Source organism: Schistocerca serialis, chromosome 4 (assembly GCF_023864345.2).
Source record: "Schistocerca serialis cubense isolate TAMUIC-IGC-003099 chromosome 4, iqSchSeri2.2, whole genome shotgun sequence".
NCBI lineage: Eukaryota > Metazoa > Arthropoda > Insecta > Orthoptera > Acrididae > Schistocerca > Schistocerca serialis.
In genome coordinates this window covers 628,566,754-629,720,186 of record NC_064641.1, presented here as the reverse complement: position 1 = coordinate 629,720,186, position 1,153,433 = coordinate 628,566,754, and the positions used below count along the sequence as shown (strand labels likewise).

At 42.4% G+C, this 1,153,433-nt stretch overlaps 5 protein-coding genes, 3 non-coding genes and 1 pseudogene across 13 annotated transcripts; 3 read left to right on the top strand and 6 right to left on the bottom strand.

Annotated features, from left to right (window-relative positions):
- Positions 1 to 56,467: 56,467 nt before the first annotated feature.
- On the bottom strand, positions 56,468 to 184,034 carry LOC126475458 (integrator complex subunit 5). Of its 2 annotated transcripts, none has more exons than XM_050103336.1 (16): positions 183,968 to 184,034; positions 182,150 to 182,388; positions 150,939 to 151,086; positions 146,778 to 146,954; positions 134,983 to 135,125; positions 130,031 to 130,123; positions 129,814 to 129,940; positions 117,799 to 118,023; positions 117,401 to 117,559; positions 93,002 to 93,150; positions 92,686 to 92,834; positions 79,248 to 79,471; positions 72,928 to 73,139; positions 62,589 to 62,751; positions 60,660 to 61,105; positions 56,468 to 56,893 (listed from the first exon to the last, which is right to left on the bottom strand). In XM_050103336.1, the coding sequence occupies exons 2-16, from the start codon at positions 182,384 to 182,386 to the stop codon at positions 56,669 to 56,671; spliced, it is 2,877 nt and encodes a 958-aa protein (XP_049959293.1). In that variant the 5' UTR covers positions 182,387 to 182,388; positions 183,968 to 184,034; the 3' UTR covers positions 56,468 to 56,668. The 2 variants fall into 2 exon arrangements, with proteins under 2 accessions (XP_049959293.1, XP_049959294.1); XM_050103337.1 differs by having other exon boundaries at positions 182,304 to 182,388; positions 183,968 to 183,986.
- Positions 184,035 to 184,078: 44 nt separating this feature from the next.
- On the top strand, positions 184,079 to 185,541 carry LOC126474090 (N-alpha-acetyltransferase 10). The gene is made up of 2 exons (XM_050101504.1): positions 184,079 to 184,227; positions 184,567 to 185,541. Exon 2 carries the CDS (start codon positions 184,791 to 184,793, stop codon positions 185,334 to 185,336), a length of 546 nt encoding a protein of 181 aa, XP_049957461.1. The 5' UTR covers positions 184,079 to 184,227; positions 184,567 to 184,790; the 3' UTR covers positions 185,337 to 185,541.
- Positions 185,542 to 223,970: 38,429 nt separating this feature from the next.
- On the bottom strand, positions 223,971 to 224,044 carry Trnas-cga (transfer RNA serine (anticodon CGA)). Its single transcript has one exon. It is a non-coding gene; the product is annotated as a tRNA-Ser (tRNA).
- A 31,181-nt stretch (positions 224,045 to 255,225) lies between these two features.
- LOC126475457 (breast cancer anti-estrogen resistance protein 1) lies at positions 255,226 to 803,045 on the bottom strand. Of its 2 annotated transcripts, none has more exons than XM_050103334.1 (8): positions 802,862 to 803,045; positions 354,918 to 355,061; positions 336,604 to 336,735; positions 288,838 to 288,997; positions 286,077 to 286,420; positions 277,975 to 278,361; positions 265,193 to 265,499; positions 255,226 to 256,528 (listed from the first exon to the last, which is right to left on the bottom strand). In XM_050103334.1, exons 1-8 carry the CDS (start codon positions 802,898 to 802,900, stop codon positions 256,077 to 256,079), a joined length of 1,965 nt encoding a protein of 654 aa, XP_049959291.1. In that variant the 5' UTR covers positions 802,901 to 803,045; the 3' UTR covers positions 255,226 to 256,076. The 2 variants fall into 2 exon arrangements, with proteins under 2 accessions (XP_049959291.1, XP_049959292.1); XM_050103335.1 differs by lacking the exon at positions 802,862 to 803,045 and adding an exon at positions 386,396 to 386,572.
- Trnas-cga (transfer RNA serine (anticodon CGA)) lies at positions 423,449 to 423,523 on the bottom strand. The gene has a single exon. It is a non-coding gene; the product is annotated as a tRNA-Ser (tRNA).
- On the bottom strand, positions 701,418 to 701,535 carry LOC126475972 (5S ribosomal RNA; annotated as a pseudogene).
- A 233,086-nt stretch (positions 803,046 to 1,036,131) lies between the features above and the next one.
- Trnar-ucu (transfer RNA arginine (anticodon UCU)) lies at positions 1,036,132 to 1,036,206 on the top strand. Its single transcript has one exon. It is a non-coding gene; the product is annotated as a tRNA-Arg (tRNA).
- A 34,076-nt stretch (positions 1,036,207 to 1,070,282) lies between these two features.
- On the bottom strand, positions 1,070,283 to 1,129,517 carry LOC126475454 (craniofacial development protein 1). Of its 4 annotated transcripts, none has more exons than XM_050103329.1 (7): positions 1,129,288 to 1,129,517; positions 1,129,054 to 1,129,119; positions 1,091,338 to 1,091,482; positions 1,090,485 to 1,090,600; positions 1,074,014 to 1,074,179; positions 1,072,343 to 1,072,603; positions 1,070,283 to 1,071,669 (listed from the first exon to the last, which is right to left on the bottom strand). In XM_050103329.1, the coding sequence occupies exons 2-7, from the start codon at positions 1,129,112 to 1,129,114 to the stop codon at positions 1,071,576 to 1,071,578; spliced, it is 843 nt and encodes a 280-aa protein (XP_049959286.1). In that variant the 5' UTR covers positions 1,129,115 to 1,129,119; positions 1,129,288 to 1,129,517; the 3' UTR covers positions 1,070,283 to 1,071,575. The 4 variants fall into 4 exon arrangements, with proteins under 4 accessions (XP_049959286.1, XP_049959287.1, XP_049959289.1 ...); XM_050103330.1 differs by lacking the exon at positions 1,129,288 to 1,129,517 and adding an exon at positions 1,129,215 to 1,129,280; XM_050103332.1 differs by lacking the exons at positions 1,129,054 to 1,129,119; positions 1,129,288 to 1,129,517 and adding an exon at positions 1,128,942 to 1,128,972.
- A 33-nt stretch (positions 1,129,518 to 1,129,550) lies between these two features.
- On the top strand, positions 1,129,551 to 1,153,064 carry LOC126475455 (transmembrane protein 170A). The gene is made up of 3 exons (XM_050103333.1): positions 1,129,551 to 1,130,105; positions 1,130,185 to 1,130,290; positions 1,150,860 to 1,153,064. Exons 1-3 carry the CDS (start codon positions 1,130,021 to 1,130,023, stop codon positions 1,151,053 to 1,151,055), a joined length of 387 nt encoding a protein of 128 aa, XP_049959290.1. The 5' UTR covers positions 1,129,551 to 1,130,020; the 3' UTR covers positions 1,151,056 to 1,153,064.
- The last annotated feature ends 369 nt before the right edge of the window (positions 1,153,065 to 1,153,433 follow it).

Genomic DNA, 1,153,433 nt, shown 5'->3' with positions numbered 1-1,153,433 from the left:
CCAGTGGCCAAAGGCAGTTCTGTGATACATCACACCTGACTTCTGTGTACGAACCTGGAATGGAACACCATTCGAATTTCAAACCCATAGTGGTATCTGACAACAGGTTGCATATTTATGCATCAAGTTGTTATACCTTGGCAAGCTCATCATAACTGACATCAACTGAAAGTTCATGTACTCATGAGAGGTAGTTGGCCAAAATATTAATCATTCCTTTGAGATGGTGGACATCAGTTGTAAATTGTGTGACAGAGTCAAGGTGTCAAAAACAGTATGGGGGAGCACTATATTGCTGGATTACATATAGAATCCGCCAATGGCTGGTGGTTGGAATAAATATAACTTGGCTGCCTGGTGCATCTCTTTGAGTTAAAATGATGCAAGGTGTAGTGCAAGTGGCTGTGGAGTGGAAATCTGGACCAGAAAAAACATGAAAGAGCAGCAGCATTCATAGTTGCACACACAGACTGTATTTCAAATCAGATGACAATTAACAGACAACCTCTCCAGTTGATTAGAAAGCAGCTTTAAAGAGAATTTTTTCTGTCTCCAGTACAATGAAATTTCAAGTATAGTCACTGAACCTCAAAATAATTAATAATGAGGTTCTCAGACATTCAGCCCAAAATAGCCAAATGTTATCTCCACATGAAGTAGTTAGTGACCCTATCCCACAACAACAAATAACAAGCCTCATTCACAATGTTAGATTTTAAACAGTTAAAAAAATTATCCCTGATAAATAATAATGATAATGGTGCACTTAAATATTAGGGCTCAAATAATTAATAATTTACCCCCAAACAATAATAATGACAAGCTTCTGTAAAATCAGTTTTTAAATAGCTAGAAATTTTTACCCCAGAACACTAATAATAACATAGCTGCACTTGGAACCATATCTATAACACATTAAGATTGTCCATGAGTGAATAATAATGGAACAGATGAAATTGAAACATAAATGCACAAATACAGGACACTGCATCAAATACTTCCCCTTCCCTTAATTTTTCTTTTCTTTTTTTCAGTAGCATGGCCACACCACAAACAAACATTGCAACAACTTCAGCTATACTAATACTAATAACAGTAATACTCACAACACAGTACAAGGGTCTCATTACACCAAATGGGAGCCAGTATTAACACGCCACCCCAAAATAAACAAATATATACAGACTATCAGCAAGCTGGCACATGTATTCGGCCAACCCAGGCAAAATTTGTAACGTATGACAAGGATGAGGTTAGACATTCTAAGCCAAATTTAGAGTTCAACACAACACTATACCCAAATTAATGAGGCACTAGCCAGATAAAATTTAACCTTGCAAGGCAGGTACCTAAAACACCAATCAGAAATATCTGCTCTTAAATCCATACAGGATAGTCAAATCCCCAATGCTAAAGAACAACAAAACCAGCTTGACTAAAGGACATTAACAAAATTTGAGATCCTCATTTGTGTTGCCTAGCATAACCGTACAAGACACTTCTACTAAGTCCAGATCATTACTGCAGGACAGACAACCAGTAGCCAGACCAATCAGGAGTGGCTGGGGTAACAACAAATTCGCACATTGAAGGCAGCTAGCCCACCACCAGTGCTTGACATGGTGGGTTCACTTTGCTTTAGGAAACAAAACCATCAAACGGCTGCTCACAGCAATGTTCAAGATAACAATCAGAATGAAAGCATGCTTACAATGTCAGATAGTACTTCGGATGAGTGTTGTACAAATAACATGAATGCCCTCCCCCACTCTCACTTGAAAAAACCAGCCATCAGCAAATACTGTGGCAAGAAAATACCATACCAGCAGAACACAACAGCCACTCCCTAGAAAACACTCAGACAGGTCATACCGGATGTCCGCAGCACAGCCCAACTGCTCGGCTGAACAAGAATCCACTTGAGCTCTATTTGTCCTCGCCACCAACTTCTACCGAATCAACACCAGACTCCTTGTGATCCAGAGCCACTCCTCCCAGCTGCACAAGGTTTACAGCAGATGGCCACGCAGCCCAAGCCAAGCGCACAACAGAAAGATAGTACGAAGTGCCTACATTGCAATATCGCACATGGCTCATTGCCCTCAGTGTCATCTCTGAAATGCTGCACCAGTCTGTACACAACAAGATTTCTCTGCCATAAGCTGATCACTTACACTGGGAGTCAGTTAGCTTCTGGGAGAAGAAATGTAATGGTTGTTGTTCATCTGCTACTGCCTGCCGAAGTATTGCTATGATAGCAGTGTTGCTCACGTCATAAGTGCCTGACAAGGCACCTGTTGGGAGTCAATGAGCTACTGTCACAGCATGTGTGTTTGCTGTCCAGTTTATTTGTCAACGATGCCTATATAGCTGCTATGTGAGGTAAGTAACATTTGCAAAAGTTTATCACGCTGAGAAATTGGTGCGATTCGTGATAATTTGTAGGCCATGGAAGCTGATGGAGGAGTTCCATGCACTGGGTCATAGAGTGAATACTGTTACAACTAACATAGTGGACCAGCAAAGTTACTTCAGATTTCCTAAGTTTTCATTTGTCATTGTTTAATATCATGCTAAAAAGTTCAAGACTCTTGAAAATGAGGGTGAGATGTTCCTAGTGTTCTTGTAGAGAAGATGAAAAGACCAAACTGTCGTCCAGGTACACATGACAGGAAAGAAACTTCAAGAGGATATTGTCAATGAAGCATTGCCAAAGTTTGAATGCATTTTTAAATCATAAGAAATAAACAAAAATTCTTAGAGTCCAAACAGTGAAATTATCAGTGTCTTGGATAGGGTAGGAATGTGTGAAATCTAGAACTCATCATAGAGGGGCCTGTTGAAGAATGAGTGAAATCTGGAATGTTCGGTATTATTGAGTAGCTGTCAGGGATTGTCCAAGTGTTTAAAGCCGCCTCCCCCTCCCCCCCCCCCCCCCCCGCCACCCGCAAAAAGAAAAACACCTCCACTATGAAGGGGCATATGGTCAGCACACTGCTCTTCCAATCATACATCAGTTTATGAGATCGGAGCTGCTGCTACTTAATCAAGTTGCTCCTCAGTTTGCCTCACAAGGGCTGAGTGCAACCTGCTTGCCACCAGTGGTTGGCAGACCGGATGGTCACCCATCCAAGTGCTGGCCCAGCCTGACAGTGCTTAACGTCGGTGATCTGATGGGAACTGGTGTTACCATTGCGGCAAGGTCATTGGCATTTAAAGCGCAATAGTCACCACATGATCTATACGTTTTGTCTCTTCAAGGGAGCTCAGTCACTGACCGAAGAGTCTTATTATCTCAGTGTGAATGGTGAGGTCACCACTGCTATCTACATTAACGCTTATGACAATGTAACTCTTCTGCAAATCGATAAATCCATAAACATGTCAAAGTTCAGAACTAAAACCATGCTAAACTTACTGCACTGTTTTGAAGATGTAATTCCTACCTTTAAATGGAAAGAGACGGTAAAAGTAAGTGGCATAACAAAACCAATAGCAAAATGGCCATTCCAGAATCATAATAATAAAAGAGGATGTAATACTACATCCAGTCTGTTATCTGATTAGTTTTTCTTTTTCTTTCTTTTTTTTTTGTTCTTTTCTTTGATTATTAAAAAAATGACAGTTGTTACACCTCTACACAAGAAAGGTGAAAGATGACAACTAATGATTAGTACCCAACCTCTCTTGCATGTATCATTTGAAAACTTGCAAGGTAGTGTCTGTTAATCAGGACCAGTTTAATAAGGCACAGAGCTTATATCCATAGAGAACTGTGAGGAACTAAATCAGCAGCATTTACTCATTTTTTTTATCAAACATGGTATTTTACTACCATGCAACATGTTTAGCTTATAGACTTAAGCAGCAAGTGAAAATTTGTAACAAGACTGGGAATCGAACCCAGGGTTCCTGCTTACTGGGCAGGTGCATTAGCCACTAAGCCACCTTGGCACAACGGTTGACACAAATGCATGGATTGCCCTGGCACACCTCACTCCTCAATCCAAATTCCCATTGCTGCCACAGTCTACTTTAAATTCCCCCTTACACACGAACAGAACTGCCAAGGCTCTCAGTGTTCTTTAATGGCACCTCAGTGTTGAATGTAAATGGGGGATCCAGCCTGATACCCAGTTGCAGATACCTATACAAATGAAATGACATGAGGGGAATTTAAAGTAGACAGGAGCGATAGTGAGAATTTGGATCAAGGAGGGAGGCATGCCAGGCTAAACTCTGCAGTTGTGTGAACTGCAGTACAAAAGTGGGTTAGTGGCTAGCAGACCTGCCTAGCAAGCAGGAGACCTGGGTTCTATTCCCGGCCTTGGTACAAGTTTTCACTTGCCAATTCAGTTTGTGTACATAAAATCATATCTGTATGAGACCAGTAAAGTATCTGAAAGTGTTTAGCTTAGTTTATTTTTGTCCATAGATCAAGTTTATAATGATATTAGATACATCATGTTGTAAGTCTTATACAGAATAAACAAAACTGCTGATAAATTTATCATTCACCAGTAACGCAAGTAATAGGTATGATAACGGATAATAGTGAACAGATATTGTAAATACAGGAGAAATGCAAGAAAGCATTTATTTTTTAGTTAAACTGTATGTAATAATTAGCTGAGAGGAAACAGAGAGAGAAATTTTGTTAGGAAGGTAAAGAGTATCATTTTGAATATAAATAATTAATTATGGGGTGCCACATGGTTCACTATGTATTGTTAGTTTTGATTTATGATTAATAACCTACCACAACAGTTTTCAAAAACAGATACTGTACTACTTGCAATTGGTAACAGTTTCTTTATGAAAGAAAAGAATGATTATGAGTTGCAGTAGCAAACTGACAAACAGCAGAAGTAGCCAAAAAATGGTTTAATGGTAACTGCAGCAATTATTAACAATTAACTGTATGCATGAAATTCAGCCATATAAAAAATAAAACTAGAATCAACATACATTAGGGAACAGCCAAATTCAGCAAAAAAATCACACAGAAATTTTAGGTTTGTGGGTCGATGAACATTTAAGGTAGAAACGGTAACAACAAGTGAAGCAAGTACTGTTACATGTTGATAATGCTCAAAGATTGCTACATTGGTGAAACAGTGTTAAGAGCTTATTACTACATGCACAATCTACAAAGGTATGCTATACTACTCTGAGGATGCATTGCTTTTGCAATACAGTCATTTAAACTTCATAAGATAGCTGTAAGATCAATAAAAGGTGCATGTCCTGTATGGTTTTTGAGTGACTCTTATATATACACCACTCATCCTGCAAAATAGTGGTAAGTTCAGATAATGATGGTGGAGGTATATAGTGATCGTGCACCCTTCTCCCCAAAGTAGACCACAAATGCTCAATAATATTGAGACCTGGTGACTGTGGTGGCTGTGGGATATGCAAAACTTCATCCCTGTGCTCACAAAATCCATCTAGGGTGATGCAAGCTGTGTGAACAGGGGCCCTATCATCTTGGAACACAGTGTCAACACTGGGGAACTGAAACTGTACCATGGGCTTGACCTGATCAGCTGAAATGGTCCCATAATCCTTGGCTGTAAAGCAACCATGCAGAGTAGTCAAGAGTCCCATAGAATACTGCAATATGGCTGCCCAAATCATCGATGAATTCCTGCCATTTTTCATTCATGGGACATCACCTCAGCCAGTAGTTGGAAACAGTGTGAAACAAGACTCATCCGACCAAATGAAATTCTTCCATTGTTCCATATTCTAGGTTTTATAGCTTTGGCACCATGTTTTCCTGTTCTGGCAATTTGCATCATTGATGAGTTGTTTTGGGATTCCAACTTGCCCTGCAGTTCCCTGGTTATGGAGTTCCCTTCGTGCTGTTTTGGTGCTGACAGGGTTCTGGGTAAGGCACTCAGTTCTGCAGTGACTTTTGCAGCTGTCATTCTTTTATTTTTCACCATGCTCCTCTTCAGTTACTATCTATCAAGATCACTAAACAGATACTTTCATCCTTGTTGAACACTTCAGCTAACTTGGTTACAGAAACACCCACCATACGAGCACCAACAATTTGCCCACATTCAAATGCACTGAGCTCCGACATAATATACTCGCAACTACACATAAGACTGTTCTGAGAATAACCGACACTTTGAACATATTGAGGACATTGCACAGGTGTTTTCATGGTCAAATATAACAGCACAACCTGCAGGTTTGGATAGCATCTGTTTTTATGTTCAAGTATGCATTTCTCATGGTGTTTCCATATCTTCGTTCATCCCCTGTATCTATTTCATTAAGACTCATAGAGAGTTTTCAAATTTGAATGGTGAAGTCCACAATTATGAAACAAAGAATAGGGATAACTATCATAGGCATGTACACAAAATCAATAAATCAGTACAATGTACTATATTAACAAAAAAAACTCTTCAGTGTATTGCCAAATAAGATAAAAAGAATACAAAATATTAATAAATTTGAAAGAGAACTAAAAAGATCTATGAATGAGTAATAACTTCTACAGCATTAATAGACATTTGGCATATTGAGCAAATCTGGTGGTCTGTCTCACAATCTCACCTTCTCAGAAATTTATAATTATCACAGTATTTGTAGATAAAAATAAAACTCTTTGTACAGCATACCCCTGTTAATTAATTTGTGCAGTTATGTGTCTTTTGTGCCACATATATAGACATGAAATTTTGTTTTCTTATGCACATTTAACTGAAATATTACTGTAGTAAAGTGAGTCAAGATGTTTTAATAATTTCTCAGCCATTTGTCTTTTGTATCCTCAAGTATATGCAGAAAATTCTATTTTCTTATATTTAATTAAGCAGACTAGTGTTTATTTTACTATAATCAATCAAGATATATTGATAATATAGTTACCAGTCTACAAATAATATTACAACTTACAATACATGCCTCTGTTTTGTGCAGGAAAATAAATAATTAAAAAGTTTATACTGTCTCACATTCTGACAAATCCTAATCGTAAATGTGATAAAATGGGCACCAAATAAATAAACGATAAACACTAATAACCTGACTTATGTAGCATCACTACCTTTCAACTTAGCAACTGTAGCCTGTTGCGAAGCAAACAGAAAACTGTCACTGCATTCTGATGCAAGAAGTTGTAGAGGGCAATAGCTGACATGATGGTCTGGCCCTAGAAAGAGAATAGTTATTACATGTCCAGCTGCTGTTGCTGCTTATAAATCTCACCCTTCCCTTGTTTTCCATAAGAATCACTCTTGCAGTTACGTATCTGACTTATGTACACTCCTAACATTTGACTCTGCTAATCCAGTACACACTTAATATTGCAGGAAAAAGCTGACATTCACTAAAGTTCATAGAAGAATGATAATATGAGTGAGATTTACGCTTGTCTTTATTCCAGTTCCAAATTTCAGGTCATCATCTTCTTTGTCTAGGCGTAAAATTGAGGTCATAGGTTTTTCAATCCAGAGTAAAGAAGCATATTCATAATTATACTGCACAATACTTTATTGCACATTTCCATTAGTTGTGACGACACTGAGGTTTTACAATAAATACTTATTTGTACTAAAGAGAGCTTCTCCAAATGGACCTTTTTCATGATAATCACATTTCATAGAGAGCTCATTTAAATTCAAAACAATAATTGCACATACTTGCTTCCAGCTACAGATTGAAACAAAGAACATGAGATTGGCACATGATTTACATGTTAGATTATGACTCAACAATTATTGTAGAATGATCAAATGCTTTGGCAGAGATTTAATTTTACATGTTAGAACCTAAGCTTCTAGTATATTCTTGTGAGGTTCAAGTTAACAATTATATCGACTTCCTGTTTTTCAGTAATGAACAATTTACGCAAAAGTGCATCTTCTGAAGTTTTCAAAAATGTAAGGATGAATTAGTAACACAGATTGTTTTAAATAGTTATGAAATATGAAACTTCCTGGCAGATTAAAACTGTGTGCCGGACCAAGACTCGAACTCGGGAAATATGACTTGTGAAGTATGTCACATAGCTAAGACAACAAATGCTTAGGTGTTTCTACCAGGTGAATGTATTTATGAAAGGTTACGTATGTTTGTGAAACACAATAATAATTTTCTGTTTAGCGAATAGATAAATTTTTTGAACAGTTATGTAAATAATATTTTGGAAAATACCTTAAATGTGTAGCATTTTTGATAATTCATGTAAAGTGGAATCTACGGGATAACTACTCTTGACAAGACAACATTATCTCACAGAATAAGCAAAATTATTATTACACTGTGGACAAATTTGGAGGATAGAAGATTTTGCAAATGCACCAGTGTTTAATGTAACTATTTGAGAAACGTGAATCCCATACTTTATAGCAAAAACTTAGAATAATCAGTACTGAAAACAAGGTGGTATTGAAAATTTCTGTTATCCCAGGAACTTGCCATAAATCTTAGTTTGTTATATGCAGGTGGGACTGGAACACTGCTGACACAGCACAGTACAGGGGCCATACTGTCACAGTGGAGACCCACATTACACTTCACCAGATTCCTGTGCTTCAACAGGATTCTTACTCTCCTGATATGGCCCCCTGCAACTTCTGGCTCCTCATCAAACTCAAGAGGCCATTGAAAGGAATGCAATTTCAGACAAGACAGGACATTATGGCAGCAGTGACAGCTGAGCTTTTTTCAGCATGCTTCCAATAATGGTGATTAAGTGTTCAACACTCCAGGTAAGCCCTTTTTTTCCGGACAAAGATCAGATACTTTTCTAACAGACTTTGTATATTTATGCCATACTGCAGAAAAATATTAAGACATTAATACAGGGTGTTACAAAAAGGTACGGCCAAACTTTCAGGTAACATTCCTCACACACAAAGAAAGAAAATATGTTATGTGGACATGTGTCCAGAAACGCTTACTTTCCATGTTAGAGCTCATTTTATTACTTCTCTTCAAATCACATTAATCATGGAATGGAAACACACAGCAACAGAATGTACCAGCGTGACTTCAAACACTTTGTTACAGGAAATGTTCAAAATGTCCTCCGTTAGCGAGGATACATGCATCCACCTTCCGTCGCATGGAATCCCTGATGCGCTGATGCAGCCCTGGAGAATGGCATATTGTATCACAGCCATCCACAATACGAGCACGAAGAGTCTCTACATTTGGTACCGGGCTTGTGTAGATAAGAGCTTTCAAATGCCCCCATAAATGAAAGTCAAGAGGGTTGAGGTCAGGAGAGCGTGGAGGCCATAGAATTGGTCCGCCTCTACCAATCCATCGGTCACCGAATCTGTTGTTGAGAAGTGTACGAACACTTCAACTGAAATGGAGCTCCATTGTGCATGAACCACATGTTGTATCGTACTTGTAAAGGCACATGTTCTAGCAGCACAGGTAGAGTATCCCGTATGAAATCATGACAACGTGCTCCATTGAGCGTAGGTGGAAGAACATGGGGCCCAATCAAGACATCACCAACAATGCCTGCCCAAAAGTTCACAGAAAATCTGTGTTGATGACGTGATTGCACAATTGTGTGTGGATTCTCATCAGCCCACACATGTTGATTGTGAAAATTTACAATTTGATCACGTTGGAATAAAGCTTCATCTGTAAAGAAAACATTTGCACTGAAATGAGGATTGACACATTGTTGGATGAACCATTCGCAGAAATGTACCCGTGGAGGCCAATCAGCTGCTGATAGTGCCTGCACACACTGTACATGGTACGGAAACAACTGGGTCTCCTGTAGCACTCTCCATACAGTGACGTGGTCAACGTTACCTTGTACAGCAGCAACTTCTCTGACGCTCACATTAGGGTTATCGTCCACTGCATGAAGAATTGCCTCGTCCATTCCAGGTGTCCTCGTCATTCTAGGTCTTCCCCAGTCATGAGTCATAGGCTGGAATGTTCCGTGCTCCCTAAGACGCCGATCAATTGGTTCGAACGTCTTCCTGTTGGGACACCTTCGTTCTGGAAATCTGTCTCGATACAAACGTACCACACCACGGCTATTGCCCCGTGCTAATCCATTCATCAAATGGGCATCTGCCAACTCCGTATTTGTAAACATTGCACTGACTGCAAAACCTCGTTCGTGATGAACACTAACCTGTCAATGCTACGTACTGATGTGCTTGATGCTAGTACTGTAGAGCAATGAGTCGCGTGTCAACACAAGCACCGAAGTCAACATTACATTCCTTCAATTGGGCCAACTGGCAGTGAATCGAGGAAGTACAGTACATACTGATGAAACTAAAATGAGCCCTAACATGGAAATTAAGCATTTCCAGGCACATGTCCACATAACATCTTTTCTTTATTTGTGTGTGAGGAATGTTTCCTGAAAGTTTGGCCGCACCTTTTTGTAACACCCTGTATAAACTGGAAAATTAATTTTTAAATCATATTTGCACTGAAACTTCCTGGCAGATTAAAACTGTGTGCCCGACCGAGACTCGAACTCGGGACCTTTGCCTTTCGCGGGCAAGTGCTCTACCAACTGAGCTACCGAAGCACGACTCACGCTCGGTACTCACAGCTTTACTTCTGCCAGTACCTCGTCTCCTACCTTCCAAACTTTACAGAAGCTCTCCTGCGAAACTTGCAGAACTAGCACTCCTGAAAGAAAGGATATTGCGGAGACATGGCTTAGCCACAGCCTGGGGGATGTTTCCAGAATGAGATTTTCACTCTGCAGCGAAGTGTGCGCTGATATGAAACTTCCTGGCAGATTAAAACTGTGTGCCCGACCGAGACTCGAACTCGGGACCTTGGTAGAGCACTTGCCCGCGAAAGGCAAAGGTCCCGAGTTCGAGTCTCGGTCGGGCACACAGTTTTAATCTGCCAGGAAGTTTCATATCAGCGCACACTCCGCTGCAGAGTGAAAATCTCATTCTGGAAACATCCCCCAGGCTGTGGCTAAGCCATGTCTCCGCAATATCCTTTCTTTCAGGAGTGCTAGTTCTGCAAGTTTCGCAGGAGAGCTTCTGTAAAGTTTGGAAGGTAGGAGACGAGGTACTGGCAGAAGTAAAGCTGTGAGTACCGAGCGTGAGTCATGCTTCGGTAGCTCAGTTGGTAGAGCACTTGCCCGCGAAAGGCAAAGGTCCCGAGTTCGAGTCTCGGTCGGGCACACAGTTTTAATCTGCCAGGAAGTTTCATATCAGCGCACACTCCGCTGCAGAGTGAAAATCTCATTCTGGGGTCATATTTGCACTAATACACAGAATCAGAAACAGTTTTCCACTTAGTCTGTACATTTTCTTCATCTCTATTTTCAGCACTACAGTTGGTCTTGGTTTATTCTTGCCTCAGGAAGTTGCTTCCAAAATGAAGAAGTGCTATAGACTGTTCCCAATTTTAAATTTACCTTGTTTTATGAATTTGCTGCAAACATTGCTTCACCTTATACTGACATCCAGATATGAGATGTTCCCTCTGATTTCTTTTGAAGGTGCTCATTTCTTTTACACTCTTTATTCTAAGTGCCACTCAGTTATAAAATAAGCTTCCTGCTTTTCTGTCAGTGTCAGCCTTTTGCCACAGATATGGTAATTTCCTCTAGTTCTTGTGTTGTAGTTACTAAAATACCTGTTTTAGAGGTTCTGTAAATTTACCGTTAAAAGAAGTATTATACATATATGTACAGAACTGGTGTGATCAATATTTTAAGTTCTTTAAATTTGTTTCTGCAAGATTCCCTTTGTGTTAGCCTAGCTGTGTGTCTGATGGCTTTTGCTTGAAATTTTAAAATTCTCGGAGTGTGTAAACCTGCTGCTCCTCCCCACACTGGTATACAGTACAGTATGGGTGGGAAGATAAGTCCATAGTACATTTTTAGTAAAGTTTCTGTTTCATTGTGTGGTGATAGCCTGACCACTGAGTGCCCGTAAATTGCCTATGCAGTACACCCACTGTGTATAGGACATTCTCTTCACTGATAAGATATTTGTACTCTTTTTTTTTTTTTTTTTTTTAACAGATCCTACCGATGTGGTTTTTCCATGTCGGGAATTTGTCCACCTCTGTACCTAGAACCCTATTACAATCCACTTCTTCTAGGTTTGCATTCCCATGCTCAGAATAAAATCCTTGCCACATAGTAGTAAAATTGTGCTGTTGGCACACCCAACCAGTGTTTCAACTTCAGTGGGCATGTCATCTATATACAAGATACAGAGCATAGGCTCCAGTACCAAACCATGAGCTGCTCCATATTTTACTAAAATCAGAGTAGACACTTTTCTCAGTATCTTCAGGTTTACATGTTATTTCAACAAACTGCTGGCTGTTTTCACAACATTTGTTATAATATCTGCAGTGTTTCCCCTTACATCATAGCAGTGATGTTTCCCTAGTAGAAGTCTATGATAGGCACAATCTCCCCATTATGAACCCTTTTTGTGTTTCATTTAAATATTTTGTTTCTCTGCAAAGCCTATTATTCTATCTTTGATCACTGTCTCTATTAGTTTAGACAGAACAATTGTGATAGTTATGGGTCACATGTTCCTGAATCTCCTTTATCCCCTTCTTTATAAATACTGACACTACCTTGCTCCTTTTTAAGCACTGTGGCCACATTCCTTTCTTCACAACTAAACTTATCAAGAATATCAGAGGCTTTGCAAGATATCTAGCACAGTGTTTTACCATGTTTGCTCATATGTGATTTTTAGTTTTTGTGCTCCATTGCTTTTAAAACTTCTAATTAATCTGTAGGGAGTAGGTGTACACTCTCAGCCACCCTTCTGGGGTTTCCATGCTCTTTAGTGTTGCTATGATTTGTTTTAGAAGTTGCTCTACTACAGCTATGTAGTGCTGATTGAAACTACTGCCACCTGTTGTTGACTTGTTACTTCTTTTCCTTCTGTCAATAAGATATTTGTGTACATTAAGACACAAGACTCTTTTGTTCTCATTTATATAATGCCAGAGTATTTTAGAGATGTTAGAAGTAGTTTCTATTTCTAATTTTTATGACCAGTCTTTGCTTCTCTTATCATCCTAGTGCATGCTTTATTCTTACACCTGTAAGACTCATGACTGACCTGTGCTTTTAAATTTCTGGTAATTTTCATAAATCACAATCAGTTCATTTCTTTCTTTTTTAATTTTCATGCTGATGCATTTCTTGTTGGTTTACCAATAATACTTCTGCATACTGAAGAGTAAGGTACATTTATGCTGTGTCTCAGTATATCGCAGAAAGAATCCCAACTCTTTTCTAAGTTGTCCTCTATATAAACATCATACCCTTTTTCTGCTTACAGCAAAACTTCTAGTCAATTCAAACAACAAGTTTAGTCCATCTAAATTCAGCCACTATGTTATCCTCATCGTTTACACCAACTTGCAGTTCATTTGTTTGTCCAAATGGTCTGCAACAACAGTATGCACAACCTGAATTTTAGTCTATCTGCAGTTATATTATTTCGATACAACATGGTGTATTAATATGCTTGACATTTCTGTACATTTTGTTGGATTTTTTTTTTTTACATGAAACTGGAGATTGCATGCTGTGATAACGTCACAAAAACTTCTTATGCAGTAGTATATCAACTTCCAAAAAAATCAAATGGCTCTGAGCACTATGGGACTCAACTGCTGAGGTCATTAGTCCCCTAGAACTTAGAACTAGTTAAACCTAACTAACCTAAGGACATCACAAACATCCACGCCCGAGGCAGGATTTGAACCTGCGACCGTAGCGGTCTTGCGGTTCCAGACTGCAGCGCCTTTAACCGCACGGCCACTTCGGCCGGCTTCAACTTCCACTAAAAAGCTTTCAGTGCTTGAGATTGGTGAAAGCAATGTCTAATAACATTTTGTTTCACTAGTCTTAACACTAACAGAGATTATGAATAAAATAATAAACTTAGTCAAGACACTGAAACTACCCTGTGCTGTTGACTTTAAGTAGCTCCATTCACACAGGAAGGAAAAACTGCTGTGTAGTCCAGTACTGTACACAGATACCCATAACCCCATTCTTTGGACTCTTTCCCAACAAGAAAATTCTTAACTCACTTCAGTGTCTATGCAGAAATATGGGAAGGTGGAGCCAAGTGTTATATTATGGCCTCCTTTACCTAGCCGTGTTGTTGCAAGTCAGTTCTGCTAGTCAAGCTGGCTATGATTTTCATGCAGTTACCCACACTTATTTGGACAACGGTGGGTTGGATAAGGATTTCCAGCTCACAGATAAACATGAAGAATATTATGAAACATATCTACATGAAAACAATAATATGCATGAGGAGGATTACCGGGTTGGTTGCACCAATAATCACATCTATTTAGCAATAGTTCATTTATTAACCTTAACACATACAAGGATTACAGGTCGACGGGGAGCTATGTGGCTAGATGTCGTGAAGGAAGGTCCGGCCACTGAACTTGGAAGTTGTTGAAGTGAGCCGGGCGTTGTACCGGCGACAGGTAGGCTGGCAGTTTGCGAGTGGAACGGAGTGACAACAATGATGTCTCCGGTGGGCGTGGCGAACACACGAAGCATGTCTAGGTCAACGTTGGGTGGGAGGGGAACACATTTCACCAGGTGGCAGGGAATGGCGGAGGTTTTGTCATGAGCACTGGATGAAGAGAAACACACGACGAACAGTGTATAATTGCACAGCATTATTGAGATGACATGGATTTTGTTCAGGGGGACAGGCACAAACACCTCGAGTGAGGGCACGTTCAAGATGGGAGAGCATGAAGAAACCTCAACAGGGCAAGGCAGGCGACGGTGGAGAGGTCGAAGGGACCGGCGAAGGGCCCGGCGGCGAGGGCGCGATCATAGGTAAGCTCGACGTGGGGAGCATGTGGTCACTCGACGGAGTGCGTGAGACCGGAGTAGAGGGCGAGGTCGGAGCAGAGCTCGATGATTGATGCTGGAAGTCACTCGACAGAGTGTGTAAGTCCAACGTGCAGGGAGTGGTCGGAGTGTCATGAGCCATGACAGTGAGTGGCGTGGTCGTGGCCTGAAGGGGGTAGAGGAAGGCTCAACATGGGCAGGCTTAAGTCTGTTGAGAGAGACAGTAACAGCTGAATCTTTTATCTGGATGTCATAGGTGTTGGCTGAGCGCCAGAGAACTTGGTACGGGCTGGTATATGGAGGTTGGAGGCGAGCACGGACAGTGTCATCTTGGAGCATGACATACTCGCAATTGTCCAGAGATTTCGGGACGTGAACCTTAGGGTGGGAATGGCTGGTGGGTGGAGGGATATGGAGGTTGATGAAGTGGCTTCTGACGCAGTCCACGAAGGAAGGTAAGTCAGACTGAGGGAGAGAAGTGGAAGGGCTCACAAATTCGCCAGGGAGAACAATGTTTTGGCCGTATACGAACTCAGCTATTGTGCCTTTGAGGTCTTCCTTATAAATCACACGAATGCTGAGTAGCACAAGGGGAAGGGCCTCTGTCCATAGAGAGTTGTGGCATCAAAGAGCCACCTTGAAAGTGCGGTGCCAGCACTCGACTAGCCCTGTTACTTTGCGGATGATATGCTGTGGTACAGATGCGCTGGATGCCGCAAATGTTACAAACCCCATTGAACAGGGCTGACTCAAATTGTCTGCCCTGGTCAGTTGTGATGATAGCTGGACATCCAAAATGCGATACCCATGACTCGACGAAAGCTTGAGCAACAGTTTCTGCCGTTCAGAGAGGTCTAACAGCGAATGTACGGCGTCGACTCATGAAAGGAAATCAGCAACTACATTGTCAGCACCCTTTATGTGTCTGACATCGGTGGTGAACTGAGATATGAAGTCCAGGTATCTGAAGCGGTGAGGAGGCGGGTCAGCTGGCGCGTTTGTAATGGCCGCAGCCAGGAGTTTGTGGTCCGTTAAAACATAGAAAGGGCATCCCTCAATGTCAGTCTTTAAATGCTTAATCCCTTCGTAGATCGTGAACAACTCACTGTCAAACGCGGAATATTTCCGTTGTGCATTGGTGAGCTTGTGCAAGAAGAACTGCAGAGGCGAAGTTTGGCCGTCGATTGTCTGGCTAAGGACAGCGCCGATGGCAGTATCGCTCACGTCTGTGGTGATGAAAAGCTGAGCATTGGGATGAGGATGCGTGATGGTGCAGGCCTCGGCAAGAAGATTTTTGAGGACAGTAAAAGAGTCAGTCATAGCAGGGGTCCATGGAATGGGCCGAGATCCAGAAGTGTTGGTGCCTGCCAAGGCGTCCGTCAGTGGAGCCTGAATCTCCACAGCCCGAGGTCGGCGATAATATTTAACCATCCCCAGAAAGCGCCGGAGCTCTCTGAATGACGAAGGTCTGGGTAGGTTTAGTATTGTTAGTACTTTCTCAGGGGGCGGTGAAATGCCGTCAGCAGAGACCCGAAAACCAAGAAAAGTGACAGCAGGTTGATGTAGCTGCAATTTGTCCTGGTTGGTCTTGATGCCTGCTGCCACGAGAGTGTTCATAACAGTTTGCACATGTCGAATTTGCCCTCAACGGAGGAGCTGAACACAAGAGTGTCATCAAGATATGTAAAGCAGAATTTTAGGTCGAATAGCACTTCGTTGATGAAGTGTTGCCAGGTCTGGGTTGCACTTTTCAGACCGAAGGGCATGAATCGAAACTGAAATAACCCGATCAGGGTGGTGGTTGCTGTCTTCTCGATGTCTTCAGGTGCCATGGGGCTCTGGTGGTAGGCCTGTTTGCAATCAGTGACAGAGAACGTGGTCGCACCTGTGAGGGAACTGGTAAAGTAGGCAATGTTGGGTATGGGGTAGGTGTCCATAATTGTTCATGTGTTTAGTCGATGGTAGTCGCCGCACATGCGCCAGGACCTGTCTTTCTTGGGCGTCATATGTATGGGCGTAGACCATATACTGTCAGAGGGGTCAATGATGCCAGAGCTTAGTTGTTCAGAAATCTGATTTTTAAGGTCGGAGAGGCGCTCAGGACAAAGTCGACATGGTTTACTGGAGATCGGGGGACCTGGCGTGAGGTGAAGCTTGTGAACCATGCCGTTGGTGACGACGGAAATGCTTCCGGCGGCACGGGAGGCGGTTTGTTTACAATGTGTGGCGGGCGGAGCAGGCAAGGCGTGGTCATGGTGTTCGGAGCCACTCGGCAGATCTGATGGGAGCCGAGGCGGCGAAGTGTCCCAGTAGTCAACGTGACAAGATGGCCGCCAGCCCGAAGCAGTGGCACCATGGTCGGGTGAGCTCGTGAGCCGTTAGTGAGTCCATTGTCCATGGGCATGGCCTGTGGTAGCACGGTCGTGGGCGGAACGCTTGGCGCAAGTGCACTGTTTGTGTTATCAGTGGCGGTTGGACGGCGGCGTGCAGGAGCCACAGTTGGCATAGTTTGAGGTGCTGTCCATGAGGGGTGGGGTAGGAGCCGCCAGTTCGGGAACATGTGACGCTCGTTGCGCATGCGCACTTGTGTCCGGCCGAGTGTCAAACGCTGCTGTGTTAGGAGGGTGTGGCCCTGCGGAACTGTCAGTACACGTTATGGCAGTCTTGATAGCACAGTTGCGAGGGGTAGTGGGAGGTAAACACACGAAGGCTTGATTGCTGGGATTGCAAGCAGATTCGGCGCATTTACTGACCTTGCTTTGTCCTTGCTGTAGTGTCTGTAATTCCTTTTGCTGCATCGGAGAGCTGGATCTGTGTTTTGTGGAGTCGGAGGGAGAGCTCGAAGTTTTCCTTGTGCATACGAGCGACGTGGTCAAGCTCAACAAGGCACTTGTGCGTGGTTTCTTGTAACGTCGTCGACAGAGACGAGCATCATGTAGGGATGAGATGAGCCCGGACTGATGCATCAGGGGGGGGAGTGGGAAGGGGGGGGGGGGGAGGTGCTCGACGGAGCACAGGGGAAGTGAGTCTTGGACGGATGATGAAACACAGTGTTTCGCACTAGGTCCAGTGAAAGATTGTGGTGTCACAAGAAGTCAATGCCTAGTATAGGTTCATCAATTTCGCACACTACAAAAGTCCACTAGAGTTTGCAGTTTGCGGAGAGTGAGACGATGTGGGAAGCTGAACCCGAGCATTGTAGTTTAGTTGAATTCATGGCTTGCAGTGAAGTATGATGAGTGCGGATGTTCAACGATGCTAAGGACTTAGGCAGCAGCAAAACATCGGCACCTGTGTCCACTAGGAAAAGGTATCCCGACGAAATGTCTTTAATTTAAAGTCGTCCACAATTATCCGGTCATTCCCGGACAGAATGGAGCACTGAGGGGGTGCATGTCATATTGTGCACAGGAGGAGGCACCCGGACCAATCTGTGATTGGCGTTTGGGAAGCAGCAGGGTGGTCTGCAGTTCCGTGCCGCCTCACCAAACCGTGTGTGGAAGTAACAGTACGGGTAGTGCGGTTGCATTTCCTGTGGAAGGTTCGTTGCCAGTGGCGGTGGCCGAGGCTCGGTGGCCACAGCAGGTTTGGTCACAGGAGGGGGAGTGACCGTGGGTGGAGCCAGTGACATCCCAGTTGCTTGTTTACTGCTTCCCAGAGTGAGCAAAACAGTCGGCACAGTACGGCTCCGGCCATGTCTGGACGCAGGGTGATGAGCCTGAACCTGAGATTTGTCAGGTAGGCAGTGGCTGGCAAAATAGAGCAGTGATGCATCGTGTAGCTTGTCAGCAATTGTCATTCTTTGCTCAACAGGTTCAGGAGACCTTTGAGCGAGAGCAAAGCGGATGTAAGGAGATAGTTTATCTGACCAGATGGTGAGGAGAACTGTGTCAGAGAGTAGATCGGCGCTGACTAGGGCACGTAGCCATCTCCAGAGCTAGGAAGGTTTGTCGTTGCCTAGTTGCTCGACATGGAGTCCTTGCTGTATTGCTGCCTCAGCTGAGTGTGCAAGCCAATGTACAACAGTCCTTTTGGCTAGAGTGTACTGGGTAGATGAGTCCGGGGAGTCGACCAGGTCAGCAATCAAGTCCTCCTGGTCGTGCAGGTGGGTGATGAGGCACAGAAACATGGTTGACTCATCGAGTTTGTAATAGTTGAACATTTCGTCCACAATTCTGAACCAGGTTGTTGCTCTGTTGGGATTAAATGGCGGCAGCGTTGGTAAGCATTGTAGAATGTTCGGAAGAACAGGTTGAGTTGAGTTCATCGGGGCACTGCCTGAATCGAGCTGTCGTTGCTGTGGTATTCCAGGAGAGTGTGCCTCCAGGGGATGTGGCAATGATGGCTGTTCGGGTGGCAGCGTGAAGGTGACACATTGTGGTTGAGCGCGATCCGTCATGACACGGAAGGCCGACACGGGTGAGACACTGTAATGTGTCGATTGTAGTTGCGGAAGCTCAACACATTGCTGGTGTGTTTGGATTGATGCATTGCGGAAGACCGCTATGGATGAGGCACCGAGATGTGCCGAGAATAGTAACGGAAGCTCGACTGGAGCCAGCGTGGGAGTGACAGGTGAGTAAAAGTTCAAAGTTTGAGAACACGTGTTAGTCCGCGGAAAGTTCGACGTATGATCAGAGCTGGGGTCACCTGTATTGCAGGGAGACTGCGGAGGTGTGGGCTGTCCAGAAGCACAGTGTGGGAAATGATGTCGAACGTGGGATGGAATGTGTGAATGTTCACTGTTCATAGTCACTCCAATCAAAATGGTGTGCGGATAAGGTGAATGTCATGGCACAAAACACTGAGGCGTAGCAGTGGGATGGAGGTGGAGGTCAGGCACAGATAACAAGTTATTGTTCCTGTTGCAGGCCGAGGTATCAAAGTAGGAAGGCATGTGCTGATGCTGAACCGAGGCAGGTGCGGGCATGGTCGGATGCTGAGGAGGTAGACCTGTGAACGAAGCAGTTACGGCCATGTGGCAGGTATCCGCATGGTAGTGCATGGATTGTGGTGTGGCAAATCGTTGTCTTGGTGGTAGTAGGTTGTCTGATGAAGCATTTGCTGAAATCGGCATTGGTCCCACACTGCACGGAGATCTGTAAGAGGTAATTGCACAGTCGATGAGGGAGGGCACGTGTGGCAGGAAGAAAGGCGTTTGATAGCCGGAGTCATGCACACTTCTAACCTCACTTATTGTTGCAGGCTTGAAAACGTCCAGCGAAATCGGCGGAATCATCGAGTGAGAGGCATTGTGTTACAGTCCTGGTGGGTGTACATCGCCGCAACACGATGCACGTCGATCACAAAATCTGGCGTTAGGCGCTGGGCCAAATTCATTGTTCGAATGCTGTGTCAATGCAATACACGCGAAAATAACCGACACGGAGGTCGCGGACACAGTAAAATGGCGAAAACGGAAGACGTTACAACTCGGGGTCACCAGTGAGGAGGATTACCAGGTTGGCTGCACCAATAATCACACCCATTTAGCAACAGTTCATTTATTAACCTTAACGCATACAAGGATCACAAAGAACTGAACTGAACATGGCGGAAGAGCCAAAGATTATGCTTAGAGTCCAAAGATGAATGAATATCAATGTTGGTGTCGATTTCATTGGCACCACATGCATATAGACTTAAAATGTCATATATCTACATGTATCTACACATTTATGTAAGAAAAGTATGCCTCTCATTTGAGTAATTGATGATGAAAGTGATTCCATCAAACATGCATGCATAACAAAGGAGTCAAAATCCAAATATTCAGTGAACACTGAAGGTGAAAACAGACATTATCTGAAGCAATTGGATAGGTAAAAAATCTGTTCACCAAGCAGTGGCAGAACATGCACATAAAAGGAGGTTAAAATTAGGCAAGCTTTCAGGGCCAGTGGTTCTTTCTTCTGGTGGAAGGGTTGAAGGCAAAGGAAGAGGGGTGTAGGAAAAGGACTGGAGAGGTGTAGGGAAAAGGATGGATTTTGGAAAAGTCACAAAGAATCACAGGCAGGGGAGACTGGCCACATGGGATGGGAAGGAAAGGAATCGATCTCTTTTCCTAGACCTCTCCAGTCTTTTGTTCTGCCACTGCTTGGTGATTAGATTTTTTATCTATCCGATTACATTATATTGTCAAGAATTGTTTGTTTTCATTGTTACATTATCTCAAATGTAATACTTAAATATCCATAATAAAACACAAAGTAGGTACGTTAGAGAATGTACTTCCAGCTTTGCTCATTTGTTTTTCTAATGAAAATAGCAATGAAGAAAACTCAAACGTTACTGCAGTTACCTTCACCGAAACACAATAGAAACTAAATGTGGAATAATATTAACAAGTGACAGATGAAGACCTTCTGTAAATCATAAAAGCAGACAGGCAAGAAGTAAACAACTAGTAGGGAAGTATAAGACATTCATCTGTAGCTGCACAGGTAACGTAAAAGTGTGGAAATGTCAGCAACTGTGAGGCTGCATAACAGCTGAAAACATAACTAATATCTTCTGGATAAGTATTTTCCATGTCACAATAACTTTTGCATTGAATTGTTGGATGTTAATGAATGACTTAAAGCTGTATAACTGGTGCTGCATTTGGTCTAAGAGAAAAGATAATGGGCAACAAACAATATATGACCCAAAAATTTTGTGAAACAATGTACTTTATTCCAGTGATTGCCCAGTGTGACAATTATTCCATAAAAATGGATCTCAAAAACACCACACTAGAAAATGAATAACATTACTGAAAAAGATGCAGCCATGGGGCGGTGATGGTGATGGTGATGGTGATGGTGGCGGGTTTTTTGTGTGTTTGTGTGTGTGTGTGAAAATAACAGAAAGTTCAGTGCCAAGAAAATAGATTTAAAGAATTCTGTGTTGATGCAGATTTGAAAGTGACTGCTCCGAAACTACAAAATCTAAACACAATAGCTCTTTCAGTGGATCCTTTCCCAGATACCAATTTTGAAAACTTCATTAAATTACTCGAAAGCCATTTATGCTTACTGATCCATTTAGGAGTAAACATTGCCCAATATGGTGATTTCAACATAGATGTACATTAATGAGACAATGTGTCAGACCACTGCTGACTGTGAGACCAAATGCTGCCTGGTGGTGTTGCGAGTATGTAAGCAGAGGAGAGACAGAAGACAGAGAAAATAATGTGAAAATTGAGCAATAGATGACACTGAGTGTGTCATAATACGTAAATGAAAACACCTGTCATGTGCATGACTCATTGAAGATGGTATAAACACACTGGGTACATGGCTTTTCCTCCTTTCGCATCTGCAACGTTCACCATGACTGTCTCAATGCAGGATCACGCTCTGCTTGTAAAGCTGTATTACAAGAATGATTTCCATGCACACATTGCTCTGCAGAAGCTCCAGACACTGAAGGGTTTGAAGAAAGGTGTTAGTCCGAAGACAGCCATGGGTCTGAAGAAAATGATTTGGAAATTCAAAAAGACGGGTTCTATTGGTGTGCAACCTGGTAGAGGGAGGAAACAAATTGATTTGCCGTGGGTGGAAGCAGTGGTCACAGCAATGCAGGAGGAGATGAATGGTGATGTGCAAATGTGTAGTGTATGGAGAATTGCCCAAACATTGGACATACCCGTGAACGCGGTGCGTAAAATCCTACGAAACATCCTTGTTTGCTATCCATTCAAAATTATCCATGTGCACGAGTTGCTTCCTGTTGACCTGCCAGCAAGAGTGACCCGTGCTTTAGAATTTCTTGGTCACATGGAAGTGGACAATGATTGGCTGTGGAAGATTTTGTGGACAGATTCATCCACTTCCATATGACAGGATATGTCAGTGCACAGAATTGTTGAATATGGGCAATGGAATATCCACACGCAAAGAGACAGGTGCTTCCAGTCCTGTTACCTGTATCATCACTGGTAAGCATTATGAGTGTCTTTTGTGGAACCACGTCATTCTAGCTCTCCAACAGTGTGGATGTGTGGATGGGATCATTTTTATACAAGATGGCACACCTCCGCACATCGCAAATCCATTTAAGCAGCTGCTGAAGCGCCATTTCGGAAATGCTAGAATTATCAGCCACCATTTCCCTACAGCCTGGCCATCCTGGTCACTTGATCTTAATCCGTGTTATTTCTGGCTGTGGGACTGTCTGAAACATGTTGTGTTCAGTGTTCTAATTGCAAACTTTGCTGCATTGATGGCATTCATTGTGCAACACATTCTGAACATGACCTTGGAAACACTTTGATCAGTTGTGGAACATGCTGTTTCTCAATTTCAACTTGTTGCAGAAAATGGTGGGCAGCATATTGAATGTTTTGCACCAGTGACATGTAAATTAATAATCTGATTTGATTTTGACTGATACTTTTTATGTAGTATTTGGCATCAGGACAATTTAAAACATATATGGCTGATGCTTTTTATGTGGTTTTTAGCCTCAGTAAAATTTAAAACGGATGTGAGTGATGCTTTTTATTTGGTTTTAGCCTCAGGAAAATTAAAAACCAATGTGAGTGATGCTTTTTATGCAGTTTTTGGCCTTAGAACAATTAAAAACTGATTTTCCCCATCCGATGTCATATGACCTTGCTATGGTGGATGGGCTTACGTAACTAATAGAATCACACCTCTACACCCATACACACTGAGCAGTACAGTTTGCTTTAATGTTAAATGTACACCCTTGGCTTTGTTGTATGATTCATTCGTCATTTGTAGCCAACCACTATTAAATTATGATGCTTATAGTGCCATCTATTGCTACATATTTTAACTATTTATTTTTCTTCTGCCACACATTTTCCCCCTTCTCTGATAATATTCTGTTGCAATTTGATATCATTCTGACCAGTGATGTTATTTCTACAGTGGTTTGAAAGTTTAACTTTAATTATAATCACCCTGTACATGACTGTAATGAAGGGCAAATATATCAACAAAAATAATCTAGTTTTGAAAATACAATGTAATTGGGTAGATAAAAAATCTAATCACCAGGCAGTGGTTGGAGAAAACACATATAAAGGTATTTAAATTTGTAGGCTTTCAGAGTCAGTGACTTCTTCTTCTGACAGAATGGTTGAAGGGGATGGAAGAGGGGTGAAGGAAAAAGAGGTTTAGGAAATGGGGAGAGTTCGGGAAAGTCACCCAGAACCCTGGATTAGGGGAGACTTACTGGACAGAATGAAAAGGAAAGTCCATTTCCTTTACCCTCTCTTTCCCCTTCTCCTGCCACTGCTTGGTGAATAGATTTTTTATCTATCCCATTCAACTATATTTTTTAAAAAGGGTAGATTGTTTGGATTTATGACTGGGAACATGTATTTTCTAACCGCTGAATCAGGTTGGCTGTTCTCATGTTACTGGCGTGAGCATCTAAGGATAGTAGTCAAAGGATGGTGAAACCATGAACAGGCAACAAATTGTTGATGTCCACACCTCATCACAGAACATTGAGGTTGGAGGGTTATCTGCTATGTAAAATGAGACAGCCAGCAGTCTTATGACAGAATATGATGTTGGTGCAGGTACATATGTTTCACACAACACAGTTCAGCACACATTGCTGAACATGAGTCTGTGCAGCAGATGAGCTCCATGTGTTCCCACACCAACACAACCACATAATCAATTATGATTCCAGGGGATGTGGAATTATAGAAATCCAACAGTTGATCAATGTAAAAGTGTCATCTGGTTGGATAAATTATGTTTCTTGCTAAACTATGTCAATAGTCATGTCTGGATGTGCCATATTTCATATGAACTGCTGCTCAAAACATGCACTGCACCGCAGAAGCAAGTCAGTGGCAGCAGCATTATGCTGTGGGAAACATTTATCTGGTTTTCCAAAAGGGGACTACATTAACATATTGCAAATCACGTGCATCACTTTATGCTTCATGTCTTACCCAACACTGATGGCATCTTCCAAGAGGATAACTGTAAGCATCACTAGGGCAGACACATGCTACAAAAGATGATGGTAAACTCACATTCATGCTTTAGCCACAAAATTCACCTGATGTGAACCCAATAAAATAAATCTGGTACTCTATCGAGAGCCAGCTACAGGCTCACAAACCACCATTCTGTAACTTATAGGAATTATGTGATCTGTGCATAGACATTTACCATTGGAAACTGACCAAGGACTTGTCAAATCCATGCCATACACAACTGCTGCTGCACTGCATTCCATGGACCCACATGCTATTAAGCATATAGTCATAAAGTTTTGGCTCATCATTGTAGGAGAGAACTGTGCTAGAGGGACTGTCTTTCTGAATCTAATTCATGACAAATTATGTTTCAACTCAAGCTGGTGTCTGTCTCAGCACCATAGTAAAAATTCAAAATACTTTGGACTAAAAGATGTGGTTGAACCCACAATCACTTGGCGTCTCCATTGACAATAAATTAACTTGGAAAGAGCATACTGTAGAAGTTCGTGTAGAGGTCCCCGAGTAATCCATGTCTGTAGTAAGTCATCAGCCTGCAACATATCCCTTTACATTTATTTTAGTCCCTTTTGCATATAAGGTGAGTTATAATTACACATTTTAGAAAATGCAATGAAATTTGCTCTATGTTAAAGGCTGCAAGGTGGTAAGACTGTATGCATGAATGGGGGAGAGACTGGGACAGAATGAATGCAAATTTGAAGTGTAGATTATCTTTTATCTCTCTGTAGCATTTAATTAATCTTAACCACATTTGTTTCTACTTATTGTAGTATGGGTACTGATACCTTCATCATTGAGCACCCAGAAAAATGCGTGCGACACACACACACACACACACACACACACACACACACACACACACAGGCATCCAGGGTGCAGAAACATGCTGCTTTTCTACAGAAGAAAGCAGTGAAGACATTACTTACAGTGAAAATGAACTATTGTAGACCTATCTTTGCTAAACTAAAACTTATGTCTGTTTACAGTCAACATGCATTCAGCTACTACATTCGAATGTGGTTGGACCAAGAAATTCATCAGCACAACACTCAGAATAAAGACAGCTTAGACAGATGTTAGCTAATGAAGACACAAGATAGTTTTCTAGAGATGGCCATGAAAATATTTAGCACACTACCAGTGTTTGGTTTCTACAAGAGGACCTATTTAAAGCAAATATGTTGTGTGACCTAAAAGAAGGTCCTTTGTACTCTATGGATAACTTGTTTCTAGTGATGGAATAATGAATACCCGACCTACAAATCAGTGCTACAACACTATGAACAACACTGATATTGTACTTTAAATGATTCTCCACTGTATTGCAGTATTATTACTGTAGGAAAATGCAGTCCTGACTGCTCAAGGACGTAGCAGTTTGGATAATATTCTTTCACCGATGAGAGTCACTAATGCCACCTCTGTGACACATTGTTGTGCAATCGTCATCAAGCAAAACCCAGTGAAAAACCATATTCTTACAAATAAGATTTGCAAATTGCTGTTATAAATGATACAAAGCCAATTTTCAGATTCCTATCGAATCCAGGACTGCTGGAAAAAAAATGTACATCAGAAAATGCAATACACAAATGCTGGATAAAAATTGCATTATATGAGCATCCGAATACACTATTTGTATTTTCAAATGTTGTTAGGACATTTTGATGTAAATCTAGGGTTTAATAGTGGTAGGCACTAGCTATCAGCAAATCACAGTTGTTTTATAAGCACTAGTGCTCACTGTTTTATACAAACATGCAGAGCCGTGTCAAGTGTGGCTGGCTGCACACGCTGGAGGGGAAAGCATCATCAGCTGTCTCTCTCTACGAAGTATGTTATGTGATTTCTGAAATTATTTTCTTAATGACTTTTTTACTGTATAACAAATTCAAAACTACTGGAGCCCCATTTTCTTCTTTGTACAGTCTTCATCAGTTGATTTTATAGAATACACTCAGGCTGATAATAAATTGGACACCTTTTATTTAGCCAAAGTATGGTGCATTGAATGTAAGTAACCCACCGCACCTAATTTGGAGAATTTTTTCAGTGACAAATATGATGCTGGGTGGTTAAAATACGATGCACTTCACGACATAAGTTGGTGTGTGCAATATGTGGCTAACACTTCTAAATCATTTTTAAAAGTGGAAGGTGAGCCACAGTCTCCTCTAAGCAAAGTAAATATGTTTTATGTAGTGCTGGGATACAACACCACACTATACTTGAAGTGGTCTTTGCTTCCTAAAATAATTCACTGAAGTGTTTCTTGTTTATCTTTCACCCAAGGTTTATCAAGTAACACAAAATGGTACATTGTTCAAAGCCAGGAAAATGGACTACCACTAAGACTGTAATGGAAATGTAATTCAGCAATGGTTTGAAGGACCCCTGTTGGAAATATCAGCTGATCATTTGTAATTGCATGAGAAAATGTATCATATTATTTGACGATCCATGCTGAGACATCTGCAATTGCCTCCAGAACATGCATGGACTGCGTAAAACAAAAAACAAAAATCTTTTACATATTATATGGCTAAAACAGGTAAATTATTGGGTCTCTTGACATGAATCAAAGCTGTAGTTTTTTTTCTTTTAGAGAAGCATCATGAGTGTCAAGTTTTGAGTAATGCTTACACTTCTCATGCCGATACATTAAAATCTGCATCCTTTGCCCAGCCACAGTAGGGTTTACTTAACTTCACTTCATCATCATGCTAAAGCAGTTGCAGTTGTGACAGAATCCTGGAACAGTGTATTATTATACAAATAACCAAGGAAAAGTCAGGTTAACTGCTTACAGACAGCTCATTCTCAGTATAAAAATAAATGCATAATTTCTTTACTTACATTGTTGCAAACCCGTAATAATAACCATTTCACCAGCTATTGATTGCCCTTAAAAAAGTTACACTATTTTACTGAAAAAATCTGTAGTTACTTGTACATTGCAATAGATAAGGAAGTTTTGCTTGCTAACGATATGAAAAAATATTCTCCTTGTTGCAAGCTACCATTTATCAACAATTAGTTTTGATACCTCAAATCATATATGAGATATGAGGCATGCTGTGAATATTTCACTCTCACAGTATTGTTTCAGAGCATGAGCAGAACTGAGGCGCACTACGTTCAATCCATTTGTTCAAGACTAGAGACTGATATAGATCGGTTAAAGAAAAATTTGATAAGTTAGCTAAATTTTATATGCAGCAATATATGATTTAACATGCACCAAATGTAAACTCATAATGACTCCTATTTTTTGTTGCAGTCTATTCTAATTTCATGTGATGGATTATTTAATTTTGAAGTAATACTCTAACTATGATAATTAACAAAACAATAGGCAGTTCATCACAAATTACAAATAAGGCTGTAATTTGAACAAAAATCAACTTCTTTCACCAAATAGTTTCTTTAATATTGTGTGAGGGAGCACACACACACTGCCATGCCCACAGTGTAGTGAGTCACCTATCGGCAAAGAATGCTTTGTTCATAAAAGGTGAAGAGCACAGCTCAACATTGGACAGAAAACTAAGGAAACTGTTCTTTGGGAGCACTGCTAACAGCGTACTATGGGCTAGTTCATTCACAAATGTCCTATTGTATCCTGGTCTGGAAGAATCCTGCAAATGCGCACATACAAAGAATACTAAAGCTGTAAAAGAAAGGTGTAAGTATGAATTATGTAGTAATAAAGGGGTTGACCCATTGAAAGGCAGAAGCACTGTGTCTTTTACAGGTACACAAACAAAAAGTACAGGGCTTTGCTAGCTTTCAGAATGAAATTCCTTTTTCAAGCCTGTAGGAGAAACATTCATTCTGGTTGACAGTTGACAGCTGGTTAATTGTCATATCAAAGTAAAATAAAGGCCAGGGGTTGCAGCAGAGCTGGTACACAACATGGCTGCTTAGGATGTGTTAGGATAAGTCTGTGATGGGTCTGGAGTAGAAGGTGCTCAATGGGTGGATAGGGCAGGTCTTGCATCTGAGTCTTCCACAAGGGTATGATGCCTGTGGCAGGGGATTGGGGTTGAGAGTGGCATAGGGATGGACTAGGATGTTGGGGAGGTTAGGTGGATGGTGGAACACTACTTTGGGAGGGGATGGAAGTATCTTGGGTAGCACATCCTCCATTCCTTCATTTCAGTGTACGGTGACTGATAATCAAAGCCCTGATGAAGGATATGGTTCATTCATTCTAGTCCTAGGTGGTACTGGGTGACAAGAAGGGAGGGTGCATCTTTGTGGCTGATTCTTGGGTTGGGTGTGAGGATTAGGTGTGTGTAGGGATATGACATGAGAGATCTGTTTGTCTATTAGGTCTGGAGGGTATTGCATGTGTGTGAAGACCTCTATGAGGCCTTCAGCATACTGGGCAAGGGAGTTCTCATCACTGCAGATGCCTCTGCCACAGGTGGCCAGGCTGTATGGGAGGGATTTTTTGGTGTGGAATGGGTGGCAGCTGTCAAACTGCAGGTGCTGTTAGTGATTGGTGGGTCTGATGTGGACCGAGGTGTGGATGGAGCCATCAGAGAGGAAGAGATCGACATCTTAGAAGGTGGCACAATGGGTGGAGGACCAGATGAAGTGGATCGGAGAGAAGATGTTGAGATTGTGGAGGAATGAGGATAAGGTGTCATAGCATTGGGTCCAGATTACAAAGATGTCATCAATAGATGTGAACCAGAAAAGGGGTTCGGTGTTTTGGGAAGCTAGGAATGTTTTCTCTAGGTGGCCCTTGAAGAGGCTTGCATAGGAGAGTGCCATGTAGGTACCCACGGTTGTGCCACAAATTTTTTTGAATACCTTCCCTTTGAAGGTGAGGTAGTTAAAGGTTAGGACATAGTTGGTTAGGTGTACGAGGAATGAAATGGTGGGTCTGGAATCTGCAGGGCATTGGAAGAGGTAGTGTTCAATCGCGGCAAGGCCATGGGCATGAAGGATGTTGTGTATAGGGAGGTTGCATCTACAGTGATGAGTAGGGACACTGGAAGTAAGGGTTTGGGGTGGGTGGAGAGCTGGTGCTGGAAGTGGTTGGTATCTTTAATGTGTGAGGCTAGGTTTTGGACAATTGGTTGCAGATGTTGGTCAGCAAGAGCCAAGATTCTTTTGGTGGGGGCATTGTAACTGGCCACAATGTGGCACACCAACATCCTTCATGCCCATGGCCTTGCCGCGATTGAACACTACCTTTCCCAATGCCCTGCAGATTTCAGACCCACTACTTCACTCCTCATACACTTCATGGATTTAGCGTGTAGAGGATGGGTGTGCAGGCTGTTGTTGGGGTGAGTAGGGAGATGGATTCAAGGGAGAGGTTCTGGGAAGGGCCTAAGGATTTCAGCAAGGATTGGAGGTTATGTTGGACTTCTGGGATGGGACCACTTTGGCAGAGCTTGTAGGTGGGGGTATCAGACAACTGGTGGAGGCCCTCTGCCAGGTATTCATTCCAGTTCATCACAACAGTGGTGAAAACTTTGTCTGCTGGGAGGATAATCAGGTCAGGGCAACCCTTTCTTCTGCTGAAAGGTTGTTGTTCTTAGGAAGAAACCTGGGGAAGGATGGTGAGGGCAAGTTGAAAGGTGGCCATGGGATAGTTAGGTGGGTGTGCGAGAGGGTTACACTTGGATGATGGTATGAATTGGGACAGGCAGGGTTTGAAGTTAGGATTGGATTGGCTTTGGTTGGAGGGTTGAAGGCAAAGAAGTGTTTCTACTGTAGAGAATGGGAGAAGGAGAGTAGGTTTTTCACAAGTTAAACCTGGGAGTAGGGCTAAACGTGGGGCCCTTGTATAGGACTGAAACTTCTGTGGGGCTGAGGATTTTGGTGGAAAGATTAACAACAGTGTCCTGGGATTATTTCAGTTCTAATTTTGTGGAGTGCTGGTATGGGGTTTTGGTGGATGTGGTAAGTTGGAAAAGTTTGCTACGCAGGGTCTGGGTGCTATGAGGGTTTGACAAGGAGGAGCACTTGGGTTGGATAGTGGTACTCAAAGGTTGAGTAGGATTTCTGCAGGCTGGATAACTTGTGGAAGTGGTGTTTGGAATATTCTTCTAGGTTCTGGAGTGTCAGGATTTCAATTTGGGTGTTGTGGTGTAGGTAGCAGGGATTACATGGTTAACAGAATTTTGGGGAGGGACTGGAGGTGCTTCAGGGATGCATAACAAAATTATCTCCTCGAGATTCCTGCAGAAATAAATTCAGGGAAATAAACATGTTGTTGTTGTTGTGGTCTTCAGTCCTGAGACTGGTTTGGTGCAACTCTCCATGCTACTCTATCCCGTGCAAGCTTCTTCATCTCCCAGTACTTACTGCATCCTACATCCTTCTGAATCTGCTTAGTGTATTCATCTCTTGATCTCCCTCTATGATTTTTACCCTCCACGCTGCCCTCCAATGCTAAATTTGTGATCCCTTGATGCCTCAGAACATGTCCTACCAACCGGTCCCTTCTACTTGTCAAGTTGTGCCACAGATTCCTCTTCTCCCCAATTCTATTCAATACCTCCTCATTAGTTATGTGATCTACCCATATAATCTTCAGCATTCTTCTGTAGCACCACATTTCAAAAGCTTCTATTCTCTTCTTGTCCAAACTATTTATCGTCCATGTTTCACTTCCATACATGGCTACACTCCATACAAATACTTTCAGAAACAACTACCTGACACTTATATCTATACTCGATGTTAACAAATTTCTCTTCTTCAGAAATGCTTTCCTTGGCATTGCCAGTCGACATTTTATATCCTCTCTACTTCAGCCATCATCAATTATTTTGCTCCCCAAATATCAAAACTCCTTTACTACTTTAAGTGTCTCATTTCCTAATCTAATTCCCTCAGCATCACCCGACTTGATTTGACTACATTCCATTATCCTCGTTTTGCTTTTGTTGATGTTCATTTATATCCTCCTTTCAAGACACTATCCATTTCATTCAACTCCTCTTCCAAGTCCTTTGGTGTCTCTGACAGAATTACAATGTCATCAGCGTACCTCAAAGTTTTTACTTCTTCTCCACGGATTTTAATACCTACTCCGAATTTTCCTTTTGTTTCCTTTATTGCTTGCTCAATATACAGATTGAATAACATCAGGGAGAGGCTACAATCCTGTCTCACTCCCTTCCCAACCGCTGCTCCCCTTTCATGCCCCTTGGCTCTTATAACTGCCATCTGTTTTCTGTACAAATTGTAAATAGCCTTTTGCTCCCTGTATTTTACCCCTGCCACCTTTAGAATTTGAAAGAGAGTATTCCAGTCAACATTGTCAAAAGCTTTCTCTAAGTCTACAAATGCTAGAAATGTAGGTTTGCCTTTCCTTAATCTGTTTTCTAAGATAAGTCACAGGGTCAGTATTGCCTCACGTGTTCCAACATTTCTACGGAATCCAAACAGATCTTCCCCGAGGTCAGCTTCTACCATTTTTCCATTCGTCTGTAAAGAATTTGCATTAGTATTTTGCAGCTGTTAGTATTTTGCAGCTGTGACTTATTAAACTGATAGTTCGGTAATTTTCACATCTGTCAACACCTGCTTTCTTTGGGATTGGAATTATTATATTCTTCTTGAAGTCTGAGGGTATTTCGCCTGTCTCATACATTTTGCTCACCAGATGGTAGAGTTTTGTCAGGACTGGCTCTCCCAAGGCCGTCAGTAGTTACAATGGAATGTTGTCTACTCCCGGGGCCTTGTTTCGACTCAGGTCTTTCACTGCTCTGTCAAACTCTTCACGCAGTATCGTATCTCCCATTTCATCTCCATCTACATCCTGTTCAGTTGCATAATATTGTCCTCAAGTACATCACCCTTGTATAGACCCTCTATATACTCCTTCAACCTTTCTGCTTTCCCTTCTTTGCTTAGAACTCGGTTTCCAATTGAGCTCTCATACAAGTGGCTCTCTTTTCTCCAAAGGTCTCTTTAATTTTCCTGTAGGCAGTATCTATCTTACCCCTAGTGAGATAAGCCTCTACATCCTTACATTTGTCCTCTGGCCATCCCTGCTTAGCCATTTTGCAGTTCCTGTCGATCTCATTTTTGAGACATTTGTACTACTTTTTGCCTGCTTCCTTTACTGCGTTTTTATATTTTCTCCTTTCATCAATTAAATTCAATATTTCTTCTGTTAGCCAAGGATTTTGACTAGCCCTTGTTTTTTTACCTACTTGATCCTCTGCTGCCTTCACTACTTCATCCCTCAGAGCTACCCATTCTGCTTCTACTGTATTTCTTTCCCCCATTCCTGTCAATTGTTCCCTTAAGAGAGAGAGATAAGTGTGACATGTGGTAATCAACCAATAGTCAGAATGGAAACAACAAAATTTCTTGGAGTGCACATTGACAAGAAAATGAACTGGTCTTCACATATTATTGATCTCTGTAAGAGGCTTAGCTCTGCTACCTATGCTTTACGGGTTGTCACTACATGTGTTGAACCTAACACTGCAAAAGTGGCCTATTATGGCTATTTTCAGTGTCTCATTGAGTACGGAATTATTTTTTGGGGCAACCAGCCATTAGCAAGGAAAGTGTTCATTGCACAGAAGCGAGCTTTAAGAATTATATGTAGATTGCGCCCAAGAGACTCTTGTAGAAATAGTTTTCGTAATCTTAAAATATACACAACTACATGCCAATATATTTTTTCTCTCATGTGTTTTGTTTGTAAAAATATAGATATATTTCAATCAAATAGTAATTATCATGAGCATAACACACGGAGGAAGAATGACATACACAGTGAACTCAGAAATTTGAGCTTGGCACAAAAGGGTGTCCATTACACTGGAGCAAAACTCTTCAATGCTCTTCCTCCCGAAATAAAGACAAAGATTCATAACAATAGCGAGTTTAAGAAAGCACTAAAAATATTTCTGCTAGAAAAAGCTTTTTACAGTCTAGATGAATTTTTAACTAAATAAATTGTAATATTTTAATATTATATAATACAAGTTGACATAATGCCACTACGAATTTTATTTAACCTGAGATCTGTATCTGTGTGTGCTCCGTATCTGTTTTCTGTAGTGTTTTAATAATTCTAAGAAAATATGTATTTTCTTTTTCTATATTGCTGCCCAAAGAATTTACTGTATAAGTTTTTATATAATTATGTACTCAAATTTCTGTATATGCTATAAGATTATCAGACTGTATTTGTAAAAAACTGACTCGTTCCACGTCCTTGTGTATTCAACACAGTTGACCTATGGAACACGAAATAAATCAAATCAAATCAAATCAAATCTCCCTGAAACTCTGTACAACCTCTGGTTTAGTCAGTTTATCCAGGTCCCATCTCCTTAAATTCCCACCTTTTTGCAGTTTCTTCAGTTTTAATCTACAGTTCATAGCCAATAGATTGTGGTCAGAGTCCACATCTGCCCCTCGAAATTTCTTATAATTTAATACCTGGTTCCTAAATCTCTGTCTTACCATTATATAATCTATCTGATACCTTCTACTATCTCCAGGATTCTTCCATGTATACAATCTTCTTTTATGATTCTTGAACCAACTGTTAGCTATGCTCTGTGCAAAATTCTACCAGACGGCTTCCTCTTTCATTTCTTAGCCCCAATCAATATTCACCTACTATGTTTCCTTCTCTCCCTTTTCCTACTCTCGAATTCCAGTCACCAATGACTATTAAATTTTTGTCTCCCTTCACTACCTGAATAATTTCTTTTATCTCATCATACATTTCATCATTTCTTCATCATCTACAGAGCTAGTTGGCATATAAACTTGTACTACTGTAGTAGGCATGGCCTTCGTGTCTATCTTGGCCACAATAATGTGTTCACTATGTTGTTTGTAGTAGCTTACCTGCACTCCTATTTTTTTATTCATTATTAAACCTACTCCTGCATTACCCCTATTTGATTTTGTATTTATAACCCTGTATTCACCTGACCAAAAGTCTTGTTCCTCCTGCCACTGAACTTCACTAATTCCCAATATATCTAACTTCAACCTATCCATTTCCCTTTTTAAATTTTCTAACCTACCTGCAAGATTAAGGGATCTGACATTCCACGCTCCGATCCGTAGAACGCCAGTTTACTTTTTCCTGATAACGACATCCTCTTGAGTAGTCCCCGACTGGAGATGTGAATGGGGGACTATTTTACCTCCGGAATATTTTACCTAAGAGGATGCCATCATCATTTAACCATACAGTAAAGCTGTATGCCCTCGGGAAAAATTACGGCTGTAGTTTCCCCTTGCTTTCAGCCGTTCACAGTACCAGCATATTAACAGTAATATCACTATACATATATGAGACAATTATTTGGGTAAAATGTAAGCGTTATGCTTTGTTAAATGGAGACATCCATAGGTATAACGCAAGAAATAAAAATGATTATCAAATTGAAGGCTATTGGCTCAAATTAACAGACAAAGAGCCTGTAAAAGCAAGATTCCTTCTATACAACAGTTTGCCAAACTATATAAAATAATAGAAAACATGTTAGCTTTCAAAAATAAACTAAAGTGTTACTTGATTAAAACTTGTCCATACAGTGTGAAAGAATACCTTGAAGCAAAAAATTAATGTAATGTCTCATACGTAACTGTGGAAATATGAAAAAAACCTTTGACAAATCATAAAGTGACTTCAAAGTTCGGTAACTATGTATCTATATCAACTTTTTTTAGATTCTTGTATTTAAAAGTCTATTTTTTGGATAAATCAGACATTTTACAGATATATGCATGTAGTTATGCATTTTTGATACTTATAATTTATCAAACTTCATGTAATCTTATCGAATAACATTCTACAGAATGGTTCAAGGACATAAATAAATAAGTAAATAAATACAAATATGGTCTGCAACAAAGGGAGAAACTCATCCAGCACTGAGAATGAGAATGTGTTTCTGTGCATACGCCAAGTTATTGCATGGGAGCTCTATTAGAACATTTTATTTAATATTTGACTAATGGTTATCATGTGCTCAATTACTAATGTCAGTGATAAAACTAGATTTAACTAAGGAAGGAAAATGGGAAATATTGCAGAATTGTAAATGGTGACACTGTTACACTATTCTGAGACAATTTAGGGGATGCAAAATGGGAAGAAGTGAACCCAGAACATATTCTCTCATAAAAATATTCTTACAGTATTATAGATTCAGTTTTACTTTGCAATAGATCACAGACATTTGCAGTTTAAGCCAAGGAAAAGTGTGGCTAACATTTGGGATCAACCTTATCTTGCACTAGAGAGAAGGAGCTTATATTGCTGAGTTCTTCACCTACCTTCAAAAAGTACTATGCACAAAAAATTAGAAATACCATGAAAAAAACAGGGAGAACCTGGAATCTTATTAGACACGAAACAAATAAATGCAGGAAGACAAATGATATTATCATTGATTGCTGAATTCAATGACTTCTTCCTAAAAGTAGCTGAACTACTTTATACCAATTATACTTACACTTACTGAATGTAACCCAGTAATTTCTCAAGAAATCCACCAGGAATGTTTCAACAGGTTTCTTCCTCTTAATATTCTGTAATATAATGACAAACTGACTTTTGCATGTAATATCTGTGTTTCACCATCCTGCACAGAAACAAAAGAGGCAGCTTAATATCTTTAATCAGTTCTTCAATGTAAACTTGATACATAAAGTCAGAAATTTCATTTTGTATAATGAGTAACATATATTTACAGATGGAAGTATTACAGTTGTTTAAGTGATGAGCTAATGCACTGTCAAAATTTCCTAAAAAAAAAAAAAAAAAAAAAAAAAAAAATCTAAGAAATTGCCACAGTTAGCTGACTCCCATTTTTCATTGGAAGTCCTTAGTGATAATTCACAAGTTCCACAAAATGTTAAGCACTCTACTATTCTGTTTAATATGTGTCTATTCTTTGTAACTAATTCATCATGTTTCTGAACTGACGTTTTATATGCTGAATCAATCTGAGCAGCAGTGTTAATGGTGCCAAATATTTTGTGTTTACCAGCGTTTTCTATATGTAGTCCACTTTTCTAATATGTCTCTAATTAGATTACCTAAATGCTTTAGAACCTTACAGCTGATTGTGGTTCACTATCTTCACCAGCAAATAACACACAATAGAAACAAAAAACTGTAGTTTCTCTTCACTCATTGTTAACCATGACTTTTTGCAGAACCATATTGCAGGAAGTTCTATTCTTTAGACCACTGAGTTGAGACATTAAGAAATTTTTTGTAGATGTGAACCTGTTGCGCTTAATTTGTAGCTCCTCTTCCATTATTAAGAAATTAAAGGGCTTTTTAGCAACAATCTACTTCATTTATTTTAAAATCACTGTAAGAATATTTGAGTCTCAACCACACAGGTCTGGGATATGGAAAACTACTGAGAAATGGCCCTGTTTGCGGTTTGAGACATTTCTCACTGACAAAGAAGGTGCGGAGAGCAGGGGGGGGGGGGGGGGGGGTGAATGTAGTAAGGCCATGACAATGATTGCAGGTAGGTGCATTAAGTGATGCAGGTGAAAATTTGGGCTACTGGCCCAAGCTGGCTGGCCCTAAACATTGTGCAGAGCTGCGGACAGGTGTGAGAGCAGAAAAGTAACAGAGACAGTTGGGTTCTCTGCTGTATGTGTGAACTGGTCTGTCCATTGCCCTCCTCCCAAGGTAGCTCCAGGATATGGGACAGCAAGGGATGAGATGGAGAAAGGGAAACAGTATGCTCACCATAACTGCATTTTCTTAGAGGTGGGTGCATGGAGGGAATATGAGCCACCTGACACTGGCCCACAGTGAACAAACAAGTTCATCACTGTGAAAGGATGGGCCAAGGGGAAGAGTGAGGGAGAAGTAGCAGCATGACCTGGCACAGCTAACTGGATGCTCAAAATAACTTCATGTGTTTCTCAAATAAATCAATGGAAACTGGGACTGATTTCCTCTGTTCTCTGTTACTCATACTACCTTTATTTATTCCATTCCATTGTAGCCTGTTATCTATAGCCTAAACAAGGCTGTATTGATTCTTACAGAAATAATGCAATATACATTAATACTCAATTTTATTCTGCACAATACTACTTCAGGTTTACTTTAAATATGCCCTGTAACGGTAGTGAGTGTTAGTCACCTTTGAGATTGGACATAGTTAGCTTATGTTAGTCAAAAATGCCTTTAAGGTGATGAAGATGCCATTGGCAACAGCTCACTGAGTTCAAACCAGATTGTGTAATAGGGCTACGAGAAGCTGGATGTTCTTCTATGATACTTCAGAAAGAGTTGACAGGAATGTAGCCACTGTACATGACTCCCAGCAATGATGATCACAGAAATGAATGGTTACAGGAAGAATGGGTTCCAGGCTGCCACGCAACACTACCGAGAAGGAAGACGGTTGCATTCAGTGTATGGCTGTGGTGCATCATACTGCATCTGAAGCATTAATTCAAGTTGCAGTGGTCACCCCAGTGACACAATGAGCTGTTAAAAATCGATAACATCAGGGACATCTCTGAGACAGGAGCCACTTCAGTGGTGTCAAGTGAGAGCTCGCTAGAGGGCAGAGTGGAGGTCTGTTGTGTTTTTGATGGAAGCTGGTTCTGCCTTGGTGTCAATGATGGTCGAGTGTTGGTTAGAAGGGGGCCATGTGAGTGCCTGCAACCAACTTGTCCATGGCCCAGTCACAGTTGACCTACACCTAGAGTTATTGTCCAGGGTTCAATTTTGTATGACAGCAGGAACACTCTCTTGGTTATCCCATATATCCTGACTGCAAATTTGTACTTCAGTCTGGTGATTTGACCTGTTAAACTGCCATTCATGGATAGCATTCCAGGGGGTGTTTTCCAACAGGATAATGCTCACCCATAAACCACTGTTTTAAGCCATTATGCTCTACTGAGTGTCGACATGCTGCCTTAGGTGGGGTTTGATCACCAGATCTGTCTCCAAAACTTGAACGATGACACCAGCGTCATCCAAAAACAGCATTAACTGCCCCTGTATTGAACAACCAAGTGCAACAGATAAGGAATTCCATCCCAAAAATTGACATATGTCACCTGCACAACACTATGAATGCACATTTACATGCTTGCATTCAACATTCTGGCAGTTACATCAGTTATTAACGTACCAGCATTTCACATTTGCAATGGCCTTTCTCACACTTACATTAACCTGTGAACTTGCAATTGCTTAAATATATTACCTAGGCAAATGTATTCCTGAAATTTCATTACTCTATTTCATTTCTTGGTGCAGGGATTTTTTTTTCTGTCAGTGTAGTTCTAACAGATGACAAGAAGCGATGCGGAGCTGGTTTGCAAACTTCCCACCTCTCTCCCTTAGTTGACCTACTTGGTATGCACAGCCGATCTTCTGCTCTGGATAGCCAGCCACATCAAACTCCAAAAACTTTTTCTCCAAAGAATAATGCTGGTTAAGGGAATTTATCAGATTCTCTCTCTACTCACAAATAATGTGGTACTCAAAGAATACTTTTAGTTCAGTCATGGTATATTTCACAAAAAACAAATTTACCCCTTCTCATATAAATATTTGAACTTGTGCGAATCAATCAAGTCATCAAACATTAGACTCTATTAGGATACATTTACAACAGGGTTGTTTTAATAACCACCAGACAATATGAACATGTCTTGCTTCTAGCAAGTTCAACACATGAATTACTTAAAAGTCTAATCTCATTTCTTCATTTGTACTTGACAATCACAGTCACTAAACCAGCAAAGAACAGCACAGGATCTCCTCTACACATACATTGAAACTCTATGGATCGTACAGCAAGTACTTGTCGGCCACTGTTCAGCTGCCATGTCCACATTTTGCCTGTGACTGTTTTTAGACCAGCACATACAAACACGCATTGTGCAGTAGGTCGGATTCGTCTCTCTCACACTTCTATTTAAAATATCATGGGTTCCAGACAGAGGAAGGCCAAGTGGTTCTAGAATTTACACGGAAATTCTCAAAGCACTACATATTTCCCACCTCAGATCAAATATGCGATATTTTATATATCATCATGTACATTTATATCACATAGAATAACAATTCCTCTTTCAACAGTATACCTTGTTTTTTAATAACCTTGAATACCCTTTTTCTTATTATTTACCTGTTCCTTATTTTTTCATTTTATTTTAATTATAAAACATGAATATTTCAATCAATCTTGGAGTTAGCTCTTTCAGTATCTAAAAATTGTGAGGAGCAATTTTTTTTCTTTTGTCTGCTCTTTATCCAGTTGTAAATCCCAGGTGTTCAGGACACTAGAGTACTTCCTTGTACTATTTTTTTCCTTAGTATGTACTAGTATCATTATTTATAGTAGTTTGCAGACTAGGGGGACTCTGGGCAAAATAAAAGTGTTTCATTTTGACACTCATAAACTTGCCTAAAGCATAATAAAACTAGTAGTGTATAGAATTCAAACTTACCAACATTATTCCTATTAAATGTGTGACTTCTGTCACGATACTGTCCTTTTCCGCTAGGATCAGTACCTATACCTTACATGTGGGTTGACCCTATGAGTGCACTTCCTCCTTCTGTTTTGGTAGGTATGCCCCTTTATAAAACATCCCTATTTGTCTGGCCATAGGTTGTCCTATCTCTATGTAGGTACGCCTGCCCTATATCCTTAGCAAACGCCAGGTACATCCCATTTATCATTTATGAGTAGGTCTCATGGTTCATTGCCTTAGTATACATTTTTATGTACACTATAATTAAATATTTCCTGGTAAAATTAAACTTTATTTTACACTTCACTCTCACTTCTTAGTAGCTCCTCTAATACCCTAAAGTCCTCTCCCACTTCTCAACTTCTATAATCTTAGTAGATACTATGTCTACACGTATTATTCAACTCATGGTAGATACTATGTCTACCTGTGGTGATCAAGTCCCACTACTCTATGACTCATCACTTCATCAGAGTGTTTGCTACCCTGACTTTTCTTAAATCATTATCGCAATTAACTCCTGCTCCTACTATCTCCTCGGTGCATGAGTTGATTGCAACCATCCTTTCTTCAAGATGTACACATATCTTTTTCCCCCACAACCCTTGGTGGTTCTTACATCCTTTTAATCTGTAACTTCATTGTTTTTTGTATTCGTATTTCTTTGTGTGTATGCGGAAGTGTTTTCATGTAGTCTGATTCTTCGGCCTTCTTATCTGAAGATAAGTTGTAGGTTATTGGAAACTACAGAAATTAGGAACGACTCCTGTGATAGACATAGATGAATATGGAAAGAGGGAAAAATAGATAGGTCCTCAAACAAGAAGTAAAAAAGGAAAAAAGGTAGATGTGGTTGCTAAGATCGAAGAAGAGAAAGAAGACAGCCCCAAAGACAGGAAACCCTTCCCAGCCCCCTTCCCCAGGATCCCTAACTCGCCGGTACTTGAGTGAGAAGCCGGAGGAGGTATGGTGTTAAACTGTCTTCTACAGAATGGACATTCCCACCTTCACCCTTGAGGTCTCTGAAGAAAATCTTAGCAACCCTATGGAAATGGCAAATGGTGAAAAATCAGGCACACTTGTTTGCGAGGATCGTTTGAAAGGTGTGATGTGTGTTTTGTGTTAGTCATGATTTATCTGTAAGTGTAAATCATGCTTTTACCTACACTACTCACCCACTTTTGACATCAATACAAACCCTCCCATCTATGTCAAATCTCATAAAAGGTATAAAATATTCTGTACCAAGTATAAAATTATATTTTCCATTATCACAGTCATTCAATTAGTCACACAATATTATGTTTTCCACAAATATAATATTCCATTCAGATTACTAAGAAAAATGTGCTTCATGGACTTTAACTCGATTATCTTACATTCAGTGTGAAAATGGTATTCTCACGATTTCAGAAACTATTTTGAAAGTTATGTGCCAGGTATGATTCTCCCTTCTTACTTAGAACTATGTGACAATAGAAGGCAACTTTCAAGAAAACCATTTTTGGAATCATTGTAATTATGATTCATATTAATAGAATACGCAAATTTAATGATGTTGATTTGACTCAGACTTCTGCCCACAGATTTGCACAGAAAACTGATGAAGAGATTACTTACAAGGACTAATTCAGGCAAAAATAAAACCTAACTATACGTGGAGACGGTGCCGGCTGCTGCCGACATTGCAATCGAAACCACAGGAGAGAATGGCTGGCTATGCTGATTTAATCTATCTTCTTTCAGGGATAATATGCGCACCAATTCCAACCTCCTGTACTGCCTAGTAAAGTCTGGATAAGTTGGGGCGAGCCAGGACGAGTCATGAAGACAGGTAGGGGCACCCCTGGAATAACTGACCAAGATACAATCAAAATCCCTAGCGGGCACAACCTTCTAACAACCGAGGATGACAGTGAAAATTCCTAGCAGGCACAACTCTCTAACAACCGAGGATGACACAGTCACATACCAGGAGCAATTTTGGGTGACGTAATAACAAATTCTCCCTGGTATGGTTTTTACCAGTACCTCTAAGTGTGGGATGATAGAATAGTTTAAAAGTTTGTGGGAATTTGGTGCAGGAAAATTATTACAGAAGAAACAGCAAAAACAACTCGGAAATCCGACGGTCGTCACTCCGCCCGTTAACACAGAATGTTAATTTCCCTGGGAGATATACAACTTTATGTCCTTTACATTGTACTTTCCTTTTTCTGACCCAGTTGTAGGATCCACTAAAAATAATGTCTTGGGATGGATTACCGTTTGAACCCGGTATGGTCCTTCATACTCTTTCTTCAGGGCAGCTGAAGATGCTGTTTTACAAGAGCTAGGTCACTGACCTTGTACTGTGGTTCTACAGCTTTCTCATTATACCTCTTCAACTAAATTTCTAGGAACTATTTCCTGATTCAGTTCATAGTTGAAAGTAATTTGTCTAGGCCAAGTAAAACATCTAATGAGAGGTTCTCCTACAAAGGGTTTGCCTATTACTTCCAAAGGTGTTAATCCAGTTGATAAATGTGGTAATTCATTTAAAATAAGTTCAAAGTCTTTTATTTTCGTTGCCCATAAAGTATGTTTTTCATGGCAGTAGGTGCGGCATAATTTCCCAATTTCTTCCATAACTCTTTCACACAGATTCAAGGATGGGTTATAGTTGGATATTAATACTTGACGAATATCTTCCCAAGCTATAAATTCTTTAAATTCGTTACTGACAAATTGTGGTCCATTATCTGTGAGAAATCGTTTTGGTTTTCCCACCTCCAGAAAGTACTGTTGCAAACAGTGTATAACCGTCTGTGTATTTGCTCTTTTGATAGGATATAATTTAACATATTTTGACCAGCACTCTATGATGACCAAAATGTATGACACTCCTCCCTTTCCTTTAGGAACCGGTCCAAAAAAAATCTGCTGCTGTAAGATCATGTAACAATTTAGGAATAATTGGATACATTTCATATTTAACACGAGTGTTACTCTCCCCTTCTGACAGATTTCACAGGTCCTAATTAAATATGCTACTTTATGTCCTAGCCTCTTAAAATAATAGAACTTATTCATATGAGCTATACACTTTTTTATTCTGAAGTGTCCATATCGTGGATGAATATATCACACAATTTCGTCTTCCACTAACTTTGGAATGCAAATGAGCCAATGTTGGGATGTTATACTCTCTCTCCAAAACAAATTATGCCCTATAATTTTCCACTTTACTGCTTGATTAGGAGGTAATGAATTCCTGATACACATAGCAAACATTTCTGTAAAATAGGGATCATGATGCATGTTTTCTGTTATTCTTTGGGCCACCTCTTGTACCCTGGTGTATGGATATTCTACTGTCATAAAATTAATTCAAAAAATTACACCAGGTCCCTCCGTACGTTTTAAGTCTTCCATGCCTACTGGTAACCTAGACAAAGTGTATGGTACAATATTCTCAGAACCTTTTACATACTGTATCCGAATATCATATTCCTGTAGGAACAACATCCATTGCATTAATCTACTATGTAACAACCAAATACTCATTAAAAAAGATAGAGCTTGATGATCTGTATAGACATGGATTTCTGAACCCCATACTAGTGTCTGGATTTTTTGGATACTCCATGCTATTGCCAATAATTCTTTTTCAGTAGCTGTGTAGTTTAATTCATGTTTATTAAGGCTACGGCTAGCAAAAGCTATGGATCTATGATTTACATTATCTAGACCCCACTTTCCTTGAAAAAGTTCTGCTATGATACCATAATCAGATGCATCGGTTAAAATTTTAAGTGGCTCACTCAGATTCGGATGATGTAATATGGGTGATTCTACCAGTGCTCTTTTTACTTTGCAAACGCATCATTTGCCTCTTGATCCCAAACCCATGGTATTCTCTTTCTTATTAAACGTAAAATTCTTGGGTCACTCTGTTCTTGACCTCGTATATACCGTCTATAGTATCTGGCCATTCCTATAAATCCCTTCAACTGTCTTATGTTTCTAGGGGGTGGACATTCTTTAATAGCTTTCATGTGCTCAGAATCCAGTCTAATCCGCTGCACCCCTACAATATGCCCTAGAAACTTAAGCTCTCGTTGCGCAAAATGCGATTTGGACGATTTCTCTGTAATACCTTTTTCTTTAAATTTTTTCAGCGTCTTACTCAAGGTTAGACAATTTTCTTCCAGGGAGCAGATATTTTGAGGATATCATCTACATATATTATTAAATACTTCATAAATCTCTTTCTAATGCCTCAACCAGAGCACGTATAAATATGGGTACTGAGATTAGTCCGAACAGTAACCATTGAAATGAAATGATTTACCATCAAACAGAAATGCTGTATACTTCTTTGATTCAGGATGTAGCCTAATTTGCCAGTATCCCGCTGTCAGGTCCATCATGCTAAAAAAACCTTGCTTTTTCAAATTTGGATAGTAATTCATCAATGTTAATTGGTCTGTCTCGTTCTGTCTCTATATGCTTATTCAATGTAAACGCATCTAGCACTAATCGCACACCACCTGTAACCTTTTTTACCACTACTAAGGGGTTATTCATGACACTAGAACTATGTTCTATTATATTGCTGTCAATCATTTTGTCAATTTCCTCCTTAACTGCTTCTTTCAAACTTGCCGGTATTGGATATGGCTTACAGAAAAATGGAGTGTCTTCTTTGATTTTAAACTTACATATATAATTGCTGATATTACCAATATGATTGGAAAATACTACTTCATATTCCATTAGAATTTTATATAAACCTAATTTTTGTTCACTGGTTAATATTAGAGATTCATTTACTTTGTTTTGTATGTCAGCTCGATGTGATATTTGATTTACATTATCGATCTCTGGTGACAATCGTGCTGTAGCAGTTAATCGTAAATATTGACATTCAGTTGTTTGTCTTGCAATGTAATTATTGATTACAAACGGTATTCCAACATTTACCAAAGCAGGGAAGATTTTCCTCAAAATTCAATATGATGCTAAATCCTAATAACCAATCTAGGCCAAATAAAACATCCCTATTAATATTTTCTACTATTAGAAGTGTTTGACAAAATCTGATGTGGCAGTTCACTTGGGTTTCATGTTTCACAACCTTACTTTTTGTTCTGGTTATACCAACTATGTAAACTCCAATTACTGGTAACAGTGATAAGTAATGCTTAATCTGTAATGTGTTAAAGAACATGCTAGAAATGAGTGACACCTCACTCTCTGAGTCTATAAATATGTTAACTTCAGAAGTCTGCTATTATTGGTTGTGGATTGCTGGTAGTCATGCTTGGTTCTTCCAGTAACAACCATTCTTTTGTAGGTTTTTTGTGCGTAAAATTAGCATACTTATTATGAACCAGGCCTCCTAGGGTATCTCCATGACCTGGGCCCTGGTCCTGGATCCAGATCACACTGTTTTCCTCATATTAGTAATCACTGGTTGGTTACCAAATCGGGGTACTACGTTACTACTTTGTGCTCTATTATTAGTTGGCACAAATTCCTGCGAAGTTACTGGACCTAAATTTGAAGGTGGATGCTTCTTCTGATTATTATCATTGCCATTATTTCTGTTGCACTGGTGTACTCTAGCTAAGGTGTTCTCACGTTTTTAAAAATTATTATTACTATTAATTTTGTAATTCTGATTTTCACTTTGGTGTACGCTCTCATTGCGGTCCTTATTAAGGCATCAACTGCATCCATAAAGGACAACAATTCTACTGTTTTCCAGCAGCTACACAAGATGTCTTTCCTTGCAGAGATAGGTAAGCATCTGATTAAAATTCAAACTAACCCCTCTTTTTCCATTGGTTTATCTAGGTACTTCGCCTGCGTTAAATGTCAGTCGAAATACTTTCTCATTGTTCCTCACATATTATTGTAATACTTCGGGTCCCACAAATCTGATGTTAGTTTTACTTTAGCACTAGCGGACCAGTATTTTTCCTTAAATTTCTTCTGGAAGTCTCCCCAGGAAGAAAAGTTCTCAATATTTACAGTACCCCACTCTCTGGCTTCCCCTAAAAGGTACCCAACAACAAATTCAATCTTTTTTGAATCTTCACAATTTTTTGGCCAGGCCTGGTTAAATCTTTTCAGAAAATGAGTGGGATGGACTTCCCAATCCAGCTTAAACTTAGAGAATTGCCTAGATAACCCTGAATTGGTTCCCCATTGTAAATCCGTCATTACCTCACTGGTCAATACCACATTAGGAGAAGTCATCCTCTTATCTACCTTGTCCTGAATAAGTTTGAATTCTTTCCATAGTTCATCCATACCTTCCTTAGTATCATTGAGTTCAGAAGATAAGACAGGAGATACGTTCATGGAGATTACTCTTGCGGCAACTTTTCGGTCAATTATCTCCTTTACCTGTTCCTTCGGACTACTTATAATTATAAGGTCTGAGGTTACTAGTTTTTCTTTAAAGTTTCTTTCCACGTTATCTACTCAAGTGTTAACGCCTGAAATTTGCGATTGGACTATTGGTATTAACTTCTCCTTTTTTTCAACACTCTCTCTCAAATTGTACAATCTTTGCTTTACAGCATCAAATGTAATGTGGTGATCACTAGTCACTACTGGGTGACATGGGTGGTATTTAATGCACGCGACATGCAGAATGAGATGAGATGACTACAAAAAGCATTCTACAGTTTCTGGAAGGGTGTGCTTAAAAGAGTTACAGAGGTATCTGTGAGGATACACAGCGCTTATAAAAAGTTGAGGGACGAGAAGGCGCAGGTTCTGTGGATTATACTTTATACAAGTAGGAGGAGAATTTGGATCGATTGGGGGGGGGGGGGGGGGGCAGATTTTTGAAAAATTTGTTTGGGACAGTTGACGAGGAGGACATCCAGAGGATGAACGACATGTTGGGAAGAATGAAACAACAGGTAAAAGGATACATAGCAGCAAGTGAGCAGCACACCACATAATTCGCAAGTTGGGAGAAAGATGTTTTAAACCACTCGGTTAATAGGCCAGACTGGGGAAATAATAAGCTAAGCAAAAACTGTGAAAGAATCAGTTAACCAGAATATTAAGAGATTACAAGCTGAAGTAGTAGTATTGGACAGGAAAGTAGTGGTAATGACACGTTTACAGTCTATGGAGAATAGTGCGTGGAAAGCATGCAGAGTGGTATCTGAACCACATGAAGCTATACAGCAAGCTGTGCGAAGATGATTGGGAACTTGTTTTACCAGGTCAGTACCTGGAAAGGCTACGGAAAGTGCAAAATGAACTACCATCAGAATTAAAGTTGGTCTTGGACCCTAGCCATAAAAACTTCTGTTCTTTTTTAACCTAGCCGCGATAGAAGCAAGTACTGATGGAACAAAGGTGCAAATTTCCATTTCCTTTTCACGGCACCAATATTACATAGTCCACAAATATCCTGTTAAGTGGAAGATGTTGAAGAACTCTGTCCAGGTAAAAGTGCAGCAGTTGTTATTGACTGCAGAGGACAAGAGCAGAAATGGGAGAAGTGGAGTTGCACAAGTGTTATAGAGGTGAGGCCATCATTTGTCCGAAAAGGGTAGTGAGAGTAGGTCAGACTTCCTGAGCAGTGGAGTTTCTGCTGGGGCAAAAAAGAACTGACTAGGCCTGAGTTGTACTTCTAACACATTGAGAAACATTGATTGTACTCTACCTTCAATAAAGTGATGATAGTAACCAGTTGTTTAAAACAGGCAAAGCTCATGACAGTGAAAAGGTTAGTTCTAGACAGAAGTGGATTGATAAATGGGACATTGTGTGAAACAGTGGGGCCAACTTTCTTTCTGTCTTCCTGCCACAATTTCAGGAATAACCTGTCTAGGCATTTTACAGCCTCAACCGTATTGGTCAGAGGAACCTATTGAGATGTTACCAATCACAAATATGACTATGTTGAACCAGACTTGAGGGCCTGAGTTGATCCCATTGACAAACTCGTTAACAAATAGGAAGGACAGGTCTCCGTGGAGACATTGATGCAGATCGTGGATCAATACAAGAAGAACCAGTACCAGAAAGAAATAACATTGACCATACTTAACCAGATACCACAGCGGCACTTACTCTTCTAAGCTTAGTGCTTGTTTAGATGTACAACAAGCAGAACACAAGATGAAGTTTGGACCCAGTCTGGGACATGGTACTTAGGGAAAGGCAGGATTCGGTGTGGACGAAGCCGTAATCAGCTACCGTTGGTTGCCCAGTTTTTTTTTTTTTTATATGATTTACACTTTACTTGGAAACAATTGCAAATAAAGCTGGCAATAAGGAACAATTATCAAATTTGACTTAAGCAAGTTGCACTCACGGCTGAAGGCCTCAATAGTAATAACTCAAAAAACAATTTGACGGCTGAAGGCCTGGATAGCAAATTCTTAAGAACCAGTTAAACTTTTCCAAGAGATACTACAATATTTTAAAAAAAGACAATCATCAAAATCTCACTATTAAGTGACAATATCTAATCACAAAATTCTTAAGACCAATTGTATTCACAGCTGAAGGTCTTATTGACAAGATATTCAAATTATTTGTCGACTGAACTCAAAAAACAATTTGACAGCTGAAGGCCTGGATAGCAAATTCTTAAGAACCAGTTAAACTTCTCCAAGAGATTGGTTTGTTGCAGGATTCTCGAACATATTCTCAGTTCAAATATAATGAATTTCCTTGAGATAGAGAAGTTGCTGTCCATGCATCAGCACGGCTTTAGAAAGCATCGCTCCTGTGAAACGCAACTCGCTCTTTTTTCACATGATATCTTGTGAACCACGGATGAAGGGTATCAGACGGATGCCATACTCTTTGACTTCTGGAAAGCGCTTGACTCGGTGCCCCACTGCAGACTCCTACCTAAGGTATGAGCATATGGGACTGATTCCCAAATACGTGAGTGGCTCAAAAACTTCCTAAGTAATAGAACCCAGTACGTTGTCCTCAATGGTGAGTGTTCATCGGAGGTGAGGGTATCATCTGGAGTGCCCCAGGGAAGTGTGGTAGGTCCGCTGTTGTTTTCTATCTACATAAATGATCTTTTGGATAGAGTGGATAGCAATGTGCGGCTGTTTGCTGATGTTGCTGTGGTGAACGGGAAGGTGTGGTCGTTGAGTGACTGTAGAAGGATACAAGATGACTTGGACAGGATTTGTGATTGGTGTAAAGAATGGCAGCTAACTCTAAATATAAATAAATGTAAATTAATGCAGATGAATAGGAAAAAGAATCCCATAATGGTTGAATATTCCATTAGTAGTGTGGCGCTTGACACAGTCACGTCGATTAAATATTTGGGTGTAACACTGCAGAGCGATATGAAGTGGGACAAGCATGTAATGGCAGTTGTGGGGAAGGCGGATAGTCGTCTTCGGTTCATTGGTAGAATTTTGGGAAGATGTGGTTCATCTGTAAAGGAGACTGCTTATAAAACACTAATACCACCTATTCTTGAGTACTGCTCAAGCGTTTGGGACCCCTATCAGGTCGGATTGAGGGAGGACATAGAAGCAATTCAGAGGTGGGCTGCTAGATTTGTTACTGGTAGGTTTGATCATCACGTGAGTGTTACGGAAATGCTTCAGGAATTCAGGTGAGAGTCTCTGGAGGAAAGGAGGCGTTCTTTTCATGAATCGCTACTGACGAAATTTAGAGAACCAGCATTTGAGGCTGACTGCAGTACTATTTTACTGCCGCCAACTTATATTTCGCGGAAAGACCACAAAGATAAGATAAGAGAGATTAGGTCTCGTACAGAGGCATATAGGCAGTCATTTTTCCCTCATTCTGTTTGGGAGTGGAACAGGGAGAGAAGATGTTAGTTGTGGTATGAGGTACCCTCCGCCATGCACCATGTGGTGGATTGCGGAGTATGTATGTAGATGTAGATATACTAAAATATTTTAAAAAAGGACAATCAACAAAATTTCACTATTAAAAGAGAATATCTAATTAAAAATTCTTAAGACCAATTGCGTTCACGGATGAAGGCCTTATTGACAAGAAATTCAAATTATTTGTCGGCTGAAGGCTGCAATAGTAATAACTCAAAAAACAGTTCGATGGCTGAAGGCCTGGATAGCAAATTTTTGAGAAGCAATTAAACTTCTTCGAGAGATATTTAAAGAACAATCATCAACATTTCATTGTTAAGATATTTTGCCTAATTAAATTTCTTAAGACAAGTTACACTCATGGCTGAAGGCCTTATTAACAAGAAATTCAAGTCTTCGTCAGCTGAAGGCCCAAACAATAATAATTCAAAATTTTTAAATTTTTTTTTTTAAAGTCAATCATCACAATGTGACCAAATCAAGAGAGAAGTGGGCCTCAAACAGTGCTCCAAGGATCGAACTGGGAAAGTTGCACAACTTCGTAAATGATGAGACAGGCAGCCACGAGTTGTATTCACTTAACCAGATGGCAACTCAAACTAGTGACAGTTTAAATGCAGACCAACACTCTTGCAAAATCTACCTAACGTCTGATAACTAATACAACGATGAAATAACCCAGGCAAGGTGGAACTGGCGGACAGCACTGCGTCTTCAGAATCCGGTGTTTAGAACATCCAGAAGCAGAAGGAACCAGTACGATCAAAGTAGTCCAAAAGAAACAAAATATCCGAACCACAATCAAGGAGGCTGTTGAACTACATGCCTTACCGGACAGCAGTAGCAAGGAGAGGAAAGGTACACTGCCGCAAAAATACGCTCACCTCCAGGGCAGGTAACTATTCAAATTCCAGTGGAGTGGACTCCCAGAGCCTAGGATGCAGCAAAGGGAACCGTAACAGTAAGTTAAACTAAAAAGTAACTGACAGAGCTTAGAATAAGTAGTGCATAAGAGAACAATAATAATAAAAGTAATCTTGGGGGGGAAGGGGGGAGGGGGGTGGGGAAGTGTACCAGAGCCAACTGGACCAGCGATCAGAATTGGTCACTCTTGGTTTTTGGATAAGAATAATCTACTTTGAGGTGAGTCGAGGGACTGGGTCTTGTTGAAGAGGAGGGCAGTGTAGTGCACCCACCATATCTAGTCAGAAATTCGCGGTATAGGAAGCACATTGCAACAGTGCCAGCTGCAGGTAAACGTGGATGTTATGCCTTACACAAAATAACTCAGCCATCACAATGTTGTGAGGCAAGCCAGCCTTGCAAGGTGTGGAAACAGTTGAAACAGCAGAACCTAAGTGAAAGCCTTCCACACTGGCAGCGAAGAAAGTGTTCAGCATATGTGTCACACACATGGCAAAGCCCAAGCAAGAGCAACCCAAAAGCATATAAATACCTAGGCATTTTGTACTAAAGTCACTTGCGTTAGTATTGCGGTTCTACCAGTATGGGGCCATGATAACAGGAGGCTTCATTTGTAATGTTGGTGGTGGAACGCAGTTCAACTCCGTGACAGGCAGTCCACCCTGAAACCACAGGAGCTGCAACACTGGGCCAGCAATGGCCCTGGGAAGCAGTTTACATGCCACCAATCATGACAGGGAAGCATAATAAAGATATTTGGGAATTTCTGGTTGTTTGTCTGGTGCCACATGGAATACCCGTGCACCCAAAATCCACCACCTGTCTACAAATTGATGAAAGGAGAAAATATGAAAATGCAGCAAATTAAGCAGGTGAAATGGAATAAATGTCTAAAAATGAGATTGACAGAAAGTGCAAAATGACTAAGCAGGAATGGCTACAGGACAAATGTAAGGATTTAGAAGCGTATTTCACTACAGGAAGAACAGACACTGTCCAAAGGAAAATTAAAGAAGCCAATGGAGAAAAGAAAAGCAGCTGTATGAATAGCTTGAGCTCACATGGAAAACCAGTACTCAGCAAAGTAGGGAAAGCTGTAAGGTGGGAGGAGCATATATCGCTTACACAAGGGTTGTGAGGAAAGATTCAAATAATTACAGAATGCACAGAGGCATTCAAACAGTCCTTCTTCCTGCACTTCATATTTGAATGGAACAGGAAGAAGTCCTAACAAGTGATACAATGAAAGGGGAGATCTCGACTGATATGTGGTTGATGCTGTGGCAGAAATCTGTCTCATTTCCTCCAGCAAAGATGGCGAAAGCTGCAGCAATGGCAAGAGTGAAAGTTCACAAGTTGATGACTTTCCTGCTTCATAACTTCAGATGGCATCATTTTTTCATCCTGAAGGATGTACACAATTAAGGGTTCTGTTATTATCCCAAGTTTATAGCATGTCAATAAGATTATTCATACATGAATCAAATTTACCTTCTTTTCCAAGGAACAATGAGGAAGTCTCCTTACATGATGTCATAAGTTTGTTACGCCTCCTCCCATTTGTACTCTTTTAAACTAAATGGAACACTGTACTTTATTGCTACAGCGTTCTGTAAACTAGTTCCAAACTAGGGATGGTACCACTACGCAATACAACTGATGTCTCAGATGACAGTGAGGTGGGGGAAAGTCTTGACACTGCATGTAGACATGTATCATCTAATAGGTCACACAACATGCCAGTTCTGTAGCAATTCTTATGTAATGTTTGTTTAGTGTCTGTCGCTGTTGCAACTAAAATAGCATTGATTGCTTTCCCCATTTTCTGCAATAACCCAATACTTCAAAGAAATTGATTTTTATGAATAAACATTATTTATTTGTAATGAAAGTCTTATTTGAACACCAAAAACATTAGCACTGCTGCTATGGCACCCTATTATTAGAAAAAAAAGAAAATGCTTTTATCACCAAGACTAAAGAAATGACAAAAGATGCTAGTTATTCAGAACTAAAATACTGGTATAAGTATTAACTGGTTGGGTTTTGCCATCCCTAATCTGCACTGGAGGCAAGCAGCACAATGCAGTCAGGTAACTGAAGGTGTTATATATATATTACACTAATATGCATTTGTCTCCTTTATCCAGTTTACAGAATCAGAAGACTTCCTCTAGAATTGCTAACAACAGTTTAAATTATCTGGAATCTACTTGCTTGACTAACTTCAGGCATATATAGTGTACCTATGAAGCTGTACTGGCACTGGAGGCAAAATCATATCTAGTGTTAATGTCAGAGTTACTCTAAAAAAAAAAAAAAAAAAAAAAAAAAAACCCCACATGATGCAAATCAAGACAGGGTAGATAAATGAAATCCTATTTATCAGCATCATTAACACAGTGCAACAGTTTGATTATAAAGATAGCATCACTCTGTTACTGCAGAAGTTCTTTTGTAGAATATTCTCTTGTGTTTTGGTTCCTTAGTTCTAACAAATTACAATACCACATTTGATAGTTTATTTTCCTGTTTTGTATGAGTAACTATCATTCTTTTAATCATGTTTGAGGACTGGATGTAGCAAGTTTTATTGTTGTCAGATAGCAAATTCTTAAGAACCAGTTAAACTTCTCCAAGAGATACTACAATATTTTAAAAAAGACAATCGTCAAAATTTCACTATTAAGCGACAATATCTAATCACAAAATTCTTAAGACCAATTGTATTCACAGCTGAAGGTCTTATTGACAAGTTTTTTTTTCACATTAGTATCCATGTTTTATTAATTATGAACCTTTCAGGACTTCGTTGTACACTAGAGCTAAAGTGCATGAACCATGCTATGACGTAAAAGAAACAATATGCTAAGATTACTAAGGAACTACTTGTCGCAATGTATTATCACATGACTGTTTTTCAACAATGATCTGTGGCTCTTACACTGTGACAAATTTTATCAAAATCAGTGACTCAAGGGCAGTGGACAAGGAGTTTACCACAACTTTGTTCTTAAGACTGTCCAGAAGACAAAAGTGCATCTCAGAAAACTACGTGCAGTAATATTTTGAGCTGTAAATGGAACAAATGCTGTTGTTTGAGGACTCAAAAGAATTTTACTTCGATGGTGACAATTACTAACTGAACTTCTCTGATATGCACACAAATATGCAGCAGGCATTCCTTTTCTCTCATGTCAGACATTGTGTGTGTCATTTTCCCACTGAACAAGCAGATGAGAGAACCAATGCAAGTAAGTGTTTGGCATTTAGAAGAAAATAGCCAATTCAGATTGAGAATTTGTGTCAAGCCAAGAGGTTCACTCAGTTAGTCTAATGGTAATCCAGATAGGTATCAATAGGGTTTTGTGATAATAGCTAGTCTGTCTTAAATCTTTTATTATGAGTACATTGTTGCTGGGCTCGCAATGCCTGCTGCTAAGAAAGTGATTGTTTTTGGTGATATGACTTGCAATAACGACTGCGTGAAACGCCGCTATCTCGTTCGGGATGCTGCGGCAGATACCCTCTCGAGCACCCCGAAGACTTCTTTAGCATGATATTATGATGACAGTTGCTTATGTACTTCAGTAGAAATATAATTGCTGACACTTCTAATCAATATTTACAACCATAAAATCCTGATAGTCTAATACCTGAATATGCACAAAATACTGTGAACATCCATTTAATGTACGATAGAGACATGTTTGCCACTTGAAATGGCCTATAATGCGTTGACTCTCAACAGAATGGTTGTCAATGCGCTGTCTGCCATTCCTTTGTATGTACATTCCAATTCTTTGAGAGATTTTGATAGAGAATACCTGGCCATTAATTGTTTTGCCCCCAATAAGTCTGTAATAAATGGCTTGATAATATTAGAAACTGCCTATTATGAACACAAGGAAATCCTGCTGCTTTATCCTCAGTTCTTCAAAATAAACCTAGGTCTTTTGAGCCATATGAATGGAGCCTTTATAAATATCCTGCTGAAAAAAATGACTGGGGCACTGAAACAACATCTAAAATGGCTTAAGTTACCTTTGTTTTCAGAGGGATCGTGGGATTACTATTCACATTTCCCATACCTTAACACATCCTGCAACACAGAACACTGGATCACAGTGTGTGTTTACATTACTAGGTAGAGCAGGTCTTTTTGCTCCTTGGGCTGTTGAAGACTTTTCAGTGCTTTCACTTCATTTGCAAGATGTGTAGCTATATTTTATGCAGTTTTTGTTGAGCTGTTGTCACAGTCACTGTGTTCAGCACAAACTTACTAACTTCACCAATGATCTACTAGCCATCTCATGTTTATCTGTGAATTTGGTTGTTTCTCCCCTGCTGCTGGTAAACCTTCCAGAGGTATAAGGCTGCAGTCCACAAAACTCTCAAGTTCCTAATCTTTTGAGCAGAACTACATTGGACATCTTCAGTGGTGCTGCTCCTAAATTGAGTCTTGCCAACTGACGGGTCAGGCATCTGAGAGTAACATATATATACTGCAGAAAAAGGGACATGGTTGGAGTTACACGTGATAAGCACAGATGATTCTTGTCAAAGATAGAACTTAACTACTGATTGTCATCTTGTCACAGACAAAAAAATGTTTAGCAATTCTGCAGAGCTACTGCCCATATGTTGCTACGCTTCATGGTCTCATCTTTTCTATTAAAATTATCCCTATGTTTACACATTTTAATGGCTTCTCTACATAGCTGTGGATAATAGCTTGTCATCGTAGATAAAATTTTTGTTTCAGAAAACTTCACTTTGAGACTTCCTGGCTGAAGATCATGCTCTGCTACAGCCAGTCTGTCTATAACCCTAGTCGGCAAAAAATTTTGTGTTTCTTTAGCCATGCCCCTTTTTCTACAGTATATATGTCACTCTCAGACGCCAGACTTCTCACTCAGCAAGACTCAACAGAGAACAAATGCCTCTGAAGATTTCCGGCACAAATCCGGATGAAAAGTTAGGAACATGAGAGTTTTGTGGACCACAGCCTTATACCCCAAAAGGTTTACCAGCAGTTATGTCATCCAGTCATGAAAGCCTTCATTCTTTTCCTCCACTACTCTGATTGCAGATGAAGGTCTCCCAAGAACTCTACTGCCAGGCACATTAGGTCAAATAGGCATCAGTCACTGACCATTCTCCTTCATTGGAAGTTTGTATGTTCAATAAATACATCACAACATAGACTGACACACTGGCAACTGATGATACAGAGAGATTATACAGTACAGGGAGAAACAAAATGCAATGTCTGTGTGTTACGGGTTTTTCCATGGTGTCCAACCTCTGTAAATGTTGCATTCTTTTGAAAGATAAGGACAGGTCAAAGAATTTTTAAAAGAAACAAAAAAACATTGTTGAAAATATATTAAAAGTAAGCAAAATATTAAGTATACCTATAGTACACTTCCAATTATCTACACATAGAACACTTTCATGTAATGATAGAGGAATACAAAACACTTTGTCTACACAGTAGATAAGTTCAAAATATACAACATTTTACAAAATTGAGGAGTGAAGGCACCAACATATATTTTTTGCATGTTATTATTATTCTTCTTGTGATGTGGTGTGGAACAACTGAGCATGGAGGCTCCCAAGCTGTTCTATATTGCTCTGTATTATGAATCTCAGCGTGCTGGTATACTGAGGTCCAGGTGTAGAAAGTGTAGGATCCCTCCACATAAGTCCAGTGCTATCTTGGGTGAAAAGAGCAGGAGATGGTACCTGGTCACGCATGTAGTTCCACACGCAGTCTCGCAATAATTGTACAACCTGGGGGGAAAAGCATTGTAGTATTAAGGACTACATAATATTTTTGTGACAGCCACGGTTACAAGCAACATGCATACCATTTCTAACAAAAAATTATGAAACTGGTTCAGTGTTTGTACAGACATTTTGTGTGGGTAAGTGTTACAACTACAAATCCAAAGGTTCCAGGTTTTCGGGTTCAAACCTCAGCTGGTTCACAATTCCTTTTTCTGCCACTTCTTAGTTCTTTCATCTCTGGCAATGATTTACATAAGTGAAAAATGCCAGGTTGCACAGTAGTTTGGAGTTCAGATTAAACTGTGGATCTCCTTATAACTGACTGGTATATCATTGTAAAGGTTTGTGATAGGGATAGGCATGCCACCTTCAATAAGACCATGTCTAGTAAAGCAATGTTCCTCAGAGCTATCTGCTCATCCATCCAGAACAGCACACATCATAAATCATAACTAAAAATCAATGCAAAGTGCCACACATAGCTTTCTTTAACAACAAAAGATGATTTGTAAGCCTTATAACAAGTGTTGGGGATACGGAGAAGCTATTCAGTCATTGAGTGAAACAAATACTTCCTCATATTCTTACACTGCCCAAGTACTGCTCAGGGTATATATAAAATTTTATAGGGGGGGGGGGGGGGGGGGTGTCCACGATAGTGAGGCAAACTAGTCTTATGACCATAAGAAGACAAGGGATTATTGTTTTGCTGAATGTTGTTACATATGGGAATCCACAGGGATGAGAAAGCTGACAAAGAAGCCGACAAGCCACTAAGAAATGTTTTGTAATGCAGTGTACTATTCTACTGCATGCTACTAACTCACAGTTCAGCCAGAAATACAAAACAACAAGCTATACCAAGTGAAGCTGACTACAAGATCCTATCAGATGTAACTTTACTTGCTCGGATGAAAAGAGGTCACGTTAACAAGTCAAAGAATTGGACCACGTCTTTTGACAAATGACTATCTTCTCTGCCGAGTGGTAGTTTCATAATTTAATTGACAATATCTTACTTTTAAAACAAGGTTGTAATTTGTCTTGATAATATCCTGATCTCTACTTTTTGAAATGATGTTATGAATTTATGACAAATTTTGGGGTTCTGTGTGTCAACCAGTTACCTACCCACACCATTTGATCAGCTGTATGTCTCCAAATGGCATGTTCATCCTTTTTTGTAGTTCATCATGAACCAGTCACTGAATCAGTGTTAACAGTTTTGACTGTTGTCTGTTGTACCACTTTCCTTTTAATGTAAGTTTGACAAAGATTCAGGTTTTTATTTACAATATTTATAGATAGTTATACAGCAGAGTGTGTATGTGTTTACTGTTTTATCAAATATGTCTTACTTCTTTTCATTGATATGGGCACTGATGACCAAGTCACATTGTACGAAATATTCATTAACATCAATGAACAGGCTTTGATAACCTTCTGGTGGAGAATGAGAATCAAAAAAATGACACAATTATCCTAGAATGTGGGCACTGGAGATACGCCTGTTCTGTAAAACAGAACAACCAGTAATCTGCAACACTATAAATACTGTATTTAATCGAATCTAAGCCGCACCTGAAAAATGAGACTCGAAATCAAGGAAAAAAAATTTTCCCGAATCTAAGCCGCATCTGAAATTTGAGACTCGAAATTCAAGGGAGAGAAAAGTTTTAGGCCGCACCTCCAAATCGAAACAAAGTTGGTCCATTGTAATATGAGACACAATTTAGGTCGAATGAATGACGATACAGCTACAGTAGTTTGGTTCAAGTCGTAAGCTTAGCAGTTAAGCTTTACCAGGTAGCCACTGCTATGCGTCAGGCGCTCCATCCGTATTTATACGGGAACCCTTCCTTTTTCACGTGCTTCATCTGGTTTAAATCGATTGCTTATTTTTCTTTGATCTGATAAGTGCTGTTCTCTTTGTTATAGGTGTTTACATCACTCTAAGCTGAAAATGCATTATTGTACCGTGTCATGCATTGTTTGTTGCATTCTGATAATGTGTGTTTACGACCTGTCGCCGCTCGCTTTTGTGCGCACTACCGCCGCTTACGATAAAAAAAGAGAGGAATTGTCTCATTAGCGAAACAATGGCAAGAGACTGGTATTTGTTGTTACTTACACTGCTGCTTTCTTTGATAATGATCAACAAGAACCAAATAATAGACTGCATATGATAGAAGATGTTCTGAATGAGAGTTTAGCTAAAATTTTTCGCCGTTTGGAAATCTTTGCAGACGCCTCTTTTATTCATTACATTCTGCACAGAAATTAGAGTCATCTTAGATTTAAAAATCTAGTCAATTGTCGTGCTTCATTTCTGACTGTATCGCTATTAGGCACAAGAATAATACGAATATAAACATGACATGATATGTATATTCTTCCGCGTTTGCTGTTGTCTCACACTAGTTTCGTAGTTTATTAGGCAGACAGGATTTAAATGAGGTAGCAGCAAACATGAAAGAATACATGGCAAAATGTTTATATTCGTATTATTCTTATGGTGAAGAGAATACTACATGTGATTCACAATTCATAAAAGTTCCTATTAGCAACCATCTCTTCTCACAGGTAGGAAAAAATTCAGAACGTAGAGTTGGCCATATTGACAAACATCCCAAACGGTCTTGCCAGTCAGATTTTCATAGTACATCGAAATGCTGCTACATTCGAAGAGGAACAATACGGAATTTGTATTTACTTCTCTGGATAATGTATGAAAATGTAGTGGTCGAAACTCGAGGCGGAGAAAAAAAAAAGCTCGTCTTCCACCTTTTTTTTAAATTTATTTACTGACTCAGAGGTTTTGGCGCCAGTATTTATCTTTGTGCCTGCAAAGCATGCCTGTGTAGCGCTACATATATTCAACAGCTGAAGTTAGTTGTGGCGGCACCTACCAACATTTTTCAGAACTTCCGCTTACTTTGCACTCGATTCTAAGCCGCAGGTGACTTTTTGGATTACAAAAACCGGAAAAAAGTGTGGCTTTGATTCGAGTAAATACGGTAGTGAAGCATAATGCTGGAGATAGTACAAGTGATTCAGTTACACAATTCATGGTATACTTTTGGAAATTGGTCTCTTCAGTTGACAACTATATTAGTACCATTACCTCTCAATGTTTTTATTACAGCAGCCACAGGAAAATTGTGATTGAACCATGGAACACAGAAACAAGTTGATTTGTAAGTTAAATCATACTTCAAAGTAGCATCAATTATCATGGCATGATACACAGTCTTTCAGCAGAATCCTTTCTCAAAATATAGACTGTGATAAATTCTCTAGAAGCCCTGCACTCCAAATTTGCCAAATATAAATATTTTTGAACATATACCACATATGATAGATCTACAGTTCGTATGTCCTAAATTCATTCCAGTAATTTACAAGAATTACATGATCTACACATGACTGCCATTCCTTCTATATCGGCCAATAATCTAAAACTCTGTTTTGTGTGTTTAAGTTTGAACCACCAACACAGTACTTAAGAATGTTGTTATATGATTGTGGGTGATAGAAGTTTGTTATGACCAGTTGTTCTTTTACAACAATTAGTGTTCCATAAAGTAAGGTATTAAGAACTTCTTTACAAGCTTGATAAATCTAGACATAAAACTGTACAAAAATAATTCACAGAATGAAATAAACAAAATACAAAAAGAAAACTATCTCGTCTCAGTTAAAGAATTAGTAACGAATTTTGATTTTTATTTTTAAGGACCAATAAGAGATGTACTGTAATGCTGATTACCTCATGGGAGCGGACACGTGTCACAACATCACCTAAAGCAGACAGTGGTGGTGGAAGAAGCTGGCCTAAGGACATCAGTTCAAGCAGGCGTACTGTAGTTGCAATAATTGCAGGTCGTCGCACCTCCGTCCCTCCACTCCCACTCCACTGAGAAAGTAGTGTGGCTGTTAGCGCACGGAGTAACACAGAGCAGTAGCACAATGCTGGTCGGTGCTGTGCAGTGAAGCGGGCAAGCACCCATGCCAAAGGTCGCTCTTCGAAAACACGTCGAATGTGTAGATCACGTTCCACTGTCACTTTACAAAAGTCCTCCTCTGGCCACGGCAAACCGTTGTACATTACATCAGGCGATATTAGTTCTACAAGCAGCAGGGCGATACTGGTTACAGCCTCTAGAGAAATAGGATGTTGCACAGGCAGTTGATTACCATCCTGGGCTTTGGCAACTGTGAACAAACATACCATTTTTACCAACTGCTGTAAAGAACCATGACACAATAAAAAATGTAAAAAGATATTCTTTAATTTCTTTCTTTCTTTCAATGCTACAATATAATGTACAAAGCAAAAGTCACTGCAATTATGTTATATCTTATAATTAAGCAATAACAACTGAAACTAATTGTCTTTGTATGGAGAGGAATTTGTCCATGAAAGTTATCATCAAACTGAATCCACATACTATTCCAATATTAAGTAGTGAAAATCTTCCATGCCCCTGGAGGGAATTTAGTTTGCAAATCACAGAAGAAAAGAATAGGTTGAGAATATTAGCACAGATTACAGAAAAATGGATACCAAAAGAGGAAAAGGAATAAAAAGAAAGCAACTGAGAAGCAGCACTGGGAAATGACACGGCCTTCTACAAATTGTAAAGCAGAGGCCAAAAAGGAAAAAATAAATAAATAAATACAGGAGAATGGTAGTAGTTATCTCGTGGTGGTGTGGAAATGAAAAGCTCATAGACAACAATGGGAGCAATTACTTAAAGTTGAAGATAGGTAGGTGGCAGGCATCTACAATACGCTGAAGAGGAAATTCTCACTGGAGAAGTTCTGAGGTGCATGTTTATTCCTCTCCATTGTCAGCTTAACTCCTGAAGCCAATAACCTGAGTACATACTCATAGGATGTGAGTGTCTGCACTGACAGTAACCCATCATGTACATGCTAGAGGCAGTCTTGCAGGTAAAACTGTATTACTCTGAAATCTGTTGACAACAGGCGACATACTTCATCAGCTAAGTATACGAATATCTGCACTGAATCACCATAAAGAACTATGTCGGGAAATGAGCACTTCAGAAAAAATAGAAACTACAGACTGTTCTTGTGGAAAGATAAACACGTGTAAAATGGTATGTGAAAATATTTAGCTGGCCAAGTGCAATCTTATGTTTGCTGGGTTATGCATGTTGCTATGTGCATTCCGTCTACACTAGTTTCTATGTTTTGAATGCTCATTTCATATTTGATCAATGTACAAAGGGTATCAATAAATCACATTTATCAAATTGAAGCCACTCATAGCCTCCCTATGAAATCTTTAGTGTAGAAGAATGAGAGAAGGAGGGTAAATATGAGGACAAGAGCCAAAGGTGATACGCAGAACAATAAAATGATCACATGCACTACCTTACCAGAGAAAAGAGGTAATGAAGAGGAAAGACTATAAACAGTATTAACAACAAAATAAGGTTAAAATTCTGGAAAACTTATTGCAGGGAGTAAATTTATCAGATATTGCAAGGTGTCAACAGATCATACAGTGGCACAGAAATAATAGGGCAGTACAAAATGTGATTGAAAAGCACCGCTATTATCAGTAGAAGCTACAGAAGATGAGTAAAGAAGTATAAAACAGAATAAGAAATTAAAATAAAGAAAGGAAATAATGATATGAAATGTATGTACACTAAGTTAGTATTACCATTTGGGTTAGCACAGCATGCTTTGATGACCTCAATTAGCAAGCAAGTATTGTTGGCTACTACATCTGGTGAAAGACAGGCATCTGGATCTGGCTGTGCTTTCGTCTGGTTGTTGGTATGGAATAAGGATGATCGACGTTGTACCACAAGTGCTGTTGTGCCCTGTCAACAGAAGAAATTTTACTACTACTGATTGCAAACAAATAATGAATGAATTTCTTTTACTACTACCGACTGCAACAAATAATGAAAGAATTTCAACATAACAAGTTGCTTCAAACTGAATTACAATTTCTTAGATAAACTTCCCAGGTTTCAGGAGGTAGTAGTCTAGGATCTAAAGATAGGCTAGTGGAGCTGGAGTTAAACTAAACAAAATTACATAAACATGGTCATCAGAAGTGTGGCCTAAAAGCGGATCTAACATACACTCCTGGAAATGGAAAAAAGAACACATTGACACCGGTGTGTCAGACCCACCATACTTGCTCCGGACACTGCGAGAGGGCTGTACAAGCAATGATCACACGCACGGCACAGCGGACACACCAGGAACCGTGGTGTTGGCCGTCGAATGGCGCTAGCTGCGCAGCATTTGTGCACCGCCGCCGCCAGTGTCAGCCAGTTTGCCGTGGCATACGGAGCTTCATCGCAGTCTTTAACACTGGTAGCATGCCGCAACAGCGTGGACGTGAACCGTATGTGCAGTTGACGGACTTTGAGCGAGGGCGTATAGTGGGCATGCGGCAGGCCGGGTGGACGTACCGCCGAATTGCTCAACACGTGGGGCGTGAGGTCTCCACAGTACATCAATGTTGTCGCCAGTGGTCGGCGGAAGGTGCACGTGCCCGTCGACCTGGGACCGGACCGCAGCGACGCACGGATGCACGCCAAGACCGTAGGATCCTACGCAGTGCCGTGGAGGACCGCACCGCCACTTCCCAGCAAATTAGGGACACTGTTGCTCCTGGGGTATCGGCGAGGACCATTCGCAACCGTCTCCATGAAGCTGGGCTACGGTCCCGCACACCGTTAGCCCGTCTTCCGCTCACGCCCCAACATCGTGCAGCCCACCTCCAGTGGTGTCGCGACAGGCGTGAATGGAGGGACGAATGGAGACGTGTCGTCTTCAGCGATGAGAGTCGCTTCTGCCTTAGTGCCAATGATGGTCATATGCGTGTTTGGCGCCGTGCAGGTGAGCGCCACAATCAGGACTGCATACGACCGAGGCACACAGGGCCAACACCCGGCATCATGGTGTGGGGAGCGATCTCCTGCACTGGCCGTACACCACTGGTGATCGTCGAGGGGACACTGAATAGTGCACGGTACATCCAAACCGTCATCGAATCCATCGTTCTACCATTCCTAGACCGGCAAGAGAACTTGCTGTTCCAACAGGAGAATGCACGTCCACATGTATCCCGTGCCACCCAACGTGCTCTAGAAGGTGTAAGTCAACTACCCTGGCCAGCAAGATCTCCGGATCTGTCCCCCATTGAGCATGTTTGGGACTGGATGAAGCGTCGTCTCACGCGGTCTGCACGTCCAGCACGAACGCTGGTCCAACTGAGGCGCCAGGTGGAAATGGCATGGCAAGCCGTTCCACAGGACTACATCCAGCATCTCTACGATCGTCTCCATGGGAGAATAGCAGCCTGCATTGCTGCGAAAGGTGGATATACACTGTACTAGTGCCGACATTGTGCATGCTCTGTTGCCTGTGTCTATGTGCCTGTGGTTCTGTCAGTGTGATCATGTGATGTATCTGACCCCAGGAATGTGTCAATAAAGTTTCCCCTTCCTGGGACAATGAATTCACGGTGTTCTTATTTCAATTTCCAGGAGTGTAAATAAAAATACAGGTCATGTTTTACTACACAGAAATATAGCAAGGAGGAATTCCAGGTGTACATTTTATTGTAAACATGAAAATTTGAAACAATATTGCAGACACTGAAGGCATTTTGGACAGCACAGCAATACTTGTTTTAAAAGTAAACAAAAAGTATTCCTCACAAATTATTGAAGCCATTTGATTCTGATGGGGAAGTAGAAGATCACTTTGATGAGTTACAGAAACTGATAAATGACAGAAAATCCCACTGAAAGATGATAATGGAGGATTTCACTGGGAAAACAGATCAAAACCCAAAGACAGTTCTTCAGTGGAAAATGGAATAAAAAATGCTAGAGGTCATGCATAAGTAGAATATGCCTATAAGAACAGCATGTTTATACTTACAAATTTTTATATAAGAAAAAAATTAAATATAGAATTCACAAGAACAAAAAGTGATTATATTTTATTAAAAAATAAATAAACTATACATATATAATAATCTTACACCACTTTAGAATTTCAAGTGAGCGAAGACTTGTAAAATGCAGAGTAAAAACGAATACATTTACACATTTCCACATGCTCTGCAAGACATTAAACAGTACATGGTGGAGGAACTAGGTACCACTGCTAGTATTCCCTTTCCTTTTCAGTCACAGAGCACGGGAAACGTGACTGCCTCTAAGTCTGGATAGGACACCTAACCTTCTTTATTTTGTTCTGTACAAGCTGCATACTGGAGGTAGTAGAAGTGTTCCCTCAGTCTGTTGCAAAAGCATGTTCTATAACCTTCCTTAACAGCATTTTGCAAAAACATTTTTTTCTGCCTTTCAAGGATTCCCACAACACTCACAGACCATTTCCAATGCACTCTTGTACTGATCACTAAAAAATCTAGCAGCACGCTAATGAAATGATTTCTTTCTTTAATTTGGCCCAGAGTGGATGCCACACACTGCAGCAGTACTCAAGACAAGAAGCTAGAAAGAAACAGATCCATCCAGCAGGAAATTATAAAAAAGAGGTACACAAATTTGAGTTAGGCAAGAAGTTCAGTGCATTACATAATGTAGAATAAACAAGCATAGATCAGAGAGAAAATTATTTAACATAGGTCTGTATGGACACAGCAAAGGAAATTACACTTAAGAAAAAGGCAGTTACAAAAGAGAGAGGAAGAATTTCAGTAGTACAGTATTATCAACAAGATAGAATATGCCAACTTAATCAAATGTATTTGGAAATGAGTTCAAACAGGTGTATGAAGAAAGTCAATATTTCCAGATGTTCATTTAATTATTAACTGCCAAAGTAAACTCATTACCTGGCAAGGGTGGCAGAACCATTGTATTTATGCCCAACAAACAGGGAGGGGAGGTAGCAATACTATACACCACTTCAGTACTCTTACAAGTGGAGAACTGTCACAGGCTACACATCTTGCACATTCTGAATGACGTGCACACTTAGAACATGAATAGAACAGCACAGCTTAGTATTGCTTACTCAAGAAGCTCACTGGCAGTATCCATAGAACTACCTTCTCTACTGATGTCTCTATGTTTCACAGCAGTTGATTTATTATCCTCTGTTTCATTCGCAGATGATCTTGCTGAATGTTTGTTCGAATGTGTGCAAACAAATTTTTTTAGTGTCCTCATCTGTCAAAGCATCTCTCTTCCAGTATGCTTGACATCAAGTCTTCTAATGTCACAACATTAAAAGTCAATATCAAAGGGGACACACACACACACACACACACACACACACACACACACACACACACACACATGACTGGAAAGTCTAGTGGCTATTGTTTCTGCTAGTAACACCAAGATCCCGGGTTTGATTCCCAGTGATCAATTTAAGGGCACTAGTCCATGAATACCACCAGGAGAAACCTTGAAAAAATTGTCAGTTTTCTGAACAGTGTAACTCAAAGAATAATGCTTACCATCTTTTAAGACATCTTTTGGTACCATTTTATTTATGAACCATAGCTTTAGCTCTTACACTTTGTTTTACTAGTAATTTTTGTTGCAAGTGAAATAAACCATGCTAATTATTTATGTAATCATAGGTACACATTACTCAAAATACAAACAAAGTAGAACATTTATTTCTTTTTCTGTAAGTTCTTTACACTATTATCTTTAAAGCAGACTACTGAAATGACAGTGCTGTCATAAATTGTGGTACAAAAAAAATTAAGTATGATTATCCAAAATTATAATATCATTGTTCACAAATGGTTGTATAAAGAAATGCACCAACTACTGAGGAAGCACACTGTTATCAAACAGCCTAAACATATTGGAAAAGGTCATAGAAAAAAGATTGCAGAAAATTCTAGAACACCAATTATAGGAACAGCAGCACGGGTTCAAAAGTAATATGGGAACAATAGATCTCATTTTCTCCCTCTGTCAGTTAAGGGAGAAGTTTTGGGAAAAAGGAAAGGACTTGATAGCAGTATTAGTGGATTTGGACAAAGCATATGACAGTGTACCAAGGGATAAAATATGGGAATGCTTGAGAAAACATAATGTTCCCGATTCATTAATTAAAAAGGCCCAGATGCTGTACAATGGTTGTGAGAGCAGTGTACAAGTAGGAGGTGGAAGATCAAAATTGTTTAAGACAAAGAGAGGTGTTCAGCAAGGCAGTTCGCTCTCCCTTTTACTCTTCATTACACATATGGACACAATCATGAAAGAAATCAAGGAAGAAGAAAATGAAGATCTCAACACATTTGTTTTTGCTGCTGACATCGGCATTTGGGAAGAGATGGAAATGGAGGTTCAGAGGAGACTAGATTACTGGAACACAAAATTTAAAAAATTCAAGTTAACTGTGAGTAGGAACAAGACAGTGGCAATGAAGATGAGCAGGACACCCACACCATGTCACATCATACTGGGAGGGGAGAAGGTTAAATGTGTGAAAAGCTTCAATTATCTGGGTAGCATCACATCATGCGATGGAAGTACCAAACTAGAAGTCTTAAACAGAATAACAAAAGGATCTAGCTTCTTCCACCAAGTACGAAAGCTAATCTGGGACAAGGAAGTCCCTCAAAGAGCCAAACAGACCATGTATAAAATTTATCTCCTGCCAATCATGATGTATAGTCTAGAGGCCTGTGTGATAAATAAGAGAGAAGAGAGTTAAACACATGCATGTGAAATGAAGTTCCTTAGGTCAGCTCTACAATAAACTAGGAGAGACCAAGTTAGGAATGATTTTGTAAGGAGACACCTGCAGGTGACATTGACTACAGAGGAGAGGATGCGTGCTTTGAGACTGAAGTGGTTCGGTCATGTGAAGCGAATGCACCCGACTCGAACTCCATGCCAGTATTTGGAGATGGAGGTACCAGGAAGAAGACCATTTGGGCGGCCTGGAAATAGATGGACAGACCAGGTTAAGGGAGATCTCAAGAGGAGAGGAGTATCATTGGATGTAGTGGAGAGGGAAAGCTATACCAGGACAGAAACCCAAAGGAGGTAAATCATTCATAAAGTTCCTACCCGGCTCGCTGGAAGGAAATCCTGATGGTATCAAAAATTTTGGAAACGAATTCAGGGTTTTTCTTCAAAAAAAAGTATTTTATTTTCAAATGTAAGTCAGGAGAGTAGTCTACTTCTTAGTTAAGCAGGTTTTAAGACACTACAAAATTTCAGCTCTCTATCTTTAATAGTTTTTAGCCAAAGTGTACCAGAACATGAAATAATTTAACTTTCCGAAATTCAAGTTCAAATTGAAACTTGCGTTTTTTTATTAAACTTGCGTGGCACTAATCCATCTCCAGGTCCATGTTCATTTTGTTTCCTGTGTTTTTCTTCCTCTCTTCTCTTGTTCATACTTCTTATTCTTGCTTCTTTGGTGGGTTCCAACATTGATTTTTTTGCTTTGAAGAGTGTCCTTCAGTCAATGGCTATTAGAGCTCTATGCATATTTAGTCCACCATGCACTCTCATCAGTTCCACAACATTAAGCCTTGACACTGCACCATCATTGAAACATAGAACAGCATCAAGTCCACTTATTTTCAAAGTATTTAGTCCTATTAGAACAGTTTTTGGTATCCGTTCCCAAGTACAATTGTTGAAACTTTCATTTGGATTTTGAGTCCTACCATATAAATATTTCTCTAATAATCTTGTGTCACTAATATCCCTATATACGGGTTTTATAACTTCCATTACAGCGGATGGCAAAGAATGTTTATGGTTGTAGGTCTCACCATGATTAACAGCCCTATGGTAGCCAAACCATGGATTACTGCCAGGTGGGCAGAGGGCATAACATGGGTTGCCATCTGTGGAGGATTTATGAAAGAAGGTAGCACATACTGCCTTTTTCATTCCCTCGAGGTCATTTTTATTTTGTCTTGTGGCTTGTCCATAATAATACTACAACCTGTCTATTTTTTCATCTTTAAGCCAACCGCGTCCACTAATGCACTTACCATCAGCTAATTTCTTTCCCTTCAAATTCCTCCTCAAGTTCCGTAATCTTGTATCTAACCTTTTCTGGACATATCCAACACATTCCATTTTTTTCAGTTTTTGTGTCGGCATATGGTTTGGTATCACAAACTTTTGGTACCCTTTTGAGTCTCCATCTCCTAGGCAAGATGTACACATATTTCTCCAATGACTTGTGAAATAACTTCACAACACCTTCAGATTCCACCCCTCCACAATAACCACTAAAATTAATCAAACAGTTATGATTTTCAGTTCCACTAGCACAGCCATGACAGTACTTGGTAATACATTTCACATAAATGACTTTACAATTGTCAAAGGAGGTAGCTGTCACTACACCAGTTAGGGAACTACGGCCTCTTCATTGCCAAGATGCATCCAGGGCTGCAGACATACATGTATTGCTGTCATTCATGCCTACAATTTCCGGAACTGCATTTTTCATACTATTAATTGCTACTTCTTCCTGTCACACCTTGTAGGGGGAACACAGAAAATTCGTGCACTTCTGTACCCTTTGCCTATATGCCTCGTACCATAAGCAAGTTTAATTAATATTTGTGTTATACAGACTCTGTTTGGTTATACCAAAAGTATAACTACATTTGCTTAAATCACAAAAATTACAAATAGTTCTTAATTTTGATGGACAACCTCTTTTAGCACATATCTCCTCAACTACCTTCACACCACTATTGCCACATTCCTTACACTGCAAAGCTTTATTTATTAGTTCAGATAGAGCAGAGAGTTCAACAATGACACAACCTGAATCAATAGTTGGTGCCTCTATATTATCAGCATTAATACTGCCAAGCCCTCTGTCCAAATATTTTAGTTTTAGCTTCGAAGCACTTGGAGTAGTTGAAGGTGATTCAAGTGTTGTATCACGTTATATTTCAGTATTAGCAGAGTTAATCTGTTTGGTGAACAGATTGCCATAAAATTTACATTGTTTAGTACCGCACTACTTAATTCTTCCCATTTCTTTCAAGTGGAATAAGAAACTCACGCACACTAAAAGAAACTCATGCACACAATTACTTCGCTGTCAACAAAATATTCGTGCCAAAACAACAACAATGACTAAACTCTCCGTATAGACAAAAGATAAGCAACTGTAAAGCTTTCGCAGGGTAGCCAACTTAAGGGGCTAGAAAGTCATAAAAACAAAACAAATGAGAGCAAAACTTTATTTTTAACAGAGCTCACTGTGTGCCACAGGGACATTGTGGTGTGTGGAGCCACTTTTAAATTCCTCTAATTGAGGTACTTTCTGTGGTCCACTTTCCTGGGAGTAAACTTTTTCTCATTCAGAAAATTACAGAGAATTTTTTAAGACAAAAATTTTAAAAAATTTATTTTTTGACAGTTACTCATGTACAAGTCCCCTCAAATATTTCTTCTGGTGGAAAGGTATGTACAGAGGTACTCTCAGCCTTATAGTCTAATTGAAAAGGTACTTGAATACAAAAGCAATGAAACAGACAAGCAAGTCACTGAAGTAACACTACGCCGAAAGGCTACGATTTTGGTCTAGATAGTACGGTGGCGGTAGGTAGGGAATTATTTTCTTGAAAAGGAGGGGGTCTGAGCTCTTGAATTAATGCCAAAAGTTCAGCTTTCCTTGTCTCTAAGTTCTTTTAATTTTGTTCTGCCCATTTCTACATGATAGCCTGCAGCTTTCCTGTGATAGTCAGAGGAGAAGTGAACACGAAATGAAGCTCTGCATTCATAACAATGTTACGCTGCCTGGCATTGTTGTTTGTAGGTACTCTTTGAATACTGCCACTCTGCAACATTTATTCACAGCATAGTATGAATGAATCTGTGCTTTGTCTAAATAAACCACTGGCCACTGTTATTCCAGAGCTTCATTTTTTCATACATTGCTGTTTTTACATCTGCTCTCATCCACATGCAATGGCTCCTTTATTCTGGCACCTTTTGAAATCAAATACGGCAGCTGTAACAGTATTTCACAACATTTCTTTGCTAGCTTGGTAGTCCAGTTCCGTGTGATAAAACTTATTAAGTCAGGGTTTATACATGGATAGGGAAACAAATTTCCTGGATTTTTCTCAAGTTTCCTTGTTAAATCATATTTTTTCCCCTTGCAAAAATAAACATTTTCCTAAGTGAAAATACACTTTCCCTGTGTTCAGTGACAGTATATTTTCCCTCAGAACTGAAAAATTCAATTCTTTGAATGATAAATGTATTATACACCACTCCCCACACTTAGGAAACAAAACCCAGAAAAAAAAGAAAAGAAAGGAAAAAAAAATGCATTTTGGAAAGATCTTTGATATGCAGTAATATGAACACTATAAATTTTCGTATTACAAAAGTATAAATACGAATTCCACCAAACACAACATGTTAGATTCCGAAATACTGAAATCCAGATTGTGATGTGCTTTTATCAACCAGTCATAGCTCATGCCATGTTAACTCACCACTAAATGAAAGCAGATACTCAGAACATAGGATACATGATGTAGTCAGCCAACAGCAACATCACTGTTAAGCAGAGTGAGAACACATACAGGAGAAGTTCATTGTTTACATTAATGTATGCATCGTATAGCTACAAACTTTCACATATGTTTTTTTTTCTTTTTTTTGCATGTGTTACCCTTTAAGATATATCAAACACAAATGTGCCAGTAAAATATTGAATGATGGCATTAAGGTCTTGTCTTCCGGGCTCAAAATTTTTCTCAGTGGCTGGTCCTCAAAAAATGTTAAGTTTTGAATGACATCCAAACACTCTTTGATTTAAGAAATTCATCACACATTCTCACATTAACATAATTCACCTTAAGTAAAAGGAAATTTACTTTGAAAGTAATGTTTCTCAAACCACCATTTGCAATATTTTTCCCACAACCTGTTAGAAAAACAGCTGTGATGTCATGCTTATCAAAAGCAGTTGTTATGAGGTATTGCCCAGTCTATGTCCTAAATCCTTTGACACATTTTGCTGTTGGCGAACACTTATCTGTGCTCTGTATTTTGTTGTTGTAAATGGCGCATTTTCTTTGCAACTTAAGTTTAACATTAGTGTTCTTCTATTGCCTATGTTCCATTTCTGCAGTATTGTTGTACAGTAGCAGGCTAAAGTAAAATTCTTTGTTAGAGCATCAGTTCTTTTCAGTTGAAATTACAAAAATTTAACTCAAAACCAAGCAATGAAAAATTCCTGGAATTCTAAAAAATTCCTGGCTTTTTCCTAGTTTTCTCCCGGATGAAACATTTATCGACTTTCTATCAAATTTCCCGGTTGTTTCAAGAAGTATCCGTCCTACAAGTTTTTGTGAAGATGGTATTTCCTTGTATTGTAGGTTTCCTGGGAAGGTATTTTTTGCAATCACTTTTAACTCTTGCACTGTGAGGTAACAACACATGCTACTTTGAACTGGAGCATGACCAAGTTAGTTCCTGAATCAGCACATCCTCTTCTAGATACAGGCATTATTATTTCCTGGCCTGCACATTAATCTGACATTCTGACATTTATCATGGGATGGATATGCTTGATTGGTAAATTCTTCATCACAGCCTGTCAACAGTTGATGCCTCATAGACATTATGTGAAAGTAAATTCTTCAGGGAAACATCTCTGGCCACTTAGCTTTTATGTCACTGTGTTTAGAGGCTACAAATTCTCAGAGACAGAGATCTTACACAGTTCTGCAATCCTAATCATATAAGAACTTTCACATATCCAATATTTGGCACAAAGTTCATTTCAGCAACAGAAATCCTTCTTCATATTGCAGTGTTTACAAACTTCAGTGTTTGATGGAAAGGTAGCCTTTGAGACACAACCGGCTCATGACTTATCCATGGAAATAGGAAAATTAAACATTTTTGTGGAAAGATGCACCAGAAATGAATATTTCAATTTTCATTTGAAATTCACTGAACATAACCTTTACTGTAAAATACGACAGAACATATAGTTACTAACAATAAACAACTTTTAAAATGATATACCTGTTTGTGGTGTTCATCCAATAAACTAATATCTTCCTGCACTGGGCAGCCAGATTCTAATGGAGCTCCAAAGAGATATGCATATTTAGTACTAAAAAGAGACTCTTCAACCAGCTGCCTTAGTGCCAACACTCGAGCTGGTGCACTGTTCACCGACATGTGAGAGAAGAGTTGACAACAAATTTCTGTCCCACTCTGTTGTTTTACTGGATCTGTAATAATAAGTCCACAATTTAGTATAATGAGAGAAAAAAGAAACACTAAATTAAATCAAAAGATCTTTGTCTGCACTTGTTGTCATAACAGGATCTCTATCATCTTAAAGTTTGAGGGACCTGACCCTCCATTCTAACCTTCCTCTCCCCTTCCGAATAAAGGACTTATGTTTTGGAAGCTAGGATACATTTTTCTACTTTCACAAATGTTTATCACCAGTGATACGAATTTCCCATTCTGAATGTATGGACTGGCGAGCCACACTGCCTCTTTGTAATTTTACAGAAATAATAAATTACACATATCTTAAAGACAGTCAGCAGAAAATAATTTATTATGTAAGTGATGAAGATGAGAGAGCTTTGAAGGCGGTTGGAGTGGAGTGTGGGGGGGTAAGACAGACGTGGTTAATAGCAAACCAAGGAACAGGAACACAATCTTTTGTTTCATAATTAGTCATGAATATTGCTACATGTGATACAGGCTGGCTTTCAGCAATGGGAATATTTGCATGAGGAGAGCTACAGTGTGTTCAGGTTCAAGCAAGGTGCTTCTTCTGATTAGTAATTGGAAAATTATTTCTGTAATTTCAAGAAGCAACTCTCACAACTTACATTTTCTGCCATACATGTACCTTTTCCTAGGAAACTTGTGGAAATACTGTATGAACTTATATGAATGAGTGCCTTATACATACTTATGTGCTACAGATTTTTCAAATCTTCAAAAATAAATGAGAACTATTAACAAAATAAGCTGACAATTTTATTCAAATTCAATATATTCAAACAGTTATTAAAATTTACTATACACAAAAGTGTTTGTACTCAAACAGTTAACCATATCAGATAAACATGCATTTCATTTTTCAAGTGATTTTTAAAAGAGAGAATACAGTCATTAAACAATTTGTGGAATGAATGATTTCATAGCTTTTGCTACACATATCTGAAAATTGGGCCAAAGATAAACACAAGTATTTTGCATCTTTTGGCCAAATATCTTCTCATCTTCTCTCTGCCACTTATGATGGGGTAAAAAAAAAGGAACTATTTTTTAAAAGCTATATATTTTCAAATTTTTTCTACATCTACATCTACATCAACATCCATACTCCGCAAGCCACCTGACGGTGTGTGGCGGAGGGTACAATGAGTACCTCTATCGGTTCTCCCATCTATTCCAGTCTCGTATTGTTCGTGGAAAGAAGGATTGCCGGTATGCTTCTGTGTGGGCTCTAATCTCTCTGATTTTATCCTCATGGTCTCTTCGCGAGATATACGTAGGAGGGAGCAATATACTGCTTGACTCCTCGGTGAAGGTATGTTCTCGAAACTTTAACAAAAGCCCATACCGAGCTACTGAGCGTCTCTCCTGCAGAGTCTTCCACTGTAGTTTATCTATAATCTCTGTAACGCTTTCACGATTACTAAATGATCCTGTAACGAAGCGCGCTGCTCTCCATTGGATCTTCTCTATCTCTTCTATCAACCCTGTCTGGTACGGATCCCACACTACTGAGCAGTATTCAAGCAGTGGGTGAACAAGCGTACTGTAACCTACTTCCTTTGTTTTCGGACTGCATTTTCCTAGGATTCTTCCAATGAATCTCAGTCTGGCATCTGCTTTACCGACGATCAACTTTATATGATCATTCCATTTTAAATCACTCCTAATGCGTACTCCCAGATAATTTGTGGAATTAACTGCTTCCAGTTGCTGACCTGCTATTTTGTAGCTAAATCATAAGGGATCTATCTTTCTATGTATTCGCAGCACATTACACTTGTCTACATTGAGATTCAATTGCCATTCCCTGCATCATGCGTCAATTCGCTGCAGATCCTCCTGCATTTCAGTACAATTTTCCGTTGTTACAACCTCTCAATACACCACAGCATCATCTGCAAAAAGCCACAGTGAACTCCCAATGTCATCCACAAGGTCATTTATGTATATTGTGAATAGCAACGGTCCTATGACACTCCCCCACGGCACACCTGAAATCACTCTTACTTCGAAAGACTTCTCTCCATTGAGAATGACATGCTGTGTTCTGTTATCTAGGAACTCTTCAATCCAATCACACAATTGGTCTGATAGTCCATATGCTCTTACTTTGTTCATTAAACGACTGTGGGGAACTGTATCGAACGCCTTGCGGAAGTCAAGAAACACGGCATCTACCTGTGAACCTGTGTCTATGGCTCTCTGAGTCTTGTGGACGAATAGCGCGAGCTGGGTTTCACATGACCGTCTTTTTCGAAACCTATGCTGATTCCTACAGAGTAGATTTCTAGTCTCCAGAAAAGTCATTATACTCGAACATAATACGTGTTCCAAAATTCTACAACTGATCGACATTAGAGATATAGGTCTATAGTTCTGCACATCTGTTCGACGTCCCTTCTTGAAAACAGGGATGACCTGTGCCCTTTTCCAATCCTTTGGAACACTACGCTCTTCTAGAGACCTACGGTACACCGCTGCAAGAAGGGGGGCAAGTTCCTTCGCGTACTCTGTGTAAAATCGAACTGGTATCCCATCAGGTCCAGCGACCTTTCCTCTTTTGAGTGATTTTAATTGTATCTCTATCCCTCTGTCGTCTATTCCGATATGTACGATTTTGTCATCTGTGCGACAATCTAGAGAAGGAACTACAGTGCAGTCTTCCTCTGTGAAACAGCTTTGGAAAAAGACATTTAGTATTTCGGCCTTTAGTCTGTCATCCTCTGTTTCAGTACCATTTTGGTCAGAGTTTACAAAACAACCTATCCCCTTAAAATACTCTCCATTACAACTAATACATTTGTTCCACCAGTGCTTCCACTGTTCGAAATATTTTTTGTAGTCATCTTTAGAAATGGCTGACAAGTCCTCCCTTGTTTTTTTTTTTCTTGACCTCTTCAATGTTATCAAATTTGTGTCCTTTCACAGCCCTTTTCATGAATGTAAATAAGAAAAAGTTACACGGAGACAGGTCTGGAGAGTAAGGTGTGTGGGGCAGTGGAACCATGCCATTTTTTGCCAAACAATAACAGAGATAGCTGTGTGTGTGCAGGTGCATTGTCATGGTGGAAGAACCAATCTCCTGTCTGCCACAAATCGTGTCCTTCTTGATGAACACCGCTGCGCAATCTTCTTAAAACTTCCAGACAACAGGTTTGATTGATGGTCTGACCTGGGGGAACAAACTCTGAATGAACTATGCCCTCAGCATCAAAAAAGCAAATCAGCATAGTTTTGATGTTTGATTTGACTTGACGAAGATTTTTTGGATGGGATGACAACACCTTCCATTGGCTTTACTGTTGCTTTGTTTCTACGTCATAACCACAGCACCATGACTCATCACCAGTAATGGCCTTTGACAGAAAATCTGGATCAGTTTCAAGCTGTTTCATAGCACAACATGTTTCAACTCAGACATTTCTTTTGATTGTCAGTCATAACTCGAGGAACAAACTTGGCAGCAAACCTCCTCATTCCCAAATATTCACTTAAAGTTTGCTAAACTGAGCTCCAAGATAGCCCACTAATCTCTGACAGTTCATCAATTGTCTGTCGATGATCTGTGAGCACAAGCTCTTGAATTTTTTCAATATTTTCGTCAATTTGGACAGTTGATGGACATCCAGAATGAGGTTGTCATCAGTCGACATGTCACCATTTTTAAATTGAGCGAACTACTCGTAAACTGGAGGTTTTCCCACAGCGTCATCTTCGCAAGCTGTTTTAATCATTAAAACATTTCAGCAGCATTTATACCAAGTAGAAAACAAAATTTCACAGCTGCACATTGTTCACTTAAAACTTGCCCTCATAAAAAATGAAACAAGAACAAAACAGCACTAGCAAAAACAATCACTACAGATGAACAGAACAAAACAGGTCGACAACACAGGCGGCACTGAACTGGCAAAGAGTTGCACTACACACGCCTAGTGGCACAAATGGGTACTACATAAGCTCCGCCCACTGCAATGTCATTCCATTTTTTTGAGTACCCTCTCATATAGTTTATTAGCAGACATAGTTAAACAACTACAGCATTGCATTTTTTGAAGCCGTTCTCAGTCACGACATAACAAGAAAGAAAGGTGCCAGAGACAAACTTTAAAACTAAATTGAAATTATTTTTGCTGGACAGCAACTTCTACTTAAACAGATGAGTTTTAAAAGTGACTGACATGAATCCATATATATGAATCATCAACCAATAATTGAATCATTTAACGTCATTTCAAACAGACTGGTATTATTTAATGCATTAAGTAGGAAAGATGAAAACAAAGGCAACAACTCAACATACAGTAGGAGCACTTAAGCAATGTTTTAAGTCTCTTGTATATGTCTATCAGCTGATCAACTGATCAACTTTATAGTGAGTTGTCACCATAACACATAAAACGATGAATAGTTTTGGATTTAGAAGTAACAGCAGTGACAAATCACAAAGTTTTGAAAGGTGTCTATTATTTCCTGATGAACAACTAGAATGCTGCAGAATGGGTGTTCCTCATCTGATGTCAGATATCTGACATTAACCATGAATCATTAGTGAGTGTGTAAAAGCTTGCACCCAAGCCTGTAGGAGTTGCTGTTCACATGACTTGCATTCTTCTGTCTGGACAGGGCACTTATCAATGCTGTTGATCATAAATTAACCTCTGACTGGCTATTTAAAAAAGAAAAAATATATTTTTTTTATTTACAATCTTTACTTACATGCTGAAATTACTTCTCCATAGCTGCCACCCAAATTCAAACATATTTTGTACTGTGACCCTAGTTACTTTATCCCGTCATAAAAGAATAGTTCTGATTGGTGCCTTAGGCAGTTGTCGACAGCATCCTTGAGCTCTTTGTTGGTCATGAAGTGCTGAGTAGCCTGCCACACCTTCAACTTGGGCAAAAGATGAATGTCACTTGTGTCCAAACTAGGAAGGATGTTACAAATTTCCCCACCCAAAAATTCTGAGCTTTTACTTTGTTAACTCACAGTATTGCACTGCACACTGTAGTGAAGGAGAATGATTCCTTCATTAATCATCCTGAACTGTTCGTTTTACATTGACCTGTGCAATTTCATAAGTATCACAATAAACCAGTGACATCGGTCATATGTCAACATGTTGAACAAATTCATCAATCACATCTGAATGTCTTCCTCAACCACTTTCATCATGCACAGCTGTATGACAAGCCTTGAATTTTCTGCACCACCACCTCACAACACCTCCACTCATAATTACATTTCTATATGTACAACACAACTGACAATGAATCACAGTGGCATTGGTTTCTTAGCTTGCATGAAGTGAATGACAGAAAGTACCTCATAACTGCAGGCAGACAAAATAACCCTGCCCGCTTCAATCACTTACTGCTTACACACTGATGAACAAAACAGACAACTGACTGATGCAACATGCCCTAGAAATTCTCTTTCTCCAACCACACAAGTGCCATGAAGCTACAAGCATAAGTTTATTTTTAATAGCCAAGTGGAGGTTAATTCATGAATAACCTCTGTTAAAGTTTCCAAACATCATCTATCATCTTCATGTGAACAGCTAGAGCAATGAGTGCATTGTCCTACATGTTGCAGAATGGGTGTTCTTCATTCCAAATCAGGTATCTGACATTAAACATGAATCAGTTGTGAAGACAGAAAAGGTTCCCACAAAGTTGTAGGAGTCAGTGTTCACACGATTTGCATTCTGTACTTTGGAGAGTGCACTTAAGACACTGTTATTAAAAAGTCCAAACAAATCACAACACAAGCAAAAGATCAGCTTGGTTTGGCAAATGAGCACCTAGATCTTCACGTGGGCAGGATCCATGCCACAAATGTGTATTTATCAGACAATATGGGAAATGCAGTATTACATTTTATAGCAATGTTTGTGATATTTCAAGTGTATTGGAAACAATAAGAAATCAGTGTTGTCAGAGCACAGCCCAAACAATAATTATTCATTTGTTTACTGGACCACTAAGCATTTAAATGTAAATGCCTAATTCCCTATCTCCATACAATTATCGGAAAGTTATTTTATCAATACTAGACTGTGGTGAGTATTTCAGTTGTAGGAAAATACCAGGTTCAGTGACGCAGATGAAGAAATATGAAACTGTAGCACGTGCCAGCTGTAAAACGTCATGTGTTGGCAAAGGCAGCAGCTGGAGTGCAGCTGCCAGTGAATGGGCTGCAGCAATGGATGGTGGACTGACAAGTAACTGAGCAGCCTGAGACAAATTGGACAGCAATGCTCTAGACACAAGTCCACATCTCAGGTATGGTGATTTTCCACTTTTCTCCCACCTGTAAAAAGCATTAATTTTATTATATTAAAATCTTGTAGATGGAATGGACACGATACAATCAATAAATTCCCTCAAGTGATCTGCAAGGGATAAATAATGGAGATTCTTAATCATTAAAATGTGTCTAAGAAAGGTTAATTATATACCAATCTATATCTCCAAATATCTCAAAGAAATTGAACTAATGCAAAATTACAACAATATTCCAAGGAAAGTGACTGAAAATGCAGTAAAAGTGTATATGTTGGACAAAATTAATTACCTGGGTAACAAAATCAAAATTATGTGGGATGTAATAAAAAGTGAGACAGCTGTAGCTTCCTCCAGGCCTCCAATTCTGTGGTTACTCTTACTAATGACTACATAAATTTGCAATGATACTTCATGAATACTGAGTAGACAGCCTGAACATCTGCTCTTGTTGAGGCTATGAGTAGCATCAAATAGTTACCGTTACTTGTGAGGAAATAATTGTATTGTCTATAGCAATTGTAGAACTCAAGATGATAATTACATAACTAGAAAATAAAATTTCATTTGCTGATGAAAATATCTCAGGTAAATTCATGAAGTTAACGAAATAAAACACTGTATTAAATGCTTTCATTGCACTAGTCATGTTAACTCTACATAAAAGTCCAAGGGTCCAAAGAAATAAAATAGCTACAAATGTGTAAATTGGTGTACTGCCCATTGAGACCAGATATTCCAGTGACTCTACTGATGATGTCATTTAAAGCAAATTTGTTTCAATCCTGGAGTGTAATATGGGACATACCCTCTGCTATCTTGCTGTCTCTCAGTTCACTCCCACACACTGCTAAGTGTGTAGCCCCCATATCTCTACCCAAGAGTGAACCCTGCTAGGACTTGTGAATGCTAAAATATTTTTGGGATTTACAGCAAATGGCTTTAGGTATACTTGCTACTAGAAAACATACAATAAATGTTTTGGCTTCTTTCAAACTGATACTGAATTAATACATCTGTCTATTTGGTGGAGCATGATGCAAGTTCACTTTACAAAAATATTTTATTTATTTATTTTGCCCCTGGGAGGAATGGGAAAAATGGAGGGAGAGCTGCTCTCTCCTGTTCATCAGTGGATATGCCATTGTCTCTAGAAAGCGTTGTGAACATACAGTCCAATTTCCATAGCCTCTTTGATGATCTGAGATACAATACCTTAGGGTGTGTTCAAATCTGCTCAAAAAAGAACTTGCATTATTCATAACAAACTCAAAAGGTTGTGTTTAGCAAAACAAATTTTTTCTGCATTTCTGTACTGTATGTGCTACTGATGTTTGCAAGTGATGAGGGTTGGCACGTGTCTGGCTTTTTACGGTCAAGTCCAGCCAAATACACTGATGTAAAAAAATCGTAATACCAAGAAGGAGCTGTGCGACACAACCAAAAGTTGGTAGTGTGTCTCTACATATGAAAGATGACATCTATTCAAATTTCATACCAGCTAAATAGAAGTGGCACTAGTAGTACCACTATGAGGATGCAAATCAAGTTTGCTTTAAATAAACGCTGTAATGGTATGGGCATTAGTTATCTTTGAGATTGGAAATGGTGAGTTCATGTTAGTCATTAATACCTTTAAGGCAACAAAGATGCCATTATCAACACCTCACCGAGTTTGAATGAGATCACATAATAGAGCCACGAGAAGCTGGATGTACCTTCTGTGGTAGTGCAGGAAAACTTGGCAGGAATGTAACCACTGTACATGATTGTTGGCAGTGGTGGTCATGAGACTGTATGGTCACAAGAGGACTGGGCTCTGCATGGTTGCACAGCATTGCGATGAGGAAAGACCCATTGTGTTTGGCGTATGGCTCTGGTGCATCAACCTGCATTTGTAGCAGCAATGTGAGCAACTATTGGCATGAAAATGGCACAACAAACTGTTACAAATCAGTTATTTCAAGGACTGCTCCAAGCCAGACTCCCTGCAGCGTCTACTCCACAGACACAGAAACACCACCATTTGCAACTTCAGTGGTGTCAAGTGAGAGCTCTTTGAAGGGCAGGGTGTTTTCTGATGAAAGTTGGTTCTGCCTCGGTGCCAGAAATGGCCATGTGTTGGTTAGGAGGAGGCCAGGTGAAGGTCTGCAACCAACCTGTCTGCATGATAGATGCACTGGACCAACATCTGGGGATGGGGTCTGGGGTGCAATTTAGTATGACAGCAGGAGCACTCACATGCCTATTCCATACATGTTGTTGTTGTTGTTGTTGTTGTTGTTGTTGTGGTCTTCAGTCCTGAGACTGGTTTGATGCAGCTCTCCATGCTACTCTATCCTGTGCAAGCTTCTTCATCTCCCAGTACCTACTGCAACCTACATCCTTCTGAATCTGCTTAGTGTATTGATCTCTTGGTCTCCCCCTACAATTTTTACCCTCCACACTGCCCTCCAATGCTAAATTTGTGATCCCTTGATGCCTCAAAACATGTCCTACCAACCGACCCCTTCTTCTAGTCAAGTTGTGCCACAAACTTCTCTTCTCCCCAATTCTATTCAATACCTCCTCATTAGTTACGTGATCTACCCACCTTATCTTCAGCATTCTTCTGTAGCACCACATTTCGAAAGCTTCTATTCTCTTCTTGTCCAAACTGGTTATCGTCCATGTTCCACTTCCATACATGGCTACACTCCATACAAATACTTTCATAAACGACTTCCTGACACTTAAATCTATACTCGATGTTAACAAATTTCTCTTCTTCAGAAACGATTTCCTTGCCATTGCCAGTCTACATTTTATATCCTCTCTACTTCGACCATCATCAGTTATTTTACTCCCTAAATAGCAAAACTCCTTTACTACTTTAAGTGTCTCATTTCCTAATGTAATCCCCTCAGCATCACCCGATTTAATTTGACTACATTCCATTATCCTCGTTTTGCTTTTGTTGATGTTCATATTATATCCTCCTTTCGAGACACTGTCCATTCCGTTCAACTGCTCTTCCAAGTCCTTTGCTGTCTCTGACAGAATTACAATGTCATCGGTGAACCTCAAAGTTTTTACTTCTTCTCCATGAATTTTAATACCTACTCCGAATTTTTCTTTTGTTTCCTTCACTGCTTGCTCAATATACAGATTGAATAACATCGGGGAGAGGCTACAACCCTGCCTCACTCCCTTCCCAATCACTGCTTCCCTTTCATGCCCCTCAACTCTTATAACTGCCATCTGGTTTCTGTACAAATTGTAAATAGCCTTTCGCTCCCTGTATTTTACCCCTGCCACCTTCAGAATTTGAAAGAGAGTATTCCAGTTAACGTTGTCAAAAGCTTTCTCTAAGTCTACAAATGCTAGAAACATAGGTTTGCCTTTTCTTAATCTTTCTTCTAAGATAAGTCGTAAGGTTAGTATTGCCTCACGTGTTCCAACATTTCTACGGAATCCAAACTGATCTTCCCCGAGGTCCGCTTCTACCAGTTTTTCCATTCGTCTGTAAAGAATTCGCGTTAGTATTTTGCAGCTGTGACTTATTAAACTGATAGTTCGGAAATTTTCACATCTGTCAACACCTGCTATCTTTGGGATTGGAATTATTATATTCTTCTTGAAGTCTGTGGGTATTTCGCCTGTCTCATACATCTTGCTCACCAGATGGAAGAGTTTTGTCATGACTGGCTCTCCCAAGGCCATCAGTAGTTCTAATGGAATGTTGTCTACTCCCGGGGCCTTGTTTCGACTTAGGTCTTTCAGTGCTCTGTCAAACTCTTCACGCAGTATCTTATCTCCCATTTCATCTTCATCTACATCCTCTTCCATTTCCATAATATTGTCCTCAAGTACATCGCCCTTGTATAAACCCTCTATATACTCCTTCCACCTTTCTGCCTTCCCTTCTTTGCTTAGAACTGGGTTGCCATCTGAGCTCTTGATATTCATACAAGTGGTTCTCTTCTCTCCAAAGGTCTCTTTAATTTTCCTGTAGGCAGTATCTATCTTACCCCTAGTGAGACAAGGCTCTACATCCTTCCATTTGTCCTCTAGCCATCCCTGCTTAGCCATTTTGCACTTCCTGTCGATCTCATTTTTGAGACGTTTGTATTCCTTTTTGCCTGCTTCATTTACTGCATTTTTATATTTTCTCCTTTCATCAATTAGATTCAATATTTCTTCTGTTACCCAAGGATTTCTATTAGCCCTCGCCTTTTTACCTACTTGATCCTCTGCTGCCTTCACTACTTCATCCCTCAGAGCTACCCATTCTTCTTCTACTGTATTTCTTTCCCCCATTCCTGGCAATTGTTCCCTTATGCTCTCCCTGAAACTCTCTACAACCTCCGGTTCTTTCAGTTTATCCAGGTCCCATCTCCTTAAATTCCCGCCTTGTTGCAGTTTCTTCAGTTTCAATCTGCAGTTCATAACCAATAGATTGTGGTCAGAATCCACATCTGCCCCTGGAAATGTCTTACAATTTAAAACCTGGTTCCTAAATCTCTGTCTTACCATTATGTAATCTATCTGATACCTTTTAGTATCTCCAGGATTCTTCCAGGTATACAACCTTCTTTTATGATTCTTGAACCAAGTGTTAGCTATGATTAAGTTATGCTCTGTGCAAAATTCTACAAGGCTGCTTCCTCTTTCATTTCTTCCCCCCAATCTATATTCACCTGCTATGTTTCCTTCTCTCCCTTTTCCTACTGACGAATTCCAGTCATCCATGACTATTAAATTTTCTTCTCCCTTCACTACCTGAATAATTTCTTTTATCTCGTCATACATTTCATCAATTTCTTCATCATCTGCAGAGCTAGTTGGCATATAAACTTGTACTACTGTAGTAGGCATGGACTTTGTGTCTATCTTGGCCACAATAATGCGTTCACTATGCTGTTTGTAGTAGCTAACCCGCACTCCTATTTTTTTATTCAATATTAAACCTACTCCTGCATTACCCCTATTTGATTTCGTGTTTATAACCCTGTAATCACCTGACCAAAAGTCTTGTTCCTCCTGCCACCGAACTTCACTAATTCCCACTATATCTAACTTTAACCTATCCATTTCCCTTTTTAAATTTTCTAACCTACCTGCCCGATTAAGGGATCTGACATTCCACGCTCCGATCCGTAGAATGCCAGTTTTCTTTCTCCTGATAACGACGTCCTCTTGAGTAGTCCCCGCCCGGAGATCCGAATGGGGGACTATTTTACCTCCGGAATATTTTACCCAAGAGGACGCCATCATCATTTAACCATACAGTAAAGCTGCATGCCCTCAGGAAAAATTATGGCTGTAGTTTCCCCTTGCTTTCAGCCATTCGCAGTACCAGCACAGCAAGGCTGTTTTGGTTAGTGTTACAAGGCCAGATCAGTCAATCATCCAGACTGTTGCCCCTGCAACTACTGAAAAGGCTGCTGCCCCTCTTCAGGAACCACATGTTTGTCTGGCCTCTCAACAGATACCCCTCCATTGTGGTTGCACCTACGGTACGGCCATCTGTATCGCTAAGGCACGCAAGCCTCCCCACCAACGGCAAGGTCCATGGTTCATGGGGGGAGGATCCCATGCATCCTGACTGCAAATTTTTATGTCAGTCTGGCGATTCGACCTGTTGTGCTGCTATTCATGAACAGTATTCCAGGGGGTGTTTTCCAACAGGATAATGCCCACCCACAAACTGCTGTTGTAACTCAGCACGCTCTACTGAGTGTTGACATGTTGCCTTGGCCTGCTCAATCACCAGATCTGTCTCCCATTGAGCACATGTGGTACCTTATTGGATGACAACACCAGCATCATCCCAAACAGTTTAAACTGTCCCTGTTTTGACGACCAAGTGCAACCGGTATAGAGCTCCACCCCACAAACTGACATCCAACAGCAGTACAAGACAATGCGTGTACATCTGCATGCTTGAATTCAACACCGGTTATTAATGTACCAGTATTTCACATGTGCAGTGGCCAATCTCCCACTATTAACATGTGTTGTTACAATGTTAATCACGTAAATATGTTATATATAAAATCAAAGATGAGGTGACTTACCGAACAAAAGCGCTGGCAGGTCGATAGACACACAAACAAACACAAACATACACACAAAATTCAAGCTTTCGCAACAAACTGTTGCCTCATCAGGAAAGAGGGAAGGAGAGGGGAAGACGAAAGGAAGTGGGTTTTAAGGGAGAGGGTAAGGAGTCATTCCAATCCCGGGAGCGGAAAGACTTACCTTAGGGGGAAAAAAGGACAGGTATACACTCGCACACACGCACATATCCATCCACACATACAGACACAAGCAGACATATTTAAATTAAATATGTCTGCTTGTGTCTTACCCCTAAGGTAAGTCTTTCCGCTCCCGGGATTGGAATGACTCCTTACCCTCTCCCTTAAAACCCACTTCCTTTCATCTTCCCCTCTCCTTCCCTCTTTCCTGATTAGGCAACAGTTTGTTGCGAAATCTTGAATTTTGTGTGTATGTTTGTGTTTGTTTGTGTGTCTATCGACCTGCCAGCGCTTTCGTTCGGTAAGTCACCTCATCTTTGATTTTATATATAATTTTTCCCACGTGGAATGTTTCCTTCTATTATACGTAAATATGTTATGTAGACAAACTCATTCCCAAAATTTCATTACTGTAAATCAATTATTTTTTGATGTTGCAATTTGTTTCTGTCAGTGTATTATAGTCTGGCCTGTTCGACTTTTGTCAGTTTTTTTTAGAGATGAATGACATGAGCACAAAAAATAAGTATGAGGAGGAATAAGAAGAGATATCATAATGTTATATAGATACAGTTCCAACCAATGGTGTCCTATGCTTTCTTCATAAGCCAATTTCTCTGTGTGTTATTTATGTTTCTTTCATTCTTTTATGGCAAAATAACAGAGCTCAATTAAGCATGCTGAAACTTCAGATATTTCTGTCAATAAAGTAATCAACCAGTGCTCACAAATTCTATATAACATTACTGAAACACTTTAGGCAAAAGTTTTGTCCAATTACAGTTTTTGGAAATTTAAGGTAGTTGTCAGAGACACATCAAAATCAGGCTGAAGAATTTGGAGGAGCAAACATGAATAATATGTACATGATTACCAAAAAGTACTTAAATCCAGAACTTATGAATTCAGCACCCAATTAAAGCACTTTCAGTGAATAACACTAGCTGATCTTCCAATCTACGAATAACTGACAGAAACCAAAGATATTTTGTCTAGAAAAAAATGTGAAGTTGCGAGGGCAGTAAATTCTTTGCTCAGTGGCAAAATTACATTAAATTTATGCAATAAAAAAGGCAGAACTGCCTTTAAAAGGCTTGTTTCAGGTCACATCATAATGAAGAATTTTATTTGGAATTAATGAAATTGGCAGGATATTATTCTGCAATTCCAGGCCATAATGTCAGCTTTGAGAGAATATAGTCTTTCATAAAGGAACGCAATAAATTGCAAACCGGCACAATCACAAAGATGATGTTGTTAAATTAAAATTATCACTTCACGAGCTCCTCAAAATGATTTCCAAGAAAAATAATGTTCTCCATATTATGGGCCCAAATAAGAAATATAATAGTTAACTATATTGTTTTTTCTTTATAAGCCTAAAAGGACCAAAGTACTTAAATATCTTTTCATTTTCTGCTAAAGAAGAATAGATAAATGTTTATTTTGTTTAATGGAAAACTTTTAGTTTATTTTGATATTAGAAATGAAGACAACTGAGCACTTAGTTGCTATCATAATTGCAAACTGACTATAAGTGATTATTAATAACAATTAAGAATATCCAACTGACCCTACTTCTATTTAAAACAGCTAGTTTGGCTTTTAGAGCAAAATGTCTGGCCAAATACAACACCAGTCCGGCCTTTCCGTCTTTGGACCTGGCAACCCTCCAACAACAGCACATCAACCATAGAAATGAAGAAAAATCTGTTGTTACCACATACAGCCTTAATGGATAAGCACAAGATCTTATTGGAGTAGCCACAATTTCAAGCCAAACTTCAAACTTGTAGCATTCAACCATCAAAGATGTTGAGGAAATTTGTCCAAAACTTTAATAGAAATAAGGGTTACACACTAAGCACTGAGTGGATGTGTGGAAACAGACACTTGATACTAAAAGCCTGCATATGAGCATGTCCCTTGTTATAAAGTGTCAGAGAGAGAGAAACATTGTGAATTGTAAGTCGTCACTGGTATGAAAAAAATCTAGTTGCAATGAGCACGACTACAGCATTTACAACTATGTGGCTCTGTTACTTCTCTGTAAGTCAGTTGCTCTCCTGACAAACACAATGGTGGTGGATATTGCTGAAAGCTCAATCTCTATAAAGAAATGAACACTACAAGTGCACCAAGAACATTTAATACGACATATCTTTCTTGCAACTCTTTGTGGTTATGTAAGTAGAATATGGTGTCACATCTTTATCACAGCAACAGACATCATATACTTCCTGACAGAACTAAACATGTTATTGTAAAACTTCTTCTCAAGAAAGATAATGCCACAACTGTGAACAGCTACAGACCAATTTCATGTCAGAGTGTTTTCTCAAACGTATTCAAAAATTTATTGAGTGCAAAAACAGACAAATCTCTTGACAACTTAGATATTTTTAACAAAAAGGAAATTTTGCTTTCAAAAGAATATAGAGACAGAACGGGTAATCTTCTAGTTTGTGGATGAGAACTTACAGTGTTTCAAATCAAGAATTGTGTGTTACTGCATATATTCAGTGATCTACAAAAGGTGCTGATTATGTTGATCATAACCTCACACTAGAGAACGGCCAGAATAATATTATCGGTAGCTCATTAGGTAATCTGCTAAAATCCCATCTCATCAACAGGATGAAGTTTTTCAACTGGTGAATTACAAATAGGCAGTATAAGTTGCATCACAATGGGAAATCATTCATCATGGAGTCCCTCAGGATTCTGTCCTAGATCCCTTATAGTTTTAAATTTATTTCAACAACTAGCCTGCTGTCATGAATGGTGAGTATAAACAGCATGACAACTGTGAATATTTGTCAACTGTAGACACCGTTAATCGCCTTTCTGAGGTGCTCAACTAGTTTACTGTCACCTCCATTTCTTTTTGCTCTAATCACAGATACCCAGAGGACTTTACAGTGATGTATACAACAACCAACAGTTACAGAAAATAAAAAGTACAAAATTCATGGGACTATATTTAGATGCTACCTAATCTTGGTACAGCATTTGTAACGATACTGAGGCATAGAACTTTGCAGATGGGAGTTATCCTTGGAACATGTCCTTCATTCTCATAAGCCTCCTGGCCTCAATCTCTATTCACCCACTGCCCTCGACCCTCCATTAACAGCTTTCCCTTGCTATGTCCTATTACCCCCCTCCCAATCCACATCACCTTCATCGTGTGCTGCACTGCACTGGCTCCTGCATCTGTGCATCACAAGCCTAGCCCATGCACCTGCCACCGTTGCCTCCAGCATTCCTAGCTGGCAAACCTCCTGCTGCCTTCCTCCAAGCTGCTAGCTGCCACATCCAACCGCTCTTCCTGCCTCTCTCCCACTCCGAGACCCCATGCTGAAATGTAGAGGTACAGGTGTGTGTGTGTGTGTGTGTGTGTGTGAGTGAGTGAGAGAGAGAGAGAGAGAGAGAGAGAGAGAGAGAGATCAACAAAGTGCCTACCATATTAATATCGATTAAGTGAATATACTGGCCCCCCCCCCCCCCCCCCCGCTATGAACCATGGACCTTGCCGTTGGTGGGGAGGCTCGCGTGCCTCAGCGATACAGATAGCCGTACCGTAGGTGCAACCACAATGGAGGGGTATCTGTTGAGAGGCCAGACAAATGTGTGGTTCCTGAAGAGAGCAGCCTTTTCAGTAGTTACAGGGGCAACAGTCTGGATGATTGACTGATCTGGCCTTGTAACAATAACCAAAACGGCCTGGCTGTGCTGGTACTGCGAACGGCTGAAAGCAAGGGGAAACTACGGCCGTAATTTTTCCCGAATGCATGCAGCTTTACTGTATGATTAAATGATGATAGCGTCCTCTTGGGTAAAATATTCCGGAGGTAAAATAGTCCCCCATTTGGGTCTCCGGGAGGGGACTACTCAAGAGGATGTCGTTATCAGGAGAAAGAAAAATGGTGTTCTACGGCTTGGAGCGTGGAATGTCAGATCCCTTAATCGGGCAGGTAGGTTAGAAAATTTAAAAAGGGAAATGGATAGGTTTAAGTTAGATATAGTCGGAATTAGTGAAGTTCGGTGGCAGGAGGAACAAGACTTCTGGTCAGGTGACTACAGGGTTATAAACACAAAATCAAATAGGGGTAATGCAGGAGTAGGTTTAATAATGAATAGGAAAATAGGAATGCGGGAAAGCTACTACAAACAGCATAGTGAGTGCATTATTGTGGCCAAGATAGATATGAAGCCAACACCTACTACAGTAGTACAAGTTTATACACCAACTAGCTCTGCAAATGACGAAGAAATTGAAGAAATGTATGATGAAATATGAGAAATTATTCAGATAGTGAAGGGTGATGAAAATTTAATAGTCATGGGTGATTGGAATTCGGTAGTAGGAAAAGGGAGAGAAGGAAACGTAGAAGGTGAATATGGATTGGAGCTAAGAAATGAAAGAGGAAGCCGCCTGGTAGAATTTTGCACAGAGCACAACTTAATCATAGCTAACATCTGGTTCAAGAATCATAAAAGAAGGCTGTATACATGGAAGAAGCCTGGAGATACTGACAGGTTTCAGATAGATTATATAATGGTTAGACAGAGATTTAGGAACCAGGTATTAAATTGTAAGACATTTCCAGGGGCAGATGTGGACTCTGACCACAATCTATTGGTTATGACCTGTAGGTTAAAACTAAAGAAACTGCAAAAAGGTGGGAATTTAAGGAGATGGGACCTGGATAAACTGAAAGAATCAGAGGTTGTACAGAGTTTCAGGAAGAGCATAAGGGAACAATTGACAGGAATTGGGGAAAGAAATACAGTAGAAGAAGAATGGGTAGCTTTGAGGGATGAAGTAGTGAAGCCAGCAGAGGATCAAGTAGGTAAAAAGACGAGGGCTAGTAGAAATCCTTGGGTAACAGAAGAAATATTGAGTTTAATTGATGAAAGGAGAAAACATAAAAATGCAGTAAATGAAGCAGGCAAAAAGGAATACAAACGTCTCAAAAATGAGATTGACAGGAAGTGCAAAATGGCTAACCGGGGATGGCTAGAGGACAAATGTAAGGATGTAGAGGCTTATCTCACTAGGGGTAAGATAGATACTGCCTACAGGAAAATTAAAGAGACATTTGGAGATAAGAGAACCACTTGTATGAACATCAAGAGCTCAGATGGAAACCCAGTTCTAAGCAAAGAAGGGAAAGCAGAAAGGTGGAAGGAGTATATAGAGGGTCTATACAAGGGCGATGTACTTGAGGACAATATTATGCAACTGAACAGGATGTAGATGAAGATGAAATGGGAGATACGATACTGCGTGAAGAGTTTGACAGAGCACTGAAAGACCTGAGTCGAAACAAGGCCCCCCGAGCAGACAACATTCCATTGGAACTACTGTCGGCTTTGGGAGAGCCAGTCCTGACAAAACTTTACCATCTGGTGAGCAAGATGTATGAAACAGGCGAAATACTATCAGTTTAATAAGTCACAGCTGCAAAATACTAACGCGAATTCTTTACAGACGAATGGAAAAACTAGTAGAAGCTGCCCTTGGGGAAGATCGGTTTGGATTCCGTAGAAATGTTGGAACACGTGAGGCAATACTGACCCTACGACTTATCTTAGAAGCTAGATTAAGGAAGGGCAAACCTATGTTTCTAGCATTTGACAATGTTGACTGGAATACTCTCTTTCATATTCTGAAGGTGGCAGGGGTAAAATACTGGGAGCGAAAGGCTATTTACAATTTGTACAGAAACCAGATGGCAGTTATAAGAGTCGAGGGACATGAAAGGGAAGCATTGGTTGGGAAGGGAGTGAGACAGGGTTGTAGTCTCTCCCCGATGTTGTTCAATCTGTATAGTGAGCAAGCAGTGAAGCAAACAAAAGAAAAATTCGGAGTAGGTATTAAAATCCATGGAGAAGAAATAAAAACTTTGAGGTTTGCCGATGACATTGTAATTCTGTCAGAGACAGCAAAGGACTTGGAAGAGCAGTTGAACGGAATGGATAGTGTCTTGAAAGGAGGATATAAGATGAACATCAACAAAAGCAAAACGAGGATAATGGAATGTAGTCGAATTAAGTCGAGTGATGCTGAGGGAATTAGATTAGGAAATGAGACACTTAAAGTAGTAAAGGAATTTTGCTGTTTGGGGAGCAAAATAACTGATGATGGTCGAAGTAGAGAGGATATAAAATGTAGACTGGCAATGGCAAGGAAAGCGTTTCTGAAGAAGAGAAATTTGTTAACATCGAGCATAGATTTAAGTGTCAGGAAGTCGTTTCTGAAAGTATTTGTATGGAGTGTAGCCATGTATGGAAGTGAAACATGAACGATAAATAGTTTGGACAAGAAGAGAACAGAAGCCTTTGAAATGTGGAGCTACAGAAGAATGCTGAAGATTAGATGGGTAGATCACATAACTAATGAGGAAGTATTGAATAGGATTGGGGAGAAGAGAAGTTTGTGGCACAACTTGACCAGAAGAAGGGATCGGTTGGTAGGACATGTTCTGAGGCATCAAGCGATCACCAATTTAGTATTGGAGGGCAGCGTGGAGGGTAAAAATCGTAGAGGGAGACCAAGAGATGAATACACTAAGCAGATTCAGAAGGATGTAGGTTGCAGTAGGTACTGGGAGATGAAGAAGCTTGCGCAGGATAGAGTAGCATGGAGAGCTGCATCAAACCAGTCTCAGGACTGAAGACCACAACAACAACAACAACAACAACTGGCCATAAATCATATGATTGTGCTCTTGGTGACACTATAAATGTAAGCTGTAACAGACAACCATTTTCTAGCTTGTGGCAAGTCATTACAGCAGTCCCTGTATGGCCTACACACTATCTAGTACTAAGATAGTATTACACAAGTATGATACACTAAATAAGATATACAATTATGGCCATTACTAAGTAAAGACTTTTGAAACCTGATAAACTTTCAAGACAGTGATATCTCTCATCTTTAGATCACATATTTTATGTAAAATTAAGGAAATGTAGCCAATTAATTCACCTCAACAGCTTTGCAATATTTATCCACAACTGTTCTGGATCTGCTTGTTCAGCTAAACTGCTTTCCAGTTTCAATGTGCATGACGTCGTCCATATTGCTTGCTCCATTGCTTGTGCAAAATACTCACAATTAATACCCTCACTGGCATCCTGTATTTCAAGGGGAAGAGAAGAGAATTAAAACAAAATCATATCCAATTTCTTATTAAATTAAACATTCATAACCAATATACTATTAAATTAATACTACAACTAAACAATATTGAATTAATCGTAAATTAAATACTAAAGTTCATACGATAACAAAGAAATGTTACCAGATCTGAATATGATGAAGGAGAAACAGTTATTATTCTTCCAGTTATGAGTCTCACTAAGGCAGCTAACTGGTTGTCTGTTGTTGCCTTCTGCAGCAGATAAGCAGCTGAGCTGACAAGTACATTTTGGCGATGATAACCAAGCAACCCTGAGAAAAACAGGATTTTATTTTTATGTTAATAGGCACTGCTAGCACAAAAAGTATAGAGTGTGTGGTTATCTGGCAGGCAACAATATCATAGCTTTCCCCACACAACTGTTCTTCACTGTCAAATAACTGACTAGCCTACATCATCATTCGTAAATCTCTGCAGTTGTAAGAAGACTTACCTATTACACACTCAACTGCACAGTCTGTTATGCAATACCTCTTATGAGGTTTTCATCAGACCAGGGACCAAGCAGCAATTTCACCTAAGTAATATAGATTGGTATCTAGTAACAGTTTACTATCAAAGTTGTGTATGAACACAAAGGGGACAAGCTTGAATCAATTCAGGACACATGTTCAGATAGCATAATAGGTAGTGTACTGCCCATGAAAGGTGGAGACCCAGGTTCAAATCACAGGCCAGCATATAGTTCTAACTTATCACATACAGCTATCTTAAATCCATGCTTGTAAGATCTGTACCAGTACAAGGCAACTGCTATTCCGCAACTGCTAGGATAGCATTCTTGGAGGAAAATAATGTTGACGCACTTCATCTTTCTCTTAACTGAATTAACAGGAACTAGAAAGAGTAATTCTTAGACTGCACATTGGAAACAGCAAGGAATTAGAGCCACTGGTTGGTTAGCTGGCTGGTTGCTTTGGGGGGAGGGGACCAAACAGCAAGGTCATGGTGCCACCACATTAGGGAAGGAAGTGGAAGGAAATCAGCCGTCCCCTTTCAAAGGAACCATCGCAGCATTTGCCTGAAGTGATTTAGGGAAATCACGGAAAATCTAAATCAGGATGATCGGATGTAGGTTTGAACCATCGTCCTCCTGGATGCGATTCCAGTGTTCTAAACACTGAGCCACCTCACTCGGTAGAGCCACTAGGATCACATCTTCAAACTTGTATGTGATTTGGCACCATCATGTAGGGAGAAAATTTATTTCTTCTACTTTGGCTGGTGTCAGCTTGATAGAATTATTGTGTGGCTACTACAGATGATGGTTTGTCATGATACCAAAAAATTTAAGAGGATACCGTGTATACAGTTTTAACAAATGCTGTGTTTACACCTTTTCTAAGGTTTTATCATGTCATTTGGTACATTCTGGTGAGTGCTGGCAAGCTGCAAAACCTGTGAAAAAGATGTTGAATTGTTTACTTGTAAGGCAGGCCGAATAAAAAAGAATAGTGACACCCGTTTATTTTTGCCTTTCCTATTATTGCAAGTGGAATGCAGGCAAGCATGGCACACAGTCTGAATGGAGGGGAAGAAAATATATATAAAAATACTGAAGGCATCAAATGACGAAACAGAAGCAGTAACTTCACTCTGTACGATAAAGGAGGAGGGGCAGAGTTACCTGGAATCTGCTTATATGAGGACTATGAGCACACCAGGGACAGAAGACCGAGGAGGGGACAAAGTTATCTGGGATCTGTGCATATGTAGACTATGAGCACGCCAAGCACAGAACGCAAATCAAGAGATATTGCCTCCTAGCAAGACATAGAAAAGCATCCAACCAGACTAGTTCCTGTTTACCCTACATATATAAAGAAGCTCCTGCTTGGAGAGAATACCACTTGTAGAAGTCTGAAACTGTAACTTCCCTATAGATGGTGCTTGCAGGCAGTGTAAGGGCTCATGAGACTGTGTCTGCAGCACCGTCTGCTTCTCGTAATGGCTGACGACGAATGTCAATACCCAGTAACCCTAGTTCCATACATCGGTATCTGTTTCGAACCAATAAACATGTTGAGTTTTGTGCCTACGAACTACAATTTGAGGACAGCATTGGTTTTCTGTTATCATTTGAACAAAACTCCTGCAGAATTGCATTGAATGCTTGTTGAAGCTTTCGGCGAACATGCTCTTAAGAAAACATAGTGTTTCGAGTGGTTCAAAAAATTCAAAAGTGGAGATTTTGACATGAGAGACAATGAGCACAGGAAACCACTGAAAAAGTTTGAAGAAAACAAATTGCAGGTCTTACTGGATGAAGACGATACTAAAACTCAACAGGAACTCACGGAACAATTGAATGTGACACAGAAAGCCATTTCTCTTTGGATGAAAGATATGGGAAAGGTGAAGAAAGTGGGGAAAAATGGGTTCTGCATGACCTGAATGAAAGACAGCAAGCAAATAGAAAGACCACTTGTGAAATGCTGCTCACCAGATAAAAGAAAGTCATTTCTCCATCAAATAGTCACAGGTGATGAAAAATGGATATATTTTGAGAATCCTAAGCGTCGGAAATCATGGGTGAATCCAGGCAAACCATCGACATCCACTGCAAGACCAAACCGCTTTGGAAAGAAGACAATGCTCTGTGTTTGGTGGGATTAGAAGGGTGTTATCTATTTTGAGCTGCTAAAACCTGGTGAAACTGTTAACACTGTTTAAATTGAGCTTTATGTGAAAATTGACCAGACTATGGAAAAAGACAACATAAAGTCATATTGCTCCATGATAATGCCCCATCACACACAGCTAAGCGGGTCAGGGAAACAATCGAGGCGTTCAGTTGGGAAATACTAAGGTATGTGGCTTATTCTCCTAACTTGGCTCCATCCAATTACCATCTATTTGCATCACTGGGATACGCTCTCACTGAACAACACTTCAATTCATATGAAAATGTACGAAAATGGCTCACTGACGGCTTCAAAAGAAGAACTGGTTTTTTTTTGGCGTGGCATCCACAGCGTGCTCGAGACTTGGGAGAAATGTATAAATAGCAATGGAGATTATTTTGAATAAAATATTGTGTATCAGTTTCAAACAACAGGTGTATAATTATTGCAACCAAATTCTGGTTTCATACTTCTACGTCCCTCACAGCAAGAACTGCCGTAAACAGGAGAGTTTTATGATAAAAATTTTCACTCTTGTTCTAATCACCCAATATGTAAGATACGGCCAACTACTCATGTAAAGTTCTTTTTGCATAAGTATTTTAAAGATCAGACAATCTGCAATTTCTGAGTATTTATACACACTGAAACACCACAGAAACTGGTATAGGCATGCGTATTCAAATACAGAGATATTTAAACAGGCAGAATACGGTGTTGCGGTTGGCAACACCTATACAAGACAAGTGTCTGGTGCAGTTGTTAGATCGGTTACTGCTGCTACAATGGCAGGTTATCAAGATTTAAGTGAATTTGAATGTGGTGTTACAGTCAGCACACGAGCGATAGGACACACCATCTCTGAGGTAGCGACGAAATGGGGATTTTCCCGTACGACCATTTCACGAGTGTACCATGAATATCAGGTATCTGGTAAAACATCAGTTCTCCAACATCGCTGTGGCCAGAAAAAGATCCTGCAAGAACGGGACCAATGATGACTGAAGAGAATTGTTTAACATGACAGAAGTGCAACCCTTCCGCAAATTGCTGCAGATTTCAATGCTGGGCTACCAACAAGTGTCAGCTTGTGAATCATTCAACGAAACATCATCAATATGGGCTTTTGGAGCTAAAGACCCACTCGTGTATCCCTGATAACTTCATGACACAAAGCATTATGCCTCACCTGGGCCTGTCAACACTGACATTGGACTGTTGATGACTGGAAACATGTTGCCTGGTTGGACAAGTCTTGTTTCAAATTGTATTGAGCAGATGGTCGTGTATGCGTATGGAGACAACCTCAGGAATCCATGGATCCTGCATGTCAGTAGGGGACTGTTCAAGCTGTTGGAGGCTCTGTAATGGCATGGGGCATGTGCAGTTGGAGTGATATGGGGCACTTGATATGCCTAGATGTGACTCTGACAAGTGACACATGTGTAAGCATCCAGTGTGATCACCTACTCCATTCATGTACATTGTGCATTCTGACGGACTTGGACAATTCAGCAGAGAAAGCGACACCTCACACATCCAGAATTACTACAGAGTGGCTCCAGGAGCACTCTTCTGAGTTTAAACACTTCTGCTGGCCACCAAAATCCCCAGACATGAACATTATTGAGCATATCTGGGATGTGTTGCAATGTGCTATTGAGAAGGTATCTCCACTCCCTCATACTCTTAACAGATTTATGGATGGCCCTCCACGATTCATGGTGTCAGTTCCCTCCAGCACTACTTCAGACATTAGTCGAGTCCTTGCACATCGTGTTGTGACATTTCTGCATGCTCGCGGGGGTCCTGCACGATATTATGCAGGTGTACCAGTTTCTTTGGCTCTTCAGTGTATAGGCAACATTAATTTATATAATATCTGCATTAATTTTCAATGACAGAAGTAAAAAATATTGTAATTTGTCTCCACACAATGCCTTTTTTTTATTGCACTTAAATGCAAATGCAGCAGAACAAAATTACATGAATAAAATTTGGATGCATACACATATGTAGTAGCATCCTCATTTTAGAACAATTTATATCAAACTGTCAGAGCAACAGTTTCTTATTCTGCTTGGTAAAACTACACTCCTGGAAATGGAAAAAAGAACACATTGACACCGGTGTGTCGGACCCACCATACTTGCTCCGGACACTGCGAGAGGGCTGTACAAGCAATGATCACACGCACGGCACAGCGGACACACCAGGAACTGCAGTGTTGGCCGTCGAATGGCGCTAGCTGCGCAGCATTTGTGCACCGCCGCCGTCAGTGTCAGCCAGTTTGCCGTGGCATACGGAGCTCCATCGCAGTCTTTAACACTGGCAGCATGCCGCGACAGCGTGGACGTGAACCGTATGTGCAGTTGACGGACTTTGAGCGAGGGCGTATAGTGGGCATGCGGGAGGCCGGGTGGACGTACCGCCGAATTGCTCAACACGTGGGGCGTGAGGTCTCCACAGTACATCGATGTTGTCGCCAGTGGTCGGCGGAAGGTGCACGTGCCCGTCGACCTGGGACTGGACCGCAGCGATGCACGGATGCACGCCAAGACTGCAGGAGCCTACACAGTGCCGTAGGGGACCGCACCGCCACTTCCCAGCAAATTAGGGACACTGTTGCTCCTGGGGTATCGGCGAGGACCATTCGCAACCGTCTCCATGAAGCTGGGCTACGGTCCCGCACACCGTTAGGCCGTCTTCCGCTCACACCCCAACATCGTGCAGCCCGCCTCCAGTGGTGTCGCGACAGGCGTGAATGGAGGGACGAATGGAGACGTGTCGTCTTCAGCGATAAGAGTCGCTTCTGCCTTGGTGCCAATGATGGTCGTATGCGTGTTTGGCGCCGTGCAGGTGAGCGCCACAATCAGGACTGCATACGACCGAGGCACACAGGGCCAACACCCGACATCATGGTGTGGGGAGCGATCTCCTACACTGGCCGTACACCACTGGTGATCGTCGAGGGGACACTGAATAGTGCACGGTACATCCAAACCGTCATCGAACCCATCGTTCTACCATTCCTAGACCGGCAAGGGAACTTGCTGTTCCAACAGGACAATGCACGTCCGCATGTATCCCGTGCCACCCTGGCCAGCAAGATCTCCGGATCTGTCCCCCATTGAGCATGTTTGGGACTGGATGAAGCGTCGTCTCACGCGGTCTGCACGTCCAGCACGAACGCTGGTCCAACTGAGGCGCCAGGTGGAAATGGCATGGCAAGCCGTTCCACAGGACTACATCCAGCATCTCTACGATCATCTCCATGGGAGAATAGCAGCCTGCATTGCTGCGAAAGGTGGATATACACTGTACTAGTGCCAACATTGTGCATGCACTGTTGCCTGTGTCTATGTGCCTGTGGTTCTGTCAGTGTGATCATGTGATGTATCTGACCCCAGGAATGTGTCAATAAAGTTTCCCCTTCCTGGGACAATGAATTCACGGTGTTCTTATTTCAATTTCCAGGAGTGTATAATATGTAAAATATTAAAATATGGCTCAGTCATATAAAATTGTGATAAGATCACAAGTCACACAATGCATTTCAAGAGTGCATTCTAATCTTCAGGAAAAATATAGATGATTCTTGTAAAAAAGAGACAGTAAAAAACATCAGACTAAACAGTCTCCCTCTTACTTTACTTTCTGTCCTCCATACACTCTGCTGATCCTGTTGAACCTACATACTTCTTTCAGCAGCTAGCACCTTGTATCACCAATACTGCAGTTCGTTTACTGTTGCATCTGTGGTGCGAGTGAGAAGTGCACAGAACTATTTGCTGTTATAGTGGCAGTGAAGTACTAATACATCACTGACAATCATGTGCATTTACCACAGTCATTGGGTTATGTTATGTCAGTTCTGTCTGCATGTGGCAACTGAACTAGCAGTTTAAATAAGAGGCACATTAATCTGATCCTGAAATGTACTTTTGCAGTTTATTGTAGCATCATCACAAAGTTTATAAAGAAAACACTCAAGGCACTCATGACTTGACCAATTAAAATGCTCTTGCTCTCACTATTATGCAGAAATATTTCCAGTTCTTCAGTTAACTCTAGTCCCCCTCCCCCTTTTTTTTTTACCACTGTGTATATAAAACTTCAAGATCTGCATCTAGTTCGTTTAGTGAACTTCCAGTATCAAAAGCATGGGGGGCAATGGATGATCTACTGTAGTTGTTCAGGCTGAATGCACCTTTCTGCTCATCATATTTTAATTTAAAATCCCTCCTCATCACTCTTTAGTGTCACACAACATGCATTTTATCTTATACATGGCTGACCTGTCATACTTATAGGAATTTTAGATTTTGATGAACTTTGTATCCCAACAAATTTTCTGTTTTGTTTTAAAATTGAAGATAACATGTATTTCTAAGCACTATACAGTTATCCACAATGCAATTATTTTCAGAGATAAAGCTGGGATAACATTTCACTACATGGGAACTGATGATTCATGTCCAAGTGTTAGCTACTAATTTAACTTATCTAAAAACAAAACCTTCCTATGAGTGTTGTTGAAAAAGCGAACTACCGAGGAACAGCATAATGTAGGGAGACAGGCGTGTGCATGTGAGCGAGTGTGTGTGTTTGGGTGGATTTTTTCCTACAAGCTTGAAAAAGGAATTTCATTCTGAAAGACAGCAAAGCTCTGTACCCTTTGTTTGTATACCTATCGACAACACAGCGCTTCTGCTAAATAATTCGTAATATTCAACTAGAACTTTCCATACATTATTCTTAAAGGTATACACATCTTAAACACAAAGGTTTAATACATATGATCCTGTTGGAAGTCTTATGACCTTGCCTTCCTCTGATCTTTGATATGACTTACCCAGTTCATTATACTGGGATTTACCTGTTTAATGTGAGCTTTGAACCAGGGTGAAACTTGGCATTTTTCAAATCAACGCCTGTGGTGCAAGAAGCAATAAATAACACAAAAAAATCTGGTAAAACAGAGGACTTAGTCCTGGACCTTACAATCTGTAGTCTACCACTTACCCATGGTTCTTACTGTCAATGTACTTCAGTAACTTTTTATTATATTTCTAAGGTACCGACAATGAAATTATTTCAAGACAGTATTTTAGATGCATTAAAATAATGAGACAACTAAACTTGTTAATGTGCTCAAACTGTAAAAATTTTAACAGTTGACAGGCAACAGACACCACATATATGGGCAACAAAATTATTTATCAAGGTTATTAACTTTCATGTCAAAGATTTTATTTAAAATTTCAGTTTACATCCCTTTTTCCAGTGTTATTTTTATTTTTGTTAAGCTAATTTCTACACTGGATTTCCAGATGAATTGTGTCCTCTACAAATTCCAGTGTGCTATTTTTGTTTTTGTTGGTGATGAGCATCACAGACAGAAACAAATAACAAAACATTATGAATCACATCTGCCCTTTATAAACAATCTGACCAAACTTTATTCTTATTGGTCAAACAGTGCATAAGATTCCTACCAGGGATAGGAAGCTATGTTGTGTGATGTGCATGAATTTTTTTCACCAAAACATGCATCTGCAAAATGCAAACGAGGGTCGCTCCAAAAGAAATGAACACTACTTTTTAAATCCATCTTTTATTCTACATGTTTGAAAGTTTTACAGTGTGTAGATACATCCTTTAGGAACAATATTTTCATTTCTCCACATAATTCCCATCCCTCTCAACTGCCTTAAGTCATCTTGGAACCTGCGCCTGTATACCCGCACGGTAAAATTCTGGACCAACCTGTTGGAGTCACTGTTTGGCACTGTGCACAAGGGAGTCATCATCTTCAAACCTTGTTCCACGAAGAGAGTCCTTCAGTTTCCCAAATAGATGATAGTCACATGGAGCCAGGTCAGGACTGCAAGGCAGGTGTTTCAGTGTTGTCCATCCGAGTTTTGTGATTGCTTCCATGGTTTTTTGACTTACATGTGGCTGTGCATTGTCATGCAACAGCAAAACATCCTACTTTTGCTGATGTGGTCGAACACGACTCAGTCAAGCTTGAAGTTTCTTCAGTGTCGTCACATATGCATCAGAATTTATGGTGATTCCATTTGGCATGATGTCCACAAGCAAGAGTCCTTCGGAATCAAAAAACACCATAGCCATAACTTTTCCAGCAGAAGGTGTAGTTTTGAATTTTTTTTCTTGGGTGAATTTGCATGATGCCACTCCATTGATTGCCTCTTCGTCTCTGGTGAAAATTGGTGGAGCCATGTTTCATCACCTGTCACAATTCTTCCAAGAAATTCATCTACACCATTCTCGTACTGTTCCAAAAATTCGCTTCATACTGTTTTTCTTGTTCCTTTGTGAGCCACTGTCAACATCCTGGGAACCCACCTGGCACAAACCTTTTTTAACGCCAACACTTTCAGTATTCTGCAAACACTTCCTTCCCCTATCCCAATGTAGTGTGACAATTCGTTCACTGTGATGCGTCTGTCAGCAGTCACAAATTCGTTAACTCTCTGCACATTGTCTGTAGCGTGTGCAGTACGAGGACTGCTGCTGCGAGGACAAATTAATTGTTGGTAAGGCGGGTACCAGGTTGAGATTCATTGGGAGAGTCCTTAGAAAATGTAGTCCATCAACAAAGGAGGTGGCTTACAAAACACTCGTTCGACCTATACTTGAGTATTGCTCATCAGTGTGGGATCCGTACCAGATCGGTCTGACGGAGGAGATAGAGAAGATCCAAAGAAGAGCGGCGCGTTTCGTCACAGGGTTATTTGGTAACCGTGAAAGCGTTACGGAGATGTTTAATAAACTCAAGTGGCAGACTCTGCAAGAGAGGCGCTCTGCATCGCGGTGTAGATTGCTCGCCAGGTTTCGAGAGGGTGCGTTTCTGGATGAGGTATCGAATATATTGCTTCCCCCTACTTATACCTCCCGAGGAGATTACGAATGTAAAATTAGAGAGATTAGAGCGCGCACGGAGGCTTTCAGACAGTCGTTCTTCCCGCGAACCATACGCGACTGGAACAGGAAAGGGAGGTAATGACAGTGGCACGTAAAGTGCCCTCCGCCACACACCGTTGGGTGGCTTGCGGAGTATCAATTTAGATGTAGACAATCCTCAATATAGCCGTACCTGCTTTCATCATGTAACCTGCTTGCCCACCGACTAACTGTACTGCGATCGACAGCAGCATCTCCATACACCTTTTTCAACCTCTTGTGGATGTTTCCCACTGTCTCGTTTTCACAGCAGAGGAATTCTATGACAGCACATTGCTTCTGACGAACGTCAAGTGTAGGAGCCATCTTGAAGACATGCTGTGACGGCGCCACTCACGGGAACAGGTTGAACTAAGTTTGAAAACAAGCGGGAAGGATGTATCTACACACTGTAAAACTTTCACACATGCAGAATGAAAACTGTATTTTTACAAAAATAGTGTACACTTCTTTTGGAGCGATCCTCATACCTTCCTTGTACTGTACAACCTGTCAAGCATATGCACAAATGCAAACAGAAAAAAAAGACATTGCCTAGGGGCACATTTATGGACTTTGTTCTCTTTAAAGTAAATTTGATTATTTCAGATTTGTTCCTCTTAATAGATGTAGACTGTTCCTAAATCTCATATTAATTTAGACAAGTGGAGGGAGAACTATATTCAGTTTCTCTTAAATGAGGAATATGTAATATCAGTAATTTTTTAACTTGAAAATTTTGTTCATATTTGGGTCCACAGCCTCCTAAAATTTTATGACGGAAAATAATGTAGTAGGCTGTACAAAAATATCTTTTATTCATTGCGCAATTGGTCGATTTCGACACGAGTCATTTTTGAGCATTTACAAAAAAAGAATACATCAACGTGGTTGAGTATTACACACACACACACACACACACACACACACACACGCACACACAATGTAGAAAGCCATTAAACACAATCACAACAACAACTAAGCTTAAATTACATAGAAGCATAATCAAACAATGAAAATAATGTTGGAATATCAATATTGTGCCTGTCTGCAACTCAACACGTCATTGTTACTTATACATAAGCATTAAGCAACCTGTAGTACATGATGTGATATAGAATTGAAAAGTCATCCCATATGTGGAGCCCTATGTGAAATAATCCATCTACGTCATAACCTATGGAAGAAGACATCCTTCAAGAACCATTTAATCACATCATATTACACATGAACTACAACACTTCCACATACAGACTGAGGCTGAAATCAGCCATTCTAATTTCTAGTAAAGATACATTCAAAGTTAACACTGATCACTACTGATAATGTACATCTTTGTACATCTTGGAATGTAACTTTGCTAGAAATTAGAACATCTGATTTCAGCCTCAGTTTGTATCTACATCTACATCTACTGCGCAGCGAAGGTATTGACTGTGTCTTGCCGCTTGTGTACTTTACATACGACCAGAATTTCTTTGGATTTTCCACCAAATTTCGAGACAATGTTTTGTTGTGGAACCTATTAAAGGCATCTCACATTGAAGTCCGTGCCAAATTTCGCGTGTCTTTAAATTTTAGCCAATCTTTGAGATTTCGCATTCTTCTGAACTTTGCATGCTTTTTCCGTTGCCTCTGCAACAGTGTTCAGACCTGTTTTGTGTACCATGGGGGATCAGTTCCATCTCTTACCAATTTATGAGGTATGAATCTCTCAATTGCTGTTGCTACTATATCTTTGAATTTGAGCCACATCTCGTCTACATTTGCATAGTCAGTTTGGAAGGAATGGAGATTGTCTCTTAGGAAGGCTTCTAGTGACACTTTATGCGCTTTTTTAAATAAAATTATTTTGCGTTTGTTTCTGGTGGATTTGGAAGAAACGGTATTGAGCCTAGCTACAACGATCTTGTGATCACTAATCCCTGTATCAGTCATGATGCTCTCTATTAGCTCTGGATTGTTTGTGGCTAAGAGGTCAAGTGCGTTTTCGCAACCATTTACAATTCGCGTGGGTTCGTGGACTAACTGCTCGAAATTATTTTCGGAGAAAGCATTTAGGACAATCTCGGAAGATGTTTTCTGCCTACCACCGGTTTTGAACAAGCATTTTTGCCAACATACCGAGGGAAAGTTGAAGTCCCCACCAACTATAACCGTATGAGTGGGGAATTTATTTGTTACGAGACTCAAATTTTCTCTGAACTGTTCAGCAACTATATCATCGGAGTCTGGGGGTCGGTAGAAAGAGCCAATTATTAACTTAGTTCGGCTGTTAAGTATAACCTCCACCCATACCAATTCGCACGGAGTATCTACTTCGACTTCACTACAAGATAAACCACTACTGACAGAAACAAACACTCCACAACCAATTCTGCCTAACCTATCTTTCCTGAACACCGTCTGAGACTTCGTAACAATTTTTGCAGAACTTATTTCAGGCTTTAGCCAGCTTTCTGCCCCTATAACGATTTCAGCTTCTGTGCTTTCTATTAGTGCTTGAAGCTCAGGGACTTTCCCAGCACAACTACAACAATTTACAACTACAATTCCGACTGTTCCTTGATCCAAACACGTCCTGTATTTGCCATGCATCCTTTGAGATTGCAGCCCATCCCATACTTTCCCGAGGCCTTCTAACCTAAAAAACCGCCCAGTCCACGTCACACAGCCTTCGCTACCCGTGTAGCCGCCAGCTGAGTGTAGTGAACTCCTGACCTATTCAGCGGAACCCGAAACCCCACCACCCTATAGCGAAAGTCAAGGAATCTGCAGCCAACATGGTCGCAAAACCGCCTGAGCCTCTGATTCAGACCCTCCATCCGGCTCTGCACCAAAGGTCCGCAGTCGGTTCCGTCAACGATGCTGCAGATGGTGAGCTGTGCCTTCATCTCGTAAGCAAGACTGGCAGCCTTCACCAAAACAGATAGCCGCTGGAATACAGAGAGAATTTCCTCAGATCCAAAGCGACACACGTCATTAGTGCTGACATGTGCCACCGCCTGCAGCTGGCTGCACCCTGTGCTCTTCATGGCATCCGGAAGGACCCTTTCCACATCAGAAATGACTCCACCCAGAATGCAAACTGGATTTCTTCCCCTCCTTAGCCGCCATATCCCTAAGGGGCCCCATTACGCGCCTAACATTGGAGCTCATAACTACCAATAAGCCCACCCTCTGTGATTGCCCGGAGCTTGAAGGCTGAGAATCATCCTCTGAAACAAGGCAGGCAGCTGCATCTGGCTCAGCCAGAGACAGTACCTGAAACCTGTTTGTCAAACGCACCGGGGAGGCTTTCTGATCAGCCTCTGGGGACGTCTTTCGCTGCCTGCCACGCCTTGGAACGACCTCCCAATCAACCAGCCTCACTGCGGGTAGCAACCGGGGCAACCACAGCGGCAGACCGATCTGGGGACAGACGGGACGAGGTTGACAACCCCGTGATACCCAAGTCTGGCTCCCCACAGTGGTGCCCATTGACAGCAGCCTCAAGCTGCGTGACCGAAGTCAGAACCGCCTACAGCTGTGAGCGAAGGGATGCCAACTCAGCCCTCATCCGAACACAGCAATCACAGTCCCTGTCCATTCTAATAGATGTTGAACAAACATTACTGAAACACGAGTCCGTGCCTAGATAACGCAAGGGAAACACGCAAAGAATGTATGAACTAACCTGTACAAATGGCTAACGACTGCACTACAATCTGCCTGAATTTACGATTACAGTAACTAAAACTCGAAATTACACCTCCTATACGAAACTCACACACAATTTAAGTAAGAATCTACGAAGTAAACACAGAAAAGAAGGTATATACGGATCTTTCTGCGCTGTCGATGTGCACCAACTGGGAGTTCAGGCCACACTGGTCTCTGAGAGCCTACTAGACAGACAAGTGCCACTGATGTACCAAAACAAAACAAATGCCTAACGACTGCGCTACAATCTGCCTGTATGTGGAAGTATTGTGGTTCACGCACGATATGACATAATTATATGGTTCTAGGACAATTTTTTTTTCTTAGATTATAATGTAGATGGATTATTTCATGAATGGTTTCACCTATGGAATGACGTTTTGACTGTTTGCCTCATCACAAACAACATATTGCATAATACCTATGTATAAATAAATAAGACTGATTCTGCTGAACTTAAATATAATTGCTGTTATGTTTAATGGTTTTCCATCGTGTATATATGTAATGCAATATTCGGCAATGTCTTGTAGGTGCTTGAAAATTACTTACAAGGGAAACTCCCCAACTCACCCCCCTCAGATTTAGTGGCAAGAGGGCCCACTAGACAGCCCATCAAAAATTGAACACAGATCAAGCATGAAAACAGGAAGGTGTAATGAACAGTGGGGAAAAAAGTTAAAAAGAGGGGGGGAAAAAAATATAAAACAGACGTGCCAATACCTCCCCCTCTGCCTCCCCTCCCCCCTCACCCCACTGCTTGCTGTATTCAAATTTGTGTCTGTGTCGTGGTGTAACGTCTGTTTGCAACAGTGAGTTGTTTAAGAATAGGACTTATATTGACAGCTGATTCTGCACAATAACTCTATGCAGCTGAAAGGAAGCGGCTTCCGAAAGGAAACTGCAAACATTTGATGAAAAGGTAACAGGTCAACTGAATCCTCCACCAGAAAACATGTCTGGTGAGTCACACATGGCATTAGTGACAGCATGTGTGTCATATGATAGGAATCTCTTACCTACACACCTAACTTGTATGCCTGGTAAGTGAGATATGCCTCCTTGCCTGATTTAGGAGTTCGTATGAATGTGAAAGGAGTCACTCGCAAGGAAGTAAAAAGGTAATAGTTTGTCACATAAGCTGCAATGAATGCATGCAACAGTTTCACAACCACACAGTTTCTCTGTGCCCTGTCCATACATATATTTTAATATTTTTGAATTTGTGTTCCATTTTGGAAGTTTTAACTCTTGAATTCCTTTGTTGTAACATAGTTCACGCCGTTTATTTGTTATTTTCATTTTTGTGAGACACCTATGTGGTATCTCGCCCACTCTCCACTACTCATCACGTTTACCTGCAACGGTAATGTATTCCTACCACATGACTCATATTCTATAACCAATGTGTAGTATAACAGCTACAGAAACTAGAACACACATTTCAATGACCAGATGGACATTTCATAATGTTGTGAGGAAAAAATAAAATAAAAATAAAGTGCATGATGGAGTTCTGAACATGACTTTCCCACTTTACAGTACAACACCACGACGCTATGGCTGTTCATTTATGCTCAATATTGCACTTGTTGAGCTTCGGCCATTCACTCTTTCTATATTGCTTCTTTTTCACTGTTCAGTACACCTTCTTCCTGTTTTCACACTTGATCTGTGTTCAGTTTTCAATGAGCTATATCAGTGCTGCTATTCATTGGACCATCTTACCACTAAATTTGAGGAGGGTGCAATGGGAAATTTCCCTTGTTAGTTCCATACTGGCCAACTGCACAACAAGTAAAGGATACAAGGTATGTGAGAAAAGTAGTAAGACTGACGACAATCCAAGTGATCTGGCAATGCCGTGTTGTTCTACTCATGCAGAAGGGTGTGTTCATCCCTTCCAGATGCTCACTCTGAGTTGTAGCTCGGTGTAGCCATCATGTGATTTTTGAAAGCACCATCAGTAAAGTTGTATTTTTGCTGCATATTACAAAAATGGATCTGCAGAATTTAGAAAAATATATATCATCAAGTTTTGTCCTAAACTTGGGGAATCCAAAAGTGTGACCTTTTAAAGTTGAAACAGGACTAAGGGGAACTTTTCTGATCAAGAGTACAAGTTTTTTGTTGATACAAATCCTTTTTGGAAGGCCAAGAACACATTGAAGACCAACCTTGCAAATCAAAGATCAAAACAATGCTGATTTGCTTTTTTTGACAGTAAGGATATCATGCATAAAGAATTTGTTCCTCCAGGACAAACAGTCAACCAAGTGTTTTACAAAGATATCCTTGAAGAGCTCAGTAAATGGTGAACACAGTCAGACCAGACATGCCAGACAAGTGGATGTTGAATTGTGACAATACCCCACGTCACACAGTCACTTCCATCATGGAATTTTTGAGCTCAAAAGGCATTCCTGTTGTTCCACAGCACCCCTTTTCACCTGATCTGAGTCCTTGTGACTGCTTTCTTTTCCTGAAATTGAAAAACATCTTAAAAGTATGTCATTTTGGAACTCTGGAGAACATACAAAAGAATGTGACTGATATGTCAAACGCCCTATCAGTGCTGCTACCAAGACTGGGAATGACAACTCTGCCGGTGTATAGCTGTTAAGGGGAACTACTTTGCAGGGGACAATGTTGTTGTTGTTTGAAAATAGTAACAACTTTGGTGGATTAAAAATTAGTCTCATTACTTTTCTCACATACCTCGTTTAACTGTACAGCCTACTATGGACACTGTTTTCCTTCACTGAGTTTTTTAACTGTTTCACTCAGTATCAGAAAGTTCATTGCTAAGCTGTTAGGAGTTTATGTACTATTCAGTTCAGATGCTGAATATTTATTTATATTTAATTACTGAGAAAATTAGAAGCATATTGCAATGTATATGCTATTACTTATTTTCCATGGTTCTTTGTTGTTGTCGTCATTCCAGAGACTGATCTGATGTAGCTCTCTATGCTACTCTATCCTGTGAAAGCTGCTTCATCTTCAAGTAACTACTGCACCCTACAGCCTTCTGAATCTGATTAGTGTATTCATCTCTTGGCCTCCCTCTAACGATTTTTGCCCTCCACACTGCCCTCCAATACTAAATTGGTGATCCCGTGATGCCTCAGAACATGTCCTACCAACGGATCCCTTCTTCTACTCAAGTTGTGCCACAAATTCCTCTTCTCCCCAATTCTATTCAGTACCTCCTTATTAGTTGCGTGATCTACCCATCTAATCTTCAGGATTCTTCTGTAGCACCACATTTCGAAAGCTTCTATTCTCTTCTTGTTGAAACTATTTATTATCCATGTTTCACATCCATACATGGCTACATTCCATACAAATACATTTAGAAAAGACTTCCTGACACTTAAATCTATATTCGATGTTAACAAATTTCTCTTCTTCAGAAATACTTTTCTTGCCATTGCCATTCTACATTTTATATCCTCTTTACCTAGACCATCATCATCAGTTATTTTGCTCCCCAAATAGCAAACTTCATCTACTACTTTAAGTGTCTCGTTTCCTAATCTAATTCCCTCAGCATCATCTGATTTAATTAGGCTACATTCATTATCCTCATTTTGCTTTTATTGATGTTCATCTTATATACTCCTTTCAAGACACTGTCCATTCCTTTCAACTGCTCTTCCAGGTCCTTTGCTGTCACTGACAGAATTACAATGCCATCAGCAAACTTCACAATTTTTATTTCTTCACCATGGATTTTAATTCCTACTCCAATTTTTTCTTTTGTTTCCTTTACTGCTTGCTCAATATTCAGATTGAATAACATCGGGTATAGGCTACAATCCTGTCTCACTCCCTTCCCAACCACTGCTTCCTTTTCATGCCCCTCGACTCTTACAACTGCCATCTGGTTTCTGTACAAATTGTAAATAGCCTTTCGCTCTCTGTATTTGACACCTGCCACCTTCAGAATTTGAAAGAGAGTATTCCAGTCAACACTGTAAAAACCTTTCTCCAAGTCTACAAACGCTAGAAATGAAGGTTTGCTTTTCCTTAATCTGTCTTCTAAGATAAGTTGTAGCGTCAGTATTGCCTCACGTGATCTAACATTTCTGCAGAATCCGAACCAATCTTCCCCAAGGTCAGCTTCTACCAGTTTTTCCATTCATCTGTAAGGAATTTGTGTCAGTATTTTGCAGCTGTAACTTATTAAGCTAATAGATCAGTAATATTCACCCCTGTCAACACCTGCTTTCTTAGGGATTGGAATTATTATATTCTTCTTGAAGTCTGAGGGTATTTCACCTGTCTCATATGTCTTCCTCACCAGAGGGTAGAGTTGTCAGGGCTGGTTCTCCCAAGGCTATCAGTAGTTCTAATGGAATGTTTTCTACTCCCGGGGCCTTGTTTCGACCTAGGTCTTTCAGTACTCTGTCAAAAACTTCAAGCAGTATCATATCTCCCATTCCATCTTCATCTACGACCTCTTCCATTTCCATAATATTGCCCCCAAGTACATCGCCCTTTTATAGACCCCCCTATATACTCCTTCCACCTTTCTGCTTTCCCTTTTTTGCTTAGAACTCGTTTTTCATCTGAGCTCTTGATTTCATACAAATGTTTCTCTTTTCTCCAAAGGTCTCTTTAACTTCCCTGTAGGCAGTATCTATCTTACCCCCAGTGGTATATGCCTCTATATCCTTTCATTAGTCCTCTAGCCATTCCTGCTTAGCTATTTTGCACTTCCTGTCAATCTCATTTTTGAGATGTTTGTATCCCTTTTCACCTGATTCATTTACTGTATTTTTGTATTCTCTCCTTTTATCAATTAAATTCAATATCTCTTCCGTTACTCAAGGATTTCTACTAGCACTCGTCTTTTTACCAACTTGATCCTCTGCTGTCTTCACTATTTCATCTCTCAGAGCTACCCATTCCTCTTCTACTGTATTTCTTTTCCCTGTTCCTGCCAATCGTTCCATAATGCTCTCTCTGAAAATCTCTACAAGCTCTGGTCCCTTCAGTTTATCCAGGTCCCATCTTGAATTCCCACCTTTTTGCAGTTTCTTCAGTTTTAATCTACAGTTCATAACCAATAGATTGTGATCAGAGTCCACATCTGCCCCTGGAAATGTCTTACAATTTAAAATCTGGTTCCTAAATCTCTGTCTTGCCATTATATAATCTACCTGAAACAGTCCAGTGTCTCCAGGTCTCTTCCGCATATACAACCTTCTTTTGTGATTCTTAAACCAAGTGTTAGCTATGATTAAGTTATGCTCTGAACAAAATTCTACCAGGCAGCTTCCTCTTTCATTCCATATCCCCAGTCCATATTCAGCTACTACTTTTCCTTCTCTTCCTTTTCCTACTATTGAATTCCAGTCCCCCATGACTATTAAATTTTCATCTCCCTTCACTGTCTGAATAATTTCTTTTATCCCATCATACATTTCTTCAATCTCTTCGCCATCTGCGGAGCTAGTTGGCATATAAACTTGTACTACTGTGGTAGATGTGAGCTTCGTCTCTATCTTGGCTACAATAATGGATTCACTATGCTGTTTGTAGTAACTGACTTGCGCTACTATTTCTTTATTCATTATTAAACCTACTCTGGCATTACCCCTATTTTATTTTGTATTTATAGCCCTGTATTCACCTGACTAGAAGTCTTGTTCGTCCTGCCACCGAACTTCACTAATTCCCACTATATCTAACTCCAACCTATGCATTTTCCTTTTTAAATTTTCTAACCCACCTGCCCGATTAAGGGATCTGACATTCCATGCTCCGATCCGTAGAACACCAGTTTTCTTTCTCCTGATAACAAGATTCTCCTGAGTAGTCCCCGCCCAGACATCCGATTGGGGGACTATTTTACCTCTGGAATATTTTACCCAAGAGGATGTCATAATCATTTAACCATACAGTAAAGCTGCATGCCCTTGGAAAAAATTATGGCTGTAGTTTCCCCTTGCTTTCAGCCGTTCACAGTACCAGCACTGCAAGGTCGTTTTGATTAATCTTACAAGGCCAGATCAGTCAATCATCTAGACTGTTGTCCCTGCAACTACTGAAAAGGCTACTGCCCCTCTTCAGGAACAACACATTTGTCTGGCCTCTCAACCGATACCCCTCCATTGTGGTTGCACCTACGATACGGCTATCTGTATCGCTGAGGCACTCAAGCCTCCCCACCAACGGCAAGGTCCATGGTTAATGGGGGGAGAGGGGGGGGGGGGTTCTTTGTATATGCTACAAACAAAATATGCAGCTTGCAGTGTTACATTTTACACAGCAAGTACAGCAATCCTGTCAATAAACAAAATGTAACGGTTGGCCTTTGTCTACATAACATTATGAAACCTTTGTGGACTGCAGCCAGCCAGAAAACATGTTTGACTTATGGTCCTTATTCAGTATCTTACAGCACATGTCCTATTATGACATATAATATATTGTTTCCTACCCTTGCCCTCAATATACGTGGGTCCCTCTCGTCCTGTGATCTGTGTGGCTTGTCCTTTGTTTTTAACCTTCTCCAACTACCGGGTCTCTTCTCCCTGAGGAACGAATATCAGTTTTGAAAGCTAGGAAGCGTGTCACTTTTATTTTTATGTGTGTATATTAACAGCAGTACACATTTCAACTCCTGATGGTAGGTACTGACCTGCAATTCTGTCTCATAATTTATAACATTTCTTGACTGAATTTTCTTTTGATACAATTTATAATTTGTTTTACTTACATAAGGACTGCACTCTGGACAGAACTGACTGAAGAGTTCCTTGTTTCATGTCTGACAGCAGCATCTGACCATAAAAACTCTTTTATATAATTCTTTTCACTGGTGAAATGAATCATCCATTTTATCATGTAGTGTCATCTTCTGTGTGTTTTCGATAAATCTTAATCATATCACACTTTCAGTCCACTGAATATCAACAAAGGTAATGCTATAGAGGAAAGACTGTTGGGACATTTAAAAATCATATATGGATCATAATCTTACTTTATTCTGAGCAAGGCTGCTACGAATGAAAAATAGATGACCAGACAAGAGTGCAACTAATGATTTTGTTTTTAAAACTTTGGTAAATATGGATTTTCAGATCAACATGCATCCATCTATCAAGACATATGTTGGTATAAAATACACTATTATTACTGGTTAATTATCAAATTATACCAAATCTCATTAACAGCTAGTCACAAACTGTACAAATAAATGGATACTGAATTTATCTTTCAAACTATTTGTAAGTTTCAGAATTAGTGGTGTACTGCCAGTATCCAAGTTTCAGATAATCAGGATACAAATCAAGTGCTTAAGAAATGTCTGAACAGGCATGCAGTTGAATAAAGAAACTTTATAGCAACGGGGAACATGATAAGATGTGTTAAGAAACAAAAGCAGCAGGAAAAGTCAAACAGTTGAAAGTCCACATTGGAAGATCAACAATATACTGAAAAGGATATATTGTTCCTCGCCGTAAAGATGACCCATTTAGACGCAGACAGACACAATGCAAAGACCGTTATACTTTGAGTGTTCAGCCAAAGCTTTCTTCAGAAAACACACGTACATTCACACAAGCAAGCACAACTCATGCACACATGGCCGCCCATCTCTGATCACTCTAGCCAGAATCAGCAGGAAAACTCACAGATAAATAGACTAGTGGCTGACCTTCATTACAAATAAATGTAATGTAATGTGCTGAAATAAACAAAAAGAAAGGACACTGTTAGACTACACAATCAGCAGTCAGTTACTGAAACAATTCACAACATCAAGTACCTAGAAGCATGTACTTGGAGTCATTCAAAAGTGGAAAGGCTACTTAAACCTATATGTGGAGAAGGTAGATACCAGTCAGAGACATTTGAAGACTCCTACGAAAGTGCAGTTCTTTCACAAACAGGGTTTCTAACAAAAGTCACATTCAGTCAATTCCTGAACATAATTAGAGCCTTGGGCTCTTACTAAAAAGGTAAGTGCCTCAGCTTGAACAGTTAAAACCAAATAAAAATGACTTTATAATATGAAGATATGTTTGTTTCACCAATGATCAAGGTAATTTATCCTTAAAACTCTTATTTTGTGTACAATCAATCTTCGAAAAGTTCATGAATATAAAGACTAAAGAGGCACAAGTCACTAGAGAAACTGTACCACTTAGTAGACACTTGTGTCCAGCAGGTTCACAGGCTGAATGGTCAGTGTAGATGGGTGCCATGTGGAGGGCGCATTTGATACCTGGTACTGTCAAGGATTTTTCCTTGGTGGGAGGACTGGACTAGAATGCACTCAGCCTCATGATGCCAATTGTGGAGCTACCTGTTTCAGAGGTCTGCAGGGTCTAAATGCTGACAACTGCCAAAAGTGCACCACTGTGCTGACCCCCCCCCCCCTCCCCCCCAATACCGCCGTATGACAGAGGATGACACAGTGGCCAGTCAACACTGCATCTACTTCAGTACCTAATCATAAAGTTTCATTTTTGTTCTACTTTTGTTAGATTCATGAGTCATATATGAGGTACTATTTGGCAAGAAGCTACACATTTGCTTAAAACAATATATATTAACACATGCAGAACTTGCAGAGTCACATTTTTCAAAATAAAAGTTTCTGTGTCATCACATGTTCTTCCCTTATTCGTAACTAAAGTTCTAATGTGGAGTTTCAATTAAGTGATTAAAACTCAGCAGAATGTAAGTCTGGTCAGTTGACAATCGTAACATACAAACATGCCATATCATTTCTGTCGTATCTGAACTGCACTAGTCATGGCGATCTCATTATCAGATGAAGCAACAGGAATGTCTGCTTCAGTACCAAATCTTAGCCTGCATATGTTAACACAGCTCTGGATCTTCATACAAAAAGTGGTCTTTAGATAAGAGAGCAAAGTCAGATGATGAAATATTTATTCTGTGACACGACCTGTAGTTCATCAGTTTGCAATTGTACATAATCAACAAGAATTCTCCCGCAGAGTTTGTACCGTCAAATATACACACATCTCAAGATTGGAAATTTTTAGTTGTCTTTGATGACAATATAACATAACATTCTCAATGAAAAACATTCTTTTTCTGTCCTGATCAAGAATCACATAATAAGAATCCCCACTTACCAACATGTTCATAAAAATATCAAATGTAAAAAGCATTTTTGTACTCTAGCTGTTTTTATAATTTTACTAGCTCCAACAGCAATGTTCTGTGGACACATTGCTGCTAATTTCTTTGTAATCTGCCAGCATTGAACAAAACCACATCTATTGTATATCTGTGTGTGGACATATGAACAAACTGCACCACTCCAGGTGTTGATTTCTCTCCCCTAGGTCATGTATGGAAGAACAGGAAATTTCAGAAAAATTTGGCTCTGGTTACTACTTTATACACATTTCTTACTTACGTTTTCAACATTAATGAACATACTCATGTTTAGCACTAACATTTCTACTGTCAGCATAATAACATTGTCTTTCTCAATCCCTTTGTAAGCTATGACCACAGTGATAAACTTGGACAAAATGATATACTCTTCTTTGAAGACACGACAAAATGCATTAATACTGTCCAGAGCAACTGCTCTCGTAGCTTGCAGAACCCAGGCTCAAATGTGTCAATAATGGATTACTGATCTACCGTATCTAATGCAGCCAAAGAGCACTCTTACAAACTCTTTTAAATCCTTCAGTTCAGATCTTTTGTTTCACCTGAATGGATGTGAGGTTTGCCTTTTACTTGTAACAAAATCTCAAATTACCTTTAAGTTGGACTTCGAATTAATGCAGTTTTCAGGGATCATTTGTTTCTTGTACGAATTGTAACTGTGGATATAATAATCCTCATAAATATGTTCCAACATTTGATCATCAATTCTCCAGAGCATATTTGTTCATAATATTTTGGGGAAGAAAGTGTATATTCATCTGACTGGTAGTTCCTTCAGATGCTGGATATAATATTTCAGAACTGTTGGACCTTTCATGTCCTCCTTTTCTTCTCCACTGTCCAATACACTGTCTCTGTTACTCTCCATTAATGATCTGCAAAAATGCAGTGAGATATAGCAGCCGTGATGTACTCTGAATTTCAAATCGTCTAGGACACACAATCAATAAACACTGTGGCTAAGACAATTTTAAATTTCGAGTATTCATCTCCAATATGTCTGTATGTATTTCTGTTAATACTCCACAGTATTTTTGTATTATGGTATCACATAAGATGCATGAAAAAGGCCCAGCTTCACCTCAATTGCATCTTCATTTTCCAGCGCACAAATTCAGCATGCCTTTTTATACAACAACTTAACAGTGTTCGAAAGACTCATCTAGCTTCCACCTACTCAGGTCTGCCATTAGTATATGTCCTTCACAACTGAACACAGCAACACTCTCAGTTGTACTGTTTATACAGTGACAACATAGTAAGGCTAGTATATTGACCTTCAGATGGCACTAGTGGCTGCATATGAAGTTTTATAGATGAATGGCACTGATATTTATTCAAACAGGTACAACATTATATTTTTAGTTTCCAGTTTGCTTTATCTGCTCAAACTAGGGTACTTTTCACGTAATAGGCGAATTAAAAGGGAGAAGATGATACAAAGTAGTGGGTGATTTGTCATGGATTTGTTTAGTCAGCTTGAGAGCATCTCGCAAATGCTTTAGAAACACCATAGGGAGACAGTAAAAGAGGCATAGCATAACAGAGTGTCTTACCATCAAAATTCCAGCTCCCACATTCTGAAACTAATCAAGAAACACACTACTTCCCACTATGTACAATTCACATAATGAAAACTAAGGTAAAATCAGGAAAAATTCAGGCTCATGTGGAGGGTACCAACACTTACTCTGTAAACCATTAACCAACGAAATAGGAACAGAGAGGGAGGGGCAGATCATTCTGGTACACTATGTGCTCTATGCAACACACCATACATTTGGCTGCAGAGAGTTACACATAGATTATGATACACAGTAACACGAATGTGACATTACAATTAGCCATTCTGTAATGTTTAATCTGTATTTCAAAACTATACCTTAAGCATATAACCTTTTTTTCATATTTGTCACTTTCTTTATGAAACCAAAGACGTATCAGCACGCTCCTTTACACAGGCATTAACAATCAATCATTGCCTCAATGACCTAAGCACAGCAATAACTAACAAAGTTTATACGATTATTACCTAAAAGCCTCACAGCAGTCTGCATACGAAGCATGTCTCTACTAAGAAGTAATGGTTTAATCATTGACAAATCTTTCCTGAGAGACTCCAACAACTCAATAGTGCAGTTACCCGGCTCCGTGCTTCGTAGCTGTATGTCTATCTCACGCAATAGTAACTCTGAAACACACAGAACAAATCCATCCATCAGATAAGGATTCCTTTTCTTATTTTTTGTAATTGAGTAGTAGTATTTCTTATGCTCATAAAATGTATTACAACTGCAGAAGATTGTGATGATGGGACAAAAGATAAAAAGTTGAGATTTTTCTGTGTTAACTGGTACAAAGAGAGAGAGAGAGAGAGAGAGAGAGAGAGAGAGAGAGAGCACAAAGATAATCTTGTTTTGATTTATTTACCTAAAAGGTCCCTGCTACATTTTTGCACTGTTCTACTTTGCTCTATGTTCTCAGGTTTCACTTCTGGTGAGGCAGCATCCAATAACAGTTTAAGTATCTGTGTGCCTCCTTTCTCACAGCGTAATGACAGATGTATCACCAGGTCTTCCAGGGCCTCACGGCTCCCAAAATAGTTGCACCAGTCAGGGGCCAACATTGCCAACTGCGGCAGCATAGCTGGAGTTACTGTTATATAACATAAAACCTTAATATATTCTTATACAATTTTCTCAACAAAGACAAAATGTGCAACATCTGTTTTATGGCATTTGCACCAGAGATAAGAGAATTACAAATAACAACTGCCTAGCAAACAAAACACTATAATAATTTGATGATAAATTTATTTTTGATATCAAACAGGAAGTGTAGAACCACAATTTATGTGCAATATGACAAAAATATGGTTGACAACTGATATCTGTAGATAACTATCTCACAACACTTATATTCCATAACAAACATTATCAGTGATAATATTTCTCTTTTCTCAAAAAGATAATTCAAAGGACTGTTATAATATTAAGACGAAAACAACACTAGAAATACTTTAAGGGTTGAAAATATGTACAAAAAGGGGACAGTCAGAAACACACATATGAATTCAATATCCTTCTAGAGCATATCAAATGTCTTAAAAACGAAGTATTTTAATAAACTTCAAAGTAGGAGTGCAACACCATTAAAAGTCATTCTATTGTATAGCAGTTCAATAAAACACCAACAACGAAAATTCCTGGCTGGAATAGTATGTAAAGTAAAGGGAAGACTGCCACTTACCTAAAGCTGACTGGTGTGTGGTGCATATAAAAATTTTGATACAGTATTTACACTTGGTTTAGAGCTCTTGCCCTTCCTCTAACAAAAGTACACATATTAACACACACACTATCACAGACATCCAAATGCTCACACCCATGGCCGCAGTGAGATTGACTGTTGATTGTTGATTATTGAGGGCAGTTGCCTGCGCAGGTGAAGGTCGGGAGGGGGTATGGAAGGACGCATGGGGCGGGGAGAGGGTAGTGAAATGGCGTGAGGCACGCCTTTCAAAAGATGAATCAGAGGCTGCACAACAATGAGTAAACTATTTATTTTTGCGAGCAACATATCTGTTCACCTGCATATAAGAGGTAGAGAGATAGAGGCGGCAGGGAGGGGGGGGGGGGGGGGGCCGAGATAAGTTCAATTGCATTGAAAAAGTGGAAGTGATAAGGTGGTATAGTGTTATGACTATGTCCATATTTATAAGTTACCTCACTGGTAACAATGTCAGGAATTGTGGTGTATGAAATAACATGGGTTCTAATAATCCTATTTTTTTAGTGTATCATCCACAATAACTTCATGTTGTCAGAACCAGTGAATAATCCTTTCGAGAGGACAGGGTTGGAGCCTTATCCTTTAAAACTGAATGGTACAAAACGTTGTTGAGAATAATTACCCAAGAAGTTTCTACTCTTGGTAACAAAGTATTTTCAAAATTTAAAAAGTTTCACAATTCATTTCTGCAGGGTACTCCGACATTTCCTTTGATTTGAAAAGCAGGTGTCAGCTGGGATTAAAGCCATGGTAGGTACCAGCATGCAAAAGGATAATTCTACCACCTCTGCCAGCAGGGAGTGCCATACCTTCTCTTTTGCTACCAGTCCAACCTCTCATAACAATATGACCAGCATTAACCCGTATTTTGTCAATAGAAATAATGTCCACGAAATTAATGTCTTTTACTTCAGAAAGAATTCTGCATGGCCATGTGGTTATATTTGTTCATTCCATCAACATTTTACGGCCTGAGATATTTTTGTATTTAAAACAGAGACTGTGCAGAACCAATCACAAAGACGATTTGCTGCCTTCAAAATTTTTGGCCTCATGCAATGCTGTATGCATCTTATCTAATGCAGGCAAACGTCTGTGATGATGATAACTGTATAGGTGATGCCGAATTGCATCTTGTGTGAAATGATCCAGATTTGTTATATATTTCTGAATACTTCTATTCTTGTACTGCATATGAAGACAAATGGGTTCTGTGTTGCTTCCCTCCTTCCTTCCTGTATTTTTCTTTACCAATACAAAGTACGTTCATTTCACTAACCTTAAACATGGCTGCAGATCACAAGACTACTCTGGAAACTGGTAAGAGCGGTCCCCCATCTTCCATTTCACTTTCACTGAGTTCTTGCACATTGCACACAAGTTGTCGCAATTGTCCTTTAAATGCAATTCATTGTCCAGCTTTCTTTCTTGTGTGTTTGGGTCTACCACACCAAAAACAAACAAACAAACAAACACACACACACACACACACACACACACACACACACACACACACACACACACACAATGATGACAACAAATACTCACGTTTCATACACAACACTAGCCAAGCAATGGAAGTGAAATGACCACTTATTGTGAAGAGTTCAGGCATGACACTGAATACTCCGATTACAGGAAACCAGCTCTGATGCACTAAGTGTCAACTAACAAGGAATTTTACTTACACTTTAGTTGGATATCCTTTGATTCAGTTCACAAGTTTTGAAGCACACTGTATTGGATTTGATCATGACCAGGTGCAGTACTCATGAGCTTCACATGTCGTCAATCCATCTCCCATACAGAAAAAGGACAGTCGTATGACTCAGAATTGTTAGATCTTAAGTCCAACTCAACCCTCTGTAAGGCCACAAAGTAGCTGCAGAATGGTGGATCCTGGCTGGTAGTGGCAGTAGCCAACGCAAAATGCTCTGTATAGTTTGGGTGATGTGCCCATGCAATGTTTGGAGACACCCCTGCTTCAACATGACTGAATTTACCAAAACTCCTCATGATGGGTACCCACACTTTCACAGAACAAGTGGAGCACTGGATACCCCAGGAACACTTTACATGACATTTCCCTGCTCTCCTAGTTGTGCATCATGCTTTGGCTCTCACTACTCAAGAGCCTGCAAGGTTTCTTGCTGTTGGTCAGCATTTAAACTGAAGCAGAGTTGTATGCCTGACTGGGCTCACTGGGAAGCACTCAGCAGTCCAGCACGACACAGGCTACCTTCTAAGATCACCTGAGGACTTTGAAGTGGATATGACAGTGTCACGGTGGATGACACTTGTTATGTGGTTCTCCAATTCCTAGAAGCTGCCTTGGTGTTCAAAACCAACCACCTGGCTGAACAGTGTCCAATTTGTTCTGCTGACCATGCATCTTGGGAGCATTCTTTTGCAGACTGTTCCACTTGGCAGGTGGATCCAGAGGGGGTACTGGTCACTTGAATGAAAATCAACAGTAAATTTCCACTGAGCAGAATATGTGAGAGCTGGAGAGCAGAAAAAGATATATAGTAGGACCTTGATAATCCAGCAAGCTTGGGGATTTGTCAATGCCGGATTATCTAGTATGCCCGATTATCTAGGCCATTTTTAAAAACTTCCTGTTTAAGAAATAAAATGGATAATCCTACAAGTAAAACTTATGGTTTTAATGTGCAAAAATAAGTACCTGTTATTTATTAAACACTGGTTTGAAAAATCAAGAACAAAGTATCTAATAAAATTTGATACCTACATTTTGGCACAGTTTAATTGGAATCATTATCTTTAGGAATAGCACAGATAACTGACATTCTCAAGGGCACGGAATACATCCAACTAATACCAACCACTCAAGGTTTCACTGAAATTTTCTTTTGAGTCCTTTAGAACATTACAGAAATGCTACTAAGTTTCTCAAATTGAGCTGTGTTTTTTTTTTTTTTTTTTTTTTTACATATGCTTCTGAAGACTCACCCCGATGGGGTGTGAACATCACTCTCAGTTTCTGGTGGTGGAGGTTGAAAATACTTCTTAACTTCACATTGTCAGTCAACCCTTCTTTGCCAGCCAAATTTCTGTCAATATTGAACCATTTGTCAAATTCTTCTGCTGAAAGCGCACTCAGTTCATTAGAGGTGCAAAAGTTATCACTCGTACAATTCCAGAGCGACCAGTTTTTGAGTCATCATCATTTACATCGTTTTTCATCTTGACTCAGTGAAGCAGAAAACAATTACTGATGAGGTGCCGTTCCAAATGGTTCCAATGTTCCTTAAAGGCATCCGATTTTACTGCCAACTGCACCGAGCTGAAAATATGGGTAAATTCCTGATGCTTGCCGGGTATATGGCTGAGGATGACCCAGTATCAGTGTTGAAATAAATGGACTGGCTCATGTTGAAGATCCACAGCACCCAAGACACGAGGGTCCCTAATACCCAACCCCTAGGACAAGTAGATTTGAGCCCCATATACATTACGGGCACTGAAATGTCCCAGTTGTAGAAATGATCATGGGTGTTGTTCTATGAGATCTGTGAGAGTCTCAGATTCTCCTGCTTCTTGTGGTGTTAGCTATAGACAGCATGTAGTGAGTCTTTGGTCCACATAAATTTCAGCTTCAACTGCTGGTAGGTCAGTAATCATGGACAGAGTAGAGGAGTGGTGTGTGTTATTTATAACACAGTTTCCCACTCCCTGCCCCACATTTGGCCCTTCCCCCTGTTATGTGATCCTTACAGTGGTGGGTACAGCCCTATAGCATAGGGGTGTTTCTTGTAAACACAAGCACAGAAGACTTTCTGCACTAGGAGTTTCAGTTCCTCCAAACGTATCCTGAACCCATTGATTTTCCACTATAGCATGGGAGTCATATTATCTGCAAGATTTCTCTTTCAACCTATCCCCGTGCCGGGGTGGAGATCTGTATGGGCTGGAAGTTTACTTAACACATTTGAGATGGCACCTGAGTCTCAGTCATGTTGTTCTATAAAACCTTTGAGACTCACAGATTCTCCTGCTTCTTGTAGTGTTAGCTATCAACAGCATTTAGTGAGTCTTTGATTCACATGAACTTCAGCTGCAATTGCTGGTAGGCAAGTGCTACAGAGAAGAGGAGTGCCGTCTCGAGAGGGCTAACTTTATTACAAAACGAATTATTCTCAAGAACAGAATCACCTTTATCATTATTGCTGAAATCAATTGAAAGCACTATCACCTTCCATGTCTTTCAGGTCTTAAGATGCCATTGTTTTATTGGAACCCTCCCCAGAATCATAAAAACATTCATTCACACAGTCATCGAGATCTTCATTCTCAGTGGAAACATCTGAATAATCATAGTCCGAAACCCCTGAAAGTATTTCACATTCATTTATTTCCTTCCTTTTCTGAATAGGGCCATCTCTAACACCAGGAAGAACTTCATAACGAAAACAGTAATTTTTTGAAATATCAAAATACAATCAAAATGCTAAATAAGCAAAAAGCATACGAAGGCAATCAATTTTGATACCTAAATAGACAAAGTAGTTTAAATACATCACAGCAATGTTGTCTACAGCACCACGTATAAAACACAAAGGTGTCACGCAAAACTTGGGATCTCTCCACACTGTGTTAAGGGGTTAAAGGGTTGCCACAGACAGACTTTGTATTCCACTGTCTCCGAAGTGGAATCATTACAACTGTCAGACAGAATGGGAATTGGATGGTCTGACTGTTTACAACCTGTCTTCTGTGATTTGCACTTCCCTTTTGGTTTTTTTGTCAGAGGAGACTTCAGAGGAGTGTTCGTAGCAATGGCAGTGGCAGTGCTGGTCTGTTTACTGAATCTGCCTACCGAGGTGCTGAAAGCTCTACAATGTTAGCAACCAAGGGCTTTTCGGATTTTCTACAGGGAGCTATATGTTTTGTAATAACAGCATCTTTGCAATTACACTTACAAACACAGATTTCAGTTCTGGCACTATTAATACCTGTTAGTGAAGAGGCATCAGCCTTCTGAATATGCTTTTTGATGGCTGGAAAAAAAAAAAACATTTTGTTGTTTTTAGCTCCTATACTTCCTTTTTCCAAGGTAGAACTGCAGTCTCTATTCCAGACAGGGTGATACCCCGAACAATTTCTGAAGTGATGAACAAATGACTCCATTGTGGGTGGCCTTACCACATTTGACACAAGTGGCTTCTCCCTTACCTGCAAGAATGGTGTGCTCACATTTAAAACAGCACTATGGGTAGTGTACGTAAGGCTTCATGTTTAAGCGAATTAATCCTGCCTTCATATGCTCTGGAAGTGTTATGCTACTGAATGTAAGAATAAAGACATCTGCTTTCACCAATTTGCCATCTACCCCTCTCATCATAGGTATTTTGCACATTAATCCCACCTTCTTGAGCCCACTCATCTTCTTTGGGAATATCTGTAATATCTCTGCATGACACAACACCTTTGCTACATCTTGAGGTCTCGGGTATTCTGCCGGATGTCAGTATCTTTCTTGCACAATAGTTCAACACCATGACTTTAGTACCTTCATCTGGTGCTACCTCAGACTGCTTGTCGATTGGATCAAGTCCAGTATTTTATACCTATGCTTTTCCCCCACCATTGTCAGTTCCAGGTGTTCTGCCTGCAGTTCACTTCTGCTAGCAGCATCCTTAGGCATTTCATCTTTGGCCTTGGCCTTGAGCACCTGTCTGTGTGCTGGAATTCCATTTTCAGTCCGCTGTGGTTGCAGGTCGTCCCTCTGTGGTCCGCTACAACTAGAGATATTCTCACATATTCCCTCTTCATTCCAATGCACCAGCCTGAGTGCTAGTGTTACATCTACGCACCAATCTGCATGCTGGCATTCCGTTTTCGGTCCGCTCCCACTAGAAGCACCCTGTGACATTCCTTCTTCGGCCTGATGTGCCTAGTGCTCTACCTGGGATTCGTTTCCCATGTCCACAATCTCAGTTATTCTTTTTGTGTACCTCTGGTGCTACACCCATTGTGTTTTCAGCAACTCCAGTGCAGGATTCCAGGCTCTACTGAATTGGTACCCAGGGTTATGATTCATCATGTTAGTCATCACCTTTATCCCCCCATTCATCAGATTATTCATCATGTTGAGCCCCCAGATACTGGGACAGTGTTATAAGATAGTCTATAGACATAAAGGTGATTAATAACAACACCGAGAGCAGCCACAATAAGCCTCACACAACTGAGTTGCCTGCTGACTGTTCCCCTTCAACAGCAGCGCACCTCACCAGCACGCAGTAAGGGCAGTGCCGTTAAACCAAGATCCTTGCTCCCTTTGACACACAATGTTCCATCACTATGCTGCACAGGGATTGGTGAAGCATTCTCAGAGCTTACAGTTACAAAAGCTGGTGGTGTTCACCAGTCTCCAACTCATGAAGCCCAGACTTACCAAAACCGTACACAGGAAATGATGGCTAAGCCCTCTGCGCAGCTCACCATTTGCAATACTCTGGGAGGGAACATGTGCCTTTATACAGAATGCTACAGTTGCAGTGAACATCACCCCCCTTACATGTGGTCTCGTGCCTTGTGTGTAGCACCATTCTGTCTCACCGGCAAGAAGAGGAAGAGGAAGAGGGAGACGAAGAAGCTTACTGTGAGGAAAATTGAATAGATATGTGACAAAAGTCAATCTCATCATTTTTAGTGCCAATTATCTGCAGCACAACAATTTACCTTTTCTGCTGGCAGGGAATTTATTTAAACATGTCTAATGTTTAAGATATCACTTTGGTGAAGTGATGTGTTACACAAGAATTTTCTAAACCAGTGAATGATGATTGCCACTATAAAATGTTTATTTCTGTAATAAATTAGTATAACCTGTTTGTATGTATGTTTTATTTATGCACATGTATTATGAAATGGATAGATGCAGCATATCTGCAACCCAGGATGATGATAAACATCATACCACATTCACAGTACCTGCTGGTTGGGTGGTTTATTCTGTGTCCTGCCTTGGAGGTTTGATGTGAGCCCCAGAGAAAAAGAGACTGTGGCAATGCCCGAAATGTCACAGGGAAAGAGAAAACTTGTTATATACTTGCTCAATTGGAATCTGTTTAGTAAGACAGAACATTTTTGGACACGGTCCTTATCAATGTAAATATGATGTTCCAAATAATGAAGAAACTTTGTAATGTGTGGTCACTGTAACCAACAGCACAATATACAATGTGCTGTTTAAGAGAGGCATCAAATTTATTTCAGGATTGGATATGGGATCTTACTCTTAACTTCCTGAAGTAACTATAGCACTCTGAGAAACGAAGTGCAATCAGAAGATACTGGTGAGCGTGTGGACATGATAAAGTGAGCAAGACTGAAGGATGTCTTAGCTCCCAATCAGATTTTACTTTGTCACCCAATATCAGGGTAAGAACTATCGGAACCTCGCATCATCTGGCCTGTGCAGAGAGAAAACTTGTTTGAAACCACTTTCTGATACACAATCACTGTACAACCACACTATGTCTCAATAGCTTTGAAAAGTTGTTCTTTGTAAATTTAAGTTGAAATTGTCTTCTGGAGCAGGCATAGGCAACCTTTGGTGACTAGCAGGTCTGATTCACATACTTTGATAGGTTCACAGGCTGCCTTGTCACTTGACATGACTGCAGCATAAAGTCAAAAGTACAGCATCCAAGATATTAATGTTTATGGGGTAATGCACAGATATGAATGGCACCCGACATGGCATGCCAAAATATGGTGCCTCAAGAGATGAATTTTTTAGAGTACATTCATTTTACATTAACCCCATCATCAGATGTTTACTATTTCCACATTATGAAACTTGTTTCTTTAATTGTAACATTTTACAATAGCTGTCTTAAAAACTTCTGTTGAAATTCTGCACTGACTTTATAAAGAAACAATATTCACAATGTGTAAATAAATGTAAACATACCAGGCACCCTGAAATGTAATCATGGAAAAATAAATGCCTAAAAAAGCAACTGGCTGCAGCTAATTCATTATAAATTTCTTCCAAATTCAACAGTTGCAGTGTTCTAATTTGTCCACAATGGACAATAATTATTTTTCTAAGGTTGATGTAAAGAACAGAAAAATATAATATGGCAATGAGATAGGCAATCTCAGTTGATAAGCAATTATGAATAACTTGGCAATTTTTGGCCACATGCAGGTCATTTTAGAGTTTAAAGTATAGTGTGTTAATATCCACAAACATTACGAGCAAACATTTTCTAAACATGTGTCTAAAAATATCAGGGGGAGTCAAACGAAAACTTTAAATATTTTTTACAATTTCTTTTACTGAACAAAGGTGGAACACAAGTGTGTCATTTTTCGACATGATTTTCCTGTCCAGCACTTAGAAAGTGCACAGATTTCTCCATCATGTGCACTTTTACTACAACTCTTCATCGGAACAAAATTTCTTTCTTCCCATTGCCTCTCTGTGTGATCCAACATGTGGTAACCACTCAGTGCAAGATCTGATGAGTATGGTGGATGTGGCGGAGTATCAACGTGTAGGTCATCGATGGTCGCAAGAGTTGCACTGGCTGTACGAGTACAAACACTGCCATGCTGAAGAATGACATCTGTTATCAGAAATTTCTTTCACTTTGATCTTATTGCAGGTTTTTTAACATATTGGAATACAATACACTGGTTGTGGTGTTTCTCCTAGTTGTGTAGTGTTCCAAGACAATGCTTCGTTCAGTCCCAAAAGAACGTCACCAAAATTTTTCCTCCAGATGGCTGTATCCGAAGCTTCTTGGTTTTTTGGTAATGAGGAATGCTTGCTTACTCTCTTTGTGTCAGGTTTGTGGTATTGTAACAATTCTCGTGAAGAAGCCATAACTTTCTGCTTCAAAGTGATGGAAACGTACTTCACAAATGTCAGCAGGTCACACTTTCAGTTCTGAAATGAGCTGCTGTGGCACCCATCTTGCAACCACTTTGTGAAACTTAAGCACGTCATGAATGATGCAATGACTAATGTTCAGATTTGTGGCTATTTGGTTCAACGTCAAAAGGTGATTTTCCACCAAAATGCCTTCAACTGCTGCAGTAGACTCGTGTCACAACACAGTGTGCCTAACCTGGGCACTGGGCATCTGTCAGAGAAGTCATGTCATTTCTGAACTTTCTACTCCACTCATGCACTTGCTGCAGTGATAGATATGCATCACTTACTGGACCTTCACACGCCGATGGACTTCAATAGGTTTTGTACCTTCACTGATCAGAAAATGTATGACAGAACACTGTTCTTCCTTGGTGCAAGTTGCAAGTGAGCTAACCATTTTGAACCGGTACTGTCGCCGCATTTTGTTAGTCTGTAGTATGATGCCACCTGTAGGGCATTTCTTACATCATTGATAACAGTACAGCCAACTTACAGAACAAAATGTCAATTTTTAATCACACTCTTAGATTTTAATTTGACTCCACTTCACACTTTTTTGATGACTGATTATGAGAATATCTGTAAAGCATTTTGGGCAAAATACAATGCAAGCACCTCACTCTCTCTCCTATAAATTTTCTTCCACGGGATGGACTGAAACCATCCCAGGTTGCATTTGGCCCATGGGACACCAGCTGTGCACACATGTCCTGAGGTAGGCAGTATAGGATATGTAATTTTAAGAAAACCAGCTACTAGTAATGTATTACTATTTGCAATCTGCACTACTTTTTACAAAATCAGTGACAATAGCAACCATCTTACCACACATTTTGATGATCACTAGGAGCAAAAATAATATACATTTATTGTTCCTGGGGGGGGGGGGGGGGGGGGGGGGGAGACATTTTTTCAATACTGTAGATGGACCCTGTGTGAAAGGAGATCTGCCAAACTGGGTGTGAAAGAAAAGGCAGCAGAACATGTTACACCAACAATTGTTAGAGACACCACAAGCACTATGACTCTGAAGGTCTCTATGTTGGAAATATTTCGATGTAACTATGACTATGACTATGACTAAGTGGATCTCTGTTGTTGTAACTCTTAAAGACAAATGGGGGTTGACTGTCTGCAAGTTATCAGCTGATTCTTCTCATAAAATATCAAACTAATAACTAATTCTGTTGATACATATTTGTAACTCATTTTATCAAAACATGAAGTGCCTGATTTCAAACTAAATATGTAACTTTGTATCAAAGACACTGTTCCTTTACTTCATATGGCATGCAAATTAATTCCTTCAACCATAATTGTCTACCCCAAAGAATATGTATTCCATAGAATGGCGTGTATTGAGTGGACTATCAATAGTTTCTGCAGCTATCTCTGTTTTCTATCCAGTGTGTACCAATAATTTTCTTTATTGGACACAATGTCTGCATAAAATTGGATACTAACTCTAATTACTCCAGTATTTATAATCATTCTTCCAAGTAACCAGAATACTATCTTTCAAGTAGCCAGAATACTAATTTCTTTCCAAAATGCTATTATCTCCAATGAATGGGTTAGCACATTTGTCATCCCTGAAGGAATGGTAATGTGTATCATAGACATTACTTCTGTCTTGTTTATAAAGTCCATTTAATATGTTGTATCCGCAGAACACCGAACTGTGCATAGAGCAGAATTGCAGTTGCAATACATGCTTAAAATCTATAAATTTCACACACATACAGAAAGTTTAAACATTGCGTTGATATTGTGTTTTTAAAACAAAACAACTATCCACAGCACACAAAGCTTTCAAAAATTCTAATATAATGATAACCAGGAAAAAGAGAGAGAAAGAGAGTGTGAGTGTGAGTGTGTGTGTGTGTGTGTGTGTGTGTGTGTGTGTGTGTATGTGTATGTGTAGGGGTGGGTGGATTTTGATCTCTATGCCTTCATGTTTAATTAGAAATAAAGGAAGGAAGGAAGATTAGGGTTTAACATCCCGTCAGCATCAAGGCCATTAGCAACAGATCACAACCTCACATTGTTGCAAGGACAGGAAAGGAAATCAGCCGTGCCCTTTCAAAGGAACCACCCCAGCTTTTCCCTAGAGCGATTTAGGGAAATCTCGGAAAACCTAAAGCCAGGTGGTCGCATGCAGGTTTAAATTGTCATCCTCCCAAATATGAGCCCAGTTTAATTGCATCCAACTGAAAAAATAGTTACAGTGCACTCACATGTCTGCAGAACATCTGTGGTCAGAGCTCGGAGCAGAACAGGAGACAGGGATGCCAGCTGAACGAGGAAAGGCACAGTAGCATTTCTCTGTGGGGCCTCATCTGCCCCTCCAGGTTCCAAACTCCACTGAAATAAAAAGGAAATGAACAGAAGGAACAAATGGCATAAATATTTTAAAAAAGAAAATATTAATATTTCATATCATTTTCTAGGTACCTTAAAAAGCTCCAAAAGAGCAGTTCGAATATCTGCAAAATGGCTGCCAGCCAGATGACCAAGGATACCAACAACAGAATTTAGTTTTGGAGCCTGTAACATGGACAAGAAACATACATGCTCAGATTAATAGAAATGTAATTATGAAGAAAAAAAAAAGAGATCAAAAAACTTACCAAAAAAATTTGGAAAAATTAGCAACACTTTTCTCAAACCCAACCATCACTCTCTTCAGTTAAAACTTCCGGGCTGAGAGGATGATGTAACTTACCAAACGAAAGCGTTGGTACGTTGATAGAAACAATAACAAACACAAACACACGCACAAAATTCAAGCTTTCGCAACCCATGGTTGCTTCATCAGGAAAGAGGGAAGAAGAGGGAAAGACGAAAGGATGTGGGTTTTAAGGGAGAGGGTAAGGAGTCATTCCAATCCAAAGATGATGTGACTTACCACACGAAAGCGCTGGCAGGTCGATAGACACACAAACAAACACAATCATACACACAAAATTCTAGCTTTCGCAACCAACGGTTGCTTCATCAGGAAAGAGGGAAGGAGAGGGAAAGACGAAAGGATGTGGGTTTTAAGGGAGAGGGTAAGGAGTCATTCCAATCCCGGGAGCGGAAAGACTTACCTTAGGGGGAAAAAAGGACAGGTATACACTCGCACACACACCCATATCCAACCACACATACACAGACACAAGCAGACATTTGTAAAGGCAAAGAGATTCGGCAGAGATGTCAGGCTAGGCAGAAGTACAAACGCAAAGATGTTGTTGAAATACAGGTGAGATATGAGCGGTGGCAACTTGAAATCAGCGGAGGTTGAGGCCTGGCGGATAACGAGAAGAGAGGATATACTGAAGGGCAAGTTCCCATCTCCAGAGTTCTGACAGGTTGGTGTTAGTGGGAAGTATCCAGATAACCCAGACGGTGTAACACTGTGCCAAGATGTGCTGGCCGTGCACCAAGGCATGTTTAGCCACAGGGTGATCCTCATTACCAACAAACACTGTCTGCCTGTGTCCATTCATGCGAATGGACAGTTTGTTGCTGGTCATTCCCACATAGAAACCTTCACACTGTAGGCAGGTCAGTTGGTAAATCACGTGGGTGCTTTCACACGTGGCTCTGCCTTTGATCGTGTACACCTTCCAGGTTACAGGACTGGAGTAGGTGGTGGTGGGAGGGTGCATGGGACAGGTTTTACACCGGGGGCAGTTATAAGGGTAGGAGCCAGAGGGTAGGGAAGGTGGTTTGGGGATTTCATAGGGATGAACTAAGAGGTTATGAAGGTTAGGTGGACGGCAGAAAGACACTCTTGGTGGAGTGGGGAGGATTTCATGAAGGATGGATCTCATTTCAGGGCAGGATTTGAGGAAGTCGTATCCCTGCTGGAGAGCCACATTCAAAGTCTGATCCAGTCCCGGAAAGTATCCTGTCACAAGTGGGGCACTTTTGTGGTTCTTCTGTGGGAGGTTCTGGGTTTGGGGGGATGAGGAAGTGGCTCTGTTAATTTGCTTCTGTACCAGGTCGGGAGGGTAGTTGCGGGATGCGAAAGCTGCTTTCAGGTTGTTAGTGTAATGGATCAGGGATTCCGGACTGGAGCAGATTCGTTTGCCACGAAGACCTAGGCTGTAGGAAAGGGACCGTTTGATGTGGAATGGGTGGCAGCTGTCATAATGGAGGTACTGTTGCTTGTTGGTGGGTTTGATGTGGACGGACGTGTGAAGCTGGCCATTGGACAGATGGAGGTCAACATCAAGGAAAGTGGCATGGGATTTGGAGTAGGACCAGGTGAATCTGATGGAACCAAAGGAGTTGAGGTTGGAGAGGAAATTCTGGAGTTCTTCTTCACTGTGAGTCCAGATCATGAAGATGTCATCAATAAATCTGTACCAAACTTCGGGTTGGCAGGCCTGGGTAACCAAGAAGGCTTCCTCTAAGCGACCCATGAAAAGGTTGGCGTACGAGGGGGCCATCCTGGTACCCATGGCTGTTCCCTTTAATTGTTGGTATGTCTGGCCTTCAAAAGTGAAGAAGTTGTGGGTCAGGATGAAGCTGGCTAGGGTAATGAGGAAAGAGGTTTTAGGTAGGGTGGCAGGCGATCGGCGTGAAAGGAAGTGCTTCATCGCAGCGAGGCCCTGGACGTGCGGAATATTTGTGTATAAGGAAGTGGCATCAATGGTTACAAGGATGGTTTCCGGGGGTAACAGATTGGGTAAGGATTCCAGGTGTTCGAGAAAGTGGTTGGTGTCTTTGATGAAAGATGGGAGACTGCATGTAATGGGTTGAAGGTGTTGATCTATGTATGCACAGATATGTTCTGTGGGGGCTTGGTAACCAGCAGTTTGTGAATTTTAGGAAGAAGGTAGACAACGGTTGCTTCACCAGGAAAGAGGGAAGGAGAGGGAAAGACGAAAGGATGTGGGTTTTAAGGGAGAGGGTAAGGAGTCATTCCAATCCCGGGAGCGGAAAGAGTTACCTTAGGGGGAAAAAAGGACAGGTATACACTCACACACACAGGACAGGTATACACACACACACACACACACACACACACACACACACACACACACACATATCCATCCTAAATAAGTCTTTCCGCTCCCGGGATTGGAATGACTCCTTACCATCTCCCTTAAAACCCACATGCTTTCGTCTTTCCCTCTCCTCCCCTCTTTCCTGACAAAGCAACCGTTGGTTGTGAAAGCTTGAAATTTTGTGTGTGTGTGTTTGTGTGTGTTTTTTTATTGTGTCTATCTACCAGTGCTTTCCCGTTTGGTAAGTCATGGAATCTTTGTTTTTAATATATTTTTCCCATGTGAAAGTTTTAATTGAAGACAGCCTACATTATATGACCAACCATCACTTTCTGTGTTTCTCAAAGGTTCACAGAGAAGCGTGGAAGAATGTTACATTTTAATGTCTTGCCAATAATATTATCTCCATTGGTAGAGTCCTAGCTAACTGAACAAGAGTGGAAGAATAAATTCATTATGGCCTTGGTGCAGGAATTGTAGCATTTGAAGGAAGTGATTTATGGAAACCAGGAAAACCTGAAATCTTAGAGCCACATCAATGATGCAAACCAAGCTCCTGGCAAATATTGATCTCATTTGCAACATCTACTACATGATGTGAGGACAAAAGCACTAAGGAGGCAGAAGGAAATGGTGTGTACCAAATGATTGAAGCACAAGAAAGAGTAGAGAGATGGGGTGGTAGAGGAAGGGGAGAGAGGGGGTGATAATATGAGTGTAAGGGGCAGGGAAGATACTGCGGAGGAGGGGGGCGGGTAGGTTTGATAATCGGTGGAAGCAACAGAGAATCAATTACATAATTGCAGATGATACTGGCGAGTTAACTTCTCTGTGACAGATTCAGATGAATTGCTGCTCTAAGGAAAAACCTTGAGTACTGAGTGTAAAGCATGTGTTGCAGACCATGGAACGGATGAGATCATCAACAAGTGGGTGATCTCCTTCAAATGCCTATCATTTTGCACTAGTACTATCCAGGACACCCTCTCTCCACATACAAGACAGGGGAAGGAGGTGTCTTTTCGTTGAGTGACAGGGGAACAAAAGGGCAGATGTAGCAGCCAAGGAGGCATGTTGTGATCCTCAGGTACTTCAGCGCGCCATTGTCCTACATGCTACTGCCTCGCTGTTGAGGTAGAGAGCCATGTGTTGATGGAAAGAAGAGTGGCTGGAAGCCATAAACAATAAACCATGTCCACTAAAGTCCACGACGAAGTCATGGCGTATCTCCTTCCAGCTACACATGTGAATTGAGGTCTCTTTATTCACCTTCCCACAGGCCACAACCTTATCAAGCATGTGATGAGTGGACCCTACAATGCATGGTGCTTGTGCTATACAGGTCACAGTGCACCACATTTTACTAGACTGTGTTTTATTTTCAGGCCACAGGGTAGCAGCTCATTTGCCCATAGATTTGCCCTCTATTTTAACTGAAAATCAAAGAAATGTGGTACAACTTTTAAAGTTTTGTGAATTGTCAAACTTGTTCTCTAAAATTTTAGGGTGATATTTCTAATGTGTTGTTAGAGTTGCTGGCTCATCCATGTTTTTGTAAGCTGTCGGCCGTCCACATATTCCTGTGATGCTATTTTAGTTTTCCTCTTGTCTCACTTAGATTTACTTAACAGTTTCACAACATCTGAACAATTTTAATGCTTTTAATGCTATCTTCCATGATATGAGCTAGTGCGATTGTGTAGGTGATCATGGGTGAGATTTGGGAATAGTAAATGCAATTTTATCTCAGATTGGCTTTTACCTCATTTCTCACACTTTGTCCATTTTAACCACATCCGTTTCTACAAATTTCGTATGGGTGGTAGTAAACTCGTCATTGAGCTCCGTTAACCCCCTCCCCACCAAGCCCACATAATAATAGCATGTGAGCTCACGTGCTTTATCATTCTGCCAGTAGTTTACCAATCAATTCTGATATTAGTTTGCGTCACTGTAAAGCTAATTTGTCAAATTTAAAGTGTGATGATAGAATACTTCATATAGTGAGTGATGTGTATTGCCACATTCCCTTAAAAGCTAATGATTTGCTGATTTTCTGTTTTTACCTGTCTCTGATGTAATTGATAAGTGTAGGTGTTCCACAAGTGCCATCTTTTCCTGTTTGCACACTTTCCTCATTATTTTTTCTCTCACCCATCTCCTCTAGCTGCATCATATAATCATTTCACACTGTTATCATATTACACATTTCTTGGCTATGGAAAGCTGTGCCTGCACAGCTCATCACACATTGCACTTTGAGAAAGAGTTTGTCAATTTAAAGGTTTCAGTAATCACTGATTTTGTTCAGTGTTTGCTTTCATTACTTCTGATTCTGACAATTAGACATCTGCTTAAGAAGTACTGTATAATATAAATGTCTTTTCATAAATAACCAATTACCTTAACGCCCTCATCAGCAGATACATGTTGACAAAAATCTTTCAAACCACAAGAGAGAACTTTGGTAATAACAGTATGAGGAAAGCAACTTCCAACATGAGCAACAACCCAATCAAAGTGAGGTCTGTGAGCAACACTGGTATCTGTAATAAACAAATATTATGTCAGACAAGCAGTTCAAAAGTTAACATTGATAACAATATGCTGTATGAACACATACAAGACACACAGGCATAGTTAATAAAAATACATCAGAAAAATGTAAACAGCTCTCCGAACACAAGTGGGGAATGTGTATTTCCACACCAACTTTACTTCACTTTCATGACTGTGGATTCCGATGTCATTCTCTTGTTAAATATGTATGTACAACTCTCCCTACAGGAGCTGTTAAATTTCTTGAACTTGCGTATTCCACACTCTGAAAAACTGTATTTTATTTTCAGCACTAAACAAACAACCACACAAAAAATAACAAGATTGCAGAAACATAACAGACACATACAAAAACTGATGGGTGTGCTGGCTTTTAAAACACTGAGTCCCTGGAACTAAGAGAGAGAAAATGGCGCCAGCCGCGGTGGTCTCGCGGTTCTAGGCGCTCAGTCCGAAACCGCGCGACTGCTACGGTCGCAGGTTCGAATCCTGCCTCGGGCATGGATGTGTGTGACGTCCTTAGGTTAGTTAGGTTTAATTAGTTCTAAGTCCTAGGGGGCTGATGACCACAGATGTTAAGTCCCATAGTGCTCAGAGCCATTTGAAGAGAAAATGGCTTAAGTAACATTTCTACTCACACAATAGGCAGACCTAAATTACTTGCAGCAGTATAATAGACACACACAAAAACTTTTAGAACCTTGAGTTCCACAGACTTACAGAAGAAGAAAGAAACAACCTAAGTAACAGTTCTACTCACACATTATGTAGGACTCAATCACTTGGAGTGTAATGTGCCATTCCTGTAGAGTGATGTGTAACCCTATGTCTACCTAGCCAATGAATAATGATCACAGTAGTTGAAACCATTTATTAATCAAATAGTTAGCCCCCCAAGTAACACAATTTGGTTGGATGCTGCACATTTTCAAGATGGGACAGTATTTCCAGTGTGTTCATAACTTGAGGTGCCTGCAGGGCTTTGCGTTTGTTCCCTGTTTCAGAGTACCGGCTTGGGGTAGCATGGTGTATCACTGAGTAAGCAGCACCCTGTGATAATACCGATGACATTGTAGTGAACAAAAGAAGTAGACAAAACTCTGAAATAATTTTTTCATTCATATAATGTCAAAGTCTGTTGTTTGGTGTCAAACTAAATGGAGAAGCAATGTTTCCTGTTACTAATGGTTGCAATGTTGAAATGTGGAATACAATATAAACAGCCATTAAAAGAAGAAGTGTGGTGTAGTTCTAAACAAATTTGAAATTACTTGAAGATTTTAAGTTTCCAGCACAGGTAATATTGCAAACAAGGGGAATATTGCATTCTGGCACTCTTGCGCTAAGACTGAGAATAATTCTATGGTGGTATTCGATAAAAATGAAGATGAAAGATCCCCATTAAATCAAATATAGAGTGCAATTAGCAAATAATTGAAGATTTATCAAGGAATATCACTGCTGCAATGAGTAACAAAGTCAACAGCAGAACATTGATAAAATAAATAAGTAGTACATTCAAGAAAGATAGAGAGATTTCAGAAGAAATAATTTGTTGATAATTGATAACTAAATTAACTCACAACTATCATGTCGCAGAATACTTAATGTCTATGACCCTGCAAGATAGGTGGCTGACACTGTACAGGACTACAACAGTTACATTAGGTCCACAACAAAGGGCAATTTCCACATCTGCTGCAGATTTATCAATGGCAGTCCAGTTCGCCAGTCACTAGTGCACATTTAAACCAGAAATTCTATCAACTTATTATCGATTCCCATGAATAAAACATAGAAATAAATAATAGAATATCTGAACTACAGTCCAACATTCTAAATATAACAAGGGAATTACATTTTAGGATATCTGTGTGGCCTGATTAGTGATAAAGCCATTAACTACTGGTTTTGTCAAATTAAATAGTGTAACAAACTTCAGAAACGAGTGCTGGTTTGAATATCTTGGGACAGAGTACAGATTTAACTAAGATAGACATCTTGTGTCACACTTTCTCAGTTTTGGAGCAGTGTAGTAGTGGTTTATTTGAACAAAAGGTTCAACAACACCTTTCTTTCATGAGATAATGTAGCTAATCAACATCCAAATTAGAGTCAAAAGAGATCAATGAAATCCACAGCAGCATAAACTGATGTTAGTTTTGGTAACTCAATGGAAGTTGTAGATAGGGAATATGTTTTGGTCACTGTCAGGGGAAGGTAGAGGAGTACTTAAGAGACAGAAAGAAAGGTAATCAGGTATGAGTTTGCAATAAGGTAAGAGTAAGTAATCTCAAAATACAGGAGAAAAGAGGAGCGATGAGAGGTGTGTTGGAAGTCTCTTCTCAGATTCATCAGGCGCATTTTCCCTAGTGTTATGGCAGATATTTACAATTTTGTTTTTGCATTGTGATGCTGGAGTCAGCCCAAACAATTACTACTTGTCATATCTTCCATGTGTCAACAAGAAGCATTGATTTGTATCCCAATACAAAAAAAATTATTTTTAAATCAGAATTTTACATGCTCCTTTGATACAGTGCTACCAAGTTAGTCTAGTTCTGATATTTGTTTTATCGATATGTATTTGTAGGGACAGTAAAACATGAAGAATAAACAGCAATTCATCAGTGAGTCAGTAGCACAGCATGCTTGGCATTAACAGTCACCATGGGCCTGGGCGGTGTTGTTGTTGCTGGAGTACAGATTATTCTTTGAGTTTTATTGTCCCTGGTTCCCTCCTCCCCGTCTCTTCCTATCCATCCTCTCCTGCATCTTTCCTCTGTCCATACCCTCCTCCTACATACACAATTGTTTTTTGGAAGGTTATATGATGTGTGAAAGCCCTTCTGAGGCAAAAGGTGTCATTGATAGTTTCTAGTGAGGTAGATACTACAGATTATGAGGCTTACTCCAAAGTTGTAAAGTAGAGGAACCTACCTGAATTGTAACAGTCTAGGTATACTGGATTTGAAAGAAAAAAAAAATAATAATAATAATAATAATACAAAGCTAAAAAATTGCTGGTTGTTCAAAAATTTATCTGCAATTGCTTGATTGCATTGACCCAAAAAGAAGTAAAGCCATTACAAGATTTGTGCTGTTGTAAGGAATGCAAGTCATTACAAAATATGTGCTGCTGTAAGGAATTAAATATCAATAATACAGTAATACACAAAATAGTAATGGCTGTGCTCACCCAGTTAAACAATATGGATGCCTATGTTTGAAGGTATACCTTAGTGAATTTTATAATGGGTTTATACATAAAGTAAGTAAAAATTAACTGCTCATCTACAGAAGATTGACACATGGGGCACTGTAACAAATAACAGATAACAACATTCACACAATATTTTGAGCACTAGCTCTTTTTCCAGCAATAGTACACACATTCACACACACACAACCATGGTAAGGTTGATTATCCATACTCAATTGCTGAAAGCCATTATCTGAACTGATGGAGGTGGGGAGAGGGTAGGGAAGGATACGGTTTTGTAGATTTAATTTATCAAATGACAAAAAAATCTGTTGAGAGTTTGTACTGTTTTATAGTTGGTGGTAGCAAAAAAATTGTCATAGGTTCTGTACAAAGGAATTTGAACTATTTTGAGTGTACTGAATGATATGCTTATATTTCAACAATTTTCTGTACATGGTTAGAAATTTACGCAATGACGGCTAGCATAACTAATATGAACAGTCAAGCTTATACTTATTTTGACCTAGAGAACTTACAATGGGCTACAGGTGCAACTGAATAGAAGCAATGTACAGATAACATACAGTTAAGATATTTAATGTTTTACCATACCTAAAGAATTTAACAATGAATTAAATGAGGGGTTACTTTAAAGGAATACCAAAGTAGCTTCTGGACAAAGTTATCTATTTGTGATAAATAAATTATGCAACAATATATGGAAGTTGACAGTCAATACAGTAATTCAAAAGCGATGAATTAAAAAATATAGATATTACTGCATTGTTATTTACTTACATCAGTCTATTCTTTTCACAATATTGTTGATATTTACTTACATTTCATATATTTTTTGTGACATGATATACCTAATAGGTGGAGTATGTGCTCTAACAAATCAATAAAATCTTATCAGTTTGTCATTTCGAATAAAACACTAGAGCTTTCAATAGCTGTCTCCATCATCGTGACTGCTGGGGCTGGCACGATGTTCTGCTTATACAGATGGAATGACAGTGTCTGGAACCTCTCAGAGAGAGCCGGAGTGGTGCATGCGTGGAAGGCAAGTTGGACAGCTCCGCCCCATCACAGGACCAAGTGAAGTCACGTGGCGCAAGTAGATGGCACTACATTTGAAACTGCTGCTCCCATGTCCCTACAAGCATCAACCCTATGTCCCTGCTTTCACTCAATGTCCAAAGCACGGCCCTATGCCCCATTAAGTGTGTACCCCTGGGCTCTGTTGAAACTGTTGCTGTTTGTTCTAATTTTGTCCACTTTTTCAATAACAGAATACCAGTATGATGTTGTTTAAGCCAAAACTCTCACTTTTTTCAAATACTATTTTATGTTCATTCTCTAGGCAATGTTCAGCCATGGCCAACTTCTCAAGTTCCCCATGTTTGATATGTTGTGAACGCTCTGCACACTGCCCAGCAACAGTGAAAATGGTTTGTCCTATGTAAACAATATCACATTCACTGAAGACACCATACATGGCAGGAACTCTAACATCTATGTTGTCTTTAACGGGGTGTAACATACCTCTTACTTTAGAGGCGGGCTAGAACACTGATCTCAGCTCATGTCTCTTTTAGCACCTGCCCAATCTTGCTAGTAGTTGCTCCACAATATAGAAGGAATGCAGTTAGCTTGGCCTCCTCTGCCAATTCAAGGCACATTTGCATCAGTGTCACTTGAAAGCTTTAGCAATTTCTCCCTGGCTGTAAACATTTTCTCTGAACATGCATCTCAAATGCTTAAATTCAAACTATAGATGGTTGCCATTAGAACTAACCTTTGCTCTGTGTACTAACATTGTCAGTACTACTTCCTTGTGTACGGCGTGGTGAAAACTGTTGGTGTTTAAGTATGCCATCAGTCCCCAACTTGACAGTACATTTAATGTTGGGATGGAAACTGTTCCTGTGGTCGACGAACTACTGCAGTTCATTTTTACCATAAGACTATATTAAGAAGGTGTCATCAGTGTACCATGAGAAGAAATATGATCGCAACCTCGCAGAGTTCAGAGCTCACTCCTTAAAGTGCTCCATGTAAAAGTTCACGTAGTTGCTGACCTGGAGTCCACAAAAAACCCACAAAGTGGCTGTTAATCTTTCCAACCAAGAACTGGATGTTGCTGCTATGAGTAAAGGCCTTAATTTTTCTCCAGCACCATGATGTCTGCCAATATTGGACATTGTTAGTGGAAAAGAACAGTGCGTTGAGCATCTTTCACACAAGGTGGTGGAGGCTGTCAGACTAATTACTAGTTGTATTCTAGTGAGAACTAAGCCACTGAAATACAATGTTAGCTGGGAGGAACAACATGGCTTATGCCTGTTACATGAGAATGAGGACTTGGTTCTCTTGCCAGCTCATAAAGGAAATAACATTGTGGTCCTGAACATCAAAGTCTACTACCTGAAGGTGCTGTATTTATTATAAGATGATAGATATAGGAAACTTAGGCATGATCCAACACAGACCATCACCAGAAAGACAAGAAAGTTAATAAAGTACTCCAGTATGCCCGAAGAAGTGGCAAAGAAATTAATGGCATGTGCAGCCAGACCTCCCAGGCTTTATGGATTGCCAAAGATATACAAAGAAAATGTTTCTCTGAGGCTTATAATCAGTACAATCAGTTTGCCCACATACAGATTGGAAAAGCACCTGGCAGGGTTATGAGCACCCAAACTGGGATACTATGAACATCTCATTGTTAACTTGTAGTCATTCACTGAGACCTCAAGAAAATAAGACAGGCCAAAATGACATAATGATTAGCTTGGATACTGTGTCACTTTATATGAGAATGCTGGTACAAGACATGCTGGATCCTTCGGCGCTATAGTTTCCACCTGAGATCATCAAGCTTCCTGCCATGCCTTAACAACAAAGTACTTTATGTACCGCAATAATTATTATGAATTGACGGATGGCATAACTGTCATGAACATTTCCATGGAGCGCTTTGAGGAGCAAGCTCTGAACTCTGCAAGACTGTGACCATCTTGCTTCCTACAGTACACTGATAACACCTTCTTGATATGACCTCATGGTGAAAATGCACTGCAGTAATTCGTCGATCACATGAGTGATATTCATCTGAACATTAAATTTACTGGGAAATTTGAGAGGGCTGGCAAGCTACCGTTCTTGGATATTTGAACGGAAAGCAGAACGCTGGCTTGGTCATTCAGCTGGCTTGGTCATTCAGTGTACAGGAAATCTATGCACACCAACGTGCGCCAACAATTTTTACTGCCCTGTACACAAGAAAGTAGTACTGAACACATTAATACATAGGGAAAAGATTATTTCTGGTGACGACCATCCAGAGTCAGAGTTTTGGCACTTGAAGTGCATGTTCTGAGAAGATCATTACAGCAAGGGAGAAACTGCTAAAGCTTTCAAGAGACACCGACGAAAAATGCCTCATAAATCGGTGGAAGAGGCAAAGTTAATAAAGTACTCCAGTATGCCCGAAGAAGTGGCGAAGAAATTAATGGCATGTGCAGCCAGACCTCCCAGGCTTTATGGATTGCCAAAGATATATAAAGAAAATGTTTCTCTGAGGCATGATACTGTGGAGCAATTACTAACAAGACAGGGCACTTGATGACAAGATGTGGACTGAGACCAGTCTTCCTGCACATCTACAAGATAGAGAGATATGTTATGCCCCGTTGAAGACAACAAAGGTCTTAGAGTTCCTGACGTGTAAGGTGTCTCCTGTGAACGTGTCAGTATTTATGTAGGTCACACCATTTTCTCCTTTGCTTAGCATTGTGCAGAGCATTTGTGACATGTCAAACTAAGGGAACTTGAGAAGCTGGTTGTGGCTGAAAACTGCCTAGAAAATGGGCATAAAATACAATTTGAAAAAAATTAAAGTTCTGGCTCAAACAACAGACACCAGAAGCACACACTTGGCAGAGTATGGGGGGCAGGTTTTGAACACTGAGCAAAAGCAAAGATGTAGGCTTGATGCTTGAAGGGACATGAGAGTGGCAATTTCAAACATAGCGCTAGTCGCTTGTGCCATGTGACGTCACTCAAACCCCCAGTGGGCTGGAGCTGCTAAAAGCCCGACTGTTTTTTTCAAAATGATGTGGCTTGTAAACTGAGAAGATTTTATTAAAGCATGCCACCACGAAAAACTCCAAGAAGACATGGAACATATCACCCCAGCAGAGTGAAGTGTAACAATATGTCTACCTAGCTGATGAATGAGGTTCACAAAAGCTGAAGCCATTTATTAGTTAAATTTGCATGGGACATGATACGGATGGATGTCTTGTGGCTTTAAGGTGGGATGGGCTTTGCAGTAGTATTACAAGTTGCAGTATCTGCAGCGCTTTGTGTTTGTTCTGCGATTTGGAATCCCAGCTTGGAATAGTGAGGGGCTCCACCAAGTAAGGAGCATGATGTGACAATGCTGACAACTTTACAGCAAATGAAAGGAGTCCACAGAATTGTCAACTCATTTTTTTGTTTATGTGATGTCAAAGACTGTTGTCTAAACAAACAATCAATGCTCTCTATTAATAATGATTGTAATACTGTAAAGTGGAATGCAATGTAACAATATGTTAAAATAAGAAGTGTGGTGTATCCCTTTAAAGCAAATTTGAAATCATTTAAGATTCTAAGTTTCTTACAGAAGTACGGCTGCAATGGAAATGAAGGCTAAATGATTTGCATTTGTCTGGCTTATGAAAATTTATTCATAGGTACAGCAGTTCAGAATTTCAAGATAGCAGTAGATCTGAATCTGAATGCACACATATTTAGGTTCTCCATGCTAAGACTCGCCAGGCACATTTTCTCTGGTATTTCAGCACATATTTGCAATTTTGTTCTTGAAATGTGTAGCCGAGTCAGCCCAAACAAGTTCTGCTCCTCACGTCTTTCACGCAACGTCCAGCATCAATAAAAAGTGTCGGTTTGGTTCTTGTTACAAGAAAATGATTACTGAAGTGGAATTTTACATGCCTTTCGATGGGGCAGTCCCAAATTACTCTAGTGCATTATCCGTTTTATCAATGTGTATTAATAGGGACAGTAAAACATGAAAAATAATCAGTACCTCACCAACAACAGCATCACCTTGCTGTGCACCGACCACTACCACCATGACGCAGCAGCATTGCTCAGTGGCTGCTGGATTATTGGTTACTCTTTGTGTTTTACTGTACCTGTTGATACATAATGATAAATAAATATCACACTACAGTAATTTCAGGCATGTAAAATTCTACTTTCAAAAAATCATTATGTTTATAATGGGAAACAAACTAACACTTTCTGTCCACACTGGGCATGGCACAAAATATGTGATAAGCAGTATTTGTTTCACCTGTCTCCAACTACACATTGCAAGAACAATATTGCAAATATGTGACAAAACATCATAGAAAAGGCGCCTGGCGACTCTTAGGAGGGACACCTACTATATAAAGAGGAACATTGAACAGTACACCAGTTTCTGTGAAGTAGCTACCATTCTAATGCAATGTAAAACAAGATATTTCTTAATGTTATTTGTTTTAAGTTCATTTTGGGCTACCTTTTTTATAGATCCTTTCATTTATCTACAAAACACTGTACTTTAAGAAGGTGTGTAACATATCTTTTTATACAATTACATAATTCCAGTAGCATCAAGACTTTCATGAAACTTATAAAGAAGTAAATGTGTCAAGTGAACATTCACAGAAGTTTTGCCATGTCAACTAATTTGTAATACAGAAAATCCACCCTTTGCACAGCATTTGTCTCAATTATCATTGTTCTGCTTGAAAATCCACACTCCAATATGTCTATATTTATCTGGAGACTATGCTTTAAACTCTGGATGTGTATTTAGTCAACTCGGTGATTACTGCTTCACACCTAAAAAAGCCAAGTATTGTTATATACAAGCAAAGACTTTATGAACACACAGGCATAACTGGAGCTTATTATTGATATTTGAAAAATGACAGATAAATGAGACATAATTTTGTACCCTTTTATTGTGATGATTATACTTGGCAAGTCAAAAACTGTGTGGGGTAGGGACACAAACCCAGAATGTGAAGGGTACTGCCATAAGCTGAATGGTCTTTAAGGCTGGAACCCAACATAGCAGGAAAACAAACAGATGATGGCTGTCATTTCTGCTCCCTATCAACGTACGTTTGTTTATTCACGCAATCATCATCTTCCGCAAATCCCATTACAACGAGTGCCTTCAGTGTTGTGGAATGAGTCAAGTTATACATTGACAGGTGGAAGCAACCATTGCAGGCTGCCCCTGTAAAGTATTCTAACAACTAATTATGAGTAGTGCTAATGTACCCACATTGATTTATCACAAGAATGATTTCTAGATTATTTCATACAGCAGGAAAAAAATAGCTACTCTGAAAAAAGCTACTGCTCCTCCTCTGAAATCACTGTGCTGCTTTTACCTAATTTTTAAAACTAAGTATTTATGTAAATTTACAAACATCACTGTCAGCTCCTTATAAACTAGCAAAGTCCAGACCTGTTTCACAAAAACATTAAAGTCAAGCCAAATTCACATCCCTGGGTCAAAACATTCCAATAAATTGTGGGAGAGGCTAATAAGATGTCCTTTAACTTTATTTTTCAATAGTTAGGGAGCTTGTTACAACTTTTGGACTAGAAAATAACTCCAATCTGAATCATAAGGTAAGGATGCAGAATCTATAGGGAAATACCTTTACTTCTGGTTTTGTGGTTGTAAATTCCATCGTTTTCCTAAATTCATTCTTGTTCTAACCCCAAATACCATTAGGCAGTACATGCATTGGCATGTAAGTGTAATAAACCCTTCAGCACGATGTTTAGCTTTAAATTTTACATTGCTTGACCACGAACAACATTTACAGCCCAATGGTTTCTGTACGTTACCCCAAAACAAGATGATGTTATCAGTGTCTAGTACAGTTTACAGTTTTCAACATTCTTATAACAGTTGTTCACTAAACCAGTGCATGGACCACTTATGCGGAAAAACTCATAGTTGTAAACTGTAAAGATTTCGTAACACACAGTGGCATCAGACTGCACAACACTTACTAAAAACAATTATTATTGTTGATGTTGTTATTGTCATAGTATGGGATGAATTAACAGAAAGATATTTTGCATTCTTCAAAATTAAGCATGTAACAGCAATTTATGTGCACAAGAACATAATTTGTAGTTTGGGTTCCATGAGGCACAGATGTTCCCACAGGGAGGCACATTTATAATGCTGATGGAAAATATTAAATTATTTTCATTTAATGACATCCTGGAACTTTTATGTAGAGAACTGATGAATGTTTCCACACAAGAATAGTTATTAGACAAGATATCTAGAGCATGCTCTTTTGCAAAGAATGTGGGCAAGTGTCGACTGACAATCTCCTTCAAATACTTATCTGGTTGTATACAGAGGACAATATCCATCAACAAATTCTGAGGTGTTCTGGTTAGTATGCCAGATTATGAACAATGGTAAGGCACACACTTTTCATATTTTATGGATAAAATTAAGTTAGCAAACCAAGAAAGCAAAGCACTTTGTATTGTATCAAAACATTTGGTGTGTGCTAGAAACCTTTTCTGTGACAAATCTACAATGTTCAGCGAGAAAAATTTACGTGTGCAATGATAAGAATGCAGTGGAAATGTATTCACATCTGTTGGGAGAATATAATGAAAACAAACACTCCAAACTGACACTTCACATAAGTCACACCCAATGAAAATCTGTAACGCAACCATCTGTTTGGCATGCTTGTAATTATGCATTATTTATGTTTTAGGACAATTAATCTGTAAAAATCATTGTAATGAAAGCATGAAATCATAATGATTTGAAACCTGTAAAAGTACCCTTTGAATAAAGGAACTGAAAATAAATTTGTGGCTGGTTGCTGTCTCAACACCATCAACAAAGCAAAGAGAAATGAGAAATGTGTTATTTCTGCATGTTAGAGTTACAAATCACGAAGGTTGCAGGACATCATGAATACAAATTAGTTTTTACAGTTTTCAGGAGAGGATGATAGGTTGAAAGGTTTTTCTGCACGTTAGGTATTTCTACATGTTAGAGTTACAAATCACGAAGGCTGTGGGACACCGTGAATACAAATTAGTTTTCACAGTTTTCAGGAGAGAGAGATTTGTTGAAAGGTCACTTAAGTATAGAACCAAACAAAGTACTTAAGGCTCAGTATATGCATTCTCATGCTCCATCCCACATGCATACTTCTCAGATATCAATAGCACTACTTGTTATATGATAGTGATGATAGCAATGATAACAATAATAATCACAACAAATTGCACAAGAGAATATGTGAACAACAGTACAAAATCAATACAGCTTAAACCTTCCTCCATTTGATTAAAAACTATAACTTACCAAGCAAAGCATTAATGCAGTCTTCTATGTTGGAATGCATAAGGCATGATAAGCATTGTGTAATAATATCAAGAAGTGATCGTGTTGCACAGCAAGACATCCACAGCTGCAAAGTATCATTCAAGCCAGCTGACATGGACAGCTGTGATATGTTTGGGTAACGACTTGATATATCACCTGAAAATATGTTGACAAGTAGTTAGAAGTACAAATAATTCACTGTAAAGACAAAAAAGTTAAATCCATAAGCACTACTCTCATCCTGGAGTGTGCATGATCTGCCCTTCCTTTTTGACATTCCCTAAGATATCCCCCTCTCCTCCCAGAGAAGGGAACTATCTAGGATAGTATACATATTTTTATGAGTGTCTTTTGGCAGTACTGAAATTTCTACTTCTGAAGTTCTGTGTGATCAGCAATTCTGTATTTGGTAAAGGACTAAATTGCATTTAAAAACTTAAAATTTTCATGTTGAATATCATTTCTTTGTTTTCCCAAAGTCGACAGTTTTCCTGCAATTCAAGCAGGACTACTACTGATCCATTCACTTGAAAACTGCCCTGATCTTATTGTAGTAGCACTATAGTACGAAAGACAGTTAATGGGAAATAATTAGCTGGCAGCCCTGTGTGAGCCACTGTTAAGGGCATATGGTCTGGGGTAGTTTTCGAGCGCATGGATCAGTAGCTGGTGACGCATACTGGAGAATACACTTTTCTTTTAATGTGTGCACAGTCAGCTTTAGCATACTCTTTAGCATACTCCAAAAAATTACTGTTATTTTTGGGTTGTGTGCAAAGGTGTAAATTTGACTTACATTTATAATATCATGTTACCAAATCTAAGAACAACCTGTTCAATATTTCTCTGAAATTAAGTAAATTTGTAGGAGGCAAGCAGGATGGGCAAATGTCAGAAGGGAGGTGGTGAAATAAAAGAGTGAAATACAGAAAACTTGGTCTACTTTCTTGGAACTCGGGATATAGAAGGGTTTACCCTAGGGAGAAAGTACAGGTCGAATGCCAGTCTAAGAGGTCTGGATAAGGAGGAGGCAGTCCGTGTTTGTGTGGCTGGTTCTGGCGAACAGGACCAGAGACAGACAGCGGAAGCTGTTTGCTCTAGCTGAAGGCTCGAGTGCAAAAGAGAGTATACACTGCACCTTGCACTGCAAGGCCCTCCAGCAACCACACTTTATTTGTTTTGTCACATTTCCTGCTGGCTGGATGATGAGCCCACAGTTCTCATACACACAGAGGCCCTGTTGTAACCTGCATTGGGAGATTGTTTGAAACACACAGCTGGTCCTTCAGATTTCGCGCGCGCGCGCGTGTGTGCGTGTGTGTGTGTGTGTGTGTGTGTGTGTGTGTGTGTGTAGAGTCCCTAGAATATTTCCCCTGCTTGGTGGGTTACTCCACAGGTGATGATTTATGCATAAAATGATTTATGCATAAAATATTGATAAAATTTGAACAGAAAGTACATACTTGGTTAGAATACGTAATTCTTAAGGCAAACAAAGAGCCTAGTGTTCAAATCACTTTTAACACAAATAACATAAGCTACTGAAGTTTATTACACTTTTAGAGAAATTTTAAGATTAATTATTATTTTCAGGAAGCCACACCAATTTTGAGAAACAATGTGTACTTACGCTTCAGCAAGGAACATTCTTTTTTTTTTTTTTAAAAAAAAAAAAAAAAAAAAGCACCATAGTAATTTTTCTTATAACCAAAAGAAATTGGACTACATTGGCTAGTGAATTGTAAAAAAAACATTTGCCCTCTGTGTTTTTGCAATTACAGATTAAGGTTTCACAAAGATAGATCCAGCCCACCCAGTTAGCCATGCGATCTAATGCACTGCTTTCCTGGCGGGAAGGCATGCCGGTCCCTGGCACGAGTCCGCCCGGTGGATTAGTGTTGAGGTCCGGTGTGCTGGCCAGTCTGTAGATGGTTTTTAAGGTGGTTTTCCATCTGTCTCGGCACATGCGGGCTGGTTCCCCTTATTCCACCTCTATTACACTATGTCGGTGATTGCAGTGGAAAAACTTTCTCCACGTATGCGTACACCATCATTACTCTACCCCGCAAACATTGGGGTTACACTCGTCTGGTGTGAGACGTTCCCAGAGGGAGGGGGGAGGGGGGGGGGGGGTGTCCACTGGGGGCTGAACCGCACAATAGCCCTGGGTTCGGTGTGGAGCAGCGGCGGGGTGAGTGGACTGTCGTAGCCTGTTGTGGTGTTGTGTACCACTGTGGGCTATGGCAGGGACAAAGCCTCTCTGTCATTTCTAGGTCCCCAGTTCAATACACTACAATACAATAGATAGGTGCTTCATATCTATCTGAAATTAAAATATTACATGTTACTGGATTCCCAAATATGCAGCTGGGAACTCAATTGGGTCAGCTGGAATAACAGGGCTTTGGACTGGCAGCCTGGAACAGCCCATCCAGATGATTACAAAGATCTGAGAAGATAGCTTTTTTGTCATAAAAATGGTGATTATACACACTGGGATGACAACACGTAAGCATCAGGCTGCTGATTTAATCTGATTTGAACAGTTCATCAACAGAATTCATGGAAGGGTTTTTCTAGTATGAAGTGTTTTAAACTATTTGCAGTAGAAAATGTGTCTGACCTCACCATTTTTTTGGATATGGATATATGCAAGCAAATATTTTAATATTAGAAGTACAGTCATATGACATGATTTGTTGAGAGGCCCCTAAGAGTAGGTTCAGCCATCTGAATTGGATAGGTGTTTCTACACTTTGCATCCGCAGGCATCTTTCCTCCATGAAATGTGAATGCTGTCTGTTGTTTAAATACGACTGTGGGTGTCACATATGTGTTGGATGATAATGAGAGTAAGGGGAGGTTGAGACCCATTGCCAGCACATAGCCTTCTACTCTCAATAGCAACAAGGGAGGGAGGGGGGGGGCACCCAGCTTAATGTCCCCATTCGACGGACTAATCGTCTTCAACTGTGTTGCATGCCCTATCTCCATGAGGCACAGCAGACACATTTGAAATTTATCCAGAACATTATCACAAAAACTGGTTATCAGGGACTTTATACTACCAACGCTCCTGTCCCTTTTGCCATAAAGGCAAAGGGAAAATTGTCACCAGCACACAAATTACTCAGACGGTCGCCCATTCAAGTACTGACCACACCCGATGGCGCTTAACTTCTGCCAGGAACCAGTGTAGATATCGCAGTGCAGTCACTAATGTGTTTTAATACTGAAATGTTTGATCAGACTATTAGATAATTTGGAACTGTACCTCACAGCGACAGAATAGCTGCGAGTTTGTGTTGTAGCCTTAACTTAGAACATTCATTTAGAGAGTTACTCTGTTTGTATTCTGTAAGATGTGAGAAAATTCTGAATTGCTGAAATGTAGCAGAACTGAACAATATGACTGCTGTTTTCAGTGATGCTGGTAAGAAATGTTTCTTTGACAGGGATCATCACTAACAGAAATTATTGCATCTACAAATGAACTTTACTGTTTTAGGAGTCATATAAAATCAGTAAACAGACTTTCTTTTCTGAACTGCTTAAAGATTTGTCACAATACCTGAACAGATGCATTACAATACACAATATCGATGTACAGGCCTTACAGTACTTTTCTGTGTGTTTTTCTTAATAATAAATGAGCTATTTTATTTTTCATCAAGTAGATAGCATAACACAAACATTTTCAGCAATATATATGCGGCATGTGCTAAAAATACTCCAGACCAACACACAAGACAATGTCATTATTTTTATTTTCAGCGGGAAGAAATAACAGTATATTTATTTAGGCACTAAAAGATATCTTGTGTCACCATATTCTAGTGTGAGAAAGGTTGGTTTGCAAAACTAAAGTACCTCACATGCTCAACTTCAATTGTTCAACTATTTAGAAGATGGACTGGACATGACACAGCTCCCGAGTTTCGGAAGTAAGCATGATCAGTAAAATACAGGCAACGATGCATTTGATTTTGTTTGACAAATAAGCAGAAATCAACTCAAAGAAAGAAGATTAAATAATCAGACTTTTCCATATAAAAATAGTTTGAATGTTAATGTCTGGCATCAGAGAGCACAGATTATATTTATTAACATTAGAGATTAGTGTTTGCAAAAAATTCTCACCAAGCAACTGCAGAGCCCAAGCTGATATTATAGGTGCCCAAGCTTCTGGATTTGAACTCACAAAGTTACACAAGACATCATGGATTTCTGATATCGTAGCATCTTCCTGGCTTGTGATGCCTGACGGGGTTCCATGATTTTGATCTGTCTAAAGATAATTGAAACAAGACTTGCATAGATTGTCTAACATAACACACATGAAATAAATTTATTCCATACATATGATGTTTCACAATGATTATTTTCTTTTTACTTGAGGAGAGGTTGTTTTGGATTCCCCCCCCCCCCCCCCCTCTCTCTCTCTCACACACACACACACACACACACACACTTATGTTTTTGTTTTTCTGAATTATTGTCATAAAGGGGTTGGACAAAATTAAGCAATATGACACAAAATTCTGGTATCTGGCTCACCTGCAAAACGCAGCATTGTCTTTGTTTTTCTTTGAATTATAACGTGTGTGCAAGTGTATTGAGCCACCAGTGCGTCTGTGGTACCTGCAATGTTGTGTTGAGCTAGTGTCCTGCTCTACATTTCAGACTTCCAATAAGGGAAACAGATCAGCACCCACTCGGCAAAATTCAAACAAATTTTCTAACCTACTAGGAGTATGGAGAGCAACTGCATCTATAAGCAGTTTTTTCTCAGTATAATGCTTTGATAACCACAGCTACGGAAAGAAAACTGAAATTAACTAAAGAGACATGGGGCAAATAAGCTGGAAAGCCCAACAGTACTGACTGACCACCGCGTCATCCTCAGCCAGTAGGTGTCACTGGAAGCGAATATGGAGGGGCAAGTGGTCAGTACACTGCTCTCCCGGCCACTGTCAGTTTTTGAGACAGAAGCCGCTACTTCTCAGTCAAGTAGCTCCTCAATTGGCTTCACAAGGGTTGGGTGCACCCCGTTTGCCAACAGCTCTCAGCAAACCCGAATGGTCACCCACCCAAGTGCTAGCCAAGACCGACAGTTCTTAACTTTGGTGATCTGGCGGGAACTGGTGTCACCACTGTGGCAAGGCTGTGGGTTCTAGAGAACATACAGTCAACAAAAATTGTTTGATAGAATATGTGTGAAAAAATATTCATTTCTGAATGTCTTCTCCCAACTGTGAAGCATGGTGGTAGTTCTGTAATTGCTTGCACAGTCATACTGTGATTTTCGGTGGGTTTTATCAGCCTACTAAAAGGAAATGTAACTGGTAATATCTGTTAAACTGACCATGTTCAGTCAGTAGCATGGGCATTGTTTTCATCAGAAGATTGAAGTTTCCAAGATGATAATGTCTCCAACTGCACTGGTTGGAACATTTATGGTGCACTTGTGTGGGCACAATGATGGAATCAGATGTATTCTCTGGCCTTAAAAATCAGTAAATTTGAATGTTAATCACTGTAGCCTGCGTTAGAAAAACAATTAAGAACAAATTAAAATCCTCCAATATTTTTCAAAAGAAATGGATCAGTTTTTTTGCGAGGGTGGCATAAAACTCCGTTAATCTCCATTCTGGCTGGGCTTACAGCACCGAACCACAGGAGAACGCGATTTTGTAGGCCAATGGTTGCTCAACATAATATCAGATGGGTATTCATGTAACATTTTTCAGTGTGTGTGTGTGTGTGTGTGTGTGTGTGTGTGTGCGTGTGTGAGAGAGAGAGAGAGAGAGAGAGAGAGAGAGAGAGAGAGAGAGAGAGTGAGCGAAAAGGAGGAAAGGGGGGGAGGGGAGGTTGAGAGGGGCCCATGTGTTCTCATCTCTCACTGATAGTTGTTAATTACATAATACACATTGTTAGCAGATTAAATAAGCTGATTTTCTCAAAAGGGGGGGAGGGGAGGTTGAGAGGGGCCCATGTGTTCTCATATCTCACTGATAGTTGTTAATTACATAATACACATTGTTAGCAGATTAAATAAGCTGATTTTCTCATTCAGTAACTAAAAACATCAACAAAATACTATTTTACATTAAATAATCTACATTTTTAGCAATATAATATTTTCACTGTGTAACATAAGAAATAACGCACTGTGTTTTAATCATATCCAGTACTCTTTGTTGCAAAATGCTTCATGATGTAGGCATTCAGAAACATCATCTGTGCACACAGATATAATCTACTGACTACACTATGATGGAACATATGTGGACCTGTCATAACCACATGCCTCCAGTAACATTAGCTACTCAAAAGTAACTAACTAAGCAACCTTTTAATTAAATATACAGCTCCCATTGAACACTGCTAACTTTGTAAATCATACAGATTCGAGATAGGCAAATAATATTCTAGTATTCTACATTATAATATAATTGGCTAGGTAAAACATCTGCTCACCAAGTGGTAGCAGGAGTAAACAGAAACAGAGTGTCTTCTCATCAGTCATCAGACATATTTTCTCTGTCGTTTTGGCAGATATTTCCAATTTCTTTGTTGCAATATGTATCTGGAGTCAGCCCAAACAAATACTGTTCATCAAGTCCTTCATGTGCGCCAACATAAAGTGTCAGTTTGTTTCTCATTATAAGCAAAATCATTTTTAAAGTGGAATTTCACATACCCATTTGACTGAGAAGCCCCAAATCAGTCTAGTGTGGTATTTGTTTTACCAATCTGTATTAATAGCAACAGTAATACATGAAGAATTACCAGTACTTCAGCAGTGGCAATACCACCAAGGCCCGGTTTGATTGTTATCACCATGCAGCAGCGTTGCTCAATAGCTGTTGCTGGAGTACTGGTTAGTCTTCCTGCCTTACTGTCTGACATACTGCATATCAATACAACAAATATCACATTAGACTAATCTGGGACCACTAAATCGAACTGGCAAGTAAAATTTCACTTAAAAATAATTTTGCTCATAACATGAAATAAGCTGACACTTTCCGTCAGCACTTGGCGTCACATGTAAGATTCGATGAGCATTATGTGTTTGGGCTGACTCTAGTCACACACTGTACAAAAGAAATTGCAAATACTTCTGAAACACCAGAGAAAATTTGCCCGACTGCTCTTAGTAAAGACACTATGTATAAAAGATACAGAAATACACAAGCTTTCGGAGACAGTAGCTCCTTATTCTGGCGGAAGGATTGAAGGGAAAGGAAGAGGGATGAAGGGGGGAGGGTTACCATCGAGTAAGTCTCTCCTGACCCAGCATTCTGAGCAACATTTCCATAACTCTCTCATTGCTTACCCCTCACCACTCCCATTCCTCTTCCACTGGCCACTGGCTCCGGAAGCTTGCATATTACACATCTTTTGCATGTGTTTTCTCCTGTCAAAGGTTGGTGGCTAGATTTCTTATCTTTCCTATAGTATATTTTTAAACACCAACTACTTTCATTGAAATAGTGTAGCATTTGATTTTTGTAAGTTGCTTCCCTTCCACTTAGGCTACACTTCCTCAGGGTTCACCAATGTCAATGACCCATAGTACAGCATTTGTCTTTCTCAACATAATTCATATGGCCATTTCATCTTATATCAATATGTCAAGGTATTTTCCAATTGGCTGCCATATTAACCATAGTTGGAACACAGTGAGGGCAAACCAGAATCAGCTTATTATCACAAAGGATAGCAGGAGTGCTGAGGCTTTAGCAGACCATCTAAATTCACAGCGCAAGAATGACTACAAACATATCTACATCAACGTCAAAGCTTCGTCTTTCAGGGGCAGCATTAGTGAAAGAGGCCATTCACACCTGCAAAAGTGATTTTTTAACTACCAGAAACACTGGATACAGTAATGCATGAGTAGTAGCAGTTAGCATTGGATGTGAAGTCCACTACTTGTGCCTTTCGATTTAGCAATTCATCCAACAGCCAACAACCACCTTCCACTGGAGTGTAATGTTATCCAGTTCAGTCAATATCACCATTTAAATATGGCAAGCAAGTGCTTCATTGAAATATTACAAAGTTTCAGCAACAACATCTGATGCAAGAGCCGAGAACCATAGCAATAGGTTTCATGTAGGCTGCACAGCCTTTCTAGTTCCAGGAAGGAACTATTGTTTAGGGCTTTTTTTTATTTTTACATTTTGGTAATGGGCATGTTAGAACAATATCTTGTTATTTATATTGCCAAAGGGTACACAGTCTATGATTCTGACATCCTACAATGTTCAAAGTAACACAGCATAATCTAAAAGGAACAGTGACTGAAATAATTGCTGCCTGAAGATTACCACCAAAGAATGAAGACCACTGTAATGTATCTGTAATGTATCACTGTAATGTATCATTGATCTGCAGAAGAGAAAGTGACAGCCAAATAATTGAAAGCACTGCTTTCAAAGAGTACGAGATTTGCAATGCTTCCATGGTCTTCCAATGTTTCTTTCACCAACCAGTCTGTACGATAAAACCTCTATTGGTATATTCCTTTTTACATTCTGTTCAAGTGTAAGAGTTTTTGTTGATTCCATTTTCTATCTTAAGAGCATTCAGTTCTTTCAGCATATCATTGTTTTTGAATCTATCCAGCCTCACACAGCCTTTAACAGACCTTAGACATCTCATTTCTGATTCCTGTATATTGCTATGTTATTTAGTATTTGTCACTCTTGTGGAAGAAAGAAAGACATATAAAATTAGCCAACTACAAGAAGCAAATAAACATGATTTTTTTTGGAAAAGACTAACTAAATATTTCTTTGTCAGAAAAATTCCAGGACAGTTTTTTTTTTTTCTTTTTTTTTTTTTTTTTTTTTTACAAAAATAGAAAATTCCACTTACCAATTAATGATCTTAGCTCCCACTGACATACCCCCCTTGGCTATATACACACAATTGCCAACGTTTCTGGAGGTCTTGGAAGCAAGCACGGAAATTTTCAGCTGCAATGTTTATGTCTGTGATATCTTGATAACGCTTTTCTTTCAGTCACATTTTCACTCATGGAAACAAGAAGAAATAGCAAAGGGAGAAGTCAGGCGAATATGGTGGATGTGGGATGGTAATAACAGAATGTCTGGCCAGATACTCGGTAACAGATAAAGCAGTATGGGGTCTTGCATTGTCATGCAGTAAGAAGCAGTCCTGAGAATGTCACAAATCAGAGCAACATCAAACTGCTTGTCCCAAACGTTTCAAGACTTCGATGTAAAGAGTTTGGTCCACTGCTTGAACTGGAACAACAACCTCATGGTGAACTAATCCTTTACTATCAAAGAATCTGATCAACATTGTCTTTGTTCTCGATGGTTGTCGTTTGACTTTTTTCAAGGCTGGTGATCCAGGACTCTGCCAACTCTGATGCTTCATGTGAGGGTCATACAGGTAACACCAACTTTCATCCCTAGCAATAATCTTTGATAGAAATGTGGGATAATGTCTGGCGCTATCCAGGAGTTCAACAGAAATTCTTCATCTTTGCTGTTTCTCTTTGCCTGTTAGTGTGTGAGAGATGTGTTTTGCATTAATTTTCCATTTCTCTGAATCTTCGCGTAAAATCTAATGACAAAATCATGATTTAAATTAAGTTATTCTGATATTGCACACACTATTATATAATGGTCTTCTTGCATTAACTGCCTTATGTATTCTGAATTTGCATTGGTATGTGCTGTAGATGGGGGACTAGCTCTGGGGTCATATTGCATTGAATTTCTGCCTACAAGAAACTTTTCGTGCCACTTGAAAACCAGATCTCTTGAAAGCGCCTCACTTGCATATGCTTGCTTAATCATTGTCCACATTTCACTAGGGGTTTTCCTGCACTTAACACAGAACCTGATGTTTGCTCTTCAGCATCCATTATGTCGCCACAACTAAAGCACCAAGAACCCAAACAGCGAGTTGATAAGCACAGCCCTGCCACCTAGTAAGTGTGCATGGGAACATGAGGGTCATTTAAAGGATGCAAACATACCAGGTAACATAAAAACAACATTTGTTCCTCTTTTGTATTGAAAACTTAGAAATATAAAAACCTGTCCTGGAACTTTGCTGACAAAGGGTATATATATATATATATATATATATATATATATATATATATATATATATATATATATATATATATATATATATATAAAAAGAATTTATTTTCACAAAAGAACTTGATATGGGTTTTGTAGAGGTAGAACTCCAATGCCTATGCCTCTTGTTACTGAATTATATGGAAAATAGGCAAAACACAAAACATGATCTGTTGAGTTAAAGGAAAAAGTAATAGTTTTGGATGACTTGCAAGTTGTTTCTAACATGATTTTGCACCAGTGAAGCCACTAGATAATTTTTGCTGAACTGTCTGATTTGTACTACCAAGCACAGAGATAAAACTATGATTTCTGGCAACATTATGGACTGATTCCATTATTCATCTCTAAGCGGCAAATCCTTGCCTACATCCACTGGAATTACTATACTTACTTCGATAAAAATCAACAAATACAGGATACAAAAATTTATTTTATTTATTAGAAGAAAATAAGCGTTGCTTTTTCAATCATTTTTGGAGATAATATTATTCAATTAGCAACACTTACTGATGACAAATTGTAGAAGCTGTTCAGAGAAGCTGTCAACAGCTGTGTAGGATATTTCTAACAGAACTGGAGTAACATGATTTCATGCTGCTTTTTTTAAATGTTGAATAAGTTCCAGGTGACTTGCATAAACCTTTAGTTTTAGGTATCCACAGAGGAAAAAATTGCAAATGGGTGTAAATTGGATGAATAGGCAGGTCTACCACGGCCTTTACAAACAGTTCAAACCACCAATCAACATTTCTCTCAAAGGTAATAGTGTGTTATAAAAGGCACAGGTTGTGATGCTGTTCCTACTAAAATTCACTCTGATTCTGTACTTCTTTCTCAAATACACCGTTCGAAAGAATTAGGGGAACATGTGTGTCAACCTCCAGTATGTCATATCTATTTTGATACAGGTTCTGCCTGAGGTCTTATTGCATGGCTTGAGATATTTGCTTTCAATGTGTCAACAATTAAAACCATTCACCATCTATTGCCTGAGTTATGCATTACAGTGCCAGGTGACTCCTCAGAAGGGAGCGAGTCACTGTTTTCTACTGAGGTACACTGATGGCAGTTGTCATGTGTGGACACTGTATTCCATCAAGCCCATGCAATGCAACATCTTAATGTAGTGCAAATTGCAAGGGAAATTTATCCAGAAAGGATGGGCTTTCACTCTAGATACTGCAGGTGCCAATGCCTCTCCATGAGTCACCTACAGGAAGACTGGTCAATACAGAAGGTGAGTCGGACAATGTGACCAACCTTACCTCATGGCTCACACCCCTGTAATAGACCTAGATGCAAGACCTGTCCCATACATCCTCCTACCACCACCTACTCCAGTCCGGTCACTAACATCACCTATCCCATTAAATGCAGGGTTACCTGTGAAACCAGTCATGTGATTTACAAGCTAAGCTGCAACCATTATGTTGCATTCTATGCAGGCATGACAACCAACAAGCTGTCTGTCCGCAAGAATGGCCATCAACAAACTGTGGCCAAAAAATCAGTGGACCACCCCGTCGCTGAACACGCTGCCAAATATGATATCCCTCATCTCAATGACTGCTTCACAGCCTGTGCCATATGGATCCTTCCCACCAACACCAGCTTTCCTGAATTGTGCAGGTGGGAGCTTTCCCTGCAATACATCCCATGTTTCCGTAACCATCCTGGCCTCAACCTCCGTTAGTCACTGTCCTCACCCATACAGCCCCCTCCCTGTTCCCATTCCAGCACTACACAGCCGTCATTTCACCGCCACACCCAGTCTTTTAATTTCTTTTTATTTCTCTTCTTTCCACTACTTACCCCCTCCCCCCTCCGCACCTTCTCTCCTGCCCTCTGTCTCAACTGCAACACTTCACTGTCCGCCACTACCACCATACTATCCCTCCCCCTCCCCACCCCAACCTCCTCCTTACCCCCACCCAGTCGCCACTCCCATCATGCACTGGTGCTGCTGCTTGCAGTGTGTTTTCAGTTCTCTGAGACTGCAGACGTGTGTGCAAGTTGCATTTGCGTGAGTGTGTGTGTGTGTGTGTGTATATATATGTGTGTGTGTGTGTGTGTGTGTGTGTGTGTGTGTGTGTGTGTCTACTGCTGACAAAGGCTGTAACGGCTGAAAGCTATAATTGTGTGTATCTTTTTGTTGTGCCTATCGTGACTCAGCATCTCCGCTATATGGTGAGTAGCAACTTTCCTTCTCTTCTATGTAGCTGTCAGGCAGTGATAAATGCTCACTGAGGGCAAACACGTTACAGAAGCTCTCAAAGTCCAATTACAAGCACCCAGGATGATGGCATGAATGATTGCACTTTGTTTCCAACACCTGTCAGATATTCAATTCTTTTTGTGTGAACGATCGAGGGTGTAATCATGTATTGTTGTGCATTTAATTTTTGAAATATAAAGGTGTAATTTGATAACATACCCAGTTGTCAATTATTAGTCAATGGAGTATGGTAGAGCCCAAAGTCATGTTCATCTACTTCTTTTGAGCAGTGTAGTATGGAGCAAAATTTTTACATTTTGCAGAACAATACTAAACAGTTACAAAGGAGTAACAGGTGTTAATGAAGCACTAAGGGTTTTCTACAGAAAGTCTTCTTTGCTCACAGATTCCCAGTTTGATGAACTTATGTAAAAATGTTAAACAACATAAAAACTGCATGTAGAACATTCTGAACTTCCTGATAGAAGGCTAGGTTCCCAGCTTGGGATAGATGCCAGAGTACTTTCTAAAAATGAAATAGGAGCATGAGCCTGAAATGCCCACAGAATACTTTTTGTGTCATCCGATGATCACAAATATCAAGCAATGTTCGAACAGTGAAACCATGGTCTTCACCTAACAAAACTATGCGGTGTTACCTAAAAATAGCAACACTGAGTCAAAAACACTAAGGAAAATGGTATATTTACTGTAAAAGTGTACAGTCTGTGAAAGACAGAGGGTACTTGGTACCACCATCACTCAGTTCAAGCCTTGTTATTTTTGTTCATGTTCTGTAGATGATGGCACCATCATAGAATAATCTGACAGAACTACCAAATATATCATTTATATGTACTAGGAACAATATTACTCCTGTAACACATTGCTAGATAACAATCCAATATCTTAGTTTCTTCTAATGAACTTTCACCACACAGCATTACAAACTGGCTTCTGTCAAGAACACTTCAGAGCCACTCAAATAGATAGGGGCATATTGTGTAGGATCACATCTTTGTTAACAGAGAGCACTATGGCTTGGTGTCAAACACCCTCCAGATATTTAGAAAGAATGACTTCCATTTGTTTCCCTGCATCTACAAATTGTAAAATGTTGTATTACATTAAATACACTAGCCTCTTAGCCAGTTTTATATACTACTTCTCTGAAATGCCCTCAAATCTAAATATAGATCATAAGACACATTCAGATCAAAGCTGGCTGCTACAAACATTGGCAGCAGGAGAAGTTGGTGAGCTTTATGACAACTCCAACAGCAGAAGATAACCCCACAACACCAATACCATGGCAGCAATTATATTATCTTAGCTTATATTTGCCAATGCAGATTCCAGATGTCGACAGACAGCAGGCAACAACTCAAACAGACCACATAATGATGACAGTACCAACTCGAGTCTAATCAACAAATGAAACAGGACTACGTTTTCCCCTTTACTTTCATACAATCAAATACAAGCAATTAACAACACATGCTGAAACTACACAAACAACTACAAGAGGATAAACAAATAAACTGTCCCAAAGCCATACAACCAATTAAGAGAAAACGGACATACATAACTACAACAAGAGAAGCACATAATACAAAACAAGTAAAGTGCTCTGCAGAAATATAGTTTCTGGAATATATCTCCAGATGCAGGTAACGTCCACTTGATGGCACTACAATAAATACTATAAGACCTCCAGTTGGGCATCTCCGCAAATAACAACCTCATTCATGAAGGTGGACTTGCTGGATCCTAGAATGAACTGCAATGGCTTGGAGGCCTTGGCCCAGACAAATCCTTTCCCAGGCGCATGTAGAAGACTCCTTGGTGATTCATACTGTGGACAATTTGATAAACTGTGATATTATTCTTCATCTGAAACTAGCTGGAATCCTGAGTTACACCAGGAATCCAAAGTACAAATTTCACTGTGTGATGGTGACATAATAGCAATGGATATTTAGCAATAAATTACTCAAGTGTGATGCTCTTTCATTTTAAGGCATTTCTTGCAGTGTGAGTGGGAATAAAAGATATCACATTCAAGGATGTCAAGAAATCACAGTCACCTGATCGCAGACAAGCAAAGATATATTATGCTGACAAGTCTTTCTAAGAGTCATTCTGACAAAGCAACAAATGACTTAAAAGTTGATGATCTCACCTCAGGCAAAGCCAGCCCCACTTAGCACTTTCCTTACACATGAGTAACCCTAAATTCTTCCAAGTAGCAGTACATACACTATCTGTCTATTAGCTATCTTCCAAAAATATTAAACCACATTGCACCAACACATAAATGTAGGTACAATGGACAATTCAGCAGTATTCTAAATTGAAACAAAAGCACAATCAGTAAATAACAATCCACAAATGCTTAATTTATACCATACAGCGTGCAATTTGGAGTTATCACTGTGGACAACAATGATGGCTAATGTGTTACTAGTTACATCTTTTCCAGAGCAGTGCTGGTGGCATTCACCTTCAGAATGACATATAACATAAATAAGAGGTAATGACATGATAGCTGGTTTTATGCAGTGATGAATTTAAATTCACTTGTGAAGCTGCAATCTAACTACAATCTCAATATGTACAATTTATTTAAAAATGGAAAAAAGAAGAGTTAAATGCTAAGCAACCTGAGTCAGCTACTGCTGAACTGTTGGAGCTGTTTGCTGAGCTGGCAACAAATTAAACTAACCTCTCACGTTCACCAGCCACTGGACATGTAGGATACTAGAAAAAAAACGTCAATCAGTAAGCAATGGCAGCTACTGCAATGCAATGTTGCCATCTCATAGCAGTTGTTCTTCTAAGACTTCAGTATGCCCTTTACAGTTGTTACTGTTTAAATGTGAGATCCACCTCACTGACATGATTGTGTTATGGTGAAGCAAGAGATAATGTAAGAGAAATCTGTCCTATATATATGTGGGCATTAGGTTCTTTATAGGAGACATCCACACCACAGTGCATTTTCTGCACATTACTTACACTTTCAAGCAATAAGGAGCCTTTGTCTTGAGTATGTTGGCAGTGGAAGATGTGATATGAGGTCAACAAATTCTGAGGATGTTGTGACAGAGGTGTTTAGTAACATACCTTCCACTAGTTTGAATCCTGTCTCAAGCACACTGATCAGCCAAAAACTTATGTCCATCTGATTAAATGAACATTGGTACACCTTTGGAACACAATACAGTAGTGATTCAGCTGGCTGTGGATTCAACATGTCCTTGGTAGGTTTCTTGAGTATCGGATGTCTACATGCAGACCACCCAATTCCCATAAATTACAGAATGATGATTTTTGAGGGTGGAACTGATGCCCAACAGTATCCCAGGTGTGTCCCACTGGGTTCAGATCAGGCAAATGAAGTGGCCAAGACACCAACATCAGTTCACTATCTTGCTCCTCAAACCACTATTGCATGATTCTAGCCTTGTGACTTAGAGATTTATTCTGTTGGATTACGTTATCACCATCATGGAATACATCAAATATGAAGGGGATGCAGGTAATATGCAGTAACATTCACACAGTTCACAGCCTTCAGTTACTAACATATCCCACTGAAGCCCAGGTGAATGTCCCCCCTAGCATAATGCAGCCCCCACTGGCTTGTGTCCATGATGTAGTATATGTTTAGAGCAGCCATTTGTTCAGATGACAACATATCCGGCCAAAACCATCCAACTGGTGTAACGAAACCTGATTTAGCCAATCGGATAACACTGCCCAATATTGGTGATCCCATGTCCACTGTAATCACAACTGACTGTGTCACTGAGTCAACGTAAAAACACACAAAGGGTTTTGTCTGATACCGAATCCCATGTTCAAGATTGTGCACTGAACAGTCCACTCTGAAACACTTGTACCTGCAGCACTGCACTATCTTGTCAGATCTGCAACAGACTGCCGCTTATCCTGCTTTAAAGAATGGGTGAGTCTCTGAATTCACTTCCCATGATGAGATGTGAACATCCAACACCTTGGTGCCTAATTGTGGTTTCACTGTCCTTCAATCACTTTCCATAAATGCTCATGACAGTAGCACACACACAACCAACAAGTTACTACATTCCAGAGATGCCCATTCCCAGGTGACATGCCATAAAAATTTGTCTTTTGTCAAAGTTGTTTTTGTTAGTTGATTTCCACATTTCACAGTTTGGGCGAGAGTTGGCAACTCACAAAATGTCATGAGAATAACTGTAATTCTTGTAATGGACAGTTATTTTGATTGGCTGGTTTAATGATTAAAGGGACCACACTATGAGGTTAACATCCCTCCTATCTGGAACTGGCAAAACAACAAAACTACACATCAAAGAAGGGCCTAATGCACAAAACCTAAGGAAAGTAAAGTGTACAAAAGATCAACAAACCCTAAATAAAGGAACAAGGAAGAAGAAAAGGGGGGGGGGGGGAGCAAGGTGCCCCAACCAGGGAGCAGCCGAAGGCCCCCAAAGGCATAAAGTATGATGGGAGGCATACCCTCCCCCCCCCCCCCCCCGCCAATCTAACAGATGCACGAGACTCAACAAAATACCCAGAAAAGACTAGGAACACAGACAAGGTGAGAGAAGCACAGGAAAACAGAGGAAGAACACCAAGCCAAACATAACAGTGAGAAGGGGCAGGAAGAGCAAAAGAGCAGGTGGGCGAGGGCTGGGGCAGACCACCAAGCCCAGACAGCTGCTGCCAGTTTGGGGCACAGAAAGCAACAGGACATCCTGCCAAACCCTCAATGAGCCAACAAAGGTGAGGTGCCCTACATTGGAGAGAGTGGTAAAAACCTCTTCACAAGTAAACAGTAAAACTAGGTTAGTCACTAAGGCGTTGTCCATTGATACCATGAGTAGGAGTCAGGAAGGTTAAGAGTCCGCTGCAGGGTGGCTAAGTTAGGACAATCTAGCAAAATGTGGACCACCGTCAAACGGGCACAACAATGACAGTGGGGCCGATTCTCAAAACAGAAGAAATGACCATGAGTCAGCCAAATATGAAGGATGCGGAGCAGGCAAAGTATGACGGAATCCTTGCAAGAGGTCTGCATGGAGCGCCTCCACAAATTCACAGTCTCCTTTATCATTCAAAGTTTATTCAGCAAAGTCAGAATATGCCATAACATATTCCAAATCCTTAGAACTTGATGGTGTAACACCAATTGAAGAGCCTATCCCACAAAACTGACCTCAAGAGGCGGCTTGCCAGTAGCCAATTTGGCCAGCATGTCAGTGAGTTCATTCCCCAGGGTCCCAATGTGACCCGGGGTCCAGACAAAGACTACTGACCATCCACATTATTCGACGGCAAAAAGGTAATTCTGGTTAGTCAGGACCACGGGATGGCAAGGGTAATATTGGTCATGAGCTTGTAAACTACTCAAAGAGTCACTACAGATGGGGAAGGACTCACTGGTGCAGGAACAGATATGCTCAATAGCACGAGACATGGCTAACAACTCCACAGTGAAAAAAACTGCAGCCATTTGGCATGGAACGGAGTTCATTACAACCCGCATGAATGTACACAAAGCCCGCACAATGGGCAACCATTGAGCCATCCATATAGATTACTTCTGAAGCCCAAGATGGACTAAGAATGGAGAAGAATTAGCAGTGGAGGGCCTCAGGATGAGCAGAGTCTTTCGGACCTCATGATAGGTCAAGACAGAGCTGCGGATGGGACAAGCACCAGAGGTGTATGTGAGCAGGCCCAGAGAAGAAATGATAGAGGGAAAAGTTGGAGTTAAGAAAAAAGGGACCAGATACAGATGGCAGTCATAACCTCAGGCCTAGGCCACTGCTGCGGGAGTGGGTCTCTGGATCTGGCACGAGCAGACGGTAGTCAGGTGCTCCCAGCAGCAATGGATGCATAACACATAAGCAATCAGCTGTCGATGGCGCAACAGTGGAACCCCTGTCTGATCACAGTGCTAGTCTGAAAAGCACCAGCTGTCAGTTGTATCCCACACTGGTGTACTGTGTTCAGTATCTGTAAAGTCAAAGGTGATGCCAAGCTGTATGTGAGACTCCCATAATCCAGACACATCTGGACCAATGCTGGGTAGAGCTGTATCAGAGTAAAATGGTCTGTACTCCAGCTGGTGCTGCTGAGGCATCAAAGAGCATTGAGGTGTGACCAACATGTCTGCTTTAGTTGAATATGGGGAAGCCATGTCAACTAGACATGAAAGACCAGTCCTAAATAACAATGTGAATCCACTACATTGACGGACAAGCCACCAAGATACAGATTTGGATTAGGATGGACTATAAGGCAATGACAGAAATGCGTAACGCACATGTTGGCAACTGAAAAATGGAAGCCATGAGTAAGAAACCAAGATTGTGCTCAGTGTATTGTTCCTTGCAGTCTGTGTTAAACAACTCCCATCGAGGACAAACAAACTTCTCTGTCTGAACAGGCCTCGGAAGGCCCGATAGTACCGGCCGAACGCCATGTCATTCTCAGCTGACTGGCATCACTGGATGCGGATATAGAGGGGCATGTGGTCAGCACCCTGCCTCCAGCTGTTGCCAGTTTTTGTGACCAGATCCACTCCTCCTTAAGCAATCAGCTCCTCCATTGGTCTCACAAGGACTGAGTGCAGCCCGACTGCCAATAGCACTTGGCAGAACCAGATGGTCGCTCATCCAAATGCCAACCAAGCCCAACAGTGCCCAACTTCAGTGAACTGGCGGGAAGTAGCATTACCACTGCAGCAAGGTCATCAGTGTGGACAAACAAAAATAAATGCAAAATTTATGAGTACACAAAGAGGGGGACACCGTAGGCCCCACAGCTACCACCAGACCATTGATAGCACTAAAAGAGAGAAACACCCAAAACAGAAACATGTGGAATCCCATTCTCCTGCAGTTGGAAGATGATACAGGATATGCCAAACTTTACCTGATAAGTGCGACATGAAAGAAAATTGGGAGTGGCCCACAGAGGCCCAACTCATATAAGGTGGCAAGGACATGGTGGTGCCACATGGTATCATAAGCTTTACACAGATCGAAGGCGATTGCAACAAGGTGTTGACAATGGCAAAAGCCATTCAGATAGTGGACTGCAGGTGGACTAAATTTTCTGCCATAGCCCATCTGAAAATGCAGTTCGGATTGCAGTCGTAGAAAAGACATCACAATCTGCATAAGTAAAAGCCCACCTGGGTGGGCATAAAGGAAAATGACATTGGAGAGAAAATAAGACGATCGGAAAATGACCACTGTCACACAAATCATAATGAAACGCCCACTGAATGGAGGGGAGGAATCAAGGGCTATAGATGGAAAGACCAATGGCCAAGAAGGTGCTATGTGCTACACTAAAGTATGTGGGGGCTCCAATGTTGAGGAGGCAGAGATCAAACACTGTCAGCAAGTCTTCAACAATCCTGCCCCGGTTAGTGGTCACGGTACCACTCCACACATGACTATTGGTGTTAAAATACCTAAGGAGAAGGAAGGGAGGAAGGAGCTGTCAAACGAGGGCAAGAAGAGTAGGAAGCAGAGGATACTGGTCTGGGGGAGATAAAGATTGAACATTGTCACCACAGAGTCTAAGTGGATCCAAATGTTCACCATTTCCAGGACAGTATAAAGAGAAACCCATGAACCAACAACATCCAAGCCAACTAACAAACAGACACCACCGAAGGCTCGCAAAGTGCTGACACGGTTCCGGCAGAAGGCTTAGAAATCATGAAGAGTAAATCAAAACAAAATTCTTGCAATACAACGAAAGCTACAGAGGAAAGTTGAAGAAGAGGCTGCAATTCTAGAAGGTGATGATAGTACCCTTTACAGTTCTATCAGAGGAGAGTAGCACAAGAGACCAGATGGAAGTCAAATAGGCCAGAATTGGTCATTGGTCATCATGCCAAGTCAGCGTCCATCACCAGTAAGAACGGAGTGACACTGATGAATATAAGATTGGATGCATGCTATTTGAGAGGGAGTGGGCAATACCTCCTGTGGTGTCGGGGGGAGGGCGGTTGCTCATACTAAGACTTACACATCTTCTTCTTCGAAGGGCAAGAGGTATTGTCGGAAAGAGAGCAAGTGGCAGCAATATCTAGAACCAAATGAGAACGAACAGCTTTGAGGTCCACAGAACGTGGATCTGGTGTCCAACTTGAAGTAACAGGCTTCTTGTCCTGGAAATGTCATGGAGGGAGGTTCCAGAGGGAGTCCCATCCACGGTGGGTGCAAGGGAAGAAAGTGTCTTCTCCTAGCAAGGACAAGGAGTTGTGGGAGGGAAGATTAACCACCAGAAGGTAAGAAAGAGAAAGGGGACAGGACAGAAGTAGGGAGGGATGGGAGGGAGGGATGGGAGGAGGAGGAGGAGGAGGAGGAGGAAGAAGAGGGAAGAACACAACAGAAGCAGAGGTAGACAAAGATACCATGTGGAGAGGGTCGAATCTCTGTCGGGTCTCAAGATAGGGTAGAAAGTCGAGAATTTTGAATTCCTGAATCTTCCTTTCCTTTTTATTGATTGGGGAATCCAGCATGCAAGGGGAAGTGGGGGAGGAGAAGAGGGACAGGAAAGCAAGCCAGAAATGCTAGGGATGAGCCTTCTTCCCCAAATGGCTCACATTATGGAAACAGAATTTAGAATGGGAGGTCAAACCTCAAGGGACACGGTAAAAAAGGGGAGAGCATGGAAACATGAGAAACAAGACCAAAAAGGAACAGCAGAACTGAGGGAATAGTTGTCACAAAGGGAAACACCGAGGGAGAAAGGGGGGGGGGGGGGGGGCAGGAAGGGGAGAAGACAGAATGGGATGGACCGGATATGGGGAAGGGAATGCAGCCTGGGAGAGAAGAAAGGCTACAATAGCTCAGGGCCTTGTGTGCACCAAACAAGTAACCACAAAAGACCTGTGCACCCCCTGGGGGAAGTAATTTAGATATACTGCATTCTGAGGCTGACTGATTGGTGTGCATGCGACAGCATGCACTACCAATACACTGACGAGTTGAAATGTTATGCACACCTGTTTAATAGCTTGATTGTCCATTTTGGGAATGAAATACATCACTTATTCTGCGTATCTGGGATTCAACTCTTTGGTGGTAGGTTTTTGGAGGTAATTTGCGCAAATAATCGGGTGCTGATTTGCGTATCCAATAATGGCGCCCAATAGCAACCGAGATGGCTTCCACAGGATTTACATTAGGTGAATTTGGTTGCCAAGACATCAATGTTAGTTCACTATAATGCTCCTCGAACCACTGTAGCATGGTTCTGGGTCTGAGACATGGACAATTGTACTGCTGAAAGATAACCACCATTGGGGAAAACATCAAGCATGAAGGGAAGCAGGTGGTTCCAGCTGTCAGCATATCTTCAATTACTACCACAAGTCCCATGCAAATCCAGGAGAATGTCTCCCAAATCATAATACTGCTCCCAGCAGCCTGTGCCCATGGCATGCTGCACATTTTGGGCCGCCATTCACATCAATGATGGAGTTTCTGGAGACGACCATCGACCTAGTGTAGCAAAAATGTGATTCACCCAAAGAGCTGATATATTTCCATTGATCAACAGTCGAATCCTGATGGTCCCGTGCCCACTGCAATCATAACTGACAACATCGTTGGGTCAACATACAGACACATAGGGGTGGTCTGCTGCAGAGCTCCATGTTCAATAATGTACGACAAATGGTGTGCAAGTGCACCAGCAATGTTCTCCTTCAGCAGAGATGCCATAGATTGCCACCTATCCTATTTTACAGATCAGACAAGCCTCCAAACCCCATGCTTTGTGAAGAATCATGGGTGTCCAACCATTTAGCATCTAGTGGTAGTTTCACGGTGGTTTTACCTCTTTCCATAGCTCCCCATGACAGTAACACATGAACATTCAACCAGCTTCACCATTTTCGAGATGATCGTTCACAAGCTCTGTGAAATAATAATCTGACATTTGTCAAAGTTGCCTACCTCAATGGATGTCCCCATTGACAGCCTGTATCTTCACTAGGGTGATGCCCCATCCATGTCTGCTCCACTAACATACTTTTGTTACTGCGTCATGTGGCTGCAACGCCACCAGGTGGCATCCAACATCGCAGTGGGCAGTGGAAATAATGTTTTGGCTTATCACTGTATGTTCCAAAACACCATGCATAAAAAACAGGATTTTTCTGTGACTTGTACCTTGGGTTCTATTGGTGATAGAAAGGTAGTGTCATGTGTTTCGGATAGCCCTTGGGCTATAAATCAATTGCATACCCAACAGAACAATCATCTTAATGGAAGTATCCTATAGTACAGGGTCAAAGTTTGAATATTACACATTTCCTCCAGCCTAGGCAGATGGAGCAAATTGGTTCAGGTGATTCTTTTTGCATTAGATATGATCTATGGCTCACCTTAACGGGCTTATGGAGGCACCATTTGGTTCATGGGCAGTTCCTGAGAAAATCCGAAAAAAGGCATTTTTCGCTATTTTTTGGCTGCCAGCACAAGTAACTGCAGAAAAATGCTCAAATTTTAACAGAACGTTCTCTAGGCATTTATCCAGAAGTGTCACCTTCCTGTTTTCAAAAATCTTTTATTCTTTATTGAGATATATTGCCAAAGCATGGTTTTTGGGCATCACGACTAAGCCATGGATTCCAAGATGGTTATGCAGTGCAAATGACTGTAACTTTTATGATATATTCCTAAAGAGCCCAATCTCGAACTATGTTGAAAATTTTCTTGATATCTTTATCCGTTTCCGAGATACAGAGGTTGAAACTTACCCTACTTGTACACATAAAATACGTACGTAAAATCAAGTGTGAGATGAAAATGTAATTTATAGCGTGATGCAGCATGGAAAAATATGCTGTAAAATGTCTCCATTATCATCAGAAGGGTTCTGGGCGCCCCATGTCATACTGAAGCACATGTAAAATTTCTGTGCACATAAAATCCGGTCTGATATGTAAAATTAATCAACATGGCTTCAAAATTAGTTGTGTCTTATTTCAGTTCTACATAGGTATACTATATAAATTTTACTGACATATAAAAGTGTCTTATGGATGGCATGCCTTGCTTTTGCGCAGAAAAGAAGGTAACCAGTGAAAAACACTCCTATCGTGGTAGAAAAAAAGGTGAATATGGTAATGGGGTACTACCTGCCTCACATTCTACCTTCCTCAACACCTTTAAAAAAATTTCCCAAAAATTTTGGCACGGGAACATAATCGCACTTTTGTATCCTGAAGGAAGGAAACAGTGGTAGTGGGAAAGAGGCAGAAAAGTAATAAATATTGGAAAATAATATGCAGTGGTTGTGGTGTAGGAAGAACAAAGGAGACAACTGAAGTGTGAGAGAAAGAGAAGGACACAGTGACAAGGGAATGCAGTTGACAGCGAAATAACAGTGCTAGGAAAAGACTGAAGGAGACAGTGCCAGAGGGAGAAGAAAAAACCAAAGAGAAAGTGTAAGTAGGTGAGAACCAGTGACAATTAGAGACCGAGTATATCACAACGACAATGAGTAAGAGTGAGACAGTGTCACTGAGGAGGGACAACAGCAGTGGGAAGGAATGAATGAGATAGTTGCAGTAAAAGAGATCAAGTGGGAGAGAGTGACAGTGAGAAGAGACAGTAGTATTATGAGAGAACAAAGGTGACTGTGGCTGTGAGACAGGAGACAGTGACAGTTAGAGAGACACAAAGAGATACTGACAATGAGTTGGGCTAAATGAGTGACTTACAGCTGGGCGAGCTTGTGGAAGTGAGAGGTGAGTTGTATGCTAAAAAGAGCATGAATATGTCTGCGTGCAAAATTTTTGGGAAAGTTTTTAAAGGTCCTGAGGAAGGTAGAATGGGACAGCTCATACTCCAGTCTTTAGTCAGAGTCTCCGACAGAAGCATTCTTCCACTGCACAGATATGAGAGAAAAAAATATTTTGAAGATCAATGTTCAAAATGGTTCAAATGGCTCTGAGCACTATGGGACTTAACTGCTGGGGTCATCAGTCCCCTAGAACTTAGAACTACTTAAACCTAACTAACCTAAGGACATCACACACATCCATGCCCAAGGCAGGATTTGAACCTGTGACCATAGCGGTCGCGCAGTTCCAGACTGTAGCGCCTAGAACCATTCGGCCACCCCGGCCGGCAAGATCAATGTCAATCAAAGCATCTAACAACAGCTGATGCCTATAACAAAGTATTTTTGTTCATGGGACAGGTGAAGGAAATGCGTGGAACACATAAAAGAACAAACGGTGTTCTTTTATGATTGGGTATAACAATGTTAGGAAAGTATCCATACAGTGAATATCAACTTTGTAACAAAGTAACAGAAGATCAACAGAGGGAATTCTGCTAATGGATTTAATTCTGTGTTAATTTGGCCTTCAGATGCTTCATTAATGCACCTGTACCTTCTTCAATTATGCTTGTTCAACAAAAGTTGAGACAGAAATGAGCATAGGCAAAAGTACGATGTGAATTTCTTTTGTTATAATTGGCTGTATTAATACATTTAAAGTTGAAGTAGGTACAACAATAACCACATACTGGTTTCTTACTGAATAACTTCTTGAACTTTTCAAAACAAATCCAAGAGAAGTAGTCAAAGGCAGTACTGCACGATATCTTGCACATCTGCTCACAAGGTTACCAAATCACAAGCATTTATTGAAAAGTCTCAAACCCACACCTGGCAGTCATGGTGATCTGCCATACTCTCTACTTGACAACACCACCAGCTGTATGGAACAGTACACGTAGTTTTGGATACATTACACTGCTCTCCTTAATTTGTTAAAAATATAGTGCATTTTTAGTTTTCATTTGTTTTGTGACTTCTGCAATCTAAAACTTGTACATTCACTGAATATCTGTGAGGTATTACATTCTCATGGTTATATCGGCCTGCTACCCAGAAGTTCCCAGAGCGAGATTTTCACTCTGCCGTAGAGTGTGCACTGATATGAAATTTCCTGGCAGATTAAAACAGTGTTCCGGACCGAGACTCAAACTTGGGACTTTTGCCTTTCATGGGCAAGTGCTCTGCCATCGAGCTACCCAAGAATGACTCATGCCCTGTCCTCACAGCCTTACTTCTGTCAATATCGCACCTCTTACCTTCCAAACTTCACAGAAGCTCTCCTGCGAACCTTGCAGAATAGCACCCCTGGAAGAAAGGATACTGTGGAGACATGGCTTAGTGATAGCCTGTTCCACAAGGTTTGTAGGAGAGCTACTGTGAAGTTTGGAAGGTAGGAGACAAGATACTGGCAGAAATAAGGCTGTGAGGACGGGGCGTGAGTCATGCTTGGGTAGCTCAGATGGTAGAGCACTTGCCCACAAAAGACAAAGGTCTCGAGTTCGAGTCTTGGTCCAGCATACAGTTTTAATCTGCCAGGAAGTTTCATTCCCAGAAGATAGTAACGCAACTCATCAGAAGATAAGTATTCACTAATTCTTACTTCACTTCAGTTTAAGTGTGTTAGTGCTTTTTTGGTTTACTGTAAAAGTAGTGTCACGTGTGATAAATGTAGATTTTGCCATAGATTAGTGAGTCTGGCAGAAAAATGTAAAGATTGTGGGTTGGTGTTTCTATCTACATCTACATCTATACTCAGCAAACCACTGTGAAGTGGATGGCAGAGGGTACACACCATTATACTAGTTATTAGGGCCTTTTCCCATATCATTGACATGTGGAGTGTAGGAAAGCTGACCATTTAAACACCTCTATGTGTGCTGTAATTAATCTAATCTTATCCTCATAGTTCCTATGGGAGCAATATGCAGGGGTCCGTGGTATATTCCTGGAGTCATAATTTAAAACCAGATCTTGAAACTTTGTCAGTACCTTCTCGATATAGTTTCTGTCTATATTCAGGAGTTTGGCTGTTCAGTTCTTTCAACATCTTAGTGACACCCTCCGGTAGATCAGACGAACCTGTGACAATTCATGCTGTCCTTCTCAGTAATGTTCAATACACTCTGATAGTCCCACTTGGTATGGGTTCCACACACTTGAGCAATATTCCAGGATGGATGGAACAAGTGATTTGCAATCAATCTCCTTTGTAGACTGATTGTATTTCTCTAGTATTCTACCAATATACTGAAGCCTGCTACCTGCCTTATCCACAACTGAGCCTATGTGATTGTTACACTTCATATCTCTACCACATGTTACATCCAAGTATTTGTACGAGTTTACAGATTCCAACTGTGACTCACAATATTACGTTCATAGGATGCTATGGTTTTTTAACATTTAAAGCAAGCTGCAAATCATTCCCCATTCTGAAATATTATCAAGCTGCAACTGAATATTGATACAGCTTTTCAGACTTTACTTCATCGTAGAGAACTGCATCATCTGTGAAAACTCTGAGGTTATTCTTACAATTGAAATAATAACCTCATAGTTTTCACAGATGATGCAGTTCTCTACGATGAAGTAAAGTCTGAAAAGCTGTACCAACATTCAGTTGTAGCTTGATAAGATTTCAGAATGGGGAATGATTTGCAGCTTGCTTCACAAACTGAACAGCGAGGCACACAAAACACTCCCCTAGAGTACACCTGAAATTACTTCTACATCTGTCAACCACTCTCCACCCAGGATAACATGCTGCATCCCCCTACCAAAAATCCTAAATCCAGTCACATATTTCATCTGATACCCCATACAAGGTGCGTTCCATAAGTAAAGTGACCAAATTCATAAAAAATCATTTATTGAATATATTCGTACAAATAATCAAAAATTTTCAAAATAGCACACTCTTGCATCGATACACTTCTGGAGGCGGTGTTTCCATGCCTGGAAGGCATCCTGGAATGTCTTTTCCGGAATGTCCTTTAGAGCTGATGTAACATGTGCCTGGATGCTTTCAATTGTGTCCCAATGTTTTCATTTCATGGCTCCTTTTAACTGAGGAAACAAAAAAAAAAAAAAAAAGTCAGCGGGAGCCAGGTCAGGACTGTAGGGAGGCTGGGGAACCAATGGGGTCTTGGTCCTGGACAGGGAGTCGTTGACAATGAAGGCACCATGACTCGGCGCATTGTCGTGGTGAACTTTTTCACGTGTCCTTGATGTCACTTCGGTAGTAGCGCGAGACCCTCCTTTTCAGTCTTTTGAACACTTCCAAGTAGAAAGCTGAGTTCACTGTAGTTCCGGTAGGTATGAATTCATGGTGGACAATGCCTCTGATGTCAAAGAAGACAATGAGCATGGTTTTGATCCTCGACTTGCTCATGCATGCCTTCTTGGGATGGGTCAACGATGGGGTGTGCCACTCTGAACTCTGCCTTTTTGTCTCAGGGTCGTACTAAAAAATCCACGAGTCACCGCCAGTGATAACTGAGTTTAAAAAAATGAGGATCATTTTCACACATTCCCAACATTTCTCAGCACCGAAGTACTCGCATGTGCTCGGGTTCGTCGGTCAACACTTTTGGGACGAGTTTGGCACACACCTTTCTCACGTTCAAATCTTAGTCACAATGCAGAAAATGGTTGTTTTTGACATGTTTAGAGTTTGTGCTATCAATTGAAGGCTCAGTCATTTGTCAGAGTTCAAACAACCGCGCACACGTGTCACATTTTTTGTCGACTTGTGCGGTTGATAGCCGTCCACTGCGAGGTTCGTCAGTTATCTCCTCTCAGCCCTCCATGAATGACTTGTGCCATTGGAAAACTTGTGATTTGGACAAGCAATCAGTCCCAAAGGCATGCTGAAGTAATGGAGACATTTCGGTAGCGGACTTCCCAAGTTTAACGGAAAATTTGATAGCGTACCGTTGCTCTACAGAATGATCCGTTGTGCTATGTTACATAAACTCAAAACAGGGTTGACGGAAATGCACATCCTGACTCTCCAGCAGCTTGCAGCCAAATGAGACAAAGCATTTTGAAGCTAACACCCCCATCCACTTAGCCCAGCCAGTTACAACACGCTGTGGTGTACCATTGCGTCAGAAAAAAACGGGTCGCATTACTTATGGAATGCACTCTAACGATCGTACTTTTGATGTGCAGTATATGCATGGTACTGAGTCAAATCCCTTTCAGAAACATTGCATCTACCTGGCTTCCTTATCCTGTGGCTTTCAGGATGTCACATGAAAAAAGTGCTAGGTGTGTTTCACATGTTCTACATTTTCGAAATCCATGGTGTTTGGCAGGTCATTCCATTCGAGATACACCTTTATATTTGAGCTCAGAATATCTTATAAGATTCTACAACAAATAAATGCTAAGGACATTGGAAGGCAGTTTTGTGGATCACTTCTGCTGTCCATCTTGAAAGCAGGTGTGACCTGTTCTTTCTTTCAACTACTGGGCAAAGTTTTTTGTTTGAAGGATCAACAACAGGTTACAAAGTACAGAGGGAGCTAACTGAGCTGTGATTTGGGTAAGAATCTAAAAGAGATTACCTTGGGGCCCGGGGATTTGTTCAGTTGTAATGTTTTCAGCTTTTCTCAATGCCACTGACACCAATACCTATTTCGCTTATCTTTTCAGTGGTACAAGAATCAAGTTGGGGCAATATTCCTGGGTTTTTCTCTGTAAAGGAACATTTGAAGACAGAGTTAAGCATTTCTACTTTCATTTTACTACTCTCAGCTTCAGTTCCAGTCTCGTCCATGGGGGACACTGAGTTTAGTGTTGCTAACAGCCTTTACATGTGACCACAATTTCTTTGATCATTTGACAATAATATGCTACAGAAATCACTGAAGGCTTCATGTATTGCTCTCTTGACTGCCAAACTTGTTTCATTCAGCATCCCTCTATCTACAGCCCTATGCTTTGTATTATGCTTTTCATGCAGTAGCCCCCCCCCCCCCCCCCAGTTACTGTATACCATGGACAGTTTCTCCCATTATGAACTGTTCTATTGGGTTCATATCCATCCAGTGCATGGTCAACTACTCTTTTAAACTTAAGCCATATTATCTCTACATGTTCCTGTCAGCTAAAGGTTTCCAGTTCCTCACTGAGGTATGACAATATTATTTCTCTGTCTAGTTTGCTGAACACGTAAATCTTTCTGCTTGTTTTACTTATCCTGTGTGTTTTGGTATTCCTTGTTGCTATAGCTGTGTTATGGTTACTGATACTAGTTCCAATGTGGACTACATCAAATACTCAGGTCTGTTTGTGGCAATCAGATCTAACGTGTTTCCATCATGAGTGTGGTTCTGAACTATCGGTTCTAGGTAGTTTTCGGAAAAGGCATTTAGCAAAAATAGGATCAAATAGTTCACTTGAAGACAATGTATTAAAAATATCAGCCCACAAAACTTCAAACAATTAAACATAATACTAATACCTTTTACTGAAATTAACAGAGTTAAAGAAGTTCTAAAAAACAAAAGCTCAGGTGGAACTGACAGAATTTCAAACACAAGTCTGACGGATTGTTCTAACTTAATATATAATGCCCTTAGTGATACATGTAATGAATAACTGGCACAGAGAATTTTTCCAGGCAGATTAAAATATTAAGAACAATGACAAGAAAAATTTAAATAACATTGCTCTTTCAGTAAATACTACAGGCCTTAAATAATAAAATATCATCAGTTGGTATTTTTTGCGGTCCTTCCAAGTTGCTTGATTGCACAGATCATCCTGTTCTCTTAGAAAAACTAAGTTTTATGGAACTGATGGCTTTAAAAGCAACTTGTTTGAATCATAATTAACAAATAGAATGCTAAAAGTTGCACTGAATAATTCAAACAAAGTTGGAAGGAGAAAAAATTTTAGTAACTGTGGAGAAATCATGAAGGGCATCCCACGGGGTTCAATTTCGGGTCCACTCCTATTCTTTAAATATGTGCATTACCTTCCACATTTATGAAACGGAACTGGTGCTTTTGCTAATGATACTAGTGCTATGATAAACCCAATTAGAAAGAAAGCAACAGAAGAGATTCTTAGTGGTGTTACTCATAGAATTATTTTGTAATTCAGTAACTTTTGAGAAAACACCTACATTCATTTCCGTACAACTAACAGTCATACCAACAATTGATATAGCACACAAACAGCAGCCATCAAACAGGGTAGAATGCTCCAAATTTTTGGGTGTGCATACTGATGAAAACTTTACCTGGAAGAAGCATTTTTCTGAGTCCTTAAACAGTTATGCTCAGCTACTTCTGCCCTTCGCATAAATGCTAGTCTTGGGGACAAACAAATCAATCTCCTAATATTAATGAATAATTTTCTAGGGTAACTCAGAATGAAAGTATTAACTGCACAAAAGTAAGCAGTAAAAATAATATGCGGTGTTCACCAACGGTCATCTTACAGGTACCTCTTTGAGGTGTTAGGTACTGTAATAGTCGCAAATAAAATTCATCATAAATTAACCATCACAATTCGAGAATCATAATGATGTCCATGTCCACAGCATAACAGGGAAAAATGGCCTTTATTACCCATTATTAAAGATGTCACAGGCTAGCAACAAACATTTTTGATCTTTACCCAATAACATAATGTGTGACAGATAACAAAGCAAGTTTGAAATGTAACCTAAAATCATTTCTTCTGGATATGTCCTTTTCTATTCCATGGACAAAATTTCATTTAAAAACTAGTATAATGTAAAAAGACTAGTTTTAAGTGTAGCTGCCTGAGTAAGACGGAAAAATAAAATCTTCATTAATTATATATATTATCATGTATACACATCCTGTAAATTGCCTCATTCCACATAATTTCAATAAAAAAAACTCATTCATATGCTCAATGGAATATGTAGCTAACCAACTAACACAAGTTTTGAAAGCTTCCTTTAAGAAGAGGTCACAATAAATTTTCATAAAAACAAGTGTTACAGTTACTTTCTAGGCCTTCTTGTAAATACCAGCCATATGGATCAGTTTAATGAAATCAAAAAATGTCAAAATAATTGTACATTTTAATAATGCGTGCACAAAATGACACTAATGACAAAATAACCTGTTGTCAGAGCAGAGTTATATAACTGAACCACTAATAGAAACTTTATGCTTTCCTCAAACACAAAAATGGCATTAATAAATTTTAGTAGTTCTGCATTAGTGAAGAGGTGTTTCAACATGCTTGCACTAACTGCTGTGGTTGTCCTCTATCATGGCAATTTAAGTAAACTGATTATTCTGTCACTGAATGAATTAAGACTAAAGACCTTCTGTTTGCCACTTATCACATACATTTAACAGGATTCACTACATAAATTACACACACAATTAGAAGAACAATTTCATATTTATAACTGAAGACACAAATTGTAGTTGTCCAACAGAATATTTTATTCAGTAAACTGTTTCTTGGGTTATTAAAAAATAAAAAAAAGACAGTTCATTAAATAGATGCATATTGTATGACATTTATCTGTTGCTGAAACTTAAAATAGCAGAAAGAAAATGAAATATGAAATTCCACATTTAATATGTATTTAGGCAAAGGAATACTGTTATGTCATTGTTTGACTGTTCCACAGATTCATAAATAACAGCTATTGATATTAGTGGCCCCAATACCGAAAAACAATTAAGACTACTCAATGTGAAGAAGATACCAGGGATTGGTGGAATTCCAGTTAGATTTTACACTGAATACATTGTGGGATTAGCTCCTTTCCTAGGTCATGTTTATTGAAAATCTCCTGTGCAATGAATGGTCCTGCATGACTGGAAAAGAGTACAGGGCACTCCTGCTTACAAAATGAGTATAAGACCAAATGTATGGAATTGCAGATAAATATCCCTGACATCTTTAATTTGTCCATTTCATATGGAATGTGTCAACTGTGATTGTATTATAAATGTATGTAATAATTTTTTCTGATTCAGTCATTTTTCTACTAATACTTAATTACCTTGATGTGTTTCAGCAGCCTGCTCACTTTTTTGTTAATATTTAATTAGCAAGACTTATTTTGGCAGCTGTCTGTCGCAGAATCCCAGAGCATATTCTGAACTCAAACATTATGAAGTTTCTGGTGGAAAACAAGCTTCTCTTAAAGAATCAACACAGATTCAGGAAAAGGCACTCATATGAAACACACCATATACAGGTATAAGTCTTTTTGTTGTGTCTGTCTGTAACTCAACATCAGCCCCTGTCGATGAATAAACAGTCTATCCTTTCCATAACATTTTTGTTATACCATCCTTGATTTTCCATTGTTTGATCATGTGAAACACAGTTTGCCTTATTCGTATGCAACATCTCACAAGCAATATATGTAAGTAAACAGGTGGATTCTACCTTCTTAGATTTAGAAAAGCATTTGGACACTATACCACATAGTCAACCACTAGCCAAAATATGATCCAATGATGTATCTTGCCAAGTGTGTAACTGGATTGATAAATATTCAACTAACACAAAGAAAAGTTATACTAGACAATGAACGATCTACAGAAATGAAAGTAACGAAGGTTGTTCTCCACGGGAGCATAATAGGACGTCTGATGTTCTCAATATAAATTAAGAATTTATACGAAAGGATAAGCCACACTATAAGATTGTTTCATAATGATGTCATTTCTACAGTGGAAACAGAGAAAAACATGGGAAAAAATTGCACTTAGAGTAGTGACAATGTTCTTTAAATGTGGATGAAAGTATGATAATGCTTATAACAGACAGAAAGAACCCAACAGTACTGGAGTACAAGATTAGTGGTGAACATTTTGAGCACACCATAAAACAATGTGCAGTCCTATAACATTTGACTGCACTCTGACCAGCGCAGAGCTGCGAAACACCATCAAGAAGGTGCTGACTCACACGCCAATGGAAAGGGCGAGCAGTGCCACACCTCCAGGAAGACAGTTCAGCGACCTTACCAGCTGCCCATCCTTGGTCAGGGTCCGTCCCGTCAGAGACTTCAAGAGCATCAGTACTGAGTAATAGGAAGACAATACTTAATCTGCGTTCTGTAAGTATTAATATTCTGTCAAAGTAATTGCATTTAAGAGGCACAGGAATCACATCAAACCGCTCATAACAAGAAGTTAAATTTTGTTTCTTTCCTTTTTAGAAATAAAGTGTTCTATTAATATTCAAGTGTTATGTACAGATCATTTTGGATTCCTGCCACCAGCCATTGCAACTTCTCTCCTTCCTTATCTGTGTTTGTGCCGACACCAAAAGTAGCCAACACGACACATAGCATTTAGAAGGCAGACTAAGAGGAGAGAAAAATGGAATGAACATGTAAAGTATTAGGGAAAGTGAATGGAAGTTTTGTTGGAAGGATTCTGGAAAACTGCAATGAAGACACTAGTCTGTCAAATTCTAGAGCACTGTTCCCACATTTGGAGCCTTTATCAAGGCGGCTTGACAATAGATATCGAACAAATTCGGACACATACTGCTAGGATTGTAACAGGCCTATGAAGACCATACACAATTGCAACAGAAAAAAAATGTTAAAATGTGTGTGAAATCTTATGGGACTTAACTGCTAAGGTCATCAGTCCCCAAGCCTACACACTACTTAACCTAAATTATCCTAAGGACTAACACACACACCCATGCCCGAGGGAGGACTCAAACCTCCGCCGGGACCAGCCGCATGCAACATAAAGACGCAGGGGATTTCAATGGAAATCCTTGGAAGAAAGAAGCCATTATTTTTGCAAAACCCTGGTGTGTAAATTTAGAGAACCATTATTCAAAGAAGGCTGTATAATCACCATGCTGCCACCATTTTATATCTTTAGTAGGGATCATGTGAATATGATAAGAGAGGCATATATACAGCTATTGGTGAATTACCAGAGACTGCAATACCGCCCATCTGCTTTGACCAATGACATTATCGCCATATCAAAAACCCCTATTTCAAGTGTATCCAACATAGCCATCAAAATATTGATCATAACAGTCACAAAAATACAAATAACTCACAAACCAGCTCAGTGACTAAACCCAATGCAGTTAGTGGGGCAAGCATGTGTTTTGGGCAGGGACGAACTAAGAATTCAATAACAAAAACAACATTTCTGTACATGGTGCAACACACTGCAAAAAACTAAACGCACAAAACTGCCAAAAAATAAAACCTAATAAAACCATACAAAGCACATCATAAGGTAATGGTATGCTAGACTTCAGTTAATCTATACAGCTCACCCTAGACCACGATACATACAACTAAAAAAGCTGGTACCCCAAATTCTCGTAAACCTAAATAGTTTAACCCAAGACCGGAATAATCTTTTCTGCCTATATTTTGCTTTTGCTAAATGTGGGACAGAGTTACTATTACATTTACTATTTCAAATAATAAATAGCAATGAAGTATACACAGCAGTACAATATTGAATTCATGGAACCTATATAGCTAAACCCTAGGTCATATTACCATTAACACCCCCCCTCCCCCACAAGTACACATTCCGGTATCCCAATCTCCAGTAAACATATGTAGCTCAACCCTAGACTGGGATACTAATAACCCCTCTCCACAATTATAAAAGCCAGATCCCAATCTTCAGTTAACCTGTACAGCTCAACCCTAGTCCAGATACCAATATACCCCAACCACACGTACAAAAGCTGGTGTCCCAAACATTTCACTTTAATTCCGCAACAAACGCATCACAGCACAACGCAACTTCATCAAGGGTCTAAGCTGACTTACAGTACCCACAACCAAGTATACCCATTACTTTTTGCTCACTCAATATGTGAATGGAATGGATAAGAAATCAAACAGTGAACGATTTACCCTTGGTCACGTACCGTACATTTGTTTGCAGAGTATATATGTAGGTGTAGAAAATCTATGTTTTTTTTGTAGTGATTATACGTTTACAGCAACATTTGCAAATGCATACACAATGCAATACTGATTTCTCTATCCAAATTAAGTATGTGTTAAGTATGCCTTACATACACAGGATAACAGATAATGATTACAAGGAAAACACACAGTAGTATAAATGGTGTTCTCCTACCTTCTGCCCTGCTGCAGTTTCACTCATGTATTTGGAAACTGAACCTTCAAATAATGTACAAAAGTATTCAAGCACAGCATCCCTTGTAGCTGGTAGAGTCTTCAGTAATGACAGTGCTCTGCGTGCAAGTTCTAATGGATTTGTCTTCACTGACCTGGTTGCTCCTGCAAGGAATGCTCGCAGTTCACTGAGCAGGTCATGAGATGGTACAGCTTTGATAACACTTGTCCCAGCCATACCTGTAAAGAATTTAACATTAGTTTGGTCTCATCATAACACATTACTATTTACATTCTTCCCTTCGTCCCTTTGTAGGCACTAAATATTACTTCACTTGACGGAGGTTAGCAACACCTTATTCATAAATTGCCACCAATAACAGAATTTAGAGTTGTATCTTGTACTTTATGTAGTTTTAAGATAACACAGGGCTCCTGATTAACTATTTTGTGAGATAAAACCTTCATTATACTATCTGATGGGAGGTTGTGAAATGTGAGAGCCCCAGCTACTACTGTGTCACTCATTTTCAAACAAAATCTGGCAAAACTGAAAGCAGACGTAAAAAGAAAGATGTCTTTTGAATGCAACTATGTTACACTGCTGCACAGTTTAACCAATAAAACTGGCAAACTTTAAAACAATTTCTGTTGTTTGTCACAAGTCTTAACTTCTTTGTAATGCTGAGCTCCATAGTTGACTGACGCTAACACTGATGATTAATGAAAACCACCCTAGCTATATTAACATTCATTTCTTGTGCCACAACGAGTTGCATCAGTATCATGACATAAAAGGTGCAGTTGTTATATGTGACATTAATGACAAAATCGGGAAATGATTATGACATAAACATTCTGCCGACCGTCTGGCAAGCAGTAAGTGCATGCAACATGGCATTTGTACTAAAATTAAGATACACAGCAATGTTTAAGTGACCATCGTTTCCCCGATTTTGTCACATATAACAACCATATCTTTTATATTATGGTACAATATTAGCATAACTCAGTAACCTATGTTCTAAAAGAACGAAACCAGTTGTGATACATTAAATGTGTTTTAATACAGCTGTAATGGTTTCCTTGAATCATTACTATTATTTTAACTGCAGCTCATTTTACAAGTTGGTAAAGCAGTAGGCCTAATGTATGTACGAGCACAAAGTGACCATATCTACTGTACATACGATAAATACATACAAGTTAAAATAACTTGAAAAGTTTGTTTTAATGTGTTGCAGCTATTACGGGAATGGTTGTTCCTGGCAGAAAAGTAGTGTGTGTTTTCATCTGCAGTGCCTACAGTTTAATGAAGTTATCTAATTTCATTTCTGTGTTCACATAGCTTGGATTAGAGTAACAACATTATTTATCACAGTTCTCCCAATGGAACGTGATGCGTGAAAATATAAACTACGAAATCCTAATTTTGCGTGTGATACAGTCGAGCCTCAACTACGTCAAATTATTTTGTACTACTCTGAAAATAATTCCCCTCTTAAATTGTTCAAAACATAACAGTGGTGTTATTACATCTTTTCTAGTAAAGTTCCCAAAAATGGAAATGAGTGGATCTTTTTACCTTTTTTGTCTGTTACAATTTTAATAAATGTCTTTCAATTGCTTTAACTGTAATAGTTAACACTAAAAAGAATAAGCATTTTTTTTTTTTTACTCCAGTTGGCAAAAATTCATAGAATTGACAAAACAGTTAAATAGCACTGCAGAGAAAAACACTCTATCTTCGACAGGTACTTTTAAATGAAATTTATCTAATTATACTTCTTTATGTTGATTTATTTAAAAAGATACACACCTGTTACTTCAAATACAACACTGAAGTCCGGTCCGCAAATAAACACAAACAGCTCCAACTACTCGTTCTATCGACAATATTGTTATCGACCAGTCGACATATAAGCTTCGCGCGGCCGAATGATAGTCGTTTGTTGAATCGTTTATGACGATAATGTGACTCTTTGAACGTTCAGTTTGCGATGATTGTGTAGGGTAAAGACGGGTGCAGTGGTACTTTTCTTGTACTGTGATAACTTTTGCCAGAAATCTTTTGAAGAGGTAGTTTCCCATTCCTTTAGACATTATTACTTTTCTAATCTAACAGCTGTTTTCTATGTAATCAAAATGGCGTGTTTGCTGTGATGAGTGCATGCTCCTCATTCGACTGGGTGTTATGATTCAAATTAGCATTTTTTAAATATTTACAAAAGGAGTGATTTATAGAAATTAGTTTTTCTGTTACTATGAAGGAGTTGTTATTAGCAATATTCTCTCTGATCTCGGCCTTGTTGTTAGTGTTGTTGATTGTCGTTATAGGTGAGGGCTGTTTTGTTTGTATGACTTCGTGTTCCTTATATATCAAACGATGTCAAATGACCAATACTATCTCGGTTACAGGTTGGTACCTCGTGTGGAAACTCTTTCTGTCGCGGTTCCGTTTTGTAAGGGAATTGCTTGGTGGCATGAACGAACCTCCACCACCTCCTGCTGAACAAAGGCCTGCCCGACCAAGAAGAAAATACAGGAAAGAGTGATCGCATTTTCTCATCCAGACGACTCCGAACTGTTGCCCTGAACTGTGTAAAATTTGTAATTGAAGAATACATTTAAAAATAATCAAAATGAATATACGATGCGCGAAACCGGAAGACCTGATGAACATGCAGCATTGTAATTTATTGTGTCTGCCAGAGAATTATCAAATGAAATATTACTTTTACCATGGTTTATCATGGCCTCAACTAAGTTACGTAGCAGAAGACGAAAAGGGGCAGATTGTAGGTTACGTGCTCGCTAAAATGGAAGAAGATAGTGAAGACAATCCACATGGTCATATTACGTCGTTAGCGGTAAAACGTTCCCATCGAAGACTAGGTCTGGCTCAGAAATTAATGGACCAGGCATCAAGAGCAATGGTTGAGTGCTTTAACGCGAAGTATGTATCATTACACGTCAGGAAAAGTAACAGAGCTGCCCTAAATCTTTATACAACAACGCTCAAATTCACAATTTCTGAAATTGAACCTAAGTACTATGCCGATGGCGAAGATGCGTACGCTATGAAGAGGGATTTATCGTTATTTGCAGCCCAGATGCCTTCGTGTGATACAAACACAACGATTGACACCAAAAATGTTGATGATAAAGTTTTGTCAGAAAGATTGTGATATAATTTCTGGGTCATTTTGTGAAAACTTGTTGCAGTACATAAGTGGAAGCTGGAACATTTCTTGTTCCAATTCAGTGGAAGTGTTTTTACTAATTATATGAGTAAATACTACTAAGGAGAAGTTCTAGTATTTTAATCTGTATTAATTACTTGTAATCATGATCTGTGCAGTTTTTGGAAAAATACAATTCTGTCAAAAATAACTAATGGATTCAATGATCAATGGTTGTGACATACCCCATATTCATATCTTACAATTGATCATTTTATTTACATGTTAACAGATTTGAATGTGATGTTCATAGCCATTATTGCAATTTTGCCCATGTTGTAATGAAATTATATCACCTGTTATAATTTTAATTCACCACACTTTGGTCTCTCAGTTATAAATTGCAAATATATTATTTTTGTATGTGTGATTACACATAACCCAGCCCCATCTCAATGGTAGTTGGGGGGGGAGGGGGGGGATGTTATAGCTACTGAGAGAGAAAAATGGCCACTGACAGGGAAGTAACCTCGATCATGATTTGGTTGAGTTTGTACTGAAAGTGACGAAAACAAACAAAAGGGCATTTGCCATCATTCCAAATCTTTCTTGGTTATATGGCATTGTTAGTGTGTTGGCTGTATATATTTTATATGTCTTCATCCATACTCTGCAAACCATTGTGGGATGCATGTTGACATAAGTAGGCTTTCACGATATATGCTTAGTTGGTGCCTACCTTCAAGTGTCTGTGACAGTTCAGTTTTTTGAGCATAACTATGATGCTTTGCTTGGGTCATAACAAAATTGTCCCTTTGTGTTGCATTTCTTTATTTGTGTACAGTATATCCTGTTAGTCTGTATTGGCATCGGTCCTTCAAACATGAGCAATATACGACAATGGATTCCACTAGTGTTGTGCGAGCAATCTCCTTTGTAGGCTGATAGCAATTCCCATGTATTTGGGTCGACAGAAGCGTCCGATCCCACGCGTCGGCTTTGACCTGGGACGTAAGGGTGTTGTCGTGTGTAACGTCATGACAGCGCGGAGTTTGGTTTGAGTGTGGCTGTCTCCAGTTCTGTTATATCTTATTTTATTTACTTTTCTGATCTGTTCGTGCTATCTCGTGAGATTTTTTTTTTTTTTTTTTAATTTAAAATCACTTATTACTTATTTTAATTATCTGTTTCCTTGAATTTCTGTTTTAGTTTATTATATTTATCTTTCTGATCTGTTTGTTCTATCCCGTGAGATTTTTTTTAAAAAAAGACAAACACTAATCAGCTACTGAAGCATCTTTATCTTCTATGGGTTGCAGGGGTTACGACCCTGGGGAGGTGGGTGGGTATTCATGCATGGCTGTCTTCACTTACACGTTGTAGCTACGCAAGGCGTCTAAATTTGTTTACATTTAGTTTGCCCCCCACCCAAAACACCCCATTTCCCGCGCTTGTCCCGTTAGTGTCATTAGGCTTCTTGTGGAAAGTGTGTGTGTTTGTTTTTGTTTCCGCCATATTTGTGACGTCATGGGTCAAAGCAGACGGGTGGGATCGGACGCTTCCGTATTTCCTGTATTCTAACAATGTCCGCTGCTGTACCTGTGATGTAGCCTGTTTTATTTCATGTACTTATGAATAGTACACTAAGATATTTTTATGAGTGGATGGCTTCAAACTGTGACTCATTGATATTGTCATAGGATGCTATGATATTTCATTTTGCAAAGTGCAAGATTTTACATTTCTGAGCATTTTAAGTAAGCTCTCAGTCTTTGCCCTACTTTGAAATTTTATCGAGATCTGACTGAATATTTGTGCAGCTTTTTAGATAATACTTCATTGTAGATAACTGAATGATCTTCAAAAAGCCTGAGGTTACCATTAGTTACAACATCATCAATATACAACATTAAGAACAGTAAGGGTCCAACACATTTCCTTGGGGCGTAATTGAAATGATTTCATTTGTCGATGTCACTCCGTCGAAGATAACCTGCTGTGTCAACTGTAACAAAAAACCCTCAATTCAGTTAGAAATCTTACTTTCGATAATAACCATAGGTGCAGTACTGAAGCAATTGCTTTTCAAAAGCCAATAAGTTCTACATATACCTTGACTGATTTGATCTAGTGTTTTTTGGATGTCATGAGAAAAGTGCAGATTGAGTTTTACATTATAGAAGTTTTCGGAATCTGTGCTAGCTGGCATGAAAGAGGTCATTCTGTTTAATATATCTTATTATTTTAGCTCTGAATATGTTCTAAAGTTTCATGACAAATGTATGTTGAAATGAAATGTCGTGTGGCTAGGGCCTCCCGTTGGGTAGACCGTTTGCCTGGTGCAAGTCTTTCGATTTGACGCCACTTTGGCGACTTGCGCGTCAATGGGGATGAAATGATGGTTAGGACAACACAGCACCCAGTCCCTGAGTGGAGAAAATCCCCGACCCAGCTGGGAATCGAACCTGAGCCCTTAGGATTGACAGTCCGTTGTATTGACCACTCAGCTACTGGGGGTGGACATTGAGGATATTGGACAGTTTTGTGAATCACTTCCCCTACTCTTCTTGTACATGCGTGCGACACATGCTCTCTTCCAACCACTGACATGGTTGTTTGTTCGAGGGATCTGCAATGTTTTATAGTTAAGAGGGTCTAACTAGAGCTTTGTACACTTTCAGCTGTTTGAAACTTCCTGGCAGATTAAAACTGTGCCAGACCGAGACTTGAACTCGGGACCTTTGCCTTTCGCAGGCACTTGCCTATGAAAGGCAAAGGTCCTGAGTTCGAGTCTCAGTCTGGCACACAGTTTTAATCTGCAGGAAGCTTCATATCAGCGCACACTTTACTACAGAGAGAAAATCTCATTCTGGTTTCAACTGTTTCTTGACACCATTGACACTATTTGCTTCACTCTTCTTTGCAGCAGTGCAAGAATTAATTGGGAAGTCCTGACTTTTTCTTTGTAAAGAAAAAGAACTGCTGCATTGGACAAATGACATCATCTGATCCAGTAGACTCATCAATTTTCTGGGTTCACTAAGAGTTCCCCTGTAAATACTCTGGCGTTTCTACCATATGCACTCTGTTTTCTTGTGGAACAAGTATTAAGAAACAGGATTTACATTCTGTGAGCATGAGGTTCATTTGGCCAGCCAGCTTTGTTTTCTGTAATTTCCGTTAACCCTCCCGTTACCAAGCTTTTTCACACCTCTATTTTACCAAGCGGAGTATTTGGAGTACCCCAAAAGAGTTTCGTGTTTTATTTCAATATTTGTTCTCAGATTTTGTTATTTCCATTGAATGGGTTTGTTTAGTATTGGAAAAACAGCTTTTCAGGTTTTAGAAGTATTTAATCAGATCACAGATACAAAGTACAAAAAAAAATTTATATCTGTCACTAAATTCAGTACTCAATTAACAGAAAATTAGTATCTATGTACCTCAACAGTCACTGCAGTAAAATAACAGGACTTTTTTCAACTTTTCAGTCGAGTACATTTTTGCACTGCTTGCACTTCACAGTAACAGTTTCTTCTGTGTATATTACAAACAGGTTTCTTGCACGTTACACAACAGAATCTTGTTTTCCGATCTTTGTTTCTCTTGCAATCTTGACATCATCGTCGTGTTGATAACTTGGAACACTGGGTGTGGATCACTGCTGCAGGAATTGCAATACCACGAGTTTTCACTGTATCTTGTACATGTTTATGAAGCCCATTGATATTTTTGGCTCTTTCTTCCATGTTGCCTTTGCTGAGTCCAAATGCCAGTTCATTCGTGAAGAGTTTACATCGGCTTCGGTTATTCTTCTGCCATTCAGGAAATCTTTGAGTGTACAGAATATATGCATTCAGTGCTGCAATATCTATCATTTCCATGAAGATTCTTAGTGGCCACTGCCTCGTTCCTCTAACACAACTGTATTCTCTTGTCATTTTGTCCCCATTATCTACAGCACCTTTGGTTTTGTTGTAGTGCAGTATGATTTTGGGTTTGTGTTCACTTTCTTCACCACTCATTATGCTGATTAGAGAGTAGTATTACTGCCTTACCCATCCTTGGAACATAAGAAACTAGGGTCAAGTCATTTGTGAAACCAAACATTGAAGAGTGAACTTCTCTCTTTCTGTTTGGCAAGAATTCCTTCGGAATCTCTTTCTTATTGGAACGGAACCAATGTTGTGTTTCATTTTAGTAGTTCAGCAGCCAATGGAAAACTGGTGAAGAAAATTATCAGTTGTTACACCCTGACCGTTATTCAGAAATGGTTCCATCAGATCCAAAACAACACTCTGTCCTTGATTCACTTCCCGAGTATTTTTCACCATTCCTGTGTAAATTTGGATCTGTAATAAGTAAGATGTCTTCACATCAGCACAAACCCAAATTTTAATGCCATACTTGCCAGGCTTGCTCTTCATACAAATCCTAAAATGGCGGTTTCCTCAGTACATTGCTAATCGTTCATCAATAGTCACGTATTCTTAAGGATAGAAGTTCTTCCACAGGTTAGATTGAAATTTGTCGAACACTACCCTGATGGCTTGCAGCTTGTTCTTGGTTTTTCCAATTCTCTGTGGTCTTGTGTCTCTGCTGCCAAATCGCAAGAATTTCAGTATAGACAAAAATCGGTTGCTTGACATGGCAGCAGAAAAGAATGGTTGCCGAAAAGCAACATTACCTCCCCACAGATTGGAAGCATTTGTGCGATGTCGATGAATTCGACCAGCTCCTATTAGAATTGGTAATACAGTGTTCACTTCAGTTGCATTTATACCTCTCCATGTCGTTTTGTTCGAAGAATGAGCTGCATTCCACAAAGAAATTACTCGTTTGGCTTCCCTGTTCATTTCTTCTACAATGATGCTCACGATTTCCAGTGAGATAAATAATATAAATGACTCTGTTATTGTTTTCATTGTTTTTCCATCATTCACTGGGCCAGGTGTCATGTTCAAAATGTTGCGACATCGATGCCGCCTACCCTTTGGTGGTTCACTACTAAATTGTAGTACACTTCTAGAAACAAACAAATCTCCAGTGTCTTTGTCTTCTTCTTCTTCTTCTTCTTCTTCTTCTTCTTCTTCTACTTGTTCACGTGAATGTGCAGTGTCTTCTGATATTTCATCATCAGCTTCATCTGATGCTATGATATGGTCTTTGTCAAGAGGTTCTATATATTCATTCAGTTCATTATCAATGTCCCATTAATTTTCATAGTCACTGCCATCTGAATTGTATAGAATTTCCATGATCTCTTCGCTAGAAAGTCCTTTGGACATCCTTACTTGCAGCTGAAATACTGACTCGTGTAATGTCAGCTCAACAGTGAACGTCAAATTCAACTCAACAATTGTAACCAGCAACAATTATAAAACATTGGATCTATGGCAAAACTAAACAAAGAAGATGAATGACAGATATATTTCCCAAAATCTCCTTTTTCTACAAATAAGAAAATAAGACGTTTCATACCAAGTGGGGTAGTTTCACAATTCCACCAATAAATGACTTGAATAACAATGATAAAGCCAAAAAAATCAGACAGTTGTGAGTGTGAATTCAGCGTCAGTCATTTTAGTACAAAGTCATGAAACCACTGGCATGTGGCCCTCCAGATAACATTATTATAGGGAAAAAAAATCAACCTTGGGTAATCAGAATACCCCGTTTGGTAATGCGAGGTTTAACGACCTAAGGAAGGGTTTATTTTGAAAGATGTGGCTAATTTTCTTCCTCTGTCCTGATATCTCGTGTTCTGCTTCACCTATAAAGAAATTGTTGATGGTGTATTAAAGTGCCACCCCTTTCTATTATTGACCTCCAGGTGTCCCCCCCCCCCCCCCCCCCCCCCAACCAGCTGTTAATTCTACTGTTGAGCAGTAATGCAGTGCGTTAGTAGGCATTAGTTAATAACATGACCTGTTTAGTTTGTGCTTGTTGTGTGCACATGGCATTTTCTATTACAGATATTTGTTTTCTTTCCTCCATGCCGAGCGAGGTAGCGCAGTTCTAGAGGACAATGGTTCAAACCCATGTCCACTCATCCTGATTTAGGTTTTCCATGATTCCTCTAAATTGCTCCAGGCAAATGCTGAGATGGTTCCTTTGGGGAAGGGCAGAGCTGCCTTTGTTCGCCATCTCTCCCTCATCCGATGGGACTGATAACCTCGCTGATTGGTCCCCTCCGTCGAACGAACGAACCTACATACCTTTCGTGTATGTAATGTTTGAATTTGTAATCATGAAGAAAATTCAATTTCTTGTGATTACTTTAATAAATTGTCATAAAGGATGATCTAACAGCAGTGCTGTATTTTCATGGTAATTAATGCCAATATTCTTTTATTCTGGAATCTAGAGTTGTGTCAAAGGATGGAGAAGTAAATATGACCCTCATAGATGTGCATGAGGGTAGGGAGTAGGTTCAGCTGTATGTCTTTCTGTCAGACCTGCTATTAGGAGCACTGGGAATCAAGATTTCTTTTTCGTGCTGAGGTCCGATGTTAAAACTGACATGTGTGGTAATGGAATATTAAATGTGTTATGCAAGCAACATTGAAACTACTATTAATCCAAGGAATTGTGAAAGTTGCCTCAGTAAAAGGACTGCAAAATATAGTTTGTTAAGGATACAGAAAAGCAAACCAATGTACAGCATAGATTAATGATATTATGACTGTCAGTTTGCAAGAGGATTATAATATTGCTTCCATACTACAAATTTCTGCTAGTTCTAGATTAGTCTTGGAAGAGGTAGGAAGAACTGCAGGAATAGTAGTTTCCTGTTAGGTGGGTCCAGTAGCTTTGGTACTTAATACTTATATCTTCTCAATTTAAGGGGACCACTCACTGAAAAGCAGAAGCGTAGAGTCCTTGATGGGCCCACACGGATAGATAGAAAGCTTTTGGAGTAATCCATTTTTGAGCTGGATTAAAATGCACTCACGTCTATGACACTACATGGTGCTGCCAGGACAAAAAGTGCTAATGCTGTATCTCGGAAGGTGGACTAGGTTGTGGTGGAGTGAGTAGGATAGACAGATAGGAGGCAGGGAGAGGGATTGGGGTTGGGTGGCTAGCGGCACAGAGGGAGGTGTGGTTTGTCAGCCAGAAATGCAGGAAAGGAGTGTTGGCAGGTAAACAAGCTAGGTGTGTGATGCACAGTTGTCAGACCTGGTGAGGAGTGGCTCGCACTGAAGGGGACGTGAAATTAGGAGGTGGCAGGTGAATTTTATGGGGATGGTGGATTACTGGAGATTGAGGACAGGATGATAACAGGAGCTGTTGACAGAGTTCTGTGGCAGAAGTAAATTAAAGAAATAAAACACAAGCAGTAAGGATATTTTAATATAAAATGATTTGCATTGAACTGAATGAAGATTATTTGTATCCAAAGTGCTAGTTGGAGTAAGAAAAATGTCTATAATACAGTGCGTACCTTTACGGCTGCTGTTTACTTCAGTTAAATATTTTGGCAACTGTATGGTAAGCTCAAAAGGGTGCTGAAAAAGGTAGCTATAAATCTGGCACCCTCTTGAGCTTTTGATGTAGTTGCTGATTTAACTTTGAAAGTATCTCATGTATGTGAGTGGCGAAACATCTGTGGGTTTTAGACTTGGACCATGGCCTCTCAGCGTAGAAGTTTTAAGTGAAGAAATATTTCTGTTTTGAGTTTCTCTAAGAGAAGAAACTTATTCACTCTTAAAATAACGAGCCTGCTACCAGCAACTGCCTGATAACTTATTTAGTGCTACACTACTAGTTTTGAGCGTAATGTTAGGAGTGAAAAACTGAACAAATTTGTATATTTTCTGCAGTGCTATTAAATTGTGACGCTTCCATACCCTGCTTGTAAACTAGCCATTCCCAAATACAGGGTGGTTATAATTAAAGTTAAACTTTCAAACCACTGTAGAAGTAACACCACTGGTCAGAAGGACGTCAAATTGCAAAGGAATATTATCGCAGGAGGAGGAAAACGTATGACAGAAGAAAAATAAATAGTTACAAAGTGTAGTAATAGGTAGCACTGTAAGCATCATAATTTAATAGTGGTAGACTACAAATGACAAATGAATCATACAACAATGCTAAGTGTACGTTTGATGTGAAACAACCTGTTCTACTCAGTGTGCATGGGTGTACAGGAGTGATACTGTTAGTTACATAAGTACATCCACCATGGCAAGGTCATATCACATTGGATGGGAAGAAATCGATTTTTGATTGTCCTTAGGCAAAAAACTGCATCAAAAGCATCACTCATATTGGTTTTTAATTGTCCTGAGGCCAGAAACCACATAGAAAGCACCAATCGCATCAGTTTGTAATTGTTCTGAGGCCAAAAACCACATAAAAAGCATCAGTCCAAATCAAAACGGATTATTAATTTCCGTGTGACTGGCACAAAACATGCTCAATGTGCTGTCCACCATTTTCTGCAACCAGTTGAAATCTAGAAACAGCATGTTCCACAACTGATTGAAGTGTTTCTGGGGTCACGTTCAGAATGTGTTGTGCAATGAGTGCCTTCAATGCAGCTAAGTTTGCAATTAGAGCACTGAAAACAACATCTTTCACATAGCTCCACAGCCAGAAGTCACACGAATTAAGATCAGGTTACTGGGACGGCAAGGCTGTAGGGAAATGGCTGCTGATAATTCTAGCGTTTCCGAAATGGTGATTCAGCTGCTGCTTAACTGGATTTGCATAAAAATGATCCCAACCGTGCTGTTGGTGACCTGGAATAATGTGGTTGTGCAAAAGACACTAATTGCACTTACCAGTGACTGTACAAGTAACAGGACCGGAAGCACCTGTCTCTTCAAAAAAATGTGACCCTATGATAAATGATGCTGTAAACCCACACCATACAGTGACCTTCTCAGGATGAAGTGGTACTGGTTGATTTGCGTGTGGGTTTTCCATTGCCCATATTTGACAATTGTGTGTGTTGATGTATAGTGTCAGATGGAAGTGGCCTTTGTCTGTCCACAAGATCTTCCATGGCCAATCACTGTCCACTTCCATGCAAGCAAGAAATTCTAAAGCAAAGGTCTCTCATGCTGGCAGGTCAACAGGAAGCAACTAGTGCATACGGGTAATTTTGAATGGATAGCAAAGAAGGACGTTTCGTATGATTCTACGCACTGTGCTCACAGGTATGTCCAATGTCAGGGCATTTATCTGTGCACTACACTTTTGCACGTCACCACTAATCTTCTCCTGCATTGCTGTGACCACTGCTTCCACTGACGTCGAATCAATTTGTTTTCTCCTTCTACTGAGTTGCACACCAAAAGAACTGGTCTTTTCGAATTTCCGAATCATTTGCTCCAGACCCACGGCAGTCATCAGACCAATGCCTTTTTTCAAACCCTTCAGTGTTCGGAACTTCTGCAGAGCAACGTGTTCACAGTCATTATTGTTCTATCACAGCTTTACAAGCAGAGCACGATCCTGCATTGAGACAGTCCACGGCAAACGTCCGCAGCCACAAAAGGGGGAAAGGCATGTATCCGGCATGTTGGAACTTCAGTGGGTCGTGCGCATGACTTATTTTCATTTATGTATTCTGACACATACAGTACCATCTATTGATCAATTTTCACACTATTGTCATGCATTTTCCCCCTTCTCCGATAATATTCCGTTGCTATTTGATGTCATTCTGACCAGTGGTGTTATTTCTACTGAGTTTTGAAAGTTTAACTCTAATTATAATCACCCTATACTTAAGCCACTTGTAAAAACATATGGAATCTTGAGTTGTGGAAAATTCAGGGGACTGCAACAATTTCATACCATGACAGTTCGCACAGCTATTTAGAAACAGTAGCTGACACAAAGCAGTTAAATGCTTTTACAAACTGTAAATTATAATTGCTGTTTTTAACTTCACATGATGAAACTAGCAGTACAACATGTTAACAATGTAGTACCAAGATCTGTTGCATGCAGTTACCTGTAAAATCTTAGAATATTTAAATACAGCCACATACTGAAACTATTCTTTTATGCTTCAGTTTTTTGATTAATTGGGACAAAAAAAAGCATTCCACTCTACTTGTCCTGATGAAATTGCTGGAGAATTGAGCATTGAAGTCTCTTATGAACAAACAGAATATGTGGAACACAGAAACCAGATACTTACAAGAGTAAAAGAGACAGTCAAAGAAAGAGTCAGAAAACTAGACCCTGCTTGCCAACTAACAGAACAGACACACAAACGGGCAGTATCCTGTATGGTCAAAATCAGGATTTATAATTCAACTAAAAAACCAGGAGAACTTTGTGCTTTTCAGTGTCTTATTTTAAATAACTTCCCCCCATGAACCATGGACCTTGCCGTTGGTGGGGAGGCTTGCGTGCCTCAGCGATACAGATAGCCGTACCGTAGGTGCAACCACAACGGAGGGGTATCTGTTGAGAGGCCAGACAAACGTGTGGTTCCTGAAGAGGGGCAGCAGCCTTTTCAGTAGTTGCAAGGGCAACAGTCTGGATGATTGACTGATCTGGCCTTGTAACAATAACCAAAACGGCCTTGCTGTGCTGGTACTGCGAACGGCTGAAAGCAAGGGGAAACTACAGCCGTAATTATTCCCGAGGGCATGCAGCTTTACTGTATGATTACATGATGATGGCGTCCTCTTGGGTAAAATATTCCGGAGGTAAAATAGTCCCCCATTCGGATCTCCGGGCGGGGACTACTCAAGAGGATGTCGTTATCAGGAGAAAGAAAACTGGCGTTCTACGGATCGGAGCGTGGAATGTCAGATCCCTTAATCGGGCAGGTAGGTTAGAAAATTTAAAAAGGGAAATGGATAGGTTGAAGTTAGATATAGTCGGAATTAGTGAAGTTCGGTGGCAGGAGGAACAAGACTTCTGGTCAGGTGACTACAGGGTTATAAACACAAAATCAAATAGGGGGAATGCAGGAGTAGGTTTAATAATGAATAGGAAAATAGGAATGCGGGTAAGCTACTACAAACAGCATAGTGAACGCATTATTGTGGCCAAGATAGATACGAAGCCCACACCTACTACAGTAGTACGAGTTTATATGCCAACTAGCTCTGCAGATGACGAAGAAATTGAAGAAATGTATGATGAAATAAAAGAAATTATTCAGATTGTGAAGGGAGACGAAAATTTAATAGTCATGGGTGACTGGAATTCGAGTGTAGGAAAAGGGAGAGAAGGAAACATAGTAGGTGAATATGGATTGGGGGACAGAAATGAAAGAGGAAGCCGCCTGGTAGAATTTTGCACAGAGCACAACATAATCATAACTAACACTTGGTTTAAGAATCATGAAAGAAGGTTGTATACATGGAAGAACCCTGGAGATACTAAAAGGTATCAGATAGATTATATAATGGTAAGACAGAGATTTAGGAACCAGGTTTTAAATTGTAAGACATTTCCAGGGGCAGATGTGGACTCTGACCACAATCTATTGGTTATGACCTGTAGATTAAAACTGAAGAAACTGCAAAAAGGTGGGAATTTTAGGAGATGGGACCTGGATAAACTGAAAGAACCAGAGGTTGTACAGAGATTCAGGGAGAGCATAAGGGAGCAATTGACAGGAATGGGGGAAATAAATACAGTAGAAGAAGAATGGGTAGCTTTGAGGGATGAAGTAGTGAAGGCAGCAGAGGATCAAGTAGGTAAAAAGACGAGGGCTAATAGAAATCCTTGGGTAACAGAAGAAATATTGAATTTAATTGATGAAAGGAGAAAATATAAAAATGCAGTAAGTGAAACAGGCAAAAAGGAATACAAACGTCTCAAAAATGAGATCGACAGGAAGTGCAAAATGGCTAAGCAGGGATGGCTAGAGGACAAATGTAAGGATGTAGAGGCCTATCTCACTAGGGGTAAGATAGATACCGCCTACAGGAAAATTAAAGAGACCTTTGGAGATAAGAGAACGACTGGTATGAATATCAAGAGCTCAGATGGAAACCCAGTTCTAAGCAAAGAAGGGAAAGCAGAAAGGTGGAAGGAGTATATAGAGGGTCTATACAAGGGTGATGTACTTGAGGACAATATTATGGAAATGGAAGAGGATGTAGATGAAGATGAAATGGGAGATACGATACTGCGTGAAGAGTTTGACAGAGCACTGAAAGACCTGAGTCGAAACAAGCCCCCCGGAGTAGACAATATTCCATTGGAACTACTGACGGCCGTGGGAGAGCCAGTCCTGACAAAACTCTACCATCTGGTGAGCAAGATGTATGAAACAGGCGAAATACCCTCAGACTTCAAGAAGAATATAATAATTCCAATCCCAAAGAAAGCAGGTGTTGACAGATGTGAAAATTACCGAACTATCAGCTTAATAAGTCACAGCTGCAAAATACTGACACGAATTCTTTACAGACGAATGGAAAAACTAGTAGAAGCCAACCTCGGCGAAGATCAGTTTGGATTCCGTAGAAACACTGGAACACGTGAGGCAATACTGACCTTACGACTTATCTTAGAAGAAAGATTAAGGAAAGGCAAACCTACGTTTCTAGCATTTGTAGACTTAGAGAAAGCTTTTGACAATGTTGACTGGAATACTCTCTTTCAAATTCTGAAGGTGGCAGGGGTAAAATACAGGGAGCGAAAGGCTATTTACAATTTGTACAGAAACCAGATGGCAGTTATAAGAGTCGAGGGACATGAAAGGGAAGCAGTGGTTGGGAAGGGAGTAAGACAGGGTTGTAGCCTCTCCCCGATGTTGTTCAATCTGTATATTGAGCAAGCAGTAAAGGAAACAAAAGAAAAATACGGGGTAGGTATTAAAATTCATGGAGAAGAAATAAAAACTTTGAGGTTCGCCGATGACATTGTAATTCTGTCAGAGACAGCAAAGGACTTGGAAGAGCAGTTGAATGGAATGGACAGTGTCTTGAAAGGAGGATATAAGATGAACATCAACAAAAGCAAAACAAGGATAATGGAATGTAATCTAATTAAGTCGGGTGATGCTGAGGGAATTAGATTAGGAAATGAGGCACTTAAAGTAGTAAAGGAGTTTTGCTCTTTGGGGAGCAAAATAACTGATGATGGTCGAAGTAGAGAGGATATAAAATGTAGGCTGGCAATGGCAAGGAAAGCGTTTCTGAAGAAGAGAAATTTGTTAACATCCAGTATTGATTTAAGTGTCAGGAAGTCATTTCTGAAAGTATTCGTATGGAGTGTAGCCATGTATGGAAGTGAAACATGGACGATAAATAGTTTGGACAAGAAGAGAATAGAAGCTTTTGAAATGTGGTGCTACAGAAGAATGCTGAAGATTAGATGGGTAGATCACATAACTAATGAGGAAGTATTGAATAGGATTGGGGAGAAGAGAAGTTTGTGGCACAACTTGACCAGAAGAAGGGATCGGTTGGTAGGACATGTTCTGAGGCATCAAGGGATCACCAATTTAGTATTGGAGGGCAGCGTGGAGGGTAAAAATCGTAGAGGGAGACCAAGAGATGAATACACTAAGCAGATTCAGAAGGATGTAGGTTGCAGTAGGTACTGGGAGATGAAAAAGCTTGCACAGGATAGAGTGGCATGGAGAGCTGCATCAAACCAGTCTCAGGACTGAAGACCACAACAACAACAACATTTTAAGTAAAAAAGGGAATGTTGGAAGAACTTGCAAAAAAGGAAATGAAGGTTCTCAGAAAATTCTGGAAACCCAGAAGACTACTGATGGGATTCAGCAGAATAAGAAAAATGAGGAGCAGTACAAGTACACCAAAAAGATCACACCGATGGACTACAAATATCTGTTGATACATAATAAGAATCACAAGAACCAATTGAGCAAAAAAGATATTCAGTTACATCGCATCATTCAAGTTAACATCTAAGTGGATAAAATGAGTCAAAAGAGTTACACAGTAAACTAGTATTACACTAAAGATCGTCCAAAACTTAGAATAATTTGGAAGTAGAGTCATTTGAAAAGAAACTATTGAAAAGGAGGCTGTCAATTTTCCAAAGTGCTAGTTCTTGAGGAGAATTTTTCTTACTCAGTGTGGACAAATGTGACCTCTTTCTGAGACCCCAAAAGCTATACAAAACTTCCCATAACTGAAATCTATTACAGCAATACAAAATTTCCTAAGACTAATAGGATACTTCAGGAAATTTATTTTAAATTACTCTGCGAAAGCATGATTGATTTACTAAAAAATAATCGGGAATATAAGTTTGAAGAATGGCAGAGTTGGGTGTTCAGGATGCTCAAAGACAAACTTTCATCACCTACAGACAAAAATACAAAACTGAACTACACAAAAATGCAAGCAAAGAAGGTGTTGGGTTATTGCCATAATCCCCAGATGAAAACGGGTTTCATCCAGTCTGTTATGTGAGTAAAAATGTGACACCTCAAGAGAACCTGAAGTCTCAGCCATTGTTAACATCTTAAGGAAATGTTAAATGTACTTCCTAGGAATACATTTCAAAATTGTAACGGACTGTGCTTTGTCCCAAAAGACCAAGAAGAACAAGGGCTTGTCACCAAGAATAGAAAGATGAGCATTCGTGTTAGGAAAAGTCTTCATCCATTATAGGACACTGATCTGGTTTTAGAATAAAACATGTAGACACTTTGAGTCATAGTGAATACATTGTTTAATTTTGTAGATGGTTTAATATCTCGAATCATACAAGCTCAAGAGAAGGAAGCTGGTTTGACAGCAACCAAGGACATCCCCAGAGAATGTCCTTATTACAGCTTTTACTGAGAGATGGACTTCTTTTCAGGTTCAGTGACTGAAAAGAAACTTTAGTGATTCCACATACAATGCAAGCTGAAATCATCAAGCTTGTGCCCAAGAAAAGCTTCATGCATGTGCTGTTAAGTGAATGGAGGAGGAAGCAAAACAAGATTATTATGTATCAGATCTGGCCAGTAAGATGAAACACGTTACCTCCAATCGTTTAAAATGTTTAATTATGAGTAAAAAATGTCAAATGACTACTCATCATCAGAGTGGGATAATTGTCAGGATGGCTGAATGTGGGATTCAGGTCAACGAGATAAGTGACACAAGAGAGAAGCCTAATAATGTGGAGTAGTTTTTATATGTGCATATAGAAGAACTTAGTTGCATTACTGTCCTTTTGTTTTGTTTCTCATTAGAGTTTGTATTTGAGGTAATAATTTGAATGTCAGAACCAATTTTCTTACATAAATAACAGTCATATGAAGTAATGTTTCCTTTTACTATTAATTGTTGCATCAGTCAGTTCACTGCCATGATGTTTCACTGCATTACTCTTGCATACTAGAAACATGTACTTACAGAAAATCTGACCACATAGACTATTTCAATCACACATTTTTGCTTGTCTCTCTAAGTTACAGGTTCCACTTTTGGCATATTTCAGTTGGTATTCTACTTATCTTTTTATAGTTTGCAATAGTATATAAAGCACATGTTACTGTTAGTTTTTTCAGTCAAAAGATTGGTTTGATGCAGCTCTCCACACAAGTCTATCCTGTGCAAGCCTCTTCATTTCTATTCAGCTACTGAAACGTACATTACCTGGACCTATTCGCTGTGGTCAAGTCTTGGTCACCCTCTATATTTTATGCACTACATTTGCTTCTCTTACCAGGTTCATTATTCATTAATACCTCTGTATGTATCCCCTTGATGAATCCTTTCTTTTCAAGTTGTGTTTTTAATATCTCTCCTTGCTCTAATGGTTTCTCTTCTGGCTAAGAGAGTCCTCTGTAAGTGTAGAGTTACTCCAAAATGTGATACCATAGGATGAAATGGAGTAAAAAGAATTGAAGTAAAGAAGCATTTTACATTTCAGTGTTAGTGAAGATATGTATTTTCTTATAATAAAGACTACAGCATCCTGTTACACTAAGAAAGTTTTACATCTGTCTTCGTTTCCAACAATTTAAAATGCTTGACTTTGCTGATTATTTGGTCACCTTGTGATGAAATTACTTTTGTGAATGTTCTCTGTCGGACTCCCTGTGCAGTGCCCTTTGCTGCATTTAAGCAAAAATCTTTTCTTTTTGAGCTATGACCAGATGTCACTCGCTATTTTATTTGCTAAAGCATTTTGAGCACATTCTACATAATTCAGAGTGGCATTTTTATCAGCAAGTAGAGGATTATCTGTCATGTTCAGTGACAGATCATTGATATTCTGAGTGTCTTGGCCCTGTTGTATTATTCCCTTTCTCAAAAAGTGTGCTTCTGACCTTTTTGAGATGAAATGCATTTTAGGCAATATCCTAAGGGTAACATGAATAATGAGCATCAGATTACCTGGAAACTTAATAAAAAGGTATCAGCTTTAACATAGCAAATGGAAAGTTGCAAATTAGAATTTTTTAAAAAAGGACTCAAAACTGAAGTTTTTTGCCTACTAACGTTTTTTTGATAGTTTACTAGGTGCAATAATATTATCAAAATTGGTTCTTGGTACTGGGAAGTGAAACAAAGCTTACTTACGGGAACAAAAAATTTGTAGCACAACAGACATGCTTAAAACACCTCTAATATTGTGAGGTAAAAACCTTTCTTACATCAGCATACATTTTAATTTTTTTTACCTTTTTAACAATAATAACTATTTTTTATTTTAATTTTTCTTGTTTAAAAATATCCCAGATTGCTTTTGCTTTATACTTTATTTTTTATGTGTAGTTAATGTATTTTTCTCTTTCAGTGACAGACTGCATGATTTTATGCTATTTTTGGTGATGGAGTTTTATCTTTTAATCAGAGTCTCTCCTTCAAACTAGTAAGATCCCCCTCTTTCTGCCACAGCATACTTTAATCTCTGGTGTTATTGATCCCCCATCAGTGCTTGTGTTTGCTTTTACTCCCATTTGCTGTAGGAGAAGACAGGACTCAAAATTCAGTAGGAATATTTTGGAGAAAGAGTTAAATTTTCAGTTGAAGGATTTGCATTTTCTGAGTACTTATCCTATAAGTTTTTTTAACTGTCGTGATCGAATCATTGCTTATGATTCACTTTACAGTATTTCATCTTAATGTTCTGTATCAATTTGGTTTGCATATTTTGTTATTGACTTTTCATGCGTAATCGGATAAACCAAATGAGGCCATCAACAACTCTAGCTGACATTAACCAGAACTCTTGAAAGGAAAATCTTTATTGAAATCTCTGTAAATAATGAATCCTTAGATTTGTCCTCATAACATTATTAATACACTTACTATAAAATTATGAGACCATGATCAAAACTTACTTTTAGAAGTCTTAATTCTCATTACTGTCAAGAGAAACAAATAAAAGTAAAAGACACTATCATTGTTTTTGAAATTTTTAGCTCCTTCCTCAGGGAGAAAATAGGAATAGGTTGGGGAAGTTTAGAAATGAAGGGCAGGTCACTCGGACCGTAGGATGAAGGGAGACAAGTTTTTTTTTTTTATACTCTTCACTGTTTGGTGAAATCTGAGATAGTTATTTCCTGCCAATAGCCTGTAAACTGACACTATATCTAGATTATGTGTTTCCAGATCTGTTGTGGCATACCATTACAAAATCTGTACAGAACAGTATTCACTGATCTGGGTGTCCTGGGATTAAATGCCACTGTTCGTGTATTTATAGCTGCTCTGTGCATTAATCTTGGTTCTCCAGCAGTATCATTTAACTAGTACCCAAAGTAATACTATGTTGAGTATAATACATCATTCGACCTTCCACATATTCCTGTATTGATATTAGGCATTAGTCTTTTTTATTTATGAGGCATTTTATATTTTGATGAAAGATACTAACACAGTATCTCTTCAGATCTATGTCTTTTTTCAAATTCCATTGATTTTCTTTGCTAGTAGCTCTTTGAATGTAATCAAACATACCTTGTGTAGTTGTCTTCTGGATGAATTTACTCTAACAGATACCTAATGAAAACATTGTAAATCACTTGTGTATCATAGACAGTACTTTGTGTGGAATGGACACTGCTGGTAATTAGTTGCAGAAGTGACCTATTACCAATAGCACTCAGAAGGCTGGAATGCAGTTGAGACATCTGATCTAATTCATTTTTAATTATCTGAAATTCCATCGAGTTGTTTTATGTTAGATTAAGACATATTCTAAAACTTAAGCTTATACTGTTTCACAACTAACAGTTGTTAATAGGAAAGGAGAGAGCATATCCTGAGAACTTCTTGGCGCTTTTCTCATAAGGTATCTCCAATGAGAATCTCAAGAGAGAAGTATTTTTTAATTACATCATAGAGGTGCAATACGCAGGGAATGCTAAGAAGCTTCAACTTCTTTCACAGTAAGTCAACAAGATGTCTCACAAACAAGTGAATGGCATGGTGAAAGAAAGTGGTAGCCCACAAGAGTGTACTTTGAGCTATTGCATGATATAAGTTTAATCAATATTCAAAGACAAGAATGTGTGGAAGTATACCTCCATATGGTAATAAGTGACATGACTATAATTTACAAACACTGTTATTTATGGATAAACACTTATTTGACACACAAGAATACGAGAGACTACTACCATCGACAATCGCTCTGTCCAAACTGGCATCGTGACACAGAGGTTCCACATCCCCACACTGCAACTCTGATTGCAGTTTCTTTATATCGATTTCTCAATGTCCCCCACAGAGAACCCCCCCCAACCCCAGAGTGCAGAGTACTGGAGGGTGTGATTGAAGGTTGTCACCTGTGAGGCATATAAGATGTTGATCGGCAGTGCTTGTTGGAGCATGGAGATGGCCGGCATCTGCTATGACATGAATCATGAAGGATGGTCTGGTGGCCGACCGTAGCAAGAAGTGGGCATGGCTGGCACTGACTCTTCAACTGTTGATTGTCACAGAGTGGTCAGGATGCATTTCCAGGATAACCACATTGTTTGTGGTGTTAGTGGGCAGACTGATTGACAGTTTGATCATGAGTGAGAGATGTGATGACACTACAGTGAAAGCCACTGTTGGCGGAAGTTGAGAGAACTGATAGCAATCACCTTAGTCAAGCTTTGTGGGTAGATGTGTTTCACTTCAATGCATAGATCATTCTTGACTAACTTGACCAAAGTTTCATCTGGATGATAGCATTGTATGTTGATTGTGAGCGTTTATGATTGGGCTGGACATGATTCAGAGCTAAATTCGATGTCTAGGTCATTGTAATTTTGTAGTGTATTCATGTCATCTTCAGTGATAATTGTCGTGGTGTTTCCATTGATATCAATGTCATAGGTATGGGTTCCCCGTTTGACCACTCAGAGTAGGCTGTTGTGTGGAGGTTGTAATGCCATTTGTACGGTATCATCACATAGCAAGATGTCTGTGTAATTCATGACTCATGTATGCACAGTTTGGGTGAAAGGTGCATGGTGCCAGAGGAGGTACAGGGTGATGTTTTGTACCATTGCCGGAAGATCCGAGGGGTCATTCATTGGTGCCTGTAATACAAATTCAACTGGTAGTGTTAGGATCTTACCATAGGGTATCTCTGTGAGTGAGGCTTGTAGATCTTTACACACCGTGCATATACCAAGGATTATTCACAGAACAGCTTCAGTCCACATGACTCTGTGGCACATGAGAGCTGCCTTCATTGTGCGGTGTCATCTGTCTTCTAAGCCTCTGTTTTGAGAATGCGATGCCATTGTACGATGGTGAGAGATGCCCCAGATGTTACAGAACACAATATCCAGGCTGTGATAAACAACTTAGCTGTGGACTGCACTGTGATGTCTATTAGCTGAATGGCTTCTACTCAGCATGAACTTCTGTCAGCCCTGAAGCAATGTATTTGTAGTCCTCTGACTCCAGTAATGGTCCCACAAGGGCTACGTGGACATGGTAGAAATGCCCATGCAGTATTTCAAAACTGTCAAGCGGTGTTCGTTGGCAGTCAAGATACGTGTGTGTTCAGTCGCGTCTAACACTTGACCAAACCAATCTCTCAGTTACTGGTCATGTCATGGGGCAGATGCCTGGATACATGAGATTATATACACTGTTGAAGACAGTTTGCTGCATGGTGCTGGGCAGGAATGGGCAGATCCTGTGTTGCTATATGTCACAAAGGATATTGACTTTTGAACCAGGAATTGATTGTTGTTTGATTGAGAGTTTGGACGAAAAAGTGTCCATGAGCAACACTTGCACTGGCAGGTCCTTTTCTTGTTCTTCTGCCAGTTTGGTATAGTCAAGGGTAAGAGAGATTATGTGCACTCATGACAAGTAGTCCACTACTAGATTATCTTTTCTGTGCAAGTGCCAAATGTTGTTTGAAAATTGTGTGATTAAATCTAAGTGTTGGTATTGTATGGGGTTAACCTTCACCATAGGGTGTTGTATGGGCTCTGCTAATGGCTTGTGGTCAGTGTAAATGATGACATGGCACCCTTCTATGGCTTCATGAAAATACTCAATGGATTTGTACACTGTTAGTAACTCCTGGTCAAATACTGACAATTTTGAGTGCAAAGTTATTAGTTTCTTAGAGGAAAACGTGAGAGGGTGTGTGCTATCCACTACCTCCTGTTGCAGTACTGTGCCAGTAGCCAAGTTGCTGGCGTCAGTCCTTAATGTAATTGTAGGTCTGGTATCGGGTGTGTCAAGGGCACTTCCATCCCTGTACAGTGGTCGACTGCCCTTTGCAGTCTGCAGGCCACACTATTTTTCACTTTCCTGTGTGTGGGGACCCGCTGGGGCATCTGTCAGAGTTTCCTGTACTTCAGCTGCATGAGATAAGTGGCACCAATAAAAGTTCAAAATGCCAAGCAACCTATGAAGCTCATGGTAAGTTTGCAGGTTAGGTAGCTGGTGAACTGATTCAACTCAATCTGGAGCCAATTTTGTGCATCCTGCATTGGGAGTACGGCCAAGGAGTGTGACTTCATGTTTTCACAGTTACATGACAGATGTTGGGTATTGCTATGTGCATGTGTGAGTGTAAGGAGTGTTTTGTGTATCCTTTGGTGCAGTCATTGTTGTTGTGCATTGGTATAGGGTCTCACACAGTTGATCCTGAACTGTGTTCATTTCTTCTAGCATGGTAACATACTTGCTTAGTAGTAGACTACTGTTGACAAAGGCCATGATGTGGGTCAGCGGCAGGCAAAATTCTAATTCTGAGCCTGTAATGAAGTTGGAGCAAAATGCCGCGGGATCAGCTGTTGGGAGGCATGGTGGAATGAGGCACCATGGTGGAGGTCAGACAAGAGGTTGAACTTGAGAGAAAGGCTACTCTTACCACTGGCTCTGCAATGTAGAAGGTCCATTAACAGTATAATGTGTCAGAAAGATGCATTTCAAGATTTCAAGTACCATGTACCCAGATGCCTGTGTCATTAGCTGCATATAGCTACAGTCCTATATTTGCAGTGTGTGGTTCAAATAATAGGTGAGGCACAGTGCACAAGTCTGATCTTGTGTTGATGAGGAAGTAGAGATTAGTGTCAAAATATGGAATGTAGAGGTGTCCATTGAGTGAAGTTGCTGTGAATGAGGGGAAGCGACTTGTCAGTGTGCACCTGTTTCATCCCACAATTGTCGTTTGGGGATTGCAAGGCTGAAGACAGTTGTGTGCTGATGCTCTGTATTGCATATGATACCAGCAGTGTTGCAGGCAAGAGGGGCGCAGTAAGATTGTATGACATTTCCTGTCCAGTGGTTCCACCTCATGCGCAATCATTGAGAGCTATCTATCACTGAGATGGAAGTTTTAAAATCCATAATGCAACAGAGTTGTGTCTGGCATTAGAGAGGGCTCCACTAGCGATCATTGACAGTGCCATTATTGTGAGGGAGTTCCTTTATTGAGCTGTTCAGCTCAAATGACTTGCTACACCTGTTGTTCTGGGGTGAGGGCAGTGTGTTTTAGTATAGCTGTTTTCCTGTGTCGTATTTGTTGAGCAGTTCCTCATGTTTCACAAGGTGACAGATTAGATTTACAAACTTTGAATTGTCATCAACAATGCCCACTGTGGTGAAAATACATTCAGTCACAAAGACACTTGTTTATGTCAGAATGGTGGGACCTTCACTTGTGGTGTAGCAGAGCACTGCCCTGTGAATCCCAATATCTAATGTAGCACCGGAAACATTGTATGGTGCAATTAATGCTGGGTCCATCAATTGTGGCGCAGCTGAAGAAATGTACATACCATTGGCCTTGCACGAATGTTGCACATATGAGAAGGCTGTGCTCTGAGCATAAGTGACTGTGTTGCAGCAGACACAGAAGAGACAGTCGGTAACATGTCCATTCTTACAAAAACCGAATGTGAATTTGTCCTGTAAGCAGGCTATCATGGGGTCTACTTGCAAATCTGTTAATAAAGGCTGTGATGGCGGCCATTGTTGATTCATACTCATTGTATTTTTTGATGTGGCATTTGTACACTTTTTGCTCCATATCCCACATAGTTTGTTGCCAGAGGCAATGTGCACACTGCACTGTATTTGTTATGGATGAATTTGTAGCCATAGAACTGTGTGGAACAGTGAACGAGTTAAACTTTATGTCCATTGTTAATGCACAGTAGTGTGGCTCATGACAGTACTCAAATAATGTGGCATCCACTGCTGTCGGGTTTGCCAAAATGGAAGTACACCTCCATGTGGTAATATTCAATGTGAAAATAATATGTGATATGAAAATAATATACGAAAATACAAGAGGCAGCTACAATGAATGATTGCTCGGTCCGACTTGGCATTTTGGTCACAGAGGTTCCAGGTCACCACTCCACAGCGCTGGTCAATATTTCTCCTTGTATCGAAGAGTATGTCCATACGAAAGTAAATATAACAACATAGTTTGCTTAGTGGACAGTGGCCCATAGGGAATTACATGTTCCAAGCGTGTGATACATTCAAAAACACAACTGATCAAATGATCAGTCTTATCCTTACTAACTGAGGAGTATCACATTATTTTGCCAACCCCTTTAAATGGCTGGTGTGTGGGGGAACTGGTACATTGTGCAAAGGGAAAGAAAGTCCGTCAGTTGCTTTTTGAGTATTCACTGAACTGATGGCTGTAAGAAAGATCCATATTATGTGCAGTGTATGCCTCCATGGGCTAGTCCTAGTTATGAGGATCACTGAGTAGTTGGGTGGCAATTGCAGGTTTGATTTTTGTTAGCCTCAGGTATATGACAGTTGCTTGTGTAGACCTACATTGCTTTGATTGTGTCAGTCATTTGTGGTACAAACTACTTACTTCTTTTCTTTTTTATTAAATAATTTTTAGTAGAAGAATAATAAATACAAAATCAGTGTTGAGAAGAGCAACACACAACTTTTTTCAGTGGATCACAACACATTGCCTTTGTTTATGAAGATTGCCTCGACTGAGATTTGCTCTACGAGGGCTATTGATACATTAACCACCAAATGACAGTTGAAAAAAGAAAAAAAGTACATAAACAATTTTTATAAACAATCTGTACTTAAATGTTGATATTACTTCTCCATGTTGTTGCCACTTGAATTCAAACATTTGTCATACTGTGACACCAGTGTTGTTATTCCTTTAACAAAGAATGGTGCCTACTGGTGTTTCAGCCAGTTGTTGACAGCATACTTGAACTCATTGTTGGTTGTGAAGTGTTTAGTAGCCAGCTAGGACTTCATCTTGGGAAAGAGATAAAAGTTGCTTGGTCCCAAGTCCAGAGTATAGGGAGGATGTTGAAAAATCTCCCAGCTAAAACGTCAGTTTTTCCTTAATTTGTTCACGATATGAGGTAGCATGTTGTTATGAAGGTAATCATCCAGTGATTTGTTTTGTAGTGGCCTTTCGCAATACCACTCAAGGTCACTGCAGAATCCCACTGTTTCACATCCTTTAAGCTACCATTAATTTGGTCAGATGTTCTAGAACTGGCAGTTAAAACCCAAGTAATAAAAGAGAAAATCTAAAATAATTACACAGGGGTAAGTGGCTAGCTAAACACTTACAAAAATATGGATGAGCCAGCCCTCCAGATAACACATTAAAAATTTTTCCCAAAAATATTTCACAGAACATTAAAAGTTGTCTCTCATTTTTGCCATTGTCAGTTAAAATAGAGGCCTAATCTGTAAGTAAATCAGGTGCTGCTTTCTTGTCTGAATGTGTAACACAGTCAACAAAATTTTTGTGGACTGTATGCTGTACACAAGTGCCACACAGTGGAATGTCTTGCTGGAGTAAGAAGACATGCATCATAAGGCTATACCCTCTGTGCAGAGAAGAAGGACTTCATCCCTTTTGCATGGTTCGAAGGGGATATGCCATGGCTGAGCTGCTGGCTTTACTAAATTTGCCAGCATACCATACTTGCAACCACTTTTCTTCCCATCTGCACATGGCTCTGTACTTCAGCAGTACAATGCTGGCATGTCAGTGGGTGGCACATTGAACTATCCAATTATTGAAACACACCTCCAAGGCTATTACTGCTGCAGTCACCACAGATGCCTACTGCAGCAGCAACACCGCAGACAGACCAGCAATGCGGATTGCCGGCTCCGCTGCGAAGTCTGGCCGATGCAAGACTGTTTACCAGCAAGTACCACAGTTGACAACAAACACGTAGATGCAGCCACTGTCCATCAGAGGGCATCAACCAACAGCAGAGGAAGGGGGTGTGACAATAAAAGAACTGTTACCTGGTGATCACGCTTGTGCAAATAGTCCCGGAAATATCCTTCCACCTGGGGCTAGATAAGGTGGCACCCGGCCATTCAGTGGGCAGTTCTCAACTAGACAAGTGCAGAGGAGCTCAGCTGGTTCCGCAATATGCCACCTCGATCATACCCTCTTCCACAACAATATGTCGCTCCCGTCGGGTTACGCTAGCTACCAGCTGCTAACAGCTGACTTCGTCATGGAACAGTTGTATGGATACAGAGTTGAAGGGAACTCTGATTGTAGGAATTAGTTGTTATTTGCTTGATCCACAGAAGGTATCCTTATTGTTTTGATGATTTTGAAGAGTGTGTTTCTGTTGGTGGTATACTGTAGTTTCCTTAATACACTCCTGGAAATTGAAATAAGAACACCGTGAATTCATTGTCCCAGGAAGGGGAAACTTTATTGACACATTCCTGGGGTCAGATACATCACATGATCACACTGACAGAACCACAGGCACATAGACACAGGCAACAGAGCATGCACAATGTTGGCACTAGTACAGTGTATATCCACCTTTCGCAGCAATGCAGGCTGCTATTCTCCCATGGAGACGATCGTAGAGATGCTGGATGTAGTCCTGTGGAACGGCTTGCCATGCCATTTCCACCTGGCGCCTCAGTTGGACCAGCGTTCGTGCTGGACGTGCAGACCGCGTGAGACGACGCTTCATCCAGTCCCAAACATGCTCAATGGGGGACAGATCCGGAGATCTTGCTGGCCAGGGTAGTTGACTTACACCTTCTAGAGCACGTTGGGTGGCACGGGATACATGCGGACGTGCATTGTCCTGTTGGAACAGCAAGTTCCCTTGCCGGTCTAGGAATGGTAGAACGATGGGTTCGATGACGGTTTGGATGTACCGTGCACTATTCAGTGTCCCCTCGACGATCACCAGTGGTGTACGACCAGTGTAGGAGATCGCTCCCCACACCATGATGCCGGTTGTTGGCCCTGTGTGCCTCGGTCGTATGCAGTCCTGATTGTGGCGCTCACCTGCACGGCGCCAAACACACATACGACCATCATTGGCACCAAGGCAGAAGCGACTCTCATCGCTGAAGACGACACGTCTCCATTCGTCCCTCCATTCACGCCTGTCGCGACACCACTGGAGGCGGGCTGCACGATGTTGGGGCGTGAGCGGAAGACGGCCTAACGGTGTGCGGGACCGTAGCCCAGCTTCATGGAGACGGTTGCGAATGGTCCTCGCCGATACCCCAGGAGCAACAGTGTCCCTGATTTGCTGGGAAGTGGCGGTGCGGTCCCCTACGGCACTGCGTAGGATCCTACGGTCTTGGCGTGCATCCGTGCGTCGCTGCAGTCCGGTCCCAGGTCGACGGGCACGTGCACCTTCCGCCGACCACTGGCGACAACATCGATGTACTGTGGAGACCTCACGCCCCACGTGTTGAGCAATTCGGCGGTACGTCCACCCGGCCTCCCGCATGCCCACTATACGCCCTCGCTCAAAGTCCGTCAACTGCACATACGGTTCACGTCCACGCTGTCGCGGCATGCTACCAGTGTTAAAGACTGCGATGGAGCTCCGTATGCCACGGCAAACTGGCTGACACTGACGGCGGCGGTGCACAAACGCTGCGCAGCTAGCGCCATTCGACGGCCAACACCGCGGCTCCTGGTGTGTCCGCTGTGCCGTGCGTGTGATCATTGCTTGTACAGCCCTCTCGCAGTGTCCGGAGCAAGTATGGTTTGTCTGACACACCGGTGTCAATGTGTTCTTTTTTCCATTTCCAGGAGTGTAAATAAGTTGGCAAAACAAGTTGGTTCCTGCTCTGTAGATTTAGCAATTACATCTGCCATATTATTTCCCTCAATACACATGTTCCCAGCAGAAGAACACCACCTTCTCCAAACAGAACAGACAAGGAATTGAGCACTTGCAACACATCCCATATAATGCTCTATAGAACACAGTGAATTCTATAAGTAACCAGATTTTGAGGAGATGATTGTGGAAAACATCAGAGCAGCCAAGGAAGTCCCTGTGTTTAGACCCAAGCACAAACACAGCTGCCTAGTTGTTGTACTCATAAAAAATGTTCTAAAATAATGTACTAAAAAAGAGTTGCAGGGATGCAGTTTCTCCTTTATATCACCAAATCTAAAATTACTCTGGGGCTCTGCAACAACCATCTGCCTTCTTCGAGGTTGACTGGCGTGTGTTCCAGGTTTGATTCCCAGTACTTCCACAAATTTTTCCGTGGTGGGAGGACTGGTATGGGACGCACTCAGCCTTTTGAAGCTAACTGAAGAGCTACTTGACTGATAAGTAGTGGTTAAAATGTCAAAAAACCTGACGAAGACTGAGAGAGTCATGTACTGACCATATGCACCTCCACAACATAACCAATGACACTGCTGGCAGAGGATGACATGATAGTCTGTCTAGGGTCAGAATGCAGAAGTTTTCTTCAGTAACGAGGATGGCAGTCAGTTCCAGCTTTGGATTTAGGTTTGTGATTGCCCCACACCAAGTGACTCCAGCTCAAACTTCACGTGAATTCCAAATGGCCTTGGTGCAGCTGGATGATTTGAGAAAAGGACTAGCAACCATATGGTATGCTGGCAAATTTGGAGCAGTGCTGGATGCACCATAAGAAGTTGCCACCAGGTGGTGAGTTGTGGTTCCCGAGCCTCAGTATAGAGACTGGGTATGGGGCTGGACCTGTAGGCACCCGTGGCCAGCCTGATCCCCTCATAATGGATAGCATCAGTGATATTCACGTAAGAAGTCTGCTGACCCCTACACTGTGCACCCATAGTCTAGCAGCGATATTACTGAAGCATTACAAAGCTGGAGCAGGTGCATCCTGTCCACTCCCCAAATTCTGTGGTGTAGTGGGAAGGGGTAGAAGGCACCGCATGAAGACTCGTCCGATCTTTCCAAGTGATTTATTGTTTCCAACTACAGTGCCGCATTCCCCTCGGTCTGTGTCACCAGGTCCCACAATGCTGAGGACACCACCTCAGCGACCTGTCAAGTGCTCTGCTAATGTGTCGGCCTTGTACGGCTGTGGTGATATGACGACATCACGGCTGTGCTGGCAGCTGACTCAGCAGCCTTCTTCCTGTGCTGCCTCAGTGCCACCCGCTAACAACTGCGAGGTGGCCCATTCCGTGCGTCCCCATCGGTGTAGCTTGAGTTGCGGTGACAACAAGCGCCCACGATCCAGCAGCTGAATCTGCGGCCCCTGCCCTGGATGTCTCTGGTGCATGTTGGGAGCTGTGGCATGACCCGTTGCTGGCTGGCTGCGAACCCCGCGTTAGCCTCAGAGGGTCGAACCAGCAACCTGCCGTGGAATGGAACACTGGCGCCCCATCTGCTGCTGCGTGTAGCCGGTGGTGTGACACGCACTGCCGTCCAGAAGAGCTGTCACACTTGAATGCTTTGTTAGTGAACTGGCACCTGTTTATATGCGGCTGTGCACCTCTATCTTGCTAAACATACCACTCTGCGTCACATACTCATAACACTTAGGTTGGTCAGTGGGCCCCTTCTGCCTGCCACTTGTGCCATGCAAACCGCTGCGTGTACTTTTTCTGGTGGTTCTACGCCCCTGTAGCCTCTATTTTACTTTGAAACCACTGGTAACATAACTTACTGTCTACAGGCCAGCACCTGGCTGTAACTTGTGCGCTCAGGAATATCACACCAAAACTGACTTTTCCTATCCCAAATGGTAGTGCCGCTACATTATTCCCCCATTCGGAAAGATGCGGTCACTGAGTCGACCTTTAACTAAATATTAACTTATTTGGGTCAGTACTTATGACATATTTCCTTATTTTTAGAAAACTTAAATGTGGTCTGTTGCCCCTTGAAACACATGACATGAGACAAAACGTAAAAATTCCTTACTGGATGACCACTGCTTGATCAACCCCTTACCTACACACCTCATGCCCTCAGTATCCAATCCACTGGGATTTGCACTACCCTTGGTTCCCTCTTGGAATTGGCTCTCCGCCTGATCAGAATGAAAACAACACATAATAAAGGCTGCGAAGACATTTGGCACAGAGGTGCTCAAAATGAATGTTATTTGCTATTGCCTTTCCCTATACTGAGTGACATGTTGCACAAGCTGTTCAGCTGATGTGCACCCCTCTTGGTCTAAAATGAACTGGTTTATGGATCTCAACAGACCTGACTCCAGAGTTTGATTTAACAAGGTCAGATTCTGCCTTGGCAAAAACTCTAAAGCTGCTTCTGGCCAGTACAGCTGTCTCTGTGTAACATTCAATTGCGTGACTCCTGAAATTGACGCTGGCAGGTGGAAGGTTGGTCCTATTGTGTTACACACAGTTCCATTGATTAAAATTCTGCTCCCCTTGAGCTCTATACATTTTGCTTTGGCAAATACTCCCTGCTCAAAACAACTTGCTACTACTATTAATTTTTATTAGGTGGAGAAGATCCAATGCATCCCGACCCGTTGCAAGCTCAATTTTGGCTCCCTCGTATAGTCTATTTCTTTCCTCCTGGCTAAAAATAACTGCACCATGCATGTGTCCGGATTGGTAACATACCGTTACCTTCCCTCTATGGCAGCTCCGTAATTCCTCCCTTGTCATCTCAGCGTACCGGCTGTTAACTGCCGAGATCAGCAATACCTCCCCAGTTCGTTTTTTTACTTCTACCAACTTTCTCAACGCTCCCCTTTTCAATGACCTGAGGACAGGGATCACCATCACCCTTCCTCCCTCTTCAAAAAGACTGCTGTCCCTAGCAGGATCACAATACTCGAAAATACATATACGAAAATACAATGCCTAATTAATCTACACAAACCCAATGATATACAACAATAAAACAGAAAAAAACTACAAATACTCTACTACTTTCTGGATCACAAAGCATATGGTACTTCATATTGTACTCTATCTTCCTGGTTTTCTCTATGCTTAGCACCTCTCTTCACTCTCTCTTTCTTCCTCTTCCCTTCCTGTGACATGCCTGGAATCACATCTGGACAACCCTTAAATGGCCGTAACCACACAATGTGTACTATCGTTGTTCTAGTTGGCAGCTGGAGCTTATTATTAATGGGGGATATGGTTTCAACAACTTGGTATGGTCCTTGATACCTCGTGATGAACTTCTTCATTTTCCCTTTTGGCGTATATGGGCTGGATAGCATTACCCATTGCCATTCTCTATACTGCAGTAAACTTCCTTTCCATTTCACAGCATCTTCCTACCTTTCCAAAGCCTTCATATTTGTGATTTGTACCTGTTTCCAAACATCTTGAATTGGCCTCGTGAATTGACGTACAGATTCACTGGTCTTTCCTTTCTGTAGCTTCACTAAATCAAATGGTGATGCCATTTTTCGCGCGTACACTACCTCATATGGAGACAAACCGGTATTGGTATGGACTTTTGCATTGTATGTGCATACAATATGCTTCAAATACTCATCCCACTGATGGTGATGAGAATCCACATAAAAACTCAGCATCTTCCCGATTGTTCTGTGTACTCGTTCTGTCCTTCTGTTGGCCTGTGGATGCAACACGCTCATCCTCAACTTCTTTACATTCAACAATTTACACAGTTCCTTCATTAAATCCAACATGAAGTTGGTCCCTTGGTCAGTAACTATTGTCTCCGGTACACCAAATTTCAAAATCCAGTTGTTTACTAATGCTTGTGCGACCATTGCTGCCTGTTGATTTGGCATAGCCACCATCTCCACATACCTCGAAAAATGGTATATTATTGTCAGAACAAATCTGTTCCCCAATGGTGTTCATCTGAAAGGTCCTAAGACATAGATCCCCAACATAGAGAATGGACATGTCGCTTCCGGCAATCGTTGTAGCTGTATTTGTTTCCGACTCAAATCTGCTCTCTGCACACATGGTGTACAATTCTTGACATACTGGTCTACATCTACTTTCCCACCTCTCCACCAGTACCTCTCCACCACTGTCCTATTCATCGCTCTACATCCTCCATGACCAGATAACATGTGATCATGTGCTTCCTTTAAAACCTCATCCCTCAGCTTCGCTGGCTCTACTACCCTTGGTCCTAACTTCATTTCCCTGCACAGAAGACTATCATACATATTAAATTTTGGCTGTGTCCAATACAATTTACAATCGTTGTCCACATCCTACAATTCTTGCCATACTACTAGGTCATAACCTATGACTTCTACTTTTGCCACCTTTCTACTCAGTGCATCCGCATTACCGTGCTTCTTCTCAGGCTTGTGCAACACCTCATAGTTGAATTCACTAAGCCTCACAGCCCAATTAGCGAGTCTAGTGGATGGTTCCTTCAACCCCAACAACCACTTCAATGCTGCATCATCTGTCACTACCCGAAATCTTATCCCATCTAAATAACATTTAAAAATGTGATTCCATAGATTATGCTACGCAACTCTCTCTCTCTCTGTTGTTGAGTAATTCCTCTCTGCTGCATTCAACTTCCTAGACGCATAGGCTACAGGATGTTGTTTCCCATCAATTTCCTGACTAAGAAAACATCCTAATGCTTGATTCAATGCATTGTGTGCTAATATAAACTCCTTTTCAAAATCTGGAAACACAAGAACTGGACTTGATGTTAACATTTCTTTCAGTTTGTCAAATGCTTTCTGACACTCTTCTGTCCACTCAAATTTCACACCCTTCCATAACAATCACGTCATCTGCAAAGCCCTTCATGAACTTTCAATAGAAATTGCAAATTCTGATTTATGACTGCACTTCCTTAACTGTTTTCGGTTCCCGAAAATCCCTTACAGCCTGTACCAACCTCGGATCTGTTCACACTCCGTCCTTACAGATAATATGACCCAAATATTTTACTTATTCTAACGCAAAATGTCACTTCTCCAGGCTTAATGTCAAATGAGCTGCTCTTAACCTCATAAAGACGTCCCTTAACCTATGTCTATGTTGCTCCATATTACTTGAAAACACTCTGTCATCCAAATAGACAAGGCACTGCCATGGTTTCAAACCCCTCAAGATACTCTCCAGCAACCTCTGAAACGTTGCCGGAGCATTTTTCAAACCAAATGGCATTCTGATGTACTGGTAATGGCCTCCAGGAGTAGAGAAAGCAGTTTTTGGACGATCCTCTGGAGCCACCTCTAACTGATGATAACTACTTGTCAAATCTATCGTAGAAAAGTACTGGCACTGACCTAAGTGATCCAAAGTCTCTGATATGTTTGGAATGGGGTATGCGTCCATTACTGTCTTGTTATTGAGTTATCGGTAGTCACAACGGAACCTGTATTTCTTAGTTCCATACATAGATTTTTTAGGCATGATGACAATGCCTGCTCCCCAGCAACTATTACTATACTCTATAATACCTTCTGCAAGTTACTGATCAATGAAATGCTCCACAATCGGCTGCAAATACCTTGGTATTCTGCATGGTTCACAGTAAACAGGTGCTTCGTTACCTGTTGGTCTCCTTTGTTAAACTAATGGAGTTGTTGATAACGGCCCTTGCGGAAAAAACAAATGCTTAAATTCCCACAACAATTCTTCCATATGCTCTTTTTCTTCTCCTTTCAAATGCTTAACTTTGTTACACAATGCAGTTCTATTGGCAGTTAGTGGTTGATCACTACGTCTACCTCTTGAACACCAGTCTTCATCGTCTGATACATGCAAATTCGCTACTAAAACTCCTTTTATCAGATTCACATCTACAGCACTAAAATTATCCATGTTCACGGGGACTACTCGCCTGTCGTTTCCCTCTTGTACGCATAAAATACTACGTTTCACAAAACAACCTAATGGATCCAAAAATTCGTTATCCTCCAATGGTTCAACAACACACACCATACCCACAGGTAGATTCGACTCCACACTTACCCAGAGCAACTTCCAGGTGCCACCAGACACACACACTCATGCGAGTTAAGCTTTAATGCTAATGTACGCGGTTCAATTGGTTTGTTCATAATGTTGAACGCTCCTTGTGACAGCTCTGTATCGACAACAGTTTTCCCTAGCTGAAATAACATTCCACCAAGCTCCGCAGTTCGTTGTCCAAGGTCAATTTGGCATGATGTTGATGTAAGAAATCTACTCCCAGCACCATGCCGTAGCCCTCTCTTACCCATGGTACTATCTCCATGCATGCATCAAATTGGACTTTCCCTATGCAAAAATCACCTGTCGCTGACCCCAAAGGTGTGACCTTCTTATCCCCCACTCCACACAACCTATAACGTGGTGGGTCTAACTTCCTTCATCCCATTAAACTCTTAGTAGCTATTGACACTTGCGCCCCTGTGTCCAAGAAAATCTTAAATGTTTTAGTTCCTATGGATCCTACCTCTGAATATTCCACATCTGCATACATATTTGTAGCATTGAAATTAAACTGGAGCTCCCTTAGGTGGGTCTTGGGCCCCCTCTGCTGTTTAACGTTTGTCCACCTCTACTAACTCCACCTCTCCATCCTCCACGCTGCTGATTTCCACCCCTTCCTCCATTCCTTGGTGACTGGGTACATTGCCTTTGCACATGTGCCATATGACAACACTTATAACATTTTATACCCTCCCTTAGGTGGGTCTTGGGCCCCCTCTGCTGTTTAACATTTGTCCACCTCTACTAACTCCACCTCTCCATCCTCCACGCTGCTGATTTCCACCCCTTCCTCCATTCCTTGGTGACTGGGTACATTGCCTTTGCACATGTGCCATATGACAACACTTATAACATTTTATACCCACTGCAACACTGTTTGTCTATGACGTACCGCCATTGCCGCATCTATTTCCTCACATTGGATTGCCAGCTGAATGACCGAATACAAATCTTTCGGAGTCCCTTCACACACTTTCTGCGACATATGCACTAGTAACCCCCTCAAAATACATCAAGTACCCTTTGCTTGGCCTCCTGCAACAGAACACCATTTGCTTCATCACTCTGACCCAACTCGTAAGTGTACTCATTAATTTCTCTCATTATGTCCGCAAATTTCTCTACTGTCTTCCCCTGTCTCTTCGTCATTGTACTCAACCTCTCCCTAAAGTACCGAGCACTGTTCTGTTTCTTGTAACTTTGTAAAAGCCCCTCCTTCAACTGCTTAAACTGTCCTGGCTTCCTTAAGGCCTCAGAACACCATACATATGTCTTCGCTTCAACCGTTAATCTAATCTTGGCTACATGTAACAACTGTTCATCAGACCAACCATTCATCACAGCTGGAGTTTCCAAGTCACCCACAAACAAACACACATCCTCAGATGCCTTGCCAGAAAACGGAATAATCAAACTCACAGCAGCTGGATTAATCTCTTGCTGTGGCATCCTAGGCAATAACAACTGATCCGATGTGGTTTCCTGCTCACTCCTCAACTGCGTATTGTCCACTGTCAACTGTACTACCTTTTCCAACAAAATCCTTACCGCTTCTGGTACCGACACACCTTGCATCCCTGACCCTGCCATTGTGTTGCTTTCGTTCCCTGTTAATCTCAAAACAAAACAATTAAGTACAAAAATAACCCAACTCCCTACACCTCAGTACCATCATACTCAGTATCAGCATACTCAAACCAATAGAAAGGTAATTAAATGCCATGAAAAAAAAGCTTATTCTCCCATTAAACTAACACTTACTCTGACAACAAAAATACTATGCCCACACAAAACATCTACAATCACTGCCATGAACCATACTCAAAAACACAAAAAAAAGAACGTCCAACACTCAAAAAGAAAAATTGGTCAACACTCAACACATTTTGTGACTGTAATGCAGGCGGTGGGCTTGAACATCGTACTGTACAGATGACGTCTGCTATTCTGACACCAAATGTAGTGGGAAGGGGTAGAAGGCACCGTATTAAGACTCATCTGAGCTTTCCAAGTGATTTATTGTTTCCAACTACAGTGCCGTGTTCCCCTCAGTCTGCCTCACCGGGTCCCACAATGCTGAGGATGCCACCTCAGCGACCCGTCAAGTGCTCTGCTAATGTGTCGGCATTGTATGGCTGCAATGATATGATGATGTCATGGCTGTGCCGGCAGCCGACTCAGCAGCCTTCGTCCCGCACTACCTCAGTGCCGTCCGCTGGCAATTGCAATGTGGCCTCCCCTCCCCCCTGTGCATCCCCACCGGCATGGCTTGGGTCGCGGCAACAACAAGAACCTGCAATCCGGCAGCTGAATCTGCAGCCCTTGCCATGGCATGGCCCACCACTGGCTGGCTGTGGACCCCACATTGGCCTCAGTCGAGCCAGCGACCTGCCATGGACTGGAACACTGGCGCCCCATCTGCTGCTGCGTGTATCCGGTGGTGTGACATTCCCCACCGTCATTATTTTTAGGTCTTGTATCCATTTTTCTTTAAGGCAGACATGGTGAGCCCTTGAACAATTACCACACTTTGAAGGAGATGAACAAACTCCTTCATGGATTGCCTTATCAGTTTGCTCCCACTGGCTGCTCCCTAACATGCCAGGGCAAAGTGCCCAAAGCACTGGCATTTAAAACAGTGCATAGGGCTGGATATATAAGGCCTCATGTTAAAGCAAATGTAACCTGCCATAATACACTCTGGAAGTGTTGTGGTGCTGAATGTAAGAATAAAGACATTATCTTGCACCAATTCTTCATCTACCCTTTTCATCATATTTTGCATGTCAGTAACAGCTTCTTGCACCCACTCATCTTCCCATTCTTCTTTGGGAATGTTTATAATACTCCTGCATGATACAAATCCTTTGCTATAGCTGAGGGTGCTGTGTAGCTCTGTTTTAATGGCATATTCCTTCAAGCGTTTTACTAGCTGGAGGTTCATTGCTTGTTGAGAACTAGATGTTCCAACCAACAGTGAAACATTTCTCAGTCACTTTATAGATTTTTAGGATGACAGCAGTTCCTTCTAACCCCTTTTGAATGGAGAAAAGTGAAACTTTCCCATAGCTGCCCTCTTCTCTCTTAACTATTAAAAACACAATCTGTCTAGCACCTTGTGTGCTGTTACAAGCCATGAGCTTGGTTGGATGCTAATATCCATGAGCATGTAGCAGAGCAACGTAAAACCATGCTACTTGTTCTCATACCACTCCTTACATTATTATAATTGTTTTCCTTTGCTCAATCTTCTTTTGTTAAAAGTGTATATTGAGTCAAATGTTTTTTATTCCAATCTTTGATCACAATATCAGTTATTTTGACGATGACCGGTTTCAGTCCATAATGACCATCCTCAGATCTACAATATACAAATATATACACCTAGTGATCAGTGTGTCTTTCAACACAATGCAGCAAAACGTATCACAATATACTATCATACAACCAGGGAAATGTACAGATCAAATGTGGTAAAACGTACTTTTTCTACACCATGTCCTAAAGTGATAAGGCCCTAATGGCATTGTTGAAACATATAAATATAAACAGCACAGCATTGTCACATAGATCTAAAATAAGGTGTAGAATAGGCCACATCGTCCACACAGTCATTATTGCAACTGGCTACTGAAGTACAGTAGCTACCAGAAATCTGCTTGCCTACATCCTACCTAGATGTCACTACTGTGGGCTTAGATGTAGTCGTCATTTATGCAAAAAACATAATCTGATAAAAACACGTTAGGTATAATACATGTAGCAGACTTTTTGTGTAAATGATGACTACATCTAAGCCCACAGTAACGACATCTAGGTAGGATGTAAGCAAACAGATTTCTGGTAGCTACTGTACTTCAGTAGCCAGTTTCGATAATGACTGTATAGACAATGTGGCCTATTCTGCACCTTATTTTAGATCTATGTGACAATGCTACCCTGATTATATTTATATGTTTTGATGATGCCATTATGGCCTTATCACTTTAGGACATGGTGTAGAAAAAGTACATTTTACCATATTTATCTGTACATTTCCCTGGTTGCATGATAGTATGTTGTGATGCGTATTGCTGTATTGTGTTGAAAGACACACTGCTCACTAGGTGTAGTTATTCGTATATTGTAGATCTGAGGATGGTCATTATGGACTGAAACTGGTCATCTGCAAAAGCATTGATATTGTGATCAAAGACTGGAATAAAAACTATTTTTCAGTATGGATCACTGTTTGTATACACGACTATGTTGCAGCTGGTGTGTATTCAGTGGCTACACAAAATAACTACATAATTCACCATCCATACTTAGTTGATTGAAATTTATTATGCCTTGGGTAGTTTTCAGACTTCTAATGATAATGATAATAGCTCTTCTGGAAATACTTCTTCTGAAGAAATATGCATAATTTAGGATTCATGAAAAACATGTTGACATGAAATTTTCAGTGAGCAAATAGCTGTTTGTTTCTAAATCAAGTTAGTTCATTTAAAAGCCCTCATTCTCCTGTTCGTTAAAAAATGTTTTATTTTTGCAAAAACTTCACATTTAAAAAGTGATTCATATTCAACGTTTTCACATTGAGAAAGTTTGAATTTTAAATAGTGCTTATTTCCAAAACTCAGTGCTATAATTTTGTAGCCTGGCTTTTTCAGAGTCGAAAAATGCCCACTGGAATACTTAGTTAATTTGTTAACTGTTCGGTTTAGATAATTTCACCCCCTTTAAAATTGTGGTGGGTTTTTGGAATCCTTGTGGAAGTAGGAAGTATTTTCATAAAATATTTCTTATAATGCCGTCTATTTTTTAGTTACCCATCTCTCACTGAAACAAACTTGTTTCTTTGATTGTTGTATCTTTGTGTCCACTAATATTGCTATCTTTTATGTCAATGATTAAAATAGGCAAGGGTTCTCTCCTTCTTGATACAATCCCCTTACTCATTTCAGAGGTATCCCACCTTCCAGCAGACTTCTCCTGTGATATAACAACTGTTACATTATAACAGGTGCTGGTAGGTTTCCAAACAACGGTTTACTAATCCAAGTACAAATTGGTTTAATTTCTGATTGACAATAACTTTATAAAATCCATGACAAGAACAGACTCTCATGATGTCTCTGAGTCAAATCCACTTCAGTGTTTTCTACTGGTCTCATTATTTACCAGGGATGAGCTCCATGGCAAGCCGCACTGCTCTGCAGATTGTGAGCCCTGCCTGCTCTGAAGTTATGAGGAACTGTCTGGCGCTCCTGGAATATCTCCAGCATAAATTACCATACCACCCAAACAAAACCTAACCTACTTTTAGCTATTATTACTTAAATCTAGTATTTTTCAGTTCAATTCTCAGTTTTATATATATTTTTGTAAACACAAATGCACACACAATCTCGCAATCTCAGATCTGCAATAAGGATGCTTATCACCAATTTTTATTGACCACCAAGTGCATTTGCACCATTACATCTGCCACCCCTCAAGGTTGTCTGATTGTGTCTGCTTATGCACATGTTGATAACAATTGAGGGCATCCTGTAACTTAAGCACTACTCATTTATTCACAACATATGCTTTTTGCCAAATTACGTCTTACATTACTGCTGATAGAAACTATCTGTTTATAAAACCACTCTTCATTTGGCATGACCTCTATAAGCTTTTTCTCTTCTCATGTCATCAACTGTTCATATAACAAAATCTTGATTCTTAGATGCACAGTTATTTCATACTGTTCTCACTGTTCCAGTATAAAAACTTCCTGGCAGATTAAAACTGTGTGCCCGACCGAGACTCGAACTCGGGACCTTTGCCTTTCGCGGGCAAGTGCTCTACCATCTGAGCTACCGAAGCACGACTCACGCCCGGTCCTCACAGCTTTACTTCTGCCAGTATCTCGTCTCCTACCTTCCAAACTTTACAGAAGCTCTCCTGCGAAACATGCAGAACTAGCACTCCTGAAAGAAAGGATATTGCGGAGACATGGCTTAGCCACAGCCTGGGGGATGTTTCCAGAATGAGATTTTCACTCTGCCGCGGAGTGTGCACTGATATGAAACTTCCTGGCAGATTAAAACTGTGTGCACCGACCGAGACTCGAACTCGGGACCTTTGCCTTTCGCGGGCAAGTGCTCTACCATCTGAGCTACCGAAGCACAACTCACGCCCAGTCCTCACAGCTTTACTTCTGCCAGTATCTCGTCTCCTACCTTCCAAACTTTACAGAAGCTCTCCTGCGAACCATGCAGAACTAACACTCCTGAAAGAAAGGATATTGCAAAGACATGGCTTAGGCACAGTCTGGGGGATGTTTCCAGAATGAGATTTTCACTCTGCAGTGGAGTGTGTGCTGATATGAAACTTCCTGGCAGATTGTGCTTGGTTCGCAGGAGAGCTTCTGTAAAGTTTGGAAGGTAGGAGACGAGATACTGGCAGAAGTAAAGCTGTGAGGGCCGGGCGTGAGTTGTGCTTCGGTAGCTCAGGTGGTAGAGCCCTTGCCCGCGAAAGGCAAAGGTCCCGAGTTCGAGTCTCAGTCGGGCACACAGTTTTAATCTGCCAAGAAGTTTCATATCAGCGCACACTCCGCTGCAGAGTGAAAATCTCATTCTGTTCTAGTATACATCCCCATACTGTTATATCTCACATTTTGTTGGCTCCTTAGGATCATCACATTTATTACCATTATTTTTCTTAAAAAAAAAGTTCTGTCGATTAAGTTTGAATTATGCCATACAGGTCTGAATTCTCTTCCCAGTAGAAACCAGGAGATATCATTCCTGACGGTCTGCCTTGGATTACATCTTCTTATCCACTAAAGTTTCTTTGACATGCCCCATTTAATGCTAATACCGTCTATCTATAGTCTAAATTTATTGAACCAATAATGTTATCTTAAGTAATATACCCTAGTCAAACAAAAGGTTAAAAAAAGTGTAGAAATTTCAAATCTTAAAAGGAAACCCCACTGGACACTTAATAACTATTTTTATTAGTATCTGTAACATTAATACTTAATTCTCCTTTACCAGGTACCTCACAGTTTTATATCAGCCATGACTTTCATAGTTGCCAACCCATTCAGCTCATATATCATCTCATCACTGCTTTAGCTATGGACTGTCGTTGAGTACTCCCTTGCCCTTGACTTCATATGCCCTGACCTAAAGACAGGTTGTAGGGTTTTGTTGAATCTCACTTTGCCTAAAATTTGAATATAACATATTGAAGAATTTATCATTCACTGACTACAAAGGGTTTTATATCTTGCATGTTAAACATCACTTTTCTTTCCTTGTAATCGAATCGGTTAGCACAGTTGCTTTTGGGTGAGGTATACTTGTAATTACATATGGCCCTTCATAGAAATGTTGAAACTTGGATGTTAGTCCATCATTTTTTGAACTTCTAATATGCTTCTTTACTAATATCAAGCCCCTTAATTCATGCACTATTGGGGCACTCCTTTCTCATCTGTTTTTTTCTCTCATTACCTGCTTAATTAATGGCTCTTTGATATTTGATTGTGATGCTGGAGTAATCCACACATTCTCGTCAGGCCAGTCGATATACTTCAATGAAGGTTCACCTTTGATTTGCTTGCCTAAAATCTCTCTGGGTGCTACCCTGGTAAACAAATGGGGCAGTTTGTTCAGTATCCTTTCAAAATCTCTCACCATCTCAATCCACTTAGAGTGTTTACCGGCACAATATTTTCGACATAACCTTCCTAATTTCCTCATCACACATTCAGTGAGGTTAGCCTGTGGGCAGTACCGCAATATGAGGATATGATTGATTTTTTCCCATGCAAGGAACTCTTTAAATTGCCTTGCTGTAAATTGTATGCCATTATCCAACAACAAATGTTTCGATCTCCCTACTTGTATTAAAGAATGATCACTCAGCTTCAGTATGACACTAAGCATAGTGGCTTCTTCCAATGGATACAATTTAACTAATTTTGACCAGCATTCCACAACAACAAAAATGAACTCCATTCTTCTCTGCCCCCGAAGCAGTGGAACGTAGATGTCCACTGCTACTAGGTCCCATAACTCACTGGGTATTGCGGATGAAGTAAGGTGTGCAGTTTTGTCATCTGTATTTTCACTTTCGATATGTCTCACACTGCTGTAAATTTTTTTATCATTCATGCATGTTCTTAAAGTAATAAAGCTTTTTAATGTCCATGATACATTTCTTAGGGCCAAAGTGAAGATATCTTAGACATATGTACCATGTTGTTCAGTCAATACAGTTGAAGGGAATACAGAGCAACCAGTTACTCAAAGTGTGACTCTTGTGGAATAGTATGCCTCTTTGAAGCTTCCACCTGGTGTTGAACTCGCTAGCCCTATTTTCTAACTGTTAAATATGTTTAAGTAGTGCTTGATCTCCATGTTGCTCTGTTTGCAGGTTATGACAGAAATTTATAAATCCCTATCTAAATTGTTTGTTAAAAGAAAAAAATACTCTGGAAAAGTGCCACAGTCTCTGAAATCTTGTGGTGGTAAACCTGTTGGAAAGCACAACAATGCGCCCGGTACTATATTTTCCTTGCCTTTGAGGTAACTTATAGAAAAATTGAATTCCTGCAAGAACAATGCCCACCTAGTGAGCTTACTGTGTATCAGCTTACTTTTTAAGAGCAATGTTAATGATTTGTGATCACTGTGGACAGTAGTCTTGTGTCCTGCTAATAGGTATTTAAACTTTTTAAAAGCCCCTACTACTGCTAATGTCTCTTTTTCTGTTATGCCACAATTTATTTCAGTATATGTGAGCATACAGCATGCAAATGCTACAAGTTTGTGTTCAGCTATAACACTTGATCATGTTTCTTGGTACAGCTGGGCCCTGAGGCCATAATCCGAGGCATCTGTTGCAAGATGGAAGGGTTGGCTGAAATCAGGATGCACCAGTAATGGTGCTGATACTAAATTGTCCCTGATAGCTAAGAACTCAGCTGTGCATTCTTGTGTCCATCGCCACACTGAAGATTGTTTCAATAACTGTCTTATGTCGTGCATTTAGGACTGATTTGTTCAAAAACTTTCTGTAAAATCCAGCCATACCAAAATATGCTCACAGTTTTTTTTTTTTTTTTTTTTTTTTTTTTTTTTTTTTTTTTTTTTTTTGATTGCAAACATTTACTAATTGCATCTAACTTATGTGAGTCTGGTCTCATCCCTTCTCTGTTTATCACATGTCCTAAAAATTTAACTTCAGTCCTGCCGAATTGAGATTTAGATAGTTTTAGATTATTTCCTGTGAATATAATTGAGGTATTAGTTTATCCAATGTGTATATTTGATCCTCCCAGGTTTTTGATATAATTGCTTTGTCATCTACATATATAAATAAATATATTGTGTTTCAGATTATCTCCAACTGCTTTATCAAGAGCTCTTATGAAGACCAACACTGAGATGTTGAATCCAAATGGTGGAACCCTGAACTGATAAGCTCTACCCTCAAACAAAAATACTGTACATTTGTGAGATGTCTCATGCAGTTTTATTTGCCAGTATCCACATGTTAAATCCATAGTACTATTGTACTTCATCCCTGCAAATCTTGTCAACAACTCATCTGTTATGAGTGGTCTGTCTCCTTCTGGTTCTATTATCCTGTTTAGTGTTCTCACATCAAACACTGGTCTGACTATTCCATCTGGTTTCTTAACAGCAACTAGTGGGTTACTATAACAATTATTAGATATTTCAATTACATCCCTATTTATCATCCTATTATTTTTGTGCCTTATGATGTCCTTTAATGCTACTAGTATCTTGTATGGTCCCACATAGAATGGATCAGGAGATCAATCATCCCAGATTTCAACAAAAATATCTCTTTATGAATGGTAAGCAATTGAATAATGTCTACTTTCTCCTTGCATTAAGTCCTAACAATTTATCAATATTACCTACTATATCCTCCACTGATATTGTTTCCATATATGCAGGGCCCTTATGTATCTCCCTTTGATGTATTGCAGTTACTACATGAGTATTACATTCATGTGACTAATTGCTGTGGAATCGAATGGTAATGATACTAATTGCTGATTGTCCCCATATGGAAAAGTTACAGATCCTGTAGAAAAGTTTAAAATAACTTTAGAATCTAATAGCCAGTACATTCCCAGAAGGATAGGGATGTTTAAATCAGATACAAGGAACATCGGGTAAGTAAATTTATATGTGCTGATAGTAAACTGAATTAATATTTTTGCCTTTACTGCTTTACTCTTTTTTTCTGTAATTCCCATCATCTTCACTCCCATGACCAGCAGCATCAGGAATACATGCATCAAATTACAGGTCGTTAAAAAATTCTGGTCCGCAACACAAATTTCACTGCCCAAATCCACAATTGTGATCTACTGGTAAGTCACCTATCGTGCCACAATGCTTTGGTCAGATACGATTTTTAGCTATGCTTTCATTCCCATCTAATAAATCAGTCATCATCATATCACCTTTATCATACCTAATCATATGGGAGGGATTTCAGTGATACTGGCTTGATTGCAACAGCTTCAGAAGAACGAGCCTCTCTTCTGAAGTGTATCAGTTTTCCCTCTGCATGTTGTTATGAAATTGTTGAGTGTCCTGACTTCTGTTAGGAATACTTCTATTACCACCTCTCCACCTATGTCTTGATCTATTGTTATATTGGTAATTATATTTGTGTCTCTGTTCTCTTTGTCCCATAAACTGATTGTTAGTTTAGTCTCGTCTACTGTCCATAATGGTATTTGTATGATTATTGTTCCAACATTCCAACTGGCTTTCTATTGTGTCCAGCTGTTCCAAATATTCTAAAAGGCTATTAACTTTTCCCCAGTCTTTTCCTAATAACTTATCTCATATTCTCCACAGTAGGTGGCTGATAATAACTTCCAATAGGTGCTCCTCACGAATCGGATCATCAAGGTATTTGGCTTCATTTAGTTGACACTCAACAAAATCTCTGCATCTCATCCATTCACTGCTATTATCTGGTTTTGACCCCAGTAATTCCAAGTGAAGTTTCGTTTGTGTGCCATCACTTCAGTATTTAGCTTTGAACTATCTTTCAGGTCAGTAAAAGACTTAAAATCATCTACCCTCAGGACTTCCTGATAAATGGCTGACCATGAATCTAATTTTGTTGTGGTCTGACCAAGTACTGGGTAGTATACCCTGAAATGCCCTGATAACAGAGGATGTATATCTCTGCCAGGTGCAAATTTAGGAAATTTATGGTATTGGCGTAAAATCATTATACACTACTATGTTGATTGCTCTTAACTGTTTCATCATCCCCATTCTTTCTTTCTAGTTGTGGAAGTATTGTCACTCTTGGGTGATGAATATGGGAGACTTGTTAGTTTCTTTGTGCTCATTATGGCATTCCAATGTTTGTAAATGAATGTCAGTTTCAAAAATTAAGAATGATATTATTTCTATATATCTATTCGTCAATTTTTGTACATTCATTTTTGTCTCTTGCAATCTGGTTTCTAGTATTTGGAGCTGTTTAATTATGTCTTGGCCTGTCTTAAGGGAATGTATGTGTTGTAACTGACCCTCTACCTTGTCGTCTAATAATCCCAACTATACAGGGGGGAGAAAAATAGTGTCACAAAATTTTAACCCTGGAAAGCTGATGCCAGTAGGAACCAAAATTACTAATGTTGTGTAAGTCAACAACGCAAAATTTTTAAATTATGGAAACTTGGCAGCACACGCTCTGATTGGCTGTGACAACCATAGCACTGCTCATCAACTGATGAATGGCAACAAGGCAATCCCACGGCCAATCGGAGCATATGGCGCCAAGTTTTTGTAGTTTAAAAATGGTACATTGTCAACCTACACAACATTAGTAATTTTGGTTCCTGCTGGTATCAGCTATCCAGGGCTAAATTTCATGACACAATTTTTCTCCACCCTGTATGTCTATTTCTTCTGTATCTTTGAATCTCAGGTAGAGTCTAGTTTCGATTCTATCCATTCTCCCATTGACCTGAGTCATACGATTATTGAAATTTAATTCCATCTGTTGTAATATGGTAACCATTTGGCTTAACCTTGAATCTAATTGCATAAAATTGTTAGTCACCAGATCCATCATTGTTCCCGTAACCTGATGAAAACATGATTCCACCTGTGAAAATCAAATTTCTATCTGTGAAAACTTGTCATTGATTTGTTGCATGAATGTATGTAACAATGATGTGGCTGTTTGGTGATCTCCTTTAAGACCCAAGGTTGTTAAAATTGTGTCCTAACTATTCAGTAGATCAGCCCAAAGTTATTACTATACTATGGTATTAAAACTTGACTATAAATGAACTTTATACAGCTACACATGTACACACATGTAGATGCAAACCAGTCACAACGTGTGATATTGTAGATGAATAAACTCATTATCGGTTGTTTATATGTGCGGCAACATGTTATTAATTCTTGTTACTGCAGTTAAATTGTTCTTGAATGAAAAAAATTATAGTTTACACTGGTAAATATTAATATTCCACTGTGTAACAGAATAAAACACATTCAGTTGCAACTTTGATGTGATTCTTACTGTTTCTTGTGTCATAATAGCACACACTGTTTCACCTTACCAGTGTCTGTTTTTATCACTGCAATAGTAACTCAGCTTTGCAGATTAGTACCACATATTTATACCTAGGTTTTTATTAATTTTCTGTGTACTTGTCAGGGGATATCATTTGACTGGTTATTTCGTCTTCTTTCCTTCTGTGAAATGTCGTACTTGTATTTGTTCGTAGATTCACAAATCCATGGTTGCCCTAAGTGAGGATTCTCTCCCCTTCATGATACAAACTTCTCACTTTTTTTGGAGGGACCTCAACTGCCACCAGACTTCTCCTGTGGAATGACTACTGTTACATAGTAATAGGTGCGGGTAGGTTCAAAAACAAGGATTTATTACTACAATTCAAATTGGTTTAATTTCTGATTGACAATAACTTCTTAAAACCTATGACAAGAACAGACTCTCATGGTGCTTCTGATCAAATCCAGTTCTGTGTTTTCTACTGGCCTCCTTATTTACCAAGTTTCCTGATCACAGAACTTTGCCATGGATGGAGCTCCATACCACGCCGCACTATTCTGCAGATTCTGAGCCATGCGTGCTCCGACATCATGAGCAGCCATCTGCATGCCCAGAATATCTCCAATGCACATACGATCTTGCAATCTCGAATCAGCAGTAAGGGTGTATATCACCAACTCCCACTGACCACCATGCACAATTGCACCCTTACAAATATAGAGCCAAATTTTGATTTTTACTCCTACGTGCATGTATACTTAAGCATACAGGATAATGCTTTAGTCAGCCAGTATATGATAGTCAAATTATAAACATCTCTGTGCCATTAAAATGTACTTTTACTTCATGTCAGTCAGTTGGAAGATAACATTCATTACATAAACACATTGTAGTCCGTTTTCAGTTGAAGTGGATAAAATCTGTCAGTGCCCAATAGCCAAATTGTAGACATTCTGTGTCAATGTAGTTCACATACATTTCTTCAACATCATGTAGTATATATCAACATCAGTCAATATTAAGTAGTTTTATAAAACCTCTTGGTAATTCAGTCAGAATATACAGTAACTTTGTTATGGATCTGTGAATCAAGCTGCCACCTGTAAGGTGTATCAGATTGTGTATGTGAATGTAGTTTCCCATGCAGTTTATATGTTGAAACTCTTGCTTGAGTCAAAGCTGATCATCATTGTCATTGGTTATAAATAAACAAGAAGAAATACGTTATTTGCCATAGGTTTGTAAGAAACTTTTTAAACAGGCAAACCATGAACACCAAGTGGCAGTGCAGCTACTGAGTGAAAAATACCAGGTGAGCAAACTTGCAAGCACTACACTTGTTCCACTGGGAGTTGATTGTAAAAAGTTCATGGTTCCATCTTGGTCTCATGAGCATCTAGAGAAATAATGGTCTATCCGGACAGAGCCTCACTTCCCTGGGTAAGCCCTATACATCAGAGCTGTGGCAGGTTTCACAGATAATGCCCGCTAACGATAGTTCCACCTCAACAGCTGTATGTCTCATCGGCACACAACACACCTCAAGATTGAGGCTTTTGAGCTGTGCTTGCACTCATATCAACTATTAACACACTGAACTTCTTTGGGCATTGTTACCTAACTGCAGCTTCTCTGACATCCCAGTAGGTGGCAATCTAGCAGCACCTTAGGTGCAAATTAAGAGCATGCACAACTCATGCTAGAGGGTTGCTGGGGTTTGGCTGTTAGTGAGAGAGAGTGTCTGGATTTTGGCCCATATCTGATTGTCCACTAACCATGTGTTGGATGACAGATGTTTACTTTGGGGGAGGGTGCGGGGGGGTGGGGGGGGGGGTCTATGCCTACTGAAGAGTTGCTGCTTCCCTCTGCTTTGGACTAGTGGGTAGTACAGTGGAGTTCGACCAGGCCTGTTTTCTGCTGCATTGGGTAGTGTGTGTGTTTGCATACAACATTCTTAGTTCTCCTAGGCCCAATTCAGGATAACAGAGAGCACTGTTTCTTGTGTTTAGTAAAGTGTCCACCATGAGAACTTACATTTTACCTAGATCTGATTGTGGATACCTGATCTAGAAAGATTTGCTTTTACATACAGTAATGGTGTGTTTATTTCCTAGGTTTAGGTTTCTTTAAAATCTTTCATTGTCAGTAAACTTTGACCTAGAAAGATTTGCTTTTATCTGCTCTACTGGGGCATGCACTTCGTTGGTTTAGGTATGTTTAAGATTTTTCTTTGTCAGAATTGCCTTTATCTGAACTATTGGCATGTGTACTCTCTAGGTTAGGGTATCTTTAACATTTTCATTGTCAGTTAACTTTAAGTACATGTTGGTCAAACCATCTCATTTATTTGCTTTGGGCCCCTCAGTCAGTGTTAATTTGGTTATATGAATTTTACTCTGTCAATTTTAATTTACTCTGTCAATTTTAAGTACTTGTGAGCCGCATGGTATCAGGTGTCAGCCCGAATTCACTGTGCCAGTGCTGGAGACCTGTGTGTTACCTGCCATTTGTTTGTTATGTAAATTTAAGGTACATTTTATGTGTGTGTTTTAGAATCTGTACTGAACTGAGCAACCTTTTGGGGTACACTCCAAGCTGAGGTCATCATTGTGTGTTGGTCAATCCATGTGTTTCAGCCCCTTTATTGAGTTTAAGTTTGTCCATGGTTGCTCTTGCGAATAATTTCGTATGGCTTGTTTAAGCTCCCATTCTTATTTTTAAAGTTGCTAATCTGAAAGTTTTCTTTTTAAATGCTTAAAATGTTATGCATATTGTGCTCCTTGTAATATTGATTTTAAAATAACCTGTATAATTGTTAAATTAGCTGAGTGCCTCTTTGCATGCCTTTTTTCACGTTTATCAAGTTAAGAAGTGTAGTTTTATTAGAAATTAAAGAAAAAGAATTCTCTGAAATATTTAAGGGACAATTAAGTTTTTCTCACTTGTTGTTGTCCCACCCTCAGGGGCTCAGTGTTTGTTTGCAGGGTATGGGGTTCGCAGCTGTCAGCTGAGTAGGCCCAAGAAGGCATTGTGAATGTGCAGAATATCGTGAAAATAGTGGATGGGAATTTGGTAAAATCTGACTCCTTAATCTTACGTTCAGCAGCACTAAACTGCCAGAGCTTGTCAAGGCTGCTTTTCTTCATTTAAGCATATGTCCCCATGCCCTCAACCCAACATGTTTTTTTCAAATGCCGTGCTTTGGGCTCTCCACTTTAGGATGTAAGGGAGAAGGCACTTGTGGTAAATGTGCTAAGGCTGCCCATGAAGTTGTTTGTTCATTTCGTATGATGTGTGAAAATCACTCCAGGGATCAATATGTCTGGAGTAAGGACTGCAGCATATATCTTGAAGAATGGAAGATGCAAGAGCTTAACACTACAAAGTTCATCCTGCATGGCGAGGCCAAGAAGATGTATGGTCATATAGCCCTCCACATTCACTGCCTCCTTTACTTCTGCTCTTAAAAAGCCAATTCAGACAACTGATGGTGCTACACAAATGGAGGCTACCAGTGTCAGCACTAGTGTGTTTGTTTGTTAATGCACTTTGTTACTGCAGTTATTTTGAAGCCCTTACCCCCCTCCCCCTCTCCCGGACATGAAAAAGGCTGTGGTTGCAGATATTGTGGGGCTCCCTACTCCTCCAAAGATTCAGTCTGATGCACCATCCAATACTGTCATTACTACTGATGCAGTTGTGCTCCAAACCTGCCCAAGCCAAAAAATCAAAGGCCAAGCATCAATCTCTGGAGAAAAAAAGAAGAAAGAAAAAGAGAGAAACAGTCTGATGATGTCAATATCCCTCTTGATTTGTATTTGGGGCCTATAGACCTAGTTGTTGGCCTGGGGCACTCCTCTCACCCGAAGACAGTGTGTTCACCCATTGCAGGCCCCACTCCTCAGTGGAAAGAGTGGGTGGAAGTGCTACCTCCATTATAAATGGCTCCCGTACTACAGTGGAGCGTGAATTGGTTCAGGACTCATGTGGAGGAACTAAAACTCCTAGCATAAGCACACCCCCTGTGGTTGTGTTTACAAGAAACACATTTTAAAGTATCTGACACCCTTGTGCTAGGAGCTATACCTCCCATCACAAGGACGACCTCACTGGGGAAAGAGCAAAGGGTGGCACAGCTGTGTTTATCAATAATGCACACGACTCCTCTGCTTTCTTCTTAGTTACTGATCTATGAGCATTAGCTGTTGAAGTTCACATGGCTCAGGTGACTATCTGCTCACTATTTTTACCCCTCACAGGATGTGGTAAACTCTGAGCCTCTCGCAGCTTTATTCTGCAACTTCCCCATCAATTTCTTCACTATGTGACTTCAATGTCCATTATGTATTATAAGGCTTGAACTCTACTTGCCCTAGGGGTTGAGTTTTGGCGAGACTCATGATGTCTCAGGAGCTGTGGATCCTCAACACAGGCAGTCCCACTCATTTCTCAGCTGCTACTGTATCATCCTCAGCCACTGACCTCTCTTTCTGCTCTCCTGCCCTCTCAGATTCAGCTCAGTGGGAAGCAGCTGATGACCTACATTTCAGTGACCACTTCTTGCTGTGAATTCATCTACTGGATGGAGCATTACTTGAATAGAGGTCACCAAAATGGGTGGTCAGCAGTGCTAACTGGATGTTATTCAGCCAGTTGGCTGTATCTGAACGTTGAACAGCAGCCAGGAATGGGTGGACCACATAAAACAAGTGATCCACCGTACCACTGACTTATCCATTCCAGAGTCCTTAGGTTATCTGAAGGCAATACATACAGTGAGCAACTAAACCAAGGAACATTTACAATAAATTGACCTGGTTATTTTTTGGCAGTGCTTAAAAATTTGTGGAGAAAATCAAAGATTTATAACAATTGTAACTGAAAGAACTTCAGTGAGCTTATTTATCAAATGATTATCTACAGTAATCTAAAGAGTTAGTTAAACTATAGCATTAGTGTGTCGAACTAAAATAACTAAATAATTAATGCACCTTGAAACATCACAATAAGTGCTGCTCAGCAATCTGGGTCAGGTGTGCGACTCTATGAATGTTTAAACACCACCCAAAAACAGACTATCTTGCAGCCTTTCAACTTGCTAGAGCTAAGGTTCAAATGGCTCTGAGCCCTATGGGAGCTAGAGATAAGGCTCAATGTGTAATCAAGAAATGATCATGGCAAGCTTTCCTGGATTCTACCAACTGTTCCACTTGTTCACTAAAATTATGAGAAACTAGCAAGAGGATTTCTGGTAAATACAGTCAATTACCAATCATACCCATGCTGTAAACTGAGTGGCTTCAAACAATGTCCGGATATAATGTTCAGATAATGGCAGAGCATTTTGCAGTGACTGCTGCCAACACCAGCCAGGATCCAGCATTCCACTGCTACTGTGCAGCTCTAGAGAGGGCAAGTTGGACTTCAGATCCAATAATTCTGAGTTCTACAACTGTCCTTCCTTCATGTGGGAGCAGGATTCAGTACTGTCTGAGGCCCTCAATGCTGCACCTGCTTGTGAACAAATCTGGTGCAGCATACTTCAACATTTGGCAGTGGTGTTAAAGGAAATCCTTCTCGAATGTTTCAATTTGAAATTCCAAACAGGCCACTTTCCCATCTAGTGCAGAGAGGCCATTTTGACACCTCTCCTCAAACCAGGAAACCAGTAGTTATTGGAGCATTGCCTTAATGAGATGTGTAGGAAAAGTCCTAGATCACATAGTCAACCATCATCTGGTCTGGATATTAGAGACAAGGCAACTCTCAGTGTGGATTCTGGAGATTTTTATCCACTGTCAAAAATCTGGCCTGCTAAAGGCAGGTACCCAGGAAGCTTTCCTACATAAACAGCACTGTATTTGTGTATTCTTTGATGTCAGTAAGGTGTTCAGCACAACCTGCAGACACAGTATTCCAACGCAGCTCCACCAATGGGGCTTCCATGGCCACCTCCCCGTCTTTATCTGGGACTTCCCTTCTAAGTGCTTTCTTAGGTCCCAAGTTGGTGTCATGTTGTCAGGTCATTTTGAGCAGGAGAATGGTGTTCCTCTTAACTGAGTGCCACAACTCTGTACCTATATTTATGGATGGCTCTAAACAGGGAGAGGCAATTGGTTGTTCTGCAGTTTTTCACGATAGTGTCCTCAAGTTCCAACTACTCACAAGTTTACTCTATTCCACAGAGAATTATACATGATCTTGCAGGCACTGGAGAAGATGAGATGTGTTATGGGTTCTAAATTCCTTGTCTGTTCCAATTCCTTGAGTGCCCTTCGCTCTGTACAATGGCTGTACCCAGCATATAAAATAGTCCAGTATATCCAGGATGCCCTCCTCTGACTACAAAGGCTGGGAAAGGAACAGTGTTTCTGCTGAGAGCCAAGAGACATGGGTATTGTGAGGAATGATAGTACAGGTGTAGCAGTCAAGGAGCCATGTCAAGATCCTCAGTTATTTCAGTGTGCCATTCCCCTGCATGCTATCACCTCACTGTGGAAGTACAGAGTGGCGCGTTGATGGGAGTAAGAGTGGCTGTAAGTGACAGACAAGACTGTCTTCTTAATTATGAGCAACTGCCTGATTGCAGGCCCAACCTCCCTGCCATTACAGACTAATAGTCTGCTGATGTTATAAATAAATTAAGGACTTTTGGTAGGGAATCAGGTTGTTTAGTGTTAGCAAACTTTATTGCTTATTTTCTTGATACCAGGTGGCTGTAAAGGTGAACTAGTAGTGGACAGAAGAGCTGTGGTGGGGATAAGCTACCTGTCTAAAATGCAGCTCCAATACGAGCTTTTCATACATGGTCTATTCATAGAAGGCAGTGTAGCCAAGTTAAGTCAATGCCTGCACAATGTACTGGACCACTTTCTCAACACTACAACTAACACAATGGGTGAGGTAGGTGATGCCTGTGCTTTGTGCAATGTGGAGTTTGCTGTCAAGTATGGAGGCAAACATCCAGTTATTGCAAGACACTTTGGCTTGTTGTTGGCAAGTCTTTAGGACTCGGTCACATTTGAACTGTTTGTGTAACTGCATTCGGGATCAAAGTTGGGTAAATACCAATTGTAACCAAGTCCCTCTTATTGAATAACTGAGCAGTAAAATCAGTGAGTTACAGCTTGATGCCAGTTTTCTGTTGAAAAGATACCTGTAGGTGGGAAAAGAAGATGGTTTTCTTCCTGCCACAGTGAGGGGTTTGAAACTTCGGGTAGGAATTGTAAATTGTAAATTCCTAATCTGCTTTTGTCTATAGTACAGAGCATTGACAGTTATCAATAGGTATGAGTAGTGGGATTGTAGATATTGTTTGGTTAACTGTTTGCAAAATCAGACCAAAGTTCTGCAAATTACCAGTTCAGTCATATTTCAAATTATTTATCCATTAACCTGTCATAAATTGAGCAGAATTGTAGCCAAGACCCTTTGTAAGGGTGACTCATTCATCAGAATCAACAAAAATTTACTACTAAAAATTTTTTCAAGTAGAATTAAAAATGAGTTGGCCACTCGGCATTTTGTCATGCTCTAAATCATAACGAGCCACTCGACCAATATATTTAGGGTGTTCAGGTATCCATGTCATCTCTCTGCCTTACAGTTACTGAACTGGAGGCAGTAAGAGCAATATTCTAGAGGGTATGCATCCAGAAGACTGGCTGTGTATTTGTTTCGCCAATACACCAGAGACCTTTACTGAGTTAGATAAGACAGTAATGAACATAGAATCATTCAGTTTATGAAAGGCTCAGCATTTGTGAATTTAGGTTTGCCCTTTGTTTGTACCATCTTGTAACATGAGGCAATATGCGGTTTACTTCATTCAGTTAGTAATATCTCTTTGCTGATTACTGGTGGAATAACAACAGTTTTCACATTGGTGAACTTCCTCCTTTAAAAGAAATAATCAAGCAATGTCATATTGTCAATGGGGAGTTGTTGACTGTATTGGGTAATATCTGTGTTAATTTAGGGAGTTACAGGCTCTGTCATGGCTGATGAGTTATTCTGTTGTTCAAATAATCAAATAACTTATGGAAATGCACGTGGGTGATGTCATCGACAAGTGCCTGTATTTCCACAGGAATGCCATTTTCAAGGAAAAACTGCAGCAAATAAGTGCTGTGCAAGAAAATTTAAAACCTGAATTTCCAGTGGAACTCTGAAAAGATAATGCTCACACACATTGTTACCACTAGTGCTATCACAAACCAAAGATGACCCGTGTCAGAAGTTATCAATAGTTAGGTAGCATTAAACTTTGTCCATCTGTTTTTTTTGTCAGGGGAGAGAGCAAGATTCCACACAGAATTTAAACAAAAACCACCATCTGTATTTAGAAGATTACTTGCTAATTTAATTTCATCAGCTTCCTTAATAACACTATCCCAATAGTTGGAAATTCATGTTCAAATCTCCTTGTTGTTATATCCCATAGGATGACTCATGCTACAATAACGTTCTGCAATGGCAGATTTGCTCACCTGTTGTAAGTGTGTGTACTACTCATACTCAGTACACCAGTCCTCCACAGTCCTGATAGTCTGACTAATATATTACATACTACAACTGCAAGGAACATGGTAGACACCTGCCTAATGGAAACCAGGATCATCCTTTACAGAACCTAAAAGGTCCTTGATCTTAGGTGGTGGTCAAAAACTACAATTCACATCATACTTCCACAAAATATGGCCCATCGTTTTTGAAATGTTCCCTGTGCAAGGCAAAAAGGCCGTAGACTTTGATGCCATCTCAGCATCAACATCACTCATCCGGTGCACGGTTGGTTGATAGCTCAAAGCATGTCTGATGTGTTTTTCACTATAACCATTCTTTCCAGAGTTCCTCTGAAAGCTGAGGTTTTAAATTCCCTTACATAGCACTTACTTGCTGCAGTTTTGCCTCGAAAATAGCAGGGTATGTTCCTGTGGAATATCAGCAGTTGTCGATGACATTACCCGGCTTCATTCCTATAAGTTATTTGAACATTGTATGTGCCAGGAGAAACTCAGATCTCACAGTTTTACTGTTGTCAAGGCTCTGTTGACTGATGCATTGCTTGGTTGTGATTTTTTTAAAAAGAAGATAGGATGCATTTTCGATTATGTGAGTAGAGAGCTCCTTCTGTAAGTTTCAGCCTAACAAAAGATATTTGCTATGTAATCTCTACTGACTGTCTCTTCCAAAAATGAAGGAGCAGCATAAGATTATAGAGCAACTGTTGGTGGGTTGTATGATTAGGCCATCAGTGACACTGTTGCCTTGCCTATTTTTCTAGTTCCTAAGCCCTGTGGCAACAGTGGTTGATTACTGCTTCCTTAACTGAATAGTGATATTAGAATTGCTGTCATTATTCAACCTCCATAACTATTTTACTTGGTTTTCAGGAGCTCGGTATATCACCATTCTCAATCTTAATCACACCTATTATCAGGTGCAGCTAGCCAAAGAGTCGAAGCCTCTCACTTCATTTCATACTGACTGGAACCTGAATATAATTGTGTAACTTTTGGGTTAGCTACCAGGGTGGCTGTGCTGTTGTGTCTGCTGGATTCTGTGTTAGGAGAGCTCGAATTAAGTAAGACATATGATCAACATCATGATCACTTATGGCAGGTCTTGCACTGTTTACGCAAAGCCAGACTGATTGTGATACCTTCCAAAGTAAATTAGGCCTGTTGAGAGATTTCCTTTTTGGTACAAATCATGATGGATGAATGAATCAGGATCGCACTAAGGCTGTGTACCAATTTCCTCCAACTAAAGACAAGAAGGTGATGGCAAGGATTACACAAATGGTGATTTTTTTCATAAATTTATCACTAATTTTGTCCAGTTGGGTGCACCATGAATCAGTCATGCCAAAAAGGTGAAAATTTTTTGTGGACCGACAGCCAGCAATCCACATTCAACACCTTAAAAATGACCTTGGCTAGTGCTCCTGTTGTAGCTGTTCCTAATTTTGACTGAGAGTTTATTTTGCAAACTGATGTCTCTAATTCAAGGATAGTGGCTGTGTGATGAATAGTGGAAGCTGGTCACCTACACATTGAGGTTCTTATAGTCTGCTGATGTTAAGTACTCTGAATATGAACTGGAGGCCTTGAGTATCCTATTCGGATTTGAGAATTTATGTTCTATCCTGAAAGCAAACTATCCCAGCTGGAAACAAATAACCAGGCTTTAATCTGGGTACTGTATAGCAGACAGGATTGCTCCCTGGGAGGTTAGAATTTCCACCTCCCACTTTCAAATGAAGCATATCAAAGGTGCAGACAACTAAGTTGCTGGTGCCCTCCATTGCGTGTTCTGCTGTGAATCAGAAGTTGTTGAAACCCCAGAAATTAGCCAGCAATCCATGTGTTTCTGCAGTTCTCAGCAATATACCTGCATTGTTCAGTGACTTAAAATAGAAACAAGATGAAAAAGCTCAGTTAAATAACATGAACCAATAGTTTATAGATGGTCAACAATTACCACAATATTCCATCAATAAAGGCCTTGTGTTACCACATCAGCTATGACAGAAGGTGAAGATTTGTCTTCTGAAGGAATTGGTTCCAGTGATTTTTAAGTACTTTCACCAATCTCTATGTAGGGGATTTTGGGGTACTTATAAAACATTCATGAGGATTAAGGAGCATTTAAGATGACCAAGTTTGAATGCTGACATAAGAAAGTTTGTCAGCCAATGACAGGAATGCAGAATGGCTAAACCTAATCTAGTACCTGCAGGGGCAGTCTGTGTTCCAGTTAGGTAGAGAGCCCTACTGATAAGCTGTTTATCTACAACCTCAGGCCTCTCCTCTGTACTGGAAGCAGTAACCAATACATATATGTGATGGTTGAAGCATTTATCCATTTTGTTTAGTTTCTTCCAAGTAAGCCTATGACAATTGGGGTTACCATTCAGCACCTTGCCAAAATATTTTTGGTGTTTAGGACATCCAGTGAATAATAATTCGCCAACATTTTTACCCCAGAAATTCAGAAGGTTTTGTTTTAATAGTGCAATTTCTCACATTACAACCAGCCCTATTATCCATTGCCACCATTTGAGGTAAAAGTTATTCATAACTTGGAATCACCTCCACGTACAGTCTCAGGCAAAGTGGGGTCTGACCATTAACTGGCTTAATTGTGCATGCAATACAGCTGTGCATGAAATACCCAAAGTACACCTGCCTTATTGATGTTTGTGTTTCTGGTTAACTTGACTATGTCAAACCTGTGGTCTACAAATTAACACTTTCCTGAAGGTATTAATTCCAATGTCATCAGGGAAAATTGAGAAGCTGTTAGAAACAATATTCACCTTGCACACCAGAGGGAGGCTTCCTGATATAACAGACGTAGGTGCCTGGCCTCACTAAAGGTTGGTGATGTTTTTGTGCAATGAATTCCTGGGCTTAGAGTAAGATTGACCAGAAGGTGACTGCTATGATGTTCCCCCTCTTTTTGGAGTCATACAATGTCATCAAAGTAATATCCCCAATCAGTTTCCTTGTTCTAGACAGAGCCACTAAGAGACTGCTCAGGGCACATTTATGTCAGTTCAGAGTTAGCCCTAGTAATTGGGCTGCTGAACAACAGATTGTCCCTTAAATGTTAGGGTCTTGTCACCATCACCCCCCTCCCTGGTGTTCCTTCAAATGAAGAAGAACTGAACCATGTGCACAGACTCATATTGATTCTTGCCCTCGTGATACTTCTTTGAGTCTCTTTGCCTAGCTATGACTTCTCTGACGTCTTGGTAAGTGGCAGTCTTGTGGCACCATAAGCATGATTTAAGCAACCTGTAGAAGGCTGCTGGGGTTTCACTGCCAGTGAGAGCATCTGTCTGGATTGTAGCCTGAACTTGCTAGTCACGCGGGGTCCACTTGTCATGCCTGAATGATGGATGCTTGCAGTGGGCAGCATGTCTATTACTACCAAAAGTCTGGCACTTCCCTCTGCCTTTGCGGTAGGGGTCGTTTGTTAGAGTTCAACTAGACCTGTTTCCTGCTGCCTTGGTTGATGGATGTGATCACTTACACCATCCTTAAGGGCTGTAATGCACTAGGTAGCCTGGCTACAGCAGTCAAAATGTTGAGATCTCCTTTAGATAGCTAGCTGATAGTCAGTCAGGACTGATCAGCTGAGTGAGTTTGATGTGGAAGATGTTATAATTGTTTACCATTTGTCTCATATTAAATTAAAAAAAAAAAAAAATTGGATTCATCCTCTACTTGTGGAGTTGCACACAATAAGTTATTTAAAAATTATTGAAGGCATCTTCAAAACTAACCATATTGTTTTTTAGCTATATAAGAATGTCAGAGCAATCATTTGATAACCTTTTGGAAAATACAAAAAATTCTATTGTCACTACTGATACTCATATGCGAGCTTATGTGAGGTCAGAAGAAAAATTGTCAATTGCTCTGAGGTGAGTACAAAAAACAAAAACGAAAGTTTATTTTTAATAATATTTGAAAATATTGAAGGGTCGGGGGGTAAAATGGTGGTAGTCACAATTTACTTATTTCTTACAAGATATTTATTCTTGCAAAATTCTATGGCAACTAATAACTCCAGAAGTATATGGCACTAACTACTAATGGTTGCACAGATGAGAAAACATACCATTAAAAAAATTAACAGCAGTTAAGCACCAAAATTATGGACAAAATTGAACTATCACCATTTTCTCCCCTGGCTCTTAAATTTTAATATTAAGAATTTGAAAAAAAAACTGAAAATGAATAAATTCACTGAACAGAAATGATAGTTTTAAAATGAGTCCATGTATACGATAATTTGAAAATTATTGTAATATTATATCGTAAATTTTAAAAACATTTGAAAAAAATTTGAATGTTAATGTTCTTGTAGTACTGATTACTGAAACAGGTCAAGTATTTCAGAATTCTGAGTTGATACAATTTAGTCAGTAGGTGATAATAACACATTCCACACCAATTTTGTGTGTGTCTGGAACAGGCATGGAATAACCATGGCAACTTTACTTTGCCCTGTGCTAAATCTCCTAGACCCTACAGCTATATGGTCCAGTGACTGATGTTACTGGCACATTTTCAGAATGGTTATGGTGAAGAGTTTCCAGCAGAATCATTTGTGTCCTTTATATGACATCAGCTATCCCCATTTTTGTAGTAAGCCTATGATGTTCTGGAATCTTTTTAATTTCTTCTAACAATGAAAGCAGAAATAGTGAATCTGAATCAGATGCTTGGTTCCTTTATTACCCTCCCTCATTGTGATGCTCTGCGTAAGTACATCATCAAACTGACTTTATTAGTTTTCTGCCTCTCTTTGGTAACAGGTGAATGAATTTGTGCATCACCATCCTCTTCATTACTTTCAGCAATGTCTGTTTCAACCAGGCTAGCTTGAGTTTTATTGTTTATGGCAGTTTCCTTAAGACACTGTAATTTTTTGTACTATATATACAGTGGCGGTCAAAATAATAGAGCCACCTGGCAAAGGTTTGGAACAAAGTGCACATTTATTACTTGACATGTTTGAACTATGATGGAAACCATTACAACCGAGTCACATTGTACTATAGTCAGTTATATCGATAACACAACACAAAATAATCAGTAATAATCGATAATATTCAAAAGAATACCAGACCACAGGGTCAAAAAAATAGAGCCAATTGAAACAAATATATTGTACTTGATCTCAGTCTTATGAAACGTACAGGAACAGTCGTTTTTGCATAGGACTGCATTAGTACTTCGTGGGGTAACCCTTATTTTTGAGGATTGCCCTGCACCTCTTACCCATAGAGTCTACTAAACGCCTGCATTCGTCACTACTGATCGCATACCAGGCTCTCTGGATTTCTTCCCACAGTTTTTCTGACGATGTAGCTTTTGAGCGGTCAATTCTCTTGTCTAAGATCTCCCATAAGTTCTCAATGGGTGATGCGTCAGGGGACTGAGGTGGCCACTCTAATACTTCGATATTGTGCTCTTGAACAAACTGCCTTATGATCCTTGCAGTATGCTTTGGATCGTTATCGTGCTGAAATTTCCATTTCAGCGGCATTTCCTCTTCAGCATAAGGCAGCATCACATTTGCCAAGATGTCTTTGTACATTTCTGCGTTCATTATGCCGTTGATACGGTGTATTGGACCAATGCCGTACCACGAAAAACATCCCCATACCATAACACTTCCGCCACCGTATTTCACAGTTTTTAAAGTGTACTTGGGATTAAATTCCTGGTTTGGTGGGCGGCGCACATAGACTTTTCCGTCTGAGGCAAACCTATTAAACTTGGATTCATCGGACCAAAGGATGTTCCTCCACCAAGTATTAGGTTTTTGTTCATTTCTCCGGGCAAAGGCTAACCTTTTCCGAACATTAGCTTGTGAAACATGTGGCTTCTTTCTTGCAATGCGCCCATTCAATTTTGCAGATCTCAGTCGTCTTTGAATCGTTGAGGTTGATGGTTGAACATCATGTTCGTCGCTAAACAAAATGGCTTTCAGTCGTGGTGTTGACAAAAATGGGTCTTTCTTCACTTCCCTAGTGATGAGCCTGTCTACGCGAGGAGTAGTTACACGAGGTCGCCCCCTGTTCTCCACCTGCGGCTTTGTTTGTTTTGACCGTCTCATGGCGTTCTGGACTCGTTTTCGCGAAACGTGCAAGACATTGGCTATTTTATTCATGGACATCCCACTTTTGAACATCCGGAACATTACTATACGCTCATCTTCACTGGTATGCTTTGCTCTGCCCATCTAGACGAATGTAAACAAAACCACACGTCAATTTACATACAAAACAACTGCATAAAAATCAATTTAAAGGCACATGTGTAAAGCGGCTCTATTATTTTGACCCATAAGATTCTTACCTTTATGCCTCTTTTCACACGTCTAGCTCAAACGCTTCCTTTCGGACGACTAAAGATAGCAGCAACGTCTTCCCTGATGTTGTCTACAAGGGACTGACAACACGGCACTCGTGGCGATTTCGCGAACTAATAGATATCCTAGTTCTTAATCTCGGCAATAGAGGTGGCTCTATTATTTCGACCGCCACTGTATATGACATGAAGCTGTTGATCCACTTTTAGCACCTGCTCTGCAAATTAATTCCAGCTGAAATGTGTCCTAACGTTCTTCTACTTTTGCTGTTGAGGTTTACCTGCAAAAAATGCTTCAGTTAACTCTAGTGGGATCAATTTCAGGATGTTCATATGGAAAAAAAAAAATGAGTCAGAAACAAAAACGATTAAAATCAGATACAAAACTTTCTGTCACAAATACGTGAGTTTCCATATTTTCATATGAACATATATTTTCTTTCAGATATTTAGTTACAGACTGTAGTACAGCACCACTGACTCACAGTTTTCGGTTGGGATATACCACCATCTGAGAAGTCATATATGAAACTTGCTTGGTGATTTGGGAAAACATGAGGCAAATATTGTTTCTGGAATGACATGAGGAAAGATGGATTGAGATAGCAAATGGTTTTAATAAAAATGCAAAACATATCAAAAAGTATGTTCTTTAGGCTCACTTACTATAATTATAAAAAATTATTTTTCCATTGTTTTACTTGCTTTAAGTGATGCGGGTTGTAAGTTCACTTATATACATGTCGGAGCATACGAGAAATGTAGTGACTCATCTGTTTGTAAGCAATCAGTTTTACATGAAAAACTTGTCAATAAAGATTTACTAACACCAGAGAAAAGCCCCAAATAAAACAGTTGAGTACTGGTGCCATATGTCATTGTCGGAGATGAGGCACTTGGTCTCTATAATGTACATTTGGCATTCTGGCAAATAAATGGAGAATTTTGTATCACCCGAAAGATGTTTGAGAAGAATTTTGAAGTGTGGTAATAAAAACATGTTGTGTTTTACACAATTATGTGTGAGAAAGAGATGGATATAAACGTGAAGACACTCAGTATGTCCCTCCACAACTGGAAATTCCCTGAGATCTTATTAGTAGAGGGAGCCAATCATCAGCCTATAGGGATCTGTTTTTGGATTATTTTGTGAATGAAAATTCGCTAGCATGGCAAAACGAAAATGCTTTGGTGTAGTAAGTATATAAAGCAATTAGATAATGTAACTATTATTGCATCCATGTGAATTAGTTTATAATATTGTTTACTGTACACTGATACACTCTTCTCTCCTATTGTACATATAAAAAACTGTTGTAATGTAATAGATAAAAAATAACTTACCGCTACGGTCGCAGGTTCGAATCCTGCCTCGGGCATGGATGTGTGTGATGTCCTTAGGTTAGTTTGGTTTAATTAGTTCTAAGTTCTAGGGGACTGATGACCTGAGAAGTTAAGTCCCATAGTGCTCAGAGCCATTTGAACCAAATTCATTCTTTTCATTTTCAGTCATATTCTCCTTACACATCACATTTGTGGTTTCCTCCCATCTTCCCTTCATGTCACGGTTGCTGTATTCTTAATGAGACACATCCCATATTGCTTTTGGCTTACAATTTTTGAATCAATTCATCTGTACTGATAGTCATTGTGAAGCTCGTTCAGGATAGAAACAATGTCTGGCTGCTTTGACAAGTGTGCAGAGACTGAAGGCAGCCATACATTCTCAGTGAGGCACCCTGCTCACAGCTGGCTGTGCACAGTCAGCTGACTGCCGTGCAGTCTGGCACGTTCTAAATGCTCCTGTAACCAGGACATCCTGACTGTCTCGTACATGGACTACAATGAAATTTATATTATTTTAGTGGCTGTCTACTGCATTATAGCCCTAATTCTCATAGGACCAATGCAAGAGTAATAGTGAGTGTCATTTCTTTTGTGCAGTAAAGTGTCCATCACAGTTTATGAAAACCTGTGTGCATTTGGTACTGAGTTTCATTTGGTATTCTTGCTATAAGCTAGTCTGCCTTATGCTACTGGCCATTAATTTTGTTGATGTTTTTAATGTGGATTAACATCACAGTAATAAGTTAAACATTGAATCAGTTGATTTACCTAAATCAGTTGATTTACCTAAATCTGTTTGTGGGTAGCTTTTCTAGAAAGATGTGATTTTACCTGCAATACTGGTGCATTTATTTCCTAGGTTTAGCTATCATTAAAATTTTTCATCATCATTTGTAGGTTTAGGTACTTTTAAAATATTTATTTGTCAGATTTGCCTTTATCTGCACTACCGGTGCACATACTCTTTAAGTGTTATTTCTCATTGTCAGTTAAGAAACTTTAAGTACTTGTAGGTCAAATAGATTCAGTTATTTGCTGTGGGTTTCTCAGTCAGCATTAAAGGGCCCATGTACATGCTGTAATTTATTTTGTTATATAAATTTTACTCTCTTAATCTTAAGTACTGGCTAGCACATGGGCTCAGTTCCCGCCCTAATTCTCTCTGCCATGTCTGGAAGCTCATGTGCTACTTGCCATTTATTTGTTATGTAAATTTAATATACATTTTATGCATGTGTTTTAAAATTTGTTCTGAAATGAGCAACCATTTGGGGTGTGGGCTGAGCTCAGGGCAGTTATTGTGCTTTGGCTAATCCATGTGTTTCAGACCTTTTATTGGATTTGAATGTGCACTTGGTTGCTCTTGTAACTGCTTGTGCTTGTTGATTTGTTAATGCTTTCTTTCTTTTTTTACTGTCAACAGTGTTATGCACATTGTATTCATTGTAATATTGATTTTAAAATAATGAATATAGTTGCTAAAACCTTAAGTACCTTGGGAAGGGGGGCAATTTTTCTAATGTTGATCAAGTTTACAGGTTTAGTTTTCTTATAAATTAAAGAAAAAGAAATCTATCAAACATTTAAGGAACAGTATAGCTTCGCTAACTTATTGTGGTATCCTTGAGCTTTAACCCTCTGTTATTGTTTATATTTAATGGGGTCTCTGTGGAAAGTTTGTATGCATGTGACAGCATGCATATCTCATTTACTCCAAAACACCATGGATGAAAATGAGATTTTCTGGTGCTCATACCTCAGGTTCTATTGATGGTAAAAAGATAGGGTCAAGTGTTTTGGATAGCCTTTCGGCTAGGGACCATTTGTGTACTCAACAGAAGAATCATCTCAATGTCACTACCCTACATTACAGAATATTGCACACTTCCTTCTGCTTAGGCAAAGAGAGCAAATCAGTTCGTTCTTTTTGTATGTGATGAGGTCTACAGTAGGCTTGATGGGACTTATGGGGGCACCATTAGTTCATGGGCAGTTCCTTGGAGAACCCCACAAAAAGAGTGTTTTTACTATATTTTCACCATCATCAGTGGACTAAAACCGAACCAAGGCTTACAAAATGGCTGTACATAGGGAATGGCTGAAATGTTTTGATATATTCCTAAGATCCCAAACTCAAATAACCTTGAAAATTTTCTTGGTATCTTTATCCGTTTGCAGTATGCAGAGGTTAGAAGTCGTACATGTAAAATATGCATGTAAAATCTGGTCTGAGGTAAAAATGTAGTTTATAAAGTGATGCAACATGGAGAAATATGCTGTAAAGTGTCTCTGTTACCATCAGAAGGGTTCTGGGAACCCTGTGTTGTTTAGTGAAGAAGCACATGCAAACTTTTAGTTCACATAAAATCCAGTCTGAGGTTTAAAATTAGTTTTGTGTTATTTCAATTTCACATAATTAAACTATGTAAATTTTACTGACACACAAAGTTCTTTTCTTATGAATGACTTGGCTTGCTGTAGCAGGGAAAAGAAGGGAAACAACGAAAAATATTCCTATTCGAATACAAAAAAGGCAATATGCTACTATTTAAAAGACTCTGACTAAAAAATGGGGTACCAGCTGCCTTACATTCTACCTTCCTCAGCAACTCTAAACGTTTTCCCAAAAATTTTGGCAGGCAAAAATAATCGCACTTCTACTCTAAGTCTTTGTGCTTGCCATCCATCCCTCGGCCAGTAAGATCACTAGATCTCTCCCAAATTGAGAAAGTTTGGAGCATATTGGGCCCTCAAACCAGTTCAGGATTTTGATGGTCTAACACATCAACTGGATAGAATTTGGTATAATATTCCTCAGGAGGAGATCCATCAATCCTATCAATCAATGCCAAGCCAATAACTGCCAGAGCTGGAACAACATGTTATGGACTTGCACAATTGGTGAAACTCTTTCTCTTCAATAACTGTAATTTTTCTGGAAGTGTAATCATTTGTTTGTCTGTACATGTACAGCACGTCTACTGATATCCAATCCATTTGGATAATTCCTTCATGGTGCATAGTTTATTTTTTGTTTGCCTTCGAGTGTATTATCCAGAACATGAGTGCCCATTCAGAATTGCAAAGCCAAGTTACTTAGGGCGTTTATTCATTTGCCTGTAATTATTTTTTAGTGTAACAAATTCTCTTTTAAATATTTATATGCCTTATTAAAAGTAAATGTTGCTCTGGTCCTCAGTCCTAAGACTGGTTTGTATGAGTCTACCTTGCTCGAGTCTCTTCATATCTGCATAATTACTGCAACCTACATCCGTTTGCACCTGCTTATTGTATTTGAGCCTTAGCTTCCCTCTAATATTTTTAACCCTCCACACAACCCTCCATTGTAAAACCGACTATTACTTGATAGCTTAGGATGTACCTTATCAACCAATCCCTTCCTCTACTCAGGTGTGTAGATGGACATATTTCCTCAAAATGAAACATTCTTGCTAAGAGGTAATAAAACTCAATACATCCACAGTATCCCTATGTATAATTATCAGCAAAGAAGCTGGTGTATGTCAGAGATTTCAGGATGTATTCTAAGTTCTGTTCATCTAAGTTCATGTCAAAAGTCATGACAAAGACATAACTGAATTGATTGCATGGGAATGTAATATAGTAGGTATTGGTGGCATTACTAGGAAATTCCAACATTTCTGGGTTAATTAGGAAGAAATATTTATAAAAATCTATTTAATATGTGTTTGGATTGAGCCACAGTAGTCCATCAAGGTGCATTCATTTGTCACACAACACTGCCATCTACCACCCCACATTTCTAACTGGCGAGCCCAGCCTGGCCTACTAACTTAACTTCCCAATCCCAAAATATTTCCTATCCAAGCTCAACTATATCCCTAATCAAACTTCAACACCTTACGACCCTGGCCATTATTCAGTCCTAAAACTCTCATCCAAATCCCTCTCCAATCCTAAGGTATCCACTTTTCTCCAAAGGGCAGACATTCAGCTCCTCATCCAAATTCAACCACAATGCCCTAGCCAAAGATATCCTCTTACTCATCTGTAGCCTCAACTGGAACATTTCACCACCCATTCCCAAAGCACTCCAACAGAGTGAGCATCAAACATTGTCTGGAATAGTTACAACACATATGCCAAAGAGTTCCTACACCTCTTTCCCAAAACCATCATTTATAGGCAATCCCAGGAATTCCTTAATTCCAACCTTACCTCTCAATCCTTCCTGAGAACTTTCACTGAGATTCCAAACTTTTCAAGCTGAGTCCCTAGCCATTTCCTGCAGACAAGGGCTCTACTACTGTGGTACTTGATCATGAAGGGTATATGGCAGAGGGGTCTTGTCAGCTCTCGGACACCTCAATAGACAAAGTTGCTCCTAATAACCCCTTTCATTCCATCTAAACTGAGTTGCAAAAAATCCTGAAAGCCCTAGGTCATTCACCAGGATTCACAACTGTTTCCAGAGAAGTTCTTATCTCTTGGTCCACACCCACTCACTTTCTACCTATTCAACCCTCCTGGCTGTCTCATATAGCTGGCTGATTGACACCTCCAACCCATCATATACAGCCTCCTGTCCTACATACAAGACACCTATCACTTCCTGGAAAGTCTCAAATCAATTCCCACTCCTCTCCCACCTAGAAGCCTACTTGACACCACGATGCAACCACAGTATACTCAACATTCTACACACATACACAACTTGTTAGCCATAGAACACTATTATGAAGAATTAAGGCACAGTGGAAGATGGAAGTAGCTGTTTCAGTAAAAGGTGTGTGACTTTGGACTGATGTTCACTTGTTTCTGGTTGCTACCAATCTTATCTTTTAATAAGGTGCGCAAAGAATATTGTCATTGAACATATCGAAAAATTTAAATCATTTCAGATTCAGTTATATACAATATTTCTCTTAATTCTAAACACATTGTCATCAGCTAATTCGTCATAAAGTGAACAAGTAATTTCTCCCAATGGCCACCTGAAAGACTTCCTAACGTCTGGTTTACTGTCACCCCAGTGAACATCATCCTTACACATAATTACTTCACATTTGAGGGTCAGGCCTACAAATAAATTAAGGGACTGCCATAGGAACAAGGACGGCCCCTTCCTATGCCAATCTTTTCATGGATCACTTGGAAGAAGTGCCTCTTGTGACTGAAAATCTGGACCACCTGGCTCAGTATTTATCGAAGACATCTTTATGCCCTGGACTGAAACAGAACTCCTCTGTTTACTTCAGCAACTTAATTCCTTTTCAAAGTCCAAAACCACATTCCTTGATGTTGACCTCAACCTCAATGAAGCTCACATCCAGACTTTAGTCCATATAAAGCTAACCAATAAGCAACAATAACTGCAGTCTCATTAAAATCCTTCTGGATGTATTGCCACATCACCTTAGGAAATAACTGAAATATTAAAATATTGACATTTCAGCTGAGTTTTTGCGGTCTTCCTTGAGGGCAAGGCTAATTAGCTGGGGAGTGGTTCACATTTGTTAAATTTTATTGGCCCTAAAATAACATTGATGGGTGTAAAGAGGAGGGTATTATGTGGTCAGCCATTTATAAGTTGCACAGGCTACCCTCGGTAGTCTAGCAACACTGTTAGGAAAGTGATATCCTACTGCACCCACTGTCCAGCTAATTAGTTGTTGTCGTGAAAAAAACTACTGCAGCTCAGCTGAAATATCAGTATATTTCAGTAGTTTAAGTATCTTGTAATATGATATGGTAGTACACCAATGAGACTGCTATACGTTTAAGCTTTTGGCCTTTTCTTCTGAATTAAAAAAAACATACACACACTTTCACACAAGCATAAGTCACACTCACATGACCACTGCCTCTGGATGCTGTGGCTGGATGCAGCTGTGCATGTGTGAATGTGTGTGTTTTTTTCTACTTTGGAAGAAAGCCTTTTGGCCAAAAGCTCAAATGTATAGCAGTCTTTTTGTTGTGTCTGTCTGCAACTCAGTGTTTCCTCTATATGGGGAGTAGCAATTTATCCTTTTAATAATATTGCTGTTATTTCATCCTGAACTTATCAGTGTTTAATACACCAAGAAGAATTTTAATGAAATTGACACTGGCCGTGGAAGCATGCATACACTTCTCTGCAAAACTTAAGGACAAGATAGATAAAGTAACATAATGTATTAAAAATTCAGTGGAAATGAATGAAAGAGCACAAGGATATTGTCAGACATCTCTCTGTTGTGCACAGGAAGCTGGGCATCATATGGTTACGGGTCAGCTTGACTATAGTATCAGCCCCGCAATGTGACGCAGTTGATGGAACTGAACAAGAAAATTTATGTCAATCAGCAAGCAGTTACAGTTCACTGTGGTGATATTGTTCATTACAACATGGCCCAGAGACAACATTTGCATGACTTCACACAGGGAAGAGTCATCGAGAAGCTGGAAGGAGGATGAAGCGTCAGAAGTGTAGCCCAAGAGTTTGGTACTGTTCATATCATTGCTTCAAGTGCATTGTCAGCCTTCCAAAACAAAGGCACTGCTGCCCAAAGGAGAGGACGTGGTCCACCATGATCAAATATAGCTGCAGATGGCCGCTATGTGCAACAGACAAGAAGGGGCCCACATCAAACAGTGAGTGAAATTGCAACCATATTTAACAGGTCTGTGAGATACACAATCTCTTATTTCACAGTGGCATGGTGATTGTGTGGAGGTAGTCTTAATGCCCAGTGACCAGCACATTGTGTTGCATTGACATCTGCACATGAGCAGCACCATGTGCAATGGTAACAAGAGTGTAGGGATTGGATGAACATGAAGTGGGATTGCATCTTCTTTTTGAATGAGAACAGATTCTGCACATACCCTGATTTGATGAGAGATGGGAAAATGTAATGCCCCCAGGAACGTTGTCAAGCATAATTGTGATCTGTCCATTCTTGTTAATCTACCCCTCTCTCCTCCCCAAGGAAGGGACTATTTGTTTCAAAAGTTAAGTAGTATGTCCCTTTTATTTTTATACGTGTCTATCAGCAGTACTATGCACTTACCTTATGATGGTAAGTTCCGACCAGCTTTTCTGTCTCATAATTTATCTCTTTGTGGAAAGGTCATCATAGCTTGCCACACGAGTGCAAATCTGCCAACCAAAATGACTGACCTCAGTCCCACATTGAAGATATCTTTTATACTCCTCTGCAAATATTTTGCATAAATATTTATCTCATAAAGAAAATCTCAAAATATTATCCACAATGTGTGTTTTCCACTGGACACCACCTCAGTTAACACAATGACTTCGACAATCTAGATTAGAAAACTAAGCCAAAACCCTAAATGATTTTGGTGAGCAAGTTTCATACACACAATGTCATTCTGTGTGCTGTGGGATATTCACTGTATCATACTTTTTTTGTGGAAAGTCGTATGCATTAATGCATTGCATTCTGAAACTACATGGGTCATGCTACATTATGGACCCTTACATGAACTTTGAGTTGAATGTGGATGTACTGAAGCTGCAGTTGATCACCCCTATGGCCATAAAAGAGAACTGCAAATTAACAATAGATTTGAAGAACTTTTAAATGCCTGTATGTTAATTGTGTCAAACTGCAGGATGCACAGGTGGTGTAAAAGACTGTAGGGAAGTATAAGAACTTGAGATAATTCCAAGCAATGGTTTGTGATTTGTTTCAATGAAGATGGATGATGTTTTGCTAGACAGTAGGTCATAAGAGGACCTTTACTTAATTGCTATGTGGTTCCAAGACCGAAGAGCAAAATGGTTTACTGTAATCAGATTAAACACCAGCCTCAAGTTATCCATTATGATCAACATAACAAATGGTCTAGATGCAAAAATCTACAGAGTGTATCCTACCTTAGTGAGAATAGGAGTTACATAAAATTTATTGGCACTGTTTTGCAGCAGTTTTTGTTGGAGACCATTGAGACAGAAATCCTATTACTCTCATCTTACTGTAGGTTTACACATTATCATTGGAATATGCTAATTATTACTTAAAATTTCATGTTACTCATTAGGCAAAATATTTTATGATATTTAAGAGCCTATGGAAGCTATTTGATTTGTCTCCATAGTTGTATAGTCAGTGTGGCCGATTCCCATGTGGAAAATTAGGGTTCAATCCCTGGTACTGCTGGGATTTTTTCCTTGGTGGGAGGAATAGAATAGGCTCCACTGAGCCTCATGATGCTAATGGAGGAGCTGCTTGGATCAGAAGTAGTGGTTTCAAGGCCTGCAAAGCTGGCAACACCCGGGAGAGGGTGTGCTGACTCCATGCTCATCCATACACATCCAAATGGCACCATTGGCTGTGAATGACATGGTGGCTGGTCACTCCTGATTAGCAAGTCTGAAGCCACAATGGTGGAGTTTTGGAAGCAACATGATTTTCAGAGAAAAGAATCTCTAGCAGCCCCCCACAGTACAATTCATACAGTTAAAGTCTTTATGATACGCAATTTTATTACGATGACAAGTATACACTGAAATTACTTAATTTTTTTATATAATACATTACATTTATTGTACTGAAATACAGGATACAGCCAGTATATTTTAACAGCAGAGCAGTAAAACTGCTAAACTGTTCAGTAGCTGAATATTACATAAATCAGCATGAAAATAAAACATCATCAACAGCACTCCACATCTTCAAAGATGGAAATTCCACAGAAAATTACATTTCTTCCACCTTCCTTCAGCTTTTGATTAAAAAGGACATTATAAATACACAAATTCATCAGCAAATCTATATAATGACATGCTCAATGGCAATAAATTATCTGTCAGTCTTAAATGACTTTTAAGATTCTACAAGACATGGAAGAAGATAATATATTACAAGAGCTGCTACAGTATAGCTGCATATCTACAACTATGTTCTTTCAAAGGAGTAAATATTGTAATACTTTTCTATAGCAAATGTTCAGAATGAGAAAAAAGAACAACAAATATTTGCACATCATACAATATTATACCATAGATACACAATCATTATTCATCTTACTTCAAATCTGCATACATGCAGTGAATGAAACTGTTACTGATGAACATAGTAATAGCACAGTAAGTATTTTCAAACTACGAGCACAAACTTCCTCTCACCCTTACTCTACACTGCGGACGCCATTATTGATACACTGATTACTATTAAGCAGGCTGCTCAGATTATACAGACATTTGCACTGTCCTTGTGCAATCAAAAGTTCATCTTTCATAGGGGAACTTGTTCCACAGGCATGTCCATTACTTCACAGGAATGAATAATCAGTCACATTTCATGACTATGAGGGAAAAACCCACCTCAAAATTGTTCATCTTTCAATTTAATGCCTTATGCAATATGTTTTGCTATTACTGGTGAATAAGACTAAGTTTGAGATCTCGAGCAAGATGGGAAACATCCACAACTGAGTCAACCATCTCCTGCACTGCTGTGACAGAAGGGAAATGAAGAGCAGCACGTTTGGTCTTTGCAACAGTTGTGGCAAGAGCTTCACTTAGCGCATTTGCACAGGTGAGGACTCGTGCACGCACACCTGGGTGGACAACATTCCGGTGGACAGTGTCACCAATATGCACTAGGCGATGGGCACTGAGGACTACAAACTTTCCATGTGCCAAAAACACTTTCGGTGGCTGATTACGTTCAACAGTCTGGAGAAATGCATCAATAGCGTGGGTCAATAATGCAGAATGTGTGGCTGTTTGTGCAGCATAAAATGCTAAAACCTGTCGATCGTTGGCATCCAGCTCAGAACTTCCATCTGCTGGTGGTGTTGTTTCGGTGGTTTGTTTAGGCTCTCCTGAAAAGGAAAAATAAATATCTTCATTATTCCCATGATGATAGTGCACTTCTGTCATGACATAGCAGCCTGTCAATGTAACAAACTACAAACATTATTTTACACTTATGACATGAATGTGAGAACAGATCTTAATTTTCTTAAATACTAATCAAACAATGCCAGGTAGGAATATCAACAATATAGGAAAAGATAGATTACTACATTGCTACTTACTGTAAAGAAGGCATGTAAGGTTGCAGACAGGCATGATTAAAAGACCTTTGTTGGGGGGAGAGGGACACACACACACACACACACACACACACACACATACACACACACACACACACACACACACACACACACACACACACACACACACAGAGGCAAACACTGTCTGGGGAGTGTGCAAGGGCTAGACTGCCAACAGGTGCAGCATCAGGAGATTGGGAGATTGTAGGGCAGAGAGGTGGGGGAAAAAAGGAACAGAAAAGGAGAGGAGTGGGGAAAGACAGGCAGATGCGTTGGTAGAGGGCTGCAACTAAAGAGGGTGTGAGACAAGAATGGGGAGGAGATAGAAGGACAGAAGGGGTCGAAACAGTTGGTTGGAGGGTGTGGGTTTAGTATGTTACTGTAGGTTGATGCTGGGATAATTACGGGAGTGGTGAATGTGTTGTAAGGACAACACTACTATCGCTTCCCCTCCCCCCACCCTCTCTAGTGTGTGTGTGTGTGTGTATGTGTGTGTGTGGGCGGGTGCTCTCTCTCTCTCAACTGATGAAGGCTATGGCCAAAAGCTATATGCGAGTGTCTTTTAATTATGCCTTTCTGCAACTTGCTGTGTCTTCTTTATGGTAAGAAGCAATAACTTGCAATTTTATCTCTGTTGGTTGATAGTAATAGTGCAGTTCACTCTGTGTTCAAGTGTGTTATGTTGTGTATCCTTGTATGTATAGAGTTTCTATGAAATAAAGTGTGTTGTGTACCCTATATCACTGTGTTCTGGAGTTCCACAAAAGAAAGAACACACAACTGTGCACATAAAATGTAACATTTTTTGCAGACACTTTTTTTAAACAATGCAACTGATAGGAAAATCATTAAGGAAATGGTGAAATAATGCACAAAATATCCAATATAGAATTTATCATTACATTATCCTTTCACCTGTTAACAAGAAACATTACGTTAGATACTGGAATGTAAGTATCTTCATATCAGTAGAGTTAAATAACACATGAAGTAATCATTATATAACTCATTTTAAAAGTTAAATACAGCAAAGCCTTATTTTTCTAATTTAAACTTTTTTTCATTTGCTGGGGCTCACTGAAATGCCATAACTTGCACTTTATGTGTTTGAGATCTAAATAATATGAGGCCAACAATAACTATGCTTTCTTATGTAGTTCCCAGTTCTATACTTCTATAAAATATTTTTCAAGATATCTGGTAGAAATGAAGTAGACCTTTCGCTGGACAGTTACTGTCTGTTTCTGCTATTGATTCACAAGATACTGCTCCAAAATTGAGTCTGTCAGAGATGATACCACAGCTAAAGGCCAATATTTACATTCTGGAGGTAAAATTATAAGTACTGTTGATGTAAATAGAAATTTTAAAAATTCGATCATAGCTCTTTGAAGTCACTTTAATTTTGCAGGTAAGAAAAGATCACATGAATCGATTGTCTTGTTTTCAGCAAACTACTCCTGAACTGATAGTTCTGCACAGTCAGTGTTAGTGAAGGAACATTTAGTTGTCTTGATTCAACTACTCTCTTCCTACAAAGTTTTTTGTCCAACATTTTCAAACCATTTGCATGGTAATGATGGTTAAATGTTTTATAATGAAATAAAAATGGGAAACACACAGTGGGCTGGAAACAATTGTGAGCATGATTTGACATTGGATTGAGACTGTTATGTTGGGTGGAGATACCCTTTCCACACCTATAACGATGACTGGAATTTTGCCTCAGAGTCATAAATGTAAATACAACACTCATCTCTTGTCTCCTCTCAAGTTTTCTTGGAGTGACTGATTAATAGTGCACTTTTGGGTGTTCAGCCAAGTTATTGATTCCATTTTTATGCAGAGTATTTTGATGACTGACACACCTGTTTTCTTCAGGTGCTGCGAACTGTGTTGTTATGCACACGCACTGTCTGGATTCCAGTATGACTGGAGTCCAGGCAGTTAGTACACATTACAACACATCCCATAGCACCAGAGGAAGACAGCTGGGTGAATTGTTGAAATACTGTGCATAAAAATGGAATCAACAAGTGCACCATTACTCTTCTCCTGTGATAACCCTTTGTGGGAATCTTTTGCCATCATCACCTCAATCAAGGAGTTCTTTGTATCATTCAATGTTTCTTCTGCTCTTCATTTCAAATGAGGAACAAACTCAGATATAGCTTTATGCATGTTCAATTTTTTAGTTAAAATCTTGTGATTCAAAAATTGAAATTCCAACCTCTTCTGAAAGTTCCCTGGCAGAAAACTATTGTCACACAACAGATCTTTGATTTCCTGAATGTTAATTTTACCAGTTGAGATGAAAAACCTGCCTTGTTGAGAACTATCTTCTTCAATTAGCAGTCATTGTGGAGCCATTTTTAACTAGTTTTATAACCTAAACTATAAGTTTTTTTTTTGACATTTCAAATATTTCTGTACATGTTTTTGTTATTTCCACACAAAATTTCATAGTCTACCATTGCTTCTGTAAATCCTCAGCTACCTTTTACTCAAAGAACAATGTCTTGGAAACTAAATGAAGTTTCAACAATGTGAAACAATGAAATAGTTTGCTGTACTGCCAATGTTATGTCAATAGGATGCCACTCTGTTGCATAGCGGAATTTCCCTTTTGTATAATAATGAAACCTGATATGAGGTGCTACCCAAAAGTTCCCAGAATTTATGCATAGCCTGTAAAATCTATCTAATATGACATAACACCCCAAAGAGATACCTCACATATTCTTTGTGGGTCAGCACTGCAAGAGGCTTTATGCTAGGTGGTCATGTTTTGCTGTTATGTTCATTTCTCCATTGTTGTGTGTTCTGTTTCTTGCAAAATTAATGACAGAAGATGTCTGGGAGTAATATATGTCCATAAACTTTTGTTTCAAACTCTGAGAAACTATTTCAGTAACACATAACATATTTGAAGCAAGTATTTGGCGAAGATACCTTGGGTCACAGTCAAACTTATCACTGTCTTAAATGTTTTCTAGATGGCATAAACATCATTTGACAATGTTCCTTATTCAGGATGGCTGTTAACTGGCATTGATTCTGACAGTGTCATTGCTGATCATAATATGGTTCTGTAAGATCATAGGCAGACTGTCCAGGACATACGCAACTTGTGGGGCTGCCTTATGGGACTCCTCAGAGGATTTTGTCCAACAAACTGCGCATACAATCGATTGCAGCAAAAATTTGTGCTGAAAATTCTCACAGAGAGCAGAAACAACAATGTGTGTGAATATGCAGAGAACTTCAAGAAAGGCATGAAAGTGAACCGCTGATGAACGCTTGGTTTATGTGTGTGATCCAGAAGACAAACAACTGTTGTCACAATGGAAAGGTTCATGATCACCCCATCCCAAGAAAGTCCAGCAAATGAAGAATAATGTGAAATCCATGCTCATATGTTTCTTCAGCATGGAAGGCACTGTCGATAAGGAGTTCATCCCTCCTTTTCAATTTGTCAATGCCGTGTTCTACCATGTTCCGAGGTACATATGGGAGGATGTGTGATGAAAATGTCCAGAAGAGTGGCACACATGTGACTGATTACTCCATCAAGAAAACGCAAGGTCACACAATGCGTTGATCTTCCAGGCATTCCTGGCAAAAAACAAAATTACCATTGTTCCTCATCCATCATATTCAGCTGACCTTGAGCCGAGCTACTTTTGCTTGTTCCCCAGAATGAAACTCAAGTTTAAAGGCTGAAGATTTCACACAGTTGAGGAGATTCATGCAGAACTGCAGGTGGTGATAAATTGTCTCACAAACAGTGCATTCCAGAGAGTGTTCAGTTCATGAAAAACCACTGGGAGCAGCGTGTGTGGCTTTGAAGGTGACTGGTGAACAACAGCCGGGTAAAATGCAATGTTATTTACTGGTGTATTTTGGGAACTTTTTGGTAGCACCTCAGACAGAGTTATTTGTGACTCCACATAATGTGATTCATCCAGGAGATTCACAATGCATACTGAATATTATGGCCAGAGTCTGCTAGACTCACCTAAGTCAGACTTTCCACTGAAATCAGGTAATCTCCTAGTGACATTAAGTAAATAATAATAGTGCAGAAATCTGTGTCAAAGGACAAAATTTACCAATTAAGTGCCATTAGTGAAAGACAGAGGATGACCAATGACAATGACACCTCAGGTCAGATTGGCAGAAAGATACATGTTTAACAAACTTCAGTACTCGCTTGGAGATCTAAATTTGGGAGTCAGGTGGCCATCCTCCTGGGTGTAGAAGGTAGAATCCTGGTCTTTCTAGAGTGGAGGTGATGTTCAAGAGTATTCCATGTTTCTATAGTTAGAAACACAGAGATTAACAAACTTTTTCTTCCAGTACAAATAGGTTAAAGACTTTACAAGTCTGTTTCCCATGTAAGGGCAAGAAATGAGAATCACTTATTTATGATTTTTAGAATAGAATTATGGGTTAATGCATGTGCATATGATTGGTAGAGAGATCTTCTTTGTAAACTATGGTGCTGTTAGCCAGCTGGAAGTGGCATTGACTGAAGAGACATACCTGGCAATAATATGTTTCTGTATACAATTCTACTTCCACACAGTAGTTGTCAATGATGTTAGAGTAGCGACTATTTTAGATTAGATTAGATTAGATTAGATTAATACTAGTTCCATGGATCATGAATACGATATTTCGTAATGATGTGGAACGAGTCGAATTTTCCAATACATGACATAATTAGGATAATTTAACAACATACTTAAGTTATTATAACAACTTTATTTTTTTGTGTTTTTTTGTTTTCTTTATTTTTTATTTTTTTAAATATTTTTCTTTTTTTTCTTTTTTTTCTTAATTTATATCTAAAAATTCCTCTATGGAGTAGAAGGAGTTGTCATTCAGAAATTCTTTTAATTTCTTCTTAAATACTTGTTGGTTATCTGTCAGACTTTTGATACTATTTGGTAAGTGACCAAAGACTTTAGTGCCAGTATAATTCACCCCTTTCTGTGCCAAAGTTAGGTTTAATCTTGAATAGTGAAGATCGTCCTTTCTCCTAGTATTGTAGTTATGCACACTGCTATTACTTTTGAATTGGGTTTGGTTGTGAATAACAAATTTCATAAGAGAGTATATATACTGAGAAGCTACTGTGAATATCCCTAGATCCTTAAATAAATGTCTGCAGGATGATCTTGGGTGGACTCCAGCTATTATTCTGATTACACGCTTTTGTGCAATAAATACTTTATTCCTCAGTGATGAATTACCCCAAAATATGATGCCATATGAAAGCAATGAGTGAAAATAGGCATAGTAAGCTAATTTACTAAGATGTTTATCACCAAAATTTGCAATGACCCTTATTGCATAAGTAGCTGAACTCAAACGTTTCAGCAGATCATCAATGTGTTTCTTCCAATTTAATCTCTCATCAATGGACATACCTAAAAATTTGGAATATTCTACCTTAGCTATATGCTTCTGATTAAGGTCTATATTTATTAATGGTGTCATACCATTCACTGTACGGAACTGTATGTACTGTGTCTTATCAAAATTCAGCGAGAGTCCGTTTACAAGGAACCACTTAGTAATTTTCTGAAAGACAGTATTGACAATTTCATCAGTTAATTCTTGTTTCTCAGGTGTGATTACTATACTTGTATCATCAGCAAAGAGAACTAACTTTGCCTCTTCATGAATATAGAATGGCAAGTCATTAATATATAATAAGAACAACAAAGGACCCAAGACTGACCCTTGTGGAACCCCATTCTTGATAGTTCCCCAGTTTGAGGAATGTGCTGATCTTTGCATGTTACGAGAACTGCTTATTTCAACTTTCTGCACTCTTCCAGTTAGGTACGAATTAAACCATTTGTGCACTGTCCCACTCATGCCACAATACTTGAGCTTGTCTAGCAGAATTTCATGATTTACACAATCAAAAGCCTTTGAGAGATGACAAAAAATCCCAATGGGAGCTGTTCGGTTATTCAGATCATTCAAAATTTGACTGGTGAAAGCATATATGGCATTTTCTGTTGAAAAACCTTTCTGGAAACCAAACTGACATTTTGTTAGTACTTCATTTTTACAGATATGTGAAGCTACTCTTGAATACATTACTTTCTCAAAAATTTTGGATAAAGCTGTTAGAAGGGAGATTGGACGGTAATTGTTGACATCAGATCTATCCCCCTTTTTATGCAAAGGTATAACAATAGCATATTTCAGTCTATCAGGGAAAATGCCCTGTTCCAGAGAGCTATTACACAGGTGGCTGAGAATCTTACTTATCTGTTGAGAACAAGCTTTTAGTATTTTGCTGGAAATGCCATCAATTCCATGTGAGTTTTTGCTTTTAAGCAAGTTTATTATTTTCCTAATTTCAGAGGGAGAAGTGGGTGAGATTTCAATTGTATCAAATTGCATAGGTATGGCCTCTTCCATTAACAGCCTAGCATCTTCTAATGAACACCTGGATCCTACTATATCCACAACATTTAGAAAATGATTATTAAAAATATTTTCAACTTCTGACTTTTTGTTCGTAAAGTTTTCATTCAATTTGATGGTAATACTGTCTTCCTCTGCCCTTGGTTGACCTGTTTCTCTTTTAATAATATTCGAAATTGTTTTAATTTTATTATCAGAGTTGCTGATTTCAGACATGATACACATACTCCTGGATTTTTTAATAACTTTTCTTAATATAACACAGTAGTTTTTATAATTTTTGATAGTTTCTGGGTCACTACTCTTTCTTGCTGTCAGATACATTTCCCTTTTCCGGTTACAAGATATTTTTATACCCTTAGTAAGCCATGGTTTGTTACAAGGTTTCTTACGAGTATATTTAACTATTTTCTTGGGGAAGCAGTTTTCAAATGCATTTACAAAAATGTCATGAAATAAATTATATTTTAAATTGGCATCAGGTTCACGGTACACCTCATCCCAGTCTAACTGCTGTAGGCTTTCCCTGAAATTTGCAATTGTTAAATCGTTGACTGAACGTACTACTTTGGAGGACTGTTTAGTATTGCTGAATGGAGCTATGTCATATATTGTAACTAGCTGTGCACCATGATCAGAAAGACCATTCTCAACAGGCTGAGCATTTATCTGGTTAAACTTATCTTGGTCTATAAAGAAGTTATCTATCAGTGAGCTGCTATCCTTTACCACCCGAGTAGGAAAATCAATAACGGGTGTCAAATTGAAAGAACCGAGTAATACTTCAAGGTCATTTTTCCTATTACCCTCTTTCAGAGAATCTACATTGAAGTCCCCACAAATAATAATTTGCTTTCCCCTGTCTGACAGATAGCACAACAAGGAGTCCAAATTTTTCAGAAATAGATGAAAATTTCCTGATGGGGACCTATATACAGTTACAATTATAAATGTGCCTTTATTTAATTTAAGCTCACAGGCACATGCTTCTATATGTTTCTCTACACAAAACTTTTTTGTTTCTATACTTTTTGCACAATGATAATTTTTGACATATATGGCAACTCCTCCTTTCTCCATATTTTCCCTCATTACATGTGCAGAGAGCTTATAACCACTTACATTTACCTTATCCATATCAGTAACAATGTGATGCTCAGACAGGCATAGTATATCTATTTCATTCTCAGCTTCTAAATCTTCTAAACAAACCAGAAGCTCATCTACTTTATTCTTTAAACTCCCAATATTTTGATGAAATATACTTACATTATTTTTAATTATACTTTTATGAGAAACTTTCCTTATTCTAACATTTGCAGTACTCTCCTGTCTGAGTTTCTCATTGTGCTTAGGCCTAGTTCCTATACCAGTGGTCACATGGTGTTCAGAGAGGCAGATTATGTCAATTGGGTTGGGTGACTTTAATTCATCACTGGTGTTAGTGAGGCTAGTAAGCCTTACTAAGACCAATTTATGAGAGTCTCATAGCCAAGAATTGATCCACGTCCATCAGTGAACATTCGCTTTTCTAATAAGTCTAATAAGTATTGGTAGCGTAATATGTGGCATAATTTTAGTCTGCACACACACATCAGTATGAGTGCATAGATTCTGGCCATAAACACATAGGATACTTTTTGCAACACTATGACATCACGAAGAATGAGGGAAGGAACATCTCCGCTGGCTTCACCCAACACTATATGAACAAGTTTATAAGTGAAAAATTCAGCTCTTTTTTAAAGACTGATTTCACATTTATGACAATTAGAAATAGATAAAAATTCAAAAATACTTTTAATTTTATGTCATTGGTCTGTTATTTCCAGTGCTTTAAAAATCATGTTCACACACACACACACACACACACACACACACACACACACACACACACACACACACACAAGGGAAGCTGTTTATTTCACTTAAATAGTTCTATTTGCTACTAGTTTTTTTGTTGCAATGCTAGTGACTCACCTATGACAGCAGCAGACTCTGCCTCCTTGACAAGAGCGTCATACGATTTACGCAACTCAGCTGGTAGGGAGTCTAGGATCTCTGCATCTTGCCGTGCAACACTTTCTCGTGACTCTAGGTTGACATAGTCATAGTCCTCCAGCCAATCAGAACCACTGCTTGGCGGTGGAGGTGAAGCAGCACGCTTGAATAGTAACGTTGAGTTACCCTGGATGAAGGAGGCAGCTTGGCGCACATCCTCTGTGAGAGCACGCGCACATGCAACCAGCTGGTCCAGAGCATCTGGTGTGCGGCAGTTCTCTTCACCCTGAGGACACAAATAGACGTAAGACCTCTATCACAAAAGTTCAGCATCTTAAGAAAACAGAAACATAATGTGCTTTGAATGCTAAATTTCAATGCTTTTTATAAGTTGTAGTGTTCATAAATAATAATTTTTGCAAAGCAGGCAACCTTCCTTATTTTATCACTTTTCATGCAATACTCATCAAAGTTTAAATCACAGTTATCATGCACAGTGTCATCAAAACAGTGTTTTAGCCCTCAGAATGTATGAACAATATTCATCAGAATATTTGTCATTCGCCCTAATGAAGCCACACCCAGTATCAAGTAGTCATTTATAAGTGGAGGTGAATATTATGAACATAGAGGGAAGAGAGAAGCAGCACGGTGGCACAAAGGCATGTGAAATCTAAGAACTGGTTGACAAACTGTTGTAAGGGTTATCCATGAAGTAACAATCATTAGCCTTTTATAAATTCAAGAAATATATTTAATCAATGAAAGATACGTCAACAACAGATTTGAAGCTTATTTTTATTAAACAAAATTTTAGGCTCGAAAGCTAAATTTAAATTATATTCTGCAATTGTCACTAAATAATCCTCATTTGTGAACTATTTTATCAAAAACTCTGATTTAAAAATTATTAAGTTTTGACAATTGAATATGCATGTCTTGACTATCAAAACGGACAAGTGTGCACAGCGCCACAAACTTGTCAGAAATGGCAATCAGTGTGAGGAATGTTAACATTGTCCTCATATAGGGTGTTCTAGTAGAACTTACTGGAGGAATGATGTGATTCAGTTCTGAAAATGCCATGATCATCAGTACCATTACACAGTACTAGAAAAAGAGCAACTTAACTTGAAACTCTGAGGTGATTTGGCAGCAGTGTAAGAAGAGCTAGCAGTTTCAAAAGCTCTAGTTTGCTCTAATCATGTTAGGGCTAGAAAAGAAGAGTGGATTACTTACAGTCAAACCTTGGTTGAGCTTTGTTTACAATGTAAAACAAACAATCTCTGTTAACGATATTGTGATGCAGATTTGTAATAATGCACAACAGATTAGAATGGAATAAAACATGTATGTAAGACTTGTATGTCAATTAGAAATAGATAAAAATTCAAAAATACATTTAATTTTATGTCATTTGTCTATTATTTCCAGTGCTTTAAAAATAATACATAAACAAGCACACAAAATCCTTAACAGTGTTATTATTTACAGTTAAAAACTGCTAAAGATTAATTCTCCCCTCAGTAAACTGGGTAGTGTCACTGTAATGCTCCAGACTGCACAAGGCTCACAGCACCTGCAGTTGTCCATTGCTGAGAAGAATGCACACGGCAGCAAACTAAGAGTGCATCATCATGCAGTGGAGAATGGATTACTATGTGCCAATCTAAAAATTAGTTTTTTGTTCAGCCTGGGGATGATGGGCTGGTTTTTCTCTTATTCTTCTGCACAGGTTGAGGTCAGAGCCTACTTGGCTGGCTTAAAGGCTGGCAACTTTCCACTGTGTCAGGTTGTTTCCAGCAGCTCTTGGAAAGAGACTTCGAATAATTTGTGCAGAAAGCAGCAATTTCCAGGGAAGTGTTGTTAGCAGGAGCAGTAAATAGCCAAATGAAATAGTTGTATTCAGTTCCTGAGGCTTTTTGGCAGAAAGGCCTGGATATAAAATAATTTTATGGAGTGCTTTTGCAGCTTGCAAAATTGGGAGTTCGCCATCACTTCTCATAGAACGTAGAAGTTGTGTGTCCTCTGGGGTGGCTGTCATGTTTTGTGCTGTATTTTTGTATTTGAGAGAAGGTGATCCTTTCAATCAGTCAAGCTGTTTCTTGCAGTACGGAAAACTGAGAGAATCTGAAAGTGTGTTCCTGCGTCTAGGTGTAGATTTCTGATTGAGTTATTTCCAGTGTTGGCATTTGGTGAGTGTTCACTTGCTCCATAGACACAGACCTCACAATACATTGTGGAGCCAAGCAGCTAGGTGGATGATGGTGATTACTGGATGAGATGGACTTGCAGATGTTTAATTGAAACCAGTAAATTGTACTTCCTTCGAAATTTAAGTGTGGTCTTTTTGTGTTGCCTTTTCCCTGATGACTCTAAATCATATTCCTACTTTGTTATTGTGGGGATTAACAACAAATATTCCAGTCCAGGAATCAGATCCTGGAATCTTCTTGAGAACAGTTACACAGTGAAGGGCTTTAATTATTGGCTTTAGAGAAGTGAGAAGTTTAACCCTGTCTTGTGGATCAGAGTGATGATGGCAACCCCTATTTAAAATAATTTTATGAATGAGTTTACAAATGTAGCAGGTCACATAATTAATCTAGATCCACCAATTAATGTTTCCAGGTACATCTGTATATGAGCATGTTGCATAATTAGTGTTGCACACGGCTCAGCGCTGACAGTGCGCAGTTTCTGGGCACAGCCATAAGTGTGACATCACTTGACACCACAGAAGATTTGAAGAGAAGTTTTCAATATGCTGTTTGGATAAACCACCGATGTATAAAGGTTGGGTCATACTCGACATCAACAGAATGGACACATCAACTCAATTTTTGTCCTCTCATCACAGAACAGAACATTGAAAGTGAGATTATGAGATACATCTGTTACATAAAAACTCAGAATATTGTATCAGAATTAAAAATTAGCCATTATAAAGTTTATTATTGGGCAAAACAAACTTCACAACTGATGTTCTTTACGAAGTTCATATGATAAACTGACGAGAAGTGAAACAAGAGGAAAAGTATTATCCAGACATTTCAAAAGATCAACATTTATTTGCAAGAGAAAATATATACATACAACTGCATCAGATAATATTAAAAAGGCAACACATTGAGCCATTTTATATTACAGTTTTGCTTATTTTCTTTCAAGAGACCAAATAAAGTAAAAAACGAATGTATTTTTCTTCTTCAGTAGAGATGAGTTTTTCACTGCTAACAAAACGATATTTAAGGAAAGTTCTTTCATCAATTTATGCAGAGTGTGAGCTTTTCCTTTGTCCAGGTATTGCACATTGTAAAATGTAAAAGTTTTTCCTTTCAGATATCTGGCTGATTTTCTGGAACATTGCCCATGGAAAAAATAGTGAGGACTTCATGGAACTTTTGCAATGGGTCACGCAAAAAAAGAAAAAAGTTCAACATTTGACATCAGCAGATAACATCACCCTCCTCAATGTCAACACCAAAACTTTCTTCATGGCAAACACTGACACTGATTTTGACACTAACATCACATCCCATTCTAGAGCACTGCATCAACACAGCAAAGCTGAGTAAGCAACAAGGAAAAGCATAAATGTCAACTGGCATCATTGGCTAGGATATCCCACAGAGCGGGTTCAGCCACCTGGCAGAGGAAAAGGTATTCTTCCTCTGTACACATTGGCCCTTTCCTTGCAGATATGTTAGAGCTATGTCATATGTATATTTGTGGAGTGTAGGCAAGTGTAATGGATTGATCAGCCAGAACATTATGACCACTGACCTACTATAGATATAATCCTGTCCTGGCAATAGCAGCATCTCTTGGCAAGGAATGACTGCAAGTCAGACACAGGCACAGTGCGTGTAGTATCAGTGAGCATGCTACCCATTTGTAGAATGGGAAGGCACACAGTCTATCTGAGGCTGAGTGAGGGCAGATTGTTACAGCTCAGAGACTTAGTACGAGCATTTCAGAAACTGCACGACTCGTCGGGTGTTCAAGAAGTTCTGTGGTCAGTGTCTTCAACATATGCTGAAACCAAGGTGAAACCATGTCCAGACATCACGAGATTGGGCAGCCACCCCTCATTACAGATGTCGCATGTCGTTGCCTTGGGCTGACTGGTGAAACAGGACAGGCAGCAAATAGTGGTGGAATTAACATCAGATTTTAATGCTGGCCAAAGTACAAGTATGTCTGAACACCCCTAATGATGGGCCTCTGCAGCTGACAACCCATGAATGTGCCAATGTTAACACCATGACATCGGCACATATGACCGAAGTGTGTATGTGACCATTGGCGCTGGACGTTGGCACAATGGCAGAGCATTGCATGGTGTGGCGAATCCCGATACCTTCTTCATCATGCTGATGGGAGGGTGTGAATCCATCAGCTCCTTGACACCTGTACTGTTGGGATGCAGCTCCATTATGCTCTGGGGAACATTCACATGGACATCCATGGGTCCAGTGGAGCTTGTTCAAGACATTGGCCAAGGAGTGTCATATACTGGTTGCGGACCACATACACCCCTTCATTACAGTCATGTTTCCTGAAGGCAGTGGTGGTTTTTCAGAAGGATAATGTGCCATGTCCCAATGCCAGGAGTGTAATGGAGTTGTCCAAGTAACACAGTGGCAGGTTCTAATTGATTTGCTGGCCTCCCAACTCGCCAGATCTGAATCTGATCGAACACTTCGAGGATGTGATTGAACACAGCATAGCAGCTTGTCACCCTAGCCCCAGAATTTATCGAAATTAGGTGACTTGTGTGAGCAAATATGGTGCCAACTCCCTCCAGTGACCTAACAAGAACCCAATGCTTCCATGCCACAATGCATCGCCGCCGTTCTCCATGCCAAAGGTGAACATTCCGGCTATTGGATAGGTGGTCATAATGTTCTGGCTGAACAATATATAGTGTACCATTATGTTTTTGTTATACGATGCTGATGAGAGAGAGTGAAACTCAGTGTGAGCACATAGCCTACTCCTCTCAAAAGGCACCAATGCAGCTGCCGAGCTTAATGTACCTATTTACAGAATCAGATGCCCTCACTTCACAGGACATTGTGGAGAGATTTTGAATATAATCTAGGATGGCTATTCCAGCTTGAGTGCCTGCTGAGCACCCATGGGCAGTAGTGGGCAACCAGGTTGCTGGGCTGTAGTGTATATGGGCACCGAAGACCTTGCTGTCATGTGCCCATCCCAACATATCCACCACCTGTAGTTTTGTGACATTATTGCCATGGCCTTGCATCCACAGGCAGCAGTGTGCAAGTAGGTCACACAAGTGCAACAAGTGCAGAAGTGTGCAAGAGGGTAGGCTACCTGGAGGGTAGCCTACACTATAGTTGTGCCTGCCCGCAAGCGAGTCAATGAGTATGCCACAACGTATGTGCCCAATGAGGTGGTGTTGGAGCAGCTTAGTAAATTGTTGAGGAATAGCATCAAGCCTGAACATGCTGCAACTTCGTGGCCTTTCTGCACCCATGAGAGTTCTTTGTGGCAATGCAAGCTGCTATACAAGTCAGTAATCATCACCAGGTTCTGACACTTCTTATTTAAGTGTGCCAAGATAATTGCTACCCCAAAGGCCAGTAAACCTGAAGCTCTTCTGCAAAACTACTGCCCCACTGCACTGCTTAGTGTGGTAAACAAACTTCTAGAATTAGTACTGCTTAACAGGATTGGTCAAATGATACTCATGGCTGTCCCAGTAGAACAGGCTGGCTTTCTCCCCAATTGAAGCTATGTTGAGTAAGTCCTGGCTCTCATTTCACATACTGAAGTGGGCTTTCAAAAGAAAACATCCATGGCTTTCATTGATCTATCAGCAGCCTACAATACCATCTGGAGAAAAGGCTCATTCTGTAAACTGATGAAGATAACTGTATTCCAGAAAAGTTACAAAGCTTATTGAGAACTTGATTGGTAATGGAGGATTCCAGGTCATCATGGGAAACAAAATCAGTAACCAGAAATTCCTCCAAAATGGCTTACCTCAAGGCTTGGTATCAGCCCTACTGCTGCTTAGCCAGAAACAGTTTGTAAAAAAATTGGTTATGCTGAATATTGCGCTATAGAGAAAAGAAACCTTTGTTTTGAAACTTTGGAAGAAAAGTCTGTAGTAGCAGGATACTTCTAAAGACTGAGTGTTAGACTTAATGCCACTAAGACAGAAGTGAATTGCTTCCATCTTAATAACAGACACTCCAGTAGAGTCTGGATATCTATACTGATGACAAACATCTCAGCCACAATAAGGAGACAATATATGTGGATGCCAAACTACATAGAATTCTGTCTTTTAAATCATACCTCACAAATATTGCCACTAAACTGAGGACAAGAAATAATCTCATTCAAAAACTCTGTGGAACCACACAGGGGTAATCAGCAACAACTCAGTGAACTTCTGCACTGAGCTCAGTGTACTCTGCAGCAGAGTACTGTGCACTGGCATGATGTCACAGTGCTCATGTAAACAAAATTAATGTGCAGCTTATTAATACTATGCATATCATTTCGGGAATAATTAAGTCTACTTCCACCATATGGCAGCCTGTCCTATGTCACATATCACCCCAAAATCTGCAATGGAAAGAAGCCTTGATCAGGGAATACAACTAGATTCAAGGAAGCCTGGGACTTCGATTGTGTTCTGATTTTCCTGATTTCAGAATCAATTTGTTCAAGGTATCCTCCTCTTGCACTTGCAAATAGTCTCACTGGGGTTAACAATCACCAGTTCCTGGGGGAGGAAATGGCTCCAACACACCTCAACAACATGGCAGTTGTTGGCTCGTATTATTGAGGAAGCCCCTGGGCTCGATCAAACCCACAAGATATGCTCAACTCTCAACCCACAGAGAGCAGGATATGGAAGATGTGCATATTCACTTATTTAAATGAGGAATGCTGTCCTCACCAGTGCCACTGCTGCACAATGAGGCAGACTATGGAACTCGTCAGCAAAGACTGCAACAACAGAGCATATAGGATTAAGTTTGTTATTATGTCTTAAATGTTGAGAAATAGTGTAATGTAACTCAACAGTGAAAAGTACTTACAAGGGGATCATGCTTACTCTTCATCACCAATTTCATCATAATTTATGGTATATGCAGGGCTTGGCCAGAAATGAAAGAGACAGAAGTGGGAGCTCCACATGACCAAATGTTAGGAAAAACAGCAGTTTTGGTATCCGTGAAGTGCAGTTTCCAGACAGCAGTTGGTGCACCAGAAAGAGTATGGAATGGTAATTTGTTATTTTCAGTTTTTACCTTATTTCCACAGCAAATAAACTGAAATAATGCTCAATATATTTCATTTATTAATATTTTCATGAAAGGCATGAAAAGAAAAGGCAAAAGAAAATATAGGAATGCAAATAAATTTACAAGAAAGGATTGTACTTACAGCATCCTCAAGGACTTTGCAAGTAACTTTCCAAAAAGCAATTTTAATTAATGCATACAGGACTTGGTATTCCATTGGTTTCATTTTGACCTCTGAATAGCCTTCGGTAGCTGCACTTTAACGACAGATCCCTGGTGTGGGTAAAATAGCCCACTGGCCATTGGGGTCAGTGCCAATTACAGCTACAGAGCTCATTCCCTTGCTAGCTGTTGATTGAATAATGTGAATTTTCCAAGAATAGCGTAAAAACACAGTGAGAATACTGTTTTACTATAGAAACTTTAACACATCAATATCACTATAAAAATGCAGTGTATGTAATGTGTGGAAAATTCTAAGAGAATTACTGCTAGACTGTTTTTATGATGACCATCAATCTAACATGTATAAATCAACAATTGTGAAATATTAAGAGTATCTAACTTTGTATACGAAGTTCTAGTGTGAGCCTTACAATCCTTTCATTAAAATTTAACTGCAATAACAAATTTTCTTTCCCTTCCCTTCCCACATCTTTCATGAAAATATTAATAAACACAATATGATGAACATAATTCAGTTTATTAGCAGTTTAAGTAACGTAAAAGCTGAAAATAAAATAAAAATATTTCTGCACAGGGTCACGATACCATGACCTGTGGATTAGTGCTGTGCATTCTTTTCACAATGCCAACAATTGCTGGGAAGCTATGCCAACATACATGGCACATCTGTCGCCTGAATCATGCCAAAAATGCTATTTTCTCCAAATGATTGGCCATCTGTAGCTCCCACTTATGTTACTCATTTCTGCCAAGTCCTACACATACCACAAGTCTTTGCAATCCTCATGCTAGATGCCATGTGCTACATAAATAAATTTTGAGATTGAGAATACAGTTACACAACAGCTATGCAGTTTACCAGAAACAAATGAAATTTGTTTGCCTGTCACGAGCAGTCGCCTTAACCACTTCGGCTGTCTGAGCAAGTTTCTGTGACTGACCAGATCTCCATGCCCCAGTGTGTACATCTGATAGTGTTCACACAATCTGTGATCTGTGCACAGGGAAAGATACACAGGGTGCATCAAAAAGCGTCATTGATTTGGCACATCTATATTTCTGAAACTAATAAACATATACAAGGAATTTTGTTTTTTGATGAACGGGAACCTCACAAAATGTTTTCGATACCTTGTCATAGGGGTTCAGTAATCCCCATTGAGATGCATGGCTTATGTCAATGCAGTATTGATATTGTTCCCATATTGTAGCGAGCATGTCTTGAGTTGCAGCTTCCACAGCTGCTGTTATGTGACATCTCAGTTCATTCATTGTTGTTGGTAATGGAGGCACATAAACAGAGTCTTTTATAAACTCCCACAAGAAACAATCACATAGTCAGATGTGGTGACCTTGGAAGCCAGTAATGTAAGGCTGAATTGTTTGGTCCAGTATGACTGATCCACTGTTCAGCAATCCTTTAATTTAAAAATTCCTGTACTTTCAGATGCCAGTGTGATGGTGTCTGATCCTGTTGGTAAATGAAGTCATTTAAATCAGTCTCCAACTGCGTAAAAAGAAAGTTCTCAAGCATATCGAGATATGGGCTTCCTGTAACAAGTTCTCGGCAAAAAAAAAAAAAAAAAAAAGGACCACAAACCCTTTCCCGTGAAACGGCACAAAACACATTAAATTTTGGAGAGTGTCTTTCTTGTTGTACAACTTCATGTGGTTGTTCTGTACCCCATATCCTCACATTATGATGGCGCCTTTCCATTTAAATGGAATGTTGCCTCATCACTAAACTAAGTGTGGAAGAAAACTGTCATCCTTCACCTTGCCAAGAGCATAATTACAGAACTCAACATGTGTTGTTTGTTATCTTCATGAAGAGCTTGCAGTAGTGAATTTTGTATGGTTTCACGTGTAAACGTCAGTGCAATACACCCAGACGGACATAGGGGTCATGTTGAGCTGCATGGCAAACGGATTTCTGAGGACTTCTTGTGAAACTATGGCCAATGTGCTTGATGTCTGTCTCAAACACTCTGGGATGGCCAGGCAATTTTCCTTTACACAGACAACCAGTTTGTCAGAATTGTTCATGCCATCATCTGATGCTCAGTGCTGTAGGAGGATTCACACCATACATAGTACGAAAGTTACGCAGAACGGTTATTACCAACCCACACTGCACAAAGCGTAGAACACAAAACACTTTCTGTTGTTCCAAACCCATTTTTACTAGAACTGAAGTGGACGCACGCTGCTGCTACCTACTGGGAACCGTGTAAAACTCTAGAGTTTGCTGTTTCCAACATTACATTGTTCATGCACATATCTGAAATAGTTATAATTTTTTAAAATTTGACGACTCTCTTTGATACATCCTGCATTTAGTTTTCTCATCATCTTGTGTTCACTTTACCCTGAAAACTGTGCACTCGGATAGCTGAAGAGGTTGAGGTGACTGCCCACAACAATTGGCAAAACCCAGGTTCGAGTCCTGGTCCGGACAAATTTTCATGTGTTCCTGGTAAATTGTACAGCTGTTGCGTAACTGTATTCGCAATATGCGAATCTGATCTTCTGTAGTATCTGTTCCTTTGGACATTTTATACCAACACCAGGTATTGTTCATTTTTTAACAGGACACGGTCCCTACCCTACATATTTCCAAAGGATAGGGAGCCGTCCTACACCTGAATGTGTCTGTGGTGCCCCTGTAGGGACGCCTGAGCATGTTGTCCTGGAATGCCTGGAGTTCAAGCCAGTTGCCTTTGAGGCAAGGCAAGAACTACAAAATACACCAATAATGGAAGCATTAAGAAACCCTAAAACTTACAGCACACTATAAAATCTGGTTGATCAAGTCTCACAGTTTTCAAAATAAATATTTGAATAAAACTACTGAATTACTAGAGAAAATCCGTACTCCTAAGGACTGACTGAGGAGTATTGTGCATTATCAGTGGCAAAAACCAACAGTTACATTCCCATGGAGAGTGGAATGGCAGGTTCTCGTCCTCTCTGGATTGCCGTTGGCTAGGGTGCCTGTCTGCCTATCTCCAATGGGGGACTTAAATGGTCTGGGGACCGCAAAGAGGGCAAGAAGGAAGATGATGGAGGGACCTCCCTGCTCTATGGAAACATAGACACGAGTGGTGCCCCAAGGGGGGATTCCAATGGAAGGGTTGCCTTTTTGCAGTCCAAACTCAAACCCGATCAAGACACAAACTCGACCAGACACTGAGTTGTATAAACTGCAAACTGTAATTGTACAAATTGTAAATACTTGGTATACGTTGATTTTCTCCATGTTTTCTGATTTTGTTTGTAAAACTTTTTTGGTTTATGTTAGCACAGAAGCACAAGTTCAGATCCACATTCGTAGCAGTAGATTCCTCGTAAAATAGTTTTTGTGTATACAGCGCAGAAGCACAAGTTTAGTTTCACATTGTGTAGCAGTAGATTCTTTTGTAAAGTAGTCTTTGTGTTAAGTAAGGGTGGTGGAGGGAAGAAAAATAAATGTGAAATGGCAGTGGTTTTCTTAGGTAGTAGATGGCCCACCTCCTCGTGGTAGGGATGGGCAACGCTCCCGAATATCTGGAGTGACTAAGAAGGCGATTTTTTGTAACATTTTGTTGTAAAAGTACACTATAAATGTAGATATCACTGTTATTGTAAGTCATTAGTAATGTCTAGAAAGTAGCAGCCACTTTTGTTACTAGGTAATGGGTTATGTAAGTTAACAATAAAAAAAGGATGTTCCTTTGGACATGCACACATGTCTGAAGAAACACTGCTCTGACAGACACTGCACTAATACACTATTGGCCATTAAAATTGCCATACTGCAAAGATGACGTGCTACAGACGCAAAATTTAACTGACAGGAAGAACATGCTGTGATATGCAAATGATTAGCTTTTCAGAGCTTTCACACAAGGTTGGTGCCAGTGGCGATACCTACAACGTGCTGACATGAGGAAAGTTTCCAACCGATTTCTCATACACAAACAGCAGTTGACTGGTGAAATGTTGTTGTGATGTCTCGTGTAAGGAGGAGAAATGCGTACCATCACGTTTCTGACTTTGATAAAGGTGAGAATGTAGCCTATCGCAGTTGCGGTTTATCGTATCGCGACATTGCTGCTCGCGTTGGTCAAGATCCAATAACTGTTAGCAGAATGTGGAATCAGTGGGTTCAGGAGGATAATATGGAATGCCGTGCTGGATCCCAACAGCCTCGTGTCACTAGCAGTCGAGATGACAGGCATCTTATCCGCTTGGCTGTAACAGATCGTGCAGCCACGTCTCGATCCCTGAGTCAACAGATGGGAACGTTTGCAAGACAACAACCATCTGCACGAACAGTTCGACGACGTTTGCAGCAACACGGACTATCAGTTCGGAGACCACGGCTGCGGTTACCCTTGACGCTGCATCACAGACAGGGGCACCTGCGATGGTGTACTCAACGACGAACCTGGGTGCACCAATGGCAAAACGTCATTTTTTCGGATGAATCCAGGTTCTGTTTACAGCATCATGAGGGTCACATCCGTGTTTGGCGACACTGCAGTGAACGCACATTGGAAGCGTGTATTCATCATCGCCATACTGGTGTATCACCTGGCGTGACTGTACGGGGAGCCATCAGTTACACGTCTCGGTCACCTCTCGTTCGCATTGACGGCACTTTGAACAGTGGACATTACATTTCGGATGTGTTACGACCCGTGGCTCTACCCTTCATTCGATCCCTGTGAAACCCTACATTTCAGCAGGATAATGCATGACCGCATGTTGCAGGTCCTTTACGGGCCTTTCTGGATACAGAAAATGTTCGACTGCTGCCCTGGCCAGCACATTTTCCAGATCTCTCACCAATTGAAAACGTCTGGTCAATGGTGGCCGAGCAACTGGCTCGTCACCATACGCCAGTCACTACTCTCGATGAACTGTGGTATCGTGTCGAAGCTGCACGGGCAGCTGTACATGTACACGCCACCCAAGCTCTGTTTGACTCAGTGGCCAGACGTATCAAGGCCGTTATTACGGCCAGAGGTGGTTGTTCTGGGTGCTGATTTCTCAGGATCTATTCACCCAAATTGTGTGAAAATGTACTTAAATGTCAGTTCTAGTATAATATATTTGTCCAATGAATACGCGTTTATCATCTGCATTACTTCTCGGTGTAGCAATTTTAGTGGACAGTAGTGTATACATGAATGCGCCATAAAATTTATTCGCCCTGCCGTTGCATATCGCAGAGGGCTGAGCATCACGCGCCTGCAGCTCGGCCGAGCGTGAACGGGAGTTAAGCAGGGAAATGCCGACCTGGTCCCTGGCGAGGCGGTCGAGGTCCCAGTTGGCGGCGTCGAGCTGCGCGGCCGCGTCCTGCACGAGGCGGTCGGCGTCTCGCAGCGCGCGCGCCAGCGGCCGCAGCTTGGGGGCGAGCGCCTTGTCGGGCGCGCGCGCCGCGTTGCCCAGCGCGCCCTCGCAGAAGTCGGCCAGGTCGTGCAGCGACGAGCGCAGCCGCACCGCCGCCAGCCGCACGTCCATGAGGCGCGCCTCCAGCCGGTCGCGCCGCCGCCACTGCGGGCCCGCCAGCCCCAGCAGCCGCGACGTCGCGCCCGCCGCCTCCGCCTGCAGCCGCTCCAGCGAGTCCAGCGCAGAGCCCAGCTCCAGCGGCAGCGGGCTGCTCGCCGGCGGCACGTCGTACAGCTGCAACCGTTACTACTGCTATACGAGGGCATTCGAAAAGTTAAGATACAATGGCTCGCAGTCCTTAAATAGAACATTTATTTAGAAAACGTCAGTTACATCTTATTAACTGGATTATTTGTTATTTTTCGACATAATCACCCCCATTATCCGAACATTTGTTAAGTCGGTGCACAAGCTATTGTACCCCAGAGTCATGGAAGGTTGTCGGAACCACATGTCAACTTCATCTTTGATCTCTTCATCGTCGTGGAATGATTTTCCAACAAGATGTGACTTCAAGTAACGGAAGACATGGAAGTCGGTGGGCGCAAGGTCCGGGCTGTATGGCGGATGGTCCAATACGTCCCATTTCAATTGTTTGAGTAGTGCTTTGTTTACGAGCGCTGAGTGAGGCCGGGCGTTGTCATGAAGCAATCGGACTCCACTTGTCAGCATTCCCCTCCGTTTGTTTTGAATTGCCATTCGAAGACGTTTCAAAGTCTGGCAATATGCAGCAGCATTAATTGTCTTTCCAGGAGGCACAAATTCCAACAGAAGAATGCCTTGTCTGTCCCAAAAAACAGAAGCCATGATTTTCTTCGCTGAAATCGACGTTTTGCGTTTCTTGGCTTTTGGTGAATTCGAATGGCGCCATTGCATTAATTGTTGCTTGGATTCAGGTGTATGGGATAAACCCACGTCTCATCACCTGTCACAACGCGATCAAGGAACTCATCACCTACTTCAGCATAGTGTGTGAGGAAGTCGAGTGTAAAGCCCATCCTTTTCTTTTTGTGTTCTTCCGTTAACAGTTTTGGAACCCAGCGCGCACACAATTTCCTGTACCCTAACTTGACAGTCACAACGTCATAAAGTGTTGTCATTGACACGTCCGGTATGATCTGATGCAATTCTTTCAATGTGAGACGTCTATTCACACGAACTGCTTCCTCTGTTCTCCGAAGAAGGCATCAGAGATCACAGATGGCCGACCTGTTCTTTGTTCGTCATGAACATCAGTCCTACCTTCAGAGAAATGACTACACCATTTCGCTACATTTTGTCGATTCGTAATGTTCCCATAAACAGAGACAATTTCTTTGTGAATATCCACTGGTTGCTCACCGTTTGCATGAAGAAAACGTATGACGGAGCGCACTCGCATTTGGCGGGATTCTGAATTGGCGCAGCCATTTCAAACACGACGTACTCCAATCAGAAGCAACGTTCAACTGCCGAACGACCACAAGGAGAAAGCTAACGGTTCAAGGTTAACACCAGTGTTGCCAACTTGCTCGCCAAAACTCTTCTGTTCCTCTGGCGTAAGATGTATCTTTACTTTCCGAAATACCCTCGTATAACTCACCTACAGAATGAGAGAAGCCGAGACGTTTGGGCGCAACATCCTCCGGTAGGATTTCTGGACCGAGAATGCTATCTGGACATTCACTCATCACATAGTACAAGCTACAGTTGGTATTTTAATTTTTCCGAGACGTCTGATTGTGTAGATTATGATACTCTCTTTGAAAAACTCAAGTTTTATGGAACTGATGGATTTACACACAGCTGATTCGAATCATACTTGACAAACAGAATGCAAAAGGTTGTGCTGAATAATTCAGGCACTGTCGGAGAGGTAGAAAATTTTAGTGACTCGGAAAACAGCACAAATGCTGTCACACAGGGTTCAATTTTGGGCCCATTCCTATTTCAGTGACCTCCAATTAACACTCAACAAGCAAAAGAGACACTTTCTGCAGATGACATAAGTATTATAACAAATCCCATTAGAGAGAAAGCGACAGAAGAGTTGGTAAACGGAATTGGTTCTCTCAAAATGGACTGCACCTAAATTTTGAAAAATCACGCTACATTCAGTTTTGACCAACAAAAAGTCACACCAACCTCTGATGTTATGCTGGCGTAAGCCGTCGCCAGGAGGCCAGAGGGCAAAGATGAAGCGCGAAGATCGATTAGTAGGTGCTGGATCAAGTGCGCCTATCACGAGAGAGGTCAGAGAGACACCTGCAAGCAACGCGGCGCCAACGCCCGCTCAACAGGATGTATTTAGGCCGCTGCTGACCGGAGGGCCTCCCTCAATCATCCAGTCTGACGTCTGTCAGTTTACTCACAGAGCGGATTTAGTTCATCACAGGCTACTACAGTACATAGTGTTCAGATGAGTGACTATTATTATTATTATTATTATTATTATTATAGCGGGATTAGTTTACCTCAATCAGAATCGTACTTTACTAGCAGTGACAAACTAAAGTTTGTAATGGCGAGATTACCGATTTTGACATTACATCAGTCGGCAAAAGGACTATTACTACCACAAAACATGGACTCTATTCAAGTTAAGTACATATTTTCAGTTCATGTAAATAAAGCACCGTATTAACCCACGTGTGCATTTCTGTTGTAGAAAGAGGATACCGACCATCCATAAAAACATCGTCTCCCTTGCTCCGTTGCGTACAAGACTCCACAGACGTAGCACATGAGCCGGACTCACAAGGGGAAGGCCTCAGACACGGCCAACCGATTCGGCTCAAATTTGGCAGGTCGCTTGTGTACAACCTAAAATGAAGGAGTCTAAGATATTTTGGGTCAACACCCCCTCGTTTTTGAGAATATCGCCCCTAAAGGTTATGACAAGCAATCAACACAAAATTGACGGTATCGATAGATAATTGTAAGTAGAGTATTTTTCATCATCAGATATGAGGTCCGAAAACGCATACTTTTCCAGAAATGGGGGTAAGAAACTTTTACAACTGCCGCTTCTGTACCGACACGCAAAAAGCTTTTCGCCGGTAGCGCCCCTAGCGCAATGGCCAAAGTAACTGGTTCGGAATGGGAGAACCCGGGTTCGAATCTCGAAGAAACCTAGCGGATGTTATTCTTTTCGTTTGTATCTTTCCATGTCTCAATTGATAGGGATAGGAGGGTTAATAAGGTAAGTAAATCAATAAGGAATGATAATAATAAGGTAGGCAAACTAATTTCCCAAACGACGTGAGTTAGTAAAGTATTAAACTTTTAAGCCTTGTCACATGAAAACAACTCCGAGTAAGAGTGCTGCGAATTCGTCACGAGGGATCACAGATAGCCAACCGCGCGACGCTTGTTTACAGCGAGGTACAGGACAGAATGCACGCGCGGAGAGTTAAGTTGTCCTGGTTGCCTCTTCGTCATATCATAGTTGGGAACCTGGAAGAGTGAAGGTGTCCAGCACGAGCCTTATAGAAGTCAATCGGAAAGAGTTGTTTTCCGTCATTAGGCTGCCGCGAACCTCGCGGATACATGTAGTGATTTTTCCGTCGTTAATGCACCGAATGAAATACGTTTTGTGAATGAATACAGTGCCCTTCCGTAAGTAACATATGAAGAGTACTGTATGTAGTTTGTAGTAACTAGCTCGTCTGTTTATGTTGTAGTAACTAGTTATTGTTTGTTGTGTCCTATCTTTCGAGATTCGAACCCGGGTTCTTCGAGACCCAGCGAGTTACCTTGGCCGGTGCGCTATCAGCGCTGTCGCCGAAAAGCGTTTACCATGGGGTTACAGAAGCGACAGTTATGTAAGGTTCATTCCTCGATTTCTAGAAAAGTTTGCGTTTGCGGACCCCATACCCGATGATGAAAAATGCTCTATTTACAATTATCTATCGATCCCTCCAATTTTGAGTCGATTGCTCTTCACAACTTCTGGGGTGATTTTCTCAAAAACGAGGTGGTGTTGACTCAAAATAACTTAGATTGCTTCGTTTTAGGTTGTACACAAGCGACCTGCCAAATTTGAGCCGAATCCGTTGGCCGTGTCTGAGACCTTCCCCTTGTCAGTAAATAGTGTAGAATGCTCCAAATTTTTGGCTGTACATATTGAAAACTTGAACTGCAAGAAGCATATTACCGAGTTTCTCAAACAATTAATTTCAGTCACTATTGCTCTTCCTACAGCAGCTAATCATTGAATCACACGTATAAGCTTTCTAACATATTTGGCATATTTCCATCCAATAATGTCATACGGAATAATTTTCTGGGGTAACTCATCACTTAGAAAGAAAGTATTGATTGCACAAACACGAGCAGTAAGAATAATATGTGGTGTTCACTCATGTATGTACATCTTCAAGGAGCTAGCCATTTTAACTGCGCCGCCGCAATATATATATTCGCTAATGAAATTTTTCATAAATAATCTATCACAATTTGAGAAGAACAGTGATGTACATACCTCACAACACTACAGCGGTAAATGATCTTCATTACACCTTGTTAAAGCTGTCAGTGGATCACAACACCATAAATTTTTGATCATTTTCTCAGCAATATAAAATGTCTGACAGGCAGCGAAGCAAGCTTTAAATTTAATTTAAAATCATATCTCCTGGACAGCTCTTATTCCACTCATGACGCGCAAATTACCTCGACTATATACGAATTTATCCAGTATTTGAGAAAGAGAGCACTTAGCGACTTCCAACGAACTTAAAAAATAATTTCGAACTTTTCTAAGCATTTTCTAATGAAAGGAAAGGAAAACAATTTATCGCCTACTAAATGTTCGTTGCTCATGCGGTGAAATTTCAGCATCACACATGATGTTTTCATTTATTATTTAGATTCTCATTTCGCAAACATTATCCACGTATACCACTGCAGGTACATGTAACATTATATCTTTGTACAACGCACAGTTTACGAGCTTTCCGAGAGGGATTTGCCAAATATTTCTTACATGAGCCTATAAAGGAGATGTCACTTCTTTGGTTTATATGTTTTGGCTTCGGCTTTTTCATTAGTCTTTGGTTCAATAAACTAGAACTAATAAAACCATCCTAATTAGAGTTCTGCGTCTTCAGCATAAGGTTTTAGATGCTTAACGTAAAATAATTAACAATTAACTCATTTGAGAAGTAATGACGTCTGAAGCTATTTTACACAGGGCAGTTCGATTAACACGTTCACGCCAGCGCTGCGAATTGTGTTTCTCGCTATAGGGCGACGCGCGTTTTCATGCTATCTTACATCTAGTGGCGCTGCTTTATATTTTCACGCCGTAGGGTGGGTTTCGTATTCAAACGCCCTAGGCTACTATTTTAATATATTGACCTATTATTTTTTAAACGAGAGATCATATAAAATAATTTTACACTAAATTGATCACAAATTATGTGACATTTTATTTGTTCAGATATTCAGAGCTGTTCGTTACACCTGGTTGATAGGTAATACATCACACCTTATTGTATTGTTAGTAGCACAACTGATAAAAGTCGAGCGCGAACCACCTGTGGTAGACGCCTTTCGATGAGATGTTTTAGCGTGAGCCATCCGGCGGTATTCGTCGTCATGGACGTGTTAAGACCAGGTTCTCATTCAAAATGGTCGAAAATTCGGTTTTTAATTGCTTTTTTTGAAAGGTATATGTGTCTAGAATGTTGGGAAGAAAAGATTTTTTTTTAATCCGTGTGTTTCAAAAGTCTCAACAGCCCATTGTTCGAAGCAGTGTGACGGCCGCCGTGGTATGCTCTCAGCTGGAGACGCCCGGCTCGGGTAGAAACTTGTGCCGTGACGCACGTTCACAAATTGATTTATATTGCAGTATGCATGCAAACATATTCGCCGAGAAAGCCGACGAACAACGTGTGCAGGCTGCCGAACGCAGTATATCCAGATAGGCTTTTCTCGCCAAGAAGAACGAGGGAACTGCTCTCCAAGAACAATTAACGAAAAGGTTGTTATACGGAATTGCAGACTAAACGCAAGTAACAAAAACACTTCTTTTGGTCAAAACAATTTTCGGTCCACCACATTGGATTAGCCATTTTAAATTTTCAAAATGTAACTTCAGATCTGTGTTCAGCGACATCAAAAATTTATAACAACATTTAGTTTTATGCAAATTGAACTAATAACACATATAAAAGTTTTTCCTAAACTTTAAACAGGTCTTTCTCGTGAAAAGATTTGTCAAAACTGCGTGCAGCAAAAAGTAAAAACGGATCAACAAATCAACTCCTACCTTTGACCCCTCGAAAGGTAAACACTTTTATAATAATAAATTTATTATTATAATTATTATAATGTTGTTCTACCAAGAACCGACGGAAGATTCTGTTAATATGGTAAACACTTACGTTGGGAGCTTTTGCTCATATTGTATGAAAGTTGTTAATATTAACTATTTTTTGTAAAGTGAACAAAACCTCCACAAATCGAACTGAAAGTTCGAGTTAGCACTATATCGTTAACTTTAAGTTGATTTCATTGTGGTAATGCATCAACTCCAATAAATTTAATGTACCATTGACTGATGTTATCAATTTTTGATTTCGGGTAACTCCTGAGGGGCTACGCTGCCCGTAGTCTGCGTACTTTAAACTCGCATGCCCTTGATCAAACCATAGTTAAGGGCGACATTTTTGTTATTGAAAATCTAACATAAAGTTCAACGTATGGTCAGTCATAAACACGAAATAGATCCTTTGTATGTCTTTTCACCGTCTCAAAAAATGCCTATTTTTTGCTCATTTGAATGAAAACCTGGCCTTAAAGAATCGGAGGTGGGGAGTTTACTGTTGGGTCCTAAGATAATCGACGGACTGTACAGACTGCGAGTAATAGGAGAGAGATCGGGATAGGTAACGGCTCATGGGAGTCAATAAGGAAAGAACGACTAAAGTTCGACATCAGACCTAAAGTCTCTGATAAGCGTTTCAAGGAAGTAAAGAAGTAGATAAAGAGCATTGGACTGAATCAGGAAAACATCTGTAGCCGCTGAAGGTACCGATCACAGATCAGCAGTTTTAAAGGCTTCCACGATGACCAGTAGCACAACAGCCGCTGGACAGACGAGAGAAGGCAGGCGTCCAGAAAAAGATTGCTTTATAGTTACATAACGTGGTTTTAATGTCCCTAAAAGAAAAAAACGTCTATTATAAATCATCGAAAAAAGAAGCGAGTTCAATGCACCCTGTTACTCTATATGGCTGTGTGTTCATAGACTACAAGTGAGCATTTGTCAGGGTGAAACGAAACTTATTATGGGAAGAACTAGGAAATATGGAAATTTCAGTCCACTCAATCAATAATAGGATAAGGATTCATCCTTTAAAATGCGATTTAATTTAAGCGAATACTAAACAGGCAGTTAAGGGTGTATTTTCAATCACTGGACGACCTCTAGAGATGTCGGTCGATCACGATACATTTGCGACTTCAGGTAACCCCAAAGCCAATAATCGCACGGACTGAGGTCTGGGGACCTGGGAGGCCAAGCATGACGAAAGTGGCGGCTGAGCACACGATCATCACCATCATCGCGCAAGAGATCTTTCAAGCGTCTAGCAATATGGGTGGTTATAATAAAACCCCATGTCATTCCAAGCATGTGTGTCAATTTTTATCTCTCTATCTACATTATTCCGAGGTTTATTAAGTTTTCAAATTTATACTGACTTTTGATCACCCGGTATATTGTGAAAAGCAATGGTCCCGTAACACTCCCCTGTGGCACGCCAGAGGTTACTTTAACGTCTGTAGACGTCTCCCCATTGAGAACAACATGCTGTGTGACCAACTGCGACACAAACAGTGTTCTGTACTTATAAAAAAAAATATAGGAGAGCTCGTGCTTCTGCTCGCAACGCTACACTTAGGCAGGAATGGGGCTGTGTGTCGTGCAGGCGGACTGCTGCAGACGAAGTAGTGGTACTCACCTGTTGCTGGTGTTGCTGCTGCTTGTCGGGATGCGGGGGCGTCTGTGGCGGGGGCGGGGGCGGCGTGGTGAAGGCGGGCCGCTGGGGGCGCGGCACGTCGTACTCGGCGGCGAGCAGGCTGGAGCGGTTGGAGCCGGGCAGCGACGAGTCGGCCGTCAGCGACGACGCCGACGAGGAGGGCGTGAGCGGCGCGCCCAGCGGTCGCGGCACGTCGTAGCTGTCCGGGCAGGGCTGCGGGCCGGGGGCGGCGGGGGCGGAGGCGGGGGCGGGCGGCACGACGGCCGTGGGCCGCGGGTAGCGCGGCGTGTCGTAGCAGCCGCGCGGCACGTCGTACGACTCCCCGCCTGCAAAGCGACAAGGCGCGCTCCGCGTCAGACCGGGCGACCCCGTCCGCGACGGCGGCGGCGTCGGGCTCGGCGTCAGCGTCGGCGGCGCCGTCGGCGTCTGCGGCCTGCTGGGCAGCGGCCGCGCCGGCCTCGGCACGTCGTAGTAGCCGCGCGGCACGTCGTAACTCTCGCCCTCGTCCGACGCGTCGTCTGCAACACAGCCCGCTCGTCAGCAGCCGCTCTAGCCCCTGCTCTGCTCTGGGGCTCGCCCCACTTCCCAGTACAACTCGCTCTCGACGACTAAAGATATCGCAGCACGTCTAATGACGTCCACGACAATGGACTCGTGGGGCTCACACTCTTGTGCGCGTGTTTAAGGCCGGTATTACACTATCAAGTTTCTTTGTCAAATATCTTTGTCCACTATCTTTGTCAAAGATATTTGATAGTGTAATAGGGAACTCTGTCAAATGTCGTCCAATATTTGATCAAATCTAGGGCCTCGCTGTAGATTTGATCAAAGAAGTCGCTTGTCTTCTGTTCACTGCAATGTGACATGTTGCCACACGGAGCGCTAGCATCGCTGCAGCATTCTGTGGTCTGTAGTGTTTTTATAAACATTGCCGGTAAATACAATTGGTGTTTGCCGACAACTACAAAATTAATAGAGATTTATGAAGCTGATGAGGCGCTTTACAACGTGAGGCACGCTGAATACAAAAATAGATTAAGGAGATTGGAGATCTGATCTGATCTGATCTGATCTGATCTGATCTGACCTGACCTGACCTGACCTGACCTGACCCTCTCTTGTAGCAAGGAATCGGAGTTTTACAGTGAGCCTGTCTTCTGCAGATATAGCAGTTCTTAAGTGAGTATTATGCTTTGTGATGTGAGGATACACTTCACTGAGCACATACTGAAATGCATGCTCATCCATTCTTAAGTAATTGATGTAAGACTTGACGCCCTCCACTATAAGCTCACGTAACAAGTTTTGTTGAATGCTTTTATCGTGTCGTCGTAAAACCCACGGCTTCACCCAGGTATATTTCCTTTTTTTCCCACCCTTCTCTTCCACATGTGCACACAGTGCAGTTGTGGTACATGCAACTGCTGCAGTTAATAACAAGTTGTTGTTGTCAGCCATCTTGAACTTTGACGAAAAATATGATGACAGTGTAATACCCCTTCTAGCGCTATGTCAAACATCTTTGTCAAATATATTTGACATATATTTGATCACATTTTTGATCAAATCTTTGAGAAATAAATTTGATACTGTAATACCGGCCTAACGAACTGACACCACTTAGCCAGCTCGCACGTCAAGCATCTTATAAGTGTAGCCGTCTCGTGTAGGTTGTAACACTAGCTCACCGGACAACATTTTAGTCAACCCCCTCCCCCCTAAAAGAGTATACTAACCGATTTTGAGCTCTGCAGATAGTGTACGAGGTATGTTCAAAAAATTCCCGAACTTTTGTACTTTCGCTCCAATGGTGTTGGTTCAAATGGCTCTAAGCACTATGGGAGTTAACATTTAAGGTCATTAGTCCCCTAGACTTAGAACTACGTAAACCTAACTAACGTAAGGACATCACACACATCCATGCCCGAGGCAGGATACGAACCTGCGACGGTAGCAGCAGCGCGGTTCCAGACTGAAGTGCCTAGAGCCAGCTGTGTTTCACAAGAACGATGTTTTCCAAATCCGTGTTGACTTTGTGTCAATAGACCGTTTTCTTCGAGGTAATTCATAATGTTTGAACACAATATATGTGCCAAAATCGTGCTGAATATCTTGGTGTAGTTGTGGCAGTTCCTTCGCGTTGCGATTTCACAGTCACGTCAATAACAGTCGACTCAGCCAGCTTGAGAAGGGATAAAATGTCCCTCAAGGGTTTGTGACACAGGTGATATCCAATCACGCTAGAGAAGGGATGAAATGCCCCTGACGGGTTTGTGATGCAAATGATATCCAACCACGCTAGTGCACATTCGAAGTCGCTGAGCCGGCCGCGGTGGCCGAGCGGTTTTAGGCGCTTCAGTCCGGAACCACGCGGCTCCTACGGTTCCTGCCTCGGGCATGGCTGTGTGTGATGTCCTTAGGTTAGTTAGGTTCACGTAGTTCTAAGTCTAGGGGACTGATGACCTCCCATAGTGCTCAGAACCATTTGAAGTCGCTGAGCTCCCCTGACTGACCGATTCGACTGTTACTGCTTCTCTATTGATAACACAGTTGTCCCCGCTTCCTTTTCTACTGGCGTGTCCGCCTTTCGTTACATCTAGAGGTCAACTTCGCATTACGTATGGGTGTCCCCATACTTTTGATTAGATTGTGTTTGTTGTAAAGATTTTGTGACCTCCTTCTGAAATCTCGCTTTTTCTAGGCGTGAGACTCGATGCACGGCTGGTGAGCAGCCGGTGCTTACCTTGCGAGGTGACGGGCTCCGGCGGCAGTACGACGTGCGAGGACCCAGGCGGCACGTCGTACTTCTCCTGCGCGGCCGCGGCGGCGCTGGCAGCGGCGGGCCCGCGCTGCGGCGGCAGGTCGTACAGGTACACGTCGCCCACCTTCTGCGGGGTCAGCACCTGCAACACGACGGACCGGCAGTTAGCCGAGAGCCGAGCACGGCGACTGGCGGCAATGCGAGTCACGCGCAGGAACGGAACATGAGCGCACCCAGGGTTACCACATATTGCAAAGCAAGAAAGAGGGCACTTTCTATAGTTTAGGATGAAAAGAGGGTACTTGCCGTATTTTAACCTTATTTCATAAGAAACAAAAAAAATATAACTATTACCTTAGAGCCCACGTCCTATCTACAGGGTGTATCAAAAGAATCCTCGGATTTGGCACGTCTATATTTATGAAATTACACTAAAGAGCCAAAAAACCGGTACACCTGTCTAACAACGTCTACTGCTCCCGCGAGCACGCAGAAGTGTCGCAACACGACGTGGCGTGGACTCGACTAATGTCTGAAGTAGTGCTGGAGAGAACTGACACCTTCAATCCTGCAGGACTGTCCGTAAATCCGTAAAAGGAGGTGGAGATCTCTTATGAACAGCAAGTTGCAAGGCATCTCAGGTATGCTCTATAATGTTCATGTCTGGGGAGTTTGGTGGCCAGAGGAAGTATTTCAAATGGTTTAAATGGCTCTGAGCACTATGGGACTTAACTTCTAAGGTCATCAGTCCCCTAGAACTTAGAACTACTTAAACCTAACTAACCTAAGGACATCACACACATCCATGCCCGAGGCAGGATTCGAACCTTCCACCGTAGCAGTCGCGCGGTTCTCGACTGAAGCGCCTACAACCGCTCGGCCACCGTGGCCGGCCCGGAAGTGTTTAAACTCAGAAGAGTGTTCCTGGAGCCACTCTGTAGCAATTCTGGACGCGTGGCGTGTCGCAGTGTCCTGCTGGAATTGCCCAAGTCCCTCGGAATACAAAATGGGCATGAATGGATGCAGGTGACAAGGCAGGATGCTTACATACGTGCCCCCTGTCACCGTCGTATCTAGACGTACCAGGGGTCCCACATCACTCCAATTGCATACGCCCGCCGGCCGGTGTGGCCGTGCGGTCTAGGCGCTTCAGTCTAGAACCGTGTGACCGCTCCGGTCGCAGGTTCGAATCCTGCCTCGGGCATGGATGTGTGTGATGTCCTTAGGTTAGTTAGGTTTAAGTAGTTCTAAGTTCTAGGGGACTGATGACCACAGATGTTAAGTCCCATAGTGCTCAGAGCCCTCTGCATACGCCCACACCACCACAGAGCCTCCACCAGCTTGAATAGTCTCCTGCTGGCATGCAGGGTCCATGGATTAATAAGGTTGTCTCCATACCCGTACACATCCATGCGCTCGATACAATTTGAAACGAGTCTCGTTCGACGACATGCTTCCAGTCCAGTCCAGTGTCTGTGTTGACGGTGGCCGAGCGATTCTAGACGCTTCAGTCCGGAACCGCGCGACCACTACGGTCGCAGGTTCGAATCCTGCCTCGGCATCGATGTGTGTGATGTCCTTAGATTAGTTAGGTTTAAGTAGTTCTAAGTTCTAGGGGACTGATGACCTCAGATGTTAAGTCCCACAGTGCTCAAAGCTATTTTTTCGGTGTTGACGGGCCCAGGCGAGGCGTAAAGCTTTGTGTCGAGCAGTCATCCAGGGTACCCGAACGGGCGTTCGGCTCCGAAAGCCCATATCAGTGATGTTTCGTTGAATGGTTCCCACGCTGACACTTACTGATGGCCCAGCATTGAAATCTGCAGCAATATGCGGAAGGGTTGCGCTTCTGTCACGTTGAACGATTCTCTTCAGTCATCGTCGGTCCTGTTCTTGCAGGATCTTTTTTCGGCCTCAGCGACGTCGTAGATTTGGTGTTTTACCGGATTCCTGATATTCACGGTGTACACAAGAAATGGTCGTACGGGAGAATCCCCACTTCATCGCTATCTCGGAGATGCTGTGTCCAATCGCTTGTGCGCCAACTATAACACCGCGTTCAAACTCACTTAAACCTTGATAATCTGCCATTGCAGCAGCAGTAACCGATCTAACATCTGTGCCGTATTCTGCCTGTTTACATATCTCTGTATTCGAATACGCGTGCCTACACCCGTTTCTTTGGTACTTCAGTGTAATAAACATATACAATGCATTTTGTTTTTTGATGAACAGGAAACAAAGTTTTTCTCTATACCTTTCCATAGGTGTTCAATAAGGCCCCCTTGAGATACACGCCATATGTCAATGCGGTATTCAAATTGTTCCCACACTGCAGCGAGCATGTGTTTAGTTACAGCTTCCACAGCTGCTGTTATGCGATGTCTCAGTTCATTATTTGTTCTTGGTAACGGAGAAACATAAACAGAGAATCTTATATAAACCCACACAAGAAATAATCCCATACAGTCAGGTCCGGTGACCTTGGAGGCCAGTAATGCAAGGCTGAATCATTTGGTCCAGTGTGACCGATCCATCGTTAAGTAAACCTTCGATTTAAAAATTCGCGCACTTCCAGACGTCCCCCATCCTGCTGGTAAATGAAGTCGTACGAATCAGGCTCCAACTGCGGGAAAAGAAGGTTCTCAAGCATATCGATATATGTGCTTCCTTTAACAGTGTTCTCAGCAGAGAAAAATGGACCGTACACATTTTCCCATGAAACTGCACAAAACATGTTTAATTTTGGAGAGTCCCGCTCACGTTGCACAACTTCATGTCGTTCTATACAGGAACCGATTCGAGAGCATTAATATGTGAAAGGGATGGAGATATGCAGGGCGTTTCAGTCTTTGCATCAAACGCCTAGAGATGATAGATCACGTGACAGCGAACAACTTTCGGTATGGACAAAATGTTCGCTGAACCTCCCCGGCGACGCTTTGCGTCGTTTTGTTGTTAATTAAACCCAGGAGAAATGGCAGCTTGTACTAAGGTGTCGGTGCCGTACGTATGCAATGTATGTTGCCTATAATAAGAGTCATATGCTCTGCGTGAAAGATACCAGGCCCAACACATGATTCGCTTCCAAAATATCTTTCTCCTCTTAGACATGCCAATTCTTAAAGTTTCTTTGGTGAAAATCACTCCGTCAGTTTACTGGGGCACGTATTATGCAGCACACCTGATTAATATGCCCTGCCAGTTCTGTGAAATATCCTCGTCCAATGGCCGACGAATTCTATAGAAAGACACCTACGTCGCAAAGAAACGTCGGTGAACATTTTGCCTGTAACAAAAGTTGTACCCCGTGACGTCATCTGTCACCCCTAGACGTTTGACGTCAAGACTTTGAAAAACCCTGTGTAAAAAGAAATAACGCGGAGATTCAGAGCGGACTGTATTGAGCGGCAGTTCTACACGACCTACCAGTTAATTACGCGGAAACGCTTGCCTCTTGTATTCGGTGTCAGATGGAGGCCCTCTCGTTATGTCGAGCGGACGAAAACAGCAAAATTGTAAAGATAATACGATACTGCAGTGCCTGTGTTGTTAAAAAGAACGATGCAATGTTCCTTCGGATATGCATGCATGTCCGAAGGAGTAGGCACTGCGGCGTATGCAGCCGCTATGAATGAAACCCAAACTTCCATATGTGGTTGTGACGCGGGGACGACGACGTATGGATGTTTGGGTCTGGCCGCGAGTCGCGCACAGATAGGCAACGAAGTTAAGGCAACCGCAAGCGTAAAGCGGGAAATACGCAATCGAATCCCGGTCCGCCACAAATTTTCATTGTCTTAGGTCAATTATACAGCTGGCGGCTGTTCGAATAAGCAACTGCGGATACATTTCATGTAAATTGTAATGAGTATTAGTTTCCCTTATTTAGTTTGTTACTAATTTACAATGATTGGCACAAAAACAACGAAAAAAGAATAGCGTTATTGACGCGAGCATTGCGACTCCGAGCTGTGTGTCTTGAATTGTAAGAGTGTAATGACATTAAAAAAAAACGGTGAGATATCAACAGTAGGGGCGGGTGCGTGGGGGAGTGTGTGCAAGCGCGCGCGCGCGTGTGTGTGTGTGTGTGTGTGTGTGTGTGTGTGTGTGTGTGTGTGTGAGTGAGTGAGTGAGAGAGAGAGAGAGAGAGAGAGAGAGAGAGAGAGAGAGAGAGACGGACGGTAAGTGGGAAGTTTGCCCTCGGCGACGTACAGTCACTAACTTTCGTGCCAAGGCCCACACACGGAGTTTTGATAACCAGTATTACGTGAGGAGTCCAGCAATATACAACAGCCCTGTAGAAGTCGCTTCTATACTGTCCTCGGAGAAAAGATTAGGTATTTAAGCAGTTTTTTCTTCCAGCGCTCCATACGTGAGGGAACAGGAAGGAACCCTAATATGTAATTAATAAGTATCCTTTCCTACTCACTTCGCAGTGGTTTGCAGACTATGCACATCGATGTAAATACGAACATAGATAACGGTAGCGTGTCGCAATGGTACAAAGGTGTCGGTTGCTACGAGATGGAAAAACAGATGGCGGTAATTTAGTTACCAAGTGGTGTGCGAAGCATACGCAAAAGATGGCCCAAACCAATCAGATCATTGTTCAGTTAAAATTAAAATATAATTAAAAACATCAGTGACTTTCAAAATACTGTTCCAGTCCACATTCTTCAGCCAGTCGACAACTTTATCGTGAATGAAATCATCTTTCTCGATTGAATGCCTCCAGATGTGAACCTCAAACGCGACATTCGATATTCTAGTTGTCAGTTCCACAGTTACATGCAGCCGCAAGTTGTATACCCAGTCGTGTGGGGTAGCCGCGCGGTCTGGAGGGCCTTGCCACGGTTCGCGCGGCTCCCCCCGTGGGAGGTTCGAGTCCCCCCTCGGACATGGGTGTGTGTGTTGCCCTTAGCGTAAGTTAGTTTAAGTTAGATTAAGTAGTGTGTAAGCCTAGGGACCGATGACCTCAGCAGTTTAGTCCCATAGGAACTTACTGCAAATTTTGTATACCCAGTTTTACCGCTGAATTAGCACATAATCCGTGGTTTGGATGCACTATTTTGGTACTTGTCCATAGTGGGCGAGATAGGTCGCATCACAGAGGTCAAGTATTCTTTTTTCAGTTGGGATGCTACATCGTGTGCGCTCTGCTTGTCCCGAGAATGGAACCGCGCGACCGCTACGGTCGCAGGTTCGAATCTTGCTTCGGGCATCGATGTGTGTGATGTCCTTAGGTTAGTTAGGTTTAAGTAGTTCTAATTCTAGGGGACTGATGACCTCAGATATTAAGTTCCATACTGCTCAGAGCCATTTGAACCATTTGAGTTGGCTGCTCGTTGGACGGTATTTTCCCATATTCTCGCACAATATCCTTTTACTTTCTGTGGTGTGGCAGGGAAATATCGCAGTGTGCTGGTGACCCAGTGGAGCGGACTGGACTCAATGGCTCCTGATGTCAGTCTTATTGTGTAGTTTAGTCGCACCTCAATCATCTCTGCAAGACAGCTGTTAAGCCAAGTGGGGGCACAATGTTCTGGTACAGAACATACCAAGCAGGTGACCGCAGCGTGTTCGCCTGTGGTCACCACACTATGTTTTGGACAGGATATAATTTAACGCTACAATTTCAGATATCGTTAGGGAAAGGTAGATACCCTCCTGGACTAGTATTCTTGCAAGGGAAGATATCGCGGAGTTATTGGTTTCTTTAGAATGAATCTGCCACAATGTCGTTGGTATGACTTGCTGAAGTTCATAGTACAGAAATGGAAAAACAAGGTGAATGTACGCCGCATCAACAGTCCCCAGTAGAAGGTTTGTTTGAGTACAATGTACACCAATGAGGAGAAAGCAGAAATGTTACACATTTGAAGCGGTCAGGGTAAATGACAGACGTGCATTTTCCTCGTATTTCCACTGTAGCAAGTGGACGAATTAGGTTACTTCAGGTACCCGCTGTGTCTGCTAGCACAAAACAGCCTAAGTCAATTTTGTGTTACATTCTTAGCAGCGTCATGTTTACGTGCATAGTTCACTTCGATATATCTTTTTGAACAGATATTCAGGCGAGGAAGTGGTTTAGCGAATAAGAAATACAGGGTGTCATTTAAAGGCGTACTGCTTTTCATATCTTCGTGATGAATTACGCTACAAGAAAGAAAATCATAGCGGTTAATGTTTGGTTGTTTGTTTGGTGCATGTTTTACTTTGCTTGTGGAAGAAACGTTTCTTGGCGTGGTCCATATAAATGGGACACGTTGTATAACACGTACAAGCTCTTTCTGAACGTAAAATGACTAATAATGGTCCTGACACACTTCTACATCCACAAAGTTAGTCCACAAGCCATCATATGGTGCACGGCGGCGGGTACCTCGTGCCTTGCACTACTACTAGTTATTTCCTTTGCTGTTCGACTTGAAACGGAGCGAGGGAGAGACGGCTGCCCTTAAGCCTCCGTGCGAGCACTGTTTCTCTTGTCTTCGCGGTCCTGACGCGAAATGTCCGTTATCGGCAGCAGAATCGTTCTGCAGTCAGCCGGAAATGCAGGATCTTTAAATTTTCTCAATAAGGGTCCACCAAAAGAACATCGTATTCCCTCCAGAGATTCTCATTTGAGTTCACAAAGCACTCCGTAATTCTCACGTGTTGATCAAACCCACCGGTAATAAATGTCGTCCCTTAATTCAATCTGACGTGGATCCATAACGCTCGAGCAGTACTCAAAAATGTGTCGCACAAATGTTCTATGAGAGATATCATTCATAAATGATCTACACTTTCCTAAGATTCTCTCAGTAAACTGAAGTCGGCTATTCACCTTTCCTACTAACGTCTCTCCACGCACGTTCCATTTCATATCGCTTTGCAATGTATCGAAGTGACTGTGTCAAGAAGTACACCACTAATACTGCATTTGAACATCACGATTGTTTTCCTTGATCGTCTGTGTTAACTTACGTTTACAGCAAGTTGTTGTTCATCACACGAAATACAAATTTTCTCTAAGTTATCCTGTACCCTTCTACAGTGACTCAACGACAACACTTTACCGTAAATTACAATGCCATCAGCAAATATTCGCAGAATGCTGCTCGCCATGTCCGTTAGATCATTTAATATGGATACAGAGAATAAGAGCTGTCCTGTCACACTTCCCTCGGTCACTCTTCACGATATCTTGTCTCTGATGAACAACAAATGAACACTCGACATCTAGGAGTCTGCGAGCCACTCATTTAAATGGGAAAGAGTTCCCTATTCGCGGACCTTTGTTAACCCTTTGACTATCAATTTCATTTCAAAAGCATTACTGTGTGATTATCTTAATGTCTTGGTCAGAAGTAACAATATGAGAAGAATATTTCCCGATATTCCATTTTCCACTGGGTTTGGGGGGCAGGGGTGTGGGGTATAACATACAGAATTATGAAGTACCTTGTGGTATCGATAGCTACGATGCCACAACGTAAGTGCGCTCTCGTAGGTTGGCACTACGAGAGCAAACGAACAACGCCGACGACAGCGCTCTCTAGCCGGCACTGTGCAGCTCCACGAGCGCCGCTCCAGATTCATCCCATTTGATCACGAGCCGACGACCAACCAACATTGTTTCATTTTCATAGTGGGCGAGCCACTAAATATTTTGCCTGTGTAACTTACGTTAGCTTTGATACATCCGGCTTCGGACCTACGTGCTCCTTCAGTACAAAGTTATGTATTCACGTTTTCTATTGTCTTGAGATATGGTGAAACCACTTTTACTTTACTGCAGTACCGAGAGTTCTGCCTCACCTGCTATTCCTAGCTTCCTACATTCGGCCTACCCTCTAAATTACAGGAGCAGACTACGCGCCGCCTTCCAGGCGGGATACAAAATACCTCCTGCGTTTCTGAAGACGACTGCGCATAAACTACCACAATATACTGAAAACAGACACACATCAGTAGAGAGAACATCTCTCCCAGTTTCTAATTCACACTATACGTTCTAAATATGGGCTTCGTTTGTAATGTGGCAAGCATCATTTCGTGAGCGCAAGTCGTTGACAATACGTGCCCGGGAAGGGGCGAAGGCAGTCCCCTTTGCGAATCTACTAATTAGGTTGCCTATCTGCAGGTGCGAACTAATGCGAAGTGACAGTACGGAGACGAGGGTTAACCGTGAAACTTGAGGACATCACAACCTACATGTGCTATCTGTAACTAAAAGAATTCTGGTAACCATTAGTAGGCTTCCCTTTATCAGTAGGAAGTCAATACATAGTAGTAACATATGCAACAGATTTCAACTGTTTCTCTGATAGCCTATCGTGGAACACATACAGGGTGTCAATTACTGAAATAATGGAAAAAAACCTAAATTAGTTAGCAACTACGGCGTGCACACACTTTATTCCCAACAGGTATTCGGATTTAGGTTTAGAGACGCTTGCTACGCTTGCCATCATTGGCGATGATGTGGCGCGGACAACTAGCGAAATTCTGCATGACCCGCTGAAGTGTCGGAACGTCGATGCTGTTGATAACCTTCTGAATGGTTGTTTTCTTCTCAGCAACGGTTTTGCGGTTATAGCTGTACACCTTGTCTTTAATATAGCCCCACAAAAAGGAGTCGCATTTGTTCAATTCTGGAGAATATGGCGGCCAATCCAGACTCACGCCAGTGGCCTCTGAGTACCACAGAGTAGAACGGGGTCCCCAAAGTGTTTCTCCAGGATATCACTATCCTGCTTCGATGGGGTCGAGCTCCGTCCTGCATGAATCTTGTCGAAATCAGGGTCACTTTGAATAACGGGGATGACACCATGCCGGCCGCGGTGGCCGAGCGGTTCTAGGCGCTACAGTCTGGAACAGCGCGACCACTACGGTTGCAGGTTCGAATCCTGCCTCGGGCATGGATGTGTGTGATGTAGGTTTAAGTAGTTCTAAGTTCTAGGGGACTGACGACCTCAGAAGTTAAGTCTCATAGTGCTCAGAGCCATTTGAACCATTTTTTTGATGAAACCATCTTTTGGAACTTTCACGTACCGTTCGGTAGTCACAGTGCCATCAAGGAATATCGCACCGATTATTCCGTGACTAGACGTTGCACACCACACAGTCACCCGTTGAGGGTGAAGAGACTTCTTGATCGCAAAACGCAGGTTCTCAGTCTCCCAAATGCGAAAATTTTACTTATTGACGAACCTATCCAAATGAAAATGGGCTTCGTCGCTAAACTAAACCATGTATGCGCATACTAATTCCCATCTTCCCCCCGGTCAGCCGTGCAGTTTGAACGTTCTAACGCAAACCTTTCTGGAATTATGACAATTTTATATCATATAGTTCAATGGTAGTCAAAGGATAACAGCCTGCAGTGGGCCACGGTATCAAACGCTTTCCGGAAATGTAGGTATATGGCATACGAATGTTACCCTTTATCCATGATAGGCAGGATACCGTGTGAGAAAAGGCCAAGGTGAGTTTCGCACGTGCGATGCCTTCTAAATCCGTACATACTTTCTTGGGGAAGATTCGAAGTTACTTCGCACTCTATCGACAGCCGTTACGCTTGTTTCTCGAAAAAACCTCGGCCATAACCCATATCTCATTACGAAAGCGGTACTGCGTTATTTCATTCAGTAGAACGCCTGTGCGGTCCTGAATGGAAGGTGCGACGCTAACAGTCTCTCGAGTTAACGACGAGCAGCAGCGCTCGCTTTTCTGCTGATGAAGCCATGCGGTGCACTCCAGCCGCAGGAGTGTGCGTAGCGCGTTTGCGATTCGCGTATTTTTTTCGCGATTTCGTATTCCGCAGAGGCGTACCCGCGTGCCCCAGATAGAGCGCGTACGGGGGAGTGCGTGGCAACGCCGGGGGAGGCCTCCCCGCCCAGAAGCCGCGTTGCCAGGCAACGCAGCGTGCCTATCGATCGAGGGGTTGCGCGGTCCCAGGACACCCCCGCCCGCAGCTATCGCGGGGCTGCCCGCGCCCTCTTCCCGTCACTCACCGGCCGCTATTTGTAAACAAAACGTCACTCTCGCCCAACACAAACATTTTTTGAGCATCCCGAAGAAATAACGGAGACGCGCAAGAGCGCGGCGCCGTGTAGCAGCTCCCGCCTCTAGGGCCACGCCCTTGTGTGGGAACTCCGTGACAAATATGCCCGACATGTAACCACAGCGCTAGCAGAGGATGCAAACGACAGTGCCTTTCCAATGGTTGAAATGGACCTGCATTCACTGTCAACTGTAATTCCTGCTGGATTTAATAACCAACAGTCATTGACAGTTTCTCCCATTCTATTTGGTAGGAAGTGCTTCATCGTAATTTACATAAAATAGAAAGGGAGAGGTTTGTAGCGTGTCCCCGCTACTATTCAATCTGCACATTGACCAAGCAGTAAAGGAAAGCAAAGAAAAATTTGGAGAAGGAATTAAAGTCCAGGGAGAAGAAATAAAAGCTTAAAGGTTTGCCGATGACACTGTAATTCTCACAGAGACAGCAAAGGATTTGGAAGAGCAGTTGAACGGAATGGACAATGCCCTGAAAGGAAGATATAAAGTGAACATCAATAAAAGCAAATTAGATTAGAAATGAGACATTTGAAGTAGTAGATGAATTTTGCTATTTAGGCAGCAAAATAAGTGATGGTGGTTGAAGTAGAGAGGATATAAAATGTAGACTGGCAATGGTACGAAAAGAGTCATGTGCATATTCAGTGCGTAGTCCGATGAAAACTTCTCGTTCAAGCAGCTCCTCAGTTCACTTCCAGGGGCTGTGTTCACTCAGCTAAAGCTTCTCCTAACAAGGAAAAAATCGTGCAATTGTTGAAATTCGACCATAGGAGCTCGGGTATCAGCCGGATACACACACATTGCCTTTTTTTAACGTAATAACACTTTAATTATAAAACCAGGGCTCTGTTCGTCTCAGTTTCTTTATGTTACCTTACTGGAAAGAATGGACACAGTCAGCTGCAGGCTGGGTGGAGAATAAATAGGCAGGGGTGGAATCCAGAGGCCTGGCCACGTCTCCGCCCCGCTTGTCAATCTTCTCGTGTCTCACATGGCACTGATTTGTTTTTATTTTATTCATTTTCATACATTTTTTAAAAAATTTTTATGTGCAATTATAATTTGATAGACATCAATTCCCTAATTTCGTGACTCAAAAGAAAGTAAATTTTTCTCTAGGAAGAACACACAGAGAAAAGGGTCCACAATAAGGGAAAAAACAAAACTATCCAATACCTTGACGTTTAAAGACAAGGTGTAACATAACAGCTAGACCACCAAGCACAACGTGGACATTACAGATGATAATGATAATGATGATGATGATGATGATGATAAAAAGAAGGCGATGATGAACAAGAAGAACCCGATTGGTAACATGAAGGCTGGAGCGCTGCAGAGCCACAACATCACGTGACAATAGCTTTGTGTTCACTATAGGTATAAAAACATGTGTAGGTAACTGCTTTGTCAACAGCCTTGAATAATTCCAAGATTTCTAATTACCACTGTAACAGAATAGGAACAGAGGTTTCTGTGGCGGTGGTGGATTTTTTCTTTCATTTTGCTTCATTCCTATTGCTTTCTTTGATTTCTACATGTCTCACTTGAGAAAGCTTTAGAATTTAGTATTATATATTCAATATACACTCCTGGAAATCGAAAAAAGAACACATTGACACCGGTGTGTCAGACCCACCATACTTGCTCCGGACACTGCGAGAGGGCTGTACAAGCAATGATCACACGCACGGCACAGTGGACACACCAGGAACCGCGGTGTTGGCCGTCGAATGACGCTAGCTGCGCAGCATTTGTGCACCGCCGCCGTCAGTGTCAGCCAGTTTGCTGTGGCATACGGAGCTCCATCGCAGTCTTTAACACTGGTAGCATGCCGCAACAGTGTGGACGTGAACCGTATGTGCAGTTGACGGACTTTGAGCGAGGGCGTATAGTGGGCATGCGGGAGGCTGGGTGGACGTACCGCCGAATTGCTCAACACGTGGGGCGTGAGGTCTCCACAGTACATCGATGTTGTCGCCAGTGGTCGGCGGAAGGTGCACGTGCCCGTCGACCTGGGACCGGACCGCAGCGACGCACGGATGCACGCCAAGACCGTAGGATCCTACGCAGTGCCGTAGGGGACCGCACCGCCACTTCCCAGCAAATTAGGGACACTGTTGCTCCTGGGGTATCGGCGAGGACCATTCGCAACCGTCTCCATGAAGCTGGGCTACGGTCCCGCACACCGTTAGGCCGTCTTCCGCTCACGCCCCAACATCGTGCAGCCCGCCTCCAGTGGTGTCGCGACAGGCGTGAATGGAGGGACGAATGGAGACGTGTCGTCTTCAGCGATGAGAGTCGCTTCTGCCTTGGTGCCAATGATGGTCGTATGTGTGTTTGGCGCCGTGCAGGTGAGCGCCACATCAGGACTGCATACGACCGAGGCACACAGGGCCAACACCCGGCATCATGGTGTGGGGAGCGATCTCCTACACTGGCCGTACACCACTGGTGATCGTCGAGGGGACACTGAATAGTGCACGGTACATCCAAACCGTCATCGAACCCATCGTTCTATCATTCCTAGACCGGCAAGGGAACTTTCTGTTCCAACAGGACAATGCACGTCCGCATGTATCCCGTGCCACCCAACGTGCTCTAGAAGGTGTAAGTCAACTACCCTGGCCAGCAAGATCTCCGGATCTGTCCCCCATTGAGCATGTTTGGGACTGGATGAAGCGTCGTCTCACGCGGTCTGCACGTCCAGCACGAACGCTGGTCCAACTGAGGCGGCAGGTGGAAATGGCATGGCAAGCCGTTCCACAGGACTACATCCAGCATCTCTACGATCGTCTCCATGGGAGAATAGCAGCCTGCATTGCTGCGAAAGGTGGATATACACTGTACTAGGGCCGACATTGTGCATGCTCTGTTGCCTGTGTCTATGTGCCTGTGGTTATGTCAGTGTGATCATGTGATGTATCTGACCCCAGGAATGTGTCAATAAAGTTTCCCCTTCCTGGGACAATGAATTCACGGTGTTCTTATTTCAATTTCCAGGAGTGTATATATATTCAATATATATAATATATATATTCAATATATAGTATTATATATTCAATATCATATTGAGTATATGAAGTATGTACAGAATATAATGACCCACTGCAGAATTACAGGATGGCGGAGCCACTGTAAAGCAATAAATAAATAATTCTCTTGTCATTCCGAGGGCCTGAAATAAATATGCTGGTTCGTAATAAATGTTCTACAGGACTAATTTATTGTCTTAACCGGCTTTCACTTTACACGACCATCATGAGACTGTAACTGATTACTGTCACCAAATAAGTGGCGAAAATAGTCAGTTAAAGTCTAATGATGACTACAGAAGTGGCGATAAATGATCAGTTACAGTCTGATGATGGTCTTGTAAGCCGAAAACCAGTTAACGCAATAAATTATTATAGAATATAACCAGTGGAATGCTTTTCGTTTATTATAACGTTGTCGTGCCAAGAACCAACGAAAGAATCAACTAACACGCTGGTTCAAGTTCGTGGTGCCTTAATGAGTGGGCCCAAATCAAGGCAAGAAATAAGGACTCTAAACATCACAGAACAGCGTCCTTCGGGAACTATACGCTCTATACGCTTCGGGTCGAACATCCCATTGGGCCATCGTTGCACTCGATAAAGAGAAAAAAAATCGCAACTCATCGGACAACACTACACGCATCTAATCAGCTCCTGTCCGATTTCTGTGCTGTTTGACACATAGTAAACGCACAATTTCACGTACCGCTGCGAGCAGTGGCCAGTTGCTAGGTACTCGGATTCCAAACGTGCCATTGCATGCAGTTCCCTTCGGAATGTCAGCTCGGAAATTGTCTGAGAGGGATCTACATTGACTGACATCAGCGGTTACGGACGGGTTTGAAACCGGTTGTCACTGACAACGCGCGACGCTCGTCTCCGATCCCTTTAGGCAGGGATCTTTTTACGACCACTGTTCTTGTACCGCGTCATGTGGCTGCAAGGGAAACACAATTTCGTGTAGTGGTGAACTCTCTCGTACAGAATGAATTACTCCATGCCAACAAGCATGGATATTCCGAAAACATGGGTCATGCAAAACCCATCTCGCGCTTTTCTCACATAACATCTTGAAATCCATGGAGCAAAGCAGTCAGGTAGATCCATTGTTTCTTGACTTCCGAAAAGCAAAATTACAACACAACACTTATAAACGAGAGTAGAATCGTATGAGATATCAAGCGAAATTTAAGAATGGACCGAGGATTTCTTGGTACAAAGGGTGCTAATTGTTATTTTAGAGTCGTAGAGAGGTGTATTTTAAAGTAGCTTCAAGCGTAACCCAGGGAAGAATGTTGGGGTTCTTGGTATTCGTGTTGTTAATTAGTCACCTTGCGGTTAAGATTAACAGTAACCTCAGTTTTCGTAGATGATGCAGTTATCTACAATGAAGTACCGGCTGAAAAGAGGTGCACACCTATTCAGTCAGTTCTTTGTAAGATTTCAGAATGGTGAAATGGTTGGTAAGTTGCTTTAAACGTTCAGAAATATAAAATTCTGCACTTTACAAAACGAACAAAAAAAAAAAAACAGTATCCTAGAAATTTTTCACTCTGTAGCGGAGTGTGCGCTGAAACGAAACTTCCTGGCAGATGACGATGGACGACGACTCGTACACCAGCAACAGTGAGCACATCTAATGAAAGGGATAACACTACATACTATATCCACAGCCGCGCTGATGACTTCGCACTGTCTGTTTTCAATTGGAGTGTACCGTTTTGGAAGACATTTGAACGCAAGGCGATGTGATTGGCACGGAACAGCAGCTGGGATATCTGTCAGTCAACTGTTCTTTCTACACGAGGACGGCTCGTGAAGAATGTCCGGCGACTGCTGCAATTGGCTATGCTCGATTAAACACTCCTCCGCTGACTAAATTCACAGGTCGCCACGGAACCTGCTCTGAATTCTAGTTGCATTCTGGCCCCGGGTCGAGTCCTAATCAGATGATCCAACCTCTGTGTGTTACTCAAAGACGCCATCTACTCGAGGTCTTCAACTGTATTTAGCAACATAGTATCACGGTCCCAGTCTTTAAACCAGGCAGGTACCGACTGATTAGCCTCACCAACGTGCTTTGCAAAGAGCTTAAAATGATGGTAGCCCGACGACGATTATGGTGGTTTCTCGAATCCTGCGGCATTTCGTCACACTCACGGCGTGGTTTCTGCGAAGGACGATGCATAATCGACCATGTGGTTAGGCTCCGTTTATTCCGTGAAAGTGGTTTTTGTTCTCACACATACGAGGGGCGGTCGAAAAGTTTCTAGCCCGAGATAGTTACCGTAATGTCTCGCGTCAACAACACCGTCTACTTTTATGGTGACCCTTTGTGCGTATGCAAGTCAAATTTCGCGACTCCAGCTTCGTTAGTTTGACCGTATTGTAAGTAAAATGGCGAATGTCGAGAGTATCAGGAACCGTGCTGTGATTGAATATTTTCATTTGAAGGGAATGACGCCCAAGGAAATTGCGGAGGACATGAGGAATACACTTAAGGACGGTGCTCCATCTTAAGCAACAGCGAAAAACTGGGTGTCCGACTTCAAACGTGGCAGAACGAGTAAGGAAGTTGCACCAAGGAGTGGGAGGCCTGTTACCGTTGCCACCGATGAAACAGTGACTGCATTTCACGATCGATTTTGCAGGATCGTCGAACAACGTTGCAGCACATTGAAACCACATTCGGAATATCGCATGGGCGTGCTCATGACATTGTTGTGGATATTTTGGGAATGAGGAAAGTTCCATCTCGGTGGGTCCCGAAAGACTTGAGTGCAGATCGGAGACGGGAGCCTGTGCAATGTTGTGAAGAAATCGTCCGCCAATTTGAAGGGAATGAAGACGGCTTTTTTGCAAGGTATGTGACAATGGACGAAACTGGGTTCACCACTTTGATCCTGAGACAAAACAACATCCTTCATCCCCTACTCCAAAAAAACTCCGGGTGCAAAAATCAGCCGGTAAGGTGATGACATCGATCTTCTGGGATGCAGAAGGGGTAATTATCGTGGATTACTCGCTAAAGGGCGTAACTATCAATGAATCATACTACTGCACCCTCCTGCGCCGTTTGAGAGAAGACATAAATTTAAAAAAAATGCGGAAAATTGGCATGCGGAGTTCTTTTGCATCAGGACAAGCACCGGCGCACGAAGCCCTCGCAATACTAGAAGCTCTGTGTGACTGCGGTTTCGAATTGTTACATCATCCGCCATATTCTCCAGATTTGGCTCCATCAGACATTTTTCTTTTCCCAAACCTAAAAAGGACCTCAAAGGATGACGATTTGACAATGATGATGGAGTGATCGATGCTGTGAACGCTTGCTTGAACTCTAAATCGAACATCTTTTATTTGAATGCCGGCCAGAGTGGCGCTACAGTCTGGAACTGCGCGACCGCTACGGTCGCAGGTTCGAATCCTGCCTCGGGCATGGATGTGTGTGCTGTCCTTAGGTTAGTTAGGTTTAAGTAGTTCTAAGTTCTAGGGGACTGATGACCTCAGAAGTTAAGTCCCATAGTGCTCAGAGCCATTTTTTTATTTGAATAGTTTGCAGAAGTTAGCTGAGCGTGCCCGCAAGTGTATTAGTGTACACCTGAATTATACTGAAAATTGATATTATGAAATTTCTGTCATTCTTCATTTGTTAGGTTAGAAACGTTTCGACTCCCCCTCCCTCGTAACCACTCCAACTACTTTCGGTGCGGAACAGGCCGGTTGGGATTGTGCGTCTTCCACCGCATCATGGGTCCGGGGTACTTCCTTCTTTGCCAGCTGCGTTGTTCATTGCCCTTTTACTTCGTTTTAATTACTTTGAGATACGGTTAACCTTTTTATCTGCCACTGCTGCTTTTCGTTTTAGAAGTAGCGCACTGATGAATAGGTGGTGCTGCTCCCCTGTCTAAGATTTTGACTTGGATCGGTGGTGGGACGGCTGTGGGAGGGTCGGCCGCCGTCGCATGCATGCAGAGCCCGAGGGACGCTCCCCTGGCCTTGACACAGACAAGGATATGTTACTCTGTGCCCTAGGCCACCTACCTACTGACCTGATTGCCTCTCTCACCTAGTTTCACTACTGTCGGTGCAAGTGAGTTACTCTTTTAGCCTTCTCTCTTTTACTATTCATAAAATTTGGTACAACGTGGTCTTGCGGTAGCGTTCTCGCTTCCCGTGCACGGGGGTCTTGGGTTCGATTCCCGGCGGGGCAGGGATTTTCCCTGTCTCGAGATGACTGGGTGTTGTTGTGTCGTCTTCATCATCATCATCCTTACGGTCGGACGAAGGCAATGGCAAACCACCTCCGCTAGGACCTTGCCTAGTCGGAGGTGCGGGTGTCCCGCATCGTCTCCTAAGCTCCTCGCTGTATGGGACCTCATCATCTGTTTTACTATTACGATTCTCCACGGTAGACGACATTCTTTAAACTGTAACTGTCGTTGCCCTTATCGGATGGTAGGGGGAAGAGGAGGGACGGTTTATTATGTTTTCAAATTTATACTGACTTTTTGATCACCCTGTACTTTACTTCTCTTTAAATTATTTGTCAGCTCTGGCATGTTGCTTTCAATGGCTCGATTTTGCTACTCCTGCATACTTTCGCAATTCGATTAAATTTCTGGCTGACGTCACTAACTCCAGATGTCTCATTTCTTGACCAAGGGACTGACGACCTCGCTGTTTAGGCCCTTAACTCCCAACTTACAGACCAACCGATGCCTAGTTAATCGTGTGTGATCCTCCAAGAATTTTAGTCGTGCCACATAAAGAAATTTAAATGAATAAATAAAAGAAAACTGAATTAAATGAAAGCAGCGAACAGAAAGAGATTTGCAACAACTACGTTACAATTTCGCAACGTTACTACACTCCGCCACTCAGACTCTCTTTACAGCATTTGCGTCCGATTGCACCTTAGACAGATTATCATAACAGCTTGCTTCATGCAGAAATACCACAAACACATCCATTTAAGCGGCGGAGAACTCGAGGAAGCAAAGACGCACAGCGTGCTTTGCCGCCGCATGTGCGCTACCCACACGCTCCACCGTGCCGAGACACGCCTCCGCACCCTGTGCCACGGCAGGGCGGGGCTCGCTGTCCGCCCACCACAAACCCACGCCGTGCAGTCTCAGGGCCCACCTTACGAGGAGGCAGGTGCTAGGTACACTGGGCCACCGTCTCCTGCCTACTGGGACGGGGCAAGCACAAATGGTTACTGGGAAACAGCCCGAATAACATCACGATTGAACTATCCCACTGAAGTTTCCTATATCTACAGCCTTAGCTCCGCCATTATGATTGCAGCACCATGAAATCGGTATGCAACAAATATCCAATTGGCATGAAGACTATTATATGGGTAATACGCAAATGATATGCTTGCTCCGACGTCGACAAGTAGTGTGAGACCATACGGGCATTTAAGCCCTTCCTGTAAGGTGGTTCAAAATGGCTCTGAGCACTATGGGACTCAACTTCTGAGGCCATTAGTCCCCTAGAACTTAGAACTAGTTAAACCTAAGGACATCACACACATCCATGCCCGAGGCAGGATTCGAACCTGCGACCGTAGCGGTCTCGCGGTTCCAGACTGCAGCGCCTAGAACCGCTCCGGCACTCCGGTCGGCCTGCGCAGTAATGAGCCAAGCTGGAGAGATATGAGTGAATAGGTTCGATCCTAGGCGGAGTCACTTCCACCGGGCAATCTAAGTATTTTCTTGGGAAGCTTCCCACGTCCATTTAGTCAAATGATAAATCTGTTATAACTTTACACAGACAGTCTAATAAATGTATTTCTCATAGCGAAATTGTTATATTTTAGTGTCGCCATTCAACATTAAATATAGAAGATAGGCCAACGAAAATTATGCGATACATTCAGTAATACGATCAAATGTTTAATTCTGTACGGAAGCATTGCACTAACAGATGTCATCAGAGCTGGATAATTGTTTCTTTTTCCATTTCCTACTTCTTCACTTTGAGAGGTATTAGTCGATGTCTCGATTTGTTGATTCTTTTTGTTAATAACCAACTGGATTTTCTCACTTGCTCTGCATTTTGTCCTTTCTTTATTTTCACTGTCAATGGCAACTGAATAAAAATATTGTACCACTTGGTAAAATGTTCTACCTTTATTTCTTGATCATTTTTTGGGTTTAATCGTATGAGAACACAATTTCAGGTAATTAATTCACAAGAGGTGTATCCTTTGTCATATTAATAATATAAAAATATAAACTTTAGAAATATTAATTAAATCGCGCTTACCTGTTAGGTATCAAACTAATCCAACTATGAATATACTGAGTGGATAACACTCAGTCCTTTAGATACATTAACTTTCACCAGTGTCCTATAAAATTATTTCTTGGGTTGTTGGAAGACGTCTAACTCACGGTATCTGCTATACAGTGTGAATTCGAGTTCCGTCGACAAAATTTCTATTATTCAGGGATATTTTCTGAGTATTCTGGTACCAAAGAGCCATAGTCTCCGGTACCTCGTTACATGTTAATTTCATTTCGATAGATTGTTTAACCCATCTGTGTTTGCATTCCCATTGCACTAACAAAGTCCAAACGTCGACGGACTGCTTTGTGTGTCTTGTCTGGGAACTTTCGATATTTCCTGTTGCCAACAGCAATGATCACTTTACTGTCACCCTCAAGCTTGCATTCAGTGCTCCTCAGTTCTGTCACCAGTATGTTTTTCGACAGTGTTAGTCGCACGGTACCAGTGATACACGGCAGTTTTGATGATTCTGTAATACAGGTTTTTCATTTTTATGAAGGCAGTTTTACACAACGAAAGTAATTACGGTAACAAACAAAACAAATTAACTCAGAGATCAGGCCCTGAACACCATGCAATGTCGACTGACACTATGAATCCTGCAGGGCTGCCAAAAATCCGTAAGAGTACGAGGCCGTGGAGATCTCATCTGAACAGCACGTTGCAAGGCATCCCAGATATGCTCAATAATGTTCGTGTCTATGGAGTCTGGTGGGCAGTGGAAGTGTTTAAACTCAGAAGAGTGTTTCTGCAGCCACTCTGTTGCAACTCTGGACGTGTGGGGTGTCGCAATGTCCTGCTGGAATTTCCCAAGTCCGTCGGAATGCACAACGGACATGAATGGATGCAGGTGATCAGACAGGTTGCTTACGTACGTGTCACCTGTCAGAGTCGTATCTATGCGTATGAGGGGTTATCACTCCAACTGCACACGTCCCACACCATTACAGAGCCTCCGCTGACATGCAGGGTCCATGGATTCACGAGGTTGTACACGTCCATCCGCTCGATACAATTTGAAACGAGACTCGTCCGACCAGGTAACATGTTTCCAGTCATCAACAGACCAATGTCGGCGTTGACGGGCCCAGGCGAGGCGTAAAGCTTTGTATCGTGCAATCATCAAGGGTACACGAGTGGGCCATCGGCTCCAAAAGCCCATATCGATGATGCTGCGTTGAATGGTTCACACGCTGACATTTGTTGATGGCCTAGTACTGAAATCTGCAGTCATTTGCGGAAGGATTTCACTTCTGTCACGTTGAACGATTCTCTTCAGTCATCGTTGGTCCCTTCTTGCAGGATCTTTTCCGGCCGCAGCGATGGGGGAAATTTGATGTTTTACCGGATTCTTGATATTCATGGTGCTCTCGTGAAATGGTCGTACGGGAAAATCCCCACTTCATCGCTACCTCGGAGATGCTGTGTCCAATCGCTCGTGCACCGACTATAACGTCACGTTCAAAATCACTTAAATCTTGATAACGTGCCATTTTAGCACCAGTAACCGATCTAACAACTGCGCCAGACACTTCTTGTCTCATATAGGCGTTGCCGACTGCAGCGCCATATTCTGCCTGTTTACGTATGTCTGTATTAGAATACGCATGCCTGTAACAGTTTCTTTGGCGCTTCCGTGTAATTACATTATTGCTCTCTAACGAGCCACCGGCGACTACACGTTCCCTGTACCAAAACACGCAAAGAATACCCCTCGACAACTTATGCTTCTTACTGGTCTCGTTACTGACGAACACTAAACCTTTCTGAAAGGTCGGAGAGAAATTCTGCATTTCGTAAGCGGTTTTTGAGTGAAGCGCGTACGGCAGGAAATAAGTGGGGGAGAGCGAGTACAAGCAAAGCCGGTCTCCGTTTATACACCGCGACCCAGACCGCAGCACGTGCTGTGCCAGCCGCCTGCGGTCTCCGCCACTGGGTCGCCTTCCTACTCATCCTGCGCCTGTTGCTGCCGAGCACCTGTCGGAGTTCCTGCCTACGAAGGACGATGGTTTAAACCGGCCTCCGGCTAACCTGATTCAGGTTCTCTGTGATTTCCCTAAATCACGAGGGCACGACCGATGTTCTTCCCCATCCTTCCTTAATGGCATGGGACTGGTGTACTCGCTGTTTTGGTCCGCTTCCCCAAGTCTACCAACTAATCCCGCCCGCAACAACCTCGCCACCTCCGAGAACTACGCACTGTCACTCAATTACTGCCTTTTTATTACCGTTAAAAATACAAGATATGGAAATGAGCGGTTGGCGTCATTGACCGGGAGGCCCCTTACAGGGCAGGTCCGACCGCCTTGGTGGAGGTCTTATTATATTCAAAGTCACATTGGGCGACCTACGCGCCGGATGGGGATGAAATTATGATGAAAGCAACACAACACCCAGTCCCTGAGCGGATAAAATCCCCAACCCAGCCGGGAATCGAACCCGGGCCCGTAGGACGGCAACCCGTCACGCTGACCACTCAGCTATCGGGGCAGACATAGAAGATATGAAAATGTATCGGTTAACATGGTCAGATGTTTAGTTCTGTAGGCGAACAAAGTAATAACACTTTAAGTTTTATAGCTATCAGCCTTCAGACTGGTTTGACGCTGCCCTCCGTATTTTTCCTATCTTAAGCTGACCATTTCATCTCAAAGTAAGTACCACACCTAACATCAATAGTACTAACAAACGACTAACCCGTTGCACAATCGCCACTACAGGTTGCCTATGTAACGGCTCTGGGAGCAACAAAAATTTGGTTTCTAATATTTCCTATAATTATTGACTGAATTTAAAAATTGAAAATGCTGTCATTATTTACTCATTAAGAGGAATAATCTTACATTAAAGGTTTAGCACAACAAGTCTAGTATTAAAATTAGAACCTGTGATACATCTTGACGCAGCGTAACTCGCGGCACGCAAACCACCCTCATTATGTAACTTCCTGGCAGATTAAAACTGTGTGCCAGACCAAGCGTAATGTGTATGTTTCGATTACAGTTCATAAATTAACAATCTAATAGGTGTCAGGTTGACGCGGTATATTTCTTTCTTTCTTCTAATCACGCTAGCTACAGTCTGCGAGCTCACTTTTCACGATGATACTAAGGATCACGCCAAGAAACACAGTGCTCTGTTCCTTGATCATTTGTATAGTTAGCGCTACGATACGTGCTAGTGTGATCAACGTTAGTGAAACCATTATGTCTCGAAATTTCCGAGAAGTAAGTCAATGCCAGCCATTTGCTTTACTTACTGACAAAGTAATATACAAACAAAAAAACTAGCATACTCATACATCGCTTACTTTCATTTCCAAAACGTCATGCAACATCATTTTGTAGGGTAACTCATCAAGCGACGCTAAAGTTTTCCGAGTCCAAAGGCGTGTAACAGAAATTATTTGTGGTGCGAACTCAACAAAATCCTGCAGAGGCCTGTACAATGGAAGTAGGGATACTAACTAATGCTTCCCAAGATATTTACTCGTTAATGAAATTTTGTCATCTATACATCTTACTAAACTGAAGTCCTCCGACGTGTTTTTCTGTCTGTATACAAAGGCTAATCTAGGAAATCACAGAAGGGATTTTGATACGGTTTGCACTAATGGATAGGCTGATTCACGACGAAGGTTCAAATGGCTCTAAGCACTATCGGACTTAACATCTGAGGTCATCAGTCCCCTAGACTTAGACTTACTTAAACTTAACAAACCCAAGGACATCACACACATCCATGCCCGAGTCAGGATTCGAACCTGCGACCGTAGCAGCAGCGCAGTTCCGGACTGAAGCACCTAGAACCGCTCGGTCGCAGCGGTCACGACGAAGGTTTGTGTATATATTCTATTATGGATACCCCAGATAAGTCGTCCGGCCATAGACACCGAGTGTTACCCGTGCGAAACTGGGAAGGTGGCTAGTAAGTAATATACCTCTTTTTCAAACAAACAGTTCAGTTCATGGAATCAACACTGGAAATAAGAATAATCTTCACAAATATTTAAAGTCAGTTACTTTGATCCAGAAAGAAGCCAGTTATTCAGGAAAACACATTTTGAATAACTTGCCAGCAGCTGAAAGAAATTCGACTACCGGAACTAATAAAGTTCAGTTTAAGAGGAGCTTAAAGGATTTATTGATAGCCAACTCCTCCTCTTCCATGGGCGAACATCTTAGTAGAACCAGTAGACGTGTATATATTATTAATAATATCAAATAGTGTATTACGTAAAATCTCACATCCGTACATCTTCACTGACGTGTAAATATGTCCTGTAACCTGAGTTTCGATTTGGTGAAGCGTGCCTACAAGAGTCTAAGATTTAACGTATGCAACTCGGTGTACTGTTGGTGACAAGTTTGTTCAAATGGTTCAAATGGCTCTAAGCACTATGGGACTTAACATCTGAGGTCATCAGTCCCCTAGACTTAGGACTACTTACACCTAACAAACCTAAGGACATCACACACATCCATGCCCGAGGCAGGATTCGAACCTGCGACCGTAGCAGCAGCGCAGTTCCGGACTGAAGCGCCTAGAACCGCTCGGCCACAGCGGCCGGCGACAAGTTAGTCATTACTTTTTAAATGAAAATGCGGTAAAATTTCTTTTTACTCATTTCACATCCTTGAGAACCACTTCACTCGTGATCTGTGGAGACACTGCATTAGCATCTCTCTTGTTCTTTGTAAATATGTATTAAGTATTCTTGTTTTATGTCATGTTCCATGTGCTTGTGGATTTCACACCATGGATCTACGGAATAAAAATTGCGTATAATCTAGTCTGATTTTACAACTGAGCTAATATCATCATATCCCGAAAAATCTGACAGCTATTTATCAACTGAGCTAATGTCATCGTTCTGTTTCGTATCGCCGGCCGGTGTGGCCGAGCGGTTCTAGGCGCATCAGTCTGGAACCGCGCGACCGCTACGGTCGCACGTTCGAATCCTGCCTCGGGCATGGATGTGTGTGATGTCCTTAGGTTAGTTAGGTTTAAGTAGTTCTAGGTTCTAGGGGACTGATAACCTCAGATATTAAGTCCCATAGTGCTCAGAGCCATTTGAACCAATTTTGAACCAGTTCGTATCTCCACACATGATTATTCCCAGAGCAAGACTAATCCTAGTTGTGTTTCATGAATGGTATACTGAAAGGATACAACATTTTTATGTCACGTTAAGTGCACAGCTTTACAAATCGGGACACACAAAGTGAGCTTGCACATCAAGGTAAATATATAGAAAAGTACTCATTTTATTTTAATGGTTTTGTTGATTAATATAAACTGTTGTGTAGACATGTTTTCCAGTTTTGTCTTAAAGTTTTTTTTCTTGATGACTCCCTTTATATTTATTTGTTGTTCAACTTTTTACTTTTTACATTGCATTAGCACCACACTGTCAAAGATGTCATTCAATGCGCGTTTGTGCTTCAATCTAGATGTTTAACTTCTTTTCCAATGTCGTTTGCAAACACTGTAACTTCTTTGGCGGCAACAGTCAATAAATGTCTGATGATGGCCTTGTAAGCCGAAACCGGTTAACACAATAAATTAATACAGTAGAATTAAGCAAACTAGCGCTTTTCATTTATTATATAGAAAACTAATAAGCCTTATGCTATTATTCGCCAAAATCGTCGCACTGCCGGATACGCGAGACCCCTAGGTTGTTGAATGATGGATTCCCGGTGAAATGGTCGAAAAGTTTAAATCGAAAGCAGCGGTTACAGAAATACGTACGTACAAAAGGGTCTTACAGTGTATGGTGGTCACCACATCTATAGCAACAGGAAGCGATGTCCACGTTGTCGGGGCGTGATCGCCAATTGCGTTCGGCATTATCACATCACCGTTAGTGACGTCACAATCTTCAGGATAGTCACCCGTGGCCTGGAATTAGTAATGAGTTAGCGCCCGCTTGCGGTGATTCATGTCGTCATAGCCGCGGCACAGTACAGAAATTGCTTCCGGTTGCACGCTCAGTCACGGCGAACGCAACACGTGTAGCAGATGACGTCATGAGCAGCGCGCTTGATACCACGCATACAACTGGATTTTTCTGTAGTGGATAGGTCTGAAACTGGGCCCACTGGGACTCGTGAAGCAACATGAAAAGCTGTTTGACAAATAAAAGAGAGTTTGCTCTGTATTTCATTACGATTCCCAACACCGTATAGTGCACGTTTTTCGCTATTACTGAAGTGATAGCTGAAAGATGTGACGGGGGGGGGGGGGGGGGGGGGGGGGCGGGTTACCAGTAACGTAACAATTCTCACAACTCAAACTTTTCCCACTATAGCTCGAGATTCAATATACGGATATCGATAATGTTTTCAGCACTTTACAGCAGAATTATTGCTACATTTCTCAGGTGAATTGTAACCGAGCTACAGATTTCGTGACAAGGCGTCGTTTTGAACTTGGAGCAAAATTCCACAGGAGCTGTGAGAAAGGATACTGAACGCATGATCGGCAACCTTACATCGGTGGAAACATTAATGAAATAACTAGCGCCAGTAACTGCTGTAACTAACTCAAGAAAAAAATGGGTTCAAATGGCTCTGAGCACTATGGGACTTAACTTCTGAGGTCATCAGTCCCCCAGAACTTAGAACTACTTAAACCTAACTAACCTAAGAACATCACACACATCCATGCCCGAGGCAGGATTCGAACCTGTGATCGTAGCGGTCGCGCGGTCCCAGACTGTAGCACCTAGAACCGCTCGGCCACCCCGGCCGGCAACTCAAGAAAAGTAGAGAAACAGACTCTACGTAAATCACGCACACTACTTTAATCTACAGGACGAGTGGCAAGTTTTTAGCTCGACTGTACGACAATTGTAGGGTTCTATCGTTTGCTGGGAGGAAGCCGCCTTCAATCCAATCGTACTTTCGTTCGTATGTTCAGCTAGTACGACTATATCCAAAGCTATCTGGAGGTTAAGAAACATGCCATGAACCTGGTCGCCGCCTGCCTGATCCATGTTGATTCCAGCAGAGAAGCTGCTTGGTCTAAAAATTTTAAAAAAAGGTTGTTTGACATAATGCACTGAGCAGTAGTTGTCCAGTACCCAAACGCTGGCAGAGGATCTAGGAGTCGCCGCCACTGGAACTCCAGCTGGCGGGAGTATAGCTTTCCGCGCACCTCTCCAGCAACATCTAAGCTCGTTGGCCTCAGTGCCCGAGGCAGGACAAGCCACAAGGACACCGCGAGGCGATCGTAAAGGGTAAAGAACACGCCAGTTAGTAGTGGTGAAGGGGTGGGGGGGAGGGAGAGAGAGGTGAGGGGAAGGCTGCTATTTATAGCCGCGACCGCGAGCTGCTTGCTCTGGCCTTCTATGAATACAATAGCGTTTACCTGACTCGCTACTTGTAGCCGTTAGCACAACCACTGGGAGGCCGTTGCCCCCACTGGGTCGTTCGTAAACAAGAAAGAATGTTGTTGTCGACATGGTTGTAGCAGCGCGTAGCGTCGTTTCTACCCAGTCATCACTGTTGCAGGAAGTGGCATCAACTTTTTTCTCCTCCCGAACCGGGTAAAGGTTACAAACGGATTCCTTAGGGAGCGATGCACTTCCACCGGAAAACCGGCGGAATTTGCCGAGTTCAGCATGAAAACCTAGTCTCTTTCCAAACGGTTTCTTCGTAATGCATCTCTCCCCCGACACCCTCTTGAATTAACAACAAAAATACCCAATCCAAGCATATTTAATTACGTTTCTGAAATTCACGATGCAGTTCAGTTACAATGTCTCCTAATTACTCTGCGAGCTCAAGTTTCAGGGTGACGTTACGGATCACTGCAAGAAACAGTACACCGTCCCTGTATCATTTATGTACTTGTTACAGTACTACGATACGTTATAAGTTAGACCAACGCCGAGAGAAACCGTCACGCCAGAAATACCTGGGTGCTTTACTTACCTTACAACTGAACTAATGTGACCGTTCTAGTTCAAGTGTCGGCATTTGTATGGCAAGAATACATCTAGTTGTGACTCCTAAATGGTATAGTGAAAGGCGACCACATTATTATGTCTCGTAAAGTGCACAAATCTACATTTCCCTATATAAAAAATTAGGTGCCAGTCTTTTCGTCAGACTACTATTTCGCCAGGTATAACTAAATGCTACTAAAAGTTACATGCAGCGAAACTTCCTCAGACATTACAGTATAATTCGTAAAAAATCGAATATAGAAACTAATAGTATCTGCGAAGCCTCTAATTCATAACGTGAATTGTGATGCTACTATTACACTCCCTGCGGCACACAGGATATTAGTTATGGGTCTTTAGATAACTACTAGCCTAGGATAATATGCTGCGTACTGCCTGCGTGTCAAAGTTTTTCTTTCTTTTTTATAGGATAGCAAGTTAGACACTGCGGTCAACACTTCATGAATGAGTAACTAGATTCTGTTGAAGTAGCCATCTGGAATAGTCTTAATACATAGGCGTTCAGCTAAAATAAAAGACTCTACGATACGTAGACTTCAATTTTTTTTTAAAGGTTCGAAGGCGACAATTTGGTATGTCAAGAAAACAGCTACGATACTTGCTATGGCGCGTATTTTACGCGTATTGGCTTTCGATGAGTAGGTTTTGTTAGAAAGTAGGGTAGAGGTACTGGCGGAAATGAAACTGACGAGGGCAAGTGAGTCATGTCTCGCTAGCTCATTCGGTAAGAGCACTTCCAGTGAAAGAGAACGGTCCGGGTTCGAATACTAGTCCGATACATAATTCTAAAGCATCGGAGATGCTTTGTGAAGTGGTACAGCCTCCTGATAGAACTTTCTCTATCTACTTTCACCGTGGCATGGCTGCGCGTCTGATTCAACATTCAGTTTCCTAACCATCCTGCTAATCGGCGTAGACCGGTCCACGAACCTCACATTCCTTGACTTCCACCTTTCACCTTTCGAGCCACCTGAAGGTCATGTAAACCAGGAGAAGATTCGGGATGTGACCCACCTCAAGCACTCTCTCGATGTCTCATGCTCAGGAAGAGCCCCGTACACACACAGTGAACGGGAATTCCGCATTGGAATAAGCCCACTTTAGAGACATTTCGCAAAATAAGTACTCGACACATACACATGTCTGGTAGGCTGTGTCTGTGAAAATACAAATCAAAACATAGTTCATTAACTGCAGAAAAATTCAATGAACTTACGCCACAATCATCAAAGTCACGACTGCAGATGTCCTTGGAGGAAAGTAATTTTTAACGAACTTCAAATCAGCATTCAGAATACTTGAGGTAGAAGAAGGGGAAATCAATCTGATGGAGAAGTTTGGATATCTAGGTGAATGGGAAGAGCCAAAAACCTCTGAGAAAGACTCTTACGCATCAAGGGTTAGAAAAATGTAAACTGCATATCAATTAACCAAAAGTGTGTACAGGAAAAATCAGTATTACTTGATGTCAAGAAACGATATTACTGAACAGTAAAAACGTCAGGAGTTTAAGGCGTTGCAGTCATGGACTGTGCGGCTGATCCCAGCGGAGGTTCGAGTTCTCCCTCGGGCATGGGTGTGTGTGTTTGTCCTTAGGATAATTTAGGTTAAGTAATGTGTAAGCTTAGGGACTGATGACCCTAGCAGTGAAGTCCCATATGATTCACAAAAAAAAAAAAAAAAAAAAATAATCGTCAGGAAGCTCAGTATGCCGCAGCCTGCATGCCCTGCTTTGGATAGAAGATCGAGAAATTAGAAATAAGACAAATACAGACCCCGAGGAAAATCCTAGGCCCAGTCATAGAAAAAAGTGAATGGCAGCTTCCTCTAAATGTAGAAAAATGTAAGTTAATGCATATGGGTAGGGAAAACAAACGCTTGATATTCGAATACAGCTTCAGTACTGCGTTGGCTCTGAGCACTATGGGACTCAACTGCTGACGGCATTAGTCCCCTAGAACTTAGAACTAGTTAAACCTAACTAACCTAAGGACATCACAAACATCCATGCCCGAGGCAGGATTCGAACCTGCAACCGTAGCGGTCTTGCGGTTCCAGACTGCAGCGCCTTTAACCGCACGGCCACTTCGGCCGGCTCAGTACTGTGTTGTTTGACACAGTGATGTCGATTAAATATCTAGGTAAAGCGATATGAAATGGACCGAGCACATAAAAACGTCATTAGGGCTGGCGAATGGTCGACTTCAGTCTATTGGCAGAATTTTGGGAAAGTGTGTTTCATCCGCAAACGAGATCGCGCCTAGAATACCAGTCCGATCCATTCTTGAGAAATGCTCGAGTGTTTGGAATTCCCACAAGGTCGGATTAAAGGAAGCCAACGAATCAGTTCAGAGGCAGGCTGCTAGATTTGTTTGGAAATTTGTGGTAAGGTTTTACAGGACCAAACTGCTTAGGTCATCGGTCCCTACGCTTACGCACTACTTAATGTAACTTAAACTGACTTACGCTAAGGACAACACACACACCCATGCCCGAGGGAGGACTCGAACCTCTGATGGAGTGACCGTGACAAGACGCGCCAGACCGCGCGGCTAGATTTGTTACTGGTAGGGTCAAAGAAGGCGCGATCATTACGTCATTACGGAGATGCTTCGAGAACTCAAATGGGTATCCCTGGAGGGAAGACGACGTACTTTTCGCGAAACATTATTTAGAAAATTTATAGGACCGACATTTGAAGTTGACTGTTGAGTGATTCTACTGCCGCCAATGTAGATTTCGCGTAAGGACGACGAAGATAAGAGAAGATAGGACTCCTACGGAAGCAAACAGTCATTTCTCCCTCGCTCTATTTTCGAGAGGAACAGAAAAGGAAATGATTAGTTGTAGTACAAGATACCCTCCACCATGCACCACACACTAGCTTGCGGAGTATCTATGATTCTGCAGCAAAGTATCCGGAATGCGTGGTAATTTTTTTAGAAAAATGCGATTTAGTGACTGGTTAGGCTGTGTTTGCGTTTATATGATTACGCAACTGAGTTAATCCTATTCTATTTCCGGGAGATCCTGCGGTCTTCACATGGAATCTAGATTTCGCGTGCACGCAAGTTCGTTAGGAGGAGGAGGAGGATATTAGCGTTTAACGTCCCGTCGACAACGAGGTCATTAGAGACGGAGCGCAAGCTCGGGTGAGGGAAGGATGAGGAAGGAAATCGGCCGTGCCCTTTCAAAGGAACCATCCCGGCATTTGCCTGAAGCGATTTAGGGAAATCACGGAAAACCTAAATCAGGATGGCCGGAGACGGGATTGAACCGTCGTCCTCCCGAATAAGTTCGTTAGGCATGGCGTACGTTCGCATCTGCAGCCGGTTGCACATCAGCCTCACTAACGAGTGAAGCGTCCGGCTGGATCCAAGTTTAGAGGCGAACCGACACTTGCGCGAGGATCCGGCTCGTCAGATTTAGTTTCGCGAATCTGCCCACTCCCGTCCCACGGTCATTCCGGCTTCCCGAAATACGCGCGTAAATTTGGCTCTCCACTGGACACCACGTGGAAGTCACCTGTCACCAGGACTCGCTGAAATCTCTCCCGTTGCCGGCCGGAGTGGCCGAGCGGTTCTAGGCGCTTCAGTCTGGAACCGCGCGACCGCTACGGTCGCAGGTTCGAATCCTGCCTCAGGCATGGATGTGTGTGATGTCCTTAGGTTATTTAGGTTTAAGTAGTTCTAAGTTCTAGGGGACTGATGACCTCAGATGTTAAGTCCCATAGTGCTCAGAGCCATATCTCCCGTTGCCCAAAAAGGCGACACGATGGGATAGTCTGGTACAGAATGGCGACATCTCTGCCTTAGAACCGCCCATTAATCAGCACATTTCCCGCGAGTTATAGTTACGTTATACGAAATTATCTGTATGACGCGACAGTTGTGACTGCTTGGGCTCGAGCATTATCGTTGGTAATCATTTTTTTGACAGGCTTAAAAAATCGAATCAAAGGAACTAACATGCCTTCCTTGTAGGAGCACTCGTTGTTTCGACCAAGATTCGCCAGCAACTGTTTTCATGCCATATGTCTTCTACTACACTCCTGGAAATGGAAAAAAGAACACATTGACACCGGTGTGTCAGACCCACCATACTTGCTCCGGACACTGCGAGAGGGCTGTACAAGCAATGATCACACGCACGGCACAGCGGACACACCAGGAACCGCGGTGTTGGCCGTCGAATGGCGCTAGCTGCGCAGCATTTGTGCACCGCCGCCGTCAGTGTCAGCCAGTTTGCCGTGGCATACGGAGCTCCATCGCAGTCTTTAACACTGGTAGCATGCCGCGACAGCGTGGACGTGAACCGTATGTACAGTTGACGGACTTTGAGCGAGGGCGTATAGTGGGCATGCGGGAGGCCGGGTGGACGTACCGCCGAATTGCTCAACACGTGGGGCGTGAGGTCTCCACAGTACATCGATGTTGTCGCCAGTGGTCGGCGGAAGGTGCACGTGCCCGTCGACCTGGGACCGGACCGCAGCGACGCACGGATGCACGCAAAGACCGTAGGATCCTATGCAGTGCCGTAGGGGACCGCACCGCCACTTCCCAGCAAATTAGGGACACTGTTGCTCCTGGGGTATCGGCGAGGACCATTCGCAACCGTCTCCATGAAGCTGGGCTACGGTCCCGCACACCGTTAGGCCGTCTTCCGCTCACGCCCCAACATCGTGCAGCCCGCCTCCAGTGGTGTCGCGACAGGCGTGAATGGAGGGACGAATGGAGACGTGTCGTCTTCAGCGATGAGAGTCGCTTCTGCCTTGGTGCCAATGATGGTCGTATGCGTGTTTGGCGCCGTGCAGGTGAGCGAAACAATCAGGACTGCATACGACCGAGGCACACAAGGCCAACACCCGGCATCATGGTGTGGGGAGCGATCTCCTACACTGGCCGTACACCACTGGTGATCGTCGAGGGGACACTGAATAGTGCACGGTACATCCAAACCGTCATCGAACCCATCGTTCTACCATTCCTAGACCGGCAAGGGAACTTGCTGTTCCAACAGGACAATGCACGTCCGCATGTATTCCGTGCCACCCAACGTGCTCTAGAAGGTGTAAGTCAACTACCCTGGCCAGCAAGATCTCCGGATCTGTCCCCCATTGAGCATGTTTGGGACTGGATGAAGCGTCGTCTCACGCGGTCTGCACGTCCAGCACGAACGCTGGTCCAACTGAGGCGGCAGGTGGAAATGGCATGGCAAGCCGTTCCACAGGACTACATCCAGCATCTCTACGATCGTCTCCATGGGAGAATAGCAGCCTGCATTGCTGCGAAAGGTGGATATACACTGTACTAGTGCCGACATTGTGCATGCTCTGTTGCCTGTGTCTATGTGCCTGTGGTTCTGTCAGTGTGATCATGTGATGTATCTGACCCCAGGAATGTGTCAATAAAGTTTCCCCTTCCTGGGACAATGAATTCACGGTGTTCTTATTTCAATTTCCAGGAGTGTATTTTAGTTCAGTTACAACGAATCAGCATAAATTAACATCTCAGAAACGTTGACAGACTACAACAGTGCTGGTTCTCATCGCATTACTTAAGCGCGGTCTGAATCTTGCTTTATACAAAGGGGTACAGAAGGCTATCTGTATGATGCGAAAGTTGGCACTTGACTCCAAATAACGAAAAGTGAGAGTTCATCCATATGAGTTCTAAAAGGAATCTGTTAAACTTCAGTTACACGTTAAATCAGTCAAATCTAAAGGCCGTAAATTCAACTAAATACCTAGGAATGACAATTACGAACAACTTAAATTAAAAGGAACACACAGAAAATATTGTGGGGAAGGGTAGCCAAAGACCGCGTTCTATTGGCAGAACACTTAGAAAATGTAACACATCCACTAAAGAGACTGCCTACACTAGGTTGTCCGTCCTCTTTTAGAATACTGCTGCGCGGTGTGGGATTCGTACCAGATAGAATTGACGGAGTACATCGAAAAACTTAAAAGAAGGGCAGTACGTTTTGTATTATCGCGAAATAGGGGAGAGTATGTCGCTGAAATGATACAGGATTTGGGGTGGACATAATTAAAACAAAGGCGTTTTCCGTTGCGGCGGAATCTCTCCACGAGATTTCAATCACCAACTTTCTCCTCCGAATGCGAAAATATTTTGTTGACGCCGATCTACATAGGGAGTAACGATCATTATAATGAAATAAGAGAAACCAGAGCTCGTACGGGAAGATATAGGTGTTAGTTTTTTCCGCGTGATTTACGAGGTTACATTAATAGAGAACTGTGAAGATGGTTCGATGAACCCTCTGCCAGGCACTTAAATGAGATTTGCAATGTATCCATGAAGATATAGATGTAGATGTTACACACAAATTTAAGGAGAAAATAGAAGAGTCGAAAAACAACTGCTTTCGAAGTAATCCCGTACCAGAATGTACTGTTTACTCAACAATATTGTACATTACAGAAGATGTTCAAAGCGGCGACCACTACATTCAATACAGGCATAAAATCTTCGCAGAAAATTCTGGCGCACTCTATCAAGAACACCAGGCATCGTGCGAGCATCAGACATTGCACGGTAACTGGTATGACGTACACAAGGATTTTGATATGGCCCACAAAAAGAAAAAAAAAGTCAGAAGAGCGAGATGTACCTGCAACTAGACCTCCTTCCGATGCAATAGGGGTTTAACGTACCGTCTACATCGATGTCATTAGGATTGCTTTAAGGGCAGGGAAGGAAATCGGCCGTGCTCTTTCAAAGGCACCATGCCGGCAATTGCCTGGAGCGATTTAGGGAAATTACGGAAAACATCTAGATGATCGGTCGCGGATTTGAACCGTCGTCCTACTGAATGCGCCAACGCCTGAGACATGTGACATTGGATGCATGTTAAGACGCATGTTAAGTGATACACTTTCAGATAGTTCTGGAATAACTTGTCCGATGAAGATCTTGTGTGTGACTTTCGCTCTCTCGCTTTCACTGGTTCAGGATTATTTCCAAAGTTCTTATTCCAAAGCTGTTCTATTTTGACTCCTACATGAGCTCCTTCAGTTTGCGCGCAGCCTTATGAATCACCCTGTATGTATAAGAAGGATATTCATTGCATTGCCAAGCCACTTTACGCTAACTTAATGTGCAGCTATGCTACTGCTGAGATTTCCTGGCAGATCGAATCTGTGTGCCGGACGAGTTTGAAGTTTGGAAGTTGTAGTCCTGCCTGGATAACTCAGTCGGTAGAGCATCACACCCTAAAGGCAAGGTTCCGAGTTCGTTTCCTAATACGACACACAGTTTTGATATGCCTGGAAATTTCAAAACAGCGTAAAAGATTCATTCTATGCTACTATTCATTATTGCAACAAACTATTTAAGTAGTTTTTTTTTCATCTATACCTCTGTACTTTCTAACGCTGTTGTAGCTCTTTCAAAGAAAACAATGTAAAGCTGTCTCTGACGAAGACACGAGTCTTCTTACTACTAAAATTCGCCAAGTACCTTCATTCTAACAACTGCAAAACGATAGGTATCTTCACAGTTTGCTCGATCAACAACTTGCATTTGGAAGGACGGCATTTCAAATCCCCGTCTTGCCATCCTGACTAAGGTCTTCCGTAGTTTCCCTAAATCGCTTAAGGTAAATGGCGTGAATGCTGCTAAGAAACAGATCAGTCGATTTGCTTTCCGAACCGTTTCCAGACAGATATTGTGCTGCGTCTCGAATGAACTTATCGTCGACGAGACCTTAAATCCTGATCTTCGTATTTGCTGTCAGTAAATTCTATTTGCAAGAGCTACTCACTTCCCCCTTCAAATGTAAGTCAAGCGGGGTATTGTCTTTATTACTTAAGCCCAATGTTAAATAATAGTCCTGTCCCTCTGGGGGAAAGGAAATTGGTGGGAGAAGTCGGCAACAGTGTAAGTTGTGAAACTACTGTTTTACGTCGTGTACAGTGTGTATGAATGATAATACTGTTAAAGTAAAGTGAAAGGTGCAACAGAACACTGTGTAGAAAACGCACACATCACACCAGGGTGGAAAGACAGAAAGGCAAATAAAATATATATTAATTTATTACATCCAAGTTCGTGGCCGGCCGGAGTGGCCGAGTGGTTCTAGGCGCTACAGACTGGAACCGCGCGACCGCTACGGTCGCAGGTTCGAATCCTGCCTCGGGCATGGATGTGAGTGATGCCCTTAGGTTAGTTAGGTTTAAGTAGTTCTAAGTTCTAGGGGACTGATGACCTCCGAAGTTAAGTCTCATAGTGCTCAGAGCCATTCGAACGATCTGAGCCAAGTTCGCTTAAAAATTACAGTGTTCACATTACCAGTTTCAGCAATTGATTACTATCTTCAGATAGGGTCAATTCGCCGACAGTTTGTGAAGAGATATACAATTTCAGTTAAATATTGTGAACGTTATGAAGTATTATAAACTATGTCAATGAAAAAACCATATCGTCACATATTTTGATACGACAACGACTTCAACTACTGCAACTGCAGTTGTTGATGTGAATGCCAGCACAGCCATGGTGATTGTTCATGACTATGTAGAAGAGAAATATCTGTTCAAGTAAGAGACCCGTTCAAATGACGCCAGCACAGTTACACTCACAACTTGATAAGTCAGCAAAAAAAGTATTTACATGTAATGGCTACAACAGTAATGACGTTTAATAACGAAACCAACGAGCAACGGGTATGTTTCTAGACAGGGACGAATAAATACGGTGCAAAAATATAGTTCAAATGGTTCTGAGCACTATGGGACTTAACATCTATGGTCATCAGTCCCCTAGAACTTAGAATTACTTAAACCTAACTAACCTAAGGACATCACACAACACCCAGTCATCACGAGGAAAAAATATAGTTATTACTTTCTAAAGATCTGCTTATCAATGTTGAATACTTCAAATGAGTCGTTCACAAAACTAAAGTAATTTTGTATTCCTGATAGATTGCTGTGTTTTAATGTAAAAAGTAATACGATATTTACGACTACTTCACAAGGACTGCGTGCGTCTCTGTACGCGCAACCTACAGGGCACAGAGTTCCGCCTGGAATACCCGGCAAAGCAGCGCGCGTCAACGCCTCGGCGCGCCCGCCTGAGAAGAGCTGGCGGGAAGTTGCTCCCTGGAGGGCTGTTCCGTGGAGCCCCCTCCTGCAGGTACCCCCAACAATCGATCTCGGTTGCCATGGCGACAGTTTATTACGGGCGCGCCCGTCTCGTTACGGCGTTATCGCAGCGCCGCCGGTAATAACTTGCCCTCCGCCTTCCCCTGCTCCGGCGATTCGCGATACTACCTGCCTGCTGCCTTAATTACAAACTCGCAATCAACAGTTAACTGGTTCTAGCAGGCCCCGATCCGCTTTGCTCCTTCCGGGATAACGGCAACCCGTCAAAAGGCGAACGGCGCAGAGAAATCCGGACAATACGCCGACGTCGGAAGCAAATCGACACCTCTATCCCAGTCAACTGCAATTTAGGAGGGTGGCGCATTGGTGAAACACCAGACGATATATCTGAAGGTCCCGGATTCGATCCCTGGTCTGTCGTAGAATTTTTATATGTCACGTATCGTTTCTTTCATCTCTGTCAACGTTACGAAAAAACCGTACTGCATCTTGGTTCGGCGCCCACATAAAACTAGAAGGCTCCCTACGACTGGCTGGGTAAGTCAGTTCAAAGGTCGGAGGAAGGCAAAGGTGTACCAGCTTCAATAGAACCATACCTATTAAAGCACTGTGGTGCTCAAAATAACACTCGGGTTTATGACAACTTTGCCTACATCTAGGATGAAACGAACAAAAAAAAAAAATGGTTCAAATGGCTCTGAGCACTATGGGACTTAACATCTATGGTCATCAGTCCCCTAGAACTTAGAACTACTTAAACCTAACTAACCTAAGGACATCACACACATCCATGCCCGAGGCAGGATTCGAACCTGCGACCGTAGCAGTCGCGCGGCTCCGGACCGAGCGCCCAGAACCGCTAGACCACCGCGGCCGGCAAAACGAACACCTGTGTCTAATTACTGGGGACTGGCAGGTGACCCTCATCGTAATTAAATGTATCTTATTGCTCATCGATTACACTACTGGCGACAGATCTCTGAAAACAGTTAACTAGAGTGCTGACAAAGTAGCGGAAGAGGCCTGCGACCAATAATGCAAACTGAGAGCACTCCTTATGTCACTGCTGAATGGTTCGCTTGAAATGAATTGACCATTTGTTGTTGAACAAATTCTATTTTTTCGCTGTCGGGGGCAGCCCATCTTCAGAATATCACACACAATGTCATCATACGAAGTATAGCGTCACATATGTAGGTCCTCACCACCAGTTACAAAACAAAATCGGCGACTCATCGTTAATTGAATAGTCATGATGCGGACGAACGTATATGACATTATACTTTGTAGAACCTCTTCACTACTGATTTTATATATATATTATTAAAAGAAAAGAGGGCCGGCCGGGGTGGTCGAGCGGTTCTAGGCGCTACTGTCTGGAACCGCGCGACCGCTACGGTCGCAGGTTCGAATCCTGCCTCGGGAATGGATGTGTGTGATGTCCTTAGGTTAGTTAGGTTTAAGCTAAGTTCTAGGGGACTGATGACCTTAGAAGTTAAGTCCCATAGTGCTTAGAGCCATTTGAATTTTTTTTTTTAAAAGAAAAGAGGAAATTTTCGTTTTCATATTTTACAGCAAACTAATAAATAAGCATGTCACAAAAGCAACTGGAAAAAAATTTAATGATTCACTGAGGCATAAATGGATGTCCACACATGTCTCAGGTCGCACTTATCGTCAAAATGTACTGGTCTTTGCTTTGCATTTTCTTTTCCCAAAATAAAATAGGATTCATAATGTTAATATTTTTGAAATACACGATGTCCAATATTGGTTTTTGTTGATGTTTAAACAATTTCGAAAAAAAAGAATCGCACGGTAATTGTGGCAAATAATAATTTGCTACTGCCAGTAAAAATGTAAATCTTTACGGTACGTTTTACGATAAGCTTCAAAACAGTTATGTTTCACAGTGCATAAATATATTCCACACTTGACGCAAACGTCTCTTATCTTGAAATTGCAGCCAAGTTTCCTGCATTTTGAGGAATTCCTTGTCTCAACAAATTTTGATACTCGGTCAACACTGTAAGACTAACTTCTGCAACTGGTAGAAGCACAGCTCTTCCTGGCTTTTTGTTCACATTTTCTGTATCACCTACATGTTCACACAAGAGGAAAGCTACTGGCTCGAAATCTCGACGTTCTTATTGTTTACCAATCAGTTTCATCAAGTTCAGCAGGACAATCTTCGGTCAAAAACGAGAATTCATCTTCTCAATCAGATAATTCCGCTTTGATATCGCTAAGAAGAGCTTCTAATTGTTCATCAATTAATATTTCATACATTGCCGTAGAGTGTGGAAATCACGGTCGTTTCAGTATTCCATTATTGAAGACCAAATTGAAATTAGCAAATATGCATTATGATCTGAGGTCTACGTACGATCACCTTTATAAAATGGGTTATTTCACAGTAGGGAATAAAATGTATGCAAATCTGAACTAATTCTCAACATTTAAAATAGTTTGCGAACATCAGGAAAAAAACGCAGATTCTCAGTCTGATATTCAGGCACAACAATTATTTACCTGTAAATACCTTTTCGATTTGTAGAAGTAACCATTTTCTGCGTATGACCAGCTGTAAAATAGCATACGAATATTTCCTTGCAAGGTGTTGCGCCTTGTTTTAAAAGTACGAACTAGGGAGTCCACACTCGTACACCATCGGTCTAACAGCGGAAAAAGACGCCTATTAACGGAAAAAAATTAACGAAATTCCATATTGTGGACCGAGGGAACGAAGAGGTTAAGACATTTTCTATGATATTCTAAAGACGTAAAATATATTTTGTTCAGCAATAAGTGGTCCTTTCATTTCAAGCGACCCATTCAGCAGTAATGCAAGAAGTGCTCTCGATTCTCTGGAAACAGTAACTACCATAAAATATCCATGAGTAACCATGCTGACAGACCTGAAGTGGAATGACCATATGAACTAAACCAGATACCAAATTACGACTCTTTTGAGAATCGTAAGGAAATGTGATTCATTCACGAAATGAGTCGCTTGCAAAACATCACTTCGGTCGATTTTTGAGTATTATTCTTCATTCTGGGACCCTTACTAACAACGTTTAATAGAAGAGAAGGGTAAATTCAATGAGGAACGGCACTCTCTGCCACGGGATAGTTTGCACTGACAGACGCTACAAGAGAGACGATGTGCACCACCGAGAGGTTTGCTGGCCAAAATTCGGGAGCATACATAAATGCCATACGGAACTTTAATCAGCAGCGCAGAGGCTACAAAGCCGACATATTGGACAAAAACCGTTCGCGATAAGAGCAACAAAATAACAATTCCGCTATCACGCGATGCCGACCGTCCGCTGTTTCAGATGGTGAGTAGCTGTCCGATTTCCATCCGAGTGGAAGTGCCGAAATTTCGTGATCCATCATCTTTCGGCAAAGTTGAATTGTCACCGAGTTTCACCGCTATCACGCGGGTTGAGAGCTTCTCATCAGCAATCTGCGGGACCTCGGAGGTTTTCGCGTTGGCATGTCTGAATAATATCTTCTCAGTTTTCAACCCGCGTCAACTCGAATAAAATCTCTGCCATCGGAAAATGCACTGTAGCATTTCGTCCATCACATGAACGTTGTCCATAAGGTGGCTTAAATTTGCAATCGAGATGGAGAAAGATGTCAAGCTACAGTTCTTCGATGTCTTAACTGAGCGGAAGGCAGAAGATTGCTTGGTCACGCAGTTGCAGGAAACAGACGCACACTAATCGATACTTGAACGCCGATAGTTTTCACCATCCTGTAGACGGTAATATACATATACAGAGCGGAAGTCTTTTTCTCACGACCACCAATTACAGTCTGAGCTACAGCACTTGAGACACGTGTTAAGAGAGAATGGTTATAGCAAGAGGGACATGCAAACGCTTTCAGGTGCCACCGAAGAAGGACGCCTTGTGAAACGGCAGAGATGGCAAAGATGGGTGCTTTCCTGCCTACTATGTGGCAACGAGCAGCAAGTTAGGACGTATGGGATGTGCTGTGCCGTGTTAAAGTCGACATGGCTCTTCGTGTGCGCCGGCCGCTGTGGCCGAGCGGTTCTGGGCTCTTCAGTCCATAACGGCGCTGCTGCTACGGCCGCAGGTTCTAAACCTGCCTTGGGCATGGATGTAAGTGATATCCTTAGGTTAGTTAGGTTTACGTAGTTCTAAGTCTAGGGGACTGATGACCTCAGATGTTAAGTCCAATAGTGCTTAAAGCCATTTGAACAATTTTTTTCTTCGTGTGCGCAGCGTGTGCTGTATCCCTCGCGAATGCGGTAGCATCTATATAGCTCAGGCAGTTCGCACAATTGTAGAGCGTTGTACAGAACATAAGCACAGCAAAGGGATCTTGACAAGTCGGCCATAGCTGAGCATTTTCTGGAAACCGAACACAAAATGCAGTTTGAAAACACGAGAGTCTTAGCTCATGCGTCAACATGTTGGACTTCGTTTTAAAGGAAGCGGATGAGATTGGAATATAAGCAACAATTTTAACAGAGACCTGGGACACATACTTAGTAGGGCGTTGGAGCGGGCTCTGAATATCAAAAAGGACAAAAGACGGATGCTTGACGCTTGTAGGGAGGCGCGAGCGGCAGTTTCAAATATGGCACCGGCCCCTCGCGCCACCTGACGTCACACGGTCACGCAGCGGGCGTAAGCTGCTACGAGCTGCCCAATCACCTTCTGCGTACGCGTCGTTTCGGCCCTCTCTGACTGGTGCCAGAGGCTGCAATCGTGCCTACATTACCGGAAAACCGCGTCAGCTCCGGCAATCAGCGGTTGTTTACTCCTGCCGACGATGGCGGAGATAGCCTCCGAAAGCTAGAGAATTTTATCGGAATTTATGCGGCTTGAGAACCGAGACGCCGGCCGGGATGGCCGAGCGGTTCTAGGCGCTACAGTCTGGAACCGCGCGACCACTACGGTCACAGGTTCGTATCCTGCCTCGGGAATGGATGTGTGTGATGTCCTTAGGTTAGTTCGGTTTAAGTAGTTCTAAGTTCTAGGGGACTGATGACGCCAGAAGTTAAGTCCCATAGTGCTCAGAGCCATTTGAACCATTTGACAACCGAGAAAATTTTATTTAGTACATGGGACGTTCGGTCACGCGTACGCATCGTCTGACAGTATACAGTTTAATTTTTCTGTGTTGGCACAATGGCTGATACAATAGACTCCTAATTCAGAAAAGCGGCGCTCAAATTCCCATCTCAAATTAGGTTTGGTGAAACCTCTCTAAATCAGATGAGATCTATGTGACGTTGGCCCTTCACACGAAGTTGTGACTGATTTGCTCTCCTTTTCTTCTCCCAATAAACAAGTACTATAGTGACGTCGATATCGACGGGATGTTGAACTACAATCTTACTTCCTGTTAGTGGGATACAGCCAGCAGCGTCTCGTAGACGGACGATATGGATGTGCCCGTTTTCTGGAGCCGTGGAGATTCTTCGGGCTGAGTAGCTGAAAGGCTAAGTGGAAAAGAAAACAGCCGGTAGGTGGAAGCTAGGCAAACAGCCAGGACAGGCAGCGGCTGCTGCAGTCAGGGGCGATCGGACCTGCAGGACTGGAGGCCTCATTAGTCGTGCTAACGAGCCAGCATAGCTGCCAGGGCGGTGAAGCGTGAACACCTGCAGGCGGTCTGCTCTCTCTATGAGCCGCATGTAAATGGACTAGCGGAGCAGACCGATCAGGGGTAACAGTCTAGACTCGTATCGCCGTGCACAGGGGTTCCACGCCCGGTACAGATATTTTGTTTTGGGCATTCCGTGCTCCATATTTAACCATGGTAGTCTCTCTACATCTACGGGGGATGTGGGGGGGGGGGACGTAGAGGTGGGAGGGGGGAGGTGTCCATCAAAATCAAAAATCAGTACGGCGCAATTCTAGAAAAAAAAAACCTTTGATGATTTACGCATTCGAATAAAACGGCTGGTATAAAAGAATAGTTGAGTGCATCGCGTGAAAAACTACTAATCGTCAAGTTGCTGATTCAATTCGCGCTAGTCGGAACTTTGTTCCACTTTTATTTACGTTCCATATTTATTAACAATTACAAACATTAATTAATGAATACTTAATTTAATTTTTAATAAAAACGTCTTTTTATACTTACTAAGCGCTTGAAAATGTGAGTTCTCGCCATCCATTATAATTTCATACAACAATTTGAAACAGCTATTTGGCCCAACGAAGGAAGCACTCCACGTGAAGCAGTAAGTGCACCCTTTCTTCTAGGAGTGCTAGTTCTGCGAGGTTCGCAGGAGAGCTTCTGTGAAGTTTGGAAAGTAGGACACGAGGTACTGGCGGAAGTAAAGCTATTTGGACGGGGCGTGAGTCGTGCTTGGGTACCTCCGATGGTGGAGCACTTGCCCGCGAAGGGCAAAGGTCCCGAGTTCGAGTCTCGGTCCGGCACACAGTTTTAATCTGCCAGGAAGTTTCATATCAGCGCACACTCCGCTGCAGAGTGAAAATCTCATTCTGGATACATCCCCCAGGCTGTGGCTAAGCCATGTCTCCGCAATATCCTTTCTTCCAGGAGTGCTAGTTCTGCGAGGCTCGCAGTAGAGATTCTCTGAAGTTTGTAAAGTAGGTGTCGAGGTACTGCCGCAAGTAAAGCTGTGAGAACGGGGCGTGAGTCGTGCTTGGGTACCTCCGATGGCAGAGCACTTGCCCGCGAAAGGCAAAGGTCCCGAGTTCGAGTCTCGGTCCGGCACACAGTTTTAATCTGCCAGGAAGTTTCAAGAGGCAAACTTTCTTCAAGAAGATAATGTTGCATGTGCAGGTGACAATGATGTTGAAGCAGCAAAAGAGGACTCGGATGAAGAATCCGTGGGTGACAGTGAGAGAAAATAGAAGACACTCCTTTTTTTGTGTATAAAATACTCCTGGAGTCATAATAATTATAGAGATTTGTAACTAGTGCATATCATAGCATGACTTCTTTTCCTACAACATTTTGAGCAGTAAAATTGGCCTTATAGGGCATAAAACAAAGCATTTTGTACTTACGTTGTATGGGGATCTAATAATTGTAATTAAGAAGTGCATAACCTAAAATTATGACTTGCTTTGAATAAACTTCGGGGCAGTGAAATTTACCACGATTTAATAGTAATAACAGTAATATAATATTTTCCCCTCTTTAGTGCTCTAGGGTTAAGCCGCCTGAAGATAATGTCTTTGTGGTAGGTTTGTTTTAAAAAAGTGAATAAATCTAAGGGAAGACCTGCTCCTATAGTTTAAGGCACCGTGTGACAGCTTCCGTAATAGGGAGGTGAGCCACATACCACACCCTGCGGCAGATTAATGATTGTTGGTCTGGTGCGCCGGCCAGCCAGAATTTGGATTTTAGGTGGTTTTCCACGCTCGTTATGGTATATGCTGGGCTGTTCTCCATCTCAGAAAATACTATACACTAATAATCATCAAACAGTAACACACAGAACAAGGCGCCCCGCATAGCTTATTCGCCATGCGGGTTGCAGCGAGCTCGGTCCCTACAGCGCAGACGACACGGATCTTCGCAACCCCAGAACTCTTCAGCTAGACCAGCAGAGGCATTCAACGTCATTGGTAAATCGCACCTCTTCATGCATCTGCATTACCACGTGCCAAAAATAGGACCGTGGGGCGGCGATTTAGGCCGACTCACAAGCTCTGGAGAGCAGTTCCGTCGCAACCAGCAACCTGGAGATCTTCACTATGCCGCGTCAAGGAGGGAGCCATCGTGTTCTGGACAGAAGGCTGCCTCCTCAGCTGGGACTCTCAAGTCGTCAACAATTTGCTCGTTGAGGTTCGGTATAATTGTACAGTTCTTGTTGTAGCTGACGAACTAGTATCAGACCGGACGTTTCTTTGTCAGACTTAGATATTTCATTACTGTTGTCTCTCAATACTTCTTCAGCGAAATACACCATAAGTGTTTTTAAGTGTTTGTTCTTCTTAACTGAAGCTTGGATTTTGATTTTTATTTTACGCCTGATGTGAGAAGCTTATTTTTCCGTTTTAACCTCAAGTTACGAGCATGACACTACAGAAACTTAATTAACTGTTTTTAACGTAAAGCTTTTAGGATTTTGATGTTGTGTTCACTGAAGTTTGTCGATATCTTTTAAACATCACGGAACTTGTTGATTTACTTTGTGATTCCCGAAGTCTAAGCGGCTCCGTTATTTATGAACCATCATATACTTTGAAACTTCCTGGCAGATTAAAACTGTGTGCCCGACCGAGACTCGAACTCGGGACCTTTGCCTTTCGCGGGCAAGTGCTCTACCATCTGAGCTACCGAAGCACGACTCACGCCCGGTACTCACAGCTTTACTTCTGCCAGTATCTCGTCTCCTACCTTCCAAACTTTACAGAAGCTCTTCTGCGAACCAGAGCTTCTGTAAAGTTTGGAAGGTAGGAGACGAGATACTGGCAGAAGTAAAGCTGTGAGTACCGGGCGTGAGCCGTGCTTCGGTAGCTCAGATGGTAGAGCACTTGCCCGCGAAAGGCAAAGGTCCCGAGTTCGAGTCTCGGTCGGGCACACAGTTTTAATCTGCCAGGAAGTTTCATATCAGCGCACACTCCGCTGCAGAGTGAAAATCTCATTCTGGAAACATCCCCCAGGCTGTGGCTAAGCCATGTCTCCGCTATATCCTTTCTTTCAGGAGTGCTAGTTCTGCATGGTTCGCAGAAGAGCTTCTGTAAAGTTTGGAAGGTAGGAGACGAGATACTGGCAGAAGTACAGCTGTGAGTACCGGGCGTGAGTCGTGCTTCGGTAGCTCAGATGGTAGAGCACTTGCCCGCGAAAGGCAAAGGTCCCGAGTTCGAGTCTCGGTCGGGCACACAGTTTTAATCTGCCAGGAAGTTTCATATCAGCGCACACTCCGCTGCAGACTGAAAATCTCATTCTGGCATCATATACTTTGTTTCACTTACTGAAGGAGTAACATTAACGTTGTTTCACTTACCGAAAAACCATCCTTTCTTTTGTTTCATTGTGGAGAACATTTTTATGGAAATTGTGTTCAATAACCTTTTGTTTCTTCTCTGTACCTGGGCTCTCTACCTGCGCGCGCCAACGGCGGACATCATCGCAAAGTTTACACGATTCACAGACACATGGCTCTGACGAATACCTTGCCTTACGTTATCTAACGGCTGTGGTGACTGGAAGGGCAGCCGTCCACAAGATTAGAAAACATAAATTTGCCAAAGTGGAAACGTCAGACACCATACGACAGGATAAGCACAAGGAAAGAGAAGTCAATCAAACTCCAGATCCCCCCTTTTCCGCCTCATTAAGTGGAGAGCCTTAGTGGGGAGAACCCCGTGGGGCAGAAGATGACTCGACCCTGAAACGCGGGGCGGGTCCCGCTGAGCATTGTCCCCTGCTTGATTGGTCCGCTCGCTGGACGCTGCTGTTCGCTCGGCAACAGGCGGCCGGCGTCGTAAATCCAATCCAATCAACCGCCCCTCTGTGTCCTGTTCCGGGTCTCCTGGGAGGAGCCCCCCCCCCTCTCTCTCTCTCTCTCTCTCTCTTCAGTCCCACTTCCTCGCTGACCCAAATCCCATATGTAATTTCTGCTGCTACTACCGCCCTCAGCTTGGTCAAAGGGGCGTATAGCGCGAGTTACAACAGCCCTCTTCCCAACATGAAAGCGGAGAAGCCTTGCGACCTTTAATCGAATTGCCAGCGGGTGTGAGGAGGATGCACGGTGGATGATTTTGGGGCGTTCAATAATTAATGCGACATATATTTTTTCTCGGCCAATTTCGATTGAAAAAATTCGAAATTTGTTGTGTGACATTCTGGAATATTCCCCGTTCAGCGTCTATAGTTTCATGAAGTTTCGATAGGTGGTGACTTTCAATTAACGACCGAGAGCAGCGGCATTTGCGGAGAGTCAGTGCTAACAGACAAGCGGCACTGGTTGAAGTAATCGCAAAAATCAATGTGGGACGTACGACGAACATATCCGTTATGACAATGCGGCGAAATTTAGTGTTAATGAGCTATGATAGCCGAAGCCCGACGCGAGTGCCTTTGCTAACAGCGTGAAATCGCCTACAGTGCCTTCCCTGTGCTCGTGACCATACCGGTTGGATTCCAGACGACTGGAAAACCGTGGCCTGGTAAGATGAGTCCCAAATTCAGTTGGTAAAAGCTGGTGGTAGGATTCGAGTGTGGCGTAGATCCCACGAAGCCATGGACTCAAGTTGTCAACAAGGCACCTTGCAAGCCGGCGGTCGCCCCATAATGGTGTGGACTGTGTTTACGTGGAATGGACTGGGTCCTCTGGTCCAGCTGAACCGATCATTGACCATTTGCAGCCATTCATGAACTTCATGTTCCCAAACAAAATTGGAATTTTTATGGATGACATTGTGCCATGTCAACGGGCCACAATAGTTCGTGATTGGTTTGAAGAACGTTCTGGACAATTCAAACGAATAGTTTGACCACCCAGATAGCCCGACATGAATCCCATTGAACATTCATGGGACATAATCGAAAGCTCGGTTCGTGCACAATATCCTGCACCGGCAACATTTTGCAATTATGGATGCTATAGAGGTAGCACGGCTCAATATTTCTGCAGGGGACTTCCGATCACCTGTTGAGTCCATGCCACGTCCATTTGTTGCACTATGCCGGAAAAAAAGGAGGTCCGACATGATATTATTTCTAAAAGTGAAAACGCGCGAATAAGAGAGTGATCTGCCGTATAATTAATGTTTTTTTTGTTCTTTGGGGCCCGCGGCGCAAAATATATCTTTTAATGGCATGATTATTATGAATAATAGCCAGCTACACTGCCCAGTAAATTGTTTTTATTTTATATCATTCACGATGAGCCCATTTCGGCATATTGGCATCAACAGGTGCTCTGTAAATAGATAACGGTCTTTATCCTCACGTATTTCAGCAAGTTCACGATATCGGCGTATGGCATTGAACTAATGAGTACACGTTTGTTATCAAGACAATTACTAAAGAAATTAAGCAATTTTCTAAATAAAAAGGGTTTTAATGGCATTTGATTATCCTTTGTTAATCCTTCGGAAAAAAATTATGTAAATGTTGTAAATACGAGAGCCAAGGCAGCCTGCGCAGTGCAGTTTCGCCTGCATTTCCCTGTGAACACTGCTTAGCGGTGAGAGGTGAACTGTACTTAGCGGTGAGAGGTAAGAGTAATAAATAAAATGGAAGACCGTGGACTCACTCACCTTGTTGGGCTGCACATGCCAGCTGCGACGCTTGCCCTGCCGCTGCAGGGTGTTGAGGTCTGCCACCACGGTCTCGCCTCCCGTGTCGTACACACCGGCCAACAGACGTAGCCTGTTACCGGGACATATACCCTGCAAGAAAATAACACCGTGCGTTACGTTTCCCCGTCATAGTCGTGTTTCAAAGCTGACAAGCTGCCGGCCTGACCTCGACTTGTTTAGTGTTCTGCCGTGCGGGTCGACCTAATTACAGGGGTTTCTCGCGTACGAGATGTGTTCGATGGTTGGTTCGTTGATTTTGGGGAGGGGACCAAACAGCGAGGTCATTGGTCCCATCGGATGAGGGAAGGATGGGAAAGGAAATCGGCTTTCAAAGGAAGCGTCCCAGTATTTGCCTGAAGCGATTTACGGAAATCACGGAAAATCTAAATCAGGACGGGCGGACATGGGTTTGAACCGTCGACCTCGCGAATGTGAGTCCAGTGTGCTATTCAAAGCGCCACCTCACTCGATGATGCGTTCAAAAAGTAACAGGAAATTTGTAATATAGCATATTGTATTAGTCCGGTTCGCACGATTTTTTCCTTGTTTTGTTTGTACACATGTCTGGAAAGTATGTGTACATTGTCAGCCAAATCAAATTTTTAGTCTATTGTCAGCTGTTGAAAAGCTTACATGTACTTTGGTAGCATAGGCGATTATTTATTTTGTACACAAATGGATCGCGAAATACAATACAGCGAAGTTTTAGAAATGCTAAACATTGCTTCTTGTGTCAGCTATATGTAAAACTGAGGGTTTACGAGTTGTATAGGCGTTTCAAGGAAGGCGGTGAAGACGATGAATACGACAAGCACCCTGGACTCCCCTACACATCGTCAGTCAAAAAAATCATGGAAAAAAGTAAATAAATGTTAAGTTAATTTTATCCATAGTGGATGCTGTTGAACTCCGTGACTGTTCCTCTATGGGTTGTAGAAAAATTTCCACTACCAGTCACAGCAGAAGATTATTTATTCGTCACACGACCAGTTTCGGGCTTATGCACACCCTCAGATGTTTATACATTCTTACATGTTTATATAGCTGGAGATCAATAAAGATGAAGCATCCTGATTATAATTATGCTGTGATGACAGTTTTCCACTCAGTTGCACATTTGTTATCAATTTCACGTCCATGCTTCAGTTTCTTTTAAATTTAGCTGCATATTTCATTACTGTGTTAGCTAAGTTCTTTGACCATAACCTACATGTTTCTGCATGAGTAACATCTTTGCACCTCGTACATCTAAGTTCTTTGAGCATAGCCTATATGTTTGTATGTGAACACAGTGTATATCACGAGTGCACGACATAGTAGTGAAATATGCAGCTAAATTTTAAAAAACTGAAACATGGACGTGAAAATGATAAATACGCAACTGAGTGGAAAAACTGACACCACTGCATAATTATAATAAGGATGCTTCATCTTTATTTACCTCCAGCAATATAAACAGGTACATGAATGTATAAACACCTGCGGATGGGCACAAGCCCGAAACCGGTCGTCTGACGAATAATTGTGACTGGTAGCGGAAATTTTTCTACGCCCTCTAAAGAAATGTTTATCAACGATCGCCAAATCGCAATAAAAGAAGTCGCCGTTGATGCTGGCATATCAGTTGGCTCATGCCTTGAATGTTTCCGGGTGTTTTGGGTATGAAACGTGTGACAGCAAAATTTATTCCAACACTACTGAATTTTGAACAAAAACAGCGGCGAATTCAAATTGCTCAGGAGTCGCTAGATGAAGTCAACAACGGTGTGTAATTACTGTAACGTGTCATACGAAGAAACGTGGGCCTGCGAATACGACGTCGAAACTGAGATTCATTGGTACCAGAGGAACTGTTCAAGGCCACTAACATCGAAAAAGTTCAGTTGTGGACAAATGTGAAGGTTTTATTCACTGTGCTGTTTAATTTTAACAGCAGAGTGCACCATTAGTTCTTGCCACGAGCTCGAGCGATCAATAAGGTGTACTGTTTAATGTTAATGATGAAGTTCTAAGAACTAAACCGGCCGTACCACAATAAACGTGTCACCATACATCTGTGGTGGTTTTCATTAGTTATTAATATTAGTTTTAATCAGGTGTGACGCTCAACGCGAGTGCTGTTTACAAGTTCAACATCGTCTGCGTGAAGCAGTCCGATAAAAATCCCCAGACTTGAGTACCAAAAGATGGTTGGGAGTGTCAGCGATCTAACTTGTGATAATTACTTGTGAAGAAACAGCCACAATAGAAAAATGTCATTATTTATAATGTCCGATTTCAGTTCGGCGGCCGCTGTGGCCGAGCGATTCGAGGCGCTTCAGTCCGAAACCGCGCTGCTGCTACAGTCGCAGGTTCGAATCCTGCCTCGGACATGGATGTGTGTGATATCCTTAGGTTAGTTAGGTTTAAGTAGTTCTAAGTCTAGGGGACTAATGACCTCAAATGTTAAGTCGCATAGTGCTCACAGCCATTTGAACCATTTGATTTCGGTTCATAGAGTAGGTTACCTTCAGACTGATTGCACTATTTGCTGAAGCCGGCGACGTGCTGAGCCGCTGCGTATTGTGAGCAGTTACCGTCTTGACAATAAGCAACTGCTCAGCACGTCACCAGCACCAGCAAATGGTGCACACAGGCTCGAGATGGCCTATAGCATGTGCCGAAACGGGTCATTTTAAATAAATCATATTTTCCTATCGTGACTGTTTCTTCATAAGTAAACAATTCATGGCTTTAACACAACAACAACGCACCTGCTTACATACCATTGCTTGTTCGTGAATTTTTGGCCAAAAATAATACTGTAAGATGCCTCAGGCTCCATATTCGCCAGACATGGACCCATATAATTTGATCTGTTCCCAAAAGAAAACCTCAAAGGGCTATCGTTTTACAAGCGTAGAAGAGATTAACAACGCATCACTGTGAAAGATAAAAGCTATCCTGAAGATCGAGTTTCAGAAAAGTTTCAAGGATAGGAGCGAGCGCTGATACATCTGTATAAACCCAGTGGAGTGTAACATTCATCTATACGAATAAATAACATTTTTCAGAAAAAAATAAAAGTTCACGTTACTTTCTGAAACCATCTAGTACCATATGTTCACTGCAACTCGGTTCCTCCGCTCTCGGCATCCCCCGTGCAATGTGCCAAAATGCAGTGCGTGTGTAATATTGCCTCCCATTACGTGTTACGGCGTATGCATGATGACTTTTTGATGTGTACGGAAAGCCAACTACGTACAAATAATGCTGAAACGAATCGAAAAGTTGTGTATCAATTTCCGCGCAAACCAACGTTCCATGGAGTTACTTTTCTCCAGCTATCAAAAGGCAAGTTGGAAAACATGAAACTAAACATTACTGCGTACTCCAGAGCGACACTCTTTTTGCCTCTTCCGTGCTAGAGGTGAATTATTAAAGTTCAGTCACATCTGAGACAAGCCGTACGGCGTATGGTCTGTAATAACGTTGCGGTGGCTGCCGGCACTGGGATGACAGACACTTCGCGCGGGAGTCAGGCATTCTGAAGCTGAAACACAGGATTTTGCGCAGTAAAGCCGGCGGGCGCCGGTCGTGTAACCACACGGCGCTGCGCGCTTTCTCTCTTTAAAACCCCCGCAAATCCGTCTGACAGAGAAATCCGGGCCACAGCCGCATACATTGCAATTTCGTCTTAAGCAACGGTTCGCCTACGACCGTCACGAAAGCGACTCGAAGCACAGCTACTCTCGTTCTGCAAGCCCTGCGCTATCTACTGTGCATCGCTCTTCTTTGCCAGTCCAGGACTTGTAGCCGATAAGTCGACTGTCTGCCGAATGAAGGTTATAGTTTACTGTCCCGTGGCCCAGTTACTCACTGCAGACAAAAACATTTAATACAAGCTTATACCTTTACGGACGAGCTCGACAAATTTGTAACGCTTACAGTACATTGCTGTATCTGCATAGCGAGAAGCGTTTCCTTGCAGTCGCTGTGAGTAAACATTCGTAACGCTCCAGGCTACAAATGTAGGAAGTGGCGCCGCACTCTTAGGATTTCTTCAATTACTTGAACAATTGCATCTCGGTAGTTCTGTGTGGCGTGGAGGAATGTTCAGCTGTTGATATTTATAATTGTCGATCTAGAAAAAAGTAAGTTATCACCTTTAAGTAAATATTACGTAATAGACGGAATTTTGAGGTTTATCTGTGTAAAAAAAACTTCACTCCTAGACCTTGAGGAGCATATTTTTCAGAAGTAACAAATTTGTCAACTTAGGCATTCGCAAGCAAACTTTTTTTTATATGATGAATCCTGTAGCGTTTCCTTAAGGCGAGGTTCAACAGCCGTAAATTATTTCACAAAATGCACTTTAACCATCAGCTGTTTATTTGTCCCATTACTGATCTACCGGTTTCGGTTATTAACTATCATCCTACATCCTGGATGATGGTTAGTAACCAAAAGCGGTAGATCACTAATGGGACAAATAAACAGCTGACGGTTAAAGTTCATTTTGTAAAATCCTGCAGCATTTTATAGAAAGAAGAGGAGTGTAGTCGCTCGTGAGACTGGTGGAGAGAGTTATGCCAGTTGCTTGAGTGGCTACTCAAGTAATACCAATAAGTACGCTGAACCGATGGCGTAAGAAGAATAAAGAAAGACTTGAAGTTAACTGTCCATCAATTATCGGAGGAGTGGCTCTTCTAGATTCACTAATCGCACTGTGTAGAATCAACACCATATGGAAGGAGTGCTATCATTTTCACTTCCTTGATAAGGTGATAGTGAATGCGTGGCTATTGTACAGAGGGGACTGTGACACTCTTGGTGTACCCAAAAATAAGCAGAGGCTATTTTCTCGGTTCAAAGGTTAGATGGCTGATGCCTTGTGCAAAATGAACATGGACGTAAGTGGGACGAAGAAACGAAGACCTTCTTCAATTGTAGATAATAAATATGCAAAGAAGAAGAAAATAGGTCATAGATCGAAGCCAATTCCCCACAAGGTTGTTCGAAAGGACGACGCTGGACACTGGCCAATCATGTCTGGGAAGAAAGGTAGATGCAGGTTGCCAAATCGCAAAGGAAGTCCACCAATTAAGCGTAATGTAAATGTGTGCATTGAAAAGAAAAAGAGTTGTTTCCGGAACTTTCGTAAATAATATAAAGTATGACGGTGAAAACTTTCAAATTCTTCAATATTTTCATTCGTGAGCAAAGTATAAATGTAATTACTCACAAGCCAACATTTAATTCAAGTATATCCTTAAATGCCTAATACAACAAATATGTAATGCTGCAACATATATAAACATGAATTAATGTACTTTTTATCAATATATGCTTGTTGACTTCCTTAAGTAACAGAAATATAGTATTTAGAACTTGTCGCAGGTTCGAATCCTGCCTCGGGCAAGGATGTGTGTGATGTCCTTAGGTTAGTTAGGTTTAAGTAGTTCTAAGTTCTAGGGGACTGATGACCTCAGATGTTAAGTCCCATAGTGCTCAGAGCCATTTGAACCATTTAGAATTGTTTGCCTATATTACGTCATAATTCTGTCCATCGTTAAGTGATAAGAAGTATTTTCTGGAGGTATTTGTCTGGAGCAGAACCTCGAAAGGAAGTAGAATCTGAACGATAAATAGTATAGACAATAAGAGAACGGAAACTTTTGAAACGTGGAGTTTCAGAAGAATGATGACGGTTACATATGACCAGTGAATAGGTACGGAATCGGATTTCGGCCTTGCCTCATTGAATACACCGGTTCTCGTCAGATCACAGAACTTAGGCAAAGTTAGGTGCGACCAGTACATGGATGGGTAACTCTCAGATATGCTAAGTGTTGCTGTTCGTCAATTATTCAAAATGACAGTCACAATCGCTTTATTTATTTTGCCGCCAATCGGTTTCAAAGAAAAAAAAATTGCTGCTGTTCGTCTTCACGTTGCCTTTACGGCGTTGGGGAGGGCGGTTGGCGGCTTAACGTCCCTGGCCATCAGTGTTTCCGCCGGTGTCTTGGATGAAAATTCCAAACCTTTCTGCAGTGCTGCAGTGTCTTATGAAGAGAGGGCATGTGACACCGTTGATTGTAATCCGTCCGTCGGATGGGGACGTTAAACTCGGCGGCCCCTTTCGTGCTTTTCGAGAGAAGCAGTCTATTTAAATACATAAGTCTCACACTTCGCGAAGGAAAGGTGCTATTGTGCGCGAAGAACAGTAAAAAACCGTTCCAAATAGGCGCATGAACCTACCTTTCGGTGTCTCCCACCCAACCACGTCGTGCGATTTTACCTTTTTTTATTTACTTACAGAAGTGCTCAGTTGATAAATGATTGTAGCAATGGATGGAAGTGTTGGTGTGAACACCGTAAAGGAAGACCAAGGCTTGACTACAGGAAGCAGTTTCGAAGAGTTGCAGATTGGATATTTATGTAGAGATGAAGAGGCTGGCACAGGATAGACTAGCGTGGGGAGCTTCTGACCAGTCTTCGGAATGAAAACCACAACAACAACAAACAGGTCTGACTAGGCGTGACGACGCGACACGGTTGTAAATATTGGCAGGTTTCGTAACACAAAACATATGCAGAACGCCTTTTATCCATTTCATCGCGGATTTCAGAGCCGTAAACACACATCTACTATACGTTCACTATCACGTAAGCAACATTCAGGACGATTTCCAGCACGGTACGTGAAAATCACACATAGCACCCGCACTTGCGTTCGGTGACTGACTACCTTTTCATATTCAAGTAAGACTATTAAAAGTGACACACGATCAAATTTCTTCGTTCTTCGTGACGTTCACATGCATTCAGCTGTTCCTATTCATGCCCGAAAATACTCTGACCATTATTCCAATCGAAACTTGATGGATAAACAGACTTCTGTAGGTGCCCCAGAATACAGGCTATTTACCTCAAGGGCTCTGAGCACTATGGGACTTAACTCCTGGGGTCATCAGTCCCCTAGAACTTAGAACTAATTAAACCTAACTAACCTAAGGACAGCACACACATCCATGCCCGAGGCACGATTCGAACCTGCGACTGCAACGGTCGCGCGGTTCCAGACTGTAGAGCCTAGAACCGCTCGGCCACCTCGGCCGGCTTATTTATCTCAAGCTTTATAGTTAACAAACTGGTGTTTTCGTATATTCTCGATTTCTAAATATTGCTACAAGCTTAAGTGAGCTTCACAAGCATGCGTGAACTAGCGCTTTCTCCATACATACTAGACGGTGTGTAGAGTATTTTGCGCCAGCATTCGGCCTGTTCAAGCTGTCTGATACTGACTGATTTCTAACGCTACAAGCATACCAACATCCACGCTGCATGTGTACCGAAACGTGCAAACTTATACAAGCAAACAACACAACAAATATGAGGAATGTTTCGTACCGGCACTATGACGAGCGATGTGGATCGGACCAATCGCAAATTGCTGGAAAAGTTTATTCCAGTATATGAAAGCTACCCTTGTTCCAGGAACATTAAATCGATGGCCTATCACAGTAAGGCTAAGAGGAATGTTGGGTTCGCTATACTTTTAACAAAATAGAAAGCAGCTGATCCTTTCATCAACAAACATCTTGTTATTAACGAGTTAATTTTTGTCAGAACCAACTAAGGACGGAAGAGAGAAAAAGTACAGGGTTGCACAGAAAAACGGGAAAATTTGAAGTTTATGTCGGCAGCCCTTCAGCGACAGCAGAAATGAAGGAAAGACGAGAGCAGTAACGGACATTTCGTGACCGTGCAGTCGCCCCACGTGCAGCTCTACAGCTTCACGGCGAGAGCTTCGGCATTGCTTCCACTATGACGTCTGAACATTAATGTCAACATGATAGAGACGTTTCTGGTTCCAAATCTCCACATTTCCAAATCTTGACATTCATCATGCTTGGTTTCAACAGGATGGAGCCACCGCGAACACTGCCAGACAGTCTATGACGGCAGAAACAGTTTATTTGAGGATCGCGTAATTTCCAGGGACGCCAACATCCTTCGGCTGCTCCAGATTCCACACATTTCCTTCTGTGACTTTCCTGCAAAGGGACATATGACGAGGGTCGTGTACCGGACTAGACCAAGAACCCTAACTTAGCTCAGCTCAAAACACAAATTGAAGAGGAAATCGCTAGTATTCCAAGTGATTCTGAATATTTATCGAGTACTCAGGCGGGTGGCGTCGTCCAGAAGGCAGGATGTTTCGGCCAGTCAACTTCTCGCGTTACTGATGGATCATCACCCCCTCCCCCCCCCCCCCCCCCCCAACAAACGTGCAAGACCCGCGTGCACAACACCACACAAAATGACGCCTCAGCAGTCGGGAGCTAGTTGTGTTCCCGAAGAAAATAAAACCCAACATCGATTAGATGCACGTAATAAGGGGGCGACTGATGATGGGGCTGCCAGTCCCATGATCGACTTGCAATAAAGAAATTAAAAAACCATCCTTGCAGCCAGAAGCTAATTTATTCATAATTGCAAATCACGACACGGTTGCGTTCACGCCATCCACTAAGATGGAAAATCAGAACTATAGAATTGTTCACATTAACACCTTGTATGCGATTTCCTTTACAGGGAACCCGCTTTCTCTAATACGTGATTGCCCCATTTCATATAACTTCATAGTATTGCCCCAGAATAGTTCTCTCAAGTAATGTGCTAGTGATGTTTATCGCTAGCGTTGTAATCTGATATTATCAGGCACTTTGTTTTTGCTGTTATGTTATCTCATATTTATCAGCATACTGATTACACCAGGTGGAAATTCTGTCCCAGTCTTTCTTCATTTTCTTCGATCATCAACGACGATACTTTCCTCTAAATAGCGGTGAAGAATCTGATAGTGCAGCTGACGCTGTCTGATAAATCGATTACGTGATAGAGAGTATTAGACGTCATATTACGTTTCTTTGGAACACACTCTATGTTACGTTAATTTCTGTAGAACATAGACTGTCCAGTATAGCGCACTGTGTGGTTGTTCTTCTTCTTCTTCTGTATCTTCCATAGGGCGGTAGTTGGTGGCCGTATGCTCTCCGTGACGCCGAGAATCCCCCCCCCCCTGGGACGGAAAGCTCCGTACCCCGTTGTCTTCGTCTAGAGTAAATTTGTGTTCAAGTGTGGGAACGTTTTCTAAATGCTTGCGTAGCGTGTATCTGAGACGGGATATGGGTACCAGCCACATGTTTATTTAGATGGGTGTGGGAAACCTCCTAAAACCATATCTACATCTACATCTATACTCCGCGAGCCACCTTACGATGTGTGGCGGAGGGTACTTATTGTACCACTATCTGATCCCCCCTTCCCTGTTCCATTCACGAATTGTGCGTGGGAAGAACGACTGCTTGTAAGTCTCCGTATTTGCTCTAATTTCTCGGATCTTTTCGTTGTGATCATTACGCGAGATATATGTGGGCGGTCGTAATATGTTGCCCATCTCTTCCCGGAATGTGCTCTCTCGTAATTTCGATAATAAACCTCTCCGTATTGCGTAACGCCTTTCTTGAAGTGTCCGCCACTGGAGCTTGTTCAGCATCTCCGTAACGCTCTCGCGCTGACTAAATGTCCCCATGACGAATCGCGCTGCTTTTCGCTGGATCATGTCTATCTCTTCTATTAATCCAACCTGGTAAGGGTCCCATACTGATGAGCAATACTCAAGAATCGGACGAACAAGCGTTTTGTAAGCTACTTCTTTCGTCGATGAGTCACATTTTCTTAGAATTCTTCCTATGAATCTCAACCTGGCGCCTGCTTTTCCCACTATTTGTTTTATGTGATCATTCCACTTCAGATCGCTCCGGATAGTAACTCCTAAGTATTTTACGGTCGTTACCGCTTCCAATGATTTACCACCTATGGCATAATCGTACTGGAATGGATTTCTGCCCCTATGTATGCGCATTATATTACATTTATCTACGTTTAGGGAAAGCTGCCAGCTGTCGCACCATGCATTAATCCTCTGCAGGTCCTCCTGGAGTACGTACGAGTCTTCTGATGTTGCTACTTTCTTGTAGACAACCGTGTCATCTGCAAATAGCCTCACGGAGCTACCGATGTTGTCAACTAAGTCATTTATGTATATTGTAAACAATAAAGGTCCTATCACGCTTCCCTGCGGTACTCCCGAAATTACCTCTACATCTGCAGATTTTGAACCGTTAAGAATGACATGTTGTGTTCTTTCTTCTAGGAAATCCTGAATCCAATCACAAACCTGGTCCGATATTCCGTAAGCTCGTATTTTTTTCACTAAACGTAAGTGCGGAACCGTATCAAATGCCTTCCTGAAGTCCAGGAAAACGGCATCAATCTGCTCGCCAGTGTCTACGGCACTGTGAATTTCTTGGGCAAATAGGGTGAGCTGAGTTTCACATGATCTCTGTTTGCGGAATCCATGTTGGTTATGATGAAGGAGATTTGTATTATCTAAGAACGTCATAATACGAGAACACAAAACATGTTCCATTATTCTACAACAGATTGACGTAAGCGAAATAGGCCTATAATTATTCGCATCTGATTTATGACCCTTCTTGAAAATGGGAACGACCTGCGCTTTCTTCCAGTCGCTAGGTACTTTACGTTCTTCCAGCGATCTACGATAAATTGCTGATAGAAAGGGCGCAAGTTCTTTAGCATAATCACTGTAGAATCTTAAGGGTATCTCGTCTGGTCCGGATGCTTTTCCGCTACTAAGTGATAGCAGTTGTTTTTCAATTCCGATATCGTTTATTTCAATATTTTCCATTTTGGCGTCCGTGCGACGGCTGAAGTCAGGGACCGTGTTACGATTTTCCGCAGTGAAACAGTTTCGGAACACTGAATTCAGTATTTCTGCCTTTCTTCGGTCGTCCTCTGTTTCGGTGCCATCGTGGTCAACGAGTGACTGAATAGGGGATTTAGATCCGCTTACTGATTTTACATATGACCAAAACTTTTTAGGGTTCTTGTTTAGATTGTTTGCCAATGTTTTATGTTCGAATTCGTTGGATGCTTCTCTCATTGCTCACTTTACGCTCTTTTTCGCTTCGTTCAGCTTTTCCTTATCAGCTATGATTCGACTACTCTTAAACCTATGATGAAGCTTTCTTTGTTTCCGTAGTACCTTTCGTACATGATTGTTATACCACGGTGGATCTTTCCCCTCGCTTTGGACCTTAGTCGGTACGAACTTATCTAAGGCGTACTGGACGATGTTTCTGAATTTTTTCCATTTTTGTTCCAGGCCGACCGGCTCAACAGCCCTCCTCATTAATCCCCGAGGCGGATACGACCTGTAGCAGGCTAGTCTCCCCGAATCCCCAAAGCGGTGTTTTAAGGCGCTCGACTATCCGGGACGGTCAGTACAGCGCACTGGGTTCTCTTAGATATTTATCGAGCGAGTCACATATTTGCGAAGTTCCTACGTGTGATTGTGTCTTAGTAGTCGACGACGTGGTACAGTGTCGAAAGCCTTTATGATAGTGACTATCTGTCACAAAGGCAGGCAAAAAATAAGAAACAGGAAAACGTTGGAAAATCTATTCTACTGTATTTCAAAATCACTGGACGACATATACGGACCGGCCGCAGTGGCCGAGCGGTTGTAGGCGCTTCAGTCCGGAACCGCGCTGCTGCTACGGTTGCGGGTTCGAATCCTGCCTCGGGCATGGATGTGTGTTATGTCCTTAGGTTAGTTAGGTTTAAGTAATTCTAAGTCTGATGACCTCAGATGTTAAGTCCCCTAGTGCTTAGAGACATTTGAACCATTTTGACATATACGGGTAGTACAAGAAGAGTGGCAAGTCATGCCCGTCGAATACCATTCGGACGCCGACTATGAAATTCTTCGTAGTACGTTTTCGTTTCTGCGAACGATAAATGACTCTACTCATAAAAATATTCTGTCGGAGCGAACTGACACTAGCTTTTCCTTTTAAGGATAAGGCGCTCCTTCTGTTTTAGATGACCTATCGACCAGTGATGATTTAAATCGGAGTCTAGCTGCGGAGGACTGCATAGGAGTTTGCACGTTCAGCATCTGTTCAGAGTGATCTGCGGACCAGATGCAGAGCGCCGGCTCGCCAGCGGTCTCAGAGTTCGCGGTGTTTTTTGCGCTGTCCCTGGTCGCTGCCCCAGCCGTCGACCCCCTGCAGCCGGATATGGCCGGCGGCCGGATACACAGCTGCTGCTTACTGCTTGGGCTTTGCTGTGGCTCCTAGGCCCATCTCCCAGATTTCGTAGTGTTCGTCATAATCTTTTGTGATTGTTCAGTCGCATACTCATGACCATATAATTAGCCTTTGGGCAGCCAACGTCAGGATAAAGGCCTCTTCTTTCCTTTCCCCTACTTCAGGCTCTTCATCAACACGTTTCTATGTGGATCGTTCACGTCTCTAATTCTAACCATCTCCCATCACGTCACCGTCTCAGTATCTTCGTAAGTCTTGCAATTAGCATAGTGCTTCCTTATACATTGATAGTCTATTCGCCGCTATACACTGCCCAGCCAGAACATTATAACCACCTACCTCATAGGCAGTGTCCATCTTTGGCACGGAAAAGAGAAGCGATGCGTCGTCACATGGAAGCAATGAGGCATTGCTACGTCGCTGGAGGGTGTTGGCACCACATCTGCACAAACAAGTCACCTAGTTCCCGTAAACTCCGGGGAGGAGGTCGATGAGCTGTGACGCCACGTTCAATCACATCCCAGACGTGTTCCATCGGATTCAGATCTGCCGAGTTGGGCGGACCAGCACATCAACTGGGACTCGCCCCCATCTTCCTCTAACCACTCCACCACACTCCTGGCCTTGTCAAAAGGCGCCTTATATCGCTGAAAAATGCAACTGCCGTCGGGAACCACGATCGTTATGACCGGGTGTCTGAAACCAGTGCACGATACTCCTTGGCGTCATTGTGCCTTGGCGGTTCAGACGCTCAGTCCGGAACCGCGCGACTGCTACGGTCGCAGGTTCGAATCCTGCCTCGGGCATGGATGTGTGTGATGTCCTTAGGTTAGGTTTAAGTAGTTCTCAGTTCTAGGGGACTGATGACCACAGATGTTAAGTCCCATAGTGCTCAGAACCATTTGAACCGTTGTGCCTTGAACGAGCTCCACTGGAACCCGGATGCCGAAATGAATATTCCGCAGAGCATAATGGAGTGGCTGCCAGCTTGTCTGTGTCCTGCAGTAAATGTGTCCGGAGCTGTTCCCATGCAAGACGACGGACTCGCGCCCTCCCATCGGCATGATGAAGAACTTATCGGGATTCATAAGACCATACAACGCTCTGCCACTGCACCAACGTCCAATGCCTATGGTCACATGCTCGTTCCAGTCGTAGTTGATCAAGTCGTGGTGTAACAATGGCACTTGCATGGGTCGTCGGCTGTGGAGGTCCATCGTTAGGAGTGTTCGGTGTACTGTGTGTTTAGACACACTTGTTACTGTGCCCAGCATTAAAGTCTGCTGGTAGTTCCACCACAGCTCGCCACCTGTATTGTTTTACCAGTCTGCCCAGCCTACGACGTCCGTCTCTGTAAAGAGGGATGGCCACCCAAACCCAGGACGTCTGGAAGCTGTTTCACCTTGGTTTCACCGAGTGTTGAAGACACTCAGTGCAGCATTCCTCGAACACCCGACAAGTCGTACAGTTTCCGAAATGCTCGTGCCGAACCTCCGGGCCATTACAATCTGTCCTCGGTCAAACTCAGATAGATGTGCGCCTTCCCCATTTTACACACGGACAGCACGCTCACTGATACTACATGCACCGTGCGCTGCTATCGCCTGGATGGTTTTATACCGATAGTAGGACGGTGGTCATAATGTTCTGGCTGATCCGTGAATGTGGATCGTTCATACTTTCTAATCATAACCATCTCCCATCAAGTCATCGTCTCGGTATCTTCGCATCTCTTGGTAATCTATTCGCCGCTATAAGTCTTACGCAGGATCATGTGGGAGAAAATTCATCAAACACCTGCCTACGCGCGCTTCGACAAAGAAAACAACATCAAGAGCACTGGAGCAGCATCGATTACACGCTTACGACGAATACCGCGAGCGATTAATAGGGAAAATGCTTTTACACTAAAAGTTCTGTTCTGCCTGACAGAAAAATATATGAAGCATCCAGAAGACACGGGCAGATGCCCATGTAGCTTCGTATAAGCACACGTCATCGTATGATTAGAAAACAATCAGAATTGCAATTCTCTGTGAAAGTTAGTTTTACCATGCATAGAAGGGGATATAAGAGCCATGAACTGCGTCAGATGATGTGTGATCATGCAGAATGACACGGAGAACCCGTGTATACGTGTCGGACAGTGTTATCAGCACGTGACAGAGTTTGAAAAGGGCATCACTGTAGGTCTCCATTTCGCCGTGTGGTCGAGTCGTGCAACATCCACATTTTTGAAGCATTCAGAAGTCACAGTGGCATGGCGTTGGACTGCATGGTAACGGTAAGGCAGGTATACTTGACGTCAAGGTACTGGTCGACGACGTCTGACCACCACAAGACAGGACCGGCGTATTGCGCAGGAAGAACAGCCCAACCCCAAACATACGCACCTCTCACCCGAGAACAAGTGAAGGACTGACTGCAGCTTTCTCTCTCATCCCACACCATCAGTTGGAGACTACCAGAAGCCAGACTGCGGAATTGCTGTCCCATGCGTAGACTGTAGTTAACACCGCAACACATACGGCTGCGTTTTGTGTAATGTCGTGACCAGGAAACATGGACTGCTAAAGAATGGTGTCGCATTGTGTTCAGCGATGAATCGCGGTTCTGCATCACTCTGGATGACCATCATAGGCGACTACGGAGGCGACCTGGGAAGATGAGCTATTCTTCTTACAAGGGAACCTCCCAGTCGCACCCCCCTCAGATTTAGTTATAAGTTGGCACAGTGGATAGGCCTTGAAAAACTGAACACAGATCAATTGAGAAAACAGGAAGAAGTTGTGTGGAACTGTGAAAAAATAAGCAAAATATACAAACTGAGTAGTTCATGGGAAGATAGGCAACATCAAGGACACTAAGGGCTCAGGAGCGCCATGGTCTCGTGGTAACGTGAGCAGCTGCGGAACGAGAAGTCTTTGGTTCAAATCTTCCATCGACTGAAAAGTTAAATTTTTTTATTTTCAGTTTATGTGACAAACTCTTGTGTTTTCATCACTTTTTTGGGAGTGATTATCACATCCACAAGAAAACCTAAATCGGGCAAGGTAGAAGAATCTTTTTACCCATTCGCCAAGTGTACAAGTTAGGTGGATCGACAACATATTCCTGTCATGTGACGCACATGCCGTTACCAGTGTCGTATAGAATATATCAGATGTGTTTTCCTGTGGAGGAATCGGTTGACCTATGACCTCGCGATCAAATGTTTTCGGTTCCCATTGGAGAGGCACGTCTTTCCGTCTACTAATCGCACGGTTTTGCGATGCGGTCGCAAAACACAGACACTAAACTTATTACAGTGAACAGAGACGTCAATGAACGAACGGACAGATAACTATGCAAAAATAAAGAAAGTAAAATGCTCACTAGAGGGAAGACTTGAACCAAGGACCTCTCGTTCTGTAGCTGCTCACGCTACCACGAGACCACCGCGCTCTTGAGCTCACATTGTCCATGACGTTGCCTATGTGGCCCATGGACTACTCAGTTCGTATATTTTGCTTATTTTTTCACAGTTCCACACAACTTCTTCCTGTTTTCTCGACTGATCTGTGTTCAGTTTATCAAGGCCTATCCACTGTGCCAACTTATAACTAAATCTGAGGGGGGTGCGATGGGGAGGTTCCCTTGTTAGGAGAGGCACAGCGGTGTGACTACTGGCGTCGAAGTATTGGGATCCAAGGCGTGTGACTTCAGGTCAGGGTTGGTAGTGACTGAGGGAACTCTCGTGGCACAAAGGAACGTCAAGAACATCCTGCGTCCTCATGTGTTACCTCTCATGTGGCAATATCGTGGTGCATTTTTCAACAGGACAACGCTCTTCCGTACGTGACTCGTGTCTGTATGAGCTGTCTGAGTTATGTTGAAGATCTGAGGTGCGCAGCAAGGTCCCCAGATCCGCCTCCGATAGAAGATGTACCAGCTCAGATGTCAACTCCGTATCAGTGTCAGTATCCTGGACACCAACGGCACTTACTACGGTTGTGGAGCAGGTTGGCTCAGTAGAGGACACAATATCTTTACGAGACCCTCCCCAACCGAATCAGGGTATTAATCCAGACCAGACTGGGTGCAACGTCATAGTGATAACTAGGCTCATACTGGCAACTTCTTCGTAATTTTGACACGACTTTGTAATCACTGAAATAACACCACATACCCTATCAAAAAGTGATGTTTGATATAGTTTGCATCTCCTCTTCCGTATGCTTCACTTTTTTTGTCAGGAGGTGTACGTTGCAATGTCTGCGCTGACACAATTGCTAAGAGCTTGATACTCTGTTTACGTCAATACAAAATCAATATTTGTTTTCTTCCATTAGCTCCTTAGCTCACTGTACTTAGCTTACGATTTACCACCCCCTTTATAATTACGACCCTAAAGGTTTGAACCGTATATACTCAGATGGAGTGCGAAATTCGTAATACTCGCTGGCAACGAACGGTATGCGTTGACTCACGATTGTCTTATGATTTAAACATATTGTGCAGACAGATATCAGCGAATATATAATGTAAGAAAATTCATAACACGAACGCTGAATTTGATGCAATTTACCTGCCAGCCGATTTCAGTCCAGTACCAAGTTCACGGTAGTCAAATACGCAATTATACTGTAATGGATGTGTGTATAGCGTGTTATCCTGTCTGTGTTGTATAATGCTCATGAAAGAAGGGCGAGGGTGAAACACAGTACAGGTTTACTTACTCCTATCGAACAGCACCAAGGGGCCACTTGATTTAATTTCCGCCACCCGACGGACGGATCGCCACAACAGTATTCCAGGGAGACAATTATTGAACTATATGGAAAAAAAATTGGTTACAAGCTACGGCGTGCACACACTTTATTGAACATCTGAAGGTCGCTACAGATGTTCAGATTTAGGTTATATCATGTTCGATATGGCTGTCATAATTGGTGATGGCCGACTGGACTAGCCGAGCGGTTCTAGGCGCTTCAGTTTGGAACCGCGCGACCGCTACGGTCGCAGGTTCGAATCCTGCCTCGGGCATGGATGTGTGTGATGTCCTTAGGTTAGTGAGGTTTAAGTAGTTCTAAGTTCTAGGGGACTTATGACCTCAGATGTTAAGTCCCATAGTGCTCAGAGCCATTTGAACCATTTGAACCATTGGTGATGATGTAGCAGGCGAATAGCGAAATTCGGCATGACCCGCTGAAGCGTCGGAACGTCGATGCTGTCGATGTGCTGAATGTTTTCAGCTCAGCAGTAGTTTTGGGGCTATTACTGTAAACTTTGTCTTTAACATAGTCCCACAAAAGGGAGTCGCAAGTGTTCAGATCCGGAGAATATGGCGGCCAATCGAGGCCCGTGCCAGTGGCCTCTGGGTAACCCAGAGTCAGATTGCGGTCCCCAAAGTGCTACCCCAGGATATCAAACAGTCTCCTGCTTCAGTGGGGTCGAGAGCTCCGTCCTGCATGAACCACATCTTGTCGAAATCAGGGTCACTTTGGGCAATGAAAATGAAATTGTCTTCCAAAACCTTCACGTACAGTTCGGTAGTCAACGTTCCATGAAGGAATATCGCATCGCTTATTCCGTGACTGGACATTGCACACCACACAGACACCCGTTGAAGGTGAAGAGACTTCTCGATCGCGAAATGCGGATGCTCAGTCCCCGAAATGCGCCAGTTTTGCTTATTGACGAACCCAACTAAATGAAAGGGGGCTTCGTCGCTAAACCAAACCATACAGCGCATAGTATTTCCCAATATGCCCTGCGGCCAACCGTGTAGTTTTAACGTCCTAACGCAAACCGTTCAGAAGTTATAACGATTTTATTTCGTACTCAATAATTGTCACCCTGTACATGCTTTTACTCTAGGAGACACTACGAAGAGGTCTGAAATTTAATCCAAAGCATTGGCGCAAAGTTTGGCGTTCAGGAAGTCCTACCCTTGTTGGCCAAATATTGGTGGTGAAAATTTTTCCAACCACAACGGTTAGAATCAGCTTCCTCCGAGTCGAGCGCCACCTGTCATGCGTGTGTTATCGATTACGGATACGGATTGGAGAGGGCAAGGTTTACCGCGACGGGAAGGGCGCGACTCACCTGCCGTCCGCGAAGCGAGCAGAGCCACCAGCCCTGGATGCCGGCCGTGTTTTGCTCGAGTACGGTGAGAAGGTCGCCGCGCCGGAATGCCAGCTCGTCCGGCGACTCTGCGATGTTGTCGTACAGCGCGCGCGCCACGCAGTTCTGCAACAAACACACACGCGGCGGCGTCACTAAACAGTCCCGCGAGCCACAGCAACACACTGAACACACTCATCGAAACATAAAATTCACACTTGAAAAAGAAAATCAAATAAATTTTCTTGACATTACAACAAAAAAAGAAAATGGCAAACATACATTTAACATCTTTAGAAAACCAACAGCCACAGACAAAATAACACATTCCACATCCAACCACCCGCACAGCCAGAAGCTTGCAACACTAAGACATATGTTACATGGATTGAACAGAATCCCACTCAAAAAGAGAAACTATGAACAAGAAATGAGTACAATCATACAAATAGCTAGGAACAACGGGTATGACACACATGTAGTACTAAGTCTCAATCAAAAAATAAAAACACAAATACAAAAGAAACACAACATTTCCAGAATACAGGAGAACTCACAAGCTGAAAAATTACAAACACAGTCAGCACACACGCGCAATGACAACACCACACAGAAAAGAACCAGATGGTACAACATGACCTACACACATAAACTAAAACACAGAGTTGCAAACATCCTAAAGAGACAGGGCTTCCAAATACCATATAAGTCTGGGCAATCCCTCCAATTACACCTAAGCCAACCAGTTACCAAGAGGGACAAATTTCAACAATCAGGAATATATAAACTTGAATGTCAAAGTTGTGATGCAGTATACGTAAGCATGATATGCAGCAATTTTAAAACACGATACAAAGAACATATCAGATGTTGGAAGTACGAAACAAACCATTCCACATTTGCAGAACATTTAAAACACCATAACCATCATCCTACAAACATGGAACAAGAAATGAAAATAATGAGAATAAGCAACCATGACAAATATCTTATACAAACGCAAGAAAACTTCCACATCCAGAAAGCGATAGCTGAAAACAAAGATGTGATAAATGAACAAACAAACACACATCAGCACAGGCTCCCTACTAACTTAATAAAGGAAATGATAAGATAAAACAAAAAAAAAACTCTTTCCCCTTCACCTTCTGGACACACACACACACACACACACACACACACACACACACACACACGAACAGATCACAAAAAATGGTTCAAATGGCTCTGAGCACTATGGGACTCAACTGCTGCGGTCATTAGTCCCCTAGAACTTAGAACTAGTTAAACCTAACTAACATAAGGACATCACAAACATCCATGCCCGAGGCAGGATTCGAACCTGCGACCGTAGCGGTCTTGCGGTTCCATACTGCAGCGCCTTTAACCGCACGGCCACTTCGGCCGGCTGAACAGATCACAGATACTTCAGTAATTACACTGGAAAGATTGGCAATAACATTCAATCTTTGGCAAAAACATTTGATAGTCGGCAACAGAAACCAAAACATTGCATTGAAACAAGCGTTCAGTTCATAGTGCTGTGGAACGTAGGGAAAAAAACCGCAAATTGGCATTCATAAGAAGAACAACAACACCAAAATTGCAACAGGAGCGTAATATGTAGGAAATTGTCCACGCAACCTGTAAGTACAGTTCAAAACGTTACTACTTAATGGGAAATACCAACCACCAGAACTGTTTATAACCTATTGGTACAGTGACCAAAATATAAATTAAATAGCAAACATATGTACATATTCCAGGCCACTGATGATGCCTTGCAGAAAATAAAGGCGAAACGCGTATGGCACTAATATTGTGTTTTATTCAGTTGCTGTCAGACGGTCCATAAGCAAAAATTATCAGTATACCGTAACACTCCCGTTAGTTCAAAAAGTTTCGAGACTGCATTAACAAAACATAGATAAAAATTAAGACGGTGGTTTTAATACTTCAGATGTTCTACTTGAATAGAAGGCACAGAACGACCGTGTGAAACTGTCAGGAAACTTGACAAATTGGCAGTTGGCTTCTGTCTCTGGTTCTTCAGCCGACATTTTTTTGTTGATTTTTCTGTCGTATTACCAGCGCCAGTGGCTGGAATTGCCAAAGTTTCACCCTTCAGTACTGGTGGTGGACTTGAGTCGAGTTCGCGGTCGCAGCTTATGTACGACTGTGCCCCAACGTCCAAGAATTTTCCGTGGTCGTTACCGCTGCGGTTCTCTCATCCTACATGTTTGTGTATTTCTACAGCCGCCCCGAACAAGCAGGTGTACAGCTTTTCTGTACAACAAGATTTTCAGTGTCGGCGAATGACAATAGCTTCAGCTTTAAAGAATAAAGCCTCAAGGTGAGCGGGTACTGGATTCCCGTGCTGTCGCGAACGACCGCTGCAGGTAGCAAGAGGAGAACCGCAGCGGTAATGACCACAGAAAAGCCCCTGGACATTGACGCGCCAGGTACATAAAATTTGAGGCCGCAAAACTCGACTCAAATCCACCACCAGCTATGGAGACTAAAGCTCTGACAATACCAACCACTCGTGCTGGCGAAACGTCGGAAAAATCGTCAAACAAACGAAACTATATGGTTTCAGAGACAAGTCTCCAACATCTATGATGAATATATGCAGACTGAAGCGATGAATGAAAATTTGTACCAATGGAACACGGGTCTCCAGCTGACTGGTTGGAGGATGGAAGCGTGGTAGTGTAGTCCGTGCAGTTGTTCAAAGCCCCAGTGTCAAGAGTGGCGAAATGGTTGGCGCACCTGTCTAGCGAGCAGGAGACCCGGATTCAAACGCCAGCATTGGTAAAAATTTTCATTAGGCTCTTCAGTCTGCATATATACATAATAGATGTTGGAGACCTGAAAACGTCTCTGGAACCTTAGAGTTTGATTTGATTAAAATCACATCTGCCTGGGTTTCAAGCACGATACCCGTTTGGTTCGATGCTGAAGTGCCTTTCGAATACAGCTGGAGAGCTTCTGCGATGTTGTTTGAGTTTAAAGGGTATACCGAAGGAATTTGGGCTGAGGAGGGAGACATACTACTGTACTTCGTCCAATTCTACAATTAAAAATTCCGTCAGAAAAGTTCTTGGGGGTGCTGTTCAACTTGCACATCACATTGGTCTGAGTGTCAGGACGTCACAGCGTTAAGCCTTCACGTAAATTTTTGCACTTTGTTATTCTGTGGAAGATTCGTATTGATAACACCAAGTCTCGCCATCCGTGAGATGGTTTTCTTGTCTTTTTTCCCAGAAAAGAACTGTTCGCGGCTTGCATTTCAACAACATAGCAGTAGACATCCACGCGTAGTTGCTTTTTTTTCCGGGAGTCAAAGGGTGCGAGACAAACTTTGCACAGACTTTTCTCTTCCTCAGAGGATTCTGGATAATTTCTTGAATACTTAATTCAGAGATGTTGCTCCTCTGCGATTTGTGACACAACATTTATACACTATGGCTACACATCCACTACTTGACACTGCCTGCTTACGACTGTGCAGGCGCACATCTTTTGCCTACGCTGTCACTTCAACCTGCCACCGCAAATACTACTCTAACATCGCTTATATGAAAGAAATAAAATCAGTCACTGAACTTTTTGGACAGACTGTGTACATTAGCCTACTGAATGTGTTGTTTTCCATCTCTTACTCTAATCAATTCACACATATTTATTACAGCTAGTAACAATGTGTCTGTTATTTTTTACATTTGTTTGCGACGCCTTTCGAGCCACTGGTGCTCACTGTCAACCATCAAAAGGTAGGTCTAAAGAAAATTCTTTGTTACTGTTAAAGTTAACAAAATGTCACGAACTACATTAATCTCTTGATTCTTTCTCAGCTGCGGAGGTCGTCGTTGCTGTCCTGGCTTTTGTACCTCCCTGTCTTGAAATACGAAGGCTATGCTGAAAATAACAGCGATGCTGTGCCTGCACGCACGAACAACCAACATCGCTGTTACAGTATTCAACGGCAGCCAGCTCACAATGTAGGCCACTGATGGCATCGTGTATACGATTGGAGTTCACTCTCTCAGCGTCAGTTAAGGCCTGAAGTGGTGTACTGAGTCACTGAAACTGGTTGCAATATAATAAACAACATATAAATGACAGCTTCCCGTCATGCACTTTATTGCGTTAGCGAACGGCCGAATTCCAACAAATCATCAATCAGAAGGATGGACATACAAAAACTTAGTCATAATGTGTTTAGCCTGTTGTGTCAGTATACAATACATATCGTAATAAATGCAGAACTGTCCTCTTACAGGTATAGTTCAATATTTCGACCGCCATGCTCACGGCAGAATGTATAGCGACGCACTGTCGACTGTCTTACACGCTCAAGTTCTGTGACGCGGCTGCCATCGCTGCGGGAGTAGCTTAAGATAGCGTCGTTGCGCCCCTAATCCATTGACGTCAGCGAAGCCATGCACGAGGTGTATACAGGGAATTGTTCAGCAGTAAACTTAAGCATACTACTGTTATCACTGTTGAAGCAAAACTAACACTATTGATGAAAGAAACGAGTGACAGAACGCAACCTTCAGGGCGAAAAATGCAGTGAGCTTTATTGTTGTCAACAGCAAGTACCGCGATGAAAAGGACAAGTTTTTTCCAAAGAAGACACACGACGCACATCATCGGTGTATTCTCTGTTGTGCAGATTTTTCAATGCTATACAGGTACAAAGCCGCGCGGGATTAGCCGAGCGGTCTTAGGCGCTGCAGTCATGGACTGTGCGGCTGGTCCCGGAGGAGGTTCGAGTCCTCCCTCGGGCATGGGTGTGTGCGTTTGTCCGTAGAATAATTTAGGTTAAGTAGTGTTTAAGCTTAGGGACTGATGACCTTAGCAGTTAAGTCTCATAACATTTCACACACATTATTACCCATATACAGGTACTAAATGGAGAGGGAATGGGGTGTAAGAAATCAAACGGAGCGCAGTTACTGCAATTATACTCCAGCCTGAATAGCCGAAATGCAGTTACAGGCCGCCGGAGACCACTTTGTGTTCGTGTTCTACAGTTTTGACATGGGCGCGTATGACTCTAGCTGGTTTTGCGCCCTAAAACAAAAGAAAAACGAAGACCACCGATCCCCTATACGAAATACTTCGATAATTTCCATGTACAGCTTCCGAAATTTTGTCGATTGATTTGGGTTCGTCCCGCTTACGACTTTCCTTACCACTACGTGAATATTTTGGAGTGGTGATATGCGGTGACTTAATTGTCTGTTTGTCCATAGGGTGCTGAGATAGAAATTCAGTCCCCATTTCGTTTTGTGCTACACCCGTTTTAACGTCCCGTTTTACTACTCACTATTTTTACGTGACCTTTGTAGTTCGTTAGTACGTTGCAATACCAGCATAACGTAACGAAAGTTGGGTATTTACAAAATCGTTAACTGATCTGTACATGTTTGTTCCATGCACTGTGAGCCCAAAGTGTATTACAACTACAAAAATCCTAGTACGTAATTTCAGCACAACAGCTGTTGTTCACATGGCATCCTCTTTTACACAAGGGCCCCACAAGGAATGGTCAATATTGAGCGATATGACAGAAACGAACATTCGAAGAAGAAGAAGAAGAAGAAGAAGAAGAAGAAGAAGAAACATGGTTACATCTACATCTACATGGATACTCTGCAAATCACATTTAAGTGCCTGGCAGAGGGTTCATCGAACCACCTTCACAATTCTCTATTAATCCAATCTCGTATAGCGCGCGGAAAGAATGAACACCTATGTCTTTCCGTACGAGCTCTGATTTACGTTATTTTACCGTGGTGATCGTTCCTCTCTATGTAGGTCGGTGTCAACAAAATATTTTCGCATTCCGAGGAGAAAGTTGGTGATTGGAATTTCGTTAGAAGATTCCGTCGCAACGAAAAACGCCTTTCTTTTAATGATTTCCAGCCCAAATCCTGTATCATTTCTGTGATACTCTCTCCCATATTTCGCGACAATACAAAACGGGCTGCCTATCTTGGAACTTTTTCGACGTACTCCGTCAGTCCTATCTGGTAAGGATCTCACACCGCGCAGCAGTATTCTAAAAGAGGACGGACAAGCGTAGAGTAGGCAGTCTCCTTAGTAGACCTGTTACATTTTCTAAGTGTCCTGCCAATAAAACGCAGTCTTTGGTTAGCCTTCCCCACAACATTTTCTGTGTGTTCCTTCCAATTTAAGTTATTCGTAATTGTAATACCTAGGTATTTAGTTGAATTTACGGCTTTTAGATTAGAATGATTTATCTTGTAACCGAAGTTTAACGAGTTCCTTGTAGCACTCATGTGGATGACCTCACACTTTTCGTTATTTAGGGTCAACTGCCACTTTTCGCACTATTCAGATATCTTTTCTAAATCGTTTTGCAGTTTGTTTCGATCTTCTGATGACTTTATTAGGCGATAAACGACAGCGTCATCTGCAAACAACCGAAGACGGCTGCTCAGATTGTCTCCCAAATCGTTAATATAGATAAGGAACAGTAAACATGGACTCTAAAATGCATAACTGAAGAGCTACGAGCACTTGTTCAGCAGAAGAGACGTGTGTCACAGATGAACAAGTGGTTATAGGTCTTAAGGTATGCTTTTAAAGTCATCTTTAAAAGACTTTTTTTACTTCGAATGATCGTTCTGTCACATCCTTGGGAACTGACCATTCCTCCTGGGCCATCCTGTCTATAATCAAATCCTACTTGTCATTTTTCTGGAAAAGTTACCAAATTTTTTCAGTGTATCTTACGCAAGCCGGTCTCGTAAACTGACATTTGGCCGAGAGAGCTGAGCGCTGACCACATGCCCCTCCATATCCACATCCACTGACACCTGTGAACTGAGGATGACTCGGCGGCCGGTCGCAACCGTTGGGCCTTCATGGCCTGTTCGGGCGGAGTTTAATTTAGTTTTTATCTTAAGCAAGCTATTGTACACACCAGAACAAAAGCAGTACAGTAGGTAACTTGCCCTTTTGTAATACGTCACTGCATAATCTCACACAATGTCGCACAAGCAAGAACTAATGAAGAATTTTTATAAGATTATAATATATTCTGTGGCTGCAACATCTCCACAGCAGCTAATGTTTATTACTGCCCATCTTGTGATTGTACGAAATTGTTTTATTCTCATGTAATGCACTCTACATTTTGCGAAGTCCATATATATATATATATATATATATATATATATATATATATATATATATATATATGCTGCAGATTCGAGAATCGTCCTATATCCTGGAGCTATCCGGACAATTCAAACTACGGAAGAAAACCTTTTAATTTAAGATCTTATACACGCAGACACTAAAATGAGGCGGTTCTCTGTCTTGCTGCTGGAAAACATCCTTGTGTAATATTTCAGCCTAAATTACCTATGCTCTCATATACACACGCTGAGAAATATATGAGTGGTGGATTACGCAGAAGAATATTTTCACCGAGGTACAGTAGTTAGAAAGAAATCGCATAAGCGCAAAGTAATCCACGAGCATAATTGTGGAAGTCGCCGAATTCCGCGGAAACACGCACAGTGTCAGAGCTGTAAATTTAGGGTGGCGCGTTATCTATGTGCAATTACTGTGCGAACCCCGGAGCGGAGAAGCGGCGACAGGGCAAACAAGTGACGCGAGCGCAGATAAGCTCGGACGGCGGCGTGGGGTGGCGCGGTGACAGCGCGCGTGGCGTGGCGTTGGCGGCTGACGTACGCCGGCGTTCCCAGGAACCGCCAGATAAGCGCAGGGACCACCCGCTAGCTGCCCGCCCACGCGTCTGACAGCGGCCCGCAAGCGAAACGGTATTCGCTGCGTGAAGCTGCCAACATTCCTACAGGGAGTGCGATTGCTCGAAAAATTCTACCTGCCCGGCCCCTCTCACTGGATCGGGAGCGAAGTGTTACCTACAACTTGTACAGAAAGAAGACTCCAGTTTTAAGATTTGAAGGACAAGAAAGGGAGGAAATACAGAGGTGTGACTGAGGACGAAAGCAACTTTCACAAGGCGCTATGCTCAGCAACGCGCTCCCATGCTGGCCACAAGGTTGTTCAGATGTTATTGCTGTACGGCGTTCCATTCCTTCACCACCTCGATTTACAACTGCTCGATGGTTGTTGGTGCCTGTGTAATACATCTAACCATCCCATAGTGCTCGATGGGATATTCGACAATGCTGGACGTATTCTCACATGGCGAGACATGGGAACAAGTAATGCATCCAGGAACATTGTCGAACACGATCGTTTTGGTGGTCCAGGGATTATTGTTTGGAAAGACATAAAGCTGCATGGGCGTACTGACCTCCAAATGTTTTAAAAAGGACACTTACACGATGAACGTTATTGTAACACTGTACTCCTTCCCAATGTGCGTCTTTTCACGTGTGCATTGGGCCCTTACTTCATCTTTATGGATGACAATGCGCGACCCCACGGAATAGAGCAGGTGGAGGAACTCCTGGAACGAAAGGATATTCAGCCAATGGATTGCTGCCCGCTCGCCGCTCGCCCCCCCCCCCCCCCCCCACCTCGCTTAAATCTCATTCGAGCAAGTGTGGGATGAATTGGGGAGACATACTGCAACCACGTCCACATGCCCCAATAGTTATCAACCGCGCTGTTGAAGGAATGGAATGCCCACCAAAGGAACTCCTTAACAAGCTTGTGGCCAGCATGGGTGTACGTAGCAGAGCGTACACGGCCGTCTGTGACGAAGAAACGCCATATTAAGGACCATGTCCTGTCGTTTGTAATGTCCAGGGAACCACCAAGAATAACGGTGACTTCGGTGCAATTTTTGCCTTTGAATAAAAGCTTCTTTTTGTTCGCTTCATTGCGTTTTTCTTTCAGCTACCTTCTGTAACATATCATACCAGGTTCCTTCTGTGTATGGTCCACGTTTCATCGAGCTATGATACTGCGCGTTATACATCACAAGAAAGTTACTTTCGTCCTTAACTTTTGCACACCAGTGCATTTAAGGATGGCGTAAGGCAGGACTTTAGCAGCTCACTACATTATTCAGCCTGTGCAGGGAGCAAGCAGCAACGGAAATCAAGGAGAAATTTGGAAACCGAATGAAGGTTCGTGTATAAGACTTACATCAATTCAATGGAATGGTTACTGTCTGGGAAAGTGGTTATATGATGAAAATCAACAAAAGTGAAATAACGGTAGGGAGTGTAGTCGAAGTACATTGCATGGTGATGAAGGTATCTGATTAGGAAATGCCGGCCGCGGTGGCCGAGAGGTTCTAGGCGCTTCAGTTCGGAGCCGCGCGACTGCTACGGTCGCAGGTTCGAATCCTGCCTCGGGCATGGATATGTGTGATGTCCTTAGGTTAGTTAGGTTTAAGTAGTTCTAAGTTCTAGGGGACTGATGACCATAGATGTTAGGTCCCATAGTGCTCAGAGCAATTTGAATTTGATTAGGAAATAATACTCTAAAAGCATTAGAAGAGTTTTGTTAATCGGGCAGCAAATTAACTGACGATGGCAACAGCAAGAAAAGCTTTCCTGAAAAAGAGAAACGTGTTAACAGCGGCCGGCCGGAGTGGCCGAGCGGTTAAAGGCGCTGCAGTCTGGAATCGCACGACCGCTACGGTCGCAGGTTCGAATCCTGCCTCGGGCATGGATGTGTGTGATGTCCTTAGGTTAGTTAGGTTTAAGTAGTTCTAAGTTCTAGGGGACTTATGACCACGGCAGTTGAGTCCCATAGTGCTCAGAGCCATTTGAACCAACCATTTTGTTAACAGCGAATATAAACATAAATGGCAGTTCATCTTTTCTGAAGGTATTTGCCTGGAGTGTAGCCTTGCACATACGTGGAACGTGGATAATAAACAGTTCACAGAAGAAGAGAAGAGATGAGAAGCTTTGAAAATATCGTGCTACAGAAGAATGTTCGAAAGTACTGCGGTGGGTAGATTGGATAACTGATGAAGAGAAAATGAATCGCACTGGAGAGAAAAGAACATAATCAGAATAATGGATGGGTTGATAGGACTCGTCTTGAGGTATCAAGAAATTGTTAATTTTGTAATGGTGGGATATAGGCGGAGGGGGGGGGGGGGAGGAGGCAAGTAGTAATGGGTGACCAAGGCCCTAGTACAGAAAGCGGGTTGAAATGGATGCTGGTTCAGCGGTTATGGAGGAGTCAAGAGGATTGATCAGTATAGACTACTGTAGAGAGCTGCATTAATCCCGTTTTGGAATTGAAGGCAACAACATGACAACACATAATTCCGCTTGGGTGGACCACCGGTTTTAAGAGACCAACACGAAGTACGTTACTAGGATCCTGAATAAGCATCTGACTGTGTAATGTGAACGTTCAGCCAATGCCCGATTCTCTCAAAAAACAACTGAATTAAAAGTTGAAATTCCACAAAATAGACAACTGTTCTAGCTTGTAATTGTCAATAATGACTTATTTTAAAACTTTACATTAGATACAAGCAAATGTACGTAAATGATGAAAACATACATTTCTTATCACTCCTGATATACGAAGGTAGAATGAAACAAAAAGTTACTATATTCTTCATTACTTTCAGAAACACATCAGTAGTTCGGGAGTGCGATGTTTGGTGACGGCTCAAATGTTCTTTGCCAGAGAGTAAAGTGAAACATATTTTAACCCACGTACAAATAAACACTCTGCAATAAAAGACGCGGACATAACTGGACATTTACAAGTGTACCTCAGAAGAAACCGATCGTCTTCCTGGCTTACGATGCTGCAGTTGACCACACTGTAACTGAAAGACGTATAAGCGAGCTGGACTATAATTCTTTTAAAAAAAAAAGCTTTTACACTACGCACTACCTGCATATATACGAAAGTGGGTGGGGGAGTGGGGTGGGGGGACGAAAACAGTAAACAAGTTCAAGCGAATGTAGGTTGCATAGATGTTCGCCACTGATGGGATCGTGAATACAATTGAAATTCACCCCGTCAGCGTCAGATAAGGCCTGAAGATGGTGTAAAGAGTCACCGAAATAGGTCGCAATATAGTAAAGTAACATCAAAACGACGACTACAGGTGATTCATTTTTTTACGTACTTTTCGCATATGTGAAACCATGCACCTCTTCTCGGTCCTATCATGGTAAACGTCGCGACATGTGTCCCATTTTTCAGTATATTTCTTCACATCTCCGATATACAAATCGATATTAAAACGGGTTGCATTCATGGCAGGCTGGCGGCAGCTGTTGCTGGACTTGAGAACACGTGTACACCGCCCAGTTCTCCCACAACGACTGCTTGCTCGCGGAGAGGCATTGTCCTCGCGGCGAGTTGGCAGCTTCATTGCACGAGTTTCCACTGTGCACGAGTGCACGAGTTTCCACTGTTTTACATGTATTGCTAAAACGCGCTAGGAAACTACGCTGCGACCTCGCGGTAATTTATCGCTCGTGTGTGTCTATCCTTACCGCAGCTAGCTTTCTCAACCTAGATTTTGATTTATAAATCTGTTTGTTGTTATTTAAGACTATTCCAGCTCTGTTTGTTGGCACTTATTTGATCTCATCTTGCATGCAGTCGTAGCGTTCACCCCCTACTATGTTTTCGGCCATCGATTTGGCGGAGATCTTGGTATCCACGCGCTACGTAGTTCGCGGCAGTGACTTGCATAATTTGCATCAGACCGCGACACGTAAGTGGCGATGAGCTTCTCAAACCTTTGCGCCATAATAGTGTACCATGAGCGCTAAGTTTACTTAATTTTAACAGCAGCAACTTCATCATCAACAACAATTGCAGACAGTGTTAAAGGGCGAACGACGTTCCCGTTAGGTATTGCCTAACACTCTCAAGAAGATGTCACAGTTTGGCACTCTTTGATTTTAATTATACTTATAGGATTTGAAGGGCAACTCCTGGACAGTTTGCTAAAGCAGTACTGTGAAATAAAAAAATGAATAAAATAAAAAAATAAAAATAAACTTTTCAAATTAAATCACTTTCAGCGCACGTAAATATAAAATATCCCTAGCTAGTTACCATTGTCACCGCGAGCATAATGTATAGGGCAAGATTTTTGCAGTCGTAAAGTCGTTGGTTCGAAACTCGTTAGTAGCAACTTTTTAAACTGTTATTTGAGTTTCATCTTTATCCACAAATGTAAATGTGAATTAACAAAGATAAAACAATATTTTTAATAAAAATTTCTTGTTTTATTTTCAATTACTAACTTTACGAAAGTGGAAGTAGAGACAGGAAGTTAAAAATTGTTATAAAAATACGAAACAAGAAATAGGAAATAAAATACTTTATTTTTTGAGATTGAACAGTATTACTGTTATATAGGCTACATTTTATTTTCTTTAACAGTAAGGTATTACCAAATTTAATTTTCGTACGAGCAGTAATTAAAAATAAAAACATTTTTCTTAAAAATTTGGTTGAAAAAACTATAGAATTCCAAAAAAACTAAAAAACTCTCGATCCTATTGAGTATCCAACCGCCGACTTCGCGCCAACGCCACGCACTCAGCCACCGGTGGGCCGTCCTTTATGACCCAGCGGTTCTAGGCGCTTCAGTCCGGAACCGCGCTGCTGCTGCTGCTGCGGTCGCAGGTTCCAATCCTGCCTCGGGTATGGATGTGTGTGATGTCATTTGGTTAGTTAGGTTTAAGTAGTTCTAAGTTCTGGTTAAGTGACGACTTCAGATGTTAAGTCCCATAGTGCTTAGAGCCATTTGAACCAGCTACCGGTGGTTCTGCCAAAAAGGCTCGAAATGTGTTGTGCTTGACACTGCTCCAAAATCCTTAAAACTTCAAACCCGAATTTTTGACTTGCTTAGGTGCTGGGCACGGAGCTTCATCTGCCTTAAGTATGAAGAAAATCGACGCTGGCCAGTGGCTGAGGTGATGTCGTCCTTGAGCCTCGAGCAACGAGCAGCGGCGAGTGCGCGCATCCAGGCCGGCCCCACTCAAATATGTGTCCAGCGACAGGAAATCCGGCGCGGCCTTTTCCGAGCACACAGCACGCGCCTGGCCGATGCCCCCCAAATATTTGCAGACAAACAGCGGCAGCCGCCTGTTTCCTGACGTTCCGGCACCGCTCTCCGGGTCAACAAGTGGTAAGCGGGTGGACAGCGGTCATATCACCACCGTTACGAGAGCTACTATCTGCGCTGGCATTTCAGTCTGTTCATCTATACTCAAACACTAACTCATTTATTCAGTTCATCCATTCATTCACGCATCGTGTTCCGTAATTCCCACCACGTAGGAGACCCTTAGGGATGTGGAGAAGGTCACATTATACGTTAGCTGTCAGAAGCAGTCACTGCAGGATACTGTTGTTATGTAGACTAACAACAGTTCGTGACTAGTGCTTGTCTACTCGTATGCTCAAATACATGAGCTTAAAACTCGGCATCCAGAATTGTGCATAAAGTATGGTCAGATCGAGTGAGCCCCTGCTTCAGTACTTACGCGACATAAACCTGTGGGAGGAGGAAAACAAGTACAAAGAATTCGCCCACAGTAACTGAAGAGGGCCTGTGGAGGAACTCACGACAACTGTAACGAAAGAATAGCTCCGTGCACACATAAAAATCAGTGACAACAACATAGTTATCAAACCACAAATCTTGTACAGCAGCGATGCCCTCAGACATACAAGGCGACATCTAAAACATCCCGAAAGAGAAACGCAAAACTATGATAAAGGCCCAACCAGAACCGAAGATGATTACACACTAAAATCCCAGAAAACAACGGGAAAACTATCTCACTACGCGGCACAAATTCAAAGAGAAGATAAAAATATTATGCCCACATCCACAGAATTCCAGCAAAAGGACTTACACAGGAAGATTTAACATACGTACACGGAAAGACTCAATATTATATTCTGGATTCAACAAGGCAAGAGAGATTTATAAAAGCTACCGAGAATTCTTCCGGGTTGTATGGCCGCGGTCCATGGTACTCTTCTGTCCCTGACGTTTCGTCCAAAGCTACGTTGGGCATCTTCGGAGGTGCTCCTGGTTGTGCTGAGTCTTGCCGACTGACGAGTCGGACGTCGAAGAACGGCCTAAATACCGTGGAAAGTGGGTGTGGTCTGGATTTCTCGTGATAGCAGAGATAAACCTCGTCAAGCTTAAAATATAACTATCGATTATAGTACGTCAAAGATAAAAACTTCTCATCGATTCTGTAGCGCCACTGTCCATATATCGCTGAATTTAATAGCTTCTTCTTTTCTGTTAAAATTATCCCCATGTTTATATATTTCGATGGCTTCTCTATACAGCCGTGGATAATAGTTCGTCATGGTACATAATATTTCAGTTTCCGAAAATTTCACTACGTGATCACCCAGCTGCAGAGCATGTTCCGCCGCGGCTGACTTGTCTGTTTTCCCTAGTCGGCTAAGACTTTTATGTTCCTTCAACCGTGTCTTCACACTTCTGTTTGTAGTTTCAATGTAGTCCCTACCACATGTACAAGGAATCTTGGTTACACCACTTGCAGACAGAGGGGGACGTTTCCTTAACGGAACGAAGTGCTTGGCCTCTTTTCTTAGGTCGTTTGAAAATCGGTCGAACGTTACGTTTCCTTAAAATCTTTCCAATTTGATCCGTTAATTTTTTGATGAAGGGTAGAGAAACCGTGTTCTTCCATCGCTGTGTCCTATCGTTGTCCTTAGGCCTCCTGTTATTCTGTCGCAAAACTCTATTTATATCCTTACTACAGTACCCATTCTTCTCAAAAGCCTGTTTCAGATGTTTTAACTCGGCGTCCAGGTATTCCGGCGCACAGGGATAGAAGAGTTCCATGGACCACGGCCATGCAACCCGGAAGAATTCTGAAATTTCCAGTCGTGAAAGCATTCATTGTATGATTTAGAAAAGGCCCAGACAAAAGGTACGTATCAAATGTGCTACTTCCCATAAAACACAATTTGAGGAACTTAAATCAGCTTCCAGTACATTTTCTTGGTATAGTCAGCATCATGGAAATTTTAACATTTCAACGCCGTATAAGAAATAAATGAAGTGAAATTAGCAATACTGCACCAAAATTCTCCCCCTGTAGCAGTACTCGGTTATCGGGGAAGCAACAGAACACTAGTTGGTCGGAAGTATCCAGACACTGCCACGTCATCCGGAATTTACTCCCAGATGTCACGAGAGGCGGACCCGCGAGTACAAAACAAGTCGGCGAGTATTGTGTTGACAGAGAGAAACATCAGCAGCGGAATGTTATGGCAAGGAGAGCTCAATGAGTTCGAATGAGAACTGGATATCATCTGAGTAACAACTCCATCAAGGACACTTCAACCATTCTAAAGCTGCCCAAAGTGACTGTTGGTGAAGTAATTATGAAGTGGAGACAAGGAACAACCATAGCCAAAACAAGACCAGGCGGATCTCATGTCCGACTGATAGGGACAGATGAGCATTGCGGAAGGTGGTTGCAAAAACTCGCATGAAATCAGCGAAAGCAATCACTCGTGGCTTCCAAAGTGCTGGCAGCAGTTCAGCAGTTGAAACGATTACGGTACAGCGGTCGATCAGCTCCCTATAAGCCACTACCCTTGCAGTATAGAGCGACGCCACTGGGCAGTGGATGCCTACCAACAAATGATTTCGAGTAATAAATCCTGTGACAGTCCGATGGAAGGGTTTGGTGAATGGCTGGTGAACGTTTCCTGCCATCATGTGTAGTAGCTACAGTGAAGTACGAAAAGGTGCTGTTACAGTACCGAGGAGTTTTCAGTAGCTAGGGTACTTTCCCCTTATTTCGCTTAAGCAAAAGCCCAGAATCCCGACATGAACACAATGGAACGCGTTGGGGTTGAGTTAGAACGTCGCCTCCGCTCCAGACTCGGCGCCCACATCACTACCTTCTCTGGTTTCGGGTGTTGATGAAGAATGCGCTGCCGTTCCTCCACAAGCACTCAGACATCTAACTGAAAGTGTCCCCAACAGACTGCAAGCAGTGCTAATGTATTATTTATTTAGATAATGTACGAGGCATGTTTTTTAAGTAAGTACCGTTTTGAAATTAAAAAAAAGACGTGCTAAGATATCTCAATAATTTTATTTTTATATGAAAGCCTGTACCTTAATCTACGCACTGACGCCATTACAGTCTGATTCTTCCTTGTTTACGTTGTGTACTGAGTGTTTAAGATGCCTCCGGTAATCGTGAGTCCAGCCGACTGTGAAGTACGGGCTGTTATAAGATTTCTTAGTGCTAAAGGCCTAAAAGCGATGGATATTCGTCGTGAGAGCTGTGCAGTTTACTGAGAAAACATTATGAGTGATGGAATGGTAACAAAGGGGGTGAGAGCATTTAAAGATGGCCGCACAAATGTGCATGATGAACAACGGAGTGGGCGTCCTTCGGTCGTTAATGAAAATTTGGTGCAGGAAGTGGACAACAAGGTGAGAGAAAACAGACGCTTTGCGATTTCCTCCTTGCGGGATGACTTTCCTAATGTTTCTCGTACTGTTTTGTATGGCATCGTGACCGAGCACTTGAATTACCGAAAATTGTGTGCACGTTGGGTACCGAAAATGTTGACGGATGTGCACAAAACCAAACGTTTAGACAGTGCATTGACTTTCCTTGAGCGGTACCAGAACTACGGTGATGATTTCTTAAGCCAAACTGTTACGGGCGATGAAACATGGGTGGCCTACGTCACACCAGAATCAAAGCAACAGTCCATGGAAGTTGAGCAAGGGCATCGTTTTGCTGCAAGACAATGCCCGTCCGCATGTGGCGAATCAGACCAAAGATCTCATCACATCTTTTCGATGGGAAACTCCAGATCATCCTCCGTACAGCCCCGATCTTGCGCCCAGGGACTACCATCTGTTCCTGCACTTGAAACACCCGGGCGGTCAGCGTTTTCAAGACGACGACGAAGTCAAAACAGTGGTGATGCAGTGGCCAACAAGACAGGCGGCAGACTTCTATGAGGAGGGTATTCAAAAACTGGTACAACGTTACGAAAAGTGCCTCAGTATTGACTGAAATTATGTAGAAAAGTAGATTAAGGTACAGGCTTTCATGTAACAATAAAATTATTGAGATATCTAAGCACGTCTTTTTTTTAAATTTCAGAACGGTACTTACTTAAAAAACACGCCTCGTATTTGGCTCCTTCCAAAAACTATAAGCTGTTCTGAGAATGACAAACAGCTAATGTGGGATGTATCACATATGCCATAAGGTTGGGTGGGTTGATTTCGGGGGAAGAGACCAAACTGCGAGGTCATCGGTCTCATCAGATTAGGGAAAGATGGAGAAGGAAGTCGGCCGTGCCCTTACAAAGGAACCATCCCGGCATTTGCCTGAAGCAATTTAGGGAAATCACAGAAAACCTAAATCGGGATGGCCGGACGCGGGATTGAACCGTCGTCCTCCCGAATATGCCATAAGGGGCGCCAGAGAATGCGGAGGTCTTTTAAATTTCTTTAGGACACGTCACCGCAGCGCCAGACACGTAGGCTTTTGAAGCCCTTCCGCCTGCGGACGGCGTGTCCCTGTCAGGGGGATTACTTCACGGCACACGTTTGGCTGCGGCGGCTATCGGGCAGCGTCGGGAACACGGCCGCTGTCGGCGCCGCCGCCGTCGCTACTCGTCATGGGCGTCACGCCGACTGCCGGGTCGCGCAAAGGCAAGCGCGTGCGTGCGGTGAGTGCGTGCCGCGCGCCGACAGGAATGCTCGCACCGACATTACCACCTCGACCTTCTTTCCAGCTGCGCCGTCGTCAACAACACATTCCCGAGTCAACTTCCATGTCGATTTTAACTCTGATACTGATACTCAAGGTTCGCGGCCTCTATCTTGTACGATCAACACACTATAAGTGTACTACTACGATCAACAAAAAGAAGTGAGGTTGCTCGCCTTACTAAGGAACTATATTGCTTGCCATTAAAATCAAAACTTCATCAAGGCGGCATGCAACGACCGTCACATTGGTCGGTAGTTACGTTACTGGATATGTAAAAGTCTTAGTGTAACCGCACGAAGTAGGTGGAACTAACGCCATATACACTGACGAGCCAAAATATTATGACCACCGCCCACCGCGATCTTCGATGCCGAATGATTGCGTTGCAGGGCACTGACGCGGTAACAAAAGTATATAAGCATATCTTCGAGAAATTAAGGTAATTTTGGCTTGTGTTTTAGTAATTTCTCACTACAATGTCTCTAGAATGTGTTGTAATATCCTAATATACGCTTAGATAACAAGAGTCACGTGATACCGATATGCATATATATACAGATGGCGGTAGTATAGCGTGCACAAGGTATACAAAGGGCAGTGGATTGGCGGAGCAACTATTTGTATTGAGGTAATTCATGTGAAAACGTCTCCGACGTGATTATGGCTGCACGACCAGAATTCCGTTTGGGAAATCGTTAGGGTATTCAATGTTCCGAGATCCACAGCGTCAAGAGTGTGCCGAGAACACCATTTTTCAGGCATTACCTCTCACCACGGACAACGCAATCGCTGATGGCCTGAAAGCAGCGGCGTTCGCCCACAGTGGTCAGTGCTAACAGACGAGCAACTCTGCGTGAAATAACCGCATAAAGCAATGCGGGATGTACGACGAACTTATCTGTTAACACAGTACAGTGAAATTTTGCGTTAATGGACTATGGCAGCAGACAACGGACGCAAGCGCCTTTCCTGCAGCACGACATCGTCTGCAACGCCTCTCCACAGCTCGTGAGCACGTCGGTTGGACCTTAGACGAGTGGAAAATCGTAGTCTGGGGTCCCGATTTAACCTGGTAAGAGGTGATGGTAGGGTTAGAGTGTGGGGCAGATTCCACGAAGCCATGGACCGCAGTTGTCAATAAGGCACTGTGCAAGCTGGTGGTGGCTCCATAATGGTGTGGGCAGTGGTTACATGGAATGGACGGGGTCCTCTGGTCCAACTGAACCGATCGTTAGCTGGAAATGGTTATGTTCAGCTACTTGGAAACCATCTGCAAACGTTCATGGACTTGTTCCGAAACAACGATGGAAATACAGTATTATGGATGACAATACGCCATGTCACCGAGACGCAATTGTTTGCCATTATACGCCGGCCGCGGTGGCCGAGCGGTTCTGGCGCTTCAGTCCGGAACCACGCTGCTGCTACTGTCGCAGATTCGAATTCTGCCTCGGGCACGGACGTGTGTTATGTCCGTAGGTTAGTTACGTTTAAGTAGTTCTAAGTCTAGGGGACTGATGACCTCAGATACACTCCTGGAAATGGAAAAAAGAACACATTGACACCGGTGTGTCAGACCCACCATACTTGCTCCGGACACTGCGAGAGGGCTGTACAAGCAATGATCACACGCACGGCAAAGCGGACACACCAGGAACCGCGGTGTTGGCCGTCGAATGGCGCTAGCTGCGCAGCATTTGTGCACCGCCGCCGTCAGTGTCAGCCAGTTTGCCGTGGCATACGGAGCTCCATCGCAGTCTTTAACACTGGTAGCATGCCGCGACAGCGTGGACGTGAACCGTATGTGCAGTTGACGGACTTTGAGCGAGGGCGTATAGTGGGCATGCGGGAGGCCGGGTGGACGTACCGCCGAATTGCTCAACACGTGGGGCGTGAGGTCTCCACAGTACATCGATGTTGTCGCCAGTGGTCGGTGGAAGGTGCACGTGCCCGTCGACCTGGGACCGGACCGCAGCGACGCACGGATGCACGCCAAGACCGTAGGATCCTACGCAGTGCCGTAGGGGACCGCACCGCCACTTCCCAGCAAATTAGGGACACTGTTGCTCCTGGAGTATCGGCGAGGACCATTCGCAACCGTCTCCATGAAGCTGGGCTACGGTCCCGCACACCGTTAGGCCGTCTTCCGCTCACGCCCCAACATCGTGCAGCCCGCCTCCAATGGTGTCGCGACAGGCGTGAATGGAGGGACGAATGGAGACGTGTCGTCTTCAGCGATGAGAGTCGCTTCTGCCTTGGTGCCAATGATGGTCGTATGCGTGTTTGGCGCCGTGCAGGTGAGCGCCACAATCAGGACTGCATACGACCGAGGCACACAGGGGCAACACCCGGCATCATGGTGTGGGGAGCGATCTCCTACACTGGCCTTACACCACTGGTGATCGTCGAGGGGACACTGAATAGTGCACGGTACATCCAAACCGTCATCGAACCCATCGTTCTACCATTCCTAGACCGGCAAGGGAACTTGCTGTTCCAACAGGACAATGCACGTCCGCATGTATCCCGTGCCACCCAACGTGCTCTAGAAGGTGTAAGTCAACTACCCTGGCCAGCAAGATCTCCGGATCTGTCCCCCATTGAGCATGTTTGGGACTGGATGAAGCGTCGTCTCACGCGGTCTGCACGTCCAGCACGAACGCTGGTCCAACTGAGGCGCCAGGTGGAAATGGCATGGCAAGCCGTTCCACAGGACTACATCCAGCATCTCTACGATCGTCTCCATGGGAGAATAGCAGCCTGCATTGCTGCGAAAGGTGGATATACACTGTACTAGTGCCGACATTGTGCATGCTCTGTTGCCTGTGTCTATGTGCCTGTGGTTCTGTCAGTGTGATCATGTGATGTATCTGACCCCAGGAATGTGTCAATAAAGTTTCCCCTTCCTGGGACAATGAATTCACGGTGTTCTTATTTCAATTTCCAGGAGTGTATTAAGTCCCATAGTGCTTAGAGCCATTTGAAACATTTTTTGTTTGCCATTGGTTTGAAGAACATTCTGGACTATTCGAACGAATGATTTGGCCACCCATTGAACATTTATGGGACATAATCGAGAGCTCAGGTCGTGTTCAAAATCCTGCACAAGCAACACTTCCGCAGTTATAGGCAGCTGTAAGGGCAGCACTGCTCAATATTTCTGCAGGGGGCTTCCAGCGACTCGTGGGTCCCCGCTGCGTCGAGTTGCTGCACTACACCGGTCAAAAAGACCTCCGACATTATATTTCTCTTCTATTTAGCTCAGGGATTAAATTTATACTGCAGTTTCTCAATGCAGCATATACTCCACAACACATGCTTTCTGAATATCAGAAGTTTTCGTTTCTGCACGTTCTCTCTGTAAATGAGAAAGAAGGCTGTTTATAACAGTTTCAGCATGTCTTCGAGGAGTAAAGGTAATTTCGTTTTTTTTTCTTTTTTAGTAATTTGAAGATAGAATGTGTTTGTGTTTGCAATCGATGTAATATGCTAATACCCCCTAAATCATCAAGTAAATAATTGTTTATTTCATCACGAAAATAAATCGATGTAGATTTATCGATCTACCATGGGTACATTGTCAACGACTTATAGATTCACATTCCTGTACCATAGTTCCCATATTTTTTATTTCATATTGTTGAGTTTTCTGAATACAAGGCATATTTCAGTTACTTTCTAACATAAACAGCATTTCAGAAAATAAATTTTAACGATCAGCTGTTTTACTGTATTTAACCTATGTATCATCTACCGGTTTCGATCATAGACTATATCACTGAATGTAAGATAAAACAGATCGGTTAAAAACATATCCCATTTTCCTTTTAAGCTGATACAAATATCAAGGTTGTCACAGTGAAACCACCCAAACAACTAACACAATCCGTCCTTGAAATACTAACGAACATGTTTCTGAAAAGAGAAGCCTTGGTGTTCTGGGCGATTGCTAAGGATTCCGCGAACGGCAAAAAATATAAATAAGGAAGCAGAAAATAAAGTAATGCCCTGTGGAGAATATGGCACTGGACTAGATGAAATCTTTTCTTAAAAAATGAAAAAAATACACCAGGGGATTGGCTCTGAGTGAGTTATAGAACAGAGGGCCAGGTCGAGAAAGGTACCGAAGCTTGGTACATCGGTTCTAAGAGAGGATTTCACAAATGATGAGGTCGGGTAAGGGAGGGGGGGGGGGGGGAGGAGAAGAGAAGGATATTGCGTACGAACCAAGATAAACATGTCAGCTGTGAAGGGCATCACAACAACTATAACTATGTGAGAACTGAGTGACAGGGACTGAATAAAGGAAAAACATCTCCTTCAGGTAGCATGCTTGCACTTCTTATCAACAGAAAACTGAGATAAAAGATAAAGCGAATTATTTTGAACTGATATAAGAAGGTTTTATCGCATTCCTCCCGGCTCTGAAAGATTATTGCGGTTTCTGATGTCAGACGTTGACACTTCCATCTGAAAAGAAAATCCCTCTGTTTGGTCTTAGTATAAAATACAGTCTATCTGCCTGCAACAGGTAGCCACCAACACTTGCTTAACACAATTACGAGATCAAATTGCATCTTTGTTACGGGGGCAATAGAGTTTTGTGAATTGAATAACTTTTTCCAACAGCACAACAAAGTACCTCCTTTAATTTACGTCTATGGTCACAATCTTTTCTGATTAACAGATTACCGGTTTCGGTCTTTAATGACCATCATCAGATCTGTCTTTTTATAGACACATCTGATGATGGTCATAAAGACCGAAACCGGTAAACTGTTAATCAGAAAAGATTGTGACCATAGACGTAAATTAAAGGAAACTTATTACATACACGGGTCACTGTGTTTTTTTTTTTCGCGACGATGTCGCAGCTTGTGAAACAAAGTACCTCTGTTTCCAAGAAGGTTCATTGAAAGGGCGCACCTATAGGGCTATATCGCTTGCGTCAGCCCGTTGTAGAATTTTGGAACAAGTTTTTTGCTCGCATATTGTGACCTTTCAGGTGACGGAGAACCTCCCGTGTAGGAACCAATATGGATTCCGCATACAACGGTCACGTGAGAGCCGGCTCAAATGGTTCAAATGGCTCTGAGCACTATGCGACTTAACTTCTGAGGTCATCAGTCGCCTATAACTTAGAACTACTTAAACCTAACTAACCTAAGGACATCACACACATCCATGCCCGAGGCAGGATTCGAACCTGCGACCGTAGCGGTCGCTCGGCTCCAGACTGTAGCGCCTAGAGCCGGCTCCCTCTATTGTTCCACAAGACCCATAAAGCAGTCGATATCGTTGCCCAATTTTCTATCACAATCCCTTATAACGTTCGGTACAGTTTCGTACCGTCGCCTTCTGAGCAAAATATAAGCGTACAATCAGACAAGCTTTCAGTTTGGACTGAATAGTTCCTAACAAAAAGGACACAGCCTATTACTCTTAACGGAGAGAAATTTTCAGAAGTAAAAGTAACATCGGATGCCTACTAAAAGAGTGTTATAGGGCCATTACTTTTCCCAATTTACATAAACTACCTAGGGGACAGCGTTGGAAGTTCAATGAGGCTGTTCGTCTATCAAGCTATGTAGGAAAATCGCAACGCTAGAAAATTGTAGCGAAATGCAGGAAGACATGCAAAAGATCGACGCTTGCCGCAGGGATTATCAGTTGGCCATTAACATAAATAAACATACCTTATATCGCATAACAGGCGCGAAGACCCGTTATTATATGGCATCATAATTGCATAACAATCACAGAAAATAGCCTCATCCTTAAAATTTCTGGGAGGAAGCGCCAGTGAAAAATGGTTCAAATGGCTCTGAGCACTACGTGACTTAACTTCTGAGGTCATCAGTCCCCTAGAACTTAGAACTACTTAAACCTAACTAACCTAAGGACATCACACACATCCATGCCCGTGGCAGAATTCGAACCTGCGACCGTAGCGGTCGCGCGGTTCCAGACTGTAGCGCCTAGAACCGCTCGGCCACTCAGGCCGGCGAAGCGCCAATGAGATTTAAAGTGTTACGACCGTATAATACTAACCGTAGAAAAGGTAAAAGACATACAGTAGCGTTGGAAGACTCCTAACGAAGTAGGCCTGTAGTGTCCCCACGAAGCAGGTAGCTTACAAAACCCTCGCTCTGGCGATACTTTGATGTTACTCCTCAAACTGTGGCTCTTACCAGATAGGACTGGTAGAGGAAATTAAGAAGATTGAAAGAAGAGCACGTTTCTTGGCAGGTCCGTTAGTTAAGGCCGAAAACGTCACGGAGGCGGTCGTCTAACTCCAATGATAGGCACTACAAGAGTGGCGTTGTGATTTACGGTTAAAATTCGGAGAAAAGTCAGCCAAAATGCTGTTTTCTCCTACGCATATCTCGCTAAAAGAACATGAAGATAGAATTAGGGAGATAAGAATCGACACGACACGCTGTTCTTCCCGTCCAGGATTCCCAACCAAAACAGGAAAGGAGCCAGCGAGAGTGGTGCGCAATGTACTCACAGCCAAACACCACAAGGCGGCTTGCGGAGGACAGGTGTAGTACATCAGATCCGGGGCAAACTGCGTATTGTGACGTCACATCGCTCCACGCATAATCTCGCGGGAGTAGGTGGCACTGAGCGGCTGAAGGCCGCTGTCGAAACTCGGTGCTGATTTGCTTAGCGGCACTTATCGCAAATCCGCCAGCTGTTTGTGCTCGGCTAGCATCTGCCTGGCACGCAGAAGTTTGCTATTGTCGCTGGCTCTCGATTGCGTACTGGTCAAGAAGTTGGACATGTGCTGACAGCACAGACGTCTAACATGAGTTCCTGATAAACAGATCATCACTTGCGCTTGTGCCCTCTTCACTTACTTTCTTTCCAGTTACATACTTGGCCGCAAACAGTAGCACCGGACTGTTATTCCTTCTGTTTTCATATGTGACAGTCAATCGTTTTGGTTTCCCGCTTAAGTACGTTATATGCTGTCTTACTAGACCTGCATTTTCCGTTTATATATCGGAAAAGAATCCTAATTTGTGCTAACCTATTTCGTATGATGCAGCAGCTGTTTTGGGTGCTGTTGACAAACACTGACAAGGCAGTCACGTAAAATATTGTTGCAGCACAGAAATAAGGCCAGGGGAAGTTAAAACTCAATACAATCTTTATTTGTCCAAATGACAAGTTTATAAGCTGATATGGCAGGTTTTGATTGTGCTAGCAATCATTTGCAGATCTGAAATAGACAGAAGAAATATTTTTCTACCTGCTTACAGTATGTACACTATAAGAAAAGAACAGAAGGTGACACAGAACACTGCATAAAATATCGTTACAGAGTTGACCAAGTCATGCCGTATACGTTAGAAAAATGGTTCAAATGGCTCTGAGCACTATGGGACTTAACTGCGGTGGTCATCAGTCCCCTATAACTTAGAATTACTTAAACCTAACTAACCTAAGGACACCACACACATCCATGCCCGGGGCAGGATTCGAACCTGCGACCGTAGCGGTCGCGAGGTTCCAGCCTAAAAAACGTTTAACTTGGAGATTCCACATCACAAAATCTATTCTCAGCAGTCCTAGAAGTAGTTTACAGCCTCCTTAAAACGTAAAAACAAAGAAGAAATACGTTTTTTTGGGACATGTCTCAGTGAACTTCCTTTCCCTACAGACAGTGTACTGTTTGTGCCCCCCCCCCTCCAAAAAAAAAAAAAAAAGGGTCTGAGCACTATGGGACTTAACTTCTAAGGTCATTAGTCTCCTAGAACTTAAAACTGCTTAAACCTAACTAACCTAAGGACATCACACACATCCATGCCCGAGGCAGGATTCGAACCTGCGACCGTAGCGGTCGCGCGGCTCCAGACTGTAGCGCCAAGAACCGCTCGGCCACTCCGGCCGGCGTTTGTCTCCAGTGCGGATCAATTTCACCATCGACTGACAGAGCTCATATATGTAGGAGAACAGGCATATAAAACAAATACAAAACTAGAATAGTGAACAACGAACACACCGAAAAGAAAACGGTAAAATTTTAATGTTACGCGATAGGACCAGTTGAAGAGTTTTTGTATTTACAACAGCTGAAAATGCCTAGGCTGACAGTAAAAGAAATGAACAGAAGAGTGAAAATGGTCACGAGCACTTTTAGTGAGTAAATTAGAGGTTTCATCACGAAAACTGCGATGTATCTGAGCCAGGAAGTGCACATTCAGCAAGCGTTACCAGTTTTGACTTACACTGAGATGAAAAAAGTCATAGAATACCCACTAATATCGTGTCGGGCCTTCTTTTGCCCGGCGTAGTGCGTGGACTCAACAAGTCGTTGGGAGTCCGCTGGAGAAATTATTAGCCATGCTGCCTCTACAGCTCTGCATAACTACGCAAGAGTTGTCAGTGCAGGATTTTGTGCACAAACTGATCTCTCAATTATGTCCCATGAATGTTCGATGGGATTCATGTCGGGTGATCTGGGTAAACAAATCATTCGCGTGAATTGTCCAGTATGTTCTTCAAACCAGTCGCCAACAATTGTGGCCCGATGACATGGCCCACTGTCATCCATAAAAAATTCCCTCGTTGTTTGGGAACATGAAGTTCATGAATGGCTGCAAATGGTCTTCAGGTAGCCGAACAGAACCATTTTCAGTCAATGATCGGTTCACTTGGACCAGAGGACCCAGTTCATTCCATGTACACACAGTCCACGCTATTGTGGAGCCACCGCCAACATGCAGAGTGCCTTCTTGACAACTTGGATCCATGGCTTCGAGGGGCCTGCCTGCGCCACACTTGAACCCTATCACCACCTGAAATCGGGACTCTTCTGACCAGGAGAGGTTTACCAATCGTCTAATGTCCAACCCATATGGTGACGAGCTCAGGAAAGACGCTGCAAGAGACGTCGTGCAGTTAAGAAAGACACTCGTGTCGGTCGTCTGCTGCCATAGCCCATTTCGTCATACTGTCCTCACGGATACGTTCGTCGTAGGTCCCACATCGATTTCTGAGGTTCTTTCACGGAGTGCTGCTTGTCTATTAGCACTGACAACTAAGAAAACGCTGCTGCTCTCGGTCGTTAGGTGAAGGCCGTCGGCCACTGTTGTCCGTGGTGAAAAATAATGTCCGAAATTTGGTATTCTCAGCCTACTATGGATCTGTGGTTCTCGGAATATTGAATTTCGTAATTAGTTCCGAAATCAAATGTCCCATGCGTCTAGCTTCAACTACCAAAGTCTTAATTCCCGTAGTGCGGCCATAATCACGTCGGAGATCTTTTCACATGAACCACCTGAGTACAAATGACAGCTCCGCCAATGCGCTGCCCTTTTATACCTTGTGTACACGATACTGCCGCCATCTGTATATGTGCATATCGCCAACGCATGACTTTTGTCACCTCACTGTATGACAATGTGACATGAATTTATCAATGTGAAAACCGAGGGCTTCTCAGAGGATAATGGAGAAATGACAGCAAACAGTTGACTAAAGGTACTGAAGGGAGCAGAAATGGCTGTAATGAAAATGAAGTCGTGGTGGGTGACATGTAACCAAGCGAATGGATGGTACTTGGAGCACGGGAGTTCTTTGCTCGTTCCCAACTTACTTACTTACTTACAACTTTCTTACACGATCAGGCCCAGAGGAACGGGTGACATCACAGTTAGGGCTCTCCATCCGCTTCTGTCTTCTACTATCTCTCTCAAACACTCTTTCTAGACTGATCTGATGCCTGATAGGATCCAGTCCACTGGAATTTTTGGCCACATAGTTTGTCTCACTCTCATTACAAGTCCAGCCGATTGGAGGCTTTTTTCTCTTCAGCACTGTAACGATGTTGGCTTCTTCTGTAGCTCTTCTAGTTCTGTATCGTTGCGCCTTCTCCACTCTGCTGTAGTTGGATCCCAACCTGGTCCGCATATTTTCCTGAAGACCTTACTCTCAAATATAAGCAGTCGATTAAGGTCTTGTGTTCCACTGCTCGAGGTTTGACAATCATTTAGCACCACTAGCAGTATTACTGTTTTATAAAGTCTTAGTGGTAGTTATTGAGAAATATTTCTACATTGAGAAATATTTCTACATTTTAATACAAAGTTTAGAGAGTAATACAGGTAGCACATGCTTCCCACTTAGTCTTGCCTCATTCTTTGCTTCAATTGATGTTACTTCACAAAAAAAAACTGATCCAAGATATCTGAATTCGTTCACATACTTATACCTGTCACATTTCGCTGTCAGATCTTCGGAGTTAAGGAGATTTCTTTTTATGGTCACTTGCTCTGTCTTTTCAATACTAATTTACAACCCAGCTCTCGGAGACACTAATACCTGGTTCTGAATACTTCTTTTCAGCTATTCTTATTAAGGAAATGTCATCTGAATAGACCAGATACCTCATATTTTCATGATAGATTTGAACACCCTGAAAATTCTCTTTGTTGAATTCCCATATTACCTTCTCGAGAGTCAGATTGAAAAGGGCAGGTGATAATCCTGTCTTAATCTTGTTTCCACTTGGAAAAATTTCCTTCATCATGTCAAATTCTGTAATGGTTTTAATCATACGCAGATCCCAACAGATGAGAGAATGTCGATTAAAACGACGTAATGGAAGATGGGTAGAAAACAACCTTGCAAGAGAAACGTGGATGCATTACCTGAAGACGGAGTTCTTCGAAAAGTCTAGAGGAGATATTTATGAAATCATACACAATCAAAATATGATGTTCACTAATTGTTACCACATACTCGTACATTTTCGTCGTGGGCACTCAAAAATTGCTTGCCACAAGGTGGGCCATCATTCAAACGGATGACACACATCGTTGTCAAAGAAGTCTAGCGAAATGGTGCAGCTTTTAACAACTAGGATCGTATTTGAAATAAAAAAGAGTCCAAATCTTCGTTGTTCCATTTTTACTTCGTTTTCCGCGCGTTACCCAATTTCGCTTGAGGTTTTTCCTTCATCCAGGCCTAGGCGTATTTCTTCCCATGTCCTTGAGAAACCGCGCAACTGCCTTGGCTCCAGCGATTCTTATGTCGATGGAAAGTTCAGCTTTAAGCTTCCTGCAGCTGATGGGGCGGCAATACATTTCACGTCCGTAATTATGGAAATATCAACTCCCGGCTAGAGACTCACTATAGGTACACCTGCAACTAGGAGATATCAAAACTGATTGTACTGTTTCGCTGAATCACTCACGGCTACGTGGACAGACTTTGGATAGCGGTACGTGACAGCCGGCGCGTCTGATGATTACGCTCGTGGAATAACAAAGCTGAAAAAGCGCGCCCGAGATAAGAGAAATGCACACGGGAAGACGCAATGAATTTATATTACGTCATCTTCAGTTCTTGACTGTACAGCGAAAATTCCAGCGACTCTATGAGTGAACTTGCCTTTCTATAACAGTAAAATGAAAAGGTTTACCAGCACTATAGCCTTTTCTTCAATTTGGCACGTTGGATGGGCATATGGCAGATTTGCTTCGAATGTCATTGAACCAATTCCTACATATCGTTATTACAAAATGTTACGATCGATTTTCTTGTGACATATTCCTGTCTTTTAGGAACTGTTTCTTTTAGGATCATGGGTTATTTGTCAACCTTTAAACCATAATGTCAATACGAAACGAAAAGATGCAGATTGAGAAGATTTGACAATTTAGTCATTAAGCCTAGTTAACGGAAATTTCGTTTTTCCTCTGAATGTGAAAATGTTTTTTTGACGCCGACCCACATATGGAGAAATGATAATAAAATAAGGGAAATCGCAGCTTGCACGGAAGGATATAGGTGTTCGTTTTTTCGGCACCTTTCGTGATTGGAATAACAGAGAATTATCACTTAACTGTGATTTGCAGAGATGTAGGTGTACACGTAAATTGCGAGAATATATAGTATATAGTGCATGGACTTAGACTCCTATACTTGTCTTTATAGGAAAATATGACAGTTCTCACTGTCCCGGGGATCCCGAGAATTGTGGTTTTCATGTATGAAATCTCAAAATGCAAGCTTTGAGTTATGCTGCTAATTTTTTTTAATTAATTGAGGTTGGTATTGATATTTCGAACGACAAAGTTCTTCTAGAGTGACGTGGTGTAACAAACATTATACTGCAGCGAAAAAGAGCGTCTTTTCCGCTCAGCGCACGCGATATTTAGAAACTGCTGTGTCACACTGACTGACAACCAATCATTTAGCCTTCAAATTCTGCTGCGCGAACATAATTAACACTGACTCCACAATCAGATTTTTTTTCCGCGCGATACGGTTCATCTTTCTACAAAATATCTTTTCCCCGACAAGTTGCGTTACAACTCACACTCTTCCCGTACTGCCGGCCGCTGTGGCCGAGCGGTTCTGGGCGCTTCAGTCCAGAACTGTGCTGCTGCTACGGTTGCAGGTTCGAATCCTGCCTTGGGCATGGATGTGTGTGATGTCCTTAGGTTAGTTAGGCTTACGTAGTTCTAAGTCTAGGGGACTGATGACCTCAGATGTTAAGTGCCATAGTGCTTAGAGCCATTCGAACCATTTGAATCTTCCCGTACTATTCTAAACAGGAGTATTCAGAATGCGTTAACGGAAATAAAACCGCGAACTTATGAATGGTATGGTTTTATCTGTTACACACGCTTTAGACAGCTTTCAGTGGAAGCTCGCAATGAAGAAAACTGAGTTAAAGCAATACAAATGACATGGTGAAACTGCGAAAACTTGTTATTAGGGATAGAATGTTAATAATGAAAAACATTGTTATAGATTATTTTCTTTCATTTGATGTACTTCATATTTTACATATTAATACGCATTTTCAGTTGTAATTTCTTACGTAAACACACACATACCGTGAACATCTTCATAACATCATAACTGGTTCAAAATACGAAAACCGTGTTTTACGTAGGAAAGACTGCTGAAAGGTCGCCGGTTTTTCGACATCTGGATAATATCGATAAATTTTATTGACCATAAACTGAAACTTTTTAGTGGTAATGCGCACAGTAGTGACAGTCAATTGATTACGAAAGGTTGGGTACAATAACAAAGTTCTATGTCCACCTTTTAGCAAAAGTAGCACAAAAACTTGCGAAATGTGTTGTCATAATCACATAACAGTTTCACCAACAGTGCCACAGACATATTACATAATGATAGAACAGTATTACACAAAAATATTGGTTGCGTTGATGTCTTTTTTTATCCTCAAATGTACCAGAAGCACTCACACGGAAAATATTGTGGCAACAGACTGATCTGCATCATAACTCTAGATTCACGCTCTTTCCTCGTGTAACGCACGTTTCGTTGTATACAGCTAAAACCGCGAAATAATTCAGAGAAGATGTATTATATAATAGACAAATCTCCGACGAGTATTAACAGTGGCTGTTACGTACATATATCGGACATCAAGTACGAAAAATGCAAAGGGGAATGGACGGCAATTCATAACGATCACCCAATACAATGACATCGCCATCAGCGCTGTGAAAATTACCGACAAGCGGCAGTCAGCCATGTAGTACCATTACGCTGTTCTTGCCACACAAATGGAATGGAGATTAGTGGCATACACAGCTAATCTTCTGTTGTAATCTTAATTTGCGAACAGAAGAGCGAGCGAAGCGAAGCCGCGCCTTGCACTCCTCGCCGAGTCATAGAATAGGTATGCTGCTCGGTAGAACTGTAGCAACAGAAGCTGTTACTTACGTATTTCATCTCGTTCGATCAGTGCGACACCTGTGCTGCCTGGAAGTCGATGCGTCGAGCATAACACAAAACTCGCTGGCCGCCTAGCAACGCGCACACGAGTTTCGCTCCAACAGGTGAGCTAGCGCGCATGTGCACCGCGCAGCACTTCACAGCACACTGGTAACGCCGGCGCGTTCGCCGCCAGACTGGCTTTGCCCGGCCGAGTCCGCACACGACAGCAGCAGCGGCTCACACACACACACACACACCACACACACAGATAGCGGCCGCGCTGACGTGTGTAGCTGTGCCAGCGGCCTCGCCGAGCAGAGCGGCCGCAGTCGGCAGTCGCAGCCGGTGACGCGGCGCGTCCACAATGCTGACTGCGGCGGTATTTTTAGTGCGAGGCGTAGCGAGGAACGGGTTCTTCTGCCCTGCGGGCAAGTCACTCACTCGCTCCAGCATCCGAACGAGCCTCCAGGCAGTTTGGCGCCGCGCTGCCGCGTTATTTTGGAACCACACCGCAGCTCGGCAAGAAACAATAGCCTCCACGAACCGCAGGAGCACAGCATCTTCAGCTACATCTCCCACGTAGACGGCAGAGCCCTCTTTTTGTGAGCTTGCCCCCAAAGCCGTCCATCATTAGGTCATTAGGGACAATGGAGTAGCTTAGCAGGATAAACCTGACAGAACGCAACACTCCAACCCTTGATGGATTCCAACCACCAGTCATCTTGCTTTAGTGATTTGGGGGACCTGTTTCTGTCACAACTTTTTAATTGTTTTGACAGGCTAGTTCCACTGAACTGTGGCACACAGAGTATCGGAAAGGAGGGTAAACTGACTGTGATATTTTAGCAGTTTGCTACTCTCATCTCATTGGAGGGTCGGTAAATTGACACCCTCTTCCAGCGCTCTCCCGCTCTCTCTCCCTCCCCCCCCCCCCCCCTCTCTCTCCCTCTCTCTCTCTCTCTCTCTCTCTCTCTCTCTCTCTCTCTCTCTCTCGCACGCACGCGCGGGAAGACGGGAAGAGAGACAGAGGGAAACATGCGTTCATGAAGTTATATCCAGCAGGGCAATGCTTATCCATATATTGCAAGGAATCTACAGTGTTTCTTTGCTGATCTGTCCATCCAACTCAGAAAAAAAAAAATGGTTCAAATGGCTCTGACCACTATGGGACTTAACATTTGAGGTCATCAGTCCCCTAGAACTTAGAACTACTTAAACCTAACTAACCTAAGGACATCACACACATCCATGCTGGAGGCAGGATTCGAACCTGCGACCGCAGCGGTCACGCGGTGCCAGACTGAACCGCCTAGAACCGCTCGGTCACATCAGCCGGCTCCAATTAAGAAGACAATCACTTTAGATGTCTGTTACTTAACTGGCAGTCGTGACTCATGATATTCGTCCCGTAGCAAATATACTTGAATATCCAGACTCGGGTTCACACACTTCTGAAACGTCAGTGCCCATGAACGGATCAGAACACGTGTGACGCGATGCAAGGAAACTAGGCATTCTCACCTTATTGCAGCTTCACCAATGCCGAATTATTGATACTTAAATTTATTTTCTGTTTTTTTACATCATTTTTTTTTCATCGGTCCCGGTTATTCATCCACAATTTTCACAGCTTTTTATGCGTCACTTGACAAGTGAATCCTGCGTGGACTATCTTCATTCATTCCTGAGTGGAATGCCTCATTCACTGTTTGTAGCGTATCTTTTATCAAGTGAATTCTACATAGACAACTATCCATTACCACAAGTCCCATGTTTCACTGTAAGTGGCCCGTCAGATGATAGCATGAAGCGCACACTAGAAATAAATAAATAAATAAATCGTCCAAGAAGAGGATTATCTCCCGAATAATGAAGAACATACCTGATACGCATGCCTAGCCTGGTTCACACCGCTATATGGATTACAAGCTTTAGAAAACGGTAGGGAGAGGATGGAGATCCTAAAACGTAGTGACAAAGAAATGGTCTGAAAGTTAAGCGCCGAATAATAGCGGCAACAAGTGTTCGGAAAAATGACAAGAACTTACATTGGGACATGATGGTGATACATGCATCAACTGTTACATGATGATACAGGACAATAGCGAAATATTGCGAAAAATAATGAATGATAAGAACTGCACAAGCCTATAAGGTTTCGTGCATACAGGCAGAACATTAATAAAACCGACAAACTGCACGGACGGATTCCTGACTGGAAATGGGATAAAAAAGGTCCACGGAACATTTGTTCGGAGATGCACCGTTGCCACGGTAGATGGCGCTGACCACGTGTCTTGTGTTCCGTATGTGTTGCAGTCTGTGTGATTGACGCAGCGCACTGTAGGCAGCAGAATGGTCCGGAATTCATGTCGGGAACAAACCGAAATGGTGTTTGTGTACGGTGGAGCAGACGGAAACGGTGGAGAGGTTAACATGGCTATTCCAAAATAAGTAACTTCACAGACACCACGTCATACAATATTTCACGCTCTTTTTCGGCGATCGTGTGATCATGGGTCCTTTCAGGCAGATGTACGTGCAGGGAGGCGGCGGAATGTGCGTACACCAGAGTTGGAGGACCGGGTTCTGCAGGATATTGAGAAGTACCCTGGTACAAACTCCAGGCAAGAGGCTCGACTACATGGTGTAATCAAAAGTACTATTATGTGCATCATCATGACAGCTGCTACTGTCTCTATTACCTGCAGTCCCATAGAGGCCACTTTGAACATTTGTTGTGACGTGGAGACGATGCAGCACTTTACTGTGTTTCGGGACGATTTGTTGTCCATTTCCGGACACATATTCATAGCACCTTTTTTCCTCCATTTCCAGTAGGAATCTGTCCCTGCAGTTTGTCGGTTTTATTAATGTTCACCTTGTATAACTGAAAATATTACTTGTACTGGTTATTTAGAAAAGAAGAAATTCATAGAAACGCAGTCCTGTCGGAGCCTGAGGCTCACGATTCAGTCTGTATAAAAAAGTAAAATAAAATAAAATAAACAGGTACAACATTCTTATGGATGCGTGACCGTCACATTTTGTAAACTACTTTTAATAGTTTACAACGTCTCAGATAACTGTTTCACTTGATATATCTGTGGCAGAAGTGTTAGAATGTGGATAAGTGGAATATAATGTCAATGAAAAACCAAAAGCCAGCCGAGGTGGCAGAGCGGTTCTAGGCGCTACTGTCGCAGGTTCGAATCCTGCCTCGGGCATGGATGGGTGTGATGTCATTAGGCTAGTTAAGTTTAAGTAGTTCTAAGTTTTAGGGGACTGATGACCTCGGCAATTAAGTCCCATAGTGCTCAGAGCCATTTGAACCATTTGAACCAAAAATCAAAAAATCCCACCACATCCGATTACAGGTTTAGCGGTAAGTTTCCGGAGACCATCACATCGTACACTGGGCTAGCATTCTCGGGGATGACGGTTCAGATCCCCGTCCGCTTACCCAGATTTGCGTTTTCCGTTAACAGCTATAGGAAAGAACAGGTCCAATATCTTTCCTTGTCATTCCGTAATCTGAGGTTGCGCTCTGTCCAATGAACTTGTCCTAGACGAAACCTTATTCCTTGGCCTACCTTTACTTTCCGTGAGATATTTTCAATATTTACACGTAATACCGCGAAGCGATGTGAAATAGAACAAACATGTAAATTCGGTTTTAGAGAGACCGAACGAAGACTTAGACTCGTTCAAATGGTTCAAATAGTTCTGAGCACTATGGGACTTAACATCTGAGGTCGTAAGTCCCCTAGAACTTAGAACTACTTAAACCTAACTAACCTAAGGACACAGCGGCCGGCTACTTGGATTCGCTGACAGATTTTTGATCAAGTACGGCACATCTGAAAAGACGCGAGTGCAACCACTTCTAGTGCGTTCCATGTCAAGTGGGCATGATGCCATATTTCAAATGAGTTCAGAGAAGCGCTGTTAGAGTCATGACAGCGCAGCCCATATGACAGTACAATGGAGACGTCCAGAGATCTTAAATGAGAAGCTCCGTGGAAGAGACGCGTTTCTCGCAAAAGCTTTAGGGAACAGATATTCGAGAAAACGTGTACTACAATTCTGCTGCCTCTCTCTTATGTTCCGCTTAGGGACAGTGAGTAAGAGATAAGAGAGATAAATGCGTGCACCGGGCCGGCTATTGTGATCTTCAGCCCCAAGTCTGATATGATGCAACTCTCCACGGTAATCTATCCAGTACATCTTTGCGCAACCACTGCAACCTACATCCATTTGAATCTGCTTACTGTATTCAAACCTTGGTTCACAATCCCTCAACACGATTTTTACCCCCTCCCCCTCCCCCTTCCTCACAGCTTCCTCAATTACCGAATCAACTATTCCTTGATGCCTTTAGAAACCTCCTGTCAAGCTATCCCCTCCTTTAGTCCAGTTGTGTCATATTTATTGTTTTCACGATTTCATGCCTCTTCATTATTTATCGGAGTTACCCATATTATGAAAGGCACTCTTCTGCAGAATCATATTTCTAAAGCTTCAGCTTCTTTTCTGTATTTACTGCTTATCGTTCACACTTCTTCAGACAAATATTCACTTTATAACACTCACCCATGGTGTCCAAGGAGGAACGGTAATATTCATCGCCGGCCTGTGTGGCCGTGCGGTTCTAGGCGCTTCAGTTTGGAACCGCGTGACCGCTACGGTCGCAGGTTCGAATCCTGCCTCGGGCATGGATGTGTGTGATGTCCTTAGGTTAGTTAGGTTTAAGTAGTTCTAAGTTCTAGGGGACTGATGACCACAGATGTTAAGTCCCACAGTGCTCAGAGCCATTTTTGGTAATATTCATCGACATGACAGGAACGATTATTCTCAGCAAAAAAGTACAGCAGGAATGGGCTCTATAATGCATACCTTAAGATCTATGAGCAATTTTCATCTTCGATACTGTGAAACAAATATCTTATACTGCAAGCTCTTTGCATACAACATTCCGAGAGGTGGTAATATGGACCAAAACGAAAAAAAAGTCCAACAAAAACGGGCACTATAGTGCATACCTTAAGAGCTATGGCACTTGTTCATATTCGCGGTTGTGAAAAACATCTCTTCTACTGAACAAGTGCTTATAACTCCTAAAGGAACATTTTAAAGACGATATTCACTAGACTATTTTTTCTTGTTTTGGTTCCTTTTACCTCCTCATTATAGGAACCGAAAGCTGAGTAAAGTCGGAGATTAAATTCTGCCGAAATTTTTACAGAGGCGCAAACCGTATTCAGAAGGGATACATTAAATAAAGTAGGTGGTGGTGTGTTTGTGTCTGTTGGTAGTAGTTTATCTTGTAGTGAAGTTGAATACATAGTTCCTGCGAATTACTATGGATAGAGATTATACTCAATAGTCGTACCAAAATAATAATTGGCTCCTTCTACCGACCCCCCGACTCAGATGATACAATAGCTCACCGCTTCAAAGAAAACTTGAATCTTATTACAAATAACTACCCCACTGATACAATTATAATTGGTGGAGACTTCAGTCTACCCTCGTTTTGTTGTCGAAAATACATGTTCAAAGCCGGTGGTAGACACAAAACATCTTCCTAAATTGTACTAAATGCTTTCTCTGAGAATTACTTTGAACAATTAGTTCATGAGCCCATACGAATTGTAAATGGATGCGAAAACACACTTGACCTCTTAGCCAAAAATAATCCTGATCTAATAGAGAGCGTCATGACGGATACAGGGATTAGTGAAGACAAGGTCATTGTAGCGAGGCTCAAAACCGTATCAACCAAAACCACTAAAAATAAACGCAAAATATATCTATTTAAAACAGCATATAAAAATTCACTTGATGCCTTCCTAAGAGAGAGTCTCCATTCCTTCCAAGCTAATTATGTAAGTGTAGACCAGATATGGCTCAAATTCAAAGATATTGTATCGACAGCAATAGATAGAGTCATACCGCATAAGTTAATAAGAGACGGAACTAATCCACCATGGTACACAAAATGTCAAAACACTGTTGCAGAAGCAACGAAAAAACCATGCCAAATTCAGGAGAACCCAAAATCTCCAAGACTGACTAAGTTTCACGAAAGCTCGAAATTTAGAGTGGACGTCAATGCGAGATGGTCTTTCACAGTTAAATATTGTCTCAAAATATAGTAGAAAACCCAAAGAGATTCTGGTCGTATGTAAAGTACACCAGTGGCAAAAAACAGTCAATTCCGTCATTGCACGATAGCGATGGAAATGTTACCGATGATGGTGCCGCTAAGGCGGAGTTACTAAATGCAAAAAATGGTTCAAATGGCTCTGAGCACTATGCGACTTAACTTCGGAGGTCATCAGTAGCCTAGAACTTAGAACTAATTATACCTAACTAACCTAAGGACATCACACACATCCATGCCCGAGGCAGGATTCGAACCTGCGACCGTAGCTACTAAATGCAGTTTTCAGTAATTCCTTCACGAAAGAAGACGAAGTAAATATTCCAGAATTCGAAACCAGAACAGCTGTTAGCATGAGTGACATAAAAGTAGATATCTTAGGTGTTGCGAAACAACTCAAATCACTTAAGAAAGGCAAGTCTTCCGGTCCAGATAGTACACCAATCAGGTTCTTGTCAGAGTATACAGACACCAAAGCGCCCTTCTTAGCAATAATATACAACCGCTCACTTGACGAAAGGTCTGTTCCTAAAGACTGGAAAGTAGCACAGGTCACACCACTATTCAAGAAGGGAAATAGGAGTAACCCACTGAATTACAAACCCAATATCACTGACCTCAATTTGCAGTAGGATTTTGGAGCATATACTGTACTCGAACATTATGAATCACCTTGACGAAAATTACTTATTGATACATAGCCAACACGGATTCAGAAAATATCGATCTTGTGCAACACAGCTAGCTCTTTCTTCCCATGAAGTAATGAGTGCTGTCGACAAGGGATCTCAGATCGAGTCCATATTCCTAGATTTCCATAACGCTTTTGATACCGTTCCTCACAAGCGACTATTAATCATACTGCGTGCATATGGAGTATCGTCTCAGTTGTGTGACTGGATTTATGATTTCCTCTCAGCGAGGTCTGATTTCGTAGCGATAGACGGTAAATCATCGAGTAGAACAGAAGTGATATCTGGCGTTCCGCATGGTAGTGTCACAGGCCCTCTGCTGTTCCTGATTTATATAAATCATCTAGGTGATAATCGGAGCAGCCCCCTTAGATTGTTTGCAGATGGCGCTATAATTTACCGTCTAATAAAATCATCAGACGATCGATTCCAATTACAAAATGATCTAGAGAGAATTTCTGTATGGTGCGAAAAGTGGCAATTACCACTAAACAAAGAAAAGTGCTAGGTCATCCACATGGGTACTGAAAGAAATGCGATAAATTTAGGGTATCCGATAACTCGCACAAATCTAAGGGCTGTCAATTCCACTAAATACCTAGGAATTACAATTACGGGCAACTTAAATTGGAAAGACCACATAGATAATATTGTGGGGAAGGCGAAACAAAGACTGCGTTTTGTTGGCAGAACACTTAGAACACGCGACAAACCCACTAAAGAGACAGCCTACGTTACACTTGTCCGTCCTCTGCTGGAATATTGCTGCACGGTATGGGATCCTTACCAGGTAGGATTGACGGAGGACATAGGAAAAGTGCAAAGCAGGGTAGCTCGTTTCGTGTTATCTCGCAATAGGGGTGAGAGTGTCACTGATATGATACGCGAGTTGGGGTGGCAGTCACTGAAACAAAGGCGGTTCTCTTTGCGGCGAGATCTATTTACGAAATTTCAATCACCAACTTTCTCTTCAGAATACGTAACCATTTTGTTGACACCCACCTACGTAGGGAGAAATGATCATCTGAATAAAATAAGAGAAATCAGAGCTCGAACGGAATGATTTAGGTGTTCCTTTTTCCCACGCGCCATTCGAGAGTGGAATGGTAGAGAAGTAGTATGAAAATGGTTCGATGAACCCTCTGCCAGGCACTTAAGTGTGAATTGCAAAGTAACCGTGTAGATGTAGAAGTGAGACGGTGATATTCACGATTAGCTGAAAATTCCAACTGGCACGATATTTTTTGTGACGTCCAAATGCGTAAAGTACGCCGGATGTCGCCAAGGCTGAGCACTTCCGATGACTCGTACTTAGACGATATCTCTTCGGCTCTTTCCGCGACAAGCTGAGAAATTCTCCGTTAACTGAAGAACAAACACCGATCCTTTTCACCGGTGGCCGTATGCAGGATGTCCCAGAACGATGTAAGCATTGTATGATGTACCTATCACTGCCCGGTTTTATGAATCTGAGGATGGCAATACATATTGCCGAAACTAGTGATCCACCAATTGTGTTAATATAGCGATCTTGACAAATAAATTTGTTTTCAAAAGAAGACTACAATAAAAAATAATAGATCGCCTCCAGACTGAATGATCATATCAGGCAACCATAATTATGGGCTACAACAGGAACGGTCATTCGAAGCGAGAAAGTCTAATGAACATGGGCTATAATATGCACACCTTAAGAGCTATGGGCACTTGTTTATCTTCGCTTCTATGAAAGTCATCTCTTCTACTGAACAAGTGCTCGTAGCGCTTAAGGTATACATTACAGAGCTCATGTGTACTAAGACTTCCTCGATACGAATGACGGTTCTTGTCACACCCCTGAACACTGATAACTCCTCCTGGGACATCGTGTATATGAATATCGTTCTGGCAGTCAGGGACAAATATCTACTAACGCCTGTTGACTCATCCATTGAATGAATGGTTACTTCATATAATATCTTTTATCTATGTCAAGACAATGTCGTTAAGACTTGTAAATAATTAAAAATCCACAGAACATTAGCCATGACGTGCCTGTGCCAGAAAATCATCAAAATAGACTGTATGATGTATATCCTGCAAGAGATTTCTCGGTTTTGGTTTTGAACGCTCCCGATATGGAAGCACAACGAATAAATGGATGCACACCCCACTGGCAAATGATGCTAATATGAAATTAAAGCGGAAATAGAAAATTAAAGAATATCCACTACAAATTCAGTGACCTAAGACATCTGATACTTTCTCAAACACCAACATTTGATTAAATTATGATTTATTCATAATTACACAGATTGTACGTGTACCGCGTGAAACAAGCAGCTCGGCTCCATTCTCTGAAATAAACACTGAGGTGAAAGTTTACTGTACATAATAACAAAAAACGTTCGTAAAACTAAGAAGTCGTTCGAATGCTTTCTGTTAATGGAAGACATTGATTCATTTCCATCAAAGCAAATCAGAATGAAAGCCTCCACGGTTGACGTTCTTCATGTCTGCGAAAAATAATATACACACAGAGTAGTCAAGAGTGTTGGGTGGGCACTGAGACACGGGACAGTCATCGCCTACCGAAGTCTATGCGGTACATTTGTCCCCAGACGCTCCTGGCAGAAAGAAGTTACTGGCGCCTCATTTCAAATCGACGGCGATCTAACAGCAGACCGCCGATCGCCCCGTATAAATTTGTGGAGGCGACGTGACGTCCGTTCGTCAAACACTGGCGCGGCGGTTTAAGCATGTGGAAACATTGTCTTTGAGACAGTCCACCACAGACACTGCAGACCTCATACCGGGTTATCAAAAAGTTAGTATAAATTTGAAAACTTAATAAACCACGGAATAATGTAGATAGAGAGGTAAAAATTGACACACATGCTTGGAATGACATGGGGTTTTATTAGAACCAAAAAAACACCCCATGTTGCTAGACGCGTGAAAGATCTCTTGCGCGCATCGTTTGGTGATGACCGTGTGCTCAGCAGCCACTTTCGTCATGCTTGGCCTCCCAGGTCCCCAGACCTCAGTCCGTGCGATTATTGGCTTTGGGGTTACCTGAAGTCGCAAGTGTTTCGTGATCGACCGACATCTCTAGGGATGCTGAAAGACAACATCCGACGCCAATGCCTCACCATAGCTCCGGACATGCTTTACAGTGCTGTTCACAACATTATTCCTCGACTACAGCTATTGTTGAGGAATGATGGTGGACATATTGAGCATTTCCTGTAAAGAACATCGTCTTTGCTTTGTCTTACTTTGTTATGCTAATTATTGCTATTCTGATCAGATGAAGCGCCATCTGTCGGACATTTTTTAAACGTCTGTATTTTTTTTTTTTTTTGGTTGTAATAAAACCCCATGTCATTCCAAGCATGTGTGTCTACATTATTCCGTGATTTATTCAGTTTTCAAATTTAGACTGACTTTTTGATCACCCGGTACATGGATGAAGTGGTAAAAGCCACATTTTAATAAAAAAACAAGCCTTGTATGAAAAATAAAATTGCTAATTTCACCCAAATTTCGCGCCTCTCGACCAGAACCTCTACTTGAAGCTCTGAACGCGTAAGTTCGTAGAAGAGTCAACCAATATACTGGTCCCTCCTACATATATCTCACGAAAAGATCATGGAATTAAAAGAATAGACATTCCAGCTCGTACGGAAGCTAGTCAACAGTCGTTCTCTTTCCACAAACCACTCGCAACTGGAACGAGAATTGGTGTGAGCCGGTCTTAATCAGTACAAGTATATGAAGACGTAGACGTACCAGAGTATACTGCTGTTCAAATCAGCCTTGAGGCTGGTGAGGCAAATAAAGTAAAACTAATATTATCCTCCGTGCATCAAAGAACAGTCACGCTACGTCACGCCGAATAAAGGGCGAAAGCCTGCCTCTTTTCTTTGCAGAGAGTGAAGAAAAAATTGTCTTCTTTTCCTTTTAGTTTGACAATGAGGCAATTCAGGCGCCACGGATGTTTTACCACCTGCTCCTCCGGAATGCCGGTAGAGATTATGCCGTTGGCAAGCAAACGAGACTCCCCCTCCCCCCTCCACCCCCGTTTCCAGAGATTAAAATTACAGGCGGGGAGAGGTGGCCATCTTCCGGTAGACGCGCAATTGTATCCGCAACGCCGCAATCCGCTTAATGGCGCCCGTTGATTACTCAGGCTCCCGGGCACCCAGAGCAAATAAACCGAGAAGGAAAGGCGGCACCACAAGAAATTCACAAAAAAGAGATAAAAGCAGCCAGGCGCAGACGTCCGCGTCAGCGGTGCATCAGAGAGAGCACGAAAGAAAAGAAATACGTCGCTAGCACGGGGTACTCATTCTTTCAAACGGACGGAAGAACAGGCACAATGTTGCTGAAAGATTTCAGTTGCATTACTTGTTATAACACCTGAATAACGGGGCGTCTTCGAGTATCGTGAAACTAACGTACGCTGCCCGCTCGTCGACTGCTTTACAATGCATTTCTGGCCCTTACAAAATACGAGCTGTGTTCAACTGATACTGCAAACGTTTGTTTTTTGGAAAGAATTTTGTTTCTTAGTCTACATCAATCTTATTCTCTTCAAAACAGTCCCCGAAACACTTCTGCAACTCGATGGTTCGATGTTTGGGATAATTTTCAGCTCTCTCAGTGATCCGTTTCTAAAACGACGCCATTTTAACTTTTTTTTATATTTGTGAAGAGAGAAAAAGTTAACAGGAGGGCATGTCTGTCGATTATTACAATTCTGCTCTTCGTTAAAAATTCACGAACAAGTAACGAAGTATGAACAGATGTATTATCGTGGTGCAAACGCCATAAATTGTTTCGCCATAAATCCGAACCGTTCTCTGTTTGCTTCACAGAAACGGTGTTAAACTTGTAAATAATACCCCTTACTGATCATTTGACCTTTGTGGCAAGAGCTCATGATCCCGTTAAAACCAAAGAACACGATGAGCATTACCTTAAGATTTGTCCGCATTTATCGAAATTTTTTTGTGCCTTGGCTTTAGTTTCGACATCGTGTTCGTAACTCAGTGTTCAGAATCTGTTACGAAACATTTCAGTAATTCTGTGTCGCTTGTCACTTCATCTAGCGACAGCTTAACAATTTGCATTCGCCGCTGTCTCCAACGAAGTTTCATGCCATGACCCAATTGATATGCTACCTCTTTGACTGTGGTTTGGGGTTTGTTCATAATCACTACTTTCGCTTTTCCCACGATTTCATCGTTTGAAGTCGTGCTTAGGCGTCTAGAGAGCTCCTCATCTTCAACGTCTTCACGGCCTTCTTCGAAACAGGTTTTCCACTCTAAACTCTTGGTTTACTCACAGAAGACTCATCAATTGCAATACTTAACATTTAAAAAACGTTGCTACGCTTTGCTCCCTCCTTAATGCAAAATGTAATAGAAATTCACTGATATTGTTTTATATAAAATAAATAATCACTGATACAACAAAAACACATGTTTTTGACAGCCTACAACAGACAAAGTGTAGGATATAGGTAACACTGAACATGTATGTTTCACAGATGTTTACGAATACAACAACGAAGAAATCGTGCGAATCGTACTAATACAAACGAGATATTACAAAATTCCCGTCATTTTTCAATTACAAGCGTTTTAGTCCTCCATGTCTGAAGCAAACTGTGGGCTTCCTCATTGTTGAGCCTGTTACGATCCATCGAATAACTCATAGTCAGGGCAGAAAACTGTTGCATGAAACAATAATGAACCACACAATCTTCTCGTTCAATATTCTCGTTTAAGTGATTTCTTTATGGCTCTCGGACGAATTATTGGTTGACTGATACAGTCGTCTCAGAACAACTGTTATAATTCCATCGGTAAGCGTCCTAATAAGTCTAAAATGTTTCATAACTTCCACAGCCAGTGTCGATTTGAATAAATTTTCTTTTCTTTTGAAAGATATAACCACCAGATATAACCGCCTGATTTGTTCTCTTACTTAAATCATCCAGCCCATATACCGTTTTAACTATTTTTCCTGCTATTTTCCTGATGCTTTATCTGATACTTGTGCTTTTATTGTACTTTACTCGGTTGCAGTTGTAATACTTGATAATGGCCTGAAGGTGAAATCTAGAGTGTGAAATAAAACCTGTTCTACAGTCAAATGGCGGTTATATCTTTCAAAAAATTTTATATGACTGTGGCTCCATACAAAAGCGAGAGCTTGAATAAAATTCTTTTGGGTGTTTGGTCGCAACAGACAGTGATGAGAGGAAACGAGTAATTTGGACTGACGAATCACATTGTACCCTGTGGCAATATGACGGAAGGGTTTGGGCTTGGCGAATGCCTGAAAAATGTTACCTGCCATCATGTGCAGTATCAAAAGTGAAATGCAGAGGAGATGGTGTTACGTATGGAGGTAATTTTCGTGATTAGGATGTGGTTCGCTTATTTCGGTTAAGAAATCGCTATATGCACAAAGATATGTACTAATTTTACACCAATGTGTACTATGTGTAGTATAGTAACAGTTGGAAGACGATGATTGTATCAGCATGACAGTACACCCTGACATCAAGCAGCCTCTGTGAGGCAATGATCTGTGGACGATAACATTCCTGAAACAGGTTGTCGTCCGAAGTTCCTGATCTGAACACAATTTAATACCTTTGGGTTGAATCAGAATGTCGATTTCGTTCCAGATTACAGCGTCCAACAGCTCTACTTTCTCTGGTTTCGGCACTTGAGGAAGAATGGGCTGCTATTCCCCCACAGACATTCAGGCACCTCACTGAAAGTGTCGGCAGCAGACTTCACGCAGCTATAAAAACGGAGGGTGGACACATCCCATAGTTTATTCTTTCTCTGGGTAACTACGACCACAGACATAGATGGAAACATAATAGACCGAAGACACTATTAGCAAAGAACTAAACATCTATGGTCCATAGCACGCTGGAAATGAAATGAAATAAGTTTATGGCATCGTTGGCCGGGAGGCCCCATTCGGGGAAGTTCGGCCGCCAGGTGAAAGTCTTATTTCAGTCGATGCCACATTGGGCGACTTGCGCCCCGGTGATGAGGATGAAATGACGATGAGGACAACACAACACCCAGTCCCCGAGAGGAGAAAATCTCCAACACGGCCGGGAGTCGAAACCGGCCCACTTGCATGGGAGGCAAGCACGTTACCACCCAATTAAGCAGGCGGACCATAGCACGCTAATACAACAGTACTGTCGAGCCCCTGCAACACAGCTACTACTGCCAACCCCAGATGCTCGACCCGCCGAAAAACAGGCGCCGGCCGCTGTGGCCGAGCGGTTCTAGGCGCTTCAGTCTAGAACCGCGCGACCGCTAAGGTCGCATGTTCGAATCCTGCCTCGGGCATGGATGTGTGTGGTGTCCTTAGGTTAGTTAGGTTTAAGTAGTTCTAAGTTCTATGGGACTGATGACCACAGATGTTAAGTCTCGTAGTGCTCAGAACCATTTTTAGTGCTCAGAGCCATTTGAACGATCTGAAAAACAGGCAACCGCGGGGAAGCCGTACTCTACACAGCACTCAAACCAGCCGCACACACTGTTACAGGGACGAAGCCACTGCAGCAGGCCCAGGAGAATTCACAGGAGCCCAGCTGCAGCGCCCGGACTGACCCATCTACAACAAGAACCCGCAGCGATACCTCGCACTAACATAACCTCACTTTGCATGCACTGTCGCAGCTAGTAAGCCGCTACTGCCCTTACTACCCGTCCTACTGTCGCAGAGGTTTTTTTTCCCTTGACACTCTGCCCTTACAAACCGCTACCCTTCGATCGCTTTCGTCCACTCTCTGCCTCCTGATGGACCATGTCAATGAGTAACCCTACCCAGACTCTTGGACAACGTCACAGCCCGCATCCTGTGATTCCTGATTCGAAAACTAATATGTCGTACGGAGGTGACAGTAGAACTTCTGGTTTGGTTACCATGTCGGTGTGGGGATGGAGGGGCTCCATCCTACAACAAAAACATCCCATAGTATCGTCTATTTGTAGGTGTTGCGATAAATTTTTATCAGATTGTACATATGCAGATGTAACACCTGTCCGGTGGCCACTCGACCGCTGACCTCGAAAATGGTGATGATGAATTGAGGAAAGACGCGCTCGATATTATGGTCATCAGCACCAGCGCCGGCTTTACGGTGGGGCGACTCGGGCGGTCGCCCAGGGCGCCGGGGCCCAAGGGGCGCCACGTACTAAACGCATGTAAAAAAAAAATTACAATTTACAATCACCCATTTCGCGAAACTAAAATATTATTCAGTCTCATTCAACATACGTCGCTAATCTCACGAATGCGCGATGAATTCGGGGTAGCAGAAGAGAAATCATGCTGAATGCAATCTTCGTATTGTCTGCAACCTTCCATGTTTGACGCGGGCTAGCACGGGCTCTACCAAAGCGCCTCTCTTATTTGTTTCAAGAACTGCAACAAGGAAGAGCCCATGCAGCCGCACCATCTCTCGTTTACAACAGAAACTACCGGTCGCTCCAAATAAAAGAAAATACAGACTGTGAAATATACACTACATTATGATTTAATTAATACGAATGTATTTATATCGAGTATTTGTGACTTAACGACTCATGTACATTAATTAATAGATCATGCAATGCGTGCACTGCATTCATAGAGAATTCTCCCCTAACTTACTGAAATAATACAGCGCCACACAATGTTTGTTAGACTGCATATGTTGGCAGCGCTACGATTTGCACCCGCATGTCAGTAATTGTCAGTAAGAGTCGGAGGCAGCGGTCATGTTTTCGTGGCTGAATAATTGTGAGTGAAACGAGTGTCTCGACTGTGTCAACATTTTAATTTTCTGGTAGGTGCGAAAAACATTTTTATCTTTCAGTTCAGGTTTTTTTCTAGTTACGTCTACTGATAGGTGAATTTCTTTATTTGTTATAGATAGAATATTGTGGTCGCGAAATAGAGCAGTGTCCAAGCAATAATTTGTCAAATTTTTAAATCATGCCAGAAGAGAAGGAAATGATTTAAAAAAAGCTTTCTGGTTCAGAAAATCGGAAAAGAAAAGCTGAAAAAGAAAAAGTTCTTGAAGAAACTAAAAAGCACATGAATATTTATAAGTACCTTAAAGGAAATTCTAAGGCAAATACTTCAGATATTGAATCAAAAGTCCATGTATCAGCAAATATTTCTTCAGACTGTGAACAATTGCCGGCCGAAGTGGCCGTGCGGTTAAAGGCGCTGCAGTCTGGAACCGCAATACCGCTACGGTCGCAGGTTCGAATCCTGCCTCGGGCATGGATGTTTGTGATGTCCTTAGGTTAGTTAGGTTTAACTAGTTCTAAGTTCTAGGGGACTAATGACCTCAGCAGTTGAGTCCCATAGTGCTCAGAGCCATTTGAACCATTTTTTTTGTGAACAATTATACACAAAAAATATACAATCACCTATTGAAGGTGATCAAATTGACCAGCGCAGTACATCTTTGCATGAATCCTCTGATATTTCTCCAAGTCAAAATCAACACATGACATCTGTGGTCGATGAAAGTATCAACGTTCTTGCAATAAAAGAATACAATGTTTCTGATGTAGGTACGTGGTCAAAAGTACTTAATGCTAGAGATATAGATCGCATTATAATATGTGGACCCTCACAAGTATGTCTAAATAACTTTCCAAAAGATGAAGATGGGCGTCATTTCTCTTCAACTCATTACACAAGAAAACTCTCAAACGAAGAAACTATCAGACGACGGTGGCTAGTTTATTCTGTATCAAACGACAGTGTCTTTTGCTTTTGTTGTCGACTGTTTGATTTAAAGTCAACTACTAATTTGACTACCACTGTGGGTTTCAGAAATTGGAAACATTTAAGTGAAGCTCTGAAACTGCATGAAAATAGTCCTAACCACAAAAAAGCATTTACTCAATGGACTGAAGCTGAAATCAGGTTTAAAGCTGGATTAACTATTGACAAGGAAGAACAAAAGCTAATTTCTAAAGAAAGTTTACGATGGAGCAATGTGCTTCAGAGATTGATGCACATTACTTTGTATTTGGCTGAAAATAATATGGCATTCAGAGGGTTATCAGATAAATTACTTACTCCAAATAATGGAAAATTCTTAGGTCTTGTACAGTTATTGGCAAAGTTTGATCCAATCATGGAAGAGCACGTCAGACTGGCAGTGAATGGTGATTTGGCTGACCATTATTGCGGCAAAAATATACAAAATGAATTAATAGAACTCATGGCATCACACGTTATGTCTACAATCGTATCCCGCATAAAGGGTTCAAAGTATTATGCAATCATAGCTGACTGTACTCCAGATATAAGCCACAAAGAACAACTTTCGATAACTTTAAGATGCGCCGACATAACAGAGGATGGCGTAAGTGTAAAAGAACATTTCATCTCATTTCTGCAAATAGATGATACAACCGGTGAAGGCCTCACAGAAAGCATTTTAAAAACATTGAGTGATCTTGACCTTAACATTAATGACTGCAGAGGACAGGGCTACGATAACGGCGCGAACATGAAGGGGAAAAATAAAGGCGTCCAGAACAGAATTATGAAGTTAAATCCACTAGCTTTTTTTGTGCCATGTGAATGCCATAGTTATAATTTGGTATTGTGTGATGCGGCAAAATCATCAGAAAAATCCGTGACACTGTTCGGAATGTTACAAAAAATGTTTAATCTATTTGCTGGATCGGTAAATAGATGGAAAATTTTGACCGACCATTTGAAGATATACACCCTGAAAAATGTAAGTGACACACGCTGGGAAGCTCGAATTGATGGCGTCAAAGCGGTTCGTTATCAATTATGCGAAATGCATGACGCTTTGGTTTCCTTGGCCGATACTACTGAACAAAGCGATGCTGCGGTGCACACGAAGCGACAGCACTAGGAGGACAATTAAAAGACTTCAGCTTCATTGTTTCTCTCGTGACATGGCATGATGTTCTGTTTCAAATTAACGTTGTGAGTAAAGCAAGTCAGTCACCCACAATCAACTTTGTCGAGTTTATGGGAATCCTTGACAAATGTTGCTCTTATTTGGAAACATATAGACAAACAGGTTTCGAACAAGCTATTGTAACAGCAACTGAACTGGCTTCGGATCTTGATACGCAGCCATTATTTAAACCACAAATGCGATTAAGACGTATTAAACGCAGGCCGGGTGAAGAGGCTGTTGATGATCAAATAACTGACCCAAAAAAGAAGTTTAAAGTAGAGTTTTTCAATGCACTGTTGGACACCGTGCACATATCCATGAAAGAAAGATTTGAACAGATGCAAGAATTTTCTGCGACGTGGAGTTTCTTGTTTGACATAAAAAAAAATCAAAATAAAGAAGAACTAATACAATGCTGTTCTAAATTACAAGAAAAGTTAACTGTCAACATGAAGTCAGATATTGATGGAAATTTGCTGTGCGACGAAATTTTAGGCCTGCAACACTATCTCGAAGACAGCCAGGCAACGCCTATTGAAGCCTTAAACTTCATAAAAAAGCATAATCTTCAAGAGTTATATCCCAACATCTGGATAACGTTACGTATTTTGCTAACAATACCAGTGACTGTCGCAAGCGGCGAACGCAGTTTTTCCAAACTGAAGTTGATAAAAACGTACTTGCGGTCTACAATGTCTCAAACAAGACTAACCAGTTTGGCCTCACTGTCCATTGAAAATGAAGTTGCAGAAAACCTGGACTTTGCTAATCTGATCAGAGACTTTGCCGACAGAAAAGCGAGAAAAGTAAAATTTTAGTCGTTTATAATTGTTTTTCATTAGGCGTAATATGTTTTGTGTTCAGATGACTGACAGAAAATATAGGTTTATGGCTTACAGTTATATTAAATTCAATAAAAATATGGTACCCAATTCAAAATTAGTGTTTTTTCGTTATACATATTACCTCCTATATATAAAAATCAATTGTTGTGTGTTAGTCTCACAAAAACAAAGAAATGGCTTGACCAATTTGAATAATTTTTGTTTTGTTTTGTTCGCTTTAGTACAGGGGTGCTTCAGAAATGAAAAGAAATATTTGGGATATACGAGCCTGTTTCAACCACATTTTACGCATCTTTTCTTTGTTTGGAACACGCAAAAACAATTTTCTGGAGTTGTTGTAGATGTACAGTGCAGTACTACGCAATATTTTAGACAATTTCCCAAAACGTGAATGCCCAAACAATATATCACTGCTATACTGACTGTTACGGCAGCGACAGCAGCATGCTGGACTGACGTCACAGGCTACACAAGACTCACATGGAGCGTCTTAGCGGGCTTTCAGATTATTTGGATTTCATTTCCATTTAAAAAAATAAAATACTCAAATTTACGATGGAAAAAACCATGTTATGATCATAAGATGACGCCATTAACCACTTAAGACGATTTCTAGAAAACAGTCAAATACCGTGTTGCAAAGCACTGCTAGGTTCGCTATTTATACAATAAAGGGCGCCAACTGGACGACTCGCCAGGGGCACCTGGATGGCTAAGGCCGGCCCTGATCAGCACCGTGACGAAAAGTCAGCATGCTAATCTCATGGGCGGGGACGAAGGCTGCCACCACATGCCGAGCAGTTTATAATGTATTAAAGTCTGCCTCCCTTTCCCACCAATTTATGGATGAGGCCTGACAGTTCCCAAAATTTCACCAACCTTATAACACTAGAATCAGTATCTGCGAGGATGGTGGGCAGATCTCCATCGAGACTGAGGGCTGTCCTAATATCAGTAAATCGGGCACAAGTAGTCACGTGTGTTGAACTGAAGTGGCACGAAACAAACGTGTGTGTGTGTGTGTGTGTGTGTGTGTGTGTGTGTGTGTGTGTGTGTGTGTGTGTCTATGTGTGCGTGACATCTTATGGGACTTAACTGCTAAGGTCATCAGTCACTAAGCTTACACACTACTTAACCTAAATTATCCTAAGGACAAACACACACACCCACGCCCGAGGGAGAACTCGAACCTCCGCCGGGACCAGCCGCACAGTCCATGACTTCAGCGCCCTAGACCGCTCGGCTAATCCCGCACGGCGCCACAAACTTCACGGAGTGGTTAATCCTCCCGCCGGAGGAGGAAACCACGTGTTAGAGGGCTTAGCCCGATGGGCAATCTGGTAAGCAGAACCTCCTTCCAGCGGTGAGGCTGACATGAAGTGCGCCATGCCTTTGTGGTCGATTTGATCGACCGCAATTTGTTGTCTGTTACCTGCAACCATTCAGTCTCCCACTGACGCATGATGCGTCTGTCAGAAAATGGGATGATGGCATGCAACGGGATGGGACATTGATGGACAGTACCATCCCGACATACTTTCTTGGCGGCTTTGTCGACCATGTACGCCAAAGTGGCCAGGTACCCAGCAAAAGTTCACCTCCTTGCCATGGTGTTCGAGCCGCTGTAAGGAGTCACGGATGAGCTGAATCAGCAGATCTACTGGATACATTTCGTGAGTCGGAACAAACGAGAAATCTTGTAAGGTGAAGTCTGTGAACCCTCGCCAGTGCCATCAGAATGCCATATAATTCCGCATGACAATTTGTAAAGTGTTCCAGAAGACGCACTTTGCAAACCCTATGAGGGAAAACAGCGGAACTCAAAATGGCTCAAATGGCGCTGAACACTATGGGACATAACATCTGAGGTGATCAGTCCTCTAGAACTTAGAACTACTTAAACTTAACTAACCTACGGACATCACAGACATCCATGCCCGAGGCAGGATTCGAACCTGCGCCGTAGCGGTCGCGCGGTTCCAGACTGAAGCGCCTAGAACCGCTCGGCCACACCGGCCGGCAACTGCGGAACAACCGAGGACATTCTCTTGCCGGAATCCATCTGTACAAGCAACGGTAAAACTGTGGTGCGTACTTCACTGACTTCGAATATTTGGCGGAGAGGAGAGATAGACGCGATAGGATGTCACGTGAGGATAGCGAACGCACCCGTTGTTGGTTGAGCTATTCTGGGAGGCCACGTGCTGCTTTGTAACGCCCGACACCGAGAGAGACGTGCAGGTGACAGACCCGTGGTGCTGCTCGCCACTTCCGCCGCGCCGGGCTATCGATCGCGGGCGGCGCGTGTGTGGCGCGGCTCGGGCAGTTATCTGGACAAAGACTGGAGCCGCCGGCGCGCTGTGGGAGACGGCACGTGGCCGCTCCCTAAATAACACCGCGTGCGTGGCGCCCGCGCTGCGGCGCCACCACTCGCTGCCTTCACCACAGGCGCGGATTAAAAAAAACGACATTTTACTATGACCATTTATAACGGCTTCCTCACGAGTTCATACGCAGGCTGCGGCAAAAGTTAGTTAACCGAAAATGCAGTTCAGTGTTCTGTGGCTCTAACGGTTTATACAAATTAATTTGTCCCACTGAAACAGTTCAAAATAAGAAGTATGATCAAAAAGAAACGAGAATTTTTGTTTTTCTTAAAGTATGTTTATTTATTCATTTGTCCCCTGCAAAGTAATCCCCCTTAGATGTAATGCACTTGTTCCAGCGCTTTTTAGAACCTTGAAAGCATTTCTGGAACTCATTTTCCATTATAATGTGCAGCTACTTCAGCGCTTCTGTTTTTATCTTATCAATGGTGGTGAAACGACGACCTTTCCTGGTTCTCTTCAGCCTCGAGAATAGAAAGAAGTCTCAGGGTGCAATGTCCGTCGAATAGCGTGGCTGAGGCAACATAAAGGTTTTGTTTTTTGCCAATAAGCATTTAGACGTGAGCGGGAGCATTATCGTGATGCAATTTCCGCGAGTGGTTTTGCCACAATTCTGTTCGTTTTCTTTGGATTGCTTCACTTAAACGCCGAATAACTTGCAGGTAGTATTCCTTATTGATCATACGACCATAAGCCAGGAACTTGTGATGCACTGTCCTACTGTAATCGAAGAAAACTGTGAGAAGGATCTTCACTTGTGATCGATTTTGTCGAATTTTTTCTTTGTCTTTAGGCAGTTTCCATTTGGACGATTGGGCCTTGGTTTCGATGTCATATTCGTATACCCATGCTTCTTTAGAAGTTCCAGATCGTCGTCGACGTCCTTCAGCAATTCCTGAGCTATGTGTACGCAACGTCTTTTTTTTCGGAACAAACTTTTCTGGTTACTCCAAAACTTCCCAAAACGTTGCTTGGCATGAGGCAAATGATATGCCGACATCATCAACAACGTCTCTAATGCTGATTTGGCGGTTTTCCACAACCATTTTCTTTATTACTTCATCAGTAATGGATGTGTTAGGGCGTCGTCGCCTTCAGCGTCTTCTCGACCGTCTTTGAAACGTTTAAACCACTTGTAAACTGAAACTTCCTGGCAGATTAAAACTGTGTGCCGGACCGAGACTCGAACTTGGGACCTTTGCCTTTCACAGGCAAGTGCTCTACCAACTGAGCTACCCAAGCACGACTCACGCCCCGTCCTCACAGCTTTACTTCTGCCGGTAAACTGTTGTCTTACTTGTAGTAGATTCGCCAAAAGCCAGAGTCAACATTTCGAATGCGGTGTTGCGTATTATTCAATTTTTCAAATAAAATTTAATTAAAATTGTTTGATCCACCTTTTCCGAACGTAAAAATTCGCCGAGCACTCGAAAACACGTATAACCTTTTCGACTGTCAACAATAAACTAAATATTCAAAACAGCTGAAAATGCAAATATATATCAGGAATACGTGTACCAACAACAAAAAATATTGAAAAGCGGGTGTATAAAGCCCGCGAAATTAAAAAATTCCCGTTACTTTTTGACCACACCTCGTATTCTCCATTGTTATACACACATTTAACACAACGTATAAATACTAATTTACATATCTTGTTACATAACTCCTCATTATGTTTTCAAATTCTAGTTCAATCAAATCCCTTAAATGCTGTAGATTTAATGTTTTTGTAACGACGTCATTCCCTTTCAGTACCCTCAAACTAAAAATTCACACGGTGTGAGGTGAGCTACTAAAACGATTTTTTACTCTAGTAATGTTTATGCACTTTACTGTACGATAATAATTAACCAGAAAATCACCTCCTCTTACTAACAGTCACGAAAATATACTGACCAATAACTCCGCCCCCCCCCCCCCCCCGCCCCACTTTCATCAGATTCCTTAAATAGTCGAAGTTCCTTGATAGTATTAAAGAAGTAATACATTAAAACGTAATGCCTGATGCTAAAGGTTTACTTCATGAACAGCGAAAATGTAGTAAGCGATAAACTTTTTTCGTTTCATTATTTTCTGGGAAGTGATACTGAGAAAAAGTTTCGAAAAGGTTCGAAATTATGTGTAAAGTTTACTGGAAGTGCTCCCACTCTCAAGTTCTGGATGTATACAGTCTGAGAAATTTGCGCGCCGTGAGATCTACTGCCTCGAGATATACTCACAGTTTATAACTTTAATGCTTGAATTATTCTGTTAAACCTTTACTGCAAGATTTTAACACTCTGCATGAGGAGATGGCAACATTTAAAATTTTTAAAATCAGCCAATAATCACGTGAAATTCTGGAAATGAAATATTTGTTCCTTCTGGAAACCGTTAGGTACGCAGCCTCATCTGGGACCGGGTGGCCATTTCAGCCGTTTTAATACACACGATTCTGAGCAAAGAAACATCTAAAGTAACCACCGAAGTTAATCTGCACCCCTATGTTCTTTACATACATATTCCATTATCACGATTACACATAAATGAACGTCCACTTGACACTTTGCAAATAATTACACGCTGAGCGCTGTTTAATGATTTATCATGAATGGTTGTTGAATGTTACTGTTACAGTTTAGTAGTGACATAGCGCATTATGTTGTTGAAAACCGGCACTGCCGCCGGGTAACTTGATCCTCATGAAGTGATGTACACTATGTGATCAGTAGCCGCACACCTGGCTGAAAATGACTTACAAGTTCGTGGCACCCTCCATCGCTAATGCTGGAATTCAATATGGTGTTGACCCACCCTTAGCCTTGATGACGGCTTCCACTCTCGCAAGCATACGTTCAATCAGGTTCAAATGGTTCAAATGGCTCTGAGCACTATGGAACTTAACTTCTGAGCTCATCAGAACTTAGAACTACTTAAACCTAACTAACCTAAGGACATCACACACATCCATGCCCGAGGCAGGATTCGAACCTGCGACCGTAGCAGTGGCGCGGTTCCAGAGTGTAGCGCCTAGAACCTCTCGGCCACACCGGCCGGCGTTCAATCAGGTGCTGGAAAGTTTCTTGGAGAATGGCAGCCCATTCTCCACGGAGTGCTGCACTGAGGAGATGTATCGATGTCGGTCGGTGAGGCCTGACACGAAGTCGGTGTTCCAAAACATGCCAAAGGTGTTCTGTAGGACTTAGATCAGGACTCTGTGCAGGTCAGTCCATTACATGGATGTTATTGTCGCGAAACCACTCCGCCACAGGCCGTGCATTATGAACAGGTGCCAGCCACCGTGGCCGAGCGGTTCTAGGCGCTTCAGTCTGGAACCGCGCGACCGCTACGGTCGCAGTTTCGAATCCTGCCTGGGGCATGGATGTGTGTGATGTCCTTAGGTTAGTTAGGCTTAAGTAGTTCTAAGTTCTAGGGGACTGATGACCTCAGATGTTAAGTCCCATAGTGCTCAGAGCCATGAACAGGTGCTCGATCGTGTTGAAAAATGCAGTCGCCATCCTCGAATTGCTCTTCAACAGTGGGAAGCGAGAAGGTGCTTAAAACATCAATGTAGGCCTGTGTTGTGATAGTGCCACGCAAAACAACAACTGATGCAAGCCCTCTCCATGAAAACACGACCACACCATAACATTACCGCTTCCGAATTTTAGTGTTGGCCCTACAAACGCGTGCAGATGACGTTCACCGGGCATTCGCCATACCCACACCCTGCCATCGGATCGCCACATTGTGCACCGTGAATCATCACTGCACACAACAATTCTTCACATTTCAATCGTCCAATATTTACGCTCCTTACACAAAACGAGGCGTCGTTCGGCATTTACTGGCGCGATGTGTGGCTTGTGAGCAGCCACTCGACCATGTTTTCTTACCTCCTGCCTAACCGTTATAGTACTTGCAGTGGATCCTGATCCTGATGCAGTTTTGAATTCCTGTGTGATGTTCTGGATAGATGTCTGCCTATTACACATTACGACCCTTTTCAGCTGTCGGCAGTCTCTGTCAGTCAACAGATGAGGTCTGCCTGTACGCTTTTATTCTGTACGTTTCCCATCACGTTTTCACTTCACTATCACATCGGAAACAGTGGATCTAGGGATGTTTAGGAGTGTGGAAATCTCGCGAACAGACTTATGAAAGAAGTGACATCCAGTCACCTGACCGCGTTCGAAGTCCGTGAGTTCCGCGGAGCGCCACATGCTGCTCTCTCACTATGTCGAATGACTACTGAGGTCGCTGATATGCAGTAGTAGGTGGCAGCACAATGCATCACAATGAAAAACGTATGTTTTTGGGGGTGTCCGGATACTTTTGATCACATAGTTTATGTAGTCTGCAACCACGTACGATTCTCCTTGGTCGTGATGGTGCCTTGGACGAGCTCCACTGGACCCATGGATGGGCACGTGAATCTTCCCCCGAGCATAAGGTATCTGCCACCAGTTTGTCTCAGTCCCGCAGTACAGGTGTCAACGAGCTGTTCCCCTGGAAGGCGACGGATTCGCGACCTCCCAATGGCATGATGAAGAAGATACAGGGAATCATAAGACCATGAAAGGCTCTGCCACTGCGCCAAACTTCAATGCTGATGATCACGTGCCCATTTCAACCGCAGTTGCCGACGTGGCACAGGCATGGGTTGTCGCCTTCGAAGGCCCCTCGTTAGGTGCACTGTGTATTCAGACACACCTGTACTCTGCTCAGCATTAAAGTCTGATACATAGAGTGCCAATATGTTTGATGAATGTGGATGATCTGAATATGGCAACTAAAATTTGCCGAAACTAGTATTCTACATATGTAATTACTGCGATATGAGCAAGTAAAATCTCTCTAACAAGAACATCGTATCATAATAAGAGGTTTCTCTCCTGCTGATAATGTCAGGTAACCAAAATAATTTGTTATCGATACATTTCAGCAAACTGTATGGTACCGCTTACATTACAATACTTTTAAATACAAATATCACATTAAACAGCACTGTATGTTATCACAGTCTGTTATTTACTATAGTTAAATGTTAAAATTTTATAATTTCTATTAGTATGGGGCGCTGCTGCAGCGTATACGCAACATAGCTCGGACAATGACATACAGCAGGCAGTAGCAGGCTCCTTCATGCGGCAGGACAAGGTATTTTACCAAACGGGTATCTTCAACTTGGTTCGTCGGTGGGACGATTGCTTCAACGATCACTGCGATTTTGCCTCATTGTCATACCGGTTCTGGACTGTACGGCTTTCGAATGGAAACTTTTTGGTGGCTCCTTGTAAAACCTCTTGAAATCCCTGTACTTGATATTTCTTTGTGTGGGCTTTTGAAATTAGGAAGAGACAGTGCAGATACTAGAAAAATTGCAAGCTGCGCTGTTGTATTTGACCATGAACGGCATCCGTGCAATATCCTCAACAGGTTGCATCCTCCAGTTGTGGTCAGAACAATTCCATGTGCAGCTGTGAGTGCATTATATGGGAACTAAGTGAATTCGAACGTGGGCAGATTATTGGTGCTTGTATAGTGGGTGGTTCCGTAATCAATGTAGCCGAAATGTTTAGTCTTTCAAGAAGCATCATATCGAAGATTTCTATCGAATACAGTGACAGCTAAAAATGTCATCCGCTAAGTCAGAACGCGGACGAAAGTGTGTGTTGAACAATCGTAACAAACTGTCACTGAAGGTAATTCTGATGAAACATAAGAGGACGACTGTTGCAAAAGTCATTTCAGAATTGAATGTCACACTTGCCAATTGTGTCAGCATTAAAAGAACACGAAAGGAGCTCCATAAGCTGGGAGATGTACGACTAGCTGGAATTCCAAGACCACTCATCACTGATGTAAACGCCCATGACAGGAAAACATGGTGCCGAAGGCATAAAACATGGACTATGTGGCAATGGAAGTAAGTCATCTGGTCGAATAAGTCCTGCTTCACTCTGTTTCCAACTTCTGGCCGAGTTTACGTCCCAACAGTGGAACATAGCGAGGAATCGGTGATAATTTGAGCAGCCATACCGTGGTATTCCTTGGGGACCGTGGGTTCCCCGTAACTTCTCATTACTACATCTACGTTCTACATTTATACTCCGCAAGCCACCCAACGGTGTGTGGCGGAGGGCACTTTACGTGCCACTGTCATTACCTCCCTTTCCTGTTCCAGTCGCGTATGGTTCGCGGGAAGAACGACTGTCTGAAAGCCTCCGTGCGCGCTCTAATCTCTCTAATTTTACATTCGTGGTCTCCTCGGGAGGTATAAGTAGGGGGAAGCAATATATTCGATACCTCATCCAGAAACGCACCCTCTCGAAACCTGGCGAGCAAGCTACACCGCGATTCAGAGCACCTCTCTTGCAGAGTCTGCCACTTGAGTTTATTAAACATCTCCGTAACGCTATCACGGTTACCAAATAACCCTGTGACGAAACGCGCCGCTCTTCTTTGGATCTTCTCTATCTCCTCCGTCAGACCGATCTGGTACGGATCCCACACTGATGAGCAATACTCAAGTATAGGTCGAACGAGTGTTTTGTAAGCCACCTCCTTTGTTGATGGACTGCATTTTCTAAGCACTCTCCCAATGAATCTCAACCTGGTACCCGCCTTACCAACAATTAATTTTATATGATCATTCCACTTCAAATCGTTCCGCACGCATACTCCCAGATATTTTACAGAAGTAACTGCTACCAGTGTTTGTTCCGCTATCATATAATCATACAATAAATGATCCTTCTTTCTATGTATTCGCAATACATTTACTGTCGCATCTCCCCTGTCCAGCACAGTCACCGGATCTTAATATTTTTGAGCTCCACTGGTCTACGTTGGAGAGAAGGGTCCGTGGCCGCTATCCACCTCCATCACCGTTAGTTGAAATTGCCACTTTTTGCAGGAATAATGGTATAAGATACCCTCTTAAACAGTACAGTACCTTTATTTTTCGATTCCGAGACTACTGGAAGCTCTTTCGAATGCCACCTGTTTACCTACACCGTATTAGGCACGGTAGTGTGTTGCAGTTTAGGGGTTTCCATATTTTTGCCCACTCCCTTACTCCATGTGACTTTGTAGACTTTCCCGGAGTATTAGTATATCAAATTCTTGTCGGGTTTCCAGCCGGATCAAACTGTCACCTGAGCACAATATTTCAGCGGTCCACCTGGACGCCATCAGCAGGTGAGAAAAGCTACTCTGCTCTCGCCAATAACTGATCCCATTCGCAACTGACTGCACCTTTATATGCATCGGAAGTACAGGATGCTATACAATGAGACGCAAATAGTAGCCAATGCTTTGGGGTACTGGGATTGTGTTTTAAAAGAATCTGTCGAAATCAGACTAGCGGATAAAAATGGATACCCGCTAAGTAAAACGTGAAATCCTGTTTTATCAGATATGAAGAAACAACGGCATCTGAATCGGCCAGCTATGAATAATTATTTGTAACAATATATCGCTTTTAACAGTATTCACCACCGGAGGCGCTGCAACTCTCTTTGCGCCAGGGGGCAGCAGGAATAATTGAATGCGTGCGCACCGTACCTAGCGCATGCGCTGTTGTACTTCCGATGCATATAAAGGTGCAGTCAATGACGAGTGGCATCAGTTACCGGCAACAGCAGCGTAGCTTTCCTCACAAGGTGATGGCGGCCAGGTGGACCGCAGAAATATTGTGCTCAGGTGACAGTTTGACCCGGCTGGAAACGCGACAAGAATTTGATACCCTTAACCGTTCTCTGAACTTAATGTTGAATGTTCTTTCCTTATGCCGAAATGAAAATTTGGGGCAGTTACTGCACACAAGTTTATATGTACAGGGTTATTACAAATGATTGAAACGATTTCACAGCTCTACAATAACTTTATTATTTGAGATATTTTCACAATGCTTTGCACACACATACAAAAACTCAAAAAGTTTTTTTAGGCATTCACAAATGTTCGATATGTGCCATTTTAGTGATTCGGCAGACATCAAGCCGATAATCAAGTTCCTCCCACTCTCGGCGCAGCATGTCCCCATCAATGAGTTCGAAAGCATCGTTGATGCGAGCTCGCAGTTCTGGCACGTTTCTTGGTAGAGGAGGTTTAAACACTGAATCTTTCACATAACCCCACAGAAAGAAATCGCATGGGGTTAAGTCGGGAGAGCGTGGAGGCCATGACATGAATTGTTGATCATGATCTCCACCACGACCGATCCATCGGTTTTCCAATCTCCTGTTTAAGAAATGCTTCTGCTTTAGCCTTTTCCATAAGATTTTCCAAACCGTCGGCTGTGGTACGTTTAGCTCCCTGCTTGCTTTATTCGTCGACTTCCGCCGGCTACGCATGAAACTTGCCCCCACGCGTTCAACCGTTTCTTCGCTCACTGCAGGCCGACCCGTTGATTTCCTCTTACAGAGGCATCCAGAAGCTTTAAACTGCGCATACCATCGCCGAATGGAGTTAGCAGCTGGTGGACCTTTGTTGAACTTCGTCCTGAAGTGTCGTTGCACTGTTATGACTGACTGATGTGAGTGCATTTCAAGCACGACGTACGCTTTCTCGGCTCCTGTCGCCATGTTGTCTCACTGCGCTCTCGAGCGCTCTGGCGGCAGAAACCTGAAGTGCGGCTTCAGCCGAACAAAACTTTATGAGTTTTTCTATGTATCTGTAGTGTGTCGTGACCATATGTCAATGAATGGAGCTACAGTGAATTTATGAAATCGCTTCAATCATTTGTAATAGCCCTGTACTCCTCATTACTGAAGACACGAATTCTAGTACTTACTTTTTGGGAGTCTGGATTATGCAGCTTTATTTAGCCTGGGGTAGAAAGGTATCTCTTATACATCATCTCTCTCTGATTCGAGTAAATTTCGCCTCTTTGAGCCTACGGCGATAGTGGCCACCAAATCTGCATTTGTCTTGAAGGGTGTGGCAAACCGCTTAAAAACTTCGGTCGGAGTGGCTAGTGTACCACAACGCCTACCAGCAACAGAATTACCTGTTTACTGTACCACATCTGGCGGATACATTCACTGCACTACGTAAAATATTGTGGCTGCGGTAATAAACGACAACTGCAAAATGAACTGTACTTCGAGTTGTCATTTAAAACTATGCAAATGAGGTTCTGAGTGGTATTATAATGAATGTTGCGGTACACCACCAAATGCAGCTATGTGGGAAGGCGTCAGATGTGACAGGTGGACTAGCCGCCCACGTCAGCAGTAATTTGTAGCGACATAAGGAGGACGCGCCTTAATGACACCTGCCGAGTGCTTTCGTTACGCCGTCGCTATTAGGAAACGTGCTGGGAATAACTGGATCTTAAAACGTCCGTCACCTTACCGTTCTGCGTCACCGCGTCCTACAAACGCGTTTACGCACGATTCTTTCTGGTAAACGGCTAAGTGTGCAATAAAGTAGATTGTTCAACGGAGATGGCCCGCCAGCACTCCAGTAGACTCAAGAGCGAGGCGCGGCGCATCGTTGTATGCCTACGAGGCCACAGACAATTCTTTACACAGTACTGCTGCAGGACAGCGTAGGATATTCTAGAGGAAGACACGAGAGTGCCTGCTATGTACGCTACTGGCCATTAAAATTGTTACACCAAGAAGAAATGCAGATGATAAACGGGTATTCATTGGACAAATATATTATACTAAAACTGACATGTGATTACATTTTCACGCAATTTGGGTGCATAGATCCTGAGAAATCAGTACCCAGAACAACCACCTCTGGCCGTAATAACGGCCGTGATACGCTTGGGCATTGAGTCAAACAGAGCTTGGACGGTGTGTACATGTACAGCTGCCCATGCAGCTTCTACATGATACCACAGTTCATCAAGAATAGTCACTGGCGTGTTGTTACGAGCCAGTTGCTCGGCCACCATTGACCAGACGTTTCCAATTGGTAAGAGATCTGGAGAATGTGCTGGCTAGGGCAACAGTCGAACATTTTCTGTATCCACAAAGGCCCGTACAGGACCTGCAACATGCGGTCGTGCATTATCCTGCTCAAATGTAGGGTTTCGCAGGGATCGAATGAAGGGTAGAGCCACGGATCTTAACACATCTGAAATGTAACGTCCACTGTTCAAAGTGCCGTCAATGCGAACAAGAGGTGACCGAGACGTGTAACCAATGGCACCCCATACCATCACGCCGGGTGATATGCCAGTATGACGATGACGAATACACGTTCCAAAGTGCGTTCACCGCGATGTCGCCAAACACGGATGCGACCATCATGATGCTGTAAACAGAACCTGGATTCATCCGAAAAAATGACGTTTCCCATTCGTGCACCCAGGTTCGTCGTTGAGTACACCATCGCAGGCGTTCCTGTCTGTGATGCACCGTCAAGGGTAACCGCAGCCATGGTCTCCGAGCTGATAGTCCATGCTGCTGCAAACGTCGTCGAACTGTTCGTTCAGATGGTTATCGTCTTGCAAACGTCCCCATTTGTTGACTCAGGGATCGAGACGTGGCAGCAGATCCGTTACAGCCACGCGGATAAGATGCCTGTCATCTCGACTGCTAGTGATAAGAGGCTGTTGGGATCCAGCACGGCGTTCCGTATTACCCTCCTGAACCCACCGATTCCATATTCTCCTAACAGTCATTGGATCTCGACCAACACGAGCAGCAATGTCGCGATACGATAAACCGCAATCGCGATAGGCTACAATCCGACATTTATCAAAGTCGGAAACGTGATGGTACGCATTTCTCCTCCTTATAGGGGGCATCACAACAACGTTTCACCAGGCAACGCCGGTCAACTGCTGTTTGTGTATGAGAAATCGGTTGGAAACTTTCCTCATGTCACCACGTTGTAGGTGTCGCCACCGGCGCGAACCTTGTGTGAATGCTCTGAAAAGCTAATCGTTTGCATATCACAGCATCTTCTTCCTGTCGGTTAAATTTCGCGTCTGTAGCACGTCATCTTCGTGGTGTAGCAGTTTTAATGGCCAGTAGTGTATAAAGTCGCACAATCTGCCCCTTGACGCAGTAATTAATCCGAGTGAGCCGTGCTCTCTCCCAACTATGCGTTTTCGTGAACTTCGCTGTCTATGTGTGTTTGGTTTCCCGCCCTTGTCGCGGTTACGTCGTGGTTCTTCTTCCTTCTACGTGTGGCAGCAATGATGTGTATCGATATTTGCACAGTGTACCATCTTTGATTTGGTGCATATGGTTTCCGGCAAGGGGGTTTGAGTGAGTCGGTCGGTTGTTGCGGGCGAGGGAAGTTCTCCGCGCGGTGCAGTCGGATGGGTTCGCTTGCAGTCCCTGCGCAGTATCGGAGCGTGTGTGGAACTGTCCGATCGCTACTAGCTTCGTTGTTCGCCGACTCAGGACCCCAATTTGGGTAGTGGTTTCAACTACCCAAGCCACGTCTATTCATGTTGTGGTGGTTCGCTTCGATGGTTTGCTGTTGGGGAGGTTTGCCGGTGAACAACACCGAGTGGTTCTACTGCTGAGATTTAGCCGCCATGCGGTGCAGTTAACTATTTTGGTCGATTACGATTTGAGTGCACCAGTGGAATTTTCTGTCTTGTGGCCGTTAGTGTTCTGGTTTCCTGCCCTGGCCACTAACGTAATTTCAGGCACCGTCCTTTCCTCACCTGTTGTCGCTGGCCAACATGGTGCGTAATTTTGGCAGCTAATACGTACTCCGTTTGTGACATTGCCGGTTGGGGTTCTCATGTACTGATTGACGGGAAACAAGTTGTTGTGTTCGTCGGTCCGTGGCTGCCCCCTAGTTGGGTTCCGACGCATCAAGTATAGTTGGGCTCACCACCTGTCTCACCTAAGTGAACGAGGGCAGACCGACCTCCCTGGAGGCCTTCTGAGTGCCACCGGGGTTTAATTATATGTTGTCAGCTATTTTAAATTTTAGCCTTGTGGTTATTGTTCGTTTCTTAAAATTTTGCAAAATCAATTTTTAAATTTATCTTTCAAGGTTAAACACTGCTGCCTTCTGCCTTTAAAGATTATGGTAATATATTTTGAAATTTTGCAGGTTTAATTGTGGCCCTCAGCCATTTGTGTTGCACCTTGTGTATGTTGCCTTTTGGGTTTTAAATTATTTTATTGCTATCTTAATTGAATTTTGATTTTTCTAAAGATTTCTTGTCGGCCTTTTGCCTTTAAAGGTCAATAGTAATATATTCTAAAATTTTGGAAATTAATTGTGGCCCTCAGCCATTTGTGTTGCACCTTGTGTATGTTGCCTTTTGCGTTTTAAATTATTTTATTGCTATCTTAATTGAATTTTGATTTTTTTAAGATTTCTTGTCGGCCTTTTGCCTTTAAAGGTCTATGGTAATATATTCTAAAATTTTGGAAATTGTGGCCCTCAGCCATTTGTATTGCACTTTGCGTATGTTGTTTTTTGAATTATTTTATTGCTATCTTAATTGGATTTTTATCTTGTTAAGATTTCTTGTTGGAGGCCTTCAGCCGTGAAAGAGTTGCTAAATTACAATATATGACCACTAGAAGCAGAAACTGACTTCAGCCCTTGGCCTTTTACACAATCCTATTACCTGTTCTGCCCAGAGGGTTTAGCGGGCGTCTCACCGAGATTATTTTACTGCAGTGTCGTCCCCACAGACTATCGGGTACTTTCAAATGTCTGCGACTGAAGGCATTCTACTAATCGGCGACGTTTTGAGAATCGGCCACCATGCGTTTCAGCCCTGTTATTACGGCGAAGGAAAACAGTTTTTCCCTCGTTCGGCAAAATTATATGCATGCACTGATAAGCCAGACCTAGAATTGATAAAAACCCGTCCAGGGGGCAGCAGCGTCACCTGGTGAAGAGTGACTGGTAGACACACGCACGGTGCATGTAGTAAGAGTGAGCGTGCAGTCCGTGCACCAGAACACAGTGTGATTGTGGTTTGTTATGTGTACTGGGACATATAACATGTGTAGCGAAAAGTGTTTTAGTACGTTATTTGTGGAAAATACTTGTTATAGTTACGTGTGCATCACAACATCTCAGCATGATGCGGAGAATGGAAGTGCTTGCCACACGAAAACGTAAGTAAATACGAAAATTGGCGCAAAAACATCGCGAAAAACTAAATTACATTCTAGAAGATACGTTAACTCCCAGCAAATAAACTTCCTCATCAACATCGTTTGGTTGCAGATGACAAGCTACCTGTAGTAATTAACACAAAAGCGATCCAGAAAATTCATGCGCACGAAATGTAAAGGTATTTACATAAACAAACGATTTGTTTTTTAAAGCAAAAATGCACATAATTTTATAATCATTTAACAAAAATGTTCACACTGCAGAATAAATAGCAGGCCGAAGTGGCCGAGCGGTTAAAGGCGCTACAGTCTGGAACCGCAAGACCGCTACGGTCGCAGGTTCGAATCCTGCCTCGGGCATGGATGTGTGTGATGTCCTTAGGTTAGTTAGGTTTAAGTAGTTCTAGGGGACTCATGACCACAGCAGTTGAGTCCCATAGTGCTCAGAGCCATTTGAACCATTTGAACCACAATAAATAAAAACGAAAACCCACTGATGATGGCACAGTGGTGCCGAAACATGTTTGGGTACTGAGAAAAACGATGTTTTGCATAACTGGCGGACCTCAAATCCAACCATTTTAACTGCAAACACGGCCAGTACAAGGAGCTGCAAATCAAAAGATGGACTCTCTAATAAGATTATATTTTTCATTTTTAATAAATTATTTAATCGTACAATGTAATTTGATGTAAAATGCAAAGTAATTTGCTACGGTCGCAGGTTCGAATCCTGCGTCGGGCATGGATGTGTGTAATGTCCTTAGGTTAGTTAGGTTTAAGTAGTTCTGTGTTCAAGGGGACTGATGACCTCAGAAGTTAAGTTGCATAGTGCTTAGAGCCATTTGAACCATTTGCAAAGTAATTTTGACAATATAAACGCCTTATTTTAAGTTTTTGTATTGTCTTAATTTTGGTAATATTTTACTTACTCATGATCTATTAATATCATTTATATGATGATACCGATTACACGTAAATATGTTCAAAGGTGACTAAATTTTATTCATATAAAACTGACCTAAAAAGGCAGTAACGTCGGAACATGTCTCCGTGTCTGAGGATCAGTTTAAATGCTTTGCGAAATCTAGTCGCTCGTTTACTTGTGCGTCCTTCGTACCGTCCCTACTTCACGTCGTAATGGATCCCGATGAACTATGGTGTTAACCCACGGTATCAGTGCATAGCTCTGCGATCACGAAATTTACGACTACCGGAATAAATTGTCTGCTAGTAAAATTACGACCCTGGTACACTTTACGTTACCAGCTACGTCTAGATCGACACGCAAACTGTCTCGCCAGTATTTACTGACGTCGAGCACGGGTGTGGGTTGCCTCCTGTTAGCCGATATAACAGCTATCGAACATTAAAATAAGCAGGTTTAAATGGATTTAGGCCGCAGTAGTTAAATAGAGAGGATGAGAAAATACACTTATTTTCAGTCTGTCTTTTCGTATCTCGAAATTACCGTTTCGGTAGCGTCGCCCATCTTCAGATATGTTAAAAAACGTTAAAGTAAATCACAATTGGTTTCTAAAACTGCGTTTACAATATAAAAAAACTAAAAGAATTATGTCTATTCACAATACAAACGTTGTTGTTACGGAGTAACCAGTCTTAACGTAAACCTATCAGAATGTATACTAAGAATAACCTCATATGCTGTCGCTTTACGTTAAAATTTGAAAGAAATTTGATTGGTATACAAACCGTCTAGTGTTACAGTGTGCCCTTTGCACGTACGTTTTGATTTAAAAGTAAAATCTGTAAATAATTTATACGTAAAACATCCCAGATCATTAGATATAAAACATCACAAAGGATGTCCTACATTGACAAACGGATTTTATTAGCGAGAAACAGTTAAAAAACTGAGGCGTGTCGTCTCTTCTTTTCCTTCAAACCTCGTAGAGTGACTTGCATAAATTCCAGGCGGAAAGTATCTCCACGCAGCGTCGATCTCGAAAACACGGAAAAAACCTCAGTGTAGCACAATGGTCATTTATTTTTATGGCCTGTAACAGTTCAGAAGATGGGCTACAATATCTGAAACCATTAATTCTGAGAGAATAAAACGGTGACCGACAGACTGAAAATAAGTGCATTCTCTGGAAATAAAATTTGTGGCCACTCCTTATTGACAAGTATACCCTGTTTTGATAAAATAGACGCAAGAGTCTTGCACAGGACGCACTAGCGTGGGAAGTTGCATCAAACCGGCTTTCGGACTGAAGATCAGAACAACAGTAACTATGTTGGTAAGAACACAGTAACATGGAAAGCGTACGAAGATGTTCAGCCATTATTTCCGAACACAATTCCAATGTTCGAGTGCTATAACATTTACTCTCGACACACACCATATAATATTTGACGAGTTGCAAGTGCAGACTTCACCAGTGGTGTATTAAGAAAGAGCTCACAAGGCGATCTTACGGTAGGCTCCCTTCGATGATTTTCTTCACACTTACACATAGAACGTGAAGGTTAGTGCCTGGACATCAGTTTCCTAAAGCAGTGCGTCGAATTACGAAAGAAGATAAATCTTCGAACGCTGTGAAGCATTAAACATTTGTATTTTATTAATACAGCTGTTGGTAGCTAAGTGTATAGCGTAAAAGTCTTTTGAATCTCGTTAGTAGTAACATTTTTTTACTTTTATTTTACCTACATATTTATTGAGCAAAATAATTGTTAATGAACAAATACTGAATCATAATTTTTCAATTTTTGATATGACATCACTTTAGTTTCAATTAATAATCGCATTAAAATGACAGTATTCGCAATAAATTAAAATTTCTTGCAATAAAAAATAAAATACTTGTACTTTTTTATTTCTAGAGTTTGAACGGTACAATATAAAATAAGAATTCATAATGAGATTTTCACTCTGCAGCGGAGTGTGCACTGATATGAAACTTCCTGGCAGATTAAAACTGTGCGCCCGACCGAGACTCGAACTCGGGACCTTTGCCTTTCGCGGGCAAGTGCTCTACCAACTGAGCTACCGAAGCACGACTCACGCCCGGTACTCACAGCTTTACTTCTGCCAGTACCTCGTCTCCTACCTTCCAAACTTTACAGAAGCTCTCCTGCGAACCCAGGCTGTGGCTAAGCCATGTCTCCGCAATATCCTTTCTTTCAGGAGTGCTAGTTCTGCATTGGGAGATTTTGTGTTTTAGAGACAATTTCTGCACCACAGTTATTGTCAGTTCTACATCTGCATCTACATGGATACTCTGCAAATCACATTTAAGTGGCTGGCAGAGGGTTCATCGAACCACCTTCACAATTCTCTATTGGGACGTCATTTACTCCACAGTTTTCAGACATTACGACACACGGACGAAACAGTGCCGAGTGAACCTCGTGGCTGCTGTGCGACTGGCGATAAAAACATTAAGGTGTGGAAGGCCAGCTAACGACTATCGCCGCGAGAAAAATACTGTACGTCTCGGCCCGTTCCAAAGCGAAAGTCACGAGCGGAACTTCGCAGAACGACCACTGCAGCCCAGTGTGGTGTCTCCCGTTTGGATCTGTTAGTTCTATTTCTGACAGCGACAAAAATCGTTTAACTTCATCAGCGAAAATCGTCTAGTGTGGCATAAACCGTAAGTCGTGCGACTGGACGGCCACATTATACAAAGAACGTGGAGTTACTATTAAGTGGAAATACTATTTTAATGTGGTTTCAGTAGTGTAAAAGCGTGTCATTTACTTCATAAAAGAGCTCTCTAATAATATCCGGTGAACAGAGAGCGCCTCACTATAGTAACGACATACAAGGTGCCTCTCATAAGAGTCGTCAGGCGCCTCCTCTCACGTGTTTCAACACGTATTTACGTTCCCATTCGATAGAGTGGTCCCAGATTAGTCTAGTGCGATATTTGTTTTCGCAGTATTTATTAACAGGGAGAGTAAAACACGGAGAATAACCCGTACTTCATGAGCGACAGCACTGGCCTGGCCCGCACCATCTGCTACCGCCACATAGCAGCGCTACTCAGTCGCTGCTGTATTGCTGTTCATTCTTCGTGTTTTCTGTTCCTGTTAATATGTGCTGCAAAAACAAATATTGCACTGGACTAATCTGGAACCGCTCTATCGAATGGGCACGTAGAATTCCGCTTTTAAAAATCGTCTTGTTTGCAACGGGAAACAAACCGACGCTTTCAGCTGAAATTGTGCGTCGCACGAAACACGAGACGAGCAGTATTTGTTTGGGCTGACTCCAGGAACAGAATGCAAAAGCGAAATTGCAAATATCTGCTGAGACATCAGAAACAATGCGCCTGACTACTCTTAGGAAACACACCCCTTACTCATGTGATGATGCCTGGCCAACAAGATCAAGAACTCGGAAAATATTTCCATAATATTATCAGGCATATTCTTATAAGGGCATTCAACAGCATCAGGACTAAACTGGAAGCACGATTTTGGTAATAAAAAATGGAACGTCGTAGAAGTACCGGAGAATGTACAGGCTTACAACTACAATAATGCTCCACCATGGCCTGTGGTAAATCAGTATTGTACAGAACTGAGTAAAGTGTAACACAGAACTTTGTATGAACCACTTTCAGAATATACTCATGTGTGTTCGTAAACATCCAGGTTACTTGGCATACCCTGTACCATGTGAGGTTTAGGCATACGGTCCACCTGTCAAGAACGGATTACTACCGTACCAGCAGGGATAGAAAACCGCTGACCGAATAGGGCGCTTACAAAGTGACACTGGAAAAGTTCTTTTTCATTCTGGGATTTTCCTTTGAATGAGTGTTTTAACTCTCTCAAAAGCATCAGTTTTCCAGCAAAAAGAATGATTTAACTTTTATATTTCGGGAAGTTTTTATTGAATCCACATGAAGAACCAATGAAGAACCACTTTCAGTGATGAAGTGAGGATCTTATTTAGCTATACAGCAATGAATCTCACTGCAGATCCTTTAAAGAATCGAACTCCTTGTATATAACGTCATGTCTCCTAAACTATTCGTACAATGATATAAGTTAGCAGCTGCGTTCAGTGGTGGTCTAAGTAGGCTGTTTAGGTTTTTATGTTGGTAACGCCACGTAGCGCTCTGTATGAAAATCACTGACTGTGCTGTGTGCAGTCTGTGGCTGATTTACATTGTTAGAATATTTGCTATTGTAGTGTTGGGCAGTTGGATGTGAACAACGCATAGCGTTGCGCAGTTGGAGGTGAGCCGCCAGCAGTGGTGGATGTGGGGAGAGAGATGGCGGAAATTTGAGAGCAGACGATCTGGACGTGTGTTCGTCAGCGTCATTCTTTTGTAGGGATTATTGAAAATCAGATTGCGTGCGCTAAAAATATTGTGTGTCCGTTTAGTGTTGATCAGAATAAGTAAAGAGAGAAATGTCTGAGTACGTTCAGTTTTGCTCAGCTGTTTGAAAATCAAATAACGTAAGAGGTTTCCCAGCACTGTCATTCTTAATTTTTCTAAGGGGATGTTTCAGTGTATGTAGATATTGTCTTCAACATGTGTTGTCATTAGAGTCAGTAGTAAAGAAGAGATAGATTGAAACGACATGTGTGATGCTGTAGTTTTACTGTATGAACAGCTAAAATGTAGAATGGGATAAACAGTTTTCCTTTCATTAGTTTGTGGGCGGTATCAGCGAGGAAATTTTCGCAAGGGTTTGAAATTGTGTGTAAACTTCATTGGAAGTGGTTAGGTGCTCTCATTCTCAACAACTGGATGAATATAGTCTGGGCAATTTGCGCTCTGTGATTTACGCTGCCTCAATATAAGTAAACAGTTTCTAACTACAGTTATTGACTTATTGTATTAAACCTTTAACACAAGATTCCAGTTCATAATGAGTAGATTATAACGCCTTTCAAAATTTTTCAATTCGGTCAATAACTGTACGAAATGCAGAAGCTTAAATTTTGTAGCCCCTGGAAGCTGTTAAATAGCGAACCCATAAATAATGTTACGCCCTGGGTTAGCAGTTTAATATTAGTATATTACGTTTTTACAAACGGAAGAAGTTAAGGAAAACAGTGGTTAAGACGACTGTTCATGAAAGACATGAAATCCGGTTTATAATACCAGTCTGTCACAAACTGTTAGTCACGACATAATCGTTTGGTGTACGGTGATATCAGTTTTGAATATAGTCTACGGCAGGGCTTCCCATCCCTTTTCAGCTGGTGGAATCCTTCTTCAGTCGAAAATCAATGGCAGACCCCTAGTCTGTTCCCAATGACACACCCTCCCCCCACCTGTTACTCACAACATAATCGTTTGATGTACGGTGATATCAGTTTTGAATATAGTCTACGGCAGGGCTTCCCAACCTTTTCAGCTGGTGGACCCCTTCTTCAGTCGAAAATCCATGGCAGACCCCTAGTCTGTTCCCAATGACACACCCTCCCCCCTCCTGTCAGTCACGACATAATCGTCTGATGTACGGTGATATCAATTTTGAATATAGTCTACGGCAGGGCCTCCCAACCTTTTCAGCTGGTGGACCCCTTCTTCAGTCGAAAATCCATGGCAGACCCCTAGTCTGTTCCCGATGACACACCCTCCCCCCTCCCCGCCCCCGAAGTCTCAATAGTCTTTGGTTTAGAGATGAATGAAAACAACTTGAAGGTCAAAAATCGACTTATGAAATAGGTAGTGCATTGACAAAGCAAGTTTAACATTTAATGATGCCCGAGGCCGCATACGTGACAGCGAGTGCTGTAATTGGTCGACAAAGCTCCCTCCGCGCATGCGTAAAAGGTTTCAGCGCATCAACCGCCGTGAGCCGGCGCACAAACGACCCCCGTATTGTTGCGAAACAGTCGATCAGAGAAGCCGCATTCGCCGGCACTAAACTGTGATGCGTTCTCACTTAGGAACCGCAAAGGCTGCTTGGGAATACGACCTGAAGTAAAAGTACACAAAAAAATAGTGATGAATTTGATTTTCAAATTGTTATTCAATAATTTTGTTATTTTACACGATTTGGTGAAGGGTGGCCGCGGACCCCCTAGGCCTAGAAAGAGCCGGCGGACCCCTAAGGGGTCCGCGGACCACACGTTTGGAAGCCCTGGTCTACGGCGTACAGCCACAACCGCCTAGCGTTCTCACTGGCGCGTTGTGGTCACGCCGGACTGCCAGATTCTTGTGTTTCCGGTGATTAAGCCCCCCTGCGACTGCCTGCACGGCCGGCGAGAGCACGTAGCGGCGTCCCCGGAACGTTGCCTGCTGCAGCCCGCCAGCTGTGACGTCAGCCGCTGCGCACCGCCTTTCCCTGGTGACGTAGCCGTGGCAGGCAGCGCCTCTGACTCAGCGCCGCTTCCGGAAGCTCGTCTTCCGCGGACCACCTCGCCGTCGGCCGCTATTTATAATGGAGGCGGAGGAACCCGCAAGGCCGCCGCCCGGCCTCCTCGCGACTCCACTATTTACAAACTCGACCTTCTCTCCACACCCATCAGCAGCGGCCAACTCTGCACTTGTTAAAACTCACTGCCGCTTACAAAGTATCTTGCACCCATGCCTTTTGAGGCTCATGTAAACTGCTTATAGCTACATGATACTGAACTCGGGTTTACTGTTTGTACTTCTAACGCTGCGGTCACTGCACGCACTCGAGTTACGCTGCAGCACACAGGACGAACTCGAACTCCGTCGACAACATTTATGCTCGTTGGTGAATGACTCAACCAGTCACAAATACTTTTTGAAGATTCTATTTTACTGTTATAACCGGTTTCGAGCTACCATGCCTTTCTTCAGATGGCTAACATTTTTCGTTTCATAGATGTTTTGGTTAATAGCATGTCGTCTGCTGCACAACATGTTCCAGTAGAAAGCGGTTCGCTTTGTTGTGGTGCGCCAGCCGCTGTGGCCGAGCGGTTCTAGCCGCTTCAATCCGGAACCGCGGCGCTGCTACGTTCGCAGGTTCGAATCCTGCCTTGGACATGGATATGTGTAATGTCCTTAGTTAGGTTTAAGTAGTTCTAAGTCTAGGGGACTGATGACCTCAGATGTTAAGTCCCATAGTGCTTAGAGCCATTTGAACCATTTTTTGTTGTGGTCCATCTTGTGGTTTTCTAGCTGCATGTATATGCTCTTGAATTCAACCACAATACACATATTGTAAAAAAGTAATTGTGGCACACCTCAATATACTGTTAAAGTGCGTGTTGAGCATCGCACATGTGTTGTACACTTGACGTTTTTCTCTACAGCTTTACAATATGTGTGGTGAAATTCAAGAACGTGTACATCCAGCTAGAAAGCAACATAGACCACAACAAAGCTGCCTACTGGAACATATTGTGGAGCAGATGACATGCTGTTAACCAAAATATCTATGCAACGAAAAATGTTACCCATCTGAAGATGGCACGGTATCTCGAAACCAATTAATTGTGTTTTAGCAAGTTCATCTACATCTACATGATTACTCTGAAATTCACAATGAAGTGCTTGGCATAGGGTTCATCGAACCACCGTCAAGCTATTTCTCTACTGTTCCACTCTCGAAGAGCGCGCAGGAAAAACGAATTTCTCTTTCCGTGTGAGCTCTTATCTCTCTTATTTTATTATGATGATGATCATTGCTCCCTATATAGATGGACGCCGACAAAATATTTTCACACTCTGAAGACAAAGTCGCTGACAGACATTTCACGAGAAGGTACTGCGCAACGAAAAACGCCTTTGTTTTAATGACTGCCACCCTAATTCGTGTATCACATCCACGGCACTCTCTCCCCTATTTCATGGTAATACGTACATTAGATGCAACTTATAAAATCTTTATCATTATAAAACTAATGCAGAAGATGTAGAATACCTGCATGCTGCAAGATGATTTCCAACCTGCCCGAGTGCTGTGTGGCAGATTTTATCGTGTTCAGAATATAATATGCGTTCAGTCGTGGAAAAAAGAAAACAGGTGAACAATACTTTGACAGGGTAGAAATCGTCTTGTAGCGTGCAGCTACAAGGTATCCGTCTAAAAAGTTACGAGACCGACTATTTTCCTGGCTATAAGCGACGTCAGCGCAGTAACAAAGGTGGTAACTTGAATTAATAACTGTAAACAACAGAAGTGCATTCCACGAGCCAGTTTTGAGCAGGTAATATTAAATAGTGAACATGGAGCCTCAATGTGTCAACGTTGTTGTATCACAACTTGCAGTGAGTAACACTCTAAATCAAGTGTTCAAGACGGACTTTTCTGACAATTTCACATCGTTAGATGAACATTCTGTGGGTTGTACTCACGTAGAATCAAAACCACCATCTTAACGTTTATCTATTTTTTGTTAATGCATTAAGCATGAAAACCACCATTTTAACGTTTATCTATTTTTTTTTCTTTTTGTTAATGCAGTCTCGAAGCTTTCTGGACTGACTAATTCGTCATCGTAGTTTACAGATTTCATCCATGACTCTCTACCATTACTTACTTACATTGCACATACGTTAATCAAGCGTCAACGAGCTATCAAGTGAGATGGCGCAATTGTACGGCGCTGGACTTTTATTTGGGAGTAGAGAGTCGTATCCCAGTCCAACCTTCGAGATTTAGGTTCATCGTGGCTTCCCTAAAACCGGCTTGGGCGTATGCCGTGATGGTCCCTTTGAAAGGCCTCTGGTGATATCCTTCCCCAGTATGAGCTTGTGTTCCGTATCTAGTGATTTCGTTGTCAACGGGATGTTAAACCTTAACTTCCCTTCGTTTTTCCAACGACACGGCTATCTAGAGGTACAATTACGTTAAACTGTTCTGAACAATAAGGGCGTTCCTCTCACGATAGCACCTACGAATCATGATGCGGTGTTTAGAATCTTCGTCAAGACAATAAGACAAGAAAAACGACGCCCAACGATTGAATTATCCCAATGGGGCCGAAATCGGTAGATGTGATGTACATGTGCAGACAAACAAATGATTGCAATATCAGAGCCGCGCGGTCTAGGGCGTCTTGTCACGGCCCCGCAGCGACTCCCCCGTATTGTCTTCAGCTATTAAAAGCTTCTTTTTTCTCTCAGTAGTGATAATTCTTTTTCAGGGCTCTTCATTTCATCTTCGATACGGCCTTTTCTGTTTCTGTGCTTGCATCTACTTTCTTTTTCTTGAGTGACAATGATGGTAGCGTGTTAAGTGCACATTTACGTGTTTCACGATCTTTTCTTCTGTCACTTCTTTATTGGACATAGGATGAAGCAGCAGCAGAAATGGCTTTAGTAAGATGCAATGTAGGAACTGCAGTTGCCTTTAAGATCTTCTTTGGCTGAAGTTTCAATAATTCAGCTTGGGGATCACGTACAAAATAGTCTTCGTTAAAATGTATGCTACAGACAGTAGCATTTTTAATGTTAATACCATCACTTCTTCTACAGAGCTGAACCCACCGAGCACATGTTTCATGATCTTTGGGGAATTTACGCTAGGCAACACTACTACCTTTAGTCTTCTGATTGGAATTTCTACACACAGCCGCAGCACAGTTCGGCATTGTTAACGTCAAACAGAAAGAATAAACTTGATAGAACATGAAAATAAATGTAACAACACAAAACTTCAACACGTAAGAGCGTACGCGGACTGAGCGGAGTTTCTATATGCTGACGTATTGCGCAGAACGGTGAATAATCTCTATAGTGAGCATGCAATGTGACCCCCCGCCCCCCCTCCCCCCGACCCCCGTCCCCACGGGCCAAACAGTACCCGGGCCAGCAAGATCTCCGGATCTCTCCCCAGCTGAGAACGTTTTAAGCATTATGGGCAGGGTCCTCCAACCAGTCTGGATTTTAACGATCTAACGTGTCAATTGGACGGAATTTGACACGATGTCAGTCAGGAGGACATCAACAACTCCATCAGTCAATGCCAAACCGAACAGCAGCTTGTATAAGGGCCAGAGGTGGACTTGCTCAGTTTGTGAATCTCTTTCTCTTGAATAAATCGTCCAATTTTTCTGAAATTGTTATCATTTATTTGTCTGTACACGTACATCACAGCCTTTGATTTGCGTCCCATTCGGATACTTCCTTTGTGGTGTGTCTTTTTTTTGTGTCATGGTGTATATACTCGTAATTTAAACTGTTGACGTGGAACTACGTACAAGAACAAATTTTCGCCACTTGATTTAGCTTTCTCAGGAAACGAATCTAAAGGTTTAGGGGAGGGGGGGAGGGGGTAGCGTGTAAAATCTACTGGAAACTCTCATCGAATTAACTGCCAGAATAACTTGAGACAACTGATTTACTACCGCACGCATCTTACAGGAAAGAAAGTGAAAAATATACCAGATGCTCAACAAAACATTTTTATCACGAAGCAAATAACGATCACTATTTCAGATACTGTGACATGCAGGAGTATCTGTGTCACAACTCTCGAACAACTGCGTGCTCAATCACAATGAAGACTACATAATGTCCGTCGGAACTTCCCTGTTAAATAAAGACAGGAAAACATGCACCGCACTCTTATCCTATTGCGGTCACCACGTCGATGAGATTACAGCTCAATTGCTCCCGAAGGACAGATAGCAAACGCGCAAGCAAAGCGGGCAACCGCCGTCTGATGGCAAGTGAGATAACAACATGAACCCTTTGTTGTCTAAAACTATAGGGAAATGTGAGTCTACCAGATAATGCAAAAGACGAGGCCTTCTCAAAAACTCTGCAAAACTAAAAGAAATTCTCAAAATACGCTTTGGACACAGCAAATAGATTTTTGTAATCTGCCTTCCAACAGACAGTTATCCAGACCATTAGTGTTTGAAAATTTTTTCTTGTAAATGAGATTAAATGAAACAACAAGTTTATTGTTACCAGTCACCGGCGACTGGTAATAGTAAACTTGTTGTTTCATTTAATGTCAATAACAGTCACGGTAAAGCCTAACCTAAAATATTCACATTTAAAATGTAAATGGGATGCTGCGAACTGCTGTCGCGGTTCCCAGCCGCTGTCTGCGACATTTTAATTGGTATCATGAATTTCGTCATTAATTTATTGCTTCCTTTAGTGCAAGGATTGTAGGTAAAGTCTGGTTGTCAGCATATCTTTACTCTTTAGGCTTCTGTGCCTTTTGCTTCGTATTTGTGTAGTATCTACAGACGTCATCACTTACTTTTTTATCTATGTACTTCATTCGTGGTCTTTCTCTAATTCTTTTTCCATTGATATAACCCTCAGTTATTGTTTTAGGTGCCTCCATGTCTCAATAGATGTCCAATAATATTACCTCTCCATTTTACAACAGTGTGCTAAAAACTGCTCTCCTCTCACACTTCTTCATTTGTTTCTTCAAATAAATTCACAGTCTTAGGTTGTACTGCCAAGGAAAAACTCTAATGCAGGTGAATTCAGCGTACTTGGATATTAGGAGACGTCTCCGATTCTTGGGATGACAGTTATTGAGTAATTCTTATATAACTACCAAGCACTGTCTTTCAGTGTGCGATGTCGCGGCTTCCTGTTAAACAAGGTTACACGAAATTATGGAAAATTGCAAAATTTGGATGTAAAAAAATTAAAGATATTACAATGTCTCAACGATAATATCAGTCACAGCAATTGTGACTTGTGCATTTTTGAAAAAGATTCTCAACTTAATACTGTTTCTCAAAGCTTTGCAAGCATATTTTCGAGTAGTGGTTGACGTCTGTCTTCCAATGCCTGCCAGTTCAGGTTTTACGACATTTCCACGACGCTCTGACGTGAGTCAAATAAACCTGTTATCATTCGTGCTGCCCTTCTTTGTATTCGGTCAGTATCTCCTGTTGGGACTTTTTGGTATGGGTCCCATACAGCTGAGCAATGTTCTAAGATAGGGTGCAGAAAGTGTTACGTAAGCAGTCTCCTTTGTAAACTGGCAGCGTTGCCCCAGTATTCTGCAAGTGAATCGACGTCTGACACCGCCACATTTCGTGATCAGCATATATGTCTTCGGCTCACCGTCCCTGTTCTGCGGTGTATCCAGCTGCGCACACTTTTGTGTCACCCTGTACTAGTAGCTCCCACTCACAAACACCTTGACATCGTTTTCCTACAGGTCTGCCGTTTCGTTCCACGCGCTTTTAACGCGTCTTGCGTGAAGCATCCTCCGCAGGGTTGCGTGCTTGCAGCTGCCGAGTAACTGGAAACACCTACGCTGGGCTGCGCGACGAACGCAAGTCTGACGCCTCCTACGCTTATAGTTCGACATTTCAGAACAGGGCCTCCTTACGGAAGCGACTCACAAGTCTTTCGAAGCAGTTTCTTTCGTAATGGGTTGGATATGCTAAATATATGACACTGTTCTGCAAAGAAAGCATGATTCACAACAACCATAGAATGGAGGGCATTTTGTCCTGGTGAGAAACATTTGGGATACTTCCTCGAGTTATTCCGGAACACTAACATTGAAACGGACATCAAACAATAACTGTCTTACAGTTTCGAAGGTAAGTGACAAATATATTTTTAAACCTGTTTGGAAAATTCTAAGAACTACTTTTCAGGACAGAATGGGCAAGTATTCTTCATTTCTGTTCTCGTAATGACCATGAAGACATAATTAGGCTAATAACAGCACGGAAAAAGACAGTATAGATGTATAGTTCTTGTGGATGAGGACAAAACGTAATATAGGACGAAAAAATGGTTCAAATGGCTCTGAGCACTATGGGACTTAACATCTGTGGTCATCAGTCGCCTAGAACTTAGAACTACTTAAACCTAACTAACCTAAGGACATCACACACATCCATGCCCGAGGCAGGATTCGAACCTGTGACCGTAGCGGTCGCGCGGTTCCAGACTGAAGCGCCTAGAACCGCTCGGCCACATCGGCCGGCTCTAATGTAGAACGCTTCATAGTGATCCGTAGAGTACATGTGCAAGAGATGTAGGTGGCCCATCACTAATAAATATTTAGAAAGCTACGGTAGTCATAAATCGTCTACTATTCATGTGGATTCAGTCGGAGATAAAATTATTTGGACTAACCGGTAGACGAAAAGTCAACATTATACGTCTGAGACACGATACCTTGAATGTTTCAGAACCTTATATTCTATCCTTAACGAGTGGTCAATGTCAGACAAAATATACCACGATTAATTAGCTCTTTCTTATTACTTAAATATCCTTGATGAAAATCAAAAATGCTACTATCGTAACACAAAAAAGGCGAATATGTCCTGGGCAGAGTTATGGATGTAAAAGAAGGGTACCAGCTTTTCGACTTATCTGGCAACTTCAAAGACACGTAAATCAAAACATCTTGACATATTCGCGCTTTTTTACTTGTTACTATTAGTACCCGTGTCATGTAATATAATGCATCCACCCCGAGAAATTTTATCTCTCTTACCCGTGAATTTCACGTACGTGACTTGTGTAACCGATGAGAAATATCGTCCTCCCGTTTGTTCGTCTTAATTAACTGATATGGTAAATAGATAATCAAGTGTGAAGCGCTTGTTAATCTGAGTCATAGACGGAGAGGATCTTCTATTTCACTAACTAGTTGTAAATGACAACATTTGCAAGACTAATGAAAAACGCTTAGAGAGCAGATTTATTACAGTGTTTCAAAGACAAGTACACAGAATATATTTGCAGTCATTCCAAAAGAAAATAACGATACAAACTTGCCTTCAACTGGCTATTTATTAACTGCACTACCACCTGAATATAGTGATGGTAATGTTCAGTTACGACGCGCTTCGAGATGGTTTCGCACATTGCCGCATATGATGTATGTAGGACTACTTCCTACATTTGTTCTCAAACAAAATATCATTAGTTTTGTCCAATGTAGGCCCACGCGTAGTATGCAGAATTTAAAAATGGCTCTGAGCACTATGGGACTCAACTGCTGAGGTCATTAGTCCCCTAGAACTTAGAACTAGTTAAACCTAACTAACCTAAGGACATCACAAACATCCATGCCCGAGGCAGGATTCGAACCCGCGACCGTAGCGGTCTTGCGGTTCCAGACTGCAGCGCCTTTAACCGCACGGCCACTTCGGCCGGCATGCAGAATTTACTCAAAACGATTTTTGCCTCGGTGGCCAAGTCGGTATGTGGCACATAGCAAATCCCAAGATCCAGGTTTCAGTCCTCAGTAGGTCCTAGGTTTTTCTTGCTGTCCCTTTCGCTTCTTTCTCCTCTAACAACAACTTGCACACGTGCAAAATTGCAGACTGCAGCATCGTTCGACGCTAAATACCTGACTGAGTAAATCAGCAAAATACATCTGAGGACGGCAAGAGCGTACCACTTCCCATACGAGCATTCCATGAAGAGTACTACGGTTTTCGAACCAATCTGCGGGTCAGTTACAGAGTTACCTTAACTGAACTTTATCATAACAATAGATACGTGACTGGTAAGCAAGAGTCCCTGTCCAGCAAGGTATGCAGAAGAATGTGAAGGTTGGAAAAAAAATTGTTCAAATGGCTCTGAGCACTATGGGATTCAACTTCTGAGGTCATCAGTCCCTTAGAACTTAGAACTAGTTAAACATAACTAACCTAAGGACATCACACACGTCCATGCCCGAGGCAGGATTCGAACCTGCGGCTGTAACGGTCAAGGTTGGAAAGTGGGAGAGAAGTGCCGTCAGAACTACAGCTGCGATGGTGGGGCGTAAGTAGTGATAGGATATCTCAGGAAGTAAGTGTATTACCCTTGAAATACAAGGGTCCTGATACGAGGCCCAGTGTGGCACACAGTTATTATAGATCTGGAAGTCTGATATTTTAATTGATTCAACCTTGTCGCGGTGCTTACTTTGAACCACTTACCCTACCCAGTATACACAAATAATGCCCCGGTGGGCGAAGTGCAGACAAGAGAGTGGTTACGACCTGTAGAACGCTGCACAACTGAGCCCTGGTCTCGCAGCTGCGGTGTATCCCGGCCGTTGACCGTATACAGCAGGCAGGCTAAGCGGCGCCCAACGTTTCTCGCAGTGAGTGGTCTGCCACGGCGCTGGCTGTTTTCGGAAAGTTCGCGTAGGCGTGACGTATGCGCGACACCGGCTGCGGCGACATTTCAGCGAAGGACAGCGCAAACAGCTCCGGAGACGTCTGAAAAACAAACCTCGCCTCCCAGACGTCGGTCCAATTACGGGTCACCGTCGCGGACAGGCACTAAACTGTTGCTGATATACCGTACGTCTCAGGCACAGCTTGCCGTAACCGGGAACAAAGACTGCGAATGTGGATCGTTAGGATCGCTCTCCCCTACACAGGATTCCCCCCCCCCCCCCCCTCACCCACCCTACCACTCCTTCAGACTCCCTAACATTTGTCTCAAACGACTTTTCCCCTATCGGTGTTTCATGTACGCAGCATCCAAGCGACACCTATTTACTTGAGGTGTATATGACGATTTAAAAAAACTCAGAAGGACATATTCAGCACATAGTAGATGCAACATATCATACTAGAACGAAATTTTCACTCTGCAGCGGAGTGTGCGCTGATACGAAACTTTCTGGGGGATTGAAACTGTGTGCCGGATCGAGACTCGAACTCGGGATCCTTGCCTTTCCCGAGCAAGTTCTCTACCATCTGAGCAACCCAAGCACGACTCACGACCCGTCCTCACAGCTTCAATTCTGCCAGTACCTCGTCTCCTACCTTCCAGACTTCAAAGAAGTTCTCCTGCAGGCCTCGCAAAACTTGCTGCACCGAAGTCAGCGTCTGATGAAGGAAGATGGGACCACTAATGCGGCGTGCATACACTGCACACCACATCCATTCTTCCGGTCACGAAATGGTGTTGGGTGGAAGCGATGCAGATTCACCGCTGCCCAGAGCGTACCACTTTCCATACGAGCATAATCATTCAGGTGAAATCAGGCTTCATCAGACAAGGAACAGATCCCTGTCCAAGCCGTTTATTGTTATCTCAGAGAACAGCCACTCACAAAACTGGAGGCGCTCAGGAGCATCCGCTGGTTTTAATGCGTAAACAACAGACACTCGCTGGGGATGCACGTGCAGGTCCAGGTGTAGTATTCCACATAATCGACGTGATATGCCGGTCTCTTGCGACAACCGTTGGGTTGATTTGGTAGGACTATGAAGTATTTGCTGGTGAACTGCAGCTACATTTTCTGGTGTGCGGCCACGTTTCGGAATAGACTTGTTCAAAAAAGATACTGCCTGATGCCATTTTCGGACTAAGGGTTGGAGGGCACTGTTTACTAGCACTTTTATACCATCAAATTTCTCAGCAAATAACTGACGACACCGTTTCCATGACTATGTTGTCACGCAACTTTCCACAACGAACACCCACCCCACCACTGTGAGTATCATCGTACCCTTTGTACAGCTCCACTCACACTGACACGTCCCGCACTACGCTCTGAACCGGTGTGGATCAATTGGTGGGGATACGTGTAGTGTGCGCTTCACAAGTTGTGGTTATATGCATACACACACGTCCAATCGTATCCACTCGTCCGGGCCACTTTTATTTGCCCCATCCTGTGATATCTCCGAAAGAATACGTGTTTTAAATCACCTTATAATGTTGAATCTTGAAGAAATTGGAGAGTCACTGAAACCTGTCCTTGAGGGTGACGCGACTACCGGCTTGCAACTTCGCATAGTGCGATCTTTGAAGCGTGGAACGGCATGGGTTTCTCATTATTTTACAGGCGGCGTGTTTCTTCCCACACCTAAAAGGCCCTGCTCTCAATTCGGGAGTGTGGTCTGATGCATTGAAACCGGGAATAAGTAAGTGTCATTTGTGCGTTGTGCACATTTACAAGGAGCCCACGTTCTCATTCTGCTGGATTTGTCTGTGCCCTGGTGTCCAGGTCTATCTGAGTTCCATGTCGCTGCAGCTGAGCCACTTTCCGCGTTCAGAAGACAAACTTTTTCACCTTTCCCTACTTCTGTGGTGGCGTGAGCCGACATTAGTTTCATCGAGTAGGATTGGTCAGGGCCTTGTTTAGAGCTACGGCCTGATAATGTGGAGAGCATGGTGGTCATTGTCGATTCTTGTTCATCATTCTGAGACCCCTGTCATGTTGGATTAATGGAAGAAATAAAGAAAACCAATGAAAAGCACTTCTTGTCATCAGGGGGTCGTTCAGTAAGCTCGAGAAAGTTACTTGAGTCCTCAACAGACTCCTCAGGGACCGCACATTCCAGAAAGAGTCGGGCAAAATATAACTTCCTCCTACATACGTCTCGTGGAACGATCACAAAGAGGAAAATCGCAGAAATTTGAGGTCTTACAGTCGTTCTTCCCATGAGAAAGAGAAATCAAAGGGGAGAAATGGAAGGGTGATATGGTAGTAACACCAGAAGTACACAATGCTACACACCGTAATTTGGCTTGCCGACTATAGGTGTGGATGTAAATGGCTTTGCCGCAGGCATTACGTGTCCGAGGGGGAAAAGGGGGGGGGTGTAATACTCTTCTCCTTGGAGATCAGTACAGAGAAAGTGCTATCAATGTATTGTTGATTTAGAACAGTGCATTTTTGAAAAGTACCGTAGATAAACGCATTTCGGGTTGCTAGTTCGATTAACTAGATAGTGAGGATGCATTACTGTTAAAGTAGCGAATACAATACAACAACTTTTGTCTTTGTATGTGCGTATGAAACCACGATTAAAAAGGAGGATTAGCAACTAACACCCAGTCGGCGACGAGATTAGTAGAAACAATAAACCACCTGGGTATGTTTGGGTAGGACAGGTAATCGGCCATGTCCTTTTCAAAGAAACCACCTCTGCATTCGCTTTTATCGGTTTAGAGAAATTACGGAACCGGCAGGGTTTTGAACCCCGGTGTTCTCGATTGGATGTACATCGTCTCGCTGCCCTCACGCGGCCAGTGTTATTGACACAATAATATTGTGACAATACATTGCACGAGAGTTCGACGACAAGAACGACACAATATTATTGCGCAATATTTACATACGCGTCAGTTAGAGCTCCGCCTTCAAAGGGAACATGTAGTCTATCGACGATGAGGATGTGTACTGCGACTGTGTTGCTTGCCCTTCAAAACACAAGCAGAAATTATACAGAACGGGCGAAACAAGTCAGAGAAGATTTCTGTGTGCATTTCCATGGACCAGGGCAGCGTAGATTCGTAAATAATTACAGTTAAGGACGTGAACTGTATCATTTTTCCTATATAGGTAACGTTCTCTACGCATTTCACTACGCGATTTCAAATTGAAGTCATAGATGGATTTTTTCATAAAACCCATCGAAATTACAGCTCTGCCTGATTATTAATTACAAACAAAAGTAAAATTTAGGAATAAAAAAATGAAGGGTTTTACGCCACAAAATGGGGGTAAAGCACCACTCGCAGGTCTCTGCGCCATTTGTGATGAACATAGGCAAAAATAGATGGCTTTATAATAAAAACACTTGAAACAACTCTGTGTACCGTTATTGTATTGCAGCCAAGTTACCCGACACAGTATTGTACTTAAATATCTCATAAATTTGAACACGAAGCTTAAAAGTACCTGTACAAAAACACTTTCTTCTCCAAGAAAGGAGAATTATCAGAGTAACCTGAAAGAGTTAATGACAGGCTAAGCTATCTATGTGAATACTGTGCTTTGTTAGGTCGTCTGAAAATGTCATCGCGGTTTGGAATCGTGCTGTGTTCATCCTTGCGGGTTTCAACATTTTTTTATCACATCGTCCGTGCCAAAGAATGACTTCCTGTGTCGCAAGAGATTTGTAGGTTCATGGAACTATCGTCACATTGTTGGACCCGAGGTGTTTATCCCTAAACATCTGCGGGAATTTCCCCATTCCGCCATTTTCTCACAAATGCGCCATGCTGATTGTGGAGACCAACTGGAACTATAATTGCCATGCAAAAGTGAAGCTAAAATGCAGTTGTGTCAATGAGTAATTCGTTGATTCTTCTTTTCAAAATCTACATTATACAATGTTCAAGTTAAATATCGGACAAGCTACATTTAAGTAGTAAAAAACAGGCTTACCTGGCCTGCCGGGACGAATTTCCACGAACCAATAAGTTATAGTAAGACAAACCTGCCACAAGGTGATCACTTCCTGAATCGATGGCGGCCAGTTAAAAAATTCAGTACGGGTTTTTAGCCCACGCTGGGCTTTACCCCCAGCTGCCATATGCTCACTGGACACGTTGCCTGATATTATTTGCCAATCAGAGAGCTGCTACAAATAAAGAAAACATTACTGAATACTATCACTGCTCCCAAGTCTATAGTTTTGCTCCTATATCGCGGAGAACAAGGATTTCCTGATCGATCAAGAGCTTCATGTCTTAAAAGTGCCACACGGTGCTTTCACACACGTCTTCCAGCCCATTTCCTGATACTGTGTCATTTACTTTCTTCAGTTCTTTGGGGAAATTCGTTCAGAGTTAACTAAATTTCTCTCGGTCTCGGCAAAAACAGCCCTGCATTGCGTAATACCACCCTTACCCAGAACAATATATTGCACAATACAGGGTGGTCCATTGATAGTGACCGAGCCAAATATCTGAAGAAATAAGCATCAAACGAAAAAACTACAAAGAACGAAACTCGTCTAGCTTGAAGGCGGAAGCCAGATGGCGCTACGGTTGGCCCGCTAGATGGCGCTGCCATAGGTCAAACAGGAAACCGCATTTTTTAATTACACTGTCGGAATGTTACGTGATACCACATAGTTATACTTTTGTGACTATTACAGCGACATCTATCACAAAGCGAAAAAAGTGGTCCAACTGAAATATTCATATTTCTTTACGTACTACACGAATATGTAATAAAAAATGGGGGTTCCTATTTTTTAAAAAATCAGTTGTTATCCGTTTGACCTATGGCAGCGCCATCTAGCGGCCCAACCATAGCGCCATCTGGTTTCTCCCTTCAAACTAAACAAGTTTCGTTCTTTGTAGTTTTTTCGTTTGACACATTTCGTGAGATATTTGGCCCGGTCACGATCAATTGACCACCCTGTATATTGAAAGATCGTCAATATTTATAAAGTTGTGCAGCGTTCTTCAATATATTGTGCAGACCATTAATACTGATCTCTGACGGTCAATATTAAGCGCAATACTCAGTATTGCGCTATCATTACTGAGCATGTGTGGGGCCTCTTAGCAACTGCGCCGCTTCGCTTACCGACACGAGTGCTAGTGCTGACTAGGACCTCAGGCATTCCGTGACAGTAGTTTATTGCAGCTTAGAAGGAGCCAACTGTCGTGTGTTATATCGAGTCCACGCCGCCGGTACACGACTGCTGATACGGGAAAGCTCGCCCCGACACACGCACCGGCGTCTGTGTCGCCTTTATAAGAGGACGCGCAGCGCTCAGGTCCCAGAAATATGTCTGAACACAACGCAGACACCTGCGCAGGTCGGGGGATCCTGCAGACAATACAGCATCGAGTGGGGGTGGCCCTAGTCTTGAAATATCGTGACACCCTGGGGTGAGGGGTCAAAGGTACCACCACACCAGACCTTCACGTCGGTGTACCCTTAAAAATAAGAACGAAACACACACACAGCTACTGTGTCTAAATTTCTTCAGTGCATATTTTCGTTCTTGAGCCGCTTAGGAGATTACGTTTAGGGCACACGGTGTCTCCTCATTATGTAGGAAAATTTCTCTCTTCACATCACGCTGACGGACCGACGTCCACCACAACACTTTTCATTCAGACTTACAGTAGTGATAATGTATCGTTCATGTCACTTCTCGCATTCTGGACACTGTTGCTGTCTGAAATATGGCACTCAACTAAACAGCCAGTAATCATCTTTCATTTGTTGCCCATTTTTCTCACATACTACGCTGATGTCGATATACATGCGTGTTATAAGGTACCGATTAATAAAACATTTTAGAATAAGGGCTTTTACTTTTCTGTATATCAGTGTACGTAGGAACTTCAGAACGTAAGTTATATATGTTATCCAATGCTAAGACCATTGTGGAATAAGAATGACGGATTGTCATATTGCAGGTTCTGATGCGGTACGGATAACAGGCGCCTAACACTGTGGGAGTGACATAAGCGGCAACTGGGAGCTTACTGAAAAGTTGATGCACGCGGGACAGTGCCGTTCTTGGGAGTGAGCAAAACGGCTAAACTGCGCACAGATTCACCGTGAAATTCTGGCAGTGCATATACCAAATGCAGTGTCGCGTCCAGTGGTAGTGAAATGGTGCCGACAATTTGATAAAGGCTGCACAGACGTGGGTGCTCTCATGAGGAACTCCAGATCTTTCACCAAGCAATGTCCATCTTTTCGGCAAGCTGAAACAAAATATATATAGAGAGGAAGATTTTCAAACGGTGAGGGATGGCTTCGTTATTAAGGAGCAGGTTTCTACCGTCGAGGAGTTGAGCGACTGGAAGAACGTTTCGACAGTTGCTTTCAGAGACTTGGCGACTATGTTGAAAATTTGTGTCCTGTATCTGTGTCACTTTGAAGTGTAGTGCAAAATTCAATATAAGGTACTTGGATTGCCATAATACTGTGTAACTTACTTTTTGAGGTCCGCTCATACTTTTCAACGTTTTGGTCAAATGCTTTTTAAACGATGTATTTCCCAGAGCTGCACTTTCCTGAAAGTTATGCTTAAGCGTTGTACTAACCACTGATGTAATCAAGTTCGTATCGCTGTTACACTGTTATTATTATTATTAAAATCCTTAAAACCGAATCCTGGATCCACGCCTGACATAGGGGTGTAGCCCACACTTTGAATATTTTACTCTAAAAATAAAGCGACCAACCACTTTTTTTATTGCGTTTTATTTATGCCAATATGCATTTCGGGTTTGCATCCATCTTCAGATGGCAAATTACATGTATCTTCAGTTTTTACAGTGGTAAAATATCAGCAGCAGTTTGGATGCTGCAGCTGGAATGTGCAAAAGCAACGATTCCAATGATTTACTTCAATTTCGCGAGTTTAAAGTTACGCACTATCAGCTGTTTATTTTACTTACATTCTCCTGTCCTTATTTTTTCTTGGCCTTTCTTCTTTTTTGTAACAGCACAAACATTTTTTTTCACGTATTTTACACAACCGCACTGCGTTATCCGCCATGTTGTCCACTGACAATTTTGTTTACATACAAGCAGTTTATCTATGGACACAGTTATATTTTACGAAAGTTTTGAGGTTCTAGCTAAGCTACTGTTTACTAAACATTGACTTGGGTGATAGAAGTATTCTAAGTACGATATATACTAAGGTTTTTTTTTTTGGTTACTTAGGCAGTAATGAAGATAATAAACAACACATTTATATGAATGAATTACTGCTTTTTATAAATGTGTTATGTTAGTTTATTATCTTCAATACTAACTAAGTAACCAAAAAAACTTTGTATACATCGTACTTAGAATACTTCTATCACCCAAGTCAATGTTTAGTAAATAGTAGCTTAGCTAGAACCTCAAAACTTTCGTAAAATATAACTGTGTCCATAGATAAACTGCTTGTATGTAAGCAAAACTGTCAGTCGACAATATGGCAGATAACGCAGTGCCCCTGTGTAAAATACGTGACAAAAAGTGCCCGTGCTGTTACAAAAAAGAAGAAAGGACAAAAAAATAAGGAGAGGAGAATGTAAGTAAAATGAACAACTGAGTGCGTAACTTTAAACTCGCGAAATTGAAGTAAATGACTGGAATCGTTGCTTTTGCACACGCCAGTTGCAGCAACTAAACTGCTGTCGATATTTTACCACTGTAGAAACTGAAGATACATGTAATTTGCCATCTGAAGATGGATGCAAACCCGAAATGCATATTGCCATAAATAAAACGCAATAATAAAAGTGGCTGGTCGCTGTATTTTTATCGTAAAATATCATTATCCACGGCCACGGAGCTCAACAGTCCAAACAAAATGGACAAATTGTTATTCACACTTTGAATGTTCACACCATTGTCATCATCATCATCATCAACCATTTAGCATCGCCCACTGGATGAAGGCTTTCTCTAAAATTCCCAATACAATAATCTTAAGCTGTTTGTGTCCATGTTGATTCTGCATATTTTCTAATTCGGCCATCCGTTAGGCTCTCCATTACGTTATCACAGCTGATTTGGTCTGCTGATCAGCAATCGTTATTGGTACAATCACATGTGTCCAGCGAGTGGACGTCACTCAAGAGAATGAACGAAACCGTCGAGACTGAAATTAATGATATTCAGTTACACGAAATTACAGCAGATAATTTAACATAGCTGGTATATATCCCTTATGGCAAGGTAAACAGGCAACCTTTATCATGTCCGTATCTGTTGTGGCCGTAATTCGGACTGAAGTGCTCGCCTACGTTTGTTCGGAAGTAATAAGAGGGAAAACCAGTGACAATGAAAATTTCATTGCTGCCTGAAGTCGTGCTCAGACAGTCATACCGTAAACGCAATTACTTGCGAAAAACAGGAAATTGGGGTTGGAGTTCATTGCATCTAAAGGTACCGTAGCAGGGCCTATGTTGATAGAGACACTGAAGAGCCAAAGAAACTACTACACTTCTTTAATATCGTATAGGGCCCCTCGCGAGCTCGCAGAAGTGCCGCAACACGACTTGGCATGGACTCGACTACTGTCTGAAGGAGTGCTGGAGGGAATTGATACCATGATTCCTGCAGGACTGTCCATGAATCCGTAAGAGTACGAGGGGATGGACATCTCTTCTGAACAGCACGTTGAAAGGAATCCCAGATTTGCTCAATAATGTTCATTTCCGGGGAGTTTGGTGGCCAGTGGAAGCGTTTAAACTCAGAGCCACAATTCTAGACGGATTGTCGCATTGTCGTGCTGGAATTGCCCAAGTCCATTGAAATGCACAATGGACATAAATGGATGCAGATGATCAGACAGGTTGCTTACGTATGTGTCACCTGTCAGAGTCGTATCTAGACGTATGAGGAGTTCCATATCACTCCAATGCACACGCCCCACACCATTACAGAGCCTCCACCAGCTTCAACCGTCCCCTGCTGATATGCAGGGTCCGTGGACTCATAAGGTTGTCTCAAGTGCAGTTGATGGTTGGACTGGTGACACGCAAGGTCCAGATTATCTGCGTATCCAGTAATGCTGGCAACTGATTTGTCACAGTAGTAAACGGCCGTCGTCCCAGAGACCTCTTGCCAAAGGATGGACACACAAAGAAGTCCTGCTTTAGTTTTTCTGTGATTTGCCTAAATCGCTTCAGGCAAATGCCGGGATGGTTCCTTTGAAACGGCACGGCCGACTTCCTTCCTCATCCTTCCCTAACCCGATGAGACCAGTGACCTTGCAGTTTGGTCTCCTCCCCCAAATTAACCCCAACCCAATCCAACCTCCGATCGGTCGCGAAATGGAAACCACAGTTAAAATCAAAAAGATTTATTTGCAGCATTTACCTGCTCCTTCCAGTTACTTTGCTACCTAGTCGCCGCTTCGACTTAGGCATTTGTAGTAACGTGGTACCAGTTTTCCAGTACCCTCGTCATAGAAAAAGGCTGCCGCCTATGCTTTTCGCCAGTTCTCTACGTTCGTCTACAGCTTGTTGCTCCTGCCAAAATACTATCTTCACAGTCAGCGGTTCATGTGAGCGAAGAGACGGAAATCAGAGCCAAGTGCGGGTTGCACGGTGGGTGATAAACACTTCGCATCGAAAACGTTGCTGTGTGCGGCTGAGAATTGTTATGAAGAAGGAAACGCATGACAGCTACGATATTTGGGCTTGATGATCTCAGTTGAAACAACTCAGGATGACTTCACAAATGGCACGAGACACTATTTTGTAGGTATCTTTACGCGCTCACTGTGCGCTCAGAACTGAGAAGTGCGACGGGCGCACTGGAGACATTGCGCAATACATGTGGGTAAAACTTCATCGTATTTTCACTGTACCTTTATTTTCATGGACAACTTGAGACTGAAAATAAAATAGAAGAACCATTGTGCAGTTCCCTACGTGTCATTCCTGTAGGGATTGCAAAGGCTAGACCTAACTTCTGCGAGCACTCAGCCACGTAAGCAATCATCCTTCCAGCGCGGCATTGGTAAATGGAATGGAAAGAAGCCCTGATAAGCGGAACGTTGGGAATTACCCTCAGTACGTTGCAGAGCTTAGATGTAGATGTTGAATTAGGTTTGTACTATACTATAAAATTTTCTTTGACAAAGAAACGTGATCAAATATTCATCATATTTTCTTTGACAAAGATTTTTGACGTGGCACAAATCGGGGTATTACGTTGTGATCAAATACCCTTTGACAAAGATCTTTGACGTCAGAGGTTCTTCAGAATAGCCGACTAAAACCTATTACTGTACTCTGCTGTTGCGTGTACCACAACTTTACTGTATTTACATTTGGAAGAGGAGCAGAAGAAAACAAAAAGGAAAAGTACTTGGGCGAAGTCGTGGGTTTCACGGCGAGATCCTAAAAGCATCCAACAAAATCTGTTACAGGAGCTGCAAGTCGAAGACGTAAATTCGTATGAAAATTACTTGTGGATGGAAAGTGGCTCCTGATATTACGAAGCAGAACGCTCACCTAAGAAATGCTATTCCCGTAAAAGGCAGGCTTGACGTAAAGGTACGATTTCTTACAACAGGAGACACTAGTTTGTTGCAGTACAACACTCTAATACCGCAGCACACACTGACGAAAATAATATCAGAAATGTGTGACGCTACTTATAAACCGCTGAAGTCGCAATATCCGAAGGCAAGTAACTGTTTAATACATACTATAGCCACTAAAATATTTTTATTTCTTCAAAAGCTGTAGATTTTCTCCTTTATATCCACGGGTGTGCATCCTGGCCGTATTTCACGGTTAATGGCCTCCGTAATTTTTTTAGCTCTCGCTGATTCTTATTGCGTCTTTGTGTTCGGGATGCCTCAAGCTATACACTGCTTCATCTGCCTCGTACATTTCTATCAATTTCGTTTAACTGCGATGCACCGTATACAGGGTGGTCCATTGGATCGTGACCGTGTCAAATATCTCACGAAATAAGTGTCAAACGAAAAAACTACAAAGAACGAAACTTGTCTAGCTTGAAGGGGGAAACCAGATGGCGCTATGGTTGGCTTGCTAGATGGCGCTGCCGTAGGTCAAACGGATATCAACTGTGTTTTTTTAAAATAGGAACCCCCCTTTTTATTACATATTCGTGTAGTACGTAAAGAAATATGAATGTTTAATTGGACAACTTTTTTCGCTTGTGATAGATGACGCTGTAATAGTCACAAACACATGGCTCACAATTTTAGACCAACAGTTGGTAACAGGTAGGTTTTTTAAATTAAAATACAGAACGTAGGTACGTTTGAACATTTTCTTTCGGTTGTTCCAATGTGATACATGTACCTTTGTGAACTTACCATTTCTGAGAACGCATGCTGTTACAGCTTGATAACCTGTAAATACCACATTAATGCAATAAATGTTCAAAATGATGTCCGTCAACCTCAGTGCACTGGGCAATACGCAGTAACGACATTCCTCTCAACAGCGAGTTGTTCGCCTTCCGTAATGTTCGCACATGCATTGACAATGCGCTGACGCATGTTGTCAGGCGTTGGCGGTGGATCACGACATCAAATATCCTTCAACTTTCCCCACAGAAAGAAATCCGGGGACGTCAGATCCGGCGAACGTGTGGACCATGGTACGGTGCTTCGACGACCAATCCACCTGTCATGAAATATGCTATTCAATACCGCTTCAACCGCACGCGAGCTATGTGCCAGACATCCTTTATGTTGGAAGTACATCGCCATTCTGTCATGCAGTGAAACATCTTGTAGCAACATCGGTAGAACATCACGTAGGAAATCAGCATACACTGCACCATTTAGATTGCCATCGATAAAATGGGGGCCCATTATCCTTCCTCCCATAATGCCGCAACATACATTAACCCGCCAAGGTCACTGATGTTCCCCTTGCCGCAGCCATCGTGGATTTTCCGTTGCCCAATAGTGCACATTATGCCGGTTTACGTTACCGCTGTTGGTGAATGACGCTTCGTCGCTAAATAGAACGCGTGCAAAAAATCTGTCATCGTCCCGTAATTTCTCTTGTGCCCAGTGGCAGAACTGTACACCACGTTCAAAGTCGTCGCCATGCTTATCCTGGTGCGTAGGAATATGGTACGGGTGCAATCGATGTTGATGTAGCATTCTCAACACCGACTTTTTGAGATTCCCGATTATCGCGCAGTTGTCTGCTACTGATGTGCGGATTAGCCGCGACAGCAGCTAAAACACCTACTTGGGCATTATCATTTGTTGCAGGTCGTGGTTGACGTTTGAAATGTGGGTGAACACTTCCTGTTTCCTTAAATAACGTAACTATCCGGCGAACGGTCCGGACACTTGGATGATGTCGTCCAGGATACCAAGCAGCATACATAGGACACGCCCGTTGGGCATGTTGATCACAATAGCCATACATCAACACGATATCGACGTTTTCCGCAATTGGTAAACGGCCCATTTTAACACTGGTAACGTATCACGAAGTAAATACCGTCCGAACTGGCGGAATGTTACGTGATACCACGTACTTATACGTTTGTGACTATTACAGCGCCATCTACCACAAAGCGAAAAAAGTGGTCAAACTAAAACATTCATATTTCTTTACGTACTACACGAATATGTAATAAAACATGGGGATTCCTATTTTAAAAAAACGCAGTTGATATCCGTTTGACTTATGGCAGCGCCATCTAGGGGGCCAACCATAGCGCCATCTGGTTTCCCCCTTCAAGCTAGACGAGTTTCGTTCTTTGTAGTTTTTTCGATTGATGCTTATTTCGTGAGCTATTTGGCCCGGTTACTATCAATGGACCACCCTGTATATTTCAAAGCCACATTGGCAAACATTAGATGTCAGACAGATGCAGCGATGCTGGCGCTCCAAGTGGTTACGTTTCTCCGTACAGTAAACAGAAGACAAACGCTTTCTTTCTTCAAATCTAAGACGAGGCGCTAGATTTGATCAAAGACAATTTGGCCAGTGACTAACTCTGACAAAGTTCCTTGTTCACTGTCAACTTTTATTTGACAAATAAACCGTGTCAAAGAAAATTTGTCAGTGTATTAATGAATGGTCTTACTGTCAGAATACGTAAACCTAAAAATAGCACATGGTTGAACGCAGTCGCCTGAGCTCATTATCTCCAGAGGGCGCAATGCAGACCTGCTTGCCTGCAGCAGACTGAGGCTCATTGTCACGGCTTCTTTTCTCTTGCTCCCCCTCTGTTCCTTTCACGCTCGTCCGTGCTCCGGTCGGGCCTCGAATGCGACAGGAGCGCACGTCTACCCTGGGCGCAGCCGTCACGGAACAGTGGGACCCTGCGTGTGGTTGACGCCTAATTCTCGCCAGGGCGAAAGACAATAGGGGCTCGCGGGGTGAATCAGGCGCCAGCATTACAGCAGCAGTCTGTGAGTCACGCGGCTGATAAAAGACACCCCAAGCCGGCCGGGCGGGTTCGCATGATGAGCGGGCAGCCGTCCCCAGCCCAGATCGTTCCCGGCCAGCTGGCGTCTGATGCCGAGGGATCAGGAAGCCGGGTTCTTCAGCCTCCGCGCGCGTCTCCATTTCCGCAAACGAGATACGCCCCAGGCGTGACTCAGAACTGTCATTTGTTATTGTTTGCCGCATCCCGCCGCGTGGAAATGCAGCCGTTATCTGCCGTCCGTTCCCTCCCCCTGTGTAACAGCTCACTGACTAACTCGTCTGATGAACAGGGGCAGGAGTATCGGCGACGGCGGTGACGCGTAATCTGTTCTATTGGTGACTGGCTGTCCTGCTGTTACCGCTCTATACTCTCCAGTTGAAGTAAACTAATCATGGCGATGCCCTGATGACACACTAAAATCCGAGGGAGGGCGTGGGAAATCAGGGGGTTATCATTCCCTCACCCCCAAAAGTAATTTAGTAAAAGCGTTAATATTTTTATGTGCAGAAACCGGCAGATTGCCGGCCGAGGTGGCCGAGCAGTTCTAGGCGCTTCAGTCCGGAACCGCGCGACTGCTACGGTCGCAGGTTCGAATCCTGCCTCGGGCATGGATGTGTGTGATGTCTTAGGCTAGTTAGGTTTAAGTAGTTCTAAGTTCTAGGGGACTGATGAGCTCAGATGTTAAGTTCCATATTGCTCAGAGCCATTTGAACCGGCAGATTGGATAGTAAGATGCAAAAAGGACATAACGTGGAAACAAACGGACATATTTATTGAAACACACATTGAAAAAAAAATATATCCCATTACATATCATACACGCTCTTTACTTCGTTTTGAGTACAACACAGTACAGGATGTCGCCATCACTTTCAACATATTCCTTCAGGCGGCGAACGAAAGCTCCTACCACCTTTCTTGAATATTGATATGATATGGAAAGTTGCGCAGGTCACACCAATATTCAAGAAAGGTAGTAGGAGTAAACCACTAAATTACAGGCCCATATCATTAACGTCGACATGTGTAGGATTTTTGGTACATATATTGTGTTCGACCATTATGAATTACCTCGAAGAGAACGGTCTATGCCGGCCGAAGTGACCGAGCGGTTCTAGGCACTACAGTCTGGAACCGCGCGACCGCTACGGTAGCAGGTTCAAATCCAGCCTCGGGCATGGATGTGTGTGATGTCTTTAGGTTAGTTAGGTTTACGTAGTTCTAAACTATAGGGGACAGATGACCTCAGCAGTTAAGTCCTATAGTGCTCAGAGCCATTTGAACCAAGAACGGTCTATTGGCACACAGTCACCACGGATTTAGAAAACATCGTTCTTGTGAATCACAACCAGTTTACTCCCATGGTTGTGTGCTATTGACAAGGCATTTCAAATTGATTCCGTATTTCTAGATTTTCAAAGGGCTTTTAACACTGAACCACTGAAACGGCTTGTAGTGAAATACCTTGGTTATGGAATATCGTCTGTTATGTGACTAGAAACGTGATTTCCTGCCAGAGAGATCACAGTTCGTAGTAATTGTCAGAAAGTCATCGAGTAAAACGGATGTGATTTCTGGCGTTTCCCAAGGTAGTGTTATAGGTCCTTTGCTGTTTCTTATCTATATCAACAATTTAGGAGACAACCTGAGAAGCCATCTTAGGTTGTTTGCAGATGATGCTGTCATTTATCGACTAGTAAAGTCATCAGAAGATGAAAACAAACTGCAAAACGATTTAGAAAAGATGTCTGAATGGTGACCCTAAATAACGAAAAGTGTGACGTCATCCACATGAGTGCTAAAAGACATCCGTTAAACTTCTCTTACGCGGTAAAGCAGTCAAATCTAAAGGCCGTAAATTCAACTAAATACCTAGGAACTACAATTATGAACAACTTAAGCTGGAACGAACACATAGAAAATGTTGTGGGGAAGGCTAACCAAAGACTGCGTTTCATTGACAGGACATTCAGAAAATGTGAAGGATCTATTAAAAAGACTGCCTACACTGCACTTTTAGAATACTCCTGCGCGGTGTGGAATTCCTGCCAGATAGGACTGACAGAGTACATCGACAAAGACCAAAGAAGGGCAGCACCTTTTGTATTATCGCGAAATAGGGGAAAGAGTGTCACTGACATGATAGAGGGTTTGGGGTGTACACAATTGAAACTAAGGCGTTTTTCGTTGCGGCAGAATCTTCACACGAAATTTGAATCACCAGTTTTCTCCTCCGAATGCGAAAATATTTTGTTGATGTCGACCTACATAGAGAGAATCGAACTTCTAAATAAAATAAGGAAACAGAGTTCGCACGGAAAGATACAGGTGTTCGATTTTTCCGCGTGCTGTACGAGACTGGAATATTAGCGAATTATTGTGAACGTGGTCCGATGAACAGTATGCCAGGCACTTAAATGTGGTTTGCAGAGTATCCATGTAGATGTAGATGTAGACATCAACCGATTCAGCATGCTCAATGGGGCCTCCTACACAGCTGTACATATCCTGCCCTAGCGTTCAGGATGGGTGGAAGTGCAGGTTATTCACGGATCATGCGCCGCAGGAAACGGTCTGATATTGTCAGTGCCATGTCGTGTCTGGCAGCAAACGGCGTGGACTTGGGATGAGCGCCTGATGCGCCTTCTACACTTGCTCCGCGGCCCGCTGGGTCCTATATCGTCCTGGGCTTTTCTTCCTTGCACAAGATGTAGTAGTTCTGAATTGTTGCATCCACTGTACAACTGCCCAGTAATCCAGAACATCGCGTCGTTACAACTCGAAATGGTGACGAAACAGTCGCTGAACTGTTATGCCAGACTCGTTATTTTTTAAATACACCTCGGCAGTGAATGCTCGATGCTCTGAATTCCACAAGACCGTAATTACAAATGGCAGGTCTTCAACAATGCAACGCGGGCAGACATATTTCGCGACGCCGTACTACGCAAGTCACACCCAAGAAATAAAGTAGGAGTAGAACACTCAATTACTAACGTCGATTTTCGGTAGGATTTTCGAACATAAACTGTTGCGCATCTTATGAATTACCCTGAAAAAAAAAAAAAGATTTACTGATAAATAGCTAACACAGGTCCATAAAATATCGTTCTTGTAAAAACAAGTAGCTCTTTATTGTCACCAAATAATGCCTGCTATCAACAGGGGCTGTCAAACTGTTCCCATATTTTTAGATCTACAGAAGACTTCCTACACCGTTCTTCACAAGCTACTTCTAATCAAAGTGCGTGGCCGTGGAGTGCTTCAACTGTGCGACTGGATTCGTGATATCCTGTCAGAAAAGTAACAGTTCGCAGTAACTAACGAAAAGTCATCTTAAAACAGAAGCAATATGGCGTTCCCGACGGAAGTTTTAGAGGCCCTCTATTGCTACTGATGTACGTAAACGACGTAGAAACAATCTGGGTAGCCCTCTTACTCTCTTACAGTATTTGCAGATGTTATTGTCATTTACCGTCTTGTAAAGACATCAGATGTTCACAACCAATAGCAAAATGATTTAGAAAAGAATCCTTTGAGTGTGGAAAATGTTAATTGACTATAAACAATAAGAAGTGTGAAGTCATCCACAGGAGTGCTATGGAAGAAATCCGCTAAATCTAAATCTAAAGGCTGTAAATTCAACTAAACACTTAGGGATTATAATTACGAATAACTTAAATTGGAACGATCACAAAGATAACGTTGTGGGGAAAGCAAGGACTGCGATTTCGTGGCAGAACACTTAGAAAGCGCAACAGATCTACTAAAGAGACTGCTTACACGACGCTTGTCCCCCCTCTTTGGAGTATTGCTGTGTGGTGTGGGATTCGCATCAGATGGGACTGACTGAAACCATCGAAAAAGTTCAAAGAAGGGAAGCTCGTTTTGTATTATCCTTGCTCGTTTCTCCCACGCACCGTTCGGGAGTGGAACGGTAGATTCAAATGGCTCTGAGCACAATACGACTTAACTTCTGAGGTCATCAGTCGCCTAGAACTTAGAACTAATTAAACCTAACTAACCTAAGGACATCACACACATCCATGCCCGAGGCAGGATTCGAACCTGCGACCGTAGCGGTCGCTCTGCTCCAGACTGTAGCGCCTAGAGCCGCACGGCCACTCCAGCCGGCGGAACGGTATAGAAATAGCTTAAAGCAGGTTCGATGAATCCTCTGCCAGGCACTTAATCGTGAACTGTAGAGTTATCATGTAGACGTAGATCTAGGTGAAAGTCTTGGAACTGAAGACTGCAAGAGCAACAGTGAACAGTTGCACCAACCGACAACCGCGCGGAGTGGCCGCGCGGTTAGAGGCGCCATGTCACTGACTGCGCGGCCCCTCCCGCCGGAGGTTCGAGTCCTTCCTCGGGCGTGGGTGTGTGTGTGTTGTCCTTAGCATAGGTTAGTTTAAGGTAGTTTAAGTAGTGTGTAAGTCTAGGGACCGATGACCTCAGCAGTTTGATCCCTTAAGAGCTCAAACTCATTTGAACACACACCAACCGACATACTATGCATGACGATCTCACGGCTCGGAATCCATCATTTCCTGTCTCATATCGATATATGCTTTACCTTTTTCACGAAGAATATGCTCTCTAAGAACTGCTCATCATTTTTGCTACACAGCATACAGAGTGAAGAAAAACAACCTCAAAATTAATGTCTCAGCAGCGTAGAGTTCGTCGAATCAGGCAAATTTTCCGCATACCCATTAGTCTGAAATGTACCGCTAAGGAGCTACGGCCATAATAGGACTGCCTATCGGCAACGAGCACGCAGAATTTAATCCGATGCTAACGTGTTTAGACGTGCCTGCAGTGCGGTTTTGTCCCACTACGCTGCCGCTGTGTTATGCTTATTATCTTAACACATTAGTACGTTTAGGGTCATTAACTTAATACTCCAGCTTAACCCAGAATACACCACGGAAAATTCGCTTCTAACGTAACCAGTTGTGAATAGGAATTCAGAGTTTGTTTTGATTTGACTCTTCAGCTGAAATAATTATCTTCAACTAAATTAATTAGCAGTTGCGCTCTCTAGTATATCAGGTATTTAGTAGGGGAAGTTAATATACACTGAAGAGACAAAGAAACTGGTACACCTGCCTAACATCGTGTAGGGGCCCCGCGAGGACGCAGAAGTGGGATGGACTCGACTAACGTCTGAAGTAGTGATGGAGGGAATTGACACCATGAATCCTGCAGGGCTGTCCATAAAGCCGTGAGAGTGCGAGGGGATGGAGATCTCTTCTGAACAGCACGTTGCAAGGCATCACAGATATGCTCAATAATGTCCATGTCGGGGAGTTTGGTGGCCAGCAGGAGTGTTTAAATTCAGAAGAGTGTTCCCAGAGCCACCCTGTAGCAATTCTGGACGTGTGGGGTATCGTATCGTCCTGCTGGAATTTCCCAAGTCCTTCGGAATGCGGGTAATCAGACAGGATGGTTACGTACGTGTCACGTGTCAGAGTCGTATATAGACGTAGCAGGGGTCCCATATCACTCCAACTACACATGCTCCAACTATTACAGAGCCGCCATCAGCTTGAACAGTCCTCTGCAGACATGCAGGATCCATAGATTCATGAGACCGTCTCCATAGCCGTACACGTCCATCGGCACGATTCAATTTGAAATGAGACTCGTTCCACCAGACATGTTTGCCGTTGAAACGTCCCCTTAGAAAAATTATAAATGACTGCGCTTAAACTGACACACAATACTTTTAGCGCAACGCAATCTGACTTTCAAAAATCCCTACAAAAGAATGGCCCTGACTAACAATAACCTATACCTTTCATGAATCACTTACCTCAAGAAAATCTTCGTTACTCGAACTACTGCAATACAGCGAGCGCCAATACTGCCAGCTAAATAAAAGATTCTAACTACTGAAGGCACTAACTATTGATAGGCATAGTTAGCAAATGAAAGATTTTGATAGATAACAAACAATGTATTTACCTCAATAGTGTTCAAAAGTCATATATATATATATATATATATATATATATATATATATATATATATATATCAGTTCATGACATCCAGTCCTACAAATTTACTCTCTCTGATGGACACACGTCCAGATCATCCGCTCTCAAGACTCCGCCATCTCTCTCCCCACATCCACCACTGCTGGCGGCTCACCTCCAACTGCGCAACGCTACGCGCTGTTAACAGCCAACTGCCCAACACTACAATAGCAAATTCCAACAATGCAAACCAGCCACAGACTGCACGCAGCACAGTCAGTGATTTTCATATAGAGCGCTACTTGGCGTTACCAATATAAAAACTTAAACAGCCTACTTAGACAGTCATCAACAGTCCAATGTCTTTGTTCACAGCCCCAGGCGAGGCATGCGGCTTTGTGTTGTGCAGTCATCAATGGTACGCGAGCGGGCCTTCGGCTCCAAAAACCAATATTGATGATGTTTCGTTGACACGTCCTGACGTCAGAGCATTCAAATCTGCAGCAACTTGAGGAAGGGTTGCACTTCTGTCGCCTTGAACGATTCTCTTCAGTCGTGTTTGGTCCCGTTCTTATAGGATGTTTTTCCGGCCTCAGCGATGTCGGAGATTTGGTGTTTTACCGGACTCCTGATATTCACGGTACACCCGTGAAATTGTCGTACAGGAAAATCGCCACATCATCGCTACCTCGGTGATGCTGTGTTCCATCTCTAGAGCGCTGACTATAACACGTTCAAACTCACTTAAATCTCTATAAGCTGCCATTTTAGCAGTAGTAACCGATCTAAGAACTGCGCCAGACACTTGTTGTCTTATATAGGCGTTTTCGACCGCGGCGCCGAATTCTGCATGTTTACATATCTCTGTATTTGAATAGCATGTCTATACCAGTTTCTTTGGCGCTTCAATGTAAATGCACGCCTTTTGCGCGCACGCTTCGCTGACTGGTGTTGTTTTATGGCTGTTGTCTGACAACTGTGCATTTCCGACCTGTGGTGGAATGGAAACCTTGGCTCGGTTCGACGTGCTCTACCCTACCCTGCCCTTATTATCACGCTGTCTTCCTCCATCCTGCGTTATTCACAACTTTCATACACTTAGGAAAACCCTGATCACGAGTATCATGTGCCAATGAGGAGCCTCCCGATCTGTCCCAGCCGAAATATGCACGGTATCTACTCCCGGCGCAGTTATTTTTAGCCTTAGACCCGCCAGGCCAGCGTGACAAGTGTTAGTGTGCAGCGGCGCCTGGCTCCTCCAGAATTCCGGAGACGCGCTGGTATCTCCCTTCTAGACGCCCCTCTGTATATCTCCCGCACCGACCCCGTGTCCCCGATAAATAGCCGGCGGCTCTCGGTGGCGCCTCCGCGTGATAACCGCGTCGGTAAACAGGCGGCGTGCCGGCCCACTGGGACTGAGGCACCTCTTACGCCACGTGGCTGCCTGCGTAACAAACACCAGGCCAGCCACTTTGCAATGGGCAGGCGCGGAGCCGACGAGTGTGCCATGTAGCTGACGTCTTCCTACCGAGAGCTACACACACTCATTGTATACTTCAGAAAAAGAATATTCAACATAAATACGGGGTCTAGAGGTAAAACGCATTGTGGTGCGTGGTGTATACTCCGAAAGCACGCACTATTGTCGCGCCACAAGATGACCGCTGTCAGTTGGGTGAGGGCCAGGGAAGGAGGGAAGTGCCCTGTGCGCATGCGCAACACAAGTAGCGCAGTCCTTGTGGTAAGCATCAGCCGTTTCATTGTTAGGTGGTAAGTGGGCCAATGTTGCCAGTTCACGCTATAGCGTCGGCGAAAGTAAAGAGGCGCCGAGCACGATGCTGACCTTCTAGCACAGTCTTGCACGTTCTAGGACTAATCCTTTGCGTTCTAAAAAGATTCTGTAAAAGTAAGATGATTGGTAAATCCTAAAATTTACTGGTAAAACCCAACATTTATCATCGTCGTACGGTAACAGTACGAAATTTCTTATTATATGCATGGACTTCGAACATTTATCAAGAAACTTTCGTAAATCTTTGGATTTACTCATGTTGTTGTTGTTGTTGTTGTGGTCTTCAGTCCTGAGACTGGTTTGATGCAGCTCTCCATGCTACTCTATCCTGTGCAAGCTTATTCATCTCCCAGTATCTACTGCAACCAGCGCCGGCTTTAGGGTGGGGCGACTCGGGCGGTCGCCCAGGGCGCCGGGGCCCAAGGGGTGCCACGTACTAAACGCATGTAAAAAAAAAAATTGCAATTTACAATCACCCATTTCGCGAAACTAAAATATTATTCAGTCTCATTCAACATACGTCACTAATCTCACGAATGCGCGATGAATTCGGGGTAGCAGAAGAGAAATCATGCTGAATGCAACCTTCGTATGTCTGCAACCATCCATGTTTGACGCGGGCTAGCACGGGCTCTACCAAAGCGCCTCTCTTATTTGTTTCAAGAACTGCAACAAGGAAGAGCCCATGCGGCCGCACCATCTCTCGTTCACAACAGAAACTACCGGTCGCTCCAAATAAAAGAAAATACAGACTGTTAAATATACATTACATTATGATTTAATTAATACGAATGTATTTATATCGAATATTTGTGACTTAATGACTCACGTACATTAATTAATAGATCATGCAATGCGTGCACTTCATTCATAGAGAATTCTCCCCTAACTCACTGAAATAATACAGCGCCACACAATGTTTGTTAGACTGCATATGTTGGCAGCGCTACGATTTGCACCCGCATGTCAGTAATTGTCAGTAAGAGTCGGAGGCAGCGGTCATGTTTTCGTGGCTGAATAATTGTGAGTGAAACGAGTGTCGTGACTGTGTCAACATTTTAATTTTCTGGTAAGTGCGAAAAACATTTTTATCTTTCAGTTCAGGTTTTTATCTAGTTACATCTACTTATAGGTGAATTTCTTTATTTGTTATAGATCGAATATTGTGGTCGCGAAATAGAGCAGTGTCCAAGCAATAATTTGTCAAATTATTAAATCATGCCAGAAGAGAAGGAAATGATTAAAAAAAAGCTTTCTGGTCCAGAAAATCGGAAAAGAAAAGCTGAAAAAGATAAAGTTCTTGAAGAAACTAAAAAGCACATGAATATTTATAAGTACCTTAAAGGAAATTCTAAGGCAAATACTTCAGATATTGAATCAAAAGTCCATGTATCAGCAAATATTTCTTCAGACTGTGAACAATTATACACAAAAAATATACAATCACCTATTGAAGGTGATCAAATTGACCAGCGCAGTACATCTTAGCATGAATCCTCTGATATTTCTCCAAGTCAAAATCAACACATGACATCTGTGGTCGATGAAAGTATCAACGTTCTTGCAATAAAAGAATACAATGTTTCTGATGTAGGTACGTGGCCAAAAGTACTTAATGCTAGAGATATAGATCGCATTATAATATGTGGACCCTCACAAGTATGTCTAAATAACTTTCCAAAAGATGAAAATGGGCGTCATTTCTCTTCAACTCATTACACAAGAAAACTATCAAACGAAGAAACTATCAGACGACGGTGGCTAGTTTATTCTGTATCAAACGACAGTGTCTTCTCCTTTGTTGTCGACTGTTTGATTTAAAATCAACTACTAATTTGACTATCACTGTTGGTTTCAGAAATTGGAAACATTTAGGTGAAGCTCTGAAACTGCATGAAAATAGTCCTAACCACAAAAAAGCATTTACTCAATGGACTGAAGCTGAAATCAGGTTTAAAGCTGGATTAACTATTGACAAGGAAGAACAAAAGCTAATTTCTAAAGAAAGTTTACGATGGAGCAATGTGCTTCAAAGATTGATGCACATTACTTTGTATTTGGCTGAAAATAATACGGCATTCAGAGGGTTATCAGATAAATTATTTACCCCAAATAATGGAAAATTCATAGGTCTTGTACAGTTATTGGCAAAGTTTGATCCAATCACGGAAGAGCACGTCAGACTGGCATTGAGTGGTGATTTGGCTGACCATTATTGCGGCAAAAATATACAAAATGAATTAATAGAACTCATGGCATCACACGTTATGTCTACAATCGTATCCCGCATAAAGGGTTCAAAGTATTATGCAATCATAGCTGACTGTACTCCAGATATAAGCCACAAAGAACAACTTTCGATAACTTTAAGATGCGCCGACAGAACAGAGGATGGCGCAAGTGTAAAAGAACATTTCATCTCATTTCTGCAAATAGATGATACAACCGGTGAAGGTCTCACAGAAAGCATTTTAATAACATTGAGTGATCTTGACCTTAACATTAATGACTGCAGAGGACAGGGCTACGATAACGGCGCGAACATGAAGGGGAAAAATAAAGGCGTCCAGAACAGAATTAAGAAGTTAAATCCACTAGCTTTTTGTGCCATGTGAATGCCATAGTTATAATTTGGTATTGAGTGATGCGGCAAAATCATCAGTAAAATCCGTGACACTGTTCGGAATGTTACAAAAAATGTTTAATCTATTTGCTGGATCGGTAAATACACTCCTGGAAATTGATATAAGAACACTGTGAATTCATTGTCCCAGGAAGGGGAAACTTTATTGACACATTCCTGGGGTCAGATACATCACATGATCACACTGACAGAACCACAGGCACATAGACACAGGCAACAGAGCATGCACAATGTCGGCACTAGTACAGTGTATATCCACCTTTCGCAGCAATGCAGGCTGCTATTCTCCCATGGAGACGATCGTAGAGATGCTGGATGTAGTCCTGTGGAACGGCTTGCCATGCCATTTCCACCTGGCGCCTCAGTTGGACCAGCGTTCGTGCTGGACGTGCAGACCGCGTGAGACGACGCTTCATCCAGTCCCAAACATGCTCAATGGGGGACAGATCCGGAGATCTTGCTGGCCAGGGTAGTTGACTTACACCTTCTAGAGCACGTTGGGTGGCACGGGATACATGCGGACGTGCATTGTCCTGTTGGAACAGCAAGTTCCCTTGCCCGTCTAGGAATGGTAGAACGATGGGTTCGATGACGGTTTGGATGTACCGTGCACTATTCAGTGTCCCCTCGACGATCACCAGTGGTGTACGGCCAGTGTAGGAGATCGCTCCCCACACCATGATGCCGGGTGTTGGCCCTGTGTGCCTCGGTCGTATGCAGTCCTGATTGTGGCGCTCAACTGCACGGCGCCAAACACACATACGACCATCATTGGCACCAAGGCAGAAGCGACTCTCATCGCTGAAGACGACACGTCACCATTCGTCCCTCCATTCACGCCTGTCGCGACACCACTGGAGGCGGGCTGCACGATGTTGGGGCGTGAGCGGAAGACGGCCTAACGGTGTGCGGGACCGTAGCCCAGCTTCATGGAGACGGTTGCGAATGGTCCTCGCCGATACCCCAGGAGCAACAGTGTCCCTAATTGGCTGGCAAGTGGAGCTGCGGTCCCCTACGGCACTGCGTAGAATCCTACGGTCTTGGCGTGCATCCGTGCGTCGCTGCGGTCCGGTCCCAGGTCGACGGGCACGTGCACCTTCCGCCGACCACTGGCGACAACATCGATGTACTGTGGAGACCTCACGCCCCACGTGTTGAGCAATTCGGCGGTACGTCCACCCGGCCTCCCGCATGCCCACTATACGCCCTCGCTCGAAGTCCGTCAACTGCACATACGGTTCACGTCCACGCTGTCGCGGCATGCTACCAGTGTTAAAGACTGCGATGGAGCTCCGTATGCCACGGCAAACTGGCTGACACTGACGGCGGCGGTGCACAAATGCTGCGCAGCTAGCGCCATTCGACGGCCAACACCGCGGTTCCTGGTGTGTCCGCTGTGCCGTGCGTGTGATCATTGCTTGTACAGCCCTCTCGCAGTGTCCGGAGCAAGTATGGTGGGTCTGACACACCGGTGTCAATGTGTTCTTTTTTCCATTTCCAGGAGTGTAGATGGAAAATTTTGACCGACCATTTGAAGATATACACCCTGAAAAATGTAAGTGACACACGCTGGGAAGCTCGAATTGATAGCGTCAAAGCGGTCCGTTATCAATTATGCGAAATGCATGACGCTTTGGTTTCCTTGGCCGATGCTACTGAACAAAGCGATGCTGCGTTGTCACACGAAGCGACAACACTAGGAGGACAATTAAAAGACTTCAGCTTCATTGTTTCTCTCGTGACATGGTATGATGTTCTGTTTCAAATTAACGTTGTGAGTAAAGCAAGTCAGTCACCCACAATCAACTTTGTCGAGTTTATGGGAATCCTTGACAAACATATAGACAAACAGGTTTCGAACAAGCTATTGTAACAGCAACTGAACTGGCTTCGGATCTTGATACGCAGCCATCATTTAAAGCACAAATGCGATTAAGACGTATTAAACGCAGGCCGGGTGAAGAGGCTGTTGATGATCAAATAACTGACCCAAAAAAGAAGTTTAAAGTAGAGTTTTTCAATGCACTGTTGGACACCGTGCACATATCCATGAAAGAAAGATTTGGACAGATGCAAGAATTTTCTGCGACGTGGAGTTTCTTATTTGACATTATAAAAAATCAAACTAAAGAAGAACTAATACAATGCTGTTCTAAATTACAAGAAAAGTTAACTGTCAACATGAAGTCAGATATTGATGGAAATTTGCTGTGCGACGAAATTTTAGGCCTGCAACACTATCTCGAAGACAGCCAGGCAACGCCTATTGAAGCCTTAAATTTCATAAAAAAGCATAATCTTCAAGAGTTATATCCCAACATCTGGATAACGTTACGTATTTTGCTAACAATACCAGTGACTGTCGCAAGCGGCGAACGCAGTTTTTCCAAACTGAAGTTGATGAAAACGTACTTGCGGTCTACAATGTCTCAAACAAGACTAACCAGTTTGGCCTCACTGTCCATTGAAAATGAAGTTGCAGAAAACCTGGACTTTGCTAATCTGATCAGAGACTTTGCCGACAGAAAAGCGAGAAAAGTAAAATTTTAGTTGTTTATAATTGTTTTTCATTAGGCGTAATATGTTTTGTGTTCAGATGACTGACAGAAAATATAGGTTTATGGCTTACAGTTATATTAAATTCAATAAAAATATGGTATCCAATTCAAAATTAGTGTTTTTTCGTTATACATATTACCTCCTATATATAAAAATCAATTGTTGTGTGTTAGTCTCACCAAAACAAAGAAATGGCTTGACCAATTTGAATAATTTTTGTTTTGTTTTGTTCGCTGTAGTACAGGGGTGGTTCAGAAAAGAAAAGAAATATTTGGGATATACGAGCCTGTTTCAACCACATTTTACGCATCTTTTCTTTGTTTGGAACACGCAAAAACAATTTTCTGGAGTTTTTGTAGATGTACAGTGCAGTACTACGCAATATTTTTAGACAATTTCCCAAAACGTGAATGCCCAAACAATATATCACTGCTATACTGACTGTTACGGCAGCGACAGCAGCATGCTGGACTGACGTCACAGGCTACACAAGACTCACATGGAGCGTCTTAGCGGGCTTTCAGATTATTTGGATTTCATTTCCATTTAAAAAAATAAAATACTCAAATTTACGACGGAAAAAACCATGTTATGATCATAAGATGACGCCATTAACCACTTAAGACGATTTCTAGAAAACAGTCAAATACCGTGTTGCAAAGCACTGCCAGGTTCGCTATTTATACAATAAAGGGCGCCAACTGGACGACTCGCCCGGGGCACCTGGATGGCTAAGGCCGGCCCTGACTGCAACCTACATCCTTCTGAATCTGCTTGGTGTATTCATCTCTTGGTCTCCCTCTACGATATTTACCCTCCACGCTGCCCTCCAATACTAAATTGGTGATACCTCGATGTCTCAGAACATGTCCTACCAACCGATCCCTTCTTCTAGTCAAGTTGTGCCACAAACTCCTCTTCTCCCCAATCCTATTCAACACCTCCTCGTTAGTTATGTGATCTACCCATCTAATCTTCAGCAATCTTCTGTAGCACCACATTTCGAAAGCTTCTATTCTCTTCTTGTCTAAACTATTTATCGTCCATGTTTCACTTCCATACATGGCTTCACTCCATACAAATACTTTCAGAAACGACTTCCTGACACTTAAATCTATACTCGATGTTAACAAATTTCTTTTCTTCAGGAACGCTTTCCTTCCCATTGCCAGTCTACATTTTATATCCTCTCTACTTCGACCATCGACCATCATCAGTTACTTTGCTCCCCAAATATTTAAACTCCTTTACTACTTTAAGTGCCTCATTTCCTAATCTAATACCCTCAGCATCACCCGACTTAATTCGACCACATTCCATTATCCACGTTTTGCTTTTGTTGATGTTCTTCTTATATCCTCCTTTCAAGACAGTATCCATTCCATTCAACTGCTCTTCGAAGTCCTTTGCTGTCTCTGACAGAATTACAATGTCATCGGCGAACCTCAAAGTTTTTATTTCTTCTCCATGGATTTTAATACCTACTCCGAATTTTTCTTTTGTTACCTTCACTGCTTGCTCAATATACAGATTGAATAACATCGGGGAGAGGCTACAACCCTGTCTCACTCCCTTCCCAACCACAGCTCCCCTTTCACGCCCCACAACTCTTATAACTGCCATTTGGTTTCTATACAAATTGTAAATAGCCTTTCGCTCCCTATATTTTATCCCTGCCATCTTCAAAATTTGAATTATGTGGACTGCATTTCATTTTACGTCGCAAAGATAGAGGTTCGATCTAGTTTTTTTTCAGTTAGCTGCCTTTTCTTAAAACTGTTATTGATCATACAATACAAATAAACAGAAAGAGATACTACATGGATCTGAAACAAGCTGTAACCTGGTGGGCTGAATAAGTACAGCAGCATTACAGCTTCTCCGTTTGCTGGAGACTGCCTTGCGCCGGTACCTCATTAACAGGCTAACACCCATGTCAAGGACCAAGGCGTAAACACTTCTCTGCTTTTACTTAAAACTTAAAAGTTTCTACTGGTTGTTACTGGGCGACAAAAGTGTACTACTGCTTCAACTAACGCGGAGGAGTTAGGATTCTACGGCAGCTGTGTGATCCACTGAAAAATATAGTGGAGAGGTAGCAAGTAATAAATCCATATCTACGTCAGATACCTGCAAATCGCTGTTATATATTTGTCAGAGGCTTCTTTCCATTGTACGACATAATACTATTTCTTCTCTTTGCAGTGACTAATGGACTTTAGAAATGCATACATGTCCTTGGGCGAGGTATTGATGGCACGGTCTTATCTTTATGACTCCTCTGGGAGTGATATGTAATCGGCTGTGCCAGAATCCCACATCAACAGTAAAAACAGATACTTGAGTATTCCATCGAAAGTTTGAACTTGATAACATACGTCTTTCTTCGAGCGCTTGCAGGTTCTGATTATTCTGAATTTTTCGTTACTCAAACAATTATGGGACCATTCGTGATAATCTTCCTCAGTATCGCTTTTCAATCTGATACGTTATCCACTTCAAAGAACAGTATCCCTGTAATACCATAATGGAAGATTAGTGTTTAATGTTCTGTCGACGTTAGGGTCGTTGGAGACGGATCATATGTTCTAATTGGACAAAGATGGAGAAAAAGATTCGAATGTGCCACCTTTTGAAGGATACAATTTGGCATTCGCGACTAGTGATTTTGGATAAGCACAGGAATCTAAATGTTATGGCCGAACAAGTATTTCAACCCTGCATCATCCGAGTGCGAGCCCTGTGTTTTATGGTGGAACGAAGCACATGAGAAAGAATATTTTATTAATTACATTGCAAATGCAAAAACAGTAACTGATGGGCACCATGTAGCTCTTCTGGATCAAATTAATGAAAAAAATGGCCATCGAAGGCGAGACTGAAAAAAAAGTCAGGACCATGAACCAGTCGACACAGCTGATGGTGCTTTGGCAGTGTGACAACAGAAGAAGCTGAAATACAATTTCTTGAAGCACCCACCTCATTCAACATATGAACAATCACCTGACTTACGTCTACTCCCATATGTAAAGCAATTTTGTTTGGAAAATAGACTTATAGCAGTCGCAAGTATATCTTTGACAGACCTTCCAGAAACTACTCACTAGGAAACTAACGGACTTGATGTAGTGACCAAAGGCCTAAATATAATAGTAGAAGAACCTTTTACCTAAAAATACAATCATTTACTGTGAAATCGAAAACTTTTCAGGCTGTCCTCTTGATGGACTTTTCACTATTTTATCTTTAACTCTTGGGAGAAAGTCTTGGCGTTACCTTTACGAAAGTAGAATTGCTCACAGTGCAAGCAACTACTTCTTATCAAGTTTTTACTTGTCGAAGTTTAGATAGCGCTTTTCATGAATCCCCACAAACAAAAATCCAAACAGACAACGTTCTGTGATATTCAATAAATTTACGACTTCTACTGTTCAGGTCATTCTATAGTCAGATGATGTGTTATGTGATGGGTAGAATGTTCAAGGATTTCATCATAAGAACATATATAGTGTTCCAATGACACAGTCTATTTGTCACACAGAAAACCTCCATAAATGACCCTTGTACGGCGATTTCGGAAGACAACGAGCTGTTTGGACTGCTTACAATATCACCATCCTAAACATTCACACAAAAACAATGTTAAAAAACATTCTTTTTCTTTAGTATGTGGATTATCCTCACATCGCGCATGGGATTACAGGTGTTGGTGTTGCAGTAAAGTGGCTGCATCAACGGACAGTACGATATTACTTCCAGAAAAGAATACGAGCTGTTTTGACGTAAAATTTCGTGGCACTTTTGAAAGTACTCGCAATGTTCTGCCTCCTGAAGAATCGAATCTATTTGAACCACAATCGAATGTGCCAAAGAACAACGACGTTGAATCTGGAGATTAATAACGAGAAAATAAATTGCTATTTCATAGCCCCCGCTATATAACGAAACTTAAGACATGTAAATCGGACCACGCAAAGGAAAATAACCTCCTCTAGGACCGTTTTCCGTACTCTAGTGCGAATTAATTTTCTCCTCAGATATTCTCCATGTGACTAATGTACACAGTATTACTTACACGCAACCAAAAGCGAATGAATTCGTTTCGCTTCAGCCTTCAATAGTAAAAACAGAGAGAGAGAGAGAGAGAGAGAGAGAGAGAGAGAGAGAGAGAGAGAGAATCCAATAGTATTGGGGAATGCCGCTTTAAAGGAAACCATTTTGCGATTGCTCTTGCGGTATAGATAGATTTAATTTCTCTTTAGTTACTGCGAATGTGTATGGAAACTGCAACTGTAACTTCAGTTTGTAAACAAAACTCCCATTAGCTATTTTTATTGCTGGGTGAATTTAAGTAACTGCCGCAACTTAATTGTACCACACCAACACTTATTGCAGCGGCAGCACGCAGAAATCATGTTATAACAATTGATGACATAACAGGAGTCCGACAGCTGGTTCACTCTGCCGAGAAACCGAGCACGGTAAAATCAATCAACCACTCTCTGCCAAATTTAACTCGTTTCGAATCAAAAATAACGGCCGGCTGTGACATCAGAGCTCACTGTAATTAGCAGGACGGTTTTACACTTGATGCAAACGAGTTTGCCCTTAATTAAAGGCTTCATCTCATTTGACCAACTGTGAACACTTCAAGCGATTAACGAAAGGGGTGCACGAATTAATTCAGTACAGGAAGCAGAAATGTTTTCCACTCGCGCGAAAAAAGAAAAATATACTGAATTGCATGTAAAGCAACACATACAGTACTATGCCGTAATACGTGACGGTTAGTCTATTACTACAATAAAAACAGAATTATTGCTATCGCTCTTGCACTACCTGTTTTATTTCCACACGGTGATTACTGATGATGCATGACTGATACCTCAAAATACAATTACCAGTCTGTGAAACAGAACAGAAAAGGTTCTGCTGGCTTACCCTAATAAGCAACACAGATAATATGCACCGGAAATATGGAAAAATGTAGTGTTCATCACACAGCTTCCAGCCAGGTCTCTTTTATTGAAACCAAGTATGAGAGAGCAACAATGGATGCAAACAATTGCGTATTACAATAGGTGCTGTCTTCCTTAAACACCGAGGAGCGGCCTCTCAAGTGTCACAATGATCACTTTTCTTAAACCTTTCAGACAATCTGGTTACAACTAAATGCACTATCTTTTAATGTATCTTAGCTGCAACGGGAATATTTTTCCCCAGTGGAGACCTCATATACGCAGTTGCGAATGTTCAATCTTTTCATTATTTATAAGTGCTGCCAACTGTTTGGTATCACTATAAAAATATATCAACAAGTCAGTGAAGCAGCGCGCAGCAGCTTGTGACCGCTAGAATAAACGGAAGTGGTTCGTTGGTTAAAGTTCGCTGTATAATTGATGCGTTTTAGTTAGTGAATGATCAGTTAATTTATTACAACAGTGAATATTTCCGAATTAGTTATTTTAGTCCAAAAAAAGAAGCAAAGTGTGAAAATTATAATTTTGAAAACGAGTACATATTTTTGAACAAATCTTGAGTCTAAAATCATTACAAAATCATCTAAGAGCATTACATCATAAAGAAAAAAAATTCTTTCGTACAGAAAAAATTCATGTCTGAAAGGTTTAATCTCCCAGTAATGCTTCACTCCTCGGAACTCCATAATAACCAAAAAAAGCATTTAGTTATCAGCAACAGAAAATTCGAATTTTCCTGACAGAAAATCAGCTATTAATTAATTTCCACTGCAGTGTCATCATATACCGAGACACAGCTCTACAGTCAAATAACGTGAATTTTAAAATTAGAAAATCTTCGTTAGAAGAAAAGCACGTTACATTCATTCAGCTTTCTGTGAATGTAGAAATTTTTAGGGGAAATGAAAAGTAAACTGTGTGGAGTCCAGCAGAAAAAATTAAGAATGACAGATAATCTTGCTTTTGTTGTCGTTACCGCACCATTAAAAATAATATAGCTACTGGAAATTCATGTAAAATCCTGTGCATTAACAATTACTATCTTTCATTAATGACAGATAGCCATCTTGTATGACAGTTTTCTTATTTTTAAGTATTAGCCATACATGTTCCGTTTCTTATGCGCCATCTTCAGTGGGCTTTTTGATTTTTTTTTAAAAAATTATATCTGCACATCCAGTGTGGTGATCACAATTTTTGTGTGAAGGAGTAATTTCTTATCTAATACACTACAGAATACACATGTGTTAGAATGAAACTAAGCTTTGGCAAATGGAGCTACTATAGACCATTATTAAATATTATATACATATTTTCCAGCAAATATTCTGCTAAAACTCAGAGCTGTTTTAATTTTGGCAACTGCGCAATTAACTACTGCGCCCTCATCTACATCTATACAACGCAAAACGTACTGGCAACAACCGCCGTGTAACTTTAAGATTACCACATTTCTATTAATCTAATAAACCACCTTACGATTTCCATTAATTACTCTTTGAGATAAGTCGATTTTGTCTAAATTATCCACTATTACTATCACAGAATCACTCTTCACTCTGTTTTCCCTACAACTAGGAATTTTGCATGTGGAATCTAACAACTTATGAGGCGACAAATTCTTCGGCTATAACACCTCGGAGTCATCAAATGCAATGATCGCCAAAAAATATGGGAGTTTGCAGTACAATGACGAATTTGGAGTGTACTGCAAAGCGATAATTTGTCGGTAAATGTAATTTAAACATAGTAAAAAGGAAGTTACTGGCGGTGATTTCAAAAACGGTACTGCTCTCCTAAAGATTTATTTATTTATTTACTTTTTTGCGTCAGCCACGGCCTGCGGATGTTCAGTTCAATGTTATGAGATTTGAATATATGTGTCATGTTTTTATACGGAACGAAGAAGAAAATACAAGGGACAACGAAGATGAATGTATAACGTGTGCCTTCGAAAATGACTCTCTCATATAGAAAAAAAGATCGACTGTTCCCGATTATCACGCATTTACATACACCCATCACCTACCGATAGATAGCAACTATTGTCCGCAGTGTTACATAAAAAATACAGTCTTTAACAGACAAAAAAAAATATAGCTTCGAGGTAAAGAAAGGGCCTGATACACCGAATTTAAAAATGTTTAGCAGGGGAAAATGGAAACAAAATGGTTTAATAAGTATGACTTTTCACGGACAAGACAGTTTTGCAAGTCAACGGATTATTGAACTCGGAGAGCTATTGGTTTTGGATGGGTGGAGTTATACGAACATCGTTTCGATACGTGACGTACAAGAAATAGTTTACTAACTAAAGAACAAAACACTTTTTAACGTCTACACAACAATAAACAACTTCTAAGTACAATAACAAATTATTACTGCGCGCAATGTTGTCATTCTTTTTAAGAATCCTTTTCAAGTCTGCGTTAATGTAAACAGATTATGCGGTATAAAGGGGCTCGTTTTGTTACGCCTACAATAGAAAAAAGCGTTGAAATTCTTGCGGTAGAAGGTTGTTAAATGAGGAGGAGCTTAATATTTTCAGGCTGTCTCCATCAAGGTACCACTGTGGCGCAACGTCTGCATTTAATCCAAGAAAGTGCAAGCGATGATATCCCCGAACAATGTACAGTACTACCAAGAAATGTTTAGAGCCAGCAATCAAAAGATACGCCATCGGAAACTTATCGAGAGCTGGTGGCGATAAACGTGAGAGACGATCAAAACAACTACGTACGTCTGTAGTGTATGCGTCCCTAAGCGATATTCCTGGAATGCAGTGCTGTCGTATGCTTCTACTTTGTGTAAGAAAAAAAAAAAGACAAAAATGTTTTCAAATTTTTTTTGTGTAATCGTCTTAATGACAGATGCACTATGCAGATGTACGAGTACAGATTCGAGTCTATTTCAAAACAAACGAACACTTTTTGGAAGATACACTGCCAATCACGAAATAGAGACCACAACAAATATTCTGTTAATAGTGCAGGAAGAAAGAAAGATGGACTTCAGTGTTTTGTCGACTTAGAGGTCATCAGAGCCAGAGAGCCATTACCGCAAGTGCATAACAGTGGCAGGAAATATAGTTTGTTTCATTACTGAAACAACTAACGTACGAAAACCATTTCTGGACTTTGAGGGAAGTATCTGCTACTATGAGAAACTACTTACACTCGTATATTAATGGATAGCTTTCATCAAGACAGACTCTATACTGATACAATCCCAACAAGGAATGCTGCTTTATTGTATTTTTCTCGGTAGGGTAACGTGGTGTGGGACACTCCTGTCTCCCCGCACATAAAACTATGGAGCTATCGGATTTACCAAAGAACGACTGGTAGCTGTTAATAGCATCTTGTAGCTGTCGTATTTGGTTTCTTCTTGATTTTGGTGTTATTGGGACCCAATCGTAACGAAGTCCACTACGTTGGACGAATTTTTGCAATCGAAACGTGCACATAGAGCAGAAGAGAACTGTACCGATCATTGTGTCCTGTCATTTCATCGCCTGAACAGTTACATTTTACTTCTACGGAATGCCTCGTACTTCCAGCACTTTCAAAGGAAAGCCATCGTTCGACAGTATGGTCGCTTTTTCGATGTGGGCCCACGCTCGGACGCCGTCTTCGACTATCCTCTGCCACCCTCTTTTGTGTTGCAAACCCTTGTCCGACCATCTTGTGGTTCCCCTAAACTGATCAAGGCGAATGCCGGGATGGTTCCTTCAAAGAGGATATTACCGATATCCTTCCTCGGAAGTGAGCTTGTGTTCTATCTCTCGGTACGTCAAATATCTCTCTCCCATATATATATATATATATATATATATAGTGATTCAGCTGCACTACTGTTGTCGTTTTACATAACCCGCAATCACAATGTTATTATCTGGCCTTCGTAAACCACGCGCGACATTTTCACATTCTCTCGCTTGTTATACGCAAACTGTTGGTCCTACAGAAAAAAATTAACAGGACCTTTCAGTAGAAAATTTAATATAGTTAAATTTTGCACTGGGATTCGTTTTCGCCGGAGGCCACGGTTTTTGAGTTATTCAAGAAAACGCACAAAAGTGACCTTCACTTGGACCTCCACACCCTCATTCATCTCTCACCAGTGAGGATTTCTAGTATGTTGTTCGCGGCACTGCCTCGTATCACTGTACAAACTGGGCTATTACGTCACCGGCATAGTCGGCTTCTTCGTTAACATTATTCATTTAAACGTGTCCCTGAGGACTATGACTTTTGTAAATGTTACGCTAAAACTTGTTACCTCGGCTGCTGGATATAAACTTAACCCTTACAAGAAAAGTAGTTTCGTAATCAAGAAATCTGACGAATACAACAATATAATTTTTTATGTTTTGCTGTTAAAAGTCACAACATTGTTAGGTAAACTTGATGGAAACGTCAATTTTACAATTTTTAAGTGCTCATCTAAAATGGTTGGATAATATGGCCAGTCTTTGAAGACCGTAAAAGCTCGAACTTGGGAAATAATTCGTGCAGTTGCAAATTCGCTGGTAGGCGGGAGTGTCATGAACAACATACTAGAAATCTGAGGGTTGTAGGCTGAGTGTGGGGGTAGGGGTGCGTTTGGTCACCTTTGTACGTTTTTCTCTGATAGCTCTTGTGAGAACGTATCCCATTACAAAATTTAACTACATTTAATTTCCTACAAAGAAGACCTTCTCATTTTTTCTGTGGCCCTCGTATTTAGCGAGCGAGAGAATATGAAAATCTCGTCCGTGGTTTATGGAGGCGAGATATAACAAAGCGTGTTGCATAAAACGACATCGGTAAGCGCAGCTAGGCCGCCCTGTAGAAGTGGTAAATATTTTAAATGAATTTGAATTTTTATAAAGATCAATGTCTATTACATATAACTGACTGCCAGTCCCGTGGGTGGGCCTCTATACAGAAATGAAAATATGTGGCCGACAGAGAACGAGAACATCAGGCGAACAACAGGGCCACGGCAAAAAGAAACGACGACAGAGCCATTTTTATTGTTGAACATCGATGGCGAGCTGTTGTGGAATTTGAAATGCCAAATATTTTCAAATCATTTTGTTTTCGTTTTGGTTGCGACAATCCCCATCCTGAAAATGTAGATGAGGCGACCAGCATTGCGAGGTATACAATTCTCACTCACTGGCGCCAGGTGGCAGCACTAGTAGCAGTGAGTATACAAAGCGTGTCGATTGAGGGGGGGAGGAGTGGGGACGCGGAAAACAGTGCAGACGTTATAATGCGGAAACGGAATGATCCATCTGGCGTCCGAAAAGGCGTGATCATTGGTTTCCAGCCGGCCGCTGTGACCGAGCAGTTCTAGGCGCTTCAGTCCGGAACCGCGCGACTGCTACGGTCGCAGGTTCGAATCCTGCCTCGGGCATGGATGTCTGTAATGTGCTTAGGTTCGTTAGGTTTAAGTAGTTCTCAGTTCTAGGGGACTGATGACCTGAGATGTTAAGTCCCATAGTGCTCAGAGCCATTTGAACCATTTGAGACTGGTTTGATGCAGGTCTCCAGGCGAGTCTAACCAATGCGATGCTCTTCATCTCTTCATAACAGGGTATATACAGTTAAATATAGTTACTGCATTCGAGCCTTGGTCTCCTCTACTACAATTTTTGCTCCCTGCCCCCTCGCCCCCCCCCCCCCACCCCACGCACACACACACACACACACTTACACAGTTCTTTCCGTTACCAAATCCTTGGTGCTATGGACGCGTCCTATCAGCTGATCCCTCCTTTTACTCAAGTTGCTTCCAATCTGATTACTCACCTTATCTTCAGCACTCTTCTGTAGCACTACAGTTCAAAGCCTTCTCTTCTCTTCTTGTCTTGTCTGAAATGTTTATCGTCCACTTTTCACTTCCGTGCTAGGTTGCACTCCAAATTCCTTCCGAAAAGAGTTCCTAAACATTACATCAGACGTCAAAAAATTCCTCTTTCCAGAAATTCTGCCTTTTTACATGCTCCCTACTTCGGCGATCGTGAGTTACCTTGTGTTAGATGTGTTTAATACTTTTGCTGATGGATTGATGTTTGATGTAGCCTCTTCACAAATGAGGGATGGCAAAGAGCAGATCACCGAAAGACTAATATTATTTTTAAGGATAAAGTTGCAACATATAATGATCTACAGCGTACAGGTTTCCGCTTTTTGCGTACCGCAGCAGCTGTAGTACTGATCTTCCCACAGTATCGGCACCAGTATAACAACTTACTACCTGGAAGTGGAGTGAAGAGATAAGGCTCCCAGAACTGAGCCGAAAAGTTCTGAAAATTATTATTGAAGATGACGCGGTACGATTACCAAATAAGTTTTTAACTGATATTACGACGGCCGCAAAAGCTCACGGTTAATTTATAGGCTGTTTAGCTCTGAACCTGATAGCCCCTCCAATTTCGTGAACAGCCCGTCAGCCATTGGCAGGGGCAGGTAGCTGCTGGCCTAGCCCGTCCCGGCCGTGGCCTTGACTCCTGTCGGCCATCTGGAGCGACCACTTTTGCTGCGTCCCGGTGGGCGGTGGGCACCTGCAGCCCATTTGCAGCGCAGAGGCGGCAGCCTTCAAAAGACCCCACGGGCCATTTCGGGAGCATCTCGTTACAGCGGACCACGCCGCGCCGACCTGCAAGAGGACGCCGTGGGAGCGGCCCTCAGGAATGTGCTGGCGCCACGTCCCTCCACCCCCACCTGGACGACCCAGGGGATCCGTTTCCTTCTTCTGCTGCACGGGAACCATAATTCTTTCAGTGAGTGATTTACGTTCGCTTTCTCTTGTCATACGCATTTGACGATATACACTACTGGCCATTAAAATTGCTACACCAAGAAGAAATGCAGATGATAAACGGGTATTCATTGGACAAATATATTATACTAGAACTGACATGTGATTACATTTTCACGCAATTTGGGTGCATAGAATCCTGAGAAATTCGTACCCAGAACAACCACCTGTGACCGTAATAACGGTCTTGATGCGCCTGGGCATTGAGTCAAACAGAGCTTGGATGGCGTGTACAGGTACAGCTGCACATGCAGCTTCAGCACGATACCACAGTTCATCAAGAGTAGTGATTGGCATATTGTGACGAGCCAGTTGCTCGGCCACCATTGACCAGACGTTTTCAGTTGGTGAGAGATCTGGAGAATGAGCTGGCTAGGGCAGCAGTCGATTATTTTCTGTATCCAGAAAGGCCCGTACAGGACCTGCAACATGCGGTCGTGCATTATCCTGCTGAAATGTAGGGTTTTGCAGGGATCGAATGAAGGGTAGAGCCACGGGTCGTAACACATCTAAAATGTAACGTCCACTGTTCAAAGTGCCGTCAATGCGAACAAGAGGTGACGGAGACGTGTAACCAATGGCACCCCATACCATCACGCCGGGTGATACGCCAGTATGGCCATGACGAATACACGCTTCCAATGTGCGTTCACCGCGATGTCGCCAAACACGGATGCGACCATCATGATGCTGTAAACAGAACCTGGATTCATCCGAAAAAATGACGTTTTGCCATTCGTGCACCCAGGTTCTTCGTTGAGTACACCATCGCAGGCGCTCCTGTCTGTGGTGCAGCGTCAAGGGTAACCGCAGCCATGGTCTCCGAGCTGATAGTCCATGCTGCTGCAAACGTCGTCGAACTGTTCGTACAGATGGTTGTTGTCTTGCAAACGTCCCCATCTGTTGACTCAGGGATCGAGACGTGGCTGCACGATCCGTTATAGCCATGCGGATATGATGCCTGTCATCTCGACTGCTAGTAATATGAGTCCGTTTGGATCCAGCACGGCGTTCCGTATTACCCTCCTGAAGCCACCGATTCCATATTCTGCTAACAGTTATTGGATCTCGACCAACGCGAGCTGCAATGTCGCGATACGATGAACCGCAATCGCGATAGGCTACAATCCTTTATTAAAGTCGGAAACGTGATGGTACGCATTTCTCCTCCTTACACGAGGCATCACAACAACGTTTCACCAGGCAACGCCAGTCAACTGCTGTTTGTGTATGAGAAATCGGTTGGAAACTTTCCTCATGTCTGCAAGTTGTAGGTGTCGTTACCGGCGCCAGCCTTGTGTGAATGCTCTGAAAAGCTAATCATTTCCATATTACAGCATTTTCTTCCTCTCGGTTAAATTTCGCGTCTGTAGCACGTCATCTTCGTGGTGTAGCAATTTTAATGGCCAGTAGTGTACGTATATGCAGAAACATTAAACGACATGAAAGATTGGTACACCAAATACGGCTTACGAGGTGATCGTACGAACTTCCCCTCACCGATTCGATTCGTATCGACAGGTTATGTGGACACGACTTGGACTTCAACATCTGTAAGCCGAGTGACGCTACTCTCATCCGTTTCCGACAAAATTGCGTTTGAATAGGCCCGTTTTAGGCGTTCCTATACACTCAGGAGTCAAATAAACTGGTACATCTACCTAATATCGTATAGGGCCCCCGCGCGCACGCCGAAGTGCCGCAGCACGACGTGGCATGGACTCGACTAATGTCTGAAGTAGTGCTGGAGGGAACAGACGCTATGAATCCTGCAGGGCTGGCTATAAATTCGTGAGAGTACGAGAGAGTGGAGATCTCTTCTGAACAGCACGTTGCAAGACATCCAAGATATGCTCAATATTGTTCATGTCGGGGAGTTTGGTGGCAAGCGGAACTGTTTAAACTCAGAAGAGTGTTCCTGAACCCACTGTGTAGCAGTTTCGGACGTGTGGGGTGTCGCATTGTCCTGCTGGAAGTGTCCAAGTCCGTCGTAATGTACAATGGACATGAATGGATGCAGGTGATGAGACAGGATGCTTACGTAGGTGTCACCTGTCAGTGGCGTATCTAGCCGCATCAGGGGTCCCATATCACTCCAACTGCACACGCCCCACAGCTATTACAGAGCCCCCACCAGCTTGAACAGTCCCCTGCGTCCACGGATTCATGAGGTTGCCTCCATAGCCGTACACATCCATCCGCTTTATACAATTTGAAATGAGACTCGTCCGACCAGGCAACATGTTTCCTGTCATCAACAGTCCGATGCCGTGTTGACGTGCACAGGCGAGGCGAATTTTCCGCATACCCATTAGTCTGAAATGTACCGCTAAGGAGCAACGGCCATAATAGGACTGCCAATCGGAAACGAGTACGCAGAATTTAATTCGATGCAAACGTGTTTAGACGTGCCTGGAGGGCGGTTTTGTCACACTACGCTGCCGCCGTGTTATGCTTATTATCTTAAAACATTAATGTGATTACGGTACGTTCAGGGTCATTAATTTAATACTCCAGCTTAACCCAGAATACACCAAAGAAAATTCGCTTCTAATGTAACCAGTTGTGAATAGGAATTCAGAATTTGTTTGGATTTAACTGTTCAGCTAATTTAATTAGCAGCTGCGCTCTTTAGTACATCGGGTATTTAGTAGGGGAAGTTAATATACACTGAAGAGACAAAGAAACTGGTACACCGCCTAATATCTTGTAGGGGCCCCGCGAGCACGCAGAAGTGGGATGGACTCGACTAACGTCTGAAGTAGTGCTGGAGGGAACTGACACCATGAATCCTGCAGGGCTGTCCATAAATCCGTGAGAGTACGAGGGGATGGAGATCTCATCTGAACAGCACGTTGCAAGGCATCCCAGATATGCTCAATATTGTTCATGTTTGTGGATTCTGGTGGCCAGCAGAAGTGTTTAAACTCAGAAGAGTGTTCCCAGAGCCACTCTGTAGCAATTCTGGACGTATAGGGTATCGCATCGTCCCTCTGGAATTTCCCAAGTCCTTCGGAATTCAGGTAATCAGACAGGATGGTTAAGTACGTGTCACCTGTCGGAGTCGTATCTAGACGTATCAGGGGTCCCATATCACTCCAACTGCACAAGCACCACACCATTACAGAGCCTCCATCAGCTTGAACAGTTCCCTGCTGACATGCAGGGTCCACGGATTAATGAGGTTGTCTCCATACCCGTACACCTCCATCGGCTCGATCCAATTTGAAATGAGACTCGTCCGACCAGGCAACATGTTTCCAGTCATCAACAATCCAATGCCAGTGGTAACCTGCCCAGGCGAGGCGTGAAGCTTTGTGCCACGTAGTCATCAAGGATACACGAGCGGGCCTTCAGCTCCGACAGCCCATATCGACGATGTTTCGTTGAATGGTTCGCACGCTGACACTTGATGATGGCGCAGCGTTGAAATCTGCTGCAATTTGCGTAAAGGTTGCACTTCTGTCGCGTTGAGCGATTCTCTTCAGTCGTCGATGGTCCTGTTCTAATATGATCTTTTTCCAGCCGCAGCGATGTCGGAGATTTGGTGTTTTACCGGATTCCTGATATTCGTAAGCAAAAATCGCCACTTCATCGCTACCTCGGAGATGCTGTGTTCCATCGCTAGTGCGCTGAGTATAACAACACGCCTTATTCTGCCTGTTTACATATCTCTGTATTTGAGTACCATGCCTATACCAGTTTCTTTGGCGCTTCAGTGTATGCTTCATATGATGGACGCTTTCATTCAACAGTCCGCAGCAGAGCGAGTAAACGCCTAGTTTCATAATTACCAGGTCTGTGGATCGAATCTCGCTTCCGGTATACTTATTTCTTTCTTTCTTTTTTTTTATTCTAACAACAGGTATGCATGATAAGCATTCAAATTGTGTGATGACCAGGAGCCGCTTATGAATGTAAACCAAGTTTGTTTTGCAATATACGTATTGATACAAAAATTCGGTTATAATTACATGTGCTGTATGTCGCAATAATAATTGTTGGCCAGGTTTTTACGTTCATGATCATCCTGATTTGTACAGTTCTCCATAAGTCTCATATTATACTGTCCACAAATGTAGATTCAGTAATGTAAATGACTGAAAACTCTTGTGTATGCGATTTTTATATCCAATCTCCTTACGAAAAAAATGTATGTTTTTTTTTCATTACAAATATTATGAAAATAATAAATAGATCATTAAATATTGATAATTTGTACAGTCACAATAAATTTGTTGCTAGAATTACATGGGAAAAGATGAAGCAGCAGTGAGATTGGCCCCGAGATCACGCGCTTATAAACCTAAGCGCTTACTCGATCCGCTGCCGACTTCTTGACTAATACGGACCATACATAGCAGGGTAACTGAAGGTAATAATACCGAACAGGTTTTCACGCCGTGTGCAGTTTAATGGCTAGTTTGGAAATATTCCGATGGTGGCAGCACCGTGTAAGTACCGATTAACAAAGGGAGGAGGTTCCACTACACGCTTGTAGCGTCCTTGCAGCAATAGCAACCTCAGAGTGCGTTGTACAGCCTTCAGAGTGAGGGTGCGTGGTAAAACATTGCTTTCTATTCACATTAAATCTTTTCCGTGAGTTAGTGGAGCTACATATAGATTTATAACGTCATTCTTATTTGATGTTTCGATTACTATGTGTGTAAAATACATTTTTCGTGTATTAAAGACTATAAATAGGTTTTAAAATATTTAAATATATCTCAGTACATTTGATAAAAACTTTAATAAGCACCTTCAGGTAATAACGCCATTCCTGTATTTTTCTCATCTAGGTTACGGTATGGGTAAGCCCTGTCAAAATCGTCGTGCAGAATGGACAACTGAGGAGCTACGGAATGCTACTGAAGCAGACAGACCTGGAATTACTGTTTCGGATGCTTCAAGGACAAATAACATCCCACCAAGAACTTTTCGAACCTGGCAGAACAAGGATGAAGGGAATGGAAGAGGGCAACTAGGAAACTTGACCGTAATCCAAAGCAACAATCCCCAAAAAGGAGTTGTTTAATACAGTTCCGTCAGCTGCATCTTGAAAATTAGGGCAAGAATACCTCAATCAAAGCGCACTCCAAGTCCTGTAATAAGGATCTGCAGTGCGATAATTGTGGTGGTTAGTTCTGCGACAAAAGGCGCAAGAACGATTGGATGCAATGCACGCTATGTTAAACATGGTATCATGAAACATGTGATAATGGATCTATAAAAAAATCAGGACTATGGACATTGTGCGAAGGTGACTGTGCAAAACATGAAAGTGACTGAATTAGAAGTTCAGTGTACCGGTATGCTTAATTTTTGCATTGTTTCCATAATTGCTAAATGCATCACTTCCATTATTGGCAACAGTTATGCATTTTTTTCATTTTTGACTAATGCGTGGTAGATACGCTAGGTGTCATAAATGTGAGAGACTTTCAAGCTGGCGTTATTACCTCCATTACTCCTGACAAACTCTAGTTTTCCCTTTTCTACATAAAAAATTATATCTAAAATGCTAAATATAGGCCAATTATTTTTGAAGGAATCCATAATGGATTCTTCTAAATGTCGTTGCCCATGTGTCACAACCTACACTCGTACGTTACGTATATTCCCGTTCAGGAGGGGCAAATTTGGCTCAGAGTCGAGGGCGTGGTATTGGCGAATACATAGGAAATAGCAGTGCCTGTGATATTAACCCTGTCGCCTACAGACGTGCTGTCTGCATTCTGTGATCAGCGCAGCTTTATTGTGGCCGTACTGGTCGCCAAGTGCTGCTATCTGTGCTGAGAGCCAGCGTTCTGGCCGCTATGAAACACTTACCATCCGATTTTAAGAAAAATATTGGCTGAAAAAAATTTGATCCTTGTGCATCTTTCAGTCTGATGTTTTTTCTCGATAAAGGACTGAATTTCTACACTTTATTCTTCTTAGTCAGTGCACCGCATCAAATAAAACATTGCTCGAAATTTTAAAGGGTTTGCAGAGGTAAAAACGCATTGTGTTAACTTTGCATTTAGTTGATTTTAGCCCATTCCTTGCAGTATACGAAATGTAGAAAAGATATCGACATTTTATTCAAAATGATGAGCAAGAGAGTACCTCATTGCGTTCCCGAGTTATTGATCTTTATATCCGACAGACATTCGCGTGATAAGTGCCCATTTCCATCTCTCGCATCGGGAATTATGTAGTCATGAAAATCGTCATATTTCGTAAACGGTTCAAGTTATTGAAACGAGCTTTATTTATTTACTTATTTATTTGCAGGTGATAGCACACAAATAGGCACACGTGTTGTGTGATAAATACTCGAAACTTTTCTAATCACCGAGGTGTGGAAGTAACTCGTCTACAACAGTTAGAGGTCAATGGACAGGGACGTGCAAACACGTCAATAGCGCTTCAGCAAAATCCAGGTGCCTCACTTAAATGAGTTCTCTGCACCTGGGAGCGGCGGAGCATGACGAGAAGCACGTCCAAAACAGTTCTGGAGGTAAATCTGTAAAAATAGCTTCATCTCTTCTGGTTATAAATTCTAAAGTACGTGCTACGTCTTGTACAGTACTTTCATTGTCCAGTGGATATTCCTCAGTGCCTTCTTCATCCGTTATTTCATCTACACTTGGTGGAATACACGCCAGTTTTAAGTCATCAACATTGCTCATTCGTTTCGTAGCTCTCCAATTCTGAAATACACACATCTTCCAAGGACTGATAACGTAACATTATTGGAACGCATAAAAAATTGATATGTCACTCAATGAAATATGAAGTATACTATTACATGGACATTCATATGTTCAGAACAAACACACCCAGACAACTATATCAGAATGTTGTACAGAAACTACCAGCAGGCATACAGTGTACCCAAGTGCGAAGATAGAAAACAGGCAAATTAGTTCCTTTTCTAAAACAAGTTAATTAAAAAAAATTATTTCTTTTCATTACTTTGAATACATTGTGGGAGTGAACAGTGATCGAAGTGTTACAAATATTTACTGTCTAAAACAGTCTTGATCACAATTCATTTATTACGGTGGCCGGTTTCGACCACTACTGTGGTCATCTTCAGACCAATCTACATTTACATTTATACTCCGCAAGCCACCCAATGGTGTGTGGCGGAGGGCACTTTACGTGCCACTGCCATTACCTCCCTTTCCAGTTCCAGTCGCGTATGGTTCGCGGGAACAACGACTGCCGGAAAGCCTGCGTGCACGCTCGAATCTCTCTAATTTTACATTCGTGATCTCCTCGGGAGGTATAAGTAGGGGGAAGCAATATATTCGATACCTTATCCAGAAACGCACCCTCTCGAAACCTGGACAGCAAGCTATACCGCAATGCAGAGCGCCTCTCTTGCAGAGTCTGCCACTTGAGTTTGCTAAACATCTCCGTAACGCTATCACGCTTACCAAATAACCCTGTGACGAAACGCGCCGCTCTTCTTTGGATCTTCTCTATCTCCTCTGTCAACCCGACCAGGTACGGATCCCACACTGACGAGCAATACTCAAGTATAGGTCGAACGAGTGTTTTGTAAGCCACCTCCTTTGTTGATGGAGTAAATTTTCTAAGGACTCTCCCAATGAATCTCAACCTGGCACCCGCCTTACCAACCATTAATTTTAAATGATCATTCCACTTCAAATTGTTCCGTACGCATACTCCTGGATACTGTACAGAAGTAACTGCTACCAATGAGTAAGGACCTCCTTCTGTTGGAGAATCACTACCCAATTCTCGAACAGAAGGAGGTCCTTACTCATTGGTCTGAAGATGAGCACAGTAGTGGTCGAAACCGGTCACCGTAATAAACAAATTGTGATCAAGACTGTTTTTGATAGTTGTTGTTGTTGTGGTCTTCAGTCCTGAGACTGATTTGATGCAGCTCTCCATGCTACTCTATCCTGTGCAAGCTTCTTCGCTCTCCCAGTACTTACTGCAACCTACATCCTTTTGAATCTGCTTAATGTATTCATCTCTTGGTCTCCCTCTACGATTTTTACCCTCCACGCTGCCCTCCAATGCTAAATTTGTGATCCCTTGATGTCTCAGAATATGCCCTACCAACCGGTCCATTCTTCTTGTCAAGTTGTGCCACAAACTCCTCTTCTCCCCTATTCTATTCAATACCTCCTCATTAGTTATGTGATCTACCCATCTAATCTTCAGCATTATTCTGTAGCACCACATTTCGAAAGCTTCTATTCTCTTCCTGTCCAAACTATTTATCGTCCATGTTACACTTCCATACAAATACTTTCAGAAAAGACTTCCTGACACTTAAATCTATACTCGATGTTAACAAATTCCTCTTCTTCAGAAACGCTTTCCTTGCCATTGCCAGTCTACATTTTATATTCTCTCTACTTCGACCGCATCAGCTATTTTGCTCCGCAAATAGCAAAACCCCTTCACTACTTTAAGTGTCTCATTTCCTAATCTAATCCCCTCAGCATCACCCGACTTAATTCGACTACATTCCATTATCCTCGTTTTGCTTTTGTTGATGTCCATCTTATATCCTCCTTTCAAGACACTGTCCATTCCGTTCAACTGCTCTTCCAAGTCCTTTGCTGTCTCTGACAGAATTACAATGTCATCGGCGAACCTCAAAGTTTTTATTTCTTCTCCATGTATTTTAATACCTACTCCGAATTTTTCTTTTGTTTCCTTTACTGCTTGCTGAACATACAGATTGAATAACACCGGGGAGAGGCTACAACCCTGTCTCACTCCCTTCCCAGCCACTGCTTCCCTTTCACGCCCCTGCCGGCCGCGGTGGTCTAGCGGTTCTAGGCGCGCAGTCCGGAATCGCGCGACTGCTACGGTCGCAGGTTCGAATCCTGCCTCGGGCATGGATGTGTGTGATGTCCTTAGGTTAGTTAGGTTTAAGTAGTTCGAAGTTCTAGGGGACTGATGACCACAGTAGTTAAGTCCCATAGTGCTCAGAGCCATTTGAACCATTTCATGCCCCTCGACTCTTATAACTGCCATCTGGTTTCTGTACAAATTGTAAATAGCCTGTCGCTCCCTGTATTTTACCCCTGCCACCTTTAGAATTTGAAAGAGAGTATTCCAGTTAACATTGTCAAAAGCTTTCTCTAAGTCCACAAATGCTAGAAATTTTTGATAGTAAATATAAGTAAATTTCTTTTGAATCTACATGCATGAGATCAGTCAATTCAATCTTTACGCACAACAATCGAAGCTAAAATCACTTGCTTACGTAGAATAAATAAAATATTTGCGTCCTAAAAAAAAGGGACAGTCTTTAATAATGGATTAAGCACAGGAAGTGATGTAGGAGGTGTCTGTTTTTCCATTTTTTAGTCTTTTCTTGTTTTTTTTTTTTTTTTTTTTTTTTGCACTATCGAGTCTCGCCTCTTGACAAACATGTCATTAAGAACGGAGACTTGGTTTTCGGGTAGTAACGGGTGCTCGGCGGTGCCGGTGAGCAGGAGGAAGTGGCGGCGACGCCCACGGCTGCAGCAGCAGGCGGCCTGGCTTTCGCAGAAGGCGGCTCAGCAGCGCCGTGGGACCCCCGCAGCTCGCCCACCGGAAACGCCCACCAGGGAGCCTCTGCGCCACCCTGGGGACACCATATACTATACAGCCAGCCGGGCCTGGTCAGACCGCACGGCCAGGCTGCGCCCACAGCTGGCGGGGACAGCCCCGCCCTGCACGTGGCGCACACACGTGCAGCCACAGTTACGGATGCACCCACTCACATCAAATCTGCATCTAAGCTGAGATGTCAAGTGTCATGGGACAGCGACATGCACATATACAGATGGCAGTAGTATCGCGCACACAAGGTTTAAGGGCAGTGCTGTCTTTTGCACTCAGGTGATTCATGTGAAAAGTTTGCCGTCGTGATTTTGGCCGAACGACGTGAATTAACACAGACGTTGTACGCGGAATGGTAGTTGTAGCTACGAGCATGGGGCATTTCATTTCAGAAATTGTATGGGGATTCAGTATTCCGTGATCAATGGTGTCGCCGGCCGGTTTGGCCGAGCGGTTCTAGGCGCTACAGTCTGGAACCGCGTGACCGCTACGGTTGCAGGTTCGAGTCCTGCCTCGGGCATGGATGTGTGTGATGTCCTTAGGTTAGTTAGGTTTAAGTAGTTCTAAGTTCTAGGGGACTGATGACCTTAGAAGTTAAGTCCCATAGTGCTCAGAGCCATTTGAACCATTTTTGAACCTAAGTTGTCAACAAGTCACTGTGAAAGCTGGTGGTGGATCCATAATGGTCTGGCCTGTGTTTACATGGAATGAACTGGGTCCTCTTCCCTAACTGAACCGATCATTGATTGGACATAGTTATCCTCGGCTATTTCGAGACCATTTGTTATCATTCGTAGATTTCATGTTCCCAAACAGCGCTGGAATTTTTATGGATGACAATGCACCATGTCACTGGGCCACAACTATTCGTTATTGGTTTGAAGAACATGCTGGACTGTTCTAGCGAATGATTTGGCCACGAAGATCGCCCGATATGAGCCCATCGAATGCTTACGAGACATAATTGAAAGGTCATTTTGTGCACAAAAGCCTGCCCCGGCAACACTTTCACAATTATGGACGGCTATAGAGGTAGCAGGGCTCAATATTTCTACAGGGGACTTCCAACGACTTGTTGAGTCCATACCGCGTTGCTCTCTCTCCTGGACAAAAGAAGGTCCGACACGATATTGGGAGGTATCACGTGACCTTTTCTCATTACAGTGTACCTTCCGCAAGTCATCGATAGGTGTACAGTTGTGGGTCAATGGTGTAATGGTGGGTAAGTATCTTGACCTACCCCTTCGCGATACGCAGGGGAAAATGTTGCACTTAGCCAAGTGTACAAGCGCACATTTCTCGAAATTTAGCGGCGTAGTCCTTGTTCGAGATATAAACATAGGAGCCAAAACATAATGACGCCTACCCACTGCGGGACTGAATAACGTTTGGCGGCGTTGCGTCCACCAGAGGCGCGAGGGAAAGTTCACACTTTCTGGTCAAAGGTTAGTGGACATTAATATAGGTCGTGTCCATCCTTCGCGTTTATGACGACTTGAACTCTGCTGGGGATATTTTCAATGAGATGTCTGAGTGTCCCTAGGGGGCCAGCAGCCCATTCTTCCTCAAGAACCGAAGCAAGATGAGGTAGTGATGCTGGACGCTGGGGTCTGCAGCGAAGTCGACGGTCTAACAGTAACTCATCCCAAAGGTGTTCCATTGGGTTTAGATCAGCCCTCTAGGCAGGCCAGTCCATTTAAAAAAAAGTTATTGTCCACCAACCGTTGCCTCAGAGGTGCTGCTTTATGACACGGTGCATTGTCATGTTGATACAAAAATGATCGTCTGCCAGCTTTTCCTCTACAGTTCGTAGTACATAATGCTGTAAAATGTGATCATATCCTTCCGCATTTAGCAGTTTCTTTAGCACAATAAGAAGACTACACCCTAACAACGAAGAAGAGCCCCATACCGTAGCACCACCTCCTCCGTGATTCAGTGGCCAGCACTTCACATGATGGCAGGTCACGTTCTCCACAGGCGTTCGACAAACCCAAACCCTTCCACCGGACTGCCAAGAGTACAGCGTGTTTCATCACTCCAGCTCTCTCTTTTCCAGTCATCCGCTGTCCAGTGGCGTCCCTTAGCATCGCCTACAGAAAAGTGTAGCTCACTAGAAACTGCTCGGCCATTGTAGACCACTCTTTTGAACTTTTGTTAGCTCGACTGGTAGCGCCTTGGAACACAACGAGAGATTTCTCCCGCGGATTTCATGCCATTTTTTACAACCACCCCCTCACAATGTTAGAACTGTCCGTCGGTGCCTGCTACTGGTTAACTCTGGTTGCTCCTCTGCGCTTCCACAAACACATCACCAACAGTCAATGTGGGCAGCTTTATGAGGGTTAAAATGTCGCTGACGTATCTGTTACTCAGGTGACATCCAGTGACCAGCCCACTGAGCTCTGCTGACCGATCCACCCTGCTATTACTGCGTCCTGCTGACAACACAACTACCCCCCCCCCCCCCATCGCCTCTTTTATACTCGCAGGTACTCCTCTAGTGACATTTAGTGGCCAATTGCAAAAATGGTTCAAATGGCTCTGAGCACTATGGGACTTAACTTCTGAGGTCATCAGTCCCCTAGAACTTAGAACTACCTAAACCTAACTAACCTAAGGACATCATACACACCCATGCCCGAGGCAGGATTCGAACCTGCGACCGTAGTGGTCGCGCGTTTCCAGATTGTAGCGCCTAGAACCGCTCGGCCACCCCGGCCGGCTGGCCAATTGCATATTAAATACGGGTGTCAGTATACTTTCAGTCAGATGGTGTATAATTTTCGTTATTGTTAAACATGTCACTGCGTACATGAAGTTCTAAACATATGAAAGTACGATGGTGAGTCAAATGAAAACCTTAAATTTGTAATAACAAATCGAAATTTCGCGCCGTTATCCTGTAAGCTGGTAAGCGTGCTACAAACATCGTGCAGAATGGCCTGTAGGTGGCAGCATAGTGCAGATGCACACATACCGTTGCAGTATCAGTATAAAGATGGCCGCCCCTCTTGCGACTTGCACCTGGGAAGAACAGCGTTCTGTTAATCGTTTTTTGCGTAGTGAAGGTGTGAAACCTATTGAAATACATCGACGAATGAAGGTTCAGTACGGTGATGCGCGTTTGTCATAGCAGTAAGTCTACGAATGGAGTAGGAAGTTCGCATATGGTGTGACTTCAGTGGAAGATGCTCCTCGTCCAGGGCAGGCACAACGAGTTGTGACTCCACAGAACATTGCAGCAGTTGAAGCCATAGTGAAGGAAAACCGCCGAGTGACACTGAATGACATTGCAGCATGTTTACAGATTAGTCATGGGTCAGCACTCCACATTGTGCATGATGTGCTCCAGTTTCACAAAGTGTCTGCAAGATGGGTGCCACGGCAGCTGACTCCTGAAATGAGAGAACGACGTGTTGATGCTTGTGAAGAACTTCTTCGGCGCTTTGAACGAGAAGATGATGGCTCCCTTGCAAGAATCGTTACTGGGGACGAAACCTAGGTCCAATTCCACCAACCAGAAACGAAGATAGCGAGCAAGGAATGGCACCATTCCTCACCACCAAGAGATTTCCATATGTTTGGACCACTCAAAGACGCAATGGGAGGAAAGAAGTTCCGTTCTGGTGAAGAGGTACACCACGCGGTGCATGAGTGGTTGTGCGGACTACCAAAAGAATTTTTTTCTCAAGGAATTTATTCACTTTGTAAGCGCTGGAGGACTTGCATTGAACGTGAGGGAGATTATGTTGAAAAGTGATACAGCTTTGTACCACTTATGCAAAATAAATAATATTTAAAAAATATTTAAGGTTTTCATTTGACTCACCCTCGTAGTAATTGAGACCAGTGATTGATCGCCGAACATGTTCTATATCGTATCTTTTCGTATATTTAAGCGCATTATGTTTCATTTGAAATGGTTCAAATGACTCTGAGCACTATGGGACTTAACATCTGAGGTCATCAGTCCCCTAGAACTTAGAACTACTTAAACCTAACTAACCCAAGGACATGACACACATCCATCCCCGAGGCAGGATTCGAACCTGCGACCGTAGCGGTCGCGCGGTTTCAGGATTAAGCGCCTAGAACCGCTCAGCCACTCCGGCCGGCCATGTTTCATTTCTCTATATCGGGGATTAGCTGCAATCTCTGCATCAGGTGCTCTGCACTCTGCTAGCGTCTACAAACCAAATTCAGTGTCGCAACCCATGATATATTCAAAAAATCAATGAAATATTTCTCTGCTTTGTGTTACTACGCAGTCGCTATGCGCGAGCACACGAAGTGGATCAACGTTTTTTTAATTAATTCACGGGAGAAGGTAGGTGAATCAATGTTTTTAACAAATCGAACCTGCGACTCTGTTATTAATAAACATTGATCCACCTACCTTCTCCCACGGTCGAATTCAAAAACATTGATCCACTTACTCTAAGTGGCGGCTTTTGCTGCACTTCCACGCAAACATTTGACTCTTTAAAAGGTCATTTCACCACTACATTTGATACGTTTTCGTGTCTCTGCAATTTATCCATGAGACACGCACAAACGGACGATATCGCTGTGCAGGACTAAATCTCTTAAATTAGTTCACTTTATAGCACACCCTGCCACAATCACAAATTTTTTCTCTCGATACTCACTAATACACCGAAGAACAGCAAAGAAGACAATGGTTTCAATTTCGGCACTAGAAATACATTGTCAGAGAATCATCTCAGTGTATACGGGAAAGCGACACGTTTCCAACCTATGACCAGTAGATGAACATCGCCCGTGACTCTCGTTGGCTCTGGTCTAGTCCTTCAGGTTGATAATAGCTGTCCCTCATCCCACGCACTATTTTGAAGAAGCGTCACAATGTTCGAAATCGAATGAGGTTCAAGTAAGGCGAGCTAAAATTAAGTGCGAGATTTAAACTACAAACGGGAATAAACTGCAACTTCGGTTCTTTCCTTTTACGAAGTTTTTATCCTCGACAGACTCGTCTACCTCAAATTATTCAGTTGTGGTTAGTGAGCGTGAGGGATGTATTTTTTAAATGCTGCACACGTCGGGAATGTCCACAGAAATGTTGACAATCGATAACAACACCTTTGTCACAGAGTAATTCGGCAGTTTCATTGTCTGTTTGCATCGTATACTGGCAGTGCGCGGCATTGAACCGTGGTCGGGCCGATTGGCGAACCGTGAATAGCTGGTTTGTGTCGAGAGCCACTCTACGTAATGGAAGAGAGAGAGAGACAAAGCGAGGCCCAGAACGGAGTCAAAGAGCGCATGCGCAACGTGCGGGGCAGTTTGCCGCGGACGGCTGGTCTGTGGCAGACTCGAGTGCGAGTGACAAATGAGTAGCGCAGAGCAGGGGTAGTGGCAGGTGCTGTGGTAGGGAGCGCCGCGCGCCATTGAGTGGCGGAGGGAGGCGGACAACAGGTTCGCCGCGGGCATTCACGCCTGCCGGGGGAGGCTTTCAGTAACCTCCCTCGGAAAAACACCCCCGCGCGCCGGAAGGGACGCCCGCGTCTACAGCGGTAGCTCGCAAACGGAGCGCCCAATACACACTCCGGTTCGCCGTGTTATTTCCAGTTGTGCATATAAACAAACAGATTCTTTGACACTCCAAGCGAGGGGTTTTGTTGTTGTTTCAACGTCATGTTTCGTATTATTCCCACACCTGCTACCTCGCATTTCTCTCTCTCTCTCTCTCTCTCTCTTTTTTTTTTTTTTTAATGGAATAGTGTAGGGCCCTTCTCACCAGTGCCAGCGTTCTCAAAGAATGATTTTTCACTTCGGATCGGAGTGTGCCATGAGCTGCAACTTCCTGGCAGATTAAAACTGTGTGCCGGACGGGGATTCGAAACTGGAACATTTGCCTTTTGCGGGCAAGTCCTCAACCGACTGAGCTATCCGAACATAACTCACGAGCTGCCCCCACAGCTTTACTGCCGCGAGTATTTCATCTCCCACCTTCCAGATTTCATAGACGTTCTCCTGCACAGCTTGTTGGAACAATGTTTCTATTGAATTTTATCAGCCAGGAAGTCTGAGCATTTCCAAAAACTGTCGAGCAGTCATACCCAATAAATTAGATTAACTCGTCCATTGTGGTTACTGTAGAATAGTGTGACAATACATTAACTGAATATAAATACAAGCAACTGAAACCACTCACTTATTGAATATTTGTTTATTTTCATTAAATAGTTTTGAACCTTTTCAGGCTCAACTTCAGATGACGCATGTTTCATCTGAAAAGCAATCGGAAACGCTTGATAACTAGTTAATGAAAATAAAAAAAGTGATAGATCTCAGTCATCTGTATATACATTTCAAAAGTATGAGTACAATAAAATCAATGAACATTTAATTATTAGTACAGATAAACAAACTGGTTGGATCTCATTTTGATTGTTAACTGAATAGGCAGATGATACACCAGATAATAATAAATTAAATTATTGCTATTTGGAATATTTAGCGATTTATCTAAGGTTTTTCATTATGTCAACCATGATATGTAAAAGTTAAAATATTGTGAAATAGTAGTCGCGACAAGACCATGGTTTTTATCTTATATCCGTGTCACAGACAAGTGTGTATCAGTTCCATATTGATTACATATCAATTAGTTATCGAGTTTTGGAGCAATCGGACATGGTGTACAATAAGATTCAATTTTGGCCCTTTGTTATTTGTAATATATATAAATAATTTGCCACTTGCATTCTCCTAAGAATCCAATGATAATTTTTTTTTCAGAAATGATATATGTACAGGATCAGTTCTCTACGAAAGGTAACTGGTCAAACATTGCAAATTTTCAAAAGACATTTGAAGGCCAATGGATGATCATTAAATTTTGACAATATTCAGTACATGTCACTCGGTATTTCTCATATAAGTCACAATTACGAAAATAATTTATCCAAACACTGAACAAGAAGACGACAGTGTTCAGTTTTGGGACTAGAGGTATATAACGAGAAGTGGGGAACCATACACCAGTATTAAATAAGCAGCCGGCGGGGTGGCCGAGCGGTTCTAGGCGCTACAGTCTGGAACCGCGCTACCGCTACGGTCGCAGGTTCGAATCCTGCCTCGGGCATGGACGTGTGGGATGTCTTTAGGTTAGTTAGGTTTAAGTAGTTCTAAGTTCTAGGGGACTGATGACCTCAGAAGTTAAGTCCCATAGTGCTCAGAGCCATTGGAACCATTTGAACCAAATAAGCATCTCCGTTCACATACGTTTCCAGTACGCAGTTACTGGTTAATAAAGTTTCGTAATTTTAGTTCATTGAACTGAGAGATGTATCGCACTTTATTTGCTTCTTTCCACATCTCAGAGACCCATCTGAGAGAAATCGGTACAAAGCGATCCATGGCATGCTGTGTTTCTTACGTGAGAACAGATTGACTCACACATATGGCACACCGCATAAGTGTCTCGGTAAGTGAGCTATCCAGTTCTGTTAAATTGTACATATTACATGTGTATAATAAGCTAGACATGGACGTTGTCTTGTTTCAGGAATAAATTAGAAGAGAGATTCATGCTGTGTCCATAATTACATTCTTTTCTTCGTACAAATAATATATATATATATATATATATATATATATATATATATATATATATATATATTGCAGTTATATTGTTTGCAGTTATTACTCGTTTCTGTCAACTGTTTCTATTTGACTGCGGTGGTACGCCCTCAGTGTTCGGAAAAGATAAGAGAGAAAAAATTTACCGCAAGAGGAGGAATAGGTTGCAGAAGAAATTATTTTTAGCCTTCAAATACTTGCAGAGTAATGAAAGCATAAAATTAATTTTGAGTCTCTACGAGTTACAACGAACTGTTTATTTCTGAAATATGGAAGTCACTTGAGTAGCAGTTCTGTGGAACTGAAGCATACAGGCAAGTTCATTTGACAAGAATCTGTGAATTAACTGGCTGCATTGCATTGCACATAAAGCTGGATGCGTTACTCCGAGTGGCTTCTAGCTTTATTAGACTGCAATTGGTTTGCAGTCTTATGTGAGGAGAGCCTGCGGACCCGTGCCCGCCGCATCGCCCTGTGTGCCCGGACTGTACAGCCTGTTGATACAGCTGGCCGCATGTTTGCATCAGGTGATCAGGTGTGTTTGTTCAGTTAACGAACCGGTGCGAATATTCGGCTTCTGTGGGACACAGGTATTAAGCAGCAAGAGGTACCAGCTGAAGCAGTGGAAATTTAGAAAGCTACTTCGTTCCTGCACGTCGGCGTCTACATCTATACTCCGAAGTTTATGGCAAAGTATACTTTTTTTTTTAGCGTATCTTAAGGATTCTTCCTGCCCATTCGAGGACAGAATATAACAAGAATTTTTCCACGTCTTAAAGCGAGCTGTTACTTGCTTAACTACATCTCTACTACAGGAGAGATACGTCGCGGGCTGGAGAACACTCGTAGCTTCTGTTTCAAAACCAGAGTCTTGGAGTTTTCTGAGCGGGTACTCCCGAGATGTACCGCATATTTTTCGAGCGTCTACCAAATTAAGTTTTTTTCAACGTTCTATTACGCTCTCCAGCTAGTCAAACAAACCAGTGGCCATCCACAACGCCATTCCTCGGACACGCGACACGTTTTCCGTTAGTCCGAGTTGATGTGGATCCCATACATTTGGGAAGCAATTAAATACAGACCAAGTGTTTTCTATACTCTCGTTTTTGTCTTTTTTTAAATAAACTGCAGTTTCCTAGTATCATATCAATGAATCGTAATCTGCCACTTTAAATTTCAGCTGAGCCTATTGGTTACCCCATTTCATACTTCGATACATTATCATTTCCAAATATTTGTGAGACAATCTCACTCCGGATGAGACATAAGTACTGCAATCAAGGGATATCACGTTTTTCAAAGTTTAGCGAAGCATACAACTTTGCATTTCTCTACATTAAAACCAAGTTACCAGACTTTCCAGCAGGTTGATATTTTTCCGGGACCTAGCTACATATTACCGCCATTTTTACCAGAGAAAATGTCTACCCCTGGTATATGAGTGATCAACGCGACGGAATGTCATACCTAGCGCTCCGGGTTCGATTCCCGGCTGGGTCGGGTATTTTCTTCGCTCATTGACTGGGTGTTGTGTTGTGTTGTCGCTTTCATCATCATTTCATCCCCATCGACACGCAAGTCGCCGTCAACTCGAAGGACTTGCACCAGGCGAACGGTCTACCCGCCGGGAGGCCCTAGGCACCAGACAAAATTAATACATAGGTAACTACATCATCTGAGGTAAGCTTAACACTTCAATTAATACTACTATTTTCCGCATTGTCCATGGAGCACACCAAATATTACACTACCATGAAAAAAACAGACGTTAAGAGAAAACGTGGCTGTCAGTAGAAATATAAGGATTATAGCTTGAACACAGCAGCATCAGCCCTCTTATTAAATATCTGATTGTTTTTCCTCCACGAGCATCTTCCGAGAAAGGCATGGACCTAGGTTTAAGTACCTGTCTGGCACACAGTTCTCACTTGTCTGGAGAGATCACTGTAGACGCAAAGTCCAAGACTCATTCAGAATATGAAATACTTTCTTGCAAAACAGTAATACTGTGTGAGTGCAGTATATGGCCCATGGAACAAATGGGAGGAAGGAATAGTAGAGTTAATCACGAGTTAATTACATACGAGATCATAGTTTGGGAAAGGGAGAGGGAGAAGGGGAGGAACATTATCTGTGTCCTTTTCAAAGGAAATAATCGTGATGATCTTGTGTTCCACAACTGAATAAAGTAAATGTTAATGAACTCAACTAAACTCCGTCCGAACAGGCATCGGAAGGCTCTACGGCACCGACCGACCGCCATGTCATCCTTAGCCGATAGGCGTCGTCACTGGTAGCTAATTGGCCACACAAGGACTGAGTGCGCTCCACTTGCAGACCAAGACGGTCAGCCGGTTGCGGTGGCCGAGCGGTTCTAGGCGCTTCAGTCTGGAACCGCACGACTGCTACGATCGCAGGTTCGAATCCTGCCTCGGGCATGGATGTGTGTGATGTCCTTAGGTTAGTTAGGTTTAAGTAGTTCTAAGTTCTAGGGGACTGATGACCTCAGAAGTCAAGTCCCATAGTGCTCAGAGCCTTTTGAACCTAGGGGACTGGTGACCTCAGATGTTAAGTCCCATAGTGCTCAGAGCCATTTGAATGTTTGAACCAAGACGGTCATCATTCCAAGCGCTACCCAAGCCCGACAGCGCTTTACTTCGGTGATCTGATGGGAAGCGCAGTTACTACTGCGGCAAGGCCGCTGGCGATGAAAATCACCACAGCTGCAATTAAGGTACTATGCCACAACCTGTCTCATTCTACATGATCATCATCAGGTGATCGAAGGTTCACCAACAATCTTCGTAACTGACACAATAATAGTTACGAAGTCCGCCCCGAGAGCTGCGTGGTCAGCGCCACGGATTGCCGTCCTCCGGGCCCGGGTTCGATTTCCGGCTGGGTCGGGGATTTTCTCCGCACAGGGACTGGGTGTTGTGCTGTCCTCATCATCATATCATCCCCATCCGGCGCGCAGGTCGAATGTATTAAGACCTGCACCAAGGCGGCCGGACCTGCCCCGCAAAAGGCCTCCCGGCCAATGACAGCTAACGCTCATTTCCATTTCCATAGTTACGAAGCCTGTTGGTGATGTCCTTAGGTTAGCTAGGTTTAAGTAGTTCTAAGTTCTAGGGGACTGATGACCTCAGAAGTCAAGTCACCTGATGATGTTCATTTAACACGAGACTGGTTGTGGAGCAATAAAAATACCTAAATTACAGCTGCAGTGGTTTTCATAAACATTTACTTTTCATAAACATTTACTTTTCAAAGTAATGAACTCGGATGTCTGGAACGGAGATATGAACCGCTGTTCTCCAAAATGTCATTCCCCTGACTTAGCCAACGCGCCATAGCATGGCGCCATCCAGCCCCTGGGACTTGGCCGGCACATGAGAAATTAACCGCGCCGAACACGAACGCCCTTCACCTGCGCGCTCTCGGAAATGCCTCCCCACACTCCATCCCTGATGGCCATCACCGTTCCAAGAAGTTATCACATTTCCAGCGCCATGCATCATCCTGGCGCCCAAACGCAATTAAGCGCGAGGGCAAATTCCTGCCCCTACCGAGTTACCTCTTTCGACTCCCAAATCGGTAATAAAACCGGCTACGTACTGCCTAACGGCGAACTGTTAGCAACAGTGCGTCTATTAATCACAGCCATTTTCTCATCTAACGTAAATTCGCTTTGCACGTTGTCGAAAACCGAATATGGTGTTCCCATTACTCTTTGAAGAAAGCAGTGGTACTCGAGGAGTAATCCAATAGGCAGTTATTTAAAATTATACAGAGACACGTCTTGAATAACCGCGACAGTCTCAGGCAAATCTCAGTGAAAAATATATTACGAAAAAGCCTATGTTCGGATTGAGAAATCACTGGCGTGATACGCCTGGTAATACTTAATTTTTAAGTGAAAGACAATAAAAATTTAAAATGTAATTTAGAAGTAGGTCGCGTATTAACTACTACGTTTCAGTATGTTTATTCCTTAATGAAATTTTGGTGTGAATAATATACTCTTTTATTGTTTTTTTTTCAGCAAGAGGTCAGTCCTCGAATTCAGTACTAGGAACGAGAATAAAATGCACAGGAATTTAAACGTACTTACTGTGGTAAAAAGGAATTCCATTGTTCCAGAACTCATACTTTTCAGCAACTTGGCAGCAATGAAAGATTTAGCTAAATAGTGCAGTTAAAGGAGGCCCAGAAGAACATTATATTTAGTGGTATATTCATGTATACCATTGAATGTACCAGCAAAATTATGTCATTATACGACACATAATGCAGGGATACGACGTCATGAATATTGAATGCGTGAAAAACTGCCGCATCATGCATATTTAAATTTATTACTTCTTTGTGCTAACTCTGCACGGCACACAAAAAAAATGGTTCAAATGGCTCTGAGCACTAAGGGACTTAACTGCTGAGGTCATCAGTGCCCTAGAACTTAGAACTACTTAAACCTAACTAACCTAAGGACATCACACACATCCATGCCCGAGGCAGGATTCGAACCTGCGACTGTAGTACAGCGCGGTTCCAGACTGTAGCGCCTAGAACTGCTCGGTCACTCCGGCCGGCCACGGCAAATATTTCGCACACAGTATTCATGTAAGTCGCAAAATCTACCTAAAAAAAAGAATAAGATTGTACGACACACAGCTCAGGACGTGATAGACACTGAGCTGCGAAATTCTGAGAGCGAAATTCGCTATATATACGGGTGAAATATGTGTGCAAGTACATAAGTGTGAAATGTTTCGGTAGTTTAAATATACGTAAAGTACATATGACACGTGCATACATAGGCAAAGCCACGGATGAAAATCTCATCCTAAATCCCTGGAAAGATATCAATCAAATTTGGACACATAATTATGTACGACATAGAAAGTAATACTGTGAGGGGAAGAACCACTAGTTTCCTATTGGGATGGGCGTGATAACACGCTGAGAGATGTCGGGAGGAGTTGGAGATGTACAGACAGAGAGGGGAACGAGACGATGGACACAGATAGTGGCGAGGGTGGGGGGGCAAGGAGATGGACAAAGAGAAGGTGAGTGGGAAATGGACAGAGAGGGGGAGATGGCTCAGAGGGGGAAAGAGAAAATTGACAGAGGAAGGAGATGGTCAGACCGAGGAGTGAGGAGGAGATAAAGAGCGAGAGGGAGAGGAGGAGATGGTCAAAGAAAGGATGGAGGAAGAGATGAAATTAGAGGGGGGCAGTAGATGGACAGAGCTGGAGGAGCAGATGGACATAGGGAAGGGGGGAGGAGCAGATGGACAAGCAGAGATGTAGAACAGAGAGAGGCTGGAGATGGAAAGAGTGTTGGGTTGGAGGAGGTGCACAAAGAGAGAGGGTGAAAGCAGGAGATCGACAGAAAGAAGGGGAAGAACGCGATGGACAAATAGAAGACCGGAATAAACATATACCAGGGCTAGCACTAGTATACAGGGTGATCCATTGATCGTGACTGGGCCAAATATCTCACGAAATAAGCGTCAAACGAAAAAACTACTAAGAAAGAAGTCTAGCTTGAAGGGGGAAACCAGATGGTGCGCCGGCCGTGGTGGCCAAGCGGTTCTAGGCGCTTCAGTCCGGAACCGCGCGACTGCTACGGTCGCAGGTTCGAATCCTGCCTCGGGCATGGATGTGTGTGATGTCCTTAGGTTAGTTAGGTTTAAGTAGTTCTAAGTTCTAGGGGACTGATGACCTCAGCAGTTAAGTCCCATAGTGCTCAGAGCCATTTGAACCATTTTGAACCAGATGGCGCTATGGTTGGTCCTCTAGAAGGCGCTGCCGTAGGTCAAAGGATATCAACTGCGATTTTTTAAATAGGAACTACCATTTTTATTACATATTCGTGTAGTACGTAAAGAAATACGAATGTTTTAGTTGGACCACTTTTTTCGCTTTCGTGAGATATTTGGCCCGGTCACTATCAATGGACCACCCTGTATATCTCTAAATGTGCATGGCAACTTTTGTTGTTACACTGTAAAAAGAGTTTAATTTGTTTAGTCGTTTGTAGTCGCTAAGAACTATATTAAGAGTACACGGTTTGGACATTGAATGTAAGCACAATAACTTTTGTTTAGCAAACATCATGTATTTTATATTTATCGGAAATATTACACGTCCACTATCTCCTCAGCTTGGGTGTGCAAAAGGAACTACACTCCTAATCTGACATGTAATAATTTCGGAGGCTCTACCAACGACTGCAACAGCGCAGGTGCGGGGTGTTTCGGGCGAACTGACTGCTGATCAACAAGGCTGAGCGACTGATTCTTTTCTGACCTTAGAAGCACGTTCTCTAGAAGCACGTTCTCTGGCTACGAACCAAGTACTACGTGGCATAAGTACGCAGTCTTCCAGGTGTCAGTCTCCATTAGAACCCTTGAGGGTGTACCGCCGCGTCATCTTGTAAAAAGCTTAAAAAGCGAAAAATACTACAATATCCTACGTTTTGGCCTTGTCTCAGCGTCCTTCATCAGAGCAGACAGAAGAGCCGCTCAACAGGGTCAAAACGTCGGTTATTTCAGTATTTTTAACATTTTTATGTATTTTATAAGTTGATACGGTAGGACTTCTCGACTCTGAAGGATTTTAATAACAACTGCTATCTTTCTCTACACGAGATAAGGTGCCGCGGCTTATAAGAAGCTACGTCACTGCTGCTCCGCCACCCCGCTAGCACTCTCAATGGGAGCGCGGGAATATTCACCTGAAGTAACTGAGAAAAACCTCTGGTAATCTCAGTTAAGATAGCCGTGTGAGGACGGAATCGCACTTCTGATTACGAGCTCATAAACTGACATGCTACTGCGAGCGCTTCTGCGATTCTTTAAACTAGATCGTTAAAAAGTGATAGGTGCAAGAGCGTGGGCACCGGTGCGGACATGAGAAAACAAATCATAAAAAGTAATATGCCATGTGTGACGCGTTCGGAACATGCTTGATAGGACGAATTAATGAGACAGCGAAGAAGACTGGTGGCGTACTCACGAGCGGTGGCATGACACCAGTCACAGCAGGACACGGAAGGCACGCTCTGCCACTCACTGATCGATGGCAGCGCCGCACACGCTAGCCAACATGGCGGGCCAAAGCGCTACACCGGTGCCGGATAAAACTGATAACCTGCGCATCGGGGCCAAGTGTCTTCCCCTCCCCCCACCCGACGCCTGCAGCACTGTCCATCTGCCCGCCAGCACTGCGCCAAGTGCGGACTTGGCATTTCATCTGCCCATATTTACGGGCGGCATTCGCGAGCGCTGGACCGCAGCGTTTCTTGAATGGGCATACGACTGCTTCATAGATCGCACGCGTGTGGGTAAATCGCAGCGATCTATCGCTGAACACTAATCGATTGGAAATCTCAGGCCATGTGATGAATCGCATGCGATTCGTGTACGCGGTACGACTGCCCTGCTGGTTAGCAGCGATGTACGACAATATGGCTGCGACACGTTTCTCTAGTTATTAAGCGTGGCTGTGTAGTTTATTTCGTTTTGCTTTGCACACACTAAAGGACTACACCGTGGTTCAGGTCGAAAAAAATCGATTTGTGGTTTTCATCATATTTCGATAGATTAAGGTTTTATTTAAGATCTCTGAAAAGGATTTTGCTGAATAAATTTTTTTCGAGCACTTAAAGAGCATTTTCCTACCACATGTGTTTATGTGCCACGCCCACTTTTCTGTCACCCACTTTCGTTCATATATTTTAGATCTTTATATCCCCTACATTGCAGGTTAGGGATTTTTTTTTTATTATTATTATTCCCGAGTGTGGCTATCCTTGGAATGCAACGATCGGAGCCGGCCAGGGTGGCCGAGCGGTTCTAGGCGCTTCAGACTGGAACCGCGCGACCACTACGGTCGCAGGTTCGAATCCTGCCTCGGGCATGGATGTGTGTGATGTCCTTAGTTTAGTTAGGTTTAAGTAGTTCTACGTTCTAGGGGACTGATGACCACAGAAGTTAAGTTCCATAGTGCTCAGAGCCATTTGAACCATTTCGCAACGATCGGTATTCTTTTGCATCTGTTGTTTGTAAACAACACGCTTTCAAACACATGGTTAGTTGTATACGAGTAGTTGTTATACTTACGTTTGCAGTGCTTGTTTGCAAATGTACTCACCTCTTCCACAACTATTTATATAGAAGCTCCTGCAAGTTAAGCCTATGCCTAACGTCCTCTACCGATCACAAGCCATGTCATGGATTGCGTCCATCACGAGAAAATTCGTGGTGCAAATACAATAGGGCGCAGGCAACTGGAGAATCTTATTCTCACCAGCATTCTGTTCCTGCTGCTGTTATTACAGAAATTAAACTTATTTTGAGAGACTTGGCTCATCCTGACCTTCTAAGGAAATGGGCAGAGACAGAACCCAAATGAATGTTTCAACAGCATAATTCGGAACAGCCTTCCTAAAACTGTATTTGTAGGTATGCATACAATGAAACTAGGAGTTCATGATGCTGTTATTACATTCAGTTGTGGTAATATTGGAAAGTGTTGGGTACTGAAAATGCTGGGAATTAATCCTGGTGAAAATATGATCACTGGGCTGCAACATTGCGATAAAATAAGGATAGACAGGTCTGCATCCGCAGGTCCGCCAAGAAAGCAAGACAAACATCCAGGAACGTGAAAAAAGAAGCTGGAAGACCTGCTAGAGACCAAAGAAGGGCCATCATATGCAGCATGATAGTTTTAATTAACTGTAAGTAACAAATTTCAAAAGTTTTGTTTCTTTAAGGTCAATTTCCCGCAAACTAAAATTTTCAGTACATATGTCCCATTACATCAGAAACTATCATAGATAAATGATTGAAATTTTCAGAGCCTCTGCATAACATAAAAAGCCATCTCTGGTACTACATTCATTGATATTCCCCCATTAGGAAGGGCACAAAAAATATTTTTTTGCAGAAAAAAATTAATATTTTTTGTTAATAAATTTAAAAAAGTATTTCTTAAAAACTATAAAATGGATAAAGTAGATTTTAGTACAGTTGACTCTATTAGCATCATGTAACATACATATTAAGGTCCTGCATCAAATAGTTTTTACAGAAATGGGTCAAATACTTGCCTAAATTAACAGGGGTTAGATAGGCAGGGTGTGGTCCCCTTAAGATCTCTACATTACAATTAATAGTTATTCAGAAAGCACCAGCTGTTGTAAGAAATTAAGTAGAAGTCGGAATTGCAGTTTATACGAAAAAGTGATACAAATTACCCCCCCCCCCGGACTTTGCGCGGTGATTAGCATGTTGAAGCTTGTGCTGTAGAAGTAGAACTGATAGGAAGTTCATAGTAACAGTCACGATACACTGTGGTCCATCTGTTGATTCTAAGCTATTAGTGAAACAATTAGTCGCATTATTCAAGTTTTTACTTTCTAAATAGATTGACCTACAGGACATCAATATTAAGTGCACATTTTAATTTCTATATTCAGGGCGAATATATTACGCAGTTATACTCAAGTCCCTTGTCGTTTCATATAATCAAATTATCCTTCCTAGAATTTATAACAAACAGTTGTGGTAATTAACAGTGATGCTATTGACAGCATTTTTATAGATACATCGAGAAAGCAAAAAAAATTGCGTACTGTAACTATCTGATTTTAAACTGTAAGAACAATGAATATAAAAGGAATTGAGGGATAATAAACTAAAAAAGAACTGAATTAGCAGACTAGAAAGATGCACACAACTCACTTGGCGTCAGTGAAATAAGGAATATATCCTGTATAACAAAGTACAGTTCCTAAGAAAAGCACATTAAAATAAAAATGTAATAAATCACAATTCCCATGTTTTAATTTTTTTTCAAGTATTCTCTGGATACAGAGATCAACTGCTGCTAAACATACCAGATACTATTCCCAACCAAATCTTCTCGATACTGTTCCGTTCGTAATCCTGGTTGAAATTTTGTAGCAATAACTTCGAAAACAGCTATATCTCGAATCAGTTTTACTAAGGCACTACCGGTTCGTGGCCTGCAGCCACATCATCAGGTGCATGTAGACATTAAAACATGGTAAACAACACGACTAAGAAGATAGAAAGCCCAACGTTCTTAGTTAAAACCATAATGTCCGTAGGGCGGATAGTCAATGAATAAAAAGTTGTGCAAGGGAAACTATCTGACTATAAACATAAACCCTAGCAATGTCAACGCATTTTCCATGGGGGGGGGGGGGGGGGGGGGGGAGGGATGTGGGAATACTTTATGTACACCACAAAAAATTAAAAACAAATCAGATTTCGCTAATTGGTGTTAACTTTAATGAACAACAACCTTATTAAATAGATACTAATGTAGAAGTAGAGTTTTGAACCTGAAAATTGAAAAAAATTTTAGCACAATCTTAGTTTTTTTCTTTTTTTTTTTTTAAGTCATCAGTTTTCTGACTGGTTTGATGCGGCTCACCAGTCCTCAGTTATTTGCTGGATGTGTTCTACTCTCTGTCTTCCCCTACAATTTTTGTCCTCTACTGCTCCATCCAGTACCTTGGAAGTTATTCCGTGATTTCTTAACAGATGTCCTATCATCCTGTCTCTTCTTCTTGTTAGTGGTTCCCATCTATTTAATAAGGTTGTTGTTCATTAAAGTTAACACCAATTAGTGAAATTTGATTTGTTTTTCATTTTTTGTGGTGTACATAAAATACCCCCACATCCCTCCCCCCCATGGTTGCTTTCTTCGCCGATTTTCCGAAGAACCTTTTCATTCCTCACATTATCAGTCCAGGTAATTTTCAACGTTCTTCTGTACCACTACATCTCAAATGCTTCGATTCTCTTCTTTTCTGGTTTTCCCGCAGTTCACGTTTGACTACCATACAATTCTGTACTCCAAACGTACATTTTCATAAACTTCTTCCTCGAACTATGTTCGATACTAGTGGAATTGTCTTGCTCTGGCCGTACTGGGTTACTTTGCTGCCTCGGTAACAGAATACCTTGACTTCATCTACTTTGTGATCACCAATCCTGGTATTAAGTCTCTTGCTGTACTTATTTCATTCGTTTGCCTTCCATTTACTCTCAGTCCATATTCTGTACTCGTTAGACTATACATTCCATTTAACACATACTTTAATTCTTCTTCACTTTCTCTGAGGATAGCAAATGTCAACAGCGAATGTTATCAGTGATATCCTTCCACACTGAATTTTAATCCAACTTTTGAACCTTTCTTTTACTTCCATCATTGCTATTTTGATGTACAGATTGAACGGTAGGATCGAAAGTTGATGAGTTCCCTGCATTGTCGTTTTTGGATGGTATAAATTTTTCGCCATGAAGCAACCGCACAATTAATGGTTCAGCTTACGGCACGTCAGTAGAACTATAGGAGTATCAATGAAAGTTACCTTCCCTTCCAAGGAACATTATGTATGTTTTGTCCTATGATGTTGCAAGTTTGTTGTGCCTCCTCCCGTTTTTAATCTTTTAAAGCAAATGGAGCATTGTACTTCATAGCTACCGGATTTCATTAAATATTTTCACAAACGAACGACAGTGACGTTCTGTAATATTACTGATGCCCGAAGACGATTGTGAGAAACTAGTGTATAGAAAAGGTGTAGGCGTACCGTCTAATCTGCAATGCCACACGGCAACAGGTACATTACTGTCTCTGCAATCTGTACCGATTCTTATGTCATGCGTTCGTTGTTAGTTTCTTTCTGTAGGCGTTGTCATTAAAATAGAATTGATCGCTTTTCCCAATTTCTACAATAATGCAACATTATCGCCCCCAGACCATAACATCTAGATTACCAAAACGATCATGGTCGACAATGTTCCTGATTGCATTACGGGTTCCCACCTCTAGCCACTCGAGGGTACGCCAAGCATTGTCGAACATGATTGTTTTGGTGGTCCAGGGGGCATAATGTTGCATGGGCTTACTGACCTCCAAATCTTTGAACACGGTACACTCACCAATCATTTTTATTCTGACACTATACTCCTTCCCACGTGGGTCTTTTTATTGGTGCATTGGCCCTGAGTTCATTTTTATAGATCACAATGCGCAACGACATCGAACTCCACAGGTAGAGGAGCTCCTAGAGCGAGAGGATATTCGCGACTGGACGGGTCTATCTATTGATGAGACGTACAGCGTGTACGTCCACAAGCACCTTCAACCATCCGGCCGTACACTGGACTCGCATTCGGAAGGACGACGGTTCAATCCCGCGTCCGGCCATCCTGATTTAGGTTTTCCGTGATTTCCCTAAATCGCTCCAGGCAAATGCCGGGATGGTTCCTTTGAAAGGGCACGGCCGACTTCCCTCTCCGTCCTTCCTTAATCCGATGAGACCGATGACCTCGCTGTTGGGGTCTCTTCCCCCAAAACAATCCAATCCAATCCATCCGGCCGTTGTCAACAGCGCTGGTAGAGTAATGAAACGCCCTGCCACAAGATTCCCTTGCCAACTTTGCAGTGAGCATGGGAGCACGTTTCAAAGGACGCACTCTATCTGTAATGATCAGACACCCTATTGAGAACTATGTCCCGCCTTTTGTTATGTCCGGGAGACCATCAAAACCGCGGTGATTTTAGTGTAATTATTGTCTTTGAATAAGAGTGTTACTTGTGTTCGCTTCATTGCGTATTTCTTTCAGTTATTTTCTGTGTTATACTGTATCAGTGCTTTCTATGTATGGTTCCAGTTTCATCGAGCCACGTTACTCGTCAGTGACACATTATGCGATGTGCTATACTGTATCAGTTCTTTCTATGTATGGTCCAAGTATCATCGAGCCATGTTACTCTTCAGTGACACATCACGCGAAAGTTACTTTCGTTCTTAAGTTTTACACATCAGTGTACTTTATTTGTTATCCCCGTAGATTGAAAACAACTTACTGTGAACCGGAGTGTCTGGACTATTCCTGGGATGCTAGCGGAATATGATAACTGCACGCTGACACGGTTGAATCTCACGTCGATCATACATGGTGGCTTACCTGAAACAATGAAAACAGAAATTAGGTATAAGTTAATGCTTCTGCTTACGAAATTTGCATTGTATAATGATTACTGTCATGGAATTATATAGTAAATTGCTCATGCTTTGTTACATATACATACAGAGAGTAGAAACAATGGACCATGCTACAGAAGAATCTACAGTTTACATGGTTTTCCTTGACTTAATCGATCTGTACACGCATTTGTCACGGTTATCCCCACTATATTGAGAGAAAGATGCCATGACACACGAACGAAGTACTCCTTTCCAATTACACGGCTAAACAACCCCTTGCGATCACATATCCAGCTGTTTGAAACAGTCTGATGTCATCCTTCCTTCTGCTATCTCATACAGCATTTTAACACGTTTTTTGTGAAGGATTTTGCAGTTTGCCCTTCACAGAAGACAGTCTATGCACATTAGTTTTCGTGTATTCTTATTTGTATAATTTACAAGTGGTTATATATATTACAAAGTGGTTTGACGGTAAGCTACGACGTTGTACCACATTTTGGATTACCAGCTTGTTGGTTAGTTCATCTATCTTACTAGAGGGTATTCTTTGGGATTTGCACGTACGTCACACAGTATCAAGCTCTAGATCGAATTGCACTTAATACTGACATTTCTCGTGTGTATATTCAAGAACTACACACAGCAACCTGCATCTTCCCATTATATTTTTAAATATGTGTATTTGATTCTATCATTTGAAGACGACTTTGAGAGTCGAAATTGGGAAATCAATAAAACTGTTGTATGGTTAAGATGGATTATTATTATTAAAGTGGCATTATGTCATATTACTAAAAAAATTAAAAACTCTAATATCCGTTTTTGCCACTACGAACGTATCTCTCTAATTTATGTGCTATTTGACATTCATGCTGAAGCGTTGTATTCATCTGGCAAGGAATACATTGATGTCAAGCGTACTAATCAAGTGGATAAGATACCTAGGCCATTATTCGATAAAACTCATCTCATTCAGTCGCCACGATATGTGTACTCGTGTCCATAAAACAATTAAATAAAATCTTCGCGTTAGTGCATTCTGCCAGACAGTTCCAGATGGAAACCAAATTGAACTGCCAGGTATCCACGGGACGTGGAATGAATCTACCCACGAAGTAACGTAGAGATTTGCCTGCAAGGAAAGCATCTTACTATAGGTACCGTTCTTTGTATATAGCCACCTGAAATTTTCACCCATTTGTTGAAAGTCAAATGGACTTATCGCTCCTCGTTTACTGGTTGCAGCGGCATATAATAATATGTGGCTGTCAGTCTGGTGTCTAGCAATTTAGTCTCAAGAGGCTGACTGGAACCCATTCCACACCTTTCCAGCATCGGACTCGAACTCAGGACTTCCGCGTCGCTAGCCAATAGGAATAACCACGACGCCACGGAGACGGCTGCGTGTAGCGGCAGTTAAGGAGCAGCATGACTGAACTGCTCGAGTGTAAATAATTTACGACGACGTTGATTGATATCCGTTTTCCATATTGTACGTAATCTGAAAGTTACCACAAAGGGGCCATTAAAGTAGCTGTTCTAGCGAACATAACAAGTTGACTATCAAATATTGGTAGTCATGTACCGTAACTGCATTACGCGTCATTTACACGCGAGAACAGTGAAGGTGCAGCCGCTATATTAATTTGTGTGTGCTAGAATTGCAGATTAGTACTTGTGCAAGAATTTCAATCAAGAACGACAGCTTGCTGTAGCTTATCGTGGCACGATTTATGTCATATAGACGCGGAAAAAGGCTTCTACGGCCGTCCGCAGCAGATGTATATCCAGTTATACCATGCGTCATCCAAAGGGACCGCCAAAAACCTGCGTGGCAGCGCCGATGGTTCCGTATCTGAGTTAGGCCACGCATTCGGAACAGGACGAACGTAAACAGCGATGCAAGGCCGCCGGTCAACTTGGCTCTGTGCCCGTAGCGTGATCTAATAAGGCAAGGTCGGTGCCAGACCCGGCTACAAAACAGGAGGGCGGGCGAATTTGTCAAAACGGCTGCTTTGACAGATTAAGGGCACCTTGAACTCATTGACTAGGCCTCATACTGTAGGTAATGTGGTAAATCGCAATTACGGCCACACACGCCACCTCCTTACGTCACAATATTTCTCTGCGCTAATTACGGCTTCAGTTCCTTACAATGAGAAGACTGTTTTCCTCTTATTTAATTACGATTTCTGCAGCTCTCGTTACGAATGTTGACGTGGTATTGTCTTTCTTTCTTTTCCCTAGCGTTCATATCGGACAGTAAGGGGTTTGCTTCTTCAGGATTTGGCAAATTTTTATTCTATTGTTTAACTTTCTTTCCATATTTCGTTCCTGACACCACAGTCAAAGGATAGAAAGTATACAGAATGGAAACTAGGCTGCAACCCATGCGCCAAAATTTTGTGCGTATGGGTGAAGTCTGCCTACTGAACTCGAGTAAGCAGCTGTGTCTGAATCCAAAGGCGAACGGTTATGTTTTGTGTATTTTATTAATTGTGCCTTTTAGCTGTTGACGTACTGTTAAAGTTACAAATATATAATGAGCAGTAATAAGAGAAAAGACCAGACAGGAAAAATGTGAACAACTCCCACAAGGCGTCTGTAGCAGTACATGAGAAAAATGAGTTTTCCAATTTTGCTGCTGTAAACAGTAAACGCTCATTAAACTGCAAAAAATACTGTATGTAAATGAAGCAAAGTTACACCAACTCCTGAAGTTAACTTTCCGACTTTTTGCTTTAAAAAATTAAAAACGCCTTGTTACAGATTTTAAAAACGTCTTGTTCTGCATTACCGCATTTTCTTCAGTACCTTATATAATACCTCTTATTCGCTTCAGAGGAGAGTAATTGTCGCACGGAACTGATTTCTTTCGTATCTTATTGTTTCATATCACAGCTCGATGGTGAAATGTCTATTTAGATATTTATCATAGTGACTATGATGCTTAAATTTCCTAGTACTCCACAGTATAAAATCTGAAGGGTTTGCAGTGAAAATGTGCTTGCTGAGTACATTTGGTTCATTTTAGGTGATACATTGCACTCTATTAAACGTAGCTAACATATCGAAATTGTTTCTAAAGTTGGATTATGCAGAAAATGGAAGTTAAAGTATTTTATTTCAACCCGCTGCCTGATGGCGCAATGTCCAAGTAACCTGCAGCTCAGTCGTGTACAGTTCGCGAAAGTATACGAACGTTACTTAAATAGTGATCGCGATTCCCTGTTTTACTTATTACTGGAAGAAAACCATGATAATGATAGAGAAGAAGAAGAAGAAGGAGAAAAAGAGAAAGAAAAAGATATTCCACACCAACAGTTGCGTAACGTCAAAGCTCAAACATATCCCATATTTAGGGCAAAGCTTTACAAGTTTCATTGCGACACCTACAATCGTCACTGAACACGAATGTGGTTCATATTACACAATATGGTAGAGTGAAATTACAGATCTCGGCCTAATTCAGAACACTGGTATAAATCAAATTTAATGCAGTGTGCTGTTTCATTTAAAGTAATACCTATATTACACTCAGGTTGAAAACATGAGTGAAAATTCCAGCACTGATACAAATGTCGTTGACTCTGAAGCTAAAATCAGTGGCAGTTCACAGCTTGCACACGTGAACAGTAATGAATTTAAAAGCTTATCTGATAAGTTTTTAACTAAATATTTATCATAATTTGTTTCGATAGCGTTTCCTTTCTTAAAAGTTTTTATTTAATCGGTTAGAATAGTTTCATTTCGTGAGAACATCCATTCAGAGCCGTAATACGAAGCATTATTCTTTACTCGGTTTCAGTATGGCGCCGAGCGCAACGCTTGACTTCGTACAAATCAAAGGAGCCGGCCTCTGCTTTCCTTCCTTTATACTCTATTTTGTGCCACGGTCGTCAAAGTAACCTAAGGGAGGGAATTCGTTTGTGCCATTTTTCTGTGGATCGTCTAATATTTATACCGTGTATTATCGTATTGGAACTGTTTGTAGACGGTATCCTCTGAGGAGGAATTTGGGGTTCATCTCAGCATTTGCCTAAACGAGAGGGGGAAGCCGTCTCAAAACTACGGTCGTAATCCGCCGCGCCTATCCGATCCGCATCGCACTATACGAGCAGGTCTGACGATTTCACACTACGCTTGATTCATTGTCTTGTTTTCAGCGCTTATAACTATCCAGATTTTCTCTGCATCGCTCTTGGAAAGTAAATAATCGTACTGTTGGCACAGAAATCTCTAATGAGCGATTAAATTCCGAATATGAGATGTTCCCTTGATTTCTTTTCGACCTGTGCTTCATCATTATCAATATCATCAGCTGTATGGAGGCTTCCTCTTGTCTCTACATTATGAACCTCATCTACATTATGAACTTGATCCTGCAAGCTTTCTACATATCACTTGCCCAGCTTCCGTCTTTGGAATCCAGCACTCACAGTCCATCTACCATCCATTCGCATTGCGAAATGTTGTAGGTTTCTTAAGTGTGATTATTCAGCGTTAGCACTTAGCGTCCTGTCGAGGTTGCGGTACTTAGAAACCGAACACAAGCTCCAACTAGGAAGAAAATTAACTACTGTGTGTTCTAAAGAAACACCAATAGTGATTCAGGGAAATCTTGGAAAACCTAAATGCCGAAGATTAGTGGGCGTATGACATCCCTGCCGCCTTTCAAACCACGCCTCAAGCTTAAGTGAGTCTAGTGGATTAGTCACTGTGCCAACCCACTTGGTGTATGTCCCGATTCGTCCCCACTAAAAAAAAAAAAAAAGGAATACTGTGGAGGCGGCACCTTCGAAGTGAAAGCAAAACTCTCACGTAGTCGAATTTGGAAACGAAGTTTGTGTGTGGCTATGAAGATCGGTGCTAGGTCTGTGAAAAAGTTGGAGAGAGCCTATGGAAACGAGGCAATGTAAAAATCACAAGTTTTCGCTCCCACAGTCGATGAAAGCATTCAGTGCAATCGTCAGTGTATTTCAGCATACAGTTGATATAGTGTTTCGTCGACCTTTTATCAAAGTAGTTAATAATATGAAATTGTTCACTGCATAGTGTACGTCGGCCGAAGTGCCCGAGCGGTTCTAGGCGCTTCAGTCTGGAGCCGCGCGACCGTTACGGTCGCAGGTTCGAATCCTGCCTCGGGCATGGATGTGTGTGATGTCCTTAGGTTAGTTAGGTTTAAGTAGTTCTAAGTTCTAGGGGACTGATGACCTCAGAAGTTAAGTCCCACAGTGCTCAGAGCTATTTGAACCACTTGCATAGTGTACAATGAAAAGTGATTGAGAAAAATGGAGTATGGAACACACACCTGCCCACTGACTAAAGAACACTGAGGCATCCGACATTAACAGTCACTAAACATACATACATACATACATACACACACACACACACACACACACACACACACACACATACACACATGCGTGCGCGTGCGCGTGCGCCCACGCACACATACAACACACACACACACATGCGCACGCAAAACATTTCACTTTTTCTTGATACAATAATTTACCAACAGCCGTATATATTGTAGAAACTTCTTATATGCAACAAGTTTCGGCATTACATTGATGCCATCTTCAGGTCCACACGTCATAGTCGTAAAATCGCTATACATATTTACAATACATTCGGCTATTGGTAAATTATATTATCAAGAAATACATGTCAGCCGTTGTCTCATAGTCCATAATGGATCAACAAAGATTTTACTTTTTGTCTGGGACAATGAACAACATTCTTCAAATTAAAAATAGTTCAAATCTCCTAATCCTGTCCAAGGTTTTTCCTTGGTTGTAAGGCAAATGGTAGGACTCATAACCGCCTCCCAATTTATTCGCAACTGAGACACCTCTGCCCATCTTCCAGCTCATATGATGCTCACATGATATTTCTCCGAAAAAAAGAGGCTCTATAATGGACAGGATGTTGAACAGCCCGCTCTACGGTCGGGAGTAGAGAATGAAAACTACAAGGAACAAAGTTTGTCCCAAGGCGCTACACCGTCGGTCCGAAAGGTTCCGAGATTGATTTTATTCCTGGCGTATAAGCGACAACAGCAAAACTACGGTGGTGACGTGAACTAACAACTACACACAACAGATGTGCATTCGATCAGTCAGTAGTGAGCAGACAGTGTTGAGTGAGTGGTGGACGTGCGGTCGTAGTGTGTCAGTGTTATAGTGTCACAAATCACAATGAGGCAAAATCCCTAAATAAAGTGTACAAGTCATCCTCCAGAATGTTTTCAAGAAGCGAAAAGTGTTTGCAACGTTTGTCCCGCACATCTTGGATCCCAAACAAAACAACGACACATGAGCGCCTGCTGTGACTTGACTAAAATGCAAAACGCGGACAATTCTATTCTGGAAAAAAGTCATCACGGGTGATGATTCCTCCTCATTCTCAGCATCACTGGTTACCATAAGTAAAAATGGCAGGTACCCTTTTTTCTCCTATCCCTCTTCGCTCCCCGTAGTTAATCTCCATCTGATGGTATCAGGTTACACTTCCAGACGCAAAAGGCGATACGTCCTTCGTTTTGAACGTGCAATCAATCAGTGTTATCAATACGTAGCTGCCACAAAACGACAGAGTGACGATATAACTGACATTCAAGCCACTGTGACGCGTGAGTTGAACAACATCCCAAAACGGACTTTTCTCACAGTTTCACATTGTTGCATGAACATACTGAGCGCTGTACTCAAATGGAGGCGACATAATTTAGAACAGCTGAAGCATCAAAACCACAATTTCGACTTTTCTCTATGTTTTATTTCTCCAGTCTCATAACGGGCTAATGGGCCAGAACTCTACAATGGGCCGAATCTCAAACTGCATAACGTATCCGTCCGATAGTGAGGGAAATGTAGATAAAGAAAGTTGTCTGCCCGACGACACACAAAAACAAGACTTCCCACCGTTTCTATCAAATCTCGTGGAATAGCTTGAAACACTTGTCCTCCTCATTCTCAGCATCCACCCGAAGGTATCAGATTAGACTTCCAGAGGCAAAAGGCGATACGTCTTCCCTTTTGAACGTGAAATAAGTAATCGGTAATTTAAAATAAAAATCCCTCGATGGTAGATCAAATTTAAGCGCAGAGACACCTTACTCAGTCAGTAGAGCAGAAACTGGTGCATGTCGGTGTCTAGGGAAGTGATATGAGCCATTTTTAGTCATGGTCTTCAGCATGATTAGAATACTCTCCTCAGGCTACACTTTGACTTCGGAGCGGACAGCTGTGTCGACACATTTTTACGTAATCCAGACTATACCTTATCGTCGTCCTTATGCCATTCAAATTTTGAGAATCAGGAAGAAGCGATAGAAAATACCGCGTGTTTGCTGAGGCCGGTTTACTTAAAGGATTCCCGAAGGATTTTGAAAAACTTGTAGTAACGTAAGTGTGACTGCGGCACTGATGAGGTACTAATTTGAAGGGAATGTAGCTTCAAAGACGTAAGCGCAAACACATTGTCTTAATCCAGTGTGACGTTGCGTTTGTTTATGTCGATTTACCATTTTCGAAACAGGCAGGTTATGTCTGAAAGAAGACTTTAGAAATAATCATTCAATCATTCAAGAAAGAAAAATTTAGGTATAACTGTTAATAATAATAATAATTATAGCAATTCTTTGCACTTTTTAACCTCGGTGACATGCATCTCTCCACACAACCCCAGTAATCTTAGCGAAGAAAGGGGACGTACAGTTTAACCACGTTTCGTTCCTGGCGAATCTTACGTCATTCTGAGGTAAATGTTAGGTTGAAGGCAGACTGGAATATTCCATGAGCCGGACGAGATTCGATCCCTCGGTCTTTCGGTTTCCTGGCACGTGGTTCACCATCAGAACACCAAGTCCGCCTATTCCTCTGTAATATCCAACTTCAACAAAAACTCCTGCAGGCATTCCCACGACCGCTATTTTTACTGAGGCCATAAAAGAGAAATATTTATTACGACAGTGCCTGTTTAGGACTCAGAAGATGTGCGCGTCCAACGCGATTTGTTCCAGGTTATAAGGATAAAATCTCTGGATCTTGGGACGCGAGCATCACCAAGGGCGTTGGAGGGGCTGGCGTGAGGTGGGAACGCTTAGCTTAGCCCTTTAGGCGTTCTTCCAGATAGTGTTGCCGCGCAGTGGAACAGCAGAGACAAGACAGATTTTTCGCGGCTGCAGCTCAAATACAAATGAAAAACTTTGAGTATGAAACGTAACAGCCCATTAAGACAGTTTAAAACGAACATTTACCGGCCTAATTCACGATCGCACATGTAAACAAAATATGTAACTCGCCTAGAAAAACTTATAACTGAAAAAATAACTGTTTAATCTATTTCAGTTCTAAGGGAATAATCCCCACAACAGGAGTCTCTAGTAATTAATGAAAAATATAAATGTCTTATTGTAATTTCTTATTTGAGAGTTTATTCTCGAAAGAAATAACAGACATGTACTGATATCATAGTGTACTTACTAATCAGACATAATAACAATTATAGTAATTCCGTGCAGACATACGTTTATATACGCATTTTCAGTTTTTTGTATAAATTTTAATTGTTAATTAATCAAATGTTCATCTTAAACAATGCCGAGGATTGTTCGGGATTGTTTAGAACATATATATAGGGGTAGCCATATTGGCATGGGGGGTCAGTACTTTGTGTGATTTTGAACAGAGAGCATGTAGCTTGTTGTGTATGATTTATTTCATTCTTGTAAGTATACTACAACTTATTTCAGATTTGTCAAGATGTTTTTAATTAATTTGAGATTACAATAAATATTCTGTGGAAACAAAAAACAGAATTAATTAATTAAAAATAACTTTGTAGTTATTTTTTTACAGTTACTGTTTCAAGACTTATGCTGCGACAGATTGCAAGATACGATGAGTAAAACAACCCCATTATTACGAGTAGTTACAGAAATGTTATAAGTAGACACGTCAAAATCGGTAAAAGCTCTCTCTTAATAATGTTTCTTACTCTCGACTAATATAGATCTGAAATCATCACCAGATCGACAAGCGTTATCAACATAATATGGAAGAATGATTCATTGACACCAGAAATACAACGTGAACAAGAGTACCAAGCACCTTGGTTTCAGAAACTGAACGGTAGTGTACAACCACGATGCTTGGTTTTCCGCATTTTTCAGTACTTTTGATGGCAACGAATCGCCCTCCCACGTTGTACTGGTTACATTTGTTGCCCGATGATTACTGAAGATCGAAACTATACAAAAATAATAAAAAATATTACTAAGACTGCTTCAGGCAGCTGTAACAGCTTTAAGAGGTTTTCTCTTAATAATTTAAGAGATGTGGAGCTCTGCCAGCGAAAATGGCCTTTGAAATAGATGAACATGTCTTTTCTGAGAGTTTCTCTGAGATCAGAAATTTAGAACATGCCATGTGCTGTCAAAGGTGTACAGCGTGTACCTGAGCCCCACCAACAAAATTTTGGGGTTGGTTGAAAGATGTTTTCAGAGTACTTTGGTGTAAGGGATCGGCAATACTGGTAGATCCGGCTACCATGCTGGTCAGGATATGGTTTGGCAAACACGGAGATGAGCAGTATGCGGACGGGCATTATCTTGCTGAAATGTGAGACCAGGGTGGCTTGCCACGAACGGCAGCAAAACGGACCGTAGAATATCGTCGACGTACCGCTGCGCTGCAAGGCTGTCGAGAATGACAACCAAACGGGTCCTGCTATGAACTGAAATGGCATACCATCACTCCCAGTTTCGAGCCGTATAGTGGGCGTCAGTCACGTTGGTGTCCCTTTACTATCCGTAGCGTTTCCAGAATCAGCTTGGAATCTCATTTACTGGAGTAGAACTGTTTTCTGTGATAAGTCGCGGTACGAACTCAGCCCCGATAACCAGTGAAGTCGAATCTGGAGAAGCCCCCGTACAGCGGTGGGATACCAACCTGGCTGTTGCCCGGCACGCGGCTCGACGTCAGCAGTGGTGATCTGGGGCGCCATTTATTTTCGTACCAGGACCCCTTTGGTTGTCATCCACGGCATCCTTACAGCACAGTCGTACGTCGACGATACTCTGCGGCCCTACATTACAGCAACATAGTGCCCCGCCCACACTCGATGAGTTTTTCTACTGCCTGCCTTCGTGTTTGCCAAACACTACCTTGGCCTGATAGGTCGCCGAATCTCTGCCCAGTTGAGAATGTTTGGAGCATTTTGGGTACGGCTCTCCAACCAGCTCGGGATGATGACGGTCTAACGCGACAGTTGGATAGGATTTGAAATGATATCCCTCAGGAGGACATACAAAAATTCTCTCTATCAGTGTCAAGCCGAATAACTGCTTGCATAAGGGTCAGAGCTGCAGAGTTTTTGCGTTCTTGTGGAGATATTTCAATAGCAACTTTCGCCCTCTAACACATATTTCTTTGTATCTAACCGGTAAGTGAAATACCAGTTTTCATAGATCCAGCTTTAAAAAAAATTTTAATACAACGAAATATTTTCTTAATTTTCATTCTCTATTTCACTCCCTTGATGACTGAATTTTCAAAAATAGTGAAACAATGTATTTTTTAATTTATGACTGAGAAACCAGATACCAATTTTCGTAGTTCTAGTTTCAAAAGCCGGCCGAAGTGGCCGTGCGGTTAAAGGCGCTGCAGTCTGGAACCGCAAGACCGCTACGGTCGCAGGTTCGAATCCTGCCTCGGGCATGGATGTTTGTGATGTCCTTAGGTTAGTTAGGTTTAACTAGTTCTAAGTTCTAGGGGACTAATGACCTCAGCAGTTGAGTCCCATAGTGCTCAGAGCCATTTGAACCATCTAGTTTCAAAATTGCCTTAATAGCGATGTATTTCCAAAAAAGCCTTTCACCCCCTATTTTATACCCTTGGGAATGGAATTTCGAACAATCCCTTCTTAAACGTTACCTGTAGTATAAGATCCATGCCCTCTCCAAATTCCTAGATCTATCCTCAGCGGTTCGTACTGGGCGATTATCAGTCGGGTAATCAGTCTGGCCCTATTTCACCACCTTAAGGATTGAATTCACAAAAAACCGTGAATACGTGCTTCTTATTTCCAACACAGAAGTCAAATTCAAATTTTCAGAGACTTAGCTTTCATGTTTTCCTAAAATATTTCATCCCCTCTTTCATTCCTTAGAGGCTGAATTTTCAAAACACTTTCTTTTTTTGCAGCCAAGAAGTCAAATACCAATTTTCTTATATGTAGATTTAAAAATGCTTTTATAGTTCTTCAATAATGGTTTATTTTAAAAAAGACTTTCACCCACTAATTTCTACCCACAAGTTAAATTCCCAAAAGATGCTGAAACACGCATTTCATGATTTCGAACCTGGAAACAAAATGCCAATTCCCGTAGGTGTAGCTTCAAAATTGCCATAATAGCGACATATTTACAAAAAAACCTTTCATCTCCTATTTCACTCCCATAGAGGTGGAATTCCGAAAAATCCCTTCATAAACGACGCCTACAGCATAATATCGACATCCTATCCAAATATCGAGTTTCTGTCCTTAGTTGTTTGGCATATGTAAGGCGATAGTTGCATTGAAGCAGCTTCTCGCCGTTGAGAGAATCTAGAGGAATTCGTCAAGCTGTTTACGTTCCACTGGAAGCAGCAGACATCGACGCGACGTGTGGTGTACAGATGTAGACGTAGCGTCGCCGTGTTAACCTCTGTGGCTGTACCTGGAGGCGGTGCCATCAGCGCCACGTGTTTGCGTGCTGACTCGCATCACGCGTAGCTCTGTCGCTTTGCCTTACCTCTTAGCGCTGCGAAGGCAAGGACGCCAGATGCGGTCGCCAGCTGATGCCGGGGAATGCGGAAACTCCTGGTCGAGGATTACGTGATGTAGGAGGTGCAACCATAGTCACAGCACTGAAGTCTACCTGCATAAGTTACATAGTTTCTAGCTATCAACAGCCGGCCGGAGTGGCCGTGCGGTTCTAAGCGCTACAGTCTGGAACCGAGCGACCGCTACGGTCGCAGGTTCGAATCCTGCCTCTGGCATGGATGTGTGTGATGTCCTTAGGTTAGTTAGGCTTAATTAGTTCTAAGTTCTAGGCGACTGATGACCTCAGAAGTTAAGTCGCATAGTGCTCAGAGCCATTTGAACCTAGCTATCAACACGAAAAAGTAAACTGCGACCATCAAACTCTGCGATGGTGTTAGCTCTCTCCAAAATGACAAGGATCGGTGACTTGGAAGAGACCTTAGTTGTGGAAGTCTGCACTGTGGCTGTTCAGCGCACGTTCTCCTACAGAGAGATCACCAAGTCGCATTACCCGCTACGTATTTGGTTGGTGAAACGGTTCGTAGTGTTTTGGTTTTGAATGTTGGTTTTCCGGTTGCTGTAGATTTATTTATCGATTGTCATTTTTTATTTGGAGTTCACTGTGGCTACTTGAGCTAACATTTTGTCGTTCGGAGAGGATGCCAGGAACTGGAGTGCCGAGTGGAGCAATCGAAACATTTCCGACATTTTCTTCTGTTTAAGTTCAATTCAGTGGTGACAGTAGCGGAGGCAAGAAATGGTTTTCTCGTTTTAAGGTGGATCATTTTTGACATTAGTGACTCTCCACGTTGAAGAACAGCTTCGGGGTTTGATGAAGATCGTTTAAACGTATTAACCCACAATCATCCACGTCGGTATACTCGAGAAGTGGCATAGGTGACGAACTGTGATCACTCCACTATAGTGAGACATCTGCATACAATGGGGAAGGTTCGAAAATCGAATGTGTATGCTCGTCATCATCAACTGACTTCTGAACAATACCGACCATTCCTATCCTGTATCGTTACTGGTGACGATAAATGGTGTGCTTATGCTAACATAGGAAAAGAAAGGAATGGTTGAGCCCAAATAACGCAGTAGCACTACAGACTGGTAATCGCTGGTTCGAGTCTCGCTTCGCTCATTATTTTCGCTTTTTCCGTTGAATTCGAATACTTGCGTCATTTAAATATAAAATTCGTCAATTATATGATAGTGGCGGACTTCAACGATATGATCTAAGCAGACAAGTATGTTAAATAGTTAGTGCACAAATGAAATATGGAATTCTGAGGTATTTGAAAGAATATGAAAAAAAGCCTCCCCTCATGAACCATGGACCTTGCCGTTGGTGGGGAGGCTTGCGTGCCTCAGCGATACAGATAGCCGTACCGTAGGTGCAACCACAACGGAGGGGTACCTGTTGAGAGGCCAGACAAACGTGTGGTTCCTGAAGAGAGGCAGCGGCCTTTTCAGTAGTTGCAGGGGCAACAGTCTGGATGATTGACTGATCTCGCCTTGTAACACTAACCAAAACGGCCTTGCTGTTGTGGTACTGCGAATGGCTGAAAGCAAGGGGAAACTACAGCCGTAATTTTTCCCGAGGGCATGCAGCTTTACTGTATGGTTAAATGATGATGGCGTCCTCTTGGATAAAATATTCCGGAGGTAAAATAGTCCCCCATTCGGATCTCCGGGCGGGGACTACTCAAGAGGACGACGTTATCAGGAGAAAAAAAACTGGCATTCTACAGATCGGGGTGTGGAATGTCAGATCCCTTAATCGGGCAGGTAGGTTAGAAAATTTAAAAAGGGAAATGGATAGGTTAAAGTTAGATATAGCGGGAATTAGTGAAGTTCGGTGGCAGGGGGAACAAGACTTTTGGTCAGGTGAATACAGGGTTATAAATACAAAATCAAATAGGGGTAATGCAGGAATAGGTTTAATAATGAATAAAAAAATAGGAGTGCGGGTAAGATACTTCAAACAGCATAGTGAACGCATTATTGTGGCCAAGATAGACACGAAGCCCATGCCCACTACAGTAGTACAAGTTCATATGCCACCTAGCTCTGCAGATGACGAAGAAATTGAAGAAATGTATGATGATATAAAAGAAATTATTCAGGTAGTGAAGGGAGACGAAAATTTAATAGTCATGGGTGACTGGAATTCGAGTGTAGGAAAAGGGAGAGAAGGAAACATAGTAGGTGAATATGGATTGGGGCTAAGAAATGAAAGAGGAAGCCGTCTGGTAGAATTTTGCACAGAGCATAACTTAATCATAGCTAACAATTGGTTCAAGAATCATAAAAGAAGGTTGTATACATGGAGGAATCCTGGAGATACTAAAAGGTATCAGATTTAGGGACCAGGTTTTAAATTGTAAGACATTTCCAGGGGCAGATGTGGACTCTGACCACAATCTATTGGTTATGAATGTAGATTAAAACTAAAGAAACTGCAAAAAGGTGGGAATTTAAGGAGATGGGACCTGGACAAACTGAAAGAACCAGAGGTCGTACAGAGTTTCAGGGAGAGCATTAGGGAACAATTGACAGGAATGGGAAAAAGAAATACAGTAGAAGAAGAATGGGTAGCTCTGAGGGATGAAGTAGTGAAGGCAGCAGAGGAGCAAGTAGGTAAAAAGACGAGGGCTAGTAGAACTCCTTGGATAACAGAAGAAATACTGAATTTAATTGATGAAAGGAGAAAATATAAAAATGCAGTAAATGAAGCACGGAAAAAAGAATACAAACGTCTCAAAAATGAGATTGACAGGAAGTGCAAAATGGCTAAGCAGGCATGGCTAAAGGACAAATGTAAGGATGTAGAGACTTATCTCACTAGGGGTAAGATAGATACAGCCTACAGGAAAATTAAAGAGACCTTTGGAGAAAAGAGAGCCACTTGTATGAATATCAACAGCTCAGATGGAAACCCAGTTCTAAGCAAAGAGGGGAAAGCGGAAAGGTGGAAGCAGTATATAGAGGGTCTATACAAGGGCCATGTACTTTAGGACAATATTATGGAAATGGAAGAGGATGTAGATGAAGATGAAATGGGAGATACGATACTGCGTGAAGAGTTTGACAGAGCACTGAAAGACCTGAGTCGAAACAAGGCCCCAGGAGTAGACAACATTCCATGAGAACTACTGACGGCCTTGGGAGAGCCAGTCCTGACAAAACTCTACCATCTGGTGAGCAAGATGTACGAGACAGGCGAAATACCCTCATACTTCAAGAAGAATATAATAATTCCAATCCAAAAGAAAGCAGGTGTCCACAGATGTGAAAATTACCGAACTATCAGTTTAATAAGCCACAGCTGCAAAATACTAACGCGAATTATTTACAGACTAATGGAAAAACTGGTAGAAGCCGACCTCGGGGAAGATCAGTTTGGATTCCGTAGAAATGTTGGAACACGTGAGGCAATACTAACCCTACGACTTATCTTAGAAGAAAGATTAAGGAAAGGCAAACCTACGTTTCTAGCATTTGTAGATTTAGAGAAAGCTTTTGACAATGTTGACTGGAATATTCTCTTTCAAATTCTGAAGGTGGCCGGGGTAAAATACAGGGAGCGAAAAGCTATTTACAATTTGTACAGAAACCAGATGGCAGTTATAAGAGTCGAGGGGCATGAAAGGGAAGCAGTGGTTGGGAAGGGAGTGAGACAGGGTTGTAGCCTCTCCCCGATGTTATTCAATCTGTATATTGAGCAAGCAGTAAAGGAAACAAAAGAAAAATTTGGAGTAGGTGTTAAAATCCAGAGAGAAGAAATAGAAACTTTGAGGTTCGCCGATGACATTGTAATTCTGTCAGCGACAGCAAAGGACTTGGAAGAGCGGTTGAACGGAATGGACAGTGTCTTGAAAGGAGGATATAAGATGAACATCAACAAAAGCAAAACGACGATAATGGAATGTAGTCGAATTAAGTCGGATGATGCTGAGGGAATTAGATTAGGAAATGAGACACTTAAAGTAGTAAAGGAGTTTTGTTATTTGGGGAGCAAAATAATTGATGATCGTCGAAGTAGAGAGGATATAAAATGTAGACTGGCAATGGCAAGGAAAGCGTTTCTGAAGAAGAGGAATTTGTTAACATCGAGTATAGATTTAAGTGTCAGGAAGTCTTTTCTGAAAGTATTTGTATGGAGTGTAGCCATGTATGGAAGTGTAACATGGACGATAAATAGTTTGGACAGGAAGAGAATAGAAGCTTTCGAAATGTGGTGCTACAGAATAATTCTGAAGATTAGATGGGTAGATCACATAACTAATGAGGAGGTATTGAATAGAATAGGGGAGAAGAGGAGTTTGTGGCACAACTTGACAAGAAGAATGGACCGGTTGGTAGGGCATATTCTGAGGCATCAAGGGATCACAAATTTAGCATTGGAGGGCAGCGTGGAGGGTAAAAATCGTAGAGGGAGACCAAGAGATGAATACACTAAGCAGATTCAGAAGGATGTAGGTTGCAGTAGGTACTGCGAGATGAAAGAGCTTGCACAGGATAGATTAGCATGGAGAGCTGCATCAAACCAGTCTCAGGACTGAAGTCCACAACAACAACAACAACAACAACATGAAAAAATAGCAGGGAACACACTAACATCAAGAACGAACAGTTTGGTGGGGCAACGGATTGAAACTAAAACAAAGCTATTTTTATTCAGAAACAATGTAAGGCGAACTATTATATATGAAAAGCATAAAACATATACAAATACCATGCCGGCACGGTAGCTCAGCGTGTTCGGTCAGAGAGCTGGTTGGCCTCTGTAATAAAAAAACTGAGTGGAAGGGACAACAAACGAACTTGAACGGATGCCATGTGACGTCCGCAACGACCAAACACAACGATCAACAACGAACAAAACGTAAAAAAAAGGATGATTAGAGCTTCTGCCATGTAAGCGGGAGATCCTGGGTTCGAGTCACGGTCGGGGCACATATTTTCAACTCTCCCCGTTGATGTATGTCAACGCCTGTCGGCAGCGTAGGGTCTTGATTTCATTATCATAAAATACATAAGATGGGAAAAAATCAGTAGCACTACAGACTGGTAATCGCTTGTTCGAGTCTCGTTTCGCTGATTATTTTCGCTTTTTCCGTTCAGTTCGAATACCTGCGTCAGTTAAATATAAAATTCGTCAATTATATGATAGTTAGTGGCGGACTTCAACGATATGATCTACGGAAACAAGTATGTTAAATAGTTAGTGCACAAATGAAATACGGAATTTTAAGGTATTTGAAAGACTATGAAAAAAAGCATGGAAAACACTAACATCAAGATTGAAGATATGTTATAGGATCCAGGAATAGTTGATTGGTGCTGGATGAAGAAGTACAAAGGAAAAACTGTGGAACAAACAATGAATTGAATATAAAGAAATACATTACCGCGAACACTGGGAACACTGGGAACAATAGATCTGAAGAGGCAAAGAGTTTTGCACAAGATAAGAAATACGATGGACAGCATGAGGTCAATGGGAAGCCAGATGACTTCGGAAAAAAAGTTCATAGTAAGGAAGACGTAAAATACAGGAAAATGTAACACAGTATAGCAAATCAATCAATGTACGTGTGTGTGTGTGTGTGTGTGTGTGTGTGTGTGTGTGTGAGAGAGAGAGAGAGAGAGAGAGAGAGTGTGTTTATGTGTGTGTAGGTGTGTCAGGAGGAAGCGTTTAAGAGTCAGGGTCATTAGACTGGTAAATGATTAGCTGAACTATGTGGAAGTACCTCTTATTATAAGTGATAAATATTCATGCCTGGCGCTGTGAACGGCTTAGGCAATCGATCTTCAGGACAACACATCAAGTGCTTCCCTGCTACTATTCCAGTAAACTCGTATACCTCCAACAACGGAAGGGCAAGTTTCTTCGCCAGATTCTTCGCATACCGCTTGTCAATTTCTGAAGCACAAAAGCATCTCCGGCAACATCAAAGGTACCGCTGAAACACCCGCAACAGCGTCTAGGCGGAAAATATAAGAGCAAGTGGATTCCCAGGTGTCTACTGATGCTATGTTACGGCTAGGGGGTCCTAAATCGGTATAGATTAATGACAGAAAGACTGCAATGTTTCCCCAACGGATAAAGGTGGCAGTTTGCTCTGAAGCTTCGTTTCCTTCACACTTCACAGCCAGTGACATAAGTAATCAATGATAACGTAGCCTAGAGTGTTTATGCGTTGTCCTGTTCTCGATATTGAATGATCAGAACTGTGGAGGTCTCCGGCTTATAATTGTGGTTTAGCTGCTAACGTTAATTAAATCAAGCTTGACGAGAATTACTTTTTATTCGACACCTTTTCGCAGCTCTACATCCAGTCGCTGCGTTCGACGATACCTTCTTTAGCGCACCGTCTTCTATACACTGCGACTCCAAGGTTTTCTAGATGCCTTTCACCACAAACTCCTGGAATTCCTTACCACAATTCCTCTTCCCTTCCTTGCCATTTCTCTTTGAATTCGTTTTACCTTTTGTTCAAAATTTCTCTTCTAGTTCCTCTCATACATTTCTCGCCACTCGTTCCAATTCTTATCAACGTTTCCTCGAAGTTTCTCAAGCAATCCTTTTCTCTTATCCTCGTCATTTTACTGCCAGATCCTTTCATTTTTTCCTCATTAATTTCTTCCCAGATATTTTCATCTCATTCTCATTCTACTTTCAGAGGCTTTCAATCTTTAGTCATAACTTCTATTACAGTTTCTCTCATCTTTTCCTTGTCATTCCCCTCCCAGTGTTTTTAATCTCTTCCTTACGATTTGTCTTCCTGGTCCTCCAGTATTTTAGCTGTCATTTCTCTTCTAACGCGACGGCCGAGGTGGCCGTGCGGTTAAAGGCGCTGTAGTCTGGAACCGCAAGACCGCTACGGTCGCAGGTTCGAATCCTGCCTCGGGCATGGATGTTTGTGATGTCCTTAGGTTAGTTAGGTTTAACTAGTTCTAAGTTCTAGGGGACTAATGACCTCAGCAGTTGAGTCCCATAGTGCTCAGAGCCATTTGAACCATTTTCTTCTAATGCCTTTGCCTCATCATCTCCACTCCTTCCCGTTCCTACTACTTCTTCCTCATCATTACTCTCCCATCGCCCATCTTCTGTTCCTCGTTATTTTAGTGTCCATGCTGAGAGAATGTAGTAGGTTCTTTCAGGGAAAGGACTTTCATGCCATATACTTCTGTTGAATTTACAGCATTTTTAGAGAGCGTTATCCTTGATACTTGTTGATACTTGTTGAAATTAGGTGGTGTAAATGTGGGTGAAATCAATGAAGATAAACAACATGAAATGACAGCAGCGCAAACCGATCAACTTAGCTTAATCTGCAATGTAGTGACAGTTTAGCAACAAGTGAAAATGTATGCCAGACTGGGATTCAAACCCGGACTTTCTACTTTTCGACAGCAATCGCTTTAGGCATTAAGCTGTCTGAAAGCGCTTTCAGGCCTGACTCGGACTTTTATAGTCACTGTTGTTTCCACTCATGATTGCTACGTCCTATATCCAGATGTTTTGCATACGGTAACTGGGAATTATATACTGGGGAAAATTCGTTAAATTTCGTTATGACCAGTAGTGCATATTAAGTGCATTAAACTCGCGGAAATGAGGTGTTGCCAGTAAGGAAGAAAGCAATGACGATAGAATGGCATGGGATTATATCAACTGAGACCGATCGGGAACACTGAAGCTGCATTGTAATAATTATGTTTTGAGAACATAATGATACTATTGGTCGAAGTAGAGAGGATATAAAATGTAGACTGGCAATGGCAAGGAAAGCCTTTCTGAAGAAGAGAAATTTGTTAACATCGAGTATAGATTTAAGTGTCAGGAAGTCGTTGCTGAATGTATTTGTGTGGAGTGTAGTCATGTATGGAAGTGAAATATGGACGATAAATAGTTTAGACAAGAAGAGAATAGAAGCTTTCGAAATGTGGTGCTACAGAAGAATGCTGAAGATTAGATGGGTAGATCACATAAATAATGAGGAGGTATTGAATTGGGGAGAAGAGGAGTTTGTGGCACAACTTGACTAGAAGAAGGGATCGGTTGGTAGGACATGTTCTGAGGCATCAAGGGATCACCAATTTAGTATTGGAGTGCAGCGTGGAGGGTAAAAATCGTAGAGGGAGACCAAGAGATGAATACACTAAGCAGATTCAGAAGGATGTAAGTTGCAGTAAGTACTGGGAGATGAAGAAGCTTGCACAGGATAGAGTAGCATGGAGTGCTGCATCACACCAGTCTCAGGACTGAAGACCACAACAACAACAATGATACTATTATTGTATAGTCTGTATTTGCTTGCAGCCATAGTGTCGAAAGTGAAGTTCATCACTTACAGATTCATTACAGACCAATCAGTTGTAGGGTTATCTGTTGCCTTGGCATCTACGTAACTGAAACTAAGATACTTACAGCTGTAAAGAATTGGTACAAAAACAGCTTTACGAGCATTATCTTATGTTTGTCACGGTGGTCAGATACAAAACGAAGGCAGCAGCTGAGAAATACAAGCGGCTTCGCCCAAGTTTCTTGTTTGTGATCATGCTTTCAGCATTCAGAATGATGTTCTTTCTCCACTTTTTGTCATCGAAGTTGACCTGAGTGGGACTTTGCCCAGATGACGTCGAATGAGCTGCTGCGCAAACTGTTTGCCTTAACGGCCCGAGTTGTTGCGGAGACAGAAACAATCCGTCTAGACGCCGACGCAGCTAGGCCACAGCGCACGCGAATTGACCGACGTAATTGTCCGCTGCCCCCACAAGTGCTGATGGCCACGCAGCTGGCCGGCGCTTCAGCAATCCGACGCCGGCAGCGGCGGTCGCTCTTCTGCCGTCAACGCGGAAGCAATCTGCCTGCTAGTGGGCGCAAACTTTGGACTCTATTGTGTGCTGCCCAAATGGCAACCTCTGCACGTTTTCGTATGGCTGCTTCCGTAATGTGGCAAATTTTTTGTCTTTGTTTGCACTCACATTCTTTTCGGTGCAACTCAACACCTGTAACCCCTGTTTACACCATCTCCGAACAAAAACTTTAACAAGCATACCGAACAAAAAAAAGATGTCACTCCCAGGAGACATCATGCTAATATCGTGTAAAACGCCACATCTGGGCTTGATTTTTTAATTTTTTTTATTTATTTATTTATTTTTTTGTTTTGAGTCTCCAGACTTCTGATCGGTTTGATGCCGCCTACCACGAATTCCTCTTCTGTGCTAACCTTTTCATCTCAGGGTAGCAATTGTAACATACGTCCGCAATTATTTGTTGGATGTATGTATTCCAATCCCTGTCTTCCTCTACAGTTTTTACTCTCTACAGCTCCCTTTAGTACCATGCAAGTTATTCCCTGATGTCTTAACAGATGCCCTATCATCCCGTCCCCTCTTCTTGTCATTGTGTTCCATATACTCTGTAAGTGGGCTGCCTCTGTGTTGGCAGCACTGTGTAGTGCTTTGCATTGGATCTCTGACTGTGCTTCTTTGTAAGAGACTCTGTGGCTGGTCGGACTCGTTGTTGCAAGTTAATCGCCTGTAGTGTTGGGCAGTTGGAAGTTAGTCGCTAGCAGCGATGGAAGTACTGTTGGGCGGTTCGAGGTGAACAGCCAGCAGTGATGGATGTTAGATGTGAGAAGTTAGCAATGATGGAGGGTAGAGGTCTGAAGTGTTCGCGTAGGCTAACGATCTGTGCATGTTCGACTTGGAGATTGAATACTATTCATGATTATATACCTTTGTACTAGATGTCAATGACGATTTATTCTCGTGTCTGATGTGGATGTCACATTATTAAGGTAAAAATACATTATTTGGTTTGCAACAAAATCTTTCCTTCGCTAACAAAAAAATTCAAATGGCTTCAAGCACTATGGGACCTAACATCTGAGGTCATCAGTCCCCTAGACTTAGCACTACTTAAACCTAACTAACCTAAGGACATCACACACATCCATGCCCGAGGCAGGATTCGAACCTGCGACCGTAGCAACAGCGCGGTTCCAGACTGAACCGCCTAGAACCTCTCGGCCTCAGCGGCCGGCGGTTGCTCCTCTATGATGACACCCCAGCTCACAAACCTAAGACTTTGCATGAAGTTTTAGCCAGCAAATGGATCACAATCCTGGCTCACCGACCGTAATCGCCGGATTTGGCTTCAGCCTTTTTCTGGTTGTTCTGTCAGCAGTGAAAGAACACCGTTATGACGCAGTACTGGACTACTGTACTGTTCTGGACTACAGTGACTGTTTCAAAACACTTTTAAAACGGTTTCCGCTGTGTCTTCATTCATACTATTTTGAAAAAATACAGTGATTTTGTGAACATAATCCAGGACAATTATTTTTCAGACTCACAGTCCTAACGGAACTAGGGCACATTGTGTACTCACGAAAACCTAAATCTGAATGTCCGAAAGGGCATTTCGAACCCCCTCCGCCTCCGGAAAGCTAGTCCAGTGCCTTAAAGATTGAGTTATCCCGATCCGCGTTAAATAGGACGAAGCCGGTTCCTTCGTTACATTTGTAAGACTGGGCAATTCCTACCTCTTTGTTGTTATTGTTGTTGTTGTTGTTGCGGCCTTCAGTCCAGAGACCGGTTTGATGCAGCTCTCCATGCTACTCTATCCTGTGCAAGCTTCTTCATCTCCCAGTACCTACTACAACCTACATCCTTCTGAATCTGCTTAGTGTATTCATCTCTTGGTCTCCCTCTACGATTTTTACCCTCCACGCTGCACTCCAATACTAAATTGGTGATCCCTTGATGCCTCAGAACATGTCCTACCAACCGATCCCTTCTTCTAGTCAAGTTGTGCCACAAACTCCTCTTCTCCCCAATTCAATACCTCCTCATTATTTATGTGATCTACCCATCTAATCTTCAGCATTCTTCTGTAGCACCACATTTCGAAAGCTTCTATTCTCTTCTTGTCTAAACTATTTATCGTCCATGTTTCACTTCCATACATGGCTACACTCCACACAAATACTTTCAGCAACGACTTCCTGACACTTTAATCTATACTCGATGTTAACAAATTTCTCTTCTTCAGAAAGGCTTTCCTTGCCATTGCCAGTCTACATTTTATATCCTTTATACTTCGACCATTCATCAGTTATTTTGCTCCCCAAATAGCAAATCTCATTTACTACTTTGATTGTCTCATTTCCTAATGTAATTCCCTCAGCATTACCCGATTTAATTCGACTACATTCCATTATCCATCATTATCCATGTTTTGCTTTTGTTGATGTTCATTTTATATCCTCCTTTCAAGACAATGTCCATTCTTTTCAACTGCTCTTCCAGGTCCTTTGCTGTCTCTGACAGAATTACAATGTCATCGGCGAACCTCAAAGTTTTTATTATTTCTCCATGGATTTTAATTCCTACTCCAAATTTTTCTTTTGATTCCTTTACTGCTTGCTCAATATACAGATTGAATAGCATCCGGGATAGGCTACAACCCTGTCTCACTCCCTTCCCAACCACTGCTTCCCTTTCATGTCCCTCGACTCTTATAACTGCCATCTGGTTTATGTACAAATTGTAAATTTAGTGTTACAAGGCCAGATCAGTTAATCATCCACACTGTTGCCCCTGCAACTATTGAAGAGGCTGTTGCCCCTTTTCAGGAACCACACGTTTGTCTGCCTCTCTTTAGATACCACTCCGTTGTGGTTGTACCTACGATACGGCTATATGTATCGCTGAGGCACGCATGCCTCCACACCAACGGCAAGATCCATGGTTCATGGGGGCCTACCTCTTTGAAGTCAACGAAATCTTAGGGTGTAAGTCTTTTGCTGATGTAGTACACCTATGAGCAAAAAATAATGAACTGAAACGAAAAGGTCCTTTGCGATCAGACCTTGAAGACCACCCGATTCCGAGCGGCCGACGAGTCAGCCTCTGTCACGTGGTGTCATTTGGATGTAGTGTGGAGTGGCCGGCTTCTGTGACCGAGCGGTTCTAGGCGCTTCAGTCCAGAACCGTGCTGCTGCTATGGTCGCAGGCTCGAATCCTGCCTCGGGCATGAATGTGTGTGATGTCCTTATGTTAGTTAAGTTTAAGTAGTTCTAAGACTACTGGACTGATGACCTCAGATGTTAAGTCCCATAGTGCTTAGAGCCATTTTTGTAGTGTGGAGTGACTTGTGACCAGCACACTGCTTTCGCACCAGTTTGCAGGTTGAACCTTGAGCCAAAACTACTCGAATGGTAGGTTTCACAAGGTTTAGTCCATTCGTTATAGTCCTCCCACAGACGCTAAACGTTCAGCTACAGAGTTGGACGAAAACAACTGTTCAGAACAAAATCATATAAATCTCTACGTACAAGCCACGACGCAACTGAAAGGTGTGATGGGCGACTGGCTATAGAAACAAGTAATGGATTCCGGCGACGCGTGTTTCACATTTACACTGTTGCTCCCGCAGATTAACATGCACTCCACTTGGCTAGATGGTCGCAATTTTCTGTGTTTAAAGGCAGTCCTATCTGTGCCCCTATCGAGGTACAGAAATTATCATAACGTACGGGGAGCACGTTTGCCTAGGAGACACGTATCAGATACTGCGCTGAGCACCCGACAAGTCCCTTATAATGTCTTGCAGCACTGCGTTCAGTCATGAAGGCCAACAACGAAGACGGGAACGGACACACCTTGGCTAGGCAAGGGCGCACGGTCGAGTGAAAGCTATCTGTGCGAGACCATCGCTGCCGCCTTCTGAGCAAGCGCCTAGGATAAGAGCTCTGGCCTTCAGAACTTAATAGCGTCCATGACGTGCTACGTTAACTATTAGATACCGAGGCGAGAAATATCACACAAAATGTATCTAGCGTTTCGGATTTCTTTGGATTTACGCGGTGCGATTGAACGTAACGTTGTTGCTTGTGATGCCTCTCCCCCCCAACCCCGTCAGTTCCAACAATACACAACGATTCTCTGCACCACTGAGAAGTGAAGTGCGTGGCCGAGGGTACTTCCCGTTGTACCATGTATTTGAGTATCTTCCCGCTCCATTTACGTACGGGGCGTCGGAAGAATGGATGATTAAATGGCTCTGTGCGCGTTCTAATTAACCTAATCTTCTCCCATCAGTCCCTACTGGAGTGATATGTAGGGTGTTAGAGTATATTCCTAGATTCTTCGCTTAATATTGATTCCCGAAACTTTGTACGTAGGCTTGCGCGAGACTAGCGACGTCTCTCTTCAAGTGTCCTCCGATTCTGGTTTTTAGCAGTTCTAGGGCGCAGTTCCATGGGTCAAACTAACCTGTGGCTATTCACACAGCCATTATTTGTGTTCTGTCCTGATGTTAGTCCTGTTTGGTGTCACGCTTACTCCAGCAATGGTTCGCAAGAGTATTTTTCAAATTTATTTGAATTCATTAGAGTATTCAAGCCACAGTCGCAGTAAATTACAGAAAGTTTAAATGACTAGTTTCGGTGAATCTCAGGCACCATTATGAAATGTGAAATAAGTCTTTATTATTTATGAGAACCTGAAATATAAGTAACATCTAAACACAACACCTTTGTGAAATTATCATATTAAGTTAAACATTGTTATGCAGTAATGGCAAACAAGCAACATCATTGTAATTAATTGCTGTGAAGCCTTTATCTATACATTAAAAGCCGGCCGCGGTGGTCTCGCGGTTCAGGCGCTCAGTCCGGAACCGCGCGACTACTACGGTCTCAGGTTCGAATCCTGCCTCGGGCATGGATGTGTGTGATGTCCTTAGGTTAGTTAGGTTTAAGTAGTTCTAAGTTCTAGGGGACTGATGACCACAGATGTTAAGTCCCATAGTGCTCAGAGCCATTTGAACCATTTTTTTATACATTAAAATCTATACATTAAAATTTTAGCGTCGTATATGTTGGATTAAGAGTGGCGTTGTCCAGCTACCTGCGTAACGAACCTGACACGTGAAAATCTTGTCTGGTTAGTCTTAGCAGTTCTGCTGTCATTCTGAAACATTCATCACTCAAATATCAGGTGGAACCGCTAACTGAGGTATCAGATACACACCTTGAATGAAATAACATCATCGATGCATGAATAATGTATATGTCATATGGCAACCTCGGCTGTATGTGTGTCATCAACGCAAACAGTTGTTTCTTGAACACAGTGTTATTGAATGCTGTGAGTGCTGCGTCCCTCTTATTGACCAATTACGTGTTAACCTCGGCTGTACACGTGTCGTCTAAGCAAATAATTGATTCTTGGACACAGTGCTATTGAGTGCTGTGTTCAGGATTACAAGCTGTGTATTTTCAAATTTAACACGTTGACGTGGAGATTCTGTCTCAGTATTGACCAGTTGGACAATATATACAGATGATAAATTTGAAAAAACTTACGCTCCTTAAAATAGTCATGTGTGTTTGTGAGCCGTGGCGTGGCAGTTCGATCTTATCCTTGAAACTTCCTGGCATATTAAAACTGTGTGCCGGACCGAGACTCGAACTCGGGACCTTTGCCTTTCGTGGGCAAGTGCTCTACCATCTGAGCTACCCAAGCACGACTCACGCCCCGTCCTCACAGCTTTACTTCTGCCAGTATCTCGTCTCCTAGCTTCCAAATTTTACAGAAGCTCTCCTGCGAACCTTGCAGAACTAGCAGTCCTGAAAGAAAGGATGTTGCGGAAACATGGCTTAGCCGCAGCCTGGGGGATGTTTCCAGAATGAGATTTTCACTCTGCAGCGGAGTGTGAGCTGATATGAAACTTCCTGGCAGATTAAAACTGTGTGTCGGACCGAGACTTGAACTCGCGATTTTATCTTTGCGCGAATATTCTCTTTGCTCATACATCGACAGTCATCAGCTCTTTGGTTGCGACGAGAGAGTATCAAGAGGGGAGCGAAAGCTCAGTATTGCTCGCTTGGTGAGCGAGCACCAGAGAAAATAAGGCTGATGCCGTTCGTTTAGATGGCGTGAGCTCTGGTGCGCTCCTTGTGGTAGTTGTGCACTTGGTACGGTCTTGAGTGGCAAATGGACGGAGCACGCCTGCGTTGCCGTGTTGTTTCGAAGCGCGTCGCGGCGAGAGGGTTTGCTGCCCTGCGGCACAGCGGACGGAAACTTGTACCGCACGCCTTGGGAGGAACCGTGGCTGTCATAATACGGCGCTGCAATGGGGACTTCTCACCTGCATCGTGGACATCCTATAGATCCGGCATTATTTGTCCACTTGTAGCGGAGAGTTATTTTGTTTAATGGTGACCTCTTATAAATTCCCTTTGTTACTCTTATGGGGAAACCTACCAGCCTTATCGCACTCTCGTTGCCTGCGGAGTCCCTGAACGAGTTACGTGTAGTTTAGGGTGAACAAATTATTTTCGGTGAAAACCGGGACACATTCACCCGGGTGCCAATGGACACCTCATTCCACATGTACCCAGGTTTCTTAATTTTAAATATTAACGTTTTGTTGATACATTTTGTTAAACCGATTATTGTAACTAATAAGAGGATACAAAAGATTGATATAATCTAGATTATCTGTATAATTAATGACATTTCATAAACGTATACAGTAATAAAGAAATGTATTACGATTTTACAAAATTTTACAGCCATTCAACTTTTAATCAATTAATATTAACATGAGCTTTAATATTACTGAGCTCTTGTACATGGAATTGACTGTCCTTGGAGAAAAGGGAATTTCTCACTGCCTCCAGCCTTCTTGATCATGTCTTTGTTCTTTGAGACACAGTGATAAAACTCGGCACAATCCATTTTGTAGTTGTACAGGATCTGCAGGATTGCTTCAAGAGAGTCCACCTCCATTCTGTTTCTTTCATCAGTTCACTGGATATTCATGAACGAAAATATTCTTTCCACATTGGCTTTATGGGCTGGGATTGCAAATAAATACCTTGCAATTATTACCAACTCAGAGTAATGCTGAAGACAGTCACAGCTTTTTAAAAAACTCACCCACTTCTCATGACATTCCAATGGTGTTTTTTTCTTCGTCATTCCACTTGTGAAGACTTTCTTCAACAAAATTTGTCAGTATGCCGAACTGATCAAAGAGAATGGAATCATCGATTTCAATCTCTTTACTCTTCAAATAAGAAACTGTCTCTTCAACACTTTCCCATTTTGGCACTCTCTTCAGTAACATCCAATCAAACACCGGCGATGAGGGTAAATATGAGGGGCTCCACTTGTTGAGATATTCTACACAAGTGTCATAAAAATGTTAACTTCTTCTCTAAAACTCCTTTCTGCTGCTTCTGATACTTCTGCTCTTTTAAGGACAGATTTAACATGAAAAGAAATGAACTGCTGTTCTCTCCTCTTAGTAACAGTTTCCAGAGTATTTTTCAAAACATCATTTACCTCTATAACATTTTTCGTGCTTCCCTCAATTTCCTTTATCCCATGCTGCAAAATGCTAAGCTGACTGTGAATGCACCATAAGTAGGCTTCACTTAAAGGGTTACTGAAAAACTGAACCAATATTTTGAGGGCTTTGTCTACATTTAGGAAAAAATCTTTTAACGTTTCGAACAGGCGGATTACTCTTTCAACTGCTGGAAACAGTGAAAACCAGCGAGTTCCCACATAATCACAGAACTTCTTAAAAGCCTCTCTGTTCTAACAGTATATATGTAAGAGTGTAAGTATACCTTCATGACGATAGTTACAACATCACAGCTTAAACTATCTGCACGCTGTTGTGTAAAACATGTGCAGGGCACCCTATGCCTTCAATGTTTTCATGCAATGTTGCCTTTAATTTGGTAAATACGTTGCATTTGCCTTGTCTTTTTAAACCACCAAAGTTTGTGTTGGTGTTGTCTTCACAAAATGCCACACATTTATTTTTCTCAAGATCAAACATTTCGATAGTATTCGTACAACATCTTGAAATTTCGTCAGATGTTTCATTAGGTAGGGAACTCACCTTCAAAAGTTTGGTCTGAATTCCCTGATTAATATCGAAAAACTGAACAACAAACGGAAATATTTTAGCGGCCTTATGATTGCTGGAATCAGTGGATATCCCGTAGAAAGAAGACTTTTTGATGTATTCAAGGCTTTCCTTTACACTCTGGGGAGCAATAACTCCTTTCACTAAGGCTGACACTTTAGTTCTAGCTGAACTAAACTTTTTTGCAATGGAAGAATCATCAAACATAATGCTGTTAAGCTTATTAGTACAATCACTAGATCTATAAGTTTGGTGATGTTATACCGTGTGGTAGGCTAGTGTAAGCTCGGCTGCTCGAACTTTCGTCTCTTCACTGGACTGATGTTTCACAAAATAATTTTGTAGAGTTTTACTGCAGCTCGGTGCACTGTATCTGTTAATGTGTTTCTTTGACCTGATGTGATCAACTATGTTGGAACGTCCACCATGACTTATACTAATAAAACAGTTACATACGGAACACTCTGCTTCGTAATCAAAAAACGACCTTTCTTAATGAAATTCCATTCCTTGGAATAACAGTCACTGAGCTTGTAGGCACGTTTCGGCATTGCGTTTCACAGTGCTGCAGCAATAATACCACTAATATGAGAAAAAACTATTGCAGTTTGTCTGACAAAACATCAACTACTACACTGTTCTGACAATGAGTGTGTGAGTAACTGGCGCAACAATCGAACGGTTTCATAGCTCTGTTACAATAATACAACTTACTACTTGTTGGCCAAAGTACCGCTCAAAGTAAATTATTGCCTAAGTGTATCAATACTGATACTGTGATTACTAGTATGGGACAATGGCGGTTTTAGACAAATAAGCTAAAATATATTAATTTCTTGTGTTGTATTTCCTTTAATATAGCGAAATCCTAAAAATTTGAGAAAGTTTCACGAAATGTATTTAAAAACTGAATTCCAGGACTTTTGAGCGTCCCGAAACAAATTTTCGGGACACCGGAACACAGGGATGAAAACCGGGACAACCCCGGTTTCCGGGACGTTTGGTCACCCTAGTGTAGTTATACGGGATGTGATCGAATTTGTCCTGATACTTGTGAAGTAATTAAAGTGTGCTGAGCGAGGGCAAGTTTGGTGACTGAGATCGTCACAGTGACTGGCACTAAAAACGCAACACCTCAATTTCTTAAAACAACTGAAATTTATTTAAATTTATGACACTTTTACGAGACCAACCCACCATCTTATGATGGCATACTGTGGTATGTTTCCAATGATGAAAAAAAGAAAGACTATTATAAACAAGTTAAGCCAGAGTTCACACTTCAAGGAAATTTTTTAGTAAGTTCATAAAGCTAATGCACGTCTGTTTTGCGTTATACACTTCGCACTTTGCTTCACAGATCTCGGTCTCAGAAGCCTTTGTTCACATCTTCAAAAGCGTGTATTGCCACCTATTGCACCAATGACGGTATTCAACCTTTCAACATCCTCCTGATTAATGCGGTAATGTCCTGTTGATTAATCACATCCCATTCTCCGAGAGGCCGTTCCGTGGGTCCTGTAGGGTGTCTGGATAATGCTGACGGGCTCTTCCCCCCCAGCCGTTCCCAAACTTGCTCTATAGGATTGAAATCAGGGCTTCGAGCAGGTGAACCCATAGCATAAATCAATGTTTCATCAAAGAACTCTTGCACAATCCCCACAACATGTGGGCGTGCATTGTTGTGCATTAGTGTAAAATCATCACCAATAAATGGAGTGAAAAGCGAAACATGCTCCAGAACGATTTCCTCCACATACCACTGTGCATTTAGGCTCTTATGCTCCACAGAGATCGAATCCGTGCTTGCAGCTGTATTAATTCCTAACCACAAAATCACAGAAACATCCTGAAAATGCGTCGTGGATGAGAATGTGCAAGGAGCACACCTTTCCCCTGGCCTTCTCCAGACCATCTCTCTTCCATTAGGTAATCAGAGGCCAAATCGCGACTCATCTGTGAACAACACTTGATCCCATTGTTGTACTCTTCAGCCAAGATGTTCCCTTGCGAAACGTAGTCATGCTGTGCAACGCTCTCTGTTGAGTTCCGGACCTGTAACAAGTCTTCTGGACTGAAAATTGGCTTCTTCCAGTCTTCTTCTAACGGTTCTCTCACTAACGTTGACCCCTCGAACCTGGTGGAGTCGTTTTCGTGCTTCAGTAGTGGTGGTGTGGTTGCGGAGAACTTGAAATTGTAAGTGCGAAGTGTATAACACGAAACAGACGTTCATTAGCTTTATGAGCTTACTCAAAATTTCCTTGAAGTGTGCATCTCTGGCTTAATTTGTTAAATTTGTTTATAAACAACATCACTCTCAAATGTTGCTGTTCTCGGGCCTGTGCCTGGTCTCCTTGCAAAAGCCTCCAGTTTCCCTGTACCTTCGTGCAGTTCTGGAAATCGAGGAAGGTGTAGTCCTCAACACTTCAGCAATGTAATGCATGCTGCGGCCATCTTCCACCAAAGCAGCAGCTTTCGCAGCTTGTTCAGGGCTCAACGGCAAAGCCGATTACGACAATCACAGAAAGATCCTACAAACACGTGTGACTCAAAGGGGAACAATTCAGAGTACAACAATAAGCGCTACAAGAGCAGAAGAACATTGTTTTGTGATGTGTTTTCCTGGTTGGTTGGGAAACAACAATCAACACTTCATTGTTTGCTCACAAAGCAAAGCCAATAACATACCCGTTTCAAAAAATTGGTTGACGTGCCTCACTTTGATTAAATAGATAATTAGAGAATGATTACACATCATTTATTGGGTGTTGCGTTTTTCGTACCGGTAGTATAACAACCTAATTGTCTAAGACACTGTTCGGAGCCGTTGATACATTTAAATAATTTTTTAAAGTCTGTTCCTTTATTAGCAAGATAGTTGCTACAGTCTAAGTGGTTAAATTTTCTTCATTTTTGGAAATATACGCGGATTCCTTTTAAACTGTGTTCATTTGTTCTGAGCCTGTGCTCATATTTCTTTCATGTATTTCAGGTAACTTAATAACTGTACCTGAAATCCTAGAACTTGTACTGATGGCTGACGAGCGTTATGTATGTCCTGGTTTAGTGGTTCCTTGTTACCGCCACGTGTAATTATTTCATTGCCTGATGCCAATTGCAACACTTGCTAATTCTGGGTGTGATGCCTAAGTCTGCTATTACTGTAATTCTTGAGGCGAAGTGCAGCGTTATTGACGTGTAAAGTTAAATCCTGTAAGTAACTCAGAGAGTAATTCAGTTAATAGAATGCTGCGTAAGGCTTTAGCTGGTTTTTACCTTTGTTAGTGTCTTGCAATTTTACTTTGGTCACTAGTAAATTCTTTCACTATAAGAACTCTGTGTCTTATAACTGCAGAAATTTTCTCGAGATAAAGTTGATTGATCGTTTCAAGGTTTAAATGAGAACTTGCGATTGTTTCTTCTGTGATGTTTGTTAAGTCTATTGTGGACCTCATCAATTAAAGCTGTAACTGAGACCCTGTTTATCCTCTGGAAAATTTTATCTGTAATAAATGTGTTTTACAGTAGCTAATGCAGCCCCTCAAGACACCACCATCTAGCTCCTGACTATTACGACATTTCAGTTTTGTAGACTGGTTGCGTTGTTCTATTACTCACCAATGGACTGAAGACTGTCACCTGCTAAGCCTATGTGCCTATTACACTTCATGTCCCCATAAATGTTTATACCCAGGTACTTGTATGATTTGGCTGATTCCAAATGTGACTCGTTGATATTGTAGTTATGGTATAGTACGTTTCTGAGTTTTATGAAGCGCATAATTTTAGGGTTCGGCACATTTAAATGATATTGCCAATCTTTGTACCATTCCAAATTTTATCAAGATCTGATATTTAAGCACATTCTTTCAGATATTATTTCATTATAGATAGCTGCATCATCTGCAAAAGTCTGAGGTTGCTACTAATATTTGTCTGCCACGTAGTTAATGTACGACATGGACAGCAAGGGTCCGAGCACACTTCCATGAAGTAACTTCTGCATCTGTCGATGAGTCTCCGTCCAAGAAATTTGCAGCGTCCTTCTTATCAAGAAGTCCTCAGTCCGGTCACAAGATGTGCTTTAGGTAAAAAAAATACCGTAGGCACCTGATTGCTTTGAACAGTTGCATTGCGTGGCACTTGAGGAAAGCGCGAATTGGGTTTCGCATGACAAATGCTTCATAATCCATGCTCGTTCGCATAGAGAAGATCAATTCGTTCGAGTTTCCTCATTACGTTTGAGCTCATATACCCCTAAGACCAATTCTCAAATATTCAGATTGACCATGTAGCTATAAAATTAACCAACTCACAGTCGTTTACTAACCTTACGTTACACAGTCGCATTTCACAAGCAGTGTTACCGCCTTACACACCAGTGAGGAGGAAAATGTAATAGAGTTCAATATCCCGTCGATATCCTGGGCACTGGAATACGGAAGGAAAGTTAGATCAGTTGGAGGACAAAGCATGCGGATGAGGGTTGAAGAAACGTACACGAGCAGCCGCCTGACCAACGGCAGCGATGGTATATTGGTCAAGATTACAGATCGGCCTGAGCCGAAGTACGTTGGAAGTTGTTGTTGTGGTCTTCAGTCCTGAGACTGGTTTGATGCAGCTCTCCATGATACTCTATCCTGTGCAAGCTTCTTCATCTCCCAGGACCTACTGCAGCCTACATCCTTCTGGATCTGCTTAGTGTATTCATCTCTTGGTCTCTCTCTACGATTTTTACCCTCCACGCTGCCCTCCAGTACTAAATTGGTGATCCCTTGATGCCTCAGAACATGTCCTACCAACCGATCCCTTCTTCTAGTCAAGTTGTGCCACAAACTCCTCTTCTCCCCAATTCTATTCAATACCTCCTCATTAGTTATGTGATCTACCCATCTAATCTTCAGCATTCATCTGTAGCACCACATTTCGAAAGCTTCTATTCACTTCTTGTCTAAGCTATCTATCGTCCATGTTTCACTACGTTGGAAGCGCCATTTGTAAATCACGAAGATTGGAGGTGTAGGATCTAGGTCCGCTGAAAGAAATGGTTTGTGCATCACACCAATTTTTCCTGTTCCTTGCGTCTTTTCCGACTGGTGACAAATTTTGCTGGAGACGTTTTAACACTTTTTTCATGATAATGAACGAGTTACGACAGTGAAAACGTATACCTTCAATTCGCAAACAGGTTGACTTTTAGTGGTACAGTGCGGCGTGGGCAGCTTGAGCAGGGTTCGATGCCCGACTGTCCCTGGAACATCTTTCCTGGAGCACTAAATGCGCTTGTCAACTTCAACAATGCTCTCTCACTCTCTCTCTCTCTCTCTATGTGTGTGTGTGTGTGTGTGTGTGTGTGTGTGTGTGTGTGTGTGTGTGTGAGAGAGAGAGAGAGAGAGAGAGAGAGAGAGAGAGAGAGAGAGAGAGAGAGACGATCCAGTACTGAACCAAAGGCTGCTTTAAACATAGTAAATTAGTAGACATGGTCCTCTTGGAAATAGTATCCTCCCGCCATCTTTCGACCTTTGAACTGACTTACCCAGCTAACTACAAGTGTTGCTAAAGTTCAATGGGAACTCCAAAAGCCGGCGATCTTGGCATTTTTAACAGATAAAAATCTTTGCTAGAGGTGAAAAAATCGCTAAGAGACGAAAGAAATACCACGACTCGCTGAAAACACTGAACCCTGATCCATTAAATTTATAGTCTCCAACAGGACTGTGCCTGTTAAGTCCGATATTTGGAAGAAGAAACCTGACAGCTAAAATCGACTTCGCGCGTCTGCCACGACTAATCATGCAACACGGTTTTGCATGCGTCTCTAAAATAGCGCCTCAATTTTGTCGCAGCTCTATAGAAGATTTCTGCGTTTGCCAGCAGTTTTTTACACTTCGCACCAGAAGCTAGCAAAAGCCCTGTCAGCTTGCGAGTCTTTTCTTTCGGCGTACGAAGTGTACTAAAGCGATGTAATTTTCAAATGAAATTCCAGATTGATATTTGATGCTTTATGTAGTTTTCTGACATGCTCACACAACACGTTACAACAATTTTAGATACTTCAAATGAAAATGATTGACCGATCATTGCCTGCGAAAATGAAAATCACTAAAATTTTCTCCCTTTCCTCATCGTGTCATGTTTCAGTGAGAACAGAAGCTTTCGTCTACTTCCTACTTCCTCTTCCAGCTGGCGGAAATGTCTCAGACTTGATGCGCCAGTTATCACCCGAGAAAGTCGTCTTGAGAAACTGCATTCCCATTAACGTAAGTGTTCTACGTTAGGACAGTTTTACACATGCGCTTTGGTGTCCCGAGAACCCCACACCCTAGTTCCTCATATTTACGAAAATGTTGGTTACCGTATTTCCTGGTAATGTCTCCATATGTCGAGCTGTTATGAATATGGTTACGAATTTTCCTTTGCAAAATAAATGGCCAATTTCTATCGCTGTCTCTATTATTTTATGCGTAATTTCAGTGGTTTTGAGAGTTTTAAGAGTTATAAATAACAACTGATTTACTTTTAACAAGAATGTAAACCTGTGACCTTTCCACAGTTGGAGATGCATAGCCGTGACAAGTATTTGTATTACATATTTCTTTCCTTCAGACACAAGCTTACAGCAATTTTCTTTTTTATCAGATTTTATTACGCTAAGTTGTGTGGAAGTATAATGATCAATTGGCTTGTACAGCTTCTAAAACAGCATAAATTTCGAAACTATAGCTGTTGTAAGTCTGATACCTGCGGACGGGGTTTCACAACTCTTACTAAGTAGTTCATGCCTACAACCCGTTCTCAGAACTGATTAACATCCATGCCGTTGACAAACACACCTGAGCTCTTTATTTTTCTCTGCTTGAGACGTAACAAAATGTACGAACGTTGTTTGGTCATAGCACGGGGAAAGTTGTTTCAGGCTGAATAAGATTTCCTTTCCGACTGAATCGTATTTATCGCCTTCTCACTATCAGTATTTTTCCAGGAACTGACTCGTTAGTAAGATATTGTTTCTTGTTTCCGTCGCGCTAGACTCGTTAATAGTGACTTAGAGATGCAAGTATTTTTCTGCTCAAGCTCGATTGCCTTTCGGCATCGCTACAACAAACATCTATAACCATAAAATTCCACGATTTTTCAACGTCAAAACAATTGGGAATCCGAAGATGTTCATCACTTTACAACGCAATCACAAATCGACAAGTAAATGTAGTAGAGGCACAAACTGTGCCACCTTCCCCCCCCCCCACCCCCCCCCCCCCCACCCAGCTTCCCCGAGCGCAGACTGAAAGTGGTTTCGTGTTACAGGTTATTCGAGAAGAGTAATGGTACAATGACGACGACAGAGCAAATTGTCAATCGCTGCAATGAAAACAGTTCAGACAACCACGTACAGGGAATCTTTGAAAGACGCTATGGCAAAGAACCGGATTGTATCGGCTGTCGATACGAAATGTGTGTGACAGCTTAATGTGTTGAATGCTTACGGCCATACTGGCTGGCGTAGAGAAGCCGATGAAGACATCAAATGAGTATGAGTGGGTTTCCAGCGTTCAACACAAATCTCTCGTTTAAGAGTTTCATACCAACTTCGAATATCTGAAACGACGATCTATAAAGCACTGTGATAACGTATTCAACTATTTCTGTATTAACTTCAATTAGTGTAGCTAATAAAACCTTATAACTTCTCGAATACATGCAATTTGATAGGGAATTCTACCTCATTTAATGGACGATGAACATCAGGAGTGCTATACCAATTACAGGTATTACTACTGCGTCTAAATAGAAAAATACATTTTTTAACAAATTAAGTATTAGTACCTTTGTTTGTACTTCAACGATATTTGTATGGCGAAGAGTAAATAGTGCTCTGACGTACTCTTAATACCAAAAGTGGATATCGATTGTCATGCAGTTACATCCTTTACAAACTCTCTTGGAAATTACACCTTCGTAACTTTTCCTGCCATCTGTTCTTTCATTTCTATTTCTCCTGTTATTCTAACATGGGAAGAAATCCATACTTTAGGCGTGTTGTGGGGTGTTGTGAATGAGGTTGCTGTTTGACTTGGAACCTCTGGAAATGAAAATTAGAGCGTTCTGCCATGATAACGTGTTTCAGATGGATGGACACGAATGCAGCTGTCGTAAATTATAGGTGAAAAAGGAACTACCTAAAGATGAGGATGTAAATCTCGAGAAACATAGTAATGAGCTCATAAGAAATCATCTGCTGCCCCTTGCAAGATCAATTTGTTGTTTATAGTTGTTGTTCACACAGCCCAAGAGGCCTAAGAAAATTATCTCAGGAATGATATCTTCAAACTGTGCAAAGCTGTTACATCATTTTTTTTCTTCTTAGGACTATTTTCAATCACGGGCCGTCATCAGGTCGACGTAGCTAAAATAAAAACAGGACTTTTTAAGAAGGTGAATCACCTAACATTTGCACCGCAAATATTTCCGACATATCGACATGCGGTATCCACGGAACTGAACTGTGGAGAAAGGCACGTATTTGCAGCCAATACACAGATTTTGAGATGTTTACGAAAGTGAAGTTATTTACCAAAGTTACGAATTTTTAAATGGGACAATGCCTGTTGACAGCAAAATCCTAAGAGTAGCGTAAATGAGAATGTTAATGGTGTTTGTTGCAGGAAGCTAATACTAGTAGTTAAGGAATTATCGTACTGTGAACGTTGTAAACACCGAACCTGTTTGTTCCATCCTATTGCTTGAGTGCATTGTGTTGTGTGTACACTGCGATTGCATTGCGATGATCCTGTCACTTATTGTATGATAGTAGACGCAGTACGGCGTGCTTGCAAGATGGTTTATCCTAATGCGGAAAGAGCGGCCATGCTCGTGGTTGATGGCGAATGTAGGGAGAATGTAGGGAACTCGTTCGTTTACCGTGTACGCCGCAAGATAACCCGATAGAGGTCAACCATAATGACGATTATTTGTGAACCTCTTCAGACCTTTACGTGAAAGTGATAGTGTAAGCCTAAAATACGCAACAGAACAAAACGTGTATTGGAGAGGATGGTAAATTAATGTTCTGACGGCTGTAGCAGTAGATCCGCAAAATAGTTCCCGCACAATCACACGAGGAAGCGGCATGGGTCAGGTAAGTGTACTACGCGTTTTCCACCCTCATAAGTTACATCCCTATCACATCTCTTCATTCGGGAGGACGACAGTTCGATCCCGTGTTCGGACACCCTGATTTAGATATTCCGTGATTTCCTCCCTAAATCGCTTCAGGCAAATGCCAGGATGATTCCTTTGAAAGGGCACGGCCGTCTTCCTTCCCCATCTTTCCCTAATCCGATGGGACAGATGACCTCGCTGTTTGGTCCTCTCCCCCAAATCAACCAACCAACGTATCACAACTCTCTCCATCAAGTGCTGCATGGAAATTATTTTGCGAATGTATGTCATGAGAAAGTGATACGCGAAAGAATGTGAACACCTGTACTTACTTGGGAATGGTTTATTAATAAGGGGTTGAACCCCCATTAGCCAGTAATTCAGCTGCGATTCTTCTTGGAATACTGGCATTTGATGGTTTTATAGCCTCCTGTGGAATGTTATGCCACTCTTCTGGCTCCTGAAGCAACGAGGGAGACGGAAATCTTCTCCAGCGTCTGCGCTCCAATACCGCCCATAAGGGTTCCATAATGTTCAAGTCCGGGGAACTGTGCTGGCCAGAGAAGACGCTGCAGTTCAGTTGCATGCACCTAATAGCACGATTGTACTGTCCTGGCTGTGTGAAATATGGCATCATTGTTGGGGAACAACATTTGAATAATGAGGTGCACCTGATCACCTAAAATGTTCACATAATCGTCAGCTGTAACACGGCAATTGAGAGTAATGATGGGACTAGCAGAATACCACGACATGGCTGCCCACACCACCACAATTCCACCTCCATACTTAACCGTTGGAATCGAGCAACCAGGATTGTAGGCTTCTTTGGGTAGATACTGGGTCACAAAGATGTCTATTGAGCTCTACAGTCACTTTACGCGCCGTAGTTTTGTGTTGTTTTGACATAATTCGTGTTAGCGTACGACGATCTCTGTCATTTAGTTTTGATTTGCGCCCACTATTACGTTTACACGACGATGTCTTTCCATGTTTTGTGTAGGCTGTCATGACTATTGAAACAATTGCTCTTGAAACATTCAGTAAGTTGGCTGTCTTGGTTACTGATGCTCCAGCTAATCGGGCCTCCACACTCTGCTCGCTTTGAAACTCTGTTAGGTCTTTCATTGTACGTCGACTTCGACCTCTGAATGCAAATACTAAGTGAGCGCTAATCGTAAACGACATGCACTGATGCCTAGTCCGTAATGAACGCGCACAGTCCAGTGCGACACGTGGCTTACCTGCGTTGTTGACCGTCAAATACAACCATCCCATTACTACAACTGTTCACATTATTTTGCCTATCCCCTGTATACTATTTGTGGATGAAGCAACATTGACTAACCATGATTAAATAAATCTCAGAAACCATGCAGTACTGGTCTGTTGACAATCCCCGTTGGCTTCGTTACGTGGAACGCCAGCGTCCTTGTAGTTTAAACGTGTGGTGTGGAACAGTACACTATGACTTCATAGGCGCGTTGTTTGTAGAGTGAACAGCGAATTCACACAAGTGTCTCAACCGCCTAACGGAGCGTCAACCACATACGTTAGAAGACGTTCCCCTTCAAACTAGGAAGAACCTGTAGTATCAACATGACGGCTGTCCAGTCCACAGTGCACCAACTACGACTGCGTGTCTTCAGGGATTGTTTCCAAATCGATACATTGGACGAAGAGGACCTGTGCCTTGGCCGGCCCGTTCCCCAGATCTGATGCCACTGGATTCTTTTTTGTTTTTTTTGGGGGGGTGGGGGGTGGGGAAGGGGGGGAGGAAAGCTGAAAGACGCTGCCTACGATGACATACGGACGACACCATATGACATGAAATTGCGTATTATTGCTGCCTGCGCTGCAATTTCAACTGGAATGCTAGAACTTATGCAGCAATCGTTGCCTGGCAGACTGCAAGCGTGTACTGATCCTGGTGGTACTCATTTTGAGCACTGGCTTTGAAGGTACATTGGTTCTTTACTTGTCAGACTCCACAGAGGTACTGTATTCACCTTTGTCTTTCGTTTGTCCTAGTCAATATCCCATTTAACAACACGACACTTCCAAAGACATCTATGTAGCGCTGCACATAGGCACCCATATCTAATCCACACTGTTTCATGCTACCACATGGAACAAACAACTTAATGTGTAAGAAATAAAAAAAATTCTATTTATCTTTACTGTCATAATAAAACGTGCACTCATCTAAGCAGAAGATAAACAGATAATAGATCAATCAATAATAAAAAGATAAAGTATCGATTATTAAAAAAACAGCCATTTATTAAACAACTGAAGTTTGTTTAGGGAAGAAGAATCATTCTCGTTTGTCAGTCCCCGCAAAGCAGACGTAGGTATGAGTAACTGGCAAATATTGTACTTTACATTGTTGTGAATAATAACTTGATATGCCCGCATCTCGTGGTCGTGCGGTAGCGTTCTCGCTTCCCACGCCCGGGTTCCCGGGTTCGATTCCCGGCGGGGTCAGGGATTTTCTCTGCCTCGTGATGGCTGGGTGTTGTGTGCTGTCCTTAGGTTAGTTAGGTTTAAGTAGTTCTAAGTTCTAGGGGACTGATGACCGTAGCAGTTAAGTCCCATAGTGCTCAGAGCCAATAACTTGATACGTTTTTCAAAAGTATCTACCACGCATGTGCTCGCCTATAAATCCCACATATATGTTTTTATGTTGCGTATTTTCTGTTTTAGAGATGGTGCGTCAGAAAGCGCAACGTACGTTGCTCTAATACGAAGTCCGATTCATTTTTGCTACCACTATTTACGGTAGGAATTAAGCTAAGACTTTTCACGGTCTGTCTACTTGTCGAACAATGTACGTTCGTCAGCACCCACAATCTGATACACTCACCAATCAGTAAGTGATAGAAATTTCTTTTTTTTTCTTACAGGATTTCGCATTAATATTGAAAGAGATAATTAATATGTTTGGATGTAAATCCAATACGTCGTGTTATCGCAGCTGTGATGTGTCCTACCGACGGCAAACCTTTAATTCATGCACTGCATGCTATTCAAATGTGTGTGTGAATTTCTAATGGACCATACTGCTTAGGTCATCGGTCCCTAGACTTACACGCTACTTAAACTAAGCTAACTTATGCTAAGAAGAACACACACACCCATACCCAAGGGAGGACTCGAACCTCCGGCGAGAGGGGCCGCGCAGTCCGTGACATGACGGCCTAAACCTCGCGGTCACTCCGCGCGGCTTGCATGCTATTGAGCAGATCCATTTAACTTTATTATTTTCATATTTGCTCACTGCTCCCCGATGCAGGATACCCACAAACTGGCGGTGTTTACAATGTTCAAACGACAGTACCTCATAAGCTACTTGCACTACGCACGAGAAACAACCCTTCTGACATTCCAATGTATTCTCTTTTGATTGTGATACTGTCAAAAGTCATTTTTCCATTTAAATATTTGTACCTTTTGTAAATAAATACACATTAGGAGCCGGCCGGAGTGGCCGAGCGGTTCTAGGCGCTACAGTCTGGAACCGCCCGACCGCTACGCTCGCAGGTTCGAATCCTGCCTCGGGCATGGATGTGTGTGGTGTCCCGAGGTTGGTTAGGTTTAAGTAGTTCTAAGTTCTAGGGAACTGATGACCCATAGTACTCAGAGCCATTTGAACCATTTTACACATTAGGAACTGATAACACATTGTCCCTACCATCCCAATCTGTGAAATTTGCTTTTTAGATGATTCACCCAGTACAGTCAGGTAATCACACTTATAGTTCTTGCAGAAGGGCAGTTCTGTCTAAAATGATATCATTGATATGAGGAACGATATCTTCAAACTGCTAAAATCTGCTATAGCTATGTTTTTTTTATTAATTACTGGTTGCAATTAGCGAAAAACTTAGTTGCCCTGGTAAAGATATCATTTCGTAGTCATTTGGGACCTGTGAAGCGTTGCCTGCAAGAAGTACTTGCGCTAAAAACAACTGCTTTGAAAATACGGTAATATAGGTAACAACGTACGCAAAAGTAGGTATTACCGCCATAATCCTGGAAATACTAAAATGTATCAGATAGATTATATAATGGTAAGACAGAGATTTAGGGACCAGGTTTTAAATTGTAGGGCATTTCCAGGGGCAGATGTGGACTCTGACCACAATCTATTGGTTATGAACTGTAGATTAAAACTGAAGAAATTGCAAAAAGGTGGGAATTTAAGGAGATGGGACCTGGATAAACTGACTAAATCAGAGGTTGTACAGAGTTTCAGGGAGAGCATAATGGAACAATTGACAGGAATGGGGGAAATAAATACAGTAGACGAAGAATGGGTAGCTCTGAGGGATGAAGTAGTGAAGGCAGCAGAGGATCAAGTAGGTAAAAAGACGAGGGCTAGTAGAAATCCTTGGGTAACAGAAGAAATGTTGAATTTAATTGATGAAAGGATAAATATAAAAATGCAGTAAATGAAGCAGGCAAAAGCGAATACAAACGTCTCAAAAATGAGATCGACAGGAAGTGCAAAGTGGCTAAGCAGGCATGGCTAGAGGACAAATGTAAGGATGTGGAGGCTTATCCCACTAGGGGTAAGATAGATACAGCCTACAGGAAAATTAAAGAGGCCTTTGGAGAAAAGAGAGCCACTTGTATGAATGTCAAGAGCTCAGATGGAAACCCAGTTCTAAGCAAAGAGAGGAAAGCAGAAAGATGGAAGGAGTATATAGAGGGTCTATACAAGGGCCATGTACTTTAGGACAATATTATGGAAATGGAAGAGGATGTAGATGAAGATGAAATGGGAGATACGATACTGCGTGAAGAGTTTGACAGAGCACTGAAAGACCTGAGTCGAAACAAGGCCCCGGGAGTAGACAACATTCCATTAGAACTACTAACGGCCTTGGGAGAGCCAGTCCTGGCAAAACTCTACCATCTGGTGAGCAAGATGTACGAGACAGGCGAAATACCCTCAGACTTCAAGAAGAATATAATAATTCCAATCCCAAAGAAAGCAGGTGTTGAGAGATGTGAAAATTACCGAACTATCAGTTTAATAAGCCACAGCTGCAAAATACTAACACGAATTATTTACAGACGAATGGAAAAACTGGTAGAAGGCGACCTCGGGGAATATCAGTTTGGATTCCGTAGAAATGTTGGAACACGTGAGGCAATACTGACCTTACGACTTATCTTAGAAGAAAGATTAAGGAAAGGCAAACCTACGTTTCTAGCATTTGTAGACTTAGAGAAAGCTTTTGACAATGTTCACTGGAATACTCTCTTTCAAATTCTGAAGGTGGCAGGGGTAAAATACAGGGAGCGAAAGGCTATTTACAATTTGAACAGAAACCAGATGGCAGTTATAAGAGTTGAGGGGCATGAAAGGGAAGCAGTGATTGGGAAGGGAGTGAGGCAGGGTTGTAGCCTCTCCCCGATGTTATTCAATCTGTATATTGAGCAAGCAGTAAAGGAAACAAAAGAAAAATTCGGAGTAGGTATTAAAATCCAGGGAGAAGAAATAAAAACTTTGAGGTTCGCCGATGACATTGTAATTCTGTCAGAGACAGCAAACGACTTGGAAGAGCAGTTGAATGGAATGGACAGTGTCTTGAAAAGAGGATATAAGATGAACATCAACAAAAGCAAAACAAGGATAATGGAATGTAGTCGAATTAAGTCGGGTGATACTGAGGGAATTAGATTAGGAAATGAGACACTTAAAGTAGTAAAGGAGTTTTGCTATTTGGGGAGCAAAATAACTGATGATGGTCGAAGTAGAGAGGATATAAAATGTAGATTGGCAATGGCAAGGAAAGCGTTTCTGAAGAAGAGAAATTTGTTAACATCGAGTATAGATTTAAGTGTCAGGAAGTCGTTTCTGAAAGTATTTGTATGGAGTGTAGCCATGTATGGAAGTGAAACATGGACGATAAATAGTTTGGACAAGAAGAGAATAGAAGCTTTCGAAATGTGGTGCTACAGAAGAATGCTGAAGATTAGATGGGTAGATCACATAACTAATGAGGAGGTATTGAATAGAATTGGGGAGAAGAGGAGTTTGTGGCACAAGTTGACAAGAAGAAAGGATCGGTTGGTAGGACATGTCCTGAGGCATCAAGGGATCACAAATTTAGCATTGGAGGGCAGCGTGGAGGGTAAAAATCGTAGAGGGAGACCAAGAGATGAATACACTAAGCAGATTCAGAAGGATGTAGGTTGGAGTAGGTACTGGGAGATGAAGGAGCTTGCACAGGATAGATTAGCATGGAGAGCTGCATCAAACCAGTCTCAGGACTGAAGACCACAACAACAACATGATAGTTTTGTATTGCTGCCAGAGAAGTTATAATAAAAAAGGGCCTTGACGGCTTCTGCGATTATGATACGGCTTCTGGCAAGCCATAGATCTTGTTGAATGGCTTTACAGCTGTAAGTGGTTTGAAATTTAAAAATGTCTTTACCACTAAGTGACTGACAGCAGATCATTTGTTACAAATCTGAACGTATCACTGCTACGAAGCTAGTTTATTAAAATGGATACCCGCCCGTAATTAAATGTGTGTATAACATCAACGCTAATTGTCTCACTCGGTGGTTATCTAGCGGCCAGACGCCGGCGGAACATCAAATGGCGAAACTGGCGCTATCGGGGTGAGCAGCTGCCGCGCGTCCAATTACGAGGCGGCAAGGCGGCCGGCAGGGGCCCGCGGCGCCGCCCGGCTGGCTGCTGGAGGCTGGTTTTGTTTTTCCGCCAGCCAGCCCGATCTCGCCCGGCTTTTTGGACGCCACACACGGCCGCTATCAGCGCGACGCCGCGGCGCCACCGCAGCAGCGCGCCTGGCGGAGTGCTAGCAGGGCTGCACTGGCGCCACTCCGCGACGCGCCAGCAAAAAGCGCCGACACGTAAATCAGCCGCGGTTGCGTCACCGCTTATTCTCCGCTGCTGCTGGCGCTCCAGCGGTCAGCGGCGTTTCTCTCTTTTTGTGCCGGACAGTAAAAAAGGCAAAAGCGCCTCGCAGGACGTTGGCAGCATCTAGATTCTATATCATACAATCCGTGTTCACAAATTATTCTTCTACCCGTTTTATATAAGCGACTTCCTGGTCAAAATCGACTATTCGATGTGCGTGCGCCTGTCGCACCTGTCTGTAAATCGGCTGTCAACCAAGTCGCCATTATATCTGTAACTTTGATGATCTACAGTGTGGTCCATTGATAGTGACCGGGCCAAACATCTCACGAATTAAAGTATCAAACGAAAAAATTACAAAGAACAAAAGTCGTCTAGATTGAAGGGGGAAACCAGATGCCGCTATCGTTGGCCCGCTAGATGGCGCTGCAAGAGGTCAAACTGATATCAACTGCGTTTTTTTAAAAATAGGAACCCCCATTTTTTTATTACATATTCGTGTAGTACGTAAAGAAATATGAATGTTTTAGTTGGACCATTTTTTCGCTTTGTGATAGATGGCGCTGTAATAGTCACCGACGTATAAGTGCGTGGTATCACGTAACATTCCGCCAGTGCGGACGGTATTTGCTTCGTGACACATTACCCGTGTTAAAATGCGTTTACCAATTGCGGGAAAGGTCGATATCGTGTTGATGTATGACTATTGTGATCAAAATGCCCAACGGGCGTGTGCTATGTGTGCTGCTCGATATCCTGGACGACACCATCCAAGTGTCCGGACCGTTCGCCGGATAGTTACGTTATTTAAGCAAACAGGAAGTGTTCAGGCACATGTGAAACGTCAACCACGACCTGCAACAAATGATGTGCCCAAGTAGGTGTTTTAGCTGCTGTCGCGGCTAATCCGCACATCAGTAGCAGACAAATTGCGCGAGGATCGGGAATCTCAAAAACGTCGGTGTTGAGAATGCTACATCAACATCGATTGCACCCGTACCGTATTTCTATGCAGCAGGAATTGCATGGCGACGACTTTGAACGTCGGGTACAGTTCTGCCAGTGGGCACAAGAGAAATTACGGGACGATGACAGATTTTTTGCAAGCGTTCCATTTAGCGACGAAGCGTCAGTCACCAACAGCGGTAACGTAAATCGGCATAATATGCACTATTGGGCAACGGAAAATCCACGATGGCTGCGACAAGTGCAACATCAGCGACCTTGGCGGGTTAATGTATGGTGCAGCATTATGGGAGGAAGGATATTTGGCCCCCATTTTATCGATGGCAATCTAAATGGTTCAATGTATGCTGATTTCCTACGTAATGTTCCACCGATGTTACTACAAGATGTTTCACTGCATGACAGAATAGCGATGTACTTTCAACATGATGGATGTCCGGCATATAGCTCGCGTGCGGTTGAAGCAGTATTGGATAGCGTATTTCATGACAGGTCGATTGGTCGTCGAAGCACCATACCCTGGCCCGCACGTTCACCGGATCTGACGTCCCCGGATTTCTTTCTGCGGGGAAAGTTGCAAGGATATTTGCTATCGTGATCCCCCGACAACATGCGTCAGCGCATGGTCAACGCATGTGCGAACATTACGGAAGGCGAACTATTCGCTGTTGAGAGGAATGTCGTTACACATATTGCCAAATGCATTGAGGTTGACGGACATCATTTTGAGCATTTATTGCATTAACGTGGTATTTAGAGGTAATCATGCTGCAACAGCAGACTTCTGAGGTCATCAATCGCCTAGAACTTAGAACTAATTAAACCTAACTAACCTAAGGACATCACACACATCCATGCCCGAGACAGGATTCGAACCTGCGACCGTAGCGGTCGCTCGTTTCCAGACTGCAGCGCCTGGAACCGCACGACCACTCCGGCCGGCCATGCGTTCTCAGAAATGATAAGTTCACAAAGGTACATGTATCACATTGGAACAACCGAAATAAAATGTTCAAACGTACCTACGTTCTGTATTTTAATTTAAAAAACCTACCTGTTACCAACTGCTCGTCTAAAATTGTGAGCCATATGTCTGACTATAACAGCGTCATCTAACACAAAGCGAAAAAAGTGGTCCAACTAAAACATTCGTATTTCTTGACGTACTACACGAATATGTAATAAAGAAAGGGGGTTCCTATTTTTAAAAAAACTCAGTTGATATTCGTTTGACCTACGGCAGCGCCATCTAGCGGGCCAACCATAGCGCCATCTGGTTTCCCCCTTCAAGCTAGACAAGTTTCGTCTTTGTAGTTTTGTCGTTTGACGCTTATTTCGTGAGATATTCGGCCCGGTCACGAATCAACGGACCACCCTGTATAGCATTTGCCAAGTGTGGAGTTCTAAATTTTTTTGTGTTGTTTTAATGACACAGTGAAAACGTTGCTCTAGGTCCTGGTACTTTTCCTACTAGTGTAACCCTACAAGAGAGACGAAATAGCTAAAATCGCGAAGGTACTTACGTTTTACAGAGAAGAAGCATACACTATCCATAAACGAGAACTTAAATACAGTGATGGAAAAAAATTGCAAAACCAAGAAGGAGTTGTGCGATATAAATAAAAGTTGGTAGACGTATTTCTACATCTGAAAGATAATGTCGGTTCAAATTTCATGCCAGTCGCGGAAGAGTAGCACTAGTAATGCCACTGTGAGGGTGCACATCAGGTTTACTTTAAGCATACACTGTAAACGTAGTGAGCGTTATTTGCAAAAACATACACAATGTCTAATGAGAAACCGCAATCACTGGTTATACAATGTTAATTATAATCCGTCTTGATTGCAAAGAAGTTTATTCACATGACCGGTTTCGGTTCCTCTAGAACCATCTTCAGATCTGAAACGACAATGATACCAATTTACTATTTCACAAATGCAGACCTTTTTCATCCTATCTGATCAACATCAAATGTACCAGAACGTACCTGCAATTTCGTTTATAGAGGTAACCCGTCCACACACAACCTTCACATGCTGCGTCACATTAAATTGGTTGGCAGAATGCACTTCATTTATATTAATTATAAAACTAATACTGACAGGTGGCGTCTGGTACATTTGTTACATTACATATGCACATACTGTACATACTGTATGAAGCAGATTTTTCTAATTTACTTTTATCTCTAAAAATACTTAATTAAAATCTGTAGTTGTCAAGGTTAAAATCTGTACTTGTCATAATTAAAATGCAACAATGGGCGATTTCTATATTTTCGATCATACAAAAATGATAATTTTATTGTGTATTGTGTATGCAATTAATACAGTATGTGCATATGTAATGTTTGCTAACCACTGCGCCATTTCGCTCGGTCCTTTATAAGACAGATCGTATTTGATGTGGGTTGCACAGCTAAGCTGAAATGAACTGCATGAAACCAAACTTAACTGTGATGACTTAAACAAAATGCAGAGACATTTTTATGTTTCAGCCTTTGATGCCACTGTTCTCCGAGTATTTACTCGCTCTCCTAATTAATGTGCGTACAAAAGTGTTGTTTTACCTTGGTTTCTCCAGGCGCATGCACTGTCCAAATAACTTACGGGAATGTAGCTGGGTGACGTCGTTCGCAACCGCCAATAGTTCGACAGGGGCACAGCCTGCGATTTTCAAGGCAAGTAAGCACTGTACAAAGGAATTTAAAACCTCAGTTTTCACAGGTACTCTGTAAGGTTAACACACACACACACACACACACACACACACACACACACACACACACGTTGGAAACACTAGCGCCATCACAAACCAAAGATGACCGACGTCAGAAGTTATCGATAGCGAAATTAATAATCAACAGGTCAAGTAGCACGAACTCTGTCGCTCCATTGTTTGACAAGTGAGAGAGCAGGACTCCATACAGAATTTAAAGAAAAACTACCGTCTCTATTCATAATGTTATTTGCTAATTTAATTTAAATAGCTTCCTTAATAACACTATCCCAACAGATAGCGATGTAGCTATGGTGGTTTTTGTTTATATTCTGCATGGAATCCTGTTCCCTCACCTGCGAAAAAAAAGCCAGAGTGTCAGAGTTTATGCTACCTTACCCGTTGGTTATTAAATTTCACTATCGATGGCTTCTGACGTCGGTCATCTTTGCTTTGTGACGGCGCTAGTGTTTACAGTGTGAGTCTGTGTGTTATCTTTGTGGAGTTCCTCTGAAAACTGAAGTTTTAAATTAGCTTTCACAGCGTTTATGTGCTGCAGTTTTGCCTTGAAAATGGCAGGGTGTGCTCCAATCGAAATATCGGCTGTTGTCGACGACGTCACCCGGCTGCATTCCCGTAAGTTGTTTGACCAATGCTGTTTTAGTGATTTGCGGAGTACGAGTGCAGGTTTTGAAAAAGACAAGAAGTTCTGCTCCAGGAACGGCGAACGGCATGTGCAGCGTAACTAACACAACGCCTCCCAGGGAATCACAGGTATTTGCGGCGGAGCGACACAGTCATCCCAGTGGAATGTCGGCCAGCCATTGTCCCAACGTTCTGGTTGCGACATACCGGTACCGGCGTCTCCCTCAGAAAGCATTTTCTCTGAGAAGAAGACGCCAGACTCTGTACTTCCACCTAGTTTAAACGTGTTACACTCTTGACCTAAGCGCCGTCCAGAACACAGCACAAAACCTAAAAATTAGTCTACCGATTTTGTTTATTCTTAGTACTTCGTCGGGGGCTTCAATAAATAAGAGACGTAGATACACGGAAAGTGAACTCGGAATTTTTAAGGTAATATTTTCCAGAAATTATTTTATATCCACTGCACTGTGCCTACCTTATAGTACTCTCCCTTATAGTTTCTCTTGCAGTCTGAAGGTATTTCATATTCATCTTAAGGTTGAAGCTCCGTGTTTGTTTACAAATAAATTTGTTTTTGGATCTGAAGGAAGGAAGATTAGGCTTTAACGCCCTGTCGACGTCGAAATCATTGGAGACAGAGCACAAGCTCGTAATGTTTAAAGGATACGGAAGGAAATAGGCCACGCCCTTCCAAACGGACCATCGCGGCATTTGCCTTGAGCGATTTAGGCTAATCAAGGAAAACCTAAATCTGGATGGCTGGACGCGGATTTGAGCCGTCGTCATCCCGAATGCGAGCCCAGGGTGTTTTCGGGTGGGATCCGTCTTGAGCAAACACAATTTTTCTTCTTTTGTATAGACACGTTTCGCTGAAGTTACAGCATCATCAGTTACTTTTTTATTGTCCTCCTTGTTATTACATGCTGTGGTTCCTGCAGTTTTCTGTATTTTGCTTTTACAGTTATTTTTTTCCAATTGTCATTTTTTTGTGGTTCCTCCATTAAGTTCACTGTGAAAAACTTCACGTTTTTAAATTTTCACTGTTCCTATTTATTAAACTACCGAGTTTTAAACTTTAAAAAGTACAATTTTCCACAATTAAAAGAATGGGGAAATTGGAAAAAGAGGAACTGGGAAAGAAAAACAAATGTAATGCAAAACATGGTTCAAAATGGTTCAAATGGCTCTGAGCACTATGGGACTTCACAGCTGTGGTCATCAGTCCCCTAGAACTTGGAACTACTTAAACCTAACTAACCTAAGGACATCACACACATCCATGCCCGAGGCAGGATTCGAACCTGCGTGCAAAACATGGAAAAAGACAAAAACCACAGTGTGTAATAACAAGAAAGACAATAAAAACCCAGTGATGATGCTATAAATTCAGCGAAACATGTCTAGGTAAAAGAAAAAAATTTGTTTTTCAAGGCTGATCCCGCCCACAAACAAATTTATTAGTACCTCATATATTTACACATATAACACTAGGAGGAAAAATGATCTGTACTTCCGTCTAGAGCAACAATATTTATAACACACTCTCAGAACTACGACTTCAAAGTTCTTGTACAGTGGATGGTATATACGAAGCGAAACGTTCGCACCTTTATCCATAACATTCAGCAAAGTAACTTAAAAAAACAAATAATAAAAATCAATGCATCCGCGAAATTAGTAAGATAGAATAACAACTAACTCTCACTTCCAGTTACTAATTTGGATATTCGACACGAGTGCAACACCGTCAGCGAATAAGGCAATGTATTTATCAGAGACCAGACGGCCACCTTGAGGACGTCAAACTCAACAGCGAGTGAACGACTGTACCAGGCGTGATTGTAGCAGGCCATTCAAACCGCCACCGTCGTCCGTATCACAGTGCACCCACATCCACAGCAGTCCACATTACTCTGTCACCTGTCACCAGAAAGATGAACCACATCATGCTTTGTAACTTTAAGATATAAGGTGTGTTAAGAATAGAAAGCGTAATTACAGGTATGTATTCCACACACACGGTCAACAAAAAACGTTCATTATAACAATATTATGAAAAGGAAAGTTGCTACTCGCCATATAGCGGAGATATTGAGTCGCAGATAGGCACAACAAAAAGACTCTCACAATTGAAACTTTCGGCCGTTAAGGCCCTCATCAGCAATAGACACACATACACAGACACACACAAACTCACGCAAACGCAACTCAACTGCTGCTCGCAGTGTGGTTTCAGTTGTCTGAGACTGCAGTCGTGTTTGTGAGTTGCGTTTGCGCACGCGCGCGTGATTGTGTGTGTGTGTGTGTGTCTATTGTTCACGAAGGCCTTAATGGCTGAAAGCGACTCAGCATTTCCGCTATATGGTGAGTAGCAACTTTCCTTCTCATAATATTGTTACATTCCGTCCTGGATTTTCCACTGTTTGATTTCCATTGTTTAAAAAAGGTTCATTACAACGTATATTCGGAAACGCTTGGTTTCCGAGTCATAGCCTTCGAAACACTGATATTCACCAGAACGTGTTTCTTCCCACAGGTAGTTGATTTTGCAGAATGTGTTCAAAACGTTCATCCTTTGCTTCAATATGTGCTTACAGGTTTCACATCGACGTCCCTAGGGCCCTGCGAACACGGTCCCAAATTCCAGAAGTGCTGCGTATTTCCTCACAACTTCCCACAATTCGATTTCGGATGGATTTCATGTCACGCACCGGAGACGAATACACCAATGATTTAAAATGGCCCCACAAGTAGAAATCTTTACCGTTCGCATCAAGTGAGCACGGGGGCCAAGCACCTGGATCACCTGTATCCATCAACCAGGAAACATTCGATACAATGTGGAGCTGGTCTTCCCTCGCGAAACCAGGAGATGTAAACTTCCCCTGAGGGCACAGACGGCGATGAAGACGTTCAAATGTCATCCCATCCAGACATCTTCGCTGTGCCTATCTCTCCGCAGACGAGGAGCTGGCGCAGCAGTGGTGTCCGCTTTTCCATAGATGAGGTGCACTTCTGCCAGCTCATTCACAGGCTGAGTGCACCAGTAGCCGTCCCCAAATCCGACATTGTTCGCGAGTGCACAGGTAGGATTGGTGAACCGCATTCACACTTCGATATTGTATCGTGGAAATTTTGGTATTGTCAATCTTATGAGACCTTGTTGATAAAACAATTGTGTTGAGAATGATGTACCTGAATATTACTGTTAATTCGGCCAAGACATCCACGGTCCTGTTATAGTTCCTTAAAGATGATCGACTGCACACTTGCCAATTAAACACTTGTGTAACAGGGCGCACTACACAGAGCTGACAAAAGTCGTGGGCTACATCCTGATACCGTGTCGGAGCTCCTTCTGCTGCACGTCGACGTGGCATGAGCTCAACAAGTCATTGGAAGTCCCCTGCAGAAATACTGAGCTAAGCTGCCTCTATAGCCATCCATAATTTCGAAAGTGTAGTCGATGGAGGATTTTGTGTACGAACTGACCTCCCAATTATGCCCCATAAATGTTCTATGGGATTCATGTCGGCCGATCTGGGTGGCCATACCATTGGCTAGAATTGTGCAAAATATTCTTCAGACCAATCACGAACAATTTTAGCTCAGTGGCATGGTGCATTGTCATTTGTAAAAATTCCAGTCTTTGTTTGGGAGCGTGTAGTCCACGAATGGCTGCAAGTAGTCCCCAGGTGCTGAACATAACCAGTTACAATCAATCATTGGTTCATCTGGACGAGGACCAGGCCCATTCCATGTAAACACAGACCACGCCATTATAAGGCCACAACCAGCTTGCACAGTGCGTTGTTCACAACCTTGGTCCATGGCTTCTTGGGTCTGCACAACACTCGAACCCTACACTCAGCTCTTACCAACTGAAACCGGGACTCATCTGACCAGGCCACGGTTTTCCAAACGTGTAGGGTCCAACCGATATGATCACGAACTCAGCAGAGGCGATGCCGTGCTGTTAGCAAAGGTACCCGCTTCAGTCGTCTGCTGCCGTAGCGCATTAACGTCACACATTTGACACAATGGATCTCGGAATATTGAGTTCCCCACCTATTTCCGAAACGGAATGTCTCATGCGTCTAGCTCGAAGTACCAGTCCGCGTACAGTCTGTTGATTTCCGTCGTGTGGCTGTAATCATGTCGAAAATCTTTGCGCATGCATCACCTGAACGCGCAGCCCTCTTATACCTTTTGTACGCGGTACTACCTCCATCTGTATATATGCACATCGCTATCCCATGACATTCGTCGTCTAAGTGTGTAACACAAATGTGGCAACACAACAAGGTATAGCCGACCGGAGTGGCCGTGCGGTTCTAGGCGCTACAGTCTGGAACCGAGCGACAGCTACGGTCGCAGGTTCGAATCCTGCCTCGGGCATGGATGTGTGTGATGTCCTTAGGTTAGTTAGGTTTAATTAGTTCTAAGTTCTAGGCGACTGATGACCTCAGAAGTTAAGTCGCATAGTGCTCAGAGCCATTTGAACAAGGTATAACAGAAGTCATTTATTAAGAGTCTGGTGCGCTGGAGGAAATGGCAGGGAAGCAGGAAGAGGCCCAGTGTTTGTGAACGCCATGGTATTTAACTTTGGCACAATCTGATGTATCGCAATCTAAATAACTTTTCTGTTTCTTGGTAGTCTGCAATATCATCACTATAACTGAGTGCAATACTGCAGACACTGCGTTAGCGGTCCTAGTTCTCTGTAAATAGCGATTGCACAGTTGGAAGGTAGTCTTTCAGAGCACTGTAGTGAACGGACTGCAGTCGCTGAACTGGGAGGTCTAACTGCTGGTTCGTAACTGTGTGTGTGTGTGTGTGTGTGTGTGTGTGTGTGTCCACAGCACAATGCGTGTTAGTACGTGTTGCCCCCTGTCTGCCAGTACAAGACGGAAGCAGTGTAGTCCACAGTTGAGAGCTCTCCCTATGGCGCCTGTTCACAATATCGGAAGACGCATCCGATGCACAGGAGGAAGCGGACCGGAAGCAAGAAGAGGTCTCACGTTTGTGAACGCAATCTGCAGGCTGCTGCACGAAACTGCGAGGCACAGGCGGGCGGTTGTGCCGGTATTTGTTGTGCACCTCATGCTTGCTACATAACAAATTGCAAGACACATTTACTTCTAAAAACCTTTGGACGAACGCTTTTCCGAACACCGAATTTCTCTAAAATGCAGTTTCTTGCCAGATACGCTAAAATTATGTGCTTATGCGAATTAATTGTTATTGTTATTATAATTAATATGGTTTTTATTTATGTATTGGCGTTTTCCTATGTACAAAGCTTTTTCTCCAACATAACAAATATCCGGAAATTATTACATCTGTCAAATAAGATTTTAATTTATCTCCTCAGGATATTTTCTTCCTCTGCGCCAAATCATAGGGTGTCCTCTTAGGATTAATATTTTAAAATTAATATTGAAATATATAAAAATATATTCTAAAACGGAAAAAGATAAAAAATTGGTGAATATTATAAAATATATTAAACTTAACATAATAAAACTTTTATATACTTCACTGTTATTGCTATTATGAAGCTTATTTGGAACACTGAAAGTCGGGCTGGTGGAAAGTTCAGTTTGGCGGTTATGAGCATGGTCTGCTGCAAACTGTCACCCCCACACATCTAGGCCCCTGTATTATTGGCTTATTCTTTTCGTTAGCCGAACAAAGTAAGCAATGGTTGCTAGTGTTTCTATTTTACCCCTGCCTTTGTCAAAACTCTTCAGTTTATGAATTCAGTGATGCGTGTGTTGGAAGCTGTGAACCGTGTGTCCAAATCACTGAACTTGTGTGAAAATTTATTTCGTGCTTATTGTTTTTAAAAATAGGTACCGTAAATGAAGACTGAGATGCTTAAGGCAATCATGAAAAACGGAGGTTGCAAACGAAAATCTGTAAATAGATTGGTATTACTAAGTTTACACTTCTTTTTTTTCTTCTTCTTCTTCTTCTTCTTCTTCTGTTGTCTAGGGCTGCCTCAGTTTGTCTGCCTAATTCCGTGGATGTACTGGACCGACTGCCGTTCCATCGGGTAGTCGTTTCCCTTATGGTCGTCCATTCTTACGATTTTAGCTAGTCTTGTGGGGTCCATCCTACCCACATAATCCTTGCAATTTCTTTTTCTTGTTTTCATACCTTTATCTGTATCTTGCATTCCGCACTGTTCCCTTATAGACACATTTGTTCATTTGACTTACATGGTTAATCCTCCGATCTGTCTTAGTACCTTTGAAAGGTGGCTACACTGAGCCACAGCGCCAGAGATTGCGCCAAAGAGTATTATTCAGCCGCCTCCACTGGCTGTTCTTGTCGAGAAGTCGTGGTGGAGAGTGCTTATTGAGAAGTAGCAGTAGGCAGTGTTGGTTGAGATGTGGTAGTGGAGAGTTCTTGTCGAGAAGTCGTGGTGGGCAGTGCTTGTTGAGATGTAGCAGTGCTGAGTCGTTGTTGAGAGGTTCCCATGGAGAGTGCTTGTTCAGATGTTGTCATATTGTTTTGATGGGCTAGACACCAGATGTTGTTGGATTAGGGATGCTGTAATGTGCTTTTCGTCAATATATATGAAGGTAAAAAAAATCCCTTTTTTGTATTATTTCAATGTCTTGAACGATAATGCCTATTGGTTACGGGTTCAGTCAACAAAGCATCTGGCTCGTGTTCTTGTATTAGACTGTATTTCTGGTTTCTATGTGCAATTATAGTATTTCTGGGTTTTTTTAATTACTTCAGTATATATGATGTTTAAAATATCTGGTCTTATTGAGGAAGAACCGTGCCAGATGTGTACGTTGAATCACACTTCCACACACAGAACAGCTACACTTGTGTTTTGTTGTTTCGTAGCTTTCATAGTTTCTGGGGACTTAATTAATTAATTGTGTTAACGGAAATTTCGTTTCATTCTTTGTTGTTGTTCTATGCAGTCAGATTGCATACAAATACTAGTCAGGGCCAACCGGTTACGAGACTGCGTAATCAGACAGTCAGAGACGAAAAATTAAAATTATTTGCATACTATTTAATTAAGCCCCCATGCACCTTCATTACCACTGCTGTTAACTTTCGTTTTTTCTTTTTCTTCTCTGCACTAGTTTCTACCGCATATGTCGAAACAGGACTGCATTACATATTTTTAACTTTCCCTCAGTTCGCATGAATTTATCTCTCCATTAAGTAGTCTGCAGGCGTCCAGCTAACCTTACTGCCTCTGTCACTTGATTTTTCACTTCCATGGTCAAGTCTTTATAGCTGCTTGTTCGATTGGCAAACAATCTACTTCTAATTTAAATCGAACAGGTCCTTTTGATATACCATACTTTCAATTTTTTTTAGATGAGATTTCCGTGTTATATTGCTTAGCTGTTTTATTATATTGGTAAAGTAACCTCTGTAAATTTTCTCATTACTTGTTATCAGTACAGCATCATTTCATATCTCGGTTTCTTTCTTGGGCCATCAACGATGGGCCCATTGCAAATTTGAACAGCAGCGGGCTTAATGGGTCTCCTTGTCTCACTCAAATCTAATATACTTTCATCTGTGAATTCTTAGTGTAGTCTAACTGTTGATTTACTAGTTGTCTATGGTTTTCACTGAACCCATTGGAACTGTCTTCTCTATTAAGTATTGAATTATATCCTTTTCTCTAATTCTGTCAAAGGCTTTTGCCAAATCAACGAAGTACAGATAGGCTGGTTTATTAAACTCTAATGATTTTTCACAATCTGTGTTAAAGCGAAAATAGCATCCATTGCGCTCCTGTTTTTGCCAAAGCCTTGCTGTTCTTCTGCTGTTCCCACATAATAATAACTCTACACTGTTTATGACAATTAAAAATAGACGTGAAACTACGATAATTTTTGAGCGCAGTATGCTCGAGCCCGAGAGAAAAGTCTTAGAACTTCTAAACACGAAGATGTAAACACTTTGTTGCTTTAGTTTAGACGACGCGGTAGTATCACACAAGAGTCAATGGTCTCGGCTATTTATAGGGTATCGAACTGAATGGGAGGCGCCTGTGGCGAAAGAACGTGTCGTTCGTATTGCGGCTGGCGTAACTGAAAGTATCGCCTGCGAACGCCGCGCTCCCCGGCCTTCGCCAGACGTAATGGCCCATGTCAGCGCGTTTTTGCAGCGCCTCCTGCTCCAGATAACACTGGCGCTCTATTTAACGCCACCAGGCGCCGTAATGAAACGAAAAGGAAAAACAGCAAAGAAAAGAAGCTAAGCACTGTGAGATGTCTCCACGCGGAATGGAGAAATATACGACTAAGTAATAAAGCGGGCGTCTAATTTCAACACTGTTTCTGCTCTTTGAGTTGTGAACTCTAATTACTACGCAAAAAGTCCAAATCCGCACAAGAACTGTGTGTTAAAAGAGCACTCATAAATTGCAGTCGTCTTGGGACATTCTGAAGAGATATTAATGTCGATGGAATGCTAAGAGCTGATATTTGCTGATTTACTACAAACGTTTTCCACAAATCAAGGAAATAATCACAGAAATGAAAGATAACTCAATAAGTCTTTGCCGGACGTAAGGAAATATTAATGATTGTACCAAAAACAATGGCTAACCAGTAGTCTTCTCTTACTCTTAGAAAGCCAACAACCCCTCCCCCCCTCCCTAGCCTACTACTAAAAAGAAGGGGTTGGTCAGAAAGGGCGAGGGAGGGGGGAGCAGTTGTCTGCCATACACACATCGCGTAAGCGCTGGGCAGTAGGGGTATTTTTCAGGCGTTACTTTTACGCACCGTTTCTGTCTTTTCAGAATTGTTGATTTATCAATTTCTCTGTTTCCCCTATACTTATGGCTGTCTTTGGTAAATCGGCACAATATTCTGGCGCCGTGACTGGTCTAACAGTTAGGTGTTCTTGAAGAAGAGCCACGCTGTTGAAAATACATTGTGCCTAGTCAGTATAGTAAGAAGATGGGTTCCCATAAAAATCACCATATAAAATCTGTGATGAAGTGCAAGAAAACTTACATTCCAGTAAGAACGTTTAATTCGTTTCGACTGCTTGCCGCTTTGTAAATAAGCAACAGCTTTATCACAATCGAAAATAAGTTTTAGCGATTTTCTAGAGATGCTTCGATAGGATATCACAATAACAGATTAATCATTTGCAACTGATAATAGAAGTGTTCTTGTATTACAATTGGTACTGATAAGTGGACGTCTTTGTTGGTATCTAATGGAGGCTCTGTGAAACATTTTTATAAATCTTTTGTTTCGGAACGTCATGGAATGAACCAGTGTCTAACATATGAAGATCGAGAACACTGCGATATACATATCGTGTTGGAACTAACTGTGCCCAGCATGTGTTGCACTCCTTTTTTTTCTTATTGAGTAGGTACATGTACAAAGTGGACACATTTATATGTACACAGTAAATGGAAGACAATGGTTTTTATGTATTAAATCAAATTTGAAGAAGTTTATTTAACTGCTTTGGGATACACAATATTTCTGGTCATTCCTTCTTCTGCAAATACAATTTTGCCGGCTGTGGTGGCCGAGCGGTTCTAGGCACTTCAGTCTGGTTCGAATCCTGCCTCGGGCATGGATGTGTGTGATGTCCTTAGGTTTGTTAGATTTAAGTAGTTCTAAGTTCTAGGGGACTGATGACCTCAGATGTTGTCCCATAGTGCTCAGAGCCATTTGAACCAAATACAATTTTTTCGGCCGTCCCACTCGCGGATTTGCAACGTATAACTGACAATGCGAAAAGTATGGATTGTCCTGATTTAATCCACACACTTGAAGCAACTGACTTTGTGTCTCGTTGATGGTCATTGAGAATGCAAAGCGGAAAGGGAAATGCAGTTGTTTGAAATAATTTGGCATGTCGTTGGGAATGACGGGAATGTTTGCAATAAGTAAATTTCCTTTTGACTTGCCATTCAGAAGTGCCGCTTCGAAGGCGTTTGCCATCAGTTTTATGACAAGATAGCTGATTCCACTGCACAATCGTGCCATGTTTTTTCATCCCCAAACCCTCACCTATAGGGTGCTCTGGGTGCCTTAATGTCACAGTAAATTTTTCCAGATAGTAGATAAATCTACTAAAATGGTGTTACAGAGATACATGCTTATATGGCAATGTTTTTGTCCACGTCCCACCTACCCAGAACTCTAGGAGTGAAACATCATCGTGGCTGTCACCAATAAATCTGACGGTCCCGAAATCTGAGTTTGATTCTAAAAAGGGTTGTCGAATATTTTCACATGTCACTTCTTCTTACTCCACTCCCACGCGTAGGGGTGGTTGGGGTATATTACCCTCACTATATTTTTATACAAATAATTGTAAAAATAATGAATCACATATACACGGAATTTGACTGAAACTGGTCCAGATGTTCCTGTGTTGATGTTCAGTGTCAGCGCCTTTTCATCCCCAACCCTACGGGTGGTAAGTGGTCGCTACCCACGGACACCTTCCCGGACGTGTTCACAACTCACCATAATTCCATCACCATCGGATGGTTCAAATGGCTCTATGCACTATGGGACTTAACTGCTGTGGTCATAAGTCCCCTAGAACTTATAACTAATTAAACCTAACTAACCTAAGGACATCACACACATCCATGCCCGAGGCAGGATTCGAGCCTGCGACCTTAGCAGGCCATCGGATGAATGGTATTGGAACGCGCAGAAGACGAACAAACAAATATTCATTTTTATATATCAGATTGGGTCCCACGTCTTTTGGTCTGAACACTGCAATGCTTTATACTATCTACATCTACATCAACAGAGATACTCCGCAAGCCACCGTACGGTACGTGGAGGATGGTACACTGTGCCACTACTTAAGGTGTTGTTTGAACCTACCGTAACAAATCTAGCAGCCCACCTATGAATTGCTTCGACGTTTTCCTTAAATCCGACCTGGTACGGATGCCAAACACTCGATTAGTACTCAAGAATAGGTCGCACCAGCGTACTAGATGCAGACTCCTTTACAGGTGAACCATTCTTTCCTAAAATTCTCCCAGTAAACCCAAGTCGACCATTCGCCATCTCTAGCACAGTTATCACGTGCTCGTTCCAGGTCATATCGCTTTGCAACGCTACGTCCAGATATTTAAACGACTTGACTGTGTCGAACAGGACACTAGTAATACTGCATCCGAACATTACAGGTTTGATCTTCCTGCTCATCCGCATTTTCTTACATTTTTCCGCATTTAGGGCTAGTTGCCGTTCATCACACCAACTGGAAATTTTGTCTAAGTCCTCTTGTGTCTTCTGTAGTCACTCAGCTTCGACACCTTACCGTACACCACAGCATCATCAGCAAACAACGGCAGATTGCTACCAACTCTGTCCGCCAAATCATTTATGTATATAGAGAACAACAACGGTCCTATCACACTTCCCTTGGACATTCCTTGTCTCTCATGAACACTCGCCGTCGAGAACAACATACTGGATTCTATTATTTAAGAAGTCTTCGAGCCACACACATACTTGTGATCTTATTTTATTTCATATGCTCGTACTTTTGTTAATAGTCTCCAGTGGGTACCGTGTCAAATACTTTTCAGAAATCTAGGAATATAGAATCTGCCTATTGCCCTTCGTCTATAGTTCTCAGTATAACATGTGAGAAAAGGGCAAGCCGAATTTCGCAAGAGCGCTGTTTTCTAAAACCACCCTTATTCGTGAACATAAACGTCTCAGTGTCAAGAAAGTTTATTATATTCGAACTGAGAATATGTTCTAATTGTGGTCCACTCAGAGGTGGCAAGCCTTTACCCTCCACCGAGCAGTGAAATGACTTACCCCTGGACGGCTAGTTATAGAAGAACCTAGTGTTCAACGTGCGCTCCGAATCACAATAATAAATCATTGTCAGAGTTGAAAGACGCGGTAAGTGAGGGAGAAAGTGTGCCCGGGCCGACTGGGGTTTAGATTTATTGTGGGCCACTGGGTCTACAAAAACTTAAAGCGTGAATACAACACCAAACATAATATCATCAGAATGAAAAGTGCTCTTATCGTAGCCCAAAAAAAGGCAAAAATGCCCTGGCAGAATTAGGGATTTAAGAGAAGGCAACTAGATTTTCGGCTTACCTGGCAGTTTCGAAGAGATTTAAATCAAAACATCTTGACATATTTGCGTTTTTTGTTTTTTTTATTTGCTTTTTAGTACCCATGTAATGTAAAATAATGCATCGTGTCAAGTGAAGTACCATGATATATGGCGTCATGTCGTATAATATCACATATGCCACTGTGTCATTCAACATGGCCATGTTTTATGGCATAATGGCATATGTTATATCATTCAATATGACACAACGTGTCATTACAATTTAAAATGCATGCATCTCCGCGCTGGGATACTTCATATTACAGATGCACACCCACTATCGGATACTTCCTATTGCATCCCACTCTCTAGAAGCACATACATTTGTTTCTATTTGTTCATACACCCCTCACCACATCACCACACATGTAACAGGAGTGTGTCTAAGAAAGTTCACTGCACTGAGGAAGTAGGATTAACTCGTAAAATAGCGCGAATATCTCAAGATGTTTTATTTAAATGTCCTCCAAGCTGCCATCCCTAACATATTCGTCTTTTTTGTGCTACGATTGCAGCATTTTTCATTCTGGTTCCCAACTTTACTCCACCATAATTTTGACATTAGGTCGCCGTAGCTTGCCAAGCGATGTAGATTTTTGTTGACTCGGGCGGCGACTGATCCGGTATAGGTTTATTTATTGTCTTTCGAACCATGTTGCTTATATCGTGACAATGGATAAAGCTTTCACAAAACAACTGGACGGCCATTAATAACATATATTTATCTACCTTCTTACAAAATTTGAACCGATTCACATAAGTCTGAAACAGAGAAGTGGTGTGCTTAAGAATCTCACAAAGAATGCATTTTTTATTTATTTGATCCACCTTAAACCATTTCCGTGTACTGAATTCGCGCAAGAACCAATTTCGTGTGCGACATTTAGCTCGACTTTAAACCACCGTATCTCGGCAACGGATAAAGATCATTGGTGTTATATCCTAGCCAGTAATGCCACCCGAGCCCGCTGCCAAAAGGTTGGCAGCATCAAAGTCCGGACGCCGTCCGCATAAGCAGCGCCAGCGACACAGGAAATCGCCGCAAGTCTGCGCGCGCCACCGCTGGCTTCTGGTTTCTTAAGCGCTGGAGTCGCGAGCGCTAGGACAGTTCTGTATTCGCCGCTCAGTTGTATACTCGCCACCGAATTGTGTACTTGCTAGTCAGTTGTGTGTTCATCGCAGCAGAGTTGTTGTTTGTCGTCAGCCGACGCTGACCTAGCCGCTCCGACTCGAACTAGACAGATCTCTGTAGACACGGAGTTCACTACTGTGTTTCTGTATCTTCGTTAATAAAGATAAGTACCGACTTTTATTTAATCAGAGTGTTTGGGTTTTCATCTTTCTGTTCACTGTTCCAGCGGACCGGTCGGCCCGCTATTAAAAGTGTGGCGGTGACTTCGTAAGCAGTTTCTACAGCGAATTGCTTGTCGCTACGAACGCCGCCACAAAAATTGGGTAAATGGTTCAAATGGCTCTGAGCACTATGGGACTTAACAGCTATGGTCATCAGTCCCCTAGAACTTAGAACTACTTAAACCTAACTAACCTAAGGACATCACACAACACCCAGGCATCACGAGGCAGAGAAAATCCCTGACCCCGCCGGGAATCGAACCCGGGAACCCGGGCGCGGGAAGCGAGAACGCTACCGCACGACCACGAGCTGCGGCCCATTGGGTAAAGAAGAATTTCATTTTGACCTTATCCAATTATCTACCTTCGTGCAACGTTTTATTTTGCTGGTCGCAAACAGCTACAATTATGACAAGTCGGCTCACCATATTTGAAAAACACTCCGAAATCACTGAATTAGTCATCATGTCAACAAAGAGATTTGAATGATCATACATAGGCAGTATGAAAACCCAATACGCAAGAATAAGTAACTACCTTCTATTAATATTGACTTCACTAACATATGTTCTGTTGTCATGGATGAATCTAGACGGCTGTAACTTTGATTCTGGATCGGACGCACTTGTTTAGGTATGCGGTCCCCTAAAAAAAATGCGCGCAAGAATAGCTCTCTTTCTGGGCCTGGGCCTCGTAAAATACGAGGAAACAATGTATTTCGTAACTGACGCCATGTCTTAGGGAACGTTTTATTACCCATTACTTATATTGTATATCTGTGTTGCAGTTCAACTTCAAGTCTAGCTCCGCAAAAGGCAGCTTGTCAACAGTTCTGTAAAACTAAGTTTTACACTGTTGTTGACAAACTGTAATTTGCGGCGCCATATTGAAACCGGTACTCGGTAGTAGAAAGTTGTGATCTAGACGGCATTTGTTTATTTATTGAAACAATTTCTAGCAATCAAGGTATGTTATGTACTCTCTCGAATCTTCGTCACATAAAGGCAGTGAAAAAACGTTGTAGAAGTAGAGCCACATGTGTTGGTGCTCTCCGCCTGGTACAAACACTTACACATGACGACACTTGGGACTGCTGGGTGTGAAGTGCAGACAGGCCTGATGAGAGTGTGTAAAGCGAGCGCCGTGTTGTGTTTGCGCCGCTGGAGGTGACTGTAACGCTAGAAGGGAGAGGGTGAAACCCGACGCCTACATACGGGCTATTCATCGCGGGATCCGCCCAGAGTGCTACCGAGTCAACGACGCTCTTCTCCCATGGATGGGTTGCACTCAGCGACGAACTCATTTCGTGACGAACTGCGGGAATGCAGTTTAACGCATGCTATTGGTGCACTATATATCACAGCGAAACTGCGATAATAAGAGCACATGATATTAGTGGTGCCTCTCGCATCCATCGATGTGGTATTTCCGTAAGTTCCGTCGTACACTGACAGAAAATACCAGAACAACAAAAAAATTAATGTAGAGTAACGAAACTTCAGGAATAAATTTGTCTACGTAAGATAGTTAAGTGATTAACATTGCAATATCGCAGGTTAACGTAAGCGCGAGATAAGCCATTGCAAATGTGCAATCCTGAACATTAATAACCGGCGTAACTGCCAGACTGTAGAATGCAAGCACGCAAAAATGCAATCATCGTGTTTTAGAGGTGCCGATGTTATTTTGAGGGATGGAGTTCCATGCCTGTTGTACTTGGTCGGTCAATACAGGAATGGTTAATGCTGTTTCTGGATGACGCTGGAGTTGTCGTCCGATTATGTCCCATATGTGCTCGATTGGAGAGAGATCTGGTGTTGGAGGAGGCCAAGGCAAAATGTCGACATGTTGGGTCACAACAGCGATACGTGGGCGAGCATTATCCTGTTGGAAAACCACCACGGGATGTTGTTCACGAAAGGCAGCGAAGAGATCTAATCACCATACTGACGTACAGATTGGAAAAAAAGTGGTTCAAATGGCTCTGAGTACTAACATCTGAGGTCATCAGTCCGCTAGACTTACAAGGGGAGGCCACAACCCTTGGAACGCGGATTTACTGTAAACTTCGTGCACTCGTAGTACTCCATGAGGACTACTAAATGAGTAAGCAGTAGCGCGTGCTTCTCAAGCGTTATTGAGAAAATCTCAAGATAATTTCGGTCGTCAAATATATACCTGCGCGTGGCCATTTTTACCACGAAGCGGCGGCAGCCGAGTGGTTAGCATTCAAACCCCGTAATCGCTGGATCGAGTCCCGTTCGTCAGTTTTTTTTTTATTTTCAACACAGTCGTTTTCTTTACTATCTATACTACAATTGATATAATGGGAAAACTACGTGTAATCAGATGAACTTTTATTAAATTTATAATGTTATTTGGCAGTCTACAAATTTTTATCATCGCAAATAATATAATATTCATAACTATCGACTAGTAAAAGACCAAAAGCATAAAGTGATACTGAAATTGTGTGCTCGTCCGTGTCTTCAAAATTGTTCGTATTTAATCGAAAGAGAACGAGAAATTTCTTCTCGTGAGTACGCTATTAAAATACACTCGATACTGCATTACCAATTATTAGCGCCGATATTTAAGGAAATACTGCGTTATGCATGGTTTGCTTCCAAATTATCGGCTGAAAGAGAGGATTCTGAAAATGTTAACGAGGTTTGTTTTCCCACGGAAAAACTCAAAAGACCTTGCGTATGCGGAAACATAGCATTTATTCAATGCAGCTGGTGCCGTTTAACTTTATGTTTTCCATGTTTTTACGAAAAATATCATCCTGCAACTTGTACTCGTAATGTGTAAAGCGACGATTAATTGTACATCTTTCGAAAGCCGTATGTGCCGGACAAAACTTGCAGGTAACAAGTAGTTTCGGGCTCCATCCAGGTATAAGGGATTTCTCAAATCACGGACAAGCATACATTTTCAGTATCACTTTATGCGTTTGGTCGTTTACTAGTCGACAATTACGAATATTATATTATTTGTGATGTTAAAAATTTGTAGACTGCTAAATAACATTGTAAATTTAATAAAAGTTCATCTGATTACACGTATTTTTCCCATTATATCAATCGTAATATAAATAGTAAAGAAAATGACTGTGTTGAATATAAAAAAAAAAAACCTGACAAACGGGACTCGATCCAGCGATTACGGGGCTTTTTTTGTTTTGTTTTTTTGTTAATCTCATTTTGTTCGTTATCGTTCGTTGTGTCTGCTCGGGGCGGACGTCGCAAGACACCCGTTTCAGTTCGTTGTTGACCCATGAACTCAGTTTTTTTATTACATAGGGTAGCTAAGCCCCTGACCGAACCCGCTGAGTTACCGTGCCGGCATGGCTTGAACGCTAACCACTCGGCTATCGCCGCTTCGTGGTAAAAATGGCCACGCACAGGTATATATTTGACGACCGAAATTATCTTGCGATTTTCTGAATAACGCTTGAGAAGTACGCGCTACTGCTTACACATTTTGTTGTCATCGTTGAGTACTACGAGTGTACGAAGTTCGCAGTAAAACCGCGTTCCAAACGTCGTGGCCTCCCCCTGTTAGAGCTACTTAAACCTAACTAACCTAAGGACATCACACGCATCCATGACCGAGGCAGGATTCGAACCTGCGACCGTAGCAGTAGCGCGTTTCCAGACTGAAGCGCCTAGAACCGCTTGGCCACAACGGCCGGTACAGATTTCCAGTCAGAGTGAGTGCGATAACGGCGACAGTGCTCCTGCTGTCATGTGGAATCTCACCCCAGAGCATAACTCCAGTTATAGATCCAATGTGTGTAACACGCAGACAGGTTGGTTGCAGGCCCTCGACTGGCCTCCTAAGCAACACACTGCAATCACTGGCACCGAGCGGAACCAGATTTCATCAGAAAACAGTACAGACTTTCACTGTGCCCTCCAACGAGCTCTCGCTTGTCACCGCTGAAGTCGCGATTGGTAGTAGCTAAGCCAGTGCCATACGTTGAAAAAGATGGTCCTTCGTGTCGGTAGTGGCTCGTGGCCGTCCGAAAGCCGATCTTCTTGCGACCGTACATTCTCGTGACCACTGCTGCCAGTGATCACGTACAGTGGCTACATCCTTGCCAAGCCTTTCTGCAGTATCGTACAAGGAACATCCAGCTTCTCGTAGCCCTACTACACTTCTATCGCTTGCGCCTTGTCCCGCGGTTACGCAGGGTCGACCATGGTTAACCGGATTTGGCATGTTAATTGTAAGGGGTGGCTGGATGCCCTTCCTGCTGCCACCATGTACCCCACAGGACGGAATTAATTTACCCCAGCTGTCTGCGTCTAGTGTAAATCGTGAAATAGTGTGAATGTGTTTCAAATGTCTGTGAGTCGTGTAACTGAGGCGGGACATAGGGACCAGCCCGGTATTCACCTATTAGGATGTGGAAAACCGCCTAAAAACCACATCCAGGCTGGCCGGCACACGGGCCGTCGTCGGTAATCCGCCGGGCGATCCGGGGCCAGCGCGCCTACCCGAGTCCAGGAAGCAGCGCGTTAGCGCTCTCGGCTATCCTGGCGGGTTCGTAGCCCTATTACACGACCTCATTCAAAGTCAGTGAGGTGTTGATAATGACATCTCTGTCACCTTAAAGGGATTCTTGACTAACATCAACTCACCACGTCCAATCTCGAAGGTAACTAACCCAGTGTCGAAGGTAACTAGCACACAGTTATGTGGCTGGCGTGAAATCTTAATAGATATCATCTTTGAGACGTAGCAACATGTCTAGCAACTTTCGTTTATGTCCCACAACTTCTTAGTGCTGCGATTTTTTTTCCGTCAGTGGATTTGTTTATGGGCCCTATTACGTTCAGAACGACACGTGTAGCGCTAATCCAGGCATAAATCCCTGAAATGTTTCAGATTACGTCTGCTATTCGATTATGTTGCAATTGTCGTATTCTGTAGCATATAAAGATGTTTATTCGCCATACAGCTCCACTCGAGTTTTTGACATCATCTTGACGTCACCGTATTCCAAATGGTCATTGATCGAACCCCTTTGCTAAATAGTGAATAATTGTAACAACTTATAGTATTACATGGCGTCATTTGTAAAACAAGAACTTTTATTGAAATCACTGTGAAACAGTAAATTATGCGACTTTGATCTTTCTTTTCTTTCTTCTTTCTTTTGTTGGTGTCTTGTCCCGCGGTTTCGCAGGAACGGCACGGCTAGGAACGGATTTGGCAAGATTAGTTTTAAGGGGTGGCCGGATGCCCTTCCTGCTGCCACCCCGTACCCCCCAGGACGGAATTAGTGTACCCCAGCTGTCTGTGTCTAGTGTAATTCATGGAATAGTGCGGACGTATTCAAATGTCTGCGAGTCGTGGAACTGAGGCGGAACGTGGGGATCAGCCCGGTATTCACCTAGCGGGATGTGGAAAACCGCCTAAAAATCACATCCAGGCTGGCCGACACACGGGCCGCGGTCGGTAATCCGCCGGGCGGATTCAATCCGGGCCCGGCGCGCCTACCCGAGTCCAGGAAGCAGCGCATTAGCGCTCTCGGCTAACCTGGCGGGTTCATGGGACCTTGCTCTGGTAGGAGGAAATGCAAAGTCGTGCCTCATTTTATGCAGCAGACACGACACGGAGCTTGAGTGGTGGGGGCTGTGCGCGCAGCAAACACAAGTCACGGCTGCAGAGTGCAGACTGCCAGACTGGCCCAGTTAGCGCAGCGGTGTGGAGTGTTCCGCGCGGCGTCGCATTACGCCGGCCGGCCTCTGCTGATGAATGGCCGCGAGCGGCCCACGCAAGCGACGCCGGCGCGTGGGTGCCAGCGCACCACGCCCCCGCAACAGCGGCGCGCCGGCACCTCCCTCACACGCGACCCGTGTTTCCTACATACATACCATTTTTATACGAGGGATAGTAACAAATGTTTAAGTATCACATCGATAAAGTAGAGCTACGTTGGCCGTTCACGTTACAAAGAGACATTCAGTTCTGCTACTGTTTGTTCCTTTCACTCGCGAAAAAAGTCTCTGTAAACTTTTCGCAAAGACATTGCGTATGTTGTTGTTGTGGTCTTCAGTCCTGAGACTGGTTTGCTGCAGCTCTCCATGCTACTCTATTCTGTGCAAGCTTCTTCGTTTCCCAGTACTTACTGCAACCTACATCCTTCTGAAGCTACTTAGTGTATTCATCTCTTGGTCTCCCTCTACGATTTTTGCCCTCCACGCTGCCCTCCAATGCTAAATTTGTGATCCCTTAATGCCTCAGAACATGTCCTAGCAACCGGTCCCTTCTTCTTGTCAAGTTGTGCCACAAACTCCTCTTCTCCCCAATTCTATTCAATACCTCCTCATTAGTTATGTGATCTACACATCTAATCTTCAGCATTCTTCTGTAGCACTACATTTCGAAAGCTTCTATTCTCTTCTTGTCTAAACTAGTTATCGTCCACGTTTCACTTCCATACAAGGCTACACTCTACACAAATACTTTCAGAAACGACTCCCTGTCACTTAAATCTATACTCGATGTTAACAAATTTCTCTTCTTCAGAAACGCTTTCCTTGCCATTGCCAATCTACACTCCTGGAAATGGAAAAAAGAACACATTGACACCGGTGTGTCAGACCCACCATACTTGCTCCGGACACTGCGAGAGGGCTGTACAAGCAATGATCACACGCACGGCACAGCGGACACACCAGGAACCGCGGTGTTGGCCGTCGAATGGCGCTAGCTGCGCAGCATTTGTGCACCGCCGCCGTCAGTGTCAGCCAGTTTGCCGTGGCATACGGAGCTCCATCGCAGTCTTTAACACTGGTAGCATGCCGCGACAGCGTGGACGTGAACCGTATGTGCAGTTGACGGATTTTGAGCGAGGGCGTATAGTGGGCATGCGGGAGGCCGGGTGGACGTACCGCCGAATTGCTCAACACGTGGCGCGTGAGGTCTCCACAGTACGTCGATGTTGTCGCCAGTGGTCGGCGGAAGGTGCACGTGCCCGTCGACCTGGGAACGGACCGCAGCGACGCACGGATGCACGCCAAGACCGTAGGATCCTACGCAGTGCCGTAGGGGACCGCACCCCCACTTCCCAGCAAATTAGGGACACTGTTGCTCCTGGGATATCGGCGAGGACCATTCGCAACCGTCTCCATGAAGCTGGGCTACGGCCCCGCACACCGTTAGGCCGTCTTCCGCTCACGCCCCAACATCGTGCAGCCCGCCTCCAGTGGTGTCGCGACAGGCGTGAATGGAGGGACGAATGGAGACGTGTCGTCTTCAGCGATGAGAGTCGCTTCTGCCTTGGTGCCAATGATGGTCGTATGCGTGTTTGGCGCCGTGCAGGTGAGCGCCACAATCAGGACTGCATACGACCGAGGCACACAGGGCCAACACCCGGCATCATGGTGTGGGGAGCGATCTCCTACACTGGCCGTACACCACTGGTGATCGTCGAGGGGACACTGAATAGTGCACGGTACATCCAAACCGTCATCGAACCCATCGTTCTCACATCCCTAGACCGGCAAGGGAACTTGCTGTTCCAACAGGACAATGCACGTCCGCATGTATCCCGTGCCACCCAACGTGCTCTAGAAGGTGTAAGTCAACTACCCTGGCCAGCAAGATCTCCGGATCTGTCCCCCATTGAGCATGTTTGGGACTGGATGAAGCGTCGTCTCACGCGGCCTGCACGTCCTGCACGAACGCTGGTCCAACTGAGGCGCCAGGTGGAAATGGCATGGCAAGCCGTTCCACAGGACTACATCCAGCATCTCTACGATCGTCTCCATGGGAGAATAGCAGCCTGCATTGCTGCGAAAGGTGGATATACACTGTACTAGTGCCGACATTGTGCATGCTCTGTTGCCTGTGTCTATGTGCCTGTGGTTCTGTCAGTGTGATCATGTGATGTATCTGACCCCAGGAATGTGTCAATAAAGTTTCCCCTTCCTGGGACAATGAATTCACGGTGTTCTTATTTCAATTTCCAGGAGTGTACATTTTATATCCTCTCTACTTCGACCATCATCAGTTATTTTGCTCCCCAAATAGCAAAACTCAGTTACTACTTCAAGCATCTCATTTCCTAATCTAATACCGGCAGCATCACCTGATTTAATTCGACTACATTCCATTATCCTCGTTTTGCTTTTGTTGATGTTCACCTTACATCCTCCTATGAAGACACTGCTCTTCCAGGTCCTTTGCTGTCTCTGACAGAATTACAATGTCATCGGCGAGCTTTAATGTTTTTATTTCTTCTCCATGGATTTTAATTCCTACTCCAAATTTTTCTTTTGTTTCCTTTACTGCTTGCTCAATATATAGATTGAATAACATCGGGGGGATAGGCTACAATCCTGTTTCACTCCCTTCCCAACCATTGCTTCCCTTTCATGTCCTTCGACTCTTATATCTGCCATCTGGGTTCTGTACAAATTGTAAATAGCCTTTCGCTCCCTGACTTTTACCCCTGCCACCTTCAGAATTTGAGAGAGTATTCCAGTCAACACTGTCAAAAGCTTTCTCTAAGTGTACATTGCGTAATCAGTAGCGAAATACTTGCCGAGGGGCCGATCATAGGGCCTCCCCCTTCGTTTGATGAACAGGTGTCGGGCGTTATCTGTGGCTGATGATGTCCCTAAGCCGGACGCAGTCGTCCACCCTGTTTCAGAGGAAGCTTCTCTGCCTGAAAGGTCTGGGCATTCACAGAGGGTGGGTTTGTTGCTTGTTGGGAGCTCCAACGTTAGGCGCGTAATGGGATCCCTTAGGAACATGGCTGCCAAGGAGGGGAAGGATGCCAGTGTGCACTCCGTGTTCATACGGGGGGGGGGGGGGGGGGTTATTTCGGATGTGGAAAGGGTGCTTCTGGATGCCATGAAGAATGCAGGGTGCAGCCAACTGCAGGTGGTGAGTCATGTCGGTACCAATGACGTGTGTCGCTTTGGATCAGAGGAGATTCTCTCTGGTTTCGGGCGGCTAGCGGAAATGGTAAAGACTACCAGCCTTGCTTCCGAGATTAAGGCAGAGCTCACCATCTGCAGCATTCACGATAGAACCGACTGTGGTCCTTCGGTGCAGAGCCGAGTGGAGGGTCTGAATCAGAGGCTCAGGCGGTTCAGTGGCAGTGTAGGCTGCAGATTCCTTGACTTGCGCCGTCGGGTGGAAGGTTTCCGGGTTCCGCTTAATAGGTCAGGAGTCCACTACACACAGGAGGCAGCTATACGGGTAGTGGGGGCTGTGTGGTAAGGACTGGGCGGTATTTTAGGTTAGAGGGTCTCAGGGAACCACAGAAAGGGCGTCCGTCTAAATGGGGGCAGGTAAAACACAGTAAGGTAGTTGTGGAAACGATCGGTATAGTAGTTGTAAATTGTCGTAGCTGTGTTGGGAAAGAACCAGAGATCCAAGCCCTAATAGCAAGCACTGAAGCTCAAATAGTTATAGGTATAGAAAGTTGGCTAAAGCCGGAAATAATTACAGCCGAATTTTTTTCAAATGATCTAACAGTGTTCAGAAAGGATAGATTAAATACAGTTGGTGGTGGAGTATTTAGTGCTGTCAGAAGAAGTTTGCCTTGTAGTGAAATTGAAGTACATACTTTCTGTGAAATAGTATGGGTAGAGGCTACACCTGACAAATGTACTAAACTGTTAACGGGGAACAATAAGAATGCAAGACCAAGAGCGAAGTGCACGGATTAAAAAGGATGTAAGGCAGGGATTTAGTCTATTACCCCCTGCTCTTCAATTATACGTCGAAGAACCAACAACAGAAATAAAAGAAAGGTTCAAGAGTGGGATTAAAATTCAAGGTGAATTGATATCAGCGTTAAGGTTCGCTAATGAAATTGCTATTCTCAGTGAAAATGAAGAAGAATTACTGGGCCTTCTGAACTGAATGAACAACCCAATGAGTACAGATTCTCTTTCTCTCTCTCTCTCTCTGTCTGTCTCTCTCCGTATCACAGATCTCGGAAGGCCCACCAGTACCGACTGACTGCCTTGTCGTCCTCAGCAGATAGGTGTCGAAGCGGATATGGAGGGGCATGTGGTCAGCTAACCGCTCTCGCGGTCGTTGTCAGTTTCCGTGACGGGAGTCGCTACTTCTCAGTCAAGTAGGTCCTCAGCTGGCCTCTCAAGGGCTGAGTGCACCCCACTTGCCAACAGCACCCGGCAGACCTGGACGGTCACCCATTCAAGAGCTAGCCAAGCCCAACAGCAGTTAACTTCGCTGATCTCACGTGAACTGTTGTTACCACAGCGGCAAGGCTGTTTGCAGAACAGAATATGGAACGAGAGTAAACCGAATAAAGACGAAAGTAAAGAGAAGAAGCAGAAATGAGAACAGTGAGAAACTTAACATTGTAACTGGGGAACATGAGGTAGACGAAGTTAAGAAGTTCTGTTCCCTAGACAGCAAAATACACCGTGATGGACGGAGTAAGGAGAGCGTAAAAAGCAAACTATCACTGCCACAAAGAACATTCCTGGCCAACAGAAAAATTTGAGGAAGAAATTTCTGAGAATGTATATTTGGAACACAGCGTTGTATGGTACTGAAACATGGTCTCTGGGAAAGCCGTAACAGAAGAGAATCGAAGCATTTGATATATGGTGCTACAAAAGAATGTTGAAAATTAGGTCGACTGATGATAAGGTAAGGAATAAAGAGGTTCTCCGCGGAATCGGCGAGAAATGGAATATACGGAAAACTCTGACAAGAAGAAGGGACAGGATGATAGGACATCTGTTAAGACACCAGGGCTAACTTCCATGGTACTAGTAGGACCTGTAGAGGGTAGAAAATGTGGAGGAAGACAGAGATTGGAAGACATCCAGCAAATAATTGAGTACGTGGGTTCTAAGTGCTACTGTGAGATGAAGGGGTTAGAACAGGAGAGGAATTTTTGGCGGGCCGCATCAAACCAGGCACAAGACTGATGACGCAAAAAAAATTGTTGTGCAGACTGAGTTTATTTCTCTTTGGGACGCGGTAGCGTTAGCGTATGGACTTCTGGTGAGTTTGGTCGCTTCCTGCTAATGAGAACAATGAACGATATTGGCCCATGCTGAAGGGTAAGTTTGAATACACATTCTGTTCCGCGGTCGTTGAGGAAAGAGGTATCGCCGTTCCTAGGTTGCGGCTGCCCATAGTGTATGTAATGAAAAAGCTCAGCTCATACAAAGCCCTTCCACATAAATGGCGATAAACATCCTACTCTGTTGGATGCACGATGTTCAGGTTGTGAAAGGTAGGTTTTTGTCTGTGGTTCCAGGATTGCTGTGTTGCTGTTGCAAATTTCTACAGTGTATATTTGCTCATGTCTCCACGAAGTAACTTGCACATAACTGCACGATGTTCGACTATAAGCTGACCACTTCTACACTGCATAGACTTGATAGGATTTTACGAGTGGTTTACTACTACTTGATGTTCTGTTCCACAGTGCACTCTATGCCCGCCAACTTATCGTTCCGCGGTTTCTTGTAGTGAGTTCTACTGTGATTATTTTCTTTTCTTATTTTAGAAGTCAGATTGTGTAGCAAAACTGATTGTTAGGTCATGAATATATCTATAAGAAGGCATAGCATCAATAAATCAGGGCTTAGTCTAGCTGCATGCGAAGAGCCAAATAAACTGGTACACCTGTCTAACATCGTGTAGTGCCCCCGCGAGCACGCAGACGTGCCGCAAGACGATGTGGCATGGGCTCGACTAATGTCAGGAGTAGTGCTAGAGGGGACTGACAACATGAATCCTGCAGAGCTGTCCATAAGTCCGCAAGAGTACGAGGGGGTGGAGATCTCTTCTAAACAGCACGTTGCAAGCCATCCCAGATATGCTCAATAATGCCAATGTCTGGGGAATTTGGTATCTGCGGAAGTGTGTAAACTCAGAAGAGTGTTCCGGGGATCACTCTGTAGCAATTCTGGACGTGTGGGTGTCGCACTGTCCTGCAAGAACTGCAGTCTCTCGAGCGAAGCTAGCTACGGTATCCCAGGCGGAGATATTCGCTAACAGAATGTGCAAGGAGGAGGATATCTGTCAAAATCTGCACAGAGGAGAATATACATGGGCGCTGCAAGGGTCGTGGCATCCATATTTGTTCAAACAGTCAGACAGCTCTGAAATCTCTTTCAGCACCTGATACGAGACAAAGTGGTTCAAATGGCTCTAAGCACTATGGGACTTAACATCTGTCATCAGTCCCCTAGAACTCAGATCTACTTAAACCTAACTAACCTAAGGACATCATACACATCCATGTCCGAGGCAGGATTCGAACCTGAGACCGTAGCGGTCGCGCCGTTCCAGACTGAAGCTCCTAGAATCGCTCGGACGATTCGAGAGAAAGATTGTCGCACAGTGCCTTGAATCTCATCTGAGGTTAAGGAAAAGCAATATGGTAAATCCGCCGTGGCTGCCTGGCCATTCAGGTATCACTGGTAACGAACAAGCTGATAAGGTATCCAGGACAGAGCAACGACCCCATTCATTGGTCTGTAACCAGGGCTAATTCTCATTAGGGTGTTGATGAAATCTTAACTCTATAGCTAGATCAGAGGGCAGCAGATTGAACGTTGGACTAACAAGGGGAGGCCGCCAATTGTGAAATTCAGATTCGATTCATACTGCGCATAATAAAAGCTCATGGCCAGAGGTGTAATGTGGCAAAGCACGAAGATGCACTTCTCAGCCGTTGTCGAGAAAATCGACAGTTAAAAGAAACCGTTGCGGTGAAATACTCTCTACGATTTACTGTTTCCAACAGCGTCGTGGCGCAGCGGTAAGCGCTCGGGTTCGTAATCCGAAGGTCGCCGGATCGAATCTCGCGCCATGCAACTTTTTTTTCAGTATTTGTTTTTTGTAATTCAAATATATATATATATATATATATATATATATATATACTAAAAAAATATAATCTAAAAAAAAGTTGCATGGCGCGAGATTCGATCCGGCGACCTTCGGATTACGAACCCGAGCGCTTACCGCTGCGCCACGACGCTGTTGGAAACAGTAAATCGTAGAGAGTATTTCAACGCAACGGTTTCTTTTAACTGTCGATTTTCTCGACAACGGCTGAGAAGTGCATCTTCGTGCTTTGCCACATTACACCTCTGGCCATGAGCTTTTATTATGCGCAGTATGAATCGAATCTGAATTTCACAATTGGCGGCCTCCCTTGTAAGACGCAAAAACAAAAAGCCAGTACGTTAATGATGTTGGAACCGAGCTTAAAGAGAAGTTCTGTGACCTTGGGCTAAAAAAGGAGGCAAATTAAATTCAAGGTAGGGACTTGGGAACTTTAAGAAACAAATGTACACAATGAATATATAGAAAGAAACCCGTGAGTGAATACTATGTAGGCGAGTGGGATGATACCGCCCGCATCTTTGTGTTGGATGGGGGTAGGGGAGATGATGCCGCCGCACATTTAATCTTCCAATGCAAAGGACTGAAGGACAAAAGATACAACACTGGCCATTAAAATTGCTACATCAAGAAGAAACGCAAATGATAAACGGGTATTCATTGGACAAATATATTATACTAGAACTGACTTGTGATTACATTTTCACGCAATTTGGGTTCATAGATCCTGAGAAATCAGTACCCAGAACAACCACCACTGGCCGTAATAACGGCCTTGGTACGCCTGGGCATTGAATCAATCAGAGCTTGGATGGCGTGTACAGGTACAGCTGCCCATGCAGCTTCAACACGATACCACTGTTCATCAAGAGTAGTGACTGGCGTATTGTGACGAGCCAGTTGCTCGGGCACCGTTGACCAGACGTTTTCAGTTGGTGAGACATCTGGAGAATGTGCTGGCCAGGGCAGCAGTCGAACATTTTCTGTATCCAGAAAGGCCCGTACAGGACCTGCAACATGCGGTCGTGCATTATACTGCTGAAATGTAGGGTTTCGCAGGGATCTAATGAAGGGTAGAGCCACGGGTCGTAACACATCTGAAATGTAACGTCCACTGTTCAAAGTGCCGTCAATGCGAACAAGAGGTGACCGAGACGTGTAACCAATGGCACCCTATACCATCACGCCGAGTGATAGGCCAGTATGGCGATGACGAATACACGCTTACAATGTGCGTTCACCGCGATGTCGCCAAACACGGATGTGACCATCATGATGCTGTAAACAGAACCTGGATTCATCCGAAAAAGTGACGTTTTGCCATTCGTGCACACAGGATCGTCGTTGAGTACACCATCGCAGGTGCTCCTGTCTGTGATGCAGCGTCAAGGGTAACCGCAGCCATGGTCTCCGAGCTGATAGTCGATGCTGCTGCAAACGTCGTCGAACTATTCGTGCAGATGGTTGACTTGCAAACGTCCCCATCTGTTGACTTAGGGATCGAGACGTGGCAGCACTATCCGTTACAGCCATGCGGATAAGATGCCTGTCATCTCGACTGCTAGTGATACGAGATCGTTGGGATCCAGCACGGCGTTCCGTATTACCCTCCTGAACCCACCGATTCTATATTCTGCTAAAGGTCATTGGATCTCGACCAACGGGAGCAGCAAAGTCGCGATACGATAAACCGCAATCGCGATAGGCTACAATCCGACCTTTATCAAAGTCGGAAACGTGATGGTACGCGTTCCTCCTCCTTACACGAGGCATCACAACAACGTTTCACCAGGCAACGCCGGTCAACTGCTGTTTGTGTATGAGAAATCGGTTGGAAACTTTCCACTTGTCAGCACGTTTTAGGTGTCGCCACCGGTTCCAACCTTGTATGAATGCTCTGAAAAGCTAATCATTTGCATATCACAGCATCTTCTTCCTGTCGGCTAAATTTCGCGTCTGTAGCACGTCATCTTCGTGGTGTAGCAATTTCAACGGCCAGTATTGTATAAAATGTTTGGTTCACCAACTACTGAAGGGGTTGTGTCCAATGAAGAACTAGTAAAGGGAGTCTAGTACACTTCAAGCGTACAGGCTTGGTTTACTAGAATGTCAGGTAGAGATACCGCAAAGTAAACATGGTTTCGGTGCAGACATTATGGGGCTAAGACCACTGTAGTTTTGTCTCTGATTAAATCAAATTAAATCTTAACACAAAGCTAGAAAGAAGAAGGAGAAACTAAAGCCCGGCCGGAAACTATGGCAAACGCAGTAATTTTCAGACGCCGTGCGACGAGAACCAGTATTAGAGTGAGCTGCAGCTGCTGAGGTGGAGATGGAACCGGAGGCCTGGGTGGGGGCGGAGCGTGCAGACCGCGAGAGGCAGAGAGCGGCGGAAATGAGAGTCCGCGCAGCGCCCGGCCGGGAACAATGGCGAGAGGCGCTGGGCGTGGGTGTGGGCGCAGCCCCGGGACTCCAGCCCAGGCAGCGGCCACCGGCACGGAACACGCCCGTCATAAGCCGCTACCCCGCCCGCAGCGGCCGCCTGTCTTCCGGTCCACGGAGCCTGGGCCGCAGCAGCCATAAACAAAAAGGCACGCCTCTCAAAACGTAGTGTCCCGCGAAGGTGCCAGCGGCTCAGACGTCCACTACGATATGATCGACGTTCATAGAATATTCGGTAGGAGGCGTGTATCCAGAGACAACCAATGCAGGGGAACACCTATCGATACCACGCAGGAAGTGGTCCTCGATGTCACCACCAGACAGCGCACCACTGGTATCACGTGGGCAGATCCCGTGGTATGGCACGGCTCTCAAAACGTAGTGTCCCGCGAAGGTATCAGTGTCTCAGATGTCCACTACGAAATGATCGACGTGCATAGAATATTTGGTAGGAGGCTTCTGTCCAGAGATAACCACTGCAGTGGAACAGCTATCGATACCTCGGAGAAATTGGTCCGCGATGTCACCACAAGACAGCGCACCACTGGTATCACGTGGGCAGATCCCGTGGTATTGGAGCAGTAATCTAGATTTTGAACGTCAGCTGTCTAATCGTGTCAGCCACAGATGCTTGTATTTCTTTTCTTGCCTTCTAGGAAATGTCAGTAGAACACGAAAAGAAAATACTTTTCGATTGTGCTCCCACATCATAAGTTGACATAAAGTGCAAAACAAGAAATCAGTGTCTACCCCTCCTGGATGGTAAGCTTCTTCCTGACATCTACACTTCCTACCAACTCTAACCCCACCTTCCTTCTGCCTCCTCCTCAGGGCTCTCTCTCCTCCCCCTCCTTCCTCCTGCGCGACTTTCCCCTCCTCCTCCCCCCCCACCCTCTCTTGTGATCCCCTTCAGTGTCTCTGCACTCCCTCCTGCCTTGTCTTCCCTCTTCATCTCCTGCCTCTTGGTGCACCTGCTGACGCCCCTACTCTTTTCATCCCGCCCCCTCCCCTAGTGTACCTTGCTCTCCCCTCCTTTTCCATCGTCTCAGGTCTCTCCTTCGTCAGGTCCCACCTGGCAGTTTTATTCTTCATCGTGTGTGCTCCAAGTGGGTTTAAAGTGTCTTGTTCTGGAGTGTTTTTAATACTGTGGACAACTTTTAACCTGTGTGTGTGACTTCAGTGTCTTTCTTGTGTTCCACGAATCGCCAACTATGTTTTTTAACTTTATGACGACTTTTTTAATTTTCCCCTATGAACGCCTCCATGTCAGTGTATTTTTACCTCCATTTTCTCCCCTTACTCTGTTTTATTTTCCCCTTTTTTATGCCCTTATGGGGCAGGGGAATGAAATCACTATAAAGAAAAAAAAAAGGAAAAGAAATCAGTCTACAGTTCTTTGTCACGTTCAGACCGATAGAAATGTATTTGCCAAACTACAACATAGCGGACGACGCAAGTCACCTGAATCTGCAGATACGCTGCAGTTCTATACTCAGAGACCAGGCGTCTACATCCAGGTCTGTATAATCACTGTATTGGAGTGATTTATATAAGCGGTACAATCAGACGGAACCGGAAATGGACTTTGCACTAGGAACAGTGTCATATTCTGAGTAATTGCATCGCAATACGGACGTATACAGATGGCGGCAGTATGGCCTACACATGCTATAAACGGGCAGTGCATTGACAAGGCTGTCATTTGTACTCAGGTGATTCATGTGAGAAGGTTTCCGACGTGATTATGGCCTCCCGTGGGGAATTAAGAGACTTTCAACGAGGAATGGTAATTGTAGCTAGACGCATGAGGCATTCCATTTCGGAAATCGTTAGGGAATTCAACATTCCCAGATTCACAGGGTGAAGAGTGTGCCGAGAATAGCAAATTTCAGGCATTACCTCTCACTATGGACAACGCAGTGGCCGACGGCCTTCACCTAACGACGGAGAGCAGCGGCGTTTGCGTAGCATTGTCAGTGCTAAAAGACATGCAGTACGGCGTGACATAAACGCAGAAATCAAAGTGGGACGTACAACGAACATATCCGTTAGGACAGTGCTGCGAAATTCGACGTTAATGGACTATGGCAAACGACAGACACGAGTGCCTTTGCTAACAGCACGACATCACCTGCACCTGCTCTCTTGGGCTCATGACTAATCGTTTGGACCCTAGAAGACTGGAAAACCGTCGCCTGATCAGATGACTCCCGATTTCAGTTGGTAAGAGACGGGAATAGGGTTCGACTGTGGCGCAGACTCCAAGAAACCCTGGTCCCAACTTGTCAACAAGGTACTGTGCAGGCTGGTTGTGACTCCATAAGAGTGTGGCCTGTGTTTACATGGAATATACTGGATCCTCTGGTCCAGCTGAACCGATCATTGACTGGAAATGCTATATGTTCGGCTAGATGGGCACTATCTGCAGCCATTCATGGCAAAAATGGTTCAAATGGCTCTGAGCACTATGGGACTTAACATCTGTGGTCATCAGTCCCCTAGAACTTAGAACTACTTAAACCTAACTAACCTAAGGACATCGCACACATCCATGCCCGAGGCAGGATTCGAACCTGCGACCGCAGAAGTCCCGCGGTTCCGGGCTGAGCGCCTGAACCGCTAGGCCACCGCGGCCGGCCAGCCATTCATAGATATAATGTCCCAAATAATGATGGAATTTTTATGGATGACAATGCGCCATGTCGCCTGTCCACAATTTTTCACAACTGGTTTGAAGAACATTCTGGGCAATCTGACCGAATGATTTGGTCACCCAGTTCGCTCGACATGAATCTCATGGATCATTTATGGGACATAATCGAGAGGTCAATTCGTGCACAGAATCCTCTATCGACTACACTTCCGCAATTATGAACGGCTACAGAGGCAGCAGGCATCAATATCTTTGCAGGGGCTTCCAACAACTTGTTGAATCCACGCCACGTCTAGGTGCTTCACTACACAGGGCAAGAAGAGGTCTGACACGATGCCGCATCTAGGTGCTGCACTACACAGGGCAAGAGGAGGTCTGACACGATATTAGGAGGTATTTCGTAGCTTTTACCTTCTCAGTGTCACATCAGTGTATGTCCTCTTCCAGAGTGACTTGCCGCAGGTCAGAAAGACACAGTGGTCCCTACATGCCGATGATACGACGCTCATGAGTAGGAGCAGGTGCCCTCATTTAGTATTCTACAGTGACTCAGATTTTCCGCCTAGTCCGAATACCGATATGGAAGAAAGGTCAGAGGTACTCGGGCTTCATACAACGGTCGCAGCTTGCTCCCACAGAGGATGTCGCAGTAGCTGCGGTCATGTCACGTAGACCCGCCCACTGACGAGAGAGTGCCTGTAAATATCATAGTCCTGCACTTGCCGGGCAATTCTCACTATTGTCTGAAGGATTCGGTATGCGCTGTTGATATTTCAGTGATTGATCTTGCCCGTGTTTACTTTATTCGATTCGCTCCCTGCACTGTTTGCACACGATTACGACGACTTTAACTACTGAGCCGTGCGTGGCTCGTGTTCCCGCCATCATGTATTTTACACCCTGTTTCTAACTTACTTCCACCTCACTACGTTAATTTAAATTACTGGTGTCACTGAGTTGCTGCTTTGCCTGACCGTGAGCGGCGTTAGCAGCGCGTATCGATAAATCCCCTCTCATAGTATCTTTGCTCGACTGCTATTACTTCCCTGTAGTTGTCTGTCGTAAGAGGAGTTCGGGTTGCGAGTTCGGGCTGCCAGTCAGTTGGAACGCGTCTGGAGCGCAGTCCGGACCTGCCAGCCGGGGAGCTGCAATGCGGCACTAGTGCAGTCGGGTGGAGCAGCAGTGAGGTCTGCGTCGACATGGCTCGCCCGGTCATTACCGCCACGCATCACTTAGCCGGGCCACGGTCTTGGTGGATCGTCGGTCGGTCGTCCTACCGGACTACGTGGTTTGGCTCGCCGATGATTCAAGAGTCGACTCTGTGTATATGCATCGACTCCCGATTTGTCTTCGTGTGTGCTTAGTTACTGTTGGGTATCGTTCAGGTCTTCGTGCAAGTGTTTGTCAGGTTGTGTGTGTAGTTGGTGTTACTTCCACTGACGACGATTTTAGATGTTATCGGCATTCTGAGGCAGTCGGTCGGTTGGTGCGGACCAGGGAAGTTATCTCCGCGCGGTGCAGTCGGCTGGATCCGCTGGTGGTCCCTGCGCAGTGTCGGAGCGTGTGTTGAGCTGTCCGTTCGATGCGATCTTCCTGGGTCACCGACCCAGGACGTCAAAGTTGAGTAGTGGTTTCAACAACCCCAGCATGTCCATCCATGTTGTGGTGGTTCGTTTCGGTGGCTCGCTGAGGGGAGGTTTTCCTGTGGGCAACACCGAGTGTTTCTATTGCTGAAATTTAGCCGCCATGCGGTGCAGTTAACTATATTGGTTGGCTACAATTCAGGCAGTGTTCTTTTGGGTGAAGTTAACTATATTACCGTATTTCAAATTCAAGTGTACCAGCGGAATTTTCTGCCTTGTGGCCCTTAGTGTTCTGGTTATCTGCCCTGGCCACTAACGTAATTTCAGGCAGCGTACTTTCCTCACCTGTTGTCGCTGTCCAACATGGTGTGTAATTTTGACAGCTAATACATACTCCATTGTCGATTATCACGTTTGTAACCTCTGGTGTTTGAGTTCTCATGTACTGATTGATGGGAAGCAAGTCGTTGTGTCGGTCGGTCCGTGGCTTTTGTCCCTTGGTTGGGTTCCGACGGATCAAGTGTAGTTGGGCTCACCACCTGTCTCGCCTAAGTGAACGAGGGCAGACCGATCCGCTGGAGACTCCTGAGTGCCGTTCTCTTAATTATCCTTTTGGCAGTCTTAATGTTGTTGTAATTTAACTGTAATTTATATTCTTAATTTAGCAAGGTTAGTTGTGGGCCTTCAGCCCTCGAAACATATTCTCAGAGTTTCCTTCAAGTCCAAACATTATCGCCTTCTGCTCTTGAAAGGTTACTGTAATTTCCTCTGAAAGATTTTACAGGTTATTGTGGGCCTAAAGGAAATTTTTAAACTTAATGTATTGTTTTACCGATTGCTGCAATGTATATATTTCCTTAATTTGCAGAATTTAATTTTGCGGTCTTCAGTCATCTTATTGCGTTTGTTTATCTCTTTCTGTGCACCTTGTGGGCCATCAGCCCTCTTAGCATCTTAAAACATTGTGGCCTTCTGCCTTCAGTAATCATCATAGTATATTTGGAAATTTGAAGATTTAATCCGGCGGCCTTCAGCCGCTCCGCATGCTGTTGTATACGATTTATGTTATTCGTAAATTTAACTGTGTGTCATGTCTTTTCAAAACTGAACTTATTCTAAAGCATCTGCTTGGAGGCCTTCAGCCGCGAAGCAAATCCATTGCTTTTAAAAGTGTATTTGTGAACTAAATAATAATAAATTTCAATTGTTAAATGAATCCGATCGCAACTCTCTTGATCCTTTTCACAATCCTAATTACCTGTAAGCCCTGCGTGATTTAGCGGGCGTTTAAACTACAGTCTGGACTTTGCTTCTGGCTAACTGTTCACTCAGTGAACTCTGTTGTAATCGATCACAGTTTGACTGGTCTGTGCATCACCAACAGTGCGAGTGATCAAAAACTGTGTTCTACATACACATATTAGGAACTAAAACCTGTGGCAACCATAATGAGGAGTCGACGAACTCACTGCATAGGCCACCATACAAGATCTACATCTACATCTACATCTACATTGATACTCCGCAAGCCACCCAACGGTGTGTGGCGGAGGGCACTTTACGTGCCACTGTCATTACCTCCCTTTCCTGTTCCAGTCGCGTATGGTTCGCGGGAAGAACGACTGTCTGAAAGCCTCCGTGCGCGCTCTAATCTCTCTAATTTTACATTCGTGATCTCCTCGGGAAGTATAAGTAGGGGGAAGCAATATATTCGATACCTCATCCAGAAACGCACCCTCTCGAAACCTGGCGAGCAAGCTACACCGCGATGCAGAGCGCCTCTCTTGCAGAGTCTGCCACTTGAGTTTATTAAACATCTCCGTAACGCTATCACGGTTACCAAATAACCCAGTGACGAAACGCGCCGCTCTTCTTTGGATCTTCTCTATCTCCTCCGTCAACCCGACCTGGTACGGATCCCACACTGATGAGCAATACTCAAGTATAGGTCGAACGAGTGTTTTGTAAGCCACCTCCTTTGTTGATGGACTACATTTTCTAAGCACTCTCCCAATGAATCTCAACCTGGTACCCGCCTTACCAACAATTAGTTTTATATGATCATTCCACTTCAAATCGTTCCGTACGCATACTCCCAGATATTTTACAGAAGTAACTGCTACCAGTGTTTGTTCCGCTATCATATAATCATACAATAAAGGATCCTTCTTTCTATGTATTCGCAATAGGCCATCATCCTTGCCAGGCGCCTAGTCGCAGCTGCATACCCAGCAGCTGAGATCCATGGTACAGCAGCGATATGTCGGAATTTCGTCTGATGTGGTGCAGTCTCGTCGAGGACATTCACTGCCAGGATGTTGGATGTCTGTGTCAGCTATATCTGGTTCTCAACGTACGATTAACATTGCCACAAGACGTTGGCCTCACCATTTACAAGATGCTCCTGTGATCGCTCACTGACTACGCAGCCGTCGACAGAGGCAAGTTCTTGGAACAGCAAGTCAATACCTCCAGTGTGTCCAAAACAGGACTCTTAAACTGGCGCTACATCTACAGCCCGACTTACAGCCAACCAGATGGCAGGAGTCCCTTACCTACAGGAGCACTGCTGCACAATACCGCGAGCCTTCTTCGAGAAAACAAAAGACTCCAGAACAGACACATCCGGGCACAAGGTCGCCAAGATCACCGGCATGGTACTGACTGATAACAAATACACAACAAAGAAAACCAAAATGACACCCATGTTTGAATAATGTGTATGATGAGCCAACGATGAGAGCAACTACTGAAAGGCTGAAAAAAAGTTACAAACATCTCTTGCAAACAGTCGTGTCAGAGGAACATCCGCAACTGAACATTATACCAGAGGTTGAAAATACGGCTTCAGCTGTAAGGTTCTTTTATTTAACACACGACCGGTTTCGGGCTCTTATAGGCCCATCTTCAGGTGTTGTGATTTGGTGCTGTGAACCCGTCCACCGCGGTGGACTTGTACAAGACGCGGTGTGCTACTAACGAGCGCAGAGCGTGGAGTGCACGGCCGTGTGTTAAGTAAAAGAACCTTACAACTTTAGCGCTATTTTCAACCTCTGGGGAAACATCTCTTGGCGGGTGGACCTGCGGTTTACGTCCGGGTCGGAAGTTCCAGTAACTCTGACTACACCGCTAATAGGACTATGGAGTATTGAGGCGGCGTATGAGCTTTGGACTCTTGATCGGACTATTTACCTGCGTCCTCTAGCCGAACTTAGCTTTTGATTACGAACTTGACAAGAAACCCTTTGGGCTTCGTTTTGTACCAGCCTTCACCAACCAGACCTTGTTTCTACACAGGTGCGCAAAACTTAAGAATTGCAGTGGGTTTCGCATGTTGTGACAGTGCCACGTAACGTACACATAGAAAGAACTGCTACAGGCAACTGAAATAAATACGCCATGAGACGAACAGAAATGAGACTTTTATTCAAAGACAGTAATTACAACCACGGACGTAACAAAAGGTGGGACATAGTTCTTAACAGGGTGTGTGAGCATCGCGAACAGCAGTGCGTCCTTTGAAAAGTGCTCCTTTCTCACGACAAGGCTACAAGGACGTCTTGTGGCAGGGCGTTCCATTCCTCGGCCAGATGATCTAAGGTGCTTGTGGACGTACTGCGGTACGTCTAATCAACGCAACCCACACGTGGTCGATGGGATTTTATGTCGGGGAACGGCAGGTCAGTCCACTCTTCAAACGCCCTTTCCTTCCAAGAGCTCCTTCACTCACGTCTCAATGCACCCCTGAAAAGAGGCCCATGAGGAAGGAACATTGATCAGTGAGGGTAGTGTGTCCAAAGATTTGTACATCCATGCAACATTATGCCTCCTACACTGTAAGACCTGAACTACCAAAACGATCATGTTTGACAATATTTCTTGGTGCATTACGTGTACCGACCTGCGACGATGTGAGGGTACATCCAGAATCACTACTCAGGCTGAATCCGAGAACAGCAAGAAGAGCACGCAACCCTGTTGGTCCACTCTCTACGCTCTTGGCACGATCGCAAGCGGTGCCGCTGTTGTGCTCTGATTTGCCATTCGATGATAAAGCTACATCTGTGGACACAGTTATTCAGAGACAGTGACTTCATGTTCATTTGAAACTGATCCGATAGGTGGGCATACCTTGGCACGAGGCTCTTATAGCTGCCAGCGAGGCAAGAACCGACGTCTAGCGAAGTCACTGTGATAGTATGTTTCTGAGCGTAGAGATGCTTCACGTTGTAAAATAAGAGCTTGAGACGAGAAAATCGAGTTTTGGATCACAGAGCCGTGGGATGGCCACTACAACTGTTGCCGAAAACTCGTTTTTATCAGTTTAGTGAGTTACATTGTGTGATTAAAAGTATCCGGACACCCCCAATTCATATTAGGTGCATTGTGCTGCCACCTGCTGCCGGGTACTCCATTTCAGCGACCTCAGCAGCCATTCGACATAGTGAGAGAGCCGGAATTGGGCGCTCCGCGGAACTCACGGACGTGGTCAGGTGATTGGGTGTCACTTGAGTCACACGTCTGTACGCGACATTTCCACACTCCGAAACATCCCTAGTTCCACTATTTCCGATGTGATAGTGAAGTGGAAACGTGAGGGGACACGTACAGCACAAAAGCGTACAGGCCGACCTCGTCTGTTGATTGACAGACTGCCGCCAGTTGCAGAGAGTCGTAATGTGTAATAGGCATATACCCGTACCACCACACAGGAATTCCAAACTGCATCAGGATCCACTGCAAGTACTATGACAGTTAGGAGGGAGGTGAGAAAACATGGGTTTCATGGTCGAGCGGCTGTTCTTAAGCTACACATCACGCCAGTAAATGCCAAACGACGCCTCGCTTGGTGTAAGGAGCGTAAACATTGGTCGATTGAACAGTGGAAAAACGTTGTGTGGAGTGACGAATCACTTTACACAATGTGGCGATCCAAAAGCAGGGTGTGGGTATGGCGAATGAACGTCGTCTGACACCGTGTTTAGTGCCAACAGTAAAATTCGGAGGCGGTGGTGTTATGGTGTGGTCGTGTTTCTCATGGAGGTGCGTACACCCCTTGTTGTTTTTCGTGGCACTATCACAGCACAGGCCTGCATCGATGTTTTAAGCTCCTTCTTGCTTCCCAGTGTTGAAGAGCAGTTCGGGGATGGCGACTGCATCTTTCAACACGATAGAGCACCTGTTCATAACACACCGCCTGTGGCGGAGTGGCTACACGACAATAACATCCCTGTAATCGACTGGCCTGCACAGAGTCCTGAACTGAACCCTATAGAACACCTTTGGGATGATTAGAAATAGCCGGCCGGAGTGGCCGAGCGGTTAAAGGCGCTACAGTCTGGAACCGCACGACCGCGACGGTCGCAGGTTCGAATCCTGCCTCGGGCATGGATGTGTGTGATGTCCTTAGGTTAGTTAGGTTTAAGTAGTTCTAAGTTCTAGGGGACTTATGACCACAGCAGTTGAGTCCCATAGTGCTCAGAGCCATTTGAACCATTTTTTTTTTTATTAGGAATGCCGACTTCGTGCCCGGTCCTCACCGACCGACATCGATACGTCTCCTCAGTGCAGCACTCCGTGGAGAATGGGCTGCCATTCCCCAAGAAACCTTCCGGCAGCTGATTGAACTTATGCCTACGAGAGTGGAAGCTGTCATCAAGGCTAAGAGTGTGCCAACACCATACTGAATTGCAACATTACCGATGGAGGGTGCCACGAACTTGTAAGTCAGTTTCAGTCAGGTGGTCGGATACTTTTGACCACATAGTGTTGAAAGGTGGCTACACTGAGTCACAGCGCCAGAGATTGCGCCAAAGAGTATTATTTAGCCGCCTCCACTGGCAGTGCTTGTTGAGAAGTTGCCGTGGGCAGTTGTAGTTCTGAGGTAGCCGTAGTTGCAGTACTAGTTGTGAGCATGTCGTGTGCAGTTGTTCTGATGGGCTACACAGCCGATGCTGTTCGATTGCGGATGTTGTAATGATTAGAGTGTATTTTTCGTCAATATATATGAAGGTAAAGAAATTTTTTTTATTTTTTATGTCAAATGTCCTAAATAACAATGCCTCTTGGTCACAGGTTCAGTCAACAAGCATCTGGCTTGTGTTCATGTATTAGAGTGTAATTCTGGTTTCTATATGGAATTATAGTATTTCTGGTTTTTTTTTAATTACTTCATTGTAAATGGCGTTTAAAGCATCTTGTCGTATTGAGGAAGAACCGTGCCAGATGTGTACGTTGAATCACACTTCCACACACAGAACAGTTACACTTGTGCTTTGTTGTTTCGTAGCTTTTATAGTAGCTGGGGACTTAATTAATTAGTTGTGTTAACGGAAATTTTCTTTCACTCTTTGTTGTTATTCTATGCAGTCAGATTGCGTACTAATACTAGTCAGGGCCAACCGCTTACGAGAGTTCGTAACTGGACAGATAGCTACAGCTACTAAAATTATTTGCATTTTATTTAACTAAGCCCCCATGCAGTGTATCTTACAACAAGATTTACACCCGGAAATATTTTATGACACCTTTTAGAATAGACACATAATTTTAAATATTTTGTATTTGGTTTTAGCCGTCAAAGTTGGAGCGCTTCCATTGTGATAGACTTAAATGGAAAAACCGAGCAGAACAGACTGGTCGCGGTCGTAAAGCAAACACAATCGCTGAGGGGCGTAGCATTACAGGAGTCACGGCCAAAGAAATACAAACGGCTGACTCTGCAGAACCTCGAGAATGCAGCCCCCTGACACTGAATCTTCGGGACAGCTTCGCAAGCTCGGGACAGCTTCGCCAAGCGAGTTGTGAGATAAGCCGGCACTGTGTACTGCCTATCGGAAGAAATAGTGGGTCCTATGCTGGAGTGCTCGCTGAGCCAACAGTCCGCAATGGAGTGGACAGCTGGACTGCAAGTTGCTCCGCGGGATGGATGGGATACAATATTTCTCCTGTTGTCATAAGGCTCTCGTGTTTCCAGCCGGCTGAGGTAGTCGAAATGTCACGACTTTTCAACGACCCCAAGCACTTGCAAACACGAGAGCCGAAATTGGTTCAATTCACAGGGAATACGAGAATGGTAATATTTCTCCTCTTCTATCAGGTCCGTTACAATTGGGTTGCTTCGTAATTTCGTGTCGTTCTGTCGTATGTTTAATGAACGCAACAGATACGCATAACAGAGACTTTAGTCATCAATAATACGTTCTCCTTCACTATTTACGACAGTCTGCCAACACTGGGGTAGCTGTTCGATTCCGCGACTGTAGAAATCACTTGTATTGAGGCGAAGAATTCGTCAAGCTGTGCTCGGAGCGCATTATCATCCGGAAAGGAAGTTTAGGTTCAGAAGCGGGATTAAAATTCAGGATGAAAGTATATAAGTGATTAAATTCGATGATGGCACTGCTATTCTCAGTGGAAGTGAGGAAGAATGACAGAAACTGTTGAATTGAATGGTCTACTGAGCTTAAGGTATGGACGGAGAGTAAAGCAAAGAGTCATGAAGAGTAGCAGAAATTAGATTAGAGACTAACTTACGAGGGTGGTTCGAAAAGTCCTCGGAACGGAATAGGAAAAATGTACTTAGATCACTAAAACTTTTTTTATTTTTAATGTAGTCTCCTTGTAGATTAATGCACTTGGCCCAACGGTGTTCCAGTGCCTTGATCCCATCTCGAAAATGAGTTTCCTCCAGGCCTGCAAAATAGTTGTTAACTTCAGCTATAAATTCTTCGTTTGAAGTGAATCTTCGTCCACCAAGAAAAATTTTCAGATTTGGGAAGAGATGGAAGTCTGACAGAGCCATATCAAGTGAAGAAGGTGGTTGTGGCAACAATTCATACCTTAGTTCGTGTAATTTTGCCATGCCGACGGCACATGTGTGTGGGCGCGCGTCAAGAGTCCATCTTGCACATAATTTTTTCATTTATAATTCCTCAGTTAAAATGTGATATACCCTTTCAGATGACAACTGGCAAGAGTGAGCAATTTCACGCACTTTCAATCGGCGATCCTCATGACCATTTTGTGCACTTTTGCAATGATTTCTGTAGTAGTGACACATCTTGGACGACCACTGCGCGGATCATCATTTAAGCTCTCCCAACCTAATTTAAATTCATTTGATTCTGTAAATCTGCATGAATGTCCTTTGCTTTCATACCTTTCTTTACGAAGTACTTAATCACTGCTCGAATCTCGATTTTTTCCATCTTCGCAAATCACTACGCGGGAACAACAACAGAGCCACGTCACCGCCACAACTCTCTTCTACGAGCGCTGACGTGGCACGTGTTTACAGGCAACAGTTCAATGAATATCAAGTGAACAATTTGTTGCGCTAGCGCTGACCTCTCGTGGTGATTCCGAGATCTTTTCAAACCACACCCGTAACAAATTGGCGAGCGCATAGGAAATAAAGTGAAGGAATTCTGCTAGACTGGAAGCAAAATAACGGCGTGACGGTCGAAGGAAGGAAGGTTTAAGAAGCGAACCAGGAAAGAGATCATTTCCCATTAAAAGAAGTCTATTAATATCAAACATAGGCCTTAATTTGAGGAAGTAATTTTTGTAAATGGAGTTACATAGCATAGAAGTTAATTGTGGACTACGGGGAACACATGTGAAAGAAAGATAATGTAGTGTTTGTTTACAATGCTGAAAATTTAGCGAAATGGTGAGGTAATAAATGGGAAACCCTTCACAGAATCGACGAGGCAAGGAATATGTGCCTAACACTAACTAGGGGAAGGGAGACGGTGACAGGACATATAGTAAGCGATCAGAAAGCTGCAAAGGTAAAAAAACTGTACGCGAATACACGCAACAGATAGTGAGGATACTGTGTGTAAGTGCTACTGTGACATAAGACTGGCATAGAATAAGAGAAAAACTATTTGCTTCAAATATACCAATATATTCCAAAAAAGGGCCCCTGTGACCCCTAGCATTACTTGAAGTATAGAACTGTACGCAGACATCCTGGTATGACTCTTAAGCCAAACACCAAAACGGTGGCGAGTGACTCACACGCAGCACCTACATACATTGCCTGATCAAAAGGCTCCAGACACACATTACTGGGCATTAATATTGTGTGTCTTCGCTTCACTTTGAGACGGTTTGGGCTCAGCTGAGGAAACTTTCATTGAGGTGTCTGAATGTCTGTGGAGGAACAGCAGTCCATTAACCCAAAGGAACCCAAACTGGAGAAGGTAGCGACGTTGGACGCTGGGTTATGGAGTGAAGTCGACGCGCTAATTGTAAACCGAAAAACTAAACTACGTCCGGACGGGCCTTGAAAGCCAAATAATACAGACCGACCGCCATGTCATCCTCAGACGACATGCATCACTCGAAGCGGATATGTGGCCACCACACCGCTCTCCCGACTGTTGTCAGTTTTCGCGACAGGAGCCGCTACTTTTCAGTCAAGTAGCTCCTCAACTGGCCTCACAAGGGCTGAGTGCACCCCACTCGGCAGACTAGACGGTCACCCATCACAGTGCTAGCCAAGCCCAACAGCGCTTAACTTCGGTGACCTGACAGGAACCGGTGTTTGCATTGCGGCAAAGCCGTTGGCTACGTGCTAACACTAACTCACCCCAAAGGTGTTCCATTCAGCTCAGCCTCTTGGCACGCCAGTCCACTTCACGAATCATTTTATCTCAAATCATTGCCTCAGAGGTGCTGCTTTGTGACAGGGTACATTGTCCTGCTGATACAGTCATCGTTTCCGAAATCTTCCTAACTGTACATACACAACTGGCCATTAAAATTGCTACACCACAAAGATGACGTGCTACAGACGCGAAATTTAACCGACAGGAAGAAGATGCTCTGGTTTGCAAAGGTGGCGGCACCTACAACATGCTGACATGAGGAAAGTTTCCAACCGATTTCTCATACACAAACAGAGGTTGACCGGCGTTGCCTGTTGAAACTTTGTTGCTGCCTCGTGTAAGGAGGAGAAATGCGTACCATCACGTTTCCGACTTTGGTAGAGGTCAGATTGTAGCCTATCGCGATTGCGGTTTATCGTATCCCGACATTGCTGCTCGCGTTGGTCGAGATCCAATGGCTGTTAGCAGAATATGAAATCAGTGGGTTCAGGAGGGTAATACGGAACGCCGTGCTGGACCCCAACGGCCTTGTATCAATAGCAGTCGAGATGACAGGCATCTTATCCGCATGGCTGTAACGGATCGTGCAGTCACGTCTCGATCCCTGAGTCAACAGAGGGGACGTTTGCAAGACAACAACCACCTGCACGAACAGTTCGAAGACGTTTGCAGCAGTATGGACTATCAGCTCGGAGACCATGGCTGCGGTTACCCTTGACGTTGCATCACAGATGGGAGGGCCTGCGATGGTGTACTCAACAACGAACCTGGGTGAACAAATGGCAAAACGTCATTTTTTCGGATGAATCCAGATTATGTTTACAGCACCATGATGGTCGCATCCATGTCTGGTGACATCGCGGTGAACGCACATTGGAAGTGTGTATTCGTCATCGCCATACTGGCATTTCACCCGGCGTGATGGTATGGGGTGCCATTGGTTACACGTCTCGGTCACCTCATGTCGCATTGACGGCACTTTGAACAGTGGACGTTACATTTCAGATGTGTTACGACCCGTGGCTCTACCCTTCATTCGATCCCTGCGAAACCCTACATTTCAGCAGGATAATGTACGACCGCATGTTGCGGGTCCTGTACGGGCCTTTCTGGATACAGAAAATGTTCGACTGCTGCCCTGGCCAGCACATTCTCACCAATTGAAAACGTCTGGTGAATGATGGCCGAGCAACTGCCTCGTCACAATACGTTAGTCACTACTCTTGATGAACTGTGGTATCGTGTTGAAGATGCATGGGCAGCTGTACCTGTACACGCCATCCAAAGTTTGTTTGACTCAATGCCCAGGCGTATCAAGGCCGTTATTGCGGCCAGAGGTGGTTGTTCTGGATACTGATTTCTCAGGATCTCGGCACCCAAATTGCGTGGAAATGTAATCACATGTCAGTTCTGGTATAATATATTTGTCCAATGAATACCCGTTTATCATTTGCATTTCTTCTTGGTGTAGCAATTTTAATGGCCAGTAGTGTAGTATAGAATGCTGTAACACTTACTCACATCCTTCCGCATTTAACGATTTCTTCAACGCAATAAGGGGACCATGCCCAACAACGAAAAACAGCCCCATTTTGCAACGCCACCTTCTCTGTTGTGTTGGCACTACACTTGATGTCAGGTGATGTTATTCAGACATTTCCAAAACCTAAACTCTTCTATAGCGTTTCCACAGGGTACAGCGCGGTTTATCACTCCAAATTACTTATTTCTAGTCATCCACTGTCCACTGCGTCGCTCTTTACACTACCTCAAGCGTCGCTTAGTGCTGGCTACAGAAATGTGTGGTTTATGAGGAGCTGCTTGACCACCGTTAACTCCGTACGCACAGTTATTGTGCTGTCTGGGCTGAAACTCACATGTGATTCCTTCTGCTAATTTCATTTTTACAATGCTCGACTCTCCACGTCCGTCAGTACATGAGTCTGCCTGGTCTTGGTTTATCTGTGTAACTGCTTCCACTTCACGATCACATCACCAACATTCAACCTGTGCAGTTTTAGAAGCGTCTGAAATATTTCTGATGGATCCGTTTCCCAGGTGACATCCAGTGACTAGTCCACATTCGAAGTGGCTGAGTTCTCCTGACTGAGCTGTTCTGTTGTCACTGCCTCTCTGGTGAAACACAATATTTTTCCCCCCTTTATACTGGCGGGCACGCCCCTCGTCACATCTAGAGCTCAACCGGAGAGGAATTCCACCAGAAGAACTGTAACATTCGCGAGATGATTACCTAATGCTCAGTTCTGCACTACATAGAGATGTCCAGATCCTTTTGATCAGATAGTGTACAAAGACTAGACTTATAGAACCATATAGCTAGTGCAGTACTCTACGTTATTCTGAAGCTCACAATTAACCGACGGCCAATTGGCCAGGTGCAGTTAAACTCTTTACGTGTAGAAGTAATAACAGCATTACACAGGGTGAGTCAAAAAAATGTATACACACTTTGAACTGTCATAGACAATTTATTTCCCGTTCTACAAGGTTAAATATCTGTGAGAAAGAAATGTTATGTTTCTTGAACAGGTGGCAGCAGTGGCAAGGAAGTAACTGCAACATGGCGGACGTGCGTTTGAGCTTTGAAGCGCGGAAGCAGATAATTAAGTGGTACTGGAAGTTTGAGAATGTAGCTGCTGTTCGAAGACAGTGGAGAAGTGAGTATGGTACAGAACCACCTTCAAGGTTAACAATTACACGTCTACGAGACAAATTCGAAATTCATGGAACAGTGTGTGATGTGCATAAAGGTCGATCAGGGCGACCTCGTGCAGTTACAAGTGATGATTCCACGACTGCAGTCTTGGAACTGTTTCAGCGTTCGCGTCAAAAATCTTCAAGGCAAGCGGCACGTGATAGTAATGTAAGTGCTAGTAGTGTGCTACGCATTCTGAAGAAAGGCAAGTTTCATGTGTACATTCCAAGGCTGGTTCAACAGCTAAGTGGCGACGATCCAGATCGAAGGTTAGAATTTTGTGAATGGGTTCAGGAGATGGTGAGACGTGAATCGGGATTTATGGGTAGCATAATTTGGTCGGATGAAGCCCAATTCAAACTCAATGGAACTGTCAATAGGTACTGGATGAAGATAATCCTCACATTACAGTTGAAAAGGCTGTGCCTGGTATAAATGTGTGGCGTGGTTTGTCTGCAAGGGGACTCATTGCGCCTTTCCGCTTTGAAGGTACTGCTACTGGAGAAACGTACCTAACAATGCTTGCTGACTCCATATTCCCTGCCATTCGTGCATTATACGGTAATGATGAGTTTTATTTCCAACAAGATGGCGCCTCGCCGCACTATCATAGGGACGTACGAGCATACCTGGATCACAATTTGCCAGGCCGGTGGATAGGATGCAGGGGACCAATCGAGTTTCCTGCACGCTCTCCAGACCTCACGCCGCTGGATTTCATCTTATGGGGTACAGTAAAAGATGAGGTGTACAAACGAAAACCACGTAACCTGGACACACTTTAGAATGAGATTCAGGCAGTGTTCACAGAAATCTCATTGGACACTTTGGTACGATGTACGGAATCAGTGGTGACTTCTACTCAGAAATTTATTGATGCTGAAGGCTACCAGTTTGAACATTAATCACATTTGCAAAGTACATTTATTTTTCCAATTGGACTTTAAGCTTTCCACTTCCAGAAATTTAACATTGTAGAATGGCAAATAAATTTTCTATGACGCTTCAAAGTGTGTATACGTTTTTTGACGCACCCTGTATGTTTATTGATCGTATAAAGCACTTTCTTTTACTCCGTTTTGTTTAAACATAAAAATGCACATGCGTTATTAGCCGCCGAGCCACCTCCAGTGCAGATAGTGTGAGTAAACTGCAACATTTCAACATATTTCTAATTTTTTATCCTCTCCCATCTCGTTGTGTGGTGATGTCCGTGGACCATTTGATGCAGTAGGAGCGGGCTCCCGGTACGCCCACAGGGCACGTGCGGGAGGCTGCACGCCTTCTGAGAACGTCGGCGGCGCACACACAGCCTGAGGCAGCTGCAGGTGTCCCAGATAGCGATGCGCGAGCAGCGGCGCCGTCACCGGGCGTTCGAGGAACCTCCAGATAGCGAGTCAGCAGAACGAAGCAGAGACGGCAAGACTTTCAGGTTTATACAGGCAAGCGCTGCAGAACAATGGCTCCCAAATACGGTTTTCCGCGAAGGAATTGTTTCACTGAGGAGGACGGCTCTGCGCTTTCTCGTTTGAATAGTATCACGATTGGCGAATTGGAAGATATTAAAATAAGTGACCAAGGCATAAAAATCGAACTGAAATCGTCCAATATAGGAAAGTCCACTGGACGCAATGGGGTACCTATGCGAGTCTACATGCACTACTGGCCATTAAAATTGCTACACCACGAAGATGACGTGCTACAGACGTGAAATTTAACCGACGGGAAGAAGATGCCGTGATACGCAAATGATTAGCTTTTCAGAGCATTCATACAAGGTTGGCGCCGGTGGCGACACCTACAACGTGCTGACATGAAGAAAGTTTCCAACCGATTTCTCATACACAAACAGCAGTTGATCGGCGTTGCCTGGTGAAACGTTGTTGTGATGCCTCGTGTAAGGAGGAGAAATGCGTACCATCACGTTTCCGACTTTGATAAAGGTCGGATTGTAGCCTATCGCGATTGCGGTTTATCGTATCGCGACTTTGCTGCTCGCGTTGGTCGAGATCCAATGACTGTTAGCAGAATATAGAATCGGTGGGTTCAGGAGGGTAATACGGAATGCCGTGCTGGATCCCAACGGCCTCGTATCACTAGCAGTCGAGATGACAGGCATCTTATCCGCATGGCTGTAACGGATCGTGCTGCCACGTCTGGATCCCTGAGTGAACAGTTGGGGACGTTTGCAAGACAACAACCATTTGCACGAGCAGTTAGACGACGTTTGCAGCAGCATGGAATGTCAGCTCGGAGACCATGGCTGCGGTTACCCTTGACGCTGCATCACAGACAGGAGCGCCTGCGATGGTGTACTCAACAACGAACCTGGGTGCACGAATGGCAAAACGTCATTTTTTCGGATGAATCCAGGTTATGTTTACAGCATCATGATGGTCGCATCCGTGTTTGGCGACATCGCGGTGAACGCACATTGTAAGCGTGTATTCGTCATCACCATACTGGCGTATCACCCGGCGTGATGGTATGGGGTGCCATTGGTTACACGGCTCGGTCACCTCTTGTTCGCATTGACGGCACTTTGAACAGTGGACGTTACATTTCAGATGTGTTACGACCCGTGGCTCTACCCTTCATTAGATCCATGCGAAACCCTACATTTCAGCAGGATAATGCACGACCGCATGTTGCAGGTCCTGTACGGGCCTTTCTGGATACAGAAAATGTTCGACTGCTGCCCTGGCCAGCACATTCTCCAGATCTCTCATCAACTGAAAACGTGGCCGAGCAACTGGTTCGTCACAATACGCCAGTCACTACTCCTGATGAACTGTGGTACCGTGTTGAAGCTGCATGGGCAGCTGTACACGCCATCCAAGTTTTGTTTGACGTAATGCCCAGGCGTACCAAGGCCGTTATTACAGCCAGAGGTGGTTGTTCTGGGTACTGATTTCTCAGGATCTATGTACCCAAATTGCGTGAAAATGTAATCACATGTTAGTTCTAGTATAATATATTTGTCCAATCAGTACCCGTTTGTCATCTGCATTACTTGTTGGTGTAGCAATTTTAATGGCCAGTAGTGTATGTTATGAGAAAGAATTTGCTCCTCTTTTCAAGAAACGTCCTCAATCAGACACATGAAACTACGGCCTGTATCGCTACAATCTGTCTGTTGTAGAATTGTGGAATACTTGTTTTTTGCTTGGGTATTCTGACGTTTCTAGAGGCCGACAACATCCTTTTTTGGAATCGATATAGTTCCGACTTGTCACCTAATGACCGTAGGGAATGCCAGACAAGCTTTGAATTTATATTGAAGAATTCCGCGCAAGAACAAGAGAGTATACCATCCTTAAGGGGACGACACCAGGCCAATCTACCCTATGTTAATTTAGGCAAGTATTTTACCCTTTTCTGAAAAAAAACTATTTGATGCAGGACCTTAATATTTTTACTGTATGTTACATGATGCTAATAGAGTCAACAGTACTAAAATCTACTTTATCCATTATACAGTTTTTAAGAAATACTTTTTTTAATTTATCAACGAAAAATATTAAGTTTTTTCCGCAGAAACTATTTTTTGTGAGCTTCCTTATGGGGGAATATTACTGAATGTAGTACCAGAGGTGGCTTTTTATGTTATGCAGAGTCTCTGAAAATTTCATTCATTTATCTATGATAGTTTCTGATATTTTAGTTTGCGGAAAATTAGCTTTAAAGAAAAAACTTTTGAAATTTGTTAATTAAAATTGTCCTGCTGCATATGATGGCCCTTCTTTGGTCTCTAGCAGGTCTTCCAGATTCTTTTTCACCTTTCTGGATGTTTGTCATGCTTTCTTGGCCATATTAGATGCAGACCTGTCTGCATCGGCTATCCTCATTTTATCGCAATGTTGCAGCCCAGTGATCATATTTTCACCAGGATTAATTCCCAGCTTTTTCAGTACCCAACACTTTCCAATATTACCGCAACTGAATGCAATAACTGCATCATGAACTCCTAGTTTCATTGTATGCATGCCTACAAATACAGTTTTAGGAAGGCGATTCCAAATTATACTGCTGAAACATTCATTTGGGTTCTGTGTCCGCCCATGCAGGCATTTCCTTTGAAGGTCAGGATGAGACAAGTCTCCGAAAATAGGTTTAACTGCTGTATAAACAGCAGCAGGAATAGAATGCTGGTGAGAATTTCTCCAGTTGCCCGAGCCCTATTGTATTTGCACCACGAATTTTCTCCTGATGGACACAATCCATGACATGGCTTATCATCAGTTGAGGACTTATGGAAGAGTATGGCCCAAACATCGCTCTTCATGGCCTCCAGATTTTTTTTATTTCTCCTAATTGCCTCCCCATAGTATACCTGCAAGTTTTCTATTTCAGTTTTAGTTAACCGGCCCTGTCAGATCAACAGTTTTCATCTTTTAATTTTTTTCCTCTCATATCAACAGTTAGTTTTCTCAGCCTTGTTCCCATACGTTTTTGAACATGGCCTACACATTCTATTTTGCTAATAATGGCATCTCCATATGGCTTAGAGTTGACAGTGGATGGGTTGCAGGGGGTGCCAGGAAAGTGGGCGTGGCACATAAACACACGTGTTAGGAAAATGCTCTTTAAATACTCTAAAAAAATTTTTTTCAGCAAAATCCTTTTCAAAGTACTTAAATAAAACCTGAATCTATCGAAATATGATGAAAACCGAAAATCGATTTTTTCGACCTGAACCACGGTGTGGTCCCCTTAACGGAGAGAAATCTTCAGACGTAACTTCCTGTGTACACCAAGTCACTGTTATGGGGCCATTACTATTTAAAGTATACACTGATGTCCAAGACGTAAGGACGAAAGGAACACACTGCCAAGTAACAGAGCTCGATGAAACTTGGACCGTACATGGAAAGAACTGCTACAGCTTACTACAGTAAGTAACTAAAATAAATAAAATAAATACGCAACGACGCGAACAGAAATAATAATTTTATTCAAAGACAATATTGGACTGAAGTCACCGCGATTTATGATGGTCTCCTGGACATTATAAAAGGAGAGCCGTGGTTCTTAATAGTGTGTGTGATTACCACGGACGCAATGTATGCTATAAATGTGCTCTCATGCTGCCCACAAGGTTGTTAAGAAGTTTTTGTGGCAGGATGTTCCAATTATCCGGTAGCGTGAGTGACAACTGCTGGATGGTCAGTGTTTGGTGCATATGGACGTGTTGCAGTACGTCTCGCCAACGCATTCCAAACGTTCTCGATGGGATTTACGTCGGAGGAACGGGCAGACCAGTCCATGCGCCGAATAACCTCAAGTTCCACGAGGTCCTCCACCTGCGCAGTTCGATGCCATCGCGAGTTGTCATCCATAAAATGAAGTCAGAGACGAATAACCGTGTTCAAAGATTGGGGGTCAGTACTCCCATGCACCATTATAACTCCCCACATCGGATCACCTGGACCACCAAAATGACCATACTAGACAATGTACCTGGGTGCACTACGTGTTCACACTTCTTGTCATCTGGGGTTACGTCCAGCATTCTCAAACATGATCGTTTTGGTGGTACAGGTGCTATGGTGTGGGAAGGCGTCTACAAAGGATACCGCGTACGTAACACTAGTGGGACCCATTGTTGAGTACCACTCATGTGTTTGGAATCCCCATCAGGTCGGATTAAAGGATGACATCGAAGCGATTCAGAGGCGTCCTGTTATACTTGTTACAGGTAGGTTCGATTAACAAACGCGAATATTAGGGAGATGCTTCGTGAACTCAAATGGGAATCCCTGGAGGGAACACAGCGTTCATTTTGCGATACACTGTTGAGAAAATTTAGAGAACCGACATTTTAAGCTGACTGCAGAACGATTATACCGCTGCCAACGTATATTTCGCCTAAGGATCGCAAAGACACCATAAGAGAAATTAAGGCTCATACGAAGGAATTTAGACAGTTGTTTTCGCTCGCTCCATTTGCGAAGTGGTTAAACTAACCTCCGCCATGCACCGTACGGTAGATTATCGAGTATGTATGTAGACGTAAAAATTGCAGAGGGAGACAAAGGGATGAATACAGTAAGCAGGTTCAAATGGTTGTAGGTCGCAGTATTTATTCGGAGTTGAAGAGGATTCCACAGGATAGCGTAGCAAGGAGAGCTGTAGCAAACATGTTTTGGGACTGAAGACCACAATAAAAACAGCCTAACATTACTTTGAACGGTCAGATCGACCTTTATCAAATCGAGAAACTCGTTAATATTCCTGCGAACTTCTAGTCTATAAGTACATTTCTTTGTTTCAGATATTGCGATAACACAGATAAAGCAAATCAGAAACGAAATTCCGGAATCTGAAGAGAGAAAAAAGCTTTCACAACATCAGAAATTTGTATACTGATTACCCAGCAGTACAACTGAAGATCTACGTTATGTTTTTAAGAAATGCATTTTGTGTGTCCTAAAAGAACCAATACACATAAGGCTAGTACATTTACGACATGTGATAAAGTCAGTAGTCATATTAGCTTATACGCAACACTATAAGCTAGAGATAAACTTGTACTACAATTCACTTTGTCTCCTGTACAATGCTGTTGTCGCTGAAGATGGACATGTGCCCGGCATTAGTGTCGCAACAAAAAAAAAAAAAAAAAAAAAAAAAAAAAAAAAAAAAAAAAAAAAAAAATAATAATAATAAAAAAAAAATATGGAAAGTACATTCTACTGCGTGGTATAAGTTAGTGTATATCACATATTTTTTTAAAAAGCTAAATGAACTGCAATTGCCTTGCTATGGAATCAGAAAGATAAACTTATACGATCAGTTGTAAGTAAGTAAAAGTGATTTTATACCCTCAAAAAGTTATAAAAATCTCATTTGATGGCAACCTGCAGCGACATGAACATGCTGCGGAATGCAATACCTCCATCTAAGTCTGCATTCCGTGAATCACCGTACCGTGTGTGGTGAGGATTAGATGCTGCCTCTATTCCAATGGCGGATTGTATGAGAGAAGAAAGACTGCCGACACCTCTCTCTATGAGTCTGAATTTCTCTAATTTTTACCGTTGCGATCATTACTCGAGATGTACTGTATGCTCGAGGAAGTAACATGTTTGTTGACTCGTTTAGGCTAATTATGTAATGCCCTCCGAAGAGCACAACTTTCCTGTAGCGTCCTCTACAGCATTTTGTTGAACATTTCTATGGCATTTTCACGCTCACTAAATCTACATACGCAGCACGCAGATTTTCTTTTAATTTTCTATGTCTCTTCCGTGTAAACAAACTCGTAATGACCCCAGACCATAGAAAAATAATCAATAAGTGGTTCAATGAAGGTTCTGGAAGCGTCCTCTTCAATGCGTGAATTCAGGCTTGTTTGGGATTCCTCCAATAAGTCTGAATCTAGCATTTATGTAGCCCACGGAAATATTTATCTGATCATTCTACTTTAAATCGTCACGAACAGATGCTTCTGGATACACAACTGTTGCGAATGATTGCAGTACTTGATCACTGGTCACATAGATAAAATACAACGGCTCTTTTCTTATGGTATTTTGTTAATACACTGGCGGACGTAACACCCGCATTTATTGCTGTGATTTGTAGGCCAGTACCAGGTTATGCAGCAGTCGGTAACTGTATGTTTACTGTGCGTCAGCACGTAGGTAGCAGATAATAGCCACATTATGCAGAAACGAGTTCAGAATGCTCATGCTTTATGTTTCCAAATGATATGATTGCGCTTAATGCGAAAATGATGCAAATTAAAATGAGTCAAGAATACATAATTAATTAATTAATCAAATATCACGGTATATATTAATATCGAAAACGGAACGTGTGTTTGTGACAAGTCTTTTCCCAGTGTATTTCATCTTGTCATTTATTCAGTTTGCTTAATTCTACTTTTTGTTCTTTCCAAACGTCTATACTTTCAAAACTATTAGTCTTTTAAAACTGTTATGTTACGTGCCCATATTCAAAAGCATGCTTCGAGCTGCTGTAATTGTTGTTTCGTGTTCGGAAGACGTTGATTTCTTCCAGTAATTTCAAAAGTAATCCTCGCAAGAGCGCTGGTACTAGCCAAATGAAGTTAAAAACTTGGTATTTTTCTCATTCCGTCTCCAAACGTTTGTTACGACAAATGAAATAAAGCCTATTCCAACAACCCTGTGCTTTGATAAAATGAATCACACAAAACAGTATATCATCGACTATTAGGAATGCCATTGCTCCAAACTAAACATATTTTCCACCAAAGTGCTGAAAAGAACGATCTACCCAGCTAACCTTCAGCATTCTTCTACAGCACATTTCAGAATCTTCTGTTCAATGCTACTTTCAGTCCCTTACCTTCAGAAAAGACTTCCTAACGGATAAATTTATATTCAATGTCAAAAATTTTCTCTTTTTCAGAAATGTTTTCCTTGATATGTCCAGTTTTCATTTTATATACTGTCTACTTCGGCTGCACAAACAGCAAAACCCCTTTAGTAATTTTAGTGTCTCGTTCAGTTGTCTACTTCCTTCAGCATCGCCTGATTTAATTCGGCTATAGTTCATTAGCCTTGTTTCACATTTTTTATGTTCATCTTATATTCTATTGTCAAGGCAACATCCGTTGTGTTGAACTGCTCTTTCCAAGTCCGTTGAAGTCTTGACGGAATTACAGGCATGGATTATTAAGCTGTTAGTTCGGTAATATTCATATATGTCAGCACCTACCTGTATTGAAACTTCAGTATTACATTCTTTCTGAAGTCTGAGACTATTTCGTCTGGCCCTCCATATGATCTATATAACTCTGACGGAATGTCGTCTGCTCCAGGGGTCTTGTTCCAACTTACGTCTTTCAATGCTCTGTCAAATTCTTCTCACAGTATCGTATCACCCATCTCACTTTCATTTATTCCTCCGGTTTTGTGGTACTGCCTCCAAGTTTATTTCCCTGGTAAAGCCCCTCCATATTTTCCTTCCACCTTTCAGCTTTCCCTTCTTTGCTTAGTATTGACTTGCCATCAGAGTTTTTGATATTCATACAGTTGCTTTCCTTTTCTCCAAAGGACTCCTTAATCTTTCTACAGCCCTTTGCCACTTTCCGCCAATGTCATTTTTAAAGTCTACTCCAATTTGTGTGATTCATGCTACAACTATTTGTCTAAAGTATGCTACATAAGCTCCTAAAATGTACATAGTCCTCTGCAGTATGGCTTGGTTGTACGAGGGCGTGCTCAAAAGTAACGTCCCCGAATTTTTATTCTGTTGTCAGTATCGGTTGAGGCAATACATGTCATGCACATCAGTCGGGCGACTTCCCCGCATCTCTGACGCAAGTTGCAGCCCTCTGCCACCAGCACGCTCCGAACTGTAGGGAGTAACATGGCGGCGTGTAACGTAACTATGTCGACGTTTGAGAAACAGCGTGCTGTAATCTAGTTTCTAACCGTGTTCGCCGCCAGGGTGACTTTGTTGAGAAATAAATATGTAGACATGAAGAATAAAGATGTAGAATGATAATAACGTTTGTTTTATTCTAAAGGTTAAAGAGTTTTTGCATTAAAAAGTCGGGGCCATATTACTTTTGTTCACGCAAGATGAAATCCACTCAGTAGCCCTGCAGGAAATTACAATTTTTTTTTAAAAAAAGGAAAAGGAATACGTGTTAAAGTTATAAACCTGACGAATTTATACAATTTACCTGTCGTGCCGATTAAAAAAAAAAAAAATGTTCAAATGTATGTGAATTCTTAAGGAACCAAACTGCTGAGGTCATCGGTCCCTAGACTTACACACTACTTAATCTAACTTAAACTAACTTATGCTAAGAACAACACAAACACCCATGCCCGAGACGTGATATGGCGGCTCAAACCGCGCGGCCACTCCGCGCGGCATGCGGATTAGTTTCCGGGGTGAATGAAATAATTTAGTACAACGAGTTTGAAAGGTGGCCTTAATATAATTTATAACAGGACTAAAACCGTATGATAAATGCACCGAAAAGTAGTACAAATTAACCACGAGGTCACAAAACCAGTTGATCAGTTTTTGATTTTCGTTAGTTGAATAGAACGACTGCATGGCCGGCTGGGAAATAAACAGAAGAATAAAAACTCCCTAGAATGCTTATGGTAGTTAGTTAGAATTTTCGAAACTAAGTTTCAGATGTGTCTGAAAAGGGAATTTTACACTCAAGGCGTATTCGCAGGTTTGCCTTAAGCCAGTGGTTCACGGCTGGCCGCTGTGGCCGAGCGGTTCTAGGCGCTTCAATCCGGAAGCGCGCTGCTGCTACGGTCGCAGGTTCGAATCCTGCCTCGGGCGTGGATGTGTGTGATGTCCTTAGGTTTCATTGCCTACATATGTAATCACTGAAATAACATCCCATACACTTTCATAATGCATTATGTAAAGGGGGCCGAAAATCTAATAGTCATGGGCGACTGGAATGCAGTTGTAGGGGAAGGAGTAGAAGAAAAGGTTACAGGAGAATTTGAGCTTGGGACAAGGAATGAAAGAGGAGAAAGACTAATTGAGCTCTGTAACAAGTTTCAGCTAGTAATAGCGAATACCCTGTTCAAGAGTCACAAGAGGAGGAGGTATAATTGGAAAAGGCCGGGAGATATGGGAAGATTTCAATTAGATTACATCATGGTCAGACAGAGATTCCGAAATCAGATACTGGATTGTAAGGCTTACCCAGGAGCAGATATAGACTCAGATCACAATATAGTAGTGATGAAGAGTAGGCTGAAGTTCAAGACATTAGTCAGGAAGAATCAATACGCAAAGAAGTGGGATACGGAAGTACTAAGGAATGACGAGATACGTTTGAAGTTCTCTAACGCTACAGATACAGCAATAAGGAATAGCGCAGTAGGCAGTACGGTTGAAGAGGAATGGACATCTCTAAAAAGAGCCATCACAGAAGCTGGGAAGGAAAACATAGGTACAAAGAAGGTAGCTGCGAAGAAACCATGGGTAACAGAAGAAATACTTCAGTTGATTGATGAATGGAGGAAGTACAAACATGTTCCGGGAGAATCAGGAATACAGAAATACAAGTCGTTGAGGAATGAAATAAATAGGAAATGCAGGGAAGCTAAGACTAAATGGCTGCAGGAAAAATGTGAAGACATCGAAAAAGATATGATTGTCGGAAGGACAGACTCAGCATACAGGAAAGTCAAAACAACCTTTGGTGACATTAAAAGCAACGGTGGTAACATTAAGAGTGCAACGGGAATTCCACTGTTCAATGCAGAGGAGAGAGCAGATAGGTGGAAAGAATACATTGAAAGCCTCTATGAGGGTGAAGATTTGTCTGATGTGATAGAAGAAGAAACAGGAGCCGATTTAGAAGAGATAGGGGATCCAGTATTAGAATCGGAATTTAAAAGAGCTTTGGAGGACTTACGGTCAAATAAGCAGAAGGGATAAATAACATTCCATCAGAATTTCTAAAATCATTGGGGGAAGTGGCAACAAAACGACTATTCACGTTGGTGTGTAGAATATATGAGTCTGGCGATATACCATCTGACTTTCGGAAAAGCATCATCCACACAATTCCGAAGACGGCAAGAGCTGACAAGTGCGACAATTATCGCACAATCAGCTTAACAGTTCATGCATCGAAGATGCTTACAAGAATAAAATACAGAAGAATGGAAAAGAAAATTGAGAATGCGCTAGGTGACGATCAGTTTGGCTTTAGGAAAATTAAAGAGACGAGAGAGGCAATTCTGACGTTACGGCTAATAATGGAAGCAAGACTAAAGAAAAATCAAGACACTTTCATAGGATTTGTCGACCTGGAAAAAGCTCAAAAATGGCTCTGAGCACTATGGGACTTAACATCTGTGGTCATCAGTCCCCTAGAACTTAGAACTACTTAAACCTAACTAACCTAAGGACAGCACACGCATCCATGCCCGAGGCAGGATTCGAACCTGCGACCGTAGCGGTCACGCGGTTCCAGACTGAAGCGCCTAGAACCGCACGGCCACACCGGCCGGCTCTGGGAAAAGCGTTCGACAGTATAAAATGGTGCAAGCTGTTCGAGATTCTGAAAAAAGTAGGGGTAAGCTATAGGGAGAGACGGGTCATATACAACATGTACAACAACTAAGAGGGAATAATAAGAGTGGACGATCAAGAACGAAGTGCTCGTATTAAGAAGGGTGTAAGACAAGGCTGTAGCCTTTCGCCCCTACTCTTCAATCTGTACATCGAGGAAGCAATGATGGAAATAAAAGAAAAGTTCAGGAGTGGAATTAAAATACAAGGTGAAAGGATATCAATGATACGATTCGCTGATGACATTGCTATCCTGAGTGAAAGTGAAGAAGAATTAAATGATCTGCTGAACGGAATGAACAGTCTAATGAGTACACAGTATGGTTTGAGAGTAAATCGGAGAAAGACGAAGGTAATGAGAAGTAGTAGAAATGAGAACAGCGAGAAACTTAACATCAGGATTGATGGTCACGAAGTCAATGAAGTTAAGAAATTCTGCTACTTAGGCAGTAAAATAACCAATGACGGACAGAGCAAGGAGGACATCAAAAGCAGACTCGCTATGGCCAAAAAGGCATTTCTGGCCAAGAGAAGTCTACTAATATCAAATACCGGCCTTAATTTGAGGAAGAAATTTCTGAGGATGTACGTCTGGAGTACAGCATTGTATGGTAGTGAAACATGGACTGTGGGAAACCAGGAACAGAAGAGAATCGAAGCATTTGAGATGTGGTGCTATAGACGAATGTTGAAAATTAGGTGGACTGATATGGTAAGGAATGAGGAGGTTCTACGCAGAATCGGAGAGGAAAGGAATATGTGGAAAACACTGATAAGGAGAAGGGACAGGATGATAGGACATCTGCTAAGACATGAGGGAATGACTTCCATGGTACTAGAGGGAGCTGTAGAGGGCAAAAACTGTAGAGGAAGACAGAGATTGGAATACGTCAAGCAAATAATTGAGGACGTAGGTTGCAAGGGCTACTCTGAGATGATTTCAACCCGTGAACTTTCATTTCGTTTCCTCCTCTCCGCTCCGCTTTTTTTGTCAGTTATTACAGGTAAGAGGTAGTCGCTTTAAGTGACACGTGACCTAGCTCTATGAATGAGATAGAAAAACAGCTGCAGAGTAACTGCAGAACCTGTTCAATCAACTCACTTGCGTTCCGCACTGGCGATATGTACGAGCAGACCCTCTCTGTCACTTTCGAAGAACAGGTCGCTAACTTTTACAACGTCCTCAGGACATTTATCGCTCGCCACAGGCTACTTGCCAGTAGTTTGCTCTGCTCGCCGCTCTCACAACAGCGGCTGCTGCGCATGCAGCGGCCCGGAGATTGCTTTACGACTGCAAGTGAACCGCGCTTGCAGAAAGTAATAAACGCCGCTCTGCAATCTCGCCGCCGCAACAGGCTGCGATGTTCTTTTGTCAGGCGCTGGAGCGCAACGGAGCGGCGGCCGTTCCCGGCGGTTTACGGCCCTCTAACCATAGGTCAGGAATTTTTGGGCTGCAACTGCAACTCTGCTGTTATGTTTTATGGTATTGGGATCTGGTTCAGGATGTGCGGATTTATTCCGAAACTATTAAACTAAATAGTTACATTCATCCTTTAGTGGCAGAGCTAGCGCTGTAGTTGCAGTGATAGAGAAGCAGCAGACAGTGGTCGACACGATTAACAGCAGCAACAACAGACGAGGGTTTGAGATGGAACGATCGCTGTGATAGACAGCCCCCCTCTTTTACTACCGTCGTTGGATGAGCATCTCTGTAACGCTCTCCTTTCTAACAAACTATTCGGTGGCGAAACACGTCAATCTTTTCGGGATCTTCTGTATTGCGTCTACTAACTCTGCCTGGCAATAGACGCAGACTGGCGAGCAGTATTTAATAATCGAACAAACGAGTATTGCACTACTTTATTTTTTTTACATTTCCTCCAAATTCTTCCAAGCAGTCTCAGCCTCGTATATGTTTTACTTGCGACTAGTCTTATTCGGTCATTCCACATGAGGGCGCTCTGGTCGGACACGCCAAGATGTTTGAGAGTTGTTACTGTTTCCAATGGTTTACCACAAATAGCGTAGTAACGTGTCTTTCTGTCTCCTTGTGTGCAGTACGCTACATTTATTCACGTCGAAGGCCAACTCCCAGTCCGGGTACCGAGTGTCGATTGTCTGCAGTCTTCGTGCATTTCACAAGAGTTTTATGATGTTGCATGTTTCCTGTTTACAACAGCATTGTCTGCGCACAGTCGCAAGGAGTTTTTAATGTATTCAATGCTGCCATCGACGTTTGTGGCTGTTTCCTTCCTCCCACGCCAATATCCAATCGGACGTCACATCCGGTTGTCAGAGATACACACGCGAGACGGTGACTTCCATCTCACTCCATGACCATATTGTTTATAATCTGTTAGATAATCTAGAAGAAGCTCTTGTAAAATTGACATTGGAGATAAATGTATTCTGCAGACGAGGGTACGGTAAGAAAACAGACGACGTTGTTACTGAATCAGAAGTAAGAGTTGCATGGTTACGCAAAAGTGGAGGTTGCAGCATGCATCTCGGCGTACCCCGTCTTTACGCGTGGGACAGCAGAGAAGCAAGTTAGCAGTAGCTCTGAGTTTTGCTGAAGGCTGCAACGAGCAGAATGTCCTTTTCCCCTGCAGTAGAATTTCCCCACCGGAAAGAATTACGCCATCGGTAAGAATACCCGCACGAAGCGCTTAGCTAGGCATTTTAAAACGGGATCTCAAGATGAAAGATAAACAACATAACCATATCTCAAATCCTCCTACATTTACTAAATAAATTAACAGTAATAAAAAGATGAGCACGCTCATATTGAAAATGATATGTGCGTCAGGAGAAATCGATAAGAAATCTGATACGACAAGGGCATCGTCACAGTCAACAAAATTTTTCTGGGTTTGTGACTGCATTGTCGATATGTAAAACTATCCGAAGAAGTTCACTTGCAACAGTGACCGAAACGTCGGTAGTTTTACATATTGACAATGCGATCACAAAAGCAGAAAAATTTTGCTGACTGCAACAATGGCCGCAGAAGCCTACCTTTGTATACAAGGACATCGTATTCAAATAAAGAATGAGAAACTTAGAAAAAATTTTTGCATGGTCACTGTTAAGTATTTCGGTCACATACGAGTACAGTATAAAGCACGTATTACTCTGTTACAGTCAGATATCTCGTAAAATACAGTACTGTACATAAGATAGCAAGAACGATCTGACAAGGCTGCCTCAAGATGCTATCGTCCGGCGTTTGGAAATATATTGTAGAATAAAAAAGGCCATCGCAGCGTACAACTTTAAGCTGAGAGTCGCGAAGAGAGGTGTGGAAAACTTATTATGACTTGTTTGAAGAAACTAGCGACGCTAAGTGATATCCGGCTTGGCAACAGATCTTCAGTGTAGAATATTTAAGAGACTTGTGAAATAAACAAAATGTACGAGCAGACGATGCATCCAATTTATTATGTCGGTCTACGTGGGATGACAGAAAGGACTAGTAATGATAAAACATGGGATTTTCGTCTAGCAGGTACATGGCTTAGTGTCTATGGTTTATGTGGTGTCACCGCCAGACACCACACTTGCTAGGTGGTAGCCTTTAAATCGGCCGCGGTCCGTTAGAATACGTCGGACCCGCGTGTCGCCACTGTCAGTGATTGCAGACCGAGCGCCGCCACACAGCAGGTCTAGAGAGACGTCCTAGCACTCGCCCCAGTTGTACAGCAGACTTTGCTAGCGATGCTATACTGACAAATACGCTCTCATTTACCGAGACGATAGTTAGCATAGCCTTCAGCTACGTCATTTGCTACGACCTAGCAAGGCGCCATTACCAGTTTATATTGAGATTGTAATTAATGTATCAACAAGAGCGATGTTCTCCAATTATGGATTAAAGTTAAGTATTCAAGCAACTACGTTCTTTTCTTGATAGGATAATTACTTTACCTTGTTCCAGGCCTCACGCTAGTCTGCGTGAGATTAAACGCGTGCATTTCGGCCTCCTCTAGCAACACGGTGTTGGCTCTTCTGCCAACACATCAGTTTAGGTTTGCTCCTGCAGCGTTTGATATCTCTGTACCATCTTCTTCAGAACACTGCAATCGGGCTGCCGCCTGCGATCTAATTACCTAGGTGAGTGCCAATGCCAACGTCTGAGAAATGGGGAAACACACATCCTGACGAAAAAGTGAAGCACTCAAAGACATGGACGGATGCCAATGTAGCTTTGTATAGATGCACACCATCGGTGGATATATAACTGATTAGATATGCAGTTCTCAGTGACAGGCAGAACGCCCACCAGAGTGCATTGGTGTTTTTCGTGCTTAGTGTTATTACCAGGTCTGGCAAGGTATATAAGGAGCCAGGCAGGCGTTGAGTGATCACTTTGAAGGACACGGAGATGCCGCACCATCAGCAGCCGTCAGAGTTTGGAAAGGGCTTCATTGTGAGTCTCGTTGAATCAAGCAGTATCTCGATGTATGTGGCATGAGGTGACTGTGGCCTGATGTTGGACTGTGTGGGAATCTGAGGGCACGCATACTCGTCGCCAAGGCTGCGGTAGACCACGTCCGATCACCACAAGGGCGAATCGCCCTATTGTGCACGAAGCATATCGTAACCGATTCACAGCTGCGCTTGGAATCCGTGAACAACTAATGGGGTCCTTGCAACATTCTGTGTCATTCCGAACCATTTATCCGAGCCGAGCAGCAACCAAATTTCGAAACTGCCTTCCCAAGCTTAAGCTTCCGTTAACACCAAAACACAAGAAATAGTGTTTGGAGTGGTCCCAGGGCGAAAAGCATAAACTGCTGACGAATGGTGTCTTATTGTGGTCAGCGGTGAATCAGGTTCTGCACTACTCCGGATTATCGTCAGCGGGTATGGCGGCGACCTGGCGAAAGGCACCATTCTTTCAATGTTTTTTAGAGGGATAGTGATGTTATTATTCCTGGCGTCATGGTGTGGGTGCTGTCGGGTATGACTTCATATTATGGCTGGTGACGATTGAAGGAACTCTGACAGTACAACAGTGCGTTGTGGACACCCTGCGTCCTCATGTCTTACTACTCATGCGACAGTACTGTGGTGCCATTTTTTCAACAGGCATATGCTCGTCTACACAGTGCCCTTGTGTCTATGAACTGTGTGCTTAATATGTTGAACTATTCCCGCGGCCAGCAAAACCCCCAGATCTGTTCCAGATAGAACATGTGTGGACCAGCTCGGGCGTCGTCTCAGTCCCAGTGCCAGTATTCCCAACCGAATCAGACCAGAATGAATGCAGTGTCATACTGGTAAGCGAGGTCATGCTGGTAAATTCTTCGAAAATTTCATTCGATTTTGTAATCACGGAAATAACCGTCACATACCATCTCAACAAGTTTCATTCCGTTTTTCTCCTCCGCTTCTGGATGCCTCATTATTTTTGTCAGATAGTGTAATATTTGCAAAAATGACATTCTGCCAACAATTTATTATTTACTTATTTCATTAAGAGTACAGAGTAACCCACTGCCTTGAAGTGTAAGGTGGGTCGGATGCTTCTAAATCTAACAGCAAAGACTTCTTATTACTACACTCTTATTGTTAATTGTTAATGCTTTTTTACAACATAAAGAACATAATATCTAGAAATTTCTCCAATGTTACACAGAGCGAATGCTTAACAATTGTCAAAGTGGTTCCATATAATTTATTTCTGCCTAGTTGATGAGAATATAATTTATGTAATGAAAATGTCAAAGAACAATTAAAGAATGTACTGCGATAAGAGTGGCGAAAATAAGTTGCCATATGTAGAGGGACGTTATGTACTACATTTGTATGTGTAATACAGTCTAAGTAGCTTGTTGGTTAATAATAGCCAATTTCCACATATTTCAGGTGAGAAGGTCTCGGTAGAGCCTCTAACTATTCTGATCAGAAATGGTTTGTGTTGATGTATGTTTATTGTGTTTGTGTGTATTGATATACACTACTGCGTCAAAGAACTGCTGTAGGCATGCATATTCAAATATAGAGCTATGTAAACAGGCAGAATACGGCGCTGTGGTCGGCAAAGCCTGTATAAGACAACAAGTGTCTGGCGCAGTTCTTGGATCGGTTACTGCTGCTACAGTGGCACATTATCAAGATTGAAGCGAGTTTCAACGTGGTGCTACAGTCGACGCACGAGCGGTGGGTCACAGCATCTCCGAGGTACAGACGAAATGGGGATTTTTCCGTACGACTATTTAACGAATGTACGGTGAATATCAGGAATCCGGTAAAACATCAAACCTCCGATTGTTGCGGCCGCAAAAAGATCCTGCAAGAAAAGGGACCAACGACGACTGCAGAAAATCGTTCAATGTGAAAGAATCCGCAAATTGCTGCTGATTTCCGTGCTGCGCCATCAACAAATGTCAGCGTGCGAGCCATTCAACGAAACGTCATCGATATGGGCTTTCGGAGCCGAAGGCCCTCTCGTGTACCCTTGATGACTCCACGACAGAAAGCTTTATGCCTCCCCTGGGCCCGTCAAAACCGACAATGGACTGTTGATGACTGGAAACATATTGTCTGGTCGGACGAGTGTCATTTCAAATCGTATCGAGCGGATGGACTTGTACGGGAATGGAGACAACCTAATGAATCCATGGACCCTGCATGTCAGCAGCGGACAGTTCAAGCTAGTGGAGGCTCTGTAAAGGTGTGGGACGTGTGCAGTTGGACTGATATGAGACCCCTGATACGTCTACATACGACTCTGACGTACGTAAGCACGTCTGATCACCTAAATTCATTCATGTCCATTGTTCGTTCCGATGGACTTGGGCAGTTCCAGCAGGACAATGCGACATACCACACGTCCAAAATTGCTACAGAGTGGCTCCAGGAACACTCTTCTGAGTTTAAACACTTCTGCTTGCCACCAAACTCCCCAGACATGAACATTATTGAGCATATCTGGGATGCCTTGAAATCTGGGATGCCTTGAAACATGCTGTTCAGAAGAAAGCTCCACCCCCTCGTACTCTTACGGATTTATGGACAGCCCTGCAGGATTCAAGGTGTCAATTACCTCCAGCACTACTTCAGACACTAGTCGAGTCCATTCCAGGTCGTGTTGCGGCACTTCTGCGTGTTCGCGGGGTCCTACACGATATTAGGCAGGTGTACCAGTTTCTTTGGCTCTTCAGTGTATTACTTAGCGTGTTGCACCTCACGGCACTACATGATATTCAGTGGTTGTTTGTCTTATTGTTGGTAGTTGCGGTATATTTTGTGTGATATCTTAGAGACATACACCTGTATTACACAGCCATTGCTTCAAATTTCGTAGGGTAACGACAGAAGACGGATTCAATATACTGTCGACCACGAGGTCACTACAGATGGAGAAATCTCCTCAGATTAAGGAAGGCGGAGAAGGGAAGAGGCAGTGTCCATTCCAAAGTAACCGCCCCGGCTTCAGCCTGAGCCGTTTAGCGACACAACGTAAAACCTACGTCGGGATGGCCAGGCGATAATCAGAGCGTGACGAGATGTTTCAAACACTAGCCTACCCACTGGCGCCACTAACTCCGTTCCGGGTGAAGTCTTCTCTTGGGATCCAAAAACTCAGTTTGGATGTTTATTTTCACGGCGTCTACCAAGATAACGATATTAAGCAAACTAAAGCAGACACGTAAACGTCATAATTAAAATGCTATCTCGTCAGCGGTCTCTTTCAACTCAGCTTCTCTGTATCTGTGTTGTTAACGTTGTGTTTATTCGACTTCCAACGCGAAAGAGACAAGACTAAACGAGACGTGAAGTTGCTATATAGGGTGGAGAAAGGCACGGAGTGTGTTAAAAATCCCTGCAGACATCTCGCTACATTTACTTGTTTTGCGCCGTAAAGATAGGCCTAGCAGTGGTTCTATGCTTTGCTCGCTCTGCATTACGTTGAATGAAAACTTCTCGTCTCCATTTTCGCCAAGGGAAACCCTAATAGATGGCCGTCTCGTTCTAAGGGACGCTCAAGCACTCAATCTCACTGTGTTCTCATATTAATATTATGCTTCGCCTGTTACAGTTGACTGGTACAGAGATCATCGTAACAGTGCAACGCCTCGCAATCTACAGTGACTTGCGGAGTAGTTTTACTACGCAGATGTAGGTGTGCTGCCTTAGACTGCTTTTACCGTGTGACTTGGCCGAGTAGTTAAAACAGATGGCGAAATAAGAGACCGACAGATATCGAAATAAGAAACAGCGGGTTTGAAAATCAAGTAAAATCGCTCAACGGAGGAAAGGGAAGCGCACCTCACGGGCTACCTGTACCATTTTACAGAGTGTACACGAAAGAGCTTGCTATCGTAGGGTCGCTGGAGGAACGAAGCATTCCAAACAGTTGGGAAAGTACGTAGGTCACTCCCGCTTTCAAAAAGGGCAGACGAGCAGAAGCACACAACTAACGCTGACGTCAGTTGCAGAATGATGGAACACGTTTTAGATTCGCATACTTCAAAATTCACGGACATTGAAATTGTCTTCATTTAGGAATCAACATGGTATCCGCAGACAACGAACGCGTGAATCCCAACTCGCTTTGTTCGTCTACGAAATACGGAAGCCATAGATAGTAGAACGCAGGTTGATGCTGTGTCCTTTGACTTCAATGTGGTTTCGGCACGTCATTTAATGAACAAAATTCGGGTGCATACAATATCATAACAGCGTTTTGATTGGGTTGAAGAGTTAATAACAAATAGAACACGACATGAAACTCCCTTGCAGATTAAAACTGTGTGCCGGACCGAGACTCGAACTCGGGACCTTTGTCTTTCGCGGGCAAGTGCTCTACCAACTGAGCAACCCAAGCACGACTCACGTCCCGTCTTCACAGCTTTACTTCTGCCTGTACAGAGCTTCTGTAAAGTTTGGAAGGTAGGAGACGAGGTACTGGCAGAAGTAAAGTTGCGAGAACGGGGCGTGAGTCGTGCTTGGGTAGCTCAGTTGGTAGAACACTTGCCCGCGAAACGCAAAGGTCCCGAGTTCGAGTCTCAGTCCGGCACATAGTTTTAATCTGCCCGGAAGTTTCATATCAGCGCACACTCCGCTGCAGAGTGAAAATCTCATTCTGGAAACATCCCCCAGGCTGTGGCTAAGCCATGTCTCCGCAATATCCTTTCTTCCAGGAGTGCTAGTTCTGCAAGGTTCTCAGGAGAGCTTCTGTTAAGTTTGGAAAGTAGGAGACGAGGTACTGGCAGAAGTAAAGTTGTGAGAACGGGGCGTGAGTCGTGCTTGGGTAGCTCAGTTGGTAGAGCACTTTCCCGCGAAAGGCAAAGGTCCCGAGTTCGAGTCTCGGTCCGGCACACAGTTTTAATCTGCCAGGAAGTTTCATATCAGCGCACACTCCGCTGCAGACTGAAAATTTCATTCCGAGAACACGACATGTCATTCTTAACGAAGAAAAATTTTCAGTCATAACTTCGGGGCGTACCCCAAAGGACAATTAGTGTTCGCAGTACACATGGTAATTACACTGTGCAGTCACATTCATGTGCCCAACTATCAAAAGCCTGGATAACCACCTGCAACGCGGACCGCTGCGAGACATGCAGGAAGAGAGTCAACGAGGTTCTGGAACTACCGACATCGCTGTGGAGCACTGTAGACTCCAGTGCTTGGCCGGCTGCACTAAGTTTCTCAGTTGAGGATCCATGCGACGAAAGCCACGTTGATGTGGTCCCAAGATTCTCGACTGGGTTTAAATCCGCGGAGTCTTTTAGCCAGGAGAGTAAGGTAAACTCATCCTGGTGCTTTTCGAACCACGCACGTACACTGCGAGCTGTGTGACACGTTCCCCTGTCCTGCTGGTAGATGCCACTGTGCCGAGGAAAAACAAACTACACGTACGGGTGGACGTGGTCCCAAAGGTCAGATGCATACTTGATTCATTGAACCTTCCAGAATGGCGGTATAACGCAGGGAACGCCACGAAGATATTCACCAGACCATAAGGCTCCCTTCTCCGGCCTGAGGAACTACCGACCATTGTTGCCGCCTGTTTCCTTTCAGGCGTTTCACGCGATACATGCCAACGACCATCTGTCCAATGGAGCATAAAACGTGAGTCATCCGAAAAGGCCAGCTGTCGCCACTCAGCGGACGTCCAGTTACGACACTGGCGTGCAAATCCCAGCCTTCGTCGCCGATGAGCAGCAGTCAACATCGCTGCATGACCCATGCGCCTGCTGCGAAGGTCCATACGCACCAACGTTCGCTGAACGGCCGTTGAGGACATTCTGTTGGTAGCCTCTCGGCTCATCTGGTCGGTAAGCCGCTCAACAGCTGCACGTCTGGTCCCAACCGTCGTTCACCACTGTCATCTATGGCTCGTGGTGCACCACAATTGCCTCGGTGCCGGTTTTGGATAGCCGTACTTTGCCATCTACATCTACATCCATACTCCGCAAGCCACCCGACGGTGGTGGCGGAGGGTACCTTGAGTACCTCTATCGGTTCTCCCTTCTATTCTAGTCTCGTATTGTTCGTGGAAAGAAGGATTGTCGGTATGCCTCTGTGTGGGCTCTAATCCCTCTGATTTTATCCTCATGGTCTCTTCGCGAGATATACGTAGGAGGGAGCAATATACTGCTTGACTCCTCGGTGAAGGTATGTTCTCGAAACTTCAACAAAAGCCCATACCGAGCTACTGAGCGTCTCTCCTGCAGAGTCTCCACTGGAGTTTATCTATCATCTCCGTAATGCTTTCGCGACTACTAAATGATCCTGTAACGAAGCGCGCTGCTCTCCGTTGGATCTTCTCTATCTCTTCTATCAACCCTATCTGGTGCGGATCCCACACTTCTGAGCAGTATTCAAGCAGTGGGCGAACAAGTGTACTGTAACCTACTTCCTTTGTTTTCGCATTGCATTTCCTTAGGATTCTTCCAATTGTAAGTAGGCTGCTTATGTTTTCTTATTGGCAACGTTACTTAGCGCTCTGGCTGTGCTGTGTGCAGTCTGTGGCTAGTTTGCATTGTTGTCTGCCATTGTAGTGTTGGGCAGCGGCAGCTGGATGTGAACAGCGCGTAGCGTTGCGCAGTTGGAGGTGAGCCGCCAGCAGTGGTGGATGTGGAGAGAGAAATGGCGGAGTTTTGATATTTGTAAGAATGTATGTTATGAACTCCTATATATATTATGACTTTTGATGATATTAAGGTAAATACATTGTTTGTTCTCTATTAATATCTTTCATTTGCTAACTATGGTTCAAATGGTTCAAATGGCTCTGAGCACTATGGGACTCAACTGCTGAGGTCATTAGTCCCCTAGAACTTAGAACTAGTTAAACCTAACTAACCTAAGGACATCACAAACATCCATGCCCGAGGCAGGATTCGAACCTGCGACCGTAGCGGTCTTGCGGTTCCAGACTGCAGCGCCTTTAACCGCACGGCCACTTCGGCCGCCATTTGCTAATTATCCCTATCAGTAGTTAGTGCCTTCCATAGTTTGAATCTTTTATTTAGCTGGCAATAGTGGTGCTCGCTGTATTGCAGTAGTTCGAGTAACCAAGATTTTTGTGAGGTAAATGATTTGTGAAACGTATAGGTTAATGTTAGTCAGGGCCATTCTTTTACAGGGATTTTTGAAAGTCAGATTGCGTTGCGCTAAAAATATTGTGTGTCAGCAAAAGCACAGTCGTGTATAAATTGTTCAAAGGGCACGTTTCATATGTCGACCCTTAGCCGAGGATACCTCACTGGAATCTTCTGATTTTTTTTCTTGTAGTTTGTGTAATTAGTGTAGCTATTGTTTATTGCTAGCGTGTAATTGTAGAGAGAATCTCCTTTATAGTTGCAGCCTTTCATTGTTGTACAGTAAAACAGTTGCGGCATGCATGTAGATTTGCACCAAGTATTTCGTTGCTGCGCTTGCAATTAACGAGATATTATTTTCAGTGCTATGTTAATGTGTTCTCTTATTTTTGCTCTTCAAATTGTGCTTTTTCTGTGTTATCGTGTGAAATATTGTGACAATAATGGCGTGTGAAAAACGTAACACTAGGCTCCAAAGTAAACTGAGAAATAATAGTGACGACGAGTGTAGCTTACCAGCACCGCTGTGTAATGAATTAACAGACATTCAAAGTAGTAATTTGGTAACTGTGCATAGGGAAATGGAGCGGGCGTCAAATAATGGTGTAGACAGTGAAACAGGTAGTGAACAGGGAAGCATTATCGATCGATCGGTCGGCAACAGCTCGCCTCAGGAATCGGGAATGACAGAACACAATATTGCAAATACTGTAGACTCAGGTTTTGGGTTCTCACCGTTTTCTCAAATGAGTCAAGAAACATTTTCTGCTTGTCAAAATGTGAATGTTGCCGGTGCAGCTTCACTGCCGAAAAGCACTGAGGAACATGTTTCAGACACCAGTGCATTGTTATTACAGTAATGCAACGAATGGGACAAAGGCTACAAAAATTAGACACAATGGAACAAAATCTTCAAAAGTTAGACACAATGGAACAGCACCAGAGACAAACACAGCAACAGTTAGACACAGTGGAACAAAATCTCAAAAAGTTAGACACAGTGGAACAAAATCTTAAAAAGTTAGACACAATGGAACAAAATCTTCAAAAGTTAGACACCACACTTGAACAAACACGTGAAGATTTAACTACTGAGTTACATAACATTGAATCGAAATGTCAAAAAGTCTGTAATGACGTAAAAACACAAATTTGTGAGCATTTTCAACCTATTTTTTCGCGGCATGAAAATGCATTACAGTATCACGAAGCAGCCATAAAAGAACTGCAAACCATTGTTCATGAAAATCATGAGACCTTGTGGGCTAAAATTGACTCAGTTGCATCTAACGATTCGGTTAAGCAACTTGCAAAAACTCAGGAAATCTTGAAGGACACAGTAGATTCGATTTCAACACAAATGGACACTCTGAAACTTGGTTCAGAAAAACACACTGAGGAAATGTATTCACTATCGGAGAAAGTAGCCGAACTTTCGGATCAGGTCACTAACTTATCTACAAAGGTAGATGATGATCTGAATGACACAAGACCTGTAGCCTTCACTGACACAGAAGAGTATGAACAAATTAGAAAATTCAAACAAAATCAAAATCAAATCAATACACAGTACAAAAGAGAAATCCGGGAAGTACAAGATCAGTTGACGCAGGTAATACAAGAATTACATATTTCAGAGGACACTCGCGCTCCAGTACGGGAAGAGGGACATAGAAATACGGAACAACCACAAAATAATAACACAGGACACTTCGGAAATTATGATAGAAATTGGCAAGGCGCATTGGATTTTGAGATGGAACCGCCGACACGACGTAACAATGACCGATATGCTACTCGCCGACACGATGATTTTGACTATAAGCTGTTCATTACTACACGTAAATTCAAAACGTTTAAGAATTCTGCCAACGACATTCATCCACAAGCGCGGCTCCATCAATTCTCTCATTGTTTTCCTCCCAAGTGGTCATTGGAGCACAGGTTAGAATTTATGTGTGTCTACTTGGAGAATGAACCAGCTGTAAGAATGCGATCGGTCATTCACGATTGTCACAGTGAAGGAGAATTTTATCATGCCTTTCTCTCAGCGTATTGTTCTCAAGCTACACAAGAACGAGTAAAACATAGCATCATTATGATGAAACATTTCGAACAATCCGAATTTTCCAGTCTTATGAACTATTTTGAAGACATGTTGCATAAGAATCAGTATCTTTCAAACCCATACAGCCCCTCAGAACTCATCCGCATTTGCTTAATCAAACTGCCTGAACATTTACGACATATTATTTTAGCAGGACGTTGCAAAGAAGACATTGAAGCTTTTCAGGGACTGTTACAAGAACTGGAAATCGACACTGACAATCGCGGAACGCGGAAACAGGAACACAACGATTACAGGTCATATCCGTCGCAATTCCGCGATGAAAGAAATAATAACTGGACACTACGAGGCTATTCTCACAACACAAATCGTGACCAAAACAGACACCACCCGTATGACAACCACTGGCAGAGTGATAGTTACAGAGAAAGTTCGCATTTCTGTAGTAATGAATATGACAGAGACAATCATAGAAACAGACAATATGGCAACCAGAACTATTATTATCACGGGAGACAGAATAACTTCAGACGCAACAGTTCAGCGCGCAGTTACGATTCAGGGAGAAATTCTCCACCATGTGACCGACAAGAAAGAAACTGTGGAATCTACCGACATGACGACAGACGATATAATCATAACGATAGACGTGAATTTCATCAGAACTGGCGGGATTCTAACAGAGCTGGGCCCTCTCGGCAAGGCGAATTTGTAGAAGTTCGGTCTCCTAATCCCAATAACAACGCGCGCCAACAAAGAGACAATGACTCGCACAGCAGGCAGCCGCGTGCGCCGGCTGGCTCAGAGAAAAATAACATAGACGCTAACCTTGAGAAAAATTCCAGTATTCTTTATCGACGTATACCGCATGATAATTCCGTTCAAGTTGAACCTCTGCGTACTAGGAAGAGTAAAGGATTGCACATTTCACATGTAAAACCGTTTATTGAAAGATAATCTGCTTTTTAACTTTGTCTTTGCCATATAACTTTTCACTTTACATTGCTAGTATGCTTTGTCAGACTTAGAATCTGTTAACATACAACAATGTTTGAAGTTAAATATCCAATCAAGAACCAAGAGAACTTATCTCAACAGAAATTACGAATGCATTGTTATAGTGAACAGACGTCACAGTGTTATTGTGTGTGTACATTCTTGCTTGTTAGTTGCATGATTATGTAACGACTATAAGGCTTACATACTTAGAACATTTACCAGTACTGCTAATGAGATTTTAATGCAACATTTTGGTTTACTTGAAAATACATTCTGGATTTAAAGTACTTTCAGTGAGATACCAGATGACACAGTGGTTAGTTTATGTGACAGCTACACGATTTTATCACGACGCTACTAATTAGTGACAATTTACAATGTTGCTTTTGCAGTGTTTCTGTTTTATATCTGCACAGTTTTCTGTTTTATTCTGGAAAGTAAAACATGTTTTAGTAGTAACTTTTGTGGTATAGCTACAAGGAGACAGCCTTTTCCGTAGCACAACAATACGTTACAGCACAGTACTTTCTTCATCACGGCAATAAGCGTAATAACTAAGATATCTATACGCAAAGCATTTCACTTTTGTTTATCATGAGGTAAGTACATTGACTTCTGCAGAACTTAGCTTTCGGAGGACGACAACTACGACACTTCCACAGAGATTATCTTACAACAAGACGCACAGTTTAGCGCTACAGTACATGTATTTGAGTGATTAATTTTATACTTAAAACATTTATTTTTAAAGGTTTTTGAATTACAAAGAAAGTTTTCCGTGATACATTTTATTCCATTGCAATAATCTGTAATTACATTAATCCTCAGGGGGGTACACGCCTACTTTGTGTACCATGTGTTTGGCAAGCACAACGAGCCCTAGCTAATATGGTATTTGCTTATACAACTTTACACATCGGTACCATATTTCTCCAACACAGAATTACACAGCTACCTGATTATTTAACAGAGAAACAAACATTTTTTTTAATACATCAGTGACAGATGTTTACGCAATTACACAGTTGGATAATTTCACACTTATGAAATTGTATTTTGTCTGCACTGTGTGATCTGTTCATACTTTTTCGGAACCATTGTTATACTATGAGAGCTTTGAATGATATATTTGGTATGGGATCACGATTTTTAAAGTACGTTTGAGGCAGATGACACTTTTGACATGAGCAGAGAATTTTTTTAGGTTTTGAAATTATTGGAGGTAGCTACGATGATTTTGAGATTTGACTGAGGTGTTATGATGTTATTATTATGACGACGATGTGTATTATGCTTTTGAGGTATGTTTATGATCAATGAGATGATGCTATATGAGGAATTTGATTATGCTACGTATTTATTATAATGAAATATTGAAGAATGTCTACGAATATGTATATGTGTAATAAGGTAAGAAATAATGAGTAGTGGTTAGGGACGCTGATTTGTGAAAAAGGTTGTTGGAAACCAAGAATCGTACTTTAAGAGTTATGAAATGTGTGTAAATGCATGAATGTATCACAATGCCGACGAAAACGTTTTGAACACTGTTATATTCATAGGATTTTGTTTCTACACATTTGCAACGCAAATTCTCGACCAGTGAAATTTTTTATGTGAGACTGTCACTGTAATCCAAACTGGTGTCGTAAATATTTCAGTAAGAAAGTTAAGTGACCACCTGCACATAATGCGTCGTGGGCACCCAGCTACCCAGCTGTGTCAGACACCTGGAGAAAAAGCCATTAGTGTGTGTGCCATTTCAGAGGCACAGGTAAAAAAAAAGGGAGGCCATTATCCTCGCTATTGACATTCCTTTGTAGAAAGCATCGTAAATACGACACTCTCAAACTTGAAAACATATGATTATACTGTGGAGCTCTTAATTTATGATATTTACTAAAATGCCTAATGAAACGATGAGAAACATTTCACGGCTATTGTCTTGCTTGTTGAGAGAAATGCCATATGGCTTGCTTTATGTATTTATTTACTCATTTTGTTTAATATCTAGTTTCTTGCTGCACTGCAGCATTGGTTAAAATAAAATTTTATAGATGTACTAATATAAATATTTTCTGTCTATAGATGGAGTAAATAATAATTTTTTTCAAAAAAATGAGGGAGCACAAAGACATTTCCCTTCACAGGAACTGTATACATAATTTACTTTTCAAGTACTTGGTAATTTTTTGTAGAATTAGTTTTTGGGATGCACCACTTTAATTACATAGACACTAAGATGTGACATAGGTATTAGACATGGCCATTTTTAGTGTAATATTTTTTCTGCTTGAGCTATGTCATGTTTAGATATAAGTTATTTCATTTGCTGCTGCTGTTTGACAGGCATAGTGTTACTGAATTTGACTTTGTGTTACTCTTCTAAGCCAGTTTACTACTGATTTATTTTTCTTGTTTGCTGCACATTGCCTTATATTAGTTGTAATAGTGCAATTGCTTTGCTAATTTCTATAATGCTGCTTGCTTCGCAAATCTGCATTTTTTTCATTGTTGTTTGTGTTAATTTGTTATGTGCTGCTGCATTGCCTCGTCCATTGGTATATATATCTGAGCTCAGTAGATTTAAGTTAGCTTAAGAGGGGGTAGACTATATAAGAAACTATGATGAATTGGAAGAAATGCATTGAGAATCTATAAGAAAATGGTTTGGCCAAAAAAAGTAGTGTACAGTGGAAAGAAACTATTTTTGAAAGAGGATATGAACAGAATACAGAATGCAGGCTTAGATAGGACTTTTTGAGAATAATGATGAACGAAGGGAGATCTCCATGCAAAATACTGCAGTAAAACAAATCCTTTCCTTTTGTGTTATCCCACTATGTGTTTGTGTACCCTTGTGTATTTATGTTCTTCCTGTCTTTATATGTTTATCTGATAAGACTTATGTTGTAGAATTTTTCTAATACTCAGCTACATGAACTATGATGAGGAATACTGTTATCCTCAAATATAATTTGCATTAATAATATGTTATTTACTTTGTAAAGATGTTAGACATTATTAATTCTGTTCTGTTTTAATGCTCATGTGTGAAGTTGATGTTTCAATAATTATTTTGATCTTTTATGTATGTACTTACATCATAATTCTTGTAACACTGATGTGCATGTTTATTTCTATTCTTTCGTAAAGCCTGTTTTACTACAAATGTTATCTGTACTATTATGTTCTTTAATGATGTATTCTGTATCTTTTTAATTGTATTCTTATGTTATAAAATTGTAATGGACACCAGTTCATCATATTATTAACTTGTAAGTTCCATTTCACTGCACATGTCTCTGTTGGTCATAGTATATGGACAATATGTGAGAAGTAGGGACTGTTAGTGTTTGCACGTGTGTTAATAATTCAGCAAGGGACTGGATAACAGCATTCCTGGTTCTAAGGACAATTCCAAAAACTTTGTGAGTGCACAAGTGGTGGTTATGGACTTGCTATATTATCCGCAAGACTCTTCAATGGTGATTGTGCACCTGCACAGTCACAACAGATGGCTGCTGGCCATCTCTACAAGGACTGCAGTGGGTCTGCACCTCTGGTGGCCCACCAATATGGTAATCCCTACCAGGACTACAGTGGGTCTGCTCTGTGATGACCTAACTACCAATACTCTTCAAAATTTCGACTGACTCTGCTGTGGGTTTGCTCTGTTGTGGACCAATACCTGTCTGCATGTCAAGAGTCAGCACTGTCTTTCCGTTGGAAGGACAACACTACTTCTTCAAGATTGCAGGGAAATCCACTACTTCCGCGTGCATTTTCTTCTACTGCTCAGACTTTGAGAAAAACACTGCTATTTTATTGTGATGAACGATCAGGACTGTCTTTATGGACTGTGAGAAAATTTTAGCTTTTGACCAACATTGTATCAATAAGTGTGTGCCTTTGATTTCTGTGTTATTGTAATTATGAAAAATTTTATCAAATCATTATTGGCCACTGCCCAAAACAATTTGTAAAATTTTTTTGTGGGGAGCATGGGGGCTATGTAAGTAGGCTGTTTATGTTTTCTTATTGGCAACGTTACGTAGCGCTCTGGCTGTGCTGTGTGCAGTCTGTGGCTAGTTTGCATTGTTGTCTGCCATTGTAGTGTTGGGCAGCGGCAGCTGGATGTGAACAGCGCGTAGCGTTGCGCAGTTGGAGGTGAGCCGCCAGCAGTGGTGGATGTGGAGAGAGAAATGGCGGAGTTTTGATATTTGTAAGAATGGATGTTATGAACTCCTATATATATTATGACTTTTGATGATATTAAGGTAAATACAGTGTTTGTTCTCTATTAATATCTTTCATTTGCTAACTATCCCTATCAGTAGTTAGTGTCTTCCGTAGTTTGTATCTTTTATTTACCTGGCAGTAGTGGTGCTTGCTGTATTGCAGTAGTTCGAGTAACCAAGATTTTTGTGAGGTAAGTGATTTGTGAAACGTATAGGTTAATGTTAGTCAGGGCCATTCTTTTGTAGGGATTTTTGAAAGTCAGATTGCGTTGCGCTAAAAATATTGTGTGTCAGCAAAAGCACAGTCGTGTATAATTGTTCAAAGGGGACGTTTCACAATGAATCTCAGTCTGGCATCTGCTCTACCGACGATCAACTTTATATGATCATTCCATTTTAAATCACTCTTAATGCGTACTCCCAGATAATTTATGGAATTAACTGCTTCCAGCTGCTGACCTGCTATATTGTAGCTGAATGATAAGGGATCTTTCTTTCTACGTATTCGCAGCACATTACACTTGTCTACATTGAGATTCAATTGCCATTCCCTGCACCATGCGTCAATTCGCTGCAGATCCTCCTGCATTTCAGTACAATTTTGCGTTGTTACAACGTCTCGATATACCACAGCATCATCCGCAAAAAGCCTCAGTGAACTTCCGATGTCATCCACAAGGTCATTTATGTATATTGTGAATAGCAACGGTCCTACGACGCTCCCCTGCGGCATACCTGAAATCAGTCTTACTTCGGAAGACTTCTCTCCATTGAGAACGACATGCTGCGTTCTGTTACCTAGGAACTCTTCAATCCAATCACACAATTGGTCTGATAGTCCATATGCTCTTACTTTGTTCATTAAACGACTGTGGGGAACTGTATCGAACGCCTTGCGGAAGTCAAGAAACACGGCATCTACCTGGGAACCCGTGTCTATGGCCCTCTGAGTCTCGTGGACGAATAGCGCGAGCTGGGTTTCACACGATCGTCTTTTTCGAAACCCATGCTGATTCCTACAGAGTAATTTCTAGTCTCCAGAAAAGTCATTATACTCGAACATAATACGTGTTCCAAATTTCTACAACTGATAGACGTTAGAGAAATGGGTATAGTTTAGCCACAGCGGAATGCGAACAGTTTACAAACTTGGCCATTTCGGAAATGCTTCCATTCGCTGCCCGAAAGCGAATGATCGTGCCTTTTTGGACATCAAATAAATCGCTCTGTTTCCGCATTACGACAACGGCTGCACTGTTTCTCTGCGTCCTCCCGAGACGCTTTATACGAGGCATGTTTTTTAAGTAAGGTCCGTTTTCTTTTAGACACTAGTAGTTCGCGTGTATACCGCAACGAGCGCGTGCGTCGTGTAGTGGCATGCCTGGAGAACAGCTGTGCTCAGTTTCAGCTCTGTAGCTAACCTGTACGGTTCTGTTCTGTGCATTCAAAATGTTTGAGACTATGAACTCACCTGCTGCATGTGAGGTTCTCTCAGTGATACGGTTTTTGTCAGCAAGGAACCTGTCTGCTGCAGAAATTCATCGACAGATTTGCAAAGTGTACGGTGATACTGTTATGAGTGAAAGCAAAGTGCATAAGTGGCTATGAGAATTCAAAGATGGCCATGACAACGTCCATGATGAGGACCTCTTTGGTCGCCCTCCTGTGATTACAGACGATTTAGAGGCTTCAGTTGAAGCGAGGATATGTGAGAACAGGCACTTCACAATAACAGGTCTCTCAAACGAATTTCCTGTTGTGTGGAGATCAGTGCTTTACAACATTGTTTCTGAACACCTAAAGTTTAGGAAACTGTGCTCCCATTGGGTCCCGAAACTCCTAACAGTGGACCACAAAAACCAAAGATTTGAGTGTGTGGTGAAGTTCTTGACTGTTATCACAAAGAAGGTGATGGCTTCTTGAGTCAGATTCTAACTGGAGAGAAAACTTGGGTTTCGCATACCACGCCCGAATCAAAGCAACAGAGCATGGAATGGAGACACACACACAGTCGCCTGTAAAGGTGAAGGCCAAACAGACTCTGTCCCAGCGCAAAATCATTGCGTCGGTCTTTTGGGATAGGCATGGTGTTTTGTTGGTCGACTTCGTGCAACAAGGAACCACTATCAGTCCAGAAGCATATTGCCAAACCCTGAGAAAGTTACGCAGAGCGATTCAAAACAAAAGACGTGGCATGCTGACAAAGGGGATTGTTCTCCTCCATGACAATGCAAGACCTCACACTGCAGGTCAGACGCGCGATTTATTGGACAGTTTTGGGTGGGAAGTTTTAGACCTCCCACCGTACAGTCATGATCTTGCGCCGAGTGATTATCATCTGTTCCTCCACCTCAAACAATACCTCAGTGGTAACCGTTACAATGATGATAACCAAGTGAAAATGGCAGTGAACTCTTGGTTATCGGAGCAGGTGGCAAGCTTTTATGAAGAGGGTATTTTAAAATTGGTTCAGAGGTATGATACGTGTTTGAACAAACTTGGCAACTACGTCGAAAAATAGAGTGAGGTATGTAATTTGTGAAAGTAAATTTACTTTTTTGAAATAACCTTTCGTTGTGTACTTATGTTCAAACAAACCTTACTTAAAAAACACGCCTCGTACATGGCTTGGATAAAAAGTAGTGGCAACACGGCCCTACCATGAAGGATGTGCGTCACACAGCATGCCCAGTCTCTGTAGCTGACAGCAGGTCAGTTCAAAAATGTTCAAATGTATGTGAAATCTTATGGGACTTAACTGCTGAGGTCATCAGTCCCTAAGCTTACACACTACTTAATCTAAATTATCCTAAGGACAAACACACACACCCATGCCTGAGGGAGGACTTGAACGTCCGCCGGGACCAGCCTAGCAGGTCAGGTGAAGTAGTGCAGTGAGCGGCGACTTCTGTGTTTGAGTCAGACACAGACTGTACCGTCTGAAAGTGCGGATGGCCAGTTTGCGCCCTCTAACAGTACGTTTAGGAAACACGAACAACGTGCGTGGATCAAGACTGAAGTGGCACGTGGTCGGAGCGCACAACAATGTTCCTTCTGGCACCGCATCTCACCATCCTTCATGATCATGCACGATGCTACACGGCAAATCCCGTGCAGGAGCTCCTGCGTACGTGGGGGTGGAACATCCACCGTATTCACCCGGTATGAGCCGGTGCGATTACGTACTGTTCGCCAAAATGAAGGAACCTCTTCGTGGCACACGCTACAACAGAAGACATCATCCGTGCCGTAGGATAGTCCTTGCGAGACATCGACAGAGATGGATATGCGCTGACGGTGTACGGCGCCTTCCACATCTGCGGGTGGGGGCTGGGAGGAGGGGGCGATTATTGAGGACATGTAATGCAGGGAACGTCTGTCAATAAAGTCTGCTGTGAATTATAGCCGTGTTGCCTCTACTTTCCAACCCATGTTTACCCTTCACTGTAGCGCTACCACTTGCCGTCTGTGAATGGTTACTGCACGATGACGTCGAACATAGGCGGTGCTCACACTAATATGACTGGACCGTGTATAAACTCCATGACACGTGTAAAAAAACTGGTAAAGGTAACGTAACAAATGATACAGCACGTGAAAGACGAAGTCACGAAGGTTTTTGCGAGAGTGGTGCCGGAAGTTAGTTTGGAAAAACCTTAGACGGGAGCGGCAGCGGTTGTTTTGCGGACGCTGAACTGACGCTACTGGAGTAGCCACCACAGTCGCCGGACATGACGCCTAGCGTTTTTGGTTTTTTTTTTTTGTGGGATTACGCGAAGGATCACCGATAGCGTTTATGTTCCTCTCCTCCCAGAACCTCGAAGACTTGCGACGCTGCATCGCAACAGCTGCTCTTACCGGCATTCCTAATATGCTGAGCCATGTATGGGCAGAACTGGACTATCGATTAGATGTGTACCGCCTGACAGTCCGGAACCACGCGGCTGCTACGGTCGCAGGTTCGAATCCTGCCTCGGGCATGGACGTGTGTGATGTCCTTAGGTTAGTTCGGTTTACGTAGTTCTAAGTCTAGATGTTAAGTTCCACGGTGCTTAGAGCCATTTGAACCATTTGCCGCGTGACGAAGTGTGAACACATAGAACATTCATAAACATGGTAAGAAAACAGCTTTGATAGTTTTCCTTTTACATACTGTAGTATTTGCTATGTTGTTCTCAGGCATTCTGCATCGATTTTTTTTATATTTATAATTACCCCGTATTTAAACGACGTGGTGGATAGCGTCGGACATTGCGTACGGCCGTCAGCTAAGAGAGTTAAGAAAAAAAAAAGCAAACAGGAAAACCTGCAACGGATAAACGATTTGTGCAATGAATGGTAGTTGACCCTCAACATAAACAAGTATAACGTATAGTTTATAAGTAGATGAAAACATCCGTTATTTTATGAATGCACCATTGTTGGACAACCACTGGAACCAGTCACATCTGTTAAATACCTAAGCTCGTTTGCGTACGAATGTTTACTGGAACGTTTTTGCATGTGCTTCAGCATGTTTTCATCCGCGTCAGTTTCGTTATTAATTATCTTGATACACCCTACATATTTTGCAATACAGTTTTATTTATTTCGTTTTTTCGAAGTAACTTCTGCCACACTGAATACGTCTTCCATCCTCCGAAACCAATCCCTACACCAGTTCTCCCAAGTTTCCGTAGGCACACTCATTGTCCCAAGCCCTCCGGAGGTCCTCATCACTTGAAAACTTCACTCCTTTCAGCTTCATTTTCACATGCGGGAATAGTGCAAAGTCAAAATGAGCAAGGTCTGGACTGTAAAGTCGGTGCTCAAGAAGTTTCAGTCCTGTATCCCGCAAATATTCGGTGCATGCTTTGGGGCGGTGAGCTGGAGCGTTGTCGTACTGGAGGAATCAAGTGTCCATTGTTGACTTCGGTCGCAGGTTCTTCAAAGATTGGATGACTTTGGGCAGGCACTGTTCAGTGCACCACTTAGCTGTGACTGTCTCCTGTTTGTCCAAAACAATACTCTCCACAATTCGACTCGATTTTGAAAAAAAAAAAGATAGCTAACAGCTATCATTTTCTGCGTTACTGATCGGCATTTTCTGACAGCTACGGGTGTGTCGTCATGTTCAAAGACCCAAACTTTGTTTTGACTAATAGTCGGCACGTCATAATAGTACAACCAAGTCTCCTCACCTGTCACAATGTTATTAACATACTGAGATTGTCCCTTTAAAACATCTCTAACATCTCTCGGCAACAAGTCAGACGTCGTGTCATTTGCTCTTCCGCCAGTCTACGCGACACCCAGAGATAACGTAGTTTCTTTACTTGCAAATCATCTGACAGACATTTAGCCCTAAGGTATCCTCAATCTGCTTATGGGTCACTCGCCTGTCTTCGTCTAGCATTTTCCTCACAGCATCAATGTTTTCGCCCGCATCTCGTGGTCGTGCGGTAGCGTTCTCGCTTCCCACGCCCGGGTTCCCGGGTTCGATTCCCGGCGGGGTCAGGGATTTTCTCTGCCTCGTGATGGCTAGGTGTTGTGTGATGTCCTTAGGTTAGTTAGGTTTAAGTAGTTCTAAGTTCTAGGGGACTGATGACCATAGATGTTAAGTCCCATAGTGCTCAGAGCCATTTGAACCATCAATGTTTTCCTCCGTAACTGAAGGTCGTAGCCTTCTCGTCCTCTCAGCGCTCTCCAGAGTGTAATTTCCTCCTTGGAATTCTCTGTGCCACCTGAATATAGTTGTATGATGTGGACACACACCACCGAGTGCACGAGTCATTTCTACAAAGCACTGGTCTATGTTCAGCCCACGTTCAAAACAAGTTGTACAGCAAAACTGGCCGAACCTCACTCCGTGACAACGATGCCACAGCAAACTCTTGGAACTAACCCTGCTAGTGAATGACAGCGCCACAGACTGGGCACAGCGGCTACAATGGAAGTATGAAGTTTTCTCAAAACACAGCAACACTCAGCCTCCTGCGGCTTATTGTTGCGTCTTATTGCAAAACTGTCGTACTAATCTTTGTACACAGATGCGACAAAAGTCATGGGATACCTTCCATTGTCGTGTCGCATCTGCATTTGCCCGACGTAGTGCAGCAACTCGACAGCTCGATGTGGCATGGACTCAGCAAGTCGTTAGACGTTTCCTGGAGAAATATTGAGCCATGCTGCCTCTACAGCCGTCCATATTTGCGAAAGTGTTGCCGCTCCAGGGATTTTGTGTACGAACTGGCCTCTCGATTAGTCCCAAAAATATTCGATAGGATACATGTCGGGCGATGTGGGTGGCCAAACCATTCGCCTGAACTGTTCAGAATGTTCTTGAAACCTATCGCGAACAACTTTGACACGGTGACATGGCGCATTGCCAGCCATAAAGATTCAACCTTTTCTTGGGAACGGGAGACCATTTGCTGCTACTAGCCGAACATGTCCATTTCCAGTCAATGATCGGTTCAGTTGGACCAGAGAATCCAGTCCAAACCGTGTAAACACGGCCCGCACTATCATGGAGCCATTACCAGCTGGCACAGTGCCTTGTTGACACGCTGGCTCCATGACTTCGTGGGGTCTGCACCGCACTCGAATCCTATCATCAGCTCCTGCCAATTGAAGTGGGGATTCATCTGACCAGGCCACGGTTCTCCAGTCGTCAAGGGTCCAACCGATATGGTCACGAGCCCAGGAGAGGCGCTGCTGGCGGTGTCGTGCTATTAGCAAAGGCATTCCCGTCGGTCGTCTGCTGCCATAGCCCATTAATGCCATATTTCGCCGCACTGTCCTAACGGATACGATAGTCGTACGTCCCACGTTGATTTCTGCGGTTATTTCAAGCAGTGTTCCTTGTCTGTTATCACTGACAACTCTATGCAAATGCTGCAGCTCTCTCGGTCGCCAAGTTAAGGCCGTCGGCCACTGTGTTTGCCGTGGTGAGAGGTAATGCCTAAAATTTGGTATCCTCGGCACAGTCTTCACATTGTGGAACTCGGAATACTGAATTCCCTAACGATTTCCGAAATGGAACGTGCAATGCGTCTACCTCCAACTATCATTCCACACTCAGAGTCTGTTCCCGTCGTGTGGCCATAATTACGTAGGAAACTTTTCACATGAATCACCTAAGTATAAATGACAGCTCCGCCAACGCTCTGCTCCTGTGTACACGATAGTACCGCCATCTGTATATGCGCGTATCCCTACCTTCGAGTTTTGGCACCTCGTAGAAAGCAGGCCTAATATTTTCATACTCGATTTTCTGGAAAACGGCTGAAAGTTCGATCTCCCTGTTTACATACGAGGGGCGGTGGAAACACATCTAGCCCAAGATAGTTTCCGTAGTGTCTCGCACAAACAACACCACCTACTATTATGGTGACCCTTTGTAGGTATGTCAAATCTCGCGGCCCTAGCTTCGTTAGTTTTGCAGCTGGGATGCGTTGCATACCGTAGTGCAAGCAAATGGCGAAATATCGAGAGAATCAAGAACCGTGCTGTGATTGCACAGCCGGCCGGAGTGGCCGGCCGGTTCTAGGCGCTACAGTCTGGAACCGCGCGACCGCTACGGTCGCAGGTTCAAATCCTGCCTCGGGCATGGATGTGTGTGATGTCCTTAGGTTGGTTAGGTTTAAGTAGTTCTAAGTTCTAGGGGACTGATGACCTCAGCAGTTAAGTCCCATAGTGCTCAGAGCCATTTTGTGAATGCACATCTTCATTTTGAGGGAATGACGCCCAAGGAAATTGCGGAGGACATGCGCAATACACTTAAGAACAATGTTCCGTCTTATGCAACAGTGAAAAACTGGGTGTCTGACTTCAAACTTGGAAGAACGAGAGTGGAAGATGCGCCAAGGAGCGAAAGGCCTGTCACCGTTGCCACTGATGAAACAGTGACTGCAATTCATGACCGATTTTGCAGGATCGTCGAATAACGTTGCATCACATTGAAACAACATTTGGAATCTCCCATAGGCGTGCTGTTGACATTGTTATGGATACTTTGAGAATGTGGAAAATTTCATCTCGGTGGGTCCTGAAAGACTTGAATGCAGATCAGAGATGGGATCGTGTGCAGTGATGTGAAGAAATCGTCCTCCAATTTGAAACGGATGAAGACGGCTTTCTTGTAAGGTATGTGACAATGGACAAAACGTGGGTTCACCACTTTGATTCTGAGACAAAACGACAGTCAAAACGATGGAAACATCCTTCATCTCCTACCCCAAAAAAATTCCAGGTGCAAAACTCAGCCGGCAAGGTGATAGTATTGCTCTCCTGGGATGCAGAAGAGGTCATTATGGTGGATTACTTGCAAATGGGCGTAACTATCAATGCAACATACTATTGCACCCTCCTGCGCCGTTTGAGAGAAGAAAAAAGAGCGCGGAAAATTGGCGCGAGGAGTTCTTTTGCATCAGGACAACACACTGGGGCACAAAGACCTCGCAGCACTGGAAAATCTGCGTGACTGCTTGCTCGAATTGTTACGTCATCCGCCAAATTCTCCAAATTGGCTCCATCAAATTTTTTTTCTTTTCCCAAACCTTAAAAAAGACCTCTAAGGACGACGATTTGGCATTGACGATGCAGTGATTGATGCTGTGGTTGGTTGGACTCGAAATCGAAGACATTTTATTTGAATGGTTTTCAGAAGTTAACTGAGCATGCCCGAAAGTGTATTAGTGTGCACTGTTATTATACTGAAAAATAAATTCGTATTATGAAATTTCTGTCATTCTTCATTTGCTAGGTTAGAAATTTTTCCACACCCCATCGCATGCTGAATTCAAATGGCTCTGAGAACTATGGGACTTAACTGCTGTGGTCATCAGTCCCCTAGAACTTAGAACTACTTAAACCTAACTAACCTAAGGACATCACACACATCCATGCCCGAAGCAGGATTCGAACCTGCGACCGTAGTGGTCGCGCGGTTCCAGACTGAAGCGCCTAGAACCGCTCGGCCACACCGGCCGGCGTATGCTGAATTCATAGTTGTGTCGGGCACACCCTGTCAATATTAATTAAATCGGTGAGGGGAAGATTCTACGGTCCCCTATTGAGCAGCCTTGCTCGTGCAGGAATGGCGTTAGCCAGCGAACACACTGAGTCCAACTCCTGGAGTCGCGGGTCATCCTCACACGCTGCTTGCTCTTCCGCGGATTCCGGGCTGACACTTTGAACCCCAGACTGCCGGTGTTGACTCTTTTAATCGCCGCAGTAACTGGCGGTGAAAGTTTGTGCGTCGGCTAGTGTTACGACCAGCTGTCTCCGCGTCGGGCGCCACTGCTGAGGCGTCCGCTAGCGACCTCCTGTACGGGGGCGGGGCGGCGGTCGTAATGATGTGTGAGCACGGGCGGCGGGCAGCTGTTGCGTTGCGTTGCGCTGTGGCCCGGGACGGGGCCGCGCAGCCAAGGCCGGGCCGTGGCGCCTCTCGCTGCGGCTGGCTGGCCACAGGCCACAGCGCTGGCTGCACACACACACTGACTCTAAGCTCACTGCACACGCCATCAGCTACCACGGCTCTGCAGGTCGTTTACACCAGAGCTCGTCTACATCTACATCTACATGATTACTCTGCAATTCACATTTAAGTGCTTGGCAGAGGGTTCATCGAACCACAATCATACTATCTCCCTACCATTCCACTCCCGAACAGCGCGCGGGAAAACGAACACCTAAACCTTTCTGTTCGAGCTCTGATTTCTCTTATTTTATTTTGAGGATCATTCCTACCTATGTAGGTTGGGCTCAACAAAGTATTTTCGCATTCGGAAGAGAAAGTTGGTGACTGAAATTTCGTAAATAGAACTCGCCGCAACGAAAAACGTCTTTGTTTTAATGACTTCCATCCCAACTGCCACACTCTCTCCCCTATTAAGTGATAATACAAAACGAGCTGCCCTTTTTTGCACCCTTCCGATGTCCTCCGTCCATCCCACCTGGTAAGGATCCCACACCGCGCAGCAATATTCTAAGAGCACGAACGAGTGTAGTGTAAGCTGTCTCTTTAGTGGACTTGTTGCATCTTCTAAGTGTCTTGCCAATGAAACGCAACCTTTGGCTCGCCTTCCCGACAATATTATCTATGTGGTCTTTCCAACTGAAGTTGTTCGTTATTCTAACACCTAGGTACTTAGTTGAATTGACAGCCTTGAGAATTGTACTATTTATCGAGTAATCGAATTCCAACGGATTTCTTTTGGAACTCATGTGGATCAATTCACACTTTTCGTTATTTAGCGTCAACTGCCACCTGCCACACCATACAGCAATCTTTTCTAAATCGCTTTGCAACTGATACTGGTCTTTCGCTGACCTTACTAGACGGTAAATTGCAGCATCATCTGCGAACAACATAAGAGAACTGCTCAGATCGGTAAAAGGTGTTCCCGAGTAGCGAGCCTCCTCGGGTTATCTCCGTTACTTTTGTAGGAGGCGACGAGCAATGTGAGGCCACGTGCGGGCAGTGGGAACGGGCAGTCACTCCGATCAGAGCAGAGGCCAACCGACATGGTGTTACGACTAGTGCGCTCCGAACAGGTGTCACTAAATCTATCTATCGTCTGTACCTATAAAACTAAACTTCGCCTGAACAGGCCATAAAGGCCCAACAGTAACGACTGCCGCCGTGTCATCCTCAGCCGATAGGCGTCACTGGATGCAAATATGGAGGGGCATGTGAGTTCGCCTCATGAGGGCTAGTGCACCCTGCAGCGCTCGGCAGACCGGATGGTCACCCATCTAGGTGTTAGCCCTGTCCGACAGTGCTTGACTTCAGTGATCTGACTGGAACCAGTGTTACCACTGCGGCAATGCCATTCATCGTTCGTATCTACGCACATCAAAAAAAGTTTTGCATCACCTCGGTTCCGAGAGTTCCAGAACCTGTACAGAAAACTGGGATAGAGATCAACATAAACATTATTTCCGCCCTTTTTATTGCTCATGAAGAAAACACATCGCATGTTGTACCACCATACAGCGAGACCTTCAGAGGTTGTGGTCCAGATTGCTGTACACACCGGTACCTTGCATGGGGGCTTAATTAAATAAAATGCAAATATTTTTAGTATTTAGTAGCTGTATGTCCGATTACGCTGTGTCTCGTAATCGGTTGGCCCTGACTAGTATTATTACGCTATCTGACTGCAAAGAACAACAACAAGAATGAAATGAAATTTTTCGTTAACACAATTAATTAATTAAGTCCCCAGCAACTATAAAACCTACAAAACCCAAGCACAAATGTAATTGTTCTGTGTGTGGGAGTGTGACTCAACGTACACATCTGGCACGGTTCTTCTTCAACAAGACAAGAATTTTTAAATACCAATTATACTGACGTGATAAAAGAAAATTAGAAATACGATAATTGCGTAAGGAAAGCAGAATTACACTCTAATATAAGAACACACGCCAGATGCTTTGTTGACTGAACCTGTAATGACGCATTATTTAGGATACTGAAATAAAAACAAACGCAGTTAATTACCTCATTTATATTGATGAAAATCATTCTAATCCTTACATTATATCTCAACCAGAACTCTCCAATATCACATCTCAGCAAGCACTGCCTAATAGCACATCTCAACAAACACGCTCTGCTACAACATCTCAGCACTGACTACCCCGAGTCTTCGACAGGCACTGACTACTACGAGCTCTCGACAAGCACTGACTTCTACGAGCTCTCTACAAGCACTGTGGAGGCGGCTTAATAATACTCTTTGGCGCAATCTCTGGCGCAGTGGCTCAGTGTAGCCACCTTTCAACCTCTAATACCTTGCATTGATGCATGCCTGTATTCGTCGTGGCATACTACCCACAAGTTCACAAAGGCATTGTTGGTCCAGATATTCCCACTCCTTAACGGCGATTCGGTGTAGATCCCTCAGAGTGGTTGCTGGGTCACGTCTCCCATAAACAGCCCTTTTCAATCTATCCCAGGCATGTTGGATAGGTTTCACGTCTGGAGAACATGCTAGCCACTCTAGTTGAGCGATGTCGTTATCCTGAAGGAAGTCATTCACGAGATGTGCACGATGGGGGCGCGAATTGTCGTCTATGAAGACGAATGCCTCGCCAATATGCTGCCGATATGGTTGCACTATCGGTCGGAGGATGGAATTCACCTATCATACAGCCGTTACGGTGCCTTCCATGACCACCAGCCGGGTATGTCGGCCCCACATAATGCTACCCCAAAACAGCAGGGCACATCCACCTTGCTGCACTAGCTGTACAGTGCGTCTAAGGCGTTCAGCCTGACCGCGTTGCCTCCAAACACGTCTCCGACGATAGTCTGGTTGAAGGCATATGCGACACTGATCGGTGAAGAGAACGTGGTGCCAATCCTGAGCGGTACATTCGGCATGTTGTTGGGCCCATCTGTACCGCGCTGCATGGTGTCGTGGTTGCAAAAATGGACCTCGCCATGGACGTTGAGAGTGAAGTTGCGCATCATGCAGCCTACTGCGCTCAGTTTGAGTCGTAACACGACGTCCTGTAGCTGCGCGAAAAACATTATTCAACACGGTGGCGTTGCTGTCAGGGTTCCTGGGAGCCATAATCTGTAGATAGCGGCATGGTTGAAGAACAGACAGCGCAAGTCGTGTACCTCCTTCCTGGTGGAATGACTGGAACTGATCGGCTGTCGGACCCCCTCCGTCTAACAGACGCTGCTCATGCTTGGTTGTTTACACCTTTAGGCGGGTTTAGTGGCATCTCTGAACACTCAAAGGGACTGTGTCTGTGATACAATGTCCACAGTTAACGTCTATCTTCAGGAGTTCTGGGTACTGGGGTGATGCAAAACTTTTTTTGATGTGTATATTAAGTCGTATAAATCAAAGTCATCCACCGCGGTTTCCGCCTGTGTATTCAGTGGAATCTCATGAAGTACTGTACAAATAGTAATAGACCGATTCACGAGGAAGGGCTGTGCGCATAATTTATTACCGCTAAGTAATAAGTGTATAGTATATACAAGGTGTGAGCTCTACAACTCATACCTTAAAGACTTATGAGCACTACTTCATCTTCGATACTGTAAAACAAATCTCTTCTGCTGCAATTATGGCCCAAAACATTAAAAAATTGTCAACATCGGCCCTAAAAGGTATACATCAAGCTGTATGTTTCACAGCAGCGAAGATGGACAACTGCTCGTACCTCTTAAGGTATGCACTTTAGAGACCATATTTATGGACATTTTTTTCTTGTTTTAGTTCATTCTACTACCTCTCAAAATATGGAGAACAAAAACCTTTCAGTAGAAAAGATCTGTTTCGTAGTATCGAAGATGAACAAATGTTCATAGCTCTTAAAGTTTGTATTTTAGAGCTCATGTTCACTATATTTATTTCCTTCGAATGCTCGCTCTTCTCATATCCATGAATATCGACTCTTCCTCCAGGAACACCGTTTATATATTTTTGTCCGTTCCGTATTTAGTTGGCATTTGAAGGCAGACTTCGGGGCAATGATGGAAGCTAGGAAATGGTCATCTTTAGAGAGGAGGCGGTATCTGGAGCGAAAAGCTGTAAACTAAAAGCCGCGACAAATCCAGAGGCCAGTACATCTTGACCATAATCAATACATATTATAAATTAAAGTTCCCAACCACATTTTTATGTCTGTACGAGAAGGCTAATCTCAGGAGCTATTCTAGTGAATTAATACGGATTTCACTTGTAGATTGATTCAAAGGCACGGTTTGTGTACACCACTAATTATCATAAATAAATGGTTTGGCTGACGATAATTAATGCTACATGTGCTAACTCAGGGCAGTCACTAGTACATGTATGAATTAAAGTCCCCCAGTACGGTTTCCGTCTGTATGTTCGAGGTAATGTCAGGAAATTTTCACGAATAGATAGACCGAATCAAGAGAAAGGTTTGTCTATATAAGTTATAATATTTCCTGTAAACTGGCTGAACCATAATGAATTACAGTATCCTGGCATTGTGGAAGTTATGCCATAGTCATTTAGTGGTCAGTGGCACAACTCGTCGGAATCATTCATACATATTATTATTTAAACTCCCTTACCGAGCTTTTTTGTTTGTACGCGAATGCTAATCTCAGAATTTACTGTAGGGATTTAGATACGGTTTTCACTAACAGACAGACTGATCGCGAGAAAGTTTGTGGGCGCAGGAGACAGACGTAAAGTCGCCCAACTGCAGCGCCTGGCTGGAGCAAGCTACTGCTACTGAGAGACCAGCACGAGCTACCGTTGACCTCCTAAATGACCTGCAATGCATTGTGGTTCGTTGTTTCTGAAATTCAGAAGGTACAGCTGATAAATTGCTTTATACTCTCGAAAACGTTCTATTTAAGTCAGTGTCTCCCTGTACCTTAAGGAAATGCAAAGAATATTGCGAGAGCTGTGTGCCAAATCGTATAGACGGGCCACGTAATTGAGGTGTCCATCGGTACAACATCCTGACAGTGCAGTGAAGGAGGCCTGCACCTCGTGGAATTCAACAGCAGAATATGGTCACATTCGTCAACATTATTGGGGAATGTCTCCAGAAAACACTTCACTGTATTATCGCCTTATTTTCTACTGAACTTAAGTACCCTGCCGCGATTTCTGTCCGTGTGTTCGGGATAACTGCTGTAGGGATTTTGATACGGTTTTCACTAATAGGCAGATTCACGAGGAAGGGTTGCGTATACCGGATGAAGATAAAATGACACACTTGACCGTCGCCATCCGATTCCTCATCCCAATTCAAGTCAAAAGTGTATTTGGCAAGACCTAATCTCGCTAACAGGTTTACTGGAAATGCGATTTTAAAAAAAAAACGAGACTTTGGCAATGCTATAACTGCGTGCAGCGTGGCCAAGAAGAGGTAGCATGAACTCTACTCCAGTGCCGGAGTTGTGGCTACAGTAACATCCTGTGTTTCCAGTGAGGTATTAAAAAAAATGCAAAAAACACAATAGGTAGGCTAATTTTTAAGATGATTAAAAGATGCGCTTTCTGAGCGATAGACAGTGATAACATCTGTGACAACGATAAAAGCGAGGCCAGAAATGATTATTAATGAGCAATCCAGTGCGTACTAATTAATTAGTAGCTGTCTGTGTTGAGACCTGAAAGAGACTGGACGTACATATAAAAAATGTGCGCACGCCAAGTATTACTAACCTTGTGAATGTATTATGTAAAGGTTGTGTGTGAAAATATATTGCATCAAGAAAAAAAATTATTTATTAGTCCATAACAGTGCACTGTAACAAATGTTAGGACGATCGTGACGAGCTGCCAGGACACCATCGTGTCACCGCGGCGTTAAAGAAGCATAAGAAACTATTTCAAGAAGGAACATAAGAACATTTTTAATTTTTGTATCTATATATTCATAACGAAATCTTATTGTTCAATTTTTTCATTAGCTACGGTGACTATTCGGATGGCCGAACTCCCTCCTTTATCCGATAATAATCTTAAAAAATCATTCAATCCTTTATATAATATTTCCCTAATCATTTCCAAATCATTTTCCCAATAATTATCCTCGACAGACTGATTCACATGGAAGGTTTGTGCATGTAACTTTTAACAGTTACGTGAGACAAGACATCTGGATGTATATACTTAATACACTTAAGAAGCTGGGGCGATCCCTAGTTATTTCATACATCTGAGCTTACGGGTTTACGTACTCTTGTGAATTTTAAATTTAAAAATATCAAAACTGATTTTGTCGAAATAAGCTACATTGGAAGAATACTTAAAAATACATGAAACACAACTAAGGAATATATCCTTCAAACAAAGAATGGAGAGCAAAATGATGAGTAGAACTGAGACAGAGGGATCGCAGTCGAACCACTGACGAATTCAGACGGCTGTCAACAAAGCACTGTATGACGCACGCTGTTAAAATTCTTTATACGATCTTTGGAATAATGAAGCTCGTCAACCATGACGGCGCAACAAAAATGTTCCATTTTCCATGGAAATTTACCAGACTTAACAAACCGTCCTCGTGTTCTTTCTATGCATACCCACAATAAATAAAATTTCGATATTTGCTACCCTTAATGCTGTTGCAATTTTAATGGCCAGCATCGTGTTTACAGCCTAACCGAGCTACAGTTTTCAAGTAGCCCCCGTATGAGCTGACTCTGTAAGAACGAGGGCCGAGGACGTCGTTTCCGGTGACTCAAGAGCTGGCGTTACCGCATCAGGAGAAACTATGCGTCGCGCCGCGTCGAGACGGCGCCCCCGCCGGCTGGCGTCACCCTGGCATTCGGGAAAGCTGGGCTGGTCGGCTGCCGCCTCTGCTTACCTGCAACGAGACACACAGAGCCGGCTTAACGTGGGCGAGCGGTTTTTGCCGAAGCGCGGCGCGGCGTGCTATGCGGCGGCAACAAACTTATGGCCCTGGTTAGGATTCAGCTGCTCAGACTAAATGGTTCAAATGGCTCTGAGCACTATGGGACTTATCATCTGAGGTAATCAGTCCCCTAGAACTTAGAACTACTTAAACATAACTAACCTAAAGACATCACACACATCCAAGCCCGAGGCAGGATTCGAACCTGCGACCGTATCTGGCGCGCGGTTCCAGACTGAAGCGCCTAGAACCGCTCGGCCAAACCGGCCGGCTGATCAGACTAAAACATGTGGTTAATTACGGTACTGGCATTAATTCTTGACACTTCTTAAAGATTCATCGAATATTGCAGTCAGGAGTTTATTTTATTTGAAATATGCAGTATAATTCACTACGAGTTTTCAAACACATCCCTTAATGCCCACTTCTTGAAAACTAAATTTCAAATATAAAATTTTAATTAACACTTTAAAAAAATCAAACAAAATACGCACAACTCAACCATTCCAAAAGGTTACAAATTATTTGGCACAAAAGTTATTGCAATGTTTTCAGTATTTTGTGGGATATGGCTCTGAGCGCTATGGGACATCTGAGGTCATGAGTCCCCTAGAACTTTGAACTACTTAAGCCTAACTAACCTAAGGATATCACACACATCCATGCCCGAGGCAGGATACGAACCTGCGACCGTAGCGGTCACGCGGTTCCAGACTGAAGCGCCTAGAACCACTCGGCCACAAGGACCGGCTTTGTGGGATATCCTTTTGATTTAATCACTGCCCAGACCCTACGTGGTTTCGAGTCCACACATAAGTTAAAGACCTTCTGGTTTGATCACTATTAACCACCAATTAATTATGGAAATGGAGATGAGCATTTGGCGTCATTGGCCCCTTGCGGGGCAGGTCCGGCCGCCTTGGTGCAGGTCTTATTACATTCGCCGCCACATTGGGCGACCTGCGCGCCGGATGGGGATGAAATGATGATGAAGACAACACAACACCCAGTCCCTGAGCGGAGAAAATCTCCGACACAGCCGGGAATCGAACCCGGGCCCGTAGGATGGCAATCCGCTGACCACACAGTTTTTTTTTTTTTTTTGTCTCATTTTGTTCCATATTGTTCGTTGAATTTGTTCGTGGCGGACGTCCGATGACACTTGTTCAGGTTGTTCGTTGATCCGTTCACTCAGTCTTTTTATTACAGAGGGTAGCTAAACCCTCTGACCGAACACGCTGAGCTACCGTGCCGGCACTGTCGGAGCGGACACGAATTAATTATGAGTTGTAGGAACTCCCTCTTGTTATGGGATTCCGTCGTGAAACCGTGATTTTAAGCCTTGACCACAAGTTCTCAATTGGGTTCAGTCGGGACTGTTGCCAGGCCAAAGGAGCACACTAATTTGATGGTCATCAAAACATTTCTGCCGGCCGAAGTGGCCGTGCGGTTAAAGGCGCTGCAGTCTGGAACCGCAAGACCGCTACGGTCGCAGGTTCGAATCCTGCCTCGGGCATGGATGTTTGTGATGTCCTTAGGTTAGTTAGGTTTAACTAGTTCTAAGTTCTAGGGGACTAATGACCTCAGCAGTTGAGTCCCATAGTGCTCAGAGCCAGCCAGCCAAAACATTTCTAATTGATTTTCGCGGTATAACATGGCACAGTGACGCACTGAGGCAACAAGTCTTCGCCTGGTCGACCTCGAACGAACGTAACTCCATTACTTTGTCAATATTGCTTTTCTGCCGGTTCTTGGAGCAGTTTTGATTGATCAAAATTCTTCCTACAGCTTGCAAACGTACCTCACACTCGTCTTTGTAGCGTCTGCACCCAACCTTTCTCCTGTTTCTGCATATGTTGCAAGAAAAATAGAAAAAAAACCTGGATGCTAACTGGAAAGCTACCTGATCTTATTTGCCAATTCTAGAAACTGCTACAAGCAAAAGAAACATTTCTGCTTACTTTCACGACACCATCTGGCGTTTCCTGAACTGTCAGGAATTCCATTTCTCCGCATGGTGCTTAAGAATACATCCCCCAGTACACTCCCTGCTCTTTTGTCATTTACTTTTCTCGGTTATCTGCGAAAATTTGTGCGCAGCGAATTTAATCTCTCTCTGTCTCCGCTGAAAATGCCTCTTATTCCGCAATACAATCCTTACACAGTATAATCTATTGAGCGAACAGCAATATTTTTAAAACTCCGCAGTCTCCTTCAATATATTGAGCAAACAGTCAAGACCGATCTCAGGTAGTCAATATTATTACGCAATACTCACTATTGAGCAATAAATATTGAGCGTATGAGGACCCCTTTTAGAGCCGGCCGGTGTGGCCGTGCGGTTAAAGGCGCTTCAGTCTGGAACCGCGTGACCGCTACGGTCGCAGGTTCGAATCCTGCCTCGGGCATGGATGTGTGTGATGTCCTTAGGTTAGTTAGGTTTAATTAGTTCTAAGTTCTAGGCGACTGATGACCTCAGAAGTTAAGTCGCATAGTGCTCAGAGCCATTTGAACAATTTTTGAACCCCTTTTAGACACGGCGAATAACAAATGAGTTGTCTGGAGAGAGCGGGACCTGGTTTCTTCCCCCAATAATAACCAGTCTGAGCTTGTGTTCTGTCTGTAATATTCTCATCGTCGACGGGATGCTAAACGCCAATCGTCCTTTGATAATAGTGGCGTTGGAATAGGACAAGAAATAAATACCGAAGTAAAAGTGTACCTGCTCATTTCTGAAGTAATTCGTCGGCGTTTTCGTACGTCGTTGTATGGTAGTTTAAAAGCCTCCTCTCTTTCTTCTGAACTGAGTATATGAACTACGTAACTTAAGTAAAATGCCCTTAAATTCTGCTCCTTTCATACAAAACATTGGCCAAAGAATAATTGCTAGCGCTATCTGACCACGGCTTAATGGAAATATTCAAGAGTAGCAGACGTTTTCATTGCGCAATAGAAAATAAACAGGGACGCGAAAAAATGTTCGGATGGCTCTAAGATCACAGTTATTCACGATACAGACCTCACACGACTGGGAAGTTTGGACTGGACCTTCCTTGTGGGCAGATGAAATGTAATGAGGACGTTGATTTCCTAAATGATTGCAGGAAGAAAATAAATCAGATACTTTAGGGAAAGTTCTGGTTGTTAATAAGCAAATCAATAACGAATGACAAACAAATTTACACTTGTCTCTTGATGGATCACATAATAGAGAAGACAACGATACATGAAAATTAGAACGATAAGCAATATTAAATCAGTGGGGTCAGTAGGCCAACCTCACGGTTGAGCAAGTGAAACACCGATACTGTACTGTGAACATGGAACAATATCTATTTCTCTGAACATCGGATGTTAGCTCTGAGCACGAAGATACATCTGTAGAGCTGAAAGAGATGCGAACAAAATATCACGTCAATCAGCCCGAGCACGTCGCGATTTCTCCGTAATCCTCGTAGACTGTAGCAAGAGAGTGACCATCGGAACGTAAACACTTCGTCCATAAGACAGCTGCAACGAGTGTTGGGAAACAGGGCTCACCAGTCCTCCGCAGCAAGGCAGAAACAGAAACAGTGTGAATGAAGCTTATTATGTAATTGTACAACGTTTCTGTTAACAGTTCACGTGAAATAATGTTCGTTCAGACATGCACGCGCGTCTCAAGGACCACTGTTTCACGTGAATTGTCAACCCAGACATTTTACAATTACATAATAAGTATTACACTCCCTCACGGGTTAAAACGACTGTCATATCGAATGTCGCCCTCTGGTGATAATCACGTAGTGTGTATGCGAGCCTTACGAGGTGTGAAAAAGTGTGACATATGGAAGTTTGGGATGGTCCTGGAGACTTGCTCGGTTAAAAAAAATGTTCAAAATGTGTGTGAAATCTTATGGGACTTAACTGCTAAGGTCATCAGTCCCTAAGCTTACACACTACCTAACCCAAATTATCCTAAGGACAAACACACACACCCATGCCCGAGGGAGGACTCGAACCCCCGCCGGGACCAGCCGCACAGTCCATGACTGCAGCGCCTGAGACCGCTCGGCTAATCCCGCGCGGCCTTGCTCGGTTAACCGAATCGCTTAAGACGACTGCTCTCCTCATGCGAGAAACCCGGATTATAGTCCAGATCCGGCACAAATTTTCACATGTCACCATAAATAGTACAGGTAAAGTCAATTTAAATTCGCAATTTGCGAATCAAATTTCGTAATACTGAATATAGCTTCTTTCTGCCCTTGAACGAGGACTCTGCCCACACAGGCCTCCTATAGGCTAGCTCGCTCGAGCTAGAGTTTATCGCCTATACCTTCACTTTACCAGCCAAAGACCGTGGTCCGCTTAGCAATCAACACACCCGAGTGCAGAATGTATTTGCAACAGCTCAGAGCTCGCGTGAAATTAATGATTTCAAAGGTGACTATTTAACGAACGTCTTCCAAGTTTAAGTAACCTTTCGAAGAAGTTAGGCAAAGTGCGGCATGAACAGTCGTACAACACCTTGCGAGGGGCAGAGAGCGCCACGCGATGCTGTATCATCTTCTAACTGCAGCGTCATTTAGACGATGGAGGAGGACATGTGGTTAGCACATCGATCTCCCGGTCGTTAATGTCGGCTTTTCCAAACTGGAACCGCTACTTATTCTTCAACCAAGTCCGTAATTGCTCTCACGAGGCCGACTTCCGTTCCAGACCTCCCAAGGAAACACCCTTCAACTAGGAATCGAATCCGGCTTCTGCACTTGGCAGTCAGACTATTTGGCTGCGGAGGTGAAGCGGCGTCAGTACGGCTACGTTTTAATTCTGTGATTGGTGAAAAGAAGATAAACGTAAAACGTAGGACGAGCTCGTTATCGCGCTGTTAATTGGCGCCCCTAGGAACAGTTATCCCCGGAGTGTGAGAGAGGGTGAGCGCCGGGGCTGCTTTGTTATCTCACCGGGCCCGCTCTCGCCACCTCATTAGGATCGCAGGTCAGCCCGTTATTATAATAGTGGCCTCAGCATTCGTCGGCTGCCAGCAGGCGGCGGGCACCTGCCGCGTGCTACACAGGGACTGACTGGCCAACACGGCGGACTCGCTGGCTTCGGCTCAATAAGACGGACTACACGAGCCCATAGTCTCCAGGCAATCTTGAGACGGTAAGCAACGAATTTGTAGGAATGTACTAGAGGCCTTCAGTAATATTAACAAGAAAAATGGCTGTAGAAAAGTTGAATGGAAATGAATATTAATCTGTCCCAGATAATTGTGGTTCAGCTACGTGCCAGACAATTATACACTATTGGCCATTAAAATGGCTACACCAAGAAGAAATGCAGATGATAAACGGGTATTCATTGGACAAATATATTATACTAGAACTGACATATGGTTACATTTTCACGCAATTTGGGTGCATAGATCCTGAGAAATCAGTATCCAGAACAACCACCTCTGGCCGTAATAACGGCCTTGATACATCTGGCCGTTGACTCAATCAGAGCTTGGATGGCGTGTACAGGTACAGCTGCCCATGCAGGTTCAACACGATACCACAATTCATCAAGAGTAGTGACTGGCGTATTGTGACGAAGCAGCTGCTCGGCCACCATTGACCAGACGTTTTCAATTGGTGAGAGGTCTGGAGAATGTGCTGGCCAGGGCAGCAGTCCAATATCTTCTGTATCTAAAAAGGCCCGTACAGGACCTGCAACACGAGGTCGTGCATTATCCTGCTGAAATGTAGGTTTTCGCAGGGATCGAATGAAGGGTAGAGCCACGGATCGTAAGACATCTGAAATGTAACGTCCACTGTTCAAAGTGCCGTCAATGCGAACAAGAGGTGACCGAAACGTGTAACCAATGGTACCCCATACCATCACGCGGGGTGATACGCCAGTATGGCGATGACGAATACACGCTTCCAATGTGTGTTCACCGCGATGTCGCCAAACACGGATGCGACCATCATGGTGCTGTAAACAGAACCTGGATTGATCCGAAAAAATGACGTTTTGCCATTCGTGCACCCAGGTTCGTCGTTGAGTAAACCATCGTATGTGATGCAGTGTCAAGGGCAACCACAGCCGTGGTCTGCGAGCTGATAGTCCATGCAGCTGCAAACGTCGTCGAACTGTTTGTGCAGACGGCTGTTGTCATGCAAACGTCGCCATCTGCTGACTCAGGGATCGAGACGTGGCTGCACGATCCGTTACAGCCGTGCGGATATGATGCCTGCCATCTCGACTGCTAGTGATACGAGGCCGTTGGGATCCAGCACGGCGTTCCGTATTACCCTCCTGAACCCACCGATTCCATATTCTGCTCACAGTCACTGGATTTCGACCAACGCGAGCAGCAATGTCGCGATACGATAAACCGCAATCGCGATAGGCTACAATCCGACCTTTATCAAATTCGGAAACGTGATGGTACGCGTTTCTCCTCCTTACACGAGGCATCACAACAACGTTTCACCAGGCAACGCCGGTCGACTGCTGTTTGTGTATGAGAAATCGGTTGGAAACTTTCCTCATGTCAGCACGCTGTAGGTGTCGCCACCGGCGCCAACCTTTTGTGAATGCTCTGAAAAGCTAATCATTTGCATATCACAGCATCTTCTTCCTATCGGTTAAATTTCGCGTCTGCAGCACGTCATCTTCGTGGTGTAGCAATTTTAATGGGCAGTAGTGTATTAGACCCCCTTGCAAAAAATTGAGCAAAGAGACGCTTTTTATATTATCGAATGAGGAAAGGTGGGATGTAAGAGTGATGCACAAAGTACCCTTCGCCATACACCATAAATTAGCTTGCAGAGTATATGCGTCGATATAGAAAGCCTCCACGTATGCAGTTCTTCAGGTATAAATTGTGGGGACCGTCGACGGCTCGTAAACTGTGAAGCTTGGGCGGGCCCGAGTCGTGTATTGAGCCAACTTGGCCTGGCAGTGGGCGCGGACGCGGACGCGGTGAATCAGTGTCTGGTTGGCGGGCTCTGCACGGCTGCCTCGCGTGACTCACACGGCCGGCGGCAGCCTGTTCGGGAAAGTCTCGGCCTTTAGGGACGCCACGCCACGCCACACACACTTGCCGCTGCCTGTCGAGTCGCGACTGCTGCTGTGGCAACGCAACTAGCGCCCTGTCACAACAGCTCCAAACGTTACTCTGACCTCTTTGGACTCGCATTCCGGAGACTTTATTCTATTACAGTCCTTGTATGCAGATGACTTAGAAATTTTCCCTATGTTTCCCACTATCTGGTCGCGTGTCAGCTACCATAAGAGTACATAGCTTGTCATAAATTACATACAGGAAATGCATTCGCAGTTGCGAACAAGGACAACCACCAGCTGTATAATGGAGTGACGGCAATGAAAATTTGTGCAGGACTGGGCCTCGAACCCGGATTACCCGCTTGTGGTAACTCAGCATTTAGAAATAAAACATCAGTTGCAAAAAAAACGAGCAGTGAGGATGCATGGGGGCTTAATTAATATAATGAATGCAAATACTTTTTAATTTTTAGTAGCTGACTGTCCGATTACGAAGTCTCGTAAACGGTTGGCCCTGACTGGTACTTGTACGCAATCTGACTGCATAGAACAACAAGGAATGAAAGGAAATTTCCGTTAACACAATTAATTAATTAAGTCCCCAGCAACTATAAAACCTACGAAACAACAAAATACAAGTGTAGCTGTTCTGTGTGTGGAAGTGTGATTCAACGTACACATCTAGCACGGTTCTTCCTCAATAAGACCAGATATTTTAAACACCATTTATACTGAAGTAATTAAAAAACACAGAAATACTATAATTGCACATAGAAACCAGAAATACAGTCTAATACAAGAACACGAGCCAGATGCTTTGTTGACTGAGCCTGTGACCAAGAGGCATTATTGTTTAAGACACTGAAATAATACAAAAAAAGGATTTTTTTTACCTTCATATATATTGACGAAAAGCACATTACAGCATACCTAATCCAACAACATCTGGTGTCTAGCCCATCAAAACAATTCTACAAGTTCTGAACAAGCACTCTCCATGGGAACTTCGCAACAACGACTCACCACTGCTACATCTCAACAAGCACTCTCCACGACGACTTCTCGACAAGAACTCTCCACTACCACATCTCAACAAGCACTGCCTACTACGACTTCTCGACAAGAACTCTCCACTACATCTCAACAAGCACTGCATACTACGACTTCTCGACAAGAACTTCCAGTGGAGGCGGCTGAATAATACTCTTTGGCGGAATCTCTGGCGCTGTGGCTCAGTGTAGCCACCTTTCAAGGATAATAGGTGCTGTTCACCGCTAATAATCTTGTGGATCACTCGTAAAGTAATCAGGAAATTTTAACCGCGCCATCACAGTATGTGGGCAACGGCCTTGCCGCAGTGGACACACCGGTTCCCGTCAGATCACAGAAGTTAAGCGCTGTCGGTCGTGGCCGGCACTTGGATGGGTGACCATCCAGCCGCCATGCGCTGTTGCCATTTTTCGGGGTGCACTCAGCCTCGTGATGCCAATTGAGGAGCTACTCGACCGAATAGTAGCGGCTCCGGTCATAGAAAACCATCGTAACGACCGGGAGAGCGGTGTGCTGACCACACGCCCCTCCTATCCGCATCCTCAACTGAGGATGACACGGCGGTCGAATGGTCCCGGTGGGCCACTTGTGGCCTGAAGACGGAGTGCTATCACAGTATGTATATTTGGTACTAAGTTCGTCATAAATAATCGCAATGAGGAAAGAGTAGCAACGTCCATGACAACAAAACTAGAAGAAAAAATTACTTTTTTTAGTCATTATTAAAACTGTCAGTGTCTCAAAAAGTAGGGCATATGCTGTCACAAAATCCTTTAACATTTACACAATAATGTAAAATAACTGGAAGGTAGCAAAGCAAATTACAAATCTAACTTAAAATAAAGTCCTTCTCTTTCGAAGACGAATGTTTATTGAAAACCCGTAGAATGTTAGCTGAAAAACAAAATTTTAGTGTATCACATGATTAGTATTAAATACTAATGTGTTCACTCTTATTAAATTTAAAGCTATGTGCTGTTTAGTAACCTGTAAGTGGCCAGCGAGCAGCCATAATAACAAGGGTTTTTTTTTAATATGCAGCCTATAAACTGAGTTGTTCTGTACAATTTCGAAAAAAAGTCATACAAATGGTTAATGGATCATGCAGGTATCTTACCAATTATAGAATGAGATTTTAACTCTGCAGCGGAGTATATGCTGATATGAAACTTCCTGGCAGGAGAGCTTCTGTGAAGTTTGGAAGGTACGAGACGAGATACTGGTGGAATTAAAGCTGTGAGGACGGGTCGTCAGTCGTGCTTGGGTAGCTCAGTTGGTAGAGCACTTGCCTGCGAAAGGCAAAGGTCCCGAGTTCGAGTCTCGGTCCGGCACACGGTTTTAATTTGCCAGGAAGTTTCATATCAGCGTATACACCGCTCCAGAGTCAAAATCTCATTCTGGAAACATTCCCAGGCTGTGGCTAAGCCATGTCTCGGCAATATCCTTTCTTCCAGGTTCGCAGGAGAGCTTCTGTGAAGCTTAGAAGGTAGGAGACGAGGTACTGGTGGAATTAAAGCTGTGAGGACGGGACGTGAGTCGTGCTTGGGTAGCTCAGTTGGTAGAGCACTTGACCGCGAAAGGCAAAGGTCCCGAGTTAGAGTCTCGGTCCGGCACACAGTTTTAATCTGCCAGGAAGTTTCATCTTACTAATTAAGTAACCAGTGTATAACTGCAAAGTCGCAGATAGATAATATAATTTTATGAATACTGAGGCGGTATTTTGGCTTTCGCCGTTAATTAAGATAGTTGTAAACGTAAAACAATACTGCGAAAAACAGTGTTCAAATGGTTCAAATGGCTCTGAGCACTATGGGACTCAACTGCTGAGGTCATCAGTCCCCTAGAACTTAGAACTACTTAAACCGAACTAACCCAAGGACATCACACACATCCATGCCCGAGGCAGGAATCGAACCTGCGACCGTAGCTGTCTCGCGGCTCCAGACTGTAGCGCCTAGAACCGCACGGCCACTCCGGCCGGCGAAAAACAGTGTTATGTTTCATAAATAGTAACCACTGTAGGATCACAATCGTACACTTACCTGCGAAAATGTACTACAACAAGTATTAACACCATATTCGTCACCTACTAATGCTCCACCTAAGATGATCAGAATACTAATATGTCGGTTACTAGAAGCATACCGTATTTAACATCTTCCGTGTCGTAAATTACATTACTTAGCGGAAAACAAATGGTTCAAAATGGCTCTGAGCACTATGGGACTTAATATCTGAGGTCATCAGTCCCCTAGAACTTAGAACTACGTAAACCTAACTAACCTAAGGACATCACACTCATCCATGTCCGATGCAGGACAGTTTGTTTTCTGTCCTTCTGCCAACATTTAACTATCGGTAATGGCTGCCACAATGTGATGTTGAGTTGCGCAAGCGTTCAGCCGCCAGCTGAATACAAATTGGCCAGGAATGGCCGCAGGCCGGAGTACACTAATGTGATTTTCATTAGGTTCCCCTCCCCTCTATCCCTTCACTGCAGGTGCCGCCAGATTCCACAATGGAAGAATCAAGAAGATGCGTCTTCTTTAGATTGAAATGTTACTGGTTTAATCTCCGATGCAAGTACACTGATAACGTAACTAGAAGAACGGGTTGGACGTCGAAATTGGGTACAAAACGTTCGTTGTACACTGAGGTGATAAAAGTCATGGATTACCCCCTAATATCGTATCAGACCTTCTTTTGCCCGGCGTACTGCAGCAGCTCTGCGTGGCATGGACTCAACAAGTCGTCAGAAGTCCCTTGCAGAAGAATTGAGCCATGCTTCCTCTGTAGCTTTCCATAATTGCAGAAGTGTTACCGGTACAGGATCTTGTGCACCGACTGACCTCTCGATTATGTCCCACAAATGTTCGATGAGATGCATGACGGGCGATGAGGGTGGCCAAATCTTTCGCCCGAATTGTTCAGAATGTTCTTCAAACCAATCGCGAACAACTGTTGCCTGGTGTCAGTTCCACTGTTGTTAGGGAACATGGAAGTCCATAAACGGTTGCAAATGGTCTCCAAGTAACCGGACATAACCCTTTACAATCAACGACCGGTTCTGTTGGACCAGAGGACTCAGTCCTTTCCATGTAAACACAGCCCACACCATTATGGAGCCACCACTAGCTTGCATAGTGCCTTTTTGACAACTTGGGTCCTGGGGTCTGCGCCACACTCGAATCCTACCACCTGCTCTTACCAGCTGAAATCTGGGCACATCTGACAAGGACACCGTTTTCCTGCCGTCTAGAGTCCAACCGATATGGTGACGAGCCCAAGAGAGGCGCTGCAGGCGATGTCATGCTCTTAGGAAAAGCACTTTCATCGGTCGCCAACACGCAGCCTGCCTTCCTGTAGTAACACAAGAAGCCACGGGGGTGGTAACACAAGACGCAGCCGTACAGCCAACCGTCGTGGAGAAGACCAAGGCAACCCAGGTCATCATGGAGGAAGCTCCTTGCCCCCTCTCTAAGACGCAGCTGCATAAGATAGTGTCCATCCACTTGGTCACTCTCAGGTCCTACAACGCCCGCCCTCCTCTCACTCCTGTTGAGTGGGAAGTTCTCGTTGCCTCGACAGAACAAGCTGAGAACGCAAGCCAAGAACAAGGGGCGAGGACCGCTGAAGACGCCGAAGCCGCCAGCTGGGAGGGCGTGCCAGATCCCGAAGTGTCACAAGTAGACACATACAAGAAGAGGAAGAAGGACAAGAAAAAGCACCCAGACGCCAGGAGGACTTAGAAGACTCTCCGCATAACCGCGCCGGACACCCATCATCATCATCATCATCAACCACTCGCCCTGTCAGTCGTTGACTGGCAGTCCTAGGCGGCAACAGGGCCAGTCAAGTAAAGGCCCCTAGCCGACGCATCGCTGTTATTCATGTAACCTACCGCCTGTCTCTGACCCGCAATCATCAGTACCTACTACGCACAACTATGCCAGTTATTCCCAAACGTCCCAGCATACTTCAATCCATCCTAAGTGGAGTAAATGTCTAAAAACAAGAGACTCCTCCTTACCTTCTTCAAGAAGAGGAATTCTTGTGCGAAGAGGAGTCTTCTGCCATAGGCCATTAACCTCAAATTTCACCGCACTGTCCTGACGAATACGATCGTCGTACGTCTCACATTGGTTTCTACAGTTTTTTTTCACGCAGTGTTGCTTGTCTGTTAGCACTGACAACTCTACGCAAACGCTGCTGCTCTCGGTCGTTAAGTGAAGACCGTCGTCCACTGCGTTTTCCTGGGTGAGAGGTAATGCCTGGAATTCGGTATTCTCGGCACACTCTTTACATGGTGGATCTCGGAATACTGAAGTCCCTAACGATTTCCGAAATAGAATGTCCCATATGTCCAGCTCCAACTAACGTTCCCAATTCAAAGTCTGTTAATTCCTGTCGTGCGATCACAATCACGTCGGAAACCTTACCACATGAATCACCTTAGTACAAATGAAAACTCCGCCAATGCATTGCCCTTTTATATCTTGTGTTCGCGATACTACCGTCATCTGCTTATGTGCATATCACTATCCCATGACTTTTGTCACTCATTAAAAATTGAAAGCAATAGCAAGAAACATAAGGGTTTAACATTTCGTCATTAGCGGCATAATTTCTTAAATATTCTGATAATTCCCTTACTTAGTAATTTCCTGGATTTATGGAGTTTCAAAATTTAATTTAAAAACTCCCTACAAAGCGCCTAACACGAACCTAAGTGAGTTATTTCACTCAAAAAATGTGCGTAAATATTCAGTCAGATCTTTCTAGAATTCCTAAGTGGTGCAACGGGCGGAAACTTGCTTAAAATGTTCAGAAACGCAACATCTTGTTCACAAAACACAATAACCAAGTATCCTAGATCACATTTGGTATCTTTCAACTCGAACAAAAACTTGACTGTAACAAATTGACAGCTAGATTCAGTAGTAGGTGAAGCAGTTAACAGTCTTCGGCTCATTTAGGATAGTGGAAAAATGTAATGTGTCTACATAGCAGAATGCTTACAAACACGCGTTCGTCACATCCTACAATATTGCTCAAGTGCGTGGGACCGACACCAAATGGGACTGACAGGGGACGTTGAATTACAGAAGAAGGGCAGTACAGGTCCTCAAGCGTGAGGTGCAGAAAAGCAAGAACTGTCAGATTGCTTGCAGGTAGACGCTAACTATCCAGCGAAAGCCTATTTACAAAGTTTCAAGAAGCAAGTAGGTTAAAAATACACTACAATCCCGCAGAGTATTGCCCCCGTAGCGACCGCGAAGTTAAGAGTAGATTAATTACAGTTCTTTCTTTTTTTTGTTTATTGTTGCCCCATTCCGCTCGTCCCTTTGTGGGCGGGGGTTGGACTGCCAGTCGGTACAATATCCTGGTCTTCAGCCAAAAGCATCTCGCAAAGTAGTTAACCGATTTACTTCAAAGTTCTTGACCGATCTACTTCAGATTTCTACATTCAGATGAAACAATTAAGGAAATTAACGAAAAATTTCATCCTTAACAAACGAAATATATCGTCGTAAACTGACAGTAATTCCTCTCGCGAGAACAAATCACAGCGGCAGTAGTAGCATCAGACCTCACTAGATCGCCGAATGAGCGGAAATTCGAGAATTTAACAGAAACGTGATTGCAAATTCATATTATTGCTTAGTTACCTTTGTTACTTATGACCTACAACCTATTGGATATTTTAGTTCTAGTTTCACAGTTATCTTTGTTACTAAAATCCATAGTGTCATATAAACGCAAAGGCAGGTCGTAGATATAGTGCCAATAAAAGTCACTAGATCGCGGGCTGATCAAACAACCGAACAACACTGGCCGTGAAGAATCCACTGCCAAACATAATAGAGGCCAAGATCATCACTGGGTATGCCGCAATTCCGTTGATAAGGAGTGATTTAAATATGCCATTCGATTTCGCGCGATTGCAGTTTCCCATCCGACTTGCATTTGCTAAGACTATCAACAAGACGCAGGACCAATCACTTTGGGTGGCAGGCATTAACTTAAACACGCCATGTTTTCACGTGGCTTGTCAATAGTCGCCACAGGATAATGTGCTTGTTTACACTCCGGAGAGACAAACGAAGAACATTGTGATCCTCAAGATTTGAGGTAGGAGTTTTATTTTACAGTTTTATTCGAGCTTGATAAAATTATATCTTTGCTGACTGTAAATATACTTTCATTTTGTTTTCGTGAAAGAGAAGTTTCGCAGATTGCAATTCTAATTCGGTATGTCTTTTTAAGTAATTAGTGGTTTTTTCGCCCCTGCTGACTGAATATATATTTAAATTATACAAAATATTAATAACTATGTGAAATATTTATTCATTTAAGCATATGCACATATTTTCAGAGTCAAAATATTTCTTGCAGAAAATTAATGTAGTGAAATGATAAAAATATGTATTTTGTAGCTAGATTTTAGGTACATTATGCATTACAGATATATATTACATTAATTTGTAATTTAAAAAGGGATCAATGCATAATCTGTGATGTAATAATTGTTATTGCTATACTTTAGGTTTGAAATTGGTGTACATTTGCAAAAGTCAGGACCGGAAGCCTAGAACCTGATTTTTATGAATGCGGAGGTGAAGGCACATTCATTCGTCACATCCGCTGACATCCAGTGATTCAAATATCCGCTTCGGTTTAAAGTGATTGGAGTTTCCCATGCAGCCAGCATTCGCCACGAATATCAACAAAGGTATACAGCAATCGCTTTCTGTGAGCAGATATTAAATATCCTGGGTAACGACAGGCACTGCAGCTATTGCACAAGATCTATGGATCCAGATGTAAAAACGGTTTTCAAATCTACGAAATGATGATTGTATGATGCTATTTACGTAAAACACAATGTTGTCTTCCTTCGTTTCTGCTTGAATTAAAATCAAAAAACTAACAGATAAAGAAAAATACCAGATATTTAGAACAGGTTGAAAAGAACGGCGACGTTCATTAAAATGGAGCACTGCACATACCCTACAAAGCTGAAGGCTATGCACTGCGAAAAATGGTCTTGAGTATGGGAAACATTGGGTGCTGCGTGCGGAGGAAGGGTTGAGTGTAAATATATAGGCCATTGGGTGACATCTACGGAAGATGACATGGTGGACAGTGGGAAAACGAGTTTGATGGGTGGCCAGGAGGGTAGGGGATAGGTGATTACTGACATGGAGCGAGATACGTGGGGAAAAGTTTTTGTTGCTAGCACGGATAAATTTCGGTGAGGATTTCATTGTATGCGAGATGGAGTCTGTTGAAGTTTGTTGGGATAGGAGATATGTGTAGGTGTAGAGATGGTGGGACGTGTTTGTAAAGGAGCGGTAGCATACCAGGATTGGTGATCAGCGGGAAAATAATAGGGTTATTGGAATTTCCTCTGCAAATAGCGTAGGCTGTGCAGAGGTGTTCGATGTAGGTGAGGAAGGGTGGCAATTTGATGAAATGGTTGAGTATCTACGTGGGGGAAGGTAAACGGATGTGGAAAGCAAGCCGCAGTGGGTGAAGTTCAAGGGTTTGGAAGGACGATAGGTCGAGGGGACAGCCGTGCAACATTTGCGTAGGAGAGGGTGGATCGGATCACGATTTGGTAGATGTCGAGCTGTGTAATACTCAAGTTCGGCGTGTTCGTGGTTTTAGTCTGTTGTGGGCTATTAATGATTACAGTGCATACAGAGGCATTTAAACATTCTTTCCGCGCCCAATGCACGCATGTAACGATAACAGACCTTAATAGTTGGTGCAACTGGAAATACTCTGTGATATGAACTTCACAGTGATTTCCAGAGCATAGATACAGATGTGGAATGTAAACGAGAGCATGGATCTTATCGATACAACGCGAAAATATCTGTCCTGCTTCATCGACAATGGAAAAGTATTCCCCTCAAATTGCGACGCTGTTGAAGGGTCGTTAAACCGGGAAAACAGAAACGCGCTGTCGTGAGCACGACTGTGTTACCCGTAGCCAGTCGCGCCGATTGGAGTACAGCGTGTCAGGGGCACCGGAAAAATTTATCGGGAACACGGCGCTGCGGCCCGTTGTACACTGACCCCGCAACACGGCGGACAGCGACCTGCAATGTCCGGCTATCGGCAAACACTGCCGCCTCTATTCTTTTTTTGTGCTCCGCGGTGCATGGCTGACGCGCAGGCTATCCGTCGACAAACACGGGCGAGATGGTCCGAATGAAAAGCAGCAACGGCCCGAGATAACACGAACACCTTCCACGGCTACAGCTACGGCTGCAATTGTGTGGTACGTGCTACAAGGTATACAAGGTGTCCCAATCATTTAGGTTAAAAATTATACATATTGTCAGAGTGTCGTCGACTAGGTATTTTGACATCAGGAACCAATGGTCGGAAATGAATATTTTACGGAGAGCGAGATCTTAAATGAAGGTGGTGACCTCGCTTCACCAAAAGATTTACAAAAAAAAAAGAAAAAAGTTCAAATGGCTCTAAACACTATGGGACTTAACATCTGAGGTCTTCAGATTAGAACTTATTAAAGCTAACTAACCTAAGGACAGTACACGCATCCATGCCCGAGGCAGGATTCGAACCTGCGACCGTAGCAGCAGCGCGGTTCCGAACTGAAGCGCCTAGAACCGCTCGGCCACAGCGGCCAGCTGATTTACATCAGATTTCGGCTTTTTCAAGGCTGAAATTCCTAATTCACTGAACCAATAATTAGTGAATGTGATAGCAAATTTTGCTGTACTAGTTTTCATGGCCATAAATCATACCTTTTGAGTATCCACTTAATAGTGATCATTACAAGTTCAGATAGGTTTTACAGTTTTATCAACAATCCTGTCAGTTATAAGATCTTAGGGCTCATGGAAATACCATCGTCAGTGTCGTTCGTCACCATTCTATTCCATTAGGTATTGTAAACGTTAATTTCAAATATATGATGAATCCTAGCAAGAACACTCTTCGAACTGTTGTCACTGGAATATAATGTCAATAGACTTTGATGGCAAAGGTGAGGTAACATGTTCGAAGGCATCGAGTAGAAATATACCTGGGGTGAGCCCTAAGTGTGCAGACGACAGACATAAATTACTGGACTGGCAAAGACGTATCTTTTACTGAAGCCTGAGGTTTAGTGAGGTAAGCAGTTCGTGCATGGTATGGCTACTATTTTTTGAGACTAAATGAATCTTTACCACATGATCTAAACAAGTTCTACAGTTGAGTCAATATTTTATTAGTTGAGTTTAACACACACATTGTGGAATCGTGTTATGAGAAAAAATTATGTATATGTGTAAAGCAGACTACAGTTTTCGTAAGAACACACCAATGAATAAAACAACCTGTTATCAGCGACAAATAGCCTGTTCTGCTTATAGGAGCACCTTCATAACGAGCATACTATTCGAAGAAAAGCCTTACATAGAGTACAAAAGCAAAAATCCGTAAGATATTTCTCGTTATGCTTGCACTGAGACATGTTCCATTCCTCGTTTCTTCTGTCTGCTCCACGAAATATTACAGTCAAACACGGCGCATGTATAGGTCATTATGTCAAAATTCTATAAGTAACGTAGTTATACCAGTTTATCTCCATTTCTTAGGACTGTTTTATCAGCGCACAAAGAGCCGTTTACACGTCCTTTGCGCTCGCTGCCATATTGCGACCAATGATAATGGATACTGTATTGCCAGTGTAGTAATGTCTGTTTGTCGTCGCAAAACGACGCTCTTCACACTAAGGTAACTGTTGACTAGAAGCATCATACTCCGAGAAAGCTCGAAAAACATTATTTTACATTGAAATTAGTAACATATGCCGGTGACCGGACAGCGTGCCAGCCTGTTCTCATGCAGAACTACCACCTCATAATCGCTTTATAGCCGAAATTGTCCAGTATTGGATAATACACAATAATGCAGGGTTTTAGCTTATCCCTGATGTTATTAAATCTGTACATTGAGCAAGAAGTAAAGGGAATCAAAGAATATTTGGGAGAAGCAATTGAAATGCATGGAGGAGAAAGAAGAACTTCGAGATTACTAATGACATTGTAATTCTGTCGGGGACAGCAAATGACTTGGAACAGCAATGGAACGGAACAGACAGTTTGTTGAAACGAGGATGTACGATAAACATCAACAAAAGCAAAACAAGGGTAGTGGAATATATTCGAATTAAATCAGAGAATGACGAAGGAATTAGATGAGGAAATGAGGCACTAAAAGTAGTAGATGAGTTTTGGTGTTTGGGGAGCCAAATAACAGACGAGCGAAGTAGAGAGGATATAAAATGTGTACTGGCAATAGCAAGAAAAGGATTTCTGTAAAACTAGAACCTGTTTACATCGAATATAAATTTAAATCGCGTATTACATTTTCGCCGTGTATGCAGTCAAACTTCAGCATCAGGAATAACTCGAAAACAATAAAAACCTATGTATTTAGTGTCTTTTATCTTCAAACAAAAATATTTTACATGCTTGACGTGAAACAGACATTTGAAGCTGTTTAACGCAGGGGAGCTCCAATCTTTAAAAAACAGGGGGGAGGGGGGGGTGTACCAGTTAATGCACGAAAGAGTCGACTGCATGTATTCAATTACCTGATGGAAAACCTGACATGTCATGCAGATAAAGTGGAGTGGGCTAAGACTGAATCAGATAATTCATTCGACTCCATTGCAGGGGATCTTCACAGAAATTTTTAAATTTAATGTTTTAGGTTATCTTGCGATTAGAAATCCCCATTAATGTACGAGTACAAAATAAATACCCAGTCTTTGGAAGCGGTAACATCCGTCAAGTATCTGGGTGTGACTACCCGAAATGATCTCAACTGGAATGATCCGATTACACAACTAACGGGCAAGGCGAACTCTAGATTACGGTTTATTGGTAGAATCCTGAAGCGATGCAGTCCTTCAACAAAGAAAATTGCTTACGTTAGTTCGTCCAGTCTTAGAGTATTGTTCGTCTGTTTGGACCCTTGCCAGTTGGGTCTGATTCAAGAGACTGAGAAGGTCCAAAGAAGAGCGGCAAGATTCGTGACTGATACATTTAGCCATCGCAAGAACGTTACAAGTCTCACTGAAAGTTTGAAGTGGGACACACTTGCAGACAGACGACGCGCTGAACGGAAGGGGCTGCTCACTAAATTCCAAGATCCGATCTTCGCCGAGGATGTAGAGCATATGTTATTACCACCAACTTTCATCGCGCAATGATCACCATTCAAATATAGGGGAAATTAGAGCTCGTACTGAGGCGTTCAGATAGTCGTTTTTCCTCGTGTGATCCGCGAGTGGAACGGAGGGGGGGGAATATGACTTTGGCGCGAATTGTGCCCTCCGCCACACACTGCTTGGTGGCTAGGGAGGTATATATATGTAGATGTAGATGTAGATGTAGAATCAGCATTGTAGTAGAATTATAGTTCCTAACCTTCAATAATTTTATTATACTGTACTAAAATTAAATTAAATGCGTAACTTTGACTTCTTTCCATATGCAATGTAACGTAGGAGCGAGTCGGCTATCTTCGGTAACACTCGGACAACTTCACGTCACGACGACCGTTGCGCGGTTACGAACAACAGTTCCACTGTTTCTGTTACCTGGTCGTCGAGTAAAGTGTGGACTGCATTCGTCTTTTTGAAACGTTTAACATCGAACAATCAGCTGTCTCCATAGCCTCTGAGGAAGCCTTCAAGAGCAGAAGATGAAGCGCAAGACAGAAAAATACTCCGAGGAGCCCATCCGAAACCCCAGAAAGCATTATCACTGAGAACGTAACCATCGGCCGTGAAAGCCCGTATTGCTGCGCGTCCCCTCGGTGTTGTTTACGGAAGCACAGACTGGCGGAGTCCCTGGCAGCCATGCGAATCCAAGTGAGGCGAGGAGACCGCCACACGGATGTGGCCGCGGTCTCAGCCCTAACTGCAGGCTCTTGGCACCTCTGCCTGCTGTGGTCGAGCAACAGTTCGTCCTGCCTTTCCTGTGTTATTTCACGTCCTCCCCAGGCTGTACTTCACTATCATACACCCGATTCACTCCTGGTTTCTTATTTCTTCTCCGTTAGTAGTCCTCTTAAACACAGCGTTATATTATTAAAACAAAGCGTTTTATTCTTCTGTTTTCCGATTTGTTCACATCTTTGTCGATTTTTATGATCCAAGGTATTGTTCATTTCTTTTTCCAAAAGTAGGCTTACTGCAATGTCAAGGATAGTAACAGCATTAGTAGTAGTAGTAGTAGCAGTTGTTGTTGTTGTAGGAGGAGGAGAGACTTTAATGAGTAAGTTACGTATTATTATTCCAGCCAAAATGACTTTTATTGGATGCTGTACTGTGGTTCACAGTGACACAGATACAAGACACTATTTTTCAACATAGTTACGAAGTCTCTGTAAAAACAATCGCAACTTTCTACGAGTCTTTCAGTTCCTCGACGATAGAAATCCGTTTCCTTGCTCACGGGGCCACTTGAGAACTACTGTCCGAACGTCCTCGCCGCGCGGGGTAGGCGTGCTGTCTAGGGCGCCTTGAGAAAGTTCGCGCGGCTTCCCCCCTCCCCCCCCCCCCCCCGCCCTTCCTCCCTCTTCCCCCCCCCCCTCCTGTGGGATGGTATCAACATCTGATACCACAATCAGATGATAGAAACCAGTAGTTAATAACGAATTATTCTATCAAGAGGATTTCCACCGTTCTGAAATATGACTTTTACTGAAACATGTCCGAAACACATTCGTTTCACTGGTGACGAAGGCGAATGGTCAACTTTGGTTTATTGGCAGAATTTTATGAAAGTGTAACTCATCTGTAAAGGTGATCGTGAATCGAATACTGCTCGAATGTTTGGGATGCGCACCAGGTCGTATTAAAGGAAGACATAGAAGCAATTCAGAGGCATACTGCTACATTTGTTACCGATAGGTTCGATCGACATGGAAGTATCACAGAGACGCATCATTAACTCAAATTGGAATCCCTAAAGGGAAGAGGACGTTCTTTTCGCGAAACACAGTTGAGAAAATTTAGAAAACCGACATCTGTAGCTGACTGCAGAACCATAGTACTGCTGCCAACGTAGTTCATTTCGCGTAAGAAGCGGGAAGACAAGATAAGAGAAATTAGGGGTCGTATGGAGGCATACCCACAGCCGTTTGAGCCTCACTCCGTTTGCGAGTTGAAGAGGAAAGGTAAGTATACCTTACAGTGGCTTGCGGAGTATAGAGGAAGTGGTAAAAATATGGAACACCATGTTGTTCTTCGTTCACAAATTACTCAGTTTTTCACGTTAACCAAACAAAATATCCGTAGCTCGTACTTTGGGATATATTTTAATGCTTCCTAGGAACATTTCTAAATTAGGCTTAACACGAAGTTTGACATTTTTAGCTCTTCAGATTTTCGTGTACTAATATGGAATAATCCATTCGCTTCACGTTTCTTAAAGTTAAAACAAATAACGGAAAATCTAATAATTCTTTGTCAAAGGAAAGACTGTAAAACATAATAACACAATAGAAAAACTTGCGAAATATTGTTGTTTCAGTTATTAAATACTGTCACATTTTCTCTCGTGAAACCTAGAGATCTGTTAGATGATGTTGCAGTGGGTTTTCGAATCTAAACATCCTTTTTGTGCAGAAACCACCCTCTCCTAGCCCGTTCACCCAAAAATGAATTCTGGATATTATTGGCTTTGCAAACTGAAATTTCCTGTATTGGAGATCCTTTCGGGTAAGTCTAAAAAATTTAGTTTCCATTGTCATGCTATATTCAATAAGCTGTTGTACTTGTTTGGGAGATACACGTTTTTTTACGCAAGTTTGGTCTTTGTAGCTAAATCACCTGGCAAATCAGATTTTACTAGCGTCTGTGGAGTGGCCTTGGGAACTTGGAAAGTTTACGCCGCCTTCTACTACTGTTCCATCTTCTTTTCTCTAAGATTTTTAATTGCTGTTTGCATAGAAGACTCATCCCACTAATTTTGATCTAGTGAAGTCTCTCCTGAGCAATACCTATAAGTAAATCACGTTATGAAAGTACAGCACAAATATAGAATACTAGCGTACAAATATGAAATACTACTGTTCCATATCAGAGACACAACATCTTGAAATTCATAAACGAAAAAAATCGAAAATTAAATTTAAATAGCCAACAAATACGCCGTTCTACAGCTTAACGTCTATTTAGAAAATGTATATATAATGGATGTATTATGACAAGAATGAAAGAGAAAACCACCAACCTGCAACAATTATTCCTCCTATCGAATCCGATAAAAAAGCTTCATTCACTCGTAATGGCTGGCAACTGCAATATGAATGTGTCCCAAACGCTGCTGAACGTAATTTTCAAGCAGCTCATCAGAGTACAGCATTTACAAGGCTATAAACCATACTATTTCATATTACTACCCCTATTCCATATTTTTATCTCTTTCTCTATTCGAAGATACAGGTGTTGAACGGTTGACTCTAGTGACGATAAACTTGGAAAACGACTGGAAGAACTTAACAGCTGCGCACCAACAACTACACTGAAGAGCCAAAGAAACTGGTACACCTGCCTAATATCGTGTAGGGCCCCCGCGAGCACGTAGAAATGCCGCAACACGGCGTGGCATGGACTCGAATAATATCTGAAGTAGTGCTGGATGGAACTAACACCATGAATCATGCATGGCTGTCCATAAATCCGTAAGAGTACAAGAGGGTGGAGGTCTCTTCTTAAGAGCACATTGCAAGGTATCCCAGATATGATCAATAATGTTCATGTTTGGGGAGTTTGGTGGGCAGCGGAGGTGTTTAAACTCAGAAGAGTGTTCCTGGAGCCAATCTGTAGCAATTTTGGTCGTGAGTAATGTGAGGGGTGTCGCATTGTCCTGCTGGAATTGCCCAACTCCGTCGGAACGCACAATGGACATGAATGGATTTAGGTGATCAGACAGGATGCTTACGTACGTGTCACCTGTCAGAGCAGTATCTAGCCGAATCAGGGGTCCCGTATCACTCCAACTGCACACGCACCACACCATTACAAAGCCTCCATCTGCTTGAACAGTCCCCTGCTGATATGGAGGGTCAGTAGATTCATCAGATTGTCTCCTTACTCTTACACGCCCATCCGCTAGATATGGTTTGAAGCGAGACTCGTCCGACGAAAACCCTTTTCGATGATTTTTCGTTGAATGGCTCGCACGCTGACACTTGTTGATGGCCCAATATTGAAATCTGCAGAAATTTGCGTAAGTGTTGCACTTTTGTCACGTTGAACGACTCTCTTCAGTCGTGCTGGTCCCGTTCTTGCAGGATCTTTTCCCAGCCTAAGCAATGTCGGAGGTTTGATGTTTTACGGGGTTCCTAATATTCAAGGTACACTCGTGAAATGGTCGTACGGGGAAAAACCCCACTTCATCGCTACCTCGGAGATGCTGTGTCCCATTGCTCGTGTGCCGACTATAACACCGCGTCCAAACTCTCTTAAATCTCGATAACCTGCCATTGTAGCAGCAGTAACCGATCTAACAACTGCGCCAGATACTTGTCTTTTTTTTAGGTGGTGCCGATCGCAGCGCCTTGCTCTGCCTGTCTACATATCTCTGTATTTGAATACGCATGCCTATATCAGTTTCTGTCGCACTTCAGTGTATTTACCCAGTTTCAAAGTATTAGTATGCTTCCTAAGAAATTTACTGTCCCTTTTATTGTGAGTACCCCCCGACGTGCAGTAGAAACACACTGTTGAAAAGAATTACGATTACTCATGAATAAAGTGGAGCAGCCAGGCTCTGTCTGCCCAATGTTTTCCTTGGTCATCGTTCGAGATGGGTTCAGGGCTGAGCGTGTTCTCCGTCTGTAGACGCGGCCGGTTCTGTGCCAGCAGTGGGGCGCCTGGCCAGATGGAGCGCCAAGTTCAGGGTCGTCCCTCCCTGTAGGTCACCCAACACACAAAGCTCGCCACTCCCTTACGTGCTGGAAGATCTCCGTGACTCGGTACGCCTACGCTCATCGCAGGATCTAAGCCACAGACGTGCCGTTTGGATGGAACTGGTTTTCACGCTATTTTTGTTGATTCAGTGCTCACGAGGTCTCAGCGACAACTCTTGTAAATACATGACCCTTCTTTAAAAGATTGGATATGATCTGTCTGAGCACGTCACGTGGTATTTAGGATTAATACTAAGAAGCGATATGAAATGGGACGATCACGTAATGCCAGTGTTAAGAGAGGCGAATGAAAGACGTATTTCTTGAGGGTTCCGGGAAAATGCAATGCATGTGTAAAGGAAAGTGCAAATAAGACTCTAGTGTGGCCAATTCTACAATGTTGTTCCATCGTTTGGAATACTTATCAAATAGACACGACAATAAACATCGAACTGATTCAAAGGCATGCTGCCGCGGTTGTGACAGGTAGGTGCCCCCACGTGAAAGTGTGACAGAAATGCTCGGATAATTTAAATGGGAATCATTGGAACAAAGATGACGTTGTTCTCGAGAAAACCTGTTCGTTGAAATTAGTGAAACTGTACTCAGCAGCTCGTGGTCTTGTGTTTAGCTTTGCTCCCCACTCGGGACTGGGTGTGTATGTTGTCCTGATCATCATTTCATTGTCAGCGACATGCAAGTTGCCGAAGTGGCTTCAAATAAAAAGACTTGCACCAGGCAGCCGAACTCCCCAGAACGGGACTCCGGGCTAAATGTACCATACGCACATCTCATTTCAGTAAACCTCTAATAGAAGAAGAAGACCGTTCTGTTGCAATCATCATATATCTCGAGTAGGGCTGATAACAGACATCAGGGCACACAGAACGCATGTAGACAGTCAGCTTTCTCTAGATCAATATGCGAATGGAACAGAAAATAAAAATGACAACACTGATACGATGTACAGTGCCTAGCAGAGTATGTACACGATGTTCCAGGAGGAAGAGCAATTATTTTAAAAATGAGGGTATAGACTAATTTGAATAACCCTATGACGGACTGAGTTTTAACCCTGAACCTCAAACAGTATTCGCCTCTTAAAATGTTTGTTCTTTTACCTCTGACTATGATTTGTAGACGTGAAAAAAGTCCGAACTGTAGGTCGCGGTATAACTGGCTGGGTAAGTCAGTTCAAATGTCGGAGGCAGGCGTTTTCGCCGCCATTAGGGCTAAGATTAATAAACAACTACTGTGTTGAAGACAAGCTTCATGCTGATGACGGCTTTCCTCTTCCTTATCTACATACAGTTTGTGTTCTGTTAAAACACTTGATGTATGTATGTATTTCAATTGTGCCCCGCGATCTGCTACCGGCTGGCAAGTCAGTTTATTTTAATTTCATGCGGAGATGTCTCCAGTTTGAAGGTACCAGTATAGCTGCATCATAAGTAATAGTCATTTTCTGAATACAACGAAAAATGCAGCTGAAAATGAAAGAGAGAGAGAGAGGAGAGAGCCATAGATTAGTAGGCACCGAAAAAAGTGTGCGCAACAAGTGGTTGGGTCATTCTTAACCTATTTCGATGTAATACTCTATATGTGTCTACATACTGATGGAAACTTGAACTGTATGGAATAGGGGAACTCGGGGCAGAGCGGGATAGTGGGGCACAATGGGAAATTGCTCTTTTCTAGACTACAGAGGGCTGCAACCTGTTGTATGGGCATGTAACTATTTCTCCGAATGGAAGGGACGTTAGGGCAGCCATTTTTATTTAGTTTGAAGTGCGAGATCTAAGTGAATTGTCGTCCATCACGTTACCGCTTGCGTTGTTCTAACGTTTGGTGAATTTCAACGCCAGGTAAGCTGTTAATTGTTAATTGTATACCCTAAAGTGCATGGCATTTGTTATACTTTAGTTATTTAATGCGTTTAAATACGTCAGTTATTGCACTCCATGAAAGTTGTTAACCTCAAAAGTGCTCTTGGGGCGGAACGGGACGGGGCAGAATGGGATAGTGTCCCGTTCTGCCCCGTCATATTTTGATGCAAGTAGAAAAACTGTTTTCTTTTTTCTTGATGTTCCAGATGGTGCTAACGTACATGAAAAAGACTGATAGACAGCAATGGGACGTAAAAGCGATGGAAATGGCAGTTTCAGCCGTTTCATCTTCCCAAATGGGATTTTTAAAAGCATCTAAGCAGTTCAACGTACCGAAATCAACATTGGAAAGATATGTGCCTAAAGCTACGAATAATCCTGACTACATAATTGACAAATCAGATGGGAAATTTAAAAAGGTTTTCACTGCAGAACAAGAAAATGGGCTGGTAACATACCTCAAGTCAATAGAAAGCAGACTTTTTGGTCTAACAATGAAAGATCTCAGATCGCTAGCCTATCAAAGAAATGGCTTACCACACAGATTTGACAAACAAACTTGTCTAGCTTGACAAGACTAGATTAAAGGATTTATTACGAGGCATCCTACACTGTCTATTCGCAAGTCAGAAAATATTTCTGGTGCTCGAGCAATGGGATTCACCAAAGTAGCAGTTTCACAGTATAACTCTCCCTACCAGCTATGTTCACCGAACAACTCAGCTTTCCAGATATCGCTCGAGGCTGTCATTCCAGTCCCACTAATCTGCCAAAATACTCGGCGGACTACAAGACGAAAAGGAAAAACAGTAGTATTAACAGATTCTCCTTACAAAAAGGAACTGCAGAATTCTGTCGCACGTAATGTAGGCCTACAGAAAGGAGGAAGGTGCGAAAATATGAATAATGTCAGTGCAGGGACGTCAGGTGCAATGCAACTTAAGGCAAAAATATCAAACTGTACACCCAAAAAAAAACCAATACAGAGGACATAAAAGACCTTAAGAAAAATAAAAGGGAGAAGATGATGGAGAAGAGAGAATCAGAGAGAGAGAGAGGGTGCTGAGTGTCTCTACTGTGGGGACTTCTACTCCGTTTCTAATGAGGACTGGGTCGCATGCCAGAGGTGTTTCAAGTGGGCACACAATTCATGTGCTGGCATAGACAGTGAAGATGAAAAGGAAATACTGATTTGTGACTATTATCGAAAGGACTAGTAGTTAGTGGTTTGGTGGTTATTTAGCATTGCACAGTTTTCAGAATGACATTAAAATATTCTCTTATTTTGAAGAATGACTTTTTAATTATTTAAATTACACATTCCTTAGTCTGAATTGCCTTTTATACAACATTTTGTCATAGTTTAATACGATATTCGTAATTCAAATTCAACGTTTATGCAATAATTGAACAAAAAATAGCCTTATCACATTCTGCCCCGTGGGTGGGGCGGAACGGGAAATATGCAAGACTTTCTTTGAAAAATTGTAAAAAATGCAAAATGTATTGTTTTAAGTGATTTTAAAATAAGATACATTAGGTTACACTATAAGGTGTTTTTTTATAACTTTAAGAAGTGTTTCCTTGTGTCCCCTTATTTTATACAAATTGTTAAACATTAAGTATCCCGTTCCGCCCCGAGTTCCCCTATATAACTGATCACTTTAGACGGCTATGTTCAGTAAATTTTCCTGTTCACATCATGGATAATTTCTGAAACTAACAAATAAACGCCTTCAAATATTCTGTAATGTATTGCTTACAAATAAAATATTGAGCGATGGAAAGTGAGCAGTGAGAATAATATGTAATGTTCAGCCACAATCACCTGCAGGCACCTCTTTTATAAGTTAAGCGTACTAACTGCGTTTTGTAGCATGAATAGCTCGCGGTTATTAAAGTGAAGCCACTGTGCTATTTAGTAATGTGTATGTGGCCTGTATATAGCCATACACAAAAACGAACGATGTATACATATCCCGTAAACTTACTCATTCAATATCATTTCCGTGAGATTCGTGCCAATGACCTGCGCATATGTATCTAACTATATAAATAATTTAGTGACAGCAGGAAACACCTTCAAGAATTCTACGAATTTAATGTTCCACAAAGACCAGAGATTTAGAAATTCTTTGATGCGATATTCCAAAAGCACTTCAGCTGGTTATGCTCACTACAATGCATTTATCAACTTTTAAGGCGGCCTCTTACTTATTATACCAACTGGAAATATTACCGAAGTTGATTTACTTGGAACTATCTAGCGAAAAATTCTTCACTTGGTACAACACTATTGTCACCGAAATATTTGTATTTGTTGAAACATTGCGGTTCGTCGGGATACAGCAATCATCGTTGTTGCTTTTGATGAATACACTTTGTCGAGTATTATACACTGGGTTCGTTATACAGGGTAGGGCAAATAAAAGTGACCCGGACGAGCGCATACGATAGGACGTGAATGTATGCATATAACCACACCCCGTGGCGCACACACCACGTGTAAGCCCGCCATGCGATCCACACCTGTTCACAGTATATTTACACAATTTCCACGCCAGACAAATTTGTTAGCGGAGGTCAGTCTGGTCGCGGGCCTAGCTGGTCACCCAGGTCAGCTGATCTGTCAATGTGTGATTACTTTGTGTGGGGAACCCTCAAATCTAAGGTGTATCGTAACAATCCTCATAGTCTTCAAGAAATGCAGCAGAACATTTCGGATAAGGCTGCAGAAATTCCAGCAGTCCAGCTTCGATCCGCCTTCAGCAACTTGCCGACCAGAGCCTAAAAGTGGCAAGAGATGATTGGTGGTCACTTTCAACATCTGCTATAGTCAGGTCAGTACTGTATTTCCTTTCCTCTGCTACTCTCCGGGCCGGTTTTATTTTTCCCCACCCTGTATAAGTCAAGAAGAATGTGATCAAATCAGGCGCATACGTCTAGGACAATGGAGGAGCAATATGGGGAGCGAAGAATTACGTTATTTGCTGGCCGATGGAAGGGTATGGGCCTAGCAAATAGTGGGCGGGGTTTAAGCGTCGGAGGGCATTGTTCTCGCCGTCACATCTGTCATGCAAAACTGTATTGTTCTGGTCGTCGTCTTCACGTTGACATGTAAGTTGCACTGTACATGTGGCATAAGTCGTCAGTTTAGGGTTAATATTTCTTGTCTGTGATGTATCGTTCCAGAATTAAAAATAGTTGCAGGTCCCCAGTACCGGTTCCAGCCAAGGTTTTCGGGAAGTATTCTTTGGTTGTAAAGCAAATGACAAAACCGGGAAACCCCTCCTAAATATTCCCACATGTGAATAACTCAGCCCCAGTATAGCTCGCCTGGCCTTGAGATGAAAATTTCCTTTTTGGTTAATGTATCATTAATCGAACAGCCTGGTCTAACATTAGAGGTACGGAATGTGAAGAAATAAAGAAAAAGTCGTCATCGTCGTCTAGTCTTTTAACTGCCAATCGCATTGCCTGGGGCGTCTTGTCACCGTTCGCGCGGCTTCCCCCGTCTGAGGTTCGAGTCCTCCCTCCGGCATGGCTGTGTGTGTTGTCCTTAGCGTAAGGTAGTTTAAGTTACTTTAAGTAGTGTGTAAGTCTAGGGACCGATGACCTCAGCAGTTTGGTCCCATAGCAATTCACACACATTTTTCAGAGGTGATATACACTCCTGGAAATAGAAAAAAGAACACATTGACACCGGTGTGTCAGACCCACCATACTTGCTCCGGACACTGCGAGAGGGCTGTACAAGCAATGATCACACGCACGGCACAGCGGACACACCAGGAACCGCGGTGTTGGTCGTCGAATGGCGCTAGCTGCGCACCATTTGCGCACCGCCGCCGTCAGTGTCAGCCAGTTTGCCGTGGCATACGGAGCTCCATCGCAGTCTTTAACACTGGTAGCATGCCGCGACAGCGTGGACGTGAACCGTATGTGCAGTTGACGGACTTTGAGCGAGGGCGTATAGTGGGCATGCGGGAGGCCGGGTGGACGTACCGCCGAATTGCTCAAAACGTGGGGCGTGAGGTCACAGTATATCGATGTTGTCGCCAGTGGTCGGCGGAAGGTGCACGTGCCCGTCGACCTGGGACCGGACCGCAGCGACGCACGGATGCACGCCAAGACCGTAGGATCCTACGCAGTGCCGTAGGGGACCGCACCGCCACTTCCCAGCAAATTAGGGACACTGTTGCTCCTGGGGTATCGGCGAGGACCATTCGCAACCGTCTCCATGAAGCTGGGCTACGGTCCCGCACACCGTTAGGCCGTCTTCCGCTCACGCCCCAACATCGTGCAGCCCGCCTCCAGTGGTGTCGCGACAGGCGTGAATGGAGGGACGAATGGAGACGTGTCGTCTTCAGCGATGAGAGTCGCTTCTGCCTTGGTGCCAATGATGGTCGTATGCGTGTTTGGCGCCGTGCAGGTGAGCGCCACAATCAGGACTGCATACGACCGAGGCACACAGGGCCAACACCCGGCATCATGGTGTGGGGAGCGATCTCCTACACTGGCCGTACACCACTGGTGATCGTCGAGGGGACACTGAATAGTGCACGGTACATCCAAACCGTCATCGAACCCATCGTTCTACCATTCCTAGACCGGCAAGGGAACTTGCTGTTCCAACAGGACAATGCACGTCCGCATGTATCCCGTGCCACCCAACGTGCTCTAGAAGGTGTAAGTCAACTACCCTGGCCAGCAAGATCACCGGATCTGTCCCCCATTGAGCATGTTTGGGACTGGATGAAGCGTCGTCTCACGCGGTCTGCACGTCCAGCACGAACGCTGGTCCAACTGAGGCGCCAGGTGGAAATGGCATGGCAAGCCGTTCCACAGGACTACATCCAGCATCTCTACGATCGTCTCCATGGGAGAATAGCAGCCTGCATTGCTGCGAAAGGTGGATATACACTGTACTAGTGCCGACATTGTGCATGCTCTGTTGCCTGTGTCTATGTGCCTGTGGTTCTGTCAGTGTGATCATGTGATGTATCTGACCCCAGGAATGTGTCAATAAAGTTTCCCCTTCCTGGGACAATGAATTCACGGTGTTCTTATTTCAATTTCCAGGAGTGTAGACAAAGAGGACGGGTCATCGACTGTACTCTGCTATACACATAAACAAATACCTTTACAGATATATTAGGATTTCAAATTTTAGTGTGAGACTAATATCAAAATCAAATGCAAGATAGCTTTCAGCAGCACAACCAGGTAGCTTGTCACTCCGCGACGCAAGCAACTTCATGTAGAGTATATTGCATCCGTCGCTAAAGCTTCGAACGTTTCTTGGTCCTTAACTGACACTTACAGAAATTTGATCTGAACTGGTTCACTCATAGTTACGCAAGTACATCAGTTACATGACAGAAAAAATGTTATATTTAAAAAATTATAACTTGTTGCTGCACCTCTCTGGAAAAAAAACTAAATAAACTATGTTCACAGCACCGCAGAAAGAGTGACGTTTCTTACGTTTCCCTATATAAATAAGTATTCCTTTCACTTATTATTTTGTTAGTTACACAGAAAAATAAATTATTTGAAGCACCCTGTATATACACTCCTGGAAATTGAAATAAGAACACCGTGAATTCATTGTCCCAGGAAGGGGAAACTTTACTGACACATTCCTAGGGTCAGATACATCACATGATCACACTGACAGAACCACAGGCACATAGACACAGGCAACAGAGCATGCACAATGTCGGCACTAGTGCAGTGTATATCCACCTTTTGCAGCAATGCAGGCTGCTATTCTCCCATGGAGACGATCGTAGAGATGCTGGATGTAGTCCTGTGGAACGGCTTGCCATGCCATTTCCACCTGGCGCCTCAGTTGGACCAGCGTTCGTGCTGGACGTGCACACCGCGTGAGACGACGCTTCATCCAGTCCCAAACATGCTCAATGGGGGACAGATCCGGAGATCTTGCTGGCCAGGGTAGTTGACTTACACCTTCTAGAGCACGTTGGGTGGCACGGGATACATGCGGACGTGCATTGTCCTGTTGGAACAGCAAGTTCCCTTGCCGGTCTAGGAATGGTAGAACGATGGGTTCGATGACGGTTTGGATGTACCGTGCACTATTCAGTGTCCCCTCGACGATCACCAGTGGTGTACGGCCAGTGTAGGAGATCGCTCCCCACACCATGATGCCGGGTGTTGGCCCTGTGTGCCTCGGTCGTGTGCAGTCCTGATTGTGGCGCTCACCTGCACGGCGCCAAACACGCATACGACCATCATTGGCACCAAGGCAGAAGCGACTCTCATCGCTGAAGACGACACGTCTCCATTCGTCCCTCCATTCACGCCTGTCGCGACACCACTGTAGGCGGGCTGCACGATGTTGGGGCGTGAGCGGAAGACGGCCTAACGGTGTGCTGGACCGTAGCCCAGCTTCATGGAGACGGTTGCGAATGGTCCTCGCCGATACCCCAGGAGCAACAGTGTCCCTAATTTGCTGGGAAGTGGCGGTGCGGTCCCCTACGGCACTGCGTAGGATCCTACGGTCTTGGCGTGCATCCGTGCGTCGCTGCGGTCCGGTCCCAGGTCGACGGGCACGTGCACCTTCCGCCGACCACTGGCGACAACATCGATGTACTGTAGAGACCTCACGCCCCACGTGTTGAGCAATTCGGCGGTACGTCCACCCGGCCTCCCGCATGCCCACTATACGCCCTCGCTCAAAGTCCGTCAACCGCACATACGGTTCACGTCCACGCTGTCGCGGCATGCTACCAGTGTTAAAGACTGCGATGGAGCTCCGTATGCCACGGCAAACTGGCTGACACTGACGGCGGCGGTGCACAAATGCTGCGCAGCTAGCGCCATTCGACGGCCAACACCGCGGTTCCTGGTGTGTCCGCTGTGCCGTGCGTGTGATCATTGCTTGTACAGCCCTCTCGCAGTGTCCGGAGCAAGTATGGTGGGTCTGACACACCGGTGTCAATGTGTTCTTTTTTCCATTTCCAGGAGTGTACTTGAACAAGATGCACCTGGCCACACGTTGCTGTTACTCACTGGTTAAATGGAAAAGAAGTAAAAAATTCAATCGACCGACTAATACTCGAGTTTTGTGAGCACAACATACGCAGGCTGTTTTTTTTTTTTTTTTTTTTATATAACGATGTTGTCCGCATGTGATCTCATCAGCAGCATACGATTGTAACGAAAATGAAATGGAGGTGGGCGACACGCGTACCATAACTGTGTTATGGATGGTAGACTGATGAACGAAGTTCTTTTCTGGATTCCTAGAGGTACGAAAAGACGACACCCCTGATGAAGATGGGTAGATGACGTTAGAGAGCAAGAAGGAGCGACATCGATACATGGAGCTGGAAACCGTGATGCACACAAAAGCCTGTAGGAGACGTTTATTCAACAATGGATATGGAACGGGTGATGAGTGATGACAGAATGCACCACAAATCATACAGCACGGTGCAACTTTTTCACTGCGTCAGATGTGAGGCCCCCCTCCAATTACAAATGACCTCGTTTGCCGACGCCTGTCGTGCGGGAGTGGAACGGAAAATAAGGAAAGAAAAAACATCAGGCGTCTCCAACTTTCATCGGCCGAGAAATTGCAGTTTAGCGTGCGAGCTACAGGCAATTAACGCCCCAGCGACCTGAGCCTGCCCTAGAACCCAGCTCTATCAGCAAGCCTGCTGGCACATCGGATTTCCGATTAGATACTTGTGAGTAACGACGTATTTTTAACATCGCGTCACGGGTGACGGGGACAAAGTACACCTGTCGTCTCAGACGTAATCGTAAGTGTACGGACTCCCGCCTCAGTAGAAAAATAAACTGCGAACATTATTTACTCCCCCCCTCCCCCTTTCATTTCTTTGTGACAAAACAAACAAACACACACACACACACACAAAGAGAGAGAGAGAGAGAGAGAGAGAGAGAGAGAGAGAGAGAGGGAGAGGGAGAGGGAGATAGATATATAGAGGACAGGAGACATATGCCAGAGGGCAGAGAATAACAACAGTAGGCCTGTAGTACTCTAGCGCCAGTTGCACCAACAGGTGCACCGCGTGTTCCGTAGAAGGTGATAATTTAAACTGTATGACTATCCCTCGTGCAGCCAATATCCTCAATGACCGTTACTGCATATTCAAAGCTTCGTTTTCTCGTAGAGTTTATCCATTCTAACTAATGTTGTTCTATCAATACTGGGGTTGATTACGATGTTTGCAACTGCTTTATCAGTGGAAGGTCATCTACCCATAGCAGCAACAGGGATGGTTTCAGAACAACAGCGCTTATTCGTTACCACTCGATTGATTGGTTTCTTGATTTGGAGGGGTTGGGGGGAGGGGAGAGGAGGGAGGGAAGGGACCAAACAACGGGGTCATCGGTCCCACCGGATTTTAGAAGCATGGGGAAGGAAGTCGGCCACGCCCTTTCAAAGGAACCATCCCGGCATTTGCCTAAAACGATTCACGAAAATCACGGAAAACCTAAATCACGGTGGCCGAGAGCGGGTTTGAACCGTCGGCCTCCCGAATGCGAGTCCAGTGTGATAACCGCTGCACCACCTTGCTCAGTGTTACCACTCGGAACAAGAGTTATTATGAAAACTGCAGGAGCAATCTAACATGCCGCGTTGCTTACAAACAAATATGAAGTGAACCTTTGTGCAGTGAAAACAGCAACCTTGGACCGTCGAAAGAATGTTATAATTTGCAGATTCAGATTCCTTATACAGATCGTAAAACAGTGCGGTTGCTGGAGTGGATAGCATATTTAAGGAAGGCCCTTCTAAAACCTTAATAGTTGCCGACACAGAATCTCGTCAAGTACCCCTTCCAGCGGATGCAGAAAACAAGACTCTGTCGTCCACAATGACTGAGGACGAGCCGTAGTCGCGACGAGCAAATGTCCGTTTAAAAAAATAAATAAAATAATCGTTCAAATGGCTCTAAGTATTATGGGGCTTAACACCTAAAGTCATCAGTCCCCTAGACTTAGAACTACTTAAACCTAACTAACCAAAGACATCACACACATCCATGCCCGAGGCAGGATTCGAACCTGCGACCGTAGCAGCAGCAGCGCGGTTCCGGACTGAAGCGCTTAGAACCGTCGGCAACAGCGGCCGGCTGTCCGTTTCCAAATGAAGTAAGAAGTTCGTAGCGTTGTTGTTTTGCATGTTGGTATTCCGCTTGCTATGGGTGTATTTGTCGTTTGTCATTTTTTATTTGTAGTTCATAGCTGCCAATTGAGTTTATGCATTGCCACTTTGTCATTTGGAACGAGTGAGTGGAGCTGTAGACGCTAGAAAATGGAGTGCCAAGTGGAGAAATCGGAATATTTCCGACATGTTCTTCTGTTTGACTTCAGTAGAGCGGAGACAGCAGCGGAAACAGAAATAAACATTTGAGCCGTGAATGGGGATAATATCACTGCACGGCAAGAAAATGGTCTTTTCGCTTTAAGGAGGATCGTTTTGAACTCTAGAAGTTCAGGAAGGCCTTCGGGGCTTGATGAGGAACGTTTAAAAGCATTAAACCACAATGATCCATGTCAGTGTACTCGAGAACTCCCAAATGTGATCATTCCACCATCTTGCGACATTTGCAAGCAAAGGGGAAGGTTCAAAAATCGGGTGTACGGGTACCGCATGCTCTAAGGCGAATTTACAAAAATCAGTGGGTGGCCATATGTGCATCTCTGTTGGCTCGTCATCAACTGGCTCGTGAACAACCTTTTCTGTCCTGTAGCGTCTTTATGCTAAAATAACGAAAAGAAAGGAATGGCGGTGACCAAACAAAGCAGCAACTCCCCACACAAAGACCTGCGCACGAGCCGGCCGCTGTGGAAGAGAGTTTCTAGGCCCTTCAGACCGGAACCGCGCTGCTGCCACGGTCGCAGGTTCAAACCCTGCCTCGGGCATGGATGTGTGTGGTGCCCTTAGGTTAGTTAGGTTTAAGTAGTTCTAAGTTCTAGGGGACTGATGACCTTACATGTTAAGTCCCATAGTGCTTAGAGCCATTTGTGCCATTTTGTACCTGCGCACGTTTACGAAAGATAATGTTATGCATCTGCTGGAACAGCGACGGTCTGATGTGCTAAGTTATTGTCAACAACTTAGACGTTTTGCAGATGCAATCCAAGAACAGCGATCAGGAAAACCGCGTGAAGTGATGCTTCTCCGCAATAATGCCCGCCCACATTCTGCTAGACTGGCAAAAAGCGCTATTCAGGCGTTGGGTTGGGAAGTCATTCTGAATCCACCTTATTCACCTCATCTTGCGCCCTCATATTTTCATGTTTTCCGCTCTCTATCGAACAACCTTTCCGGACGAAATCGTGGTCTTAACGTGGCTCGAGAGTTCCTTGCCTCAGAACCACGTGACTCTACAGTCGCGGAATCGAAAGGTTCCCCCAGTGTGTGATTTCCAGTGATCTCTATACTACCTGGATGTTGAACTTCAGCTATCTGATCGTGCCAGCCATAGATTCTCATATTTCGTTTCTAGCCAAACTACAACATGGCTGCTAGGAACTGTCACTAGAATACGAAAAGAAAATACTTTTCAATTCCGCTCCCTCATCAGCCTATTGCATCATATGTTGACATAAAGTTCAAAACAAGAAATCAGTCTTCAATTCTTTGTCACATGCGAAACGATGGAAATTTGTTTGCCAAACTACAATATGGCGGACGATGCAAAGCACGTGTATTTGCAGACATGCTGCAGTTCTAGCCGCGCGGGATTAGCCGAGCGGTCTGAGGCTGTGCGGCTGGTCCCGGAGGAGGTTCGACTCCTCCCTCGGGCATGGGTGTGTGTGTTTGTCCTTTGGATAATTTAGGTTAAGTAGTGTGTAAGCTTAGGGACTGATGACCTTGGCAGTTAAGTCCCATAAGATTTCACACACATTTGAACATTTTTTGCAGTTCTATACTCAGAGACCAGACTTCTACATCCAGGTTGTATAGAGATCACTGGTGATTTCCTAAGGGACCAAACTGCCGAGGTCATCAGTCTCTAGACTTACACACCACTTAGATTATTTTAAACTAGCTCGCCCGTTTAGCCGAGCGGTCTAACACACGGCTTTCCGGAGTGGGAAGGAGCGCCTGGTCCCTGGCACGAATCCGCCCGGCGGACTTGTGTCGAGGGCCGGTGAGCCGGCCAGTCTGTGGACGGTTTTTAGGCGGTTTTCCATCTGCCTCTGCGAATGCGGGCTGGTTCCCCTTATTCTGCCCCAGCTACACTACGTCGGCGATTGTTGCGTAAACAAGTTATCCACGTACGCGTACACCACCATTACTCTACCACGAAAACATAGGGGTTACACATCCATGCCTCGGGCATGGATGTGTGTGATGTCCTTAGGTTAGTTATGTTTAAGTAGTTCTGTTCTAGGGGACTGATGACCTCAGATGTTAAGTCCCATAGTGCTCAGAGCCAATTGAACCAACCCAAGGGAGGCCGCGAACCTTCGGCGCCCAGTGTCGGCAGACTTGTAAATAGTGAAGGAGAATACATTACCGATGACTAAAGTCTTTTTTATGTGTAGCTGTTCTGTTTATGGAAAAACGCTACGAACTGATACACCAACGTAATGGTTTTAAATAAACAGTTCATGTCGAATTCTTTTGCAGAGCTGCAGCCTCTTCAGAGAAAAGTTCCTTAATACACCCGCCGCAGCGCGATTGGCGCAGCGTGGCTGTCCATGTCTGCGCGAGTGCCTGGGAATGCTGCCCGCATGCCGTGTACGGCTTAAAAGTGTTTACCTCCCCGCGTGGCCTTATCAGCGGGGCACCGAGCTATCGCCGTCCCCTGTGGACAGAGCCAGGCGGGCCACAGGCACTAGGACTTATGGCCAGTGCGACGTTAAGAATGTGCAAGTGACGGAAGGAAATGGCGTGATACGCGCTTGAAAAGGATACGCAGCAGCAGACACTTATCTTCCATACTCCCACGCTAACAGTGTCTCTTCTTCAAATTTGGCCATCAATTTCCTACGACCTCGGCTCTGCTACATGTAAAAGGACTGTGGAGGAAGTAAAGGAAAAATTCCTCTCGTGTGCCAACATTCTCATCTCACAGTAGCACTTACAATCTACGTCAGCAATTATTTGCTGGACGTATTCCAGTCTCTGTCTTCCTCTACAGTTTTCATGCTCTACAGCCCCCTCAAGAGTCGACCTCCGATAGCTGAATGGATTGCCGGCACGAGTGCTCAGGTTGTTCGGTCAGAGGGTTTAGCTACCCGCGCTCTCTCTCTCTCTCTCTCTCTCTCTCTCTATATATATATATATATATATATATATATATATATATATATATATATATATATACTGTAGTAAAGGAGTTTTGCTAGTTAGCGAGTAAAATAACTGATGATGGTCGAAGTAGAGAGGATATAAAATGTAGACTGGCAATGGCAAGGAAATCGTTTCTCAAGAAGAGAAATTTGTTAACATCGAGTATAGATTTAAGTGTCAGGAAGTCGTTTCTGAAAGTATTTGTATGGAGTGTAGCCATGTATGGGAGTGAAACATGGACGATAACTAGTTTGGACAAGAAGAGAATAGAAGCTTTCGAAATGTGGTGCTACAGAAGAATGCTGAAGATAAGGTGGGTAGATCACGTAACTAATGAGGAGGTATTGAATAGGATTGGGGAGAAGAGAAGTTTGTGGCACAACTTGACTAGAAGAAGGGATCGGTTGGTATGACATGTTTTGAGGCATCAAGGGATCACAAATTTAGCATTGGAGGGCAGCGTGGAGGGTAAAAATCGTAGAGGGAGACCAAGAGATGAATACACTAAGCAGATTCAGAAGGATGTAGGTTGCAGTAAGTACTGGGAGATGAAGAAGCTTGCACAGGATAGAGTAGCATGGAGAGCTGCATTAAACCAGTCTCAGGACTGAAGACCACAACAACAACAACATATATATACTGAGTGAACGGATCAACGAACAACCTGAACGAGTGTCATCGGACGTCCGCCACGAACAAATTTAACGAACAATATGGAACAAAATGAGATAAGGAAACCGGGGACAGCGCGACAGAATGTCAATCCTAAGGGCCCCGCTGGGTCGGAGATTATATCCGCTCAGGAACTGGGTGTTGTGTTGTGCTCTAAGGCGCTGCAGTCATGGACTGTGTGGCTGGTCCCGGTGGAGGTTCGAGTCCTCCCTCGGGCATGGGTGTGGTTTTTGTCCTTACGATAAGTTAGGTTAAGCAGTGTGTAAGCTTAGGGACTGATGACCTTAGCAGTTAAGTCCCATAAAATTTCACACACATTTTTTTTGTGTTGTGCTAATCATCATCATTTCATCCCTATCGACGCGCAAGTCGCTGAAGTGGCGTCAAATCGAAAGACTTGCACCCGGCCAACCGTCTACCCGACGGGAGGCCCTAGTTACACGCCATTTACATTTATTTTGCTCTCTCCAGTGCAACGGAAGTTAATTCTCTGATGTCTTAACAGATGTCCTACCATTCTGTCGCTTCTTCTTGTCATTATTTTCCATATATTCCTTATCTCACCAGTCCACCTAACGTTCAGCATCCGTCTGTAGCATCATATCTCGAATGGTTCGATTCTCTTCTGTTCATGTTTGTCCACAGTCCATGTTTCACTCTAGCACAATTCTGTGCTCCAAACGTACATTCTCAGAAATTTCTTCCTCAAATTAAGGCCTATGTTTCATACTAGCAGAGTTCTCTTGGCCAGAAATGACCTTTTTGTCAGTGCTAGTCTGCTTTTCATGTCCCCCTTGCTCCGTCCATCACGCATTACTTTGCTGCCTAGGTAGCAGAATTCCTTAACTTCATCTACTTCCTGACCACCAATTCTGATTTTAAATTTCTCGTTGTTCTCATTTCTGCTTCTTCTCATTACTTCTGTCTTTCTTCGATTAACCCTCTATTCATAATCAGTACTCATAACACCGTTCATTCCATTCAACACATCCTGTAATTCTTCTTCATTTTCACTGAGGATACAATGTCATCTTCGAGTCTTATCATTGATATCTTTTCACATCGAATTTTTAACCAACTCTTGTACCTTTATTATACTTCTGCCATTACTTCTTTGATGTGTTCATTAACAGTAGGGTCGAAACTGATCGCCATCTAACAGATCCTCAATTTCATTTGTAAATTATTTTTGTCAGTAATTTGCATTCATGAACTGTTAAGCTAACTGTTTGATAATTTCCGCACTTGTCAGCTTTTCCTATCTTCGGAACTGTGTGGATGATATTTTCCCGAAAGTATGATGATATATCGCCAGTCACATACATTCTACACAAAAATGTAAAATGTCGTTTTGTTGCCACTTGCACCAATGATTTTAGAAATTCCGACGAAATGTTATCTATCCCTTCTGCCTTATTTGAGATTAAGTCGTTCAAAGCTCTTTTAAATTTTGTTCTAATATTGGATCCCAATCTCTTCCCTGTCGGCTTCTGTTTCTTCTTCTGTCACGCCATCAGACGAGACTTTCCCCTCATAGAGTCCTTCAAAGTACTCTTTCCAACTCTTCGCTCTTTTCTCAGCATTTAACATCGGAATTCTCCTTGCCCTCTTAATGTTGCCACCCTTGCTTTTAATTTCACCGAAGTTTGTTTTGACATTTCTGTATGCTGAATCAGTCTTTCCGACAATCATTTCTTTTTCGACATCTTGGGTTGTCGGGCGTTCTGCCGGATATCAGCGTCGTACGGCAACGCTCCAGCAAATCACAGTGAGCTGGAGAGGACCACAGGGGGAATGTCTGGTACCACAGACGGTATTCCAAACGCACCAGACCGAAGATGGAACACCCAGGAGCGTGTCTTGCGGGCGCGGACCGCAAAGAGAACACCCAGGACTGCAGCGAACGGAAAAGGGAACGGCAATGCTCCAGAAGATCGCAGCGAGCGGGCGCGGAGGCAGCCGCGAAGGTGGACTGTCGGAGGAAGAAGATCCCACCGACGACCACGCCGAGACCAGCCGTCGACTTCAGCACTACCACCTGCGCTGAACGGAAGAACGTGGATGACGTCCTGCACACAGCGCCAATTCACTGCGTCGCTGTTTCGGAGGAAGCAGAATTTGTCGTTGTGTAGCTACCAAACTTTGGTAGCGGCAAAACTGTCGTGTGCCACACACAGTGTCGTGCGGCAGAATTCTTCTGCCTCCTCCCAAGAGTAGGGAACACTCCCTGCCAGGGCCGGTGGCGCCGCCCCGAAACCCGCGCACGTGTCGATTAGGGCTGTATTAGCGCACGGATACCTTCAGGCAGAGGCAGTAGCCAACGCAAGGTGCCAACTAAGTGTGTAATCGGCACCCCAAAGCACGACCACACTCACAGTAAGGCACTCACTGACCCAGCAACATGAGCAGCGACAGTGACCGAGGACGTCCCCCACCACCGACCTACGCCAACATTGCAGCGAGCCCCCCAGCCAGCCCCCCCCCCCCCCCCCCCAATCACCAAACAGGAGCAGGACACCGAGCGAAACATCCTCCCAGGGAGACAGGCAAGAAATCAGCGACCCTTGGCCTACAAAGTACGAGCTTAAAAACCTCCCCATAGGCACCAAGCAACCTGCGTTAGCCTCAGATATGAGGAAATTTTTAAAACAAGACTTTCTGAGGAGCATAACAGACTTTAAAACGAACCGCGAAGGGACGGCGGCATACATCTGGAGTCAGATGGGTGGCGCCGAGGGGGAAATCATGTACAAACTTAGGAGATGTGGGTACCCTGAGGTCACCGTCAACTCCAGACAAACAAGGGAACCGCGAGGATCCATAGGGAGACACAGGAAGAACCCCTCAATAAGTGTCATCTTAAAACAAATCCCACACGGAACAACGGACGAGACTGTGACAGAACAACTTCGCTAACAGGGTTTCGACGTAGTAAAAGCGTGGCGTATAAAGGACAGGAAGCGCAACGCGTTTACCCAGAAATTCAGGGTAATTACGTACTGCCAACAAACTGTTGACACACTCCTGACTGAGGGAGCAAAAATAGATTTCACCGTAAGACACGCAGAGCCCCCACGTGACCCTCCCCCACAACCGGCACAACGTGGCAGGTGCTTAACCTTCGAGCATGCCACAGCGAACTGCACTAGAGAAACAAAGTGCCCAAGATGCAGTGGACCGCACGATCTCCTCGCTGTAAGAGAAAGAGATGTGCGCAAACTGCAAGGGTGACCACGCCGCGCTCTCGTACAGGTGTCCCATGCGTCCCAAGGAGGCAACAAGTGAGGAAACGCGCGCGCCAATAAAAATCATCGACAAACCAGCGCCACTTCCAGACAACAATGACGACCTCAAACAAGAGCTCGTGCTGAAAGAGGACCTGGTGCGAGTCCTTGCTGCAACTCTGCTGGACTTGTTACAGGATCGCAGGGAAGCCATCAGAAAGTCACTGAAACAAGCCACTAAACAGATTCTAGAAAAAGACTTTGAGGTGACGCAAACAGGAAACAAAATACATATCACAATAAGTGACCACTGGCATCCAGAAACATGCTTCAGACACACACCACAACACACACCCCAGCACACACCGCAACACACGCAACAGGACACGAATTAAACAGACTCCCATACCCTAACTCCAACCCCCTCCCTCCCAGGCACCTCCGCGACGGCCAACACACTACGTCTCCTATCGGTAAACGCCCAAGGCGTCAAACCGAATCGCCCACTACTAACGCACACCATACAACAGGAAGGTGTCCATACTGCAGGCATCACTGAAACATGGCTAAGGAACACACACGCCTTTAACATCCCCAGTTTCAAAACATTCCGAAAAGACAGGCAGGACGGAAGAGGAGGAGTAGCTATACTCGTGCAGAACACGATTGCAGCAAAGGAGATTCCTCTCCCGGCACCACTCAATAACGTAGAAGCAGTCATAGTACAGATAAGAGACACGAACAGACGCACTCTTACGATAGCATGCCTGTACAACCCATTTGGAACGCCCCTGCCACTGCACTTCCTACGACACATGATGACTTACAATAGATACATAATACTAGGAGACTTTAATGCACGACACCATATGCTAGGGGACACAGCCGATAACGGAAACGGACGAAGTCTATTCGACTTCCTGACGACAGAACCGATGGAACGGCTACCAGTTAACCAACCGACTTTCATAGGACACCGAGGCCACTCGACACCAGATCACATACTATATGGACACAACACTAGCGACACAATGTCAGATGCTGTTGTGGGCACCTCGATAACGAGCGACCACCTGCCAATCCTTTTTTCGACCAGCGCCTCCCTTCCCCCCAGATCATATACCCACAAGACGAACAATCCGCAAATACGCAAATGCGGACTGGGACAAATATAGAGAAGTACTCACGGAACAACTTTCAATACCACAGACGACGACGACCTCCAACACGCCACAGATAGAATAGAGACTGCCATACATCAAGCAATACATGAAGCCATACCCACCATAGTAGTCGAAAATTGGAAACAAGCCATACCCCAGGAAGCCCTCAACCTAATTCGACACAAAAAACAACTTTATAGACAAATCAGACGCGGCAACAACCCAGACCTAGAAAGACAATGGAATAGATTGAATGCCAGAATTAAAAGAATCATATCTGAACACCGACAAAGACAATGGGACGACACATGCAGAAGACTTAACTACAGAGAAGGGGGGAAATTCTGGCAACGCTTTAAAACGCTCACGGGACAACGACAGACAACAAACACTACATTACTAGTGGATAACGAACCAACAACAGACAAAGCAGAACAAGCCGATGCATTTCGACAAGTACTGCAGCAAGTTTACTCCTTCCCACAAGACGCAAAATTTGACGACAACTTCAGACAACACGCCGAGCAACAGCTGACTATAATCCTAAACACCCCAACGACAGCAACAGAAGACGAAAACACGCTGACAGCAGAGATCACTAACGCAGAAATAATTAATGCCATATACTCAGGACGTAACACAGCTCCAGGACAAAATGACATAAGACGTATACACCTTCAGAAAGCCCCAGCCCACCTCCTGACCCCCATCCTCTACCTCATCTACAACTATTGTCTCACAAATGAAACGCTACCCGCCTCTTGGAAGACTAGCAAAACAATAATGATACCAAAACCTGACAAACCAAGGACTGACCCAAGATCTTAAAGACCAATATCTCTACTCGACGTCATAGGGAAAACTTACGAAAGGATACTAACTAACCGCATAAAAACGTATGTAGAACGCAACGACATCCTCCCTTTGACACAATCAGGCTTCCGACAAAATCACTCCACTAACGACCTGTTAATCAGACTGACCAACGGAATAACACAAGGCTTCAACAGAGGACACTGCACGCTTTCAGTCTTTTTAGACATAGAGCGTGCCTTCGACAAGCTCTGGCATACAGGACTGCTCTACAAACTGAACAAATTGGGCCTCCCGACCAAGGTTATACGACTAATACGGACGTACATCACAAACAGGAAGTGCAAGGTACATGTCGGCGGAGCCTACTCCCAAGAATTCACACCCCAAGCAGGAGTGCCACAAGGAGGTATCCTATCCCCGCTGCTGTACGCGCTTTACACGGCTGACGTACCAACGACAACAACCCCCAAAGAAACGGTAGGACTGTATGCTGACGACACCGCCTACTGGTGCACAGACTTGAAGACGACAACCATACAACAAAAAACACAGACCTACCTACAAAGATTAGAAAACTGGATGACGACATGGAGAATCCGACCAAACCCAACCAAAACCCAAATGGTTTTATTTAGACACAGACACCTGACGAAAAAACGACAACAAAACACAAATGACATACAACTGACGCTGTGGGACACACCACTAAGACTTAACGACACTGCCAGGTACCTAGGAGTGTACCTAGACAAGTACTTAAACTGGAAGACACACCTCACTTACCTGCTAAACAAGACGAGGAAAAGACAATGCCTAATCAGACAAGTACAGGGACGATTCCATGGATGTGACGACCACACGGCGATCCACACCTACAAGACGTACATCAGACCAGTGATAGAATATGCAGCAGCCCCCTTAGGAGGCTTGCACAAACCGGTAGCCGAACAACTTTACTCGACCGAAAGACGACTTTTACGCAGCATCTGTAGACTCCCAAGGCTCACGCCCAGTGACGACGTATATGACATCACAGGCGTGGAGCCGCTACAAAACAGACTGACCAAACTCAGAGCGAACTACGGCAGACACATATTAAAGAAACGCCCAGACATGGAAGACATTTTGACAACAAGACCACGAGTGAACAGACGACCAAAATTTAAGTATACCCAAGCAGCGCGAACAGTAGCACAAAACACCAGCCAAGAATACCCAGACCTCGCCCCCACCATGGAACCACTAACACAAGGCATCCAACTTCACCCACACCTGACCCAAAGACACAGAAACTGACCCCAGAATATACACACAAACGCGCACGCGCCTGCGCGCACACGCACACACACAAAACATACACAAGAACTGTAGACCTAAGCTACATCTAAAAAGTAGCATAGAAATAACAAATTAAACATTAAAAGTAGCATACACACCAAAACTACGGTACTACTATCGTATGCTACAACCTCCATACACACTAAAGTATTCAAAGGAAATAAAGAGAATAATCATAACGGAAAATACTGTATAGTTTATAAACAAACACTATATCACAACATGACTTAAAATCTTTAATACTTAAACCTCAACCTCTAACCCATTTTATGTAATATTTTTGTACCTATTTAAATCCTTGTACCTACTTTATATTTTGTTTTATTTTGTATTATTGTATTATTTTATATTTCTGCATCTTTATATATACCATATTTTTGTATACTCAATATGATCAAATGCACTTTTGCAAGAAATATTGAACTAATAAATAAATGAATGTACGTGTAATGTACAGCAAATGGCTGAAAAGGGCAATGCAAGCCCTCAAACAGCCCGCCCATCCCCATCAGGGGTGGGAATGAAAAGTGGAAAAAAAAAAAACACTCGAGGAGTACGTTAGCCAGACGTACTCAAACATCGCAGTATCCACATCCTGCGGCACCTCACTTTAGTGAACACTAACCCCTTTATGCAGAGACGGCAGTAGACCTTTTGACTTGGCCATCATGCCAGTGTGGGCGTGGAGGGGCTCCACCTGTAATAAAACTCAAGGAGTAGTCTCAGGTCGTACCTGATGAAGGTAACGAGTTACGCTACCGAAATATCGTGCAAGTACGACGCTGATATCCGGCAGAACACCCGACAACCCAAGATGTCATTCGATCGCCGGGAAAGCCTGAAGAATTACATTTCTTTTTCGATTTCTTCATATTTTTATGCAGCGATTTCGCCTTGGTTTCTGTGCGCATTTCTTGCTTTCGCCGATCAGCTGTAGTAAATCTTCTGTTACCCATGGTTTCTTCGCAATCACTTTCTCGTACCTACGTTTTTCGTTCCAACATCTGTGATGTCGATTCATTATCGTAACATCTACAGCCTCAAAGAACGACAAGCGTGTCTCTTCATTACTTAGTACTTCCGTACCCCCCCCCCCCCCCCCCATCTTTCAGCATTTATTGAAAATGAATAACAGTTAGTGTTTCACAATGATGCAATAACGTTTATCAGCAGTTGACACGACACGCCACAACTTGCCACGATCTGGCTGTAGCACCTCTTATCAATAAATGAGATCGAGCTAGTAGCATCCGTTCCAGATCCCAACATGTGGGAAATCTGTGGTCAGGAAGATAACCGAGCGAAGTGTCGCAGTGGTAAGACATTGGACTCGTATTCGAGGGTATATTGGTGCGAATTCTAGTCCTGTCATCCAGATTTAGTTTTCCGTTAATTCCCTAAGAAACATAAGGGAACTGTTGGTATAGTTTGAAAGTGAGAGTGTGATGTACTCACTGATCTGTACACGTAGTACTATGTTCATTCTCCAGTTTTATTTTGTAAAATATCCCTTATTGTTGTACATGTAGCATTTATGACAAACTGTAGAATTATATTCTGTTTTTCACTTATGTAGAATGTTATTTAGGTTATTACAATGTGATCGGAAAAAATGTTATTCTGCATGTAAAGCGATGCGTAATCCAGTAGGGGCCTGTTTTATCCGTATAAGATGTAAAGATTGATGAGATTTTTTTGTTGAACAAGAGAACGCGATCTGTCGTGCAGTCAGGAGGATGCATGAGTTTATACAGACATGCTGTATGGACATTTTAATGTGATTGTGAGACATTTTGGAAACTGGTTTGAGCGTGGACTAGCAATAGTTTCGGAAGTGGTTCCACAGAGGCCGTCTGGTTGTATGTGACCAAGCGGAGGCCTGTCGTGGAATAATAATTTCGTACGCCACATTATTATGCAAGTGGGTTACTGTTATGTCGAACCTGAACATTATTAAAAGATTGCGCTCATGTATTCGAACCATGTGGGATATAGAAGTTAAATAAGTGAGAATTCCTGACAGAACAGTGAACAGTGTTAATTAGATGCTGAAGAGTATCTAATTGTTACTCTATCTGTTCTTCAGGGCTGCATTAAGCAGAGACTTTATTTTAAGCAATCGGCTTTTGGGGGAATAAGAAAGTGAAGTTTAAACAGACCGATTGTAGGACCATCTGCGCATTTTACATGTTGTGTGTCTGCAGATTAAAATAAATATGCTCTCTCTGATGGAATAAACTTGGAACCGGCGTTTACTGTTGTCCGTATTAACAGTGCTTCGCCCTAATCGGACACCCAGCTGCTATTGCAGGATACGTCCGTGACTGCTGACACTACCAGTATGTCGCCAACAGGCGAGCGGTGGACTACTAGCGCAAAACTCGATCCCGCTGAATTTTAATCTTCTGTTTATTGATAATACACTTTGGCTACACGCTGTTACCAGTATCGTTCATATTGCCTTGGTGTAGCGACGGTTTCAGACTTCTTTGCAGCATCAGTGAGGCTACGTCAAAGCTACGTCATCCAGAAGTATGTCTTCTCTGACTTCGCTCTCGTCTTTGACGAAACTTAGCGCTTGCAAGGTAAGACGGTGCAGCTATTGAGAATTTTGTGCTTAAATGTTTATTTATGATCATGAACAACTACTAAAATAAAATTAGAATTAAATCTAGTGCAACAGTGTAAATGTTATCTTTTTCGAGAAAGAACTCATATGTAACAAAAATAAATAAAAAACAAGGAATAATAACTAATCAAACGTAGAAGATTACGCAATGTAAACAACTAACTTTTTGTGGTATGCGAAGTATTTGAATGACAACTTGGCAACAGCATTCAAACAAACCATTCCAATGAATACGAGATCTGTTCAAAAAATTTCTCAATATTCGTAATTTCGCGCCAGTGATGTGTTGGAGCGGAATTCAGTTGGCATCCCTTGCACACGCCTGTATTTAATGTGTAACTGCCGACGTTTCATTGTTTTATGTTAGTTATTGCTTAGTGCTGTGTTGAGCAGAACGTTGTGTCGCACAGTTTGCGAATTTCGAGACGGCAGAATTAGAGGAGCAACGCGTGTGCATTAAATTTTGCGTGAAACTCAAGAAAACCTTTTCAGAGACGCACCTAATGATGCAGGAAGCCTAGGGTGTTACGAATGGTTCACACGGTTTAAAAATGGCCGGACAGAAGTTAAAAGATTACCCTCGTTTAGGACGTCCTTCGACGTCTACCGAGGACGCTTACGCCAGGAACGTTAGCGAAACTGCATGCCAATCGAAAACTGTTCGAGAGATTGCAGAAGAATGTAACATTTGAGCTGGCTTATATCATGAAATCCTGACACAGCATCTTGGAATGCATCGTGTTGCCGTCAAGTTCGTCCCACAGCTCATGAGTCGACACCAGAAAGACCGTTTCCACGCAGTTTGTGAAGAGCTTTTAGATCGCGTAAATGAGAGACCTGGCCCCTACAAACTTTTTTCTGTTGTTGCCAAATTTGAATACCCCGTTGAAATGATGAAGGTTTGCAGCGAGAGACGAGGTACAAGAAAATTAGCAGACGGCGCTTCGCGCCATCCAGCAATAGGCGTACGAAGACTGCTTCTGGAAGTGGAAACGGCGTTGGGACCGCTGTATCAGTTGTGGATGAGAATGTTTCGCAGGACACTATGCAACGATAAGTAAAAAGTAAACGTAGAAAAATTTTGTGGACACACGTCTGGAATTTTTTGTACAGACCTCGTACTACTGCAGCAGCAATTATTATTTCATACAGACAGTTGAAGCAGAACAAAAAAATAAAAAAAAGAAAGAGAGAGAAGAGAAAAGTTGGACAATTAGTTTTAAAACGCTAGTTATGATTGTCTGACGGAATTACTTCTCGCAGTCATCTGTTTTCATTATGTAAGTAGCTGGTGCTACAATGTAAATACTATTCTCAACCACCTCACGCGCCTCATACAGTATACACAAATTATTTCGTAAACATAAACTGCTAGTGCTAGATACTGAACATATCACTTCTGTACACTAATCACCGCACACAACATACAGACTATACGCACAGTATCAGCTGACATCAGGAACACGACAACGTGGTTTGGTTTTTATATACCGCAACTCCCATGTATTTGCTTGAAAAATTGAACCGCAATGACTGAGGTTTTGAGCTCAAAGAGAAGATTTTTAGTATTGTATATTGCAGAGTTTTGATGCAAGTTTTTCCACAAAGAAAAAAGGAAAAACAATGTAGTGCGAAAGCTTACTGTGAAATAACTGAGGTGATTTATTATTACGTATTTGTATTTAATTTTTTACCAAATTCCTACTCCTTCAATGTATACAGTGTATTGCTTAATTGGCATTTTTTCACTGTCGCTTTTATTATGTACTGTGGGAGACCAAAGGAGCATTGTGGTGTTCAGTGATCAACAAATTCCAAGACACCCGAAAGCGATCTCGTTCGTCCTGTAGATCTGTACGATAGCAACTGTTGAGCTATGGAAACGCGTTTTATCTCTACTTAATAATGTCCCCAGCGGCACAATCCGCCAGAGATCTGGCTAGGGCTGCCATACGTTCGGATTTCCCCAGATTTGTTCCAACTTTGAGGGCGTTCTGGGGTATCTTTGTACAACTGTCCGTGGTAAATCGGACCTTTTTGTGTCTGGAGAAATTGGACTGATTGGAAATACACACATTAAAAAAAGTTTTGCGTCACTCCGGTTCCCAGAACTCCTGAATACAGACGTCGACTGTGGATATAGTACCACAGACACAGTGTGTTCAGAGATGTCACTAAACCCTCCCAAAGATTTAAACCAGGCATGAGCAGCGCCCATTAGATGGAGGGGGTCCGATAGCCAATCAGTTCCAGTCATTCCACCAGGAATGTCTGTAGTTCAACTATGCCTAGATGGTCAATACCGCAGTTTGATCGCGTCCTCATTGTTACTTTGTGCCAGGAGGGACTCTCAACAAGGGAAGTGTCCAGGCGTCTCGGAGTAAACCAAAGCGTTGTTGTTCGGACATGCCTCGCTCAGGCCGCCCAAGGGCTATTACTGCAGTGGATGGCCGCTACCTACGGATTATGGCTCCGAGGAACCCCGACAGCAACGCCACCATGTTGAATAATGCTTTTCGTGCAGCCACAGGACGTCGTGTTATGACTAAAAATGTGCGCAATAGGCTGCATGATGCGCAACTTCACTCCCGATGTCCATGGCGAGGTCCGTCTTTGCAACCACGACACCATGCAGCGCGGTACAGATGGGCCCAACAACATGCCGAATGGACCGCTCAGGATTGGCATCACGTTCTCTTCACCGATGAGTGTCGTATATGCCCTCAACAAGTCCGTCATCGGAGACGTGGTTGGAGGCAACTCGGTCACGCTGAACGATTTAGACACACTGTTCTGCGAGTGCAGCAAGGTGGAGGTTCCTTGCTGTTTTGGGGTGGCATTATGTGGGGTCGGCGTACGCCGCTAGCGGTCATGGAAGGCGCCATAACGGCTATATGATACGTGAATGCCATCCTCCGACCGATAGTGCAACCATTTCGGCAGTATATTGGCGAGGCATTCGTCTTCATGGACGACAATTCACGTCCCCATCGTGCACAGCTTGTGAATGACTTACTTCAGGATAACAACATCGCCCGACTAGAGTGGCCAGCATGTTCTCCAGACATGAAGCCTATCGAACGTGCCTGGGATAGGTTGAAAATGGCTGTTTATGGACGACTGACCCACCAACCACTCTGAGGGGTGTACGCCAAATCGTCGTTGAGGAGTAGGACGATCTGCACCAACAGTGCCTTGATGAACTTGTGGATGGTATGCCACGACGAATACAGGCATGCATCAGTGCAAGAGGACGTGTTACTGGGTATTAGAGGTTATGGTGTGTACAACAGTCTGGACCACCACCTCTGAAGGACTCGCTATATGGTGGTACAACATGAGCAATTAAAAGGGCGGAAATGATGTTTATGTTGATTTCTATTCCAATTTTCTGTACAGGTTCCGGAATTCTCGGAACCGAGGTGATGCAAAACTTTTTTTGATGTGTGTAAATCGATTTTAATAAATCTGAGTTAACATTCACTAAACGAGGTCTAGCGCGTAGGGCGTTTCCATTGTTTTATGCTAGAAATCCTATACTCAGATTTTCCATACTTCTTCACTGAGAACAATGAGAAGTTGCCGACAATCGACAATCATGTGCGCCGCCCCGCCCGCCAAACAGTGATGCCTTGGCAGGCTAGTTCTATAAGTGAAAATACAATGAAATCCAGACCATTAGCTGCTTACAGGCGTTGATAAATATCAAAGGGGAGAGTTGAAATGTGTGCCCCGATTGGGACTCGAACCCGGGATCTCCTGCTTACGTGGCACACTCTCTATCCGACTGAGACATCGAGGACACAGAGGATAGTGCGAATGCGGAGACTTATCTCTGGCACGCTCCCCGTGATACCCACATTTCCAGCTTACTGTCCACACACTTCATTTGTAGTGTACCTGCGCGCCATACTCATTACTCGCGGCAGTCAATCTACCAATTCCCGTAAGAGTTTGAGCAATGTGAGGGCATCTTTAGCCGGTAAGCCTTATTTATATGGAGATGGTATCTGTTCTTTCGGACTTGTCCGAAAGAACAAATACTATCTTCATATAATTCTATAATTGTACGTATCTCTCCACACGTCCTTGCCGCAAAGAATGTCTCGATGCTGCAGTCCAACGTACATAAGTTTGGATCATTTACATTCGTTGAGTTTTTTAACTCGCAATGGTTTTATTTGTATCTGCCAACTTATTGTCGACAGACTGTATGTACCTGGGAAAATAATCCGATTTGACTCGGATGTGAGAGCTTTAAAGTCTTTGTCGGAGGTCGGGAATTTAAGTGATAGGTGTATATGTGACATAGGTGCATGACGGGGACAGTATCCCTGGAATACCATCCCTCTAAATGTACCCAACAGGATTTCTTGAGAACAACGTAAAATTGTAAATAGAGCATCTTCGCAAGAATCTGAAATTAATTACGCATTTACTATTATAGAGGAACTGGAGATTCCTTAACAAACTCGAAACTATAGTCATTCTCCAGAGCGATACGATGAATTACCAATGAGAACTGGTTTAGTTGCATTCAAGCTCCCCAATCTATTTAGCGAGTTTCCACAGTCTCGCTCCCCAAAGTTAACAGAAATTAACAGACGCGAAGAATATAAATGACACGGTTGAAAGCGAACGTTCCTGTGGCAGTAAAGTCAGCTGCTAATTACGTTAGAGGCGTACGTTATCCTGTCCAGCCTCTGCTATAACTGGAGTCGCTGTCAGACACACATCTGGAGCCTGTTCTATTTCCGTGCAGTTCGTGACCACGTGCGCGTGATCACCAGTCCTCTTACGTAATGCTTACGTCTGATGTATGTCAACGTACAGTTTCTTGCCACACTGCTCACAAGAGGAACAAAATACAGTGTTGCATTTTCAGCATATCTGATCAGGGTGTTCTGGACGCTTTTGGCAAGAGTTGTGGTCCTTACCTGTGTTTAGCCATCCAGAACCATGTTTTCTGCAGAGTCTCTTGTGCAGACACTCCTTAAATTTTTTAAACTGTCAGCTACCTTGACGGTAGTTACAACAAAGGGTGCTGAGAAAAATGTGTGCAACATGAATTGTGAGACCAAGTCGGCTGTACATTGTGACATGTGCAAAAACAGAATAACACGCTCCATTCTAAAAACAGTTTCATATATGTAATTGTGACAGCGATCTAACTAAGACTGGCTTGAAGAAATTCGGTCAACGTAAGTACGAGTACGTGTACTATCGTCTCGCCCGCTCCGTGCATCGCCACTTCAGAAGTAAAACTGATTAAATTCTCCATTTATATGTGCACAGTTTCATTATCTGCTGTATCAATAGTTTATGAATTCTGCAGCCGCTGTGGCCGAGCGATTCTAGGCACTTCGGTCCGCAACCGCGCTGCTGCTACGTTCGCAGGTTTGAATCCTGCCTCTCGCATGGATGTGTGTGGTGTCCTTAGGTTAGTTAGGTTTAAGCAGTTCTAAGTCTAGGGGACTGATGACCTCAGATATTAAGTCCCATAGTGCTTAGAGCCATTTCAACCATTTCATTTTGAATTCGGCACCTATGGATGCATCTACCGATATACGTTTCACTTTATTCGGTAAAAATAGCGTTTTCTCGTTCGTTCCTTGCTTAAAGCATGGATGTGGTGTCTGAATACATGTTCCACTAGAATTTCTTTTTCGGCTCTGTTGCTGTACACGAAAAAACAAAAGTGAAGGGGACCATAGAGACACAGACAGTGAACAATGAAATTGAACAAAACTGATGAATTTTAGTGGTAAGGCAATATTTATCAGACGGCTAATAACACAGCGGAAGGGATATTCTTCTGAACTGGCTATTGTATGTTTTCTTTCTTCTCATCAAGTATTTTGTCTTTTCCTCATTGACACACAGTCTTGTTTCCTCAGCAACTCAATAACAGTTCTGTTTTATACTAATTTCATCTGTTGTGGAATTGCTTAATAATGCTACACCATCTGTGTCGGCACCGAGCGAGGTGGCGCAATGGTTATCACACTCGTCTCGCATTCGAGAGCGCGACGGTTCAAACCCGCGTCCGACTATCCTGATTTATGTTTCCCGTGATTTCCCTAAATCACTTAAGGCAAATATCTGGATGGTTCCTCTGAAAAGGCTCGGCCGATTTCGTTCCCCATCCTTCTCTAATCCGATGGGACTGATGACCTCGCTGCTTGGTCCCCTCCCCCCAAACCAACCAACCAACCATCTGTGTAGGCGATTATAGGAATGTATAGACCCTGCAGTTCAATTCGTTTGCAGTAAGATTTAGCAACTCCTCTATCTACTATGTCAAAAAGCACTCCGTCTTCAGGCCACAAGTGGCCCATCGGGACCATCCGACCGCCGTGTCATCCTCAGATGATGATGCGGATAAGATGGGCGTGTGGTCAGCACACCGCTCTCCTAGTCGTTACGATGGCTTTCTTTGACAAGAGCCGCTACTGTTCGGTCGAGTAGCTCCTCAATTCCCACCACGAGGCTGAGTGCACCCCGAAAAATGGCAACAGCGCATGGCGGCCCGGATGGTCACCCATCCAAGTACCGGCCACGCCCGACAGCGCTTAACTTCGGTGATCTGACAGGAACCGGTGTATCCACTGCAGCAAGGCCGTTGCCATCAACTATGTCAAGGAAGAGGGTAAATAATACACAGCAGGTAAAATGACGTCCCTTTGTCTCATTTTCTCCCATTGATATCTCTATCGGCAGACGTTTTCTTTTACACACATTGCAACAAATCTGACTACTTTAATGGTATTTCAAATTCTTGGAAGTGTCTGTCACTGTATGCTGTCAAATGTCCCTCGGAAATCAGCGAGCAGTAAAAGTGTTTGGCCATCCATATTACTCGTAAATTCCCGTGTCGTACCCATCATTTTTCTGGTGAACATACCTACATCTACAGACATATTTCACAAGCCAGCATACAGAGGATGGTGGAGGTTGGGAAGGTTATCTTGTACCACTGCGGGGCAAAGTCAGGACATGCGGGGACCAAGCAGCAATCGGTATTGTAATTGTAAACTGTCGAAGCTGCGTTGGTAAAGTACCGGAACTTCAAGCGCTGATAGAAAGCACCGAAGCTGAAATCGTTATAGATACAGAAAGCTGGCTGAAGCCAGAGATAAATTCTGCCGAAATTTTTACAAAGGTACAGACGGTGTTTAGAAAGGATAGATTGCATGCAACCGGTGGTGGAGTGTTCGTCGCTGTTAGTAGTAGTTCATCCTGTAATGAAGTAGAAGTGGATAGTTCCTGTGAATTATTATGGGTGGAGGTTACACTCAACAACCGAGCTAGGTTAATAATTGGCTCCTTTTACCGACCTCCCGAGTCAGCAGCATTAGTGGCAGAACAACTGAGAGAAAATTTGGAATACATTTCACATAAATTTTCTCAGCATGTCATAGTCTTAGGTGGAGATTTCAATTTACCAGATATACACTGGGACACTCAGATGTTTAGGACGGGTGGTAGGGACAGAGCATCGAGTGACATTATACTGAGTGCACTATCCGAAAATTACCTCGAGCAATTAAACAGAGAACCGACTCGTGGAGATAACATCTTGGACCTACTGATAACAAACAGACCCGAACTTTTCGACTCTGTATGTGCAGAACAGGGAATCAGTGATCATAAGGCCGTTGCAGCATCTCTGAATATGGAAGTTAATAGGAATATAAAAAAAGGGAGGAAGGTTTATCTGTTTAGCAAGAGTAATAGAAGGCAGATTTCAGACTACCTAACAGATCAAAACGAAAATTTCTGTGCCGACACTGACAATGTTGAGTGTTTATGGAAAAAGTTCAAGGCAATCGTAAAATGCGTTTTAGACAGGTACGTGTCGAGTAAAACTGTGAGGGACGGGAAAAACCCACCATGGTACAACAACAAAGTTAGGAAACTACTGCGAAAGCAAAGAGAGCTTCACTCCAAGTTTAAACGCAGCCAAAACCTCTCAGACAAACAGAAGCTAAACGATGTCAAAGTTAGCGTAAGGAGGGCTATGCATGAAGCGTTCAGTGAATTCGAAAGTAAAATTCTATGTACCGACTTGACAGAAAATCCTCGGAAGTTCTGGTCTTACGTTAAATCAGTAAGTGGCTCGAAACAGCATATCCAGACACTCCGGGATGATGATGGCATTGAAACAGAGGATGACACGCGTAAAGCTGAAATACTAAACACCTTTTTCCAAAGTTGTTTCACAGAGGAAGACCGCACTGCAGTTCCTTCTCTAAATCCTCGCACAAACGAAAAAATGGCTGACATGGAAATAAGTGTCTAAGGAATAGAAAAGCAACTGGAATCACTCAACAGAGGAAAGTCCGCTGGACCTGACGGGATACCAGTTCGATTCTACACAGTGTACGCGAAAGAACTTGCCCCCCTTCTAACAGCCGTGTATCGCAAGTCTCTAGAGGAACGGAACGTTCCAAATGATTGCAAAAGAGCACAGGTAGTCCCAGTCTTCAAGAAGGGTCGTCGAGCAGATGCGCAAAACTATAGACCTATATCTCTGACGTCGATCGTGGCCTGATAAACAAAGTAAGAGCCTACGGAATATCAGCCCAGCTGTGTGGCTGGATTGAAGAGTTTTTAGCAAACAGAACACAGCATGTTGTTATCAATGGAGAGACGTCTACAGACGTTAAAGTAACGTCTGGCGTGCCACAGGGGAGTGTTATGGGACCATTGCTTTTCACAATATATATAAATGACCTAGTAGATAGTGTTGGAAGTTCCATGCAGCTTTTCGCGGATGATGCTGTAGTTATACAGAGAAGTTGCAGCATTAGAAAATTGTAGCGAAATGCAGGAAGATCTGCAAAGGATAGGCACTTGGTGCAGGGAGTGGCAACTGACCCTTAACATAGACAAATGTAATGTATTGCGAATACATAGAAAGAAGGATCCTTTATTGTATGGTTATATGATAGCGGAACAAACACTGGTAGCAGTTAGTTCTGTAAAATATCTGGGAGTATGCGTGCGGAACGATTTGAAGTGGAATGATCATATAAAATTAATTGTTGGTAAGGCGGGTACCAGGTTGAGATTCATTGGGAGAGTCCTTAGAAAATGTAGTCCATCAACAAAGGAGGTGGCTTACAAAACACTCTTTCGACCTATACTTGAGTATTGCTCATCAGTGTGGGATCCGTACCAGATCGGGTTGACGGAGGAGATAGAGAAGATCCAAAGAAGAGCGGCGCGTTTCGTCACAGGGTTATTTGGTAACCGTGATAGCGTTACGGAGATGTTTAGCAAACTCAAGTGGGAGACTCTGCAAGAGAGGCGCTCTGCATCGCGGTGTAGCTCGCTCGCCAGGTTTCGAGAGGGTGCGTTTCTGGATGAGGTATCGAATATATTGCTTCCCCCTACTTATACCTCCCGAGGAGATCACGAATGTAAAATTAGAGAGATTAGAGCGCGCACGGAGGCTTTCAGACAGTCGTTCTTCTCGCGAACCATACGCGGCTGGAACAGGAAAGGGAGGTAATGACAGTGGCACGTAAAGTGCCCTCCGCCACACACCGTTGGGTGGCTTGCGGAGTATAAATGTAGATGTAGATGTAGATTCCACCTGCTCCACTGTCAAATGGAAGGAGGGATAAACTGCCTATTTGCTTCCACCCGAGACCTGATTTCTTTTATCATGTCTTTGCCGTCCTTACGTTAGGTGTAAGATGGTGGCAGTAGAATCGTTCTGCGTTCTGTCGCACGTATGGTTCGCCAAAATAACGTCTCTCTCCCTCCAGGGATTCCTATTTAAAAGTTCACGGAGCATTTCCGTGCTGGCGGAACATACCGCTAACAAATCTAGTATCACGTCTCTTAATAGCTTCGATTTCTTCCTTTAAATCGACATGATGAGGATCCCAAACACTCGAGCAGTACCCAAGATTGCCCCTCACAAGCGTTGTGTTTGCGATGCTTTGTAGATGAGCAACAATTTGGTAGAATTCTCCCAACAAACTGAAGTCGACCATTCGCCTTCCCTACTATGAAGTCATTCCATTTCAAAAATGGTTCAAGTGGCTCTGAGCACTATGGGACTTAACTTCTGAGGTCATCAGTCCCCTACACTTAGAACTACTTAAACCTAACTAACCTAAGGACTTCACACACACCCATGCCCGAGGCAGGATTCGAACATGCGACTGTAGCGGTCGCGCGTTCATTCCATTTCATATCGTTTTGCGCAACATAGATGTCTACATCTACATGGATACTCTGCAAATCACATTTAAGTGCCTGGCAGAGGTTTCATCGAACCATCTGTTTAATCGACGTGATAGTACCAAGCAACACACGACCAATGCTGTAATCTGGCATCAGAGGTTTGTTTTTCGCACTGGTATGCATTACATTACATTTAAGGCAACCTGCCATTCATCACACCATTAGAAATGCTGTCCAAGTCGTTCTGTGTCTCTTCTACAGTCACTCAATGACGATAATTTCCGGTATAGTACAGCATCATCAGCAAACAGTCGCAGATTGCTGCTCACCCTCTTCGTGAGATCGTTTATGAATAAAGGGAACAGAGCAGTGCTGCCACGCTTCCCCGGTGCACTACTGACGATACCCTTCTCTCTAAAGAACACTCGCCGCCCGGGACAACGTTCTGGGTTCTATTACTTAAAAAGTCTTCGAGCAACTCTCACAGTTGAGAACCTATTCCATATGCTCGGACTTTCGTTATCAGTCTGCACTGTGCAACTGTGTCAAAGGATTTCCGTAAATTTAGGAATATAGACTCTGCTCGTTGTCCTTTATCCATGAATAGCAGGGTATCGTGCGAGAAAAGGGAAAGATGAATTTCGCACGACCGATGCTTCCTAAAACTGAGCTTATTTGTGGACAGAAGGTTTTCTGTATGAAGGAAATTTATTTATTCGAACATACAGACTAAGTGTTAGTACCGCGACTCTATGAATAAATTACTTGCTTTGCACTGCCACCCGTCACATCATTTGCTTAACACATTCTTGCTCGTTTCAAGCATGTTTTGCTCATCATCAGGCATTTTTATTGAGTGCATATGACAAGAAAAGCTATACTGAAACACTCTAAAACGAACAATTTGACAATTTACAAACTATGTCTCATGTAATCTTCACACAATCACTTTTTGTGATACAATGGAGCGGGAGGTAGGGCGACAAAGTGACATCCGCTGTTACTGCGATGTTGGACTGAATCTTGTTGATGATGAAACTGCTTGTGTCGGACCCCTGTAGCCCAGCATCACAACAGTGGATGTCTTCCTCGCTGTGCCTGCCACCCCGGTTTCGCACAAGAAGCGACTGTGTCAATATTACATCAGAATAATTTGTAAATTATCAAATAGTTTATTTTGGATTCTGTCAGTAACTTTTCATTCATATGCATGTAATAAAACAAGCCTTACTATACAAAAAAATATGCTCGAAACACGTTGTTACACATTACATAAAGAAATAAATAATTCGTAGTAGTACAAACAAATTGTTTCCTCTATTGTTCTCGCGCACAACGGGGATCTTTCTTTGTATTTTAAAACTTGAGGTTTTTGAAAATGTGAGCATAGTTTCCGTTCCCAGTTTATTTGCGCAGAATGCTTTCAATAAATTTTTCAACTGAAAATTATTTTAAACATTTTTGTTAGGTAATGGTTACCACCCTTCAAGTGAATCATGAAACGCATATTAGACCACCAGCTGTTTTACTGAAAACCATACGCGTCAACCAGTTTCGGCATTAGACAGCCATCAATGGATATAAGGTTAAAACCGGTGCAAGTAAACACATCTACTAAGGAGACTGCCTACACTACGCTTGTCCGTCCTTTTTACAATACTGCTGCGCGGGCACCGAGCGAGGTGGCGCAGTGACTAGCACACTGGACTCGCATTCGGGACGACAACGGTTCACTCTCACGTCCGGCCATCCTGATTTAGGTTTTCCGTGATTTCCCTAAATCGCTCCAGGCAAATGGCGGGATGGTTCCTTTGAAAGGGCACGGCCGACTTCCTACTCCGTCCTTCCATAATCCGATGAGACCGATGACCTCGCTGTCTGGTCTCCTTCCCCAAACAACCCAACCAACCCAACTGCTATCCTTACCAGATAGGACTGACGGAGTACATCGAAAAAGTTCAAAGAAGGGCAGCACGTTTTGTATTATCGCGAAATATGGGAGAGAGTGTCACAGAAATGATACAGGATTTGGGCTGGACATCATTAAGAGAAAGGCGTTTTTCGTTGCGACGGAATCTTCTCACGAAATTACAATCACCAACTTTCTCCTCCGAATGCGAAAATATTTTGTTGTCACCGACCTACGTAGGGAGGAACGATCACCACGACAAAATAATGGAAATCAGAGTTCGTTCTTTCCGTGCGCTAAAAAATGGCTCTGAGCACTATGGGACTTAATATCTGTGGTCATCAGTCCCCTAGAACTTAGAACTACGTAAACCTAACTAACCTAAGGACATCACACACATCCATGCCCGAGGCAGGATTCGAACCTGCGACCGTAGCAGTCGCGCGGTTCCGGACTGAGCGCCTAGAACCGCATGGCCACCGCGGCCGGCTCCGTGCGCTACACGAGATTGGAATAATAGAGAATTGTGGCGGTGGTTCGATAAACCCTCTGCCAGGCACTTAAATGTGATTTGCAGAGTATCCATGTAGATGTAGATGTTCTTGTTGTTGTTGTTGTGGTCTTCAGTCCTGAGACTGGTTTGATGCAGCTCTCCATGCTACTCTCTCCCGTGCAAGCTTCTTCATCTCCCAGTACCTACTGCAACCTACATCCTTCTGAATCTGTTTAGTGTATTCATCTCTTGGTCTCCCTCTACGGTTTTTACCCTCCACGCTGCCCTCCAATACTAAATTTGTGATCCCTTGATGCCTCAGAACATGTCCTACCAACCGATCCCTTCTTCTAATCAAGTTGTGCCACAAACTCCTCTTCTCCCCAATCCTATTCAGTACCTCCTCATTAGTTATGTGGTCTACCCATCTAATCTTCAGCATTCTTCTGTAGCACCACATTTCGAAAGCTTATATTCTCTTCTTATCCAAACTAGTTATCGTCCATGTTTCACTTCCATACATGGCTACACTCCATACATATACTTTCAGAAACGACTTCCTGACACTTAAATCTATACCCGATGTTGACAAATTTCTCTTCTTGAGATACGCTTTCCTTGCCATTGCATTTTATATCCTCTCTACTTCGACCAACATCAGTTATTTTGCTCCCCAAATAGCAAAACTCCTTTACTACTTTAAGTGTCTCATTTCCTAATCTAATTCCCTCAGCATCACCCGACTTAATTCGACTACATTCCATTATCCTTGTTTTGTAGATGTAGATCCCTATTATTTGATAATGGATACATCTCAGGTGTTATAATATGTAATAAATTCCAATACGGTAAGTTCTAGACAGGGCATATATGTTGTACTCAGTAATGACACCACTTAACAGGGCAGTATATACAGTCCTGATTGTATGCATTTTAACGTTTAAAGTACAACAGCTGACGGTCAAATACGCATTTCATGATCGTCATTTGTTGTTTGGTACACTTCCCACGTTAGATTCGAAAACTGTCGCAAGTTTCCGAGTAGAACCCTCTCGTATACTCTTTCCGATGCTTACAGAGTGAGCGCAGACAAAACATTCCACTGCCTCGCGGGCGGACTCGGCTTTCTTCGCAGCACAATTCACAGAGGAGCGCGAAGGCGGCGAGCGGCAGCTGCGGGCACAGAGCGTCACTGTTGTCCGGCCGTTGACTCGCGCCGCAGATAAGGCCGGTGTCCTTGCCGCAGGTAGCCAAGGTCACGCCGCCCGCCCGGTCTATGGACCCACACTGCACATATCGACGGGGCTGACCGCAGATTCCTATCACCAGCCTCCTACGGGCTCTCCCACGCACTGCGACAGCAGGAGGAAAGCGCTGCCGCTAACGTCGATACACGGCAGAGCCAGGCATTTCTAAGAGGGTTGGAACTTTAATAGGGGCGACTATTTATTTACAGCTCGTACAAAATAGGTACGTGTTTCAAAATTTTACTGACCTTGAAAGTAGTCACCAGCATTGTGTATAACCCATTGCCAGCGATGTGGAAGTCGTAGGATACTCGTAACAGTGCCAGTTGTGTTGACAGTTCGATGGTGAGGTCCTGCAGAAAGTGTCATCACTTGTGTCTCTAAGCTGGCCGTAGGTTGTGTTGCAAAAATGAACAGTATAGAGGCAGAAGTGATGACACTTTCGGCAGGACCTCACCATCATTTTGCAGGACAATGCTCAAGCACGTACAGTGCAAACTGTTACTGATTTGTTTGACTGATGGGGCTGCTAAGTGATATACCACTTACTGCACTCCCCTGACTCCCCTCGTAAGTTCAACTAGATTTCTAAACTGAAGGAAACACTTCACGGCATTCGCTTCAGAACTGCTACAAATTCGTCGCGCAACAGACCGCGCCGCTCGAACTATCAACACAACTGGCACTGCTAAGGGTATCCTACGACTTCCACATCGTGGCAACTAGTTATACACAATGCTGGTGACTACTTTGAAGGTCAGTAAAACGTTTACACACCCATCTATTTTGTACGAACTGTAAATAAATAGTTGCCACTATTTAAGTTCCAACCATCGTAACGCTGTTCGCCCTTCTTACGCCTGTCTTTGCCTTATTCCTTTATTACACGATGACGCTCTTCGCAGAACATCCAGTCGAGTATAAGGCGTTGGAAATTTTGTTGCGAAATTCGGAGAGGCTTGCAGGTGATCAGTGAATGATGAGAGATTTGCATAAACAACAGGTAGCTTATTTGGTTTTTGATCTTAAGCGAGCCTTTCGACGCTCTCGGCGTTGATATTCTACTTGCAAAATTCACAAGCGAAAACTTTTATTCAAGTCCTGTACAATGGTTCCGCTCATTTTTTCATTGTGTAGCGATACGAGGAAAAACTTCGCAATAGAGAGTAGTATCAGGTGTCCCACAGGTATCAGCACTGGGTGCATTACTTTCCTCACATGTTAATGATATGTCAGTTGTTCTCCCATTGCAGATATCACCCATACGATAACGGCATACAGTTATCCGCCAGTGCAATCCAAACTGTGCAATCCAAATTACGCTCAGACATCCACAATACAACGACAATGTACTTGCGTTATACTGAACACAGGAAATAAGTTTCAAATTTAATCCACCTATAACAAATGGTTCAAATGGCTCTGAGCGCTATGGGACTTAACAGCTGAGGTCATCAGTCCCCTAGAACTTAGAACTACTTAAACCTAACTAACCTAAGGACATCATACCCATCCATGCCCGAGGCAGGATTCGAACCTGCGACCGTGGCGGTCGCGCGGTTCCAGACTGAAGCGCCTAGAACCGCTCGGCCACTACGGCCGGCCACCTATAACACACTCAACTTCTGTTACTCACAAAAAATTTTGCACCCTACAGGTACCTTTAATCTTAATGGCGTAGAACTAACTTTTCTTCTTGTGCAAAGCAAGTGGGTATAATTTTAGATCATCCCTACGACTAAACTGAACACACATCTGCAGTCTGTAAGAGGGTGTCAGCATATCTTTATTCACTATCAGCATATCTTCATACACTACAGATATATTTAAAAAAGCGCTTCCTCTGGAACTTATAAAGTAAGTCGAATAATCATTAGTTCAACTAATTCTTGATTATAGTGATGCTATTAGTGGAAGACTTTCATGTGAAAACTCACGCGGATGAAACTGGTGACGAACGCGTGTGTGTGAATCAACCGTGACTTTCGTGCTTTTGACCACACCATTTCTGTCTGCGAACAATGATCACGGATAGGTGCAGTCAAGCCTCTGTTAGCGCTACCGCCTGACAAGTCATTGCACTCTTTCTTCAGCACCAATGTCTGAACGACAGCAGAAATACTCGATCTCAATAAATGAGAGTCCTCTTTGCACCACTATGTAACACAGATATCTTCTCAAAATCATTTCTTGTGTCAGGAAGCCGGCCGCTGTGGCCGGGCGGTTCTAGGCACTCCATTTTCTAGCATCCACAGCCCTACTCACTCGTTCCAAATGACAAAATGGCAACCCATAAACTCAATTGGCAGCTGTGAACTACAAATAAAAAATGACAAAAGACAAATACACCCATAGCAAGCGGAATACCAACATGCAAAACAACAACGCTACGATCTTCTTACTTCATTTGGAAACGGACAGCTGGCCGCTGTGACCGAGCGGTTCTGAGCGCTTCAGTCCGGAACCGCGCTGCTGCTACGGTCGCAGGTTCGAATCCTGCGTCGGGCATGGACGTGTGTGATGTCCTTGGGTTGGTTAGGTTTAAGTAGTTCTAAGCTCTAGGGGACCGATGACCTCCGATGTTAAGTCCCATAGTGCTCACAGCCATTTGAACCATTTGTGTCAGGAACTCAGACTGAATTTTTCCTTGTGTGACGTGATGCACCTCAGGATCATGCACTGGCGCCAATTATTTAGTGTAAACGTGAATGTGCCAGTGCGTTTCAAACCAAGCGTGCTCAATATTCTTTATGAGGATGTAGTGTAATACCAGTGCATGTGCGCAGCATGTTGTCTCCTGCAAAAGCGCTCGTGGCATCGCTCTTTTCTATTTATTTCTCTAGTGTTTGGTGAATCAAAAAAATATAAAAAAACACAAAAGATGATATTGCTATTTATACTGCAGCTGTGGATAACTGGATATGAAATTTAATGCTCCTACAGCGACTTTGTTCGAATCGTTCCTCATGGTTTGCCCTGTTTCGAAATACTGATTCCCATTATAAAATAACCACAAAAATATGAGCTTGCGACCTGTATCCACGATCACCTCTATATGTCTTATCATCCTACTGATCAATGCACAGTGGGCAACTGAACCAGTAGAGCGGTCACACTAAAGTTTCCAAATTTTGAATTCGCGCTGTCGAGGCCAATTTATGCCGAAGCTTCGGCATTGTCTTTTTTGTGTACTTGAGCGTTTGAGAGTAAAATTGATTTAAATAAACTAGCCGTGGTAAGAGTAATTTTCATTGAATTTTCTCATTATGAGCGTACCAGCTGTGGTAAGAGTAGGTTTCATTGAATTTTCTCATTATGATAGTACTGAAGGGCAATCTGTTTTAATTATTAAAAACCATTCAAAACCCAAAATCGCACAAAATATGTTTTATTCAAGACAACCAGTTTCAACAGTCTTAGCTGTCACCTTCAGGTCTCAAAACATTTTCTTGTAGTGAAACATGTTCATTTTACGCTGGACCTCATGTACAAGTTGTCAAGTGGATAAATATTTTAACGATGACAGACGTTTATAATGTGCTGTGTTTTATCCACTTGACATCTTATACATGAGTTCCAACGTCAAATGAACATGTTTTACTACAAAAAATGTTTAAGACCTGAAGATGCAAGCTAAGACTGTTGAAACTAGTTGTCGTGAATAAAAAATATTTTGTACGATTTTGGCTTTTGAATTGTTTTTAACAGAGCAAATTTCAATTCCATAACGAATTCTCAAATTTGCAGCGAAGTGTGAAAAGCTCTTGCCAATTTAAAATTGTGCTGGACCAGGACTCGAATCAGTAACCTTATTTTTGCGGGCAATGCATTGATGATTAAAGTATCTGGGCACGACTCGCGAGCCGCCGTCACAGGACATGTCGGCCAGTACCTCTCTCCTAACATCCAACTTCACAGAAGTGCTCCTGCATACATTTATGGGGCATGCAATCCTGGAAGAAAGGGTGTTGCGCAGAAATGGCTTGGTGATAGCATAGGAAACTGTTCACAAAATGGAGAGCGAAAGATTCGTTCTGGAAACAATCTTCTGTGCTCTAAGCCATTTCTCCGCAATACACTTTCTTCCAGGACTGCATGTACCGGAAGTATGCAGTAAAATTTACAATTATAAATTAATTAGACTCTGGCTGCAAGGACAGGTTTTAATTTATTTATTGCATAACGGGTTTCAGTGCTACCAGCCCATCTTTAGCCAGAAACTAATTTATTTATAACTGCAAATCATCACATGACTGCGTTCCCACCATCCACCATTGGGCAAAAATATGAAACACATTACAATGCCTAATACTGGTTGAAAGCCGTTGATAATCGAAACAGATACCAGTCGTCTTGGAATGGACAAACACAGCTCATTTATGGTTTTCAATAGAATCTTATAACATTCTTCGTGCAAAATGGTGGCAAGTTCAGGAACGATGATGGAGGCGGCCGGCCGCGGTGGTCTCGCGGTTCTAGGCGCGCAGTCCGGAACCGCGCGACTGCTACGGTCGCAGGTTCGAATCCTGCCTCGGGCATGGATGTGTGTGATGTCCTTAGGTTAGTTAGGTTTAACTAGTTCTAAGTTCTAGGGGACTGATGACCTAAGATGTTAAGTCCCATAGTGCTCAGAGCCATTTGAACCATTTTTTGATGATGGAGGCGGATAAATCGCACACCCTTCTCTGCAAAGTAGACTACAAAGGCTCAATAATATTGGGATCTAGTGTCTCTGGTGGCCAGGGGAGGTACAACAATTCATCTTTGTGCTCACGAAACCAGTTCTGGCCGTTTCGAGCTGTGTGAACACGGGCCGTATCGTCTTGGAACACATCACCACTGCGGAAAAAGCACTGTACCAAAGGACGGACCTGATCAGCCAAAACGGCCACATACTCCCTGGCAGTACGGCGACCTAGCAGAGTGTCTGAGGCGCTGCAGTCGTGGACTGTGCGGCTGGTCCCGGCGGAGGTTCGAGTCCTCCCTCGGGCATGGGTGTGTGTGTTTGTCCTTAGGATAATTTAGGTAAAGTACTGTGTAAGCTGACGGACTGATGACCTTAGCACTTAAGTCCCATAAGATTTCACACATACTCACACACACACACACACACACACACACACACACACACACACACACACACACACACCTAGCAGAGTAGCCATGGGTCTTCTGGAATTCAGCGATACGGCTGCCCAAATCATTGCCGAAGCCCCTTCATGCTGCACTCTTCTGGCGTAAACTCGACCAGAAGCTGGGAACAGTGTGCAACAAGACTCAGCCGACCAAATTTCTTTCTGCCGTTGCCCCATAGTCGAGGTTTTATTGCTTTTACACCACGTTTTCCTGTTGCTGGCATTTGCTTCGCTTGTGGATTTCGAATTCCATCTCTCCCTGCAATTACCTGCTTATGGAGCCCCCTTCGCTTTGTTTTGGTGCTGAGACGGTTAGCGAGTGTGTGACATTCGGTTCTGTAGTGATTTTTGCAATTGTCGTCCTCTTATTTTTCGTCAGAATCCTCTTCAAAATGACTGTGTGTAACGATCACTCAACACATACTTCGTCCGCGTTGTGACTTACTCGATGATGTTACCGTATGCGGTATAAATTTTCGATACGGTGCCATTTGAAACATCAAACACTTGAGCTACCTTGGCTACGGAAGCACTCACCATACGACCACCAACAATTTGCTCACGTTCGAATTCACTTGGCTCCGACATCATGCCCTCACAACTACACAGAACCCTATTCTGACCACGACTGGCCCTTGCAATGTGTACAGGCCACTGCACAGGTGCCGTTTATGGTCAAATACAACAGCGCAACCTGCAGGCTCGGCTAGCCTCTGCATTTAAGTTCAAGTATGCGTTTCCCTATTTTTGTCCAACCCTGTAGGTCACGCCAGGAAATGGGAACAAGATGCGTCCGAAGATGAGGTTGGTAGCCCCGAAAATCATTATCGAAAATCAAAAGATAAAGAGAAGAACTTCTCTGAAGTTTTGGTAGTAGCAGAGCTGTTCTGGCGTGCGTAAAGCTGCGAATGCGGATCGTGAGTCGTACCTGGATGGCGCGGTCGGAAAGGGCATTGCCCTCAAGTTTGGGGTTCAAGTCTCGCTCCAGTACAATTTCCGTCAGCCAGGAAGTCGAAATAAATTTAATCTCGAGTAATAGAGCACCTACGGACCGAACACCTACTTCATTATACGAACAAGACACAGTGTAGGTCAATTAAGTTTTTGCGGAATTAGGTCATCTTCAGATCTAAAAGACGGAGAGGATGATAGCTATAACGGGAATCAAGTGGTGTGTTATGATGACGAGCGCCAGTTGATGTCGGTCACAGATATTATCAGTTTAACAGTTTAGACTTGAAGATGGCCCAGTTCGATAGAAAGCGGCCATTACAATAAAAAAACGTGATCTAACCTATGCTTTGATCATAAGTTTATGAAACAGCATCACTGTTTTCTCCAGCGAAACAATGGCGAGTTTCTGCGACGTCATTTTGGTGAATAAAATAATGTTACTACGGTAAGCACGATTAGAAAACTGTATGAGATAGTGTAATAACCCGGTGTTCATTCTACACAGCTGGTGAACGATAAATGCGTTTCACGGTTGAACATCTCCTGGGATAGCCCGACAGAGCCGCCTGCTCTGGGCGGCGAATGCTGTTGACCGGATTAGCCGGCAGCTGGTAGAGCGGTGAGGGGAAGGGGGGGGGGGGGGCGGACAGCCGAGTTTTCCGCTCAATTTGGCAGCGACCTCGCGGGGCCACGCCGGAAACAATCGGGCTTCTCTTCCGCAGGGGAATCCCAAGGTAGCTGGAGGCCTGACTTACAGTAAGTCAAAGCTCTTTCGAGTTGTTCCATCGTGTGCTAATCTCTTCATCTCAACGTAACTACTACACTCAACATTTCCCACAAACGTTTTTGGATATTGTAGTCTTTATCTGGCCGTATTACAGGATGTTTCACAAAGATTCATACGATTTCAAAATTTTGAAAAATACAGCTCTCAGTCGCGAACACAATTAATTTGTAACCTGTTTCGTTGTCACAAGGGACACCTTCTTCGAACAAAATTAAAACTAAATGTTACAACATAACGTACCAAAAAATACGAAAGCTGCGGTCATATCTGACGGCATCAGACCATTTGAACCGGCTATAACACCACGTTTAATCTCACTTAAATCTTGATAACCTGCCATTGTAGCAGCAGCAACCAATCTAACAACGGCACCAGATACTTGTCTTATATAGAGTTTTCCGACCGCAGCGCCGTATTCTGACCCTTTCCATATCTCTGTATCTAAATACGCATGCCTATACCAATTTCTTTGGCGCTTCAGTGCCTATACATATCCTAGTGGGTAATGTCGGAATTTCCACGAGGCTTTTCGCAGATGACGCTGTTGTACACAGAGAAGTCAATACGCTAACTAATTGTAGCGAAGAGCCTGAAGACTTGCAGCAGATCGGCGGCTTGGAGCAGGGACTGGCAGATGAGAGGCAACAAAAACAAATATAAGGTGCTGGGCGTAAATAAGGAGAAGACCCGTACTGTCTGGTTAGACACGAATGCAGAACAGTTACCGGAAGCAGTCACAAACGTAAAATGTCTTGGAGTACGCGCACAGAGCGATTTAAACTGGAACGTCCACATAAAAGCAATCGCAGCTAAGGCAGATACCTGACAGATTCATAGGAAGAGTTCTCAGGAAGTATTGGTTACCCAAACAAGGAGGTAGCTTACAAAACCTGCGCTCGACACAATTTGATTATTGCTCGTCATTCTTGGACCCATAACGGGTAGAACTGATACAGGAATTAGAGATTCAAAGAAGAGCAACGCGTTTCGTTACTAGTAAGAGCGAAACCGCCACGTATACACTTAACAAATTCCATTGTCAGACGCTTCAAGGGCGGTGTTCTGCATCATGCTGTGATTTATTGTTGAAATTCCGAGAGCGTATGTTCCTTGTAGAATCAGCCAATATATTACTTGTTCCTACGTATAATACGCGGTGTTTCACAAAGAATAACCTGACTTAAGGACTCCATATTTGTTGAGAAAAGCGTAGTATAAACAGAGGATGAATTTCAAAATCTTAAAGTTTTAGCTATGCTATTACAAAAGCTACATGTGTTCACCAGCAGGAGTATGAATAACATCTAAACTATAGCTAAATTCGTTCTAAACTTTACACAGTTTATCTACTTTTACAGAAGTTACGGCAGCTGGTATTCTGTTCTTCACTTTTTCTATGTCACGACGTGAAGCGGAGAAAGACACAGCTTCCTTCACATGTCTCCACAAGACAAAATCACATGGGATCATGTCTGGCGATCTTGGAGACAAGAATGCAGAGTAATGCCTCGGAGACCAGTGCGCCCTATCCAGCGTTGAGGCAGAGTGTCATTGAGGAACTGACGTACGTTCTTCTGCCACTGTGATGGGACTCCATCCTGTTGGAAAGTGAAGTCACCGGAGACCTTCCGAAGTTGCGCAAAAAGCCAATACTGCAGCATTTGAAGATAGCTCATTCCAGTCACTGTGTTTTTCTCAAAAAAAGGAGGCACCGTACACTTTTTCTCGACACAATGGCACAAAAATGACTGACTGCAAATTGAGAAGCGCACTGAATGATATCTAACGGCGATTTTCTGAAACTCTAGGTCTCGCCCATTCAAACAGCACACATTCATTGCCGGCACATTCCATGCTTCGTAATTATTACCGTCCATAACCAAGTCATTCTTATCGAAACACCATGCATATCTCGCGGAAACTCCACGAAGATAAAATTAGAGAATTGGGAGCTCGCACGGAGGCTTTCCTGGGACTATTCCCGACTGGAACTGGAAACAGGAGAAGTGACAGTGGTTCCACAAATACCCTCCACCACAGGCCGCAAGTGGCTTGTGGAGGAGAAATGTAGATGTATATTACGGCCACTTGCAAGTAGGCGGTTCACATTTTTTCGGTAAGGGACTACCAGGTGAAGAATTTCTCGCTCACCCGCTAATGCGCAGAGCGTCGACTGGAGATTGCGGCAGCACAAGACCAGGAGGCGTTTTGCAATCCCAATTTTCACAGGTGCAAATTAAACCCTGAGGCGTGATCTTCGTCGAGAACTGGACAAGACGCTTCCAACGACGTAAGGGGGGGGGGGGGGGGGGGGGTGCGGATATCGCATTGCACCACTGGCCTCCGCGGTACGTGATTTTTTTTTTGTAGTAGCCTAAAGAAATCTGTTTATGTGCCGCCTCTTTCTAAAATTCTGGGAGAACGTCGGCAGCACACAGCAACAGCCGAGAATACAGTAACTCCAGACATGCTCGCAGAAGTATAGGACTAATTTGACTATCACTCGATGTTTTTCGTGCATCCAGTGGAGAGCATATTAAAATGTTGTGAAAAGTAAATGAAAATTTTGATCGTAATATAATTTTAAAACGTACTCCAATGTTGTATGTGCCCGCGCGTGAGAGATGTATCCTTGTAAAGATGGGTTTTTCAATCAAAAACGAAAAGTCTGCAGTTACCATAAATTTCCATCTTTACTCATGTCTACATCTACATCATACTCCGGAAGTCGCCTAATGGAGTGTGGCGGAAGGTACTTTTTATACCACTAATTGAGCCCTCCAGCCCAGTTCCACGGGCGAATAGCGCGTGGGAAGAATGATTGTCGGTAGGCCTCTGTTTTGGGTCTATTCTGTCGAATTTTCTTGTCATGGTCATTACGTGAGATATATGTAGGGGGAAGTAATATTTTGTCCCACTCTTCCCGGAAAGAGCTCTCTCGAAATTTCAATAGGAAATCTCTCCGCGATGCACAACGCCTCTCTTGTAACGTCTGCCAATGGAATTTGCTGAGCATCTCCGTAACGCTCTCGTGCCGACTAAACGACCCCGTGAAGAAACGTGCCGCTCTTCGTTGGATCTTCTCTATCTCTTCTATGAGTCCTATCTGGTAGGGATCCCGGATAGATGAACAATACTCAAGAACGGGTCGAACAGGGGCCTTATAAGCCACTTCCTTCATCGATGAGTTACATTCCCTTAAGATTCTTCCTATGTATCTGAGTCTGGCATCTGCTTTTGCCACTATGTATTTTATATGTCATTCCACTTATGGTCGCTCCGGGTAGTTACCCCTAGATATTTTACGGCAGATACTATTTCCAGCGGTTTGTCGTCAGCAGTGTAGCTATACAGTAGTGAATTTCTTTTCTTCTGCATGCGGAATATGTTACATTTATTTACGTTCAGGATCAGAGCCTGCACCATTCATGTCGAAGATTGGTCTTTTGAAATCGGACGGTTCTTTTGCAAACGACCAGTATTTTTCCCATCTCCTGCATCTTCCGCTTGACTACTCCTGGATGGCGAAGCATATGTGCCACATACATGTCCCTCTTCTATTAAGGGTGGGCCATACACTTGTATTATCCCGTTTTCTTCCTAGTACTTCTTCATTTTATACTTTATCTACGATACTGCCACATTTCAAATCCTTACGATTTGGTCTTCTCTGAACTTCCGATGGTCCACGTTTCAGTTGCTTCTGATATTCTTCTTCGGTTGTTCATCTCCAGAAAGTGTATCCTTATTTGCCTATCAATGTCTGACATCAGTCGAGCTCTTCCATTGAAGAAAACTTTCTACGCCTGTTGGAATCTACGCTACCGGATCAAAAGCGTCCGGACACCTACTAGTGCACAAGAACACAGAGTTTGCCTTTATGACGGCTTGGACTCCACTGGGGACACTTTCGATGATTTATCTGAACGTCTGTGGAGGAATTACGGGCCATTCTTTCTGCAGAGGGGAAACCAGAGGACACTGGGGTCTGGAGCGAAGTCAACATTCTAACATCCCACTGTCCACCAGTCGTTGTCTCACAGGTATTTCTTTATATACGGTGCATTGTCATCCTCAATCAAGCTATCATCGTCTCCAAATCGTTCCTCTACTATTCACAGTACAGGACGCTGTAAAATGTATTCATATCGTTCTGCTTTTAGAGTTTCTTTAAGAGCAATAAAGGGAAAAGGCCTACGCGCAAACTACGAAAAACGCTCCCGTCCGGTACACACCTCAACTGTACTTCACTGATGGCACTGTACATGATGCCTAGTAACGCTTCCAGGCGTTCTGTAAACCCATACTATTCCATCGCACTTCCACAGGGTACAGTGAGACTCCTCACTTCAAATCACGCCGCCTCAACCGTCGCTTAGCACTGACTAAGGAAATGTATGGCTTGAGGAACTGCCCGATGTTGTGCGGCATTCTTTTAAACTCCCTACGCACAGTCGCAGTGCGAGCTGGACTGTTGGTAGCACTACTGAATGCACGAGCGAATCCTCCGCTGATTTCATGCGATTTTTTGGAACCACCCTCCGAAATGCTCGGCGGTCGTTATCCGTGTCAGCATATCAGGTCTGCTTGGTCTTGGTTTAATTGTGCTTGTTCGTTCGCGTTTCCGCCTCAAAGTCACATCACCAACAGTCGACTGTTGTTACTGCTTCTCTGCTGACAACACAATGCTCCCGCGCGTCGTTTTATACCGGTGGTTGCGCTTCTCGCGACGTCTTGCGGTCAGTTGCATATTAGAGGTGTCGGGATACTTGATCTTGAGTGTATGAAGCTAGTCGTCAATCTCCTTTCTACTATTTCACTTACCCTTTGTCTTAATTTTACTTGCCCGTGAGCCACATACAGCGCTAAGTATGCTGTCTGTTTCCGGCCAGAAGGGACAATAGTTTTCAAAGACGGTTCTGCTAACGCGAATGTACACGGGTCTTATACTCAGTAATGATGGCACTGAAGCAGAGGATAACACGCGTAAAGCTGAAATACTAAACACCTTTTTCCAAAGTTGTTTCACAGAGGAAGACCGCACTGCAGTTCCTTCTCTAAATCCTCGCACAAACGAAAAAATGGCTGACATCGAAATAAGTGTCCAAGGAACAGAAAAGCAACTGGAATCACTCAACAGAGGAAAGTCCACTGGACCTGACGGTATACCAATTCGATTCTACACAGAGTGCGCGAAAGAACTTGCCCCCCTTCTAACAGCCGTGTACCGCAAGTCTCTAGAGGAACGGAAGGTTCCAAATGATTGGAAAAGAGCACAGGTAGTCCCAGTTTTGAAGAAGGGTCGTCGAGCAGATACGGAAAACTATAGGCCTTTATCTCTGACATCGATCTGTTATAGAATTTTAGAACATGTTGTTTGCTCGCGTATCATGTCATTTCTGGAAACCCAGAATCTACTCTATAGGAATCAACATGGATTTCGGAACCAACGATCGTGTGAGACCCAACTCGCTTTATTTGTGCATGAGACCCAGAAAATATTTGATACAGGCTCCCAGGTAGCTGCCATTTTCCTTGACTTCCGAAAGGCGTTCGATACAGTTCCGCACTGTCGCCTGATAAACAAAGTAAGAGCCTACGGAATAATATCGGACCAGCTGTGTGGCTGGATTGAAGAGTTTTTAGCAAACAGAACACAGCATGTTGTTCTCAATGGAGAGACGTCTACAGACGTTAAACTAACCTCTGGCGTATCACAGGGGATTGTTATGGAACCATTGCTTTTGACAATATATATAAATGACCTAGTAGATAGTGTCGGAAGTTCCACGCGGCTTTTCGCGGATGATGCTTTAGTATACAGAGAAGTTGCAGCATTAGAAAATTGTAGCGAAATGCAGGAAGATCTGCAAAGGATAGGCACTTGGTGCAGGGAGTGGCAACTGACCCTTAACATAGACAAATGTAATGTATTGCGAATACATAGAAAGAAAGATCCTTTATTGTATGATAGCGGAACAAACACTGGTAGCAGTTACTTGTGTAAAATATCTGAGAGTATGCGTACGGAACGATTGGAAGTGGGATGATCATATAAAATTAATTGTTGGTAAGGCGGGTGCCAGGTTGAGATTCATTGGGAGAGTCCTTAGAAAATGTAGTCCATCAACAAAGGAGGTGACCTATGGGACGCTCGTTCAGCCTATACTTGAGTATTGCTCATCAGTGTGGGATCCGTACCAGGTCGTGTTGACGGAGGAGATAAAGAAGTTCCAAAGAAGAGCGGGGCGTTTCGCCACAGGGTTATTTGGTAAGCATGATAGCGTTACGGAGGTGCACAGCAAACTCAAGTGGCAGACTCTTCAAGAGAGGCGCTCTGCATCGCGGTGTAGCTTGCTGTCCAGGTTTCGAGAGGGTGCGTTTCTGGATGAGGTATCGAATATATTGCTTCCCCCTACTTATACCTCCCGAGGACATCACGAATGTAAAATTAGAGAGATTAGAGCGCGCACGGAGGCTTTCATGCAGTCGTTCTTCCCGCAAACCATACGCGAGTGGAACAGGAAAGGGAGGTAATGACAGTGGCACGTAAAGTGCCCTCCGCCACACACCGTTGGGTGGCTTGCGGAGTATAAATGTAGATGTAGATGTAGATGCGGATGAATACCAGAAGCAATCCGAGCAAATGTTGCGCAATGCGTCGACGGGTTTCACACCGTATACCATTCAGACGGTAAGAACATGATTGCAATTTTTGGCCTAGCAAAGAAATAAGAGGCCACGATTCGTCTTTAGATATGTCTGAAGGCAACCCGCTAGATATTTCTGGAAAGGCTAATATCACGCAAAACGTCTAAGAGCGTTTATTACGTTCAGCGTAGTCGGTATCTCGACTCCTGATTCACTGTACAAAGCGGCACGAAGATGGCAGAGCACTGCTGTTCATTTGAGAGCAGCTCTGTGTGTGTGCGCGCGGCGAGTTGAAACGCCGTGAAAGCGGTGGGCGGAAGGAAGCGGCAGACCGAAAGGGTGGCGGCGGCGGGCTTTTAGAAAGGCCCGCGGCGGACGGGCGGTAAGAGGCGGCTGGTGCAGCTGCGGTGGGCGGCGCGGCGGTTTACTGGCCGAAAGTGTGCCGCGGCCGCGCTAGCTGGAGCTGGAGTGGGCCGGCCACTCGTAAATCCGCACCGGCTTTGCGAAACGTCGCCAACGGGCTGGGGCGGGAGGGGCCCCAGTTACGGCAGGCCAACACGACCACGGCGGGAAGGGCAGAGGCGGTCGGTGCGTCACGTGACACAACATAAACAACAGAAATTAGTATACTGAACAGCCTATTTCAACTAAATGGGCCATGCGCATGTACAGGGGTAGGACGAAAATATGGAAACACCAAAAACATTACACATCTCTATGCCTAATACGGTGTACGAAAACCGTCGGCGTTCAGAACAGATTCCACTCGTCTCTGAACGCGCAACTACAGGTCCTGCATGATTTCCAAGAGAATCGTACAGCATTATTCCTGCAAAATAGCAACACGATCGCGTAACGATGATAGAGGTGTACGCGATCACTCACCCTTCTCTCCAAAGTGGACCACAAAGGCTCAATAATATCGATAATGGTGACCAGACGATATGCAACAATTCATCCTCGTCCCCACAAAACCAATCCTGGACGATGCGAGCTGTGAGAACAGGGGCCTTGTCTTCTTGGAACACAGTATCATCGTTGCGGAACAAACATTGCGCCATAGTATGGACCTTCCAAGATGCTACTCCAGGCGGGTGTAAAATGAATGTGCGCAACGGAGAATGACAAACGCTAAAATGAAGATTTGGCCCTGTCTGACTACCCCCTGAAGCAGATCTTAGGATCTCTTAGTTCTCTATAAATTACAATCTAAACATAAATGAATGATTAAGGCAACTAATCCTACTAAATGATAAACGTTGTTGCTGCTTATATATTCTGGATTAAAAAGGCCTTATATTACAAAGTTTACATTTCCTAAGTAAAATTACTAATCAATTGCCCAACTGTGCCCCTTATTATGACTGCGCAATCTAAAATCAATAAAGCGAAATGACTGACATCATCTACGTACCAAACACTAGAAGACACTACTTTCAAAGATGACCTACAGTGGTGTGGAACCTCAGTGGAAACAAACTAACGTGTTCACAGCTATTTAGCTTTATAGCCCTAATAAGCCGAAGCAATTTGCAATATCACCGTATGTACTGCGTCCAGTGCGTCGAAGTGATGGTTCTCGTACTCGTCTGCGACGATGGAAGAACTCCAGCCACAAATAAACTCTTTCAAACACTAGGACGGCAGAAGGTGGTCCTGTGACTAATATTCTCTAATACAGTCTTCTCCTCTCTGTGTTCTACAGACGAGAAACGCGAACTCCCAGCCACAAGGACGGAGTTCAGATAACATCTCAATGTAAGTATAGGCAGAGGAAGAGCTCTCAATTACTGAAGGCTGCGTACTCAACGACGACTTCCAACCCGGACGTGAAGTCCAGAATCGTATACGTTCGCAACAGTACAGTGCCTAACTGTTCTAACTATAAACTCTCCTGAGTGCAAAGACATCAAGTCCGTCTGTACCTACAAAGCTGATATCGAGCGACCGTCACACACGAGCGCTCACAACGGAAGACCTCGTCTCTCCACCGCTGGCCTCCCAGCAAGGTGCCAACTCGTGATGGAAGTAGTTTGGCTTCCAGTAGATTCAGTGCAACTGAGACGTCTGACTGCCCTCAGTAGCAATTATTTGCACTTCATTAGCTTCTGAATTTGGTTTTACTGCTATACACTGAACAGTTTTAGTTGACAGTATTTCAGTTCCAACCGTTCTTTCACAAGCTAATAGTTCACTACAGTAAACACAGTTATTGCCAGTTTAGCCAAACTGATATCGAGTGTATTCTGCAAATGCCTACCCAACATCTCTATTACTTTTACTGTTAAATGATCATGTCTTACATAATCATTCCTGCTGAGAAAAACTTTAATATTCACAACAGCTGACATATCTTTGCTCGGTTCTCATTATGTATTTATTAGTGGTGTAGGTACAGTAATTGCTTTTGGACATATTATATCTGCGTGGAATTGTTAACAAAATAACTGTGTGCACTGTCCTTCGAAGAAAATCTGTTTCTTCTGATGTCCTTTGCTGGTCCTAGGCTCCTATAATATATCACTTTTTACAAAATTTTTGTATCTTTTTTTATGTTACATAACACATGTTTGTGGTCCCGGTAAGGTGCCACTGGGGTTATGGCTATACTTTCACGAAATGCCTTTGATGTGCACTGAGTATCCCCTCTCTATATGCAAATGTGTTGTAATGATGTAAGTGAAAGGAAATGGAAGGGATGGTTGACCTCTACATGTGAACCATAACTGTGGGTCTTTTATAAATATGATAGTAGTACTGGGGAATGACTATTGGAATGAAGCAAGAGCTCAGAAACCTTATGATTTATTGACATACTAGTCAACTGAAAATTATCACTGGACAGAACAAGTAAACAAATCCTTGCTTATAGAAGAAATGAGTGCGGACTCTGAGTTCAGGGAAACAATCTACATCTACATGGATATTCTGCAAATCACACTTAAGTGCCTGGCAGAGGCAACGTGCAGAAAAACGAATACCCGTATCTTTCCATGTGACCTCGGATTTCCCTATTTTATTATGATGATCATTTCTCCCTGTGTAGGTCAGCATCAACAGAATATTTCCACATTCAGAGGAGAAAGTTGGTCATTGAAATTTTGTGAGAAGATTCTACCACAACAAAAAATGTGTTTGTTTTAATGACATGCACCCCAAATCCTGTATCATGTCAGTGACAGTCTCTCCCCTATGTCTCAATAATATGAAATGTGCTGCTCTTCTTTGAACTTTCTCGATGTATGCTGTTAATCTTATCTGGCAAGGATCCCACACCATGCAGCAATACTCCAAAAGAGAACGTACAAGTGTAATGTAGGCAGTCTCTTTAGTAGATCTGTTGTTTCTTCTAAGTGTTCTGCCAATAAATCGAGGCCTTTGGTTCGCATTAAACTGCTGGGGTGAGCAGAATGGCTCATAAAAGAAATGATAACTCTGATAAAAAAAACTTCATGCATAATCCAATTGAACTGAAGTGTGGGATCATTGTGATCATGATGATGGAATTGATTTGGTAAGTGAGGTGGAAAAGCATATGAGAAAACCCAACAACAAAGTCATGGCCAAGAGGTCAATTATAAATCATGACCAATTAATGTTAAGAAAGATCAAACTGTGTTTATACTCTAGGGAGTGTAACTCGCTCGCTACATTGCTACGTAAACTTACACAAGTTGACACTGAACTGAAGTGAGATGAAGTTGCAGTGGGTGATGTGTGCTAAGTGCATGTTGCATCAGCTTCTGCTCTCTGCTCTCTCCTCCTCAAGTGTCACCAAAAAAACTCCAAGTCTAAGTGTCTCTGAAGAAGACTACGTACTAAACGCCAAATGAGTCATCAATATTTTAAAGAATTACTTTAGAAAGATAGAAAACGATCTTATAAGTATTTTTGTACTTGTCACTGTGTCAATGTTGACACAGTGAAGTTAACCAGTTGGTTATACAACAGTTTACATTTATTTTTAATGGGTCACCTAAACAGGAAAAGTTGTAGGCCAAGTTAATGGATCTTGAAATTTTAGTCAAGCCTGCATAATTATTTGTTCTCTATGCTTCAAGAAAAATCAACAAATTGATAAAAAGCAAAGCTATCTGAATATTCAATTAAACTGAGCAAGAAAGACGCTAACACTGTGGTGGTACCAAAATTTACATGGAAGATTGCATGAAGAATAAAGCACCAAGCTCCTTATTTGTGGAGCTTGCGAATTGAAAAGTTATAGAATCCAAAATTAAAGCTTACAGTAAATCAAATTGGCAACAATAGGTGTGTGTACACGTGAAAGCGAGCTGCACAAATATGAATCACGCTACACTGACTGCTATTTTACATTTCCCCAACGATAAAGAACTTCGCTGAACAGTAACAGACAGCCACTAGGATACGATCTGTCCAGAATAATCTCTCCAGATCGTAGCTGGCCCCAAATTCCTTTAACTTTCTTGCTCTTTCACAACTTTCCATTTCTATAAACTCTACCTGAAGGGTATGAGTATGCTGTCGCAAAGGCGATAGGTAAGAATTATGCCTAAATTCAGGAAAAAGCAGGGGAAAGTACATGCAACTACCCTCCTCTTGCATGGTGCCACAGTTTCTTCTTTGCTGTTTGCGCAGAAGGGTAATAAGACATTTTTAATTATTATTTGGAAACCGTAGGGCAACCAAGGCGTTCACTGACCAAAGGGGATACAGGAGCCACCTTAGATTTCAAAAGATGCTTGTGTGTTACAGTCTGACTTCCGTGAAAACCGCCTTGTCCCTAAGGGTGCACTTCTCACATAATGATTTTCACAGACTGCCCTGTGTGAGGTCATAGAGGCATTTCTGGTGACACACGATCCCAGTGCAAGATCGTACAAGGCTATCTTTCCAAGCACATAGCTCCAGTATTCTCACTAAAACAACAACAAAAAAGTGGCAGAAAATGAATTAATATGACATAGTGATATGTGACAATAATGAATATCCCTGTCTAAACAGGGTTCAAAAGATCGAATGGTACCGTCTGTCCACCGTGGCATTCTCATCCCTTATACATCATTGGGTGCAGATATGGAGGGGTATGTGGTCAGGACACCCCTCTCGCGACCACCGTCGGTTTTCGTGACCAGAACCGCTACTTTTCAATCAAGTAACTCCTTCATTGGCCTCACAAGGGTTGAGTGTACCCCACTTGCCAACAGCTCTTGGCAGGTACGAATAGTCACCCATCCAACTTCTAGCTCAGCTCGACAGCACTTAACATCGGTAATCTAATGGGTACTGGTATTACCACTGTGGAAGGGCTGTTGGCGTAATGAATCTAGTGTCTATGAATTAGTAAAAGGTAGGGAACATGATTAAACACTGGCGGCGCGTTCCACGATTTCGTGTACAAAATGTGTGTGAAATATTATTTACATTCCCTGTGGCACCCAGAATTAAAATAAATTTAAGTATATTCTTGTGTGGATGTACAAAAATGAATTATTTTTGCAATCCTCGATGTGTGCATTTACAATGAAAATGTTTGAGTTATAACAGACAGTGACATCTCTAGGGAAAGGACTACCCCTACAGTGACTACAGTTTCGCAGATCCTGGCAATTTACTGGGCTGTATGCCAGACATACCAGCGCAACCTCGTCTCTCCACCGCTGGCCTCCCAGCAAGGTTCGGCTCCCCACCCTCGTAATTCCGAAAACGAATCATGTTCCTGAAACCATGGACTATTCTCTCTCTCTACAGATTCTTCCGAACGCCGACCAGCCATATTTTAGTCTTTTGTCGTCCAACGCGGAAAGTTTGCGAGGAAAAACCTATACTCGTACAATGGTACGCTTCTGAGCAAAAATCCTTAAAAATAACCCAGCCTATGTGGTTTCTGAGGTGACGCTTCCTCGTTCCTCTCAGCTGCGTCCAAGATTTTTGTAGTTTCCGAAGCATTGTCCTTCCCGTCCGGCTACAATACCGGCCGGTCGCGATTCTATTGAGCCCCAGCGCTCAGGTGTCACAACGTACATCTTGCTACTTCCTGTGTTTAAGCAGGATCAACACACCTCTAAATTGGTTCAAATGGCTCTGAGCACTATGGGACTTAACATCTGAGGTCATCAGTCCCCTAAAACTTAGAGCTACTTAAACCTAACTAACCTAAGGACATCACACACATCCATGCCCGAGGCAGGATTCGAACCTGCGACCGTAGCGGTCGCGCGGTTCCAGACTGGAGCGCCTAGAACCGCTCGGCCACACCGGCCGGCAACACACCTCTGTGGGCCTTCCACCCAGGGCGTGAGTTCCGCCTGCCATTTCATTTCCACTGTCGTTCCAATCTCTACTAGTATGATAATAAAGACACTCCGTCACCTTTCATGCAATAAGCGTCACGGCAAAGTCATTAGCCAAAATGATCAGATAATCATTTGCAGTAACGCGACCTCGTACATTAACCACAGGACCCACGAAACACCATCATATGGCTGCCCAAACCATCACCGAAGCGTCGCCAGGTTTCACTCTTGGGACGTAAACTCCTCCAGAAACTGGAAACAATGAGAAACAAGACTCATCCGACCAAATTACTTTCTTCCATTGCCCCATAAATCCTGATTTTTATGGCTTCGGCGCCATGTTCCCCTGTTACTGTCATTTGCGTCACTGAAGTGTGGTCCTGGAATTCCGGCTCGCCCTGCAATTCGCTGACTATAGGGCTTCCTTCATGTTCTTTTGGTCCTCACGGCATTCGCTAGTACGAAATTGAGTTTTGCAATGTCTTCTTCCACTGTCCTCCTCTTATTTTTCGCCACAATCCTCTTCAGTGGCGGTCTGTCAAGATCACTCAACACACACTTTGCGTTGCTCTAGCGGATAGTTTTCCTACTTTCCCCGTATGCAATATAAACCTCGATACGGTGCCTCTTGAAGCACCAAACACGTAGGCTCTCTTTGTTACGGAAGTGCCCACCATACGAACACCAACAACGTGCTCAATTTGGAATACACTTAGCTTCGAATAATGCACCCACTGCTATGCAGAACATTGATCTGATCACGACTCACAGTTGCAAGTTCTGGTTACTCTTGTCGAGCTGGAACGTCACGTGAAACAGAAATGCAAATTGATTTCGATACAGTGGGCTGATGATTTCGGTCGCCACACTTACCAAAAGCAAGAAAAAATGCTACTGTTATGAATGACCAAATACACAGGAAGTCAGGAAATTACCAGTTTAATTTTGATTCTTGCTCCTGCTACTACATATTGCAAACAGCGAGAAGTTTTAACTCCCGATACGAAGTACATATATATGCACTACGATCAGGCAATATAAGGGGGTGAACTTTTGCTTGGAAATTAGTTGAGAGTGAACATACAGTCACAGATATTGGAAGGAACATAGGAATATTACAACTGCCAACAAAAGCAAAAATATGGACATTCGTGAAGAAACTGAAATGTGTCCTTTAAATGGGAACATTTTAGGTTAGCCTTAACCGAGACTGTTATTGATAGAAACAAGTTTAATGTTTCCAGTCACTGTTTACTTTATCTCCACATCGCGTTTCAAAGGTTTAAACCTCGGTCATCAGGTGGATTTATTTGTATTCATATGACGCGTGTGATGCTCTGCCACTTTAGATCAACCTGTGGCAGTGTCTAGTAGAGAAGCAGAACACTATTTCAGAACAAAACCCTATGGAGGTATTTGACTAAAATCTGGAGGTAAATGTAAATCTGCAAATAAAACAACTAACGTAAAATACCTCCGGTAGTTACAGGCTCCTTTCTCTGCTGGAATGCATCATATAAAATATCACATTTTGTAAACAAAGATGGTATACAGAATATTGTACGTGCAAAGAACATGTAGCAAAACAGAAACACTTTTTCAAAGTGTAAAAAACTTATAGCAAAACAAACCCATTATTTCGGAGTAAGCCTTACAGCATTGTGGAAATCTTTCGTTAAGCACGTGAATAAATATTTCAAAAGGCAATCGAATCCTTTTCTGACAAGTTTAAATAGCCTCTTTGTGCTCATTTATGTAATCAGTTGACTTTTTGAAAACATTAAATGTAATGATTATTTTGCCTACAGTGACAAAATTATACGAAGGTAACAGTTTAAGTTGCTATTTAGAAACACAGGCTTAAGGAGTGTCAGAAGGAGAGTACTTCTCTCTCAATATTCTGAATTCCTTATCAAAGCATGGTTTCAACATTTACTTGGTAATAACAAGTAATTGATGTAAGCCCTGACATAACTGGTTAGGTTGCGGTAGGTTAGGTTAGGGAATTTGCGCTCCTTCCGTCACTCCATTCAACCTGTATCTCTGAACACCAACCAAAATTTTTATGTAGGTATAATTTTATCACTGTTGGCAATATAATCATTACGCGAAATGTTTTCAACATGTCCCCTAATTATATAAATGAGTACAAAGTTTTAGGATATATAAACTTGACAGAAAAGGATTCGGGTCCCACTTGAAATATTTAATTCACTACTCACCTACAGAAAATATATTAGATCTACTATTTGTTTTAAGTGTACACCTGTCGAGATGGGTCTGAAACACTCGTGACCAGCAAAGGACAGTAAAATTTAATTGCTGTTTGCTACAGTTCCTTCCACGGTAATAAACAAATTAACTTCGTCCTTACGACAATACCAAGAGAATAAGACCAACAATCGTTCGGCCGAACAAATTACATTGTAGGCCCGACTCGACTATTTATCACTCATAAAAAAAAGATGGAGATATAAACAGGTTCTTTCCTTCATAGGAGAGCAGCAACGCGGCAGTTCTGTAGAACTATACGAATATCCTTCATCTTCAGTCAAGAGGAAGTATCGCTTAGAAAATAAATTCAGACTTTTTTAACACGATCTAACGATCTTGATCCAATTGTCTAAGTCTGCAGCAGAATCAGTTCTGCAGTAGCATCAGTTCTTCAAGTCCCTAACGGAAAGGTTCATTCTTTTTTTACCACACAGCCAGATCATTTATTCAAACAGAGAAGATACTATTCCAGTTGCTCTCTTGTAATCAAACACACACACACGCTCACACACACACACACACACACACACACACACACACACACACACACACCTAACTTGAGGAGTACAGTGATGCTGCAATACATAACATGTTAATTACCAAACAAGATTTTGCAAGGAAATCTGGAAGCTGTGCTGAACGGGAGGCCGGACTCTGTCTGTCAACACGGTGCTGTGTTTGGTTTCTCTCTCTCTCTCTCTCTCTCTCTCTCTCTCTCTCTCTCTCTCTGTGTGTGTGTGTGTGTGTGTGTGTGTGTGAGAGAGAGAGAGAGAGAGATAGAGAGAGAGAGCAGGAGGAGTGGGATAGAAGGCAGAGAGAGTGTGGGGAGAGGGAAGGCGGGGGAGATACGAAGAGATGGGGACAACGGAAGGAGGTAATAGGAAGGAATCAAGAGAGGCAGAGAGAAGTAGTCGGCCTACTGAGACGGGAGGGGGAGGTGCATTGATCGTATGGTGGAGGAATGTAATTAGAAGACTGGTGGGCGGGTTGATTATAGAGACAGAATATGCAGTTCCTGTTGGCAGCCAGTATGCAAATTCCGCTGCTGGAGGGTCCAAGCAGACACCGTTTGTCGTCCTTGGCCTGCTTCGCTGTGACGATCTCACAGCCTCCTCCGTCAGCGAGGCCGCACCGAGGAGCTAAGCACAGCCGCTGGTTGTGGTAGCAAGGCCCGAGGGTTGATGGATCTCCGCGCGGCAGGGGCATTGGTAGTCTTTCTGAGGCGGATGTACAGGTCGATGACTGAACGAGTGAAAGCAACGCGATATACTTGGTGTCCACAAAATACCGTTTATCATTTTAAAAATCGTAACTTGGAAACTACACTACTGGCCATTAAAACTGCTATACCAAGAAGAAATGCAGATGATAAACGGGTATTCATTGGACGAATATATTATACTAGAACTGACATGTAATTACATTTTCGCGCAGTTTGGGTGCATACTTCCCGAGAAATCAGTACCCAGAACGACCATCTCTGGCCGAAATAACGGCCTTGAGACGCCTGGGCATTGAGTCAAACAGAGCTCGGATGGCGTGTACAGGTACAGCTGCGCATGCAGCTTGAACACGATACCACAGTTCATCAAGACTAGTGACTGGCGTATTGTGACGAGCCAGTTGCTCGGCCACCATTGACCAGATGTTTTCAATTGCTGAGAGATCTGGAGAATGTGCTGGCCAGGGAAGCAGTCGAACATTCTCTGTATCCAGAAAGGTCCGTACAGAACCTGCAACATGCAGTCGTGCATTATCCTGCTCAAATGTAGGATTTCGCATGGATCGAATGGAGGGTAGAGCCACGGGTCGTAACACATGTGAAATGTAACGTCCACTGTTCAAAGTGCCGTCAATTCGAACAAGAGGTTGCCGAGACGTGTAACCAATGGCATCCCATACCATCACGCCGGGTGATACGCCAGTACGGCGATGACGAATACACGTTTCCAATGTGCGTTCCCCGCGATGTCGCCACACGGATGCGACCATCATGATGCTGTAAACAGAACCTGGATTCATCCAAAAAAATGACGTTTTGCCATTTGTGCACCCAGGTTCGTCGTTGAGTACACCATCGCAGGAACTCCTGTCTGTGATGCAGCGTCAAGGGTAACTGCACCATGGCCTCCGAGCTGATAGTTCATGCTGCTGCAAACGTCGTCGAACTGTTCGTGCAGATGGTTGTTGTCTTGCAAACGTCCTCATCTGTTGACTCAGGGATCGAGACGTGGCTGCACGATCCGTTACAGACATGCGGATAAGATGCCTGTCATCTCGACTGCTAGTGATACGAGGCCATTGGGATCCAGCACGGCGTTCCGTATCACCCTCCTGAACCCACCGATTTCATATTCTGCTAACAGTCATTGGATCTCGACAAACGCGAGCAGCAATGTCGCGCTACGATAAACCGCAATCGCGACAGGCTACAATCCGACCTTTATCAAAGTCGGAAACGTGATGGCACGCATTTCTCCTCCTTATACGAGGCATCACAACAACGTTTTACCAGGCAACGCCGGTAACTGCTGTTTGTGTACGAGAAATCGGTTGGAAACTTTCCTCATGTCAGCACGTTGTAGGTGTCGCCAGCGGCGCCAACCCTGTGTGAATGCTCTGAAAAGCTAATCATTTGCATATCACAGCATCTTCTTCCTGTCGGTTAAATGTCGCGTCTGTAGCACGTCATCTTCGTGGTGTAGCAATTTTAATGGCCAGTAGTGTATTAGAGATAGTGAATCACGGTTCGTTGTAAAACTTTTAGAACTCAGAAAGTTTATTTCCTTTGTCGTTTGCTCAGATTTTACTTGGAGTAGACCACATTCCTTTAGAACTACTGACAGCCTTGGGAGAGCCAGTCCTGACCAAACTCTACCATCTGGTGAGCAAGATGTATGAGACAGGTGAAATACCCTCAGACTTCAAGAAGAATATAATAATTCCAATCCCAAAGAATGTAGGTGTTGACAGATGTGAAAATTATCGAACTATCTGTTTAATGCAAAATACTAACGCGAATTCTTTACAGACGAATGGAAAAACTGGTAGAAACCGACATCGGGGAAGATCAGTTTGGATTCCGTAGAAATATTAGAGCACGTGAAGCAATACTGGCCCTACGACTTCTCTTAAAAACTAGATTAAGAAAAGAAAACCTAAGTTTCTAGCATTTGTAGACTTAGAGAAAGCTTTTGACAATGTTGACTGGAATAATCTCTTTCAAACTCTGAAGGTGGCAGGGGTAAAATAGGGGGAGCGAAAGGCTATTTACAATGTGTACAGAAACCAGAAGGCAGTTATAAGACTCGAGGGGCATGAAACGGAAGCGGTGGCTGGGAAGGGAGTGAGACAGGGTTGTAGCCTCTCCCCGATGTTATACAATCTGTATATTGAGCAAGCAGTAAAGGAAACAAAAGAAAAATTCGAAGTAAGAATTAAAATCCATGGAGAAGAAATAAAACTTTGAAGTTCGCCGATGACATTGTAACTCTGTCAGAGACAGCAAAGGACCTGGAAGAGCAGCTGAACGGAATGGACAATGTCTTGAAAGGAGGGTATAAGATGAACATCAACAAAAGCAAAACGAGGATAATGGAATGTAGTCGAATTATTTCGGGTGATGCTGCGGGAATTAGCTTAGGAAAAAAAAATGGTTCAAATGGCTCTGAGCACTATGGGACTTAACATCTATGGTCATCAGTCCCCTAGAACTTAGAACTACTTAAACCTAACTAACCTAAGGACATCACACAACACCCAGCCATCACGAGGCAGAGAAAATCCCTGACCCCGCCGGGAATCGAACCCGGGAACCCGGGCGTGGGAAACGAGAACGCTACCGCACGACCACGAGATGCGGGCCAAGAAGAAGGGATCGGTTGGTAGGACATGTTCTGAGGCATCAAGGAATAACCAATTCAGCATTGGAGGGCAGCGTGGAGGGTAAAAATTGTAGAGGGAGACCAAGAGATGAATACACTAAGCAGATTCAGAAGGACGTAGGTTGAAGTAGTTACTGGGAGATGAAGAAACTTGCACAGGATAGAGTAGCATGGAGAGCTGCATCAAACTAGTCTCAGGACTGAAGACCACAACAACAACAACAACATTTAACAGGGGCGGACCACAAGAAGGCGCAAAGTGTCATCTGAACTGCAGAATCCAAATTTGTGTAAAGAATACTGCGGAATTATGACACCAGTATAGGAGCGCACCACCGCCAAAAACCAGCATAACAAAGCTGTTCAAAAACTTTAATGAGCGTGGATGCCCTCTTGCGTCTCAAGCATGTGAGGACAAAGTGCAAGCTCCACTTGAACGCAGCCTTCAAAAATCACTCCCACATTCGAGTTTATTATGCGTAATGTGCTGAATGACACATTTCCTAATACGTGGATGGATCCTGATGGTCCCATCGCATGGCCCAAGCGCTCTGCCGATCTCACGCTATTACACTTCTTTTTGAGCGGTTACACAAGTATCGCGTGCACACAACACCAGTCAATGGAATTGCTAACCTTCGGGCATTAAGTAATGAAGCTATCACAATTGCTATGTTGCAATGCTGATCCGTAACGGAGAAAACTCGAACATCGCTCTGACGTTCTACGAGGCACGAGTTGGTCACACAATGAAATTCTGGCACACTGGGAAAAAACTTGAAGAGCTGCTAAACGTCTAACAACAAACAACGATGCTTTATCTGTTTTAGTTTGCAGGTTATGATTTTTTTTTAATGACAGCGGGAGTTTCTAGATAACGGTGGTCTAGGGTAGTAATTAGAAGTCCTCGTTCCCGGGTTCAGACCACGGCACCGTTTAAATTTTGAATAAAAATCATCACCAATGGCGACCGAAGACCTACGGCGTAAGAAGTCAGCTTCGCACAGCCAACGGCCTTGTCAAAGGGGGCGGAAGAGCGGACAGAGGTCCAGGGCACTTTTTTGCCCTTGGGGTCGGGAACTGCCCATAAAAGGCGGAAGAATCGACAATAATCAACGGCATGAGGATGCAGAAGGCAATGGAAACCACAGCATTAAAGACACATAATGTGTATTCACAGAACATGTGGTCTGTAACTGATAAAACGTCATGGAGATCTCCCCGTTGACGAAAGATTTCGGACTAGTACAGCATTCGGATCTCCGGCAGGGGACTCCCAAGGGGAACGTGACCATGAGAAAAAGAATGAATAACCAACGATAGGACAGCGTAACGAGTTGGAGCGTGTAATGTCAGAAGTTTGAACGTGGTAGGGAAGCTAGAAAATCTGAAAAGGGAAATGCTGAAGTTCAGTCTAGATATAGTGGGGATCAGTGGAGGCAAATGTAAAGAACACAAGGATTTCTGGTCAGATTAGTATAGGGTAATATCAACACTAGCAGCAAATGGTATAACGGGAATAGGATCCGTTATGTATAGGAAGGTGGGACAGAGAGTGTGCTACTGTGAACAGTTCAGTGACAGTGCTGTTCTCATCAGAATCGACAGTAAACCAACACCGACAGCTGTAGTAGAGGTATACATGCCGACATCGCAAGCTGAAGAAATAGAGAAAGTGTATGAGGATATTGAACGGATAATGCAGTATGTAAAGAAAGATGAGGATTGGAACTTAGTTGTAGGGGAGGGAGTAGAAGAAAGGGTTAAGGGAGTATATGGGTTTGGTAGTAGGAATGAGGGAGGAGAAAAACTAATTGAGTTCTGCAATAAATTTGAACTAGCATTAGCGAGTACTCGGTTCAAGAATCACAAGAGAAGGAGGTATACTTGGAAAAGGCCGGGAGATAGGGAAGATTTCAGTTAGATTACATAATGCTGTGGCAGATATTCTGAAGTCAGATACTGGATTATAAGACGTACCCAGGAGTAGATATAGACTCAGATCACAATTTAGTAGTTATGAAGAGCAGGCTAAAGTTGAAAAGACTGTTCAGGAAGAATAAATGTGAAAAGAAGAGGGATACAGAAGCACAAAGGAATGAAAAGATACGCTTGGCATTCTCTAAGGCTATATATGCTATGATGGGAAATAGCTCAGTAAGCAGTTCAGTTGAAAAGGAATGGAAATTTCTGAAGAGTTGGAAAGAAAAAATAGGTAAAAAGTAGAAACTGGGAAGAAACAATGGGTAACAGAAGAAATACTTCAGGTGATCGACGAAAGAAGTAGGTGCAAAAATGTTCAGGGAAATTCAGGAGTATGGAAATACATGTCACTCAGGAATGAAGTAAGCAGGAAGTGCAGGGAAGATAACGCGAAGTTGCTAAATGAAAAACGTGAAGAAATCGAAAAAGAAATGATTGTCGGTAGGACTGGGCCAGAATATACAAAAATCAAAACAACATTCACAGAAGTGAAAAGCAAGGGAGGTAACATTAAGAGAGCAATGGAGATTCCACTGTTAATTGCAGAGAAGAGAGTGGATAGGTGGAAAGATTACACTTAAGGTGTCTATCTGTGCTAAAAATTATCTGATGATGTGATAGAAGAAGAGACAGGAGTCAATACGGGAGAGATAGGGGATCCAGTATTAGAATTTGAAACAACTTTGACAGACTTAAGATCAAATAAGGCAGAAGAGATCGATGAATCTCCATCAGACTTTCTAAAATCATTAGGGGAAGTGGCAAAAAAACGTCTATTCACATTGGTGTGTAGAATATATGAGACTAGCGATATACCATCTGACTTTCGGAAAATCATCATCCACACAATTCCTAAGATTGCAAGAGCTGACAAGTGCGAGAATAGTATCGCACAGTCAACGTTAACAGTTCATGCATCCAAGCTGCTGACAAGAATAACATATTGAAGAATGGGAAAGAAAATTGAGGATCTGTTGGATAAGATCAGGTCTGACGATGCGGGTGACAATGGAACCAAGACTGAAGAAAAATCAATACACATTCATAGGATTTGTCGACCTGAAAAAGCGTTTGCCAATGTAAAATGGTGTAAGATGTTTGAAATTCTGACAGAAGTTGGGATGAGCTATAGGGAAAGACGTGTAATACATTATATGTACCAGAACCAAGAGAGAACAGTAAGAGTGGGAGACCAAGAACGAAGTACTCGGATTAAAAACGGTGTATGATAGGGGTGTAGTCTTTCGTCCCTACTGTTCAGTTTATACATTGAACAAGCAATGACGGAAATAAAAGAAAGTTCATGAGTGGAATTAAAATTCAAGGTGAAAGGATATCAATGATAAGATTCGCCGATGACATTGCTATCCTCAGTGAAAGTGAAGAAGAATTACGGGATCTGCTGAATGGAATGAATAAACGAATACAGAATATGGACTGAAAGTCAATCGAAGAAAGGTGAAAGTAAGGAGAAGCAGCAAAAATTAAGACAGCGGGAAACGTACCATCAGGATTGGTGATCACGAATGAGATAAAGTTAAGGAATCCTGCTACCTAGGCAGCAAAGTAACCCGTGATGGACATGAAAAGCTGAGTGACAAAAAGAGCATTCCCCGCCAAGAGAAGTCTACTAATACCAAACATGGGCCTTAATTCGAGGAAGAAATTTCTGAGAATGTACGTTTGGAGGACAGCACTGTATGATAGTGAAACATGGACTATGGGAAAACCGGAACAGAAGAGAATCGAAACATTTGAGAAGTGGTGCTACAGAGGAATGTTGAAAAGTAGGTAGACTGATAATGTTTGGAATGAGGAGGTTCTCCGGAGAATTAGCGAGGAAAAGAATACGTGGAAAACACTGACAAGCAGAAGGGCCAGGATTGAAGGACAACTGTTAAGACATCGCAGATTAACTTGTAAGAGGTCCATGACTAAGGAATTTGTTGCTAGCGCACTCGAGCAGATGTAGTTTCGATGGATTGCTCACGCGCTGCCTGCGATATGAAGCTATATAAGAATCTCAGACCAGAGAGCAGTGTTGTCAGCAGCAGGAACTGTGTGTCAGTAGGAGTAAGTAGTAGTAGCGAGGAGTCTGGTGTATCGAGTTGGCTGGGCCGGTCGTGGGGAGCGATGGCGGAGCCTGAACGATGTAGTATAAGGTAAAAGCAGCCTCGCGCATATGTACTATTATTATATCAAGTCCCATGTAAATGTTTTTAAAAAAATCTCTTAATAATAATCTTTCTTATAAAAAAAATAACTTTTGACAATCATTCATCTCAATTTAAAGAATTTAGTAATTTCTCCAATCCACGGTCATCTCGATTATTGTAAAGAAAAATCAGTTGTATCTTTTATACATGACAAATCTATCGGCCAGCATTGCACTGGGCTGTGCCAGAAAAATTTCTTATAGGAGCAGATATATACGCGTTATCCGGCGACTTAATTGAGGTAAAAATTTTCAATTTATTTACTATGATCTTTCAGGGCCATGACGCAGCACTGCTGACGTCCAAATTTACCAGTTTAGATTCACAGTCTGTTAATTATTGAAAGGTTATATAAGTGAGCCATAATTTTACTGAGAGATTAGTCACGTTATTATTGTGAGTTTACGGAATAATAAACTATTGGGAGGTTACGCTAAATGTGTATGTTATACCTATTTTTTTCTGTTGCTAGGTTACATTGAATGATATAATTATATTTTTTCCTGTTGGGAGGTTATTATATTTTTTATCTGTGGGGAGGTTACACTAAATCTGAATGTTATATACATATAATTATATATACTTATTTTTATCTGTTGGGAGGTTACAAACTTCCATAGTACTAGAGGGAGCTGTAGAGGATAAAATCTGTAGAAGAGGACTGATATAGGAATACATCCAGCGAATAGGTGAGAACGTAGGTTGCAAATGCTACTTTGGGATGAAAAGGTTGGTACAGGAGAGGAATTCGTGGCGGGCTGCATCAGACCAGTCAGAAGACTGATGAAAAAACAAAAAACAAAACAAAACCGTACATACTATTTATTTACGACGCCCTTACGAAGAGCTCCCTAGTGCTCGGTCGGCTGAAGTCTGTCGACTTCAAGAGTGTTTTGTCACGGCTGCTGCCAACATCGACGATCTAAAAATACGACACCTGTGTGAGCGGTGACCATTATTCAATGATTTTCATACCTTGCCGAAGCAATAATCACATGTGCAGTACCAGCACTAAGTGAGGAAAGCATAATTTCCCCCTCGCTTTTCAGTCTCCTCGCAGTTGTCAGTGAGCTGGGATTCGGTGAGCGGAACTTGATTCCCACCATTCCCCTGACCCCGCTGAGAACTAGGTCAGGACGTCGCGATGACATGCTACCGATAGCTACGTTACACGGATTGTTTCATTACGGTGGGGCGGGCGACGCCAGCTTGTGATAATGCATCTGCATACGTACACGGCCCTAGAGTTGCAGATGCATTTTTTCAAAGGAGTATCAGTACCGCACTGTCACGAGTAGGTAACCGAACAAACAATAACACGCATTTCAAAATCATAGCTCGCCAAGCTCTACTGAAAGAAGGGTCGAGATCGAACTGGTTCTCCAAACAGGTTTAGCGAGACAGATTACCTGCAAGTTCTAAAAGAGGCTATAGAAAGATACAATCAGTATGAGTTACCATTTCGACTCGAGCTTTTACAGTTCGATAAAAAGTTTGGCTTCGACTTGCCTGATTTTGTGCCCATAGCACTTTCAAAATCGTGATACCGAATCTGGGTAAACAATTTACAAAGTACAGCTGCAACAACAATCAGAACGCAGCGAGGAAATGAGAAGCGTTTTTTGTATTTTCGGAAGGAATTTCTACATCAAGTAGATAAGGAGTATATGTGAATGGATCTAACTGGAGTGCTTTCGACTTGCTATTAATTACATTATTTGACTGCCTCAATAGCAGATGAAATTCAACTATGCTGGCAGGAGAGCAAATACGTGAGCACATATATTAAAAGTAACCACAATAAGGCGAAAATGAGGTCTAATCAGCATGCTGAAAAAAAGACAGCGATAATTAATAATCGTATAACTAAATATCTGACGAATTCTTGTAACCAAGCCAACTCAAAATTACAGACATAACAACACATATTGTGAGATGATTTTTCGTTTTCCAAAAATATCATAATACGGCAAGATGAAAATCTTGTATACCTTAACAACAGACTGACTTCAGTGAGACAGGCGTTTATACGAGGGTTGGAACTTAAATAGTGGCAACTATTTATTCATAACCGACACAAAAGAGTTCCATGATTGCACCTGTTGCTGTCCTTCAAAGTAGTCGCCAGTGTTGTGTAGAACCCGTTGCCAGCGAAGTGGAAAGCGTAGTATACCGTTAGCAGACCCTGTTATGTTGATGGTGCGAATGGAGCGGTCTACTGCCTGTCGAACCCTGGAACAGTTCTGAACCGAATGCCACGAAGTGGTTCCTTCATCTTCGAAATCAAATCAAAGTCACAACGATTTAAGTCCGGGGAGTACGGTGGATGGTACAGTACTTCCCAGTCCCATCGACCGAACAGAGCAGCCACAGCTTGCGCTGTATGCGCCCGCGCATTGTCGTGTATAATGATGGGTGGGTTGCGCAGAAAGTGTAGCCGCTTCTTTCGCAAAGCTGGTCGCAGGTGATGCTCCAAAAACAAACAGCAATACTGTGCACTGACGGTCTGCCGTGGAGGAACGTAATGCGTTACGATAACACCACCACTGTCGTACACGAGATTCACCATAACTTTCACCATACTGCGGTTCTGACGCATTTCGACTTTCGCGGCGACCCATAACGACACCATTCGTTAGATTGGCGTTTCAGTTTTGGCTCCTACGATGTGGCCCATGTCTCATCCAGGTGTAAGAAAGCTTCTCCTTCGCGCTCATAGCGCTCCAAGTACGTCTGAGCGGTGTCGTAACGCATCCATTTCTGTATTTCCGGCAAGGCATGCGGAACCCATCGTGATGCAATTTTTCGCATGCCCTGGCGTTCCTTCAGGATACGAAGCACAGTCGTATGAGCTAATCCGGTTTCGTGGTCGAGCTCACGAATCGTATGGTGTCGATCACTGTCTACTAACGCGGCATCAGCAAGCACATCTTCCTCAGAGAGGTTAGGACGACCTGCCAGACGCACACCTGCCACAGTTTGCGACCTTCGTTGAAGGCTTTTACCGAATGTGCTACTGTTTTGTACGGCAATGCCGATTCCCTGCACGCCTCTTGAAGCCCTTGCTGACACTGTCGTGCTGTACGACCTCTGGCACATTCAGTCTTGATGTAACTCCGTTGTTCCTGCTTCGAAAACATAATAATACCGTTACGTTAGATCGCTTGCTCACACGTGCCTGTGTTTCCCTCGATTGTGCGTACGCCGGTGACGTGGGATGGGCGCGTCCATTTGCTCAATGGTAAGGTAGGTACGTCAACAAAGTGTGCTATCAGCGACAATAGTACACTACTGGCCATTAAAATTGCTACACCACGAAGATGACGTGCTACAGACGCGACATTTAACCGACAGGAAGAAGATGCTGTGATATGCAAATGATTAGCTTTTCAGAGCATTCACGCTAGGTTGATGCCGCTGGCGACACCTACAATTCGCTGTCGTGAGGAAAGTTTCCAACCGATTTCTCATACACAAACAGCAGTTGACCGGCGTTGCCTGGTGAAACGTTGTTGTGATGCCTCGTGTAAGGAGGAGAAATGCCTACCATCACGTTTCCGACTTTGACAAAGGTCGGATTGTAACCTATCGCGATTGCGGTTAATCGTATACCGACATTGCTGCTCGCTTGGTCGAGATCCAATGACTGTTAGCAGAATATGGAATCGGTGGGTTCAGGAGGGTAATACGGAACGCCGTGCTGGATCCCAGCGGCCTCGTATCACTAGCAGTCGAGATGACAGGCATCTTATCCGCATGGCTGTAACGGATCGTGCAGCCACGTCTCGATCCCTGAGTCAACAGATGGGGACGTTTGCAAGACAACAACCATTTGCACGAACAGTTCGACGACGTTTGCAGCAGCATGGACTATCAGCTCGGAGACCATGGATGCGGTTACCCTTGACGCTGCATCACAGACAGGAGCGCAAGCGATGATGTACTCAATGACGAACCTGAGTGCACGAATGGCAAAACGTCATTTTTTTGGATGAATCCAGGTTCTGTTTACAGCATCATGATGGTCGCATCCGTGTTTGGCGACATCGCGGTGAACGCACATTGGAAGCGTCTATTCGTCATTGCCATACTGGCATATCAGCCGGCGTGATGTTATGGGGTGCCATTGGTTACACGTCTCGGCACTTTGAACAGTGGTCGTTACATTTAAGATGTGTTACGATCCGTGGCTCTACCCTTGATTCGATCCCTGCGAAACCCTACATTTGAGCAGGATAATGCACGACCGCATGTTGCAGGTCCTGTACGGGCGTTTCTGGATACAGATAATGTTCGAATGCTGCCCTGGCCAGCACATTCTCCAGTTATCTCACCAATTGAAACGTCTGGTCAATGGTGGCCGAGCAACTGGCTCGTCACAATACGCCAGTCACTACTCTTGATGAACTGTGGTATCGAAGCTGCATGGGCAGCTGTACCTGTATACGTCATCCAAGCTCTGTTTGACTCAATGCCCAGGCGTATCAAGGCCGTTATTACGGCCAGAGGTGGTTGTTCTGGGTACTGATTTCTCAGGATCTGTGCACCCAAATTGCGTGAAAATGTACTCACATGTCAGTTCTAGTATAATATATTTGTCCAATGAATACCCGTTTATCATCTGCATTTCTCCTTGGTGTAGCAGTTTTAATGGCCAGCAGTGTATATTCCACTGCATAGTGTCTCCACAGCAGTGTTGCCACCATTTACGTTCCAACCTACGTAGTTACGTGCATGTGTCCGACGAGCCTCCTGGAAAACAGCAGTGACGTGCGCCCATCGCGATGAGTTACGGAGAGGCAGTACGGCGTTCCTACAAGTACCTCTGTAAATCACGCGTCATTTGCATCCCCCTCGTCCACGGTCTCCCCGATGCACGTTCGAGGAGCCCTCTAGCGACCGCAATCAAGCTGGCGCAGGCAGGGTGAACCGAGGAGCGCATCAGCGGCCCCTGCGCCTGCGCTGTTTGCACAGTGGCGGCAGTTAGTATGCGCTGACGCCGCTCCGTGGTGCGTGGCTGGCCGATTTTAATGAAGGAGCGCGTCGCGCCGAGACTGCACCGCCAGCCCACCGCACAAGCGGGCCACGCGACGCCGTTTGGAGGGACGAAAGCTTCTAGCCATCAGACAGCATCGCTCGTACGAAACACGTATCGCCTCTTTCTCTCACGGTAACTTGCGGGCCTAGGATTCACTACAACAGGCAGGTGCAAAGCCCACAGGACAAAACATTAGTCACACCTTTCAAAGAGCACACCGGGAGTCGTGACATGATGGCAGACACGAGCTATCGTGTGAATCTTCAGGTTTGGGCTGCGCAAAGACTGTTCCATTAAGTTTCGGGTGTGCAGCCACAAGAATTCTCCTTCTTCTTCTTCTAATATTTTAGCTGTATAACGTTCAGCCTTCGCCGATGACATTGTAATTCTGTCACAGACAGCAAAGGACTTGGAAGAACCGCTGAACGGAATGGACAGTGTCTTGAAAGAAGGATATAAGACGAACATCAACAAAAGCAAAACGAGGATAATGACATGTAGTCGAGTTAACTCGGGTGATGCTGAGGTAGTTTAGGAACTGAGACACTTAAAGTAGTAAAGGAGTTTTGCTATCTGGGGAGCAAAATAACTGATGATGGTCGAAGTAGAGAGGATATAATATGTAGACTGGCAATGGCAAGGAAAGCGTTTCTGAAGAGGAGAAATTTGTTAACATCGAGTATAGACTTAAGTGTCAGGAAGTCGTTTCTGAAAGTATTTGTATGGAGTGTAGCCATGTGTGGAAGTGATACATGGACGATAAATAGTTTGGACAAGAAGAGAATAGAAGTTTTCGAAATGTGGTGCTACAGAAGAATGCTGAAGATTAGATAGGTAGATCACATAACTAATGAGGAGGTATTGAATAGAGTTGGGGATAAGAGGAGTTTGTGGCACAACTTGACTAGAAGAAGGGATCGGTTGGTAGGACATGTTCTGAGGTATCAAGGGATCACCAGTTTAGTATTGGAGGGCAGCGTGGAGGGTAAAAATCGAAAAGGAAGACCAAGAGATGAATACACTAAGCAGATTCAGAAGTATGTAGGTTTCAGTACGTACTGGGAGATGAAGCAGTTTTCACAGGATAGAGTAGCATAGAGAGCTGCATCAAACCAGTCTCAGGACTGAACACCACAACAACAACAACGACGTTCAACCATCTTCAGAGTGAGCCGCAAGACTGCCGCTCCAGTGCTCTCTTCGCCCATTTATACTCGTGTATCGCGCAACTGCCCAGACGATGAGTGTTCTCCGAACTTTGATCCATAGAGCGCATATTATTTCTGACGAAAGCAGTCTGCAAGATGAATTTTCCCACTTACAAAGAGTGTTTGAAGACAATGGGAACCACCCCCCCCCCCCCCCCCCCCAGCAAATACAGAAGGCACTGAAAATGAAACCGAAAGAGGCCCCAAAGAAAGCAGAAGAAGACGAAGAAACGTTTAAATCGATGGCGTTCCTGCCATATGTGGGTAGCCTCTCATCAAAAATAGGACGGATTCTCAGCAGACACAAAGTAAAAGTGATTTTTCGTCCTCCATCCAAGACAGCTGCACTCGTGGGCTCCGTCAAAGATGATTTGCTGCTCCGAAAATCTGGAGTTTACAAAATTCCATGTGAATGTGGTCTTTCTTACATCGGTCAAACAACTCGTAATGTCCAAGAAAGCTGTGCAGAACACCGGAGGTACACACGACTTTTACAACCTAACAAGTCGGCAGTGGCAGAGCACTGAATTGACACTGGTCACAGTTTGTTGTATGACAACGTTGAAATGTTGGCAGCTACATCGTCTTCATGGGACTCGATAGTGAAGGGGGCAATTGAGATTCGCTTGACGACAAATTTAATTAATAGAGATAATGGTTTTAACCTAGATAAATCGTGGAATCCGGCACTTGGTGTAATAAACTCACAAAGACGTCGTCACAGTGCAGCTCACAATAATATATCCACATGCCAACACAGATCGAATGCGGAGTCATACATGTAACTCGCGCATTGTGCACGTCTCCGCCGCCGACCAACGTCTCTGGCGCATTTGCATCTGTGGCCGCATGCGCAGTTACGCGGTACACGAGTATAAAGGGATGAAGCGAGCACTGGAGCGGCAGTCTTGCGGCTCATTCTAAAGATGGCTGAAAGTAATACAGCCGAAATTTTAGAAGAAGAAGGAGAATTCTTGCGGCTGCACATCCGAAACTTAATGGAACAGGAGCTATCGTGTTTGGGCATGCCCCTAATCACATCATGAATGAAGTTGCCCGATTTGCTCGAGAACCAGTGTGGACTGTCGAACGAATCTCACGTAACTTGGCGTGACAACGATGATCGTAAAGAGATTCTAACCGACACACGGACCAGAGACAAGTGTCGCGCCTTGTCAATGACAGTAAGTTTTATCCTGTCAGAAACTGCTACTGACAAAAAAATTCAGGTCCATCTCAACCAGTTTTCGAGCACGCATCGTAAGGGAACTGCATGTAACGGACATTTGGAGTCCAGTACCTCGCAAAATGCAGCTACTCACACCGGCACACATAGCCGCACGACCTCAGTGCGCCAGGCAATACAGCAACTGGTCTGTACTTCACTGGAGACGTGTAGAGTGTTTCGTTGTGCTGCCATTTTGCCACTTTTCAAAAAAAAAAAAAAAAAAGAAAAAAAGAAATATTTCAGCATCATCACTGACCAGTTGATACTTTTTATTGTAAATCTTCATGATGAGTATTCCGTGGACAGTCTTGTTTTCCGAGATGATGATAACCATATTCCTAGGGCTGCTTGCATACGTTCCTGGTTTGACGAACACTGAGGCACGCTATCACACCTCAACTGGCCGTTAAATCATCCGATCTTACGCCCACAGGAAACGTCAGGAACTGTATTAGGAACACTGACTGAAATGTAGCAGTCAACAACCCTGACATCAGTTAATTGCTTAAAACAGATACTGCATACACGAAGAAACTTGTGGGCTATCTCAGGCCCTTGTCATGGCTAGATGCGGTGCTACATGGTATTAGCGTGACGTCTCCTAGGAGCGACTAATTTTTTGCCTGTGTGCTTGTACAGCATGTCCAGAAATTAAGGGCAGATTCTGCAGTAAACGTGGCTGTAGGGATAAGATGTAATGCTAGTGCATTGCAGGTTGCAGTTATTGCTGAAAACAACGCATGCCACCGCCAAACATCTACTCTGTCGTTACATGTTCTTGAACAAGCGTGATGTAAACTGTGCAGGAGAGGATAGCCATCGTGACGTGTAGATTGCTGAGATTGTCGTACGGTGAAATTCGGACGAGATTTGATCGCCGATTACATACAGCGGAACCTACTGATAGGGTAATCCAACAATTAGTTAACAAGTTTAAGTGGACTGGTCCTGTTAAGGACGAGCCCGGATAAAGCCATCTATCAACTTCTGCTGACCGAATTGAAGACATTAGAATATCACTGAACGCGGTCTAAGTTCGGTGCGGCGATTGTCGGTGGAACAGGATGCCCTCGACGGTACATAAAGTGTTGCGAAACACGCCGAAAGAAAAGCTGTATCATCTGCAGGTTCTGCATCAATTACATAACGAGGATTTGGCAGAGCGTATAAATATATGTCAGGATTTGCTCGAAGCAGATGCAAATTGCAACATCCTCAACCAGACGCTATTCAGTGACGAAGCCACCTTTCACATTTGTGGAAGGATTAACCGACATAACTGCATTATATGGGTTGAGGCACCGTCATTGGACAGGACAACCTGGAATTCCAGCGAGAATCAAAATAGTTCAAATGGCGCTGAGCACTATGGGACTTAACAGCTGAGGTCATCAGTCCCCTAGAACTTAGAAATACGTAAATCTAACTAACCTAAAGACATCACACACATCCATGCCCGAGGCAGGATTCGAACCCGCGACCGTAGCGGTCGCGCGGATCCAAACTGAAGCGCCTAGAACCGCTCGGCCACACCGGCCGGCCAGTGAAAATCCCACAAAGTTAATGTGTGGCTGGGAATATCCGTTTACAAAATCTGCAGCCGTTTCTTCCTCGCCAAAAACTTAATAGGGCAATGTACATGGATACGTCGCTGCAGTTTCTTTTACCACAGCTTGTGCAGGATGAACGTGTGCATAATGTTTACATACAACAGCACGGGCATTATGCCATAGATGTGCGTACGTTGTTAACTTTTGTGTTTCCTGGAAGATGGATTGGCACGTATGACCATGATCTTGGTGGTGTGTTCTGTTCACCTCACACACTTGGCCTTCTTCGCCTGGGGATTTATCAAGGGACACGTGTTTCACCGACACCTCATCAACTCATTGGTGGAGCTCGCAGACCGAACTAGACAAGTTGCTGGGATTTATCAAGGGATGTTCACCGACGCCTTATCAGCTCATTGGCGGAGCTCCGACACTGAACTAGACAAGTTGCTACAGGTATAAAGCGACAAATGCTCCGAAATGCTTTATGTACAATACCCGGTAGATGAGAAATGTGTCGAGATGTGAGTAGTGCTCATATTGAATGTACGATGTAACAAACATTTGCCACTATGAATAATAAAAATACGATAATTACTTCAACAAAATCGGTAATTAATTTCTCGACCTCCTGTATTCCTACATTTTCAGAAACGGTTCACCATTGTACCTCGCTGTAGACCTAAAGTCCAAGCGAACGGAACAGGCTCTCTAATATCTGAATAGCTGGCTCTGAGCACTATGTGACTTAACTTCTGAGGTCATCAATCGCCTAGAACTTAGAACTAATTAAACTTAACTAACTTAAGGACATCACACACATCCATGCCCGAGGCAGGATTCGAACCTGCGACAGTAGCGGTCGCCCGGTCCCAGACTGTAGCGCATAGAACCGCACGGCCACTCCGTCCGGATCTGAATAGCTCGAAGACTTTTTAAGTAATAGCGCATAGTACGTTGTCCTGTACGTTGAGTGTACATCAGACATAATGTGGAACTGACCGCTAGATGTCACGTGAGGCGGAGCCACAATAGCCATACATTAACACGATATCGACCTTTTCCGCAATTGGTAAACGGTCCATTTTAACACGGGTAATGTATCACGAAGCAAATGCCTTCCGCACTGGTGGAATGTTACGTGATACCACGTACATACACGTTTGTGACTATTACAGCGCCATCTATCACAAAGCGAAAAAAGTGGTCCAACTAAAACATACATATTTCTTTACGTACTACACGAATATGTAATTAAAATGGGGGCTCCTAATATAAAAAAAACGCAGTTATATCCGTTTGACCTATGGCAGCGCCATCTAGCGGGCCAACCATAGCGCCATCTGGTTTCCCCCTTCAAGCTAGACGAGTTTCGTTCTTTGTAGTTTTTTCGTTTGACGCTTATTTCGTGAGATATTTGGCCCGGTCACGATCAATGGACCACCCTGTATATATATTACGAATGCAGCTTCCAGTACCTTCCAGACAGCATATGGTCCAAATTAGTATTAACGTGACTATCTTAATTGAAATTGTTTTCCAGAGTTAATTTATTTCTTGTTTTCTGAAAATAACTTTTTAAGTAAAGATTTATAGCCTTAATGGTTAATAAAAAAGGCTGGAAACGTTGAAAATACGAGAAACAGGTATTCCTATTAGTTTATAAAATCAATTTGATTATCGAAAAAAAATTAGAAAAATTTACAATTGAAGATAGAAATTTTGCGTACGTGAAAACTAAAGCATAAAAATGTTATAATTACTGTAAATTTGTTTTGTGATTATTTAATTTGACAATTCTGATTGATAATTTCCATTGTAGAAGTTCGATTTTATGAAATGGACAGATACGAATAGAAAAAATACATTCTCATAAAATATTTTTGCCAATTAAATACGTCGAGGAATATCTACAGATGAGAAACATATACTTTAAGTACAAAAATTAACCCAAGTCTGTCCAAAATTGATACAGAATCGAACATTTCGCTTAATATGTGAGAGTTCCGAGGAGACTCGGTAAATTCCACTATGCATAATGCAATACATTCATTTCTGTCGTCAACTGCCAGTACTTGTACAAAGCGTCAATCCTTGCACCAAACCAATCAGAAGAGTGATGACAAGCAAAAGGTCGTTCCCTCTCCGTATCTCCGTGTACTCATCAGAAACACGCAAACAACTCACCCACTCGGACATCCACGACTAGAAGTACAGCGCCGTGGGTGCTGTACGATTGTTCAGTATGCCTGTAAGGAGTGGTAGAGCCGAAATGGTGAGGAATTTAAACTGGCCTCTCGGGCGCTGTAAGTGATTGTTTTTTTTTTTTTTTTTTTGTGGAAGAGATTGGGAATGATGTCACGCGCGAGTGATTTCTCTCGTGGGAAGAGGAACGGGGCTGGCCCCGTGACAGCCGGGCGCTCACGCCCGTGGCGCCGCGGTCGCCGCACGTGAGGCGACTGTGCTACCAGCTACCAGGTACCAGGTACCGGCTACCAGCGCGGCGCCATATCACGGCGCCAGCGGCCACAACTGGAGGGCTGACCCACTGCTTAGCATTGTCGTCGCCGCGCGTCCATTACCCTCGCCGGCGCCCATTGCTCATGTAAATGGCCGCGTCCGTATTCCACGCACGCCGTCACGCCGAAACACTCAGGTGTCGGAATATTCAGCAGCCGCCCCGAGACTCCCCTAATCTGAAGAGCGCCTTTTCCGGCGGTAATGCCACGGGGTAAGTGGTGCTATCCTCCTACGTGGACAGCGACTGTAAATCGCTGTAAAGAGGTGGCGATAGCCCCGGATGTTCTTGCCCCCAACAATCCTTTGCGTCAAATAAGGACGGGAAGCTTCCGACCGTCGTCAAGTATGTTAAAAAGCTCACAGTGTGCAGCAAGTACTGAAAGATGGCTTCAGCGAGAAGGTTTTGCAAGAACGATACGGAGCCAATACGCAAAAACTTTCAACATCAATCCACCCAGTGAATGCAGTTTAAGTTGTAATTGCAGCAGAATGAAAAGCTAAGCTGGTATTTTACTCGCCTTGATATTTATCTCCGCGGTCTAGGTCAATAAAACTCATCTGCATCTACACTACTGGCCATTAAAATTGCTACAGCACGAAGATGACGTGCTACAGACGCGACATTTAACCGACAGGAAGAAGATGCTGTGATATGCAAATGATTAGCTTTTCAGAGCATTCACACAGGGCTGGCGCCGCTGGCGACACCTACAACGTGCTGACATGAGGAAAGTTTCCAACCGATTTCTCGTACACAAACAGCAGTTAACCGGCGTTGCCTGGTAAAACGTTGTTGTGATGCCTCGTGTAAGGAGGAGAAATGCGTACCATCACGTTTCCGACTTTGATAAAGGTCGGATTGTAGCCTGTCGCGATTGCGGTTATCGTAGCGCGACATTGCTGCTCGCGTTGGTCGAGATCCAATGACTGTTAGCAGAATATGGAATCGGTGGGTTCAAGAGGGTAATACGGAACGCCGTGCTGGATCCCAACGGCCTCCTATCACTAGCAGTCGAGATGACAGGCATCTTATCCGCATGTCTGTAACGGATCGTGCAGCCACGTCTCGATCCCTGAGTCAACAGATGAGGACGTTTGCAAGACAACAACCATCTGCACGAACAGTTCGACGACGTTTGCAGCAGCATGGACTATCAGCTGGGAGGCCATGGTGCAGTTACCCTTGACGCTGCATCACAGACAGGAGCGCCTGCGATGGTGTACTCAACGACGAACCTGGGTGCACGAATGTTAAAACGTAATTTTTTCGGATGAATCCAGGTTCTGTTTACAGCATCATGATGGCATCCGTGTTTGTCGACATCGCGGTGAACGCACACTGGAAGCGTCTATTCATCATCGCCGTGCTGGCGTATCACCCGGCGTGATGGTATGGGATGCCATTGATTACACGTCTCGGTCACCTCTTGTTCGCATTGACGGCACTTTGAGCAGTGGACGTTACATTTCAGATGCGTTACGACCCGTGGCTCTGCCCTTCATTCGATCCCTGCGAAACCCTACATTTGAGCAGGATAATGCACAACCGGATGTTGCACGTTGAAAGGTGGCTACACTGTGCCACTGCGCCAGAGAGTGCGCCAAAGAGTACTATTAAGCCGCCTCCACAGTGCGTGTTAAGAGCTCATGGCAGTCAGTGGTTGTTAAGAGATCGGAGAGGACAGTGTGTGTGTGCGTGGGCAGAGCTCGTGGTTGTCGTGAAGTTGGAGCGAGATGTAGTAAAGAGCGTTGTTTCATGTCTTATGCAGTTATTTGATGGGAGAGATAGCAGATGATATTGTAATGAGGGCATTCGTCAATATATATAAAGGTAAAATATACTATGTTCGTTTATTTAATTGTGTATCTGAAATAATGCATCACTACAGGTTCAGTCAACAAAGCATCTGGCTTGTGTTCTTGAATTAGAGTGAATTCTGGTTTTCTTGCGTAATTATAGTTTTTCTAAATTTCTTTTGTCACGTCAGTATAATTAATATCAAAATTCTTGTCTTGTTGAAAAATAACCGTGCCAGATGCGTACGTTGAGTCACACTCCCACATACAGAACAGTTACATTTGTGCTTGGATTTTGTAGGTTTTATAGTTGCTGGGGTCTTAATTAATTAACTGTATTTACGAAAATTTTCTTACATTGTTTGTTGCAGTCAGATAGCGTAAATATACTAGTCAGGGCCAACCGATTACGAGACTGCGTAATCGGACAGACATACTAAAACAAAAAATATTTTCAATCAATCATATATTTAATTAAGCCCCCATGCACGTGGCGACCCTGCCAGGATCGTCCCTTGGAATTGTTCTGATTGTGAAATTGTAGACTGTAGTATTGTTGTAGCAATTTGTAGTTTAGTAATTGTAGGTTATATTGAGTGTGTAGATTTGGTAATTGGCATTCTTATAATGGTATTTTTCAAAATTTAATTTTTATTGCCTTGCATACGCATTTGACAATTTTGTGCAATTATTTCAAGTGTTCGATTGATCGTGTTTGAGGGAGACATTGCGTGTGAATAGTATTGTTGGAGATAAGGGGTCATTGTGTGTGATTTTCGTACAGTGACGAATCTTTCGTATATTTTGTAAATGATTACGCGATCAATGAAAAAGGCAAAAATGATGAATAGTGAGAATAACGAAATTGTTAACATGTCGAACTCGCCAACAGAGGAAAACAGTATGATGGATAATGAAGTGGAAAACAATGTAATAAGTCGGGAAAATAGTCCGGAACCATTTCAAAATTTTTCTCAATCAGAAAATTCACAGAATCCGAGATTAACGATAGAAGATTCTGAAACTGTATCGAACACAGATAGCTTTACAGCTATGACGGAGGAAACTGGTTTTGCGGGAAATGTTAGGCGCGAAAAGAATTGCGAACCGGCTACCTTGGAGCAGTTGATGGGTGCAATATTAAATCTGGGATCACAAATGGGAACAATGGTAACACAGATGGGAACAATGAAGACAGAGATGGGAACTTTACGATCTGAATTAAAAACTGATATGGGAACAATGGAAACACGGTTAGGATCTGAATTTAAAACAGAGATGGGAACTTTGGAAACACGGATAGATTCACGAATAGGGACATGTTTCAAAAATATGAAAGATGAATTAAAGAAAGAAATCAGGGAAGAAGTACAACCGATTCTGAATTCTCACAATAATAGATTAATTGCAGTAGAAATCAGACAAAGGGAACAGGATAGAGAACAGGAAGAAAGAGATCGCGTGATAGTACAGAATTTTTCAGAGTTAAATTTACAACGTGCAAAGGATAAGGAAGAAATATTTGAGAGAATCGAAGGATCCGTACCAAATGACAGATTAAATAACCTAACACAACAATATGAACAGCTAGCTACCAAATGTGACAATACTGAAACCCGAGTCGCGACACTTACGGAAGACGTAAATAAACAGAAAGAACAATTTGGTGACTTATCGGAAAGAGTGGAGGAAATTTCAGATAAACTGACAAATCTTAGTTTACATGGGGACAGAGATTCGGATGATACAGCTCCATTACCATTTGCAGAAACCGAAGAATACCAGAACATAAATAAGCATGTTGAAAATCAGGGAAAATTTAATGAACGCGTGAAAAGGGAATTTGAGGCATTACGAAAGCAAGTCAAGCAGATCGAAGGGGAAATTGTAGGAAAAGATAGCAGAAGAAATTTGGAATCACAGGTAGCAGAGGGGTTTGAAGAAAATAATTTGTTTCATTTACGGGATGCAACAAGAGAGCGCCAGGCGCGCGAACTTTACAATAATCGTCATTGTGACTGGGACAGACGCGGTAGGTCTTTGTCGCCGCGAGGCGAAAACTTTGACTATAAACACTTTTTGACTGTCCGGAAATTTAAGATCTTCCGCAATTCTAAGAATGACATACATCCATGTGCATGGCTAGATCAATTTATGTACGCACTTCCACCAAATTGGCCACTAAGTCATAAACTGGAATTTATGTGTGGATATTTAGAAAACGAACCGGCGACGCGGATGCGCGCACTCATTAGAGATTGTAATAATCTAAATGATTTTTATCATGCATTTCAATCGGCATATTGGTCCGAAAACACGCAAGACAGAGTCAAACACAGTCTTATTATGCAGCGTAATTTCAAACAGTCTGAGTTCCGCACGCCGGCAGAGTACTTTGAAGACATGATTCGAAAGAATCAGTTCCTGTCCAACCCTTATAGCCCGACTGAATTAATTCGCATTTGTTTAACTAAGCTGCCACAATCCATAAGACAAATTGCTTTGGCCGGAAGATGTAAAGATGACATTGAGACTTTTAAGACTTTGTTGCAAGAACTGGAGTATGACAACGACGACGGGACCTCTTGTAACTTTTTCAGTAACAGTAATTACAATAGATTTTCAGAGAAAAGTGATAGTGGTCGGAACGGGCGTTATATGGGTAATTTTGAGAATGACAGACGTAACAGACACGACAATAGATACCAGCCCTATGACAATAACAGACGTTCTAACAGAAATTACACAGACAACTATAACAACGGTAATTCGTATCGGAATGATCAATCATACGGAAACAGTAATCGGTATCATCAGGACAGAAATCATTCATACAGTAATAGAAATTCTTACTACAGAAATAGTCAGGGTAGTAGATACAACAATAATTTCAGAAATGACAGTCGAAATTACACAAGAAGTAGTTATGCTGACAGACAGGAAAACAGAAATTTTAATAACAGACACAACCAAGAATTTGTATCTAACAGACAGGAAGGACCTAATTGGCATCCTCCACGTGACAGAATTTCAGAGAGACAAGTGCAAATCGTAGAAATGGATCCGCAAAATGACGCGAATACTCAAAGACGTGACGCAAACAATCGACAATGACTTGCAGCTTCGGCTTCTGGCAGCAATATAGACGGTTCAGAAAGTAATGACACTACGACTTTACACTACGTACGCCTGGAAGACATGAGAGACATTTTGTTAGATGAAAAGGAAAATAATGTAGACGCATTTTTACATCCTGTTATTGAAGTATGTGTGGATAAGAATAAGTTCACTGCAGTTTTAGATTCTGGGAGCCCATTGAATGTCATTAGTGAATCAGTTTTTCGTATATGTGAAAGAACTATTGCCTGTCCTGTGTTACCTATTTCTAAAACTACAATTCGAGGTGCGATTTCTGGAAAAAGTGTGGAGGTCAGACAACAGACCAATTTAAATTTCGTTTGTCAAGGATACGAATTTTCTGCTAATTTTATTATTGTTCCATTACTCAGTACACAAATTATATTAGGTATGGAGTTTCTTAACGCACATAAGGCAATTTTGAACTTTAAAGAAGGAAGTGTAAATTTGACTGTTGCTGGAATGCCGAAATGTTTAAAATTTTTCGAGTGTTTAACAAGATCTGAGTCAGATACAAAATGTTTAAGGTTTCTTACTTCTGATGTTTTCGTTGAGCATTATGACGACAATGTGTTTATTCATGATAATGACAACAGATACAGAGACGCGATGAATGATATAATTAATAGCGAAGAATTAATTAATGAAAAGGTTAAGAAAGCTGAAGTGCCAGATGATGTTGCAAGAGAAGAGCTGCACCACATTTTGACGTCACATGCTACAGTGTTTAGTCATCACACAGGAACTATACAAGGCTTACAATATTTATTTAAAGTAAAAGAACACACACCATTTCGCGGAAAAACGTACGCTATTCCTTTGGCTTACAGAGACAAGGTTAAGAATGAACTTCAGTACATGTTAGATCAGGGCATTATTGAGCCTGCAGTCAGTCCTTATACTAGCCCATTACACGTTGTTCTAAAAAAGGATGGGTCAATTCGTTTGGTTCTGGATTCCAGACAGATAAATAACATCATCATTCCTGAAACTGACCGCCCACAAAATTTAGATGAACTTCTTCAACATTTTCATGGAATTAAAGTTTTATCTACGATTGATATGCGCGCAAGTTTTTGGCAAATAGAACTCCACCCTGACTGTAGAAAATACACCGCCTTTTTAGCTTTTGGTAACTGTTACCAATTTCGGAAATTACCGTTTGGACTTACAGTATCTTCAGCAGCATTCATTCGTAGCTTAAATGAAATTTTACCTGTTTATCTTCGTGACAACATTACTTCTTATGTTGACGACATTCTTATTGCTAAACGTTCTTGGAGTGAGCACAACAAAATTTTGGACTCATTATTACGTATCTTTGCAAAAGTTGGCATGACAGTGAACTTGGAAAAATCTGAATTTGGTCGTTCTCAGGTGAAATTTCTCGGCCACATTATTTCTACAGAAGGTATTCTCCCTGATCCAGAGAAATTAGATGCTATTCGTAATTATGCTGTTCCTACTACAAAACGTGATGTTCGTAGTTTCCTTGGTGTCTGTAATTTTCTTCGACGCTTTGTGAAATTGGACGATTTGGCCACACCTCGCTTATGTGAACTATCTGGAAAGAAATCTAATTGGTGCTGGGATGAGGAAGCTCAGTCAGAATTTGAACAGCTTCGTGATGCTTTAGTTGCTGCTCCACTTCTTTCACATCCGGATTTATCAAAAGAATTTTGTTTGGCGACGGACTCATCATACAAAGGCCTAGGTGCACATTTATTTCAAGAGATAGAAGAAAACGGCGTTCTAGTACAGAAGACTATTGCATTTGGAAGTCGTGTTCTCTCTAAATCCGAAAAGAATTATTCGATAACGGAACTTGAAGCCTTGGCTGTTGTTTGGGCTTTCACAAAATTTCGCACATTTTTGTTTGGCAGACATACCAAGGTTTACACCGATCATCGAGCTCTGGAATTTCTTATGTCAACAAAATTAACTCACGGCAGATTGTCACGATGGGCGTTGTACCTACAGGAATTTGACTTTAGTATTGTTTACATACAGGGTTCTTCTAATATTGTTGCCGATGCTTTATCACGTGCACCTATGGGTTTGAAACAAAGTGCTGAAGAGGACTGCAAGGAAAACAATTATTGTTTGATGTATATTCAAGGTGTTGCGTTTGAGAACTTTATTTCGTCTTCGCTCCAGGACATCGCTAAGGAGCAAAATAAGGATCCAATCTGGAAGGACATTAAGGAGAAGTGGAGGAGAAAGGAAAGCGTAGCGATTAGACAGCATTATTTAGTTCGCAATGACATTCTTTTTAAACGAAGATCGGTCGACAACTCCGTTTGGTTAGTTTGTATTCCTGATGAGTGGGTCAATAAATTGATTTGGTATACGCATCTCAGTTATGCACACTTTGGTCCCCGAAAATGCTTTTACAAATTACGAGAAAATTGTTACTTCAGTAATATGGAAAAACGTATTCGATCTGTTCTTGCCAAATGCAAATTATGTCAAATGGCTAAGCCTCCAACGATTTCTCACAGAGCACCGTTGTTTCCCATCATTCCAGCGAAATTAAAGGAGATGGCTGCAGTTGATTTGTTTGGTCCAGTGGTTCGATCTACTAATGGTTTTGCGTACATTTTCGTAGCAGTGGAGTTGACGTCAAAATATGTGTGTTTTACACCGTTACGCAAAGCAACAGCTCGTTCAGTATCTAACGCTTTCATCAAACATTTTCTTAAAGAAGTTGGTCATGTTGACAAGGTTATATCAGATAATGGATCACAGTTTCGTTCTAAAATTTGGCTTCGTACACTACGGCGTCGTAAAATTAAACCAATCTTCATTTCACTTTTTCACCCTCAATCTAATGCTTCAGAGAGATGGATGAAGGAAATCAATAAATTGTGTCGACTTTATTGTCATCAGAATCACAGAACTTGGGATCAGTATCTTCATATTTTTCAAAACATTCTGAATGAACTCCCTAATGATTCAACTTCTTTACCGCCTACACTGGTATTAAAAAATAAAGCACCGACAAATCGCATTTCTGAAATAGTTCCTTTTCCGCCTTCACGGAAACTACGGCATTCTGAAGTTGTGAACATGGCTCTACGAAATATTGCATCTGCGGGTGCTAGAAGAGAGAAATCAGCTAAGCGTCCTGGTCGTTCAAAATTCTTGTCAGTTGGCCAGAAGGTATTAATTAAGTCCCACCGTTTGTCTCACAAAGGAAAAGGCTTGTGTCGCAAATTTTTTCTGCTTTATAACGGTCCATATAGAATTCGCAAAATTATTCATGATAACACTGTCGAAGTAGAAACTCTTAAATCACGACGCTCTAAAGGAATACATCATATATCGAACGTAAAGATTTTTGTGGAATGACATACTTGTGAGAAACTAACAGCTAGATGTAAACATGCGGAGAGTACAAGGATACCGCGCTGTGTTTTGGCGGCGGCACATACTCAAAGCAACAGTGAAGTCTGCGCGCCGCACAAGGCAGTCGTTGACCGCGAACAATAGCTTCCTACGTCATGCGCCCACAGCTGATCGAGCGCTCAGTGCGAATGCACTGACAGACATAAACAAATACACAGTTTAATTCTCCGACTAAATTCAGTATAAAGCTATAGTGACTTGATGAATTTTGTTATTAACATTCAGTATTTTTCAGGATACGGTTGTATAAAATATTTAAGACCTTCAGGTAAATTCTGTGCGTGTCCGACGTTAAGACGACTTGCTATCGAGAAATTTTCAGGAAGAATGTAATTTCGAAGAAGAAACTAATAAACTAAAAAGGGTAATTATTAATTGAGTTCATTTTACAGGTAACATATTTCCACATAGGTACGTACTTTAGACGTAATTTGCTGCTCGCGATTACGTGATTCATACTTTGTGCTAATTTCATGTTCTATGGATTTACTTGTGAAGCGACGTGCTTGTATACATTTACTGATTTTGACAATTATTGATTAATGAACTGGGTTAACTTGTGTATATTATGCATCGCTTGGCTGCTATGCTTTTTCACTGACTGATTTTGACAATTATTGATTAATGAACTGGGTTGTGACTTGTATAGATTATGCATCGCTTGGGTGCTATGCTTTTTCACTGATGTCATATTTTTTTATTATGTGCCTGCTGTGCTTATTTATTTGAAATTATAATTGTAACCTGATTTATTGTGCTGACTGTGGTTATGTATGTAGGTTATACTTTGTGATTTATCTGCTTGCGCCTTCATGTTTACTTATTAAGATGACATATGAACATTTATTTGCTTAGGCTGATATGATGCTAATGACTTGTTTATTACGTAAGATATATGTTTGCTGCTTTTTGTATGGATTACATATTTACACATTTCTGTTTTGTTGCCATAACTGCTCTTTAATTTGGTGTATAGCAATGCTGATATACTGTGTATGAACATAGAGTTTAGGTCACATTACTGTATTAATTATAGATTGTTCGCTTGGCAGAGCCTCGTTGTAGGAATTGTGCTGCATCCACTTGTTGACATTCTGTTCTTTACTGGTATATTTACTCGCTATTGCTTGTTTTGCTTACGCTCAGTGCCTTACATTTTTAAGATAAGAAAATTCACTGCTATAATTCGACGAACGACATTAGTACAAGAAAGTCATAGAAGTCACATGAGCTGAGGTTTTATGGAAGCTGTATAAATTTATGCTAATAGGAAGGAGGCTAACGACATGACAGACCAAAACTAGGTTTAGACCATTAACAGTTATTACACTGCATTTTTCGTGAGCAATTGAAATAGGAAGTGACACTTGACACAAGAAATACTCCACATGTTTGCTTCTGTCTGCTATGATTCTTGAAGTGGTGTACACATTATGAAACATTATGATTATTCACACTCCGTTATCGTACTTAATTACTGAGAGTTATTCGAACTAAGTCTGTTAGAGGTCAGGTATGCATTTCTTTTATTTAATGATGGACAAGGAACCAAAATGTATCTTATAATTTATAATGAGTAGAAGATTGGGTCAGATGGATTACACAGAGGTTGTGTGTGGACACTGTGTCTTCGAATTGTATGGGATGCTGAATTGAGGTTTGCATTAGGATTTTATCTGTACTTGTTCGAGGAGACTGACTAGAGGAAAGAGTTGTTATGGAAGTGAAATGATATTGGTGCTGAGGTTTATATTTATCGACGTATTATTATAGGTATTGAGAGTATATGAAGTTGTTTGTGGACAAGAGGTAAGGTAAATGATGTTGATGATAAGAGTTATATGTATCGACGTATTGAAGAAGTATTAGTGACGTATTGAGATTATGTGATGCTGATGATTATCGAAGTTTTGGTGTATAAGAGGTAAAGTAAGTGAGGAGCATATTTTTTTTGGTTGGTCTTATGGAACAAGGAGGATGAAGAGAGCAGACTAGAACACTAAAATAGAAGGAAGATGGTCTATACACACACTTTGTTAAATAACTAAGCAGTATATACTTTTTTTTGGAGAGAGGAAGTAATTGCATATCTTGGCTCACTGACAGTTGTTCAACAACAGTACATTTTGATCTGGCTTGGCAAACATTGGTCTTGACATGATGACTATGACGTTGACTTAACTATTATTGACTGTTATACATTGCTGCCAGTACTACTTGATACACATGATGAACATCAGATTTAGACAGAATTTCAGTTACACAATTAACACTATTCAATTACACAGTAGTATTTAATGTGGATGAGAGATGCGTGAGTGTGTTTTGTGTGTTTTCCTTTCCTAATCCTACCCACCTATCTCCTAAATATTATTTTATTTGTTTGTAGTGGCTTGCACTGACACCCATGAATATTATAGGTTTACTGGTATTTGTGTATTGTAATAGTTAATAGGATAATTATCTGATATCATTTGTGTGTTTGTTATGATTGTATGTTACTGTAAAAGCATTTGTATGTGCATTCAAACTATTGTTCATGCCTGAACTGTCTGATTAGTGAAGATAAATATTCTGAACTGTTACCTGCACTTTTCAACATGATGTGTGACATTAGGACATGTTTAATTTCTGCTCATAAACTCTGATGAACAGTGTGATCAGTGTTAGTGAATTTTGTGGAACTGCTTCTGCTGAGAAATGTGACTTTTTGGTGTCTGCACCTGCACTCAACATTGCTGGGTGCAACTGATGAACTGTTTTTACTGAAATGAAGTCACTTGTTGCTGTCTGCACCTACTCAATATTGCTGGGTGCCACTGATGGACTGCTTCTACTGAAAAGATGTCCCCTGTTGCTGTGTGCACCTGATCAACATTGCTGATGCCACTGATGGACTGCTTCTACTGAAATGGTGTCACTTATTGGTGTCTGCACCTGCTCAACATTGCTGGGTGCCACTGTTAGAACTGTTTCTACTGAAATGATGTTACTTTTTGCTGTCTGCACCTACTCAACATTGCTGGGTGCCACAGATGGACTGTTTTTACTGAAATGGTATCACTTGTTGGTGTCTGCACCTGCTCTCAACATTGCTGGGTGCAACTGGTGAACTGCTTTTACTGAAATGAAGTCACTTGTTGGCGTCTGCACCTGCTTAACATTGCTGGGTGCATCTGATGGATTGCTTCTACTGAACTAATGTGACTTGTTGCTGGGTGTACCTGCTAAACTTTACTGGGTGCAACTGATGGACTGCTTTTACTGAAAAGATGTTACCTGTTGGTGTTCTTTTTTGTATAAACTAATCATTGAAAGCATTTTATGTGAACATTTGTATAAACTGATTTTTTGTATATTGTGTAAACTATTATGTAAAGTCACATGTATGAAAAGAAGTTGTATTGCTTACTGTATTTCATATGTTAGGTTAGTAAAAGGTCAGTGCAAAGCCAAAATTTTTAACTAATTATGTGATATTTAGGTATTAATATTATCTTTTATTTTTGTCTGTATTTTTGTGGACGAATTTGGTGATATTTTCACCACCAATGCTGGCAAAAATACCATCAAATTCTGGCCTGTGGAGGAGGGGCATATGAAAGGTGGCTACACTGTGCCACTGCGCCAGAGAGTGCGCCAAAGAGTACTATTAAGCCGCCTCCACAGTGCGTGTTAAGAGCTCATGGCAGTCAGTGGTTGTTAAGAGATCGGAGAGGACAGTGTGTGTGTGCGTGGGCAGAGCTCGTGGTTGTCGTGAAGTTGGAGCGAGATGTAGTAAAGAGCGTTGTTTCATGTCTTATGCAGTTATTTGATGGGAGAGATAGCAGATGATATTGTAATGAGGGCATTCGTCAATATATATAAAGGTAAAATATACTATGTTCGTTTATTTAATTGTGTATCTGAAATAATGCATCACTACAGGTTCAGTCAACAAAGCATCTGGCTTGTGTTCTTGAATTAGAGTGAATTCTGGTTTTCTTGCGTAATTATAGTTTTTCTAAATTTCTTTTGTCACGTCAGTATAATTAATATCAAAATTCTTGTCTTGTTGAAAAATAACCGTGCCAGATGCGTACGTTGAGTCACACTCCCACATACAGAACAGTTACATTTGTGCTTGGATTTTGTAGGTTTTATAGTTGCTGGGGTCTTAATTAATTAACTGTATTTACGAAAATTTTCTTACATTGTTTGTTGCAGTCAGATAGCGTAAATATACTAGTCAGGGCCAACCGATTACGAGACTGCGTAATCGGACAGACATACTAAAACAAAAAATATTTTCAATCAATCATATATTTAATTAAGCCCCCATGCAACGTCCTGTACGGGCCTTTCTGGATACAGAAAAATGTTCGACTGCTGCCGTGGCCACCACATTCTCCAGATCTCTCACGGATTGAAAACGTCTGCTCAATGGTGGCCGAGCAACTGGCTCGTCACAATACGCCAGTCACTACTCTTGATGAACTGAGGTATCGTGTTGAAGCTGCATGGGCAGCTGTACCTGTACACGTCATCCAAGCTCTGTTTGACTCAATTCCCAGGCGTATCAAGGCCGTTATTACGGCCAGAGGTGGTTGTTCTGGGTATTGATTTCTCAGGATCTGTGCACCCAAATTGCGTGAAAGTGTAATCATATGTCAGTTCTAGTATAATATATTTGTCCAATGAATACCCGTTTATCATCTGCATATCTTTTGGTGTAGCAATTTTAACGGCCGGTAGTGTATATACTTTGCAACCCGTCGGAGAGCGTATGGCGTAGGGCGTCTTTTACCAAACATTTCGCGGTTTGGCAATGACATTTTGTCAGAGACGGCAATGGACTTGTTAGATCAGTTGAACGGAATGGATAGTGTTTCGAAAAGATGTTACAAGATTAATATCAACAAACCCAAAAAAGACAAAAAGACCGGAAGACCAAGAACAAAGTGCTCGGACTAAAAACGTTGTGTGACATGGATGTAGTCTTTCGCCCCTGCTATTCAGCCTATACATCAAAGAGGCAACGACGAAAATAAAAGAAAGGTTCAGGAGTGGGCTTAAAATTCAGGGCGAAAGGATATCAAAGACAAGATTCGCTGATTACATTGCCACCCTCAGTGAAAGTGAAGAATTACAGGATGTGTTGAATGGAATGAACTGCCTGATACGTACAAAATGTGGATTGAGAGCGAATCGAAGTAAAACGAAAGTAACTGGAAGAAACTGAAATGAGAACAGCGAGAAACTTAACATCAGGATTGGTGATCACGAAGTAAACGAAGTTAAGGAATTCTGAAACCTAGGCAGCAAAATAATCCATGACAGACCGAGCAAGGGGAACATAAAAAGCAGAATAGCACTGGCAAGATGGGCGTTCCTGGTTAAGAGAAGTCTACTAGTGTCAACCATAGGTCTTAATTTCAGGGAGATATTCTTCAGAGAAGAGGAGTCAGTATTGTATGGTAGTGAAAAACGGTCTATGGGAAAACCGGAACAGACGAGAATCGAAGCATTTGAGACGCGGTGCTACAGAAGAATGTTGAAAATTAGGTGGACTGATCGGGTAAGAAATGAGCAGGTTCTCTGCCGAATGGGCGAGGAAAGGAATACGAGGAAAACACTGATAATAAGAAGGACAGGACGATAGGACGCCTGTTAAGATATCAGGGAATAACCTCCATGGTAAAAGAGGAAGTTGTAGAGGGTAAAAAATGTAGGGGAAGACAGAGATCGTAATACATTCGGCAAATAATTAACGACGTTGGTTGCAAGTACTACTATGAGATGAAAATGCAGGCACAGGAGAGGAATTTGTGACGGGTTGCATCAAACCAGTCAGAAGACTGATGACTTAAAAAATCAAGGGCAAAGCAATGCAGTCGGATTAAATCAAGTGCTCTTCATTGAAGTATAAGGGCCATTCAAATGAAAACGAGACAGATGGAATAAAAGTAAGTAAACTGCTTATTATTTCAGAAGCATTTGCCATAACTGTTAATACATTTATCCCACTGTGAGAAAGACGGTCAGTGGCTTCGTGGCAAAATGTTTGCGGTTGCCTAAGGAACCATGATTTGACCCAGGCGAACACCTCTTCGTCCGAAGAAAATTGACGACCACGGATGTCTTTGTTAAGGGCTCCAAAAATGTGGAAGTCGCTTGGGGAGAGATCGGGATTGTCTGGAGAACGTGTAAGTGCTTCCGAGCGAATCTTTTGGAATGTAGTCGAAACAGTCTGCCAACAAAATGCCAGCGTAACTTTGCTAAGGTTCTTTCGAGTACGCTGCAGAAGTTTAGCTTCCAAGCCCTTGCACATGCTCCATACAGTCCCCGATCTCACCCCGTGCGATTTCCATGTTTTTGAAGCCCTAAAGAAAGATATTCGTGGCTGTCGATTTGCTTCGGACGAAGAGGTGCACTCCTGCGTAAAATCGTGGTTCCGTGGGCAACCTATTGATCGTCTTGTCTCACAACGCAATAAATGTGTTAACAGTTATAGCGGTTACTTATAAAAACAGTTATGGCGATTACTTATAAAATAATAACAGCTTACTTACTTTTTTTCCATCTGCCTCGTTTTCATTTGACTGACACTTATCGATTAAGAAACGAGACACTAAAAATAGCTGATGAGCTATGCTATTTGGGCAGCAAAATAAGTGACTAAGGCCGAAGTAGAGAAGATGCAAAATGCAGACTGGAAGTTGCAGGAAGAGCGTTTTCGAAAGTGAAACATTTGTTAACATCGAAAATAAATTTTAGAGTTAAGAAATCTTTTCTCGTATGGAGTGTAACCTAGTACGGAAGTGAAACGTGGACGACAAGCAGTTCACCCGTGACGAGAAGAGAAGCTTTTGAAACTTGGTGCTACAGAGGAATGTTGAACATTAGATGGATAGATCGAGTGGTGAGATACTGAATCGAACTGGAGGAAAAAGAAATTTGTTGACTAAAATAAGAAATCGCTCGATAGGGCCCATCCTGAGGCATCAAGAAATCTTCTAGGAAAGGAAGCTCTCGGAGTGTTAACAGTGAACCTCTTCATGATGAACGTCTTTTGTGGCATCTGCCAATGGAGTGAGATGGGAATCCCCATGAGTTTGCTTGATCAATTTAGTTTTTCATCTTGATAGCAGGTATTGAGAAAAAAATACCAGTTTCTGTGGCAAAATAGCATCATTAACCCGAAGAACGTAGTAAAATTTTTGCCTCAAGATAAAAATTACACTGGGCACAATACCGTCTCCATCTAGACGCGCTCCTATTTTCTAATGGAATCTCCCCACTGAAACTGGTAAATGTCCTCAACTTCTGCCATCAAAATGAAAAAAAAAACCATTCATTTCAGATGACCCCTTCGTGTCAGTGAACATTCGGTGTCCAAAATAATGTATTGGATTTTATCATTCAAAAATTCTTCGAGGCAATGAAGTATTTGCGAAGATACTCTGTCTATCATAATTTTTGGTATTAGTCGAAAATGTGGTATATTCTCGGATGTTCTCGGGAAATCGGCACCACTTACATAGTTCCGAAAGCCGCAGCTAGAGAGGGGCGTGTGCAAGAAGTGGTGCCCTCGCCGAATCACTGTGGTCGACTCTCGTGAGGCGGCATTTAAAATGGCAAAGCCAGCCTGAAGACGGCCTAAATGGTGTTTGCGTTTAATGGCATCAATATCTCTTGCTTAATGTGACTGTCCATTAGTCAATGAACCGTGCAACGTCTTTCGTCTATGCTTTCCTAAGTTTCTTTGAACAGATTGTGAGTATGCCACGTACACTGCCAGAACCAAAGATACGGCGACATATTAGTGGACGTTAATATGGGGTGTTTCCACTCTTCGCCTTTATGAGGGCTTGAACCCTGGCGGAGACACTTTCACTGATGTGTCTGAATGTCTGTGGAGGTCTGGCAGCCCATTGCTCTTCAAAAGCTGAAATCAGAGAAGGTAGTGATGTTGGGCGCCGTGGTCTGAGGCGAAATCGACGTTCTAACTCATCCCAAAGGTGTTCCATTGGGATCAGATCGGGATTCCGGGGAGGTCAGTTCATTTCAAGAACCTTTTTGTCCACAACCATTGCCTCACATATGCTACTTTATGACAGAGTGAATTGTCGTGCTGACACAATCAACCATCGTCTCTGAACTCTTCCTGTGAAAGTGAGCAATGTTGTAAAATGTGCTCATATCCTTCGGCATTTAGGGTTTTCTGAAGCACGATAAGTGGACCACACCCTAACCACGAAAACCACCCCCATACCGTAACACCACATTCTCCGCACTTCACTGATGGCACTATATACGATGGCAAGTGACGTTCTCTTGCTTCACTAAACCCAAGTCTTTCTATCTGATGTCACAGGTATATCACTCCAAGTCATTCGTTTCCAGTCATCGGCTGTCCAGCGTTCCTTAGGAATGACTACAGAAATGTGAGGCTTATGAGGAGCTGCTCGACCACTGTATCCCATTATTTTTAACTCTCTGCGCACAGTCATTGCATTAGCTGGACTGCTTGTTACACTAGGGAACTCACGAGTGGTTCCTTCCACCGATTTTATGCGATTTTTTACGACCATCCTCCGCAAAGCTCGACGGTCCCTGTTCGTCAGTATATATGACATACGTCTCTTTTCGGTTTAGCTACAGTTCTTCCTTCTCTTTTCCACTTCACAATAACATCATCAACAGTCGACTCAGCCAGCTATAGAAGGGCTAAAACGTCCCAACTGGATTTGTTACTCAGGTGACATACAGCCACTAGTCCACGTTCGAAATCACTGTGCTCTCTTGACTGACCCATTCTACTATTGCTGCTTCCCTACTGACAACACAACACTCCGCGCCTTCTATTATGTTAGCGAGTACGTCTTCCGTGACATCTACGGGTCAACTGCACATTACATGGGGATGTTCGAATACTTTTGAGGAGATTGTATCTTAGCTCTGCGCAATCAATACCAAGTACCATAGGAAGGGCGAGACCACCTACAATAAATTTGTAAAAAAATTGTTGTAGGTGGTCTTGGGAAGGTATACAGGACGTATACAAAGAAGGGCAGGACGATACTCACTGAGACGCTGACTGAATAATCTGAACCGACAACGATTAAAGATTAAAAACAGACGCCAACTATTCCGCTAAAGACACCCTACAATGGGCTTTCAATAAGTAATGCAACACATTTTTTTCTGAAATACACCGTGCTATTCCCATCTTTTGGCTACAAAACCCTATTTTTCAATATAATTTCCTTTCAATACGAAGGCCTTATGCCATATTACTGCGAGGGCCTGTATGTCCGCATGATACCACTATACTGGTCGACGTCGGAACATCAATAACCTACCCATCATCGACTTACTGCTTCCCACGGAGTGCATTCTTCATTGGCCCAAACAGATTGAAGTCAGAAGGTTCGAGGTCATGGGGTACATTGGATGAGGAGGAACAGTCCAATGAGGTTTTGTGAGCGCCTCTGGAGTACGCAGACTTGTGTGAAAACCGAGCGAGGTGGCGCAGTGGCTAGCACACTGGACTCGCATTCCGGAGGACTACGGTTCAATCCTGCGTCCGGCCGTCCTGATTTAGGTTTTCCGTGATTCCCCTAAATCGCTCCAGGAAAATTCCAGGATGGTTCCTTTGAAAGGGCACGGCCGACTTCCTTCCTCATCCTTCCCTAATCCGATGAGACCGATACCTCGCTGTCTGGTCTCCTCCTCCAAACAATCCAACCCAACTTGTGGGAGAAGTTCGTTTGTATCCTCGTGGCGACGAAGGTGCTCAAGTCATTTCCTGATGGTAGCACAATACAATTCCGAGTTGATCGTTCCACCACGAGGGAGGCCATCAAACAGAATAGCCCCTTCAGAATCGCACAAGATCGTAGCCATGTCTTTGCCGTTTGAGGATATTGCTTTGTACATTTTCTTCGGAGAAGTGTTGGTGTGGCTCGACTCATGTTTCCGGTTCGAAGTGATGAACCCACATTTCATCGCCTGTGACGATGCTCGACAGTAAATTGTCACGATCATCCTCGTAACGTGCAAGCAATACCACACAGATAACCCTTCGTTGCTGTTTACGGTTTTCTATTACGCTCGTGGAACCTAGCGGGCACACACCTTTGAGTCCCCAACTGGTGAACGAGTGTGTTAGTACTACCAACAGAGACTCAGTTATGCAGTGTGGTGTTTATACACAATCCGTCGATCACCTCGATAGAGAGTGTCCGTACGTTCCAACATTGCAGGAGTCACTGCGGTGTGCGGCTGGCCGGCACGCGGGAGATGGGACAGGTTTGCGCGACCTCGTTGCGATGATGTCACACGTCTCGCCCAACGACTCAAAATTGGTTCAAATGGCTTTGAGCACTATGGGACTTAACTTCTTAGGTCATCATTCCCCTAGAACTTAGAACTACTTAAACCTAACTAACCTAAGGACATCACACACATCCATGCCCGAGGCAGGATTCGAACCCGCGACCGTATCGGTCACGCGGCTCCAGACGGAAGCGCCTAGAACCGCTTGGCCACTCCAGCAGGCCTTCCCAACGACTCACCGTGCTTTTGTACACTGCCAGGTCTTCATAGACATTCTGCAATCGCCTATCAATGTTTGCGATGCTCTGGTTTTCCTTGGTTAGAAAGCACCTCCGTTACAGGCGCCATTTTGGAGGCTACGTACAGAGCCCCCACCTATCGGAACTTCATGAGACTATAAGGGCTGAAGCTGGAATATTCCACGGTGTCCCCCAACGAATTCCGCACTTTTTCAACAGCATTTGGCCGAGAAAGACACGTATTGCAGTTCTTAATGAACATACCTCGTGTTAACGAAGTTTCAAGTACGCGTAACTGGTGAATAACCTAGAAAAACACAAAGGTCATTACGTACAGGTCCCGTAGAGAACGCTGAGACAAGGCTAGATTAATTACTGTATGCATACAGGCATTTAATCAGAAATTCTTCTCGCGCTTCATATGCGAATGCGACGGATAGAAAAGCTGATAGGTGGTGCAATGTGAAGTACGCTTCAGCGTACACTTGTCAGTGGTGTAAAGAGTATAGACGTAGATGTAAATGCGTATTAATAAGCTGCAGCAGCAGACAGGGGACTGCCGCGGAGGGCCAGACGGAGACGCGCCTCATTACACGCAGCCAGCCTGGCGGAATAAATTGCCCGTCTAACGAGCAATGCGCCCGGCTTCCGACCCGCACTGCCGACCTGCCAACTGGCGGCCGCTAGCTACTAGCAGGGTCAAGCGCCGCCAGGGCTCCAGCGAGGGCGAGGAAGTACTGGAGAGGAGAAGAAGAAAAAGAGGCTAGAGGCGAGGAAACTTGTAAACAAGGCATTCACCGGCAGCCGCTCTGACAGTAGTTGTACAGGGGGATTCAAAGTGAATGTGGCAAAGACTTTCTGTTGTAAGACGTGTATATTTCTACTGTCTATTGTCAAACCACAATTTATGAAAGATGTTTATATTTTATTAACAGGATTAAGTAGGTATAATTAATATTTGTCATGTTGGATATAATTGTGGTAGCAGGGAATGTCTGCACCAAAGTATTGTTGGCAGGAGAGACCACACATTGATATAATTTTAAAAAGGGCGGGAGAGACCGCGTATGGATACATATTAAGAAAAGAGCGGGAAAGACCGCGCATTGATACATTTTGTAATCGTAGCAGGGATTGTCTGCACCAGAAAGCATTCTTGGCGGGAGAGACCGCACTTTAGCGTTCGTAGGAAGTCAGTAGTAAGCAAGATGTGAAGCGAGTCGGTAGCAGGTCTGAAGTGAGAGGTTGAGAGGTGTGCCTGCCAGTCACCAGCTGTGATTTACAAGAGATTATAAACGGATGTACAGAGGCATCAGGTAACTATTATCATAAGAGGAACTAATATTATTGAATTATTGTTTTGAGAAACTCAAGACTACTGAAGGTATGTTTGCGCAATGCTAGTTGTCAGATTATTGTAAAAAGTGAGTCCCATTTGAACGTTTGTAAAATAATTTCATTCAGAATAAAATTAATTTTTGGCAGCAATATTGCATTACTGATTATAATCCATCCCAAAAACCATCAACGTAAAACTTTGCAAAATTTTATTGTTGTCAAAAAAAAGTTTAACTATGAATTACGTAACTTCAGTCAAATTAATTAAAGAATAACGTCAGCTTTGCTATTAAAGAATTACGTCAGCTTTGGTAATAAATACAGCCACTTATTATGACAGCCCACCAGTAGCTAATGGAGTATAGTAAAACAGAGTAAGTATATTCATGTCGCAGTTCGATGTAGCAGTCAGATGGCGGTCCAGTAGCAGTAAAAAAGGTAAGGAACAGTTTTGGGTTATTGCAGGTAACGACTGAGGGCCACGACGACGACACATTCTATGTTTCGTTTCATAGGTTATTGTAGAAGGGGAGGTTGCGTGACAAAAGAGATATAGAGGAGACGGGAAGGTTTCACTGTGACTACAGTAACGATTATACTTTAGAAATACAAACAAAGACTGAAAGGTTAACTCTCACAGTTTATCTTCGATAAGAATAGAAGGTGAAGCAATGAATTAAAATTTGCACCACGCAAACTTGAACTCGGTTCTCCTACATAGGAGACAGACGGGCTCACCAGTACACAACCGTAACATTATGGCTGTAACACCTGCATGAACTACCTTAGTCAGTGCCCCCACCCCCTTCCCAACACAAACTTCAATTCACATCTTCATCCCATTTTCCCCTTCTTAAATCGTCAGTTTTGCCGATGCTCTCCATACAAAGTTAGGGTGATATTCCAGTGTATGAGAGCCTCAGTAATATTGACTTTTTAAGAAGGGGAAAATGGGCTGAAAGTGTGATGTTTGTGTTAGAGATGACTTTGGACTACGTAGTCCATGCAGCAATGGCAGTCACAAAGCTACGGTATTGTAGTTGTTAGACATGCGTCTAGTAAACAGGAGACCTGCGTTCAAGTCCCGGCTGTGGTACAAATTTTAACTCATTGCTTCAGCTTCTACCCTTATCGAAGATAAAGTTGAGGCTCATATGTCTCCAGAAAAATGTAATTTCATCAGATCTCACAGTTTAGGTTGGTAAAAATGAAACAATGGAAAGTGGCCGTTGTTGTTAATTGCTGGTGTTAGTATTAAAAATGGAAGCATCCACGATAGGAAAAATGATATTGTCATAGAATACGCAAAACCATCATCAGTAACCATTGTTCAAAGATATTTCAGGGTCACCTTTGGTAAAGTGGCACCAGACCGTCACAACATTGCTAGATGGGCAAAACAAATCGAGGACACAAGACGCATATGCAAGAAGAAAACCACAGGACGGGCATCCATCGAGAAGTGGTGGAGAACATTCATATGACCAACGAAACAAGCCCCAGAAAATGCACGTGTTGCGCCAGCAGAAAAGTGAACGACAATTCGCAAGCATCTGCAGTTTATGACTTACAGAATTCAAATGTTACAGGTGCTAAAACCAGTCGATAAACCAAAATGGAGAAAATTGTGCATTAATTTCAAGCACGGGTGGAGGTTGATGGTTTCACTGACAGATTTGTGTTCTCTGACGAAGCCACATTTCACTTAAGTGGCAAAGAGAAGAAGCATATTTTGAGAATATGGGCTACCAAAAACCCGCACACCTTTCTGGAACATAATCAACCGCATAATCTTCGATCCTTCCTACTCCGCAGAATCAACTCAAATGGTTCAAATGGCTCTAAGCACTATGGGACTTAACATCTAATGACATCAGTCTCCTAGACTGAGAACTACTTAAACCTAACTAACCTAAGGACATCACACACATCCATGCCCGAGGCAGGATTTGAACCTGCGACCGTAGCCGCCGCGTGGTTCCGACTGATGCGCCTAGAACCGCTCGGCCACGGTGGCCGGCCAGAATCAACTGTTACAGGCGTAAGTTATCTCGATATGTTCTCTCTAGTTGTCGCCTCAGTTGACAGGAAAGGTACACGACTTCATTTTGCAGCATTATGGAGCCCCGCCATATTGGCATAACTTCATACTTGGTCACCACAGTGCTGGATAAGTCGTGCTGTGTCGAATGACGCATCTTTCATGTCGTGGCCCTGCCATGTCGCCTGACCTTAAGTCAATGGATTTTTTTCTTTTGGGGATTTGTAAAGGACATGTTTACATCCCCCGTTTCCGAAGGACTTAACAACAGATGTGGCACGTGATAGCCGGTGCAATTAACTCAGTTGATCGCGATAAGCTGAAACGAGTTTGGCAGGAAATGCAGTCCCAGACATACATCTGATGTTTCACAGATACAGCCCATATCCAGCAATTGTGAGTGTCCGTAAGAACTAGTACTGTTAATATTTTTAAAAATATCGGAAATCAGATATAATACTCTTTAAAAAAAGTATCATTGTAGGCCCTTGAAGTATTGAAAACATCTATATATCGATTTTTCGACGGAACAAATATCAACGAACCGGTCTATAAAAATATCGGCTGCACATCGTATACTGCCGATTTTAGAGCTGTATATTCAAGTATTGGTTTATTATTAGATATTCTGTACATCAACAGGGTAGCAGCCTGCTTATCTTCCTTATAATAAGAATTGAAAGGAAAACGATACACGTTTACGCTAGGCGAGAACCACTTTGCTAAAAATGGCAACTGCGTTGTAAGTGCCACAATAAAACGTATCCGGTGGGTCCGTAGTTTGGTTTCGTCACATATCGGATTTTTCCGGAACATTTCATGTCGACTTCTCTGTTTTTTCTGCAAGTACCGGGAACCTATCAATTGTAGTGTCAAAATTGCGTGGTGAAGTTAAAGGTTGCAGTTTCTGTTGGTAGCGCCTAGCGCAGATTACGTCGGCATTTCGCCTCACACGTCTCTGCCCACTGCAAAGACCAGTCTTGTCAGCAACTGTTTTGCAAGACTGCCGATGTGAAGAAATAGCACACTAATTGTGTTAAAAACTGTATTTTAATGCAAGTGGTGTGCCATTTCTTCACAGCGGAAATCCTGTTCTTCCATTCACACCGCCACCTCCCTAGTGCAATCGGACTTCTTCTTTGTGCCATCTCAAAAAGAAAGACTGGACGTGATGAAAGCTCAAAAAGTAGTAAGACTCCATGACACAGTGAAAGTAAAATTATATTTTACTACAATTTCAAGAGAACAGTTCCACATATTTATCGAAAATTAGGAAAAAATATACAGGTATATTAAAATTTCGGCTTTCGATATTGACATTTAGATATCGATATATCTGTGAAAAAGTCATCGCCGAAATATATCGATATTTTTGCAAAATACCAATGTGTCGTTATTTAACAACAGGCCTAGTAAGAACTGTGAGAGCTAACTTTTCAGCGTACATGTTTATTTCCGAAATAAAGTCATTATCGTAGTCACAGGAATACTTCCCTTTTGCTCCATTCATTTTGAATCGCCATGTATTATGCGTTGCAGGTTTTACGAGTGTGAAGCCTCGCTAATAGTTGCTCATCTGATCTACTGTGACACCGTTGTTGACAGAAGACTACGTCGTGTGTGAAAGGATGTGTGGGAGTGGTTAGGACTATGTAAGGAAACGACCTGGCATTCGCCTGGAGCGATTTCGTAAAATTCACCTCACTGAGCATCCATGTTGTGAAGAGGATCTAGAACACTGAATAAACCAGTAACGGAACACTGTAGAACTAAATCGCATATTAACTTATTGAGGAACTTTTCCACATTGTGTAAACTGTTGGAAAGACGTTAATTCAGCTTATGGTTGTGTATGTTTCATTATGTGCTATTGCAATTTCGGCGCTATACCAGTTTCAAACACAAGCAGTCTGTGCTGCCGCACAGTGTAAATCAAGTCATAAGTCGTGGGAACTATGGTGTATCACACCCCCACTTTACCAAATCAGCAGGAGCAACAAACGAAAACAATGACGTAAAGTACCCCATAGCTGGTCGCTTATATGGATATGTTTTCTTCGTACACTCACAAGCGACCAAGAGCGGAGTCCGTTACTTCTGCTGCTTTTGTAAAGTGGAGCATAATACAGCATAATTGTCATCATAAACTAAGGGTTGTATGGAGGCTAGACAGTATAAAGCCCCATGTAAGTTTAGCACTGATGCCTTCAGTTTATCGTCGCATCAGGCTGTTCTACTTCTAGTACAGTTACGTACACAGGGTCAGTAACTCCCTGAAACAGTTAACCAACTCTAAGCTATGCGAATTAACTGACTCAAATAACAGAAATCGTGTACAAGAGAAGAGGAACACTATCTGGTAAACGTACACAACCCCAATCTAAATTCGTAAGATCACAGTGGTATCTTACTGTAAATGACGAAATCCCGACAAACGAGAAACTGATCAAAATTCATCTCAGTCCCACATCAGAATATGAGATTGGTGGGCAGGTGACTACCCTGAGACAGAGGTTTGCGCGTAGAAACGCAGTCACAATATCTGCTTATCTGCGTCTGAAACAGAACCACAGACTGAACTAATCCGAGCTATATCGAAGTAAAGGAACTTATTGATCCCGAGAAGCTCTGATATCTAGGCAGTAAAAACAATACAATGCGGCAACATGGATTATAGAACACGGAACCACTACGTCAACTTCAATGATTATTACTTCTACACCGAACACAAGCATTCTAAAATAAGAACTGAAGAAGGATATCAAGAAAGACTCCAAGTTATAATTGATGTGTAACAGTGTCACCATAATAGAAAAACCTTAACAGCCGCATCGATGTGGATAGCGCTTTTTAATACCGCTCAGATTGTAAGCGACACGCTCTGTAACGGTTTCATTGTGACCAGTCAACCGAAATATCGCCAACTGTACGTTTGACCGATTCGTCCAACAGGGAGTGCTGTCTTTCTCCACCTGCAAACCGTTGTCGCTCAATGAATCAAGAATCTTCTCTACCAAATGGTGTGTCGCGCAGAAGCAACTGTTACCGTGCATCTGGACTTACTTTCTTAAAGCAAAATAATATGTACTGCTGAAACTGAAATCAAGTATCCTTTACGTTACGTGTAATCTGTATAATAAAATATTGGTTTAAAAAATTACCGTACAACAGTACAACTAAGTTGGGCTAAAGTTGTCTCTTCAATGGATATGTATAGAATCCTTGAAAGTCGAAATTGTGGTTCCTCATTGCCTATACAAACATTGCAAAGATATCGATGTTGGCAGAAACTGTTATTAATCCTCTCTGAAATGAAAACAAGATGGAGACACTACGTCTACCTATAGCAAAGTCATTGTAATTTGAAATTACTTCTTATAAATTTTGATGGTCTTAATCACAATATAATACAATAGAAACTAAGTGATAAGTGGTTTCGGCTGAGTAGCAACTGTCCTCTGATCATGCTTACGCTGTAATTAGTACCTAAGTACGCTGTTAACCACAAATAAATCGTTGCTAAGCGTAACTTGTCAGTATCCAAAGGCTGGCCAAAGCACGACTGTCAACGTGCAAAAATCGATAGTCTCCTACTGGTTTTATACGCTAAAAAGTCACGCTTCAACTGTAGTATCTCCTTGGAGACTCTGGCTCACTTTGTTTACTTTTGAGAAGTCACGAGCCACACCCATTTTTCCAATGACATCACGTTGGTGCGAAATGCAAAAAATACAAGATGGCGTGGCGGGAAGCAAATTTCATTGAAGTGAAACAGCCGGTGACAGGACAGAATATTTTGCGAAAGCTGGCCATGTTCAAAAATATCAAATTATTCTACAGTATTTACACAAGACTTGTCACATGAATTGGGAGCCATGTTCAAGTATTCGATTATTCATAAAAAAATTGTAAGCGCGCTTACACACACACACACACACACACACACACACACACACACACACACACACAATGATGACGACGTGTGTGTGTGTGTGTGTGTGTGTGTGTGTGTGTGTGTGTGTGTGTGTGTGTGTATTCAGCTTTTTATACGTAACTTCTGTGTGGCTATTCGGACTTAAATTTACAGAAGTGCTTCATTACTTGTAAAGCAGAGTTAGTGATATTTGTAAATGGGACTAAACGGCAATGTAAATGGCTGAAGAGAATGAAACAAGTGGTGAGCGTCTGTGTGCCTGGAGGGAGGGAGGGGGCGGGGGGAGGAAGAATCCCCCCGGAATCGCCTCCGAGGCCACTTCTTAACGGCAGTGACGGGCGCTTTCCTCGCTACCTCTCGGGTCCAAAGCTCACCGAAGCAACAACGGCTCTCTCTGTGTTTTAAAAGCATCGGACGCGGCCTCCCTGATCTGTACACCTAATTACTACCGCTCGTTTAGAGAAAGGACTTAAAACGCCATGCCACACCACTGGAAACTGGACTCGATAAAAAAAGAGAATAAAGAGAAAAACGAGAGCAACACGCGCGCGCAAGCGAGGCTGATACTCTTTGTGGAAACTCGCTACAGACGTGCTGTCTTGTATCTCACCAGGGCTGACGCTCTATAATTAACCCTCTTTTTCCTCTGGAGCACGAAATAAATGCATGAGATTGCTGCAGGGGACAGCGTGTACTGGAAAACACGAAGAAAACAAGATGAGCTCATGGGCGTATAGTAATATGTACCTTGCGTGAAATATTTTCTTTGCGTTATACGTCGGGAACAGCGAGAAAAATTTGCGTGTGCGGAAGCACACGATTCGCTTGTGGGAAAAGAGAGCGCTGGAGCCTGCGCACACATACTGGTTACACATTTATATAGCCGGCCGGAGTGGCCATGCGGTTCTAGGCGCTACAGTCTGGAACCGAGCAACCGCTACGGTCGCAGGTTCGAATCCTGCCTCGGGCATGGATGTGTGTGATGTCCTTAGGTTAGTTCCAAGTTCTAGGCGACTGGTGACCTGAGAAGTTGCATAGTGCTCAGAGCCGTTTGAACCAACATTTATATAGACGGTACTCAAAGTATAAACACTGCTTATTTGGACTACAACCAATCATGGTTATTTGTTTTGTTTATTTAATGCTACGAGTTTGGGCAGGCACAGATATTACTAAGGTTTTCCATTAAGGGTACGAAACGTCAGAATGCTGTAGGTGGTTTCTTTTACCTGCCGATCACTCCCTTTGGAGTGCTTTTCATCATTGCAACTTGTACCACGAGTGTGTGATATTTCCCTTACACAAAGTGCTGAGTTTAAAACACGATTATAGTTGTGGCTAGAGGCTTTCCAGATAATAAATTACCTACCTATACACATTACAGTAGTTTACGAGAATAGCATTTCAAGCATGAGATTCACACCGTCACATCTCGTCACATAAAACACTGATTTGAGTAATGAAAGAGGCCAAGAGCAATTTATTTGCCAATATATAATATTTAACTACGTATTGTAATGACGTATTTTGAGGATTTAAAGAAGAAACGAATCCAGCGCCACTGACGCGCCTAAGAGACTACAGACTGCTTGACAGAAAATCCTAGGAAGTTCTGGTCTTACGTTAAATCAGTAAGTGGCTCGAAACAGCATATCCAGGCACTCCGGGATGATGATGGGATTGAAACAGAGGATAACACGCGTAAAGCTGAAATACTAAACACCTTTTTCCAAAGTTGTTTCACAGAGGAAGACCGCACTGCAGTTCCTTCTCTAAATCCTCGCACAAACGAAAAAATGGCTGACATCGAAATAAGAGTCTAAGGAATAGAAAAGCAACTGAAATCACTCAACAGAGGAAAGTCCACTGGACCTGACGGTATACCAATTCGATTCTACACAGAGTGCGCGAAAGAACTTGCCCCCCTTCTAACAGCCGTGTACCGCAAGTCTCTAGAGGAACGGAGGGTTCCAAATGATTGGAAAAGAGCACAGATAGTCCCAGTCTTCAAGAAGGGTCGTCGAGCAGATGCGCAAAACTATAGACCTATATCTCTGACGTCGATCTCTTGTAGAATTTTAGAACATGTTTTTTGCTCGCGTATCATGTCATTTCTGGAAACCCAGAATCTACTATGTAGGAATCAACATGGATTCCGGAAACAGCGATCGTGTGAGACCCAACTCGCTTTATTTGTTCATGAGACCCAGAAAATATTAGACACAGGCTCCCAGGTAGATGCTATTTTTCTTGACTTCCGGAAGGCGTTCGATACAGTTCCGCACTGTCGCCTGATAAACAAAGTAAGAGCCTACGGAATATCAGACCAGCTGTGTGGCTGGATTGAAGAGTTTTTAGCAAACAGAACACAGCATGTCGTTATCAATGGAGAGACGTCTACAGACGTTAAAGTAACCTCTGGCATGCCACAGGGGAGTGTTATGGGACCATTGCTTTTCACAATATATATAAATGACCTAGTAGATAGTGTCGGAAGTTCCATGCGGCTTTTCGCGGATGATGCTGTAGTATACAGAGAAGTTGCAGCATTAGAAAATTGTAGCGAAATGCAGGAAGATCTGCAGCGGATAGGCACTTGGTGCAGGGAGTGGCAACTGACCCTTAACATAGACAAATGTAATGTATTGCGAATACATAGAAAGAAGGATCCTTTATTGTATGATTATATGATAGCGGAACAAACACTGGTAGCAGTTACTTCTGTAAAATATCTGGGAGTATGCGTGCGGAACGATTTGAAGTGGAATGATCATATAAAATTAATTGTTGGTAAGGCGGGTACCAGGTTGAGATTCATTGGGAGAGTGCTTAGAAAATGTAGTCCATCAACAAAGGAGGTGGCTTACAAAACACTCGTTCGACCTATACTTGAGTATTGCTCATCAGTGTGGGATCCGCACCAGATCGGTCTGACGGAGGAGATAGAGAAGATCCAAAGAAGAGCGGCGCGTTTCGTCACAGGGTTATTTGGTAACCGTGATAGCGTTACGGAGATGTTTAATAAACTCAAGTGGCAGACTCTGCAAGAGAGGCGCTCTGCATCGCGGTGTAGCTTGCTCGCCAGGTTTCGAGAGGGTGCGTTTCTGGATGAGGTATCGAATATATTGCTTCCCCCTACTTATACCTCCCGAGGAGATCACGAATGTAAAATTAGAGAGATTAGAGCGCGCACGGAGGCTTTCAGACAGTCGTTCTTCCCGCGAACCATACGCGACTGGAACAGGAAAGGGAGGTAATGACAGTGGCACGTAAAGTGCCCTCCGCCACACACCGTTGGGTGGCTTGCGGAGTATCAATGTAGATGTAGATGTAGATGTAGACTAATTCAGCGCACATGTAGAAACATCGCTATTAAAGACAGACTCTGAAGACACTTGAATATTACAAAAAAACAGGCGTGCAACCCATCGTCCACTGCCGGACGATATTACTCTCTTTTTATCTCCTGTATAATACGGACGCACCATTACATAGGCGTCATTATAAGATTTGTAATTAGTTTACATATATTGAGAAATACTGTTACTTTGCTGCATGTGAGACTAGTATGTGTGAAAAGCACACAGTGGTTAATGAATGGACATTTCTATGTGATTTATAAATTTTTATGGACATAACAAACCACTCAGGCTCTGTCATTGTTATCATTGTTATTGACGTAAGTGTTAACATGTTACATGTGTTTCCAATTCAAGCTCGTAATTATAGTGCCAATTACTCTACATTTTTGTTTACTTTAGTAGTTGGACAACCTCAATCATCTGTTTTCTATGTGCCAAGTTTTTTTTTTTTTGACAGAGCCAACCGTGTCTGACGTGTCATTGTGTGGACAGAACAGTCGAGGCCGACGTTAACATACTACTTTTATTCCCCCCCCCCCCCCCCCCTTGTAAACTGACCCTTAGGTACATTTTCAGTGCGAGTGACGTCCGGAAATTTCTTAGCAAACTTCACTTCTCAAATCGTACATCGCTCGCACGTAGCCTCGCTGTTCCACAATGGTACGCGGCACTTTCTAAACGGGAAAAGGAGCCACGCAAGTATATGTCGCTTCTTCTTCTCAGTCTGATGCTTAATAATAGTAATATTTCCTTACATCAGGAGCACCAACGGGGAAAATCATTATTCTGGGTGGTGAGAAACTGTCTGAAAAGTTTGTAAGGATGTTGCAGGGTAGGTTGTGCTGAGAAATAATTGTTAAGAAAAGAATTCGATAAGTTGCTCAGTTTCTGAGTTAATTAACATTGAAGTTAGCCAGTAAGGTCGTTGCATGCGCAAACTGAACCTGGTCGACAGACACGGTGTCGGCAGACGTATTCTTCGTTTGGTTTCCTACGATGGAACAAGAGAGCGATGCAGAAACTGGACATGGGACAGTAGTAAGGATCGAACCCGGGCCAGGGCAAAATGGCAAAATACCATGTGGTTGATTGTCCGTTTGACGTGTACTTACTTGACTTCTGGAAAAGAGAGTCAGCTCATGATTTGCATACATTATAGAATAAAACTTCTTCTCACTTGTTTTTACGTCCTTCATCTACAATGGTGCGTGGTGCAAATAACTTAGTAATATCACACTTTTGTTCTTTCTTGCCACATAACGTCCGATTGTCAATTTGTCTTTCAAACCTAAATGATGATGACAAAACTTCTCTGTATGTGGGAGGCTTCATTTCTTGTGGAATTTCCGTTTTGTTTCGTTTTGTTACACTATCTCTACTGGACCAGGAGCTATCTTCGTGACATTGTGTACCTTGTACACTGTTCATTGGTAGTCGTAATTTGCTTTATTGAGTTCCATCATTACCAATAAAGAAGTCGGCAGTTCTGTTGTCTGTATCATCTAATTCTTCACTGCTTGCTTCACTTGGGACGCAAGAACAAGAGGGTTCATTATCCTGGGGATCATCAGGATGTAAATCTCTGCTTCCTAATTAGAGGGCGCTTCATCCTCAAACTATACAATAATAGTTGGTTCAAAATTTCGTTCAATTGTGGTCACTTTTGATGACGTTCTTTTGTCTTTTACAGGAATTATGGTTCCAAGTTGTAAGTTAGTGAAAATGTGTCTCACATAATTATTCTGTTTGTGAAACTGAACTTATGCTGATCTGACAGCATCGTTGCATTAAGAAACCTTCAAAAGCATACTCGGTTGTAGCTTTTACAGTACTTCAGAACTCTCAACAAAAAGTATAGTTGTGCAGAACTGATAATTATTATTAATAACTTGCTACTTTAAAACACTGTTTAGATCAACGACAAATAAACTACTGGAAAAACAGATTGTCTGCTAAGGGATCTAAAAGACCTCTGTCATACATCACACGCGTATGAGTAAAAAAGTTATAAAATAAAATAATTAATTTTACTTGCAGCAAAATAATGTTTTCACGAAGAATGTGAGTAGTATTTCCGAGGATTACATTTGACAGCAACTAAAATAAACTAATTTAAGACAGTTTATTGAGAAACTGAGTACTGGGTCTAAAGGACTCCTGTTATTGCATCCAAGAGTTAAATCCAGTCTTTCAGGCCATTTAAATAAGAGAACAGCCACAACACTATTTTCTAGACCTCGTGCAGTTAGACGCTAGAGTCCACACACACACACACACACACACACACACACACTAGGGGACAAAGTTTTGGAATCAAACGTCACCATCAGGGCTTATATGTTTGTGTCAAGGCTGCTCCGTGTAAACCAGTGTACGCGGCTTGCAACAACGCGTAGAGGCCCGACAGAAATCCGGTGTCGACATAGGGCAAGACACGCCACGCCGCGCCGTTAGAGCAGCGCCCAGATGCTGTACCCCGGGTCCCGCTGTTTTGTAAGACGGTGTCTGTGTCAAGGATAAGGCAGTCGCGGCTCATAAACAGCGCGAACGGCGCAGTCATACAGAAATATTCCGCCATGGATTTTAGTGTTCGTTACAACAGTACTATACGAGTGAGATGCACAGGCAAGAAAGAAAGTAAGGGATCTGTAATGTTTTGGAACGTTTATTTAGTATGCTAAACACATTAAATAAAGCTGTAGGAAGCGTTTTCTAAACGATATTCCGCTTAGGAAGTTAGCCACAAAATTTTAATATTAGTTTACAGGGCTCAACAAAACCTTCTCGGTTTACAACCCGCGTCATTTCGAATAAAATACTCGAGTCCCCCATTTTCATCAGGAGTTAAAACCACTGACTGCCGGGGATGGAACGGTGTTCTGCTTATACAGATGCAATGGCAGCGTCTGGAACCTTCCTGAGAGGACCGGAGCGACGCATGCGTGAAATGAATGCAACGTGAGCAGCTCCTAGCAGCTCCGGCCCGTTGCTGGACCGAGTGACAGGTGGCGCGAGCGGCCGGCGCCTTTGGAACTTCCGCTCCCGCGTCCCGAGAAGCGTCAAGCCCACGTCTTTGCTTTCAGTCAGTGTCTAAAGCCCGCCCCCCATGCCTTACTAAGCGCTTACCCCTGGTCTCTGTTAAAACTGTTGCTGATTATTCTAATTTCGACAGATTCTTTTATGAATCCCAAAATGATGGTGTTTGAGCCATACTCTCGTCTTTACAAATTGTATTTTATGCCCGTTTTCTAGGCAACGTTCAGTGACGGACGACTTCTCAAGTCCCCTTGTTTAATACGCCGTGAATTCTCTACGCAACTCTCAGCAACAGTGCTAATATTTTGATCTATGTAAATGCTACCATATTCACAGGGGTGAGCATACACGCCAGGAATTCGAAGACATACGTTGTCTTTAAAGAGATGTAGCATATCTCTTATCTTTTAGGCGGGCCGGAACACTGGTACCAGTCCATATATCCCTTCAGTACGCGTCCTGTATTGCTAATAGCTGCTCCAAAATATGGAAGGAATGCAGAGGCGTCTTTCGTCGGTGGCATTTCGAAGCTTTTGCAATTTCTCCCTTCCTGGAACCATTTTCTCTGAACATGCTCTTCAAATGCTGAAATTTAGGCCCTACATGGTCGTGGTCAGAAATAATATTGATTCATTGTGCTAAAGGGCTCACGAGCGCTTTCATGTGCGCCATTTGATGTCACTCAGTTGAGCGGCTAAACGGAGCTGCTAGGAGCAACCGATCTTAGCTACCGCACACGCGTCACTCCGACCCTCTCTGGAAGGTTCCAGAAGCTGCCATTGCATCTATACAAGTAGAACACCGAGCTAGCCCCGGCATTCAGTTATATTAACTCCTGACAGCTGTCGAAAGCTCGAGTATTTTATTCGAAGTGACGCGGCTTGTAAACAGAAATTTTATTGAAGCATGCTACCGCGAAAAACTCCGAGGACGCAATTTACAGTGTGTTTCACAGTTTCTTTTACATGCTTCGAGGTTGTAGAAGGTACTTAGTGGGTTAAGTCTGATGAGGAACCCATGATAGGAAATGTACCGTTTGGATCTAAAATAATTTTGAAGATCTAATGACTTTCAAATCATTGCCGGTAAACGTTTCGGGGTACAATGTCGTGGTCTATGAAACTCTTCTGTTCCTAACGTTTCTTACACAACTGCGTTCGACATCTTCAGAGGCATTGCTCCTCCGTTAAGTCATGAGTCGGTAAGACTCAACGGACGAGCAACGCCTCTTAAGATGTCCAGCGCAGTTCTGGACGAAACATTAGGAACAGAAGAATTTCTTGTACAACGACCTTATACTCCGAAAGATTTACCAGCGGCAATGTCATCCGGTCGTGAAAGCCTTCATACTTTCGAATGTCCCGCTTCACGGTACCCACTGAGCTCATATACTCGTGCAAGACTCTTGATATGCACTGTGATGTGGTTGGTCTTTTAGGGCTCTTAAGTGGTGAGGTCATCAGCGTCCAGACTTCATATGGACCCATAAGAAAAAATCGAAAATATTAAATCTAGCGACCGTGATGGTGAAGTAGTTGGTCCTCCTCAACCTACCCACTTTTCGTTGTAGGCCTCTGCGTTCGAATAAGATGTTCGTGTACGTCACGAGCAAATTACGTGGCTGCGCCACCGTGTTGGAACAACATTTTCTGACGAAGTGACATTGGCTAATCAGCCAGTAACTCCACCACTGATTCTTGCATGAATCCGTCTCTAACGATCCCGTTGTCGACGAAACGTTAAAGCGTGATCATCCTTTTTTATCCTTGCACGAATGTCAAGCATCAGGGGACCCGTCCGGAGGTACAGAAGAACATTCTGCCCCATAAGGTGACCGCCAAAGATACCAGCCTGTACACTGACTCTGAACCGCTGCTGAAATCTAAGTGAATGTGCGGTATGAAGAATTCCGTTATCCCAAATGTGGTTGTTTCGACAGGTCAAAACAGACTCCCTGATGAAAATTTCATCCGTGAGATGAACGTGGCGTGAAAAGCTTGGACAAGTCGACACAATATTGTAGAAACCATGTACAGAAATTGACACGTAGCCGAAAATCCGCCGGAGTCAATGAACGCACGTTCTGTCGGTGGTAAGGGTGGAGCTTCTGGTGCCGCAGAACTCGACAGACGCTCGCGTGGGGCACGCCCATGGCATGGCCAATGTTTAGAGTGCTCGTCGTCGGCTCCTCTTCTAAGTGACGTGACATGACGTGACGATGGACGCCCTCTTCAAAGTCGAGAGTGCGGCGCGTCCGTGGAGCACCACAGTCAACGCCCGTAGTTGTGGACGTACCAGTTTCTCGCAGCCGTGGTTGTAGTCGGACGAAAATGATATTTGGTGGACTTCGGCGATCCGGAAAATGTTCTCGGCACATCTGTGGTGCAGCTCTACCATTTTATTCTTCGAGCAAGTATTCCGTCATCCCGTACTGTCTCAGTCGTCCTGTTACTGCTTAGCGAAGGACTGACAAGTGGGTTCGAATGGCTCTGAGCACTATGGGACTTAACATCTGAGGTCATCAGTCCCCTAGAACTTAGAACTACTTAAACCTAACTAACCTAAGGACATCACACACATCCATGCCCGTGGCAGGATTCGAACCTGCGACCGTAGCGGTCGCGCGTTTCCAGACCGAAGCGCCTAGAACCACTCGGCCACATTGGCCGGCTGACAAATGGGAAGCACGCTGAAGCAGTGACTGTAAACAAGGGAACATTACATCAAGGGATTGACAACGGCGTCCTCTTCTTAGTTTGGGTATGTACCGTGAAACAATAGAGTTGGAAGTGGACAGATTTTAAAATTTAATTTACTTCATTTTACACCATTTCCGTAGATGATTTGCTTATAAGAACTCTCCAACCTCTAGAAACCTGTAGTATGAATTGCGAAACATACACCGTGCAAGTCTACACCTACGTACTGATAAATCTCATTGGGAAGGTTGTTCGGAAACGTTTCACATGAGAGGCGTTCAATAAGTAATGCAACATTTTTTTTATCTCGACCAGTTTCTATCGAAAAAATTTGGAATTTGTTGCGGGACATCGTGGAACATTCCCGCTTCAGCCCCTATAGTTTCATGAAGTTCCGATAGGTGGCGTGCGATACGTATCCTTCAAAATGGCGTCTGTAACGGATATGCGTTCCAAGCAGAAAGTTGTCACTAAGATTTTTTAAAATTTTTTTTAGGGAAACCGTAGCATCGCAGATATTCACAGGCCCTTGCAGAATGTCTGCGGAGACCTGGCAGTGAACAAAAGCACTATGAATCGTTGGGCGAGGCAACAAGTTCGCGCAAACCTGTCCGGTCTCTCCGATCTACCGGCCGGCCGCACACAGCTGTGACTCCCTCACGAAATTGAAGTAAGGACTTCAGCGGTTTCGTTACCACAGAAGTGAAAACGTATGAAGAAAGTAACGGACTCTCTTCAGCAGCAAGTCACACAAGCACACCGTTGAGACTTGCAGCACGGGGCTAACTATTGCATTTCTTTCTTCAAAGGACCGCAGCACACTCAGAACTTTGTGTGTTTCTTTAAAGTCAGTATCACCATTAGACTATTGTTTAATTACAGTATAACTTTTACACTTTCACAATCATGATTTCGGCTTCAAAGTGCCATTATCAAGTGTTTTAAATGTTATAAAGTGCCTAAGATGGCATACTGTCGTATTAAAATACAATTTATACCACTTAAAACACTTGATAATGGCACTTTGAAGCCGAAATCATGATTGTGTAAGTGTAAATGTAACAGTGTAAATAACCAACAGTCTAATGGTGGTTCCGACTTTAAAAAAATATATTATGACTGTGGCCCAGCATTATGAAAAAATTATTTAACTTTGTATGTGTCCCTCGTAATAAACTACTGGCTGAGGAGGTGCACTAGTTAAGATACTGGTTCTCTATGGGAAGGGTCAGGGCTAAAATCCCTGTCCAGCCAATGAGGTTCAGGTACTACGTCGTTTCCATAGTTAAAACGAGCCGAATGTTGATTAGGTTCCTTTAATAAGGCCACGGCTGATTTCCACCGCTTCCTCCCCCCCCCCCCCCCCACCCTGCCTCCCATACTCGTCCCACCGTCGGAGGTTCGAGTCCTCCCTCGGGCATGGGTGTGTGTGTTGTCCTTAGAGTAAGTTAGTTTAAGTTAGATTAAGTAGTGTGTAAGCGCAGGGACCGATGACCTTAGCAGTTTGGTCCCATAAGATCTTACCACAAATTTCCAAAAAAATGCTCTTCCAATACAGCTTTGCGTTCCGTCTATAATGCGCTGACAACTTTGTGTTCCGTCTATAACGCTCTGAAAAGAGCCGAAATATTCAATAGTTTTCTTTAATTCATCACAGTGCACAGTGCATATCAAGAGTCTTGCACGAGTATATGAGCTCAGTGAGTACCGTGAGGCGGGACATTCGAAAGTATGAAGGCTTTCACGACCGGATGACATTGCCGCTGGTAAATCTTTCGGAGTAGCAGCCACTATCCGTAGTGAAGTGAAACTGTTTAATTGTATGTACAGCCATCGATTGTAAGTACTGCTGTTCAGGGCAAGTGAAGATGGCTGAATGCAGAGGAAAAGATGTACAACATACCACTAAAAACAGCCAGAAGTGCCTTTGAGGTAGTTTAAATAGTCTTCAAAGCCAAGTTGCTGAAATGGAAGTACTATAACCAATGTTTATTAGCAGTTTTCATTTATTTCAGTCAGACGCACATTTTTAATGAAAAAAATTAAAAAGTGAGGACTGCTTAGCGAGCAATGCAGAGATGTATGCAGGGTGTCACATACCCGTACAGGTAGTAGTACTGGTCGAAACTGTAAGAGAAGTCCCTATAACGATATGCCCAGAAACTAATACCTGTTGAGATATGAAGATCCGAAGTGCACAGCCTGCATTTTATTTACAGGTGACGCAGGATTCACAAGAGATTTCATAGTAAATCAGTAATGCGGATGCAAATCATTGAGCAATCATGGAGGTGAGGGTACAGGATCGCTGCAGTATTAATATATGGGCTGTAATTGTCAGTGACAGACTCATAGGGCTACACATTTTACCAAACAGATTAGCAGGTACTGTGTATCACCGATTTCAGCGCGATGAGTTACCGGTGCTACTGACGAACGTTATCCGTGTAGAAAGACAACTGTGGTTTATGCATGATTGGGTACCACCCCAATTTCTACGAATCGTGAGACAGTACCTCACCGCAACGCTTTATGGGCAATAGACCAATCGAGGAGGTCCGCTAGAATGGCCTATCCGTTCACCGGACCAGAATCCGTTGAATTTCTGGCTATAGGGACATGAAATGCTACCGGGTATGCCCAACCAGTCTATAATGTGCAGGCGTTGCAGAAGCGTGACCAATGCGTGTGACGCAATGCGATTGGAGTCAGGTGTATCTGAGTCTGAAGAAGGGCTGAAGGAGGAGGAGGAGGATATTGGTGTTTAACGTCCCGTCGACAACGAGGTCATTAGAGACGGAGCACAAGCTCGGATTAGGGAAGGATAGGGAAGGAAGTCGGCCGTGCCCTTTGAAAGGAACCATCCCGGCATTTGCCTGGAGTGATCTAGGGAAATCACGGAAAACCTAAATCAGGATGGCCGGACGCGGGATTGAACCGTCGTCCTCCCGAATGCGAGTCCAGTGTGCTAACCACTGCGCCACCTCGCTCGGTAGGCTGAAGGAAGAATTGCTAGGACAGACATGAGAACAAAGAAATGGGCCGGAGAAGAGACTGGAGTGGACGACACTGTTATGACTGTAATAAAATTAAAAATTGAGATGGGCGAATCATATAGCCAGTGTAATGGAGATACATGGACCAAGGAAGTTCTTTGCTGCATTTCAACAAATAAAAAACGACCGAGGTGAGCACCGAACATTAGGTGGGCAGGTGACATTAGGAAACATGCAAGGCCAGGATGGACGCGTACGGCTCAAGAACACAGAGAAGTCTGGAGAACTTCGTTATCCAGCAAAGAATGTATAGAAGTTGGCAATGACGATAGCCATTAGAGTCTCCAGATACACCACCTGATCAACAGCATCCGGACAACTATAAGTAGAAATTAATATGGGGTGTGTCCTCCACTCTTAGCCTACACGACGCCTTGAGCTCTGCTGGAGACACTTTTAGTGAGGAGCCCGAATGTTTGTGGACCAATGGCAGCTCATTCTTTCTCAAGAGCCGAAAATGGAGAGTGTAGTGATGGACGCTTGCGTAAGGAGCGAAGTCGACTTCCTAATTCAACCCAAAGGTGTTCCATTGAATTCAAGTTGCGACTCTGGGCAGGCCAGTCCATTTCACCAACGTTATTGTCTACAAGCACTACCTAACAAATGGTGCTTTACGACATGGTGGATTGTCATGCTTGTACACTGATCAGCCAAATTATTATAACCACCTGCTTAACAGCCAGTATGTCCACATTTGGCAAAGATAACAGCCGCCAAGCGTCGTGGCATGGAAGCAACGAGGCCTTGGTAGGTCGCTGGAGGGAGTTAGCATCACATCTGTACACATAAGGCACCGAATTCCCGTGAATTCCAGTGAGGGGTGAGATGAGATCTGACGCCACGTTCAGTGACATTCTAGATGTGTTCGATCGGGTTCAGTTGGAGGCCAGCACATCCACTGGAATTCCCCACTGTGTTCATCGAAACACTCCATCACGCTCTTGACCTTGTGACATGGCGCATTATATTACTGAAAAATGCCAATGCTGTCAGGAAACATGATCGTCATGAAGGGTTGTACGTGGTCTGCAAGCACTGTGCAATACTCCTTGGCCGTCATGGTGCTTTGCATTCGCTCCACTGGACCCACGGATGCCCTCGTGAATGTTCCCCAGAGCATAATGGAGCCGCCGCACACTTGTCCCCTTCCCACAGCACAGGTGTCAAGGAGCTATTCCCCTGGAAGATGGCGTATTCGCGTCCTCCCATCGCCATGATGAAGAAGGTACCGGGATTCATCAGATCATGCAACGCTCTGCCATTGAGCCAGCTCCAGTGCAGAAGGTCATGTACCCATTTTAGTCGTAGCTGCCGATGTCGTAGTGTTGACATTGGTACGTGCACGTGTCATTGGCTGCGGAGGCCCACCGTTAGGAGTGTTCACTGCACCGTGTGTTCAGACATACTTGTGCTCTGGCCAGCATCAAAGTCTGATGTAAGTTCCTGCACAGATCGCTGCCTGTCTTATCTTACCAGTCTGTCCAGCCTACGACGTCCTACGTCTATAATGAGGAGTGGCCGCCCAAACCCACGACGTCTGCACGTGTGTCCACCTTGGTTTCGCCCTTCATCACTCCTCGAACACCGGACAAGTCGTGTAGTTTCCGGAATGCTCGTGCCGAGCCTCCGGGCCATCACGATCTGCCCTCGGCCAAACTCAGATAGACGACGCGCCTTTCCCATTCTACAAACGGACAGCACGCTGACTGATACTGCATGTACCCTGCCTGTGTCTGACTAGCAGTCATTCATGGCCAGGTGACGCTGCTATCGCCTCGATGGGTTTATATCGACAGTAGGTGGATGGTCGTAATGTTCTCACTGGCCACTGTACACTCATAGTCTGCAAACTGTTCCTCTACTGTACGTAAGAAACTATGCTGAAGAATGTGTTCATACCAATTCGCATTTAGCATTTTTGTAAGCACGATAACAGACCACACACTAACAACGAAAAACACCTCTTTGCCGTAACACTGCCTCCTCCTTTGGCGTTACACATGAAGACAGGCAACGTTTTCCAGGCATTCGCCAAATCCAAACCCTTCCATCAGATTGTCACAGTGTACAGTGTGACTCATCACTCCAAATAAATCATTCGTTTCCAGTCTCCCACTGTCCAGGGGCTTCGCTCTTTACAGCACCTCAGTCGTCGCTCAGCACTGACTACAGAAATGTGTGCCTTATTAAGAGCTGCTTCACCATTGGACCCTATTCTACTAAATTCTCTACACTTCCTTACAGCTGGACTGTTGCCAGCCCTTTGAAGCCCACAAGTGATTCCCTCCTGTGATTTCTCACGATTTTTTACAACAATCATTCATTACTCTCGACGGCCCATGTCCGTCAGTGTATGTAATATGCCTGGTATTGATTTAGCTCGGGCTAATCCTTGCTCCTACTTCACAGTCACATCACCAGCAGTCGATTTGGGCATCTTTGGAAGTGTCACTGATGGTTCAAAAAATGGCTCTGAGCACTATGGGACTTAACATCTTTGGTCATCAGTCTGATGGTTTTGTTACTCACGCCACAACGAATGACTAGTCTATGTTCGAAGTCACCGAGATCTCCTGACAGACCCACTGTGCTGCCAATGATCCTCCACTGACAAAGTAATACTCCCCACCTACTTTCATATTGGCAGGTACGCCTCGCGTGACATCTAGTGGTCAACTCCGCATCACAGAGGGGTGTCCTGGAACTTTTAATCAGATAGCGTATTTTTCACATCTGCGCTATATGCAAGCAGATTGTTAGGATAACTTCAGGGAATACTACTTCCTTGAGTGGAAACACAGTTGTGTACAAAAATGGAATACGATGTAAGTGCCACAAACTAAAATTTTCAATATTCAAATAAATGTGTCTTAAATATTGGATGATTATATTAATTTTATGAAAAAATATGTGTACTGGTATATCAAAATACCACTACAAAACATGTAAACAGTTTTTTTATGAATATGAAGAGGGGCAGCAGCCTTTTCAGTAGTTGCAGGGGCAACAGTCTGGATGATTGACTGATCTGGCCTTGTAACACTAACCAAAACGACCTTGCTGTTGTGGTACTGCGAACGGCTGAAAGCAAGGGGAAACTACAGCCGTAATTTTTCCCGAGGGCATGCAGCTTTACTGTATGGTTAATGATGATGGCGTCCTCTTGGGTAAAATATTCCGGAGGTAAAACAGTCCCCCATTCAGATCTCCGGGCGGGGCTACTCAAGAGGACGTCGTTATCAGGAGAAAGAAAACTGGCATTCTACGGATCGGAGCGTGGAATGTCAGATCCATTAATCGGGCAGGTAGGTTAGAAAATTTGAAAAGGGAAATGGATAGGTTAAAAGTTAGACATAGTGGGAGTTAGTGAAGTTCGGTGGCAGGAGGAACAAGACTTCTGGTCAGATGAATACAGGGTTATAAATACAAAATCAAATAGGAGTAATGCAGGAGTAGGTTTAATAATGAATAAAAAAATAGGAGTGCGGGTAAGCTACTACAAACAGCATAGTGAACGTATTATAGTAGCCAAGATAGACACGAAACCCATGCCTACTACAGTAGTACAAGTTTATATGCCAACTAGCTCTGCAGATGACGAAGAAATTGAAGAAATGTATGATGAGATAGAAGAAATTATTCAGATAGTGAAGGGTGACGAAAATTTAATAGTGATGGGTGACTGGAATTCGGTACTAGGAAAAGGGAGAGAAGGAAATGTAGTACGTGAATATGGATTGGGGCTAAGAAATGAAAGAGGAAGCTGTCTGCTAGAATTTTGCACAGAGCATAACGTAATCATAGCTAACACTTGGTTCAAGAATCATAAAAGAAGGTTGTATACATGGAAGAATCCTGGAGATACTAAAAGGTATCAGATAGATTATATAATGGTAAGACAGAGATTTAGGAACCAGGTTTTAAATTGTAGGACATTTTCAGGGGCAGATGTGGACTCTGACCACAATCTATTGGTTATGAACTGTAGATTAAAACTGAAGAAATTGCAAATAGGTGGGAATTTAAGGAGATGGGACCTAGATAAACTGACTAAACCAGAGGTTGTACAGAGTTTCAGGGACAGCATAAGGGAACAATTGACAGGAATGGGGGAAAGAAATACAGTAGAAGAAGAATGGGTAGCTTTGAGGGATGAAGTAGTGAGGGCAGCAGAGGATCTAGTAGGTAAAAAGACGAGGGCTAGTAGAAATCCTTGGGTAACAAAAGAAATATTGAATTTAATTGATGAAAGGAGAAAATATAAAAATGCAGTAAATGAAGCAGGCAAAAAGGAATACAAACGTCTCAAAAATGAGATCGACACGAAGTGCAAAATGGCTAAGCAGGCATGGCTAGAGGACAAATGTAAGGATGTAGAGGCTTATCTCACTAGGAGTAAGATAGATACAGCCTACAGGAAAATTAAAGAGACCTTTGGAGAAAAGAGAACCACATGTATGAATATCAAGAGCTCAGATGGAAACCCAGTTCTAAGCAAAGAAGGGAAGCAGAAAGGTGGAAGGAGTATATAGAGGGTCTATACAAGGGCGATGTACCTGAGGACAATATTATGGAAATGGAAGAGGATGTAGATGAAGATGAAATGGGAGATACGATACTGCGTGAAGAGTTTGACAGAGTACTGCAAGACCTGAGTCGAAACAAGGCCCCGGCAGTAGACAACATTCCATTAGAACTACTGGCGACCTTGGGAGAGCCAGTCCTGACAAAACTCTACCATCTGGTGAGCAAGATGTACGAGACAGGCGAAATACTCTCAGACTTCAAGAAGAATATAATAATTCCAATCCCAAAGAAAGCAGGTGTTGACAGATGTGAAAATTGCCGAACTATTAGTTTAATAAGTCACAGCTGCAAAATACTAACGCGAATTATTTACAGACGAATGGAAAAACTGGTAGAAGCCGATCTCGGGGAAGATCAGTTTGGATTCCGTAGAAATGTTGGAACACGTGAGGCAATACTGACCTTACGACTTATCTTAGAAGAAAGATTAAGGAAAGGCAAACCTACGTTTGTAGCATTTGTAGACTTAGAGAAAGCTTTTGACAATGTTGAATGGAATACTCTCTTTCAAATTCTATAGGTGGCAGGGGTAAAATACAGGGAGCGTAAGGCTATTTACAATTTGTACAGAAACCAGATGGCAGTTATAAGAGTCGAGGGGTATGAAAGGGAAGCAGTGGTTGGGAAGGGAGTAAGACAGGGTTGTAGCCTATCCCCGATGTTATTCAATATGTATATTGAGCAAGCAATAAAGGAAACAAAAGAAAAGTTCTGAGTAGGTATTAAAATCCATGGAGAAGAAATAAAAACTTTGAGGTTCGCCGATGACATTGTAATTCTGTCAGAGACAGCAAAGGACTTGGAAGAGCAGTTGAACGGAATGGACAGTGTCTTGAAAGGAGGGTATAAGATGAACATCAACAAAAGCAAAACGAGGATAACGGAATGTAGTCGAATTAAGTCGGGTGATGCTGAGTGAATTAGATTAGGAAATGAGACACTTAAAGTAGTAAAGGAGTTTTGCTATTAGGGGAGCAAAATAACTGATGATGGTCGAAGTAGAGAGGATATAAAATGTAGACCGGCAATGGGAAGGAAAGCGTTTCTGAAGAAGAGAAATTTGTTAACATCGAGTATTTATTTAAGTGTCAGGAAGTCGTTTTTGAAAGTATTTGTATGGAGTGTAGCCATGTATGGAAGTGAAACATGGACAATAAATAGTTTGGACAAGAATAGAATAGAAGCTTTCGAAGTGTGGTGCTGCAGAAGAATGTTGAAGATTAGGTGGGTAGATCATGTAACTAATGAGGAGGTATTGAATAGGATTGGGGAGAAGTTTGTCGCACAACTTGACTAGAAGAAGGGATCAATTGGTAGGACATGTCCTGAGGCATCAAGAGATCACAAATTTAGCACTGGAGGGCAGCGTGGAGGGTAAAAATCGTAGAGGGAGAAAAAAATGGTTCAAATGGCTCTGAGCACTATGGGACTCAACTGCTGTGGTCATAAGTCCCCTAGAACTTAGAACTACTTAAACCTAACTAACCTAAGGACATCACACATATCCATGCCCGAGGCAGGATTCGAACCTGCGACCGTAGCGGTCGTGCGGTTCCAGACTATAGCGCCTTTAACCGCTCGGTCACTCCGGCCGGCCGGAAGTAGAGGGAGACCAAGAGATGAATACACTAAGCAGATTCAGAAGGATGTAGGTTGTAGTAGGTACTGGGAGATGAAGGATCTTGCACGGGATAGATAAGCATGGAGAGCTGCATCAAACCAGTCTGAGGACTGAAGACCACAACAACAACAACAACATGTATAAAGGGAACAAAAGTTATGTGGAAAAAGAAGTAAGTGCCATCCTTTCGTTTTCTGGGAAACGCTGTGAGTGCCTTACCAAGTTTGCGAAAAGGATGTAAGTCAAGGGTTTATGTTTAAAAAAAGATGGTAAGTCCATTGTAGTTTTCGGAACGTTTAATAACTTTACATATAATTTTACTCTTTCAATGCCAGGCTAATATATAAAAAAGGTATGAAATAAAATTTCTCTGAATGTTTTTTTGCACACTTGTACATTTCTCCCGGTTCCATCGGGTATGCCATAAGCAAAAGCACAAGTCCGCCTACTCTCTGCTGCACTTTCGTACGTCCCATGACTTCTGCGCCCAACGGGTAACATTTGAATCTGATTCAATAGATATGTTCCTTGGCTTTCTTCATCAACTTTATAAAACTCCAAAGACAATAGCTGTTTCTGTTCACTGCTTATGTTTTTACACTTGTACTTACAGGAGCAGCTTCCCTGCTCTGCTGGTGGTTGTTTTGCAGGTATCTCTTTCCCACAACTGTTAAGGTACGGCTGGCCCTTTTCTCTTGCTTCACGTCTCTTACGAACAGTCACCTTCTTCCTAACAGGCTTTCCTCTTTCTGGTTGGTACACTAAACACACAACCGAAGAACACTCTAAAACACACACATGGAACGACCGAAATCACTGCCGTGTCAACGTACTGTCACCAACTAAAGCAACTGAGTAACTGAGGCACATACATCATGGCGGTGGCGCTTACATCCCTTCCCATCTCAGTCCCGCTGGCGCTTGCACAGTGGTGCTATCTTCGAACTGCTCTTGAAACTAGTAGGAATTTTTCTGGCACTTGCAAACTTTCTCGTTTCATTACGCTTGGCTTATACAACCCTTTTCACTATAAAAGCAATTTTAAAAATTTTTGGCACTTACACCCTTTTCCATTTTTTGTACTCAATTATTGTCATCGTCCTCTAACAAAACAGTGAATGTAAAACACAGAAGGGAATCAAGAAGATGGCAAAATGCCGAACACGCGAAGGGACTGCTTCGGCGTGTTCGGCCCCTGACAAGGATCTGAGGTTACTCGGCGTATTGGACGGCCTGTCGTTTGCTGCCAAGGCGGCGGTCGATGCTGCTCAGAGGTCACGAGATCGGTTTGTTCCGGAGTTGTGAATACCGCAGGGAAGAAAAAAAGTCCATCTACTCAGAAAGCGCATGGAAAAAGCATTACTGGAAAGCTATCTGGCAAAAGAACGCGCTGTGAGCAGACACGGCAACCTACATAACAGCACCGTGGAGAAAGGAACCGCGAGGAAACGAGTTTCGCTTTCCTCGGCGGGAACTAGCATTTGCATCTCGGCCTCTTTTGTTCGCTGTAGCTCCGCTGTTTGCGATTTTATTCGTCTTAAAGTTCATCATACCGTCAGCGACTACATCACAGTAATCGTACACTAATTGACTGTGAGTGTTGAAATAATGGAGAAGGTAGGGAGTACTACGAATGAGAATTCCTTGTGATCTATCTAATGCTAATGACTCGGCAAACTGCAATCTTCTCCTCTAGAGAACGGAATTTCAGTCTATTGAATGTGCAGTTAGGCCTAATTACTAATTTAGTTCTTATTTTACCAACAGAAAGCTGTGTGCACGGCAGTCAGCTCCAACTGTTATTGATCACAAATAATCTTCCGACTGAATACAACTCACCACATGCGTCCCGCAGAGCTCAATATTAGATCCACAACTACTCTAATTGGTCAATAAAAATAGCCCTCAGCTTGACGAACTGATAAGAAGTTCTCTCTGCTGTAATGTCGTAAAGAACAGCGCCAAAAATGCACCAACAGGAACAATGACGATATTTCCAGTAAAATTACTGAATGAACTATTTTCAAACAGACAAAAACTTAACTTAGAAAACAATAACTTTCATACATTAGAGCACCGGTGAAAAGGAATACAGGCATGTACGAAACAGTTTTAAAACCTTCTGAATGTTTGCATTGATGATAACTTGAAAACGATGTACAACATTAATCCTATGGCGTGTTCAAATCTGTTACTTTCGCTGCGCCTGTTAAAGCTGATTTCGGCGATAAAATATCATAAAGTTGGTTTACTTTGGTCACTTCCATTCATTAATCGTCTATGATAGACCCATTTACACAAAGTATTCACTGCACAAAACGTGCAAAAAAGATGACATATGGTATATGACCTACGTCCTCCTGCAGACAACTATTTACCAACAGTTTTTCGCTAGCAACATGTCACAGTATAAAAGCGTCAGTAGTGCTCGTAGATGTAACACTAGAAATACGAATGACCTCAATTGTCGAGGTTTATTTAATGAGTTGATACGTTGCACATCTTAGTGGAGTAGCAGCACGAACATAACAGATGGATACGTAAATAACTAGTTCGCAGTTGTCTTATTGAAGGACATTTGTTGCTGAAACGTAAGAACCTTCTCAATCACATTTTGTACGGATGTAACCTTAAAAGATCCCAAAACTTTTTTTCTCACACAGTTGTGTCTTTTTTGAGCCGACAACAAACCTAAACTCAATAAATGTCGTTGGTAGCAGATAGTCTGATGGAATTCTGGGGGTACAACACGTTTCTGTCATCAGACTCTGACCACAAAGTTGATAAAAATGACGTACTCAGTCCCTGATCGGCAGGCTTGACAAACATTTTCTGAATGTACTGGATCTTAAAATTTTCATATCATGAGTTAACGCCAAAGATGCTATTGATGGCGATCCACTCGTCGAGTAGAATGAACCGTCTCTGGGAGCCTCTTGCAGTTTTTTTAAAGAAGAATAGGCTATTTTCCAGTTACTGTTTCATTCTCCGCATTTCTTTCGTCTCATAGCCGTCCAGACTAGCGTAAATATAATATGATGTTACACATTTGCTCCCTATGCTACTTCCCAGCTGCACTGGAAGAGTTTCTGCAAAAACATGGAACAAAAATCACTTACTATATCGAAGGAAAAAAAGGCATGAATTAGATATCCAAAAAACATCTAGGGGTGGGGGTGGAGATGGGGGTGGGAACACTAGCATATGTGGAGCAATTTCAACCAAACTTTTGTCAGTCGCAGAATTTTATTCCTGGAACTTAACTTTGTCGTCTGACAGTACTGTGTGTAGGTGCCAAATAACACCGTGCCTTCCACTCCACGCGAAACCGTTGACCTCCCTAAGAAACGACTAGATAACGTTGGAGGAGAACGCACAGCCACATTGCCTCCAATAATCTATGCCAACGCCCAACTCTGAAACTCCTCGAGCAATCTCAACCAAAACTGGTTCACACATGAACTGCTATTTGTAAAATAATACTGTAGGAGTAACATGATAAAGTGAGCGTAACTCAGGAACGCCTTGAGAAATTTCTGCAAAAACATGGAACAAAGATGACTTAATATTTCGGAGGAAAAAGAAATTGCATGAATTAGACATCTAAAGGATATGGAGGGGTGGGGGATAGGAATACTGACATTTGTGGAGCAATTTCAACTAAACCTCTGTGCTTCTATGACTTCATAAAGGGGAAAAAATTGTGGGTATAAGACTCCCCGAGCACTCGAAGAGCGAGAAGGGGACTGTAAGTGAACGTATGTACTGCTGTTTATCACACGTTTTCAACAAAACTTGATACGTATTGCATATGACTTACTAGCTAGAAAAATATACTGTGGGGAGAAAAGCATCATAGTACGTTAGGAGCGAATATGGTGATGGTAAGGGTGTAACCAGTAGAAGTAACAGGAGACTATCGACATCAGAGTTGTATTCGTAGTTTCCAGGATGAATAAGCTGATTAATAACAGTTATAACGATTATTAAATCCACTTTTGTCGAATTGCTGGGAAAGAGTCTGTTGTGCCTCTTGGAAATGCATACGAAGTGGAGTCATCACAAAACATTGTAGAAGTAGTTGAAATGTGCCTAGACGACGCCAGGTAATCAAGCTACTAACGTATATGTCACAACCATAACTGTGGCTGTGCTTGAGATTGTAAGAGTACAGATATCGATTCTTTACTTGAAGGATCGAATCTACCCTTACGCTCCATCGCTACAGCGCAGCGGAATCGCTGACGGGGATGCCCCATCGTTCTAGAACGCCCCGGAGATCTTTTGGCGCAAAGGCGTGAGTCAGTCGAACCTGAGCAAGCCTGCAGGGTGGGTTCAGGGAGCTCGTGTTCCGCGCAGTGTGCCTAAAAACGTGAATAAGTTTTGTGGAAGGGTTATACTGACAGTCGCATCAGAGTTAAAGAGCAGTAGAACGTGTATGTGTGTGAGCAATGTGAGATTTTGAAGCTCAGATTAGGATTATGTATCAAGGGAATTGTTACGCAATGAAAGGGCGATCGTACAGTAATGAAGCGTGAATGGTCAACTGGTACAGGCTCGTGATAAATGAGTGACAATTGAAGAGTGAGTGCAATCAGGACCAGCAGGGACGTGGTACACGAATTTAAAGTGGAATAAAATTACGTATGTCGTACAAACGAGTCCACATATTACAACCTCTTCATTACTAGTAAAAGTATTTTCGAAGGGACAGGATCATAGAACAGTGTGGAGGAATAGATAGGACGTGCGGACTAGGCTCACGGTTAGAATTTTAATTACTTACCCATATACCTTGGGAGTCAGTCACCATTTAAATCTGGCTACTTATTGATGTCCGATGCCTAATTTTTCTAACCAGCCAGACAACAGGAAGTACCAGACAAATATAAATGCGATGAAGTGGGGACTGCTTACAAGGTGCTACGGTTAGGTCTTTGTCATAATATGTATTGTAAGTCCTGTCGTAATTTTATGAGCGAACTCTAGCACAGTTCTTTGACGAATGCCATTATCCGTTACTAGAGTAACGTGGCATGGTCGGTGTCTGCAGAAGCGTGCAGTGCAAATAGACCAGTTACAATGGAGAAACACAATGAGAGTCGGGCTCGCCGTGGTCTGAAAACATCGGACGCGAAGCGTTGTTGCATGCCCAAGTCACCAACGCTCTGTCAGCAGAAGCAGCAGCCATGGAAAGAACTGGTGAAAGTGGGTCGGAAGGGAATAACTCGTAACCGAACGGCCGGCGATGACAGCGGTAGTGATTAGTGGGATCTTTTCACAGCGATATTATTAAGCGGCGACACGCGAAGTCACGCGTCAGCGCTGAACGAACATGCTGTGTACGACGCTGTAGTTAGAAATAGGGGAATGGCTGTGTGGATCGGGAAAAGTCACAGCGAATTAAAACCATAATTCAATGATAAGCTAGGTTAACAGAGGGTATCCAACGTATACAACAAAAATCGTGCGAATGGTTTCACGTTAATCTTGATTCCTGTGACAGTGCAAAGGAAATACGGAAACATCAAGCAGGCAAGCACACTCGAGGAACAAAGTTTAATGTATCAACATAAACCAAATTGGAACATTACAGCTGTGGAAGCTTCGGATGTTTTGCGTCTGCTACTATTCACTATTGCAGAGAGCGAATAATTTCTTCCCACGCTCACCAATGAATGGAAGGATCTTAAAACATAAACAACAAATATCACTGTCTGTCACACAGTTAACCATGTGAGGCAATATAATGCTCGATATCTTCCACCAGGAATTAAAATTATAGAATAAATTTCTTAAGCAGATTAAAGAGCACTAAAATTTATTTCGAAAGCCAGTATGCAACTAAATTGTTAAGTAATATATACAGTGAAGAAAAAGTTAGAGAAACAGGGTAGGGAGTTTAGAAAAATATGTAATAACAATCTTTTTTTCTTGAAAATCTTACAAAAAAGTTCTACATTACACAGATTATCCACATTTTGAGGTCATTATGGAGGGACATTGAATCAGTTTTTCAGGCAAACAAGTGGGAAGTCGTGCAACCAAAATGAAAATAAAGGATCACTGTCGTGGTCTTTGTATCAGCTGACATTATGTGCTTTGTGTGCAGTGACTGGTGTTGAGAAATAAATGAAATGTGTAGCAGTAGCACATCTTGAATTAACCCCTTCGCAAGAACATATGCACAAATCGGTAATACACATTGAACGAAGCTAACAGACTGGCGTTATATTCGGTAGTATGGTGATTCTGATCTCCCTCAGGCTATCCCGATTTAAGGTATTCCATGGACTCTTTAGTCTGTCATCTCATGTTACGTGCACTACTAGTAATGCTCTTGTCCTTGTGCTACCTTTGCAATTGGATTTCTGAGAATTGAACTAATTCCTAAACGTCTCATGTATACTGTGTGACTAGCAAAGACATTCTTCACCTGCTGTATGAGTTTTTATGCGACTTAGCCAGCTTAATCCGTGAGTTTTTGTGCGACTATCTACGCATATTCTCTAAATAACTTCAAGCAAACGCCGTGGTGGTTCCCACTGTAAGGTCACCATTCTTGCCAAATTAGACCTGTCATAGCCGGCCGCGATGGCCGAGCGGTTCTAGGCGCTTCAGTCCGGAACCAACTGCTACGGTCGTAGGTTCGAATCCTGCCTCGGGCATGGATGTGTGTGTCATTAGGTTAGTTAGGTTTAAGTAGTTCTAAGTTCTAGGGGACTGATAACCTCGTATGTTAAGTCCCGTAGTGCTCAGAGCCATTTGAACCATTAGACCTGTAGGTGTGTAAATACCCGCGTACGTTAAGTATGTCTTATATTGTTAGTCTGTAATGGCCTGATACGTCCAATATCCTAGTAAAACTGACAACAGTAGTAGTAGTAGTAGTAGTAGTAGTAGTAGTAGCAGCGGTGAATGGTACAAACATCCCAGTAGGTCTACTTTTGTAAAAAGAAATAAACCGAAAACTGGATCACACAAATAGAAAAGGATTTTACGATAAACAGCATTCTAGAACCACTTGGCGATCAGGCCCACAGGGCAAAGCGACGACCAGTGGCCGCCGTTGTCACCTCATCGCTCAAATGGCTCTGAGCACTATGGGACTTAACATCTGTGGTCATCAGTCCCCTAGAACTTGGAACTACTTAAACCTAACTAACCTAAGGACATCACACACATCCATGCCCGAGGCAGGATTCGAACCTGCGGCCGTAGCGGTCACGCGGTTCCAGACTGAAGCGCCTAGAACCGCATGGCCACACCGGGCGGCTGTCACCTCCCTTGCAGCGTCATTTGGATGCAGGCTCCCGGCCGTTGTCAACTTTCCAGGCCTTGGAGGCGCTGCTTCTCATTCGCGCAACTCCTCAGTTGGCATTACGACGCGGAGTGCACCCTGATTCAGTCCTCCCACCGAGGAAAACGCCCTGTCGGTACCGGGAATAGAACCCGGATCCTAAACATGGCAGTCAGACGCGCTGACTGCACCTATGGAGGCAGACACCTGCATACAAGAAGTATTGTACTTGTTCTTAAAGTGTAATGCCATGACGTGTCTGGTATCCTTGTAAAAGTAATACAAGAATGAACGAAGCTGCTGCTGCTACTACTACTACTACTACTACTACTGATGTCGTATGAGTTCCTTCTCCTATCCGCTAGCTAGGATGCGCGGATAGCGCACGCGGCCCATCTCCTTGACTTCCGGGAGTCGGTCTTTGCCTGCGCGACACTGCACATTGTCGGCAAAGGGAGCGCGCGGCGCATGGCGATAATCGATAGCGCAGCTGCGGCGTCGATCCGCGGGCCTCCGGCTGCGTACCTGCGTGGCGAGCACCGCCGCCTCGGGCTGCGGCATCATGTCTAGCTGTAGCGCAGCAGCCGCTGTCCGGTCAGAGGAGCTGGGCCGCCCTGCTCAGTTCAGCACGCCACCATCCCACTCACGCACACACGCTTCGCGGACAACCGTGTGGACTGGCAGACACTACACAACCACGCCGCGCGCCGACGCCGCACACACTGACAGCAGGGCTCGGCGCGCCGCCGCAGACAGCGCCGCCCCGGCCGCGTCGATACTATCCGAGCGGGAAACATCCGCCGCGCGCGTACAGTCCGGCGGGAAACATCGGTCGCGCCCCGACCGTTTTTATAGGGGTTACGCCACTTTAGATCAATTTGAACCGTATAAATGTCCTTCCTGCAGGACGCCGCTTAAGGATCGTACAGCTTCTTCCGCACCGGCTCTCAGGTTCTTTCGCGGGTTAAATGTAGACAGAAAGGAATGTTTGAGATAACAAAAGGCGTCAAGAAAGAATATAATTCTGTCACACGGGAAGAATAACAGAGCAGATAATGCTGTAAGGAACAGAAGCGATAACACCAGTAGAAGAGTGACCATTACGGATGCCTCAGATAGGAAGCCTTTTCGTTGCTTGTTTAGTCCACTCGATGACGCGGCTATTAGCGTGCGTACATAATCGGCAAAGGACGAGTGTAGAAGAAGAGCGACGAGAAATGATGGAACACCGAGCCAAAACAGAGCCATTGATCTGTAACAGCATAAATAGCGATCATTATGACAACTCTGATGACAATTATGGATTTGTATCGCCGAAGTCTTGCTAGCTGTTACCAGAATCGAGCACTTTTTGCAGTTTGCTAGGCGCTGCAGTCCGGAACCGCGGGGCCTGATACGGTCGCAGGTTCGAATCCTGCCTCGGGCATGGATGTGTGTGATGTCCTGAGGTTAGTTAGTTCTAGGGGACCGATGACCTAAAATGTTAAGTCCCATAGTGTTCAGAGCCATTTGAACCATTTTTTGAGCAGTTTGCTAACTGTCAGGCGCACATCTACATCTACATATACATACATACTCCACAAACCACCATACGGCGCGTGGCGGAGGGTACCTCGTACCACAACTAGCATCTTCTCTCCCTGTTCCACTTCCAAATAGAACGAGTTAAAAATGACTGCCTATATGCCTCTGTACAAGCCCTGATCTCTCTTACCTTATCTTTGTGGTCTTTCTGCGAAATATAAGTTGGCGACAGTAAAATTGTACTGCAGTCAGCCTCAAATGCTGGTTCTCTAAATTTCCTCACTAGCGATTCACGAAAAGAACGCCTCCTTTCCTCCAGAGACTCCCACCCGAGTTCCTGAAGCATTTCCGTAACACTCGCGTGAAGATCAAACCTACCAGTAACAAATCTAGCAGCCCGCCTCTGAATTGCTTCTATGTCCTCCATCAATCCGACCTGATAGGGATTCCAAACGCTCGAGGTGACAGGTGATAGAAAAATACAACAATGTCCTCTTGAAAGAAAGGATATCTACATGTACAGGGGGTCTCATTAATATTCGGTCATTTACTATATCCAGTAATATGACGTATTTTATTTTCACATACATACTTAAATGCAAAAATATATTTTCTTCAATAAAGTAAACTATATCAGATAATTCCTTAAGCGAGGTAATACGGGAATAATTTCTTAAATAATATTTCACAGATTTATCCGATTTGATCCACTGGAAATGAAAGCCAACGACTGTGTAAACAATGGGATTGTTTATAAATAAATTTTCTGCTACTAGTCTCGATTTCCACGGCGTGTTCGAGAAATGATTGCCGTTTTCTAGTACTTTTTCTCTATGTACTAGCTATTCTTTACGTAATTTTTACGATGTGAGATTCTGCAGTGTTCTGTTGACTACTGCAATACCCAAAACCCCTCAGCTTTTAGTTGATTATCGTTTTTCGTATGTAGTTAGTGGCAAAATTTGCGAGAATTGTATTTACACTTTTCTTATCGTCTATTTGTGCAGCCTCACACATATTAATCATCACACACAATTTTCTGCGCACAGTATAGATCGAGGATAACGAACTTACATAAACAAAAAGTTATAAGAATCGGATTTCAACACCGGTTACACAGAGCACATAATGCCTACACAAACATCAGCAGTACCCAAACACGTATAGATACAGGTCACACACTTGGAATAGCAGCGCAAAATGTCAAAGTACTCCACCGACTAAAGAAAGTGCATAAATTGGATTTGTTAGAAGAAGCCGGCCGGGGTGGCCGAGCGGTTCTAGGCACTACAGTCTGGAACCGCGCGACCACTACGGTCGCAGGTTCGAATCCTGCCTCGGGCATGGGTGTGCGTGATGTCCTTAGGTTAGTTAGGTTTAAGTAGTTCTAAGTTCTAGGGGATTGATGACCTCAGAAGTTAAGTTCCATATTGCTCAGAGCCATTTGAACCATTTTTTGTTTGAAGAACTGGAGATGTAATCACATTACAGAAAATATGAAGATAAAATAGTAAATGAAAGACTTTAAGGTAAATCCGTGAATTTCTTCACAAACTTTGACATTACACTTACATAAAAATAGTAACACTTAGAAATAACCACCACTGTAAACAAACCAAAGCAAATTATGATCCAGATTCTGAGGAATACCCTCTGTACAAAAGTATATCATACTCTGTCGAAGACTTATAACATTGTTGACTACGTCTGAAAACATCTTTGTGACTGTTTGTTTATGTAAGTTAGTTATATTCCATGGATACAGTGCACAGAATATTGTGTGTGGTATTTTATATGTGTGTCTCTCTGCACAATTGCGCCATAAAAAAACTGCAAGTACAAGTTGTTCCAAATGTTGCCACTAACTGTATATACAGACAGATAATTAAGAAAAAATTGTAATTTTTTTATATTTTGCAGAAAGTTCACAGAACAGTGAACAACCTCACACATGAAGACCTTACGAAACAATGACATGGTACATAAAGAGAAATGCACTTGAAAATAGGATTCATTTCCCGAAACGGGTCGTGTAAAATATAAATAAAGGAAAATCGTGACTGGTAGCGGAAAAAGTTATTTATAAATAAACCCACTCACAGATTAACGTTACGGTATCTTTAATATTGTGTCATAGCACAGCTGATCTTGAGTACAGGACAGTACTGGAACTAGGTAATTCGTGGGATATCCGTAATGATTTCAAACGCTCTTGTGTATTACCAACGATTTTCGCCGTGTACTCAGTCCCAATTAGTACCCACTTTTCTTCAATTTATTTTTCAGAATTTATTTCGAGTTGATTGTAGTTCTTCTGACCTCACAATCGAGTTCGTCCCATTCCACCTCTATGGCGTTAAGGTCTTGCGGCTGAGCGGATGTCGGAATGACTGGGGCAATCATAAAGGAGTCATTCTTTTACAGGATATGATGTATGCTTTGAATGGTTACCTTGGAAAAATATGAGTGTAGACCTCATCCCCAACGTTTAAGTGCTCCTGTGCGGGATACTGAGGTATCTACTTATATATCTACATCTCCATAAATGCTCCGCAAGCCACTATACGGTGCTCGGCGGAGGGTACCTTGTACCACTACTATACTCGTTTCCTTTCCTGTTCCACTCACAAATGGAGCGAGGGAAAAAGCGACTGTCTGCATGCCTCCGTAAGGGCTCAAATTTCTCTTACCATGTTTTCGTGGACCTTAGGCGAAATACACGTTGGTGTTGGTGGCAGTAGAATCGGCCCTAGGACAATCGCAAATATTGATTCTCTAAATTTTCTCTCAGTGTTTTGCGAAAAGAACGTCGTCTTCCCTTCAGGGATTCCCATTTGAGTTCACGAAGCACCTCTGCAGTACTGATGCGTTGATCGAACCTAGCGAAGACAAATCTTGCAGCACGACTCTGATGGGTATCCCAGACAACCAAGCAGTACTCGGGCACGGTGACCAGTGGTCTGCACGCGGTCTTCTTTGTGGATGAGCTACAGTTTCCTAGAACTATCTCAATAAAATGAAGTCGACTACTTGCTTTCCCTACTACTGACCTCACGTATTCGTTCCAATTCATTTCGCTTCATGCACATCTATATCTACATCCTGGATATTTAATCGACGTGACTGCGTCGAACAGGACACCACTAATACTGTATTCGGAAATTATAGGATTGTTTTTCGTGCCAATGAGCATCAACTTACATCTAGAGCAAGCTGCCTTTCACCACACCAAATAGAAATTCTGACTAAATCACCCTGTACGTTCCTACTGTTGCTATTTTTAATAATTATAGATTTCGATTGAGCAATGACGTGCCTATCACACACAAAAATGCTCCGGATCAATAGACAGATAACGGTTACGTAACGAAACATAACTGAATAGGTGAATTGGAAAAGGGGTCAACTCCCAGAAAGCAAATTTTTCAGGAGACACGAAAAACTCTTTTAGTAGACAATGGTCTTAAGCATGGTATCATGGATTTGTTATGTAGCAATTTGCCGCAGGGTGAAATAATATACTCCATCGAGAGCAGTCAGTAATCCGGTTTCAATATATTGGAGAGGACCGTTTTTCGAATCTAATGGTGCTGATGAGGCAACTAGTGCCCTTTGAAGCGGAAGGATTGTCTTATGCTAGTTTATACTAACCATATTTATTACAGCAACAAAAGAGTGTGTTATGATCATACAGGTTTATTCAAAACGTACGTAATTGACTGACCAATTTATAAAGTATAACAGATGTTAAAACTATTAGAATAAAAACTGAATAAAGAATATGATAGTCCGCAGTAGCTGTTTTTATTGAAGTTGATTAGAGACTCACACGACCGGTTTCACAACTTTTTAAGTTGCATCTTCTGGTGTATGTAATGTTATGTCATACAGTATACGGAACTATTCCAGAATGCTGCGGAGTAACATTTGTCGTGGCCAAGCTCCCAGCTTCCTTCAATTGGTAAAACCACCATCAATGGTGAATGTCCAGTCTGCGTTAAAACCATGAACTGTCATCACTTTACCGATTAAAATATATTTCTGTGGCCTATGTCAAGCAACGGACGATGACATCACGTTTTTGCTGGGAAGTTTACAAACACAGACGCAGAAAATACCACGCACTTGAATACTCCATACATAGAATTTAGTGCAGCATCATTACAAAGGCGTAATCCTTCGAGTAAGACGCCAACCATTTCATCTCTCTCATTAGCTTAGTGAGATGACCTTCTACAACGATAACATCAATTTTAACGACTATTTCCGCAGAAAAAGAGCGCTATCGGACCTTAACCGCGTTCGGTAAATTTATTTATCCAGTCACAGTGAATAATTCCGAAAAAAATGGCAGATGTGGTGTGTAACACATTGGATGAAAGGAAGCGCCTGCATACGATGTTATCTGAACAGAAACGATTTAAGCTGGAGGAGCTGACCAGATTATTTGCAGAATGTCTGTGTAGGAACACATTTGCCCAGACTAGAACAGTCACAGTATATTCACTAATATTACCAACAACTGCACAGAAAAACAGCACTGGATATTAACCAAACAAAGAAACATTAAAACTGCATGTCGCATAATGGACCATCTGCGAGTCGTGAACTGAATTATAGAAAGAATCAGTTACTCTGAACTACTGAATTATCTTGGATCCCCAGAATTTGAGGAAGATTTTGATCCTGTTTCAATAATAGCTGTAGCAACAACCCTACAGAAATAGATATTGATTCAGTATATGTAAGCACACTGAATAACACACACACACACACACACACACACACACACACACATATATATATATATATATATATATAATCAACTTTTTCGATATTCAATATTAACTTTATTCTGGTTTGTTCCCTTTTATTTATTAACTGTTTAACTGAAACATTTTCGGTAACGTTGCTATTGCACAATCAAAGATGACATTTAGTCTGTGTTTACACATGATGCCCCACGTGCAATATTTCTTTCAATGCTTTTCATCAATATTGTCTCCTTTCTGACGGCGATATTCACTTAAAGTCTGACGATGGCCTTGTAAACGGAAAATCGGTTAACGAAATAAATTAATACCACAGAACATAGACAGTTTAGTGTGTTTCATTTACAATTACGAAGTAGTTAAGCAAGAAGCTAGGAGACACTCAACGTGAATACATATCGCCAATACTGTTCTCAGCAGCCCTAAAGGGAGCTTTTAGATAATGAAACTGGAAAAAGGAATACGTGATAATGGCGCGTATTTGAAGCACTTTCATTTTGTCGATCACATTGTGGTGTTTGAGCCTAGTGCGGACGAGCTTAATTAACGAATGGAATAACGTAATACAGCGAGTTTGAAAACAGCTCTGAAAAATATTTGACAGTAAGAATAAATTAATATACAGGGACTTTTCCGTCGGTACTTGGAGGAACTTAACGAAAATAATTTATAAAGAACACATCGAAAAATAAATGTTACAAGCTAACAACGAAGTGGTAAACAAAATGATGAGCTTTTGAACTTAGGGTACGTAAGGTAACAACACTACATTTTGCTTATTAACTCGCATTTTTTGCCATCAAAGTTTAATAGCTATTATATTTTGTATACTGTGGCTATGATCAACTATCGATAGTTATGCGGTAAGTGCTTAATAATTTGCTTCATTGAAACTATGTTCTGCATCAAATTATTTCCATTATTAATGTTTGTAGAAAACTGATCTCTTCCTCAGGGAATGATATTGAAATAAATTTGTTTATGCACAAAAGCAGGGGATGTACTTTGCCTTTTAGTTTGGCGCTTCCTTGTTGCTCTGACGCGCAACGCGTAAAAAGACCAACAGTCAGTACAGAGCAGTCGTAGTTTGACAGTGCTGCAGTGCAGATCACAACAAGCAGTTAATTTTAAAAGTGCTATAAAACAGTGCACAGTGATGAATCGGGACATCAGTTTGATACATTTCGATTATGCAATTGCCTCGGATATAAGATTTTTCTCGATACTAAATATTTTTCGTATTTGCTCGCACCTCAAGTCCAGTAAGCATTGTGGCAAAGGAATGCAGCTAAATGTCTGACATGGACCTGAAGATACCATAATGTGTTAACTGCTCACTGCTTACACGTCTATGCGTCGGTTAAAAACGTGAGAACATTCTTCTTCTATACTTAAATACGTGAAGAGAGTATCAGTTATGTTACGAAGAGGTGATGTTAATTTGTATATTACTTTACTATAATAACGTGCAATAGTATTACTTGAAAGCTTATCATTTCCTTTCTCACATGTCATTTTACAAACTCATATTGTTAAAGAACGAGTAATTATCGGTAGTATAAATGTTTGTGCAATAACGCTGATGTGACGCAATAAAAGCACGAATGAAGAGTTCAGTCACACAGAAAAAATGATTATTTGACTTCTTAAACAGAAGTTTTGCTCATTTGTTGGAATGGTGACTTTGCCATCCATAGTTGACTTTTAGGATCCTGCAAGATCACCGAAAAAAAAAGAAAAATAAAATTGTGCTTGTTTGGTTCATTTCCTCATCAAAGTGAAGTAGTTAAATTTACAGAATAATCGTGTTAATGATTTTCAGTGAATGTAAAGAAACAACTTTCAGTTCCTGCCCTTTGGGGTCTGACGACCGTATTCTTTAGTAAAAGGTATTTTTCTTTTTACGAGGAAAAATCAGAATATACGGTAGTACTTATTCTCGTCTGAATATTGAATACTAGCACAGTGGTTTGATGGATGTCTCAAGATCATTGATCTAGTGACTAATGTAAAAAGTACAGTATATGGGAAATGTGATTTTAGAAAATATTACATGGGTGGGAAAGTAGTATTGCTTTTACAATAATCCAGTTTTACATCACGGTTAAATAATTTTAAATCTACGTTAGTGCCTAGCTGTGGTAATATTAACTATTTCATACGGAGAGCAAATGAGCGCATAAAATTACGCAAATGTAACTAGCTCACGCGAGAGTATAGGTGCGACACGACACTAAAAAATTAAACTATCGTTCTAAATTCAGTACAGTTAACAAGCGTAAAATTAAACAGAGCAGTCTTATAGTTGTCTTTTTGGTGACTTAATTAATAGAGTCGTGTTACAGACAGTCGGAGACAATGAGTCGATTGTTAGAAAAGTAAGAAACAGAAAAATAAAAATTGCTCTGAACTGATTTTGTGAACAAAATAAGAATTTCAGAATTAAACTTCCGTTGTACCGAAAAGGAATGTGCACATTCTGTATTATCAGTTTTGATTTATGGTACTGAGACAGAGGTTTTTAATACATAAACCATTCCTAAACTGAGGTTAGGTCATCATGCAATGGAGCGACACCTCTCTGGAATTACTAGGAGAGACTGGGACACAAACACTGAGTGAGGGAACAGCCTGAATGGCAGAAGTACTAAATTTATAGAAAGAAATCCTCTTCAGTTGCCAGTAATTTTCTTAATTTATTCACGACCTGTTTCGAAGCTTAAAGCTTCATATTCAGGTGCCACCAACTACGAAAGAGAGGGGGTTACTAAGTACTATGGGGTAGACATAATAAAATGAAAGCTTCAATTGTGAAAAGTCATGTACTCACATAATTATGAGAACATAAACGTGTGTTGGTCGGGCCAGTCAGTCATGGTGGATCACATCCACGCATGGTACTGGGACGAAAATGTTAAATCTGGGGAGGGTTCCGGACAGAAATGAACTCAAGAATACTGTAAACAAACAAATAACTGAACTCACGCGCAGGACAAGCAACGACAGCGCCAACCTGGACAGCACGGTCCAGAAGTGACTATAGTTGCAGACACGAACGGAGACGGTCGAATTTAGGCTTGTTCCGCACATCAATGTCACACACTCTCCGACAGCCAATGAGTGTTCAGAACTGTCCTCAGCGGAATGCTATGAAAGCTGTAGCCATTGCAAGCGTTAAACGTGATTGTAGAGAATTATTTAGTGAATCTTTATTCCATTTGTTGCAAGGTGTCACAGCTGATAGTAGTTGTAGGTGACAAATTCTGCACAAGCAAGCGAAAGACATAATTTGTAGTATACACGCTTTATTCAAGCGGAAAACACGTATACGTTCATCACTACCGTCGCTTGGAACAATGCAATCCTCATCGGTGTCCCGAGCTGCGCGAAACGCCATCGTTCGTGGATTCGACTATAGTGTAGACGGCCCAGAAGCCAGCTGACTGCGGCGGCAGAAGCGGACGTGGGAGCCGATGAGGTGGTGAACCGAAGTAAATAGCCGCAAAAGAGAGGGATACCGGGGTTGACTGGACCGTCCGCTACATAACTGTGGTTCACAAGATCGACACAAACTAGAACTACAAATATAAGGATAATGAAATAACATAAAAACGTGAGAAATCGGCAAAAATGCCTAAAAGCCAACGTGACAGAGTACATCGTATTACAGAGATATAAGAAGAAAATACAACAAAAACAATGGGTACGGTTCTACATCTACATCTACATCCATACTCCGCAAGCCCCCTGTCGGTGTGTGGCGGAGGGTACCTTGAGTACCTCTATCGGTTTTCCCTTCTATTCCAGTTTCGTATTGTTCGTGGAAAGAAAGACTGTCGGTATGCCTCTGTGTGGGCTCTAATCCCTCTGATTTTATCCTCATGGTCTCTTCGCGAGATATACGTAGGAGGGAGCAATATACTGCTTGACTCCTCGGTGAAGGTATGTTCTCGAAACTTCAACAAAAGCCCGTACCGAACTACTGAGCTTCTCTCTTGCAGTCTTCCACTGGAGTTTATCTATCATCTCCGAACGCTTTCGCGATTACTAAATGATCCTGTAACGAAGCGCGCTGCTCTCCGTTGGATCTTCTCTATCTCTTCTATCAACCCTATCTGGTATGGATCCCACACTGGTGAGCAGTATTCAAGCAGTGGGCGAACAAGTATACTGTAACCTACTTTCTTTGTTTTCGGATTGCATTTCCTTAGGATTCTTCCAATGAATCTCAGTCTGGCATCTGCCTTACCGACGATAAATTTTATATGGTCATTCCGTTTTAAATCACTCCTAATGCCTACTCCCAGATAATTTATGGAATTAACTGCTTCCAGTTGCTGACCTGCTATATTGTAGCTAAATGATAAAGGATCTTTCTTTGTATGTATTCGCAGCACATTGCACTTGTCTACACTGTGATTCAATTGCCATTCCCTGCACCATGCGTCAATTCGCTGCAGATCCTCCTGCAATTTTCCATTGTTGCAGCCTCTCGATACATTACAGAATCATCCGCAAAAAACCTCAGTGAACTACCGATGTTATCCACAAGAGGTCATTTATGTATATTATGAATAGCAACGGTCCCACGACACTCCCCTGCGGCACACCTGAAATCACTCTTACTTCGGAAGACTTCTCTCCATTGAGAATGACATGCCGCGTTCTGTTATCTAGGAACTCTTCAAGCCAGTCACACAATTGGTCTGATAGTCCATATGCTCTTACTTTGCTCATTAAACGACTGTGGGGAGCTGTATCAAACGCCTTGCGGAAGTCAAGAAACACGGCATCTACCTGGGAACCCGTGTCTATGGCCCTCTGAGTCTCGTGGACGAATAGCGCGAGCTGGGTTTCACACGATCGTCTTTTTCGAAACCCATGCTGATTCCTACAGAGTAGATTTCTAGTCTCCAAAAAAGTCATTATGCTCGAACATAATACGTGTTCCAAAATTCTACAACTGATCGACGTTAGAGATATAGGTCTATAGTTCTGCACATCTGTTCGACGTCCCTTCTTGAAAACGGGGATGACCTGTGCCCTTTTCCAATTCTTTGGAACGCTACGCTCTTCTAGAGACCTAAGGTACACCCCTGCAAGAAGGGGGGGGGGGGGGGCAAGTTCCTTCGCGTACTCTGTGTAAAATCGAACTGGTATCCCATCAGGTTCAGCGGCCTTTCCTCTTTTGAGCGATTTTAATTGTTTTTCTATCCCTCTGTCATCTATTTCGATATCTACCATGTAGCCATCTGTGCGACAGTCTAGAGAAGAAACTACAGTGCAGTCTTCCTCTGTGAAACAGCTTTGGAAAAAGACATTTAGTATTTCGGCTTTTAGTTTGTCATCTTCTGTTTCAGTACCAGTTTGATCACAGAGTTTCTATACATTTTGTTTTGATCCACCTACCGCTTTGACATAATACCAAAATTTCTTAGGATTTTATGCCAAGTCAGTACATAGAACTTTACTTTGGAATTCGTTGAACACCTCTCGCATAGCCCTCCTCACACTGCATTTGGCTTCGTCCAATTTATGTTTGTCTTAAAGGCTTTGGCTATGCTTATCTTTGCTGTGAAGTTCCCTTTGCTTCCGTAGCAGTTTTCTAACTCGGTTGTTGTACCACGGTGGCTCTTTTCCATCTCTTACGATCTTGGCACATACCCATCTAATGCATATTGTACGATGGTTTTGAACTTCGTCCAGTGACCGTCAACACTATCTGTACTTGAGATAGAACTTTTGTGTTGAGCCGTCAAGTACTCTGAAATCTGCTTTTTGTCACTTTTGCTAAACAGAAAAATCTTCCTACCCTTTTTAAAATTTCTATTTACGGCAGACATCACCGATACTGTAACCGCTTTATGATCGTTGATTACCTGTTCTGTGTTAACTGTTTCAAATAGTTCGGGTCTGTTTGCCACCAGAAGGTCTAATATGTTATCGCCACGAGTCGGTTCTCTGTTTAACTGCTCAAGGTAGGTTTCAGGTAATGCACTTAAAAAAATTTCACTGGATTCTTTGTCCCTGCCACCCGTTATAAACGTTTGAGTCTCCCAGTCTATATCTGGTAAATTTAAATCTCCACCCAAAACTATAACATTGTCGGGAAATCTACTCGAAATATTTTCCAAATTTTCCTTCAGGTGTTCTGCCGCGACAGCTGCTGAGCCAGGGGGCTAAGGAGACATCCAATTACCATGTTAGAGCCTGCTTTAACCGTGACCTTCACCCAAATTATTTCACATTTCGGATCTCCGTCACTTTCCTTCGATACCATTGCACTTTTCATCGCTATAAACACGCCTCCCCCTTCACTGTCCAGCCTGTCTCTGCGGTATGCACTCCAGTCTGAGTTTAGAATTTCATTACGGTTTACATCTGGCTTCAGCCAACTTTCCGTCCCTAGTACTATGTGGGCATTGTGACCGTTTATTGTTGTTTGTTGTGTTGTTGCTGTTGTCTTCAGTCCTGAGACTGGTTTGATGCAGCTCTCCATGCTACTCTATCCTGTGCAAGCGTCTTCATCTCCCAGTACTTACTGCAACCTACATCCTTCTGAATCTGCTCAGTGTATTCATCTCTTGGTCACCCTCTACGATTTTTACCCTCCACGCTGCTCTCCAATGCTAAATTTGTGATCCCTTGATGCCTCAGAACATGTCCTACCAACCGGTCCCTTCTTCTTGTCAAGTTGTGCCACAAACTCCTCCCCAATTCTATTCAATACCTCCTCATTAGTTACGTGATCTACCCATCTAATCTTCAGCATTCTTCTGTAGCAGCACATTTCGAAAGCTTCTATTCTCTTCTTGTCCAAACTAGTTATCGTCCATGTTTCACTTCCATACATGGCTACACTCCATACAAATACTTTCAGAAACGACTTCCTAACACTCAAATCTATACTAGATGTTAACAAATTTCTCTTCTTCAGAAATGCTTTCCTTGCCATTGCCAGTCTACATTTTATATCCTCTCTACTTCGACCATCATCAGTTATTTTGCTCTCCAAATAGCAAAACTCCTTTACTACTTTAAGTGTCTCATTTCCTAATCTAATTCCCTCAGTATCACCCGACTTAATTCGACTACATTCCATTATCCTCGTTTTGCTTTTGTTGATGTTCATGTTATATCCTCCTTTCAAGACACTGTCCATTCCGTTCAACTGCTCTTCCAAGTCCTTTGCTGTCTCTGACAGAATTGCAATGTCATCGGCGAACCTCAACGTTTTTATTTCTTCTCCATGGACTTTAATGCCTACTCCGAATTTTTCTTTTGTTTCCTTTACTGCTTGCTCAATATACAGATTGAATAACATCGGGGACAGGCTACAACCCTGTCTCACTCCCTTCCCAACAGCTCCTTCCCTTTCATGACCCTCGACTCTTATAACTTGAAAGGTCTCTGTTGGATTCCTTTCATGTTTGATTTCTTAAATCTGTTGTCATTTATGGAATAAATTCCTCTTCTAAATTTACTGTGGCGTTTCTGACTATCTGGGAGGAGACTGAGTAGTGGAACGTGTTACTTTTACACATAAACAAGAACGATCTGTCACACTACTACACTTTAAAACACAGTTGATATGTAATTCATGTCACACGGTCTCATACGGAACCAACATCCGCTTTCTTTTGTATACTGTATATGATAAGATACTGTCATCCCCCTTCCCTTCTGTGTGAGAGGATAAATGAGCAAATGTATTTTGGTTGCATGCTTGAGGGTAGCAGACAAGCCTGTCTGCTAGAGAACAGTAGGACCAACGTCGGAACAGATAGCTACGCTTTCTAAAAGCAAAGAGGTTTCTATCCTTAGTATGGTCCTGTCCGTCCGTTGTCATGTTGGTATAGGAAGCTGCCCCTCTGGCCACTTCCATTTGTATTTGTGAGCCACCCCTCAGGAAGGGACCAGTCAGTCGGTCCGTGGCGAGCGTCTGAAGTGGTAAGATCTCCGGCTAAGCGCGTGTCTGCTGAGTCCGTAGGACAATGGATTTCTTAAGTTCAGCCTAACTGAAAATTTAATCACCTTTATTTCAGGTTTAGCTCTAAAATATCTAATGTTATCTTAAATTGCAGCGCAGTGTAATTCTCGTGTGAAGTTCAGAATATATTCCAGTAGTTGCTTTGTCACTACTTTGTGAGTAAAGTGGAATCACGTGTTAATCAGTAACTTTAACTAAGTTCATCAATCTTAAATGCGAATGTGCGTGAGACTATAACGTCTCGTCTTGACAGTATTTTTCAATATAGCAACTTTTCTTTATGTTCAACCCACGTGGGGTGTACTTTGTGAGACCACTACCACGTGCTTATATAATTGTTTGACCCATCAGGTTAATAGTAAGACGTTAGTAACCAGTTCGAGGTTTTTCTTTTGTAAATTGCTTTTCGATCTAATTTATTTTAATTATCAAAATTATTGTGGAGTTACACGCTTTGTGTAAACCAAGTTGACCACGTGAAGCATGTGGTGTAATCATCAAAGTAGTCCTCAGCTATTCTTTTTGGGAAGATTTCACAGAGAGTTAGTATGAATTTAGTATACCAGTGTGTGGTAATTATATGACGGACAGGATTGAGCTACGAACGTAACTTCTTTGGATGAAAATTGAATCGGTTGGTAGTGGTTAATTTTCTCTTGCATAGGTTTCAACGTTCTTTGTGTGTTGTTTTATGAATGCAGTGTCGTATGCGGTCTCCCAATCTTGGCTCCATATTTGATGTGTTCCGTAAGATTACAAACTCACATTTTCACAGTCCTAAATAAGGCACCAGCTCAGTTATAACTCACGTTTAATATGCTGAAATTTCAATGATCAATGTTAAAATAAATTTTCAAATATAAACTGATTTATTTCTTTTTATTTAAATTCTATTATATATATATATATATATATATATATATATATATATATATATATATCACCGGTTGTCATATGACTATTAAAAGATTATAATTAATGTTCGTCTGGTTGGGAATTTGGTAAGCTAGACAGGATACCTGGTGAAACAGTTGCTCCGTAGTGCAAGATTAACTTCCCCAGACAGCTCACAGCTTTTAACCCACTTTCATGGTCTTGAATATCAGCACCGCATTCAGAACAAGTTAAAGCAACAACGTTACAAACTGCCATCTGGTTTCTGTACAAATTGTAAATAGCCTTTCGCTCCCTGTATTGTACCTCTGCCGCCTTTAGAATTTGAAAGAGAGTATTCCAGTCAACATTATCAAAAGCTTTCTCTAAGTCCACAAATGCTAGAAATGTAGGTTAGCCTTTCTTTAATCTATTTTCTAAGGTAAGTCGTAGGGTCAGTATTGCCTCACGTGTTCCAACATTTCTGCGGAATCCAAACTGATCTTCACCGAGGTCGACTTCTACCAGTTTTTCCATTCGTCTGTGAATAATTCGCGTGAGTATTTTGCAGCTGTGACTTATTAAACTGATAGTTCGGTAATTTTCACATCTGTCAACACCTACTTTCTTTGGGATTGGAATTATTATATTCTTCTTGAAGTCTGAGGATATTTCGCCAGTCTCATACATCTTTCTCACCAGATGGTAGCTTTTTGTCAGGACTGGCTCTCCCAAGGCCGTCAGTAGTTCCAATGGAATGTTGTCTATTCCCGGGGCCTTGTTTCGACTCAGGTCTTTCAGTGCTCTGTCAAACTCTTCACGAAGTATCGTATCTCCCATTTCATCTTCATCTACATCCTCTTCCATTTCCATGATATTGTCCTCAAGTACATCACCCTTGTATAGACCCTCTATATACTCCTTCCAACTTTCTGCTTTCCCTTCTTTGCTTAGAACTGGGTTTCCATCTGAGCCCTTGACATTCATACAAGTGGCTCTCTTTTCTCCAAAGGTCTCTTTAATTTTCCTGTAGGCAGTATCTATCTTACCCCTAGTGAGATAAGTCTCCACATCCTTACATTTGTCCTCTAGCCATACCTGCTTAGCCATTTTGCACTTCCTGTCGATCTCATTTTTGAGACGTTTGTATTCCATTTTGCCTGCTTCATTTACTGCGTTTTTATATTTTCTCCTTTCATCAATTAAATTCAATATTTCTTCTGTTACCCAAGGATTTCTACTAGCCCTCGTCTTTTTACCTACTTGATCCTCTGCTGCCTTCACTACTTCATCCCTCAGAGCTACCCATTCTTCTTCTACTGTATTTCTTTCCCCAATTCCTGTCAATCGTTCCCTTATGTTCTCCCTGAAACTCTGTACAACCTCTGGTTCTTTCAGTTTATCCAGGACCCATCTCCTTAAATTCCCACCTTTTTGTAGTTTCTTCAGTTTTAATCTGCAGTACATAACCGATAGATTGTGGTCGGAGTCCACATCTGCCCCTGGAAATGTCTTACAATTTAAAACCTGTTTCCTAAATCTTTGTCTTACCATTATATAATCTATCTGATACCTTTTAGTATCGTTTATTAACGAGACCAATTCTGGGACCTTTCTACAGACGCTCCTGTAGTTTACTATCACCACATTAATATATGTAAAAATATATCTAAAAATTAAGAAATAAGACAATGAGAGGTAGTGTGTGGTAGGAGAACGATGCAAACTGTTAGGATCAGTACCCACGCATAGACTCGTCCTTACAGAGCAAAAACGTCTTAGTATAAAATGCTTACTTAGGAGTAAAACGATAAACTGAGCAGGATCAACAATTTATCGTATAAGACAGCACTTTGCGTCCACAGAGTACTAGGATGTGATAAAAATAAGCTAGGAGCGAAAGGGCTATACACTGGGATTTGGGAAAGCGAGTAAACAAATTAAGCCTACGTGTAGTGGATAGGATCCCTGTGGTTGGGGTACAATAGGATTAATGCAACTACAGAGTCTCAACGACTGAAATAATGTCAACGAACTTAGATACCTGGAAGCGTCACTTTTAATGAACAAAATGTAATAAGACATAACCATAAGTGTACGAGGAAGTGTCTAAAAATGAACGTGACGGACGCATGACAATAAAAAGCCCTAAATATACAACTCCAACAAAAACAGGGGGTGCTGACGATACGCATAAGGTATATCAAATAATCAAGCAAGACGACGACAGCTGAAGGCTGACCAGAAAAAGATGACAGCCGCTGAGATCGGTATTCATGTATGACCTCATATTTAGGAGACGTAAACAAGGTCTTAATATAAAAAAATTAGTCAGGTTAAAACTGATATACACAATGGGTACGTAACGAAACTATGTCTACATGTAGTGGATAAGAATATCATAATTTGGGCACAATAGGATCAATGTGACGACGGAATCATTGAAATAAAACAGCAGAAACTAATATTACATACGTGGAGTGTTAATGATAAAACAATTTATCCCTTAATAAAAAATGGAGGCTGGGAAGACTTAGAACAAGTGCGCATCATTTAGTACTTAAGAAATTCATAGTAATTTAGAATACACTTGTGTCTAAGTATAGCTTGTAGAAGTACTGAAGCCCGTACTGAAAATTAAATAGGGGCAGGTGAGACGTGTAACCAGGAGTGGGAAGCTATTTGCTGGATTCCAATAAATAAGAAAAACACCAGAAGACGCCTTAACTGAAGGTAAGTAGAGGATACTCCTCAAAACGACGACGACGACGACGATCATGAAGTCATAAGCGGTCTTGAGCACTGATGCAAAGTCCGCGAAATCTTCCTTCAAGTCAGAAGTTGGTCGCAGCCCACTTCCTTATATAAATGTATTTTATCACTGTACTGTACCTGTTCTTATCAATTTCTACGAATCGTATGACATCGAGCACTGCAGACTGCTGTGAACAAACTGCTGTGTGTTGTATCGCTCTGAATGTTTGAAATTCACCACTCACAAGAATCAACCAGTTACAGAAATCAAGGTATTTCCGCTCAGAGAACTTTTCGACCCCTCGCAGAAATTTGCATGATTTGTCCATATAGGCTTGTAAAACAAATAGTTCTTGTAGCTTTACGATACACGGTGGTCCAGGTATTAAATGATTTGTGCGTTTGGATATGGCCTCCCATTGAGTTGGCCGGTCGCCTGGTGCAAGACTTTTTACTACTGATCTGTCATACAACATCTGAAGGACAACGATGATAAGTAGGCGTTGCAAAGATTGGAAGGCGGGTGGGGTGAAGCGAACAGGTAGCACTTGTCTCGCAGACCCAAACTCCGTCCTGGAATCCAAGTACATTTTCAGTATTGATTTCCTGGTCTTAATTTTCCATCGGTTTTGAAGAGATATGTAATCGCTATGTCAATTACCCTAAAAGTACAACAGGTGACTGCAAAGGGTGGGAAGAGGGAGTGAGGTGTGGCGAGATGGGGCCCTTACTCTCTCCTGAAATCTACAGTACACACTTCCAATTCGTTACATAATTCTCGTGTATTTCTGCATGGGTCTTACCTGGCATTTCGTTGCCAAACGTATCGAAAATAATGTGGTTGCAATATCTGCTGCGTACTTGCCTGGTCAGCAATCCATCTGGGCGACATCTGTGACGTACACCCACAAGCATTAACTTCCCGCATGCTAAACTTAAATCACAACAGCAGCATATCTCGTCATTGTTGGTAGTCTACAGTTTATATTAGACCGTGAAGAGCAAGAACATGTGATATAATAGGTGCGCTCTTCTATGTTTGCGTTATCGTCCGGAGATTGCGGTGCCAAACCAAAGTCGATACCACAGACATTAGCGAGGGCTCGCTGCAATCCGCAATAACAAATGGGAATCTCAGGATAACAGCGCCATCACGCTGAGGTCATGCAAGAGCTCAGCCCCAGTTCGTGACCACATCTGTAATCAACATCGTAGTGTAGGACCAACGAGTTGTTGAAGTTTCTGATGAACTTGTGCTTTAATAAAGCTTGAAGATTGTATCTTCAAAATGGTTGAAATAGCTCTGAGCACTATGGGACTTAACATCTGAGGTCATCAGTCCCCTAGACTTAGAACTACTAACGAACCTAAGGACATCACACACATCCATGCCCGAGGCAGGATTCGAACCTGCGACCGTATCAGCAGCGCGGTTCGGGACTGAAGCGCCTAGAACCGCTCGGCCACAGCTGCCGGCGAAGATTGTATCTCAAGAGAACAGTTAGTTAATTAGTACATCAAGCTATTTGGCTAGTCAGTGACAGTTGTAAGTTATCCAGCACTCCTGTGGCAAAGCTAAGTAAATCGTTATTCATTAATGTAATAAAGTAAATAAACATTTTATGAGTTAAAGTTCCTACGTGCCACCCCACCTAGCGATCAAAGAACCCACAGTTGCAGCTAGATGAAAGTAGTTTAATATGTTCACAACACGGCTTATATCATTCCCGGCCATACTGTGGGGTCGTCCTCTTGTCTCTTAGGAACGCAAGAGCCAGCACCTAGTATCTGGTGGTATGGGGCTATGTTCTGCCTGGAGCTGTCAAACTGCTCTGACTGTAGTTTATCTAAAGTGGTTGGTAGTCAAAGTACAATACGCTGGCTTAAGTGCCCAATGTACCAAGTGCTTTCCCATGCCCTTTGGAAACAATCTTGCAAGAAGTCCTATCAGCAAACAGCACTTTGTAGAGCGGTGCTCTTGGTGGGAACAGGAAATGGCCAATGGAAGCGCCGGCATCCTGCGGGTGAGGCTGATTCGGTGGAGCGCCTGTATGTTAAAAAGATTTAGGGAAGTCACCTGGCGCCCCTTCTGGGTGCAGGAGGCAAATTGTCTGCCATCTGTGGTAGATATGGTGTTTTAAAGGGAGTAGCATGTCTGAAGCAGGGGTGGTGGGGGGGGGTTCTGTTTAGTCATTTTCCACTTTTGTAGCTCACTCAGCGTTCACCTAAAAGGGCTTTGTATGACAACACAGAGCCGTAAACTACACAGCCTGTCTCCGGCCGCTGTGAACGAGCAGTTCTAGGCGCTTCAGTCCGGAGCATGGATGTGTGTGATGTCCTTAGGTTAGTTAGGTTTAAGTAGTTCTAAGTCTAGGGGACTGATGACCTCAGGTGATAAGTCCCATAGTGCTTAGAGCCATTTGAACCATTTTTTACACAGCCTGTCGAAAATGTGAACAACCCAGAAGACATGTTCAGATGTCAATGTAACCTCATAGAAATACACTACCGGCGGGCATGTAAATGATTAGAGCCGCATTTGTCTGTGACGCATTAGTGTCGACCACAAGGGACGATCGCCGTATGGTGCACCAAGTACATTGTAATCCCTTCACATCCATGCCTGCCATCCGAGAACAAGTAATGATGCCTTGTAGCATTCTGCGTTATCCCACACCATTGGTCGGAGACTAGCAGCAGCCGGAGTAGGGAGTTACCGCACCATGTGTAGGCTCTAATTAACATCACAACAGCTGCATCTGGAGTGATGCTGTGAATGGGAAGCATCGACTGCTGATGAATGGCATCGCATAGTGTTCAACGGTGAGTCACAGTTCGGCTGTACCCCAGGAGACCATCGTTGACGAGTATGGTGGCGACCTACGGAGAGGTCTCTCTCTTGCAGTGTTTCGCGTGGGCTCAGCAGCGTTACTTCTCGCGCCATGGTGTGGGGAGCCATTGCCTATAACTACAGACTGAAGCGCCCTGGTGGCCGAGCGGTTCTGGCGCTACAGTCTGGAACCGCGCGACCGCTACGGTCGCAGGTTCGAATCCTGCCTCGGGCATGGATGTGTGTGTTGTCCTTAGGTTAGTTAGGTTTAAGTAGTTCTAAGTTCTAGGGGACTTATGACCTCAGCAGTTGAGTCCCATAGTGCTCAGAGCCATTTGAACCATTTTTGAACTGAAGCGCCTAGAACCGCACGGCCACACCGGCCGGCGTCTATAACTACAGGTCACAACTGGTAGTTACTGAGGGAACTCTCATAGCACAATGCCACGCACGTATCCTGCGTCGGAATATGTTACCTCTCATGCAGCAATAGTGTGGTGCCATTTTTTAACAGAACGTTTGCTTGTCCGCACACAGCACGTGTATCTGTGTACCAGACACAATCCCTATAGAACACGTGTGAGAACAGTTCGGACATTAACTCCGTCCTATCCCCGGTTAGTCCTATTTAGTAAGGCTTTCACATACTTGAGAAGTATTCTAAGAAGGGATGCTCTAGTGTCTCCTTTGTAGACTGACTGCGTTTTCTCAGTATCTCTCCAATAAATCGAAGTCAGCCACCTGTTTCACTCGCAGATGGGAAGTTATGGTGATCATTCCATTTCAAATCCCCACAAATTATTCAAAAATGGTTCAAATGGCTCTAAACACTATGGGACTTCTGATGTCATCTGTCCTCTCGACTTAGAACTACTTAAACCTAACCAAACTAAGGACATCACACACATCTATGTCCGAGGCAAGATTCAAACCTGCGACCGTAGCAGCAGCGCGGTTCCGGACTGAAGCGCCTAGAACCGCTCGGTCACAGCGGCCGGCACAAATTATTACACGCTAGTATTTGCACTAGTTGTCTGACACCAACAGTGACTCACTGATACTGAAGTCATAGGATATGACTTTTATATGTTTTGTAACGTTCACAGTTTTACATTTCTGTACACTGATATCAATCTGCCAGTCTCAAGAATATTTTGAAATTTTATCAAGATCTGAATGGATATATTGTGTTCAGTGTTCTCAGGTAGTACGTCATTTATAGGAAAGTGCTTCACCTGGAGAAATACAACGTTACTATTACCATTCACTGCTAAGTCATTAAAATATAACATGAACAGCAAGGGTCCAAAAACAGTTAACTGGGTGACACATGGAGTTACTTCTACTTCTATCCAGGAGTCTGTAACCAAGATAACATGCCATGTCCTCTCTACCAAAAAATTTTCTATCCAGTTATAATTTTCGTTTGATAACACAGATGAGAGTATATTCGTTAATAAATGTTGATGTCATGTGCGAAAAGAGCGAGTTGGGTTTTGCATGGCCGATGTTTTCGGAATCCAGGCTGTTAGAATGGAGGATGCCATTATGTTTGAGATACTTTGTAATGTTTGGGCTCAGGATTCTACAAAATGTGAATATCAACGAGATTGGATGGAACTTTTGTGAGTCACTTCTGCTATCATTCTTATAGACCTGTGTGACATGTGCTTTCTTCCAGCTGCTGGGCACAGTTTTTTGTTCGAGGTATCTACAATGTATTTTGGGTAAAAAGGGAACAAAGTCAGCAACAAATTCTGTACAGAATCTGACAGGGATTACTGTGGTGTCACATGTCAGTACCACCCCACGGGCGTCGAAGTTGGCAATGGTATGCAAGTTTCCATCAGACGCCGATAGTGGTTGTGTGGAATCTGGCGGACCCAATGGTGCATACCCGCTGGGCCACACCTCCAGAGGCTCTGGAGCACGAGCGCCCTCTGCCGCTGCAATAAAGGATGACCGATGGTAACTATGCAGCTCACTTGCACTTAGAGCCTCCTCACTACGCGACACTAAGCAGATGCCACCTAGTCGTGTCTCTGGCATCATCATTTGTGCTTTAGCTCAAAAAGCCTCATCCTTGTTGACATTGATATTGCTGGACTCTATTACCTGCTGCATTAGTCGTAATAAGTCTCCGTACACTTGGAGAAATACAAGTTAGGTAAATCTGTTCGCTGTAACCCACCTCTCTATACCTTTGTGTACGAAGTCGTTCACAACAATTACATCGGTCCTTGGCCTTTCGGTCATGATGTTCGCAGTAATCGCCTGCAGGGAACACAGCGACCATCAAGGATTAAGGCAAACACAAATATGTATTAGTCGCGTATGATTCGCTTTTTTTTATTACCCTGCAAAAAGAGAGCATCATCAGATATTCACCGTCTCACGACAACATGCCAAAAGCTCAGATCTGCGATCAACATCATCGCCAAACACTAAGCGGTAAAATTTGGATGCGCAATATTCACTCTTTTCCTCCTGTACCCCGGCGGTAGGAAGCTTTGGGTTCATCGACTTTGTTTTCGTTTTTGTAACAGATCGAACAGAAACTGAGAACCGGCAGTTTTTAGTTTTAACGGATACAGAAATTTTTGAATAGGTCTTTATTAACTTCGTCTGTGGCGTTCTATTCAATATACAGGAGTTTTTTTTTATCAACAAAGTCTGTTTCTCACAATAGTACTGCTATATTAGTCATGTCAGCTTCTACGACTGTGGGTTCTGCCCCGGCAGCTCCATATTCAAAATTTTTGACAACGTTAATTTTCTACGTTATTATGGGACTAGCGTCTAATGCTAGGCGTAATATCCTGCTCGATCTTTCAGGTGTTCCACTTCCTTCACTTTTAATTAACAGACTCAAAACACGGTTTTATTTTGACAGTTACGTGAACTGCGTCTTTCTTGGTAAGATGGGCCCTAAAATTATATTTAAGTCATATATCTAGTAAACCTTCTGGTTGAGGTGTATATCCATCACATCCACATTCCTGCCATAAAATGTGAACTGTTCTCCAGTTGCATGTTAACAGCAATTAATAGTCAAGACAGGTTAGAGATTTTCTTACGATAACGTTTGCGAACTGCGAACGTTTGACGATTTTAATAATTTCCTTTACTTCTGAACGGGATTTTTCTAAGGGTCCGTAGCTAATAAAGAATTTTGTTTGAAATATGAGTTCCACAGGAGTGTTTTTATTATATTTTTTGCGGCTAGCTTGCGTTAATGCTGAGACAGGGCTGCATATTTGCCACTGCTGGTCATTTTACGTTTGTGAATCTGAGCAAGAGGGATGTCACAGTTTGGATCATCTGCGACTGTCAGTTTTATTATGAGACAGTTTGTTGCTCTTCGGTCGCCATACGGCAGCATATATGCAGTCTTGTCTGGCTTTAGTCGCTAATGATGCGACGTAGAATTCTGGCAGTTTGGGAGGATTCAACTAACATGAGCACTTGAGAATAGGAGTAGTCTCTAAGAATGAGTTATAAATAAAATAAAATAAAATAAAATAAAAACAATACAGTATCGATGTGTTACATACATTTTAGAAAATATTGGAAAAAACTTTTGATTTATTGCTGTCAGGTGACGAATACCTGAAATTGTTCTCGCTAGCACTGCCAACGCGGCAGAGCCAAATTGCTAAAAAAAAAAAAACTGCCGCTGCTTTTGCTTTCTTTTACATCAGTCATGACAAATAAATCTTTGAGAAAAAGGTTTTCACTTTCGAGGTCTTGGAGACTGCGCTCTGGTGTCAACATGTCTCTCGTTATTTAAATATTTGAAACACTGTGCCGTTGCTTTTTCCCATGCCTATCACACTACGCGATTCATGAATTTATTCCCATTATTAAGTGCTATTATTGGCTGATGACCCTGTAGTTTGGTCCGTTTAAAAGTGCTATTATTTATATTAGTACTCTATGTGATGTCTGCTTGTGTGTATTGTTCTGCTTCTCTTGTCCAGCAGTTGTCTCTTTTACGGTTTTACCGTAATGGGAAGATATAGACCTTGAAATTATTAGACGCTAATGTTAGAAAATACATTCCTTAGCCTCCTCCGGCGCAGAAATTCACACAAAGGTAAACCGTCAATCTTAATACTTCTTTACGTAAAATTATAAGATTGTACAAACATGTTGCGTTAATACTGCTTACTAAAGAGTTTCAAAAGTCAGAGGTGTTCTATTTTAGTGGATTCCCTTATTCACATGAAACTGTCACTTACAAAGGAGTAACTGGTGTCAGTAACAACAACGACTAGGCCTACTTAAATTAGTAATTAGGCCCACGCTTTACATTTTTTTTGTATAGTATTCTTTACAAATATTTTAGGGCAATATATGAAGGAATGAACAATTTATGGATTTAGTACAGCTATTATACGCAAGAAAAACATTTTATAAATTAATTAATTCAGCATCTAGCTTGTCATTCAGAATTTTTTCTTCTGACTTCTTGCGGTGTACAAAAATTTCGGCCTCCTTCATTAAATCCATTGTACGTGATTTCTGGATGTGATGAAGTATCTTAAGATCCTCTTCTATGTTTGTGAATTGGTGTTTAGTGTTTTTAATGTGTGTTGCTATGACTGTTTCTTTGACTGGTTATGTATCTAACAGTTGTGAACAGTGTATAAAACAGTAGAACAACCCAAACATGCAAACATCACGTACAACTTTGATGTCAACAGTAGCAGTTTCTGAAACGCATCGTTTTCTGCACGGAAAAGAAAATAAAAATAACTTGCGGAGTGTTTTATTGTTTAAATCGTTACAGACACAGGTGCATACTTTCGAAAAACATCGATTAAGATAAATGAAATTAAGTTACAGTACCTGTATTTGGTTCTGCCATTAACCAGCAGTTAGCAGGCTGCTTAGTTGTAAAGTGATAGTACTACAGTTTACAAAAATCATACTTGTAGCGTTGGTTTACCGCGTCTGCCTAACTAATTCAAAAATAACAAATTAAATAAAAAACGGTCTTGTGTTGTTTTAATTCAATTGTATATTCGTAGTGTTCATTCCTTATGAAGGGAAGTGTTGTTAGGAGCACGTCAGATAGTAGCGGGTTCCGTAAAGTTTGTTCCCTGTGCAGCTCACAGGAGAATGTCCTGCGCAGAAACCCAGGTTCATGGCGGCTGCTCGCTCGCAACTGCTGCGCGAACAGCGGCAGGTGCTCCTATCCACAGGGGAAAACAGCAGGCGCGCTGGCAAGAGGCCTGTGTCACCAATGAAGGTGACCGACCTTGCGATATGCTAGTAGGCCTTTTCGCTAGTCAAATTTGTCATAAATAACCCACGACAGGTTGAGAAGAATAGCGAAGTCAATACTTAAAAAACACGAGAAGAAAAAATGACTTATTACTCATCATTAACGCTAGCAGTGGCTCACAGAGGTGTTCACTATGCATCAACAAAAATCTTCAATTTTTTGCCCAACAACATAAAAGTCTGACAAGTAGCAAAGCAAGTTTCAAATCTAAACTAAAATAATTTCCTCTGGACAACTCTTTCTTTACCACTGACTAATTTTTATTTGAAAACTAGTAGTCGGAAAGAAACACTAGTTCCTAAGTGTAGTTGGATGAGTAGGACTGAAAGATAACCTGTTCATTACTGTTAAAACTAATTGTATATACATATGTTGGAAAATGGCTCGATCCACATAGTAACTAACTTGCAATCTTGATAAGATTTCAAGGTGGTTCAATAACTGGTTGCTTCCTTTAAAAGCACAGACATTCAAAATTCTCAATTTCACATTAAGTAGAAAAGCAGTGTCCTGTGGTTACAACATCAGTGAGTTACAAGTGCAGTCAGTCAACTCACACAAAAACATGAACACAACAATTTGTGGAAATGGGAAACTAAGAAGAAATTTGGAATTACAAAAAGTTCTGGGAGAAGTAATAAAAATAATTGAGGTTTGCTGATGACACTGTGATTCTCTCAAGGACGACAACAAATTTAAAGAGCAGTTGAAAGGATCGGATAGCGTATTGATAATAGGTTATAAGATGAAAATAAAGAAAAGTAAAACATGTTTAATGGAAAGCAAGTAATTGGTACTCTTACGTTGGATATATCTGCAAGAGATGCCATGGTGCCCTTGACAAACCTGCCATCGTCCTTCATCAGAGCAGGATATGATAACCTACCACCCATCCTTGGGCATCCCTTGGTTAGCTATACGTTCTGTGGATCACTTTGCACGATGTATCGTGTCAGTTTACAGATCACAGAATACTCAACGTTTAGAGATGGGTTCGCATAACTGAAACAAATATGTAGTTTAATAACAGATGTAAGTGGAACCTATTATGTGTTAGTAAGCTACAAGTTTCTAAATAAAAATTCTAGGAATAAAACGAGATGCCCAGGTTCTAAAGGCGTCTGGTTAAGGCGACAGCTCGCGACAAGCGGAAAATCCTGGTTCGAATCCCAGCCAGCACAAATTTTCATGTGTCTTGGTAAATCATATAGCTGGTGTAATATGTCATTGGCAATTTGCGAATACATTTCATAATCTACAGATGTTCTTCACTTTTTATAATGGTACAAGTTAATGAGACACTCTTGCACTGCGTTTACTCTTGTTTTGTTTATATTTTGAATTTTACCTACCTATGCTAGATGTTACTGTATCACATAACTGACTGCGTTCTTTCTGAAAAATGCCGCCTGTTCATATAATATGACTTGACATATCCTTATTGTACTGTTGGAATTATGCTACACACATATCGTAATTTTTCATAACTGTAATTTTTTTCATTTAAAAGTTGTATAGTTTCTAGAGCTAAGTCCACTGTACATTTTGGGTGTAGCTAATGAGAAATACGCGCACTGTATTGAGCCTTATCTTGTTTCCATTTCATATTTTCTTTGGTGTCTCTCAATGTGTAACACTGAAGGACTTTATTTTATTTGTAACTATCTCTGATCACTGGAAGTTTTGCTCAGTTGTCAATCTAGGCTGCTACTCATTTATTAGTCCTAACTAATCCTTGTGGTTTGATATTGGACTTTAACATGCTGGTTTACTTCTCAAATGAACTAGTGAAGTCTGTATGATGTGTTACTTGGAACATGCACTTTAAGTGGGATGTACTAGTAGTGTTTTTAGCTAACCATATGTACCTATTGAATATACCTGTAATGCTAGTAAAGGAGTCATACTCCTTACAATTGGAGCCATAAAATTCATGAATAGTAAGATGTATACATGAGATAAAATATTGAGTATGTCTCCCTGTTGGTGCTCCTCTATTCACTCAGATATTTTAGAGATATATTTTATAATGAAAATAGAAGTTTTTTATAGTTTAAATGCATCTTGCTGTTCATAACTATATTTCCCTCCTCTAAGGACTATTCAACTCTAGAGATATTTCTCAGTTTTAATTTTCCAAAATTGTGCTTTCTTTTGCTTAATAATTGTACACTTCTTGAGATGAGTGTCACTGTACCCGTTGGCTCAAGCTAGTGAGAGATACATTCATCGTATTCAAGCTTGTCATAGTTTGTATTTCATATTTTCTCGACGTGAAATATCTTGATGTATCACATAACTATGTTCGTCCATGATTGTAAAGCGACAGTTATTCATATAACAGACATGATAAACTTTATGGTGTCCATTGATATTATGTTGTACATACAAGGCCTATTACAGTTGTGTATAAGTACTTCCCTACATCTATCGATATAAATAAAAATGTAAATGTTCGTTTGTTCTAAATCGTATATCTCCAAAAGTTCTTCACCAATTGATTTCAAATTTTGTCAGAATTTTGCATTCGAATACGAGTGTATTTTTATACCCACTTTATGTATGAAGTGGATACATTGCTAGCAAAAGAATCATATTTCTTTGTTTACAATCTTTAAACTCCGGAAGTTCGTCACTTATCCTTTGCAATATTGATACAACGTTGCATTCGAATACTCACATGTTTATATATAACCACTGGATACCATATGGTATATAAATATATGTATTACACATATAATAAACAAAAAAGTAATATAACAGTATATATATTTAAATACCATATGGTGGGGATGATCAGAGAGGGGGAAGGAGGTGACGGACAGGGAGAAGAGGAAATATATATATATATATATATATATATATATATATATATATATATATATACCATAATACTTTGCCAAATCCTACCAAGCCCTAAAACAACCGGGCGAGGGAGTGCTTCGCGGCTGCTCGTCGTTCATATTCAGTATTTTGCTTCGCCTTCTTCCGCCGCACCCCTAGCAGCAAAGTTCCCGCTGAGAAATCTACCCAGGGTATGGATCAACGTCTTCCATCGAATGATACTCACCTTTGTTCAAGGAAGCGATGACTAACACATTATCTATAGTGAGTTAGTTAGTTACAGGTTCCATAGATCCGGTGAACGATTCTTTTAGCGAATTGATGTGGAACGAGTCATTTTAGAGAAAATGTATATATAAGATTAATGTTAACATTAATGAACACATTGTATTTAAGTAAACCAACGTTGCCTAGATCCCTCTCTGCAACCATTATCGGATTCCCGATACGATCGAACATCGATTTTTGTATAGGGACCAAAACGTCATTTTGAATTTGACGTGCAAGTAGCTGGCTCCCATCATCAGACGGAACATCAGACAAGCACATCACATTTTTTACTGCCGGACTGAGAATCCTTGCCGCCCGCCAGACATTACATCTACGTTTGACCGCCTGGGCACTTGGTGTACTACACCCCACAGACTGTACATTCCGATCGACGACTTCAGGGTCCATCTTGAAAATCATCATTGATCTAATGAAGCCCCTACGAAGGAGATGCAGACCTATCTTTCATCATTTAATCCGTATTGTAATCTTTGCACCTTAACCTACGACCAAACTTCTTTCACTTCCATTCCCTTTCCTACACTAAATCTCCCCACCTCCTTTCTATAACCCATAGAAGAGAATTAGCAACTTTAAATTTTGTGTTACAGTTACATTAGTTTCATTATGTTTTTGGTCTGTGAATGAATCCAGTGACACAAGCAGAAACTCGAGTGCTAGGCACATTCAAGAATTCAGTTGATTAAGTTATGTAAGTTTTATTTTGTTTCACTAAACAGAAGATTCCTTTAATTTCAACACCTCAAACCACATTAACAAGGACTCCCGTCGACAAAAACGAAAATACTTCCGTGCGGATTACAGAAAAAAAGCAACTGACTACTGAAATAAAAGTATAATATTTGTGAACAGTTCTTGTTGCCAACAGAAAATACACAATGTACATATAAAGTAGACGTTCAGTATAGTCTCTCGTGAGCTACTTCGTTTATAACTGCATATGTAGAGCCATAAATAATATTACCTTGCTCTATCAAACACGGCAGGATATTTCTGCAGCCAGACACGCTGTTAAATATTAATTTTCCGCAATGAAATATCTACAGCGCTTCCACTCAAGCTAAGAGCAAATTAAGGCTCAGCCTTTAGAGCTGCCCTCTTCAGCAGAAATTTAATCTGGAGAAGAAAGAGAACGGTTTGTCTAACTTTTTTAAACGCAATTTAGGTTAGCCGTTATTTCGGGAACATTTTATTAATGAAAAATGTACAGGGAACCCTCGCTTCATGTAAGGCATTGCCCTCATTCTGACCGTTCACTGGCTAAAAGTGGTTCACGAAGCAAACTGGGAGATAGTGCTAACACGCTCTTCTTAATCAGTGCGACGCAATTCTTGTTCGTCGTATGACGCACGAAGTATGGATCTATCCTCAACAAAGAAGTTATACAGGGTGTGGCGCGTAAAACGGCCCGTAAAATCAACACATGAACATAACATAAAATGAAATTTAATGTATTCAAATGATTACTCACCTTCACAGTAGGTGCTGAAAGTGTCATCTGCCCATTCCAGCACATATGTGGAGAGACATGTATACCCTTGTCAGTTCTTGTGTTGTGATGCTATTGATGACACCCTGGATCGTGATCTTGAGTTCTTTAACTGTGTGTGAATTTGTTTCGCATATTCTTCGTTTTAACAGTACCCGCCAGGGTAGCCGAGAGCGCTAACGCGCTGCTTCCTGGACTCGGGTAGGCGCGACAGCTCCGGATCGAATCCGCCCGGCGGATTAACGACGAAGGCAGATGTGCCAGCCAGCCTGGATGTGGTTTTTAGGCGGTTTTCCACATCCCGCTAGGTGAATACCGGGCTGGTCCCCATGTTACGCCTCAGTTACACGGCTCGCAGACATCTGAACACTTTCGCACTATTCCATGGATTACACTCGATGGAGACAGTTGGGGTACACTGATTCCGTCCTGGGGGGTACGGGGTGGCGGCAGGAAGGGCATCCGGCCACCCCTTAACCATTAACATGCCAAAGCCGATTAACGATGGCTGACCCTGCGTAACTGCGGGACAAGGCTCAAGCGATAGAATAGAATTCTTCGTTTTAACAGTCCCCACAAGTAAAAGTCACAAGTGGACAGTCTGGTGACCGAGGAGGCCACAAGCCTTTGCTGATTGTCCTCTCCGGTGTAAACATTTCTTGTGCACACGGGACAGTGATGCAGCTGACGTGTGGCATGTTGCACCGTGCTACTGAAAGTAACATAACTGACGCCCCTCCTCTGTCAAGTTTGAATGAAACATTGCACTCGCTTGTCTTGTATGATCAAAGATTTGTTCTATAACGAGTATCGCAGCTGCGCTCCTGTAGTCCGGTTTGAGACCCACTGGACACAACTTTCGAAGTCGGTGCTTTTACTTATCACTTACCAGTATAATGGAAGAATTTCCAGCATACATGACCGGGTTCAACGACTGATTCCATTGTCAGACTGTAACAGAAGATACTGTCTGCTATTCCCATGAGGAATAAGACACCTCCATTATGCTGGTAAATGCAAACATAAAACTATAATTAACAGCACTTCACAGACTTATCAAAAGACAAACTGGTCCCACTGCGCTGCGCTAACACAGAGCTGTGAATACGATTTACGGTAATAACATTAACAGAAGTTTACTGTATGCTGTATCCACGGACATTAAAAGAGTAACATATTCTCATTTCTCTATGCCGAGTGGGGTAGCACAGTGGTTGGCACACTGGACCCACGTTCCGGAGGACGACGGTACAAACGCGAGTTCGACCATCCTGATTTAAGTTTTCCGTGATTTCCCTATACCACTTATCGTAATAGTTGCTCGAAAGGGCACGGCCGATTTCCGTCCCCATCTCCGACACAATCCGGGCTTGTGCTCTGTCTCTAATGACCTCGATGTCGAATGGACATTAAACCCAATCTTCCTTCCTTTTCTAATGACCTCGATGTCGACGGGACGTTGAATAGTAATCTCCTCCTGCTGCTCGTTCTCCTCCTCCTCATTTGTCTACTGCATTCTGTAAGTCTTTCATAACAGCAAAGAGTTCGCAGTAGAAGAGATGTGTTTGAGAATAGCCAAGATTAACAAGTCTTAAAGCTCTTTAAGCTATGCATTTTAGAGCCAATGTTTTTTTTTCTTATTTTGGTTCATACTATCACCTCTCAAAATATGGAATGGTCTTTTTGTAACACCGTGTGTACTAAGAACTTAGTCACAATGAAGTTAATTATAATAGAACGACAGAAGATAGACAGGGTGAATCACGTAAGACATAACGCCCGTTTTATTTCGAGAACGGTCAGAGATAGCGATGTGAATTTTCAGAAAATTATGGTACGCAGAGGGAGGAGCACGTAGCTTAGATGTATGGTTAATACACTTAACTCTACTTTCAACTGAGATATTGAAAAAAAACTTTTTTTTAAATGGAATGATGCACTACTTGAAAAGACGAACAGAGAGATATGACCCTTATTAATGTTGATGCTGTTAAATTTCGCAGAAGTGTCTGAGAAATATGTTGAAGCTGAAAAGTACGGCGCGACGTGGGTCGGCAATTGAGGTGTAAACACCGCGAGGCGCGGCTCTCATGGCTGGCATTGTCGTTGGATCAAAGTCTTCCGATTGTTTACTTGTTTCCATAAAAGCAGTAGCTCCGGGAGGCCCTGTCCTTCCGATGTTAAAACAGCGCTTATAAAGTACTTGTTTTGTCAGAAAGTATTTGATCTAGGAAGTTGAAATTTTTCCAGGTTATTTATTCGGGTATTAGCTACAACTTAACACAGCGATTTTTTAAAAATTGAATTCAGTTGTTAGAGATTAATTTTTTGTAATGGAAATTCACTATTGTTTTGTGCCATTTTTTTATGAATTCAACAATATGCAGGTTTTTGGAAAAAGGCTGTGTGAAGTAGCACAGAAAGGAATGTATGTCATTTACGGAAAATTTAAAGCAATTTGGTTTGGTAGATCCTGAGAAAACATATAATTTGTATGAAAAAATAAAAGTTTTGGGAATCGAGCGACAAAGTTTGAATTATCTTTTTAGTGCATTCCAGGCCCATAGGATGGATTATCTTCATCTACTGCAAGCTCCTCCTTCGGCTTTCTCTTTCACCTCCTCCTGCTTACCCTGACTTGTATTTCTAGGCTATTTACAGTCCTGCAAGCAGCCCGAAGACGTTCCTTGTCTAAAGCAAGCGTCGTTCGTGCCATGTTGAAACATATCTTCATTCCCATATTTCGAAATACTTTGCTCCTTACAATGTTGCCAACATTGAAAGTAGCAACAGCATCATAGACACCAAAGTGAAGTGCTTCTATTCCAACGAACACGGTCTTGGGGAGTTTTGACCATATTACACTATTTACTCTTTCATTGAGGTTTTCAGTTTTTCCATGAACACACTTTTTTAACAGTTCAGGAGCCGCTAAGCCTCTGAAAATAGGTTTTATCCCCTCCATTACCGCATCAGGCAGACTATGTTTATGAGTGTATACGTCACCAGTTAGCAATCCCTTGTTGTACTTACATCAACTGTTTTCTCCTTTAGGACACAAATAAAGATGTGGACTTTCATCAGTTGAAAAAGTATGGAAAAAACGATCCCAAACAGTCTTCTTCATCTCATCGACACTGTGTGTGTTTTGCCTAATAGCCATTCCATAATAGTTATTTATTTTGTGAATTACACTGTCAGTTAACCTACCCTTCCCATCCACACCTGGACTCGCATTCGGGAGGACGACGGTTCAATCCCGCGTCCGGCCATCCTGATTTAGGTTTTCCGTGATTTCCCTAAATCGCTCCAGGCAAATGCCGGGATGGTTCCTCTGAAAGGGCACGGCCGACTTCCTTCCCCGTCCTTCCCTAATCCGATGAGACCGATGACCACGCTGTCTGGTCTCCTTCCCCAAACCAACCAACCAGCCAACCATCCATACCTTTCCATCACTGACTTTTTGTTTTTTGTTCAAAGCTTTCAATCGCCGATATTTTGATCCCATTCGTTTTTGTACGTGTCTAATACACTCAGATTTCTGCACTATAACATCATCAGTTCTTGAAAATGTTTGAAACTTTTAGAATCACCGTCACCAAGGTAATTCACATATCACGCTTTATCACATGCAACAGAACGCTGAACTATACTAGCAACACCAGCCACTTCCATTCCTCCACTACTGCCACTATAGTTAGCTGTGCAATTATTTTCACGTGTACCTTTTTTTGTGGACGCTACAGTATTTATATATTACTGCTACACCTAAAACTTTCCCTGTATACATACTGGCAGCAGATACTACACCATGAAGAGATGTGTCCACGTTTATTCCAGGTATCACCGAATACTGCAGTCAAGTCTCTATTACCACTGTTCTCTATTATTGCCTCTTCCACAGCTTTCTTCAAGATTCAGTACAGACATGTACTACCTTAGGCCCCAAAAATCTATTATAGTTCGTAAACTTGGTTGGGAGATTCGGAAGGTTCATCGTGCCACAGGAAACTGCACCTGCAGCAGCACCCTTACCAGTTGTACGCAAGGCATAAACAAATCTAATTTTGTGTTCATACACTTTGCTACCATTTTCTTCATTTGGAGTTACTACAACACTGTTCCAAAAGGTAGTCATATATGAACACTTACCACACTTCAGTTACATTTCACGGGCAAGTCCTACGTGATTTTTTTTATAGAGAGTTCCAGACCGACTTCACTACGCTGAAGGTATCTTACACGGTTTGTAAAAATTCCGTTGAGAACTGACGAATCAAATATTTCATTCACATCTGATTCGCCCATAAAACATTCATACTTTTCACTAACTGAACCAAGTTTCCTCTGCGAAGTACTTTCTTTCTCACTTTCACAGCAATGTGCAGGTGTACCAGCAAGGTTAGGTTCACACACTTGATTATTGTCTTTATTGTTTACGGTTATAACATCTACCTTTGGCTTTCCAAAAAATGGTTCAAATGGCTCTAAGCACATCTGAGGTCATCAGTCCCCTAGACTTAGAACTACTTAAACCTAACTAACCTAAGGACATCACGCACTTCCATGCCCGAGGCAGGATTCGAACCTGCGACCGTAGAAGCAGCGCGGTTCCGGACTGAAGCGCCTAGAATCACTCGGTCATAGCGGCCGGCTTGGCTTTCCAACATTTCTCTTTTTCTTAAAAGACTTCCGAGGATTTCTAGTCACATTACTTTTACCCATGATCATCCTTCAATAAAAAGGAGTCTTCAGAGAACAGAATTCACTACGAATATTTTCAGGGTTACAAAAGAGTAAATAAACATGAAACACACGACGAGTGATATATATGGAACTATCGCAGGTTAGCCACAACACTTATTTTCTATCATATCACTAAAATTTACATGGTGAGCATACAGATTCTGAACTGAGTAAATTATAAATCAATTGAAAGGGGAAAATCTGTAGATTTTTAAAATGCAAAAAAGTAACAATTAAATATTTCATGATTTTGAACCTTTCCGGAGCTCCTTAAATATTAGGACGAACACACACTTGAAATAGTTTTCCTAAGCCCCTTCTGATACTTCTTCCCTTCTAGAGGCCGGAGGAGGTTGTCGGAGCTGGCGGGAAATAGAGAGTGGGTGGAATTGCGGGAGGGGGTGGGAGAGCTCAGACACAGATGACATGCACAGCTGCCACGAACAATGTAGCATGTAGAGGTCAGTTCGTGCACAAAATCCGGCATCGGCTACACTTTCGCAATTATGGAAGGCTATAGAGTCAGATTGTAGCTGAATTGTATTTGGGTCGTATGAAGTATATAATGTAGGTCCAAGAGAAATACGTTCTCTCTTAGTAGTGCAGGTGTATCTTCTTGCTGTATATAGGATTAAGAAAAAAAAAAAAAAAAAGAGGCGTGACTCCTTCTGCTACTCACACTGCATAGACTATGATTCGAGGTCAGCGTTTTTAAATCTGAAAAAACTGTGTCGATGTGCGATGGACTATATGGTGTTGTACCGTTGGCAGATCTAGTGTTGAGGAGGATATTCTCTTGCGGATGTACTATTTAAACATCCTATTTTAACCTTAGTTACGCATACTTGTCGACTCACATTTATACATGCACCTGAAGATGGGACACACATGCTGAAACCGGGCAGTGCTTTCCCTTCTAGAAATAAATAATTCTTCCAACTGAAGAGGATTTTATGATTGACAATGAATAACAGTTGTGGATTCCCGTGAAGAGAAACCTGTGAAGAGAAATACATGGCGTGTGTCTGTGGCGGTCCATAGTATGGGGGAAGTTGTGGGGGTTGGCGGGAGAGAGTGAGTGGGTGGAAATGCGGGAGGGGGTGGGGTAGCTCATACGCAGATGACACGCACAGCCGCCACGAACCGTGTAGTGTAGACGATTATGCGCGACGCGTTATGATCCGGTGGGGGCTCGACTTCAGAACGTCTGCTCGCCTCTCCTCGTCTGTTCGCAGTCAGGTGTCGTACGACCCGCGCGTTAACTGAGCGATGAAACGGTGGCTGCGGGGCCGTTACACGACGCGCGCCGCAAACTAATGCACTCTCTTTATGGCCATCATCGGGAAAGCCCCGTGTGAGCTGCTAATTCAGTGGAAGAACGGGTTCCTCGTTCGCGTGTGTGCGATCATTACGATGGATTTTTTCTTTTTTTAATAATTAAGGTAGTAGTGCCACGACGCGGAATTACTACAGTAGCACATGGTGTACTTCAGCCGCTACTGTAATTAAGACTAAATAAAACTTCGTCTTGTTCCCCTTTCCATCCATTTGATATTAGGAAAGCAACCACGCAGTAAATGATAGAGAGAAGCGAGAACGTCCAGAAATCGATGACTGCGGCCTCGAGAACTAAAAGCAGTCGAACACACAACAATATTAAGTTCTCGGTCCTCGATCATTCCGATACCCATAATGTGGGATTCGATGTCATCTTCTGCGTCTCTAAAGAAAACAGTTTTACTTCAGTGAAGGAATCTTACGTCATTTTGTTAAATTAGTTATTCGGATAATGTTTTACCTCCTACATACCGTAAAATAAAAAAGACCATGGCCTGATCAGATGAGTCTCGATGTCACGTGGATTCAAATCTGGCGCAGACTCGACGAAGCCATGGACCCAAGTTGTCAACAAGGCACTGTGCAAACTGGCGGTGGCTCCATAGTGATGCGGGCTGTATTTACATGGAATGAATTAGGTTCTCTGGTTCAAGTGAACCTGTCATTGACTCGCCTACTTGGAGACCATCCGCAGTCATTCATGGACTTCACGTTCCCAAACAAAGATGGAGTTTTTATGGATGACAATGCTCCATGTCACCGGGCTCCAGTTGTCCGCGGTTGGTTTAAAGAAAATTCTGGACAATTCGAATGAACGTTATGGGCACCTAGACCGCCCGACGTAAATTCCATCGAATATTTATGGGACATAATCTAGAGCGCACATCGTGCACCAGCTCTTGCACAGGAAACACTTTCACAGTCACGGACGGCTACAAGCCAGCATGAATCAGTATTTCTGCAGGGGACTTCCAATGACTTGTCTAGTGCATGCCACGTCGAGTTGCTCCACTATGCCGGGCAAAAGGAGGTCGGACACGATATTAGGAGGTATCCCACCTCAGTGTATAAGGGGCGTCGACAGCGTCACATGATGGTAGATCACTGGGAAGGACAAGGAGATACTGCGTACCCGTATGAAACAGCGTTATCAGCAGGTGAGGGTCTCCACTTGGTCGGATGGTCGAATCGTGCATCATCCAGATTCTTGGAACATTCACATGTGTTTGTGGCACACTGTTGGACTGCATCGGAACGTGAGGGTATCTATTCTCGTCGTTTACATTCCGGTCGACAACGTCTGACCACTATAAGGGACGATCGCCGTATTGTGCATCAAATGCATCACAGCCCCTTCACATTTGCGCCACCCTCCCGAGAGCATGTAATACGCTTCAAGCTGCACTATGTGATCAAAAGTATCCGGACATCTGGCTGAAAATTACTTACAAGTTCGTGGCGCCCTCCATCGGTATTGCTGGAGTGCTATATGCTGTTGGTCCACTCTTAGCCTTGATTGCAGCTTCCACTCTCGCAGGCATATGTTCAGTCAGGTGCTGGAAGGTTTCTTGGGGAGTGGCAGCCCATTCTTCACGGAGTGCTGCACTGAGAGAGGTATCGATGTCGGTCAGTGAGGCCTGGCATGGTGTTCCAAAACATCCCAAAGGAGTTCTATGGGATTCAGGCCCAGACTCTGTGCAGTGGCCCTATTCTGTATCGTTCATACCGATCGGTGTAGTAGATTAATCTCCGTAGTGACGTCATTTTCGGTTCTTTGTCGAAATATCCTATTCAGTAAGCTTCTGTGACTTGTTACCGAATGGTACTCCCACCGATTTTACGACAACTGTACCGAGAGGTTTTGGATTTCGGTCTGGCCTTGTCGATCGGAGAGCTGTGGTTTATGTACACCTATAATTTGTTATTTTAAACATACTTAGCAGTTTTAGCTTTGGATTTAGTGATTATGTTACTAAAGAATCACCAGAGGACGCATCCGGTTGGAAAGTGAGTTCGTAATAGACTATTTTCCTTTGTTAGAAATATGGTTAGGTTAGGATATTACTGTGAATGATTAAATTAAAAAAAGCGTTTTCGTTTCAATATTCTCTCAAAATACGTCTTATTTTTATGCAAATCAGAGTTTAAACATCATTAAATATCAAGACATCGGCTCCGCTTAGTGTGAACTGACGTTACTAGTGCCTTTGTGTACTTTTTCCCACAAATGGGTTAGTTAGTAATTATCGAAACGTGTTTGCAACTTTCAGATAACAATGGAAAGCAATTATATGAAGCCTGATTTGGAAACCTTCCAAACTATCACGCATTTATGACGAAGTCAGCCTACGTTCCTCTACACAATACTACAACAATTGAGCACTGCGTGTCCGTTGTTTGGCGTGGCCACGCTGGACTGCAATGCGAAAGGTCACGGGTTCGCGCATGGTAGATGCAAAAAAATTTTTTTCCTCTTCATTTATGCAACACGTTCTGAGACATTGTTATTCGTGTAAGTTAAGATTTTTCTGCAATATTCGTTATTACTTACATGTAAGAGCGCACTTCCTCAGTAATGATTTCGTGATTTCTGTGTGTTTAAAATACGAAATATGAAATTGCTGTGAGTGAAACAACCGACTGTGACCTTTATATTTTTTCTTGTCAGAAATAACTCACCATTTTTTCCGAATATGTAGCGATTTCCGAGTATGCGGTTACACAGGAATCTAAGAGCACAACTTAAATTACTGGGAATGTAACTAGCAGCAGTCCTCTTCATAATCTTGCTTGTCAGAAGTATTTATCTGCGATCTAATCCTCAACCACAGTAGACGGAGATGAAAGAGCTCTGCCGTAATATTTTTAGACTGTGGCACCATATACAAAACATTTTCATTTATGAGATGCATGTTATAAACTTCGACGAACTGCAGGAGCTCTCGAAAATGCGTTTTTTTTCCAGTTTTGTTTTTAAGACCCAAATCTTTGACGATCATATAGGGAAGTGGGCTACTTAATCATTTGGATCTCTAGGAGTGTGTTATAACTACATTCTGTTTATCTTCTTCTTCTTTGAAACTCTCAGAATCAATTTTTCGGATGTTTTAATAGATGTATTAGTACAATGTGGTACTACACACTATTCCTAACTCATTTTCCGAGACGTAAAATCCATAACAAGATGTCAGTGTGAATGAGAATAAGATGACATAATGCGGCATTTAAGACAATCTGCAGAATACAGTCAAATACGCTATCGTTATTATGCATGCATGGAAACATGCGGTCAGAGAAACCGTAAAAAAATTTATGCATTTCAGCTGAGAATCATGGAAATGGACGTACTGCGCCTGATACTGTTAAGGAGGAGGCAAGGGCGATGAAGGCGGGCACGTTAGTTCGATGGAGTGCGGCGTCATGCGTTATGGCAACGTAAATGCAATTTTCGGTACTTGGAAGAATAGTGTGTCTGTGTCGTCTGCTTGTCGCTTTGTGTTCGTGGCGCTGTGCGCGCTGCAGTGCGCATGCGCGGATCTCTGGCCACTTGCTTTGATTGGCTTGCGCGACACGAACCGACAACAGCGCTTCGGTTCTCTAGACCCGAACGGTGTCGCTACCGAAATGCATACTGAATAACTCAGGGACTCTAATTCGAGTACTAGACCGTTCGGTGCTATTGAGTACCGAAACGATCGGCACAATGGCGGAAAGATACAGCATAGGCACCCAGGCCAGTCCATTACAGGGATGTTATTGTCGTGTAACCACTCCGCCACAGGCTGTGCATTACGAACAGGTGCCCGATCATGTTGAAAGATGCAATTGCCATCCCCGAACTGCTCTTCAGCAGTGGGAAGCAGGAGGGTGCTTAAAACATCAATGTAGGCCTGTGCTGTGATAGTGCCACGCAAAATAACAAGGGGTGCAAGCCCCCTCCATCAAAAACACGACCATACCATAATACCACCGCCTCCGAACTTTACTGTTGGCACTACATAGGCCGGCAGATGATGTTCACCGAGCATTCGCCATACCCACACCCTGCCATCGGATCGCCACATTGTGTATCGTGATTCGTCACTCCAAACAACATTTTTCCACTGTTCAATCGTCAAATGTTTACACTCCTTACACCAAGCGAGGTGTGGTTTGGCATTTACCGGCGTGATGTGTCGCTTATGGGCACCCGCTCGACCATGAAATCCAAGTTTTCTCACCTCCCGCCTAAAACTGTCGCAGTGGATCCTGATGCAGTTTGGAATTCCTGTGCGATAGTCTGGACAGAGGTCTGCCTATTACAGATTACGACCCTCTTCAATTGTCGGCAGTCTCTGTCAGTCAACAGACGAGGTAGGCCTGTACGCTTCTGTGCTGCACGTGTCCCTTCAGGTTTCCGCTTCACTATCACATAGGAAACAGTGGACCTAGGGATGTTTAGGGTTGTGGAAATCCCGCGTACAGACGTATGACACAAGTGACACCCAGTCACCTGACCACGTTCGAAGGCCGTGAGTTCCGCGGAGCGCCCCATTCTGGTCTCTCACGACGTCTAATGAATATTGAGGTCGCTGATATGGAGTACCTGGCATGCACCTACTATGAAAAAAGTATGTTTTTGGGGGTGTCCGGATACTTTTGATCACATAGTGTACATTCTGTGTCATCGAGCACCACTAGCCTGAGACTAACAGCAGTCGACTAGGGAATTACTGTCTCCTGTGTAGCCTACTGTTAACATCACGCAAAACTTACACGGCTGCATTCGGAGCGGTGCTGTGACTCGGAAGCATGGACTGCTGATGAACAGCGTCGCATTGTGAATAGTGATGGATTCAGGTTCTGCACAACCACAGATGCCTATCGTGTGGCTTAAGATGGCAACCTGGGGAGAGGTCCCAGTCTTCCAATGTGTTATTCCTGCTGTCATGGTGCGCGGAACCATCGTATACGACTTCACGTCACGGCTGGTAGTGACTGAAGTAACTCTGACTACACAACTATACGTCACGAACATCCTGTGTCATAATGTGTTACCTGTCAAGAGAGAGCATTTGTGGTGCCATTTTTCAACAGGTCCGTGCTCTCCCACACACGTCACGTGTTTCAACGAATTGTCTGCGTGCTGTTCAGCTACTCCCGTGACCAGCGACATCCCTAGATCTGTCCCCTGAAGGACGTCAGTGGGGCCAGCTTGGATAGCAACTGTGTCGCGTTGCTAGCACCCAGGATACGAAGGACCAGTTACAATAGTTGTGGGTCGGCTTGCTACGGGATAACATACAATGGCTTTATGAAGCCTTTCCCAACGATATCGTTGACGCCTCCAAACCAGACGGGGAGCAACATCGTACTGATAAGTAGAATTGTGCTGCTAAGTTCTTTGTCAGTTTAACTCGATTTTGTAATCGCTGAAATAACAGCTCGTACCCTCCCAAACCGTGAAGTTTCGTTTGCTCCCCCCCTTCTGGTACACTTTATTTGTCAGGCAGCGTAGTTTCAAACATAAGCAGTAATTTGAGGAAGAAATTTCTTACAAGGACCCCTTCAGGGCCAGATCGCAAACGCCAATGATGTTTACGGCATTCGAGGCCCACATATTGTCTACCATACAACAAAAATGCTGCTAATGACAACAGGGGGCGCGACTGTAGGTAACCAACGGTGAGCACAGAATGAGGCTATGGAGCGTAGTTGAACTTCTTAACCGACGAGTAAAAATGGTTCAAATGGCTCTGAGCGCTATGGGACTTAACTACTGTGGCCATCAGTCCCCTAGAACTTAGAACTACTTAAACCTAACTAACCTAAGGACATCACACACATCCATGCCCGAGGCAGGATTCGAACCTGCGACCGTAGCAGTCGCGCGGTTCCGGACTGCGCGCCTAGAACCGCTAGACCACCGCGGCCGGCTAACCGACGAGTAACTCACAACAGGGGTACAGTAGTAGTGGTGTCGATACAAAGCAAAGCAATGGCAACGATAAACAAAGCAAACATTGCTTTATATCTGCAATATCTGCAACAGTCGCCGAAGTTGATATTTCGTCAGAAAGAAACCTAAGGAATTTCGCAAAGTGAAAAAGAAGTTGCACATGAAATATTAGTGTATCGGCAAGATGAGTCAGTGGAAAGTGTGGTGTCATGTACGCTCGACTGTGAGGACAATGCACGTGAGGAGTACAATGATGACGGTACGTGCTTGATAAGTGAAAGTGATATTGAAACAAGTGTCGATCCATGCGGTTCATCATCCCTGTCGGATGACAAGTCCCATCTCCAGAGAAACATAGTAAACGGCAATCGTCGAAGGAGGCGATACTAAACATACTTACATGGAAGATCATCCGCAGCATAATAGAAAAAACAATTGTGAACAGATTTCCAATAAGTTCGCAGCAATATGATTGCGAGTGCATAAGAATAACTACGGATATTCAAGGAAGGACAAGGAGCATTTGTTAAAGAAACTAGTGTTTGTGAGTTTCAAGGGTGCTCGATACAAGTTACAGGACGTGCATGATAGTGATCTACTTTGTTGTGCACATCAAACTGCGCGCGACATACATCTCAGCGATTTCAAGGAAAGGGCTGGACGCTTGCATAACTTCAAACCACCCTACACAATTGGGAGACGTAAGCTAACGAAATTTCAAACAAAGCGTCAACTTGACGGTGCACAGCTAACTGCGGAATTGCCCCGAAAATTTGTAGATGAGAAATAGTCTTGGCCCATCGTTCTGTAAAGAATTTGTTTTCAACTCCGACCAGTCGTGTTTTGAAGAGGAAATTCATATGAAAGGAAACCAGGAAATTAGAAGTACCAAGAGAGCTGTATCAAGATCAACTAACATCAATGCCTTAACATATTCGTATACAACTATTCCGACTGTTAATCTGGATGGTATATTGGCAGGAAAGTTATTTATTGTGCTGCAAGAAGCTGGAGGTGCTCTGCCCCCTACTATTCTTTCTGGTGTGCCTGATCTTGCAAGGGATGTAGGAAATTTTTACGTCAGAGCAAGCGAAAGTGGGAAAATGGGCGTAAGAGAACTACAACTGTGGGATGAACATTGCTTTTGGCCAATGGCTGGTCAAAATAACTTGCTTTTGCTTGAATTCTGGTCTTCGTATAAAAAATCATACTCCATTAGAGCAAACTATCCCTTCTGAAAAGTGTATGATATTGCAATTCATACCACGTGGAACCACTGGGCAAATTCTGCCTGTGGATGTTTGTTTATCCCGTGCTTGTGAGACATTTTGTAGCACTATCTGGAGCTACGGCTTAAAGGATAGCCAGTTTCACGATAAGCTGCAGGACAGATTATTTCGCATTCACTTGCATGCCATCACATTCCATCAGTTCTTATCACCCAGTCAGATCAATATGATTCTATGTGCATTCTTTAAGTGTGGACACCTAGGTGAGCGTTCTGAGCGGTTTATAGCTCCAAGGAGTTCCCTTTCGATCTTGATGGTGCGATCCTTTGTGATCACAGTGATGCGCCATTTTTCATTTGGTATTCATTGTGTAAGCTAATGGTTTGTTTTGAACATTTATTGAATGTCGACGATGTTCATTTTGTGAACTATAATGCATAAATCCCGTAGAAGATACACTACTGGCCATTAAAATTGCTACACCACGAAGATGACGTGCTACAGACGCGAAGTTTAACCGACAGGAAGAAGATGCTGTGATATGCAAATGATTAGCTTTTCAGAGCTTTCGCACAAGGTTGGCGCCGGTGGCGACAACTACAATGTGCTGACATGTGGAAAGTTTCCAACCGATTTCTCACACACACACACAGCAGTTGACCGGCGTTGCCTGGTGAAACGTTGTTGTGATGCCTCGTGTAAGGAGGAGAAATGCGTACCATCACGTTTCCGGCTTTCATAAAGGTCGGATTGTAGCCTATCGCGATTGCGGTTTATCGTATCGCGACATTGCTGCTCGCGTTGGTCGAGATCCAGTGACTGTTAGCAGAATATGGAATCAGTGGGTTCAGGAGGGTAATACGGAACGCCGTGCTAGATCCCAACGGCCTCGTATCACTAGCAGTCGAGATGACAGGCATCTTATCCGCCTGTCTGTAACGGATCGTGCAGCCACGTCCCGATCCCTGAGTCAGCAGATGGGGACGTTTGCAAGACAACAACCATCTGCACGAACACTTCGACGACGTTTGCAGCAGCATGGACTATCAGCTCGGAGACCATGGTTGCGGCTATTCTTGACGCTGCATCACAGACAGGAGTGAATGCGGCAGTGTACTCAACGACGAACCTGGGTGCACGAATGGCAAAACGTCATTTTTTCGGATGAATCCAGGTTCTCTTTACAGCATCACGATGGTCGCATCCGTGTTTGGTGACATCGCGGTTAACGCACATTGGAAGCGTGTTTTCGTCATCGCTATACTGGCATATCATCCGGCGTGATGGTATGGGGTGCCATTGGTTACACGACTCGGTCACCTCTTGTTCGCATTGACGGCACTTTGGACGTTATATTTCAGATGTGTTACGACCCGTGGCTCTACCCTTCATTCGATCCCTGCGAAACCCTACATTTCAGCAGAATAATGCACGACCGCATGTGGCAGGTCCTGTACGGGCTTTTCTGGATACACAAAATGTTCGACTGCTGCCCTGGCCAGCACATTCTCCAGATCTCTCACCAACTGAAAGCGTCTGGTCAATGGTGGCGGAGCAACTGGCACAATACGGCAGTCACTACTGTTGATGAACTGTGGTATCGTGTTGAAGCTGCATGGGCAGCTGTACCTGTACACGCCATCCAAGCTCTAACTGAATGCCCAGGCGTATCAAGGCCGTTATTACGGCCAGAGGTGGTTATTCTGGATACTGATTTCTCAGGATCTATGCACCCAAATTGCGTTAAAAATGTAATCACATGTCAGTTCTAGTACAATATATTTGTCCAATGAATACTCGTGTATCATCTGCATTTCTTCTTGGTGTAGCAATTTTAATAGCCAGTAGTGAAGATCTCAGACCTCCCGGACAAACACTTTCTGTGCCCACCCGATGCACATGGTGAGTCATTTGCAGCTAATATTTTGATATTATTCCTGTCGTAATTGTTAACACAACATTTTCAAATGAGCCTTACTAAAGATTAAACTTGCTACTAGCACTCAAGGGGTTCCTTGTCAGAATGTAAGCCTGTAGCACAGTGCGGCACATATGTGACTCCTGTACTGTGAAAATACAGAAAATACGTGGACTGATAGGATAAGAAACGAGTTCCTCCGCAGAGTCGGCTTGGGAGTGACTCTGTGGCGGGTACAGGTTGATGAGACATGTTTCAAGTCATCAGAGAGTAACTACCACGGTGATGACGGGTATCGCTGAGGGCGGAAATTGTAGGAAGGGTCTGGAATAAATACAACAAATAATTGAGAACGTTGAGTGTGTTGCTTGAGATAAAGGGACCGACGCAGAAGAGGAAACCGTGGTGGGCGGCCTCAGATCCTACCAAAAGTCTGGTAAAAACTGTACAGCTGAAAACAGCCCCAGTGCAACCGAGAAGGTGCTGACGAGCGCATCTTCTGCGCCGACTATGACGTCACTCATCGAGAAGCGTCGCGCGACAGACGTTCCGCGCCGGGTATCGATCGCAGCCCCTGGCCAGCAAGTGCCGCCGCCTCCCTTGGCTGCAGTCCACAGCGTGCTGCACGTTCGCATCGCCACTACTGCAGAGGCGCTGCACTGCCGCCATACCTCCCAAAAAACTTCGTGCAGCGACGACTTTGAAATGTTGCCGTTCACTATGATACTCGTCCAACACACCCGTGTAATGCTGACTTGACCACTATATGTTGCGAGAGGCGGACCCACCGGTATGAAAGGAGGCGAGAGATCTGTCATTAGAGAGGCAGTGATAGCAGAATGCGTCGGTTAGGAGCGCTTAGTGACTCCGAACGTGGACAAATCGTTACATGTCACCTGAGTAACAGAACCATCAGGGACATTTCAAGCCTTCTAAAGGTGCGCAAATCGACTGTTGGTGACGTGACTGCAAAATGGAAAAGCGAAGGAACAACTCCAGTTATACCAAGACCAGAGAGACCTTATGTACTGACGGACAACGGCTGTCGAGCAATTTGGTTGTGAAAAATCTCATAAAATCGGAGGAAGGAATCACTCGTGAGTTCCAAGGTGCTGCCAGCAGACTGGCTAACACAATGATTGGAGTCAAAAAGAATAGGATCAGTCGTCGACCAACTCCTCATAAGCCACGCATTTATATAGTCAGTTCTAAGCGGCGCTTGTGGTGTAAAGAGCGACGGCATTGGAAACGAGTGATATGGAATGATGAATCAAGGCGTACCCTGAGGCAACCCGATGGGTTTAGCGAGTGCCCGGAGAAAGTACCTGCCATAATATGCAGTGCCAGCAGAGGAGTACCGAGAAGGTGGTGTTATGGCATGGGGGTGTTTTCCATGGTAATTCTCTGGTCCCTGTGTTTATCTTAAGAAAACGCTAAATGCGGGAGGACAGGAACAGATTTTACAGCATTGTGTACTGTGGACAGTACAGGAACAGCTCTACATCTACATATACATATATACTCCGCTAGCCACCAAGCGGTGTGTGGCGGAGGGCACAATTCGGGCCAAAGTCATATGTCTCACCCCCCCCCCTCCCCTCTGTTCCACTCGCGGATCGCACGAGGGAAAAACGTCTGTCTAAACGCCTCAGTAAGAGCTCTAATTTCCCTTATCTTTGAATGGTGATCATTAAGCGATCTGAAAGTTCGTGGTAGTAATATATGCTCTACAGCCTCGGTGAAGATCGAATTTCGGAATTTAGTGAGCAGGCCCTTCCGTTTAGCGCACTGTCTATCTGCAAGTGTGTCCCACTTCAAACTTTCTATGAGATTTGTAACGCTCTAGCGATGGCTAAATGTACCAGTCACGAATCTTGCCGCTCTTCTTTGTACCTTCTCAATCTCTTGAATCAGACCCAACTGGTAAGGGTCTCACACAGACGAACAGTACTCTAAGACTGGACGAACTTACGTATTGTAAGCTATTTCCTTTGTTCAAGGACTTCACCGCTTCAGGATTCTACCAATAAACCGCAATCTAGAGTTTGCCTTACTTGTGTAATCTGATCATTCCATTTGAGATGACTTCGAATAGTCACACCCAGATACTTGACGGATGTTACCGCTTGCAAAGACTGGGCATTTATTTTGTACTCGTACATTAATGGGGATTTTCGCCTTGTTATGTGCAGTAGGTTATGAGAGGTGGCATGAGCCCCCTCTCATATTTCTATCTTACGATTCTCCTCTCTAATTGCATGCGGTGGAAAGTTGCTATTCCTTCACACGCGGACTTCCCACGCAGCGTCTCTCGTCACCCGGGTGGTCCGGTGACAGGCGGGCTCTGCTGATTTTGAAAGGGTAAGCCGACGGGTGTGAGGGAGTCGAGTGAATGCTTTCCAGACGCCAACATTGTCAAAAGACACGCCCGGAGGGGCCTGAAGTAGCGGCTGGGCTAGAGGTTCCGTTACTTCACAGAAACTTAGCGAAAACACTTTCTGGCGGGCTAACAGCGAGGCGTGGGAATGACTTGTGTTCCCAAGCAGCCTTGGCGCGCAAATTCCCGCGTTTTCTGCCGTATAGTAACTGTGATTGGCTTGCTCAGGGCATAGCTCCGTGACGTAGCAATATCGGCGCAGAAATTGGCGCCAAGAATCTCCATTGGTGGAATGGTAATGCTCCGGCAATAGAGTGGTATTTTTCGCCGGTTTTCGAGTTGCTGATTGGAACGTTTAACCACGGCCACTGTCGTGGGGGCAGGAATGTTCGGTGTTGGGCCTGTACGGGTGCTCTAGGAGTAGTCGTCTCTCGCCTTTCGGTGGAAGTAGGTTACAAGACTGAGCTCTCGCTGCTTGGGTCAGCCTGCCTTCCGTGGGCTGCCTAATATACTTTTATTTAATTGTAACTGTTTGACGAAGTTACTGAAGTTTCGACTTCAACGTAACTTTCTGTGTACAGTTGGCAATTGAGCATTCTGTGTACAAGAGGCCTATGTTGTCAGTCTTGAGCAGTTTTGGCTAATGTTGACTGTATCGGAGTTACTGGGTGACTTCCCTTGTTAAAATCAATCACTGTACCATCAGTGATTGTGTGGCGAGCTTTCTTCGTCTCCCTCAGAGGCGCATTTGTATTGCTAGGAAGTCTTTAGTCTGGAACAACCAGGCCAGGATAATTTGTTTCGGGCTATACTCGCGACATTATCATCATCACGACGGGCCGTCGAAGCAACCAGCCATCGCCTCCGGTACGCCAAATCGTGTTCTTGCAGTTAAGAAGACAGATTGGTAATGTATGTCCGCAGCACCGGCAGACAGGGATTTTCCTAGGTGATAATCAGAGCTCAGCAGAGCGCGCCTGTTCGTCTTTTTCTAACTTTGTTCTGTCTTGGGTAGCAGCAATTAATGTTGGGCTGGCTATGTGTTTTCTCTTAAGATTTGAGTTGCAAGGAATTGGGTCCACATACCACTTCGTCATAATCCTCACAATCTAGTTTAGGGACAACTTCACATTCACAGCGTTTGTTTGAGTATCCAATTTGAGCCAATTTGATGTATTGTAAATGTTTCATGTGTTTTTGTTTATTATTTTGTGTTTAGTCTTAATAAATCATATTGTTATTTTGGACAGAACTTTCATTCTGTTAATCGGTAGAGCAACCCTATCATTCCTCACTATGTTAATGATACCTTCGTTTATTTAACTTATTTATCAAATTAAATTATTGCAGGTGCCAAACTCTCTTCTACTCCACTGGCAGGGTTGATTAGAGTCAGTTCGCGTATTTTTTTTAATCCTTGTGCAACAGCAAAAGTCGGAGTTAGAATAGGGGGGGCTTAGAGCATCATTTACATATGTAGATTCTAGAAGAATTTAGTGTTAAATACACTGCTAGCCCCGGGACCTCACAGTTACACTTACTAATATTGAGAGATAACTGCCAGTCATTACACCACGCAATTATTTTCTGCAAATCCTTATTGATTTGTTCACAGCTTTCTTGTGATACTACTTTCCTGTAGACTACAGCATCATCGACAAACAGTCTAATGCCGCTGTCAATACAATCAATACAATAAATCGTAAATAGTAGCGGACCTATTACGCTGCCCTGGGGCACACCTGAAATTACGCTTGTTTCTGTTAAAATCACCCCGTTCAGGACCACATACTGCTCCCTGTCTATTAGAAAACTTTCTATCGAACAGCATATATCGGATAGACAGTAAGCGCGCACTTTTTGGAGCAAGAGACAGTGCGGAACCGTATCGACGCCTTTCGAAAGTCGAGAAATATGGCATCACCCTGGGAGCCGGTATCTAGAGCCTGTTGTACATCATGCACAAAGGGGGCCAGCTGTGTCTCGCATGACTGCTGTTTCTTAAAACCGTGTTGGTTTCTGTAGATGAGCTTCTCAGAGTCTAGAAAGGTCATTATGTCCGAACACAAAATATGTTCCATGATTCTACAACAAATTGATGTCAGTGAAATTTGCCGGTAATTATGTGCATCCGATTTTCTACCCTTTATATAGATTGCTATTACCTCGGCCTACTTCCAGTCCATGGAACTTTCCGATGTTCCAATGATCTCTGATAGATGACGGATAAGAATTCTGCTATATTTGTAGCATACGAGTTGCGTGTAGTTGAGAGACGATGATAGTTTGTCAGCATGACAACTCACCCTGTCATCAAGCACCGTCTGTCAGGCAATGGTTTGTGGATAATAACATTCCTGAAACGGGCTAGCCTCCCCAGAGACCCAACCTGAACCCAGTGGAACACCTTTGGGATGAGTTAGAACGTTGACTTGACTTCAGACCTCAGCATCCTACATCACCACCTTCTCTGGTTTCGGTTCTTGACGCCCATTTGACTGCCATTCTTTCAGAGGGAGACATCTCACTGGAAGTGTCCCCAGCTGAGTTCAAGCCATCGTAAAGGCGAAGATGGGTACACCATACTAATGTCCAGTGATAAGTGTCCGCATACTTTTGATCCGACAGTGGATATCATGCTGATGATGATATAAATGTCCGGCATACGACGTCTTGGTCTTTAGCACCCTTATGATCACTTATGACCAGTAGTGTATTGTTGAAATAAAAAACCATAACATTTTCAACATAAATTAAAACAGACAACCAGTATCACAACCAGTAACTCATTCTCTCTCTCTCTCTCTCTCTCTCTCTCTCTCTCTCTCTCTCCTTCTCTCTCTCTCTCTCTCTGCTCACAGACATAAACACGCACACATACACGCAAGTACACACAATCAGTAAAACCAATTCAGTGTCGGATCTAAAACTTGAGATTAAAAGAGGCACTAATTGAGATGGAAATGAGATAGTGTTTTAGCCTGTCCCCCACATTTTTCAATGTGTACATTGAGGAAGCAGTAAGGGAAAATTTGGAAAGGGATGGTTCAAATGGCTCTGAGCACTATGTGACTTAACATATGAGGTCATCATTCACGCCAGTGACTGTTATAAGCTTTTATTACACTATTGCAATTCGGTTCAAATGGCTCTGAGCACTATGGGACTTAACTTCTGAGGTCATCAGTCCCCTAGAACTTAGAACTACTTAAACCTAACTAACCTAAGGATAACACACACATCCATGCCCGAGGCAGGATTCGAACCTGCGACCGTAGCGGTCGCGCGGTTCCAGACTGTAGCACCTAGAACCGCTCGGCCACCCCGGCCGGCTGCAATTTCGGCCTTAGGCCATTATCAAGTGCTGATATTATGGCTTTGTGTTGAAAGGAGACTGTTTTTTGGGATTCCCAAGGAATAATCCTCAAAAATTGCTCGAAAAAAGGGGAACCATAAATGGACGCTCTTATACTTCACTGTTGGATCATTTGAAACTTGTGTTGGCTGAAAAAAAGACCAAGGTTGGTATGCAGAAAAGTGCGCTTAGACCAGGATAATGTACCACCCTCCACAAATGTGATAACAATGGATAAAGTGTATGAATTGTACTGTCAGTTGGTTCATCATCAATCCTATGCTAGTTCTTTAGCCCCAAGTGACTTCTTCCTGTTGCCTGACTTGAAATTTGGGCTCTCTGGGAAGAAATTTTCTCATGTGAGGAAGCGATAGTTGATCAACAAGTATTTTTCAGTTTTACAGAACCTGTGTATTTCGATGGAATGAAAAAACTGGAGGATCGGTGGACCAAGTGTATATCCCTCAGAGGGGAGTACGCCAAGAAGTAAGGTGAGTTGTTTCTGAAATAAACATTTTTCTTGATTTTTTTTACCGCACTTATCAATCAACCCTCGTATGCGGCTCCACTTCTTTAAATTACGAAGAGATTTTAAAGAAACTGATAAGTATTGTATTTCTCTTTCACGTCATCTGTGTTGTAGACTTATCACAAAGTCAGCCTTTCGAGATTGGCTTTAAATGTCTGCATAGTAAGTGGATTCAACTCTCCAAGTTTTTTGTTTACTACTTTGGGATATGACTGCCTTGATTTCTTTTAGTACTACCTGTGCCTCATTGTAAGAAATGGTTCAAATGGCTCTGAGCACTATGGGACTTAACATCTTAGGTCATCAGTCCCCTAGAACTTAGAACTACTTAAACCTAACTAACCTAAGGACATCACACACATCCATGCCCGAGGCAGGATTCGAACCTGCGACCGTAGCAGTCCCGCGGTTCCGGACTGCAGCGCCTAGAACCGCACGGCCACCGCGGCCGGCCATTGTAAAACCGTTACTAATTTCCCTCATAATGTGCCCGTCCACTAAAGAACAGTTTTTGAAGATAATGTAGCTGTACCGAACATGTCCCACACTATTAAGATGTATGCCTCTAGTTTTTCTCCTCGGAGTTCAATTGGTGTAGACGTGTCACTGAATAAAGCCTCTTCTCTTAGTGCCTGCTCATATGTGATCGAATTACGGTAGGTACGCTGCATAGCTGTTCATATTTTTGATGGGGACATATCGTTCCATTACTAAAAATAGCTCCAAGTCCCCGAGCGGTCTCAGGCGCTGCAGTCATGGACTGTGCGGCTGGTCCCAGCGAAAGTTCGAGTCCTCCCTCGGGCATGGATGTGTGTGTTTGTCCTTAGGATAATTTAGGTTAAGTAGTGTGTAAGCTTAGGTACTGATGACCTCAGCAGTTAAGTCCCATAAGATTTCACACACATTTGAACTTTTTTTTTAAATAGAGATGCGTGATTACCATTCTGTGTGTCTCGTAGGCTTTGATTCCCGCGGCAGTAAAAATCTCCAGACGTGGTTCTATACGTGAAGATACTGTTTGCATTAACGTGCTCTTGCGTCATACACTTCTTTCGCGCTACAGCACAGGTTGACGAAAGCGCTTCTCGGGAAGCCTTATCTCGCAGGGAGAGGCTTGCTATCTTCCACTGTTTAACGGCGGCAAACAAACGAACGGGCCGGAAACGTTGAGTCGGCACGAGGAATGTGGAGCTTACCTCTTGTGAGTAATTAGGGTACAAATGTTAAATGTGAGACACGTTGGCTTCTTAAAGCTTCATGCAGTGTCATCTAGATCTTGTAAATGTCCGGCTACATTAGCATTTTTCACTCCTCACCCTCCCCCGCCCGCCTCCGCGCCTCTGAAGTAGTAACGAAAAGGTAAACAGGAGTCTAGTAGGATACACTTATATGTGGCACCCGAATATTGTAATGATGCTAATGTAAACTAAAATGAAACTGCTATATTGGAAACGATGCATGTCTGTGATGGGCTCTATAAAGCGGATCGCTGATTTTGCACGACCGCAGAGCTAAAGATACTGCTTCTGGTCTGAGACTGTAGTGTTGGAGTATGAGAGCACTTGGCGCACAGCAGTCTGTGAGCGAAAGAGGATGTGGTAGGCAGATTTAGTGGTGTGCTCTGTAAAGCCACTAAGTGTTAGATTATAATGTAGGAATTTTCTCATATCATTTACTACACGTAAAATAGGTAGTGTGATTTTATAATGGAATGTAAAGCGAAATGATGAAATGTAAATTTAATTGTGACAAGAAAGGATTATTGGATTGATATTACAAAGAAGCTTTACGACTACATGTATTACTGGAAACATAAATGTGGAAGTAGAAGTTTCTCGCACTTAAGGTAAATAAGTTAATTTATTATTACTTTCCTTTTGCCAGCACGTTAGTGTAAATGAGTTGGCTGATAATTGGTACCAGTGACTTCTATGTTGAGTAACCCCAGAATGTACGTAAACAGATTTGATGTATAGGCTAGTTAGATATTTCCCTTTTGTAATGTTTCTAAGATTTGTCTTTATGATTTTTACTGATGTTAGATAATACTTGCTGTACAAATCTCATTGTTTTGACTACGTCACCACAGAAAGATTTTCACTTAGTGAAAAGGATGTAATTTTTCTGAGTAATGTAATTTCAATTGTCAGATGTTTTGAGAAGCTAAACCTAACTTTGAATACAACTTCACTATTGAAAAAGTCAGTGTTAGTAATTCACCCAAATCACTACCGCCTCCCTGTTCAGTTTTTTCTTTTTTTTTTTTTTAAGGCACTGAATTTTCCTTAAATGTTTTCATTTATCAGCCAAAAAAATTCATGTATATTTCAAAGTATTACGGCCAGCATTGCACACCGCTGAGCATGTAGCTAGCATATTTTACTTTTCTTCATGACAAACCAGAATATAACGTGATCCACCGTTGCTGCTTTACAGGTAAGACATTTTATTTGTTATGTCGACAGGGACCAAAATTATCAGTTTTGAACAGGGGCCGGCCGGTGTGGCCGAGCGGCTCTAGGCGCTTCAGTCTGGAACCGCGCTACCGCTACGGTCGCAGGTTCGAATCCTGCCTCGGGCATGGATATGTGTGATGTCCTTAGGTGAGTTAGGTTTAAGTAGTTTTAAGTTCTAGGGGACTGATGACCTCAGATGTTAAGTCCCATAGTGCTCAGACCCATTTGAGCCATTTGAACAGGGCCAGAGGATTCAGTATCCAAGGGGCTCAATGTATTTTGCAGTGACTGTATTTCTTTATTGGTATTAGAGTTGCATTGCGCAATCAGTTCGTACAAAATTTTGCCAACAACTTCACAGAGTAAGCACACCACTTGCAGTTAGAACACGCTACACGATAACTCCACTTTTGTATGCATTCCCAGTTCGACCATTCATTTAAATATTTCAATAAATATAAAGAACGTTACAGTGTTTGGAAATCTATTACATGTTAAAAACGTGAGAGTCGCTACCCAGGCGAACACTTCACGCAGAACAGCGCCTGAGCACCTGGACTCAGGATGCGTCAGCGGTGGAGCCGACAGTGAACCAGGGTATACGGAGTCTACAGCTCTTGTTGCAGTGCCAAAACAAGATTTGAGTCAAATTGTTTACTAGCCAGTCTCTGTTTTGCGTTCGCTGCAGACTGACGTTCATTTTAATTACGCCAAGCCAGGATAAAAAATATTTGTACTAAAGTTAAGATCTATAGCAGCCATTTCAACAGTATTTTTCTCTTTGGGAATGTACGATGATATATGTGTCCACCATTTCATCTTTTCCTTTTACATGGTGAGAAGATGTCAGTGACTGTGTGGGTAAATTATTTTTAATTGATTACAAGTGTAAAGTTACTTTTCTTAGTAAGTGCTACGTGAAGCTGAGACAGCTATTCTTCCTTGATTGTGGCGGACTGCTGCTTGGAAATGGTTTTCACCTCCAGACATCGAAATTTATTTGTCGCAGGAAGTTACAGCATTAAGTCGGAGTCATATCGCATGTATTAGGGTACAATGGGTAATCAAATGAAGGCGAGACAGATCGAAAAGAAAAGTAAGTAAACTGTTTATTACTTCAAAAGTAATCGCCATAACTGTTAACACAATTATCCCACTGAGAGGCAAGACGGCTGATGCCTTCGTGGAAAAATGTTTGCTGTTGCATAAGCATCACGATTGTACCAAGGCGTGCACCTCTTCTTTTTCTTAGAGGCTCCGTGACCGAGAGGTTCTAGGCGCTTCAGTCCGGAACCGCACTGCTGCTACGGTCGCAGGTTCGAATCCTGCCTCGGGCATGGATGTGTGTGATGTCCTTAGGTTTAAGTAGTTCTAAGTCTAGGGGACTGATGACCTCCGATGTTAAGTCCCATAGTGTCTAGAGCCATTTGAACCATTTTTTTTCGTTATCCACGTACTGCTTCCCGCGGAGTGCATCCTTCATTGTGCCAAATAGACGGAAGTCGGAATGTGCGAGGTCCAGGCTGTAAGGTGGATTAGGAAGGACAGTCCAATGAAATTTTGTGAGCGCTACCAACAGAGACGTCCAGTTGAGCAGCTAGGTGTTTAATTGTGATTCGTTGATCATCTCGAATGAGAGTTCCCGCACGTGTGATCCTTACCACGTAGGACTGACGGAGGACATCGAAAAAGTGCAAAGAAGCGCAGCTCCTTTCGTGTTATCGCGCAATAGGGGTGAGAGTGTCAGTGATATGATACGCGAGTTGGGGTGGCAGTCACTGAAACAAAGGCGGTTTTCTTTGCGGCGAGATCTATTTACGAAATTTCAATCACCAACTTTCTCTTCCGAATGTGAAAATATTTTGTTGCCACCCACCTACGCAGGGAGAAATGATCACCATAATAAAATAAGAGAAATCAGAGCTCGAACGGAAATATTTAGATGTTCTTTTTTCCTACTCGCCATTCGAGAGTGGAATGGTAGAGAAGTACTATGAAATTGGTTCGATGAGCCCTCTGTCAGGAATTTAAGTGTGAACTGCAGAGTAACGATGTAGATGTAGATGTAGACGTTCCAGCGCTGCGTGAAGTCACAGATGTCTGCGGGCGGGTGACCACGCGGGAGGTCGGACAGGTCTGCGCGACCTTGTTGCGATGATGACAGACGCCTCGGCCAGCGACTCACCGTGCTTTTGTTCACTGCCAGGTCACCGCAGACAATCTGCAAGCGCCTATAAATATATGCGATACTCAGGTTTTATGACAAAAGAAACTCAATGACAGCTCTCTGCTCTCTCCGTTACACACGCCATTCTGTAGACTATGTAATAGCGCTGCCACCTATCGGAGCTTCATGAAACTATATAGGCTGAAGTGGGAATATTCTACGATGACCCACAACAAATTCCGCATTTTTTCAACTGAAACTGGCCGAGAAAAAATGTGCTGCTTTACTTATTGATAGACTTTTATGAGTATGATCATTCTGCAGAAACACCTATTATATCAGCAGACTTTTGTCTTAGATCCCAAATATGTCAGCTTACTCGAACTGAAAAACTTTATAAAGTTTTGTTCCACGATGGGAATTATACCTATAAGTTCCTCATCCGCCCATCCTATGTTATGCCCACCCCGCATGGATCTCCGCCCCCCCCCTCCGCCCCACGTACTACAAATCCTTCCAAATCCTTGAGCGCCATGCACTCTGCCTCGCTTATCACATCCGTCTCCCATCGCCCACGCAGATCCTTTATGATCTGATTCCCTTCCCCCATCTCCTCCTGTTCCTAGAACGAATACGGATCCTATATGTTTTCCGCAAACTGGATCCCCCCCCCCCCCCCCCATCCTTTGGTTTCCCCATCCTCTCCCACCCTAGTCCGCTGCCGCATCTATACCATAGTGTCCTGCCTGGTCTTCATCTCCGTACGCTTCATACCCTCGCCCAAGGTGGCTTCCGCCAACTCCCCCTCCCGGATGATGTCTTCGTGCCTTCCACCTCCTCCTACTACCAGATCTAATCCCTCCTTCTTCCCCCCTCCTCCTCAGGGCTCCCTCTCTCCCTCCCTCTCCCCCTTCCCCTCTTCCTCCTTTTCCCCTGACAAACACCGTCTTTTTCCTTTTCACCCCCTCCAGGCTTCCAGCTCCTTTCCTTTCCTCTCCATTGCCCCCCTCCTGGTTTCTCCCTACTGTCTCTCCCCACCCTTTTCTCCCCCCCTCCTCCCTTCACCCAGTGGTAGGTCCCCTTGATTTTTAACGTTTTCGTTGTGGTGTCAGTGTTGCTCTAGTGCTGTGTGCAGTGCTACATTCCACCAGCAGTGTTGCCAGTGTCATTCATTTGTGTTCCCACTGTGGTGTTTCTTTGTTTTCGTGTCGACTCACAGTGTTCATTCTCTGCATGTATGTTGTTTTTAAATCTACCGTTTTTACTCATCTATTTTTGTTCTTACTTCTTCATCACTTTATACAATTCTATGTTGTGTGTTATTTTCTCATTTGACTATGTTTTCTCTGTAACTCTCTTGGCTGAAGGGTGGTGTATTGTGCCACTGCCAGCCCGCCCCATTTTGGGGAGTGGAATAACAATAAAGAAAAAAAAAGTTGGGGAATTGATATTGATGGCCGAAATTTTTGCAATAATAGTTGATTGTTCAGAATAATAGCACAACCGCTGCAATCTCCATCAGTGCTGGCAGTCAATTATGAGGCAATAGATGCTGATGGAGACACAGAATGTTTCTGCCAGCGAATGATGGTAGGGAAACATCACAATTCACGTAACAGATGTTTCCGGAAAAAAAGAAAACATTGCCTCCATCAGTAGCTTTGGCAACGGTACCCTTTCCCATCAGCCGTTTGACTGGTTTGATGTAGCCTAATATGACTTCCTCTATTAGTGCCAATTTTCTCTACTCAAAGTGCGATGGACGCTTCAAGTCGGGTTTCTCGCAAAAGGCCACTGCTCCCAGCAGCTCGTAACGCTGCAAGTCTTCAGTGGGCCAAACAACAATGAAACCGGGTAGTATCTGACTAGAATCGTGTAGTGTGCCGATATTTCCCTTTTCAGATGATTCAAGCCGTCGAGTGCCTTGCGACCCATGAGGCTTTGTCTCGCACTTACGTCGAGGATGTAGCTGTGTGATGTTTTGGTGATGTTTTTAGTACCAAGACTTCGACCCACTGATTCAGGTTACCGTGAATACCTGGAAGTTTATTTTACATTGTCTGTGACAAACTGTGGCATTTTTCGCGTCTTCTCCATGATGACTAGGATCTGAACACACACCTCTTGCAATATGAAAACAGCTGTGTTCACTGGACTACACGCTTACGTTTCTACGTACTCAGGAGGTAGCCTATCACATAGAAAATGTCTGGGACTATCTGGAGCAGCGGGTAAAACATAGCTGGTTGGTAGTTTTACAGTAGGTTCAGCTAGATGTTTCAAAATGGTTCAAATGGCTCTGAGCACTATGGGACTTAACATCTGAGGTGATCAGTCCCCTAGACTTAGAACTACCTAAACCTAACTAACCTGAGGACATCACACACATCGATGCCCGAGGCAGGATTCGAACCTGCGACCGTAGCAGCAGTGCAGTTCCGGACTGAAGCGCCTAGAACTAGATGTTTCATACCTGAAGAAACTTGTGGATTCTCTTCCTCGTCGAATCGAAGCCATGACAAGAGATGGTGGCGGTTTTATACGATATCATCGTGATGTTTCCGGGATAGGGAGGAGGTAACACGATTGTGTCGTATGTATTCAATTCTCATTACGCTATTTCCGATCCATTAATTTGATATATCTTATGCTATAAACTTATTCAGTAGGTATCGAAACAAAAGCACCGGTACTAATATCAGTAATGTAACGATTCTACTCGCCTCAATACACGTCTGATAGCACGGCAAGTACGTCGTGGCGAAACTTGTAGATTAGCATCAAATGACCCAAAAGGACGCGCATGAAAACGGGATTTTTTCCAGGGCTAATCCAATTTTTTTTTTCGACTCAAGGAATCAACGTAACTAACTGCAAGATTTTAAATGTGGCTGCGCTTCAGCATCTGTGCATACAAGAGTTTTAGCGGATTGAAAATAACAGCCAGAAAGTTGCAAAATACAGGTTTATTAAATCTTGACTATGATTTCGACAGTAGGTATTGTACCTATTAACAAATATTACGACATTGTGTGTGGGACAGATACCGTACCTGATCTCTCAGTGCTACGTCATTTTATAACCTATGTTTTCGTCTCACACCTGATTTTACGTGTACAGGTAGGGTAGCTTTGAACCTCTGTATCTCGGAAACGGATAAAGATATCAAGAAAATTTTCAGGGTTATTCGAGATCGGGCTCTTAAGAATATACCGTAAAAATTACACCCATTTGCTGTGCATAGCCGTCTTGGATTCCACGGCTCGGTTTTGGTACCTAAAAACGTTGTTTTTGGGGTGTTTCTCGATAACGGATAAAATGTTTGAAAACGGTAAGATGGAACTCCTAGAGAATATACCGTTAAAATCTGAGAAATTTGCTGCGGTTAGTAATTTAGATATCTACCGCTGTTCAGCCAGAACATGGTTAAAAACGCTTTTTTCGGGTTTTCTAAGAAAACTCTCATAGACTAAGCCCCTTAAGGCGCACTGTAGATCACATATAATGCAAAATGGACCAACCGATTTGTTCCATTTACCTAAGCTGGAGGAAGCGCATAACATTCACATTTTGACCCTGTAGTGTAGGATAGTTACAGAAAGACGACCAATCTGTTGAGTACACAAATGGTCCTTAGTTCAAGGGCTATCCAAAACACTTGACCCTATCTTTCTATCACCAACAGAACTCGAGCCCTGGAAAAAATCCCGTTTTCATGCGCGTCCTTTTGGGTCATACTTGTAGCGCCTGCCGTTGCATGCGTACTGGTTTACTTCGAACATGTCCTACAATTTTAGTGAACCAAACCATTTTTTTAAATTTAGTATTTTAATCTTAATTTGTTCCAGAATAGTGTATCTACCCCAATATAGTCTTTTCATTGATAAAATCTAAGCTAGGGACTGAGGAGGAAAAAAATTAAATTTGCTACTTCAGTTATGACAAGCAGGCTGGTTAAATTCGAGACTGTGTGATCTCTCACGGATTTTCTTGTATACGTATAAGTAGTACATAAATAACTCCGTCTCTTAGCTGCGAACGGATGTGTTTCGCGGTGTAATGGATTCCACGTATACGGAATGTTGATGTCCCCTGGCCCCCACTTCACCGGCACTAATTCTGGCGTAGTCCGCGGCCAGTAGCCGCGTTCTTCGGCTGACTCGTCGTTCTCCGGCGTAAGACGCCGCCGAGAGCTTTACGACCACTGGGAAGGTGGGCGTGACTCACGCATCAGGCCTGTGGACTGCAGGCACCTGCTGACGCGCTTCCCAGAAGCGCCGCGCTGCGTCACGCCGCCGGATATGGCAGCTGCCGGTGCACCACCAGACGCCCTCAAGTTGTCGGGCTGATGCAAAGCTTTGGCATTCATCTGAAGCACAGAGCGCAAATCCGTCAATCAGTAATACGAGGGAAAGGTGGAGACGTTTCACCTCGGCACAGGAACGCCGTTTACATCTGTGCTATATAATTTTTGTTATACATGTTGTCTTATTTTGTTTTAGGCCCCCGTTTTGCCGCAATCGCAGATATGCAAGTAAGATGTACTATATACCACCTTTTGCGACTGTAATAATAGTGTTACTTAGACCATACGAGGTGTAAGTGCATTCATACAACGTGAAAATGTAAATATATCCTCTGTTACTGAAATGCAATGTTCTAAAAGTCTTCGAACACCTGTGTGTGAACTTAAGGAATGAGATAGCTAAAAAAAGAAAAAAAGACAAAGAGAGGGAGAGAGACAGAGAGAGAAAAAGGCCGACCACCGAGGATACTTTGAAATAATTTTTTTTTATAACCGTCTGATATGCCCTGCTATACCCGCAGGACAGGACAGATAGTATAATTTGTGGAAAGGGGCCAAAATAAGTAGCTGTCAGTTGCACTCGAACGTACTTCTTTAGTCATTTGACAAACATTAGAAGAGTAAAGAAAAATTAAAAACAGAGGAAGCCGAACATTAATTTTAGAACTTAATTCCCGGCTAAACGCGCCATTCAATCTCACGCGTCAAGGACAAAACAAATTTAATTTAAAACCGGCTGAAGGCCAATCACTTAAGACTCAAAAACAAGAATTTGAATTTTAAAAGGCAGAAGACCTCATCTTCAAACATGTCTCTAAATTAGGCTGAAGGGCCAAACAATCTCAGGCCTTAAGGACAAAACAACTTCAATTTAAAATCGGCTGAAGACCAATAACTTAAGACTCAAAAACAGGAATTTGAATTTAAAAGGCAGAAGGCCTTATCTTAAAACATTTCTCTAAATTAGGCTGAAAGACCAAACCATCTCACGCCCTAAGGGCAAAACTACCTTAAGTTAAAATCGGCTAGAAGCCATATATAAACAAACAACAGCACATCAAACGGCGCTCAGAAGTTTCCTCGGCCTGGCATTCAAACACAACGCTCGCTTAGGTGAGACAGGCAAACAGCCCACCAATTCTCAATCCGACGGCAACCCAACCGACAGACAAACAACGGGCCAAGCGACAGGATAACTTCCGCTACACCCGACCAGCACACAACAGGGAGTTCAATGGAACAACGCAGAAGGTATCGGCGCCCACAACGAATTACACATTCAGCTGTCAAACTACACGCCGTGCTGGACAGCCACAACACGACGAGGAAAATACACTGCCTGAATTTATGTCAACGGGCAGGGCAGGTAGCCGGAACGTTAACGGCCACAAGGCAGAAGATTCCGCTGGTGCGCTTCAATTCAAAAATAATCAAGTTAAGTTAAACTCCACAGGAGGGCGGCTAGAATTTCGCCAACTTGAAAACACCCGTTGTTGCTCGCGGGAATGCCCCAACAGCCCACAACGAAATTCAAACGACATAATGTGAACAGTTGGGGCTGGCTGGTAGATTAAGTAAAGACTCAACTTTCGTGTCCGGGATCGGTGAGGCACAGACCTCGTAGGAATGGGAACAGCCCCTCAAACTCCAACCGCGCGTGGACGCCGCCAGCGGCCCCCGCCGCGGAAACTTCCTCGCTGATCCACGCCAACCGACCAACTGCCCGCACACGGCACAGCGGGAAAACTATAAGCGCGAGGCCAGAGATAGTACAAGGGTGGGAATATCGATACACGCTGCTGCTGCGACTCGCGGGGAGAGAGGATAACAGCATAATCGCAATAACCGTGGGAGACAAATCACAGAGTAGCAACCAAGGTTTAATGCAAATCATAACACGAGCCAGCCACGGCTCACCGTCGCAAAAGACAGTATATAACCCATATTATTTCTACTACGCGTGTACATGTTGCTCAATGAGGCAAATCAAGTGTCAACATAACACTGAGGATATGCAATGGTCAGTCACCTGTCAAAGGCCTGAGTACCTACCACTCCCAACTCGGACCGCTGCGAGGCGTGCAAGAAGAGAGTCAGTGAGGTTCTGAAAGGTACCAACAGGAATGTGGAGCGATGCCAACTCCAGTGCCCCGGCAAGTTGCGCTAGGTTTCTGGGTCAAGGATCCATGACGCGAACAACCGGGTCGAGGTGGTCGCACAGATTGTCCATTGGGTTTAAATCCAGGGAGTTTGGTGGTCAAGGATTGCAGTAGATTCATCCTGGTGCTCCTCGAATCGCGTACGTACACTGCGAGCTGCGTGACACGCTGCATTGTCCTGGTGGTAAACTCCATCGTTACGAGGAAAAACAAACTGCATGTAGGGGTGGATATGGTCCCCAAAGATAGATACATACTTGTGTTGATACATCGTCCCTTCCAGAGTAAAATATTCCCTATACCATAGCGCTCCCTGCTCTGGGCTGGACCCTTACGACGGTTAGCGCAGGGTGTTTGCTTTCAGACGTCTCATGCTGTACACGCATAAAACGTGATTCATTCACAAAAGGCGACCTATCGCGATTCTGTGGAACTGAAGTTGCTGAACTGGCGTGCAAATTGCAGCCTTCGTCGCCGATGAACAGCAGCCAACATGGGTGCATGAACCAGACGCCTGTTGCTCAGGCTCATGCGCACCAACGTTCGCTGAACTGTCGTTGAGGAGACCTGTTAGTAGCCTCTTGGTTCGTCTGGGCTATCAGTTGTTCAACAGTTGCACGTCGATTCGCTCTTACACATCTTCGCAGCCGTAGTTCACCCATTTCATCTACGGCCCCTGGTGCACAACAGCTGCTACAGCGCCGGTTTTGGACAGCGTCATTTCGCCATACATAGTATACTATAAATCGAATACTATATATAATATACAGAGTGGTCCACTGATCATGACCGGGCCAAATATCTCACGAAATAAGCGTCAAACTAAAAAACTACAAAGAACCAAACTTGTCTAGCTTGAAGAGGGAAACCACATGGTGCTATGCTTGGCCCGCTAGATGGCGCTGCCATAGGTCAAACGGATATCAACTGCGTTTTTTAAAAATAGGAAACCCCATTTTTATTACATATTCGTGTAGTTCGTAAAGAAATATGAATGATTTAGTTGGACCACTTTTTTCGCTTTGTAATGGTCACAAAGTATAAGTACGTGGTATCACGCAACATACCGCCAGTGCGGACGGTATTTACTTCATTATACATTACCCGTGTCAAAATGAACCGTTTACCAATTGCGGAAAAGGTCGACATCGTGTTGATGTATGGCTATTTTGATCAAAATGCCCAACAGGCGTGTGCTATGTATGCTGCTCGGTATCCAGGACGACATCATCCAAGTGTCCGGACCGTTCGCCGGATTGTTACGTTATTTAAGGAAACAGGAAGCGTTCAGCCGCATGTGAAACGTCAACCACTACCTGCAACAAATGATGATGCCGAAGTAGGTGTTTTAACTGCTGTCGCGGCTAATCCGCACACCAGTAGCAGACAAATTGCGCGAGAATCGGGAATCTCAAAAACGTCGGTGTTGAGAATGCTACATCAACATCGATTGCACCTGTACCATATTTCTATGTACCAGGAATTGCATAGCGACGACTTTGGACGTCGTGTACAGTTCTGCCACTGGGCACAAGAGAAATTATGGGACGATGACAGATTTTTTGCACGCGTTCTATTTAGCGACGTAAAGTCATTCACTAACAGCGGTAACGTAAACCGGCATAATATGCACTACAACACCCACTCCTCTTGTTCTGAGTAGGCTGTTGCAATTTTAATGATCCGGTAAGTGCTGTGTGGCTGCCGAGTTGCTTAGTCGCAAAGTAATCGTTTTCCTCAGTGCGCTGCCATTCCTCTACGACACCGCTGTACACGTCGTTCGTTATCATGGGTATAGCAACGTAGTGTGCAGTAGCTACGCCGAGATGAAGAAGCTCGCACGGGACAGACTAATGTGCAGAGCTGTATCATAACAGACTTTGGACTGAACATTACAACACCAATAAAGTTTAAGGAGATGGGTGTGGCGAGTACTCTTGAAGAGGGAATAACATCTCAACAATATATGCGAGTAATGGGGCCGAATGATTCTGTACCTAGGTATCAGTTTTGTCAATAGACTACACTTTAATGAATATACCGGGACTGGCGGTCGTCATTTTCAACATTCGCTATCAGCTTATGTCGTAGTCTTAAGGGATAAGATATGTAAATATTCATTTCCGACCAGTAGGTCATGAGAAAGAAATGTCGGGTAGGCGGTAGTTGAGTACAGAATGAAACAGGGTTGTTGCGTAACTCACGTGTTATTCTATCCTTCTTCCTTAGCACCACGTTTCAAAAGCTTCTATTCTCTTCCTGATAGTTTGGCTCCTAGTTTTACATCTGTAAAAGGCTACACTCAAGAAAAAATCTCTTCAGGAAAGACTTCCTAACACTTAAATTTATATTCGCTGTTAAGTAATTCTTCTTTTGGGAGATCAGTTAAAAAAAAAAAAAACACACTCACTATTTGAAAGATTCGCCATATCCACAGTTTTGAAGATTTGGCACTGAAATTTTGCACTATGTTTTATATAAAATTAACAGATTTGCTGTGAAACTCCTTGAACTTATATATTTAACATTTTGTGGCATTAATTTTTTTAAAACTAATACATTTACCTTTTTCTCATAAACTTTTCAACAATCTTTTCAGCTTAATCTCTTTGTATAAAGTACGCTTCTTTCAAGAGTTTTTTTTAATATATCGAATAGGAGAATTTTAATAACTTTTTAATTATAATTGAGTAAGTTAATATGAAATTCATGCAAAATTCCAAACACTTTGTCCCGTACCTCAGATTACAATCAGAATTTCAAAATTTTCTCTTGAAATATTTATTGAGTTTATAGAAATGAGAATAGAAAATGTCATATTCTAGCCTTCATAGATTCTGAGGAAAAGGTATGTAAATTTTATGAAACATAATTTTAAGCAAATGAAATTTAAAGTTCAGCCTAACATTTTTCTCATGTTACCTCTTCAGAAGGCCCCAAATTTGTACTCAGGGTCCTCAGTCCCTTCAAGGCTTCCTATTTTCCTTTACCAGATCTTCAACTGACTTTTCAGCTGCAGAGAGGCACTATAAATTATTTATCTCCGGATGTCCTGAGTGAAATTTTCTACCTTAAGGTCCATTCTCTCTAACATCTTATTCCTCCCTATGTTCCCATCATTAAATATAAGAATTCCTTCACAAGTTACAACTACGGCAGCTATAGCAGATGAAAATGTGGTTTTAGGGCATCGTTTCCGTATGAGTGAAGTTAGAGACTCATTTGGACTCTGGGTTTTGACATAAACACGCTTTTTTAAAAGTTCAAGATCGGCCAGAAACCTGTAAGTGGGTTTGACAATATTGAATATAGGTGTTGTTATCCCTCTGAGCCCATAAATATTTACACCTCCTATTGAGGCACAGATGATGAATGGAATGTTGATACCATGTGGAAATATGTCACTTACACTAGGTAGGTTCTGTCTAATAGCCTTGCAATAATACACGTGAAGAGTGTCCGTCATCTTCCTTGTACGTCTGTCCACTAGTGCCCCTTCCATTTTCCAACTTTTTGCCCTTCATTATCACTGACAGGTTTCCTTAATCTAGAGCCCATTCTCTTCTGGATGTGCCCAACGCATTCAAGTTTCTCCGTTGGAAGTTCTTCATAAGATATGCTCTCATTCACAATCTTGGATGCACTGGAGTCACTATCTCCTAGTATTTCACGTGTATGACACCATGTTTCTTGACAGAACTTTTAAAAATAATTTGCATATTAGTCCCCTCCATTCCACCACTAGAACTAGAGCAGATTTTACTGCAGTTATGACTTTTTACCTCTTCTTCACTTTCTCCACTAAATGTAGAGTTATGGTAGAACTTGTTCATAACTTAGACATGAAGTACCGTATTTGTATCAATACTTATCACACTTTATACGCCACATAAAGACATATGCCTTCTTTCCATGACACAACGAGATGAGTTCTAATACTGCTAGAGTTGTCCTCACTAAAGGTTCATTTTCTACAATAGCTTCTACTGTAGCTGCTATCATACTGTCTTCACAAATTTCGGAAATTATGTTTTCCAGTTCACAGTCTATTTTTGTCAGTCTCAGACATGACATATTCATTATGACACACAACAAATTATCCCCTTCTCTTCGAACTCCTATGCACCTCAAACCATGGGAAAACCTAATATTAGCTGCTTAGAAATTGTGAATGAAATGTCAGCATCAGAGTCTTTGCATACAGTATGCATCTATAAAATAAATGTTATCACTACCACACGTCTTGCAAACATAAGAAAATTGAAGGCATGCGCGGAATAACGGTCTAACCCTCAATGGTAAAAGACTAGAGAGAAGTGTTGCCATCTGTTGCTGAGTACGGGAACTATCAAAATTGACATTGGTGTCAATTCTACGTGATATTTAGGGATGAGACCAATCTCAGTTTTGATAGTTCCCGTATCCAGCAACAGATAATAACACTTATCTCTATGTTTTTACATTTGAGGGTTAGCTCGTTTTTTCTCCCATGTCTTCAATTTCACTGCTGCATTTAATAATTTAAGGTCAACTGATCTAAGCCCAGTGTAGTGAAATTCATCGTTGCATTATCCACTGTTTGCATCACCAACTTTTCGCCTGGGGCTGCTAGGTGTCGAGTTCACAATTTCGGCAGATGTTCTTACTTCGGACTTACACTCATTGCTGGTTTGCGCTGTTTCTCACGTCTCGCATTTACTAACTTCGGTAAATGCAGTTTATCCAGCTTTTTATACACTTGTGGGAACAGGAGACCGACCAGTGAAGTGCATTGTTTTTTCTTTGGACGAGTAGCTGATTTCTTTGGTTTGATATTAATTCTTTGTTTTTCGTGTTTTGTTTAGAGCTGTACTTCCGAAGTTAATCCAAGTAAAATAAATGTCTCTATGTGGGTTTGATTTCTGACCTACACACTCTTTGTGGCCGTGGAACTATTGAATCATGAAAGAATCGAACACTTACGTAAATATCCGTCAGTTGCACGAGGCAAAACAAGAATACTTTCTTCATAAACAATGCAGATGGTTTGTTGCTGTTTGTAAGATACGGAACAGAGTCACATATCATCAATAAAACCAAAGGGTATATATCACAGCCTTCTAGATGTATCCAATGGGCGTTTGCTTGAAAGTAGTGTAGGAAATCGTCATTCACCGAGCTAGTATTGTGCTGCTTCATAAAGTGGGTGTGGCAGGAAGGTCGTGTCACGCAGTTAATTATTTTTCAGGTACTTGCGATGCGATTTCATCTTTGAAACTTATTGTCCATGAGTTATACTAATAAACAAAAAATAAATTGAAAACTGACGTCATCGGTCAATCTCATGAAAGTTCCCCCTCAAGGCGGCAGCTCGCGTTAAGTGGGAGATCCGGGTTCGAGTTCCGGTCCGGCACAAATTTTCTGTTACCGCTGATTCATTTCAATGCAAAAACGCAGCTCATTTCATTGAAAACCTTTAAATGATTCAACTAAGGTATTAGAAGATTAATAAGCAACCAAATATATTTACGAGGCGCCACCATGAGCAAAGTGCAGTGCAACGTCATCCAGTCGACTTCACTGTGCGCTGCGGAGCCAGCACTTTCTGGCAGTTCCCAGGAGCCCTCAGCGTAATTGGCCCCTTCCAGAGGTCGCTACTCCGTTTGTCATCAACGCGGCTGAAAAAGAACCCGAGCAGCCGGGAGAACTGCGCCAGCTAGGCTTTCACGGCTGAGTCAAAACACTTCTCCCGTCTGTTTATCTCAATCTGCAAAACCGACCGGCGGTCTGAAGATGTGGCCAAGTTGTCCCGCACAGCACTCGGCTGGTTCTTGCTGCCAGCTGCTGACGTACTCGTACTAAGCTGCTGACCAGGGTTCTCAATTGTTTTCTCACTACAAATCGACGTCCACAAGATTTTCGTTTACACAAATGGAAAATTAATACATATAGTCAATTATTTTTAACTTCAAGTTGGCAGTTCAGTGATCACCTGCATTAGAAACGAAGAGGCCTTTTTTTTATAACAAATTATTTATTTTTCAACGTTGCCCCCTATCAAGGAGACACACTGGAGCCAACTTCCCGGGCATTTTAACCCCTTTCAGATATAGGAGCCGTTAAACTCTCTCAAATACACCTCTTTCTCGACGATTACCATCTCTTTTGGAGGTTTTTTACCTCCGAGCCATTTATTCGTGGATAGGAACTAGCAGAAACTGCAGGAACAGAGGTCGAGCGAATAATGGGGCTGCAGCAGAGTTCATGGAGTTTTACGGCGACAATTTAATATAAATGTGATGGGGTGTAGTTGAAGGGGGTGAAACAGCACTCCCTGTTCTGCCGAATTGGACTGTGTCTTGTAAATTTTTTGTTGCAGCAGGTGTGTTGTCTAACCGTTGTCCCCCCCCCCCCCCCCCCCCCCTGCCAGCGGTTCTGGCGCTACAGCCTGGAACCGCGCGACTGCTACGGTCGCAGGTTCGAATCCTGCCTCGGGCATGGATGTGTGTGTTGTCCTTAGGTTAGTTAGGTTTAAGTAGTTCTAGGTTCTAGGGGACTTATGACCTCAGCAGTTGAGTCCCATAGTGCTCAGAGCCATTTGAACCATTCGTTGTCCCCCATTTAAGAAGTTTTCAGTTTGATGCCCTTCGCATCCTAAAAAAGTCATCGCGATAATAATTCCGCCTGATGGGACAGTTTCTTCCTTCTCTGGAGCTGATTGAACACAAACAAAGCACTGTTTTGAATACCGCTTGGTGTCTAAGTTATAATGACGAATCCAGATCCCATAAAGAGAAAGACAGTTCAATGCAAAAAGTGCTTCGGATCTCGCTTAAATCGTTCCAGACACAGTTTCGAAGTTTGAAGGCGCAGGCGATTGTTGTCCACCATCAGCACTCGCAGCAACTACCTGGCCGACGATTTTTCTACGTCGCCAACTTATGGAGTAAAAAATTAATTGCCATAGCGGTGACACACCTTTGGCCTCTACTACTTCGCCCACTTTCGTTAAACGATCAGCGAGAATCATGTTGTGAACTTCCTCAGTACCTTCATGTATTTAATCAACAACGGATGTTCGACCACGTTTAAAATGGTTGAATTTGAAAATTTGTGGTAAGTTCCTATGGGAGCAAGCTGCTGAGGTCATCGGAGCCTAGTCTTACACACTACCTAATCTAACTTAAACTAACTTACGCTAAGGACAACACACACACTCATGCCCGAGGGAGGACTCGAACTTCCGACTGGGGGAGCCGCGCGAACCGTGACAAGGCGGCCAAGACCGTGCGGCTACCCACGGACAGACAACAGACAACTGTCGTTATTGATGGTGTAGAGTGATTATTAAAAGCATACAGTTTCGCTTTTATCTCGTCACATGTTTTCCAATCGACAGGTAAAAAGTGAATCATTGGACAATAAGCGAATCATTGGACAATACAGCATCTTACTAATCCCAGGGAAACACGTAGCGCAACTTACTGAAATATCTGAGAAAATTAAAAGTAATCTTTGAATCTGTGCCCTTTTTGGGCGTCCTTTAACAGACGGCAGCAAACGATGAAAACACCAATTTCATTTAGCAACGACATCAGCCTTTGAAACACAGATACGTATTTAACTACCTTCGTATACTGTTCACGAATGAAGTCAATTTTCTCTCAAAAACACCTCCACAAGGGAATAAAATAACGCGATCATTGTTTCATTAAAACCGCCTAAACCGTGTTAAATATACAGGGCTATTCAAAAAGGCTACGCACAAATAAAAGGACCCTATAGACGAGTCGAAAAAAAACTCGGAATAGGAATTTATGGTCTTGGTAGAGTAATTCTGAACCGGTGAAAGCTTCATAATGTCCGGAACATCAAAAACATTCAATGCACATGCACCTTAAGTTCAGCAAAAATAAGTCACTGTTTCTGTATTCGTATGGTTTGAAGCATGTAGACAGAGAAATTGCACACTTTGAGAGACACCGAGCGACGCGGTGCAGTGGTTGGCACGTTGAAACACGTATGTTGTGTGGCGGCGATGGCGAGGCATTGCAGAGTCTCTGACCAGAGAGCCATTTATCTTGGCTAGTCTGCGATTGACCGCGCGAGAGTTGCGAGCGGTACTCTGTCAGTAGTAGTCGTGCAGTACAGTTGCGAGCAGTAGTCAGTGGGCAGTATGTCGGTAATAGTAGTCGAGTACAGTTGTGTGTGAGGTGTCGGCGGGCGTCGACATGGCACTCTGGTCAAGATTCAGGATGAGGTATATTATTTTTAAATGCGCTCAGCTAATAATGTAAATTAACTGTAACTAATTTGTGCAATAATCACCCCAATAATAATTTTGTTTTTCAAAGCAATATTTTTAACAAAAGAACTATTCAATTGAACGAACGATTTCCTTCCATTTCCTTTAAAGAAAAGTTTCAATTAAATTTCAAAAAAAATATTAAAAAAAATAATACTTGCAAGGCATTTCCTCCAAGCCGTGGCCAACAATAAGAGCAGAACTTTGACATGCAGCTTCGAATGAGGTAAGAAATTAATTATGATTTTTTGCACAGGGCCAAAGACCGATATTTTGGTTTAATTGAGTTTACATTGTCACTGAAGTCTCATTAGCATCGAATTGTTTTTCATTATTTTCGTGACAGCTTACACCTTGAGTCAGATTGCGATTCTCATTTTTATTGTCATTAAATTTATTTGCTGGGAGCTTACGTTAGGTTGTATTCTTGTTAACGTTCAACTATTGTGTTTCAAAATTTCTCTGGGGAGCTTACACTTAGCTCAATGTGCATTAGCATTTTAAAATAATATCATTTAAAAAATTTGTAGGGAGGTTACGCTTGGCTCCCATTCATTTAATATTTCTGTCTTTTAAAATTACGGTGGGGAGGTTACACTTGGCGACATCCAGTCCAGGATCGAATTTCGTTGAGAGTCTTTCGAAAAACAGTCAGATATCTGCTCTTATTTGCTTAGATATAATTAGGATTTGGCGCAACGCTTTTACTAATATTGTGACTTTCTTTCTACAGGTCAACGGCAATTCGTTGCTCTGTTGTATTTGTTTGTTGCCTTTTTGTATTTGCGCTTATTTGTTTTGTAAATAATTGTGACTATTGTAAAAATGCCGCGAAAGACTGTGAATAGTGTATCGCGAGGTATTGTGAACGAAATTACCGACTTAAACAACTTAACCGATAGTAATTGTGACACGCAGTGTAATGATGACAATCCTGCGTTCACTAACAATCAGTGCATTCCAACCAGTAATGATGACTTTTATCTTAATGATGAACAAACGAACTCAACTGTCTCTTCTGTTAATTTGACGACAATTGATGACGCGGGACGCTCTATTGTAATGAGCGCTACCCAGCTTAACACAACCGGTTTGGAAAACTCAAGTAACATACAGACAAATTTTTCGAATGAAAATGGTCAGTGTACTGAAAGTACGACGGATTCATTTAATCCCGAAATAGTGACTGACAGTGTACAGTCAACTGGCAAACCCTTTTGTAAATCTCAGAATAACCAAATGGTTACAGAAAACGAGACAATTCCAGATCCACCACTAAACAGCACAGAAAATATAACGCTAATTTTGACTTGGTACGAATTATGACAAGTTTGCTACAACAGCAAAGGGAAAAAATAGACAACAATCTCAAACAACAACTTAGTGAACAGAACAAACAGTTACACGAAAAATTAGACGACAATTCCAGACAGCTTAGTGAACAAATTAGAGCCGTTGCCGCGCAGTGTCATGACACTAAGGAACAGTTGCGCGTGGAAATTGAGGCTTGTTCAAAAAAAAATAGCGAAGAAATTAGGTCTGTTGCTCATGAATTACGGGAAATGCAAACAGCCCCAACAGAAACACTTAGAGCGGAAATTAGCGGAGTCGCTAAACAATGCTCTGAAAAAGCTACACAATTACGCGACGAGTTTAAAGCAATGACAGCAGAACTTTCGCGCACAGTGGATGAAAAGATCGACGCGAAATTCGAGCAACAGAACACTCAGATTGACGAACGCTTTAATCACCACGTACAAAACAGTGATAACGCGTTTCCGCAAATTTATTCAGGATCAAAATGAAGTAAAACGTCAGGTAATGGAAACAATCACTGCACAGAGACAGGAAGACAAACGTAAAATGCTTGCGAAGGCAAAAACATATGTAGACAACAATATTGCTACAGTATCGGACAGAATTAATACCATCGAACAGTTGAACACTGAATTACGTGATGAGATTTCTGACCTTAAAACAAAAACAGATACATACACAACAGATTTCCAAGCAGTGACCGACAGACTCGAACAATTAGAACCAACACAGGATTCAGATGTCGTCAAAGCTGACGTTAAAAAACTGAACGAAACTACGCGTAAATTGCAAAAACAGATTAATGCGTCAGACACTAAAACCGATGATCAGGTAAAAATACTGACTGAAAAATATGATGAACTGGCCAGTCGTATTGATGTTATCGAAAATACTAATGACAATAAGTCAGACGATACTTCACCGGTTTCATTTAGTCAAACACCGGAATTTCAAAATCTACAACAGACAGTCAATGAGATCGATTCAGCTAATCACTCATTACGGAGAAATTTGTCAAATTTACAGCAAGAGGTAACAGATATGAAAAATATTTCAGTTAATAACTCAACACAGCAGACGCCGCTTAGTGAACATTTGTCAGACTTATGCAGCGCGTATAATTTGGGCAATCTGCAAAGAGTACGGGACTTAGATTCAGAACGGACACAGACAAATAGATTCTGTTACAATACTGAACCTGTTCCGTCATACAGAGATGATAATTTCGATTACAAACATTTTCTATCGGTGAGGAAATTTAAAGTGTTTAGGAATGACAGAACACAGATTCATCCGCTTGATTGGATACAACAGTTTAGTTTTGCTTTTCCACCGACTTGGCCTGTAACACACAAACTTGAATTTATTTGCAGTTTTTTGGAAGGCGAACCGGCAACTCGTATGAGACCGATCGCGAGGCAATGCTATTCAGTAGAAGAGTTTCAGAATGCTTTTCTGTCAGCGTATTAGTCGAAGACGACACAGCGCGGAATTAAAGATCAGTTAATTAGTTTGCCAAATTACGAGAACTCAAATTTTCCCAGTGTGACGCAATTTTTTGAGCACATGGTGCAACAAAACCAGTACCTAAGTGAACCGTACAGTGAATCCGCACTTATACAATTATGCATCTCTAAAGTACCACGGTCATTAAGGGTGTCAGCAAAAAGAAAACATTTCAGCATTCAGAGATCTTTTACAGCTTTTAGAAGTGCAGCAATCAGACTATTCTTTCGTAAACAAAAACTTCATATATAACAACCAAGGCCAACAAACGTACAGCAATTATGATCAGACGCGTAATTTTAATAGAAAAGGTAACAGACGCTTTAGGAACGACAACTACCAAAACTTTAATAACAGCCAAAATTCTGATTATCAATATCGTCAAAATTTTCAGCAACAGGAAGCACATTTTGGTAACAATAGACGTTTTCCACCACAACAGCATGAAAGTCAGCCGGTTAGCATACCTAACCAACAATGTAGTGCGCAAGGTCAACCTAACTTTAATGTTTCGCCGCGTGGACGTATAGTCCCTGGTCCAACAAATAGTAACGCACGGCAGCAAGGAAACAACTACGTGCAGAGAAGACAGTATTTCAATTCTTATCGCAATACACCGTATAGGAATGACCATTATGACAGACGTAAAAATAATGAGGACAATTTTCAGCGTACATCTAACAACAGTCGGTCATACCAACAGCAGAATTATCCGCAAGAACCTATTCTCATGAATGAACCCGACAGTAGGTATCATCCAGAGCGTAACACGTCAGTAAGAAATAACAGAGCAGTTCAAATAGTCGAAATGCCACAGCATCCTCTCGTAAATAATAGCACGTACGACAGAATTTGACCAGACACAGTACAAGTTGCATACTCCAGTAACGTAAGCAATAATTTTGACACGCAGAATCTTGTTCACTATAATGTTATTAATTTTGACGCCATCCGACACACGTTTGCATTAAAGACAGAATTACGACGTATGTAGACGACATTCTTATCGCAGAAGCTAACTGGTCTGAACACAATCTGATTCTTGAACAACTGTTACAAACTTTTCGTGTACAAGGACTTACAGTTAATCTTAGTAAATCGCACTTTGGCAAAACTTCTATAAAATTTCTTGGACACGTAATTTCAGCAGAAGGCATTGCGCCTGATCCGGAAAAACTTCAAGCTCTACGTGACATTACTGTTCCTACGACGAAGAAGCAATTACGCAGTTTTTTGGGCTTAATTAACTTTTTTCGTAAATTTATTCATCACTCCGCTTTAGACACGCCTAGATTATGCCAATTAACAGGTAAAAACAGTATTTGGTCATGGGATAAGCAAGCATACTCTGAATTCGTGAACCTGAAACATGCTCTGCTGAATGCTCCACTTTTATCGCACCCAGATCTTACCAGAAATTTTTCCATTGCCACCGGCAGTTCCAACACCGCTTTAGGCGTACACATTTTTCAGGAAATTGAAGAAGATGGCTCTACAGTAATCAAAAACATCGCATTTGCAAGTCGCATTTTGTCACCTGCTGAACGAAATTATTCCGTTACAGAACTGGAAACACTATGTGTTGTATGAGCTTTCACGAGATTTAGGCACTCTCTTTATGGCAGACATACCACCGTCTACACAGACCACAGAGCAATACAATTTTTACTTTCGGCTAAATTTACTCACGACAGGTTAAGTAGATGGAAACTGTATTTACAGGAATTTAATTTTACGATTGTTCACATTCCTGGCACACAAAATGTTATTGCAGACGCACTATCGCGTTCTCTGAGCAACAATCAGCAAGACGTAGCAACCAACTTCTGCAAAGCAAATTTCAGTGTCATGTACATTCAACAAGTAGCATTTGAAAATTTTATTTCGTCGTCATTACAGGACATAGCACAAGAACAAAATAAAGACAACGTGTGGAAAGAAATTAAACACCTTTGGCAAGATAGGAATAATGTTACGATTAGAAACCATTACACTGTACGCAATGACATTCTGTTTCGCCGCTCTCATCCGGACAGCAACAATTGGTTATTATGCATTCCTGACGAACTGGTTAACAAATTAATCTGGTACACTCATTTAAGTTACGCACCAGTTTCAAATAATGCTACTCATTTAAGAGAGTTCTGAATAATACTGAATGATGAACAATGTTTTATACTATTCAATATTTACTGGCCACTGAGTGCCAATAATTAATCTAATTAAATGAATTATGACCTTTCATGTTTTGGTAAATGGCCAATGAGTGCCAATAATTAATGTCACTAAATGACTTATGTTATTAATTATGCCATTAATTAGCTCTTGTTTTCAATGTTGACTTTTCATGTTTTGGTAAATGGCCAATGAGTGCCAATAATTTGTATCACTCAATGCATTATGTTAATGCTAGGCCCATAATTGAGTCTCCTTTTCAATTAAGACTTCTGATGAACATTATTCTGTCATACTAAATATGCTTTGTAACTGGCCAAGGACTGCCACTGTTTATTGTAATACGATTACCCATGATGCCAATAATTTAATTTTATGAACATTATTCTGTAATACTACATACTTGGTACAGAAATGTTCAATAACTGGGCTATGAATGCCGCAAACTACTACTGCAATTCTCAATGAAGCCTATTATGTGACTTAATGTCCTTCACCTTATGAGCTAACTACCCTGAATTACTGCAATATCCATTTGTCCTGTCCATCCTCATGATCATGGAGCACTATATTTGGTTTTTGCACTAATTCTACGTTGGTGTGCCTTGTAAGAGCATGGTGTTGACATGACATGCTGTCCACCACCGTGAGCGATGAAGACGTTATTATGGTCCCACTGTTTGGTGTACCTAATGTACTGCCAAAATGAAAACATGGAACATTACTACGACAGTTCAGTGTCTTGGCTACGCTGATAAATTCTGATGGGGAAAGAACTTCAAATTGTGTCACTTGGTGTTGTACTTCTGTGGAAAGATATGGACTTTTAGTGCAGCTCCGTGTAACCTAAAGTGCTACAACCATGTTGCAATCCTTCCCTTTCCTATCCTAATAGTGAAAATCATTTTTTTTGCTAACATCATTTATGTTCATGGGATATACATTTTTTTTCGATTTGCTGAACTCCAGTGCGAGTACACTTATGCCACTTGTCGACATGATTTTTTTTTTTGCCATTATGTTTATTTGTTGTGAAAATGCTAAAGACATTTTTTCGATTTGTTCTGAAGTACAGTATATGTGCACTCTTGTCTTTTATATTGTATATACATTTTTATTTTGATGATATGTTCTGAACTACAGTGCATGTGCACTTACGTTATGTGTTAATATGTTTTCTACTGAACTTCAGTGCCTGTGCACTTTTCTCATTTTTCAATATGATTTGTACTCATTCTGTATGTTCAATACTTCAGTGCGTTTGCACTTATGTCATTTGTTACTCATTGTATATACATTTCGTCATTTGCTGATATGTTCTCAACTGCAGTGCATGTGCACTCATGTCACTTGTCAACATGATTTTTTGCCATTCTGTTTATTTGTTCTGAAAATGCTAAAGAATTTTTTCAGTGCGTGTGCACTTTGTTATCTGTCAAATAATTTGTATATACAGTTTTCTGATTTGCTAATATGTTTTGTACTCATATCTTGTCTTTGTCTGAAATGTTTTGTACTCGGTGCATGTGCCCAACATTTAATTCATGTATCTAAATATTCTGTAAATTGTACAAGTTGATTAATTAAAGAAAAAATTTTGCCGCGCTTGGCAAGTCCAAATGACTCACCATCGCTGCCAAATTTTTGCCCCCCCAGTGGAGGGTTATGAAACACGTATGTTGTGTGGCGGCTATGGCGAGGCATTGCAGAGTCTCTGACCAGAGAGCCATTTATCGTGGCTAGTCTGCGATTGACCGCGCGAGAGTTGCGAGCGGTACTCTGTCAGTAGTAGTCGTGCAGTACAGTTGCGAGCAGTAGTCAGTGGGCAGTATGTCGGTAATAGTAGTCGAGTACAGTTGTGTGTGAGGTGTCGGCGGGCGTCGACATGGCACTCTGGTCAAGATTCAGGATGAGGTACATTATTTTTAAATGCGCTCAGCTAATAATGTAAATTAACTGTAACTAATTTGTGCAATAATCGCCCCAATAATAATTTTGTTTTTCAAAGCAATATTTTTAACAAAAGAACTATTCAATTGAACGAACGATTTCCTTCCATTTCCTTTAAAGAAAAGTTTCAATTAAATTTCAAAAAAAATATTTAAAAAAATAATACTTGCAAGGCATTTCCTCCAAGCCGTGGCCAACAATAAGAGCAGAACTTTGACATGCAGTTTCGAATGAGGTAAGAAATTAATTATGATTTTTTGCACAGGGCCAAAGACCGATATTTTGGTTTAATTGAGTTTACATTGTCACTGAAGTCTCATTAGCATTGAATTGTTTCTCATTACTTCCGTGACAGCTTGCACCTTGAGTCAGATTGCGATTCTCATTTTTATTGTCATTAAATTTATTTGCTGGGAGCTTACGTTAGGTTGTATTCTTGTTAACGTTCAACTATTGTGTTTCAAAATTTCTCTGGGGAGCTTACACTTAGCTCAATGTGCATTAGCATTTTAAAATAATATCATTCAAAAAATTTGTAGGGAGGTTACGCTTGGCTCCCATTCATTTAATATTTCTGTCTTTTAAAATTACGGTGGGGAGGTTACAACGTTGGACTCGCATTCGGGATGACGACGGTTCAAACCAGCATCCGGCCATCCTGGTTTAGATATTCTGTGATTTCCCGAAGTCGCTTTAGGCAAATATCACAATGGTTCTTTTGAACAGGCACGGCCGATTTCCTCCTCCATCCTTCCCTAATCCGATGGGACCGATGACCTGGCTGTTTGGTCCCCTAACCCAAATCGATCGACCGACTGAGCGAGAATGGTAGTCTTCGTTAGCTTACATTTTTGCTACCACGGCATTAACTATCGTCTGCTAACTCAATCAATGACCCTTGTATGTGAACACATGCGTGCAGTAGACCTATTTGGCGGTCTGGTTTATGCTGCTAATAGGTAAAATCAGTGATCTTATGCCAAGTTAGCAGCAGGTAGGACCTTTGGCGGGCACATGGGCTTGTTTGCTGGAAGCCAATTCGACTGGACTGACGACCGCCTCGGTCGCTGCCTGTCTCAGTGCGCCGGATGTGTTGAGTGTGAACACTTTAGCGTACGTCCCGACCGCTAATATTTTGTATTATATTTATGGCAAAATAACAATGCTGCGAGTTATCAGATTACTGATTAGACACTGTGGAATCGTTTGTATGCTGACAACTAGGCACTATATCTTATATCATCCAAGAAGTTAGTGAGAACCTTCAGGAGCGCAGAAGGCCACTGTAAATACAAGAGTTGGAACTTAAATAGTGGCAACTATTTATTCACAACCGATAGAAAAGAGTTACATGTTTGCACCTGTTACTGTCCTTCAAAGTAGTCACCAGCGTTGTGTAGAACCCGTTGCCAGCGATGTGGAAGGCGTAGTATACCGTTAGGAGAGCCTGTTCTGTTGATGGTGCGAATGGAGCGGTCTACTGCCTGCCACGAAGTGGTTCCTTCATCTTCGAAATCAAATCAAAGTCTCAAGGATTTGAGTCGTATTACTGTTCGTTTTTGGAGCACCACCTGCGACCAGCTTTGCGAAACAAGCGGCGACACTTTTTGCGCAACGCACCATCATTTTGCACGACAATGTGCGGGCGCATACAGCGCAAGCTGTGGCTGCTCTGATCGGTCGATGGGATTGGGAAGTACTGTACCATCCACCATACTTCCCGGACTTAAGTCCTTGTGACTTTGATTTGATTCTCAAGATGAGGGAACCACTTCGTTGCATTCGCTTCAGAACTGTTCGAGAGATTCAACAGCAGACCGCTCCATTCGCACCATCAACAGAACAGGTTCTGCTAACGGTATATTACGCCTTCCACATCGCTTGCAACGGATTCTACACAACGCTGGTGGCTACTTTGAAGGACAGTAACAGGTGCAAACATGGAACTCTTTTGTATCGGTTGTGAATAAATAGTTGCCACTACTTAAGTTCCAACCCTCGTAAATAGTTTAAGCATCAGTAGAAGAACCAAGATCGAGTTCATGATGTGCAACTTCATCCGCGATACAAAAAGCCACGTACATCAAGCCTGACAAAGTCACATTTCCAATACTCAAAAATTTTAAGTTTCTTGGATCAGTAATACCAAAGGACTGATCAACTGAAGCAGATAATAACTCAAAGAACAACCCGTGGTTGGAACAAGTAGATATGCTTCCAAGAGGTCTGTGGGTTTGCAAAAATATCCATAAAAACCAAAGGTAAGATTTATAAAGGGCTGTAAGAGCATCGCTGTTGTATGGCAATGAAGTCTGGGCATCATAAAAGACTCTCGAACAGAACGAACACACAACATAACTGCGCATGCTACCACGGCCAGGAGCAGTGACACTGAAAGTGAAAGTGCGCAGTGAACTCATTAAGAGGTAGTTTTAAAGTCGTCCATAAACGAGAAAGTCTCAGAATCCAGGTGTAGGTGGTACAGTCACATAACACGAAGACGTAAAGAATAAGAGCCTTTCCTTTCCTACGAATAGGAGAGGGAGAGCAAGAATTCAAACCAGCAAGTTGACGGAGACCCCAAGTGACATGAAGATGCTGAACCTTATTGAAGATGATGCCTACCAGTGGTAGAGGTGCCGCTGCATTATTAGGAAAGCGAAAGCCGAGTAACGGGTGACGGAAAAGAAGGAAGAAAATGCCTCACACTGATAATGATATCACCAAAAAGCAAATTGAAAAGCTTAATTTCTAAGAACGGAAGTTAATGGTGTGATGGTACAGAAGGATATGACGTAGCAACAATTCAAAAATTAGGTTTCAGTCGCAATGCGTGGAGATCAGTCAGTTTTCACCAGGAGATACATAGATACATAAATGTATCCAAAAATTGGAACGTGCTTTCTTCGTAAAGATACAGAGTAACGAAGAGTGCGCCCAGGTACCGAAGGCACAAAAAGTAATTTCAAAAAATATTTTGTGTTCCAGTAACACACTTGTGCTAAGCACTTGGCTCTAAAAGGAGTCTTAATTGTGATGGGGTTCCAAGATGGGTGAAGACGCATTTTAAAAAAAAATGCGGATTTAAATTCAGATCAGAAGCTATAGGGCTTTTTAAAGTGTTCTACCTGTCACCATCACATTTTATCTAAAACGACTTGATTTATGTCTCAGAGCGATGGCTATGGAGATGACTTTTGAGCTGTGGCTGGCCCGCGCTCCTGCCGTTTTCCCGTTTTTGGCATTTTCTCACCATCAAGTGGCGCCTTATTGCTCCCTCAGTTACTACTTGAACGAGTTGCTCACTTGCCTCCGTCAGTGGCAGCAGCAGCGATTATCGATACTAGTACTGCTGTACCATATTTGGTGTGACCGATAGTTTCCATGTGATGGTGTGTGTGGGTAGTCGGTCGGTTGCAACAGAGCAGCGAGGAAGTCTCCGCGATTCAAAAAAAATAAGTTAAAATGTGTGTGAAATCCTATGGGACTTAACTGCTAAGGTCATCAGTCTCTACGCTTACACACTACTGAACCTAAATTATCCTAAGGACAAACACACACACCCATGCCCGAGGGAGGACTCGAACCTCCGCCGGGACCAGCCGCACAGTCCATGACTGCAGCGCCTGAGACCGCTCGGCTAATCCCGCGCGGCAGTCTCCGCGGCCTGTGGTCAGGCTGGGTCTGCTGGCGGCGTGCATGCGCTGTCGGAGTTGTGTGGCACTAGCTGCGAGAGCTGCAAAGTTCGTCCACCGAATCTAGACACTGGAGTTCACTAATCAGTTAACCTGCTACGAAACCTCAACTGTTATGACATCTCTTTGTTGATTGCCGGTTGTTGCTTCCTGCGCCGTTCCTGCAAGCAGCAACGTATGGTTTTCTGGAGTCGGCAAATTTTGCAGCCGTCTTCCTGTATGGTGTTTAACTATTGAAATGATTGTAACTTATTAGTGAAGAGCACCAGCAGTATCTTCTGCCTTGTGGCCGTTAACGTTCCGGCTACCCGCCCTGGTCGTTAGCGTAGTTTTCCAGCAGTGTGTTTTCCTCGCCGTGTTGATGCTGTCCGGCATCGCGTGTAGTTCCACAGCTTGATGTTGTTCTCCTTTTTTTTCCTTTGAGTGGTTATTGTTCCTTGATTGTGTTTAGATGCCTATTATCAAGACGTAGCGCTGCTGCAATGTTCGTCCTCGCTGATATTTTCGGTAGTCGTGCCGTTGGTTGGGTGGAAGGGAATTGATTGGGTTGTTGGTTGGTTCTTCAGCCGTCCCTATGTCGTGCTGCCACCCGATTATTTAGTGTTACGCTTGGCTACCTGTCTCATCTAACCTGTTGTTAGAGTTTCCTCCTCAGGCCGACCCTTGGAACACTTCTGAGCATCACTGTTCTGTTGTTTGGGATTGTGTGTGTGTGTGTGTTTTTTTTTTCTCAAGTCCTGTGCGAGGCCTTCTGCCGTGTATTAATGTAGTTTGTTTTAATGTTCAGTATGTGGCCTTCAGGCGAACCTTATGTGAAATATTTTATTATATGGCCTTCAGTCGTCTGAAGTATACAAAAAAAAACAGAAAATCGTAAGTTGAAAATTTTCTCTCTGTCTTAATTTATTATCCAGGCCTTAAGCCTTGAGTTGTTCTATGTTCAGTATACGGCCTTCAGCCAAACCTTATGTGAAATATTGTAAGATTAGGCCTTCAGCCTACTTAAATTAAAATTTGAAAGGTCTTTGTCTAAAACCTTTTACGATTCCCTTACTCTAGTTCTTGTTATTAAGGCCTTAAGCCCTTAGTTCTCCTGTTTTGTAACTAAGGCCTTCGCAGTTTTAATAACTTGTGTTCTGGCCTTCAGCCATATTGTTTCTGAATTCTTTTAAGGTCATGTGTGATTAAGTGTTCTTAGCAAATAAAGGTTGTATGTTTGTGCAACTAGCAGCAACTGATTTGGGCCCCTTTCCACAACCTGATCCGCTCTGTCCTGCGAAACCAGATTTCAGCTTTGGCGATGGCTATGTATTGCTGACGAAAAAGTCTGAAAGTCGTGCAATAAATGACAATAGATCTTCAGCCAGTGATAACAGCTCCTAAACAGTATGTACGAGGGCGTGCTGGAAAGCAATGCCTCCAGATGTTTTGTGTGAAAACTATTAAAGTTTTATAAATAAAACGAACGTTATTAAGATTCTACATCTTTATTGTACTCGTCTACATTCACTGACGTAAAAACACTAAGAAGGAGATGTGCGACACAAACAAAAGTTGTTTGGCATGCTTCTACATCTGTACGATGATGTCTATTCAAATTTCGTGCCATTCGGATAAGATCGGCGTTGGTAGCGTCGGTATGAGGATGCATCAGGTTTGCTTTAAATACACGCTGTAACGGTCGTTAGCGCTAGTTACCTTTGGAATTGGACGTGTTGTGCTGATGTTAGTCAAGACCTCCTTTAAGGCGACAAAGAAGACATTATCAACATCTCACTAAGTTTGAACGAGTTCGTGTAACAGGGCTACGAGAAGCTGGATGTTCCTTCTGGGATATTGCTGAAAAACTTAGCAGGAATCACTGTACATGACTATTGGCAGCGGTGGTCACGAGAATGTACGGTCGCAAGAAGACCATAATCTGGACGGCCACGTGTCACTACCGAGAGGGAAGACAATCGTGTTCGGTGTATGGCCCTGGCGCATCGTGCTGCATCTGCAGCAGCAATTCAAGCAGCATTTGGCGCCACAGTGACACAACGATCCGTTGCAAATTGGTTACTTCAAGGACAGCACCGAGCTAGCGGCAGCGCGTGTGCCGCCAGTGATATTGTCGAGTTGCGGACTTAAGAGTATGCTTTCGTCAGGGGACGATTCCGAACTCTGAAATTTTACCGCCAATGTAGAGTGTGGATTTGGGCTTGTAATTTTTGCCATTTAGCATCTGAGAACATCAATTTGAACCTGAAGCAATCTGGACTTGGATATTTTCGAGACCTTGGAGTATATGGGAACCTAGCTGAGATACTGCTTCGTTATTTACGTTCTCGCTAAGGACAAACATTCATCCCAGGAGGTTGATTAAGCTTGTTGCTGCCGCGCGGGATTAGCCGAGCGGTCTCAGGCGCTGCAGTCATGGACTGTGCGGCTGGTCCCGGCGGAGGTTCGATTGCTCCTTCGGGTATGGGTGTGTGTGTTTGTCCTTAGGATAATTTAGGTTAAGTAGTGTGTAAGCTTAGGGACTGATGACCTTAGCAGGTAAGTCCCATAAGATTTCACACACATTTGAACACATTTTTAAAGCTTATTGCTGCGGAGCACAAGGAAAATAAATCTAGCGATGTAATGAAACTCAGACCCTCGTGACTCGTAAACTTTCTTGAACAAATCTCTACCCTCATTCTGTTGAGTAATTTTGGGTCAATGCGACGAGTGATTAGTTGGACCCCCATTCCAAAAATCTGCGTGAAAAATGGGTAAAGGATATATCAAGACAGCGACCAGAGGAAAATAGTACTTGGTAGTCCTCCAAAAAATCGGTATTATGAAAATGAAATGGCTCTGAGCACTATGGGATTTAACATCTGAGGTCATCAGTCCCCTAGAACTTAGAACTACTTAAACCTAACTAACGTAAGGACATTACACATCCATGCCCGAGGCAGGATTCGAACCTGCGACCATAGCAGCCACGCGGTTCCCGACTGAAGCGCCTAGAACCGCTCGGCCACCGTGGCCGGCGGTATTATGTAATCGGCATTTTGAAAATAGTTGCTTTAGTATTTCTAACAAAATTAGAAGACTTCTTCACAATTTACCCCAACAATGTTCCCTGGATACCCGTAATATAAGCAAACAAAAACTGAAAATCCACACAGGAAACGAAATTACTTTAAAAGCTCTCTTCGGTGCGCACTAAAATAGTGTCAGGCATTTCTCCCATTCCGCACTTGATAAAGCGGCAATATGCACTGCAGGTGACAAGGCCATCCATGTTTCTAACTAATTAGAGGCAGGAATTCAAGTGTACATACCTTATAAGAGTCTCCACGCTTCTAACAGGAATGTGGAGAAGTATTATTCACGAGTCGTAGCGAGGAAAAACAAAATCATAGCTAGGATACTGAAAATAAAAAAATCAGAAGCTGACGGAAATTTATAATGTTCAATTACGTTCCACCGAAGCAAAGAACATGAAGGCAATATTTTTGTTGGAAGAGCTAAAAGCATTTGGTAAAAAGGAAGTCAAGTGTAGCGAAGTAGTTACAAAGATTTCTGTTCTCTGGCAAAGAAAGTTTCCAAAAGGATAATGCATTTGTCAGGGAAATGGAAATCTTTCACATTCCACATAAAAGCACTTTGAAAAAAGTACCTTGGTGTGTCTTCTGGTCAGAAAGGAATTACCGAGGACATACGAAAGAGAGTTACTCTCCAACGAACCAGAGAAGTAGGTTCATTAATAATATACTACTGGCCATTAAAATTGCTACACCACGAAGATGACGTGCTACAGACGCGAAATTTAACCCACAGGAAGAAGATGCTGTGATATGCAAATGATTAGCTTTTCAGAACATTCACACAAGGTTGGCGCCGGTGGCGACACCTACAACGTGCTGACAGGAGGAAAGTTTCCAACCGATTCCTCATACACAATGAGCAGTTGACCGGCGTTGCCTGGTGAAACGTTATTTGTGATGCCTCGTGTATGGAGGAGAAATGCGTACCATCACGTTTCCGACTTTCATAAAGGTCTGATTGTAGCCTATCGCGATTGCTGCTTATCGTATCGCGACATTGCTGCTCGCGTTGGTAGAGATCCAATGACTGTGAGCAGAGTATGGAATCGGTGGGTTCATGAGGGTAACACGGAACGCCGTGCTGGATCCCAACGGCCTCATATCACTAGCAGTCGAGATGACAGGCATCTTATCCGCATGGCTGTAACGGATCGTGCAGCCACGTCTCGATCCCTGAGTCAACAGATGGGGACGTTTGTAAGACAACAACTATCTGCACGAACAGTTCGACGACGTTTGCAGCAGCATGGACTATCAGCTCGGAGACCATGGCTGCGGTTACCCTTGACGCTGCATCACAGACAGGAGCGCCTGCGATGGTGTACTCAATGACGAACCTGGGTGCACGAATGGCAAAACGTCATTTTTTCGGATGACTACAGGTTCTGTTTACAGCATCATGATGGTCGCATCCGTGTTTGACGACTTTGCGGTGAACGCACATTGGAAGCATGTATTCGTCATCGCCATACTGGCGTATCACCCGGCGTGATGGTATGGGTTGCCATTGGTTACACATCTCGGTCACCTCTTGTTCGCATTGACGGCACTGTGAACAGTGTACGTTACATTTCAGATGTGTTACGACCCGTGGCTCTACCCTCCCTACATTTCAGTAGGATAATGCGCGACCGCGTGTTGCAGGTCCTGTACGGGCCTTTCTGGATACAGAAAATGTTCGACTGCTGCCCTAGCCAGCACATTCTCCAGATCTCTCACCAACTGAAAGCGTCTGGTCAATGGTGGCCGAGCAACAGGCTTGTCACAATACGCCGGTCACTACTCTTGATGAACTGTGGTATCGTGTTGAAGCTGCATGGGCAGCTGTACCTGTACACCCCATCCAAGCTCTGTTTTACTCAATGCCCAGGCGTATCAAGGCCGTTATTACGGCCAGAGGTGGTTGTTTTGGGTACTGATTTCTCAGGATCTATGCACCCAAATTGCGTGAAAATGTAATCACATGTCAGTTCTAGTATAATATATTTGTCCAATGAATACCCGTTAATCATCTGCATTTCTTCTTGGTGTAGCAATTTTAATGGCCAGTAGTGTAGATGAATTGCCTATTCATACGCGATTATGATAGACGCTTTACCAATACCGCGGTAAATATGAACTTAATGCTAAACCATCATAAGGTGGTGAAAAGTTGGCAAATATTCTACTACATATTGCTTTCAGAGGGCTCTCAACAAAACAACCGATTACCTGTGATATTCTTCTTCTGCAGTAACTTAATTGGGCTTCAAATACTGTACATGCAAAAATGCTGCTGGTTGAAGAGGCAGGATTTCGCATTTTGAGAGATGTGATAGATAGTTCTAAAGTTAATGAAGCAATGTCTGAAAGGGTGTGTAATGGCTCAGTTAGTCCAAAAAATCTCATTACTTAGATCAAAATCTTCATTTGTTTCTAAGTTAACAATCAAAGCCACATAAGCAAAAATGTTCGCTCTCAGTTTCTGGACAGCGCACTCAGAATAGATGGGAGAGATGTAAGTGGCTAACATGTTAGAACTCTCTACTAACTACAAATTAACCTGCTGTTCAAGCCGATAAGTAACTTAACCAGAAAAATGGTATATCCGTCTAATTTGTAGAAAACTAATGTCAGACGGGCAAATTTGTTATTTACAAAATCCGCTCCAGCTGCTCTTGAAATTTGCGCTTCTGTTGCAGGTGAATATTGTCCCAATAAGCAAAGTCTTCAAGCTACCGTGCAGTTCGTGAAAATAACAAATAGTATGACATTCACGATGTATGCAATACTACACTTGCATATACTTCACGCAACCACGACAAACTACACTTCTTTGATGACGGACGTACGTGGCTCACCGAAACGTTTCTTGCTTACATGGAGAAAATACAGGAATATGGACGAAGTTGACAAGAGGCTTTTGGTCTGGAGAAGTGTGATGCCATTGTCATCACAACAGAATCTGCAGTAACATGCATACGACATCTATTGAAATTTGGATTCCATTATGTGTTGTCGAGGAATTTTTTGAGCGATGACGTTGACTTGTTTTTTAGTCATCTCAGGTAGCTTGAAGGCTTCAATGATATGATGGATGCGCGTTCCTGTATGCAAGCAATAGAGACCATAGTTAAAACTGTTCTCTTAGGGGCATCTATTCATGCTAATGTGTTAAACCACCACGAATCATTCTTCTGCAAACAAATATGTTTCATACGGTGTCGTCTCCCACACCGATGTCGCTGGTACAATTGTCCAATTCTGTGCTGAAAATACTTAACCGACCACTGAGCAGTAAATAATAACTACGTATTTTACATAGTATTCAAACATTATTTCCAATATTTTAGAATCGTGAAGAGAAAAAACGATTGTCTAATGCCGATATCATAACAATGGTATTTAGTTTTGATAATAAATTTGTCATCAGCATATTGCTTAATTATTGCAGCCACTTTATGATACAACATATTTATTCGTTTTTTGTAGTTCTGCTTGCCACGTGACAACGAAAACAACCTCTATCTTCTTTTTATGTTGCTATCTGACAAAAGTTTCAGAAGTGAAAACGGCGTATGATAACTGTTTAGACATTAACTACAGTTAATAATTGTTCGCTACTGAATACGTTAATAAAATAATGAACAAGAGCATGGCGGGCTCCGGTATCAGCAGCCTTCATTTGTGTCACTTGTGTTACTCGTATTGGATTTCTGCACACGCTCCACCCTTCTCGTCTAACAAAAATATAATAGAATCGCTCCAGCACTACAGTAAGACGAGGATCACAAATGAGCTGAAGAGTTCTACATGCGACAATCACATTGGATAACGTTTTTAATAAAAGTAAGAGGGAACCACCTTCATGCGAAATGGCTGTTACAAGCCGTTAAGCAGGAAGCTCATGAAGATCTAAGTTTTTGCTTCATTAACTATATGTTTCTTATAATGATCACAGTATTAATCTGATTTGTTAGTTCCGTAATTTAAAAAAAATTCTCATCGTTGCAATGTTTCGAATTAGTATAATATTATCCTGAAGTTTAATTGTCTATGTCTGCATCTCACATTAAAGTGAGTGCAATAGTAACGACCTGAACTATGCAGACTTATATGCCTTTTTTTCGAAACATATAAGGATTTCCAATGTTAATACCAATTAAAGGGGAATATAGCGGCCATGTCGGAAGTATGGGCGCAGTGCCAATTGCTGCTCCAAAAGGCAACTCAATACGGATTCCTTACGTATCCTGCAGGCAACGTTCCTGACTAATCACATTGTTAACAGTTAACCATGATAACGTAACGGAAGGAGCCTTTCAACACGCGAGGAGTGCGGGGGGATACAAGTTGCGAATTCGAGAGACGTGATTTAAAGCTGTGACAAAACACAATTTCAACTTTCAAATACTAATTACACTTAATGATGAATGTTAACAGACACCACTATGGTCTGTCACTAACATATGACAGCAACTCCCACATTATACAACACCCATTGCAAAATAACATAATAATCCTGCATTAATTACACAACCCCACACAGGCATATTAATTAACAAGGCACGGGGCGTGGCTGACAGTATTGAATGATCCAATAACTTCCGTAGAAGCCTGCTGGCAAAGTATTATAGACAAGCTACTGTACGCATCTAATGGGTACAGATATGTTTCTTATTAGTAAAATGAAACTGAAAACATCAAATAACACTGCAAGTTTACAAGAGATTAAAGAGATAATTCAGTCACTGAAAAATAACAAAGCATCAGGAGAAGACCAAATCATCGCAAAATTATGGAAAAATGCAGGAGAAAATCTTATTGCAAAACTCAAAGAAATTATACATGAAATCTGGAAAACTGAAAAAATCCCCACAGATTGGAAGACTGCAATCATACATCCTCTGTACAAAAAAGGAAGTAAAACAGACCCCAACAACTATCGTGGAATCTCTTTATTGTCAATAACATACAAAATTCTGTCTAAAGCCCTACTAAACCGCGCACAACCTCAGCTGGATTCAAAACTAGGCGAATACCAAGGTGGGTTCAGAAAAGGTCGATCTTGCGTAGAATAGATCCTTAACTTGAAAAACTCAATGAAATTTTTACGTAGTACTTCAAACAAAAGTTATGTCATCACGTTTGTCGACTTTAAAAAAGCATATGACAGCATAGACCGAGAATACCTATTTGAAGTATTAGCAGAATTTGGACTAGATCAAAAGACAACAAACATCATAAAAGAAACACTCACGGAGACCAAATCCAAAGTAAAATTTATGGGATGACCACAGAATTTGAAATAGACACAGGAGTACGATAAGGGGATGTACTGTCCCCAGTGCTCTTCAATTGTGCTCTTGAAAAAGTTGATAGAGAATGGAAAAAAGCAGGTGCACCAGCACACAGACTGGGACCCAGACATAAGGGCATAGAATTACACTGTTTAGCATTTGCTGATGACATGGCACTGATCGCACAAGACATTACTGATGCACAGAAACAGCTAGAATTATTACAAGAACAGGCAGCTAAAATAGGATTACAAATTTCATTCGAAAAAACAAAATTTATGACTGACGTCAAAGATGCACCTTCTGATCTCAAAATTGGTAATAACTACATCTCTCGAGTAAAAGAATTTAAATATTTAGATGAATGGATTGCAGAAAATTGTAATGAAAAGAAATCTGTCAGATCAAGAGTCCAGAAAATGGAGACGGCGTTTCAGTTAACAAAAAACATTTACAACAAAAAGAGTCTCTCGTGGAACTGCAAAATACGGTACATTATCCAAAACCCAATGCAGAGATATATAAAAATATCACCAAAATAACAGACACAATGCGCATGAGAAGAATCCAATTCATGGGGCACTTAGAAAGAATGGACTCAAACAGGTTAACGCACAAAATCCATACATTTTTAAAGAACAAAACTACAAGACCGAACTGGTACAAGCAGACGGAAAAAAGCCTGAGAGAATTAGGGTCTCCAAATCTACATGATAGAAATGAAATCAGAAAAACCACAAACACACGGGGTTTTGAGGAAGAAGAGAGAAAAACTAACCGACATACATGGTCTACGCAACGAAAGCTTTCTTTTCTTTTACCTACATGAGTCAGGCAGAAAAATTTAGCCTAACATGGGCGGGTATGAAAGTATTGGACGTAGAATGGGGGCTAGTCCTGCTAAAGCATGCGCAACGTAAGCTAGCCCATTCGTTGTTTATGAAGGAATACTGGGCGAAAAGGAAGGCCAACAAACGTTGATTACGCGTGGTCCTAAGTGATCCATCCGCGAAGGAGAAAGAAAAAAATAACACTGATTACAAGAACAACTAGTTTCCAATACAATTTGTCATCTTTTATGCCTATTTGTTTCTCCTGTATGTCTAAGTTCACTTTCCTTTGCAGTATTAGCACTAGGTTACAAGTGGCGGCACATAGCGACAGAAAGCCGAGCTACTGCGAGCGAACGTCGCTCAATAGCGGTATAGTCAGTAGCCGCCGTAAGATGTCAGTTGCGCCGATTGTGATGACAGGCAGCGCACGTAACTACCGCAATCGCAACACATGAACACGACCCGAGAGCAGAAACTTACGTTATGAAGTGAAAAAGTGTGGCTAGTTGCAAGCTAGTTTGGGTAGTTTTTCTGTAGGCTGGATTTCTGAAGACTCTATGTAATGGATAATTAGCTTAGATTTTCTAATCATATAGCTCTGTTCCCCTCACAATATTTGGGCTCTTAGGCCACTGAGTTACTGAACAACTGCAGAGCTAATCTTACGTTCATTCGTTTTCAACGACGTCGGATCCAACTGCGTTGAAATTAACTTGTGAAAAGCTTTCAAAATTAACTTTTGACAAACTTTCAATCTAGTGAATTATCCTGTTGATAAATTCGTCGATGAAAATTATAGCTGACCATCTCATCGTTAAGAAGTACATTTATTTTATCATAAAAATTATGTCTTAGTACTTGATTACATAAATGTTCTGTCTTAGTACTTGATTACATAAATGTTCCCTGAAAATGCCTATATTCTTCGGATTGCGTCAACTGCCTTCGAAAGAGAACAAGTAATTTTTTATGCCGCTAGTTGTGTCAACTACGCCTTACCTCAGTGTAGTATGATATAGGAGAATCGACACGGAGTCGTCTCACGATTTTCATCTACGAGCTGCTTTTGCAATACATTTATTTCGACACATTCGCTTTGTTTAGTTTATTAGGTTATCACACTGCTTCCAGTTTCTTACACTTCACTGTTCTTTGTACTGAAACTATTATCGCGTACGGCATAAATTCGTTCCGTAATTTTACTCGCCAGAAGAAACACTGGCACTCTTCGCAACTTCTTCTGGTTTACTGTCTTTTGTGCTAAAATTTCTCTTTTGTAAGTGTTTTACTGAAAATTTTCTTGTTGTGTAATATTTAGGGTAGATAATGCGGCAGACAAGGAAATAATCGAGGAACAACTCCGGCTTTTAGAGACCATCTTTGTCCTGGAATTTCTTCTTCTTAATAATCGTTGATAAACAAGTCCGTTTTTGCCAATATGTTCTTCTGCGAACCATGAGTCACACACAAAACAACTTTCAAAAGTTAATTAACAATGATTCTCAGCTCTTTGTGTTATAGTTCGGTACGTAGCACGCCTTGTCAAACAACATGTAACATAAGCATTTTGTATTAATCTGTGTAATTTACTGAGAGGATGTAATGTCAAGTAGGGGTAAAGAGAGGTGCAGTATTTCTATGTCAAAGTAAAAGAAGATGCAAAGAGGTGAGTTGCCAAAAAAGTGAGAAACTCAGTACAGGCTTCAACAGTATCGCACTGCATGGGAAGAGGGTCCGGTATTTCTTTCTTGGATAGCAAAGGACACTAACAATTGCTGAAACACATGCAATTGTTGGTATATTGAAAAATCACTTTTGCAAAGTGTTTATCTAAAGGCTCGACAACGCTCGAGAAACAAACTATGAAAGCCGAGCTTTAAACTGCTGCGTTCCTAGCAGCTCATGATATTCCTTTTAATACAACTGACCATTTAATAGCTATTGTAAAAAGTGCGTTTCCTGATTCTACGATAGCATAAAATGTTATGAAAAGGAACAAAAGCACGGCTATTGTAAGAAAGGCTGCCGCACCTTGTTTCTATGCTTAAAAAAGTAAAATTCTCCATTTTGACAGATGAAAGTATCGATATTGCTTCAGTCAGTTCTGCTTGAATTGTTGTGTGTCATTATGACAGAATGGAAGGCACATGGCTTCTTGCTAGAGCTGTACCTTTTTTCTGTTTGTTTGGATCACTAATTTCAGAAACATTATTGACAGAAAAGTGGAGGTAATGGACTTGTACCACTATTGAAATAAGCCCTTCATATTATTCTTGCAGCACCTATCTGAGCAATGAAGACTCCCTTTCTTAAAGATGAGTTGCTTGAAACATTATTCTCTATCACATCATTTAGTGAAAAAATATGTAAAATTATGATTTTTCTTTCCCCAAGATTGGCAGTGATTCTAAGTGCCAATGAGTCTGAACTGACTTGTTTTAGGAGTTCCAGATTATGATTTTTCCATTTTAAATTCTCGTCAATACGCACACTTAAAATTTTTGAAGTTTCCAGCATGTTCATTATTTTGTCACCATGTACTACACTTGTAATTGGCGTAGTTCCTCTAGAGGTGAAGAACTGATTAATGAGAGTGAGTTCATTTGCAGAAAACCAATCAATGTCACTTTCAAGAACGTTGTTAACCATTTCTTCTGTTGCGGTACAGCTTCCTGCATTCTTTCGGTTAGACAGAACATTATCCATTGGTTGGCTATACCATTAATTCTATAAAACCTCAGTTTATCGAGGATAAATGGATTAGATAGGTCACAGAAAATACCAACCAGTGCAACTGTGCTATTTGATGTTTGAAAATATTGTGAACGAACGTATAAATGACATTAGAGCAATTCTTCTGAAATCCAAACTGCGATTTACCGAAAGTGTTATTGTTGTTCAGGTGCTATTCTAGAATACATCACCTTCTCAAAACTTTTAGAACATGATGTCAGCAGTGAAACATAGGTTGTTACTGACATCTCTCCTATCATCTTTCTTATGGAAGGGTTTAACAATTGAATCTCTCTGGAAAAATCCGCTGAGTCAGTGATGCATTTCATATTTCAGCTACGACACGGCTCATTATACGGGAACAAATCTTTATTGGGAACACCTTCAAATCCAGATGAGCATTTATTTTTGAGAGACTTCATAATTTTTTTCATTTGAGAGGGAGAAGTTGGTGAAACATCGATATGATTTGATTCTATGAGTGTTGATTTTCAACAGGCTACTGCGATTTTTGTCTTGAACTATTTGTCCCTGTATTTTGTACTATATATAAGAAATGATTATTAAACCAATTTGCTACCTGTGACTCATCATTTACAGCCCACCCATTTAATTCAATAGTGATGTTATCCACTTCATTGTCTGGTTATCCTGCCTCTCGTTTCACTACATTCCATTCAGCAGTAAGTCTGTTTCCGGAATTACTAAGTTGTGACATAATCTACATGTCCCTCGACTTTTTAATAACTTCTGTTAGTAGTTTTGAGTAGTTTTTGCAGTGTGCAATTACTGCAGGATCGCTACTTTTTTGTGCCAAGAGATAGATTTCCGTTTTCCTTTCAGAAGATACTTTAATCCCTCTAATAACACAGGCCAACGAAAATTTTTTTCTAAAAACTTTTTTTTCTTTGATAGCTGATCTTTATAGATTTTTATGAGCTGAATCCAAATCTATATAGCCTTAGTTTTTTGTATCACCCATACTTTTCGAGCAATATTCTTTTTATTATATGGTATAAAAATACTACACCATATGTTAAACAGGGAAATTAATGAAACACTTTGTTACAACATAAGCATGATTAGTATTTACAGTAAGCTACTTCAAACAATGATATGAGTTAACAGAGTTTTCACTTGTCAGCTGGAATTGGTTTGTTTTTCTTCCTCTGTTTCTTTGAAGCTTCTTGTGTAGCTTTTTCTACGATGAGTCGCTTGCTGAACTTCTCAGTGAAGTGACCAACAATAGTCCCCCATCATGTTGGTGTTCCAGCGGCCTTAGTAGCGTTTTTCCATCACTTTAATGTCCTGGTGCAAACGCTCTCTTTGCTCTCCTTGCTCCTCACTAACACTAACAGTACACTACATCACCTTCTTGTTGAAAAAACTTGGAAAATTGCTGCTCTCTCTTTCTATACATGTATATACTGGTTCCAACTGCCATTAAGTTTTTTCTTTTGATCTAGAGCGAAGCAATTCGGCTTTTTCTTTCGTTAAGCCCAGATCCCTAACCAAATCGTTAAGCTCGGTCTGATTAAACAATTTGGGCTCTAGACTTTCTGTATTACAGTGGAATTCATTGTCATCTGGTTCATCTAAATCACATTGTACATCAGAAAGTACTTCTGTTGGAATAGAATTTAAATCACCTGGTGTTTCAGGAACCAGCAAATCCACACCATGCCCTACAGGACGGACTTCGGACAAAAGGTTAGGGTGGCTTATTACGTTCTTGCTTTTCGAAGTATGACCAGTAATATCAACACTGCACAAGTAGCAGTCATAAGAATGATTTCTTGGCTCCCTCCATATCATAGGATCAGCAAATATAAAGGTCTTTTTTTCCTTTTTGGACCATTTTCTCAGATCTTCAACACACACATAATATACCTTAAGCAGCGCCCAAGAGTTATCTTGATCACCAAGTTTAGATCCAAAGTATGATAGATAAACCTTTTTCACAAAGTCTGTAATATTTCTTTCGTATTTTTTAATCACAAATTCACCACAAATATAACAAAAACCGTCAGCAGAGTTTTTAAAACCACAATTAGACATTGTACTGAACACATGTACAGGAAATGGGAAAGTGAGGTTAGGTTGACAGTAAACAAAACACCATCTGTTAACACAAAAATAGAATCGACGTTTTTTGCCAGCAAATGTTTTTCAGCAATACTACCAACGTCATCTACATTCATTTCACCTCCTAATTAAATTATTTTAACTGTATAAAAGCTGTTAAATTCATTAAAAAGTCGCTTAATTTAATAAATTTAACTGCAAAATGTGAAAAATTTTGGGTGATGCAGTTTTTTAAGTATCATATTTGGATTTCCCACCCTTAAAACATAAGAATAAGGTATTTTCAGCAAAAAAGTTTTTCCATCGTTGGCCAGTTTAATCCATAGTTTTTTATGTGGCTGTTTGGTACCGCTCCTGTTTAGCTTATGTAGAAAGATATTACAAATAATGATACGACTTTATCAAGGAATAGATTAAATTTAATGTCAGCATTTGGTTTATTATAAATTTCATCTTGTAAACTATTCTCAAAAATATTTGATCTGGAGTCACTAATTATTGTAACCAATTTCCACTGAAGAGTGTTAGTATTGTGAGGCGCTGTCTTATTTATCCTAACTAACCGTGCATCATGATCAGAGAGAATATTTTTTGCGGTGTATACACTGATCAGGCAGAACACTAGGACCACTGACTTACTATCGATATAAACCCGTCCAGGAGACAGCAACTTCACCTGGCGAGGAATGACTGCTAGTCCGACACACGCAAGGTGCATGTAGTATCAGTCAGCGTGCTGTCCATTTGTAGATTGGGGAAGGCGCGCGATCTATCTGAGTTTGACCGAGGGCAGATTGTAATGGCCCGGAGGTTCGGCACGAGCATTTCGAAAACTGCACGACTTGTCGGATGTTCGAGGAGTGCTGTCATGAGTGCCCTCGTGGCGAAACCAAACGTCGTCGGGTTGGGCGGCCACCCCTCATTACATACGTCGGCCATCGAAGGCAGGGGAGACATAAATCAGGACAGGTGCGAACTGTGGCGGAACTAAAATCAGACTTCAATGCTGGGCAGAATACAAGTGTGTGTGAACACACAGTGCACCGAACACTTCTAACGATGGTCCTCCCCTGCCGACGACCCATGCATACGCCAATGTTAACATGTCAACACTACGACATCGGCAACTACGCCTGAAATGGGCACGTGACCATCGGTACTGGACGATGGTGCAGTGGCAGAGCGTTACATGGTCTGATGAATCCCGATACCTTCTTTCTCGTACCGATGGGAGGACGCTAATCCGTCGTCTTCCAGGGGAACAGATCCTTAATATCTGCACTATGGGACGGAGAAAATCCGGCTACGGCTCCTTCATGATCTGGGAACATTCACGTGGGCATCCATGGGTCCATTGTAGCTCGTGCAAGGTACCATAACGTCGTAGAAGTATCGTACAGACAGCATACCCATTTTCATGACTATCATATTTCCCGATGGCAGTGACTTTTTTCAACAAGATAACGCATCATGTCACAAGGTCAGGATGGAGTGGTCTGAGGAAAATAGTGGCGAATTCGAACTGATGTGCTAGCCCCCCAACTCTTCAGATCTGAGCCCGATTGAACACATCTGGGATGTGATTGAACGTGGCGCCTGAGCTCATCGTCGCCCTCCTCGCAATTAATGAAAATTAGGTGACTTGTGCAGATGTGGCGCCAACTCTCTCCAGCAACCTACGAGGGTCACTCCAAAAGAAATGCACACTATTTTTTGTAAAAATACAGTTTTCATTCTGGATGTGTGAAAGTTTTACAGTGTGTAGATACATCCTCCCCGCTTGTTTTCCAGCTTAGTTCAATCTGTTCCCGTGAGTGGCGCCGTCACATCGTGTCTTCAACATGGCTGCTACACTTGACGTTCGTCAGAAGCAAAGTGCTGTCATAGAATTCCTGTGCTGTGAAAACGAGACAATGGTAAACATCCACAAGAGGTTGAAAAAGGTGTATGGAGATGCTGCTGTCGATCGCAGTACAGTTAGTCGGTGGGCAAGCAGGTTACGTGATGAAAGTGGGCACGGCAATATTGAGGATTGTCCTCGCAGCGGCAGGCCTCGTACTGCACACACTCCAGATAATGTGCAGAGAGTTAACGAATTGGTGACTGCTGACAAACGCATCACAGTGAACGAATTGTCACGCTACGCTGGGATAGGGGAAGGAAGTGTTTGCAGAATACTAAAAGTATTGGCGTTAAAAAAGGTTTGTGCCAGGTGGGTTCCCAGGATGTTCACAGTTGCTCACAAAGAAACAAGAAAAACGTATGCAGCGAACTTTTGGAATAGTATGAGAATGATGGAGATGAATTTCTTGGAAGAGTTGTGACAGGTGATGAAACATGGCTACATCATTTTTCACCAGAGACGAAGAGGCAATCAATGGAGTGGCATCATGCAAATTCACCCAAGAAAAAAAAAATATTCAAAACCACACCTACTGCTGGAAAAGTTATAGCTACGGTGTTTTTCGATTCCGGAGGACTCTTGCTTGTGGACATCATGCCAAGTGGAACCACCATAAATTCTGATGCACTGAAGAAACTTCAAGCTCGACTGAGTCGTGTTCGACCACATCGGCAAATGCAGGATGTTTTGCTGTTGCACGACAATGCACGGCCACATGTCAGTCAGAAAACCATGGAAGCGATCACAAAACTCGGATGGATAACACTGAAACACCCACCTGACCTGGCTCCATGTGACAATCATCTCTTTGGGAAACTGAAAGACACTCTTCGTGGAACAAGGTTTGAAGATGATAACTCCCTCGTGCACGCTGCCAAACAGTGCTCCAACAGGTTGGTCCAGAATTTTACCGTGCGGGTATACAGGCGCTGGTTCCGAGATGGCGTAAGGCAGTTGAGAGGGATGGAAATTATGTGGAGAAATGAAAATATTGTTCCTAAAGGATGTATCTACACACTGTAAAACTTTCAAACATGTAGAATAAAAGATGGATTTTTAAAAAATAGTGTGCATTTCTTTTGGAGTGACCCTCGTACCAAGGCCTCACTGCTTCCATGCTACAAAGCGTCGCCGCTATTATTCATGCCAAAGGTGGACATACGGATTGTTAGGTGGGTGGTAACAATGTTCTGACTGGTCAGCGTACACTTATTTTCTTGCTTTGAGCTTTATCAGAGAAAACATTATCATTAACAGTCCTACTGACTTTATCCACCCATGCTGGAAAGTTAATTATTGTGATGTTATGGGTTTCAAATAAGGTTTCCAGACCATTTTTCCCTATCAGAATCCCTTAGAGAATAAATATTGAAGTCATCAAACACAATTAATTGATTGGTGATGTCTGACAGGTAGCACAGTAAGGAATTCAGATCCCTCATAAACAGTTCACGAGTTCCCAGTGGTGATCTGCGTGCAGCGAAAAGTAGCTTGAAAGGCGTTCTGCACACGGCCACACTAATACGATGAGAGAACTTAAGAGCATAACCAGACGACTATTGGAATTTTTTAAAGTATGGACGAGCAATCTTTCAACGAATTGGTGAACCTCGTTACGCCTTATGTGCGCAGAAAAGATACTGTTCATGTACTCGCCGGATTTATTTTCCACTGAATACAGTAGATAGTGCTGTTACGCATTACTGCAATAAATAACTTGAGCTTCTGAAACGAACAAACACATAGTTGCATTGTTATTTTCCTAAACTCAAACACTTTTGTAGAATATTTCTACAGTTAATTATTGAGTAAGTAATCACTGCTGCCTTGAAAGTACATCAGCAGATGATTTCTTTTCATCCGTATTTCCCGATGTACTCATGCTCGTATGGCGTAGCAGTATCAGTTGTGTACATGTCTGTAAATCACAAACTCTCGGCAGGGACTGTTGCGTATTGCGCAATATCACCTTCGGACGGTACAATTTGTGACGCAATACGTTGAGCGAGCGTCAATATTTTGAAAGCTCGGCAGTCTCCTTCGATATATTGCGTAAAACGTCAATACCGCTCTTAAACAGTCAATATTATTGCGCAATACCGAGCACTGTGCTATAAATATTGAGCGTCCGAGGGTCTCTTTAAACGCGACGTAACTCGAGAATGAATAAAGCTGTCCTCAAATGAAATGAGAGACACGCTGTTTCTCTTGTGTAATTATCTGTCTGTCTGATATGTCGCATAAAAAGCTTTACATTTGAAAATTACGAATTATACTCAAGACGGCGGCTTCCAAAGTGGCCGCCATGTTTGTAAGACAGCCTCACAGCCCCCCCCCCCCCTCCCCTTTCTCCCATATTACGCTATTTTAATTACCGTTTATCCACCTGTTTTAGTTTGAGAAGGGTATTTCCACACCTGTACATGTGTACTCCGCAAGCCACCTTATGGTTTGTGGCAGAGGGCACTTCTGGTAGACCTCTCTCTTCCTCCTTCCATGTTCTTTACACGAATGGGTTTTGATGGTCAGTCGATCTCCATACGATGTCTAATTTTTCTGATTTTCCTCGTCGTGGATATTTCCGGATACGTATTTGGAGGTAAGTAATACATTGTCTGGCTCTTCCACGGACGGAATTTCGATACTGAACCCTTCAGTGATGCACAACGTCTCCCTTACAGGGTCTGCCACGCTCTCGCGTAGGATAATTGTTCCTGTGAAGAAGCATGCCGCTCTTTGTTGCATCTTTTCGTTTCCTTCTATTAATGAAAAAAACCCAGTACTCAAGTATAGGTTAAACTAGTGATTTGTCAGCTGCTTCTTTCAAGGGTGGTTCCCCCAGTGAGTCTCATCCCACTAGCTGTTTTCCCTACAACAATCAAAATGTCTATCTGTAATCAGGTAATTAATTTCGGTGAGTAATGCCTATCTTCAGACCTAGAAAAATATAAGCACGAAAGGTAGCTTAATTTAGAAGAGCACTCTTAACTATACAAATGTTTTTTTTCTTTATTGTTATTTTATCCCTCGTCGCCCCATGTGGAAGGGGAGAGGGGGGAGAGAGCTGGGACTGGCAGGGGCACAAGTAACCCTCTCTTCAGACAGTAGGAGTTAATACTGACTTAGTTGCTGAAAAAATATTTGAAAAGTTGATGTGAATGGGAGAAAAATAAATAATATAATGCTTCTTCACGAACTGTTTAAAAACAGTGATAAAAATATGGACAGATAGCACAGTTAAAGACACTTGAGAAACACCTGAAGAACATTAAAGGCGTGCAGGAAGAATAGGAAAGCAGAAAAGGAGGAGGTGCAGTATGGGGAGAGGAGGAGGAAGGAGCCGTTGGAGGCTGTATAGGGTAGGGTGGATCCAGAGTTGGTAGGAGAGGTATACACTGGGGCGGAGTTCATAGGCCGGGAGAGAGAGAGAAGGTTGAAATTTGAAACTTCCTAGCAGATTAAAACTGTGTGCCAGACCGAGACTCGAACTCAGGACCTTTGCCTTTCGCGGGCAAGTGCTCCTTTCTTTCAGGAGTGCTAGTTCTGCAAGGTTCGCAGGAGAGCTTCTGTAAAGTTTGGAAGGTAGAAGACGAGATACTGGCAGAAGTAAAGCTGTGAGGAGGGGGCGTGAGTCGTGCTTGGGTAGCTCAGTTGGTAGAGCGCTTTCCCGCGAAAGGCAAAGGTCACGAGTTCGAGTCTCGGTACGGCACACAGTTTTAATCTACCAGGAAATTTTATATCAGTGCACACTCCGCTGCAGAGTGAAAATCTCATTCTGGAAGGTTGAAATTTATTTTAGAGAAGAAATGGAGGATGTCCAGGTGAGGGTTGGTGGAATGTATAGGTAGAGGTAAATAGAACTTAGAAGAGGCGCATATCCATACAACATTTGCATAGGAAGGGATGAGGTGGATCACAGATTAGCACGAGTGGAGACCAGTAGAGAGCTGTAGTCTCCACGTTTGGGCAGTTATTATTTTCAGTAATTTTAGTGTATTATGGGCTTTCTGTTGGATGGTTAATAGCTGAGGTGTCCAGGTTTCCTGCCAGTTAGTTCGTGGTATTTTGTTGTGTTAGATAGTTGGGTGGGACAGTCATAAATGGTGAGGTAGAAGTCATGTAAAGTGCAGGCGGTGCGTCCTATAATTATTGCCTGGGTTTTGCAGAGGTTAATCTTAAGGAGCCATTGGTTACACCAGGAGGTAAACTGAGTGTGGTGGGTTTGGAGGGATCATTGGGATCTCTGAAGCACAGAACAGAGGGCGATGAGAGCGGTGTCGTCAGCATATGGAAGGAGGTGGATGGGAGGAGGTGGTTTGGGCACATTGGCAGGAGAGAGGAGAGAACAGAACCTTGACGTACTCCTTCAGTGTGATGGAAAGTACGGGAACCAGTGATGTTAACACTGACATGGGATGGGCGATCGGAGAGAAAGGATGCAATAAGATGAACATAATATGATTGGAAGTGTATAAGTCTGGAGTTTGAAAAGGAGAGCAGAATGCCGAAAATGGTCATGCTTTCTCTAAGTCAAGGGAAGCAAAGATTACAAATTTATGGTTGTTGAGCTGTTGGGATAGGAGATGGGTGTGATTCAGGAGTTGAACATCAGCAGACAAGGAGGAATTGAAGCCACACTCGATAATAGGAAGCACATGTTGTGGGTGCAGATGGCAGTGCATATGTCAGGAGAGAATGGATTCAAATACTTTGTTAAAACTGAGATGAGGCAATGTGGTCCAAGGACGTAACAGTGGGGGATTTGTTTGGCCTGAGGAAAAGTAGGATTTTTGAGGTCTTCACAAGTAGGGATTGTGGAGAGGATAGTGGTCTACAGGGTTGCAAGGGTGATGAGAAAGGAGATAGGACCCACTTTGAGGTGGTGATGGGTAGTGTTCACATGTGTGGGGCTCATAGTCGCACATCTTGTAGCCATCTGTTTAAAGGATTAGGAATTCTTACAACAGCCTCACAGTACATTTATTCAGTAATGAAATTTGTTCTCAACAACTTGGACCAGTTTATAAACAACGGTGACATTCATGATTATCATACCAGAAGTAAGAAGACTTACACTGTCCTCTAGTTAACCTATCTTTGTCACAGAAAGGGGTAAAATGTGCTGCTGTAAAACTTTTCGATAAATTACCAGATGAAATAAATTGTCTGTCAGACAGCACTAATAGTTTCCAAGACAAATTGAAATCACGTCTCCTTGACAACTCCTTCAACACCATGCGTAATAAAATTTTTAAGCTTTAAAAAGAAAAAACAAACTTGATTGATGTGTGCATTTCTTATACACTTGACACGTTCCACATCATAACGGTTACAGACTGATCAACGGAACATGTAACTAATTAACTAATGTCATTGACGAAGCTGAATAGGCCAATTTTTTCTGTGAGAAGGCGGTGTCGGACACTTCTTAACTTGATATGTTGGAGTTGTGGTTGTTTCTACAGCTCACTGCTGTCATTTTCCACCAATACGGGGTACCTCCTCACTGAAGCATCGGCGTTCGTCGCTACCAACAACGAAACTCCGCATCGCTGGAGTGGGCGTGGAGGTAAAGATGATGTGGCTCTATTGTCTTGCCCTCATCCCGTAAGTCGCCTGACCTACCGCCATGTGACTTTTTCCTTTGGGAGTACGTCAAGTACCGTATCTACGTACCTCCCCTCCCCTCCCCCCCCCCCATCCCCCCGCCCCCACCCAACGCGAAGATCATTGGAATAGATAAGAGAACGCGTCAGTGCAGCTGTGATGACTTCTGACAGGATGTTGCTACATAAAATATGAAACGAACCTGACTACCGCTTGGAAGAGTGTCCTGTGACTAGATGGGCTCTCATAGAGCATTTATAGAGTGCAAAATGGAAACTTCGCCAGTTTATGGTTTTATTCATGCAGCAATCGTATTTGTACATGTAATACTTTGGAAAATATAGAACTCTGAAAACGAATACATCATTAACAGTAGCCCTGTACTTATGTCTGGTATATCAAGTTGTGTCATCTTGTTCCCTTCAGGTCTTCTTTTATTGCTTCAATTTTAGCTTTGCTGCGGGTTTCCTAGAACTCCAAAACTTATCTACTTAATATGGTTGGTTCTATTCTTTTACGAGTACTATGCCCATAGAATTTCAGCTTGTGTGTTTCGCATCCGAACACTTTTCAGTGTCTTTATTTGTTCAAAATCTGTATGTTCCTTCTTCAGTACAATTTGGACACAAAATTACGTAGGGCCGACGTACGCCACTGATGGTCATGGAAGGCGCGATAATGGCTGTGCGATACGTGAATGCCATCCTCCAACAGATAGTGCAACCGTATCGGCAGCAAATTGGCGAGGCATTCGTCTTCGTGGACAACAACTCGCGCCCCCATCGTGAACATCTTGCGAATGACTTCCTTCAGGATAACGCCGTCGCTCGACTAGAGTGACCAGCATATTCTCCAGACATGAACCCCATCGAACATGCCTGGGGTAGACTGAAAAGGGCTGTTTATGGACGACGTGACCCACCAACCACTCTGAGGGATCTACGCCGAATCGCCGTTGAGAAGTGGACCAACAGTGCCTTGATGAACTTGTGGATAGTATGCCACAACGAATACAGACATGTATCAATGCAAGAGGACGTGCTACTGGGTATTAGAGGTACTAGTGTGTACAGCAGTCTGGACCACTACCTCTGAAGGTCTCGCTGTATAGTGGTACAACATGCAATGTGTGGTTTTAAAGAGCAATAAAAAGGGCGGAAATGATGTTTATGTTGATCTCTATTCCAATTTTCTGTATAGGTTCCGGAACTCTCGGAACCGAGGTGGTGCAAAACTTTTTTTTAAGTGTGTATAAAAATGAAAACTTTTTCCATTTTGTAACAACCAATTTCGTAACCATCATCTTCCAGGTCAGTTTCCTGAGTGACTTCGCCAAAGCATTTGAATTGGGAAACACTCTCGATTTTCTAGTACTTACTTTTTAGAATTGTGTGTGCCAGGTAGATGCTAGGAATGTATTTTATTTTTCTTCAAATTATAGTTAGAGCCCTAGACTTCCGGCTGCTTCTTTACGAATTCCTGTTTGTTCTATTTACTACATAAAAAAGAAATTTGTTGTGTTTAGGATTAGAGTAAAAATTTCGATTTGTCGTTTTACGTTTCTCTTTTAATCGAAACAGTCTAGTATATACATTTATCACACTGTTATTAGTGTAATCTTAGTGAATGCCAAGAAAATCGTCCTTTTCTCGTTTAAGGAGCGCACAAAGAAAGACATCAATATTTTAACTCATGAGCTGTATGTACTGTGCTTTAATAGCTTTTTAATGATTTTAAATCACTTATATGTATTTTAAGTCTCTCTGGCTGATGAAGGAATGAGTGTGGCTCATGGAAAATGGAATACCAATAAAGGAAAAAAAAATCTTAAATTGTTGATACTGCATAGTCCTCAACGGGGCTAAAACTGTTCCGGTGTAATATCAAGCGCCGGCACGTCGGCGTGAACGACACAGCAGAGAAGGCTGTGAGACGACGTCAGCCAATAGAATGCTGACTAGGACCGAACCACGACAGGAGCGGCACCTATACGAAGAACATAAGCGATGCTCCGGTTAGCCTCGGCCGCACTAGATGAGTCGCACTAGGAGTCGAGCAGTCGCCCTAACTCTTTAGTCGTGACTTACGTTTTTCTTTCATGGAAATTGTATACTTATCGAAGAACATTGATCATTTGCATGTCGCCAATTGCTTGCGACACTTCATTGTGAGAAGGCAAAGTTAAGGATTTTCAATTCAATTTACTGTAATAAGATCTGCTTGAATGTTTTCTAGCTATCCGAGAAAACAGCTTCCTAGGCACTCTATATTGCACGAGTGGGCAGGATCCCACAAAACTACTGTGCTACATGTTGTTACGAGAATTTATGATTTTATTACCATACAGTTCTTAACGTATTTTGTTGTCGTACGAAAGATTGTATTCGTATGTTTATTTTTTGTGTTCATATCTGAAGATCATCGTCTGATACAGTTGAAACTAATAGTGAAACAATGTGTAAATATTGTCAGGATATAAAACTTGTTTTAACAGTTAGCACACTTGTCAATCAAGTACTTCTCTATAAGATTTTAATGTCGTACTTCTTGAAGATACCATAATCTCGACTGCAGTACGTTTAAGAAAATCACTTACTTCCCTGTCTGTTTCTTTAGCGTACTGAGCACAAAAGAATGACAGTCGTAAAAGCCTTTCTGGGAAACATATGTAACCATTTTAAGCTGTTCCTACTGTCGTGACTACCCGGAATAATCCCTCGAAATCTTAATATGGTGCAGCGGCGAGTTACTGCAACGAGCCGAGTAATGTCTTACGTGACTGGTTGGGGCACCTTATTAAGAACTAAATACGTCTTGCGTACGAGATGTGAATAGACAGCAGCTCCGGATTTCGGGCGGTAGCCTTTCATAAGCTGATCTCAGTTGAAGATCCTTGTACAGTACTGCCGTAGTCGGACAAAGGTAGTTTCCTTACCAAATTCGAGGCGCCTGCCTGTGAGTCTACCAACAATGGACTACCACCAATTGGCGCTCTCTTTAGTAACTGATACCAGAAGTAGTAGAACGCTAGTCCAGTTAATCCGGCATTTAGGAAGAATTTTTCGACGAGTTTTTCGCGTAACTGTTTTTCCGTAGGCTTGTAGTGGTGCAGGATTAGCGTGGAAGAGAAATCCCGGTCCATACGCTCGAACCAGGCATTGCGCCAACTTGTACTTGAATATCGCAACTTTCCGGTGATAACAGCCCTCCTTCTCCGCCCGCTCTTAATTCCCACTCCACCTGTCTTCAGGTGTCAGACCTACGAGGGATAAGGTTTAATTTTCACCTCGAAACAATAAAGTTACCTAATTAACTTTTCGTTTGGTTGCAGGTACATGTCAATCGTCCAGGTACGCATTGACATCCCGTTGCGCACCACTACAGGCAAAACAAAGCTACGCGTTCTGGCCTGAGTTGCTAGGTATTCGGTTTTTTAACAAACTGTTCAGCATGTCAGCTCCATGTTTAGTGTTCATTACTGAAGTGTAAGTGGTTCGGCATTTTTAGAATTCCATTGATGTCATTAATCTATTTATTGATTCGCAAAATCTAGTCAAGTCAGTTTGAACCCAAATATCCTTAAAACTAACCGCGACTCCCATGTCTTGCACGATGCAGTAAAACACTGCGTGAAGTAACTATCCTTCGGTGTCGAAAGTCTTGTGCTGAAGGTTTTTCATTAATTTTCTGTCGGTGCTGAAAGAGTCGCTTTCTTTTTACTAATCAAGACTGTCATGCAGTGCTTCGCTATACATTGAGGTTACAAAAGTTAAAAAAGAAATGATTCAAATGGCTCTAAGCACTATGGGACATCTGGGGTCATCAGACCCCTAGACTTAGAACTACTGAAACCAAACTAACCTAAGGACATCACACACATCCATGCCCGAGGCAGGATTCGAACCAGCGACCGTAGCAGCAGCGCGGTTCCGGAATGAAGCGCCTAGAACCGCTCTGTCACAGCGGCCGGCGTTACAAAGGTCATGGGGTATTTCCTAATATCATGTCGGGCCTCCTTTTGCCCAATGTGGTGCAGCAACTCGAGCGTGGCATTGACTCAGCAAGTCGTTGGAAGTCCCCTGCAGAAATATTGAGGCATGCTACCTCTATAATCATCTGTTGTTGTTTTTGTGGTCTTCAGTCCCGAGACTGGTTTGATGCAGCTCTCCATGCTACTCTGTCCTGTGCAAGCTTCTTCATCTCCCAGTACCTACTGCAACCTACATCCTTCTGAATCTGTTTAGTGTATTCATCTCTTGGTCTCCCTCTACGATTTTTTCCCTCCACGCTGCCCTCCAATACTAAATTGGTGATCCTTTAGAACATGTCCTACCAACCGATCCCTTCTTCTAGTCAAGTTGTGCCAAAAACTCCTCCCCAATTCTATTCAATACCCCCTCATTAGTTATGTAATCTACCCATCTAATCTTCAGCATTCTTCTGTAGCACCACATTTCAAATGCTTCTATTCTCTTCTTGTCCAAACTATTTACCGTCCATGTTTCACTTCCATACATGGCTACACTCCATACAAATACTTTCAGAAACGACTTCCTGACGCTCAAATCTATACTCGATGTTAACAAATTTCTCTTCTTCAGAATCTCTTTCCTTCCCATTGCCAGTCTACATTTTATATCCTCTCTACTTCGACCATCATCAGATATTTTGCTCCCCAAATAGCAAAACTCCTTTACTACTTTAAGTGTCTCATTACCTAATCTAATTCCCTCAACATCACCCGACTTAATTCGACTACATTCCATTATCCTCATTTTGCTTTTGTCGATGATGATCTTATATCCTCCTTTCAAGACACTGTCCATTCCGTTCAACTGTTCTTCCAAGTCCTTTGCTGTCTCTGACAAAATTACAATGTTTTCGGCGAACCTCAAAGTTTTTATTTCTTCTCCATGGATTTTAATACCTATTCCAAATTTTTCTTTTGTTTCCTTTACTGCTTGCTCAATATACAGATTGAATAACATCGGGGACAGGCTACAACCCTGTCTCACTCCCTTTCCAACCACTGCTTGCCTTTCATATCCATCGACTCTTATAACTGCCATCTGGTTTCTGTACAAATTGTTATAGCCTTTCGCTCCCTGTATTTTACCCCTGCCACCTTCAGAATTTAAAATAGAGTATTCCAGTCAACATTGTCAAAAGCTTTCTCTAAGTCTACAAATGCTGGAAACGTAGATTTGCCTTTCCTTAATCTATTTTCTAAGGTAAGTCGTAGGGTCAGTATTGCTTCACGTGTTCCAACTTTTCTACGGGATCCAAACTGATCTTCCCCGAGGTCGGCTTCTACCAGTTTTTCCATTCGTCTGTAAAGAATTGATGTTAGTATTCGTAGCCGTGGCTTATTAAACTGATAGTTCGGTAATTTTCACATCTGTCAACACCTTCTTTCTTTGGGATTGGAATTATTATATTCTTCTTGAAGTCTGAGGGTACAATCGTCTATAACTGCGAAAGTATTATCGGTACAGGATTTTGTGCACAAATTAATCTCTCTGTTGTGTTCCATAGATTTTCGATGGTATTCATGTCGAGCGGTCTGGGTGGCCAAATCATTCGCTCGAATTGTCTAGAATGCTCTTCAAACCGATCGCGAACTGTTGTGGCCTGGTGACGTGGGGCATTGTCATCCAGAAAAATTCCATCGTAGTTTGTCGAAGTCATTGAAAGGCTGCAAATGGTTCCCAAGTAGCGGAAAATAACTATTTCCAGCCAATAATCGGTTCAGCTGGGCCGGAGAACCTAGTCCATTCCATGTAAACACAGCCCACACCATTGTGGAGCCACCACCAGACAGCACAGTCCCTTGTTCACAACTTGGGCCCATGGCTTCTTGGGGTCTGGGCCACACTCGAATCCTACCATCAGCGCTTACCAACTGAAATCGGGACTCATCTGAGCTGGCTACGGCTTCCCAGTTGCCTACGGTGCAACCGATGTGATCACGAGCCCAGGAGAGGCGCAGCAGACGGTGTCGTGCTCTTAGCAAAAGCACTCGCATCTGTCGTCTGCTGCCATAGCCCATTAACGCCAGATTTCGCCGCATTATCCCAACGGATACGTTCGTCGTACATCCCACATTGATTTCTGCGGTTACATCTCGCAGTGTTGCTTGTCTGTTGGCACTGACAACTCTACGCAAACACCGCTGCTCTCGGTCATTAAGTGGAGGCCACTGGCCTCTGCGTTGTTCGTGGTGAGAGGTAATGCCTGAAATGTGGTACACTCGGCACGCTGTTGACACTGAGGATCTCGGAATATTGAATTCCCCAACGATTTCCGAAATGAAACGTCCCACGCGTCTAGCTCCAGCTTCCATTCCGCGTTCAAAGTATTTTGATTCCCGTCGTGCGGCCATTATCACGTCGGAAACCTTTTCACATGGGTCACCTGAGTACAAAGGACAAACCCCGCACTGCACTGCCCTTTTGTACCTTGTGTACGCGATACAACCGCCGTCTGTTTACGTGCATGCGACTTTGTCACCTCAATATATAACAGTTAAGTGGGCAACTTTACTGTCGGCTGCGGAATGGCCTTGCTTGATTGGAAAGCGGTAGTTCCGGCAAGAAGGAGAGAATGAGTGCAGTAAGCTTATTTGGTCTTTTGAATTTCGTAGTGCTACAAATATTTTGTACATTATTTATTAATTTTATTTCAGAAACGTATTTAAATTCTGGAATCCGAATACACAAATCCTACAGAATTGTATAATACCTTCGTCACATTAAAAGAGGATATTGTGTCCCGTAGGGGCGGTTGTTTCTTCAGAGCGAAAGCAAATCAATAAATGTTAAAACTAAAAGAAGTTGAGTAAAATAAATTCAAGAATGAAGTTCTCATAGCCTTCCGAAGAGCCGAAGATTATCATAAAAAATCGTTTCACACGAAAACTCTCTGTATAAGATTTTCAGTGAAGGGGATGCGGAAAAAGAAAATTGCTACACACAAGCATCATAAGTGGTGAGTACTGAAGAAGACATTGGTACACATAGTTTATACGAAAAGATACGTTTACCACTTAAAACTTGCAGTTACAAAGTCAAGCTTCTACGTCCACAATCTCGTTTTCGTGGGAAACTTTCTTAAACGGAGAAGAAAGGTAACATTAAAAGTATTATCAAAAGTGTAATAACGGTTCCTTGCAGCAATGCCAATCTGAAAAGGGTATTCAGTCACATCAATTATTTCGCCCCTAATTTTCAATCTATACATCGAAGAATTTCCGAAAAATAACGGAAATAAAAGAAAGGTAAAGAGTGGGGTTAAAATTCAAGGTGAAAGGATATCAAATATAAGATTCGCTGATGACATTGCTATGGCTCTGAGCACTATGGGACTTAACTACTGTGGTCATCAGTCCCCTAGAACTTAGAACTACTTAAACCTAACTAACCTAAGGACATCACACACATCCATGCCCGAGGCAGGATTCGAACCTGCGACCGTAGCAGTCGCGCGGTTCCGGACTGCGCGCCTAGAACCGCTAGACCACCGCGGCCGGCTGGCATTGCTATCCTCAGTGAAAGTGAAGAAGAATTACAGGATCTGTTGAATGGAATTAACGGTCTAATGAGTACAGAGTATGGATTAAGAATATATCGAAGAATGACCAAAGTAATTAGAAGTAGCGAGAAACTTATCATTCTTGGAGATTACGAAGTAGACAAAGTTAAGGAATTGTGCTACCTAGGCAGCAAATAACCCGTGCAGAACACAGCAAGGAGGACATAAAAGGCACACAAGCAGACTAGCCCTGGCAAAAAGGACGTTCCTGGCCACGGGAACTGTTATACTAGTATCAAACATAGGCCTTAATTTGAAGAAGAAATTTCCGAGAACATACATTTGGAGCACAGCGTTATACGGTAGTGAAACTTGGACTGTGCGAAAACCGGAACAGAAGAAAATCGAAACATTTGGAATGTGGTGCTACAGAAGAACATTGACAAGTAGGTGCACTGATAAGGTAAGGAATGAGGAGGTTCGCTGCAGAATGAGCGGAGAAAGGAATATACGAAAAACACTGACAAGAGGACAAGACGAAGGAACAGGATGATAGAGCCTCTGTTAAGGCATCAGCGAATAGCTTCCAAGGTACTAGAGGGAGCTGGAGAGGGTAAAAACTGTAGAGGAAAACAGATATTTGAATATATCTAGCAAATAATTGATGACATGAATAAAAATGGATCTAAGTGCCAAAATCATGAATTTGTGGAAAGTGAGTTGTAAGTACACTAGGTAATTAATAATCATAATTGCACTATTAATGTGTTTTATTTGATAGCTAAGCATTGTATGTATCTAGTTTACAAAGGAAATTACAAAAATAGTTCTGTAATAGTACGAAAACTTACTGAAAGTGGAAATGCAAGCTCTAAGTGCCATCGTTCAATACTCAGCAAAAAGATAACAAAAATTCATTCTGCTTTTGTAAAACTATGTGGTCATTATTTGTCAGGCACTGCATTATTTCAATAAAATATTTCATCCTTTATTCACATATGTGACTTGTCACATCCTCGGCAGGTAAATGCCGTTTCCTGCTGTCCTGGGCTCGTACACCTTTCTCAAAATGGGGATACCTTACCACACCTCAATTTCATTCCATCTTCTCCTTGTCTTAACTAGATGAGGCTTGTGTTTGACTAACCGTAGCCACTTTACACTGAACAAGTTTAGGTTTGCTGTGTTTATATTACAATCTGCGACTTTCTTGAAATCTAAGAAGTCGGATGCCTTTATGTTACTGACAATAAATGGCTTCGTTTGTCTTGATTGCTCTGTCCGTCCTTTACACTTTCTGGAACAACACATTTGGTAACTCAAGAATGAATATTCTGTCCAGTTACGGTGTAGGTTAGTAACGTAACTTAGCTCCTGTGTTGAACGAGCTTGTGCAGCTATATATTTATTAGTTGAACTTACAAATGTATTTATTCCGTCCATTTTCAGTCATTTCCTCATTGCTGCTAGAGTACTTTCTCTTTTAATTCGTCGTTTCTTTCCACCCAAACTATGAGAAACATCTACTGCCTCTTGCATTTTGGCTAACACTAAGGAGTAAGCGCGCGGAACATACAGCCTTTCGTATATTAACAGCAGTGGCATTTAAACCGTATGCCATCTGTTGAGTGCATTCGGTACTACATTTTCATTCGTGTCAGTTTGAGCCTTTTCTACGTTATTGGGCTTGGCATGTAGATCACATTTTACACAGAACTTCAAAGTCCCTTATTTTGGCACTTAGAGCCTTTTTTTATTTCAAGTCTTCAATTACTGTTCTGAGATGCGGTCATGGTGGGCCGCATTAAACCAATAAGAATATATATATCCTCCTGTTTACTAGCATTGTTGTCCGGGTTCGAGCCTCGATCCGGCACAATTTTTCAACTTCCGCCAACGATATAAATCAGCGCCCACTGACAGTTATTGCCTTTAATTCCTTTGTGTCTTACCCAGCGAGAAGAATGATTACCAAAAAGAGCAAGCTAGTTCTGTGCCAGAAGGGCCTGTGGGACGGATCGGCCATCGTGCCATCCTCTGCCGATGCTGTCATTCGGACGCGGTGTGGAGGAGCATGGAATCAGTACACTGCTCTCCCAGCTATCGTTGTCGGCTTTCTCGACCTTGGAACTCTTACTTATTAATCAAGTAGCTCCTCAATTGGCAACACGAGGCTGGCTGCACCCTATTGCAGACCTCCCACTGAGGAAACTTCCAGGGCAGTACCGGGAGTCGGACCCAGATCCTTCTCATAGCAGCCAGACACGCTGACCATTGAGCAGCTACGGCAACCAAAAGAAAATGGCTGAGCTCATTCATGAAGTGGAGTATCGTGCCGTAGTTCGTTTCCTGCATTCAAACGGGAACAGTGCTACAGTAGTCCATGCTGAGTTGGTGGAAGTGCACGGCAACAGTCTGCTACCGTATGCTACAGTGGTTAGGTGATGCAGAAGCTTATGCCGTCCTCTCACGAGAAGTGAAAACCCACATGCTCGAGGAGATGGTAACGTCACAGCGTGGAATTGCACGTTGCGCTACACCGTGGAGGGTAAGATAATCTGGCAAGTCAGATTTTTGCCTCGTGGAAAGGAATGTGGCCAGTGTAATGCGACATGGTTTCACATCACAAGCAGAACATAGCAGCCGCCATATTGTATGGCGTTAAACATCGTGTTTGGTGGTTTTTATTTCTCGTGGGGTGTGTGGTACGAATATAAGTTCTTTCAAAGCATCAGAAAATTGTGGATCTCTCGAAGACGCGTCGTTCTGGTTACGATTTGTTATAATAAAATAACAGGAAACCCTCATATTGGTAGGTAAAGGCTTCTTGTAGTTGATGTTTTTAGTGTTATTACTTGTCGTTACCAAAGTATACCATTTCAGTACTACGGCAGAATAAAGATCTATAAAAAGAGCATGTTCTTTGGTGCAGTTTTCAATATTATATATCAAATAATGGCATTTGTAGATACTGTCTTTAGGGAACTTTTGAACTACGTGGAGTGCCTGCATTCATGTGGAAACTGTAGCGAAGTTGATAACGTCGTGAACGGTGAACAGAAAGGTAGCAGTTTCGGGTGCACAACTTTACCTTTACTTTTTGTTTTCTAAAATATTCAGGGTCTTTCTTAATCAATTCATAGAAGTATTATCTCTAAAGCCGAAGTTTTCTACTACAACTATTGCATTTTCTGCAATTCTTATTGCAAATACCAATGAATGGAATGTTTCTTCAGTGCCCAGAAATTTTGACGTGGTTGCCAGACTATGTCTGATAGTAAACACAAATTACACACTGGAAACTTCTGCTGCTATGAAACTTTATGTAAAATATATTTACCTATCTCCTGGTTTACGGTCTGGCTCTGTTTGTATCTTGCTTTTACAAGGGGAGGTCGCCAATTGTGAAATTCAGATTCGATTCATACTGCGCATAATAAAAGCTCTTGGCCAGAGGTGTAATGTGGCAAAGCACCAAGATGCACTTCTCAGCCGTTGTCGAGAAAACCGACAGTTAAAAAGAAACCGTTGCGGTGAAATACTCTCTACGATTAATAATTTTCTACAGCGTTGCGGCGCAGCGGTAAACGCTCGGGTTTGTAATCCGAAAGTCGCCGGATCGAATCTCGCGCCATGTAGCTTTTTTTTAGTATTTGTTTTTTGTAATTCAAATGTATATATATATACACACACACACATATATATATAATTCCCGGCAATCAGTTGCAACAATTATGCATATAATAAGTTGTTGAAAGTCGTTTGTCGTGGAAAAACTGGCGACTTCGAACATCATTATGTTTTCCACAAACAAAGTTGTATTTCACAAATGTTATTAATTGTCTTCATAATCTTTACCACGTATAGTTAACGAAAGACGTAGAAACGATATTCCGAAACGAATACGTATAGCGTAAGTCAAACGTTCGAATTAGAATAGAGACCCCACGAACTCAAATTTGCTGTGGCAGGTATGAAATATAAACTCCGTTACTCGCTCGTTACACTTGATGGACAGATGTTGAATAGGCCGAAACGAGCCGCCGCATAACAGCGTAGTTGCGTGCTAACTTCGAAAGAAGGTAGATGCGGTCCCTAGCGCAACTTATAACACGTCGAAAATCAGTGCGGGCGTGAGAGCTTTGGTACACCCTGTTAAACAAACGGAAAAATGGAGGCGGTACAATTGGAGAGCGATCCGCCTTCACCAACATGCATAAGCAATTCATTAATTCGCGGCATGCAACATTTTTTTTTTATTATTAGTTTTTTGTAATTCAAATATATATTTGAATTACAAAAACGAATAATAAAAAAAAAGTTGCATGCCGTGGGATTAGATCCGGCGATCTTCGGATTACGAACCCGAGCGCTTACCGCTGCGCCACGACGCTGTAGAAAATTAGTAACCGTAGAGAGTATTTCACCACAACGGTTTCATTTAACTGTCGATTTTCTCGACAACGGCTGAGAAGTGCATCTTGGTGCTTTGCCACATTACACCTCTGGCCACGAGCTTTTATTATGCGCAGTATGAATCGAATCTGAATTTCACTATTGGCGGCCTCCACTTAGTAGTTATGGTGAACAGCTTGGGAAAAATCTCCTCTTCCATTCGAGCGAAATTACAAAACTAATCTCGATGATGAAGTAGCTATTTCAGAGAGTTGGTAGTCAATGCGACACAGAGAACATGGATACTACGCATGTGCTAACTCGCATTAGTCACTATACCTTAACTCTATTCAATTTAAAAGGGAAACTGGGATGAAAATGCAGCTGAGTAAACGAGTAACTTCTGCTAGTAAGCATTCCAGATCGTTGTACAGTATTATGTAGTGTTTCTCTGTCATCAATTCACTAGCAAGTCGACGATCTCCTTCACGATTTTCTCCACTCTTCTTCAGCAGTCGCTAATAGACTTAAAGGAGCTATTTTACGCACGCCCATTACCGTTAATAAACTGTGTGTTTTGCGGGCCAAATAAAGCCGATAACGGCCTCTGGAGAGCGCTGAGAGCGCAAATAACGTTAGCCAGCTCGTGCCGTGTGCGACGGCACATTCATTCGTGTGGTTGGCTATCCCGATCGTGTCCACGTCGACGTTAGCCTCCTCATCCCGTGGGAGGACGCTTGTACAGTGTGCACAAACAAGTCTGAATGATGGATAACGAGGTGGCAGAGCGTCTCTTAGTGATCGCTAGAGAGGTGGAGACTCAGGGGCTAGAATGAGATTTTCACTCTGCAGCGGAGTGTGCGCTGATATGAAACTCCCTGGCAGATTAAAACTGTGTGCCGGACCGAGACTCGAACTCGGAACATTTGCCTTTCGCGGGCAAGTGCTCTACCAACTGAGCTACCCAAGCACGACTCACGCCCCGTCCTCACTCAGGTACTCGTAAAGGAGATACCACAATCGCGGCGATAGTGGAAAAAGTGAAAACCAGTCGTGGACCAGTTTTCAACATCTTGCACCAAACTTTGAAGACGAGAATGGTCACCCCCCGCAGGGTTTCGCGACTGCTTGCTCACCCACATTCAAAAAGCCGCCGAGCAGCAGCTGAAATGTTGCAGCTTGACTTGTTCAGCAGCCTAATCACCATGGATGAATGCTGGGTGTATCTTTAACTGAGAAAAAGGAGCACAAGAAGCATCATTGGGCAACGCAGCACTGAGAACTTTCTTGTGAGTTCCTTGGTGTGGTGCTGACAGATTATGTTCGTAAGATGCAAACCTTCACAAGAACACATTACCTAAATCTGCTAACGATGTTAAGGGAGGTTGTGAAGACTAAGCGTCGTGGGAAGAAGTCTAATGGCGTGTTTTCGCTCCACGACAATGCACAGGTCATTCTGTACTGGACACAGTCACACGTGTTACTTCTTTGGGATACGAAACCGTGCCTCATCCACCGTATCTCCCAAACGTAGGCATCCAGCGACGTTCCCATCTTTCTTCGGATGAACAAAGCGTTGGGTGACCATTTCCGGAATAACGAAGTGATTTTGGAAGCAGAACATTCCCTGAACATCCAATATATAGACGCCTACAACCAAGGTATCCGGCAGGTCGCCCATTTTTGGGACAAATATATCGCATTGAAGAGTGAATACGTAAAAATGGAAATGTCGTGTGGCTAGGGCCTCCCGTCGGGTAGACCGTTCGCCTGGTGCAGGTCTTTCGATTTGACGCCACTTCGGCGACCTGCGCGTCGATGGGGATGAAATGATGATGATTAGGACAACACAACACCCAGTCCCTGTGCGGAGAAAATTTCCGACCCAGCCGGGAATCGAACCCGGGCCCTTAGGATTGACAGTCTGTCACGCTGACCACTCAGCTACCGGGGCGGACAGTGAATACGTAGAGAACGACTGACATTGTTACCAAATTTCACGGTCGTAGAGTAATTTTTTCGAGATCATAATTAAAGCTTTGCCCACCGTAAAACTTAATTAGGAGGTATACGTCGTAACTTGCCCCAAAGGTGCTAGCTGATGGTTAATAATGTAAAGACAACAGCACACTCACAGCATATAAAAAATCGGCCTAAATCCTAATAACAACGAAAAATAGGGCCATAAACGATATGTACCATCGGTTCAAATTCAAATGGCTCTAAGCACTATGGAACTTAACATCTGAGGTCATCAGTCCCCTAGACTTAGAACTACTTAAACCTAACTAACCTAAGGACATCACCCACATCAATGCTCGAGGCAGGATTCGAACCTGCGACCGTAGCAGCAGCGCGGTTTCGGACGGAAGGGCTTAGAACTGCTCGACCACAGCGGCCGGCTGTACCATCGGAACGCGGTATCTTTGTTGCTTCTGTACAGCCTCAAAACATTCCCAGGTTACTTCTCGTCCAACAAGAGAGTGATTTCGTGTAGGTCAATCACTCCACATCTCCTGGGTGCATAAAAATGTTAGATGACACATTAATGTGCAAAAATTAAGCGTTGTCAAGAAACAGAGGCGTATTTACTGAACAGGATGTAGGAAAGAGCAAAGAACAAGGTGAAGTTTAAACACAAGCCATTTTTCATATAGCTATATTCGACACAAATTAGAAATGCGTGGCCGTGCGGTTCTAGGCGCTACAGTCTGGAACCGAGCGACCGCTACGGTCGCAGGTTCGAATCCTGCCTCGGACATGGATGTGTGTGATGTCCTTAGGTTAGTTAGGTTTAATTAGTTCTAAGTTCTAGGCGACTGATGACATCAGAAGTTAAGTCGCATAGTGCTCAGAGCCATTTGAACCATTTTTAGAAATGCATGAGGCCGTTAATCCGAACCGTCTCACTTGTGCAACTTGAAAGGAGTAAGCTTTGCGCAGGGACCATGTTTCACCCTGTCCTTTCTCTGATCAGCATACAACAGCAACATGACACTATTTTGTAGATACTCAGAACAATCACCTACACTCAAGATACACACCCAATATAAACACTCCCCCAACTGACTATGGCTCTGAGCACTATGTGACTTAACTTCCATAGTCGTCTAGAACTTAGAACTAATTAAACCTAACTAATCTAAGGACATCACACACATCCATGCCCGATGCAGGATTCGAACCTGCCACCGTAGCGGTCACGCGGATCCAGACTGAAGCGCCTAGAACCGCACGGCCACACAGGGCGGCCAACTGACTATGCTATGAGACTTAACCTTCCTCTTTTCTTTTCCTGTTCCCATTTTTCTTTTGAATTTCCTTTGCTGTCTCTTTTTACCTTGTTACTTTTCCTTTCTCTTCCCCATTTTTCATTTTTAATTTCCTTTCCTCATTTTTTGTTTTTAATTCCCTTCCATTTCCTCTTCATTTTTAACTCCTTTAGCTCTCCCCTTTTTCCTTTTTAATGGGGTTTTCTTTTCCCTTTTCTCCATTTTAATTTCCCCTTCTTCCTCCCATATTCCTTTTAAATTTATTTTTCCCCTTTTCCTTTCCCCTTTTAAATTTCCTTTCCTCTCTCATTTTTCCTTTTTAATTTCCTTTCCTTTCTTTTCCTTTCTGTTCCTCTTTTTCTTTCCCCTTGTTTCTTTTTCCTTTCCATTCCACTTTCCCTTTATGTTTTTTCCCTTTATTTTCCCCTTTTCCTTTACCTTTTTACCTTTCCTTTCCCCTTTTCCTTTAACTTTTTGCTTTCCCATTTTCCTTCATACTTTATCCTTTCCATTCCCCTTTCCCTGTTCCTTCCCTTCATCTTTCATCCTTTAGCCCTTTGCATTCCCCATTCCCTTATTCCTTTCCTATCAATATTTCCATTTTCTTTTTTGTTTTCTTTTCCCATTTTTCTTTTCGCCGGCCATTGTGGACGAGCGGTTCTAGGCCCTTCAGACCGCAACCACGCTGCTGCTACGGTCGCAGGTTCGAATCCCTCCTCGGGCGTGGATGTGTGTGATGTCCTTAGGGTAGTTAGGTTTAAGTAGTTCTAAGTTTAGGGGACTGATGACCTCAGATGTTAAGTCCCACAGTGCTGAGAGCCATTTGAACTATATTTTTTTTTCTTTTCCTTTCCCCGTTTTCGTTTCCTTTCCTTTCTTTTTCTTTTCTATCTTTTCCTTTTCTGCTCTTTTCTTTCCTTTTTCCCTTTTGTCCTATTGCTTTGTTCGTTTTTCCATCTCTCTTCCTGATTTTTTCCTTTCTCCTTTTCTGACATATGAGTTACATTAAGCATTAAATGTGGCGAGAAATGATGCTGTGTCGTCTCGGAGTGTGTCGGTCCTTTTTGCCCAATCTGTGGATCCCTGTTGCAACTGAAGCCTTTGAAAGGGTACAGTACCGCCCGACATTGAAAATAGGTACAACATACTTCATTATTTTTGTCAGAACAACACATTTTTTCTAATAATAACTCAATTTCAATTAATACAGCGAAGCCGGATACCAGTGTGGGAAAGAATGACAATTTATTTATTTAATTGATCACATGTGCACTCCCACAAAATAAATCCCTACATCCAGTTTGGTGAGATCTGTGAAATGAATGAATGTATGGTCGTCTGCTAACCACAGATAGTGAATGTGAATATATGATCATCTTTGAGACGATCCTTTAGCCACCTTTGGTGGAACCAAAGAGATGAAACTTACCGGAGCTTTGAGCGCCTGAAATGTGGCTGACCAATACGGTAGCATGGTCTTCCTCCACCTCAACAGAGGTGCGAGATGAACTGGAGAACGGCCATTTTTCAGCACTCTGCCGCTGGATCTTGTGCTGTTAAGACCTGTTTTAGTTGTGCTCCGTAGTGACGAAAGAGTGGAGACATGGTATGCATGTGGAATATTTAAGAGTAGTTTGAAATAATAATATCTCTATTTCAGGAACTTTTGTGGGGAGAATTAAATGTCAGGCAGGTAATATTAATGGGATTGTAGTAATCTTCGGAAGTGACCAACAGTCACAATGAAACCACGTGTAGCAATAAGTTGAAATACTTCCGTGTGCTTAAGTTAAGCTGAATTACTAGCGTGTGTACAATAAGTTGAAATATTTAAGAAATAGCGTGTGTACCATAAGTTGAAATATTTAAGAAATGTCGTGTGCTGGACTTGAAATTAGAGACGAGTACTTCCACGTGGTGAGTACTGTGTGAGTCTCAATCGTGTATGAGACAAAGGATAAAGAGAAGTACTCGTCCATGGTATCAGTTGAGGACTCGCGTGTGTGATGAATATGTTCTTAATATTACTTTGCGTGATATGATTCCGTCTGATGCTAGATTCAAACTCTGAGAGAGAAGCAAGGTGAGTCGGCCGTCTATCCAGAAACGCCAATTGGCTTGCATTGCACAGGAAGGCGTGCATATATCTCCAGAGTTCATAGTAGGAAAGTAGAATTACAAAGTGGGGCAGTGTCGTGTGAAACTGGGATAAGTACTAATTGAAGTGGGAAAGCTGAAAGTGATAGTTCAAATGGCTCTGAGCACTATGGGACTCAACTGCTGTGGTCATCAGTCCCCTAGAACTTAGAACTACTTAAACCTAACTAACCTAAGGACATCACACACATCCATGCCCGAGGCAGGATTCGAACCTGCGACCGTAGCAGTCGCACGGTTCCGGACTGCGCGCCTAGAACCGCGAGACCACCGCGGCCGGCTGAAGTGATAGTGTTGTGACTATTCATTGTATTATATTCCATGTCGTAGTGTGGTGTATGTCATGTAATTTGGGTATGTCTGGTTTGCATGGGAGAGTAGCAAGGTAGTTTCAAAAGATTAGTGGGTTATGCTTGCTCCTTCGGTACCGCTCGGTCTGGAGGAAAGTTTCGTGATGATGATTGTGAGAGTCGAAGTGTGAGGTATAATAAAAGATCCACCATCCTATCCAGAAAGTGCACTGTAGCGTTAAATAATTACGAGACCATAAAGTAGATAATCACCAATGTAAAGCCATGGCCACTGGGCGGAATTTCTCATGTGTTATTGTTGTAGGTTATAGAATTTGTGTGTTTAGGTTATACAATTTATCGGAATAAATAAGATAGTGAAAAGAAAAAGATTGGTGGACTTTTCCTTCGAATTGTATGTTGTCATGATATCCCGAATTTATAATGTGTGCGCCATTCGTATTCAGTGCGGTGGCCACGTGTTGATAAAAGCCGTTAAATAAAAGAAAAAAGAAAATGTGGTATTGCCAGTGCGTAGTGAACAGTCAGAGTTCTGTAAATTACTGATAGTCAGATGTGCGGTTCCGTTGCGTACTATTCATACAGGAGGTTGATTAGTGACTTAATTGTGAGTACGAGAGTTCATGTTACTCGATAAATAAGAATGAATCCACTCGCTTGGCAGACCACTCATATTGCAGGCCTGACTGCTTGATGCCACAGTATGAGTAAGGTATGTGGGTGCCTCTCACCTTTTATGAGCACCTCAATGGATGTGGAGCACTGAAGAGACTGAGAGCATATAAACGTCCGGTCCTGTCGTTGGCGTCGTGGAGCACGGCACGCAGGGACACGGGCCCGCGCGGCTCGGCTGGGCGGCGGAATGCAGCGCCGGACGTCCAAATACGGCGGCCCCGCCTGAGGCGAGCAGCGGCGCCTTTTTGTGGCTGCCGGCGCCAGCGTACGCTCCCACGCCGGCCCAGGGCCTTCCGCCGCTGTCTGCCCTGCCTCAAGCGGGCGCACAGACCTGTCGATCTACTAGTGGTGGTTCATACATTTCTAGCGTTTTTCCATAAGTTTAATAAACACAACAGGTACACCTAGAGGCTTTAGTCATATTTTCCTTCACTATTTACAACAGTCTACCCACGCTGCGGTAACTTATTCCAATCCGCTACTGTAGAAATCGGGTGCTTTCGAGGCGAAGAAATCGTCGAGCCATGATCGGAGCACATTTTCATCTGGAAAGGAAGTTCCTTGACGATTGTTCGACAGAGTGAGGAAAAGGTGAAAATAGCAGAAGGTCGGGTGAATAGGGTGGATGCGGCATGGCTTCCCAAAGCCAACCTAATTCCTGTGCAGTGTTTTTTGTCAGTCTTGCAAAATGTGGGTGTGCGTTGTTGTGGAGTAGCGTCACTTCACGCAGTCTTCCTGGTCGTTGTTTTTGGATTTCGTCTGCAACAGCGATGGTTACACCTCGGGGAAGCAATTCGTAGTACACCACACCGCCGCTGTTCCGTCAGAAGCATAGCATTAGCTTTTGTGGGTGCGTGCAGGTTTTTGTACGGGGAGTTGCTATTTTTTCTTGGGCTTAATCATTCCTTTCTTTTCCTCATGTTAGCATGAAGGCAGTATTTCTCGTCACCAGTAAAAGATTCATGATAGGAATAGTCGGTGATGTTCATGAGACAATAGATGACGAACAACCACAGATACACTTACGGGCACCCACCGATTTTTGTGGTTTTGACTTAGAGCATGCGGTATCCATACGCGATTTTTGAACCTTTCCCATAGCATGCAAATGTTTCACGATGGTGAAATGATCACATTTAATGCTTTTAATGATCTTCATCAATCCCCGGACGTCTTCCTGAAGGCGGAGAGCCGGCCAGAGTGGCCAAGCCGTTCTAGGCGCTGCAGGCTGAAACCGCGCGACCGCTACGGTCGCAGGTTCGAATCCTGCCTCGGACATGGACGTGTGTGATGTCCTTAGGTTAGTTAGGTTTAAGTAGTTCTAAGTTATAGGGGACTGATGACCTCAGAAGTTAAGTCCCATAGTGCTCAGAGCCATTTGAACCAAGGCGGAGAGTCACTAATGTCCTTTAAAACGAGAAAACCATTTTCTTGCCGTTCTCTGTCCAATGGCCTTATCCCTGTACACGGCGCAAAAGTTTCTGGCTGCCTCCGCTGCTGTTAACCCTTTATTGAACTCAAACAGAAGAATATCTCGGAAATGTTCCTATTTCTCCATTTGGCACTCCGTTCTCTAGCGTCCACAGCTCCACTCACTATCTTCAAATGAGAAAATGACAATGTGTAAACTCAAGTTCAAATGGTTCAAATGGCGCTGAGAACTATGGGACTTTACTTCTGAGGTCATCAGTTCCCTATAACTTAGAACTACTTAAACCTAACTAACTTAAGGAGAGCACATACATCCATGCCCGAGGCAGGATTCGTACCTGTGACCGTAGCGGTCACGTGTTTCCAGACTGAAGCGCCTAGAACCGCTCGGTCACAGCGGCCGGGTAAACTCAACTAGCAACAGTGAATTACAAAGAAAAAATGACAGTCCGTAAATGAACTCATAGAAACCGGAATAACAACAGGCGTCACAAAAACGCTACGAACTCAAGCACCAACCTAATACGTGTACATCTACACCCACACTCTGACAATCGCTGCCGGCGCGTATCACACGACACCTTTTATTGTCTCCCCCTAAATCTACATGTGCTCACTCCTGCAACCCGGAAACCGGAATCCAGTGTCAATTTTACTGCAGGTTGTCTAACGACTTCCGGGGCCAATAAAATTTGGATGTTTAGTATAACGCTTGATTATTGACCAGATTTAAAAATGTAAAATGCTGAAATAATCTACTCATTAACAGGTACAAGCTTACGTTAAAAGTTTAAAACAATAAGACAAATACAGTGGAGCCCCAAAGAAACTGGTATAGGCATGAGTATTCAAATACAGAGATATGTAAGCAGGCAGAATACGGCGCAGCGGTCGGCAACGCCCATATAAGACAACAAGTGTCTGGCGCAGTTGTTAGGTCGGTTGCTACTGCTACAATGGCAGGCTACCAAGATTTGAGTTTGAACGTGGCGTTATAGTCGGCGCATGACCGATGGGATACGACATCTCCGAGGTAGCGATGAAGTGGGGATTTTCCCGCGCGACCATTTCGCGACTGTACCGTGAATCTCAGGAATCTGGTAAAACATCAAATCTCCGACATCGCAGTGGCAGGAAAAAGATCCTGCAAGAACGGGACCAACGACGACTGAAGAGAATCGTTCAACGTGACAGAAGTATAACCTTTCCGCAAATTGCTGTAGGTTTCAATGCTGGGCCATCAACAAGCGTCAGCGTGCGAAGCATACAACGAAACATCATCGATATGGACTTTCGGAGCCGAAGACCCACTCGTGTACCCTTGATGACTGCACGACACGAAGCTTCAAGCCTCGTCTGAGCCCGTCAACCCCCGATACGTCTAGATACGACTCTGACAGATGACACGTACGTAAACATCCTGTCTCATCACCTGCATTCATTCATGTCCACTGTCCATTCCGACGGACTTGGGCATTTCCAGCAGGACAATGTGACATCCCACACGTCCAGAATTGCTACAGAGTGGCTCCAAGAACATTCTTCTGAGTTTAAACACTTCCATTGGCCACCAAACTCCTCAGACATGAACATTATTGAGCATATTTGGGATGCCTTGCAATGTGCTGTTCATAAGAGATCTCCACCCCCTCTTATCCTTAAACATTTATAGATAGCCCTGCAGGATTCGTAGTGTCAGTTCCCTCCAGCACTACTTCAGACATTAGTCGTGTTGCGGCACTTCGGCGTGTTCGAGGGGGGCCCTACACGATATTAGGCTGGTGTACAGTTTCTTTGCCTCTTCAATCTAGTACAGTTAGAAACTGTGTTTGTCCTGAGGCAGCGGAACTGGCGGCGCCCAAGTACCCGGACTCTGTTAATCCAATATTTGAGAATGAGCGCACTTAGCGACTTTCAACAAACTTTTCACGTAGTTTCAAAGGCCTGCGAAACTATTTCTCGTTGGCACGCCCCACAAAATACTGAAACGAAGAAAGTATATCGCTTACTACATTTTCGCTGTTCAAGCAGTAAAACGTCAGCGTCAGACATGACGTTTTAATTTAAGACTTTGTGTTTAATTTATTGGCTTTCAAAATGTCCCATACAGCCATCCAAACACAGGATATGTCAGATTACTATTTATTTTGACAATTCATGGTAGACATTATTGTAAGTCGTACCCCAGTATAACGTAGGATTAATATTACAGGCCAGATTCGACATAAAACAAGATGTAAAATTAGGGTATACGAAAACGAGTAGACGAGACGCAAGTGGACCACGGGATACACAGTGGTAGTATACTATAAATTTCCTACTGCTAACACAATAAGAAGTGATAACTCGCCATTGGTACACATTTGGGATCGTCCCAGTTCAGTCCACATTATTGACTATATATCTAAAGTAACGACAAAATGTTCTTGTATGTCCTGTGAGAATTATTTCAAAAGCTGTGGCTAGAGAATTGAATATTTGTGCCAGTCTATAAGTACCATCTACACAGAGCAGGAGAACAGCTTACAAGAACCAGAATCTGGTATTACAAGCTCACATATAGACACATCAGTATTCAGCCATGTACAAGTAACAGGTACGTGGTGATACACATTTTAAGGCTGAGCATTCCATATTCTGCAGAGTAGCGCGTGGGTATATAGTCAGCTAATTGTGCTTTGCGCTTCCCCTGGCATTCTGTACCAAGATCAGTAGATTAACAGCGCAGTGGAATTTATTATTTCTTTACTACCGACTACATTCTGAACACTGCTTGCACGCAGTATCTGCACATATCGCTGAATGTACCTGCAAAATTACAAATGTGTCATTGTACAGCACATAGTGCGGGAGTATGACATCACAAACATTGAGATACGCGCATAACTTACTTTTGTTTAAAATGGAGCGCAAATTACCAGACTACATTCATCTAGCCTTTCATAACGAGAGCACTTAGCAACTGCCAACAAACACGAAGCATAATTTCAAACCACTTTAAAATTTTTTGTCGTTTATCTGCTTAACGTCAAATATTTAAAACGTTAAATCATTTATAATCAGACGTTTGAAGCTGTTTTATACGCGGAAGTTCCATTCTTTAAAGAATTGGGGGTTTACTGCCCCAGGCTAGTACAGAAGACAGTAACCCACAGCGTGATGCACAACGCCTCTCTCGTAGCGTCTGCAACGGGGGTTGAATAAGCATCTTTGAGACGCTTTCGCACTTACTAAACGAACCTCTGAAGAAAACGCGCTGCTCTTCTTTTAATTTCCTCTATTTCCTGTATCAATTATATTTGGTAAGAGTCCCGGACTGATGAGAAAGCTTTCAAGTATCGATCGAACGAGGTTTTTCTAATCTACCTGCTTCAAGGGTTGGTTATGTTTTCTGAGGACTCTTCCAACGAATCTCACAAGGGGAGGCCGCCAATTGTGAAATTCAGATTCGATTCATACTGCGCATAATAAAAGCTCATGGCCAGAGGTGTAATGTGGCAAAGCACCAAGATGCACTTCTCAGCCGTTGTCGAGAAAATCGACAGTTAAAAGAAACCGTTGAGGTGAAATACTCTCTACGATTAATAATTTTCTACAGCGTCGTGGCGCAACGGTAAGCGGTCGGGTTCGTAACACGAAGGTCGCCGGTTCGAATCTCGCGCCATGCAACTTTTTTTTATTATTTGTTTTTTGTAATTCATTCAAATGTACACACACACACACACACACACACACACACACACACACACACACACACACACACACACACACAATTATATATATATATATATATATATATATATATATAATTCCTGGCAATAAGTTGCAACAATTATGCATATAATAAGTTGTTGAAAGTCGTTTGTCGTGGGAAAATAATACTTGAAATAAAACACAATATCACAAATAATATTCAAGTTGATACAATTTATTGAAAAGTTCGGTATACACTCGCACATAATTAGCCATTAGTGACCAGACGTAGCTGGAGTATCGCACAAACCAGAGTGATAGTTATCATAGGAACATGGAAAGCAGAAAACAGCACGGCATCGAGCACATCTGATAAACGATGCGTTTTTACAAGAACAATTGTTTTCTAAATTATCTGTTGGGAAACACACCTGATTGACATTCTGAAAAATTGTTCTATCGTTCGTCAGGTTTGATGCATACCACGCGTATCGTATCATATCGGCAAAAATCGGAGAAGACAATTGGTGGTGGACGATGGATTGGATTTTTATACAATCGTCTCTGGAGTTGATGTCACGGTTTCGCTCGATTAAAAAAGCACAATATTGAAGGCGCTTGATCAAATTTTTCACCTGTCGGTAAAAATACACGTCACACGGTTGGACGAGAGGAGTGCACTTTGGAGGAATGACTTTTATAGTGCACGTTGGTAACTTCTTATCGTCCTGGAACATCTCATTGTATAACGCCGGGTTCGTTTGCCCACCCCAAGAGTCGATCAGAAAGTGAAATTCTTTCTTGTATACGTATGGTATATACATTTGAATTACAAAAAACAAATAAAAAAAAAATTTGCACGGCGCGAGATTCGATCCGGCGACCTTCGAGTTACGAACCCGAGCGTTTACCGTTGCGCCACGACGCTACACAGAAAATTATTAGTCGTAGAGAGTATTTCACTGTAACGGTTTCTTTTAACTGTCGATTTTCTCGACAACGGCTGAGAAGTGCATCTTGGTGCTTTGCCACATTACACCTCCGGCCATGAGCTTTTATTATGCGCATTATGAATCGAATCTGAATTTCACAATTGGCGGCCTCCCCTTGTCAGTTCGGCATCTGCCTTTCGCAAGATTATCTTTACGTAGTTATTCCACTTTAAATAGTTCTGTAGGCATACTCTCAGATATTTAATGCATATGGCCGCTTTCAGTTTCTCAATCACACTGTAATCATCGGTGAAGACTTGAATCATCCAACAATTACTTGGGAAAATTATAGTTTTGCTAGTAGTGGGCGTGATAAGACATACTGTGAAACTTTGCTAAATGGCTTTTCTGAACGCTACCTAGAACAGATAGTTAGGTACCCCACTCATGATGGAAATATATTGGACCTAATAGCAACAGATGGACCTGACGTGTCTGAATATGTCCACACCGAAACTGGTATCAGTGACCATGACGCGGTTGTGGCAACAATGATTACCAAAGTACTAAGGACAACTAAAACAAGCATACAGATATATATGTTTAGTAAACTAGATAAAAAATCAATACCGTCATATCTCAATGACGAACTTGAAACTCCCAGCGCAGATTAGGAGCATGTAAAGCAACTCTGCCTCAAGAATGAGATTTTCACTCTGCAGCGGAGTGTGCGCTGATATGAAACTTCCTAGCAGATTAAAACTGTGTGCCGGACCGAGACTCGAACTCGGGACCTATGCCTTTCGCGGGCAAGTGCTCTACCAACTGAGCTACCCAAGCACGACTCACGCCCCGTCCTCACAACTTTACTTCTGCCAGTACCTCATCTCCTACCTTCCAAACTGTTGTGAGGACGGGGCGTGAGTCGTGCTTGGGTAGCTCAGTTGGTAGAGCACTTGCCCGCGAAAGGCAAAGGTCCCGAGTTCGAGTCTCGGTCCGGCACACAGTTTTAATCTGCCAGGAAGTTTCATATCAGCGCACACTCCGCTGCAGAGTGAAAATCTCATTCTGGAAACATCCCCCAGGCTGTGGCTAAGCCATGTCTCCGCAATATCCTTTCTTTCAGGAGTGCTAGTTCTGCAAGTTTCGCAGGAGAGCTTCTGTAAAGTTTGGAAGGTAGGAGACGAGGTACTGGCAGAAGTAAAGTTGTGAGGACGGGGCGTGAGTCGTCCTTGGGTAGCTCAGTTGGTAGAGCACTTGCCCGCGAAAGGCAATGGTCCAGAGTTCGAGTCTCGGTCCGGCACACAGTTTTAATCTGCCAGGAAGTTTCAACTCTGCCTCAAGTTTAAAAGAATAGTTGACAATGCACTGAATAGATATGTACCCAGTTGAACAGTTCGTATTAGGAGGGAACCTCCATGGTATACAGTCACTGAAAAAAAAGCTTCTAAACAAACAGAGAACACTGCGTAATAGATGTAAAATAAGCGTTGGGCTATAGATAGAGAGATCCTGAATGAAACACGCTCAAGAGTGCAGTGCGTGAGGCCTTCAATGACTACCGAAGCAGAATATTGTCAAATGACATTTCACAAAAACCAAAGAAATTTTGGTCGTATGTAAATGCTATTAGTGGCACCAAAGTTAGCGTCCAGTGCCTAGTGAATGAGACAGGATCTGAAATTGAGGATAGCAAAGTCAAAGCTGAAATGGTTAACTCCGTCTTCGAATGTTCATTTACCAAGTGAAATCCAGGAGAATTGCCCCAGTTTAATCTTTGTACCCCTGAAAAGATGAATTAAATAAGTATAAGTATCAGTGTTGTTGAGAAACAGTTGAAATACTTGAAATTGAACAAACCTCGAGGCCCCGATGGAATCCCTGTCAGATTCTATACTGAATTTGCGGCTAAGTTAGCCCCTCTTCTAACTACAATCTGTCTTAGACCCCTCGAACTAACACCCGTCTACGGGAAAGGTAGTAGAAGTGATCCACAAAACTACCGTCAATGTCCTTGACAGCGATTTGTTTTAGAATCTTAGAACATATTCTGAGCTCAAACATAATGAGATGTCTTGAACAGAACGACCTCCTCAATGCCAGCCAGCATGGATTTCGAAAACATCGATCACCGAAACCCCTCACTTTTCTCATATGACATACTGAAAGCTTTGGATCAAGGCAACCACTAGATGCAGTGTTCCTTGATTTCCCAATAGCGTTTGACTCAGTGCCGCAAGTGCGCTTATTGTCAGAAGAACGATCATACAGGATATCAAGTGAAATTTGTGACTGGATTGAGGACATTTTGATAGGCAGGACACGGCATGTTATCTTGGATGGAGAGTCATAGATGTAGAAGTAACTTCGGGTGTGCCCCAGGGAAGTGTCTTGGGACCCTTGCTGTTCATGTTGTATATTAATGACCTTGCAGACAATATTAATAGTAAAATCAGGCTTTCTGCAGATGATGCAGCTATCTATAATGAAGCACTATTTAAAAAAATCTGCATTAATATTCAGTCAGACCTTGATAAGATTTCGAAGTGGTGAAGAGATTGCCAACTTGCTTTAAATGTTCAGAAATGTAAAACTTTGCATTTCAGAAAACGAAAAAACGTAGTGTTCTATGACAATAATATCGTTGAGTCACTGCTGGACTCTGTCAACTTGTACAAATACCTGGCTATAGCTCTTTGTAGGTGTATGACATGAATGATCACATAGGTTCAATCGTGGATAAAGCAGGTAGTAGACTTCGGTTTATTGGTAGAATACCGGCGAAGCGCAATCAGTCTACAAAACAGATAGCTTACAAATGACTCGTGCGACAGGTTCTTGAATATTTCTCAAGTGTGTGGTACCTGTACCAGATAGGATCAACAGGGGATATTGAACGTATTGAGAGAAGCGCAGCACGAATGGTTACAGCTTTGCTTAATCCGTGGGAGAGTGTCACAGAGATACTGAAGGAAGTGAAATGGCAGACTCTTGAAGACAGACGTAAATTATCCCGAGAAAGTCTATTAACAAAGTTTCAAGAACCGGCTTTAGATGATTACTCTAAGGATATACTACAAACCCCCTTCACATAGAAGTCGTGAGTATTAGATTAGAATAATTACTACACGCACATATACTATGTGCTCAAAAGCATCCGGACACCTGGCTTAAAATGACTTACAAGGTCGTGTCACCCTCCACCGGTAATGCTGGAATTCAGTATGATGTTGGCCCACCCTTAGCCTTGATGACAGCTTCCACTCTCGCAGGCATACGTTCAATTAGGTGCTGCAAGCTTTCTTGGGGAATGGCAGCCCATTCTTCACGGAGTGCTGCACTGGGGAGAGGTATCGATGTCGGTCGATGAAGCCTGGCAGGAAGACGGCGTTCCAAAACATCCCAAACGTGTTCTATAGGATACAGGTCAAGACTTTGTGCAGGCCAGTCCATTACAGGGATGTTATTGTCGTGTAACCACTCCGCCACAGGCCGTGCATTATGAACAGGTGCTCGCCGGCCGTTGTGGCCGAGCGGTTCTAGGCGCTTCAGTCTGGAACTGCGCGACCGCTACGGTCGCAGGTTCGAATCCTGCCTCGGGCATGGATGTGTGTGATGTCCTTAGGTTAGTTAGGTTTAAGTAGTTCTAAGTTCTAGGGGACTGATGACCTCAGATGTTAAGTCCCATAGTGCTCAGAGCCATTTGATCCATTTGAACCATGAACAGGTGCTCGATCCTTTTGAAAGATGCAATCGCCATCCCCGAACTGCTCTTCAACAGTGGGAAGCAAGAAGGCACTTAAAAGATTAATGTAGGCCTGTGCTGTGATAGTGCCACGCAAAACAACGAGGGGTGCAAGCCCCCTCTATGAAAAACACGACCACACCACCGCTTCCGAATTTTACTGTTGGCACTACACACACTGGCAGATGACGTTCACCGGGTATTCGCCATACCCACACCCTGCCATCGGATCGCCACAGTGTCTACCGTGGTTCGTCACTCCACACAACGTTTTTCCACTGTTCAATCGTCCAATGTTTACGCTCCGTACACCAAGCGAGGAGTCGTTTGTCTCGTAGCGGCGTGATGTGTGGCTTATGAAATCTAAGTTTTCTCACCTCCCGCCTAACTGTCATAGTACTTGCAGTGGATCCTGATGCATTTTGGAATTCCTGTGTGATGGTCTGAATAGATGTCTGCTTATTACACATCACAACCCTCTCCAACTGTCGGCGGTCTCTGTCAGTCAACAGACGAGGTCGGCCTGTACGCTTATGTACTGTACGTGTCCCTTCACGTTTCCACTTCACTATCACACGGGAAACAGTGGATCTAGGGATGTTTAGAAGTGTGAAAATGTCGCGTACAGACGTATGACACAAGTGACACCCAATCACCTGACCACTTTCGAAGTCCGTGAGTTCTGCGGAGCGTCCTATTCTGCTCTCTCACGATGTCTAATGACTGATGACTAATGACGAATGAAGTCACTGATATGTAGTACCTGGCAGTAGTTGGCAGTACAATGCACCTAATATGAAAACGTAAGTTTTTGGGGGTGTCCGGTTACTTTTGATCACATAGTGTAGGTCCTCAAGCAATCATTCTTCCCGCGCTCCATACCCCTTGCCTGGCATCTCACGATGGTTTGCAGAGTAAATATGAAGATTGTTCAGCGATGGTGTAATCATGTAACAGTGCGGATTTCCGCCTATTTAGGCGCAGTACGACACATTTATTTACGCTGAGTGTCACCCGACAGTGTCACATCAACCAGTTTACATGCTGGTGTAGCCAGTAGTACCTCTCCATCAATCCTGTAAAATAATTATAGGAAAAACCAACGTAGTTTTCCGTCGCCGTTGTTTCACAGCCCACAACTGTCCAGCTCGCCTAACTACAACTCTAAAATACTTCCATCAAAAGCTAATTTGGAACCTGCAAGTGCTAATCACCCAAACAAAACCTAAGTAGACTAAAATACTAATCATTCGAACATTGGGGATAAATGCGACTACCTTCAAACACAGCTACACTCCTGAAATCGACCCGTTATATCAACCTAACTTATAGTGCCTCTTCCATTCCAAATGAAGGCTCGGTCCACCCTTTTCCTGCATAACTGTAATCCTACCCGCCTTCTAAGATCTACATCATTCCCATTATTCTTCCTACAACCTGTTTCATACGGTTTCGTCTCTACTCAGATCTGAAACCTTGTCCCTCGCCTGCAATATGTCACCAGATGCCCATCGTATCATAACTCTCTCTCTCTTAATTCAAAGGACATACAAGTGAATGGGCAAATACGCTTTGTGGACGCTCAAACTGCTTGCCCGCGGACGCTGTCAGTCACCTCTTCGTTACATCTGCGTAATTGCTCTCAAATCTACAATTAACTGCATGGCAGATGTCGTTCTTTTGATACCGACACGCGCGCGCCAAGTCGTACCTCTTTACTTCATGTTGTTACTGTTGTCGATGTCTCTTTGGCATTCGCGGCAGGACAAAATTAGTGAGAGTAAAATGGCCGAGGAGGAGCTAATATCCTCAAAACGATAATCGGTGGAATCCCTATGGTCCAACCTGCTCTTGGCAGAAGATTACTTCTTTATTGAAATACAAATTGGTCCCCAGCCTCTATTTTGTTGTGCTACTTTATCGGCGTGGAAGAAGTACAATTTGAAGCGACATTTTAAACTCCTTCGTGAGAAACTCGTTATCAGCTAGGATACTGAGGTTAGAAAGGCCGAACTTCTCGAGCTGATACAGAAAACAGAGGAAGAAGTAAACCATACAGATATGTCATTTCTTGAAAATAAGACGAAGAAAACGACGCACCACGAAGGAAGTATCCGAATGGGACGGAAACCGGTAGGATATGATGTTCATGTAGAGACAAACAATTGGTAAAAATTTCAGAAGAACTGGTGATTTATTCGAGAGAAAGAGCTTCACAAAGTGAGCAAGTCAATAACGCGTTGGCCCGCCTCTGGCTCTCTTGCAAACATTCGGCTTGCATTGGTAGAGTTGTTGGATGTTCTCATGAGGGATATCGTGCCAAATTTTGTCCAATTGGCGTGTTAGATCGTGAAAATCCCGATCTGGTTGGAGGGCCCTGCCCGCAATGCTCCAAACTTTTTCAGCTGTGGAGATACCTGGCAATCTTGCTAGCCAAAGTAGGGTTTGGACAGCATGAAGACAAGCAGTAGAAACTCTCACACTGCGCGGGCGGCCACTATCTTGCTAAAATATAAGCCTACGATAGCTTGCCACTAGCGACAAAACGGGGCGTAGAGTATCGTCGACGTGCCGCTGTACTGGAAAGGTGGCGCGGATGACAACCAAAGGGGTCTTGCAGTGAAAAGAAATAGCACCCTACACCATCACTCCAGGTTGTCGGGCCGTTTGGCGGGCAACAGTCAGGTCGGTATCCCACCACTGTCTGGGGCGTGTCGAGACGTGTCTTCGGCCTGGAATCTCATTTAGTGGAGTAGAACTGTCTTCAGTGATGCGTCCCGCTTCGAACTGAGCTCCTATGGCCAGCGAAGACGTGTTTGGAGACGGGGTTAGCAGAAACCTCTTCACGTAATCGAACATGTACGGGACTCGCCTAAGACGATTCTTTTTTTTTTTTTGTTCCCATGAATCATGGACCTTGCCGTTGGTGGGGAGGCTTGCGTGCATCAGCGATACAGATAGCCGTACCGTAGGTGCAGTATTGTTCTTGAAGAGGGGCAGCAGCCTTTTCAGTAGTTGCAGGGGCAACAGTCTGGATGATTGACTGATCTGGCCTTGTAACACTAACCAAAACGGCCTTGCTGTGCTGGTACTGCGAACGGCTGAAGGCAAGGGGAAACTACAGCCGTAATTTTTCCCGAGGGCATGCAGCTCTACTGTATGGTTAAATGATGATGGCGTCCTCTTGGGTAAAATATTCCGGAGGTAAAATAGTCCCCCATTCGGATCTCCGGGCGGGGACTACTCAGGAGGAAGTTGTTATCGGGAGAAAGAAAACTGGCGTTCTACGGATCGGAGCGTGGAATGTCAGATCCCTTAATCGGGCAGGTAGGTCAGAAAATTTAAAAAGGGAAATGGATAGGTTAAACTTAGATATAATTGGAATTAGTGACGTTCGGTGACAGGAGGAACAAGACTTTTGGGCAGTCGAATACAGGGCTATAAATACAAAATCAAATAGGGGTAATGCAGGGGTAGGTTTAATAATGAATAAAAAAACAGGAATGCGGGTAAGCTACTACAGACAGCACAGTGAACGCATTATTGTAGCCAAGATAGACACGAAGCCCACACCTACCACAGTAATACAATTTTATATGTCAACTAGCTCCGCAGATGACGAAGAGACTGATGAAATGTATGATGAGCTAAAAGAAATTATTCAGATAGTGAAGGCAGACGAAAATTTAATAATCATGTGTGACTGGAATTCGATAGTAGGAAAAGGAAGAGAAGGAAACGTAGTAGTTGAATATGGAGTGGGGGTAAGGAATGAAAGAGGAAGCCGCCTGGTCGAATTTTGCACAGAGCATAACTTAATCATAACTAACACTTGGTTCAAGAATCATGAAAGAAGGTTGTATACATGGTAGAAGCCTGGAGATACTCAATGAGGAAAAGAATATTTGTTTCACGGAAGCGCGTAATAAGGGCAAAACGTGGAGTCCACTCTGGAACCTACTGTAGACTGCTTTTTAAACAGCTGGTCATACAAACAGCATGAAAGTACATTTGCTAGCGTCACAGTACATTTGCTCTTGCATGAAGTTTGTTGCAAACAATCAATCACAGTTTGGAGAATTGATTTAGAGTATCATCAGTCAGTCTTAGTAACCCGGCTGGATAGTAACGGGAGTTACCACGCCGCTTCCTGGTTCAGAAAGGCGCGCCAATCCCGGAAGGAATCTGCCGTGCGGATGAACGACGAGGGCCGGTGTGACAGCATGGATGTGGTTCTTAGGCGGTTTCCCACATCCGATTAGCTGAATACCGGGCCGGTACTCATGACCCACCTCAGTTATGCGATTCGCAAAAATTTAGAAAACGTTCGGACATTTTCACACGGATAAGATACAAGCAGACAGTTGGGGTACACAGATTCCCTCCCGGAAGGTAAAGGGGTGACGACAGGAAGCGCATCCGGCCACCCCTATAACATAACAATGCTAAATCCGATAATAACGATGCCAACTCGGTGTAGGTACGACATAAAGGCAAAAGAAAAAGATCACTCAGAAGGGGACCGCTTGAACTTCGCCTCACCGATTTGATTCGTATTGACAGGATGTATAGCGCACGACGACGACCTCAACATACGTGAACAGGAAGAGGCAACTCTCAACCGTTTTCGAGAAAATCGAGTCTGAAAGTTTTACGCGTATTTATATATTTTGTATGGTCGTAAGAGTCAAGATGTCCGCAGCCGACCGTGTTAAGCAGTTAGTTTCAGCACGCGAGATCCATGCCTCGAATATCCCTTCCTGAACTTTTTTTCTTCCCACGTAATTATTATGACCGTGCAAACAGTCACTACTGAAAGATCCATTTATTATTTTCATAACCTTTATCCGAAAAAAAGGAGAATAAAGTTTTCGTAACGAGATAGGAAAAAAAGGATACTGAAGAACTTTCAATCAAATCAGTTTAGTCATTTTATTTATATTATTTTACTTACATATTTGAAAGTACAATGTGTAGCCTATGGAGTACTGAGAGGATCAGGATGATACTGATCACAGAAACTTGGGTAACAATAATTACTGTGACATATAGCACTTGCAATAAATGCCGAATCTTTGCATGTGCATGATTTTCTCACTGTCTCTACTGCAAAACAAAAATGGCGTTACATTCGAAAGCAGTGCTCAGCCATCACAGAATTTCGGTGCATACCACGCATGTCTGTTGTTAGAATTACGTGGAATGAAATAAGTAAAGAGACCGGAAGCGAGATTTGATCCACAGACTTCGCACTTACGGAACTTAGCGCTTACTCGTTTGGTTATGGACTCCTTCAATAGTAGCTACCATACGAAGTATGCAAGCGCGCGTAAAATGTTTAAACTCGATTTTCTCGGAAATGGTTGATTGGTGCGTCTTCCTGTTTGCATATCTTGAAAATCCTAGTCGTGCCCTAGACAGCCTGTCAGCCTCTCAATATCACCTTGTCGGGAACGAAGAGTTAAGTCATATAGCAAAGTGATGTAAGTTATATAAAAGATAATAAGCTTAACGTCAAGCACAAAATGCAAACATATCTGCTTGACAACTTCGCTCTCCAGGAGAAATTTTGACTACGTAGCAAAATGGTGTGTGTGAGTGTGTGTGTGTGTGTGTGTGTGTGTGTGTGTGTGTGTGTTTTAAGAGAGGGACAGAGATTGAACATAGGAAAGCTTAAATCACTATATGGATTTGAGTTTAATGGAAACATAACTTACGAAGTCTTATGAATGGTCAGCATGTTGCCATCCAATTTTCCACTGCGATGTCCTATAGTTGTAAAACTGACTCCGTTCACATCGTAGATATTGCGGTTATGATGGACGGAGCATGCTAATCAGTAACTAAACACATAGATGAACAGCAGACTAAATAAACAAATTATCGTAATTTTACAAGAAGTTTTTTTGACTATACTGTGCATAACGCCTCTCAGGAACAAACTAAAATATATTTACAAAAGCTGCAATCTATTCTGAACCCTATAAATCCAACGCTTTATTATAAGTTTGCAATCTTCCATTGCATCGGTGTCTGCAGAAAACCCAATCACTTAAACCAGTCTCCACTATTCAGTCTGCATCGCGAGTATAACTAAACCACGTGACATGCACCTAAAACTGCGTAAAAGAAACATTCCACAGGCTACGCACATTCTGTACAGTTTGCGTGTCGAAACATTTCGACCAGCACTGACAAAGGGATCACACAGTAATCAGAGTTTTGTTTTTTTATGTTTGTCGTGCTTCAAGTTCAGAACTGAAATATCAGTATGAAAAAGCCGTTAGATACAACTCTAAAACAGTCTCGTGAAAATCGACTTCGAAGTGCCTATATGGTAGAGCGCTCATCTGCGAAGTGGGCTGTCTGGTTACGATTCCCGACCAACGCAAATTTTTGAACAAAAGGAGCATGCACTTAGAGAGTTTCTGTGCAGTGTGCATTTTGAAAACTACACGTCTTCTTATTTCTGACTGCATATCACATATATCGAGCGAGGTGGCGCAGTGGTTAGCGCACGGGACTCGCATTCGGGAGGTCGACGGTTCAAACCCGCGTCCGGCCATCTTGATTTAGATTTTCCGTGATTTCGCTGAATCATTTCAGGCAAGTGCCGGGATGGTTCCTTTGAAACGGCATGACCGATTTCCTTCCCCATCCTTCCCTAATCCGATGGGTCATCGCTGTTTAGTCCCCTCCCTCAAACCAACCAACGTATCACACACAAAAATCCAATTTTCATTGGAAATATAAATTCTTGGTTATCGATCTACAGGGTGATTCAAAAAGAATACCACAACTTTAGGAATTTAAAACTCTGCAACGACAAAAGGCAGAGCTAAGCACTATCTGTCGGCGAATTAAGGGAGCTATAAAGTTTCATTTAGTTGTACATTTGTTCGCTTGAGGCGCTGTTGACTAGGCGTCAGCGTCAGTTGATGCTAAGATGGCGACCGCTCAACAGAAAGCTTTTTGTGTTATTGAGTATGGCAGAAGTGAATCGACGACAGTTGTTCAGCGTGCATTTCGAACGAAGTATGGTGTTAAACCTCCTGATAGGTGGTGTATTAAACGTTGGTATAAACAGTTTACAGAGAATGGGTGTTTGTGCAAAGGGAAAAGTTCTGGACGGCCGAGAACGAGTGATGAAAATGTAGCACGCATCCAGCAAGCATTTGTTCGCAGCCCAGGAAAATCGACTCGCAGAGCTAGCAGAGAGCTGCAAATTCCACAATCAACTGTATGGAGAGTCCTACGAAAAAGGTTAGTTATGAAACCTTATCGTCTGAAATTGGTTCAAGCACTGTCTGCAGCTGCCGCCAGGCAGCCCGTGACAGAGCACTTCATCACTGGCCTCCAAGAAGCCCTGATCTTACCCCCTGCGATTTTTTCTTATGGGGGTATGTTAAGGATATGGTGTTTCAGCCACCTCTCCCAGCCACCATTGATGATTTGAAACGAGAAATAACAGCAGCTATCCAAACTGTTACGTCTGATTTGCTACAGAGAGTGTGGAACGAGTTGGAGTATCGGGTTGATATTGCTCGAGTGTCTGGAGGGGGCCATATTGAACATCTCTGAACTTATTTTGAGTGAAAAAAAACCTTTTTAAATACTCTTTGTAATGATGTATAACAGAAGGTTATATTATGTTTCTTTCATTAAATACACATTTTTAAAGTTGTGGTATTCTTTTTGAATCACCCTGTATTATAAAACATTGTTAATAATATTTATTTCAATTAAAGAAACACATTACAAATTACTTTCTTAACCTGTATTATTTTACTATTCACGGTAATGTATGTAGAACACCCATCTTTGTTTAATTATTTGCTGCACCCGGGAATCGAAAATGTGCACTACAGGGCGGGAAAGTACTCTACCACAGCGCGCCATGCTGTCTGGTGAAAAATCCATCTTACTTTATGGTATTAAAGTCGCTAGGAAGAACTTCAGTCGATTTTCTACAGAATTTTTGAGAGTTATATCGAAATGCTTTTTGTGGTTGACATTTGACTTCTGAACTTCACGCACCATAAATATAAAAAGATGTAAAAATACGGATGCCGTGTAGCCTCCATGTAAGCCAATGGCGTCCAATTCCACTATACTGTTCCACAACATTGCATAAGGTAAATACGAGGGTGATTTGATAAGTCTGGAAAAAAAACAAGAAAAATGTTTGTTTCGTAAAGAACTCACCTTACACTTGGTACAGCGATCCTCCAGCTTTTTCATCTCATTGGAAAAATGGTTTCCGTCAAGCTCTGCAAAATATTCGTTGACTGCAACTATCACTTCCTCATTTGGTGAAACACTTCCCAGCAACCCAGAGTTTCAAGTTAGAGAGCAGGAAGAAGTCACCTCTGACCAATTCGGATGAATAGAGTGGATGAGGAGCCAGTACAAAGCCCACTCACTTACTTTCGCCCCTATTATGGCTGATGGGATGGCGCATTATCCTGGTGAAAGAGCCCTTTTTTACGTGCCAGCTTTGGCCTTCTCCTAATTAATCTATGAGAATTATTCCTTGGGAATCCCAAAGTGCTGTGGTCATCACCTTATCAGCTGACAAAATGGTCTTTGCCTTCTTCGGTGCACTTTCAGCAACCTCTGTCCGTTGTTTTGACTGCCGTTTTTACTCAGATGTGTAATGATGAATCCGGGTTTAATCTACAGTTACAAATCGACGCAGAAAGTCGTGCGGATTGCGATTAAACATCGCCAGATTTTGTGTTGAAACGTTGTGCCGAATGCGCTTTGGGTCAACTGTGAGCAATCGGGCACGCACCACGCACGGAGCTTCTCCATACCCAATTTTCCGCGCAGGATATCGTACATCCGCTCAGTTGAGATGTCTACAGCTTCAGCAAATTCACGATTTTAACTCGGTGGTCTTGCATTACCATATCATGTATTTTACCAATGGTTTCCTTTGTGCTGACCTCAAACATTGCGACCAGAGCGCGCTACGTAATCGCTGTTTGTCCGACCACGTTTAAATTCATTAATCCAAAAATGGTTCAAATGGCTCTGAGCACTATGGGACTTAACATCTGAGGTCATCAGTCCCCTAGAACTTAGAACTACTTAAACCTAACTAACCTAAGGACATCACACACATCCATGCCCGGGGCAGGATTCGAACCTGCGACCGTAGCAGTCGTGCGGTTCCGGACTGAAGCGCCTAGAACCGCACGGCCACAACGGCCGGCAATTCATTAATCCAAAAGTAAATGGTCTTCAGTGATGGTGTAGAGTCCGCATGAACTTCATCTAGTTCTGTTCTGATTCATGCGCCAGTACAACGCTTCAAATGAAAAAGTTTAATAACAGCACGAAACTCGGTTTCTCCATTTTCAATCGCAGTCGACACACTGACTAATCCAGACGGCTGTCAAGAGTGAAGTGTACGCTGTACACTGTTGAAATTCTTTATACGATCTTCGGAATATCCACGTGTATCAACTGTGAAGGCGGAAGAAAAATATTCCTCTTTTTCATGGAAATTTACCAAACATATCAAACCACCCTCGTAAGACATTAATATTGCTCTTTGTCACATTTTAAATATTCTTATACATTAAAAAAAGCACTCCGTCTTCAGGCCACGAGTGGCCTACCGGGACCATCCGACCGCCGTGTCACCCTCAGAGGAGGATGCGGATAGGAGCAGCATGGGGTCAGCACACTGCTCTCCCGGTCGTTACGATGGTATTCTTGACCGAAGCCGCTACTATTCGGTCGAGCAGCCCCTCAATTGGCTTCACGAGGCTGAGTGCACCCCGAAAAATGGCAACAGCGCATGGTTACCCATCCAAGTGCCACGCCCAACAGCGCTTGATGTCGGTGGTCTCACGGGAACCGGTGTATCCACTGCGGCAAGGCCGTTGCCCTTCTTATACATAGATTTTGTAATTATTTCAGTTGGCTAATTGTACTGAAACGTCCTCAAAGCTGTCCAACTTTGTATTTGTTCGAGCAGGTTAACTCTCTCGCCTCTGTTGGCCTGGTGCAGTGTCAGACACCTGTTGCCCATCTTCAGCAACTTGTAAGGCATTTCGGTTTCATCTCTACGCGGGGCATGAGGCAGAGGCGACACGCCGAGAAACCGGAGCCGGGTCTCTGGTTGCGCGTGTCACCGCAGAAGCGCAGCGCGGGAGGCCCCAGGCCCCTCCCTACAAACAGAAGCCCGAGTGGGCAAGCGGCCACCGGTTGCGGCTCGACGCCCTGCGTAACGCGACACCTGTGACGTCAGCATATGCGTGCCGCGCCGCACGCATAGGCGTGCCCCGCGCGCGCCAGCACGCTGTTTTTTGCGCGCGATGCCCGCGTGATCATTGGCGTCAACACACCAGGCGCTCTCTACACTAAACACACACACACACACGAACGTTCTCCTCACAAGTAGTCGCTAAGAAGGGCATCCGTTGACTGCCGGTGAGAAATACTACACACACTTTATACGATCTTCGGAATAACCACGTGTATCAACTGTGAAGGCGGAAGAAAAATATTCCACTTTTTCATGGAAAATTACCAAACATATCAAACCACCCTCGTAAGACATTAATATGGCTTGACGAGAACACTTGTCTATTCAGCGTGAAGGTAAAAAGTCTTTGAAGTTAAAAATGATCGGACGTCATAATTTACATCTCTTCAGCAAAGTCGAAAGATAGTGTATTAACTACCACCTCGAAAAACAAAGTTACGTAATTCAGTATTGGTTAAAAACAGTCTTGGTTGCAATCTTAGTTTTTTTTTATTTTTGAACTACGCGTTTCGCCTTATTTAGGCATCTTCAGGTTGATCTTAATTTGACTTTTCTCAGAACGATCCTTTAGACAGTGTAGCCAAAGGGCATCGTCAATACATCAGGCCAACATCGCCTAACTCAGTGAAAACTTTTCTAGATGGACGCGAGTGACTCCAAGAGCTGCATAACGCGTTCCCGTTCACAGGAGCGAGTAACAGAATAAGATGGGGCTCAGGTAGTAAGCGTAATGCACCACAGCGTCGTGTGGTAGTACTGACGCCTAATACAAAGTCACCTCAATAGGTGGCGCTGCCACGCAGCTGCTGGTAAGAATGAGAGATCTTAAACTGGATATACATACCCACTAAAACTTTGCAAATGTAATGCACATAAAACATTAATAAGATGGAATTACTAGGACCAACACCTGTGCAATAACTTATCCTGAACTTTTGACGAAGTAAAATACAAATGAAGGCGGTAAATTTAAAATGAGAAAACGTGGTGTGTAATACAACACACAGATGCTGTACATAAACAGATTTTACGTATCATATACACTAGAACGAGAACATTAAAACCACAGGACCGTAATTTCCGATGAAGAGGCCCCCATATAACACTCAATACTGCGACATTCGGAGCTAGAACTTCTACCTAACAAGAAAACTCTATTTTTATAAAATACAGGTAAAATTATTACGCTTAAAAATACACACCAACGTGGAAACGGACGTAATGGGGAAAAAGTTTACCCGCATTTCGTCCGTCTTCCATGAACGACAATCAAACGGAGAAGAATATCGTCGATGTACCGCTATGCTGTAAGAGTGCCCAGATGACAACCAAAGGCATCCTGCTATGAAACGAAATGGCGTCCCAGACCATCACTCCTGGGGCGTCTACAGACCGCGTTCGCTGCTCACTGGGGTTCATTTCGAAGCAAGACTTGTCACTATTGATAATTTTTCTCCGTCAATAAGATTCCAAGCTGAAGCATTCCATGGCAGACCGTCCCGGGCTTACATTTCAGCAAGACCTTAACGTGCTCATGTCATTTGGTTTTTGCATGTTATCGATGTGCACGTCAGAGCGAGAGCAAGTTACGTTACTGTTAAACAATCTTTGCTCTTGTCGCAGCACAGCCTTTGCCCTCTGCACAGTCTGATACATTCTTGGTTGAAGTATGGACACTTGTCTTGGACGTATTTAGATGTGCTGTGTGGATCTGTGATTCTATCTTTTAGATGAAGAAAGGACAGCAAGGATGAATATCATGTACTCATGTACTCGGGCATGGGTGTGTGTGATGTCCTTAGGTTAGTTAGGTTTAAGTAGTTCTAAGTTCTAGGGGACTGATGACCTCAGATGTTAAGTCCCATAGTGCTCAGAGCCATATTTTGAGTAATATCATTATTGAAGAGCAGAAGAGCAGAAGTTTAAGGTCAGACTGCAGCACTGCGCAAATAGGAATGATTATTGTCAGCTAGTTAACTTCCTCAGAGCTGAGAGGAAGACTACTCCACTTTCCTAAGTAATGGATTTGCATACTAATTGATTAAGCTGTTTGGTCTTGATAGAAATACTCTGTTAACATTGTACCCTTTCTTAAAAATCATATCACTTTAACCATAGTACTGCTCAGACTATTATTGTATGTAAAGAACACGTGAGGTTTTACTCTGTCTTTTGAATACATACTTCGTTCTAAAAATCGTTGTCTTGGCGAATCATTTCATAGGAACTGATACTCTCGTCACCCCACCGTTTATCATTACGCATTACCATATGCAACAGCTCGAATATTTATTTAGAAACAGAAATCTAGATTAGCGACTGCCTGCTTGCTGTTTGCTGTTGTGCTTTCGAGAAATCTGCAACAATGTTGTCAAGACGTGCATTTAATACAAAATCAAGCTGCATTCACTTCAGTTACAGTTCAGTTCATGTTAGGTTCCGCCGGCCGGTGTGGCCGAGCGGTTCTAGGCGCTACAGTCTGGAACCGTGCGACCGCTACGGTCGCAGGTTCGAATCCTGCCTCGGGCATGGATGTGTGTGATGTCCTTAGGTTACTTAGGTTTAAGTAGTTCTAAGTTCTAGGGGACTGATGACCTCAGATGTTAAGTCCCATAGTGCTCAGAGCCATTTGAACCATTTTATTAGGTTCCGTAAAGTTGGGCTAAACTTTAAAAAGAAACAAAATGTAGAGAGAGAAACTTATAAGATTATGCCCGACCACACACAGCGAGAGTTTCTACTGCTTGTCTTCATACTTGCCAAACCTCAAATTCAGTTTTTGTGAAATTGTTGCCATTTGTTTGTCTATACATGTACATCACATCCACCGATTTCCATCCCATTCAGATGATTCCCCTTTTTTGTCTTTAAGTGTATTTGTTTGCTGGTACATGCATGTAGTCTTGGTACACAGTGAAATCTTCGCGCTAGATCCAAAACAAACCATTGTAGCCCAGTGGTAATGCTGCAACAAACTATGTGGAGTTATTAGAAGTGTATGAAAATAATCCACCATCATATGATGCAGTTGTTCAGAGACGCTTACAATGTGGTCAAAGAAGGCTGAATGCTCAGTTGAGGAAATGAAGTCCGTAAGCGAGTCCGGGATTATCTTTGGCACTTCATTCATAAATCTCTATCTCTATTGCGTAGAACTATATAATTCACAATGACTGGTTTTGGTTTATTGTCTTCACCATATCCATTACAAAATACACTCAAGAGCGAAAGAAACTGGTATACCTTCCTAATATCGTGTAGGGCCTCCGCGAGCACGCAGAAGTCAGCAACACGACGTGACATGGATTCGACTAATGTCTGAAGTAGTGCTGGAGGGAACTGACACCACGAATCCTGCAGGGCTGTCCACAAATCCGTGAGAGTACGAGGAGGTAGAGATCTCTTCTAAACAGCACGTTACATGGCATCCCAGATATAAACAATAATGTTCATGTCCGGGGTGTTTGGTGGCCAGTGGAGGTGCGTAAGCTCAGAAGAGTGTTCAGAGTGTTCCTGGAGCCACCCTGTAGCAACTATGGACGTGTGGGGTGTCGCATTGTCTCGCAGGAATTGCCCAAGTCCTTCGGAATGCACAATGAACATGAAAAGATGCAGGTGATCAGACAGGATGCCTACGTACGTGTCACCCCTGTCAGAGTACATACATACCTACAGTACATACGCACTTACATTAATCCTTGTTCCATAGATCATGAATACGACGTTTCGTAATGATGTGGAACGTGTCACTTTAACATAAGTTTTCTTTAAACAAAATAATTAATTAATTAATTAATTATTTTTTTACAGTTACTACTTCATATCTAAGAATTCACCTATTGAGTAGGAGTTAGTCATTCAGAAATTCTTCTAATTTGCTTTTAAATGTTGGTTGGCTATCTGTTAGACTTTTAATACTATTTGGGAAATGACCAAAGATTTTTGTGGCAGCATAATTTACCCCTTTCTGTGCCAAAGTGAGATTTAATCCAGAATAGTGAATATCATCCTTTCTTCTAGTGTTGTAGCTATGCACTTCGCTGTAATTTTTGAATTGGAATGGGTTATTAATGACAAATTTCATGAGTGAATATATGTATTGCGAAGGTACTGTGAATAACCAAAGTTCCTTAAATAAACGTCTGTAAGGTGATCTTGGGTGGGCTCCAGCTATTATTCTGATTACACGCTTTTGTGCAATGAATACTTTCTCTCTTAATGACGAATTGCCCCAGAATATCATGCCATATGAAAGCAGTGAATGAAAATAGTCATAGTAGGTTACTATTTTCATTCACTGCTTTCATATCTAGACGTATCAGGGGTCTCATATCATTCCAACTGCACACGCCCCACACCATTACAGAGTTTCCACCAACTTAAACAGTCCCCTGCTGACATGCAGGATCCATGAATTCATGAGATTGTTTCTATACCCGTACCCGCCCATCCGCTCGATACAATTTGAAACGAGACTTGTCCGACCAGGAAACATGTTCCCAGTCATCAACAGTCCAATGTCGGTGTTGACGGGCCCAGACGAGGAGTAAAGCTTTATGTCGTGCAGTCGTTAAGGGTACACGAATGGGCCTTCCGCTCCGAAAGCCCATGGTGTTTCGTTGAATGGTTTCCGGGCTGACACTTGTTAATGGCCAAGCATTGAAATCTGGAGCAATTTGTGGAAAGGTTGCACTTCTGTCCAGCCGCAGCGACGTCGGAGATTTGGTGTTTTACCAGATTCCTCATATTCACGGCATACTCGCCAAATGGTCATACGGGAAAATCCCTACTTCATAGCTACCTCGGAAATGATGTGTCCCATCGTTCGTGCGCCGACTATAATGCCACGTTCAAACTCAAATCTTGATAACCTGCCATTGAAGCAGCAGTAACCTACCTAACAACTGTGCCAGACATTTGTTGTCTTATATAGACGTTGCCGACCGCAGCGCCGTATTCTGCCTGTTTACATATCTCTGTATTTGAATACGCATGCCTATCATAGTTTCTTTGGCGCTTCAGTGTAGAAACAACTGTAATGTGACTATAATACTAAATTCAATTGGTTGCAGGAAAATATACAGAAAATCTAAGAATATATACACTCCTGGAAATGGAAAAAAGAACACATTGACACCGGTGTGTCAGACCCACCATACTTGCTCCGGACACTGCGAGAGGGCTGTACAAGCAATGATCACACGCACGGCACAGCGGACACACCAGGAACCGCGGTGTTGGCCGTCGAATGGCGCTAGCTGCGCAGCATTTGTGCACCGCCGCCGTCAGTGTCAGCCAGTTTGCCGTGGCATACGGAGCTCCATCGCAGTCTTTAACACTGGTAGCATGCCGCGACAGCGTGGACGTGAACCGTATGTGCAGTTGACGGACTTTGAGCGAGGGCGTATAGTGGGCATGCGGGAGGCCGGGTGGACGCACCGCCGAATTGCTCAACACGTGGGGTGTGAGGTCTCCACAGTACATCGATGTTGTCGCCAGTGGTCGGCGGAAGGTGCACGTGCCCGTCGACCTGGGACCGGACCGCAGCGACGCACGGATGCACGCCAAGACCGTAGGATCCTACGCAGTGCCGTAGGGGACCGCACCGCCACTTCCCAGCAAATTAGGGACGCTGTTGCTCCTGGGGTATCGGCGAGGACCATTCGCAACCGTCTCCATGAAGCTGGGCTACGGTCCCGCACACCGTTAGGCCGTCTTTCGCTCACGCCCCAACATCGTGCAGCCCGCCTCCAGTGGTGTCGCGACAGGCGTGAATGGAGGGACGAATGGAGACGTGTCGTCTTCAGCGATGAGAGTCGCTTCTGCCTTGGTGCCAATGATGGTCGTATGCGTGTTTGGCGCCGTGCAGGTGAGCGCCACAATCAGGACTGCATACGACCGAGGCACACAGGGCCAACACCCGGCATCATGGTGTGGGGAGCGATCTCCTACACTGGCCGTACACCACTGGTGATCGTCGAGGGGACACTGAATAGTGCACGGTACATCCAAACCGTCATCGAACCCATCGTTCTACCATTCCTGGACCGGCAAGGGAACTTGCTGTTCCAACAGGACAATGCACGTCCGCATGTATCCCGTGCCACCCAACGTGCTCTAGAAGGTGTAAGTCAACTACCCTGGCCAGCAAGACCTCCGGATCTGTCCCCCATTGAGCATGTTTGGGACTGGATGAAGCGTCGTCTCACGCGGTCTGCACGTCCAGCACGAACGCTGGTCCAACTGAGGCGCCAGGTGGAAATGGCATGGCAAGCCGTTCCACAGGACTACATCCAGCATCTCTACGATCGTCTCCACGGGAGAATAGCAGCCTGCATTGCTGCGAAAGGTGGATATACACTGTACTAGTGCCGACATTGTGCATGCTCTGTTGCCTGTGTCTATGTGCCTGTGGTTCTGTCAGTGTGATCATGTGATGTATTTGACCCCAGGAATGTGTCAATAAAGTTTCCCCTTCCTGGGACAATGAATTCACGGTGTTCTTATTTCAATTTCCAGGAGTGTATAAGAAAGACTGAAAGGTAGTGGCTCTTTGGTCAAGTCGTCTTTCACCTCTTGTTAATTACGTAGCCGCTCCAGAGCATTCCAGCCATCTCAGCTACGTAGCAAGCCTTATGGCGAGTAACTGTAAGTGTGGCAGGGAATGACAGAGTTGGTTTGCCGCTAGCAATAATAGCTGTGACACTAAATGTTTTTCTGTGTCAGCGAGGACGGCAAGGAGACGTAGCCAGGGCTGCAGGAATCAAAGAAACAGCCGTAGGCTCTTCCAGGAAAGAATCCAGGCTTCTACAAAAGTGTGACTGCTTTGCTTGTGGGCGGAGGCGATGGCCTCTCGCCATAAAGTAGGCCCTCGAGGGCAGCCTGGTCTTGAGCAGGACAACGGCTAGGAGCCTGCATTCTGGAGGCGCGTTGTCCACCTCGATTGTGCGACCGACGGACAGGCGCCGAGCTTTATGATTGCTTTGGGAAGGAGAGCATTGTCCGCTGCAGGTGAGAAACGCACGCACGTTTCTCTGGCGCCAAGCTTAGCGAGGAGAGCATTGAGTTTGGCGGAAAACTTTCTCATTGGGAGAATACGACTATGCCCTCTCTAGGCGGTAGTTCTGGCGCTGTGTTGGAACAGCGCGAGCAGTGTGGCCGTTGTAGGAGACAATTCTATGGCGACTCCAAATGGATTTGGTGTCGAGAAGCGATGAGAGGAGAGATTTTCGTGGCATTCGGTGGATGTCCACCACAGAGGACGGTCTGGGCAATTCGGTCGAGGTTCGCTTTACGGTCACGGTAAATTGGCGGAGAGCCGCCACGGACAACAATCTTGGTTTTTCCGGCGCTCCAGCCGTGATTCTCTGTACATCTCGACCTTGGCAGTTGCGCACCTACGGCCAGTCTTCACATCACCCGTTGGGCAGATCAGTGGTGAGTATATCGGTAGCCCGGGCCTATTAGCAGTCTTTGCTTGAGGACTCAGTCTTCACTGCAGCCAGTCCATCTGACCTGCAGCTCTGTATTTCAACTAAGCCATGTCCTATTGACGTTTAGCTAGCAGTTCACAAGCTCGGTCTGTACCTCACATACAGTCAGAAAGCGTTGTTGCTATTACCTTGACGGAGGCCTCGTTTTTGCTTGACCCCCTTCCCCTACAATAACTTTGCCAGCAATCAACACCATCTGTCACCGTGCATTTCGTTTCGTGTTCTTGTTTTTGTAATTGATTTCTGGGAATTCACCTGTTGGCTTTGCAATAAACCAAGTCTGAAAAGAACAACATTTCATTTCAGTACCCTATTCATCCTGACTATTTGAATTATACGAGGGTTGACTGAAAAGTAATGCCTACACCTTCGTAACTCTTCAACAGTTGGCAGCACTGGTATGCGGCAGGTACTGGCTTGTTCCATAGCCTCTTCTCTACAGCTCCAGTTGGCGGGAAGCCTTAGCACTGAACGGTTGTTTTGTTACAGTGAAAAGTATGGAACCCTCGCAGACTGTCAGTCAATTTGATTTTAGCAACGTGCAATCATTGAATTCTTGACAGCGGAAGGAGATTCTTCACAGAATGAAAGCAGTTTATTGTGACTGCGTTGATGTGAGTACTGGGCGTCGTTGGGCGAGTAAGTTTAAAGATGTTAAGTTGGGAACATCTGATCTGTGTGACAAACAAAGAGTTGGACGTCCTGTGACAGCAACCACCGAGTTTCATAAGCAAAATGTTGACTGATTGATTCAGGACGATGGTCGTATCACTCAGAGAGAAACTGTAAGCACAACTGGCATTTCACAAGAACGTGTGGGTCACATTATTGCTTTCCTTGGCCATCGGAAGATCTGTGCAAGATGTGTACCCCGGATGCTGACTCCTGAAATGAAAGCGCACAAACTTGAAATTTGCCAGGAAGTCCTCTTGCTTTACGAGAATGAAGGTGACGCCTTTCTACATTCAATTGTGACAGGGGACGATACGTCAGTCTATGGAATGCCGTCACAAAGACTCGTCCCAGAGAAAGACATTCAAGACGCAGCCCTCAGCTGGAAAAATCATGCCCAAAGTGTTCTAGGACGCAGATGGAGTTATCCATGTTGATTTGCTCGATCGTGGAACAACAATAAATTCAGAGCGTTACATCACAACGCTGCAAACTTTGAACGACGGTTAACAAGGGTCCGAAAGGGAAAGCAAAATGTTTTCCTGCAGCATGTCAATGCCAAACCATACACTTCAGGAGCCACCACAGCAGAACTTCATAGACTGAATCTCACCACCGTACGGCATCCTCCACATAGTCCAGATTTAGCAGCGTCAGACTTCCGTCTGTTACCGTTAATGAAAGATGATCTGCGGGGACATCAATATGCTTCTGATGAAGACTTTGAGAGAACTGTGATACTGTGGTTACGGAAACAGAGTGTCGACTTCTTCCGTGACGGCTTCAGAAAACTTGTTCATCATTGGCAGAAATGTATCAAATGGTTCAAATGGCTCTGAGCACTATGGGACATCTGGGGTCATCAGTCCCCTAGAACTTAGAACTGCTTAAACCTAACTAACCTAAGGACATCACACACAGCCACGTCCGAGGCAGGATTCGAACCTGCGACCGTAGCGGTCGCGCGGTTCCAGACTGAAGCCCCTAGAACCGCTCATCGCAGCGGCCGGCTAGAAATGTATCCAATTGGCTGGTGATTATGTGGAAAAGTGAATATTGGTAATTAAAGACCACATTCTAAGGATTATTTCTGCGTTTGTTTTATTAAAATATTCCCATCCAAACACAATTAACGAAGGTGGAGGCATTACTTTTCATTCAACCCTCGTAATACATCTTTGTGGCCTGAGGGAACGTAATAAGGATACGAATTTCGGAAGTTTACATCACTGACAGCCATAATATTCGATTGTAAGTATTCTGATACAGTATCATGGTCAAATAATTTGGCAGTCCTTTCAGTGCACTGTCGATCATCAGGCCGTTTAAACCAATAATTACCGTTTCATTTATTCACTTTTCACACAATGTCGCACTTGTAGTCTGATTTTAAATACAGTCTTATGACTATGTACTGTAGTACTAACATTTTAGGGTTGACAAGGCCAATATCTGTCATGTTTGGATTTTGTTGTATATTGTGACATTTCTGAAGAAGGCTACATTATTATAGCCAAAACCTAGGTAAAGTTTCATTGCCTATGCAACTGGAGGCTGGAATTTAATATAATTACATTTTACAGTTCCTGGCTCTGCTGCACCATGCTAAAAATATTCAAATAGATTTTTTACGTAATAATTTAAGGTTAGACACGCACTTCAGCCATGGAATCCATTTCAATTAATAATCACGAATATTCTGTTTTCAGCTATTGACTCTGTGATGGTGATTACTTTGCAGTCTCAGCCCTCTACTGACTATAGCTTTTGCTTGTATAAATGCTGGATGCCTTCAGGCCATCACTAGCACTTGTACCTGTGAGTACAGATTATTTGACGTTGATACTGGCACCATAATACTTTTAAGGGTGTGTCATGGCTGTCAGCCATGTTATTTTTGTTATACGGGATGATTCAGAAAGAAAGAACAGATATCAGTTGTTTGTTACAGACAAATTACAATAGACAGAACCACATTGTGGTTGTCACTGGATACAGGAAAGTCAAAAGTTTTTACACATCTACGTTGTTGTTTGTAGCAACATGCGACTACACCACGAGAGAAATCGTTTTATGTGTTGGAATATGTGTGAATTCAATCCATTATTCAATTGCAACGAAAATTCCGCCGTCGTTTCAGCATGAAGCCGCCTGTGCACAAGCAAATTAATGACTGGAAGTTGATTGCATATGCAAAAGAAGAGCACTGGTTGGCCACGCACGTCTAATGGAATGTCGAACGTATCCGAGATCCGAGATGCGTTCAAACGGAGCCCTCGGTAGCACACAATTCAATTTCCTCAAACAACGGTGTGGCGGGGTTAAAAAACAGAGCCCTCATATGAAGCCTTACAACTGCAGTTACTGCAGCAATAACGTCCCGGTTACCATAACAGAAGGTACGAATTTTGCTTTTTAGTTTTTCTGTATGTGGGACGGGACACTTTTTCCGAACATTCATCTCTTCGGACAAATCGACTTTTCATCTATCGGGTACAGTAAACCGCCATAATATAAGAATTTGGGCGGTCACAAAATCCTGGTGTCGCCGTTGAACATGAAATTTACCCAACGCTTTTGTTCACAAAGTTTATGGACCTCCCTTTTTTTGCGGGGGAAACTCTGACAGGAATGTCAAACCTGAACATGCTGCAAAATTGGTTGTTTCCTCAACTTGACAAAGATTCCAGTGATTTCATTTTTATTCATGACGGCGCCCCACCTCACTATCACCTTGAGGTGCGGCGTTGTCTTAACAACACCATCACACAACGTCCTATTGGAAGAGGTGGACAACAAGTTCTTGTTCATTGTTTTCAACCTCTCAGGTCGCCAGACCTCATATCTTACTATTTTTTTTCTGTGGTGGATACATGAAAGACAGAGTCATTTTCCCACCTGCGTCGGCTACTCTTCAAATTCCGAGAAATGGAACTGCTGAAGCTGTCTGTTCAATAAACAGGTCGGACGGAGATGAAGAGGCTTCCACAGAATATACTAGCATGGAGAGTAACATCAGATCAGCTTCTGAAGACAACAACAAAAACCGTTAAAATGAGCTTTTTATTGGCTGAGATCTGGCAACCGTACGTTTCTTTAATTACAGGATGTATCTATAGCTACATGAATTGCACAAAATTTTTGTCAAATTGATCATGGTTTCGACTCCATTAGGGCAATCTTCATCAGAATAAAAAAAAATTACAAGGATTACCTAGAAAATATAACATTGCTTAAAATACAATATACTTAATAGGATTACTTCCATAAATTACGTACAGCAGAATGTACTTACATGTAATCACGCCATGGGTAAAAACGTCTGAGCAAAATATCTCTCTTCAAATAAATTTATTTATTTATTTATTTTTTTTATTCCTGTGATACTTTTATTTGACGAGAGCTCTTTCGCTTAGACATTTTTACCCATGGTGTGATTACATGTAAGTACATTCTGTCGTACGTAACGTATGTCAGTAATCCTATTAAGTATCTACATCTACATCAACTTGGATACTCTGAAAATCACATTTAAGTGCCTGGCAGAGGGTTCATCGAACCACCATCACAATTCTCTATTCCTACAATCTCGTATAGCGCGCGGAATGAACGAACACCTATATCTTTCCGTACGAGCTCTGATTTCCCTTATTTTATCGTGGTGATCGTTTCTCCCTATGTAAGTAATATTTTTGCATTCGGAGGAGAAAGTTGGTGATTGGAATTTCGTGACAAGATTCCGTCGCAACGAAAAACGCCTATGCCTTTCTTTTAATGATGTACAGCCCAAATCCTGTACCATTTCAGTGACATTCTCTCCCATATTTCGCGATAATACAAAACGTACTGCCCTTCTTTGAACTTTTTCGATGTACTCCATCAGTCCTATCTGGTAAGGATCCCACAACGCGCAGCAGTATGCTAAAAGAGGACGGACAAGCGTAGTGTAGGCAGTCTCCTTAGTAGATCTGTTACATTTTCTAAGTGTCTTGCCAATAAATCGCAGTCTTTGGTTACCCTTCCCCAAAACATTTTCTGTGTGTTCCTTCCAATTTAAATTGTTCGTAATTGTACTCCATAGGTATTTAGTTGAATTTACGGTCTTCAGATTAGACTGATTTATCGTGCAACCGAAGTTTAACGGATTCTTTTTAGCACTAATGTGGATGACCCCACACTTTTCGTTATTTAGGATCAACTGCCACTTTTCGCACCATTCAGATATTTTTTCTAAATCGTTTTGCAGTTTGCTTTGATCTTCTGATGACTTTATTAGTCGATAAACTACAGCATCATCTGCAAACAACCGAAGACAGCTGCTCAGATTGCCTCCGAAATCGTTTATATAGATAAGGAACAGCAAAGGGCCTATAACACTACCTTGGGGAAGGCCAGAAATCACTTCTGTTTTACTCGACGACTTTCCGTCAATTACTGCGGACTGTAACCTCTCTGACAGGAAGTCACAAATCCAGCCACATAACTGAGACGATATTCCATAAGCACGCAATTTCGCTATAAGCCACTTGTGTGGTACAGTGACAAAAGCCTTTTGGAAATCCAGAAATATGGAATCGATCTGAAATCCCTTGTCAATAGCACTCAACACTTGATGCGAAATAATAGCTAGTTGTGTTTCACAAGAACGATTTTTCTAAACCCTTGTTGACTGTGTGTCAACTATTTTGTATTTTAACCCATGTCATATTTTCTAGGTAATCCATGTAAATCTTTTACTCTGATGAAGATTGCTCTAGTGCAGTCAAAATCACGGTCAATTTGACAAAAATGTTGTGCAACCCATGTGGCTATATATACATCTTGTAATTACCGTTAAGATGCTGATTCCTTTCAGTATTTTCCTTTGAATTTTCCCGTGAAGAAATTGATAGTGCTAAAATAACTTACAGACATTTGACAAGCTGTCCAGATACTGCGTACTGGGGATTCAGCTACCCCTACCTGTAGGTTTTATCTAACCCACAACGCATTCAAATACCATACGCAAGATTTTCATATTCTCTCGTTCTCTATACGCACACTGTTATTCCTACAGGAAAAAATGGACGGGATCTTTTTGTAGTAAAGGTAATGTATCTAAATTTTGTACTGGGATACGTTTTGGGATACGTTTTCGTTATAGTCTGTAGTTTTCGAATTATTCAACGAAAACCTACAAAAGTGTCCTTCAAACTTGTTTTTGTCGAATAACTCTGAAACTATGGCCTCCAGCAGAAACGTGTCCCACTACCAAATTTAAATATGTTAAATTTCCTGTTCTTTTTTTCTGCAAGACTAATAATTCGCGCCTAACGAACGAGAGAATACCAGAATCTCGTACGTGCTTTTTAAAGGCGTTGGTTGTAGAACAATATGATTTTTATAACTCTGCCTTGTACAAATCGCATCTTTTTTTTATGGAGATGCGCTTTTCCTCGTACAATCTGTGGGTCTCACTTCATTTGTCGTTTCACGTACATCTTAATGTCCTATTACGTTTTATATACATTAATCGTAATGGGAGGTAGATACGAAGTGACGATTGACGTGATGACTCGCATACTAGTTGATCGAGGTTTGTCTGTAGTTTACGAGGGCGATATGGAAAGTAACAGCCGCTCTAGCGTGGCGCTAGTATTTATGCGCAAGCCGCCGCCATTGTCATATCTGCATGCTCTCTGATTACTACGCGGCCAGCTGTGAAGGTATGGACTTCGTTCTTACGCGCATTCTCTTAGTTATAAGCTCGAAACATGAGCGTTGTAAATAAAAACTCCCGCTAAATGCGCAGTACGAGCAGTAATAAGATTTATTTCGGTACGAAACGTTTCAGCAGCAGACATTCATCGGTCCAAGCGCTATGAACGAAAGTGTTGTGCGGCAGTAGGCTCAATTTTCTAAAAGTGGCAGAACAAACACTCATGACGAACTTATTGGATATAAGGCCTGCCTGTTACGAAAAACATTGTTTTTTCATGCGACCCAAACATGTTTCAACACCTCTGTGCCATCGTTAGTGTGTTTTCTTTCTTCAAGTCTGTAAACTGTGAAGATATTTTTAAGTGTTAAGTGATAACTAATCTAAGAAAATTAGGCCTAAAGACAGTTTTTGTTTGTTTTGTTATTACCTTCATTTTATATTATGTATATGATATTGCAGCACCATTTGTGTATTGTCCTGCAAATGAAATATAACATAAAATCAAGCTAGTAACAGAATAAACAAGAACTGTCTTTAGGTCTAATGTTCTTAGATAAGTTATCACTTAAAAATATGTTCACTTTTTACACTTCTGAACAAAGAAAACCCACAGATGATGCCACGGCGTTGCTAAAACATGTTTGGGTCACATGAAAAACGGTGTTTGGCTAACAGACGGACCTTATATACAATGAATTTTACTGAAAATACGGCAAATAAAAAAGATGCAAGTCCTAAAGGAGAATACTCATGATGAAGAGAGGAGCGGTAAGTCTTCTATCGTGAGTAATGATTTTGTCAAGAAAATTGACGAAACAGTACGTGAAAATAAAAGATTCACCATCTCTGAACTTTCTGAACAATTCCAACAAGTTTCTCATGCGGGTTCGTATGAGGCTGTCGCCGATAACTCAGCTACGGAAAGTTCCGTGCTCGGTGGATACCGAAATTGCTCACAGAGGTCCACAAAAACAAATGTATTGGTTCTGCCTTAGATTTCCTTTCAGGCTAGGACGCAGGAGAAGTAGATTTCTTGGAAGAGAATCAGGATTGTGGCACGTGACGAAACTTGAGTGGCATACATAAACTCCAAAACGAAACAACAGTCGATGGCTTGGGTCAATACCAGTTCTCCAGCCGAAGGAAGACCGCGAAATTTTTGTCATTGATGAAGGTTACGGCTACAGATTTTAGAATTCCGAGGGAATATTGCGAGCTGGAATCATGGAGAGTGAAAGGACGATCACTTCAGATGTCTACTGTGACACTCTAAAGAAACGTAAGCGAGCCATTCAAAACGAACGTCGCGATATGCTGGCATTCAATGCTGTGTTTTTGCAGGACAACGCTCGTCCGTAGAGTACGTGAACAACTCTAGAGATTATGTAGCACTTCAGATGGGATGCTTGTGGTCATCCCTCACACAGCCCAGACTTAGCCCCAAGTGATTTTCGTCTCTTCACTCATATGAAGAGGTAGCTTACGTCACAGTACTTTGATGACGACTACGAACTTCAAAATGCCACGAAAGACTGGCTACGCGCCCGAACGGAAGAACTTTATAAAGAAGGAATTTGTTGATTGGTGAAAGGCTGAGAAAAATTATGATTAAGTTGCGCAGTTTCAAGATGTACTCGTATATATACTAGGGCTTCGTCCTTGAAACTTGTTGCGACCAGATAAAGGAATGAAGCGCGTATGTGGAAGAGTTAATTCTGGAAATTCCTAATTACTGTCAATAAGCTGTGCAGACATAAAAGGCAGTACGATGCACGATTTGAAAAATAGCCGTTCAACTTCTTCTGAGGAGGTGGTGAGAAGCTGTTACACCACGTTTTCTGCCTGGTATGAGCAACAGGGAGTGTCGGGTTCTTTTTTAGCATAAGCGACTCTCCAGGCTATTTATAGAGCCTTTGTTTTCTTTAAATGGAAGCCAGAAACCGGATTCTCGCAATGCAGTTAGCGGAACGCTGCCGTGGGAATGGCAGAAGTGGGCAAATAAGGACAGCGAAAACACCGCGGTAAATCCGATGTTTATTTTTAGCAAGACTGATTAAGAATTCTGCGCTCGATGCTCATATTGTAGCAGCTTATAGTGACGTCGTTCGCCATAGGACTCTCTGCCTCTCTACCGTGACAGTGAAATGCCTGCTCGAGACAAATACGGAGAAAAGAACTTAATTCAGCGCCAAGAAACGAAGAAAACTGTTGCATAATTTTAAAATCGCTAATAATGTCTCCTTTAATGATGTTTCATCAGCTTGCTGAAACGATGGCTGCGTAAATTCACAATAATACCTTCGAAACCAGTTCGCTAAAAATGACGAAGAAACTGACAATAAAGGAAATAAACACAAGAAGGAAGATATTTTGGAGTTCATTTGTCAAGCTGACTGCACTATTCAAACTTAAATACCCTCCTATTACTTCTTAGTGCTTTCACTTCCAGACTAAGCTGGAGAAGCATGAAACTTAAATGCACAGAAACATTTAAAAACTGGTCCTTGTCCTGTGGACAATAAAAATAATTCCAGAATGAGATTTTCACTTTGCAGCGGAGTGTGCGCTGATGTGAAACTTCCTGGCAGATTAAAACTTTGTGTCCGACCGAGACCTTTGCCTTTCGCCGGCAAGTGCTCTACCAACTGAGCTACCGAAGCACGACTCACGCCCAGTCCTCACAGCTTTATTTCTGCCAGTACCTCGTCTCCTACCTTCCAAACTTTACAGAAGCTCCCCTGCGAACCTTGCAGAACTAGCACTACTGAAAGAAAGGATATGCGGAGACATGGCTTAGCCACAGCCTGGGGGATGTTTCCAGAATGAGATTTTCACTCTGCAGCGGAGTGTCCGCTGATATGAAACTTCCTGGCAGATTAAAACTGTGTGCCCGACCGAGACTCGAACTCGGGACCTTTGCCTTTCGCGGGCAAGTGCTCTACCAACTGAGCTACCGAAGCACGACTCACGGCCGGTACTCACAGCTTTACTTCTGCCAGTACCTCGTCTCCTACCTTCCAAACTTTACAGAAGCTCTCCTGCGAACCTTGCAGAACTCCTTTCTTTCAGGAGTGCTAGTTCTGCAAGGTTCGCAGGAGATCTTCTGTAAAGTTTGGAAGGTAGGAGACGAGGTACTGGCAGAAGTACAGCTGTGAGTACGGGCCGTGAGTCGTGCTTCGGTAGCTCAGTTGGTAGAGCACTTGCCCGCGAAAGGCAAAGGTCCCGAGTTCGAGTCTCGGTCGGGCACACAGTTTTAATCTGCCAGGAAATTTCAATAAAAATAATTATTACGTTGAGAGTAACGAGAAGAATCATGCTGACTATTTATAATTTATAATACGCATCTGAATTAGTAATTCCTATGCGCCTCCTTTTATGTATTAGGGGAGTTAAAAAAAAAAAAAACGAGCCGGAGGCATAATTACAGAAACCAGTACCTGTATGTTAGAAGTATTGACCCTGGCTGTTGAGACACTAGTCCCACTGTGACACAAGGAGGTGAATGGCTGTCTCATAAAATTCGCGGGGCTGCGATGTTAACCAGTTCCGCATCTCATGCGGGACGTCATCGTCAGAGGTGAATCGTTTGCCCCTCAGCGCCTTCTTAAGGGGACCAAAAATGGAACCCTTCTGATTCGCTTCCTGCAGCACGGGACAACAGTGAATTCCCAGCGTTATTCGCAAACCTTGACCACCCTTCGCCAAGCTATCAAATCAAAACGACCACGCAATCTCACCCGTGGGGTCATTCTCCACGACACTGCAAAGCCTCATACGGTCAACACGGTCGCGGCACTCCTGCAGAAATTCACATGGGAGGTTCTTGGCCACCCTCCTTACAGTCCGGACCTCTCTCCCTGTGATTACGCCATTTTTGGTCCCCTTAAAAAGGCTCAGAGTGATAAACGATTCACCTCGGACGAACTGGTTAACATCGCAGCCCCGGGAATTTTATGAGGCAGCCGTTCACCGCCTTGTGTCACGGTGGGACAAGTATCTCAACAGCCAGGGTCAATACTTCTAACATACAGGTACTGGTTTCTGTAATTATGCCTCCGGCTCGTTTCTTTTTCAACGCCCCTCTTATTTCATAAACAGAAATTCTTCTACGGAATAGCAGGAGCTATCAAGGTGGAATTTTTTCAGTTTATTTCCAAATTTAAGTTTGCTGTCTGCTAGACATTTTATGTACTGCATTGAGTAAGTGATCAAAAATTTTGGAGGCAGCATTGTGCACCCCTTCTCGTACACGCACATCACTGTTCCTTTTGAACTGAAGTGGGTCATTTACAACAAATTTCATGAGGAGATAAATATACTGTGAAGCAGTAGTCAAAATGCTTAACTCATTAAACAGACGTGTACAAAATGATCACGGGTGAGCACCACATATTACTCTTACATTACGTTTCTGAGCAATGAAAGTTTCATTATGAAAGACGAATTAACCCAGAACATTATTCCATACGACAGTATTGAATGAAAATAGGCAAAATGTGTTAACTTACTGATCTATTGCCGCGCGGAATTAGCCGCGCGGGATTAGCCGAGCGGTCTCAGGCGCTGCAGTCATGGACTGTGCGGCTGGTCCCGGCGGAGGTTCGAGTCCTCCCTCGGGCATGGGTGTGTGTGTTTGTCCTTAGGATAATTTAGGTTAAGTAGTGTGTAAGCTTAGGGGCTGATGACCTTAGCAGTTAAGTCCCATAAGATTTCACACACATTTGAACATTTTTGAACTGATTTATTTCCTCCCAAGCTTTGAAATGATTCGAAGCGCAAACGTTGCTGAACTGAGTTGTTTTAGGAGTCAAAAAATGTATTTTTTTCGGTTTACATTTTCATCAATATAGACACTAAAAATTTCTACTTTCCTCCCTAGTTATTAGAGAAAAGGATGTTACGCAGACAGTTACAAAAGGACGCCATGCTGACTGTCACGAAACTGAAATCGGAACAGAGTAAGCAGGCGAAGCGATAAAAAATTGACGAAGTACCTTCTCAGCCGATTTTCTAATAGTAAGAAATAATATAATCGGCAACCTAATGGAAGACAGGCGACATCAGGAATTAAATAGGTCTTAATGTGAAGGTAACTTTTAAAGAGCTCTTTATCACTCGTGTATGAAAAACGGCTGATGATGAATGCATCTCAAACGATTCTCAACTACCATCCGCCGTTTGCGGATTAATATTATTGTTCTTAGTTACGAGTCTTTCTCTCAGATTGAAGCTGTGGTTCGGGCCGGGGCTGGAGCCTATGTTTTGCCTTTCGTGGGACTATGCTCTTACTGTATCTGAGCTGTCCAGCCACCATGGCTCTTCGATCATCCTTAGTGCGCCAGTGCGTCTCTACTACTTTCCGGACTCGAAAGGCGATCTTTTGCATACCGTTCTGCAACAGCAGTCATGTGTTAACTATTTTGCGCCGGCTGGAGTGGCCGAGCGGCTCTAGGCGCATCAGTCTGGAACCGCGCGACCGCTACGGTCGCAGGTTCGAATTCTGCCTCGGGCATGGATGTGTGTGATGTCTTTAGGTTAGTTAGGTTTAAGTAGTTCTAAGTTCTAGGGGCTGATGACCTCAGAAGTTGTCCCATAGTGCTCAGAGCAATTTGAACCATTTTTTCGTATTTTGCAGAGAATGCCTAGCCACAACAAATAATTTACTCATTCACAAATTCTTCATCTGGCAGCAAGTATCATATCACAGTTGCAGATTAAAATATTCATTTTGTTACAATTCCTAGACTGTGCACTTATTTGCACTTATTTTCTTTGGAAATCCTTTGCTATGCGTATACATCTTTGTTAGAAATCATAGGGTATACACACCGCTCCGAAGTGTGCATTCAGATGCGCAGAATAAGATTTTTGACGACGTACAGGGAGTGGACAAAAATACGGAAACACCAAAAACATAATGGTTCAAGTGGCTCTAAGCACTATGGGACTTAACATCTGAGGTCATCAGTCCCCTACACTTAGAACTAGTTAAACCTAAAGAACCTAAGGACATCACACACATCCATGCCCGAGGCAGGATTCGAACCTGCGACCGTAGCAGCAGCGCGGTTCCGGACTGAAGCGCCTAGAACCGCTCTGCCACAGCGGCCGGTACCAAAAACATAACACATGATCGTGCCTAATACGGTGCAGAAAACCCATCAGCATTCAAAAGAGCTTCCAGGCGTCTCGGAATGAATAAATACAGGTCCTGTGTGGTTTTCAAAGGAATCTGATACCGTTCTTTCTGGAAAACAGTGGCAAGTTGAGGCAATGGTGATGGAGATGGATGGCTATCACGTACTCTTCTCTCCAAAGTAGACCACAACGGCTCAGTAACGCTGACATCCCGTGACTGGTGGTCAGTGGAAATGCGAAAATTCATCCAAAACCAAAACCAGCCCTGGACGACGAGAGCTTTGTGAACAGGGTCCCTGTCTTGGAACGCCAGCCCCGGTGGAGAACAAACGTTGTAGAATGGGCTGATCGGATCAGCCAAAATGGTCACATAATCCTTACAATAATGCGAGCTTGCAGAGTACCCATGGGGCCATAGAACAGCACGATATGGCTTCCCGTAGACTCGGCCAGAAGCTGGAAACAGTGTGAAAGAGGCTCGCCAGACCAAATACCTTTCTCCCACTGCTCCATAGTCTAGGTTTTACGTCTTCGGCATCATGCCATCCTCTTACAGCATTTGCATTCTCGATCAGTGGTTTTGGAGTTCCAGCTCGCCCTGCAGTTCCTTGCTGATGGAGCCTCCAGCGTGTTAGTTTGGTGCTGACACGCTTCGCGAGTGCGACTTTCAGTTGTCAGTGATTTTAGCAGCTATTCTCTTATTTTTCGTCACAGTCCTCTCAAATGACCGCCTGTCACGATCACTCAACACACACACTATCGTCCGTGTTGTGACTTAGCGGATGATATTTTTCCGCTTTCCCTATAGGCGGTATAAATCTTCGATAGGGTAGTTTTTGAAACATCGAACACTTCGGCTCCCTTTGTTACGGAATCCCCCATCATACGAGCTCCAACAATTTGCTCAACTTCGACTTAAGTTATCTCCGACCCCATGCACTGAGTCCTACACAGAACACTGTTCTCATTAAGACTGACAGATGCGACATGACTTTGCAGAGGTGCGGTTCCTGCTTAAAAACAACAGTGCAGCCTGCATCAGCATTTGTGTTCAACTATGAATTTCTCACGGTCTTCCCATATTTTTGTCCAACCCTTGTACATTGCCTCACAGGTCACATGTCTTCGGAACGTCGTCCCCTTAAGCGCTGTGCAAATTTTGAAAGTCATTAAACACTAGCACAGACAGACTCCGTTCATAATGTATTGCGGGTTTTGTACACGCATTCCAGAGACAGCTTAGTAATTTGCATTCTATAAGTGTTACGAAGATGGCTTGTAGTTTCGAACAGCCAAATGCAAGGGCATTTAGCTTATTAGCTACAAGTACCACAGCAAAGATGTTTGTGGTTTTTTGTTATGGAAAAGGAAGAGATACGCAAACGTATTTTTTAGGTTTTGTACTACACGTACTCGTTCAAAAATGGTTCAAATGGCTCTGAGCACTATGGGACTTAACTTCTGAGGTCATCAGTCCCCTAGAACTTAGAACTACTTAAACCTAACTAACCTAAGGACATCACACACACCCATGCCCGAGGCAGGATTCGAACCTGCGACTGTAGTGGTCGCGCGGTTGCAGACTGTAGCGCCTAGAATCGCTCGGCCACCACGGCCGGCACTCGTACTCTTATTTCCAACGGACGATAGGGATATGCGCCAAGTGCACAGTATTGCTATCTGTGAAGACGTTGTGTCAGTTCCTTCATAATATCGATTTACTGCTGTTTTATTTCTGAATATTAAAAATACTAAACTATTTATGATTGTATGTCAATGATCTGAACAATCACCCTTGTTGCAGTAATATGTTGAAGAAGTGAGAAAAAGTTCGGCTCTCCTGCAATAAATTTGAATCTGCACGAATACCAAGGCCGGTCTAATAACCGTACTTCCATTAGAGTTAAATGTATTTCTGGACTTCTCAACTTCCTGTGCTCAGACAAATGCCAGTATACTGCATTTTAAACTGAAAGCGCTTTCAATGAATTTATTTCTCTTAAAGCCACCGCTCTCTTGTCTATTGTTCTATTTAAAAATGACACAACTAAAGCAAGTGCCAACATTATCTACTGTTTTTGAACGTAATTTATTTGAACCATTCTGTTTCCACTGCATCGCACCTACGCAGCTAATAGTAAATTGTATATGATTTATTAACAAATGCTGACACAATGCACATGTACGTGGCTGGCAGACTTTAAAGTCGTTCAAAGATATCACTGCCTCCTTGTGTGCGAATATGTTACGCTGACACAAATGCAGGCGTGGATAGGTTTTTATTCCATTTACTGATTTCTCCTGCTATGAGGTCGAGTCCGTGTTTTTATCGAGTTGTCAATCTGAATTGCATTGCTGGTATAACGGATTCCGTATTTGCAAGGTATCGGCAACGTTATTATCATTTGTATGAAGTGGTGTTAAAATCAGTGACAAGCTGTAAGTATGATATTTTGCGGAAAATCAAAATCTTTTGGACTTTTCAAATATGTAGCAGGTGATCAAAAAGTCAGTATAAATTTGAAAACTGAATAAATCACGGAATAATGTAGATAGAGAGGTACAAATTGACACACATGCTTGGAATGACATGGGGTTTTATTAGAACAAAAAAAAATACAAAAGTTCAAAAAATGTCCGACAGATGGCGCTTCATCTGACCAGAACAGCAATAATTAGCATAACAAAGTAAGACAAAGCAAAGATGATGTTCTTCACAGGAAATGCTCAATATGTCCACCATCATTCCTCAACAATAGCTGTAGTCGAGGAATAATGTTGTGAACAGCACTGTAAAGCATGTCCGGAGTTATGGTGAGGCATTGGCGTTGGATGTTGTCTTTCAGCATCACTAGAGATGTCGGTCGATCACGATACACTTGCGACTTCAGGTAACCCCAAAGCCAATAATCGCACGGACTGAGGTCTGGGGACCTGGGAGGCCAAGCACGACGAAAGTGGCGGCTGAGCACATGATCATCACCAAACGACGCGCACAAGAGATCTTTCACGAGTCTGGCAATACTTTTTTTTTGTTCTAATAAAACCCCATGTCATTCCAAGCATGTGTGTCAATTTTTACCTCTCTATCTACATTATTCTGTGGTTTATTAAGTTTTCAAATTTATACCGACTTGTTGATCACCCAGTACATATATGGCGTACTGTTAGGTTGTTCACTCTTTGTTCATATAGGAAGACAATGTAATTACTGTACTATGTTTCTGACCTAATCGTTTGCAATTTCCGTTGAGACGCACTAGTGACAAAGACTGTCTCTTGGTAAGCTGACACTATTACGAAGCGCATAGCAAATTGATACACGCTGTCACAGAGATTGTGTGAATTTCGTACGGTAGGGAGAAATACACTGGCGTACAAAAATTAAGAACGAAAGTAGCTTTTGACTGATGCTTCATTGTCTGATAACATAGCTCGATAATGTTGGGCGTACCCTCAAAATACGTAAAGCACCAGGGACGGTGAGGCAAGGGGAGGAGGGGGCTATGGGGGCTACAGCCCTCCCCCCTCCCAAGGAGTATCATATTACACTGGATAAAAAGGCATCAGAAATCAGCGAATATATATCTCCAATAGATTCAATCATTTTTTCATAATTATGTAACAATATAGGTTGCAATGTATTCCAAACACATTTTAACAAAAGAATAAGAGCGGCAAATAGCTTACTGCCTAAACCAATAAATATCATTTAACTTAAGATAGGCCTTTTATTACTTATTAATACACATTTTTTACCCGGGACTCCAAAACAGTTACCAAAAACTACTTTAAGCAACACCAAATTTTACCAATTTGTCGGTAGAGGACTCCAGCTCTCCTTTTGTTAAGCCATATTCCATTCCTACAACCCCCTCCCCCCTCCATTAGCCCCCCCCCCCTCGACCGACTTCTAGAATCGCCCCTGTAACACACCTGGGAACAATATCAAAGACGCTCGTTTTGGTAGTCCAGGTGTTGTAGTGCGGGAAGGTATAATATTGCCACGGCGTACTGACCTCCGAATCTTTCAACACAAAAGACTCATCAGTCACCGTTATTGTGACACTGTATTCCTTCCCCATGTGTGTCTCTTCAGTAGTGCATTCATTTTTTTGGCTGACAATGCGCGACTGCATCGAACGGCACAGATGGAGGAGCTCTTGCAACAAGAGGATTTTCGGCGAAATGACTGGCCTGACCATTCCTCTGGCTTAAATCCCTTCGAGCATGTGTGGGACTCATTGCAGAGACGTATTGCAGGACGTCCACGTGCACCAACGACTATACAGCAGTTGTCAACAGTGCTGGTGGAGGAATGGATCGTCCTACTGCAAGAAATCTTATCAACCTCGTAGTCAGCATGCGAGCACATTGCAGAGCATTCATCACCGTCGGTGGTAATCACACTCCGTATTAAGAACCACGTCCTGTGAAGTGCCGTGAATAGCGGTAACTTCAGTGTAATTATTGTATATGAATAAAAGTGTCATTTTCCTTCGTTTCATTCTGTATTTATTTCACTTGCCTACAGTACTATGCTCTAGCAGCTCTTTCTATGTATAGTATAATTTTCATCAAGCTGTGTTACTTGGCAGTGACATATCACGTGAAAATGACTTCCGGTCATAAGTTTTGCACACCAGTATCCTATGGTCGCTACACGAAAAACCCTCTGCCACAAGGACAAAAGAAGTAGGGTAAAGGAGGTTCTGGCGCACTTTGTTTGTGCAAGTTGCATACATTCAGAGGAAAGCATACATTCAGGAGCAAACCTCTTGTTCTGTTAACTGATTGATGAACCCTGGAGGGTGATCTATGACCCTAAAGGGATAATCCATCCTTCTGAGAAACCTCTCACCTCCCCCCTCTCTCCTTCACCCCCCCCTCTGGGAAATCCCTAACCCCCTCCCTATCGCCTATACAAGAACACTTTTGATATCAAATTAATTGAGTAATTAAATTGATCAACTAATTACCACCTCCTGCTCCTCCCCTCCCCCATTTCCCCATCTGGAATTTGTGGTAAAAGCTCCATCCAGCAACTACATGTCTTAATTATGTAATGATACTGCTGCAGATTGAAGGTGTTGTCTTGTTAGAAAATGTTCGTGTGTCTGCTTACCTTGACATGCATGAATCGACCAAGCTAGTGCATAATGCCACCACCAGAGAACGTTCCCCCACCCCACACCCCTCGCTGCACCTCCCCAATCCTCCCAGAAAAAACTGCTGAGAAAAATAGTGCAGTCTGTGCTGAGCTGTGGACTGGAAGGATCCCATGACAGGAAATTCCACTACATTGTAGACAGCATAACATTACATAGCGCTTATTTATAAAATTCAGTTTGCATACCAATTCGCAGGGGTTTGATTTCTTTATTTGGTGGGAAAAGCTGATCATTCTCCATGGTATATTTATTTTGGAAGATGCAGGTCTTGTAAAATAAAAAGAAAAGAAGTAATTAAATACATAAATAGATCGCTTTTTCTAATCACAAAAGGAACACCATCATGAAATCGACGCCAAGATAAAATACTCCCTGCACTTAACTACACTGTAACAGATCCCGTTAAACATACCTGGCGAAAAAGCCTCCCGATTGCGTCTTTGTGAGCGCCACACCGCACCACACACGCTGGACCGTAGGCAACACTGAACTTGGAGACGCCGGTCACCTGTGGAGGAATGCGTGATACTGGATGTCAGCTTCCCACAAAATTTGATAGCAGATTCACTTCCTGTTTTGTTTCCAATACACACCTTCCACATCAGGACAGTGGAAGCAACTGCTCTAAGTGTTCACCCTGGTGTGCGGTTACTGATGGGTTAGTTCACAGTACCACTGGTAGAGGACGCTGGGAGAAGCAGCCTCCACACGCCTCCTCCCTCAATTCCATCCTCCCATTCCCCCTTCACCCCTCTGGTTACTTCTTGTCAGACAAAGCATCAGATGGCGGAAACTCTTTGATATTGACACCTGTGGAAATTCTTGGCGAAACACATGTGCTCTCTCTCTCCTTCTTTCTTTCTCTCTCTCTCTCTCTCTCTCTCTCTCTCTCTCTCTCTCTCTCTCTCTCTCTCTCTCTCTCTCTCTCTCTCAAATGGTTACTTCGTGGCCAGCGAGCTTCTGTTGCATGCCAGCGGAAACCACGCTAACCACTCTTTTGTCCTGAACAAAGTAGTGGATACCTGGTAAATATCCAGCCCTCCCCAAAATTCTGGGCTGTCGATGTATTGTAAATATTTCATTTCCACTACCACCACTCAGTCAAATTGATTGACTAATTAATCAAATCGACTTCCTCTGTGTGGGACAGTTTTTCCTTGCTTCCTGTTCGTAAGTACTAGGACTGACATATTTGACAGGAAATTCCAGGGCAATTCGGGATTCGATCCCACAACAGCCGGTTTCCAAACCCTGTTCTTCCCCTTTCTGGATATTCCTCACCTCTTATTGTTCGGGTCTGGAACAGCTAGGTCATTTGGCGGGAAATCCATTATATTGGAGATAGCTGCAAATGCTAGTGAGAATTTGAAAGTCAGCTCAATTGCACTATGTCCTCAAACAATTTGCAGGAGACAGGGCACGTGTCCGACTGGAGTGTGTTCACAACACCACTGTTGGAAATAATAAAGCCTCTAACCCCCAGTCCCTCTAACCCCGTACCCCTTCCCCAGGTCGTCAAAACCCTCTGTGCACCCACACACCTTTCTTCAGCACGCTACAAATACACACGTCAGAAACTTCGGCACGAATTCTTCCTGGCGTCTGCTCTAGCGTCTGAAGGTAGGCAAACCGCATCCAAGGGTGCAAAGGGGTTGCCTAGAACTCAGGAGCGAGATCAGCCGCCAGGACGATTTAATGTCGAAATTACTGATTAGTAAATTCGTAACGTGCTTAACATAGTTGCGTGGGTAGCAACGAGGATGTTGCCGAACTAGAGGGTCCTGGAGGGAACATTCGCCTTTTTATTCATGCCCATGTTAAACGTTGCACTTCCGCATGACCATGCCACAGGAGGGCAGAACACGAAAGGGTTGAAAAAGCCACTTCCGCATGACCATGCCACAGGAGGGCAGAAAACGAAAGGGTTGAAAAAGCATAAGTACCGTTTACTTCTTTTGACCACGTTCAAATTTCGTTGAACGGTTTTGAACGGTCTCTAGTGATTCCAACCTGTACACGAGAGCAAAAATTGTGGTCACGCTGCACTCCAAAGTGGTGTGATCACGTGTGCTGCCTCATAATGTTCTTACAGAAGGGTTGAAAAGTTCGAGGGTGTCATCAGTATCAAAGGAAATCAAGAACATATTCCTGCTGCTGCGAAGTATCGCGACAGCGAAATGTGTGGGAATCAACGCCCCAGGGAAAGATGTGGTTTCATTGACGCCCTTTATGGCATCTCCTGAGGCTTGTTCGTGTCAATTCTGAGCGGCAGTATGTGTGAAACGTTTTCCTCGGCCGCCCATAAGGAAACCGCTTGATTCAACTGTCTGTGTCGCAGATGTAATCTCCATCTCAGAGGCGCCAAAAGAAATGGTGAAGTGTAGGTAAGAGAGGCTGTGACGACCTTCTCATCGTGTGACAAGTCCACGGTGGCGTTGGGCGGAATTGAGGTGAAATTTGGTGCCAATGTGACGTCATTACCCTATCTTACAGCTCACATGAACTTCTGAGCTGTGTCGACACCTTGCTATTTCAGGAGTCGCTGAGTCCGAGGGTGACGTCACAGAGCGCCAAGCTTTTGCATCGCTACAAAGGAAGATTGTAGTCACCTTCCAACCATATTTCAAACTTATGCGGTGCAGTGGGAAACAATTACATCGCTTCGAATTAGTGATTCTTTAATTTTGTTGCGCAGCGTAGCAGCGTCCGCGAAATAAGTTTCCTGGCAATTGTAGTGAGCTTGGTGTGCTGGCTTGGTGCGCCTGTTACGTGCGTGTGCCTCAACCAAATAGCCCTACTGCGATTTTGTATAGGTCTCTATGGCGAAGTCTCAGTGGTGTCGCAGGTCTATGGGCGACCACTGGTTTCGCCTACAGCCGTTCGCACTTCGCGGTTGGAAGTTGGCAACAGCACTGCCAGATGTCGAGGATCTTCTGCCACGACTGTGCTTCAGCTGTACTTCAGTGCTTTTCCTTTTCTTTTTTAAATCTTAAATGCAGATTACATTTCAATTACGAATCAAATTTGGCCGCTCTCATTGTTATAAATGTGATACAGCTCTTGAAGCTCACCTTCATTTCCGATGCTTTGCTTAATCGAAGTTCAGATTGTCATACGTTATGTGAGGCTACACATGTAAGTAGGATGAGTCAGACGCATGCACGCAGAGAGCATGGAATTAATTAGAGGTGCTTTTCCCGTGGTGAAGAATCGGATGGCGTGTGCTCCGACCCCCCCCCCCCCCCCCTCCTTGGGTACAAAAGCGCCCAGCACAGCACCAGTCTTGCTGCTGTTTTCTCTGTCTGCTTGTTTACTCGCTGCTCCCTCTCGCCTTTCTATCGAGTCTGCTTTAGATTTGTTAGCTTTTAAGTTAATTACGTAAATAAGCGGATAAATTGAACAAAACAGGTAAGGTTACGAACAAAATAATACAGGTATCTTTGTTTCCTGAAACCAAGTAGCTTAGACCGAAAAGAATTCGGATAAGTGCGAACAGAACTCGGGCAACAACGGTTCCGTAGAAAATTGTGTATACTAGTACAGTTAGTTCATCCGTCCCGGAAAGACAGAATTTTGTCGGTTTTTGCCCGTTATCGATACATCTACATCTACGTGATTACTCTGCTATTCACAATAAAGTGCCTGGCAGAGGGTTCAATGAACCACCTCCAGACTGTCTCTCTACCGTTCCCCTCTCGAACGGCGCGCGGGAAAAACGAGCACTAAAATTTTTCTGGGCGAGCCCTGATTTCTGTTATTTTATCGTGATGATCGTTTCTCCCCATGTAGGTGGGTGCCAATAGAATGTTTTCGCAATCGGAGGAGAAAACTGGTGATTTTAATTTCGTGAGAAGATCCCGTCGCAACGAAAAACGCCTTTGTTTTAATGATTGCCAATCCAATTCACGTATCATGTCTGTGGCACTATCTCCCCTACTTCGCGATAATACAAAACGAGCTGCCCTTCTATGTGCTTTTTCGATGTCATCCGTCAGTTCCAACTGATGCGGATCCCACATCGCACAGCAATGTTCCAGAATAGGGGGAACAAGCGTGGTGTAAGCACTCTATTTAGTAGACCTGTTGCACATTCTAAGTGTTCTGCCAATGAATCGTAGTCTTTGGTTGGCTCTACCCCCAACATTATCTATGTGATCGTTCCAATTTAGGGTATTTGTAATTGTAAGGATTTAGTTGGATTTAAAGCCTTCATATTTGTGTGACTTATCGCAGGATCGATATTTAGCGGATTTCTTTTAGTACTCATATGAATAACTTCACACTTTTCTTTATTCAGGGTCAATTGCCACTTTTCGCATCATACAGATATCTTATCTAAATCATTTTACAATTCGTTTCGGTCATCTGCTGAATTTACAAGACGGTAAATGAGTGCATCATCTGCAAACAATCTAAGACGGATACTGAGATTGTCTCCTACGTCGTTAATATAGATCAGGAACAATAGAGCGCCTATAACATTTCCTTGGGGAACGCCGGATATTATTTCTGTTTTACTCGATGACTTTCCATCTACATCTAACTGTGGCTTTTCTGACAGGAAATCACGAATCCAGTCTCACAACTGAGGCGATATTCCATAGACATGCAGTTTTGTTAGAAGACGCTTGTGAGAAATGGTGTCGAAAGCCTTCTGGAAATCTAAAAATATGGTATCAATTTGACATCCCCTGTCGATAGCACTCATTACTTCATGAGTATAAATAGCTAGTTGTGTTCCGCAAGAACGATATTTTCTGAATCCGTGCTGACTACGTGTCAATAAATCGTTTCCTTCGAGGTACTTCATAATGTTCGAATACAGTATATGTATGACATAAATGGTCGTATCTTTTGGTCGTGTTGACTAAGAGGCTTACACATTTTTACACCGCGAAGGCAGCGTGGACTTTACTATGCGACGTAAATTTTAAATTAATACGTCTATCCGTTCCTGAATAAAAGGTGTGTTATATATGGTCAAACAGACAGTCGGTAACGTGACAAAAGATACTTTTTTGGTCTGACATAATTTCAAATTAGTGATTTTCAGATTTTTTCCTTTACTTGTACTATTAATCCTTGCTTCTTGCCAAAGTGTTCTAGGTGAACAGGGAGTATCCTATGGGTATTGATGAGTGAGTTTGTGAGTATATAAATATGAGACCTAAAAGGCCGTATCTTTTGTTTGCTGTAGCTTAGAAGCTTCAATGTCTTACACCGGAAAGGGACCGCAGACCGTAGTATGTGACATAAATTTGAACTTGATACATCTACTCATCCCTGAGAAAAAGGGTTCTTAACATTCGGACAGACGAACAGATAGACGGACGAACAATAACAATGTGATCTCTGCAAGGGTTCCGTTTTTACCGACTGAGGTTCGGAACCCTAAAAACATATAGTCAGCGACATGAGCTGATGATTCCCAATGCCTTTTCATTTCATTAAATTTGTCTCTCATTTCGGGCTTCGGCTTGTATCGGCAGCATAGGAAGAAGAGAAATATGAGGCAGGTCCGTACTGCGCATAGCAGGCCACAGCAGACAATAGCCGCGCATGTGGCCCGTAGGTGCCAAACCCGCCGCGGACGATCTCCAATACATTACCCGTTATTTTCTTGAGAATGGGAGGAGGTATGACTTTGCTTCCATCGTTAAAAACAATTTCAATATGTTAAATATACTTCGTGGTCATTAATATACGGCATAAAACGCACGACACGTAAACTGGCCAGCGACTACTATTTCATTCCAAACTTTTCAGAACAAACGAGGTGTTGTACTTTACTTTGATGTAGTACTGTAACTGTGGACAGCAACGAAAAGAAAACAAGTTCATCATCAAGCTGCTATACGTGGCTATAATATGCGGATAAATGAATTTTGTTTTCTCGGATATTTTCCTCATAATCAAATGAGAAAAAGTGCATAGCGAAGAACACGCGCGAATTCCAAAAGAGTGCTTTTTTTACGCGAAAAGTAAAAGTTTTTGCTTCATCTACATTAAACAATTTTTTTAGCCAAATCGAATGTATTAAAATTTCACTTCTCGTGTATGGTACGGGCTAGTTACGTGGAGCGGTTACGACCTCAGTGGCTGCGGGTACTCAGAGGGAGGAAGGAAGAAGCTTCAAAAAATGTTCAAATGTGTGTGAAATCTTATGGGACTTAACTGCTAAGGTCATCAATCCCTACGCTTACACACTACTTAACCTAAATTATCCTAAGGACAAACACACACACCCATGCCCGACGGAGGACTCGAACCTCCGCCGGGACCAGCCGCACAGTCCATGACTGCAGCGCCTGAGACCGCTCGGCTAATCCCGTGCGGCAGGAAGGAGCTTGCCATACCTCGCAGTCTGTAAGGCCAATTCGTTGACTTCTAGGTTCTGTGGCCTTACAGCACGAGAGGGGAAAGCGCGGTCAACCATACCAAGTGTAACGGAAATGTAGATGTCGTTGACAGGACTTAGGCTGGGCGAATGGGTGGTAGATGGACAAAGAAACTTCATTGATTGATTCGAAGAAGTGAAAATAGTCCTAGGAAACTTCCAAGTGCAAGGTGGCTTGATAACGCAAGAAATGCTGGAGAAATATGAATGAATGTAACTGAAGACTGAAATACATGAAGTAGGCAGGAGGGGGCTTTTATCCAGCGGTGGCTGATCAAATAGCCATGATGATGACATATCCCGGATGAAGTAGATGATAGAATTAACGAGGTTAGTACCAGGCACTTCGTATCAGCGTGTGAATGGTCACTGCATGCATCCAAAAGTTACACAAGCGGTGATGCAGCATGAGCGCACAGCTTATGCTGTGTACCGAACGTCACTACAGTCAGAGAAACTGCTTCACGAGTTCCAGCTAACAGCTGAGCCACGTGGGTCGGCGTGTGCAGCTGCAGGCTTCGTGTTCCGACGGTCTAACCAACTCAAACAAGTCTTGCATCAAAGTAGGTGGGCTTAAATTCAAGGGGAGCGAGGAATGACAGAAAAAAGGTTCGTGAAACTAATAACTGAGAAATAAAAACAAAACGCTAACGAAAGTAAATTCAGAGTGATCGAAAGTACACATCTGTGAAATCAAACTCTGTCCCTGCGTAACGTTAGCCGGCCGGAGTGGCCGAGCGGTTCTAGACGCTACAGTCTGGACCCGCGCGACCGCTGCGGTCGCAGGTTCGAATCCTGTCTCGGGTATGGATGTGTGTGATGTTCTTAGGTTAGTTAGGTTTAAGTAGTTCTGAGTTCTAGGGGACTGATGACCTCAGAAGTTAAGTCCCATAGTGCTCAGAGCCATTTGAACCTGCGTAACGTTAAGTACGGTGTTGTTCCACCGCAGGCATTGCAACAAGCTTGGGGCTCGCTTGTCATGCTGTCCACAAGGTGTATTACACACAGTTACCCAAGCCTCACCCATTCTTTGACGGCAGTCCTTCTCAGATCATCTAGTGTACGAGGAAGGTTCCTACGTCCGCAGCTCGTGGGCGTGCGGTAGCGTTCTCGCTTCCCGCGCCCGGGTTCCCGGGTTCGATTCCCGGCGGGGTCAGGGATTTTCTCTGCCTCGTGATGACTGGGTGTTGTGTGATGTCCTTAGGTTAGGTAGGTTTAAGTAGTTCTAAGTTCTAGGGGACTGATGACCACAGATGTTAAGTCCCATAGTGCTCAGAGCCATTTGAACCATTTTGAACGTTCCTGCGCGACGTACTGCATGTTTCTATGATACGAAGCAATTTCAGTACGGTCCATGTATCACGGACCAGTCTGAAATGGGAAGGATGCAGGAGTGTTAAGCGACTGAGCCCACACACAAAAGAAAATTTTTACAAATTATTTCGCTCCAACCAATTACAGTTTTTTTGAGTTCCAGTCTTCTGATTGGTTTGATGCAGCCCGCCATGAATTTCTATCCTTTGCCAACCTCTTCATCTCAGAGTAGTACTTGCAACTTACGTCCTAAATTATTTGCTCCATTTATTCCAATCTCTGTCTTCCTCTACAGTTTATGCACTCTGCAGCTCCATCTATCACCATGGAAGTTATTCCCTGATGTCTTAACAGATGTCCAATCATCCTGTCCCTTCTTCTTGTCAGTGTTTTCCGTACATCCCTCGCCGATTCTGTGGAGAACCTCCTCTCCTCATTCCTTACTTCTACGTCTACATGGATACTTTGCAAATCACATTTAAGTGCCTCGCAGAGGGTTCATCGAACCACCTTCACAATTCTCTATTATTCCAATCTCGTATAGCGCGCGGAAAGAACTAACATCTATAGCTTTCCGTACGAGCTCTGATTTCCCTTATTTTATCGTGGTGATAGTTTCTCCCTATGTAAGTCGGTACCAAAATAAATATTTTCGTATTTGGAGGGGAAAGTTGGCGATTGGAATTTCGTGAGAAGATTCCTTCGCAACGAAAAACGCCTTTCTTTTAATGATGTACAGCCCAAATCCTGTATCATTTCTGTGACGTAAATGTGCTCATATTTTATCCATTTAACAATAGTTTGGATTTGCCTTTGTTGATAAAGGTACCTCTTACAGCTACAAACACAATAGGAATGTCTCCTGCAATAATAGCCTACATGCGCGATTGTTGCAATATATATTTCCTTAATTTGCAGAATTTAATATTGCGGCCTTCAGCCATCTTATTGCGTTTGTTTATCTCTTTCTGTGCACCTTGTGGGTCATCAGCCCTGTTAGTATCTTAAAACATTGTGGCCTTCTGCCTTCAGTAATCATCATAGTATATTTGGAATTCTGAAGATTCAATACGGCGGCCTTCAGTCGCTCCGCATGCTGATCTCATATACCTGTAAGTATACTATTTATCTTATTCGTGAATTTAACTGTGTGTCATGTCTTTTCAAAATTGAACTTATTCTAAAGCGTCTGTTTGGAGGCCTTCAGACGCGAAGCTAATTTAATTCTTTCAAAAGTGTATTTGTGAACTAAATGATAATAAAGTACAATTGTGAAATGAATCCGACCGCAACTCCCTTGGCCCTTTCCACAATCCTAATTACCTGTTAGCCCTGCGTGATTTAGCGAGCATATCAGAGGCGATCAAACAGCGAGGTCATCAGTCTCATCGGATTAGGGAAGGATGGCGAAAGAAGTCGGCCGTGCCCTTTCAAAGGAACCATTCCGGCATTTGCCTGAAGCAATTTACGGAAATCACGAAAAACCTAAAGCATGAAATCAGGGTGGCCGGACGCAGGTTTGAACCGTAGCCCACTCGAATGCGAGTCCAGTGTGATAAGCACTGTGCCACCTCGCTCGCTCACATACATTTATAAAAACTGTTGCGAGAGTTCTAAAAATTGGTATACAGATTTGTTTATCTGGTTACTAAGGATAACGTACAATATTTTCAAAGTGATAAGTAAACTAACCTTTGACAAAACGTTCCTCATGTGAGAATTCGGTAGGGAGCTGACGTCGAGTGGTAGGATACTGGGTCGTAATTTTATTAACAAATTTAATAAAGCATAATTTTACTAACAAATTAAAAGAAAAACCACTTTATTGTCACAGCAAAAAGATCTAAGAAATCTCGGAAACTACTTTTGAAAGCAAGGCAATTGGTGATAAAATTTGCAAAACATTTAAGAAGAAAAGAATCTTAAGAAAAATTTTCTGAAATCTTGACATTAAATCCTAGCCTTAACAGAAGTTCAATGAGATCAGCACTGTGGCGTTTCCAAATTTAAGGTTAGAATCCTACAGAAACGATTAACGGACGAGAAAAACAGATCGCATGTGATAGGAAAAAAACAAGCAATCCACGGAAATAGACTGACGACGAGTTTACGTATAACACAGTCAGTTGGTCGTGCAGACAAGGTGCCCGTGTAGGGCCAACACAACACTCAGCCTGGATGGCCAGCTGAGGCTTTAGGCTCTCGCCTTAGTGCGATTAAAAGAGAGAGCAACCACTTTAGGATTAATAATTTCTTTTACTCAAGACCCTTTTAGCGGAACTCACAATATAAACTACATGTGCACTCAAGCCTACATTGTAACTTATAAAACACTAGGTAACACGCTTAGGAAAAAATTACAACCCCAAAAGACACTGGAGAAAAATATGCTGAAATGTGCTGAAATCACGTAATGTACTGTTTAATTTAGAAAGCGCCAGTTAGCGCGGTCAAACCTAAGCAAGAGACTTCCGTCAGTTTAATAATAAATACATAGTAAATGATTTTAATAAGATCACTTCAAAAGTTCACAAAACTACTTTACAGACGGCGATGGATAACCAGGATGACAAGTAAGAGAGTAACCCTTCCACACAAACTATAACGCTTGGGGCTGTGTCTGAATGCTCACTATAATTCCCAGGGAGTAGGAACATAAGTCAACAACGGCCCAGTCAAAATGGCTGCAATCGGCGGACCATATCCACCAGCCGCCCTCGTGTTCAAATCCTTGGAACTGGATGACAGGAAGGCAACCCGGCCCAGCAGTGGGCGCAGGTATCTTTGGAATAATCCAAATCCAAGCGCAAGTAAGCAAAGCAATATACTGAAATAACTTCTATACATCATGCAGTCTCCACTGATTCAGCCGACACAGGACGTCACTTAACCCGCTCTGACGAACATTCCAAATGCAGCGGCGAACCAAGGTTTCTATCGGCCAAGACATTACGGCGCTTACTACCCGCCGTCGCCCCACAAACCGCTAGACATACGATCACTGAGAGACAGAGAGAGAGCAACTTTCCCCGCAGTTGCTCTTAAATCGTCCTAATCGTCACTGCGCACTTCTCAGGCGGCGGAAAAGCGGTCTGGCTCTACCAACGCCAGCGATGCTGCCAACCAGGGAAACTTATCAGTATTGAATCGCGCTCCGATGTACCAGCGAGGCACAATGCGACAGTGTGACAATGAGATCTAGAAGTGTCCAGCAACGTCCTGATCAAATCACTTGACAAAAATATTGAAAAACATCCAGATTATAGCCAATAACATAATGACCCCCCCCCCCCCCTTATGAACCTAAGACCGTGCCGTTGCTGAGGAGGCTTGCGTGCCTCAGCGATACAGATGGCCGTACCGTAGGTGCAACCACAACGGAGGGGTATCTGCTGAGAAGCCAGACAAACGAGTGGTTCCTGAAGAGAGGCAGCAACCTTTTCAGTAGTTTCAGGGGCAACAGTCTGGATGATTGACTGATCTGACCCTGTAACACTAACCAAAATGGCCTTGCTGTGCTGGTACTGCGAACGGCTGAAAGCAAGGGGAAACTACAGCCGTAATCTTTCCCGAGGGTATGCAGCTTTACTGTATGGATAAATGATGATGGCGTCCTCTTGGGTAAAATATTCCGGAGGTAAAACAGTCCCCCATTCGGATCTCCGGGCGGGGACTACTCAAGAGGACGTCGTTATCAGGAGAAAGAAAACTGGCGTTCTACGGATCGGAGCGGGGAATGTCAGGTCCCTTAATCGGGCAGGTAGGTTACAAAATTTAAAAAGAGAAATGGATAGGTTGAAGTTAGATATAGTGGAAATTAATGAAGTTCGGTGGCAGGAGGAACAAGACTTTTGGTCAGGCGAATACAAGGTTATAAACATAAAATCAAATAGGGGTAATGCAGGAGTAGGTTTAATAATGAATAAAAAATAGGAGTGCGGGTAAGCTACTACAAACAGCATAGTGAACGCATTATTGTGGCCAAGATCGACGCGAAGCCCATGCGTACTACAGTAGTACAAGATTATATGCCAACTAGCCCGGCGATGATGAAGAAATTGATGAAATGTATGATGAGATAAAAGAAATTAATCAGGTAGTGAAGGGAGATGAAAATTTAATAGTCATGGGTGACTACAATTCGAGAGTAGGAAAAGGGAGACAAAGAAACATAGTAGGTGAATATGGATTGGGGGTAAGAAATGAAAGAGGAAGCCGTCTCGTAGAATTTGGCACAGAGCATAACTCAATCTTAGCTAACACTTGGTTTAAGAATCATAAAAGAAGGTTGTATACATGGAAGAATCCTGGAGATACTAGAAGGTATCCGATAGATTATATAATGGTAAGACAGAGATTTAGGAACCAGGTTTTAAAATGTAAGACATTTCCAGGGACAGATGTGGACTCTGTCCACAATCTATTGGTTATGAACTATAGATTAAAACTGAAGAAACTGTAAAAAGGTGGGAATTTAAGGAGATGGGACCTGGATAAACTGACTAAACCAGAAGTTGAACAGAGTTTCAGGAAGAGCATAAGGGAACAATTGACAGCAGTGGGGGAAAGAAATACAGTAGAAGAAGAATGGGTAGCTTTGAGGGATGATGTAGTGAAGGCAGCACAGGATCAAGTAAGTAAAAAGACGAGGATTGGTAGAAATCCTTGGGTAACAGAACAAATATTGAATTTAATTGATGAAAGGAGAAAATATAAAAATGCAGTAAATGAAGTAGGCAAAAAGGAATACAAACGTCTCAAAAATGAGATCGACAGGAAGTGCAAAATGGCTAAGCAGGGATGGCTAGAGGACAAATGTAAGGATGTAGAGGCTTATCTCATTAGGGGTAAGATAGATACTGCCTACAGGAAAACTAAAGAGACCTTTGGAGAAAAAAGAGAACCACTTGTATGAATATCAAGAGCTCAGATGGAAACCCAGTTCTAAGCAAAGAAGGGAAAGCAGAAAGGTGGAAGGAGTATATAGAGGGTCTATACAAGGGTGATGCACTTGAGGACAATATTGTGGAAATGAAAGAGGATGTAGCTGAAGATGAAATGGGAGATACGATACTGCGTGAAGAGTTTGACAGAGCACTGAAAGACCTGAGTCGAAACAAGGCCCCGGGAGTAGACAACATTCCATTACAACTACTGACGGCCTTGGGAGAGCCAGTCCTGACAAAACTCTACCATCTGGTGAGCAAGATGTATGAGACAGGCGAAATACCCTCAGACTTCAAGAAGAATATAATAATTCCAATCCCAAAGAAAGCAGGCGTTGACAGATGTGAAAATTACCGAATAGTTCAATAAGTCACAGCTGCAAAATACTAAAGCGAATTCTTTACAGGCGAATGGAAAAACTGGTAGAAGCCGACCTCGGGGAAGATTAAGAAAAGGCAAACCTACGTTTCTAGCATTTGTAGACTTAGAGAAAGCTTTTGACAATGTTGACTGGAATACTCTCTTTCAAACTGTAAAGGTGGCAGGGGTAAAATACAGGGAGCGAAAGGCTATTTACAGTTTGTACAGAAACCAGATGGCAGTTATAAGAGTCGAGGGGCATGAAAGGGAAGCTGTGGTTGGGAAGGGAGTGAACAGGGTTGTAGCCTCTCCCCGATGTTATTCAATCTTTATATTGAGCAAGCAGTAAAAGAAACACAAGAAAAGTTCGGAGTAGGTATTAAAATCCATGGAGAAGAAATAAAAACTTTGAGGTTTGCTGATGACATTGTAATTCTGTCAGAGACAGCAAAGGACTTGGAAGAGCAGTTGAACGGAACGGACAGTGTCTTGAAAGGAGGGTATAAGATGAATATCAACAAAAGCAAAACGAGGATAATGGAATGTAGTCGAATTAAGTCGGGTGATGTTGCTGGAATTAGATCAGAAAGTGAGGTTTGCGATTTGGAGAGCAAAATAAACGATGATGGTCGAAGTAGAGAGGATATAAAATGTAGGCTGGCAATGGCAAGGAAAGTGTTTCTGAAGAAGAGAAATTTGTTAACATCGAATATAGATTTAAGTGTCAGGAAGTCGTTTCTGAAAGTATTTGTATGGAGTGTAGCCATGTATGGAAGTGAAACATGGAAGATAAATAGTTTACACAAGAAGAGAATAGAAGCTTTCGAAATGTGGTGCTACAGAAGAATGCTGAAGATTAGATGGGTAGATCACATAACTAATGAGGAGGTATTGACTGGAATTGGGGAGATGAGGAGTTTGTGGCACAACTTGACAAGAAGAAGGGACCGGTTGGTAGGAACTGTTCTGAGGCATCAAAGGATCACAAATGTAGCATTGGAGGGCAGCGTGGAGGGTAAAAATCGTAGAGGGAGACCAAGAGATGAATACACTAAGCAGATTCAGAAGGATGTAGGTTACAGTAGGTACTGGGAGATGAAGGAGCTTGCACAGGATAGAGTAGCATGGAGAGCTGCATCAAACCAGTCTCAGGACTGAAGACCACAACAACAACAACTACATCAACATAATGAGAAAATGTACAAAATTTTGTTCAATTATGTCTCAAACAGTAAATGATGCGTTATCTTGTATGTACGTGTGTATTTTCTCTTACGTTCTACATTACAGCTACGTCCACACCGTGTGCGCTGACCTGAGCTGTGTCGGGCATAATCAAGCAAAGACGTTCGGCGCAGGGCGGTGCAACGCGGTCGGTGTGGGCGTCAAACGGCGCCGCCTGCGCAGCAGATCTCTCACTGTGTAGGTGCATCAAAGGAGGAAGAAGAGATAAGTGTTTCATGTCCCATCGACAATGAGACCATGAGAGACGGAGCACAAGCTCGGATTAGGGATCTATGAGGAAGGAAATCATCTGAGCCCTTTCAGAGGAAACATTCCGGCATTTGCCTGAAGCGATATAGGAAATCACGGAAAACCTAAATCAGGATGGCCGGACGCGGGTTTGAACCGTCGTCCTCCCGAATGCGAGTCCAGTGTGCTAACCACTGCACCATCCCGCTCGGTGGTACGTCAGAGGAAATGGTTCGTTTGTGTGCGGCTCGTATTGGACGACGTTACTCGTGTTTCCTTGTTACTGACGCGCGCTTGCACACTGCACCACTGCTACGCACGTGCGAACAAAATGACCATTCTGCACCGTTCTGCGCTGCTATGCGGCCAGAGGTTCTGCGCGGCGCTAAATGTCGCGGTGCGTCCGGTGTGGAGACGACGCAACATGATTGTTATATCTACATGACTTGTTCTTATACGGTTTGTATCTCAGTACAGTATTTTTTACGAAATGTTCAAAGCTAACAGTGAAATTGCTTAGGAAAGTGATGAGACTATTATCATCCAGTAAAGGAAGACAGTGCCGCACGTTAACTGGGAACGTATGAATATACTCATAAGGAAACCGCGCCTATTCGTCAACACTGATTTCGTTGAACTCCACTTCTGTCATTTTCCTTTCCGGCCAAGCCCTGCACAGAGCGTAAATATGGATGAAATTGGTGCTAACAAGTAGGCGCTGTCTCCTTGTCAGTACAGAACTTCAAAGCAAAGCCGCTACTGTCGCAGCCATAATGCGTTTCCCTTCCGTGCTCAGCTGTCAATCACTTTTTTATTCTGCTGCAGGTATAGACGGCAGTTAACAGCAAGTCGCCCGGCCGAAGTGGCCGTGCGGTTAAAGGCGCTGCAGTCTGGAACCGCAAGACCGCTACGGTCGCAGGTTCGAATCCTGCCTCGGGCATGGATGTTTGTGATGTCCTTAGGTTAGTAGCCGCACCAACCATAACAAGGCGCCCGCGCCGTCTGGCTACCCTGCGCGGCCTGAAGGACGACTACGGCGGCGGCGTGAGGAGAGATCCTATTCTTCAGTTTTTTGGAGAGGCGCAGTGATGTTACTCCTGGTGCAGCGGAGTTGGGTGAAACTGGGTATGGCTGGTAGTGACGGAGGAATACAGTGGTATATCACGGATATCCAGGTCCTCATGATTGTATTACCTACAACGTGCTGACATGAGGAAAGTTTCCAACCGATTTCTCATACACAAACAGCAGTTGACCGGCGTTGCCTGGTGAAACGTTGTTGTGATGCCTCGTCTAAGGAGGAGAAATGCGTACCATCACGTTTCCAACTTTGATAAAGGTCGGATCGTAGCCTATCGCGATTGCGGTTTATCGTATCGCGACATTGCTGCTCGCGTTGGTCGAGATCCAATGACTTAGCAGAATATGGAATCGGTGGGTTCAGGAGGGTAATACGGAACGCCGTGCTGGATTCCAACGGCCTCGTATCCCTAGCAGTTGAGATGATAGGCATCTTATCCGCATGGCTGTAACGGATCGTGCAGCCACGTCTCGATCCATGAGTCAACAGATGGGGACGTTTGCAAGACAACAACCATCTGCACGAAGAGTTCGACGACCTTTGCAGCAGCATGCATTATCAGCTCTGAGACCATGGCTGCGGTTACCCTTGATGCTGCATCACACACAGGAGCGCCTGCGATGGTGTACTCAACGACGAACCTGGGTGCACGAATTTCAAAACGTCATTTTTTCGGATGAATCCAGGTTCTGTTTATAGCATCATGATGGTCGCATCCGTGTTTGGCGACATAGCGGTGAACGCACATTGGAAGCATGTATTCGTCATCGCCATACTGGCGTATCACCCTGCGTGATGGTATATGGTGCCATTGGTTACACGTCACGGTCATCTCTTGTCCGCATTGACGGGACTTTGAACAGTGGACGTTAGATTTCAGATGTGTTACGACCCGTGGCTCTACCCTTCATTCGATCCCTGCAAAACCCTACATTTCAGCAGGATAATGCACGACCGCATGTTGCAGGTCCTGTACGGGCCTTTCTGGATACAGAAAATGATCGACTGCTGCCCTGGCCAGCACATTCTCCAGATCTCTCACCAATTGAAAACGTCTGGTCAATGGTGGCCGAGCAACTGGCTCGTCACAATACGCCAGTCACTACTCTTGATGAACTGTGGTATCTTGTTGAAGCTGCGTGGGCAGTTGTATCTGTACACGCCATCCAAGCTCTGTTTGACTCAATGCCCAGGCGTATCAAGGCCGTTATTACGGCCAGAGGTGGTTGTTCTGGGTACTTGTTTCTCAGGATCTATGCACCCAAATTGCGTGAAAATGTAATCACATGTCAGTTCTGGTATAATATATTTGTCCAATGAATACCCGTTTATCATCTGCATTTCTTCTTGGTGCAGCAATTTTAATGGCCAGCAGTGTACATACATACTCCTCAAGCCAAAATACCGTGAGTGGCGAAGAGTAGCCTTTGTCACAACTGTTCCACTCGCTGTTAGAACGAGGGAAAATGTCTGTACGCCCCGTTTGAGCTTTAATTTCTCGTATCTTATCTTCGTGGTCTCTACGTGAAATTTATGTTGGCGGCGTGAGATCGTTCTGCAGTCAGTTTTAAATACCAGTTCTCTAAACTGTATCAACAGTGTTCTACGAAATTAATGACTTCTTCCTATGATTGAACGCAATCCAATCTAGCGCGTTTCAGCCCATCCTCCAGGTATCCCAACTGCGCTCCCGAAGCGTATATGTAGCGCCTGCATGCTGATCGAACCTACCGGCAACAAATCTAGCAGCTCGCCTCTGAATTGCTTCGACGTCTTCTCTCAATCCCATACACACGAGCAGTACTCAATAATATGTTGCAGTAGCGTCCAATATGCTGTCTCCTTAACAGATGAACCACACTCTCCTAAAAATCTCCCAATAAACCGAAGTCGATCATTCGCCTTCCATACCACAATCCTCGCATGATCGCTCCATTTCATATCGCTCCGCAACGTTACGCCCAGATATTGAAATGACGTTACTGTGTCAAGCACGACACTACTAATGCTGTATCTGAACATTACGGGTTAATTTTTCCTACTCATTCACATTAACGTACATTTTTGTACATTAAGAGCCAGCTGTCATTCATCACATCAACTAAAAACGTTTTCTAGGTCATCTTGTATCAATCTACGGTAACTTATCTTCGACACCTTCCTGTACACCACACCATCATCAGCGAACAATCACAGATTGCTGCCCACCCTGTCTGCCAGATCATTTACGTCTATAGAAAACAGCAACGGTCCTTCCGTGGGGCACTCCTGATGTTACCCTTGTCTCCGATGAAAGCCTGCCGTCGAGGACAACATACTGGGTTCTATTACTTAAGAAGTCTTCGAGTCAGTCACATATCTAGGAGCGTATTCCGTACGCACGTATCTTCGTTAACAGTCTGCAGTGGGGTACCGTGTCAAATACTTTTCGCAAGTCTAGAAACATGGACTCTGTTGCCCTTCATCCATAGTTCGCAGTATACCATTTGAGAAAATAGCAAGCTGGATTTCGCCCGAGTGATGCTTCCTAAAGCCCTGTTGATTCGTGGCCAGCCGGCTGGTGTGGCCGAGCGGTTCTAGGCGCTTCAGTCCGGAACCACGCGGCTGCTACGGTCGCAGGTTCGAATCCTGCCTCGGGCATGGATGTGTGTGATGTCCTTAGGTTAGTTAGGTTTACGTAACTCTAAGTCTAGGGGACTGATGACCTTAGATGTTAAGTCCCATAGTGCTTAGAGCCATTTGAACCATTTGTGGCCATGAGCTTTTCGGTCTCTAGGAAATTTATTATATTCGAACTCAGAATATAGTCTAGAACTCTGCAGCAAATCGACGTTAAGGATATTGGTTTGTGATTTTGCGAGTGTGTTCAAATGGCTCTGAGCACTATGGGACTCAACTGCTGAGGTCATTAGTCCCCTAGAACTTAGAACTAGTTAAACCTAACTAACCTAAGGACATCACAAACATCCATGCCCGAGGCAGGATTCGAACCTGCGACCGTAGCGGTCTTGCGGTTCCAGACTGCAGCGCCTTTAACCGCACGGCCACTTCGGCCGGCGCGAGTGTGTTCTTTCACCCTTCTTATATACAGTCACTTGGCACTTTGCGCTGGTTGAAAGATTCGCGATAAATGCAAACTAAGTAAGGGGCAATGACGTAGAATACTCTTTGTAAAACCGAATTGGGATTCCATCCGGACCTGTCGACTTATTTCTTTTCAACTCTTTCGGTTATTTCTCAATTCTAGAGATGCTTACTACTATGTCATCCATACGGGACTCTGTGCGATGATCAAAGGACGCTGCCTTTGTACGATTCTCTTGCGTAATGATGGTGAGGTCCCATATACCGAGGAGCGTAAGGGACGATGCAGGAGACCAGCATCGCTGTACTAGGCAAGGTGCTAGTGGAGGTGATTTGCCATTGCCTTCCTCCGACCGTAATGGGGATGAATGATGACGATGAAGACGACACAAAAACACCCAGTCATATCGAGGCAGGAAAAATCCCTGACCCTGCCGGGAATCGAACCCGGGACACCGTGCGCAGCAAGCGAGAGCGCTACCACGAGCTGCGGACCTCCTGCGTAAACGATATCTTAAATGTGGAGTTTAAAATTTCGGCCTTCCTTTTGCTATCTTCTACTGCCAAACCAGACTAGTCACCAAGTGACTGGATGGAAGCCTTAGACCTGCTTACAGATTTTACATAGGAACAGACAGTAACGTGGCACCATTTTCAACAAGACAAACTATTCCCGACGGAACAACTGTAGAACTAGCTCGGACGTCAACTCCGTCTCATTGTAGAGGTCCCAGTTGTTGCCAGTATCTGGGACATCAAGAACAAGATACAACAGTTGTGGCCTCAGGAGAGGATTGGTCCAAATGGCTTTGATTACTATGGAACTTAACTGCTGAGGTCATCAGTCCCCTAGAACTTAGAACTACTTAAACCTAGCTAAACTAAGGACATCACACACATCCATGCCCGAGGCAGGATTCGAACCTGCGACCGTACCGGTCGCGCGGTGCCAGGCTGTAGCGCCTAGAACCGCTCGGCCACACCGGCCGGTTCAGGAGAGGAGCCGTTGGGCTTTATGACACCCTTCTCGACCGAATCAGTACTGGTATACAGGGCAGAGAGGGTGCAACGTCATACTGACAAGTGGGCTCGCGCTGCCAAGTTCCTTGTAAATTTGCCTTTATTTTGTATTCACTAAAATACCATCACAAACACTCTCAACGCGTGAAGTTTCTTTTCACTTTCTCCTCCCCTTTTCGGTGCTTCACTTTTTTTTGTCGGGCTGCGTATTTTTGACATGCTTGAGAGACGCTATAGAAATCAATTCTACACATGAACTTATGAATTTCTATGTGATTTGTGTAGAAGAGAGACTGTAAAGCGACTTTCTACCACCGGGGGAGAACGGTGCTCTGTGTTGGTCACCTACAAGCAGTACCTGTGACAACTTCGGAACTTATGGCTATCCCCTCCTACCAACGAGAGATTTAGCTAAACATGCATACCGGGTCTTCAAATGTGCCTTCTCAATTGCGGTTTGTAGTTTTCCATAGTGTCCGTGTGTCGGTAAGTCCGATGAGTCGAACTGGAAAGCTTGCGTTTAGCCGTTGAATAGGCCATACTGAGTGGATAGCAGAAACTGACATTTCAGTTACAGTTCCCCAAACTTTTTTCTAAAATATATAAATGGAACAAAAGATCTGTTTAGAAACAACCAGCGTTCAACCCTTTCTAGATGTCATTTGACAATATATGTATTATTTCTCTAGTCAACATCCATTTTTCGCAACACATACTAATCATATAGAGATGAATGAGGTACTGATAGAGAGGTTTTTTTTAACTGGATTCTAACATTGCCTACCGAGTTTGTGCTAAAACTTACTGTTTGTGGAAAATCTTAACTTTTAACTATCATAGGCGTCAGGGCATCATGAATGCCCAGCTCCATACCTACATTTTACAAAGCAAACTTATTACTCACGAAGAAGAGACTCTTTTCATACTACCTTATTACAAATACAATTTTATTTCTTTTAAAGTACTTATTACCTGTATAATCTGTATACATCTTTGTCATAGATGACCCAGAAATAGCACAGACAATATTCACAGTCATCGCCATTAATGCCGAAAATGTGAAGGAATTTATGGACACATCAATACTGGATCCAAAAACTGAAGATTGCACTAAAATAAATGATGAAATTGTGAAGAACGTTGTGGAGGAAAATGAAAAAATTTGCTACAGTTGTGGCTCCGTACAGTCTGACGAGGGGTGTGACAACCAGTTGTATCCTGTAGAATTGTTACATACGTTGGATCTGTCAGAATTACCGACACAAACTTACACTAAAGAAAAACTCTACTGCGATGTTGATAAGAAACCTGAACGCTAAGCAGGGCTTAGTCAATGGAGCACGCACAGTTGTCACAAAACTTAGTGAAATTACAATTAATGCTCAACTGAGTGACGCCGGGAAAAATGTTGTACTACCACGGCTAAACTTTAGACCATCTCATCGAAGCATGCCTTTTTTTAATATTGACAATAACACATTTGTCTATTAGAATAGCGTTTCCGATCACTATAAACAAGTCACAGGGACAAACGCTTCAAAGAGTAGGGTTGTATTTATCAAATCCCGCCTTTAGTCACGGACAGCTGGGTGTAGCTTTTTCAAGGATAACTAAACCAGTCATATATTTGCATCCCTTAGAGAAAAATGAAAAACAAAAAGTACACATAAATTACATTCTTACGTCTAATATCGTTTAACCTGAAATGCTCTGTAAAGAATTTTGTGCAAATTATGTGCAAGGAAATGTATACACAAGGATTTTCGTTTTTCGTCGTTCGATTCACTTTTAAAGATGTTTTCATTCGCACATCTACCCTTATCCCAACGGTTACACTTATTCCAAATGCTGTCATTATTTAAAACTATGAAAATGCGAGCACAAGTCCCCTAGTATCTCTCCAGTCTACCACTTCTTTAGCATCACGTATCTGCGAGTAGAAAAACCGTTGCGAGTACCAGCTCAACACGTCAACGCACAATGCCAGACCAATTTCCACTAACAATACTTTGCCGACAGACACATGTCACTGAATGCAACCCTTCTGTAATTATTACATTCACTACCACTCAAATGTAATACGAGTCAGATTCGCTCCTTCAGAAGTGATCAAAGGGTCGTTGGCATAAAAGAACCCCCTTTGTATCTCGAAAGACAATACATAAAGCCACACGCCCGGCGTTTGCTCTGCCAACAGCCGGAGGCAGCTAACAGTGATGAGGGTTGCGAAAGACGAATAGCAAAAGTGTCAGAGATACTTTTCTTCTGCTTTACATTTCAGTTAAACTGACATTTCTGATGATGTTGTAAGTTAAAAAAGAGAAGCAAAAAAGTACGCAGGGTTCACAGTCAATCATGAAGATAGAATCGAAAGTTTTCCAGCGCTTTTGAAATTGTTGCATGTGATCACAGTGAACACGCTTATCGACCATAGGGACTATCATACCATTAATTAATGTGGTGAATGATGAGCTGCCTAGTAATTACTGGTAATCATACAAAAGACGTTTGGTTCTGATTTTTGTTGATTTCCAAAAATAAGAGAAACAGAAAAAAGAAAAAAATGTCCGATAGAGTTGCAGGTGTGCAATAAACAGCTACACCTACGAAATGCTGTAATACGCGTGAATCGTCTTGGTGCTAGTAGGAAGGTGGACATCAAAAATACGAAACCTTTTCCTCCCAGATTATTCGCGGTGGTTTCAGAGCACTTCGTCAAAGATCTTGAATGTGACAAAAAGGGGTAACTCAACTGTACTATAACGAAAATGACGACGAATTTAAGATGACATCATAGAATGTATTTTACGTCCCAATTTTACGAGATGCTAACTCCTCAAGTGCGGTACAGGTACGTCGACGACATTTTCGTCGCGTTGAGCTACAGTGAGGAACATCTCGCAGACTTTTTCAGGCGTCTGGACGGTCTCGATGCCAAAATAAAACTTGCTGTAAAAAGGTAGAAAACTTACATACATTTTCTGGGTACCCTTACTAGCTAACATGACATTATGAGCACAAATAATAGTCTTTTGATTCGAATTGATTGCAGATGGTTTTCTTACACTTACGTCACTTTGCAGACGGTTTGTTTCCAGCGTAGTCAGACTTTACATGGCAACGTATTCGCTTTTCTTGTCTCTGGAATATCTTCAGGAGTGATGTAGGTATTAGTCTTCCTGGTTGCTGTGTACTTCTGAGCAAGTTCCTCCCCCAGCTGCAGTATGAAGTCCCTGCGTTTCAACTTTTTCTAGGGCACTGTACAACAAATAGGAAGTGCAGGGAAGTTAGAGAGAAATGGCTGCCCAAAAAATTTGATGAAATCGAAAAAGAAATGATTGTCGGAAGGACTGACTCAGCATATAGAAATGTCAAAACAACCTTAGGCGAAATTAAAAGCAAAGGCGATAAATTTAAGGCTACAATGGGAATTTCACTGTTAAGCCCAGCGGAGAGAGCTGATAAGTGGAATGAGTACACTGAAGGCCTCTATAAAGAGATAGGCTGGTCTGGTGACGTGATAGAAGAATGAAAAGGAGTCGATATAGGAGGGATAGTGGATCCAGTATTAGAATCGGAATTTAAAAGAGCTTTGCAAGATTTAAGATCAAATAAGACAAAACGGATAAATAACATTCCGACAGAATTTCTAAGATCATTGGGGGAAGTGGCAACAAAACGGGTATTCACGTTGGTGTGTAGAATGTATGAGTCTGGCGATATACCATCTGACTTCTGGGAAAACATCATCAACATAATTCCGAAGATTGCAAGAGCTGACAAGTGCGAGAATTATCGCACAATCGGCTTAGCGGCTCATGCATCCACGTTGCTGATAAGAATAATATACAGCAGAATGAAAAAGAAAATTGAGGATGTGTTAGATGACGATCAGTTTCGCTTTAGGAAAGTTAAAGGCATCAGAGAGGCAGTTCTGAGATCGCGGTTGATAATGGAATCGAGACTAAATAAAATCAAGGCACGTTCATAGGATTTGTCTACCTGAAAAAAGTGTTCGGCAGTGTCAAACTGTGCAAGATATTCGAAATTCGGAGAAAAATAGAGGTCACCAATAGGGAAAGACGGGTAATATACAATATTTACAAGAGCCAAGAGGGGACAATAAGAGTGGAATACCAAGAACGAAGTGCTCGGATTAAAAATGGTGTAAGACAGGAATATAGTCTTTCGCACATACTGTTCAACGTATACGTCGAAGAAGCAGTGTCGGAAATAAAAAACAGTTCAAGAGCGGAATTAAAATTCAAGGTGAAAGAATATCAATGATAAGATTTGCTGAAGACATTGCTATCCTCATTGAAAGTGAAGAAGAATTACAGGATCTCCTGATTGGGACGAACACTCTAATGAGTACAGAATATGGAATGAGTGTAAATAGAAAAAAGACGAAAGTAATGAGAAGTAGCAGAAGTAGGAACAGCGAGAAACTTAACATCAGGATTGGTGATCACGAAGTAGATGAAGTTAAGGAATTCTGCTACCTAGACTGCAAAATAACCCTCGACGGACGGAGTAAGGAGAACATCAAAAGCAAACTAGCACTGGCAAAAAGGGCTTTCCTGGACAAAAGAAGTCCACTACTATCAAACATAGGCCTTAATTTGAGAAAGAACTTTCTGAGAATGTGCGTCTGGAGTACAGCATTGTATGATAGTGAGACAGGGACTGTGGGAAAACCGGAACAGAAGAGAACAGAAGCATCTGAGATGTGGTGCTGCAGAAGACTGTTGAAAATTAGGTGGACTGGTAAAGTAAGGAATGAGGAGGTTCTCCGCAGAACCGGCGAGGAAAGGAATATATGGAAAACACTGACAAGAAGAAGGGACAGGATAGTAGGACATCTGTTAAGACATCAGGGAATAACTTTCATGGTACTAGAGGAAGCTGTAGAGGGTAAAAACTGTAGAGGAATATGGAGATTGGAATACATCCAGCAAGTAACTGATGAATAGGTTGCAAGTGCTAACCTGGGATGAGGTTGGCCGCATCAGACAAGTTATAAGATAGACGACTAAAGAGAAACAAAGAAAAAAAATACCATTTAGCCCAGGCAGATCCAGCAAGTTGTAAAATAAAAAAGCCAACGTGAGGATGGTACTTCGATTTGACTCAGGGTCGCTGCACATTTAGAGCAGTTATAAAACTATCTTCTTTCATCTTCAAAACAGCCTCAATTTTTACATAAGGATGCACAGTGATGAGAATCAGGTTAGCAGGGACTAACTTTACTTTCAAAGTAATCAGTTTTCTTTTATCAAAGTTCATAGTCAGATTTTGTGATTACCGTAAGTTTCACACAGGGCGTGATTTTCTTAAGATTCTTGCTGACGGATTTATGTATGCATTCTCGTAATTTAATTTTGTCATCGACAGTTAGCGTTATCAGCTGAGAAATGATATATTCCACTACGACAGATATTGGTAATGTAGATGAGAACTGTGGCCCTCAACTTATTAAAGGAAAAAAATATTTTAATCATCAGTATTGTAGCGTCAGGGGGATGAGATATTGTGGCATTAAATTAATGATAAGCATACTACCATTGTCCAGTGTTAAATCTCAAAACTTTCCCTAGTGTGTAATTGAGTGATAACTGGGACACAGTTAATGGTGATCCGTCCGTCAGATGACAACGTTAAGCTCGGTACTAATAGAGAGAAAGAGGCCAGCTCCTGGCACCTACTCTCTCTTATTATTATCAACAAGACAAACATGTCACTACAGCTCATGTGCATTGTCATGCACGGTAAGAAGTTTTTGTCAAGGAGAAAACACATTTTGATGGGAAAAGATGTCAAGAGGGTGTGCAAATAAAGGAAACCTCCCACTTTGGACAGATGGATCCTGAGTGAAAACCCAGCCAACAACACTGTGTATTTACATTTGTGTTGTACTGAGAGAAATCTATGACTGATAACTTGTTTTTACACATGAATACATTCATTTACTGTGATAAAAGGCATAAGACAATGCATGAAACTGATCGATGTGGTTGTCTTATTCCGAATCTCGAATCGTTTAGTTCGCATGTATATCAGTTACTATAAATATAATTTGCCTCTGCTACAATGTCCATTATTAAAGGCCACAGGTTTTAGAAAATTAATCTTCCATTTTCAAGTATTTTATTGAGGATAATTATAGCCACATGATGTAGGAAGGAAGAACCCTCAATTGGCTAAATGTGCCATAAAATCCATGCTCTACCAACGGCGTCTGAAAATTGTTGTCCAGCGCTTTAGTTGTACAATCCATCACCAGAAGCAATGTTTACAACACGAGAACAAACAGCAAGGAATGAGGACACTATTGATTAACACTCATACAATAAGCCCGTTAGGTCTATGGGACCTGCTTAACGCAACCTGTTCTCCGATGTGGATCACGTAACTGTAACCTTCCATGTCTCAGTGGCAGAGTTAACAGATGAGAACCCTTAAGCACTGTAACCAAGTGCTTGCAAGTGCAGTGAAGTAGTTTGAATTTAATAACTTCTTGCAGGTTTAGTGTTCTTCGGCACGGTCGCCACAGATGTAGTGCTCCTTTTTGTTGAATGTGCTTTACTTAATGAAGGTTTTACATCGTTTCTTCGTTACCTTTTAATGACTCGACCTTGGTCTTGTGTCCGGCTATGAAATACTTCTTCTCAATGTGTAGTTATTGCTGTCAGGTAGTTAAATACCCCTCTTAAATAATATATGAAAACCTTTCGTAACTGTAGTTCGTATATTGTTCAGAAACACATACAGCATTAACGGATAACATCAGACTTGTGTCAGATAACAACTCCAACACGAAATCTCTACAAAGAAGTCCATCCAAAAAATAATATGAAAGACATTTCGTTACCATTTAATTTACCTTAATCAACATCATAACTATTGCCAAAAATGTAAATCGCTTGACCTTCCTAAGAGTGGTCAGGCGAATTTTCTCTGGAGTTTTGACAGTTATTTGCAGTTTCATTTTTGCGATGTGTAGCTGAAGTCAGCCCAAAAAAAAATATTGCACATCTTTCATGCGACGCCCAGCGTTGACGGAAAGCATCGGTTTGCTTCCCGCTACAAAGAAAGCTATTTCTAAACTGGAATTATACACCTCTATTCAACGGCGCGGTCCTAAGTTAGTCTGGCGTGATAGTTGTTATTTACAGGGACAGAGAAACAGAAACAATGACCAGTACTCCTGCAGTGAGTGAGTAGCGCTGCTGCGTGGCGGTAAACAGTCATTGTCGGCCAAGGCTGTGCATACGCTGTCCATGCTAATACATAATGCGAAAACAAATATCGCACTAGAATAACTTAGGATCGCGCTGTCGAATGGGTACGTAAAGTAGTAGTAGTCTTTGACCACAGGAGTAAGTAGTCGCCTGAGAATAGTAATGTGAAGGGAGATGAAGTGATATGATCTCACATGTTCTGTGATTACAGAAAACAATTGCAGAACCAGATTTAGTGCTAGGAAACGGAAAACTAAAGTTCAATGTTGGTTGCAAAAATGTTTATTCACATGACCCGTTTCGGTTCCTCTAGAACCATCTTCAGATCTGAAACGATAATGATACTGATTTACTATTTCACAAATGCAAATCTTTTTTTTTTTATCCTGTCGACCAACATAGCAGCACAACACCGAAATAGCGGGAACCACGGAAGCAGACCATGGAGGAAAACAAGTCTACACCAGCGCCATGGATATAGAAATCGCCCTTTGTTTTAGATCGTGTAAAAATGATAATTTTATTGTGTATTTTAATTTTGACAACTACAATTTTAACCTTGACAGTTACAGATTTTAATTAAGTATTTTAGAGATAAAAGTAAATTAGAAAATTTACTTAATAAAGTATGTGCATATGTAATGTAACAAATGTACCAGACGCCACCTATTGGTAATAGTTTTATGATTAATATAAATGACGTGCATTTTGCCAACCAATTTCATGTGCCGCAGCATGTGAAGGTTGCTGTGTGTGGACGGGTTACTCCTGTAACCGAATTTGCAGGTACGTTCTGGTACATTTGATGTTGATCGGATAGGATAAATAAAGGTTTGCATTTGTGATATAGTAAATCAGTATCATTATCGTTTCAGATCTGAAGATGGTTCTAGAGGAACCGAAACCGGTCATTCGAATAAACATTTTTGCAGTCAAGACGGATTATAAGTAACATTGTATAACCAGTGAGTGCGGTATCCCATCAGACATTGTGTTTTTGCAAAACTAAAGTTCGTCTCTGAAAAGGATTGGTACTGACACAGTCATGGTGACATATTTACTGAGATGCTTTTGACGCGTGTGATCTGTATCAAGTTAGACCAAGAGTGAACATTTAATGTACAGATACAAGAGCAGTGAGAATGATCACGATCTCTTTGACTGGCAAAAGATAGTAACAGAGATACCGCGAAGTCTGACACCCAACATTTCACAAATAGGTACTTCTAAAATGCCTACAACTGATTCTGAAAAAGGAGAGTAAGAATATTCTTCATTCCAGAACTTTTTGCACGCTTTGTTAACAGCTGGCACAGAAACATATAAGCAGTAATATTACCCATGCTCCATTCGTGATTGAAGCGTGAAGTAAACTTAATATGCGACACAATGAAAAGTATCCTTAGCCATGCAGCTGAAGCGATTGGCAGAGCGCAGATGTTATCCGACCACCCTATATTACTACTAGTACCATAGATCTTACAGTGCAAATATTTCCACTCTGTCGTGACGTCATTTCTGATACTAACTAAGAAGGGGAGTGGCAAAGATTTACACGTACCATCTGCCGACAAATACGATAGTGTGGCCACTGAGAGGTCTGTGACCTATCTACGAATATATATGACTTTTAACTCAACGGTTGATTGTCTGATTGCATGCTTGCGCTTTTGCGGACAATAGGCTATAAGGGGGCAGTCACATGAAAACTTGGCAAATGGGAAAAAAGCAAGTAAGATGTTTATTATTTCAAAAGTAATCGCCTTAGCTGTTAATACATTTAACCCTGTGGTGCATGAATTTCACTGCAATGGTCAATTCTCTGGCGTTTTCAATCAGTCATGAGGCTGCAAATGCATGCAGGACACAACACGAGTAGGGAGTGTCCACTGCAGTGAACTGTGTGCATTTGCAGCCTCAGGACTGATTGAAAATGCCAAAGAAGCAACCATTAACAGCTATCCACTGTAGTGGGCGCTATGCGCCGCAGGGTCAACCCAATGTGAGGCAAGATGGTCAATACCTCCATGAAAATGTGTCTTCATCTCAAAGAAATCGACGGCCACGGATGCCCATCAGAGCTTCATACATATGGAAATCGCATGGGGAGAGATCGAGACTCAATACAGGAAGTGTAAGAGCTTCCCAGCGAAACCACTGCAGCGTAGTCAAAATAACCTCTGTAGTTTGTGCCTCCGAAGAGCGTGCGTTCTGTCAGCGGCCGCGAGTAGGCCTTAGGAAGGAGGGTAACGTCCTGTTGATATCGAGGTTATTAGAGATAGAACCGTCCGCCCCTCGTGGTCTCGCGGTAGCGTTCTCGCTTCCCGAGCACGGGGTCCCGGGTTCGATTCCCGGCGGGGTCATGGATTTTTCCTGCCTCGAGATGACTGGGTGTTGTGGCGTCGTCTTCATCATCATCATTCATCCCCATTACGGTCGGAGGAAGGCAACGGCAAACCACCTCCATTAGGACCTTGCCTAGTAAGGCGGTGCGGGTCTCCCGCATCGTTCCCCTACGCTCTGTAAAAGAGGCATGGGACTTCATTTCCATTTCCAGAGATAGAACACAAGCTCGGATTATTTCAGGGTGTGAAAAGAAATCGGCCGTGCCCTTTCAAAAGAACCATCTCGGCATTTACTTGGAGCGATTTAGGGAAATCCCGGAAAACCCAAACCAAGATGTCCGGACTTGAGTTTGAACAGTCGTCCTGCCGAATGAGACTTCGCCCGACGCCACGAAAACTTCGTGGTCGAGACGGAAGGAGCGGTTCAGTGCGAATTGCTGGAAAAGGCATACTGTTCACCAAATGTGGTGCCTTCTGATTTCCACCGGCTGACACACTGAAAGAAATATACGACTGGAAAACGTTTAGGATCCAGCGAAGAGATAATGACAGCTGTAGTTATTTTGCTGACGTTGCAGAACCTCGCTTTGCGGACGGAATTTACTTGTTGGAAAAATGCAAAGTGCATTTCTGTAAAAGTCGACTAATTCGAAAAACGAGAATTTGCGTCTAAAAAATCACGGTTTTTCGCTAATAGGCCGAGATATTTTCAGCTTTCCCCGTTAGGAACGGTGTCGGATGCTGTCGCCGTACACAGCAGTCAGGTGGCTGATCTGAAAAGTTGTGCGTTATTATTAAAAACTGGCTGTAGCAGACAGAAATTCATTCTCTCTCTCTCTCTCTCTCTCTCTCTCTCTCTCGCTCCAGTTTTCTATTTCTTTGTCTGTAGGGATATAGAATGTTAGTAACGTTTACTTTATTTAAAAAGCTTTAACAGTTTCCACATAAAAAATTTGGAGGCATTATTTTTTAGCACGACCTTGTATATTCTAACATTTCGACATGCATTTGAGAATGGCTGTAAAGTCTATGCCATGACTGTGTGAAATAAATGAACAGTAATTAAGCCAAATTACGAAAATTTCTTTCAAAAAGATAATACAGCAGTTCGTAGCATCGTCGGCCTACTTTGGAGATGCGCACAGTCGTCGGAGAACATACAGAATGTCTTTCCTAAGCATAATCAGGTGCATTTCTCTGGTGTTTCAGAAGATAATGGCAATTTCGTTTTTGCAATGTGCAGCTGGAGTCAGCCCAAACAAATACTGCACATCAGGTCTTTCACGAGATACTCAGTGTGGACCGAAATCATCGGTTTGTTTCCCGTTACAAACAAAGTCGCTTTCGCAGATCCCAAAGGATCTGCAATCTTACATGGTGGACGGAAGATTACTTTCACCTGAAATTTACAAAGGATTCCTGCTATTTTAAAGGAGATGTTGCCCACGAAAGGAAGAAATGCTAAAGATTTTGCCAGCGTATTCTCCTCTTTATCCATTTCCTGATTCTTGGTGTTAAATGACAGTGCCCTGTTAATCTGCCGGGTGGCAGGGATGGCCTTACATGTTCGAAGTTTCGACAAGCTACGAGCTAAGAAAGCAAAACTGTTAAGTTCTTTAACCCTTTTACTGAGATGTCGGAACCACGGCTATGCTATTGTTAAAGAGAGGTTTTGCTGTACAAGAAGAACACTGAATGTCATTTCAGAACAATTGTACCAGTTACATCTAAAAGTCAATACACATCTTTCTCCTGTATCATGGGATTGGGTTGATGGATTGATTTTGGCCAAATTCGATTGTATGCATAAGGAAACAAGTTTGTAGTAGATGTCAAAATTCGATCATCTCTTAATTCAACAGTCGTCGCCACAAGAGATAAGTGCAAGCCGTTCCGTTGTTAATTTCAAGGAGAAAAATTTGGACGATGTGACGCTGTCCGTATTAAGCAAGGAACTCAATTTTGCACCGACATGTAGAGCACCCCCTTTAATTAGCTGTGTGCTTGGTGTTGAAGAAACCTTCTTTTTTTTTTGTTTTAGGGCGCAAAACTGCTATGGTCATTAGCGCCCGGTCTGTGACTTAGGAAACAGTAAAAAACCGAAAATGGAAACCAGCAGCAATGGGAACGAAACTCAAAAAATTGGAGAAACTAAAAGCAGAAGGAAGGCTTAAAAATCCACTACAGAAAGGGGTTGGTTGTCCCCAAAAAAAGCTTCAAATGACTGACGTCATTTCACTGGCACTAATAAACTCGAGAACGCGATCGGCCGAGCGCGTGTCATCTGCTAAAATTAACGATATATCAGGCGACAGCTGTAGACGGGCCCGTAACGGAGTAAAATAGGGGCACTCAATTAAAAGGTGTCTTACCGTCCACAGCTGAGAGCAGTGGGGACAGAGTGGGGGAGGATCGCCGCTTAAAAGATGTCGATGGCTAAAAAGACAGTGCCCTATCCGGAGTCGAGTTAAAATTACCTCCTCGCGACGACGTGTTCGAGAGGAAGAGGTCCAAGCACAAGGAAGAGCTTTCACGTCCCGCAATTTATTATGGGGAAGTGTCGACCAATGTGCGTGCCATAAAAGAACAACACGACGACATAAAACGCTCCGTAGATCGGCGAAGGGAATCGATTGAATAGCTGGCCGAAGAAGAGAGACTGCAGCCTTGGCCGCCATATCAGCCGCCCTATTTCCACATATACCAACGTGTCCCGGGAGCCAGAGGAACGCCACCGAGACGCCCTCCAGGTGGAGCAAGCGCAGACAGTCCTGAATCCGGTGGACCAGAGGGTGGACAGGGTAAAGAGCTTGGAGACTGAGGAGAGAGCTGAGAGAATCTGAGCAGATAACATACTGTATCCGCTGATGGCGGCGGATGTAGTGGACAGCCTGCAGAACAGCGTAAAGCTCCGCAGTATACACCGAACACAGGTCGGGAAGCCGAAATTGATTTGTGGTGTCGCCAACAATATAGGCACTCCCTACACCAAACGATGTTTTTGAGCAATCAGTGTAAATAAATGTGGCTTCCGTCATTTGTGCACATAGAGCAGAAAATGCCCGACGATAAACAAGTGAAGGGGTACCATCCTTGGGAAACTGACAAAGGTCACGGAGCAGGCAGATCCGGGGGCGGACCCAAGGCGGTGCTGTACCCCAAGTTGTCAAGAAGGTTTTAGGAAAGCGGAAGGAAAGAGAATGGAGCAGTTGACGGAAGCGGACTCCCGGTGATAGTAGGGACGAGGGGCGGCCTGCATACCCTACATCAAAGGAGGCGTCGAAAAAAATGTCATGGGCCGGATTAGCAGGCATGGAAGACAGATGGCTAGCATAACGACTCAGAAGGACTGCTCGCCGATTGGACAGCGGAGGTTCAGCAGTCTCAGCATAAAGGCTTTCCACAGGGCTGGTGTAAAAAGCTCCAGACACTAAACGTAATCCACGGTGGTGGATAGAGTCGAGACACCGAAGAATAGACGGCCGAGCAGAGGAGTAAACTATGCTTCCATAGTCCGATTTCGAGCGCACTAAGGCGCGATAGAGGCGGAGAAGTATCACTTGGTCCGCTCCCCAGGAGGTACCATTCAGGACACGGAGGGTGCTGAGGGATCGCAGACAGCGAGCCAAAAGATAGGAAACGTGGGATGACCAGCACAGTTTTCTGTCAAACATAAGACCCAAGAATTTAGCGACGTCCGAAAACGGAAGGTTGACAGGTCCTAGATGTAAGGAGGGTGGAAGAAACTCCTTACGTCGCCAAAAATTAACACAAACAGTCTTACTGGGAGAAAAACGGAAGCCGGTTTCGATGCTCCAAGAGTGGAGGCGATCGAAACATCCTTGAAGGCGTCGTTCAAGAAGGCTGGTCCGTTGAGAGCTGTAGTAGATCGCAAAATCGTCCACAAAGAGGGAGCCCGAGACATCAGGAAGGAGACAATCCATAATTGGATTTATGGCAATGGCAAACAGTACAACACTCAGCACGGAGCACTGGGGTACCCCGTTTTCTTGGGAGAAAGTACGGGGGAGAGTAGTGTTCACCCACACTCTAAATGTGCGCTCTGCCATAAATTCGCGAAAAAAAAGGGGCAGCCGACCTCGAAAGCCCCAAGAGAACAATGTGCGGAGGATGCCTGTCCTCCAACAGGTATCGTATGCTCTCTCCAGATCAAAAAATATTGCTACTGTTTGGCGTTTCCGGAGAAAATTGTTCATGATATAAGTGGAGAGAGCAACAAGATGGTCAACTGCAGAACGATGCTTTCGGAATCCGCATTGGGCAGGTGTTAAAAGACTTTGGGACTCCAGCCACCAAGCTAAACGGCAATTCACCATACGCTCCAAAACCTTACATACACTACTCGTGAGAGAAATGGGGCGATAGCTAGAGGGGAGATGTTTGTCCTTTCCAGGTTTCGGAACACGAACGACGATAGCTTCCCGCCATCGTCTGGGAAAAGTACTGTCAGTCCAAATTCGATTATAAAGGCGAAGGAGGTAACGCAGATATGGGTTGGTAAATGCAGCAACATTTGGACGTGGATACCATCCGGTCCTGGGGCGGAGGAGCGAGAAGAAGAGAGTGCATGTTGGAGTTCCCGCATGGAGAAAACAGTATTGTAGCTTTCGCGATTTGGAGAGGAGAAAGCAAGAGGTCGCACTTCCGCTGCACGTTTCTTCGGGAGAAACGCTGGCGGGTAATTTGAAGAGCTCGCTATCTCAGCAAAGTGCTGACCCAATGAGTTAGAAATTGCGACGGGGTCCACTAATGTATCATGCGCGACAGTGAGCCCAGAGACCGGGGAGAAACTAGGCGCCCCTGATAACTGTCGAAGCCGACTCCAAACTTCCGAGGAGGGAGTGAAGGTGTTAAATGAGCTACTAAAGAATTTCCAGCTTGCCTTCTTGCTATCGCGGATGACGTGGACGAGGATGTGGAGATCCCCAACGTGGGTGGTGGGCATTGAAGTCCCCAACCAGCAAATAGGGGGGTAGAAGCTGACCAAGAAGATGAACGAGATCAGCTCGTGCCATTGGTGTGGACGATGGAATGTATACAGTACAAATAGAAAAGGTATATCCAGAGAGGGAAAGACGGACAGCGTCAGCTTGGAAAAAAGTGTTTAAGTGGATTGGGTGATAATGGAGAGTATCATGAAGAAGAATCATGAGTCCTCCATGGGCTGGAGTGCCTTCAACAGAAGGGAGATCAAATCGGACGGACTGAAAATGGGGGAGAACAAAGTGGTCATGGGGACGCAGCTTTGTTTCCTGAAGACAGAAGATGACCAGCGAGTAGGAACGTAAGAGGATCGACAATTCATCCCGATTGGTTCGAATGCCGCGGATATTCCAGTGGATAATGGACATAGGGTGAACAGAAAATGGAGGAATGTGATCAATGTTGCTGTCAACTCAACGACTGCTCAGAGCTTGCGACCGACAGCATAGAATGGCATTCAGCCGAAGGCAGGAGATCCTGATCCATAGGTTGTTCTGGAGCAGCTGCTGCCACCAGCGATCGGCCGGTTGATCGGCCGCCAGCAGTACGCCTTGGCGACACAGAAGACGGCTGAGGGCGATTTCCGCCAGGTGGTGCTGTAGATGGGACACGCCTTGGCGGAGAAGGAGATGAACTGGGTTTCTTAGTAGCCTTCTTGGAAATATGATGTGTAGATGGAGGAGGGACCGATGGTTGTGAAGTTGGGGTACGTAAAAAATCTTCACGAGTATGCTCATTTTTCGAAATCTTGGTGTCTGACTTTTGGGCTCGAGATTTAGCAGAACCCGATGAAGGGTGAGCCATAGAGTGGGCAGGCGAAAGTGGTGAGGTTGAACGGGCGATCGTTGCGCTGGCCGATCTGACGACCGTGGCACTAAAGGTGAGGTTGCAAGTCTGCATGGCCGCCTCCTTTGTTGGCCGAGGAGAAGCAAGGACAGTGCTGTATTTTCCTGTCTGAGGCACGGTGGGCTGTCGACTGGCGAATAATTTTCGAGCAGCAAAGGTCGACACCTTTTCTTTCACTCTGATTTCCTGGATGAGCTTTTCTTTAAAAATGGGGCAATCTCGAGGGGAAGCAGCGTGGTCACCCATACAGTTGATACAGCGAGGGGATGGAGGTGGACAAGCACCCTCATCGGCATCCTTGCCACACGTAACACATTTGGCCGAATTGGAACAGGACTGGCTGGTGTGATTGAACCGCTGGCACCAATAGCAACACGTAGGGTTTGGGACGTAAGGGAGAACAGAAATTATCTCATAGCCCGCTTTGATTTTCGATGGGAGTTGAACTTTGTCAAATGTGAAGAAGACAGTGCGGGTTGGAATGATGTTCGTGTCAACCCTTTTCATAACTCTATGAACAGCCGTTACGCCCTGGTGAGACAGGTAGTGCTGAATTTCTTCATCAGACAATCCATCGAGGGAGCGTGCATAAACGACTCCACGTGAGGAATTTAAAGTGCGGTGCGCTTCAACCCGGACAGGGAAGGTGTGGAGCAGTGAAGTACGCAGCAATTTTTGTGCCTGGAGGGCACTGACTGTTTCTAACAACAAGGTGCCATTCCGTAATCTGGAACAAGACTTTACAGGACCTGCAATTGCGTCGACACCTTTCTGAATAATGAAAGGGTTGACCGTGGAGAAGTCGTGACCTTCGTCAGACCGAGAAACAACAAGGAACTGTGGCAACGATGGAAGAACTGTCTGTGGCTGAGACTCAGTGAACTTACGCTTGTGAGCAGACATAGTGGAAGGTGAGGAAACCATTGCGGAAGAATCCCCCATGATTACCGGCGTCTTCGATGGCGCGCTCCTCCCTTGTGGGGGCCCTCTCTGAGGGCACTCCCGCCTTAGGTGATTGTTCACACTTCAGGTCACACCTCCCGACAAACGGACGGAGGGACCAATCGGCACTTTCGGAAGGTATCAGCTCGGGTAATCACCCCTCCCTGGGCCTGGCCATTACCAGGGTGTACGTACGTGTCCTACCTGTCTACCCGGGGCGGGGAATTACGCGTTACCCCGTCACCGGCTACGCACAAAAATGCGTGGGTCGGCCTTCAGACACGCACAGGGAGGAAGAAAGAGAAAGGGAAAGGGAAAAACAAAGAGACAGAAAGGAAAGAAGAGAGGTCTCAAACGCCGCAGCGGAGAAAAGGGTAAAGAGAAGAGGTAAGGAAAAGAGAAGGACAAAGGATGGATGAAGACATAGAAGCAGAGAAGGCGAAGAATGCATTACATTTACGAGCGTCCGTCTCCGGATGTAGGCACAAACCATACTCCGCAGGGGGAGAAAGGGAAGGAAAGAGCCAGAGGTGAGGGGGGGGGGCGAAGATGGGGGATAGGGAAGGATGCGGAAAAGTAAGTTATGCAGCCCGGAAAGGAAGGAGGGCCACATTAGCTCGGGGTCCCGTGCTCGCTACGCACGTATCCACAAAAGAGTTTGTGGACCCCCTGGGGGGGGGGGGGTTAAGAAACCGTACGACACCTTCCTTCGGATGCTGCCGAAGGAATAAGATGGGAAATTTTCTGTGCTCTTTTGAAAGCTCCTCGTCAACATACTAACTTAGCATCTGCTGAAAGGGCTGCACTACGAATCCAAGAGAGCGCCCTGATATAGTAGTACTGAAAGCTGACGAAGATAATGCAACCATTTTGTTACCTCGTAGTGCGTATGATGATAAGATCTATGATCTGCTAAGTGATTCTACCTATAGGATGCGTGCAACGAGAAACGTCTCTACTATTGAATTCCTCCTCTTTAAAAAAAGACATCTTTAAGAGGTTAAGACCATATGGGTGTGTTCCACTAAGACTGTATGACGTTCCAAAGATTCACAAGGAAAGTGTTCCATTACGTCTAGTAGTGAGCAACATTGGAGCTCCTACATGTGACTTAGTTAAATATTTCGCTTCTTTGCTGAGACCTTTAGTGGACAAATGCTCACGTCACAGCCATAATTCAGCTGACTTCATCAACAGACTGGGGGCCCTCCCTCTAAACAGTCTGGCCGTTTGGCTAGCTTTGATGTGGTATTACTTTTTACAAAGGCCCCTCTCGCAGTTTCTTTGGAACTAACTGGCAAAAAGTTTCAGGTAGATATCACTGTTCTGTTTCTGCATGCTCTGTCCTCAACCTATTTTATGTTCAACCAAGAATATTTTGAACAGAGTGGCGACGTCGCCATGGACAGCCCTTTGTCTCCTTTGGTAGTCAACCTTCTTATGGAGGACTTCGAGGACAGAGTGCTTGAATCAGCTTACCTTAAACCAACTGTATTTTGGGGCTATGTGTACGATATTTTCATTGTGGCCTCGTGGAGAAGATAAATTTATAGAGTTTCTTCACCACCTCAGCTCCATTCATGAAAACATTCGGTTCACTATGAAAATAAAGAAAGATGTTTGTCTGCCTTTCTCGGATGTCTTGGTTATACGAAAGAATGATGGCTCTCTGGGGTTTTCATTTTATGTAAGCCCACTCATAATGATTTGTATTTGCAAGTGTGAAGTTGTCATCACCCAAACACTCGTACACAGAGCTCACACTGTCTCAGATCAAGATAGTTTGCCTAAAGAGCTAGCCCAGCTAAAGACAGTGTTAAGAAGAAATCCATATTCCACCCAGAAGGTTAATAGGGCACTGTCATTTAAAACATAGAATCACGAACTGGATAAAGAGGAGAACACGACTACAAAACTTTCAGCTTTTATTTCTTTTGTGGTCAACAATTCGCTTAAAATAGCAAGAATCTTCCGTAAATTTCAGGTGAAAGTGATTTTCCGTCCATCATTTAAGATTGCAAACCTTTTCGTACCATTGAAAGATGACTTACTACTGCGGAAGGTCAGAATTTGCAAAACACATTGTCAATGTGGTGTGACTTACACAGGACAGACCATACACACTGTGAGAGAACGCTGCACTAAACATCAGCGTTGCACTCGCCTTTTGCAGCCAAGTAAATCCGCTATTCCTGAACACTATATTTCCACTGGACATTCAACAGACTATAACAAAACTATGATCCTGACCATAGCGACATCTTTTTTGGGACTTCATTATTAAGGAATCCGCGGAAATACGCCTGGCGGAAAAGCTGATGAACCGTAATAGTGGCTACTTGTTGGACAATGGATGGAACCCCGTCATCGATTCGTTCTAATCGAAGACGACACAGTGCGATAACAGCCGCGGCGAGCGGTAATGCAGAGGGCAGCTGAGTTTCGTAGTTCCGCAAGCAAGGGCGCTGCCGCCGGTAAGTGTAGTTCATCTGTCAACTTGATTTCGATTCATGAGCGGAACACTTGCAGCGCGCTGTACCATATATTGTGGAACTGAACAAGGCTTCGTCAGTCTTCGATGGCTCAACTGACGATGTCTGGCAGATGCGCAGTCGAAATATCGTGGGATAAATTAAAGGACGATCGGCTGCAACCCCGAAATTTGTTTGAACAGCCGTGATTCTGCGTGCCAAAAATCCTCATTTGTGAAGGTATCGGATTAATGGTGTCACAAAATTTTACTACATAATCCGAAACAGTACCTCCTCGAATACTGACTGAGCTAGAACCGACTGTGTTCAACTATTAAGGTTAAAGAAAGCATCATCCGTCTTCTCTAACTTCTGGCGCACACAAGTTTTCAGGTAACTGAAACCGGGAATACTCAACCTTTCTCCCAGTGTAGCTGTTCATTACACTCACGCAAGTTATTTCTCAAAAATTATAACATTATTTGTGATCACCCATTAGTTCAAATCAAACGGATTGCCCTTGATAAGATATTCCCCCAAAAAACAGAACAACTAGTAGCATGCTATTGCCTGCTAATGTAATGGCACATAATGTATAGTGCGTGTACCTCATCAGTACAGCACTACAGTTCACACGAAATTAAATGCACAACAGTAAAATATGCAAAAATAAACACTTACTAACTATACAAATAAGGATGCGTTGACAATTAAAAAGCGAATAAAAAGAAACAAATCTATTTAGTTTTTACGTCATTAGTGTTAAGAACAATAATTTGCAATAGTAAGGACAGTATTGGGAGTTAATGGGTCTGCAGAATAATTATGGAAAGAAATAATTTAATGAACGAAATCAAGTTTTAACTGTCCTTTATTCACTTACGTGTCCGATCAGCATTTCCAGAAGGTAGCAACTCCGATGGCCTTGTTGGTTCTCTCGATCAGGTCCGTTGTTGTGCAGGGTTGTTCAAGTTGAGGACATATTAGCAGGTGGGCCGGGTCTTTTGTTGTTTCGCACTCGCAGAATGTATCTCCATCAGCTGGAAGAATGCCCCATTTTCGCATGTTGGTCTTGCATAGAGGAACGCCCACCCTAAGACGATTGAGCGAACTGCAAAAAGGGTAGGGCAAGTCGTTTCCTGGAGCTATCTCTTCCTTTACAGGGATATCAGGTGGTAGCTTGCTCTTCCATCTGGTGATGCGGTCAGATTCTGGTGTTCCCTCTAGTGGTTGAGTCCTAGCGATGAAGCTCTTTCTCGACTTCAGCCTGACTACAGCCTGATGATCATGCAGTGGATGTCGGGGACCGTAAGTTTTCTTAGCCCTCGCTATATCAGCAGCAACAGCCCTTCTAATAGTGGGGGAGCTATCCCAACAATAAGGTAGATTTTATCGACTGGAGATGGCTTCATACATCCCGACAAGATTCGGACGGTCTCATTGATTGCAATCTCAACCTGTTAGGTGGGAGTTGATGCACTCCACACAGGTGAAGCCTACTCTGCAGCGGACACAACAAAGCAAGAGCCGAAATTCTCAAGACGGGAGGACTTGCTCCCCAGGCGGTGGATGTGAGCTTCCTCAAGATGTTATTCCGTGAACTAACTTTCAGCCTAGTGTTATGGCAATGTTTCTTGAAGGTCAGAGTTCGGTCAAGGGTAACACCCAGATACACTGCTGTTGAACGATGATCCAGTCGTTTGCCTTGCCATGTAACGTCCAGTTCCCGCCGAGCTTCTCTATTCTTCAAGTGAAATGCGCACACCTGAGTCTTGTTGGGATTTGGCTTTAGATGATTGTCTTTGTAGTAGGAGCCAAGCGTGTCTAGCGCAGAAGTCAGCTTTTCCTCTACTTCTTCAAAAGTCCGAAATGATAGCTTACAGCTACATAAAATCAGTGACAATGAAAAGTTACTGTCGGTTCTGTAAAATTATTTTTTACATCACTGCTTAGATAAATATAGTTCGCAGTGTTTCTTAGCCAAAGTTCCTTCAAAAAGAGTCTCCACATGCCGGTGTTGTCGGCGAGTCGTCGCCGATCGCGTCGTTATTCTGTGGCTCTTGAGCGTACAATCCAGTAAATAGTGTTGTCTTTCTGATCTCTTTGATCGTGGGCGCCTGATGCGAGTGTAAGAGGAGCGCTCGATGTTTATCTGATTAATACCAATTTGCGTATCTGCATGAAGCGACGAACATAGGACATGCACTTTCCATTAACGTGTGACGTAACCCGATCTCATGTTTGTTAGTCATTATAGCCACAGTTTTCACATTTATACTTTACTATATGATCGCGGCTCGGCATATTTCACTGTATATCCGCACGCACTGTGAAAGTATACGAGGTTTACTGTATCGTGAATCAACAGTTCGCGGTTTATACCAAACCATCTGTTGTCTCTGTAATCAGTTCAAGTACAATGCCATCAGCACACCGTACATTCAAGGTTAAAGTTCTTTGCATCAAAACACGAGAAGAAAATGCGTTACCATATTTTCTGTTTCATTTCAGTGTCCACGGAACCACTAAACAGTCCATGCTGCCTACAATCGAAAACGGTGTATTTACAACGTTCACACAGCTTACCGAGTTTTAAGATTAATGAGTGAAAATGGGAATCCGCCTTATGAGCAACACTGCACGTAAAGTTACTAATACTTTATTCGTGGTTCACACAGAAATCACAGATGTGACAATGTTCAGACTGATATTCTCCACCTGCCAATACGTAGTCGTACACAACAATTGCCTTCTTGTTTTCGTTCCCGACTTTTTGTTGGTGCTCTTCTCTGTCGACCTATCGATGTGCTTCTGCTCTATTCACACAATACTTTTAAAGATACTCATTACGTCTATCTACAGTTTCATACAAAATTACGTCATCATATTGCTCGTTAATGGAGAACGAGTTTCAATATGTTGAACAAGAAAAAAAAACAGCATCAGAACAAAATGAAAATAGCTATAACATTGATGACAACTGCATGAAGAGAAAGCAGCTTTCAAAGAAATAACTTTACAAAACTTATCCCGAAAAATTTCTTTCAGTGAATCATGAAAATGAAGGAGAAAACAGGTAAAAGAAAGTATAGGAAAAACAGAAAACAATCTTTATCTTTCCGTAGTGTTATTTCACTCAATCCAGTGGCGAACGTTACTAGACGCATATCTGCGTGAAGGTGGAAATGGTGAACTGAACAAGGGAATGGAATTCGAGCGTTAGTTAGTTGAAAAGACGTGTCCTATAACTGTTTTCGTTAAACGTTTAACATACAGTGAGTTGCAAAGTTTTATTCAACACTGTGGGACTACTCCTGCACCATTGATGATAAAAGATGTAACGCTAAAGGTAAGACTAATGGTGCAAGGGACTTTCACGCAGGCTAGATGACGTACGCTGGTGCTAAATCTGGCCGCTCCTACTCATGCGTTCATTGCGTGAAATAGGCTTTAATATCAAGGCCCCTCAGCAGAGGCTGAAAGCGTGGGGGCTGTCTTACGAGACACAGCGATGGATGAACAAGCCGGGAGATCTGTTAACTTTTTGTGCTGTACCTGGTGCGTCCAGCTTGTTTAATATAAGAGAATTCCTTGGCTAAAGAGAGTACTCACGTTGAGAGCGCAACTCAGACTGTAAATCAACCGCCAATCACATTGCAAGCAGGTGGGCGACATCAGTTATCTATTGACTTTGCAGAGTGCAGGGTTGTACAATCTTGAGGGTGCTGAAGATTGCACAGAAACAAGGCACTGTGATTTCGTCTGCCGACATCGAAAGTTAATCAATTCTCGAAGCGCTCATTTATGTTATGGTATCGAATTTTGTGCTTTTGTGTCTTCTTAAACTTAATTTTATCATCTGATTCGTTTTCAGAACGAATTATACACTTACCACAAAGACGTGATATTTTACACTGTACGTAAATAAGAACGTTTTTAATGGAAATGGTTTCAATAATAACAAAAGTCAAGTCTACTGAAACAGAAAAAACATAGTTTTCCGGTAACATTCTTCACTTTGAAAAGAAAAAAAGGCACAAAAGATAAAGCAAAAAAGGTGCTACGTACTTCTTTCTTAAAACTTTTTGGTTTATTTATACGTACATAAGTAAACAAATGCGGTCTCTCAAATGTTTGGACATCAATTTCTCTTTTCTTTGAGTTCTTAGCAATGTGGAAGATTTACCATACGACTTTCATCAAGAACATCCACTATGAATGTCACTTTGGTCATTATTTAACTCTGTTACAATTGCTAGTTGCTTAGTTCTGTTAATATAGGCAGACATCTTGTAAAAAGGACGGTTTGTCAACAACCTCACTTTCAACGTTCAGGTGCCAAACTGTACAGCAAACATGGCACATAAGGCACGTAATTTTGGCATCGACGTGCAAACAAACGCGACCACTCGTGTCAGTAGAGTCTCGGAATAGGTAATACACGCCAGGGACGCTGCATTAAACTCACTTGTCACGGGTAATCGATTGAAACATGGAAGTCTCTCATTTGAAAGGGACTGAAAGTGGTCAGGTAATGCGCAGTCACAGATTAGGCCGCGTGCTTATTTATCATTTTACAAGCCGGTTATAGGACGCAATTGCGAGGTCTCGTCTCTTGTTCTTTCTTTCCTGCACTATGTAAAACATACCCAAACTTTCGTTCGTAGTGATTCAACAATGAGACAACGACGTTGATCAACCATAGAGATTTAAATTTTCAGTGGTTTCTCTAAATACCTAGGTAGTTCCTTTAAAGAGGACCTGGCCAATTTTTCTAGATCCTTCCCCAATCCGAGCTTCCGTTCCACCTGTAATGACCCCGTCAACAAACGTTGAATCTTTTCGACCTTTTTGCTCACTTCAAAAATATGCGACAAAGTGAACTGTCCTCGAAGGGGCTACGAGTTAGTATATTAAAATCAGGCTGGAAACATTTTCATCTCTCAGTAGCTGGATCGAATACCTCTGCAATACATAGTTGTGTTTCGACTTCATCTGTGACGAGTCGGAACACTGTGGGGTCAGAATACAATCTGGGTACCTATATTCTACAAGATACACTACCGGAAAAAAATGCAACACCGTCAAGGACAAGATCATTTTGTTGATAAGTGAGATGACAGGTAGTTGATCACTGTAGGAGTAGGTGATAACAAATGCAGATCAAATGAAACTCACATGTCACAGTAAAGGGTGTCCAAACAGCCGCATCAATACAGAGCATACCCCCACCCCCTCCGTCGGCAAAGCAAGCGTTTATTATCGCATGGAAACGATCATAAAGGTGCCGAATGGCAACCTGCAAATAGATTGTCCCAAGCATTTTACGCCTTTTGTTGCAATACAGCAATAGTTCTTACAGGCCCTGCAGAACGAGGAAGTTCCCGATTTATCATGTCCCACAAATGTTCAATTGGCGAGAGATCTGGTGATCTTGCTGGCCAGGACAGTTGTAAACCACGAAAAGCACGTTGTGTCTAAGCAGCCATTTGTGGATGTGCATTGTCCTGATGAAAAAGCACATGACCTTGCTGTTGAAGAAATGGCAGTAGCATAGGGATAGCAACCTGAGCATTGTAGAGGGCACTGGTTACTTTACAATGCGGGAACACGTGACCGCGAATTGTAACTTAAGTCCTCCCACACCATGTATCCTAGGGTGGGACCTATGTGTCGTGGGAAGATGCACTCTGCAATACGCAGCTTACCTGGTCTGCGCATAACACGTGTGCGCCCATCACTCGCTTACTGCCAAAACCCACTCTCATCACTGAAGACAATAGAGCGCCAATGGCTCTCCTGTCAACTCTTTCACGGCACCGAAGTAGCCATGCTTGGCGGTGTCGTAGCGTCAGTGGTAGCATGCCCATATGCACACGTGATCTCAATCCTGCTGAAGGCAGACGTTTCCCAACGATGCGATGCTCGCAGAATGCGTCGATCTCGACGCGGTTCTGCACTACGAGGACGTGGTGTGAATGTTCCACACACCGCTGTTGAAAGCAAAGACACACCAAAGATACACGGCGTCCAACATGTGCAGCAATATGTCAATATGAGCAGCAATCTGTCGATACGTCCATCCAACTTCCCTCAGTCCCACAATGAGACCCCGTTCAAATGGCTGAACTTGTTTAGCAGGAGTTTTTTTCGGTGGGGCATGGTTGTATCCTAGAAGGAATGTTGCAAGCACTGTTCATTCCTAAACTCAGAATAGTACTGCCTGCAGAGTCAAACCAGTGGGCGCACTTCTGTACGGATAAATAATCGTTGATGTCCACTGCACTGTAATCAACATAAAGCCTGTTGACACTTAGGTGTTTCCTGTGTTTAGAAGATACCACTACGAACTGGTATAGTGTTGACTTACTTTGTGGATCTGTTCTGAACCTGCTGTGTGGCACCTGATCGCTGACGTCAGTGACAAATGAATCACTAAAACTACAACCCCTCAGTAGGTACCTATTATACCCAGGTTAGACTGATACAATTCTTGAGGGGGTTGTATCGTTTTTTCGACAGGGTAGTGGCATGCTCTGAAATGCATTTCAGTACCTTCATACCAGGTAAAAAATACCTCCATCCCTTTGTTCTCACAAAACTCGCAGCCACACATATTTATTTTCTTGCCTGATGATGGCCTCTCAGCCGAGCTGGTTACTTAAAAGATAGGGAGCGATGGCCCTAGCAGTCTGGTCCCTTCAATCCCCAAACCAGCCAACTAACTTAAAAGATAAATATTGCAGATAATTACACAACTATCGATTGTTTTTCTTTCATCATGTATAAAATATTCTACCAAGAACTAACGGAACCATCAGTTAACGCTATTTACTAGAGGTTGGGAACAGCTCCACAAAATTTGTCAACACTACACAAGGTCGCAGAGGTATCCTCTAAATAAAGATAACACCTCCTACGTGCCAACAGGCTTTGTGTTGGTTACAGTACAGTGGCCAACGAGAATTATTCATCGGTATGGAAGTGTATTAAGTGGCGCAACTTCGATAACGTAGCCAACTACTGCACTGTAGTGAAGCCTATTGTGGAGACAATAACTACGAGCGGAAAGATTAACCCAACCGAAATCTTGCTCCTGTATGCGCATTCGGCAGACGTAGAGATACAAAGAGCTCTGCTTAGGGGATATAGTGATGCACAGGTTTCTACCGGAAAAACAAATTCAACGCACTGACTACGGAAGCTAATGCACCCCGCAATGCATCCCGCAAAATAGCCGTGGAAACCTATCGCGCAACCCAACGAAACGAAAGCAGATGAGCGGATGGGGCTTACAAAACTAGTAGTTCGGCACGACAGTAAGATCACAAGCGATGTGCCAGTTCAGATCATACAGGTAAATGTGGATCTCAGACCTTCGCGGATCAGATGAAAGTGACATCGTCCAGTAATAGTACTCCTGAAATCAAGGAGTCCCTGTTGGGAGAAATTAAGGGAAGCCACATGATTAGCACAGCTGCCCTACAAATAGGTAAAGAAGGGCTGAGGAGATGGAGAAGCGAACCTCCTCTGGTCTGCCTCAGACTCATTAAATTCTTGATCTCATACACGCTTGAGCCCAGGAACACGAACTTCGATCCTGAAAAACATGTATGAGAGGTTCGAGAGGACTCCTTATCTTTACAAACTTGAAGGGATCATGCCATTAAAACTGACGCTTCAACACCTGTTACGAGTTGGACATGAAATCATCTTTCGCACTCCGGAGACTGTGGACAGAGTTCAGCTGATGTTGGTTAATCTCACTTCCAGTAAAGGTTATGAGTTACTGGATCTAGTTGCTCAGATATTTCGTAGAAGATGCCAGCAGTGTCGACAGTGAAATCACTTTCAATCTCTTCGTAATTGCAGGTAGCAGAAATCTTTTTAACCCATAGAAACCATGGCCAGAGTGCTACACACACATGTAGCATGTCGCACCGAGTATATTAAATGAGCTACACAGGATACACGTAACACAGATGAATGCCATGTGCAGCGTACTGGCTGTGAAATAAGTCAAGAAACTGGCTGAGAAGATAACCTGCTTTCAGAAGACTATACGTAGGCGAGGCAACAACCGACTGATGTCATATACTATGCAAGTCATCACTACGAGAGGAATTCCGGTGTCAGCAATAATCATCGCCAACAGATCAGTGAGGGCTTTAGAAAGAACACACTTGAGTGATGAGCACGCCCTTGTAGTAGAATTAATCTCTCCTTTCAGCACAAGGCATCTTGTAAATACGTTCTTTTAGTACAGCGCTGGGATTAGTATTAATATAAGGCAGCTACGATGTATCTGTGAAGCCTTACATGACAAATTTGTCATCATAATGTTGTATGGCAATGCCAAATCAGTTTTGTAGAACAGCAAAGTTCCAAGAGTCTCGTGGTTTTGAATTACGAGACGTGGTGATGGAGCTTCAGCTTCATTTGCAAAATTTTCCCGGTAGCCCATCGACCTATGAAGGACTGGCAAATGTTGACATTACAATGACGAATACGGTCTATACAAAGTTGTCGAGTGACTTATGATCTACTCATAAGTGACCACAACTTGATTCATTTCGTCCTAAACAAGACGACAACAGTCGGCGTGCAATTCGAAAACAACTTAATAAGAACTTCAAAAATATCCAGAGAAGTAACTGGGAGTTCTGGAGGTAATAGAAAATGTGAGAAAATATCGAGGAGATGCATACATGCAGTATACAGAGCGTACGTGAAGGAGGATGGGACCTGAATGTAGACAATGTAAATTACTAAGAGTATTTAATTATATCAATGGATTTTAATGTTGAATGTATTCGTGCATTTTACTACTGACAGTTTCAGTAGCGCACGCCCTAGTCGTAGAATTAATCTCTCCTTTCGGCATAAGGCATCTTATAAATACGTTCTTTTAGTACAGCGCTGAGATTAGTATTAATATAAGGCAGCTACGGTGTATCTGTGAATCTGTGAAGCCTTACATCACAGAAATATTTATACAGGGTGTAAATTTTAAGTTGACAAACCAGAATAACTCGAAAAATAAGCTGCACATGAAAAAATGTGTAAAATCCAAAGATGATTATTTTAGAGGGGGACATCTGTTGGTGCTAAAATTAGCCCGCCACCCCACCCCCGGGGGGTGGGGCGGGAGGAAACTTTAAAATTTCAAATGGGAACCCCCATTTTTTTATTGCAGAATCAGATTCTACATAAAAAAACTTCGTACATTTTGTCTTAAGCATTTGTTTTGATTCTTGGTAGTTGGCGCTGTAATTCAAGAAAATCCATGTTCTCATTTTTGCGTGGAAAATGGTCACGGATAAATAAAAAATGAGTTCATTCGTTAGTAAGTAGAATGTTTGGTTAGTTAGTTAGCTAGTCAGATGATTTGTTTGATAATTAAAAGTTGTGTGGCCTCATGACCACGAAACAAACAAAACTTATCCGAAACTGCGGAAAAAATTAATACAGTGTTTGGGTCAACATTTGTAAATCTCTAATTCTTCTTTCTCAAACCCCACCCTATGGGTAGAGAGGGAGAGTTTTAGCGAATCAAAATTTACGAAGTAAATAAGTATTTTTAATTTATCCGTAACCATTTTCCACGCAAAAATGAGAACATGAATTTTCTTGAATTACAGCGCCAACTACCAACAATCAAAACAAATGTTTAAGACAAAGTGTACTTAGTTTTTCATGTAGAATCTGATTCTGCAATAAAAAATGGGGGTCGCCATTTGAAAATTTAAAGTTGCCTCCAGCTCGACCCCCATAGGGCTGCGGTGGCGGGCTACTTTTAGCACCAGCAGACGTCCCCCTCGAAAATAATCAACTTTGAATTGTACACATTTTTTCGTCTGAAGCTTATTTTTCGAATTATTCTGGTTTGTCAACTTACAATTTACACCCTGTATATATATTTGACGGTACAGTACGAACAGTACCATACAAACAAATGTAAGTAACTTTATTGTACCGTATCTGTTAAGACATGAGGGAATGACTTCCATTGTACTAGAGGGAGCTGTAGAGGACAAAAACTGTAGATCAAGGCAAATATAGGAATACATGCAGCAGATAATTGAGCACGTAGGTTACAAGTGCTACTCTGAAATGAAGAGAATGGCACAGGAGAGAAACTCGTGGAGGGCAGAATAAAAAAATAATCTGATGATGATGGATTGGTCGAAACTGATAATTAACAAAGATATATTTCGTCATCAGCTCTTGGTGGTCCTGAAATGTAACGTTCTTTTTTTTTTAAAAAAAAAAAAAAAATACTTACGAACTGTGAGTCAACAGCTGACCAAATAACAACACTGCTCTCCTACTTTAGGTGAATGATTTCCTAATATAAATCTCTCAAAATCAGCTTATTTCATTCGAGAACAGCCCGTTGCTCTATGCTCCTTACACCACTGCCTACGACATACAAACTTCTCCATTAATTCGCAGCCACGGGACACGGTGAAGGATAGCCAGAGTGATTACGTGACCCGGATCCGCACGTCCAGCAGCCGTCGCTGCGTTGCTCGTGCTGGTGCAACAGGTGGGACACCTGCAGAACGGCGCGCGCTCGGGTTAATGAATGAGGCACTCACCCACTTGCCGCGCGAGAGGTGCGGGTCCTCGAGGAAGGGCGAGTCTGTGACGACGATCATCACCTCCGGCCGGCGGCGACGCCTCATGGCGACTGCCCCGCTCGGCCGGGCAGACTCCTTGCGGTCCCAATTAGCGCTGCTAACCGCGATAATGCCCGCCAGTGTTTCTCAGCAGCCTCGCAGCTGGCCGCTGCCGCTCCGCACCTCCTCAGCCGCCGCCGTCAAGGCCTCTGCATGCTCAACGGAGCGGACCGCATTGCGGACGATTAACCCTTCAACCCCGTCATATGACGCTTCAACAAAAGCGGGCCTTCACTACAAGATCCGTCATATGACAGACAAACGAGAGATACCAATGAAAGTGTGTCATCATTATGAGATTCATCATATGATGAACCAAAAGGGAAGTGCCTCACTACGTGGCCCATTCTATGATGGACCAAGAGTGTACACTTGTTGCGGACCTGTCATATGACATACCAACGAGAATCTGCCCTCGCTATAGTACCCATCCATCATACGATAGACCAATGAAGGCATACTTTCACTATGAGCCCCATCGTATGACAGACCAACTAGAGTGTGTCCTCATTATGAGGCCTGTCATTTGATGGACCAATGAAAGAGCGCCCTCTCTGCCAGACATGTCGTATGATGATCCACTGCGAACATGCCCCCACTGTGAAACACATCTGTGATGGACCAGTGGATTACACCATCATTATGAGACCCAGCATATGATGGATCAACAGGATACTGATCTCACTAAGCAGTCCATAATTTGATGGAGCAATGAGAGTGTACATGATGGAGTTATGGAACTGTACCTTTACTTCGACGCCAATCATATGACAGACCAACAAGAAAGGGCCTGCGCCATGAGATCCATCATGTGATCGACCAATGAGACTGCCCTCAGTACGAGACCCAGCACGTGAAGGATCAACGAGAGAGTGTCTTCACCATGCGACCCTCCTACGAGGGACTAACAAAAGAATGCACTCACATGAGACTGGTCGTGTAACAGACCAATAACAGCACGACCTCACTGCGAGATCTGTCATATGACGAATTAATAAAGAATGCATGCAGTTTGTCGTCGCTACAAAGGCCTATCATATGAAAGACCAACAAAAGTGTGCCTTCACTATAGGATCTGACATATGATGAACCAATGAGAGTGTGCCCTCACTAAGGACCCATCACATGACAGACATATGTCAGTATCCACTCACTATAAGAACCGTCACATGGTGTACTGAAGAAAGTGTGCTTTCACTTTGAGACCGATCATATGGCAGACCAACGAGAGAGTGCCTATGCTGTGGGACCCATCATATTATTGACCAATGGTGTCCTGCCCTCACTGCAAAACTCATCATATGAAGGATCAACGAGAAAGTGTCTTCACCACGAGACCTGTCACATGATGGACCAATAAGAAAATGCCTCACTATGAGATCTCTCGCATGACAGACCAGTGAGAGCATGACCTCACTGCGAGACTCATCACGTGACAAACCAGTTACAGAATGCGTGGAGTGTCTCGTCGATAGGGGGCTCCTCATACGAAAGACCAATAAAAGTGTGCCCCCAGTACAAGATCTATCATATTACGAACCAACAACAGTACACTCTGCCTGTGAGGCCCAACACATGACAGACCAACGAAAGTGTGCCCTCCCTACGAGAAAATGACAGTTTTAAGCTATTCAGTGTAAAATGTAACCCCGTCAATCAAACTTACAGGTCCATCCTTTAATATAAAAACACAAGTTCACTAAAACTTTCTATTCAGGTTATGTTTAAGTTACTTTTTCTTCTGTTTATAAACTGTCGATTGTTAATTATAGCTACAACAAATCGTGCAATAACGTAACGTCATATGTATAAAAAACACTGAATAAAATTGATAACGCAGCAATTATATTGACTCAGTCACCCATCACATAATGCGGAAAATCATTTTTTATTATTGGGCATAGCTGGAGTTCCTTTTCAGGAGTAGTTCTAATAACATGTACTCGTGTTTATATGTAAAATTAAGTAAAAATAAGGAATAATTGAGAAGTTAAAACATAACTGTTGTGTTGGCAGAAGAGCCAACACCGTGTTACTAGAGGAGGCCGAAATGCACGCGTTTTAGCTCACGCAGGCTGGCGTGAGGAGCGAAGAACTATACTGACGTGAGGTCTGGAACATGACAAGGAATTAGAATTCAGATAGCGGACGTAATTACTTTGATACTTAACTTTAATCCATTAATGATGAACGTCGCTCTTGACGGTACATGATTCACAATATTATCTTTTCAGAATACATTCGTAGTAACTGAATAGGGCGCCTTGCTAGGTCGTAGCAAATGACGTAGCTGAAGGCTATGCTAAAGTGTCGTCTCTGCAAATGAGAGCGTATGTAGTCAGTGAACCATCGCTAGCAAAGCCGGCTGTACAACTGGGGCGAGTGCTAGGTAGTCTCTCTAGACTAGACCTGCCGTGTGGCGGTGCTCGGTCTGCAATCACTGATAGTGGCGACACGCGGGTCCGACGTATACTAACGGACAGCGGCCGATTTAAAGGCTACCACCTAGCAAGTGTGGTGTCTGGCGGTGACACCACAATAACACACAACGGAAATACGATACGTACTTCTAACGTAGCCGGTACTGGTGCAAAGCCCGGATCCGAAAAAGGAATGCTACACTTTACTTTACTTCAGCGCGTCTAGTCTCGTGCCGCGCGTCCGTTTGTTGATTTCCACACACGCCGAGACCAGCGAGCGCTGACCATTTCTTACAATGTGAGGCCGCGTCGTGTGGTTATCGGCGGCTTCAGTGCCACTCTGCATTCCTCCGTTTCACAATGGTCACAGGAGGTTAAAAAATGGTTCAAATGGCTCTGAGCACTATGGGACTTAACTTCTGAGGTCATCAGTTCCCTAGAACTTAGAACTACTTAAACCTAACTAACCTAAGGACAGCACGCACATTCATGCGGTTCCAGACTGTAGCGCCTAGAACCGCTCGGCCACTCAACCATGCTCACAGGAGGTTAGACAACCCGTTATCCTGGATGGAGAGTCGTCTCCAGAGACTGCAGTGGTATCTGCTGTGTCTCAGGCAGAGACATTCTAATACCAGATACAATGTTTACCAACACCTAAGACTGTATAGATGCCTCGATTATATCGGAACAAAAGCGACAGTATCACAAGGTATTGCGGTCTTAAGTATGTTTAAGCTTTCCTTGTACACAAAAGGACTTATTTAGAATGTTGTTGTTATTGTTGTTGTTGTCTTTAGTTCGAAGACTGGTTTGATCCACCTCGCCACACTGGTCTATCCTGTGCAAGTCTCTTCTGCTCTACGTAACGAACGCAACACAGCTGCATGTCCTCGTGAAGTACAGCGCCTGTAGCTTCCCCTTGCTTTCAGCCGTTCGCAGTATCAACATAGGAAGGCTATATTGGCTAATGTTACAAGGACAATAAAGCATCCATACTATAGGCCCTGCAGCTACTGAAAGGAATGCCGTCCCTCTCAATGAACCACAGATTAGATTACACATGTTTTTCATATCATAATCTCACAGTAAAGAGATCCTTACTGATGCATAATATGGCACGAAACAAAAATACGTCATTCATATTTATGAAAAAAGAAATATTCTAATGTCCGTTCCACAGGTTCAAAAATGGTTCAAATGGCTCTGAGCACTATGGGACTCAACATCTTAGGTCATAAGTCCCCTAGAACTGAGAACTACTTAAACCTAACTAACTTAAGGACATCACACACACCCATGCCCGAGGCAGGATTCGAACCTGCGACCGTACCAGTCCCGCGGTTCCGGACTGCAGCGCCGTTCCACAGGCCCCAATAGAAGTGGTCCGCATATATATTAAAGAGGAAGGGGAAAATATAAAAAAATAAATAAAAGCTGAATTATATTTTCGTTTAAGGGGTGGTAACAAGCTGGTCACGAAGCATGTAAATACACAATGTATTGAGCTACTTGTGACAATTCTTTGGCTGTTGTAGCCACGTGTCATCAAACAGAAAATGAATTGGCAGCTTATTTACATTTATCACATCACAGCACCGAAGATACGCAGAAGTCAGATTTTATGTAACACTGACGTAATTTGACATTAATAATGAGCATAGGGCATAGGTGGCCAGGAGACTCCTCGCGGGGCGGTTCGGCGACTTGCGATTGAATGAGGATGAAATGATGATGAAAGACACACAACACCCAGTCATCTCGAGGCAGAGAAAATCCCTGTCCCCGCCGGGAATCGAACCTGGGACGCCGTGCGCTGGAAGAGAGAACGCTACCGCAAGACCACGAGCCGCGGACAATTTGACATTATTAATAATACGAGAAGCGTTCAAAAAGTTTCCGTTCGAAGGCCCTACACTCCAGAATCGGTATGCCAATCAGGCACAATCGCCCGTTACCCGTTTGGTAAAACACTGTGTCGTGCTGTGTGAGGAAGTCCGTAACTGTCTGCTGCACCTCCTGGTCCCACAGGAATCATCGGCTGTTCAAGGCCTTCTTTAAGGGACTGAAGACGTAATAATCGCGTGCTTAGAGACCAGGACTATAGGGCGGTGCTCTTTAAGGCTCCCCCTTCTACTGTCCTGCCAGATCGACAGGCGTCTTGTATCGAGTCGTGAGCAGCATAGGACTTGGGGCAGCATTACACGGTAGTGGCTTTCGACAGACGTGTCGCCCCACACACGTTCTTCATTCTCCGATGCATGTCTATCGGCAGCCAAGAAAAGAATAGCAGCACGTTGGTCGTGTTTGGTTGCATTTGACAATAGCGTCGCCATAGTTCGCATTTCTTATTTACCACACGCATGTCGGAAAGACAAGAATGTCACGCTAATCTCTTGCCTACAGTCAATGCTTACCTAACTGCACCGGAGTCGCTCTACGCTGCACATATACACTCCTGGAAATTGAAATAAGAACACCGTGAATTCATTCTCTCAGGAAGGGGAAACTTTATTGACACATTCCTGGGGTCAGATACATCACATGATCACACTGACAGAACCACAGGCACATAGACACAGGCAACAGAGCATGCACAATGTCGGCACTAGTACAGTGTATATCCACCTTTCGCAGCGATGCAGGCTGCTATTCTCCCATGGAGACGATCGTAGAGATGCTGGATGTAGTCCTGTGGAACGGCTTGCCATGCCATTTCCACCTGGCGCCTCAGTTGGACCAGCGTTCGTGCTGGACGTGCAGACCGCGTGAGACGACGCTTCATCCAGTCCCAAACATGCTCAATGGGGGACAGATCCGGAGATCTTGCTGGCCACGGTAGTTGACTTACACCTTCTAGAGCACGTTGGGTGGCACGGGATACATGCGGACGTGCATTGTCCTGTTGGAACAGCAAGTTCCCTTGCCGGTCTAGGAATGGTAGAACGATGGGTTCGACGACGGTTTGGATGTACCGTGCACTATTCAGTGTCCCCTCGACGATCACCAGTGGTGTACGGCCAGTGTAGGAGATCTCTCCCCACACCATGATGCCGGGTGATGGCCCTGTGTGCCTCGGTCGTATGCAGTCCTGATTGTGGCGCTCACCTGCACGGCGCCAAACACGCATACGACCATCATTGGCACCAAGGCAGAAGCGACTCTCATCGCTGAAGACGACACGTTTCCATTCGTCCCTCCATTCAACGCCTGTCGCGACACCACTGGAGGCGGGCTGCACGATGTTGGGGCGTGAGCGGAAGACGGCCTAACGGTGTGCGGGACCGTAGCCCAGCTTCATGGAGACGGTTGCGAATGGTCCTCGCCGATACCCCAGGAGCAACAGTGTCCCTAATTTGCTGGGAAGTGGCGGTGCGGTCCCCTACGGCACTGCGTAGGATCCTACGGTCTTGGCGTGCATCCGTGCGTCGCTGCGGTCCGGTCCCAGGTCGACGGGCACGTGCACCTTCCGCCGACCACTGGCGACAACATCGATGTACGGTGGAGACCTCACGCCCCACGTGTTGAGCAATTCGGCGGTACGTCCACCCGGCCTCCCACATGCCCACTATACGCCCTCGCTCAAAGTCCGTCAACTGCACATACGGTTCACGTCCACGCTGTCGCGGGATGCTACCAGTGTTAAAGACTGCGATGGAGCTCCGTATGCCACGGCAAACTGGCTAACACTGACGGCGGCGGTGCACAAATGCTGCGCAGCTAGCGCCATTCGACGGCCAACACCGCGGTTCCTGGTGTGTCCGCTGTGCCGTGCGTGTGATCATTGCTTGTACAGCCCTCTCGCAGTGTCCGGAGCAAGTATGGTGGGTCTGACACACCGGTGTCAATGTGTTCTTTTTTCCATTTCCAGGAGTGTACTTCAGCAACATCCTCAAACGGAAACTTTTCGATCGTCCCTTATAATACAGTGTACACTACTGCCCATGTTCGACCGAAATCGTAACGTTCAGCCGAAGGTGTACCTGAAAAACCTGGATACATATACAGGGTGGTCCATTGATCGTGACCGGGCCAAATATCTCACGAAATAAGCGTCAAACGAAAAAACTACAAAGAACGAAACTTGTCTAGCTTGAAGAGGGAAACCAGATGGCTCTATGGTTGGACCGCTAGATGGCGCTGCCATAGGTCAAACGGATATCAATTGCGTTTTTAAAAATAGGAACCCCCATTTTTTATTACATATTCGCGTAGTACGTAAAGAAATATGAATGTTTTAGTTGGACCACTTCTTTCGCTTTGTGATAGATGGCGCTGTAATAGTCACAAACATATGGCTCACAATTTTAGACGAACAGTTCGGAACAGGTAGGTTTTTTAAATTAAAATACAGAACGTAGGTACGTTTGAATATTTTATTTCGGTTGTTCCAATGTGATACATGTACCTTTGTGAACATATCATTTCTGAGAACGCATGTTGTTACAGCGTGATTACGTGTAAATACCACATTACTGCAATAAATGCTCAAAACGATGTCCGTCAATCTCAGTGCATTTGGCAATACGTGTAACGACATGCCTCTCAACAGCGAGTAGTTGACCTTCCGTAATGTTCGCACATGCATTGACAATGCGCTGGCGCATGTTGTCAGGCCTTGTCGGTGGATCACGATAGCAAATATCCTTCAACTTTCCCCACAGAAAGAAATCCGGGGACGTCAGATCCGGTGAACGTGAGGGCCATGGTATGGTGCTTCGACGACCAACCCACCTGTCATGAAATATGCTATACAATACCGCTTCAACCGCACGTGAGCTATGTGCCGGACATCCATCATGTTGGAAGTACGTCCCCATTCTGTCATGCAGTGAAACAACTTGTAGTAACATCGGTAGAACATACGTAGGAAATCAGCATACATTGCACCATTTAGATTGCCATCGATAAAATGGGGGCCATTTATCCCTCCTCCCATAATGCCGTACCATGCATTAACCCGCCAAGGTCACTGATGTTCCACTTGTCGCAGCCATCGTGGATTTTCCGTTGCCCTGTAGTGCATATTATCCCGGTTTACGTTACCGCTGCTGGTGAATGACGCTTCGTCGCTAAATAGAACGCGTGCAAAAAATCTGTAATCGTCCCGTATTTTCTCTTGTGCCCAGTGGCAGAACTGAACACGACGTTAAAAGTCGTCGCCATGCAATTCCTGGTGCATAGAAATATGGTACGGGTGCAATCGATGTTGATGCAGCATTCTCAACACCGACGTTTTTGAGATTCCCGATTCTCGCGCAATTTGTCTGCTACTGATGTGCGTATTAGCCGCGGCAGCAGCTAATACACCTACTAGGGCGCCGGCCAGTGTGGCCGCGCGGTTCTAGGCGCTTCAGTCTGGAACCGCGCGACCGCTACGATCGCAGGTTCGAATCCTGACTCAGGCATGGATGTTTGTGATGTCCTTAGGTTAGTTAGGTTTAAGTAGTTCTAAGTTCTAGGGAACTGATGACCTCAGAATTTAAGTCCCATAGTGCTCAGAGCCGTTTTTGAACACCTACTTGGGCATCATTATTTGTTGCAGGTCGTGGTTGGCGTTTCACATGTGGCTGAACACTTTCTGGTTCCTTAAATAACGTAACTATCCGGCGAACGGTCCAGACGCTTGGATGATGTCGTCCTGGATACCGAGCAGCACACGCCCGGTGGGAATTTTGATCACAATAGCCATACATCAACACGATATCGACCTTTTCCGCAATTGGTAAACGGTCCATTTTAACACGGGTAATGTATCACGAAGCAAATACCGTCCGCACTGGCGGAATGTTACGTGATACCACGTACTTATACGTTTGTGACTATTACAGCGCCATGTATCACAAAGCGAAAGAAGCGGTCCAACTAAAACATTCATATTTCTTTGCGTACTACACGAATGTGTAATAAAAATTGGGGGTTCCTTTTTTTTTTAAAAAAAAAAAAAAAACGGTTTCTATCTGTTTGACCTGTGGCAGCGCCATCTAGCGGGCCAACCATAGCGCCATCTGGTTTCCCCCTCCAAACTAGACAAGTTTCGTTCTTTGTAGTTTTATCGTTTGGTGCTTATTTCGCGAGATATTTAGCCCGGTCACGATCAATGGACCACCCTGTATAAACACGGAAGGGGTGGCCGCATTTGAATCACAACCTGAGGTACGTCGAAGATCAGATCAGGAGGAGGGTCACCTGACAACGATGTTACCATCAGCGAAACAAGCAAATATGAATATTTCTGTACGAAATTCGTGGCTCTGGAATCTTGCCGCACAGGCGACCGGAAAAATGATCGTTTATTGGGGGCAGTATTTGTCACAAGAGCTACAGTTGATGGAAACATGTCGCGCACATTTTGCTATTCTGGAAAGCTATTTGGATGGTAAAATGGCGGACGAGGAGTGTTGTAGAATACTGCATTCACACTTCTCCAGCCACGTGTAACGTGCAGTCATCGGGGTGCAGACAAAGAGCAATTTCCTGCGACTCTGGAATCCCTCTGTTCCGGCGTGACATCAAGGACTGGCACGTCGGTATGGAACGTAACCGCAGAGTAGTGATGGGGAGCTCGTGAATGAGTCGTTCAAATGAACGCTTCACTCCAGTGAAGTGTGAACTAACCACTCAATTTCAATGAACTGGTACTTCAGACTCTCCACAGATAGCACACTCCACACTATTTTTCTAGTTCGTTCACTCACTCTCTTCCCCTCTCCCTCTCCCACTACATTGGCGCTACGTCACTCATTCTCCCTTCACTTCAGTCCTCCCTCTACTGCCTGTCGACGAATCGCGCAGTGAAATACACTGACAACAACAGTTGCACTTTGCTTTCCCATCACCTAAATCAGCGAAGAAACCCCAAATTTCACTAGTTCTACGCGATCGCGAGTTGCTAGCCATTGTATAAGCGTGAACAGACACAAAAATTGCTTTCCGAATAAAATAAAGAGGGATTTTACCTGAAATCGTACCAATTACTACAGGTGACAGTTTACGTTTTGAATTTAGAGGGTTATTATTCTCAACAAAAATAAAATCTACAGGAAAACTTATGAATAATTACTTAACGTAGGTATATAGACTTTGTGACAGTGGTAAACATACTCATTCTATTTTGGATTAAATTTTAAAAGGAACATAAAATTGGATTGAATTTCGTTAGTAGCCCTAGTTTTCAGTCCATAAATACAACAAATAAGGTTTCACTTGGCAGATGAAGACTCTTTTTGGCGCTTCATGAGAAAATGTCGAGCAAGGTTAAATGTAATACCTTCTTTATATGTGACAGGCTTCTCTATTTATCTTTCCTTTGTCCCCTTCGACCATGTTGTATTTAAGTTAACTCAGACGCTGTAAGACGCAAAACGTTGCGTGGACGTTACTTCATAGTTCGGCCATCTGTTGGTAAAATTATGAAGTATTACGAAGCTTTATTGTACGAGCGAGGCGAAGCGAGCGTAGCCGCGGCTGAGCGGCGAACTGGACAACTTCGCCAGGTTTCCGTACTTCATGAATGAACTACTTCATTTGAACGCTTCACGGCAAAGAGTGAAATGAATGTACTTCACGGGAATGAACGAGTTCGACCCATCTCTACCGCAGAGGCTGTGAGGCGACGTCAGCCAATAGTACGCTGACAAGGACCGCACCACGACAGGAGCGACCTCTATCCGAAGAGAATATAAGCGCCGCTCCTGCCAGCCCCGGCCGCACTAGAAGTCAGGCAGTAGAAGACAAGCCGTCATCCTAACTGTTTAGCTGAGACTTGTGATCTGTATCAATTGCGTGCATGGAAATTAAGTCTATCGAAGGCCATTGATTATTTGCATGTCGCCAACTGCTTGCGACCCACCTTGTACACACGCAAGTTAGGTATTGTCAATTTGTAAGTAGGCTGTTTAGGTTTTTATATTGGTAACGCCACGTAGCGCTCTGTATGAAAATCACTGGCTGTGCTGTGTGCAGCCTGTGGCTGGTTTGCATTGTTGGAATTTGCTATTGTAGTGTTGGGCAGTTGGCTGTTAACAGCGCGTAGCGTTGCGCAGTTGGAGGTGAGCCGCCAGAAGTGTTGGATGTAGGGAGAGAGATGGCGGAGTTTTGAGAGCGGATGATCTGGACGTGTGTCCATCAGAGACAGTAAATTTGTAAGACTGGATGTCATGAACTGATATATATATATTATGACTTTTGAACACTATTAAGGTAAATACATTGTTTGTTCTTTATCAAAATCTTTCATTTGCTAACTATGCCTATCAGTAGTTAGCCCCTTCAGTAGTTAGAATCTTTTATTTAGCTGGCAGTAGTGGCGCTCGCTGTATTGCAGTAGTTAGAGTAACGAAGATTTTTCTGAGGTAAGTGATTCATGAAAGGTATAGGTTATTGTTAGTCAGGGCCATTCTTTTGTAGGGATTTTTGAAAGTCAGATTGCGTTGCGCTAAAAATATTGTGTGTCAGTTTAGTGTCGATCAGAATAAGTAAAGAGCGAAATGTCTGAGTACGTTCAGTTCTGCTCAGCTGTTTGAAAATCAAATAACGTAAGGGGTTTACCAGTACAGTAATTCAATAATTTTTCCAAGGGGACGTTTCAAATTCAATTACTCCATTAATATGATTTGCTTGTATGTTGTCTAGCTATCCGAGAAAACAGCTTCCTAGGCACTCTATATTACACAAGTGGGCAGGATTCCACATACTAGAGCAAAGTACGACTCCGCGCAGTGACAAGAGGTTGGCCAGAATACGGGAGGTGGGCTGGCTGGTTCAAATGGTTCAAATGGCTCTGAGCACTATGGGACTTAACATCTATGGTCATCAGTCCCCTAGAACTTAGAACTACTTAAACCTAACTAACCTAAGGACATCACACAACACCCAGCCATCACGAGGCAGAGAAAATCCCTGACCCCGCCGGGAATCGAACCCGGGAACCCGGGCGTGGGAAGCGAGAACGCTACCGCACGAGGAGGTGGGCAAACTGACTCAAATAGGAGAGACGGCGGTCGACCTCGGAACCAGCGAGCGCGTAGTCAGGGCAAGAATGAAGCGCCAGATCAAAGACGCCGCGTTAATCGTGTCCAGACTTCACGAGACCAGAGACGCAGCGGGAACGAAGCGAGTCCACCGTCGCAGGCGCTGTCTGTTGTGGAATTACACGAAAGGCGAAATTGGGGACAGGAAGTTTCCCAGGAGACGCCTCATGCAGCGGAGATAATCAGACACACCGTGTGTTGCACTGACGATCACAAGGACAGGATGACGCCGACTAGTACTGTATTGACCACACAATGCCTGAAAAGGAAGAAAACAGCAGTCTCTCCATTGAAATACGAGGCCTAATGAGAAGGTCGTTTCCCATATCTTTTGCGTCAAATTATGGTCTTAAATGCGAAGTCAACATACCCATTCCCAGTGTTCAACCTCTCTCAGACAGGCCCAGCCAAATTTCTCGGTAGCTCCGTGGCACGGCGCTGCTGTCAGTTGTTGAGGGTGGCGGTTCTGTTTCACACATCCATGGCGCGTGAGCAACGAAGTGTGATTCGTTTTCTATGGTGCAGGGGACGAATGCCCATCGAAATCCACAGGGAAAGCAGATCAGGTATGGGGAAAGGGGTGCCGTTCTGAGAAGCGTGAGGTGGTGGTGTTGTGAGGTCGCAAAAGGCTGTGAAGACTTGCATGAGAATGAGCGTTTGTGGAGGTTGCGTTCGTCACCGGCTGAGGAGAATATTTGCCTGTGTGGATGCAATGGAATGGTGAAAGCGGATCGGCGTGTGCATCTCAAGGACATTTGCCAGGAGACTGGTATTTCGTACAGGGGTGTTTACGACATCACTAATGGGTTCTTAGAGCTCCGGAAGATTTCAAGGAGGTGGCTGCCTAATGATGAAAGGCTATCGAGTCTTTGCTTCACTGAAACAAATGGTTCAAATGGCTCTGAGCACTATGGGACTTAACATCTGAGGTCCTCAGTCCCCTAGAACTTAGAACTACTTAAACCGAACTAACCTAAGGACATCACACACATCCAAGCCCGAGGCAGGATTCGAACCTGCGACCGTACCGTAGCAGTAGCGCGGTTCTGGACTGAAGCACCTAAAATCGCTCAGCCACAGCGGCCAGCCTTCACTGAATCATCTGCAATGCGATGCCAGAGGGGGGGGGGGGGGGGGAGGTTCCGTAGTTTACGGACTATAAGACGCTACAGACTATAAGACACACCTTAATTTTAAAATAATAACATTTTTATCACTTTTATCATTACAACGCAAAGCCAGACCAAAAAAAGTTCTTAGTTTATAAGACCGAACTGACCTTTAAACCCCCAGAAATTCGTCATCTGAACTTTCTTTTTCTTATAATTCTTCCTCTTCATTGTCCTCTTCATATACAGCGTGTGTCAAAAAGGACTTTACAACTTCAAAAATTCGTATAAATTTATTGAACTAGCTTTAGTGTTATTTTGAGGGAAATACATCAAGTTTTTTTACATTAAACTAAAGATGTTGTATATGGCTTCCGTTGGTATCCTGCACACCCCTCATTGGAAGTCAATTTCTTCCCAACTCGCTGTAGCATTACAGTGTAACATGCTCAGTGGCGGCGTAAATTCTTGCTCTAAGTTCAGGTAGAGAAGCCGGCACAGGAAGTACAAACACGATATCCTTGATGAATCCCCATAAAAAAAACACCGCGTGGTATCAGGTATGGGGAAAGTGGGGGCCATGTAATTGGCGCATAAAGGCCAACCCATTGGCCTGGAAAGAAGTCACTGAGAAAATCCCGAACGTCAGCCAGGTAGTGGAGTGGTGCACCATTTTGCATGGAGTAAACATTTCGTTCTGGGTCATCCTCATCGATCTGTGGTATCAAAAATTGTTGTAACACCTCCAGGTACACCATTCCGTTGATGGTTCTCTCACGGAAAAAAAGGGGCCGTACACTTTGTTATTGCTCAATGTACAAAAAACGTTCATTTTAGGGCTATCACGAACATGTTGCAAATCCTACAGTCAGGTGTGTTAACCTTGCCACTTAAGTGAAAAGTCGACTCGTCAGAAAAGATGATTTCGTCCAAGAAATGTTCATACTCATGTGATCAATTTTGCATATTCCTTGTGAGCAGTTTTATCAGTGGCTCTTATTGCATGTATTGTCGTCAATCTGTACGGTTTCAAATGTAAACAGTTTCTCAACACACGCCAAACAGTCATATGTGGGATTTGCAGTTCGCGAGTTGCACGCCGGGTCGATTTCGTAGGGCTGTTGACAAAACCTTGTCTCACTCGCTCAATGACGTCGTCAGATGTGCTTAGACGACCTAATGATTTCCCATGTGTTACCGAGCACCCTGTTTCTACAAAACATTTATGCCACATATAAATTGTAGGCCTACTAGGAGGATCTTTAATGTACTTAGTACGGAAACTACGCTGAACTGTTGTCGCCGACTTCAAACCAAAACACACAGTGTCCAGTGAAGGCAGTCTTCCTCAACGTAACTACCGCTAGCGCTCCTTATGATGCGACTCGGCCCAGCGAATTATGCGAGACGAAACTTGATGTATTCCCTAGAAATTGACACTACAATCACCGCTGTAGGTATCATGAATTAATTTGTATGAATTTTCAAAGTCATAAAGTCCTTTTTGAAACATCCTGTATAAGATGTTCTTCACTGCCATTGTGAGTGTTACTTATGCCGCACTTCTTGAAGAATTTAACAATAATGCGTTATCTCACTTTAGACCACGACTGTTTTATCCACTGACACACTTGTTTGGTTGAAGGTCGCTCTAAATCTTCCTTCAGCGTGAATTCATTTTGGGTTTCATCTATCATCCGTTTGTTCCATTCCTCTCTCGTACACACTTTAAATGGTTTACTTATCCAGACATCAAATGGTTGCAATTGTGAAGCATAAATCCTCCCGGAATAACAGCAAGCTCTGTATTTTCCGTCTCAATTTCTCCTTCACTGACTCTTTCAAAGACTGCTAAACTGATTTAGCAAAAGAAGAGAACTCTTTTTCAATAATACACCTTTCTTTCTCTCCCACACTCAGTTAATCCATTATTTCATACCAGCCTGGTCCACCCAACCCTTGCCATGTACGTGAACAGCAACACCTGGCGGTATTTCAGGGGATTTAGTGCAATTTTTCATGTCCACTTGTTTTTAGGACCTTTCATGGCAAACAGTTCGGTTACTCGGCACATCAAATGTTCGCTATTTGAGTTGTTTTCTTTTCGCCGGCCGAAGTGGCCGTGCGGTTAAAGGCGCTGCAGTCAGCAACCGCAAGACCGCTACGGTCGCAGGTTCGAATCCTGCCTCGGGCATGGATGTTTGTGATGTCCTTAGGTTAGTTAGGTTTAACTAGTTCTAAGTTCTAGGGGACTAATGACCTCAGCAGTTGAGTCCCATAGTGCTCAGAGCCATTTGAACCATTTCTTTCGATGTTTTATAGTAAAGTGATGGAAAGATAATATTTTCTCTTCATACTCTTGTGGAATTTTCTGAGGTATTTTGGCTTTGGTTCGCATGCTAAGTCGATGACGCTTCGTAAACCTGTAGCACCAACCAACTCCTCTCTTAAAGTACCTCAAGTTCCACTGCAGCGTTAGCTTACGAGCTTGTATTTGAATCATTTTTGTATTATTTCCAATGATGTTCTTGAATCCCTTTCAACAGGTTGTGAGCTAAGGGGCGAGTTGTGGCGCCCTGGAGATATTATATGTTATTAGTTGGGGCGGCCGCACAGGACGCCCGTCAAAGCCGCGGCCCGGCAGCGACCACGTGGTGCTGAAAGTTAGCTTAGCAGCCACTTGGCTGGGAATTCCATGGTGATGCTGTGTTGATGAAGGAGACACGCCGGGAGTGCGTGGAAACCTTAATGGCTGACATTTCACAGTTCATATAGAAATTAATAGTAGCCAGATGAATCATGATACCTCAAAAAGAAACATGTATATTACTATTATTTGCGAGATGGTTCTGATGGTGTAATCAGATTTTCAATATCTTTATTAATTTAGTATCTGACAGTAAATTGTACAAGTAACACCAAGCAGCGAATTTCCAAAATATAAACGCTTCATCCGATTTTGTCGATCGCTGTGTCTTTAGAAAGCTATTAGTGAAAACCTAAATTAGTATGAATTACAGACATATAACTTAAATAGTACGTGAGTTATTGGAGGTCAAAGTGGCCGATTACTATCAATCGCGTCAGGCCATAAGTGCTCCACAGTTACACGAAGAAAAGGTAGCAGCACGTTTATGTTTGTATCCGATATACAGGGTGTCCCAGCTATCTTGTCCACCCAAAATATCTCTGGAACAATGACAGCTATCGGAAAACGACTTTCACCGGTATCAATGTAGGGCTGGGGCCCATGAATGTACATAGTTGGAAACATTCTAAAACGAGAGCATATGTGTTTTTTAACACAAACTTATGTTTTTTTTTAAATGGACCTCCTATATTTTTTCTTCATCAATCCATAGCAAGACAAAGCACGTACACAATGGCGTTGATTGCATCGCAATATTCCCATTACATCCCGAGATATTAAGACGCGAAGCCATATGAACCATTTGAACTTGCGCTCACACGCAGCGCACTGACTCCTTACAAGCCTGACTGGCCTGTCTGCGAGGCAATGAAATGGAGCAGCGAGGCGCCGTCAACTGAAATTTAGCGAAATCAACACGAATGTTATTGTTCGGTGAACTTATCGAAGGTGAGAATCAAGTCGTTCGCTATTCGACCGCAAGGGGAAGCAAAATGGCAGCAGCGGATAAACGCACCAAGACGACTCCCAATTCTGGAGACAAAACTGCCAAAGATGTCTGTGCCACTCACATGGGGTCAAATGAGTACCGAGTAGCGAAGGCTACAAGACCTGCTGAGAAACTCTATCAACAAATAGAGTCAGCATACACGCCAGAGACACAAACCAACGTCATATGAAGATGATATCTGTTCTTCCAGACATGTTCTCCACGTATACTTGTATCTGTCAACGCCACTGACGAGACCGTCTATCACGTCCGAAAGAACAGATACCATCGGCGACCATGCAGCTCTCTTAGAATAAAATGATAATTAAATCGAGACCCTAAGCTGTCGACAGGCATTGATATACATCAAGGGGGACAGTTGAAAATGCGTGCCCCGACCGGGACTCGAACCTGGGATCTCCTGCTTTCATGGCAGACGCTCTATCAATCTGAGCCACCGAGGGCACGGAAAATAGTGCGACTGTAGGGATTTATCCCTTGCACGCTCCCCGTGAGACCCACATTCCCAACTTAATGTCCACACACTACATTCGTAGTGCCCCTGCCCATTACAAATGGTTCAAATGGCTCTGAGCACTATGGGACTTAACTGCTGAGGTCATCACTCCCCTAGAACTTAGAACTACTTAAACCTAACTAACCTAAGTGCATCACTCACATCCATGCCCGAGTCAGGATTCGAACCTGCGACCGTAGCAGTCGCGCGGTTCCAGACTGTAGCGCCTAGAACCGCTCGGCCACTCCGGCCGGCTGCCCATTACACTCATTACTTGCGGCAGACAATCTTTCCGAGTCCCGTAAGAGTTCGGGCAAAGAGTATGCATCCAGCACAGAAGAAGAAGGTCAATGGCCGGTTAGCCTTAACTATATGAAGATGGTATCTGTTCCATCCGGATAGCCTTAACTTTATGAAGATGGTATCTGTTCCATATTCATATAGTTAAGGCTAACTGGCCATTGACTTTCTCCTTCTGTGCTCGATGCACACGCATTGACCGAACTCTTACGGGACTCGTAAAGATTGTCTGCCGCGAGTAATGAGTGTAATGGGCAGGGGCACTACGAATATAGTGTGTGGACATTAAGTTGGGAATCTGGATCTCACGGGGACCGTGCAAGGGATAACTCCCTGCAGTCGCACTATCCTCTGTGCCCTCGGTGGCTCAGGAGGATAGAGCGTCTGCCATCTAAGCAGGAGATCCCGGGTTTGAGTCCCGGTCGGGGCACACATTTTCAACTGTCCCCGTTGCTGTATATCAACGCCTGTCGACATCTTAGAGTCTTGATTTAATTATCATTTCAAGCCAGCGTCATCCTGGCCACGAAGGAAACTGTCGCTAATGTGAAAAGGTTATCAGAGGACCGTTTGCAGTTCCACGCTTCCTACGAAGTTTTCGATCACTCGCACTGACGGTAACGAGGAGCTGGGTGGAACAAACACGCGGTTCCTGAGATCAATGTCGGTGGAGTTCACGAAGTGACCGGCTAACGAAAAGCAGGTCCAGGGCGAAGTAAAGTCGTCTGCAGCATATATAACAGTCTAGGGAGTAATCCAGTCACAAACGTAGTGTAGGTGAGTTTGGGACTCTGCCGTTCAACAGCGCATAGGTTAAGACTTCAAAGACCAGCAAGAAAAGGGCTGCGATATTTACCGGCATACTCTTACCAGCCCCCCATGAACCATGGACCTTGACGTTGGTGGGGAGGCTTGCGTGCCTCAGCGATACAGATAGCCGTACCGTAGGTGCAACTACAACGGAGCGGTATCTGTTGAGAGGCCAGACAAACGTGTGGTTCCTGAAGAGGGGCAGCAGCCTTTTCAGTAGTTGCAAGGACAGTCTGGATGATTGACTGATCTGGCCTTGTAACACTAACCAAAACGGCCTTGCTGTGCTGGTACTGCGAACGGCTGAAAGAAAGGGGAAACTACAGCCGTAATTTTTCCATAGGGCATGCAGCTTTACTGTATGATTAAATGATGATGGCGTCCTCTTGGGTAAAATATTTCGGAGGTAAAATAGTCCCCCATTCGGATCTCCGGGCGGGGACTACTCAAGAGGATGTCGTTATCAGGAGAAAGAAAACTGGCGTTCTACGGATCGGAGCGTGGAATGTCAGATCCCTTAATCGGGCAGGTAGGTTAGAAAATTTAAATAGGGAAATGGATAGGTTAAAGTTAGATATAGTGGGAATTAGTGAAGTTCGGTAGCAGGAGGAACAAGACTTCTGGTCAGGTGACTACAGGGTTATAAACACAAAATCAAATAGGGATAATGCGGGAGTAGGTTTAATAATGAATAAAAAAATAGGAATGCGGGTAAGCTACTACAAACAGCATAGTGAACGTATTATTGTGGCCAAGATAGAAACGAAGCCCACGCCTACTACAGTAGTACAAGTTTATATGCCAACTAACTCTGCAGATGACAAAGAGACTGAAGAAATGTATGATGGAATAAAGGAAATTATTCAGATAGTGAAGGGTGAGGAAAATTTAAAGTCATGGGTGACTGGAATTCGGTAGTAGGAAAAGGGAGAGATGGAAACGTAGCAGGTGAAAATGGATTGGGGCTAAGAAATGAAAGAGGAAGCCGCCTGGTAGAATTTTGCACAGTGCACAACTTAATCATAGCTAACACTTGGTTCAAGAATCATAAAAGAAGGCTGTATACATGGAAGAAGCCTGGAGATACTAAAAGGTATCAGATAGATATTATAATGGTAAGACAGAGATTTAGGAAACAGGTTTTAAATTGTAAGACATTTCCAGGGGCAGATGTGGACTCTGACCACAATCTATTGGTTATGACCTGTAGATTAAAACTGAAGAAACTGCAAAAAGGTGGGAATTTAAGGAGATGGGACCTGGATAAACTGACTAAACCAGAGGTTGTACAGAGTATCAGGGAGAGCATAAGGGAACAATTGACAGGAATGGAGGAAAGAAATACAGTAGAAGAAGAATGGGTAGCTTTGAGGGATGAAGTAGTGAAGGCAGCAGAGGATCAAGTAGGTCAAAAGACGAGGGCTAGTAGAAATCCTTGGGTAACAGAAGAAATATTAAATTTAATTGATGAAAGGAGAAAACATAAAAATGCAGTAAATGAAGCAAGCAAAAAGGAACACAAACGTCTCAAAAATGAGATCGACACGAAGTGCAAAATGGCTAACCAGGGATAGCTAGAGGACAAATGTAAGGATGTAGAGGCTCATCTCATGAGGGGTAAGATAGATACTGCCTACAGGAAAATTAAAGAGACCTTTGGAGATAAGAGAACCACAAATTATCGAACTATCAGTTTAATAAGCCGCAGCTGCCAAATACTAACGCGAATTCTTTACAGACGAATGGAAAAACTGGTAGATGCCGACCTCGGAGAAGATCAGTTTAGATTCCGTAGAAATGTTGGAACACGTGAGGCAATACTGACCCTACGACTTATGTTAGAAGCTAGATTAAGGAAGGGCAAACCTACGTTTCTACCATTTGACAATGTTGACTGGAATACTCTCTTTCAAATTCTGAAGGTGGCAGGGGTAAAATACAGGGAGCGAAAGGCTATTTACAATTTGTACAGAAACCAGATGGCAGTTATAAGAGTCGAGGGACATGAAAGGGCGGCAGTAGTTGGGAAGGGAGTGAGACAGGGTTGTAGTCGCTCCTTGATGTTATTCAATCTGTATATTGAGCAAGCAGTGAAGGAAAGAAAAGAAAAATTCGGAGTAGTTATTAAAATCCGTGGAGAAGACATAAAAACTTTGAGATTCGGCGATGACATTGTAATTCTGTCAGAGACAGCAAAGGACTTGGAAGAGTAGTTGAACGGTATGGATAGTGTCTTGAAAGGAGGATATAAGATGAACATCAACAAAAGCACAACGAGGATAATGGAATGTAGTCGAATTAAGTCGGGTGATGCTGAGGGAATTAGATTAGGTAATGAGACACTTAAAGTAGTAAAGGAATTTTGTTATTTGGGGAGCAAAATAACTGATGATGGTCGAAGTAGAGAGGATATAAAATGTAGACTAGCAATGACAAGGAAAGTGTTTCTGAAGAATAGAAATTTGTTAACATCGAGTATAGATTTAAGTGTCAGGAAGTCATTTCTGAAAGTATTTGTATGGAGTGTAGCCATGTATGGAAGTGAAAGATGGACGATAAATAGTTTGGACAAGAAGAGAATAGAAGCTTTTGAAATGTGGTGCTACAGAAGAATGCTGAAGATTAGATGGGTAGATCACATAACTAATGAGGAGGTATTGAATAGAATTGGGGAGAAGAGGAGTTTGTGGCACAACTTGACTAGAAGAAGGGACCGGTTGGTAGGACATGTTCTGAAGCATCAAGGGATCACCAATTTAGTATTGGAGGGCAGCGTGGAGGGTAAAAATCGTAGAGGGAGACCAAGAGGTGAATACACTAAGCAGATTCAGAAGGATGTGGGTTGCAGTAGGTACTGGAAGAGCGAAGAAGCTTGCACAGGATAGAGTAGCATGGAGAGCTGCATCAAACCAGTCTCAGGACTGAAGACCACAACAACAACTCTCGCCAGCGGCCGGCTCCAGGGTGACGTCCTGGTGGCAGCGGCAGCGCTCCGCACTGATGGTAAAAACCGACCATTTTAAACGTTTACCGGTATGTTGGTTGTGAATAACCGGTATTTTTTGGCATTTGTTTTCTTTCAGTAGTACCATGTGTTTTTTTTATTTATTACTAATAACCGACTAAAAAAAAGGAAATGTCAATTAGCCACAGCAGCAGCGCTAAATTTTTTCGTTTTTAAATAAACATTTTTGTTAAGGACTAATTTTTATTCATAAATTTATGTTGGTCTGAAATATAAAAATGGGAAAAGTGATGTTATTTTAATAACAATGGCGTACGAAACGAGCAACAAACACATGCTATTTTTGTTGTTGCCGACATCTGTGTACTGCGGAATGGCACCAACCCTGATATGGAAATATTTTTACAAAGTGAAATAGCAATGGAGTGCAATCTTTCATTTGTTTCAAACGATTGAAAATTTGTCTTCCATTTCTATAAAATAATAAACGAGGAAAGAAATTGTTGTTGTTGTCTTCAGTCCAGAGACTAGTTTCATGCAGCTCTCCATGCTACTCTATCCTGTGCAAGATTCTTCACCTCCCAGTATCTACTGCAACCTACATTCTTATGAATTTGTTTCGTGTATTCATCTCTTGGTCTCCCTCTACGATTTTTGCCCTCCACGCTACCCTCCAATACCAAATTGGTGATCCCTTGATGCCTCAGAATATGCCCTAACAACCGATCCCTTCTTCTGGTCAAGTTGTACCACTAAGTTCTCTCCGATTCTATTCAATATCTCCTCCTTAGATATGTGATCTACCCATCTAATCTTCAACATTCTTCTGTAGCACCACATTTCGAAAGCTTCTATTCTCTTCTTGTCTAAACTATTTATCGTCCACGTTTCACTTCCCTACATGGCTACACTCCATACAAATAGTTTCAGAAACGACTTCCTGACACTTAAATCTATTCTCGATGTTAACAAATTTCTCTTCTTCAGAAACGCTTTCCTTGTCAGTGCCAGCCTACATTTTATACCTTCTCTACTTCGACCATCATCAGTTATTTTGCTCCCCAAATAACAAAACTCTCATTTCCTAATCTAATTCCCGTAGCATCACCCGACTAAATTCAACTACATTCCATTATCCTCGTTTTGCTTTTGTTGATGTTCATCTTATATCCTCCTTTCAAGACACTATCCATTCCGTTCAGCTGCTCTTCCAGGTCCTTTGCTGTCTCTGACAGAATTACAATGTCATCGGCGAACCTCAAAGTTTTTATTTCTTCTCCCTGGATTTTAATTCTTACTCCGAATTTTTCTTTTGTTTCCTTTACTGCTTGCTCAATATACAGATTGAATAACATCGGGGAGAGGCTACAACCCTGCCTCACTCCCTTCCCAACCACTGCTTCCCTTTCATGCCCCTCGACTCTTATAGCTGCCATCTGGTTTCTGTACAAATTGTAAATAGCATTTCGCTCCCTGTGTTTTACCCCTGCCACCTTTAGAGTTTGAAAGAGAGTATTCCACTCAACATTGTCAAAAGCTTTCTCTAAGTCTACAAATGCTAGAAACGTAAGTTTGCCTTTCCTTAATCTATTTTCTAAGATAAGTCGTAGGGACAGTATTGCCTCACACGATCCAACATTTCTACGGAATCCAAACTGATCTTCCCCGAGGTCGGCTTCTACCAGTTTTTCCATTCGTCTGTAAAGAATTCGTGTTAGTATTTTGCAGCTGCGGCTTATTAAACTGATAGTTCGATAATTTTCACATCTGCCAACACCTGCATTCTTTGGGATTGGGATTATTATATTCTTCTTGAAGTCTGAGGGTATTTCGCCTGTCTCATACATCTTGATCATTAGATGGCAGAGTTTTGTTTGGCCTGGCTCACCCAAGGCCGTCAGCAGTTCTAATGGAATGTTGGCTACTCCCGGGGCCTTCTTTCGACTTAGGTCTTTCAATGCTCTGTCAAACTCTTCACGCAGTATCATATATCCTACTTCATCTTCATCTACATTCTCTTCTATTTCCATAATATTGTGCTCAAGAACATCGCCCTTGTATAGACCCTCTATATATTCCTTCCACCTTTCTGCTTTCCCTTCTTTGCTTAGAACTGGGTTTCCATCTGAGCTCTTGATATTCATGCAAGTGGTTCTCTTTTCTCCAAAGATGTCTTCAATTTTCCTGTAGGCAGTATCTGTCTTACCCCTAGTGATATGCGCCTCTACATCCTTACATTTGTCCTCTAGTCATCCCTACTTAGCCATTTTGCACTTCCTGCCGATCTCATTTTTGAGACGTTTGTATTCCTTTTTGCCTGATTCATTTACTGCATTTTTGTATTTTCTCCTTTCATCAATTAAATTCAATATCTCTTCTGTTACCCAAAGATTTCTATTAGCCCTCGTCTTTTTACCTACGTGACCCTCTGCTGTTTTCACTATTTCATCTCTCAAAGCTACCCATTCTTCTTCTACTATATCTCTTTCCCCCATTCTTGTCAATCGTTCTCTAATGCTCTCCCTGAAACTCTCTACAAGCTCTGTTTCTAGCATAGCCTTCAGCTACGTCATTTGCTACGACCTAGCAAGGCGCCATTACCATTTGCTATTTCTCTTGTGATGCATGTACCGTCAGACCGATGTTCACCAATTATGGATTAAAGTTAAGTATTCCAGCAGCTACGTACTTTATTTGCTAGACTCAAATCCTTTAACTGTTCCAGACCTCACGCCAGCCTGCGTGAGCTTAAACGCGTGCCTTATGGCTACCCGTCACTGTGGATTGGCTGTCTTGCCAGTCCACAACAGTTTGGCGACGAGGATTGGCGACGAGCCAATTCGCGTTCGTAACTATACAGACTAATTTACTTGTGTCGTGGCTTCGCCACAATCTCCAGATGTACTGTCTGAATTTTATCGCTTGCAGAATCAGCAGACGCAGGCCTTATTGGATGCCCTTGGACAGCTCGTCCAGGGTCAACGTGCAATGCAAAACGATGCGGCAGCCGCCGCTCCACAGCTACTGCAGCCACAACACGCAGTTGCACCACCTTTTCGTCCTTTTGATGCGGTACTGGAAAGCTGGACGGAGTGGTCACGCCAATTTGGATTCCATCTCGCCGCCTACAGAATTCAAGGTAATGAGCGGCAGCCTTTTTTCCTTTCTTGTGTCGGAGTGTCCACCTGCCATGTGATAGTGAAATTATTTCCCCGACGCGACGTGGCAACGCTGTCCTACGAAGAAATTTTGTCTGCATTAGATGCGTATTTCAAAGAATCAGTCAATGTAGTTGCCAAACGGTATACGTTCTTTCGTAAAAAACGTACGGCCGGTCAGACAAATCGGGAGTGGATTGCAACCTTGCACGGCCTTACTAGGGATTGTTCTTTTGAGTGTGAATGTGGACTCCCTTATTCAGATACTATGGTACGTGATGCAATTGCACAGAATGTTTCTGATGTTCGATACGGGAACAGATTTTAAAACTATTCAATCCCTCCCTTCAACAAGTGATGGACATATTGGATCGGCATGACACACTTGACTTTGCTCAGGAATCATTTGAAACTTCCCCGGCCGTGTGTCACATTAACCGGCCCGCCGGGCGAGCTGCACGGAACGGTAAACAGCCCTCGCGCCTGTCCGCGCAGCTGCCGCCAAGCTCTCCGCCATGTGTGCCGCACCAGCAAGCAAATGCAGTGCTAAGATCATGCCCGCGGTGTGCTGCTAGACATTCGCGTGAGAATTGCCCGTCACGCCAGGCTATTTGCTTTTTCTGTAATAAAAAAGGACATGTTCAGAGTGTTTGCCAGAAAAAAGCTCAGAACGGACACTCACAACCATTCCAGGCCCTTTGCTTCGCGCCGGAATCGGCATCGAACCAAGGATACTCGGGCTCGTGAACCTTTGCCCATGGAAATTCATGTAGTTCATTCCACTCCGCCCAGTGCCACTCTCTCTAACAGTGACTGTGTTCGTCCCACAAATAGTGTGCGTCGACATTGACGGAAATCCCATCACGTCGCAAGTGATTCTGTACCAGTGTCAGTTCACGTTGCACGAGACAGTCGCTCTTGTCGTCAGCAGGACAATAAACTTTTTGTAGACTTGGACATTAATGGCAACGTGATACCATTCCAGCTTGATACCGGAGCTGCAGTTTCCTTGATCAATCAAAACACGTACAAACAGCTGGGCACCCCTCGGTTGCGTGCCGCACATGTTAAGTTAAGTAGTTATTCAGGACAAGCCATCCTTGTGTTAGGACAGTGCAGCCTTCTTGCAACATACAAAGGACAAACAAAATTTGTGTCATTGTACGTCCTTCGTTCTTCTTCTGCGACAGTGAACTTGTTTGGTTTAGATTTGTTTCAGTTGTTTAACTTGTCTATAGTAAATCAGGTCCTATCAGTGAACCAGACTGTGCCTTCACACAGTGTTTCTCCTCTATGTGAAGAGTTTGCAGACATTTTTGCACCGGGCCTTGGTTGCGCTAAGAACTATAAAGCACATTTGGAACTGAAAGTAAACGCGCAACCGAAATTATTCAGAGCGTGCAATGTTCCCCACGCATTGCGTAATGAGGTCGCAAGAACATTACACGATTTGGAATCACAAGGTGTGATTGAACGTGTGCAGGCTTCTCTCTGGGCATCACCCTTAGTAATTTTGCCAAAACCTTACGGAAAATTGAGACGTTGTGTGGACTTTAAGGCAACAGTGAATCCACAACTAGTGATTGAAACTTTTCCTATACCCCGCCCGGAAGATCTTTTTGACAAACTGTGCCCAGGTAAATATTTTTCGAAGTTGGACCTAGCGGATGCATACTTGCAAATACCGGTGGACGAAGAATCCCAGTGCGTTTTGGTGGTTAACACGCATCTTGGTTTGTACAGATTCAAACGACTGCCATTCAGGTGTGCATCCACCCCTGCATTGTTTCAGCAATATCTGTAAACGGTTTGTGCGTCAGTCCCTACTGCAGCAAACTATCTGGACAATATTGTGATCTCTGGAAAGACAGAAGAAGAACATTTAGCCAATCTCAGAACATTATTTCAGGTCTTGCGCCAAAATGGTCTTCGCTTGCAGAAGGACAAATGTGTGTTTTTTGCTCGGGACTTACCCTATCTGGGACATGTACTCAATGCCCGGGGCATACATCCCAGTCCCGAGCACCTCCGTGCCATACAAGACTTGCCTTCGCCGCAGAATTTGAAGCAGCTACAGAGTGTGCTGGGAAAAATCAGTTACTACCATAAATATGTGCGCCACGCCTCTTCCATTTCAGCTCCGCTTCATCGCTTACGCCGTAAAGGTGTTCCGTTCGTCTGGACGACGGAATGCGAACGCGCCTTTCGCCAGTTGAAATCGGCGTTGCTTTCCAATTCTTGCCTTACGCCATTCGATCCCCAGAAACCCCTTTTGTTGATGGTGGATGCATCGGATTTCGGGATCGGTGCTGTGCTTGCGCACAAAGATGGTTCGCACGATCGCCCTATTGCCTTTGCGTCGAAATTGCTCTCGTCTGCACAAAGAAATTATTCACAGATCGAGAAAGAAGCTTTGGCTCTCGTATTTGGTGTCACTAAGTTCCATGATTTCTTGTATGGTCGTCACTTTACCATCATCACAGACCACAAACCTTTGACATCGCTTTTTCATCCGACCAAGCCTGTACCTCCACGTACAGCGCAGAAATTCATTCGCTGGTCTATTTTCCTCTCGCAGTACCGCTACGATATCTTGTATCGGTCCACTGCTAAGCACGGAAACGCCGATGCGTTGTCCCGTTTGCCTGTTGCTGAGGATAAAGCATTCGATTCTTCCGAACTTGCTTGCATGTTCATTGATTCGGAAACCGATGAAGTGGTCGAATCGTTTCCGATTGATTTTCGTCGTGTAGCTACAGCCACAGCTGCTGACCCTGTCCTTGCTACTGTTTTGCGTTTTGTTGCTACGCAATGGCCTTTGTCAAAGTCTCGGATCGAGGATCCGTTGGTTCGCCGATTTTTTGCTCACAAGGAGAGACTTTTTGTTCGACGTGGTGTTTTGTTGTTGCGTTCTGATAATGATCAGTCCCGAGTCGTGGTCCCACGTTCGTTACAGTCCTCTGTCTTACGGCTTCTTCACCAAGGACATTGGGGTATAGTGCGAACGAAACAACTTGCTCGTCAGCACTGTACTTGGTTCGGAATCGATGCTGCGATTACGAATATGTGTTCTTCTTGCATGGCGTGTGCCGAACAACAATCCGCACCGCCGCGGAAAGTCTTTGCATGGCCGAAAGCCACTTCCCCTTGGCAACGCTTGCACATTGATTTTGCTGGTCCATTCTGGAATGCTCGATGGTTGGTTCTGGTCGACGCCTTCAGTAATTTTCCTTTTGTTGTCCGGATGTCTTCCACGACGTCCTCCGCCACCATCCAAGCGTTGTCTGCTATCTTTTGCATTGAAGGTCTTCCGCAGACTATTGTTTCCGACAATGGCCCACAATTCATGTCCGCAGAATTTCAGTCATTCTGCCAGGCCAATGGTATTCAACATCTGACATCCGCGCCGTTTTCGCCTCAGTCAAACGGTGCCGCTGAACGATTGGTCCGGACTTTCAAGTCACAGATGTTGAAATTGAGAGAGTCGCATTCTCGGGAGGACGCCTTGTTGCTCTTTTTGTCTTCGTATCGCTCTCAGCCCCTAGATGGTCGCTCGCCGGCTGAGTTGCTCCACGGTCGTCCTCATCGCACCTTGATGTCTTTGCTGCATCCGCCGCATCAGGATCCTGTGCAGTGGCAGACTCCTGCTTTTGCTCCAGGCGACGTTGTATTTTATCGCAACTACCGAGGTTCACGGCGTTGGCTCGAAGGGCGCATTCTTCGCTGCCTCGGCCGCGCGATGTATTTGGTTTTGGGGGCCTCTGGTGAGGTGCGTCGGCATCTCAATCAGCTGCGCCTCTGTCGTCGCACGGGTTCTGCCGCTCCCCGTCTGCTTTCAGCGACGGTGCCGGCCGGTCAGCGCCCTGGGGACCCATCTACTGGCTCGCCTCATCCCCAGGTGCTACCGACGATGCCTTCCATTTTGCCCCATGGCGACGCGCCGCCGCAGCCGCCGCCGCCGCCGCCGCCGCCTGTTCTCCCGCCGGCGCCGCCCGCATTCGACGCTTCGCTGCAGCCGCCAAGCGCCTCCCTGGGTCACGCGCCGCCGATCGCTTCCCGTGACCAGCTGTCCTCCGCCTTGGACCTCTTGCCCGCTCCGGACCACATGGCGTCTTCGCGCGTCGGGTACCCCGACGCAATGGAGGTCGACCCTTCGGCCCCTCCTGTTTCTTTACGGGCGCATACACCGCATGTTGACGTGCACCCTGGACTAGGTTTTCAGGCGTTTCCTAACTCCCCTCGGACCGGATGGCCGGGTGCGGGTGGCACAGCCTCGCCTGTTGTTAGGCTCCCCACCTCATCGCATACGTCAACATGGGGTCCTCCCCACGGCGGGCAGAAGCCTTATCACACGACCGTTCGCCGATTTGCGGGGGAGGAATGTGGTGTCACCGCCAGACACCACACTTGCTAGGTGGTAGCTTAAATCGGCCGCGGTCCATTTAGTACATGTCGGACCCGCGTGTCGCCACTGTGTGATCGCAGACCTAGCGCCACCACAAGGCAGGTCTCGTGATACGAACAAGCACTCGTCCCAGTTGGACGGACGACCTAGCTAGCGACTAGATGTACGAAGCCTTTCTCTCTCATTAGCCGAGAGATAGAATAGCCTTCAGCTAAGTTAATGGCTACGAACTAGCAAGGCGCCATTAGCCTTACAGTGATTGTAATTAAAGTCTCCTGTGTATAGTCAAGAGCGATGTACCACAATGATTGATTAAAGATAAGTATTAATCCAGCTACGTACTTTTCTTCATAGCATTAATTACGTAGCCTGTTCCAGACTTGACGCCCGTCGGCGTGTGTGCACGCGTGCCTTTCCTTCGGCTACCTCCAGTGGCGTAACAGTCTTGTTACGTCACTACAGTTACTTCCGCCGCATCAGGTTCCTGTGCAGCGGCAGCCACCTGCTTTTGCTCCAGGCGACGTTGTCTATTATCGCAACTATCGAGGTTCACGGCGTTGGCTCGAAGGGCGCATTCTTCACTGTCTCGGCCGCGCTATGTATCTGGTTTTGGGGGCCTCTGGTGAGGCGCGTCGGCATCTCAATCAGCTGCGCCTCTGTCGTCGCACGGGTTCTGCCGCTCCCCGTCTGCTTTCAGCGACGGTGCCGTCCGGTCAGCGCCCTGAGGACCCATCTACTGGCTCGCCTCAGCCCCAGGTGTTACCGACGCTGCCTTCAGTGCAGTAATGTGTTCACTGTAAACGAGTATTATAGTAGTTGTATTACATGTTTATTACCTTATAAAAAAATAAAAACTTTTTTAGTTTAAATTCAATGCATTAGTATTTGTAAAATGACTTTCGTATAGTGTTCATTAAAAAATGACGATCATTCCACTTGAAACCTGTGGAATGGTACATTAGCTTATTTGTTTTAGTTGTAAATGTTTGTCATGTATTATTGTTTTTCTGACATGTTCCACATCCTGGAGGACCTCCTCACTACGGATCAATTGGAATGAAAGTAAATCTAATCTAATCTAATCCATGTAGCGGTCGCAATACATAACCCGGGGATTTCTGACATGTTCTCCCTATTGGACACAGGTCTGGCTGCAGTATTGTGTAAGAAGATGCATAATAACACGTTATTGGGCCATGAGCAAAATCAGGAGCTGGATGACTTGGTTAGCAAGTTTATAAATGGGTTCTCGTTTCTACCAGCAAAAGCTCGAGGAGCGGTACACAAACTTTGAGTTACTGCGATGAGTCGCCTACAGTGAGGGCATACCCACTTGCATGGAAGTACCGCAGAGCAGTTATTAAAGCAACCAAGGCGATGGAGGTCCTCAGAATTATATCTATGGCCGTGTCCAAACGTGTAAATCCCCTCCTGGTTGTCCCTAAGAAAGATGGCTCGGTGTGATGATGCCAAGGTAAGTGTGCCTTAAATGAGTACACTGAGGGCAGATGGAACATGGTCATAACTGATTCAGGACATCCTTCAACGATTCTCTGGAGAATATTGCTACACAGTCTGGACATTACGGCAAGATTCGATCATGCTGAGCTCGATGCATCTTGCCAAAGTGCACTGTTTTGCTGTTAGAAAAGAAACAACAGAGTGCCATCATCGTTAAGAACTCGAGTTTGGCATTTGTGAGCTCCCTGAAAACTACAATGCCGGAATTTTGCATCATCTACGTTGACGACATAGTTGTCACATGAATGACATTTCCAGAACACACGTGCCACATGAGACAGCAGCACGTGGCACTTCGGAGGTACAACGTGACACCCAAACCCGACAAAGCCAACTTCGTGCAAAGAATGTGACCTGTCTCGGGTTTGAGATCTCGCCAGAAGTTACCCGTCCACAAAGGGGCAAAGTAACGGAAATGACCAAAATGAAACACCGCATGCTGCGAGAATCGATACGGTTCTTGGGCTTCATTTCATTTTACAGGGAGTACGCAGTCAACTTCTACACAGATGTTGAGTCCTCTATTTGCGCTGCTGAAGAAGGGCAAGCAGTGGTGTTGGAGAAATGAGTATGTAAACGCTTTCGAGAAAGTAAAGTCTGCGTTCCCAGACAGCATATGTCTGCCGCATCGTGACTTCTAGGCATTTTTTCCAACTCTTCACAGATGGGAGTGTGCGAGGCATTGGGACCTGCCAGCAACAGGACGGCAAACATGGGAGAATCCGCATTGTAGCCATATGCAAATGCTACACAGAGGCACGGTACTTCACTACCGAACTGGAAATGCTTGCCATTGGCAATTAACAAGAGAGTTTAGGAGTCACCTGTTCAGCCAAAATAACTTGTTTGTGTACTGACCTCCACACTGTTGCATTTCTAAGAACCGTCAGGCATGCTAGTAGCAGTGTAATACGGTGGACCCAGCGATACAGGAGGAGGAGGAGATTACTGTTTAACGTCCCGTCGACAACGAGGTCATTAGAGGCGGAGCACAAGCTCGGATTAGGGAAGGATGGGGAAGGAAATCGGCCGTGCCCTTTCTAAGGAACCATCCCGGCATTTGCCTGAAGCGATTTAGGGAAATCACGGAAAACCTAAATCAGGATGGCCGGACGCGGGATTGAACCGTCGTCCTCCCGAATGCGAGTCCAGTGTGCTAACCACTGCGCCACCTCGCTCGGTGCAGCGATACAGGAATACAATATCAACATTGTGTATTGGCGGGGTGAGGCAACAAATTTGCCGACTACTTGACCTGAAATCCTTCGTGGAAAGATGGTGATGGACACGTCGAGCCTGAAAATAATGAAGTAATAATGGCTGTGTTACAACACCGCAACCACGCGTGAGACTAAAAATACAGGAAGGAGTTGGCTGATGGTCAAGACCTACAACCAGATATCTAGCGAGTCATTGATTTTTTGCAATATGGCATGGGTGGAGAGGACACACGAAGGAGAAATGCAGCCTTACAGCGCACGGTCAAGCGGAGGATTTGTTTTCAGTGGCATGTTAAAGAGTTAAAGGCGGAAAATTTAGCTTCCTGACGTACTTTTAAAAGATTTGATCGATTGCTGCCACCAGCACCTTGGCCGCTGCTAAGTGACGAATTTGTGTGTGACAGTCGCCAAAAAGTGGAATGACACTGTGCTCATACTGAGGGTTGCAGAGACGATTAGGTTCAAAATGGCTCTGAGCACTATGGGACTTAGCATCTGTGGTCATCAGTCCCCTAGAACTTAGAACTACTTAAACCTAACTAACCTAACGACATCACACATATCCATGCCCGAGGCAGGATTCGAACCTGCGACCGTAGCGGTCACGCGGTTCCAGACTGAAGCGCCGAGAACCGCACGGCCACACCGGCCGGCTGACGGTTAGGTAATGTGATATATGTCAGCATGTGAAACACTGAACATGATTGTTCAAGGTGAAATGCATGTCATCACAATGGAAGCGCCGAACGACCTGGTGTGCCTGGATCTCTAAAGCCCACTTCCGTAGGGTTGGTTCGTGCGACAATTTATCTTCGCTGTTGTGGACGCCTTCACGAAATATTTAAGGCCTTACACCAGAAACCTTAACATGACGAAAGGCTGCGTTGAAATATTGATGGATGATTATGTCCACTCATGTGGTAAGCTCAAGAGTATTCTCTTAGGCCATGTGACGACGCTTTAATGTCCCAAGATGGTAGGTAGGATTGCAGAAGGCGGGAATCAAAGTGATCTTCTCCTCAATCAGAAACCCTCAGTCAAACCCTTTAGACCAATGCAGCTGGGAGCGCGCTTTAGGATATTGGTTGGTTCAAATGGCTCTTAGCACTATAGGACTTAACTTCTGAGGTCATCAGTACCCTAGAACTTAGAACTACTTAAACCTACCTAACCTAAGGACATCACACACATCCATGCCCAAGGCAGGATTCGAACCTGCGACCGTAGCGGTCGCGCGGTTCCAGACTGTAGTGCCTAGAACCGCTCGGCCACTTCGGCCGGCTAGGATATTGGTTTCTCGCAGGCACAATGCCTCGGTCCAATGCTTACCGGAGATACAGAGGTACTTAAATGATGCTTCGGATTGTATTACGGGATACAGTTTCAGAAACCAGGGAAGTCCATGGCAGAAAAATTTTTAAAAGCTCTTTACGGTAAGAGAAGCAGAGACACATCAGCAATACATGAGCTGGGCCTGAGAGTTCATAATAGAAAAGGCAGCAAAACGGATTGAAAAAAGGAAATAAAAAGGGTAAAGGCTTATGACATCAGGGGCAGAGTCATCATAAGGACGCACAGACGACGGACACCGAAAGGGAAAGGATTATGGAGCTCTTCCACCTGTACTAGAACTCATAAGTGGCACGACAGGCAGTGGCTCCGAATGCCTATGCTATCCATGGCAATGAGTGCGAATTTGGGGTATTTAACTACTGCAGCCTGCACTTACATTCCCCATCATAATCAGAACAGGTAATCCAAGCTGTAGCTATTGTTATTAATGAGTAATCAGTATCTTTTGTTTATGCCACAAATTCGGTTGCATTTAGTGTATCTGTGTACTCATTTTTATGCCTGATGTTTTATAGCAATAATAGCAGTGGTTACTTGTCTTGAATGAGTATAGAAGAGTGATGTGCACAGGTGAGTGTGTACATATCCATATGCTTGCACGCAAGCCAACCCACGCAAGTCACATTTGCAACACTGCCCACACTTTCATGTATCTAAGTCTGCTCTGCGCTGAGGCTGTGCTGATACCATATTTCGTATTTTAATCATGGCAATGTACTGCTTCTTTGTCTACATTGCGGCCGGCCGATGTGGCCGTGCGGTTAAAGGCGCTGCAGTCTGGAACCGCAAGACCGCTACGGTCGCAGGTTCGAATCCTGCCTCGGGCATGGATGTTTGTGATGTCCTTAGGTTAGTTAGGTTTAACTAGTTCTAAGTTCTAGGGGACTAATGACCTCAGCAGTTGAGTCCCATAGTGCTCAGAGCCATTTTTGTCTACATTGCGGTCGATGTTAATTTATTCATGCATGTTTGTATATGCACGTATGGATGATAAGTGCTACCCACGTGTAACAAACTTGTACCGCAATCTTGTTGCAGCCTGCAGAAATGCTTGAACTAAATGGTGCAAGTAAGAGTGCAAAGAACGAAACGGTAGGTCATATTGCATTACGTTATTTAGTAAGCTTATGCTCCAGGTATGTAAGCTAGTGCATGAAACTTAATTTAAGACGTTTAAGTTATAATATTAACTAGGTACGCTAGGAGTGAAGATTAAAATACGATACCGGTACCTTCACTAGTTCCCACGCAAGCTCTGCTCATTACACAAGTGAGCACCGGTGGATACACAAATGAAATGTTCTCCTTATAGCAGATGAAGCTCTCAGCAAGTTTAAACAATACGTGAAGTTTTGTGAGGCAGATGGTCAAAAGCTGGCAGTTATAGGAGGCAGCATATCAAACTGCGCACACCCCATCTACAGCGATCGCGAATAGCGCAGTGCAGTGGAATAAAATACTCTTTTGTTTTGATTTGTTCTTGTTTTTCTGTCTTTTGGAACCTATCAAGAAAGACGTACATAATATATTCTTTCCTCCGTGGTCATTCCTAAAGCAGAAACAGGCCACATCCATTCCGGAAACTGATCACAATGCGTTAAAACCGCGTGGTGTCACATATTTTACTTTTTTATTATTACTCATTTACTTTTTGTACACACTGCCTGACAAAAAAAAAAAAAAGTAAAGCATCCAGAAGGAGACAACGTAACAAAATGAAACTTCATGGTTGAAGGGAACGTGATCTTATTTCAGTGATTATAAAATCGAGTCAGATTTCTAAGAACTTGGCAGTATGAGTACACTTATCAGTAAGATGTCGAACCTCCTCTCTTTTGGATACATACACCGATTTGGTTGGGAAGGGTGTTATAAAGCTGTTGTAACCTCTCCTGAGGGAGGCTGGCCTCCAACTGAAGTAACTTGTCATTGATATCCCACATACTGGCCCTGGAACGGACTTGAGGTATTTGCTGGTCCCACACACTTTCTATCAGGGACAGATCTTGGGATCTTGCTGGGCACAGGAATACTTCAACGTCATGCACACAGTTCATAGAGACATGTGTAGTATATGGGCAAGAATTCTCAGTAATAAAGTATTGAAGTTTCCAGCACAAGCTGCAGATTTCCGCCCTCATCACTGGTGATGTCAGATTATAACATCAAGCAATGCTCTCAAATTTACCCCCTGATTCTCCTACCATTCCTCTAATGTCACAGTCCAAGATAGTGGACCGACTTGTCCATGATAGGTAATCCATGATGCTCACTTGTGCTAAGTACAGAATCCAAGAAACTGGACCTGAGATTAGTCTGCAAAGTTGCCAGGTCACTTGTGCTAAGTTTAGAATCCTATCCTTAGTTTAAAATGATGGGAAATGTAAAGCAGTCGTCAGCCCTAGATGTCGCAAGTTTATAATGATGGGAAATCCCAGATTGAAGTGGTGTCACATTAAGCACTTGCGCTGTGTTTGGTAGGATAGGATAGGAACAATTGTGTTAGTGTTTTATTTATTCAAACAAATACATTTCTCACAAAATATAGAGTCCATCCTGTAAAGTGTAGTATTTGCCAATAAGACCTGTACTTTGAAATCCAAAAGTCCAGTTCCTTGGTACTTACAACAAGCACTTTGTGATGTACCTTTAAAATCGCTGAAAGCCTCACAAATAGTGCAGTCTTCTGAGGTTGACTCCATGAGCATCTGTGAGGCATGCAAATCAGTGTCACCATAAAGAGGATGAACATATATGGTTTACAGAAAGAGGTGGAGAGAGTAGAGCTGTGGAACCACTATGGTTAGAACAGTGGAAGCTCTGAGATTAAGGTGTTCAGTTTGTGACTTTAGTCACTCGATTGTAGACAAAGGCTTTCCAGCGTTATGGATCCAACGTAAAGCAGCTGCTGCATCAGTCCACTCAGTCACTTTCCTTAGGTCGCAGTCAGTAGCTTGGCAGAAGTAGCATGAAAGTCTTGTACCTAAAAGTTCTCCAAATAGGTCTAGATGTGGCAGAGTAGCCCTTTTGAATGATGGAAGTCCTGCCTTACTGCATACTAGATGAATGACAAGTGTTGCAGATGTGCAATTGAAGATAATTGATATTACCATGTGACCATTCACAATTACTGCTGAAGATGTGCAGGGAGTTATTTGCCAGATGTACATATCAGATATACCCACAGGATTCCTAAAGCATTTCTGACGAATAGCCGCGTGCTTTCTTCAACAAGGTTACTACCAATTTATACCACGTTCATTGTGAGCCAGCATTTTCTATTTTGAACTCAATGTACACAGTATGTTAGCCTCCAATCAACCATCCTATAAACAGAAAACGATCTAGTGTTTGGGCTAGTACTGCATTTTTAAATGATTTTTTTTCAAGTGATTTTTCCCATAAATTGTAATGAACAATTCAGCTTCTATCCAAACTGCTTGCAAGTACCGTATGCCGGAAGCAACAGAGAAATCGTGTAGTTCACATTAGCCCTTCACTTCATCGTTTGCCAGACTCTGAAGTGATATAAGGGATAAGATTCTAAAGCTTACAGGGGCTGGTATATGTTACAGGAAAAAGCGGAGTTGTCCTCTTCTTGCGCCGAAGTCATGGCCATATCATGATTTGATAACCTCTCTATGCTGAATATTAGATTTCAAAAACTTGGACTTCTTCGCTGAATGACCGCAGGCTCTGGTGGTACAATAAGTAAAAATGGACATTGTAAATTAGTAATGAAATCACACCAATGGTGGATCAGAGCCACATCAAAACGTTGCATCTTCCCTGTGAGAAAAGCTGAGAAATAGAACTCTTAATACAATAAATAACGAGATAAACATGTGATCTAGCACACTAGTAAAAAAAAAAACAACACTTTAGTAACTCAAAATTAATTCATGTATTACAAATCACTTACAAACTACAGCCCACAATGCTTACATTACGGTGGCTGAAAGCAGAAATACCAAATGCTAACAGTTTTCTCCTACCTGCCCTCTGAAAAATTTTAAGTCTGTGCCTTCCCTTATTACACATGTGATGCAAATATCAACATTAACTCTTTGTTGACAAATTGTCACACAAAATTTTACACAAAAAATTATTTTTTAGAAAATGATATTACAATGCCCCCTTGAATGACTATGATACAATTTGATGCTTCATTGGGAGTAGTTATTCAGTCTTTTTACACTGGGATAGAAAAGTTAATGTGTATGCATTTCTTTTACTTGTCTGATAAAAACAATTGCAATTAGTGTACTATTCGTCCATGGTGAACTATTTCATGCAGACTTGTCTTGTTGCACATACCAGCATAGTATATGAGCAACACAATGACCTGAAGGTGACTGTTGATTCCAGACACTTGTCAGTTTGCATAAGTGACACAATGCAGGCTGCAAGTCTATTGGAAGACAGACATCAGATGCACATTGTGATGTCAGATGCAGGTTGTTGTGTCACACATGGGTTATGTGACGTCACCAATGTGGTGTCAGGCTGGCTGGTTTATATCTTTGGAAAGCCCATGGTCCGCGCACACAGTGCTGTCTTGTTGGTTCTCATTCCAGCATCTGCTCGCATATGTGCACCAGTGGCGGGGGGTCTATAATTCATGAAACATTTTTACTGTCACAGCAGTCTTCTTTTGAAAGGATGCACTTATAATGGTGCATACAGGGTTAAAATGCACAGATAAATACACATACAATAGCCAAAAAACTTGATTCACTTCTTTACAACAGATAACAACATAGGGCCAAAATGTATAATTACTTATTTTTTCATAGAATTTTTCATCTGGTAAGACTTGGACATTGCTCGTTGTATAAGAATAATGTAAGTTTAGGCAAAACTAAAAGTTCGTTCTCTATTTAGATGATATGAGGTGTCTTTTTATAGCAAGGTCTGTTTTATTGTAGACACTAGTAGTTCGCTCACATACCGCAACGAGTGCATGCGTCGTGTACCGGTATGCCTCGGGAACAACTGTGCTCAGTTCCAGCTCTGTAGCTAACCTGTATGGTTCTGTTCTGTGCTTTCAAAATGTTTAAGATTATCAACTCGCCCACCGCATGTGAGGTTCGCTCAGTGATATGGTTTTTGTTACCAAGGAACCTGTCTGCTGCAGAAATTCATCGACAGATTTGCGAAGTGTACGGTGATACTGTTATGAGTGAAAGCAAAGTGTGTAAGTGGGTATGAGAATTCAAAGATGGCCGTGACAACATCTATGATGAGGACTGATCCAGTCGCCCTTCTTTGATTACAGACGATTTGGTGGCTTCAGTTGAAGCAAGGATATGTGAGAACAGGCGCTTCAAAATAACAGGTCTCTCAAACGAATTTCCTGGCGTGTCGAGGTCAGTGCTTTACAACATTGTTTCTGAACACCTAAAGTTTAGGAAAATGTGCTCCCGTTGGGTCCTGAAACTCCTAACAGAGGGCCACAGAAGCCAAAGATTTGAGTATGCAATGGAGTTCTTGACTCGTTACCACGAAGAAGGTGTTGGCTTCTTGAGTCAGATTGCAACTGGAGACGAAACATGGGTTTCGCATATCACGCCGAAATTGAAGCAATTGGTCGACTTCATGCAACGAGGAACCACTATCCATGCAGAAGCACACTGCCAAACCCTGTGGAAGCTACGCAGAGCAATTCAAAACAAAAGATGCGGCATGCTGACAGAGGGAATTGTTCTTCACCATGACAATGCAAGAGCTCACACTGCAGGTCAGGCCTGCGATTTATTGAACAGTTTTGGCTGGGAAGTTTTAGACCACCCACCCTACAGTCCTGATCTTGCGATAAACGATTGCCATCTGTTCCTCCACCTCAAACAACACCTCAGTGGCAATTGTTACAATGACGTGAAAATGGCAGAGAACTCTTGGTTATTGGAGCAGTAATTGGATTGGATTGTTTGGGTGAAGAGACCAAACAGCGAGGTCATTGGTCTCATCGGATTAGGGAAGGAAGTCAGCCATGCCCTTTCAAAGGAACCATCCCAGCATTTGCCTGGAGCGATTTAGGGAAATCACGGAAAACCTAAATCAAGATGGCTGGACGCGGGATTGAACCATTGTCCTCCTGAATGCGAGTCCAGTGTGCTAACCACTGCACCACCTCACTCGGTCATATTGGAGCAGGCGGCAAGTTTTTATGAAGAGGGTATTTTAAAATTGGTTGAGAGGTATGATATGTGTTTGAACAAACTTAGCAACTATATCAAAAAATAGAGTGAATTATGTACTTTCTGAAAATAAAGTTACTTTTTTGAAATAACCTTTTGTTGTGTACTTATGTTCAAATGGACCTTACTTAAAAAACACGCCTCATGCATTGCTATTTTATGAAGGTCAAAGACTGTTAAATTCACACAAGTAATAAAGTGTCCATAACACTACTTATGTATGTAGGTATTATTATGTACATTAAAAGGTTCAGTAAGGTGCACCACACCACAAATGTCCAATGACAATCACATTTTATGCTGGCATGCTCATGGCCTAGTTCAGACATGATCACTGGATGCAGCACACCATGTTTGTGTGATACTGAGTTTTCTCAGTGATGGTTGGTGTTGTAGGTAAGTTCCTGTGCAGTGGAATCCACCGACATCCCTTCAGTAGCACACCCTCTTGGAGCAAGCACCTTTGTTTTTTCACAACGTAAGTGTACACCTTTGAATCCAGCAGAAAAGCTCTTTATATGTTCAACGTTCATTTAGCACCGCACCAGGAATTGAGATTACACACAATACACTAATTTGGTTGTTTCCAAAATTGGACGCCACTGAAAGGATCCTGTTTTGAGAGTAGAGAAGAGATAATGCTGAACACGATGACAGAGCTGAACACCATTCCAAGAGAAGACTTCCAGAGGTGTTTCCGGCAGTGGAAGGATCGGTGGGCTAAGTGTGTGCAAGCACAAGGGGCCTACTTTGAAGGGGATTAGGGTCCCAACTCTTTCAGGTAGTCGAAATATTTTTTATGGCCAAAGGTTGGATGCTTTTTAGACAGGCCTCGTATATATCTTTCTTCTTGCTTTAGTTGTCCTCTGTACTTCAGTTAACATTGATGCCGCAACTGCACCATGGTCACTGACACCAGTTTCAATGAGGACTTCCTCACAGACATCAGGTCTATTTGTTGTCATTAGATCCAATATATTTCCAACATGAGGGAGGTTCCTATCTGTTCTAGGTAGTTTTCAGAGAAGACATTTAGTAAAGTTTCACAGGATGTCTTATCACACCCACCACTAACAAATCTGTAATTTTCCCAGATAATTGTTAGACAATTAAAGTCTCCACCGATGAGACAAATACGATGGAGGAATTTACGTACAAGTGAACTGAGGTTTTCTCTAAAGTTTTCGGTTGCATCAAGAGACGAGTCTGGTGGGCAACAGAAGGATCCAATTATCAATTTATGCCCACTCCTCATACTGAGTCTTGCCAAAACAATCTCACATTCAGCTTCAATTGCTGTCTCAATGGATCTGAGCTCCTTGTCTCCTGTGACAAGTACACCACCTCCATTTGACCTATCCTTTCAATTTACACTTAAATTGTCCCCAAAAATCTCAATGCTATCACTTTCAGTTTTCAACAAGCTTTCTGTACCTAGTATTAAATAAGATTCACTGCTTTTCATGAGCGATTCAAACTCTTTCACTTTGTTGTGAATGCTTCAGTAGTTAACCATTATGATTTTAACACTCTCACCTGTGGGAGGCATTTCTTTCTCTCTTACGTTGATACTTCTGGGTTTCCTACAGGTATCATTATCTGGATTAGATGCAGTGTCGCCTAATCTAAAAAACCTTTGTGTGCACCCCACACACAGTCGGCTACCTGAGTAGCAGCCTCTGAGATGTAGTACACACACCTGAGCCATTTAGGGGGACCCTACAGTTCTCAACTCCAAGGCACACATCCAGTAAGTTGCAGCCTAGCATGTCACAGAACCTTCAAAGTCTCTGATTCAGTACTTCCTCTCAACTATGAACCAAAGGGTCAAGGTCACTTCTGGGGACAATGCTGCAAATTGTGAGCTTTGTCAAAACTCCATGCCCTAGAATGGTCTTCTGTCAGTTCTCCCTTCTCTGGAATGACCCAAGAGTGACCTCTGAGCCCAGATGACAGGCGTCATTTGTTTCAACATATACCACAGTCTGCAGTTGGTTGCACCCTGTTTGCTCAATGGTTGCCAGAATGGCTTCTTCAACATACACACCAAGTGCACCTGGTGTCCTTTCCTGTCCCTCACAGCGGTTTCCCTAAGGGGTACCATCATTTGCCGTACATTTGAACTGTCAACAAGTAATACACCCCTATCCTTTTGCGTTTGCTTCCTCCTGACACTGGACAAAACAGGTTTCCCCAAACCAGGTGAAGTGAGTCTCACTGTTTCAGGTTCAGGTTCAGTTTCAGTGAAAGACAGCATCTCAAACTTGTTGGTTAGGGGGATTGATACAACACCCTGAGTCCTCCCTGGCCCTTGTCCGCCGTGTACAGGACACCAAAATCTACCACTGGCACACCACTCAGTCAAGCGGATAGGTAATGACAAATCCTGTACTTTCTGCAAAAGAAACAGGATCCACAGGAGAGGATGGTACTTGAGGTACCTCTCGTACAGGTGTCACAGGTACATGACTCTCAGGAGCTCTTCCAATGTACCGATTTGCAGCAGCTGGCAATCGTTTAACAATGGTTAGGGCGACTGAAAGCCGTTTATGAATGTCAACCATCTAATCACATGATTGGCAACAGCATTCACAGTGGTGCTGCATTTTGGCTGGTGCTATGTATTACAAGGCAGTGAACAAAAAACTTTAAATTAAACTTGCTGATCATCTTTTAATTTGTTGTGCTAAAAAGTTGCTAATTCACTATAAGAATTCAGGCAGATACACAAAATGAGATTTCTATTAAGACAACACAAAAACATATGGTAAAAATTTGCTAGTTCTGATGTTAATTAGTGTTGTTAGCAAACTTGAAAACAGACTTAATTTACAACAAATGCAGATAAAATATAGGGCTACTCCTCTTTAAGGGAAAACTAGATGTCACACAATATGTTAGAAAATTTGTTGCACTAACTAAATCACAAATGCCGATTTGTTACAAATTGCTCGTAGATTATACAAAGGACAATGGTAGCTTCTGAAACTTCTCAGAAATGTACGTTTATTTGTGTTGATATACAATGAAATTCAAGGGTGATGTATACTTTGGCTGAACTGCGAGCCACGAATGCTGATTTACTAAGAATTAAATTATGATTCCAAAACACTCATACCGCTAACTTATGGGTACTGATACAATTGATGAAAGATTACACAGAAGAGGCAACAAAAACAGTAAAATATGTGAAAGTAGAACTTTAAATTCATGCATGATCTTGTACAAGTGGTCTCACACAACAGAAGATTCATAAGTCGGCTTTTATATATAAACAAACATGTGTATTGCACAGATTTTTCACTTAGCTGTTTCTGTGCACACTTCTCCATAAGCATGCTGAAGAGGAACATTGCAGCGCAAGTTTATCTCAACCAATATTGCTAAAATGCGCAGCACCAACAAAGCACATGCTTTGCCTGTCTTATATGTCTGTCACTCATACAAATATCTAGGTGTAAAACTTTGTAGGGATATGAAATGGAATGATCACATAGGTTCAGTTGTGAGAAAAGCAGGTGGTAGACTTATATTTATTGGTAGAATACTGGGGAAGTGCAATCAGTCTACAAAACAGATTTCTTACAAAACACTCGTGCGAATGGCTCAGATGTGTTGGACCCGTACCATCCAGGAATAACAGGAGACATTGAAAGTATACAGAGAAGACAGTACAAATGGTCACAGGTTTGTTTAATCTCTGGGAGAGTGTCACGGATATACTGAAGGAACTGCACTGGCAGACTCTTGAAGACCAACAAAGTCTATTAGCAAAGTTTCAAGAACTAGCTTTAAATGATTACTCCAGATATAAGCTAAAATTCCCTACATATCACTCATGTAGTGATCATGAGGGTGAGATTAGAATAATTAGGGCATGCACACAGGCATACAATCATTCTTCCCAAGCTCCATATGATAATGGAACAGGAAGAAACCTTAACTAGTACAATGGGACGTACACTCTGCCATGCACCCCACAGGGATTTGCAGAGTGTAGATGTAGATGTAGTAGAAGGTCGACACTTTAACCATGGGCAAAGGATGTAGTAGAAACAGTGTTTTGAGTATGGACCAATTACAATTTGAATATGGAATGGCAAATGGATGAGCTTTATAGAATGTAGGAGTAAAGCAAACATATGCATTCCTGAAATCTATTTCATCTGTAAGACAATTTTATATTGTCTAACTTCATATTTCATTTAATGTAATTGGATATATAAAAAATCTACACACAAAGTGGCAGCAAGAGCACACACACACAGAGATATATATAACAGGGAAACATTCCACGCGGGAAAAATATATTTAAAAACAAAGATGATGTGACTTACCATACGAAAGCGCTGGCAGGTCGATAGAAACACAAACAAACAAATACATACACACAAAATTCTAGCTTTCGCAACCAATGGTTGCTTCGTCAGGAAAGAGGGAAGGAGAGGGAAAGACGAAAGGATGTGGGTTTTAAGGGAGAGGGTAAGGAGTCATTCCAATCCCGGGAGCGGAAAGACTTACCTTAGGGGGAAAGAAGGACGGGTATACACTCGCACACACACACATATCCATCCACACATATACAGACACAAGCAGACATATTTAAAGACAAAGACTTTGTCTTTAAATGTGTCTGCTTGTGTCTGTATATGTGTGGATGGATATGTGTGTGTGTGCGCGCGAGTGTATACCCGTCCTTTTTTCCCCCTAAGGTAAGTCTTTCCGCTCCCGGGATTGGAATGACTCCTTACCCTCTTCCTTAAAACCCACATCCTTTCGTCTTTCCCTCTCCTTCCCTCTTTCGTGATGAGGCAACAGTTTGTTGCGAAAGCTTGAATTTTGTGTGTATGTATGTGTCTGTTTGTGTTTCTATACGAAAGGTTTCGGAGCCAGTGGCTCCTTCTAGCAGAAGGGTTGAAGGGAAGGAAGAGGGGTGAAGGTAAAGCTTTAGGAAAACAGGTAGAGCTCGGAAAAGTCACGCAGAACCCTGGTCAGAGGAGACTTACTCGATGGGGTGCTGCTACTTGGAGAGTAGATTTTTTATCTATCCAATTACATCATTTTCAAAAATTGATTATTTTTGTTGTTATATTCATATTTCATCTGACAGATTTCTTGGTAAAAAGGTGTACATTTGTTTCCAAGAACAAAATGGACAATTCAAACCAAGGTTGAGACAGCTAATAAAATGGTAAACTACTCTTAACATAGTTGTTCATGCAAGCAGCTTTGGCAGTCTTACATGATATCATGTATTAGTCAAAAAAGTCTTCATTCCAGTTTTTAAAGACAACACTTAACTGTTGCCTGACTCTTGAACTTGGCAAATCAAAGGATCTATCTTTCACAAACCTGAAAAATCAGGAATTTTTAAATGGAAAAATATATTCACACAGAAATAACCCCAACAAACCACTACATACTTCCAGCCATTACATGTAAGATACATTACATGATCAGGTATTAATAATCAAGCTTCATTCAGTTGTTCGTCACCATATGTCTTCAGCAGTTTTCAAGGACATGATCGTTTGTGCCTGGCAGACCAGAGGATAGTGACAGAGAAAAATGTAATGAATTTCATCAGTCTACTAGAGCCAATAATACGAACAGGAAATGGTGACTGTGTTATCAAACACTGAAAAATGTGCTGTTCTTGTTTGTACTGTTCTCAAAGGTTCTGCACAGAGCATTTTGTAATAAGACATCATCACATATGAACACTACCGTATGATGCAGCAAAATATACCACTACAGAGATGCCAGTTTTCCAATAGACAAGAACAAGTTTGTATTTGTAGAAACAATGTATTTCATTCCGATTGAGATGAATATAACATTCGTACGTATAATTATGCACGTATTTGTAAACATATTTATGTATTTGTACATGTCAAAGAGTAAAAATAAATGTGTGTACAGTCTTTCCCATTACATACTCTATAGTTTATTTTTGTTATGGAATAACACTGCTGTCTGCCTACAAAACGGATGTATGACTCATAAATATACGCCCTTATAGTTCAAAAACAGGCATTTCCTTAACAGGGTATCATCATGACTGCATTCATCAAGCTGAAATGAGCCCAATGTGAGTTTCAACCAAATACGACTGGTGCAGTTGAAACACCTACCTTGTCAGCACCACACATGACTGGAGCAACTGAATCACATTCTCCATCTGGGTTTTGACTCTGTCTCATTGTGCCAATAAGTGATATATTCCCCACAATGGTATTTTAAAACCCACCCAACCAACAAAATGTCCCATCCCAATTCCACCCCTTCTCCCAACCCCAAGGCTCATATTCCTGTTATAGACTATAGTCTGTTCAAAATTACTTTGGGACTGGCAGTTTGGCAGGAGCACGTGGAGGTGCCGAACAGAATTGCCATGTCCCACACGAAGCACATGTAATCTTGCATTTCATTTGCTTACAAACTATTCACTTACAAATATAGAAACTGGGATCACCAATATCTGGAATAGCTACACTATGTGATAATTTTATGTTTCTTGGTGGTACCGAATTACTTAGATGATAAATGGGCAGTTTATGAAAATACATTTTCTGGCAACATTACTGAATTTACAATCTGCAGCCAACTTTTTTATTACTGATGTTAGATGAACACACTGTTGTTGTTGTTGTTGTGGTCTTCAGTCCTGAGACTGGTTTGATGCAGCTCTCCATGCTACTCTATCCTGTGCAAGCTTCCTCATCTCCCAGTACCTACTGCAACCTACATCCTTCTGAATCTGCTTAGTGTATTCATCTCTTGGTCTCCCTCTACGATTTTTACCCTCCACACTGCCCTCCAATGCTAAATTTGTGATCCCTTGATGCCTCAAAACATGTCCTACCAACCGATCCCTTCTTCTGGTCAAGTTGTGCCACAAATTTCTCTTCTCCCCAATCCTATTCAATACCTCCTCATGAGTTATGTGATCTACCCACCTTATCTTCAGCATTCTTCTGTAGCACCACATTTCGAAAGCTTCTATTCTCTTCTTGTCCAAACTAGTTATCGTCCATGTTTCACTTCCATACATGGCTACACTCCATACAAATACTTTCAGAAACGACTTCCTGACACTTAAATCTATACTCGATGTCAACAAATTTCTCTTCTTCAGAAACGATTTCCTAGCCATTGCCAGCCTACATTTTCTATCCTCTCTACTTGGACCATCATCAGTTATTTTGCTCCCCAAATAGCAAAACTCCTTTACTACTTTAAGTGCCTCATTTCCTAATCTAATTCCCTCAGCATCACCCGACTTAATTCGACTACATTCCATTATCCTTGTTTTGCTTTTGTTGATGTTCATCTTATATCCTCCTTTCAAGACACTGTCCATTCCATTCAACTGCTCTTCCAAGTCCTTTGCTGTCTCTGACAGAATTACAATGTCATCGGCGAACCTCAAAGTTTTTATTTCTTCTCCATGAATTTTAATACCTACTCCGAATTTTTCTTTTGTTTCCTTTACTGCTTGCTCAATATACAGATTGAACAACATCGGGGAGAGGCTACAACCCTGTCTCACTCCCTTCCCAACTACTGCCTCCCTTTCATGTCCCTCGACTCTTATAACTGCCATCTGGTTTCTGTACAAATTGTAAATAGCCTTTCGCTCCCTGTATTTTACCCCTGCCACCTTCAGAATTTCAAAAAAAGTGTATTCCAGTCAACATTGTCAAAAGCTTTCTCTAAGTCTACAAATGCTAGAAACGGAGGTTTGTCTTTCCTTAATCTTTCTTCTAAGATAAGTCGTAAGGTCAGTATTGCCTCACGTGTTCCAGTGTTTCTACGGAATCCAAACTGATCTTCCCCAAGGTTGACTTCTACTAATTTTTCCATTCGTCCGTAAAGAAATCGTGTTAGTATTTTGCAGCTGTGACTTATTAAACTGATAGTTCGGTAATTTTAACATCTGTCAACACCTGCTTTCTTTGGGATTGGAATTATTATATTCTTCTTGAAGTCTGAGGGTATTTCGCCTGTTTCATACATCTTGCTCACCAGATGGTAGAGTTTTGTCAGGACTGGCTCTCCCAAGGCCGTCAGTAGTTCCAATGGAATGTTGTCTACTCCGGGGGCCTTGTTTCGACTCAGGTCTTTCAGTGCTCTGTCAAACTCTTCACGCAGTATCATATCTCCCATTTCATCTTCATCTACATCCTCTTCCATTTCCATAATATTGTCCTCAAGTACATCGCCCTTGTATAGACCCTCTATATACTCCTTCCACCTTTCTGCTTTCCCTTCTTTGCTTAGAACTGGGTTTCCATCTGAGCTCTTGATATTCATACAAGTCGTTCTCTTATCTCCAAAGGTCTCTTTAATTTTCCTGTAGGCAGTATCTATCTTACCCCTAGTGAGATAGGCCTCTACATCCTTACATTTGTCCTCTAGCCATCCCTGCTTAGCCATTTTGCACTTCCTGTCGATCTCATTTTTGAGACGTTTGTATTCCTTTTTGCCTGCTTCATTTACTGCGTTTTTGTATTTTCTCCTTTCATCAATTAAATTCAATATTTCTTCTGTTACCCAAGGGTTTCTACTAGCCCTCGTCTTGTTACCTACTTGATCGTCTGCTGCCTTCGCTACTTCGTCCCTCAAAGCTACCCATTCTTCTTCTACTGTATTTCTTTCCCCCATCCCTGTCAATTGTTCCCTTATGTTCTCCCTGAAACTCTGTATAACCTCTGGTTCTTTCAGTTTATCCAGGTCCGATCTCCTTAAATTCCCACCTTTTTGCAGTTTCTTCAGTTTTAATCTACAGGTCATAACCAATAGATTGTGGTCAGAGTCCACATCTGTCCCTGGAAATGTCTTACAATTTAAAACCTGGTTCCTAAATCTCTGTCTTACCATTATATAATCTATCTGATACCTCTTAGTATCTCCAGGGTTCTTCCATGTATACAACCTTCTTTCATTATTCATAAACCAAGTGTTAGTTATGCTTATGTTGTGCTCTGTGCAAAATTCTACCAGGCGGCTTCCTCTTTCATTTCTTAGCCCCAATCCATATTCACCTACTATGTTTCCTTCTCTCCCTTTTCCTACACTCGAATTCCAGTCACCCATGACTATTAAATTTTCGTCTCCCTTCACAATCTGAATAATTTCTTTTATTTCATCATACATTTCTTCAATTTCTTTTTCATCTGCAGAGCTAGTTGGCATATAAACTTGTACTACTGTAGTAGGTGTGGGCTCCGTATCTATCTTGGCCACAATAATGCGTTCACTATGCTGTTTGTAGTAGCTTACCCGCATTCCTATTTTCCTATTCACTATTAAACCTACTCCAGCATTACCCCTATTTGATTTTGTGTTTATAACCCTGTAATCACCTGCCCAATAGTCTTGTTCCTCCTGCCACCAAACTTCACTAATTCCCACTATATCTAACTTTAACCTATCCATTTCCCTTTTTAAATTTTCTAACCTACCTGCCCGATTAAGGGATCTGACATTCCATGCTCCGATCCGTAGAACGCCAGTTTTCTTTCTCCTGATAACGACATCCTCTTGAGTAGTCCCCGCCCGGAGATCCGAATGGGGTACTATTTTACCTCCGGAATATTTTACCCAAGAGGACGCCATCATCATTTAATCATACAGTAAAGCTGCATGCCCTCGGGAAAAATTATGGCTGTAGTTTCCCCTTGCTTTCAGCCGTTCGCAGTACCAGCACAGCAACGCCATTTTGGTTATTGTTACAAGGCCAGATCAGTCAATCATCCAGACTGTTGCCCTTGCAACTACTGAAAAGGCTGCTGCCCCTCTTCAGGAACCACACGTTTGTCTGGCCTCTCAACAGATACCCCTCGGGGGAGGGGGGGGGGGGGGATGAACACACTAAGGAAATAAAATCTTCAGAAACATCAAACTCCAAACCAGAAACTCTGTCGGAGTTTCCTAACACAAAATGATGTCAATTAAATACAGTCTGCTCATGCAGGAAGTACTAAGTGGTCGCCCATATGGTTTTATTGCAAGAAATGGATCATTAGGCCTATAATTAATCTATTATTAAGTTTTCTCATCCACCTACTTATTTGTAACAACAAAATATAAGATTTGTGTGTGTTTACTTCTGAGAGAGAACACAGCTTAAATAGTCCAGCCAGTATTGGGACAAAGAAAAAAAAAAATCGATACAAAAACATTACTTCAGTACTGCAAATAGTGTAGTAATATTAATTTTGTCTGCTAATGATTGAATTCCTCAAACTTCATTTGGAGTTAGTTGCTGATAAGGCCTTATGCTGCTATTCACCACTGTAGACTGCACACTTCAAACATGCAACTGCATTCTCCTATACTTCATTTCTGAGTTGATAACACAAAAACGCCACTGACATCACTCTCATAGTAATGATAGATGCTTCAGCTATCACTGTTGTTACTTAACATAATGAAAAAACTGTTTGTGAATAATTTGAAAAAGACACATTTCCTTATGGTGACCAATAACAAACCGAGTATCAGATTTTCCATTTTGCGATAATAAATATGACGCTGGATCGCATCCACATGAAATTGATCTATATCAGTAATCTACTTATCCATACAATGTCTTTCCCCCAAGAGTTTCAAGCTGCGACGTTATTCCAGCTTCATTTTCTTGTCAATCTTCACAATTTTGTTTTTGTTTACATTCAGAGCTGCAGCAGTTCTATTGGTTACATTTTTAATGGACAGCAGCAAGCCGCCACTGAAATTCCCAGTTTCGAAGCAAGAACGTACAACACAAACAATTTATATCAACTGACGTCATTTGACAATCACCTGGCCATGAGACCAACATAAAACTTTTTCTTTCATAACTTTCGACAAACTACATTGAGGTGACAAAAGTCATGGGATACCCTCTAATATCGTATTGGACCTCCTTTTGCCCGGCTCAGTGCAGCAACTTGAGGTGGCATGGACTCAACAAGTCGTTGGAAGTCCCTTGCAGAAATACTAAGCCATCCTGCCTCTAAATCCGTCTGTAATTATGAAAGTGTTGCTGGTGTAGGATGGTGTGTGTACACTGACCTCTCAAATTGTGTCCCATAATTGTTTGATGGGATTCATGTCAGGTAATCTGGGTGGCCAAATCATTCACTCAAATGTCCAGAATGTTCTTCAAACGAATTGCAAAAAACTTTGGCATGGTGACATGGCAACATGAAGTCAACGAGTTGCTGCAAATGGTCTCCAAGTAGCCACACAGAACCATTTCCAGTCAATAATTGGTTCAGTTGGACCAGAGGACTCCGTCCATTACATCCCACTTCGCTTTCTGTGGTTAGTTCATGCAGCATTGCTTTTCTGTTAGGACTGACAACACTATGCATTATGGAGGCGTCAGATTGCACATAAGGCCATAGTTTTCAGATTGTCTAGGGTCCAAAATGTGGTCACAAGCCCAGAAGAGACACTGCAGATGATGTGATGCTCTAAGCAAAGGCACTCGCGACTGATGTCTGCTGCCGTAGCCAATTAATGCCGAATGTCATGGCACTGTCCCAAAGTATACGTTCCTCGCACAACCCACTTCGCTTTCTGTGGTTAGTTCACGCAGCATTGCTTTTCTGTTAGGACTGACAACACTATGCAAATGGCACTGCTCTCCGTCATTACATGAAGGCCGTCTGCCACTGCACTGCTGATGAAGAGATGTAATGCCTGAAATTTGTTATTCCCAGCACACTCTTGACACTGTGGACCTCAGAATACTGAATTCCCTAAAAATTTCCAAAACTGAATGTTGCATGCGTCCAGCTCCAGCAGCCATTTTGTTACTCCCATCGTGTGGCTACAATCATGTCGGAAGCCTTTTCATTTGGTCCACCTGAGTACAAATGACAGCTCTGCAAATACACTGCTCTTTCATACCTTTTGTATGCGATAGTACACATCTGTCTATGTGCATATCACAATCCCATGACTTTTGTCAATTCAGTGTACTTTAGACATTGACCGGTATAATGTAACAACAAATAAAAACTCCTGCAACAGTAAAAAGACAACAAACTAAATCAAAGGGTGCAACTATAACACAGGACAAGGAGTCCATAACCCACGCACAGGACACTTCATACTGAGTAGCAAACAGCTGATTCACCTGCCAAAGTAAGAGCTATGTCCCCGACCTCTACAGTGGCCACTGCCATTAGCAAATCGTCTGACAAACTCAATGGCCTCCACCAAACTTATCAAACTGGAACATCCAATTGCTGAGCACAGATTTCAATGACTGCTTTCGGCACTGCATGCATTCTTCCCATCGATACCAGTGTTTCTAAACTGTGCAGGTGGGCACCCCCCCCCCCCTCCTTATAAAATATCCTACAGTACATTCTCCTCCCTCCCCCTCAACCATCACTAGTTCCGTATCCACCTGCCTCTGTCTCCTTCCCTGCTACAACTCCAGCCTAACACACACACACACACACACACACACACACACACACACACACACACACACACACACACCTGATATTCACCCAGTGCACCTGCATAGTCCTTTTCCCTTCCTGCTTCCGTTTTCCTCCTGTAAAGCCTCCCAATGCTGCACCTAACAGCCCACCATCCTGTCCTTGCCACATTCCTGAACACTTCAACATGCAGCTCTAGAGCATCTTTCTTACCCCATCTCTAATCTGGTATCCCTCCTCCTCCCTGTCTCATTCTTCTGCTGTACCCCGCCACCCATCACACCTGCCTAGATCACTATTCACCACAGTGAGACCTTAACACTACGATACGAGGGTGGTCATTGGATGTCGTTGACTTGTTTACTTATGAATGTGTGTGTGTATGTGTGTTTGTTTCTTTGACACTAAAAATAAACATGTACAATTGCTTTGTGATCAAAAATGTATTTATTAAGACATTTTATCATTACATACAAACTGCTTAAAATCATAACAGGTAGGATTCAGATATGTCAATGACTACATCAAAAAATTTTTTTTTTTGTTCTGGATACGCATATCAGATTACAAACTTTCAGAAGTCTATCAATGCAAGAAATGAGATTAATTGCTTTGAGTTACAGTATGCACTGCTAAGCACTTTTGATGGATGATAATTTGTTTTTGATAAAAGGTCCACTCACTGCAACAAATGATGCGGTCAAATTAGGTTGCTACTTTAGATTTACATATAAGCCTCCAAATATTCAACTTTTTCCCTGCAACTGAATTTTTGGAGATTTATACACCAGTGAGAGTATCATGTCATCACACTAAATTACCTGAACAATTCCAAGACAATAATACACATTCACTAGACATTCAACCATTTGTTTTGCAAAGAAAAGGTTTCAGTCGAAGGTGGCATAATTACATGGCCATAGTTAGTTATAAAATTTTCAAACAGCTCCTTCTGCAAATACATATAATTACCCACACAACTTTCCTTACTTTGTTGCAATTAACAGCCATGAAAAATACATGACAACATCAACATGACAGATCTATACAGCATCAGTCATTCTGCGATACAGTGAAGCATGAAACCAAACAGACTACTTCGTTTCTTAGCATTTACAGTTCACCTTCTCTCTCATTTTCAGCTAAAGCAAGAGGAAGGCATATATTATGAAAAAACAGTATTCACTAGACAAAGAAATTATTAGTCAGTCAGTTCTGCATGTCTACTTACTGTTTTATTTATACGATACATTGTGATCTGTTTTGACAGTTACTTAGACAATGCTTACAAAATGTAAATACTTAACAAGGAATGTATACCATCTAGTAAATAAATCACAAATATGTACATGTATGTCGTAACAGCTACAGCTGTGTTAATACTGGAACAATAATTAAGCGTGAAGATCAAGTGTCCTATGGTGATGGGATTATATGAAAGCTGTGGCATATGGTAACGATGTTGTACAATATAATCAAGATACATAAAAATATGCCACTGGATTCAAATTTTATGACATTCACCAGAAATTTAATTCCCATTAGCCTTTACAAGTTATGTCCATTTGAAAGGAACATCTAAGGACTCAGGATGAGAAGCCGACATATTACTGATGATTAAAGAGATAAAATTCCAGCCTTTGACAGAACTTTGTGGAAAAGAATTTGGTCCATTCCACTGCACACACATGCAGATTTTGCACCTAAATACAGTAGAATGCTCATCTATTACTTCTCCGTGATGTTCTCAGTTGTTTCTCCAACTCAAATTGCCTAATATCAGTCCTCTGCAGGAAATCCAGTTTGTCAAGGTACCTGGAAACATAACATTTTAATTGTCAATCATAAATCAATATACTGAATGCGAAAATAAAAAATATAATTCATGTAACTTTCATCACTGTGCAATGATGTACCCATATAAGTTCAAACCTTTGACATGATACATAAACCATCAGAACTCAACAATGTAATGCAGAACAAAGCCAAGCAAAACAGAAAATGCAATAATATCTTAAGTGTTGAAGCCTCTTGGACTATGTGCAAGTCAATATAGAAAGGTTGATCAGTGAAATGGCAGTGAATAGCTTTCTGTTATGTTTTGAAACTGGGTTCATGTTAGTACACTTTAAAATCAGTTGATGACAATCAAGACTACAAGATTTGTAAATAAAGTAAAACACTGAAACTGAACTTTATTAGCCTGCATATGTATTCAAATTGCTACATCGTATCATCATGAACACAAATTACCAAAGGAAAGTCAACCAGAGTTTTTTTATCCTTTACAATCAAATGCTGAACTTCAGACTGAACCACACAACTACATTTTAATGGGGAATTTTTGTCTTACAATTGTTGCTTTCTACATCACTGAAGACTAAGATAATGAAAAACTAAACTAAAAACTGAAATCTTATAAATAATAGAAGTCAATGCAAATCAAATTAGAATTTGTTAGTGAGGTCTTAGCCTATGTTGTACTCACCCATCACGACCACGATTGTGCGTTTGAAGTTCTTCTTCAATACCTTCAGCTTTCTTAAAACGATCCCAATCAAGCTTGGACTTCTCAAGAGTTCCCAATTTCTGTTTCTTGTTACCTATCATGCCCAGCACTGAGGACAATCCACCTCTTGCCTTTCCTTGGCCTCTTCCAGCTGCAGGCGCGGGAGAGAGAGATGTTGAATGAGGCTTTGTAGCTGCTGTTTTTGCTTCTACAGAATCAACTGGAACCTCCTTTGTAACCCTGTACACAGTTTTTTGGGGCAATAAATTGCCAGTTCCAGCATGTCAACTTCAACAGACAATATAACAGCACCAATTATCATATATTAAGAGTATAATTTATCATTTTATGCAAATATTTTAAAATCTTCAGTTGTCTTGTGTAATCTTCAAAAAACCCAAAAACTTCCAAAACAGGAAAAGAAGTGAAATGTTGACCATTACAATAACAGTGAACCATGAACTGATGAAGTATTTCAAAACAAGTCACAAAATAAAGTACCATTAGCAGTAATCATAACAAATAATTTTGTATAACTATAAAACACATATTTAAGTTTTGAAGCTAACAACGTGTAGCATCTTTTGCTGTTTTAATTTTATTATTGATCATATTAAACACTCCCTCCTCACCCCTTCTATCCATGTCACATAGTCCTACATCGTCACTCGGTAATTATGAGACAAGATAAGCAAACAGTATCTTTTGACAGCTCAGATGCTTGGGGGGGACGGCCATTAGCCATGCTTGGAAAGCTCAGTCGGCAAAGCACTTGCTTGTGAAAGGCAAAGATCTGATGTCTGAGTCCCAGTCCAACACACAGGTTTAATCTACCACAAAGTTTCACATCAAGTATATTTAAAAGGCAATACATAGCATCACTTTACTTTATCCACTGCGCGTTTTTTCCCCTCCAAGCATCAAATAATTGTACTTTTTCTCCTTAGGGTTGACTTTGTCACTATTAGAGGTTTTTTTTAAGGAAAATGGTTTCATCTATTTGTCTTCTTGTTTGTATGTTGACTATGTTTTTTCTTTATCTGGTATCGTAAAACCAAAATAATTTTCAGTTTTCAGATATTTAGCATCTTTGGTGTAAGAACACTTATACTAAAATATTCAAGTCTTCATACAGCCTGTGCAATGTGTGATGAAAATAGTGCAAAAAGTACCATTAAGGTTAAGACAACAAAGCACAAAATCCACTACTACAGCATGAGTGAGTGATGCAAGAATAAATTAAAACTTCCAATACTAGCAGACCACTCTACCCCCACTACCATTTTCTTCTTGGGAATCCTCCACGACATTCCACTCTTTCCCATTCCATCTTGTTAACCATCTGTGCTAATGCCATGACATTCCATTCTGCCCCATTTCATCTTGTTAACCATCTGTGCTAATGCATTGTGGAACGTTTTGATATTCCATTCTGTTATGTGAATTGTGAATCAGCCTTTAATCTCCCAGGATGTTTTAAAACGATTTACACTTTGCCACAGAGTAAAAGATTCATTCTGAGGCAATTAAAAATTATTGTTCTTCAAGTAAACTAAGGGAGATTCTTCAAATTCATTGTATATGTAAGTTGTAGCATATATATCATAACATTTTATTTTTAAAATCTGAAATCTGCTTACTTTAACTTACTTTACTTCTTCTCCAGCAAACTCATACACTTTTGTTATGGTCACTTTATTCTCTCTCTCTCTATTTTCCTCTTGCTTCATAACAGTTGCTTCTCTATCAGACTTGCCATTTGGAAGAGAAGCATCATTCTTGTTTTTGGAAACTGACCCTGTATCTTTAAGGAAATCTGTAAATGAAAAACAAGAACTTAACACTTTCTTGTTTATAATATCAAACACAATATAAATCTGCATGTTCTTATTTTGAAAAATAATGTACATACCAGGAGCTCCTCGTCACAAATTACAACTTAACATTATTAAATGCAAATCATAATAAATATGATGCAAATATAAATGAATGACCTGTGCCACTTCGAAGAAACTTTCAGTACTTAAAAATATGAAGCATACAATTTTTGAGCTTTATATAATTGGAAAACATTAAGTTTGCAGCACCCAAAAATAACAGTAATAAAATATGTTTTTACTGATCGGAATGTAAGCTTCATTTTATTTCCAATACCAAACAAGAATTTTTGTACTGAGGAAATCAGCAATGGTTTAAACATGCAGCAGTACTGACTGGATGAGGATTTCAATTTGTTTCTGGGGCGTATACTAGTGGCAGGCATGGCAGTTATCATTGAGACAACCAGTTTTCAGTTATACTATTATATTTTTTCCACACCACCTTAACCTGATTGTTAAAAACAACTCAAAATAACCAGTTTACGAAATAACCAATATTCAGTCTTTTATTCCTATTATTGCCTGTAATAAATGTGCAAATCTAACAAAGTCTGAAAAATTTTGACTCACTCAGATTCAAGACACACAAAATCAAAATATTAAATAGGCAAATAAAAGCAAACTTAGTCCATCCTCATTCACTGCTTTTCTCAAAAAGTGAAAAATGGTTGACTACTACAAAAAAACTCGCCAGTATTCTGCTACCCATTCAAATTTTTTGAAACTCTACTCAAAAATCATGGTGTAATCAGGTATCATACCACTATTCGGGCATTACAAATAGTTATGCTAAAGGGTGAAAACTAAGACTTAAGAACTCTTATTTTTTATGTTAATTTGTCTGTTTCCGAAGTCTACAAGCAGATAAAAGCATATAATGTAAACGCAGGCAGAAGATCAGCTGCTTTCTATTTTTAGTGTATACTATGAATGAATTATTGTTAAGTTTTTAATTTATTTGTGTTATCATATTTTTCCTTCCTCTTTATTATTTCACAGAAATGGCAGATAAATCCTTGATATTTTAAAGCAAACCAAGCATTGTACTTCACTGTTGTTTCACTCTGAAAAAAAATTTCCCATAGTAGGGTTGTTACCATTCTGCAGTACAAGGGATGTATGGTGATGACAGCAAGAAAATACCGCACAGACCAGTTGGGGGTAAATCTCACACACAGCACATACATGTGTACCTTAAGCCATGACACATGGCCACAGGGACATTACTGTCTCAACAACACTCTACCAGTTCCTATGCTGTGTGTTTGTTGCTCATTTCTGTCAGCACTTTTATTAAAATAGTACTGATTGATATCCCCATTTTCTACAATAGTGCAACTTTTCAAACCAATGCAAATTTTGTGAATAAAAATTACTCCTTTTTAAAAAGGTTTATCCAAAAATAAAAAAAATAGGACTGCTGGGGCTAACTGATATTTCGGTTTTTCTTACTCGGTTATTAACACAAATAAAAAGACATCTGTTCTAAGCGGGACAAAACAAACTAAAAAATATTGGTTATTCATAACTCAAATACTGGCATCGGTTTTAACCTATTGGTTTTTCCCATCTGTAACTGATAAGCAGAATGAAATCCACAGCCAACTGCTAGAAATTTGTTGCTGTGTCATGGAAGCTGGTTTCTGTGTGGCAGCGTACTGAGAAAGTAAGAATGAGGGGTAAATTGCAGATGAGAGGGTTAAGTGGTGGGGGGGGGGGGGGGAGGGGTGAAAGTGGGGGTGGCTCCAAATACAGCACTTGTTCGACATATTCTCAGCAAGCCCACACATCTCCCTATTTCTGTTCACACAACACAAATAGTGTCTGCCACATTGGAAGCATTCACCCACCCGCTAAACACACACACACACACACACACACACACACACACACACACACACACACACACAGTCAAGTCATAGTTAACAAACCTTCCAAAAGGACAACATTCTTTAATAACCAACTTCGTTCCTCACTTGCTTGCAGTTGCTTTCATACTTCGCTTCGCTTGTTTCAGTAGATACCCCACTAAATAACTAGAGTGTGCCTGAAAAATCTGAAATTCTGCATCAACAGAAATGACAAAAAGTAATGTTCAAATCTAGTGCCTCTCAATGTGAGTTCATTTTTAAAAGCACTGTACTTGATTGTTTCAGGAATTTATTGGGCCACTCAGTTGGAAAACTGATTAACCAATACGACATAATACCTACTATTGGATTATTCCATGTCAAATCAACACATGGTCTAAGCGTCACCATCTCAGACTTTCTTGAAATTTGTCACATGTGTCCTGTTGGCATAGACTAGGAAACATGTCAACTCATTTCTGAGTTAAGTGAGCTGAAAAGTTCTCATAAATGGGCCCAAAAACAGCGAACAGCAGTTTTTAGAATTGCTGTAGAAATTTTCCTAACTGAGTGAGCTACATCCTGGGATGATTACCATAGCACAGCATTTTTCATGCTCCTTCCTATGGAATACAACAATATATAGGTTAACATAAAATTATTTTCAAAACAAAATTTAAAATTTTAATTAATTTTTTTTTTTTCAAAAAGCACGTTTTAAAATTTTCAAATTTGCTCCTAGTATTGTTGTAAATTACAGGCCAAATTGTAAATTTGGGATGATTTCTTCATTAGTAATAGAGGGAAACATTCCACGTGGGAAAAATATATCTAAAAACAAAGATGATGTAACTTACCAAACGAAAGCGCTGTGTCTATCAACATGCCAGCGCTTTCGTTTGGTAAGTTACATCATCTTCGACAATAATTCGACTATGTACTCAATTGTTGCAACAATACTTACTGTCAGAGTGAGTGTAGCCCTTCCTGAGTGTACATATTCTGAGTTGATCGTGTGTAATAATTACTTACTTGAGAACTTATTGTTTAGGCCAAATATTTAAAACTTCCGTAAAACACAATGTTATTGGAAGCTAGAAAGTAATTTACAATGAGTCATGAAAATGTAAAAATTACTGGCTAATTTTTAACTTATGATCTTCTATTTCAACATTAAGTGTGTAAAACAAATCACTTTAATATAATAGAGGGAAACATTCCACGTGGGAAAAATATATCCAAAAACAAAGATGATGTGACTTAACAAACGAAAGCGCTGGCAGGTCTATAGACACACAAACAAAGAAACACACAAAACTCAAGCTTTCGCAACAAACTGTTGCCTCATCAGGAAAGAGGGAAGGAGAGGGAAAGGCGAAAGGATGTGGGTTTTAAGGGAGAGCGTAAGGAGTCATTCCAATCCCGGGAGTGGAAAGACTTACCTTAGGGGGAAAAAAAGGACGGGTATACACATATGATATGTGTGGATGGATATGTGTGTGTGTGTGTGTGTGTGTGTGTGTGTGTGTGTGTGTGTGTGTGTGTGTGCGCGCGCGAGTGTATACCCGTCCTTTTTTTCCCCCTAAGGTAAGTCTTTCCGCTCCCGGGATTGGAATGACTCCTTACCCTCTCCCTTAAAACCCACATCCTTTCGCCTTTCCCTCTCCTTCCCTCTTTCCTGATGAGGCAACAGTTTGTTGCGAAAGCTTGAATTTTGTGTGTGTGTGTGTGTGTGTGTGTGTGTGTGTGTGTGTGTGTGTGTGTGTGTCTATCGACCTGCCAACGCTTTCGTTTGGTAAGTCACATCATCTTTGTTTTTAGATATAAACAAATCACTTTGTTAGAGACAGCAGAAAGCTCAGAAATGTCACATCAGGGATGCCTGAATTGTATCCACAAATAGTCAGTGGTCCAAAAATTTGTGATAAAATGTACGAAGGAAATTACTATGTTGAAAATGCACAGTCCATAAGTGACAAAAATGCTGAACCTGAACATTCTCACTCGCAAGCATAATCGCACAGTGACACAGAATTTATGGCTACTTCAGAGGTTGTTCAGTTACTTAATATATCTGTTGAACGGTTGAGTGAATTTCCCATTGTTAAGAGAAAAATGGAATACAAGAAGTATTGCACATTGAAAGTAAGAAAAATTTCCACAACTATGAAATGTAATTTTTTCTCTGGTTCTGCTGAAAATTTGTTACCAGAAAGTGACAGTGATGTTGATAAATGTGAAGCTGTAAAAAATCTGAAAATTAAGTTTTCGAATTGTATGAGTAGAACAAAAAGGATAATGCTTCTAACATATTTAGCAGATAATTGGAGCATTTGAAAGGTTACGCGTGAATTTAACGTGCCAAACTATATTGCAAGGCAGTCAAACAGAATTCTTAAAGAAAAAGGCTTTTCAGAAGGTCCAAATTTAAAACCCGAGAAAAGCTTGCCAACAGAGACAGTGGAAATTGTATGTTCATTTTATGATGATGATGTAGTTAGTAGGACAATGTCAGGTATTAAAGACTATAACAGCTACTGAATCAGATGGATATACATCAAAGATTTGAAAGAGACTCATATTGTGTAAACTTAAAGAAGTGTGCAAAAATTTTAAAGAAAAGTTTTCCAGCTTAAAAATAGATTTCTCTAAATTTGCTGAATTGAGACCTAAAAATTGTAAGTTAGCTGGTCAAATTGGCAAGCTGCAGGTGATGGGCATCACTACTGCAGGGATCTAACAGCCGTCCAGCATGTCCGTGTCTGCTGAGTGGTCCACAATGGTGACCAGCCCAATTACTGCTCACACTGAGGCTGACCCCACACCCATGGCCGAGTGGGAGGTCACCTCAGGGCATGGCAGGTGGCGAAAGACTTCCCAGGCGGCTGCATGTAAGGTCTCCACGATTAGTCTGCTAATCAGGTTCCAGTTTCTAGCAGTTGGTGCCACTGGCCCACAGCCACATGCAGTTGCTTGTCCTGTTTCAGAGAAAATCTCTCCGCCTGCAAGACCCAGGCAATCACAGAAGGTGGGATTATTGGTAACTCCAATGTTATGCATGTTATGGGGGCCCTTACGGACAGGGCTGCCAAGGAGGGGGAGAAAGGCAATGTGCACTTCCGTGTACATACTGGGGGGAGTCATTCCAGATGAGGAACAGCTTCTTCCAGATGCCATGAGGAGCATAAGGTGTAGCCAACTGCGAGTGGTGGCTCACGTCGGGGGCCATTGATGACGATGACGTTTGGTTTGTGGGGCGCTCAAGTGCGCGGTCATCAACGCCTGTACAAAGTCTGAATTTCTTCACAGTTCAATTTGGCCACTGTCACTGATGATGATGAAGACAAAATGATGAGGACAATGCAAACACCAAGTTCCCAGGCAGAGAAAATCCCCAACCCAGTCGGGAATCAAACCTGGGACCCTGGGATCCAGAGATACGAACGTTAGTCACTAGACCACGAGCTGCAGACTCAGTACCAGTGATGTTTGTTGCTTTGTATTGGATAAGATTCTCTATGGTTTCAAACGGCAACAGAAGTGGTAAAGATTGCCAGTCTTGTTTGAAAAATGAAAGCAGAGCTCACCATTTGCAGCATAGTTGACAGGACCGATTGTGGACATCTGGTACAGAGCTGAGCGCGGGGTCTGAATCTGAGGCTCTAACGGGTCTGCGACCGTGTAGGCTGCAGATACCTTGGCTTGCACCATAGGGTCATTGAGTTTCAGGTTCCACTGAATAGGTCAGATAGGTCAGGAGACCACTACACACAGGAGGCAGCTACACAAGTAGCAGGGATCGAGTGGTGCGGACTGGGTGTTTTTTTTTTTTTTTTTTTTTTTTTTTTTTTTTTTTTTTTTTTTTTTTTTTTTTAGGTTAGAGGGTCTCTGAGACTTGCACTCTTTGAGCCCGAAACACAAAAAGGACTTCCGTCTCGAAGGGTGTAGGTTGAACACAGGAAGAACATAGATATGGGAACCACCGGTGAAACAGTTGTAAATTGTCATAGCTGCATTGGGAAACTATCAGAACTCCAAGCACTAACGGAAAGCACTAATGCTCAAATCGTTACAGGCACTGAAAGCTGGCTAAAGTCACAGATAAGATCAGCCAAAATTTTCACGAAGAACCTAACAGTGCTCTGAAAGGATAGGCTAAACAGAGTTGGTGATTTTGTTTTATTGCTGTTATAAGCAAGTAGATAGTTCCTGTTAGTTAGTATTGGCATTATGGCAACTGGAACAGAATAATAACTGGACCTTTTACAGAGCTCCCATTTCAAATCATACATTTGCTGAAAGGTTCAAAGTAAACCTGAGTTTAATTTCAAACGCATACCTCAATCATACAAATAAAGTTGATGGTGACTACTTCACCCTCGATATGTTGGCAAAAATCCATGTTTAAACCTGAATGTACATATAAAACATCATCCAAAATCGTGCTAAATGCATTCTCTGAAAATCATTTTGAGCAGTTAGTTCATGAGCCCATGGTAATAGTAAACAGTGGTGAAAACATACTTGATCTCTTAGTAACAAACAATTCTGAGCTAATAACGAGCATCAAAATGGATACAGGGATTGGTAAACACAGGGTTGTCATAGCGAGACTGGATATTTTAACCTCAAATCCTCCAAAAATAAACAAAAACTATACCTATTCAAAAAAGCAGATAATAATTAACTTGACACCTTCCTGAGAGAAAATCTTCACTCTTCCAAATTAACAATGTAAGGGAAGACCAGATGTGGCTTGAATTTAGAGAAATAGTATCAATAGCAACAGATATTTATACCAAATAAATTAACAAATGACACAGCTGACCCCCGTGGTACACAGAACAGGTCACAACACTGTTGCACAAAGAATGAAAAAAGCACACCATATTCAAAGAAATGCAAAATCCCCAAGATTTGTGATCTTTTACAGAAGCCCGAAATTTAGCGCAGGTTTGAAGGCGAGATGCTTATAACAGTTTCCATAATGAAACGTTTACCTCTAAACCTGGCAGAAAATCCAAAGAGATTCTGATCGTATGTAAAGTATGTTAGCGGGAAGACACAATAAATGCCTTCTCCGCATGACAGCAGTGGAAATACTATCAACAACAGTGCAGCCAAAGCAGAATTACTGAACACGGTTTTCCGAAATTCCTTCACCGCGGAAGAGTAAGCAAATATTCCAGAATTCAAATCAAGAACAGCTGGCAACATGGATAACTTAGAAGTAGTGAAGTAACTTAAATCACTTGATAAAAGCAAGTCTTCCAATCCAGACTGTACACTGACTAGGTTCCTTTCAGAGTATGCTGATACAATAGCTCCATACTCAACAGCCATATACAAGGTGTTACAAAAAGGTACGGCCAAACTTTCAGGAAACATTCCTCACACACAAATAAAGAAAAGATGTTATGTGGACATGTGTCCGGAAACGCTTAAATTCCAAGTTATAGCTCATATTACTTCCATGTTAGAGCTCATATTAGTTTCGTCAGTATGTACTGTACTTCCTTGATTCACCGCCAGTTGGCCCAATTGAAGGAAGGTAATGTTGACTTCGATGCTTGTGTTGACATGCGACTCATTGCTCTACAGTACTAGCATCAAGCACATCAGTACGTACCATCATCAGGTTAGTGTTCATCACAAACGTGGTTTTGCAGTCAGTGCAATGTTTACAAATGCGGAGTTGGCAGATGCCCATTTGATGTATGGATTAGCAAGGGGCAACAGCCATGGTGCGGTACGTTTGTATCGAGACAGATTTCCAGAATGAAGGTGTCCTGACAGGAAGATGTTCGAAGCAATTTATCGGCATCTTAGGGAGCTCGGGTTCATTCCAGCCTATGACTCGTGACTGAGGAAGACCTAGAACGACGAGGACACCTGCAATGGACGAGGCAATTCTTCGTGCAGTTGATGATAACCCTAATGTCAGCGTCAGAGAAGTTGCTGCTGTACAAGGTAACGTTGACCACGTTACTGTATGGAAAGTGCTACGGGAGAACCAGTTGTTTCTGTACCATGTACAGCGTGTGCAGGCACTATCAGCAGCTGATTGGCCTCCATGGGTACACTTCTGCGAATGGTTCATCCAACAATGTGTCAATCCTCATTTCAGTGCAAATGTTCTCTTTACAGATGAGGCTTCATTCCAACGTGATCAAACTGTAAATTTTCACAATCAACATGTGTGGGCTGACGAGAATCAGCACGCAATTGTGCAATCACGTCATCAACACAGATTTTCTGTGAACGTTTGGGCAGGTGTCTTGATTGGGCCCCATGTTCTTCCACCTACGCTCAATGGAGCACGTCATCATGATTTCAAACGGGATGCTCTACCTGTGCTGCTAGAACATGTGCCTTTACAAGTACGACACAACATGTGGTTCATGCACGATGGAGCTCCTGCACATTTCAGTTGAAGTGTTCGTACGCTTCTCATCAACAGATTCGGTGACCGATGGATTGGTAGAGGTGGACCAATTCCATGGCCTCCACGCTCTCCTGACCTCAACCCTCTTGACTTTCATTTATGGGGGCATTTGAAAGCTCTTGTCTATGCAACCCCGGTACCAAATGTAGAGACTCTTCGTGCTCGTATTGTGGACGGCTGTGATACAATACGTCATTCTCCAGGGCTGCATCAGCGAATCAGGGATTCCATGCAACAGAGGGTGGATGCATGTATCCCCACTAACGGAGGACATTTTGAACATTTCCTGTAACAAAGTGTTTGAAGTCACACTGGTACGTTCTGTTGCTGTGTGTTTCCATTCCACGATTAATGTGATTTGAAGAGAAGTAATAAAATGAGCGCTAACATGGAAACGCATAAAATATTTTCTTTCTTTGCGTGTGAGGAATGTTTCCTGAAAGTTTGGCAGTACCTTTTTGTAACACCCTGTATAGCTGCTCGCTTGACAAAAGATCTGTATCCAAACATTGGGAAGTTGCACAAATCACACCAATATTCAATAAAAGTAGTAGGAGTAATCCACTAAATTACAGGCCCTTATCATCAACGATGATATGCAGCAGGATTCTGGAGCATATTTTGTGGTCAAACATTATGAATTACCACGACGAATACAGTCTATTGACACACAGTCAACATAGATTTAGGAAACATTGTTCTTATGAAACAACTAGTTCTTTACACATACGAAGTATTGGATGCTACTGACAAGGGATTTCAAACTGATTATGTATTTTTAGATTTCCAGAAGGCTTTGACACTGTACCATTCAAGCAGCTTGTAGTGAAATTGCATGCTTATTCCAATTGTCTCCGTTATGGGACTGGATTCATGATTTCCTGTCAGAGAGGTCACAGTTCATAATAACTGAAAGTCACTGAATAAAACAAACGATTTCTGGCATTCCCCATGGAAGGGTTATAGGCCCCCTTCTGTTTCTTAAAAGTAAAGTTGTCACAAGATCAAAACAAATTGCAGAATGATTTAGAAAAGATATCTGTATGTGTTCTCTGAGTCTTTCGCAGCGGCATGACTGGATAAAATCATCTTTGTTTGAAAGCCACATCAATTCCAATGAAATTCTCAAGTTTTCGATAGCTAGCTCCACCATCGTCGTGCTGGGACTGGCACTACTTCCTGCTTATATATTTACGATTACCGCCACTGGCATCAACCAAAGAGGGCTGTAACGATGCGTGCGCGGAAGGCATGTTGAGCAGCTCATAGCAGCAAGCCCGCTGCGGGACCAAGTGACATCTGGTGGCACAAGGGGCCAGCACCATGTCTGAAACTGCAGACTCCACCTCCCTACAAGTGTTAAGCGTCCGCCATTGCTTCCTTTTGACATCCAAAGCCCACCCCCACTCCCTACTTGGTGCGTAGCCCTTGTCTCTGTTGAAATTGTTGCGGTTCGTTCTAATCTCAGCCACCTCTTTTATAACTAAGTCCCAGTATGTTGGCGCATGAGCCATGACTCTTGTGTTCTCAAACTGTATTTTCTGTCAGTTTTCAAGACAATGCTCAACTATGGCTGAATTGTTGAGCTCCCTTTGCTTAATATGTTTCTTGTGTTTGGCGCAATGCTCCGCAACTGTGCAAACTGTCTGGCCTATGTAGATGCTGCTGCACTTGCAAGAGACACTATACACACCAAGCACACAAAGAGCTATGTCGTATTCAACAAGGCGCAATATTCTCATATCTTGGGATCTTGGAGGCGGGCCATAACACTGGTCTCAATCCATGTCTCTGCAGTAGATGTCCTTAACTTGCTGTTCATTGCCCCACAGTATGGCAGGGAGCTGCTGGCTTGGCATCATCTGCCGATTCATAAGGTGTCCTTCCTCGGTGACACCTGAAAGCATTTGCAATTTCTCTTTTGCTGTAGACTTTCTCCCTGAACATGTGCCTCAAGTGCTGTAATTCAACCTGTAGGTGGTCATCGTCTGAAATAACTTCAGCCCTACGTACTAATGTGTTCCGGACTGCTTTCTTGTGTACAGGGTGGTGAAAACTACCTGCATTCAAATACCGATCAGTGTGCCTTGGTTTCCTGTACACTGAATGACCAAGCTGGCCTCCTGCCCACTCAACTAAAACGTCTAAGAACAGTAGCTTGGCTTCCTTCTTCATCTCAACGCTAAATTTAATGTTGGGCTGTACACCATTTATGTGCGCCACCTGTATATTTTCACCGTAAGGACATATCAGGAAGGTGTCGTCGACGTACCTACAGAAGCAAGACAGATGCAACACTGCCGAGTTCAAATCCTAATCCTCAAAGTGCTCCATGTAGAAATTTGTGACTGCAGGAGACACTGGAGCCCATTGCTGTGCCTTCCGCCATTTCATAACATTCATCGCAGTAGAAGTAGTATGTTGTTTTTAGAACTTCACGGAACAACTTGACTATTTCAGGTGGAAACTGTTAGGCCAAAAAATCCAGCATGTCTTGTAGTACTGGCACTCTCGTAAAAAGTGACACCATGTCCAGACAAACCATTACATCATTTCGACCATTTTCATTTCTTGAGCGTTTCAACAAAGGTTTGTGAATTTACAACATGGTGTTCACATGACCCAGTTTTGGGACTAATAATCCTGCAAGATATTTTGCCACTCTTTAGATGGGCGAGCTGACTGCAGTAGCAATTGGCTTAAGAACAACATGTTCCTTACTCATCTTTGGCAATCCATAATGCCTGGAAGGTCTGGCGGTGTGAGGCATTAATTTCTTCACCACTTCATTTGTAAACCAGATTCCTGTAATAACTTCCCTATCCTCTTGACTATGGTATTTGTAGGATCACAACTAAGCTGGCATGCATCGTCACATATAAATTTAGCACCTTCATATGGTAGTCTTCAGTGTTCAGAACCATGGTGGCATTTCCTTTGTCGGCTGGCAAGACAACCAAGCCCTCTTTGTCACGCAACAAGCGCAGGCCATAGCGTTCCTCCAGGCTAATATTTGATTTTGGTGGCTTAGATTTCAACAGAGGATGGTTGGCAGTAAAGTCTGACATCCTCAGATGCATCACGAGAGAGTTGCTGAATGCACTGCTATATGCCACTAATAATCTCCAAAACTGGCAGACGTCACAGGACTGGTGAAAAATTAAGGCCTTTAGTCAGCGTTGCCACAGAGCTGTCGTCCAGTTTGGTTTTGGAGAGATTAACAACTGTTCTGTAGGCCTTATAATTCTCCACTTCAGTTCTTCCACGAGTTAAGTGGTCAAACTTGTTACACTGCTTAGATGTTGCCACGAATGGCGACAAAGTTGATGACAATAAAACAGGTTTCTGGCATTAAAATCCAGCTCATACCTTGTCTGCCATATCCGCTGTCTCACTATAGCATGACTTGTCCTCTTCAAAATTGTGTCCACCGCAGCAGTTCGGATGTGGTGCTTCACTACAGCAAATCGAGGAATTACCTCCTTGTCCTAGCAGCATCACAAAAATGCTAAAGAACTCAGCAGATGTGATTTCTTTTTGCACAGTTTTCCAGCAATTTCACACTGCACATTATGTCCTCATCATAGAGGAAAGTTATTTCCTCTGGGTCTTTCACAGCAGTGTGACGGAATAAAATCTTCTCGGTTTTCAAGCAGCATCAATTCCAATAATATTTCTGAATAGTTTTACTCCTGATGAAGATGGCAGAGCTAGCCATCGAAAGCCCGAGAATTTTACTGGAGAACTTCTAACGTTCTTCATGATGGAGAGAGAGAGAGAGAGAGAGAGAGAGAGAGAGAGAGAGAGAGAGAGAGAGAGAGAGAGAGAGAGAGAGAGAGAGAGAGAGTGTGTGTGTGTGTGTGTGTGTGTGTGTGTGTGTGTGTGAGCGCGCGCGCGCTCGCATACTTCCCACTTTTCTTATACGAGTCAACTTACTTGGTGTATACAGCCAATCTTCCTCTCTGGATAGCTGGCTTCTGGTATCTCTACAAACTACTTCTTCGAAGAATGATGCAAGTTACAGGAACCTTAAAGATTCTCTCACCACTTGCGAAATAATTCGGTACTCAAAGAATACTTTTCAATAACTACTGGTATATTTGAGCTTCGTAAGAACAAAATTCACACTTCACACACAAACATTTAACTTCTCGTAAGTAACTCTTATCATCTCACATTAGAAAAGAGTTGGCTTAACAACCATGTCTCTACTGCAAACATATCGTAAAATATGTCTTGCCTCCAGGAAGTCCAAGATAAGAGTTTATTCACAATTCAGAATCTCAATTATTCTTTTGCCACTAACAATAATCACAATTACAAACAGCACAGAATAACTCAGAAGTTCCTTGGTTCCTCCGTGTGCTTTCACTACGACTTCCATGGATTGCCCGACAGCACTTATCAGTGCCGTTCAAATGCCGTGTCGACCTTTTGCTCGTGACTATTTCACATCCGCACACACAGAGAGGTGACGTGCAGTAGATAGGGTTCCTTTCTCCCACTCACATCTAAAATATCGTGTGTTTGAGAAGGTGGAGGGCCGGAGTGGTTCTAGAATTTATGCGGAAATTTTCGAAACACTACAAATTTTATTGGAATTGACATGGCTTGAAAACAGAGAAGATATTATCCATATCTGTATGGTGTGAAAACTGTCAGTTGACCCTAAATAATATAAAGTGTGAGGTCATTCACACGAGTGTTAAAAGGAATCTGTTAAACAGTCAAATCTCGAGTCCGTAAATTCAACAAAATACCTAGAAATTATAATTACAAACAACTTAAATTGAAAGAAAATACAGAAAATGTAGTGGGGAAGGCACACCAAAGGCTATGTTTAATTGCCAGAACACTTTGCAAATGTAACAGGTCTACTAAAGAGACTGCCTACACTACACTTGTCCATTCTCTTTTGGAGTACTGCAGTGTTGTTTGGGATCCTTACCAGACAGGATTAACAGGGTACATCATCAGGAAAGTTCAGAGATGAGCAGTACATTTTGTATTATTGCGAAATAGGGAAGAGAGTGTCACTGACATGATACACGATTTGCAGTGGACATAATTAAAACAAAGGCGTTTTTTGTTGTGGCGGAATCTTCTCACAAAATTTAAATCATCAACTTCCTCCTCCAAATGCGATAATATTTTTTTGTTGCTTACCTACATAGGGAGAAACGATCAGCATAATAAAATAAGGGAAATCAGAGCTCGCACGTAAAGATATAGGTATTTGTTTTTTTCTGCATGCTGTTCAAGATTAGAATAATAGAGAATTATTGTAAAGGTGGTTCAATGAACACACTGCCAGGCACTGAAGTGTGATTTGCAGGGTGTCCATGTAGATGTCTATACAGACGTGGAACTAATGACAGAAAATACTAAACTGAAAATTATTACAAAAGATAAAATTCAAAATTACAAGCAATGCCCCACAAAAGTGCTTTGTAACCTATTGATTGCAACATGTGGAAATGTGCTTACTGTCCTGGCGAAACTGAGATACATAAAATTTTGGCGAAAATTCAACTGAAAAGTACAATTTCATCAGTGGGTTTAAGTTGACTGTTGTAATCTAGAGACTTTGGAGAAATATTCAGAAGAGTTTATTGACTTATTCTGCAGAAAGTTGGCTCTTTGGTTCAGCACGACTTCATTGCCAAGCAGCAGGGATATTTTCTTAACTGCGCAAAAGACATCCTGAAGGAATTGGAACTTGTCATGTATGATTTTTCTGAAAATTACAGCACAGTTCTACAAGATGAAGCTCAGAGTTATCACTGGACAAACCAACTCTTTGTTATATCTTTCAAAGAAGAAGACAAAGTTGAACATCTTAGTTATGTAATTGTTTCTGATTCATCATACCACAACAGAGTTGCTGTATACACTTTTCAAAAAACTCTAACTTTTCTGATGGCCACATTTAAAAACCTTTCAAAAAAACTTATTCTACTTTTCAGATGGGCCTGCTGCCCAATACAAAATAATAAAAAAGAACTTCTTAACCTCTTGTTTCCACGAGGAAGATTTTGAAGTGAAAGCAGAGTGGCACTTTTTTTCCACAGTACATGCCAAAGGGGTTTGTGACGGGTTGGAGGATCTGTAAAGAGATTGGCAGCTCGCGCCAGTTTGCAAAGACCCTATGGAAACCAAATACAAACCCCACTGCAACTTTTCAAATGGGCTGTAAAAAACATTATCAATGTAGACTTTGCATATTCAGCTTAAGAAGACTATGTTGAAACAGAATGTTTTTTCAAAAATCACTTTGAACAAGCACTGACTACCAAAGGAACACATTCATTCCAAGAACTAGAACAATAATATTGGTCAAAAGCTTTGCTTTTAATTCAGAAGTCTGCAAAAAGAAAGAGTCAAAATCTCTTGATACACTAAAATTAGCAGACTTGTCAGGTGAGACCACTGTTGTCTATCAAGCAAACTGGTGGCTCAGGTGTGCCTTATCAGCGAAATGAAGAACTCGATGAAACAAAAGTAACATTTCTTTAACAGCTGGGCCACCTACAACATTCTCATATCCACCTCATGCCAATATTCTGTGTCTCAGTAATGGAAGTTCTGGTGAAAATAAATCCTGCAAGTCCTTCTGGAAGAACTCAAACTTGAAAGTGATGTGTACTAAACAAATGAAGCCTTTTCAAACTTAAAATGATAAATAGACCCTGTTACTTAATAGTTAGTTTTATTCTGGAGTATCTACTTGAACCTTTATCACAACAGTGTTCATGTTTATTTTTTATAAAAATGTCAATATTAGTAATGCTATACTAATTAACAAGAGCACACAGGTGAATTATTGGAAATAGAGCTTCAGTCTTCATTTTATTTACTAATGAAGAAATAATCACCCCAAATTTATATTTTGCCTTGTGATTTCCAACAATACTAGCTACTCAGGAATAAAATTTGGAAATTTTAAATTACATACTTTTTGGGGAAAAAATAAATTAAAATCGTGTTTTGAAAAAATTTTACTATATTAATTTACATATTATTGTATACCACAGGAAAGGTCATGAAAAATGCTGTAGCTCAATTAGAAAAGCTTCTACAGCAACTCTGAAAACTGTCATTCCCTGTTTCTGGGCCCTTTTAGGATAACTTTACAACTATGTATTTCAGAAACAAGATGACACACTCAGTAAAATTTCCTATTTTTCTAAGTCTATACCAACAGTGCACCTGCGCCAACTTTCAATAAAATCCAAGATAGTGAGGTAGAAAATGGTCTTTTCTGAGTTGATTCGACATGGAATGACCCCATTGTGAGACTAAACTAACTACATATTTCAGCCAGGCTCTCGTATCTTAGCACTACAAAAGAGGAAAAGAAAAGAGGAAACTTGTCTACAACCCTGTCAGCTATAGTCAAACTGTGGAATGCAGTCTCCTCTTCCATCAATTTCAGTGTTCTATACGATACAGCAAGTGACCTTGTTTTATTTTTGTTGTAAATGAATCATCATATTTTCACTTCATGAATGAAATCAGAAAAGTTGACATCAGTGCCTCTACAGGTACTACTGCTGAACCCAACAACACTTTTGCAACAGTGATACATCAACAGCAGACATTCTGTAAGAGTAAACCCTACAAAGTGACTAGTCTGGTAAACACACTTTCCTCTCATTGCAAGCTCTATTTATTTGGTCCATATAGCAGGAGACCTTGCATTATATACATCTCCTGCCTATGGCGTCCACACATTTTGAACATGAAGGTAAGAATGTGATTAACGAAAACAATTCAGTTAAAAAATTATGGATTTTAACTGCATGCAATATGAAATACACTAATCATAAGTGGTGAAACACTTTTGTAGTGGGTGTGCCTCTCAAGGAGTTTAGAAGCAGCACAGGAAACTGTTTAAATATATTATTAACTTCACGCAAATAATTTCTGAGATTAAAGTAACTTACCAGACCACAAGGAGTCTGCCTTTTTCTTTTCTTCTTCTTCAGTCAAAACATTTTGTTCTTCCAGTGTTTCTTTGACTTCTTCTTTCTCATCATTTTCAGGAGCCAATTTCTTTCTCCTATAAATGAAGGTAATGTAAACTGAGGTAAATGGCAGTCAAATATAAATGAAACTAATTAACATATTGAGAAAATTATAGTTATACCAGTAAAAGCGATCTGAAGAGAGAATAGAGTAGCACACAGAAGTAAATCTTTTAAGAATCCTTTCTAATCCTGCACTATATTGTGGCATTCAAGTTCTGTCTTAAGGGGAAAGAAGCTTTAAATAACACACCGAAAAAAAAGTTATGTAATTATTATTATTATTTTGCAGGTACATATCTGCAGTCACGATACACTTTGAAGTACTCGGGCCACATATTGTATCATACGACACCCCACCTAATGTGCTGCATCATTTTGTTTTGGCTCCTCTAGCAGCATGCTATGATATTGTGGTACAGGAATTTAAATGTGTACTAAGACTGCAGACAGGCACCTATAGAAAAAAAGGAATTAATTTTATTAACTTTATTTTTTGAGGTGATTTTTAAACCTTAGGACTACCTCTCGTAGTTGCATATTCGTTATCATATCACTTGATCAAAGTATCAAAAAGAGATAAAAGCCACAACTGGATAAGTACTTCCATTAAAGTTTACTTTTAAAGTGGAATAAGTGTGTAAGAGTAACATACCATGAGGACAATCACTTCTGGATGCACACATTAAAATTATTCTAAAAAATCTTAAAATAAGAGACTGAAATCTGTGACATATTACTAAACTTTGAAACAAATAATAATGTAGCTTACCTCAATCTTTTAGCAGTTTTGGTTTTCAACTTTTTGGAACTTCTCTTTCGTTTTCCCTTCTCTTCTGGTTCCTCTTCACTTGCGTCCTCATTGGCTTCTTCATTTTCATCCGATTCTTCTTCTGAAGGTGGGTTGCTTTCAGCTCCTACAAATGAAAATGATTTTTGTGCAACTTGCATTCTTCTTTGGTCAAGAACTTACATTACTGACCTAAAGTCAAAATGAGAAATGATACAAGGAACGAACAGTTCTAATTACATCAACCACAAGAAGAATTCAGTTTAAATAACACAAAGTCACAATACTTCATTGCATAACAAATCTGAGCTAGCAAAGTCCTGAACATTCTTCCTGTAACTGTACATTGTTTTTAATATTCCACTTAAATAAAAGACAGACAAAATAAACAGCTCTTCAACACTTCTTTTAATTTTCTCCAGTTCTCATAAGGGAAACTACCTCATTTTCTTCAAAATAATTAATTTAAAAACACAAATTTACATACTTAATCAATGGCTGACAGAAGTTACACATATTTATGTAGCTGACCAAAACAATAAATGAACTATAATAAGGTCTACAGTGTATATCACTATGTAACAAGATGAACGTTACAATGTCCATATAGCAACTCAGAAGATCAGTGTAGGAGCCCTTATTTTCACTGTACCAGGTAGGCAAAATCATGTGAAATCTTATAAGAAGTGAAGTTTTATATGGTGTTTATAAATTTTCATTAAAGGCAATCATTAACGGCTGCAGTATAACAAAAGACACAGTTGGGTCATTGCTTGACAAGTGGTCTAGACATTCCAACATGATGAACACGTATTTTGATAAAGCTTCATGTGAACACTCACACATGTTGCCAATGAACTGATCACTAATTAAATACTTAGATAGAGATAGTCTTTTGTTTGGCCCCATGACGCTGCTTTCAACAGCGTACCCCTAAGTTTTTGGAACCTTTGAGATTACAACTTTTTGCATCCTCCTAAGTGACTTAATAAAAATATTTAATGACCATTTCTCACATGGATAATTTGAGGCAAAGTCAGAAAAGCCACTTAAAAAAAAAGTGAAGTTTAGCTTTTTATACCTTCGGAAGTGTGTGTGTGTGCTAAACCTGAAAATTTTGCATGTGATAAATTACCAACACAGTGTCTTCAAACATAAAATTTTATTCTCTTACTGCTTTCCCATAGTTTATAAATTGAGGACACAGTTTATGTTTTCTTTATAAGACAGCCCAAAATGGGAGTCTTCAGTACACATTCGCAAAAAATTATTTTTTGCAAACTTTTTAAAATAATTTTCATTAGAAAGGCCATGTTCTAAACCACTTCCAAAACTAAATTTGGTTCTGCAATGCGAGCATGTAAGAATAATTAATGGCAAAGTGAAAGTGCAGTGAAAATACAGTCATATTCTGCTGTAACTAAAATCTGACATTTTTTATTATATTTTACAGTTGTTTCTGGGGAAAGTAACATCAAAAATCCTGAGGAATAGGCAGTGAGCTTGAGTCAGAACAACTCGAAAAAATACAAAAAATAAAAGTGTCTTCTTGTGACTGATCACGACATATTTCAGTTGCAACTGATCATGACATATTTCAGTCAGTTTTCTTTTGTTAGAACCACAGAATCAAACTTGATATAGACTTGTCAACCCCCACCACAAAAGGCACCCACAAATACTGAAGGAACCTCATTGGCAATGGAAGCTTCATCACGATGATACCGCAAGTTGCTAATGCTGTTACGAGTTCCTGGCACAAAAACACATATCTACGGTACCCCAAAAACCTTATAGTCTCAACCTGGCTCCGTATGACTTTTTTTTTTTTTTTTCTTAAACTGATAGCTGAAAAGGAACTTCAAAGATGTCACTTCAACAATGAGGCCAAAGCAGTGAAAACTTAACGGTGACCCTGAAGAGTATGTCAATGAATGACTTCCAGCACATCTTCCAGGAATGACAAAGGAGGAGGGACAAGTGGATTGCATTTGGGGGGGGGGGGGGGGGGGGGAGAGACAAAGGTACGCACGAGTGATTTTTTATAATAAAGTGACATCTGGGCATTGGTGCCAGTCTTTATTAAACATCCACCAAGCAAAATTAATGCTCTAGGTCAGTACAGTTTTGGCAGTTTATTTAGATACTTTGGCACGTGTAAACAACAAATAAGTACTGCATAATTTAACACAAAAATGTCTCCCACCCAACACAGTTTCACTTAACACCACTTTACGTAAAAATGACAAGGCATTTTTAGGCTACATCTTCATATGACAAAATAGTTTTTCGAATAATTTCCATGTCAAGACAGCCCATACAGGTGTGAAGTGCGCATTATTCAGAAAAAGCTCAATAAAGTTTTACTTGTGAAAAAAATGGAAATTAAACACACAGTTTGATAACCTCTGAATCCTTTTGATGACCCCAGAACTCTTGCCCTGTTTTCACTATGCCAGTTGAAACTAAATTTTTGCCACAGACCAGATATTACACACATCTTTAATGTGCATATGCATGGTAACTTTGAACCTCTGAATCTCAGCAAGGGATAATGATATCAAAAAAAGGCTCCATAACAACTTATAGTAAAATTTTCAATTTTGTGCCATGTATAGAAATTACAGAATTGGCCACCCCACAATCTGTACTTTTGGTACCCAAAAACCATGGATCTTGATAACGGATAAAGATTTTTAACAATGATAAAATGGCAATTCTAGATAAATGGCTAAAAATAATGTATAGCATAAATTTGAGCCATAAAGCTATGGCTAGTCATTTAGATATTTGCAACCCATGGCAAAAAAGGCTAAAAACCAATGTTTGCACTTATTTTCCATAAAGTACAGTATCTCCGAACCATTGGATTTTAGTAACAGATAATGATATTGAGAAAAAATTCGAATTTCACCAAGATCACCATCTCAAGAAAGTGTAGTAAACATTTCAACAATATGCCACGAATAAGAATAACAAAATTCCCACAACTGGTACTTGTGGTTCCCAAGAATTGTGGTCCTTCACGGTTTTCTCAGCAACCGTCCTTGAACAAATGGTGCTTTTATATGCCACCTAAGACAAACCCTATGTCACACTTAATTCAAAAGAACACACACATTTGTTCAATTTGCCTGTTCTGTGGGAAGTGTGTAATGTTTAAATTTTGATCCCATCCAGGATGGCTACAGTATGCCCTTCCTTCCGATAGTTATACAATTGTGTGTGTTCCATTTTGGAGCACACTGATGCACGACAACTGTCGTGTATGGGCTCATTTTCTGCATTTTTACAAAAATTATCAACTTTGCCCTCAATCAGCAAACTACTGGAAAGTAGTAGGAGGATAAAATTTTATTTTCGAAGACCGGGTTAGAAACTCATCACATGCAAAGTTTCAGGTTTATTATGCACTTACTTCCAGAGATAAAAAAGCTAAACAGTACAGTTTTATTTAAGCCCCAGGTAAGACAGTGGAGAAAGTTGTACAAGTTGGCCTAGTTTTGTTACTTTCAAAAAAAATATTGTCACAGATATTAGTTCTCAAAGTTGCTGAAAACTGAGGGCTGCACTGTTGAAACAAACAAATGACTACACATCTTCAAGTATTGAACTGTTGAAACAATAAATTTACTGAAGTTCACTGGGAACGCGTGTGTGTTCACACAAAATTTCGTTAAAAACCACGTTTGTCCTGTGGGAACTTTTTCTGGAAGCAGACCACTTAGCACAAAAGAGCCCAGTGACACTTCACACAATATTTATTCAAGAAGTTTCCTTAGCACATTATTGAGTTATTCATTAACCTGAGAATCCCTGACAAGTTTTTCGATATCAAATTGGATTCAACCAATGTGATGGAGGCTACAGCTTCCTAAATTCTACAATGTCAAAATGAAAATTTCTTGGCAAGACAATAAACCTCTGTTGTCTGCATCAAAATTAAACTGATATTTAGATGTAGACTCCCATATTAATGTATTTTGTCAAATATTTTTCAGTGAATAGACATCATTCCCGAAGTCTGACTACAGAAGATTCACAAACTGCCCATCCATGGCAGTAACTATATTACCACAATGCTTTACAGTTACATATTTCTTTCGACGTGCAGTTCCAATTATGGTGAAAGGGGTGGTGGTCTAACAACATGGACTTCACACCCCCTCAGTATCCACATTGCCCAAACAATGTTTTGGTCAGAAGAAAGATGATTTCTTTTTCCTATCCATGATCTTTTCATCATATGGAACTGACTGCCTTATTCAGTGCAGGGCCACTGGCTTCCAATCACTGCTGTTTCATTTCTGGTGCAGAATCTTGGCTCAACATCTCATCCAATGTAACAGATTGGAATGCAGGACAGAGCACTATGGATTACAGGTAAATCTTTCCTTTATTGCTTCCACTGCTGCTGATGATGACATGGATCACCTATCTGCTTTTTTTCTGTAATACATCAAGTTTTACACTGTTTCAGCCAACACCTGAGCACCCATTTTGTATGCAGATCTGGTATAAATACTGAACCACAACATTTCTTATTTACCACAAACAAAGTAGTAACTTTGCCTTCTTTCGCACAATTGCCACTTCTGCCTTTTTGGAGTACAGGAAAATACTCAATGGTGCCAACTGCAGACAAAAGAAAACTATTTTCATTTGTGAGTTTCCTTCCAGTAAAATTATATATAATCTTATGAATTATTTATGGGCACCCTGAATTTTATTGTTGCTTCAATGGTTATTGAGTTGCAGAGACAGAGAGCACGCGCGCGCACACAGAAAATTACAACATAAAATATCAGTTTCTGAAGATCTCTAAATAATGTCCATCAATGGTTTCTTTTGTTTTTGGGAGGAGAACAAAACCACATGTAATAAAATATGACAAAGCAGGTGTGTGACTGCTCAAGAACAACATCAGTCTGGATTGCCCTGTGACAGGCTACATTGTTCTGATGAAATAAGATACCTTGAGAGCCCACATAGGATCATCTTTGAGCACTTTTCTGGGATTATTTTTGAAAGTTTAGTAAGTCACACACTTGTCAGACGTTTATCATCTGCCACCCAAATGCTGAGTCTTAGTTCTCGGGTTATACGCTGTTTCGAGAAACAGTAAATATAAGACCTTAGAGATGGCAGCTAGTATAATCTGAACAACATAAGAGTTGGGTGAAATGTTGATTGCCTATCACAAGGATGGTATTATTATAAATGAAAATTTGTTTTTATTGTGTAGGTACCTGTTGCATAATTACTTCAGTCGTGTGTCAACTTGGAGTGCAGAATAATTTATTCAGAAGAAGAAAGAATGCATGTATAATGAATGTGGATTCTCGTGTCTACACACTACCTCACTGTGCAAACAGTCTGCTATGCATCCATTGCTTGGGAGTTTGTGCTGGTTTTATTGCAATGAAACGGTGACGGAAAAAGAAAATACAAAGGTGACTACGGGTAGAAATTATCTAAACAACAGAGGTGGCAACAATGATTTATTTGCAAATTTCAGAAGATCACAGCACAATTTTAGATTTTCTGCTTGGGAAACTGCTGCGGTACAATTCGCTAACTAGTAACTGCTTTGAAGTATTCCATATGCCTTTCAAAACAAAGCATTTCAGTGCTTATTCCTGAAACTGAGAAATCCTTAAGGGAGGTTCCTAGTTTTTGTGTTATGCTCAATTAACTTTCAACACACTATTGATATTTTATTTTATAAAGTTGTTAACACAACTCGTCAGTAGGAAAAGGGAGAGAAGATAACATAGTAGGTTAATATGGATTGGGGGGAAAAAATGAAAGAGGAAGCCGCCTTGTAGAATTTTGCACAGAGCATAACTTAATCATAGCTAACACTTGGTTCAAGAATCATAAAAGAAGGTTGTATACCTGGAAGAATCTGGAGATACTAAAAGGTATCAGATAGATTATATAATGGTAAGACAGATATTTAGGAACCAGGTTTTAAATTGTAAGACATTTTCAGGGGCAGATGTGGATTCTGACCACAATCTATTGGTTATGAACTGCAGATTGAAACTGAAGAAACCGCAAAAAGGTGGGAATTTAAGGAGATGGGACCTGGATAAACTGAAAGAACCAGAGGTTGTAGAGAGTTTCAGGGAGAGCATAAGGGAACAACTGACAGGAATGGGGGAAAGAAATACAGTAGAAGAAGAATGGGTAGCTCTGAGGGATGAAGTAGTGAAGGCAGCAGACAATCAAGTAGGTAAAAAGACGAGGGCTAATAGAAATCCTTGGGTAACAGAAGAAATATTGAATTTAATTGATGAAAGGAGAAAATATAAAAATGCAGTAAATGAAGGAGGCAAAAAGGAATACAAACGTCTCAAAAATGAGATCGACAGGAAGTGCAAAATCGCTAAGCAGGGTTGGCTAGAGGACAAATGTAAGGATGTAGAGGCTATCTCACTAGGGGTAAGATAGATACTGCCTACAGGAAAATTAAAGAGACCTTTGGAGAGAAGAGAACCACTTGTATGAATATCAAGAGCTCAGATGGAAACCCAGTTCTAAGCAAAGAAGGGAAGGCAAAAAGGTGGAAGGAGTATATAGAGGGTTTATACAAGGGCGATGTACTTGAGGACAATATTATGGAAATGGAAGAGGATGTAGATGAAGATGAAATGGGAGATAAGATACTGCGTGAAGAGTTTGACAGATCACTGAAAGACCTGAGTCGAAACAAGACCCCGGAAGTAGACAACATTCCATTAGAACTACTGATGGCCTTGGGAGAGCCAGTCATGACAAAACTCTACCATCTGGTGAGCACGATGTATGAGACAGGCGAAATACCCTCAGACTTCAAGAAGAATATAATAATTCGAATCCCAAAGAAAGCAGGTGTTGACAGATGTGAAAATTACCGAACTATCAGTTTAATAAGTCACAGCTGCAAAATACTAACGCGAATTCTTTACAGACGAATGGAGAAACTTGTAGAAGCGGACCTCGGGGAAGATCGGTTTGGATTCCGTAGAAATGTTGGAACACGTGAGGCAATACTGACCCTACGACTTATGTTAGAAGCTAGATTAAGGAAGGGCAAACCTACGTTTCTACCATTTGACAATGTTGACTGGAATACTCTCTTTCAAATTCTGAAGGTGGCAGGGGTAAAATACAGGGAGCGAAAGGCTATTTACAATTTGTACAGAAAGCAGATGGCAGTTATAAGAGTCGAGGGGCATGAAAGGGAAGCAGTGGTTGGGAAAGGAGTGAGACAGGGTTGTAGCCTCTCCCCGATGTTATTCAATCTGTATATTGAGCAAGCAGTAAAGGAAACAAGAGAAAAATTTGGAGTAGGTATTAAAATTCATGGAGAAGAAGTAAAAACTTTGAGGTTCGCCGATGACATTGTAATTCTGTCAGAGACAGCAAAGGACTTGGAAGAGCAGTTGAATGGAATGGACAGTGTCTTGAAAGGAGGATATAAGATGAACATCAACAAAAGCAAAACGAGGATAATGGAATGTAGTCAAATTAAATCGGGTGATGCTGAGGGAATTAGATTAGGAAAAGAGACACTTAAAGTAGTAAAGGAGTTTTGCTATTTGGGGAGTAAAATAACTGATGGTCGAAGTAGAGAGGATATAAAATGTAAACTGGCAATGGCAAGGAAATCGTTTCTGAAGAAGAGAAATTTGTTGACATCGAGAATAAATTTAAGTGTCAGGAAGTCGTTTCTGAAAGTATTTGTATGGAATGTAGCCATGTATGGAAGTGAAACATGGACGATAACTAGTTTGGACAAGAAGAGAATAGAAGCTTTCGAAATGTGGTGCTACAGAAGAATGCTGAAGATAAGGTGGGTAGATCACGTAACTAATGAGGAGGTATTGAATAGGATTGGGGAGAAGAGAAGTTTGTGGCACAACTTGACTAGAAGAAGGGATCGGTTGGTAGGACATGTTTTGAGGCATCAAGGGATCACAAATTAAGCATTGGAAGGCAGTGTGGAGGGTAAAAATCGTAGAGGGAGACCAAGAGATGAATACACTAAGCAGATTCAGAAGGATGTAGGTTGCAGTAGGTACTGGGAGATGAGGAAGCTTGCACAGGATATAGTAGCATGGAGAGCTGCATCAAACCAGTCTCAGGACTTAAGACGACAACAACAACAACAACACAACTTTAACCATAAAAGATTTTATATACATTCATACCCTTGGACTCAACAAATTCAGGACTGTTACAGCCCCTAAGCTCCACTAGAACGGAAAAGAATTTTTTGCCTCAACAATGTCCATCATTCAATTTCTAGTGTTTTTTTTTGTGGAGCTACACACACCCCATCTTTTCTTTTCTAACACATTGGTGACCTCAATTATTGTGCTACTACTTGCTGTAGCATGAATGTTTGTCCACAGTTTTCATACACACTTTTCATGAAGCTGTAGGCTTCTTGTTCTCCATTTTCTTACTTTGAGATTTATCTAATTATTTACAATAATATGATCACAGACTTTTTATCTAATACTTGACGCTCATGGCATTACAACTCACATTTTTGTTCACGCAATCTTCATAAGTTGCTCTCCTTATGACACCTCTTTGACTGTTGTGTATAAATTTCAGTGTGCTTTCTCTGGAGTCAACAGACATTATGGCACATCAATTGACTCAAAGCATAACCTGAACACACTACGTAACGAAACACGCATAGGCCCCCACTTGCCTATAGTGTGCTAAACAGCGCAACATATTCCCACCTAATCCAGGAAGTAATGCACAACTATGCATGACCTCCAATTTGAAGAAATTGTGCATGTGTGCTTGCACTATTGGAAACTACAGGGTGGGGCACAAAATGTGTTACCATTTTGTTTTTGAATATAAACTTTATTGTCAATACAATCTGAAAGGAACATATACTACAATGAAGAGCCATCCATGGAGATTTATTCTAACTCAGCACATGCTCAATATGTCCACCATTTCGTTTCCTAGCTTCCTTCAACGAACACTAAAGTAAGTGATTACCTACGGCAGACGTCTTCCGTAATTTCACTGCAAGCTTGAAGAATAAGTCTTCTGAGCTCCATTAAATCACGTGGATGTTTCAGGAAAATTTTTTCCTTTAGGTACCCCCAAAAAAAGAAGTCACATGGATTGAGGTCTGGACTACTGGGGGGCCAATTTTGTCTGTCATTGAAGCGACCTGGAAACATGAGTGAAATGACCCGCATGTCGAAATGCTCGTGTAAAAACTCCAACACAGTGTTTGCAGTATGTGGCCTTGCTCCATCTTGCATGAACCACTGCGTGTTGAAGGGCAACGCAGTACAGTAAGAAGCTGTGGAATGAAGCTATTGCGAAGCATGCTCAAATAACGCTCCCTGTTCACAGTTTCTTCAAAGAAAAAGGGTCTAATAAGTCCGTGACTGGAAATTGCTGCCCACGCTGTAATCCTCGGAGCAGAATGTTGTCATTCGTGAAGCACTTGTGGGTTTTCAGTGGCCCAAAAGCGAACATTTTGTTTGTTAACCACATCGTCTAAATGAAAATGCGCCTCGTCTGAAAACCAAATGTTGTTGAGAGTTTCTTCCCTATTCTCCACCCACTGAGCAAACAGTAGTCTCTGCTGCTTGTGTTCTTCAGTGAGCTTCTGTGCACAGGTCATCTTGTATGGGTACATATGGAGGTCACTTTTAAAAATGCATTGAACGGAGCGTCTGGGTATTCCCAGTTGCACTGCTGCCTTTCTACATGATTTCCTGGGACTTCTCTGTACAGCAACTCGTACCGCTTCAATATTCTCCGACGAACAAACAGGCTTAGGCCGAGGTCGCTTTGCTTCCAATACTGTTCCTTCCTGTACAAATTTATCGCACAACCTGCAGATGGTCTTCTTGCAAGGGACCCATCGTGTGTTAAACAGTTGTTGAAAACGCCTCTGAGTCACAACAAGGCTTTTCGTTTCATGAAAAAGTAACACAATTGGCGACCGTTGCTGTGTCGTTAGTCTTCCATTGTCAGCCATTGCTGCTTACTACTCTCCTAGCGGCAGTATCGTGAATTACACGTCATTTTGTAACTCATTTGTTTTTCCAAGCTCTGCTGGTACTGCTGTAGAGATCCCAGCAGGATATCTAATGTGTGTCGTAAATTGTGAAAGAAACAATTGGTAACACATTTCATGCGTCACCCTGTAAGTGCTTGTGCAAAGCTGAACAATAAAAAGACGTCAAGTGGACCCACCATCAGATCAACTAATTTATCCACAAATGATTCTCTCTCCATATTTTTCTTCTGATACTGGATGGCACATGTTCTGTCTGAAGGGGTGAGTAGGACACAGCTGTACCAACTCTTCTTTTATTACTGAAAAGTTGTCTTAATGGTATTATGTCTCCAGCGGTTTAAAAATTTTGGTACACTATATTTTGACAATTGTCGAATTCTAATATTGAGTATTCTGTTTCACCAGTGCAATAATTTTTCCGCAAGTGTCACATCAGAGCAGATTCAACAAATTTTCTGGGTTATTTGTTGGAAACACTGAAATTCTCAATGGAGATAATAAGATAACACTGCTTATTGTTGGAAAGCATTTCAAGCTACAGCTGTGTTATAAGGGTGGTATCATTGTTGGCTAACCACATTATGGTGCTAAATGTACTTCTAATGTAGATTGTGCATACGGTGCCAACATGTGACACGCACACTACCATAAACCAATAAGGCCAAATTTTTTGTTTGAGTTTGCTAGCAAGCCCATCATTCGCTTGGACAAATTAGGATATGAATTAACCAAGTTGTTTTCGACAGAAGAACAGTTAACAGGAAAGGCATGTCTTATTTCAGATTACGGTTCAACAAACAAACCTCGAGGTCGATGTTACCTCTTTTTTTTACTGATTTTAAAATGTGTATGTAGCAGATGTTTATTTAACAGATTGAGAGATTTACACAATTCCAAGCATTTACCTTTGAAATAGCTGGTGGCAATGCAAGCATCAAATCTATGACAAACACTGCATGAACTTGAAAATGGGTTGGTTGGTTTGGGAGATTAAAGAGACCAGACTGCTACGGTCATCGGTCCCTTTTTCCAAAAAACTAAAACCACCCAAAGAGAGTAAAAAACGAACAACAAGAAAGACGGCAGACGACACAGGACAAGAAAGACTCAAACAGAGATCAGACAAAACAAATTAAAATCACACAGTGTGAAGGTGGTTGGCCGACCATAGAGATAAAAAAGGAAAAGCCAACCACCGAGAACACATTAAAAACTCAGTTTAAAAACCGTAGGCCAAAGGCCAGAATCAACACAAAATAATAAAATAAAACAGAAACACTCAGATTAAATGATAAAAACCCCCTGCTCAAATAAAACGCAAAACTAAGCTAGCCATAGCAGGGTCATCAGTTAAAAGGGCAGGGAGCGTATCAGGCAGTGCTAACATCTACCTGAGCACAGCTAAAAGGCGACACTTCAACAAAATGTGGACCACAGATAAAACGGAGCCGCAGCGACAGAGGTGGGTCCTCACGGTGCAGAAAGTGGCCATGCATCAGCTGAGTGTGCCCAATGCGCAGCCGGCAGAGGACAACAGAATCCTGGCGGGAGACCCGCATGGACGACCGCCACACAGCCGTCGTCGCCTTGATAGGGCGAAGTTTTGTTTCGCATGGGCAGGTTGCGCCATTCAGTGTCCCATAGGTTGAAAATTCTGCGGCGTAAGATTGCCCACAAATCAGTCGCCGGGTGGCCAATCTCCAGAGATGGTGCACTGGTGGCCTCTTTCGCCAGGCGGTCAACATGTTCATTGCCGGGTATCCCAACATGGCCGGGGGTCCACACAAAGACCCCAGAGCGGCCGCAATGGGCAAGAGTATGCAGGGACTCCTGGATAGCCATCACCAGACGAGAACGTGGGAAACACTGGTCGAGAGCTAGTAAACCGCTCAGGGAATCACTACAGATAACGAAGGACTCACCTGAGCAGGAGCGGATATATGCTAGGGCTCGAAAGACGGCGACCAGCTCAGCAGTGTAAACGCTGCAGCCAGCCGGCAAGGAACGTTGTTCGGAATGGTCCCCTAGAGTTAGCGCATAACCGACACGACCAGCAACCATCGAGCCGTCAGTGTAAACAATGCCAGAGCCCTGATACGTTGAGAGGATGGAAAGAAAGCGGCGGCGGAAAGCCTCCAGAGGGACTGAGTCCTTTGGGCCCTGTGCAAATTCCAGCTGAAGGCGGGGGCGAGGCATACACCATGGGGGTGTACGCAGAGGTGCCCGGAAAGGAGGCGGAAGAGGTAAAGCCCCAAGCCTGGAGAGAAGCTCTCGGACGCAGACTGCGATCATACATCCAGCCCTGGGCCGGCGTTCTGGAAGATGGACGTGCGACTGTGGGAATAGTAGCCGATAGTTAGGATGCCCACGAAAGCTGTAAACATGGGCAGCATAAGAAGCCAGCAAACGTTGGTGGCGTAACCGCAGTGGAGGGACACCCGCCTCCACATATATGCTGTCCACTGGGCTGGTCCGGAAAGCACCAGTGGCAAGGCGTATCCCGCTGTGGAGGATTGGGTCCAGCACCCGCAATACAGATGGGGATGCTGAGTCATAAGACAGGCTCCCATAATCCAGACGGGACTGGATTAACGCCTGGTAGAGCCGTAGGAGAGTAGATCGGTCGGCGCCCCAGCGGGTGTGGCTCAAGCATCGCAGAGCATTTAGATGCCGCCAACACATCTGTTTAAGCCGCCGAATATGAGGCAGCCAAGTCAACCGAGCATCAAAAACCACCCCCAAAAACCTATGTGACTCCACCACTGCAAGGAGTTCGCCGTCAAGATAAAGCCGCGGCTCCAGGTGGACAGTGCGTCGCCGGCAGAAATGCATAACACAGGTCTTGGCTGCCGATAACTGGAACCCATGAGCTACAGCCCAAGACTGCGCCTTACGGATAGCGCCCTGTAGCTGACGTTCAGCAGCTGCAATGCCAATAGAGCTGTAGCAAAAGGCAGAAGTTGTCTGCATACAATGACGCTGGGACAGACGGTCCCACCGTCGCAGCGAGCCCGTTAATGGCTATTAAAAACAGGCGAACACTTAAAACAGGTCCCTGAGGCACACCGTTCTCCTGAACTCGGGAGGAACTATGGGAGGTCGCGACTTGCACGCGAAAGGTACGATACGACAGAAAATTGCGGATAAAGATCGGCAGGGGGCCTTGAAGACCCATCCATGAAGCATAGAAAGGATGTGATGACACCATGTCGTATCGTACGCCTTCCACATGCCGAAAAAGACAGCGACCAGGTGCTGACGGCGGGCAAAGGCAGTACGGATGGCCGACTCCAGGCTCACCAGATTGTCGGCGGCAGAGCGGCCTTTACGGAACCCACCCTGAGACGAAGCCAGAAGGCCCCGAGACTCCAGTACCCAATTCAAGCGCCGGCTCACCATCCGTTCAAGCAACTTGCAAAGAACATTGGTGAGGCTAGTGGGACGGTAGCTGTCCACCGCCAAAGGGTTCTTGCCTGGTTTCAGAATGGGGACAACAATACTTTCCCGCCATTGTGACGGAAACTCACCCTCGACCCAGAGACGGTTGTAAAGGTCGAGGAGCCGTCGCTGGCAGTCCACTGAAAGGTGTTTCAGCATCTGACAGTGGATGCGATCTGGCCCAGGAGCGGTATCAGGGCAAGCGGTAGGGCACTGTGAAATTCCCACTCACTGAATGGAACATTGTACGATTCTGGATGGTGGGAGCCAGGACATGCTGCGCAACATCACCATCCGGTGGAAGGTAAAGACTGCAGACGGTAACAGCCTGTGGCATCCACACCCGAACAGCGACAGCCTCTAAATGTGTTTGTAGAGGGACAGACTCGCTGTGAAGAGAGTTAAGGACATATATGCAGACGCCACCAGACACCCTTTCATAAGCTGCCCGGTTCTTATAATAACCCTGATACCCACGGAGGGCGGGGGTTCGCATTGCTGGAAACCAAGTTTTCTGAAGAGCAATGCAGAAGAAAGGGTGAAGGCTGATAAGTTGGCAGAGCTCAGCTAGATGGTGGAAGAAACCGCTGCAGTTCCACTGGAGGATGATATTGTCCATGGATGGGAAAGGCGTGAAGGGACTGGGGAGGCAGATTACGCCTCCTGGTTCCCTGCTGCTACTGAGTCACCACCTGTGCAACAGCTATCCATTGCGTCCGAGGGACTGGCAAGATCCAGGTCCTCAGCGGACGCCAGAATCTCCACCTCATCTTCAGACACAGAGTTGGAAGGTTGCGGTGGGACAGGTGCCACCGCAATGTCAGGATGCTTGGGAGCCTTTTTCTTGGACTGCTTTGCGCGCTGTGCCTTCGTTGGTTCTGGCTGGGAGGGCCTCACTGGGTCAGTCTCAGGGACTGAAGACGACCGTGACGCCCTACGACCAGCGACCGGTGGTTGGTTGAGATACTTGCGGGTGTCCGCTTTGGCACTGGGCAAAGCCTGGGATGGGAGGGCCCCAAGGTATCCCTTCCGGGCGAGAGGAGCCGAAGAAGGCTCACGCTTCTCCGGCTGGGAAGGGAAAACAGATGTCCCCGATGGTTGGGGTGGTGTTGCTTCTGAGGTAGATGGAGCAGGAGCAACAGGGAGTGAAGTGCCCCCCACAACCAAGGGGGCCAGTGAATTCTGACAGAGCTGAGATCGAACTGTAGGTGACGAGACAGTAGAGGTTCGAACTGGTGTTGCAGCAGCGGCATAGGTGGATGTCATTGGCACAGGATGTAGCCGCTCATATTTCCGCCTTGCCTCGGTGTAGGTCAGGCGGTCCAGGGTCTTATATTCCATTATCTTCCTATCTTTCTGGAAGATCCTACAGTCCGGTTAGCAGGGGGAATAGTGTTCTCCGCAGTTAACACAGATAGGAGGCGGGGCACATGGAGTATTGGGATGGGTAGGACGTCCACAATCTCGACACGTGATGCCGGAAGTACAGTGGGATGACATGTGCCCGAACTTCCAGCATTTAAAACACCGCATCGGAGGAGGGATATATGGCTTCACATCACAACGGTAAACCATCACCTTAACCTTTTCGGGTAAGACATCACCCTCGAAGGCCAAGATGAAGGCACCGGTGGCTACCTGATTATCCCTCGGACCCCGATGGACGCGCCGGACGAAGTGAACACCTCGTCGTTCGAGGTTGGCGTGTAATTCATCGTCGGACTGCAGAAGAAGATCCCTGTGGAATATAATACCCTGGACCATGTTGAGACTCTTATGCGGCGTGATGCTAACTGAAACATCCCCCAACTTGTCACAATTGAGCAACCTTCGTGACTGGGCAGAGGATGCTGTTTTGATGAGTACTGACCCAGAGCGCATTTTGGACAAGCTCTCCACCTCTCCGAACTTGTCCTCTAAATGCTCCACAAAAAACTGGGGCTTGGTCGACAAACGATTCCCCATCAACTTGCGTACACACGAGGTACCGTGGTGAATATTCTCCACTGCCGTCTTTAGCCATACGTTCCTCCCATGCAGTGGCCAGGGTTAGCCATACGTTCCTCCCATGGAGTGGCCAGGGTTAGCCATACGTTCCTCCCATGGAGTGGCCAGGGAGGGAATTGATCTTGGTTCGTATTTCTTGCCGTTGAGGTTAGACTTCGATCGCTTAGAGACTGCTGGTGGATGCCCACCAGCGAGAGATGATGTACCACGCTTCATTGCAGGTCATCCGCCCTGATGCCACCCACTCCGACCAGGGGCCCTCCCCACGGGTGCCACCCAGCCTCAGCAATAGCCACCTGGCAGGATGGCCATTGCCGGGAGTCCTGATGCCCCAGGGAGATGGGCATCTACTCCTTGGCATACGTGGGGAGTTAACGGCGCAGGCATCAGTAGAGCGATCCCTGTGTTGTCAGGGGGCTACAACCAACAGGGTACATGGCAGCCCCACCACAACGGACTGGCTACCGTGCTGGATGTTAGGTGACATGTGGTCCATGGTCGCCGTCAGGGCAGAAAGTGGCACTGCACAGCACAAGGTGGAAGTGCACGCAGGAATGTATCCATGCCCAAGAGATGGAGAGCGGGCAGGACTGCAATGCAACGACAAAGAAGCTGGCGAAAGGTCTGATCGCAAGATGGACGCAACGCACCAAGTAAGGCGCCCTTCCCCAATCGGCTCGCTCTTCGGAAAATTTTGAGGGATGGAGGTCAAACCCAACAGGGGACCATCACATAAGGCCGAAAAGTTTGAGACTCCTTTTAGTCGCCTCTTACAACAGGCAGGAATACCGCGGGACTATTCTAACCCCCGAAGCCGCAGGGGGATTGAAAATGGGAATTTTTTAAAATTGGTAACACATTTACACTGAAATATTTGTGTCCAACTTCAACAGAAAGAATATGCAACTTGCACTCAAAATTTTTAACTCATTTATAGCCATTACTCTTAATGAATTTCACCTCAAAAAACAAAATAAACAGTGAAAATTTATAGCTTAATTTACTGAGATTATCCACATGCGATGAGATGATGTCAATGCTAAAACTTTGCTGAAAGGACAGACTGAACAGTTATCAGTAGCCAGTTACACCAAATTCTTCACATATTTTTAGTTTTGTGTTCTTTTCACAGTGGCTGAGCTGGCAGTGATGTGAAATACCAAAGAGAGACAATATATCCTTAGCCCCACAACTGATGGCATAATTGATTTGGCTAACTATTGGATTCATAAGAAGAGGAAATGCTAATTTATTTCTGGTGAAGGGCAAATTAGAATCTTGATAATATTAAGATTCTAGATGAATACACGTGGTCTCGACTCCCCTACATTAATGGTTACTACTTCTTCCTTTCAAGATAATGCCAATCTAACTGTTCTGGCATCAGTTTCATCTTTTCAGTGGTCATCTTATGTTCCTCTTTCATTCCCGTTTGTACTCTAAGGCCACCTCTGGAATCCTTGTTTATTCCATTCATTCCAGATGTTCCTTCTAACGGTTACTGCTCATATAATTATATAATGAAAACTAAATTTGAGCACTGTAAAGTTTTCTTGATCACAGAAACTAATTTGACAGAGAGAAATAATCTTATATATCTGACAGAGGTGGTATCCACCTATCGATGATTTTAGATATGTAGCTCACAGTAATGTTGTCCAATGAAATATCTGTACAAAAATGAACTTTATTTCTGCAACAAAATAACCACAGAAACATCTTGCTACAGAGCACGCCAAATGATATGTGGGTCATCACTGTGCAAATGATCATGGTGTTCAGATTCTGCTCATAACTGTGGCAGGCTGATCACTAGAATAAAAAGAATGACACAGTCACTCTGCAGCACACGAAAACCTCCAGCCTAAATGCTTAGCCATGAGTTCATATACACAGAATTTAAAAAAATTTACCGCACTATTCTTGTCATCCGCTAAAACAAATGGCAACTCCCCCACCTATATTTGGTGTGTACTGCTCTGTCAACATATTACTGAACAATTGTACAAATAAAGTGTATGATGTTTTGATAGTATGTCCAGCAGTTCTCTCAAAAAAAAAAAAAAAAAAAAAAAAAAAAAAAAAAAAAAAAAATAAAAAAAAAAAAAATAAATAATTCCCCTGGGCTTTCCAGGGTCACACTGTGCTTAGATACTAAAAAATTTTGATCGATTTTATGACAATAGCTACAAATTTTGTCAACATATATGAACATAATGGGGCCTATGTTCAGAGTTAAAAGAAAGAACACTTGAAATGAATGCGGTCTATTTTAACCATAAAATAAATGTACCTGGATCTGACGATAGGATTAAGAGCAAAATGTAATTTTAACACAGAAATTACAGGAAAATTAAATAATCCAGTCGCATTAATGTGGCCATCACCTATGTTCAGTGTCAAAGTGCAATAACCACCCACAGGCAGCAGGTGGTATCACCAACAGTAGAGGAAGCACGCTGGGGGAGACTGAAAACAGTGCAGTCATTGTCGTAATGCGGAAACAGAGGAATTTAGCTGATGTCCAGAAGGGCATGATCATCGGCTTTCGGGCCAAGGCTTGAAGCTTTTATGATACAGCTAAGTTTGTAAACTGTTCACGTGCCGCCGAGGTTAAAGTACATCATGCATAGCAAACTGGCTTTATCCAAAACTGACACTGAGGCAACATTGTTGCACCAGTGGCCACAGAGATGTGCAATTGCTAAGTAACTGACTACCCAGATGAACCAATGGGCTACCAACAGTGTCTCCTCGATGACTGTTCAGCTAATGTTGCTGCGTATGGGCCTCTGCAGCTGGCTACTGGTGCATGCACTTATGCTGACTGCTGTTCATTGGCAACTAATGCCGGCATTTTGCATGTTAATAGAGCAACTGGACAGTCTCTGAAAGGTGACAGGTGGCCTTTAAAGATTAATCGAGTTATATGCTCGATCAGATAGATGGCTGTTGGCACATACGGTGTGAAACATCTGAAAGCAAGCACTCTGCAACAATCATCAGAGTAGTCCAGGCTTGGGGAGTGAGTGTTACAATCTGGCAATGTTTTCATGGCATTTCCTGGGTGACCTTGTCACTCTGGAAGGCACAATGGATCAACACAAGTATGCATCTATTCTTGGGGACCATAACCAGGCTTTTGACAGGTGGTCACATTAATGTGACTGGGCAGTGTAGAATGAGGCTAGGTTGCAAAGGAAGTAAAAGATTAATAAACATTTACATTAGGAACAACCAGCTGTTGGGAGAAAACAGAAGAGCATTATCCATTTCAGTAAAAAATTATACTTTTTACAAAGAGCTCTAAGAATAAAAGCCAAATACCATTTAAACAAAATGATTATGGAAGACACAGTAATGGACTAACATGATAAGGACACATATGTGGATATTAAGTAAAGTGACAAGCAGGTAGTCTTTAGTGATAGAACTACTACTTCAATCTCTGACACCTCGCCTCATTCCCAGCACTTTCCATGAATTTTGTTTTCGTAGTCTGTAGCACTCTTCTTCTTTTTCTCATGTACATTTGAGGACTTCTTAGCTGTCCTTTTCTCTGCTACTGTTTCACTGTACCTACCAAGTGCATTTCAGAAGCTGTGCACCAATGCTATGCCTAACTCCCTCTTCTCACGGTCAGTATGAATTGTCACTTCTAGGACTAAACGTGGACTGCTCTTTATGAAAAAAAACAAGCCAGGGGCAATTTATGCAGAATTTTGGATACCATACTCTTCATAAACATAGGCACTCATTCCATCATGCCAAGATATCTTTCTCCGATATGTCACATTGACTCAGAACTTTTCTGTTCTTACCTGATGTCTGTTTTTTGAGGTTGCGACTGATTTATGTTGTCACTTAGATCTGTTTTGTAGCTGGCCCATTTCTACACACTTTTGGTTTGACAAATTTTCTCATTAATTCTCTGGGATGAACTGGAGGAAAGTACACAGGAAAGGAGTTTTAAGAGGACATCCAACTGAAATTTAGACAGAAACAATTTTTAAACAGCCATTAATATTTGCTGAGCCTGGACTGACACCATTTTATTTTCCACCCACCAAACAGCACAAAACTTCTGTGAGAAAACAGGCGTGCTTGTAATATTTTTCAATCCAATAAACTTTACCAACAGCTGTATACTTTAAGATATTTTATTTTATTTTTAAAACAACCAGTTTCGGCAGTTTTGCCACCTTTAGGCCCATGCATAATAAGAGTATACGTGAAGTAATATAAGGGTGTACAAATTAAGTTTACAAGAAGTGACAAGTAATCATAATACCGCTTAAGCTTAAAAATGATGAAAGTATTGGCATTAAATCAAATGTATATGTACATCCAGCACAACAGACTAAAACATGTTTATGTATTTGTTAGCAGCATCAAACCAAACCTCTGTGTATATTCCGCACAATAGACTAAAATATGTGTACATATTTGTTAGTCATAAAACTATTTAACATCACCGATTTACTAGGGAACATTTAAATTCAGTAAAAAGATCAGCACTAGACAGTGTACAATCAAGCACTCCGTATAAACAAAGCTGTTTTTTTTTTTTAATTTTCTATTTATTTTTATTATGTTTTATTTACTTATTTATTTTTTGTAATTATAAAATCCTATAAAATTCTTTTAGGTGGAGAACCTCATAGTATACAGTACTCACAGCATCAAAAATAACTTGACACAAAACCCACTGGCATTCGAAATATTAAGGAAAATAGCATGCATAGCGAACACTAAGAATATTCACAATTATCTTGTGGCCTAGGTTGCACAGTAAATCAGAATAAAAGATACGATTGGTTTCCTTTATATCACTTAACAGGTCGGCATTGCCACAGTGAAACAAATCAACAAGAAAGTCAAATCCTACTTAAGCAAGGCAAGCCCTCTAAGTTCACATCCGAAAACTTTATACAATTTCACTGAGAGTATAAGGCACTACCTAACAAGAACTATCTACAGATGCCAAACCATCTAAATACTAAGACATAGCAAGTTGTGTCATGATAGGGAACATGGGTATGGAAAAAAATAAAAGGTAAATGAGGTGTGAAGACCACCATATTGTTGAAGCTGAAGTCCATACAGCGAGTATCATCTATCTCCATGGACACCAAAACTCATCTCCAGTGAGAACATCATAACTTTCTCCCTTAACTGTACGGGGAAGTAAGGACAACACAGACATCTGACTGAAAGGTGATAGCTGACAATAGGTAACACTAGTTCACATTATAAGGTATCGTATAAGATACAAATAAACTAAAAACATGGTCACTAATAAACATATGCTGCCTACCATGGGAGTAGTTTGCTATAAAGCATATACAAAGACTTGCAGAAAACAAGATCTACAAGTTCATATGAAGGTGACATACACTAAGCTTCAGGTAAACAATCAGTTCATTATAGTAAGAATGAAAAATTATGTTCATTCTTAGACAACAAAATATAGGAGAACAACCGTATATTGTCGGAAAAAAAGGTGAAACATGTAAGGGCTTAAATAATATGGGAACTAGTGTCGCCTATTGTCGGCTACCACCATAAGCCAATTGCTTCTTAGACCCAAACTGACACATTCCCCAATTCACTTGTGTGAATTCGGTATGTCTTGACTACGCATGAGTAAGATTGCGACCCGCTTAGTTTATCAGCGTGTCAATGGTTTCCTTACTTCCCCATACAGTTTAGGGAGAATGTTATGATGTTCACACTGGAGATGAGTTTTAGTGTCCATGGAGATAAGATACATGATACTCATTTTATGGAATTCAGTTTTGACAATATGGTGGTTTTTGCACACTCATTTACCTTTTATTTTTTTCTGTACCCACATTCCCTATTGCAGCACAACTTGCTATGTCTTAGAATTTAGATGGTTTGGCATCTATAGATAGGTCATGTTAGGTAATGCCTTATACTCCCAGTGAAACTGTATTAAGTCGTCGGATGTGAACTTAGAGGACTCGCATTGCTTAACCCTGCTGTTCTGTTCGGGTCTATATGACCCGAAACGAATATGAACGTTATTTTACATTATGTAAATACCAATATATATTTATGAAACTTTGTGACTTTGTCTGAAAATGGATGAGCAGCATGTGTTTTAAAAGGTTTTAAAAAAGTTTAAGAAGTTTGGGCTTCAACTGTAATAGTTGCATATGTAATGTTCGGGTCATAATGACCCGACACAAATATGTTTAGTGTAACTCGTATTTATTTCTAAAATCTGGAAATGGCGAAAATTATTTTTGTTGTGTTGTGTGGGAATAGTGACTGCATCATTCCAACTTACTCTCAACAATCACCTAAAGCTCCATGCGTTCACAACAATGGGCTTGTTTGTTGCTTTCCCCAGGAAATAATAATTGGCAGTTCTCAATAATTGGAATGCTTTGTTTCTGCCCAGTTTGACTTGTGACACCATGGCGATGAGACCATTGAATGATCGTGAGTTGGAAGAAATAGTAAATGCCTCACCAGATGAAGGATCACTTTCTGAGTTTGAAGATCACATCAGCAATGCATCTGAAAGCGAGTGTTCCGATGACAGTTACGACAGTCCACAGCCCATACAAAATAGTGTAGAGACTTTTCTTTCTAAAAATGGGAATATAGAATGGCAGTTGCATCCACCAGCACAACATGGTCGCCTACCAGCTTCGAACATCATCAAGAGTACCCCAGGAGTTACCAGGTATGCAGTCAGCAGAATATCTGATGTAAAATGTTCATTTGAAGCAGTATTTCACACAGCGCTTCAAAATGAAATAATAGAGATGACAAATATTGAAGGGCAGCGAGTTTATGGTGAACAGTGGACAGATATTGATGGTTCTGTTTTCCATGCATACTTAGGACTCTTACTCCTAGCGGGTGTATATCGATCTCATGGGGAGTCTACAAAAAGTTTGTGGGATAAAGATACTGGGCGAAACATATTTCGAGCAACCATGTCTCATGAAACATTCTGTAAGATATCACGTGTCCTGCGATTTGACAAGAAATCTACTAGAGAGGAAAGACGACGTACTGACAAACTTGCCGCAATTCGTAGTATTTGGGAGAAGTGGGTAGAGGTCCTTCCTAAACTGTATAATCCAGGAGAAAATGTTACTGTTGACGAGCAGTTAGTAGCATTTAGAGGTCGCTGTCCATTCAAGCAGTATATCCCAAGTAAACCGGCAAAATATGGGATCAAAATATGGACCATGTGTGACAGCAAAACTTCATACGTACTGAAAGCCCAAATTTATACAGGAAAGGTGAGTGGAGCGGCACCAGAAAGAAATCAGGGAATGAGGGTGGTATCTGATCTCACTTCTGAGTTACGTGGTCAGAATATCACGTGTGACAACTTTTTTACGTCGTACAATTTGGGGCAGCTGCTTCTGAAAAGGAAATTGACTATGTTGGGAACTATACGGAAAAATAAGCCGGAGCTTCCACACAAAATGACCAACAAGGAGGTACACAGCTCTTCATTTTACTTCACAAATGACACTACTGTGGTTAATTATATTCCTAAGAGACACAAGAATGTTGTACTTATGAGCACTCTCCACCATGATGCGGAAATCAGTGACAGGGCTGATAAGAAGCCAAAAATGATTTTGGACTATAATTCAACCAAAGGTGCTGTAGACACGCTTGATCAGTTATTAGGTACATATACATGCAAACGAAAAAGTAATAGGTGGCCAATGATAGTTTTCTACAATATTCTTGATGTTTCTGCTTATAATGCATACGTTTTGTGGATTTCGGTTGACCCTAATTGGAATGCAAGCAAATTGACTAGAAGGAGAATATTCTTGGAGGAACTTGGAAAGTCACTGATAAAAGAACATATTGCATCAAGAACGCATTTCCCAAGAACAGAAGATTCTTTGAGAATGGTCACAAGCATCCAAAACCCGAATGATGTGGGTGGTGTGTCAGAATCGGTAACAACAAGAAAATCTACAAAACGTGCACGCTGTAAGTTCTGTCCATCAAGTAATGACAATAAAACAAACATGGTGTGTGGAAAATGTAGTAAACATATTTGCAAGAAACATGTAACCTACTTGTGTCCACAGTGCAAGCAGTAAGAAAAGAACTGTAGTATTTTATAAGATGATTGTATTGAAAATTCTGTTGTTTCAAATTTATGTGAATACTTGTGCCTAAACTACAATCAGTAAGAAGAGAGGATTCTAAAGTTGTAGTGCTTTCTATGTTGGAATGTAATAAAAAAACTGTAGTGTGTTCTGTACTGTAGTGTGCTCTAAGATGAATATCTGTAATGACAACTGTCTGTTGTTAGAAAATGTCAATACTTACGTCTAAACTGTCAACAATAAGAATAGAAGTATGGAAAAACTGTAGTGCTTTCTAAGTTGAATGCCTGTAATGGAAACTGTCTGTTGTTTCAAATTTATGTGCATATTTAAATGAAAAATATCCCTCAATAAAGTTGTATGCATTGTTATTATTATTATTATTACCATTATTATTATTATTATTATTATTATTATTATTACTAACAAGGTACTGGAATAGAACAACAATGTCGATAGCTAAAACTGTACCAAAATTTATGTTTCTAAAGCATTTTGATATGTCGGGTCATATTGACCCGAACAGTATATATGTCAAGTAAAAGTGAACAGAACAGCAGGGTTAAAGTAAGATTTGACTTTCTTGTTGATTTGTTTCACTGTGGTAATGCCGACCTGTTAAGTGATATAAAGGAAACCAATCGTATCTTTTATTCTGATTTACTGTGCAACATAGGCCACAAGATAATTGTGAATATTCTTAGTGTTCGCTATGCATGCTATTTTCTCTTAATATGCCAACTGCGGTTGGGTTTTGCATTAAGTTATTTTTGATGTTGTGATAACTATATGTCTTACCATCTGTGATATTATCTAAGCTGTAAATATGCATACTTTTGTATTTCATAGCTTACTGTGTGACACTTTACTTTAAATGAAGATTGGTACACTTACATACTATGCGGTCCCCCATCTAAAATAATTTTATAGGATTTTATTATTATAAAAAGTAAATAAAAAAATTAAACATAGCAAAAAATTAAAAAGACAAGCTTTGTTTATACGGAGCTTCTGATTGTACACTATCTAGTCCTGATCTTTTTACTGAATTTAAATGTTCCCTAGTAAATCTGTGATGTTAAACAGTTTTATAACTAACAAATATGTACACATATTTTAGTCTATTGTGCTGAATATACACAGAGGTTTGGTTTGATGCTACTAACAAATACATAAACATGTTTTAGTCTGTTGTGCTGGATGTACATATACATTTGATTTAATGCCAATACTTTCATCATTTTTAAGCTTAAGTGGTATTATGATTACCTGTCACTTCTTGTAAACTTTGTTTGTACACCCTTATATTTTGTTTTAAAAATAAAATATCTTAAAGTATACAGCTGTTGGTAAAGTTTATTGAATTGAAAAGTACACACCAGCCAATGTCCCCTGGCCATAATGGACCAACAGAGATTGCTTGTAATATTGTTGAAATCAGCTTGATGTGAAGGAACATATTTAAACAAATTACATAAAGCTCTCAGAAACTGAACAAGGTGCTAATCAACACAAATACAATCTGTTTTAGTCCAAACGTAAGGAGCCATCTGGATTACCCTCGACTTTGAGCTTGCTATTCAGCTTTCTTAGGAATGCCTTATTAACATTAGGGCCATCCACGGCCATCTGAACCACTTGCCTTTTCAGATCTATCTCAGATTGAGATTCACTTGCCTCAAATCCTTCACCTAAGTCTTTAGCAGCACCTTTTGTCAAAAACACTGAGGTAGGGTATGTGCTTGAAACCTGGCCCAATGCTCTATTCCAAAAACAAACATATCAAACTCATCACTAACACGTCACAGGCGGCAACAATCTCTTGCTGTTTGGTGAAAAAGGCTCCAGTCCAAACACAATACTACAATTACTTTTGAAACTGCATTTTGGAGGCAATATTACTGTCTGGGAACACATCTGGAAAGATATTAACAGGCTACCAATGTCCCGAGAAGACGTATCTCACAGCAGCCAACAGACGCAAATGAATCTCTGCCTTCATCACAGCATCTCTCTGTAGTACGTAACCATTGGCCATTGTTCAGAAGTTCCTGCAATATAAGTCTGATGCGATTCGCTGGAAATAATGCCTGGTTGGTGCAACATACCACAACTGCATGATGCACTCCCTGCCTGCACTGCAGCAGGCTAAAAATGGAGACAATTAGAAATACTACCTTTCTTAATTGAAACTGGTAATTATATTTTACAGTGCACCTGCCAAATCGAGGACACCATCAGGACTGTCCTTTCCATTTTTTGAGTTGACGATCAGCTGAGTGGGTCCAGAGGTGGCTACACCTGATGCAGTAGAATTGGAACCATGACCATTTGTGGAGACACCATAACCTCTCTAGCATTCTCAAGCCCAGCTTGCTTCTTTCCCTTGTATGATTAGACAAGGCCTGCTTGCCTATATTGCTGAACAAGAAGTTGGTTTTACAGAGTATGAGCCAGACAATTTTTCAGACACATTCTCTGCAATCCACCAAAATTCTGGAACCTCAGTCCAGGGAGGGATGAACACACTTCCAGTTCATCAAGTACATCCTGAGGTAACATATGCAGAAGATAGGATTGCATCTAAACAATATAATGAATGCAGCCAAGAGTTCACAAAGAAGGAAAGCCACTAAAAAATTTTGCAACCTGTGTTTTTTCTTTATTATGAGCAACTTCCACCCCACTCCCTCGCCTATCTCTCTCCCTGGAAAAAGTAAGGCAATAAAATCGTCCTTGCACCTGTGTAATGAAAAATTATTTATGTTGACTATTACCCACAGCAGCATCAGAAATGTTAGCCATTGAGGATGCAAATGATGGGAAGAATAGCCTCGCTCCTCATGCACCAGGCACCTACTCCCACAGTGCCCACTTACCCTACAGCCTCCCGCAGGTTTTAGCTCAATGTTAACCAAACAAACTGCACACCAAAGTCCAATGACTGCTTGTTGGTGTTCTAATTACTCTACCACTAAAGATCTATAATCAATTTTATTCATACACATCACAATGAGATCAATAGCTGTTGGCATTTACAACAGTAATTTTTAGATATACATCCCCAGACTGTACTGCATGCAGACCTATCATGTCCTTGTATCCCTAGTTCAAAATAAATGGATTCAAATAGGCCACAAACTCCCCTAAAAGCACATGTCTTTGGGATAACACCACATTAACAAACAAGTAACTATTCCCAGTATTTGCCAGAACCACACCCCTCCAAATGCGGAGCCATGGTGCTATCTTGGCTGAAGCTGAAAGGGCGGTGCAGAATGGGGAGAAACACATTACCAAAGATTTTAACCTATATGATACCTGAATTTTTAAGTGTTTTAATTGCATTAATCTTCACATAATCTAGCATGGCATTAAAACAAGCCCTGTTAAATATTCTTTGTTGCACAATAACTGCCATCTTTGCACAGGATGATCAAATATTTGTTTACTTGAAGTTAGTATTCATATTAAATTTAATTTCAGTTGTAATTCTTTTCTTTCATTAACAGCAGCAAAGACTGTCAGTAAGATCAACCAGAGCTGTCAAGCAATGGTCACATGAGCTTCATTAGGGCTATTTGTGCATACAGGCAGACATATCTTCAGAGGCAATGAGTTTTCATTGTGTAGCAATAATCCTTAGTCTCAAAATAATGTATGCCAAAGTTAACAACAATACACAAATGACACACACCACATGCACAAACTGAAGACACTATACATAGGAAAATACTTGTGTGTAGCAAGTGACACCAATGCATGTGCGGACATCATGGAACAGTTGAACATAGATGTCTGGCGAGTGACAATTTTCCTACAGCCAACACCCTATTCATATAGCAAAAAGAGTTTTAAAATGTGTATTTGCTCTGCACAGTGAAATACTGCCAAATATTTAATAGAAAATGTAATCATAATCTGTAGTTCCTCTACAAGAACTATGCAAATGGCTGTGTATGTTCTTAATAACATATTTTAGTCACCTTGGTATCTGAGGAAGAAGGTCATAAAACACTTTTAAGTTTTTGCAGGAATGTGTCAAACACTAAAAACACATTTAAACATAGATTGAAAGACTTTTTGATAGGCAACTCCTTCTACTCTTATAGATGAATATATTAACAGAGAATGTTACGCCAGCTTAAGTAAAAATGTCTAAGATTTCAGTTTTGACAGCACTTGGTCCCAACAGTCAAGATTACACATTTTGTGTATGGTAAATTTATTAATATTATTAGAAGGAAAGTTGCTACTCACCATATAGCGGTAATGCTGAGTCTGAGATAGCCACAAAGAAAGACTCTCACAATTAAAGATTTCGGCCATTGGCCTTCATCAACAAGACACACACATAAGCCCCCCACACACAAAAGCGACTCACAAAAGTGACTGCAGTCTGAGGCCACTGAAACCACACTGCAAGCAGCAGCATCAGTGCATGATGGGAGTGGCGACTGAGTGGGGTTAAGGAGGAGGCTGGGGTGGGGAGCGGGTGGTATATTATGGCTGGCGGTGGTTGACAGTGAAATGCTGCAGTTTAGACAGAGGACAAGGGAGAGTTGGGAAGGGGGAAGTAGTGGAAAAGGAGAGAATAGTGTACATTCCATCCTGGATTTTCCATTGTCTGATAAATTTATCAATAGTGCATAATGTTTCATTCTGACAGCGTGTTAATTCTGTAAATATTAGCTGTTCCAGTTTACCGCATTGTATTCACCTATTTAGGCAATCTCCTGACAAATGATAAGGGTAGTAAGCATTGTATTCAAATGTTTTATGTTTTTAAGTTATACTTTCTGACATGTTCCATACCCAAGAGAATCATCCCATTTTTTGGGTCTATGGAACAAAAACTGAATCGAATTTTATCTATTCTACTTTTCAGCATCAATGACCCACTTTTAACACTAAAATTTTAATTACGAAAAATTATAAACACATAAGGCACAAAAAGTATGCAGGTCATTCCAAAAGGAAAGAACAACCCCCCCCTTCCCCCCCCCCCCCCCCAAAAAAAATCCAATTTCTGTTCAACATATTTGCTATTCACATAGGTCATAAATTTTTTTTCCCAATTGTATTCAAATTTAATTGAACCTGTTACTGCAAGTCGCACTGTCACAGCACTCCATCATTTGATGTTCATTTGAAGCAAAGTGCCATTGTAGAGTTCCTGTTTTGTGAGAACGAGACAGTGATGAACATTCAAATGAGACTGAATAAGGTGTAGGGGTTGACAGTATTGATTGATACAGTTAGTCGTTGGGGAGCAGATTATCTGGTGAAACAGGCATACCAATATGCACGAACTTCCACAGAGTGACAGGTCTACATTTGCAGCTACATGCACAGTACACATGTCACCGTAAAGTGCATGGTGATTGATACCTTGTACCATTAGTAGCCAATCCCTTTCCCGCTCCTCTCACAAATGGCGCGAGGGAGGGGGGGGGGGGGGGGGGGGGAATAAAAAAACTGCCTATGTGCCTTCGTAAAAGCCCTAATTTCTCTTATCTTTGTGGTCCTTCTGTAAAATATACATTGGCAGCAGCAAACTCTATCTGCATTCAACCACAAGTTCCAGTTCTCTGAATTCACTCTCAACAGTGCACCATGAAAAGTTGTCTTGCCACAAGGGATTCCCATTTGAGTTAATGAAGCATCTCTCTAATATTTGCATGCGGACTGAACCTACTAGTAACAAATCCAGCATTACACCTTTGAACTGCTTCACTGTCTTCCTTCAAATCAATATGGTGGACACCTCACAAACTCTACCAGTATTCAAGAATGGTTCACACGAGTGTTCTGTGTGCTGCCTCCTTTGTAGATGACCTACAAAGTTCTCCTAATAAACATAAGTTGACAATTCACCTTCCCTACTATAATCAAAACACATAACAATGAACAAACTTACAGTCTCTGTGGGAGTAAAAGAAGTGAGTGTATGCAGAATATTGAGAGAGTTGAAGCCGTAAAAGGGTTGTGCCAGGTAGAATTCTAGAATGTCCACTAAGCAACACAAAAGACAGTGTGCAACAAAATTTTGGAACACTACAACAATTCTCTTCCTTGCAAAAATGAAAACTGTTTGGATAACTTTGAACCACAGACTGAAGGTTAATTGATCAAATGGTCTCATGAAATTTGTCATATATGAAGAAATTCAAAACTGTGCCTCCAGCAGGAAAAGTGATAGTGACCATATTTCCTCAATTCAGGAAGACTGTTGCTTGTGGACATCATGCCATAGAAATCACTATCAGCTCTGAAGTGTACGTGGCAACCCATAAAGAACTTCATGCTTGAATAAAACATGTTCAATAACAATGGCAAAACATTAATTTTTACGGTAACATCATAATGCACATTCACATACATGTGAGAAAACCTCACTGAAATTGCATAGCACAATTAGACAACACTGAAGGCTCCACCCCACAGCTTTGATCTGCCTACATGTGATTACCACCTCCTTGGTAAACTGAAGTAATCCTTTCGTGGTACAAGATTGGAAGACAATGACTTACTTGTGACGACTGTGGCTCAAACATGCTATTCCCGACTTTTACCGTTCAGACATTCAGGCCTTAGTTCCATGGTTACATAAGGCAGTTGAAAGGAACAGAGAGTAGGTGCAAAATTACACTTTTTTGGCGCATTACTTTTGGATTGAGCATCCTGCATCTACTGTTATGTTGAATGTTATTGAGCACACACTATAATGTTATTCATGTATCTAAAACTGCATGTTAATTGGGACATGATTAATAAATGCAGGTGGTGGGGAGGAAAGATAGTCATAATACCGCATTCAACCATGAAAAGCGGGCTACTAACCAAAATGAAAATAGTGACAAATCAGATACTGTGCATCAGCTTAGACAGTCTGTGAAATCAAAATGGCAGATGTGGAGTTCTCCAAGGCTCAATCTTAGGTCCACCAGTGTTCCTTGCGTTTCTGTCAAATATACAAGAAGCAGCATTAGTTCTTTTTGTGGATGACCACAGTTTTGTAATCAATCCAAGTATGCATACACCAACAGAAGAAGTGGTAAACAACATTCTTAAGTGTGTCATTAACTGGTTTTCTGTGAATAGTCTCACTCTCTATTGTGAAAAGGCACACCGTATTCATATTCACTTCTGAACATCAGGGAGGGGTACTAAACCAATGATAAAGGTAACACATGGTGAGGAAATAATAAATACGTTGGAAATTTCAAAACTTTTACTTGAATGACGAGATAAACAAATTATTCAGATAGTGAAGGGAGATGAAAATTTCATAGTCATGGGCGGGTGGAATTAGATAGTAGGAAAAGGAAGAGAAGGAAAAGTAGTAGGTGAATATGGAATGAGAGTAAGGAATGAAAGAGGAAGCCACCTGGTAGAATTTTCCACAGATCATAATTTAATCACAGCTAACACTTGGTTTAAGAATCATGAAAGAAGGCTGTATACATGGAAAAGGCCTGGAGACACTGGAAGTTTTCAGATAGATTATATAATGGTGAGACAGAGATTTAGGAACCAGGTTTTAAATTGTAAGACAATTCCAGGGGCAGGTGTGGACTCTGACCATAATCTATTGGTTATGAACTGTAGATTAAAACTGGAGAAACTGCAAAAAGGTGGGAATTTAAGACGACGGGGACCAGGATAAACTGAAAGAATCACAGGTTGTAGAGAGTTTCAGAGAAAGCATCAGGGAATGATTGACAAGAACAAGGGAAAGAAATAGAGTAGAAGAAGAATGGGTAGCTTTGAGAGATGAAATAGTGAAGGCAGCAGAGGATGAAGTACGTAAAAGGACAAGGCCTAGTAGAAATCCTTGGGCAACAGAAGAGATACTGAATTTAACTGATGGAAGGAGAAAACATAAAAATGCAGTAAATGATGCAAGCAAAAAGGAATACAAACGACTCAAAAATGAGATTGGCAGGAAGTGCAAAATGGCTAAGCAGGGATGGCTAGAGGACAAATGTAAGGATGTAGAGGCATATATCACTAGGGGTCAGATAGATACTGCCTACAGGAATATTAAAAGATACCTTTGGAGAAAAAACCACTTGCATGAATATCAAGGGCGCAGACAGAAAACCAGCACTAAGTGAAGAAGGGAAAGCAGAAAGGTGGAAGGAGTATAGAGAGGGTCTATACAGGGGCGATGTACTTGAGGACAATATTGTGGAGATGGAAGAGGATGTAGATGAAGATGAAATGGGAGATACAATACTGTGTGAAGAATTTGACAGAGCACTGAAAGACCTGAGTCGAAACAAGGCCCAAGAAGTAGACAACATTCCATTAGAACCTTGGGAGAGCCAACCCTGACTTAACTCTACCATCTGGTGAGCAAGATGTACAAGACAGGCAAAACACCCTCACATTACAAGAAGAATATAATAATTCCAATCCCAAAGAGAGCAGGTGTTGTCAGGTGTGAAAATTACCGAACTATCAGTTTAATAAGTCACGGCTGCAAAATACTAACATGAATTCTTTACAGACGAATGGAAGAACTAGTAGAAGCCGACGTCGGGGAATATGAGTTCTGACTCCATAGAAATGCTGGAACATGTGAGGCAATACTGACCCTACAATTTATCTTACAAATTATATTACGGAAAGGCAAACCTATGTTCCAGACATTTGTCGACTCAGAGAAAGGTTTTGACAATGTTGACTGGAATCTTCTCTTTCAATTTCTGAAGGTGGTAGGGGTCAAATACAGGGAGAAAAAGGCTATTTGCAATTTGTACAGAAACTAGATGGCAGTTATAAGAGTCGAGGGGCATGAAAGGGAAGCTGCGATTGGGAAGGGAGTGACACAGGGTTGTAGCCAATCCCCAATGTTATTCAATCTATATACTGAGCGAGCAATAAAGGAAACACAAGAAAAAATTGGAGTAGGAATTAAAACCCATGGAGAAGAAATAAAAACTTGAGGTTTACCAATGACATCGTAATTTTGTCAGAGACAGCAAAGGACCTGGAAGAGCAGTTGGACGGAATTGACAGTGTCTCTAAAGGAGGATATCAGATGAAAATCAACAAAAGCAAAACAAGGATAATGGAATGTATCCAAATTAAATCAGGTGATGCCGAGGGAATTAGGTTAGGAAATGAGGCACTTAAAGTAGTAAATGAGTTCTGCCATTAGGGGAGAAAAATAACTGATGATGGTCGAAGTAGAGAGGATATAAAATGAAGACTGGCAATGGCAAGGAAAGTGTTTCTGAAGAAGAGAAATTTGTCAACATCACATATAGATTAAAGTGTCAGGAAATCTTTTCTGAAAGTATTTGTATGGAGTGTAGCCCTGTATGGAAGTAAAACATGGATGACAAATAGCGCTACAGAAGAATACTGAAGATTAGATGAGTAGATCACGTAACTAATGCGGAGGTACTGAACAGAATAGAGAAGAGGAATTTGTGGCACAACTTGACTAGAAGAAGAATCGCTTGGTAGGACATGTTCCGAGGCATTAAGGGATCACCAATTTAGTATTAGAGGGCAGTGTGGAGGGTAAAAATCATAGGAGGAGACCAAGAGATGAATACACTAAGCAGATTCAGAAAAATATCGGTTGCAGCAGGTACTTGGAGATGATGAAACTTGCACAGGATAGAGTAGCATGGAGAGCTGCATCAAACCAGTCTCTGGACTGAAGACCACAACAACAACAACATGTCAATATTGACGAGAATTTAAACTGTAAAAAGTATGTTTGGAACTCCTAAGAAACTCAGTTCTGCCACATTTGCACTTAATCACTGCAAATCTTGGGGAGAGAAAAATCAGTAAGATGACTGACAACTCTTCGTAAACCATAGAGTAATTTCTATTTCTCTAATATGTACAAGGAGGTGGGTAGGAATTACTAACTCACATCTGTACTACGGAAATATGGAAGGGTCCGATTCCACCCGTCTGCTTTGACCCATGACATCACAAATATGGCGGAAACGACCATACACTACGACTCCAATATGGCACCTATGACGTCATTATGTACACATGACAACAAACCCGAAAATACATTGAAAAACCAACACACACATGTTCCACTAAAATCCTAATGAAACTAACGGGACAAGCGTGGGAAACTGGGGGTTTTTGGGTGGGGACAAAGTAAACATAAACAAATATAGACACACACACCACCATACCAAACCACACAAAATGATGAAAAAACCGACAACACAAAACTCCCAAAATTCCACTAAACACAATATCTTCTGGAATCGGACACTTCGCTTGATCTACATAGCTCAACAGCAGCTCCTGATCCCACAAACTGGAATCGAACACTTCCCTTGACCCATATAGCTCAACAGCAACTCCCCGATACCAAAAACACCCACAGCCACAACCACCCATTGGAATAAAAGAGTTCCCTTCACCCACATAGGTCAACAGTGACTCCCAATACAAAAAAACCCACAGATATGACCACAAATTAGAATCTAAAAACTTCCCTTCAACTACATACCTACAAACCAGCACACGATACCAAATCACCAATACAAAAAAACCACACAACTCAGAACGACCCCACCACAGAACAAATACACTTAAAACAAGAAAAATAAAAACTTACCACAACAAAATTCCAGTGCCGTAACCTAGGTCAGCCACTACAGTCTCATACAGGCACACTTTTGTCAATGTCATGTCATGCCCACAAACAGCACACTTCACCGCCTCCGCCAACAACCCAAACAGCTGCAGAAATTTTATCAACCCCAGCGGACTCACCCCCTTCATAGTATGCAAGCACACACTATTAATTTTATCTGTCATATCCATACCTATACAAGAGCAACAACAAATTAATTTAATCAAATTAGCACATGACCTACAGCGAACAGCACTACAATAGCTTTCACACAAAAACACTAAATCGTTAACTCACTGAAAACAATTCCTCTCCTCACACAGCCAAAACGAGAACCAGCCAGAACAAGCAGTAAGACCAAACTGACCCCAATACACCACACAACACGACACCCCTAAACACACCACCAGAGGGCACCACCAACAGCAACACGACACCTACAAACAAGCCACACACACACACACACACAAACCAAACTCCGTGCCGTCATGACGTCACACACCACAATAGCCTTATGTCACGGGTCAAACCTGACGGATGGGATCGGACGCTTCAGTTAACCCCTGTACTAGCCTACTCACAATATAAAAAAATAAAGAAATATAATGTTCAGCACTTAGCCATATTTACAAATTAATTTGCAATGTGAATGTGAAATGACTCATTCCACATAACTGCGATTTATCATGCAAATGGTCCACAGAACATAAAACCAACCAACTCAACAACCTACCTAAACCTAAAATCCCGTGATGTCATTCGTGCAACCATATTGCAAAAAAAACCGAACAAGGGAAAATCCATGGGCATAGACAATCTCCCCTCCCCACCCCCCCACAAAGTACAACAAAAATGCAAAAAAATCATCAATTTCACACTAAAAAAAATAAAAAAATAAAAAAAAAAACAATCTAACATATCAGTAGCTCCAATCAGCCACTACCACTAAACTGATACCAGTTAACCACGAAACAGTGATATCAACAGGAAGGGCAGAACACAAATGCTGGTACTGATAAACTTGCTTAACCTGTACTGCTAAAATAAACCCAACAATACCCACCAACCACAAAAGTCTCAAACTTAACAAGCCATTCACAATGTATGACTGATATCATCATTTGCAATAAATCTCTACAGGTAAAATGAACAACACCTACTCCCCCCCACCTCCCCCCACACACACACGAGATTCAAACACTTTTCTTCAGCACAAAAGTGTTAGGACACAGAGCAGAACTCTTGATCACCTGTCCTATTCTTGTAAAAGCTAACTTCAATACGTTCAACGTGTATGTATATTCTGAGCTATTTATTTTCACTGCATTATGATCACAAATCCTGTATCATTGTGAGATGATCACTGGATGAATAAATAAAATGGCTTATATCATGCTCTTTCTTTAATGGCTAGAAACTACAAATGTAAATGTTCTATATATATAAAAATGGGTCGGATAAATTAAAGTGAAGACAAGGCTGAAGAGACTCCATGCAAGTTCGCTCGTCTCAAAAAGACGGAACTATTGTAAATTTCTTCTTCAGAGGAAAATGAAGTTTCACAAATGGTACTAAATCATATTTAAACCACTGTGTAGAAGTGGGATATTTTGTTTCTGCACAGAAAAGAAAATAATTTATTGTTTAAACTTTTTATGGCATTATACTTTCATTATGATATTTATAAAAACACATCATGTTCATCAGCATTATAAACACATTTAATACTGTGAGAAAAAAAGGTATTTCTCGAGAATCGTTCTGGGTATTGTAACTGTTTACTAGTGCATACACCTTATGCATAACTCTGGAATGACCCAAACAGAGAAAGAACTGAAGAGCAAATTACTGGAGTGTAAGAGTTCATATAAAAAAAAATAAAATAAAATAAAAAAAAATATTATTATGCAGGGTTTTGAAACAGGGAGAAATATTATTACCTAAGTATGCAAAGCGCACCAAGGGGATGAAGTAAAGAGTGACTTGGTAGTCCCTCTTAAATTGTTTGTAGTTTATGTGCACTATATATAAGGCTAAATAGAATGAGACAAAGTATTCATTGGAGGTTCATACATCATCTAATATACACACCTTTACTGAATTTGCCCCAGCAGACTTTTTTATTGGTGAGTGTGCTAATTGTTATGTGAAAGTAAAAATCAGGGTATCCTGCACATCAATCCATCACCACAACCTTTATTTCACATTCACATCTCTTGGCTGTGTACACACACACACACACACACACACACACACACACACACACACACACACACTTGGCAACCAGTCTAGTGTATAATTGAAATTTTCAACAATGCAACTACTTGAGCAGTGAAAGAAACTCAGATGTTACAAGCTCCACACAGAATTCACCCACTATTGCTCACATACCTGAACAGTCTAATCGTACCCAGACAAGAGATTATCCCTTCCTTTTTTTCCTCTTTCTTTCTTTTTCTTCTGGGATGTTTAAGCTCTTGACTTATGAGGGTTTAATAGTTGCTGCTGCTACATATTCTTACAAAAATTCCTTAAAATGAAAAACATTATATATTCAGATAATGATTGAAACTAACCTGGCAAGTAATTAGCGAAACAGATAGAAACCATCCTTGTAGAGCATATTTATCCTATACCTGTAGAACATATTGAAGTATTCCCTATTCTATGTATGTATTTTGTGCTAATTATTGTATTACCATGACAACTCCCTACATGATTTTGAGATGATCCTTGGATTGAATAAGTAAGTAAATCAAATTGCGTACTCTGATCACAAAATATCGGTTACGTGTGAGAACACTGGAGTAAGCCTTTTGGATAGATAACTAAATCCACAGACTGTGACAACATTATGCAAAATTGCGCACGTTTACTGCTAAGAAAGTGGCATATTTAGTCAGGTACCTAAATGCAAATACAATAACTGAAAACTGAACATGAGAACATTTTGGTATTCAAATAGGCTATAAACGGTTAATTACATATTACTTGGGTTATTCCGGATTCGTCTTATATCGCACGTACAAACAATGCTTTTAATGTAATTTACAGGCCTATAAAATAAATTATGTGGCAATTCACTGTATTATCACGCACGTGGCCCTAAATGACAGCAGCATTTCGTTACGATCTGATAAACGATTTTTCTTTCAAACGCTTCAGCAAATACCTACATTTTTTTGGTTGGTCGTCATACAAGCTACTCTAAGAATAAGCGACACACGCTTATCTCTGTATTCGTACAGTCTCTCGTACGCGACAAAAATTTTCTTACATGAAATGCACCACTTTCACCTCTTGATTACTGAATGCGCACATGTTCACATACCGATACAAGAAGACATACAGCTCCGTCTACAGGTACATGTTTTATGTCGATTGCGACGGGAGGAAAAACGATATAAATCCATATAAACAAAAATTAAAAAACAAATTCCTACCTGAAGGCACATAATCTTCATCACTCTCGTCACTGTCCGAAGGCAGCTCCCTTTGATCCATACCGCCTAAATACAAAAAGTGTTCTCAGTCAAACAGAAATTTCAGTTAATTAGGTATACATCTAATTATTAAACACCAACATAAACAAAGCAACACCCACAAATGTAACAATTTTCCTGTACCAAACTGCAAACTCGTGTGATACAAAATGTTAAGACTACAAGCAAATTTACCTTGTACTAGGTAGGGACCGGTACAATACAGATTAGATGATGAAATAGCTCGATTTGACGATAGATTTTTACGATTCCAGTTAACCTTAAACGAACACCGTGGCGTCCTAATACAATATACGAGGTAGTTTTTTAATACTTTTTAGGAACTTTTATGTATATTATCCGACAAACTCACTCTTTCTCTCCACTCAATACGAAAATAATGCATCTTTGAACTCAGAAGTTTCGCATACATCCTTGAGTGATTCGGTTATGCGTCTTTGGTGTCGGACCAGAGAGTTCAAACACGTTATGGTGGCGAGGAGTAAGGTATGTGAATGACATGAAATTGTGTTCGGTAGTGTTTTCTCCGTATGTAAATAGGGGACAAGAGTCATCATGATCTCCCGTTTCAAAAGGTACTGGCATTATCATTTACCGAGGGTTCTACGGCAGAGACCCGATGTCATGTTTTCCTTTGATAGTTAAACTTGCCGGACTTTTAACAACAAAACAATTTGAATAGCAGAAAGTAAATAATTCTGGAAGAATACTGTGCTCATTTTCATGCGCTGGTAGCGAGGGGGCGAGGTGGTCAAGGTCGAAAATTAATGTTCAGGAGCAACAGATTTCAGGCTTTTCCAAACTCTATTCGACCTTTATTATAATGGAACAACTAGAAATAACTTTATACGACACTTGAAGTTTAAGAGAGAGAGAATTGTTTGGATAAGCAATTCATCACTTCATAATGTCAACGGAGTCACAAATTCCAGAGGTTGATAGTGGTGCTACTATAAGTCTCGCCCAAAATGATCCACTGAACACTTTTGCTGGTAAGAGCCAAATATACCTCTACTCATTTGCTGAAGCCACTGGTAAGAAGACATAGGTAATCGTTATGCTTGTTTCCAGAAATGTGGTACCATGTGTTCCTCTGGGCACTTCTCTCTTCAGTCTTCGTCCATGCAGTTGCTGCAGCTATAGCATTTGCAACACTCAGGAAACACATTTATGGCAAGTAAGTTTGCTATTGTTTGACAAAACCCTAGAAGTCAATGCTGTTGGTGTTGTGTTGACTTATATAACTGTTGTGTATTGTTACTTGCAGAATACATGCCGTGATGTATTTTATGCACATACCCTCACAAAATAACACAACACTATGATGAAATAATATGTCATTCCCTGGAAGTGGAACATTTTTAAGTAATTAGCGGGAACTAATGACGAATGTATTTTTATTTGGAGGAATAATGTTGGGTGAAGTGATGTTAATATAAGAGATACAAGGAAGATATTACACGGAGGAGGCAGGAGATTCAATTTTGCAGTAAGAAATTGTCGAAGTATTCAGCCACTTTTAATGTAGAGCAAAGCAATCATTGGCCATGTGTTAGGTTTGGAAGTGTGTGACTTAATGTTTTGATGAACTTATCCTGTGTTCTAGACTCCCTAGTTCTTATTTGATAAAACTTGTTGGTAGTTGGCAAGGGCCAATATTACACCGCTGTGGTACTATATAGTTCCATTACAACTAGTAGTGAATATTTTCATATATTGTTGGACCTTTTCTTTCAATATGTGTGAAGGAATTCTACGCTCTTCACGTGAGTTTTTACCAGCTCTTCAGAGAAAGTTTGTTATTATGTGAAGCAATGAAAATAATTAATATCTTCAAATGCTACTTTTTAGAACTGGACATATTTTGTAAGTCACTTTACTGCAGTTGAGCATGATGGTAAGGCTCTTAGATGAAACTTGTAAAGATCAGTTACTTCGTAGTCTTTTCTATGCTTTTGTACTTATGCTTGGTCCGAAACAAAACATAATTACTACTGTTCATGCAAACTAAGTTGACGCTTGGTACAGTGACTGACAGGAGTGACAGTAAATGAGAAATGCATTTACCATTGTTCCCATTAGCCACTGTGCAGGGTGTCAACTTAGTTTGTGTGAACAGTCTGCTTTGACCAAGGACGTCACCAATATGGTGGGAACGATCATTCACAACTACTCCCATATCACGTCTATGACATCATTACGTAAACATAACAAACACAAAAATAAATCAAAAAACCAACAAACACGTATTTCTCCAAAAAATATGAGGGGGAGTCAAACGAAAACCTTAAATATTTTTTAAAATATTATTTATTGTGCAGAAGTGGTACAAAGCTGTATCACTTTTCAACATAATCTCCCCCACACTCAATGCAAGTCCTCCAGCACTTACAAAGTGCATAAATTCCTTTAGAAAAAAATTCTTTTGGTAGTCCGCGCAACCACTCGTGCACCGCATGACGTACTTCTTCATCAGAACTGAACTTCTTTCCTCCCATTGCTGCTTTGAGTGGTCCAAACATATAGAAATCACTTGGGGCAAGGTCTGGCGAGTATGGTGGATGAGGAAGACACTCAAAATGCAGGTCTGTGATTTTTGCAACTGTTGTACGGGCAGTGTGAGGCCTTGCATTGTCATGTTGCAAAAGACACAGTCTGCTGATAGCAATCCATGTCGCTTTGATTTGATTGCAGGCCACAGATGATTTTTTAGGAGATATTTGTATGATACACTGGTGACAGAGGTCCCTCTAGGCATTTATTGTTCCAAAATGACGCCTTTTTCGTTCCAAAAGAGTGTCAGCATAGCCTACTCTGCCGATGGTTCTGTTCAAAACTTCTTTGGCTTTGGTGATGAGGAATGACGCCATTCATTGCTCGCTCTCTTCATTTCCGGTTGGTGGAAGTGAACCCAGGTTTCATCCCCAGTAACAATTCGTGCAAGAAAGCCATCAGCTTCTCATTCAAAGTGCCATAGTAGTTCTTCACAAGCATCAACACGTCGTTCTCTCGTTTCAGGACTCAGCTGCCATGGCACCCATCTTGCAGACACTTTGTGAAACTGGAGCACATCATGCACAATGTGGTGTGCTGACCCATGACTAATCTGTAAACATGCTGTAATGTCATTCAGTGTCACTTGGCAGTTTTCCTTCACTATGGCTTCAACTGCTGCAATGTTCTGTGGAGTCACAACTTGTTGTGCCTGACCTGAACGAGGAGCATCTTCCACTGAAGTCACACCATTTGCGAACTTCCTGCTCCATTCGTAGACTTGCTGCTGTGACAAACATGCATCACCGTACTGAACCTTCATTCGTTGATGAATTTCAATAGGTTTCACACCTTCACTACGCAAAAACCGAATAACAGACTGCCATGTGACGGTATGTGTACATCTGCACTATGCTGCCACCCACAGGCCATTCTGCATGCTGTTTGTAGCACGCTTACCGACTTATAGGATAACGGCGTGAAATTTCAATTTGTTATTACAAATTTAAGATTTTCATTTGACCCACCCTCATATAATGAAACTAATGGGACAAGCAAGGGAAATTTGGGGTTTTTGGGTGGGAACAAACTAAAAATTAACACATGCCACTAAACCAAACGATAAAATAAAACGATCACAACCTTCCCAAAATCAACCAAAAACAATATCCTCTGGAATCGAACACTTCCCTTGACTTATGTGTCAACAGAAACTACCGGTACCAAATCATGAAACCCAAAACTACAACCACATCCACAATCATCACTACCTCAAAAAACATAAACCAACAAAATTGGAATCAAACACTTCCCTTGACCTATGTAGGTCAACAGCAACTACCGATACCACACTATAAATCTCAAAACTTTCACCACCACCACAGTTAATAGTACCATAAAAAAAGCCATAGAAAATCAAAATTGGAATTGAACACTTCCCTTGACCTGTTATTCTTACATCTCCACATATAGCTGTCCCTGGTCAGAGACACCGGAACTTTAGTAAGCCTCATTTCTTCACGACACACTGAACACTTCATCCAAAAATCCGAATAGTTGAAGAAATTTTATTAGAGACAATGCACTGTCCCCAATCATCGCCGACAACCGAAAACTGTTGACCTTGTCAGTCATATCCATACCTACCAAAGACATAAACAAGGCAATTTACCAAAATTCACAAATGAAAAACAGAAAAAAAATTACAATAACGTCGACATAACAAAACCAAAATTGTTAACTCACTGAAAAATATTCCGCTGAAAGCACAGTCACTACTGATACCACACACGTGCAATAATACTACACAAATGAACCCCGTATTCCACATAACATGCTACCCATAAACACACCACCAGAGAGAACCACTGACCCAACAATACGCCACCTATAAACACGCCACACACGCAAACTAAACCAAAAACACATAAACACACCACCAGAGAGCACCACCGATCACATCAAAACGACACCTACAAACACGCCACTCTCACAAACTAATTTCCACACCGTCATGACGTCACATACAACAGCCTTACGTCACGGGTCAAAGCAGACGGGTGGAATCGGATGCTTCCGTTGACCCCAGAAAATAGTCAAATATATAGGTAAACGTTTTCAACAACTTATCAGAACACTACTTTCTTATGGATAATGTAGTGAAGCTTAAGACTGAATTAAAGAACTTTCAACTTGGAAACTCCTTTCGCGCGTAGAGGAGTCTCTTTCAGAACTCTTTAAATTTACTTTTGTTAGTTAATGTGTAATTAAAATTGGCACTGTAATACAGTAGTGTCATTTCATAGTGTTGCACTTAAATTAAATGTACATCTTTGACTTTTTTCCTCATCGCAGACCTGTCTCCTTGTAGCCCGTGTGACAAGTGTAATGTACAAATATACTATAAAGTGCTGGCAGAATGTAAATAATTTAGAAATAAAGGAGACCATCCAGTAGATATCAGAAGCATCGAGCCACTGTGACACACACAAATTTTCATTTGTGTGCCTGTTCATGACTCAACACTTATGCAGTTCAGTGAATGGTCTCCTCTACTCTTAAATTATTTCTGTAGTGTAATGTGTGTTTGACACATAGCTACTCTTGGTTGTATTGGGGCTGGTATGGCCTTGCTTTATTCTGACCTGAAAACTAATATACCCAACCAGTTATAAGGGGATCTACAGTTAACTGTATAATCAGAATCAAGGCATAACTTCTCATGTTTCATATAGTCATAGCATTGGTAGAGATGAAGAACACTAAAATGTTAAGAAAAAACTCTTGGACCTGTCTGATGTCAAGTACCAACTATTTTTATTTGCATCTCAGTACATCAATCATATTCCATGAATCCCATGTAGGACAGTTCCAACAATAGCACCCAGCAATAGTCAACAGGTGCAAATAGCAGTCCTATAACATTTCATCAGGTCTGTGAGATGACAAAGTCAGAGAACTGTTTCGTCACAGTAGTTGGTATTGCAGGAGATTCAGAAGTGATACTTTTAATATCAACATAGAATGTGCTACAACATTGAAAGTAACTGGTGTTGAGTGTGCATGCTGACCCACATTTACTGTATTCTTGTTTAAGTGACTCTCCAGTAACCCAATAAACCTTGGTATAGCATGTGCGAAGAGAGGTATGATGCCAGAGCAAATAGAAATCACAGTTGTCCAGGCTCATTTGTCCATACAGTATGCTGGTGAATTTCCATGTTCAGTGTTTGAGACAATAGTGTTCCTTGTTTGTGATTTTCATAGGCCGTGTGTTCGCTTGAGCTATTGCCAATGGAGGTGATGATCCATATTACAGTGGCAAAGAGTGCTCTTTGCTTCCTTGTATGTCTCAATTTTCTGTCAGTAGATATCTGCAGGTAGCAGTAGTTGTCTTTGTTTACTACTTTGGCAACTGTCTTTACCGTAAAAATAATTTATTGTCATGAATTCTACCACAGATAAATGTTTGATGCTCTATGTCCACATGTATACTCTGAAAGCCCCTGTACAATGTGTGGTGGAGGGTTCATTCTTCAGCTGAGGATGGATTGGTCAATGCCATTGATGTTTACATTTTTGGAATCCTTGCGAAACAGATTGGAAGGTGGGTGAGAGGTGGTCAATAGAAGTTTGCGATACCTCCTGTCTGCTTTGCACAGTAATGTAACTGTATTGTTTTGCGTGACATCATGAAGGCGAGTTGTGTTTGAAATGGATTGTGTGTGCAGAGAGCAGGTTTGAATATGCTGTGGTACTATGTAGTGTGGAATGGTTATGTTTCTAAAGTGTTTGTGACTGATGTTAGTGATTCCTTGGACTCCTTGAGTGCGGCTTGTGGGAATAATATTGGGAAAGTTTCTGGTGGTTTGTTAGTGAGTTATTTTGATGGGTAATAGATTCATTTTCAGGCTTGGAATTATTAGTGCACAATATTGTTTACGTTTGGAGATTTCATTTTATGTGCTATTTTTTGTTAGTTATGGATATAGCTGCTGGTAAACCTTTCAGGATGTGAGGTCATGGTCCAAGAAACTCTTCCGTTCCTGATGATGTTTCCTCTAGGACTGTGCTCGACATCTTCAGAGGTATTCCTCCACTGAGTCTTGCCGACTGACTGGTTGGACATCCGAGAGCGACGTATATACTGTAGGAAAGGGGGCATGGTCGAAGTAACACGTGATAAGCAGAGATAATTCTTGTCAAAGATAAAACTTAACTATCGCTTGTCATCTTGTCAAAGATAAAATTGTCTGGAGATTCTGCAGAGCTACTGTCCATATGTCGCTAAGTTTCATTGCCTCCTCTTTTCTGTTAAAATTATCCTGATGCTTATAAAAGTCAATGGCTTCTCTGCATAGTCATGGATAACAATTTGACTTTGTAGATAAAATTTCTGTTTCAGAAAACTTCACTTTGTGGTTTCCTGACTGAAGAGCATGCTCTGCTGCAGCTGATCTCTCTATTTTTCCTAGTTGGCAAAGACTTTTGTGCACTTTTAGCTGTGTATTTATGCTCCTCTTGATAGTTCCAAGATATACTTTACCACACGTAATTTCGTATACACCACATGTCGACAGAGGAGGGCATTTATCTTACACAGATCAAAGTACTTGATTTATTTTCTTTGTTGGTCTAAAGACCGGTCTCATGTCATGTTTCTCCTAAAATCTTACCAATCTGATCCATTACTTTTTTAATAAAATGGAGAGTAACTGTATTTTTCCATCATCGTGGTTTATCCTTGTTTTTAGTCTTCTGTTCCTTTGTCATAAAATACTCTTTACCTCTTTCCCTGAGTAGCCATTTTTCTCAAAGGCTTGCTTCAAATGTTTTATTTCAGCATCCAGGTGTTCCGATGTGCATATCCGTTCAGCTCTATTGACAAGACTTTTAATGACACCTCTCTTTTGTTGTGGAGGGTGATTGGAGTTTTTATGCAAATGTCTGTCGGTATGTGTTACTTTCCCAAAAACTTTATGTTCCAAAGTTCTGAAGTTTGGAACATAAATTTTTTCGGAAAGTAACACATACTGACAGATGTTTGCATAAAAACTCCAATCACCATCCACAACAAAATAGAGGTGTGATTAAAAGTCTCCTCGATAGAGCTGAACAGATATGCACATCAAAACACCTGGATGCTGAAACAAAACATTTGAAGGAAGCCTTTGAGAAAAATGGCTACTCAGGGAAAGAGGTAAAGAGAATTTTACGACCAAGGAACAGAAGACCAAAGGACAAGGATGAACCATGACAACAGAAAAATACAGTTTCTCTCCCTTTTATTAAAAAAGTAATGGATCAGATCGGTAAGATTTTACAGAAACTTGACATCAGACTGGTCTTTAGACCAACAAAGAAAATAAGTCAAGTACTCTGATCTGTGAAAGATAAACACCTTCCTCTGTCGACATGTGGTGTATGCAAAATTCAGTGTACGTGTGGTAAAGTTTATATTGGAACTACGAAGAGGAGCGTAAATACACGGCTAAAAGAGCACAAAAGTCTTTGCCGACTAGGAAAAATAGAGAGATCTGCTGTAGTAGAGCATTCTCTTCAGTCAGGAAACCACAAAGTGAAGTTTTCTGAAGCAGAAATTTTATCTACAAAGTCAAATTGTTATGCATGACTATGCAGAGAAGGCAATGAAACTTAGCGACATATGGACAGTAACTCTGCAGAATTGCTATACAATTTTATCTTTGACAAGACGACTGTCGATAGTTGACTTTTATCTTTGACAAGGATTATCTCTGCTTATCATGTGTTACTTCAACCATGCCCCCTTTCCTACAGTATATATGTCGCTCTCAGACGTCTGACCAGTCAGTCGGCAAGACTCAGCGGAGGAGTGCCTCTGAAGATGTCCAGTGCAATCCTGGATGAAACGTCAGAAATGGAAAGTTTCTTGGACCACGACCTCACATGCCGGAAGGGTTACCAGCAGCTATGTCATTCGGTCATGAATGCCTTCATTCTGTGATCAGTTATGGATATGACAGTGATGTTCTCAAGTAGGTTCCTGCAAGCTGCAATGAGGGGATGTGTTGACCATGATTAAATTCCTACGGTTACTTGGTTTAATTGCCAATTACATGTAGTGTCACATTTGAGGAGAAGGTAGGAGATTGCTGCATCTTGGGCCAGCGTAAGTGGTGTTGCCTGCAGAACAGTGTATGGCTTTAAATCCACAGGAACGTCTGGTTTGAGAATTCTGGGCTGTCCATTCGGGAGATTATGTTGATGACACATTATTTCTGTTATTGCTAGATAGACGAATTTGCATGCTGGGTTACTTCGGTTGGTAAGTATGTATGTTTATATGTTCAATCAGGTGTTTCTTGTATATCGAAAAGGTGTTAATGCAATTTTTTATGTATTTTTGTGTTGTGCCCATAGTAGTTGGGGGTCTAGTGCAGCAGGGGATACAACCCGTCGGCTTTGGACAAGGACGTCACAAGCCGCCAGAGAGCAGTTTACCATTTTCGCTTTTGCTGTTATGTTTCAGTTTAGTTTTTTTACTGATTGCTTAATAAAGTGGATCTGTTTATCCTATCTCGTGAGATTTTTTTTTTTTTAAAGTCAAAAAACACTTATCAGCCACTGAAGGGAGCTACAACACTAAGAAGAATCGCTTCTCGATTGGCCACTTGTGACGTCATTGTCCAAAGCCGACGGGTTGTATCCCCTGCTGCACTAGTCCCGTAGTTGGTAATTATGTTGGATAGAGATTTGTAGGTATCGTGGAGTTTATTTAACCTACATTGGTGCAGCTAGTTTTTCAATATTAGTTAGGTGCGTGGGTTTTGGTTTTGTGATACAATGGACTTCAGTTCAGTTACGTAGGTCAAGTTATGTGTTTGGTACTGTTTGGTACTGTTTGGTTTTGAGGTATTGTTGGTTTTGATTGAGCTATAGAGATAAAGTGAAATTCCTGGTACCGGTTTCAGAGCTACAGTATGTGCGCATTTTGTGTGTTACGTACAACTTTGGTCTCAATGGCAATGAGAAGTGGGCTACAGAGTGGTGCACCAACTGTTGTTGTTGTAAGGCTGGGCAAAGCAGAAATGGCTAGCGAACAAAATAACACAACCAACAGGTGATTTATTTAATAACTTGTATTTCTCCAAGCTTATAAAGACTCTTTAAAAATATGGCAGCAGTAAAGAGAGTTCAGCTGTCACAGTGTTATCTAGGATAAGGCTCACTGTAGTAAAGAATGAACGATTGAGTCTTGAGATGCATTTAGGTAGGGTTTGCATAGCGAAGTGGCTCCAAGCAGGAGTGGGTTGAGGGGCTACCACTGGTCGTCCCATATTGTGGCAGCAGAGGGCGCTCGAAGTACAGAGCTCTGAGGTGTGGCTCAGCAGACATGCACCATTGGGTCCACCAGATCCTCCGGGACTGCTACCGGTGTCAGGTGGAAACTTGCCATTCCATTACCAACTGTAGAATACCAGAGGGATGGTATCTATGTGTGATCCCACATTGTGGATTTGTGGTCTTTATTTGAGCTGTGTAGATCACATGAAATTTCCGGTATTTCTTCTTATTCTCTCCCCCCTCCTCCTCCAGATACTAGTTTTCTTAAATGTCACTTTGTTTAAGCTTTTTTGCTTGATTTTTGCATTGATATTTGTTTTTGTATGTCTTCATTATTAGGATTGTCATATTTAGTTTTTCCCTGTCCAAAACTCCCATCCCCATGGTTGCCCCATTAGTTTCATGTTAGTTCTGCAGTTAAATGTTGTTCATATTATTTGTCTCTTTTCATGTATGAATGAATGATGTCATGGCTGCCATATTGTATAAGCTTGAAATAGGGATGTCTGCCATTTTGATGAGGTCACGGGTCCAGACCAAGACCTGGTACCATGAACTTCGGTTATACCAAAGAAAGGTGCTGTCTGATGTGAAGCTGTGAGGAGAGGTTGAGAGTTGCGGCTGGATAAACTGAACCAGTATGAACATTGGCTACGAAAGGCGAGGTTCTGTGTTAACGTCCCAGCACAGCGCGCAGTTTCAATCTGCCCGTAAGTTTCGACATAGATGTTGTTGCTCATTCCCTTTTTTCAGTGTTACATTGACAATGACACTAGAGTTGTATCTGTGTTCCGCATTCTCAGGCACATCTTGGACTGTTTTGTAGCCTATTTCTCTTGCAGAGATTACTGATTGTGACAGTTTTTCTGGTTACCCACTTTGAAGTGTAAGCCAACAGAATAGAGGAAAGGTCTAGACAAAAGGCGAACATATTTTGTGCAGTTTTTTAGTCTACAGGGATCAGTTTGAGCCTTTGATACTACCTGTCGGCTTTTGAGCCTTGACATCATAAGTTTGCGGATTGTTGGTTTGATTTGTTGGAGGTTGCTAGTCGCATTAGTTTATGCTGTGTTTGTAGTCTGTATAGGGTTTGTGGAGAACGGTGTGATTTGTGCTGGTGAAGGCATGTGAGGTAAGTACATGTTACCTCTAGTTTGTGCTCTAGCCTGGTTTGCTTTCTCTGTGCTTTTGTGTTGCGTAGTTTGAAATAGCTGTCAGTTAAGTTCAGTAACTGTATGTTGTGACACGAAATGGAAGATTTACAGTCCATAGTTACTTTTCTCCAGAAGTTAAACGTGATCAGTGATTACTGCAAATGTCATATGTGTTCAGAACAAGAAGCTGACTAAATTATCTACCAGTCGTTCTTCTGACGGATATATGTGGAGATGTCCACGTGGTTATTTGTGGTAGTCAGTCAGCAAAGTGGTTTTGTTTGAATGATTCAGCTTAGTTTGTCAGTTGCAGTTATATTAACATATTATTTTTTATGTATGTTCTGTCAGATATGCTGTGCATGAAACAGATGTCAGTGAACATACCATGATTGATTGGTTTTCATTTTGTCATGTAGTATGTGGGAAAGGTAAGGTTTACACTGGGTTTGTTTTGTTCATGACATTGGCTTTTGCTTCTCTTTTGTGATTTTAGAAGGTTTTTGTTGTTTTAAATTGATTTTGAAGAGGGATGGCTTTTTTTAATCTCACCTAATAAGTTGACTTTTCATTTTTGTTTAATTGCTATGATAGTTTACTATCTGTATTGATATCTGTTTTTGGGCTTTCCTGTCGAGCTATATAGGTGAAGTGATGTTTTCGGTACTGCATTTTGTTAATTGCTATGTCTTTTTGCTGTTTATGTGTGTGTATTGGTTTTCTTTATTTTTATCAGTCTTTTGGGTTGAGCTGTATAGATCAGGTGATGTTTTCGATACCAATTGCAGTTAGTTAGCAGTTTTTATTGTGTCCGATACCAATTGTTGTATCATGCTTTTCTTGTTGCTTTTGTGTTAAGATTTTCATTTATTGTGGTTCTTATTTTAGATTTTATTTTGTGCCTACCCAAAACCCCCAATTTTCGACTGTTGCTCTGTTAGGTCCAACATTTATTGCATGACTCCATAATTGATGATTTTTTGTTTTATCGAGGGCTTCAGTTTATCTGATACTTCGTACAAGATAGCTGCTCACTACCATATCCTCCATCACTGACCAGAGCTCTCACTTGTAAAGATATGGAAATGTCAGCAAGATTCTCCCTTGGGACAGGAGGGTTGAGGACATGTCAATAAAAGTGGCTTTCTAAGTGGCTCCTGCACTTTGCCATAGAATGACAATTAAGATACTTGTTGAATTTCTGCAGCAAGACGAAACCATTACTTGGATAAGTAGCCAGAAATAATTGTCAGTGAAATTTGCTTAGAAAGCCAACATTCTTTTATTGTATTCCCAATTACATTTTTATCCTGATCTGTTGTTCTGATTTTTGTTTTTGTAATTTTTCATTTTAAATATTGATGTCCCAATTTTACAACTCACAAGGTGAATCCAGTGAAAATCTTTTTAAGAATTATTTGTTGTGTGTGCATCACAAAACTACCATCACTGTTATTCATAACCTACAAAGTTTTTGAATTCCCTTGGAGTAGAATTCATTTAGGAGACACTGCAACTATTTGTGCACTGTATGGTGCACAACTACATTGAACAGAACTGCTGATAGCCCAATGTTTCTTTTAGTTGTGGAAACATATGTAAATAATTCTCGTAAAGATCTAGTGCATATAACAAATGGGAAAGACAAACTTCAGATATCATCAAGTAGACTGTGAAATTGGAGAACTTTCGGGATAATGTGGTGTGCTCATCCATGACTTAAGTTTACAGTTCATTCAGTGTCATTACTTGCATCTACATATATGCTCTGCAAACCAATATGAGATGCCTGGTAGAGGGTACATCCAGTGGTAATAGGCAGTTTTTCCATTGTGATGTCGTCAACAGCTGTGGTGTTTCCTGGAGTTATGATGTGATGCCTGATCCAGGTGAGGACGTCAGCCATGGATATTTTAGTGTTTCAGACTTGTGACTTTATTCATACCATTGCTGAATCAAACATGCATCACCATACTGGAATAACATTCTACATTGAATTTAAATAGATTTTATGTCTTCACAATGCAAAACATTGTTCATCGCCGGTGCAAGTGTCTAGTAGGGGGCAGCAGCTTGTACAATGTTCTTGTTTGGTGTTCAAGCACCTGCACGATTCTGCCACCTAGTAAACAAGTGACAGGCTGATAGGGATTTGCTTACCAAGTGACAGGCTACTGGTGCTGTTTTGCTTAATAAATTCCACAATAGCTGTCTTGTCCTAATTTTTGTAGTGTAAGAAGTTGTACAGAGTGGTAAATTGACAAATGGAGTATCAAATTGATGGGTGTGAGGTCTAGTTTTGGAATGGAGAGGGTGGTGAGGAGGGGGGTGGGTGGATTAATAGCTTTAAAAAATCGGGGTAATTAAGAAAAACTTAATTAGTGATTTGAGGGGAAAATTGAAATATTTCATGAAACAGCTGAAATGAAGTATCAAAGTTCATCTCTTAAAGGCCTAGCTAATTTGCACATAAAAATTTATATTGGTGTGATATTTAATTGTGGAGTACTAAGTCCAGCACATTTTGAAGACAGAAGACACTAGGAAAACAAATGAAATTTCAATAAGAACAATCTTTTTGAGCAAAACTTGAAAATAAAAAAGTTGGTCATACGTTGTGTGAAATGATTTGTCTAAAAAGAAATAAAATAGATTAGGGAATATGTCAGATGCTTTTGAAAGATGCCCAAAATCATGCACAGCAAATGAGGTGCATCAAATGTTTCTTTACTCTATTTTATTTCTTACTTTTAGGCAAATCATTTCACAAAACATTTGACCATTTTGATCCTCTCTTTCTTTCACACACACACACACACACACACACACACACACACACACACACACATATACATGTGTGGTTTTCATTTGGATCAAGCATATATTTACACTGACAATGAGATGTCCCCAGCAGTAGACAGTAGGATTGATAGTTTGAAAATGTCCATACAGTGACGTTAATGCTCCTGGTATCACACCCTGCAGCCATTCAGCCTGGGGGGCCGTCATTTGCAAATAGCCATTGGGGAAAAGAAATTGGAGTTTCGTATGATGCTCCGGAGCTTAAAAAAAAAAAAAATACAGATTGCAGTTGCAGTCAAGTCTCCGAAGGAAGCACTCGACAATCCACAACATCCAGAAGCAGATGCACCCAGTATGACAATATCAGTAATTTTTGAGAGGTGCATATGGGGCCTGAAGATGGCATATTGAGTTGTTGAAAATGGTAACGAAAACAAAATAAATTAACTTCTCAATTTGCATGGCTGTTTGGTGAATTTGTGTGTTAAAGAAAAATATGGATTGTTTGCGTAGTGTAATGGTCACAGCAAGGGCCTCCTGATCAGGAGGTTAAGGGTTTGAATCTCATCTGAGGCTTCGAATTTTTTTGTAATCTTTATGAAAATGACTTAGACCTTCAGTTAATTGGAATTTCAGAAGGCTGTGTGTGGTAACTCTGCTTAAGCTGCGCTGTTATTTATAGTATTTCCATTGCTATCATGCAGAGAAGGCATTGATTGTGTGTTGTAACTACCATACTTTATTTACAAACCAATTTCTACTAAGTTTTGAGACAGGGTTTTGTTATAGAAATTATTATAAGCACCTCACATTGGAGACTGCACAAAATTTTGACCTTCTGTAAAAATCTACCAATCTTTGGGGATTTTGCGATCGTTTAAATTTGGCATGCCCCTTTTTTTTAAAAAAAAAAAAAAATAAAGTGTTCAGGCGTGTCGTGTATCGTGGAGGATCAGCTCCATTGTTTGTTAATTTGTTTGACATAAATTTCTCAAGTGCTGTCAATAGTATTTCTTTGAATTCAAACCACATGTGTTCTACACTTACATTGTAATGTGGGAGTAGTGGAAATTGTGTATAAGGAAGGCACCAGTGCAGAATTATTATCTGCCTTTTGGAATAAATTTATATTTTGTGGGATTTGGGAGTTACAGTATTTCAGTCTTGCTATTACAACTGTGTGTTCACTAGTCCCTGTATCCATTTTTATGCTCGTTATTTCCTCAGGATTATTCATTGCTAAGAGGTTTAGTGTGTTTTCAAAACCATTTACTATTCGAATTGGCTCATGAACTAATTGTTCAAAATAATTTTCAGAGAATGTGTTTAGCACAATTTCGGATGATGTTTTATGCATACCTCCAGATTTAAACATGTTTTTTTGCCAACATATCAAGGGTAAATTGAAGTCACCACCAGTTATATGAATCAGGTACATGTTTGAAATTAGACTCAAGTTTTCTTTGAGTCATGCAGCAGTCATATTATCTGAGTTTGGAGGTCAGTAAAACAATCCAGTTATTACTTTATTCCAACTGTCAAGAATGAACTCTACCCATACTAACCCACAGAAATTATGTACTTCAATTTCAGTACAAAATAAACCACTTACTGTTTTAATGTTTTCTTTGTGGACAGTGAGAGATCATTCTAATATATAACACATATTTTAAATCACATTGTATTGTAAGAGTTCCAGATAACAACAGTTATAATAATTGTGTTATTGGTACGCCTATTACCTAATTACCTCCTGGCCATGCGCATCATTGCCTTCCCATAAAGATTACCAACTTCACACAAGGCTCGCTGGTGTTGCAGTCACAAATCTGAAGACTGGTTTGATTCAGCTTTCCACATTACCATATCCTGTGTGAGCTGTTTAATTTGTTTATATTGCAGCTTACATTCATTTCAGCTTGCTAACTGTATTCAAGGCTTGTTCTCCCTTTACACTTTTTAACCCCCCCCCACACACACACACACAAAACTTCCATCTGTTATCAAAATAACTTTTCCTTGGTGTCTCAGAATGTGTCCTATCAACCAATCTCTTCATTTAACCAATTTGTGCCTTGAGGCTCTTCTCTCTCTGATTTGATTCAATATCACGTCATTAGTTACTCAACTGACCCATCTAATCTTCTGCATTCTTCTGTTGCAGCACTTCTGAAAAGTTCTTTTGTTCTCATCTACTGTTCACGCTCCACATTTCTCTGTCACATAATGCCACAGTCTTTACAGACTTTCTCATTGGTTTCCATTACTGCTTATTTATTGTACAGATTGAATAACGTGGGAGATAGATTACCCTACAACCCTGTTTTCCTCCCTTCTCAGTTACTGCTTACCTTTCATGCTTTCATGTTTGACATCTGTAACTACAGGCTGTTTTTTTACAAGTTTTTGGTAACTTTTGCCGTCCAATAGCTTCAGAATTTTAAGAGTTTACTCCAACCAGAATTGCTGGTTCAGAACCTATAAAAACTGTAAGTGTACATTTGCCCTTCTTCAGTCTGTCTTCTAAGATAAGTTGAAAATACAATATTGCTTCATGTGTTCCTAAAGTTCTCAGAACTTGTCCTCAGTTCTTCCCCCAGGTTGGGTTTTACTAGTTGTTCCATCGTTTTGTCCATAATTCACGTTAGTATTTATCAAGTATGATGTATGGTACATTTATGAGGGTGTTACTGTAGGGAACTGTAGGTTATTCCTAGATTACATGTCTCGTATGTCCTGCAGACCAGATGGAACAATTTGGTCATGGTTAGTTTACCAACGATCTTTAATAATTCTGAGGGAATGTTACCAATTCTTGATGCTTTGTTTCCGCTTACGTCATTCAGTGCTCTGTCAAGTTTCTTGTGCAACGTTTTAACCGCTGCCTCATTTTTATTCACTTCCTCTTCACTTTTTATACACACATCAAAATGAGTTTTGCATCACCTCAGTTCCCAGAACTCCCGAAGATAGATGTTGACTGTGGATATTGTATCACAGACACAGTCCCTTTGACAGTTCAAAGATGTCACTAAACCCGCCCATAGATGTAAACAACCATGCATGAGCAGTGCCTATTAGATGGAGGGGGTCCGACAGCCGATCAGTTCCAATCACTCCACCAGGAAGGAGGTGCAAGGCTCATGTTGTCTGTAGTTCAACCATGCCTAGACAGTCAATACCGCAGTTCGATCACGTCCGCATTATTACTTTGTGCCAGGAAGGGTGCTCAACATGGGAAGTGTCCAGGCGACTTGAAGTGAACCAAAGCGATGCTATTTGGACATGGAGGAGATAGAGAGACAGGAGCTGTCAATGACATGCATTGCTCAGGCCGCCCAAGGGCTACTAGTGCAGTGGATGACCTCTGCCTATGGATTATGGCTTGGAGGAACCCTGAAAGCAGTGCCACCATGTTGAATAATGCTTTTTGTGCAGCCACAGAACATCATGTTATGACTCAAACTGTGCGCAATAGGTTGCATGATGCGCAGCTTCACTCCTGACATCCATGGCGAGGTCCATCTTTGCAACCACGACATCATGCAGCACGGTACAGATGGGCCCAACAACATACAGAATGGACCACTCAGGTTTGGCATCGCATTCTCTTCACTGATGAGCAGCAAGGTAGAGGTTCCCTGCTGTTTTGGGGTGGCATTATGTGGGGCCAACGTATGCCACTGGTGGTCATGGATGGTGCCATAACGGCTGAACAATACATGAATGCAATCCTCCGACCGACAGTGTAACCATATCGGCAGCATATTTGCGAGGCATTCGTCTTCATGGAAGACAGTTCGCACCCCAATAGTGCACGTCTTGTGAATGACTTCCTTCAGGATAATGACACCGCTCGACTAGTGGCCAGCATGTTCTCCAGATATGAACCCTATTGAACATGTCTGGGATAGATTGAAAAGGGGTGTTTATGGATGGCGTGGCCTACCAACCACTCTGAGGGATCTACATCGAATCACTGTTGAGGAGTGGGATAATCTGGTCCAACTATGCCTTGATGAACTTGTGGATAGTATGCCACAATGAATACCGGCATGCATCAATGCAAAAGGACGTGCTACTGGGTATTAGAGGTACCGGTGTGTACAGCAATCTGGACCACCACCTCTGAAGGTCTCACTGTATGGTAATACAACATGCGATGTGTGGTTTTCATGAGCAATAAAAAGGGTGGTGATGATGCTTACGTTGATCTCTCTTCCAATTTTCTGTACAGGTTCTGGAACTCTCGGAAACCGAGGCAACGCAAAACTTTTTTTTATGTGTGTATAATCTTAAAGTTTCTTTGCTTTATATAGCCTTTCTATACATTCCTTCCACTTTTCATTCCTCTCACCTTTGCTTCATACATGCATGCCATCTGAGCTTTTGATGTCATACGGATTCTTTTCTTTTCTGTGAAAGTCTGTATAACTTCCCTGTAAGTGACATACACCTTGCCTCTAGTCCTGATGTTTATATAGCTGTTCTTACTTTGCAGTTCCTGTCAATCTCAGTTTTTAATGCATCTATAATGCAGTTTTTCTGTTTCATTTGCTGTGTTGCTATGTTAGTTTCCTTTTTTCAGTCAATTTGAATGTATGTTGGGCCATCAAAGTACAGGGTGCGTCAAAAAAATGTATACACACTTTGAAGCGTCATAGAAAATTTATTTCCCATTCTACAATGTTAAATTTCTGGAAATGGAAAACTTAAAGTCCAATTGGAAAAACAAATGTACTTTGCAAATGTGATTAATTTTCAAACTGGTGGCCTTCAGCATCAATACATTTCTGAGTACGAGTCACCACTGATTCCGTACATCGTACCAAAGTGTCCAGTGAGATTTCTGCGCACACCGCCTGTATCTCATTCCAAAATGTGCCCTCATACGTCCCTATGATAGTGCGGTGGGGCGCCTCTTGCTGGAAATAAAACTCATCATTACCGTATAATGCATGAATGGCAGGGAATATGGAGTCAGCAAGCATTGTTAGGTACTGTATGTTATTCCAGTAACAGTACTTTCAAAGCAGAAAGGCCCAATGAGCCCCTTGCAGACAAACCACACCACACATTTACACCAGGCAAATTTACAGCCTTTTCAACTGTAATGTGAGGATTATCTTCAGTCCAGTACCCACAATTGTGCCTATTGACAGGTCCATTGAGTTTGAATTGGGCTTCATCTGACCAAATTATGCTACCCATAAATCCCGGTTCACGTCTCACCATCTCCTGAACCCATTCACAAAATTCTAACCTTCGCTCTGGATCGTCATCACTTAGCTGTTGCGCCAGCCTTGGAATGTACACACGAAACATAACATTACTTTCTCACAGATATTTAACCTTGTAGAACAGGAAATAAATTGTCTATGACAGTTCAAAGTGTGTATACATTTTTTTTTGGCGCACCCTGTATTTGAGGTTGGCTTTATCTTTTTGCATAGCTTTTATATCCACATCCACTTCCATACTCTGCCAACCACTGTAAAGTGCATGTTAGAGGCTACTTCCTATTGTACCACATATAATGATTTCTTCCCATTCCATGTCCAAAATGTACTTATGGGAGCAACATGTAGAGGATTGTAATACATTCTTTGTTCTCTCTTAATACTGGAACTTGAAGATATGTAAGTAGGCTATTATGGGATAATTGACATTTATCTCCCAGCATCTGCCAATTCAGTCATTTCAGCTTTTTCATAATACTCTCTCATGATTCAAACAAATGTCTTACATTCAAGCTGCCCTCCTTTGTATATATTCATTATCTTGTTGTCTCTGTTTGTTAAGGGTCCCCCTACACTTCAGCAATATTGTAGAAGCAGTCTCCTTTGCAGGTTTGTTCTAAGTGCAATCCCCTTTCTAAATGGATTCCATGAACCAATATCTGCCAGCTACCTTACCCACAGTTGAGTCTATGTGATCATTCCAGTCCATACCCCGACCGATTATTACACCTAGGTGTTTTTATAAGTTGGATTTATTCAGTTGGTGTCTCTTTGATGGTGTGGTCAAAGAATATTACTTTCTGCATTTTGTAAAGAACACATTTTACATTTCTGGGCATTTAAAGATAACTGCCAGTCTTCACACAACTTTGATTGAATCTTATCAACATCTGAATGGATATTAGTGCAGACTCTTCAATTAATATATCATTGTAATTACTGCATCATCTGCAAAAAGTTTGACATACTGTTAATGTTGTCTTCCTCCCACTAAAATGTAACATTAACAGCTGATGTCCCAACACATTTCCATGGACCACACATGAAGTTACTTTTACGTCTGTAAATTATTCACTATACAGCATAAAATGTTACCTCCTTACTTCCAAGAAATCTGTAGCGTAGTCACAAATTTTGACCACTGCCATGTACAGTCATATTGCATTTTTGTTAGTAAAGGTTGGTACTGTAAGGATTCTGATGTTTTTGTCGGATTCAAGAAACACAGCGTCCACGTTACTGCCTTGACCCATAGCTTTCAGGATGTCATGTGAGGAGAACAAGAATAAGGTTCTGCGTGACAGTTGCCTTCAGAATCTGTGCTGGTTGGCATGGAGGCAATCATCTGTTTAAGATATCTCATTACGTTTGAATTTACAACTTGTTCTTAGATTCTACAACAGCTGGATCACTTCTACTTGTCTGGTAGATGGGTTTGACATACACTTTCTTCCAGTCATTGGTCATGTTTTTGGGTTTGAGTGATTTATGTTCGTAATGGTTAAGAGTGGGGAAAAGTCAGTTGCAAATTTTGTATAGAATTTTATAGGGGGTTCCATTGGGCACTTTGACCTTGTTCAATTTTAGTTACTCCGGATTTATTTAATGCCAGTGATACTAGTACCCATATCACTCATTTTGTCAAGATACAAGAATCAAACTTTGGCAGTACTTCTGGGTCCTTCTTTCCAAAGAAAACTTTGAAAATGCTTTTGCGTAATGATCCTTAGTTTTAGTTTCTGTGTCATCCATGAGGATCTAGACACTAACTTTGGTGTCACTGATAGCCCTTTTGTGTGACAGGAATTGAGACAGGTCTTTAATAATATTCTGCTATGGTATTTATTCACTGGTTCATGCATTCCATATTTGACAACCAAACACATATCATTCTCTCTCTCTCTCTCTCTCTCTCTCTCTCTCGCTCGCTCCTGTTTGTTTCACACCTATTGTGCTCCTGAAGTCTTGTGTTTTGTTTTACACCTATTGTACAACAGTCACTGTTTCTTTATAAATTTTGTTACCTAGACTGTATACCACAGAGGTTCCCCCCTGCAGAGGTTAATATGTTGGCTTCCTCATTGAGATAACACTTCTGACTCTTTATTTAGTTTACATAATATGTTAGCCTTTGCACTTCTTTTAGTTCATCCTCTGTTGCTTTCAGTACTTCCTTCAAAGCTTCCCATTGTAATTCATCCCCTTTTTCAGTCAGTTGTTGCGTCATGCTGTCTTTGAAACTCTGTGACCTCCATTTTTCATAGTATAATTTTGCTTTAGTTGAATTCCATTATTTATTTGACTTAAGATGGGGTAAAAATACTGTGTTTGAAATTATATGTCCGTAATGCTATCCAGTAGTTCCATTCCTGCCTTGTAATTGTAACTGCCTCTTCAATTTCAGTTATCTTCATTTTTAAAGTGTAGTCTAGTTTCTACTAACATTTATCCAGTATGACTAGGAAAATCTTCCAGCAGTATGACTAGGAAAATGTTACTTACATAAATTCAGCCTATTTTTAGAAGTATAGTGTTATAAACTTACTTAACGAGGTACTCAGTTATTGATTCAGTACTGATCTCTCTCCATAATGGGAAGCCTTGAGCTTGCTTTGATTTTGTTTTTTAGAAGTTTTATGTTGATTGTAATTCAACATATGACTCCTAACTGTAAGTGTGAAATTTAATTTATTGCATTGTGTGTAGCATACTAATCAACATTATTTTTCAGGTTTTTCCCAGTCTTCATCCTAATCATGGGTGTCTTAGCACCTTTGACTTCAGGTGTGGTAAGTAGTGCTGCTGTGGCATTTGTGTACGACTCCTCTAATATGCCAATGCGGGCATTATATGCATTGTTCTGGGGAGTTGGACAAACTGTTGTGGCAGCCTGCATTGGTCTCACTCGGATACTTGCAACATTATAACAGCCAACCATTAATCTCTATGTTCTTAAGCATGAAAAGCGAGCCATCTTCAACTGAAATATCAAAGCTTTAAGCTGCAACAGAGATTTATACTCAGTGTCCTTAAAATATGGTAAATTCAGAAGTTTCTGTCTCTCAGACTCTTGCTGCACTAGTAATCAGTGACAGTAAACAATGACGAAATTGCTGTTTTTTATTCAATAGTTAATGTTATGTTTCTAAAATTAATTCTGTGTTGTAAACATTTGTGTGCTTGATGATTGCTCTAGTGATTATTCTCGGTAAAAGTGATTTGTTCTCCAATGTTAAGTAAATTAATTCTAAGAATTCTACATAGTTACACAATTTTAGTTCTCTCTGTGCTTTTTGATAATTCAGCCCAGTGAAATTTGACACTTCAGAGAAATACTGTATTCCTCCTCATACTTCAAAAGTTGCTACCACAATGTTTGCCTACTGTTATAAGCTTTTAATCCACGTGTTTGAAGACCTAACATCATTATTGTGACATACTGTTCTAAACAGATACCATTTGGCATTGATTATTGTGCTGGTTGTGTAGCATTAATAATTTATCTACGTCTTACAGATGCAGTGTCTGTGATATGTGTGAAAAATTTTCTTTACTACTATTTTCTGGCAGGAGGTTTGAATAACAGAGATTGTACTTATTTTTCTGTTGTTGTCCCAGTAATGCCCGTATTATTGCAATCTGGTCAGCATAGACATTAATCTTATTTTATATGAAAAAAGCATTTGTATAAATTTTATTGTACATATAGTGTATTTTGATTTAATTAGTACAAAAGCAACATCATTGCTACGTTAAAAAAAAGGTTTTGCTATGCTGACAGTTCTGTTGTTGGTGGGAACCAAATGGTAAGCTGTAGGCTCATTGTGAGTGGTTGCCATTTATAGTTGATCCCGCCATTGCAGCAACCATATTTCAAAAGTTCCTCAGGAACCAGTTCACTGAATTTGAGATTATCTTCTCATCCCTAATAGTCCTATTATTTAATTACCTAATGGATATTAAAGCACAAAATATTATATATCTTCAACTTCCTGTAATTTAATAAGATTTTCTGGAAATGCAAATGAGTCATGTACTTACTGCAGCATTCATAATGGTTGCACAGAATTTCTTGTATATAATAATGAAAATAATGTAAATATATATTGTAAGCTGTACAGATACATATTGTACAATATATTTTTATGACTAAGAACAGTGGATCATATAAATGGATCACATTATCATGAATTTTTTACTTTGTAGTCAATGAGAATATGTAAATACATTTGTGTATATATTGCAGATTATGTAAGCACATCATTGCGAGATAAAGTGGTTTAATTTTATATATGGATCAGATGAAACATGTTTGTTGTGTTTGTCATATATTAGGTTAAGTTTTTACCTTTTTTCAGAGAGACTGCATTTTAGTCTGTACGTGATAGGCAGTAAATTTTCTATATATAAAGCTATTCCTTTTAAACCCATTTTTACGGCTGATTCATTATAAGAATTCAGTTGTATATATACATTATCTCACTCAAAAAAGTTTGTAATATTGTTGTGTGTTTAATAAGTCAAAATGTGGTGATGAAGGATTGATCTCAGTCTCAAAGACTCATGTTGTTCACATGGTTTTCAAAGTATTTTAATTTTTTGAGGAAGTGTGTGTGTGTGTGTGTGTGTGTGTGTGTGTGTGTGTGTGTGTGTGTGTGAGAGGATTTACTGCAGGCTTCACTTTGTGCAGACTGAATAATGTATTGCTGTTTGTAAATTTTATAATAGATCCAGTATTATTAATAGCTTCCTGCTGTACAAGTCCTAAATGTTAAGCATAATTTTTGGATGGCATCCTTTGGTACCATACAAAAAGAAAACAAGTAAAAATTGTTTACCAATTTTTATAACTAAGAATGAGTCCAGCAGTTTAATATGTAGAAAATTGTTTGCACACTAGTTTTCAATATGATAAATATTGAGAATAAAATTTTGTTACAAGAATTTATAAAAATATTTTTTTGGAGCATAATTTTATTTCTGATTTCCTTTTCCCTCCTGATTCACAGGGTATGGTGAAATAGTTTTAATTGCAAATGATTCTGAATGTGCTTGTTGCTATTCAGTACCCATTACATGTTCTACTTTTTGAGGTGTGTGTGTATGTGGCAGGTCAGATTTTATTTCAGTTTGGAAAAAAACTTTTTGGAAGGTGAGGGGTGAGGGTGGACCGGGGGGGGGGGGGGGGGGGGGGGGGGACACCTGCTGGGTGCACCCTTATTCACAGGGTGTGTGCCCTGCTCAGTGCAGGGCTCCCTTCAGGCATGTAACCTGTTTTATTGTACTGTACACTATCTACATCTAT

Coding starts and splice junctions, on each gene's coding strand:
- LOC126475458 (XM_050103336.1), bottom strand. CDS start 182,386: ATGGCTGGGACAAGTGTTATCAAAGCTGTACCATCTCATGACCTGCTC. Junction 130,124..134,982: donor CTGCTGATGAGGGCGTTAAG/GTAATTGGTTAT, acceptor TCCATGTTACAG/GCTCCAAAACTAAATTCTGT. Junction 129,941..130,030: donor CTCTTTTGGAGCTTTTTAAG/GTACCTAGAAAA, acceptor TTTTTATTTCAG/TGGAGTTTGGAACCTGGAGG.
- LOC126475455 (XM_050103333.1), top strand. CDS start 1,130,021: ATGTCAACGGAGTCACAAATTCCAGAGGTTGATAGTGGTGCTACTATA. Junction 1,130,106..1,130,184: donor TCCACTGAACACTTTTGCTG/GTAAGAGCCAAA, acceptor GCTTGTTTCCAG/AAATGTGGTACCATGTGTTC. Junction 1,130,291..1,150,859: donor AGGAAACACATTTATGGCAA/GTAAGTTTGCTA, acceptor ATTATTTTTCAG/GTTTTTCCCAGTCTTCATCC.
- LOC126475457 (XM_050103334.1), bottom strand. CDS start 802,900: ATGATGCCGCAGCCCGAGGCGGCGGTGCTCGCCACGCAG. Junction 336,736..354,917: donor GCTCGCTTCGCGGACGGCAG/GTGAGTCGCGCC, acceptor ATTTTCTTGCAG/GGTATATGTCCCGGTAACAG. Junction 286,421..288,837: donor GGAGCCCGTCACCTCGCAAG/GTAAGCACCGGC, acceptor GTCGCTTTGCAG/GCGGGGAGTCGTACGACGTG.
- LOC126474090 (XM_050101504.1), top strand. CDS start 184,791: ATGAATATACGATGCGCGAAACCGGAAGACCTGATGAACATGCAGCAT.
- LOC126475454 (XM_050103329.1), bottom strand. CDS start 1,129,114: ATGGATCAAAGGGAGCTGCCTTCGGACAGTGACGAGAGTGATGAAGAT. Junction 1,091,483..1,129,053: donor TGAAGATTATGTGCCTTCAG/GTAGGAATTTGT, acceptor TTTCATTTGTAG/GAGCTGAAAGCAACCCACCT. Junction 1,071,670..1,072,342: donor CACAATCGTGGTCGTGATGG/GTGAGTACAACA, acceptor TTATGTTTCCAG/GTACCTTGACAAACTGGATT.